The sequence below is a fragment of the Podarcis cretensis genome, assembly GCF_951804945.1.
Source record: "Podarcis cretensis genome assembly, chromosome: 13".
Lineage (NCBI taxonomy): Eukaryota > Metazoa > Chordata > Lepidosauria > Squamata > Lacertidae > Podarcis > Podarcis cretensis.
Window position 1 is genome coordinate 25,298,433 of NC_137182.1, and position 1,150,037 is coordinate 26,448,469.

Below are 1,150,037 nucleotides of genomic sequence, written 5' to 3' on the forward strand. Positions count from 1 at the left end.
AAGATATATTACTACTTATTTGTCATTTATAGATAGAAGAATATATAGCTTTTTATTTCCCATAAAAGGCAAGAGGAAATGGGTGTATCTTTTGTGATTGGTTCTAGCAAACAACCAATAGGAATTTCAATCAGGCTGATTGGACAGAGGCAGCCACAGGAGGAGCAAGGGGGCTGGATTAAGGAAATATAAGTGCTGGCCAGAATGGCAAGAGGCCAGGCCAGAGCTTGGTAACCATATACCACTGTGCCTCATATTTATTTGTCTGACAAATAAATTACTATTTTAATTTCTCTATTGCTGCGTTGAATATTTCATTCCAGCTAAGCGTTAACCACAAGCAGGGTGCTACATTTCCTCCCTCCAAATTCTATATCCTTTTTGATGTGCATTACCCAAAGTATTCCAAACGTGGCCTCATGTTACATAATTTGCATAACTACATCATATTGGCAGTTTTATTTTCAGACACTTTCCTAAAGATCCCTAATATGGAATTCAGGGTTTGTTTGGTTTTTCCCAACTGCTGCACAATACGTCTATATTTTCATTCCACCACAACTTACTTTCCCACTTGGTCATCAACAGTTCAGATTCTATGAGCTGTTATGTGCGATCTTACCATATTTTGCCTCATCTTGCATTTGCCATTTTAATGCGCATTCACCCAGTTTGGCAATGGGATGCCCCAATTTTTATTGGAGAAATGTTGGAGGGTATGTTGGCATGATATTTTTGGTGCTCCACACAATCCCTTTTTGTTCTTACTACCTTGAACAAGTTGCTTGTTCAGAAGACCTGCCCATCTCACTCATAATTAAGGCTCATTTATGAACAACTTAAATTGTACGGGTCCTCCTAATACTGGCCCTAAAATGCTTGGTGTCCATATACTAATGGGAATGCTTCCAAACATATGTAGAAAGTTTTGTTCTCACCACTGAGCACCCATCCCTAATAATGCCCACCCATTCCCTCATTCTTTGGATCCAGACGTAAAGCATGTCAGCAGATTTAACCCTCTGCCCCCACCCTGCAACATTTGGGGAAAATAATTTCCTCTTTCTCCCAAAGAAAAAAGTGTGATGATTGTGATGCCTGTGTTTGTCCAGTGGGGTCTCATTCACAAAATGCCAGAGAGAGATCAAACCCAGGTGATATGTGAAATAAAGAAAACATTACCTCTGAGACTAGACAGAATGCATTTTATAGCCACTCTACCACTACATAACTTTTCACAAGGTATAGTTTCCAAACTTTCTTGAACCCAGCAAAACTACTTATGTGATCATACTGTGCCAGTCCCCTCCCCTCAGGGGAAGGGCCATAGTTCAGTGGAACAGTACTGTATTGCATACGGAAGATTCCAGGTTCAATCCCCTGGCATCTCCTGGTAGGAGTGAGAATGTCCACTGTCTGAAATGATGGAGAGCCTTCTATAAGTCAGTGTTGAAAATACTGAGCTAAATGGATCAAACGAAGTGGGAAGGGCAAGCCCCTCTCAGCCAAAGGTACATGGTGTTTAGTACTGGTCACAAAGAAGGCAGTTTGTTTAACATTTATATCTTGCCTTTCCTGCAAAAAGCTCAAGCATATGGTGTTCCCACCTTGTCTCTTGTTTACTGGCACAGTAAACCTGTGAGATAGGTTAAGGCTACAAAGAAGAGTCATTGGCCCAAGGTGACCAAGTGAGCTTCATGGCTGAGCTTGAGCTGGAATTTGAACCTGTGTCTCTCCATTTTTAATGTGCCACTCTGATCACTACACCACACACCCTCAAATTTAGCTTAGGCAAAATCTACTGAGGATGTGCCAATACATATGAAGAAATTTATCTAACCATCAAAAAGCAATTCTCTGGCAAATGTAAGAAGAATGCAACATCAAAAGCAGCAAATCAGAGGTGTTCAGGGGATGACCAGCTGTTTAAAGACAGTATTTCACCTGAATGGATAAAAAGAAATGACAAAGTATTAGCATTTAATTAGCATTAAAATGTATAACTTACAGTTAGCAGAGAAGAGAAAGGATGGGAAGCAGAATAATTTGTACTTGATTTTAGTGGGCTGCATTATTATAAGTACAGTGGTACCTCAGGTTAAGTACTTAATTCGTTCTGGAGGTCTGTTCTTAACCTGAAACTGTTCTTAACCTGAAGCACCACTTTAGCTAATGGGGCTTCCTGCTGCCGCCGTGCCGCCGGAGCACGATTTCTGTTCTCATCCTGAAGCAAAGTTCTTAACCCAAGGTCCTATTTCTGGGTTAGCAGAGTCTGTAACCTGAAGCGTATGTAACCTGAAGCGTCTGTAACCCGAGGTACCACTATAGTAGTAAATCTCTATACTGCCCTTCATCCGAGGATCACAGGATGGTCTACAATGAACTCCCAAACCTTTCTGCTTCTCCCACTTCAACCCTATGTTGCACACTAAGAACTGCTATTTTTTTGCCAGTTTTTAAAATTGGTTTTCCATAATTTTAAACAAACTATCACCAAATTAATACAAATTCAATACAAATTTAAAAGCTAACTTCCCACCCACCCCAGGTGCCCCCTCTATTTTCCTCCATCCTTTGCTTCTCCCAATAAAATAACTCTTCAAACTATCATTTCAAAGTACCTTCATCCCTTCTCCCTACACATCACATGTTCAATTACCAATTTCTGCTAAGGCTTTTATAAATTGTTATAACCTGTCCTCGGAATAGTTGAGCAGAGTAAATCCTCTTTTATCTATCTGTAACAGTCATTCATCAATTTTGAAACATTTCCTTCTGATTCCTCTTGAGTAACACTTTGCTTCATCCCAGACAACATGCACACATTCCTCCCTACTGCTGCTGCGTTCAGAGGGTGAAAATGAAACCTCTAGGGTTTTTTTTTGTTTTTGTATAAATATATAATATACATCCCATTTATCACTGCCAATCTCCCAGCATCACCCCCAAGAGGACGACTTTATGATATTTTAATGTATTAAATCTTACAACTCTAACCCAATTAAACAAATCTTAGTTGATTAATTGTATGGTTTTCAGATGATTCAGGAAGTGGTCTGGTGGATAAAATAAGTGTTTGCAAGCTGGGCAGAATAGGTCTTTTTAAACAGACACCTAAAAGCAGGGCGGGCGGCGATCCCCAGTGGAGAGAATTCCAAAGGATTGACACCACCACTGAGAAGTCCCTGTCTGATCTCATGTAGCAACAGGCTGGAGAGCAAAGCCTCTAAAATTAGTCTTAAAAGCTAAGGCAGGTCAATATGGATTGGATGAATTAACAGTCTTTTATACCATTGCCTCCAAAGTTAAGCAAATTTCTTAAAAAGCTAAAATGTTATGTGCTGTTGGATCTGCAAATTTGCATCTAACACTCAGGATCTGAATTTTGAATTTGTGCCATGCTTCAGCCAATAGACGGTGCACAGTGTTGAACTTAGCAAATGGTAAGACAGAAGTGTGGAAACATTGCTAGCTATTAAAAACAGAAAGAGATGCGGGCAACCTGGTTACTACCCTAGCAAGCCTGTGGGGCAACAGGACTGTTGGTTGTAGTTCTGTGTTGAGATGCTCACCTCCTGTTCATGCCTATTTATTCATCCACCCATCCACCTCGGGCTCCATGATCACCAGCTCTTGCCCTTCCAGCTCCCCATGTGTCCCAGCATTGTGATCCTTTAAGAGAAGGACAAACGGCGGAGCAGTTCTCTCCACTTGGATACCCTTGGTGCTGAGGTACGACTGCAGGGCGCTGAGAAACTGCGGGGGGGGGGGGGACAATAACAGGTAAATAATGTAAATTTATTGGTCACCCCTGACTGGAACCTAGAATTGTTCCCTTCACAATCTCACTCCAGTTTGTATTTCCTCTTGCAACTGTGGGAGTACCAAATAAATGATCAGGGAATATAGCAACCTGCCTTATACAGTGGTACCTCGGGTTGAGTACTTAATTCATTCCAGAGGTCCGTTCTTAACCTGAAACTGTTCTTAACCTGAAGCACCACTTTAGCTAATGGGGCCTCCTGCTGCTGCTGCGCCACCAGAGCACGATTTCTGTTCTCATCCTGAAGCAAAGTTCTTAACCTGAAGCACTATTTCTGGGTTAGCGGAGTCTATAACCTGAAGCATATGTAATCTGAAGTGTATGTAACCCGAGATACCACTGTATTAAGTCCATCCAGTCTAGTGTTGTCTACTCTGACTGGCAGCCACTCTCCAGGGTTTCAGGCGGGGGAGATTCCTAGCCCAGAACCCGTTGGTTCCTTCCAATGCTACTACAATTCTATTATGCCTGTCCTTGTACTAGATGTCATCGCTGTGGCATGTCACTTATTCCTCACTTTGAAGAAACAAAGCCGCCTTGTTGGCTAGGCACTGTGTAGAGTCCTCAAAGTCAACCGGCAAGCATTAAGAAGGCCTCTGGGGAAGTGGGGTCTTGACAGACAGGGTGCCAAGCTCAGAAAGCTCTTGACTTTTAACTTGAGTATCTCTTGAGAGATCAGAGGAAGGGCAAAAGGGAAAAACAAGATAGCGAAAGGAGAGTGGCACTCTTACGTTTGAGAGTCAATTACCTAATGGAACTTTGTGGTAAAAATGGGCCCTGTGAGTGCACACACAGGGGTGCATGTGTGTGTGTGAGTGCACAAGCACAGCAAACCGCAAATCCTCCATCACTACAGATGTAGCAGCCAGCGTCCTCACTGTGGATATGACCTGCTCACCCCCATCCTTCTGGGCACTATTTGGAGTAAGACGTTGAGATCTTAATCTAGGGCTGTTTAAACTGTGAAGGAGACATTGATTGGTGGCTTGTACAGCAGCCCAACAAGGAATGAACTAACCTGCTTTTGTCAAACCAGGTAGTGGATTTTGTCAGCTTGTGACTCCTCAGTGGGCTGCATTTGGCAGAGAATCGGGCTGGCCTCCTTTAACCGTTTTTGTTTTTTTCATGGTAAATTAATCAGATGACATATTAAGGGATAATTTTTATTCTGCCATTTTTTAACCAGTGGGGCTGTAAGTTAAGGGCGCCTGCCTTTATCCCTTGAGGCCAGGGGTTTTTTCCCCATCTGGAAGGTACTAGTGCGTTCCAGCACCTCTCCCCACACCATGCCTCTGGCTCATGAGAAGACTCTCCCTGGAGCACAAAGAGGACACCCTCTATGGGCACTGGAGAGGGTCTTCTCATGAGCCAGAGGTGCAGCGGGGCTTTAATTAGGCTCTTCAGCCTCCCAGGCTAACAGTTGAGACATGGAAAGAAGTCTTCCCTTCCTCAGCTCTGCAAGGCGCCCTGTTTCTCCAGCTTTTGCAAGCAAGCAGAAGGGACAGGGCAGCTCGCAGAGCTGACAGGCAGGGAATAAGCTTCTCTGCGCTTCAGCTCTGCCCGTCCACAGAGCTGCCCTGCACTTCCTGCTTGTGCGCAGAAGCAGGAGGGACAGGGCAGTGTTCTTGCACCTTTTTCTCCTAGAAAGAAAAGGACTGCTTGAGACTGTGTTTCCAGAAGGACAGCCATGTGAATCTTTTGCAGCAAAGTGAATGAGAAGTATTGCGGCGCCTTAAAACGGGGGTGGCAAATCTGTGGCCTGGCCCACAAAACCACATGCAGTGGCTCACCACCTCTCTGCTTAAAGGCTACTGATTGTATACTGGTTGGACTCAGAGCAGACCCACTGAAATTAATTGGGCATGACTAATTTAGGTCCATTAATTTCAATGGGGGAGGAGGGTGGCGCTGTGGGTTAAACCACAGAACCTAGGACTTGCCGATCAGAAGGTTGGTGGTTTGAATCCCTGCGATGGGGTGAGCTCCCGTTGCTTGGTCCCTGCTCCTGCCAACCTAGCAATTCGAAAGCACGTCAAAGTGCAAGTAGATAAATAGGTACCGCTCCAGCGGGAAGGTAAATGGCATTTCCGTGCGTTGCTCTGGTTCGTCAGAAGCAGCTTAGTCATGCTGGCCACATGACCCAGAAGCTGTACGCCGGCTCCCTCGGCCAATAAAGCGAGATGAGTGCCGGAACCCCAGAGTCGGCCATGACTGGACCTAAAACTCAGTTGGGTCACGTAATCCTATCAAATTTAAGCTTTTGTGGACCTCAGGCCACTTTTTGTCAAGTGGTGCATCACCACATATTGGGTTTGGTTTGTTGCTTCAACAGGGAATGTTGAAAAAAATACAAACGTTGGCCTTTCTGCTTACAAGTGGTAGCTTTTGGTGTTTTCTTCTTCTTATTTATTAAATTTGTTAAGCACTTTCATAATATCCAAGGCAACCCACAGCAACTTACAAGCTTTTTATGCATTAAATGTATTAAATTGTCTCCCAAGACAGACAAATGCCAACAATGTATTAAATTGTAAATAATTAGAGGATTTTTGGGAAAAAAGCTTGTTTTCCGGAGTGGGCTGGGGTTATGTTGTGCTCTGCCCATTTTTTTCAAAGGCACTCTTTTTTGTTAACTCTCCAGGTGTTGCAGAGCGAATTCTAAATAAAACCTTGCTTCCCATTCCCCAACAAGAGCCCTCTTACCAGCTCTCTGTTCTGCAAACGGTCCAGCATCTTCCACTGCTCATTCTGGGTGGGTTTCTTAAGGACCCAGCCCTGCACCGGCAGACACAAGAGACTAAGGAAGGTGAATAGCAGAAGCAAGTGCATCCCTCTTCTCGCAACAGCTGCCTTTGGGAAGGAGTAGCTGGGAAAGAAAAGATGGCAAGTCACAGCCAGAGAGGCAGGAGGAGTAGAAGATGCCACATCACAAGTTGGAACTGGCAACAGGAAGGTCCCTGGACCAGCTCACAGTTGGGTTTGTGGCAAAGGTGAAGAGGCAGCCAAGCTTTTAAATCTGAGCTGGAGCTGACCCGCAGAACGCATTCAGTCATTTAAAAGTGCCAAGTAAATCTTAATGTCTCTGAGCATATGCAGTGTACCTCCCCCACTCTAACACACAAATACTGAGAACAGCACAAGACTATGGCATAATTTCCAGGCAAGATTGTTAGTCCAATATCTATTCTTTTACATTTCTTAACGCCAAGTCTTGCACTTGAAGCATGTGGGGTCTTAATAATTAGTTAATCTGCATGTGAAGAGTGCATTTCTTTCTCTCCCCCATTTGATAACAACAGCCTCAGTGCAGGTCGTGTTAAATAAGAATCAGCCTGCAGTCCCAGGTTCTAAAAGTTGCCCTAAAATGTTACCAGCAAGGCTCCAAATTTATTTATTTTTAAAAGCAAGCAACAACTTCCATCTATGGAAATGATCGTTGTGATCATTTGGGGGAAGGGGCAATCCTAAATCAAATCTAATTAAGTCTAAATACGTCCAAGCTTAAACAACCAATCATTGCCTCCCTGCTTACTCCTGCCTCCATCTCTGCCCCTTTCCTTGATCTCCCTTGTGTTGAATTTTAGACTTTAAGCAATTTTGACCTAGCCTCTAGTACACAGTAAAGTATTGTGTACACTGATGGCAGCATCATAATCTAATCAGGAGTTTTAGCAATTTAAATGAAATTACAACGATCATTTCCATAGATGGAAGTTGTTGCTTGCTTTTAAAAATAAATAAATTTGGAGCCTTGCTGGTAACATTTTAGGGCAACTTTTAGAGAGAAGCACACATTTACCAAAGCAATAGTTCATCCTCCCTATTTTCCTTAAATGTTTCAGTAGCTTCCAACACCCCCTCCCAATGCATTAAGTATGAATTTGAATTTATTGCAAACAAAATCAATTGGAGGTGACCTTGCTTGAGGACCCACGCCCCAAAAAAATATCATTTCTGCTCTGCTCTGCTCTGCCATTAGGATTCCTGTTGTGCTAACTGATAACTCTCAATGATGGGATCCTTGCAAAAAGAAAAAAAGGAGACAGGGAATCCGTACCTCTTTCTCCTGTTTTGTGCTTCAGGATGCAAAGTCTGCGAAGTATGGAGCAAACACCTTTCCCCCTACTCTTTTTATGTAGTTCTGCAGCTAGAGAGGGAGGGGAGCGAAAGCGCAAAGGAATCACTGCCTGTTACCGCTGGCATTCCCTGCGTTTGCAAGTACGTGCTGTACCACTGCTGCCCCCCATCCCTGGTGATTCTGTAGCCCCCTCAATACTTCTTAAAAGCTTCCCTTCGTTTCTAAGGCCTTCGATGGCACTTCACATCTAATTTCAGAGCAATGCTAATGCATTTTTATTTTATTTTTACTTTTTAAAGATACAACACTTGAAGGGCTCTTGCCAAGCCGCTTTGCGTAGGCTGGTGTCACAGCCACAACCCTCCCCATCACAGACCACCCCACCTGCTGCCCTGTAAACAAAGGGCGCATATTCTCTATATATGCTACAATGGCAGCAAGAATATTAATAGCTAGAAATTGGAAAAGTGAAAAAAGGAATGGCAGGATAAATTATTTGAATACAGTGGTACCTCGGGTTACATATGCTTCAGGTTACAGACGCTTCAGGTTATAGACTCCGCTAACCCAGAAATAGTACCTCGGGTTAAGAACTTTGCTTCAGGATGAGAACAGAAATCATGCTCCGGCAGCGCAGCGGCAGCAGGAGACCCCATTAGCTGAAGTGGTGCTTCAGGTTAAGAACAGTTTCAGGTGAAGAACAGACCTACGGAACGAATTAAGTACTTAACCCGAGGTACCACTGTATCTCGAACTGGCAAAAATGACGGATGCGATTAGGAGACAGTCTAACCTAAAATTCCAAAAGGAATGGGAAATTTACAGAGATTATTTTAAAAAAACAGTGTCCCCAAGTCAAAACCTGCCTGGATTTGCTTTGATTAATTTTTGCAAAACACAACATGGATTACAGTGGTACCTCGGGTTAAGTACTTAATTCGTTCCCGAGGTCCATTCTTAACCTGAAACTGTTCTTAACCTGAAGCACCACTTTAGCTAATGGGGCCTCCTGCTGCCGCCGCGCTGCCAGAGCACAATTTCTGTTCTCATCCTGAAGCAAAGTTCTTAACCTGAAGCACTATTTCTGGGATAGCGGAGTCTGTAACCTGAAGCGTATGTAACCCAAGGTACCACTGTACAAGTATTGTATGCGGGAAAACAGTAGAAATGAAGAAAGGATAAATGGAGTAGTTTAAGTCACTGCCTCTCTGACTGTGGGTGGGAGAGTTTCCTTTCAAGACCCCCCTCAATGCCTGATGCTTTAACTCTTGATTGTGAGGTTTATATTTATTTATTATACAGAAATTCCCAGAGATGTCTGCAAACTAAGAGATTATGGTGCAATGCAGTTCTTTGAACTTAAGCAATGCCAAGTTGTCCATAGGGTGATTGTACTGGGTGCAATTCCACATCACTCAATAGGGCTGGGCGATACCAGCTTTTCAACATCGCAAGAAGCAGCATTCAATTAAGCCGGCCCATCAGTGCAAGGGGACGCAGGTGGCGCTGTGGGTTAAAGCCTCAGCGCCTAGGGCTTGCCGATCGAAAGGTCGGCGGTTCGAATCCCTGCGGCGGGGTGCGCTCCCGCTGCTCGGTCCCAGCGCCTGCCAACCTAGCAGTTCGAAAGCACCTCCGGGTGCAAGTAGATAAATAGGGACCGCTTACCAGCGGGAAGGTAAACGGCGTTTCCGTGTGCGGCTCTGGCTCTGGCTCTGGCTCTGGCCAGAGCAGCGATGTCACGCTGGCCATGTGACCCGGAAGTGTCTCCGGACAGCGCTGGCCCCCGGCCTCTTAAGTGAGATGGGCGCACAACCCCAGAGTCTGTCAAGACTGGCCCGTACGGGCAGGGGTACCTTTACCTTTACCTTTATCAGTGCAAGGATTATTGCTAGCACTACAGGATTTCCCGTCTCCGCCATGTGCTCCCGAAATCTGCTCCAGAGGATCGTGGGAACCCCTAGATTTAGGAGGGCACACAGGGGGGAGAGGGAAAGATCTGTGGTACAAGCAGTGATCCTTGCATCAGTGCAACTACTGACTTAGTTAAATACACCCCAGTTGCAATTAAGTGGTTGATGGGGTTGAACAGTGCCAGTGAAGAGTGTAACTTGGGTGGAATCTAGACAAATATAAAAAACATCATGAAGATGCTTTAAAAAACTGTTTTGAAAAATATATATATTGAATTTGCCATAGCTCACCATCACCATCTAGTGTCACATTTGTTTAATTGCACTTTACAACACACTTAAAACGCTTTATTTGCAAAGCCCCAAACCCCGAAACAGCTAATCAGCATGATTTATCCGGAACTCAGGTTGTCTTTTTAATAAAGCGTAATAAAATACACCAAACCCTCATGACGGCCTCTCTTTTGGCACAAGGGGGCATGTTTTTATACAGGTATTAAATCAGAAATAATTATTCGGAGATCAGACATCTTTGTGAACAAAATATATATACACATATGCATGTAAACTTACCCCTGAGTCACTCAGGGACAGTAAAGGCACTGAGCAAAGTTAAGACAGGCGGAGGAAGGGAAAAGGCAATTGTCTGAAGCAGGGCTTTTTCCAGGCAGAACTCAGGTGGCACCTCTCAGGTGGGCGCCATTGCCATTCTAAGAGAACAAGGGAGGTGTTCAGGGTGAGTTCCGGCACCTCTTTTTCTAGAAAAATAGCACTGGTCTTAAGGCACGTGAAGCTACCGCCTTGCTGAAGCTAAGCAGGTCTGGGTCTGGTTGGTGCCTGGAAGGGAGACCACGTGGGAGCCACATATAAGGCCACCTCAGCTTCCATGTTGGGTATAAATGTTATGCAGGAAAAGACGTGTTTGTTGTTGGCCCTACAGTTTCACTGCGTTAGTACAGGAGGCAAAGAACCCCGAAGGGGTGAATACTCCTTGGAAAATCTGCCCTGGCCAGCTTGGCCTTCCTCCTACATAGCTTACCAGAAGGAGCTCACCTTCCCTTTTTCATTGCCACCTGGGCTTTCTAACCCTACAACCCGTAAGTTTCTGAGGAAGAAGCAAGGCAACTCTTCAATGCTATTTCTCAAACCTCACTTCATGCTCACCACATCCCCATAATTCCAAAATGACAATGTTACTGATGAGGCCTGTTCCCTTTCCCAAGGATAAATCAACCTTTTCCCTCCCTACCCAAGCGTTTCTGGCAGAAGGCGCCCAATCGCCTCGTTTGGTCTGTTAAATGAACCCCAATGAGCAATGGATTTGTTGTCAAAGACGCCTTGTGTCTTTTTTATATGTAGAAAAAGGCACCTAATAAATTCAAAAGGCTAAACCAAACTGCAATCAGTGTAGTGCCTTCCCGTTTCAGTATTTATCCCTATGGGGAGGGTGAGAAACTATGGCTGCACTTTGAGGTGGGGTTTATTGCTTTTATTGATTTTGAGGTGGGGTTTATTGATTTTACTAGGGCATCTGTTTACTAGGGATTTCTAATGTTCCTTTTATACACCAATACCAGCTGCTGCGGCTCTTTGATCGATGGATAATGCTGCCATGCCAACCTAAATTTCAAACAACAGGAAAGACCTGTGTGCTAAGGATGCCGCCCCAAATTCCTTCACCTGAAATTGCAACACAACACACTCCCACAAGTCTCCTGGTTAATGGGGCTGCAAGCCAGAATTTTCCTGGAAACAATTAACATGGAAATGAGCAGTAAATTGCCACTAGGCCACAACGTATTTCCACAAGTGTCTTTTGCCTCTTAGGAGATTATCCCTTGGAAATGTGGAAATTACCCGGTAAACAGGAAAATGGACTAAAGGTGCTGCCTGAATGCAGCCAAAGCCTAGCTTTTTTGGTGGGAAGATCCCTAATGATCCTCTAGCCCAATTGCAGGGAACCTGTGGCTCTTCAGGAATAGTCAGGGGTGCTGGGAGTTGGGTGTCCCAACAATGTCTGGAGGGCTACCAGGTTCCCTGTCACTTCATCTGGTCTCTTCAATGCTTCAAATGCTTGCTTGCGGAAGGCAGCTGGAGCAATCTCTTCTGTAGGTGGTGTAGTGGTTAAGAACAGTGGACTCGTAATCTGGTGAACTGGGTTCGATTCCCCACTCCTCCACATGCAGCTGCTGGGTGACCTTGGGCCAGTCATACTTCCCTGAAGTCTCTCAGCCTCAGTCACCTCACAGAGTGTTTGTTGTGGGGGAGGAAGGGAAAGGAGATTGTTAGCTGCTTTGAGACTCCTTAGGGTAGTGTTAACTGGGACGCAGGTGGCGCTGTGGGTTAAAGCCTCAGCGCCTAGGACTTGCCGATCGAAAGGTCGGTGGTTCGAATCCCTGCGGCGGGGTGCGCTCCCGCTGCTCGGTCCCAGCGCCTGCCAACCTAGCAGTTCGAAAGCACCTCCAGGTGCAAGTAGATAAATAGGGACCGCTTACCAGCGGGAAGGTAAACGGCGTTTCCGTGTGCGGCTCTGGCTCTCCAGAGCAGCGATGTCACGCTGGCCACGTGACCCGGAAGTGTCTCCGGACAGCGCTGGCCCCTGGCCTCTTAAGTGAGATGGGCGCACAACCCCAGAGTCTGTCAAGACTGGCCCGTACGGGCAGGGGTACCTTTACCTTTACCTTTAGGGTAGTGTTAAAGCGGGATATCAAATCCAAACTCTTCTTCTAGCACTTCTGCTTGGGGGTGAGCAGGAGAAAACACGGACCACAGCTGAATACAATCCAGCAGGGGTGGCTAACCACTTCAGGGGCCTCATGTCAAAGTGGGTGCGACCAGTTTTTTTATATTTGATTATTATTTTTAATGGACCCATTGGGAAGTCTTAATGGGGCCACAAAGCCCTTTTTGGCACCACAGAGTCACAGCAGCAGGGGACCCATATGAGTGATCAGTATATATATTAAAATAGAGTACTTAATTATTATTATATATTTTTTTTTGGGGGGGGAAATAATAAGAAAAATTGGGGCAGGGGACCTCGGAGGGGCCTTAAAACATTTTGTCATCAGACTATCACTTTGGAATACCTATGAGAGCAGTTAGTAAAAAAGAATATAATAATTATTTTAAAGGTTTCTTCTTGTTGTTGTTTTTACAATGGGGAGCCTTGGAAAGCCCCCCCCCCATCTTATGGAATCTCAGATTTTTAAATGAAATTATTATTTTTAAAATGATAAATGTTGGAGTTGCAGAGGCTACACAAAAAAACCCTGAGGGGCCTACAAGCCACAGGTTAGCCACCCCTTGCCTGTGTGGAGGGAAGAGGGCTGCGATGCAGGTAGTCTTTTGGCAGGGAGCTGCGTTGCAAAGTCTTGTGACTGCGTACTTCCGTCTCCAAATTAAGGCAGCAGAGTCCATCTCCACCACACCGCTAACCTTTTTAGAGCTCAATTTGAGCCAGCTCTGGAACACGTGAAAAACAAGGAGAAGTGCCCCCGAGAACCATGTGCTGAGTCCCTGACAATGATCCCTCAACCACAACTAGCCTCTGCACCCATCTGGAGACAGGGTTACAGGCTTCCAGACAGGCTTTATAAACTCTGTCACCTATCTTTCTGACCAGAAGTCATTCCCATTCCCACCACCACCAGCTCCTGTGCCACTCGAACACTGGGAAAATGTGCATTTAAGAAGAAGCTGTTCAGTAGTCAGATCTGGCTCAGAACACCCAACACGGGACGAGTGCAGTGGTTGGGACTGACGGCAAGCAGAGACGGGGGCCTGCCAATAGCGAGTCTCTTCTCATGCAGCCCTTGAGCAGTTGTGCTGCACTGCGGAAGGGTAATACTTGAGAAATATCTTCCTGGCTATGTCCAGCGTGTTGCCCATGGCCTTGGCCGGGTACCGCTTCCCGTTGTAGATAAAGCCCCTCTCCACTTGGAAGACGGCTTGGTTGAAGTGGCTCTGGTGGAAAGGGGTCCCAGTGTTGAGGCACTCTACCAGGGTGGACACAAACAGGCTCCAGCGCACCCCGTAATAGTCCAGCACCAGCCCTCCAAACTGCTTGTTGGCGTAGTCCAAGATGTTGCCGTTGGGCCCCCAGAGCGTCAGCTGGTTGCGTGCATTCAGGTCGTAGAGGACCGCCTCCTGGTCGCTGGTGGCTGACAAGCGGGCAGCCTCCAGCCACCGTCCGAGCAGAAACCGCCTGTCGCTCGACAGGAGGCTGTCTAGCTCCGGGAGGAGGTCGTAGACCAGAATGCCGCCCGCCGTCAGCAGGCGGGAGAGCATGCGGCTCTGGAAAGCCTGCTTGATTTCCAAGTAATACCGGCTCACCAGCTGCTGCATGGCCTGGCGTGTCACGTCAACCAGGTCGTAGCAGAAGGTGCTGCTGGCGCCGAGCATGTCGACAGAGCTTTGCAGCAGCCGCCAGGCCTCATAGACGTCGCTCTCGTTGTACCAGAGCTCCGTGGTCATCCGGAAGGAAGGGCGGTGCACCAGCGGGCTGCGGTTGTGGTTTGTGTACGGCCCAGAGCAATTGTAGGCGCTCTGGAGAAGCAGCTGCCAGGCCGCGGCTGCCTGGGCGTTGCTGGCTCCGTAGCGCTGCGTGGCATAATTGGACACCCACCGCCGGAGGTCCAGGGGCTCCTTGCGCCAGCCCAGGTCGGTCATGAGCTCGTACATCACATCGTTCTGCTCGATGCCTTCGGGGGTCAGGCCGATGCCCACCATGGTGGAGTTGGGGAAGCCCCGGGCAGCAAAGGGACCCTGGTTGATGCTCTCCGCTGTGCCAAAAAGGCCGTGGTTGCCGCCAAAGTTGTGCAGCATGCACCAGATAAACGGCTGCCCGTAGAAGGACTCAGTCCAGGGGTAGACGGGCTTGGATTCGGCAAAGAGGTCCTGCACCACCATCCTGCCAAGGGGCACGCCCTGGAGGAGGGCGCGGACTTGGGCCGGCTGCCAGAAGTCAGGTTGGTGTTGGAAAAGCCAGCCTTGCATCAGCCATATGGCACGGGGGTCAGCTGTGGAGGAAGACATTGCCAATTAGCACAAGGCAGAGGTGCTGACAGTTGCTTCTGCTTGTGGAACCTCTAATGTACAGTGGTTCCTCGGGTTACATATGCTTCAGGTTACAGACTCCACTATCCCAGAAATAGTGCTTCAGGTTAAGAACTTTGCTTCAGGATGAGAACAGAAATTGCGCCGCAGCGGAAGCGGGAGGCCCCATTGGCTAAAGTGGTGCTTCAGGTTAAGAACAGTTTCAGGTTAAGTACGGACCTCCGGAAAGAATTAAGTACTTAACCCGAGGTACCACTGTACTTCCACCCTGGACTCCTTTCATTCATTCATTGAGGACATCGACTTCAATTAAAATTATATAGGTCACCATCCTGGCTTCCTGCTGCAAAATGCCTGCAAAATATGGCTAGCTCTGTGGTGCCAAATTCTCTGCAGGAGATCAAATACTTGCAGAACAACAATGTCTAGGAGACAGTAATCCTGCAGTGGAAAGCTATGCCTTATCTAACACATCCCATAAACATAATCTGGGAGGCTACAATGCTGCCATAGAAGGGCTTGGCTGAGAAGACCAGGGCTCAAGCCATGAAATTTGGTGGCCAATGGTAAGTCACCTTCTCTCGGCCTAGTCTACCTCAGAGGGTGGTTAGAAGGATATACAGCACAGTAACAGGAAATTGCTAGGCATGCTGTTCCTAGCAACTTGAAAGAAGGATATACGAATGTGGTTATAAAGAAAACAAATAAATGCAGCCAACATCTTGTTCCTAAGCATAAAAAATGGGAGATAAGCCAGCCATGGTATGATCAGGATGGTATCAGCAGTGGATGGCATAAACGTGGAGTTTGGAACGATGCAGTTCTTGAGGTTTTAAAAATAGCATGTTAAAAATAATAATAGATTTTTGAATTTGAAGCCATATACTTGAGGCTTAGAAAATGTGTAGCGAGTGCATAGCAAAGTCTCAAAAGTGAGGGAAGCTTGGCCATAATGTGAAATTCTCTGCAAGAGAGAAGCTCTCCTTCAACCTACGATGCCCCCTCCAAGTTATGCAGCTGCCCAAATGTGGGCTAAAGTGAGCCACAGTTAGAGTGTTGGACATGGGAGACCAGGGTTCGAATCTCCACTCAGGCATGAAGCTCTCTGGGTGACTTTAGGCAAGTCACCCTTAGCCTAACCTACCTCACAGGATTGGTATGAGGGTGAAAAGGGGAGGAGGAGAACCCATACACCACCCACCCTGAGTTCCGTGAAGGATAAGCATAGTATATAAATGTCATAAAAGACGAGGCGACTGGAGGAGAAACTTGTGTGTGTACGGAGGGGAACCAAGAGAACCCGTCACATCCTACCTCCCGTCATGGAGCGGAAGACAGCTGCGCTGACCTGGGACAGGTAGGCAGGATCCGATGAGAGCGGGCGCATCTCGTTGAAGGTGTCAGCGCTGTACAAGTGATCCGTACCAAACTGCCTTGTCAGTTCTTTCAGGAAGAGGGTCCCGATGACCTGGAACATGGGGTCTTCGGGCGACAGGAGGTAGGAGCAGGAGTAGGTGCAGTCAAAGTGACTCCAGCTCCCCATTCGTGTGGCGTTGGCCCGGGGGAAAATCCTGAAAGCATGGGAAAGAAGGAATTGTGGCACCAACCGCTGTTTCACATTTGATTGTGTGCTAAACGCTGTACAGCTAAACCGTTTCCGCCAGAGAGCTCAGAGGCAAGACTAAAAGAAGAAACTCTAAAGCAGGGGTAGTCAACATGGGTGTGCCTTTCCGACACGGGGTGCCTTTCCGACACGGCTGGGCTATAATTCCCATCATCCCTGATCAGTGAGCATGCTGGGAGTTGGAGTCCACTGACATCCAAAGGGGAACGCAATAGCTCTCTTTGCTTTGAAAGGGAAATAAACGGTGATGATAATGATAACAAAATTATATGCCGCCCATCTGCCAGGGTTGCCCCAGCCCCCTGGGCGGCTTCCAGCAAATTAAAACATCAAACACAGTAAAGCATCACACATTAAAAAAGATGGGAAGGGAAGGGAGGAAACACCCCCCATCCTTCAGGGCTGTGCCTAAATCACTGCTGTATTTGGGAAGGGCTGTAGCTGAATGTCAGAGCCTGTGCTTTGCATGCAGAAGTTCCCAGCATCTCCCAATACAGTGGAACCTTGGTTGTGAAACGCTTTGGAAGCCAAATGATTCAGAACCCAAACGCCGATAACCCAGAAGTGAATGCTTCCATTTTCGAACAGTTTTCAAACAGCTTCCGAGCTGCATTTTTCATTTGTTCTCATTGACTTTGCCACTAGCCCATCGATCCTAGGTTTTCGAACTTTTCGGAAGCCGAACCAGTCTTCTGGAACGGATTAAGTTCGAAAACTGAGGTTCCGCTGCAATGCTGGGAATGTCCCATGTCTGAAATCATGGAGAGTTGGGGCCAATCAGCGTAGGAAATGCTGAGCTCAATGGATCAATGGCCTGAATCTGTTTAAAGAGGCTTCCTGTGTCCCAACCTTCTGCCCTATACCCAGTGGCGTAGCGTGGGGGGTGCAGGGGGGGCCGGCCGCACCGGGCGCAACATCTGGGGGTTAGGGTTAGGGGGCGCAAATCCACGGGTTAGGGGGCGCAAATTACTTGCCTTGCCCCAAGTGCTGACAACCCACGCTACGCCACTGCCTATACCCTCCCCCAACTGCAAACCCTCCTCCATCTCTTTCGTAATGATTTTGCAATCATCCGTACCCTCCATGCGTTCTGATCACGGATGTGAGAGAACTGGCTGCAGAAGCAAGGAGCAATACACACTTGCACAGGCTCAGAGGCCTCTGAAATGTCTCTGGGCCACAGCCTCTTCCACTTCCCATGGAGAGAGGCAGTGGCGGTGCAAGCCGATCGGGCACCTGAGGCAGCGCACGTGCCCTGTGCTCAGGGGCGTGGCCAGCCACCCGTGGAGTGGGGCCAGCTGGGGCAGGACACTCCGTGGGGTCTCCGAGGAGTCTGCCTGCCTCCACCCACTCAGCCGCCCTACAGCTGGGGGGGGGGAGGCAGTGGGTGGACCGTTTGGGGCAGCGTGGAGCCTGTGGGCACCCAAGTCACCGCATCACTCCCAGGAGAGATGTGTGGCTCAGGCGCGCTGCAGGCCCCGCGGTGAGTGCCGCCTGGCATTTTGTCACCCCCCTCAGTTTTGACACCCCGGGCAACCCGCCCCCACTGCACCCCCCTTCCCCCACCACAGGAGAGAGACCACGCTTTGGATTCTGAGTGTCAGATGGGAAAGACCCAGGAGAAACATCCTGGTGGGTCAAACTAGGAGGGCTGGAGGGCCTCATGTGGCTGCAGCTAGATGATGATTTGATTTGGTATAATGTGGTTTCCTAGGTCCCTTTGCCACCTGCATTCCATTCCTGCTTGTGAAGCATGGCCGACGACCTTTACCTTAAGATGCCGCGAGGAACGTATCCTGAGAAGGCAGGCAGCACTGTCAACATCCCCAGGCTCCGCATTCTCTCCAGGATCCTGTACTGGGAAGGCAAAGAGGGCAGGATGGAGCAGTGTAATAAGGCCTGGGGAAGGATCCATACTGTGCCCTGATATTCCCACCCACTAGCCCCAGAAGAATGCCCACATTTTAGGTAGGTCTCTGGCGAGTCTGTTGGCTCAGCTACAAGTGGTGCCAAAGATTGAATATTTGCTGGTTTTTTTCATTTCTTTCCCTTCTCTCTCGCTTTCTCTTTCTTTAGGTCTCTCCTTTTCTCGTCTTATCTTCTTTCGGACTTTGGTCTTTTCTAGGTAGCTGTTTCATCTTAGTATATTATAAAAAGATACTTTGCAATGGGTATGAATTTTGTATATCTATGAACAAATATCAACAAATAAGGGTTTTTAAACAAAATTATCAGGTGTTTCAAAATTCAAAAATGTTGGAATTGGTTTAATGAAAAGGCAACTGGCCTTTGGGCTAAAAAGTGTTATACAAATATACAATAATGACAGCGGCTTTATAAAATAAGATTGATGATTTGGTTACCTGAGTTTTCTTTTTACCCAAGTGAAGCTATGGGTGCCACAAATTAGCTCGGGCACTAGAGAAGGGTGTGTGTGTGTATATATGTGTGTGTGTGTTTAAACCAGGAATTGGGAATCTGTGGCCCTCCAAATGTTATTGGACTACAATTCCCATCATCTTTGACCAACTGCCATGTTAACTGGGACTGATGGGAATTACAGTCCAACAACATCTAGACGGGCCATCATCCCTCATTCCTGGTTTAAACCTTTCCCCTTGTAGTTTTCTGAAACTCAGACTTGACCACCATTCCTACCCTAATTCCTCTTCTGAAACGGTTGATAGCCCCACAGGCAATATATATATAAATTTTAGACCCCATATACCCTGCTTTATAAGTGAATGGGGCAGATAGGTGATTAAACAAATATGGCTGCCCTTGGGTCAAGTTTGGCTCTTTATTAGCACATTACATCATACTTCTGCCACATTGGACTGAGACAGCAGTGGATCTTTCTACAAATACTGATGGAAAAACACTGAAGAGGGGGAAAAAGAAGCTCCAAAGGTAAGAACTAGAAAAGGAAACTGAACGTAAGAATATAAGAAAAACCCTACTGGAAAATAAGAAAAGGTCCATGGAGTCATAAAATCATAGAACTGTTATAATAATTTTAAGGTCTAAAATATAGAATAAATATTCATAAATGCATACATATCTAAATATATGAACCATGTGTCTGAAATAGTATGGGAGAGCAATCCTGAAGCCATTTTGACTCTCCCATTGACCTCAAATATTCCTCTGCAGTAAGGGAGGCAAATAGGGAAAGCCTTCCCATTGTCTTTTTGCTTGCAAATCCTGTCTTAAGGGCATACTTGTGTATGGATAGGGTGAGCCTATGGCCTGGATTCAGAAACAAAAGTATTACCATCACCAAAGAATGGCCAGACTGTCCAGGTAATGTAATCAGTGACCATTATCAGATATCCTTCTGTGATGTATGTATGATGTTTTGGGGTGGTGGTCTTGGGCTACAGGATGGGCAATTTCAAAAGTCTATATAAGGGCTTGCGCACCATTGTTCAGGGTTCTCTTCCCTCCTGCATGTGGTGGGTGGGGACCCTGTTGCAGCAGTTCCTTTAATAAAGATCAGGCTTACTAGCCGCTTTGCTTCTCAGTATACTCTGGTTGGCCTCTGTTATTTTCTCCTACCAACAGGGAACCCACTTAAGGGCTCTATAAGGCAGGCTTACTCAAATTCGGCCCTCCAGATGTTTCTGGCCTACAACTCCCATGATCCTTAGCAGGTCAGGGATGATGGGAATTGTAGTCTCAAAACATCTGGAGGGCTGAGTTTGAGGAAGCTTGCTATAGTGGCTCTGGAATACCCCATAAGGGGAAAAGAGCAGTTTTTTTTCTTACAACAGAATCATAAAGCTGGAAGGGACCCTGAGGATCATATAGTCAGCAACCTTTTTGAGCTGTGGGCTGGTCCACTGTCCCTCAGACCATGTGGTGGGCTGGACTATATATTTTTTTTGGGGGGGGGATGAACAAATTCCTATGCCCCACAAATAACCCAGAGATGCATTTTAAATAAAAGACCTGAGAGATCTTCATTGGCTCCCAGTACATTTCCAAGGACAATTCGAAGTGTTGCTGCTGATCTTTAAAGCCCTAAACGGCCTCGGTCCTGTATACCTGAAGGAGCATCTCCACCCCTTATCGTTCAGCCCGGACACTGAGATCCAGCGCTGAGGGTCTTCTGGCGGTTCCCTCATTGCGAGAAGTGAGATTACAGGGAACCAGACAGAAGGCCTTCTCGGTAGTGGCACCCACTCTGTGGAACGCCCTCCCTTCAGATGTGAAGGAAATAAGCAGCTATCTTTAAAAGACATCTGAAGGCAGCCCTGTTTAGGGAAGTTTTTAATATTTAATGCTGTATTGTTTTTAACACTCGATTGGGGCTGGGGAAACTCAGCCAGATGCGCGGGGTATAAATAATAAATTATTATTATTATTAAAAGGACACATTCTCCTCATGTGATTCCCGGACCGTCCGTAGGCCGGACTGAGAAGGCGATTGGGCCACATCCAGGCCACGGGCCTTAGGTTGCTTACCCCTGATGTAGTCCAACTCCCTGGTAGTCCAGCAGCCTGTTTTCACAGTGGCCAACCAGATGCCTACAGGAAGCCTGAAAGAGCAGGAGCTGTGTGCCATAGTACTCTCCCCACCTGAGATTCCCACAAATGGTGGAGGTAGCACTCAGCCCACCATGGCTAATAGCCTTACCCTTCACAGTAAGCATAAGGCTAGCGCCGCCACCACCACAACAATCAGGCCCAGGTACCTGCAAGTAGAGCTGCTTCAGTTGCCATGAGAGGGGCAGTGGCCCCGCCCAGGTGTGCAAGTTCCCCATCCGGTTCCAAGCCAGAAATGCCGGTCCAGTGAAATACTCGTCAATTTCTGACTGGTTCAGGCCCAGGGACAAATATACCTGGAAACAAGAGAAGAGGGATGTTGAACTTCAGTTACCATCAGCTGCTTTGGCAGGCATTCTTCCGGTCTGAAAAGTGCTTCTAAAATATTATCACGGTTCAACTGTTTTTCTGTTTAAACGAGATACTCCACCCGCTGCCAGACGGCTTCCTGCCCGGTGAATGCCAGCGCCATGTTGATGCCGTGGAGCGCCATCCAGTCAATCTCCTGTTCCCAGCGCTCCCAGTTCCACCACACGTAGGAGTAGCTCTGGGTGCAGACATTTTGGTAGAAGCGGAATCTGGGAAGAAAGAACAACGGAACTCTTAAGCACCTGCAAGCTATTTATTATCTATCCATTTGTTCGTCTTTCTTGTCTTGGGCTTGTCTGAGATCAGGGACTCCTTAGAAGCCATTTTTCTACAAGTAAGCCTCTTTATGTTTAATGGGGCTTACCCCCAGGTAAGTAGGTGCAACAATGCGTCCCAGGCTCTGGTTTACGGCCTGCACTGGGGAAAAGCACAGTTATTTTGCCTTTAACAGCTGTGCAGCAGGCAGAATTTAATAGGTTCAGTATTTTCTAGTATGGAACTACAATTATGGGGAGAGCATTGCCACTTTGCATTCTGTCAAACATTTTATTACACATGTGGCCACCAATTTACTTTTTGGGCCAGCCACCCTGCCTTCCAACAATGACACATATTTGCATATAATACAATGCAGATATAAACCCGTGTCCTCTTTTATGAGTCAGAGGGCCATATAATGTACTGGGGCCAGAAAATCCTGTTCTGGAGTGAGGGAGAAGGCAGGAGAATAACAATATGCATACAAGTAGGTACACAAAGGAGGGATCAAGAAAGGAAGCGGTACAATGGACTCAAAGTCAAGGCAAGTCTCACTGGGCAGCACTTGCTAAAATAAAATATCAGAAACTGGGAGGAATATCTTAAGGCAGATTGCCAGTAGTCAGGGAAAGTAAATTGGCAGAAGCTGACTAGTGCTACTAATAAATATTATTTTTTTAAAATCGAGGAAAATAAATGAATAAATAAACAGCAAAGTTGCATAATTTATACAGGTTGCAGAATGCTTTTTTATACACCTCTCCCACCTTTTAGCAGCTTTTGTTTGTGCTTTGGTTAGTTTACAGCCGCTGTTGTAGTTTTGTCTCCCAAATAGCCATGGCTGGCAATTGAAATAGTACCAGGCCAGTGAGGAGGAGCTGTAGGTAAGGTTGCGCTTAGTGTTATGGTACTCCCTCTTTTACCCACACCTGACAGGGGAGGGAAGTACCGGTAAATTTGCTCAGTTTGCATTTTAATGCTGACGTTCCTAATTATCACTTCCTGAGAACCAGCAATCCTTTGAAACCTGCACTTCCCCACATTTTGTGTTTTCCAACCAAAAAGAGTGTCCCCCCCCAAAAAAAGTAATGTATTATTGAAAATTGCATACAGAACTACATTACATGAGGGTGCTTGCAAAAACGTGCACATCGCACACAAATATGTAAACATGTTAGGAGAAAGGTACCTCAGAAATGTGTAAGAAATTTCCAGGCAGAGATTTAAAAGGGGAAAAAATTGCACACCGATCCAGAAATGGGGGTGAGCTGCCTGGGCTCAAGTTTGGGGAAAGAAAAAAAAGGTAAGCAAGCTGAAATGGACACATTTGTCTACGCTTAGTGGCCCAAGGCCTTGCACAGGTCAGTTGCACTTGCAAGCACGCCGCTGCTGCAACACCGCACAAGGACTCTGTTCCGAATTTACTTTCGTCCAGTGCGGGCTGAGAAACTGGGTGGCAGGAGTGCTAGAGCGATGCTAACTACGCAGTTGTAGTCCACAGTGCGGTGTGTGTTATGTAAACAACACAGCTATGATCGGTCCCCAAGTGTTTGAGATTAGCTGCCTTGGCTCAGGGGCCAAGTCCCCAGGTTGAAGCTATTCTAGAGTCTGTCCGTCCCCCCGCCAATTGGGTTTCCCTAGGGCCCGGGGGGGGGGGCTCTTCCTTTTCAAGCGGCACAAACAATCCAGTCACGCAAAGACTCTCCTCACCCTGCCAACCTCTCTCTGTCCTCGCCAGCACCTTTGTCCGCCTACAAGCCAAGGGACAGCTCCTCTAACGAGGCCCTGGGTCATTCCTCCCCCTTCCGCCCACAAAAGAGTGTCAAGATTAATTGAGCTGATCTTTAAAAGAGCGGGACCGACAGACCCCGACTGACGTGACATCCAACACGCAAAGGAGCACAACTGCACAGATGGAACTGCTGGACCCAGTCGAGCGGTGTAGAAAGCGAAGGGCAAAAGCAGCCCCCTCCCCAAATCCACTTGGCAGCCCTCCGTGGCCTACTCAATACTTTTTGCTTCAATGGTCGTCAGAATTTGCTTACCACTGCTATTCAAAGCAGGCGAGGTAATGGACACCAGGATGCCCTACAAATGGGGGGGGGGGTCCTCCCCTCTCTAATTTTAGATTTGCTGATTTAGAAACATCCACAGCTAAGACTAAGCTAACATGCTACAAACAGAACTGACATTGGTGCCTTCTTTACAAAACATGTCCCAGGCTTAGGGTGCATGTACCCCAAGGTTGTCTCTGTATTAGGTATGATCAAGGCCAGACATAGGCAAAGTCAGCCCTCCAGGTGTTTTGAGACTACAATTCCCATCATCCCTGACCAATGGTCCTGTTAGCTAGGGATGATGGGAGTTGTAGTTCCAAAACACCTGGAAGGCTGACTTTGCTTATGCCTGGTCAAGGGACAGCTCCTCTAACGAGAAAAATTTATGAGCAGTTTATGAGAATGTAGAAGAGCTGTAGCTGCTCTGCATGTAGAATGTCCCCAGGCTCAATCCCCAGCATCTTCAGAGAGGGCTGAGAATGTTCCTTGTCTGAAACTCTGCCAGCCAGGGCAGACAACACTGACCTACATGGACCAATGGTCTGACTCAGTAAAGGGCAGTTTTCCATGTTCCCTGTAGTTATGTTTTAATAGCTACTCCATTAGAAACCAGAAAGATGATCGTTATCTTCTCTTTGGAAACTCGTGGCTTGAGCGTGACTTATGACTGTTCTTTCCTCGCTAATGTTTAGAGATATCAGTGTGCATTGCACTGGAGACAGCAACATTAAGCAAGAGAGCAAGAGAGAGAGAGAGAGAGAGAGAGAGAGAGAGAGAGATATCCCGGTGAAGTTACAACCTAATAAATCCAGATGTTGCACACCCAATTCCCAACAGCCTCAGCCAGCATGGTCATTGGTCAGGGATGATGGGATCTGTAGTCTAGTAACACGCAGAGAACTGCAGATTTTAAGGACATGATACTGAAAGGACACACAAGGGGTCCGTGCAGTTGTGATGGCTACCCACCCCCCAAACACAACAAATGCACCGGCGACAACGCCTTCACACAGTTAACCAGTGTGTACATCACTCGGACGGAACCAGGTGGTACCATGCTATGACTCCCTGACATGTGCTTTCAACACGTGAGGGGTGTCGTGTGAACTCTTCTATCAAGACCTAGTGTAGGGTGGTGGCTGAGAAAAGTGAACAGAAAGTCATCAGGTTGTTTTTTTATTAAAAAACTCACTTCCTCCAGAAACCCAATAAGAAACTTAGTCAAGCCATTCTTTCATAGCTCCAGCATTTTTCTAGAAGGTAGGTGTGGCCCTCTAGATGAACTACAGCAGCCCTTAGCAAGCATGGCCAAAGGATAATGAGAGTCATAGTTCAACGACATTTGAGAGACCAGAGCTCTCCATACCTGCTCTCAAGGGATGCTAATCCCGACCTACCTTACTGGTTTGTCGTAATTACTAAGATCATGTCTGTGAAGCACTTTTGTCATTAGTGCTTTATACCGTAATTGCTAAGTATTATTAAAATTTAGGCGAGTGCATGCAATGGGAAGACAAGACAGGAAGGAAAACGAGAGAACAAAGAAGAACAAGCAAACATAACTACTGTGTACACATATTTAGGATTTCTTCCTGCTACGCCCCCACTGCCCCGTTGTGGATGGAGACTAAGGAGGAAAATTATGGAAATTGAGCTAGGATAAGAAGGAAGAGAGCACTTTTCTGGGGAAGAACTTCTTTTCTTTCTTATGTCAGAGCAAAACAATTCAAACACACACAGCCTGGGTATGGCCCCAAGGAGAACTGGGCCACATGCTTTTCTTTCTAAAATGTTTAATCAGCACCGCTCAAGTATTTTCTGCAAGTGGCAAGCAAGGTTCTCTTTCACGATGGGAACAGCTGGGAATATAAAAAAGGGTTGTGTGTTCCTCCCCCCTTTAAAAAATGTAGGTTTTTCTAACAGATCAATTTTATATCTACGTTGCAGTATTTGCCACCTGTAAACACTGCCTTGAAAAAGAGGTTTAGCAGATGGGGCAAGGTGTACAAAATGAAGTTGCAGCTCAGTGGTAGCTTGGAAGAGCATTCTGCTTTGCATGCAAATGCTCCCAGGTACCAACCTCTCTGCATCCCCAGGTAGGCCTAGGAATGTCTCATCTGAAAGCCTGGAAAGCTGCAGCCAATCTATGTAGACAATGCTGAGCTAGAAGGACCGATGGTCTGGTGAAGTACAAGGCAGCTATGCCATATTTCTATTTCTTTAAAGAAAATCCCCCTAGCACATAGCACATGCAGTTTGTTTGAAAAAGCAGAACCTGAAACTCCAATGCCCCTGTGAAGCAGACCTTGAAAAGCAATGACAAACCTAGACAGCATCTTAAAAAGTAGAGACACCACCTTGCTAACAAAGGTCCGTATAGTAAAAGCTATGGTGTTCCCAGTAGTGATGTATGGAAGTGAAAGCTGGACCATAAAGAAGACTGATCACCGAAGAATTGATGCTTTTGAATTATGGTGCTGGAGGAGACTCTTGAGAGTCCCATGGACTGCAAGAAGATCAAACCTATCTATTTTTAAGGAAATCAGCCCTGAGTGCTCACTGGAAGGACAGATCGTGAAGCTGAGGCTCCAATACTTTGGCCACCTCATGAGAAGAGAAGACTCCCTGGAAAAGATCCTGATGTTGGGAAAGATGGAGGGCACAAGGAGAAGGGGACGACAGAGTTGGATAGTGTTCTCGAAGTTACCAGCATGAGTTTGACCAAACTGCGAGAGGCAGTGGAAGACAGAAGTGCCTGGCGTGCTCTGGTCCATGGGGTCACAAAGAGTCGGACATGACTAAACGACTAAACAACAACAACAACAAATTTATGTAGCAAAGATATACAAGCGGAGGTAGAAGTCACTCTCTGCATGCTCAGAGGTACTTCTTTCCCCTCCCTCATTTCAATCAAAGCTGAAACTAGGATTGCCATGCTGTGGATGACAAGACACTCTGTGCCTTAAACAACTACTTAACAGTCAGAAATTCAACAAGTACATCTTTCCCGGTCACTGCATCAAAGAAAGCTGCACCTGTTGGATTTCATTTTTACCTGAAGTTGTTCAAAGGCTCAAACTTTCAAGTCCAATAAGACCAGAGGCAAATTTAATTGGAACAGAGCTCTGTTTTTTGGACATGCTCAGAGCCTTTAAAAAAAACAAAATAAAAACTTCCCACGTGCAAACAGGGAACACAAAATCCTTTGCTCTCCTCCTTCGCCATCGAATCACCTGTTGGGGCTGGTGACGATGATCTCAGTGGGTACCGGCGGCAGGCTATCCGGCAGTCGGAGCTGCTTCCCAGACCAGGAGACATGGCAACCGCAGTAGTCCTTTAGGTACTGGTAGATTCCCGAGGCGGCGGCCACGCCGCTGGATCCAGCTACGTTTACAACGCCCGGAGCCCTCGAGCTCAGCCGGTAGGTGTCAAGCCCGCCGGGCCCGGCCAAAGACCGGTTGACCGACACCGAGAAGGCGGAGGCAGCCCTCGGGCCCAGCAGCCGCTCCAGCAGCTCCCGCACCGCCACTGCCTGCCGTGCATCGTCTGTCCCCGGCTGCAAACGGGCAATCGAGTCCCACGGGGGCCGGGATGCAGCAGCAACTGCCGCCACCGTCGCCCAAAGAAACAACAACCGGGGTAGCGCCATCGCAAGGCCCCCGCTGGGAAGCGAAAACGGAGCCAACGTTCCAAAGAACCGACCTCTCCCGCGCGCTTTAGCCAATCGCCGGCCGAGCAGCTGCTGGGCGTCCCTCTTATGAGCCAATCGGGAGCCACGCCACGCCCCTAGACATCAAGCCGTAGGCAGACCTGTGTAACCGAAAGTGCCGACGTTCGAACGACACAGAGTTCTTCAGCTCTCTGTGGAAAGGGCAGCTCGGACTCCTTTTATGTGAGAGGGCAGGACGTGAGCTCCAGTTCTGAACGCGAGGGATAAAGGAGGAGGTGCCTCTGAACATTTGCAGACTACGTTTCTCTCACCACTGGAGCAATTGCTATCACACACATACAGTTCCAGGGTTAGAAAAAATGACTAGCAACTTTAGTAAAAACTGATATTGGGCCTGTGGTATAGCTCAGTCAGTAGAGCATGAGACTTACTCTCAAGGCTGTGTGTTTAAGCAAAAGATTCTTACATTGCAGCGGGTTGGACTAGATGATGACCCTTGTGGTTCCTTCCAGCTGTACAATTCTGTGATTATTGACTAGAGATTTAGATAGCAAATGTACTTTGCAACTGGTCAGAGTTGCTCCACCCCCCCTTTTATTACTGCTCCCCACATTGTGTTCCTCATTTTGGGCTTCCCCAATATTTGCTCCTGGCAATTTTCCACCAGAAAACATATGAGTAAATGCTCTTGGAATGCAGTCACTGGATGTTGATCACAGAGGAAGTGGAAAGAACCAGAGAAGTTCCCCATCCCTCTGAAAAACGGAATCAGCATGAACAGTGTGGAATTCTGCAGCACAACTCTCCCCACACTCTCTGTATAGGGATGTGGGCGTGAACTCAGACTTTGCACGAGTCAGATCTGGTATGGCTTTTTTATTTCCCTTCCTTCATGCCTACCCTATTGTAGAAATTTAGATTTCAGGATGTTTAGGGGTAGGGACCTATCTTAGGAAGATGGGAAACTGCCCAATACCGAGTCAGACTATTGATCTATCTAGCTCAATATTGCCTATGCCAGCTTCTACCAACTGGGTGCCCGACAGGTACTGTTGGAGCCGTAGTCTTAACATCTGCACAGCACCCGATTGGTGAAGCCTTCAAGGATTGCTGGCAGGAGTCTCACTCTGCCAGGTTTTGAACCAGGGTCTGTCTGCATGCAAAGCATGCCACTGAGGTACAGACCTTCCCCATCTGTCTAATGATAGGGCTGGCCAAGATACCAGATTTGAAAAGGAATTTAGGCCTGGGAGCTTGCTATCATCACTGTATGCAAAATGCTGTGATCACAAAGAGGAAACAGAAATCAGGGAAGCACCCCAAGAAGTGTTGTAGTAATAAGTGTTTTCAGTCACCATCATATATAGACTATGTAAATGCATGCTCAGGTCACAGCAAAGGTCAAATTTCTATATATTCTAAATGACAGAACAATACAAAATAAGCAGGTGTCAGAATCAAGCTTTACTTTGCATATAATAAATACTTTCTGTGTTCATGTATGCAATGTATGTATGGTTTTAAAGCTCCCCCCCCCCCGGTACTATATACTACTAGACTTGGCTTTACTTGAAGTCTAGTACTGTCCTCTGCATGTTTACTGCCATTTAATCCAAGTTCTGTGGCACTGGCTATTTCAGGATATGAACCAATCCCAAATGCATGGTGTGAAAGATGGATTTATTTGCCCTAAATGCTCACAAGCCATGTCCTCTGTAGGTTTCCTCATCTTGAGTAGCTGTGTGAAAACACTATCATTATTGTATTAGGTATAGAATAGAAAAGGTGTGTCGTTCTCTCCCCCCCCCCCCAGCATTATGTTAATATGAAACATATCAGTGCCAGAATTGTTTGTTTCTTTGAGCGATATTTTTAAAAGCTATCTGTTCTCCTTTAGCAAACTACATGTGCAAATTGGCCCTAGCTATGACAGTCAAGTTTCCATAAGCTATTTTATAGTCAGCACCAGGCAGACTCTTTTTAGCACTATAATTTATGTTGTGAACCGCCCTGAGATCTAGGGATACAAATTATGAACAGATGACCTAGAAAAGAAAGAACCCTGGCTTATTAAATAATGTGGGTATTTAACCAAGCCTGCTGTACAAAAAGCCAGAGCTACTGAAACATATGCAATCACTTCACTATTAAGTGTGAAGTTCCCAACAAAACCTACAATAGTTGGTCAAAAAAGAAAGCAACACACCTTTTATATTTCAGACATATTGTTATTATTTTTCCTTTTATGTATTTAAAAAATGGAATGGCAACATTATTGAAAGGCCCAGAGTGGTAGAGTCAGGCCCTGCAATTGTACAGGTTAAGCACACAAATGTGGTGGACATAAGGCAACAGTCACTTAAGAGAAGGCAAGTGGATCGTCACTCAAATGCTTCCCCCCCTCTCCATACCCCTTTTATAAGGTTCATCAGAGGCTTAAAGGACAAAAAACTCCTCTGTAATTGAGAGGAGGAAGGGTGATGAGCATGCACAAGGTTGGAGGAAAAGACTGGGATGAAGTGGAAGATCTTTGACTTACTTCACAAAGCAACCTTTTTTTCTTATTCAAATTTGCAGCTGAGGGGTTACGTTTTACACTGAATACCCCAGGGAAAGTGTTAACCAGACGCACACAGCCCCAACAAAATGATGACACTGGCAGCAAGCACTTAAAACAGAGTATATTCCACCTGGGCAAATCACCCTGAAGCAGGCTGGATAACCGAACACAATCTAGTTGTCCATCCACCCCAACTTTCCAACCCTCCTTTCCCATTACCCCATACCTACTGAAATGTGGGGAACCTTCAGATGTTGCTGAACTACAACTCCCATCAGCCCTAGCAAGTATAGTCAATGGCGGGGGGGTGATGGGAGGGGGCTAAATGTTCCCCACACCTGTGCTGGAAGGGAAAAAGTGAGTGTGGGTGGGCAGCTTACACTTCCTGTATTAAATATACAGGCCACCAATAAAATGCCACTATTATCTCTCAACTTTGGGTCCCCAGATGCTCTCATTATCCCTGACCACTGGTCATGCTGGCTAGGAATGATGGGAGTTGCAGTCCATCAATATCTAGGGACCCAAGGTTGAGAAAGGGTGTTACACATTTGTTTTTCTCACCTCCAGATCCCAGAAATTATTTCAACAAAGGCCTGCAATTCTTCATATGGGGTGGGTGAGTGGGGCTTCCAGATGCTGTTTAACTACAACTCCCATCACCCACTGACCTTTGGGCTTTGCTGACTAGGGCTGATGGGAACTGGAGTCCAATAAAGTCTTGAGGGCCCTGGTTCCCCATGCCGGGCTTACGGCGTTTGATGTCCTCACAATTGTACTCTCATGGCCCAGAGAAAAACAACTGGGCTATAATTTTGTTGCACCACATGGTGGCTGGCACAGATATTAAGCATCACAAAATTTATAGGGCGCCTGAGGAGAGCGGCTGTGCCAACTTGGCAACTTAACGCAAGTCATCAGAACACCATGATCATTTTAAAGTATCTGGTTAACAGCAAAACTGGCTGCCTCAATTTCAGAAGAAGAAGAAAACAAAGACCCTCTCTGTACCTCCTTTAAACCAAGGCATGAGAAACAGCAAATATGGCAGACACTCACAGATAAATGCATAGGAAAGTGCGTGTTGAAGACAGGCAGGCGGGTGGGCGGAGCTCCAATGAGAGGGACGGAATCATTGACACCACTGATACCGAGTCAGAGTTGTGTTCCTGATTATTTTGCCCCACCAAAGCTTGGCTACTCTTGACAGAGTGGGAGGGAGAGTGTCTGTGTGCAAAAGTTCTAAGTGCAAAGATGAAGACTAAACTCAGATGCAGCGGATCAAATAGGTGTGGGGATGTAAGTGCAGGACAGAAAATAATCAGGAATGGGTCACACGTTGTGGATAGAGTGATCAGACAGCCAAGCAGGGGTGTCCAGCAGTGGGGAGGGGTCACAGCTAATTCTGGTCTGGTATGTGGAGAATTTACTACTACTACCACCACCAAGCGGTGGAGTGTAAAGTTCCAATCCAGTATCAGGCTTTTGGTAAGCGTTGAGAGGGTAAAATCTGGCAACTGAGCAAGGGGGTTATTTCCCCCCCCCCATACCCTTTACTTGTTTGCCCACCTCCTGCAGCTATATACTGACTGCATTCACCTGGCAGGTCATTCAATTTTCACGACGTTTTCCTAAAAGTTTACTTTCCACATTGTATTCACACAATGTAATATCGACTTCCGGAACCACAGTGGAAAGTATAGGGCAAGTTTAGCACTCATTTCCACATTATTTGCAAATAGACCCTGCCCCCCCGCAAAGCAAATTACACATAAATGAGCATTAAACTTACACTAGAGTTCTGGAAGTGGCTTTTAAGTCAGGTGAAAATTCAGATATAAAGTGGAACTTAACTTTTAGGGGAAAGTCGTGAAAATGGAATGAGCTGCCTGGTGGAATGCAGTCACAATTTAGCCTAAGGTTCAAAAGGGGTCCTTTCCTCTACAGCAGGGCTTTTCCCAAATGTGGGTCTCCAGCTGTTTTTGGACCACAACTCCCATCATCCCTAGCTGGCAGGACCAGTGGTCAGGGATGATGGGAATTGTAGTTTCAAAACATCTGGAGACCCACGTTTGGGAAACACAGCTCTACAGGACAGGGCAACAGCATTCAAACAGGATAGTGGGAAGTTGTGAGTTAGCCAAAAACAAAAAGAAGGGCTTCTGTTTTTCATGGTCCCATCAACGGCTTTTTAAGAGAGGGGTGGGGAAAGAAACCTCTTTATTGCTGAAGTCTGTAATAAAGTCTCCCCAACTCTCCTGGTCCTCTTCTACCCCTCAAGTGCTCCTTTTCTACATTCATATGTCAAGAAGAAATGGCTGAATCTTAAAGCAAGGATGAAGTGCAAGCAGGTGAAAAACTCTCCCAACACATGGAAGCACAAGAAAACCCACAGACATATACGGAAAAATGGGGGCGGGGAAGAGGGCTTCTCACACCCCTCGTTACATGTTTCGGATGCATAATGCAAGGATTCAGAATCTTTTTCTGGGGTGATCTCCCAGACTACTCCCACACGGCTCTCTGCTAAGAAGGAAGACCCAACGGATGGAGTGATAAGGCTCGGAAATTCGAGAGGGCCGATGGCAGATCCCAGTCTGTTCAGGGGCAAGGAGAAGCATGCAACAGAGATGGCACCCGTGCGCATCCCACGCCCCCTCACGTAAAAGGAAAAGCTCTTTTATCCAGCCAACCCCAGATGCGGTTTGTGCGTGAGACGCGGCAAAAGGCAGCAGAGAAGCGGCCAGCTGTTCGCCACAAGCTGGAAGAGAGTCCCCACAAGATGGAAGGACGGAGGTGTGTGGGGGGGGGAATAAGCCCAGATGCTACTACTTGTCGATGAGGCCCCCTTCCTTGAGCTTGAAGTAGAAGAACTTCTCCAGGGTGTTGGCGCACTTGCAGTAATCGCTCTCGGGGGGGTTGTACTCGCGGCAGTTGGTGATTATGCGCTGCAAGTCGGCGATGAACAGCTTCTTGGTGACGTAGTAGCGGTTCTTGAGCCGCTCCGTCATCGTTTTGAGGTCTGATGAGGCAAGGGGGTTGGAGGGGAGAAGGTCACTTGTGCAGGAAGCATCACCAGTTTAAAGAAGAATTAATAATAATAATAATAATAATAATAATAATAAATCTTCTAGCTGGAAACTGCTTATCACAATTCATCCATTCTGTTGCATGTGGCTAGATATCAAGATAGTGGGTTTTTATCATAATTAGCTTACCAGTACACCAGGCTGCTTGTGTTATCATCAACACTGCTTTGCAATTTATCACTGGAACCATTTTGCTTTTACATTGGTACCTCTGGTTCAGAACTTAATTCGTTCTGGAGGTCCATTCTTAACCTGAAACTGTTCTTAACCTGAGGCACCACTTTAGCTAATGGGGCCTCCCACTGCCGCCACCGCGCGATTTCTGTTCTCATCCTGAAGCAAAGTTCTTAACCCAAGGTACTATTTCTGGGTTAGCGGAGTCTGTAACCTGAAGCGTCTATAACCCGAGGTACCACTGTATATATAATTGCCACTGAGGGGTGTTTTTTTTTTTTTTTTTTTTTTTTTTTGGTACAGTGGCACCTTGGTTCTCGAACTTAATCTAATGTCTTAATCCCAAAACTATTCAAAAACCAAGGTGCGGCTTCTGATTGGCTGCAGGAGCTACCTGAACTCAAGTGGAAGCTGCGTCTGATGTTCGGCTTCCGAAAAATGTTCGCAAACCGGAACATTTACTTCCAGGTTTGCGACATTCGGGAGCCAATTTGTTCGGGAGCCAAGCCTTTCAAGTACCAAGGTACCACTGTACTTTGATCTCATTCCTCTCCAAACTCAGCAGCCACATGAATATATATATGTATGTCTACCAGTTTAGGACTACAGTTGAGATATCTGATGAAATGGTTCACAAAGCCTTTTCATTAATACATGTGATTCGAGCTTTATCCAACAGAGCAGTAATGAAATAGTTCTGTCAGCGCAAGGATTTCTGCTTGTGCAATGAAACTCCCTCCCCCCGGAGCCCCCTAAATCTGTTCTAGGGTTTCTCCCAACCCCTGGAACAGATTTGGGGACAGTGAAGAGGGAGGAGAAAGTTCTGTATTGCCAGTGAAAATCCTTGCACGCTATTTCACTGTACGCCACCATAAAGGTGCCATGAGGCCCTCTGTTGGGTTTGTGGCAACAGATTAACAAAGCTAGCCTTCTGGAACTTCTGCAGTGTATAGTAAAAAAAAAAAAATGTGGATAATGCATGGCTTCATTGCTCATGAAACTCTGTTCATCATCAACAGAAATGGGCAATACCTTATGTGAGAAGTAGACCGGGTGGAGGAGGGGGCACAAGAGGAAAAAGACACAAAAGCAAATTATAGCAAGAACAGCAGGGCTGTTTAAGGGATGTCTGTGGCTGTTTGCTCTGAGTTCAGGTGCTAGTCAGATTTATTTGCTAAAACCACTAGAAATCACAAAAATACAGAAATACAAAGCAGTACACTTCAGCACAGGTGTCCCCAGCACAATGGACCCCATACTGTATCATACAACTATAAACAGCTTCCCGCAAGGCATCCTGGGAACTGTAGTTAGTTAAGGGAGTTGCTATGAGACTCCATTCCCCTCAGAGAACTACAGTTCCCAGAGTTCCCTGGGAAGAGGGGTTGATTGTTAAACCACTCTGAGAGCAGCAAGCTCTATGAGGGGAATAGAGGTATCCTACTAACTCTTAAAGCCCTTACTAACTACAGTTCCCAGGATGCATTGGGGGTGAAGCCATAACTGTTTCAAGTGGTATAATGCTTAAAATGTATAGTGCAAATATTTACAGCAATAAAAAAATGTTATGTAGTGTGTTTATCCCTTTCCATCAGCAAATGACAATTTGTATTCCTGTAAGAAGGAAACTCTCTGAAGATTTTTTTGCGGGGAGAAATCTATCCCTAGGAGGATTATACAGGGAGCAATGCATTATGTAATGAACAACAGTCTCCACCTCTTTCTAACTACAGATACACGAGCGAATGCAGCAAAAAATGTCAAGATTATACTGAATTTATCTTTTTAAGCTCATTTCTGCCCTTAGCAGAATTAGGAACTCTTTTAATGTACTGAACAGAAAAGCGCCAAATCTCAGGAATTTGAAATCCACACCCCTCACCCCTGTGGCACGATTATGATCCAGGAACTAATCTCCATCAATTCTGCCACCTGAAATATTTTCACAACAGCCATACTGACTCCTCCAAGCAAGGGCCAAGTCAAACTACCTACCAATGGGGAAACGGATGATCTCATAGTAGTCAGGAGCCTCAGATTTCTTGACCGGTTCCATGAACGGCCAGGCGCTGGGATGGGTCTGGCCAGAAGGGAGAAAAAGAGCCAGTTAGCTAGAACAGTAATGCCACCTTTCCAAAACAGGGAGATTAAATACATTTATTAGAACTAACTGAGATTCACAACATGGTGTGAAAGCTTTTCAAGTAACACAGTTCTTTAGCTAGAAGTTAAAAGAAAATTAAAAAGAGAAACCATGATGTTGGCAGAGGGCAGGCCTCAGTCAGAAACATTTAAAAAACCCTCTTATCCCTTTTTACCTTTTTAAACATCCAGCCAGAGGAAGAGTTCTGTGTAACTCAAAAGCATGCACACATTATGAACCTCGGTTTTAATAAATGGAATAGCTTTATTCTCCCTGTTTAGATCTTTTTTTTTAAATGGTCTTTAATCTATTTTGGAAACGGTCTCCAGTTCATAAAGACCGTTTCCAAAATAGATTAAAGACCAGTTGTTGTTGTTGTTGTTGTTGTTGTTGTTGTTGTGAAAATTTGTGTGTGAGAGCTAAACAAGAAGGTTGATCTTTTGAGGCCAGAGAAACAGCTAGGAAAAACAATAAGTGGGCTGGAGCCTGAAAAAAGTTTTCAGTTTGCATTTACAACGAAACAGCTTTTTTTTAAAAAATTAGTGCATCTTGCATAACTTGTATGAGTGTAAAACAAAAGACCCTTACACCACCCACAATCTGCCTCCATTCACTCCATGAGTTGCAGAAAACCTCCAGCACAGGAGCCTAATTATCGAATCCAATTTGGTCCTGCCCTAGCCCACGGAGGAAGTGGTTTTGATCCAAACTGCTTCCTTTGAATGCAGGATTCTTTCCTCTGCAGGCTGCTGCAGTGAGCTCCTCTGAAGGCGTGCTCCAAGTGTATCTGATGTCAGGTGATTGACAAATGAGCACTCCCACCCACCTCATCAAAGCTAGCCTGCTGGTGGGCAGGGGAATTAGGGATTCAGTTCTCTGAACCAGATTCAGTTTGTCACCCCTGTTACACACAAACCAAAAATGCCCCAAACATATTCTGAAGATGGGCTGGGTAAGGATATCTTTCCCCAGTTATGTGTGGGTTGGGCAATACCGAGAAACTAGGACTGTAACATGCAGCTATTTCTCCACTACATCAGCTGGAGAAATCTTCTTTGCACCACCAGCTCCCTGCACCGCCCCACCCCATCAAATTGTCATTCAGACAAGTCACCTTGATTTGCGCTAGGAGGTTTTTCAAGGTTGTATACAGCTGGTCAGGATCCCTGAGCTCCTTCCTGCAAGAGAAATTCACGGTCTACAACATCAGTTAATAAGAGAGATTTGAATGACTCTCTTAAGGTAGGACCAAGATCTTGTTGCTGCTGCAAGAGAGAGGAAGTATTGCGAGGGGGAGAACAAGAAAATTGCCACACTACTTACCCTTTCTCCTTCCCCAAGGGCTTCCATCCCGTCTCTCCTGGAAAAGAAGGAGAGTCCCTATATCACTGCAAAAGTAACAAATGACCCAGGACCAGCTCAGAAACAAGCAAGCAAGCAAGCAAGCAAGCAGCAGTCCCCACAGTGCTGGAGTCAATTTGTAAAAACACCACATTTGTACACATAGAAGATAATGTATTTTGCTTTTTTAAAAAATTGGGCAAAAATTGGGGGCCCTCTTGTATATGGATAGTGAATGCAGAGAGGGGGTTGCGGGCATGCGGGCGATCGGCTGCAGCTGCAGAGAATGGGTGTGCGATCTGTGGCTGCAGTGAGGCTTGCAGGGGCTGTGGCATGCAATTGGCGGGTGCAGCAAGGTGTATGGGCGATTGGTCGCAGTGACCTCCCCAACAACAGAAGGGCCACCTCCCTCCAAAAACCTCAACAACTCAGGGCGATCTCCCCCCTGCAACATTGATTTCTTAATTTGGGGTTCGAAAAATAGGGGTCCTCTTATACATGAGGGCATGTTATACACGGAAAAATATGTTAAGTGTAGGGCTTCATATTTCCCTGTGTCTTTTATCTTACAACACAGGCATTCCTCCCATCCCCATGTGAGTGAGTGCTGGCTGAGGTCACGTCCCCAATAGATGTCCTTTGCTGAAAATTCACCAGAGTCCGCAGTGTCACCTGGGGAGAACATTCTCTCCAGTTTCATACCTGGCTGTTGACCAGACTCTGAAGAGAACAAAACACAGCTAAAAAAAGCAAAACACGGCCAATGTGACCCCAAATTAGGGACCTGCTGGGGATCACAAAAGGCCCTCTACCTCCAGCTGCCCCCATGACACATCACACACTCCTTGGTTGGTCTTCTCTGGAGGAGAGAGGCAGCTGAAAGAGGTACCTCTTTAGAACAGAGGAGTATTGGCACCATCATGGTGGAGGTAATGGGGAGAAGAATTATTGGCCTCTTCTGCTAGACACCTGCCACCATGCCTTCACAAGGATGTACAAAGGGCCCTGCTGGATGAGGCCAATGACCTATCTAGTCCAGCGTCCTGTTCTCACAGTGGCCAGCCAGATGTCTGTGGGAACCCCACAAGCAGGGCATGAGTGCAACAGCACCCTGCCCACCTGCAATTCCCAACATTCAGAGGAATGCTGCTTCAGACAGTGGCACAGAACATAGTCGTTGTGGCTACTAGCCATTGGCAGCCTTGTCCTCCATGGATTTGTCTAATCCATTGTGTTTCCCAAACTTGGGTCTCCAGCTGTTTTTGGACTACAGTTCCTATCATCCCTGACCACTGGTCCTGCTAGCTAGGGATGATGGGAGTTGTAGTCCAAAAATGGCTGGAGAGCCAAGTTCAGGAAACACGGGTCTAATCCTCTTACAAAAACGTAACAAGGGCATCTTGTTATGCTGAACCCTTTCAACAAGCTTGCCGTGGCGGCAATCCTTGATGCCTGAAAGCAGTGAAGGGGTGCAAGGTAAGAAAAAGGCACGCCCAGGTTCAACCTTCCCCAACCTGGTGGTTGTTGCTGGACTACAACTCCCATCATCCTTGACAACTGGAGACATTGGCTGGGCCTTGATGGGAGCTGGGGTCCAAAATACCTGGAAGGCCACAGGTTGGGGGGAAACTGCCAGAGATCATGGAAGAAGTTGCTCCCATCACAGCACTATTCACGCCACAAGCCATGCTCACTCTGCCAGAGACTACCCAGCTACCACCCAGCTGCACTCACGGATGCCTGGTATGCTTTCGATAGGGATATGCCGAACACCTTCCTTGAAGCAAGTGAGGCCAGGGTAGACTTTGCGGATCTGGGCCTGCTTCCTCTCTATCAACTTCTTGATGATCTGTAGGGAGAAGAGAGCAGGTGATGCACCTTGGACTGCCATCCCCACAGCACACCCCCTGCAGGACCAGCTCCAGGGGAAAGGCCATAACGGATCACCCAACGAAGGGCTGGTTAAACTTGTGTATTTACAGAGCAGAGGGCGGGCGACAGGCCAGAATCAAAAAGGCACGTTTCTCTGGGTTGCCGACATTCCGAATTCGACACAAATACAGCACGTGATGTTTTTTGTCTCAGAATAATTTCTGCTTCAGGATGGGGTACACAGGAAACTGCCATCTACAGAGTGAGAGCATTGGGTCCATCTAGCTCAGAACTGTCTACACTGGCAGGTAGTGGCTCCTGAAGAGGTCCTTCCCAGCCCTACACCTGGGGATGCTGGCGACTGAGCCTGAGATCATCGGCAGATGCTCTACCAGTGAGCTACAGCCCCTCCTCGAAGCGGCCACTGGTAACCTTCTGAATACTGAATTCTGGGCACAATTGCACATTTCACTTCCCTCCTTTTCTACCTCCTCACCTCCTTCTGCTTCTTGATGATATGAGAGAGCTCTGTGTAAGGGATCCGGGGATTCAGTTCACACTCCATCAAGGTGGCTCCCTCATAGTCCTTGATATAGCCAAGGTATCGGCTCTTGGGGACTTTGATGTCTTTGGAGAAGCCCTGGAGGCCAGACATGAAAGGTCCATTCATTTTTCAATAATAATAATAATACAGTCATACCTCATGTTACATTTGCTTCATGATACATTTTTTTCAGGTTGCGTCCTGCGGCAACCCGGAAGTACCGGAAAGGGTTACTTCCGGGTTTCGCCGCTTGCGCATGCGCAGAAGCGCTAAATCGCGCATGCACAGAAGGGCCAAATCGTGCCGCACACCTGCGCAGATACGGCACTTCAGGTTGCGGGCTTTTCATGTTGTGAACGGGCCTCCGGAACGGATTCCATTAACAACATGAGGTACCACTGTAATAATAATAATAATAATAACAACAACAATACCACCTTAGCAAAGAAAAGCACGAATCTATTCATGCACTGAGATGGTGACCTCTTGCCTGAACGCTTTGACCCTAGCTCCCTCTTTCCCTCCCCAACACAATGGAAATATCTAGTCCTTACGAGGATGGAAGAGGAGGGAATGCTGACTCAAAAGCCAAGGCTCCAGCATGCTCAATTAGCTCTGTGCAAAACAGCCACCTTCTGCATTGCACCACTGAAAAAGTCTCTCACACATGCACTTTTTAAATGTACACTGTCTTTGGCATTGAGAAGGCATACCTAGTCTGGTACATGTTGAGCACATCAAAACTCACATCTATATGTATGAGATTCGCAGACTCAGAGTCAAAGACTTGCTTTTGAAAGCTCTGTGGACTTCTCCTGCCCAAAAGTGAATGCCTCGTCTCCCCACATACACGGGCTCTTTTATGTGGAAAAACTCACTGGTATGGAGTATCAGCATCTCTTTTTTTGTTGCCCTTAGCAGCCATTTTGTGTTGGTACCCACAGCACTTTAACACCACGAGTACTGGCACCTCATAAATATTTTTTTAAGCAAAAAAATAACTGGGTCTTCCCAATCGCCAGCCCTGACTTGCACCTTTCTGTTCTAGGTTGAAAGTCCTCTGGGGAGCAACTGTGATCCTTCTTTCTGCACAGAACTGTGAAGAGCTTCCCAATCCCACAGGCAAGCCATGAAAAGGTGCAGGTGGCAGTTTTCTCATTTCACTTAATATTAACCACCCACATCTCTCTCTCAAAAGGAAACCAAAAAGCAGCTAACAGAAACGACTGTCAATGCAGCCAACATAACAACAGCTTGGAACCAGGCTAAGGCCCCATCTGCACTATGCATTTAAAGCAGTATTACACCACTTTTAAACTGTCATGGCTGCCCCCTAAGAATCCTGGGAACTGTAGTTTGTTAAGGATGTTTAGATTTGTTAGGATACCCCCTATTCCTCTCACAAAGCTACCATTCCCAGACTGTTGTAACGTTCAACCCCTCTTCTCAAGAAACCCCAGAAATTGTAGCTCTGTGAGGGGGAACAGGGGTCTTCTAACAACTCTCACCTTTTACAAACTACAGTTCCCAGGAAGTCGTGACTGCTCTAAATGTATAGTACAGATAGGGCCTGAGTTAGCTGCACAACGCTTTTGCCCTACCGAAACCAATGGGGCAAATTAGCCACTACTTAAGTCCCACTGATTTTAACATGAACCAAAGACAACTGATTAAGTCTGGGTCCAACCTAATATATCAAACTACAGGCGGTAATAAATTCAATTGGCAAACAAAACTGAGTTTCAAAGCAGTACCATGTGACAATATACCTCATAGGAATTGCTTGACAGTGCCTCAGTTCAACAACAGAATGAACAAGATTCCAATAACCATTATAAATTCACTGCAAGTCCTGTCACAGAGACCACTGGAGAGGCACTTCTGAGTTCTTTATGGAACCATGAAGGCAAAAGCTGGCTCTAAATAAACCTTCATCAACGATGCTGTAGTACCTGCTTCTTGAAATAGCCAATGGCATATTCATCAGCGTAGGTGAGGAAGTACAGGATGCTGTGCTTGATGTGGTATTCTTTCAGGTGATTCATCAGGTGGGTCCCATAACCCTACAAAGAGACATAAGAGGGAATGAGGAAATAATGCGAGTGGCAAACCGCTGGGAGGGAAAGAATCTGATGACTTGAGGATTCATGCAGGAAAACCCAGAATATCATTAAGCATGGCAAAATTAAATGAGTTCCATTTAAAACTGATTCTGGAGTAAGTAATGGCCAATTCTGAGGTAATAAATATGGAACAGTGAATGCCATAAGCATGGGCACATTAAATTACCATTGCTTTTTAATTAATTTTGAGGGGAAAATTTTTAAATTCTGAGGAAATTAAATTACTATTCTTCTGGCATTAAGAATGTAAAGTGAGGTATCAGTATAATAGGTAGACAGATACATACCTATCAAACTTGAACGGGATAGGAAATAGTTCAGTGTAGACTGAGCATGCTAAAAGCAATACTTCTGAGCAATAATCTGAGTAATGCTTTCTATTGGGGAAAGAAAACCAGGAAGGGATAAGGAGTGGAATCCTGAACAGCAGAATGCCACGCAGTAAGTTGCAGGTCCCAGTTGTACGGGTATGTAGACGCAACATGCATATAAGTGCAGTGTGGTTTACTTGAGCGGGACATTTAAACACACACACCCCAACCATTTTTTTTGGATAATTCAGGAGTCCCCTGGAATGAAATCATCGTCATAATAACTTCATTATTTGTACCCCGCCCATCTGACTGGGTTTGCCCCAGCCACTCTAGAGTGGCTTCCAGCACATATAAAAACATAATAAAACATCAAAAAGCTTCCCTAGACTTCAGATGTCTTCTAAAAGTTATATAGTTAAATTAATAAATAATAAATAATAATAGTACTAATAATTTGAAGGAACCCATTTCTGGCCTATCCCTTTCCCCATATTCCTGCCCAATATGCCCTCCATTCACAGAGTAACTTCTTTATTAACAACGACAGCAATATAGTTAGGGGGGGGAATGGTGAACCCTTTCTAAATTTGCTCTCACTTTTCTGGATGCTTTGCACTTGTTTACGATCGACTGCAGGATCTCAAATGTTACTGTAGAGCTCAATTCCACCACTTGCCTTGGGCTATTGCCCTTCCTGGCCAGGTACACTCACACATACATATAACACAAACGCACCCACCCCACATTGTAACACAATCCACCTCCAGCAACCCTACCTTGACTTGCTCATTGGACGTCACAGCACAGAAGACAATCTCTGTGAACCCCTGGGTAGGGAACATTCGGAAGCAGATGCCGCCGATCACCCGGCCATCCTTGATCAGTGCCAGAGTCTTGTGTTTGCTGTGAAGAAAAGCAGAGCAACAAATGGAAGTGTCTGGACTGCAGAAGAGCCGTAAGCTCAGAGGCACGGCATCTGTTCTGCGTGCAGAAGGCCCCAGGCTCAAACCCTAGCATCACCAGCTAGGGCTAGGAAAGATTTCTTGTCTGAAATATTGGGAGAGCTGCTGCCAGCCAGCATAGCTAATTCTGGGCAAAATGGGCCTACAGACTGATTCAGCACCGTATAAGGCAGCTTCCTATATTCCTATGAGGTGAATGCTGAGCATCATTATTCTCCCATTCTACTCTATACCTTTCCTGGACTGAACTGAATAAAGGGATATACAGCAGTGTTGCATAGTGGTCAGAGCATTAGACTAGGATGTAGGAGACCAGGGTTCAAAACCCCCACTTGGCTATGAAGCTCACTGGGTGACCTTGGGCCAGCCACTGCCTCTCCGCCTAACCTACCTCACAAGGTTGTTGTGGGGACTAGATGAGGAGGGGGAGAAGAATGGACAGCACCTTGAGCTCCTTGGAGGAAAAAGGTGGCATATCAATCAATCAATCAATCAATCAAACAAACAAACAAACAAACAAACAGTGACTGCCTGTAATCTGCAAACAACCCCCCCCCCCACTTTTAACAGTCCGAGCTTCTCTTGTAGAATCCTAGAAATTTGAGGGATCTTATTTTGTTTTCCCTGCTCCACCTGAACAATCTGAAATTATCCAGGGAGGCAGGAATGATCGTTACACAAGGTTAAGCCTGAATGCGGATAAACCCTCTGTCCTTTTATTAGAATAGACAGGAGAGGCACCGCTGGCAGTATGGCACAACAAACCTGCAGGCCACCTCTGCCTACAAACCAGGAAAAGTGAGCTGCTGCAAAATGTTCGCAAGCATTCTAACATAGGGACGGGGAACCAGTGGCCATTGAGGTGCTTTTGGGGTACAACTCTCAGCAATTCCCTACAGCTCCTGACCACTGGGGCCACGGTGAGTCCTCATCCCTGCTCTAACACCTAAAAATAGCCTTTTCGTCAAGATGGAAACAGCAGTGTTGGGCGTTGGGCTATATATTGCGCCGAACACTAAAAGAAAGGAATTGTCAATTATTTTTTCTGTTTAAGCATGGTTTTCTTCTGTCAATCAGGTGGCGTTTCAGCAGAAAGGGGCACCCACAGAACATTGTGAAGGAACTGTGTCCGGCCAACTTACTTACAAACGATATTGCACAGTACAGCGAGGGAGAAAGAAGAGACTAAGCAAGAGGTTTTCAACCTTTTTGAGTCCACGACTCCCTTGACCAACTACAGTCATACCTCATGTTACATTTGCTTGAGGTTGCGTGTTTTCAGGTTGCGTCCCGCGCAGACACGGAAGTAATGGAATGGGTTACTTCTGGGTTTCACCGCTCACGCATGTGCAGACACGCAAAATGACGTCACGCACATGAGAAGAAGCGGTGAATCGCGACCCGCGGGTTGCGTTCTGTTCAGGTTGCGAACGGGCCTCCAGAACGGATCCCGTTTGCAACCAGAGGTACTACTGTACATTCTTTCTGCGGCACCGAACAGTGGGGCTCAGCAGCCCTGTTCTGGCACCCCTTGCCTGCAGAGCTGGTAGTCATTCACCCCTCCCTTGTGGAGGGTTCCCTTAGCATCCTTTCCCCTCCCCCCCCCGGGAGTCCTCTGGGTAGCCGCAGCTGCTGCCCCTGGTCTCTGGGCTGCCCACCCTCCCCCAAGGAGAGATGCCTCCTCACACTGCCCCACAGGGGCCTGGGAAGCACCCCCTGGCCAGCCCCAGAGGCACTGTTCATCTGGGGAGCTTGTAGTCAGGGCTGCTGCAACAAACTGCTGTGCAAGCCTTTGGGAGATGCAAGAGGGCATCAGAGGAGGGAGGGAAGGAAAGAGGCGCAGAGGCCAGTGTTGCTCGCGGCACCCCTGACCATCATTCAAGGCACCCCAGGGGGCCATGACACACTGGTTGAAAACCACTGAACTAAGCTGTTGAACAGAGGCTCAGCTCACATCCTAATTTGGCGGCAAACCTTTTGTTGAAAGTTCTGGAAACAAGTCCCTACGTTCATATTCTTCGAGTCTTTACTTGATAAATCTGCACTGATTTTTAAGTTTTCCCAATTCTAAAGACTCGGGGTTGGAGGGGGGGTTTAGTGTTGTGGTGTTAATACAGCACCTGTCTTATGACACACCTGTTCCTACCCGCAACCATTGATGAACCAGGGCCGTTGCTCAACTTACGGATCAAAAACCAGGCGGGTAATGTACTCCTTGGGCATTCGAGGCAGCTGGTGTGAAAATACATTCTGCAGCCCAACCAGCCACATGAGAATCTTCTTGTTGGATTTCTGCGAGAGCGAGTTGCCGATGACATGGAATTCGATGATGCCGCGACGCTCCTCTAGGCGGGCCGTTTCATCCCGGGCTGCATTGGCGGAGAGCAGGCTGGTCTGGGAGCGAAGGAAAAACAGAACACTGGCAGAACTCGTTAATGCTAACATGCAAGGTCTGAAGGATATGGACCATTATATTAAATTTTTAAAAAATTAAAACCTGTATGTGATCTGTGGATGATGGGATTAACTTGTGACCTGACTCATGGCTTTGTCTACCTGGAAAAAAACAACTTGGAAGGCATCACAAACTAATTAAAGGAGGATAAGGTCAGAGAAAATTGTTTTCCTTGAATCTTTGGGAAGTGAATGTGGACTGGAATGCAAATCGAAGCCAACACCAAGCTTTAATTAGCCAAGGAATGCTTGATATGTTTTTTCTGTTTCATTATGCTACACTCTTTCCTTTGTGTGTGTATTATCATTCTTAGGTTTAGGTACTTTCCTCCACGTATGATGATGATGACGATGATGAAGAAGAGTTTGGACTTGATATTCCGCCTTTCACTTCCCTTAAGGAGTCTCAAAGCGGGTAACAATCTCCTTTCCCTTCCTCCCCCACAACAAACACTCTGTGAGGTGAGTGAGGCTGAGAGACTTCAGTGAACTGTGACTAGCCCGAGGTCACCCAGCAGCTGCATGTGGAAGAGGGGGGAATCGAACCCGGTTCACCAGATTACGAGTCCACCGCTCTTAACCACTACACCATGCTGGTGTACGAGGAGCAGAACCTCTCCTTGTTGTTTTTAACCAAAAAAACACTAGTTCAAGATAATGTTATTTCATGTGTCTCAACCCAGGAAGTCTCTCCCTAAAGTTCCATGAGTACTTGGGGCTGAAGATCTGCTTGGGTTCATGCAACGGGCCAGAACTGAACCATACAATTAGCGTGACAACTGCTGAGATTGGTTTGCTGTATTCTGTGCCAAATGTGCCTTACTAAGCCTTTCTATTAGCCACACAGACTCTCCCCAGGCCACACCCCTTGCTGAGGGGCCTGCACCCTTCTCAGATGTCTTTTGTCTGGCTGGAATGTGTCAATGAATGCCCCTTAGCTTTCTGGCATGGAGGATAAAGAGGAGTGAGTTGAGTGCAGGCAAAAAACTAGCCTGCTCACAAAGGTAAAATTTACATTCACTGATCTGCTCACTTTTGCCTTTGGCCCTGGCCAGCAGCGGCCTATGAAACCTGAAATGTTGCCCCCCAAAAGACCGTGTCCCTCAGACTAAAAATTGATTCCCCAAAAGTTGGTGAATATCCACTCCTTTATGCCCCTCCTGCTTGCCATACCTCAGGTCCCAGCATGGCTGCTGGATCTGTGATAGTCAACATCACTTCGTTTACGAGCTCCATTGGGATGTCACCCAGCACGCGAATCCGCTTCGCATCCTCCAGCGTCAAGCTCTCTGGAAGCTTCCTCTTCTCACCTGTGCAACAGGGAAAAGGTATGAGGCCTCAGGCTCTATCTACGCCTATGCCAAAAAAATTATAGTAGGCTGAAGTGATTGATGTAACTCCCAGAAATGTTAACTTCTCACTCTTTTTTAACAAACAGCATATGCATAAATCTGATTCTGAGTTTTACTCCTACGTGACAGGTGGCTTTGAGCTGCAGTGTCAAATTTAAGACACGGTTAAATATAGCTTATGAATGGATTGCGAGTAAAACAATACTTGTGGAGCTGGGTTCCAAAACCTGGCCCTCATGGGCACCACAGCTCCCTTAGATGATGCCTACCAAGGCCCCCCTTCCCAATGTTTCTTTATCTATATTTATAAAAAGAAGGGTTTTTTGGTTGGGGGTGCTGCCTGTTTTCTTTTGTCTGTGTTTTATTTATTTGGAGCGTGTTGGTGGTTTGCCTCTCACTGGAGAGTGGGTGGGTGGCTTCTGAGCATCCCCAGTTTTTCTTCTGTGAAATGGGTATTTCACAACTAGCTGGAGGCAGTATGCTTCGGAATGCCAGTTACTGGGAATCTTCAAGTGTGGAGTGCTGTTACACTCAATTTATCCATGCAGGCTTCGCAAAGGCATCTTGGTCCTGTATACCTGAAGGAGCATATCCACCTCCATTGTTCAGCCCAGACATTGAGGGCCTTCTGGCGGTTTCCTCATTGCGAGAAGTGAGGTTACAGGGAACCAGACAGAGGGCCTTCTCGGTAGTGGCGCCCACCCTGTGGAACACCCTCCCTTCAGATTTGAAGGAAATAAGCAGCTATGCTATCTTTAAAAGACATCTGAAGGCAGCCCTGTTCAGGGAAGTTTTTAATATTTAACGCTGTATTGTTTTTAACACTTGATTGGGAGCCACCCAGAGTGGCTGGGGAAACTCAGCCAGATGGGCGGGGTATAAATAATAAATTATTATTTTTTATTATTATTATTGGTTGGCCACTGTGAGAACAGAATGCTGGACTAGTTGGGGCATTTTCCTGATCTAACAGGATTTATTTTCATGTTTCTTGGATTTCCAGCTGTGCCCCCAGGCTCAAGGAGGCTAGGGATGAACCAACGGCTTTTAATTCAGTACAAAACCTTCTGAGTTTGCAAAACTCTTGGCTGGTTGTTCAAGAAACACTTTTGCAAAGGGAAAAACAGATGTCTCCTAGCAAGGGCTTATTATTAAACCCTTCGCTGAAGATGTTTGGCTTGGACATTCTCCAGATACGTCTACACTACAGGCTTTACCTGGCACAGAATCCAATGAGCTGCCATCCAGGTTAATGGAAGCCAAGGAGGAACTGCAGCTGAGAGATTTGCTGAACAGCGGAGTGCTGGCTGCAGGAACGGTGCTGATTGCTGCATGGGGAAAAAACAAGAACACACAGCCCTATTAAGACATGAAGCAGCTGCAACAGAAAATGAAGGAAGAATCGTCTGACCCACCCACACCTGCCCCAGGTACATAATGTATAGCCACAACAAGCAGCCAACTTACACCGTAATACGTTTATTTTTATCCCATTTTAAGGGGCTCAGGGTGGCATGCATGGGTTACCCCTTTTTACTGAGGTTTAGAAAGCACCCACCCACAAGTGCTGAATTGCAACCCTCTCCAGTCATGGTACCTTCGGGTGCCTCTCTAAGGACCATCAGCTTTGAGTGCTTCAGGAACTCCTACAGTGCTAGGAGTATGACTGGATCTTTAAAGAAAGCTAAACCCACAATGGTAATTTATAAATGCTTATTGGACTGCTGTAATGTGGATGTTCAGGATCTTGAGACAAAATGAATAGGGAACAGAGAGCCCAATCCACACAGCCCAATCAGTAGAAAGTTGATTGGGAATTTATGGGTTGTAGCCAATGCCAGTCCTAGTCAGAGCAGACCTACAGGTTTCTCCCCCCCCCCCTTTTTGATTGCAGCAGGCCCCACGTACAAACCACCATTTAAAACAACCTTGGGTAGGAAGACTGCGCAAGACCCCTGCATGACACTTTGTAGAGCTCCTGCAAGTCAGAGCTGACCAGCATAAGGCTGTGTCACAGATTTGCATGAGGATAGACGGCTGCCAAAAAAGGGTTCCAAGAGATACATACCTGGCCGGGGAACAAGTGGGGTTCCTTCTGACGCTGGCATAGTAAAGTCGGCCTCCCAGATTGGTGAGCTCTCCCCATAGATTTCTTCCTCGAGCATTGATAGAAACCTGGGCAGAGAGAAATGGAGGGGAATCAGCAGGGCAAAACATATACAGGAGTCTCATGAACCCCAGTGTCAATGCAGTGGGGGCGGAGTCTTTAAGCTTCAGGTAAAGGTAAAGGGACCCCTGACCAGTAGGTCCAGTCGTGACCGACTCTGGGGTTGCGGAGCTCATCTCGCCTTACTGGCTGAGGGAGCCGGCGTACAGCTTCCAGGTCATGTGGCCAGCATGACTAAGCCACTTCTGGCGAACCAGAGCAGTGCATGGAAACGCTGTTTACCTTCCTATTTATCTACTTGCACTTTGACGTGCTTTCGAACTGCTAGGTTGGCAGGAGCACGGACCGCGCAACGGGAGCTCACCCCATTGCGGGGATTCGAACCGCGACCTTCTGATCGGCAAGCCCCAGGCTCAGCGGTTTAACCCACAGCGCTACCTGCATCCCACAAATCCCACCTGGGTTAAAACCCCCACCTTTTAAAAATGGAGACGATGCTCAACCTTATGTAGCTGTGAGTGAGTCTCCCTGAAGCCTCCATTCTCACATCTTTTGACTTGGTGTCAAAAGAGGACAAGTCACCAAAGAGTAATCCCATGGATGAGCTGGAGCCAAAGTATCATGAAAGTGAATGAGAAATTAGGACTGGCTAACCCTACACCAGATTTAGGCCTCATCTGTGGTGTACATTTATATTAGTGCCCAGGGGAGCTGACTTGGACCCCAGGTTATGGGTGCCCATGATGTCATGCTGCAACATGACATCATGTGCGCCCCCTGGCCTTGGAACCAGAAGTCATGTTCTGAGACCTCAGACATGACTTCCGGTGTTTTCCAAGGCACCAAACGTTGTGCTGGGGGGTCCTGCAATGTGGGTGCTGAGCACTCGCAACAATTTTGTGGGGGCTCGGGCGCCCAGAGCCCCTTATAGTTGGCACCCCGTCAGTGTCACACCACTTTAAACAGCTACGATTCTCAGAGCAGTTTAACCATCAACCCCTTTTCCCAAGGAACTCTGGGAATTATAACTCTGTGAGGGAAATATGCCTTCAGACTCATCAGAGCTGCCATTTTGCACCCAAAGTGTTGTATCCAACTAAATCTATTAATTTCAATGGGCCTATTTTAAATTGGGTACCAACAATGGTACCACAACCCGCTGCAGCTGCATGGCCCCTTTCTGTAGCTTCATGGAACTGGCCTTACTTGGGGAAGTGGGTGAGGATGAGGGTCCGTTTCTCTGGTACCAGCTTGTCCTTCTCCACGCGGAACTTCTCCAGCAGCTGCCGGCGAGTCACCGTGAAAGTGGACTTGAGAAGGTTGCGCCCAAACACCTGGGTGGTTTCGTAGCGTGGGAGGCTGTCGCAGCTTTGGGGGACGTGGCAATAGCACAGCCACCTAGGGTGAGGGAAGGCCACAGAGGTATCACAGGCAGCGAGGACTTATTAGCGCAACAGGGGGAAATGGGATTATTAGGTCACGGCAGTGTTTCCCAACATTTTCTTTCCAAACTTGGGTTTCCTCAAAAACCTCCTCTACCTCCCCAAGAGCACATGCCTCCAGGTGAATGGGCAGAATCCTGACATACAACTGAATCAATGCAGTCCTCCATTCCTCTCTGCCTGTGTGGACTAGGGGACCAATCCAGCACCGTCTTGGGTGGAGAACGAGTACAGGCCATCTCAGACGCCCTCTTAAAAAATCAGCCAACGGAGGTAGGTGGCAAGAGTGAGAAGAAAATTTGCTGAGGTCAGAACATCTCATATACAGTTGTACCTCAGAAGTCGAACAGAATCCTGCAGCCAATCAGAAGCTGTGGAAGTCCCGTTGGATGTCCAGCTTCCAAAACAACGTTCGAAAACCAGAACACTCACTTCCAGGTTTCAATCGTTCAGGAGCCGAAACATTTGACTCCCAAGGTGTTCGGGAGCCGAGGTACAACTGTACTCTCCTACAGCGTTCATGATTAGGGCAGCAGAGTTTGGGCAGTCACTATGACTTCTTCCACTGGTGAATGAAAAGTGACTCTGCTTGCTGAAGGATCAACTCCCTCCCTTCACCTCTGGCTCCCATCTGAGAAGCACTGAGGAGTTGTTGTTTTGCTGTAGTTATTCAGGAAGTATGGAAATGCAATTGCCCAGAGGTGTTCATCTTTATCAATAAGTCACCAAACCACACTTGACAATGCAAATGAGTCATTGGAGATTAGCCCTGTTGTTGTTGCTGCTAATAATAATAATATTAATAATAATAATAATAATAATAATAATAATAATAATAGTTGTTTTTTTATTTTATTTATACCTCGTCCACCTTTCCCCAGCCATTCTGGGTGGCTTCCAGCACATATAAAAACATAATAAAACATCAAACATTGAAAACTTCCCAACACAATTAAGACTTGGGCTCTGCTTTCTTCGCTTCCCCCAGCTCACCTGGTGTAGTTAACCTTGTACGTTGCCACATCATCATTTTGTGAGCGCTGGCGGAACTGAGACGGCGTTTCCAGCTTCCAGTAGTTTAGGCACAGAAGGAACATCTTCGACAACTCAAACATGGTCTGTCGCTCCTTAGGGGGCAGGTGGCTGAACTTGTACTGCACAAAGTTTAAGACGCCCTGAGAGGGAGAACAGAAGGCCAGGTGAGCTATAGCAGCCTTACATGTCTGTGGGGTCTCCGGCATACTGGGTTGCCATCTGAGCCCTACCCCCAAATTATTATGATTTATACAGTTGTTAGGAGGCCCGCTAGTTCACTCACAGAGCAACCATTCCCACAGTTCCCAGTGAAGAGGGATTAATTAAACTACTCTGAGAATTGTAGCTCTGCGAGGGGAATACAGCCTTTTTTTTCTAGGCACAGGGAGCCAAATATGTGTTTTAGATGCACCCTGGCAGTTTACATATCTCAAGGCATCTTTTTACCTGTTCAATGTTTGGTTTTTCAAAAGGGGGGCTTCCGAGTGAGCCCTCAACAACTGGGCGGCTCATCTGTAGGATGCATTTCCTTAGGAGCTGTAGAGAGGGGGGAAAGAAATTGTTTTAATCTCAAGAAAAAAAGGGGGGGAAATCACCCATTATTTCCTTGTAGGTTTTTTTTGTAATAATTTTTTATTGAATTTTCAAAAGTTTGAAATATACTTCAATACCTAATAAATTTATATTGTCTCGACTTCCCACTCCATTTTCTGTGGTGTTTTAATTCCTCCCCCCTGCTGTACAATACCTTCTCTCTCTTATACCAACACGTTGGTATACTATATTCTTCTATTCCTTCTGTCGCTCCTATTTCAAATCCTGCTCGCGAGCTCCTTGAGATAGTTTTACTAGTTCTGCCTAAGATGTTCCAAGGTATGTGGGATGCCCACAATCTGTTCAGAATGGCTTCCATCTAAGGTGCACAACAAGTCCATGCCAGCGCATCACAAGTTCAAACCCTGGCATCTCCCGGTAGGCGCGGGAAAGATTGAAGAGCTGCTGCCAGCCAGTGCTGGGGAACCTGTGCTCTCCAGGTGCTGCTGGGCTCCAATTCCTAGCAGCCCCAACTAGCATGTCCAATGGTCAGAGATGACCGGATGGTAGCGCAACACCACCTGGCAAGCCATAGGCTCCTCAGCCTTGGCATAGACAATGCTAAACTCAAGGGACCGGTGGTCTGGCTCAACGCAAGACATCTTCCTATGCTCCCCCACTTTCCCCCACTGGTCTCCAGTTATTTCTGCATTAGTATTTCAGAACCAACTATTGTCACGATTAAGCAGATAAGGAAATATGGGAATTAATATGACAAAGAAAACAAAACAGCAACGAAGTTGGGGGCAGGGGAGTGGAAGGCATAGGATCTTGAGCAAATGTATAATGGTATCATGACAGAAAGCTCATGCAACCATCTTCGCAAGTCCACACCCTCTGAAACAAAAGCTGCACTCGCCCAAGCAGAACTGCATGGACACACTGCATTGGCTGCAGTCTCCTTTCTGCACTTTCTGTATTCTGGGAGCACTCTTGCTATTATTTCATTTACAAATTTATAATCTACATTTTCATAAAAATACAGCAAGGCATAGTACAACGTATAAGGATAAAATCAACAACAGATCCATAAAACATCAACTTACTCCAAACTTATATGTACAATGTTTGTTTCTGTGTGTATTTCTTGAAAACAAATAATAAATGCAGTTAAAAAACCAACAACCAAAGCATTGATGTGAAATAGCCACTTAAAAGATCTTGAGAACTTCCTTGTATTCATCTGAGTTTCTGGTCTCCCCACCACCCGCCCCACCAGAAAACCCCCAACCACCACTATGGACATTTTGCAATACACTAGTCCTCTTTGAGCTCACCTTAAACAGGTAGAAATAAACTTGCTTGGTGTCTGTGTCCTCTTCCTTGTGCACTGACATGAAAAGGTTCTCCACATCTACTACCATCCCCAGAAGCCGATTGATCTCTTCCTCGGAGACATTCTCCAGGTGAGACACATGGTCAGCTGAGGGCAGGTGAGAGAAATCAGGTTATGGTCTAACCCAAATGGGATGGAGCACAACAAAGGCTCATCATCCATCCGCCTCCCACCCCGCCACCGTCCAGAGACTCTCTTTATCTAGCAACTGGTGGGGCTTATCTACATTATATAGGTCTGCTGTGTGCAAGATTCTGTCCAGGAGGGAAGGGGGACCTGTGGCCCTCCAGCTGTTGCTGGACTACAACTCCTTTTGGCCTCCTCCTACCCCCATTCCCTTTTCTTCACATGTCATGTCTTTTTAGAACAGGGTTTCCCAAGCTTGAGTCTCCAGCTGTGTTTTTTTTGGACTACAACTCCCATCATCCCTAGCTAGCAGGACCAGTGGTCAGGAATGATGGGAACTGTAGTCCAAAAATTGCTGGAGACCCAACTTCAGGAAACTCAGTTTTAGAAACTTTTCCAGCCTGAGGGCCACATTCTGTTGCAGGCAACATTCTGGGAGCCACGTGCCAGTGGTGGGTGTGACTAAAGGCATATGAAATCTAAGCAATAGATGCAACTCTTACCTTTGTACAGTACGATACATGCTAGCAACCAGAGATTTCTACATATACACACAGACACTTCCACTCAGGGAATTCAAGAATTCAAGATCACATTTCAGAGAAGCAAAGCAGGCAAGGAGGGTGTAGAGCAGGACTGGTGAGGGGTGTGACCTAAGGGAGAGTCTCAAGGCCTGGAAGACCGCACCTGGCCACCCTAGAAGTCTTTGGTCCCATTTTGGTCCTGTGAGCAGTGCCAGGACCATAATAGTAATGATCTCTGTGAGAGACTTCTTTTGGCTAAAGTACAGGGTATAGCTGTCATAAAAGATGATACACACAAACATTTGAACACCACTCATTGTCCACCCCTGTTGTACAGTATAGTGGTCAGAGTATTTAAGTAGGACAGAGGGCAGTGAGTTCAGTCACAAAACACACTGGGCAAGGATGACTTTTGAGTCAGTCACTGCCTCTGATCCTAACCTACAGTGGTACCTCAGGTTACATACGCTTCTGGTTACAGACTCCGCTAACCCAGAAATAGTGCTTCAGATTAAGAACTTTGCTTCAGAATGAGAACAGAAATCGGCCTTCAGCGGCGTGGCAGCAGCGCGAAGCCCCACTAGCTAAAATGCTGCTTCAGGTTAAGAACAGTTTCAGTTTAAGAACGGACCTCTGCAATGAATTAAGTACGTAACCCGAGGTACCACTGTACTTCATAGGGTTGTCGTGAATATAAAATGAAAGGGGAACCACGTCCACTGGCCTGCGTTTGATGGAGACAGACTGAGATAAAAATGAAACAAACTCTTTTTAATTTTTAAAAAATAACCACCAAATAAAGTCTGATATCCAGTATGGAATTTGACACCCAAAGAACAGGAGCTCTTTCTTTTTTATCTTACTATATAATACAAATGTAAGGATGCTGTTACGTAGCAGTTCATCATAAGGATAGTGGGGTGATGGTGGGGGAGTGGGGATTTTTGCACACCATGGGGAAAGTAAGTGGGATTGGTGGGCAAAGCAAGCAGGGACACGGTCCCTACCCTTTTTTTAAAAAAGAAGGTTTTTTGTACACTGCTTAGAGACAATCATAACTAAGCAGTACTGTATATAAACTGTCAAAATAAATACTAATAAACAAATAAAAGTAGGAACAGCCAAAAGAAGGCATTCAGAAGTAACAGGGTCCAATCTTATGGCTCAGGGAGCAAAAACATGTTTTCACCAGATGCCTGAAGCAACTAATAAAGGATGCTTCATATATGGCAGAGGAGAAGGGCATTTTTCACAGTACAGCATCACTTTTACTGGTGACAGACTTGATGGGGACGTCCCCTTCCCGACTCCCAAGTGCCTTCACCTGGGCTGGGAATAAAACATCCTGAGAGAGAGAGAGAGGCTTGCTGAGTTACCTAGCGTGTGCCCACAGCTACGGCAGGGCTCGCTGAGGTTGGTGACCGTCTGCTGCAGGTCCATACGGGGGGCTGTGGGAGGGTTTGGGTTCTTCCACCCATTGCATTTGCAAGAGTCATTAGCCTGGAGGAGTGGGGAGAAAAAGAGAGAGAGAGAGCAAGGCTGCTATGTGTAGAAAAAACTGGGGCAATGCTCACATCCATGAGCACCATAACTAACATGTTACAGGTAAAAAACTGCTTTAATAAAAGCAGAGCCATGCTGAATTTTCACTCAGGCATGTTTAAGGCAAAAAGAAAAGGTGCTTTCAAGGGATGTGAAATGTACCCTGGATTGGGTTTCGGGGGAAACACACCAAACTTCACCTCCTTTTGGCTTCATTTTTCCTGGCTGTTTACAGCCATTGTTCAACTGATCTGCTTCTGCACCCTTTTTTTTATTTAACGTACAGAGCTACCTCTTTTCCCTTCACTGCAAGATCCCATCCAATCAGAAATTTATTGCAGCAGACATGATGACGTATCATAGAGCTAGTCAGATTTGACTATTTATTGAGACCAGTGTGAGTAAACAGAGATGCAATGGCATCTCTCTGAAGCCCCTATCAGACTCCAGTTGTCCCAGAATGTGCTTTGGCAGGAGCAGCATGCACTCCACAGACAGCAACACAGTGCAGACAGGCAGGACCTATATACTTGGATGAGCGTCTGAGCAGACACTTGCCGCTTCAGTGTGCTGAATTGCCGCAGCACAGAGGAGAGTTGGCTCAGGTGGCCAAGGCAAAGGGAATGTGTTTCCTCCCTCTTTCTGTGTCCATTTTTGCTTCCTATAAAATCACATCCACTAAAAATGGGGAGGGGGGATGCAAAAATGTTTATGCAACTAAATCGGTTCCCTCATTGTTTTAAGGCAGAACAGAGCCATTCTATGTGGTGCCTGTTACGGAATGCACAGTCGCTTCCCACACATATCACTATGCTGCTGCAAATGACTGCAAAAGGAGGTTTGCAAAGATACAGTGGGAATGACTTCATCTGCCTGACTGCAGAAAAGGGACACATGAATTCTTGAGCAGAGATGCACAACTACCAGAAGTGGGAAGCTGAAAAAGTCAAGTTCCATTTCATCACTCACAATTACCAAGCTCTAGGTACTGTTTTCCTTTGATTCATCCACATATTTAGTACTAGATCAGGCATAATGGGTTGTATCCAATGCTATTCCTACTCAAGAGTAGACCTACTGAAATTAATGACTCTTAGTCAGTCATGCCCATTAACTTCAGTGGGGCCACTCATGATTTAGAATAGCACTGACCACAACTGGAAGTGCTGCAATAGCTTCACTTTTTGTGGAAATGAATTTCATGATTAGAATTAACAGCTATGACCAACGGCATGCTTCCTGCCATAAAGCTCAGTACTGCTCTTTCAGGTGGGGCAGATACAAGGCTTTAGAAGAGTTGGAAGGGAAAACAAGAATCATTTAATTCAACCCCTTGCAATGCAGGAATCTTTTGCTCAACGTGGGGCTCAAACTCATAACCCTGAGACAACTGAGCTAGAGATACTACATATTTCAAGATTCATTTCATGATTGTTTTCTAAACATGCATATTATAATAATTACTGTATTATTATTTTTAAAATTGGGCTATAGCTGAGCAAAATATAATAAACAGAAGATTCCAGGTTCACTCCCTGGCATCAACAGGCAATAGATTTCAGGCAGGCATCAACCAAAAGACCTTGCCTTAAACCATGGAGGCCCATTACCAGAAAATCAGAGCAGACAGTGTGGACCACATGGTTTGTTAGGCAGCTCCTTACATCCAAAAACATTTTATTTCCAACTGTTGCCGTTTGCCTATAGAATTCCGGGATATGGTGCGATTAAAAACGTAAACGAACATCCCGGACAAAGAAATACAGCTTCTATGTCTGCAACATCTCTTCTGGTCTAGAGAAAGGATGCAGCTATGGCTGGACCACGTAGCCAAGGAGGAATTCCCAGTCTTTTGATCCCTCCGGGCCCCCGTACCTTGCAGGCTGAGAACACCCCTAGCTTTTCCAGCTTCTTTGCCCGCGGGAAGCTCCGCGCATGCGCCTTACGCTGGCTCGCGCGCTGCTGCTGGCTCAACCCCGGGCGAACCGGATCGCTGCTGCTTCCTCCGGCTCCGCCTCCTCCCACTACCGGCGGAGCCGTGGCTGCAGACACTGTGGAGACGGAGGGAGCGCTAGCCTGCGGTGCCCGGCTAGCCTGCGATGAGACCTCCGGCTCCGCCATGATGCCCGGGACCCCTCCGAGGCGGCGTGGGCGCGTGGGCGCCACTACGCATGTGCAGGATAGGGGTTCTGGTGTGGCTATTGGCTGGAGGCTGCTACGCAGCCGCTCCCCCCTGCCACCAGTTGCATGCTGGGTGATGTAGTTCCGCAGGTATCGGGCTACTTGAGAAGGAGAATCAAGGTGCGGTGGGAAAAGGGGAAATGTGACCTCTGTTCCTACTGAAAACAGAGATTGAAAAAAAGAAAAGATGAATGCTGTTTACTCGTGTAGAAATATGGGAATGAAAACACGCAAAATAATTTTGTTTAAATTAAAATATGTATGTAATATGTAAAATACGTCTCGCGATGCTTTGTATATTGCAGGTTGAAGGAAAGGGGTTTTCCTCTCAGAAGGATATGTTTAAGAGGACTGCTAATAGCTTTCAAATGATCAGGTGAAAAAATTATTGAAATGGGGTACTTTTATGTGGCAGGGCTCATAGCCTCCACAGGTTGACTGCAGCTCCAGTCTCACTTAGACAGGCAATAATAGCTTGGGGCTGATGGGAATTGGGCGTTCCAAGAACCAGGTTTGTTTTATTAATGGGATCATCATTATTACTGTCTTGAATTAAATGAATGCGTGTTTTGTTACAATAAAATTTATAAAATCTAAGAAAGTCACAGGAAAAGATGCTTACAGAAAGTGACAACCCTCTTGCATTTTGGGATGGCTCTGAACTTGAGTGACCTAGAATTCCTTTTTTTAAAAAAAGTTACCTGCAAAGGACAAAATGCCTCAGAATACATGCCAAATGCTGCTTCTCATGAAAAGAACCAAACGTTGATTCTTTTGTACAATGCTGCCCAGAAGTGAAGCCTTCGAAGAATGCCTCTCACCTTTACAAATACACATAAACTGAACCACTCCTACCTGGCTCTTAAAAGTACAAATATACAGTGAATGAAAGAATGCCTTCAGTCAGACTAGATACAGGACTGCAAAACTACAAACACAGAAGCACTTATTTGTGGAAACTGACTTCCTGGATCTACTGGCTTTCCTAGAGAAACAAAGGGAGTAAAAATGAGACCTAACAGTTTAGCTGAGATTTTGGCTCTCAGTTCTGGAAACTGATCAAGATCTGGGGGCAGGTGGCAACACTATTCAAGGAAGGCAAATGAAGTTGCCTTTTACTAAATCGCCACTAGCCCAATGCTGTCCGATAGTAAGTTTCAGGTCTTTTGCAGCCATACTACCAGATATAATTTTAATAAGAGATCAAGGCTGCTGAGCCTTCAGAGCATATGCTCCTTTACTGACCTCAATGGAGCATAAGATTTAATAGAGTGTGAACACCATCCCATGTTTTTGACCTATTACGTACTGGAGGTAGGCATGCCTTCCCAATGCAAGGCCATATTAACCAACCTGGGTGTTTAGTTCTGGAAATAGTCTATACTGTACATCTATATTTGAATTTTGTTGTACCATCAAAAACTATCGTATTTTTCGCTCTATAAGATGCACCTAGTTTTTGGAGGAGGAAAACAAGGAAAAATATATTCTGAATCCCAGAAGCCAGAATAGCAAGAGGGCAGCGATCCCTCTTGCTGTCCTGGCTTCTGGGATAGCTGCACAGCCTGCATTCGCTCCATAAGACGCACACACATTTCCCCTTACTTTTTAGGAGGGAAAAAGTGAGTCTTATAGAGCAAAAAATACGGTAGTTTTGGAGACCTGACTGATAAGTCACAGGTCTATTTTAATTTGTAAACAATATTTTTCTTTCTCTGAAACGCCCTCTCCCCCCGCAAACACTTGATGCAACCAATTCCAAGGGGAGGAGGATTCCATTCCTAACATCAAAAACTTCACTCAGCATTATGTGAAGATTCTTTACCAGGCAAATGGACCTTTTACTTCAATACAGAAATGGCACTACTAATGTTTTCTTTACAGATGCTTTCTCCTGGACAATTTAGATGCTTACAAACATTCCATGATGTCACAGCAGCTCAGTCCACAACTCAAGGGCACCTGCAGGCAACAAGCCATGTTTCACCCACCCACACAGTAGTCCCTTGTTTCCTTTTCAAGATAGATTCATTCTTGGAAGAATATTTGTGATCCAAGGATAAAGAACTACAATACTTGAAAATCTAAGAATATTAGCAGCGTAAGCCCAACAATTGAGAGTGTAACGATGTGAATTCATCCAAGCAAATTGTAAAATGTCCTCCAAATTTCAGAGTAAAGAGTTATCTTACTCCCAGGTAAGTTTAGTGGAGATGCCAGACGTTAACGTGGCTGATTTATACAAAGACAGAAGCTGCTTTTCTGGTCAGTATCTGATTTATAAAAAATTTATTTTTCAAATCATACACAACTGGAGCTTTGCATTGAAGAGACTGACAGACTCCTCCCCTTAAATACCAATATGAGTTAAGACAAAATTGCCTCAGGCACTAGATCAGAAACAAAATCTGTGGTCTCCCTTCTGCAGTTTTATTTAGTGGAATTACCAATATTTCATCTGCATGTGAATACATATTATTGCCCCCCTCCCCACATCACGTCCATCCTCCCCACCCCCCTGCATCTATACACCCACCAACATCATACTATAGGGTTATTAACAATGGCATCACATTGCTCAAAAGAAGTGATAATTTTAATACAATTTTTCTTCAACAGGCTGAATTAGTGCATTATATCCAAAATGTAAATAGGAAAAAAAAATATTAATGCAGAGTTGGTATACCCAAAGCCCAATGCAAACGTAGGTGGGTGCAAGGCTAGTTGGTATATGTGATTTAAGAGATACTGATTGGTTATATGTTGAAAACAAGAATACAAAATACAGAAGAAAATCAGATCCCTCCCCCCCCCCGCAACCCCTAGCAATACTCATAATTGTGATTTGGTCAAAACAAGGCTTAAAGGCCAGAAGTTCTTCCTCAATCTAGCATTACTGCTACCGTTTCATTTAGTGGTTACCTGTGTGTTTCGTTACAGCACTTGCTTTTTATAAGAGCAAGTCTATACCATATCTAGACCAGGCTCCTGGCCAAGGAACCCTGGGAGTTGTCATTCTGCCAGCATACAACTCTCAGCGCCTTCCCCGGCCTACGGCAACCACACTTTCTTTAGGGTTAAGCCCTACCAGTGGAAGTGGCTTAGAATCACCAAGCAGGTGTTCCAAAAGTCACTTCTGGCTGAAGTAAGGCAGGTCTTCCTTCCAATACGAGGCTGTAAGAACCCTTCAGAAAAAGAAAAGGAAAAGGAAAGGCAGAGATAGGAGAGGCCAAAGCTCTGGAAATGCACATCACCTACCCATGAAGAGTGGTCGAAGAGGTGTGCTATAGTTCCTTTGTGTGTTTTTGCTCTCTTTTTTTTTTTAAAAAAAGGTGACTAAGACTTTTTTTAAAAAGATGAATTCATCATTTGTACAGAAGAGCGGGCAGGTGGTTCTTGCTCCCTCCATTCTGCAGCCAGAGGGAAAGAGAGGGGAGGAGACACAGCAGCAAAAAAAGGTGGGGATTGGGAAGAGGTGGGAAGAAGAGGGATCCTGGCAGCTGTTCTTCCGTAAGTGCGATTGGTTCAGGCGCATTCCAGTTGGGGCCGCCCAGAGAGGCAGGCAGTGTGGCCCCTTCAGTTGCAACACGGCCCCTTGCTGGGTTGGCTACTCTCCTGGAGGTCGACACCTCGGTTCCTGCCTGCTGTTCCTGTTGGGCACTGTGGTTCGTTTTTGGGGAGCTTCTTGGCTGAGGGGGGGGGGGAAAGGAAGAGGCACATCCAAGTGAACTGGTTTGTAAGATTCACCCTGTGGCAGGGGATTAAGATCATGTCTGTCCCAACTCCTGGAAGCTAGCAACCTCTCAATTTCCTGCTGCTTTCAAAGGGGTAACTGGCACCGCAATATTCAGCTGGTCAGTCAAGATGGATATATTCAGCTTCTCTGTCTCTAGACTCCCGTGCCTTTCTACTCCACACACCCTTGCCCCCAGCTGCCTTGCTTAACCACTGCCTCCTGCTCACCCCTCTGGCCTTTCTACCCTACTTCTTTCTCATGTCTCTCCCCCCCCTCCCCCATTTCTCAGCACACTACCCACTCTGTAGGTCCTTATTTCAGCTCCCCTCCCTTGGGACCTCATTCCACCCGATCTTTCAGAGCCTGTATTCCTCCTACCCAGCACTTTTGGCAACAGAGAGTCAACAGAGAGTGCCAGACTAGGACCTGAGAGGCCAAATACCACCTTGGACATAAAGCTCACTAGGTGACCTTGGGCCAGTCACTGCCTCTCAGCCTAACCTACTTCACAGGCTTGTTGTGAGGATTAAATGACCAGGGGTGGGGGAAGAATCATGCACACCACCTTGAACACCTTGGAATAAAAGGTAGGATAGAAACCGAATGAATGAATGAATCCCCACACGGCCTTTCCTGGACCTAGGCCTGCAAGTTTCCTCAAGTCTGAAGTGGCCTATTCTGCAGCGAACTGCACCCCAAGCCGTTCAGGAACCCAAGATTGTGATGTGTGTGTGTTTGTGTCTGTTTATTTATTTATTTAACATCACTTTGTTCCCAATATATGGCAGTGTGGGACTTCCAGGTCGGCGCCATCGCCGAATGGCGGACTCCCTCCAAGCTCCGGAGGGAGTCGGCTGGGTAGGGGTCGGGTCCTGCCGTGCCGGCGATGCGGGGACCCTCAAAAACCATGGGCGGAGATGCCCATGGACCTGGTGACTCGGCGGGCACCGTTTGCACCCCCCCGACCCGCGAAGGAGCCTTTTTAAAGGCTGCGGAGCGGGTGACGGGGGGGTGTGGTGCTGTGAGTCCAATGCTTCCCCTGCCCAGCGAAGCCGCATGCCATTCGGTGGAGAGCAACGACTTCTTCTTTGAAAATTTCGGATTTGGACTAAAAGGAACAACCCGTGAGTAAATTGATTCGACTTAAAAGGGAAATTTGATCTTTGAATTTGGAGCGAGCGGGGGGAGTGCAAAAAGGAAGTCCGCCCCCCCCCCCGTTGTAGATGGCTCAACGCAAGGATTTGACAACTAAGATCGAGAGATGAACTTGTTTACCTGAAAAAAAATTTTAACTTCACGAAGGGAAATTACAATAATTGTGCTGGAGGAGAAGACTGATTTGTGGGAACTAAAATGCAACCCCCCCGGGAACCGGGAACGATCCGCTATGAGAGACTGGTGAAGAGACACAGAAACTTTGACAGCTGTCAAAGTAGCTGTCAAAGCAGGAAAATAAAAGAGAACTTTGTTACGATGGCTTTGCTGGTTAGATTTGTTACAATTTGGACATAAATTATTGGAAATAAAGGCAACAAGTTATTTAACTTTTGGGTCTGATTTTGAAAGAAATTAAGTTACCATATTCCCTCTAGAGGGAGGCTGGGACATTGCAACAGTAGCAGCAAGTGGAAAAATACTATGAATTTGAGCAGGATCTGTTATCTCTTGGGAAAGCTGCAAAAACGAAGCATTATTTTGTCTACAGAGGTTTCTATACTAAAGGAGACAATGGATTTATCTATTGAAGAAAGGAAGGGACTTGACGCAAGTTATGTTCCTGAATAACAAAAGCCTCTGTGGAGAACAAGAAGTTTCTGAATTAGAAGGTTTCTGCAGCAGAACAGGAAAAAGCAACCTGAGGAATAAGAGCTGGACCAAATTTGAAGCCGGAGTATTTGGAACATCCAGACTTTAAAAGGACCAAGAAATAGAATTTAAGTTAGACTCTTAAACATAGAGGTGTGGATGGAAGAACAATGACTTTTTCTGAGAGTTTTTTCGAGATTGGACTTTCTGAAATTAAAAGCTATCAAAAGACGGCAAAGTGGAGTTGAGATATAGACGTGGATACACCAGGCTGGCAGTAGACAATGGATGAACTTTGGGGATTGGAACCGGGGAATGTGGGGGGGGGGAGATTTGGAATCCAAAGGCTGTAAAATTATATATTATTTCTTTCTTTTCTTTTTTCATGTTTGTTGTTTGAAAATAGGGGAATTCGTGGAAGGGAAATGGGGTCGATCTTAGGGAATTATATAAAATATAAGCAGAAATGGTTCATTAAGATAAATAAGATAAATTAATTTGGAATAAATGGGTTATTTAAAATTACAAATAAGGTTTTAAAATTTGGGGTAAGAATCTGTGGAATCAATTTAAGGGAAATGGAATACAAGAGGGGGAGGGGGGGAAGTCCGGGAAAGATGCCACTGAAACCAAGTGTAAATCATATTTGTTTTTTCTTTCTTGCTTGCTATCTTTCCTTTTTATTCTGGAAAATTTTTAATAAATATTATATATATATATATATATATATATATATATATATATATATGGCAGTGTGGAGGGTGACTCACCACCCTGCGTCTCCCCACCACTTTACTAACCTATCGCCATGAAGGTCTCATTCACATTCATTGCCGTCTTTGCGGATGTCTCCATAAACAGCAAGCTGTTGTCATCTGCATAGGACTGGGCTTCCTGCAAGGGAATGTGTCGAGCCAAATCAGAATCTGTGCAGAGACATGTACTCAGACAACCTTTTGGCGGCCTGATCTGGTGCTTCCTAGAACCACAACTCAGTAACAGAAAGGAAGGGACATGTCAGAAGTGCTACCCTTTATAACCAGTATAAACACTGCCTTCAACCTCTGTTCACCAAACACCTATAAACAGAGAGATGGTAAAGAGAAGACAGCTAAACTCATCGGTGAATGGGTAGCCACCACAGCTGCATAGCAGTCTCCAGGTTTTCCAGTTCAGTTCAATACTGCTGTCAGCGCCTTGAACCCTCACTTAGTTCTGGCCACCACATGGCGTTTTGCTCCCAGGATGGGAAAGATGACGTGGATTCCAAACTAGTGCAGACAAGAGGCTCGTGGAAGACTGCTAAGTGTGAGAAAAGAGCTATGATTGGAGCAGGTCTGGCAAGGGGCGTCGTGTTTGTTGGGTGTCCCAGCTGTGCTTGAAAAACAGAATTCGCTAATGGAGGAATGATGACAGCCTTGGCCACTGCCAGCATTATCCCGGGGGGGGGGGGGTGGCACAGTGGAGACACTCCAGTCTCCCAGGACAGCATGACTCAATGGTAACTGAACCTGGCATGATGGCATGACAGCTGTGGGGCAGCCACTGATGCCTCCAAGAAGCGAGTGCCTCCCCACCGCCACACACACACTTAAGATCTACTCATGAGGCCCTTTCTCCAGAACTCCATAATACAGTGGTACCTCGGGTTAAGAACTTAATTGGTTCTGGAGGTCCGTTCTTAACCTGAAGCACCACTTTAGCTAATGGGGCCTCCCGCTGCCACTGTGGTGCGATTTCTGTTCTCATCCTGAAGCAAAGTTCTTAACCCAAGGTACTATTTCTGGGTTAGTAGAGTCTGTAACCTGAAGCGTCTGTAATGTGAAGCATCTGTACCCGAGGTACCACTGTATTGGAGAACTATTACTCTCTACCAGGATCTTTTCTGTCGGTGCCCCAATACTTCTGGATTCCCCTTCCAAAGGAGATTATAACAGCCCCCTCTCTGCTTTAGGCAGTCAAGTAAAACCTGGCTGTTTCAGTTGGTCTTTGAGAATTAACTACTACTCTGCCCTGTTTTATATTGATGATAGCACTGTCTTCAGTTCACATTGTGGTTTTTCCAATTGTTGCCTCTACTGTAATACACTATGGAACTCGACTGAATGACTGTCTAATATGATACCATCTGCCCTGTGGGAAGAACATATGATGCTGGTTCTTGTTTGAGTAGGGCTGGTTGTTTTGGGGGGTATCTGTTGTGTTTTACAAGCGTCATTAGCCACTTTAGCGAAAAAACAGGGTGTTAACCTACTAAATAAACAAGTATTTTTTAAAAATAATAATACATAGTAGCATGTTACCATACGAGATACTTGACAATTCCCAGAATTTTGCTCACACTGTCATGATCACTTAGCATTTATAGCACATTCCTAAGACTTTCAAAGCTATGCAGAGTAGTTGTACAGATTACCAAGCAACTGTAAGATACGGTAGTTCAGCATCTGCTATATATATTGTAAAGTTATATGCCTGCCTATCTGTCTGTTCTCTATAGGTTTTGGCCACCTCTCAAGGTATCAGAACAGGGGTTCATGAAGTGTGAGCTCCGCCATTTTGAATCAAGACGGTGGACAGAAACGTGACTTTGGCATGACTTCGCCCCCCTCAAGTTGATTCAGGGCAAGGTCACGTCGAATCCCTGGGTTGGTGTGTGTGTGTGTGTGTGTGTATATGTGCAGCCCTGAAATTCACTAATTAAACTATCAATTTAAAAATCACAATATTTATTGGTTTCTTTAAATTCCCATGCCCTGCCAAGCACTTCCCACTAGTTACATATAGATTGGATGAGCAGGAGAGGAAAGCTGTTTGCCTAGCCATGTTAGCTAGTTCATGACAGCAGCTTCCTCCAGTCACAGGACGACTACAAGAAGGTTTACTTCCCAAGGCAATGAATGCCACTCACCTGGAAGTCAACAGCTCGCTTGCTGGCCAAGTCAGCCTTGTTCCCTGCCAGGGCAATGACTATGTTAGAGCTGGCTTGCCGCTGCAGTTCCTTCACCCAGTTCTTGGCTCGTACAAAGGTGTCCTACAAGAAGGAAACAGGCAAGGAAAGAGGGAAGTCAGCTCAGCAGTCAGTTCAGTGCAAGAAGAATACCAGTTCTTTCTAACTGGAATTCCAACACACTCTTCCTAACAAGCAGAACGACATGTTCACTGGCCTGTCACTTCCATCTTAGTTTTGCATATCCAAGGCTGGGCAAAGATTGACAGCGGCGGAGGAAAAATTGCTAGCAAAAATGACGTTTTTATAACATTCAGAGTTATGGGTGCTGCTGGATTTTACATGTAAATGAGTGCGTTGGACAGGTTTATGCTTAACAAACATTGCATGGAGACCTTAAACTGCTGTATTCAGACTTCAAAATTCTTCAACGTCCAATTTAAATACCAAGATTTTAAAATGTTAGCATTTGGCTAAGGTTCAGGAGCTCACAGAATTGTGTAATTTGGGGCTATCGTCACACGCCTCAGTATATGGAAATGAAATGAAATTGACACAAGAACAGTAAGCACGGAAGTGTTCCAACAGAAGGCAGTAGTTGAGTCTTCTGCACTGCTACAGGCTGCAGGCGAGCGCTTCTAGCTTCCCCCTTTCCCCAACATGCTACTTTTCCAGATGCAGAGATTATTATTTTTTATGGAAGAATGTTGCATCATGGAGACGATGCCATCCAAAGTGGTGAAGCCCAGACAACAGATTTACAACCTCACTTACTAGACCCAACAGTAAATTTCAATTGCAACTAAGGTCTAAAGAGCCCAACCTGTTTTCATTTAAAGAAACCAAGGAAAACCAAGCATTTTTAATCTTAAAGCAAGCCCAAGGGGCTTGGCTTTCCTTGAAAGTTTTACCCTGGGCCATAAAGCATTTGTCAAATGGATTCATACACGTCCAGGACTTCAGGCATTCAAGATTATCGGAACAAGAGAAGAGGCCCTCTTGGGTCTAAGCTGACAAGACAGAGTCAAAAATCCTCACCATGTTGGTGATGTCATAGACAACAATGGCCGCTTGGGCACCCCGGTAATACATGGGTGCCAGACTGTGGTAGCGCTCCTGCCCAGCTGTATCCCAAATCTCAAACTTGACCGTTGTGTCATCTAGGCAAATGGTCTGTGTGAGGAAAGCCGCTGGAAAAGAAACATTAGCTCAAAGTTACAGGAAGGTGCAACTAAATCTTGGATTGAACTCTGCACATGTTCCGATACATTTCCTAGATACCGTTGTTTTACTTGCACATTCAAGTACAAGTTTTACTTGTAATTTTGGAGATGATTAATTTTTGCTATTATTGGTATTATGTTTTTGTCTCTTTATTGTTAAACATCACTATCATTATCAGTGAATTGTTTAACTTTATTGTATACTTTGAGACTGTGGTTTATGGCTATTTAATTTAAATTCTGTTGTATTTTTTGTAATTATATAAAACTTTCATTACCCCAACTTTCACCCAAAGAGCTCAAAATAGTGTAAATAGTCCCCACCCCATTTTATCATTGTGATAACCCCGTGAGATGGGTTAGGCTTAAGAGTGAGCGACTAGCCAAAGGCCACTTGGTGGGCATCATGGTTGAGTGGAGATTTGAACTCAGGTCCTAGTCTGACATGCTAACCCATGGGTAGGCAAACGAAGGCCCAGGAGCCAGATCCGACCCAATCGCCTTCTAAATCCGGCCCACGGACAGTCCGGGAATCAGCGTGTTTTTACATGAGTAGAATGTTTCCTCTTATTTAAAATGCATCTCTGGGTTATTTGTGGGGCATTGTTGTAGTCCAAACCAACCATCTGTAGGGCCACAGATTAGCCCTGCTGCAGTGTTAAGATACTATGGGACTTGGCTGCAAATAGAGCAATGTTAGCCATTTGAGGGCGGGGGGATTTGTTAAGTAGAAGCCCTCCTTTTGTGCAGAGCTTGGACAGAAGATCAGTTCACACATCCCTTTGGCTTGTGTGCAGCTTTGGGTTGATATGATCTGCACCAAGGGAAGCATGCCAAGATCAAACAGGAAGGGCACAGGACAACTGCCCTCACATTTGTGCAACTGCCCTCTTCTTCTAGATGCCAGGTTCAGAACCCAAAATGCTTTCTGGAAGAACTGCAAAGCTTTCTGTTTTTAGACTGGCATTTGACAGGTGGGGTAAAGCCAAGTGTGGGTTACCTAGCAGAGAATTTTGTTGTGGCACCTGCATACTCCCGTTTGCTCTTACCCACCCCAAGCCTGCAAAACAGGCAAAACAGAATATGAACTAAAGAACGTTAAGGTGAACCAGGCCTTCTGTCTGTATGCAAGTAGGCTCCACCTGTCCATACCTTTTGCAGAATGAAGTGGAGCGGGTCTACAAAGAACCCCACACACACACACACACACAAGGCAGAGGTCAGGTCAGTCCACACTGAGTCCTATGCCCCACAGCGCATATACAGCATGTACCTGGCAGGCTGTGGGCAAACCAGCTCCTAAGCAGCCACTGCTCTATTCAGATGAAACCAAATAGGACTTGACATCACTGACTCCAACCAAGCCAGAAGTCCCCACTTTGCAAAAATTGCGCCAGAACTGCCAAGGTCGATCTTGACAGAGGGGCATTGTAAGAGGTAAAGCAAGAACTTCAGGCGTCAGGCTAGCTAATCTGCTCAGGGCAGAGAAGACGCTTCTTCCAAACTGACATTTTTGCAAGGATAGACAAATGCGCAGCCTTCTCTTCCTTTTGCCGTTTCGTCTGCAAGTTTCAGCCAGAAGTGGCATCGTGGCTCTAAAAAAAAGTCTAGAAGGAACTGTTGAAACAGATTAACCCCCATTGCCCCCTACAGACAACTACATCCTTCTGCTAAGTTGCCTCTGTTTGAAAATATTGCTGGGTAGGAGAACACTGTCAGAAGAGCAGTGAGAATTAGCAATGGCAGATGAGCTTCTTTAGTGACAGCTTGCTCTCTGCTGCCAACTTCCCCCGGTAGTTTAAACCAGGCTTTTAGTGTTGCAGCCCCAGCTCTCTGGAACAAATTACCAGCTGAAACCAGACAAGCAGCTAATGAAAACATTTTTGTTTAGCAAGGCTTTCCCTGTCATTTAAGGAAGATTAATTATACATCTGATTAAATTGTATTGTTGTTTCAGAGTATAAATGGTTTTATTGTTTTAGAGCTCGCCGAAGTGATTTTATTAGTCTTGGGGCTTGTGCTTTATTCTGTTTTGTACAATGTAGGTCTATAAATCTGTTTAGTCGTTATAATAGTTTACAGCTGTAAGTGACTGTTGAGATATGTAGGGAATACATAATGTCCTACGTGGGAAAAACAGGGCCGACAAACAGGCCTGGCTAGTGCTTCACTTTGAAATGGAATGGGCGCCTTGTTAGGCTCACTGAGAATTCTTTGCACCATATCAGTGTGGAAAGAGCTCCCTAATCACAAAAAGTTTGCAATACTCACCTCCAATTGTGCTCTCCTGGTACTCATGGAACTGTCCTTTCACAAAGCGCAAGACCAGGCTGGACTTCCCAACAGCTGACTCACCCAGAAGAACCAATTTGAACTGACAGATCTTGTTCCCAGCAGCTGGCCCGTTTGGCCGTGCAGCTCCACCGCGGCCTGCCATGGTCTGTTCCAAGGGCACAGGCTCTGATGAGAAGGAGATGGGACTGTTGGCGAGGAACACAAATCTCCAACTGAAAGAAAGAGACATTTCAGTGGTGTGAAAAACCGGCTTTTGAGCTAGCACAGAGGTGGGGAAACCCGTGGCCCTCCGGGTATTCTTGAACTCCACATCCTGTCAGTCCCAGCTGGCACAGATGTTCTGCCCCTGATCCAGCAGCTCAAATGTGGAACTTGAAGCTTCATTCTTGCCACAAGCTCTCCTGGGTGGTTTCAGGTGAACTGCTCCTCTGTCGTTCCAATGTACAGAGCATCTTACCTGAAGTGGCTTCTTAGTCCTTCTAATAAGCGCATGCACTGTATTGTTCGCCCCTGTTTTACCATTACAACAGCATTAGTCTGCAGTATTAAAACTTCTAACGTGATTGGCTGGGTTGAGGGATGTTCCAGCCCAGTGGATAAAATATCAAGCTATAAATTAGGACGTCTCAATCTCACATCTAAGGAAGCCAGGCTATCTTCCACCAGGGCCAGGGCTTTTTCAGTGATGGTTCTGACCTGGTGGAATGCTCTGCCCCACAAGGCTAGGGCCCTGCAGGACTTGATCTCCTTCCACAGGGCCTGTAAGACAGAGCTATTCTGCCTGGCCTTCAATCTGAATTAGCCTGATCCTCTATTTCCTTTTCTCCTTTCCTCTTCCGTGAAGAAACCCTTTCTGGGACCCCACATTTAAATTCTTCCCTGGTCTCCTTGCTGGCCCTAGTAGGACCAACTTGGCCAGTTAGCCCTGGTGATCATTTGATGTCTACTGACTGGGGTCCCCCCCAAGAACCCCTGAATTTTAGAATTCTATTGATATTGATGCTGCATTTTATGTTGTATTTTATGCTGTTTTTAAGTTGCATTTTAATCATTGTTTTATATTTGCTGTTAGCCACCCTGAGCCCGATTTTTAAACCAGGACATGTGGGATATAAAGAAAATTATTATTATTATTATTATTATTATTACTACTACTACTACTATTATTATCTTCCATAACTCACTGGGTGGCCTTAGGAAAAGTTTATTCTTCATGTCCACCGACAGGGGACGATACTGATCCAATTTGCGGGGCTGTAGTAAGGATTATAAGAAGGTAGCTCTATGTTGAATAGATGTGTAATATGTATGTGACTAACTGTATGAGCATATAGCTCAGCTATTTGTGTACCCATATACAGTGGTACCTTGAGTTAAAAACTTAATTCGTTCTGGAGGTCCATTCTTAACCTGAAACTGTTCTTAACTTGAAGTACCACTTTAGCTAATGGGGCCTCCCGCTGCCACCACCACGCCACCACTGCCGTGCAATTTCTGTTCTCATCCTGAAGCTAAGTTCTTAACCTGAGGTATTATTTCTGGGTTAGCAGAGTCTGTAACCTGAAGCGTCTGTAACCCAAGGTACCACTGTACTACATTTAGGCATCAAGGCTCAGTATGCCCAGAGCAAAAGAGACTGTGGACCTCATCTTACTTTTTTACTTAGGTAAAAGGTTACATTAGCTTTCCACACTACACTTCTCTGTGCCTCAAACTTTCTTTCTTTTCAAATGTAATTTTTATTAAGCACTTTCTTTGGTTACAAAAGTAGGTGTGCTATCTCTTTTTTCAAGTCGTCGTGTCTTTTTTACAGAGCAGTGACACTGGATGTGAGACATTAAGTATTGAATGCAGTATAAGGTTGTTGGAGGAGAAAGTGGGAGAGGAGGTGGGGTGGTTAAACTTATATTCTTTTAGCTAGTGTATGGGTGGAGCTTTTGTGTCAGCGTCATTTGGGTATGTTCTTTTTCTATTCATTTTTTGTTTTTCTTAGGCAGTGAGAGAGGTTTGGGTGGGGGGTGCAAGGCATGGTTGGTTGTCTTTAGTTGACCGCAGTCAGAATTCTTTGCTTGGATTGTGGGGGGCAGGGATTGGTGACACCTCAAACTTTCTCCGCCTAAGGATGCTAAATATTCAAACCAGCTGAACTTTAGACAAGGCACTCAGCATTTTACAATTTATACTGAGTATACTGAGCAGTAACTCAAAAGTGAAAGAAATGAGTTACTGTTAATCAGTAGTTTCTGATATATCTGGGAACAACCAACCCAACGTTTATCGAGTTAAGCTATTGAAGCTAAATACTTCTTTTAGCTGCTACATGTTTAAAGCAGTAAGATGGGTCTGTCAGGTTACTACTTGTACTGACTGCACACACTCTTATTTAGTGTTTGACTGTGGCGCGCGTGTGTTTTTACTAAATACTGCACAGGCTAACCCTGAATAAATATAAACAGAAATTGTCACTGGCAACTTCTCAGGTCACAACCAACAGCACAACAACCAGATCTTCCTCAGCCTGGATGTGGATTGTGAGAAACCATGTAGCATTTTACAGACATACAAGAGTCTTCTTAAGGCACTGAGGTCTGGTGGATATGCTCTAACTTCAATATGAATCACATATGTACTCCACTTCATTTTGCCCTAAACCTTTGCCAGAGAAAAGCCTCTGGTGCCTTGCTATAATACTAGCACAGGGCCCACCAATATGATGTTCATGGAAGGAGGGCTTGTGAATTAAAAGAATCTCAAGGGGATGCAACGTTGCATCCGAAATAGGAAACTTCTCCTGTGATCTTTGACCATCAACCATGCTAGCTGGGGCTGATGGGAATTGGAGTCCAATGGTTTCCTCATCCCTCCTCTACAGAATCCCTATAAGTGACGGACTGGAGACTTGAACCAGGGGTGGAGCACAGGTTTTGCTTTGAGAAAGTCAAATGTAGCATCTGCTCTGCATTCAGAAGGCCGCAGATTCAATCCCTGGCATCTCCAGCTAGGGCTGGGAAGGCTTCCCTATCTGAAACCCTAGAGACCTACTACCAGTTAGCATAGACAATACTGACCAAAGATATAATGCAGTTTCCTGTGTTTCATCGCTATGTCAGTGTCCCTAAACACAGCACTTTATTTCCATGAAAGTGAATGCCCACCATTCACGTACACAAGAGAAGAATTGCACACACGCTCCAGTATTAAGAATTAAGCATGCTCCCATCAGCATAGTTTGCTTCTTGGCATGCTGGAGTGTAACAGAATGCTGGGAGCTAGCTACCCCACCCATCTGGCCATGAAGAAGGGTAGACCTTTAAAGAGACATATCCATATATTCAGGAAAACGGTCAAAGCAATTACACTATAACATCAGCTTCCTGAACTGTGGCACAACTAAAATTTAACAAGGATTTAGAGCATGGGGGAGAAAGATATTGCTGAACTACAACTTCCATCCTCTGTGGCCATTGGCCATACTTGCTGGGGTGATGGGAGTTGTAGTTCTGTAACATCTGGAGGGCCAAATGTTCTCAACGCCCAATAAAGAAGGCCAGGCACAGAAAAGAGGAAGGGTGCCTTAAGTTTGGGGACAGCAAACATAACTTTTACAAGTACAGTGGTACCTCGCGTTACATACGCTTCAGGTTACAGACTCCGTTAACCCAAAAATATTGCTTCAGGTTAAGAACTTTGCTTCAGGATGAGAACAGAAATTGTGCTCCGGTGGCGCGGCAGCAGCAGGAGACCCCATTAGCTAAAGTGGTGCTTCAGGTTAAGAACAGTTTCAGGTTAAGTACAGACCTCCCAAATGAATTAAGTACTTAACCCGAGGTACCACTGTAAGTCTTTTTACATTCAAGCAATGCAGAATGTCCAGGCAACATTGTTCCTGCTTACCGGCTTAAGAGAATCTGCAATAGAGAGGCAAGGGGTACGGGTGGGGCAGGGTTGCAGTGATGCCTAGGAATTGAGATAAAATGGTGGGAGTGGGGAGAAGCCAAATGGCAAAAGGTGGGGCAAGAAAGATAATACGGAAATTGTTGCACAAAGGAGGGGCCTGTTCCCTTTAGTAACAATAATACGAACTTTCATTCACATATAATGCACCAGCATTTTTACAGGCTTCAAGAGGCAGACCAGTGTTATGATCCTTATATGTATTGCCAAACACCAAATGGACTCATCTAAGAGTCAAAATTTGAGTCACAGTCCACTTTCTTAATCACTACACAAACTTTGGAGAAGTCTTTCAAAGAATGTCAATCCATGCAATATAACGGTAGTAAGAAAAGGGACTTGCCGTAATAAAACTGCTGGTTATTATCATGTTGGTTTTGTCTGATGAGGAAAGTACTATATCTGTTAAGTTCAGATGACATACAAAGTTCACAAATTATTGACTCCCAAGATGGCTCCCTGAAAAAAGGCCCATAACCAAGTCATTTTGATTACAATCCTTCAGGCTGATTGTTTTAAATGCAACCTTTATTTGCAGCAACTATGATCACAGATAGAACATGTATACTCATAGTCCGAAGCATATCAGGATACAGTAGGACAGGAAGGGTCTGAGAACCCGCTCTGCTAGAATCCACACCCTAGGTTAGAATATCATAGCTTTAGGGATAGGATATCTTATACAGGAAATGTCACACCTGTTGAACTTCTGCCCGACAAAGCTGATAAATGTGCACTCATCCCCTTAAGAGGAAATTAACTGGCATCTCCAGTTAGCAGCGCACCAGTAAAGAGCTCCTCTGTCCAAACGCACACATTCAGTGTTTTTCGTGAACACCCAATCCTCTGGGAGCCTTGCATGCGAATTGTGACTACTCCCGCTCTTAGACTGCAAGCCTCACAGGGCAAGGAGAACTGTTCCTGCTTATGGCGTTTCTACAAAGCGCCGTGCAGGGCGGAGCAAACAACAACCCTGCAGGGTCGGCCAGAGCCGTCCTCCTAGTCCAGCATCCTGTTTCCAAGAGCGGCAGACGGCATGCCCGCAGGAAGCCCTAGAAGCCCGCAGGCGGGGCTCGAAGACGAGAGGTGCACTGCCCCCGGCCATGGAGGCTCCATCCTTGCTCGCCACGGCCGAGGCAGCCCCGCTATGGCCAGCAACGCCCATCTGCGAGGGAGGCGAAGCCGCGGGGCTCCTTCTCCGGAGGCAGGACAGCTTGCGCTAACCCAAGCCCAGCCTCCTCCGGACCCGACCCCCATCACTCACCCGCTCCCGCCTGCGGGACCGCCGCCGCCGCCGCCGCCACCAGTCCTCCCGCTGCTCGGTATCCCCCTTTACCCACCACTCCAAAAATCTCAAACGGCGCCACTTCCGCCCTCGGCTCCTTTCCAGCTTCTTCCGCTTCCGCTAAAGGCTCCGCCTGGCAGCGGGGGCGGGGTTTTTTTGCCTTTCTACTTCCGCTCTCCTTGTGACAGGCTGTTCCTTCCACCAATCGAGAGGGAAAAGAACAAAAAAAAAACCAGCAGCAGCAGCAGCAGCCCCGCCTTCTATCCCGCCGTAACTGCGTTTCAGGGCACAGGGAGGGAGGATAAACGGGTGGGGTGATATCTTCCAAAGGGGCTTTTCTCTTTCCGTGTTTCTCTCCGTTAGTTACCTCGGGGTTTATTTGTTGCTTTATATATGTATTTTATAACATTTATACGCCGCTCGATTGTTTAAAGAACAAGAAAAAAAGCTACGTCAAAACGGTTTGCGAAAGATAAAAACAGTAAAGTCCATTTAAAAACACAAGCCTATTTTTAAACATACAAAAGTTAACAGGCTGAAACGGATTTTTAAAAATCACCCCGACTTCCCAAGGGGTTAGTGATAGAGCCAGAAATTCAGCAGTAGTAACAATAGCTAAAGTCTCTGAGGGTCATGCATTGAAGGAGTAAACTTGCACAGGAGCGGGCTGCAAACGCCATTCTTAAGACATTCTCACACATTTTCAGATTCTTTGAAGACGTCACTTTTAATTTCACGCAAACATACCCTGGTGTGGGTTTTTGTTATTTTACTTGGGTAAATTGTTTCTATCATTAATCAAAATGTTATTTTCTTTAAAAATTCCGTCTCCCTTAGTGCAAACTTGCTCCCCTAGGAGGCAGTGATGGATGCCTATTCGGGTGGCTTTTAAAAAAGGATTAGACAAATTCGTGGAGGAGAGGGCTATTGGTGGCTTTCTAGCCATGATGGCTATGCTTCTGCCCTCCACAGCTGAAGACAGGGATGCTTCTGAATACTAGTTGCTGGAAACAATGGGAGAGGAGAGGGCTCTTGAGAAGTTCTGTTTCCTGGTTTCCCACAGGCATCTGGTTGACCACTGTGAGAACAGGATGCTGGACTAGATGGGCCATGGGCCTCATCCAGCTGGGATACTCTTTCATTCTTATCTGTGTGCTGAGTTCCCACAGCACAGGGCACAACTAATCTTTTCCCCTTCCGTTTGTATGTTGCAAGTGCCTGGAAAGCCTATCGTGGGTTCTTTCCTATTCAAATGGAAGCAGAAAGTGACAGTGCTATGCATGACTCCCTTTCTTCCCAGGCTGGTGAGTACTTTCAGTGCATTCCTTTCTTACATACACAAATGAACCATCATTTTCAGGACAACCCTCACCCTTTAAACTAGACTGCTGTTCTCAGGTGTGGAGGATGCTGTCTGCTGGCCATACCCACACCATACATAGAAAGCACATGGCTTCCCTCAAAGAATCCTGGGAACTCCAGTTTGTTCAGGGATCTGGGAATTGTAGCTTTGTGAGAGGTAACCTACATTTTCCAGGGTTCTGCGGTGGGGAACGCATGTGCTTTTAAATATATGGTGTGGAAGTGACCGAGTTAAGCGTCAGCTATCACACTGCTCAACTTCTGTACAACTCAACAGAGCATCATCTAGTCCTTTTGCCTCAGCAGTGAAATGACTTGTGCTTGCCCTGTTCCTAATATACTGCCAATGAAGCAGGTTATCAAAAAATAGATTAATGGGGAAGGGCAGTGCTCACTTGGGTTTACATCACCCACGGAAAAGGATTATTAGTAAGCGTTTACAGAGCCCTCATGGGTGCTAGGTTGTAACCGACCAGTAGAGGACGCCTCAGGCCAAGGAAAAGCAGACAGGCAAACACATTTCCCTCTCTATTACTGTATATCCAAACTAGGAGGTGCTGAGGCTTTAGCCAGCTTGCCCTACCTTCTGATCTAGAAGCTCTCTCTCTCCCCCCCACCCCGCCCCACCCCTATCCAAGGATATAGTCACTACCTGCTGGGAGGTGAAAGGTCCATTGCACATAATCAGAGGCATGATTTCCTCTTGATTTAAAAAACCAAACAAAAGCATACAGACACACAAGGAGAGTAAATATTATAAATTAATGCAAGAAAATTAACTTATGTGTATGGTACAACCTATTTCATATAGTTTTTGTTCTTTTCCAGTTGTTGTTGTTGTTTTTAAAAAAGATGTAAATATAACTTTGGACCTTTCTCTCTTTTCTAAGGAAAGAAGGAGCTGGTTTTTGCAAGCAAGCAAACAAACAAACAAATGTGTGTTTACATCCAGCTTATCATCCCTTTGGAAAACTGCTGGTGGGTTGGGTCATAGCAAGCTGTCGTCGTCACCTAACTGCGCAGAGTCCATTCTCCGGGGTAGGTGATGAAATGCCCCTTCAGGTCTTATTAGGAAATAAAGCAGGGCAGCGTTGTCAAGGTGGAGGCAGCTGTGCTGTTGGTTGCTAGGAGACCCTATCATGACAACAGGACCGAATCCCAGGGAAGAGGTAATCAAGGGGCCTGGCATGAGGGACATGGGGAAGGAAGGCTGCAGTGGGACATTTGCCCTGCCACCCCACCCTCACTTCCGACCCAGTCTCTATGCAACGCAGTAGTGACCACCAAAGCAGTGGCAACAGTTGCCGTAGCAACAAACCTGCAATCCAAGATGCTCAGCTAGGCAGGGTTACAATGGTACCTACTCAAACAAGGAAGAAAGAGGGATGATTGCAGAGATGTTGGGAGTTTCTGTTTAGCAGATGCTGCTAGTTCCTCCTTCAAAATAGTTGAAGCCAGGATTTATATCTTGTGATATTCCTGTGTGATGTCATATCTAAACCCTCAGAACTGAGACAAAATCAGCTAAGAGTCTGCCATGCACAAGAGTCTGCAAAAGAACAGCCTGCCACCCTTCAGATCATCAGTCTGCAGGTCAGAGAGGTGGAATCTCTTTTCAGTGTCCTGGAAAAGAAGTGACTCTGTGCATATGCAGAATACACCATCTTCAGTGAGAGCACACACACTTACTGAAAAGCGGACAGAGGGTTATTTCCTTTGCTAGGAAATGATCACAGAAAACTTACTCCCTGACATCTAGGAGTTAGCAGGCAGGACATCACCTGCCAACTCCATCCGGCCTAGGGGGCGGGGCCTGCACTCGCACCCACAGCATAAGAGGCCTGAGAGAGGCTTCCGGGACACGGCTGCTGCTGCTGCTGCTTGCGTGAGTGTTGGGAGGACCGCTCCCTCTCCTGCCAACTCCATCCGGCCTAGGGGGCGGGGCCTGCACTACCACTACAGTTTAGAGGCCTGAGCAGCTACCGGCAGCAATGGACAAAATGGTTTTAAATGTTTTAATTGCTTTTAATTTGCAGCACTTTAAATGGTGGTTGTTGTTTTTTATAATATTATATTATTTCATTATTTTATTTTTGCTTGGGGTGGGATAAGCACTGAGTCAGCACTATTGTTCCTTGCTTTGTTTTGTTTTGTTTTGTTTTGTTTTGTTCTGTTTTGTTTTATTATTATTATTATTATTCTGTTAAATTATTATATAGTTTGTATTTTGCCTTTTAAGGGGAAGGGTCATGGCTGCCTGGGAGTGGGCCTCAGCCAATAGATTGGGTGGGGCAGGTTCCACAGGGGGAGATGTATTGGGACACCCGATCTCAGTGATCACGGGCAGGAGGAGGAGTTATGCTAAGACCAGACCATGTCATTACCGAGGAGGCAGGTTTAGTCGTTGTTTGAGGACTATCCCTGCCTCCAGGTCTGGTCCTGACCGGAAGGATACAGTAATCAGCAAGGGAAACCCACATGATCTGAAAGTGTTGCTGTGCAATGCCAGGTCAATGATGAATAAAACCACTGCCATCCACGACCTGATTGTGGATGGAGGATTTGACCTGGCATGTGTGACAGAGACCTGGTTGGATGAAGCAGATGGGCCTGTCCTTGCCGCTGCTTGCCCACCAGGTTTCTCTTACACACAGCAACCCAGGTCATGTGGGCAGGGAGGGGGGGTTGCAGTGATTTTTAGGAAGTCATTAGTCTGCACCAGGCGTCCTATTGGGAAGACCCAGTTTTCTGAGTGCATGTTCTGGAAGTTGGGCAACAGGGGCAGTACAGGATTCCTACTGGTGTACCGACCTCCCCGCTGCACCAAGGATTCCCTGCCCGAGCTGCTTCAAGTCGTGGCGGATATGCTCCTGGAGACACCTAGCTTGGTTGTCCTGGGGGATTTTAACATCCATGCCGACACGACCTTACAAGGGGCCGCTCGGGACTTCGTGGAAAGCATGGCCTCCATGGGGCTGTCCCTGAATAAGTCTGGCCCAACTCATAGCCACGGACATGCCTTAGACTTGGTGTTTACCTCTACGGATGTTGGTGATCTGACATTAACTAAAAGCGAAATAAAAGAAGTGCCATGGTCAGATCACTTCCTGGTGCAACTGGACTTCTCCGCAACCCTTCCCCTCCGCAGGGAGGTGGGACCGATTCGGATGGTCCGCCCCCGCCACTTAATGGATCCAATTGGCTTCCAGAGAGTGGTAGGGGATGCTTTATCCCAAGTTGATGGCCTTTCAGCTGATTCCCTGGTGGCACGCTGGAATGCGGAGTTAACCAGGGCTATTGACTGTCTGGCTCCGAAGCGCCCTCTCCGATTGCATGGAGCCCGGACAGCCCCATGGTTTTCCCCGGAGCTGAGGGTGATGAAACAATCGTTGAGACGGCTAGAGCGCCGGTGGCGGAAAACTCATTCTGAATCAGACCGGACACGGGTTAGAGCTCAACGTCGAACCTACCAAGTGGCAATGGCGACGGCGAAGAGGGCCTTCTTCGCCGCCTCCATTGCATCTGCAGAAAACAGCAGCAGGAGACTTTTTCAGGTGGTTCGCAGTTTATCAGAACCACCTGTACCACCGGGGCCTGGTAGGGACCCCAAGATCTCCGGCAATGCTTTTGCAAAGTTTTTTGCAGATAAAATCGCTCAGATTCAGAAGGAGGTAGACTCCACAGTGGGAGCAGGGCCAGGGCGGGAGAGTGCTAGAGTTCTGTCTGGTCCTGTTATATAGGATCAATTCCAATCTGTTACCTCCGAGGATGTGGACAGGCTGCTTGGACGAGTGAAACCGACCACCTGTCTCCTTGATCCTTGCCCATCCTGGCTGATAAAAGCGAGCCGGGAAGGGCTGGGCGATGGGCTTTGCGGGGTGGTGAATGCTTCCCTCTGTGAGGGAGCCTTCCCAGACCCGCTGAAAGAGGCGGTCATTAAACCGCTTCTTAAAAAAACATCTTTAGACCCGGCCAATTTGGCCAACTATCGCCCAGTCTCAAATCTGCCATTCTTGGGCAAGGTGATTGAGCGGGTGGTTGCTGAACAACTCCAAGCACGCCTGGAGGAAACGGACCATTTGGATCCCTTCCAGTCGGGATTCAGGCCTCACCATGGGACTGAAACTGCCTTGGTCGTGCTGGTTGATGATCTCCGGCGGGCTAGGGACAAAGGTGAGAGCTGTTTCCTAGTTCTGCTGGATCTCTCAGCGGCCTTTGACACCATCGACCATAACATCCTTCTGGACCGTCTAGAGGGGCTGGGAGCTGGGGGCACTGTCATACAGTGGTTCCGCTCCTTCCTCCTGGGCCGTGTCCAGAAAGTGGTGGTGGGGGGTGAGTGTTCAGACCCCTGGGCTCTCACTTGTGGGGTGCCTCAGGGTTCTGTCCTCTCCCCCATGCTTTTTAATATCTATATGAAGCCGCTGGGAGAGATCATCAGGGGGTTTGGACTGGGTGTTCATCAGTATGCAGATGACACCCAGCTCTACCTCTCCTTTAAATCAGAACCAGTGAAGGCGGTGAAGGTCCTGTGTGAGTGCCTGGAGGCGGTTGGAGGTTGGATGGCGGCTAACAGATTGAGGTTGAATCCTGACAAGACAGAAGTACTGTTTTTGGGGGACAGGAGGCGGGCAGGTGTGGAGGATTCCCTGGTCCTGAATGGGGTAACTGTGCCCCTGAAGGACCAGGTGCGCAGCCTGGGAGTCATTTTGGACTCACAGCTGTCCATGGAGGCGCAGGTTAACTCTGTGTCCAGGGCAGCTGTCTACCAGCTCCACCTGGTACGCAGGCTAAGACCCTACCTCCCCGCGGACTGTCTCGCCAGAGTGGTGCATGCTCTGGTTATCTCACGCTTGGACTACTGCAACGCGCTCTACGTGGGGCTACCTTTGAAGGTGACCCGGAAACTGCAATTAATCCAGAATGCGGCAGCTAGACTGGTGACTGGGAGTGGCCGCCGGGACCACATAACACCGGTTCTGAGAGATCTGCACTGGCTCCCAGTACGTTTCCGAGCACGATTCAAAGTGTTGGTGCTGACCTTTAAAGCCCTAAACGGCCTCGGTCCTGTATACCTGAAGGAGCGTCTCCACCCCCATCGTTCAACCCGGACACTGAGATCCAGCACCGAGGGCCTTCTGGCGGTTCCCTCATTGCGAGAAGTGAGGCTACAGGGAACCAGACAGAGGGCCTTCTCGGTAGTGGCGCCCGCCCTGTGGAACGCCCTCCCACCAGATGTCAAAGAGATAAAGAATTACCTGACATTCAGAAGACATCTTAAGGCAGCCCTGTTCAGGGAAGTTTTTAATATGTAATGCTGTACTGTTTTTAACACTGATTGGGAGCCGCCCAGAGTGGCTGGGGAAACTCAGCCAGATGGGCGGGGTATAAATAATAAATTATTATTATTATTATTATTATTATTATTATTATTATTATTATCACATGCGCACCGTCACCGTCATCTCCCATGTTAGAACATTTGCAATGACCAGTTATGTATTCCAAAGCACATTTCAGTTCCTCTTTCTGAAAATCAGCACCCAGTTTCATACTGCCAGCTAGCTGGAGGTCTTAGCACAGCACATAAGGCTTCATGTGAAGGCATTTTGGATTGGTTCACAGAAATGGAGGCCAGACTAATTTATTGGTCCAGAGCAGGCCAGGCCTTACATTCTATGTAACATAGCAGTTGACATTTGCTCCACAGAACAACAGTGATGTGAAGACTTTTCTGAGGATGGCAATTGGTTTAAACATGCTGAACTCAAAGGGTACATTACGCCGTTAAGCAAACCCACTTGGAAATGAGTCCCATTGGAATCCAGAGGCGTATCTTCCAGATAAATGCAAGTTTAACTGAGATACTGCAGCAGAACAGATTGTTTTGAGGAACTGAGAAGAGATTGGGTGGAACAATGTGGAGGTTTTGTGTAGCTATGTCCTTGAAGTTTTGTTCTGAAGAATACCACATCAGACTCTCCAAGTGTCCTTATTTTCCAGGGATAGTCCCAAATTTACAGAAGCTGCCCTGATTTGATTTCTGATTTGATCCCAGAATGTCCTGCTTTTCCTTAGGATGTCCCTATTTTCATCGGAGAAATGTTGGAGGGTATGGAGTTATGCAACCCCCAAGCCAAAGAGATAAGTAACTACACAACCTTTAGAAGACCTCTGAAGGCAGCCCTGTATAGGGAAGTTTTTAAATGTTTAATGTTTTTATATATATTGGAAGCTGCCCAGAGTGGCTGGGGCATAAATAATAAAATTTATTATTATTGAATAGGATGTCCCTATTTTCATCAGAGAAATGTTGGAGGGTGTGCCACGTGCACTTACCTGGGAGTAAGTCCCACTGGGCCTAATGGGGCTTACTTCTGAGAAGACTCTCCAAGAGTGGGATTCTGCAAGAGGAGGGAGAAGATGGCACCGTTATCTTTTATTGTTTGTAAGCCACTTTGAGACCTACAGTGTGAAAAGCAGTTATGATTTTTAAATAAATACATCCAGACTTTCAGCTTTGTGATGCTAGAGAGAGTGGGACTTTCAGTTTGTTGACACCACTCTGTTGGGCTTCTATTGATTTGTGTGCCAAAGGTGTTTTTTAAAATTGATTCCCTGTTTTGCTAATGTAAAGAAAGACTTCCTCAGCTTCCACCTGCTGCTTCCCTGTGGCACAATCCCAAGCAGTTCAAGAGTGTGTATTTGTGTGAGTGAATGAAGAATCCAGTTGGCCAGTGCCAATTGTGGGTGGGGAGCTTCTTCATGCCAAACCTTGGCTCATACATCAATGTACATCACTTCTTCTCTATATCAGACTGGCAGCTGACTGGGTGAGCCAATACTGCTGCAAAGCATTATGGGGTGAGGCTGAAGCACTATTCACTTCTCCACCCCCTACACAAAATTATCATTTACAAGAGAATGAATTTTGCAGCAGGAGCCTGTCCTACTCAAGCAAGCTCTGTGTGCAATTAAGAATCCTGGAGGATCAGGGTTTTTACCTTGTACCGAAGCCTTCAAGGATTTCATAAAAAATAGCCTGTCACATTGTTAAGCTTTTGCTATTTGGCTGTACCTTGAAGCACTTAGTAGTAATACTTAACATATACGTTATTTCCTGAGTGTTCAGAACATGCATTCTATTGTTGCAATCCTCGCAATAGCCTTAAGAGGTCACCAACATGCTGCCCATGGACACCCACAGAGGCTTTCCCAAATGCCATAGGCTGAAATAAGGTTTGAAAGAAGTATTCTTGTGGCTGATAGAATAGGCTGTGCTTGATCGTGGTGTATATGTGGTGTCCACCAGTTTCTCCAGTTTGCAAATGTGCCCAAGGGCCCCCAAATATTGGGGACTTATGCTTAAGGAAGATCAGTTTTATCAATCCCATGTTGCAGATTAGGGAGAGGGTGCTAAGCATGAGCTGGAGCATGGCCGTCTTCACCCAGGGGTGTGGGGCACCTGGGTGCAGAATTATGGGGGGTGCCAGGCGTCCGTTGCTGAAGCTGCCTAAGCTCTTAACTATCTACCTTGGGGATGTCCAACTAGTTCACCAGGATGCATCTGTTCCCCCCCCCATGGTGTCTCTCATTTTCACATGAAGACGTAGGTTATTGCTACTCCCAGTGGCGTAGCGTGGGGGGTGCAGGGGGGGCCGGCCGCACCGGGCGCAACATCTGGGGGTTAGGGAAATCCACGGGTTAGGGGGCGCAAATCCATGGGTTAGGGGGCGCAAATCCATGGGTTAGGGGGCGCAAATTACTTGCCTTGCCCCGGGTGCTGATAACCCACGCTACGCCACTGGTTACTCCCTCTTTAAAAGCTCAACAACTTGCCCCCTAAAAAAAGCTCAACAATTTTGACCTGCCCCCCAGCAGCACATATCCTAAAGACGGCCATGCTGAAGACCATCTAGAGTGTTCACAGTAGGCAGAAGGTAAGGATTAAACCACAACCTTCCTGACTCATAGCTCTCTTGGAGACTAGATTGCATCACTTCTGATAGTTTAAGTCAGCCTATCAATTTTTTTAAAAGGTGGTTTTAAAATTTTATTGTGTTTTTATTATTTTTTTTTTTAAAAAATGATTGGTTGCATTGAGTTAATTCATGGTAATTTGCGTCAAGCGCTTCTGAAAAGTAAGCAGTGATGAATTATAATCAACCATTGGGACACAATTGAACAAAAATTAGTCTCAACAGAGCCCTGTTGCAAGCAGTTGAATGGAATGGGATATCAGTCTGATCCAATGTGTGTGCTGTCATAGCACATGCATGCAGACTGAGGCTATAGGTCATCTCTCACCCAGGTTGCGTTTCATGTTGCATTTGCATGCTGTGCTACACATCAGAGGGTGTCTTCACCCGATGCACATTACCTGTTTGGTTTCCCACCACCACCAAACCCCTCTTCTAACTCCTGTTCATGCGCTGTCATCCGCACAAGTGCAATGGCTGTTTCAAGTGTACACACCTCAGCTTAACAATCAGATGAATCTGGCTTAAGTTGCCCTTTCGGATCAAAGTCCGTCTGTGGAAAAACACAGCAGGACTGATCCACGCTTATAACTCTTCCCAGCCACAGTCCCTGCATGCTTTAAAGTTCTGTATTGGAGTATCCTTTTTTGTAGGCACTGATTGAGCTTTGACACCTTTGGGCTTAGAAATAAAGAACCAGGTTTTGCAGCCGGAAATGGTTCAAGCTGTCAGGATATATTAGCCTCCAGGGAGGACAAGAAAGAGATTGGTTAATTAGAGAAAGTCAGTCAATCTACGTTCTTTAGATTGGAAAAAAGAGGACAAATGCTGCAGCTTTTACCCAGAGGTCTCTCTCCTCTTTTTTTTTTTTTTAGATTACCCCCACCCCCAGCCATCAGGAACTGCTAGAACAGAGTAGAAAAACAAATTATTTAATTTGTCAGACATTTTACGGAAGGATAACATATCCCCCTCCTGCACCCCTTTTCACCATAAATAGTAAAAGAAATAAAACAATAATTTAGTAGAGGGGGGTTGGCCCTGCAGCAGGATTGAAAAGCAATCAGTGATCATAGAAGAGGCTGTGTACACACTGTAGTTTGTTAAGGATTGCTAGGAATTGTAACTCTGAGAGGGATAAGTTTGGAGGGGAAATTCTCAGAGGGGGGAAATGTGCTTCCAGTGTGCATTAAAAGTACAGTCTGTACACTGATTCTGAAGGTTTTAGGGGGAGGAAAGAAAAAAGTAAAGATGAAATAAATTTGAAGAAAAATTCCCTAGTCGTTTGCTCCTAACATGCTCCAGCTTGAAGAAATATGCACATATATTCTGCTCCAGAAAGAACTCTGTCATGGGGTGTCTGCTACAAATAATGGAATCTGAGCCTCATTAAATGTAGCAGAGTGGGAGATGGGCAGAGCCAACCTGTAGGATAACTACTAATGGAAATTCTCCTGTGCAAGCTTAAATGAAACAGGATTATAGGAAGCTGCCTTATCCCAAATCAGACCATTAGTCCAGTATTGTCTACACTGGCCGGCAGCAGGTCTCCAGGAGCCTTTCCTGGACCTACCTGGAGATGCCAGAAATTGAAGCGGGGACCTTTTGCATTCAAGCAAGTGCTCTGCCACCAAGCTAGGGTGTTATTCAGAACTATTGCTCTTGCACAGCTCCCATTCATTTCAATGAGGCTTGCACATATGAACTTCCTGATAGATTGTGCTCATATTAACTCACAGGAGGAAAGGTACCCGCCTACTTTCCCTCTGTAGCACCAAAATTTGAATCAGCCTTGTGCATCTGCATATTTAATGTTATGAGTTTGCAGGTGCCAGACTCCTCTGCGTTCCTAGATCCAGTAAGTGTTAGAATTTAATCAAAGCTTGGAAAGCTAAACTGGGTGCCAGAGCCATTCTAACCCTTGGACCAGCAAGTGTTAAAATATAAGCCAGGCTAGTTTCCTGTGATCAGGTAATCATTGCCTGGGTGATGGGTCATTAAGAGTTATGACACCACAGTCTCTGCTGTGCCTCATTCCCAAAAGGAAACACAAACTCTGGGTGAGCACCTAGAATCACTGGAATCTCGCACTGCTTGGAGATTAAGGTGGTGTGCAACAATATATTGCAACATGCCATTTGATGCTGTTAGATTTAGACAGACTTCCCCAGTCTGCTGCCTTCCAGATGTTTTGGACTACAATTCCCATCATCCCATGCTGACAGGGGCCAAACCTGCGACCCTGTTGGAGTCCAACAACACTAACTCCCATCAGCCCCAGATAGCACAGCCAGTGCTTGGGGATGATGGGAGTTATAGTCCAGCCACATCTTCCCCATCCCTGGTTCATAGCTTCAAAGCAAGCTGGACTTGAAGCCACGATTTGAAGCTGGTTTGATATACTGGCTTGCTTCAAAGCCATTGGCTAGAATTTCCAAGTTTGCACGTAGCCGGAAGCTATGGATTAAGTGCTGAATCATAATGTGTTCAGCTTCTTGGGACAATGCAAAGCACAGTATGCAAACACAGCCGCTGCCTTCAAAATGCACCAGCAAGATTCACGATTCAACTGCCTGTGTTTTTTTCTTTTAAAAATGCCTTTTAAAAACAACGTCAAAAACCCAAATGTTCGCTTAAATCTGGAATCCAAAATTTTGCTTCATTTCGGCTCTCATGGGAACAGTTGCCTCCCACATGGAAAAATTTTAAAAAATATATCTACTGGTTACAAAAGAAAAAAATAAACAACCAACAAGCCAAATCTTGGGGCCCAGCTTGCTCGGCTTCTCTGCAGAGTCCTGAGCCCTCAGCAACCATCAGGAAGAAGGTTAGGTGACAGGAGGCTACTTGGCATCAGTGAAAGGTCTCTGAGCTTGACCGGAAGTGGAAGCGTGCTGTTGGCGGGCAGCCCTGCCCCGAACAAGTGGAGAAAGAGTTCCTTGGGGAGAGAGAGCTAAGGGGGCACGGCGTGGGCGAGCTCGACCGGGAAGAAGTCCCCTTGGCTGCCTGGCCACAGTGGTGGCTTCCGTGTCCCCTGTCCGCCCATAGGGAGTGGTATTGGTATGTGGGGCTTGTGGGGCCACAGGAAGTGGAACCCCTCTGCTCCCTGGGTCCCAAGTGCTCTATGCACGAGGCAGAAGAAGGCAGGGAGTTGGTGAAGGCTGAAAAGTCTGCGCTCGAGGAGGCCGGGAGGCCGAGGGGTGGCATGCTCTGGGACGAAGGCAGCCTGCTGGTGGAAGGTGGGGAAGGCGAGGGCTGGCCACAGTTGTGAGGGCAGCTCGCGGCAGGGGCGTAGGAAGGCTGGATGGCAAGCTGACTCTGAAGGAGGCTCATCAGATGCTGCAGCTCTCGACTGAGTTGGGAGACTTCCCGGTTCAGGTTGTTGATCTGGGGAAACCAGAAAAAGAATCAATACCTAGCATTTATATAGAGCACATTGAGAGTGTCATGCCTGCTTATTTATTTGATTTATATCCCACCTTTCCTCCAAGTCATCATACATCGTCCTCATTTTATCCCTACACAAGCGCTGTGAGGCAACTTAAACTGAGAGAAAGTGACTGGCCCAAGGTCACCCAGTGAGCTTTATGGCTAAGTGGGTATTTGAAACCTGGTCTCGCCAGGTCCTAGTCCTGCACACTAACCACTACATCCTCATGATGAGCATGTATGCACTGTGTGATAATGTGCATCAATGCAAGCAGCTTTCTGAGGTGGTCCACACACACAGCGACATCATCCCCATGCTGCCCCTGTCCCACACTATTTGTTAATCTGAAGTTCATTCTGCTGCAATGACTATATCCATTTGGTGCTGAGAATGCCCTCTACAAGGGCCTGATGCCTCCATGTGTCCACACAGAAAGACATGGCTACTGGCTGTGGGCCTCTTATTTCTGATCCAATCTGTTTCAACGTCTTTGAGGCTTTTATGTAGCAGCTGGGGAAAGGGGAGGAGCCAGGACATTGGGGCGGGGAGAGGGGGAGAGAGAGAGAGAGAGAGAGAGAGAGAGAGTAAAAAAGCTCTGCCTGAGATGGGCTCCTATGAAGAATGAGGAGCAGAACACACAGGCAACTTGTTTTGTGGGGTGAGGGTGGGGGGAGAGAGAGGAGATAAAGAAAGAGAAGGCTGGCTTTGTTGCTATGAAATTGTCACCAACCCGGTGCTAATTTTAAACCCCGACACCCTGAGTCAGAAACGCCAACACCACGGATGCACAGAAAAATCAACCCCCTCATCCCTTTCCTTCCCCCAAAGGTGGGGGGTGGGGGCAGGAATAAATGCAGTCGAGCCAAACAAACAAACTAAACTAAACTAACCTGGCATTTGCAGCTAGTGGTGATCTGCAGCTATGCATCTCCCCACCCCACTTAGTTTTCAGGGTGAAAGAGACATCTGCAAACATCACCTCCTGATCTAGAGTTTCCCCTAGTCCTTGATGTATGAGGGCGTGCTGTGCTTACTTGGTGGCAAGGCAAATGCACTTTGCCCATGCTCAGAGGCATTTTAAACTTGACTTTGTATTTTCTAGGGCACAGCCCCGGCAGGGAAAACTGATGCCAGGACTGCACCCTAGTGACTCACAAATCAAATCAAATAAAGCCCTGCTGCTTCCTACCTCTTGATTCAGCCTTCGGATGTTCTGCTTTACCTCATCAGCTTCTGCAGTTGACACAGGGTTGGCTTGCTCCGTCCCTGCAAGGAAATTCAAGGGGTAGGAGGGGGAGATGAGAGGGTTAGAGAAAATACTTGCAGCAATTTGCCTTCTGCCCAATCCTCCGACACTGTGCTTGTATGAGCCAGGGGTCATCACATTGGAGAAAACCCCTAAAAAGGGAGGGTGACCTTTGGTAGCCCAAGGGTAGTAGGTGGGGCCAGAGGCAAAAGTGGGCAGAGCAATGAATATAAATGTTCGCTTTCTGAAACAGGCTAGTTTCTCCACAGCCTCCTCTCTATCCTGGCAGGCAAGAGGCATTATCCAAGGACACATTCCAGCTGGGCAAAAATATTCAAGGAGGATGTAAAGCAAGGCCACTGAGGAGTGAGGGCCACACAGAGAGGTACTGAGGGCCACATCAGACCCCTGGACCTGAGGTTCCCCACTGTCGCCCTAAAACCTGAACTGTGCATATTTCATTCTAAAATAGTTATTTTTAAATAATGAAGCTTCAGTACTGCTAGAACAAAGGACTACTTCTCACCAAAGTGGTAAGCCTGCATTTGGACTATACCATGTGAGATATAGATTTCGGGGGGCGCATAGGATATTACATATTACAACGTGGGCAGAAGCCATTCATAAATAAGTGGATGTTGTGGAGAAGGCTCCTGGCGTATCCCTTTCCCTTTCCCCTGCCATACAGTTTCCTGCCTGCAGAGGGACCTGTGGGAGCAAAGAAGCCCCATTCAGCCATGTGGCGCCCGCCATGTGGCGCCCGCCCTGTGGAACGCCCTCCCACGAGATGTCAAAGCGATAAACAACTACCTGACATTCAGAAGACATCTTAAGGCAGCCCTGTTCAGGGAAGTTTTTAGCGTGTGATATTTTAGTGTATGTTTTGTTTCTATGGAAGCCGCCCAGAGTGGCTGGGGAGGCCCAGCCAGATGGGCGGGGTATAAATAAATTATTATTATTATTATTATTATTATTATTATTATTATTATTATTAATATTATCATTATTATTATTATGTGAGTCACCACCTACAGTCAAAAGTGGTATAGTCCAAATATAGCTTAATCACTTCGGGGAGGGGGGAACCTGGTCTAATTCTGTCCCAAGAAAAGCTGACTGCTGCAACCTATGTCAATTGCACATGTTTATTTATTATAATTCATTTTACTTCCTCTAGCCACAAGATTGGGGGGGGGGGGTTTCAAGATCTAGCCATATAGAAATGAAGCCCCCACAGAAGCAGTTAGCTCAACGGCAGCTAACATGGGGCCTTCCAGATGTCGTTGAACTACAGCTCCCATCATCCTGAGGCACAATGGTCCACAATTGGGGATGATGGAAGTTGGAGTCCAATAACAACCAGAGAGTATCATGTGGGCTTCCCCTCCCTCTGGCTCTTTTTACCCTCCCCACTTTAGCCTGTTAGGAAATCCAGCCACAAAACTGGAGGGGCCTTAGACCCAGCCATTCTGCAACATCTCATGGTTCCCAACTCATTCTCTGAGTGAGCTGTCACATGTTAACTATTTTAAGAGAAATACGATCATGGCGGGTCAGCTGAAGAGATGGCCAGTCTTAACTTGATGGCTCACTAATGAGCCTTGATGCTCAACAGAGGGCTGAATCTGCTTGCTCAATAGTGTGCGAGGCATTTCTTTAATGAGCATTGAATGGTTGACGGCTAAGTGGCTTCTTGCTCTCTAAGGCAGGTGGAAGGACCCATCTCCTCCGTTGCCATCGCTACCTGACACTGGAGGCTCCTGCGCCGAGCTCTGAGTGGGCTGATCCACATTGAAACTAAAGGTTTGTGTCTCTGATGTGCCACCGTCATCTTCAATTCCATCCACGACTCTAGGGAGGTGGGAGACAGATTAGTTTAAGCAGCAGGGTGGAGTCAAAAAGTGGCAAGACAGGGTCAAGCAGTGGCAATTGAATATCGAATTTAGAACCTCCATATTCAGAGGCAGTCTATCCCTCCAAGGAAATGGAGCACTGGATGGAAAACAGACCCCCCACTGTCAGGGGCCGGATGGATGAGGAGGAGTGGTAGGTGCCTGACTCCCAAGAACTCTCCAGGGAGGTCTCGGAAGATGACACCTTAGAGCCTGGAGCCTAGTGTTGGGACACTGAGGAGCAGTCAGCAGAAAGAATAAGCTGGGAGCTGATAGAAGCAGGAGACTTGAGAGATCAAGGGGGGTCAGGAGAAGGAGGGCCTTCCAGGACAGAATTAGAAGCTGAGAGTCGCAGCATGCATGCAGACAGTCCCAGTCCTGCTGACTCTTCTCCCACTCTGACTCCCCGCTTAAGGAGTGCCAGACAGGCCCACAGGAGGAGCTCACCCCCTGCTTGGGAGTGATCCAGAGTGAGAGGCTAGAGGGGAGGGGCATGGCTAGAGCTTAGTTTCAGCAAAGCCTTCGTTGAGTTGAGATGAACCAAAGGACATTGCTGTATTGTTGTTTTTCTGCTAATAAAAAGCTAATCACGTTCCATGCCTTCTGTGTGTGCGCCTGCCCTGTGGATGTCCTGGCTTGTTGACAGCTCTCTGACACCCACCCTACACCCCAGTGCTAGGAAGTTCTCCAACCTAAATCTAAGTTAAATGGAAAGAAGCTACAGAAAACCACTGCTTCCTTCTTGAATGTATCCTATTCATTTTATTGAGGCTTTCGCAGGAGAACTCCCCAGCGGATCATACCCCATGAGCCAAATCCATTTGTCTGCTGTGGCCGTTCAGGAATGCAATGAGGACCCTTACCTGGGGCTGAGGTCTGGGGTTCCATAGTTCATGAGGGAGGGAATGAGGAGCTTGCTAGGTTTCCGGCCATTGCTGCCCTCATCAGAGAGCTGCACCTCCCGGCGACACTGCGGAGAGGGGCTACGGCCTCGGTTGCAGTGGGCTGGGGAGCGACAATTTCGCCGCAGGGCAGAGAACTGGCGTAGGTCATCTCCTAGCAGGCTGCTGAAGGAGCCGCGCCTCACGGGGCTGTTGAGGTTGGGCAAGAGGAGTTTGCGGCGGGTGATGGTGGCTGGCGAGGGCTGGAAGAAGTCCTCAGAGTCCTCGCCGTACTCCTGGATGGAGGGCAGGGGCTTCTCGGGGGCAGCACCACTTTCAAGGTGAGGCTAAACAAGAGGGAAGGAAGGAAAAAGATTCAGAAGATGGAAAGGCAGCTTTCTTATAGGTGAGGCTTAAATCACATTTAATAAACTTAGATGTGTGACCATCTGATCATTGTTTAGGTGGAGAGTATCAATCTGTCATGCAAATAAGCATTTCAAACCAGTTCATATTTGCACTGCAAGCCAGGGTGAAAATGCTCTTAGCCCTCAGGCTTTCCGGTGTAGGGGAAATAATTTTGGAGAGTACAAACTCAAGTTTTTGCAAGCAACTTACGAACAAAGTTAAGATTTTTATTTTATTTTTATTTTTTGCTTCCTGAGATCCCATCCACCCAGCCAAATTCATGTTGGCTGTAATCAATGCAGTTTCTCCACCCCCTGTGCCCTTCTGTTCCTGCAGCAAAAAAGTTACCTGGGATAAACGTGGGGACCTGGAGAATCGGAGAAGTCCCTAGAAAGGAAAACAGCAACAACAACACAATCAAACAAGAAAGACTGGGTAGCTCTTTCAGAGTCTATCAGGGTTGTTGCCTCAAAGCTGACCATTCTTGGTTGCCAGACTGACGACCACCCAACCAAAAGCTGAAGAGACAGATGCCATTTCACCTTGGTTCTGGCCCCTCTAGGAAGCGTCTCCTGCACCATCTTGGCACAAACTGACAACCATGCATTGTTTTGAGCAGGAGCTAGAGCTCATTCCTCTCCTGTGGGTGCCAGCAACTGGTATTTGCTGTGCCCATAATCCCTGGAGACAGGGCACAACCTCCAGCCATCATGGCAAGTAGCTATTTGACGGACTTGGGCAGAATGAAGCTTGCGATGGAAGGCTCTGCCTCCCTCCTTATGTGTGTCCATTACAACATATGCAGAGAACTCCCATGCTCTACTGAATACACACAAGGCGGGTCAAAGTCCACCTCTCCTCTTATTCCCATGCACATTCATTCTACCTGTCTTCATTCTACCTATATTTTCCTCCTCTGCTCACGATGCACCCTTTCTATCTATTTGCACTCCACCACCCACACCATTCTAGGGATGGACAAACTTCCATGTGCTATAGCAAAGTGTCAGGAGGGCAGGCAGGGATAGGGGGAGAAAGTTCAGGGGAATGGGGGGGCATTGTGATGACAGATGGGAGCAATGAGGTGTGGCGGTGGGCGAGGGAGGGCAGGGTTGTATCGGGAGGCGGGGTGGGCACACGACCTTTCACCTCTAGGTCACTGGTTCGAATGTAGCCCAGGCCGGTAGTGCCCAAAGCATGTTACCATCCGACGGCTGTTGGAGAGCCTACGGGCGTTTACTGGCTGGTCACGGTCTTGGTCCTAGTGGACAAAAACCACCATCACAATCAGCAGGGTGGGTAGGTGGGTAAGTTCAGCCGAGGGGAAACTGTAGACGGAGGAGGACACAAACAGGAGGAGAAATGCAGCAGGGAGGAAGTGACCTGGTGCATTGAACCAAGGGTGAACTGTACTGGAGGAGAGGATGGAGGCAAAACTGGAATGAGTTGGCTCTGCTTGCAATGGGTGCAATGGGCACCAGCCGCTGTTGCCTCTAGGCGTATTTTCTCTTGCTTAAAAACACCTTACGGGGGATGCTACATTCTGTTCTTAGTTACAGCGATGTCCATATATGACAAGAGTTGAAGCACTGCTTCCTGGGAGGTGTGAAGTCTAACAGCAGAGGAAACGGAAAGTAAGGGGAGGCGATGTGGCCTCAGCCTAAAATGAGTGACTGAGCGATGCAGTCAGCAGTTGTTCATGTTTAACAGCTCTTAAAAATAAACCTGCATTGGACTTGTGGCTTAGTAAACAGGTGGGCAAGTGGGATCAGAGCCATGGTACAGAGGGGAGAGTGGTCAACCTATTCTTCGGCACAGTTTACTTATTTAAATCCTCTCCACTCCCTTACTGAAGATATTATTAACCACGGGGAGGAGGGAGAGCGAGAGACAGGAACTTGTACTGCACCTGCCTTTCCCCCCCACTGCTTGTAGCTAACAGCAACTTTGGAGTGATGAGTGGTTTCCATTGGGAAACAGTGGAAAAGGGGGGTTTAATTCTATGGGATGTTATCATCCAAACTGCATATGTAAAGGGTTAAATGCAAGAGCTGTAGAACTGCCATACGCTCTGTGGCAGTTATGGCAGTTGGTTCAGTTATGGCAGTTAGTTGAACAGTCTTAACAGAGCAGCATCTTTGTTGTGCTGCTATCTGCTTCTGAGTCTGTAAATGTTAGCTAGTCTGTAACAGTTTAATCTATGTAAGATGTTTTAGCTACTTAAGAAACACCCACCTGCATTGTACATTTGATCTGCAACTGCAAAGCACACTAAGTTTTACAGCATGTTCTTTTAAACTCTAAAAGGGAGCGTCTTGCGTAGTTTTTATAGGAGGGAAAGAAAGAGAACTAATTAAAGGGTCTAACCACCCAGGGCTGTCTTCCCCACACTCTGCAAAAGGGAACTAGAATCCAGTTCCCACAAATCCCCCCACTCAGCTGCCCAGCCCTGGTCCAAATCAGTTTATATACACATACACCAAGAGAGCTATTTTTCAGGCAAATAAAAGATGTCTGCTTTGGCCCTCAGGCAGAAGAAAGGGAAGCTGTGGCCGGGACTTAAATGGCAACTTCAGTTCATGCGCACCAGGACTCATAGGTCTTTCAAGTTTTAGACTGTTGGTGGTGGGCTTCAGTTAGCGACCAATATTTGGTGGTGGTGGGGAAGCTCCTAGGGTGTGTCTAAGAGATTTTGCTGCCTGAGGCAAGGGACCCCACCTTCACATATAGAGGTCAACTGGGCTGGCAGATGAAGCATACTTCTACACTGAGGGTAGAAGGTTGGCAGGCCAGGATTCAAGGCCAGCCATGTGTACAGTTTTGGCCTTCAACCCCTCACTGAAGCTACCACTGCCTCCAGTATCTACTGCTTGAGGTAGCGGTCATATTCTGCCTCATGGCTCCACTGTCCTCACTCTCCTTTCTTGACCTCACTGCCAATACAAACACATCCAAGATATCACTGTTCCGTATAGGACTCTTGAGCTTTGGTGACACCTCAGGAGAAGCACATTTGGGAGAGGCCAGGGATGGGGAATCTTATATTGAGATATCGATATAAGAGATATTGAGAGCAGAAAAGATATTGTTTCCTTCATTAAAAATGAAGGCAGTTTTTTAAAACCCTCAACCTGTTTTTTAAAGATCTGTGGGGAGAAAGCTTGGCAAAAATAACTGCTGCTATTTTCTGCAAGCTTGATAGCAAGGAGTCAGCAGAAGGAACAATCCAACTTGTCGAACCTCCCTGCATTTAAGAAGAGGCAAAAGTCTTCTTAACACCCAAGGGTAGGGTGGGTGTGCACTGCATTTTTGCAATCACTTTCCCCATAATAGGACACACTTTGGTACACTTTTTCACCAATGTGCATTTGTGTGTGCATTTTTCACTAACAGACCCATTTTGCTATGCGTTCTTTGGCTGGAGGACTGCAGCGCAAACTTTAAAAAGGTAAAGGTACCCCTGCCTGTATGGGCCAGTCGTGTCCGACTCTGGGGTTGCGCGCCCATCTCGCTTAAGAGGCCGGGGGCCAGCGCTGTCCAAAGACACTTCCAGGTCACGTGGCCAGCGTGACAAGCTGCATCTGGCGAGCCAGTGCAGCACACGGAAACGCCGTTTACCTTCCCGCTAGTAAGCGGTCCCTATTTATCTACTTGCACCCGGGGGTGCTTTCGAACTGCTAGGTTGGCAGGCGCTGGGACCGAGCAACTGGAGCGCACCCCGCCGCGGGGATTCGAACCGCCAACCTGACGATCGGCAAGTCCTAGGTGCTGAGGTTTTACCCACAGCGCCACCCGCGTCCCGCGCAAACTTTAGGCAAGTGCAAATTTCAGAGGAGTGTGCATATTAATTCAGGAAGGGTGAATTAATGCAAACCGAATGAATTTATATTGCACCCCTCATGCTGGCTTTATGCTACCTCCGGGATCAGAGGTGGCGTGCCTCCAAATGCCAGTTGCTAGGGAACAAGGGCAGGAGACAGCTATGGCGCTCTTGCCCTGCTTGTCCCGGAGGCATCTGATTGGCCACTGTGGGAAATGGGATGCAGGACTGGCTAGGCATTTGCTTTGATCTACGAGGGCTCTTGTTCTCTTCTGCAGTGTTCAATGAGCATGATTCCTATTGAATGACTGGACCATTCTCCTTCTGCAAAGTCTTTTCAGCATGCCATACTTTAAAAGCGTCCTGCAAATAACTGAGTTTTGAGCTCTGTTCTAGCGGCATGAGGTGCTCCAATGAGAGGGACAGTTAGATTTGGCTTTGGGCTGTGTGCAATACACCTTGCAGGTAAAATTCTACCACCTGCTTCAGTTGTGCATATATTGGCATGTATTTGATGAGTTTGCAGCTTTTATTCTGCTTCTATTATGGCCAAGTATGTAGCTATTCAGGGCTCTGAAGTCCCACCTCTCCCCCCCCCCCTGTTTCTGAGATTTTACCATTGTTCACACACTTTCAAGCTTCTCTTTGCAGCGACAACAGGCTGAAATTTGCCATTTGAAAAGAAGCAGGCTGTTGTTCATAGAATGTTGAATTCTGTGTCTGTATACCAATTCATGTGCTTGAATGGAATCACTGAATACATCAGCCCCACTTGGGGAAAGCCTTGTTTGGGGTTGCTATCACTGTATAGGTTGCTAATTGTGTAATCTAGACTTATGAAGCCAGCCAATTCCAACATGTGCCATTTTGCTGCCCAAAAGAAGGACTCACAAACACACATTGCTACAGGTAACACTTTAAAACAGACCTGGGTAATCTGTGGCCCTCCAGATGTTGTTCGATTGAAAACCCCATCAACACTGACCATTGGCCTTGCTGGCTGGGGCTGATTAGAGCTGGAGTTCAAGAATATCTGAGGAGACACAGGTTAACCATCCCTGCTTTAAAAAATCCTGCTGCACCATTCAAACCCCAATTCCTGCTTTTATATCCCACCACCACAGTGCCTTATAGAATCATAGAATGGTAGAGTTGGAAGGTACCACAAGGCTCATCTAGTTTAACCCCCTGCAATGCAGGTGGAACAGTATATGATGCCAAATGCAGGGCCTGAACCCATGACCCTGAAATTAAAAGTCTCACGGTCTACCAACTGAATGAAGAAGACCACTTCCCCTTCCTTCCTTCCTTGCATGGTAGCGCTGGCCTGCCACCAGTCACGTATGGTGGCCCCCTAGGGTCATTGTTAACCTCCTGAACTCTGCAGCCATGTGGAGGACCTGGCAAGGTATGATGCTAGGCTGCATTCAAGTGGGGATGGGAGAGAGGGGCAGTCAAGCTGTGTAGGCCCTGCCATAACCCCTCCTCCACCTGAACATCTGTAAATAAGAGTTTCCCAGGGAGACAGCCCCACAAATGCCTCCGGCACTCTCCCCTCTGAAAACACACACACACAGAAGAGGCTTTTTTCTTCGTTTTGCAGAAATGAGGATGCCATCGTCTGTGCTGTGTATAGCACTTCAGAAAAATGCAAGATACGTCTGACGAGAGGCAACAGCGGCGCAAAAGGCATGAGTGTGCAGAGATTCTGGGATGCTTAAAACGCCACAGAAACAGTTGCCTGTCTCTGTCTGAAAAGCCACAGCTCAATGGTTGAGCCCCTGCTTTGCTCAGTTCCCAGGTTCGATCCGTGGCTCCTCCAGGTAGGGCTGGTGGAGAACCCTGTCTGAAACCCTGCAGAGTTGCTGCCAGTCAGTGTAGACAACACTGAGCTCTATGGATTTTTGGTCTGGCTTAGTATAAGGCAGTTTCCTATGTTCCTATGAAGGCTATCTGGATCTGAGGAACAGGTGGGGGAAATAGGTCAGACTGGATGGGATGCTTTTCACATCATTTGCCCTTGACTGCTGTTTCTTTCACAGATTGACAGCACACACACTCCTATTGCATGATGGCAGGGGCTAGGGCAGATTTAACCCTTTGCTTCGTGCTATGCTCTTAATCCAGATGGGGCCTCCTTCCCATGCTGACATTTTTTTTTTGTTTTTTAAAGAGCTTTTCACCCAGGACAAGCCACATGATAAACATGGCCCTAGTCTCTCTCCCTGCACCCCCCCCCCCGCCTGCTCAGGGAAAGAGGCAAGATGCAAATGGTGGAAGGGCGCTGATGGAGTCGGAAGCACTGGAAACATGAATTATCATGGTCTAGGAGTGATGATGGTGGATGTGTCTTTAGCAGGGGATGTGAATGATTCCTGGGGAAGGGGAAGGGTCTGGTCTTGGTGGGAACTGGCCCTGTGTGGTCAAATGGCTAGAAGTACAGGTAGAAAGGGGGAGGATAGGCTGGGATCAGGGTCACCTGCAGCACACAAACATCCCTACCTCAATCTCGCTGCCCTCCCGCAAGTTGAAGGTGAGGTCCTGGTGGATGTCGGCCATGAACTTGGCAGAATATTCGGGGTACAGCTCCAGCACCTCGAAGAGCCCGCGCAGGCTGATGTACTGGAGGTCGCAGTAGGTCAGCGCCTTGACGTCTGCATTGGTCTTGATTACTTGGTCTTTATTGGGCAGGTCAGCCCCAATGAGGTCCCCTTTACCTAAGGAAGACGAGTCAGGATTTGGGGAGTGCCTGAACGGGGTTAGAAGCAGGGAGGCCACTTGTGTGTCCCCTAATCTCCCCCCGTCTTCTGCTGGAGGGGCTCGAACTGGGAGTCCCATGGGCTAGGGTTGAGGCTTGGACTAGCCTAGTGAGCTGTGCGTGCTGTCAGATCTCAGAGCCTTTTCTAAGCTCACAAGGGGTGTCCCTTGTGTCAGCAACATGTCTCTGGACTGGACAGCAGGAACCTGGATTTCCCTGTCATCAAACCAAGAGCCGTTGCCTGCTTTATGCCAATGGTGTATTCCAGAGCAGGATTAATATAGAGCAGGGAACTTGTGGACCTCCAGGTGTTGTTTGTCTCCAACTCTCCATCATCCCTGGCCAGCACTGCTAATGGTCAGGAATGGATGAATTTGTCAATTTTGGTTTATCTTGGGGCAGATCCATGCTATACACTTAAAACACATTTAATGCATGTGGCCTCTCCCAAAGAATCATGGGAGCCGTAGTTTGCTGGGAATTGTTCTCTCTTTGAGGGTGAAACTACACTTCCCACGATTCTTTGGGGGAAACCATGCACTTTAAATATCTGTTGAATGTACTTCCTGGTGTGGATCTGCCCTCAGTTTCTCAGTTTTTGTATCTTAAATTCAGTTTTCCACATTTCCTCAGCAATTTGCAGATTTAACAGAAATCCTCAAGAAAATCAATCAGCATTTTAGTGCAAATTTCTTATAATAAATGTATTTTTGTATGCAGTTTTGTCTAATGCACACATTCTTGCAAGCAAGTCCCTCTAACATAATGAATTTTTGTAGTTAGTTTCACCAATATATGCATTTCTGTGCACATTTCCCCCTAACATACACATTGTTTTGCAAACTGCTTGACCAGAGAACTGCATCGCAAAATTTGGAGAAGTGCAGATTTCATGTATTAGTTTGAGAAGCACAGATCAGACAGTTTCTCATTAAAATGCAAACAAAACGGAATTTTGCCCTAGCCCCGACACAGAGCCTATTTGTGGCCTCAGCCTGGCCCTAATACCACCCCCGCATCCCCAAAGAGACACAGATTGCACTGTGCGGCTCTCCCAGAGTCTTACCTAAAATGGCCAGTACAATGTTGTCCTTAAGGACTTCAAGGGAGCCTGAGCAGACAAAGTAATTTGCTTGCAGGGCGTCTCCCTGGCGGAGGAGATATTCCCCGGGGGCGCAGAAGGATGTCTTGATGTGCAGGGAAAGGGCGCGCAGGCAACCACGGCTGGCGCTCTCAAAGAGCGGCAGCTGCAAAATGTCCTTGTTCAAGTGCATGGCGATGTCCGCTCGTAGTTCATCTGGGAAGTCCCGCAGGAGCTGAAGGGAAAGGGGGAGCAGGGAGCATCAGCATGGGGTTTGGTGCAATTGGAGTCTACTGTGCCGCCACAACCCACAAATGGGCCGGGGTCTGACCCCCAGGCTCCTCTCATAGCCTGTTCCATTTTATCCTCCTTTATGTAGGAGTGCTCTTCAGCCCCAGACCCTAAGGCCGTGTCCAGATGACCTGTTCCATTGAGCATCCTTCCTGATTTCTATTCACAAAGTTTGCAGAAAATTTAGACAATATTGGTTAATTATCCATTCTGTTTTGTTTGTTGGGAGGTTAGACGACCTCATCTCAAATATCTCACACTTTCCTAGTATATTTCCCCATCACTTTCCTTACTGCAAAAAGTCAGATTTGGGGGGGAATCTCCCAAATCATCGTGACCCTTAGAAGGGGGTTAATAGTGTTCAGTCCTATGAACATCAGGTCAGAAGTCAGTTTCATTCAGTTGAGTTGTGCTTATTCTATAATAAGGGGGCATAGGAATCCAGCCTAAAACTGACAGAGCGAGCTGCCCTTACCTCATTTGCATCAATGCCGTTGTTGACAGACCACGTGGTCTGAAAGTACTCCAGCATGCGCTGCTTAAGCTGCTGGGGCAGGCGGTGGACGCGGATGAAGTCCTTGAGATCCTTCATGCGGGTATGATAGAGGGAGCGTCGCGAGTACATGCGCTGGATGATAGCTGTCACGTTGCCAAAGACCACGGCATGCATCAAAGCTGGGGCAGAGAGGAGGAAAGGGGCATGAGAGAAAAGAGGCCTCTTAGGCCTATCTAGATTGCCATCCTATTCCCAACAGATGGAACGCAAGTCAGTGTGGAGTAGTGGTTAGGGTGCTGGACAAGGAACAACAACAACAGCAACAACAATTTTATTATTCGTACCCCATCCATCTGACTGGGTTGCCTCAGCCACTCAGGGCAGCTTCCAATATAAAATAAAAACTTAATACCGTATTGCCCCAAATATAAGCTGCACCGAATATAAGCCGCACCTTTAAAATTCAAGGTGAAAAAAGGAAAAAAAGACAATACCAGAATATAAGCTGCTCCCTTAAAATTTTGCAGGCACTCACACTCGTTCCATTTTACCATATCTCTGTTTCAGCGGCAATATCATAAAAGCCAATTTTTGTAAGGTTGTGAAATTAAGCCACACTTTAACTTTTCACGGTCAGAATTTAGAAAAAATGTGGCTTATATTCAGGCCAATATGGTAAAACATTAAACATTAAAAACTTCCCTAAACGGAGCTGCCTTCAGATGTCTTCAGAAAGTCATATAATTGTTTATCTCTTTGACATCTCTTTGACAGGGTGGGTGCCACTATCCGGAAGTCCCTCTGCCTCGTTCCCTGTAAGGGAACTGCCAGAAGACCGTCAGAGCTGGACATCAGGCTGAACGACGGGGGTGGAGATGCTACTTCAGGTATATAAGGAGAAGGCCGTTTAGGGCTTTAAAGGTTAGCAACAACACTTTGAATTGTGCTCAGAAACTTGAGAGATCAAATCCCAGCTCAGCCATGATGCTCACTGGTGACTTTGGGCAAGTCACTGTCTCTCAGCTTCCTAACCTACCTAACAGGGTTGTTGTGGGAATAAAACAGAGATGGGGAGAAGTCTGTGTGCCATTTTGAGTTCTCCAGAGAAAAAGGCAGGATATAAATGTAATGTAATGTAATGTAATGTAATGTAATGTAATGTAATAAACTAAACTAAACTAAACTAAACTAAACTAAACTAAACTAAACTAAACTAAACTAAACTAAACAATACTAATTTTTTTTAAAAAAAAAGCAGGGCATGAAAGCAGCAGTTTTTCCTCTGTTGCTTATCCAGAATGGCTAGTATTCCAGAAGTAGACTGCTTCTGAGCTTGGAGGTTTTATCACTGCTAATAAAGCTAATATGGGCCAATTCTTTCTGAGCCTGGAATTCCCCCGCCCTGGACTGCCCTATGAGAGCTTTACGATAAATTTAGAAACAAAAATTTAAAATTGGACAAAAGTAATAAACCACCCACCCCCTCTGTTTCTCACTCTTCCTGCTTTACTCTCAAAGGAGAGTAATCTCCTCGTCTCAAGTTCTAAAGCACAGCCATTTAGGTTATCTAAAATATTTTTGTCTTTGATGTGACCTGAACATGCATTTATCCAGTCTATGGGACCATAACGAAAGTCACTTTATGACTACAGTGCTTCCTTCTGGGGAGGCCTCTCTGACTTCCACGTCCTAAAAAAGCTAATGCAATTCTGGGCTGCATCAATAGGAGTATAGCATCTAGATCAAGGGAAGTAATAGTGCCACTGTATTCTGCTCTGGTCAGACCTCACCTGGAGTACTGTGTCCAGTTCTGGGCACCACAGTTCAAGAAGGACACTGACAAACTGGAACGTGTCCAGAGGAGGGCAACCAAAATGGTCAAAGGCCTGGAAACGATGCCTTATGAGGAATGGCTAAGGGAGCTGGGCATGTTTAGCCTGGAGAAGAGGAGGTTAAGGTGTGATATGATAGCCATGTTCAAATATATAAAAGGATGTCACATAGAGGAGGGAGAAAGGTTGTTTTCTGCTGCTCCAGAGAAATGGACATGGAGCAATGGATCCAAACTACAAGAAAGAAGATTCCACCTAAACATTAGGAAGAACTTCCTGACAGTAAGAGCTGTTCGACAGTGGAATTTGCTGCCAAGGAGTGTGGTGGAGTCTCCTTCTTTGGAGGTCTTTAAGCAGAGGCTTGACAACCATATGTCAGGAGTGCTCTGATGGTGTTTCCTGCTTGGCAGGGGGTTGGACTCGATGGCCCTTGCGGTCTCTTCCAACTCTATGATTCTATGATTCTATGATTCTATGATTCCTTCTCATGATCACCCAAGCAGCACTTGGAATAGGACGGCTGTAGCATATTCCCAGGACTTAATTCCTTTTCAGGTCTGGTATCAGGGCCAGCCCTATCATTAGGCAGGAGGGAAAGGGCTGTAGCTCAGTGCTGGAGCATCTTAGGTTCAATCCTCAGCATCTCCAAGTAGGTCTAGGAGATGCTCCCTGCCTTCTAATCCTGGAGAACAGCTTTCAGTCAGTCTAGGCAACAATGGGCTAAATAGATTATTGGTCTGGCTCAGTGCAAGGCAGCCTTCCTGTGTTCCTAGGCATGGCAAAGCAGCTGTCTCAGTCAGAAAACTATGGGGCAGCAGCCATCCCAGCTGCTCTGCCAGAGGACAACTTAGCGTGCCACACAGTCTGCTTTGTGACCTCTAAACCAGGGGTGGAGAACCTCCCACCTGTGAGCTAATATTGGGACCCTAATTTGGCCCATCAGGCCATTTCCCCCCAAACCATGCCCACCTGCTGACCAGCTGACATCAGCTGAGTGACAGGCATGTGCCCCCTGCACCTCTCATTTTCTGAATTACACTTGTTTCTTTTATGTCCATTTTACAGATGGGAGGAACTGAGGATGAAAGAGAGAGATCAATAGACCAGAGACATATAATGAGTTGCAGTCAGAGGAGAGTCTGACGGCTTATCCATGCTTAACCTTTGCCCCGCTCTTTCCAGGCACAAGTCTGTGCTTTAAAGCTCTGTGTCCAAGCATGGTCTCCCACCTCACCCCCAAGAGGTTTCCCCATGAAAACCTGCTTTTTAGTGCTCAAATGGAGCAATTGACAATTTTTCTGTGGATTGCCATTTGCTCCAAATCCAGCTTTAAAAAGCAGGTTTTTGCAGGGAAAGCTCTGGAGAGAGAGAAAAAAAGTGTACTCAGAAACAGAGCTTTAAAGCATGGACCATGCCTGGAAAGAGCAGAGGAAAGCTAAGTGTGGATAAGCCCCAAGTCTTAACTAGCAAAGCTCACCTCTCAAACCACTTCAAAAAGGCACCACACGCATACCAAAGGCCACAAGGTGAAGATCACACCCTCACATGCATCCCTGGACTCTGGTCAACTAACAGCACCACTCAAAACCCTACCCAATTAAATCATGAGCCCAGGTAGCCCAAATGTTGCATTGCATGGTAGTGGGCATGGTAGTGGGTGGTAGTGGGTTTGTTGTTGTTGTTGTTGCCTAATTTATTCTACTTCTATTTATCTTTAGGAGGGGCAAAGCACTCTGCAACAATCACGTGCCCTATTTTTAGCATGTGAAAATATCCTGTCTAGCAGTCCCCCATCTCAACCTTGTCTTTCAAGATTTTGCTAGGCCCTGCCCACATCTGCAAACGATAAGGACTAGAAACTTGCTTTCTGGCAAAATGGAAACCAGGTTTATCTGGATGCTAGACACCAGCGCCAAACCCCTATGCTTTCTCCCCCCCACGGTGCGCTTGTTGTTACAAGAGATATGCAGCTCTGCCTGTGATGGACTTACCACCAATGAGCATGGTGCAGATGGAGAAGATTTTCTCGGCGTCCGTGTTGGCGCACACGTTGCCAAAGCCCACGCTGGTCAGGCTGCTGAGGGTGAAGTAGAGGGAAGCGATGTAGGCGCTGCGAATGGAGGGTCCTCCCACAGAGCTGTTGATGTACGGGGCCTCGATCCGCTTGCCCAGTTCGTGGAGCCAGCCTGCAGGGCACAGTGAAGGGTTAATCCTGTTGCAGTGGGTCAGACTGCATCCTGCTATCAGAGAAAGGAGCAGATGATGCAGATACCAGGGCCTTCCCCTCACCCCAGAGAGTTTCTCAGAAAAAACTCCCACAGAATCCCAGAAGCCAGCATTGCCCTCACCAGTCTGCCAAAGCACGGATGTGGAATATGTGGCCCTCCATGTTTTGTTGGACTCCAACTCCCATCAAACCCAGTCAGCATAGCCAGTAGTCAGGGATGAAGGGAGTTGGAGTCCAACAAAACATGGAGGGCCATAGGCTCCATTCCCCTGGCTTACGCATTCATGTTTGAAAATGTAAACATTTGCTTAAAAGTTAGAAAACTGCTCAAGAGATTGGGGAAAGAGGAGGTGCTGGTGGTGTTACAGACACTAGCCCTTCTGTCCCTTCCAACATCAGCTTTCTGCTGGGTCAAACTGAACCATGCTATAAACATGCAGATCTATGTTATTTTCTTCTTTTTCAAAGGTTGCCCAAGGAGTAGAAAAGAAAGTGTGTTTGTTTAAGCCCTCTTGTTCAGCGCCCACTCCTCTCCCAGGATGCACAGCAGCCTTGATATGGGTTCCCACAAGGAGACGCATGTAGCTCCACTCGGAGCCACACACTCAGGGTTTCCATGAGGAGGGCTGCCCAGTCGTTCCTTAAGCTCACCAATGTCCCAGGTCACTGGGTCGTTGCTCTCCTGCCGACCGATGACATACCAGATGCAGGCCATCCAATGGGCCAGGAGGGCGAACATGGACATGAGCAAAGTCAGGACCATAGCACTGTACTGGGAATAGCGGTCCAACTTTTGGAGGAGACGGAGCAGGCGCAGGAGGCGCACTGTCTTCAGCAGGTGCACCAGATAGGTCTGGGGAAGGAGAAGGGAGAAAAATAAATCAGAGTGGGTCATGGACATTACATGCTCTTCGGTTGGCATTGACTTGTGACGGGGCCTTCTCAGTGGTGGCTCCCTGTTTACAGAATGCTCTTCCTGGTGAGGTGCGTCTCCTTCCCTCACTATTAACTTTCAAGAGGAATTTAAAAACATCCCTGTTTAACCAGGCATTTGATGACTGAAAGATACTGTCCATGACAGCCTTGAAATTATTAGTTTGAGATGGTTTTACGAGCTTTTAGATGTATTTAATTGTTTAAAATATATTTTATTTTTAATTGTATTGTTTGGCCACTGCTATGTTTGCCACACAGGGCTCCTTTGGGAGCAAGGGTGGGATATAAAGTTAGCTACTAACTAAATAAAACCTTGCTTTTTGTCTGTTAGACTATTATGCAAGAGTGGTAACTTATCCACTGGAGTAGTCCACAACTGGAAGGAACCTGGATTTGTATGCAAGGAGCAAGTTTGATCTTTCCTGCTGATTATACCAGGTGCTCCCTTTTGTGTTTGTCTTTGCCTTCTAATTTGTTTATCCTATTAGGCCAACTAAGTACTGACAGGGCATGCACTCAGCTTCACAGGAACTTTGTCTTTTCCTTTTCGTTTTTAAATCCCATCCAAGAAGTGTGCAAATGCACACACTCAGGCAACTGCAAAATTTCAGCATGCAATTTTTAACATGCAGTTTTCTGGGGCAGTGTGTGTGTGTGTGTGTGTGTGTGTGTGTGAGTGTGAGTGTGTGTTGCAAATCTGAGGGATTGAAAGGAATATAAAAAGCCACACTCCGTTTAGGAGTGCGCCACAAATAATTACAAGCATGGTTGGGGGGGGGGACAACGACCCGAGAGCATTGAGGAAGCAGTGGGTGTGGAAAGGGGAGTAGCAGAAAGTGACGATTGATCCACCCACCTAAAAACACCAAAACAAATCATATGTGACCCTGAGCGGAACCCAATTTTCCACTATTTATCAGATTATTCCTGCATTGGGCAATTCTTGTGTGGGCAAGTGTGGGTAACAGTGTTAGACTAGAACTACAGAGACCTAGGTTCAGATCCCCTCTCAGGGCTTAATTGTACTTCATAGTAACAACATGGTTAGAGTTTTCTTTTTTAAAATAGATAGATGATGATAGATGATAGATGATAGATGATAGATGATGATGATGATGATAGATAGATAGATAGATAGATAGATAGATGATAGCTAGGTAGATATAGATGATAGATAGACAGACAGGCAAGGCAAGTGGCTGGAGGTGGGGGGTAGTCATCAACAGCACAGCACACAGGGGAGGGAGGTTTAAACCTTTCCTCCCCATCTATGATCTTGGCAAGCATCACACCACTCCAATGGAAATTAGTATTAGGAGGGCAGGACTCCCATCGGTGCCAATACTAATTTCTGCAGTACTTCCTCCCCCCCCCCCCCCGATGATTATGGCTAGGTGGGGAAGAAAGGATTCAACTTGCTCTTGTACTGCAGTGACATTGACTATCCCACTCCCCGTACCTGATATTTTATTTTAGAAAGCCTGCAATGTGATTGCTCATCACAGCATTAACATACCATGCATTTAGACCTGAAGCAGAATGCATGATCATGGGCCAATTGCTACAACTCAGCCTGGCTTACATCATAGGGCTGAGATGAGGATAAATGGGTGGGGAAGAAAGGTTTTTTTCCTTGGGGGCTATAAATGGAATAAACAAATAAATCATAGTCTGCAGATGGACTCTTTCCCAACACCCACGACAAGCGTCTTTCCCTAGTCTTATTCTTCTTAGTCCTTTAAATTAAGAGGTGCTGGTAGTGGGTATTAAATGTGAAATCTTATTCTGTCATTGAGCTATGGCTGTGACTGGAGCTTGAGAACAAAGATTAAGGTAACTGGGGCTTACAGGAGGGGTCTGGGAAAGATGCCCTTCATCTCATCTCACCCCCAAATTGTGCAACTTTTCCAGAGCTTAAACCACATGAAGAATGGTTGTACCAAGACAAAGTTCCTCTGTGCACATGCAGAGTGGATCCCCATCACAACTGAGTAGCCACAGCCAGCCTCCATTGCACTTCCAGAATTTAGATTTTGTGATTTCAAAGCAGGCTAAGGCTGCGCACACATACTATGACTTTAAAGCACATTCAAAGCATATTCGATCCTTCAAAGAATTCTGGGCACTGTAGTTTGTTAAGGGTTTCTGGGAATTGTAACTCTGTGTGGGTAGACTAAGGTGCCCAGAATTCTTTGAGGGAAAGAATGTGATTCAAATGTGCTTTAAAGGTATCGTGTGCACACAGCTTTGGGTTCTGCAGTTAGTTCTTATTTCAGAAGCTGATTATTACAGTTCTGAGAATGGAGGAGTTGCCGTTTGCCAGGTCTCTGGAGGTCTTGGTTCAAACTCCCACTGTTGCAGGACTGAGGTGAAGTCGCTGTTACTTTGAAAAGCAGGTGGAATGTGACAAGATTAAATTAGGAAGCAAGGAGTTCAAACCTAGTGACCTCCATTTGCTCAGCACGCTGCCAGGAGAAAGCAATGGCTGGCTAGCAACTGCATAAGCTTCCTCATTAATCGAAGGTCTCATGTTAGCATGAGACACTTCGTCAAGCTGCTTAATGAGCCCCCCGGGAAACCGAGGCTAAGAAATAAAGGTGCATCCAATAGCAAGAAGCAGCAGAGGCAGGGTGTGGGATTAGCTACAGGAGAAACCTTGCAGCAGGGCAGAGAGAACAGGCTTCATTTAGTTCAGAGATGGAGAGCCTGTAGCGCTCAAGGTGGTACTGGACTCCAACTCCCATCAGCCCCAGCCTGAAGGGCCAGTGGTCAGGAATGATGGGAATTGAAGTGCAACAACATGTGGAGTGCTATGGGCTCTTCTACACCCCTGATTTAGTTGATTTAAAAACCAAATTTGGAGCCACTCTGAAATCAGCTATTGACGTGTGTGTGTGTGTAGAAAGCCAGTGGGGAGGGGGAAAGGAATGGCATCTCTTTCAGAAGGCATGGCTGGCTGATTGGAGCCCTGAAAAGGAGCACTCTATATTGCCACTTTTTTTTTTTTTTTTGCAGGTAATACTTATGAAAAGAATACTGACCTACCCTATAAATCACTGTGAGATCTGTTGAGATTAAAGTGCTATAAAAATTATGTTTTTACCATTGTTATTATAATAACTGTGCCCCTGAGGATGTGCAAAGTTATATTCTGTCACTATTCGGTGGCCAAGACACCTTGCACCCATTAGGGGTGATGATGCGTGGGGCATTTCTCAAAGCTGCTTATTTCAGTGGCGCTTCATCATGTGCAAATCACTTCTTGTAATGAGCACATTCCTCCTTGCAAGGGCAGAAGGGACCTGCTTCAGATCAGGCAGTTCATGGGGTGGCACCTCTAGGCAGGCCTCTCTTTTTAGAAAGAGGCTGCTCAGCAATTCCAGCCAAAAAGGCCCGAGGTCCTTCTCAGCGTTCACCTCTTGCTGATTCAGAGGGGCAGATTGAAAGGCATACTCACCACAGGGACGTTGAAGGCATAGAGGAGGTCAAAGGGCAAGGCTGCAATCAAGTCCACAAAGAACCAAGTCGCCACATAGTGGAGGCAGATGGAACGGGTGTCATAGACCACCTGGCCCGACTGGCTGACGTACGTGGTGCGGAAGTTCAGAATAATGTCTATCAGAAAAAAGGGGCAGTAAGTTCACAAACTATATGTGTGCTCCTGATCACGTCCCCCAACCCAGGCAGTGACAAGGCCACATCTTCCACATGAAGAGACACGTGGAAGCTTTATATCAAATCAAGCATGCAAGCACAACGTCACACCTTAACAACAACAACAACAACAACAACACAAAGGCATACCTAGAACTCTTCCTAGTTCAGGTGTAGGGAACCTTTTGCCTGCCAGATGTTCCTGAACTACAACTCCCATCATCCCTGGCCATTGGCTGGTGGGAGTTGTAGTTCAGGAACATCTGGCAGGCAAAAGGTTCCCCACACCTGTCCTGCATCAAGCGAAAGGGCCAAACAACCCCAGGCTCTGCCTCCAAAGGAAGTTCACAAGCAGGGCAGCAAGCTGGAGATAGTCCTCCAGAGTTTCGTCTCCCTAGCATCTAGTACAGGTGTGGGGAACCCTCTAGATTCTGATGAACTACAACTCCCATCAGCCTCAGCCACCATGGTCAATGGCCAAGGGATGATGGGAGTTGTAGTTCAGCAACCTCTGGAGGGCTAGCACTTCCCCACCATCAATTAATCACAGTTAATAATCCCTGAGGACACATCGGAATTTCAATTCTGCTGCACGTCGAAATCCATTTTGAGTCACCCTCTATCTCTCCCCATCAGGTTACTTTGGAAACTTGCAGATTTGTGAGGGTGCCTGAGATTCTCTAACACAGTATTTGCAGTAGCGCCACAAACTATGATTCCCAGAATTCACTGGGGGAAGCCAAGCATGTACCAAGCGTGATTAGTGGAAATCCAAGAGTTGCACGGTCCCAATTTTCTCCTTGCCTGCCCACCAGTATCCAGTATAGCTGAATGTATTCTACTGTGTTATGCTGCCAATATGGAGCCAATGAAAAGCTGTAAGGAGGGTTCTGTTCCTTACCTATCCCCTCATTAAACCCATGTAGTTATGTGGCATCTCATCTAACACCTCGAAGGCAAGTCTACTGCAACCCCACACCCCAGGGAAGGGAACTCCTTTGGATGTTCTCAGAATCCCCATCCAGAATAGCCAATGGTCAGGGCTGTTCTTTGACAACTTGGAAGTTGCAAAAAGGATATTAGAAGGCAAGAGGATTTGTTCAGCTGATTCAGCTGCAGCTGCTGCTGCTGATTATGGTATGTATTTTTGTGTTTATATTGTAAATTGCCTTGTGATCTTTGGATGAAGGATGGTATAGAAATAATAGTCATACTACTACTAATACTACTAGTAGTAATAGTTGTAGAAGTAATAATAGGAATTGTAGTCCAGCAATTTCTGGAAGGCCACATGTTCCCAATCCTGGCTATAAATGGAGTGAGCCCCATTTAATTCAGTGGGGAATCCCTTCTGAACAGACATGACTGTAATTGCCCTGTAATTGTTGTAAACGGAAGAGGAAACGTGCCATAATTTAATAACAATTGAGGGTCATTGAAAATTAAGCATTTTCTTTATTTTGCATCATATTTGTTACATGAACTTTGACACCGGTGGTAGTTTAGGGGAGCAGGGACAAAGCACCAGCACTTTATTTCACAGCAGGGTCAATGACGTCATAATCTGGGCATTCTCTGCATGCCAAATTAATAAGCTTTTCTCAGAGTGAAACCTTCCAAATCAGCTAAATGGAGGAAGAGGTACGTTGTGCTTGCATGCATGGCAAAGAGTTGAGGCCCGGGACTTATCCACACTTGTTCTGATGCTTTCCCCAAGGGAAAATCGCTTTTTGACGCTCAATGAGAGCAATTCGGAATTTAGCACTTAAAGAGTGAGTTTTCCCCAGGGGGAAAAAGTGAGGCAAGGGGAAAACCACTCGGACACATGCCTAGAAAGTGCAGGTCAAGTGGAAAACTGCTCAGACCCATGTTTTCTAGGCACAGAACAAGTGGAAGTGTGGTGCAGTGGTTAGTGTACTGGGATAAAACCTGGGAGACCAGAGTTCAAATCCCGACTCAGCCATGAGGTTCACTAAGTGGCCTTTGGCTAGACACTGTCTCTAGGCCTAACCTACCTCACATAGTTGCCATGTGGTTAAAATGGAGAGGGGAAGAACCACATATGGCTCAGACAGAAATACTATATGTATAATCTATGGATAATAATCGTAATCATAATAAACCAAAAACTGTCATCTAGAAAATTCCCAGAATCCCAGACAGCTTTGCAGTCCTCACCAACAATGAAGAGCATCTCGACAACGATGTCGCTGACGATGGTGCTGCGGGCGGCCGCCAAGCTATCCTCCGTGTCAGTGAAGCAGACATTGTACGGAACGGTCACAGCCACATAGAAAGTGGCCAGGAGGATGAGCCAGTCCCACAGGGCCTTGAAGATGCTGTAGTGGAGGAGGATGAAGCGCGATTTCTGCACCGAGGCCACTTTGTACTCTGGCACGGAGGGCTTGTTCTCAAAGACGTTCTGGAGGGCGCAGGAAACAAGAAACCCCTTTTGAGCACCCCACACCTTAGATCCTGGCACCACGGGGTGTGTGTGTGTGTGTGTGTGACAAGACCTTTGTCACCCAAGGGTCACATTCCCCTTGCAGGCATCCCTTTGGGAGCTGCGTGCTAGCAGTGGGCACGGGCTCCAAAATCAGTGCAACTCATCAAGGCTGTAAGCCCTGCAGGTTGGACAATGGCTGATACACTGCCTCTGCACATGGAGGCTTTGTTTAGCTATCCTGGAAATTCCTATCAGCTAAATAGCTGTGGGAGGTGAGGCGGAATCTATGTATGTGGTTTGGAAACTTGGGGCCTACCTTTAATCCCAACTTGGAATAGGGGACCCATATTATCACCAGACCAAATGCACAACCATATACGTCTTTCTCCTCCTCTGTGTGTTCCCTCCCAACTCTTCAACCCCTTAAAAAACAACAACAATCCTACAACCTTGAGACAAAAGAAGAAAATGATGATGGGTCCCCACCCGCAGTTGGGACTTGTGGGTCAGGACCCACCAGTAACCTATGCCTGTGTCAGAGAGACACAGAGAAGCCTTGAGGAACTCCAAACAAATGCCAGCAGTGCAGATCGCAAGCTACAGTCGTACCTTGAATCCCAAACGCCTTGGTACTCGGACATTTTGGCTCCCGAATGCCGCAAACCTGGAAATGAGTGTTCCGGTTTGCAAATGTTCTTTGGAAGCCGAATGTCCGACGGTGCTTCCACGGCTTCTGATTGGCTGCAGGAGCTTCCTGCAGCCAATCAGAAGCCTCAATTGGGTTTCTGAACATTTTGGAAGTCGAACTTTCTTCCAGAACAGATTCCGTTCGACTTCCAAGGTACGACTGTATTGTACAAAATTCTGTCTTCTCTTACTGCTTTGCTTTCCGAATAGTAGCCAGTTCTGGAAATCAGAAGGCTTTGTGCCTTCCCCCTATACAGTACTTTGCACTGTCTTTACCCATTGGGATAATCCTCTGCGATCCTTTTGGGATCACTTTGTTTGTAGGCATATCCCCCCCCCCCCAAAAAAAAAGCTCCTTAGGAAACACACACACTCCATCCCAAGTGTGGATGAGGAATAGGAAGCCAGACTCCTGCAAGGCTTGGCAACCATTATCAGCTTTGTGTTAAGTAACGTCTCTGGATTTGCTCGTGGCAGGGAAGGGGTTTGTTTTGACCCAGCCTGTATCTGGATTGTATGGTTTGCAAGAGCAGCTGCTGTGGCTGCTGTTCAACACTGTCTCCCCTGCAGACCGCCAGCCCCCAACCACTACCACCCTCCTTCCCTCAAACAGACCAAAGCCCTTTAATCTGCACTGGCGTTGGGTCATTGGCAGGAGGGGGCATGGGGAACAGCTGTCAAGGCATATAGAGCATCAGAGGAAAAGAACAGAGGTCTTGGCTGGTAAGGGGTGGGCTCGAAATAGGGTTGGCTTTTGCAGCTACTGCCAACCCCCCCACCCTACACCACCCCCAATATGCACAGGTAACAAACTTCACCAAGTCCTACAGCAAAATCAAGCAAACAGCTCTCGCATAAACAATCTAGGAACGAGCTTAGAAACCCGACAACTGGTTTCAAAATCAGAACAAGCCGCAAATCAAACAGGCCTCTCTCGCCAAAGCAGAAGACCATTGCCTGAGCTGCTTATGCAATGAAAGAAAGAGTCTTGAAATAGACTAAGACTGAGCAGATGCCATATATTTAAAATATGCCCCCCCCCAATACTGGGAACTGTAGTTCTGTTGGGGGATGAACTGGTGGTAAGAATGTGCTTTAAATGTAAGGTGTGTGCAAAACCTTACGTAGAATGCACAGCAACTACTGCCTTACTGCACCCCAGTGTAACAGTGGATTAGGCAGCACCAAGAGCGGCAGTAATAAAACAAGCCAATTCTCTCTTTGCCTTTTGCAACCCGGCAATAAAGACATCAGACCCCAGCCTTAGTCCTCGGTCCACCAAGTAAGTGACCCTACAAGATGTGAGTTCACACTCACTCTCTCCCTGCTGTGAAACAAATAATCTGTGTTGAGTCTCAAGATTGGGTTCCACCTGTTACACTTCACCTTAACAAGACTTTGTCCTAGACCTTGTGGTTTTACACTGCAGAACAGAGCATCTCTGAGCATGCCTAGAGCTCTTTCTCTTCGTCTCAGGGGTGGGGAAACTGTGGCCTTCCAGGGGTTGCTAGGTGACTACAGCTCACTTCATCCCTGGTCATTGGCCATGCTGACTTGGGGGGGGGGCGGAAGTTGGGAGTCCAACAGTATTTGGAGGGCCACAGATTACCTAACCGCTATGGTACAGAAATAGCTTGGATGGCAGCAGTGGCCAGTGACATAGGTAAAAATGGATGAAGCAATTTCATTTTGCCTTCATTAAGCACTCAGCTATACAGCTGCAAATAAAACAATTTAAGTGTGTTGTAAGGTGCATTATACAAATGTGGCACTAGGTGACGATGGTGAGCTATAGCAAATTCAATATATTTTTTCAAAAAAAATTTTAAAAGCATTTTCACAACTTTTTTTATATGTGTGTAGATTCCACCTAAATAGGATAGTTTCTAGACACACCCACACACACCCCTTCATCCAGGAAAACAATATTCACTATCAGAATTCAAGGACATATTCCAGCCAGGCAAGAACACTCAAGGAGGGTGTGAAGAAATTCAGTTGAGGGGGCATGGCCTGGGGAGAGAGGTGTGGCCTGAAGAGAGTCCCAAGGGCCTGAGAGAGAGAGGCATGAAGGTACTCATTTGGTTCCCAGCCCAGCCCCACCTCTGCTGCAGCCAATCCGGCTCCTGGGTATATAAACTTCCTGATAGATCCGAGTCCCTGCATCACTTTCTATTATGATGCAATACCACACACACTTTTAAATCCAGGGTGAGTAACCTCAGACTCAGGGGCCCTTCCAGCCTCTCCATCTGGTGCTTGAAACTCTCTCCAGACCACATCCCTCTCACTGCCCTTACTTCACTTCCCCCAGGTGTTTTTACCTGGCTGGAAAGGGTCCTTGAACTCTATGCCTCTTGCATTACCATAAAACCATAGAGTTGGAAGGGACCCCGAGGGCCATCTAGTCTAGGGTTACCAGATGTCCCCGGTTCCCGGGGATAGTCCCCGGATTTGCAAATCTGTCCCTGGACAAATTCCCTCCCCAGAATGTCCCCAGATTTGCAAATCTGTCCCTGGGAAACGTGGCAGCGGCAGCCTCAGCAGCCCGGAGCCAGCCTGGTAGCACAGTTGGCTCTGGCTGGCTTCAGGAGCTGCTTGCTGCTCGCTGCCACCGCCACTGCCAAAGGGAAACCGGGGACATCCAGTGGTACAGATCTCCTGCCCCCTTCCCCCTTTGTTTTGACAGATCGGGGGAGGCTTGGGAGTCGTAGGCAGGCGGCCGTTGCCCAGGAGGGGTGCAAGGCGCATGGTTTCTCTGCCAGGCAAGGTGCAAAGCCCTTCTTTTGCACCCAGTGGAACATAAATGCACAGAGTTTTTTAAAAACTGGGCAACGGCGCACCGCCCACCTGTGACTCCCAAGCCTTTCCCGGCCTCCTGCCCCATTCCCCCTTTGTTTTGACTGATCGGGGAGGCTCGGAAGTCGCAGACAGGCGGCAGTTGCCCAGTTTTAAAAAAACTCTGCGCATTTATGTTTCACAGGGTGCGAAAGAAGGGTTTAGCACCTTTATACAATATGCATGTGTGCTTGGGCCCAGGGTCTTTTGCCTCACCATCCCCACTAGTACTCCCTGTTGCTACTCAGCTTCAAAAAAAAAAAAAAAAAAAAGAGTGTCCCCGGATTCATTGAAAAAAATCTGGTAACCATAATCTAGTCCAACCCCATGCAATACAGGGATCTCATCTAAAGCATTCATGGCAGGTGGCCATCCAACCTCTGCTGAAAAAACTCCATGGAAGGAGAGTCCACCCCCAATCGTGGGAATCTGTTCCGCTGTGGAACAGCTCTTACTGCCAGAAAGTTCTTCCTGATGTTTAGTTGGAATGTCTAACAAAACTCCACAAGGCCCCAAATCAGGCAGTGGGCAGTCCTTGCCTCGTTTTGCTCTGCCTGGGCTGCTCTTTGCTGCTCTGAGTCTTGAGGACACCCGCCTGTTGGGTTGCACTCACTGCTGGGAGAAATCGCAGAGCTGCCTCGCAGGGTGACCCTCAGCAAAGGCATTAATGGCCTTCAAAGTGATGGGCTTAATGCTATTAACACTGCAAGCCACTGGCGGCTACCCAAAATCATATCTGTGGGCTGCACATCTCTGGGGTTTTTTGCTCTGCTAAGAGAGAGCACGTGAATAACCCCGCAACACCATCTGTTAATCCACAGAATTTTTTTTTTTAAGCCTCTAAGGGCCCCTCCAGAACGGTGTTTTTCGTGAGAGTGCACTATTGCAATCGACACAATAACAACAGTGGCTATTGTGCAATGCTTCCTCAACGCAACTGCACCATTGCCACCTGGAGGGGCAGCCTTGCACTATAGAATATACCATGGTGTAGAGGTTAGAGTGTCAGACTAGGGCCTGGGAGACCAGAGTTCAAATTCCCACTCAGCCGTGAAGCTCACTGGATGACCTTGGGCCAGGCCTCTCGGCCTAATCTACCTCATAGGGTTGTTGTGAGGAGAACATGAAGAGGGTGGGAAGCTATTCCCTTTCCAGAGTTACAATTTCCACAGTCGTTTAGCAGTCCGTCTTCCCAGGGAACTCTAGGAATGGTTGCCCTGTGAGGAGAATGGGGGGGGGGGGTTTCTCCTAAGAAACTCTCAGCACTCTTAGCAAACTACAGATCCCATAATTCTCTGAGGGAAGCCGTGGCAACATAGTGCTTTAAATGTATGGCGTTGTGGCCTCAGTCTTTTCCATGCACACCCATCCTTAAGAGGTCCCTCGTTCAGAACGGAACAATGGCCTCTCAGAATAAGGTGTTTGTGGGGAGCAAGGACAGAGGTGTAGGTCTGCCAGTATGCAGACAGTTGCATAGTTAGGGCCGCAAGGATTAACCAGTCACCACCATCCCCTCCTCAACGGGCAAAACAAGCAAATCATCTTTACGCTGTTGATCTTCATCTCTGTCCGCTCCTTCTTGCTGAATTGGCTGGCGAGGTGGTGCAAGGCTGTGCGGCCTTGCTTCCTGGCTGCCCGCAGATGGGAGCTCCCTGCCTTCTTACAGCGGTGCTTTTCTGGAAGAAGAAAAAGAGTGGGACAGGTCAGGCTCAAAATTCCCATCTTAGAGAGGGAACACCTTGTTTTATGTGGATTCTGACATTGCCGTGCTGTATCCAGCCCCCTTGGCTTTCCTGCTCCAAGCTGAAATGCTGACCTCAGAATCATATGTGTGGTTGGGGGGGGGAAACAAAAGTGGCGGTTAGTTGCCTCTTTGGGGCAAACTCTGCTAGCCATGGATGTGATTCTGTGGTGTTGACAAACCTGTCAGCTATAGGGTACTCATAAGCAAGGCAGTTTCAAAGCGAAGTGCTAGGTTGGCTGCGGGTCTCTAACCATAGGAAAAGAGCTAGATGGAACCTTGTGGGCTGATTTCGTTCAATAGGCTGTTAATGACAGAAAGTCTAATTACGTCACTCTGAATACCTTGCAACAAGCTAGATGCAACAAGCAGTGAGCCAGCATGTGATACCACCTCCAGCTCATTCTGTTGGGACACAGAGCCCTGACATGATGACACAGTAAAGCAGGTGGAAGAGGAGAGATGTGGAGAGGCCAGACAAAGGCCTGCGAATGGAGGGGTGTCCTGTTTGTCATCCTTTGCCCCCCACCCAAGAAACTCACCAAACTAAACCTTCTGTAGCCTGGAACCAGGTGTGTGGATGCACCTAAATAGGATACAGCTATGGGCAACCTGAAGAAGCTCCATCAACCTTAAAAGCTAGCCTAGAGTGATAGAGAATGTTCCAGGAACACCCTCTTCACTGTGAGATTCTTTTATTTTTTGGGGGGTGCATGTGATCTGTGAGTTTGCTTGGGCCCTGGCTGAGAGCCAGGATGAATGAGTGGAGGTCGAAAGTTGTTGTGCAGGGAGCTGTGTTTACAAGAAGAAAGAACTGATATCAGTATGGATGGTTTTATCGTGCCCTTTTTCTAAATTTGTTGTTGTTTCTGCACATTGCTTGGAAATACGTTTTCATATTAAGCGGTACCGAAATGGTCTGAACAGAATGATAATATTTTTTTAAAAAAAATCTTTCCCGAAGCTATTTTGGTCAAAGAATTACCCGCCCTGTTCTGTAGTGATGGAACATCTCTGGATGTAAGGATAGTGATGACCTTAATCTAAGAACAGCTGCTCTTCTAACCCCATGGAGTCTTCCTCAGCTAATCCAAACAAACGCTTCTACAGCTTGCTTTCAGTCCAACAGTGATGAAGGAAAACCTCAAGCAGCCTTCCAAAAGGGTCTTCCTACTTCCTATTTATGGGAATTCTTTCCGGCAGCAGTTTGAGCAAGGGCCAGCCATCGGATGCCTGGGGGACCCTGACTGCAACAGCAACTCTTTCTTTCCCCACTTGCAATACCCAGCGACAGTTGCCTCTCAAAGCGGAGGCAGAACCTGGAACGAGGACAGAGACTGCAGCTCCCATCACCCATCACCAAGGACAATGCAGCTAGACTGCTGGCAGCTGGAGTTCCAACAATACTGGGAAGGCCGCAGGTTCTTGCTGAAAAGGGGTGAGCATCTCCTGTGCAGGCATAAAGGTAAAGGAGGGAGCCGGCGTACAGCTTCCGGGTCATGTGGCCAGCATGACAAAGCCGCTTCTGGCAAACCAGAGCAGCACATGGAAACGCCGTTTACCTTACCGCTGGAGTGCTACCTATTTATCTACTTGCACTTTGACATGCTTTCAAACTGCTAGGTTGGCAGGAGCAGGGACCGAGCAATGGGAGCTCACCTCGTCGCGGGGATTCGAATCGCCGACCTTCTGATCAGCAAGTCCTAGGCTCTGTGATTTAACCCACAGCGCCACCCGCGTCCCTTGGTGCAGGCATATACTATGCCTTTCCCTTTGAGAGAGAGATATGCACGCGCACATCCCAGACGAAGCCTTGCAGAGTGGAGAAGGAGATGCCCAAACCAGCTTGGAGCCAACGGCTGCTCTCTTAAGGCGTACCCCTCGCTCGGTGTGTTCTTCTGCCAAGGAGCACTGCCGCCCCACCCATCTGCTCTATCCTGGGTCTCAAGACCCTGTTTCTGGAGCCCAGCCTGCCTCCCCCACCAAGGCCTTACCCTCCTTCTTTTCACTCGACTGGCTCTTTCCATGGCTCTCGGTGATGTCCTTGAAGGAGAAGAGAAAAAGGACCACCTCGCCTTTCTCGTTCTTGATAGGTACGATGTCCAGCAGGCACCAGAAGGCTGTTCCTGCACCAGGGAGAAAAGGGACAGAGCAGCATCACCATCTGCACCAAGGAGGAACGACAGCAGCCCCTGCCACGCTCATCTCTGCAATCCCCACAAACACCTCCCTTGCTTCCTCAGGAGTATCTGAAGCTTCGGCAGCTTCAACCAGAACCAACCCCAGGGAATTTTGCCTGGATAGCTCAGTTGGTTAGAGTGTGGTGCTGATAACACCAAGGTTGCAGGTTCGATCCCCGTATGGGACAGTTGCAGATTCCCGCATTGCAGGGACCCTTCCAACTCTACAATTCTATGATTCTATTACCATAATTTCTTCCTGGTGGTTTCCTTCAAATGTGCCTTCATGCTTAAACTGCCCGTGATCAGCTTAGAATGGCTCTACGTTTTGGAAGCTTCTTCTTACAATGAAAAAGCAGCCTGCACATGCTCAAAGGCACTCTGTGCAAGTTTTTTTAGGGGAATAAATTGTATCCTTCTTGGCAGTGGGCGCAGGAAGATACTTTGCACATGCTCAAAGGCACTTTCTAAAACAAAAAAGGACACCAACCCTATAGAAATGGCCTCGTATTGGCTTGATCACAGCTGCTATGATCTGACCCAAACGAGGTTGAGGAGGAAGGTGTAGCAATCGCACACCTGGTGCCTGGGCTTAAGAAGGGCTATCAGGGGTCAACAAACTTTTTCAGCAGGGGGCCGGTCCACTGTCCCTCAGACCTTGTGGGGGGCCGGACTATATTTTGAAAAAAATAATGAACGCATTCCTATGCCCCACAAATAACCCAGAGATGCATTTTAAATACAAGTACACATGCTACTCATGTAAAAACAAGCTGATTCCCGGACTATCCGAAGTCCGGATTGAGAAGGTGACTGGGCCGGATTCAGCCCCCAGGCATTAGTTTGCCTACCCATGGACTATATGGTGCAGTAGCAGCTTTAAAAAGTTAACACTCAAGTCTCAAGCTGATGTTGAAAGAGAATCAGTGAACGCTACAACACATCTGAACAAATGCTTCCAAGAAGCGACAGTAAATATCAATAGCCCAAAAGCTGTACAATCAGCGTAAAAACAGCAACACCATTCTAGCAGATTAGAATAGCATTTGTATGAGAAACCATGAGAGCGCAAGAGGGATAAAACAAGAAACTACTAATAATACCCATTTCATCAGCACTATTCAGATCTTTTCTAGCCTGGTGATATGGTTCTTACACTAGTTTTACTTTCTGATATTCCTCTGATGAGGACATTTGTTGAAATGTGCTGGATGATTAATTTTTATAAATACATCCTTTGGCAGATGCTTGAGAATGACCTCTCTTTTCTTCTGTTTGGGCTATTTTAGGAGGATCGTTGTTTTTTAAAATGCAGCGGCAGCTAAGCCTTATTTGCTTAAGTAAATATAGGTAAAACGTAATAATAATATTAATATTTCCATGTGAGTGCGACTCACATCTTTTCTAGAATGGAAGTATGGCTCTTGTACGCTGCCATTTGTCCATTGGTATTTGACGTCTAGCCATAACACTGCAAGCGATAGGTTATGTGATGGCCTAGCAGCTAGCCTTCAGCAGCTGAGAAAGCTGTTATTTATTATCTGGTGGCAGGCAGCTGACAACCTCACAGAACCCAGGTTTAGACAGAGAAAAGGGCTGCCATGAAAAAAACAACTCTCCATCTCTCCATATCCCCACGCACTCCAAATGTAGCATCTAGAACAAGCACCACACTCTTTGCACCTGAAAGAATTGGAAGAGCTAAATGTGGAGGTAGTTTCAGAAGTTTGCCAAGCTCAAGCTGTTTTAACAGGCGATATGAAACAGTCTGCTTCGGTGGCACGATCCACAACAGTGGAAGATCTAACTTTCAACAAATCGCCTGCTGCCAGCACCACCAGAGAAGAAGCTATGGTGGTGGGTTCTGGGTCCTGGAAAGATCTCACAGAGCTCTCATGAGATCTTGTGAGGCTCCTGCCACATCTACCCAGAAACCACTTCCCTGGAGCTGCCACATGTGCCTCTTCAACCCCCTTCTGGCACTGACATTGAAGGCGTGGCAGTGGCTTCCAGCAAGATCTCACGAGAGTTCCACAAGATCTCGCTGGAAACCAGAAGCCGCTGCCACAGCAGGCATACAACCCATTTCTCTTTGGTCGCTGAAACAGGACCTGTGTTAAGGGGTTTGTTGCTGTAAAACAACAACAGCCCAGCATCTTAAACCATGTCCAGGGGAAAAATGCCAATGGAACCCTGGAGCTATGAGACACCCACCCCTCACTGAGGAAGCGAGTGTCTCTCTGGACACATTATTTCCCTTGGGCTCTCCAGAGAACCCAGGACCCCAGCATTGTCCGCTGTGCACCAGCAGCACTTCATCAATCTGTACCAAAGAAACCCAAATTCTACAATGTGTATAAATGACACAAACCAGCCTATTCTAAGAATAAATTAACAACTTAAGAAAAACCCAGCTAGTCCAGTAGCCTGTTCTCACAGGGACCAATCAGCTGCCTATGGGAAGCCAGGGAGAAGGATCTGAATGAAGCACTCTTCCCCACCAAGTGATGCCCAGCAACCCTCAGACCCTGAGCTTAAATTGTGCTTAGCTCAACTCTGGCTTTTTTAGATTTCACACTCTTTTAAGCCTGACCACAGCTGGCCCAATACATTATGGCCACAGCAATAAAAAAACAACAACAATTGCCGTCAACCAAGCACTATAAAAAAAGGAGCCAGCACTGATGCAACCTCAGCAGAGTCACCAGTGGTTCAGGATGTGAAGTGTCCTAACCACAAAGCAAAATCCTGACAGTGTCCAAGCAGCCCGTGCCTCTAGGGCAGGGGGCATTTTTCACACCAGGGGCCATGTTTCCTTTTGGGCAACCTTCCACAGTGATGGGCAGGGCCAGAGAGCTGATATCAGGAGCAGTTGTCAGGAACAGGTCGGCAATGCCTCACACAGCGTCAGTGCACTTAGCTCTTTACAGTGGTACCTTGGTTCTCAAACTTAATCCATTCCGGAAGTCCATTCCAAAACCAAAGTGTTCCAAAACCAAGGCACACTTTCCCATAGAAAGTAATGCAAAATGGATTAATCCGTTCCAGACTTTTAAAAACAACCCCTAAAACAGCAATTTAACACAAATTCTACTATCTAACGAGATCAATGATACATAAAATGAAAGCAATAATCAATGTAAAGGTAAAGGGACCCCTGACCGTTAGGTCCAGTCACGGATGACTCTGGGGTTGCGGTGCTCATCTTACTTTACTGGCTGAGGGAACCGGCGTACAGCTTCTGGGTCATGTGGCCAGCATGACTAAGCCGCTTCTGGCGAACCAGAGCTGCACATGGAAATGTTGTTTACCTTCCTGCCAGAGCGGTACCTATTTATCTACTTGCACTGTGACTTGCTTTCAAACTGCTAGGTTGGCAGGAGCTGGGACAGAGCAACGGGAGCTCACCCCATCACGGGGATTTGAACCGCCAACCTTCTGATCTGCAAGCCCTAGGCTCTATGGTTTAGACCACAGCACCACCCACATCCCTCCTAATAATCAATGTACTGTACTATAAAATAAATAAGACAGCATTGTAGATGACAAAAATTAAAATTAATTGTTTTTTTCTTATTTGCACTGATGATAGTTATTGTTTGGATGGGATTTTTGATCCATTTCCACAGTCACACAATCAGTAGCTAAACTGGGTTCCACGCAGTCACAAAAACAAATTAACCAAAAAAGCCTCAAAAACAAAAACGCAAAATAAAAAGCAGAAACAAAAGCGCCAAACTTAATCTGTTCCGGAAGTTCGTTTGACTTCCAAAATGTTTGAAAACCAAGGCACAGCTTCTGATTGGTACAGGCGCCCCAGAAACAATAGCCAGCAGCCCCAGCAAACATTCAGCTTCCAAAAGACATTCAGAAACCGGAACACTTACTTTCAGGTTTTCAGCGTTTGAGAACCAAGGCGTCTGGGTACCAAGGCATTTGAGAACCAAGGTACCACTGTATTCAAAGAAACAAGCAGCTCAGGAGGCCAGGCCTAGTGAGCATGGCAACTCTTCCAAGTAGACCTTGCCCCAATAAAGCAATAAAGCATACTCTCAGTGCCCTTAGATTCCTCCTCCCCTGCGTCCTTTCCAAGCAATCTGAGACTAGGCCAACAAGCCTGTCTCTGCTCCTCCCTCTTCATACCTCTTCTGCTCTTGGGAGACCAGGAGGGAGAGGAACTGGTTGCAGCAGGAGGAGACCCCCCCTGGTTTCTTCGCCAGCCTGACTCATCGCTGCCTCTTGACCCTGCTCCTCTCCAACCTCTGATTCTGCCTCTGATTCTGCACTGCTCACTGCCACAGACTCTTCCTGCTCACTAAGCGGAGCAGTAAAAGCACTTTTTCCCTTTGCACAGCAGGTTTTCTAGTTTCTTCACACTCATACAACCCTCTCTATCCTCTAACCAGGCAAGGAAGAGGTACAATCAGAGCCCCAGGGCACACATTGCAGCCAGGCAAAAACACTCCAGGAGGGTGAAAAGCAGGGAGGTCCCTACATCCTGCTCCATGTCCCTCTGGAGTCATTTCCATTCATCCACAGGACTGCAAGGAAGCTTTCCACACCCGAGTTGCTGGCCAAACACCAGATCCAACCTGGCTCACATGGCTAGAGGTGCTCCAGCAAATGACTAGCTCCCAAGCTGCTAATATGAATTAGCACCTTGAATTAGGGCCAGCAGCATACAAACAGCCTGCAATGCTGGGAAGGGAAGGGAGTCCTCCCAGGGGGCTCCGCGAAACTCACCACTCTTCTTGTAAAAGCAGACTTCGGCCTGGTACTCCTGCTTCCCCTCCAGCACTTTCTCAATGCGCTGCAGGACGGCTTCGCAGGTCTCGCTGCCGTAGAGGAAGCGGCAGCTGCAGTTCTTCTGCATGACTTCTGTCCGGGCGAAGCCAGTAAGGTCGCAGAATCCGTCAGAGCAGTAGACAATGGGGAAGCCGCGGTGCACCTGAGCGTTGGCCAGCAGGAAGTTGCTATCTGCAAGTGGGTGGAGAAGAGAGACCCTGAGTTGTCATGCCAGCATTGGCGGATGGGCAGGGGAGAAGGAATTCGGGTGCTGATTTTACAGCCTAAATCGGCCTTAAGGACTTAAGAAGAGCCTGCTGGGTCAGGCCAATGGCTCATCTATCCCAGCATCCTTTTCCCACAGCGGTCAACCATATGCAAGCAGGATTCGAACACAAGAGGACTGTCCTCTCCGTTGCTTCCCAGCAACTGGTTTTCAGAAGCATTGCTGACTTTTGGCTGTGGAAGCAGAACATAGCCATCATGGCTAGTAACCCTTGACAGCCCTCTCCTCCTGACTTTGCCAAGCTGGTGCCCTCCAGCTGGTGGGCTACAGCTCCCATCAACCAGGCAGTCATGTTGGCTGGAGCTGATGGGAGATTTAGTCCAACTGGAAGACACCAGCTGGGTGAAGGCTGGTCTGAATGGGCAAGCCCGATTTACGGAATGCCTCCTTCAGTGGTATAACCAGGACAAAGATTTCATGCAGATGTGGTTGATTCTGCAGCCAAGCTCTCTTCCTTTGAGTAAGCCCCTTGAGCACCCCATCATTGGCCAAGCCTCTTCTTTGAAGTAGCAGAAGCTGGAGGCAGACAATAGGCTTTTTATTCCCTGGTGGTTGAAAGTAACTTTAAGATTGCTGTTTATGGAATCTATGCTTCTCCCACTTTTGCCTTTAGGTGGGCTTCCCAAACTTGGGTTTCCAGCTGTTCTTGGACTACAGCTCCCATCATCCCTAGCTAGCAGGACCAGTGGTCAGGGATGATGGGAACTGTAGTCCAAAAACAGCTGGAGACCCAAGTTTGGGAAACCCTGCTTTAGGTGTGTCAGGTTTTGGTACTTTTTCAAAGCCTGAAAGACCTGTCTGACTGACCAGAAGAGACAGTTCCATCAAAGGTGTGTGTGTGTGTGTGTGTGTGTGTGTGTGTGTGTGTGTTTGCGCGCGCCCACGCTTGCATGCACTAGGGGTGGAGAACTTGTGATCCTCCAGGTGTGTGTACTGTGATCCTCCAGGTGTGTGTGTAGTTTTGGACTACAACTCCTATCATCTCTGGCTGTTGGCCATGTTGGTTGGGGCTGATGGGAATTACAGCCTGACAATATATGGAGGGCCACATTTTCCCCATTCCTGGTACACACATACAGAGTGAAGCCTCTCTCAAACCGCTGTCAACCTTTTTAAGAATGATTGCCTGTCCTCAAGTCAATATGAAGTAATATTACATAACTGAGAAAAGTGCCTTTGAGCCATTGCAACCCGCTTCCCACAATGTTAACATTAAAGAGCTGAACATCTCTCCAGGGCACATGTCAGGGCTCCCATACATGACTTCTCTTTCTAAAAATAAAATAAGCACTGCCTTCAGACTTTAGGTGTGTTCACACATTACATTCGGCATACAAACTGAGTACAGTGGTACCTCCGGTTACAAATGTTTCGGGTTACAAACTCTGCTAACCCAGAAGTAGTACCTTGGGTTGCAGACTTTGCCCAGGATGAGGCATGGCAGCAACGGGAGACCCCATTAGTGAAAGTGTTCCTCAGGTTAAGAACAGTTTCAGGTTAAGAACGGACCTCCGGAACAAATTACCGGTAAGTTCGTAACCCGAGGTACCATATTATATGGGTACACAAATAGCTGAGCTATATGCTCATACAGTTAGTCACATACAGTGCTCAATGTTCAATGCATGTACTGCCTGTGTACCCAGTAGCAGAGCTATACAAAGCAGGCATCCCACTTTCCCACAAACACCTGCACAAGTGCGCAGGCAGTTTGTGCCTGTGTTCAGCACAACTTGCAAACAAGCCTCCTTCCTCATGAAGGTAGAGACAACTTGTACACAGATACAAGCTAACCTGTGAACACCCGTCAAAGCCCATTGCAACACTCTACAAGGTGCCAAATTGCTAGACGTGATGCCCAACCCTGCAGCTTCACTGTGGGCCTCTTTCCATAGGAAGATCAGAGGCAGAAGGCAAAAAACACTCCTGCTTTGTGTTTCCCTGTTGCAAAGGTGAGAATCAGGGCTGTTGTTGTTATGCCACCGACCAAGTGGAAGGAACTCCTTGTCTAGGGAGGTTTGCTTGTGTGTGCGCTCACTTCTGTCTCTGAGGACCTTCTGAACGCTGGCTAAATCTCCTTTGTTTACCTTGGGCCTTCGGTATCTCTGCTTTTTCGTGGTGTTGTGCTCCAGGCCTGGCACCAGCATGCAGGACCCTTGGGCAGCCGCCAGGACCCCCAGCATCCTGTGGGGCCCACTGCTGAAACCCACCCTAGATCCTCTTTTTAAAAGGCACTCTCAGCACTGCCCATTGGCTGCTGTTGTAATTTCCCACAATGCCTTGGGAGGGTGTTGCACCAGAGGCATTGTGGGAAATTAAAACAGCATTTGCCCTGCTCTGATTGGAATACTGCAATTGCCACGCATACCCCACCCCCACCCAGTGCCTGGGTATCCCATCTTTGCTAAACAATGTTGGGGTGTCTTTGCTAAAGGCCACCAAGCTGCCATTCCTAGACGTAGTGTCCTCAGTATGCAGGGTGGACACTGCAAAATATAAGAGGACAGCACCGTGCTGCAAAGAGCTTACAAGCGAAAAAATTGAAACGGAGGCTGCAACAGAGGAAGGGCTATGGTTTTATTGCAACAGCCATTCACCCTGTTAAAGACAGGCTTTATCGCTGTTGCAAATTTCAGTAGAGCTGTTGCAAAGTCACTTGGATTTCTAGCAGATGTGGTGCTACAAACAGGCAAAGGTGGAGCGGAGAATAAGACTTCCAACACTGTTCAGGGGTAGCAAATTTGACCCATGGAACACAATCGCATGGGAAGTTCTCTTGCACCCCTGGCAGATTCCCTCCTGGGGAAATATGCAATTTGTTGGTGAGGGTGGGGACTTCATGGTAGAGCTACCCTTAAGTTCTCCTTCCTGGCAATTCCCTGTTCCATCTCCAAAACCAGACCCTGTGCGTGCTCCCTCCCCACCCCTCCTCCTAACACAAATCACTCTGGATCTGAAGGCTGACGATGCACTTTGCTTCCCAGAGACTCAGCAACCGCTAGGACCAAAGACACACCTGTCCCCTGAGGTGCTGATGGTGGGAAGAGATCTGCCCTAAGCTGACTTGATCCCTGTCAAAAGCCTTGAAGAGAAATCGGGATAATGAGTGAACTCGTGTTATTACATGTGGGGTGGGGGGAGTTTTGGCAGAGATCCTTTCCCTTTCCCCCCTCCCTCCCTGAACATGAGGGTTAAATGTTAAGGCTGTGAAGCAAAATTTGCCAAAGGGGAAGCTGCCGCGCTTAGTCAGGCAAATGTGCATCTATTTTAAATAACGTATAGTTTGCATCTGGAACAGGAGATTATACAAATAACCGAGGCACCTTCCCTACAGAAAATGGGAGTTTTGCTCAGCTGCAACCCTCTCTGTTTATGAGAACTTGCCAGGCACTGCTCACTTGTTTCGATGCATAGTTTGTTGGGTATCAAAAGGGGCTAGAAACTTGCTTTTTTGAAGATGCAAAACCAAACCGTATGGTATGATTGCAGATGCATGGAATACACACACACACACACACACACACACACACACACAGAGCCTTGTCCAAGAGAGAACAGCAGGAGAGCTGGGGGATAAAGAGGGTGAGGTGGAGGGAGACAAATTGTGGGAGGGGGCCACGGCTGAGTCAGCTGAGGATGGGCAAGAGAGACCATAAAAAGCATCCCTAGTAAAAGATAAAAACTGGGTGGAGGGATGTCACCCACACCCTTGGATTTTTTTGCACTGCTGACAGAACTGTAACTTTTTCCTGAGACTGCCACAGGCCTGTATTTCCTGGGGTGCTCTTGAGAAAGGAAGGCTTACCAGCCCCTGCATGGCACAATCTATTTTTGCTTCCTTCGCCGCAAGGCTTTCCTGATCCTTGCACAAGGGGTTGCCGGTGGAGGATACTGAGGCGGCGGCACATTCTGCCTTCCGACCAGCTCCGGCTCTCCCTGCCTGTTTGATTAGATGATTTGCAGAGTGTTGATCAGGATGTTGCCACCTTGCTCCTTGGCACGGCCCCAAGGCAGACAGATGGCCCTCGGCAGAGAAGGTGCCAAATTGGACATTTGGGCTACGGATTTCCATCCAGCAAGGTCAAAGTGTTACCCCTCAAATGGCGCCCAAGTCTGTGTCCTCAGAGAGGGCCAAGAACCGTGGAAGAGCTATGAAACCCAACCCTGATGTATAAGGTTCCAATATCCCCTTCCCTCTGGATCAATCCTGGCCATGCTGCACATTTTGCCTACGAAGCAAATCTCTCCAGGTGATCTGAATCGAGATGAGGTGGCATCCTCAAGGGGTGGAACTGGGACACCATTCAGGGCAACAGAGTAGGAAACAGGCATATATGACCCGTGGTTGATCAATCCACCAGAAAGTATTGTTGCACAAGCGGCACTGGAATGAACAGGAGCCAAACAAGGACACGCTAGGCAGTCCTGCACAGTTTATTTCAATGAAGCTTCTGCAGAAGATCTTGCCTGTAGATTTTGTGGTGTGTGTGTTGGGGGGAGACTTTAATTTTCTGCCTCAGACATTAAAATGCCTTGAAGCAGCTCAGAGCTGGAGAATGTCTGGAACAGGTGGCACCTAAATGCTTAATGCTGTAATGGCTTTAATGGGAGAAATTCCGTCCTGCTACTATCACACCAGGGCTTAATTTGAGCAGGACACAGCTCTCCGTCCCGTTTTCTATACTGGTACTCAGCTTTGGGACACAATTTTTTAAAAATATATTAAAAATATATTTATATACTGCAAACTCATATAACATATGAAAAAAGCAGTGTATAAAATTTGGTGCAAGTATAGTAAACATAAGATATCCAAATAACAATACAAAATAGTCATGAAAGTGACTGGCTCACCTTGAAAAACTTTAACAACGGAATAGGTCTGTCAAAAGCGAGAGCGCTGGAACACCATTCCACAGCATGGGACCAGTAAAACAAAACACCCAACTTCTAGCTGAAGCTAGTCAGGCCTCTGTATGACAGGGAACAGCTAACAGTGCTCCTCTAGATGATCTAATACAGGGTTTCCTAAACTTGGGTGACCAGAAATTTTTGGACTACAGTTCCCATCATCCTTGACCACTGGTCCTGCTAGCTAGGGATAATGGGAATTGTAGTCCAACAACAGCTGGGGACCCAAGTTTGAGGAAACCCTGATCAAGTTGGGATATAAGGGCTCAGGCAGTCCCCAAGGTGACCTGGACCCAAGTTGTTCAGGGCTTTCAGCCCCCAAACCAGCCTAGCCGTGGCCTATCGAAATAAGGATTGACGTGCCTCTGCACATACGCAGAGTGCTTTGTCCTCCTTATTGAACATCCAAGCTTTACAACCGAGGGCTGGGGTGGGTGAGTATGATTTACAGGCATCGTCGAGCCTTGGTCTCTTTTTCATTATGAACCAGAATTGCCTTTGGAGACAACGGGATAAAGGCCCAGTTGACCAGGACTTCAGTTTGTGGCCTTCCCCACCCGCCACCCCGGCTGGCTTGAGAGCTTTCTCATCCCCCTACCCCAACCCAATTGTTTAACTCTCGGTCACCTCAGGTCACTGCTTGGATTAACTTGGGAGGGGCTTGTGTGTGTGTGTATGTGTGTGTGAAAAATAGTTTGCGTCTGTAGCTAAGTCCAGTTTTTGGCTTCTAGGATGCAGGATTAGGGGGCTGCTTAGAAGGGCTGTGTATTAAAATGTGCACTCTCCGCGGTTCTGAGCAGCTCTCCCTCAGGCTGGCCGGCTGGCTGGAACCACATCCTGTAAGCTGCCCACCCTGAGAGGACACAAATGAACTTTTAGATGGAGCATCAGCAGAAGAGAAGCTCAGGAGAAGAGCCTCCCACCAGCCTGGAAGTATGATTTGGGAGCAGTCCAAAAGTTGTTTTATCAGCACAGATCTATTCAAATACTTATGCAGGCTGCCTTTTCAGCTCTGATTTTACTAGGAAACTCTGATTTTACTAAGAGACTGGGAAGGGCAAAAGCAGGAGGAGCTAAATGCAGTCTTGCTGGGTAGTGAGGGGAGGAAATGCATGAGATATTAAAACTTCATAAAATCAAGCCCCTCCACACTCTACAGCAGTGGCAGGAAACCTATGGTGCTTTGGAGTTTGTTGATCTCCAACTCCCATCAGCCCCAGCCAGTATAGGCAATGGTCAGGGATGATTTGTGTTTGAGTTTGGCCATATCTGAAGATAGCAGTTTCCCCAACTCTGCACTAAAGTAATCTATTCCATACTGGAAGGTTGTGGGAGACCAGCAGCAAAGGTCCGACTAAATGTGCATATCTTTTTTTGCTTTTGCTTTGATTTTCAAAACAACAAACAATAAATTAAACAGAAACAACAGCAAACCTAAAAATAAAAATAAAAAAAATCAGAGTGTCTGCAAGACACCACAAAAATCTAAGATATGCATGCAAAATACTATCAATAATGTAATCAGTGCTACTCCTTTGCTAGTTAATTTGAAAGCAAAGATGTAGACTAGGCACTGCTAAATTAAGGCTAGAAAGTTCCATTAATGGTGCCTCATTAGTCATTAATTTTCTTCCCTTTTTTTGCTTGTATTGTATATTTTATTGGCAGCAGGCCTATAAGCAGTCACAGCTCAGGATTTCCCCAAAGTGTGGGGTTTTGACCCTGTTGAGCAGGGGTCAGCAACCTTTTTCAGCAGTGGGCCGGTTCACCGGCCCTCAGACCATGTGGACTATATTGGGGGGGAGGGGTGAACGAATTCCTATGCTCCACAAATAACCCCGAGATGCATTTTAAATAAAAGCACACATTCTACTCATGTAAAAACACCAGGCAGGTCCCACAAATAACCCAGAGATGCATTTTAAATAAAAGGACACATTCTACTCATGTAAAAACACGCTGATTCCCGGACCGTCCGTGGGCCAGATTGAGAAGGCGATTGGGCTGCATCTGGCCCATGGGCCTTAGGTTGCCTACCCCTGCCGTTGAGGTTGCTGAAAAGTGCTAATGAGATGAAGGAGTGTGCATATGAGTTTGCATGCGCTTGGGGTCCAGTTAACAGCAGGCTGCAGATTAAGGATTGAGAGAAACAGGGAGAAGGAGGCTGGAGAAATAGGTTGGGTGGGCTTAGAACAGAGTAAGATAACTCTTTTTCAGCCCAAGGTCTGCGTTCCTTTGTGGGTTTTCTTTTGGGGGCCGCACGCCAGCGCAAGGCCATTACACAGACACACACCCGCATACAAGCACTCATACATACCAGCACATCACACTTCCATTCTTAGGCATAACATCCACTCATTTTCTCTTCATTTTAGATGCTAGGGATCCACCCACAATGAAATGTTATTTAACGTCAGCTGAATTTACTTTTCACACTTGTACACCACACTTCCTTCAAAGAGCTTTTGGTGCATACTCCTGTGGATTCCTCTGCCTTTCCCATTCAGAGTGACGGACAGTTCTGTGGAACTCAGAAGCTTGCCTACACTCACACCAACCTAGGTATCTTCCGGCATAGCATTTCCTTCGCCTCCTTTGCACTAGAACTCACATGCCTGCTTGCTACCATCAGCGGAACTCCCTCAGAAAGACAGAGCTCTGTTCAGAATGGGGCTCAGAGATGCAGGCAAGCCAGTCTGCCTCCAAAACACACAGGGCTGGATGTGAGGACATGAGGTTGCTGCAATGGGGATAATCCACCTTCAGCCATTCATGTGGGAGGTAAGGAAGGATGTGAATTGAAAATCCAAAGCAATTGAGCCAAAGGATGAATGAGCTTTGCAAGCGATGGGGAATTGTGGCTCTGTAGATTTGATGTTAATCTCCCAGTTAAAAGCCTCGTGGAACATGCTGCAGCCAAGCGTGATCCATGAGAGGGTTCCCCGATTACATCTGAAGAGGGACTCCGGAGTGACTTCCTGCATCTTCTGCTGTAACCACTGAGCAGCACAGCTTGCACAATCTGGTGACGCAAACTGGGAGTCCTGCTTCCCAGCTCCCCTTGTGCTATGCCAAAATTTATTTTATTTTATGTATTTATCACATTTATAGTCCACCTTTTTCTTCAGGAAGCTCAAAAGTGATTTACATTGTTTTCCCCTCACTTCACCCCCACAACAACCCTGTAAAGTAGGTTAGGCTGAGAGGTAACGACTGGCCCAAAGTCACCCAGGAATCAAACCCTGGTCTCTCAGGTCCTAGTCCAACACCATTGCACCACCACTGGTTCTTAGACACCAGACCCCTCCTGGAAGAGGAAGGAACCCAAGAGTCCTGGCTCCCACAACATGCTTGCTTCCAAAATTGGATAACCCTACCACACTCCTCCCCGCCCAAGCTTAGATGTGTGGGGACTGGCTGCTGTGACTTGATTACATCCTGTACATGCTCAGGGGTGCTCTTGATAATTGCTTTTTGTGCTTGGCATGACGTTAGCCAAGAGGACGTGTGATGTAAGATAGATAGGTGTCTCTGAGCACTTGCAGAGTGCTTTCTCTCACAGCTGAGCAATCACCACAAAAAGCCCACAATTCTGAGATTTGGGCATAAGGGGCTTCAAGACAGAAAAGGGGTGCAATTTCAAAAGGAGCGTGAGCCTTGTCTCTTCACAGTTTTGAAGCGGATTCCCTGCCTCCAATATAACCAGCTGCTTCTAGTAAGCGCCTGTCTAGTAAGGAGAGTTGGACTGCCACTGATTTGGCTCTTTTTCCTTGCGCCACAAGGGCGTCAGAAGCAGCCGCGGTCTAAGCTTCCAAGGAGGAGTTCAGGAGCTGTCCGAAGTGCTGATCTAGCGTCCTGCCTACCGAGAGCAACGCGGAATTCCTTGACGCGTGGCGCGCTTAAAACAACAACAACAACAACCCGGATAACTAAGGGGCTCGCAAACGAGATTCCTAAATCCACAACAGGGCTTAAAAAGAAAAAAGAAATAGGCCAGCCAAAATGTTACAAAATGGTTTGCAAGCTTTCCAGTTTTCCAGAACGCTTCATCGGACTAGATGGTAAACAAAACTGGGGGGAGGGGGGGGGGAATTGGCTGATATTGGAGACTCGCTTAAATCTCAGAGAAGCGCGTGTCCCCAGCCTCAGGAGAACGATATTGGGTTTAATCCCGTTTTATATCACCGGGAACATGGGTAGAGATGGGCGTACAGGGAAAGGGCGTTCCCCTCTTCTCCTTCCCCCTTCCTCAAGCGTTCAGCAAAAACTTCTATTCTCAGGTATTGTGCGCCAGCTCGCTGTGGCTCCCCTAGGAATAAGGGGAGCGCTGCTGGCGCGGGGGGGGGGGGGCGGGGAGCGCTCATTACGAAAGCTTCTCCCGGACATCCCCAAAGGAAAATGCTAAATTAGTTTTCATTGATCTTTCTGGAAGCATTTAAATCCTCCTCCTCCCCCACCCCCCACCCCCCACGACCGGAATCCTCTTAAAGAGAAAATCCTCGAGCCACAATATGGCATTTTAGTTGTTGTTTGTGGGGTTTTTTTTAAATACACACACATACGATTACTACACCTTCCGTCCCCACCCATGTATCCTTTTCCCTCCCGCAGGGCTAAGCAGGTAGTGAGAGTGAGAGTGAGAGTGAGAGTGAAAGCGAGTGTGGCGTGTGTGTCTAAGAGAGAGAGGGAGATCGAGCCGAGTTTAATTGGCACCGACACCCCAGCCGTAGTGCAGTTAGGTAATTTTAGATTCCGGGCTTAATGGTTTTATCCAACTGCCCCTCTTTAGACTGTAATCCAAGCCGTGCTGCGTTTGGGGGCCACCCCCGCCTCATTCTGCTGAGTGGGGCTCTGGACGTCTGTCTTACCCTCACCGCACCACTGCGTCTCCAGCCCCGGAAACTAGGCTGAATGTCTAAACTGGACTACATGACCCCGGTGGGGCGAGGGGGGGGTCCCTTCTAACCCTACAATTCTATAATAAAATAAACCAGGAACCGACAGTCAGATAGGGCACTTCGAGCGCGGGTAGAATGCATTTCAGATTGCGCCCAGCGCGCGCAGCCTCCTTCAACCCGCAAGCATTTCTCTGGGATTGAGAAGGAGGACTTTCCCATCCTCGGGCTCGCTCGCTCTTCCCTTTTCGGTCTCGCCTGGAAAGTGGCATAGAATCGTAGAGCTGGAGGAGAACCCAAGGATCATTTAGTCCAACCCCCCATAATGCAGGGAATCACAGCTAAAGAATCCTCGACAGATGCTCTCAGCCTTTTCTCCCTTTTAACTAGCTGTGTGTGGGGTTTTTTTCTCTCACGGATGAAGGTGAAAAAGAACTCTGCACGTGGGCAGAGAGGCACTGCTTGCTGTAGCAAGCACGCCTTCCTCCTGACCCAGCCTAGCTTCATTTCTAAAAGGAGAAACGCTGGGGCTCCTTCCTCGCACACAGGAGGGTGGGCACACTGTGGTTGTTTGGTAAAGGGGGAAAGGCTCTTTGCACATGCTCAGGGTTGCTCCTTCTTATGGCTCCATAGGCTTAGTTCTCCTGGCATCCCAAATAGCTTCTGACTGGGTCTGGGTGAGTTCTGGAGCAAACAGTGATGCAGTTAGGTAGTTAATTTAAAACTCTAGACTTAAAGGCGTCGCGATGCCCCTCACTTTGAATGGTAATCCAGTCTAAAGAATGTGGTCCTTCCGCTCATTGCGCTGAATGGGGGGGGGGGGGGGGGCGGCGACTTCCACTCCGAAGTCCTTCTGTACCGCTGCAGACACGATGCTCACGGGGTGACCCCGGGCCAGTTACACGGACACGTTCAGCTCAGCCTAACTCACAGGGTTGTTGTGAAGATACTATGGAAAGGCCATTTGCATCACCCTCAGCTCTTTGGAAGAATGTTGGGGCTCAAATGTAATAAACAAATAAATGTGTTCAAGTCGAAATCGGGAGGTGCCCAGGAACGGGCTGAACAGGAATCGCGCAGCTCAGTGGGTTTCGCGCAAGAGAACTGCCTACCCCGCTTGTCGGATGCTCTTAAAAGCACCCCAAATTCCACAGCCCTCGCTTCACTTTGCCAGTAGGCGATCGGGAAGGGAAAGGATTTCCTAGCCACACGCATAGAGAGGCACCGTGTCGAAAAAGTTTCCGAAAAGTAGCAATGCATGCAACTCACGCTCCCTTCCTGGGAGCCCTGACTTCCTCCTTGCTATTGTGGTCTCACCATCAATATAAATAGTGTCGTCCCCCCCCCCGCAAAAGCAAGGAAGACAGGTGCCTGCCGCGAGGAGCTTCCAATCTAAACGCAGATCTCAGGGGAGACAATGGAGGAGGGAGAAAAAGGGAGGGGCGAAGAAAACTTCTAATCCCAGACGCGTGAGGAGTCTCCCTAAGGGTGAGAAAGGGAAAGAAAACCCTCTCGCACATGCTCAGAGGAACCCTTCTCTAGGTATCCCTACGGCATGTTGCGGAGCCCAGTAAGGTATGCCCGAGACTGAGCACTTGCGGGCAGGCGACTCTTCCCTCCCGGCTGCCTAGCCTACAGACACCCTTGGTGAAGCTGTTCCGCTGCACCCGGTCTCCTTTCACACGTGCACAAAGGAAAGTCTGCTAACTCTCCTAAGGAAGCCTGCGAGGGCTGAACATGTCCGGAGTTGGTGGCGCAGCTAAACATCAGAAGATGGGGAGAGGGTGGGCAGCAGCAGAAGAGACCCAAACAGTGTATTCCCCTTAAATAATAGAGTGGGGGGGGGGGAAGGGTCTCAGTCCTTGGGCGATCGGGAAACGAGAGAGATCAACCCACCCATCCCGATCTTCTCGATCTCCAGTGGGTGCTGTCTGTGCAGAGACAAAGAGCGTCTGTCTTTGTTAACTCTGGAGATGCAAAGTGGGGGGGGGACCTCGGGGGGCCCAACACAAAGCGGGCTTGGGGCAGGGGGGTGGGGAGAGAGGGACAGGCAGGGAAGGGGTGGGGTGGGTTTCATTAGGGGCAGATAATACTGACTCTGCACGCCCCCCCTACACCCCGGATTTAGGACCGCGGGGCAGAAAGAGAAACAAGGCAGAAAGGTGACCCCTTTCTCAGACGCCCCAAGAGTCAAGCGCCCATCCGTGGGCATAGCTGTCAACGTTTCCCTTTTTTTAAGGGAAGTTCCCTTATTCCGAATAGGATTCCTCGCAAGAAAAGGGGAAAAGTTGACAGCTATGTCCCTGGGGCTTCAGGGCGCCTTCATCTTCGGGGGAGAAGAACTTTTAGGTGGAGGAGAAGGAGAGGAGGAGAGGAGAAGAGAGGGGGCTGCTGGTGAGGAGAGAGGGTGGAGGAGAGGCTGGATCGACTCCCCCCCCCCACATACCCCTTCAGTCCCACGGACCGGGCGTAGATTCCTGTCCACGGGACTCTTCCCCCCGCGGCGTCCCCGAGGCCACTTACGTGTCCCATCGAACCTGTTGGCGATGTTGTCCAGGAAGGTGTTCTGCGGCGCCAGCAAGCCTTTCATCACCGGCATGGCGGCGGCACCATGGGCGCCCCCCGCCGCCCCCGCGGGGAGGGTGCGCGTGTGAAGGTGGCGGCGGAGCGGGCGCGGGGCGCCTAGGCGTCTCCTCCTCCTCCTCTTCTTCCTCCGGCTCCGCCGCCGCCGCCACCGCCGCGCGGCTCAGGCAGGGCGCTGCTGCGCGGCATCCCGGCCGGGGCTGCAGGCGCAAGGCGAGGCGAGGCGAGGCGAGGCAGCTGCCCGAGCCTCCCTCGCTGTCTCCCTGCCTCCCTCCCTCCCTCTCTCTCTCCCGGCTGTCAGCTCCCTCCTGCTAATCCCAGCCGTACAATTAGCGCCGAGCAGCGCTGGGGAGAGGGGAGAGGAGGGATCCGGAGGGATCCCGCCCAGATCGCAGACACGCGCGCAGGCGCGCACACGCACACAATTGGCGCCTAACAAGCCCTGGCCTTGTCCGAACGGGCGCAGTCCTAGGCCTAGTGTGAGGGACGCGGAAAAAAGCTGAGGGGAGACTCTTAAACTTCTGTACTCCACAGACACACACAAATGTGAGTTTTCCCTCCCTCCCTTCCTCCCTCTCTCTCTCTCTCTCTCTCTCTCCCTTCCCCTTCCAACTTGAATAAAATATTTGAGGGGGGCAGGTAAGCCCCACTTCACATAACTGATCACAAGACAAAGTGCACGCAACTATTTGAATGGCAATTCCTATCAACACGGGGGGAGGGACGACTCCCTCAAATATTTTCTTGGGGGGGGGAAGGCACCTAGGCTTCTAGGAGTTGGCTGCTATGCCCAGGAAAATTCAGGAAAGCAAAATGATGCCTACATAAAACTATAACAAACAGGGGGGGAAATGCACATTTTAAAAATTCCCTTTTTAATGCGTGAGAGAATTCAAATAATGTCTTTGCCCAGGACAGAAAGAGTACAGGTGTTGGCTCCAGGTGGGTCTCTCTGGGGAAGGAATGTCACCACTAGGAAGCCATCACTTAGAGAAGTTTCTCCCTCCTTTTGTTGAGGCTGCACCTTAGGCAGGTTGGTGTGCGAGTAGGTGCTCCTTCTGGTACTTTGGCCCTCAGCCCTTCCTACCCCAGTGGACTCAGCCGATCAGCAAATGGCTTACACCACCATATAATCTGTTCACCTTTAACGTGCTAGCAGACTCTTGGATAGTTTTCACACAGAAGGATGCTGTAGCAGCAGATTTCCCTGCACAAGCAGCTGGACTATGTGTCCTTCAAGGCACCTTTCTGCTGTTAAATCTATGATTTTGCTGCAACAGGGGTTGCCAGAGCTCTGGATCTTTGCAATTGTAGTCATGTTCTTGTATACCTGCTAAACTGGAAGGATACTTGCCCTCTCCTTTCCATTTGTCTCCTTCCCCGTAGCAGGGATTGGGAACCTGCCAGCTTCCGGATGCCACTGGACTACAACTCCTGTTATCCCTGTCCAAGCTGGCTGGGGCTGATATGAGTCAAGACTCCAACCACCTCCCTACCCTGAAGAACTGCCTTTCTCAACCACGGGTGAGGGGTTACAGTTAAGAAGAGAGTGCCTTTGGCCACATGCAGAATTCATAGGGCGCTTAATTCTGAACCTGTTTCAGATGCCCAACCTTACATGCTGAAGAGTGACCCCATTACACTACCTTTGTGTACAGCATTTGGTCAAAGGAGAGTTCCCAATTTTTTACATTAATTGGTTCAGAAGGCAAAATTGAGGTGAAAATTGGCAATGAGGTGGACCGAAACGGATTAATAAGCCCAAAAAGAATCAGTGTTTAGCTTGAGATATGGCTGCCGTAGCTATTTTTTCTTGTTGGGATTCAAGCCCTAGATAATGCATATGAAAGTATGTCTGGACGCGAACAAATTCCTTTCTTTTGCTGCAACCTTTTGTTTTGTTGTCTTGATTATTTACTTGTGTTTTATCTTGTATTTTATTCTGTGAACCACCCTGAGATTTTTTGATGAAGGGCAGCATATACTTTAATAATCAATATTAATCATAATGATTCCTGGCCCTTATAAAGGGGAACTTGCTTTAATGAAGCTGAGATTTGTGCAGCAGCTGTTCAAGGATCAAAGGAGCGGCTTTCAAGTAGTGTTGAACTCCAGCTCCTTGCTTGTTAAAATGATCAACTTCTTAATTAGCAGCATTGAGGACAGTGGAGGTGTTTTGGAGGAAGACAGAGAAGAATTTCAGGTGTCTTGATTGAGATTAAGTTGTGTCAGGGCTCAGCTCGGTAATGTGTGGAGAAATAAAGAAGAGAATATCTCTGAGCATGTGCAAAGTTTTGCTCGTAATGGGGGAAGGCAGAGAAAGAGAATAATTCCAGGTGGGGCAATTTAGATTCACCCAGAACTTAATTTGTGTCAAGGCTCAGTCATGCAATGTGTGAAGCAGTAAAGAGTACCGCTGAGCGCATGCGAAGTGTCCCCCGCTTACTGCTAAACACAAAGAGCCCCTAAAAGGTAGGGGGTTACAAGTTCCAGAGGTCAGGCTGTGTACAAACAAAGAGCTCCTAACCTTTCCTTTTTTGAGAGATGAAGCCCTAGCACAACACACAAAAGAATCACCCAAACAAAGAGATTCATTGCAGCCAGAGCTGCCAGCTTTCTTTGCCAACACTGCCCCCTGGCTGCCGACCAATGCCAAGCCAGTGAATTTGCCCAAGCAGTGTGGACATAGGGCCAGACAGTGATGGATGGATAGAAGCATCTGTTTAATAGATAGGTTATCCGAGATGAGGTTATACTCCTGGCACATTAGGGCAGAGCGGCCTATTATGGAGCATCAAAGGTGATTAAAGTGGTACTTTCTAAGAGAATGACATTGGCTTTTTTTAAAAAAAAAACACCTTTGGCAAGTGCTTCTGGTTCAACCCAGGTAGTGATGGAAGAACTCTTATTGTCCTAGGCAGGTTCCCAGCGGCCAAGGAAATAAGCAGTTAAAAGAGGAACTGTCCCAATCCCACCCCCAAGAGCTGCCTCTGACTGTAGACTTTAATAAAGGGGTGGGCAAGTACAAGCCTTGAGATTGAATCTGGATGGAAGAGTCGCCTCAAGTAATTTACTCCTGAGCTCATTTAAACCGCAGCTTTCCTGCCACTTTCCCTTCACTTTGAAGCCTTGCTCACTCCTCAAAGCACACTCAGCTACAGGCCTCACATGCTACAAAAGAAGGCCCAGGTGGGGAGCACCAGAAGGCTTTTAAAAGAAGGGAGTTAAAAGCCCAGACTGCCCTGGCTCTCGGGTGAAGCAAACACTGTTGCCCAAGTCCAGAATGTGACCCCAGTCCCTGACCTGCAGCCAACTTTTTGTGACGGCTCCTTAGCTACCGTTCCAGAAGGCTACATGGGAGTGATATGGTTTGAGACCCCCTACCCCTAATTCAAAGGCCCTCATAGCCCCCCCCTTACCCGAACCTCTACAATTGTGTCTGTGCCTGGCTGAGGAGGGCGGCCCAGTGGTCTCCAGCAGTGCATGGCCTTGTTTATGCATGCTGTCTTATCCCAGCAACGGGGAACCTGTGGCCTTCCATTTGCTGTTCAGCTCCCATCAGCCCCAGCCAACATGGCCAATGTTCAGGCATAATGGGAGTTGTAGTCTAACATGTGGGGACAGGGTTTAGCTTCCCCATTCTTGGTCTATTCAGATCCACCCATGTTTGATGCTTGAATTATTATTGGGTATTAGAGAGTCTGGTGACCCTCTTTACTTTTTTGGTGATGACCCCTCTTAGGTTTTTTAGAAGGTGGGGAGCGGGGCTAAATTGATTAAAATTGAGAGGAGTCAGGGCTGGGGCTTGTGGGTTTAGTGAAGAGCCCCCCTAGATGTATGGCAACCCTTGGGTTTAGTCATTTGGTAAAATGCAGTTCCAGCCCCCAGACCATTGTCTAGATAGGCAATAATGCTGTAGCTCAGGAGAATACAGGCCTGCCCCAAATTAGATGAGGTATATATACGTGCTACTACTTTCTCCTTCTGTTGTGCCATTATAATCTCTGTAACTTGTCCAGATGAAGGTCATCAGGATAATTCAGACCCTCCAAGTGTCCCTATTTCCCTGGGACAGTCCCAGATTTACAGAAGTTGTCCCGGTTTCTGATCCTGGAATGTCCCGCTTTTCCTTAGGAAGTCTCTATTTTCATTGGAGAAATGTTGGAGGGTATGGAGTTCTGTGACATCTGAAGGCAGCCCTGTCTAGGGAAGTTTTAAAATGTTTAATGATGTTTTTATATATGTTGGAAGCCACCCAGAGTGGCTGGGGCAACCCAGTCAGATGGGTGGGGTATAATAATAATAATAATAATAATAATAATAATAATAGATGTCCCTATTTTCATCAGAGAAATGTTGGAGGGTACATATAATAATATCTGATCTCAGTAGGGGTGTTCTTTTCAAACGCAGTGAACATTCATCTCTTGAGCATGAGCAACACCTACTCAAAAACAGCTGTCCACCCACTAGCCTGTCTCTAGTTCTGGAGGTCCTCAATGGAAGATAAAGGAAGGAGATGCCTTAAATCAGGAGTGAGGAAACTTTGGTCCTCTGGATGTTGCTGAACTCCAACTCCCATCAGCCCCAGCAAGCATGGCCAATGGCCAGGGATGATGGGGATTTTAGTTTAGCAACATCCAGAGGGCCATAAGCTCTACACACCCACCTCATACAGAGTCAGGCTATTTGTCTCTCTAGCCCAGAGTTGCCAGGGACTAAACCTGAGACCTTCTGCAAGCAAAACAGATGTTCTACCACTGAGATAAGCCACACACCATTTTTCTCTCACACAGGAAGGCAAAGGAATCACCAGCACTTTCTCTGCCAGTGTGAGCAGCCAACAGCAGCTCTGCAAGCCGAGATGCTGATGAGCATCAAGGAACGTTTGAGGGGCCTGATAAGAGGAGAGCTCTGGCAAGTACCTTTGATGCTGTTCACATTTGGGAAGGGAGAGTTCAAAGCATACAGTACTTTGCATGTCTGATCTCAGGTGGAAATCAGTCAGTGAGCAGAGTCCTTTGATAATAACAAACAATATGATTCAGCATGGATACAGCTCTTCAAAATGTTAAAAGCTTTTCATAGGTATTATCTCGCAGCAACCATTACAACAACCCTGTAAGGTGGGTCAGGGTTATTATAAACATTGCAGATTGGGGAGGTTGGGGGGGGGGGACAATGAGGCTTCTCTAGGATGAGCTAGTGAGTTGATGACAGGCAAGGTTTCAGTCACAGCTTTTCAGAGTTATAGCTCTGCTGTAGGGAACCTTTGGCAACCACATGTTGCTGAACTACAACTCCCATCATTCCCAGCGAGCATGACCAGTGGCCATGGATGACGGGAGTTGGAGTTCAGCAACATCTGGAGGGCCAATGTCAGGAAAATCCAGTCTGCCTTAAAGCATCCTGGATTATTAACAATAAAAGGCTAAATCTAAGCTTCCTTTTTAAGCTGCAAAGGGGTGGCACTCTGCTAAACTCTCACAAATGGGAGGGAGGAAGGAAAATATCTAATAAATATAGCCTCTCCTAGCATCTAATCGAATCTCAACAAAAAGTGCACAAGCAATGCACAACCACAAAAAAGCAAGAAGTTTCTACACACACACACACACACACACACACACACACACACACCTCCATCCTCCATCCAGGCAGCCACAAGGCATAACAGCAGCTCAAAGACACATCCTAGCCGGGCAAACAGGCTGCTACATGGGTGGTGAGAGGCTGTGGCCTAGGGATGGATGTGGCCTGGTGAGAGTCCCAAGGGCCAGCTGGAGAGGCCTGGAGGGCCACGTTCAGCCCATCCACTCCCGGTCTGAATGTTTCTTACTCCTGGACTAGATAGATGCTCAATTTGATCCAGAAAGGGCATCCTTCCGTTCTTCACGCCGGCAGCATCTCTCTCACCCGGACACCAACAGAATGGCATTGAACATGATAGCTGGCTTTATTTGGAAAAGAACACAAGAGCGTGAGGTTGACAGAAGTTTGAAAAGAGCTATTTACACAAGGGGAAGGACCGCATCGCTGCCACCTCCGGGACAGCACCTAGCAGCTGCCTGGCATTAAAGGACAGATGACAGCGGCGATGATAGAAAGCAGAAGGTGCTCAGGTGGCTTCTTGCAATTTCAGCCCCCTGCTGAGACATACACACAGCCTTAGTAAATGGTATCTGAAGCACCCATCTCTGGGCCAGGTGGCAAGTCCCTCTCAAGGGGGGCTAGGCAGCCCATGGCTGGATCAGGCCCTGCAGAGTATGGCGCTGGCGTTACTTGGTTGCTGCCAAGCGCATCCTCTGTGTTTCCCATCCCCAACCTGCTTGCTCGTTTGCCCATGGTGAGGATCCCGGTGGCCTGGTTCTCCGAACTGTGCAGGAGTTGGTAGAGCCGGCTCTGGAAGGCCTTGGCGGTGGCTGTGGCGCTGCTCCGTTTGCCAAGGGTGAGGATGCCGGCGGCGTGGTTGCCCGTGCCGTGCAGCAGCTCAAAGAGGTGGCACGAGCAGCTCTTTTGACGGCAGCAGTCTGGCATGGCTTGCTTGGTCACGGCGGTGGAGCAGAGCAAGGAGAAGAGGAGCAGCAAGGTGGCTCTCTGGACCTGGAGGGATATGAAGATGAGTCAGCAATTTTCAGTATGAAAGGAAGATTTGAACCTCCAGAGTAAACTTAACAGCAGCCGCAGCCAGGCTGGCACTAACATTAGGCAGAGTGAGGCAGCAGCCTTGAGCAGCAGATTTTGGCACGGCTGTGAAAAAGCAGCAAATTGTTAGCAACTTCATGCATCATAATTACAATTAATTGTTATATTTTTATTGCTGGGGGCAGGAAGGAAGAAGTGCTTGTAGGATTTTTCTGCCTCGTGTAAAAATAACTTGGGTGGCCTCGGGTACTGCTTTGCAAAATGTCTTGAGCCAGTCATGCCCCCTTCCCAGAAGGCAGCTTAATCATCAAACCAGAACTATGAGGTGGGTAGGAATAGCCAAATAAGTTTAAATTATACTTTGGCTTTTTTTAAAAAAATCATGCATTGGAATTTTCCACATTTTTTATTAGGGTTCTCCTAATTAAACTTTTTTTCTCATCTGTGATAATAGAGAGTTTTAGAATAACAGTGCTATATTTTTTGGGAGGTTAACATGACTGTAAACGTCTATTAAAAATAGCAACCCTATCATCTTAAGGAAATTAAATACATATTATGATTGGGACGCGGATGGCGCTGTGGGTAAAACCTCAGTGCCTAGGACTTGCCGATCGCATGGTCGGTGGTTCGACTCCCCGCGGCGGGGTGAGCTCCCGTCTTTCGGTCCCAGCTCCTGCCCACCTAGCAGTTCAAAAGCACACTTAAGTGCAAGTAGATAAATAGGTACCACTTTATAGCGGGAAGGTAAACGGCATTTCCGTGTGCTGCGCTGGTGCTGGCTCGCCAGAGCAGCTTCGTCACGCTGGCCACATGACCCGGAAGTGTCTCCGGACAGCGCTGGCCCCCGGCCTCTTAAGTTAGATGGGCGCACAACCCTAGAGTCGGACACGACTGGCCCGTACGGGCAGGGGTACCTTTACCTTTACCTATAATGCCAGAAATGAGGGTACTTCCCCCCAAAAAAAACCCACCTTACTGCAAACATGTATGAAAGTTTCTTTAACTTTCTTTAAATCCCCTCTCAGCTGCACTTCTATGAGTTCATTGGCAGAGCATTAACTTTGCACCCTGGTTCAATCCCAGCACCATCCCATCTGAAATCCTGGAGAGCTGATGCTGCCAGTCAGTGAAGACAATACTGAACTAGGTGGTCCAATGGTCTGACTTGGTACAAGTCAGCGTCCTAAACCGTACCCTCCAACATCCTTAGTCCCAAAACTGAGACATGTGTCTTTCTGTCTGTACTCCTGCACAAATCACATGACCCATGTGACAGCACAGAGCCCAAAGACACTTTTTGGGAGGAGGGCACTCATGGTGCCCAAAACCATGTGCCGTATTTTTTGCTCTATAGGACGCACTTTTCCCCCTCCAAAAATGAAGGGGAAATGTGTGTGTGTCCTATGGAGTGAATGCAGGCTCCTTGGCTTCAGCGATAGCAACGCGAAGCCTCTGAAGCGCAGAGGGAGAGCTCCCCCCACACTCCGGAGGCTTCACGTTGCTTTCGCTGAAGCCGCCTGAACACCCCCAGAGCGCAGGGAATTCCCACTGCGCGCCGGGGGCTTCAGGCAGCTATCCGCAAGCCTTCGGAGCGCAGCAAGAGTTCCCGCTGCGCTCCGAAGGCTTGCGGATAGCCGCCTGAAGCCTGGAGAGCGAGAGGGGTCAGTGCACACCAATCACCCTTGCTCTCCAGGCTTCGCTTCGCTGGAGAGGCGCTGCACAGTTTTCCCTCTCTGCGCAGCACCCCTTCAGTGAAGCGGGAGGAGAAATGGAAGGGGCTCCGTTTCTCCTGCCACTTCGCTGAAGGGGTGCTGAGCAGAGAGGGGGAGAATTTTTTTCCTCCTGTTCTCCCCCTCCTATGGTCCACTGCGTCCTATGGTCCGGTGCGTCCTATAGAGCGAAAAATACGGTATTTTAGGGTGCTGCATGAGATTATGGCCCTGAAAAAAGTGCAGGATGGATTAATGATTAATGGGAAGACACAGGAACATCCCCACACAGAAACAAATCAGGACGAATGCTCATTGTCATAAAACTACCCCACAAACACATCAGAACAAAGCTAAATGAAGACCAGGCATAGTTTAATCTCTCTGCAAGCTTTGGGCAAGCAAATCAGAGCAAACTCTCAATAAAAAGGCTTAGAGAAGCCCTCTGAAATTTGGATTTGGTAGTCCCTGGACAAGGGGAGCCTGTACTGAAGAGACAGGCATCATTTGAACTAAAGCTGAACAAGGCTTTTGGCATTTCAAAACACAAGATTGCAGAGCGGCTTTAAAACTGGGGGAAATTAAGAGGCACTATTCTTTTCTTGAGGACTCATCCCTCTGAGATGATGCTCTAAATATTCAAATACCCTCAAAGCGGGGGCTGAGTAGAAGCTGGTAACAAAACATAAAAATGAATGAATGCAAATCAGGGTCATAGAAAATATTATACACATGTGGCATTTTAAAAGGGAAGCAATATATAAGGTTTAGATACTAATGCGAAAAGCCTGAAAGCAAAGATTAGGTGAATTAGCACCAAGTTATCTGCTCCATAGATTTTACTGCATGCACCGAGCCATCAACTGGGATAACTTTCATAGGCAGCTACAAATTAGCATCTGAGGGCCAAACTAAGTGAAAACGTGTCTTTGCATTTAATGCTCAGGGTGGTTGCTGCTGCTGTTTTTTAATGCAAATAGTATCATCTTGGTGCCAATGGGAGATTTCCTCCAAATGCAAATACAAGCTTCAGAGGAGGGATTTTTTGCCTGGCGCTAAAAGAGAATGCAGATATAATGAGCATATCAGAAGCCCGGTCTATCAAGCAGAATCAGTAGACTGCAATTACCCCTCCATATCATGTGTTACAGAGAGGGCAAGGCAAGTTGTGCTTGCAGGTGGGAGTAGTGCTCTGTTCATGAAAGAGGGCACAGAGTCCAATAAACCAGAAATCTCTTAAGGAAACAAACCTCTTCAGAGAGTCAGTCTCTGCAGAAATAACAAGCAAACATAAGCAGTAGAGTGGTAGGGATGTTATTATAATCCTCCCTCCTGCCTGGATGCAAACTCTTGATGGTGATCTTTGAGATGCAGAAAAACAGCAAGGAGGCATAATGTTGTCATAATGGGTCACTTCAATTATCTGGGGAAACATACATTTAGCAAAGAGACAACAGATCAAGCAGTGGAGGCAGGACTTATTAGGGCAAATGGGGCACTGCCCTACCAGCCTCAGTCTACCCTCATCCAGTGCCCACCTGCCCGCCTTCTTACCAGGGGGTGGCACTGCCTTGACATCTCCCCCCCCCCTTAGTCTCAGTGTTGCCTTTGTAGAAATCAGCTGGGAAGAAGAGGATGGGGATGAAACTAAAACAAGCTGATTGTGCCTGCCCTTGGCTCTGGCTCCCCCTACTGTTGGCCTCCCTATCTTGCACCCTACCAGCCCCATGGAGCACCAGCCATTCAAATCGAAGTGAGAGCTCTGATGCAGTTCCGTTGGTAGCCTATCATATTTTTTACTCGTAAGTCGTATTGAAATATTATTTTATTTTTCTTTCTTCATTGCATTTATATCCACCTTTTCCTCCATGGAGCTCAAGGTGGCGTATATGGTTCATCTTCCTCACTTCATTTAATCCAGTGTGGTGTAGTGGTTAAGAGCGGTAGTCTCGTAATCTGGTGAACCAGGTTCACTTCCCCGCTCCTCCACATGCAGCTGCTGGGTGACCTTGGGCCAGTCACACTTCTTTGAAGTCTCTCAGCCCCACTCACCTTACAGAGTGTTTGTTGTGGGGGAAGAAGGGAAAGGAGAATGTTAGCCGCTTTGAGACTCCTTAGGGTAGTGATAAAGCGGGATATCAAATCCAAACTCTTCTTCTTCCTCCTCACAACGACCCTGTGAGGTAGGTTAGGCTGAGAGGCAGTGACTAGGCCCAAAATCACCCAATGGGCTTGATGGCCGAGTGGGGATTTGAACCCTGGTCTTCCAGGTCCAAGTCCAACCCTCTGACCACTATGCTGCACCGATATTCTCCCACTCAATGAAAAATGAACAATTATAAGTGGGTTATATTTAAGTAACTAAGTACGTATGTCATCACTCGCAGCCACAGTGTTCCCCACGTACAAATTACGAACACTTTTAAATCAGATCATTGGGCAGCCAATTTTAAACGTTGGTTTTGAGAGCATTGTAACATAATGTCACTGCTGAGCCAGGTCAAAGGTCTAGCATCCTGTACTCAGTGGCCAACCAAGTACTTAGGGGAAGTCCGAAAGCAGCGCCTGAGCTCAACCGCACTCTTCCCACTTCCCCATGATTCCCAGGAAATGGCATTTGGAGTCATATTGCCTCTGCCTGTGGAAGTGGATGTCAGGTTTTCTGATCTTAAGTCATTAAGGGCCAAGCTAAACATGATGTCCAATGTGTCTTTGAATTTATCAGCGTCGTGCAGGTTGGTTTTTTTTTTTTTAAAGGCAAATTGCACTAGCTGTCCGAGAAAATATTTATTGGGATTTCAGCAGGCATATCAAGAGAATGCAGCCCTCCTTTGCCTCTTTGCAGATCAGAGGAATATACTTCCTCTGAAGCTTGGATTTGCATTGAAAATGCACACACACACACACACACACACAGCCGCGCGCACACACAGCAATGGAGGATTTATCCCTAAAGTAAAATAGCACCATAGGAAGAGAAACTTTCCTCAGGACAGCCAGAGGGAGGAAAGGGTTAAATCCCATAAATCGACAGGGCTTACCTGTTAACAAAGAAAGATTTGTCTCACTGTAACATGTTTGGGGCTTGTTAATACTAAATAAACCAAATGCAGACAAACATATGATAAAAGTGTGAGAAAGTGTCCATTATCCCTTACACACAATATGAAAACACAAGCTCACCTAGTAAATCTGATTGGCAGCCATTAAGGACAAATGAAAAGAAACAAATTGCACAGAACAATGTGTAAGCCACCGATGGAATTTTATCGCCAAAAGGGGTTCTTTTTAAACCGAACCTGGGACCTTTTGCATGAAAAAGTATATGCTCTGCTGCTGAGCTACAGCCCCCCCCCCCCCCGTGGACGAGAGGTCTGTCAACAGCTAGTAGCCATGAGAAATGGGATCTCATGCTCAGAACCAGTAAACCTCACTGAATCAGATGCTGACGACAGTCCACAGAGAGCTTTTGTCTTCACGACCATTTGTGAACTTCATACCGTAGATGCATTGGATCAGCCGCTGTTGAGAGATGAAGTGCTCGACTGGCGGACCGGTGATTCTTATTTACAGCACATCCTTGTTCTCTCACACCTGTTTCACTCAAGCGCACTGGTTGTGCTCACATTTTGTTGCTTTTCTTCCGTCCCACTACCCCTGCTGCTTCCCCTCTCTACACCCAGGGCATTTTCCCCTTCTGTCCCATAGCGCAAGCTACCAGAGACCACCACCCTCTACCTCACAAAGTCCTTCTTGAAACCATCCAAACTTCCCCTGACTTTTTACTCCACTACCACTTCTAACTTGCCCCTTTTACCCAACCTGGACCTCCCCTCCATCCCATCCCTTTTAACTAGTCTGAAGCCCTCTGGGGAAAGTAGCATTGCTTTTCTTTAATTTTCCATGCAGCTCCTAATACTCTCCAACAGCAGTAGAAAATCATGAGGGGGAATCCTCACATTGGTGACAAGATGGTGTCTTCTATTGCACCATTAGCTTGATGGAAGCTTTTGAGCTCCACAGCACTCTTCCGTGACACTCAAGTTTGAAATCGAGTCCTCTATTTTTAACCGGTTTTGTACATCTATCTATATAACAATGTTTTCTTGACCATTGCCACTGGCTTCCTTCTAAGAGCGTTTCCTAGCTTCACCCCAGATTCACGTCATCTTCCAAGGCTTGGCCCAACTAGAGAGGAACATGACACCCCAGCTCAACATTATGCCCGCCCCCCCAGGTTTGCCCATTTGGAGAGAGGGATAGGGCAGTTACCTTAATCTTCCGGGTCTCCATAATCTTGGTTGTCTTTAAGGCGACAGGTGGGCCTTCCAGGGGTGATGCTGTAAGGAAAAGCTGGAGGAAGCGGTCAATTTATAGGGCCATTTTCTACGTAGGCTCCAGGTACCTCACTTGCTCCCATGATACGTGACACAGACACACACATCCTTTCCAATGGCAATGCCAAAAATAACCGTCTCCCCACGACTCCTCAGAGAGGATCAGAAAAGAGAGGAAGGATCCTTTTGTACCCCGTCTCTTGGAGACCGGCCAAGACATCCACCCGCCTTTGTCGTTCCCCCTCCAGTAATGAACCCACAGACGTCTGAGGAACCGGAGAGCCGCTTACGAGCCACAAAGGCAGCCAACGGCTAGGCCGAGATAATGAGAGGAGCCGCACTTGTTAGCATGGGCCCATTAGGCTAATTACCTCAAAAACATGGAGCCAGAAGCTAGCGGTGCCCTTTTCACTGGCACGTGGCATTGGCACACTTCCTTCCACATGGGGCACATGCCTCAGAGAATATGGCACCCCCAATCCGCACACATACACAGCACCAGTACTTGGGTTTCAGGGGGGTGCAGCACCCCAATGTCACCCGTCCTCCTAGCCTAGCCCAGAGGTGAGGAATCCAATTCCTGGTTGGTGGTGGCTTAGAAGTGATGCGCAGGCACCAAAGTCCCTTTCAGCTAAATTCCACCCATACCTGTATGACGTCAGGTGTAGGGCAGGTGGGGAGGCTTGCCTGAAGCAGCCTCACAGAGCAAACGGGGAGGCCAATTTGGCCTGGGGGTTGCAGGATCCCACCTGCCACCCCTCACCAGTTCTTTGCATACCTCTCAGATCCCAAAATGAAGGAGGAAAGCCTTCGAAAGAAGAGAGGCCTCACATGGGACTTTCAGGGAACATGAAGCCAAAGTGAGATTTGTGGACTATTGTGTCTCAGGCTGCTCTTAACGGTACAGGAATCCTCTGAGGGGAAAAAGCAGGCAATCCCATTCTACGTTCCTCTCCATTTCAGGTAGCCCCATTAACTTTCTGCATCTGTTTAAGGCAGAGGTGGGGAACCTCCGGCCTGCAGGCTTCATGAAGCCTAGCACAGGCCCCCGTTTCGACCACATAACTGTTTCTCCCAAACCATGTCCAACTGCCCCACATCAGAACTCATACATAACATCAGGTGTGGAGCAGGGAAAGGGGAGACCTCAGGGAAACTATGGGCGCTTAAAGCGAACTCTCAGTTGTTCCTTTGCAAATGGGACTTGTAGCAACAACTGGGATCAGCTGCACTGTAGCTAGCAGGGCTTGCTGTCAGTTCCTTTGAGCAGAGGTGGGCAGTCTCACCCACTCATCAAAGTCATAGCTGTCAACATTTCCCTTTTTAAACGGAAATTCCCTTATTCTGAATAGGATTCCTCTCAAGGAAAGAGAAGAGTTGACAGCTATGATCATAGTTGACCCGTGTGGAATCACGAATCTGGCCCACTGGCCAGATCCGGTCTCGCCTGCCCCCCACTCTAAGTCTTATTGTACTAGAAGCCATACCCACACTGCGCAAGATTCAGGTATGTTTGGAAGTTGCAAATTCATCAATGGGTAGATGTGAGGAGAGTTGAGATGTCCCTCAAAGAGAGATCCAAAAAGGGCACTGATCCTGATAAGAGATAGTATGGAAAAAGGGGGTATATCCAGGCACAATGGCAGCATGCCTGACCCATGTGCTAGAGGACACAGGTTCTGCTTGGTAGACACTTGGGTTACCAGTGTTTTATGTATGGGGCAGAAATTTTAAAGAGAGGGAAGTGGTGGGTGAGGAGGGAATGCTGAGCCCTTTCCTCTCACCATTTTCCTTGCCCCCGTTGCTTTTCTCCAAGTGCTGTGAGGGCATGATTAAAAGAGACAGAAAGAACAGAAGAGAAGCTCAGGTTTTATTGTCAAGAGAATCCATCCCTCACAATCCTAGAGGAAGCCTTCCAGGTCTGGCATGAGGGGAACAGGGCCCAGCTGGGGAATCATCAGTCTATGCCCCCCTCACTCAGCAACACCCCAAAAACAAGGAAAAGTGAGAGAGAGATCAATGTAAGGAACCAGAAGACACCAATGCACAAATATCTGTGAGACTGGCAAAATATTTCAAATTTCAAGGTTTTCAAATGTGAATTTAAGGGACACTTTGAAAACTCAAGCTTTAAGGTCTGCGTGTTATTTTTTCAAGATGGTATGATCTTCTTGTTAGATTTACAGTCTTATAGCCTTGCTTTCTTTTTGGCCAACAAACAAACCCCACAACCCTGAATCCAACAATATTCCATAACCTGGGAACAATGGGGGAGGGATCCAGTCAGGAGAGGATAAAATTTGGGTTGCATCCAGCTATATCATACTCAAAGTAGACCCACAGAAATCAACTGGCACGCTTCAATTAATTCTGTTGGTTTCAGTGGATCCACTCTGAGTGTGACTTAACTTGATGCAACCATTTGAAGTTTTACAACCAGATTCTAGAGAGGAAAGTTCAAGATGCAGTCCTCCCTGTCATTTCAGCTCTAACTAGGAGCCTCAAAGCATGGTGGGGGAGAACAAGACCTACCGAGATGTCTTCTAGCCCTCTCCCTCCTCACTGCCACCTTGCCCTGAGGAAGATCTGTGTCCAGCAGACAACAGAACTGTATAATATTTCAAGTTGGAAGGAGGCAACCTCAGCAATCCTGGAATCTCAGTGTCACAGCATCCCTGACAGTTGGCCCTCAGCTTAAATACTACCAGCAGGGAGCCCACCACACCTCCTGAGGGAGTCTCTTCCAGCGCCCCACAGCTAAAGCCTTGCTCTGCAGCTGTGAGCCACTCAATTCCCGGGGGTCCTGTACCCAAAATCTGAGTTTGGCCTTCCTCTTGCTAGTGAATTTAGTTCCAAGGGTGGAGAGAAAGAGAAGCTGTTTTTATTTTAGTCCCAGCCCAAATAACATGTCAATGGCAAATAACATGTCAAATAACATGCCAGCTCACCAACAGGGGGTGCTACATAGGATCAGAGGCACAGCTCTTGTGCTTCTAGCAGACCTTGACCCAAGACCTCAAGAAATGTCAGGCAGGGGATTCAGTCTCTGAGGTGCCACCCGCCTCCGTCCAAAAGGATGAAATTCCAGCAGGGCCGGCCCTACCATTGAGCAGCCACCTGAGCTGATTTCAGGTGTCAGGAAAAGGACAGCAGATTGTTTAATCTATGATGGTTGTATTTTTACTGACAGGGAGGGGGGGAGACTCATGTGGGAATTTCTGGCTCAGGTGACAAAGAAAACAGTAGTACTTGACTAGCTTTGGCTACTGCTCAACTCAGCTCGGGCAGCAGCTGACATTTGCTGCTCTGCCTCCGGCAGTAAAATGACTTGACTGCAGAAGGCCAGCCAAACAACCACCTCTTTACACTGATAGGCCACAGCAGCTCAGCTGACACCTATCTGAGCCCCTATAGAAAAGCTTCTGGGCCAGGCTTGGTTATTGGTCCAATGAATGAAGAGGCCTTTGCTGATGCTGGTTTTTCACGGGAGCGTCAGTAAAATGAATGGGAGCACCCCAAGGAACATGGAGGCTCCTGTTTGTTTCAGTGATCACATCCAACACCATACATGTAGAGCATGTGGCTTCCCTCAAAGTCTTGGGGACTGTAGTTCGCCCCTACCAGAGCTGCAATTGCCAGCACCCTTAACAAACTAGAGTTCCCAGGAATCTTTGGGGGAAGCTGCACGTCTTCAATGTGGAATGACCAAAGAGGCTGGTGAAGGAGAAGTTTTCCCACAGGTTACGGTCAAATCTGTTTGTCACTGCCATCCGAAATCTGCTGTCTGTGGTTGGTCACGCTGTTTACGAAAAGAGAACCCCGGTTGTTACGCGCATAGTGACTTGGAAGTTGACTAGCGAGAACCTCAAGCTACTTCCCCATGCTGGAGACAAAACTGTGCTTCGTGTCGATTTTTTAAAAATAAAAATAGAAATCCGCCACGCTTCATCCCGAGTCTCTGTGTTTGTCCATAAGTCCGCTGCCCTCCCTAGGTTTCGGGGCCACTCCGAGTCAGCAAGATCCGGTGTCGCTGCCTCCTTCGGTTTCCGGGATGGGATCAAGGAGCGCTCGGCCGCGGAAGAGGTCGGGGGAGGCGGCGCCATTCCGGCCGATGCCACAGGACTGTGCGGCGTTGTGGATCTGCCAGAGTGTGTCAAGCGCCTCCGCCTTAGAGTGTTTCAGTAGGTCGGCCTGGCCCTGTGGGCGAAGGAAGAGTTGAAGAGGTGATGAAAGGTGGTCACAGAGTCAAGGAAAGAAAACGAAAAACACACACCCAGAGGTCCAACAGCAAACTACAGTGTGGAAGGTAACCTGACAAATTCAGCTGCTTAATAATTCTCCTTTTGGGGAGGGTGGAAGCCAACTTGCCTACAATGTATTATCAGTGGGCAACGTCACTGAAATAAACACAAAAGGTGCCTATCGTATGCAGACGGAGTTGTTATAAAATAATAAACATGAAGAGAACAAATCATACTGATGCAAACTGAAGTTGTATTGGCCTCAGTCCAGTATACCTGAAGGAGCGCCTCCACCCCCATTGTTCTGCCCAGACACTGAGGTCCACTTCCGAGGGCCTTCTGGCAGTTCCCTCGCTGCGAGAAGCCAAGTTACAAGGAACCAGCCAGAGGGCCTTCTTGATAGTGGCACCCACCTGTGGAACAACCTCCCACCAGATGTCAAAGAGAAAAACAACTACCAGACTTTTAGAAGACATCTGAAGGCAGCCCTGTTTAGGGAAGCTTTTACTGTTTAATAGACTGTTGTATTTTAATATTTTGTTGGAAGCCGCCCAGAGTGGTTGGGGAAACCCAGCCAGATGGGTGGGGTATAAATAAATAAATAATAAACAAATTATTGTTGTTGTTGTTGTTATTGAAGTTTATCTCAACCTGTTTTTTTAAAAAAGTAATTTCCTTTGTTGACACATTTTGGTAAAGGGGCAAATCTTTCCTCCCATTCTGACACAACAAAGACTTCACCCATCACAACAGAGACTTAGTTCACTGCTTTTGCTTTTCTTACGCTGCTTTAATGAGAAAAGTGCAAATAAACTTAAACAAAAAGCTGCCCATTATAGTTGCAAAACACACACACACATACAGTCATAACATTAGCAGAAATCAGAGCATAAGACCAACCTAGTGGCATAGGAAGCTTCCTTACACCAAGTCAGAACATCGGTCAACCTAGGTTAGTACTGTCTACACTGACTGGCTGTGCCTCTCCAGGGTTTCAGACAGTTCCACCTGGAGATGCCAGGGATTGATTGTAGGACTGGGATAGTTCAGTTGGTTATGAGTATATTGTTGATAATGCCAAGGTTGTAGGTTCGGTCCCTACATGGGACAGCTGCATATTCCTGCCTTGTAGTGGGTTAGGCTAGAATCCTCAGGGTCCCTTCCGACTCTACAATTCTATGATTCTACGACTCTCAGTCTCTAACAAAAATTAAGAGACCAGGAGAAGTCAGTGTTAAGGGAGGAGTGGAACCCTTTCACAGAATATTTGAAGAAATATAAAAGTCAGATAAGTTTGGAAGTAGGATTTGAACTGTGAACGGCAATGAAGAACCATCTAGATATTAAGTCAAGCTGAAGAGGGGTGTTAGGTATGATATGCAGCAAGATAAGGGGAAATAAGGAAACCATGAAGGGATAGAGGGGAAGTTCACATGTATTAGAAAGGATGGTGGTAATCAAAGATGTATTAAAGCTCTGGAAAAACTAATAATGACAATGATGATGATGATGATGATGATGATGATGATGATGATATTGTCGGTGTGCAGAGCAGATTGCTCTACCACTGAAGCATTGGATTTTAAGCAACAATGTCATGCACTGGGGGAAATCAGCAGCAAGGAAGCCGTCTGGAGAGAAGCCATCAGCATCCCCTTTTAACCAAAGCAACTGAAGGAAAGCACAGCTCTAAGCAGCCCTCGTGTTTTTCAAAACAGCAACAGCCGATCAAGATGCAAGGACATGGAACATGCAGCGCCCACCAGGTGGCAGTGCCTGCTCACTACCGGACCACGGACACTTTAGATTCTTTAGAAAGTCTGTGGCCCAAACAAAACTCGGCATTCAATGCACAAATGCTTTTGACACCCTCCCCCCCCCAAAAAAAAAACTAGAGCTGCAGCTTGAAATGCATGGGAAGAGATCATTCCATTTCCTGCGAGCCCAGCAAAAATCTCCCAGGAAGAAAACGTCCGCAGGGCAATAGTATTTTGTTTACTTATTTGTTATGGCCCACCTTTCCTTCAAAAAGCTTAGAGTGGGATACTGTACATGGTTCTCCCTTTCCCCATTTTATCCTTAGAACCCCGCCTGGTCAGTAGGTCCATGCTCTGGTTTATCTCCCGCTTGGACCACTGCACTCTATGCAGAAAGTGACTCAGAAACTACATCTAATCCACTGGCTCCCAGTACGTTTCCAAGCACAATTCAAAGTGTTGGTGCTGACCTTTAATGCCCTAAACAGCCTCGGCCCTGTATACCTGAAGGAGCATCTCCACCCCCTTCATTCAGCTCGGACACTGAGGTCCGGCTCCGAGGGCCTTTTGGCAGTTCCCTCACTGCGAGAGAAGTTACAGGGAACCAAGTAGAGGGCATTCTGGGTAATTGCACCTGCCCTGTGGAACGCCCTCCTATCAGATGTCAAAGAGATAAACAATGATACCACTTTCTGAAGACACCTGAAGGCAGCCCTGTATTGGGGTAGTTTTTTTACGCTTGATGTTTTTGCGTTTTTATATTATGTTGGAAGTTGCCCAGAGTGACTGGGACAACCCAGAGATAGGCAGGGTAATAATAATAATAATAATAATAATAATAATAATAATAATAAGAAACAGGTTAGGCTGAGAGGTAATGGCTGCCCCAAGGTCCCCCAGCGAGCTTTTTGGCTGACTGGGTATTTGTGCATGCTGAAACTTCTCTTTTCTCACATCCCGTGTCTGAAGTCCTGGCCCTGAGACCCTGTCCCAGAAAATCCTACCTTGCAGCAAGTGCTGCTCCTAATTACCTTCAGGACAGTGATGTTCCAGGCAAAACTCTCCAGAGCTTTCTGCAGCTTCCGCCCTTTCAGGCCTTCCTTGGCCTCCAAACGGTGCAGCTCCTTGTGAAACCCCATCCCTGGAGAAATGTGGAGAGGGAGGCAAAGGAGACAACCTGTCACAGGCCTGCTGCCTTCTGGACAAGATAGGACTGCGCTCCTGAAGGCTGGAAGAGCACACCCCCACCCTCACCCCCACCCCAAGGGTCAAAGGTGACTCTGCGTCCACCCCACTATGGCACCTGGTCATCAGCTTTTGCAGGTTTTTTAAAGCAGTTCGAGAAACCCTTTCGGAGCACTCCAAAATCATTGCCCATCTATGGGCACGGAAAACAGTGCGACTGACTCTCAAAACTTTGGGATTATTGAAATATATACCACGATAAATCAATTGATTTGAGTCGTGTGACTCAAATTGCATAGACTAGACCCATTTTAAAAAAAGCAATGCGGACCAAGTGTGCTTTTGGGGCCCTTCTGAGATTAGGGCCCCCGAAGCTTAGTTAGTTTCATAGCAGATCCTCCACTGCCTACCTGCTTGTTGCACCTGAATAATCTTGGCGTGAACGGCATCGGCTGACTCAATTAGCGTGCGGCCTGTTTGGATCATCTGATGGCAGGACAGTAAAAGAGAGAGAAGGTGTGGTTAGTGGGGTGGGGGCTGAGCAAGCCAGCAAAGCACCCCACCTTACAGGAGGCCCTTGGCCCCACTGCCCCCTTGCAATGTCTCAGCACCTGTGGAGAGATATTGGTAGCCAATTGCCCAGATTCCAGGGCTTCTCTATGTGCTACTCTTTCTCACTGTCACAAAGTCTTTGCAGATCTAGCTTCTAGGGCCAAAGAGCACGTTATGTTAGTCACATGCCTCTGCCCTTAAACACCGATCCAGATCTGGAGTCTAGCGTGGGGAGTGTCTTTAACCCTTTGCTATAGGCCCAATCCACATCAGGGGGTCCTATGCCTATCATGAGCATTGCCCAAGAAAAGATCTATGGGTTGCTGCACTTCAAACAAAAGAGCCTGGCAGATAACTCGGTTGGTACAGCATGAGACTCTTAATCTCCGAGTCATGGGTTCAAATCCCACACCAGGCAAAACATCCCTGCATTGCAGGGGTTGGACTCTACAATTCTATGAATCTACCAGTAATCAGCTATCCAGGAAGCTGCTGGAGGCAGGGGCTGAAGCAGTGAAGCACAGTACCAGCTTGGCCACAGAGCACCTGAACGGTGCAGCTGCATATGGCACTGGCTTCAGTAGCACAGCCAATCTGCCACTCAAGACAAGAGGCTCGGCATGCCTAATAGTAGGGCTGGCCCTGCTGCCGGGGCCCCAGCAGCTGGCTGATGATGCCATGTGCTGGCACCAGGTCTGGTACAGTCGTACCTTGGAAGCTAAACAGAATCTGTTCCCAAAGTCCGTTCGGCTTCCAAAACGTTCGGAAACCAAAGCGCAGCTTCTGATTGGCTGTAGGAAGCTCCTGCAGCCAATTGGAAGCCGCAGAAGCCTTGTCGGATGTTCGGCTTCCAAAAGAATGTTCCAAAACCAGAACACTCACTTCCGGATTTCGATCATTCAGGAGCCAAGGCATTCAAGATCCAAGATACGCCTGTACTAAAATCCCCTTGAGGACAGAATAGGAAGGGAGCTTTCACACAATACTAAAGCAGCTCTTGCTCCAGGTAGGATTGTAATGTGAATGCAAAACCTACATGGGGCAGGGTGAGGAGAGATGCTCATACCCATTAGAGAAGTGACTCTCTTCCATTTCGATCATGCACTTGGGAGGGTAAACAGCACAGGAGAACCTAAAATTCCACGTAAGCTTTATATGTGGAAAAGAGGCCCGTTAACTGGCACAACTGGGTGCAGGTGCAGGGATGGCCGCTCTATCCCTGTATCTCTATGGTGCAGGCCCCATAACGGGGCCTAGTCTTGGCTGCTGCCTAAAGAGCTGCGCATTATTGAATCTCTCCTCCTCTGAGTCTCAAGGTGAATGTGTGCTGCACTGAGAGAACAGGGGTAGCGGGGGCAGGAGCCCTGGGTTAAGATTTGCACCACAAATGTGTGCCCCACCCCACCCCAAATTGATATTTTTGCTGGGCCTCGAAACAAATCCAGGAGATCAGAAAAGAGGGACCAACTCTGTTGTGGAAAGGAAACAGCAGTTGATAACCCTGGCAAAGGCCCAGGGTCCCGTCCTGTCCCCTGTCCCCCCTGCCTCAACCCACCCACCGGTTTACACTCACGGTGTCGTAGGCAGCAAGCACTTTCCGCAGGAGCTCTGGGACCGGCCCCTGGGCCTCCATGGAGGGGTATTCCTCGCCCAGGTTGAGGGTGACGGCTGGGGGGCTCTCCTTCTCGCTGGGCTGCAGCCAAGTGGCCAGCTTTAAGATGCACTGCTTGATGTTGGCTGCCGGCGTCAGGCCACACAATTCCTTGAAGGAGACCAGAGCATTCTAGGGGAAGGAAAAGAGGGTGAGGGATGGGGAATGTCAACATGCCAGGAGGCCATGGGCCCCCCTGCCCCATACATTTCTGGCTGCTCCCCTTTGGACTACAAGTCCCCCCCCCAAAAAAAAACGACCCAGAGGGAGCAAAACTTTTGGTGGTCCTTGACTCTTTTCTGGGGGTGGATGTGGTAGCATAAAGCTTCGGAGGCACTCAGAGCAACTGTGGGGCCTGCCCCTCACTTTTCTCCCCAGCTCCTAGCTTTTGGGAAGGGCAGAGGCTCACCGTAAGCACAGCATGGGGTGCTATTCATGATGGGAATGTGGGGGGCTGCCAATCCCTTTCTAAGCCAGCAGGCGCAGGGGGCAATCCTGTAGCTGGCACTTAAAGATGTACCTAGCAGCACTGAGTTTCATCCTATGGCTTTGGGCTTGTTGCTTTCCCTCGGTCGCATTTCTCGCAGCCTTTAAAATGGGTATAAGATCTCAGGCGGCACAGTGGGGCAGTGTGTCTGGCTGTTAACCAGAAGGCTGCTGGTTCAAGCCCACCCAGGGATGGCTGTGAGCAGGGTTCCTTTATTGCCGGGGGCTGGACTAGATGGTCCTTGGGATCCCTTTCCAGCTCTACAGTTCTATGATTCTAAAAAGATATGGGCGAAGCTGTGGACACGTGGGTAGCAGCAATCATAATTTTACTTAGCATTTCACTTTGCGGAGATTTCCGAACTGCTCAAAGCACTCCGGCTAAGTTGTCTTAATTGCCCCTCATACCAGTCTTGAATAAGGGAACTCTGGGTGGAGATTGCTTGTGAATGGTGGTTAGGTGAGGGGCGGGAAGAGGCAGATTCCTGGCTTACAGCTCATTATTCACGTTCTCCTCTTTAGGAGGAATGCTGAGTCAGAGATAGCCAGACAGCCTCTCCAACACATCCCCACCCTCAAAGAAGAGGATTGCAGGTTTGCATCAAATTTGCACATGCTAATTTATATTGTGTAGATGCAAAACAGAAACATGATACATGTCACTGTACTGGAGGAGACTGTGCCCAGGTGATGTGCTGTGTGTCCGCTCGGTCTGCTGCCCAGGTGTTGCCAACTGTTGATGGACAATGCCAAGCGCCCCCACTTCTACTGGTTCTCCCTTCTTAGGGTTCTTTTATCATCCAGAAGAAGGACCAGAGAGGAGTGTCCTCTGCCAGCCCTTCAGACAGAGCAAGAGAGGAAAACCTCAATTTGCAGGTAAATTCTAATCCATTTCCAAGACTCCACTGATTTTGGAAGAGAAAACTATATGGGGGGGGGGGAGGTAGACAGAGCATGGGGTGAGGGGAGTTCAGGGTCCTGATGAAGTTGCAAACAACCTTCTCCCCAGAGCAACCCTTGGAAGAGCAGAGAGGGGAAAATAAACCTCACTTCTACCAGCTGATCTGCACAACCTGTGTGACCTGTGAGTGTCTGTATAGTGTGTGTGTGTGTGTGTGTGTGTAAGAGTGTGGCCCCCAGAGGATTGGCTAAAGGTGAGTGTGGCCCTTGAGCTAGATGAAAGAAAGAAAGAAAGAAAGAAAGAAAGAAAGAAAGATACTGTAGATGCTAGATAGATAGATAGATAGATAGATAGATAGATGATAGAAAGATCAATAGATAGATACTATAGACAGACAGACAGACAGACAGACAGACAGACAGACAGATAGATACTGTAGATGATAGATACTGTACATGATAGATAGATAGATACTATAGATAGATAGATACTATAGATAGATAGACAGACAGACAGATAGATAGATAGTTAGATGATAGATAGATAGATAGATAGATAGATAGAGATAGATAGATAGATAGATAGATAGATAGATAGATAGATAGATAGAGATAGATAGAGATAGATAGATAGATAGATAGATAGATAGATAGATAGATAGATAGAGATAGATAGATAGATAGATAGATAGATGATAGATAGATAGATAAATAGATAGATGATAGATAGATAGATAGATAGATGATAGATGATAGATAGCCAGCCCTGAAATAGAGGACTGCCCTCTGTAAAGCAAGACACATGGCCACTCTGCATCTCCAAGCGCTCACATCCCATTCTCCCTTGCCTTCTCCAATGCTCCGGGAAGGAGAAAACTATTGCTGCTTGTTTGGCTGCAGCAGCCCAGAGGAAAACACAGCCGGGATGGGGAGGTGCTGCTTTGTTGAATCAAGCCAGCTTTTTCTGTTGCAAATGGGAGGGTGAGGGTGGCAGCTCCGCCCTTGGCAGAGAAGGCAATGGGGGGATTAGAGAGACCAGAGGGCTCTCCAGCTGTTCATGGCTGTGACGGCTACAAAGCGAAGACAGATGGAAGCGAGATTTGTTATATCATAGGGACACATAATTTGGCCTTATGCCGAATTAGACCATTGGTCGCTCTAGCTTAGCATTGTCTACACTGACTGGAAGCAGCTCTCCAGGGTTTCAGGCAAAGGATACTACTGATTAGTTTTTCTGATTGTCTCTGCGTCTTGAGTGCTGATTGCATTTGAACCAGCCCTGACACTAGGGTTTACAGGACTCTCCCAATAATTTCTGGCACCCCCTACAAAATGGTGATCTCTTGCTGGTGTGTAAGTGGAGGCCTGTGGGACATTATTGCAATCAAACCAACAATTCATGTTTTGCCAGATGAGTGCATGAAGAAGCTGAGGCTCACAGAGCTTTCCTGTAAAATTTGCTAGAGAGAACTCTGTGAGATCACTTCTTTTGCCTGCCTGGGCAGGAAGCTGTAACAGGACATAATTCCTTCCTGCCAGGGCACCTCTCTTTTTCTTCTTCATGCTTTCAAGCCAACTCCACATATGTGTCTGAGCTCTGGAGCTCAGACACCATTTTGAACTTAGATTTTGTATTTTTGTAACTTAGATAGTAGTTATCAACCTGCCTTCATTTTGCTACAGTAACTGCTGCTTCAAGACCTAGATTATGTAAGTAAATACTACTTGTACTTCTTCACAAAACAATGTGTGTGGAATTGTTATTTTTAAAGTGGAGAAAAGAGGTAATATCAGGGAAAATCCAGTCTGCCTTAAAGCATCCTGGATTAATGTTTCTAGAGAGTTAAATCAACTTTGTCTTAGCTTCCAAATTTAAAGCTTTGAAGGATGGTACTCTGCTGATCTCACTCACAAGAGCAAGGATAATAACAAAATAATATATCCCCTCCTTGTGCCTAAACCTATTCCTACAAAGCCATGAGCATTAAACAGGCTCCAAACCCCTGTTTCTAAGAATACAGTCGTACCTCGGAAGTCGAACAGAATTTGTTCTGGAAGTCCATTTGACTTCTGAAACGTTCAACTTTCAGCTTCTGATTTGCTGCAGGAAGGTCCTGCAGCAAATCAAAAGCCGCAGAAGCCCCATCAGACGTTTGGCTTCCAAAAGAATGTTCGAAAACCAGAACACTTACTTCCGGTTTCCAATCATTCGGGAGCTGGAACGTTTGACTCCCAAGGCGTTCGGGAGCCAAGCTACGACTGTACTCCATATTTTTAAAGTAGATAGGCATTCAGACAATTCAGACACCCTCCTCCTCCCCATCTCCAAGACCTGCAAGCCAAGCTCAGAAGGCCCCATCCCCCATCTCCCACTACCTGGGTACCTGCATGTTCTCCCGCAGGTCTGTGGCCTCCCGCATTGGCTGAGTGGCAGTGCGGAACACCTCATCAATAGCCTTAATGCCTGTGGCCTTGGTGGAGGTGTACTCCCGCATGCGCCGGCCCTTGCGTCCCGAGAGCCCCCTCCGGTGCGCTTTGCCTCCGCCTCGCCGGTTGGTGATGGCAACATGGACAAACAAGGTGGTGTTGGCGAGGGGCTCACCAGCCAGGGACTGGAGGGGCACATGGCGGTACCCCACCTGGAGGCACTCAAAAGGGATTGTGTACTGCGCGATGAACTCATCCCCGATGTAGTCATCATCGAGCACCATGAACCTCAGAATCGCCAGCTCTGGGAGGTTCACCTGGAACTCCAGGGTCTCCTCAAAGACAGGGTTGTCTCCACTCTGCAGCACCGTCTTGGTGCGTTTCTCGGCACAGTCAGCGGGGATGCCGTGCATCTCGGCACAAACATATGGCTCCACCACGTCGCCCTTGGCCCCGGAGCCCTTGGGTTTGGGCAGATTCTGGCCACTGATCACCTTGAGGTGCAGGAGCTGGGCTGAGATGCCCGGCAAGGTGTCCCGGGTGTTTGCGCTGAAGTAGGACACTTCCTCGCGCATGATGGCTGGCCGGAGGACATAGCCGCAGCCCCCGTTCTGGCGGAACCAGCCAGCATTCAAGTCCATCATGAGGCCTGGCGTCTGGTAGTTCATGGCCACCATCTGGCAGCCGCACTTCCAGAAGTCCTGGGGGTTCATGTTGCTGGCATCAATGCGCATGGGGCTAGGGTAAACCCGGGAGAGGAAGCGCTTGTTGTACTCCACAAAATCCTCCGGTTCTTCATTGGCGTAGCGCCCGGCCTCCACCTCGCTGAAGGAGCAGGTTTCCCAATAGCACTGGTTCCGCCGAGAGGCCTCGAAGCCCTGGAAGGACACCGCCTGGCACAGGCTCACCAGGTCCGAGAGCTCGCGGCACAAGGCCCGCCGGCAACGCGGCCGCTCTCGGTCCTCCTCACTGAGAGGCAGGCTGAGCTCCAGGGTCTCCTCATCATCTGACACGTCCCCCTCGCTGGCCTGGCAGCTGGGGAGCAGCTTCCGGCTCTTGATGAGGATGCAGTTCTTGAGCTTTTCCGGGGAGGGGAGGTAGGACTCGCTGGGGTTCGGAGACACCAGGTACAGCTTGTCCCCAAATGTCTTCCTCAGGTGCTCGGCCACCAGGTGCTGCTGGGCGATGCAGCAGCGCACCGAGAGGCACAGGATGAGCGGGAAGTCCGAGGCCTCAAAGGCATGCTCGGCAACGGCACCCACCACTCTAGAGAAGGCCAAGCGGGTGCCAGCACCAACTACTGGCTCTCCAGACGAGCCGTCGCAGACCACGAGCTCCAGGCTGCGGCAGCCGGCCTTGAGCGCCGCCACGTAGCCCCCAATGTCCGAAGTGGAGCCGCCCCAGAAGCAGCTGTCCTCAGCCAGGCACGCTCCATGTGCGGAGCTAATGAAGTAGTGGGACAATGGCTGGGTCATGTCCTGGCACACCTTGCGGTGCTGGGGGTCAAAGATGTCGCAGTCAGCGGAGAGGAGGTAGCGAGTGAAGCCGTCAATGGCCAAGTAGCCCCTTTCCCGGCCTTCCTTGGAGGGCTCGTACTTCCGAACGATCTCCAGGCACATCTCCTCTGTGACACCCTCCATGCCCTGCTCGGCCTCCAAGAAGCTCATGAGGTCCTTCAGGCCCATGTACTCCTTGTTGCTGGAGAACTGGACCAAGAGGAAGAAGACCTCCGGCCTGGTGCACAGCTCACAGTAGGCCTCCACAAAGACCTCGCAGCCCACCTCCTCCCCGAGTCGCTCACTGGCCGCTTTCTGGAGCTCCTTGAACTTCAGCTCTATGGTGGACGTCTTCATGCCAGGGTTGAGGGCCCGGATGAGCTGCACGGCACGGGAAACCGGGATCCGGCCTTCCTTCTCCAGGTCTGCAATGTCGAAGACAGAGGCGATCCAGGAAGTGCGGGGGTTCGGGTGGCTGGTCTCGGGAGCCCCCTCCAGGGTGTGCTTCCCATAGGAGGCCAAGTACCGCAGCCCCATCACCCAGGCGTTCACCACGTCGACAGAGCCGGCCACCAGGTCCAGGGACTCGTAGTTTTCCCCGTAGATGATCGAGAAGGCGCATTCATCCGGGAACTGGTCCGAGAGGCCGTTGGAGCGCAGCACCGGTGTCTTCTTCCCAACTCGCACCTCCTTGACTGACTTGATTTCAATCTTGGCCTTCTCGGAGTCTTTCTTAGAAGGCTCCCAGTGCATGAAGCGCAAGTCCGGGTCCAGCACGAAGAACCGGCTGTACATGCGGGAGTTGGAGCGCACTTTCTTCATCTCGCAGCCCTCCAGCATGAAGGAGATGCAGGCGGCGGTGCTGCTGAGCTTGCGGTTGCTGGGCATGGTGCTGAAGGAGACCGTCTTCTTCTTGTGTTGCAGGGGGCGCTGGCGGGACCCATCCTAGGAGAAGGGAAAAGAGGAATAAGACAAGAGGGATCAGGGGTGCAGCGGGATTCAGGCCAGGGCTTTTGAGTTAGGGCAGACGTACAGGGCCCCCACTCTGCAGAATGAACAGGAGGGTGCCCCACTCACCCACAAACACAGCAGGGCTGGCTTACCATATATGGAAGTATGTGAAGAAGACCATAAAGTCCACAGCCCAGAACAACCTTTCCTAACCAGGTGCCCTCCAGCTGTTGCTGCACTCCCATGAGCCTCAGCTAAAATGGCTGTGGCAGCCCAGGCCTGAATCCTGTTTGCCCACTTGTTGTTTTGTTTTATCTGTATTCATTGCATTTATGGGCAGATGGGGCTTGTGAATCTGGGAAGGCAGCCCATCTAGGAGAAGGAAAACCCTGATCCTAAAGCTCCACTGCCTTGGGGGGGAGAAGAAAAGGCTCAGGAGTAAACCCTACACAAATCCAAAGCTGAGTCCCTAAGCAATGGTTGGATGGTGCCTTGTTCGCCTCCTGCAGTCAAGCTGGTGCTAAACGTATTGCTCTGCTTTCCTTTGGACCAGTGAGACCGAGAGAGTGGGGGCGGGGGGTCTTGCCATGTAGGCAGCCCAGGACCTGCATACACACTGCCCAGGCTTGTGTCCTGAGAAAGGATGGGTGGAGGACCTGAAGGAAAACTGTGAAGGGTTTGTAAGATGGGGGACCCTGAAGAAACAAGGGCTGAATGAAAAAAACTTTGGGCTGCATCTACACAGCAGGGGACGGCAGGACCCTTGACACATAGGTGGGTGTTGTTGTTGTTGACATTATTATTATTATTGAACTATTTCGTTCAGCTTCAAGGAACCAAAGACCAACCAGTCGCAGCTGGAAGGTCAGGGACGAACCATTCTCCTAAAATGATCAGGCTTGACCTGAACTCTGAAAACGTAGCTCTCTGCTCCCCATCCTCCAGCCCCGGTGCAGGGGCCAGATAAGACCAAACTGGCTCCAGGAACTCCGAGCCAAACCCCCAATGCTAAAAATAGTTACATCCGACCATTCTGTTGATTCTTTCCTTCCCCTGTTCCCTTACCCCCCCCCCCACCCACAATGCTTCCTGAAGGGGGGTGGGATAAGAAAGAGGGAAGAATAGCAGAGGATGGAAGAAGGAAGAGGCAGGCAAACATACTGGGAATTCACAAATGCAATTAACTGGAGGTACAGTGTGAAAATGTTTAAATCTATTTCCCATGAAGATGCTTGCTTTAACCATGTTCTGAAGGCCTTGACCAATTACTTGGCTAGCACATCGCCCTCTGCGCCCCAGTTGGCTCCCTTGGGTCTACAAAATGGCAAAAACTACAGGAATGTCAGCAGCATCCCCCACAGAAGTTAATTTCTCAACAGGGTTAAAAGCTGGAACCCCAAACACACTTGTTGGTGAGCAGTTCCCATTCAACTTAAGTGTGATTTGCTTCCAAACAAATATAGGATTTTGCCCTTGTGTTAAAAAAAAGAAAAGAAAGGTAAATGACCCCTGGACGGTTAAGTCCAGTCAAAGGCGACTGGGGTTGCAACGCTCGTCTTGCTTTCAGGCCAAGGGAACTGGCATTTGTCCACAGACAGCCTTCCGGGTCATGTGGCCAGCATGACTAAACCGCTTCTGGCGCAACGGGACACTGTGATGGAAACCAGAGTGCACGGAAATGCCATTTACCTTCCCGCTGCAGCGGTACCTATTTATCTACTTGCACTGGTGTGCTTTCAAACTGCTAGGTTGACAGGAGCTGGAGCAGAGCAACGGGAGCTTACTCCGTCGTGGGGATTCAATCCACCGACCTTCCGATCAGCAAGCCCAAGAGGCTGGGTGGTTTAGACCACAGTGCCACCTGTGTGTTAGTGTTAGTCCCAGACCTAGTAGTGTTTCATTGCTTGGTAAATATACAGTTGGGTTTTATTGGGACAGTATTGCTATTCTGTAAGCTGCACAGAACTAAAAAAAAAAATCAGACATTTTAAATCTTTAAAAGTCATTTCTCTCTGTGCAAGCTTGGAGCTGTTGATTTTATGTGTTCCAGGATTGTGAACTGAGCCCAGGTGAAGCTTCCAGCCCCTCACAATGAACACCAAAAAGAAACAACAGAAATAGGAATAGCTTACGCTTAGCAATTTTATAAATTCATTCCCAGGGATGAGGTGAAGTATACCATGGTTAGGACCCCAGAAACTTTTTCTTAGCTAAGTCCTGGTACAGTTTCAAGGCAAAAACCATTTCAGGTTATTCCTGGGCTTGCACTGCAAATAAGGAACCCATTGTGGTGTCATAATGGTTAGAGTGTTGGGCTAGGACCTGGGAGGCCAGGGTTCAAATCACCACTCAGCCATGAAGCTCACTGGGTGACCTTGGGCCAGCCACTGTCTCAGCCTAACCTACCTCACAGGATTGTTGTGAGTATAAAATGGAGATAAGGAGCAGTGTAATCTAATATACACATTTTTGAAGAAAACTTTCTCCTAATATAATGCATTTCCGTATGTTTTTTCCACCAACATATATATGCACTTTTATGCACACTTTACTCCAGAATGTGTTTTGTGTGTGTGTGTGTGAGTGAGTGAGAGTGAGGTACACATTACTTGCCTGGAGAATTGCACTGCACAGTTTCAAGACTTGTGTATTTCAAATGATGGTTGTGTTTTGGTTTGCATCTTGTTTCGAAGAGTTCTAATGTAAGTGGGATTGTCTTGAAATGCAAGCTGAACATAATTTCTCACCCATGTACTATCACGTGTGTGCAAATCTGCTGCTATGGGCAAAGATTTGAAGCTGAGAACGCTAAGCCAAATACCGGTGTTAGAATGACAAACCAAGCGCCTTATGAAGGCTGCATGCACACCATACATTCAAAGCACACAGTTTCCCAGGAAGGGTCCCTGAAACTGCAGAATACCCTTCAAAGAGCTACAGTTCCCAGCACCCTTTACAAACTATAGTTCCCCGGGTTCCTCCACCACATTTATTGTTTTGCAGGCCTCAAGCAACTTTTTCTCTAAGCCTCAGTTTTCCCCATCTGCAAAATGGGAACAGTTAAGTGATGCATGCCTTGTAGGACTGGTGCAAAGGCCAAATGCAATAATAAAACTCTACCAATGCAAAGTGCCACACACAAACAGCCTTCAGCTACTATCAGCAGCCCGAAGGACAAATCTGGCTGCTGTCCAGGAAGTCCTGCCAACATCGGCACTCCATCTCCTGGGCACAATGAAAAATGATAAGCTCACTGCCAGGAGACTACAGGAAGCAGGGTAGGGAAGTTCACAAACAGCAAAACTCGCCTTGTGGGGGGGGGGTGTCAACACTTCAAGGGTACCAGTAGGGATTCCCATGTTATTTTTGAAAATTGCCACCCTCCCTCATTTTGCCAAGCCACTGTGACTGCAGCTAGCTTTTGGAGGCCACCTCTCTGCTGGGCCAGGGAAATGTGCCCTTTCTGGGTCCTGGGCTGGTGGGTGGGTGGGTGGGTGGGTGAAGCTTGCCTGTGCATCTGGAAACAGAAAGGGCATCTGTGCTGGAAAGTCAAGTAACTTGCACCCCAAGGGTTAAATCTCTGCCAGCTCTGCTCCGCTGGCATAAAATCGCTGCTGGATGTAGCCATCTCCTCCTCTTGCCTAGGGATGCTACTTGAGGATCCAACCCCAAGCCTCCCTCACACAGCCTAAGCTAGTGCCCCCTTCCCTCCCAACACCTAGAATGGGCAGCTGGAAAAACGACAGCCTAATAGTACAATGCAACAATTAAGACTTTTAGACCCAGCTCACTGGGTGATTTTGAACCACTCCCTCTCCGCCTAACCTACCTTTCAGGGCTGTTGTGGGGACAAATGGGTGAGAACCATGTGTACGACCCTTGAGCTCTGTTACGAGTAAAGTCAGGGTTTAAATGCAATGAACTGATGCCACCCTATGTCTTCTGAAAGCACACGGTCAAACTCAAGAAGCTTAATCAAAGTACAGTGGTACCTCAGGTTAAGAACTTAATTCGTTCCGGAGGTCCGTTCTTAACCTGAAACTGTTCTTAACCTGAGGTACCACTTTAGCTAATGGGGCCTCCTACTGCCGCCGTGTGATTTCTGTTCTCATCCTGAAGCAAAGTTCTTAACCCAAGATACTATTTCTGGGTTAGCAGAGTCTGTAACCTGAAGCGTCTGTAACCCGAGGTACCACTGTACCAGAAACACCTGAGGAATCTGTATAGTGGTACCTCGGGTTAAGAACTTAATTCGTTCTGGAGGTCCGTTTTTAACCTGAAACCGTTCTTAACCTGAGGTACCACTACAGCTAATGGGGCCTCCCGCTGCCGCCGTGCGATTTCTGTTCTCATCCTGAGGTAAAGTTCTTAACCCGAGGTACTACTTCCGAGTTAGCGGAGTCTGTAACCTGAAGTGTTTGTAACCCGAGGTGTTTGTAACCCAAGGTACCACAGTAGTTGTGTCCTTGCCTTGGATGGATGCAACTGGGTTTCTTCCAAACCAGAACCATAGCTGACATCCCCTCTCTCCTTTCACCGGCCCTTACGGTTGTGAAGACATGCCTGAAAGGCTGTGTGTAGGCCGAGAGCCAGGAAAGGAAAGGTAACCTGAGAGGTATCATCATCACCCCCACCACTACCACAGTTGCCAACCTGGAGGCAAAATAAATGTGGAGGAGAAGCACAGTCATAAATGCACTGTTGGCAGAGCAGTCAGCTCAGCAGCAAGGGAACGTAACTCTGCACGGGATCAGAGGCAATCTTGACAGTCCTAATAGGAAACATATTGCTGGGTGGTGCTTTGGTGCAGAGAAGCAGTTCCAGGTTATAAGGTCTGACCTTGGAACTTGAGGGCTTTGAGTCCACCCATCACCCACTCGGCATGTAGGGTCCTTTTCCTTGCATGCCACTCCCTTGGCAAGAGCCACAGAAAAGCACCTGAGCAGGAAGGAATGGGGTTCTTGGGACCTGGCTGCCCCTGAGATGTTTCCAGGTCCTGTATACCTGAAGGAGCGTCTCCACCCACATCGTTCAGCCCGGACACAGATCCAGCGCCAAGGGCCTTCTGGCGGTTCCCTCATTGCGAGAAGTGAGGTTACAGGGAACCAGACAGAGGGCCTTCTCGGTAGTGGCACCCGCCCTCTGGAACGCCCTCCCTTCAGATGTGAAGGAAATAAGCAGCTATTTTATCTTTAAAAGACATCTGAAGGCAGCCCTGTTTAGGGAAGTTTTTAATATTTAATGCTGTATTGTTTTTAACACTCGATTGGAAGCCGCCCAGAGTGGCTGGGGAGACTCAGCCAGATGGGTGGGGTATAAATAATAAATTATTATTAGTAGTATTAGTATTCCATGTCCTGCCATGGGAACTCTATGGAGGCTGACGCCTCTTTTTTCACTTTCCTGGGCCACGCGGAGATGCAGGCGGGTCCCAGATCCGAAGAACGTAGGGGAGGATGGTTACCACCCTGATCTGGGCAGAGACAAAAATCGACAGCGAGGGGGTGGAGATGAGTCAGACATCAAAGTTACATAATGTACCGTCTCTACGGTTACCACAGGAAGGAGGGGAAATTGATGGTTCCTAAATTGACACAGATCAGAAGATTGGGATGGAGCAGGAGATGTTTATTCAAAGTCATTATTGGGTTTTGGCAGCTGCAGGAGGGCGTGGGAGAGAAAAGGTGAGACGCGGAGTTTGGGGGCAAACGTGGGTCAAAGTTCCTGGCCTGAAAACAAAAAACCAAGTCCAATAGATTTTAGAAACCAGAACCTGTTCTCAGTGCCAGCGGTTCATTCCTGGAGCATGTGAAGTCCAGAATTCCCTCCTTGCCAAGAGAACATCATCCCTAAGTTGAGTATTGACAGCCAGATCTCACACACCCGAGTCTCCCCTGCCAGTCTCTCAACCTTTTATTAACGGCATCCACGATCTTAGGCAACACCTTCATTACAAGCTAAGGATAAGGTAGAGTGCATAACTCAATGGCAAAGCACATGCTTTGAATGCAGAAGGCCTTGGGTTCAATGCCTGCTGTCTCCTGGTATGTCTGGGAAAGGCACCTGAGGCGATGTCTGCAACAGTCATAGGATTCTGTGGGGAAAACCATGGCAGTTCAAAATGCAACCCTAGTGCTTTATGTGCATATGTGGTCTGAATAGCAGGTTGAAGGCAGCTTCTTCCTATAACATGGTCTTATATGAATCTGCCTTGTACTAAATCTAAAGAAATTAGGCATGTTCTGTCAACCTTTCAATGACAAGTTTACGGAGGACAGATGGATGGATGGCAATGAGCCCATTTGTGTCCTGTCGCTCTAGAGCAGGCATGGCCAAACTTGGCCCTCCAGCTGTTTTGGGACAACAACTCCCATCATCCCTAGCTAACAGGACCAGTGGTCAGGGATGATGGGAATTGTAGTCCCAAAACAGCTGGAGGGCCAAGTTTGGCCATGCCTGCTCTACAGGGTAGGACCCGACCTGTGGGCTCAGATTGAAAGAAAAGGGATCTATTCTGACTTCAGTAGCACTGGCTACCCCTCCCAGTTTGAGGTCATCAGCAAATCTGATGAGCATGCCCTCAATCCCTTCATCCACGTTGTTTATAAAGATGTTCAGCAATAATGGGCCCAAGAAAGAACCCTGCAGCACCCCACTTCTCACTTTCCCCTGAAAGGATGAGGAACCACTAGTGAGTACTCTTTGGGTTTGACCGGACCTTAGTGGCCTTCCTTATGTTTCACCTGTGTATGAAAATACAAGACCTCACAGTTTGTACAGCTTCTTTAGGCGAAACAGAGAGGGCCTTGAGCTGGTTACAAAAGCAATGGATTTTGAAAAAAGAAAGAAGAGGGGGGAAATGCGCGTCAGGCAGCTCCGTCTTAATGAGAGAAGGAGCAAGATCTTCCGGGAAATACTCTTATTAATTTGTTTATATGCTGCTTAGTGCCAATAAGTGGTTTACAAAATATTAAAAGCCAATTACACAGACGTTAAAATAAGAATATCCGTAATTAAAATGCACAAGAGAATAATCCAATTAAAATGACACAGCCATTAAAACAGGAGACTCGTGGTTACGCAGTATCCACTTAGGGTACATTTAGTAGGAAAAGGAGTTATTATTTATTAAGAGACATATTATATTATAATCATAATAATCAATTGGTTGGCTCTTCTTATGTTCATGATTATAATAAATAATATCTCAGTCCAAACTGCCTTTAGAGCAGCCTTTCTCAACCTGTGGGTCCCCAGATGTTGTTGAACTACAACTCCCATCATCCCTAGGTAGCAAGGCCAGAGCTCAGGGATGATGGGAGTTGTAGTCCAACAACATCTGGGGACCCACAGGTTGAGAACCACTGCTTTCGAGTGTACTGGACCCAATGCCAGTGTACTGGACCCGACAATTCCTCTTCCAGAAAAGGATGTCAAGCACAGGAAAGTATTGTTCAGAGGCAACCAACCACATAAAGGTGGTTTTGGACCCCCCACCCAAGTTTCAAAGATGTCAACAACTTGTTGAATAGGATACCAACCCTTTGGAATGCTGACTGCCTATTGCTGGCACTCACGGTGGCTAAACACTTAGCACTTCAACAAGGAAGGGAAGATACTCTTCCCCCAAGCAAACAATGGACGGAAGGCATGACCCAACCCAGCCACTTGTGAGAAAGTTACCTTCCCCAAGTGGGAAAAGAATAGAATATTTTTGGAGATATGGGGCCCCTGCACAGTCTTGTTTGCTTAAGCAATAGGCAGCAGACAAGTTTGGTCCAATAGTCAAATCCCACTTTGTCTTCTCTATCCACAATTGTTTGCTGCAAAAAGAATTATTTCCTTAATTGTTGTTTACTGCATTTGCACATGTATGTGTTTGTCTCTTGTGGTTTATCTCTTTTCTTTTTGTACACGAAATATTCAAAATCTAATGAATGAAACCCTGTAAATTAAAAAAGGAAGCTTTTGTACATAAATGACAAGCTGTATTGTGGCGAGGCTGTCCTATCTGAGCCCAACCAAAATGAACGAGACCTGTTTGTTTGTTCCAATGGGGTTTTTGCATGGGAGAACTTCCCAGAAATTGTGTGTCTCCCCAAAGGTTCTGTAACATTCAGAGAGGAGTAGCCATGGGGAGTAGCTGAGAGTTTATAACAGAGTGTCCGAACATCGCAGAGTCCAAGGTTACCATGTGGCTCACTGTTCTTCATCTTAAGCAAGGTTATGAAAACACAGAGGCTGAGGACGCTGAGGTTTTAGAAACCAGAGGAGGAAACAGGGAGGGAAACAGCCCCATTGGTGGAGAAAAGAGCTTTTTTCTGTCCCATGCATGGTTCTCAGTCCTCTGCCTCCTTCCCGCTACAACTAATACCCCAGCTCAATGCTTCCCTTCTTCCTTAGCCTAAGCTGTCACAACAGCCTGGGTTCTGCAATAAACAAGCAAACAGTGCCTCACAGATTTGCAGTAAGAAGTGATGTTTGGTTTTGGCTAGGCATGCATTAAGTTATATTTAGAGCTTTGGGTACTCTACACTAAAAAAAGAAAAGAAAAATCTCTGCCTAGGAAATCCCAATTCTGCAGCAAGAAAAGCTAGGTTCTGCAACCTGCATAATTTTGCAAATCAGATCTATTTCCATAATCTCTTATTTTGCACGCTTCGATCCAGATTGCCTGGAGAAGGGCCAGGAGCTATGAATAAACCTAGCCTAGACCCAGAAAATAAAAACTGCAGACCAGTTGCCAACATCTCCTTTCTGGGCACGGTACTTGAGCAAGATTGTCACCGGCCAGCTCCAGGTACTCTTGGATGAAACTGAATTTCTAGATCCATTTCAACTGGGCTTCAGGCCTGGTTTTGGAATGGAAACTGCCTCGGTTGCCCTGGGGGATGACCTTTGCTGAGAGGAGGAGGACAGTGATCATATTGATTCTCCTGTATCTCTTAGAGCCTTTCTGTACTACATGGTATCCTACTGGTTAGGCTGTCTGGGCTGGGGATTGGAGTGGCCTCATTGATTCTGCTCCTATTGGATGGCTGATTCCAGAATGTGGTGCTGGCAAGGTCAGCACTCTGCCCCTTTGCAGCTAGGCAGTTGGGTTCCCTATATATTCCCTATTTCATGGGTCACCAAAGCAGTGCCCAGGATCTCCTGGCACCCTGGAAGTCTTCCCCTGGCACTCACAAAGCCACTGAGGCCTCCCTCCCATCGCGTCCTTGGCCGTGAGCAGAGATAGTTACTTTTTCCCTCCCTTGAAAAGTACAGTGGTACCTCGGGTTAAGTACTTAATTCGTTCCGGAGGTCCGTTCTTAACCTGAAACTTTCTTAACCTGAAGCACCACTTTAGCTAATGGGGCCTCCCGCTGCCACCGCGCTGCCACACTGTGATTTCTGTTCTCATCCTGAAGCAAAGTTCTTAACCCAAGGTAATATTTTTGGGTTAGCGGAGTCTGTAACCTGAAGCGTATGTAACCTGAAGTGTATGTAACCCGAGGTACCACTGTATACAGAATAGGAGGAGGAAGTTGGAAGAATAACATTCTTGCCTACTTCTTTCAACTCTATGTCCTTTTTGCGGCTAAGCTTTATTCTGCTCTGTCAGCTCCTTGGGAAAGTGAGGTCTGTGCATAAGCACTTTCTTTGGGGATGGGGGACTGATCCAAAGGGGGGGGGGAGAAAAGCGACCAGAAAGGGTGGCGGCACCCACACACAGCATTTACTCAAAAATCAAAATGTGCCCATGGCCTAGGTTGGCGACCTCTGCCCTATGCTGTTTAACATCTGTATGAAACCACGGACAGATGCTATCTGGAGGTATGTGCCATTCTGGAGATGCAGGTGGCCTGCGGCTCTACCTCTCCTTTTCATGAAATCAAAGTGAGGCACTGTGTAATCTGAATCAATGCCTGGGCACTGTAATAAATTGGGCAAACTTGACACTGAATTTAGACAAGAAAAAGGTACTATTATTGGGTAGCTTGTCTACCCCACTGAACAGAATTCAGCCTCTATATTTGCAGGGTAGGGGCAGGGGCTTGGGCCCCCAAGGAGATTTAGGGACAACTGTGGGTTTAAGCTGAGTTCTCCCTAGTCCTGGACCAAAACCACTAGCCAACACACATTATACATTTAAAGCAGTACCACACCACTTTAAACAGCCTCACACCCGCTGGCAGAAGCCCACAAGCTGCTTCAAACAGCACTTTTAAGAAGTGCTTTAATCCCTGCTCATCAGCTGATGACGACACTCAAGGAGAGGGTCAAGCAAGGTCAGGGAGAGGTGTGGCCTAGGAAGAGTCCCAAGGGCCGGCCAGAGAGACTGTGAGGGCCGCATTCAGGTCATGGGCCTACCCCTCGCCTTAGCACAAGTACTTCTGTGTGTGTATTTGCTTGTGTTGCAAAGTGTCACATCAAGTGCTGGTGGACCAACAGCCATATAAAGCACTTCTCCCTCTAGCTTTCTCTCTGTGGGATCAACAGCTATGAATATCTTTGAATGCCCCCCCCCCCGCCACCAAAAAAGCAGCCCCAGATGGTGTCTCAGGTTGCTTTGAATGGCGCAAATGTTTGCAAGAGGCTCTGCTTCTCTCTCTTTAATGCGGTAAGCAGATGGACACCAGGCTGCGTTAAGGGGGGGCGGGGGGGGAGCGCACGAGGGAAGGGACTCAGAAACTGACTAAACCTCTTGCCAGCATGAGATGCACTTCCTCCCTATAAGGCACAGCTGAAGGGCCGGATCTGAACCTCCTCAGGAAGTTTGTACTAGAAGAATAACTTTTCCTGCCTTTGGAATCCGAACAGGTGTTTTGGCTTGGGGACAGGGAGAATAAAATAGGAACGCAAAGCCAGGAAAGAAGGAATGACTCCCTTAATAAAGCAGGCTGTAGGGCTGCCCAGCGCCAGTTAGGCAGTACTTAATTTAGGCTCTTCTCTTTTCAGAGTGTGAAATGTTCCCCTTGCACAGGCGACTCTCAAGCACTGCCTTGTTGGCCAAAAGTCACATCTGCATTCCTTGGCTCATCAGAGCACCAGACCTCAAGTCAGAACCTCCAAAGGAGGGGAGAGAATGGCTCTGAGCATGTACAAAGTGAATGTCTAGAATTTATCAGAGTGGTTGAACAATCCATCCCTCTTCCCAAGGATTTCTGGGGATCGGAAATACGAGCCTTCCAACAACTCACAGCATCCTTAACTAACTACAGTTCCCATGAAGCTTTGGGGAAAACCATATCTACTTAAAGTGGTATGATAGCTCTTTATACTGCAGATGGGATCCACATTGGAGAAGGTCAGTCTTAGGCAGCTTTGCAAGTTCATAGAGTCATAGGTTTGTAGAGCTGGAAGGGACCTTGAGGCTCACGGTCTCCCATCCAATTTGAAACCATACCGGACCCTGCTTAGCTTTGCAAATGTGCTAGCAGTTTTATTGCTGCCCCACTAGGAGGATCCTATTAGTACCACGGCAGCAAGACCAAAACAACACCAGCAAGGACTGGCAGCACAGAATGAACTAAGATTCTGAAGAAAGCTTTCCAGCCTTCCCCAGTTGCTGTGGTGGATCTGGTTGCCAAACTGGGCAGACTCCTTCCCCCCTCCCACCCTCTGGCACCAGAAGGTTATTTGCTTTCTTGGTCCATTAACATCCAGTGATTAAAACGCGTCCTGCCAGGCCCTAATCTCTAAAGTCCCAATGAGCTGCTTTGCTGTCCAAGTGGAATTAATTTGCTAACGAAATTTTTTTGGGGGAGGGGGTGGAATTCGCACCTTCCTTGCTAAAAGCTCCTTCTCATCCCCATCTGCATCCCTCCTCCAGGGCAGCCTGGTCAGGGTACCAAAAACCCAAGCAAAAAATTATAAATAAATAGCTGAACAACAGATGGGCAGCCAACTGCATCTCTAGCCAGGCAGGTGGAAAGCAGAAAAGGAATTGCAGCATTGCACCAGCCATCGCCTCCTCCCCACATCCCACTGCAGCCTCTCAGATCCACCGGGGGAAACTTTCCCCCCTTGGCAGAATGTATCCCATGCCAAAGGCTCATTTGAAAATTGATTGAGGGCTCAGCCAGAGACTGGAGGAGCTGCATTCATGTTAGATACCTGAAACACTTTTTCAGGCACCTGCGAATTCTCTCTAAAGTACAACCTCTGTCCGTTCTAGCCTTCTAGGACTCTCCAGTTGTTTTGGGCTATAACTACCACTGATGGAAGCTTGAAGTCCAAAACATCTGGAGGGCATTGGATTGGGGTCAGATGGTGCATTCTCCCCCCCCCCAGTCCCCTGCCCCAGAGAGCTGCATCCTTTGGCAGTGGACACGTGGTCTGTGTTTCCTCTGCAACAGATGAAGGGGGTGGGTGTGATTTCTGCACCAGGACTTCTTCAGCTGTCACTTAGAGGCAGATGTAACCTGCGTCAGTCAGTCAGTGTGGTGACGACAATGAAAAAGGAAGCATTTTTGTTTTATTTTTGGCCATTTGTTTAATTAGTTCCATCCATGCATCACACCTGAATAATGGAGGTACACAGACAAGTGCTTATGCAGTGAGGGGGGACTGCCCATAAATGGGCAACACTTTCCCTCCTCCAGTACTTGACAAAGATGGCCTTTCTGTGGACCTTTCAAAAGGATCCTGAACTACCTTATCTAGAACACCTTTCTGTTCCCGTGCCCTACTGTGCAACTAAGCTAGCAACTTAAGTCTTAAGCGCATACTTCTTCCCTGTTTACCTTGCCTCCAATTCCCTTCTACTGCCCTGCTGTATTCCTCCCTGTCAAAGTTTAGATTGTAAGTTCCTTGGGGCAGAGACATGTCCTCTTTCACTCTCTAAAAACACAGGATGAAAGCTGGAGACCAGAGTTCAAAGCCCAATTCTGTTTACCGTATTTTTCGCCCTATAGGACGCATATTTTCCCCTCCAAAAATGAAGGGGAAATGTGTGTGCGTCCTATGGGGCGAATGCAGGCTTTCGCTGAAGCCTGGAGAGCGAGAGGGGTCGGTGCGCACCGACCCCTCTCGCTCTCCAGGCTTCAGGAAGCTCTGCGCAACCCTCGGGAGACCGGCTCCAAGGGTTGCGCAGAGCTGCTTGCAGTCCCGGGCTCAGCGCAGCTCTGCACGGCCATCGAGAGCGGGGCGCGAAGTCCTGCTCGGCTCCCGATGGCTGCGCAGAGCTGCCTGCAGTCCCGGGCTCAGCACAACTCTGCGCGGCCATCGGGAGCGGAGCGCAAAGTCCCGCCCGGCTCCCGGTGGCTGCGCAGAGCTGACTGCAGTCCCGGGCTCAGCACACTTCTCCCCATCGCCAGCCCCACAAGCTCGGGGGACAGCGGGGAGGCGGAGCGCGCCTTCCCGCTGTTCCCCGACCTGGTTCTTCCAGCCCCGCACCTGGGGGGGGGAAATAATTTTTTTCTTTATTTCCCCCCCCCCCAAAAAAAACTAGGTGCGTCCTATGGGCCGGTGCGTCCTATGGGGCGCAAAATACGGTAAGTCTCACTGGGGAGACACCTCAGGGGAGGATGCTATCTTTCAGCCTCAGTTTTCCTATCTGTGAAATAGAAAAACTAAGAGCTCATTGTACAGCTCAAAGATGGAGGGGGAGGGAGCCTTTGCAGTACACTTGCTCTATGCTTCACTGTAGCTTGGATCACATAGGCCAGTGAGTGGGCGTTCCTGATCTTCTCACCCCTTCCAGATTGGTCAAATTTGTACCCAAGCCATCGTCCGCAGCACTCTGGCCACATAAAAAGGTAAAGGAACCCCAGACCATTAGGTCCGGTCGTGACCGACTCTGGGGTTGTGGCACTCATCTCGCTTTATTGGCCGAGAGAGTTGGCCAGCATGACTAAGCCGCTTCTGGCGAACCAGAGCAGCACACAGAAACGCCATTTACCTTCCCGCTGGAGCGGTACCTATTTATCTACTAGCACTTTGATGTGCTTTTGAACTGCTAGGTGGGCAGGAGCAGGGACCGAGCAACAGAAGCTCACCCCATCGCGGGGATTTGAACCGCCAACCTTCTGATCGGAAAGTCCTAGGCTCTGTGGTTTAACCCACAGCGCCACCCGCGTCCCACATACAGAGTCCCACTCAGGCCACATACAGAGGGAATTAACCCACTCCATCATCACAGCAACACTGTTAAAGCTAGCGGGAAGCTATCCCAAGGTCGACTAGTGGGCTGCATAGCCAAACAGAGATTTTATTTCCCTAGCCATGCCCTTGCCCCATACCAGGTCTCAGGATTCCATGAGTTTAGCTGCCAAGGTAACAGAGCTTTGGCACTTCTTGCTATGCCTTTCCAGATCTTCCCCCGGGCTCCAATGCCCTACCCTTGTGCACTTGCAAAAAATTGCATATTCTATCACCGCCATGGGCACATCCCAGGGAGTGTACCTCAATCCACATGCACCCAAGCCCCAGGTGATTTTTTTTCTTTAGAAAGGCCACTGGAGGAATGGTAAGCCTGTTCCGTCACCTGCACTCTGTGCACGAGATCCATTTAGCCTTTTCAAAACACACTCCCGACTGCAGGGCAAGCGGATTCCTTCTCCTCCAAGGTGCATGAGAAAGGCCTAACAAGCTGGGGGGTGGCAGAGGGGCTGGAACGCAGCCCACACACCCTGTATTAATAGCACTGGAGCAATCAGTGCTTAAAATAGGCTGCGAGGAGCAAGGAGGCGGGTCTCGGGTGACAGCAACCTATTCTGGAGATGAACAACCGTGATGCAAAAACATTTAAAAGGCCGCTTTTAGAAACACACACCTACCAAGGGCACCTCCATCAGAACCCCGCAGTAAACGCCCACACTGAGGTTCATGCCCTATAGATGGGGGAAATAAAGGGGAAAGCAGGGGGGAGTCAGTAATATCAAGATGGGACACCTGGAGCAGAGTCACACCTCGAGGGTTTGGCACATGGTGTTTTCTATGGCTCAGCCCTACCACTACCATGCAGGAAAGTCTCCAGTGCAAAGGATTCTGGGAGGGACCTGAGCCTCAGCAGCAGAGGAGGTGTTTTGCAGGCAGAAGCCACCAGGTTTGACCCTCGGTTAAAAGGAGCAAGGGACGGGGGTGGCGCTGTGGGTTAAACCACAGAGCCTAGGGCTTGCTGATCAGAAGGTTGGCGGTTCAAATCTCTGCGACGGGGTGAGCTCCTGTTGCTTGGTTCCTGCTCCTGCCAACCTAGCAGTTTGAAAGCACGTCAAAGTGCAAGTAGAAAAATAGGTACCACTCTGGCGGGAAGGTAAACGGCGTTTCCGTGCGCTGCTCTGGTTCGCCAGAAGCGGCTTAGTCATGCTGGCCACATGACCTGGAAACTGTACGCTGGCTCCCTCGGCCAATAAAGCGAGATGAGCTCCGCAACCCCAGAGTCGGCCACGACTGGACCTAATGGTCAGAGCTCCCTTTACAAGGATCAAGAGAGCGGGTGACAGGAACGACTCTTGGCTCATTTTCCTAAGAGAGCTGTTGCCCGTGAAGAGCAGACAACACCAACATAGCTCAGTTGGTACTGCTTCTGAGACTCTTAATCTCAGGGTCACAGGTTCGAGTCCCACGTTGGGCAAAAGATTCCTGCACTGCAAAGGGTTAGAACGGATGGCCCTTGTGGTCCCTTCCAACTCTACGATTCCATGAACATTGGGACACATGAGACAACTAGCCAGTCCTGGGAATAAGGTCACTTTCGAAGTTTATTTCACGGGCTGGGTATGATGCTCTGCACACGCTGCCAAACAGCTGCTGCCAGTCAAGGTAAGCAGCAGATCTCTGGTGACTGGTCAGAGGCAAAAGAAAGCTAGGTTCTTGCATCTTTAATAGTCAAAATGCTCCACCTGCTGAAATTCCCTATTCCATGCAAATATTAAAGGCACAGGAGCCCCCACGTACCCAGTCCTTTCTTTTTAAAAATCTGGCTGCCCTAAACAGATGCAGAACCCCAAACTCCACCCAAGTGCAGCAGAGTTTTGAGTGCCAGCGTTGCAAATTTCATTTTGAAATAGTAATTTGCGTGACACTCAAGAAACACAGCTCACACCGCGCATGCATGAAATCTGACAAGATCACTAGCTTAAATGATACCGTGAAGCAGGGATCTCTGCTTGAGACCTGGGAAAGTCACTACCAGTCAGAGTACACGGCTGCTGGGTAGACGGACCGGTGGCCGCTTTGTATGGTTCTATTCAAATTTAAATATTGTCAATGCATTCTTAGGTAGTAAGTATTTGGGTGGCCAGCTGCAAAGAGGGAACAGGACTCCTGCACCTTTAAGAGTTGTGCAGAAGAGGAAATTTTAGCCCGTGTATGCAACTGTTAAAGTAGTAAGAACCCTGTCCCCCTTATGCAGTGGTGTCCAAACTTTTTTCAAAGAGGGCGAGATTTGATGAAATGAAGTGCTGTGGGAGCCGACCAAAGTTGTTGGCCTTTTTTTAGGATTGAAGTTGTTGACCTTTTTTACAATTTTAGCTTGCCACAATTTTTATTACTTTAGCTTGAGCTTTTTTGGGGATTGAAGCTGTTTTTAGGATTTTACCCCAGGACATATACTGCCACAGGGGCTGGATTAGGTCCCCAACACGGACTTTGGACATGCCTGCCCTTATGCATTGGGCCACCCTTGTAACTGCAGTGCTATTTTTCTAGAAAAAGAGGTGCCGGAACTCACCATGAACACATCCCTTGTTCTCTTATAATGGCAATGGTGCCAACCTGAGAGGTGCCGGAACTGAGTTCTGGCTGGGGGGGGGGGGGAGCCCTGCTTACCGTAGGCAGTTTCAATATTTTGCACAAATTATTTTTTTTGTTCCCTGCCACAAGACTTCTCAAAAGCATAATTGTAAATGTTGCAATGCATACATCTTCGATTAGAATATATATACTTGTTTTCTTCCCCTTCCTGACTCACCCCCCCCCCCACGTAAAAAGTCTGAATAAAGAAAATTTGCTTGAGAACATTCTCAACCTCACACCCTATTTATTTCAGTTTCAAGACTGGGCTACATGAACAATCACCAACAGTTTATTTCTATTCTGCTTTTTGGTCTAGGCCCCCGAAGTGTTGAGCAAGAAAATACAACACTATACGTAGAACCATCCGACTCAGTAGATAGCCATACCATTAGACTTGCTCACACTAGCAGCATCTCACTGTTGAGGATTAAAGACACAGACCTTATGGGTTCCCTTCCATAGGTATCCATACTATTAAGGGGAGATGGGGTGCAGCCAGGATCCCACCATAGCTGCCAACTTTTCCCTTTTCTTAAGGGAAATTCCCTTATTCCGAATAGGATTCCTTGCAAGAAAAGGGAAAGGTTGACAGCTATGGATCCCACCTCCCGAAAAGCTCATTCTCAGAACCCATTTTCAGAGCCAAAACCCTGTGAACATGTGAAAAAATAATGTCAGGCGAGTCCTGCAGCAAAACATTATGGGGTAACGTTCTCCTGGTCTTCAAGCCAGTTATGCCCTCCTCCCCGTTTTCCCTTTAAAAATGCTTAGCTGCTTTAGGGTCTCACCACCACTCAAGAGTTTTTCTCCCTAAATATTTTGTATGCACTTCTGCATAACTTGAGGTCCCCACCCCAAGCCTGCTGGCACTTCCCCCTTGTGCATGAGTTTTGGCTATGTGAGGACTGGCACCGCAATATAACATGGAGTGCTTTTGTCCCATCCTAAGATGAGAGGTGCCGGGGCTCAAATGTGCCTGAAAGTCACCCGCTGCTTGACTTGAAAGTTCTCGCACCAATCTTAGGTGCACGTAGGCTGGCCAACTATAGTTACTTTTGTGCTGAGAGAGGGGCCTTCTCAAGGCTGGCATTAGGGCACAGCCCATAATTGACAACTGCATTGGGGATCCTGGGCGGGGGGGAGGGAGTCCAACCCAGAACTCCAAGCAGTGCCAGCGTCTGCAACGAGATTCCTTTCAAATTTCCCACAATGCCCAGGAGCAATGCTGAATTAAAAAATGCTCTCCCTAGAGAAGCTTGCCTGGTGCCTTCATTGCAAAACTTTAGGAGCCAGGTGAAAACATTTCTCTATAACCAGGCTTTAAATGTGTTTGTGGAAGAGGGATTGTATTATTAATTAATTAAATTTGTATACAGTGGTACCTTGGGTTAAGAACTTAATTCGTTCTGGAGGTCCTTTCTTAACCTGAAACTGTTATTAACCTGAGGTACCACTTTAGCTAATGGGGCCTCCCGCTGCCGCTGCGTCACTGCCGCACGATTTCTGTTCTCATCCTGAGGTAAAGTTCTTAACCTGAGGTACTATTTCTGGGTTAGTGGAGTCTGTAACCTGAAGCGTCTGTAACCCGAGGTACCACTGTACTGCCCTGCATCCATAGGGCAGTTCACAACACAAAGTACTGTACATAATAAAAATAAGAACAAAGACAAACCAATAATGCCCCATCTCCCACAACTCATTTAAAAGGGCATTGGATGTCAATCAGCTAAAGGCCTGGTGGAAGAAGAATGCTTTTGCCTGGTGCCTAAAGGTATATAATGCAGGCACCAGCCAAACCTCCCTGGGGAGAGCATTCCACAAACAGGGAGCCACTACAGAAAAGGCCCATTCTAGGGCTGCCACCCTCCGGGCTTCTCGTGGAGAAGCTTATTGGTTTGTTTTCATTTTGCTATTTATTTTGTGTTCTCATTTTGTACTTCCATGCTGTGAGCCACGATGTGGTCTTCGGATGAAGGGTGGTATACAAATTCAATAAATAAAACTATAACTAGATTCAACTGTTCATAACCCTGCAAATGCAACCAGCAGGTGAGTGCTGTCTTCGTCCAGCATCCCCAGCAACAGGCATTCAGAGAACGTAGCCACCAAGGGCAGCCGCTCAAATTCAGCCATCTCAAATTCAGCTTATCATATAGAGCGGCCCAACTGGCTATTCAAAAAACAACAACAATCCACGTGGCATCTGTGGCCCTACCGCCCTTAATCTTCCTACCCCTCGCCTTCTCTAACGCCCAAGGAAGTTGCCATTTCCAGAGGGCCCCCAAATACTTCCATCACGAAAGCAGCAGCACAAGGAAGGTCACATCACAGCTGAACAAGTGACCACGTGATTCTGCTTCCTAAGATCCTCCAGTCCATGGAATGGCCTTGGCCATTTGGATTCTGGTAAACAAGACATAAATAACCCAAGGGAACCCGAGAACCCCTTCACAGCAGGCGATGATGGAGGGGTGGGGGAGATGACAGCAACATCCTTCTCCAAGGATACATGCACTAACAAGCTTATTGGCTCTCCCCTCGCCCCGCCCCGTGCGACATGACGCTTGGCTCATTTGCAGGAGCGATCAGCAACTATCTGCTGGGTGTGTACCTTTCTGCTTGCTCCAGTTCAAGGATCTCAGCCTGGTGAAGGAACTCAGCCGGGGAAGGGAGTGAAAGAGCTGGCGCCGCTTGTGGCTTGCATATGCACCATGAACTTAAAGCATATCCCCTCCCTGCTTCCGAAGAATCCTAGGAACTGTAATTACCCTTCAAAAAGAGTTGCCATTCCCAGCACCCTTGGCAAGCTTCCATTTCCCAGGGTTCTTCTTTTGTTTTGGACTGGCGGAGCAGTGGCGTAGCGTGGGGGGTGCAGGGGGGGCCGGCCGCACCGGGCGCAACATCTGGGGGTTAGGGTTAGGGGGCGCAAATCCACGGGTTAGGGGGCGCAAATTACTTGCCTTGCCCCGGGTGCTGACAACCCACGCTACGCCACTGTGGCGGAGGGCTTTATATGTGCTTTGAATATATGGCATGTGCACAGCCAATAGCAGAGAACAACCGGGCTCAACTGACAAGCGGGAGCTTCGTTTACATGCAAATATTGCGGCCAATGTGACACAGTGATCTGGCCAGCCTTGGTTTGCAACAGGGACTGGGCCAGGCATAGGCAAACCCAGCCCTCCAGATGTTTTGGAACTACAACTCCCATCATCCCTGACCACTAGTCCTGTTAGCTAGGGATGATGGGAGTTGTAGTCCCAAAATATCTGGAGGGCCAAGTTTGGCTACGCCTGGACTGGACCTTTATGCCCGTTGTGGAAATGTCAGAGACACCCTCCTAGGATTTTTGTGCAAACTTCAACCAGAACCTGGGGGGGGGGGGTTGTTGCTACTGCAGGCTCTTTAGGGAAAGGCCATAGCTTAGAGGTAAGGCATCTGCCTTGCATGCAGAAGGTCCCTGGTTCAAAGCCTGGCATCTCCAGGTAGGGCTAGGAGAGAATCCTGTCTAACACCTTAGAGGGCCACTGCCAGACAGTGCAGAGCTAGGGTCTGACTCAGAATAAGGCAGGTTCCTATGTTCCAGTGGGAAGAGGCTCTGCTTAGAAATACTGATTAGGCTCCCCTTTTTCAGTGTTAGAAATTAGCCAGGCACCAGAAGCATTTTGCAACTGGCACAGGTTCAACTGCGACCACATGGAGATCTCTGGAGGCCAGGTTGGTGACTGACTTCTCCATCTGGCTAGCCCCTCCAGCTTTTTTTAAGCTTGAATTTTGTTTTTATTCTGGATTGTTTTATTTGATGTTTGAATGTGTTGCAAACCGCTTTGAGATTTGTTCTTTAAAATACAAAATGGTATAGAAATGATGATGGTGATAATCTCGGGGGCGGGGGATGGTTCCTAGAACCATTCCACTGTAGCAACGTAACCTAGGTTCAAGGTGCCATTTGGCTATTAGCTTATATATCTGAGTTTCTAACACTGCCCCTTTTGTTACCACCCAGCCAAGAGCCCCCCCTGCAGATGAGGAAAGAGAGACTGCCATCCACAAGCAGGATGACTAGCTGCCCTGGGTACCCCATAAGACTGACCTACCATAGCTGTTAGCACTACAGTTCCCAGTCGGACTGAAGGGAGTTGTAGTCCACATCATCTGGAGGGCACCAGATTGGGGAAGGCTGGCTTACGGCTACTGAGCAAGTTGTTAAATACAGTGGTACCTCAGATTACATACGCTTCAGGTTACAGACTCCGCTAACCAAGAAATAGTACCTCGGGTTAAGAACTTTGCTTCAGGATGAGAACAGAAATTGTGCAGCAGCAGCGGCAGCAGGAGGCCCCATTAGCTAAAGTGGTGCTTCAGGTTAAGAACAGTTTCAGGTTAAGAACGGACCTCCGGAACAAATTAAGTACTTAACCCGAGCTACCACTGTGCAAGCATGCAGTAACCAAGTGATGTAGGGGAATGCATGACGCAGACCAAAGTTGGGAGAAAATCTACCATTTCTGCCACTTTCGACCCTCTCTCATCCATATACATTTTATGGCTGCAACATTTTAGAAATGACCTGCCTGTGCAGATGGACCACTGCCTATGAGGACACTGTAGATGCAACATGCATGTTGCGTCAGACATGAAGTTATTCCGTGGAACCAGGTCCCACATTCCAGAAATACCCATGCATACCCAGGTAGCACAGTGGCAGCAGCTGTGCTCTTTGCTCTGAGAACCTGCATGTTCACTCATTCACACTAATCCTTGGTTCAACTTAGCACTATGTACCAAGTGAGTCTGCATAAAGCGAGTTTCGAATATGCCTCCTTAAGAAAGCAAAAAAAGAAAGAAGATTTGCATGTACGGAGTTGGAACGCTGTTTTTGTTGTTGCTGGTATAGGGGCTCAAATGTATCCTTTTGCTGGAGTGGTTGACAAAGGTCAGAAGCTCCAACTTCAGGGGACAGAGTGTGGATTTACAAAGGTGAAGGCTGACCAGGCTGATGATCTGGAGTATGGGGTGGGGGGGGGGCGTCTCCAGAGGAGAGCAGCTTACTCTGAACCCCAGAATCAGATTTCAATGTCACACATCCCAGCCTTGAAGGTCTCAAACCAAGATGAAGATCAGAGTACCTCTGGGCATATGCAGAGTGCCTTTCTCTGTTGCCAGTGAAAAACCCCAAGCAGGAACCCCAGCACCTGTTGTTTCTGAAAAGGGATGAAGTTGGAAGGGGGGTGGCACTGAAGCGGGGCGGGGGGGGGGTCTCCTTGCGGGGGCGCTCTTGGCGCGGAGAGGGCAAGGCAAAGCTGCTGCGTTTGGAATCTCTCCTGGATCCCTAGGTTAGATTTAGAAGGTCAGATGAGGACAGAAATGGTGGCACGCGGTGGCTGCCGCTGTTAAGGGGCTCAGTAAGGATGTCCTTAAGGAAGGGGAGCTGGGAAATCCCTGCGGGGATTCCAGATTAAATGGGGTGGGGGGAACGAACCTTACACACACGTGCCAAAGGAGTCGGAGGGCGGTACAAGGAGGGTGGAAGAGCGAGCAGCACCCACCTTCATGATGCCGGCGGCGGGGGCGGTCCTGGCCAGGCCGGGGGGGTCCCTCTCGGCCGAGTTGTCGCGGCTGCTGCAAGCGGAGCCTCCGGAACCGGAGCGCAGCGGACTCAGGTCGCCGGGGGCTCCTGCGGCGGTAGCGGCTGCTGCAGGTCCTTCTTTCTGCGGGGCGCGGGGGGGCCCGGGCCGGGGCGAGCCCGAGGGGGGACCACCGGGGGCTCCGTCCGCCATCCCCCCGCGGGGCTCCCAGCAGCCGCACCGGCCCGGCCCAGACGGGGTCCTCAGCTCCTGCCCCAGCGGCGCTTGCACGCCTTTTGGCGCGCGCCCCTTACCCCCGGCTTGGCAATGCCGGCTCCCCTTTGCCGGGGAAGGAAGGAAGGAAGGAGGGACACAGCGAGCGAGCAGACGCTGCCGCTGCCGCCGCCGCCGGGGGTGGAGTGATGGTGGGACGGCTGGGGCGGGGCCAGGCGCAGCACAGCCCCTACCCCAAACCGCGGCGCGGCCCCACGAGCGAGAGACCCGCGCCCCGCTGGCTCCTCCTCCCCCGCGCCCCTCCTCCCACCAAGGCGCTCTTGGGAGCCCCGGAACCTTTTTTCCCCTCTTGCCGGCGCTGCAATCAAAGGAGAGAATTCGCCCCTGTGCGTGCTGTGCTGGGAGGGCCTGGAGCTCACCCCGGAGGGCTGCTCGGCACCCCCGCCTGTTGGATCCCGCGGCGGCAGGGTTAATGCAAGGGACGCTAATGCAGGGCTTTCCTCCGTTCACACGTTCAGCCGCCTGCCCGTGATTGTTTGGCTTCAGTGCCTGCGTGGATAAGCCTCCTCAAAGGCGCAGCCGGACTCCCCCACCCCAGGTTGCCATCAAAACGGGGCTTGGTGGGAAAAGGGCAGCTCCCATTCAGCAGGACCTCGCCACGTTTTCAAAAACGGCTGCATCAACACAGCACACAGTTAAAGCCCACCGCCCAAAGGATCCAGGGAACTGTAGTTTTCAGAGAGTGTTTGGAATTGTAGCTCCGTGAGGGGGGCAAACTACAGTTCCCAGGATTCGTTGAGGGCGGGAAATACGCATTAAATGTATGGTGTGTGCGTGCACTGAAGTAATTAGCACCGTAAGATCCCCTCACCCAGTGCCATGAAGTCCAGAGCCTAACATTACATAATTGAATCCAGCCACCCCAACCCATTATGCATTGGACCCTATCTAGCCATCAGGTCCTCCTGGTCACAGGACTGTTACCAAGCAGGCTTTGAGACCCTATTTATATATTATACAGTGGTACCTCAGGTTACATACGCTTCAGGTTACAGACTCCGCTAACCTAGACATAGTGCTTCAGGTTAAGAACTTTGCTTCAGGATAAGAACAGAAATTGTGCTCCGGCGGTGCGGCGGCAGCAGGAGGCCCCTTTAGCTAAAGTGGTGCTTCAGGTTAAGAACAGTTTCAGGTTAAGAACAGTTTCAGGTTAAGAACGGACCTCCGGAACGAATTAAGTACTTAACCTGAGGTGCCACTGTACATCTATCCCACCCTTTCTGGATAGGGAATGTGCCTGATTTTCCCTTCCCTATGCTGACCACAGGGACGCAGGTGGCGCTGTGGGTTAAAGCCTCAGCGCCTAGGGCTTGCCGATCGAAAGGTCGGCGGTTCGAATCCCTGCGGCTGGGTGCGCTCCCGCTGCTCGGTCCCAGCGCCTGCCAACCTAGCAGTTCGAAAGCACCTCCGGGTGCAAGTAGATAAATAGGGACCGCTTACCAGCGGGAAGGTAAACGGCGTTTCCGTGTGCGGCTCTGGCTCTGGCTCTGGCCAGAGCAGCGATGTCACGCTGGCCACGTGACCCGGAAGTGTCTCCGGACAGCGCTGGCCCCCGGCCTCTTAAGTGAGATGGGCGCACAACCCCAGAGTCTGTCAAGACTGGCCCGTACGGGCAGGGGTACCTTTACCTTTACCTTTATGCTTACCACAACCCTGTGATGTAAATTAGGCTGAGGGTCAAACAAAATGAGATGTGGGAGATCTATGATCAGTATCCACCATGCTTATTTTTTTATTAACAAAAAGTTATTTACTGCAATAGGTTGTGAATCAGATTAGAATGGTGGTACTGGAGAAAGCTTTATGTGGGTGTTTTTTTCTTGTATGTTTTTTAATGGCCCTTTCATGCCATTACACCCCAGAGCAGCTAACTGCCTAATGGCAGAAGATGGGATGGGTACCTTCACTCCCCCCCCCTTTTTGGGACAAATAGCAATTTATTTGGTGGGGGTATTATATTGAGAATATGATGACAGTTGGAGGATTAAAATATCCCTTTGGGGTTGTCAGTGGAGGCCCTTGTGCAACTGACCCTTCAACCTCAAGTTTGGAAGGTGCCTACAAGAAGAAGGCCTCTTCAGTGGTGGCCCCCTGATAGTGCAGTGCTCTCTCTAGAAAAGCTTGTCAGGTGCCTCCATTACCCTTTTCAGTGCCAGGCTAATAATTTTCTGTTCTCCAGGCCTTTTTAAATATATATATATATACTCACTGCTTTGTCATAGCTGGTTGTTTTTAACTGTTGATATTAAGTCAACTGACTGTGGCTGCTACTGGATTTTGTTCTCTGTGCCAAGAAGCGCCATTCGAACAGTGGCACCGTAAGAGCAGGATTTGGGGCAGATGTCCAGCAGAATAAACATGAAGCCCCCCCCCCCGTCCCCAACTGGTTTTGCTATATTCTGAAGTAGGTGAAGCAATACATATCACTCTCCTAAAGGCCTCCACACCACCACCAGTGAGACCATGGGTAAGTCCAGCATCCAAATTTACCTAAATGAACCACTGAAACTAAACATAACTATTGATTCTCTCTTACCCTTTTTATACCACTGTGTCTGTGTTTCCATTCCATCTCCAATCCATCCATTGGGTCAAGCCCAAGAAAAAATTCTTTGTGACATGGAAATTTGCTTTTAGGATGTTATGCACTTGTTGATTCTGGAAGTTTGTGTGTGTGTGTGTGTGTGTTGTTATTATTTTTATAAACTACATACCATTTGTGGGAAAGACACTCTTTTATAATAACCATTCCAATGTGATAAATCACTTAATCTTTACCAGAGGGAACAAACTTGCAAATAAATCCAGTTAGGTAAAGGTAAAGGTACCCCTGCCCGTACGGGCCAGTCTTGACAGACTCTGGGGTTGTGCGCCCATCTCACTTAAGAGGCCAGGGGCCAGCGCTGTCCGGAGACACTTCCGGGTCACGTGGCCAGCGTGACATCGCTGCTCTGGCGAGCCAGAGCCGCACACGGAAACGCCGTTTACCTTCCCGCTGGTAAGTGGTCCCTATTTATCTACTTGCACCCGGAGGTGCTTTCGAACTGCTAGGTTGGCAGGCGCTGGGACCGAGCAGCGGGAGCGCACCCCGCCGCAGGGATTCGAACCGCCGACCTTTCGATCGGCAAGTCCTAGGCGCTGAGGCTTTAACCCACAGCGCCACCTGCGTCCAGTTACTAGACCATAAAATGTTAGCGGTCTACTTACTGAGGCATCCTAATGTCAACCACAGTGTACCAGTGACCTTCAAGAAAAAAAGACCATCAACAAATTATTTTGTAGTGTGCCAACCACCCCCCCCCCACAAACTTATATTGGTCGCCTTGAGATGGCTCTTACTTACCACAGGTAACCAGGCAGTCTACAAGAATCTAGAGTAGGATAATATTGAGTATTTGATTGGGAGTGGGAAGACTTCACTTCAAATCCTTGTCCCGCTGTGATGGTTAAAAAGGTTAATCTCTCTTAGTCTAACTTACCTCACTGGGCTGTTGTGATAAATTAAATTAACCCTTCATATGCTGCCTAGAGCTCTTCAGAGAAAACTTGGGGTGACAAATTAATCTCTCAGGCAAGTAGCTTAGAGGTCAAAAGTATATGGCAGAGGCAAGCTCACCATGAACCAACTCAAAATAGCTGATTGGGACAAGAGAGGCCAAATCTGGTGCCATGTTCTTGCCTGCAATTACATCAGAATGGTGTAAATTTTATTATTGAAAAAAAAACCACTCTGGTTCACAGCAAGGGGACATTGTTTCGTTGTCAACATGTTAGAACTCAGCACTGACTCCTAGACTGGATGTCAGAAGCTGCTGTGATCATCCCCCAATAACTGCCTCATCTAATCCAGAATGATCCAATTGTTTTCCAGAGCAGCTGGTTCCCAGCAATTTCAGGATGAAAAAATTGCCTGTTGCAGCTAACACGCCCGCCCCACTCTGCACCTGGCTTAGAAGGACTGCTATCCCTGACTCTCCATTGATCATTCAGAGAGCTAGAGCAGCGTTAATGAGATCCTGGAGGTTGGGCGCTCTATAATTGGCAGTGCAGCTTTGCAAGGCTCCAGCTACCCAGACCAGCACTCGTGAAAGATGCTGGCTTTAGTAGTGGGGTAGCAATTAGTGTGGAGCAGAAGGAATCCCCTACCTGGCCCTGCTGAGCACCAGCTGCTGGCATCAAAGCACGAAGGCCAGCGTCTACTTGCATGTCCATGCAGAAAAGGGCAGAGGATTGGATGATATTGTTGGTAGGGAAGAGATTATTGCCCATTTTCCATATTGTTTTCTGGTCCCCATTTACTGAGCAGAGGGAAGGGATGTTGGTATGGAAATTAATGAAGTTCCCGGTAGTCTTTTCAAGAAAAAGTTTCCTTTGCAGAAAGACTTTGTCTTTTTAAAGGTTTATGCGATAAAATATTAAATAACAATTGTTAAAATTCATGGTTGCCTATACAAGATAAATCTCCTTATGTGCCACAATGACATCGTTATCATTATCAGTAATAATAATATCATTATAATGACAGGTAGGTAGCCGTGTTGGTCTGCCGTAGTTGAAACAAAATAATCAAATTCCTTCCAGTATCTGGAAGTATCTGAAGAAGTTTGCATGCACACGAAAGCTCATACCAATAACTAACTTAGTTGGTCTCTAAGGTGCTACTGGAAGGAATTTTTTTATTTTGTTATCATAATGATGATTAAGTAGCCTTTTAAATGCACCACAGGACATTTATTATTGTTGTTGTTTTCAGTATCCATTACATTAATGATTAAATTCATGGTAGCATTTGCAAGATGGTTTTTTGTTTGCAGGAAGGCTTTTGTAATCATTTGTTTCTTCACAAATGGGCAGCCTAGAACAGGTCTGACCGGGGTTCAGACTGAGGTAGACAGTGCTAGTCTTAAATTAACATCATCAGTTCAGCAGGATGCTTGAACCAACTCTTCAGCTGTTGACAGTGCTAGTCTTAAATTAACATCATCAGTTCAGCAGGATGCTTGAACCAACTCTTCAGCTGTTGCCCTTTAGCTCTCCTCGCAGCACTCCTTGCCAAGAAAGCTGGTCTTCGTTTTGTCATCCTTCTTTCATCCTGCAGGTGAGTGTGGACTCCAGGAATGTTTCGATGCAGCTTGGGCCATAAAGGATACCCTAATTGCCCTTTAAATGCCCATTGTCCCCAACAACAGGCTAACTAGGACGAAAGCTGTTTCTCTGCTTTGCTGCACAACAGCACAGCAGTACGTCCACAGCATCCTTTCGAAAACAACACTGAAGCTGTGCATATCCTGCACGATTCACTGCTGGCAACAAGATGGTCCCAAACAATGGCACATTTTGTACAGAACCTAGCACACTGGAGATGTGAAATGATGACTAGGAACAGATGGGAGTGATGAATTTCTGACGAGGTGCTGGAAGGCCCAAAGGAAAGTGCTTAGAGACGCCAGCCTCCAATTCCGCCTTAATCTACTGGCACTGGCAGCGAGGCAGGGCTTTGGGGCAGAAATCCAGGCTGCATCCAGCAGAATGAGCAGGAGGGCCCCTGAATGCAAGCACGGCTGCTGGCTTTCCACAATCTGAAGCAAAACAATACACAGCATCATCTAAAGACCAATTTAAGTACCGTAAATGAAACCTAAGCCCTGGACTTTGGATAAGTGGTGTGGCCCTGCATGGAAAGGAGTCTTGCTCTGACCCTAAAACTCTGCCTGTCCCCTAATTTCAGATGCACATAGAGCTGGATGGGGCAGGCAAGTTGGAGAAACACACTTTGCACATGACCATAATTTGCATCCGAGGTAGTGGGCAGGGCCTCCAGCCTGTGGGTGAATCTTGGGTTCTAATTTGAACTTTCTCTAAACCACACCCACTTCGGGCATCACCCGAAGTCACCTGTCAATCACCTGAGCCATAGCCCCCTCCCCAGGCTAACAATCAAGCCTAATTGCGCCTGGGAGACTATGCCAGAAGGCACCTCTGAAACTCCTGCCACACAGCCTGTCACTAAGGTTGCTGCCAAGGGCTCTTTAGGCAACTAGCAAACAACTTTATTTCCAACTACCGGTAAGTAATTCCTTCGTTCCTCCTTTCCTCTCCTTTTACTGGTCAATCGGAGAAAGTAGCGTTTGGAAAAGTTGTTTGTTGTTGTTTGCTTTCTATTGAAGGTAGTGGGGGAATCCTATTTTCTTTGTAAACGTCATGGGGGCTATGTTTCACGTGCTCTGGAAACGGCACCTGTTTTTCCAGAGGCTTTTAAAATACTTTTTAAAGGGGGGGATGTCATTTTGTTGTTTTGAAAGCTATGTTTGTATTTACTTCTTATTTGGGGCCTGTAGTTCTAAAGCTCTGGATGGGATTGTGTCCTGCAGTTTGTTTTACTAAACTGCTCCCACCCCTCTGCCCTGGTATCTAATCTTAAAGAAGTTGTGGTTGTTGTTGTTTTTCCCATGCTTCTCAGGCGCTGAATATGGATTTAGAGACTTAAGGCTGCAGTCCTAACCCCGTGTACCCAAATGAGCAATAAATTTATCTGTCCTCCAAACAAAAACAGGGGCTGTCAGCCTTTTTGGACTAGTAGGTACCTTTTGAATTTTGAGAGTGCCAGAGGCAGCGGTCACAAAATGGCTGCGTTACCGTATGTCAAAAATATGTTGAGGATGTTATAGGAATTCTAAGGTCTCAAATATAGAATAAATGTTGATAATTGCACAAGGTAAACACACATACGTAAGCATATAAACCACATGTCTAAAATAGTACAGGAGAGCAATCCAAAAGCCTTCTTGGCTCTCCCTAAAGACTCTAAATATTTCCTCTGCCTCCTTAATCCCGCTTGGCTGAGAACAGGCAGGCAGATACCAATCAGGGGAAGTACCTGAAAAGATTCCTCTCCTATATCTATGAACCTCCTTTGTATTAATTGTAATTGTTTGCCCAGATGCTCTGCATTGAGGAATATCTGACAGGGCATCCTGATTGTCTTATCAAATGCTAATGTTTTGTGTAAACTCTGTCTGGAACTATTTAAACTTGCTAAATACTTAGGAATATCACACCTCCGTCTGCCTGAGCCACAGTAACCCCATCTTATGTGTGATGTTTGTAGAGGGGATGTCCTCCTTCTTCTGCACTCCAAAATGCAAACCCTTAAAAGAGATGCATCTTCCTGGTTCTGGGTCTCTCTTGCCTCCTTGCAACAGAATAATAAAGATCTGCCTTGTTTTCATTGCACCATGCCTCCATCCATTCATCTCTGACCGATCATGGACTTAGGGGACTCAGTCCCTTGGGGAGTTGGGCAGCAAAAGCCAACCACCCCCAGTTTTCCTATATCAAGGATAATTTAAAGTGGGCTCATACTTCACTGCTGGCAGCCCTCCAGGTATGGAAGAGGCATAAAGGAAGTGTGATGCCAGGTCTCGCCCCACTCATACCGCTGCAGCCCCACCCAGACTTTTTCAGCGCAGATAGGCAATTTGATAGTGCAGCTTTTAAGCAATAAAAGATCTACCATTTGAGAGATTTTTATACAGGTATACAGACCCCTGCAGAGGGATTTATGGAGAACTCAACTGAGAGCTACAATTCTTAGCAACCTAGGGTACCTAAGATTCCCTGTGGATAATAATGCACTTTAAATGTATGGAGTGTATGCAGCATATATGTCTTTTGCCCTTTGCTCTGCTTGGTAGATTTTTGAGGTTCTTGTAAAACAGCAACAACCCAGATTAGATCTGAGAAGTCTGCCCACCTAGACGGAGAGGCACTTTCAGATCTAGGATTCCTGGCTGCACTGTGGTTGCCCCTGTTGGAAGTGTCAGGATGCAACTCAGCTTCCCCTATAGGTTGATGTTTCTGCATTAGAAGGAACACTAGCAGGATACTCTACACACAAAAAACACAATGGGATACCGAGTTCTCCACTCCAAGATGGAGAAAATCAGTGAGAGCTCACACCAACCGGAAGGAACGCCCTTTCAGCAAGAGGCTATCAAAGAATGTGGACCAGATGTGCTGGTTTGCAGCATGGAGGGCAACAAAGGCTGTGCCAATGCTGGGAGGCGAGGTGAGTGAAGTTCCAGAGGAAGATGCACAGCCAGAAGGGGCAGCAGAGCTTGCACTAGGTTGCTCAGCCTGCCCAGAAGCATGCCAGCATTACCTTGCAAGGGAAGATGACATTCCCAAACCAACACCATGGGTAGAAGTTGAAACCTTGGCCAGGGAAGAAGCTGTCAAGTGGAAGAAAACAGCTAAAGCACTGGATGCTGTCCTTGCGCAACTCAGATTGCACTGTAGGCTGACGCGTCTGCACGAGAAAGGGTACCTCCAAGCTTCCTAGACTGCCTTTCTTGTGCTTACCTGCATGGCCCTTAATTCAGTGTTAGCTTGATACTCTCAGGATTGCTTCCTCACTTCCTGCTTCCCTCCTATTCCTTCATTCATCTCTTGAGAGCAGGCTTACTTTGGCTCTCTCTTCTCTTGAGATGCAAGATCATCTCCACCTCAGGGATCTTTCCTATCAATGTGTGTATTTCCTGTAGTGAGTATTAGCTTTCTGGTTTTCTTAAATGCAGAGCTTCCGTGTGACTGTAACAAGGGAAACTGTGCTCCTTCACCGGGGATCCTGCCTTGGTTCAGATTCTTCCAGCATTAAGCTCCAAATGCTAGCAGCCCCCGTCCTCCCCATCTCTGGGCAGCAGCTGTCCCCACAGTAGGTTCCCTCCACAGGAAGGCCTAGCCTCTTCGCTTGAAGCCTGCATGTGTCCACGGAAACCAGCTGGTCCCAGCCAGCCATGGAAGTGACTCCATATTCAAAGAGGCTTTGCCAGGAACCAAAGTTATACAGTACTGCAAAATATTTTTTTAAAAAAAGAAAATCAAAACAGAAAGTCGGCCTCCAATCACACACACAAATCTCTTAATGGGGATTAAAGGAGATTCATTCGTAGCCACAAAGCAAAAGAGATAATCCCGCTTCCTTGTGCTTCATCTTTTAAACACACACGCAGATACACAATCGTTCCTATTTCTCCTAAACCAAAGCAGAACACAGTCAACTTAGGAAGCATTTTGGAACGGGCAGTACTAAAAGGAGAAGTCCCAAGTCTCAGATCAGCCTGAAAGCCACAGACTTTGAGCTGAAAAGTCCCCACACCCCCACACCTCTGGGGTCAGGTTATGGTTCCGCTGTGCAGAGAAAAGGCACTGTGCTTTCCCAGAGCTCTGTCTCATTGCTTCAGATACATTCTCTGGATCAGCCTTAAAGTTGAAAAGTGAAGTCACACCCACACCATGTTTAAAGCACTCTTATACGTTCAAGGAGAATCTTGGGAACTGTAGTTGGTAAGGGTACTGGAAATTGTAGGCCCGCACCCTTAAGAAACTACTATTTGGGGGAAGCCATGACTGTTATAAAGTGGTATGATACTGCTTTAAATGTCTGGTGTGAATGTGAGTCAAGTTTGGGAATTGAGCCATATAAAGCCATAGGCTGATTGTAGCTTCTATATGCACAGGATCAGATCTCCCAAAACAATGCTGCGGGTGGCCCTGCTTCTGTGCAACACTGATGGATGCATTCAAATGATAAAGCGAAATGAATGCTGTGTGAGAAGGAAAGAGTGGGGGAATAGGTTGGGAAGTTATGCTTATTGGGAGATGTCCCTCCCCCAAAGTTCCTAGGCAAATAAAGAGGATTAACACTCCCCACCCAGGGCACATTTCCTGTGCTTTAATCCAGGTGTGGCCCTCCAGACTGTGTGGGACTCTAAACCCCATCAGCCGCCGTCAGCTTGGCCAGGAATGATGGGAGTTGTAGTCCAGCAACACATGGCGGGCCACAGGTTCCCACCCCTATCTTAAACAGCTGCAGGAGACAGTTGAACAGACAAGCCTTTCCCCTGCAGTGATGTGGAAACTTCCATCTGTTGAATTGCTCTGTTCCACAGCTGTTGAACAAAGGGGTAATGGATGGGTAGAATCCTGCCAAAGGGCGAGAGCTGGCTTTTCCTTGTAAGGGGTCAGATTTGTGATTTGGAGGCCTACCTGCAAATCCATCCTAACCTCTTTTCGGAGTATGCAGGCATACTTTACACTCTCCAGTGGGCGATTTCAGATGGGGTTTAATGTGGGCTTTTTACTCACACAGAATCAGGGGTGCCAACTTGAATACAAATGCTGGGGGGACCAGGTAAGCCCTGCACCACATAACTGAGAACACACACCATTTGAATGGCAATGCCCATCAACTTAGGGGGAGGCAGCCCACACAAATACCCGGTATGTTAATGGGGGGCGAAGCCCCCTTGGCCCCTAGAAGTTGGCTCCTATGCACAGAACAGCGGAACTGGATGGAAATATCCCTTCTGAATGTAAGAGCCTAGCTGCAATTTGGCCACATTCACCTTTTCCAAGTTGAAAAACTCAATTTCCAAGCACCCTCTGGTGGCCGTGTTGTGCATAATCCAGAACAGGTAACAGCAAAGTGTCCAGGATGGAGTGGGAATAGGGCCCTCCATGTACCCTTATCATAGTGCATTCATGATTATTTGTTTTCACAATGCTAACAGGGCAGTCATACGCAATCCCACTTTTGCATCTGTTGATCTTTTGAGGACTTATTGCTTCGTTCCTAACTGGAAATCCAGAGATTCAACTAATGTAGCTCTCTCTCATTCATGTTTTCAAAGCACAGGGAATCTCTCTATTCAGGGAGGAGAAAGTGTGAAACAGCAGTAGTTGGAGAACGCCCCATCGGTGAATGGGGGAACTAAAGGAGGCACAAGGGGTTCACAATCTACATTAAGCCAAGATATGTGATATGTATGGGCCCTTGTTTGTTTTGCAGTTGTATAACTTGCGACTTAAATGGTCTTGGAGATGAGGGTGCTTTTGATGGCATACATAATCCCGCTTATTCCAAAATGCAGCAAGAAAGCTCTGCTACGCTTAGGCCCTTTCTGCTGAGTAAGGCCATGGACCTCTGCTTCCAAAGGCTTGCCCTGACAGCACTGCTACTTTTTGGAACCAATTGTCTTTTGTCGGAGATAAGCTGCCTTCTACGGTCATAGGGCAAACTATTTGTCCAAGTAAACCCAGGCAGTGGGGGACAGTGAATGAGTGAGTTTTACCATCACCTGCCACTTTGCCTTATTAAGTGGAGTCACAAAGCTTGCAAGATCCTTCCCATAGATTACTCCTTTCCTTGGAGTGATCAAACACTCTCACCGACATATGCAAGTAGGGCCAGGACCAGCTCAGTTGAGATGATTAGAAGCTGCCTGGGTTGGAAAAAAATCGAGAGGGACTCAGCTACTCGTCCTCAAGGAGAAGGCAGGCATAACTGCCTCACTGCAGATCATTAGGGCCAGGGATGGGCATGGCTCTGTGGGACAGCATCTGCTTTGCAAGCATGTTTCCTGGTTCAGTCTCTGGCATCTCCAAGTAGGGCTGGGAACGTCCTCTACCTGAAACACTGGAGAGCTGTTTGCCGTCTTCGGTGTCAATACTGAGCTAGGTGAACCACAGGTCTGACCAAGCATAAGGCAGCTTCCTATGTCCTTGAGTGTGTTTTACATCATCTTCTCCCATTCACTTGCATGGGGCAAGGGAAAGCAGGGTGTCAGGGGGTACCTGTAGGAGCAACGTGATTTGGTTACTTTGGAGGTTTCCTGGGTAAATGCCATCATCCACCCTGGAAGCACCTCAACTGCTTTTAGATACCCGTGTCCCCTTTCACACTGATTGCTAGCCGGACTGGATTTGTTTGTTCATTGTATCCTCCCACACCTTTGTGTTTTGTTGAATACAAGAAGCTGCTGTGTGCTGACAGCTTCTAGGAGCCACAGGTGAGAGCTGAGTGACGGGTGGGGACCAAAAGTGGACAGAAGGAGCAAGGCATGTCCGCCCAACAGAGGCACTACATCATCATCAGTCAGTGGTAACGAGGCATGGGAGTATGGGAGAGCCTTAAAATGAATAGTCAGGAAGCACTATGCAGATCAGTTAAGTAACTTTGTGCCCCCAGTTCAAAAGGTTTAAGGTTGTAGCAAAATACACTGGGATGAAGACACAATGACCAGTCTCCTTTTCAACACATAAAAGACAGTATATTTATTTGAATCAGCCTCTAGCACTTTTTGAAATTCATAGATGCCTTGCTAATGATTCAAAAAAACAAACAAACTAAAACCTAGGAATCAGCTGGTCTTAATAAAATACCTTACATTTTAGCCCTTTCCAGAGATTTCCTTCCTTGTGCAATTAACGTCACTGGCTCCACCCTACTCCAGTGTCCAAGCGTTGGGCGATAAAGACAGAAGCGACCGACAGCCCGCTCTATATCCCTGTGCAATCAAACCCCCAAGATGTTACGTTCTTGTTCTCCGTTCCCTAAAACAGAGAGATTTCTTCCATCTACTCACTGTTAAAACTGTAAAAGCTCCCTATGCACTCACAAACCTTACTCCCCTGACCATAGTGGCCATTGTTAACCAAAAAACACACACTGGCCATTAATTCCCCTGCAAAATTGCAGACAACACTTTATTAGTAGCACAGGGCTAGAGAACATCTTTCAAAACATTAATATTTCATCAAAATATGTATTTTCCACATAAAAAGTGTCTTTTGTTCCAAATAAAACCTAAAAGGCATTTAAATCTATATCCCTTGAGTTCTCCCGTTTTCCCCAAATTTAATAATAATAAAAAAAATCAGTTGCTCCTATGACTTCACTTTTCAGAGTGATATATTAGCAGAAAAAATATTTTTATATATATTTTCCATCAAAACTCTTCATAGTTTTGGCAAAATAACTATTTAAAATAGTGCAATAGTTGTGTTTTTTAGGGTGCTTTCCCCCACCCCACCCCGAAAATACTAGTAACATTTGCAGCTGTTGCTTGGACAGGCCTGGTCTCACTAGAGAAAATGGGACAGGCACAATCCACCAGGAATTTGTGTGCAGTTTCCACGGAAATGAATGGAAACACTGTGCTCTCTTGTACAAGCCCCACAGGATAACTGCCTAGCGGATCACAGTGCCCTGCGCAAAGGGAAAGAGAAACAGGAAGTTATCACAACCCTGTTCTGTGCTAGACTGTTGATCACTGTTTACGTTCCAACCTGAAGCTGGATTGACATACAAAGCTCCTGTAACTTTTTTTTGCCAGCCTTCAGTCTATTACAAGGATTTTAAAGTGTATATATTCATTTCACATAAGCATTGTCACCTTAAACATGATACCTTGCTTTGCGTCACGTACAATTTAGGAACACAGAAAGCTTATTTATTCCGAATCATAGACCATTGGGTTCATCTAGCTCATTAACATCTACACAGATTGGCAGTGGCTTGTCAGGGTTTCAAGTGGGTGTGTGGGGTTGTCTTCACCTGAAGACGCAAGGAAGTTGGACCTGCAGCCTTCGGCGTGCACAGAATCTGCTCTACCGCTAAGCGGCAGCTCTGCCCTATGTCCAAGAAATGCATCAGGCCCAGGACATGATTGTGTCTCAGTGTAGAAAATTTACATTGCACCCCATCTCCCACACTGACCAATAGGGAGAATCATCCATTGGGCAAGTTCTCCACAGAACTTCCTAATGGATAAGCCCCATGGGTTGATTGAGAACTGCCAGTCTCCCACACTGATGAAACCATTAATCTGCCACAGGAGGTAGGTTCCGCACCTCTCCTCTCTGGAAGGGCTACTGAGCAGAAGGTTCAACAAAAGTCCAGGTTTTCAGAACAGTGGCAAAGGGAGTCTTCTATCTTCCCCTACCCATCCAATGTTTCCCCTTCCACTATGGACATTAGGGTATACCCCCCCCCCCAGCCCCATATCCACACACTACAATACAAAAGATTTCAAAATGGTTTCTGGAATTTGGAATCTGATCAGGGTCAGTCCATAACTTGGTGGCAGAGCACATACACAACTTGTACCAAGTTGCAGATTCAATCCCTGGCCTTTAATGGGAGAATCGTCTGCTGGAGACCCTGAGAGCTGCTGCCAATCAGAGCTGCCGATACTGTGCTAGATTGTGCTAGATTGACTCTTTAGCAGAGTCCTCACAGCAAACTTAGGCTGTATCCCCAGGAGCTCGAATAAGATTTGGCTTTTCCATTTGCCTGCTGTTGATGGGAGATGTATTCTAACCATTTGAGCACCATTCAAGAGCTGTGTCACCCCAAAGAGAAGTCTGGATTTTAAAAAGTGAACAGGACAACCTCTCACTGTACACTTCTTTTGTCGATGCCAGGAAAAATATGGTAGCTGTTAGATCGGAGACTGAATCCTTCCTCCTAACAAATTACCTGTTCCGCAGATACGTATGTGAGAAAGCTGTAACTTCGGTGTTGAAGTTAGTCTGAGCTTTACCAGTTAGTAAAAAAAATAAGGTTTGGAGGGAGCTATTCTTCCCAGTTGTTCAGCCAAATGAGAGGGTGGGAGGCTGGGGGATCAGAAGAAAAGAGGAACAGATTGGGCAGGCTTTGTCCATGCGTCTAGAAATCTCCACTCAAGGCATCCCTTTTTTCCCTCGGAACTCAGCAATGAAATCCAGGGGCCTTCTTCCCGTGCCACCCCTAATCCTAACAGGGGAAACACTGTTTCTGATTCTAATTCCTGCACTTTCGCTTGCAACTTATTTAAGAACACCACCACCATCACCACCCCTCAGCGATCTGCTGAACTTGTGATACCTGGGAGCAGAATGTTGGGCACATCAAAAGCCAAAAGGTACTAGATGATGCAGGAGCCAAGAGGTAAGCGACTATCTTGCAACAAGGCAAAAAGAATGGCGTTGGGGTGAGGCGACAGAGCGACTCCAGAGGGTTCTATCAACCCAGGGGGACCTGGTAAGAGTGGGCTACTACAAAGGGGTCCGAATAGAAGCAGCACTCCCACTGAGTCAGGGTCTCTTGCGCACAATGCTGCTGCCCACACACGTGTGCACCCGGGAAACACAGGTCAGAGGCAGGCAGGTGCATGCACACACCCGTTTATCCCGGGAGCAGCCAAGAAAAGAAATGTCAGACACATAAAAAGATTACAAAAGACAAATACTTCAAATAAGGCCTACTCTCCTCCACAGCTCAGCTCAATGTTTCCTTGGCAAAGGACGTGGCAGTGTGTGGAATCCTGGGAGGAGGGGAGGGAATGATCCCCAACGCAAATCATATGGCAGCTTGGCAGAAGGAGGCAGTGCGCCAAAGCAGAAGGCCCGAGAAAAGCCGAGCAGATGGGGAAGCCAAGCGATACACTCCACTGCCTTTTGCACGTGCGAAAGGGGAGAGACAAGGTCCACTGCCTCTCAGGCACAGACCCCACACCCCAGTCAGTGCAGGGCAGGCTTGCCCTCACTACAGGGTGAGGAAATGCACCCCCCCTCCAAACACACACACACACACACACACACAGCAGCTGTACTCCCTAACGGCAGCACCCCCCATTTTTCACAGTCTCTACACGGTCTCTCCAAGGGAGGCGGCATGGTCATGACTGGGCATGTGAAATCCACTGGCTGTCCATGGGGCGCCTCAGCAGCTCTTCCACGTGCCGCGCCACGTCCATCGAGTCATCCAGGTCATAGTCCGCTTCTGGGTCCAGCACGGAGTCGGGGCTGAGACGGAGAGAAAGGAGCAGTATAGGTCAGGTGGGCTGCAGGTGTAGGGGTGTGTGTGTGTGTGTGTGTGTGTGTGTGTGTGTGTGTGTAGAGACGGGTTGGGAGAGAAGCTTCTCTCCTTCCTAAAATGAGGGAAACTATCTGTGAAGGAGCTGTGGTTTTCAAGCCAACTTTTCAAAACTCTCAGAAAATTACAGTCCTCTGGCTTGTTTGGAGGAAGCCAGAAGAGTTAACTTGGGTTTAAAGAGAAGATTATGCAGAACTTACATCAATGGCAGCTGCCCTGTAAATAAGCCAACAAAAATTACCAGCCTGCAATTTTTTTATTTTACTGGTTTGGTAAGAGGCTAGTAACCCATGTTTCTATGTTGGCCAAGGAGACGGAGAATCCTCTTCTTTCGCGGCTAGCAATTAGCCTCTTAGCAGCCTGGGTTTTTTTTGTTTTGTTTTTTTTAAATGCCCTCTACTGGTGAAGGAGGGACAGGCTTTCCTTCCTCTGTTGTCAGTATAGAAACCAAGTGGCCTGGGAGAGGAAGAACAGAGAAACCTGCCGGCCCACTCACTCACCTGTATGGAATTTCTGGTTGCCCATAGTTACCAAGCAAGTTATTAAATACAATAATAACAGGTTTGCTGAAGAGCAGGGTGAAGGGCCATGAAGCAGAACCCACTTGCAATGGAGAGCCCCCTCCCGAATATCCCACCCACCCAGCCTTACTTACTTTGTTGGATAAGTGTTGTACAGGGACTGATGGCAGACAGCTGGGGAGGAAGCTTGATCCATGTAGGTAGGCCCTCCAGCTGTAGAGTCTCCAGATGTAGTGGCAAACCTGCAACAGATGGGGTTCGCATTTGTAATAATCTCATATGCCCAAGGGACCTTTTGCCCATTGCATTGGGCACCTAAATCCACCAAAGGGGCACCTGATACAGTGGTACCTCTGGTTACGTACTTAATTTGTTCCAGGGGTCCGTTCTTAACCTGAAACTGTTCTTAGCCTGAAGACCACTTTAGCTAATGGGGCCTCCTGCTGCTGCCGCCACGCAATTTCTGTTCTCATCCTGAAGCAAAGTTCTTAACCCGGGGTATTATTTCTGGGTTAGTGGAGTCTGTAACCTGAAGTGTATGTAACCTGAAGCATACGTAACCCGAGGTACCACTGTATAGACAAATGAGGATCACCTCTGTTTTAGCAGTCTTCCCAGCCTCTATCCTGCTTTGTTAGCAATCCTTCGCCCTCCCCTCAGCAGCAACGGCATATCTGTCCCAATTAGCTTATACTCTCCTGCCTTCTACCCACTGCCATCCATCCATCCATTCATTCATTCCAGAAGTTCCGTTTCCTGTTCCCTGCATGCCTTCCATGCCCTGTGTTTTAAGAACCACCCCCATGACTGTCAGTATCTGAAGCAGTCAAAATCCCTCCCTCGCATCATAACTGGAAGCTGGTCAAACAGGGAGCAATGTAGCTGCCAAGAAAGAAAAATAAAATAAAAAGGAAAGGCCCATCACAGTGGGAGGGGGTTTGTGGAGAGAAAGACAACCCTGACTGTGAAAGCCACAAGTCCTCAACCATGTCCATTTCATACCCATTCCTTCCCTTGGAGATAGCGCTGGCAAGATACAGACCCAGACCCATTTAGCTACATTCAGGTTTCTAAAAGCACGGATCCGAATGAAGAAGCCATCAACCCATGTTTGGAGATAGGGCAGCGGCCAGAACTCTTGGTTGAGGGGTAATGCGGAGAGATGGCAGCCAAAGGAGAGAATACATCTGCTTCCCACCCCAAATATTTACATTTCCTTCCATTTTTTAAAAAGAGCCTTTAAAGAGCCATGGTACTCACTCTGGCACAACTTGCTTGATCAGTGGCTTCACATACCCATCCCCCGTCTTCGCTACAAAAGAAAAAAAAAAGGGGGAGGCACTGAGTTATTACATAGGGCATGCAAGCATCTTGTCCAATCAGCTCTATGCAAATAGATGAACGAATTGAAACCATTTGGTGTTCCCTGTTTCTCCTGTTTTGCTTTATTTGTTTTATTGTCTTCCTATCCTGCCTATTTCTCCAAAGAGACTAAATGTGGCTAACAAACAGAAAATGTGCTCTCAAAGAAATGTGTTGATATACAACTCATTTAACAAAGCCCAGCAGCGTAAATAGAATGCAGAACTGCGGCAGCAAAAAAAATAAAACTATTGTACAGTTTTGCATCAGCTGCCTGAAGCTGAATAGTGATGGTGCCTGATGGACCCTCAGCTGGCAAAGCATTTCATAGGGTAGGTGCCGCAAAGGAAAATGTACCCCTACCCCTAAGCTGCCACCCATCTTGTATCCCAAAGTCAAGGGAAATGCAGTTTGCAGGGAGGAATATACTGAATATACACTTGGTCATGCATACCAGGGGAAACCCCTCTGGCCCATGGAGAAGGCAAGATTAAACCTCACCTATATCCCTTCCTAGCATGCTTTATCCTGTTTTTGAGCTTTTATAATTTCTGGCAACTTGGCTATTCTGTCTGCAAGAACAGCTGCCAAACATGTTGTTGTTGTTTTTTTTAAAAAAAGACACCTTGTTCTCTCCTGGAGACCCATTTATCACAAAGACATTTTTCCAATAAATCATTTTCACCTGCAATTCCATATTCTCAGCCTCTACACAATCCAAGTCTAGCACCACTCACTTTCCTCTACCTTTCCTTTTGCTTCTCCTCAGAGCCATTTTTCTGATCTATGCTATGTACCTGGCTAAACATTACAATCATTTCTATTTGTTGTTGTTGTTTAGTCATGTGCGACTCTTCGTGACCCCATGAACCAGAGCACGCCAGGTACTTCTGTCTTCCATTGCCTCCCGCAGTTTGGTCAAACTCATGCTGGTAGCTTCGAGAATCATTTCTATATATCCCCCTAAAGTAGCCTCTCTCAACCTCGGGTTCCCAGATGTTGTTGGACTACAACTCCCATCATCTCTAGCTAGCAGGGATGACGGTGCTTGTAGTCCAGCAACACCTGGGGACCCAAGGTTGAGAAAGGCTGCCCTAAAGAAAAAAATGTTGCACATACAACAGTGCAACACAGATCACAGAAATTCCAGAGCGGGGAAAAACAAGAGACTTGCAGCTGAATGTAACCATTGCTTAGGCTCCCTTGCCAGAGGCATGCAGAAGAAGTCTGTCTGTGATGAGATGTGAGAGTGGGAATAGACCATGCCTGAAGAGATCAGGTCAGTTTTCTCTTGGTGCTTCAAAACCTACAAAGGACTGGCATGTAGTATTTGGAGAAGACCTCTTCCTTGGGACGGTCAGGATACACATAGAGGAGGTATGGGAGGTCCCCAAGACGGTCTGCCAGGGTGCGGATGGAGAAGTCACGAGTGGTGAAGGGCATCAGGTTCCAGAACATTCTATCAGCTGTAAGACCCAAGAGCATCATAACTCAGCAGCGGAAGCAAACAAGCAGCTCTGCTGACCAACCAGAAACAGAGACAAATCCCCAAATAAAAGCAAAACACCTACGCAGAATTGCAGGGAGAGGAAGCCTGACAGAGGGCTTTTTGTATGGCAGCTCCTTTGCGGAGTTCCCTTCCCACAGAGGTGCATCTGTATAGCTTTCACCATATGCTGAAGAGGCACCTTTTCACCCTGGCCTGTGACACTTTAGGTAAGTTTATTCTGTGGGACCTCCTCTTTTGCTGAATCTATACTGCTTCATACTATCTGTAACCATTTCACTTGTCTTATAATTGTAATGGTTTCATCTTTTAAAAAAAAATAATCATATATTATATTGTGGTATGAGTGCCTATTTTCAGCTCTGCCTGGTCCCTCAGCTACTGGCCTTCCTGATATAGGTAAGTCAGCCACAATGATGCATGCTCCGGTAGCTTACAAATTGGACTACTACAGTGCACTCTATGTGGTGCAGCCCTTGATGATGGTTCAGAAGCTACAAGTGGTGTATAACACAGCAGCTAAGCTTCTAGTCGGACTCATATTACACCAGTCTTGAAAGAACCTACAATGGTTACCAGCTCCCTACCAAGCCCAATTTAAGGTGTTGGTATTGAAGTACAAAACCCAAAATGACTTGGGCCACAAATTCCTGAAGAACCATCTCCTCCAATATCAATCAGTTGAGATGCTAACATTGACAGGGGAGACTCTGTAAGCAATAACACCACTTTGTGTGGTTTGGGCATGTGAGAGGGACTTTTTGTGGTGTCCCCCAAGTTATGGAATGCCCCCCTGGTGCATCTTGCATTACTGTTGTACAGTTTTTAATCTGAGGTCAAGCTGCATCACTTTACCCAGGCTTTTAAGTGAGTGGATTCCTCCCCACCCCATCCTGCTGAATTGCTGCACTCTTGTTTTGCAGTGCTTGTGATTTTGTTTAGTTTTGTGGTTTTAACATGTGGTTATAATGAATTGTATCTTGTTTTAAAGTGTGGTATTTTATGTAACCTGCCCTGGCTCAATTCAATGAACGGCAGAACAAATATAAATAGCAAAGAAAGTAAATAAGATTTCACACATAACATAGTCACATCTAACCCAACTAATAGGAACATACAGGACAGGAAGTGAAACTAGATGCAATTATAAGCCAGCAATTCTGACGGAGAAGGGCCAAGTTAATGCACAACATGACAAATGGAATGCAATAAACTACAGCTATAAACTTAAAGCTATATTAGCCAATGTTACTTAGAACCCCAGAGACAATAATAGTGTGCTGTTAATGGTAAACAGTTAACTGTTGTTTGCAACGATTTTTTGATTCAATACTCTCAGAGCAGGCAAGGACAAAATGCAGTATTTCTTCTGCCAAAAAAACCGAACTCACTGTTGTCAAACCTCCAGGCGATTGTGATACCTCCAATCTCAGAGTCACTAAACCTCAAAAGGAAAGTTCCATCTGGCTTGTTGATTAGCAGGTTGTGGGCTTGCTGCTTGTTGACAAAACCTAGAATAGCCCTGGAGAGAGAGGAGAGAGGAAGAGAGAGAGAGAAGTCAGACTACAAAAAGGTAAGATGTGGCTATTGCAGCCTATAAAAGCCAGTAAAGGCAGCAAAAGGATGGGGGAATCTCACCCATCATTCCAATGAGGTTTCAAGTGTTTCTTCAGGACTTCCATCACCCCATCAAACCACTGCCAGAATGTGTAATTTCGTCCTGGGAGGTTCTCCTGGTTAAAGAGAAAGAAAGATCAACATTCCTGCCTGTTTCTCAGTCACCCTGGGGTCTTGTAAAACAGTTGGAAGCTCTTAAGGTGTCCTTGGATCCTAAACTAATGGCTTACATAAAGTAAAGTAAATCCTTATCCAAATAAGGCTTGCCACTATCACAAGTTATGGGGAGAACTAGCCATCAGTTGAGAGACACTTTTGTCTTTGGTATGTGCCTTGATGATGATCAGCTGTCACTATAGCACTTCATTGTCAAAAGACAATGCAATCTCAACTCATTTTTTCACCCAAAAGGTTCTCATGAGCTCCTTTCACAGATTAGGGACAGAGAAAGAATGACTTGCCCTGTGTTACCAAGGGAACCCGAGGCTGAGCAGGATTCTTTTGGACCAAACTTGTTTTTGTAGGGTTTTTTTGTGGAAACATCCTGGTGTGGCCCAGAGAATGTCCTAAAGACTTCTGACCAGGATCCAGGATCAGAAGTCCCCAAAAACCTTTGGTACGCTTTATGTGTGTGCACAGAAAGCCCAACCTACATATATGCCTAGAGTGAATTGTGGAATCCGTATAAAGATACCACAATGTGTATTTGTTAATAAGCTGCTTCAAAGTAAAGCAGTTAGCTGGATTGAAGTTTCTTTAATACACCAACAGCTTAGTTTTATATAAGCCTTTCCCAAACTGGTGCCTTCTTGATGTTTTAGACTACCACTCCCATCATCCCCAGACTGAGGAAGGTTGCTTGACACAAATGCCAGTACTGAAAAGTCTGTGAGCGCTGCTACTATGCATGCGCGAAGCGCGCAGATCACTTCTGCACGTGCGGCGAACCCGGAAGTAAACACTTCGGGGTTTGCCTCGTTTGCAACCTGAAAAGCCGCAACGTGAAGCAAATGTAACACAAAGTGTGTAAATGAATATTGGCACAGGCCTATTGTCTGGGTTCAAGTAGAGAGATGTGTTCTTTCCATTTCTCCCTTACTGATTGGAACCCAACTTTCCTTCCTCCTGCACCAGAATGAAGTGTTTCAGACAGCAGGGAGGGGAAGAAGTGAGAAAAAGAGACATAGATATGGAATGAAATACAAGTCCAGGTGGGGTGGGGTGAGCTGCGGTGATGGGAGAAGGCCTATAGGCCATGGTACCTCGTGCCCTATTCTCAAAATGGTTATCTGGCCAGTCTAGTTACTAACTGAACGCCCTGGAACACATATGTTTTGGCTCCTGAACGCTGCAACCCCAGAAGCAAATGTTCTTTTGGAACCTGAACATCTGATTGGGCTTCCGCAGCTTCTGACTGGCTGCAGGAGCTTCCTGCAGCCAATCAGAAGCTGCGATTTGGTTTTTGAACGTTTTAGAAGTCGAACGGACTTCTAGAATGGATTCTGTTCGACTCCCAAGGTATGACTGTAGAGCACACACTCACACACCCTTACCCTGTTGAACTGGGCCCAGGAAACAGCCATGCTGTTGTAGTCTTCTAAGAGGTTCATGTTGCTATTGAACAGTTTCTGGGCCAAGAAGAGCAGGTTTTCCTTGGTGAGACCTCGGCTGCTCTGGACCTCCGATTTGAACTTCATGTTGAGGGCCTCGCACAGCTGCGACCACATCACCTTGTCGGGCACGGCGAAGGGCACACGGCCCGGCTCTGCGAAAGCGTTGTCCCACAGCACCGTGGCCGTGGCGTTGTTGTCCTGGCTGCCGTGCACAATCACCACCACAGGCAGGGACAGCGTCTTCACCTGGAAGACCAACTCATTGCCGCCAACGCTGAACTGGGATTCAAAGAGGATGGTGAACTTCTCCTCGGTCACTGACTCGGCGCCGCGTCGGTCGGAGCGCTTGATCCGCTTCAAGGACTGTGGAGAGGTGCCGTGGGAGAGGAAAGCACAGCAGCGGGGGGAGGCGGAGAAAAACAGAGCACAGGCTGTCAAGGCCCTAGAAGTGGTAGCCATCGCTTGCAGATAGTGGTACGAGAAAGCTATGCCATATATTGAGGCATATTTGTGGAGGGAAATACGCACAGCGTATTTCGGTCTACCTGGAGAGTTTTAGATGCAGATTTTGGCATTTTTACCAAAGCTCGTCACGCTAGAAGTGGAAATTGGATGGGGCCACTTTATAACACTGGCAAAAGGCCTGAAAACCAGAGAGCAGGGACAGGGAAGACAGGAACAGGGGAGTCCCCCCATTCAAAGCTCCATCTTGGCCCTGGCTTTTGGCTCCATATAAGGCTCATTTTTCTCTCTCAGAATCAGGAGGATTAATAACAGACCCTTGGTAGGAAAAATAAAAGCGGGGTGGGTGGGAATCAGTGCAGGCATCTTTGTCTTACCATGTTGCGGAAATGAGCGCTCAGAGTACCAGTCGCCTGGTGATATTCCATCACACAGCAGTTGTTCAAGATATCGCCGCTGCTCTCACTGCCAAAATAAACCAATGGTAGTTAGCAGAATATAAGCCAGTGCACCACAGGCAGTTTAGTATCTTCCCATCTACATTTCTGCACCAGGACGACCGTGCTGACATAGCTTTTCATTGCTTCAACAAAAATCTTGATTTATTTATTTTTTAACATTAGGCTAAATTTTACAAATGAATGCATGCAAACGTAGACATGGATTCTGAACGGGCTTAAATGGAATTGTCACTTTTTGCCTTGTGACCTTTCATTGCCAGCCTTGGGGGAAGGCTGCTGCCATGCCACAAAAAAGTTTGCCAGCATGTCAGCTTCCAAGAAGAAAGCCTTTTGCAACACAATGTTAGAGGATGTGAAAAGTCTGCTTGATTGGAAGAAAAACAACACATAAGAGCTCAAGAGCCATGATAGCAGCAAGGGAGCAGTCAGGAAAGGAAGCTTCTAAAGTTCTATGGACTGAAGGCTAGGATGAATTTCACACACTGGCCAAGATTTACATCTCTTAGTTCCCGAACACCTTGCACATTTTTTTTTTCAGCCCAGGGACCATATTTCCTTCTGGGCAACGTTCTAGGGGCCACATGGCAGTGGTGGGCAGGGCCAGATGCAAAAATGAGCGGAGCAAAAAATGTAATTTCTGCCTAATTTCTGCACATACTCTCCTCTCTAGCCTCCCTCCAGGCAAGCAAGATGCATTATCAGAGTACAGTGGTACCTCAGGTTACAGACGCTTCAGGTTACAGACTCTGCTAACCCAGAAATAGTACCTCGGGTTAAGAACTTTGCTTCAGGATGAGAACAGAAATCGGACGGTGGTGGGGCGGCGGTAGCGGGAGGCCCAATTAGCTAAAGTCGTACCTCAGGTTAAGAACAGTTTCAGGTTAAGAACAGACTTCCAGAACGAATTAAGATCTTAACCTGAGGTACCACTGTACAATGACATGTTCCAGCCAGGCAAAAAACACCTTTCAAGGATATGGAGCAAGTCTGGCAAGGGCTATGGCCTAAGAATCCCTCCCCTTGCTCTTGTATGGAAAGAGTGAAAACATTCCCTCTACTAACTCCCCTGCTAGTATTTTCCACTTCTTCTACTTTCTTAACGTAATTAAACTCTATGTACTGAAATACAGCTCCCATCCTTCGCGCTCCATGGCTTAGGATGAGCACAAGTGTCTGTCCTAACCTTGCGGAATCACTCATAGAGTCCCTGCCACATGAGGTGTGTGAGGGTTACACATACTTGCGGGTGCTCTCATTCTTCAGGAGGGCTTTGGCCTGCTGCTCACTGATGATGGTGGCCTTCACCTGTGGGGGGTTCATGTGGACATTTAACTTTCCACCAACCAGCAGCCTCACTGTGGCTGCAAACTTGGTCTGGGTCTTCAGCACCTGGGGAGGCTGCTTTTCAATAATAAAAGTACTGTGGAGGGAAGGGAGAAATAGAAGGAGGAACTATTTGCAAAAAAACCAGGACATTGCAAAGGAAACAATCTACCTAACTAACTAGCTGCTATTACTCATTTATGTCCATGCTCTTTCCACCATGGTTGTAAAAAGTTGAAATTCCAGATGTGGAGAAAGCAGTGAGGGCACATTTGCATGATACAGGAAAGTAAATCTTTGCAGTTCAACCCCACAGTGAACACCATACATTTTTTGCAAATGAGGAACCCACACGATAAATACAAGAGAAAACTCACACTGGTTTGAACTATCTGGGCTTGCACTGTTTTTTTATGTGAGTGTATAAACTGCATACATGCATTATAATATGCTGCTGCTTACATTTTTAGTTGTCACTGCAATCTATTTCAATTTTTAAAATTTGTTTATAGCATGCTTTTATTTTTTTTATCTGAATCACAGTTTATATATTTACATTAGCTACCTTGATCTCTATTGTGGAAAGGTGGGCTACAAATGCGTTTAAAACGAACAAATATTGCTTATGCAACTGGTTCTGAATGCTAATAATTTGTTCTATTTTTAATAAATTTCAATTAATATACCCTGCTGTGTATTATTAGATGGAATGACCCCACATCTCTGAACAAACCAAAGTCCATCCACACCTCAATGACTCCCACACACAAGATTTCCCCTTCTTTCAGCAAGAATGTCCCCACCACTGCTCAAATTACCTAGTCACCAGGGCAGAAATTATGTCTGTGACGGTGGTGTTGATGTCAGCCAACATCTCTTCATTGGGCCCTGGAATGGGCAGCTGCTGACACAGATGTTCAACACGGCGCACTTGCTGGCGGTTCTGGCAGATGATCTCAGCTAGCTTCTCACACCTACAGAAAGAAGAAGCTGGTTTAGGAGCATGGGGGTGGGCAGGACACCAGAAGTGAGACAGGCTCAATCCAGATAGCACTTTCAGATGATATCTAGATCACTGCCAATACATCCTACCTACAACTTTGCTTAGGACACTTTGCTTAGGCACATGCAGGCTCCCAAAAGTTTGAAAGCGAGTATTGTTATTGTGTATTCAACACTATGTAGAGTAGAGCCACTGAAGTTAATGGACATGACTCACTTAGGTACATTAATTTCCATTAGACTACTCAGAGTAGGACTTGGTTGAACAACACTCATAGTGCTGCAGTAACTTAAGGTGTGTTTTGTGTGTGTGTGTGTGTGTGTGTGTGTGTGAGAGAGAGAGAGAGAGAGAGAGAGAGAGAGATCTGTGGCTCAGCTACAACTCCCATCATCCTTGACCACTGGCTGTGCTGTCTGGGGCTGATGGGAGTTGCAGTCCAATGACACTGGGAAGGGAACAGATTCCCCAGTGAAAAGGTGCAACTCTTCCATGCTCCTTTCCCATCGAAGTCACAGCCCCGCCTATAATGATTTGATCTTGTCTGGATTTAGGTTTCAGCCAATTCACTCGCATCCAGCTTTCAACTATGGTAGCATATTGAGCAAGCTTTGCACTAATGATGTATTGGATTTCAAATGATATCCATATAAACTTGTGATGCCAAATTGTTTTATTAACTGTATGCAATTTTAATTGCAGCGTTTATTTGATATGACATGACTCCGATTTTTGTTGTTGTGTGGCCTTGTAAAGGCTAACTGCTCTATCAATAATACATTTAAGCTGAAACTGAGAGCGCAGGATGCAACAGGACAAAGATGAATGTCATTAGCATATGAACAGCACCAACATGTCTCCAGAAGATCTCAACCTGCTGTCTCATACATATGCTGAACACAAAGTGGGGAAGAAGTTGTAATCTTTCAGAACTCTCCAAGAAATATTTGGGGAGTAAGGGGCTGCATTTAGCAGCTCCCAAGTTGAGCTGAAAAAAAGTGCTTTGTTTGCAATGTAAGTAGTAGCTCTTGTCACTATCAGGATGTGAAAGTTCAGTCCCTGGTCAGAGCTGTTACGGATTCGGCATCTAGAGCGGCTGCAGCTGGCAGCATTTTGTTGCTGCTGCCAGTGCTGCAAAACTGCTGTTGTTGTTTTTTTTAAAAAATGATTAATGCTGCAATCTGCTTGATGTATGTAGAGAGCCACTTGGGAAGGGATTACATATTCCACCATTCCTTGAAATTCCTCCACTGTGTTATTAGGAGGGTGCAACTTACTGAGGGGAAATCTTCACAAGGGAAAAGAGAGTTTGTCCAATGCCTGCCTACGTACATTTCCAGAATTGGCCATGCCCTTCACCCTAGATCCAGTTCTTGGTTTGCTAAATAGCACATGCAGTAGATCTGCTCTGCCTGAAATCACTCCATCTGATGTAACCTGTAAGCCTCCCAGCCTTATCTCAGAGCTGCACATATTCAGGCTCTGATCAGGGCTGTGTATACACAGCAATTCTGCAGAAGCACAGAAAAGCTACAGCATATAAATTTCACTGCTTGCGGAGCAGTGAAAGCTTTCCTTTCTTATTTTTTAAAAGTATGTTTCCAGCCCTTGTGGCTTTAAAGATTTTCTCGAAACATGTGTCAGGTAACTCTCAAGATGCCAGAGAGGTGGCAAAGGTCAGGGGGCAGCATAGCACTTTGCCTTGTCTTACTTAAAATTTGCATATTTCAGGTTTCAATGTTAAATGATTTGTATTACCTTGGGACTGAGTTTTGATTTATTCTGGTGCAGACTTCTCACAGCCTTCTCTACTGTAACTCAGTGCCCTCTGCACACAGCTCAAGGAAGCTCTCTTCTCAGTTTTTACCTCACATTCCTAAGATGGGACCCCCAACACTTAAAAAGTGTGCATCTTACATTAAGCCTTCCCCCATCACCATTCATTAAGTGCGGAACTAGTTGGGAGGCCCCGTTCCCCCTCTCACAACCACCCTGGTTCCCTCCTCACCCATCACCTACCAAGCCTGCAAGCCATCCAAAGGGCCCTCAGGGGGCCCGCCATTCCCCGCTAACTGTTGCCGCCTCTTCCACTGAATCAGCTCGTCGTCCAGGATAATGGTTTGTTGCTTGCGGAGCAGTGAAAGCGTCTGCTGGTGCTTTTCAGCCAGCTCCTGTGAAGGAAGAAGAGGAGACATGCATAGAAGAGTTGCCTAGCGCAACACCGGTGTATGCAGAAGGAAGTTTGGCCAGGGCTGGAGATGGTAGAGCTCACCACACGATACTGCTGCAGTGTCTGTGCCTCGCGGGTCAGCCAAGCTTCCAGCGATACCTTCCTCTGCTGCAAAGTAGACTCACGGGCCATGCGCTCCTGGGGGTTTAGCTGGGCTAGCTGAGCAAACTGGGCTGGGAAGGGAAAGGAGAGTATTAGGCTCCCTCCTGGGTCTCCCTCATAATCCCCACCTGCCAGGCAGGGGTGCCTCAAATCCGGCCCTGTCTCCTCAGCTGCTTATCGTTCTGTCCTTCAACAGATAAGCCTAGGGACATGGGTAATTTTGTGCAGGTGCCTGATTCTTGTCTTCCAAAGCAGCAGCTCTATTCCAAACTTAAAAATGGAAAGCGTAATGCTGGTGGACAACCAAAAGATGTTCAAAGACTCTCTCAAGGCAAATCTTTAAAAATGTAGTATTAACACAGACAACAGTGAAACACTGGCCTACGAGCGCTCCAATTGGAGAACAGTCTTTACCAAAGGTATCATGGGTTTTGAAGATGCTCGAACTCAGGACAAAAGGGAGAAATGTGCTAAGAGAAAGGCACGATTGGCAAACCCTCACCATGATCAACTTGCACCCGGAAACCTATGTCCCCACTGTGTAGATCCAGAACTGGCCTCCACAGTCCCTTACAGACTCACTGTTAAAACCGTGTTCATGGAAGACAATCTTACTAAGCTACGAGTGATTGTCAAAGAAGGAGAAGATCCCAAGTCAAGCTGTTGGTCTGTCTAAGCTCAGGACTGGCAACCCTTATACTGTTGGTGGTTCTCCTTTGTTTCAGAACAATATCTTAAGATGCCAGGGATTGATTCTGGGACATTCTGCATGTAGAGCACATTGCAGCCCTTCCTTCAGCTTTGCAGAGTGACCTACTACTTGCCTCCTCTACCACATACACACACCTTGTACGCGATGGCTTTCTTGGTACTGAATGATGAAGTACTCCTGCGTCTGCTGAAGCCTCTTCAGCTGGTTCTCAGTGTCCTGCGTAACAAGGCGCAGCTCCTCAAAGGTCTGGTTGATCTGCAGGTGCTTCTGAGACAGGGCATCGGCCAGATTGCTAGCTGGTGAGGGACTCTACAGGTGAAAGGAGAGAAGGTTATTGCTGCAGGCAGAGCAGAACTGCCAGACCAGGGCATGGGAAACAGGCACCCTTCCCAAGACTATGAGTTGCAACACACAACTTAGCTCTACTCAGAGCACACCGTTTGAAAACAATGAACTTAAGTTATTCATCTGCCCTGAGTAGAACAGCATTGGATGCAACTCTTCATCCTACTTACATCTGTAGCCTCTCGCACCAGGCGTTGCTCGTGGTAAAGGATGTGTCTGATGCAGCGCACCAGTTCCATAGGGCAGCGTTCGTACGTATTCTGTAAGAAGAGAGAGAGAGAACACAAACAGGCTGAAGTGTTGGGGGCAGAACAAGTCGGGAGGATCAGCTAGTAGCTCCACAGCCCATTCACCCATGAGAAATCCTGAGTGCAGCTTCTCTCTGTTGCCCTCCATATTGCCCTCCCTTCCCATCACCGACAGACAAGCCACTGGAACCCACCTGCAGCTGGGTGGCATAGTGGCCCAGTTTGATCTTCAGAAGGAAGCCGTCCTCGCCCACCTGGTGGTCCGCTTTCTTCTGCAGCTCCTGGATCAGTCCCTCCAACAACTGCGTGGCCTTGGCACCCTCCTGGGGGTTTTCTGGGTCAATGGAGTCCCTACCAGTTGGGGTACAGACCAGGTGTACATTTGTCAATCCCAGAGAGCAGCCCCTGCACACCTGCCAACCATTATCTGCCTTATCCAAAACATTAGAAGGTAAGAGGGAGAAAACTGCACCACCTCCAGGCTTTCAAACGAGGACAGAAATCCTCTGTCATGCAGCAAACCCATGACTTTGTACATTGTGTTATTTATTTTAAAGAACTACAGCCCCCCCTTGATTTCTTACAATCACTGAACTAAATTTAAATTTATGTGTCATTCAAAGGAAGGGATTTGAAAGCGTATACAAGTTTGTCCACTTATCACTCTGTTAAAAAGGCCAATTCAATTTATATAAAAATACAACACTAAAAAGGAACAGTAAGGTTTTTTCCCTCCTGCAAGGCATTCTCATCATCCTCCCACCTTTGAAACGTACATGGCACATGTATATATATGTAATCAAACTGAATGCTGGTTTAGCCATCAGTCTTATCCTTCCTTGAATACTTCCACCAGACTGTCTGGGGTTTTTTTTTAACCTATTATTTTTAAATGCTGCATGTACATCTGTTTATCTGAAATATCCATCACTTAAAACAAAAGGCACAATACATTTTAAAATAGTTGCAGAACTGCTCTGTGGTGGGGAAGAAGTGGGTTGGTGATGCGACACACACTAGCCAATCAGCTCCACCCATAGAGAGAAAATTGTTGGAACAGAGATGGCAAGTGCCTTTCTGGAGCAGTCTCACCCACTGAAATAATGTTATGTCTGTTCACATGCTAAGTGGATGAAGAAACAAAAACTCAGAAGCAGTGAAAGGAAACCGTATGCTATGGAAAACTGTGATTGCAAGGTGGAAGTAACAGTTATCAGTTAGGGCCCCTCCAAATTCATGGGGTGTTTGTGTTTTGTGTGTTTTGTGTGTTTGTGTGTGTGTGTCCTGTAATATGTCATGGATGCTATAATACTGCACCAGTGGAAAATTGATACTGGACCGTCCACGCATAATTCTGCTTTATTAGTTGTTCTCTAATGCTTCTCCACTGTTACCACATTATTGCTGTCTAGAGGGCCACCTTTGTGCCACAAAACTGCAAAAGCAGGACAATAAAATAAACTCGAACACCTTTGATCTAAACAATAACAGGACTTCAGTAAGAGGTCACAGGTCATGCACTAACTGGGAAACGAAGCAGGATGTCTGCACCAAAACTTTTGTTGGAGGCACAAACAGTAATAGAAAGCGGGGTTGTGTACAACTGTCCTAAAACTATCATTAGCACTATGAATGCACAAGAAAAAGGATGTCTGGAGAGACCTGGCTCTATGGCATTCAAAAGGCCTGCTCTAGGGTAAAGAAATGTTCTGAAAGGAAGCTGACTGCCCAACAATGGCACACTTCCAAAAAGAACAGGAAAATTGAAAGAGGGGTACCAGTGGCGATTACTGGTTAGGTAGGTACCACCAACCATCTCCAGCAGCTGTGAGATACTCCTTCAAGCAGATCCAGAAGGAAAAACTGGTTAACTGAAGAATGTGTAAGTGCTTTATAAGTTGGGACGAATCAGGGACGCTTGGGAGGCATATGGATCAGGCCTGGAAAAGCCAAGGCATGCTGCCAGTGGTGTGAACCAGAGGATTTGCCAGTATCCCATCCCACCACATTCCTCTGCAAGGCTGAAGATGGTCCTGGACAGCCAGGCCTCGTGCTCACCTACCATGGCTGGCTCTCAATCCACTGCGAAAGGTAATGGCGGACCTCGATGGGAAAGTGCTGCCCATACAGGGCCTGCATCTGCCGCAGGGCATCCCCCTGGAGTTGCTGCGCTTGAATCCACACCGCCATGGCTCAGGACCTGACAGGGAGAGAGACTTGTTAAAAGAAGGGGACACCATGCATAGAGCTTCTGACTCATGCACACTCAAGGCTGCATATACTCAAATCACCCCAATCTCCAGTGGCTGGAGAACTTCCAATTATAGTAACAAAGCCAGACAAAGGACGTCTTCCTCATATAGTTCAAGAGCAAACACTTGACATACCTGGATTCTTTTGGAAATACTGCATTGTTTGTTGTATCTTAATCCTCTACCCTTCTTTCCAAAGGACGGATTAAGGAGAGATGAGAGAGGGTATGGGTGTAGTAGGGCAAGCTTTAATTAAGAGAATTGCAGCAATGAAATTCCAGGCTTAAAATGAGCAATCTTATAAAGTGGCTTGGGAAACAAGACCTTCCTGCCTCCTTCCTTATCTGTAAAATGGGAATTATAAACTATTCTCCTCCTACCAGGTTTATTGGGATCAGTGCGACAAAGGACCTCAACACAGTATAAAGTGCTGGGACACAAGCCTGGCCAGAAGCTCTACTTACGTCTCCTGAGGCTCAAACTTCCAAACACCACCTTTGGGCACAAATAGCAGCCAGGAGACATGACTTTATGGCAGAAAACCAGCTGCCTGCACATCTCCCGATCAGGGCCCAACACTTCAAATGCACTTCTTCCCAAGTAAAAGCAGCAGCATAAAGCCCACTTTTGAACAGTGTAATGTGTAGCTTGGCCCTCAGTGGGTAGATCGTTGAAGCTAGGAGGCACTGTCCAGTAGCATATGGCAGGTGACTTTGCGAGGTAGGTCAGGATGTAGAATTAGGTTGTGCCTAAGGGGAGGAAGCAGGCTGTGGTGATTAAAAGCACTTTGCACATACCAGATACACCTTCCTTTATTATTACTTCACATCGCCCCATACTGAGCGCTGGCAATGAGGGGGGCAGGGAAATATCTGACAAGGGCCATGAATTAGTTTTTTTCAGCCAGAAAAGATAATTGCTGGTGTTTCTTAACACGTTTTGCTGGGAAAATCCTTCCGCCATTGAAAGCTGGTAGAGAGGAAGTGGAAACACTCACTGCTTGCAAGTTTGGAGAGAGCTGCAGAGGGAAACCAGAGGGTGAAAAATAACTTCCTCAAAAAGTGAATGGCTCGCTCAAATTCTGAAAACGAAATGTGTCAGAGGTCATAGAGCTGGAAGGGACCCTGAGGATCATCTAGCCCAACCCCCTGCAATGCAGGAATCAAGGCTACTTTGAAGCTATGAGGCCTCTGGTGTGAAAATTCCTTCTCCCTAATTTGAGATCTGTGGAAGGTTATTGCAGCTCCTCAGTGGAGCAAGTGGTACATTTATGTATGACTACATACATACATACATACATACATAGGCACTCTGTTGGTTACGACTTTACATATTCCAGGGCTGAACTCTGAAGCTAAGGCAAATGAAGCTGGCGATTTCCTTTCACCTTGATTTGTGTTTTTAAAAATCTGTATCGACATCTAAAAGAACAGTAAGGGCACCTTCTCTTAGAATGGGCCCATGGGCCAGAATCACCACTCTCTAAGCACTTTTTTTGTGGCCCCAGAGGAACCCACTGAATTTGCTTGTGGCAGAAGTGTCTGCCTGACTGGTAGCATTGTCATTGTACTGATGCCAACAATGGGAATTTTCTTCTTTCTCCAGCACTTAGGAAACCGGAAGGAACACTGAGGTGTAGGACCCAGTGCTGAGATCTCCAATGTGGCACTTGCGGGCACTATAGAACCATCAGACACCCCCATGTTGCTTGCCAATGACCCCTGTCCTGCCCAATTTTATGTTTACTCTTAATTGAGGATTTATTTTTTGCCTTGTTTGTCTGCCTGCTTTTTTTAGTCTGTTTTCTATTGTTATGGGATGTATGTATCCTGTTGGGGGGGGTTCATCACCAACTTTTATTCTATGAAATGGGCACTTTGCGGTGCTTGTAACAGATTTTTAAATGTCCCAGTTTGGCCCTTGGCTAGACTGGGGACCCCTGAGCTAGTGAAGAAGAAGAAGAAGAAGAAGAAGAAGAAGAAGAAGAGGAGGAGGAGGAGGAGGAGTTTGGATTTGATATCCCGCCTTTCACTCCCTTTAAGGACTCTCAAAGCGGCTAACAATCTCCTTTCCCTTCCTCCCCCACAACAAACACTCTGTGAGGTGAGTGGGGCTGAGAGACTTCAGAGAAGTGCGGCTAGCCCAAGGTCACCCAGCAGCTGCATGTGGAGGAGCAGAGACGCGAACCCGGTTCCCCAGATTATGAGACTACCGCTCTTAACCACTACACCACACTGGCTCTCACTGGGCAGCAAATGAAGCGTTTTGAGGCTTTTTAGCTTGGGGGGGGGATAGGAAGGCAACTGAAGGACAAACAGCACTTTTCATTCAGAGATTCACGCATGAGCAATCTCTTAATGGGAACACCTGTGTGGTTTTTAATAAATGAAGGGATGGAGAGCCTGCTAATATGATTGGGCAAGGATACGCGTTAAGCTTTCCTTTCACCATTTATTGATCTAAACCACCACCACCACCACCCTCGCCAAGTTATTATTTTTGCCCATTGTTCATTCTATGGAATGGAAAAACTTTCCCAAACAAATTACCGCCCCCACTGTGGTTGCATTTAGCAAAAAGAACCCCGTACAGCAGGAGACCAATTATAGTTCTCGCTTTGCGTTTCCTCATTCAGGGTACTTATACCTCACTTTTCAAAGCAAGGAGCCTTCGCAAAGTGGCTTAGAAAGTCAAGTTCTGGAGGCAGTAATGCTTCCGAATACCAGTTTGCAGAAAACTCTAGGATGTGAGAGTGACCTGGTGCTTCAGTCCTGTTTGCAAGGTTTCACAGAGGCACCTGGCTAGGCACTACGAGAACAAAATGCTAGGCTAGATGGCTGGATTCAACAGGGCTTCTTCTTATGCAAACCCCATGGCTTAACAGAGTGGCTGAGTCACCTCTGCATTTGCAGCCTTCCGTATACACCAGCTGGGGTGGAAGATATGTGGGGAAGTGGGCAGGCAAATCACTGCAGCTGCCTGGACCTGGTGCAGTGACTGGGCCTGAATTGGGCCCAGTGCCATCACATGGTGGCTGTAGGACCATGGAGCTCAGCCCCTCACTGCAACAACCCATCCTGGGTCCCTCTGCTAGCTGCAGGAGTCCCGATGACAGCACTTCTATACCTTCTCGCCATGTTCAACAGGAGGAAGTGGGAGCTGTGTGCCAGAAAAGTGGCACTGGCATCGCTCCCACACACAGGCAGAGGCCAGCAGGTCTGGGCAGAGGGAGACCCATGTGCAATCCGGCATGAAGGAGAATTGGGTTTGTGCCCTTGCAATATTATGAACAAGTACAAATAAATAAAAAAATCCATACGAGTTTAAAGCTGATTAATACTAGTGTAGTTTAGCAATGACATTGTAAGAGGTTTACAAAATTCTAAAGGCTGGGGGTGGGGGTGGGGAACAGATGGAGGAAAATCTCTTTCTCTCTAACACTTGGGATGTCATCTTGACACTGATCGATTGGATTGAAAAAGAAGTACTCCTTCATGAAACTCATGAAGGACAAGTGGAGGAAGAAAGTGTGGAGAGGCTGCGGAGCCACTTGTGTCAAGCTGCTCTGCCTTGTCCCCCCACCAGCTCCACCTCTACCCTTCATAAGAGCACTGGCTAGAGAATGAATGAACACAGAACACTGCCTTACACAATGTCAGACCACTGGTCCAACCGGCTCAGTCATGCCTACACCGACCAGCAGGGGCTGTCAAGGGTTTCAGACAAGGGACTTTCCAAGCCCCGCCGGGAGATGCTGGGGATTGAACCCAAGGCCTTTCAAATGAAAAGATAATGCTCTACCACCGAGCTATGGTCCGTATAAAGGTAAAGGTAAAGGGACCATTAGGTCCAGTCGTGGCCAACTCTAGGGTTGCGGCGCTCATCTCCCTTTATTGGCCAAGGGAGCCAGCGTACAGCTTCCGGGTCATGTGGCCAGCAGGACTTAGCCGCTTCTGGTAAACCAGAGCAGTGCACAGAAACGCCTTTTACCTTCCCGCCGGAGTGGTACCTATTTATCTACTTGCACTTTGATGTGCTCTCGAACTGATAGGTTGGCAGGAGCTGGGACCAAGCAACAGGAGCTCATCCTGTCACGGGGATTCGAACCACCAACCTTCTGATTGGCAAGTCCTAGGCTCAGTGGTTTAACCCACAGCGCCACCCGTGTCCCATATGGCCTGTACAGAAGCTGATAATCTGAAGGAGGATTCTTCACGTTTTCAGCTGAACACACTTAGTCGAATCCTCTTCCCTGTGCGCTATCAGGGTTCCCAATCACATAAAGGATTTGAAGAGTGTTCAGCCAAACATGCACAAAAAGCCCCCCTCAGACTTCCCCACACAATGCATGATGGCTGGAGGTAAAACCAATGAGGAAGTTGGGGGGGGGGAGGGGAAGCAGGGTTGGTGTGCATGGCCCCACAACACTTCTTTTCCTCCTATGTGTTCTTTGAATGCCCTGAGATTTTAAGAAATGGGATCATGCAAATTCACAGAGGTCAAGTTTATCCATAAGTTATGAAGCTGTGACAGCTAAATGAAACACGCATGTACAAAGGCAGTGTGCATCAATATCAGGTGCCAGAGTGGGGAGGGTGGGAGGAAGGGGAGAGCAAAGTTACGGACTTTCCAGGGACTTATGGCTTGGCTGCTGTTAGAAGAATAACACTGGGGGAATGGGCTGTTTGGTCTACTCCAACAACCCCATTCTTCTGCGGATCCTGGGAGCTCACTTACAGTCAGACACCTAACCCACAAGAACAAGAGTGTGATGATAGACTCAGCTCTACCACTGGATCTATGGGTGCTATTTTGGGCAGTGAGACTTCCCAACCACTACAAGTTAGTGCCAGCTTCTATTTCGGCCCTGGGCAGCACTCAAGCATGGCAGTTTATTTTGGGCTGTTGGGTATTCAAATTGGTGTGTGCACTTTATAGCAGGAATAACAAATGCAAGCATAGGAAGGACAGATGGGGGGCGGAAAGGCCTATTTAAATAAAAACAAAGCTCTGCTCTGTCTCGTTCGGATCCAAAGCCTGACAGGCCAGATTCAGTGGCTGGAATCCTAGGAGATGATGCAATGATAACTGAAAAGGAGGTGCAGTGTGTGTGTTTGTCTAAGAGAGCGAGAGAACAAACTGGACAATTACTGGCCACAGAAGCACACGACATACTACCGCTAGTTCAGAAATTTTAAAAATGCAAGTGCCTTTCATGCCAAAGGGCAGCCTGGGATAGAACAAGCTGGACTGACAAATGTGAAATGACCGACTAGGGTGACACACCTCTGCTTCCACTGTATCAACAGGGTGCGAATGGTAAATGAAGCAAGTGTTTCTCTGTAGTGGAATCACTGCCTTCTTTAGGCATACTTTGCATGTCATAGCTTAGCTGCAGTGCTGTGAACGCATTCTGCCCAAAAGAAGATGAACTCTGAACTTTACTCTCTGCTGTGCATGACATTCAGCCCCCTGGAAAATAAATTTATCCATGTTCCTAGTTCCTACATGGACCTGCCTGGCCGTTTATATTTCCCTTGGAGACCCTGCTCCATGCTCACCATCTATAAGTGAGGTGGGCAATTACAGGAGACAAGGCCTTTCCAGTTGTGGCACCCCAGAAAACTCGCAGAGAAGTCTGCCTTATGCCATTATCACACACCCCCACTCCAGCCTTAGCTAAACATCTTTTTATTTGCTCAGGAATGCTATTTCTGAGATCATTTTGTTCTAATTTTACTAACCGCTTGGTGCAATTTCTTGATACATGTTTTATTTTATCTATCCTATTTTATGTTACATATACTGCTCTGAAAGCAATGATTGAAGACCACATCATAGATCTGTGTAGGTATGGATGGAAGAGATGGAAACTCCAAGCTTTCTCTTTGCTCTGAAATGCCCCAATATGAGAGAGAAACTACACTACTCCAGGAACGGGCATCATTTGATGGAATGCAAAAAGCGACTTATTCCAAGTTTTTCCCTAGCAAGTTATGAGCCTGGCAAGGCTTAGAAAATGGTACTTCCAATGCCATAACCTTTTCCTCCCCTTTCAGCTCTGTAGGAATGCTCTGCCCACCCCCACCCCCTCTTTTTTAAAAAATGTCAGATTCCAACTTCATTGGGTGGGGGGCGGTAAATCTGGTAAAGGACCTAATGCCTGCCTTGGAAAGACAGACCTTTTACTGTATGCAATTTCACCATATTAAAAAATGCTCTAGAATCCAACAGCAATGGCACAGGAACTGAAAAGGACATACAGCTCATACTTTTGATAGTCACTGTTGCAGATCACCAGCTGTTTTGACCATGTGCTGCTAACTTCAGCATGTCACCTTTTTTTTCCCCCACGCATCATGCATCACCATCACCTCGTTCTCCTTGCCTCTACAAAGCCAACCAACCACCCATGCACTCTATTAAACAAGGCCTACAATAGCAACGATGGGACGCGCGTGGCGCTGTGGGTAAAACCTCAGTGCCTAGGACTTGCCGATCGTATGGTCGGCGGTTCGAATGCCTGTGGCGGGGTGAGCTCCCGTCGTTCGGTCCCAGCTCCTGCCCACCTAGCAGTTCGAAAGCACTCTTAAGTGCAAGTAGATAAATAGGGACCGCTTTATAGCGGGAAGGTAAACGGCGTTTCCGTGTGCTGCTCTGGTGCTGGCTCGCCAGCTGCAGCTTCGTCACGCTGGTCACGTGACCTGGAAGTGTCTTTGGATGGCGCCGGCTCACGGCCTCTAGAGCGAGATGAGCACGCAACCCTAGAGTCGGACACGACTGGCCCGTATGGGCAGGGGTACCTTTACCTTTACAATAGCAACAGTAGTGTTCCCACCTTGCCTCTTGATGTGAAGGCTGGAGAACAGGGAATTGACAAGATCATAGAATTGTAGAGTTGGAAGGGATCTCGAGGGTCATCTAGTTCAACGCCCTGCAAAGATGAAGGGAATAAAAGCATTAGAGCAGAGCTTTCCAAAGTTTTCATATTGGTGATACACTTTTTTTCCCTAGGCATGCATCATTTCGCGACACAGTAATTCAGTTTTACTAGCAAACCAGAGTTTAAACTAACCGTTTTCCAATGCCAGGAGCATTTGCATGACACACCTACACACTACAGCCGAAACACTAACATGTCGCGACACATGGTTTGGAAAGCTCTGCGTTAGAGGGAGCATCATGACCGCAAGACAAAGGGGAAGGAAGATAGCTACTCCCAAGGAGGAAGAGGGGCTGCAGTAGGGTCTGACAGAAGCAGGGTGAGATCAGTTAAAAAACCCCAACAACTAATAATTTTTAAAAGCATGTTCAAATTAAGAAGAGATTCCAAAGCAAGGTTAAGAAAGAAGTAAAATCCACTCAGTTGTTGCAGGATCAAGACTGAGCTTGCCAACGTCCTGATCCTTGGAGAAGAAAAATAAAACTTCTGGGCCATTATAGTGCTTCTCAGCTTCTGACAGGTTTAGTACTTTCGTCATGATGTGAAGGAAAACACACTCAGTGAAGTGTGATACCCAGCTCATTAATTGTACGAAGGCCACATGTGATAGAGAACTGAAAGAACCCTCTTGGGTTTTCTGTGCTTGACCAACCAAATCCACATTGTTATACCACTGCTACCCTCCCATGACTGCTGTGCCTTTAAACGGCATGTTTGCAAAAAAATAAAATAAAATAATGTGGCACATGCAGATATACCCAGAGTTGAGATATGGTTGCACTGCTGTCTTGTCATCCAATTCCATTTCTATATGATACCATCAGATATACATTATACATTAGATAATGGTGGTAATTGTTTCGGTTCTGGCTCAGCTCTTTCAATGCTTGTTAGATATACAGTCTTCCCGCCCCTCCTTGTCAGTCACCACACGCAGCTTGACAACTGGGGACACCCAAAAAGTGTAGCAAGCAGGCTCTTTACCTTGCTGAGCAACTGTATCTTGCCCACAGGTTTGCCCCTGGGGTACCAGTGACTGAACACCATGGGTAGGCAAACTAAGGCCCATGGGCCAGATTAGGCCCAAGTGCCTTCTGGATCCGGCCCGTGGACGGTCCAGGAATCGTTGCGTGGTTCCCCAGCGCGCACATTCTTTCCCTCTCAGTCAAGCCTCCCTCTCCCTCACATGGCAGCAGCGCCTCCTCCCTCCTCCTGGCTTCTCCCCGCCCTGCCTAGAGGAGGAAGGGGGCTGGGCTTTGTTGGTGCCAGCAGCAGCAGCACTCTAGCAGCCACTATTTTAAGCAGCTCCCCTCTGGAGCCCTTTCGCGCACCACTCATCATCCCGCCGCTCGCAAAACACAGGTAAGCAGCCACCGGGGCTTGTGGTGCTCTTGCATCGTTTTTGGTCCCCCCCCAAAAAAATATAGTCTGGCCCTCCATGGTATTCAGCAGGGGTCAGCAAACTTTTTCAGCAGGGGGCCGGTCCACTGTTCCGGCCCCCTGCTGAAAAAGTTTGCTGACCCCTGCTGAATACCATGGGGACAGACCATTGTGATAAACTTCCTTCCCAGTCTCCTCAGCCACAGGTTTCTCCACCTTTCACATGTACAACATAATTGTTAGCCCTCTCATACTGCTACTGTCATAGGGGAAAGGGGAAACCCATGCCTAATATGCTGTGGAAGCAAATGTGAGCCTGGGCTGGAAACTCTCTGGGAATGCTGTGCTGGGGGAAAACCACACACACCAAGTTGTTCAGTTACGCCAATTCACAGCAGTCACTGAAAGCAAAAGTAGCGAGCCTTGAGTCACGAGCCACAAAGTGACTCCAAACTGCAAAAAAACAGGAAAACGAAACGAAGCTTTTAATACTGGAGCATTACCAGAAACAACAACCTACGCCAAAGGAAAGTCCTCATTACCCTGTAGAGAACTCAACAACCAGTCCATGTATCGGGAAGCGTGATCTATATTGAAAATGTGTCAGGGCTTAGAAACCCCACAAGACTAGTACATGATTAAAAGCCATCCTGTTCCACAGGCACTTTTACACAGGGAGAACTGTCACAGCCCTAATAGCTAATAAGGTACACATTATATGCCATTAGTTCATCTATAATTGTTGTCATATAAGCTAGCCCTCTGTGCCCCAGTGGTTTGCCACAATTTTTGCCTGAATCCAGTTAATTCAGAACCAACCCGCACATGAACAAGTACATTTCTAATCACTTTTTTTAAAAAGCCACAGCAATGCCAGAACCACAGACATGTTTTTTCTACACAAAGTAGCAGAACAGCCCTCCTGCATGGAGATGGGGGTGACAAAAGATAACAAGGTGAGCCAGCCTTAAGTTGCACACAGGCAGACAATGTGTGCTGTGTGGTGACTTGGGAGTGGGAGGTATAAACAATGCAAAGACATTGCTCTAAGCTAGCGAAGATCTACCCTTTTAAGGCACAGAAGAACCCCCAGGAGATTGGAAGCCCTGTCTCTATGAAACTGGGTACAGGTGAAATGTGAAGCCTCCCTGGTTCAAACTGCCCCCCATGCTACCCTCTCCTGGTTCTATGGCTGTCTAGGACTGGAAAAACCGAAGATTTGTTGAGCAGCAGGCAGGATAGCGGGTTACATTAGTGGGTCTTAAGTTTGCAAGCCTATGCCAGATGGCTGTGAGAAACGAGCCTCATAGAAGCAACCTGGGCCCCAGTTCTTGCTGCTGCTGCTTCTCCAGCTGCCCCCTGACAGGAAGACGCAATTTCCTTCCAGAAAATCAGCTGCCTCTAGTAAACCAGCTTCCTCCCACTCAACGTTTAACAGAAACATTCACCCACATGCTTGTACTGCCTGGGAGACAAATGCACCACACTAGGAACTTCTGGATTCGTTGTAACAAAAGACTGGAATCAGTTCAAATACAGAGCAACTTCAAAACATAGGGATAAACAAGAGTTACCCTGGGTACTGTGCAACCAAGGGAAACCTGCCCCCAAAACAAATGCAAGAAAATGCAGATTTTGTACTTCACATAGCCATCCTGGTGAGCAGGGATGCCCTTCGGTTCAAGAGAAATGGACCTGGGCTTGGATCCAGAGATGTGCAGGTGGTAGGCAGATTACTTTCCTATCTCCTGTGTCCCTGGCAGCCTTCTGAATCCAGTAAAAGACTCTTCTGATGGTTGGGGGGAACTCACCTGAATTGGGTGGCTTGTGGCAAGAGGGTTTTGTGTGTGTTACAGATAAATGAATAACCTGAGTGGAGCTCTCTCTTATGGGTGATAATTCCGCATGATTTTTGGCATTCCCCTGTCTCTCATTTCTCCACAGAACAGCCATTAAGAGAATTTTCAGAGGGGCTGGATAGGTCTCCTTTCAGCATCATTTCTCTAAAAGCCAATTACTATTGATGTAGCCAATGTGGTTATTGGATTCCCATCTCCCCTGGTCAGCGTGGACAACCACAATGGAGGACACTCATGTTTGCTACCCCTGCTTAGATAATAAAAAAAATGGAGGACACCATACTCTGGAGTACCTAGCTTTAGTTGACTAATATGGACAGGCAAAGGCCGTTATCCATAGGAGAAACATGCACAGGGTCCACAAACCCATTGCTGCACAATTTGCAAACTTCTTTTGTTTTTTTGAAGAAAGGCAAAAGGCCCAGTGCATCTGAAGAGGCTTTTTCGAAAGCAAACCCTGAAGAGGCTTTTCAAACCACCAGTCCCTAAGGATCAGGATCAGTTCCAACAAAGCTGGAGGGCACTTGGTCAAATCTCTGAAAGTTGTGAACTTCATCCTTATTAGTCAGTTCATCTGTACACAAAGACTTGATTCTACTGGTTAACTTAAGCAGACTAACTTAGCTGAGATATGATTCCAGCTATGCGATTTCATTCCCCCACAAAGTTTTAACAATGTGACTTGAATGATCACCACAACCTGGAAGGTTTGCAAATGAACCAGAAAGAGGAATGCAAATCTTTGGTGTTTGTTTATATATTTTAGCAAATGTATCCACCACCTTTGTATCCAAGATGCTCAAAGCAGAAAACATTGAACAATTTAAAATGAAACACACACGCTAAAAAATAATAATGGAAACAGAGTGACTGATAATATAACAGATGTGAAGATCATTAAGAAGGGCACCAAACAGAAATCTCTGAGCAGCTATGTAAATGAGAGCCAAGGTGGTTAAGAGTATCAGTATAGGACTTGGTAGACCTGTGTTCAAGTCTCAACTTCAGCCACATAAAAGTTCACTGGGTGGTCTTGGGATAGTTACTGTATCTCAGCCTTACTTGAGGATAAAATGGGTTGGGGCAGAAACATGTGCGCCTCCTTGGGGGGGAAATGAGGTATAATTAAAAAAATAAAATAATTATCTGGATTTCACCCCAGAGAAAACTCTCTTCTGTATTCTAGCTGCACATTCATCTCATGCAGGCAGGATAAATGAAAGCCTCCTCGATTAAGCTTATTGAACATGAACTTCGTTGGACTGGTCATGTGGTTCAAGTGCCTGATTATTATCTTCCAAAGCAACTACTCTATTCCCAAATTAAGAATGGAAAGCAAAATACTGGTGGATAACAAAAGAGGTTTAAAGACACTCTCAAGGCAAATCTTTAAAAAATGAAGTATAAGCACAGAAAATTGGGAAACACTGGCCTGCGAGCGCTCCAACTGGAGAACAGCCTTTACCAAAGGTGTCTAGGACTTTGAAGAAGCATGAACTCAGGATGAAAGGGAAAAACAAGCTAAGAAAAAGGCACGTTTGGCAAATCTTCACCGTGATCAATTATTGCCCGGAAACCTATGTTCCCACTGTGAAAGGGCATGTGGATCCAGAATTGGCTTCCACTGACACACCGTTAAGAACGTGTTCATGGAAAAAAATCTTACTCAGCTACAAGTGATCGCCAAAGAAGAAGAGGAGGAGGAGACTGGACAGATAAGCTCAGAGTAGATGGCATTCTTCCTTGTCTTCATAAGCAAACTGGTAGTCCATTTTATGAATATTCGGCAATTCCACACAAACTGAACAAAAACACAGAATTGGGTAACAGGTGCAGAATTCAGCACCCCAGGAACCTGAGCTTGCTTTTAATAATAATAATAATAATAATGTTTCTTACCCTTATGACTGCCAGAACAGGCTTCAAATGTCTGTGTAAAGCCAATGCCTAGTGAGATCCAAGAACCAGAACAGGGATGCAGAACAGGATTTTGAGCGTTCAGGAAGTGGAGCTTCAGTGCCCTGCAGCCCCTTACTTTACTATATGATTTGCAGAAGCAAAATAACTGTTTGCAAATGTGCATGAATTTGCTGAAGGCACAATCTAGTCCATCTGTATGTAGGCTATGAAGTGCACTTTCATCAGCCACAATAGCATTTTATGCAGTCCATAGTGGATTTCTACAACTTACTAGGACATAATTTGATGGGGGGGGGCAAGGACAGCAGGAAACAGCCAAGGGTTAATATGGAAGTAATAACTTGACAAGGACTCTGAATGTAAGCAATTTTGCTTATAGTAATTTTGCCAGGAAAAACAGCAGCAAGCTGCTTTGCTAGAAAACCATGGGGGACCCTAATCTCTATGCATGCTGCCCTGTCAGTATAAACATCTTCAATTAAAGATGTACCCAGGCCTGATGTAATGAAGGCTCCCTACTGGATGTGGCAAACAACTATCAGCACAAACTGGAAGCTGGTAGAGTTTTATAAGCACTAGGATAATGTGCTCCCAAAGCTCAAGTCAGCAATTTAGCACCTGTATTTTATACTAACTGAAGTTTCCAGCAGGTTTCCAAAACGGTAGCCTCAGGTATAATGCATTACAGTGTCCAAGAGGCTCTCGTGTCCAAGAGAGAACGCAGCTGGCCCACCAGTCTCAGCTGATGAAAGCCCTGATCCAGCCCACTACAAATTTCAGGCTCCAGGTTCATCACTTCCACCACCTCCTGGTTCAGATACAAATGAGAAATGCAGAGTTGCTTGTATTGTGAATACTGATGACACCTCACCCCACTGCATTCAACAGTTTCTTGCAGATGTTACAGGGCATGGGAGAAGATGATGGGACTGTGGGACCTCACAACACAAACGCCACAAGGCCCAGCACAACCAATGTGGCTACGAAAGAACCAATAATAAGCAATTACTCCAACCGAATAGGGGAGGAATCACCAAAACTTCATGCCACCAACTCTTTGAGAATCTACCCAGAAGGGCACCGTAGGTCAATGGCATCGAAAGCAATTGAGAGGTGCAGAGGAATTATCCAGGCTGCACTCCTTCTCCCAGCATCCAGCAAGGTGACGAAGGCAGTTTCTGTGCCAAAACCAAGCCTGAAACCTGAAGCCATACTGGCATGTGTCCAGGAAATCAGTCGAATCAATAATTCCTGGAGTTGCCTGCTACCACCCTTGCCCCAAAAGGGAGTATATGTGACCAGCTTATTACACTCCTGAAATGCAGAAGAATTTCTTCAGGAGAAGCCATGTTCAAGGGAGGCATTAATCATACCCTGCTTCCAGAAAGGCAACACCCTCCCTGGGATCATCAGCCATGATGGGTTGAGTAGGCACCCCCTCTATGCGCCTTGCCCATATCCTCAGGCCACAATAGCATTCATTCCCTTAAAACAGGATCAGATTACTGTATGCCCTTGATGTATTCATTAACTTTACTGCATGATATACAGTATTGCATTTGCAGTTTTCAATTGGATTCAAGCAATTTTTTAAGTGAAGTGCCTTGCAAAAAACAGCATGCTTGTGAGAGTATGCCCCAAATGTCTTGGAAACACTCCTGTGGGTGACACACTAAGAATGCAATGGTGGCAAAGTATTGTTGTACACTGCCATCATTTCCCCAGAGTTTGTTTGTTTGTTTTATTTATTTCTCTGCAGATCTCAGGGCAGTTCACAATACAGTAAGCAAAATCATACCCTCTCAGCTGTGTTCAACTGTATTCACATCAAGTTTAATGCCTCATGCTATCAACCTTCCTGTTTCATCGTCCCTAGCTCTCTGGTAAAACAAGGTGCCAATTGGACCCTGCAAGAAAATTTAGGTTCTACTGCATCAAATGTCCAGGCCAACTCCTCACCCAACCGTTTGGCTAGGGCAGGGATACCCTATGTAGCGCCTTCCATATGTTCTAGACTGCGACTTCCAATAGTCAACACGGCAAGTAGTCAGGAATAATGGGAGTTGGAGCGCACAACATCTGAAGGACATCAAACCCCTTTAAGTAGGGTTCAAATAAGAGTGCCAGCCATACCAAGTAGAAACTCCCAAGGAGCCTCAAGTATCCTCTAGAGTCCATTACCCTCCAGAAGTGAAGAATTTCAATAAAGTTTGCCAGAGTTTTGCATGATGAGTGAATTATTCCCTTTTGCCAGTCCTCAACTTTCTGACAATCATTAGTTATTCCAGTATTACAAGACAGCGGGGAAAAGAATGCTTCTCTTCATTCATGTTAATAAACCAATTATTTCCCCACCTTTTAGTCTTAATAACAAAACAACTAACACACACCAAGCCCTTGAGCCCTTCATCATAAGAACATTGTGGAAAAGCACTAAGCCACAACCCTTGTACATCTGTACACAACACAGACTACAAATATGTTCATATTTAATTTTTGGCAGAGATTTATTCCTTCCCACAGCACAGCCCCAGACTATGAAAATCTCTCTCCAGCTGTCCTGACCCAGTTGTTATCTGCGAGCTGCACCATCCTTCAAAAATTAAGAGGACTTAAGACAGCCATAACCTGGAGGATTAGTAGCCAATATGTAGCCCATAATAGCTCCTGCTAAATAAAGAGGGCACCAAGCTCTATCAGAGTGTAGCCTACCACAAGGTTGGGTCAGACAGAAAGAACTTGAAAGTGACACATTTCAGGGGGAGAGAAGGCTCCAAAGAAAACACACACACACATATATATATTTACATTTATGAGGCCGAGGAAGGGAAAGGCCTCAGGAACAGCCCAGGCTCTCCAGCAACAGTACGCCAACTATAAGCAACAAAGAGAAATGTTGAATTCTAATTCTTAACAGCCAGGAAAACTTCTTACTGGAATAGTCTGCTGAAAGATTGTACAAAGCCATACCTTCTCAGGTATTTTTTATTTTATTTTTTGACAGAAGGAACCAAAAATCTGCATGACGTTTACATGAGTTTTAGTTATAGCTTTTCTCTCCCCCCCCCCGCACAACTATGCAAGTTCAAAAACTCTTTCTTCCAATCCACAGCAATAAATAAAATGCAAGACAGAACAGGAGAGGGAAGCTTGGAGAATGATAGATTGTGGAAGCTGCACCCTGTCAATCTCTAAGCTTTACAATGGAGTGATAGATGCCCTCTAAACAAGAGCAACTAGAAACATGAAAGATTGTGAAATAAGAGCCACTAGACACCAACAATTAACTGAAGAGATATATCAGTGTATTAGATAAGGCCTGCCTTCAGAAGAGCAGGGGAGTTCACAGCAATGCTAATTTCTCAGTTCTCTATTTTCCACCCGTTACAAATGTTCTCAAAATGAGTATATGGAGAAGTGGCCATTAGATTTGGACCTTTGCTTCAGAGTATTCACAATCCACATGTTTCTCATATGCACATATCCAACAACCTTCTGGGAAGCTGAATGGCAAGTGCATGTTTTGAACCATGCCTAGTGATTGACCAAGACATGTGTTTTCCAGATTCCGCCTTCCTTGTGAGAGGACTACGGCTGTGTAGTAAACTGGTACTGAAATAACATTGTGATAAGCAGTTTCAACAAGACACTGGTACCTCTGGTGGCAGACAGGATCCATTCCAGTGCTCTGGTCTGCAACTGGAGGGACCGCTTCTGCGCACGGTGGTAGGGTGCTTCTGTGCATGCGCAAAAGCAGTCTACCACTTCTGCGCATGCAGCAAAAAACTGGAAATTTACTTCTGTTTGCCGCTTATGTATCCAGTTTACGTAACCAGTAAGCAGAGGTAGGACTGTATACCTGTGAACAAAAGGTGGATATTTAACAGCTTCCCAGAGGGATAGCTTTGCTGAATGGATACTTTGCAGATATTTTGCAAGTACCAGGGTTTCCAGCTTTTTTTGCTCTCTTTTTGCTTGCTTGACCTCCCTCCCTCTCTTTGATAAAAAGGGAGAGATTGGTGGGATGAGGGCTTTGGGCGGGCCTTCTGTTGGGAGGGGGGGAATGGAGGGGAGAAGATTTAGCTGGCTGCCTAATGCTGAACAATGGGAGGTTAGGCACTATGTGAAAATGATGGGGAGGGTGTTTTCCGGTAAGCAGTGCAAGCAAATGTGAGTCTACTTACAAGCAAGTACTACTGAATTCAATGAGGCTTACTCCCAGCAAAGTAGAAGTTAAGTTTAGTTGAACTCAGTGGGGTTTATGCGTGTACAGATTCCACTTAGATCTCTGAGTGGGGAAGCAGACGCAACTTGACTAGTAAATCACTTAAACTACCCTTAAATTAGCTGAAAATATATTAAAGATGTTATATGGAAGTTTATTTAATATTTTTATTAATTCTACTACTTCTTTACATTTTAAGCCCCCACCACCACAGGGAGGCCCAGCAAGGTTCTCCACCACCACCAATATATATCGCGACATATCAAGATATTGTTATATTTAGCTGGTGATATATCGTGATGTTTAAAATCATATACAGTGGTGCCTCGCAAGACGAAATTAATTCGTTCCGCAAGTTTTTTCGTCTTGCAATTTTTTCGTCTTGCGAAGCACGGACTTTGGAAAAGCTTCAAAAATCACCAGTCTTCAAAAACCTCAAAAAAGGCTACCACACTATGAGTTGCTCCTCGAAGTGAATGCACGGTTTTAAGAAAAAGGAAACAAACTTGCAAGACAAAGGAAACAAACTTGCAAGTCGTTTTCGTCTTGCGAAGCAAGCCGATAGGGAAATCCGTCTTGTGAAGCAACTCAAAAAATGAAAAACTCTTTCGTTTTGCGAGTTTTTCGTCTTTCGAGGCATTCGTCTTTCGAGGTACCACTGTATTGTCCAGCCCTAGAGAGGACAGGCCTTTAGGGACTGTTCTATCAAGACTGACAGAATCAGAGAGCAGAAAGAGATCCTAAGTTTTTGTTTCTATTTATTTTAGGAGGCCTTTTAGGGCAAAGCTCTCTCTTTACACTGAACAAACAAAATGTATTTCAGTTACAAAACAACAACCACCTTAATCTGGACAAGAGAATCTCAAACTGCGGTTTGAAAGCTCCATTCAGGCAGTCAACAGAATGGTTAAGCAACAGCTGAAAATATTTGTACCTGACTGATGACCACATTGTCCCTGATGGTGCTGACCGAGGCTGTTTTAACCAGGGTCAAATTATCAAACAGGCTAACAAGGTCATGGTCTAGGGCTCAACATTTTCATAATACTTGTGTTAGTCTTGACACTGATGCTGGTGCAGAAGAAGACATTATTTTATTTTTCTGCACATGTAACTCAGAAGCACATTCATATGGCTATTAAAACCATGAATTACAGGTCTGCTTCATATGCAGAGGAAGAAATGTTTATTAAGTGATCCAGAAGCACCCTCAGCTATTCTCAAGTGACCCACAATTTTTTTTTCAGAACTGGTCCTCAGTCATAATTGCTTGCCCTGAAAGATCAATAGATGTCTGCAGTGCAATACTTCCGCATGATTCATGCAAACAAGTCAAGCTATTTGTCTCAAGGAAACAATATACACTTGAAGAAACTGGGCCAGCGGGGAGAACAGGGAGCACACAGTTTTCAGAACTTTCTGAAAATAAAACTTAAAAGCAAAAGGCTCACAAAACAATGGGACCTTGTGAAGATATGAAAGTGAATTTCAGACTGATCCATCTAGCCCAGAAATGTCTACTGACAGTGGCTATCTGGCAGAGATTTCTCCCATCACTTGCTATCTGTACATTTAAAATGGAGGTGCCAGGAAGCCACTTTGCAACCTTCTTCATCCAAAACAGGTGCTCTAGCCACTGATCTTCCGGCCCTTTTCTCCATATTGGGGGTAGAAAGCAGAAGCATCATGGTGTTTGCAATATTTAAATTTCTTAGCGGCTGTTTTGAGTTTTACCATCCTTGAGAGGTATAGCAAAGGAGCAATGTGTTGCCAAGTGACTGAAAAATAATAATACTAAAATCCTAAAACTGGCACAAAATGCCATGGACCTGGGTAGGATACCCAACAGATGACTGAGGCACCCAGACCATCACATTCCAGACTGGGCTAATAATTGTACCTGAAGTGCTAGCACAGGGGTCAGCAAACTTTTCCAGCCATGGGCCAGTCCACTGTCCCTCAGACCTTGTGGGGGGCCGGACTATTTTTTTTGGGGGGGGGGGATGAACAGATTCCTATGCCCCACAAATAACCCAGAGATGCATTTTAAATAAAAGCACACATTCTACTCACGTAAAAACACCATGCAGGCCCCACAAATAACCCACAGATGCATTTTAAATAAAATGGCACATTCTACTCATGTAAAAACACGCTGATTCCCGGACTGTCCGTGGGCCGGATTTAGAAGGCAATTGGGCTGGATCTGGCCCCCGGGCCTTAGTTTCCCTACTCATGTGCTAGCAGAAGGGGAAAGCTGCAAATTGTGAATAAAAGACAACATTTTCAGTGCCTAGGGGGAAAACTACATACCTCCTCAATCGAAACTAATACCTCAAGGAAAAACTATCTGTCTGCCCCTTACACCCATAAACAAATTGGGGGGGGGGGGGGGAAATTGTGCATTGAGATTGAGATTTGTTTTAGGTGAGATTCCTCCTTGTGTCAAGTTACTGGGCTTGATGACCCATATACTCCTTTCCAACCCCAGGAAATTACTGGCCTTAAAAGACAATGTTATGAGCTATCCCCTCACATCTGAAAACAGTGTCACTTCTGTAAATGCTATTGGGCCAAACAGCATCAAAAAGAGATGTTTACAATTCCAAATGCTGCCAGGCTAGAGCAGCTGCTTCACTAAACTCCAGGGCTCAAGCCTCAGAAGGGGAAAGGTATTTTTGCTATCTCCCGTGATGAGAGGCCAACAAAACCTTAATCCGACTGGGAGATTCCAGGTTAAACCTGCCCTTAATCTCTAACATAAGAACAAATCACTCTGGATAAAGCAGCATCTGTCTGCACACATACACTTAAAAATGTGTCACTTTGCAAATACTGACAGAAGGCAAAGATCCCAGCGTTTCCGAATATTTAATAAGTGCAAGAAGGGAGGAGTATTCTAGGTTCCAACAAACTTGGAAGGCCTTCTGTCTCAGCTATGACAAATGTTTTCTGTATCATGCAACTCTTAAAAAACAACAGAGCAAGTGCAAGTTGAACAGTCTTTTAAAAAACCAGCAACACTTGATGCAGACAATTTAAACCCCGTAAGGTCACACTAATGGGCTAGTGCTTGTGCAAGTTCAAAGCTATCTGGCTTTTGCGTAGGAGGTCTGGGAAACAGTGCAAGAGAGCTGGGAAAATCCCAGGCACCTTGCTTCCTTGATGTTTGATGTCAGTGTATAGAAATGTGTAAAACCTATCCAGACTGTGCAGGAGCACCAGCTCCTAAAATAAAATGAAAAGCAACATGCAGGGAACAAAAACATATTTTCCAGACCTGCAGCAGAATCTTTTCCCCTGGTAGCCCCATGACTGTGAAATTCATTGCCAGCTGACCTCCACTAAGCTAGTCCACTGCAGGTCGTAAGAAGGTTTTCAAATATTTGTTTTATATGGCAAATGCATGTGGGATGGGAATTTTTTAAAATTTTATTTTATGGCTACTAAGTGAACAAGATGCTCAGCGATGAGCATCCCATTTCCTAGAGTGGCTCACCGGATGCCTCTGGGAAGGCCCACAAGCACAACCTGATCAAAGAAAACCTGCTTGCCATATAGGCAGGTAACCACCAAAAAAATAGTTCCTAGACCAAGCCTCTGCAACATAAGACCCAAGGTTCATTGGGGCCATCTCCCTGACAGTTTGTGACTCTCGGGGAACATTACGAATATCCATCATTTGTGGTCCTTTCTCACCTCTCTGGGAGAGCCGCTAAAGCCTGCTTCCTCGCAGTATGGAAGTATTGTTCCTTCATATGCCAAAAGCATACAAGTCCCAGTCCATGTGGGAAAGGCTTATAGTAACTCCTAACCACTTCAGCCTTGACTCAGTTCTAGGATGTTGGCATGGTGAGAAGCTGCATTGCAGGCTCCATTCACAGAGATGAAGGTCTCTCATGTTACCCTTGGCAGTGAGGGGAGGGGGCCCACATTGCAGGAGTTCCCGTATCAATGGGTGCATCAGTCAGAAATCCAATAAACAGATGTGAAAAGTGAAGCCCGAAGGTGGAGAGTTGGAGGCATGGAGAAATGGAAGCAAGAAATGATCATCCATGTGGCTCCTTCTTTAGCAAACATTTCGCTAAGTAAACAAATGTCAAGACTGCTGCTAGTTTGCAGAGAGCAAAACGAAGTCACAAAAAAGGGAAACCCCGTTCCCCAGTGGTGTTGTCACCGGGGAGAAAAAAGAAGGATTTGTGGACATTAAATGTTGATAGTAGGGACGCGGGTGGCGCTGTGGGTTAAACCACAGAGCCTAGGACTTGCCAATCAGAAGGTTGGCGGTTTGAATCCCCGCGACGGGGTGAGCTCCCATTGCTCGGTCCCTGCTCCTGCCAACCTAGAAGTTCAAAAGCACATCAAAGTGCAAGTAGATAAATAGGTACCGCTCTGCCAGGAAGGTAAACGGCGTTTCCGTGCGCTGCTCTGGTTCGCCAGAAGCGGCTTAGTCATGCTGGCCACATGACCCAGAAGCTGTATGCCGGCTCCTTCGGCCAGTAAAGCGAGATGAGCGCCACAACCCCAGAGTCGGTCATGACTGGACCTAATGGGCAGGGGTCCCTTTACTTTTACCTTAAATGTTGATAGTAAAAGCAGTTAGGACACATAACATGTGTACATGGATATCTGCAATAAAATATTCTTTTCTTGCATATAAAAAAGAAATCACTAGATCGGTGTGTGATTCAGCCTTTTTTAACCCAGCAGGGAGGGAGCAGCTTGCAAGTTTTTTCTCAGTCCTCTGGATCCCAGCGAGGCAACATGACTGTTACAGCCCACGTTGCTGCCCGCCCCCCGCCACACTGACAGGAATCGTTGCACAATCAGTACGCGGCTTGTATAGTCTGCAGGGCAGCATCCTGCTTTGAGTGTGGGAGTGTCCTGGCGAGGGGGTGGGAAGAAAGGTATCTGGCTTTCCACAGGGACACTTTTCCTATCCTCGCAGTTATGTTAGCACAACTGCTGGGTAAATGGGACTCCTTTGGCAACCTGTTCTACCCACAACAAAAATCAGTTTGCAACAAATGCACTTTCAGCGACTGGGGGGAGAAAAGAGTTAACTTAGGCAGGGTTATGAAGGGGAAGAAACAGCAGTTAAAGTCATCGAAAACACCCTTGTGTTGTCCTCTTTCAAGCCCTCTTGGTTTCTTGTGCAAAGAGGAAAGGAGAGCCACGAAGACAGGACTGTCACAATCCGCGACACCCAAAACAAATGGTGACCTTTGCTGCCATCTGAAAGCACTCCTCGCCGTTCTCATGAGCACAAAAGGACTGCTGATGATGAAGGGACGCAAAAGGAGAACATAATGAGCGCAGCCGGAGCCTGCAGCCTGAGACGTCACCAAACACGCAAGCTTGGCAGTCAGGGAAGGTCACAGCTTTATTTAATTTTCAAAAACAGCACAGCTATTCTGAATTGGTTTGGAGCATACTGCTTGTTTGTGTAAGATACAAAAATAGGCAAACATTTCATTGGCTTTCCGTATGCCATTCAACAGATAGCACTGGGCAAGCATGAAAAACACCCAGCTCTCCAAATCAACAATAGAGTGCTAAACATGAAAGTAATGTACAGTTTTTTAAATGGAGCAAATACTCTCTACCATCCAAGACGTCACAAGAGTTCACCTAAAGCAACTTTGCTACTATCAAGCATGAGTGTGTGTGTGTGTGTGTGTGAGAGAGAGAGAGAGAGAGAGAGAGAGGAGAAAAAGAGTGTCTGCCAAACTTACCGACAATTGTATGAGGCAAGACCAATCCGTGACCATGTTACAGCAAGATTACAACATTGCAGAGTGGGAAACTGTTATCATTGAGTTGGGAAACCGACCTACTTTGCCAAAGACACAAACGTCAAAGAGTAGGCTGTACATACAACTGGGGAATATGCACAGCCAAGGTAGCAGATTAAATAGCTCCTTTGGGGTTTTGCAAGCAAAGAGAGGGCACTTGCTGTTCCACTGTCTGGGCCAGTCAGATGGGTGAATCCTGTTTTATCAGCAGCTTGAGCCCAGCCATATCATCCAGGAAGTGGTGCTCACAAAGAGCCACCCCCAGCACAGCAGGGAAGAACAGTTAAAGGCAACGCACCTTCTATCAACTAGCAGATGTTCATGCCTGCCCTGGCGCAAGTAGCCAAGCTTTTCGTGAAAGCACACCACAATACTTACTCTCTCTTGCTAAGCAACACTCCCTTAAATACCCTCAAAGAACACCTGGGCTATCCCCCCCCCCCGGGCTATAAATGGATTGGGGGAAAGTGTAGGGAGGGTTAGAAAAGTTAAAGAAGCATAAACTAAATTGCCAGTATTGTTAATATTTTCAAGGAAACAATTTGAAAAAAACGCTTTCTGTAAAACAACATTAATACTGATTAAACAACATTGGAAAAGAGGAAAACCACTCATTCCTGCGTATTCCCACTCAAGAATGTTGTCTTAATGGAAACTTCTGGAGCAAAGGCTCCAAGTGTCTGGTTTTCTCATTATTTTCCTTTTCCCGCATTTGGTTTCAACACAATACATTACTCAGGCCATCTCTGGAGGCAACTAAAAATCACAAGGAATTACTGCTCAGCTCGGAAGCCACAGAGTCAAATGAATATTTCTGTACTGAGCAGAACTCAGTTACAAAAAATACCCTCCCACCCACGCTATGACGATGGTAGTCAAGCCCCGGACATGGAAGTGAAAAATTTCCTGATAAAAACCGTTCAAGTTTTGTTATTACATGAAGACACACACATGGGAAATCCCTGGCATACACAAATACTTCACTGCTCATTTACAGCAAATGCAATTGACCTCTGCCTGGAGAACTGCTAAGGGCAAAACTTGAGTTCTGTGCACACAAAACCTTTAAGTCACAACAAGGTGTGGATGACCGTGCATAGCGTACATACTGGAAGCTTCCTACCATTGGGCAGAGAGATATAACAACCTTAGGCATCTGATTCGGTGTGTCAAAAAGGGGCAGCAAATATTAGAGTCATAGAATCATAGCACTGTAAAGATGGAAGAGACCAAGAGGATTATCCGGTCCAACCCCCTGCAACCCAGGAATCTTTAATTGCCATGTCTCAGGAGTGAAACACCTTTGGCCCACCAAACGTTGCTGGACTCCCAATCACCCTTGACAACTGGTCTTGCTGGCTGGGACTGATGAGAGTTGGAGTTCAACTACATCTGAAGATCCACAGGTTCCCCACTCTTGTTGCATTTTTACTGCCAATGAGGTGGAGGAGGCACTTGTGGGATCTGCTGCCTCAGGTGCCAAAATAACTCAGCTGCCCTTGGCTCCTATATACCTTGGCTGGGGGTGTTGGAGAACCATTTCCTACTCCAGCTAAGACAACAAAGTTTCTTGGTGAGTATTACTGGAGCAAGGGTTAATTTGATCAGATGCAGGAAAGTCATACAGGCAGCCCTTCCCTAATTTATGTATGATCGATCGTGTACACATGAACCACTCTGATCCCAGGACTGATCCAGAAATGTCATAAAGTCATCACTGAAACGTCACTAAAAGGGCAGGACAGGGACAGAACAGGATGTTTGCAAGCCTTTTCAATGAGTTCTCAATTACATGCAATTTCACTGACACGCGTGGTGCCTCTGGGCATAACTCCTGCGCGTAAAAAGGGGGATGCCTGTATCTGGATAGAAATGATAGCAAGGGCAAATCACGTAAAAGCCACAGAGTGGGTAATAGAGACTTTCTGAGGAGCAACTTTGAAGAAAATACACAGAAATCCATCTGTGTAGACAAGACTAAGATCTGGAAAGTGGCAGGCCAGAGGCCCAAATCAACATTCCTGTACTCTGCCTTCTTTCCATATTGCCCTATCAGTTTGCTACTGTTCACACTGGTAGCTGAGCAACGTGTTTTTGAAGCTTCAAGTATTAGCCAGAGTAGATTCTTCTAACAAAAACAGTACCAAGCAGGAATGGAACAACTTCTCATGCGTCTGGATTTCTGAGCTTGTCTGCCCCACGCTCTTAAAACCACACACAACTGAAATTTAACTCACTGGCACCCACACACGGGATATATATATATATACATACATACATACATACACACACACACAGAGAGAGAGACATCAGTGCTATTCCTACACTTCTAATACATTTCCTTCACATCATACCATTTGCAAACGGTAATTAAAGTTGAAACCAAATATCATTTTCCTGGCAGTAAAGCTCCAGTGAATTCAATGGAGCTTACATCCAAGTAGACACGCATAGGATTTCACTGTGCATAAGAAAGGAGTATCTGTGGCCCTCCATACGTTGTTGGAATCACTCCCATCAGCTCCAGCCAGCATAGACAATGGTTTGGGAGTTGGTGGGAGTTGTAGATCCAACATCTGGAAGGCCACAGGTCCTCCATCCCTGAATTAAGATAGTATACTAGTAAAGGAAAACAATAAATCAGGGGCACACCACTGAGACTACCTATATGGGGGGAAACCCCATACAAATGAGGTCACAAACTAGAGAAGTCCTGGGGAACCTGGGGCCCTCCAGGATGTTCCTAAACTACAACTTCCAATACCCTTGACCCTTGACTATATTGGCTGAAGCTGGATGGGAGATATGAACGGGGTCGTATCAACCAACATGGATAAGTCACAAAGCCAAAATGTTACAAAAGACGGCAGACTACCAAAGACCTTTTTTGAAATGATAGACAATATGGATTTGATTGATATTTGGAGGACAAAGAACCCCTTGGGAAGAGAGGGAACATTTTTCTCTGAAGCCCAACTGACTTGGACAAGAATCGACCAAATATGGATATCTAGAGGTCTGGCACCCAAGGTCAAGAAGGTGGAAATCTGCCCAAAGACCTGCTCCGACCATAATGCAGTAAAGATGGACTTGACACTAATACCAACCGGCTCCTTTAGATGGAAGATGAATGACAATTTGTTTAGAGATCAGGAGATTATTAAGAAGGCCCAAAAAGCTCTAAAGGACTATTTTGAGATAAACTTGAATACTACGGTGGAAAAAAGAACCATCTGGGACGCAAGCAAGGCAGTGATGAGGGGGTTCTTGATACAACAGAATGCTGTAAAGAAAAGGACACAAAATGAGAGGAAAGATAAAATTCTGGAGAAAATTAAAGAATTAGAAAAGAAGCTAAGATCAAACCCGAAGTCACAGCCGACGCTGAGAGAAATTAAGCTTCATCAAGCACAATATTCTAAATTGATAAACCAGGAAATAGAGTGGAAGATTAAATTAATGAAACAAAAAACCTTTGAATCGGCGAACAAATGTGGAAAACTGCTAGCTTGGCAGTTGAAGAGGAGACAAAAACTAAATACAGTTACAAATTTAGAGATTGAAGGAAGAAACATTCAGAACCCTGTGGATATTAGAAAGTGCTTCCAGAGATATTTCAAAAAATTATATACCCAAGGGCCGCAAGATGAGAATGAGATTAAACAATTTTTGGGAAAAAATGGACTGCCAAAATTGTCACAAGAAAATAGATCAATCCTGAACTGTAAAATAACACGACAAGAGATGGAGCAAGCCATTCAAAATATGAAATTGGGCAAATCTCCAGGACCAGATGGGCTGACCTCCAAGTATTATAAGACATTAAAAGACTATTTGATACAACCATTGATGGATGTTAGCAATGAAATTATGGAGGGGAAGAGGGCGCCAGAATTGTGGAAGGAAGCTTTTATCACATTGATACCAAAATCGGAAGCTGAAAAGACACAACTTAAGAACTATCGTCCCATCTCTCTTCTAAACGTGGATTACAAAATTTTTGCAGATATTATGGCAAGTAGATTTAAAAAAGTTTTAAATGAAGTAATTCACAAGGACCAGGCGGGCTTTCTCCCAGGTAGACACCTGTTTGCTAACACAAGGAATATTATTGACATTTTGGAACTTTTGCAAACAGACATAAATACAAAAGCAGTGTTAATTTTCATAGATGCGGAGAAGGCCTTTGACAATATCTCCTGGAAATTTATGAAGGGAAACTTAAAAGAAATGGGAGTGGGACGGGGTTTTGAGAATGGGATTGATGCAATATATTCAGAACAAAAGGCTAAACTGATAGTTAACAATGTGGTTACAGAAGAGTTTAAAATTGAAAAAGGAACACGACAAGGCTGCCCTATTTCCCCTTTGCTATTCATTTCGGTTCTGGAAGTGCTCCTGAATATGATTAGAGGGGACAGGTTGGTGGAAGGAATTCAGGTTGGAGCGAAACAATATAAACTTAAAGCTTTTGCAGATGACCTAGTTTTGACCCTGCAGGAGCCAGAATCTAGTACAAAAAGAGTATTACAATTGATTCAAGACTTTGGTCGGGTGGCGGGATTCAAACTAAACAAACAGAAAACCAAGGTATTGGAAAAAAATTTGACAGTTACAGAGTCGGAATGGTTTCAGAGAGAGACAGAATTAAATGTGGTTAAAAAAGTAAAGTACCTAGGGGTAAACATAACAGCAAAAAATCTGAGTCTATTTAAGGATAATTATGAAAAATGTTGGTCAGAAATTAAGAGAGACTTAGATAGTTGGACAAAATTGAAACTTTCTTTGCTAGGCCGAATTGCTGCTATCAAGATGAATGTATTGCCAAAAATGTTGTTTTTGTTTCAAACACTACAGATTGTGGACAAGACGGAGTGCTTCCGGAAGTGGCAGAGAGATATCTCTAAATTTGTCTGGCAGGGCAAAAAGCCCAGAATTCAGTTTAAGATATTAACTGATGCGAAAGAGAGAGGGGGCTTCGCCCTGCCGGACTTAAAGTTGTACTATGAGGCCGCAGCTTTCTGCTGGCTAAAAGACTGGCTACTTCTCGAAGACACTGATGTATTGGATTTGGAAGGTTTTAACAATGCTTTTGGTTGGCATGCATACTTATGGTATGATAAGGTTAAAATCAATAAGGCCTTTAAAAACCATATTGTCAGAAAAGCAGTGTTTAATGTCTGGACAAAATATAAAGACTTATTGGAAAATAAAACTCCAAGGTGGCTATCACCTCTGGAAGCTAAGGCCCGAAAAAGACCCAATATGGAGGCCAAATGGCCAAAATATTGGGAAATTTTAGAAAAAGATGGAGACAATTGGAAATTGCAGAGTTTGGAGAAAATGAAGGATAAAGTGCGAGACTGGCTTCATTACGCTCAGATTAAAGAAGTTTTCAAAAATGACAAAAAGTTAGGGTTCCAGGTGGAGAAATCGAAATTGGAATCAGAACTGTTAGAACCTAAGACTAAGGTACTTTCAAGAATGTATAACTTGCTGTTAAAATGGAATACACAAGATGAAATGGTTAAATCGGCTAAGATAAAGTGGGCACAGGACATTGGGTACAATATCATGTTTGAGGACTGGGAAAGGTTGTGGACCACTGGGTTGAACTTCACTGCATGTAATGCTTTGAAGGAAAATGTAATGAAAATGATATATAGATGGTACATGACCCCAGTTAAACTTGCCAAAATATACCATTTGTCTGATAACAAATGCTGAAAATGTAAAGGGAATGAAGGAACATTCTTTCACCTCTGGTGGACGTGCCCTAGAGTGAAGGCCTTCTGGGAAATGATATATAATGAGTTGAAAAAGGTATTTAAGTATACTTTCCCTAAGAAACCAGAAGCTTTTCTCCTGGGTATTGTCGGCCAGAGGGTGATAAAGAAGGACAGAACTTTTTTCCTGTATGCAACAACAGCAGCAAGGATACTCATCGCCAAGCATTGGAAAACTCGAGATCTACCCACACTGGAAGAATGGCAGATGCAACTGATAGACTATATGGAACTGGCTGAGATGACTGGCAGAATCCGAGACCTGGGAGAGGAAAGGGTTGAAGAAGACTGAAAGAAATTTAGAATTTATTTACAAAAATATTGTAATTTGGTTGAATCTTAAGAAGGATGCCAGACTATAAATAATTGAGCACCACTAAAATAGATGTAATCTGGATGACAAGTGTGATGGAGGGAAACATAAACCTTTGGGAGAACTATTAGAGTAAATTAAATGAACGGGATTTAAGAATGTAAACAAGTTGATAAATTGCTGGTAAAAGTTTATAATGATGTAAGTGGGAGCGGGAGACGTGAGGGAGTCCAAAGAAGCTTTGAAAATATGTTATGATACATGTTATATTGTTTATTATTTTTGCATTTTGTATTTAAAAAACCTTAATAAATATTTAAATATATATATATATATATTGGCTGAAGCTGGCTGAAAGGAGTTAAGAGTCCAAAAAAGATAAACAAAGCCACTGTTTCTCCATACTTTATGAACAGGCTCCTCCTTGTTAAAATGAGAAACGAAGCTGATCTCAAGTAGGTACCGTATTTTTTGCACCATAACACTCACTTTTTTCCTCCTAGAATGTAAGGGGAAATGTCTGTGCGTGTTATGGAGCGAATGCCTGCGGGTGGCGGGGGGGATCTGCTGCAGTCGTGAGCAGAGGATTCATGGTTCCCCTTCCTTCCCTCCTCCGTGGTTACAAAGCATGGATCCACATGGATCCTCAGGATTTTTGCATTGGGCTACTCCAAACTTACTGTCAGATCACATGTCTGTGGCCACAGCACGAACCACAAAAATCATATATCCACTATTTTGTTTAGAATATTTTTTTTCTTGTTTTCCTCCTCTAAAAACTACATGCGTGTTATGGTCTGGTGCGTGTTATAGAGCGAAAAATACGGTACATTTTTAAAGCCTCATATCCACACCCTCTCTAGCAAACTAAAGGGATTGGGCTAAGTGCTGTCAAGGTCCAAATTCATTACAATAAGCAGGCACAGAAAATTTGATTAGTTAAACGTTGGTCAGAAGCTGAAGACATTATTGCATGAAAAACATAGTTGAATATACTGTATATTCAGATAAGAAGGGGGAAAGAAAAAGATTTCTACAACAATTTTTAAAGTATCTGTTTCAGCAGAAGTCTATCAAAGTTTGCAGAAAGATTTATTCTTATTGTTTTATCCTGAAGCCAGCCCCCTGCACCAACTAAACGAAGGCTTTTCTGTCTTCAGGCCCTTTGGATGTTTAGTAATGCTTCCCTTCTAAAATGTTTTGCACAGTAGTACAGCTCATAAATCACTTGCAGGAAGTCATTTCCATCCTCAAAGTTAGGGGAGGGGACCTGTGGGTTACAATACAGTGTTGGACTACAACTTCCTTCATCGCTGACCACTGGAAATGATGGCTAGGACTGATGCGGGTTGTACACAGGTGCCCCATCTCTGCTCCAGCTAGTCAGCCTTCCTCCAAGTCCCTGTCTCTCTAAATACCCATGGCTCTAAATACCCATCTAGCCAGCATCCTAGAGTGTTTCCACACACACCCCAGACATACCCTTCCCTTGGTCACCTCAGGTTATTGTTTGCATTTATAACCTTGACAATGAGACTCATTATCTGACTCATTTGAGCTCTTATACCCTAGTTTCCCTCTCCACCTATCAGCTGTCAAATCTTGAGCTTGTTACTGATAGATTGGTAACTATAAATAGGCAAAAAATGGTCATTTGTCTGTCTCCTGTCCTGTCACCTACAGGCTTTCTGCCCCGGCCAATGGTTGTGCACTGTCATGAGATGTTCACAAACATTCTAACTGTTCAGTGAGTGTCAGAAACAGAATGTTGACAAATAATAAGGCTTGCTGTGGATGGAAGTGAAAAGTTAGCTTGTTTGGGGAAAAGAGATAACAAAGGGCGAAAGGACAGGTGGAACTATGTGCTGTCAGCAGGAAGGAAGGAGAAAGAATTCTGGGAAGATATAAGGAGGCCAGAAGCCACACAACTGAAGAAAAAAGAGCAGTAGGCTTAGCAAAAGACATTGAAAACATTTAAAAGTGTGGAGACAGAAGACTGAGATAAAGAACAGCTAAGCAGAGTGAGGGGCTAGGGTGAAATAGTTTGTGCAGCCTAAGCACAAGAGGGGCTCCAAGTTGTTGGCAAAAGGGAAAAGTATAAGGACAAAAAACTTTTAAGATAGGAGCTGTGGAGAAGGGAAAAGACAAAGGCTGAAGATCACATATCAAACGGAAATAACCAACCAAGTGTTCAGCTGCAGGTTTCTAAGGTACTTAGAATAAGTTTCTTTAGCTATTTTAAACCCAGAAGAAAGCTAGGAAATAATGAAAGAAAGTATTAAAATACAAACATAGCATTACCACGTATAGTTTTTTTATAATGAGAACATTTTTTCAAAGAACATACAATTACAACAGAAAATGCCTATTGCCTTCTCAAGCCAAGTCAAATTGGGCCCCACACTGCGATATAATAATCTGGGAGGCTGTGTTGTTCTACTTCCTACGCCGAGTTTGAACAGGCAAGAACAACAATTCCCTCATCATTTTAACCCTCACAGGAGAGCAATAACCATCTTTCCAATGACAGGGAATTTTAAAGTAATGGTCGCTCCCCCTACCTGGAAAACAGAATTATCTATGGCAGGGATGGGGAACCTGTGATCTTCCGTCATACCTGTTGCTCCCATCAGTCCCAGCCAGGGTGGCTGACAGTCAAGAGATAATAGAAGTTGTAGTCATAGAATAATAGAATCCCAGTCCAGCAATCTCTGCAGAGGTACGTGTTCCCCACTCCTGATCTGTGGTCTCCAGAGTCTGGGAAGTAAGGCTCATCCCTGTGGCCACATATGACAGCCTCTGCCAACTGGTGCCCTCTAGTCATTTTGGACCACAACTCCCAGCATTCCAGATCATTGGCCATGCTAGATAAGGCTGATGCAGATTGGGAGTTCAACAACATCTGAAGGGCACCAGATTGGGGAAGGATAATATGATACGTTCCTTTCCCTCCACCACCTTCATGCCTTATGATATATGGCTCTTCTATGCCTTAAGCAGTACCCTCATGTTGGCCCAATAAGTTTCTTCCTTCAGGTAAAACCTTTCCTGAGCAGTGTTAGAAACTGAGACATGAAAGCAAGGAGCTAAATGGCACCTTAAACCTAGGTTATGGGAGCAACAATGGAATGTCTGGGCGCACTTTTTTTATATAACAAGAATACAAAGCTGAAAATGAATGAACTGCAGCTAAAATATTATGTTCATTTCTCACCTGATCTAGTCCTTCCCCTGCCCACCTCCCTAATATTCTTAAAAGGGTCTCTTCTCCAGTCTTCAGGGAGTTGCAGGAAGTGGGGAGGCAGAAAAAGGTCCTCCTTTCCTTCCACTTTGCAGTTTTAATATGAAATCTTAGGCGCAATACTACGCCCAGAGCTCAGAAACTGGTCACGCTAATGAAATTCCCTGTTGCAAAATGCGCCTAGAATAATGGGAGTTTGGGCCACTGTATACTTAACCTGCCTCTGGTAGCAGAAAACATGCTTTGCATTCATAAGAACTAAAGTTCAGAATCCCTGCTATCTCCAGTTAAAGCAGGGATGAGGAGCTTGTGGCCTCCATATGTTGTTGGGCTCCCAACTTTCATGGCCAACAGAGAGAGATAAACTGTTGTCCAATAACATCTGGAGAGCTGCAGATTACCCATCTCTGAGTGTGTTTGTTTGTTTCAGTCATTTACATACAATTTTATCATTAAAGGCTCTCTGGAACAAGAGGAAGGGGGGGGGAAATCTACCAAAGACGCTGGAGTGTTGTTGACAGTCAGAGGAAAAAATACTGGACTAGATAGTCCGGTGTTCTGGCTCAGTATAAAGCAAGTGGATACATCTCTTAATTTATAATCCGCCCCCCCAAAAAACCTTGTGCTGCCCATCAAATGTAGACTGAGAGCTTTCCAAGCAAAAATAATGCTAGTTCTGTGCTCTACACAGCATCTAAAACATTACAGTCGTACCTTGGAAGTCATACAGAATCAGTTACAGAAGTCCATTCGAGTTCCAAAATGTTCGGAAACCAAAGCATGGCTTCTGATTGGCTGCAGGAAGCCTCGTTGGAGGTTCGACTTCCAAAAATAGTTCACAAACTGGAACAGTCATTTCTAGGTTTGCGGCATTCGGGAGCCAAAACATTCCAGAACGAAGCTGTTCAAAAACCAAGGTACGACTGTACTTGTGTAGGAGAACATTGCTAGCTGTTATAGATGTGAGGTATGGGGCCCTCATGTCAGTTCAACACACATACACATACCCCAGATCTGCATAAATTTCAGGGGAATATCCAAATTCTGCACAAAAGCAACGCAAAATCTACAACTTAAATAATTTATGCAAATATGCTCACAGGCCTGTTTGCCTACTTGTTCTAAAGGCCACTGAAAAGGGCAGGAAACCATGTAGGGCATCTAAAAGTCTCAGGAGATTTGGATCTTTTGAGATTTCACTACTGATCATTACTTTTCATGTTTATCACTGAGATTTATAGGATGCTGAATTCTGTGTCTAAAACAGATACCATCTAGCAGCAGATGGTCTGATGGTGGAAGTACAGCTTTATGCACTTGGCATAATAATAGTAATAATAAAAAGGGGGCAGACGTCTGGGGGGGGAAGTCTTTCGCAATCCCACCCACCATTGAACCCATTGAGTTTTGAGTGTATGTGATTTTGGCTTTACGTGCTACCCCCAGAACGTAACCCCAGCGTAAGTTGAGAGTCACCTGTACAGAATATACACTACCCAGATCAAAATGAACTATAAGCAGGAAACTCCACAGTGTATCATGTCAAAGGAACTTGAAGTAAATAAAGTAAGTTCTGAAACAAACTTTCCACGATGCCGCAAGCGATCAAGTAGTACCATCAACCAGGAGAGACCAAATTCTCCTACAGTCTAGAGATCTGAAGATTTGAGGAGGGAATGGGGGAACCCCTCAAATTTCCCTTGAGGAAAACACCCCCCGCCCCCCAAAAAACCCTGGGAGGAATTTTCCCCATGTGCTCACATCTTTACTGCAGCCCATAGACAATGGGTGGTATTCAACTAAGTTTCACTCAGAGTAGACTAAGTTAGGTTCATTCATTTCAATAGGTCTACTCTGAGTAAGATGTAGCTGAGTAAGATGTAGCTGAGTAACACCCACTCCCTCCAGAAATACACAGCAACACAACTCTACAAGATATAAACCAACAATCAGAGAACTGCAAAGCATATCCATCTCTGCCTACGCTATGCATCATAATTCCTTCCATTTCCAAAGTTCAGACTGTGTATCATTTGCTTATGTAGCCAAAAGGCACATCCCATGCAAGTTTGGTAAAAAAAACCAAGGTTTGCAGAGATACAAAATATTTTTAGGTGGGATAAAACCAAAACTAACAATGGGCATGAAATGCTGAATGGCTGTTTGGGAGCAGGGAGAATGAAATGGCAGGAATCCTCAACAATAGTACACCACACTGCATTTTCTGTTGCTGCCCTGGACTTCTGGAGGAAGGGCAGGATATAAATGGAATAAATAATAGTAACTGTAAACAGGATTTCTAACCCGCTTTTCACCACAAGGTCCCAGGGCAGGTTAAAACAATACAGTGATGCAATTTAAAATGAGATACAAGAATTTAAGTAAGAAACCAATGCAATTTTAAATAAGAAAATACAGTAAGGGGTATGACTTCAACATCCAATGACAGCTATAAGGTGAAGAAAGTACACACCTCTTTGGGAAGAGAATTCCACAATTTAGGGGCTGACATAGTGAATGGCCTGATTTCTATTAAATTTTTCAATAATAAAGCAGTTAAGTACCAAGCACAAAAGATTTGTTCTATGGAAGACACAAGTGTCTTTCCTTAACAATAACCTAAGACACTCTATAACACAAACATATAATCAACAGTCAATGTAAAAGAAAAGGAAAAGAACCCCCCATCACACACAAGAGCAAAAAAAAACCCCAAACTCTGAAAAGGTTCCAAAAGTTAGAGAATGGCTTTAAACATCAAAGTAAGTACCGGTACAATGCAGTTTGTTTTAACACAGAGCTTATGCGAGTTCTAAATGGAACGCCAGCCAGTAAACAGGCTGTTGCATTTTGGATCGGTTGAAGTTTCTGAGTCATCTTTTGCTGCAAATTCCAATCAAATTCAATAAAGATGAATGAGAGAGTGACAAAGAATGTAAAACAACTTTGCAAACTTTAAATCTGAGGGCAAAGCTACACTGCGCAGGGCATCTGCAACTTGATCTCCGAACATTTGCATTTTTACTGAAAAGCAACCACATTCAAGAGGTGTGTGTCAGAATTTCATCAGAGCAGTGGAGCTGTGGGGTATTTAACTCTTCTGTGCCGTTTTCCCAATTTACATTCTTGGCTGCACTATCAAATCTGGGTTATCTTTAGGATCTGAGGGTGGGTGGGTATTTAAATAAGGAAAACAGCACCTGTATAGCTGTATAGATGTTTTGATAACTTTTCTTAACTCTACATAACAAGTTACTTAAAGCCCCCTCTTCTGCATGATATTAAAGGGATAGGAGTCCTGGTCTCAATTCTATCTGGTTACCCTAAAGCAAATATGGGGAACCTGTGGTCTTCCAGATGTTGTTGGACTCCAACTCCCATTAGCCCCAGCAAGCATGGCCAGAATGGAAGTTGAAGTCCATCTAAAGGGCCACATGTTCCCCACCCCTGCTCTAAAGGAAGAATCAAAACAACAGCCATATTTTCTTTAAAAAGGGGGGGGGTCTCATTGTTAAAGGGGTGGCCCTAACTTTGAAATTGTTGAATTAAGCTATTGGTTTTCAAGCTGTGTTGTAGAAAAGCTTTAGAAGGGTTCCTCAGTGGAGGACGATGTAAAAACAGCTCCACCAAAGCTGAAAGGTTGGCAAGCCACTGAGCTGGGTGTCTGACAGCAGCACTACCACTGTTACTGCTAGGGACAATGTATGCAAGTTGCATCCCACACCTTGTTTCTCGAAACACAGTCTTCATCTTGCTTTATTCCTGGACCAGACTTATAGCTCGTACAGCTGACTAAAAAATCATACACAACACCAGTTTGGTGTAGTGGAAGACCAGGGTTCAAATAAGTACATGATTCTGTGGGGAGGGCAAATTTCTGGTTTTAATTCTAAAACCTAAGAACATTTTCAGTTTGCTCTACCCTAACTGAAAAGTATGGGGAACACACTTTTTTTTTTTAACAGAGAAGTTTTGTAAACACGTTTATGGGCTGTATGTGAGCAGGGAGATCTCTGGCTAAAAGCCAAGACTAAAGCTTCCCACCCAAACAGCGGGCTTTTTGCAGCATTATTCCTTTTATTATTCATCACTCATAAAATACCCCACTATGCTTTATGTTCTGACTCTCCTCCCTGGCTGACATCTCCACTTGTAAGAATACCAGCTTCCTCTAGCACCTGTTTCCAGCCTCCAAGTCCCCTGAATCCTTTGCTGAGTTTTTGTGCAATGTCAGAGAACACTACAGACAGACACTTTACCAAACAATGTTTTTCTATCATGGCATTTCATGGTTGTCTGTATTAAGCAAAATAAGGAGCAATCTTTCTCTGCTATGTAATACTTGGTAAATGTTCGGAGCCATATCACCCCTTACAGCTGCTATATGTAAGTTTTTAAAAAGATTCATGCAACACCGAACTATGTCTTTATCACTGTGTGTAATTTGCCCTTGAGACTTTAAAATTCTTTTTCCAAGTGTTGTTTATATATTTTGAAATACTTAAAATATGTTTAGTTCTGTGACACATCTTTAAATAATCTCTTTTAGTTTTGTGTGTTTTGTGTAAGAACGCTTTTTAATACATAAATAATACTCCTACTCACATTATTTGCAGGTTGTTTACTGCTGGAATATCCTGGGCAAAAACTAAAAAGGATCAGGAAAGAAAAGTCTTACTTCTGTCCATAATTGGAGGTTCCAAATTTAACCCCATAATAGTCAGATCTGAGGGTTCTTTTAGTTATATCTCAGAAGTCATAGTTCTGTGTGAGTTGTATGACAAAGGGCTGGGGTGAAATGTGTACAATCCATACGTGATTAATCTTGATTTTAAGGCAGTTTCACAGGATTAAAAGCTACACAACAATGGGCTTTACAGACAGAAATTTTGTAAAAAGTTTGTTGTTTTTTTCCTGAGAGAGAGAGAACCACTCCAAAGAAAGTGGAAAAATCTTACTGACCTCTTTGAAACAACACAATTATCAGTGTGAATAAAGTTTTAAGACTGCAAGAACAAATAACCTACCTACTTCCCTAAACTTCCCCAATAAATAGTGATAAAACACGGTAGCAATGCATGGAGGGGCAGGCCTTCCACTCCATGGCAACAGAACAGAACTAGTCCGTAACTAAGGGCAGAGCAACAGCAACCACAGAATAAGACAAAGCCAGCCACAGTTGTATGTGCTGCTGCACATAAGAAATGGGCAAACTGTCCCACATTCACTGCTCAGTAAGCTGATGGTTTCTATTCACTCATTCTAACTGCTCAGAATGAGAACACGTCTGCAAGGAAGGGAAAATAGTGCAGCTTCTGAGACGGAAAGTTCCAGAACATAGTGGGTGAGAAGCAGGAACTTTAGGGAAGATCAGATGGAGAAGACCAATGCCCACAGAAAAAGGAGGAAGAGAGAACAACCTAAATATAGGAGGGGCTTGGACAGTGTTGGCAGGAAGAGAATGGCGAGGCTAAGGAATTCGGAAAATGTTGAGACTACAGGCCGAAGAGGTGGAGAAATAGTGGGCTGAATTTCACATCTAACATGTGGCACTGGCCAAATGTTTCTAGTTTATATCAGAATTATTTTGAAAGGATCAACAAGCATATAAGCAAGAACAGTTTTACGGTTTACTTTGTTTTCATAAGTGCTTGGTCAAACACTTTATAAAGGCTTGCCACTTGTCTTGCGTTTTTCTATGTGGTCATGCTCCACACTAGGGGAAACTTTACTCTCACTTGGTGTTGCATAGATCTTGGATAAAGAATGAAACAAAACCAGGGGGAGGGGTTTTTTTATTAAAAAATGGGAGAAGCAGAAGCAGCACAACAGAAATTATGTAAAGGTAGATTATTAAAGTTTGTATTTCTATAGGACCTACCTCCACTGGTTCCTCGCCCTCAACTGGAGCTCTTGAAAAGCACTGCAAAAGATAGGAAACAAAATTACTACAAAATAAAAGTATGTGGACTCTTGTAGGCACATAGTGTACTCTAAATAAAACTTAGCTCTAGATTTATTAAGCATGCCTATAGCTCCTTGATTATTACCACACACACACACACACACACACACACACACAAAAATATACAGCATGGCAAATTTCCCAGAGCCCCTGAAGGCAGCAGGCAGATGGAGTTTGGCCTTGTGAATACTTCCCATTGCAAGCTGAGCTCCCTTTCTCTCTGCAAAAGTCAGGGCAAGCTAACCCTGCTAGACTTATTTTCATGAGGCCAAGTTATAGCTACCTAACACTTTAGGGGGGCTTCAAAAATCATACTATTAACATAATGAAAAGATGGCCCTGTATAACTAACACTGTGTGCTGCTTTAAGAAAAGTGGCATATAAATGAAGCAATAGCAGCCATGAAAACTGTATCAGCCCCGCGTCATTTCTATGCTAGAACTGTGAAATCATTAAATGGGAAGGGACTGGAAGTCATCTGCTCATTCATCAGCAAGTTATTCTCCTACCAGCTATTTAGAAGATCAACCATGCAGTAGAGGTAACAGCCCATTACAAGGCTTCAAGCCGAGAACATGTGTTAGCACTGAAAAAGGAACCTGTGGAACAAACATCTCCATACGTCTCGTGCAAACAAATTAAACCACACAGTGCAGGCAGTAGGCAAATGTCCAGGGTGTCTAGCTTTCTATTTTTTCCCTACAATTCTGCACTCTGATAGAGAACTACAGTTTATTCATCCTAGATACCTGATCTGAAGGAAGTGCTTATCCCACACAGGCAGCCAAGTATTCTCATGGTGTAAACTGGGCTATTTCTATTGCCCTTTGCTTCACTGTATTGAACAACAACATAATTCCAAAACACACAGCCCAATAGATAAAAGAGTAATTGCTCCACAGCCCCACTGTCCTGGGGAAATAAACAAAGGGATGCCCTCTTTTAAATGCTTAGATAGCAATATGGGGTGGGGTGGGGTAGGGAGATTGATTATCCACATATATAGAGAGATAGCAAAAGCTGTATCAGTTGAATTTGAGCCTGCCATGCAGCAAAATCTTAACCCGAAAGCAACTATGCGAAATCCGTATCAATTGCACTTCATAATGAATTAGCAACAAAAGCTGTAAACTGCCCATTTAACAACAGGTGGGATAAACTCAGCAGCCAGCTGGTATAAAAGCCCCTCTACTTTACAGCTTGATATCTGCCCTAGAGAGAAATGTGCTGTAAGAATTGTCAGTATAGTGCAGTGGAACATTTAGGATTCATGTGCAAAACTCTGTTCTGCCAAGCAAACTGCCCACCACTATGACAGAAAGGAGGAAGTGCCCATATTGGGGGGGGGGGAAGCACAATTCATCCACGTGTGCTCTGCTTTATATGAGAATGCAATTGGACTGTAACTAGGGATAGAAATCCAGGCATCCCGGAAGAGACTGTCCCAGTATGATGCTGACCTTTAAAGCCCTAAACGGCCTCGGTCCAGTATACCTGAAGGAGCATCTCCACCTCCATCATTCTGCCTGGACCCTGAGGTCCAGCGCCGAGGGCCTTCTGGCGGTTCCCTCGCTACAAGAAGCCAAGTTACAGGGAACCAGGCAGAGGGCCTTCTTGGTAGTGGCACCCGCCCTGTGGAACGCCCTCCCACCAGATGTCAAAGAGAAAAATAACTACCAAAGTTTTAGAAGACATCTGGAGGCAGCGCTGTTTAGGGAAGCTTTTAATGTTTAATAGGTTGTTGTATTTTAGTGTTCTGTTGGAAGCCGCCCAGAGTGGCTGGGGAAACCCAGCCAAATGGGCGGGGTATAAATAATAAATTATTATTATTATTATTATTATTATTATTATTATTAATCCTTTGTTCTATATCAAAAAACAATAAGAGCTGCAGAGACAAAAGCAAATCCTCAGTGTCATCACCCACTCCTGCTTCTGTTTGTTTGTCATGCAAGATGCAGCAAAGAGTAGACAACGTACCCATCAAACTATTGATAGTTTTTTATTTTTATCATACCCACACATTATCTATGCATATCTATAACCTATACATGATTAGTCATATTTGCATCTTGTCCCTCCCTCAAGTGAACTCAAAAGGGGTGTACATGGGTAGATGTCAAGTGATACCTCACCTTATCATTACAACAATCCTGTCCAGTAGGTTAGCTTGAGAGATTGTTGCCACATTTCAGCTATGCTAGCGTGCGTCATCCCAGTAAGATAACCAGATATAGCGCCAATCAGTTGTTTGGGATGGGAGGCTCACAGCTGAGTATAGACATGAACTAGGCTTCAACATCAAAGCCCAACTTGCTCTAGCCTTGACATCACACTGCATCTCAATGTAGGAAGGAACATTCTGTAAAGGTACACTGCAGTAGTAGCTTAAAGGTAAAGGGACCCCTGACTATTAGGTCCAGTCGTGACCGACTCTGGGTTACGGCACTCATCTCGCTTTATTGGCCAAGGGAGCCGGCGTTTGTCCTCAGACAGCTTCCGGGTCATGTGGCCAGCATGGCTAAGCCACTTCTGGCGAACCAGAGCAGTGCATGGAAACGCCGTTTACCTTCCCGCCGGAGCAGTACCTATTTATCTATTTGCACTTTGACATGCTTTTGAACTGCTAGATTGGCAGGAGCTGGGACAGAGCAATGGGAGCTCACCCCATCGCGGGGATTCGAACCACTGACCTTCTGATCGGCAAGTCCTAGGCTCTGTGGTTTAACCCACAGCGCCACCTAAGTAGTAACTTACAGAGAGCTACTAGGTGAAGGTGATTCACAAGAGGCAGTCAAGTCAAATACAGCAGAGGAAACTTCCAAGGTCACAATGCAATCTGGCCTGAGGCAAAATCCATTCCTTACTGCGAATCTATCAAGAGCTGAACCAATCCACAGAACATCAGTGTTATTTTCTTACAGTAGGGGTCAGCAACCTTCTTCAGCCTGAGCCAGTCCACCGTCCCTCAGACCATGTGGTGGGCCGGACTATATGGGGGGGGTGAACGAATTCCTATGCCCCGCAAATAACCCAGAGATGCATTTTAAATAAAAGCACACATTCTACTCATGTAAAAACACGATGATTCCCGGACCGTCCACGGGCCGGATTGAGAAGGCGATTGGGCCGCATCCGGCCCACGGGCCTTAGGTTGCCTACCGCTGTCTTACAGCCTAAACATGTCTCAAGAGGCCGCTGCAAAGTTAAATACAACTTGTTCACAGAAAAGTACCACAGAAATACATAATTACCGTTTTAACACCAAACACACGCAACAGAATTAACCCAATAAATTAGTTCTTGTAGTCCGGCCACAATTATTTTAGCTGTTCTGTATTAGTTATACTCTGCTAAATAGATTGGCTACTGCAATTAACTGCACACAGGACTGCCTGCCATTAAAAGCTGTTCAGAAACTGCTGTTGTTTCAGAATAGTTACTAGATTGCTAATTACAAATGAATATATTATTCCAGTCCTTAGCTGCAGTCTGCTTCCAAGTCTAATTCAAGGTGTTGATGATTTCCCTTAACTCGGTTTTGTAAATAACCCAATTTAAGTTTTTTTGCCAGGCATCTAAACTAGATAGTGATGGTGCTAAGCCTCCCCGGGGAAAGCATTCTAGAAGAGCCACAACTGAAAAGGCCATTCTCATGTCACCAGGAGGCACACAGAGAAGAGCCTCAGATGCTGAACACAGGGTCTAGGTTGGTTCAAGTGAGAAGAGGCAGTCCTTGAGGTACTGAGATGTGTAAAAAGGTCAAAAACAGCAATTAGAATTGAGCACGGAAACTAATTGCTAACCAGTGTAGTCTTGGAAGACGATAAGTCCTATTCTCCATGGAAAAGCAGGCTTCTAGCTTCTTAACATATTATTATTATGATTATTATTATTATTAATAATAATAGTAATAATGAAGCCTTCAATGAAATGGACAGCTAGATGGTCAAAATGATCCATCCCTTCACCAGCCCTCTGTATTTCCATACTGATCTCATAGAAAAGGACTTCCTTTCTTTCACAGCTGGCAAAGAAACCAAGCAGGGTATCAAAAGCGGGATGGAGCAATTCATCCCTCGTCCACTAGCTCCCTTACTCACCTGCATAGAATTTCTGGTTGCCTAGCGCTGTGGGTTAAACCACAGGGTCTAGGACTTGCCAATCAGAAGGTTGGCGGTTCGAATCCCCGCAACGGGGTGAGCTCCCGTTGCTTTGTCCCAGCTCCTGCCAACCTAGCAGTTCAAAAGCATGTCAAAGTGCAAGTAGATAAATAGGTACCGCTCCGACGGGAAGGTAAATGGCGTTTCTGTGCGCTGCTCTGGTTCACCAGAAGCGGCTTAGTCATGCTGGCCACATGACCCAGAAGCTGTACGCTGGCTCCCTTGGCCAATCAAGCGAGATGAGCGCCGCAACCCCAGAGTTGGTAACAACTGGACCTAATGGTCAGGGTCCTTTATGGATCAAATGCAAAACTGTTTTACATCCTTGAGTATTTTGGGACCTAGGTGCCTGAAGTAATGCTTGTCTCTGGTTCAACCTGTCCATGTACTGAGGTGACCTTTGGAGACTCGCACCACCAGGCATCTCCACCATCTGAGGTAAGTGACAGAAACTCTTTTCAAGTGTGGTGCCTCATTTATGATTGGATTCTCTCCCCAAAATTATTATGTTTTCTGCACCAGGCAAAGTTATTTTTATTTGTCCTTCTAAACTGACATTTATTTCAATGTGTTGTAATTTATAAGTTTGTTTTGAGTTTTGTAAATAAATATTAGATACATGGCTGAGCAAATCTCTTACATGTTTTGTGTTTTTCTGATTGTTAAACTTGTTTTGTTTGCATGTAAGCCACTCTGGGAGCTTTTTTTTGCAGAGTACAAATGCTCTAAATTAAATAAATTCAATATATATTATTAAAGCGGATAAAATGTGGTGCAGTGCTCTCAACACTCACACACAGAAGTTGTTCAACAGAAAAGAAATTTTGTAAGGACACTGAGAAAGTTATGCATTTCAGAGAAAATTTCTGTTCAGCTAGTTTTGTCAGTAAAGTTGTGAGCGGTTCAATATGATGCACATGGTTTAAACAGTTGATTCACCAGTGGAGTCATCTCATGATTATGGCACAGAAAACGTCTACGTGCACCATGACAACCATTCCACCATAAAAAACAGCTCTGCTACAGAGGGAATTTGGGCTTCTTGAATTAGGACCTTGACTCTCAGACCCCCAACCCCCACATTTTCTCCAGAAGGCAATGCTATCAGAATCAACAACCTGTGGCAAACATGGAGCGATACATGGCAGCAGATAGCCCAGGCACCAATGACATTGCTTTGAAACTGTGTGCAGCAACGTTCGGGAAGCGGCAGGGAGGGGAAACTGCATGGCAGATTTATTGCTTCTTCTGCTAGAAAGTAAACACTCCCCCCCACCTCCAGCACATGCTGTTTACAGCTCAACAGGGAAAGCAAAAAAGCAAAATAGACCACTTAAACTAACACAGCCCTGGGTAGTCGTGGTCATCCATGTGAAGTGCCTGTGTTAAAGGCAGGCTAGTTGCCATATAGGGTTGGTTAAATAATAAAAAAAAAAGCAAACCAATATACCCAGGATTTTATTTTGAATCGGAGCTTAGCCTGGAAACCTATTTTCTTGGCAGTTGTGAGCAAGATAATACTTCTGAGCATACGCAGAGTGCTTTGCTGTCGCTCTGAAAGGATAAGGAAGGAGGACCTGCAGGGCAGGCGGTACAATTTTAACTCGGGTTCAAGTTCCTAGCACCTCTTATATAGCAATGAAACACAGGAAAGCTACCTTGCAGAAGCAACGGAAAGGCATTCCCTGCACCTCTCTCTCTCCCCTCAAGCTGCCACTCATATATGCAGGATCTGATGCACGCATAACTTTTTAATACTGTACTATCCTTGCCCTTACTGCCATTTCTTAATAGCCGCTGGTAGCAAAATACCCTGCAGTCCTTATCTTCTTCGCAACACAAACACACCCACCCACTGCCGCGGGGAGAGGAGGGGGTGGGGTGGGGGTTTCAACAACGGCACGTGTCACATGGCCGCAAGTATTTATTTACCGAAATGTATTTACCCCACAAGGAGAGGCTGGGGTGTTGGACCCATGTGCCATCCCACATTACAACAACACGCGCATCTGAACGGACGCCATCCAGCGCGCGCACAAACACGGCCGGGGACACGGGTTCACGGCGCGCGCGTTTATTCGCAGTTCCACGGGGTACACGTGACACGCTTTGCATGTCCCTGCTTAAACACAAACACAATATAACAATAATAATAATTTTATTATTCATACCCCGCCAGCCACTCTGGGCGGCTTCCAACACATATAAAAAGCACAACGAAATGCCGAGCATTAAAAAAACTTCCCGATGCAAGCCTGCCTAATCTAAACAACCCATAATATGTGTGTGGAACTGTACAAAACGGCGGTTCCCAGGAGCTTTTAACTCCAAAAAAGAAACACCCGTCACACGTCACCTCTCTCCCCACCACCCGCGTAAAGAAGGGGGTGGTGAACGTGTGAAACGGGCGGCGTGCGCGTGTGTTTCGCACACGCTTCCTTCCTGCCCCGGCGGCCCCTCTCCCTCAGTTCCTTACCTGGGCCGCCGCGGCCCAGCCCGGCTCGGCTTCCCAGGCTCGCTGCTGCTGTGCGCGCAAAGTCCCCTCGTCTCCTTCCTCCCTTTCCGTGCGTCGACTCCGGGCCTTCGCTCGGCCCCGCACAGCCCTGCCAGCCCCGTCACAGCCCCAGCCCCAGCTCCAGCCACAGCCCTTCCTGCCTCGGCGGGGCCCGCCTCCTGCGCTCCGTCCCTCGCTCGCTCCTCGCCAGACCCGCCTTCCTTCCCGCCCGAAAGCGGGGGCAGGCGCCGCGGAGCTGCCTGGCGAAACGCCCCTCAGCCTTCCCCACCCCCTCCCGCCGCGTTATGTACAGAAGAAGAGCCTGGGGTCGCCTCGCCGCCGCCTCGTCCCTCCCGCCAGAGGCGCGTGTCACCGTCACACATGCACACGGTTCTCCACAGAAGCGGGGCGCTCCTTCTCTGAGCTCCCTCAAAAGCGCGCCAAAAGCAACAACTATAAGTCGCCTTAGACCAGAGCAACCCCTGCGCTATGAGCATGCAGTTTGGCCTACTGGTCCAGAGGCGAGGCGACCCTTGTTTACTGTCCTCCACTCTCCCCCTAAATCCTCAAAAATGAATTGAAAAGCATTAATTCGGTGAGGTAGAAGCCTGCCCTGGTAATGTCCTTCTTTCAGGAGGGAGGTATTATCCATTATCTCCCCCCACCCACCCCAAAAAAGCTCAACAAGCTTTTGGGAGATTTCCCAAAACAAGCTCAACAACTTTTTGCTCCCCCCTTTAACAAAAATCCTGGCTACGCCCATGCTCTCCTCACAGACACACAAGAGTCTATGCCAGTTATTGCACCTTCCATCCCTCTGCAATTATCTAAAGTGGTTTTTCATTGCAAGGCACAACAGCGCAACTGCCGCAAAATGTTATTGCTCTTCTTCTGCCCTCTTTCCCTCCTCTCTCCCTCTCTGCTCCCTGTAAGCTAGAATTCCTACCCCAAACACTTGAGTGAAGATACCCTTGCCCCCCTCTCCTTGTACAGCTTTCCTCAAAAGTGACATTTTCCATGAAGCCTTTGAAACAACATACAGACCCTTATTCTTCACCTGGAACCTATAATGGGCGAGTTTCCAGCTCTCAGCAGACCTAGCCAGCATAGCCAATGGTCAAGGATGATGGGAACTGATCGAACAATGGTTTGTGCATAATGCCAAGACAAACCATGGCTGAGCATGAATAAGTAGCCATGCAGGTGCTCAAAGACTGTTGTCACTTTGCTCATCTCCTGGTCTTGCTACTGCTGCACTACCCAAAGCTAAGCAGTGGTTTGGTTTCATGCTCAAATCCAGGATTGTGGTTTGTCTCCCCTAAAACCATAAGCAGTAAGCCAAGAACAAGCTTTGACTACAGCTCATGGTTTGCTTGGAGAAAGAAACCACAAGCCTAGGTTCAGATGTACAGTAATGTTAAGCCAAACCATGGCTTGGCTTTGGCTAATAAAGTGGCAACAGAACAGCTGGCTGCAGTTTTTGCATTATCTGCGTACTTGTTCAAACTCAGCCACGGTTTCTGCTTAGCATTACATGCAAACTGCGCCACAGATTCCTCATCCTAATGTAAATGAACACTGGAACACATTTTTCTTGTATTTTTTTCTTGTTTCCATGAATTGCCTCCCCTGTGGCAAATTTTAGCTTGTAAATTCCTGTCATCGGGGACTGCCATGGGCACACACCTGAGACTTGCCTTTAAATCCTACAGCTCTACCCCCCAATTCTCTTCCTGGTTTATGTTGTTGCCTGAGTATAAAAAACCTATAATGTGTTACAATCTATAATTGTAAATAAAATTTAAAATATCATTAAGATATCAAAAACAAAAAGCATAAAAACAAAACCAATAAACAAATAGCAGAAAGTGTGGGTGGTAGTACAGACTCTGCTTCTGAAAAGAAAGGTAAGGAAGGAAGCAGATTGTCAATTCAGAATCCTCATTCTCAAGTGTCAAGTTTCTTGGGCTTTCTTCAGAACTAGAAATTATGCTTCTGCATAAGCCATAAATTACAACAAAGACATCTCCATCTCTATAAAGTTTTTGCAAATATTGGTGAAATGGCAAATATGGGCTAATCTATTACCTTTGCACCATTTTTGCAATGAAAATTGCAATGAAAATTTCCTACTATATCCTAACTGGAGCTCACTCTTCACTAGATTCATTACACACACACAAACAAACACACAAATGGCAAAAATGTTTTTACTAACCTATGTGCTTCAGGTATGGGTGCTTCAGGTATTTTCATGGAGAAAATAGTGCAAGGGTAAAAGGTTTAACACTAAGGCAGAACTTTTCAAAGTTTTAATGTTGGTGACACACTTTTTAGACATGCATCATTTCACGACACACTAATTCAGTTTTACTAGCAAACTGGAGGTTAAACTAACCCCTTTCCAGCGCTGGGAGAAGCATGTGGAGGGTTTGCATTACAAACCTACACACTGCAGCCGACACATTAACGTGTCACGACACACAGTTTGGAAAGCTCTGCATTAAAGTCTAATTCAGTCCCCCATTAGAAAAAAAAAGTATGAAAGCTCTTCTGTAACATATACTTTAGCCTTAACTTGCAGTTTCCTTATCCTTCCCCCTGCATCCCATAACCCACTTTACTTTGGAAAGGGGGCTTGGGAATCAACACTTTGCCACACTCCGGGGTTTCCCCCTTCACAAGTCAGGAAGGAGCAACCTTATATATGCCTGCTATCCCCCACACCTAACTTAATCGTTCTCCAACCCTTTAGCACAGGAGTTGGGAACCTCTGGCCCTCCAGATGTTGTTGGACTCCAACTCACATCAGCCACAGTCAGCAAGATCAGGGATTATGAGATAATCAGTCATCCATCTGAATAGGAACATGAGGATATCGCTGGTTCCTATTGTTACACAAACTCTTCCAGAACCCGAACAAATTATCCTAATACAGAAACCCTCCTTCAGTGAACATTTCACGTTATTCTCCCCACCCCATCTGTAAAAAAGAATTCATCCCATGTTGGGTCACCTCATATCTTGGCCAATTTCCACATGCAGCATTGGCTATGTGCATATTAGTGGCTTAAAACTCAGAAAAGTCATTTTGCCCTCTGCTGCGCTTCAAGGCACATTTGCATGTTGCTACACACACCCCGGATGGTGCATTACCTGTTTGGTTTCCACAGGCCTGCAACCCATGGCTATCTCAAATGTACACACCTTAGTTTTTAACCACAAAATGAATGTGGACTGAAACTGGATGGAAGATGCTTTGAGGGGAAACAGATCAAACAGCAATATTTCAGGCTCTCCAAGTGTCCCTATTTTCCAGGGACGTCCCTGATTTAGAGAAGCCACCCAGGTTTCTGATTTGATCCTGGAATGTCCCACTTTTTTTTTAGGATGTCCCTATTTTAATTGGAGAAATGTTGGAGGGTATGGAGTTATCCAACCCCTGAGTTGTCTGAAGGCAATTCTGTATAGGGAAGCTTTTTAAAAAATAATGTTGAATGTTTTATTGTGTGTTTTTTTAAACAGATGTTTGAAGCTGCCCAGAGTGGCTGGGGCAACCTAGTAAGATGTGGGGGTATAAATAGTAAAATTATCATTATGGAATGGGACGTCCCTATTTTCATCGGAGAAATCTTGGAGGGTATGATATTTCTTGAGACAATACAGAATAGATATGGATTGTGGCTAATGTTATGTGTGCATAGATTCAAACAGCAGCAGAGGGAGCACTGTGGAGCTGGGGTAAACAGTAATATGTACACAGCCATAGATTCCTCTACTCCCCCCTTTTTTTCAAATCTACATAGCAGATTCTCTTCTCTTCTCACACACACCAGTTTCTCAGGCTTTGTGTACCTCCTTCAAACTTTTATTGTAAATGTCATTACAATGATTGTGGCACCCTGGTTTTTCTGGATGACTCCTTTGAGAAGGAGATGGTTGACCAAAGAACCCCAACCTCCCATTCAACAAAGTGTCCTGCTAGCAAGTCTTTTTGGCTTCATACACACTGCACATCTGAAGCACATTCAAAGCATATGACTTTCCCCAAAGAATCCTGGGAGCTGTGGTTTATTAAGAGTGCTAAGAACTATAGCTCTGTCAGAGGGTAAATTACAGTTCCCAGGACTCTTGGGGTGGGGGATTTACATTCTAAATGTATGATGTGTATGCAACCCATGTAACAGTCATCATACCACTCTTCAACTTCTGGCAATATTTATTTCAATAGCGGGTGCTATTTTAAGAGCACTCAGGTGAATACCATATTTTTCCGTGTATAAGACGCCCCCATGTATAAGACGACCCTTTTTTTTTAAACCCAAAATTAAGAAATTAAGTTGTTTAGCTTCCGCCAATCGCTCACCCGCCTGCCCACCACTGCTGATTGCTTGCCACAGTCACTGCCAATCGCACATCTCGCCACAGCCGCCAATTGTCTGCCTGCTTGCCGCCACCAACAACCCACCTGCTCACTTGCCACAGCCACCAATCGCCACCAGTTGCCACAGCCACCAATTGCCACAGCCACAGCCAATCGCAGACAGGCCTTGCCGCAGCCACCAATCACCCACCCAATCGCCGCTGCCAATCTCCTGCTTGCTGCTATTAATCGCACGTCCCCCTCTGCAGTCACTATCTGTGTATAAGACGACACCCAATTCCTGCCTTTTTTTTTTTTTTTAGCAAAAAGCATTGTCTTATACGCAGAAAAATACGGTAAATGGGTAGTGGTGCTGTCATCCAAATCACCAATATGCCACCACACTAATGGTCTATCAAGCAGAACTGCCTCCACAAGCAGTCAACTTGCTCAAATGCAGGAACTGAGCCCAAACCACCCCAACTTCAGTTACTAGTACAAATTGTCTCTTAACACACACCTTATTCATTTGGCACTGGCCCCTTCTTTCACCCATAAGCCCCCTTTGAATCCTCTCATCCTTGCCTCCTATGCATTATAAGCCAAGCCAACCATCTGCTATTCTGTTTCACTCCACCCAGATTGCTTGCAGACGACCTATTTAGAATCATCCTGATTTGTTTGTGCAACGTTTGCAGGGAGATTAAACAATGTTGGCTACATAATGAGCATTATTTGTTCTTTGTTTGTGGGGAGGTTATATGATGTGGCGAACAAGCTTTCCCCCAAACCTTTTAGTGCATGTTCCTGTCACTTCCCTTATTATAAAAAAAAAAAGCCTGTAGCTGTGTGCATATATTGCTGACATAAAATTCACCTACTTCATTCTTTTTCTCATTTTGAATTGAAGCTGGTTTGCAAGGGAAATGCACCAATGCAAAGCACTTCATAAGAAACAACAGGACAGATGCAGGATAGATACAGACTGTTGCTAATGTCATGTGTACACCGCTTTCCAAATCTGTAGTGGGAGCACACTGGGTGCAAGAGTAAACAGGAGTGTGTACACAGCCTGATTGTTTTGGGAAGTGGGTTCAGTGTGCAAGAGTTTCAAACCAATTGTGCAATCTGAATTGTCTCTATTTGCAGCATTCAAATGGCATCTTCCTCAAAAAACAGGGGAGGGAGAAGTCTTCCAATTTACCAACATTTGGAAAGGAAAAAGGAGAGAAAAACATGCAATAAAAGAAAACAGAGATATATAATTAAGCAGGGATTATAGAAGGGCAGAAAGCAGGTAGACAGAAGAACCCCTGCAGCATCTTCCAGCCAGCTTAATAAAACAAAACAGGAGCACTCACCTCCCTGGTATTACTGTATTGCTTTCCAGCTCTATTGGTCTTGAAGCCCTTTTACCAGCATGATTGTTTCTTCTGCTTCCTTGCTCTCACAGTAGGTTGGGTACTTGTACAGTAACCCACTCACAGGGATGCATCAGCTCCTGGTGCCTCCAGACTGTCCATATTTTGCAGGAGAGATTCAAGTGCATACTTTAACTTCCAGTTTACACAGCTAAAGTGGATTAAAGAGCTTTGTACATAGAAAACCAATAAATACGGACTTTTTGCAGTCTGGAAATGGGGGGAAAGTCATTGAAAAGTGTGCAATAAATTAGCAACAGGAAGATGTATAAACACCCCACGAGTAAATCAGGATGAATGTTCATTGTCTTATAACATTCATTGTCTTATATATGGGCACAACAGAAGTAATTATGCTCAATAAAGACCTGATGTAATCTAACCTCCCTGCAAGCAAATCAGGATGAATGTTTGTGGGCATGCACATGAAAGCTCATACTAAGAACAAACTTAGTTGGTCTCTAAGGTGCTACTGCACGATATATTTATTTCTACTGCTCAATAAACAGGTCTTCTGTAGGGGTCCTAAAACACAGAAGATACATTGGGGAGGGGGGGACTCTGCCAAGCTCTCAGAGCAGTAAAACCAGTTCTGCAGCCTCGTCTGGCCCTGCAAGTGGATGATGTGAGCTATGTTGGAGAGAGAGGTTTGGAGGAGAGAGTCTTACTCTCTAGTAGTAGCTGAGTTGGCACAATGGTGATTGCTCCAAGCACACTTAAACTTGGTTAGATTTTGCATTTACCCTCATCAACCTTTAAAAACCAGCCCAAACAAAAATACTTCAGCTAGAATCAATAGCAGACACTTAAGCTTTCCACAAATAAGCAAAGATTTTACTCACAACATTCCAGAACTTACATCAAACAAGTCTCCATTCATTGGCAGTAAAACCAAGAAGTTAAAAGGTTCCAAAACAAGTAGTTGATTTCCTTGCAAAAGGATAATGCAATCTGTGGGTTAGCAAAATCTCCCTTTAGGAGAGATTCAGTTCACTTGGCTTTTCTTGCAGCTGGGAGTCATTGGCCATGTAGCTCCTTCCTGAGAAAAATGAGGGAGCAGAGGCTGCTAGGAGCCTGCTCAACCACACCCACTGGTAATATGACCTCAGGGCTCGGGTTAACCCTTTTAATGCACGCAAGTGTGAATCAGTAACTGTATACAGTACAGTGGTACCTCGGGTTAAGAACTTAATTCGTTCTGGAGGTCTGTTCTTAACCTGAAACTGTTCTTAACCTGAAGCACCACTTTAGCTAATGGGGCTTCCCACTGCTGCCATGCTGCTGCTGCGTGATTTCTGTTCTCATCCTGAAGCAAAGATCTTAACCCGAGGTATTATTTCTGGGTTAGCGGTGTCTGTAATCTGAAGCGTCTGTAACCCGAGGTACCACTGTACAGTATTACAACAAGATGACTACCAAGAGACCCAGAGGTGAGCTACTGCCTCAATCTCCCTTGATTAGTTTTCACAGTAGTCTTTACCCATGCTGTAGTAATGCTTTTAGCCTCATCCTGTGCAAATTTATTGCTGCTGCTGTGAAAGTCTATTTATGTACCCATTACAGCCCAAAGAGCCACCAAAGCAGGGAACAGCAATTAAAACACAGCCTCATCCATTACAACATTTGACTGGCCATATGGATCATTGCTATTCCATTCCACTGTTGCACAACCCTCAGATAATCCAAATGACATTCAAATAGCAGGAGCCAGCCAGACTTCCCTTAGCTTCCTTACCCAAAGTGTCACACACCACCAGAAAGCTGGACACTTCAGTGGAAGCATAGCGAGCTCTTGTGTTAAAGGCAAGTGCTTTTACATTCTCAGCTTTGGGCCAGGGATAATTTGAGCTAAGAGCTCAGGCTTGGAACATGTACTTAATGCCTGGATTCAGCTACTATATGGGATAAATGAAGTGATAATGAAAAGAGTGGTCTTTTGCACATCTCCCATTTCCTGCACAATGTGCTTTCTCCGAATTTGAGCTCCCTGGATTTTTGTGTTCATTGACACTGTGCTTGCTTGAAGTTTGCTATAGCCTTGCACTTTTCACAGGCACGAAATACCATGCTTCTAAAAGCATTTGTTCCAGATATCAGCAACAGCCAGGTTTAGTGCCAGTTTCTATTTCACTTCCACATGCCTCTTTATATTTTCAGATTTGTTAGCTGCTGAGATTACCGTAGTTTGCTTATTTGAAGGATACAGATTAGAGGTTTAGGAAAGCTAGAAGGAGAGGTTTTCTGTAGTGCTTTTGGTTCTTTCTTTCTTTCTTTCTTTTGGAACTTAAGCACTGCTTTGCAAACCAAAAAAAAGGGGGGGGGGGAAGTCTTCACAGAGCAGCTTGCAACAATAAACCCGTCAGAGATACAATCAAAAACCGTAAAAATTAAGTATTGCAAGAAATGCAATAATAAAATATTATAAAACAGATGAAATCATTTTAATCGAAAACTGCCAACAAATTCCTAGAAGTGAGCAGGTTCATGCTTGGTGAAAGACCTGCAGCAATATATTTTTCCCCCTTTCTTTTCTAGAACATAATTAAAAGTACAGATTGTCGGTGTTTGTCTGATTTCGAAGTGAAACATGTTCCACAGTGCTGGCACTGCTACACTAAAGGCTATATTCCAAACAGCCACAGAGCAAATCTCTGGCATATCATGTGGCAAAGACAAGGCAGCCTTCTCCCACAGATGACCATAGCAGCTTGGCAAAGATGTGGAGAATGTGATTCCTTAGATACCCTGGTACCAAATTGTTTAGGGCTTTGTATGCTAACAGCAGACGTCTGGTGGTATTCAACTAAGTTTTTGAGCAGGCTTATTGAAATTAACAGGCCTTAGTCATGTCCATTAATTCAAATGGATCTACTCCACGTAAAACTTAGTTGAATGCCACCCACTTAACTTGGCTCAGGATCATATTGGTACGACTGTAGTATATAAAGGGAGGTTGCCATCATTTGTGGAGCCTCCTTAAGGCACACAGAGTTGTTTTGAGCAAGAAGAAAAGGCACCTACACTTTCTATAACAAAATCAAGGCCCTACTTAAGACACTGTACCAAAATCTTGTTAATGCTGAAGGAACCCAAAGCATAGGGCAGTTAGCTGATGAACTACATTTTCAAGAGTTCAAGTTTCAAATTCTTCCTGCACTCCCTGTTTCTGATATATTGGTTTCTGGTTGAGAACAGGGTAAGCACCAGATGTTTCATGGCTGCAGAATGTGTCACTTGTCGGAGCTATGCAATAATTTGGTTTGTTATACTGTAGTCGGATGGCTTGTGTATCAGTTTCTCTCCAACTTGCAAGACAAGGAGTCCTTCTAAGAAATATAACGCCCACAACAGACATAGCTAGGGGGAAGAGGCTTACTCATCTGTAGAACTCACTGCTGTAAGGTTTCCCATTTTAACAAGTTAAAATAATTATCAGTTTTGGGAAAGTACTCAGTGGCAAACATTGCAATAACTTATAACGGTAACTAATGCTTATGCTGCCAGGTTTATGCAGATGAATAATGAAGACAAATGCTTCTGTTCTCCCTGAGATCAGCAAGCTGCTTTCCTTCTGCCCATGGCGATAACTTCAAGATTTAATCTCAGCCAGGATCACTAGAGTTCACCCCTATTTTCAGTACTAGAGTTCAGCTCTGGAATAAAGTCAAAGGCTTTATTACTTAGCCAAGAGCCATCAACTGTACACACATACACACACACCAAACACACACCAAGAACCTTGAAAGCACATCACACCCAGCCTTCTACAGTTCAACATTACTAACAGCCAATAGCTCATTGCAAAAAGGAAACATACAGTACAGTATTCCTATATAAATTTGTAATTTGACTCGGTACTTCTAACTCAGAACCGGCAGACAGCTTTCTCTTCTCTTTTCTTCTTCCCCAGCTTTCATTGCTCTAAACTGTATCAGCAATCAACCATATGGGATCTGGCTGACCGCTTTTTAATAGATAGGATGGCAGCTAGGAAGCTGCTTAGATCCAGTGGGTCTGAATGGTCAGTAGGAAGGCCAATATATCCTCTTCTCTCCAATCCATTTTGTTCCCTAGACCCATTACTATATAATGAGACCCATTACTATATAATGTTCTGTTTTGGGTGGCTATGCAGACTGCACTGTAGCACCATGTGTCCTAACATGTCCACATGAAAAACCTTATTTGCGCCGACTCAGCAGTAAAACATTAAAAATGCCCCACTTGGGCACAAAGCTTTAAAGCCCAGACCTGTGCCTAGAAGTCTGGCACAAAAGGAAGTCCTTAGGGACAACTTGTGGAACAAGAAAAGTAATGGTGGAAAGAGTGCCTCTGAGTATGTGCAGAATGGTTTGCAATCACCCTTTAGCACCCATAAACAGCCCCACATGTTTACACAGGGAGTGGAAAGGTTCCAAGTCAGTATGCCGTTGCTCCTTTGCTAGTGATGTCATAGGCATTACCCAATAGCTGCCCAAGAGTCATGCCCCACCCTCTGTATACATAACAACTACCCAAACAGCTCTGGGGAAACATATATTTCCCCTGACACAAAATATTGCATGGGGAATATGTGCTATCCCTGCAACAGAAGCACAGATAACTAGATGGGGGGGGGGTTACGTTTTCCCCAGTAATCTTTTCGGTTGTGGGTCAGGACAAGGTGTCTTTGATAGGATGGGCTGCTCTTCTTGCCCTATCCTTGTTTAAAAATAGAAAGGGGATAATGAGAGAGCTATACAGTGGTACCTTGGGTTAAGAACTTAATTCGTTCCGGAGGTCCCTCCTTAGCCTGAAACTGTTCTTAACATGAGGTACCACTTTAACGAATGGGGCCTGCCGCTGCGCGATTTCTGTTCTCAACCTGAAGGTACTATTTCTGGGTTAGCGGAGTCTGTAACCTGAAGCGTCTGTAACCCGAGGTACCACTGTAGTCTTGTGAGCTTGCAGATGCTGCTGAACCACAACTCCCATTGCCCTTGACCATTGCCCATGCCTCCCCCTTGGGCCTTTTCAGTTGTGTTTCTACACCTGCAGAATACTCTCCCCAGTGAGGTCCACCTGAGACCATTGTTGCCATCTTTTCAGGGCCAGGTAAAGACTTGCCTCCCCTGCACCTGATTTTGTTCTACATAGTTCGGTTGGTAGAGCCCAAGACTCTTAAATCTCAAAGCTGTGGGTTCGAGCCTCACGTTGGGCAAAAAGATTTCTGCAATGCAGGGGATTGGACTAGATGACCCCCAGGGTCCCTTCCAACTCTACAATTCTATGTTTCTACTGTTCACGTGCTGCCAAGGCTTCCTGTGGGCTGTTATGAAGGGTGTTTGTGGGTGCTTGTTTGTTGTACATATTAATGTGGGTATGCATGGACATGTGTATGTGTTGTGTATGCATGTGTATTAATGACTTAAAGGCATATGAAAATATTAACATTTTACAGGAATCTTTCTATGGCATGATGTATTGATGTTTACGTTTTTAAATTTAAGTCAGTTGTGGAATTTTTAGTCAACAAGCAACTAATACTGTAAGTCTAGAAGAAGCAACACTGGATGGGCCCGTCCCAACCTTTGACCTTCCAGGAATTCCTGGACCATTATGGACTCTTTCAGGCCCTTAAACAAGTTCACGGCAATCCTTTTTGCAGTTTTCGTAGGTCCTCTTCTGCCTACCTCATGAAAGGGAAGCCAGGAGGGCTAATACTAATCAGCAGTCAAAGACACTTGCTGGAGAGAGAGGGAGAGAGAGAAATGACTAAGTATTTGCCTGGACTGGTGTTCTGTCATGGGGGTGTGATACTGAAACTCTGAGCGATCCTTGCCCCCACCCCCCGCCCCGCAAGGAGGCTTGAAAGAAAAAGTGTTGAAAGCACTTTGCAGACTGAGAGGTACTACCGAAATGATTAACAAACAGAAAGTTCTACTATTACTATTAGGAACGTTCAGAGAATGCGCCTTAGAACTTCTCTGAAAACCACACCCGATAGAATGATAGGGTGAGCAGAATCATGAAAACGGTGGCTGCGTCTCTTGTCTCTGGAGAAAGAGAGGCAACAGGGGCTACATCAAGGCGGCAGCCAGTGCCTTTTCTCTTTCTGAAAGCAGCTTCCATGAATCCTGTGTGCTCTGACACAGACTCTCCGCAGGAAACAATATTCAGAGCAGTTGCCTGCGCTTCAGTGCTTTTGGGCTCCCTCCAGGGAGTTTCCTCCTATACTTTCACTTTCAGTCGTAGCTGAGACTCCGGCGACAACCACTTCTGAGAATGCAGCACACTTTGGGTGGGACTGAAGTTGGGCTGCGCTCTATCCCTGCCAAGTGTATCAGTTACCCAATATCTGTGGCGTAACGTAACCCTTTTGTAACGTGCATTGATCTAAAATTATTTTTTCATTTTTTTTTGTTTTTATTTTTTAAAGTTGACAAATCTGACAGAAGTGTTGTCATCTGAAGTTTTCAGAGAGCTTTATAATAATACCAGGAGCAGCCAAGATTGGCAAGGTTGGTGGATTATCAGTTGGTAAAGCATGAGACTCTTGATCTCAGGGTCGTGGGATAGAACCCCACATTGGGCAAAAGATCCCTGCATTTGCAGGGGGCTGGACTAGATGACTCTCATAGTCCCTTCCAACTCTACAATTCTATGATTCTATTATATTTTTCACAAACATACCCCTTCCAGCACTGCAGCCATCTGCTGATCACCACAATCATATATATTCATATATGATAAATAAAATGGTGTTTATTGTTGAACTGTTATAATATGCTGGTTGGGTAAGGTGACTAAAGCTCCAATTAAGTCTTAAAATAAAACCAAACACTTTTTCCTTTAGATGCCATCAATATTAGGATAGTTTGCATTTAATATAATACACTGATTTCTCTGATACTTGTGTAAAAGATCACCTAAAAATAAAAGTATAAGCACTGTGTATTTACCTAAGGTGGTTACCCAAGTGACAGCTTATCATTAAAATGCTTATCTATTGAGAAATATTGTATCTCACTAGACACAGGGGTTTTTTGCCCTCAGGATAGCATCACCATTTAGGATACAAATGCATGAACTTCTGGATTCTGTACTATATTTCAGACATAGCAGACTGTCCCAAGTACACTTTAAGCAATATTGTTTCATACTGAGATTCTTGAATAGTTCTGTTCAGTAAGGATCACCAAATTGTCCACTCTGAAGTTGTAATGAAAAGTACCAATCATGCGTTAGTACTAAGAGGGTAGTACACAGGGAATTCACGGATAATTTTCAGAGCTTCATTATATAGTGCTAAGTAAAATGCGTTTTTATCTTCTCTGAACTGGGTATATGACGCACACATGACGTTTACAGTACTTGATTTGTATCTCTTCCTACTGCTTCAATGATCCCAGAGATCTCTTCTTCAAGAGGTGTGTTCAGTTGCATTCTCCCCCCTTCTCCATCAGATAGGAAGAAAAATTTCCCAGATGGATGAATCTTTTCCAGGTGCCCCACAAAACAAACGGGCTTCTCAATGTATTGCACCAACTGATTTGTGGCTACGCGATCCCAGGGTCCTTGCAGCAAGTCTGCCATTTAGGAATTGGAATCGAAACTCACCACAATCATATACTCTGAGCACAAGCTCAAAGCTCAAGCTCAAAGTGTTCAAGAATGCAGCTGTTGGGAACAGACAACTGAAACATTCATTTTAGAGAGGGGAGAGCTGTCCTTGAAAATGATTATTCATGAGACAACTGCCATGATTTCAAGACTCTGCAGTTTCAGAACTGCTTTTTTGATTCAATAAAGCATACCACATCTGGTTGTTGTTTTTTTAAGTACTATGAAATGACTTCCAGAAGTGTGCACTTTGTACAGCAAGTTTGCATAAATAAAAAATTGGTAACTGAGTGGACAAGAGTAAAAAACAAAAACACAGAAGTACGGTAAGCATTGCTGAGTTCAACCCAAACAAGGGAAGTAACCATGCATCACTCTGAACTAGCAAAAGTTGTGAACTTTGTCACATAGGTTCCATTAACAAAAAGAGTGCAACAAGTAGCTATTGGTATAAATTGTCTTTGAAAATCACCATTGTTGAGAGGGCAGGGTTGAGGAGAAAATACTACTGACAGTTTGGAACCATCAGCCTTTGGAACATAAGCTATTTAGCTAACTGAACTGTACTGGGAGAAGAGAAAAACCCCATCCTTAAAATACATCAGTCAACAGCAGCAAGAACAAAAATTTCCATCTGATCTCCCCCTGTCTCCAACCACATGCAACTCATATACGTCATGTATGAGTAACTCGTATAATTCATACTCATATACCTACTAACCCTATACCCATAACACATGAATGACGTAGGTGCTCCTGCCGTAATAAATCTATTGGTCTTTTTATGGTGCCACAAAACTCTTTCAATCAGACACAAGCTTTATAACAAGAGTTTTGCATTTATTTTCACGCAGCATTTGTGCCATCTGGGTTTTGTAATCCACAAATAAGACTCAATTGGCCAGTCTTAAGTTTTGCTCTGTTCGTTCACCCATGCAACTTGTTTCAGACAATATCACCATCCATGAACAACAGGAAGATAAGGAGGACCTTCTAGAGGAAGAGCAGGAAAATGATGTGGCAGAGGAAGCAGGTGAGAAAGAAGAGAACAATTCTGACTTGGGTGAAGAGGATGCTGAACTGAATGGAAATGCAGGTTTGTATGTGAGTGCCCTCTAAGAGGAAGCTGAGGATTTTATGTTCCGCAAAGAGTACTAATTCACTGCACGTGGGTCCTTCCCATGTATGTCACAGTGTTGGATATGTAAAGTATAAGAACTGTAAAGTGCTATGTATTCTATTTTAATGTTAGATTCTCAAAACCATGGGCTACAGAACAGATCACATGACATAGCTGTGCAGACAGGACCCGTCACAGGCAGCCAAAGTCAAACGTGGACAATCGAAGGGGTTCTCGCAAGCATCGTGGGGATAGAGAGGGAAATGAATAAAGTGGGAAACTCTGGGAATCACGAGGGATGTAACCTTGCAAACTGTGCTATAGTTTACAAGCAATAGCCATTAACTGACTTTTCTTGTAACGTAGTGATGAAGGCATTTGAATTCAAGGACTCCGCAATAAGGACATATTAGAGCTGTGCAAACAGCTGGGAATCTTGAAGGTTCAAGGTTATGTTCAAGAAGGACAGATAATTTCAGCAGATGCAAGAATTATTTAATGTTACTTGTCTTATCTCAAGCTTGACAATGTACTGCAGTGTTAATAATGTTACTTTTTATTTAAAAGTGTTCCGCAGGTGGTGCCAAGTAACAGAGGCTTTAATTTCAAAATGTAGGAAATGCTTACCAGCTCTATGTCATGTTAGCAAGCATCAATATTTGAGGAAAGCTTATTTTTGACCCTTTTTCTTTTCTTTCTTTAAAAGGTGTGCATTGAACAGAGATTTTATTCTTTTTCTGTGTTGAATCACTGCCAACTTTTGCTGTTCCTTTGCAGTACAATTCACTGAGCACTGGGAGCCTGCCAACTCTTAGTTTGCAAAGGAACAGCAAAGGCGTATACTGAAATTCCCTTTTAAATTTTCCTTTCCTTTTACAACAAAAAATCAAACACATTATGTGGATTTCTGTGCTGAAACAGAGAGACCTTAGTTTTAGAATGGAAAGCTTCAACTCCTATGGAAATTTTTGATGGATAGAGAAGTTTACATTTTAGTATCAGAGTTTATTTTTTGCCTGCAAATATCCTTTTTTTTTTTTGGTACTAAATGCAACCAAGAGAAAAAAAAATGAAACAAATAAGAAAAGAAACATCTTAATTTTGAAACATCTCCTTTTCATTATGAGTTTGCACAGCTAAAATCAACACCACCAGCAGAACTGTGGACATCACTCTCAGAGTGCACCGGAAAAGCATACTTTGTCCTATTCCAGTATACCTGAAGGAGCGTCTCCACCCCCATCGTTCTACCCGGACACTGAGGTCCAGCACCAAGGGCCTTCTGGCGGTTCCCTCACTGCGAGAAGCCAAGTTACAGGGAACCAGGCAGAGGGCCTTTTCGGTAGTGGCGCCCTCCTTGTGGAATGCCCTCCCACCAGATGTCAAAGAGAACAACAACTACCAGACTTTTAGAAGACATCTGAAGGCAGCCCTGTTCAGGGATGCTTTTAATGTTTGATGTATCATAGTATTTTAATATTCTTTTGGAAGCCGCCCAGAGTGGCTGGGGAGGCCCAGCCAGATGGGCGGGGTATAAATAATAAATTATTATTATTATTATTATTATTATTCTCCTTGTGTTTTTAACAGGACAGCAGCACCTTATAAGTGACTGGCTGAACCCGACTAATGTACTTACAGTCTGCATCTTGCAGGAGGGTTAAGTGCATGAGTTGTACATTGCATCAAGGTTGCGGATGCAAGGTGGAGTTCTGCAAGCCAGAGATTTACAGTTTCACACTGTAAAACTCTCCCATGCTTGCCTTCCTTTATTGGCCCCACAAGAACACATAGTATTTAGAATAATTTTCTTTATCTTATCGGCACTCATAGCATTGCTGCCACTGTAATTACCCTCTTTTGGCACACAATGGGTTGGCAACTGTTATTATTGCAGGAATATTTTCACCGCTATCTTTTTTATTGGCAAGTCTCTTGTCATTTGGATGGAGACTGCACTGCATGTCATGGTTCACAACCTGGTTGGTTGTGATCCTGTACTAGTTGCAAGTATTTCTGCACTTACAATGGTGGCTGGCCCCTTTTTTGGTTTTTGGGGGCCTGAGTTAACCCTGATGCCCCCTTTAACAAGAGCATGAAGCACGACATCATTTTCACCCACAGAATGGATACTTCCCCCCCATCCTCCTTGCATTCTAAAGCATCTTCCTTCAACACAGGAAAAAACTCCCGCAAGGCTGAACTAACTCTGCCCACACATTGGAGGGACTCTTTGATTTATTTCCTATGATCAGTAACTGTTCTCAAAGATTCCTCCTTTAACTGCTGCAAGAACACCTCAAGCACACCAAAAATCCAATCTGTCCTGCGCTTCTTTGTTAAAATGTGTTATACAGTGGTACCTCGGGATACAAACGGGATCTGTTCCGGAGCCCCGTTCGCATCCTGAACAGAACGTAAGACGCGACAGCGCGTCTGCGCATGCGCAGGTTGCGTTTTGCCGCTTCCGCGCATGCACACAACGTCATTTTGACCATCTGCGCATGCGTGAGCAGCGAAACCCGGAAGTAACATAGACCAAAACATTGATCATTAGAACACACAGTGCGCATGTGTTACTCTGTGGGTCAAGTGAGAAGCTTCATAGGTTAGCTATAACCTGCAGAGACAGGGCTGAATCTGTACCCATCTTCACTAATGGGGTACCTGTGGCCAACCCAAATGCTGTTGGAGGCTGCATGTTCCCCATCACCGTTGTGGAGCACCCACCAATTGTATACCAGGAACTTTGTGTGTGTGGAAACAGATGAAAGTGATGGCCATTTCACCACCTGTTTTTTTGAGCGCATTACATAATTATAAATAATATGGTAAGGACTTTCACTATTACTAGCAGCAATTACTGTCAAAATGACAAAAGTGCTGAGAAGCAGTTTGAAAAAGTGTGTATGGTAAAGAAACAATTACTACCAATAATACCTACAGTAATTATATAATCGCTTCTTTTGCATCCTACGTACAGAAACTGCATTCCTCTGTGGGAAGGAAGGGTGAGGAGAACAGACACAATTTCATGTCATGCATTTGAAACATAGACACCTTACCACAGTATTCAGTTTCCCTTGGATCAGAGAACAGAGAAATGGGAGAAGCTTGAGCCAGAACTCACAGGAGCTGCTGTCATTATTCTGGACTGACTTCTGCACAGGTCAGAGGACTGAAAGACAGAAACAGCAGTAGGAAAGCGATGCATGTGCTACCAGATGCTTTGGGGAAAATGGGGGGTGGGATACACAACTGCAAAAACAATGATTTTTCACAGAACAGCGTCTTTCTAGATTTCCACCTCATAATTATTTTCCAGATTTGAAAGAATCCTTCAAGATCCCACCAAGGATCAGTTGGAATTCCAAGTGTGTGTGTGTGTGTGTGTGTGTTCCAGTCTTTCTCAACCTTGGGTACCCAGGCCCTCATCGACCTCCACCATTATGTGGATAGAGATACCATTTCATGTAGTCTTTGGCCACCTGGTGCCCTCTAAATATTTCGGAGTACAACTCCTATCAGCCCTAACTGGCTGGGCACCAGGTTGGCAAGGCTGATGCGGCTAATGCTAGTGCAACACTGAGGCAGAATTGCTACGTCTCTCCTCCACATGCCCTTTCCAGCATCTAGACAGGCTGTGGGGCTGTCACCCTACTGTGAATACAAGGGGCTTGTTGGCAGAGGCGTACCTAGCAAGGAGCTGTATTGGCACATGCCCAGAGCAACATGCAGACGGGCTCCTTGCTACTCCGAGCCAGAGTGGAGAGATGCAACTTTTGTCTCCATCCCCATTGCTCAGCCTGGACACTGAGGTCCTCCTCTGAGGGCCTTCTGATGGTTCTCACACTGCGAGAAGCGAAGTTGCCAGGAACCAGGCAGAGGGCCTTCCCGGTAGTGGCGCCCGCCCTGTGGAACGCCCCCCCCCATCAGATGTAAAAGAAGTAAACAACTATCTGGCTTTTAGAAGACATCTAAAGGCAGCCCTGTTTAGGGAAGTTTTTAAGGACTTATGTTTTTATTATGTTTTTAGATATGTTGTAAGCTGCCCAGAGTGGCTGGGGAAACCCAGCCCGATGGGTGGAGTAATAATAATAATAATAATAATAATAATAATAATAATAATTCCCCCACCTGGCCAGCCTAGATACGCCTCTGGCTGCTAGATGCACCAAGGCAGTTCAGAAAAGGTTAATCTGCAAATAATGAACCGATGAACATGTGATGTGAGTGTCCGACTGGGCCTTTGACCCTTCAACCTGCTAATGAGCCAGAAAATCACTTGTGCGACTTCCTCATCCTTTGCTAAGTGCAGTACTCTGTGGGGGCAGGGTGGGGGGAGAACTGGGAAGCTCCTGTTACCAAACCTCCAGTACATTCTGTCCCTGCGTAGTCACTGGATGGGATTGTCTCAGGGACTCGCCCCCCTCCTTATTAGACCGGGAACCTTTGGTCCCCTTTGGCCTGGTTACTGGAGCACAATCTGCTGCCCAAACACATATTCCTCCAGCTGCATGCATGCGTTTTGGTTTTTTTTTAATATAGCAGCAGCGCAACACTTCCTGCATTTTGAGGACTACCATAGTTGCTGGCATAGCTCAAAGCTACATCTGCATCCAGGCAGCAGGTTCTTGCATGGCCAACATAGCACTGAAGTGGATGAATGAGGTACATAAAGGAAAAGATTGCTAAAGAGCAGTCCTTCTTCTCAACACAGTCACTCTCCTGTTGTATTGAATCAATCTATTCCTGCTAGGCTGCAGTTTACAGTGTTGGCAATGTGCCAACTGTTTGAACTGTTATTATTAGTGTCACTCAGTGCTTTTTTTCTAAAGAGATGTTTAGGAGTACTCTCATTTTGCTCAAAGAAAATAATAATTTTATAGTTCAAAGCGGGGAAAATAAATACAGTAAATGGACAAAAGTACAAAGATTCACAAAATGTTTACAGGTATGCATACCCCTGCGTCCCCCCAGAAAAAAGCACTGGTGTTACTTATTCATCACCTTCCACAGATACTGCTCAGGATGATGTACACAATGGCTGTGTACACATTATACCTTAAAAGCACATCTTCCACCCTGAAAGAATTCTGGGCACAGTGGTTTGCTAAAGTGCTGCTGGGATTTTTTCCTCTGTGATGGGGTAAATTATAGTGCTCATAATTCTTTGAGGGAAAGTGTGTGTGTGTTTGTCTGAATGTGCTTAAAAACATAGTGTGCACACTGTGTGACAAGACAGCTAAGAATAAGTCATTGAAAACAACACAGAAAATAACAACAAATGAACTGGAAAAACAATTAAAATGAGACACCTATAGTAGGGACCTAGTCACCCAGCTGGGAGAGCTTGTGTGAAACATGTCTATGTTAGTTTCCAGAAAGTGTGCAGGTAGTGGACACCTGTCATATCTTGACGGGAATGCTGTTCCACAGAACTGAGGAAGCCACACGAATCAGGGCTCATCTACACTTCCGTTTGTCCCATGATTTCTTCCATTTTGTCCTGTGATTTCTAAACATGGATCTGAGAGATTCTTCTTTTGTCCTTTCCCCTGGGAAAACCTGTTGTTTGCTGAATTGGAACACCAATCTGCGGAAAACCCAATTGACATTTATTCTGATTCAGCAGCACACAGCGGGTTTTCCCCAGGGAAAGTGGAGGAATGAAAGCAAAACCTCTCAAGCCCATGTCTAGAAATGGCAGAACAGATAGGTGAGCAGAAATGGCAGAACAAACGGATGAACCCTAAAAGCCTTGCTTCAAGTTACCTTGGAGTAGACCTCTGAGGTCTTTGGAACTTGCAGGAGAAATTCTCCCACAGAACACAGTTTGTATATGAGGGATTTAAGGTGGTCTCTCAAGTAACCTGGTCCTGAGCTGCACAGAGCCTTATAGGTTGGTACCAACAGCTACATATCTTGTATGGCAAAAAAAATAAAAAATATGCATACATTTTAGGACCCCTGAATATGAAAAATGCATTTCCTGGGATGTAAGGAGCCGTGACCGTTCTGCAAAATACCCTGCATTGCAATTTGTTTGTGTGGCTCTGTACAGCGACTGGCAAAATACCAATAACCAACTGCATTTTAATTGTAGTAGAAAAACATACCCTCCAACATTTCTCCAGTGAAAATAGGGACATCCCATTCCATAATTATAATTTTACTATTTATACCTTACACAGTTTACTGGGTTGCCCCAGCCATTCTGGGCACCTTCCAATATATCTAAAAAACACAATAAAACATTAAACATTAAATAAAATTACCTATACAGGATTGCCTTCAGACGACCCAGGGGTCGGATAACTCCATAGCTCCCAACATTTCTCCAATGAAAATAGGGACATCCTAAGGAAAAGTGGGACATTCCAGGATCAAATCAGAAACCGGGATGGCTTCTCTAAATCAGGGACGTCCCTGAAAAATAGGGACACTTGGAGGGTCTAGAAGAAAGAAAAGGTTATTTGATGAGATACGTCATACCAGAACCTTTGAAAGTAGCCTTCCATATGTGTGGCTCAGGCAGATCTTTGCCACAACTCCTCTCTAACGTTCTGGTGACAAAACCCGCAACCTCCTGCCCCCTGCTCTGTTTTTAAAACTACCCTTTCACATAAACGCGGGCCTAAAACGCAGCCATGGCAAGGCAAACACTCCCGAAAGGCTCGTTAAATGCAGAAGACCAGCTATACGATCACAGGGTGCTGATGATCTCTAATTGATTTCCAAGAAAGCTGTCCCCTTCTCATTCAGCATCGGAAGCACTAAAGTGGACAGTTTTCATGGTAACCCTTCTCCCTCTAAAGGGTACTGGCAATTACCTTCTAAAGCACAACCACCTCTTTAGTCAAGAGATGAGACAGTGGGGGTGGGGGGGGGGAGAGAGAAAGAGAATGAGGCTCCTTGAATGCTCCCACTTCTTCCTGCTGCCAAACACGTTTTTTTGTGAATGCACTAAGCCGTTTACTCCCCAGCTGTGCCGCAGACTGCCTGAGGATCCAAGCCTGAGTGATATGCTTTCTCTTCTAGCACCCTGCTGCCCTTATTATTGCATAGAGCCTCCTGGGTGGAATCTGGAACAGGGGTCATGCCACGGACACTGCTGTTGCCACTGTCTGTTGCTGCTTCCATCAACTGCATTTCAGTTCCGAGACTCCAGCTGCTGCACAATTCTTGTTTGGAGCCGGATGGCCCAGCTGTGGCTGTTTGCTTTTTAGGAAAACTAAGGAAAGGCTTTAGAAATAGTACAGATAACATTGCTGACCTGTTGGCAATCTTTCTGCCGATTATATACTTTAAAAAAACAACACTGAAAATGTTAAATTTAGGTGGAATCTAGACACATATTAAAAAACGTGAAAATGCTTTTTAAAGAAAACATTTGAAAATATATATTGAATTTGCCATAGCTCACCATCACCGTCTAGTGTCACATTTGTATAATGCACTTTACAACACACGTAAAGCTTTTTATTTGCAGCTGTATAGCTGAATCCTTAGCAACGTTACAAAGGTGAGAAACAAACTGTCAGCCAAATGAAACTGGAGATAAGTCACTGGATCTCTGGACTCTGCTTTTTAAATGAGATGCAATCGTAGGAGGAGTTTCTTTAATTCTTGTTAGCAGTGGGGGGGGGGCTTTCCCCTGCACTGTTTTCCCAATCAAAATAATCCAATATTTCTTTATTTTTCTCTCCATGGGACAGAGATGCCTGGGGGTACAATTTTGATTAGATTAAAAAAAGTGCTCTTTGCACATTTATTTTATTTAGTTTCATTTTTGTATTTCCCACGCCCCCACCCTTTCCTCCTGCAGAAGCCAAGGGTGGCTAACAACAACCAGCAAATACGAACATAATAAAATAGTTAAAGCATCAGCAAAACCTATGATTTGAATCAAGGATTAAAATATGACACCACAAACAATTAAAGTAGTTATGTTCCCAAAGCCTGACTAAACAAATGCATTCTTATTTTGCACCTGAATGTGGGAGGCACAACCAAATTTTACTCAATTACATTTTGGTTTGTATACAAAATAAAACTGAGAGCTTCGGTCATTGATCTCTCCCACACCATATTGTTTTGGACTTGGGAAAAACAGAGTATTGGAGAACATGAGTTTTCTCAGACATGTCACACCCATGTCCTTATTTCACCACCACCATGTTATAGGGCCTGTTTTGCTGCATTGTTGGAATGCCCCAGATTGCAAAGACAACAATGGTGTCCGTTCCATTCTTTTTACTTTCTGGCTTCCCATCATGACAAGAGAATCTGTGGCCAGCTGCCAATCATCAAGTCTAAACCAGCAGAATCAGTTTGGCCATATTAAGGGGGTGAAAAGATGTACCCTAGCAGTACTGAGTTGCATGGTATGGCTTTGGGGCAAGTTGCAGCTCCCCTCAGTCTTATTCCTCACAATCTGTAAAATGGGAGTAAGGTATGGGTGAGGCCGTGGGCTGCATGTGCAGTAACAGTAAGAGTGATACCTTAGCTTTTCTACTTTGCATTACAGTGGAACCTCAGTTTTCGAGCATCTCGGAAGCCAAACATTTCCAAACCCAAACACCGTGCCTCATAAGTCAAATGGCTTCCGTTGCATGTTTTTCAGTTTTCTCTATGGAAATTGCTGACAGCCCTTTGCACCTTGGTTGCTAAACGTTTTAGAAGTGTAACGGTCTTCTGGAACAGATTACGTTCAACAACCAAGGTTCCACTGTATTTATAAAGAACTTTTTCTTAAGTGTTCACTTCAGCTGAAGAAAAGGCAGGGTGGGGAATCAGACTTTGGAAAAAGGCAAGCAGCTTATGATACCCAACACCAGGCCCCTGTGGTCCTCTGTGCACCTTTCTAGCAATCAAGTCTAGCAGCTCAGTGGGTTCAGGCAGTCTGTAACAGTTGCACCTGCACCAGGTAAAAAAAGTTGACCAGAAAGAAGAGCCAGCAGAAGCCATTCGTTGCACTGGGCAGTGGAACTAGGAGGATCCAGTAGTTATACTAGACTCAGAAGGACTCACTGCCACCTCAGCCCATATTATGATGCTGGAGATGGTGAAGAGCAGCAGCGATCAGGCTGGGAGGACCCTTGGCTTGCAAGCTTCCCTGTTGGTTCAGGGATTGGGAGCAAGAGAGGGATGGGCCTCCTTTCATTCCCACTTGCAGGATCAGGCATCAGACTTCCCACACCCCAAGCCAAATAACAAGAGACCAAAGAAACTGGTTTTGGGTCAAAACAGGCCACAGCTTTATTGAATACAGATGAAAGAGGTTTGGCTTGGGCATGGGGCAATCTAAATACTTCCGGCATGGTCAATCCAGGCGGGGGTTCCCCGCAGGGACTGCCGTTTGGGGGAGTGCCTTCGGCCCTGGCCCCACCTGGGCACACGGACATGGCCACTTCCCCCAGATCCGTTTAACGGGATACCCCAGCATTTGGAGGGGCAGGCGAAGACTACAACCTCCCCTCCATCTAAAACAAAGGATTGCCCCAATGCCCAACCAGTTGTGACGATTGCTATGAAATAGGCAAAAGCACCAGGTCAGTGCCAATTAGCCAGGTGGGCAAATTCCTACCGGGCCCCTTAAAGGACGGCGACCTCTGTAGCCACAACAACGTCATTGACTATCAGCTTAAACCAAGGGTAGGTGGGTGGGGAAACCCAGCACAGAAACAAACAGGCTGAGCCCCAGGTGCTGGCCGCTTAAATGAGCAAGGGGGTGGATCCGAGGGAAGCCCACCGTTGGTTCCATCGGCTGTGCCCCCAGCACAATCCAAGCCATGGCTTGCAGCCCCATTTGCCAAAGCAGGGAGCAGGCCAGAGCCAGTTTGAATTCCCTCGTCAGGGCCCCAGTGAAGCCTCCTCCGTCCTGCAATGCCATCGCACGAAAAGGGTGAGCGGGTTTGTGCATGCAGTGTTCTCCGACTAAGGTAAAGGTAAAGGACCCCTGGACGGTTAAGTCCAGTCAAAGGCGACTATGGGGTTGTGGCGCTCATCTCGCTTTCAGGCCGAGGGAGCCGGAGTTTGTCCACAGACAGTTTTCCAGGTCGTGTGGCCAGCATGACTAAACCTCCACTGGCGCCCAGAGGACCGTGACAAGTGCCAGAGTGCACAGAAACACTGTTTACCTTCCTGCTGCATGCTTTCGAACTGCACTGGCGTGCTTTCGAACTGCTAGGTTGGCAGGAACTGGGACAGAACAACAGGAGCTTACCCCCGTCGCAGGGATTCAAACCTGCTCAGTGGTTTAGACCACAGCACCACCCACGTCCTCCCCCATACACGTGCTCCTCTCTAAATCTGGAGATACTGTAGCCTTATGAGGCTTTGCCCTCGGGTGGGAAAAATATTGCGCCTGGGAAAGGGAAGTGGGAGTCAACAGACACTCAAGGAATAGTTCGGAGAAAAGGCTTTTATTTCTACCATCCATGAACTGGTAGAAGGAGCAAGTGTGATAAGTCACAAAAAGCATGCACGAGTTCACAATCATGTGCACAAGCATATATATCCCTTTCCAGTTCCCTCCTCCTTTCTCCTCCTTCCAGAGTCCTGCCCCATGAGTTCCTCTGAGCATGAACAGAAAGCTGTCTTGGGACTATTGGACTCTTGGCGCCCTTCCCAGGAAAGGGGTTTCAGAGTGTTCAGATATGTTTTAATCTGTTGTTTTGGCATGGTTCCCGGACAGAAAGCAAGTTGCAATGTGGTTCTTTAGCAAGGCCAGAAGGCATGAGAAAGGCCTGAGAAACAATGGACTGTTCTCTACCTTTTGTTACAGCAGAGTGGAATGTTTCTGATGCTTAGCTGCTGAGAAAATGATTTTGAAAAGCTTTGAGAAGCTTTGAGCCTGCTTTGGTGGGGGGTGACTTCGGGCCTAGGTGAGGTCACCTGTCCTCACCTTCCTTCAATACTCCTTCAGCTACAAACAGGAGAGCTACATATCAATTGCATATGAACTGAACTGAAATCTCAGTTGCATAGGATTCACAATCTACATTAGGCTGAGGTACTGACAGGATGGGCTCTGCCTTAGCTAAACTTTCCTGCAGGCTACTTTGGAGGAAGTGAGACCATTTTGCACCTCTTCCCCCAGTTAATCCATTGCGGGGAAAGCAGGTGCTAACAAAGGGAATTGATGGTTTTCTGGCTGTAGGCAAATGGTGACTAACTGAACAGCTGCCTCCCCGCTTCACCTAGTGAAGCTCCTAATTCTGGCTATACAGAAAGCACAGCCTGCCTGAGGCTCAGTGTACTTGTCACCCGCTGGCTGATGTGACCAGTTGCCAGGGAAACCTTTGCCAATCCCTCTCCCCCCCAGACACAGTCATTCAGGAGCCTCACTAGCAAAGAGAACATGGCAAAGAATATTAGTTGGTGCAAAGGAAAAATAGGTACCGGTATATACCGAAAGAAAGAAAAATTTCTGGATGCCAAGATTCAAGCTTGGGACCAGTACTCTTTGGTGAAAAAACCTCAGTAGATATTTAAAATCACAAAATTTGCAGCAAGGAAAGCATGGAAATATAGGCTGCTAGACCTTCAAAATATGCCCTTGTGAGTTCCAAAACATTCCTCTTTCTCCAGCATAGGGAAAAAACCATGTGTTTGGCAACTTAAAAAATTGTTTACTTTCAAACTCTTCAAAAGTCAGGTTCATGTGCTTTTCCATAAATCAGTCAGAATGTTGCACAGCCAATATAACTTGGCTTTGCCAGAAAGCGATAATTGTTCCTAGATTGTTGGCATTGGAACTCAACAGAGGCTTGCTAAAGCCATGCAGCTGGAGGCAGCAGCTCAGAGCTCCTTATATGCCAGAGTTCACATGTAGCCTGGGAGAACAAAGGCTTGATTACCTAGTTCCTCCTAAGATGAGGGGAAGTGGACATAGCTAAGCCTGGCAGGACAGCTGACTCTATGGTATTAACCCCTTCATGCTTTAAATAGACTAAAGCATGTTGGTTATATGAGGCTAGTTATCTCATAAGATTGTCAGTGGGGAGTTTATAGACTGGCACAAAGACCCTGGGTCCAGTGTTTGGATTTCAATGTGACCTGAGTGGTCCATGTAGCCAATATTTTAGAAGATCACAGCAGGGCAGGATCTGGCTAAAATGGGTCCGGTTGGGTTGAGGAGTTACTTGAGAGTTCTGTATGTCTCCCTGCCCCCACTGCCATAAAATTGTATACACCACTTAATTGTGAAAAAACCTCAAAGCAACATACAAAATGAATACAATGAAATTACCAGTAAAAAAGAGAGAGAGTTAAAAACTATGTTCTAAAACCTTCAAAAATAATTAAAAACCACTGGAAAGTTAAAAACCAGATTAAAACACATATCCAAATTCTAGAAGCCCATCTATGCCTAAACGAGAATGTTTTTAGCAGGCCCCAAAAAGACTGAGTGCAGGTGCCTTCCTGATATCAATTGGCAGGGAATTCCAAAGTGTGTGCTCCCCTCCAACCCACCTACCCCCCAAATAATTTGTGCAAAGCCTTGGTGAAAGCACACACAGATACAGTGGTGCCCCGCAAGACGAATGCCTCGCAAGACGAAAAACCCGCTAGACAAAAGGGTTTTCCATTTTTCGAGGTGCTTCGCAAGACGAATTTCCCTATGGGCTTGCTTCGCAAGACGTTTTCGAGTTTTTTCCCTTCCCCTCCCCTTTTTCTGAGCCGCTAAGCCGCTAATCCGCTAATAGGGATGCTTCGCAAGTCGAAAAAACCGCTAGACGAAGAGACTCACGGAACAGATTATTTTCGTCTTGCGAGGCACCACTGTACAGTTGTACCTTGGATCCCAAACACTGCAAAGCCAGAAGTGACTGTTCCAGTTTGCGAACATTCTTTGGAACCCCACTGTTCGGCAGTGCTTCTGTGGCTTCCGACTGGCTGCAGGAGCTTTCTGCAAGCCAATCAGAAACCGCGCTTTGGTTTCCAAACGTTTTGGAAGTCGAACGGACTTCCAAAACGGATTCCATTCGACTTCCAAGGTACAACCGTATAGTGTGTATACCTACAGTGTGAACAGGAATCCCTGGCTACCTCGTGATGAACTTTTTAAATTTACTAGCATTCTTCGAAGAAATGTGGGAAAGGTGAGGAGCATCCCCCACATTTTTGCTTTCTGTACCAAGGGTGATAGGCAGCAAACTCACAGTCTGCCAAGTTTTTTCTGTTTGACTGTGGCCTTGTGGCCTTGTACTTAGTTCAGATTATTTTGCTTCCATTTCCCTGCCTGAACAACACCAGGGGCCACTGGCGAAAGCTATAGTGAAGGAAAGAAAATCCAAGTATGAAATGGATTTTACTAAATGATACAGATTTCTCTGCTTATTTCTCCACCCACATGCCTTTCCTCAATGAAATCTTGTTTTGAAAAGTATGGAATAATATAACAAACTGTCTCTGTCATAACCCCGTGATCTCCAAATTAATAAATCACTTCACAGACAAACAACTACATTCAGTGGTAAATTAATTAATTTGGCCTCAACTAGAGATAATGCATTTAGCCAACTGGCTAAAACATGGCTACATACCGTATTTTTCCATGTATAAGATGCCCCCATGTATAAGACATCCCCTATTTTGGTGAACTCCAAATTAAGAAAACACCCCTCAGCACTACCTGTGTATAAGACGAGCCCCAATTTTAAACCTAATTTTTTGGTTTAAAAACCTAGTCTTATACACGGAAAAATACGGTAGCTTCACTAGACCAAGCTACCATTTTATTAAATCAAATAAGACCTCCACTCTTCCAATATCTTCAATTTTGGCATAGAACAAATGAAAGGACTGCAAAACACCACGTTTGAAAACATAATAGTTAGTGATAATCCAAGGTGATGGGCGGGAGGGCGGTAAGTAAAGAATATGCCTCTTCCCTTCCAATATCAAGACTGATCATCTGACAACCCTATATAAAACAAAATGCGTGGGGATTTGAGAAACAGTAACATGACTAGAGTACAAACAGAATGGACTTAGATTTTTGAAAATAAATACCAAAAATAGAAATAAGCACAAATCTGAGAGATTTTTTTCAAGTCTGTTTATCAGTGGTCCTTACATCTTATCAATTAAACAAGATATACCAGTTTGTTTTGTTTTGTTGGAGGCGTAGGAGATGAAGAGCGGATTATCTACACATTTTTGTGGAAGTGTAAAAATGAAAATCAGACACTGGTCTTAAACACACTACAGGAAATGACAGGATACAATAATTTAAGGAAGTATACAATTTATTCCCAATTTATTCCCCAAACTCATCTTTAAAAGAAAGGTTACAGAAAATATGGGAAATTGCTCTAGTTGACATTGATATATTAGAGGCAAACATCACATAATCAACAAGAGAGATTTATAGAACAATGAGCTTTCTTTATTTACCATATAATTATTTCCCACCCATATGACTCAGTTCTTCTCTGATATTGACATATTCTTTAAAATACTCTTCTTCTACTGTACTTTGATATATATTTGATATATATTTACTATCTTTAACATAAACACAGCTTATAACGTAATCGCAACTTTAGTTCTTCATTTTTTATCTGCTCAAAGAAAATAAGGAGGGCAAGGTTGAAGGTCGAAAACAATGGTTGTGGTGAAGCCTTTACAGAAAGCTGAACCCACATTAGAAGCTGTTCCTGAGCCTTTAAAAAAAAAAAAACTATTTTCAAAAATTGCCTCCTCAGGATAGACTGATGCTGCAGTCCTATATCTGGTTACCTGAGAGAAAGGAAAGCCCTATTAAACCCAGAAGGGCTTACTTCTGAGCAAAGGCTCCATCTTCTGAAAAACACGGACATCACTCCAGGCCCATCTCCATGTTTGCCCTGACAAATGATATGTGGCCCCCTCAAAAACAACATTGAGGGGGCCCAAAATGCTTCAGCTCCTAGGAGCTGGCACCTATGCTTCTGATCAGAAAAATTATGGAGGGGAGAGTGTTCGTGTGCTCATGCTCAGGCTTTCCCACAGGCATCTCTTGCTGGCCATGGTGGGATCCTGCACTAGAAGGGCTTTTGGTCTCATCCAGCAGGGCTGCTCTTATGTTTTATATTAATATATTGAGCAATGGTCAGGGATGCATGAAGAATTGCCCCTTAATTGCCCCTTGAATAACCTCTCTTAATTGCTTCCCAGTCCGCTTTTGTTCTGTGGGGGTGACTTTAATTACTAATTTATTTGCATTGCCTTTTCTTTCCATTATTTAAGAGAAAAAGGGCATTTCTTCAGAAAAAAGGGGGGCGGAGAGGAAGAGGAAGAGAAACTGAGCAATTAAAGCCTTTCATCCTCCCACAGTAACAGAAACTGAAACTGGGGAAATTAGCAGGAGCAGTTCAGGAGGCAAGAGGGTATTCACTGCTATTTATCACTCAGCCTGAACCCACAGAAAGCTACAAAAGAGGCCACACGGGCAAACAGGATTCTCTTTGTTAAAGGCACAAGAGCCCTGAAAGGCGTCAACAGTGTTTTGCTTGTCCACACTGGGCAGGCTGGTGGTGCAGATATTTCACACCTGCTTTCCATTATTGGTTTGTTTTATGCTAGATTTTGCTTTTTTAAAAAAAAAGAAAAGAAAATGTAATGTATTGTAATGTAACATCACATCACGTCGCATCACGTCATGTCACGACGGCACATCACATCACGTCACAACACGTCACGATGCCACAGCACACCATGTCATGATGTTGTGACCCATCACATCATGCCCCACCATGGTGTGACACGCCAAGTTGTGACACAGCACGTGATGTCATAACACAACACACCACACAGTCACATCACAATGTCGTGTCCTGACATCATGACCCGCCATGTCGCGAGTCCCATCACATCATGACACTGCTGGTCTCCTTGCGTTCCACCCTACCAGCAGTAACGCTTCAGGTTACAGACTCCGCTAACCCAGAAATAGTACCTTGAGTTAAGAACTTTGCTTCAGGATGAGAACTGAAATCGTGCTCCAGCGGCGCAGTGGCAGCAGGAGGCCCCATTAGCTAATAAAGTGGTACCTCAGGTTAAGAACAGTTTCAGGTTAAGAACGGACCTCCAGAACGAATTAAGTTCTTAACCCGAGGTACCACTGTAATGTCAGTGTACTGGAAGAAGAAAAGATCACTAGTGTCGAAGCAATGATTCTTCAACATCAACTTTGTTGGACTGGTCATGTTGTGCAGATGCCTGATTATTGTCTTCCAAAGCAACTACTCTATTTCCAACTCAAGAATGGAAAGCAAAATACCAGTGGATAACAAAAGAGGTTTAAAGACACTCTCAAGGCAAATCTAAAAAAATGTAACATAAGCACTGATAACTGGGGAACACTGGCCTGCAAGCGCTCCAGTTGGAGAACAGCCTTTACCAAAGGTGTCATGGACTTTGAAGAAGCATGAGCTCAGGGCGAAAAGGAGAAATTAGTTAATAATAATAATAATAATAATAATTTTTATTTATACCCCACCCTCCCCAGCCAAGGCCGGGCTCAGGGCACGTTTGGCAAACCCTCAGAGTGATCAGCTCCCACCTGGAAACCTATGTCCCTATTGTGGAAGGATGTGTGGATCTAAAATTGGCCCATCACAGTCACTTATGGACTCACTGTTGAGACCGTGTTCAGGGAAGACAATGTTACTTGGCTACGAGTGATTGCCAAAGAAGAGAACCACTAACATTAATGGGAAGGACTTAGGTCACCATGTAACAGCTGAAGTTCCAGTCAAAGAGAGATGTAGACAAGCTGTGGAATCTACAACAAGCTGCTGTATATTTCATAGAATCACAGAACTGCAAAGTTGGAAGGGACCACGAAGGTCATCTAATCCAACCCCCTGCAATGCAGGAATAGTTTCATGGACACATGTACCATGTACCCATCACAGGTGGTTATAGGGCAACTTCCTATGTTCCTAGCAGTCTATGCTGACTGTAAGCAGTCTTTCCCAGCCCTTCCTGGAGATGCCAGGGATTGAACTTGGGACTTTTGGCATAGAAAAGCACTATGCCACTGAACCACAGCCCTTCCCTAGCTAGTGTGCTACCATTTGTGCCTGAAAGCAAGACTCCAGCCCATCTCTCGGAAGGCTGAGGTCCATGGCAACCAGGAACTCATGAGATGGGGGCAGGAGGGTCCCAAGAAAATGGAAATAGAACAGCTCACCCTTTCCCCTGGCCTTTGTCTCTTGCACTGTCTGAAATCTAAATCATCCATGTATATCTGGGCAAACAGCCGGGCTGAAATTGCACAATGCCCTAGGAAATTGCATAATACAATTCAAGTGTCCAACGAAATGGGCTTGGTGAGTTTCCAAGCCGTTTAGGTCTAGTCCTGAGAAATCCATCCTCTTTCCTCAGCTGGGTCATGGAAAAGATCCAAGAGCGTGGGTGACTGATTAACACAGCCAAGGTGGGGCTGTTTGGGAAAAGCTGGTTTCGGAAGGTGGTTTCTTTTTTGTTTGTTTGTTTGTTTTTGGCAGAGTCTCAGACCCATTTAGCATTTTTCCGCCTGGATTTAGTTGAGAAGAACTGTAACCAGAAGCATCTTAAATACTCTGTGAGATGCAAAGTGGAGTCACCAGATGGATTTTGCATGTGGGAATAACAAGAAAGGAGTAGAAGAAAAGAAGCAAAAGCAAAGACTTGCTTGTTTTGTTTTTAAAGCTGTTGCTAAGCTGTGGTGCTCTATTTGTTGGCTAAACGGGGTTGCCACCTTTTTCCATATAGGAATGATTTGGCATTATCCCGCATGAATTTGTCTCATCCTCTTTTAAAGCCATTCAAGTTGGTGGTCATCACTGCCTCCAGTGGCAGCATGTTCCAGTTTAACCAGTGTCGGATTACCAAATACGGTAGGCAGAGTAGGCACTGGCCTATGGGCCCTCACGCCTTTTAGGGGCTCTATGACAACAGATCAAAATTATATTGATTTGATCTTGAAAGAAAATTACAAAAACATATTAGGAGATAATTTATGAGGGGAGGCCCCTGAAATTTCAACTGTCTAGGGGAATCCACAGGGGTTTAACACAACCCTGAGTTTAACCATGTGCTGCATGAAAAGTTACTTTATTTTATCTGTCCTGAATTTCCCAACATTCAGCTTCCCTGGATGTCTACAAGTTCTAGCGTTACGAGAGAGGAAGACCAGGTTTTCTCTGCCTGCCTTATCCATGCCATTTTGTGCTTACCAGTTTGGATATACTCTGGCAGCTTTACATGGAAACAGGGCCGCTGTCTCTGGGACAGAAGTGGTTGTCCAGATCAGCTGGAACAATCTGATCTGGTCTCTAATCAAAAGACCATTTACCTATCAGCTGAACAGAACAAAAACATGAACAAAGAGAAAAACAAAAGCCACAAAAGAGGACAGAGACGTGCCTAGTATTTGTGCGTGTTAATTTACACGTATAGATGCCAACTTTGAAATCATTAGTATAATAAAAATAGAAATACAATACATCTTACCGTAGTGGGGAAGACTGTAAGCTGGTGACCTACTCTACTCGCCAGGGGCTAACGAATGACAGTCAGCTTCAAAGCTCCTGCTTGCTCTTCCTTCCCTTCTTAGTGTTCTTTATCATTAAGCTGGACGTGAACCAGGGCAGCGCTTTCATAGGGGCCTCCGTTACATAGAGGACTGCCCTCTGTGAACTCGGCCACCTTGCCCACTGTAGCAGCAAGGCAAAGGCAGCAGTGATTCAAGGCAGCTTCTCCCTCAGGTGGCCTCAGATGAGGGCATTGTAGCAGGATCCAGACAGTTTGGACCTGTGGGATGCAATGGGCTGGGGCATTCTTCCTGCGCAAGCCCCATGGAAAGGAATTAAGTCCACATTCATACCTTACGTGTAAAGCATTCCCATGCAACTTTAAATAGCCATGGCTTCTGCCAAATCATCCAAAGAGCCTCAGTTTGTTAAAGGTACTGAGAGTTGTTAGGAAAGGCCTATTCCCCTCACAGAACTGCTGTTCCCAGAGTTCCCTGTAAAGAGGCAGTGCTTGTTACACCCCACCCTCTGATAAGTGTAGTCCTGGCAGGGGAATAGCAGGTTTCCCTCCTAATAACTCTCAATACCCTTAAACTACAGTTCCCAGAATTCTGTGTGAGAAGCTTTCACTGTTTAAAGCAGTACCACAATGTCTTAAAACTATGGTGTGAATGTGGCCTAAGGGCACTAAGGAGCTTTTGCATGGCTCTTTTTCATTCCAGTGTGGTTGGTGGGTGGGAATGCCCTAGTGGATTGGGCCCTGCGTCAGTTAGTTGAGGAAAGCTGCCGTTTGTGCATTTTCTACCTCAGGCACCGACCATAATGCCTGGGAGCAGCTCAGAGCGGGAAACCTGGGTGTGGGAAGGACCACAGTGAGCCCCCGGGTGTTCTCTTCCGAGAACTGTTTTCCAAAATGGCTCCCTCAGATAGCCAGATATGGCCATGGCCTAAAACTTTCACTGCAACTCAAGCCTTGGGTAATCATTCTGAACAATGTGGACAGCTGGGCTGCTATCCATCTCTGCATGCTATTTTGGTGATATGGGAAATGCAGCAACTGGTGAATTGTGTGGAGTGAAGTGGACTCTTCTCCTCTGGCTCCTATGAGATGGGCCCTCAAGGAGAGGATGGCTTCTTGTCAGACATTACCACCATACCCCAGGCAGTAAATGGCCTGTGCCCCAGCAAATTGTGCACTACTGAGGGAGTAGTGCCCTCATTCATTCAATCAAAATTCCCAGATTAAGAAAAATAATAAATAAATAAAATAAAATTACATCCATAAAACAAGTACAAAATGCACCAGAAAAATCAGATTTAATACTTCAATATAGCTAGATCACCCCTCGGGGGGAAGCATGGGTGAGTAGGGTTGCCAGAGCACTATGCCAATCATTTGCGGGTTCTTTTTTCAGTCAGCTGAGTCACCCAGAAAGTCTTCCAGAATCTTCTGTCTCAGTTCATCTCATCTGTTGGTGAATTCCCACATGGGAATAAACTCTTCACCCATTCCAGTTCTGTTTAAAAGCTCCCTTGACCAACTACATGTTTTCTGCGGCACCCTTGTGGGGCTCAGGAGCCCAGTTGTGTCACCCCTTGCTTGCAGAGCTGGCAGCCTCTCATCCTTTTTTGAACATCTTCCATTGTGAAGTGTTCCCTCAGCCTCCTCTCCCCTCCTTTGGGCAGCTACTGATGCCACCCCTGGTCTCTGAGCTGCTCTCCCTGCCCCAAAGAGAGGTGGCTTCTCACACTGTCCCACAGCGGCCTGGGACTTGTTTGTCCATTCCCAACAGCAAGGGCTGGTAGACTGGCTAGCTGGGCTCTCTCACCCACTTGCTTGCTTAGTCCGAGGCCGTCTCAGCTCCTGGCAACCAGCACCCCCTGACCAGCCCCAGAGGCACCATTCACCTGGGGAGCTTGTAGCCAGGGCTGCTACAACAAAGAGCTATACAAGCCCTTGGGAGGCAGAGACACAAGAAGGCATCAGAGGGAGGGAAGAAAAGAGGGACAGAGGCCAATGTTGCCCACAGCACCCTGACCACCCTTCAAGGCACCCCAGGGTGCCATGGCACACTGATTGAAAACCACTGGCTTAAATTATTTATTGAATAAGTACTACAACTTATACAACTACTGGTCTAAGGAAAATATAGTAAAACTATATAACAGATCATTATTTCTCCTCTTTGCCCTTTAGCCATCTGGGCAAATTAACAGCCACATCACTTCTCTCCCCTTTGGAGTCTGTCTAATTAATAAGTATGTTGCTAAGGAAACCCTGTTGCTGGGGGAAGACCTGTTGCGGGGAGAAAACTTGTTGCTAGGGGCAAAACTATGTGAGGATCATTTCAAGTCTACAGTACACTAACAAGGGTGAGTTCTAAGCAGGTGTCAAAATTCCAGTAGGTGCCTGCCTGATATTTACTGGAAGTGCATTCCAAAGGGCAGGTGCCGCCACACTAAAGGCCCTGGTCTGAGTGGATACAAGATGAATCTCAGTAGCATAAGACAATACTCAATAAAGGTCACTCCTCAGGATCAAAGTGACTAGGCAGCGGTATGCAAGGCAATGGGATCACAGAGGCCCTAAGTTGATCATGCCTTTACATGCCCATAGGAATACCTTAAACCTGGCCTAGTGGTACATCAGCAGCCAATGCAGCTCTTTCAGCACAGGCAGGGCACCTCCTTCAGCAATTTTGCTGCAGCATTCTGCACCAGCTGCACCTTAGACATCTGCGCTACTTATCAGTGTGTGTGTGTGTGTGTGTGTGTGTGTGACAGAGAGACAGCCGCCTGCAGCCTCCAGCCCTGTGATCAGTTAATCCTTTCATTACTAATGCTGCTCCCCCAGATTCCTTGTTGTCTGTGGGGAGATTGTGAACTTTGTAAATAAGAGAACAGAAGGCTGGAGGAAGGGACAGGGACAGGCTTTGGTTGTTCCCAGTCTCAGAGGCAGCTGGCCCTACTTTCCCCCTGGAATGCCATTTTTGAAGAGAAAACAACAAAGGGGTCTTGAGGCACCTTGAAGACTAGCAGACTTATTATGCTGTCCTCTTTTATGTGCTACGGACAGTCCACCTCATCAGATGTACAAAGCCTTATCCCAAATTGCAGATACATAAACAGATGTCTGGGTGCACAGGAATATAAAAAGTGAAGTTAAAATGCAGAAAAGTACATTGGTGACTACTTACTGAGCAGTGGTAATTCACAAAGCAGTTTTTGATGACACAGGCACCCTGGCATTGGTAACTGGCATATAATGTGTTAAGAGTCCTTGGTCGCATTTCAATCCACCAATGCCAGCGCTGGTTTCACATAGCAAGGACCTTTGCTCCAGGATTGCTGCTTTTAAGGTCACTTCCAGAGTGACCTGGGAAGGTCGAACAGTTCCCCCGCAGACTTTTGGATATTGCCATTTCTGAACTATGCATGTCAGGGCATCTTCCCTCTGTGCAAGAGTAGCTTTCGTGACAAATTACCAGCCAACGGGCCCCTCTGTCCACCTTCTGCCATCCTCTTTGCATCTAACCCAGGTGCCTGAGGGTTTATCTGGGGAACAGCATGTATGCAGTGATAAGGGCTCCTTGCCTTGCTTTGCATCCTCCTACTATTATTAGGTGTGCGGGTCACATTTGTGGCTAAAGCTCAATTGCAATAGCGGTTGTATTAAACTCATTCAGCATGAGGAAGAAGAACAGCCTAATGCTTTATCTTTCCCCAGGACTGTCTGGACAGAGCTCCCACCCTGCTTCTGGGAAGAGGAGACCAGACTGGTTTGCAGGGGGTGATGTCATTGACTGGCTAGACATAGAGGAATGGAGGGAGGCACCAGCTGGGGAACCCCCCAGGGAAGAAGGCTCAGGGCCAGGGAGTTGGTGGCGGGACAACAATGAGTGGTCAGAGGAAGAAGACTGAGAGGAGCAGGTGTCAGAAGCTGAAGAGGTAACAGGGCTTGGTGAGCAGGGGGAGTCTGTGGCAGAAAGAAGTCCAGAATCAGAGGCAGAAGCGGAGGCTGCAGGGCCAAAAGGCAGAGATGAGTCAGGCTGCTGAAGGAGCCAGGGTGTCCCCCCTTCTTGCTGCAACAAGCTCCCCTCTCCACTGGGCTCACAACACCAGAAGTGGTATGAAGAGGGAGGAACAGACACAGACTTACAGGCCTAGTCTCAGGTTGCTTGGAAGAACCTGGAAGGGGGTGATTTAGGCAGGTGTGGGAAGGCAGGGACCTCCAGCCCCTACAACTGCCTCATAGGGGCAAGACTACTGAGAAGAGCTACTGTGCCCATTGGGCTGGTGCTCTGGAGCTGATCTTGATTCTTCTAATGAAGAGTTTACTTTATGTGATTTATTTATGACACCAGCTCTTGACAGACAGGATACACATCTTTCCCAGAAAATCAGGTTTTGGGGGAGTAAGGAAAATGATGGGGAAATGAAATGCTGAAGAATTTTCACAAGGGCTTTTCTTTAAAATTAGTAAATCACAGACTGATATGCAAACGTGAAGAACTGAATGTTAAGGTTGAAAAAATGAGGAACCGAAAACAGAAGAGATTTGCCCGTCTTAAAGCTTGACAAAACAGTCTGCCTGGAAGCAACCGCAAAATTATAGCTGCAGTGATTCCAGCTCTCCACACGGGAGCAGCACTTCACCTCTTCCAAAAATAATGGTTTTTACAAAATTTGTTCCTCTCCAGCTTTGCTAGATCAGAAATGGTGGGCAATGACAGCTTGGGAAATCGGGGCGGGAAAATGGTTTATTATAAGGAGACACTTATAATAAACCGGACTGGGGCTTCACCCCTTATCAGATCACACCTTAGGGGGACATCCTTTCTATTTGTTGTATTTTTATATTATGTTGAAAGCCGCCCAGCGTGGCTGGGGCAATCCAGTCAGATGGGCAGAGTACAAATAACAAATGATGATTATGAATCTACTGAGCCTTTTCTACTTTTTGCATCATAGCCACCAAACAACTGTGTGACTTTCCCATTACAGGTTCTCTGCTCTCCCCCCGCCCCAGTAGTGGCCACCTGCAATTCTCCAGACAAGCAAACACACACACCTGCAAACTAGATGCCTTCAGGAAGAATCAATGATATCCTCCTCTGTTTCTTTCCTTGCCCCCAAGAACCCATGTACCTTGCCCCATGCTACGATGCTGTATTCAGACCTGTGCAGTCTCAAATATCAAAGTTGGTCCATGGTGGTGGAGGGGAGATAAAGATCTGGGCCAAAGAAGGTTCCTCACTATTATTCTGCTGGATCCATCTTTTACCTGCCCCCTCCCCCGAGGAAAAGCTTTGTGTGTGTGTGTGTGTGTGTGTGTGTGTGTGTGTGTGTATTTCATCAGTCTACCTGGGACAGAATGACCCAGAGGTGGGATTAGGAAAAGAGAAATAACCAGAGGGAGTGGTACCCATAGCACTGTCTCACAATTCCAAATGTGCCAACAGCCCCCCGCAAAAAGTTAGTAACCTCCGTTTGCTTATTTATGGACTAGCACTTGAGACCCTACCTGGCAGGATGCGCGAATAGCTTCAGCATGAAAAACTTGAGGCATCCTTTTCAAGTATGATGCAATGAACACAAGGGTGGGATCCTGGGTGCTTCCAGACCGATGCTATTTTCAGGAGGGATTCAGTCCCATAGCAACAAATACAGGCTGCACAGTTTAGTTGTTTGGGAGGTCTCCTAATCTCCCCTCATCTCTGATCTCCTTCACAGAACTAAAATCAGCAGTTCCCTGGGAAAAGGACTGGCTGTTAAACCAGTTTAAGTCTGTGGTGTGGATGTGCCCCAAATCTTCTGCGCACACACACACACACACGCACGCACACGCACACACACACACACACACACAAAACTTACTAAAAGTGTACCTAAAGCATTTTTTAAAAAATCTCATTTATACTTCTTCCCAAAAAACCCCCACCACCTTTAAAAAGTAAAAAGTTAATGGAGTGAGGTAGAAACATAGTTAAATGAACAAAACTTAACACCTGCACCAAATAGTTCAATCTTGTTTATATGACTACTCTGAAGTAAACCTTGGCAATTTCAATGGGACTTACATCCTGGTAACTGCGGACAGGGTTCCACTCATCACCTCAATACAGTTTTGGCCCCACAGCACAGAAAAAAAACCCAGCCCCTCATCTATGCATTTGGACAAAAGATCCGACTCATCTCATCTCCAAGTCAAATTGCTTTCAAACAGACTCTCTCTCTCTCACACATACACACACAAGCCACTCTGCTTTCTCAGCTCAACAAACACACCAAGTACCCAATGCTTCATCTCCAGCAGAGAAATGTGGTGTTAAGGACATTTATTTATTTATTTAAGAGAAAGTTTAAAGCCTGTAGATACAGCAATAAAATATACAAAACATACTATTAAGATATTTACGCTCTGGGGAGCAGTTAGCTATAGAGGGGGAAAAATAGGATTTTTTTGGCGGTGGTGAAGCTTGGTACTAAGAATTTGGGGTATATAAGCTATTTTGGAATGAGGGCAGCTTTGCACTAGTTGGAACACTTTCTAAGGCTTGGCATTTCTGAAGGAGGCAAGTTCTCTTCTTAACAGCAAGGCCTCCAAAGGTTGCTGAACTACAACTTCCATGAGATCAGTCTGACAGCTCTGACCATGAACTGTCTCCTGTTTAGCAAACGCCTCTAAGTAATACTGGAAAATACTTGTTGCATCATTCTCTCTCAGCGCCAGGAAAGCCCACTGGGCAACTGCAGAGCTGAAAGGGACCTTAAGGGTCACCTAATCCAAACCCCCTGCAAAGCAGGAATCTGTAGCTGTGATTCCTCACTCCTTTGGGTTCCTGCCCATCTCTACAAGGCTACGATTCTATGAACTCACACAAGCCCAACAGCTGAGATTTACAACTAGATTATCAGCATCTGAGTTCTAGTTTTCCTATGCCGGACTGTCAATTGTTATCTCAGGCAAGCAACAGCCGACTAGCATCAGGTACAGCTCAGGCTTAAGCCCCAGAAGGTGGAGAGAATGATTGGGCAGGTAGTAATAAAAAATATTACAGCCGAGAGTATTAAAAAACGGGAAAGTGTAGGAAATGGGCAAGCCAAACAAAGCACAGTTTGGGGTGGGAGAGGAGAGGAGAGACACTGGTAGGAACATTTTTTTTTTGCCTCTTTGCTCCTAACGCAACAGCTAAGAGGAGAGTGCAGTGGCTAGAATCGGGAGACCCAGGTGCAAAGCCTGACTTAGCCAGAAAGCTCAGGCCTATTGCTGCCACTAATCTACCTCACAGGAGGAATCCTTCTCATCCCTAACCTACACCGCAAGGTTGTTGAGAGGATAAAAGGATGAGGGGAAAGGAAGGGGCGGAGGTTTGCATGCTGCCTGAGGCTCCTTCAAGGAAGGGCAGGATAAAAGTGCAATAAATAATAATTAAAAAAAAAAAGAAAGATAACCGGAGTGAACAGATCTCCAAGTCTGTGAATCTAGCAGTTGAGCTCTTGACTCAGCTCGGTTGCCTCATCTGGGCTTAAGGGCCAAAGAGAAGAGCTCTCCGCCGTTCCCAGTGACCTGAAGCCCTGCCTAAGGAGGGGGAGAGAGAGAGAGAGAGAGAGAGAGAGAGAGAGAGAGAGAGAGAGGGAACTGAGCGCTAATTTGGGTGACCTGGGTCAAAGTCCCCACTTCCGCCACGGATTGCTCCGTTAACGATGAGCACATAATTCTAACAACCTTTGTTCCCTATCTGTAAAATTGAAATTAGCCAAGTGCTGGTGGAAAAAAAAATTATTTTAAAAATTGAAATTCCTGGAGCTGGCAACCAAGTGCAAAGTGTGCACAGGTGTCCAATGCCCCTGGCATTTCTCTAGCCCTGGGGAACACAGGTATCTTACCTTGAAGGGCTGCTGTGCTAGGCCTATGTTCGCCTTCGCATCATTTGGCAAGGTTTTTTTTTTTAAAAAAAGAGGTGGGCCAGTGGGGGGGGGGGAGAAATGGAGCTTTAATGTGGACAATGAAACAGAAAAAAAATTGCACCAATATCTAAGAATGATACCCCCACAATTTCTTCTTCCTTCCCCCTCCTGCCTACACTTGACAACACGACTTGTCGAATAGACTGGGTAAAAACCTTGGAAGTTGGCGTGAGCTGCACAAGCAGCCTTTTGCGGCATGCAGCAAACATGTACAGGAGGCCAGCTATGTGGACATGAAGAGGCACTTGGTCTAGCGAAGACAAACAGAAACACCCCTTATACAAGTAGCTTTTATACATGAGGGAGAACTATTTTTTTTTTCCTTCTGGGTGGGAAAAAGCCCATCTAAAATTAAGCAGGGCTTTCACTCCAGTCACGCGAGCTCAGGCAAGGAGCTGCTGGCGATGGTGTACTCGAAAGCGGCTCACGACGGACCCACAATCAAACGTCTCCAGCTGAGGCAGAGCCTGGGTGCCGATTGGGCTCATCCGACAATGCAAGAAGAAGAAGAAGGTGTTTCTTGTGCCAAGGAAATGCAGAACCGATCAGCTGTCCGGGAGGAGTCCAATCACATGGGAGAGTTGGCGCTCTCAGCGGTCATCTCCATGTCGAAGACTTGCAAGGACTCTGTGGGAGATACGGAAAGAGAGCTGAATGCATGTGATCCAGTTGCTGCAGCAGCAGGGATTCCTGCCAATGTCAGAGATGGTTCAACATCTCCTGGATAGAGGACAGATTCACAGCCTGCAGCACGCTCAAGGTTCTGTATATTCCTCAATAACGTGCATAAGCAAAACAAACTGTAGATATGGCTGTAGAATTCCATTCCTTGAGATCTCCAAGCTTCTAGCCCTTATACTTGCAAAGACTGTATTTAAAGCCGGGCTGGAGAACCTTGGGCCTGAGGGTCAGATATGGCCTCTCTTATCTCTCCCCCTCTTCCCTTTCCACAGGACATACCCCTTGATGGCTATGCTTTGCGTCCCAAATATTTTTGCATGACTGTAACATGTCCTTGAACTCTAATAACACCACTTGCTGACCTGGATGGTGTGGGCGTAGGAACTAGCCTACTCCACAAAGGTAAAAATCTGCACTCTTGGGAGGCAGCACAGAAGGCAGTGCAGCCCCCAACAACAACCCCCAATCCTTTCTGACTGGGATCAAATTGTGGTTTGCAATTCTAGTTCAAAGGGAGTGCTCAAACAATAGTTCTCTGGGTTGGACGCAACAAGAAACCGTAGTTTGATTAAAACAGGAAGGCAATGAATTAAGCTGCAGGAGGAGGAGGAGGGTGTGTCTGAGAGAATGATGCTTGCTCACGATGCACTGAAATCAGAGGCGTTTGGACTTGTGGAATCTACGTTGACAAGGGTTGAAAGCTCAAGTTTCAGAAGCCTGCTTCTAGAGGGCAGTCTGGATGCAGCCTCGGCCTGTCCTTTCCATAATGAGATGCACGAGAGCAGAGCCCGCCCCCTTCCACCAAACAAAACAGCACTGCGGACCACACACTCACCAAACTGGCCACTGGCGTTGCCCTCTGCTCCCTCACCATTACTGCCAAAATGGATCAGAGATTCGAGGGTGCGGGGTGACATAGGCAGTTCAATAGTACTACTGCAAGTGGTTCTGGGAAAGGCACGTGGGGAGTGGGGAGCAGAGAAAAAGAGGAGAGGGTACAGAAGAGAAGTACAAGTTAAAAGTTGTAAAAGCCCCAAGGTCTCCAGAACCACCAAACTGCTCTGCACCATGGAGTACAGAGCTTTGACTCTCAACGAAATAAAACTCAACCTATATCTTTATGCATACATGTGTGGCTGTGCGTGTTAATAACTTCAATCCCTCCTTCTCTCTCTATGCCTTATGTCTTTAACAGGAGGTGCCTGCGGAATTTTGTTCCTCACTTGTGCACCGGGTGCAGTGGCGTGGTGGTCGGTGCATTGAACCACTTCCTCCCTGGGCACTTTTTCACCTGTGCTTCAGCTGTTTCTGAAGAGAGACCTCTTGTTTCCAAAGCACAGGTGCGGGAGGGAGCTCGGCTTCTCAGCAAGCCCCAGCTAATTGCTGTGCAGGCCCTCTGGAGTCCCACCCAACCCTTTCAAAGAGGGAAATACTCACGGGGTCACACAGATGAACTTGGTCTTCAGATATGGAGCAGCACCTGTTTTTGGGGTGGGGAAAGAGGAGAAGGTATTTGATAAGCTGGTGTGTGCCGAAGAGCAGCAGGGCATCTCCTCTTCAATATGCTATGACTCTGAAACCCGCTTCATAGAGAGGATTTGAAGGTGGGAGAGGGGGAAAAGAGGGGAACTGAGAATTGCCCCCAAACTGTGGTAGGAGCCAGAGGGAAAGGGGGTGCTGCTGCTGCTGCTTTTTGGGCTTCTTAACCACTAGCAACGTGCATATTTTTTCCAGAAGCATCAGCAAACAATACAAAACTCACAGTGGCCATGCCAAACTTCAATTTGAAAAAGTTCTTGCCTTTGCTCTTCTTTAGTTTTTAAAAAGCTGCAAGTCAGAATTTAGCCAACAATCACAACTGGCAACAATTCATATGGGCTTTTTTCCTGGCTTCCCATCTGTTCACTTTTTTCACCAACCCGTTATGGTCACAAAAGGAAGAGCTGGGAATGTAATCAAAATAAACAAGCCAAGCCCCCTGCATTTTGGAGAGGGTGGTAGAGGATGTTAGTCACATTGATTAGCAGCGTGAGACCTTTTTGTGGAGAAAGCCAAATCCAAAAATGTCCCTGTAAAGTGGAGAACCAAAGGGCTGGAGCAAGCGCGGAAAGCCAACAACTACCTGGGTCAGTGACTTCGGGATGCTCCTGGCTCTCAGGGCGGCAGTATTTTCCGAAAGCCTCCTCCTTGGGGATATCGGGATACAAGTAGACAAGTGGGGAGACCAGGATGTTGGTGGCATCCATGATCTTATAGCCCATGATAATCTCAGCAAACGACATGCTGTTGAGCTGTTGCTTGGTGTACGGCTCCACTGACTGGATTTGTGTCTTCCCTACAGCAAAAAGTGTAAACAAGAGATTTGATCAGTTGTTATTTGCAAGGATAGCATGAAAAGCACAATTACTTGCTCAAATGAAGAGAGCCAGAGTCACATCAACAGCAAAGCTGACCATCATTGATGGGCCTGCCCCCATGCCATTGGCTGAGCTGCTATGGCGTCACTGAATGTCCATTAATGCTACTTAGGAGTGTGCAACTGATGACTGGTACAACCTCTGCAAGAAGTGAGGTATCAGTATGGGGTAATTTAGGATCAGAGCATATACCTTGCCTGCAGAACAATGTAGGCTCAATCTATGCCATCCCAATGATTAAAGGATCTCTGCAGGGCTGAGAAAGACCTTTGCGTAAGAGGAAAGGGCCATAGCTCAGCGGTAGAGCATCTGCTTTGTGTGCAGAAGGTCCCAGGTCCAATTCTCAGCATCTCCAGGTAGGGCTGGGAACGTCCTCCACCTGACGTACCTGGAGCGCCGCTGCCAGTCAGTGTAGACATCAATGAGCTAGATGGACCAAACCTCTGACTCTGTATAAGGCAGCGTTCTTCATTCCTTCATTGACTGGCACAACAGTCTGGACCAAGTACTCTGAGATTTACCCGGATTTGGTATAAGCAGGGCTGCAACGTGTGAGCAATTAACTGGGTTCTAAAAACGGTTAATTGGCTAAAAAGCTGCACCCAATTAATAGGGTAGATCTTGTTACAAACACAATTTTTAATACGAGCGCTAACAAAAACTGCTGGTAGCACAGAGGCCTTTCTTTCCAAGGAAGAATGCGTCCTTTTCTTGCCTGCTACAATATGTGCGTGCATCATCCGAAAAAGGAAAACAGGCTTGAGAAGAACGCACTTTTTACACATAGGCAAATGTAATTAATAGATAAAAAGGAAGATCTGGCTTCAGCCCTAAGCATAAGGCAGCTGCAGTGGCATTCCTTACCGCTGATGTCCTTCTCCACCCAGGTGAAGGTGATCCCACCTTCCTTGCTGCTCTCACTGAATCGCAACAGGAAGGTGCCGGGGGGCTTTGTGCTCAGGATCGCTCTCTCCCGCTCCTTGCTGATGAATCCCATGATGTACCTGAGGAGGAAGAAAGGAAATATGAGGTTTTTATTGGCTTCCTTTCCTTTCCCTTGGCCCACCAAGCCAAACACCAGGAGCCACCCAGAAGTTCCACTGGAAGGTTAGCACAGGGATGGGGAGTCTGCATCCCTCCAGGTAAGGATGGATTCCTATCAGCTTTCAACCCTTGTCCCAAGTTTGGGAAACCCTGATCTACAGGGCCATGGGCACAGCATCTGTTTTGCATGCAGAAGGTCCCAGATTCAATCTCTAGGTAGAACTGGGAAGAGAGGCCCCTTCCTGGAAATCCACTGCCTCTCCATGTGTAGACAACAAGATGAACTAATGGTCTGACTCAGTACAATCGTAGCTTGTTTTTTGAACAGTTTAGTTCTCAACGCTTTGGTTCCTGAACGCCGCAAACCCAGAAGTGACTGTTCCAGTTTGCGAACTATTTTTGGAAGCCGAAAGTCCAATGGGGCTTCTGCAGCTCCCGATTGGCTGCAGGAGCTTCCTGCAGCCAATCAGAAGCCGCAACTTGGTTTCCAAACGTTTTGGAAGTCGAATGGACTTCCGGAACGGATTCCGTTCCGACTTCCGAGGAACGACTGTGTAAGGCAGCTTCCTATGTTCCCATCAGGAATACTGGGAGCTGGGAGCCCAACAGCCACTATAGGGCCACATGTTCCCCGTCCCTGCTCTCCAACTTGTTAGGGCTTCTTTTGTTTACTGGATAGGCAGAATGGCCTCTTGGGGAGAGAGAGATGCTAGCAACTGCGGCGACGTCTCTGGCAGGTGCTCACCCTTCGTTCCACAGGGCCAAGATGTACTTCTTCACCAGGTCGATGATGTTGTCTAGCCAGACCCAGAAAGAGAATCCTTTGCCTGCCATGTTCTCCTGCAGTGATAAAAACAAAGGTTCCCCCCGCATGAACAAAATGGCAGGTGCACCGTGGGCCCCAACCAAGGCCACACCTAAGCTTTCCAGAAGCCCCTACCTTGCAGAACTTTGCCCATGTTATCTGACATCCGGAGTAATTGACGCCAGGGCCTGTAGAGTGAGAGGGAAGAAAAGTCATTACAGAGAGCTGGTGTAGTGGTCTGAGCCTCAGGTGAGGGCCTAGCAGGGCCAGGTTCAAATCCCACCCATTCCCACTCCTCAGCCACCATAGGAGCCAATGCATAGAGGCCAAGGCCCCTTCAGCCCCCATTTGAGGGGGCTGCACCCCTAAAGTTGTTGGGCATTGCCATTCAAATGGTATGTGTGCACTTCATCATGTGATTGATTATGAGGAGGGGGCCTACTTGCCCACCCCCCATATTTTGTTCAAGTTGGCACCCCTGTCAGCCACAAAGTACACTGGGGATCTTGGGCCAGTTGCTGCTTCTCAGCCTTACTTACTCTGCAAGGTTGTTGTGAGGATAAGTGTGTGTGTGTACACACACATCCACATGTCTGTCACCTCGTGTTCCTTGGAGGAAAGGCATTTTTTAAAGGAGGCACACTGGGGGGGGGGGGAGAGTTTAACACACACACTATTCTTAAAAGCCTTGCCCGGGGTTTTCTAAACTGACGCCAACTTGAATATCTGATATTTTGGCTTCCAGGCATTCAACATGTCAACACTTTTTGCACATGCTTTGGTCCCAAGTTTGAATCCCACAGCTAAAAAAGGATTTCTGGTTGTGCACCTGGGCAAGGCTCCTCTCCCAGTTAAGAGCCAATACCGCTAGGCTAGGTAGCTCAGATGGGAAGACAGCAACTCCTTATGACACACATCAGGGATGGGGAAACTCATGCCCCTTCAGGCCTCTCTGGACTTCCCTCAAGGCCACAACCCTCACAGGATCTGCTTCACACTCCTTGAGTGTTTTTGCCTGACGAGAAAGTGCCGCCAAAGTTTGATAATGTTTGCTGGTTGCCTGGACAGGAGGGCAGAGAGGGGCGTGTTCCGAGGTGGAAGCTTACGGCACAAAGGTAACATCCACATTTGTTTCTGCTTCTGGCCCTGTCCACCCCTGGCAACGTGGCCCCCGGAAAGTTGCCTGGAAGGGCATGTGGCCCTTGCGCTGCTGATCAAGGTTTCCTGCCATTGGCCCACGTATAAGAAGGGGAGGAGCTTGTTAAGTTACCAAGCAGTTTCTCTGCCAGTGTCGTCAGCTGCTCTATGCTGAGCCCTCGCTTGGTGGTGGAGGAGAACTGCCAGCTGAGCACTTCGGCCACCTGGTCCCAAGTGCCAATGGGTGGTTTGGTGAAGAAGTTGACGTTCTGCCAAGAGAGGGACTCGGTCACAATCAGGAACAAACAACACACCCAGACAAAAAACAAATAAAACACCCTCCTGCTCTCCCTCTCTCACCCTTCTCTTTTGTCCATGCAAGGTTTGGGAAACTCAACGTACCTTGGGGTTGTTTGTCAGCATGTTGTACCACAAGATGGACGCCCAGGCGTTGGGCATCTGGCAAATGTTGGAGATCACCACCACAGGGAGGGAATGGGTCTACAGGGAAGGAAAGACAGCAGCTCTTGAGCACACAGATAGCATCTCTCTTTTTCAGGTATCTGCTGGGCAACAGGAAACACCCCTAGGCTCCTGCTTCACAGCAGACCAAACCACCAAGTTTCTAGTCCTTATGCATCGTTATGAAGTTAATTGTCTTCAGGTAGGGAGACTTGTGGGACCTCTTTCCAACTCTTGCGGTGAAGAAAGCTGGAAATGCTGGTATGGCCATAAGGGACAAGGGAGGTGGAAGAAGGCATGCAACAAGCAGTTAGGTTTAAGAGACTCAACAAGAGACTTTATCTCTAGAGTTTGCCATCATTGTTTCAGTCTGATCAGTTTTTCTGAGTTCTTTTTCATGGATGTTGTCAGTCTAGGTTTTCAAGATTTGGGGTCCACGTTTTGGATACAAGGCAACACCTTAATTTGGAGCCATCGCAAGTATTCCAATGCATAGTGCGATGGCCAAAAGCTCAGGGGTGCAGTAGCTGCACTGTATGCAGAAGGTCCCCGGATCAATTCCTGGCATCTCCTGATAGGGCCGAGAAGGACTCCTTGCCTGAAACCCTGGGGAGACACTGCCAGTCGGTGTAGACCAGGGGCAGCCAACTCTCCAGATGCTTCACACTTGAACTCCCATGATCCCTGACCATTTGCCATGCCGCCTGGTGCTGATGGAAGTTGTGGTTCAACAACCATCTGGAGAACATCACATTCTTAGTGCAGGGAATGCTGAGCTAACTGGGCGAATGCTCTGATTCTGGTCAATGGCAGCTCATGAACGGGCTGTTCCACTTATTTCGAAAGAGGGAGCAGGAAAGGAAATATGCAAACAGCTCTGCATCCTCCATCAAAATAGGAGTTGTCCGTTTCCTCCCCTCTCCATTTTTCTGGAAGCTGCTACCCTTGAGCATTGTTGCGGATGCAAATTGTAGGTTGTAGTTTACTGATATGGTTTCTTTCCCGCATTCTGCTCAATGCAAACTCCCAACAAGAAACCCACACCAGCACTACAAAAGAAGGTTTCTGGCAGGGTAGATTCCCACTGCAACTGTAACACCCACCCACCCACGCCACACCCCTGTAAAGTGGGTGGACTGTGGGGAATCAGCACAACCAGGGCTCACCTCTAGGTCAATCTTCAGGCCTTGGTGGTAAACTTCTGTCTCAAAGGTGATGAGATGGAGCTCTTCTGTGACGATGAGGGAGGCCTGAGGAGGAAGTGGAGAGTAAATGTGGGGGAAGATAATAAATATTTCTCTAGGGTATATATTAGGGTATATATTTTTTTTGTCCCTTTGGAAAAAACACAGCAGCAACTTGCAATTTTGGTTTCGTTTTTAGTTCTGCTGAGCTAGGCTTAAGCGGAGAGACAAACAAAGGAATCAGCCTTTGAAAAGGTGCTCACAGGACTGATCTTCCCTAAAGTCAAACCTAAAAGAGACCACTTCCCCATTCCCAAGGGTTGGTCTTTTTCTTTCGCAAGAGATAACTTGTCTGTAAACTATTTAGGGGCATGGTTTAGAAAACCTAGAGGAATGGGGGTGATGAGGAGGGAGAGAGAGAGAGAGAGAGAGAGAGAGAGAGAGAGAGAGAGAGAAAGCGAGCGAGAGAGAGAAGGGACATCCCCGGAACAGAGATTTCAAGCACTTCCCACTGGAGCAAGAGAAGTAACTACTCCTGCTCTCAAACATTTCATTTTACACCAGCAGTGCTGCGTTGGGTCACTCACGTCGCAGTTTGCTCTTCCGCCATTACCACACCTCTGTTCCCGCAGTGTCTGTGATTGGGGGGAGAGAGATAAAAAAGGGATAAATTAGACACACTGTGCTTCCAGGGAGTGTTTTGGGAGGCAAGGGAGGGGAGAGATGCTGTGTCACTCACCAGGTGCTTGAACTCTGCAGAGAGGCTCCCATTGTTGGACTCCTCCATATTCATCACTTTGGTGTTTGTGCCCAGGATGTTAAACTTCCGGGACCTTGATGGGCAAAGTGGGAGGGGGAAAATGGGAGGAGTGTCTTGAGAGAGTTTTAGCATTTAAAATGCCATTATTAACCACCACCAACCTCATCTGTTAGAATGTAAAGAGCAGCCGCCCTGGATCAGACCAGTGACTCGTACTCACTGCAGCCAGCCGGACGCTGCAAGAAGCTTTCAAGCACTAGAGCACTCTCCTCGAAATGCAATTCCCAGCTAAACCGGTGTTCGGGGACATCCTGTCTCTGGCACATAAAAGCCCCTGACCGCCCTCATCTTCCCTGATTATGCCTAACCCCCCTTTTTTAAAGCCATCCAAGTTTGTGGTCATTTTGCGGAAGCAGATTCTGCAGCTGTACCCCACCCCAGAAAACACGAGTGGTCCCCTTCTTTGCAAGCCTTTGGAAACGGCATTTTTCCAGTTATTCCCCCCAACAAAATGTTGATTTTATTTCGGTCTGCTTTTTATTAAGTGCTCGGTTTTAATGGGTTTTAACTGGATGATTGTTTTGCCCTGCTTTGTACAGCTATTGCCTTGAAAGTGGTGGTGATGGGCAGCCATTGTGCCCTAAAAGGCGAATGAGCAACTGAATATAATGATTTAAAATCAAATTATTTTACTACTAATGAAATGATCCTGCCCTCCTCCTCCCAAACAAAGTGCAGCTGCCTGCAAACCATGAGATGCATCTTAGCAGAGAGGAAGCCACAGGGTGCAGTGCCTTCAACTTACCCCCGGAGGGCAGCAACTTCACCGGAATCCCTGTGAGAGGAAAAAGAGCAAGAGAGTCAAATTGGCACATTCAGATTAGGTTGCTGTACACAGCAATCAGAAAGGGCTTGCAGCAGCGCCCATCTTGGGTGCTATGGGGCCCTGTGTCAGGCAAAAAATTGGCACACCCACACACCCCACCTCAAACTGCCTTCCCAAAGGCAGGTAAGCAGGTTTCTGGCTTTGGGAAGGAAGTGTGAGAGGGTCCAAGAGCCCTCTGACCTCCTTCCCCAAACTGGGAAAGTGTATCTAGGCTTTGGGAAGGAGGTGAGAGGTCCAACGCCCAGTGCTCAACTTACTGGGCTTTGAAACAGCTGCCCCCCTTGGCTCAGCACCCAGTGTGCGCACACCGCTTGAACAGCCCTAAATTCCACCCACCCCCTGCAGCAGGAGGGACAGGGTGTGGTTTGGCACAGAAGTCAGCATAATAATAATAATAATAATAATAATAATAACAACAACAATAACAACAACAACAACAACAACAATGCCATCACTGGAAGGTATTAGAGCAGGGGTGGCTAGCCTGAGGCCCTCTCCGCTTCTTGATGGACTACAAATCCCTGTCACCCCCGATTACTGTCCAAGCTTGCAGGTGCTGGGGTCCAAGTGGAGGGGCTAGAGATTTATTCACCCCGGCATTGGGGGGGGGGGGGAGAAGGTCTTGGGGCTCTGTGGGGCAGAGGTGAAAAGAAAGGGCTTCCTCCCTACTTTTAAGGGAATGCGGGTAGGCAGGCTGAAGATCAAAACCCGAAACCTGAGCCAAATCAATATTCATAATAATTAAAGGAATAATATTTGCAGCAGCAGCAGCAGACAAGATTTACAGGTTTGGGCTGTGCCTCTCCTCCCCTTCCAGGAAAGATCATTGCCACACTTTGGGATCAGGAGAACCGATCTCTTTTTCAGGAGGGGCAGGGAGAACTGGCTCAGTACCATGGTGTTCCTACATAGGAAGCTGTGGTCACTGTGCTCTTCCTCTGGCACTGCTACGAATTAAGACACAATTTTGGCTTAAGAGCGCTGTTCAAACTGGGGCTGGTGGTTTCTCTCCTCTGGATAAACTTCAAGCTATAAAGAGCCCAGGGGCAAATCATGAGCTGCAAAAGATCCAAGGACAAACCTTTGTTACAGCTCATGGTTTGTCTGAAACAGGACAAACCATAACAATGGATCCGGGTAACAAACTCAGGCAAACCAAGGCTCAGCTCACAGCGGCACAGCAGGATCAGAGGTGGAGCAAAGAAATCATGATCTACCCAACCCCCAGGAGCCAGCACTAAGCCATGGTTTGATCAGTGTGAAGCAGAAAGTCAGTTATATATATTTAAAGACACCTCTGCCCACAATCCCTGCCCTCAAGTTTGTTCACGGAAAGGGTCCAGACCTACTTGTCAATGCAGACTTTGATTTTCAGCTGGTAGTTCAGCTCAGGAAATTTAACCAGTAACCTGTAGAAGCCAAAACTTCAAGTTAGCTTCCAAAAAAACAAATCTCACCCTTTCTTCATGCACCCTTAACCCTCATATGCTATTCATATGCTCCAAATGGGGGTTGGGGGGCAGCTGCTGCCCCTTGGAAGGGGCACCAGGTTAACAAGTAGAACACAGTCCATGTCCATTGAAACTAGTTTCACTGTGTACAGATGCTTTTCAGGCAAGAGAGCTTCAATATATCACCACTGTGATGCACAATTGCACTGTGCTTGAGAATCCCATCTACACCTTTTTGGGGGAAGAGGAGACAAAAAACAAGTTTCTAGGCTGCACCAACAAACTTGAAAATATGTGGGCAATGCCCAGTTTAAGCCTCAGAAGCTGGAATGGGAGGCGGTTGTGGGTAGGGAGGAAAGAGAGGCTGAGAAGGATTCCCGACAGCACGTGGGGTTCCCTGTCTTTTCCCCACTTTGCCCCTCTCCCCAAGCCTAGCAGAAGTCAAATAAAATTTGAAAAGCCAAGCACATATACGCAAAGTCTGTATAATTTATACTGTTGCAGAATGCCTCTTTTCTGGTGCAGAATTTTAAGTGTTGAAGGTACGCAGAACATCAGAACAGCCTGCTGGATCAGGTGAATGGCCCATCTAGTCCAGCATCCCGTTCTCACAGTGGCCAACAAGATACCCCAAGAGGAAACGCGCACGGAGGACTCAAGCGCAAGAGCCACTCTCCCCTCCTGTGGTTTCCAGCAACTGGTATTCAGAAGTACTGCTGTCTCCAAGCGTGGAAAGCAGAGCGCAGCCATCCTAGCTAGATTGACAGCCCTCTCCTCCTCCATGAATCTGCCCAACCCTCTGTTAAAGCCATCCAAGTTGGTGGCATATCACTGCTTCCTGCAGGAGTGAGTTCCACAGTTTGACTACGGGCCACGTAAAGAACTACTTTATTTTATCTGCCCTAAGCCTTGCAACATTCAGCAACATATAGCTGACCCTCCGCCCCATATAATGCATGCGCACAGACAAAACCAGCAACTCACCGCACTTTTGTCGTGAACTGTACTCCAGTTTTGATAACCAGTGGGCGATCCGGGTGCATTGGCATACAGGGCTGGCGCTCCACCACAAATGCACTGTGGGTGGGGTGGGGGTGGTGAGAGAGAGAGAGAGAGAGAGAGAGAGAGAGAGAGTTAGTTCAGTGGTGGGAATTGGGTGCTGGTCCAAACTTCCAGATTCAGCAGAAGGTTCCCAGATGAACATGCTCTTGGCAGCAGCATCCCACCCCGCAGCCTCAGGGGATGGCACCTTTCCCATAGATGCAAGGGCAGCAGGCCAACATACCTCTTCATGAGGTTCCTGAATAACTCCACGATGCGCTCCTCCATCCAGGGGATGGCACCTTTCCCATAGATGCAAGGGCAGCAGGCCAACATACCTCTTCATGAGGTTCCTGAATAACTCCACGATGCGCTCCTCCAGCAAGGGCCGGTGCTGAACAATGGGGTCGCCCTTGTAGGAGACCTTCTGCTGGAGCTCCTCAAGCTTCTTGATCTGCTGGCGGGTCTGAAGCTGCGACTCGGCAAGAGACGTAATCCTGCGGCAAGGGAGAAGAAAGTGAGCTACACACACACACACACACACACACAGAGACGTGTCTTAAAAAGAAAACAACACTACTGTGTTAACCGGACATTGTCTTGATAATGCTTTTGAACAGCTGTGCACTCCCCTTTGGGAAACCTCACCAGTGCCACGTTCCATGCAAATCTATGCAAGCAAAGGACCACTATGGCTCAGCTAAGCCCAGTACTTGCTCTGACAGGCAGCAGCCTGTCCAAGGGCCAGACAGAGGGAACTGGAGGGCCGAATTTGGTCTTTGCCCTGCCTGTTCTGTCCTCCACATTAGGTCAATGCTGCTCTGTGGCTCCTAACACCCTCCTCTGCTTTGAGGTGTATTAAAGTAAGGACAATCCACTCTCAACCAGATTCTTGCTTTGTAAGCCTTGGAAAGGTAGTAGGCAGTCAAGGGCACTCAGCTCTCACCAGTTCTCTAGGCGGTCAAGGCAGATGTTGGGTGGGCCACCAATGCATGCGATCTGCTGCCTCCTTTTCCAGTCAGCCAACTCGTCGTCGACCAGCGTCTTCTGCACGTACTCCATGGCCGACAAGAGCCCAGCCAGCTCGCTCACAATCCCCTAGGCGAGGAAGGAAATAGGCAACATTCAGGACTCCATTCCGCTTCCCCTGTTTACATGCAAACTTGCCTCTCCGTGGTTTTCATGTATGATAGCGGCGAACACCAGAGGCGGAGACTCTGAAATGTTGTTGTCTGAAATGGAGCCAGCTCACACATCCAAGTCACCTGGCCAAGAGATGTGGAGTTAAATAATCATGGGTGTGTGACTCGTCCCTATTAGAGACAGAAAGGCAATGCCCAAAGGGCATTGCTCCCTTGGCTTGCTATAAGCATCAGTGTTCAGCATGGAGGAAGCTCTGTGCTAAAGCTGGATGCTTTTCTCCCGGGCCACATGCTGCAAAACCAGGCATATCCCGCATCATTCTGCCTTAGTCGATAGCAGTTCAGGTGGGGTTTTTTTGGAGCTGGGGAGGAGCCGCCCTTACTTACCCTCCGCATCTGATCCAGGGCTGTCAGCATCTGCTCCAGCTGTTGCATCTTCTGCCGCGTCACCGACTGGTTGTTCCCGTTCAGGTCCTGCATGTCTAAAGAAAAGCAGCGGGAGAAGGGCAGGGAAACATGTCAGAGGCTCCTGGAGTTTCTTAGTTCTTCCCCTCTGCACACCTGTTTTGGTCAGCCTAATTCAGATGCTGTTGGGGACTCCCAACTCCCACCTGTCCCAGCCAATATGGCCCAATGGCCAGGGATGGTGGGAGCTATAGTCTAAAGCAGGCATAAGCAAACTTGGCCCTCCAGGTGTTTTGAGACTACAACTCCCATGATCCCTAGCTAACAGGACCAGTGGTCAGGGATGATGGGACTTGTAGTTTGAAAACATCTGGAGGGCCGAGTTTGCCTATGCCTGGTCTAAAGCAAAAGACGGAGGGGCACCAGATTAAGAAAGGCTGGCCTAATTCCTCTTTCAGGCAGTTGGGCATCCTGTTCCTCTTCAGCAGCCCCATGTAGGACAGATTTGGGAGATGATGGGCATCATGTTCCCATCGTGCAGCCAGTCCACAAGGTTCACAGGGGTGGTGAACTGGATTTGGCCAGCAGGCCAGATTATTATCTTCACCCACCCACCCTCTGCATGCCAAGTGTGACAGGTGTGCAATGGTGTCAGGTGAATGACGTTTGCCCACCCAAAGTTGCAGAGCTCACGTGAAAGTGTGATGCCTGGCTATCAGTTCACTGGTGTGTATTTTGGAGCCCTGCATAGAGGGCTTTGCAAGCCCCTTTTGGCTCAGCGCATCCTTAGCTGCCCCGCAACCCAACATCGGGAGTGAAGCAGGCCGGTGTGGCTTGGCAGAAATGCCCTGGCAGACCCAACGCTGAGGCCAGGCATGCCTCGTGAAGTGTGCAGGCCAGAGGCTCCCCTGATTTAAAAGGAAAGTTAAGCGCCTGGGCTGCACGAGCACCCTTGCTCCCCAAAGGATGAGGACAGAAGGGCATCTCCCCATCCATGAATTTGCCACGATGGAAAAGTTGTTATCCCCTTTTCCCCAGCAAGCTCCCACCTACCGCCTTGACTCTTCAAGGTCTTGTAGTTGAAGTCAAAGTCATCCTGGAGGTTTTCCACCACTTTCATCTTTTGCTCCAAGTCCTGCAAGAAAAAGCCAAGGAATAGGAGGTTGGGGAGGAGTCACAAACTCCTCTAGGCAAGCTTGAAACTTTGGAGCAAGAGAGAGAGAGAGAGAGAGAGAGAGAGAGAGAGAGAGAGAGAGAGAGAGCAGCTCTCCCACCTACCTGCACCCTTTTCCTGACATCTTGCAAGTGTTGCTCCAGCATCTGCTGCTTCTCCGTCACCACGGCAGCCGTAGGGTGGTTTGCCTGCCCACCTTGCTGTATTAAAGCGGGGAGGAGGAGAGAGATAAGACATTAAGAGATTTTAAGTCATATAAAAGAAGTTAATAAATCAGTTTTGGCCGAGTGTAAATGTAATAAACCAGACTTTCTGGCTTACTGCAACTTATCAGGAACACACATGTGAACGTTGAGCTCTGGTCACCGGTCCACTTGGCTCGGTATCGTCTGCCTGACTGACAATGGCTCTCCTGGATTTCAGGCAAGGGACATTCCCAGCCCTGCCAGAGCTTGGACCGCCTACTCATCCACTGAGCTGTGTGTCGCTTTGCCGGGTACACACTGTCAGGTTGATCCTCCCTTGCTCCTCCCCAGTGTGAACGGGATAAAAAAACCCCGGAGGCTCTGTGGTTTCCTGCTACATCCGAATCTGGGCCTGGTTGAATTTTTGTTCCCACACAAGCCACAAATCAACAAGTGGACATAGCTTCGGGTCATCAAACCAAACAAAACATTTGGGCATTAGCAGGAAGCATCCTGGCTCACCTATCCCCGTTCCTGCCAGGAAGGTGCAAAGCAGGAGCAATCAGGCAGCATGCCTTGGCACCTGCCTCATTCCTGAACACCGCAGCAAGCCAGCCAGTTTCGAGGTGGCAGCGTTTTCCCCTGGGGGGTGTCTAGCCAGCGTTTTGTCATGTCTTGTCAAAACAGGGGACACACTGGGAGTTAAGCAGAGGTGGGAGTGCTAGCAGTGTTGGTTCCACCAACAGTGCCCCTGTATCTGGCAAAGGGCTTCTCTCTGACCCATGGTATGAGACAGGCAGGCGGTTCCTTTTATTAAGCATCTATCCTACCTTTTCATGCATTTTTCAACCTGCATCTGCAGGGAGTTCTGTTCCCCAACACAGACTGGGACGACGACACACAGCAAAGGAACACCTGACATTTCCGCCTGTGCTGCTTTCATACTGTAAGCACCCTCCCCCCCCTCCCAAAACCCCCCTGCTATTTGCTTCTGAAGGGGCCATTGCAGCAAATTACACCTTCTGAAGAAAACAGCAAATGAGAAGGAGGGAAAGCCAGCCTCCTGCTGTTGCCTTGATCCAGACTGAGGCCCTTCATGCCTGCAATTTCTTTCATTCTTTTTAAGAAGAGCAAACCTGGGAGAGACTATCACATGGTAAATACATTCTGATCGAGACTGAGACATTAGCAAATCAGAGTAAGCCCTGAGGTGTCCACAGAGAAAATCCTGATGCGTGCTGGGGATGGCATTTAAAGACCTCTTTGACTTTGCCTAGGAGAAAACAGCTGAGCTTCATAATAAAAAAGGGTGAACAAGAAGCCACGGGGTGTGGGTGTGTTGACTGAACACCCAGAGCTGCCTAGCATTGGCCACTTGTACTCATTCACCTCTGAGTGTGCTCCCGCAAGGAAAGAGGATAATGTCAGTGCAGGAGCTCTTTTGGTGCTGCTTCCCCCACCCCCATGGTGAAGCTTCAAGCTGGCACAGGCCAGCGAGCCATTTGCTCTGCTCAGTAGCATACAGAGGCACAGGCTTGTCTCATGGCAAAAGGAAATACTGTGCTGAATGATCCACCCTGGGGGGCCAACACCTGCAAGACCACGCTGCCTTTCAACTGTTGCAGCCACAGAATTAAAAAATGGCTGCATTTCAAACCTGAATGCAGAAAAGAAATACTGAGAAGGGAAAAGCTCAAGGCGTGTTGTGGCAACAGCGTGCAGGGACCTGTTTTGGGGTGGTGTGTGCTACCCTAGCTGCGAGGCACTGCTTCCTGGCATGCAAAGGTGTAGGCTTTGGAAGAAACATCAAAGGAAAGGCCCGTTGTGTCAACCATCAAGCTGTTTGCCCCTTATAACCCAAGGACTGGGAACGGGTTGGGCCTCCCAATTCCCGTCAGCCCCCGCCAGCGTGTTCAATGGATGGTGTGTGTGCCGTACTCCCGACAACTTTTGGAGTGTCCCAGGTTTCTCCCTCCCTGCTGCAAACAGCAATAGCAGCATATGGACACAGGAGGATGCACTGATCACGGTGTATTTGCACCAAGAGCTGTCAATGTGATTCACTGCTTGGCTCGTGTTCTAAACGCCCTCGCGGCTGGCGAGTCCCTTACGGGAACTGATGGCAACAACGGGACAAGCCGCTGCCGACAGCATCCTCTCACCTGGGCTGCCGTGGCTGCTGTCTGCAACAGCCGGTTCTCCTCCCAGAGGCAGCGGGCCACAATGCGGGCAATCTCCATGGGCTTCTCCAGGTACCTGCTCTGTAAGAGAGGAAGAGGAACGGGAACGGAATGAATGACCGCCACACACAGAGAGCAAAACCTAGGTGAAGATGCCAAGCTTTTCTTAAGAAACCCAGCCTTGATTTGGAGGAATGCAGCGACGGGGCAGTTGGGCACTTCTTCTATGGGAGCACGTAAAAGAAGTGTTACGTGCTGGTTTCAGATTCAGGGCAGCAGGTGAAAATATATGCTGGGCGCCCAGCATGAGCTGCCGAGAATTTATGTCCAACAGGATGTCATCGTAAAAGCTAAAATAAGCCTGTTGTGGGCATTGCTCCCAAGCTCAGAGCTCAACATCTCTCTTTAATCTGTGCTATTAAGAGTTCCCTAAACCATCAAACTATTCCATCAAATCTGGCCTTGCAAATTTCAGCGACGCTCTGTGCAAGGACAAAATCCAACACTCTCCTGCCATCCTACTCTTTCAGATAGTTTGTAGTAGTTCCTATAAATCCAACTTAGTAGCCATCGATTGCTCTCTCCTCTATGGATCTGTCCAATCCTCTTTTGAAGCCATCTAAGTTGGTGACCTTCATCACTGCCTCCTGTCAAGAGTGGATTGAACACCATCATTCCCATCTCCCGAGTTTTATGACTTGGGTTGGCATTTTTTGGGGGGGTGCGGGTGTCCACAAAACACAAGACCCTCCCAAACCCAGGACCTGCCAGCTCCTCCTACCTGCAGGAACTGCTTGATCCGGCGTAGGTTGTGCTGGTAGAGGACATTGGATTCCTGTAAGAAGCGGCTGTACTGCTGGTCAATTTCACCCAGGAGGTTGTGGAACACCAACGTGGCGTGGGACTCCTTGCTGGCAGCATAGGCCCTGTACAGATCAGAAGGAAACAAGGCTTAACAAAAACAGCGCCCGGGGCATGACAAAAAACAACAACACTGTAGTGCCAAGTGCTCCTTCTTCACACCAGGCCACGTCCGCACCACACATTTGAAGTGCTATTATACTACTTTAACACAGTCAAGCCTATTCCCCTCACAGAGCTACAATTCTGGATATTTCCATTGGTTCTGATAATGTCAAAGTTGCAGATTCAATCACCGTTATGGGACAGCTGCATATTCCTGGATTGCAGGGGGTGGACGAAACGATCTTCAGGGCCCCTTTCAGCTCTACAATTCTGTATGATTCTCAGAATTTAGCAATCAGTCCCCCTTCACAGGGAACCCTGGGAATTGTAGTTCTGGATAGGGAATAGGGGCGCATAACAACTCTCTGGATAGGGAATAGGGGCGCATAACAACTCTCTAAAGAACTACAGCTCCCAGAATTATTTAGGAGAAGTCATGACTGTCTATAATGGCATCAGAGTGGGATTCCCATCCTCCTATGCCCCAACCAGCCAGCATTCTCAGGTCCTCATCGGGCTGGTTTGGGGTATCAACACTCACATCTTTATATTGTCCCCCTCCCCAAAGTGTTTTTTGTACTTCTGGACACTAATCCAAGCTTTGGCTTCATAATTAACAGCACCTCTCAGTCACGATGTTGGAAACGGAGGAGGCGATTCCAGAGGCCAGGAATCTCCTCTCGGTTTCATTCCACAAATGCCACTTCTTCCATTAGAAACAGGAAGCACAATTAATATCAGGAAGCTTCTGTATGTTTTTCAAGAGGCAAAAAGTTTTCTGGGAATTTCCAGCGAGTTTTGCAAGAAGGTAATCAAGAGCAAACTCTCGCTCAAGAGAATACGCCCACAAAGTGAAGGTTCTTGGAAATCTCAGGATTTCAGCTATAAGCCACATTGCTTTATCATAATAAAGAATTTACAGAATGCCAATTGGAAGGTCATGATGGTTTGAGCATTTAGATCAGGGATTAGGAGCTTGTGTGTGTGCCCCCCCCCCATGATATTGTTGGATTCCAACTCCCATCATCCCTGCCCATTAATCGTGCTGGCTGGGCTTGATGGGAATTGGGAGTCCCAACAGCATCTGGAGTGCCAAAGATTCCCCACCCTTGATCTAGATCATTAAACCAGCAGCCTGTAGGTTAGGTTCAATCCCCAGAGCAGTTTTGCCTGGCCCTCAATGTCTCTCTGCAAAATATTGTTCAAGTTGGTGTTTAAAAAAAATGGAAGGAAGAAAGATTGCAAGGAAGAAATACTGGTAACTCCACACTTTCATATTACATCATATTACATCATGTTACAGCACAACTCCTCCCCAGTGACCTCAGCTTCCTCCAGAGTGACCCTAGGAGCTAATCCTCATGGCTGACTTCTCTCCTTTCACTTTGATTGGCTCCAATCAGCACAAAGTGTGAGAAGACTTCTTCTCAGTGGCTGAAAAGCTCCCTCTTTCATACTGACTGGGCAGCACTAAGACTCTATAGAGATGGGAACCTTGCTTCAGTGGTGACCCTCCACCACTAAAAAGCCTCTTAGCTTGATCATGCATATGGGGGTCATTTTGCATAGTGCAATACATGCATGGCCATGCTCTGGGCCTCCAAGAAGAAAGAGGCTGAGCACCCGGGATCAACCAATTAAAGAATGGCATTTTACTGTGCAACAATATTCGTTTCCTTTTAATTTTTCCTATGTCGATTTGCAGAGCTCTGGCGTTAGGAAAGGATCTCACTCAAAGCCAGCCACTCAATTTCTCTGTGTGGGTGTACACAGGCACAAATACTGAGAAAAGTCCAATGGCTCACCAGTCCTGGCTCTCTATCCAGGGTGCAAGGAACTGCCGCAGCTCCATCGGAAAGCTGTCGCTGTAGAGCTGGTGGAGCTGCTCCAAATACCGGGTGTCCAGCTGCTGCAGCTGGTTCCACTGTGCCATCTTGGCCACTGAATCTGGAAACCTAGGAACACACAGAACATTTTTCTTTTTTACAAGCAAGTTGGTGCACCGGGCTATTTCCACCAAGATGGAACACTTCCTTTAAAAGTTGTAAATGCAATTGCAAACCAGCCTAAACTTAAAACACAAAGGGTTTCTAAATAAATAACTAAACAGACAGACATTCCTATTAGTGATTAATAAATGCATTTTTTCATGTCAAGTTAAACTACATCCAGGTTTTTTCCTCAGAGTTTAGGTATGGGGAAATTTGGGCTGGGGGGGGGCTAAATGTAGCCCCTCTCACCGGTCCTTGGGACTCTTCCTGGCCACACCCCCTCAGTAGCCCTGCTCTGTACAGAGTGCTTTCCCCTGACAGAATGGGTCCTTGCACAATGACAATACTGTATCTCTACCTTGTTTTGATGGAGCATGGAAAGGGAGATGTGTGTAAGACTTGTGCGGCTGGTAGATAGCCTCTACTGCAGGCTTCCTCAACCTCGGCCCTTCAGATGTTTTGGCCTACAACTCCCATGATCCCTAGCTAGCAGGACCAGTAGTCAGGGATGATGGGAACTGTAGTCTCAAAACATCTAGAGGGTCGAGGTTGAGGAAGTCTGCTCTACTGTATCAAGATAAAAGTCCCTTCCATTGTTTCTAACCACTTTTGTCTTAGAAACACCCACTTCTGGCTTGTGGCTCCTGCAAGGTTCTGCGAAAACTTCCAGGTAGAAAAAGGTCCCCTCCCCTGTCCTAGTCGCTCAGGATGATTAGTTCAATGACAGTACGAAACCGAAACCATGGCTTCTTAACGCATGACGTCCTCAGCATGACGTCCTGCTTAATCTTTACTTCAGACCAGAGCTTGGTAGGGGTTTTCATAGTGGTGGTGGGAGTGTGCGGATTTATACATTAACTATGGTCTTGTTGCATTCTCCTTCCTTTCCTATTCTTCTCACTGCTAATGTCTGTGAAGTAATTACCACAGATATGGTATATGTTTCCCCAGAAGCAGGGCAAGATGTTAATTTGTACTACGTTGTATCTGATACAGCTATCTGGTGCGCAAATCTGAAGATAACAACAGAAAGAAGCCACGCGAGCCTCCGAGAAACGGAAAATTACTGTCTGCCTTTAAGAAGTGTCTGCCTAGATAATATATCAGTCCTGTAGCAGCACCTCAGCTTTGATCTTCAGAAGTGGCTTAAACATTCCACACAACTGCTGCAGCCCCTTCATCCATTTTCAATTGGAATCTCAGAGTCAGTGCAGATTTTACTGCAGCTACACAAATAACTCCGCTGACCCAAGTGGGGGAGATCTGCAAGGAATCCTGAGTCCTCCACAATTAACAACAGGGAGGCAAAATGGTTGCCTGGAGCCCCCCTTTGCTTCTCCCTATACTGTTCTTTTTCTTGTTCTTAAAAGTTTTCTTCCTTTCTTCGGAGACTAAAAGAAGCAGAATAGCTTTGTAAAACAAATTTGTTTCTGTTTGCTCCGATTTTAAATATTGTATATTTAAATTGTTGTAACGCACCCTGGGACTCTGAGGTGAGAGGCAGGTTAAGAAACAACAACAACAACAACAACAAGATAAATAACCCTAAATGAGAAACACATATGATTATTTGCATCCCAGAATTCACTTTCTTTAGCACAGAATTATCAGTGCAGAATTTTGGAGGCTGCCTCTGCATGTTGCTTTGTTTATACAATGTATAAAGCAGGGGGGTGTTATTGGGTTGTTGTTTTTATTTTGTTTATATATGTGGTGTTTTTAAAGTTGATCTTTTCTGTGAACCGCCCTGAGACCTCCAGGTATAGGGTGGTATATAAATTCTATTATTATTATTATTATTATTATTATTATTATTATTATCAGACATACAGTGGTACCTCAGGTTACAAACACTTTGGATTACAAACGCTTCAGGTTACAAACTCCGCTAAACCAGAAGTAGTACCTTGGGTTATGAACTTTGCCCCAGGATGAGAATAGAAATCGCGTGGTGGCAGCGTGGCGGCAGCGGGAGGCCCCATTAGCGAAAGCACGCCTCAGGTTAAGAAAGGTTTCAGGTTAAGAACGGACCTCCCGAACGAATTAAGTTCGTAACCTGAGGTACCACTGTACGAGGTGGGAAAAGCTAACAATAATCCATAGCCAGATGTACGAACAATCTTGATTCTCTCCACCCCTCCTGCTTTCCTGCATGCAAGATGACTTAGGCTGCAATCTCATATCCACTTTCCTGGGAGTAATCCTCACTGAATTTAAAGTGGGCATACTTCTGAATACAGATATACAGGTGTGCAGTGCAAAAAATTCCTTTGCTTGGTCAGGCCACTTAGCTCAACACTCATTTTCAAGAGTGACCAGCCAGATGCCATAGGAAGCGCATGGGTTGAGTAGAATGTAACAGTCATGCCCTGTTCCAGGCTACCAACAATCAAGAGGTACATTGCCTCTATTCATGCATCTCCATTTGGTTTACCAAGGCTAATATCAACTCACAGGCCTCTCCTTCATAAATTGGGACTTTTGTTTTTAGTGGTTTCTTAGTGATCGGTGACTGTCCCCTTGTCCTAATGCAGCAAACAGGTTCCCTTCCTCCCAGCGCAAATTAGATTTGCTGCATCCAGCAGCCACTTCCCTCTAACGAAGGAAACAAGCCAAGGCAGCACACAGGAAATCCCGCTTTGCTTCAAAGAACAAATTGGGGACTTGTGGCAAGGCAGAACTCGGTGCAGAAGAAAACCAAGATCATGACACATGCGGAACAAGCAAATATTTGGCAAACCAACTGTGATGAAGAGCAGAGTTGCATGAGCTCCACTAGGGAAATCCCAAATACTTGACCTCTGGAATTACTGGAGTAATTCAAGGGGAGTCTGAACTGCTAGGCCTGATAGAGATCTCAGCCTAACATAGCTTTTCCTCCAATCTCCAGACTCCCAACTATTTCCAAACCCACTCACAATGGCCAATGCTTAGGAATGATTGGAATTGGTAATCCAAAATTTAAAGGGTGGTATTCAACTAATTTCATTTAAATCACCCACTGAAACTGATGGAACATGATTTAGTTAGGTGCATTAATTACAACAGGTCTACTCTGAGTAAAACCTAATTGAATACCATCCTTGGAAGGCACCAGATTGGGAAACCATGTTAAAGTGTTATCAAATTGTTTAGGTGGCCTCTATAACAATTTTTTTCCAATTCCTTTAACAGATGCTATGGAGTTTCATGGAGGCTGTCAATATATGTTCCGTTTTGGACAGGTTTCTGTTCCACCCCTGTTTTGGTAGCAGAACATTTTTCACCCAGAGCTATTTCTAATATTTGTGGTATGTCACTGGTGGTGTTCCCTCCTACCTCTTTCTTGTATGTGTGAAAATAAAAATAACATTTATACCACACATTGTCCTCCGACTCTTGGCAGGTTTTTGTGGGTCAGTTTTTAAGTGTACAACATATACAACATATGCCCAACTTTTATATGCCTGGAAGTCGCCATAGCGCTTAAACTGGAATCACAACTGACTGAGAGCAAGAGAGCTCATGTGGTCCCATTCACGCTCTCACTCGAACTCCATGATCAGAATACTATCTAGACTCATCTCCATGTGTTGGTGCTGACCTTTAAAGCCCTAAACAGCCTCAGCCCTGTATACCTGAAGGAGTGTCTCCACCCCCATAATTCAGGCCGGACACTGAGGTCCAGTTCTGAGGGCCTTCTGGTGGTTCCCTCACTGCGAGATGTAAGTTTACAGGGAACCAGGCTGAGGGCCTTCTCAGTAGTGGCGCCCACCCTGTGGAACGCCCTCCCATCAGATGTCAAGGAAATGAAACAACTACCTGACTTTTAGAAGACACCTGAAGGCAGCCCTGTTTAGGGAAGTTTTTAATGTTTGATGTTTTATTGTGCTTTTAATTCTGTTGGGAGCCGCCCAGAGTGGCTGGGGAAATCCAGCCAGATGGGTGAAGTATAAATAATTTATTATTATTATTATTATTATTATTATTATAAGTCAAGCAAAAGACACAGCACCAAACCCTCTAAGTCTGAGGCCTGGAAAGAATTTTGTCATCAAGACACACAGGCAACACAGTTCTCTCTTCCGCTTTGCATGGCAGGCAGCTCAAGTAGTCCTGCAACAACTTTCCACTTCTCTTCTGCAAGCTGATTAAAGAAGCCGCCCACTACCATCACCCAAAGTGCAAATAAAACAAATCAAAGACAAAACTAATTGTTGACTGACACACATAGCCAGACAACAATGAAGAGAGTTTAGATAAACACTGGGGGGTGGGGTGGGAGGGTGGGGAGGAGACAGGTGTATGTGTATAGGTACTGAAAAGATATTTGCAGAAATGTGGGTGTATATTCCTGAATGGCACTGCCTCATTGACAGCCAGCACTGTCAATCAACACAAAAAGTGAGTGACCAAACAGTTGCCCCAGGATACTAATCAGGAATCACCCCATGGTGGATGGAGCCAAAATGGGGCCACTAGGAAGCAAGAGGGAAATATAACGTTTGTGGGCACACAGAGGTTTGCAGACGTTTATCTATTTTTGAGGATGTTCTTTTAAATTGAAGGGAAAACCAAAGCTGTAGCTGCAAAATGTTAAGAGTGTCAGTTTGAAAAATAAATGGGAAATCAGAGTATAACGGGGTGTAGGGGGTGTGGCACTGTTTCATAACACAAGAGATAACATTGTTGGAAAAGGTGCCTGACAGGTACCTTCAAATGGAGCACCCCCGTTATAAGTGATGACAAACTAAAGCGTTGTTCAAGGCTCAACTTGCCGTCTCCCCATTTAAACTCCACAACAACCCTGTGAGGTAGGTGAGGCTGAGAGGCAGTGACTGGCCCAAGGTCACTCAGTGAGCTTCGTGGCCGAGTGGGGATTTGAACCCAAGTCCCCCAGGTCCAAGTACCACACTCTTAACCGCTACGCTCTATATTTAGCATTTATGGAGCTCACTTCAAGTGTTCAAAGAGCCCAACATATTTTCTCTCAGTTTCTCAACAAGTTAGGTCAGCGTTATTATTTCTGAAAGCTAGATGGTCGAGGTGAAATCTGGACCGGAGATTTCCCAGGAGCTAAGCAAACAGGCTTGTGCCCCTGGTCCTTACCCAAAAAGACATAAAATGTTCCAAGTGTGTGTATTTAACTCTTTTTACCTCACACTTCAGAATAACGGCGCAAAATTCGGTGAGGTAACAAACCTCGTCTTGTTTTCAAAGAGAGGCCGCGTTAGGTGGGCAGCCCATACCAAAGCTTCTCTGTAGAGGGAAAACACAGGCAGGTCTTAGGGCATGGCTTGAGGGCAAATGATACAGCTGCCTTGCTGAAGCTAAGCAAATTTTGAGCCTGTGCCTGGATGGCAGACAACTGAGGAGCCCCACGTATGCCGCCTTGAGTTCCATGAAAGAAGAGAAAAGGGAGGGGGGCAGGGTTTTCTGTGCCTAATTCTAGTTCAGAATACCTGTGGATCTAGCCTGGTATAGTCCACTCTGACTGGCAGCAGCCTTCCAGGGCACCTGTTTCCCCCTTTTTAACTGGAAATGCCAGGGATTCAACCTGACACCTTGTAAAGGCCAAGCAGATGCACTACCGAGGAAGCTACAAACCTTCCTCCCCAGGAATATATATATATAGTCTCTGTACCATTCACATTCCCCACACGGAGAATCTCACAAGAGGATGCCAGCCAGAGTTCTCCCGAGTTCAGATTTCTAAAGACGTCTTTCTCCTCTGTGGCAGTTAAAGTCAGCCTGGAAAGGGGAGGTGGACCTCATCCTGGTAACATTACCACAAAGTCTGGGTCCTGTGGTGGGCATTACTGCCCATTGGGACTGGTAAGCTGGAAGGCAGGGAGACCAGCAGTAGACACAGCCCAGGCATGGGCAAACTCCGTCCCTCCAGATGTTTGGGACTACAATTCCCATCATCCCTGACCACTGGTCCTGTTAGCTAGGGATGATGGGAACTGTAGTCCCAAACATCTGGAGGGCCGGAGTTTGCCTATGCCTGACATAGCCAATGTCAAGCACAGCCACCCACTAACTGCAAGTAGAAGACAGGCAGGTGAGGGCCAGCTGAGAAGTTGGGGGGGGGGCAATGCCCTCATAGAACAGCCTCCATTGTGCAGATGAATGCTGTTGCAATAGCCCACTGTGGAAACAGGCAGAGGAGCATGGTAAATGCAGGACATAATAGAAGCTTGTGGGATTTTTGGGGGGTGGGAGAGATTCATGGAGGCCACATGCTGGAAGTCCTGGGGTAGGGCAGAACCATATGGGGAAAGAAGGGGGAAATATTCTGCTGTGACACTCTTAAAAAATGTTTTTTAAGGAGGTGGTAATGAAGTATAATGAACCACCTGGTTCACAAAAGCCTGTGATTGGGTTAGAGGATGTGCAGGGGACAGTCACAAAAGAGCTAGCATGCAAAGGCTTTTTAAAAAGCTGAGAATTCTGAGATCATTTTAAAGTCTGTTCTGATATTTTGTTCCATCAGATATTCCTTCCTAAATTGGCAGTTGGGGGAGGGGAGGAAATCTCAGCTGCCCAATGTAGGTTTTTTCCAGATTTTAAAATTTATTTTAAATTTATTAACGAATTTATAACCCACGCTTCGATAAAAAAATATGGCAGGCTGGAGCATATTTACCGTATTTTATTGTTGCAGTCAGAAAGCTCTCCAAGGAGCTCAAGGGGACACACGAGTGTCCCTCATTTCATTCCCAAAACAACCCTGTGAGGGAGGTTAGGCTGAGAGGCGGTGACTGACCCAAGGTCACCCAGTGAGTTCCATGACTCTGTGGGGATTCGAACCCTGGTCTCCCAGGTCCTAGTCCAATACTAACAATTACACTACTCCAGCTTGAGTGATGCCAGGCTAAGAAACAGGGGCAGTGGTTGCCGCTGGTCTGTGGTCCTTCCAGGCTCTGACTTTGAGTAAATACAGGATAGGAATAAAGTGTCACAGACACAGAGAATGTAAGGGAGCAATTGATAGGACATATACAAGCACACATATAAATACACACACACACACATCCTATCTTATATACAGAAACATATATATAAATATTTTTCTTTCATAGAAAAGTCTTGATTCCTGTTCTCTTTCTCTCTCTGCAGCATCAAAAAATCTGAAAAACCCAGCCTGTGTGTGGTTGTATCCAAACCCAAGGAATTACTAATTACTGTATAGAATATATGCAAAAAGTCCAGAGTTACAAGAACAGGGAGGAGTTTTAAGATGCTATTAAGAGTTCATAGTAGCACTAACGATTATTGGCTCAAATAAATCACATTTGGGACTGAGCCAACACCTCAACCTCTTGCTTTTCAGAGTAACATGGGGGGGGGGGAGAAAAAGAGAGAGGCCGACATACATTTTAAAAAAACCCACAGGATTGTAGAGAAACAATGTGTGTGTGGCATTTTGAATACTTGTAAAAAAGCGCAACATAAGGCAATTATGCAATTACTTCCTCCAGTACAGCAGTTTTTTGCAGTGATGATTTCATTTTGGCTAGCCTGTTCCTCCTGTCAAATTACAAATTAAAATGAGCAGAGGTGACAAGATAGGAAGATACAGGATCACTTGGCACGTATTCAAGTGACAAAATGCCCTTAACACATCCGCATTCGTAAGACAGCAGCATTGCTTGGAAAATTATTTGAAAGGTCATGGTTTCGGTAAGTGTCCTCTGGTTTCAATTTATGCAGGTAACTGACTTAAAAAGAGTCGCTATTCTCAAACGCCCGTGAAAGGCCACATTTTGCATTTGTGGGTCTGGAGTGACAAAATAATTCTTGCCTAATTTGCAAGTATCAGCCACAGAGTAAATTGCTTGCATCTGTTCTGGACAGAAGCCATAGTCAACCCCCAAAAACTAATTAATCTGCTGAACTGCAAAAAAAGATGCTGTGTAAAAAACAAGTAACTTCATTTGTTTGTTTGTATTAAGATGCCAACAGATTTTGGCTGGCCTTGGCCGCTTAACAAGATGCATTATTTCAGTTACCCATAATGTATTTGTTTTAAAAGTTTGCCTGGCTTTATCTGCGCTTTAATAATTATTTTATGTGCGTTTGTTTTTTAATTGTTTTGCAGATTTTAGCTGGGTTAGCTACATTTTATTTGTACACCACTTTAGGGAGCTCTTAGATTAAGCGGCTTATAAATCTTCTAAATAAATACAGTTGACTCGAAAGTTGCGTGATCACAGTTTTATGCACTTGGCGGCTGGCCAGCACACCCATCACACAAATTAAACACATGCAAGGTGGAGAGCTTACCTGGCCCTGGAAAGGTCTTGTGTCAGCTCTGGAGGCCTTTGTGACATCTCACAAAGCCCTCCAGGTGAGTGTCTCCCAGAGCCTGGTAAGCAAGGCAGAGTGCTTAAAAGCTCTTTTTGCTGGGTTTTGCTGCTGTTTGTTTATCTTACTGCATTTCTATCCCACCTTTCCTCCAAAGAGTTCTAGGTGGCATACATAGTTTGTTGAGCTTTTTTTGGCAAACAAACAAGTTTTTGCCCTATTTTTAAGGAAAATCACAAAAAAATGACACTGCCAACACAGGTTGCCATATGTCTGGATTTTCCCGAGCATTTTTAGTGATTTCCACCCAGACACTGCTTTCGACTGCAGTATTCCGAATAAGTCCTGGATATTCCGGACGTATGCCAACCCTAAGTTTTCATCCTCTTCATTTAAACTGTTATACTAAAAGGGAGTGTTTAGCCCAAGGTTCCCCAGTGAGCTTCATAGGTGAGTGGAGGTTCGAACCCTGGTCTCCCAAGTCTTAGTCAGACACTCTCACCATTACACCAAACAGATGCTCCTCCACGCGTACCTCCTAGGAAGTAAACAAACTACCACATCCATTTTTCAGTTCTAGTTTTCTAGTTACGGAATTAAAATATTTCCATTTAAATAAATTTTATTGTATATAATCAAAGGCCTTTACAATGGACGACAGGTCGTCCAGAATTAAAATGAGATAGCCTTTTTTTTAAAAAAAAAAGTAATTCCCCACCAGCTCTTTGCTGTGGTGCGATTCACGCCAGCATCTCATTCCGTCACATCTGCAGAACAGACGGACTTTTGGCAAACCTTCCACATTTACCAAGTCACGTTTGCTTGCACCCACATTCAAAAAGCCCCCTCAGAGCACGAAATGAAACAAAACTCACAGGACACGCCACCCCCCCCAACAACACTGTACCTTTACAGTCTTGACCGGTAAGCACGGGATGAATTCTCAATCTCTGTTCTCATTCGCCCCCAAAGCCAGCCTCCAGCAACTCCCTTGGAAAGCAGGAAAGGGGCTTACGGGAAACACAGGAGGCAGACTCTGCTGGGAACTGCCCCAGAGACAAGGAAGTTGCCTTCGGATTTGTTCCATGCACAGGTCATTTGGAAGCTAGCTATGAAGCCCGGGAGGAAAGAACTGTTATTTGTCTGTTCCGATCTTTCAGTTTCCTGAGGGTCAAGAATCATTTGAAATAAGTCGTCGGCAGGCAAGGGAGAGGGTAGACATTTCAGTCTCGAAGAACAACCACCACCATGGCGCAATTCAGAGCGGTCTTCTTTTTTCAAACCATGAATGGAAAGTGAAAGAAGCCAGCAGTCTGCACAGTGGATCAGGAAATGCTTTTGATTCCCCACTGCAAACAGCAGACTCATCATGCTTGCACGAAAGCCAAGCTGGGCCGAAAGAAAGATTTTAAAGCAGCAGGATTTCCCCAGCCGGCTGAGGCTGATGCGATTTGTAGTGCAAAGTACTGGGAGGTTGGGGAAAGGCTGGTGGCACATAGCCAATCCATAATATAAATTCTCCAAGTGGCTCACAAAACAAATACAACTATTAAAATACTGTATCAAAGAAAAACTATTAAAATCTAAAAGCGCAATTAAGACACTTGACTTGCCATGTTTTCTTTTGTTTTTTAAAAATATATGCATCAAATTTGTGCCTTGTCTGGTTTGGATGTAACACAGCAAGAACATGCATAGGTACAGGTGCCTAGGGAAAAAGCTGACTGCTTCACTCCTCCCCTGGGTCTGATGCTGTCAGGCTACCCAGAGCAAAGCCGTGATTTGGCTCAGAGCTCTGTGTGAACCCAAGTGGCTCCAAGGTTTGTACTTAGTTAACTGCCCATGGTCTGTTTAGTCCAGCCAGGTAGTTCAGTGGCAGGATTGTGGGGTAGAAGGTAGTGAAGTGGCTGCAATTGTTCACTAAGCTATGGTTTGGGCTTAGCATGACAGTTGTACCTTGGATCCCAAATGCCTTGCGAGTCGAATGTTTTGGCTCCCGAACGCTACAAACCCGGAAGTGAGTGTTCTGGTTTGCAAACGTTCTTTGGAACCCAATGTCCGACGGGGCTTCCGATTGGCTGTGGGAGCCGCGCCTTGGTTTCCGAGTGTTTTGGAAGTCAAAGAGACTTCTGGAATGGATTCCGTTCAACTTCCAAGGTACCACTGTATAAGCAAACGAGGCCAGTGAACTAGAAGGTGTCCATAAAGATGGGGTCCCCAAGATAAACACGACTTCTAACAGTGGTTACAGGCCCTGTGAACTTTCTGCACATGGTTGCTAATAATCTGAATCTGCAGGGATCCTATCTGTCAACTTGCCCTATGATTTTATTCAAGCGGCTGAAGGAGCAGGATGAGGTAGGGTGCTGATAAATGTCCTCTGAGATGCAATAGGCTGTTTGACAACATGGGCCATTGGCCTGCTGCAGCAGAACTCTTCATAGGCTTAAAACAGAGAGAGAGAGAGAGAGAGAGAGAGAGAGAGAGATGCAGAACAGAAACCAGATACACCAAGAAACAATTGAAAGCACTTCTGCACGTGGAGGAAGATAATGCAGCTTTGAATGCACTGGCCACTTCTCACTTTGAGAAACGTTTCCTGTGCACATGGCTAGGGAACCACTAAAAGCAAAGTGCTGGGAGAGCCACAACAAGCAAAGAAAACTCAAAGCATTTGTTTCGAAATAAAGACAGCCACTGAACTTTCTGCCTCTCCTAGTTGAATGACAGTTCTCCACTCATTTGAAGCGATGGACTCTGGGATTCTCGCCGTTTCTGTGAGAAACGTTATGACACACCTTTCTGTGGACCCTGGGAAACTCAGAATGCAAACTAAATACAGTACTGACATATTGTCAAAGAAGATGCTACAGACCTGGATCTCTATTCTGGAGAAGCCAAGACTTGAGGGGTGTGGTGGCTGCAGTGTGAAATCCCTTCAGGTAATGAAGGAGTGCTATGACAAAGCCTTGTTCTCTCTGCCCCAGAGGGCAGGATTAGATTTTGGATGAACATTAAAAAGTTTTTCACGATAAGATCAGTTTGATGCTGGAAACTGTTGCCTGGCAGGTGGGCTGCCTCGCTCTCTCTCTCTCTCTGGAGATATTATCATAAATATTACAAATATTACAATTTATTACCCACCCTTCACCCTAAGGTACAACAATTAAAATGCAATACTGATATTAAAACACAGTATTGCACAACATTGAGAACCAGCATTGAGGGCCTTCTGGCGGTTCCCTCTTTGCGAGAAGTGAGGTTACAGGGAACCAGACAGAGGGCCTTCTCGGTAGTGGTGCCCGCCCTGTGGAATGCCCTCCCATCAGATGTCAAGGAAATAAGCAGCTATCTTATCTTTAAAAGACATCTGAAGGCAGCCCTGCCTAGGGAAGTTTTTAATATTTAAAGCTGCATTGTTTTAACACTCAATTGGAAGCCGCCCATAGTGGCTGAGGAAACTCAGCCAGATGGGTGGGGTATTATTATTATTATTATTATTATTACTATTATTAAAAGCAGTTCAAAACCACCAACAATCGCAGAAACAAGCTGGGTCCTAAAAATAAGACATAAAAAGGTAAAGGTAAAGGACCCCTGACAGTTAAGTCCAGTTGCGAATGACTCTTGGGTTGGGGTGCTCATCTTGCTTTACTGGCCGAGGGAGCCGACGTCTGTCCGCAGACAGTTTTTCCAGGTCATACGGTCAGCATGACTATGCCACTTCTGGCGAAACCAGAGCAGCGCATGGAAACGCCGTTTACCTTCCTGCCCGAGTGGTACCTATTTATCTACTTGAACTTTGACGTGGTTTCGAACTGCTAGGTTGGCAGGAGCAGGGACCGCGCAACGGGAGCTCACCATGTCGCAATCTCAAGAGGCTCAGTGGTTTAGACCACAGCGCCATCCACGTCCCTAAAAATAAGACATTGAGTGTCAAAAGCCACAGTGAAGAGGCTTGTCTTCAGCATTCACCAAAAGCTCTCTGTTGAAGGTGCCAGACACACCTCTGTGGGGAAGGAAGTTCTACAGATGAGGAGATGCCACAGAAAATGTCCTCTCCTGGCCTGTCAGCCTGAGATCTTCAATTAGCGGCTGGGCAGTCACCTATTCATAGAATAATAGATCTGTACGATTGGAAGGTACCCATAGATTTACCAAGCCCAACACCCTGTGATGCAGGAATCCTGCCCACAGTTGTCCCTGGGTGGGCTCGAACCACCAACCTTCTGGTTAAGAACCAAGCATACTGACCCACTGTGCCACCTGAGATATGGGGCGCTCTAGCTCTGAATGTCGTGCATGGTGCAGGGTGTGTGGGGGCTACAAGGCACTCTCCAACTCTACAAGTTAGGTAGAATAACGCAGTGCATGGAATGCAGGGGCCAGGGAGGTGCTGAGTGCAAAAGCACTTCGCCTGCCGAAAACCCTCCGGCGCTGCCATTAAGAAGCAGAGGTTCTCCTGTTAATTAGAGCTTAATTTGGACTAAAGTACAGGCACGTGCTAGAAGAGATAAGATCACAAACGGCGGAACAAACCAACTGCAAGGATTTAAGGTTTGAACTTGAGATAAGACTTCATTTGGTGCAAAAGACTGGGGGGGGGAGAGCCTACAGTTTATTTAAAGTTTTCTTCTCCACATTTATGATTCAGCAACCCTCCTCTGAACGTTAGTTCAAATTACTATATATTTGTTCAAGCGAGGGTGGAAGAAACAGGATTATAAACATGGAATATAACATCAAACGGAACTGTGTGTAAAAGGGGGGGGGAGGAAAGCTCTATTTTGCAAAAGGTTTACGATGGAAACTTAAGAGCTGACTCTTCCCCATCCTTTATTATTTACGAAATGAATAATGCTAAGAGGACATGGAATTTAATTTTATTGGAAGTGTAATTGCTCATATATCTTCAGCAGGAAGGAAGGATGAAAGGAGTCTGTGAACTGCCAAGTAGCTGCTAAGGTTCTTTACTGAATCATCTGTAGTTCGACAGACCGCTCTTCTTCCCAGGCTGAGAAGGAAAATGGTGACAACAGTTTATTTACTGGGACACAGTGACTTTTGCAGCTGTTGTTAAAGTTCTTGGTGCAAAACAATGAAGCATGGGACAGAGCGATGGAGAGATTTCTGAAACGACAATGGGATATCAGCTCTGCCAAAGGCATGATGGATAACAGCAACAACCAGGGGAAAGAAAGACATAACATCTTACAAGGACAGGAAGAAACACCATGGACAAAATAATTGCCACACACAGGAAGAACAAGGCTATAGTTTGAGTTCCTCACTTGCAGTTTTATAAATCATTTAATGTGCCAACACGAATAAAAGTTATTAATATTGCTGTTGTTGTATAAGGGATTTTTATTGTGACCAGAATGTAATTTAACCTGATAAGATTTTGGAATGCAGAAATAAAGAAAATTATCAAACCATCAAATCTAGCCACTTTAACTAAATTATATAATTCGGTATTTTAATTATTTGTATTAATAATTGTATTAAAATTGCTATTGTTATAATGAGGCTATTATTGGACTGTAATTGAAAACTAATAAAAATGTATTACAAAACAAAAATCATACAGCACTGAAACAGACAATAAAATTTGTGATATTACTATGCAAAAAATACAAAAAAATAGTTGGGGGTAGGTAAGGGATGGGGCTATGGACTCCCTGGGTGCATTCTATGGGTCCTCGGACCCCTAATAAGGAACCACTGGTCTAAGATAAATTTAATTATTGTAAATATATGTTATTTTGCTGGATTTTATACATGTTAGGTCTTTTTACATGTCTTTTTAAAAAAGACAAAACAGCATGGGATTAAAACTTAAGATGCAGAAGTATGGCACAAAAATTTCATTTCAATACCTGTTTGCAGGATTATCACATGACGTATGGAGCAAAAGCTTTTGGTTTAAGTAAGGGCCTCACTTTACTACAACATACATACCTCTGACAAAGGACTTAACAGAAATCCCGACTTCCAAGCAGGACCAGTTCTTAATAGCTGGCAGACTCTGTCAGACTTTTAAAAGCCAGATTTGACACATTAAGTGTGCCCTCCCCCCAGTCAAATAAATGCTCCCATTTCCATTTATTTTGGGAAAAGAATTAAATGAAAGCAAAGTTGTTTTGCATGTGTGACCTTTAACAAGTTTAATTTGTTCCACGTAGCCAAGGGCTTTGTGCTGGATCATGATGGATTATTACGCTTACAGAATAGCTGTCCTGATCTTTATAACCAAGCTCCTGTATAAGATGTCGCTTCTTTCGCACCTTGCTTCTATAAACACAGGCCAGAGACAAACACTGCACTGTGGTTTTGACATTGGAGACGCCAGCTGGGAGAACAGCAGCAGCAGCAGCAGGAGTCAGCCAGGAATCATAAAACTGACTTACTGCAAACCAGAGGGGGGTGGGGAAGCGGGGGAGAAAGAGACGGAGAAAGAATACTGGTTCTCAGCAAACACCTCGCAGTCAACATCATGGAAGTCAGCGCACTGGAACATCAATATCAGACCCTCCAAGTGTCCCGTTTTTTCGGGGACAGTCCCAGATTTACAAAAGCCGACCTGGTTTTTGATTTGATCCTGGAATGTTCCACTTTTCCTTAGGACGTTCCTATTTTCATAGGAGAAATGTTGGAGGGTATGCGACCCCTAAGTCAAGGAGATAAGTAACTATACAACCTATTTACAAGACATCTGAAGGCAGCCCTGTATAGGGAAGTTTTAAAACATTTATACCGTATTTTTTGCACCATAACACTCACTTTTTTCCTCCTAGAAAGTAAGGGGAAATGTCTGTGTGTGTTATGGAGGGAATGCCTACGGGTAGCATGCCTATGGATTTTCCTCCTCTAAAAACTACGTGCGTGTTATAGAGTGAAAAATACGGTATATATGTTGGAAGTCGCCCAGAGTGGCTGGGGCAACCCAGTCAGATGGGTGGGGTATAAATAATAAATTATTACTATTATTATTATGGAATAGGGTGTCCGTATTTTCATTGGGAAAATGTTGGGGGGTATACAACATTACTGCATCTTTTAAGTGCCCAGTTCAGTTGAAAACAGCAGGACATTCCCACTTCTTTGCAAGATCTTAGCCTATGCTGCTTCTCTTCACTTCCATTTCCCTGTGGTTATCCTGGAGGACAGGAGCAGAAATATGCCCCAATGCCTAAACCAGGGACAGTGGCCCTCCAGGGTCTGTTGGACTACAACTCCCATCAGCCCCAGCTAGCATGGTCAATGGTCCAGGATGATGATAGAGCTTGGAGCCAACCGACTTCTTAAAGGCTACAGGTTCCCCAGCCCTTGTTAAGAAAGCAAGCACCTTGCCGTAGGCAGGAGAAAGTGATCATCGCTTACCCTGCTCCCTCAATTAAATAGCCATTGTAATGTCTATACAAGGAATCCCTGGGCCAGATAAACTACAGTGGTACCTCAGGTTACATACGCTTCAGGTTACATACACTTCAGGTTACAGACTCCACTAACCCAGAAATAGTGCTTCAGGTTAAGAACTTTGCTTCAGGATGAGAACAGAAATTCAGCAGCAGGAGGCCCCATTAGCTAAAGTGATGCTTCAGGTTAAGAACAGTTTCAGGTTAAGTACGGACCTCTGGAACGAATTAAGTACTTAACCTGAGGTACCACTGTAATGGGGAAAAACCTGCCTGTGCAACCCACAGTCAAAAGAGCAAGCTCCTCCTTCAGTCACTTCCCTAGCCATGCAAGAACCCCCCTGAGAGATCTGAATGCTCTGGTGACGGAGCACGTTCTTAAATTATTGCTAGAAGCTTCTTAATGACAATTTGGGAATTTTCAAGTTCCAGCAGGCATCCCAGGCAACCTTGGAAGCAGCCAAGTACCTCCTATCCCCATCGAAACCTGCCAATGCAGTCCAGAGCAAAAGCTGAAGTACCTCGAAAGTAGCAAAGGCCTTCCTTCTGAAACAGAAAGGTAAACATCGACCGAGGTTTCAAGGCCTCATCACCAGATCGTAACCCTTGGACTGGCCAGCTTTGCAGCAGAGCTGTTTTTGCACCATAACGCAACCTCCCCCACACTTGGCCTATTGAGACACTTGTGCAAACAGAAGCTTCCTGTCAGCCTTTTTTTAAAGTTTAGTGGAGGGTTTTTTTTGCTACACAACAGCGCCCAATTTAGCAGGCAACAGAATAAGTCAGTGAGAAGGGGGGGGTCAACCTCGCAAAACATCACTTCACTACGAAACCAGGTCAGAATCTCCCACAGCCGTTTGGGAGGCTGGCTCCAGTTCTGCTTTGTTTTTAAATCTAATTTTTATGAAGACTCACGTTCAGGGACACTGTGTTTGTATAGCCAGATAAAGAAGTGATGCTGGGGTGGGGTGAGAGAAGAGAGAGATAAAAATGGGGATTTCCCAGTTGATAACTTCCAGCAACAGGGATACCACCCCCACAAAAATGAGGCATGTGGATGTCAAGCCAGGCCCCAACCCTTCCTTGTTGAATGATAGGAAGAACCAAGAACAATGCACCCTAGATAACACCTTATCAGCTAGCTCTGCATAGGTGACAGCTGCCATACTGCCCTAGACCTCCATCTTCACTATACTGTACTTTTAAAGCAGTATCACAGCACTTTATTTTACTTATTTTATAAAATAAATACACGGCTTGATTAAAAAAAAACAAAACCTCGGAGCAGTTTTTTAAAAAGCCTTAAACCATCCTCTATTTCCCCCCAAAGCATCCTGGGATCTATAGTTTATAAGAGTGCTGAGAGTTGTCATGAGACACCCCTCCCCCCTCACACACACATTCAGCTCACAATCTCAGAGAGGTTTAACAATCAATCCTTCTTCCCAGGAAATTCCCAGAATTGACGCTCAACTCTCCTCACAACTTTCAGTCCTCTTGCACTTCCCAGGGTGCTTGGGCGGGAGGGGGGGGGCACCATGACTGTTTAAAGCGGTACAAAACCGCTTTAAATTCATAGTGCAGATGGGACCCTAGCTTTCAGCAGCCGTTTTCCTTGTAGTTGAGGGAACAGCATGGGGTTTCCAACCCACCTGCAACAGCCCTAAAATTATTCCCTTTTCCGCGTCTCTCTAGACGCTCCCCGCCATTGGGGGAGGGCCTGCAAAGTATACCTAATAAATACTTCAGGGGCAATAACCTATATCAGGGGCGCGAGCAGACCCCTCACACTTTTTGGAGGGGGCACGGAGAGCAAACATCTCCGCCGACAGACCCAACACCTTGAGTTAATCCGAAGTCTAGGAAACCGAACGCGCATTAACACATACACACGCACACCCCTCCCAAAAAACTATATACATGACGGCAGACTTCCCGGATCCTTCAAGAGGCTCCCGTGACCCACCACCTCCTTCCAAGGCTCATAGCTGGCAGGATAAAGCAGACCACCGCCAGCACCCACGAAGCCACCTCTTCCCCGCACCCAAGATTAGCCACTTCTCAGCCTCTTCCTCCCCACAGCTTGCTCTTTGCTAGCCGCTCGCTGACTCCATCCTGACTAAAGCATTGCTGCCTACTCGGCCCTTGATTCCCCAAGGGAAGCAGTTGCTCCTTGGAGCAGCCCCCCGCCCCCAGCTGTCACTCTTCAAGCGGCGGATGGAGCGGGCACTCTGCACATGCTTAGAGGTAACCTCTACCTGAGCCGCGGCTGAGCCCTCCCGCCCCAAAGCAAGGCTCCGGCACGCCCGGCGGCCCCCGCCCCCGGTGCCTCCCGGCCTACCTTGCAGACCGCCCGGCGCCCCTTGCCCACCGCTGGGACCGATCCGGACTCTTCCCGTCGCCGCGCTCTTAGCCCTGCCCCAGCTGCTGGCTGAGAGCCTGACCCCGCCCCCTCCCTCTCGCCCGCGCGCCCCGAGTTGCCGACATTCTCCGCCGCCGACCAATCCCCGGCGAGCTCCGCGGGTCCCTTCGCCGGGAGGCGCCTCTGGTAGCCAATCAGCGCGGGCCTCGGCTTTCATTATTCATCCGGCTGTTCCACGCCTGGCTTCCTCCTCCCGCTGCTCTGCTGGAAACCCAGCTGAGTTCCGGGCAGAGCGTGACGTCGCCGCCGCCGCCGCCGCCGTTGTCTTTCTCCTGAGCGGGAGGGAGACTTCGCTTCAGCCCCAGTGGGCGGGGGAAGGAGCTCTCAGCGGGGATGCTGCAGGGCTGCTTGTAGGGTAGGGTGGGGTGGGGGGTTGCTGGGTCACCTCCCCCTAGTGGGCTCAGCCCTCTCCCCTGCCCTGCTCGGCAAAGAGAAGTCGAGCCCGCCTTTCTTCTCCCAATGCTGACAGAGCGTCTTGACAGGAGGAAGCCACAGCAGCTGCTGTCTCTGCCTACTCCTGCCAGGAAGCACTGGGCGAGTGCCTAGTTGCAAGGAGCCTCCATCGGCTGGTCCTTTGGCCCAGACTCTCCCCTACCTCTTTGCTTGCCTTCTCTCTTGTTGGAGCAGTAGGTATTGGGGCGGGGGAGAGATAGGAGTTACTGGGACCCAGCCCCTCGCAGAAGAAAATGGCAAGTGAGCAAGGAGGAGGAGGAGGAGGCTGGTATTTGCATGAGTAGCTGCCATAGTTGGTTCTACCATTGGACAGAGTGAGGTGGTTACCTTAGGCGGCAGATCCTCGGAGGCAGGAAGTGGTGGTGAGGTGGTGAGAGGACACAGCTGTGGTGTTCTCTGCGCCCTTCCTTATATATTTATTTTTATTTCATAAATTTTATATACCCCTTGGTTGTAGGAAAAAACAAAGTGGCTTACAAAAAAAGATAAAACAACAAAACCATCACTAAAAACTTTTACTGCTATAATTTACGCCATACACAAAATTAAAACCATAATAGACCGAAAACAAATTAAAACCCATATAAACTTTCCAAACATCTGAGTAAGGCTTGCCTAAATAATAATGTCTTCAGCAGGCACCAGAAAGAATACAGTGAATGCATCTGTCAGGAGTAGTCAGTGTGTTGTCCTCTAGATGTTGTTGCACTCCGACTACCATCTTTCCTTAATATTAGCCATACTGGTTGGGGTTGATGGGAGTTGTAGTCCCACATCATCTGGAGGATACCATATTGGCCAACCGTGCTCTAAGCTAACCTGCTGCCCACAGGTGCAGTGGAAGTCTCTGTCCCATCTGCAGGCTCATTGGGCTGTTATGGGGAAATTTTTATTCACCTCCTAGGTTTTTCCCCCAGCCCCATTGCCACCTCCAGGTGTCAGTCTAAGACCTCTATAGCCTTTCCTGAGTCAAATGGGACAGAGAGATGGACCTCAGTGTACTCTGCATATTGAATATCATTCCTGGAAACCAATCAGGTAAGTCGTCAGGGCTCCTGAAAAGCCTGCAGCATGGAGGTTTGGTGTCAGTCCTATAGGACATTGTTCCATAGAGATGAGGCAGGCCACCAAAAGGACTTCTCATGGCTACCCTCATTACTGATTTATGTAGTGGGCATACCAGGAGAGCCTCTGAAGCAGATCTTAAGGTGTAGGCTGGTTGGTATAGGTGTGGGTGGTCCAGTAAATAGCTCGGGTCCAATCTGGTTAGGACTTTAAAAGTCCAAACCAGCAATTTGAACTGGGCTCGGTAATGTGTTGTTGTCATCTTTTCGTTTAATTTTTGGTTATGTAATGATAATCATCACCCTTTGACTTTCATGGGAAAATGAGTGTCTAGCTTCTGACCTGAGCTACCTTGCCCTTTGAGTCTGACTCTGTATGAGTTGCAGATGGTATGGCACAAAGCAGAAAGTCCCAAACCTCCTTTAGGTGTGTTAGTGGTTGGCATTAGCCAGTCCTCCCAAGGTGCTGTGTAATCTCTGCAGCTGACCCTGGGGAGGGATGGGTGCTGTTAGTGCACAGCTGGTGCGTACACCAGAAGGAAAATCATGTTTGGTCTGGATCAGGGGTCAGCAACCTTTTTCAGCCACGGGCCGTTCCACCGTCCCTCAGACCATGTGGGACTATATTTTGAAAAAAAATGAACGAATTCCTATGCCCCACAAATAACCCAGAGATGCATTTTACATAAAAGGACGCATTCTACTCATGTAAAAACACGCTGATTCCCGGACCGTCCGTGGGCCGGATTGAGAAGGTGATTGGGCTGCATCCGGCCCACGGGCCTTAGGTTGCCTACCCCTGGTCTGGATTAATGAGTTCTGCCTTGCGTAACAGAGGATGTTGGAAAGCTCACTTGTTCACCTCTGTCCCTGTTGTGCCAATTTCCTCTTTTTTTGTGTGTTTCTCTGTTTTGTGAAACTCGTTTTATTGATTGGCTTACAAACCAACAATTTCTGAAACCCGTTTTTGTTACATGTACTGAAGTCTTTTCATACATGACACAAAAACAACAAAGGAAACCGAATTCTTGTTATTAAAATAATTTATATACTGTGGGAAATTGCAGTCAAACATATCTATGCATACATACTAGTTGGTGCATGAAGGGTTTAAAACCACAGAGTTCTTAGACTCAGCTAGGTCATGCCCCTTACCTCCATGAGGAAGGAAGTGAAGCTGCTTCTCTTTCTGTTCCTCACCTCTCTGTGTGCCATGTAATCAACCAGGACTAATGTTTGAAACTATATGCTGTGTTTTGCACCCAAAAGTAATCTGCCTGTGTTCTTTTTGCTGCTGCATGAAATAACACATGAATTGGACCTTTGGATTTAGTAAGTTAAGCATTTAAAACTTACTGAACTGTATGTGGTCTGTTCATTGCTACAGGGGTAGAGAGAGGGGGCAGGCGTTTTAATCAACCTACTAGCAATACTGCTGTTTAACTCTGAGATTGTTTTTAATTCTGTTGGGGGCTCTCTCCTGCTGGAGGGGTGTGCAAAGCCCTATGTTTGGAATTTAGGTACTCAGCTGATTATTTTGTTAATTACTCACACACAGGGCAGGTCAATTTTCCTCCTACATAAACCGCCTTTCATCTTGAGAAGTGTCAATGCATTTCCCAAGCAGAAAAAGCCAGCAGCAAAATAACAAGCTGACAATCATAGTAAAACCGTAAGATCAAAGTAGAAAAACATCCCTAATTAAAATATATCATAAACAAGTCTGTTAAAATCACAGGCCAGGAAATCAGAGGAAAGCTTACCTCAACAGGCATGTTTTAAAGAGCCAGCAGAATGCCAATACTTATGGAACCTCTTGTATTTCACAAGGGAGGGCATTCCATAACACTGGTACCACCAGTGAAAATAACTGCCTCCATGTTACCTCAAGTCAATGATCAGGCTGTGACAAAACTAACTGGGTTAACTGCCAGCCTAGCCTTCTCCCTGACATGCTACGGATCAATGTGCAGATTTATTATTATTTGTATATAAGAATCCACAGGCCCAGGTTTAGCAGCCCACTGAGAGATAAACCAGTGAGCTGCTGGGAAATCCAGGAATAAAAGTTTTAGTTTGAAAAAGTTTTGGAGAGAAGTGAGAATTGGATTAAGACATGATGCTGAGGGATGGAGCAATTAACCCATTCTACTGTGCTGCTTCCCTGCTCTAAATCTCCCACAAACTACCGGCAACTGCACAGGTACCTATATGATTTCCAGCGTTGGACAGGTATCCAAGGTGGGGGGGAGGCTCTTTAAGATCAGGAAAACAGCATGGTGGAAAGGGCTGGGTACTGCTGCCCCAACTGGATTATTCGATTCAGTTCTCTCATGTACACACAAACGCACGCACACTACACAATTGCTTTGTGTTTTGACAAAAAATATTTTTTTTAACGGTGCAAAATTTGATCACTCGTTTTCCAGTATCCTGTACAGTTTGGCTGCGACAGTTGGGTCAAAATAGTTCACAGCTGGTCCCAACAACCAGATCATATGTGCACTCTAGCTTCATACAAATCCAGGATTGTGATGCAAGTCTTCCAATGGGGGCTGCATGATGACAGCCTTACATTTCTAGCTGATAGATAGATAGATGATAGGAAAGAATAAATGCGTTCATCATTGTGGCACCTTCATGCTGCAAAGTGGCACTTTTTTGAAGTGCTGCAACTCCTGCAGCTGTTGGGGACACAGTGACTCTGTTGCATGGGTGGGTGGGGCACAATCCTATAGGTAGCAGCAGACCCTGGAAGAAATCATTCTACAGCCGTGGCTAAGCTAGTTTTTTTCTTGGTGGGCTGCTCAGCTGGGTTATGCAATTTAAGACCTGATTAATATGAAGTGAGTGTCGACATGTTAACCAGAGTAGAGTCCAAGGGCTCGTCCGCACTGGAGTTTACTGTGTATTGGCAGCTGTTTGCATTTCCATTTAATTTGCATTGTCTAAATGACATTACCATCAAGCAACACCCATCTGAATGCAGACCCCTGTCAATTCTAATCCAATAAGTTGGGGGAGATGGGGCTCTAAACCTCTCTACTCAGGGTTGCATACAATTTGTTTTGTTTTTTAGAGAGTGATGGATAAATTACCACTTTCTGCTACTCTGCTTTCCACACCCACTGCTTCATCAGTGTGTTCATTTCTTATCCAGCTTTCCTTTGACCCTCAGATTTGCATGAAACCAGAAAACTGCACAAGCAAATTTACAGTTGGCTGACTGCGCTTTTGCAAACTTCTTAGATGAGGATTTTGTGTGTGTGTGTGTTTTAATTTAAAAAGCTATCTGCGTGCATGCCCTGTTGGTACTGTCAGTGCCAGATTTACGTATAAGCTAAACAAGCCATAGCTTAGGGCCCCACTCTCTTGGGGGCCCCCAAAAAATTTAAAGGGGGGAAAAACCTGGATGTACATTTCCAAAATATTAGATAAAAAACAAATAAAATAAATCCTATATATACCGCAACAGTGCTTGTGCTGTGTAGGCTCCTATGATGTAAGTACAGTAATGGGCCCCGGTGCTACCCTGCTCCCTAAAATATCACTGGTTTGCTCATTTCTATATATAGGGTGCCTGCATGGACTGGTTGCATGGCAACATGTGCAAATGGCTTTAGATACCTATTAGGTCCATAAATTACCATATAGCATATATTCAACACAAAAAACAGTGACAATTTGTTGTTGACAAAGGACAGCTGGACATATAAAAGGCCCCATTACCTTCAGTAGCCTTGGGCCTCATCAAACCTAAATCTGGCCCTGGGCACAGTACCTAACTGGCATAACAGAGTTAATAAATTAGAAGGCAGGGACACAAACAAAGGGGGATGGGTACTGAAGCTGCTTCACATATGCAAATTCAAATAGCTGCAGGCATGGACTATTCCAGTCTAAACGTGAATGTGGGGAAAGTGGATTAACAGCTGAATGTGGACCAGCCAGACTGTGAAATGTTTTTATAGAAACCACCTGTGGCAAGGATTCTCAGTTGGACATGGCTGCTGTATCATTTTTGGGGAGCTTGCAGCGGTAATCGTATGAACCCATGACCAGCAATGATCTTTTCGAAAACCTTAGCAAGCCACTCATTGAGGAATGCTTTTATGCAACTATGCTTTAAGTTCATGCCTATGGCATATCTGAATGGCAGGTAGAATTGAATTCCAGGAGACTCACAGTTGTGGGCAGCTAATATGTTATCATTTATGGATCCTTGTGTGGTCAAAATGGCTCCATCTGCACACAAGGGGAGGTATCAGCAGGTTCACAGAAAAGCCAAGATTTGCAGAACTATCCCCCCAATAAACAAACGAAACAACTGGGGACAAAACCCCTAAAAAGGAGGGGGACCCAAAACAGACCAATGAAGACTGAGCATGCTCTATAGCCAGAGAATACCACCTTGCTTTTTGGGGAGGGGGAGGGGGATGGAATGTAGTTTCCTGGGAAAGAGCATGACTAGCTGACTGGCTGGCAGAAATTTGGATCAGGCTCACTCTGCCTTGCAACATTTTTTCCCAGTTGCACTTAATGAGCCACCCCAAGAAGGATTCCGCTCAGACCTTGTTAGTGGTTTCAGAGGCTTCACAGACTTGGTGCTCCTGGGGTTGGCTTAGATATGTAAACGATATGACAGCATTGTTAGGTGTTGTGGCTGGGAAGTGGGGGGGGGGGGAAGCAAGTATGGTCTGTTGCAACACCTTGTTGTGGTACCCACCTATTTTGAGCAAACCATTTTGTGAAATGTCTTTATTTCTTAACATGCCTTTTGTGGTAATCTGAAATCTTTTCGGAGTTACCCACATACGCTGTGATGTCACTGGGCGATGATGACCTTTGCTTTCAAGTCAATAAATGCCGCAGTGACAGTTGAAACTTGTGGTTATTGTGCTTTGGCTTTGATCTTATAAAAGGTCTTCTGCTGTGGTGTGTCTTGCCCTTTTGTCTTCTTCCCTGCGAATCCCACGCAAATGCTTATCTATGCAGACGGCTATATTCAACTAATTTTCACTGAAAGCAGACCCACTTAAATTAATGGACTTAAGTTAGTCGTGGACATGTTTCACTGAGTCTACTCTGAGTAAAAGCTGGTTGTATACCATCCAGAAGATTTTCCTTTCCTTTCCCTTTCTCTCTTTTCCAGTGAGGACTTGCTTGTAGTTATCTGTTCTTTCCAGCTGCCAAAGATCAGTGGAGTCTCTTGTGGTACTTCTGACTCAGCCTTGATATGGGTGGGTAAATCAGCCCAGTCCCTTACCATTTCCCATCATGTTCAGTAACATCAAAGGAAACTCCAGGATAAGGACACCCCTTTCTTTCTTTCTTTTTTGAAGGAAGTGAAATGCACAAAGTCAGAAGAATGGGAAATCCATATTTACAGATGGAAGCAAGCAGCTGTGGAATTTTGGCATTCTCGTTTTGTCCTTATTCATTGCTCAACGGAGGATTCCATTCTGGAGTTCCAAAGTAATGTATCAATTACCCACCCACTCATTCTGTCACCATCATCTGTGTTCCACGTCATGGGGGCCACTTAACAGAGCAAGGAGGGGCCAACTCTAGAAAAGCCGCTTCACCTTTTCCCAGCAAGTCCCAACAGATGATGATGTGCTGTGGGATCAGTGATGGCTTCGCCAAGAACCTCCTGTTGAATGTTGCATCCAGCGGGGAATTAGTCGCTGGCTACTTCTCAGGACTGGCCCACCCAGGAGGTTTGATGAGGCAATCGTCGTGGGCGGCAGGCTGGGGACAGCTGGGAGGGGCAGCAGATCCAGGCCCTGGGGAGCATGCCACCCACCTCCTCCTGTGCTTGGTTCCCACCTCTTCCTCTACCTGCTCCTCTCCGGCCTCCTGCTTTTTCTTCTCCTGCCACCTTCAGCCTGCCAGGGCTTCTGTAAGCTGCCTCCACTCAGCAACTGTGGGGCTGTGGGCAGAGGAGGGCTTTTTCTGTTTTGCCTCAAGTGACAAAACGCCCTGGGCTGGTCCTGCTACTTCCAGAGATTCAGCTAGGTCTAAGCCAAGGCCAGCTGTTTGGGAGTGATGGGAGGGGTGATTTTAAGGCTGCACCACTGGCACAAATAAAGGCACAACTAGGCAGAACAGTAGGAGATCCATAATCTGATTGGCAATTTTTAAAGAGCTAAATGCTGGTTCCCCACCCCTCAAATTTGAACTGGTGTCGTGGTGCTAATGGATGAGTAGTTTAACCTTTCCCCCTCTGCCATTCTCCTGATTGGAATTGCCCCACCCCAAGGTACTATTTGCTTCACAGGTCAAAGCACTGGTCCCATACCTTATCACCTCGAAAGGGTGTACATAACCCCCCTGGTTGTTGAAGGAGGCAGCTGTGCAACTCTTACCAAACAAACCTGTGGGATGTTTCAAACTTAGCTGGTTTTAAACCCGACCTCTTCTGCGCAAAGCGTATCCAGTGCCAGTCTTACTCAAAGTAGACCCATTGGAATGAATGGCCCCAAGTTGGTCGTGCTCATTCATTTCAGAGGGTCTGCTCTGAGTAGGATTAGCACTGGATGCTCCCCAGCGGGATCAAATGGATAGGTGAAGATTCCCTAGGAGGCGAAGAATGGTGCTGATGACATCCAGCTAGGCTTCTTTCCTATCCAGTTTGTGAGCAGAGGCCTTAATCTTCCGCTGATGTCTGGGGGCTGTAAGAACCTAGATGGCTGACAAACATGGACTATATCAGTGTTCCAGCAATGGCAGTGCCCTTCTGTTTTTGTTTTTTTTTTAATGCTCCTACCTGAAGGGGAGCTGCTGCCACCTGGAGGGGAAAATGGAAGCCACACTTTCAGATCCTGGCTAAGGAACTACTTGGGTGGAAATAGTTCTGAGTGTATCTCCTGGCTTGTCTTGTGGAGGGAGAAACGACACTATTTTAAAATTGGCATACTTAAAAGTGATGCTTTTTGTTTGAAAGAAAAGCAGCCAATCTGCAGTTGGTGTAAAAAGAGGTGCTCAGTTCAAAAGCACACCAGTGCAAGTAGACAAATAGGCACCGCTGTGCTGGGAAGGTAAATGGTGTTTCTGTGTACTCTGGCACTCATTATGGCATCCCATTGCGCCAGAAGCAGTTTAGTCCTGCTGGTCGCAACCCAGAAAGCTGTCTGTGGACAAATGCCAGCTCCCTTGGCCTGAAGCGAGATGAACGCCACACCCCATAGTTGCCTTTGACTGGACTTAACCGTCCAGGGATCCTTTACTTTACTAGGTGGCATGGGGACTGGGCCCAGTGAATTCAATTGTCTCTATCATGCCATGGAATGAGAGATAATAATAATAATAATAATAATAATAATAATAATAATTTATTATTTATACCCCGCCCATCTGGCTGGGCCTCCCCAGCCACTCTGGGCGGCTTCCATAGAAACCAAAAATACAGTAAAATATCACACGTTAAAAACTTCCCTGAACCGGGCTGCCTTAAGATGTCTTCTGAATGTCAGGTAGTTGTTTATCGCTTTGACATCTGCTGGAAGGGCGTTCCACAGGGTGGGCGCCACTACCGAGAAGGCCCTCTGCCTGGTTCCCTGTAGCTTTGCTTCTCGCAATGAGGGAACCGCCAGAAGGCCCTCGGCGCTGGACCTCAGCGTCCGGGCAGAATGATGGGGGTGGAGACGCTCCTTCAGGTATACTGGACCAAGGCCGTTTAGGGCTTTAAAGGTCAGCACCAACACTTTGAATTGTGCTCAGAAACGTACTGGGAGCCAATGTAAGTGAGCATGCAGAGGCTGCTCCTTTTGCCTGCTCCCTCTTCATGACCCTGCTGTGCCACCCAAAGAGAATGTGCACAAACAGGTAAAGCGTTGCAATCACAGGTGGTGGGGTGATAGCAACCAATCTTGGTGCCATCATGCTGAGGCAGGAACAACTGCTTTCTCCTCTTACCTATCCTCCTTCGAGTGGCATAACAGGAGGCGTTAGGCTCGCAGCAGTGAATTTCCATCATTGCTTCACCCAGGAGAATGCAGGTGAGCAAGTGAGAGGACAACGTGGCTGCTCCATCTGCAACCAGCTATCTATGCTGCACTGCCCAGGGCAAGGTTAGCCAACGTGGTGCCCTCAAGGCGTTGCTGGACTTCAGCTCTCATCCAGTGCTGATAGGTGTCCATTGGGACCAGTAGGGCAGAAGGCAGAGACAACAGGAAGTAGAGTCAGAGCCAGCTAATTCTAGTTTTGCCTCCATTCTCCTCCCAACCAAGTCCTAAAGGGTGACACTAAGAGGAACGAGGAGGAAGCTGGAAAGCAGTGCCACCCTCTGTCTTCTTACCTAGCAGGCCTCTTCCCCTTATCCAGCCTCTCCTCAGGACACAAACAGGGAGGCGAGGTTGCGATTTAGTCTGCCTGTCCTCCCTAGCAACAGCTTCCAACTGGCTGCTTTCCCTTCAAAATAAAAAAATGGCACTGTTAAGGACACTTGACCCCCCCCCCCAATCCACATGCTAAATACAGGTTCCATGTTTTCAGCAATAGTGCCCATTCCCCCGTTTTGCTTGCTATGAAGAGTTCTGGAGAAATTTAAACCTTGCACACCTACTTTGCGAGTTTGGCCTGTTAAAGGTATTGCCTTAATGTGGCCTTTAAGTAAAGAATAAAAAATAATAATTATGGTGTAGTGGTTAAGAGCAGTAGATTTGTAATCTGGGGAACCAGGTTCGATTCCCCGCTCCTCCACATGCAGCTGCTGGGTGACCTTGGGCTAGTCACACTTCTCTGGTGTCTCTCAGCCCCACTCACCTCACAGAGTGTTTGTTGTGGGGGAGGAAGGGAAAAGAGAATGTTAGCCGCTTTGAGACTCCTTCGGGTAGTGATAAAGCGGGATATCAAATCCAAACTCTTCTTTCTTTCTTTCAGACACCCCAATTATTGAGCATTCGTTCCGATTTGTGCGCACAAAGTCTGCAGGGAGGTGAGACGATGTTGGCTATTTATTGAGCATTCATTCTAATTTGTTTGCAGTGACGTTGTACAATATTGTGTCAAGAAACCACTATCCCACTTTCCAGTGTGTTTTCCCGTCGCTTTCCTTACGGCACAGAAAGTATGGTTAGCAAGAGCAGCAGGTCGGCTTTTGCTGCACAACCTGAATTTGGCAGTGACTGAATCCCACCTGAAACAAAGCGAGCCTGGAAGTCCCCTTAATGTGTGTGGCTTGGTGCTGCGCTGCACCTGCCTGAGTGACCTGCCTGATGCCGCTCTCCCCCCTGCCCCTTGCAAACACCTCACACCTGTTCTTTTAGAAAAGGAAGTTTATTAGTCATGCTGCTCACCAGGATGCAGTCTTAGAAAAGGAACAATGCAGCAGCTTGGCACAACCCTCCCCCTGCCCCTTGCTCTCTCCCCAGAGTGGTGTGTGGTCTCTGCCCTATGTGTGATGGCCTTAAGAAAAGTCCAAGCATATCTGGTACTCTGGGCACTCCTGTCTTCTCCCGGACGCAACTCTAGTGTGGTGGAGTTTGCACACCCCATGGTTGAGTAAGAACATCCCTATACACACACACACCTCTACCTCCTTACCAGGCTATGGATGGCTCAGCCAAGCTACTGGCTGAGTTGCTAGAGCAGGCAGCATTGGTATAGGTTGTGGTGGAAATGCTGGGCATGGAATGGTGGAGGTACAGTGTCATTGGTGGGTTGTTTTAGGCTCTGGACTTAATGGCCTTTTTCGGCCTTTTAGCTTATATGGCAATGCTACTTCATTACTACTTCATTACTACTTCATTGCTGCAGGTGGCAATGTGCATTACTTGTTTCAAAATACGATGAAGCTGCCTTTGCTAGATTTGGGGGCCCGCCTGCTCAGTCTGCTGAGATGTCTGCCCCAAAATCTTGCCCTGTTGGCACCACTGCCAAGGGAACCCTGGCAGAGTTCGCTGCTGGGACCGAGCATGCTGCCGACTTTCCCTCCTTGATCCCACAGGGGAGCGTGGGAGAATCGTAGCAGGAGTTGGGGAAGACGGGCCTGCTCGACCACTTCATGAATTGGTGGACCAGAGATGTGTGTGTGTAGGCAGCTGCATGTGTTGAACACCATGGAAAGAAGCCTCTTTTTGGTGGTGCTTGGGGAAAAAGTGAGGCTTCAGGCTCACCCACAAACTTAAAAAAAAAAGCAAGCCTAAAGAGGTAGCTATAAGGAAGTGTGGGGAGTTTGCTGAGAAGCACCTTACCCACACAACGAAGATGTCTTGGGTCACTGAACGCCCCCTCCCCACAGCCCTCCCCAAGCAGCAAGTTCAGTCAGTATAACGACAGCAAACCCATATGGGTACCCCACTGGAGAGCACCCAAATAGCAGTGCCCGAGTTAAAAATGGGCTGCTGCAAGTCAGGCTAGCAGGAAGGTACAGATGTTGACCTGGAACCCAGGCACTGCAGAAAGCCATCTTCAGTGCGCAGGATCCAGCTCAGGGACAAGGGTTAAGGTGGCTGGCTGACCAGACAAGAGTTTCCTCTTGGCTCTTGCTATTAACACTTTGCTTGCAGCCAAAGACTCACAATCCACCTTTTCTCTGTGCTCTCTGTCCTCTTTCACAGCCACACCTACTGGTCTGCCACTCCCCACCATGCCCTAACCCAGGAAATGAGCACTGACCACTGGAGCCATGTTGCAAGCGTGGCTCCTAGCCAGGACCAGCGAACAGCCCAAATAGCTTGGAGGGGACCCTGCCTCGACACCTTTCCTCTCCTCTCCTCCCTCCAGCATGCACAGCAGCAGCTGCTGTTCTTTCATGTGTGCAAATATAAGGCCCTTAGAGTGTGACTGCATAAAAAATAATCTCTTGAAAAATGGTTTGCGGGGTGCACAGACCTCCCTCTTGCACCATCGCATGGCATTACATTTGCATCCCTCCTCAGTCACTTTTCCTCCCCCAGTTCAGTAAAGTACTGTGCCAAACCCTTCCTTCTTTCGGTTCTGCACCACGCTGCTCTTCCTTCTGTCCGTTCAATCTTGTCTTCTGGTTCCTGGAAGCATTCTTGAGCCCCAAGGAGAATAGTTAAGAGGCAGCATGCTTCTTGGGCATGCAAATGGATTGCTTTGCTGATAGCACCTTGGGGTGGGTGGGTGAGGGGTGTTGCCACAGCAGGCTGGCAGGCAAAGCAAGCTCTCGGTTGTAGGAATGGCGTTCGATGGATTGCTATGAAGTCCTGTGCTCTATATGCTGAAACAGAAATATACAAAAATGCACCTTGGTGCCGCATTTGGGGGGCGGGGCTGCAAGATCTATATATATATATTGTGTGTGTGTGTGTGTGTGTGCACACCCATGTGAGGCCAAAAAGGGGAAACGTGAAAGATTACATGGTCAGCTCTTGATGGTCTTCCAATGCCACTCTAGCCTCACTCGCTATCACTCTTGTCTGCCAGCATCGTGTCCGCCTCTTCTTTAATATGCAAGAGGGTGCTCATCTCAGGGCTCTCACCCCTCATCAGATCTGTGTTCTCTGCCTCATCCCCACCAACCTCCACCATCTCAGTGGCCTTCACTTCCACCTCCCCCTCTCGGATCTTCTTGACATGGAACGTGAAAGGTGGTACTTTGTAGACAGCTGTCTTGGAGCGTGCATAGACCACGTGGTCGGGGGTGAAGGACTTCTTCAGCTTCTCCCGAGAGGTCTTCATCTTCTCCCTGCGCTCATTGGTGACAATCTTGGTGCCCAACTTGTTCATCCTCTTCTCCAGGTTGTGTCGGGTCTTCTCCAGGTTCTGCTTGGTCTTCTCTAGGTTCTCTCTGGTCTTCACCTTGGTCTTTTCCAGGTTCTCTCTGGTCTTCAGCTTGGTCTTCTCCATCTTCTCTTTGGAGAAGGCCTTCTTGAAGTCATCCACTTTCCTCATGCCGCTCCTCTTAATGCGTTCTGCCCGTGACTCCTCAATAATCTCTTCCACCTCCACCTCTTCATCTGAGGAGAGCTCAATATGTTCCTCTTCAGGGTGCTCCTCATCCACCACGACCTCTTCCCCTTCTTTTTCTGTCTCTTTCAAAGACTTACTAATGCTCAGCTTGGTTGGCAGCTTCACCTCATCCTGCAAGACACAAGAAGGAAATCATGAGATTCTTAATGCTGGCTGCCCCATTCCCTGTGCTGTGGGGAGAAAATAATCCCCACTGAAGGAGTCTTTAATTCTTCCCTACATCACCTAACAAGTGTCTCTTCTCTCTTGAGGAAGGGCTGAAGCTCAGAAGGTCCCAGGTTCAATTCCCAGCATCTCCAGCTAAAGCTGGGAACATCTCCTACATGAAACTCTGTAGAGCTATTGCCAATCAGTGCAGACCAGGGGTACGGAAACCTTTTAGCTCCTGTGACCAGATGTTTATCTGGGCCAATTCTGGCAGGTGGCTAGGGCAACTGCTGCTTTCTTGAGCTGCAGAGTACACAACTTGAATGGGACAAATGAGACGGTGATGCCCCTCATTCCATGTCCTGCACTGGCAATTGAATCATTTCAACACTGGTGATGGGACAACAGCCTCCACTGAACCTAATGGTGTCAGGCTAGTTTAGGGCAGATGTGGGGAACCTTTGGCCTTTCAGTTGTTGTTGAACTTACAACTCCCATCAATCTTGGCTGTTTGCCATGCTTGTTAGGGCTGATGGGACTTTTAGTTCAGCAACATCTGGAAGGCTAAGAGTCCCCTAAACCTGCTTTAGGAGATTAACTGAGAATAGTGGAGGGACTGCTGCTGCCTGAGGCTGTTTCTTGCTGTCTAATTGTAGGGCCTGCCTATGTGGAAGAAGCCCACCTTGCAGAAACCTTCTCCAACCCAGCACTAGCCCCACCACTAAAGGACTTTCTCCCTTTAAGACACCACATTTTTCAGAGCAGTCCAATGCAGTATTTTGACCATGGCAAAACTATAATTCTCTCTCCCACATATATTGTTACTGTTCAGAGTTGTGAAAATGTGATTGCACAAGTTTTGTGGGTACTTACTGCTTATTGTTTGTGGCAGCGTTTGGGAAAACATCCATCTCATCATGTGACATTTTGTGAACATTTTTTAGAGCTTCCTTTATTTCCAATGTACAATTTTGGGGGGCACAAGCTATACCAAGCCAATTTATATTGCGTCGTGTGCCCTGCTAGACATAAACACTCACCGGGTTATGTTGTTGTTTTCTCAGGCATGCTGCAAAAGCAGACACTTTCATAATCTTGATTGGACTATAATTTGTGGTTGATGTGCTGCATGAGGACTGATAGTTCACAGTGTGAGCAGACAGCCTGTAATTGGATTATGAGCTACTAAGGTGCAGTAAAGTTAGGGGGAAATTGTTAAAATAAGGAACTATAATCAACTTTTGAGAGTGGCTAAGAGCAGCAAAACTACACACACACCCCGCAAACCTCTTCCACCTCCTCCACATTATTGTTAAATCTGTCTATCACCATCTATGTCCTTGGCACTTTAAGAAAACAGGCATGACAGGTCCCTGCATCATGGAAGTTACAATCCATAATAAGCACAGGGAAACAACAGAGAAAGGAGGTGAAATAGAGGCAGGCCTATGCAGGAGAAGAGTATGTGACTATCTTAAAGCATATGTACTTTGCTTTAAGTTACACTAAGTTATTGTTATTGTCAGAAAATTTGTTCATAGTGGAGAATGACACCATGACTAATATATTAAGTTTGTGGCACTTGCCTGAAAAAAATGCTGAAAGTCAAGGCTGCCCTCTGGTGCATATAGTCTGATACAGCACTTGTCCAAAGCAGCAAAAAAGGAAAGTGGGATGCTATGATTAGGAAATAATTCAGTAATAGGCCCTGAATAGTAATGGGCTCCTCCAGACAACCTGTTTATTGGGCATTCACTCTGATTTGCTTGCACTCATTTTTATTTGTTTGCGGGACATTTATATGACAATGAGCATTCACCCTGATTTGCTTGTTGTGGAGTATATTCATCTTCCCATTAACCATCTGTTCAATCCATGCTTTCCAGTGCATTTCCCCATCACTTTCCTAGCTGCAGACAGACCTGTTCTCACTGCACTGGTCATCCTAAGTCAGGACTGTACCATTTCAGGGTGGGGGCTCCCATGACATGTACACTCAACCATGCAAAGAATAACAATCCATTTATGCAGTAAACTCGGGGAAAGGTTCTAGCTTGGTCTCCTGGACATGCCAATCTTCTAGATGGGAAGATTTTTTTGTATGAAGCAACTCACAATTATGTTATCCTCTGCTGCCCCCACCCCCCACAAGGCAGATTGAGGTGGTACCTCCTAGATATTGGGATGCCACCTCAGATCAGAATTAGACCAAGCCTTCTGCTGTTAATTCAACTTCTTGTTCCTCTCTGAACAGAGCCCGGCCCAGCCATGGTGTGCCTGCATGCAGAAGGAAAGCGTGCAGGCAGGCATGTGGGTGAGGAGGGGGCAGATTGGAACCGATATTGGTTTTCACCCAAGCAGCACATAGCGTGCATCCCCCGCTTGGCATTCTTGGGACACGCTGGAAATAGCCACCGCCGTACACAGCGTTGGGACCGGGGCTGAAAATAGGCAGATTTATGACTCCTGGAATGGTACTATTTGAAAAGTAGAGGAGCGGGAGGGGGGAGGGGGGAGGCAGGGAATTGCTGGGAAAAGTCACGAGCCAAGCCCAAGGGAAAACGAGGAACGGGGCCCAGGAGGAAAGGCAACAGAACACTGACAATTCCAGCTTCCCACGCAGAAAACTTTTCTGCCTGATGAAGAACCTTGTGATTTTGGGAAACTTGAACATTTTTAAGACCCTCCTCAAGTCTGTCCAGCAAAAGCCCAAACTGTCCTTTGCCCCTGCCTTTTGCAGAGGGAATTCCTGAATGAAGCAAACTCTATCTTGCTTGGAATTCTTAGTTAGGCACTGGTAATTTGTCTGTTTCATTCTTTAAGCCGTCAGGCATTCACACTATCTGATTGCTATAATGCCGAAAATAATGAATTAGGATATTACAAATTTTAAACACTGGTGTATTATGATCTTCTCTGGCAACCTAATTCAAGCAGTTGAAGGGTGTTATGACTCCTACATACTGACCCCAAACTTCTCCTTTGCTGTAAGCTACTATCAGAGCTGCAACTGAGTTTTCAGGTGCCATGCTATTTGGAACACAGTGGGTACAATATAGCAGTGGTAGGCGAGACCATTTTATTTCTTTATTAAATTTGTATACCAGTCTTCATCAAAAGATCACAGGGCGGTTCACAATTGAAGTTCAGCACACATCCACTATAGCCCTTGTGGTTTAGGCCACTTTATGATCCCGTTTATTTTTTAATCAATCTTTTAATCAGTGCAAAAATGCTTTCCCAGCTATACTGTTTTTAAATGAAAGAGAAGTATAGTGCTATTACACTGTAATGCTGCTATGATTGCTTTATAAATGATTTTTTAAGAAGTCATTTCTGGTCACCACCCTTTCAAGCAATGTGACTAATGGCAGCGTTTCAACAGACTGGTTTGGGCTTCTTTGTTTTGCAGCAGTAGCTAGAATGCAGGCTTGACATGTGAGAAAAAGACCAAGCTGAAAATCCCCACGTATCTGTGAAGACCACTGGCTTGTATGGGGCAAGTCATTGTCTCACAACCTCACATGTTGGTTACAATAATAAAATGAGATAGCCCTAGGTAGCCACCCTGAGCTCCTCAGAGGAAGGAAAGGGTCCAAATATGATAAAGAAAAGCTTACGATTTGTGGGGTTGCAACAATACAGCAAAATGTCCAGAGAGCTGCACTGGTGTGGCAGGCAATGCAGCTGAGGTGCTGCATGGAGGATATATCATACAAGGCCCTGCAGGTGTTAAGCTGGGACAGAGCTACATCGCCGAAAGGGACCAGCACACTGACTGTCCCACAGGCTATGGGTGAATATGCTCAAACATGAGTCCTAACTCAAGGCAAGGCAGGCAAAGTGCAGCAGCTCCAGATGGATTGAGCTGCGGCCCTTGCTGCAAGCCAAGCCCTCCAATCTCACACACCTTTTCCTGGGTAGTACAGCCCCAAATTTTTACAAACTATCAAAGCAATAGAAATATCTTCTCAGAAAGTTCTCTCACATTTCTCCATGCCTGGGTCCTCTCCAATGATATCTGCTGTAGATACCAGGAGTTCACCCCAGTCCCAATCATCTTGGGTGGTTCACAATGGGTTATTTCTAGCTTGTGGGGCGTGGGGCACCCCAATAGCCCCTTTCCCACAGCTATGGGATATAGGGAAGGGATCAGTCCTCTTGTTGGTGCCTTCTAAGGACACCCAATGGGCACTCAAATGGCCAGGTTCCCCAATATCCTCTACCAAGAGTACTAGGGTGGTAGGGAGAGCCTCTTGTCAGGTCCTCCATGACCTGGCCGAGAAAGAAATTGCACTGGATACAAGAGATGGCTGTCCCTCAGGCCTCTGCTTCTCTCTTTCCTTCTCCGTCAAGCCAGACTTCTTTGTCTCCTGATTACTACCTCTTGCCTATTTACATTTCTGAGCTCCAACAGCCCTTCATTAGGTCTTGGTGGTGCCAGCTGCTCCCTACTCTGCTCTTCTTTTCAGCTGGCCTGACTATCTCCTGGAAAGGAGGACTGAGGCCTCCTTAAAGGGGCAGCCATGGTAGAAGCCTGAGGATCTTCGCTGGAAGAAAAGAGTCACGGTGGGGCATTAGCATCACTGGTCAAATATCCTAGACCTAGAGTAACTTTCAACAGTGTGTATGTGGCTACAGTGACACCTATTTTACAGGCATCCAGAGGATTGGGCTGGCTGCTTTACCAATGAGAACAGAATCTGGTTCTAACATGGACTTTGGCTATTTAAGTAGCATAGCAATAACAGAATGTGTTGAACTAGGAGTTCAGATGTTTTTTCTCTTATGCATGGGTTCAGCTGGTGGCTGTAGGTAAGCCATGAACTTTCAGCCCCAACACAGCGATAAAAACACTTGTCTACCTCATAGGGCTCTTGTTATTGTGAGAACATCTCAAATAATCTATCTGGCATGTCATTAAATGGCTACAGCAGTTTCTTCTTACCCAGGTCAACATGCTCTGACAAACTGTTTTTGGATATGGTGGTACTTTTAGTGTTGTCCTCATCAGGTATCAGGCAGATATTGCTGTTTTAAGGTTTGCAGGTGACCTGTGTTTGCCAGACAAGCAGTGCAATGCCTGAGAAAAACCAGGTCCAGTGCTGAACTGTACAGAATGGCTGTGCTGGCAGCAACTTATGGGAGTTATATTCCAAAACCAGGTTAGCAAAGGCTGGTAAAGAAAACCCCCATCATACAATAACAACGGAAACTTTAGAAATAGTTATTTAGTGGGATTGTGATTCTTGGATTCTCAGTTTCTGGCACTGAGAGTACCCATTCTGCAATCAAACAGAGCAGAAATGATTTTTCTAACCCAAACCCTCTGCTGTTTACTCACACAAGCTGCCCTGGTTTTCCAGTCTTTTACTGGCTACGCAGGGCCAACATCTGCTTTAGTAATAAAGTCTGCAAATCTGGGACAAACTTCACATGTGGCCTCGGGGGGGAAAGGGTGGTTCTTCAGAATCAGGATATCCCACCACCCCCCAAATCCAGCAAGGGCAGTCATTTTCTCCACAACAACACCTGTGAGGGCAATTCCTCGTCTCCCAGAGACTCTGGCCACACAACAACACCAGGAATCACTTCCTTCCCCCGGAAGTCACACAATGACAGCCTGAACAAAAGCTGCCCTCCTCTCCAGAGTGGCATAGCTACACCTGGAAGCCGGCCATATCCGGACGGCTCTGATTCTTATCGGCTCCTTCTTGGCTTCACAACATTTGTGCAAGGAAGGGTGAGTTCCAAACACCCCCTCTGTTGCACGTAGGTCCTGTCTTGACTGCCCCCCCCCCCCAGCTTATGGCACACATGATGAACTACTACACCACAAATCATGGAACATGGTCTGCTATGCAGAGGAGAATCCTGATTCTGAGCTTTTGCTCTTTTAAACAGCTGCAGGTTTCAAGTCCTCAAGGTTTCAAACCTGCAAGTTTCAAGACCATCCATTTGTCAAGCTCTACTGTTTAAACTTAAATGGAAGTGAGCTATGACCAACAGCAGCTACAATACTCAGCATTCAACAAAGTATGCAAGAATATACAGACTTATCCCACTGCCATTGTGCATACAAACAAAAACTGGAGAGGGCACATAGTCAATAGAGCACGAGACTCTTAATCTCAAGGTTATGTGTTCAAGCCCCATGTTGGACAAAATATTTGCATTGCAGGGGGTTGGACTAGATGATCCACGTCGTCCCTTCCAACTCTACAATTCTATGATTCTAACACAACAATGCAATGGAAGTATTCTCAAAACTGGTGGGGCTTACTGTACTACCATATTTAAATTTGTGGTAGAAGGGGGAGGAAAAGGGGTGGATCACAGGAAGCAGCACAGTCTGGGAGGAGGTTAGAAAGAGAATTTTCTCTCAGAAAACACACCTCTGACGGTATGTTTGAAATAGTCTGCCCCCTCCCCGATATGCTCTGGGAACAGTTGGTACAGTCCACACTGGATTCTGAGTGGAGGCATTTGTGACTGAAACTGCTAAGCTAGGGCACACTTGACATGAGTGCATCCATGAGCACCCTGGACTGTGTTTTATCTTGTATTTTTATGCTGTGAACCACCCTGAGATCTAAGGATGCAAATTTAATGGTGATGATGATAAGTAATAGTGCCACTGTATTCTGCTCTGGTCAGACCTCACCTGGAGTACTGTGTCCAGTTCTGGGCACCACAGTTCAAGAAGGACACTGACAAACTGGAACGTGTCCAGAGGAGGGCAACCAAAATGGTCAAAGGCCTGGAAACGATGCCTTATGAGGAACGGCTAAGGGAGCTGGGCATGTTTAGCCTGGAGAAGAGGAGGTTAAGGGGTGATATGATAGCCATGTTCAAATATATAAAAGGATGTCACATAGAGGAGGGAGAAAGGTTGTTTTCTGCTGCTCCAGAGAAGCGGACACGGAGCAATGGTTCCAAACTACAAGAAAAAAGATTCCACCTAAACATTAGGAAGAACTTCCTGACAGTAAGAGCTGTTCGACAGTGGAATTTGCTGCCAAGGAGTGTGGTGGAGTCTCCTTCTTTGGAGGTCTTTAAGCAGAGGCTTGACAACCATATGTCAGGAGTGCTCTGATGGTGTTTCCTGCTTGGCAGGGGGTTGGACTCGATGGCCCTTGTGGTCTCTTCCAACTCTATGATTCTATGATTCTATGATGATGATGATGATACAAATGACAAGCAGATGTGTTGAAGAGAGGCTCTCGCTAGTTTCAGTCAAGCAATTCCTGGCATAGTCCATTTCAGTTCTGCAGTGGTTTCAAAATGACTCCTTGTTCTTTAGCAGTAAAATTGACCAGACAAAGGATGGGCTTGCCAGGCAAAGGGTCTAGCATGGCATGGCCTGCAAAGTGGCAGTCTGGAACCCTCCCAGTCAGTCCACCAACAACGTAAGACACACAGTCTGCCACTCAGAAACAATAAATATTTTGCCATCAGGGTACCCTTTCCAGATGAGGAACCTCTGCATGTATGCCATGAAACCCTCAGCGTACTGCAGAAGGAAATTGAGGCCTGTTTCAGGGCTTGTACTTAGTTCACATGGGGCCTGGATTGGGTCTCATAGCCGGTACCTTGTGTGACCTGAGACTGTGCCCTGGAATGCATCCAACATTCCCCCTATGGCTGTGCATTGAGATGAAGCTTGGGAGTAGATGGGCCGGCTGCCTTTTAGGGAAGCTTACCTGCCGACAGTGATGTCCCCACTGAGGAAACTTACTCGCTCCTGAAGAAGAGGAACCCAGGATTCCCTGTCAAGAGCACACTTTGAAAATTAGCAAGCAAGGATGCTAGTCCACCATGAATTCATCGGCTGCTGTTTGTGTGCGTACACAACCAAAGGCACAAAAGGGAACTGGAATCTACTGGGAGGAACAAGGAAGAGCAAATTAGCTCCTTTGTCCTGGAAGCAATATACTGTAGATTCAAAAGGGAGTGCTGTTGCAGACCCTCACTACCCCACCTCTGCTTTCTGCCGCACACAAAAAGGAAAGAGGGGAGTCTGGCTTGTGCACTCCAAAGTCCTTAATTTCCAGGTCCTGGGAAGGCTGGGTACACCTTTATGGGAGCTGCAAGGAGGTAAAGTAGAAGGGCTCAGCTGTGTATCGCTCCCTCCCAACTTGCGAGCTCCACAGGACAGCTTTCCTTCCTGCTTCCCCCTCCATGTGTTCCCCATCCAAGTCCACGTTCCTGAGCAGTGAGTCACTGATCCAGCAGTCTTTATGGGCACACTCAAACCGCCTGGTTGCTACAACACATATAAACACTCCCCTTCATGTATAAAAGGCCAGCAAGACACAAAGACGAGTGATGTTCCCAGCCTGGTGGGGCCTGGCGTTACAAAACGGGGGGTGGCGGAGGCGTAGGGAACAGCTAAAGGCCTGAGAGTGTGGTTGCATGAGAGAAGCAAAAACAACGGCACTGTCAGCCCAATTCAGGCTTCAAGAGAAGGGAAGGGGCATGGTTTCAAGCTCCAAATAAATAAGGGCTTGTCCAGACAGCCAGTGAACTTATGTCACTACCATATTTTAATCTTTGGGTCAAGAAAATGATGTTTTCAAAGCACTTGGGTCCTCAGTGAGATCAAGCCAAATGTGCATATTCTCCTACAGTATCATGGTCTTGGGGGGGGGGGATGTCACAGCTCTGCAAACCTGGACCTCCAGTGATGTCACCAATTTTTTGTACTTTAAAAAGAAGTTTACTTTTTGAAAAATAAAAAGAGTCAATGAAATGAATGAATAGGTAAATGCATGAACTTTAAATATAAAATAAAAAGCAAAGAGTTTCCTGAACTGTATACAGTGGTACCTCTGGTTGCAGACGGGATCCATTGCAGAGGTCTGTTCGGATCCCAAGGTTTCCGCAACCTGAGGACCGCTTCTGCGCATGCACGTGCGGTTGAAACCCGGTAAAATACTTGTGAGATTTTCACGCGCGCACCCCGAAGTTTACATAACCAGAGGGTTATGTAAACAGAGGTACGACTGTATTCACATCTGTTGTTTTAGTTGCACAGCCAGATTTGTACCACAGCAGTACCACAGCTGTGGGATGCTGTTTTTTGTCTGTCTCCATCCTTTGTGTGATGGTGTCCTAAGTCTCCATTCAAGGACAACAGTGTGATACCAAATCTACCTGTAATAACTTTTGTGTGGAGATGAGAGAGGGGAAAAGGTTGTATTGCCATTTAGTGTGTGTGTGTGTGTGTGTGTGAGAGAGAGAGAGAGAGAGAGAGAGAGGGAGGGAGGGAGGGAGGGAAAAATAAAGAACCAGGGTTGTTGTGCACTCTGGCACTCAAGAGGGGGAGTGTTCCAAATAATAATGGATGGGAAAGAAAAGGGTCAAAGAATGGCATGGCACAAATTTGGTGGAGAAGTAACACTGCTTGTGTTCACCATTCCTTCCTTCCTTTAAAAAAAAAAAAGCAGCTCCTATGCTGGACTGGTGCATTGCTGTACTGCTTGACTTGTAAAATGAGCTGTCAACTGATCGAAAGGGTTTTATTTATTGGATGGTATTCAGCTAGGTTTTGCTCTGAAATTAATGAATATGACTAATTTCAATGGGTCTACTCAGAGTGAAACTTAGTTGAATACCACCCATTGCTTGACTTTGACCCAATTAATTAAAATTTAATAAGCAAAAGCTACTATCCATTTTTCCAATTAAAAACCAACCTTTTCCTACTTTCATCCCTAGTTCATTAGTAAACCAAAACTACACAAAATGTAAATTGGTATGCCAAACATATCCTGTGTGGGAACAGCAGCTGGGGGAGAGGGTATTCTGAGTGCAAAAACAGCTGGAGGGTTAAATGTTACGCACCTTTCCTCAGCCTATATTATTTAGATCAAATTTGCAACTTTCTATAGATGCTTTTAATTTTAAAAAGAAAATCAGGGCACTGTTACATCTACTGTGCCAATTCAACTTTGGCCTTTACTTCCTAGGAAGCATGTTTAGGATTCCACCTCGGCTGCATTACTTTTCCTTATGTAGTTTTAATCAAGTTACATAGAGCTCACTTGGGCTTAATCTAAGCAAGCATGCACAGTATTGTAGTTCAATTCTCTCAATGTTTACTCAGAAATGCTGTTGGGTAATGCCTACTAAATTAGTAGGCATATGACTGCATCCCTAATTGCATTATGAATGAATGAAAATACAAACTTTAAAAAAAAATGGCACAAGGTCTGCAGATGGGACTGTGGGAGAGTGACATTGCTTGCTGCCACAAATATCAAACTTATGCCTGTGACATTTGATACAACCAGGTTCTACACTACAATCGCAGCAACAACAGATGTGCTGTTCTCTGGAGGGTGCAGGAAAGAAAACCACTTTATTTATAGTTTGTCATCTATTCTTTCATCCAAACGGAAAGTTGATTTTCCCAGAAAGAAAATATAACACATGCAGTGCAGGGGAAAGGTATCACCCCTAGAAACAGAAACACATCCTGGAGAGATAATGTTATTGTAATGTTTTATTCTTTTATCTATGTGCTGCCCTGGAAGCTTGGGCAGCCCATAAATTCTCTACAAGAACAACAACGGTGATAAATAGTAGGCATTTTTGTCCAACCCAAGAGTGAATACTACACAAAAAAACAATTTTCTGGGACCAAAGCAAGCTCCTCAACGGCCAATCTCTTCTCCAGATTAAAATCTTGATGAAGATTAGACAGACACAGATCTCATCACCTGTACAATCTAGCTATCCATCTGCCTAATTCTACTGTTGCCCATCCCAGACCAGCAGAGTATGGGAGACTTCTTAAATGTGCATTTGGAAGCAACAGAAATCTACTTGGGAGCCTGGCTCCTCTCCAGCCTCCAAAGGAGCCGAGTGTGAATTCTGTACTTCTTAGTCACAGCAAAGCACTTCATTGTTCCACATCCTCCCTCCTCTTTCCCTGGCCTTGCCTGCTAGGTGCGGCTTCAGGAGGGAGAGATTAAGGCAGGAATTTGAAACACATACGCCAGGAGGGGGCCTCCTATGCCCAGCCAGGAAAATAATGAGGCTCTTCACTCTACAGAAGCATCTGAAATCTGTGTTCCTCTCTCAGTGAGGGTGTGGTTGGACAGCTAAAATTCCAAACTGGAACAAGCCTACAACTGGGATCAGGCAGATGATAAATTTATTTCCTAGCAGCAAATGTAGCTGTAGGTCAGGAAACGCTCCAGTTTACCAAGATGACCTGCCCAGAAACAGCATATATGAGGTTGCTCATTCTTTTTGCCAAATGGAATGCGGGATGTCCATCCAGCACACAGTTGCCAGCTTTGCTGCACCTGATGTGGGCTCTATATGCCTTTAACAGCTGCACAGCAGGCTTGAGATTCAACAGGATCCTCCTTTTCCCATTGCTAGACCTCAAGGCTAAAAAGAGCCCCATCTGGGTGAATTTCTGCTTGATATGCATCTGTCAAAAGTCACAGTGGCGTCCCGCCCCTGAAGAACAGCCCACTCATTTACCTGTATGGGGTCAGCCTCAGTCTGGGCCCTGCTTTCAGGGAACGCAAATGCTAACACAAGGATTCCTAGTCGTTGAGTGTGAAAACAGCAGGCCACACCTACATTTAATACAACCTTGTATTTAAACACTTGCTGGCTGCTAGCGATAAGTGACAAAGAGCTGCATGCAGACAAAGGCATGGAATTCGATGAAGCACAATGAGTGGGCTGGCTGAGGCAGAATGGCACACCCTTTCCCTTCTCTGGGCTAAGCACAGAAACCAAGCAGGCTGGCAAAGGGGAGATGCCCTCCTTTTCCATACACCCCATAAAAATGCAGTGGACAGCTGTGGGAGGGGCAGAGCTCATTCCAGCTTCCTCTGCGAGTCCCCAGCAGGCTAGTAAGGGTTTTTTTAAATAAATAAAAACAGGCTACTAACTTTTTGTGGGTTTGTTTACAAAGCTGATTTAATAATAGGAGTTCATTAAAATGCTGCAAGAGATCTAGGGCCCCCAAACCTTTCTTCGGACAAGAAGCTGGGCCTATTTTGAGCTTTGAACAGAACATTCTTTTAAAAAAAGACAAACAAAACCTATAGTAGCTGACTTCTGCACAGCAAAGATAAAAGGTACAATGCAGAATATTCTCCTTCACAAGAGCTTGCTCAGGAGAACTTCCTGCTGGATTACTATTATGGTTCCAGTCACTGTTATTGTGCAAGGCAACCTAAGCTATAGGAGACAGGCCACTGCTCTTAGTAGCCAACAGTTTAAATTTTGACAGCTGGATGGCTCAGCTTTGCAGTCCAAAATTTATGGTGGGCACCAAGGTAGGGAAGGTTGATGCACGCACACATACACACATAGCAGGTTCCAGATAAAGTTTGTTAGCTTAGTTCTCACTGAAATCAATGACCTTACATTAAGACATGTCCAGTCTGTCCCAATGATTTCAATAGGAACTAGCAGTCCAACTCCAACCCACAGTATTTCAAATATGGTATTCTTAGGGAAACAGGATAGATCTGGGGTGGGATTACCCATCCGTGGATTAGAAACAAGAAAAAAAACCTTGTAGAGATGTCTCTCAAAATCCTATGAAATATTTATTTTGTGGAGCTGAGTTAAAGAGGAGCATTACTTTCATTCAAACCTTTTGCTCAAGCACAAAGGCTGCCAAATATACATTATTATTTCATACTCAGGACCCAAAACAATCCCTGAAGAATGTACTTTAGATTTTCAGAAGACCCATGATTTGTTCAGTTTTAATTTTGCTACCTCTTGAATTTGAGGCTGTCCAAAAACTTAGAGGAGCTGATTTCCATTTATGTGACCCCTTGGCACACACACTGCTTTGGGCAGGACTCTGCCAAGATGTGCCACCTTGCCAGGGCAAACTAATTTGCACGACAGTGAGGCAGATTCGAAAACGTTGCTTGCTAGCTAACATACAGCAGGTAGATCCTGTTGCCAGGCTCAAAGCACACATGAAGCAAGGCGGCACCAACACTCGGACCCCTTCCCATGCACTGACCTCAGGGAAATGTCTACTTGGAGTGTCCAGAGCTTGTGGCCATTCTCTGCTTGTACCTGTTAGTTCATCTTCTGCCAGCTCCCTAAGATTGCAGTAGCCAAACCAAGCAGTTAAGCAGATGGTGATGTTCAGGAACATGTTAGGGGGAAAAGGAGAAAAGAAGCTAAGAAGCTCTAGAGGACCTGAGAGGGTGTTTCTGGAGGATAAGAAGATATAATATATCCTTGTGTTCAGCTCAGTGGGATGTAAAGCACAACAATTCCTCAAAGGAATGGTGCCAGTCAGGTGGCGTGGAGAGAGAGGACTCTCCACCCTGGGTTTTAGACCACATAGAATTATTTCTCAGGAGCATCTACATTTGTAGCCAACTATAAGCTATGCATGCAAGAAAAAGCACATATTCATTTGAGGAAAGAGGGTGTGTCCGGCTTTTGTTGATTGAAACCTAGTTCTTTAGTTGCAATGTTTTGATCGTTATCATTTCTACAGTGAATATGAGGAATAAAAATAATCATCATCAAAAGAGGGAGCAATGCAATCTTTGATTGTATCCATGAGCAGACCTTTGGATCTTACTCTGAATTCCTCATGCCCGAAATCCGCTCCCACTGAGCTTCAAAATGGCTGCAGACTCCCTCCCACTTTCATGGAAAGATAAGCTAAAGCAACGGGAGAAGCTGTACCTTGTTCAAGACTATCATACAGTGCTCAAAATTAAATAATAATAATAATAATTCCATATTTATACTGCTTTATAATAAGAAAAATGGGGGGGGTACCAGAGGGATCTTTTGTGAGAGCCCTATAATTGTTAAGAGAAGGCTATGGGAAGCCATGATTTGGCTAAAGTTGGTTGGGGCCAAGGGTGGGGCTTGTGGCCCTCCTCTCTTCCCCCCTTTCTCCCAATAAGCTGCATTACAAACTGAAGAGTGCATAGCACCCAAGAGTTCTGAGTATCCTGCTCTCCTTTTCTCCTTCCCTTCTGGAGGCAGCGAGGCAAACACAGCAAAAAGGCACACAACAGTTAAAGCAGAAGCCTCCTGCCCCACCCTCTGGTCTACCAAGAAGCTAAAATGAACCAGGACCTCTCTGCAAGCAGAAGGAGCAGGGCCCTGAGGCCAGCAGCCGTTACGCAGGGGCCTGGTCAGCTGCTTTCAGAGTCTCAGGAGAAGGGGCTCAGTATGATCCGTGGATGGCTTTGCCTCCATTGGGCCAGAGTGGCCGCCTCCCTTCTCATCCTGCGCTGGTTGGGGCCAGGGCCCATTCTCAGAAGGCAAAGTCTCTTCCGAAGGCTCAGAAGGCTCACTGTCTTCCAAAAAGGGCATGCTCTCCGGTGAAAGGCCAAAGGGCATGCTCTCCGGCGACGGTCCATGGATGCTCTTGGGCTAAGATGAGGAAAAGGAATGATCAGTGGGCACCATCGAGGGATCCAAAGGCTTCTTGGTAAGCACAGCCACAGCCGCCAGGCGCAGGCAAAGTCAATATCACGGCAGCAGGAATGTTGCGCAAGCAAAGGCGCCCATAGCAGCCGGGCAAAGAATTCCCTCATCCCCCAAAAAAGTAACAGGCCCCTGCTCTCACACACCTATGTTAATAGGCATTTTCAGCCCACAAAGAAATGAAAGCTTCCTTTCTTGTCTCGCTGTGGACCGTTCTTACTCGCCACAGGTGACTTGCTATTCCAGGTCTGAAGAACTTGTGATTCACCCAAGGTAACCACAAACCCACCACCAATGAGTTATGGCCTGTCGGGTGCTTAAGAACCCCACCCTGATTTTTGCAGGCTGCAAAAACAAGAGGCTTCCCTTCATGTGATTTGATATTTTTCAGAATTTCCTATGTTCCGCTACTAAGTGCCTTCCTTCCTCACTACTGAAGTAAAGGCTAGTCTTTTTCTCATTTCACCTGACCACATTTGTGCCTGCTTTTATCTGTCAGATACTGAAGGTTGTTTGGAGGGGCAGGGAGGGTCTTGGGGATAAAAAGGAAAGAGGCTGTGCTGCAACCCTAAAAGCTTGCAACCGAAAAATAACTTTTATTTCCTTCTGAAGATTAATGCACTTTCTGCTTCAAATGTGTATCCCATCTTTCAATGCAAACAGGTCAATTGACTGATTCCGGAGTTTCTTTCTCCTTCTCCCTGAAGCTATCCATAACTCACAAACAGACAGCCTGCAGAAGGTGGAGTGAGACACACACGCCCCAACCTAAGCCATATCTGCCTCAAGGTGCAGACTAAACATCCTGTGGCATTCTGTTCTAAATGTTTAATCTGCTTTTCCTTCCCCCAACATGATACAAAATCAACAAAAGCCTCCTGCTCTGGTCTTTGTTCTGTTTTGCAGGCATTGTCAGGTTTGGAATTTACTCCAGGAGCCTGACAAGGGACCACAGGTAGGCTTGGTTCCCTTTTGTAACAAATGCACCTAGAATAAAACTTTTCAAGGCAGTCTGTTTTTATGCAAAAGTACTTTTTGGACTGCCCATTTCCTCCGGTAACAAATGTCTTCCCCAAATGGCTTTTCTTCACTTGTTCTTTTCTCTACTTTTGGTGCATTTTGCTTTCTCGTTTCTCCATCTCACATAAATCATGGAGCTAAACCCCTGAGTACAGCCTCAGTGTGATGAATTCTCACTGTCCCAAACTGTATTATAGCCAGAGAGCACAGCGAAGAGCGTGTGCATGTGCGTGCTCTCTCTTGCTCCTCTTTCTCTTGTTATAACCTGTCAGTTGATGTCAAACAATAGGTGCCTGCTTAATGGATAGTGCAGTTGCTCTTTGTCTAAAGTCATGTCACACCCAATTCTAAAATTGTGGTGGGGTTGAAAATCAGTTTTGCATGGCAGTGGTTGCAAAAGGCATGACAAAGTAAAATAACTTTTTGATTTGGTGAAAGAGCTGTTTTCAGGGACACAGGGAACTGCCTTAGCAACTCTCCAGGGATGGAGACAGGAATCCTTCCCAGCTCTGCTTGCATATGCTGGGGACTGAACATGCAAAACACACTATTACTGTGTTGTGCTCTTTCCTCCAGGGTTTAGACTTCTATTGCTTTGGAATTAGCACCGATGGCCTGTGCCTATGCAAAGCCTACTCAGCTTGTACATTTGTTGAAAGAGAAAAAGTGTACGAAGCTACTGTATGGTCCCAGTGCTCTGGACTCCAAAGGAAACTGGTTCAGTAAAACACGGCTATGGAACCTGTGGCCCTCAAGATGTTGCTAGACTCCAGGTCCCATCTGCCTCAGGCGCCATGGACAGTTGTCAGGGATTATGGGAGATGTTGTCAAACAACATTTGGAGGGCCACAGTGCCCCCATCCTTCATGTAAAGGCTTCCCTGACTTGCCCTGTTCCCAAGGAAGGGCTGCTGAATTTACAACTTGATAAACAATGCTGATTGAGAGGATAGAAATAAAATGGCTCCATAAATATTTCATTGAGATTGATAGCAAACCCTTTTGATGTCTAAAGTTTGGCAAAAGATACAACTTTATTCATGGCTGGAATGAGATGTAATTACTTCCAACAGAAAAGTGTGCTGCGTTTATTTCTGTGAGCCCACAAGTACTATTATTGTTGTAGCTGTCGTTACAACTATGGCACCATGCCCCACTTTTATCCTCTTCCCAACTTTATCTTATCTTGAATACCAATGGGAAATGTTGCTTCCTTCCATCAAGCTGCCTTGTTCTGAGCCAGTTTGTTGCTGCACTGCACAATCTGTTTTGACAATGCAAACAGCATTCCAACAAGACCATGTTTCCAGCCTCAGTTGCTTTAAAATAAACAGCAAGAGCAGCAACATGTTAATAATAAATCCTTCAGATTCTGCATTCTACATGGGCAGAGAAACAACGCTATGCATCTAGATACAGAGCTTTTTCTTCATTTAGAAATTTGAAAAAGTAACCTTTTTTGCTAGCAGCCAAAGATTATCATGAGATACTGCTGTTTAAATGGTGCCGATGGGAACCATGAAGCTGAATTCTCTGGGTGTCACTGGGGAACCACAGCTTTGAGGCCACGAGTGAGTCCGAAAATAGATAGAACAATCCCACAGCTGGCTCCCAGGAGAGGGCGCAGGCATGGCCTTATAGGGCCTTCTGCGGCTCTAACTGGGATGGATTTTTACGACCAAAGGACAAAAACTCATTTGTCAAAAGCACATTGCAGCATCTAGGAGTTGCAGTTGTTCTTCTGACAAAGAGAGGCTGCTGTGTTACAGTAGACTGCAAAGTGAGGAGGGGAGAATAGGTGGGGTGAGGTAGCCTTTGACACTGCAAACCACATGCCCGAGTGTGTGAGCATGGGTGCACATGTATATCACAGAGTCCATATGCAGGTTGGGCCAAATCATGGTTCTCTCTGCAGTTTTGCTCCTGTTGCATATAGGACAAATGAAGAACCATCTTTTTCTCTTGTGGAATTGGTGTGGAAGTAAATATATTAGAACAGATGAAGGGCTTGCATAAAGGAGTAAAGAATGGCTGTCATCAAGGTTGTGTGTATGAATTCAATACACGGCGTAGATAAGAGAACCCTGAAAATCTCCAAGAATTTTGTCTACCTTGTGGTTCTGCTGGAAAGTTTGAAGAGGTGTCAGCAACCCGACAGTAGTTCACAGCCAAAGGGAGACTTGGGGTGCAGCTTCTGGTGATCAAGGATGGGTTTTTGGCAGCCCATATCGTTCTCTCTTCCTCTTGATTCATGGCAATCACCTTGCAGAAAAAGTCATTCCCTCACCCACCTACACTTTTGTGTTTACACCAAAAAAAAAAAAAAAAGCTTCTTCTTCTTCAGCATTCTTTCCAAAATCATAGGAGTGTTTGTAAGTACAACTGTCAGATTACATGTGGCCGGAACAAATAGGAAATGTAGACAGAGATCTAGAAAAACAAACTTTTTCTCCTATTTGCCTTAAGTTCCCACCACTGCCTTTAAAAGTGAGAAGGGGTCTGCCCCTCTGTTTTACTGTAAGCCAAGGATGCTACCACCACCATCACACACAAAGGGAGGAGAAGCAAGGAATAACGGAAAGATGTGGAAAAATAATTCCATCTCATTGGCATCTAAACAGCACTACCAGAGACAGGAGTCAATGACTGTCAATGATCTGGAATTCCAAATGACCCAGGCAGGAAAACAAGCAGCATTTCCAAGGAGTCAGCACAAGAGGTACTTATAACACCACCTACTCATTCCAGATTGAATAAATCCAGAACAAATGCCATACCCTGATTCTATTATCACAAAGGAGCAATTCACACATTGCATTTTGGAGTATTATCTACAATGTTTTAAGTGTGCACCCTTCAAATTGTAAAGACTCTGCAAAGACGTATCGTGCCAAAATCATGAATGCCAAACCTGCGTTCAGTGGTAAACCTGGGTTTGCTATTGTGTAATTACAGAGGTGGGGGAAACGCTTTCAGCATGAGGGCCACATTCCCTTCTGAACAAGGGCCAGATGGCAATGGTGGGTGGGATCAGAGGCAAAAGTGGCAGAAGAACAAATTTACATTTCACCTACGTATGCTAGCCTAGTTTCTACACACCATCACACAATCTTCTCTATCCTCCATCCAGGCTAGCAAGAGGCATTATCAGAGTTGAAGGGCATGTTACAGCCAGGCAAAAATATTTGGGGTGCAAAACAGAGCCAGTGAGGGCTGTGGCCTAAGGAGAATTCGAAGAATCAGCCAGCATTTGACTCTCAAGCCTGAGTGTCTAATGCATTAAAATGCCCAAATGTAGAAAGCAGTTATTTCAAAGTTTTTAAAGAAGGACTCCTCGGGACTGTCTACTGTGCTCTAGGTATTGCCTAACATGCTTCAGACTCTTTTATTTTTTTAACAGAATCATTGTCAGCTGCAGTGTGAGTTGTGTAGGCAAGGTCAGGTGGCCTGGGCCTTAGAGACAACCAAAGTGATGGTGATAGAACACAGTAGAAGTAGAGGGCAGACCTTGGCACTCCTACCTGCCAGTCCTCACTCCCTGTACTCAAGTAGCCTTAGCAAACACCAGGCCATACTCAGACCGCATGAGCTTGGTGCATGTTGATTTGCTAATTCTGACAAGGGCATGAAGCAACAACGAAAGTGCGTCCTGCAGTGTTCACAGTCACACCCGTGCAAGCAACTGCTTTAATAAGTTCTGAGGAAATCATCTGCCTCTGATGTGGTTGATAGTAATAATTCACCCAGATCATGGCGCCAAACTTGCTCTGCCACCCCACTCCCCAGTATTCATATAGTGCCCCACCTCCACCCCACTCAGTCATCCTAGATGGGATTCTCTGAAAGCTCGAATCAAAAGCATAGATTGAAGGTTGCAAACTCTGCTGCCTAGAGAGTTTTCAGAGTGTTAGTCCTATAGCTGCAGGACAGGGAATGTTAGTATTTTAGCAGTGCAACCCAATTCTCGCCCCAGATGGCAAGCTCTGTTCAGCGTGCAAGACAAGAGTAATTCTGAAACAAAACAAACAGTGCCAGAAGCATCCACAGCAACAGTACAGGCTGACCTCAGTGAGAAAAAATCCCCCTTTGAAAGCAAATCTATTTTCTCCCATTGTTTGAAAAGTTGTTGCAACAGGGCAAGGTTCTGGTATATACACCACCAGCTTTTCCTAGGCCCCCTACAGTCCATTGTGATTAATCACTGTGTTATGGGGCTACGTGTGAGGGAAGCGCTTGCTCTCTATTTGCTTCAAAGGGCAGCATTTAATCATTGTTCCTGCAGCCCTTTATGGTGTACAGAAGCCCTTCGTGAGTCTAATTTCATTTTCGCACCACCACAACCCTGTGCCATCACTACATTTCCTTCATTTACTATAGGCCTGCAGGGTTGGACATCATTATTCCCATTTCAAAGATAAGTTAACAAAGGATGTTTACGTGAGACTATATGCATGTGACTCTTAAGGGCAATGCTGGGATATGAACTCCAGACTCACAATATTTTAGCCAACGGTTCAGCCGCTGGAAAATGCCAACACTCCACAATGGGCAACTATGAGGTGGCTACTCCTACTAATAGCCAACATGGTGGGACACTGGCTAGAGTGTGATATCTTGAAATGGAAATCCTGGATTCAGGTCCTTAGCTCAGTCATGAAGCTCTCTGAGTGGCTGCAGCAAGTCACCATCCCTCACGCTGCAATCCTATACAAGCTGTCCTCAGAGTAAGCCCTGTGGAACTCAATAAGACATCAGAATATGCCAGCAGGTTTCCACTGCGAGCCTCTCTTACATCACAAGATTGTTGTGAGGTTAACATGCTGCTCTGAACCCATTGTAGGAAAAGTGAGATACAAAATCTAATACGTATCAAATAGAAATAGTAGGCAGCATTGCAGCTGCATATAAGGAATGCTGCTTTATGGAGGTACAAGGAAAGGCACTAATGGCTTCCATTTGCATGGCTTATGGCTTTCCAGTGGTTCTATCATGCCTCCCATTGTCCCCAAACACAAGAAAATCCCTGCTGTCTCCAACCATGAGGTAGAAATGAGAAAATAACATGATCATCATAAAAAACGAAGCTATCATTTGGTCTAGTGGTGTGATACCAGGATCACTGAATAATCACTTCAGTAAGTGTGGGTTTTGGGATTTTTCTTATGGGCCAACATGGGTAGGACCCCTTACATTTTATTTAGCTTTTTTTGTGATTCAAGACAAGTCAGCTTACTGGGATGTCCTTGAATATCTTGAATGGCCAAAGGAAAAATGGCAAGGTGGGTGGAAAACCCATTATCTGCATGGTCTGAGAAATTTACCTCCTATATATCTGATCAATATCTGGTATTCACTGAGAAAATAACATTATGATGCTAATGCTAAACCAATTCTATGCAGGCTTAGTCAGAAACAACTGCCACTGAGTTTAAGGTAATTCACTTCACGTTCCAGGTAAGGACACATAGGGCTGCAGCCTTAGTATTTATATAGCACTTTTGATGGAGTTCTCTACTTCACACAGGGCTCTCTGAGAAATTCTTAAGAACCATCCTGTACTACAAGTTAATATTATTATTCCCATATGACAGAGGCAGGTCTGAAGGTTTATTACCTGTGCATTGTCACCTAGTTCCCCCAGGGATGAGCTGCAATTTGAACTAGTTCCTGGCTCATTCCCTTAACCACTATACTACACCACAGTAACCAAACATCTAACAGAACCACACCCATGTTCCCTATTGAGGTGCTTTACGGAGTCCAAAGTTTACTATCCCTGCACCTTCACAACTTGGAACCCCAGGCTCCACTGTTCAAGAACCTATTCAAGATCAAGTTGCTGATCTGGTTTCCACAAAAACCCAAGAGCATTTTGCCACCGCCTCATAACTTTTTAGACTCCAGTGAAAGGGGAAAGGAAATATCTCAACCAAAATAGTAACTGTGTTCGTATTTGTAAAATGGCCTGAAAAGTAAAACAGCACAGACAGATTTTCCTTTCTATTCCCTCCTCCGTTGGCTGCTGCATGTTCCATTTCTCCTCACTCCTGCATAATTTTCCTACTGGTGGGGCCTGAAATTCCCTCAACATAATCTACAAGGCTTCCGATAAAGTGTATTTATAAATCTGGTTTGGTGGTGTTCATAACCCTTATATACTGGAGTATTCCCGCCTTTGAGGCATGATATAATTGAGAATGCTCAAGCAGTGAATCAGAGGGCTATATCTGTCAGCTACTTGCCAGATTCCTCAACCAGACATAACTAGATCCCCTTTCATGTTGCGATAGTAAGAAACGCAGCTACATTTTTGTAGGTTTTCTGTCCTAAGCCATGTGTGTGTCTGTGTGTTTGTCCTTACAGAACAGGGCAACCTATCTCATAATGTCCCACTTCTCCTCCAACACAGGTATTAAAGGCCAGACCACCACACAATAGGAAGCATGGTTCAGAGCTGCCTATTTTGAACTGTTTGATATTAGGAGGTCTGTAAGGCTAGCCAGCAAACGTGTTAGAAAGAGGACTGCAAACAGCAGAACAAAGCAACCTCTCACTGAAGTGGTGAAAAAGCTCCAGGGCCTGAAAGGTCAGGGCCAAAAGAATCTGTAACCCACACTGCATCAGATTTAGTTTTGCAGGGAAAGTAGAAAGCACAAACCCAAGGGACAGAGAGCTCTGACTTAGCACCAAACCTGCAAAGTTGGAGTGTGCTCTGGGCAATGCTACTTCTCTAACAGACAACTGTGAAAATGTGCAGATTGCTTTCCCAAATGATTGCCTCAATAAGCACATTTTACAAACCGAAAAAGGGATTTCCAGGCTTTGTAGCTTTAAGGACACTGGTTGGCTTTCTACTGCCACGAGACAACAGGTTATTCCCCCCACCGCACCCCTGGCTCCCTCTATGGTTCTTTGGCAAATTCCTGCAAAGTTTGCACTGGTGTAGCATTTAAGGCAAACTCTGGAATCTTCGTGAAATCTTGGGCAATACACTTGTTCTCTTTAGGATTCCAGTGATAACACAAGTCCTGAATATCCTATATATGGCGTGCTGTAGCATGGGAATCTTGGGAAGCCCCATATAGAAGGCAAGAGGTGCCATCATGCTGGATGGTCTTATGCACCAACCGAAAAAGATACGAGCGGAAGAGATCAAAAGGTGCCTTACCTGGTAGATCATGACTTTGAAGTTCCTGCGCTTCAGCAGCTCTGCCTCATTAGATTCCAGCTTCTTGATTTGGCCAGCTTGCTTCTCCAGGTTCTGCCGGACAGTTTTGACGTTGACACTGACCTTCCGGACCTTCTCCAACATCTTGTTGACCGTATTACTGGTGGTGGAGTGGGCCTTCGTGAGCTTGGCGAGCTCCCCTTGGATGCTGGAAACAACCCCATCCATCTCCTGCTGCCTTTCCTCCAGCTGACTCTGGGTCAGCTGAATCTGATCAACAGCTCCGATGATCTTGTCCAGAAGGGTAAGAACCATAACACCATTGATCTGGTCAGATTTGATGGGTTCTTCGGTCTCACCTGCTGGCTCCTCCGAGGCCTCAGAGACTGTTGGCTGCTCAACGATCTGGAGGGTGGTGTCTGCCATGGTTGCTCAGGAGTCCTGACTAGCAGAGCCTGGAGAAGTTTGACACTGCAGGGACAAGAGAGAGAGAGAGAAGGCGAGGCTGAATCTGAGATCTCTCAGATCTGGGAGGCGAGCCAGAAGCCAAGAGTGCAGTGTGTGGATGTGTGCTTCAATTGAAATGGCACAACCCTTGCAAAGCTGTCCGGAGAAACTGTCCTGCAAAATTTTCCAAGCTTCCAGGCGATTGGCTGACTCCACCTCAACTGGAGGAAAGGAGCCTCTTGCCAAATGCCTGGCAGACCCACCCCTTTTTTTTCTGAAATGATTAAAATAGTTGGAGAGGAGGCAACGGCTTTAGCATGCGAGCACAGGCAGGGTTCGCTCGCTCGCTCACTTGCAGAGGAATGCAGCGCTCCAAACTTCAACAGCCTCTGATTTTAATAGACAGGACGAAGACAGGGATTCCTAGCAAGATTTCTGGGGAATCCAGGGCGGCGGCGGCAGAGGACAAAACAAAACAAGCTCTGTGCAAAGCTGCTGATGAGAAACCGACAGCCCTGAACAGAACTGCAAATGTTTAAGTATGGCTGGGACAAACCCAAAGGGATCCCTGCCTTCACCCAGGCCTGCACAAAGTGGAGCGTTTCCTTTTAAAGTCACAGAGTGACAGTTTAGGGCACGTGTGGCTTGGATCACTCACCAAGCGCAACTGGCTGTGTTAGTGAGCACATTTATACTGCAGAGATGTGATCGCAAGAGCAGGCACATTCAGCTCAGATGCACTTCAGAAACCCAATCTGAATTAAAAGGAGAGTTATTTGGTATATAATGCGGAGGGAGTAGGCAAGGGAAGATCATGAGAACACTATCTGCTGCAGGTGGCAACCATGCCCATAAGCAGGGGTCAGCAAACTTTTTCAGCAGGGGGCCGGTCCACTCTCCCTCAGACCTTGTGGGGGGCTGGACTATATTTTTTTGGGGGGGTGGGGTGGGAATGAACAAATTCCTATGCCCCACAAATAACCCAGAGATGCATTTTAAATAAAAGCACACATTCTACTCATGTAAAAACAGCCGATTCCCAGACCGCTCGTGGGCCGGATTTAGAAGGCGATTGGGCCGGTTCTGGCCCCCGGGCCTTAGTTTGCCTACCCATGCCCATAAGCAACAGTTGCCATATTATGCAGTGTGAAAAATCAAATCCTGATTGTGAATCTGATGCAAAGGGCCTATCTGAGGATGATTCTGGCTGTTTTCTGGTGCAGTCAGTGAAGGTGACAGGCTCTGTTTTTATTTTTAAATGTAGATTATTATGTATTAATTACATTCATAAACCACCTTTGTTCCATAAAGTTTGAGACAGTTTGCCTTTTGGCAAAAGCCTCCGAAGGGGCATAAAATATTAAAAATATAACAGCAAAGTAATTTTTTTTTTTTTTTTAAGGAACAGCAGTAGGCACATGCGATAGGCTTGACGAAAGGGCGACATCTTCCTGGCATCAGCTTCTAATTTTGCCTTTCTGTGGTATAACCAAAGGGAAGAAAATACCAATGTCTGTTCCAAATAATCAAGAAAGGGGTAGGCCCTTTCATGGGGAAAGACCTATCTTCTAGCATATACAGTATTAGTCTCCCAGTGTGAAGCAAAATAACAATATTAGCTGTTTTGCAAGTGAGTCTGAAAAAGCTGGGGGTTTTTTTGTCCTATCTACATATCTTGGTGTTCTGCACCTTAGCCTCTCCTTAGGAGACAACAAAATGTGAGAGCTTGTGGCAGTGCAGTGCCACAGCATAGGGCTTGGATGTGGGGAATCCAAAGTTCACAGCCTTAGTCAGCTGCTATGAAGCTTGCTGGGTTCCCTTATGTAAACTGCTATGTGCACAGTCAGTGTAGCACAGGACAGCATAAGTACAATATAGCAAGCACCTACCCACTGCACATCTGGCTCCAGGTCCGCATCCCAGCTCCACAATGGATATCAGAGAGAATGAACTGCTGCTGTCAACAAACCCTAGCATGGGTCAGTCCTCTGGCCACCACAATGGTGAGAACAACCCTACTGGGGAATATTTCCACACAGCCTCATTTGATTTTAAATCTGGACAAAACACCCCAGGCACCATGTTCAAAGCAAATAACTTCAGAATCAATGTTTCTGCTGCACATCTCAGCAGAATGATGCACCTCACCTATGGCTGGCATCTGACCAAAGACCCCCACACACTTTGGAATGGTAACTAAAGTCAGAGGAAGTTATGCTATTTGCAGAAATTACTGCCTCTAGGTCCTTGAAGTTTTACAGAACTCCATGCCAACTCTCCCACTCCCCCACAGAAAATGTAACTACTGTACAAGTCATAACTGCTGAATACTTGTGACCTTTTCTTTATAAATATTCTGGTATGTAGGACTGAGTAGCTCCAAGTATGCACTCTTCTCCTGCACCCTCTCACAAGGAAAAAATACTTTCCAAAACATAACTAAGACGGAAGAGCTTCTGATCATGTATAGAGTGCTTTTCCTTTGTGCATCCAATGCAGGCATAGGCAAACTCTGGCCCTCCAGATTTTTGGAACTACAATTCCCATCATCCCTAGCTAACAGGACTAGTGGTCAGGGATGATGGGAATTGTAGTCCCAAACATCTGGAGGACCGGAGTTTGCCTATGCCTGATCCAATGCCTCCTCAACTATCTAGTGCCCTGAAATCTGGTGCCCTGCATGGGGATGGCAATGATGAGGCCTGAGGGAATCATATGGTGTGCAGTCATTTGACAGGAGAGAAATTTGAGCTTTCATTTGGGCTTACTGGTTTGCTTACATGGCATCTGGCTTTTTCAAAAAGAAATGGAATAAATTTGGTGCTCTCAAGTATTGAGATTTCTGAGATCGACTACAGTTCCAATTATATATATGCTACAGATGTTGCGTCTACAGAATCTATGTACTCTAGACGTAATCCAGAATAAATTTCCAACAACTCTTATGTTTACCAGGCAGTGTATCAGCTGCTGTACTGAGAATGGAGGCAGGCCTGGCATTCATTCCTTACTGGCTGCAATTACAGAAATTGCCAGATAATTACCCCCTTCCTCAAATTCTCAGTGGAACGTTTACTTTCTTGAAGTTGACATAAACAGCTTTCATATGCTGCAGTTGTCCGCATTTCAAGAAATAGATCGAACTCCAACAGCATTAATTTTGGAGTACGATTGTCTCCTGAGGTGTAGAAAACTGTGGACTAAAGTGCTAAGAAAATAAAATCCTTCTGTTAAATGCTCCTGTTTAAAACTGAGAACCATTCAAACTATTTGCTTTGCCAAATGGTATTATCTGCTTGCATAAAATCATTCAGTAAAGGTAGTTTCATATTAGGCAGTTTTCTGTTCTCATGCAATTGTGTTTTCAAGCAGTGGCACATCTTGATAGAAGATTCTCAAGCCTTAATCAATCAGCAGTTATGTGTACATGGCCTAGCTACAGTTTAGGTGAACATTGTTCCATATATCCTTTGTGAACAGAGAATACCGCCTAATATAGAGTACGGTAAGTTTATTGATCCATCTAGCTCAATATTGTTTGCACTAATTGGCAGGGACAGCCCTACCTGAAAATGCCAGGGACCGACTCTAGAACCTTCTGAATGCGAAACATGCGCTCTATCCCTGAATTATTATCCTTCCACATTTTTATCCATTACTGGATAAAATCATGCAGGTAGTTCATTAAAAAGTACACCTAGATTAACAGAAGCTTTAAAAAAAGTTGTTTTTGGTATCAGAACTAGACAAATAAGTTATCTACAAGTTGGCATTATTTGAGTAGCCGGGCCTTGAGATGTGGAGACCCAGAAACAGTGGAACAACCCCCCCCCCCACCATTCTTTTTTCAGACTGTCACATCTCTTGCGATACGAATGTGAACAAGGTCACTGAATATAAGCTGATCATTTTGCTGCTCTTTGGCAAATTTGTTAATATTTCTAACAATGATGCCTTGTTTTCTTGAACCGCAAAATAACGCATGAATATTTTTAGGAAGGTTATTTATATATCTCTGTTGCTAGTTGTCTAATTCAAGCTTTTCTTTTTAATGACCTATGGCTGTATACAAATAAAGATTGCCTGACTGGCATGACATTGGAAACAAACAGAAAAGCATGCGTACAAACACACCAACATTTTGCAAGGTGCATTTGGCAAAACTTCCTGGATTACTCTTATTCAGGGGTGGAGATGTAGGGAGAAGCATAGTCTGCATGCCTTTGTTTTTTCCATCACAATGCTTTCATCAAGCATGCAGAGGAATACATTAGAAATTCAGTCGCTATCCTTGTGTACCCAGATAACTCAGCAGCATTCGCCAACCTCCTGACCACAGCTCATGGGTACTTCAGTTGCATTTGCAAGCAGGCAGTCTCAAATTCAGTCCTCGGAAACTCCAATTAAAACCTGCCTGAGCCAGGAGAGCTGCTTCCATACCCAAGAGCATTCTTAAATATGCAGGAGATTTGCTGGCAGTCAATCGACCAGCATCCCCCACCCTCAAGTGAACAATTTCATTTTTATCACGTTATCCCACACGTCGTTCATAAAGTGGAAACAATGGCCCCTCCTGTTTGTTTGGGGTTTTTTTTGCCATATGTTGAAAATAGCTGACCATTTTATAGAAAAATATTTCCCAAGGCACGCCTGAGCAGAGGAAAAACAAATGTTTCCAGTGTTTGAGGGTGATGAGTCAGTTTTGCATGAAAAGTCTCTATTTCAAGCAGGAGCAAAGCAAGGGCATTTGCCTGTATTACTCATATGACATCTGTTTCAGAAATGCTCCAAAACGGTTAAAGTTTTGTGCTGTTTTGGACGTGAGCCACTATATGAAGAAGATGTATGGACTTTAAAATGTTTGTCAAAATACAGAATGTTTACAAAAAGCTCTAGAAGTCTCATTGCTGATTAGAAGGCTGCAGTATTTTTACAAAAACACACACACCACAAAACACTGTTGGATGAGAACTTTAGATGTTTATGCCTTAATGTGCAAGCGTTACAAAAAAAAAATAATCTTCCCTCTCCAAAGGTTATAGTGTAGTAAGTATACAACTAGGTCTGGAGAGAATTGGGTTTAAAGTCTGCTAAACCCCAAAGCTCATTGAATAATCTAGACCTCGTAATACTTTCAACCTAACCTATTTCACAGGTTTGGGGAGAAACACACACACAGTGCACATTATTGCCATAAACTCCTCTGGGAAGCAGCTGGATAAAAATCTAAGATACAAAAAAAAACATTTAAAGCTTTTCCTTGACAGAAACTCTATACTGTACTCTTTGCAGGTACATGACAGGCAGAAATTCAACCTACAAAACTTTGCTCCCGAGGAAGGGCTGGAGAGGCTGCACCTACTAATTTCTCCTCACTATATTGCTGTTAGGCACAGTGCCCCCAATGAACAAAAGTAATCATGAGGACAAAAAGAGTAATAAAAATAAATTCTACTAACGTCACAAATAAGTCCTTTTGCCTACAGGGCTTCAGGCATCTCCAAATGCACAGAAAACTAAGGGATCTTTTGTTCCTTTCTGTATCACATTCCATCTCTGTGGACTTCCCTCACTTTTACAGCTTCCATAGTTTCTCCTATGGGGATTTCTGTCCTGCACCTTAACAAGGCCTATGTTACCCAATTCCCCATAGGAAACAAGAGATTTCATGAAGGAGACTAACCAGATGATTGTGCAATAGCTTTGCATCTGAGCCATGCTATATGAATATTATTTCAGGCTGGGGGCCTGTACGGACTCACCAGGAGAAGGACATGGTGTCAAAATGGGGTGGGGTGGGGGTGGAATTATAACCTGAACTGTACAGCATCAAGGTAAAGGTAAAGGGAGCCCTGACCAGTTGTGACCAACTTTGGGGTTGCGGCGCTCATCTCGCTTTATTGGCTGAGGGAGCCAGTGTACAGCTTCCGGGTCATGTGACCAGCATGACTAAGCCGCTTCTGGCGAACCAGAGCAGCACACAGAATCGCTGTTTACCTTTTCGCTGGAGCGGTACCTATTTATCTACTTGCACTTTGACGTGCTTTCGAACTGCTAGGTCGGCAGGAGCTGGGACTGAGCAATGGGAGCTCACCCCGTTGCGGGGATTCGAACCGCCAACCTTCTGATCGGCAAGTCCTAGGCTCTGTGGTTTAACCCACAGCGCCACCCCCATCCCCTACAGCATCAAGAGACAGAGTTAAACTTATATTTAGGAAGATACTTGCTGCAGCAGACCAAACGCTTTATCATGTTTATTGCTCTCTTCGCTTATCGTAAAACTACCAATACAGTGGTACCTTGGTTCTAGAACTTAATCCGTTACGGGAGTCGGTTCAACTCCCGAAACCGTTTGAAAACCAATGCGCGACTTCCGATTGGCTGCAGGAGCTTCCTGCACTAAAGCGGATGTTCAGCTTCCAAAAAACATTTGCTAACTGGAACACTTAATTCTGGGTTTAAGGTGTTGGGGAGCCGATTTGTTCGACAACTAAGCCATTCGAGAACCAAGGAACCACTGTAGACCTATGGGCACGGCTGACTCAATACATTTTGGCACCCAAGGCAGATCCCAAAATTCCCTGCCAAGGAAGGAGTGAGGGAAGAAGGGCATATAAAGAAGAAGGGCAGGAAGGAGGGGGGAGAAAGATCAACAGTGGGATCTGCTGCTCCAGTGAATCCTGCTGCATAACGTGGTCACCTTGCCTTGCCTCATGAGTGGGCCGGCCCTGCCTATGGGAAATCCACAAGAATATGAATTCTTCCCATTAACTGGTGTTTAGTGGAACACTGCCTCCAATTCTGGGAGCAATATAGCCATCATGACTAGTAGGCAATGTATAGCCTTAGCTTGTCCAGTCCCCCCTTTAAAAGCACCCAAGTCAGCAGCAATCACTATACCTTGCGGTCAAGAAGTGTGCCTTTCTCTGTCCCGAAGCTCCCACCGCTCCGTTTCATTGGATTCTGTTGCTAAAACTCTACATTCTAGTATGAGATTTTCTCCCTGAACACTTTCTCCACAGCATAAGCCACCCTTCTAATCTGCTATTCTCTAAACCGAAAAAGCTCCAGAACATTGTAGCTTTTCCTCAAAGGGAAATTACTCCAGATCTCCCTAAACGCTGTGGCAGTCGTTTTCCTGTGCCCTCTCCTTTTCCCCCCACCTCAGAGCCCCAGTGTGATTTACAATGATGCACATGTTTTTGGGACTTGCCTACTTTTCTTTATGCTATAAAGAACTTAGTAGGACAGCAATGTTTAGTGAATTGGCCACTTTGTTAATGCAAAAAAAAAAAAAAAAGAAAGCTTGGATCTCTAATTCATCAGCTAAAACTCAGTACAACTAATCTCTTATCAGGTAACAGCCCTGATAATTATGAATCAATGATAATCATAGGATTGTAAAGTTGGGAAGGATACTGCAAGTCTAACTCCCTGTAATGCAGGAATCTCAACTAGAACATACATGACAGACAGCCATCCGACCTCTGCTTTAAAACCTCCCATGAAGGAAGGAAGGAAGGAAGGAAGGAGTGTGTCCACCATCTCTCGTGGGAGTCTGTTCCACTGTCGAACAGCTCTTATTCTCAGAAAGCACGTCCTGATGCTGACTCGGAATCTCCTTTCTTGTAACTTGAATCCATTTGTGTTCTTCCAGGTACACACCCTTCGATACATCGATACACCAAGGTGCTACTGGAAGGAATTTTTTTATTTTGTTTCGATACATCAGTCACTGGAGCGGGGGGGGGGGTAAAGAAACCATTTTCTGAGGCGAACCCTTTCAACCGCCACGATCACAAAAAACCCAGGGCGTGACGTCACCGGCCATGGCACGCCGCCGCCGCGACTTACGAAAGCGGTCGCCAAAATGGCGGCCGCTTAAGGCAGGCAATCCAGAGAACCTTGCCCGAACGCACCACGCCGGCGCGGGCCCTGTTGCTAAGCAACGCCACCGGGCCGGGCGGAAGAAGGGAAGGCGGGCGCCGCGCACTTACGCAGTGGCGTCATCAGCGGAAGCTGGTGGGGGGTGGGTTGGTTGCCGCTTTGTCGGAGCAGGTGCTGCGGCTTGTTTTCGGTGAGGCGTTTAAAGGTCTGCGGCGGCTAAGCCCTTTTCAAGGTGCAGGGGGGAGGGGAGGCGGCGCGGCGGGGCAGGTGGCGTTGAAATGCGGTTAATACGGGGAAGCAACGCAATGCGTCATGGGAGAGCGCGGGGCCTAGTGGAGGAGGGGAAGGGTCGGCCCTGTCCTCTGCGGTTGTGGGGCGCGTGATACTCCGCTTAGGGCCAGTGAGGGGAGACAAGGGGCAGCCTGGCTGTGTCGGTGGGTCAGTTTAGGCGGGTAGGTCGCCTAATCCAAGGTCCCCTGGTGGGAGGGGGAAGCAGAAGGTATTATATTTGAATGTGTGGGGGTGTCATTGGGTTTCAGGGGCGCCCCAGGGGTGAGCTGGTTTCTCCCATGGGTACCTTTGGAGAGGAGGAGGAGAGGGAGCTGTCCAGAACCTGTGGGGACGTTTAAGAGTGTAGGGAGGAGGCCGGTTTCATGCTGGGAGTGATACCTGGGGCGTTGCCTTCTTGTGGGCAGGCGGCGCTGGATGGATAAAATGTTGGGATGGTGATGGAGGAGCCACTTGATAACCCATTTGTTTCTGAGAAGTAGATGTCTCCTGCTGTTTGTCATCTGTTCCCTCTTTGGGGAGGGATGGGGGTTGCTGTTCATGTTGTAATGTGGGGTGACAGCAGCTTCCTGCCTTTGTGTTAGGTATAAGAAGATGGAAGGCACATTCCTGCTCACCAAGGGGGTGAAATACAGTAAAGAGAAATTGCCCCAGTTTTGATGGGGTTGAGTGAAAATGGGCTCTGGCACATCAAAGAGATGCATTAAAGTCAGTTACAAGAATGGAGAGTTCTGCAAAGGGGAAAGAATGTACTTCACTTTAAAAAAACTGAGGTGGGGGAGCTCAAGAGACAATAAATTGAAATGGGGATTCTAGTCTTAAGGATTCTTTAGATTCCTGTCATCCAGCACTTACTAACTTTATTAATTCATTAATGCTATCCTTCTGACGTGAAAGCATGTGTTCAAGCATGACATTTGTTTCGGTTGCTGCACCTTAGCTTGTATAAAATAATAATTGCAACTTTTCTTGGAGTTGGGCCTTACAAATTTGTCAGGCATTTGGGCAGATAAGCTCAAAGTTCAGTCATACTGCCGCTGTGGTGCCCTTGCAATGCCCCCATCTCTTGTTGAGTGGCTTATTGGAGTAAGATGCCAGAGTTAATTTGTAGTTAATTTTTTGGAAAGGCTCCTAGTCTCAGTAATTGTTAGCATTCAGCATGGATAATGTGTGCTGCTTTTTAACTCTTGCTGCTCAGCCATCAGTGAGCAGTAGCGTCAGTGCATTATTTTCATTGAATTAGTTATGTCAGAGCTTTCAAAACTTTTCATGTTGGTGACACACTTTTTAGACATACATCATTTCACAACACAGTAATTCAGTTTTACTAGCAAACTGGAGATTAAACTAACCCCTTTCCAGCCCTGGTTGGAGTGTGGGGACCGTTTGCGCCACACACCTACACACTGCAACCGACACACAGTTTGGAAAGCTCTGATCTATACTATATTATAGCAAGCTATATTTTCACATGTATTTCCCAAGTACCTCCCTCTTTTGTCCACAGATCAAAAACCAAGTGGACAGTAGCAACACCATTCCAATCATTGATGCATTAAATGCTTACAGCATCAATAGCAAGCAAGACAAAAGTATGGACTGGATAAATCTCTACATAGTGTTTTGCCTCAACTGTTTGAAAAAGACTTTCCAAGCAGAACAAAAAATGATTCACTTTTTAAAAAAATCTTCATTTATATGTTAATAAATTGAAATATTTCTGGACTCTGATTAAGCCCATATCATTCTGATGTGGCATTTCTTATGTCTCAAGCCTGACATTAGTGGTTCACTTTCTGTTTTATCAGCATGACTGAGGAGACTGCAAAACCAACCAGACTTTACTTTCACTGGATAATCCCTGTGGACTATGACATCCGGATGTTCTCCCATCCCTTAGTGAAAATAAGCTCTGAATCCCTATGCGACCAGCTAAATCTGCTGCAGTGCTATGTAACAGTTTTTCCCTGGAGATGGCTGTCAGCTGATAGGCTGCTGCTTGTGTTTCTGGGGCAGCAGCTTGCAGAGGTGCCACATGATGGGCAGCTGGTCATGAAGCATTAGCTGGAACTGAGAGGTGAAATTCAGAGGCAACAGAATTTTTGAGTGCTGCTTAGTAGGGGTTAGTTGTGTGTGGCGCATAAAAATGAGACACCATGGAATAGGCTTTCCTTTTTTACAATTCTTAAATAATATTTTCAGAATTTTTATGCTCTTAAGAGCCAGTGTGGTGTAGTGGTTAAGAGCGGTAGTCTCGTAATCTGGGGAACCGGGTTCGCGTCTCCGCTCCTCCACATGCAGCTGCTGGGTGACCTTGGGCCAGTCACACTTCTTTGAAGTCTCTCAGCCCCACTCACCTCACAGAGTGTTTGTTGTGGGGGAGGAAGGGAAAGGAGATTGTTAGCCGCTTTGAGACTCCTGAAGGGGAGTGAAAGGCGGGATATCAAATCCAAACTCCTCTTCTTCTTCTTCTTCTTCTTCTTCTTCTTCTTCTTCTTCTTAATTCAGTTTGAGGTGTTCCAGTCTTAGTTTTCAATCTCCGTGAGAGAGATATAAATTAATCTACAATATATGCCTTCCATGTACCTCAAAAGGTAGATAACAGAATTGATACCTTTCTGGTGAGTCTTACATTTATCCTCCTTTTTCTCTTAAAGGCAAAAGGATTCTCACCCTAGTTTGACTGGCTCTTCTCTCTCACTATGGGGGAGCTCTTCCGGAGTGAAGAAATGACCCTTGCGCAACTTTTCCTTCAGTCTGAAGCAGCCTATTGCTGTGTCAGTGAACTGGGAGAACTTGGGAAGGTCCAGTTTCGAGATGTATGTATCTGGCCCTGTTGGTCCACACAATTTATTGTGTTGTTGTTTGTGACAACTGTTACCTATGCTCAAGGATTCCCCCCCCCCCATACTAGGATATAACTGAAGCATCTTTAGATTCTGTGAAGGTATTAACTATCAATGTTGCTGCCTTTTGTTGTGAATGATTGTTCTGTGCCCTACAATGATCAAGTACTTGCCTCCATCATAAGGTCCTAGTACAGGTTACAGCAATTTAAAAATAAAATATTAGAAACAGTGTGAAACAAATTACAATCACAAGAATAGAATGGGTCCTGAAAAGATATCTCAAATGTTAAAAGCCAGGCGAAAGAGGTACGTCTGCAGCATAAACAGAAATCATACAGTGAAGGTGCTAGGTGTACCACTGTAGATAGATAGTTTTATAACAAAGGGGCTGCTGCAGAGAATGCTTTCTCCAGGGCTGCCACTGCTCTCTGAACTTCTAAGGGTGGTGGAACTAACAAATGGGCTCTTTATAGATCTTTTATTGATCAGGTAGCAATCCTTTGCGTTTTCTCTTTGAACAGTTAAAATGTTCATGAGCTTTCTGTGACATCACACCAATATAGTTTATGGTACTGAAGGGTTTGGAGATGAGCAATAACTGGTTTTCAGTCACTGCACACATGTAATAGAAATTATGTTTTGTTCTTATTGACAGCTAAACCCTGATGTGAATGTGTTCCAGCGTAAATTTGTCAATGAAGTCCGGAGGTGTGAAGAGATGGACAGGAAACTTAGTATGTCATTGCTTTCTCTTGCATGTGCATAGGCCAGGCATAGGCAAACTTTGCTCTCCAGATGGTTTGGGACTACAATTCCCATCATTCCTGACCACTGTTCCTGTTAGCTAGGGATGATGGGAGTTGTAGTCCCAAAACATCTGGAGGGCTGAGTTTGCCTATGCCTGGCATAGGCTGATGGGGCTAAATCAGTCTGGGATCCTTTAAACCTCTCCCCAGATTTCTGTGGCTATGCTAAATAATCTGCATATTGTACATTGTTGCAGAAATTAGAACAGGATCCAAATCACGAGAATATGATATACAACGTGACATGATAGTTAGCAGCATAACAGATAAAATAGAAGGAAAATAGATTCAAATAGCAGCTAGCAAAAGTATAAGATGTCCTTGTTGTGTGGTAATGAACCCATAAGGTCAAAATTCCTTCGTATAAGTCTGGGGAGAGTGACGTGATTATTTAGTCCTCATGCAATTGTTATTTATTAAGGCATGCTGCATCCATTCTACTATCATGAAATCAGAACAAAATATATGGTAGTAATCTACTTTCTTTGACCTGTGGTTTTTAAACTATCATTTTGTAGATTATTTAAATGAGAAGAGATGTTCATAGTGGAGGTGTTTGTGTGGTCTGGTGGAATGGGGCATCAGATGATCAGTTGCACAGGGGAGATATGCAGATCCGTGAGGCCTTCTCTCACGTATATGATATTACATACTCTTCTTAAATCATCCCCTCATTACAGTTCTCCCCCTTTTTAGGGTTTGTGGAAAAGGAGATTAAGAAGGCCAACATTCCCATCACAGACACCGGCGAGAATCCAGAGGTGCCATTCCCCCGAGACATGATTGATTTGGAGGTAAATAACACTGTGGCTTGTAAAATCATAGCACCTTGGGGTTTTGCAAGGCTTATTTCTCTTGATACAGGGCTGTGAAAAGTGAATACTGAGTGGGAAAATCAGATTGCAGAGGAAATAGCTAGAACTGGATGCTGAATAGAGTTTTACAGAAAAGTCTGGGGGAATACCCTGACATATTTTCCTGGTTTGTTAACCATGGTTCAGCCAGAGTTCCTTAGTCCAGACATTAACAAAGAACACTGGTTTAATACTAGCCACGGTCTTTGTTCTGAAGGTGGTGCACAATAGGGGATGAGGGAATAAAGTGTTTTGCTCCAGCACTTGTTCATGACTTCATAAGCAATCATCCAAACAGCCTTGATGGGAGCCCAGCTTTTATAGGTCTCTAGTTTTCCAATAAAGGGAATCATAAATGCATCAGCCAATGACAGTTTAGTTACTGATTTATATAATTTGTTCAAGGGCATCTCTGGCTGTAAAAGTTAAAAATAATAGTTCTTTAATGTAGAAGATTATCTCTATTCTAGCATAGGATTTGAATTTGGCTATAGAGAGATTAAAGGAACTGACAGTTCATACATCGAGGAAAAGATGCGTCTACTACAGCATGTTGACAGCTAATAATCAACTCACTTTCTCCTTACTTCTCTTTTTTTCTGCAGGCAAACTTTGAGAAGATTGAAAATGAGCTCAAAGAGATTAATACCAACCAGGAAGCCCTGAAAAGGAACTTCCTGGAGCTGACCGAATTAAAATTTATACTGCGCAAAACTCAGCAGTTTTTTGATGAGGTCAGAATATCGGATGTTTTTGCTTCTTATGCAGCTGGGCCAGCTCATCACAACCTTCCACTTTTCTTCTTGAGAATGCTTGTTTAAGTTGCAGTTTTGGGCAGCAGTGCCTCCCCTTAATTTCGAGAAACTTCTACAAGTTGTTTTCCATCATTCATGCAAACATATGAGCTAGCCACTCCATGGCTTACATTATGTGCAATTGCTAAGTGTTCATGTCTAGGTAAAATATTCCTCTGACACTTGTCAGAAGGGTGTATAAACCTTTGATCATGTAGAGCCCCCGAAAGATTCCTGGGGGCATGATGGAAAAGGGCTTGGAAAGCAGAGCACCTATCCAGATTTCCAGTTGCTAGGATCAAAGTTTCAGTAATAAGGAAAACTGAATGCTAGGGTATTTCCAGCCTCATTTCTGCTAGCTAGACAAGCAAGAAAAGTATGGATGCACAGTGATCTGTCTCCCTCTTTTGAATAGCACAATGTTAGAACAGGTCAACAAGAGCTTTGCACAATCTGAGCCTTACCTAGGTGTCAGGCTGGGAGTCCCTGATGTGATTCAGACTTGCTGCTCATGCCCTTCAGATTTCTAGGCATCTGGACAGCCAGTTGGCTAGGATTTTTCTAGTCCTGTTAGTCATTTAGGAAGGGTAGTAGAGAAAGTGGCAGAAGTTAAAAAATCTGGATCAGCAACTATTTTTGACACATCATTAAATGAATGTCACTAGCAAATCCAAACAAATGCTTTAGAAAAGTCTGTTCTTCCAGGTGGTGATATGATGGCACTGAACACGTTTAGATTTATGTTCCCAAGACTGTAGAGTTATTGACTCAATTAAGAGGCTTTTTGCAACCATGATATGTCATGTTCAACTTGGATAGTTGGAGCCCTGGTAAAGGCCTGAAACCTGTGGTCCAGTAGTGCTACCCTCCCTCTAATTCAACACTCAGAGAAAAATGGATTTGTTAGGTAAACAAAATGGGATCTTGCTTTCCTTCTTTGAAAAATGACAAGTTTTTTGCTGCCTCTGCTCTTGCTTTGTGGATGATAATGTGGGTGCTTGGGGAATATGATCAATAATGGGTCTAAGCTCCTTGTCTTCAAATGTTGAAAAACAGTTTGTAAGCTGTGGTCGGTTGGGGTGGTGCCTCCTGGACACACACACACACACGAGTTGTGCTTTGGGTTTTGCAGCTGCCATCTAAGTGTGGAATTTGGTATTGAATGTGACATTCAGCATCCTGAGAATCTTGGCTCGTGTATACAGTGGTGCCCCGCAAGACGAATGCCTCGCAAGACGAAAAACTTGCTAGACGAAAGGGTTTTCCGTCTTTCGAGGTGCTTCGCAAGACGAATTTCCCTATGAGCTTGCTTTGCAAGATGAAAACGTCTTGCGAGTTCGTGCGATTTTTTCCCTTTCCCCCCCCTTTTTCTAAGCCGCTAATAGCCGCTAAGCCGCTAATAGCCGCTAATAGCGCTAAGCCGCTAATAGCGCTAAGCCGCTAATAGGGGTGCTTCGCAAGACGAGAAAACCGCAAGACGAAGAGACTCGTGGAACGAATTAATTTTGTCTTGCGAGGCACCACTGTATATTAAACTGAGTGTCTGCCTGTTAAGGGTGCCAAGGTAGGATTGAAGGCAGTGTCTGGTGAAATCTCAGAATGTTGAGAGTAAATTGCACAGGATAAGCAAATATATAAGCAAAAATTTGCTTTTTTCTCAGGAGCATCGATGGCCATAACTTAGCTTAATTACAAATGTGGCCTCTGGTAAAAATTAATTGCTGACCACGGTGATAGGGCCTTTCTAACGTTTCTGATATGATCCTTTGCTGTTAACCATCCACCTAGCACTAAGGCAGGGGGGCTGCATGGACAGCTTGTTCCGTCTGAGGTGCAATGCTCAAATGGTTCTCAAGAAATACTTGAAGCAGCTGGAGCACTTAGAAATGTGACAGCTAGGATTAAGTGGATATATGCTCAACTTCCGCCTTTGAAATAAAAATGAAGTTCCGGACCCTTCGCAGTTGTGGAAAAACACTTGAACGTGTAGTGTTTGGGGAAGCATCCAATCTTGGTGCAACAAGTGCTGGTTAATTTTACTTTGGCTCGGCAACCTGCATCTATATGTGTAAATGTTGAGCTTTGTGTGTTGTTTGATGGCCAACTTAAGTATCATACCTGCTGAAGAGCAACCTTATATTGGACTGCACAACACCAGCTACCTGACATTGAGTTTAGGTAAGTTACGTGATGATTTTGATTTTTGCCCTTTACCACAGCTGAGCTTTTTTTGCAGTGCCTTGTCTAGCAAATGTTTTTTCCAAGTTTTCCCACTTGGGCATTGCTGGAGTTGCAGTTCTTCCAAGTGCTTACTTGTACTAAATACATAGCGTAAATGTGAACATTTACAGCAGGATCACATGATGGTGTGCTTCTTCATATAAAAGAACAATCCCTTCTAAGCAGCATGCCTGTTTTCTGCATACAGGATATTTTGTGTGGTGGAACATCCCATCACTGGAACTCCACCTGTGGTCTGAAGTGGTACATTCCAGACACAGGTTTGGCCACGTCTTCTGCTGCTTAAGAGAGCTAGGCCTTCACAACTTTTCAGCTTCAAAATCTAAACAGGGTATAATGAATGGTAGTGCTTGCTGAATGGTGCAGTTGCCTCTACAAAGTCTCTTTTTAATGTTTTTAGGATTGGGGACCCATTTGAGCAACTGTTTAGACTAAGCAGGCCACGGTGAATAGTATGTACTGTGTAACTTTCCACTGAAATGTAGTTTCCTCAGAGTCATGAGTTGTTTCATGTTTGTTCTTTGAAAGAGCTTCACATAAATAGATGATGGTCCTGTCAGTGATTCAAATTTAGGGAGCGGAATTTAAGGTGGCACAACAGAGCTGTTGCTCAATCATCTTTTTTTCCAAACCACTGAGAAACTTGCTGCTGCAGTTCAACATTTGAAGACTTTGTAAAACTTTGGGGGAGTTTGTGAAATATTCATAACTTGACAGCAAGAAATGGTTTGCAAGGCCAAGTCTTTGATCTGTGGACCCTGAATTCAGTTGTGGGAGCTGCAGGAGGGAAGATGGGGCCCGACAATTAACGAATGGGACCACAATGCCAGCGAAGCCATTTCTTGCCTATGAAAAAGGACTCAACGGTTTTGATTCTGCTAAAATGGTGATTCTTTTCTCGGTCTTCATATTTTTGCTTTGTGAAGAACAGTAAGAACTGGAGAAATATCTCTGGATCTATTAACCATAAGTGCCCCAGAGTAGACTGGAAGAAGACTGGAAAAGTAATGGTTAATGGCATGCAGTTTCCATCTCTTTCCTCTGGTTTCTTTCTTTTCTGTCATCATCTTCAACCCTTAGTTCTCATTCGCCATCTGTCATCTGTTCCTCCTTTTGGTGGTCCCTGCTGCAGTTGTTGCGGACTGTGAAAACTGTATCTGTGTTTACTCTTGTCATTCGCTCAAGGGCTTGTGTGTGTGTGTGTGTGTGTGTGTGTGTGTGTGATGTTTTGTATATCCATTGCAGAAAGACCTTGAGCTGCACACCCTGGACAACAGCTAAAGTATTTATAGAGTGCCTCTCATATTTTTTAAAAAATACCAAGGTGGTGTAAAAGTAATACGCAAGTACAATAAAACATAAAATGCCATAAAATGGATGCTCTTGTAGGAAAGCTTTCTGATTGTGCATTTCTTCTTCAAGTTGTGGGATGGTTGCTGCTTGTTGGTATAAGAGATGCTGATACAATTCAATCCTCTTTAGCAGGAACTATCACTGGGTCTGAGCTTGGCCCTCCCAAACAATAAACGAAAGCTAAGACGTCATCAAATTGATGGCGGAAGTGGCACAAGGTTTGAAGCAAGTCTCTACCTCCCCGCCCCTTGCTGACTTCCATTTTCCCTCCTTCGCATGGGGAGGCTCCCTGTAACATAATTTGAGGACTTGTACAATTGAAATAAACATTTTTGTACTTGCAAATGCAGTTCAAGATCTTTCGCTTTAAAAAAACCCCAGCCATTTCTGTTCTCCATGTACGTATGTTGGAGGAGCTGTGTTTTATAGAGTATGCTGGCATTTTATTTCCTGCTTTCTTTGTTGCATTCCTTGAACAGTCAGGCAGGGGACTTCAGCATTGTGGTAGGCACAACGAGGGGAGATTTAGGAGGAAGCAAAGAGGCCTTGAAAGCAAATTATCTTTTGTGAAACGGTATCATGAATAGGAGAGTTGAAAATGGAAGAATTAAGGCTAGTTCGCCTGATACTGTTTTTGCCAGGATATCATGTGAATCCTGCCTATGCATTTCTTACATGGGACTTACCTACACATCTGTTTTGCTACATGCAGAATGAAATAGATAGGGGAAGATATCACCCTAGTCTCTCACTCTAGACTCTTAATGGGCAGAGCCAAGGTGGATAGTAATTCCTCAGGCTGCCCACAGCTGTGACCCATTCAGCTGTCCTCTCCACACCCAGTTCTAGGTACAGCAAGTTTGTTGAGTTTCCCAGGAGGTCCAAAGGATGGGGAACAGGGGGTCCCTCCACTCACTGCTCTTTCTTCACTCTCTGTCCTCTCCTCCTTGAAGTATTGTAACTGTGGATTGGATGGGGAACCTGTGGACCTTCAGATGCTGTTGGACTCTCATCAGCCCAAGTCAGCATGGTCAGTGGGCATGGATGATGAGAGTTGTCATCCAATATCATCAGGAGAGGTCACAAGTTCAACATTCCTGCTATAGATTGGAGAAGGAATTGGAAGACCAGGGGAGCATATTTCAGCACACTCCCACCTTATTACCCTGTTGCCGAAAGCTTGTGCTTTTTACAATTTCAGGGATATTTTAGGAGCCCCTTTGTGTTCTGAATAGCAAATCAGTCTGCCTGTGCTGCTGGACTGTGGTCTGTACTCATGGCCAGTTGCTTGGTCTGATATGTGTGTCTTCGGATTCTCATGCCCTTCATTTGCAGGAGCCCCTTGCATGCGTGTTGGAAGGTGATGTCTTATTTTAAAGCTGCATCTGCTTCTTTTCTCCCAGTGTTTTCTTTACCGTATGGGCTGTGTCAAGGTGGAAATGATTTTGACTGTTTTGTCATGTTAATGCTGCCTCTGAGGGTGTAGCATCAACATCCTTCCTGAGCTATATCATGAGCGCTTGCGCAAGTTAAGTTTCCATTCAGTCTTAGCCAGCAAGTTACAGGGGAAATGATTAAGTTGTGAATTCCAGCTAAAAAGATGAAGAGCTAAAAAGATGTTTTAGGGGAAACAATTTATAAAAGAAATTAAATAATAAACAAATGTGTACAAATGTTCTAAGTCATGCATGCTTTGTTTGAAATAAAGCGTGCTGGGGGAAAAGGGTGTCAAAAGTCCCTTTTGTGGGGTTCACCCAAGGTGCAGAAGTAGCAAGTTATTTGCATTTGGGGGATATAAAATTATCTTGTTCCTCTTCAGATCTTTCTGCAAGGTCAATCTAGTCAAATAAATCAGAGCTGTGTATGTTCTGTACAAGCACAGAACTTGGTATAAGACAAGATTATGCTGTACCTTTAGAACCTGGCTTCTTGATCATATTGAAATAAAAAGAAATAATAAAAGCCCTTTTCTAGCCATTATGGCAGAGTATTCTTGGAAGTGTGTGGGCGAACCCTGCTGAAATCTCGGAAGCCAGTGAGGATTGCTAATGAGATTTCTATTATTTGTAGCTGGGTCCTCCATGTTCTTTGCCACGTACAGCTAGCAAAAGCAGAATAAATTGGACAGAGCAATCACATTTCATAATAAATCATTCATAATAGGATATTACGATGATTTGCCTAAGTTCTGATTCAGCTTGCAGAATTCTGGTTCAAATTTTTAGGCCCTGGTGTTGGGTATAAGCACCCTAAAATCCACATATTTCTTAAAGCGATCTTAAATCTTTTTTAGTATTTAAACTTTTGTATGTTTTAAAGTAGGGTTTAAATTTTTCTTGACTTTACTGTTTCATCTTTCATGCTTTGAGGTTTCTTTTTCCAATCAAGCAGTATATACATTTTATTAAATAAGTAAGTAAATAAAGCAAAGGTTTAGACCCCACTGGTCATGAAACTAGGCAGGAAAAATACATAGGAAATGCCTGCTGAAATCACAGAAAATGGAATAGGGGCTGGGAGGCTTTCCAGGACTGAGCTTCAGTGCCCTCCATAACTCTTGCTATTCCCCATTAGTAACAGAAGCAGAATAAATTACAGTATAAGTAGGTAGGCGCTTTAGTTTGCTTAATCATAACCCACTGACACTTAACTTTGTTTAGTGTAGAACATGGTTTGCTTTATGGCAGAATTTTGATATTTTGTTATCTTCTCCCTAAGGTTCATAGTATACATAGCCCAGTGTATATAGCAGTGTTTCCCAAACTTGAGTCTCCAGTTGGACTACAATTCCCATCATCCCCAACCACTGGTCCAGCTAGGTAGGGTGATGGGAATTGTAGTCCAACAAGAGCTGGAGACCCAAGTTTGAGGAAGCTGGTATATATCATCCAGTTCTTGGCCAGACAACCTCTTGCCTTTCTTCCAACTTCTATGTACATGTTCGCTTCTCTCTATTGAGCCTGGAGCATCTTTGCTGAGGCTGATAGCATGCACTAGAGTACAGAGCAGCTGCATAGTTGCATGGTGGGATTTAAAGGGGGGAGGGGAGACTCACTATTCAGAAGTCTGCAGAGGCTTGAATGGGAATGTTTCCCACCATATTTCTTTGGAGCTTAACTTGCAGTTTTTATGCCCAGCTTGGAAGGTCTGTGTTTCGCAAGCATCATGTCGCTCTCCCTCTGTTGGCTTTGTGGAGATGCCTTGCTCACCTTTTCTTCACATCCTCCTAGAGCCTTCTCTTCTTTCATTTTTTCCTCCTTTGGTATTTCTTTGCTTCTCTCCATCCATCTCCTGGTTCCTCATCCCCCTGCATGCCACTAACTAGTTTCATTAGATGTTAATTGATTTGTGAATTCAGGCTGAATTGCATCATCAGCAGATGGCGGATCCCGACCTGTTGGAGGAGTCTTCGTCTCTGCTGGAGCCGAGTGAACTGGGAAGAGGAACCCCACTACGGTTAGGGTACGTGCAACTTTCACTTTTCAGCAGTGTCGGTTGTGTTCTGTAGGATCTCTTCTGCGCATCAGTCATGATTGGTTAAGGCTGTAGGACTTGGGTTTGCATTCTTCCATACTATTCTTGATTCCTTGGAGGAGAGCAAGCTATTTCTTGGTGTTCATATTATTTAGCTGAATCTGAATTAAGTTGCTCAGTATTAGATCTGATTGAACAGCATGCATCTCGTGCCAGATTGTTGACAGAAAAGCAGTTAACTGACAGCAGTTCCACTTTTATGTTTTTGGAAATGTAAAGAACCAAATAAATATTGGCCCCAGGCTGTGCAGATAATATAGAATTTCTGTAGCTTATCAGTTTTCACTCTTCACTCTATCTCCTTGTAGTGCTGCTTTGATATTTGGATAGCCTTGACAGCTGCTATGGATGCCTTTTATGTGCACCAACAATTGATAAACAGAGTTCTAGATTTACACAATAGTGGATTTTGTTCAGATTCTGAAAGGCTGACATGGAAATAATGATTTTCAGTTAAAGATCTACTAAATTTGTCCTTCTCTTAGCATGCAAAATTCAGGCAAAATGACAATCCTATGTGTTTTTCTGTCTGCATGAATTTTGCTCAGCTTCCATTCTCATGTTTGATTTCATGTAGTATTGTACTTGATACTCACTTGTTTTATTTTCTGTGGTGCATCTTAGTTTTTTTATATAATTGCTTAATCATTGTTAAATGGACCATTTTAACAAATAGTGTCCTGCAGCAAATTCCCACCTCTTTGAGAATGTAACTTCTTTAGGTTTTATTTCCATATCATTTGCTAATTTTTGCCTCATCTCAGATTTTAATGCCAATCACGCTTTGAACTAACTATCTAGAACCCATAATGGTTTGAGGTTCCGAACATACAGCAGGTATACTATGTGGTGTGTAGAGTGCTTGGCTGCTTTTGTTTTTCCTTTGTCTCAACACTCAGTGCCATAAGATTATGCCTCTCTCCTTGGTGTAGCAGTCTTTGGGAGTAGACTGTAACCTATAGCTGGTCAATTCAGACACCACATCGCATATCATGATTCACAAATCCACCTCAAAGCACGGTTCCCCATCCTGTTTTGCTGGTCAATTATGAAACAAGGGTTGCCAGTTTATATGTCATGCCAAACCATAGTTCTGCTTCCTTAGCCACAGTGTGTCATGCCTTTCTATAGGCACAGCACAAAAGAGCAAAAGTGGCTTCATAATCATCATAATAATAATGCTCCCAACAGAATATTAAAAATAGAATCAAACATTAAAAACTTTCCTAAACAGGGCTGCCTTCAGATGTTTTCTAAAAGTCAGGTAGTTCTTAATGCTGGAAGAAACAGAGTTTGAATCCTACCTCCTTCTTTTTTTTTTACTAAAATTGCATAGACAGTGGCTTGTTTCCCTTTCACATTCACCAAACCGTTCATGTTGGGTCCCTCTCTTGCTTTCTGTTGCCTTTACAGTATCTGTCTGTGTGTCTTCCAGGCCCTGCACTGAACAGAACATTGCTGAATGCATACTAATTTCTTTTATTTTTGTGTGACTTCCATTGTGTTCAGATTTGTGGCTGGTGTGATCAATCGTGAGCGGATCCCTACCTTTGAGCGGATGCTGTGGAGGGTGTGTCGTGGAAATGTCTTCTTGCGTCAGGCTGAAATTGAAAATCCGCTGGAGGACCCTGTGACGGTATAAGGACTGCTTTTGCAGCCACAGGCTGCTGAGGGCTGTCAAGATGAAAGCTTGCAGCCTAACTTCTTACAGTGTGTTCTTCCTAACAAAAGCTTGACTTCTGTTGTGGATCAGGGAGAAGTCATATTTTAATTGGATCTGAAATATAACTGCTTGCTTGCTTTGAAGCCATTGATAATGCCCTCATTATGTGGAGGTGTAGGATCGTGAAATTTTAAAAGTGGCCTTTTCTTTTGACAGCTTAACAATTCACTTATTGAAGTTACCTTTTATCTCAGTGTCCTCAAATACATCCTCAAAAGAGTTTTATGTCAATATCCTTAAAAAGATATTAAGCTAGATGAATGAGCTCAAAAACCAAATGCTCTCTAAATATTGGATAGACTTGATTTAAATACATGTTTGCATATTCTAATGTTGGTGTCCTATAATAATTAAATTTGTCACATGTTTTAAAATGTAAACAAAACGGATCCTGAAACGCACTGTTAAATGACACAGATGGATCTGTTTTTGTTAACTTAAACAACTAACAGTATCAACAGGGTTAGTAGTGAGGACAAATAATGGTACCCAGCCAGATGGGCGGGGTAGAAATAAAAAATTATTATTATTATTATTATTATTATTATTATTATTATTATTACAGTGGTGTCCCGCAAGACAAACGCCTCGCAAGACGGAAAACCCGCTAGACGAAAGGGTTTTCCGTTTTGGAGGCGCTTCGCAAAACGAATTTCCCTATGGGCTTGCTTCGCAAGACAAAAATGTCTTGCGAGTTCCTGTTTTCCGTTTTGGAGGCGCTTCGCAAAACGAATTTCCCTATGTGCTTGCTTCGCAAGACGAAAATGTCTTGCGAGTTCCTGCGGGGTTTTTTCCCTTTTTTCCCCCTTTTCCTAAGCCCTAAGGTAGTAAGTAGTATGGAGCTTGAATAATGCCAGCTACTCTAGAATTTGGGCTCAGGGGTTACCCTAAGTCTCGGGAAATGCTTCCAGGCAGGCTTGACTCTTGGGTGTCTTGTTTGAGAAACCAAACACCAGTTACAATGAAGGTGAAATTAGGATTTGTGAAAAGTTCAGATGGGTGCGTGAGAGGCAGAAAAGAGGTCTCTCTTCCCTCCACAACACAGTTTGAAGCCCCTAGTCAAGGTTTATTTTGTTCCTATCACCTGTCTACTAATGTCCAAGATAAGCAAATCTTTTCATTTTTCCTTCATTTGCATGTCTGTATATGCTGCAGAAACCAGCTGTTTGTGGGGTGGGATATATATTTTTAAAGCACAGTCCCAGCTTAGGATTCAGAATGTCTTTGTCTTAGAGAAGGCAGTCGGAATCATAGCAATCAGCTGCCTTCATCCTTAGCAGAGGAAAGTGTAACAGACAACAAGGTTGCACCCACCCAATGCCCCTATTCTCATCAAGGCTGCACAAAAGTTTCCTAATGGAGGTAGCCCGGTGTCTTGTTCTTGAACAAATGCAGGAAGGGGGGGAAGTCGCTATCTGAGCCCAGCCAGCTGCCTGAAGAATGCACTGCTGGCCTCCCCGGAGAGTTCAAGGGTTTGGACTCTAAAGTCCACCACATACATCAGTTCCGTTCCATTCACTCCTTTTCCTTCTGCTTGTTTACTGCAGATCACGTCCTTGTTCAGCTGCTAGACTTATCTGCCTGGGTTCTCTGGTTACATTGCAATTCCTCTTTATACCAGCCAAACTTAATTAGATAGGGTTATTAATCTCTGCTTCTCCTCCTCACCTGCCCCCCTCAATTATTCTGCAAAACCACAATGAGTTTACTCGATAGCCTCTCCCTGGAACACGTATGAGAGCCTTGCAGGGTCTGAGGTGGAACTGGATACATTTTGAAAGGCTCCCTAATGCTACAGATGTTGGCAGGCTGCTGGGTCTGGGGGTGTGTGTGTGTGTGTGTGTAGTTGAGACCCAGGAAATGGCTCCATATTAGTGTTAAAGGTTTTGAAGACCTAACCCCAGAAGCTTATTCTGCTGTTTTTTGAAGGCTTCTCTCTGCATTGGTTTCCCCCCTTCTCTTCTAGGGGGACTATGTGCACAAGTCGGTGTTCATTATTTTCTTCCAAGGTGACCAGCTGAAAAACCGAGTCAAGAAGATCTGTGAAGGGTAAGCAAGTTGGAAATACGGGAGGTTCTTGGAGTTCAAGCAGCTCATTCCAAATTCATGTAGCGCTGGCTTTCAAGTGGTGATCACTCCATCATATTAGCTGTGTTGTCACTTTGTCACTGAAGCAGACTGTGTGCCTTTCAGATTCCGGGCTTCTCTCTACCCCTGTCCAGAAACTCCACAGGAAAGGAAGGAAATGGCTGCTGGAGTCAACACCAGGATCGATGACCTTCAGATGGTATGAATGATGCGGGGGTGGGGAACGATCAGATTTTTCCCCCCTTGGTGCTCCTCCTGAGCTCTGAATTGTTCTCTGTTGTGGTTGGTTTGCTACCCTCAGGGAAGTTTATCTTCAATTATATACTCTAATAGGGGGTGTGGTGTTCATTGATCTAAGTGGACAGATAATTTGGCTGTGAAAGCTAACTGCCAGGTGTCCCTCGAATCAGGTGTTGGTTCTGGTCCAAACCCACTCCCTCCTAAGGCTATAACTATTTTCTTAATGAAGTATTTTTAGGCCGTATCTCAGGGTAGACACCCTCACAAGGCTGCTTACAATGGTAAACAATAATAAAAATAGATAAAATAAAAACAACTATTTAAGGAGCTCCAGGTAATAGTATACATGATTCAAAATAATTTCAATTTCAGCACTGTAATACCACCAACAGGAAAAAATCAAGGTGGTATAGATAGTTTTTAAAAATCCTGCATAAAAACGTTAATACCTATCTTAGTGGGTAAAAAATGCATAGAGGTGCAGCCACTGAAAATGCTGTTGTGTGCCTGCCCAACCTACTTGATCTCAATACACAGGCAAGATCATGTGGATGAAGAAGGTCCTTTAGGTAACCTGGTCCCAATACTTTTCCAGTGTACCTTATGACACCTGACTAAGCTTCCCTGAATGAGACATCCTTTATTTCAATCTGCTTCCCTGGCTGGGTATGCAACTTTGGTAGCCTTTGTAGACTATCTCCTCCTGGGAATTGGCAGGGCGAATTTCTACTTGCTGATTCTCTTAGACCTTGGAGGTTTTTGGCACTGTAAGCTACCACATCTCATTACTTGATTTGGAGCTTCTAGTGGGCGTTCAATGCCAGCCTTGAGTTGCTTTTGGTTTCTCTGGATGATTTCAGAAAGTAACCTTCAAAGAATGCCAAGCCATCTGCTTACTGGGTATTTTGCGTTCAGGGGCTGCATTTGTCTCTAGCCATTAACTCTACTAGCTAGCTTCTTGGCCCAATTCAAGGAGCTAACTTAACCTGAGATATCCTAGTCTTGCGGAGCCCCTCTTCTGCCTCGACATATTTTTCTTTAGCAAAGGCCCTACTGAAGATCCTGACATAGTACGTACTGGCATAGTACGTTGGGCTCACCATTGCCCTGAGGCAATGGGCTGCACTTCTTGTGGAGGTAACAAATGCAGCTCTGTTCAGCCCCCTGTAAAGCACTAATTGTGGTCATTTGTTGGTTTTTGGGTACTGTCAGAAGTTGGCCTTGCTATAGCTTCCAGAGTGGTTATATTGTTTTAGTCTTTTTAATAGACTTATTCTGTCTATATGGTCATTTTTCAGATGTAAAGTTTTGAAGCAATCTGGTCTTTTTCACAAGAAATCTGCCAAAGTTGAGAAACTCCCCACGCAGTCTCTCTCTCTCCCTCCCATACTGCATTTTTTCTACCAAATGCCAGCAGAGGTGGGGCAGGGGTGAACATTCTCTTACTGGGAATGCAAGCAATTTGTTCTTTTGGCATACTCGGCAGGGATGCTGTGGAATATGTAGCATATGTAACTGCAACAACATGGTTGGAATTGCAGAGCTCGTGAGCAGGGGGTGGTCCTGTCCACCCCCATTTTTCAGTCTTCCTCACCACTGCGTAGTTATCATTCCCTCCCTCTGCCTTCAGCTAAACATCTTGTTGTTCTTGGGCTGGAAGGGATTTCTGGGATTGTACCATGGAGGCATGGACATGGTTGTCTGCTGTACAACAAAAAACATCTGGGGGAGGCTGGGGGAGGGAAGATATAAAGTTTGTAGCCTGTATGGCTGCAAAAATAGGATCTGAAAATATGTGAAGTCTCAAGCTGGAGTGGGTTAAGTAAAATTTCCATAGATGATAGGGTAGAGAATGTTGAATGCCCCATTTGAGTCTCATCTTTCCTTGGTTAATCGAAAGCAGAATAAACATTGCACGTTAAGACTATGGGTAATTGCATTTATTTTAATTGGAGCACGTAATTCCCTGTTTTCTGGATGCAAAATCCATAGTATGCACAACAACAGTCTTTGTTCCAGGCTTCCTGTATCTTCGGTTACAGCAGAATTCTCAGAATTAGACAGTGTTGGAATGCAGTTCAGCATCTCTTGAGCCTGGCCTCATGTGACACGGTCCCTCTTCCCCTTCAGGTGCTGAACCAAACCGAGGATCACCGACAGAGGGTCCTGCAGGCTGCTGCCAAGAACGTCCGTGTCTGGTTCATAAAGGTGCGCAAGATGAAGGCCATCTACCACACCCTGAACCTCTGCAACATTGATGTGACCCAGAAATGTCTCATTGCCGAAGTCTGGTGTCCCGTTGCTGATCTTGACTCCATCCAGTTCGCTCTCAGGCGGGGCACGGTAAGTACAACTCATACCACTCTGGCTCTACTGCTATGCCCTGAAAACACTGCTGGTGCACACTTCCAGTGAAAGCATCTTTATAGGCAAAACATGGGGGGAATCCCATTGGTCTTGGAAGCAAAATCTGCTGCTTTCCCCAAAAGACTCTTGGTTTTTGGATACAGGTGTCCTGAGTCGAAACAGGCCTGCAGAATAGCCATGGCTAGTTTTGTGTGTGGACACAAAGTACTGCTCTGGCCTTGACAAACGTGCTTCTTCTCCAACCCTGATATTTGTGTGGATATTTCAGTGGCAATCTATTTATTTCCCTTTTTGTCTCCACCCTCTAAACGGGAGAAGAGCACAGTGCACTCATTTGAAATCTGTCTGATTTTGAAAACAAACACGGCCTTTGGCCCAGATTCCTCACTTCTTTCTGAAGGGAAGAGACTTGCCTAGAATTTTTAGCCTATAACAAAGATACACCCACAGCTTGGATCCCCTTTCTGACTCTGTAGCGTTAGGCCAACTGAATTCTTCTAGTTCTGGACTCGTTTGGATGGTGACGAGTGGATCTTTTCCACTGGGTTTTAAAAGCTTGTCTGACGCGACGTTTGTTTTCACATAATGCACAGGACATTTTAATACATGCACACCTTCCTGCCTTAAGGCATTTGACTGGGAGAGGGACTGGAATATATTAATTGATTTGCTGTTAGAGGCTCAGAAGCTAATCCAGTCCAATCTCTCTTGCCTTTGGAAACATGCCTGATCATGTAATTTGCATCCGTCGGAAACAAAATGCAGCTGTGCAGGGAGCCTGCAGAGTGGCAACCTACAAGAGCTTTCTAAATGATTAGGAATAGTGTTGATAAGTTGATCTTGGTTTCTGCTCCACAACAAGCTAATCTCTCTAACCTCCAGTGTGTTTGTGTGTAACAGGAGCACAGCGGATCCACTGTCCCCTCCATCCTGAATAGGATGCAGACCAACCAGACGCCACCCACATACAACAAGACAAACAAGTTCACCGCTGGGTTTCAGAACATCGTAGATGCCTATGGCATTGGAACCTATCGTGAGATCAATCCAGGTAATGGCGTCTGGCCTACTAAAAGCAGCCTTTCCTTCTAGCACCTGATAAATTGTTGAAGAAGCTTGATCTGTTTGTTCTCTCTGGCTTGTGCATCTGCATAACCCTATGTGGAGAGGAACTGATGTTGCTTGGGGTGGGGGAGGGTTGACTCTTAGCAAATATGACTGCAGCATAGATCTCTTCACCACCATCACCACCCTCAGAAACTAAACAGATTTATGAACATAGTGAACCAAATCCATATAGAACTAAGGAAGCCAAGGAGGCATGCATCTGGATGGGAGGCCGCCTCGAACCCCATGTAAACTGCTTCTCAGCTTCCTTCAGAGTGAGAATGGGAAGTATAATGAATAATAAAAAAGACTCAAAACTTTACGGCATTTTAAGGTATGCTTGTCAATCTTCTTGAGGCATGTGTAGAATGTGATTAATAAATTAATAAATAAAATAGAAAGGGAGGTATCAGCAGGCTCATGGGAAAGTCGAGATTTGTAAAAGTAGGAAAAATATTTAGGGGATCCCCCTACCCCACAAAAAACATCCCACAGTTAATTAAGGGCTGAGCATGCACAATAGGTACATAATGCTGGCTGGCAGGGTAGAACTGAGAATTGGAAAAGGATGTGGATGGCTGGAACCCTGAATAGGAACACTTCACACTGCAGTATTTTGTTGTAGCTCTCACTTGCCATGTCTAACATTCATTGTTAAATGACATCTCCATGAATTTAGTAAATCCTTTCTTGGGGAAATAGGCAGTTGTGCTAGTTCATACAGGATACATTAGCATTTGAAAAATAATTAGGTTTGAAATACATTGTCTTATCCCAAGCTAGTTAATTTCCCTTACCTCAGAAGCAGAATTGCTCCTTTGCTAGCTTAACGCAGCATCTCCTTCATGAAAACTAAGCAACTTCTGTAGAGCAGAAGGACAAGGGTTGGGGGGGGGGGTTGGTCAGAGAGAAAGAAGGCTCTGTTAGAGAGGGATCTGAGCACCGAGAAGGGGAAATGAGTGAGCTGATATGTCGGCTTACTTTTTAATCCAATTTAAATGAGTGTGAAGCTCATTTCCTTACACAAGGACTTCTGTGAAATATTGTAAAGCTGGATGAGTGGTGGCGTTTTTCTTCAGGGCAGCATAGGCTTGTGAAAGAGAGAACGTCTAGTCTTCCGAGTCAGTTGCGCAGAGTTCAGCAGAATGGCCAAGTAGCATCCTACAGCCCTGAGTGGTATGAAAAGAAGACGTAGTCGTAGCCTGAGCAGAACAACTTTATTAGGGCTATTTAGTTAGGTGCATTTAGCAGTCTACTACACAGTATAATATTATCCACTTTGATATATCTAAAGATATGGCTGATATTTGCCCAGATTTCAAGTATTCATTGCATTTACCGCCTAAACAAATTGCCAGTGAGACAGTGGTTTTTCAGAATGCACTAAGCCAGCTCATATAAGGAGTCCATAGGGCGAGCGGTCCAGAACTGGTCCTGGGACGGCTGCCTCTCCCAAGAGATGGGCTGTGTTGTCCATCATGCACTTACCTTCACTTGCATCCCCCCCCCAGCTCCATACACTATCATCACCTTCCCGTTCCTGTTTGCTGTGATGTTTGGGGATGTCGGCCACGGAATTCTCATGACGTTGTTTGGTGTGTGGATGGTGATCCGGGAGAGCCGTATCCTGTCACAGAAGAGCGACAACGAGGTATTGACGGCAAACCCCCCCCCCCAAATTTGGGCAGGTTATGGGGTTGGGAATGAAAGCGAAAGTGAAAGATCAGTCTCCAGCTCCTTGTGAAGTATTTGATTCAATCTTCAATATGAAGAATTCATTGTAATCTAGAGAATAGCAAGAATTAGTGAGGTCCTTTCCCGGCAGAGTTGCGACTTTTGCAGCCTTTAATAAGTGTCCAGAGAACAGCTTCGCATGCTGCCATAAGGCTAGTAAGCTTTGAGAGGTACGAGAATTTGGTCTGGAGAATGGCAGGGGTGCAAATAAGCTTCACTTAATTTAGTCACAACTACTGGGAACTTGTTTGGCATTCAAATTTGAAGAAGGAAGCTTTGCACTTTCTGGTGTTTTTTTGTCTCCTTTCCCTGGGCAGAGCAGGCAGGCGTTTTCAGTAAGTCTCTGTCCGTCTGGATCAGACCTGTGGCCTCTCAAGCCCTGGAATAAGGTGGACAGAGATTTCCCTTGTCTTTGGTCACAGTGTCCTTCTCTGAGGGGTGACAGTGGTGGGGAGACAACAATGTCTTGATTATGCAACTCGTATTTTTTATCTCTCTCTCTCCCCCCCCCCGCCTCCGCCCCCAAATTCTCCTCCTCTTGTTTACTGGCCAGATGTTCAGCACCATTTTCTGCGGCCGCTACATCATTCTCCTGATGGGTTCTTTCTCCATTTATACCGGCCTGATCTATAACGACTGCTTCTCAAAGTCTCTCAATATGTTTGGCTCATCCTGGAGCGTCCGGCCAATGTTCCTGAAATCCAACTGGACGTAAGTTGATGAGATGCTCACAAAGGCACAAGGAAGGCCTGTGAAATGCTCGCTGTGAGCAGTGTGCTAATGCGGGAGGGGTGGGTGGGAAGAGGAGGACATGGCAGGGATGCAGCAGCACCTCCTGTGTGACTAGCGTATTCTCTGTGTGGAACTTAAGCTGTTTCCCGCCCCGCCTCCCCTGCCCCCCAGCTGTGCCGAAGATGCGCTCCAGTATTGTGCCTGTGTTGTACTCCGCCAGTCATTCTTTGTTTATAGCTTTCTGCTCTCTTGCCCACAGAGAAGATCTTCTCAAGGAATATCCTAGCCTTCAGCTAAATCCTGCCATTGAGGGTGTCTTCGGTGGGGCATACCCCTTTGGCATAGATCCGGTAAGAGCACCTCCTTGCAGCTACTGTTCACGTGTAGAGTTGTTTGTTTCTTGAACAGCAAGTGTTGATAGGGTGGTAGAGTTCTGAACTGTGCCACTTCCTCTTAAGTCTCTTTTTGGGCAGCCACCGTGTAAAGAACTCCCTGCATACTGTAAGCTTAGTAAACCAGGGAGGAGGCTGTGCTGAACTGTTCCCCTTCTGATGTTGCTTTATGAAGGGAACTTTTGAAGTAGAGTATTTTTTAAAAAGACTGAAGCACTACAGTCCTGAATTACTCTAGTACCTCTTTCTATAGAACAGCTCTGTCTCACAAATTAAGTACATAGAAAGCTGCATCATGCAGAGTCAGACCATTGGTCAGTCTATCTTAGTACTGCCTACACTGACTGGCAGCAGCTCTCCAGGGTTTCAGGCAGGAATTTCCCCTAGCCTTACCTAGAGAAGCTGCGGGTTGAGAACCTGGGACCTTCTGCATGAAAGGCAGATTCACTAGAGTCAAATGTGGCATGTTACTGCTGTGGAACGGAAATGCCCTTGAAGTTACTCACCCCTAAAGTGCAACTTGTGTAGTCTGACATCAGGGAATATTAGTGGGCAGTAAGATTGAGACCAAAGTTCACAGTGGGGACAGGCAGGCCTTCAATTATGTGGAGAACACAGGGGAGGGAGATCCAGCCAGATCCTTGGAGTATCCTTTACACTCAAAGCCTTTCACAGAAACTGTCTTAAAGTTTTTCCTGTAGCCATGAACACACGGTTAACATTTTTAAAAATAAAAGACACACCACGTCATGCTTGGTCTCAAGGATGCTTTATAAAGTAAAAGGAATGTTCCTACGGAGAGCAGATTATTTTGGATGTTACTGGGGATATTATGGGTTTGGGTGTACTTAATTAGCTGTTTCACTGTTTGTCCTCTTCCTTGGTTCTAAACACCCTTGGGTCTTTGCACTTTGCACTAGATCTGGAATATCGCCACCAACAAGCTGACCTTCCTCAACTCCTTCAAGATGAAGATGTCTGTCATTCTGGGCATCATCCACATGCTCTTTGGCGTCTCTCTCAGTCTGCTCAATCACATGTGAGTGTGCTCATTTTAGTTTAGTAGTCAGTAGACAGGCTGAGAAGATGCAGGACCATAGAAAGCTGCCTTATACTGAGCCCAGACCTTTGGTGTGCCTTAGCACAGTACGGTCTGCACTGACTGGCAGCAGCTCTCCAGGGTTGGAGACATATCTCTTGTATCCGATGATTGAAGGCAGGGTCTTAAATTCCTTCTTTGCATATCCTCTAGCTACTTTAAGAAACCTTTGAACATCTACCTCGGGTTTATCCCTGAAATAGTCTTCATGACATCGCTGTTTGGCTATCTGGTCATCCTCATTTTCTATAAGTGGACAGCCTACGATGCTAAGAACTCCATGGATGCACCAAGTCTTCTCATCCACTTCATCAACATGTTTCTCTTCTCCTATGATCCCAAAGAAAAGATGCTTTATAAGGGACAGGTAGGTGGTTTGGTGAGGGCAAGAGCTGTTTTGCAGAAAGCAGCGCCTTCCTTGTTCTGGCTTTAAGTGTGTGTGTAGGGGAATCTACTGTTGAGCTGGGAGGGGCAAGAATCCTAGAATTGGAAAGGATCCTGAGGATCATCTAGTTTAACCCCCTTCAGTGCAGAAATATGCAGCTGTCCCATATGGGGATCGAACCTGCAACCTTGGCATTTCAGCAAGAACTACTTTGCAAACCACATGAAAACATGCAGAAGCTCCCATTTGTTGTGAAGTTTGTGCAGGAGCACACACATCTGTATCTGCTAGCATTCATGCAATTATTTAGAATATGGGTTTTGATTTAAGAGCATGTTTCTAGACCCTATGGCAACAGGGAAGGGTGGGCAAGTTCTCCTGAAAGAATCTGAAAGGGTTCTTCACTCAAACACAGGCAGGAGGGCTTAGGGAACTGGATGTGCTTGCCTGTTGGTGATAATCTCACTCCCTTATCTCTGTTCCCCACAGAAAGGGCTCCAGTGCTTCCTGGTTGTGGTAGCATTGCTGTGTGTGCCGTGGATGCTGGTTGCCAAACCTCTGGTCCTTCGCCAGCAGTACTTGCGAAGAAAGCACTTGGTGGGTGAATCTGTTTTTCCCTCTTTCCTTTGTTTTTTTTTTTATGTTCTTATTTGTTCAGATACTAGAGGTTTAGTCTGGATTTCTGCGATGGAGATCTGCATCCAGATGAAGCTCTGTTAGCACTTCAGTCCTAAGCATACTTTCTTAGAATGAAAACGTACTGGAATCATTTGCGACTTACTTTCAGGTTTAGGATTGCAGTTTAAATCCTGCTTGCAGGCAGAGGCACAGCTGTAATTTAGCAAACAGGCAGCATCTCTCATGACCACTGGTCGCTTTCTGGATCCATCTGAAATCCTGGTTCATATGCATGCATTTGCCACCCATGGCCGGGATCCACAGAGTTGCTTTAAGTGTGCCCCAACCCACTGGGATTTTTTTAAAAAACCTTTCTTTTGACCAGCCAGCCCCTATTTCACAAAAGAGGCTTTTGAATCTCCCATTTGGTTTCAGAAGAGATTTGCCCATGTAGAGTGAGACGTTGCTGCTCAAGCAGCCACTTGGGAGTGCGGAACTGGTGTGGTTCTGCTGGAGGAAAATAGCCTTCCATCAGCAGAGACATTCAGAATGGTTTAGTCTTAAAACCCGTTGTGCAGCTGGTGACGTTAAGCTTTTAAGGACACCAACCTGCTGCTGTGATTCTCCAGAGACGTGGCGGCTGTGGTGTTCTTGTGGCAAGCTGTTAAAGATGCAACAGCCCTTCAAATTGCAGCTCGGTTAAAGACGCTCCCTCTTCCTTCTCTGACCATCTCATCTCCCCATGACCCCTCCATTCGTCTCCCTTCTTTTCTCTTTGTTTTTCTCCTCCTTTTCCCCTTTTCTTTCCTTCCATTCGCTATCAGGAAGGGCAGCCCGTGGAACCCCCTGTCAGCCCAGCCCAGAGTCCGCAGGCAGTAGAGGCAGCGGCGGCTGCAACAGTGAGTGGATTAAAAGATGCCAAAAGGATGCACATGGCGAGAACGGGAGGTGCCCAGGGGCCTTGGAAAGTATCTGCCCCGAGGAGGAGGAATGGCACAGCGGCCCTTTCCTCGGAAAGATACGTTCCAAGAAATCTCATCCTTTCCAAACCCTACACTCACGTGCTCAGGGGACACAACGCAACCGTATAATGTGGTTGGATTTCAAACTTTGGTGTGTATGCCAAGGGTCTCCTGCAGTTGTGCTTGGCAGAGGACACTAGGCAGTGCTCAGGGGTGTGCTGCCCTCATTTCCTTGGAGTGCTGTCCAGGTTTGTTAGGGCCAGCCGCCGTTCTTCATAAACTGAGTTGTATGTGCGCATGTCTTGGGATGCACCCAATTCTCCTCTGTGGATGCACACTGCATGGGAAATTGGCAAGGATGGACAACACTGCCTTATGGGCAGCTTCCTTGTCATTATAAATGTTAATTGTGGAACTCCTGCTAAGTGTCTAAGGAACTTCAGAGTTCCTGGGGCACACAGTTTGAAAACCACGGTTGCAGCACAAAGAGATTCTTCGCCCTAGTGTGTGTATGTGGGGGAAGCCCCCTCTTTCCAGATGCCAAGGCCCTTGGCTTTTGCATAGCTGCCACTTCTGTGGCTTTCCTCCCCTCCCTTTCTTCACAGTCCTCCCCAGGATTTTTGTCTCTTGAGTACGTTTTTAATTTGCATCCCATGTTTTCAGAGTGCCATAATTGGTGGTGTCTCTCAGCAATGCCATCCCTTCTGAGTTCACGTCTCTGGCCTTCACCAGTTTCTTGCTGCCTGCTAGCTAATGGTCGCTTTGGGAATCCTTGTGGCAGTGCACTGAGTTGCCGGCTGCCCACTTCAGTGCTGTTCTAAATTGCGCCCACAACTGTCTGTGCCGTTGTGATAGTTGTAGCCTACCTACCGACGATTGCTGGAGAGCAAAACAGCTGTTTGCATTTCGGTATGCTGTTGCACTCCAGAAAGTCTTCTGCAGTCAGTTGAATGGCATGCCAGGTTTTTGGAACAAAGCACATGATTAGTGCTGTGAAATTGGGGTGTGGTATTTAGCAGTTAACCCGGCAAAAAAGTTGTGTGTTCTACAGTCTTGATGCGAGAACATGGAATTTGCTGCTCATGAAAAATCTGGTAACTTCAGAATTTCTTGCTTTCATGTGGGAAATGGTTTTAACCCTCAAGGCTACAAAGGCGGGTTGAAGAACATAGGACCAGAAAGCCCATTAGCCCAGCATTCTTTCCAGATGCTTCTTGGAGCTGGCATGCTTGAACCTGAAGCTGATAACCTTCTCAACATCTGGTATTCAGAGGTATACTGCCTCTGAGTATGGGCGTCCCATTTGACTTTCAAGTAACTATCTGTGCAGTCGGAAGCCAATGGGATGGGAATATTGCTAGGGCAAGGGTTTGTAGTGGTCAGGTGCTCTGCAGCCTGCAGATTCCACAGTGTGTCCTGTTAGAAACAATATGGGTTTCCTTTTTGCCAATTTTTTAATAGAATATATCAAATCTACTTCTTAAAGCAAAGGGTGTACACACAGACAGATCTATGTTCTTTTTTTAAAAAAAATACTGATTAATCTACATTACAAAGAATCCCTTATGGACTTATCAAAGTAAGTTGCCTCTAAGAACAATCTAGTTATTAATGTATTCCTTCCTAGCATCTGATGACGGCTGCAGACATTGGAGAGTCTCAAATGGCTGAATGTATGCCCCAGAAAGGAGTGACTTGGCCTGGCCAGGCCTCCCCATGTAAGGACAGGTCTGGTCTTCCCTGCTTGTGTTGTCGAAGAGCCAGACAGTCTCACCCATACCCAGCAGCAGAGTTCAGGAGGCTTTGCGTCCATTTCTTCACTTGCTAACAGATTATTTATTTCATAGGCCACTGATTGCATCTTTCTCTAGGGAATATTGTGAGAGTTCTTGCTGATGTTGCAAACATACAGCCTTTTTTTTTTTTTAAGCATTTGAGATTCTTGATTCCTGGCTCTCCTTCTCTCACTTCTCCTCTCTCCCCACCCCTCCAGCCCCTAACCCCTAGTTTCCCATTTTGAGAGGTCTGGTAAGCTCTCTACTTTAGACTAATGTTGTTGCGCCAGTTTTTGCTGCCTTTGGATTCGTAGTAGAAGAAGCTTAGGCTGTTCCGAAGAAGGAGGAGCCCTGGAAAACAGACGAAAGCATGCTTTAGTAGAAAAAACACTTTAACAAATTGCTCAGTTCTTGATGCTCAAAAGTGCTGGGAAATAAGGCATGTGCTTATGATCAGGCAATGCAGTGTTTTGTGCTAGACTCGAGGTGGAAAATCTAAATGGCAGTCTCTCAATCCCAAAACATTGTGATGCCTGAAGTGCTCTCATGCAAGTCTTGTTTAACTCAATGGGGCAGGCACATGAGAACTTCTCAGTGGGTTGTGCCCCATGGGTCAGATCTGTCTCCTGTGCCGCTACTGTTATTGGTACCCATAATATGTTGCCTGAGGCAAGTCTCTTGTCTCTCTTTCTCTCTTTCTCTCTCTCTCATATGGTAGGGCCAGTTCTGCTAATGGCCCTGCATGCCAATTCCATACTAAAACATGAACCGATTGTGTGTCTCCTCTTGTTTTCTCCTCTGTTGTCTGCTTTAGGGGACACTCAATTTTGGTGGGATCCGTGTGGGCAATGGCCCAACTGAAGAAGATGCAGAGATAATACAGCACGACCAGCTCTCAACCCATTCGGAGGAGGGGGAGGAGGTAAGACCTCCCATTCTTTCTTTGTACAACAAACTTTCATTTGGGAGATGTTACAAGAAGGGGTGGACCTTTTATGACTCTCCTTACATATATTACCAGGTCAGACCAGGCCTGTATCCATTTACCCTCTCTTGCAGCTGACATTTACTCAAACTAGCCAAAGCAGACTGCTTGGAAACTGTGTTGCCCCAATAACTGTTTTTCTTAAGACTAGGGAAGCTCAATTTGACACTTGGGAACACTTCCTGTAGTGTCTTTGTTCTGGCACTTGGAAAAACCTGTGGGCAGCCCCCTTCAAAAGGTGGTTGTAATAAGCTGAGGCTGTGTCTTAAGTTCTCAATAGTTTGTGGTGGACGGGGGTCCCTTTCAAGGCGGGTAGTAAAGACTTCAGGTCAGATTTGAGGGTCTGTTACAATCTCCTCGCTTCCCGATGGGAAACCTCTGAATGGGCTGCCTCACTGCTGCCCTTGTTTCAAAGAGAACTGAACAAGGGATCTTCCATTCAGTTTGCTTGTCTGCATGGGAGAAGGTCTTCCGATTTTTCCAGGCAGACCACTATGTCTCAGGGTGGTGGGAGGTGCATCTTAGCTGTGCAGGCTCTTGTTATCCGCTGTTTGAAGAGGGCATCCTTGTACGCTACCTTTGTGTACAAGGCAATCTTACTGAGATGGCTTAGACCCCTGAAACATTAATAAAAACTCAAGCATACAGGATCTCTGGTTATAGTTGGTGATGTGGCAGTTCAAAATGTAAGCCAGTTGAGCAGTGTAATGGGTCTTGTCCTGTCCTGAGGGCTGCTGTCCTAACAGAGGTTTTAGCCTTCATATAAAATGAGCATTCTCAGGGTTCCTTGCTGGAAAGCAGTTTTAAGTTCTGAGAACAGGCATTGCCATTGGTGCAAATGTATGAACCTGCCATATCTTGAATCAGACTGTCCCACCTAGCCTTAGTGCTGTCTACTTTTGATTGACAGTGTCTCTCCAGAGTGTTAGGAAGTCTTTCCTAGCTCTACTTCCTGAGATCCTTTGGAGAATCCCTTAGAGATGCCAGGGATTAAATGCGGGTCCTTAATGCATGCAGAGTATGTGCTCTTAACTTTGAGCTTTGACACACACACACACCCCTACAATGCACAATGTACACTACAAGCTTTCAGAGTTTTTCACAACTGGTACACAAGAAGCACTGTAAAACTAGACTAATATCCCTCAAATTGTGATGATAGGGCTGAAACTGAGAGCTGATGGTTTGGCAAATCAGTCTTGGCCTTCTCTCCCTTGGGGAGAAGTCACAGTTGTTACCAATGCAAAATGAAGTGGAATGCAGCAACAGCAATGATAGAGCACAGTTGCATTTTAGGATATTGCACTGAAAGAGGATATGCTCTTGTGTTATCAAATGATTTACCAAACCAAATATTCCCTTGTGTTTTCAAGCCTGCCGTGGAGGAGGTGGTAAGCCTGTAGCCAGTTTCTCTGTCTGTCTTTATCCAGATCATTGCTCCCATCACTGTAAAGCATTTTGTAGAATTAGGCATATTTGCACCTGTGACTTGAAATTCTTTCTTCATCTTTTCATAGCATCTCATTTTGTGATGCCTCCTTCTTGTAATCAGAGGTCAATAATACCCATTTCCATAGAAAACAGCTTCATATTCATTTAAAAACAAAAGACATGTTTGTTTGAACAGCTGCATGTGCTTAATGGGGACCCACTGCCTTACCTTTGTAGTGTGGGTTGCATATTTGTCACTGTTATGTGCACAACCTGTGCACCTCAATAATTTGTAGAACAGAATCCCAAAAGTAGCAGAAGCCTTTGGAACGGGACGTGGACATGTTTGTACCTTTATTTTAAAAAGCCAACTTCCTCAATCCCCTGAACTCCAGCGTGCCCCTTAATTGCCAAATTTCCAATATCCCTGGGGCATGCTCTCCTGGGTCTTTTTGCTTATTCCCATGGCCGTTTCCTGAAAATTCTGGCAAGACTTTACAACAGGATCACTCATTGGACAGTTCATGCAACATCTCACTGAGAGAGCTGACTACAGACACGCTGAGGTTAGTTTTTTTACAGTTGCTGGGAGGGAAAACCCACCCCACCTGGCATTGAGCTAAGCTGAACCATGGTTAGCACAAACACTTGAGCATGCAGGTTCCAGAAGAGGAGATCACAGTCACTTTGCTTCTGCTCCCATCCTCTTGTTGCTGCAGGTTTGGCCTGAGTGTCATCAGAGCCTGGACTTGTGGTTCGTGCCACTCTAGACAAGCCACAAGCTATCATCAAGGTTTCTTGGTTTTACAGCTTGTGGTTTTTCTAGAGAAGACAAACCACGAGCCTGGGTTCAGATGACACACTGAGCCAAACTGTGGCTTAGCTCACAGCAGTGCAGAGAAGGTGCAAAATGACATTCTCCCCAAGTTGGTTTATTGTTCTGTGCAAATTGAGCCAATCAGTTGATAAACATTCAGATTAGGAGTGACGGATGCAAGTCTTCAGGTGGGGTGTTAATGTTCACTAGCCACCTACTCAAAGTCAACAGGTCTGGACACAATCCACCAGTAAAAGGGGGAGTTAGTGGATTGGGATTCCACAGCATATTTGCTCCTTGCTTTGACTTCTTTATCTAGCTTTTGTGGAGAGCCACCTCCCTGGCAGCCAACGATAGCAAAAGTTAAAAATAGACATTTTATCTTTGTGCCTCTGCCAAGAGAAAATGCAGCAACCTCCACATCAGTCAGCTGATAAGAGGCTCTGATCATGGATATCAATGCAGTGATGGTAAATGCTGGATGGGCCCAGAAGGTTCTGCATAGGAAAAGAGCAACACTTGAATTGCCCCCATTGCCTTTGTACAATAACCATGGAAATGCTGAGCAGTGCAGTCCTGAGGGGTCTGTTGCCAGGCTGCAAAAGTACGGAAATTAACTTAGTAAGCAGTGCATCGAAAGAACTGGAATATTGCTTATAATTTTAATGTTGGTTTATCCATCTTCTGCTGCTGCAGCCATCCTTTCAATCACCTGCTGGCTCTTACAGCATTGTGCTTTGTTGCTTGTCCTTCAAATACATGTTGGAGATTGGCAGGGCACAGTGTCCTGCAGTTCTGATGGAGTGCAGAATGAGGCTTTGGGCACAGAATTCAGCCGCCTGAAAAAGTCAGCTTTCACTTGCACTCCTCTTCTCCCCGCGCCCCCTAACACATTCCTAGCCCTCTTCACTGTGATGGTATGCCTGAACGTTTATGGGCAAATGCCTACTGAAATGTCAGAAGCCGGGGTGGGGGGTGGAATGTAGCTGAACAAACTGCCCTGCTTATTGCAGGTGGGGATTCATTGCCTGCTACCATTTCTTGTTGTCCTGCCCTGCCTGCCCCCCCCCCCCAGCATGACTAGCAAAAAACCCCAGGATCAGTTATATAATTATAGTGGGGACGGGGGTGGGAACCCATCAGACTCGATTATGCCAAAAGGAGGCCAAGCAAATTTTGATCATTTTGATGTAGAGCATGTGCATCCCTGGAGTCTAGTAATTTCATAGCTTGCTTGGCACACTCTCATCAGGGCAGCTTTTGCTAAGAATTTTTGTTTCTTGGTTCCAAAGCTTGAGGCCTAAATGTTAACAAGTAGCTTGCCTTCCTCAGTCTGAAATGTTTGCTGTGCTGGATACTGGAGGGGAATGAGAGAGCGCTCAGTTCACCTTTATCTTGGAACAGTTTTGGAACTTGGCAGCTTTAGCTGGGTGTAGTCCGTTTGATTGCTAGAAGACTCCAGAGATTCTGAGATGTGGCAGACAAAAATACTAAGATGGGATTTTTCACAACTTTGATTTTGCAACACTTAATCTCTCTCTGGTCACTTCTCCTCCTCCTAGTTGTTATTCAAACCTTCGCCACAGTGACTTAAGCAGCATTTCCTAAGAGGATTTGGGGACGGTGGGGGATGGCAGGGTGGCAAGCAAGAGGGGACAGCAGGCTTAACCAAATCTCAGCAGAGGCAAGCAAGGTCCTGTCTGGCACCCAGTTTTGTAATGGAAATGTGAGCCTCGCCTGATTGTATGCCGACATTAGTTGTTCCTAATTATGTCCATTTCCCTTGCAGTCTGTCACTTCTGGATTCCAAGGCCACTTGAGTGCCTTTTAATGCCAGGCAAATAAGGATTCTGCCATAGATACATGGATAGAGTGACTCCTGCTGTCTGTGCCTGATCCAGCTACTAAATCTTAGCTTTCAGTTTACCACCAAGAAGGGCAGGGCTGAGGAACATTCAAGTAGAGTCTTAGATCTGAACAAGCCATTGAACACTTGTACATTTTAATGGCGCTGAGTGTCCTGCAGTTTTGAGTTGTGTTGAGCAAGTGATCCTCCCAAGTCTTGGTGAACAGAGAGGGAAATAGTCCGGCCAGCGTTCTAGCTGTGAGCTTTGAGTGCCCTTGCAATAGAGTTAGTTGCTGTTGCTGCTACTGTTGCTGTCCCTGCTTTCTAGCTGTCTAGTCGTTGCTGCACACTCCACCGACCGCTCAGACCTGGCTTTATTACTTCCTCTTGCAGTTTGACTTTGGGGACACTGCTGTTCACCAGGCCATCCATACCATCGAATACTGCCTGGGCTGCATCTCCAACACAGCGTCATACCTTCGCCTCTGGGCGCTTAGCCTGGCGCATGCACGTGAGTAGCTTCACCATGGCTGGCTCTTTTGATTTTTTTTTAAAATAAATATTTATTAGATTTTTCCAAGTTAATACAAAACACAAACAAAAAACAAAAATGCACAAAGAATAACAAACAAACAAACAAACAAACAAACAAAACAAATGTAATTTTCATTACTTATTCCATTAACTTATTTCCCGGACCTCCTCTCACCTCCCCCTTTTGTATTCCAGTTCGAGTTCTTAACTCAGCAAATCCTTATTATAACTTATTATAACTTATTTTAACTTAATACTCAACCTTTACATTACAGCATGGCTGGCTCTTTTGAGTCCAGGGATGAGGAAGGGGAAATCTGAGCTGTGAGAACAGGGGGAAGGTGTCACAAGCCCTTTTTCCTGTGGTAGTAGCCAATGACTTTTGTGTACTCTCATTCCAGGCCGTGTCATGTAGAGAGGGCTAGAAGACTATGTAGCAGTCTCCTCTCTGCCCAGTATCTTTTTTTGCCCACCCAAAATTCTTATTGAAATCTTCTGAATTCTCTGAAGGGGAGCATTGGGTAGCTTGTGAGAATGAGTTCGAAATGTCCACAGAGTGCAGAATTTGGACCCTAAGCAGGAGGAGGCTTTGCTTTTTCTTAAAAGGAAAATTGGTCTGGGGTGTGATTTAGGAGCACAGCTCACTTTGGGAACTCATCCAGCTTCCAAAATCTCACTTTTATTAGAGCAGTGGGCACTGCCCTCCAAAGAGGAACAGCTAGAGTGAAGGCAGGCATGCAATCCCCTCTCCTCCAGAGCTGTGGCCCTTGCTGATCGGTGATCATTGTTCCTGTCTTTCTCATCACAGAACTTTCTGAGGTCCTCTGGTCCATGGTGATGCGTCTGGGGCTCAGCGTACAGAGCTTGGCTGGTGGGTTCGGCATGTTCTTCGTGTTTGCTGCCTTTGCCACCCTGACAGTGGCCATTTTGCTGATCATGGAGGGCCTCTCTGCTTTCCTGCATGCCCTCCGCTTGCACTGGTAAGTGTCATCTGGTACAGCTCTGCACTGCAAACAAACAAAAGCACAGTGGGTACAAAGTTTGCATCATGTTTGATCTCTGTCATCTCTACTTAAAGTATCTCAAGAAGCATGGCTGGGAAGTGCTCCTGCCTGAACCCTGGAAGAGCTGCTGGCAGTCAGAGTAGACATTGCTGGACAAATGAACTCAGGTTTAGGCTGGAGAGAGGACAGCTTTATTTGTTCAGGTCTAGTCAAGCTAATATCCATATTTCTCAGATGCATGGTTATTTGTTCTGATTGTGCTTTTTCCTTGGCAAGCATCAGATTACTTTCTGGGGGCTTTTCTAAGTTCAAAGGGGGTGTCCCTGCTGCATTTTAACTACTTGCAGGATAGACCTGCAAGTCCTCAAATGCGCAATATCTATTGCATATAGAATGAATGAATGAATTTTATTACCGTATTTTTTGCCCCATAGGACGCACCGGCCCATAGGACGCACCAAGTTTTTTGGGGGGGAAATAAAGAAAAAAAAATTTATTCCCCCCCCCCCGGCGTTTGTGGGGCCGGCAGCGGGGAGAAGCGCTCTTCTCCCCGCCGCCCGCCTGCAGACCAGGTCCGGGGACAGCGGGAAGACGCGCTGCGCCTCCCAGCTGTCCCCGGAGCTTGCAGGGCAGGCAGCGGGGAGAAGCACTCTGCTCCCCGCCGCCTGCCTGCAGACCAGGTCCGGGGACAGCGGGAAGACGCGCTGCACCTCCCAGCTGTCCCCGGAGCTTGCGGGGCTGGTGGCGGGGAGAAGCACGCATCTCCCCGCCGTCAGCCTCCAAACCACATCGGGAGACAGCGGGATGGCGGCGTTCCGCCTCCCCGCTGTCCCCCGACCTTGTGGGGCTGGCGCTGCTGCTCTCCTGAAGCCTGGAGAGTCAGAGGGGTCGGTGCGCACCACCCCTCTCGCTCTCCAGGCTTCAGCGAAAGCCTGCATTCGCCCCATAGGATGCACACACATTTCCCCTTCATTTTTGGAGGGGAAAAAGTGCGTCCTATAGGGCGAAAAATACGGTATTTCGGTCACAGAGCAGTTCCAGCCCACATACAATATCAATATAAAACACGATAGGGATACATTTGAATTTGCAATTAGGTATAACAGGGACAATACAGATATAGCAACAGTTTAAAAATATATAAATTAAAACTTAGTCACTAACATATAACCTAAAATTGTCATTTAAAACCTTAATCATTATGATAGCGCAGCTTGTTCCCTATGTTTTATGGCAATCACACAAGTGCATATAGACTAGATTGAGGCTGGGGTTAGCTGTGCTGCCGACATCATCAACTTAAAGAGTGGTCAATGTGCACTGCGAAGCATGAATGAGTGAGAGAGTTCTTTACCTGCAGATAGGTTCAATTGGGGGTTGAAACTGGCTGGTCTCAAACCAAATCTGAAGGAGTCCCTTTTTGGTCAACTAACAAGCAAGGCCCTTGCCAGCACTTTTGATCCCAGGAGCTGCCCATACAAAACTGCTGTAGTTTGCAAAAAGGATGGCATGCAAAGTCTTCTATGCTGTTTTTTAAGATCATAGGCATAGCACTACTGGATCAGAACTAAGATCCATTTGCAGGCACATTCAAACAGATAGAATAGTTTTAAGGACAGTACAGTAGACAAAACTGAAGACGACCGTTCATCTTGTTTTGTTCTTTAAACCCAAGGCAGATATCTTTACATCCAGCTGGAAAAGCTTGTCAGAACAAAAATGTCTTCAATTGTTTCTGGAAAGAACAACTAATGATTGCCTGGTATATCTCAACATTATAAAAGGAATATTCACTATCTATACACCATGATTTCATAAACCACCCTGTCCCCTTTTCTAAACTAAAAATTCCCAATTCTTGCAGAAAGTGCTTCAGCCTCTAGAATCATTTTGCTGTAGAAGCAGAATAGTGTAAACTTAAATGAATGGACACATAAAGTAAGTTTGTATGCCGTTGATGAATAATTATGATGACCATGTTGTGTCAACACTTCCATGTGCAGTAGCAGTTTTCTTACATTTTAGAACTGTAGGCTGCCTCCAGAATCCAGCTTGATTTTTCCTAACCCAGCTTTAACTCCTGCTCTCGGTAGGCCTGGCTTGTGACGTTTGTTTTCATGACCCTACTTCAAGTTTCAGTGGCTGGTTTGACTGGGCTCCATTCCTTGTCAGGAAAGCCCATCTTAGCAGAACAATAGCAGCTGCACCCCAAGCAATCATGACATCAGCCGTTATCTTGATCTTGTGCTAGGGGCCAGGGATTGCTGTCCTGGCCCAGCCTTTTCTTCTCTGTGCCAAGTTCAAAACAAATAAGCTTCCAGCAGGGGCCAGCTGTGTCTGGAGATAGGAGCGGTTGAGTCATTCTGCTGTAGGGCAGGAGTTGCTGTCAATATCTGGGAGTGTACAGGAATCCCCACTGCTGATTTAAGTGACTCTTAACTGAAAACTTTGAGGAGAAAGCCAGAGAGACAACTTTGGAGTTCTTTCAAGGTGCTGTTTTCTATCAGTACAGTGCAAGTGGCTGGAGTGTGTGTTGGGGTGGGGGTGGGGGTGGAGGAGAGGTTCCCTGTTGCATCAGTTGATCATAATTTGGATAGCCGGTGATGAGCTGCAGCCAAACCATTCTCAGCAAGGTTTTCGCAAAGGGTGAAAAATTGCACTTAGGTTATTTAGAGGTGCAAAATAATGAACCTTCTGCTCCTCAAATATAAATACCTTTCCAGATTGCAAAATCCACTTCCATTGGGGGTAACGACTCCATTAGAAAATTACTATGAGCTGTTTTCGATCTGTTGTGCATGTGCGTTTTTTTAAAAAAGGCAGATGGCAAAATTCTTTAAGGGGGGGAATAAATTAGGGAGTTTGACTCCTGAGGTGACTAAATTCAGTGCTAATATGTGGAACTTGCAGCTCATGCATCTCTTCCCTTTAGCAGTGGAATCTGCAAGGTGGTGACACACACATATGGAAGGTAGAGTGGAGGGAGGAGACTTTGCAGATTTTGTTGGCCTCAGCAAATGGTCTTTATACTGAGTCAGACCATTGGTTCATCCAGCCCAGTTCTTCCACAGGCACCAACCCTCCCAAGCTCCCATGTTGAGCTCTGTTAACCTGGAACCCATCTGATTTGGTGATGCCAAGGATTGCACCTTGAACCATCTGCATGCAAATGATTTGCTTTACCGCAGAGCCTTGTTGCTTCCTCTTAGAATTCAAAAGCTGAGGGTGTGTCACTTTTTGCTGGAGAGGAAGAACAGTGAATCTTCTTTCCTGCTGGAAAAAATGCTTTCCATCTCTCCTTCCTCAGCCCGGCCACTCCCGGCTGGGATGGGTTTATCTCGTAACTTTTCAGGCAGCAGTACATTCCAAGCAGATGGTTGCCTTGGCTGAAAAACAAATAGTTTTGCAAAGCGGGGGCTTCCTTATCTCCACCGCTGTGTGGGAAGCAAGTGTGTATTTCGCTGCCAGTGCCATTGGCTGATCACGCTCTACCCCCTTAGCTGCACAAAGGGCCCTTTTGACATTTAGTTTGCAGCGAAAGGCATGTTGGGGTTCATTGTCTTGCCACCTGAGACCTTAGGAGGGCTGAGATGGAGGGCAGGATGGAGATGTGCTCCGGGGATTGAGGCACAGCTGGAATGGGAGTTTCCCTACACCTTGGGCATAAAATTAATGGAATGGAAAAGAGAGCGATGGCAATGCAGTCCTCTTCTCTCTGCTTTTCTGTGTATTAATAACTGGCATGCAGTAGAACCCTTCAGCCTTAGGGAACTGAGTTCCAAAAAAGATAACTGAGGCCAGGAAAGCAGAATGAAAGTTATCCAGTTGGCCGGCGCTGCACGATGCACAGGAGGCGAGACTTGTTCCAGTTGGAGAGGGCGAGATCTTTGGCTAAAAGCAAGGAACCACCTTAGCTCCAGATGGCTGGGCCAGGAGGTTGGGGGGGCGGGGGAAGGAGGCTCAGGTAATTAGGTGCCAATGGGGAGCTACACATTCCATGGCTGGAAGGAGCGGAACATTGGGACATTCCGTTGAGGGAGGATGTTCTGTGGAACTGTGTGTGTCTCCGTGTGTATACACTTAATTTGATACAGGCCTTAGTAGAATCTGAGCTGAACTCGGAAGGGGAGAGGGATTGTGTTCCTCTGCTCCTGCAGTCTCCAAGTATGTGTGCTCTTGTCTAGCAGTAGGATACTATCACCAGCTCCTCTCTTGAAATCATGCAAGGCCTTCTGGGGTTGCAATCTTTTGACTCGGTGCTACCCATCTCCTCCTCTTGCCCGGGAGGGTGGGAAAGGGGGACTTTTTTGTTCCTGACCACCTGCAGTTTCTCCGTCCACCATCGAATCCTGCAAATGGGAGCCCCTTCCAACTGCTTTCCACGCCTCTACTTGGGGCATGTGGAAGGTAATGTTTCCAGACACAGTGTTCCCTGGACCCGACGGCTGGCAATTCATAAAGTTCCTGGGCTGAATTGCTGCGTGCCCATTGGAGAACAGTGAAACTGAGACCGAGGAGCTCCCCCACCCCACCCCTTTGGATGTGAACCACAAATTTCTTGCCTGCCTCTTGATCACGCAATGCCTGTTGCCAGAGACATGAGTCTTGAAACTCGCTAACTTCTTTTAAAAAAGGCTTGAAATATGGCCACCCCCGTGTCCCTGCCAATTAGTGAAACAAGTGGAGAGGAGCAGAGCGCGCAGCTGTTTCCAGTCTGTAAGTGCAGCTGGCACACCCTGGATATGCTGGGAATGCTTGGCGGCCTGGCAGCGCAACTGGTATTCTCAGTCGGGGGGAGCTGTTCGCCGTCCAAGTGACGTGAGCATGCTGGCGGGAGCAAAGAGAGCGGAGGTGGTGGTGGTGGGCTGTTGCAATCCTCTGCCCTTTCGCTCTGCAATGGTTTTCCCTTCTTAGCTTATCAGAGGCTGCATTTTGCTTGCGTCTGGGGTATATCGCTTCAGCCTATGGGTGGGCGGCTCACGTGACTGAGCTCTCCTCCTTAACATGCACAAATCTCTGCATGTAGAAAGGTGGTGTATCAGGAAGAAGAGCTCTAGCATAACCTTTGCCCTGATGCACTAGTCTTCTGTGTGCAAGGATTTTGCTCATGTGGGTGTGGCAGGCGAATCGTGAAATTGGAGATTTTGCAAAGGGAGAGAAGGCTAGTTCATATTGGTAGCTGACAAATTCCATCTGTGCCTTTTGCCTTTTGGGGGAAGGTGTTGCATTTGCTTGCAAAGGTGTATGAGAGTTTGCTTGATCCATTATGCCTTCTCACTGCCCCTGAGTTAAATGGAGTTTCTCTGTGTTCTCTGGTGTATTTGGGTTTGCAAGATGGATGTTAGTCTTTAAAAAGAATCCTGCACTTGAAACATTCCACCCTAGAGGAGCAGCGGCAGCAAATCAACTCGTACTCCGTTTTTCTCTGTATCTGGCAGATGAAGGGGATGGAAAATGTTTCTCACCACAGAGCCAAGAGAAGAGCACGGGGTTTGTTTTCTTAATGAATCATGGGGTTTTTCTTTCCATGTTTGGTGCCTGTTTATGATTGGGCAGCCTTCCAGTACCATTCCCTTTACATTTTGAGTTCATTAGTGGAAACGGCAAAACAGCAAAAGAAACAAACCGATCCTGGAATGCAGGCCTCTGTTCCTTTCTCTGGTGTTTCCCTGTGGCACCCTGAAGTTGGTGATGGAAGAAGAGGGGCTCCAGACTGCTCTGGTTCAAAAGAAAGACGTCTCGTTTGCCGTGGCTTAGATGGGCATTTAGAATAGTTTTTGGAGTGCAGCTGAGGTGAGCTACACAGATCTGAAACGAACTGTGACCTTGCTTTTTGTATGGTATTCCAGTACTGAATCTTTAGCTTTTTTGCCAAAATGGAAGATTTTCGTTCCACTTTGTGAAATGTATCGAAGCCTAATCAACTTGAATCGTTCCCTTCCCTTTTCTTTTTGAGGGGAACATCATAGGTTAGGGAAGACATGATAACAGTGACCCTGACTTGGCTGGGTGAACCTAAGACTTTGGATTGATGTCCAGGTAATGGCCTTCCACGAAATCACTACTGGGAGAATGTGGCATACTTGCAAAGTTCCCTGGCATAGATACAACCCCGAAGGCCTTGCAAGAAATGGGAGGGGGGAACCCGGGTACCTATGCCATGTTGTGCTACACCCCTGTGGTTTATTTGAAAAAGGCCTTGGGAGACCTCAGTTCAAACCCCTCTCGTCCATGATGCGTTAGGATCAGTGACTATATTTCAGCCTAGCCTGCCTCACAGTGAATGGCGAGGATAAAATATGATAACCTCCATGTATTGCCCTGAACAATTTGGAGGAAGGTGGAATACAAATACGGTATACACCACATGAAGCGCTCTCTCTGTATGTGTGTTAGAATCTTGGCTGGTTCTGAGTTGGATGTTTAACTGGTCACCCCTGGGAATTTCAAGAAAATCATCATCTTTGGGAGGATGCAGAATGCTCTTTGGAATTCTGAACCATCAAATCATCCTGACCTCAGAGATGAGGAATAGGATTCTGCATCACTGACAGTCCAGAATTCTAAAGAGCCTGTCCTTGCAGGGGTTGTCACTCACGGTTCTTCTGGGGTATATCCATGGAAGCTGCTTCGGTGCCTGGTTTCCTGTTGTGATGCTAAACCAGATGCAGAGGAGAGAGTCTAAAGTAGTGCTGTGTTGGGCATTCAGTCCAGGTGTGCCCCTTGCCCTGAGCCTCCTAGACACATGGTTTAGCAGAGATAGACATAACCACAATGATTGTGTTTTTCCTCCATTGTCAGAGGTAGTGTGCCCCCTGAATGCCCACTTCTTGGACTCACGAGAGGATAGAGTGCTGTTGCACTCAGGTCCTGCTTTGGGGCTCCGCATGGGAATGGGGTTAACCACTGTGAGAACAGGGGGCTGGACTAGATGGGCCTTTAGCCGGATCCACTTTAAGGACATATCCCATCCACCCAGAAGTGCTTGAGAGAGGTGTGGAGCAGGGCCAGTGAGAGTCCAGAGGGATGGATAGAGGGGCCTGTATTCAGCCACCAGACCTGAGGTTCCCCATTCCTACTTTTGGGCATAGAGTGCTGTTATCGCTTGCATGCCTGAGTCCTTGCACTGATACCCACTCACATTTGCTGCAATTTGAACCTTCTGCAAAGGCAACCGGGAGGGGGGCTGTGGGTTTAAACTTGGACAGGGAATTGGGATATCTGAAACGGTACATTGCAGTAGTAAAACATGAATGCCATAGAAAGGATAAGGTCACTGCCACTTTTGAATCTCGAAATTCTTTGACATGCCTCCTGAGCTGATGGTTGTTTGCTTCTTGTGTTCCTTTTTTTGTTTCTCACTAGGGTGGAATTTCAGAACAAGTTCTACATGGGCGCTGGGTTCAAGTTCCTCCCTTTCTCATTTGACAACATCCGTGATGGGAGATTTGATGAATGATCCTCTTGAGGCCAGTTGGATGGATGTGTGGCAGTAAACCTTGGCTCCCTCCTGCATGTTTGTGTTTACCTGTGTGTGATAAATCTGAAGTTGTATAGCTCTCCGGTTGTGTAGTCGAGCTGCTAGTGTGACAATATCATGCTTTTCTCATGAGAACCCCACTCAAAGGAGAAAGGGAATAATAGGAAAAACCTAAGAATCATAAGAAAATATTGTCCCTGTAATCACCTTGGCAGGTCCTGGGGTGTGGCAGTGTCCTTCAAGTTGCACAGACAGAGACTACCGTGGAGGAGCACATCCTAACCACCTGCAGCCTGTTAATAACAAGCATGTTAGCTGCTCAGTTTGGTACCAGAAAGTGAAGTGCAGTTCAAGAACACACATGACTAGAAACTTGTATAAGCTTCTTCTGGCAAATTGTCTTGCCAGAGGGGCCATTATTCCAGTCCAACCACACACACTTATCTCTCCTGACCTTTAGAGCAGCACACTGGACTACTAGCAACAAGTCCCAGATTTTCCCTGTGCAAAAGTTGAATTCCAGCTTTATGCCTATCCAGCGATTTGCTGGGGGCAGATTTTCCTCTTTTACTGGCACTTTTTCTCCCATGCCCTCAGTTAAATTGCCATCATAAAATTGCTTAAAAGGCAACACACATGACAGGCAAGAGAGCTCCCACCCCACCTGCGCCTGCCACACGTCCTAGCTTGAAGCTTGACCTCTGAGCAGAGCATTGGCTGCTATTCCCTCCCCCTCTCATTGCTCTTGCTCTACTGCTTGTAAGCTACATTTTGTCCCCTCTTCTCTGCCTCGCCCCTCTGTGTGGGCGTAATCCTCTAGGAAACTCTGACCGAAAGCAAAGGATTCTTTGGGAAAGGTGACCCCCCACATGGCATTACAACTGGATGTTTTTGGAACTGTCCTTCCCTGGACAAGAGCAGGTTGGCGAGGGAGGGAGGGAGTTTGCTTGCCTGCCCCATTGCAGAGCCGACTTGTGCCTGGCTCTGCAGGATTAGTTAATAAGGAATCTTTGACTCACCCTGCCTGCAACTCTGAATGGCTTGTTTTGTTCCAAGGAAACTGAGGGACTTTCACCTCCAGGAAGCTCCTATGTAACCCTGACATTACTAGATGGAAAGAAGAAGCAGGGTGGGGAAACCTGCACACCCCGATTACTACTGAGCATTTGTAGAAGCCATCCACAGCAGCCCTTGTGCATTTTAGGGTGGGCTTTCCTAGGAAAATAGGAATCTCCCAAGGGCGGGCAGCATCTGCCTTCCCTTTGCCATAGGAAAGAGGCTCGGCTTTCTGTGCCTCCGTATGCTGAGTATTTATATGATTCGTGTGTATTTGTGTGACTTAAGCATGCACTGTTCTAGAATTGTCTCGGTATGAGGCCACCTGTGTCGCGCACTAAAGGCAAGAGCACTGGAACTGGTGTGGCAACTTTATGGGCAGGTGCTAATCCCTTATTTGCTCTTGAGTAGAGACTCTGAAGTATCAGGTGCTGCCATGTGTATGTGTGAAATAGAGAGCAACCGGTCATTGTGTTTACTGTTACTGTTTTGGACAAGTGAAGTATTCCATCCCCCCTCTGGTCCTCATCAGTCAATCACTGTGTCTATTAAACTAGTTCATCTCATCTCCTGTGTGTCCTGGTCTTCTTCTTCTGTAGTGGGGAGGATTAACGGAAGGTGGTTGGCTGGGCTGTGTCAACTAATAAATATTGCACCCAATGCAGTCTAAAAACTGAATTCTGGGGTTGGTATGAATGATGCAGATGGGATTGCCTCTCATAATTTGCAGGGTGTATTCCACATTTCTGCCATTTTGCATGCTTCCGGTTGTGTTGCCGATGGGAGAGGCAAAGTCCTGCCTACAGCCAGCGACTGCGTGGGCAAGCTTTTTCAGCCTCCCCTTTGGCTTGTGGAACTCTCAACAAATATTTGCAGCTACAAGAGCTGAAAACTTCCTTTAGAAAAAAGAAGAAGTGGAGGGGAACGCCCTCTAATTTCCAAGGAATCCCAGAATCCACACAGCTGGGCTTGCTGTCTCCTGTGGGTGGTCTTTCAGGTAGGCCTAAGACCACAGAAAAGGCTCTACATCCTGTTTTATATCAGAGAAACTCCAGAGCTTGCTGCCTTCTCCGTGATGCAGGTGGAAGATATGCCCTTGCCCTCCCATTGGCATAACTGGGTTTAGGGTAATTCCTCAACAGCACAAGCTTCCTTGGAGAAGTGAAGGAAGCAAGTTATTATTTGTCTCACAGCTGCTGCAAAACTTGTGCTGATACTTGAAACGTCCATTACCTTTTACATTGCAGCCAGCGCTATAAACCACCCTTGACAGCTGTGCTGTGTCAGCTTTTTGTGGGGAAGTTTTCCCCTCTGTGTTTTGCAGTGCATGGCTATAGTTGCTCCAGAATGGCTCACTTCTTCCCTAAAATTGCAAACAGCCTGCAAAGGGTCATATGTTTAGTGTCTTTACAGCACAATCCTAACCATGCTCACTCAGAATTCAGGGCAGGGAACTTCCTGCTGTCAATGGATCCATCCTTATTATGAGAAGAAACATTAAGTGGGCTGGGAGAGGGGTGGAGCAGCATGTGCTATCCTTTTTTCTCTGCAAAAGTTCTGCAGTGCTTCACAAATGCCTTCTGGATCTGTTACACAATGCCTGGGGAGAAGAGCCACATGGGATATGAGAGGAGCGGGTCAATTGTGTTGGCACAAACCTATGTTCCTTCCAGCAAACAAAACTCCCTTGTGCATTGAAAACTAGCACATCTGGGATAGGTTTTTGCCTAGCCTCGTCCAAGCATGCCAAACATGCACATGATTCTTATTTTTCAGTGCAAATGATGTTGCCGTTCAGTCACAATGGTTCATACTGTTTGTAATAGCTGCAAATGAGCTGCAGCAAACCTCAGGTTTGCATGCTCCTCCTTCACTTATGTGACTTCTGCCACCATTAAATTTGCATGTTCTCTTAAGGTACCAGGGGACTCTTTGGCCTCTGTGAAAAACCATGCACACCGATGGTCCTAAATAAATAAAAGATGAGCAAGATGCTTTGCGAATAAGATCTCAAGTTACACATGTGCATGCTGGGATTTAAAGAGTGATTGAGAGACACTCCCTTGGGGTGAGGGGAGGTGGAGAAAGGGCATTGGTTGGAAGTCATAGAATGCAAATCCCTTCCAAGGCTGGTGATGAACCAGCTTTGTCACTATAAGGAAAGTGAGAGATTAATGCTTGAAAATGCATCACATCAGAACATCTCTGAATGCCTAACCACAGTGAATGTGCACTTCTGCTTTTTGCAACAGAAAGAGGAAGCAAGGTTTCTGTGAAAGTTTGAACTCTTAGCACTTTTTAGAGAAGAAAGTCACAGCTGGGGGCAGTGGGTATAAATATCTGGGTGACAGCTGGCACAATCAGAGTGTAGGAGAGAAGGGATATGAGACATGATGGTTGAGTGCTCTGGCATTTTTGGTGAGAGCTGGAAAAGACTGAGCCAGGCTTTTCTTGGTTTCCCTTTCTTCCCTAGTGGGTTCCACACACTGTCATCCCACCCCCAAATTTATTTGGTGGTCAGATTTGACCCATCCTCTTTTGGAATAGAGGTACTGTGCAACTTCCTTTGGCCAAAGGCTCTGTGAGTTTGCTGTACACCCCCCCCCTTTTTTATGTGTTCCTTTAAAGACAGGATGGTGGAGCCTGCAGCCCTTCAAATATTCCTGGACTTCAAGTCCCATAATCCCTATTAGCTGTGCTGGCTGGGGCTGATGGGAGTTAGGAGTCCGACAACACCTGGAGGGCCACAAGTTCTTCATTTCTGCTTTTAACATTGAATTGTCATGTCTCTTCACCCTGCCCTCCACTGCTCATGATCCTGGTGCTTCACTGGCTCTGCTGGTAAGTCAAAGCAACAACACTTTATTTTCTTTCTCCCCTGGCAACGTTTGCAGTCAGAGTGAAGAGCACTCCATTACGGGCCAGCAAATTCTGAGAAGAAATAATTGTATGGTAGCTGCACCTTGATCCTGTGATTGGAGAAACTGCCCGTGGTACTATTCTGATGAAACTGCAGGTGACTGTGGCGTTGCATTTGAAGTCAGGTACCAGACTGTGGGTTCTGGTCCAAGCAACAATGTACAGACAATTGTGTTGAATAGGCATCTCTGTAATCATTGAAGTTGAATATCACAACATATTTGGGGCCTGTGCAAACTTTCATATGCCTTCTTTCCAAACAATGCCTTGCTGGTTATGAGGAATTGCTGTTTCCTTCTACTCTGCATAGGAAATAACAGCAGGAATAAAGGGACTCTGGGAAATGTTTCAACACTTCTTCTCATTGGCTCCAGCAAATCTGACAGCATCAGGTCACCCTTATAGATATAGAAAAGCTGGGACAAACATTCTCATGCACGATTTGCAACTTAGCCTACTTCTCTTCTGCCCCTGCCCTGCCCCAAGTTGTTAAGAGGTTTGAAGCCCATATTTTTGATACCACCCTAGCTTGAATTCTGGGCTCTGGTAAAGTGTATCAGTTTCCCCACATGACATTGTAACTGGGTCCAGAATACAATTAAACCCAATAGGCCTGATATTAATTCCGAAGGAAACATGTTGAATCTTGTACCGTAGGATCATGAAGTGATGCTTTTTCTCACCAAGTTTATTATTTTTAAAAAAGTGGTTCCAGCTGTGAGCTCTTACAGCGTATCGTCTCAAAGTTTGAATTAAGAATTGGGAAGTTCACAGTTCTAATGTCACCTCTGCCATCAAGTAACTAGGTATCCTTGAGCAAATAAGTATATTTACATATCATCTTTCCTCCAAGGACCTTGAAAGTGACATACATACCCCTTTCCTTTATCCTTACAACAAGCCTATGAAGTAGGTTAGCCTGCGAGGTAGTGACTGGCCCCAGGTTATCTTGACCTAGTGAGCAACTATTATCTCAGCCTCCCGCTAAGCACCTCCTATACAAAGATACTAAAACTGATCTGTGTTGCACTGTCTAAATCCCCAGTATTATTCTTACAAATGGGACTTTCGGCAAAAGGTTGGCAGTGTGGATTCAATCAAGCTCACTATCCCCCCCCCCGGATACTCCATTCCATCTCCCTCTTCCCCAGCAATCCATCAACATTTTGTGCCCACAGTCCTCACTGGACTGTGTTTAGGGTTTTACTTTTTATATTTTTTAATATTCAAATATAAATAACCATAATGCTTTTAAAAAATCAGTATATTACAATCACTATGGTGTTTTTTTCATGTTTTCACCCTCTTAAGATTTTTTTTTTAACTTCTGCAAACTTTGTGGTTCCCTTAAGCCAGCTGTGACCCCCCCCCCCCCCCCGTGTGTGTGTGTGTGTGTGTGTGTGTATGGTGCTGTTTTGCCTACCTCAGTATCAGCACTTGGGAGAATGAGTTTGCTGGCCTGGCTTGTAGTCCGTAAGTGTAAAGAATGCAGCCTGTAACAGTAAGCCCTGGGACTGGAGAGTAGCAAGGAAGCACATTATGGAGCCGGCCATTGGCCAGGGGTTCTAGCTCCTTGCTGACGCTGCACCCTCTGCTTCCCAGGAATAAACATAAAGGCAAGGGAGAGGCTAACCTTGTCCTATCCATTGGCCAAAGAAGAAGCAGCTGTAGAAAACTCACCCAGAAAGAACACAAGCGCCTACTGAAGAAGTAAGGGGGAAAGAGCACTCTGCTTTCATCCATTAGCAACAGGAAAAAGAGCCACCAGCATGAGACAATCAGCCTAGCTCACCAATTTGTCTTGACCTTAAAGAGTTGCAGTCCCTCCAAGCTGGTTGGATTATTATTATTTTTAAAATGAGGCATGTATTCTGCAACATGGCATTGATACAGTGGTAGATTTAGTGCATTGTGGTAGATTTAGACTGGACAGTCCGCACATCCTTCTGTTTTGTTAGTTGGTCTGGGGTGCTTTCCCAGTGTTGCTGTATTATTGCTGAGTAGAAGGGGACTATAGAGCACCAAAAGTGGGTCAAAAAATAAACCAGGAAATTTGTGGTATACAAAAATCACAGGGTGTCACCAAGGCGTTACAGGGGCATGCACTGCTTTGAAACAAAGCAGTGTGTCAGCTCCAAAAAGGTACAAACAGTACTGAAAGTGGGACCATGAATAACTTGCCCTGATACCATCATGAGCATGAATAATAATGCACCATGAAAACTGGCCTTTGGCACCTGAGATGTCTGTTTTTAGGGCCTGCCCTATTCCTGTGATTGTAATCGGTTTGTACTGTTTGCTATTTTATATTGTTGTAACCTGCCCTGGAACCTGCTAGTGAAGGGTGGGTAATAAATTTGCTGGTGATAAAAAGGATATCTGGAGGGGGCCTTGATGGCTCCTCTGCCTTTTCCCTCCAGATCCCTTTCCTTGTCTGTGTGGTCTTTTTTTGTTTGCATGCCTGATGGCAGGGTCTGTACTTCTCTCTTTTTAACTGATGTGAGCTGTTTCGGTAGATGATAATTGTCTGAAAAGCTGGTTAAAAACACAGTACATTCATAAATAACACTGATAGACTGTAAGACTGCCACCTCAAATATTGGGTAGCATTTGCAAAGTAAGAATCACAAATCAAACAATGTTTCTAGCACACCATAAAAGCAAACAGTGTCTGAACCTGCTAAAGCAGGAGTTCCCAAGCTGTGGTCCCTGGAACCCCAGTGGTAATGAACTTCATGCAGGTGATCCGTGGCATATCTGTGGATTTATGATTGAATACAGGATAGGTAAAGGTAAAGGGACCCCTGACCATTAGGTCCAGTTGTGGCCGACTCTGGGGTTGCAGCGCTCATCTAGCTTTATTGGCCGAGGGAGCCGGGGTACAGCTTGACTAAGTGGCCAGCATGACTAAGCCGCTTCTGGCGAACCAGAGCAACGTACGGAAACGCTGTTTACCTTCCCACCGGAGTGGTACCTATTTATCTACAAAGCAATGGGAGCTCACCCCGTCGTGGGGATTTGAACCGCCGACCTTCTGATCGGCAAGTCCTAGGCTCTGTGCTTTAACCCACAGCGCCACCCGCATCCTTGAATACAGGATATACATCACATTAACCTCCAAACCATCCTAAATATCTTCCAGATATGCTCTGGTATCTTCCAGAAAGGATTGCTGCAATGATCTCTATGCGGGGCTGCCCTTCAGGAACTTCGACTGGTCCAAATTGCAGCAGTCAGATTACTGGCAAGGGTTCTGTTTGGATCTCACATACCCCCTGTTTTAAAACAGCTGTGCTGGTTGCCATTTTGTTTCTGGGCCCAACTCACAAGTGCTCATCAGGAGTGTCAACTTGGCCCTGTGACCATGGGTGCCAGGGGCTGTGGGTGCTATGCAGTGTGCAAGGCCCTGGCACCAAAATTTGTGGGTGCCCAGCCCCTTCATGTGGAATTTTGGGGGTGCTTGGGCACCCAGGGGGTTGGCACCTATGGTGCTCATACTAGAGGTGTGCCTGTCGCCTTCATTATAACAGCCTATGGAGAATGCTGAAGACGTACCTCTTTACCCTGACTTTTGACACTTGAGCTGTACAGTGGTACCTTGGGTTACATACGCTTCAGGTTACATATGCTTCAGGTTACAGACTCCACTAACCCAGAAATATTACCTCGGGTTAAGAACTTTGCTTCAGGTTGAGAACAGAAATCGTGCAGTGGTGGCGCAGTGGCAGCAGGAGGCCCCATTAGCTAAAGTGGTGCTTCAGGTTAAGAACAGTTTCAGGTTAAGAACGGACCTCCGGAAGAAATTAAGTACGTAACCAGAGGTACCACTGTATATTTATTTATCGAGAACAGTGCTATTTTTCTAGAAAAAGAAGTGCCGGAACTCACCACGGCGCCCACCTGAGAGGTGCTGTAACTGAGTTTTGGCGAATTCCGGCTAAAAGAAAAAGCTCCTATCGAGAGAATAACATTCAGAGGCCTACGTAAAATTTTGGCTGAATGTCAACTGTGTGTTGGAATATTACGAATGCAAGATAAAAACTGGGGAAGATGGCATGGCCTAAATTATTCCCTGGTTGTGGGCACAGCAAACAAGCATTTTTGAGGGCCATTTTGAGGAGCCCTCAGTTAGTATAGCCCTATGCTCTCTTGCTTCAGGGATTTAAAGTCTGTATTGAAGGGGGGAAAACCTGCCCAATTGAATTCTAACCAGGCTAGTCAACTAAATTCCCGTCCCCCCCTCCTCTGTCCTGTAAATTAATACCTTGAGCTTCTTCGTCTCTCAGCCACTCAGAGCTTTAAGGCAACTGGACACTTTGTCCACCATTTCTCCTCCTCCAGCATAGCAACTGGTCACAACCCAGACTTCACGTTTAAACTAATAAACACAGGCCCCAGACATTTCGCAAAGGCATATGTATCTCCCAAATTTAATTCTTTGCCGCCATCTTGTGATCACGTTCCGCAGTAGCAACCCTTCACTCTCCCCCCACTTGAATTTCCTATTTATTTCCCCAAGCATAATTCTTAGTGATGTAAACCAGGCCTGTGAAGGGAGGGCATTTATTGTGTGGGTGTCAGATTGTGGTCACTGGCTCCAGGCTTCCAGAACAAGATATATATTCTTTCATGTAGCTTCTGAAGTATAATCTCTTCATTACCGTCTGTTTGTTTGTCTGTTTATTCACAGCATTTGTATCCTGACTTCTTGTAAAAAATGCCGAAGGCGGGATTTTGCATTACAGTGACAGGCAGAAATTAAAGCAATTTATCCCGAAAGGTCCAAGTCAAACTAAAACTGAGGCTCTGGAAGAATTATAAAACATTTCAGAGCAGTGGCAGCGAATCCCATTTAAAAAAACCTTCTGAAAGAAAGAGGTTTTAACTGCCTTTTGGAATGCAAGCAACAGGTAAATTTCTCTAGTGCCTCTGAGGAAAAAGGCCTTGCCTCTTGTGCCTCAGATTGCAGGAAGGCCTCAGGCCCCATCTTTGCAATATATTTAAAGCAGAAACATGCCGCTTTAAACAGGCATGACATTCCCCAAAGAATCCTGGGAACTGTAGTTTGCTAAGGGTGCTGAGAGTTTTTAGGACTGTTATCCTCGAGTGACAATTCCTAAAGTTTCCTGGCAAGAGGGATTGATTATTCAGCTACTCTGGGAATTGTGTAGGTGGGTTCAGGCATGACCGAAGACCATAAAAGTAGCTGCTACTAGGACCTTGTTAGTTAAGTTATCACACATGTTTCTTTAATTGTATTTTAAGGCTAGTTCCTCGTTAAAGTTGAGGAGTCACCTGTTAAGCTGTGTTAACTCATGAGTAGGTAATTTCACTGCCATAGAAGGCCTCAGTTTGGGGTTTTTGAAGTGAGTACCGTTTATGCCTTCACTTACGTTGAGGAAAAAAAATGTGAAGGTAAGCATGTGAGGTGGTGGTTTTTGTTTTTTTTTGCCGTAATGTAATTTCATACAGTCATGGGGGAAAAGAAAGTGCACCATCTTAGAATTCTGTGGTTTTACATATGAAGACATGATAACAACCCTCTGTTCTGTAGCAGGTCTTAAAATTAGGTAAATACAATCTCAGGTGAACAATGACGCATGGCATATTACACTGTGTTGTGATTTATTTAACAGAAATAAAGCCAAAATGGAAAAGCCATGTGTGAAAAATTAACACTAATTAGTTATGCCTTTTAAGGAACAAATGATTGCTATTATGTCCTGATATGTAAAACCACAGAATTCAAATAGGGTGCACTTTCTTTTTCCCCTGACTGTATATTCTAATTTTGTATATTGCATTAATTCAAAATTACTACTCTGGTGTTTGTATTCAGATGCATGGTAGCACCTAACAGAAATCAACAGGCATCTTTAATTACAGTATATTATGCGTGGTGGTCTTGCATTATATATTCTACTTCATATAGTGGGTGAAGCTGTTTTCAAAGTTTATAGTATATTGGTGCTCTCCTGAATGAAGAGAAAATTGCAAGAAAACTGAGACACCAAGGGGTCTCCAGTTGCTATTCATATGCATTTTCAGTTGATTGAAAAAAAGTATGAAATGCATTTTAGTCCTGGAAAACTTGTCCTATAATTATCAGAGAATTGATTTGTTGTTTACTTGTACTGTATTGTATTGTTTGAATGATTTCAGTTTCTCGTCATTGGTGAATCTTATCGGTTAGCCCAGTGTTTCCCAACCTTGTGCCTCCAGCTGTTTTTGGACTACAATTCCCATCATCCCTTGCCACTGGTCTTGCTAGTCAGGGATGATGGGAGTTGTAGTTCAAAAACAGCTGGAGGCACAAGGTTGGGAAACACTGGGTTAGCCTATCATATTTGCCTGTTTTTGTTTCTACTGTTTGCTGATATATTTTTTAATTTGTTCCTGTGACTATATCTCTTCGTTGTTCATTTACATTTGGCTGCCCTACACTGGGCCCAGATTACTAATTTTTTATTTTAATTTCAAAAGCTGCTTATCCTCACAAGGTCTGCTGTGAGAAAGATACACATTTATTTCCCTCAAAAAAATAAAATAAAAAATCTGGTCCTTGTAGTTTACCTCTTACAGTTACAATTCCCACCAACCCTTAGCAAACTACGGTGCCCAGAATTATTTGAGGGGTGTGTGTGCTGTCAAATGTGCTTTAAAAGTATAGAGCGTCACAGCCTTGCAATATCTCTTTAAGGAGGCTAGAGTGGTTATTTCCTCTGTGTTATAGATGTCAGGTCTGGGAGGTAGCAGCAGCCTAGTTGGGATGAGATTTGAACTGGAGACTTGCAGCTCCTAGTCTTAATGTTTGAATTAAGGGAGGTGGAGGTTGCAGGAGGCTTCGTGATTTGGCTAAGATTGGAGAGATTGAGGCTTGTGAATTCCATTTCTAGTAAGCCTCTCCGTAACCATTTATTTTCCTTAACATTATGTGAGCACTGTTCTTTTTGAAAAAGCATTTTTAACACAAAATATTTTATTAAAGATAATATATAATAATTATGATAATCACATCATATATACAAGTAGTAATGAATAAAGAAATAAAACACTATAAGACCAAATATTATTGAGCAATAATTCAAGCCCTCTACTTTTCTAGGAACAATTTCTGCCAATTAAAGCAACAATAGTGGCATGATTGTTAGGTGTAAGAAGAAGTGAAGACCATGCTTCCCCAATGCATTAGCCAATGAAGGGGAGGGGGCAGGATTTTCTAGGCCCCCCCCCTTGCTTTTTTGTTTCATTTGACTTTTCTTGCATAAACAGCCCTAGAAAGCAAGGGTTACTGAATACGGCCAGAAGCAGCACCTATGCAGGCTGTTAGCAGAAGCAATATTGTTGTAATTCCTGGATCCAGCAAGACTTAAGATCTAATGGAGGATTCAGTTGTTGGAATAGCCAGGCCAGCCTCTTGGTAAGCTAATGGCCCTCTAAGTATTAGTTGTTAGGGTAGCAAAGGAACACATGGGCATCTCTTGCCAGCGGATTCATTTCTGCTGCCATTCAGGCAAATTGGAGTAGTGGGGAGTGGGAGGGAGCGGAAGAGGAACATTCAACTGGTCTTCTGCTTGCTGGAGACCAGGTACACACTGGCAATGGTAGTTGGTGCATCTGGGTGAATGGGGCACTGCTCCACCATCATCAGCCAGCACCCACCTGCCTGCCTTCTTACTAATATCCAGTGCAGGGGGTGGCATTGGTTGTGCCAGCTTCCTCTCGTTTATCTTGTAAAACTCAGCAGGGAAGAGGATGGAGGCAAAGCTAGAATTAGTTGGCTCTGCCTGACATTTGCTCTGGTGCCACCTGCTGCTGGGCTCCCTTCCACCCTATCAGCCCTAACAGGTGCCAGCCACTACTGGAACACACAGATTTACCTGCTGTGGTGGTAAATCTTGTTCCTCCTGTGCTCACAATAAAATAAAAATAAAAATTGTGGGAATACCAATGGTCATACTTTGGCTTCTTGCTCTGAATCTTCTTCCACATCTGGTGCAACCCTGAATATGTTTTGTTTCGGTATGCATGCATGTAAGCATTATAGCCCATGAAAGGCCTACTACCTGCTCCTCAGATAATCTATTTTTTCACCTCCCCACCCCATGGTGCCATGGTGTGTCCTGCTGGTGCTTTTTCAAAATTTAAAGTTGGTATCCTGTGCACACTTGGGACTAAGCCAAGAACTGATTTCGTTCTGTGGACCGCCCTGAGACATCCGGCTATAGGTCGGTATATAAATTCAATAAATAAATAAATAAACAAGCCACATTATCTAAGTGAAATTTATTTTCAGGTTGACATGCATAAAAGTGGACTACAAGACATGTAAAATCTGCTCATGTGACCCCTTTATACGCTGCTATGAAATTTGTATGTGTGTGCTCAAGTGCATGATATAAAATCAGAGAAAAGAAAAGTGATTGATAAAATACTTCTGCAAGGAATTGTAAAAATTGATAAATGTTTTGCGAAACTGAGAGGGTGGAGGGAAAGTTGAAAATAGGTATCAGTATCTGCAGCAGATAAGTAATAATGAGTTAAACTGCCACTGACTGTGGAGGTTGGAAGTAGTTCTTTTGTCCACATAACTAGACACTCATTTAAAATATATTCACTCACCCACATTTGCTTATTCTGCATTTTCATAGAGGAGCAAGGCTGCAATCCTAACCCCACTTACCTAGAAACAAGTCCCATTGACCTCAATGAGACTTACTTCCAAGTAGCATGGTTAGGATTGCAGCCATGGTGTAGTGAATCAAGTGTTAGTCTTTAAGCGGAAAAGTCCTAGGTTCAAATCCCTGTTCAGCCACAACGCTCACAGGATTGACCTAGGGCTAGTCACCTTCTGTCATCCTAAAACCTACCTCATGTGATTGTTGTGGTTGTAGAAGAACCCCACATATGCTGACTTGAGGTCCTTGGATTAAGTCTGGGGTACAAATATGACAGAAAAGTATACGTTTGCACATTCCTCTCTTTTTTGCAATATTTCATGAGCACGATCCAGTTAAAGCTAAGCATTTTGACGTCTCATTCATTCCTATAGGCAAGGCTTAATTATGTGCCTAATCCTCCCATTGAAATGAATAGGAATAACAGCACAATCCTATGCGTGTTTTCTCAGGTGTTAACCCTCACTGTATTCAGTGGGACTTGCTCCCTAGTTCATCTGCTTACAGAGAAATCCTAACGATTTCTGCTCAGAAGTACCAATTAATTCAATGGGACTTACTTGAAGGTAAATGCACCAAAGACTGCAGCCCTAAAGTGCTTAACTTTGGCTAAAACAGTGTGTGTACACATATTACAGTGAAGGTTGCCAAATATTGGCATTCACATATGGATGCTCTCAGTCTCTAATTAATGTGGTATATCTCTTTCTCCCCCCCCCCCCCCCGCACATGCACGCACGAACACACACAAGTGTATACTGATAAACACATTTAAGACGCTGTTGCCATTTACTTGTCTATCTCTGAGTTTTAAGACATTGACAAAAATGTGGCTAAGCTTTCATTAAATTCTGGACACTTGCTCCTTTCCCCTGTAACATAGAATTAGCTTTATAAGAAATTAGAATCAATGTGGCTGGCATTGTAACATACCCTGATGATAAACTCTTCTTTCCTGCAGTTTGTCAGCCTGGGATCAGATGAGGAAGGAGGGAAGTGTGGTGGTTCATGGAGCCGATGGTACCCTGTCAAGACAGATGGCAAACATTAAAGGGCAAAAAAAGAGGCAAACTTATTTGCTGCTGCCAGTGCGTTCTCCGGCGAATCCTTCTTGGCAGGCATCATTGGAGCTCAGCCCTGGCTGTTTTTCCTTCATTGCACCAGCAACTACTGGGGGTACAGCTGTCAAATCTTTCCCAGATGCTCTGCTATGACACGAAGGCCTGGTCATGTTCAGCCCTTTGTCCTGCGAGTTTTGTCTGTCGTCCTCTTGGCTTCATCTCTGAGGAGCTTCCAGACTAAAAGACATGGGTAGGGAACGCAGCCTGAGAAGGGAAGAGAGGAGATGGATGCTGGAATCCAGCAGCCCGGAAAATCATCAGCAGGGAGTGGGGGCGGTGGTGGTATTAGTCCTCCCGCTCCTTCAAGAACCTTGCTCTGTTCTGCAGTGTGTTGGCTCCAGAGGCAGGCAGCAGCATCTTTCCACATAAAACATTAGCTGATAGGTTGCAAGCAGCTCGGACTTATTTAGCGGATGGGTTGCAAGCAGCTTGGACTGCTCCCCGTTAAATGCGCACACACCACACACACACACACACACACACACACACACACTCACACACTGGTAATCTCATCACTAGCTCTCTGTGTGTGTGTGTGAGAGAGAGAGAGAGAGAGAGAGAAAGGGGAGGGCTTTGTTTCCATTGGCTGCTCCTTGCCTTCCCACCCACATCTCTTCCACATCACCTTGGTGTCTCCCTAAATAAAACCAGCCCTCCTTATCGCAGCGAGGAAATCAAGCGGTAGAGTTGCAATGGATTTTAAATAAACATTTTACCCCCCCCTCCCCCCACACACTGTCCCTGCCAGGCTGCTGGGGAGAGCACGCAGCAAGCACCTTCCCCACTGCCACCCAAACACTCACATGCAGCTGCCCTGCTTGCTGGCTGCTTCTGTTGCCTCTTTCACCCCATGAGGGAAAGCTGGAGCGCACGAGAAACTGGCTGCAGTCAGAGGAGGGAAGTGGCACCTTCATGACCAATCCTTTCTCCATGGATTTAAAGGAGAGCACCAGCGAGGGAAGCCTGGGGAGCCTCCAGCCCTCCAGCCTCCAGATCTTTGCCAACACCTCAACCCTCCATGGAATCCGCCACATCTTTGTCTATGGACCTATGACTGTGCGGCGGGCCCTGTGGGCTCTGGTGTTTGTGGCTTCCCTGGGCCTCCTTCTGGTGGAGAGCTCCGAGCGGCTGGTCTACTACTTCTCCTACCAGCATGTCACCAGAGTGGATGAGGTCGTTGCCCACAGCCTGGTCTTCCCAGCTGTCACCATCTGCAACCTCAACGGGTTCCGCTTCTCCCGCCTCACTACCAATGACCTGTACCATGCTGGTGACCTACTGGCCTTGTTGGACGTCAACCTCCAGGTCCTTCACCCTCATCTTGCTGACCCAGCAGTCTTGGCCATCCTGCGAGAGAAGGCCAACTTCCAACATCACCGAGCCAAAGTCTTCAGCATGAGTGAGTTCATGGGGCGTGTGGGCCATGACATGAAGGAGATGTTGTTATACTGCAAGTTCCGGGGGCAGGAGTGCGGCGAGAAGAACTTCACAACTGTGAGTACAAACAAGAGTTTTGCCTTCCTTTTGGCATTGGTGGTAACAATGGGGACAACCCAAGAAGTGAAAATTGGGTATCTCTGTGGGAGACCCTGGCTGATATATTTTGGTGACCCAGCTGTTTTGAACTGAAGCAGGTTTGTCTGCTATTCTTGTGGCCAATGGGCTTTTCAGGTTGTGAAGAGTGTAAGGCTTAAGGATGTAAGGCCTGTTAATGTTTCTACTTTCTCTAGTGCAGGGTTGGGGGACCTGTGGCCCTCCAAATGTTTATGGACTGCAACTCCCATTATCCCTGACCTCTGACCATGCTTGCTGGAGCTGATGGAAATGGGAGTCCATCAAACCTTTGGAGGGCCACATCCCTGCTCTAGGGGTTGGTTGTTGCAGTTCCTGGAAGTACGGGACAGGAAGGGTGGGGAGAAGGATTGCATTCATGGCTTAATGGGGGATGTAGAGATCAGTGGCCAATGGGTGGTGCTTGGCAGCAAATGAGTGTTGAAATGATATTGTGCATTCTTGCTGATAATGGTTCAGATCAAGGTACAAAACTGTATTGGACAGAGTCAGCCTGTTGGTCCATCTAATCTAAATGCTCTCTATGCTGGTAGCAGTCATCCAAGATTTCATGTTCCAGTATGAATGGGAACATGTGGTCCTCCAGATGCTGTTGGATTCCAGCTCCTATAATCACTGGCCTTAGTGGTTGAGACTTATGGGAGCTGGGATACAGCAATGGCTGGAGGGCCACAAGTTCCACATCACTGGTCTTTCTCAGCCCTCCTGCATGGGATGCTTCTACTGGAGAAACTGAGGATTAACCCAAGTATGTGTCCTACCACTGAGCTGCTCCTGGCCCTAGGGGAAACAGAGAGATCTATGGCTGATGGGTGGCAAGGGGTGCAATGAGATAAGGAAGACTGTCACTTTCTGGTGTTTCTGGCCTGTTGCAACTTTTCTTCTGTGGCTGTTGTGTGGTGGACAATAGGATTGCCTGATTTCCCCCCGGAACCATTTACACATGCATTTTTCTCATTTGATGACTGTGGCTTGTGTATATGTGCATGCATGAGTCACAGCAGATAGAAGATTCATGTTCCCATGTATCTCATCCAACACAGTGCTTTTCAGTGGAGTTGGTTCACACGTTCCCATGCCGAGCCATCGGGTACAGTGTCATCAAGGGAACAACATGCATGTGTGAACCAGTTTTTTTTACCCTGCTTGTATGCTTTGAACAGCAACTGGAAACATAGACATTAATCTCAGTGAAGCTTTTCCCAGCTTGGAAAGGAGAGTGGTGTGAATTGACTTACTTTATTGTGTTTTTGTTACTAGTTGCCATTAAAGACACTGGAGCCAGGCCAGAAAGATAAGATGACAACATCAGGGCATAGAAGTGGGTGGGAGTTTGAACGTGTGTAGCATAATATCTTCCTGTATGCTACTGTTCAGCAAACTTCTTGTCCTCTAGGGTGACTGCTTCACCCCCAACCTGCTTCTCTGTCTTCAACAGCAGCAGCCCAAGGTGGGGAAATGGAGCAATGGTGGGGCGGGAGATGCTTCACCCACTTCCTTTCTCTTTCTCAAACTGTTATGAACCCCCTAGCCCACCTTCAGGAGTAGGACTAGGGGAAAAAAAGTAAATTGGTATGTTTATTTACATACCAAACTTTTCTTCTCCTGGTTGGGACCTGGATGAGGGCTCACATGGAAAGAAACTAATTTCCTCTGAGGGAAGTTGCAGGTTAGAGTGTTGCACTCAAGTGGGTGCTGGTGGGTTGCAACGAGGCTAGGGATTGGGGCATCAATTAATTACAATTCATGTCACTTTCAAAAATGCGTACACACCTGCACATTACTTACCCCAAAGAATCCTGGGATCTGTAATTTGTTAAGGGTGCTGGGAATTATAGGTTGCTGAGAGGTGTGAGTTACACTTCCCAGGATTTTTTTTGGGGGGGTGTGTGTGAGTCATGGGCCTTTAAATGTATAGTGAACACAGCCATAAGCACTTCGTGTACATTATATTGTTTAGAATCCTTGCAACAATCCTGTATGGTAGGTCAGTTTTATGATCCCCATGGGTAACCATGCAGTATCAGGCAAAAGCATTTTGCTGTTGGAGGTTGACTCCAAATGTCCATCTCCCCCGCATGGGCAGTATTTTACAAAGTCTTGTTGCACTGTTCAGACACAGTTCCTGCCTTCCTTTTTCTCTACTCATCCACCCCACCAAGCCACCTGAAGCAAGTCTCTTCATGCTTCTGTGTGGCAGGGCCATCCCTTTGCTTGTTTCTCAAACTTGGGTCCCCAGCTTTTGTTGGACAACAACTGCCATCATCCCTAGCTAGCTGGATGATGGGAGTTGTAGTCCAACAAGAGCTAGGGACCTATGCTTGAGAAACACTGGAAGGTCATGTAGTACAATAATGACAGAAGGGAGATTCACACTGGAAATCTCTTGGTCTCTAACTCAGACTTTTAGCTTCTGCACCACACCAGCTCTCAACTGTTATTGATGTTTGGGGTGGTGGTGGTATGTACGTGTGTACACACACACACACACACACAGACAGACAGATTCTTTTCATAGAAAAAGAATGTTAAACTTTCCTGATGCCTGGGAATGCTAAACCACAGATATTGGATGCGTGCTAGAAGCAAACTCCCAGGATTGAAAGTTTGGTCTGATTGACAGGAATTCACTGAAGGAAACCACTCTAAACCTGATGAAAGAATTTGTGAGAACCTTGATTGTCATCCAGAAATGGGGAAGGGTTCATCATTCATGATGCTCCAATAGAATTCACACATTCTGTAGCATTCCTACCCCCCACCCCCAAAGCAGGAGCTTTTAAATTTGTGGAGTAGCTGTGTAGGGGTGTGTGTGTATTTGGGAGAATTAGCATACACAGCATTTTCCCTTTAAGAAACTGTTGTGGCAAATTTCCAAGAAGCTTTCTGGATCAGTGTGTGTTTCTGTGTTAGGGTTACCTTGTAAATAGTGAGGTGCCTGCTTGCCTCTGGTGAGTACAAAACACCAGTAGGCAGGAAAGCTGGCTGGGGCTGATGGGAGTTGTAGTCCAAAGCATCTAGAGGGCATCAGGTTGGGGAAGCCTGCTTTAGAGAGAGAGAGAGCCTGTGGTTCAGTAGTTGAGCACATGTTTTGCATGCAGAAAATCCCAGGTTCAATCCTCAGCGTCGCCAATTAAAAGGATCTTATGCAGCAGGGCTGAGGTCTGAGGAAAAAAACTGCCATTCGGTGTAGACAATGCTGTTAGATGCACCAATGATCTGACTTAATAATAAGGTAGCTTTGTAGAAGTTTTCTTTCCCCCTGCTATCAATGATTACGTGTGCAGGCAGTGTAGCTCTCAAATATCTGTAGGCTAGTGACTTTTGTTGGCTTATATGTGAGACTGCATTAAGTAGGTTCTGGGGTTGAGGGCAGGTTCAGAGACCAAGACTACTTGAACAGCCCTGCTAGTGATGAAAATAGGCCCCTGCCCCCAAAGAGCTTGCAATCTAACTTTGGATATTGGGAGATACAGTAAGTGGGGGTGGAGAGGCCAGCATAACAGAGGAATTGTACAGCACATGCTCAAGCATTATACATATACTAGGAGGAAGAGGCTGCTAACCAGCAGATCCACAGGTGCTGTTTAGAACTACCGTACTTGATTGCATCTCACTACTTTTCCAGTCTTGGATTGCTTCTTGCAGTGAATCTAAGTCTTACTCCTTAAACTTAGCTTGCTTTCTGTCTGTCTGATCCTGCTTCTCCTGCCCCTAATCCATTGTTGCTTTCCATATTATAGGGCTGCTTTCCCTAACACGAGTGCATGCCCGTGCCTCTCTGGGTTTTAGTGGAGGTAAATGAGATCTTGCCTCCTGGAAAGAGAAGGGGTAGTAGGTGTTTGTGTGTAGGTGTGAACAAATAGTGAAAGGAGGGTAGGCACAAAGCAACCTCTTCAAATATGCATGTGAAAAATACCAGCATTTTTATTCATGACCCCCAACAGCTGTCCACATTCATGCTGATCTTGAACATGACAGGGTGTTGAAAGGGTGTTGGAAGCACAAATTTTGCTTCAGCTGTAGCATCTTAAAACAAAGAGCTTCTGAGAGGTGTGCCTGAGTGTGAATACCCCTCTAGAGAGTGAACCAAAAGTAGCACACACAAAAACAACTTGGTGGAAAGCAGAATGAAAATTTATCATGTTCCCTTGAAGTATGTATACTCAACCTTTGACAACTTAACTCCGATTCTGCCCCCTCCCCATATCAGCCCAAACAAACCAAGGTAAATAGATTGATGTAAATCAAGGTGATGGTTTTATGTCTCAGGTTTGAATTGTCGTTTTATATCACCAAGCAGAAAGGCCAGTTTAAACCATAGGTTTCAGTCTGGTCTCCAAACTTTATATCTCATGGATTTCCAGAACAAGCATGCATACTAATTGGCTGCTGTAACATATGGACAGGATGCAATGCGATTGCCTGGGAATCAACATTTGCAAGGCTATCCTACGAAAGCTAAATTGCAGGGTGTGTATGTCTTGTCTGTATGTGGGAGGGATTGTTTTGAACTGACAGGATAGGGGCAGGAGCTGGGCCTTGGAGGGGAGGAAGATGTTGAGCTTGGTGTGGTGAATGCTCTGCTCTACTTTTCATGGCTGCACATGGCCTGGGAGCCCTCTTGGAAAGAAACAGAAATTGTGACTGTCCTTCCACTCAAGTGTGCTCTATACCCAATTGATTTTGAGTGGGTGGGTGAGGTTTCTTCTGCAGTCTCTCAGTCTCTGTGCCAGGAAACTCTCCCATTGAGGTGCTGAGCGTGTTTACAAAGAGCTGCAATGGAACTGGTTTAGGAGAGGCACTTATGTGCACGGCCCTTTTTCCGTTCAATGTGCTGCCGCCCACCATAGCTTTCTGTGCAAATTGGTGTTAATTTGCTGTGGAAGCAACAACAAAAACAGATGGGAAGCTGCCTTAATAAGCCATCTCAATAAGACTCAACTAATCAGCGAGAAGTTATTTCAGAATAATGGCCTTGCTGGATCAGACTGAGTCCAGCATTCTGCTTCCAATAGCAACTGCTAAATGCTTCTGGATACCTGTAAGAAGGGACCTGAAGGTGACGGCTCACCCTGTTTTTCTGCTCATAGCACCTGGTACTTGGAGATATATTGACTCTGCACATGGAAGTTCAGTTTAACTGCCATTTCCTCTATTTCCTGAATTCCCAGGCAAGTGCTGGTCCTTCCACAGCCAGAACAGTACCAATCCATGCATGTCAATAGGTTTGGGTTGAGGGAACCTTGATAGAAGTACAAAAAAACCTTTACAGGGGAAATCTTAAATGGGAGGTGGGGAGAAATCCAAAATAACCAAATAACAGTGGGCAAGGAATTCTCATTGACTGTTGGGGGAACGGGAACTAGAAAACAGAGAGAAACAGGGTGGGGCGAATGGAGAATACTGGAAAAGAACATGGCTAGCTGGCTGGAACCCTGAAGAGGAGCATGCCACACTTCAGCAAAATTGTGTTGCAGGTCACTGTTGTACTGGCTATTAACCATTGATGGCCCCACATCCCTTCAGAGGTGGGCAAACCTCAAAATTGGGGACCAAATGCGGTCCTCTACACTCCTTATCTGGACTTCAAGACCCTTCCCTTCCCCTGCTTCCAGTCCAAACCTTTCCTGGAGCCCTGCTCTGAATTGTCCACAAGGTGCTTTTGCCTGCCTGCAAATATGATAACATCTCTTAAAAGCGTCTACTGCACTCTGTTCTTCTGCTTTAATGGCTCCCCCATAATATGTAGCCCATGTGATGTAGTGGTTAGAGTGCTGGACTAGGACTTGGAAGACCAGGGTTCAAATCCCTATGCAGCCATGAAGCCCACTGGGTGACCAGTCACTGTGACTCAGCCTAACCCGTCTCACAGGGTGGTTGTGGGAATAAAATGGGCAAAGAGTGTGCACCACCTAGAGCTCTTTGGACAAAAGGTGGAATAAAAATATACTACCAATAAATAAACAATAAGGGAACTATAGGGGGTTAGGAGCTTAGGCCACAACCAGGCACTTACTGTGTGACTTCCTCATACTGGTGTCACTGTCAGACAGCTTGCCTGTATTTCTCTGCCGACAGCCGGTGTGAGTAGACCTAGAATGGGGAGATGTGGTAGTTAAAGGAAGCCTCTCCCAGGCAGGACTATTGCTCAGAGCTGAGAAATTTGGAATAAGAGAAGAGTGGATGAGATGGACCATGCTGAGCCACAGCCTATTGGAGTCTGGTCATGCTTTGCATTGCAGTTGTGCTGTTTGTAGGCCATCAAACTGAGTCACTGTCTCCCCTCCCCCCCCCCAATGCCTTGGGATATATTAGAAGGCCAAAGAAAATCCTAAATGTGAACTCCCAAGATTGCCAACTGATTAGGATGGGGAAATGAATAGACCTGCTCCTGTGCATTTAATGGTAACTTGATCTTCCAAAAAATCACCCAGTAAAGCTTTTCACAGTATAGAGATGAGCATCCATCACCTGGTAATTCTTGCTTATTAAGTTCATGTTAAAACACAGGAGCTTAAAAAAAGTTGGCAACCCAAATTCCAGATACTGTACATGCTTTTTTTTTAAGGGTGATCACAAAATCAAAGCACCCATGATTCTTTGTGAGCAGGTAGAGATGCAGTGCCTCAAAGAGCTTGTCCAGTTCTTGAAGGGGGAAGGAAGTGTCCTGTGATGTACAAATGAAGCCTTTCATAGTGTCTGCTAGAAGAGCTTACATGAAAATCGGTACCCTAAGTGGCTATTAACTAACGGCGAATGCTGATGGAGCGTTTGTGCCATTCCCGCGAATAACAAATGAATTTGTGTCCCGTCAAAACAATGAGGATGAATTGCAACTGAATAAACATGAGCATGCTTTACAATTTGCCATTCTTCCCAGCTGACTCACGTTGTGGTTTTCCTGCAATTTTGCACAGAGGCCATGCAAAGAAAGCCACCAAGAGCACAGTGCATCTCAGGACGTCATCCTGCGCTAACCATATTTGGGATTAAATGAATGATGGTTTGCACTTGCAGTAGGGCTTGTGCAGGAGAACATCCTGCTGGTTTGTGTTTCCCAGTGTCCATTGGATATAAGTGAGTATGGGTCAGGCTTCCTCAACCTCGGCCCACCAGATGCTTTGAGACTACAATTCCCATCATCCCTGACCACTGGTCCTGCTAGCTAGGGATCATGGGAGTTGGTATAGGTGGACTGGGGACAGTTTTGCCCTCCAATGCATATAAAAAACAACACTCATATCTACTTAAAGGGCACAATAAATCCTAAACATGCTTATTATGAAGTAAGTCTTGTGCAAGCAACAACACACTCAAAGCCTAGTGACTTTATTTAATTTAATTGTTTTTATTTTATTTTATTTTATTTTATTATTTAATTTACTGGCTTAACTCAGGGTTGCTTCCAGGCTGTCGCTGTTTTGGGGTGGGATTCAGTTATATCCTGGAAAATACAGGTCTTGCAATTAAAGCTGATTTGGAACCCTGTGCAACAAACCTGCTTCCCTAAAAAAATCACGCTTTTTTTGATAAGGGAAGTGAGGAGGGAAAGCACTGGAAAGTGTGAGATAACAGTTGCTGGAAAGTGTGAGATAACAAGGGCAAATCAGAATGAATGCTCATTCAATAACAGGTTGTCAAACCTCTCAGCAATCAAATCAGGGTCAATTAACAGGTTGTCTGGAAGAGCAACCTATTTATTTAATTTATATCACACTCTTCTTCTATGATGCGGCTCAGGGCAACATACATTGGGTCCCTGATGTTGATCAGTCCTGTTGCCTGATGTGCCTTCAAGGCCATGAATCTTATTTCTTCTACACTCCAAAGAGAAACATATCCTTTGAATGAGCCCCTCCCATTAGGATGTACTCCAGAGCTAAATTTTGCCTCAACTATAAAATAAGGTATTAAAGGACAAATTAGATATGTTAATAATGTGATAGGCACGTGTCTTTGTTTCCTCTTTTTGGTAAATAGCAACCTTGGGTGGGTGGGGATGCTGTTGATCCTGATTACTGTCCACCATGCTTCTGTTTGCTCCAGGGAGGAACTCAGTGTGGTGTATTGGTTAGCGTGTCAGATTAGGACCTGGGAGACTGGGGTTTGAATCCCCACAACCATGGAGCTCACTGGGTCTTGCCACTGGTTTTCAGCCTAGCCTACCTCACAATGGGAGGATAAAATGAGGAAGGGAAAACCATGTACAGTGTACACTGCAAATGGCACACACATGCGTGACCATGCGTGCTTTAAACACGTGCATAATGAAAGTTGCCTGTATAAGAGCTTCAGCAATTGTGGTTTGAAGTTAGCTTGTTTGGACCTAATCATAGTTCAGATTAACCACAGTTCCCAGTCCAGGTGGCGTGATGTCCTAAACCTTTTCTTGTGGACTGGAGCTGTCTTCAAAAGAAGCTCCTGGAGGTCAAACCTGGCACTGGGTTGAGAAAGTGTGTGTAGTTTATCTGCTGAGAGGAAGACAAGGTTGCTGCCTGTGAATCTATTCTGGGTCAATCCTGATTGCCGAAGTTGGCTTGGGAGTGAAGCTGGGCTTTATGAATATTTGATGGACTCTATTCCTGGCAGCAGCAGCAGCATGTCCTTGAAGGTGTCGAACAGAAAGGCAGGTGCCTTTTGCGTGTGAGCTCCTAGGTAAGGATTGCCCTCCTCTTGTGGGAGACACGTCCGACCCAGAAAGCCTGTCGTGGGGACAAACCCATTGGTGTTTGGGTTTTTCTAAGGTTGATTTGCATTGACCCTTGAGACTTTCATCCAATATAGGTAGCAGAGTTACAACTCCCAGCAACTTTTAGCAAACCACAGTGCCCGGAATTCTTTGAAGGAAAGAATGAACTTTGAATATGCTTTAAAGGTATGGCGTGTACACAGCCTCATATAACGTAGCCTTGCATATTGTTTTTTCTTTCCCATTCAGGATCTGATGGATCATACATTTATATGGTGTCAGAAAATAGCCTACTGCCACCACCCCTGTTCAGATTAGTGACTTCGAATCTGTTTAGTGACAAGTGTCCTCTGTGGCTAGGCTTCCTAGCTGGTGACACTGGGGACTGTTTGCTTTGCAGACTCTTTCTGTGGGCAGCACACTTTCCTTTCATCTGGCTTGGATTGATTTGCGGGGGCTGTGTCAGTCCCGTCTCCTGTCAAGCTGAAGTAAGGACCAGATAAAGGTCACCTCCACACCATACATTTTAAGTTTGGAGCTGCGCTATAACTCAGCTCTTAGAAGCTAGATCTGCTGCAGCTCCTCCCATCAAGAATAGGGATGAGGAAGAAATTCATTCAGTTGACATTTTAATGCAAACCTACCTAATTCACATTTCCTGAACCAATCAGCTAGGGCTGAGGAGCCTTTTCCAGCCAGAAGGCCACATTCCCTTCTGGGGGCCACATGCCAGTGATGATTGGGGCCAGGAGCAAAAAGTGTGCGGAAACAGGGCAAACTGAACTTAAGGTTGGGAAAATGAGAAATTGAGAAACAGAAACTGATGGGTTTGTCCATCCTTAGGGAGCAGGAGTCGCACTTCTATTTCCTACATAAGCAGCCTCAGTTCCTGCCAGTCCTTTTTTTTAGTGGGGTAAAAACAAAGCCTTCTTTGTTTTCAGCATGTTCAGGTAGATACTAAATGATTGTGATCCATGCCCTGACCACGTAGTCTTGAGGAAGTGAATACTTAGTAGTGAAGAAAAAAGTCCAAGGTATAAGCAGGATTATTTGCGATCAGCGATGGGGACATTGATTGTAAAGTAATTGCAATGTGGTTTGGAAGATGAGTACTTTGTGCCTGGAGAGTATTGGAATACTGTATTCTCGTAGTTCTGTATATTGGATCAAATATGTTAAATAAAAAGTACTTTTCTGTGACACAATTTCAAAGCAAACGTTTCAATTGAGATTTAGACATGTCAGATCAGACTTCAGGTTGAGGTGGGTGAGGAAGAGATTTTGATGAATGTGACAAGATTCTCAGCAAACGTCAATGGTCTCCTTTTAGAGATATTGCAGACTAAGTTGCAAAAAAGTGGGAGAAAAGAAAAGTGTATTTTAAGACTGTTTGTTGTGTTTTTTATTTATATATATACACACACACACTTCATAGTAACTATAGCAATGAAGTCAAGCAGTCGCCCTTTCCTTTTAAGTGAAGAGATCTGTGCCTTTCCAGATATTAAGCACATGTAACAATAGCCACTCACTGTGTAGAACCGATAACATGGCTTGGAGTACAGGTTCTTCTAAGGAATAAGCACATGGACTGAAACAAGGGGTGGAATGATGGATTTAAGATCTTTTTGCTTTTTGGTGAATTAAAGTGTTACTGTGGAGCTGCATGAAATGCAGTGCGGAAATTTTAAGGCCTTAGGGTGTTATTTAGCTAACCCCTAGCACACAAAAACAGGAGTATCCATCCACATAACAGCTTATGGAGACCAGAGTGTACCTCAAACAGGGAGAGCAGGTACAGTCTGCAAAGTAAGTGGCTCTGGCAAGTGAGCCCAGCTACATGCTAAAGGAGAAAGGTGGCATCACCAGCTATGATATATAGTCATGGGGAAGATTACAGCTGTTGTCTATATCATGATATGCTATTGCCCATCCTTGAGCATGACATCAAATTAAGCACTGGAACGTAACAGATCCAAACCAGCAAAACTGGTCTCTAACTGCTAGATTTATTTGAAAATACTTTGGGATTTCATCTTTTGCTGTATTAGAGGGCAGGACTGCAGATCTGCTGCAGTGCATTTAAATGCAGGCTGCAGATAATGCCAGCTATGGCGTCAGGCAGGCGGGAGCCCTCCTCAAGGGACGCTTTCTAGCAGGTCCAGAGGTTCTTTTCCTTGTCTTATGAACTAGTTCAGCTATTTATCAGGTAGATTTGCTCCAGGTTGTCAGAGACTCATTGTGCCTATATGCTTGTTCTGCACTCCTGCAGCCCAAAACAATCTGTAGCATTTGGGGCTATTTGATAAATAATGCACTGAGAGCATTTGCCACATGCATGCTGATGTTCAGTGTGAAACTCATTAGATGTGAAACTCAGAAAAATGTTGATAAGAGACACATAAGTGGACATAGGCAAGGGGGCTGAATGCAATCAGGGCTCCTTGGTGCGTGTCTAGTGCATGTCCCTCTGTGTGTGTCTGCAAACATTTCTAAGTCACACTTTATGGTGTTTGTGGCTTCTGACGCCAGTGTACAATCAAAGGTGCATACAGAGCTGCCACTTTGGTATTAAGGAGCAGGGCTTTCAGAGGACACTCAGGTTTTTTGATGTATGTACTGTTCTCACTATATGTGTGTCTGCTGAACAAAAACCAGGGTGTGTATGTGCTATGATACAATGACTGTATCCACAGCCTGCATGCTGGTTTTTTTTTTTTTTTTTTGTCTTTTTAATGTGGAGGAATACTGGGCTTTATGAAGCCAACATGTGCAGACTTAGAGGGGTGGGGGAGAGAAATCTGGCTCACAAGATGGGACAGTACAGAAGGTGTTGCAAATTGTTTGTCTAAATAACTGTTGCTAAGGGACTCGGAAGCAAGATGTGCGGCGGTCGTTTTTATGTGCTGGAACTACCAGGCATAAAGATCATGCTAGGCTGTGCTGCGTTATTGAGTATAGACTATCAGGGACAGCTGAAGGGTTTTTGTTGCCCTAGGTCAATTAAAATCCTCCCCTCCCCTGCGACTTACTGTAGGCTGAGCAGCATAACCGTAAAACATCAAATGGGCATGGGATGTTATTTTTGTTTTTAACTTCAATAATTGGACCATCATACCTGTCAGAACTCACTGGAATTCAGTTCCAGCACCTCTCAAGTGGGCACCATTGCCATTATAAGTGAACAAGGAAGGTGTTTCTGCTGAGTTCTGGCACCTCTTTTTCTAGAAAAATAGCACTGATCATACCACTCTACTCCACAGATTTGGATTAAATTCTAGGCACCATCAGCTAACATACTTTAGACAATTCACTTCACATATAAGCATGCATTAGAAAACTTGATCAATCCAGTTCTGTCTCCAAGACATTAACATAGCTGAGGCAAGAGCCCCTGGCTGTTCTGCTGCCCCAGGCAGTTCCCTGATTTACCGTACCTCTAGGACTGTGTCAGCCCTTCAGACTGTGAGGTGCCAGTGACATCAACTAATACAACTGTGTGAAAACTGGTTAGTGCGAAATATTCAATTTTGAGAAGTATGTGTGCTTCCACTATTCCATCCTGAAACCACCACCAGCTTCTAAACTAACTGCCTGTCGAGCATTCATTCTGATTGGTTTGCATGACGTTTGTGGGAGGTTATACGTACGACATTGGCTGTTTATGGAGCATTCATTGAGATTTGTTTGTGAGGAGGTTATATCTTTCAACAAGCAATTGTTATCCAACACTTTCCAGTGCACTTTCCTGTCCCTTTCCTTGCCGCAAAAAGTTCAGGTATTTTGGGGCTGGGGAGGGAAGTGGGTTTGTTGCACAAGCGCACCAAATCCACTTTTATTGTGCAACCTGAATTTGCTCTTTTGTGATTGAATCCCACCCACAAAATAGTAGTAGCCAGGAAACTCCCTAGTTTGCAACTCACAGCAGGACCAGTGCTTGCAGCATTAGCACTCTTAAAGTCATTAAATTGAGCTGAATGGGATTTGGGGAAAAGAATTTTCTTGAGAATCACATCGCAAAAAGTTTTAATTTATATTTTCTTAACTAGATAATCTTTTTCAACCTTTCCTTCTATGGATTCTGTTAAGTAACAGATGTAGGACACAAATGTTTTATTTATACCTACCATTGTAGGGGAAGTGAACAGTTATTAGAGCAAGCTGTTAAATATTGGGGGATGGGGGATGTAGGTTTTGGTTTTCATGGTATCCTCCAGCAGTCTTGAGCACCATGCCAAATGACTGTGGCCTTTTGTATTTAAGGAAAGTACACTAGAGTGCTACTTTTCAAATTATTTTCAATAATATCTAAAGCAAAAGAAAGAAATAAGATGTAGAATCATTGTAGGGATACTACTAGAAAACATAAATAATCAAAGGCAATGCTGTTAAGCATCCATTTGCCAGAGCTACTTAAAGAAGCAGAATTTGAAAAATGTTTGGAATTCCAAGGAAGTCAAACTTGAAAACTGTTCTTCAGTTGTCAAATTTGACTAGCATTATTCTCCAGCTCTGCTATTGAACAGGAGCCACGGTCACATTAAATCTGGCTAGTGCAGAGTAGATTTCAGATTGCTGGCTAAAATTGTTTCTGGATCACAGTAGTGCTGGAAGATGGAGGCTGTCAGGCAGTGGCTCGGGGTCCCCTGAAAGATTCATGCCACTTGGGACCAGTGGCGTAGCGTGGGTTGTCAGCACCTGGGGCAAGGCAAGTAATTTGCGCCCCCTAACCCGTGGATTTGCGCCCCCTAACCCTAACCCCCAGATGTTGCACCTGGTGCGCCCTGCCCCCCCTGCCCCCCCACGCTACGCCACTGCTTGGGACACCCTGACAACCAAGATGCCTGCTATTTATGCTTGTGTAGCTCCTTGCAGAGGGTGGAAAGAGGGCATCGTGTTCATTGAAACCACTATATTCTAACATAATGAACTGTTCTTGCCCTTTAATGACCACAGCTGACTCTGTAAACAGTAATAGGGTCCTTCTGGATAGGACTGTTAATGCACAAGATGACTCTTCAGGGTATCAGGATGGTCATATGTGCTCCCATGTTCCAAGTCAATTTGCACCTTCAATACCTTTATGGATGGTCTCATGGCATCTGTCACAAGCCATGCATGATTTGTAGCTTTTTGCAGGAAACCTGTAAGATTTTGTACCACAAACATTCTGATTTATTATTTTTTGGGAGGGTGTGGGTTCTGCTTTTGTTGTGCTATAGCCCTGGCAATGTGCTGAATTAATTTTGCTTCTTTGTGGTGTACTTCACAGTGATGCTGACTACTGCCATTCTTTTTTTGGGGGATGGAAACAAGCAAAGGTTTAGCACAGCAGTCATAGCCTTTAAAACTATTTAAAAGTGTAATGGTGGTACACAGCTGACTATACTTGAAGGAATGGGGAAGGGAGAGAAGTTTGTGCTAGGGCATCCTGGCAATTTACTCAGTTAAAATTGTTTTTTAAAAAGAGGCAGGAGTAGGTGCACGTGCGTATGTCCGTATGCGCTCTCGCTCTCTCTCTCTCTCTCTCTCTCTCTCTCACACACACACACACATGCTCCATTGGTCCTTCCCGCTGGTAGTTGCTTTTTCATCTCTCTTGTCCATGCTGACTAATTCACTCTCACCCTCATCATTCACTTGCTTTCCTCCTCTCTTCAGCATGCTCTGGGAGCCATTCTGTGGGTCAAGCTCTCTGGGAACAGGCATTGCACCATAATGCAGCTACCTTCCAGCTTGAAAAAAGAGGGGGAGTGCGCAGTAATTGTGTGAATGCCTCTTGTAACCTGGCGTGCTGACAATTAACAGGGGTGGAGAAGATAAAACATTTGGATGCAGGATTCCAACCTTTCAGGCGCAGGTGGAGGAGAGTGGGGAGTGAACTGCATGGAGTTGGGGACAAGGCAGGAAGACATCACAAACTCCAAATAAAACATATATTTTTTCTGGAAAGAGGGGGGTGTTTCTCCATAACTTTGGGAAGCTTTACAAATTGGGGTTTAATCTTACTGAATCCCAGCCAGGGTGATATAGCAATATATCTTATTCTAAAGAGCATGCAGGGTGGTAGTCCATCGTAGTGCAACTAATTTCCATTAAAAGAAATATGGAGAGGAGGACAGATGGCAAGAACAGAAACAAAGGACTGGGTGGAGTCAAATGAGGACAGGGTAGAGTGGATAATGTGTCAGTAAAGAATAGTTGTCTGGAGGTGACATTACTCCTTCCCATGATCACTTCAGCAGCAAAATATTTCTCTTCTTGGTCACCAGGGTCAACTGGGTCAAGACTTAAGCAAAAAATAAAATATATACACTAGAACTAGCATGGTCTCTTTGTGGATAGTAGTTCTACTTACCTCGTGGACTCTTTCTCAGCTTGACAAATATGAATAGTTCATCCTCGCCTTCTGATATTTAATCAGGCATTACCTATGCAAGTCAGATTCTTTCTTAGACTTGATTTCCCATCTATCATAGACTCATATAGTTTGAAGGGACCATGGGGGTCATCTAATCCAACACACTGCAATGAAGGAATCTTTTGCCCAACATGGGGCTTGAACCCACAACCCTGAGATTAAGAGTCTCATGCTCTACCAACTGAGCTATTCTAGATGGATGTGATAACAAGTTCATAGTGAGCATCATTGATACAAGGATTGCAAAGCATCTTATTTTTTTTGCAAGTGCTAGAGAAGAGATTTTAAAAGAACGTTCTATTCTGAAAGGATCTGGACATGAATATGGGCCCCTCCCATGCATCTCACAGAAAGGCTTTGATTTGGCTGAAGGACCCTTGTGTGCTCTGCCTCAGCACAGTGCCCACAGATTGGTTCTTGTGTCACCCTTCTCTTGACATTTGCAAGAAGCCAAAGAGAAGGTTGCATTACAGTAAGGTTCAATAGTCATGAATTAACAGTCTGCTATTCTCATCTCCTATCACCTGCCCAAAGGGCACTATAGACCATTAATTTCTTTTCCACACTGTATCCCAGGCTGAGGGCAGAGGGAGAATGTACTTCTCTGGGTTGGTGCCTGTCCCCTCCCCAAAATGGAACAATGATGGGGAAAGTAGAGGCTAGATTTGGGGAGGGTAGAAGGTGGAAATACATGTTGTGTAACTTTTATTTATATGAATAAGGAGTTTGACCCCGTACTCTGAATTTACTTTGCTGCCAGCCAAGCAGCAGAACTCAAGAATATTCATTCACAAAAATGCCTCCCCACAGAAGCCAACATCTAATAAATCCTTTTTGCAATAACTTTGTGGGGCAGTTTTCTCAGCACATGCTGGTCAGTTGGAGAGAAGTGTGCCTCTGAGCACATAGATGCAGTGTTGATCACAACAAGTTTCCATGGAACTAGCCATTATATCATGAGAGAGGGTATGTGAAGAGGAACAGGTTTCTTTTTTTGGGGGGGGGAGTTAATTTCTTATATACAATGTGGTTTAGCTTACTTGCTTTGAAATAAATGGCTCTGCCTTACTTTTACTTTTTCCAGTACTACATAGATTGGTTCCTTCACTCGAGAATCTGTGTGGTGCAACTGTTCTCTGCTGATGGCATCCTGTAGACTCTGCCTTGAGTGTGGTGGATAGTGTGTGAATATTCATGCTAGGAGTTTGGACTTGATTATCTTTTGGTCCCTTTCAGCACTGTGATTCTTAAAAAGAGAGAAGCTCGGAGAGGTCACTTGCCCTGGATGGATTAGCACTCACAGTTCAAAGCTGAATCCATTTACTTTGAGCTAGCAATTATGGCACAGCTTCATACAGCTTAACTATGGAGTATCAAGACGCTTCAAATCCACACGGACCAAGATCTGTTTACTTTACAAGTCATTTCCATCTAAATGATCATACAGCTTAATCCTCTCTTGGGTTGGGTTGGGGGAGTTGGCATATGCAAATATTCCTGTGCTAACTGGTGTTTACATATGCTAATAACATCTGATCCATTTGGTGCCAGCTGGTCCAGTCACCGTGAACCATTGTCTCCTCTTGCCTCTGCTACTGTCATAATTTGCTCCATCAAGGCCCTGACATGTTGCTGTTTCAGGTTGTTTTTAAGGCATTTAATTTCCACCTATTTCCCCCTCTTCCTGGCATGAGTCCATCAGGGCATGTTTCCTGGACAGAGTTGCAGAAAACAACTCCCGAGTTTCCTCCATGTTTTTGTTTTTGATCCCAGAGCTCAGCCTGCAACTTCATAAGGCAACAAATAGCACCTTTCTGGTACACGCTCAGTGTATCTTGTTTTTATTAATAAGTAAGCACGGCCAACCCCCTGAAAATTTGGAATAAGATGTGAAGATGAAGGTCTGCAACTCGGTGACAGAGCATCTGCTTTGTATGCTGCCAGTCAGTGTAGGCAGTAGTGCGCTACATGGACCAAAGATGCGACTCAGTGTAAAACAGTTTCCTGTGTTCCTATGTGAAAAGAATCCAATTTCTTTGTGGAATTTAGATTTGTGGGCCTTCCATTTTAGAAATCAAGCAAATGGGCACCACACTACCAACCAATCTCAGCTGGTTACTGTAACCTTTTCAGCAGCCCCGAGCTTCCCCTCAGATGCAGGAATTAATTTCCCAGGCTACCAAACCCCAAGGGAAGGCTTAATAGGACGCCGGGAGCACAAGTTCAGGCCTAGATATGGGTGAGGTGTGTTTCCATGGCAACCTTTGCGAGGAGAAGGCTAGGCAATGTGCATGGGCCCAAGGCAGTGACATTTCACAACTCTTCTTTCCCCCTCCCAAAAAAATAAAATAAAAATTGGTGTCCTTTCACCATGAGCTCTCTTCCACAGCTGTAATGCCAGGGTTTCCATGTCTTGAGCGTGAATCAAGAGATTTGCCCAGAACAATTGTGGTTGGTGTATTATTGGACACTTGCCGGCATCTTGTTTCTACACAAGATATCAGGTACCTCACATTCATTTGTGCACAAAAGTTTTATTGGTTCTGTGGCCACAAATGTTAATGTACATTAAAATCCCCAGTTCACTCACAGACATTAATGTAATTTGGTTTTCCTGCTCATTAACCACCCTATGAATTTCTTATCCCTAAGCATTCTGTGTTTTTAACAATCAGCCTTATGTGGTCTAAGTACCTAAGACCATATGTACATAACAGCATAATCAGTGCATAAGAGCACAATAAGTACGGAACAATAATTATGCCTTTTAAGTACATAAGAGATTATGTATGATATTACACATTTTAATAACATCATGTATTATTATTCTCTCGTGTAATTATTACTATAAGTACACAAGAGCCCAGCTGCATGAGTCGAAAGGTTTGTCTAGCACAGCAGCCTGTCCTCTCCCTGGTAACCTGTATCAAGAGGAATGCTGCCTCTGATCCTGGAGGTAGTATATAGCCGTCACGACTAATAGCCATTGATAGTTTATCCTCCATGAATATAAGAAGGTTCTGAGTGTCAAATAAAACCGATCCACAAAGTCTCCATGTAGACACTCTGTTAGGAAGCCCATTTTGCCTTACCATATGCTCCACCTCTGTGTACTATCATTTCATTATACTTTTGCATAGATAAAGCCAACTTCTATCTAGGCTCTTGGCTGCTCATGAGCTATACAGAACCACTTAACAAAAACAAAACACCCCCCCCCCCCCGCCGCTGCAAACAGGCTTATGCCAAAAGGCTAGGAATTAAAATGCATCTGAGTACCGCCTGATGTACAGCTTCCAGGCAGCTAGGCGCTGTGGGGCTGAAATATTGGTTCTGTTCCCTGTCAGTGTGCACATTGATGGGTGGGTGTCATAGCTATTAGTCCTCCTGGCTGCCTGAATTTGTATGTCGTTCTTGGGCTTGCGAAGCTTGAATACATAAGTGAGTATTATTAACTGCTTTACGTCTTAATGGCTTGAAGGCAGTCCTGACATTTGAACACCCTGCTAGAATTGTAGGGAGCTGCAGGGGGCTGGATCTTGTGGACCACTGGGACAGGGGAGGGGTTCGTAATAGCTGTTGGCAGGGGGTGGGCAGGGCCTCCTATGCAGGATACCCACATCCTTTTTTTTCTTTAAAAAAAAAAAAGCTACCCATAAGCAAAACAGCAAGGCTATTTTTGAAATCTAAGTTGCTGTCTCCTTGACAGGGAGCCGAAGGAGGTGGGTTTGCAGCAGAAAGGATGGCATGCCCGGGAGGGAGTCTTCTCTCTAATGCAGCCTGAGACGCCCCTTCTCCACCACATCAACCCCACTGACAGGCTCTTCCAAGTGTTGTGTCCCAGCCTGTACTTATCAGGCTGATGGCCTAGAAGCAGGAGGAAGATCTAAACGAGGCATCTGGCATGTCATGAAATGCAGCTGCCCCTTCAACCAGCCAGCAGAGGCAGTTTTCTGTCAGGATAAGCAAAGGAAAAGAGGCTGAGTGCTGCCACTAAAGAGGGGCTGCACCTTTGGCCAGCACCACCAGTACCAGAACTTGGGGAGCTCTTCTTCATTTTTAAAGGAACTGGTTCTGTTTCAATATGAAAAAACCTTCAACTAATTCCAGTTTATAGACTCACAGAATAATAATTCGACCCTTGAGAAAACAAACTACTTTGGCTCATATTTCAATTCAAATGTTTACCCAAATGATCTTTGCCAAAAAAAAATTCTCAGCATTTAGAATGTTACAAGGTGCTATCCTGGAGTATAAAGTAAGAGAACATTAAAACACATGCACACGGATGTGGGTTGCTTAATTTAGGCCCCCTTCCAACAATTATGATCTTTCAGCTGTAAAGGCCCAAAGAGTCTAAAGACATACCAAAAAAAACCACATGCAAGAGATTTAATATGAAGATGAATAAGAAATCGTTCATCATTTTACCCCCAAACTTAATTCACATTCAGTTCATGCAGCAGCTATGGGAACTACTTTCAGGGGTAGTTCAGATATTTTTGAACTAATTTAGTGAAATTCACTGAACCAAACGAGATCGTTCCAAGCACTGACCAATACCCAGCCAACTTCCCTAATGGGTTTGAATAGCAGGAGTTGGCTGCTGTGCTGATTTTTCTAGTTCACTTCAATTCTCTTCTCCTTTCCTGCTGAAACTACTTAGGTATATTTTTTTCCTATTCACATGCTGCTTTCCCACAGTGTGCCGTGCCCACAGCAGCTTACCACAAACATTCACAATTACCATCAAAATACAATTTTGGGGGGGACACACACCCACTGACAAAACACAGCAGTGTTTTTAAATAGGAAAAAACAACAGCAATTCAACAAACACAGAATAAATTATATATAACAAATAAATAACTTACACTTAATGCATAGCTTTCATTTTGCCCTGGACTTAACCAACAGTAAACAGAGGGAGTAAAGTCTTCTTACCAGGCCACTAGATAAATCAGTGTTGGTCTCCTCATCTGTCCTCCAAAGGAGGCTGGCAGTAGAAAAAGGGAAGCCCCAGGGAGGACACTGATGGTGACTTCTCTTCCTTAGCCTCCCATAGGTTCCAGTTGCTAGTGGTGGCCTTACCGGTTTGGTAACTTGTTCATGACTCTCCTAAACCAATGGTCTGAATAGGGTTTCCAGTTACTGGGGAAGGGTTTCAACTCAGTGGTAGAGCATCCCCAGAATATCCAGGTAAGGCTGGGAATGCAACCTGTCTGAAATCAGGGAGAACTGCTGCTAGTAAGTGTCAACAATACTAAGCAAGAGGGCATATCAGTCTGACTCAGTATTAGGCAGCATCCTTTGGTTTGATACTGGCTCTCTGAGTCGCCTAGGTGGGTATGAGCAGCAAGGCAGGTGAAAGTGGTGCAAAACCAGGAGGAGGGTTTGGGGAGAAGTTAGGGCAGCATCTGTCAGGATCTGAGATTTATGAGCTTTTCAGACCCCATTGCCTGATAAAGTGTATATTGTAATGAACTAGTAAAATCCTAGCTGGTTGATAAGTTTATATTGGAAAACAGCACAACCTGCAGCTGTACTGGTTTGGAAAAGAGGATGGAACAAACTGTCAGATCTAAATTTGCAGCAACAAAGCATGCCTTGAATGCTGGGGAATTTTCCCAGTGACCAAATATTGTGGTATGAATGCTTAGCAAATGTGATTTCTCCACAAAAGGTAATAGTCAATCTAGCAAGAGAGAAAATATTTGGATCTCCTGCAACTGAGTCATAGTCACCCAACCCAGCTCAGGATTCAGCTTGCTAAATGGACTTGGAAGAGGGAACACGGCCTCCCAAGGCAGGCTGGGTGTATGAAATGCTGCTGTCTGTGGTGCTGAATTATTGCATAAGTTGGAAAGATCACATTTTGTATCAGGCTGCTTGCTGGTGTTATGGCTCTGGACCAGAAATCCGTAGAAGCCAAGTGCACCAACAACAGCAGATCCTCTTCCCATGTGAATCTGTTGGAGCCCACATCTCAACACTGAATGCTGAGGAAACACCTCTGCCACCAGCTTCTGATGACTTGGCTGTAGACTCCTCTGAGGATCAGGAGTGTCTTGAGGAGCTTTCTGCAAAGCTATCCCCACAGTTGGAAACCCCACCGTCTAGAAAAAGCCAATAGTCCTTTCACTGGCCAAATACTGCAATCACACTGTGGGGCTTCCATCTTGACTCCCTAGTCCAGACTTTGCAGGTTGCTCAAAGACATCCTTGAGACAACTTGTATTTTCTGCATTAACTGCAGCACCTGAAGCCAACACCTTTGTCCTTATCCAATGTCCTTGCCCTGCTTTCCAATCTTTTCCAGAAATATGGGCCTACTGATCACTGCCTTTCTTATGGCATAATTTCCCCTTAATGGTGGCTGTCATCATGGATAAGAACACATGGGCCTTGGACTTGCTGCATTTCAGCTGTGTACATTGCTTAGGAAAACAAGTGGCACAGCTGGCTCTGTCCCTAGGTCCTTTTAGTGCTTTTCTCCGGAGAATGCAATGCCTACTCCTCTAGGTTTCTCTGTATAATAATCTTGCTGTGACTTAGAGATCCATCCTTTTATTTACTCCCTTCCACCCTGATATGGAAGGATGTGTGTGATGGTGGAAGCTTAGAGTTCAAGGAAATAAAGTACCACTGAGTTGTAAGGTAAAGAAGAATCAGGGTTATGGGTAAGAAGGGGGGTGGATAGGGAAACTGCAGCACAAGGCCAGGAAAGTGAGCTACCCAGGTTCAAATGAAGCGAAGGTGAATTTCACATTGATCTGAAGTTGCCAGCTAAAATTCTAATGATTTTTGAGGTTATGAGCAGCCCACTATAAATTCATGGAGCAGCCATTGCTTGCAGCATTGCTATCACAATTCACTGTCAATCCTTGGTATTATCCATGAACTAGCCCATGTAAAAATAAAATGTGTCTGGTATCTTGCTGCCTTAGCTCTGGCAAAATGCTTGGAATTCCATATACAAGAGCTTGACATCTGCCCCCCCCCACTCTACCCTTGAGGAGAACTCCCTTAAGATGCTATTAATCTGTGTTTCACAGCTCAACAATTAAGGTCCACAAGATTACATTACAACTCAGGTTCATGGAATTGCTGAACAACGGCAGGATGCAGGATTTTAAATGGTTCACTCAGGCTGAGCATCAGCAATGCGGGGGCATGCGGGGGGAGAGAAAAAACTTTCAAACCCTTGTTAAACCTAGAAGAGAGAAAGGAAGAGAGTGAGAGAGAGCAGTGAGGGAATTTGTCTTCTATTGGGGATTAATTTTTCATTCTGTATCTCAAGGCTGAAAAGTGTTTTTTGGGTGTTTTTTTCCTTGGCATATGTTCAGTCAAGGAAAAAACTAAAGATGGATTTTAAAGCTCCCCAAAGCTCAGAGGCAGGCTGCAAAAGCATCTTTGCAGGCAAGGGAAGTCCTGATTTGCCTTCAGTTTGGCCTCTTGCTGTTGAAACATTTCCTACCCTTTGACAATACAGGCTTCCTAAAGGAACTGCTGTCATGAGAAGGTTGTGAAGCTTTGCTAACTGCTTGCAAGGATGTGTGGCACGGGGACCAATGCAATCCCTCCTTGTGGATACCAACTTCCAGGGAGCTGGGCCTTCTTGGCCCCACGTACATTGTGCAGCCTTGTGGACCAAACTGCTCAGCTGTGTTTACTGAGACCTGCAGAATTTGTGAACCCCCCCCGCCCCAAGTGGAACACAGCCCAGCAGTCATACATTGTGGCCTGCCAGTTACTCACTACTCCTTTTCCCCAATCCAGTCCCAGGTAGGCAGCAAAAACAGGTGATATGTGAAGTCCCTTGTGAGGCACCATACATGGATGGAGGTCTATACTTCATTACATCTACGCTGTGCATTTAAAGTACATTTAAAGCACATGGGGATAGTTTTGGGAAAAGTAATGTACAATTCCCAGCACACTTAACAAAATATAGTTCCCATGATCCTCTGGCAGGAGTTGTGTGCTTTATATGTATAGTGGCAGCCCTTAAAATTTCCTTTCCTTTCCAGTATTTGGGCAGGCATGGAGGTTCCTTCTGTCTTTGGAGAAGAGACTTGGAATAACTCCTGAGAGTTAGACCCAATTCAGATGTAGTAATATCAGTCTGATGAATTCTGCCCACATAGCTTCCTCCTCTTCCCTTCTCTCCTCCATTGTGCATCTATCTCACTTTGAGACATCTAGGGTCTGTTAAACCACAATCTCTTTATCTGAACTATGCTTTAAACTCTGACTGTCATCTTGGCTTGAAAACTCGGATTAAACTGTGCTAGTTTGTAATCAATAGTTTAAACCACAGTTTCCTGGATTTGGACGTCATGGGAAATTGTGGTTTATGAAACCTGGAAGTTTTCCATTAAGATGCACGAGAGAAGGGAGGAATGAGTGTGTTCTTATTGCACTAGTGACTGACAAGCAGAACTAGAAACCAGGAAGCACCCATTAAAATGGGAAGCTAAATCCTACCTCTGCCATGAACTCACTAGGTTGCCTTAGGCAAACAAAGATCTCTCTGCCTCAGACCCTTATGCACAGTATGGGAATAATAATATAGTAATGCAGGGCTTCCTTATAGCTCCATTGTAAGGATTACTGAGATAATATATGTGATTCACTTTAGACTAAAGTTTAGAGAGTTCAAAGTGTCATACAAATGGTAAATGCTATTATTATTCCTATTGTGCAGCATGACAGCATAGTCTGAAGTGGGAAGCAGCTTAGAGTAGCTCTTAATTGCAGCCCAGATAACTTTTGGAATGTGCCTTTCAAATGCTTCAGTAATTAGTCCCAAGATTAATTTAAAGTTCCCTTCCTTTGTCTTGCTTTTATTATTCCAGCTGGCATTCTCTGCTTCCCAAAGGGGAAAGCCAGTATTCTTTCCCCCTGCAGCAACAATTTAATGTCTTTAGGGCAAACATCTAAGGCAGTTAAGCAAATGTAAGGAAACAGTGAATTAATGGGATCTTTTTAGCCCAAGTGTTGTGAGCTTCCAAAGCAAATGCCTGGGGCTTCTTTGAGGAGGACCCTCTCTGGGTGTCTAGATATATTTCCAACTCCATCCTCCTATCGCTGAGGTCACAACCCTTTCCCCTAGTTTTGACACCTCCACGTTCTGTTCCCGTGTTTCTCCTGCCTCTCCACAAAGTTGCTTTGTCAGTGAGTAAGGCTTGAGGCAGTTTCCTGGGTGTCAGCCTGATTTAGATCAAGGTGGGTGTTTGTTTATGCCAGTGGAATGACAAGCAGTTCCTGAAAATCATGCAAAGATTTTTATTATAAAGTCAAAATAAATAATAAAACAATAAATCTACCATGCACCATAGCCCAGTTTTATACCCTTCCCTATGCTGACTTAACTAAAGGCTACTGGCGTCAGGTACTTCTGTCAGGGTTATTACTATCCTCTTGATAGCTCAGTCAGTAGAACATAAGATTCTTTGTCCCAGGGTCATGGGTTCTGGGCAAAAGAGTCCTGCAGTGCAGAGGGTTGGACTAGTTGACCTCATGATCCCTTCCAACTCCACAATTCTATGATTCTGTGATTTTGTTTTGGGGGAGCTGCCTCAATGCAATGTTGCCTGCACTGTAGTTACCTTCAGGGGTACACAACTTGCATTTTTTTTATGGAAGGAGGGCAAACTTCTGACAGTGGAGTCCTCTTCCTGAAGTCATGTTTTCTTTCTTAAATGATTCTTCATGGTGGAAAATAGCATGTTGAGTAGCAGCACTTGTGGGGAGGGGGAGCTTGATGCCAGTCAGGAGAAGCTCCCCCCCCCTTAAATCCAACTTCTATTGTTTCCTCATCAGTTTATACATATAACAAATTCTTAATAAAATATAAGGCTAAACCTGCCTTTCCACTATTCCCCTTTCCAACCCACTTTTACCAAGTAACAAAACAGTTTGTTTGACGTACTGAAGCTAACTCAGACTAACTGGGAGAAGAACAAGGATGGAGAAGGTGGACAGAGAAGCTGGTGCCCATCACTACCTATGTGAAAAAGTATTTTGTCCTGAATCTTCCAACATTCAGCTTCATTGAATGGCTCTGTGTTCTAGCATTATTTGAGAGAGGGAGAAAAACATACCTGCTTCTCCACAGCATAAACCTATCATGTCCCCCCCTTACTCACTTTTTGTGTAAACTAAACAGCCTTAAATGTTATAACCTTTCCTCATAGGGGGACTTCTTCCAACTTCTTGATTATCTTGGTTGCCATTTTCTTTTCCAATTCTACAATTTCCTTTTTTGAGGTGAGGTGGCCAGAACTGTACACAGAATTCCCAGTATTGTCCCACCAAAGGTTTTGAGCACCTCCCCACTCCTTTAAACAATTTGCCTGGGCTGTCTGCCACCTGTACTGCTTGCCTGTCTGTTGTTCTGTTGTCACAGAGTTGCCATGGCTGCTTACTGCAGTTTAATGACAGCCTTCCAACTTTATTATATAGCAAGATATATACAATATTATGTATAGGAATGCCATAGTCTGGTAGTGGCAGGGTATGGGGGGGAGGTGCTTAGGGAAGATGATATTGACAGTTTTATTTTCAATATAGTGTGTTAAATAGCACCTGCTGTTTACATGTTTTAAAATCCAGTAACACAGCTTCAGGTGATGCATTCTATTTATATCTTGCTCTTCCTTGGAAAGCAGAGAATACTTACGTGAGGCTCAGTTTGTTTCTATCTGAGAAACTTATCAAGCCCACACTGGCTTGGTTTCAATAACACAGGTACTTTTTAACCCACACTTAGGAAGGTACCTTATCCCTTATGCTGAGTTATACCTGTTCTAAGTAAGACTGTTGGTCCATCTAGCTTAGTATTGGCTACACTGGCTCGCAGCAGTTCTCCAGCATTTCAGACAGGTATTTTTCCTAGTCCTTGGAAATGCCAGAGGTTGAAACCTGGGATCATCTGCATGCAACTCACGCGCTCAGCAACTGAGCTATAACCCCCCACTCCAGTGACTTGTTTTCACCCAACCCAGTGATTCTGTTGGAAAAATGAGGTTGTCTGTTCTCATACTGATCTTGTGTAGGGGAATGGTTGGTAGTAACTAACTGCTCTTATTCCCTTTTCAAGATTGACCGTCACTTTTTCTCTAAGGAAGCCAAGTTGTTGGTGAATAATCCCGGCCTCACTGAAGCATCTCAAATGGGCCTTTTCAGAAAAGAGGATGGGGATTTATGGCCCTTGAGCACTTGTTGCTGTAAATGAGAAGCAAAGAGTCTCTAATGATGGGAGATTTATGGCCACAATGTCACTCTGCCAGCACCAGTGTTGAGTGTTTGGGTTTTACGACTGGAACGGAGGCTGCTGTTGTTTGAAGAGTGAGTCTCCCATTTTGCACATAAATGTCATGGTTTAGATTTTGTTTGGGTCTTTGAGAATAAATCCCTCCATCATTAATATGTTCAGGGGGGTGGATTTATTGTGGATAATGAAATATAGCGTACAAGGGACTAATGTTTCAGGGAAAAACCCCCAAGGAGTCTTTTAAAATTGTGGTTATTTATTTGTTTGTTCCATGTATAGCTCACCTTTTCCATTGCTGTTTGTGGTTATTAGACATACCCATAATAATGATGTGGAGGGGATGGGGATGTTTATTGCAGAGACCTAGTGGGTGTGGATTGCGTTTCACCAAAGGCTGTCAGGGGGTTGTAGTTATTATTTGTCCCAGCCATTATATTGCCCTCAAGGGCAATACTCTACAAGTGTTTCCCAAACTCTCCACACACCCAGATCCATTTGAAAATTGCGGAGAGTCTTGGCGGACCACTTAATGATTTTTCTGCCTGCTGTGGCAAGTGAATTACACTGTTGTGGCAACCGTAATGTGCTGTGCTTCATGCTGTCCAGGTTTTGATAGTATTTTTATTGATTCTTTGATTTCTTATGTACTGTATTTTCTTGCATTGCAGTTTAAATTTCATTCAGTTCAAATTGCAATACAATGAAACACAATAGTAAAAATGAAAGAAGCAATAGCATACAATTAAAAAAAGCAATATGAATATTTAAAGTGATGTGGTTGAAGACTTCCACAGCCATGGGAGAAAGTCCTGGGTGGTGTACATAGAGACATATTACTGAGGGGATGCCTAAAGCTTCCCCCTACTCTGGGAGACCCTCGTGTTTTGGATGAGGTGTGGCTTCAGTGACAGCTGTGTCTCACAGTGCTGTCTGTTAATTTTGTTCCATAGGACTCAGTGGTACCTATTGAGAACTGAGTCAGCACCAAGATATAGCGCCACACTCCTTGCTTTGTTTTAGAGGCCTAGTTTACACATGCAGTGTAATGAGATGGGACAATAATTGAGCTGGTAGACCAAACCAATTCAGACTGTGGAGGGTGGGTTGTTGCCATTTCTAAGTGCCATGGAAATTTTTCCCCTTTGAATAGAAAACAAACACATTGGGGAGGTATGGTCTAACTTAGTCCTTTGCTTACTATGTTGATTTTTTTGTTCTCAATGAATTTTTAACATAGTGGAGAATTAACAAATGGTATCCTCCACCCGCAGTATGTATTGCTTGCTGGGTCAGGCTAGTAGTCTATCCCCTCACACATCCCTTGTCCCAACTTTAGGCAATCAGATTCCAAAGGGACGTTAGTTCATGATGATAGTTTCCATCCTCTGCCATCTTGCACACACACACACACACACAGAGAGAGAGAGAGAGAGAGAGAGAGAGAGAGAGATACTCCTGTATACCATATGCTCTCCCAACATTTGGTTATCAGAAATGTCGGAGATATCCTGTTTATGACCATGAAGATTATTCTTTTGGTTATTATGACTGTAGTTGAAAATCAAAAAATGTATTAATCCATTGCTTATTTGTGCTAGTGGCCATTCAAGATGTTGTGGCAATATGTTCTACGAGTTTTATTTTGTGTAATAAGAAATGCTTCATTTTCTTCAACACAGAGCTCCACCATTGGAATTTCAAGGGATTCTCTCCAAATTCTTGGGTCTGGATAAAGGGGGAAATTCGTTTAATAAATGTGTTTCAACATGTGGCTTTATGTTCTGTTTGTTTTTGCTGATTCAGGCACATCAGCTGCTGGCTAGGTTTCTGTATTGCCGCTTGGAGGCCAGTGTTTCAGCTTGCCAGACATGAAAAGGCTGAAGGTGAAGAGGCCTTGGACTGGTTCTTGGATGTGAGCCTAGAGAATGCTACAAGTTCAAGGCCCATCGAGCAAAACCTTCTTCCTGTCACTTAGTTCTTGGATGATTAATGATGTTGTCAGAAATACAAATGCCTTTGAGTTTCTCCTTTGTTATTTGCAATCATGTATGAAGGTTGCTTGTGAGGAATAGAAAGCAGAAGAGAGCCATTTTTTCCAACTGGGTGTTGACTCTTACTAATCTGGACACCATGAATGCAAATGTCATTTTTAGTGATAGGCAATGATTAAAATATATTTGTGTGAGAGAAGACGCCATTGGCCAACAGGCAATTTATTTGCTGGGTGGTAAGGTTTTCTACGTTGAATTTGATTTATTCTCTGTGTTGATGAAAGTGTTGAGATTTTTCTCCTGCCAAAGTGTGCTACCCTCCAGACATCCTTTTTATTGTGGTTCCTGATGATTTGTGCTCGTTATGCTCTCAGGGTGGTCACACACAATTCTGTTTTCAATAAAGTTTTTACCTGCAAAAGTTTTGGGGGCGTTTGCATTGCCAGTCAGTGCACGTATTCTGTAACTTCCTGCTGGAATCCTGCAACTTTTTATGCCACAAATGCTTTGCTTTATTTTTATCCTGTTTTTGCTATACTATGGCATCTCTGAACAGCAATCATGTGGTAACACTGGGGATGCCTTTGCAGAACAAACAAAAGCAGAATAAAATCCACCACTAATGCACTGTTATTGTGTCTAGAACATGTTGCTGAATACAGCCACAATAACACACCAGTCTGGAGGGGCCCTGGGATGCTTTACCCAAGCAATACAGTTTCCCCACAGTAAGGACTTGCTGAGTTGGTTGTCTGCACCATTTATGACAGAACTCATTGAGTGGGGAAGATACTTCCCTATCAAACTATAGAGTTTTATGGCTAGCTTTGTCTTTTAGCAAACAGCTTGCATTCCCTGCATTTTTCTCAATGGCCTCTTAGATTTTAAAATTTAATTGTTCATACATTTTGAATGATGTGAATATTTGCAGGGGTTTTTTTAAGCATTATTGGGTTGTTTTTTTAAAATCCTCCTATTTTTTATAGGAATACCTTGTTATCGGATGGCCACATGTAACAATATAAATGAGACTGTATTGTGGGATATGATGCCATTTATAGGTGGAATACACTAAATAAAAAGAAAAATGGTTAATGGGCTGAGTCTTATTGTAGCCCATAATAAGAGTTTCTACTTTTAACCCATTAATGGTCAGATTGTTACAGTGTGTTATAATAAGGCATTCTTATTATTAAAAATCTAGTCATATCTCTGAAGTTACCATCTTCTGTTAAGAGCACAGGAAGGTGCTGCCTACGGAGGCTGCATTCACACTGCAGTTTATTCTGCTTCCCGGACGTTTCCCTAACTGTTATTTTGCGGATTAAATCTGAGCAGAATACTAATGGAATGGAATGGAATATAGTGCAAATCTAGAGCTCATTTCCATGTTACTTGATTCTGGAAAAAATCTGTTTGCAGCTGCCTGAACCCAGAAGCAGAAAACTGACCTGTGAGGCAGCATACTGGCATGCACTGTGCTCTCTGCCCGTTTCAATATTAACAAAGTAGCAACCAACAAATAGAGTGAAAGAGTAATGGGGGTGTGGAGTGTGTTTGTATGAACTTGACAGTGTTAAACTATACACTGTTAAGTTTATACGCACACTCACAGTTCTTCCTTGTTCCACTCTGTAGCTTCATGTTCTTCAACAGAAGGGGCAGTGGGGCACAGGCCAGATGTTCTTCCTCAGACCAGATGTTTTCTAGGCCAAATCCCAGATGATCCAGACACTGTGTCAAAATGATGGCGTGAATTAACTTGAAGGTAGATACAGAGGCTAAGGACGCGGGTGGCGCTGTGGGTTAAACCACAGAGCCTAGGGCTTGCCGATCAGAAGGTCGGCAGTTTGAATCCCTGCGATGAGGTGAGCTCCCGTTGCTCTGTCCCTGCTCCTGCCAACCTAGTAGTTCGAAAGCACATCAAAGTGCAAGTAGATAAATAGGTACCGCTCCGGCGGGAAGGTAAACGGTGTTTCCATGCGCTGCTCTGGTCTGCCAGAAGCGGCTTAGTCATGCTGGCCACATGACCCGGAAGCTGTACGCCGGCTCCCTCGGTCAATAAAGCGAGATGAGCGCCGCAACTCCAGAGTCATCCGCGACTGGACCTAATGGTCAGGGGTCCCTTTACCTTTACAGAGGCTATGTACCCAACATACATTTAAAACACATTCCCTCACCCTGAATAATCCTAACAAACTGTAGTTTGTTAATGGTTGCTGGGAATTGTAGCTCTGTGAGGGATAAACTACAGTGCATGGTATTTCCACCCCCCACCCCCCTTTGTTTTTAGCCGGCTGAGAAGCAATGTATGGTGTATGGTGTGTACGCAACCAAGAAAGTCTTAGACATTGGCATTTCAGCTGATGTGCAAAATGCCTCTGAGCTACTGCAGTAGGATTTTAAACTTTGCTTTCTTTTCTTAATGACTTTGAGGGATACTAATAGCATTTTAAGCTCCCCCCCCCTTTGTAACACAAGCCCTAGCTTTTGAACTGCATTCTTACCTCCCAAATCCAGTTTGCACAATGCATGAATGGGAATGCTGGGAGTGGGGAGGGCATGGATGAATCAAAGTAGGAGGATATATAATCATATTTTTACATTCAAGTTCCACTTGGAAAATTTCCACAGTCCAACATTCTTTCAAGTCTAGCAGAATCCTAACATGACGGGTGGTTTCCATGACCACAGTGTCATGTTAAACATGGATGTGCATGTGCCCAACTGAAGATTCACTAGCCTGCCTACCTTCAATGATCCAAACTGGTTTTGTTGTGTGCCACAGAGCCAAACTCTGTGGGATTGTTTGGCAAGAGGCAGGGATGGGGATAGCCTTGGCAGCTCAGTTCCATAACAGAGCTTTGAGTCACTTGAAAGAGACTGCGGGGGAAGCTTATTGCACTGGCAGTCATCAAAGAGCCTCCTCAATCTTGTTTCAGTTTGTAAATACAGAAATTATATTACCAGTTGGCTGTAATATAAACAGGGTTGTGTGTGCTCAGTGCTTCAGGAAAAAAACCACGATGTGCCAAGAATAACTGGAATCTGCAACTGTGTAAATGATAATCCTAACAAATGTGCACACATTTTTGCTTACTTTGCATAATTGATTCTCCTCCTGTTAGTTATCGGGAAGGAGCTATGTAAGGTGCAGGAGCCCAATCTCATAACTACTCAGCTTCCTGCTCCCAACATCTCCAGCTTATTGAGCTATTCTAATTTCATCAGGATTTTGCCTGCATACTTTTCAGACCTGTCTTTAGAACCATTAGAACCAGAAACTTGCTTTTATTTTATTTTTACCAAAATAAATATAACATAACTAGGATGCCTGATTTTGTACACACTCACATTTGAATAGTTCAATTTCTGTAATTAAAAGTGGAATCAGATCTAAATTCAGACTTCTCAGGGCTCCCCATTTCCCTGCTGATTTCAGTGCAGTTATGTGAAAGTAGCTGAGAGGCTAACTGCAGTTCTTGATTATAAGAATATGTTGGGATTTGTAGAGCCGCTTGCACAGTGCAGTAAATTTGAAAAGTTAATAATGAAACTAACAATGGCCACCAAATGGTGGCTCTTGCAGTTCTCATTACAGGCTAGAATCTAAACTGCATGAGCATTTTAACATGGGAGTGGCATGCAAAAGCTTTTTTAAGTTGGCATGTTTTGGGCACAAGTGGCCTCACACTGTGACCTCACACTGTGGCCATGTTGAAAGTTGCTACCACCTAAGCTGCTGTTTCCCTTGCTAAGGAAGCTGCCTTTGGCACCAATGACAGCTTCCCTCCTAGAGCAAATAGTAGCTGGGAGGGGATTTTCAGTGAGACCACAGTGTAGAGAAAAGCTTAACCATTCTCATGCACTGGTTGATTGCCCTCCCCTCGCAATTGCGCTTTAAAAAAATTAACAAGACATGAGAAATGCATCTATAATTTGACCCATATTCTTCATTTCCTGATGGCTATATGCGTGTTCAAGTTGTATAGAATTATTTCTTTGACTGGATGTTTAAAAAACAACAACAACTCACAGTTTTTCTAGAAGAGGGCATGGTACAGAGCTCATGCTGCTATTTGTTTTCAGTCTTAAGATGATAATGGAGGAATTCCTTTGCCGGCTAATTAGGCGAAGCTTGTGACTTTCTGCAAAAGGTGACAGGCATGTTGGGATGGAGAAGCCACAGAGGCATTATCTCTGGTAGTACAAAAAGCAGCAATTACTTGAATCTCTGTTTTTGCAGTATGAGTGGCAATTTGTTTTTTGTTTTTTGGGGGAAGGGGTTTACAGTATTTTTAAGAGTGCTAAAATAGCATGTGATTTGAGAGGTGAGTCGTCCCGTCCCCCCCAACATCCTCTGCTATAGATTCTGGGGCTTCCCTTTCAGATACAGCTGTTCATGGCTGCAAAATGTATTGAGCTAGCAACATCTATTTGGCCACAGGGCATGTGGGCAGGCTTGTTTTGAAGCAAGCAGAGATGCCATCATTCAGTGGGTAAAGGTAAAGGTAAAGGTACCCCTGCCCGTACGGGCCAGTCTTGACAGACTCTGGGGTTGTGCGCCCATCTCACTTAAGAGGCCAGGGGCCAGCGCTGTCCGGAGACACTTCCGGGTCACGTGGCCAGCGTGACATCGCTGCTCTGGCCAGAGCCAGAGCCAGAGCCGCACACGGAAACGCCGTTTACCTTCCCGCTGGTAAGCGGTCCCTATTTATCTACTTGCACCCGGAGGTGCTTTCGAACTGCTAGGTTGGCAGGCGCTGGGACCGAGCAGCGGGAGCGCACCCCGCCGCAGGGATTTGAACCGCCGACCTTTCGATCGGCAAGCCCTAGGCGCTGAGGCTTTAACCCATAGCGCCACCTGCGTTCAGTGGGTAGAGGCATCTTTTTGCCTGCCAAAGGTGCCAAAAAGGATCTCAGGCAGTAGAATTGGGAATGGCCTCTTAAATGACGCCCTGGAGAGTCACTGGACCTGTTGTCTGACATGGTATAAGGCAGTATCTTGATATGTGATAATGCTCTGCACTGCACCAGTGGTGCCGAAACAGTTTGCAAAAGAAATGAAAAATGGAAGAAAGAAGCAGTTTGAGAACAGTGTTAACCTAATGTGCAGATGCATCCTTCATGGAAAACACTGATTACCTATTTTTATCTAGGAAACGTTGGAGGGTATGTTTGTGCTAGGGAATTTCCAACTGTGTTTCTGCGACAGCCAGGAGTCTGCTATTCTCCTGCTGTAATCATTGGCTAAACTGTTTAAGGCTCTGATGACAACATGATGAAACCCCTCACGTCATACTCCATACAAGACAGTCGAGAGATACAGGTAGCCAATGTGTCTCACCTCTGCCCTCTGGGCTTGGCCTGTGGAGCCTCAAAGCCATTCCATTGAAAGGAACATAGGCTGCTGCAGAGAGGATAGATTCTAGCGGTTGTCGTAGCAACTGCCTCCATCTGGTACGGATCACAAGAAGTCTGATAGCCCCACAGCAAATAATTTCCAAGACTTCGGCTGCAACCCCCCTCCCCCTGATGCTGCAAGTGCTCCATAGAGTGAGGACCTGGGAATAGCTGTCTAGAGATGCTAGACATGTGCATGGGTATTCGGAGCCGTAGAAATGACTGTCAGCTTTGACAATAAAGAGTTAACTATCTGCCTTGTGCATTCACATGGCTGGGGAGTGTTCTTGACATTACCCACTCTCACATAGCCTTCTCTGTCCCCCATCCAGAAAAGCAAGAGCCATTCCCAGACAAGCAAAAGTACTCAAGGAGGCCATGAAGCAGGGCCAGTAGCAGGTGTAGCTGGGAAAGGGATGGTTCTGGCCTAGGGAGAGTCCTGAGGCCAGTTAGGGAGGTTTGGAGGGCCGCATTTGGACCCTGGGCCTGAGATTCTACGTCCCTGCTGTGAGCGTTTAAGAAAACCCAAAGTTGCTTGGGGCAAGCCTGGCTTCAGTAATGCAGATTCTGAGAGAGACAGGGGAAACCTGAGAAGCTTTGTCTGATCCCTGCTCTGTGTTGCTCTCTATCAATTTCACATCAGTTGTGTAGTGGTTAATCTCGCAGTGCAGGAGCTCATCCCAATGTCCCCAAGGAGAGCCCCAAAATGCAGGCTGCTATGTTAATTCATTGTTATGCACACATATGCTCATTGACCAAAGAGCATGGCATAATGCCTAATTTATTAGGATCAACATGACTGCAATCCTAGGCACATAGTTTCCCTAGGTGATTAAGCTCCATTGAACTGGGTGCTACTTAGTTCTGACTGCATAGATTCAGCTTGGAAAATACTCTGAGTTTTTGCAAAACACATTCAGCCAGCTTAAATGCAAACTTTTTAATTAGCAGCACAAACAATCTTACAAAGAAAGATCACCATTTAAATAGCTGGAAATAGGAGCCATTTCAAGAAAAAGAAAGAAGCATCAAGCCTCTGTGTGATCATTTCATCAATTATGTTGACTTTCCTTATGTTAATTTGTTGTAAACAAGCCGGAAAGCCTCTTGGCTCATCCACTTGTCTGGAAATTACAGTGATGCTCCTGCAGATGACATTATAATTTCTGCTCTGAAACAAAGTCCCAGACCAGTGGTCCTCTACTTTTCCCCTCCACTATACCTCACTGTTTTATACTTAGAATATAGGGAAAGCTGCGCAAGATCAGTCTGAAGATCCTTCGTAGTCCAACATTCTGTTTCCAGCAGAGTTGCCTTTGGGAAGATCACAAACTGGACATGAAAGTAACAGCCCTCTTCTGTTAATATTTGCTGTAGCAAGCAGGATTGGATATAGATATGGATATCATGGCTAATAGCTGCTGGTATAACTGTTGGTGTTGGTGAACGTGATATTGTGCTGGATTGACTCTGTAGGATAGGAGTTGGGGGCATGGTGATGTGGTGGTTCTCCTACCTGCAGAGTCAGTTCCAGAAAGTAGTATGAATTAGGTGCGGAGTGGGGAGGGAAGAGTTTGGCATATTTCCATGACACTTGTGACATGGAGCCCTGGAACAAGATGGTCTTTCATATCTATTTGAACCTGCTGGGGGATGTCATCAGAGTGTTTGGGGTGGGGTCATTCAGCTCTGTTTCTCTGTGTCATCAGAATAAGGTGAGGCTGAACCAATGTCTGGATTCAATAATGGACTGGGTGGCCAGTAAGTTGAGGATGAATCTTGACAAGGCAGAGGCACTGTGTGCAGGCGGTTCCCATGCCCAGGAATTGGGTATGCAGTCTGTTCTGGCTGGAGTTTCAGCCCCCCCCCCAAAAAAAACCAGATATATATCTTGGGAGATACTCCTGGATCCAGTAGTGTCACTGGAAGCCCAAATGGTTTTGGTGATGTGGAGTGCCTTTTATTAGCTTCAGCTGGTTTGCCAGCTACAACTGTTCCTGGACAGGGATTGTCGTGCCACAGTGATCTATGATCTGGTAATTTCCCAATTTGATTACTGTAATGTGTTTATGCGGGGCTGCCTTGCAGATGACCCAACAAATTAAATTAGTACAAAATACAGCTGCCAGAATATTGACTGGTTCAGCCAGATTGAATCATAGTACACCAATTTTGAAAGATTTGTGTTGGTTGCATATTCCCTTTTGAACTCAGTTCAAGGTGCTGGTTCTGGTATTTGAAGCTTTAAACAGCTTGAGACCGAAGTATCTGAAGGACCACCTCTCCCTCTATCAATTTGCCAATTTCTGGATTTTTTTTTTTTTTTTGGGGGGGGAGTTTCTTTTCTATGATCCTTGAGAAAAGTGCTTTCTTTGTGGTGGTGCCTCATTTATGGAACACCTTTCCCTTTGGGAGTAAGATTGATGGTGACATTGTAATTGTTTCAGTACCAGTTACAAACGTGCTCATTTGCTCAGGCACTTAAAAGTTTAAAATAGGTTTCATAGTCTGCTTGGCTTGTTTTCACTGGCCTTCACATGCCTAGGATATTATGAATGATATTTTAGTGTATTGTATTTTTAGCAGTTTGAAAGCACGTCAAAGTGCAAGTAGATAAATAGGTACCGCTCCGGCGGGAAGGTAAACGGCATTTCCATGCGCAGCTCTGGTTCGCCAGAAGCGGCTTAGTCATGCTGGCCCCATGACTCGGAAACTGTACGCCGCCTCCCTCGGCCAATAAAGCGAGATGAGCGCCGCAACCCCAGAGTCGGCTACGACTGGACCTAATGGTCAGGGGTCCCTTTACATTTACCTTTATTTTTGGTATGTTCGTATTTGTTTATTGCCCCGTTTGTGGCAGTTTAAAGATATTGGAAATAAATAAATAATCTCAGTTGTGCAAGGGGCAGCTGCAATCGCTCAGCATGCAGGGACAGAGGATGCTCTGAGATATTCTCGTCTTATTTTCCAGCTAAGCCCTAGTATTTAAAATGGTCTGGGAGCACATCTCTGATGAGCATTGGTTTATATCAAGATCCATCTGTAATATTAGATTTTATTGAATTCTAAACTAGGTATAATTAATTGAGGGGAGGGAGGAATGCTGTGAGCTTAGGCATCCTGTGACCATCTGTTATGTCTTGGTGGTTAAACAACTGAGGAGACATGCATGCAAACCAATTGTCCATTTCACCATTGACAGAGCTCTTAAACACGTTGCAAATGCACTGTATGAAGCAAATACACCCCTCCTGGTAGACTAGCTACCCCTGTGTGCTGCTACTAATCCTCACAAATGGTTCCAGGCACCACACATGGGACTGTTGCGCCTCCAAGTAATGTACTCTGGCAGTCAACTCTGAGGTAAACTGATCCCATTCTCTTTGCGTCTTCTTCTATTTTTATGGAGCATGCTTGGTTCACTGCCTGCCAAAATCCGTAGCAGACTCGCATGGATGTTTCTCTCCTGCAATTTCAAACCTCAGATCCAATTTCACAGCCAGCCGCAACATTTCCTCTGTGTGTGCTTGTTTCAGGCTGAGCAGGAAAGAAACACACACTCACACGCACATACACATAAAAGTAAACCCTGAATTTGTGAAGATCTCCTAGCAACAAAACTTCCTCATATCAAGCATGTTGCTTAAAAACAAGCCTTCGCTTTTAAGATGCGGAAGGATGACAGAGGTACAGAAAGTGCTGAAAAGAAAGGGAGAGAAGGAACTGCTGTCAGGAAACTAATCACCTGCCTGTTTTTGTACCAGGTTTTCAAAACCTGAGTGAAGTGTTACAGATTTCAAGGGTGGGCGTGGGTGGGGGGGAGAATGCTAGACAACATGCTGAATTTTAAGGACCCCTCCCATGACTCAGCCTGAATTTTGCTTTTGGTGAATTTTAGTGGCAACACTAGAAACTAATGGTGGATGGTGCCAGTTGAGACTGGTAGAGCAGAATGCAGTGAGATGAACAGTAGGAGGAGCTAGAATCAATGAGCGGCAGGGGTTAACTAATTCTAATTTTGTCTCCATCCTCCTCTCTGCTGAGTTCTAGAAGGGGCACCACTGAGACTAAGGAGGAGGAAGAGGAAGATGACAGCCAGGACCACCCCACCTGGCCTGGTTGTAAATAAGAAGGCAGGCAGGTAGACACTGGCTGAGGGTAGACAGAGTTGCTGAGGGTTGGTGAGGCAGAACCCTTAATGAACCAGCCTCCATTGCTAGAAACTCTAATGTAAGATCAATAGTTGGTTGCCAACAATAATTTAACTCACTAGGTAACTATAAAACCCAGGAACCTGCATGAAACAGGAAATAAGAGAGTGACTCTTAGTGTGTGCAGAGTTTTTAGCCTTCCTCTCAGACGATCCTTAATTAGAAGGCTTGTTAGTGTTGCCGGTTCTCTCAGTGCATTTCTTTTGCAGCAGGATCTGAGCAGGAGAAAGGAAGGAAAGTGGATCAAAGTTGGCTGAAGGAGATGAACATCCCTGTTAATAGGAGTCACTAGTTGCTGAGCACAAATGAAGCTTGCCTTAAATGCTGACCTCCAGGAAATGCCCCTGGCAGCTACCAAGGGATAAAAGCATGCTAGTCTGAATAGAACATTTTTCCTTAGTGTGTGTGTGTGTGTGTGTGTGTGTGCTGCTTGGTGTCTACACCCCAGTAGGAATATTGATCCCCATGTTCCAGGGGGAGGAGCTGTGTTGCTCTGTCTTTGTCAGGCATCAGCAAACTTTTTCAGCAGGGGGCTGGTCCACTGTCCCTCAGACTGTGTGGGGGATAGACTATATTTTGAAGAAGAAAAAATGAATGAATTTATATGTCCCACAAATAACCCAGAGATGCATTTTAAATAAAGGGACACATTCTACTCATGTAAAAACATGCTGATTCCCAGACTGCCCGTGGGCCGGATTGAGAAGGCGATTGGGCCACAACCGGCCCCCGGGCCTTAGTTTGCCTACCCCATGGTCTTTGTGGTAATAAGAACCACATTGTATTGCTTGTGTCTCTTTGTATGCTTCACCTCTAATGATACTGGGCAGCTTTGGATAACATGATAGCAAAGAACACACCGTAGAGAAACAGCTGGATTTCTGTGTTGCAGGAACATCCTTGAATTTATCAGGAGGCTTGGGAAACCGGCTTTTTCTGTAATCAGTGCATAGTTTTTTGAAATGGGAGGTGCTGGGACTGGAGTCCGTCTGAAACCACCTGCTTTCTCCTGCAAATCTTACCTCCTAATTCTAAGTGTGTTTGACATTCTGCTGGTTTCTTAGTGATTAGTGCACTTTGAGCATGCTCAGGGGCACATGCCCTATAATTACTCCCACATGTACCAGGATCAAAGCCTTATACTTTAAAAGACATTTTGCAATTCAACCTTTGCATTGTAGAGATTTAAGCTTGGTGCCTTTTCCCTTTGCTTTGGATAGAATGCTGGGGTTTTTTTTTTTACTGCTCTGTGTGTTGGGTTTTGTGCTCTTGGGAGTTAGAACACCACCTGCATTTTTAAAACTGTGAGGTGTTATGAGTCAAGCCCATATAGATGTTTCACACTCAGAAGAATTTGTCCCCTCATCTCAAGTCTAGCAAGGAGCTTTCCTCAGTCCTTAGGAAAATATACCGGTAGTTTGCACATGCTCAAAGGCACTCCTTTCTTATTGCTTCATATGTTCCTAGCATGAGCCCTGCTCAGATATATACTTTCAGTACTTCAGCTGCTGCACAGGTGAGATCTAGCACTGAAATTAAATTTTGTTGAGTTTTTATGGTGCATCCAGTTTCAGAGAAAAGCCCTCCATGTGAATGCCATTTTTAATAGCATCACCAAAATATCCACCTTTTCCCTCTGCCCCAGTGAAGTGTATGTCAGAATCCCCTGCAAAATGACTCACCTTGTGTATTGGGTTCCATTGATTAAGGAGCACACGTTTTATGTTTCTTAGGACTTTCTACAGGGAAAGCACTTCTGATTAGCACTACTGTTGTATGGGGGCTACAGAGACTGAGCTTTGAGAGCTGGTGTTGTTCAGGAGACATCCCTTATTTAGAAGTGAAGTTGCTAATTAGAGTTAAAAGTTTCCAAGTGCTGCTCAGGCAAAGGAATGTAAAACAGCTGGCTTTCCAGGCAGGCAGTATGGAGACAACAATACTGTCCTGCCTTATAGGGCTGTTGTCAGGATTATGATAAAATATGGTAAATAAATATTAAGTATTGCTGTTTTCCTAATTCGTGAGAGCTCCAGTGCTTGCTCAGGAAGGAGAGAGAGTTCTGATACCTCAGACAGCTTTAGGATCAGCTATGCTATGCAATAATTCTCCAAGATCACAATCTGTTGCAGTGCTCTCAGTTATGATATGTAGATTTTGATATGTGATTTTTTAATTCTTTTGCTTCAGGGAATTGGGGGTGACGCCTGTGGCTAATAATAATAAGGGGACTGTATTAATTGCTGTTAGTATCACATAAGGTGCGGAAGAAGGTGCAGACCATGGGGACAATCCAGAGAGAAGTTCTCTTGCTCAAGCATCATTGAATTTCATAGGGCTTGTGTAAGAGAAATTTCTTGCTGGATTTTGTGCTGTTTTGCTGAACTACTGAGGTTCTGAAAAGAGTTTGCCTATTTCATGGTCTCCTGCTGTGTAGAGTTGTTTTCTTTACTTACTTACTTACTTACTTACACACACACACACACACACACACCTGCTGCTTCATTTCTCATTTTAATTCCCTTCAAAACAGGAACACAGCAAAAGTGATGAAGCTGGCTGAAAAGAAAATTAAAATGAATACCTTAAGTAAAAAAATTGTGCAAGCTGTGTGGCTGCTCTTTAAGAACCCTGTCACAGCAAATGAGAATAAATTTAGATCTTGAGACAAAAAGAATTTGGGAATAGGATGTATTAAGAAAGTGGTTGCATGGAAGGAAAATTCTATTAAAACAAAGAGGAAAAGTTGTTTAATTGAGCACTATTGTGCTCAGGTTATATCTGCTGAGGAGCAGCAGGAGATCTTGGAAGCCTCACTACTCTTTCACCATTTCACATAAACTGCCCAAACACACCAGTTGTGGGCTGGATATGGGTGGCACAGGAGAGAAGTACACTTACTCCATATCATATGCACCCCCTGATGATGGCACTACCACTGGGAAAGAGACATAGCTCAGTGGTAGAGCATTTTCTTTGCACGCGGAAGGTCCCAAGTTCATTGTTTGGCATCTGCAGGTAGGGCTGGGAGAGGAGATCCCTGTCTGGCCCAGTACTAAGCAAGAAAGGCTAATGGGAGGAGGCCTACCCCCTAACCAGTCCAGTGACCAAGATGTACCTTGGATGTTCCTTTGTCAAAATCATAGTATCATAGAATTGTAGACTTGGTCACTGAAATCAAAGCTCACTGCAATCAACAGAATGCAACCAACCATGCTCTGGGCTCCCTCACACCACCACCAAAAACAAATAAACAAAACCTACCCACATGATGCAGACACAAAACTCGGCACGTATCATTATCCCTCCTTCTTTCTCCCCTTTCTCTCTCCCCACAACCTCACAATGCCTATGACAGCAGTGTCTCACACTGAATATAACATACCTGTAGAAAGGCCTCTATGAATTGAAAATAGTGACATTGTCTTTACCATTGTTATTCATGAAAATCTTTCAAACATAAAACAAAACAAAATGTAGAGTTGGAAGGAACTTTGAGAGTCCAGCCCCCTGCAATGCAGGAATCTTAGCTAGATCATACATGACAGGCGGCCACCCAACCTCAACTTAAAAACGTCCAAGGAATGAAAGTCCATCACCTCTCATGGGAATCTGTTCCACTGTCAAACAGCTCTTACTGTCAGAAAGGTCTTCCTGATATGTAGCTGGAATCTCCTCTCTTGTATAAAGCCATTGGCTCAGGTCCTAGCCTCTGGAACAGGAGAAAACAATTTTACTCCATCCTCTATGTGATAGCCCTTTAGATATTTGAAGGTGGCTATCATATCTCCTCTCAGTCTCCTCTTTACCAGGCTAAACCTATTCAACTCCCTCAACCGTTCCTCATAAGGCCTGGTTTCCAGACCAGGATCATCATCGTTGCCCTCATCTGCACATGTTCCAGCTTGCGCTTCTTAAATTGTGGCATCCAGAACTGTGGGCACAGTCTACAGATATAGACTGTGAACAAGATAGTGTGTGGCAGACTGTTAGGTTCTTGGTGTGAACCAGCCTTATAAAATACATTTTCAATTTTTTTTAGTCAACCCACTCACCAGTTCTTACCTTAATTGTTTGTAGTACTTGAAGGACCGGGGGTGGGGTGGGGGGAGCCCTCTTCTTTTCCTCCTGAGCCTTTACATTCAACCCAATCCTCTTCTATGTCTTTCTCTCTAGGAAAGGGTATTGTTGAAAGTGAAATTGTAACTTCCTTGGGGCAGGGTCCTGTCCTGTCCTGTCTGCCGCAGCTGTTATGGCCCCATGCACACTGCCAATGCTTTATACACAATAAACCAATAAGTAATTTCCAAATCATAGGTGCTTTTTTAGATGGTCACCCTGGAGTCCTTTTTCACCTCACGTGAACCGGCAAGTGACTATTGGCAAGACTTTGCTTATTTTAAATCCTTGATTTTGTGACCTTTAGGGCAGTGGTGGGAAGACATTGGTGCACCAAATGATAATGGACTATAATTCCCATCATCCCTGACCATGCTGGCTGTGGCTGATGGGAAGTGGGGTCCAACAACATTTGGAGGACTGGAGGAACCTCATTCCTCCTCTAGAGGGGAAAAATGCAGATGTCACCAATCAATGAGGTGTCAACTTTGGTGGCTGATCACTACACTGAATGGACCCCTATGTGCAAAGTAATCTTGTGTCAAGCAAATACACAAAACATGCAGGGCTCAAGTGGTCCCTCCTCTTTATACTGTAATGCTGCTCTGGAAGTGGCAGCTTTCAACTGGGAATTAGAAGTACAGAGTTGTGTGTCATTCCAGTGGTTTTCTATCTCCATGGGATTATCTCTACTTAATTACACTGGCTTCAGCTTCCTTGTAATTAGGATACAAAGCCTCTCTCGTGCAGCTACATGGGGACGTAACCTGACGAGCTCCCCGTTAATGAGTCAGTTCCACCTAGTGTGTATCAAATGATTTTTCCACGCTATGCTAGGCTGATCTAGCCAAGCTGTTAGTGCATTCTCCATCATGCCTCCAAAGCTGCTCAGAGCTGGAGAGAAAGGATGGTTGTTTCTCATGTCGCACGGGCCGTTTCTCATCAGTGTTCAAATAGGAGCTTTCCGGATCCAAATCCCAGACCTAATCAGCCATTGATTTGTAGCAAGCCTCTGCCGTATAATTTGCAGGAGCCGTCCTTGGCCTCTCTAACAGGGTTGCCTTTATAGCCTGCAATCCCTTGAACATATCTGACTGCTTTGTCACTGTGGGGGATGCGTTTGTAAAGTAGGAGGGAAGGCTGTGATGAGTTCAGCTCCCTGTGCCAAGGGAGGGAATGCAAATTAGTGAAAAGGACCTGAACAAATCAGCTCAGGATGCAATTTTGTTTTTGGGGAGAGTGATTGCATGTGACTGAGGGATGTGGAGGAGGGAGATGAGGAAGAGATAAGCAGGAGTGGCTTTTTTAAAAAAATCAAAGTATCAGATAGAATATTTTCATAAACCAAATACTGTCCTGTTTAGTGGCCTACTGATCAATGGGCAGTTAGTTAATAGGCTGATTTGTACAGCCAGAAGCTCCCATGAAGTTTGTAGGGCTCACAGCAGGCCCTCCCAGGGCCAAACTGTGTTTTTTAAAATCCCTGTAGCAAAGGTGGTCAGACTTCAGGCTCAATGGACCTACTTCTTCTTTTTTGCTATGCTGTGCTCTTACTCTATGCTGTGGTTCCCAGCGGGAGGGGAGAGTGCTGTTGCACTCAGGTCATGCTTGTGAGCTTCCCACGGGCATCAGGCCGGCCACTGTGAGAACAGTAATGCTGGACGAGATGGGCCAGTGGCCTGATCCAGCAAAGCTCTTCTTAAGTTCTTACTAGAACCTTGAGATCCACCAGCCAGAGCCAGATGCAGAACCTTGGCACTAGGGACCTCCATACTTAGAATTACCGTAATGACCAAGATGCCTCTGAACACACACTAAGTGCTGGAATTTGTTTTGGGGACCAGAACTATCTCACAGCCCTCCCATGCACAAATGACATCCTGGTTTGTCCTTTATCTGCAAACTTTCTTTATTTTAGCTACCTAATTTTCATGGAACAGGTAGGTGTGGGAGCCCTTTTTGTTCATGCAGTTGTTAAACCGCTGGAAGTTACTGATCTACTACAAATCACCCCAAGATCTACCAAGGGGATCACAATTTACCTTCTGCCAACCCCTGCCCTTATGGCCCTTTTGTTTATGGCAAAGCAGCTTTAGGAGGGGGAAATATAGAAAAACAGAAGGGGTCTGTGTGTGTGTGTGTGTGTGTGTGTGTGTGTGTGTGTTCGTTCAATCCTTTCCATGCGCCTGCTGTTTTTCTGCTGATTTTAATTTAACCCTAGGTTGGACTGCTCTGTGTTCTCTGTGCTGCTTGTACAATCCTCTAACAGGGGAAGAAACAGAAATACTTCTTGGCAGTTTGGAACGTTTCATATGATCCCCCATTAGTGTGTTTTTTCCACTTCCTGGCTTCTCCCTGTCACCCTTCCTAACATTTTCTTTGAAAATATTTATTTAAAATGAAATGAAAATGACAAGTGATCTGGGGAAGAACCTTGAGTGATCTGTTCTTGTGTATTTAAGTGTTTGTGTTCTGCTGCTTAGGCATGTTTTCTTGAAGTCACATTGCATGCAGCTGTCATTTCAGTGATCACATGTAATGGGTTGCATACAGGCCTGGAAATGTGGATGTCTGTAACAAAATCTAGGCTTCTTTCTGCCAATCATCAGTGCTGGTGTTGCATACCCTTGTTCCTTTCTGTGCCTGAAGCACACACAGAGGCCTTGTTTAGATGTAATGATCCTGATCCAATAAACCAGGAGTAGGGAACCTTTGGCCCTCCAGATGTTACTGAACCACAGCTCCCATCACCCCCAGCAAGCAGGACCAGTGGTGAGGGATGATGTGAGCTAGGTAGAGGTCAAATCTGTGTCCAGGGCAGCTGTTTACCAGCTCCATCTGATACGTAGGCTGAGACCGTATCTGCCTGCGGACTGTTTCGCCAGAGTGGTGCATGCTCTGGTTATCTCCCGCTTGGACTACTGCAATGCGCTCTACGTGGGGCTACCTTTGAAGGTGACTCGGAAACTACAACTAATCCAGAATGCGGCAGCTAGACTGGTGACTGGGGGCGGCCGCTGAGACCATATAACACCAGTCTTGAAAGACCTACATTGGCTCCCAGTACGTTTCCGAGCACAATTCAAAGTGTTGGTGCTGACCTTTAAAGCCCTAAACGGCCTCGGTCCAGTATACCTGAAGGAGCGTCTCCACCCCCATCGTTCTGCCCGGACGCTGAGGTCCAGCGCCGAGGGCCTTCTGGTGGTTCCCTCATTGCGAGAAGCAAAGCTACAGGGAACCAGGCAGAGGGCCTTCTCGGTAGTGGCGCCCGCCCTGTGGAATGCCCTCCCACAAGATGTCAAAGGAATGCCCTCCCACAAGATCTCCAAAGATCTCCTGTGGAATGCCCTCCCACAAGATCTCCAAAGGTTACAGTTTAGCAGTCTCTTTGCTTTATTGTATCTACAGCACGGAAAGGCAGACTTCCTTTTTGTACCTTTCCCGTGACGGTCTTCCAGAACTGTTAACATTTAAATCCAATTTAAGCTTTTAATCTTACTCACGAGTAGTTGCTCTTAAATCCAATTTGCCGGAAGAAATCAGCGCTCTCCGATAATGGTGATGCGGCTTCACTCCATGGACTGGGTTGCAGCTCTCAGTACCGCGCTCCCCCCGCAACCGTTCCGGAGCCTTTAAAAAGGCTCCTTCGCAGTTCGGAGGGAACCCAAAGGTACCTGCCGAGCCTCCTTGTTCACAGGCTTCACTGCCTGTGATTTCTAAGGGTCCCCGCTTCGCCGTAGCGGCAGGACCCGAACCCGTGGAGCAGACTTCTCTCGGAGCTCCGGGAGAAGTCCGCCATTAATCGCTGGCGCCGACCGGAAGTCACATTCAGAAGACATCTTAAGGCAGCCCTGTTCAGGGAAGTTTTTAACGTGTGATATTTTAGTGTATTTTTGGTTTCTATGGAAGCCGCCCAGAGTGGGTGGGGAGGCCCAGCCAGATGGGCGGGATATAAATAAATTATTATTATTATTATTATTATTATTATTATTATTATTACTAGAGGGCCAAAGGTTCCACACACCTATGAGCCATGGTTTATTGTCAGCTCCCTTCTTTCCCTTTTTCCTTTTGTGCACCTATCATTAGTCTCCTAGTTTCTGAAAACTCACTCTCCAAGTTCTGACATTAGTGAGAAACTGTGATTTGTGAAACTGTGATTTGTGAAACTGTGATTGAGAAACTGTGATTTGAGAAACAAACTTAACTAGAGTGGAGGAGGAGGAAAGGGACGAAAAAGGATCATAGAGCAGCTATGGACAGCCTTCTTATCTGCAGGGCTGCCAAAGGACAGTTCTCTGTTTAAAGGAGTTCTCCTTGTGAAGGCCTGCCCAGTCCAAATTTGGTTTAAAGATAACCGTCAGCTGGGAGAGCAAGCTGGGGCCTTGACTTTGCCCACCACAGTTAGCATAGTCCTGGCAGCAGACTGAGCAGACACAGAGCAGGTCACCTGATCACAGTCTTCACCATTATTATGAGATCATAGAATTGTAGAGTTAGAAGGCACTTTGAGGGTCACGTAGTCCAACCCACTTCAATACAGGAATCCTGTGCAGTGTGTTCCTGGGTGGGCTTCAACCACCAACCTTCTGGTTAACAGACCCATTGCTTCACAGGTGTGTTGGGTTTCTATTCAAACTATAGTGCTGATTTCTAAATTTGCATGTATGCATACTTTGCTCTCTTTTTTTGGTGATGCATTTTCTATTATTTTCACAAGTGGAGAGCCACTGCAGAAAAGGTCTTTTCTTGTGTTGCTGCCCTCTGGTCCTCTTGTGGAGGAGGAACATGAAGAAGGGCCTCAGATGATGATAACAGGGGTCTAGACTGCTTCTTGAGAAGTGCTTTATGCCCCATTAATTAGCTGATGAGTGGGGAATGAAATCTTGCTGTTTTCGCTTTGGATCCTCTTCCCTGCCAATGCAGGATTAAAACCTGTCATCCTGCTCATCACCTGACACCACTGTCAGCTGAAAGGGGAGTGGGCGTGGTTTGGAGGAAAAGGTGTCACAGGCCAAATTGGCAGGCCAAGACTGGCTTGCAGGCTGGAGGTTCCCCACCCCTGGTTTAGTAGTAATTGTGAAACAGGCCGCTGTGATCTGTCCAGTGCTTAACAAACAAATCTGCATCCGTTTGTAACTCCGGGTAGTAAGGGAAAAAAATGAGGCGTCTTGAGTCCTGTGAAGCTGCTGTGTTGAGGGAAGGGTCATAATTCAGTGGTAGATCATCTGCCTTGCATGTACAAGTCTGCAGCTTCAATCCCTGGCATCTCCATGTAGGGCTGAGGAGAGACTCCTGCCTGCAACCCTGAAGAGCTGCTGCTGCCAGTCAGTGTAGACAGTACTGAGCAAGGTGGGCCAATGATCTTATATGGCAGTTTCCTATGCCATGCTTACCTGATGGGCTTTTTTGAGCTTGGTGAGTCAGGCCTGTTTGAAAGCATTTTCCTAATCAAGAGCCAGTGCCGCTTTCTTTAAGCTAAGCTTCCACGTAGTCCTCCCTCCGCCTTCCCCCCCCCCACCCCCAGAGCTCTCATCCTCCAGCAGAGCAAAGAACTCTCATTTCTCTACTACGCAAAGGATGAGCCGAGAACAAATATTCAAAGACTTGGAGGAATGAACAAAGGAATTATTATCTGCTTGTTAACAATGAAATCCTTCCAAAAGAGCCTCAGAGAGCTCTGTTTAATTGCCCTTGATAGACAAGGAGCGGCTTTGCTGAAGTGAAGAGATAGAATTTTATCATAGAATTTTAGCAGCTGCAGAATCCTCAGGGGGGCCACCTAGTCCAGCTCTCCTGCCTTCTGCACAGAACACCCGTTGTGCCCAAGGGACAGGAAGGTGCCAGAGTCCAAGAAGCAACAATCTGAAGCTTCATGCTGCAAGAGTATACTTGACATTCTGCTCAGTTAAACCATTCCATGTTTTGTTTAAAATCAGAATTAAATTCCTGGGGGGAAAATAATCTGGTTACTCAGCCGTTAAGATGTGCTAAGGATGCTATACTTATTAGACCATTTCTGATTCACATTTGTATCGCTACAGCTCATGAAAGGGCCTTCTTAGTGGTAGCTCCCCAGCTTTGATAAGCCCTTACGCTTGAAATCTGGTTGGCTCCAACATTTTAGCAGCAGCTAACCAAAATCCCTCTTTATTCAGGCTTTTATTGATGCATTGAGTCACTGATATTTGAGTATAGGTTATACTGATTGATTATATATTGCTTTACTCACTGCCTTTATTGGAATTACTTTGCTGTGTTTATTGAAATTATTGTTTTGATAGTATGATTTTATATTCAATGTACTCTGCCCTAGGATCATTTGTTTCATGAAGGGTAGGTTGAAGTTTACGGCATGTTATAACAAGAAAGAAAACATGATAAAGATGCAATACAGGTGGTATCTAACCCTATCAAAGCTGTCAGAGATGTACAAAAACATAGAAAACAACTTGGAAGTGTGGGGAAAGTAATGAAGACATGTTTCATGAAGGGCAGACTAATATATATATACAGAATTACTCATATTTGTCTCTTTTCCCCATTTTATTCCACCTTTCCTACTGAAGGAGAGGGTCACAGGGGTAAGGTTTCATGCAAGCACCAAAATATCACCCCTTGTCCACTGGGATTATCTTATTTTTTCTGGCCCATTCATAGTGGGCAAATCATGGAACTTCTTGGACTGCCAAAAATCCAAAATTCTCTGCCACAGATGGAGAGACTCATATTATGGCTAAATGCATTGTATTGTACTAATACAAGTTCTCAACCATATACAGAAATAACAATGAATAGCATGGGATGCCTGTAAAACATCTGTTTCAACCAAGAGTCTTTTGTAAATTCCAGTAGATGAACAATATCTTCTAATTCTTTGGGTATGTGGGGCCAGGTGTGTGAGTGAGGCATCTTAACAGATTCCAGCTTGAATGATGAAGTGTGCTAGTCTTTCCAAGATCATTGTGTATTATAATCCATCCACCTTGGTGAATCTTCTTTTATAGGAAAACTACTTCTCGTTTCCATCTGTGCTTCAGTATACAAAACAAGCTGTCTGAAATACTATTACAACTCCATTATATGGTTTCCTTGGGTCAGTGGAGTTATAATAACATTACAAGCTGGAATCTGATAAGAAACTCCCCACACCCCCCAAGGAATTAGAAGTTATGATTCATTTGCAGGATAATTAAAAAATACTTTTCGTTGAAACAGATGGTTTGCCCAGTGATCTGCAGTATTTATTGCTCTTTTTGTATCTGGTTGAAAACTTACATTAGTACAATACTGATACTATTTGGATATAATTTAGCTCTCATTTCTTCTGCAGACTATTCTTATGAGACTCTCACAGGTGGATTTATGTTTTTCAAATTCAAGGAGTGACACTGACTCTGAACCGAGTGAGCAACTTTTGGAGGAAATTCATGGAGACAGCTTGGCTGCCTTGATAATATCTTTTGTATTCCAGGGGCACAGATTGAGAACCTTCTGATCTTTCCATCACCCTGGGATATAGACCCAGCTGTAAAGAGGAGGGAGGAATGGAGTGTAGAAAGCAAGAGGAAAATGGGAAAAATCAGTACCTTGGCCAAGCCTTACCCAATAGCATATAAAACTGTCAATATGCTATTAGTATGTTAGTAAAGGTACCCCTGCCCATACGGGCCAGTCGTGACCGACTCTAGGGTTGCGCGCTCATCTCGCTCAAGAGGCCAGGAGCCGGCGTCGTCTGAAGACACTTCTAGGTCACGTGGCCAGCGTGACGAAGCTGCAACTGGCGAGCCAGCACCAGTGCCGCACACGGAAACGCCGTTTACCTTCCCGCTATAAAGCGGTACCTATTTATCTACTTGCACTTAGGGGTGCTTTCGAACTGCTAGGTGGGCAGGAGCTGGGACCGAACGACGGGAGCTCACCCCGCCGCGGGGATTCGAACCGCCGACCTTACAATCAGCAAGTCCTAGGCACTGAGGTTTTACCCACAGCGCCACCCGTGTCCCTATTAGTATGTTACTTAGCATATAAAGTATGGTGTGTATTAATTTGTGATGTTGAAAAGTTGATATCGCCTAGCCCTACTGCTTTCAGTAACGTTTGTGCCTGCAAATTTTTTGAGGTTTGTAATTGTATGTACTTCATTTCCTGTTGGCTGCATGCCTGTAGCTCCCTGCTGAAATCCTGTAACTTTTTTTTACCACAAACGTTATGGGCTTTGTTTCGATCTTTTGGCCCAATTGTAGGGTTGCCATATGCCCTCTTTTTCAAGGACATGTCCTCTATTTCATGGGTATGTAAAATGAAAGTAAGGGCCATCTTAAGCATATCTGGCGCTGTGGTGCAAAGCTCCCCCTGCCCCCCCTCCCCGTTTCCCAGAGTTGTCAACCTTTTTTTAGGGAGGACGGCGCTGCTGGCGGGGCTGGAGGAGGCGGGTAGCGGCTGGAGGGCGGCTCCCCCGGCTTGGAAGAAGAGGCTGGACGCGGCACCTCCCGGCTCAGCTGGCCACTTCGTGCCATGGTGGCCATGGCAGACAGAGGCTCTGGGCGCAGTGCTGCTTTAGCGTGGCATGGCGGAGGCGGGTGAGGGTGGTGAACTGATGTCGGCTGGCACCATGTCCAGCCTCCGCCTCTTCCCTGGTGCCCTCCAGAACTTGGTGCCCTGGGGCCCCGCGCCACTAGCCTCTATGGGTAAGATGAGAGTCGTTGTAGCGGTCCATAGTTAAAAGTAGAAGTCAGCAAACGTGTCCTGTTTGCTCTTCAAAATTTGGCAGCCCTAGATAGGCAGTCATGTGGTGGCATTGGATGCTCCAGTATAAATCCAATGCTAATGCACTAATATTGCTTCAGTGACATGTTGCAAAATAAAAACCACCAGTCTGGAGGTGCTCGACATTAATGCTGAGATTATAAGGATGCTGAATTCTGTACCCAACAGTAAAGCCAATGCATTATCATGGAATATACATAAATACATGGTTGTAATTTTTGCTCTTGGCACTGAACTTTAAACTCCTCTTTTCAAAATAACTGAGCTGCACCTGCAAATTCCAACATGCTTTCCCCTAGAATTGATGTGTTGGAAACACCCTAGTATCCTTCCCTGTGTAGCTTGCCTTTTCAATCATGAAAATGTGCATTTGCACTAATCCTTGGGTACTTATCTGCTAACCTGTTCTGATCTGTAAGAGGAACGTGGGCAATAAACCATGCCATAGTTGTTGTATTGTGGATTTTAAAATCTATCTGTATTTGCCTTTCTGACTGTATCACTCAGCCATTTTTATGGCACTCATTATTTCCAGATCACTGGCAAAGTGCTTAAATTTTATTTTGTTCCTCTTAAGGGTATTCACCTTTTGGAGATGGCAAATAGAGGATAATTTGATGGGAAGTGTCCAAGGCCTCACATTGACATTGTAGAAGAGGAGATAGTACAGGAACCTAAGTTTCTGCTAGACCCAGCTTGTGTTAGGGTGTGATGCTGAAGCAAGGCAGATAGTGTCACATGAAGCATATCTGCAGTGTAGCAGGGGCTTTTTTTAAGTAATGCTTTTTATATGGGTCATGGCATATTATGTGCCCCACTATGGCCTATACATTGATATACAGAGCCTGAAATGACTTGGTCCCCAAATATCTGAAGTAGCGTGTACTCCGATACAAGCCTGCCTGGGTGTTATATTTGGCAGGGAGCAACCTTTTAGTGCTACTCCCACCCTGTGATGCTTGTGGGGTGCTGGTGTGTGATATTCCTATAGTTGAGGCTGGTCCATTAGGCTGAATGGGACACTGCTGCACTAAACTCAGCCTGCTCCTACTTGATTCTCTCTTTTCTTAGAACCATCAGGGGTGGCTCTGTCTGTCATTGGCTTGGACTCCACCTACTATTGGCCTTCTGCCTTACCAGCCACAATGGGCACCAGCTACCACTGATATTGTGAGACTTGCCTGGTATTGGTCATAGAATCATAGAATCATAGAGTTGGAAGAGACCACAAGGGCCATCGAGTCCAACCCCCTGCCAAGCAGGAAACACCATCAGAGCACTCCTGACATATGGTTGTCAAGCCTGGTGGAATGGGGGGAACCGCAGCAGCACCATTCCTTCCCATGTCACTTGGTTAATTTGAGAAGACTTTGTAGGAGGAATCAGTTTTAACCCATTTTTCCAGGAGTGGATGTTGGTGTGGGGAGCTTCGAATGGTATGGGGCTTCTCATATTAACTTAAGTGGCTTGGGAAAGAGTAGCACTGCAGTGGCTTCCATACCAGTGCAGAGGCTAACAGGAGAAGAGCCCAGTTTGACACACTTTGTACTTTTAAGGATTCTCTGTTCACAGACCCCTGTCCCTCCTCTGACATTCAGAAAGACCTCTCTATGAGCAATGCCCCTGGCAAGAATTAATTGACTTTCTGACAGCTGTGAATGCAGAACTCAATAAAATACTTTCTGCATCTGTTTGGCTAGTGAAGATTGAGTACCTTTCTCCAAGATAAATCTTGCCTCAGTGCAATTAGCAGAGCATCACACAAGCAATCAGTGTATAACCATTTTTTAAAATTAATATACTCTGGCTGCCTTCTCCATTCCCATGCACGACAGTTTCTTGAGAATCAGTTTGTTTAAAGGCAATGATGATCATCCAGGCTAATGTATAGAAAATGTCTCTGTGTGCATATGTATATATGTGTGTATATTTATGTGTGTGTGAATGAATATGATTAGCTATCTTGTTTTTAAATAGTACTTATGGCCCCAAGCATTCATTCAGCAATAATGAGGAGAGGGAGGTAATCTGAATATGTTTATACTCACATAATTATTATGGCTTAACTATGCTGCAGACAAATTCATCTTATTCAGCAAAGCTTCTAAAAGTTCCGTTTGCAGTATGCTGAGATGTGAGATATGGAGAAGGACGGCTGATATTTCTGAGGAAAGCTGGTGCTACTACATGGAGTGGCAGAGCCTTAAATCTGAACATATGCAGTGTGTCTTTTTATCACCAGTGAGCGACTGCAGCCTGTGTCTACCCCATACGAAGGGCTCGTCTGCACTTTCACTTGTCCCGTGCCTAGAAAATCACAGGTCTAAGTGCTTTTCCTCTTGGCCTGCTCCTTTCCTAGGGAAAACCTGCTCTTTATCTCTAAATCAGAACACACACCTATTGCCATTTGCCATTTGCCCTGATCAAACGCTAAAGAGCAGGACAAGAGGAAGTGTGGATAAGTCCTTAGAATGGAGAAACATGGCTTCCATCTAGGACCCAAAGTGGGGGACCTTTCTCAGCCCAAGTGCCAGCTTTTTTCAGAAGTTTTGACACCCACACATTTCTCCATCCCCCATTGGTGATGTTGCCCTCCGAAACAGATGGTGTGCTTGGTCAGCAGTACTCACCTGATCTCCAGTCAGGTGCATCACTGCTGCTTACTGGGAGGTAGAAGGGTAGTAGCTGGGTTAGTGCAGTGAAGACGCACTGGTGGAAGCACCAGTTTGGCCAACATGGCCAGTGGCAAGGGATGATGGGAGCTGTAGTCCAACTCTATCTGGCTCTCTATCCCTGTTTCAGGGCAGAGGGCAGGGTTCCCTTTCTCTTTTTAGCACCCCCACCACCTCCCTCCCTCCCTCCCCCCCCCTCTCTCTCTCTCAACTTTGCTCCAGTTTTCTGTCCTTTACTTGCTCACTTTCATGTGAGGAGGAGTTGTTTCAGAAGGAGACACTCCTAGCAAATGGCCCTTTCATCCAAAGCTGCTAAAAATTGTGCTCTATTTATGGCTTCACTGAAGCTGGAGCCATAATGTTCCGATATTGGCCAGACACTGCAAGGTGGGAGCTCCCGTGAATATAAATGCAAGGCAAATTCTGTTCCTGAAGAACAATAACTTCATCTTATTCTTCCTCTACTTGATTTTTTTAATTTTTTTTTACATCAGAGTGTGAGTGACAAAAGGCTAGTTTGTGGGGGTGAGGATCTGATCTGCACAGAAACTGCACATTCTAACCTAGAAGTCCTTTCCTTTATACTCAGTGGGGATTGGATTAGCTCCCCTTCATATGCTCAGAGGCACAGTCTTTATATTATTTATTATTATTATTATTATTATTTAATTTTTAAAATCATTATTTTATAATGTATATAAAACAGAGAGAACAATTATAACAACAGACAAAAATTAAAAGGTGAAAAACAAAACTATAAAATAGGCATGAAGAATGTGCAGTTGCACAAGAGTTAAAATAACAAAGTCCAAGTACAGACTATCAGCTTTATCAGATCATTAATTATACATAGTTCCTTATTTGCCTGGCTTGTGATTAAAGTTGTCTTGAAAATGATGGTTCTGCTGTATAAGTCATAAAGGAATGCCAACTCATATAAAAAGTGTCTGGAGGTTCTAGTCCTTGTCGAAATCTCAGATAGGCATGGTCTTTATTGTTCCTTCATTTATGTGTGTGTGTTGAGGGGGGTAGCTTCCCATTTCACCCAGCAGTAGGTGATTATTCCAGCAGCAGACCCTGCACAGTGTGTGTTCCTTTGGGAGGCGAGAGAGCACTGGAGCCTTACGGTGCTCTTCCAATCTATTTATTCATAAACACATGTGTTGAGCAGGCAGACGCCCACACAGTCTGGTACACTGTCTAGTGCCAGTTAGTAAAAAGCTGCATCACTTTCCCAAAAAGCAAGGTGTATCCAGTGTGAACCCTAGAAAGCACCTTTTCCCACCCAGCTTAAAAACTTGAGTCATTCCCCCTTTACCGGCTACAGTTTAACTTCCAAACTGCTATTTCTCAGTCTCCTACGAAGGCATTAGGGTATAGTGGTTAGAGCAGGGGTCAGCAAACTTTTTCAGTAGGGGGCTGGTCCACTGTCCCTCAGACCTTATGGGGGACCAGACTATATTTTGAAAAAAAAATATGGATGAATTCCTATGCCCCACAAATAACCCAGAGATGCATTTTAAATAAAAGGACACATTCTACACATGTAAAAACATGCTGATTCCCAGACTGTCCGTGGGCTGGATTGAGAAGGCGATTGGGCCGGATCCGGCCCCGGTGCCTTAGTTTGTCTACCCATAGGTTAGAGAGTTGGACTGAGAGACCTTTGAGAGCTCTGGGGAACTTTGAGCCACTAACCATATCTTGGCCTAATTTATGGATTTCTCTAAAAATATACCGCTTAGCTACACTAATCTCAAAGCAGAGTACAAGAAATAAAATATTGAAAAGGTAAAAAACCACAACCTATAAAATGCCTGCTGGAACTATAATTTTAAAAGGTTTTTGGTAGGTGCCAGATATTCAACAGGTAGGAGGCCTGTCTGGTTTCAACCAGAAGGGAGTTGCACAAAATTGGGCTCGGAATACTGAACGCACATGGCTCCTGGTGGACATGAACTCGACCTCAAAGGGTTGTGAAGATAAAATGGGGATCTTATTGAAGTAAAGGTGGGATATTACAGTAACAACAGCTAATTAATTACTTAATGTGATTTAACAAAAAAACCCTTATTCAAACAAATGATCTCTAAGTGGTTTACAGAAGACAATATGAATTATTCATTAAAATGCTAATAAAAGCAAGCATCAAAAACAAGTTACATAATTCTTCAAATGATATAAAAAACAACCAGTTATTCTGTAGCTAGCCACCACATATTTGTGCTCATTCAAGAAACATTTTCTAGCCACTGACAATATTTGAGGAAACATCTTTAGGCAGCTCTTGAAATCAGCTGACCATCAGTGCCCATTAGCGAGCAATCAAGATAAGAGATGGCTATCACAATAGCTGTTAATGATAGTGGGTAGTGTTTGTCCCCTTTGGTATGTGGCAAGTCATGCTTGCTTGAATCCTATTAAATCCTGTGATGCAGTGGTCAGAGTGTTAGACTAGGACCTGAGAGGCTGGGGTTCAATTTCCCACTCAGCCATGAAGCTCACAGGGTGACTTTGGACCAGTAAGCATCTAGCCTAGCCTACCTCACAGGGCTGTAAAATGGAGAGGAAAAAACATGGACACCACCTTGAGCTCCTTGAAGGAAAGATGGGACATAAATGTAGTAGTAGTAGTACCGTAGTTAGTAATAATGATGATGATGATGATGATGATGATGATGATGATTGATCTGTGGATGGCTTGTCCATGGCTTTCTCCTAGGGACACACTGATGCCAATATCATAATAATATCATAAAAGTCCATGGTGCTGCCACATTTGCAATGGCGTGTACAGTTGAGGTCAGCACACCCCAAAAAGGACACTGTAAAGCTGGAAAAGGTGCAGAAAAGGGCAAGCAACATAATCAACTTGCTGGAGCAACCCTCTTATGAAGAAAGTACAGTATGAATGTTTAGGGGTGTTTAGTTTAGAAAAAAGCAAGGGGGACCATGATAGAGGTGTGCATACAAGATAACAGTGAAAGTGGGCAGGGAGAAGTTTCTCTCTCAGTGGTAATGCTTAGATATGGGGTCATCCAATGAAGCTGAGGGAAGCGGGTGGCGCTGTGGGTTAAACCACAGAGCCTTGGACTTGCAGATCAGAAGATCGGCGGTTCGAATCCCCACAATGGGGTGAGCTCCCGTTGCTCAGTCACAGCTCCTGCCAACCTTCGGCAGGAAGGTAAACAGTGTTTCCGTGCGCTGCTCTGGTTCACCCGAAACGGCTTAATCATGCTGGCCACATGACCCGGAAGCTGTACGCCGGCTCCCTCAGCCAATAAAGTAAGATGAGTGCTGCAACCCCAGTCGGCCACAACTGGAACTAATGGTCAGGGGTCCCTTTACCTTTACCTTTAATGAAGCTGAATGGTGGGAGATTCAGGACAGATGAACGGAAGTACTGTATTTTTTGCTCTATAACACGCACCCGACCATAACACGCACATGGTTTTTAGAGGAGGAAAATCCCTAGGCATGCCACCCGTAGGCATTTCCTCCATAACACGCACAGACATTTCCCCTTACTTTCTAGGAGGAAAAAAGTGAGTGTTATGGTGCAAAAAATACGGTAATTCTTTACACAATATGTAGCTAAACTATAGCATTTGCTACCACAATGGCAGTGTACCTCTGACTATTAGCTGCTGAGGAATAACAGTGGGAAAGAGCTATTGAGCTCGTATCCTCATGGTAGGTTTCCCATAGGCATCTGGATGGACAGTGGGGGAAGTCTACGGTTGCCAGGTCAGAAACATCCCAGATCCTAAGATATCAGGGCCAAAACCTGAGACCTGGAAGAGCCCCCTGGTCATGTCACAGGTGGTGGGCCCTAGTAATGTCATCAAGCATGACATTGTTTCTGCAGCCCTTCATCTCACAACCAGACATGCATACATACTCATAACTGTCTCGTAACCCTCTCCACCCCAAGCCCAACAAAACTCTTTTTCTTCTTCAGTGCTCCTTCCAACCATTGTGTCCTGGATGTGGAGGTTAATTGGGAGGGGAGGAGGGAGCTGAGGAGGAGGGAGGACTCCCCCCAAGAGTTTATGCTAAAATTTGCCAGACTGAAGCTTGAAAACTGCATGCACAGCCTCCTTATTAATTTTTTTTTAAGGAATTCTTGCAGAATTAAGCACTCCACCCGCCACCTGGGGGATGGCATGCAGGCCTGAAGACTTCAGGTCAGCCCTGGAGGTCTGGCAATCCTAGGGAAGAATGCTGGACTAAATGGGCCTTTGGTTTGATCCAGCTCTTTTTGTGTTCTTATTTGGATTGTGTGGGTTGACAGAGAGCGATGGATGGGAGTTCTTATGTTAAGGGGCTGGATGGAGTAGTTGCATTGGCCTTTCTGGGGTCTGCAAAACCCCAGGCAAAATTCTATTCTTGGTTATCTTTTCCTGGCCTCAAGCAGATGATTTCCATCGAAAATCCATCTGCCTATTTGCATTTTGGATGGTTATGACTGTGCTGCTTGTTCTCAATTGATAGTTTCAATTAAAAGGTTCAAATGTTCTCATTCATGCATATTTTGGCTGAGCGAGAGAAGATGGCAAAAACAAAGCGAGCAAGCGAAAAGGCTGTTATATTGTCAGAAAACATTTGGAGGACTTGAGACGAGAAATCCAAATCACAATCTATGGTCAGTAATTAGTGCCAGGCACAGCAATTTTTCTGCACAGGTTACACTGGAGATCATCCGTGACCATCATCCTCCATGAGTCAGATCAGCTTGCCTTTCTCTGTGCCAATTGCCATCCATTCATGGCACTCTAACTTCAATTCCTGGATAAGTTCCTTTGGCCTTGCCTTGTGCTGGTGTTCCATTCTGCCCAAGCAGTGAGTCTGTGAGCACTGCATATGGCCTGAAGAAGACTGATCCTGGGATCCAGTCCCGAGTAGAATTCCAGAAAGTCAGGGCTGAGTCAGGCTATGCAGAACCAGATGCAGCACCCACAGAAGAAGGTTATTGTATCAATAAGAGCCTGAGGAGCTAAACAGCACAGTAGGTGTACTGAATGCCCAGTTCCTGTCCTTTAGCTGGGAGTGAACAGAAATGTAAAGGCTTAAAACTGTGGACACCAGCTTTACTATATGGCCTATGGCCACATTTTGCTGGAACCTACTGTCACAGCCGCCACTTCATGCAGATGCCATGCAACGTAGATAGGGGATGCTTCGGCAGGGGTGGTAGGGCAGAATGGCATTTCCTGTCTTGCTTCAAGCAGTGAAATGGGACGCACCACCCCTGCCTAGAGTCGCCCTTTATATTCTCTGCTGGGAGCTTGCAATGAACTTTGGGTGTGTGCTGAGATGTTGGAATTTGGAGGGTAGTGAACCCCCAGCTTCCGGGTAGAATGAGGCACTAAATCTATTTTCCTCTAAGTGATCTGCAGGTAGTCTTCCTCATATGGGCCTGCTTGGGACCTGAGGAGTCCCTGAGGCAGGAAACCACTGACCCATAATCCCTATGACCCCTTTGCCTCTGAATCACTGCCTGAGGTGGCCTTCCTCAATAGGGCATATCTGCACCATGCCATTAAAACACATTCAACACACCTAGTTTTCCCTAACTGTAGTTTGTTAAGGATGCTGGGAATTGTAGCTTGCCAAGGAGGAAAACTAAAGTTCCCATGGTTCTTTGGGGGAAGCTAGGTGCTTTAAACCTCATGAGAAGAGAAGACTCCCTGGAAAAGACCCTGATGTTGGGAAAGATTGAGGGCACAAGGAGAAGGGGGCGACAGAGGACGAGATGGTTGGACAGTGTTCTCGGAGCTACTAGCATGAGTTTGACCAAACTGCGGGAGGCAGTGGAAGACAGGAGTGCCTGGCGTGCTCTGGTCCATGGGGTCATGAAGAGTCGGACATGACTAAACGACTAACCAACAACAACAAAGGTGCTTTAAATGTGCAGCGAATGTATGGTGTGGATCTGTCCGCTTTCTAGTTGTTTTGGACTGTGACGCCCATAATCTCTGCCCATGGGTCAGGCTGATGGGGATTGTAGCCCCAAACATCTGAAGGGCTCCAGGCTGGAGAAGGCTGGTATGGTGGCTGGGGTCTGGAATGTGAGGTTGCTTTTTGCATAGGAAAAAACAAAAAACATAGCGGCCGAAATTGGCACAATCTGTCTCAACTTAATGCTTTCTAATTATTTGTTTATGGCACAAGTGGAGCGTGGCCCCCGATGGTGGCATAGATACCTTTGATATATGATTCTGCAAACTTTTATGCTCTTACACTAATTTCTCTTGAGCACCTACACATTTTGCATGTGCAAAAGCAACATCTTTTTAAAAAAGTTTTTATTTGTTGTGTATTTTTTTCATTTTTTTTCTTTTATTGAAGAATTGAGGGGAAGGGGTTACTAAAAGAGAGAGAGAAAAGAAGAAGAAGGAAGGGATCCATGTGCTTTGTGGTCCTTCCTCAGCAGCCCTAGCAAATATCGGTTTTCAAAGCCTTTTGTGCCTTTGTAAACTGGCCTAGTTTGATCTTTTCCAAAGCTAAACATGCCTTTGCTGTTCTTTTCTCCCCCCCACCCCTTCATGCTTTCCCTTTATGTGTCTTATATGGAGTGGCTGTGAGATAGAAAGAGGCGACATTTGTTGAATCAATTATGTATGATGTATTTGTGCCCCCCTGTCTCCAGCACAGTCCCCTTTCCTCCCAGGCACAACATGGCACGAGCTTAGCGTCATTCTCATCTTGCTTCTTGTTCAGCATTTTGCACAGAGATGCACCTCTGCTGGGAAAGAAAGATAAATGACCCAACTTATCTTAAATGTATCTTCCTTTACAAACATATTTCTGGCTATAATATCCTTTCATTCTTTTGCACACAGCTCCTCACATCCAGCACATCATCTGGTGAGTCAAAGCCTGTTGAGTGAATTTGCAATGGGTATTAAGGCTGACCTTAAGAGAGGACGTATTTCAGGACATAGTCACCTCCATCATAAGGTTTAATTACTGCCCCTTCCCCCCAAATGTACGTATGTCCAAACAGTCCCTGGCGTCAGTTGCACATCACATCTACACCGTACATTTAAAGCACATTTAAATCCCTAGCCGACCATGATGCACCTCCCTGGGGGTGCTAGACTCTAATAATGCAGAAGCTAATGGCAGGCATGAGTTTTTGGATGCTGCTGAATTACAACAACAGTGGTGTATAGTGCTTAGGATTTGGGAGACCAGAGTTCAATCCCCACTCAGCTGTGAAGCTCACTGGGTGAACTTGGGCCGGTCACTGCCTTTCAGCCTAACCTACCTCACAGGGTTGTTGTGGGGATTTAACAAGGAGGCAGAGAACCATGTATGCCACCTTGAGTTCCTTGGAAGAAAAGGTGGGATCTCAAAGCAAAATAATGGATAGATAGATAGATAGATAGATAGATAGATAGATAGATGATAGATGATAGATAGAAGCACATGTCTTACCCCCAAGAATCCCAGGAACTGTAGTTTGTTCAGGCTGCTGGGAATTGCAGCTGTGTTAGGGGTAAACAATTCCCAGCATTCTTTGGGAGAGGTCATGTGCTTTTCATGCATGGTCTGAATGTGTCTGGCTGCTTTTGTTTTATGGGGGAAAAGCAGCCACAAGCCCCCAACTCCCGACTTGGCTGCTTTTTGGCCTTTAGATCAAGCTTCCTAATGGAAGGATTTGTGGCTTAAGCTGCCTGGTTTCTTTTTCCCTTTTTGTGATTTCAATAAGTTTGTTGTTTCAAGATGGATAGAAATATGTATGATACAGTACATAAATATATAACACAATATGTGAACCAATAAGGAAAAATGCCTCTGGTCACATGTGTGGTGTTTTAACTTGGCACTAAGTAAATCCAGCCTTTGCCTATGTGGTTATTATGGAGCAGAGTTTCTTGGGCAGGTGGCAAAATTTTTCAGCAGACTTTCTCTTCCCTCACCGCCCCCCCCCCCTTAGTAGGAATTAGCCAATTTTCTGTGACTGGGTGTTGCAACAGCGAAACAGGTTTGAAAATAGCTTTAAATTGGTGGTGTGGACATGGATATTAACTGAGTGCACTCCAGGGACCAGCCCAGGATCACACAGGGGAGGGCCCTGGCTCAGCAGACTCAAATTCAAAAGGTCCTTGGTTCAATCCCTGGCGTCTCTAGGTGGGGCTGGGAGTGGCTCCCCACACGAATCTCTGGAGAGCTGCTGCCTGTCAATTGTATAGTGAGTTAGATATCAAATGGTCTGACTTGATACATGACAGCTTGCTTCCTATGTTCCTTGTCATGTGTTGAGCTGCTAATCATCAAGAGTCAGTTCATAGATTTGGCACCAGAGAAATCAAATCATGTTCATTCATTGCCAGCCTTGATTACCAACAACTGAATGTGTGAACTGCCTCCATCAAACAGCATCCTTTGATTTGAAAGTTCTGTCTGTGGTGTTATGTCTTTAACTGTCTGTTGACACATGCAAATGTTTCAGCCTGTGTGTGTGTGTGTGTGTGTGTGTGTGTGTGTGTGTAAATCAGACCCAGGTTTACAGTAATGAAGCAACAAAACCAGCCTATTGGGTTTTCCGGTTGCTGCATATGTTTCATGTAATAAGACAGAATTTTGTCCTGCTGATCTCAGAATGACTGAACAGGCAATGCTGGGATGGAAACGACGAAAAGTCCAAAAGGAAAGGAGCAACAATTTGATCAATTATGCTAAGGTGGACGCTGGGATTCCATCAGGTGCAAATGCTAGTTCCCTCCCAGCACTGCTGCTGCCTTTCCTCGCACAATAAACAGAAGAACAAGACTCCAGTGTGCGTTCGTGCCAGGAAATTGCATTATTCCATTTGACATCTCCTCGTCTGCTAGCTTCCAGCAGTGGCGGCTGCTGCTGCTTTTTACCAGGGTGCCCAATCTGTTGTAATACCATTAGCCGTGCTCCAGCAGCAGGGCAGGCAAAGGGGGTGGCCAAAGCTGATTTGATGCTGATTTAAATAACAATAAAGATTATTGGGGCTTTGCACAGACAAGTCTGCTGTTCTGCTTTTGGTCTGGCTAAGCAAAAAGCCTCTGCTGGCTGTAGCTGGAATGAGCAGAAAGCAGCAAATCAAATGAGTCTCAAACTCTGGGGTTCTTCAGCACATGGCTGCATTCAGAACAGGGCAGGTAGTGCAATTGCATCAGGACCCATGGCTGCAAAGGGGGGCAGACTCTGAGCTTTCATTATGAAAAAGGGGGAAAAGTACTGTAAGTGGACATAGGATTGCCATCTTGACAAGCCCTACTACAATTAAAGTTATGAAGCAAAATCTGTACATGCCCTTCTAAGGTACCCAGACTTTCTTTCACCTTTCAGTGTTTTTAGCCAATAAGTGATGCCAAATGGATGAATGAGTGAGGTATTTGGACACAAGGCCTTAGGAATCCCTGGGGCCCTAAAGAGCTGCTCTCCCCCCCCCTACTCTTTAGTGCACTTTTCTATCGTTCTAAAGACCTACTGCATTCCTCTTTTGCCCTCTCTTTCTTTCTAACAACCAAGATACATCTTTCTTCTGGTGGTTTCATCTGAGATCAGGTAACTCCCTTCAAGCTATTTTCTGCAAATGCTACTATACAACAAGTATCTGAAGTCCAGGGAGTAATTAAGAATTCACTCTGTAGTTAATTTACAATAGGATGGTCTACACGTCTACTCAGCAGTAAGTCTCTGTGTTTAGTAGGGTTTACTCCCAGGGAAGTGGGTACAGGATTGCAGCCTTGGCTTTCTTGTGAGGAAGGAGCAGAAAGTTCCTCCTCAACAGCAAAACTCCTGAGATAACTAACAGAGTTTTAAAACACTATAGAATGAATTTTATGTTACTAGTAGTAGCTTAATTATGCTAAAATTACTATTTATGTTATACCCCTCTTTTACAATATAACGTTAACACATTGTGGGCTGCCTATGTTTAAGATCTGTTTGTTTTGCACTGGATACTGACCCCTCTCACCATGAACCTTCTGCTTGTTCCAGATCAGGCTTCATCCTGCCTTCCATTCTGCCTTCCATTTGTTCTCCTCCAGATGTTGTTGCACTGCAGCTCCCATCTTCCCTCACCAATGACCATGCTAGCTTGGGCTGATATGGTTGGAGTCCAACAACAGCTGGAGAGGCACAGGTTTCCCATCCCTAAAGAGTGAGCTGAGAGTAGCTGTCTAGGCTAGGTCCCAGACTAGAGTCTCAAGGCTAGGGCTGGAACAGGACAAAGCAGAAAATGATGCTTCACATAGATTCCTCCACCTCTGTGGCCCCTTGCCACCACCACCACTGATTACAACTCCTCTTCGCCCAGCTGCCACTACAACTTCTACCACCTGAGGATACCCAAGGAAGCCCCAGTGTGTTGAAGGTGGTGGGGGAGGAAAAAGGAGGCTGTGGGGGGTGATGGAGAAGGAGGCAGAGGAATCATCTCCAGTGGTAGAGGAGGAGCTGGTGGCGGGGGGGGGGGTGGAGGAGGAGACAACAGGTAGCAAGCACAGGAGGTGTCAAGTGACACACTCCTTGCAGGCCTGGATCTGCCACCCTTCCCAGCTGTCCTCAGCCTGCTGCCTGAGGCAGCTACCTCACCAAGCCTTATGGGAGGGCTGGCCCTGTCCAAGGCTTCTGGTTCAAGACCCAGGGTGTGACTTGGCATAGTTCTGTGGTCCAGAGAGTTGTCCAAAGTAAAAGCTTTTTTTTTCCCCCATGCCATTGGCTGAGACCTGCAAAGTTGGAGGAAAGCTTAAATGCATGACAAGAATCCCTTCAGCTTTTTGAATATTATTATCATCATCATCTCTGTGCTCTGCAGAAATTGAAGTCTGAATGCATAAACTAACCTCCTGCATATTTAAAGATCTCCACATTGATCGATGAGGGCAGCAATTACCCGGCACATCTCTCTCCAAAGGATAGCTTGGGCGAGACAAACAATGTGCCGTGCGCTATAATGCCGTTGCAGATTAATAGCATGAAGCGCTGCTTTGAAATTGACAAGTTGCAGCAAGCTGTTTTGGAAGTGGCTGTAGGCGGGGGGAAAAGCTTCAGGCGGTGTGCCTGGCTCTTGATGGTTCTGTAAGAGAGAGACCTACCCCAGTTCTACATCCCTGGGATGAGAGGGTCATGCATGTTGGGACATGCTCAAAGACTCTGTCTTCTCCAGGTGCCCAGTTAAACCATCTAAGCTAACTGAAGTGGCTGAGTGGGCAAGAGAGGCAGGGAAGAGTCCCCAGAGCCTACCTCTTTAGGGCTGCATCCTGAGCCAATTGAAGTTTCCCAGTTGTTTTCAAAGACACCCCCAAATAGAGCATATGGGGGTCTCCAGTGGCAGGCAGGAATATATTCATGCTTACAGAACATACAATGGAGTTACATGTTGTGTATTTTGCAACAGTTTATACTTTGTGTCTTGTTGAAATCACAACAGTCCTTTGCTGGCTTTCAATTGGTTTCTGATTCAGAGTTCTGGCTGTAACCTTAATTGCTCTAAGTAGGCTAGGCCTAGGAGTTCATTGCATTCTGTTAATTACGAGTTTGGGTTTTTAGATGTTTGTTCTTGGCAGCATCCAGTAATGAAGGAGGAAGAATATGAATATACTGAGAATGTGACTGGAGAGTATAATTAAAGCTCTCTGAGAATTACTAGAATCCGTTTCTTATGGATGAAGGGGTGAATACAAAGGAGATGCAAAGGGACGCGGGTGGCGCTGTGGTCTAAACCACTTAGCCTCTTGGGCTTACTGATCAGAAGGTAGGCGGTTTGAATCCCTGTGACGGGGTGAGCTCACCGCTCCTGCCCCAGCTCCTGCCAACCTAGCAGTTCGAAAGCAGGCTAGTGCAAGTAGATAAATAGGTACCGCTGTGTCAGGAAGGTAAACGGCATTTCTGTGCGCTCTGGTTTCCATCACAGTGTTCCGTTGCACCAGAAGCGGTTTAGTCATGCTGGCCACATGACCCAGAAAGCTGTCTGTGGACAAACGCCGGCTCCCTTGGCCTGAAAGCGAGATGAGCACCGCAACCCCATAGTTGCCTTTGACTGGACTTAACTGTCCAGGGGTCCTTTACCTTTTTACCTTTACAAAGGAGATGCTATAAGGACTGCTTTCTCCCATATTAACCTGCTTGTATAGTAAGATCTTCCTCAGAGGCCTAACTCCATGTTTCTATCTCTCTTCCTAAACTCACCCCCATTATCTGACATATGATGAATGGGTAGTTAACTCAGGGCAGAGCATTTTCAGCTGTGGTACCGAGATTGGATTGTGGAACTCTCTTCACTGGGACTTTTGCTCTGTTTCCTTCATGCTGATGGTTGAGGGATTGGGCATGTTTAGCCTGGCAAAGAGAGAACTAAGAGGTAATATGCAAATAACTGAAGGGCTGTCACATGGAAGATGGAGCCAGATTATTTTCTGCTGCTCTGGAGGATAGGACTTGAACCAATAGATTCAAAATTCACGAAAGGAGATTACAGCTAAACATTGGGAAGAACTTTCTGATGATAAGAGCTGTTTGACAGTGGAATGGAATACCCCAGAAGGTGATGGATTCTCCTTCATTGGAGGCTTTTAAACTGAGGTTGGATGGCCATCTGTCAGGGGTTATTTAGGTGTGATTCCTGCATTGCAGTGCAGGGGGTTGGAATAGATGAGCCTTGGGGGGTCCTTTCCAACTCTGCGATTCTATGATTTCAGCATCAGGCAAGACTTGTTTTAATTCAGCTAGTTTATGAGGATATGCAAGACAAATTACTGTTCAGTGGTTCTGCTAGTTTTCTGATGATTAATTTATTATGACTGCTATTTTTAAGCTCTACTAATCTTTCTCTTATTCGTTTTACAAGAACTGTATCAATGTATAGTGTGGATCTTTATTATCTTAATTGCTAATCACTTTGGGGAAGGATGGAATAGAAACACGTTAATTAATGAATAAACCTAGTTTGGTCAGTCAATATCATGGCATTTTTCCAGCAGATGGTCCAAGAATGAGAGAATGATTTACCCATGGCCCATATTGTGCCTCAATAGCAGAATGTGAACTTGAAGGCAAAGCATCCTGGCTGGCTGGCTCCTAGTGCATTTTATGCTTCTTTGTGAGAAGAGTTAAGAGCATTTAGTGTTTTCCGCCATCCATGATTCTGTGAATGTTTTAGGAAGGATTTTTCTGACAGGACTATCAGTCCTTCAAGCAGGTCTGGGGAACCTGTGACCCTTGAGATGTTGCTAGCCTACAACTTCCATCATCCCTGACCATTGGCCATGTTGGATGGGCCTGGTGGGAGCTCAGTCCAGAAACATCTGGAGGGCCACAGTTTCCTCAGCCTACTTAAAGCCTGACTCTTGATTTTGTTTTGCTCCGGCTGTTGCTCCTGCTAGCATATCCATTGACAATAGCTCAAAAGATGGTAGCTGAAGGTGCTGCACTGATCTGTAACCATATTTTTATTATTGGCTCAACATTAGCAGACGTAGGACAAGATTAGTGAACCCTTTTCAGGTCAAGGGCTACATTCCATACCAGGCAACCTTCATGGGCCACATGGCAGTGGTGGGCATGTGACTAAAGGCAGAGCAACAGATGCAGGTTTTATCTTCGCACAGGAGGCTGGTTCCTACACATGCTCACCCCCCCCCTCTATTCTCCAACAAGAGGCATTTATATGGGTTCAAGGAAACATTCCAGCCAGACAAAAAAGAAAAAAAGAACGAAAAGGGGGGAGGGGTGAAACAGGGCCAGTGGGGAGAGAGTGTGGGGTGAGTGAAGTCCCCAGACTTTAGAGAGCTGCATTTGAGCCCCAGGCCTGAGGTTCCTCAACTCTGGTGTAGGAATATTCAGGCACTGGATTTCTGCAGAACTCTTAATTTCACAGGATGGAAAGGCAGCAGTTCCCCAGTGTACACAGAGCAAGCTGTGTTGAGAAGAGCATTTCCATTGATGATAATGGGATAGTTACAAAGCTGGAAATGTTTATATAGTTTATAATGGGCTTTTTGCAGAGCAACTGAAAACATTTGCACTGCTGACAAAGGGCATTTCCCCAGACATTCGTCATTCCCAAGCAGGTGTTTGAGATGGCTGCAGTAACGCATGATCTTGATTTAAATTCATGTCAGTTGGATTTAGAAAGGTGATGGGTTTTAATTCTAAGCACAGCCTCAGCAGGAGCCGGGAGCAGGTGTGTGTGATAGGGCTAAAGTGCCCCGGGAAAACGCTTTAGCTGGGCATTTAGATGCAGGGAATTTAAAAGTCCTCACCACCACTCCACTTTTAAGTCTTAGCATGGAATGAGTTTTTGGTGGCTCAGATACAGGGATGCTTGGTTTCCATGGTGACAGATCAGGGATGCTGACCAGGGATACAGAACTGGAGCAGCTTAACAATTGGGTTTTGATTGAAAACAGGATTAGCTAATTCACTAGGCCTTCAGAGCGCTATGGTTCCCACCAGTTCCAGACATGGCTTGAGGGGTGGCTGGCTCCCCCACATAGCATTAGAAAACTCTGAATAGTTTTTCGCTTTACACTAAGGGGATTTTCACACATTGTAGTGCAGCAAACTTGGGAGTGTATATACTGAGCGATGCAGCCTTTCCCAAATCTATGAAGAGTGAACCTGTATGATTTATGTTTCTTCAAACATATTGTTTATATGCACAATCTTAGGCAAGCAAGTAGCAAAGCGTAGTGTAAATAAGCCGCATGGTCAAAATGGGGAGGGTGCCTCCAGACTGTTAGTATTTTGCAGAAGGGATTCAAGTACACATCAGTAATTTAGATATGCACAATTAAAGTGGATTAAAGTGCTGTGTCACCCAAGCGCAACAAACCTACTTAAGAAAAGAAAACCCAGATTTTATGCAGCTTGGAATGTTATGGTGAAATGCACTGAAATGTTTGGGGTGACTGGAATGATTAACAAGACGATGCATTGGCACCCCTCAAGTAAATTGGGAAGAATACTCATTGTTGAATAACCTCTCTGTAAACAAATGAGACAAAGATAGAGCGTAGTCTAACCATTGCATAAACTTTGAGTAAGCAAATTAGAAAAAAACTGTTCAACAACCTTTCTGAGTGTAGCTTGGCTCACTTGCTTAAGCTGCTCATATTTATGTCCTTGAAATGCAGCAGTCAGCTCTTGTAAGCAGAACATCTTGCTGAGGAATGCATCCGGGTGCAGTTTGAGAGCCTAGACTTCATCAGAAGGGTTGGTGGTTCCTTACATTTTTTGCATTTATTCTGCATTTTGGCTTGTTTGCTTGAATCAGGCATGCCAGCTGAAAGGAAGCTCCATGTAAAGAGGCAATATACCCCTGAGCATCAGATGCTGCAGACAAATGAGGAGGCCTGTTTGTGAGCTTCCCAGCAGCTTGCCACAGTTGGCCACAAAATACTGGACTGGTGGACCTTTGGTTTCATCCAACAAGACAGTCTTCCCATTCTTATTGGCCACTTTTTGTTTTAAACAGATGACTAGCTAATAGCTCAAGATGGGTAGCTGATGTTATCTCAGGGGCTGTGGGAGATCTCTCTGGAACTTGATGTAATGGTTCGGTCTGCGGGCGATTGAAGTCCCAGCTGAGGATGTTGGGACCAGGGGCAAGATGGTGGGGTGGGAGCATGAATGAGAGTCCAGAAGCCAGGGATCCGAGGATCAGGAAGCAGGGAGTCACGAAGTCAAGGGTCCGAGGGTCGAGAACCAAGGAGCCACGAAGTCAAGGGAATGAGGGTCAAGAAGCAAGGAGTCAAGAAGCCGAAGTCTGAGGATCAGGAAGCAAGAAGCCAAACGCAGCAAGGCAGGAAACGTGTTGCTGTGGGAAAGAGCCGAAGGGAAATGCTGACCTTATATCCCTTCCCGGCTCTAGCCACCAGGTGCAGTGAGTTACCAAGTGGCCTCACCTGTGCAGCCGCACCTTGCCTCTTCAGAACAAACTTAGGAAGGCCCCAGTCCTGCGAAGCCCTATTGGTCACAGGGCCCAGCTCCTGCACACACTCCTGACACTTGAAAGCCATCAGCTTTGGGAAGGTTACTCATCTGTCTCCTCCATCTTAGGGAAGGGCCTGATCTAGGGCGCATGTGGAAAGCATTGAGGCGTCACTCCTTTTCTCACTACCATAAAGCAGCATGCTCAGCACGCAAGCCTGGAAGACCTTCATCTTGGTATTGGTTGTTAGTATCACATTTCCAGACACCCTGTTGGAGAGGCAAGCCATTGCTGCCAATATACTTGTCCAGCTTAGCGTTGATGGAGAGGTTGCTGATTATGGTGGAGCCCAGGTAGACAAAATCGTCGCCTCAAGCATGTGGTCACCAATGCTAATGTGTGGAGTGCTGACTGACATCCTGACCCAGGATGTTTGTTTTCATCAGGCTGATAAGATCAATCTCCATGCAGGCTTGGGCAAAATGGTTGATGAGACTCTGTAGAGCTTCAGGACTGCGTCATCTGCAAACATCATCTCTGATCTGCAAACAACGTTGACTGATCTGCAGTTCTTAATTTAAGGGATGGGGACATGTAGCAGTTGCCTTCCCAGATATTGAAAGGGTTAAACTTTCTTTATGACTCCTGCTCCCTTAAGGAGGGCCCTGCTGGATCAGGCCAGTGGCCTATCAAGTCCAGCATCTTTTTCTCACAGTGGCCAATCGGGTGCCCATGGCACAGCAGATGACCTGAGCAAAGTAGCACTTTCCCCACTTGCAATTCCCAACAACTGGTACACACAGCCATACAACCTCTGCCACTGGAGGTAGGACGTAGCCCTTGCCCACGTGATAGTACCAGGTAGTTTGTTGAACTTCTGCCATTCTGATCCTAGGAGAAGGGATGGCTGTCTTTGCAAGAGCGCTCCTTTTGTGCCAGAATGGCCAAGGTTGGTAGCATATCATGTCTCTCTGCCCCTGCCCCCTCAAAAACTTGTCCAACCTCCTTTCAAATGGGAGATGCATTACTGCCTAGTTGGGTCTTGGAAAAAGCATCCCTTGGTCATTTGGGGTTCAGGGAGGGGAGAATGGAGAGGGAGAAAGAGGTAGCAGATGGGATGTCTATAAAAACCAGCCATCTTTGGTTGGGAATTGCCACATGAGCACAACTTTGGGGACAGCAGCAGAAAGCCACAGCCTATGTGTGTTGCAGAGTTGTGTGATGTGGCAAAGGCAGCAGTGGTATGTGAGGGGTGATGTAGACCAAGAGCGTGGTACCTTAAAGGAGCGTGGGGTGAGGATTGTCTTGAACATCGGGCAGTTTTCAGGTCAGCTGCTGAGAAGATCTCGCACATCTGTGGAGCAGGGCTGATGGTGATCCACAGTGACAGCCTTGCTTGTTTGCCCGTGGCACAGTCAGCGAGCCAGACTGAGGAGATGCGACAGCCCAGCTCCTTTTGCCGATCCGGTGTGCCCCCCCTCCCCATTTCACTCCATGTATGCAACTGTTTGGCCAATAAGAAATGCAGCAAGCGAATGAGGTTGAGAGCCTGAACCTTATCACGATCTGCATATGCAGGCATATATGCAAAAAAGCAGGGCTATTCAACATTGCTGATTCTATACAAGTCATCTGGAATTCTTTACATGAGCTGGAAATCCTGGAGTATTTTGGTTATATCTCCTTGCTGGGATCATTCTCATGACACTGTGTACTTGCAGTGAATCATAAATTTTCTCCTCCTCTGCTTCTCCAAGATAATAATTCCTGTTATTTCCATAGTGGCTATCTTCTAAGGTTGACCAAGTATCCAGGGGCACTTATCCTCACTTTCCATTTTATTTTAGCTTCCAGCTGAGTTAAGAGATTGTTATTTCAAGGCAATTGCTGTGAAACATGAAACAAGGACACAGAGCACCTAAACTGTTGCTACCATTTGCTACCTCACTGCTTATTCTTTTCTTAAAGGGTCCTTAGAAAACTCTGGCTCCATCAGGAATCAGGATCTTGAAACATCCTATTGGAGAAGGTGACTAAGCAACAATTTAGAAGGCACGTGCACGTGTGTGTGTGTGTGCGCGCACACACACACACACACACACACACACACACACACAGTGTGTATCCTGTTTGTTCTTTCACTAGCAATCCTAGCAATCCAAATCCTATGCAAATCCACAGAGAGAAATTTTACTATCCAGTCAGTAGAGACAAAGCAAAATATCAAAATGAGAACAAATTTTCCAATTCTAAAAGTCACAATTGATTTTTAAAAAATAGAAATATTTGGTAGAAGTCATAGTTGGAGCCAAAATTTGAATTTGTTACAACTCAGTTCCTGCAAAATCAGGATGCTCGTGCCCTTTGTTCAAAACCTAAATTCCAGTGCCAGGATTGAATTTGAACTCAGCTATGAATTTACAAGGCTCCTATTCCATTTCTTGGGCCTCAGGATTTATGTTATTACAAATCTAAGTCTGCAGCAGCAAGGCACAGATTCCAGTGACAGATGTGCTTTCTATAACAATTCCCATTTATTGCTGCAATCCTCCCTGCCCAACATAAGTTTATGTGGGCATTATCAGCTGTTCCTCTTCTTGGCAGCTTCCAGATTTGGTTTGAGGTAGCTGTCAGTCCAAACATCCCATATCCAGTCCTTCCTTAGGACTGAGCAGATGGAGGGGGAGAGGTTATCCCAAGGACTTAGCAGCCGGAAGTAAACAGCATCTCTCAGTGTTTTTTGTGTGTGTGTGGGAGGAGGGGGAGAGATATGCTTTACTTCTTTCCTCCACTAGATGGCAGAAAGGGACCAGAGAAAAACTTGAAGAGGTTTATAAAAGTTTGCTAAGGGCTACTGGGAACTGTAAGTATTTCAGGGGTAAGCTATAGTGCTCAGAATTTTTTGAGGGGTAGCTTGGGTTTCGAATATGCTTTAAACCTATAGTGTGTGCACATACAGAACTGTGGAGAGAGAGAATCTGGGACATGTCATATGTGATGTAAATGGCAATGCTAATAGAAAGCCCACCTAGGGTGGCAGTTTTGCACGTTTTCTCTTGGCTTATTTTCATTATCCACAAGTATTTTTGAAAAGGGAAGGATTTTACATGTTTTAGCAACATGTCTCCTTTTGCAGAGCCAACCATGGCATTGCTGTGAGTTTGGGAGGGTAGGCTATATGCCTCAGAATAGGGAACCCTATACAGAGAGAAGCCCAGATGTGGGTCTGGAAGTGCAATATGCACCACAGAGTAGCAGAGGACGGAGGCTGGGTCCAGAATGCAGATTGCGGGTGTCGAATGTTTAGGAAAATGCTCTTTGTCAGTAACATATTTGGTCACTTTGTACAGAGCCCATTATTGTTCCAGCTTTGTAACTAGTCCATGATCAGCAATGACAATGTTCTTCTCACTCCCTTGTTCTGTTTGTACCAGACTGCTGCTTCCATTCTGGGCGATGAGTATGAAACTCAAGAAGCCTGCCTCAGCTGGGTCAATGAAAGTTATTTTACCTTCTTCCTAGCCTTTAGGGTAAACAGTGTTCATACTCAGCTGTGAAGTTTACCAGGAGATATTGGTGGTCTCGGTCTAAGGCACTGCTCAGGGTTGTTGTGAAATAACCTATAACTCCTTGATGGAAGACTGCATTATAAATGCATTAAATAAAGTTTAGGTCTGGGGGACTAGCATAACATGACCAAAAAAAATTCCTTAAATAAGAGACATGGGGGAATGATTAATGGACTTCAATGTCTGTACACTAATGCGCAAAGCATGGGAAATAAAGAAGATGAGCTTGAGCTCTTGCTACAGCAAACTAAATATGACATAATAGGCATCACTGAAACCTGGTGGGATAAGTCCCACGACTGGAATGTAATAATGGAGGGATACGATCTATTTCAGAGAAACAGACCAGACAAGAAAGGAGGAGGAGTGGCGTTATATGTCAGGGATGTGTATACCTGTGAAGAGATCCAAGATTTAGAACCTCCAAGCCAAAGTGAGAGCATTTGTGTCAAAATTAAGGGAGAGAAGAATAACAGTGACCTCATTGTGGGAGTTTACTATAGATCCCCAAGCCAAACGGAGGACATAGATGATGCCTTCCTGGAACAGATGGCCAAGCATGCAAAAGGAAGGGAGATAGTAGTAATGGGGGACTTCAATTACCCGGATATTTGCTGGATGTCAAACTCAGCCAAGAGCATAAGGTCAAACAGATTGTCTGGCCTTGCAGACAACTTCGTTGTCCAGAAAGTGGGAGAAGCAACAAGAGGAACAGCCATTTTAGATCTGGTCCTAACCAATGTTGATGACCTGGTTAGTGGGGTAGAAGTGGAAGGATCATTAGGCGCGAGTGATCATGCTCTTCTGAAGTTTACTATACAGCGGAAAGGCAAGCATACTAGGACTCAATTTCTTGACTTTAAGAAAGCCGACTTCATAAAACTTAGGGAGGTGCTGGGTGAGATCCCATGGACAGTAATACTAAAAGGAAAGGGAGTTCATGATGGCTGGGAGTTTGTTAAGAGGGAGATAGTAAAAGCACAACTTCAGGCAATACCAATGAGACGGAAACATGGAAGGTGCCTAAAGAAGCCAGGGTGGCTATCTAAAGAACTTTTAACTGAGTTAACATTAAAAAAGGATGTGTACAAAAAAATGGAGAAGGGGGGAAACCACCAAAGAGGAATTCAAACAAATAGCCAGCACGTGTAGACACAAAGTCAGAAAAGCTAAAGCACAGAATGAACTCAGGCTTGCTAGAGAGGTTAAAAGCAACAAAAAAGGCTTTTATGGGTATGTTCGTAGCAAAAGGAAGAACAAAGAAACAGTGGGGTCACTCAGAGGAGAAGATGGTGAAATGCAAACAGGGGACACAGAAAGGGCTGAACTCCTCAATGCCTTCTTTGCCTCAGTCTTCTCCGATAAAGAAAACAATGCCCGACCTGAAGCATTTGGAGCAAATGATTCAGCAGAGGAAACACAGCCCAGAATAACTAAGGAGATAGTACAAGAATACTTGGCTAGTTTAGATGTATTCAAGTCTCCAGGGCCAGATGAACTGCATCCAAGAGTATTAAAAGAACTGGCAGATGTGATCTCAGAACCACTGGCAGTCATCTTTGAGAATTCCTGGAGAACAGGCGAAGTCCCGGCAGACTGGAGGAGGGCAAATGTTGTCCCTATTTTCAAAAAGGGGGAAAGAGAGGACCCAAATAATTACCGCCCAGTTGGTCTGACATCAATACCAGGGAAGATTCTGGAGCAGATCATTAAGCAAACAGTCTGTGAGCACCTAGAAAGGAATACTGTGATCACCAATAGTCAGCATGGATTTCTGAAAAATAAGTCATGTCAGACTAACTTGATCTCGTTTTTTGACAGAATTACAAGCCTGGTAGATGAAGGGAACGCAGTGGATGTAGCCTACCTTGATTTCAGCAAGGCATTTGACAAGGTGCCCCATGATATTCTTGTAAAGAAGCTGGTAAAATGCGGACTTGACTATGCTACCACTCAGTGGATTTGTAACTGGCTGACTGACCGAACCCAAAGGGTGCTCATCAATGGTTCCTCTTCATCCTGGAGAAGAGTGACTAGTGGGGTGCCACAGGGTTCTGTCTTGGGCCCGGTCTTATTCAACATCTTTATCAACGACTTGGATGATGGACTCAAGGGCATCCTGATCAAATTTGCAGATGACACCAAACTGGGATGGGTGGCTAACACCCCAGAGGACAGGATCACACTTCAAAACGACCTTGACAGATTAGAGAACTGGGCCAAAACAAACAAGATGAATTTTAACAGGGAGAAATGTAAAGTATTGCACTTGGGCAAAAAAAAATGAGAGGCACAAATACAAGATGGGTGACACCTGGCTTGAGAGCAGTACATGTGAAAAGGATCTAGGAGTCTTGGTTGACCACAAACTTGACATGAGCCAACAGTGTGACGCGGCAGCTAAAAAAGCCAATGCAATTCTGGGCTGCATCAATAGGAGTATAGCATCTAGATCAAGGGAAGTAATAGTGCCACTGTATTCTGCCCTGGTCAGACCTCACCTGGAGTACTGTGTCCAGTTCTGGGCACCACAGTTCAAGAAGGACACTGACAAACTGGAATGTGTCCAGAGGAGGGCAACCAAAATGGTCAAAGGCCTGGAAACGATGCCTTATGAGGAACGGCTAAGGGAGCTGGGCATGTTTAGCCTGGAGAAGAGGAGGTTAAGGGGTGATATGATAGCCATGTTCAAATATATAAAAGGATGTCACATAGAGGAGGGAGAAAGGTTGTTTTCTGCTGCTCCAGAGAAGCGGACACGGAGCAATGGTTCCAAACTACAAGAATTTTCATGCCTTAAGCAAAACAAGTGCTTTCTGTCTGAAATGTGTAAGATTTGAAGTGGTGCTCAGAAACCTGAAAATGTCAGTTACCTTTAAGTAACATGGTGAGTTACTAATTTTGTTTCTAAGCCCCTGTCGTGGTACACCATTATCCTACTTTGACTTTGAGCACATAAAACGGCTAAAATCTTCTGGCACCTGCTTGCAAACCCCACCCTTGTATCCCACAGGCTGCACATCTGTGACATCATGCATTTTTGACAGACGTTTCAATCAATGGATGAGCAGCAACAGACCTCTGTGCTGTGATGACACTGCTCTGGAATAAATGGAAAGTTGGTTTGGCTGGTGGGTTGGCGTGGAATCTCAAACTGAGCTGAGGAATAGGAGAGGCTGTGTGCTGCAAGGGTCTGGAAAGGAATGATAAAGGGAAGTGCTTCTCATCACATGCACAGAAAATATTCTTTAGCTTGGATATACCAGGCCTTGGAGCCTTTTCTCAGTGGCTGGAACATGTGATGCACTAAAAAAAGTAAAGAGAAAAGCTAACAAACAAACTGAAACTGGCACAGGGACAGATAAAAGAGGATGCCCTGGCTCCCTTTTATTACATACACAGCCCAGCAAGACAACAAGAAGAACCCACCAATAAATAAAATAGTGCTTTTGAGCATGTGCAGAATGTCTCCCTTCCCCATTGGCGAGTAGCCATAATCAGCCATACATAACCAAGGTTATGGGGGCAGGACTTCTAGGCAAGAGGTCATGTTTTGGCCATTTTTAAGCACTAGCTGCCAGGATGTAGAGCACAGGAATATACATCCAGTTATACTGATGATAATCCTTAATACTATCAGCATTCTCCAACAGGGGTCCACAAATATGGCAATCAGGGGTTTTTTTCAGATGGAACTTGCTGGAACTCAGTTCTGGCACCTCTCAGGTGGTGCCATTGTCATTATAAGAGAACAATGTTCATGATGAGGTCCAGCACCTTTTTTTTCTAGAATAATCGCCCTACTTAGGTCCATTCATTTCAGTGGGTCTCCTCTTGAATACATCTTAGATATACAACCCTTTGCCTCTTCAGAGCAGGATGTGAAAACCCCCAAAAGCTTTCTTGAAGTCTACTAGAAATTATTGGTTGGCTAGAACATGTGGACCCCTTTTTGCTCTTCCTCTTCTTATAAGCATTAATCTAATAATACCATTTAATAGAGGGTGTGTGCGTCACTGTGCAGTAGGTTCAGATTAGAGTTGATCAGAAGGCATGTCTTTGAACTGTGGGCCTGAAGCAATGAGAGAAAGAGGGGTGGAACGGGGAAGCCAGCCACCAGGAAAATCAGTTATGTTGCAGGCATGGGTAAGAGTGTAATTGACTCATTAACCAGAGGCCTTGCAAAGGGGAGTATGTGGTGGTGACAGAGGGTGAGATTGTCCTGACCTAACAACCAGAGGCCTTGGAGAGTGCAAAGTGTGAGTTGTAACCTCAATATATGGGCCTGATATTAGTAAGGGTGTAGTTTACATTGTCAGGGTGATGGTTCGTCATGATACAGAAGGCTAATGAATAACCCATCCGTGGTGACTAGAGACATTTCAGGCATGCACAAATGTCAGATAAAGACACTGTCTATAACCAACCAACATCTTTATTACATTTAGAATTTCAGGTGGGGCAGAGACTCCTGCCCTTTGTGCCTATAGGCTCCTGGTTTCACTCCCCCCTGCGTTTCCTCCCTCTGGCCCGGGCTCTGGCACTCCGCTTCTCCTTCCTTTTTTGGAAAAAAAATATATTGTTTTATTTATTAAATTTTTTTTAATTGAGAAAAATAATAATACATACAAATAGCACAAATACCCCTCAAAACAAATAACACAAATATACATATAATACACATAGTCACTACAAACTCAAACAAGACACCTTACCCACCCCCGTGACCTCCCTCCACCACAGCTCAACTTCCTTAAATTTTAATTTGATTGTTTCATTGCATTTCTAAGAATCTCCATCTCTTACAGCCATTCCTGATTTCATTTTCATATTTGCTTTACCTACTTACTTACTTAATCTATACTTACTAGGCATATATGCTTTTCCATTTGCTGGCTAGAACTATTCTAGCTGCTGCTGTGGCATATAATAAAAATCTTTTCTTATTCTGTGGGATACCACTCCCTATTATGCCCAGTATATATGCCTCTGGTTCCCCCCCCCCCATGGAAATCCTGAACATTTTTTCATCATGTATTATATGCCAGAAGCTTTTAATCTTTTCACAACTCCACCAAGCATGGATCATTGTTCCTTCAGCTTTTCCGCATTTCCAACATAAGTTAGACTTTAGTTTGTAAATTTTTGCGAGTTTGGTTGGTGTCATGTACCACCTAAAGAACATTTTTATAAAGTTTTCTTTAACAGAGTAGCAGGCTGTAAAGTTAATATCTACTTGCCATAGCCTCTTCCACTGTTCTAAATAGATAGTCCTGCCGATGTCTTGGGCCTATTTTATCTGCACCTCCTTTACAAATTCATCCTTCAGGTCCCACTCCAATAGGAAATCATACACTTTTGATAGAAGTTTCTTGTTATTTTTTAATAATATTGATTGGAATTTTGAATCTTCTTTACCAAAACCTCTTTTGATATCTTATTTACAGACACTATTCAACTGATGGTATTGGAGCCAATCAGATACATGTTGCCTTAGCTCCCCGAATGATTTTAACTTTAATTGGCCTTGGTCTTCTGTTATCAACTGTCTATACGAGGGCCAGTGTCTTTTCATGTTCAGTTTTTTCACAGCATGTGCTTCCAGCAGGTATAACCACCAAGGAGTTTGTGGCTCCAATAATGGTTGATATTTAGTCCAGACTTTAAATAAAGCATTTCTAAGAATGTGACTGGTGAACCTGCTGTGTACTTTAGCTTTATTATAACTGAGATAGGCATGCCATCCGACTCTGTTACAGTGGCTCTCTAGATCTAAGATGTCTGTTCTCTCCAATATTATCCAATCTTTTACCCAAATTAGGCATTCCGCCTCATAATATAGTTTCAGATTTGGCAGGGCAAGACCCCCCTCTTTCTTTCTTGTCCGTTAATAATTTATATTTTATGCGTGGTTTCTTGCCCTGCCAAATGAATCTTAACAAATCCTTCCTCCAGTCTTCAAAACATGATACTCTTTCAATTATTGGTAACATTTGAAAAAGATACAACATCTTAGGTAAAATATTCATTTTGATTATAGAGATTCTACCTAAAAATGATAGTTTCAACCTATACCATGTCTCTAAATTTCTCTTCTTTAAAAAAAATATTCTCTTCTTTTTTAAAAAAATATAATTATTATCAAATAGATTAAGATTTCTCATTGTTATATCAATACTGTACCTAAATACTTTGCTTGTTTCACAATTTGTAGACCTGACTCAGTTTGTAAATCTTTTTGCTCTTGTTCCAACATATTTTTTACCATGATTTTAGTTTTAGTTTTATTTAACTTGAAACCAGAGACCTTACCAAATTCTGCCATTTTCTCTATTGCTTTAGGAATACTTTTTCCAGGATATTGCAATGTTAAAATTATGTCATCTGCAAAGGCCCTCAGCTTAAATTCCTTTTTGCCAGTTGTAATTCCTCTTATTTATTGTTCTCTTCTCAGTTCCAAATTTAGAACCTCCAGAGTTAATATACGGTAAATAGAGGAGCAAAAAAGGGGCAGCCTTGTCTCGTCCTTTTTTCGATTGAGAAATGTTTTGACTTCCCTCCATTAATTATGAGACAGGTTTGTTGTTTCTGATATATCAGTTTTATACCTCTGGTGTACCTTTCTCCCATCTTAGATTCATCCAAAACTTTCTGTAAAAAAAACCAAGAGAAGTTGTCAAAAGCTTTCTCTGTGTCTATTAGCATGAAAGCAGCTTTTTTGCTAGGTTTTAATTCCAGATATTCAGTTAAATCAATTACAACTCTCATATTGGTTTTCATATGTCTGTTTGGTAAGAAACCTGCTTGGTCTTGATTTATCATATCTTTTAGATGTAATTTTAATCTATTGGCTAAGATTCCTGTAAATATTTTGTAATTATTGTTTAACAATAATATTGGTCTATAACTTCTTACTGACTCGTGGGGGGAACCTTGTTTATGGATCAGAACTAAGTTTGCATCCTGCCAAGTCTCTGGGGTCTTTCCGTCCTGCATTATTTTATTCATCATATTTTGGAATTGTATAGCTATAATCTCCTCTAATATTTTGTAATGCATTGACAAGAGACCATCTGGGCCTGGCGATTTGCCCAATTTCAGATTTGAAATTACTTGATGCAATTCCATTCTAGTAATTGGTGCATTAAGTTGGTCTACTTTTTCTTCATTGATTTTAGGTATTTCTTTCCCTTGGAAATAACTTATAATTTCATGCTCAGCCTCCGGCCCTGCCTTATAGAGGTTTCTAAAATAATCTAGGAAAGATTTGGTTATATCCTCTTCAGTATCTATTAATTTCCCATTTTGTAATAGTTTATTAATTTGCATTTCCTTCTGTTTCTTTTTTAGCTGCCATGCCAGCAATTTCCCGGGCTTAATGGCTAATTTGAAAATTTTTTGCCTCATCCATAAAACATTGTTCTCTATTTCTTTATTTAATAATGCTGAGAGTTGTAATTGTGTTAATTTAATATTTTGGTTTGCGATTTTATCTTTGGGAGATTTTGCTAATGTTTTCTCATTCTTTTCAATTTCTTGTCTAATTTGATTTAACTTTGCTTCTCTAATTCTTTTTTGTAATATATTTTGTTGGATATAAAATCCTCGTATGAAGGCCTTACTGGTGTCCCATATTATTCTAATATCCGTATTTTGTGCCATGTTAATTTCAAAGAATTCCTTTAGCAATTCTTTAGCCTTTTGTTTTATTTTCACGTCATTCAGTAACTTCTCGTTCAGTCTCCAACCTCTATAGTTCTTCTTGTCACCTCTTAGTTCTAGCTCCTGGTTTCACTCCCCTCTGCGTTTCCTCCCTCTGGCCCGGGCTCTGGCACTCCGCTTGTCCTTCCTTGTGCTTCCCCAGGAGCAAGATCTGATGAGGGAGAGAATTTTGCTTGGCTTCCTGCCTGATGAAAAACCAAAGAACTGAAAGTCAGGTCCAGGAAGATGCGACTGAGCCAGAGGAGGCTGAGGAATGAATGGATAGGACTGATGGCAGGGAGATGGTGTCTGGGTGGACAAAAACATATTGTGTGAGAGATGGATACATGTGGAAGAGGAGGGAAGTGATATATTTATGCATGTAAAGTATTTTTATACCATGATCATTTAGTCAAATAGGTTTCTCGCAGTCACTTACAAAACCAGAAGTGAGACACATAAGGAAAGAGGGATGGGGAGGGTGAAGGGTGTGCAGGAGAGGAGAAATGTAAGCTCAGGGTGCTTCTAGACTGTGGCTATTTTTGGGTGAGATTCAATCACATACCAGCAAAATCGGATTGTGCAATTTTAGTTGATTGGGAGGTCTTGTGGAACAAACCCACTTCCCCAAAAGTTCAGATTTCTTTGTGATAAGGAAGGTGATAGGAAAATGTACCGAAAAGTGTAAGGGCAAGATAACTTTTATTATTTTTTATGCAATGCCATCTAACCTCCCCAGAAAAAAATGATAATAAATGCTCATTAAATAACCAACATTGTCTAATCTCCCTGCAAACAAATCAGGATGATTGCTCAACCAACAGGCTGTCTAGAAACAATCTCAGGCACCAGTTCTTAAAGTTACAGTTATTTTAATTACTAGCAGGAATTAATGACTGATAATGAATGACGGTATGGCATAGTGGTTAGGGTGTCAGACTAGGACCTGGGAGACAAGGGTTCAAATCTTTAAACTACAGAGTTTTGAGAAATTAAAGTCCAAGGTACGAGATTGGCTCCATTATTATCAAATATTGGAGACTTTTAAACAAGACAGGAAAATGGGTTTCCAGGTGGAGAAATCGAAACTAGAAACAGAATTGCTAGAACCCAATACTAAGAATTTATCAAGAATGTACAATTTGTTGCTGAAGTGGAATACAATAGATGAGACAGTTAAATCAGCCATGATTAAATGGGCACAGGACATTGGTCATGACATTATGTTTGCTGATTGGGAACAGTTATGGACCACCGGTATTAAATTTACGGCATGTAATGCCTTAAGAGAAAATATTATGAAAATGATTTATAGGTGGTACATGACCCCAGTCAAGCTTGCGAAGATTTACCATCTGCCCAATAATAAATGCTGGAAATGTAATGAGACTGAAGGTACCTTCTTTCACCTTTGGTGGACCTGCCCAAAGATTAAAGCCTTTTGGGAAATGATCTATAATGAAATTAAGAAGGTACTTAAATGTACCTTTTATAAGAAACCAGAGGCATTTCTCTTGGGCATGGTCGGCCAATTGGTGTCAAGGAAGGATAAGACTTTTTTTATGTACGCCACTACAGCAGCAAGGATTCTTCTAGCAAAGTATTGGAAGACACAAGAGTTACCTACACTGGAAGAATGGCAGACGAAAGTGATCAACTTTATGGGATTGGCAGAAATGACTGGCAGAATACGTGACCAAGAGAAAGAGACAGTGGAGGAAGATTGGAAGAAATTTAAAGTTTATCTAAAGAACTGTTTTAAAATTGATGAGTGCTAAAATGTCAAGGGAAAGGAAGATGCAGAATTACAGCTGAAATTGTTTGATGAATTAATATGAAACTGAGAAAGAAATTAAGTTTTAATTTAATTGGAGTAAAGGGTTGCTGAAAAACTAAAATAAGGATGCAAAAAGGGTGAGGTATGGGGAAGTCCGAGAAAGATGGCTTATGAAAATGAGGATATGAAATTATACTTGTTTGTATGTCTTTATTTGTTGATGTTTGTATGTTAGTTTGTCTTAAAATTGGAAAATTAATAAAAAATTTATATATATATATATATATATATATATATATATATGACAAGGGTTCAAATCACCACTTGGCTATGAAGCTCACTAGGTGACTTTGGGCCAACCACCATCTCTCAGCTTAATCTACTCATGGGGGATAATATGGGGAGGGGGAGAGCCATGCATGCCAACTTGAGCTCCTTGGAAGAAAGGTGGGGTGTAAAAGAACAAATGAATAAATATTTTTGGTTCAGGTAACCTGATAGACTGGCTGCTGGTAGGTGGCAGCTGGGGGAGGACCAAAGGCAGCTGGCCTCTCAGCAGAGATGGTAGAAGAGCCCTATTGTTCACTTTCTCTCCCTCTGCCCTGCAACCTGATAGCGTGAGAGAGGGGAGTATGTGGTGCACAAAGCTGCCGCATAGCAAACTGTATCATCGCTCTGTCTGGTGTGTTACTTTCTACTCTGCGTGGGGGCTTGATGTGGCCCTGGGTCCAGAGGTGGAGCTAGCTGCTCCAGCACCCAGAGTGGCACACGGCAAGCATCCCAGGGAGGCAGCGTGGCGACATCATCCCCCTAGGGATGACACGCGGGGCGGACCGCACCTGTGCCTGGGTCTGTTTTCATATGGTCCTTGGCGTAATTTTGAATGTGTGGCAAGGAGGAAAAATGGGAGGGGGGAGCAAAAGACAGAGGAAGTGCAGGGGGACACGCACAAGGAGTTTAAAGAGAGAGAGTAAAGATGATGTCAGCATCTTAAAAAGCAGAGACATCACCTTGCCGACAAAGGTCCGTATAGTTAAAGCTATGGTTTTCCCAGTAGTAATGTATGGAAGTGAGAGCTGGACCATAAAGAAGGCTGATCGCCAAAGAATTGATGCTTTTGAATTATGGTGCTGGAGGAGACTCTTGAGAGTCCCATGGACTGCAAGAAGATCAAACCTATCCATTCTGAAGGAAATCAGCCCTGAGTGCTCACTGGAAGGACAGATCCTGAAGCTGAGGCTCCAATACTTTGGCCACCTCACGAGAAGAGAAGACTCCCTGGAAAAGACCCTGAGGGCAAAGATTGAGAAAGATTGGGAAAGATTGAGGGCACAAGGAGAAGGGGACAACAGAGGACGAGATGGTTGGACAGTGTTCTCGAAGCTACCAGCATGAGTTTGACCAAACCCATTCACATTCAAGAGCCTTTAGCCAAAGCTGCCCTAGATTGAGCCTGGGACCTTGTGTGCAAAAAAATGGAGTGGGGTGTGTGTGGAGGGGGAGGCCTGTGCTCTGCCACTGTGTTGCTTTTCTCCCTCTTCATTAAGGTAAGGACTAAATGGAGGAGGGGTGTGTGTGTGTGCTAACCATTTCTAGGCTGTCTTGCTCCCAGTCATTCAAGGAAAGGCTGGGCTTAATGCCCTCATTATGGGGGTTTCTTTTAATGCTACGCGAAGGGCTTTTAAAAATTATTATTTCGCCAGGTGTTTATAAATTCTTAAAAATTATTTTAATGTTTTTTTAAAATGCTGCTTTTATGACTTGCTGCTGGTGGTTTTTAACACTTCTTTCAATTGTGATTGCTTTTGTTTTGCTTGTTGTTGCTTTAATGGGTTATGGCATTTAAATTGCATTGTGCACCACTTTAGGGAATGCTAGCTATTGGTGCTGTGTGCGTGTGTGTAGTTATTAAGTAAGTAATTGCAATCAGAGCCTTGAAAAAAAAAGTTTAGAAAACATGCAGCCTAGAAATACACTTAAAAGAGAGCCAGAATGGTGTAGGGCTTAAAGTGTTGGACTAGGACCTAGGAGACCAGCGTTCAAATCCCCACTAAGCCATGAAGCTCACTTGGGTGGCCTTGGCCCAGTCACAGTTTCTCAGCCCAACCTGCGTCACAGGGTTATTGTGGGGGAGAGAACTATGGAATTGGAATAGACTTTATTTCCGTAGCCGGCAGGCCATAGCATCAAAGGACAAACACTGACAAAAATACATTACGAATATAGTTACCATAAAATCTTATGACCTATGCATGCTACCTTGAGTTCCATGGAGGAAAAACAAGTTATCAATGTGATAGATAAAATATATAAATAATAAAATTGCAGAGGGCCAACCTAGTAAGAGCTACCACAGTGTCTTTTAAAAGTTGCCGAGATGCACACGTCTCTGAAAGTCCAGCCATGAAGCCCCTGGGCATGCTCCTCTGGTTGGGAAGTTCCAAAGTGGAGGTTTTCTTCCTGCAAAGTACCTTTCTGCTTCCTCACAGACTTTATTTTAGAAAATGGGGGGGGGGGGGCTGGAGGCTGGGAAGGTTCTCATGTCCATGGGCAGGATGGACACATGGAAGAAGAATTTATTTAATGCAGGCAGGGCCCAGGCCATCGAGAGTTTTTTTGTGGTAGTGCACAGATCCTTCTTTTGGGTCTGGGAGCAAATGACACATGGGTGAGAAGTGCTGATCATTACACATGAAGGGAGGTAGGCATGTGGAGGGGAGGCAGGAAAGATGAAGGCTGCTATAAAGCGGGGCTAGCTCTCCCATTAGGCAAGGCGAGGCAGCAGCTTTTGGAGCACCATTAAGGGGGAGAAAATTGCCAATTATTTTCATTACGAGAGGTGCCATTTTGATTTTCTGCCTCAGACACCAAAATGCCTTGGGCCATTTCTGCTAAAAAAAGGAACAAATATGGAAGAGAGAGGCACAGCGGCAGAGGATAAATGGAGGAAAGGAAGAATGAATATACAGCTCAGGGAGAAACAGACGGATTGTTGCAGGACTAGAAGCCCATGACAGAGCAGAGGGGTTAATGCAGCCTTCTCAGAGTGGGTAGGGCATTCAGAGAGAGAGTTTAAATATATGTTTAAAATGCTGCTGCAGTATTGCATTTGTATAGCATAGTGGACAAACAGGGTGCTTCTGGAATCTAGTGTGTTAGCTAATGGTCAGAGATTTTTCTTTCACAAGCTGGTTATTGGTTTTGGTTTTAAAAAAACTTGCACTGCTTAAATGAATGTAGCTCAGTGACAGAGCACATTTCCACACATGTGAAATATCCCTGGTTCAGTCCTTAGTATCTCCAGGGAGGACTAGGAAAGAAACCCTGGAGAGATTGAGCTAGATGGATCAATAGACTGCCTTGGTATACATCAGCTTTCTATGTGCCTATGCAGTTTCTGAATGTGTTTCAAGGGCAGCTCCACATAAAGCTCATTACAGTACTCTAGTCTTAAAGCAACCAAAGTATGTGCTGGAATACCAGCTCTGTCAGGCCTCCTTTCTCCCTCAGTTGTCAGCTGGCAGCAGCCATTCCATCAGCGGAAGAGATGGGAAGTAGGACTCATTCCATCAGCTCTGCTGAAAGACCAGCAGAAACATCCTGCCCCTGCACTGATTCTGTGTTAAAAGAAGTACTAGTTAAGAAATGGTGCCTGAATTTTTCTCCTCCTCCTCTCCCTGTCAGGTTTTTAAAAAATAAATAAATACATAGAGTGTAAGCTTGCAGGCAATGACTAATTGATTGTATATAAACCATTTAAATGACTGTATGGGAGCCACCCTGGGAGCCTTTTTGGCCGAAGAGTGGGGTACAAATGCTCTAAATGAATTAAAAAATAAAATAGAAACTGTGGCAAGATGTGCTTTCTCTAGAAGAGGCTGCAGTTGGCACATCAGCTGAATCTGAGCAAAATGTGAGCTGCATGCAGCCCTCAAGGCCTTTTTTTTTTTTTTTGCAGCCCTGAGCATCATTTGATGCTGCCCTCTCAGCCCTTGCACTGTCTTCCCAAAGCCAGGTGAGCAAGGTGCTGGGCTTTGGGAAGGAGGTGCAAGAGCTCTGATGGGGTCCTAGAATCATCCTGCTTCATTCCTAAAGCCTAGTTAGTCCTTTCCCAGCTTTGTGAAGGAGATGTGAGGACTCTAGGACCCTGCCAGAGCTTCATACCTCCTTCCCAAAGCTTGGTCCTTTCTTAGCTCTGACCATACAGTATGTGGTGGTTGTTGCCCAGGCAGTCTGTCTATGTCAGGGGTCTGCAACCTTTAAGACAAAAAGAGCCACTTGGACCAAAGAAAAAAAAACTGGGAGCCGCAAAACCATTGCGACATTTAAAACAGTGGGGAGTGTCGGGGCACACAATGCGCCTCCTCCCCTCGCTAGTATCCGCCCCGGAGCTACGGCAAAGGTCATGCGGCTCCGGAGCCGCGGGTTGCTGACCCCTGGTCTATGTGTTTGCACTGGGGTTGGGTAGGTGGGGAAGTCACAGAGAAGTGAGATTTTGTTCGATGGTGCAGACATCTCTCCTACCTTTCTCTCCTGAGCTGCTTCGATGGCTTTTTATGTCAGATTTTCTGAAATAAAAACAGTGCCCCTCATTAGAAACCCATGTTGTTTGACTCCATAAGACCATTCCCCAATTTCTAACTGTCTGCACAGTGAAATAAGATGCACAAACATGCATGCACTCCTGTGCCCAAAGCGCTCTCTCTCTCCTCTCTGTCACAAATATTTAACATAAGATTGTGCACATGACAGTAAAAAAAAAAAAAAAATGCCATTGAGCCACGTCTCCATGTTAACCTGAGATAGAAAGAGAAAACAAATGAACTTTCTGTTGGTTTTCTATTTGTACTGTATCTTATTGAAGCTAAAAAAGATTTGAGGCCAGAACTACTCCATCTGCTACCGCTGAACTGCCAAGCTCTCCATCCCTCCACCTTTAAGTGTTTCAGGACACTCACCTGTGTCAGGGCACCATTATATCCTGCGTCCCACCACTCCTATGTCCAACTTCACCAACCCCAAACTCTGAGGGGAAGACCCAAGCAGCATGACTAGATATTTGAGCAAGGAGACCAGGATTAGCCAGGGAGCTGTCCAGCAGTATCTGAGCTGTGAAAGCAGGCCCAGTGTGTGGTGAGCTGGAGCAGCTAGGGCACTGTCCATCAGTAGCTGAATTTGCAAGGGCCTGGTGAAGGAGCTGTTCTATCAAAGATACTGTACCAGGAGCTATCCGATGGAGACTGAAGAGCTTTATGTTAGACTTGGCTGCCATGCTTCTTCCTGGTAACTCAGCAGGATCCTGATCTGCAGTTCATACCACTGCTTGCCTCTTCCCCTGGAGTATTTGGACTCATCCAGACTTCCTTTTGTGTCTAGGCACAGTCCTACGCTATAAAGCTTTAAAAAGCACCATGTCTGAGTGCTTCCTTTTTTTTTTTTGCCTTGATGCTTTCCTTATTTGCTCTTTATTTCTGAATCGGAGCAAACAACAATCTGTGAAAAACCTGAATTGCTGTTTGTTTCTATTTGGCATTAAAGAGCAGGTTTTCAAAGGGGCAGTAGTGGAGCAAAAGAAAAAGTGCTCTTTAAGGTGAAGACCTGTGCCTAGAAAGCATGGCACAAATGGAAGTGTGGATGAGCCCTTTGTTTGTCTGAAACATTTAAATATCACCAGCCTATTTGGATTTCAGGCTGGCACACAATCCATTTATATCATAACATAATCAGCAGCAATATAAGAATGCAATCCTCTTTAAAAAAAAAGTGACAAAAACAAAACCAAGCTGTAGCAGTTTATAATCCCTGGGTGAACAGAAATGCTTATGCCTGGCTCTGAAAAGAGCACACAGCTCTGCGCTTTTATGGCTTATTGATGTCTCCCAACATTATTATTATTTCCTGATGATAACACTAAAATGAGAAATTGAGGGGAGGTAAGTGTCTTGCGTTTAGATTCAACTTGTTCTCATTTCAGGAATGAAGTTCCTCTACATCAAAGCCTAAGCAAATATCAGGCCACTGAAGAAGGCTCTGTTGAAAAGCTTTTGGTCAAATTGTTATTAAGGAACACTCATTTCCATATGCTTTAATGGGCATTTTGCCTTTATAAAGGTGATAAGAATGCTTGCTTTAATATTTTTACCCTTACTTTTATGAGTGGGATAAAATTATTTTTTTGTTACATAAACTTGATACAGTTCTTTTCCTTAACATTTTTAAGTTGAGCATGGTTAAGAATAAGGTAAGACTTGGAAGTTTCTGCTGAAAGGGTTGCAACATAGACACCTGGGGAGCATCTTTTTGGAGGGGATTCTGTAATTGAGGAGGGTAGGGAAAAGCCCTCTCCCTTGTAATTAAATAGTGTACATGCTGAGCTTCACTGTGTTCTCTGCTTCTGGCAGGGTGATAGTGGTAGGTCCAGAGCTAGGGTGGGTTTTTTGGGAGGTTGCTGGGTCCTTCAAAATTTCAGCCTCCTCAGGCAGAGTGTGGGCTGGGAATCCTGATGCTCTGTGGCTCTAGACAATCTGGGCTGGGGGATGGAGTCTACTGTCAAACAATAGCAACTTCCCCAGAATCCTCCCCAGTATTTTCTAAGCAGGGTCAGCCCAAGACATTTTTCTGCCTGAGGCAAAGGACAAAGTTGTGCGGCCCATGCCCAATTCCCCATGTATAGAGGCAGGTTGAATCTTTCTTCAACACTTGTAACAGTATCCTCCACCACCGTTGAAATTGACAGGCTAGTTTAGGCGGTGTACACAACTCTGTCTTTCATCAAATTGGAATGGCCAGGGGGCTGATGCTGCTGATCCCACCTCCCAGCTCTCAGAAGACACTGCCTTACTCTTCCCAATGGTAGGGAAGGTCCGGAGAAAGATGAGAGACTGCACAATTTTCCCAGCTATGCACTCCCCCTGGGGCCACGCAAGCTATCCCTCTTGATACCTCTTAGTCTGGGAGCCACTTTTCTCGCCAACGTAGCTCTTCCGGTTGGGGCTCAATTCAGCGGCCTCCTTTTCTGACTTCTCAGCCAGCTCCTGTGCCTCTAGAGGCAGTTCAGGATCCTTAGTGAGTGTGTTCTCTGATCTGGAAGGCAGTGCTGGTGTTAGAGGCTGGAGGCTGCCCGAGCTGTCTGAAGATATGATTGGCTCACTTGTTTTCTTGGTCTCAAATTCCTGGGCACTGGCCATTTTGGTGGCAGTGTGAATATTCCAATTGCGCTTTCCTGAAGATGCATGTTTAGGAGATGAACTCTGAGGAAATGGAGAATGGGGCATTCAGCCAGGGAGAAAGATGACCAAAGAGTCATGACTTTCAGCTCCAAATCTCTCCCACCCTCCACGTACAGATATTGTTCCAGTTCTCTAAACCACCAGCTAGGCAGCAGGAGGCTGGGCTTTGAAGCCCTTGATGTCCCACCTGAGACACAGGTACAGGGCTCATCCTTAACCCACTCTTCCCCAGGATGCAAACCCAGATATATAAGGCCTGCTCCATTTCCCTCTTCTTCCCATTCATTTCTCCACCAATTCCCAGGGGCCAGAGCTTACTGACCTTGAGAGCGTTCTTCACTTTGCCTTTGAGAGGCAGTGATGGAGCTGACGAACTGGGTTTCAGGCTTTTGGGCTTCTTCCCTTTCTTCTTCTTCGGATGCTCATCAAGGTTTTCTTCGGAGGGTGGCCGCAGCATTTGGACAATCCTGACCCAGGCATCAAAGAGATCACCTCGCTTGTCTGACTCACACAGCTGGAGGTAGAAGGTGCGGCCACTCACCAGCTTGAACCGCAGCTGCTTTTTCTCTGCATTGTGGATGCTGATCTTGACGTAACGCAAAGGGAATAACCTGCATAGGTGTGTGTGTTGAGGGAGTGAGATTGGGAACAGTTAAGGCTTTAAAAACTGCAGCTTACTGTTCTGCACCACTGAAATGATAATCTGTAAGGAAGAAAGCAATGAAAGTTAATCTGTAAGAAAGCAGATGCTCTGTCTCAGTAGCTCAGCAGCAGAGCATCTGGTTGGCTTGCAGAAGGTCCCAGGTTCAACCCTGGGTCATCTCCAGGCAGGGCTGGGAGTGTTTTCTGTCTGAAACCCCGGAGAGCTGGTGCCAGTCAATATCGACAATATAGGGCTAGATGGACTGTTGATGTGAATCTGTACAAAGTGACTTCCTATGTTTCTATGTGTACTCTTTTCAATCCAAGATAATTTATTCATTTGTATCTTTAATAGCGGGAGGATGAATCATGTGGACTAGTAGTTTGAAATACTTGTTATAAGCTTGCTCATACAGTGGTACCTCGGGTTACAGACGCTTCAGGTTACAGATGCTTCAGGTTACAGACTCCACTAACCCAGAAATAGCACCTCGGGTTAAGAACTTTGCTTCAGTATAAGAATAGAAATCGCATGTCGGTGGCACAGCAGCAGCGGGAGGCCCCATTAGCTAAAGTAGTACCTCAGGTTAAGAATAGTTTCAGGTTAAGAATGGACCTCCAGAATGAATTAAGTTCTTTACCCGAGGTACCACTGTATACATTTTGAAAAGCCCAATGCTGTGCGATTTCATGGAGTTGTCTTCACAGAATTTGCATTAGGATGCAAATACCAATCCCCCCCCCCTCAAGTTAGCCTTACTCTGGGGTTGGTTTCTCAGCTGCCAAAAGGATAGGGAGGAACCTGGGGCTTACTCTTCACTCATCTGTGATTTCACCAATGAAGCAAAAGTTCTAGGAAGAGCAAACCTCCAGTGCTTGCTGTACAGGGAAAAAAAGAGTCTGCTTTTGCCAGCAACCTTTTACAAAAACAATCATCCTCAAAGCACATGGCTGTTGGCATTTCAAGCAGGGAGGCATTCCCACAATATCCTCCAATTCAGCCACAGGTTTGCTGGTGATGAGGACACACAGTTCCCACAAAAGCCATTTGGGCAAATACAGAACAACCAGAACAGGTGAATATAGGTTCCAGGGCTGAGCCATAGAGACCCGTGACTCAAATTAAGCCCCACTTCCCTTGCTTCCTGTGATGTGCTATGGAAATTCACTGAGCATGGGGTATTGTCACCTGGGCATGCCCCTGATGCCACTGCAGAAAGACTCACCTGGTTAGCTCATATCTTGGTGGTGGGTGACGGTGGAAGATGCTTTTTGCCTTTGTAGTGTGCTCTTCAGATGGGGCAATGGGCCGTGCCAGGAGCAGCACATTTGGGATCAGCAGGACAGGGCTTGTAGAGGTAATGCCAAGAGTCACAATATGCTCCTGGTTGTGGATCTCAACTGGGCCACCTTGTTTGCTGATCTGAGGGTACAAGATAGACTTAACACACAGTTTCCTGCCTTCTAAAAATGGACGGTATCTCAACCAGCCTCCCCCAACTTGGTGCCCCTCTAGATGTTTTGTAACACAACTGCAATAATCTCAGACGGTTGGCCATGCTGTTGGTGGGGCTGATGGGAGTTGCAGTAGAAAAAACATCTAGAGGGCACTAGGTTGGGGAAGGCTGGATGAATCCTTATTGCTAGTGTTTGTGTTTGGAGAGGGACTAACCTACAGTGGAAATTACATGTACTTTCCTTTGCTGCCTGCCCTTTAAAATTTTATTTTCACTGGGTGATATTCAACTAATTTTTAACCAGTATAGATTCAGGACAGACAAAAAAAAGCACTTCTTCATGCAGTGCATAGTTAAAACTATAGAATTTGCTCCCACAGGAGGTAGTGATGGCCAGCAGCTTAGACAGATTTAAAAAGAGGATTAGATAAATTCACAGAGGATAAGACTGTCAATGGCTACTAGCTATGTTGTCTGCGCTCTTCGGTTGGAGACAGTAAATGATTCTGAATACCAGTTGCTGGAAACCACAGGAGGGGAGAGGGCTCTTGAGCTCAGGTCTTGCTTGAAGGCTTCCCGCAGGCAACTGGTTGGCCACTGTGAGAACAGGATATTGTGCTAGATGGGCCACTGGCCTAATCCAGTAGGCTCTTCTTATGTTCTTATCCACGGAAATTAATGAACATGACTAACTTAAATCCATTTATTTCAGCAGGTGTACTCTGAGTAAAAGTTAGTTAAATATCACCCTTACAGTATCATATGTATTTCATATGAGATTTCAGTGGGATCTAAGTGCAACTAAGTTCGGATTGAACTCAATGTATTTGTAGAGAATCTGGTGAATATATAAACTGAATATAATTTCCTTCTGACATTCCTCCAGCTATGAAGGCTGATATATATATATATATATATATATATATATATATATATATGAATTACTTAACCCCAAAGGGTACAAGTGTTGAATCTGACAAGTTGGTATTTAACATAATTTCCTCAAAATCCATCAACAGACACGGGCTGGTAGCTTGGAACAGAAAAAATGGTAGAACGTTACCAAGTGTCTATAGCTGGTGAGCTGCATTTGCCTGATGCATCACAAATCATGCACAATCCCAAACAACCAATCACAACTAATCTGTGATGTGTGGATAATAATTCAGGGGTAGCCAACCTAGAGCCCTCCAGATGTTGGAGTACAACACCCATCATCATCGGCCATGCTGGCTGGAGCTGAGGGGAGTTTGTAGTCCAACAACTCCTGCAGGGTGCCATGTTGGCTCCCCTTGGAATAATGATACACTAACCAAGAGCAGAACTTTTAAGGCCCAGGAACCTATCATTTTAGGAATGCAACCATTTATCTAGCCTTGCTGGCCTACACCTCTCCTTTGTACCTGTTTAGATTCCTGCCTCCTACACCCGCACCAAACCTCCCAGGGGCTTACCTGGATAAAGTCACTTTCAAACATGGGGGAAAACTGGAACATTCCATATTCCCCCTGGCGCAGCTGGCGCTGGAGGGGCCCCATTTTCCTGGTGAAAAAGGTTTTCCCATGGCTTGCTTCTGTGCCTGGCATCTTGGAAAACAGCAAAGATTAAACTGAGAAATGGGGCCAACTTTTCTAAGCATCTGTAGTGGTAGTCAACTAAGTTTTACTTGGCGTAGGCCCATTGAAATCGAAGGTCCCCCACTTGGTCATGCTCATTCAATTTCAATGTGCCTACCACCCCTGGTTTTCAGATTCAAGTTTCCCCGTGCAAAGTTTGGTATTTGTAGAGGCGATGAAAGCTTTTCAGCTTCAAAAAGTGGCCTTTTGCTCTTGCTATGGTGGTGAATGCTTCACATTCAAAATCAATGAAAAGAGCAAAGTTTTGTGGGAAGAGTGCTTATTTACCCTGTTATGGTGGGAATCAAAAGCACCCCCCCAAGCCTATCTTGCTTCAGAGGGATACAACAGGGCTCAGAAACAGTGTAAATTGAATATTATACCAACATACTATTTGAATTCCAGGCCAAATCCAGTGCTAGCTTCAAACCTTTAGGGCCCTAAACCAGGGATTTGGAACCTCACCCTTGAAATCAGTCCTCTAGGCCTCTCTGTTTTTCCCTTGGGACTCTTATCCAACCACACCCCTTTCCAGGCTGCACCCTTAAATGGCTCTGCTCTGTGCCTTCCATTAGTGTGGAACCTGTGACTCTCTCAAATATTGCTAAACTGCAACTCCCATCAGCTCCAGCAAATGGCCTGGGATGGTGGGCCCTGGAGGGACGAAGGTTCCCCACACCTGCTTTAGTTGTCCCCCCCCCCCCGGCTGGAATATGTACTTGCACTGATGGAGAGAGATGTGCAGGATGTGGTTGTAGGTAGAAACCTTTGGCTTTGACTGTACAAAGCTAAGAGTCACACCTGTTGCTCTGCTCGCTTCTTCCTCTGGCCCTGCCCATCCCTGCCATGTGGCCCCCAGGAGGTTGCCCATAAGGGAGTTTGGCCCTCAGGTTGCAAAAGGTTCCTCACTCCAGTGCTAAACAGTTTGGGACCAAGCAGCATACCTTAAGGACCACCCCCTTCCATGCAAACCTGCCAAGGCAGTCACATTAATGCTGACAGCTGTACCACACTTCCATTGGAGGTACAGAATGACAGGTATGTGATACAGGGCCTTCTCAGGATTCATTCACACTTCGTTTGTCCCATGATTTCTAGTCACGGGTCCAATAGTGTGGTGGTGTTGTTGTTGTTTGTCGTGCCACTTTCCCTTGGAAACCCCACTGTTTACCAATGAACTAGAACAAACATCAAAATGCAGAAAACCCGACTTTTTTTGTCATTCAGCACTAAACCGTGGGGTTTCCCGGGGAAAATGGCAGGACAAAAAAAGGAACTTTTGAACCTGTGACTAGAAATACACAAACAGAAGAAGGACGAGCCCTTTAAGTTTACCTAGGTAGCCCTTCCTGGAGCACTCTGCCTCTCTTCACAGCTGCTTCACAGAAGTGATAGTGGTGGGGTCTAGTGTGCACCCTCCTCCTCCCCCCTCTTCCTTACAGTCAGCAACCTCCCCCCCGCCACATGATTTCCCACCAGACACAGGAGGAGGAAGTTGGCATTCTGATATATATCCTCAAAACAGACAACAAATGAGGGCAGAGTGCCAGCTTGCCCTCTGCCCCCTCCTGAAAAGAGGCAGTGACTGCTGCTGAGAGGTCAGGGACACAATGGCGCCCCTCCCTGCCAGCTCCTCCTCCTCCTCCTCCTTTAGCTTTAAACAGGACTTAGGCCAGATATTTCCTCTGACAGCCCTTCGAATAGACGGCTGTCCTCTGTAAGGTAGGAGACCTGGCCACCCTACAGGCAGCTGCCGTAATTGTAATTGCCCACAATGCTCTGAGGTCATGTCGCATCCCTCCACAGCATTGAGGGCAATTACACTAATTACCACTCAGTGCTAGTTTGAGAGCTGGAAAAAGGGGGTCCTGGAGAGTGGCATCATCATCATCAGGCTCTTAGTAGCTGCCCAAGGATGTCGCCTGCTGACACACTAGGCCTTCTTTCAGCTAGCTGCAAAGATCTGATTCTTCCAACACACACTTGGGCTAGAAGGCGAGGGGGAGTTATTGTTTTGTTCTGTTCTTGTTTTTATTATGTATTTTGTCTTATCCTGTATTTTTATGCTGTGAACTGCCATGAGATCTATGGATGAAGGGCGGTATACTACTACTTCTGCTGCTACTACTACTAATAGAAGTGAAACTGTTTTTTGGTGGCTGTGCTGCTAATTTTAATATTATTGACGGTCTTTTTACTGTGCCCCTTGTGATTTTATGCTGCTGTCCTTTTAATGATTACATGATAGCTTTTAATGTTATCCAGCTTGAGATGTCTTTGACTGAAAGACAGGACATATTTTATCCTAATAGCAACATAATGAGCATATCTGCATTGCATGCCATTCTAACCCTACCCCCAGAATCAAAGGGATTGTAGTTCTAGTTCTCAGTGCTCTTTATGGTCAGAAATCTCCAGACCTCCTCAAAATAACTAGAAACTCCAGGATCCTCTGGCTAGAAGGAATGACCATTAGAGTTCAATATTGCTTTATAAATACAGCCTGTTAATTATAGTAGTTGGGGAAGGTTGGGGTGGGGGGAGGGGATACACACACACACACACACACACAGAGAGAGAGAGAGAGAGAGAGAGAGAGAGAGAGAGAGAGAGCGCAGTTTGCCTAGGGCTATCCAGTGAGATCCATGGCTGAGCTGGGATTTGAACCTGGTCCAAAGCTATCACCACTATACCATTATCCCTTTTGCCTTCATGGAAGGAACTGAACCTTTTGCCTGTTATTTGACTCTAGTACTAATAGGATCTTTGGGAGCAGTGGCTATAGATTACAAGCCCTTTGCTGGCACTAAAAAAGCTTCATTTTAGTGGGTTTAAAAGTTCATTTTTTACTGCAAATTCTGGAATCTGATAGGCCAGGAATAGCTAACACTGTGCCCCCAGATGCTGTTGAACTTCTGCTCTCATCAGCTATGGCAAGCATGGCCAATGGCCAGGGATGATGGAGATTATATCATCACTATCACCATTTATAGCCAACCTTTCCTCCAAGGCACTCAAGGTGGTGTAAATATTTCTCCCCATTTTATCCTCACAACAGCCCTGTGAGGTAGGTTAGACTGAGGGTGAATGACTGACCCAAGGTCATCCAGTGAACTTCATAGCTGAGTGGGGCTTTGAACCCCACTAGTCCAACACACTAACCACTACACAGCACTTTTGTTGTAACCAGCAGCATCTGAAACCCTTGCCTGACATTAGCTTCTCCTTTCTTAGAGTCTAGCTTCACTGGGGGTTCACCTTGGAATCTGTTTTAAATACCTGGGTTCAGATCTAGAATCTTGAGAACAGAACAGAGTGCCTCTGTGAAAATGCAAAGAGCCTTTGTTAACCTCTGAATAATCATAACTTGGTACCATATTCCTGGGATTAGGGGAAGGGCCTCCAGACCAGTAGACACAGCTTCTACAAAGATTTGAGGCCCAGCAATTCTTTTATTTTAAACTCTTAAACTTTTACCCTGTCCCACACCCCAGACACTTACCTGTGCTCACTCTACTCATGTTATCTTCTTGTCTATCAGATTCTGTTATTCAGAGCCTCCTCTTTTGTCACACTGGCAGGTGTTTTATGACATCACTGATGTCTCTATTGCTTCTTTAGCCCAATCATTGCTCACCTGGTTTACAGGTGACGAAGTGGGTCAGAGAGATCATATAAAATAATTAATCTATGTAAATCAGTGGCTGAGCAGAGCTTTGAACTCAGACTGCTGTCCAGCAGGATGTAGATGACAAAACTTAAAATCCAGTGATAAATGATATAAAGTTTGATACAAACTTTAGATCCGTGTGTGTGTGTGTGTGTGTGTGTGTGTGTGTAATAACCAGTAGAGAAGGTAGGAAGAAAACAGACCACATAAAACACAAAATAGTATGTTAAGTATACTATTAAATAAAGAATTAAAAACAATGCAATTTTTTTAAAATGAGAAATATAAAATAATTGTATTAAAATGGTAGAAAAAAACAATGTATGGTGTTAATAATTTTAAAATTAAGGCAAGATCCTGTCACAACAAGATTGAGTCCCATTAAGCTGCTTTTTTATCACATCAGGGGAAAAGGTAGGATATAAATAAATAATGATAATAGATTTCACACTTTTGGAATTCCCAGTGGGATCCTGTTGATCAGGTTCTGAGTTCAGAGGTGCAAGATTCAAGTTCAGCTCCTATATGAGTCCTCCTTTCTGATCACAAGCCATGGGAAGTACCAGCTAAAAAATGGCTTTGGAGATGCAGTTGGTTGTGGTTATAAAAGGGCTTTCTCAGTGATGGCCTCAGCTTTTTGGAATGCTTTCTATAAGGAGAGGCAGGCAGGTCCCAGCCCTACAGATGCAAATTAGCGGGGAACAGGTCTCCTGAATCTTAAGAGTTGTGTAGAATGTGTGAGTTTGGAAAGTGCAGATTTTCTCACCTTTTTATGACAAGTAGGACCTGCCAAAATTACTACTTCCCTGCCCCTCACCACCCTACTCCCTATAGCTACTGTTGCCTCAGACTGAGAGAAGAGTAGGGCAGCCTCAGGCATTCACTTGCTTGCACCACAGCAGCTGCCTAAATTATGGGCTGCAAGGTGGAGGCTTTGGCTTTATTGATCACCAGTCTGCAGTTGCTTTGGGGTGAGGAAGGGATCCAGTCAGTGGCCCCCTTAGTCTCAATTCCCCATTCTTGAAATGGACAGAGAGGTGACCAGTTTAACCGTATGGTGTAGTGACAGTGAATCAAGAAATGGAGTATATTGCATTTTATCCAAACCAAAGACCCATCGAAACCATCCTTTTTTTTTTCCAGATGGGGGTGTAGTTGGCAAACCAGCCAAATCTCCTTTGTTATGTGTTGCTTGTGCCTTGTTGGGTCTACTGCCAAGCACCTTAACGGGGTGGACCTAAGTTCACTCTCTCCATAACGTGCCTCCCTCTTGCTTGTCTTTTAAAAATTTATTCTGAGCTATAGCTCCTGAAGCTTTAGTATTTTCTGGAAGGGAAAGATTATCCAACCCTTTCATTATTCTGGCTACTCCTTTCTGCACCTTTTCAAACTCTGTGCTGTCTTTTCTGAGAAGGTGTGGTTAGAGCTTCATGTCTCAGTGCTATTGAGCTTGTTGCAAGCACTAGAGAGAATCATGAGGCTTACCTCTAGTTCCTTTTAGCCACACGAGGGTGCTGCCTGAACACTTGAAAGGCTCTGTTTAAATGACATGACTATGTTTGCTCATTTTATTGAGTGGGGGGAGGACAATGAGGTCAGCGGCCAGGCAACAGCATCCAGTGCAGGCATAGTCAACGTGATGACCTCCAGATGTTGCTGGACTACAGCACCTATAATTCTTGACCGTTGCCCATGCTGATTGTGACTGGTGGGAGTTGTAGTACAAATGTATTGAGGGCACCACATGGCTCTCCTTCATCTAGCCAGAGCAGAGTCAGGGCATCTCCCGAAGATGTCCCACAAGGCAGTGGAGGTTTAGCATCAGTTTTCTTTCTCTTAGATGGGGTACCTTCCCAGGTTGGTGAGCCCTACCTGTCCCTCACTTCCTTCTACAGCATATGCAGAAACTGCCTTCTTGACCAATGGACCCACCATTATTCTCATCCCCTCAGTCTACTGAGCCTGTCTTCACATGCGGGGGAAGGATTTGAGACCCATCGACTACCCTCACCTGGTTTAGCCAGCCAGTTGAAGCTGTTCCCAGTGTGTAGCCACTGTTACATGCTGACAGCTTCTAGGAGCCACAAATGAGAACTGAGTACAAAGTGGAGACCAAAGATGGACAAACCACACCAGGAGCACAACGTGTTCCCCACCAGAGATACCACCCCTCCCCTAACACCCCACACAACTCCCACTAACACTCAACAATTGATCATAGTGGCTAGGGCTGATGGGAGCTAGAGTGCAGCAGCATCTGGAAGGCCACAGGTTTCCCACCCCTGTTCCTAGTCCAGTGCTATCAACTCCCAACTGGCCAGGGTTTCAGGCAGGGGTCTCTTCCAGCCATGCTACCGGATAACCTTTTCTTTTTTGAAACTGCAGATGTTAGAGATTTGATCTGTGACCTTCTGAATCCAGAACATGTGCTCTGCTAGGCGATGGCCTCTTTCCATTTATTTATGATCCCTTTAGGTTTATTAACTGCATTAGCAATGTCCACAGCAATGCTAAATATGGTCAATGCAAATAAGGGGTCTTTATCTTGCTACTATAGACACAGATGCCCATGAGAAATAACTTAACCAAATGATCAGATCTTAGTATTTCTAATAATTAGTAATTCTTGCAAAGATGATGTGAAATTAGTATTAGTATTACCCTCATGTTAGTATTACCCTAATGTATTGAAGATGATATGGTTGAAATGGTTCCTTGTCCCAGCTTACCGAGTATGTTCCTGAGTGATGTCAATTTTGATCTAGGATTTCCTGGTTCATAGCTCACTAGGCTGTACTGCAGTGTCACATTTTAAACCTAGGATTGGGTAGCTCTTATTGATCTCCAAGTCCTATCAGCTCCAGCCAGCATGGCCAACGATTGGGGATGATGGGAGTAGTAGTTCAGAAACATCTGGAGGGACACAGGTTCTCCATCTCTGTTTAAAAACTAATACAGTTTTGAAGATGATAGATAGATAGATGGATATAGATAGATGATAGATAATTTGCTGTCAGTGCACAAGAATGCTTCTCCAAGAGGTTTTGCACTCATTCTAAAAATTGTTGCGTTATAAATTTCCCAGACGATCATTTTATTGCTCCAAATAAACTGTAAGATACAATCCTGGATTGCGAGTGCAAAGGGCTCTTGAGAAAAACCCAAGCAGGGTTTCTTTGTAGAAGCACCATGCTGTTATATGTTGATTGGGAGCACAGGGATGAATTTGAGCCAAGATGCACTGAGCCTTTACTGCTGAACCTCTTGTTTCCTGTCTAAATTTTTGATCTGCTTCATCTCTAAGGCTGCTACAACATTTTTTTAAAAAACCCAACAACAATCCTGTCAAGCTAAAATAACCAGTTGTTGGTACATTTTTATTTCTTTTTTTCTGGTGCATTTTTCAAAAAGTCTCAGCATAACTCTCAGCATAATCTACCTCACAGGAATGTTGTGAGAATAACATGGCATAACTGCATGGCTTGAGCTCCTTGAAAGAGGGGCAGTGATCAATAAAACCTGGCTTCTGTTTAACTCAAGGCATTAACCCTAGTCCAAACAAGAAAGCCTTACAGCTTTTCTAGAAAAGATGTTCAGATGAATGTTGGCGAACCTTCAAGATAAAGGAATTGCCCTGTCATGGACCTGTTACTGGGAATTCTCTGTTCATGCCCTAGGAGCTCAAAGATGGGGAACCTGTGCTTCTTCATGGCTTGGACACATAAACTGTTTTAATTGTCAAAGCTCTGCACTGGAAGCAATAATTTGAGAGGTCTTCTGATTATGTGCAGAGTAATTTTTCAGTGACGCGGAATAATTGTTGTATGCCTCTTCCTTCTTCAACCACCTGCCTTCAGTGTCAAAGCATACGCCACTATTTAAGAGGGAAAGTGTTCCTGATCTCACTGTGCTCCAATAAAACCAGTAGATATAGAACTCCTCAGAGGAGCACTACCACCTTGAAGAGCATGGGAAGGGTGAGCTGCAGGCAAAGCTGGACTCCCTTTAGGGCAGAAGGTACTTAATGCATAAATAGTCTGAACGACTGTAATTTTGCATTTCCGCCTCATTAGCCAGATCAATATACAACAGTTACCCTTCACCTCAACTGCATCGTTAGCCTATCTGTAATTTGCCTGCTATTAAGTACTCTCTGGCTCTTGGCATGCAGCAGTTGGGGGCATGAGAGGGTGATAGAGGCTATAGTGGGCGGGCAAGGGAGGTGTGATACAGCTCAGACTATGATCAAAAATACCAGCTCAACTCCCAGTTGCAACCTGAAGCCAAAGGAGAGATGATGAAACCATCCAGATGGGCAGCTGGTCTCTTTCTATGTTCTCTGCAACACTTTGGACATCACTACACATTTCATATTCTGGTTCCAAACTACAGGCCTTGGGTGCTAGTCAATGTTAGCTCCACTCAGAGTAGATCCATTAAAATTAATATACACGACTATGTTAGGGTACTTAATTTTGGGGTGTCTATTCTTGATGTGCAGGGTCACCAGTCCACATCTTGTATTTGCTGACCTATTATATAATTCCAGTGTATGCCTATCACTTTAATCCTTTTATGTAAGTCGTTTTGTAAAATTGGCCTGCAAAGCTGTATATAAATATCATAAAAATGAATACATAAGGGTAAACTATCACAGAAAACACTGCCCTCCCCCTCAATCTAGTTGATGAAAGCTTCACTTTATAGTGATCAGTGTGAACATGAGTGCATATCCTTCCTGCGTAAAGCCTTGAAAGATTTAGACTGACTATTTTAGCATGGCCTTGTATCCAAGCCTGTACTGGATTATTGGAGGATTGCACTGCGGAAGATGCATAAACAGATTGGTGGCGAGAGAGAGAGAGAGAGAGAGAGAGAGAGAGAGGGATGGATGGATGGATGGATGGATGGATGGATGCAACAGTTCCCGAAGTTCTGTGACACGTTACTGTGACCAAGAAACTAAATGGAGGATAAGCATATGCAGAGATAGGAGGCAGAAGCTTATATAACAGAAGCTTATATAAGCAGATGTGAGAAAAGGTATAAGCCCTGTGGGATTGGGCCACTGGGTGCAGAGAACAAGCTTAACTACCATCCTAGTGACATCTCCAAATCAGTGTTCGAAACTCCCATTGTTCTAGGCGCACTTTGTGACAGGGAGTTTCATTAGCGCAAGCAGTTTCTGAGCTCTGGGTTCAGTACTGTGCCTAAGATTTCATATTAAAACTGCAAAGTGGAAGGAAAGGAGGACCCTTTTCTGCCTCGCCAATTCTAACTACTCTCTGAAGACTGGAGAAGAGACCCTCTTAAGAATATTAGGGGGGTGGGCAGGGGAAGGACTAGACCGTGTGAAAAATGAACATAATATTATATCTGCAGTTCATTTTCAACTTTGTGTTCTTGTTATTTAAAAAAGTGTGCTTAGACACTCCATTGTTGCGCCCATAACCTAGGTTTAAGGTGCCATTTAGCTACTAGTTTTCATATCTCAGTTTCTAACATTGCTCCAAATGTTTCCTCTTTATATTCTCCCACATCAGTGCATGGCAACCTTTCACTCCCATTGGAGAAAATGAAGCCCAGCATTTTGGGGCTCTCTAGCATTGAGGCCAAATCCTGTCTGCCACCTTTGATGCACAGTGGCCTGGCCCTCCCTGGCAGAGATTCACAACGTGGTGCAATGTAACTGTGGGTAAAACTCCCAGAAATCATTGCAAGCCCCCTCCCTCCACATGCCCACAAGTAACTTTATAAATGAATGACTATGGGCCAAAGTTAAGCCCCTTTAAGCCTCATCCATTTAAAGAAGACACTGTCAGGGAACTGCCATCAGTGCCAGAGGGAGAGAGCAAAAGCCAGAGGGATTCCAGAGAGCGTCCAGGGATCGGGAGAAGCAGCCTATCTTCTGGGGAAGAGAATCAGCGTAGCACCAGTGGAGAAGGGGGGCAGATGGGGGAAGCGGCAAGGCGGTCCCATGACTCCTTGCCTGGGACCAGCGGGGAGAGTACGGGTCCTCCGATGCACATGCCCTCCTTGCGCAGAAGGCTTTCACGCAGAGAGAGTAGGAGGAGACTAGGCGTCAAAGAGCTTCTTTGCTGGAAAAAGTTTAAGAAACGCCCACTGACGGATTCTGCCAGCATTGAGTCAGCCACGGGTGAGTGGCTGTCCGGACAGAAAAGGTTCACTTTGGCAACCCAGCCAGGTGTTAGCACCCAGCCGGGGAGATAAGCACCGGCTTATGCACGAGCAACCCCTAGAACCATTACAGACACATTTAAACTTGTGCTTTAAATCACCATTTCAAGTCAATGGGATTTAAAAGTGCTCTGTGACGTTTGTTGGGTTTTCCCCCACATTGCCTGTTGTCTGCCCTGCCTTGGTGTAATCAAAGAGATGTGGAGGGTGGCATTTACACCTGTCCCCACTGGCCTGTGTGCCACACACTCTGAGCTCCACCCACCCCATGCATGAAAGAGTAGTTTTTCTACTTTCCAAGTGTACGATTCAAGAAGAACAAACCCAATGGGGACAGCTGGTCCTCAGCAGGTTCGTGCTGAGGAGGAAAATGTGCCCTGGGAGAATTTGGCTTGGCAAGCTCTGAATACCCCCTGCACCACCCCAATATTTCCTGGCCTGCCTGCAAACACCACCTTTATAATTAGAAGCTCCTTGCCTGCTGGGCCCTCTGTAGAGATCAAATGCTTCCCTTCAGCGCCAACATCCTACAGCCACGTGTCTGCACGGAATACAAAGCACCACTTAACAGTTGCGCCTCATGCTCTGCATGAAAAGCTCCTGGAAACATGGCCTTTCTGCGGAGCTGATAATCAAGGGACTTGTTGCTTGAGGAATGCAGAAAGCCTTGCGGTGTAGAAAGAAAAGAGCGGGCGAAACCAATCATACGGCATCCTTTGTTGAAATGCCTGGTTCAAAAAGGGGAGGGAATTGAAATGAGAACTAGTTCCTCATGTGTTGGAGAGAGACTGTTCTGTAAGCACATGGGGATAGCGGGCTCCCATCAGGGGGCCATGCCTGGATGCAGCACAGACCCATTGTATGCTTATGGGCATTTCTATCTGCCCTGTCACACTTCACAGAGGTTTCTGTGGGTGGTGGCTAGATTTCTCCTCCTGGCTGCAAAAACACAAAAGGAAGTCTCCCCTGATTAAACCTATCCTGTCTGGCTGTTGTTACAAATTTTAATCTGTTTGTTTATTCATTTTAACCCACATTTGCCTTTCACATTGGAAGGTATTGGGTTGCATAACATTTTAGATATGTTTCAGGTATTCCAGATATCTCAAATATGTATTACAGCCATTTTAATGTACTATGTATATTCTGATATTTTTACCTGTATGGTTACTGTTTTTATTTTGTTTGGGTCTTTGAATACATAATAAGGAGATTAAATTGTCACTGTGAACATCTTTCTTCTTACGGATTGTGAGACACACCTCTCTCCCTCCCCAGCACACACTCTTGGTCACTCTCAGCCTGGGGCAGCTCCCTTGTCCCAATGCTGGGATAACCCATTGGCCTTTCCTCGTTGGCAAGATATAAAGAGATTAAATTGCCACTGTGAACACTGACACCAGTGCTGTTTCCAGGACTCTTGAACAGTTGATTTTAGCGGGTCCCTCTCCCTGTGTGCACCCACTTTCTCTTTCTTGGCACTGTTGATGCAGTCCATTCATTTGCCTAGGAGAGAGATTGGACAAGGTATGCAGTGGTTGGTGCTCTTCTCATTACCTCCTCACTTGTCAACACCTATTTAAAGTGCATGGCTTCCTGCAAAGAATCCTGGGAACTGTGCTTTCCACCTTCACGAAGCTTCAGTTCCCAGTACCCTTAACAAGCTACCGTTCCCAGGATTCTTTGCAGGAAGCCATGCACTTTAAATGGGGATTTAGTCTGCTTTAAATAGATGGTGTGGATCTGGAAGGCATAGCAAGGAAGAGGAGCAGCACCAGGACTGATAGTGGGCCCTTGACTGGGGTGTGGGCCTTGAACCCAAACCACTGGTGCAGAATTTGGCAGCCAGTTGCTCACTGGGACAAGACGGTTTGAGCATAATACACTGATCCTGGCCAGGCTGCAAAGTTTCCAGGCCCAATTCAAAGTGCTGGTTTTGACCTGTAAAGCCTTAAACAGCTCAGGACCTCAATACCTCAAGGATTGCCTCTCCCCAAATGGTAAATGTGCATGAAAGGTCAGCTGAGCATGTGCAGGGTACTGGGAACTGCCAGCCTTTATGCATATCTGGGATAAATTAAGGAGAGCTTCTAGACTGGAGGGTGAACTTGGAACTAATTACTGACAATGGCATTCCCCACTCCCAGCCCCTACTTTTTAACCCAGAATACCAACCTCTCAATACCGTACTGTCTTGTTGCTGCTCTGTTGCATGAGGAATGAGACTATCTGACCCAGTGAGACCTTTCCTTGTGGTAATGGACCATCAAGTTAATCACCACCAAGCAGTGTGGCCTGGAGAAAAGTGCCCCTTCTTTCCATTATGCTCTTTAGTTTGCTGTCATTATCCTTGCTGGGGAGCATGCAGTGAGTTTCCTGCCCACAGAATTAATCGGCTTTTATAAGAACAGCACAGATTGATCTCGCCTCTGGGAAAAAATGTTTTTACACCAGAAACCATGTAGTGTAGTAGAGACCTTGGTTGGGGTGCAGCATGTGTGTGTGTTGTGAGAAACTGAGTCCTAAAGTATAAACTTCACAGATGAGAGATCTCTGGTGAATAGATTTGTGGGGACCTATAGTCTGAGGTCCCTGTTGAAAAGAGATGATGCCTGCTCTGATTGTTTGGCTCAATCCTTCCCTCAGTCTCTCCTCTAGCTTCTCCTCCGAGACTCTGTGATAATCATTAATGTTTATATTTCCTAACAATTTGTTCCCTATTGCCCCCCTGCTGCCTGCTTTGTGATCCTCTCCTCATTACTCCACTTTTTAATTTTGCCATTATCTTGACTAAGAAATCTGCATAGGGTCAAAGTGTGCTAATCCTTTAATACTTTCAGATGTCTGTCATGTTTTTTATTTTATTTTAGCCCCTGTAATTCTTTGGTTCAGAATATAATAGTCTAATGTGCAACTCCCTCAAATGAGATATTGTAGAGTTGGGAAAGGTTCAGGAAATGGCAACCGGAATGATCAAAGGACTATCAGGAAAAGGTAACAACAGGCTTTACAGTTTAGAGAAATGGCGAGTAAGAGGTGACGTGATAGAGGTTTATAAAATCAGGCATGGCATGAAGAAAGTGGATAACATTAGAACTCATGGACATTCAATGAAGCTGTATGTTTGAAGATTCAGGACAAATAAAAGAAAAGTCCACTTATGTCATGGACTGGCTGGACACAGAGGAATGGTGGGAGGCACCAGAAGCAGGAGAGGAGGGGAGTCAGGAGACAGAGATGAGGCAGGCTGCTGAAGAATCCATGGAGCCTCCTCTTCCTGCTGCAAGCGGCTCTCCTCACTCCTGGTCTTCCATAACACCCAGAAAAATAAAGAGGGCAGAGCAATGAGAGGCAAAATGACAAAGCCTTAGGCTGCTGTAGGAAAGGACCTGAGGGAAGAGCCTTAGAGAGTGGTGGAAAGGCAGGGACTTTCAGTCCTCACAACTGCTTCATTGGGACAAGACCTACTGGGAAGAGTTGCTGCGACAGTCTGTGAGCACCTAGAAAGGAATACTGTGATCACCAATAGTCAGCATGGATTTCTGAAAAATAAGTCATGTCAGACTAACCTGATCTCGTTTTTTGACAGAATTACAAGCCTGGTAGATGAAGGGAACGCAGTGGATGTAGCCTACCTTGATTTCAGCAAGGCATTTGACAAGGTGCCCCATGATATTCTTGTAAAGAAGCTGGTAAAATGTGGACTTGACTCAGTCCACTCAGTGGATTTGTAACTGGCTGACTGACTGAACCCAAAGGGTGCTCATCAATGGTCCCTCTTCATCCTGGAGAAGAGTGACTAGTGGGGTGCCACAGGGTTCTGTCTTGGGCCCGGTCTTATTCAACATCTTTATCAACGACTTGGATGATGGACTCAAGGGCATCCTGATCAAATTTGCAGATGACACCAAACTGGGAGGGGTGGCTAACACCCCAGAGGACAGGTTCACACTTCAAAACGACCTTGACAGATTAGAGAACTGGGCCAAAACAAACAAGATGAATTTTAACAGGGAGAAATGTAAAGTATTGCACTTGGGCAAAAAAAATGAGAGGCACAAATACAAGATGGGTGACACCTGGCTTGAGAGCAGTACATGTGAAAAGGATCTAGGAGTCTTGGTTGACCGCAAACTTGACATGAGCCAACAGTGTGATGCGGCAGCTAAAAAAGCCAATGCAATTCTGGGCTGCATCAATAGGAGTATAGCATCTAGATCAAGGGAAGTAATAGTGCCACTATATTCTGCTCTGGTCAGACCTCACCTGGAGTACTGTGTCCAGTTCTGGGCACCACAGTTCAAGAAGGACACTGACAAACTGGAACGTGTCCAGAGGAGGGTAACCAAAATGGTCAAAGGCCTGGAAACGATGCCTTATGAGGAACGGCTAAGGGAGCTGGGCATGTTTAGCCTGGAGAAGAGGAGGTTAAGGGGTGATATGATAGCCATGTTCAAATATATAAAAGGATGTCACATAGAGGAGGGAGAAAGGTTGTTTTCTGCTGCTCCAGAGAAGCGGACACGGAGCAATGGTTCCAAACTACAAGAAAAAAGATTCCACCTAAACATTAGGAAAAACTTCCTGACAGTAAGAGCTGTTCGACAGTGGAATTTGCTGCCAGGGAGTGTGGTGGAGTCTCCTTCTTTGGAGGTCTTTAAACAGAGGCTTGACAACCATATGTCAGGAGTGCTCTGATGGTGTTTCCTGCTTGGCAGGGGGTTGGACTCGATGGCCCTTATGGTCTCTTCCAACTCTATGATTCTATGATTCTATGATTCTATGATTCTATGACCACTAGGACTGAACTGTGTTTGTTTCTTTGAATAAAGAGTTAACTTCACTGACACTGAGTGCTTTGTTGTTTCATTGCTGACTTACACCTCACTTGAGCTCCTGACAGTATATAGCAGAACTCTGGAATTCGCTCCTTCAAGAGGTAGTGATGCCCACCAAGTTGGATAGCTTCAAAAGAGATCAGACAAATTAATGGAGGATATGGCTATCATTGGCTACCAGCCTTGATGGATATGGTCTGCTTCCACAGTTGGAGGCAGTAATGCTTCTGAATTACAGTGGCTGGAAGCAGCAGGAGGGGGGAGTGCTGTTGCTCTCAGATCTTGTCTGAGTGCTTCCCATAGCCATCTGGCTGGTCACTTTGGGAACAGGAGAGAGAGAGAGAGAGAGAGAGAGAGTTCTAAAATACTATAATAATGTAACGTTGGCCCTGTGAAGGGAGGGGACAGTCTGACTGGGGTAGGGCCCTGTTGTTGCTTTTGCCTGCCCCCTTTGCATATAGTGCCAGTTCAACCATACAATCAATTTCCTAGTGGGATGGCAGGCTCTCTTTCACTGGAGGTCAAATAGGCTCTGTTTAACAGAGGCTTGTGGGCAGCCATCTGTTGGGAATGCTCCAGTTATGGATTTCCTAGAAGATTCCATTAATTCTATTGTTCTTTTCTAGTATTGGAGCCAGGCTGGGAGAATGGACTGCAGAATGGGAGGGGAAGGTTCACTTCTCCTTACCTGTAACCCCCCCCCCCACTTTTTGTCACCCACCCACACCACTTTATCAAGGAACAAGGCAGGCATGCAAATAAGCAAACTTGCCAGTCAATCCCTAGGTCTAACCCCAGGTGCCTTGAATGTCGCCACTAGAGACTATCAAGATGGTGATGGAGGCTTTGGTTTGGTCCATTGATTTATACAAGAATATGACAATGATGGCCCGTGGCTGTCATGTAGGTTCATAGGCTTTGCAACCATATAGCTAAAAAAAACAAGTTACAGATCTAACCAAACTCACAGAATTTTTAAGGAACATAATGCTCAAAAACTGAAAAAAGACAGAATAAATGGTTAAAAAAATAGATTGCAGTCTGTCTGCATCGTTTTCAAGCTCTCTTGTATGTGATCTCTCAGCCCATCTCTTTTCTCCCTTGAAGCAGAGACATGATGCAAACATGCAACTTACAGCAAAAGCCTCAGGGCCTGATTATAGGGGAAGCTTGTGAACAGCCTGCTGTTGCTGTTGTTTAATCTGAAAAGCAGCACTGAAGGCTGTGATCAGGAGCCGAAGAGCAGTGGGAGGCCAAGGCTGCTTAACAGGGGGGTTTATTCACCAGTAGGTGGAGCCTGTTGATGCTAATCCAACTATAAGCTCTCCCCTGATGTCACCGAGGGTCGTGCCATGGCCTCCCACCACGCAGGCATCGGACAGAATACACGACCGCCGGATTCCTTTAACGGAATGCCCAAAAATTTAAGGCGTAGGCGATGGCCACACCTACCCCTTCGTCACACCACAACACATTATTCCAATGCCTAACCTACCCACCAATACCACGAAAGTTGTGACGATTGCTACGAGGTAAGCGAAAAAACCACAAAGCCTAATGCCAAATGGAAAAATTCCTACCAGGCCCCCCCGGACAACCAGGGCGACCAACATAAGGTCCATAGCAAGGCCAAAAGAAAACTGAGACCCTGAGCTGTAAGGGAGTGGAGGGTGGGTGACTCGCGACGGGACGACAAAGAGTGAGGCCGGGAGGCTGGCGCCGCAGCAATTTAGGCTGCTGTACACGCCCCCTCGAAGGCACCTGGTTGGGTGCTTGTCCGTGGGCGTGGGCGCCAGCCAGGTGAGTGGGAGGCAGGGGGCTAACGCCCCCTGCTTGAGGCAGAGACCGGTTCCCGCCCACAACCACTCCCCTCTCTTGCAGGAGGAGAGTCTTTGCTGTTGTTTAATCTGAAAAGCAGCACTGAAGGCTGTGATCAGGAGCCGAAGAGCAGTGGGAGGCCAAGGCTGCTTAACCCTTTTCTCACTCAAAATGTCTCTCCCCATCTACTTCCCTCATAACTTGTTTGCTGTGATGAGAAGCAAAGCTTGAGGAGGGCAATTTTGAGATGATAAACCATGGGAAGAAAAAGGGTTAAGTAGTCCCTCTTTCCTGCCATCCCTTCTCATGGCTCATTTTCTGTTACAATCAGTCAGTCATGAAAGGTCTGAAAACTGTTCAGGTATCTCCCCACATAATATACTCGTTTGTCCATCAATTGACCCCATCAGTACCCAATATCCATTCCAGCCCAAGGAGGTCTCAGGGTAGGACTGGCAGAAGATCAGGCTGCCTCTTCCAAATGTTTTCCTCCTTTCTGACCTCTGCCCCCAGCAACAGCATCTGATTCCTGGCTAAGCCTCCCACTCAAGCATCCTCCTTAGGAACACAACACAAGTATTCATGGTTTTAATTATTAATCTTCGGAAAACAAAGAGAGATTCATTAAAGCATGTTGCTTGCACAACGGAGACCTAAGATGATTCTCCCCACTCAACAATTAGTTGTTGAAACAGAGAAATAAAAGTATTATTAGGATTTGTCCTGCTTATTTATTTATGGGCCTTGTATAAACACTCTATCTTACTGATGGGTGCTTGTGCCTTGGCTAGATGGGGAAAAACACAAAGCAAGGCATACGTTTCTATGGTGGTTCACAGCCAGGCAGATGTTTAGGATTTAATTGTTTTAACAACCGCATATTATTTCTAGGCTTCCTCCTTGCTCCCCAGGACCCCACTCTTCCCTACCCCCTTCCATACATACAATTCTCACCCCCTCTATTTGGGAAGTGTGGACCTGTATGCAGATATCTAAGAAGCCTAAATGGTGGGGGAGGGAGAGACACAGTAAGAAAGTGGTTCTTTTGAAGACAGAGATCCCTTGCCTTTGCAAAATCCTTCGTGTCAGAAAAACCTCATCCTCCCCTCCAATCTGCCCCCCCCATGGCAGGGGCATAGGGCAGTGCATACTCTTTGCCTTAATTATCTCAGGGAACAAAAGTGACAGACAGCACAACACAAACTGCAACCCAGAGTCCCACCCTACCCCCATTTCCCCAGATCCTTCTGTGAAAAGTGAGACTGTTCCTTCATGGCTGAAGTGATCCTGGGGGCGTGTTGGTGGTGCAGGAATTGACATCTTCACACCCAATTTCCCCCAAGCTTTCTTCCATGAGGAGCTTTGTGGTGGCTGCACCCACCCGAAGCAAATTATTCACAGATAATTACTTCTTTATTTTATTGGCAAATTGAAAGCCAGCTTTGGATAACCTTTTAGGACACTTACCATCATCTTAAGTTGGGGAGGGGGTGAATGAAAGGGAGGGAATCAAATTAAGTCATGGAATTTCACACACACAGGCACACACACAGGCACACACACATGCGCGCGCACACACACACACGCGCACACACACACACACACAGACAGCATGGACCGCAGTCTTTTAAACTCCACTATTTGTGTGATAATTCTGGCTATGGATACCCCTTCTGATCTTTGCAGTGGGCATTGCATGGGCCCAGACAAGTGTATGAGAGAGAAGATGGACACAGAGTATGAACAAATGCACATGCATACATTTGCATGAATCTCTGTTCCATTCTGACTTCCAGCAGGAGCCCCCAGAGCTCTCCTGCTCCTGACGCAAGGACAATGCAGTCACTCTAGTAGCTTAGGTTGGAGTTGCAGGACCTTGGAGAGTTCCAGATGAGCAATTTGTTTTGAAGCTCTGGAGTGCAAATGAGGCTTTCCATGCCTTCATGCCCAGGCTATTGTTTTAGGCCCTGCCTCTTTTCATTGGAAGTGGTGGGAGTAACCTGTAGTCCAGTGCTCCATCTTTCCCCCATCATTGCCCTCTGGTCATCCAACAATGGGGAGCATGGGGACCCAGATGAGAAGGCGAATGGTTAGTTAGTTGGGGCCTTGAGACTCAGGGTTTTCTTAGGGTGCTTTGGGATTCCTTCCTTCCTTCCCAAACCAATAATTATAAGAATGGGGGGGGGGCAATTTGAATTGGATAGCAGGGCCCACAGTCCTCCACATCAGTGGCTGAGGTTAGGGAGAGGTGGGAAGAACTTTTAGTAGTCTAGATCCTGTGTTTTTCTACATAAGGCATAGATGTCTCCCCGTGCCTACTTCTTATTGAGGTGGTAAACTTGTGCCTGCACTGCAAACTGATGTTGGGTTCTCCTCCGCCTTCTGTGTCTCATGATGATCCATACGTCTGCCACTGTGAGTCATCTGCAGCAGACATTCTTACAGAAGAAGAACTGAATGATCTTGTTCATGATCTAGAGCTGTCCAAGGCCAAAGAGGAGTTACTGGAATCAAGACTTCAACAATGGAATCTTCTTAAGGAAAGTGTCTGGGTGACTTCATTTCACGCCTGTCATGAGCAGTTTGCACCTTACTTCAGAAATGAAGGTGACTTTGTGTTCTGCTACAATGTAGATGGCCTGATGAATGTCCCCGGAATCACACATAACCATCAAGAATGGCGACTATTCACAGATTCCTCGAAATTCAGTCTCAGGGTGATGTTGCTGCATAATGGAAACAGACTTCCATCCATTCCAGCCAGACATACTGTCTACATGAAAGAAACCTATGACAACCTAAAACAGCTGTTAGTCTGTCCTCAATCCAGCAAGTTTGGCTGGCGTCTCTGTAGTGACTTGAAGGCAGTGACAGTGTTGATGGGTCTGCAGCTGGAATATATGAAGTATTGCTGTTTCTTATGTGAATAGGGCAGCTGAGGAAAGACTTTGCACTATGTGAAAAGAGACCGGCCTCAGAGGAAATTTCTGAAGGTCAGAGAGAAGAATGTGTAGCACCCAGCACTAGCAGAAACACACAATATCCCACTACTGCCCTGCTGCTATCCAACACCTCAAACTCAGTCTAGTGAAAAACTTTGTAAAAGCCATGGACTGGACTGGATCAGCTTTCAGGTACCTGGCTGACAAATTCCCTCGACTCAGTGAAGTGAAAATTAAAGAGGGAGTTTTTGTGGGTCCTCAGATCCACAAGCTCTTCAAAGACAAGATATCTGACAACCTGATTCAGGGTGATGAGAAATAAGCTTGGGATGCATTTCGTCTGGTGTCAACTGATTTCCTCAGGAATGTCAGGGCAGAAAGCTACAAGGAACATGTTAAAGATCCACTTTCTTCATTCCCACTTGGATTTCTTCCATGACAACTGTGGTATGGTTAGTGATAAGCATGGTGAACATTTTCATCAGGATATTGAAATAATTCCAGGGAAAGCAATCCACCTCCCTGTTGGCCGAATACTGTTAGATGCTCACCAGAGATGATCCACAGCAGCTATACAAGCAACAGGCAAAGCGGTGTCAGATGTAGAATCTGGCTTTTACTGGTGCATGTCATATGTATGTTTTCTTCAATTATATACTAAACTATTGTGGATCCCTAAGAAACAGTAGCCAATTTTGTGTTTTCATTGCCATATTCATGTTCAGCACCTCAAAATTTGTTGTGCAGTTATTGCTCTGAACTGTATTGTTCCAAACCTTAATGAATGCAGATCATCTCTGAGCAAAGATTCTCTTTAAGATGCCCTTCTCTGTCTTTTATAAAATTAGTTATTTAGCTACAGTGTGTACCTTGGGGGGTGGGGGGACCTGTTCCAATAAAGGCAATTTTCCAACAAAGATCAACAGCTACTTTTGCTGCCTTCAGTAGATTTATCACCATTTATAACCCTGCTTCTTCTACTTTCCACTTTGGGTGTGTGCATGTGCATGCTGTGATTTGATGAAAGGTGGACATGTTCCCTCTCTCTGTCGTGTGAATACTTTAATGCCATTGGAAGCACTCACTCTAATAGCTTAAGATGGGAGTTGTTTTTTCTGGGGTCATGAAAACGTTTACAAAACATGTCTCCTCCCCCTCTCCCATAGTTTGGTACATCCCTGGTTATACAGTGCAACCACTACTGGATTCCTACTGAGCTATCAGCGAGGTGGACAGATTTGCTATACAACTGATCAGAAGAATAACTGGCATTGCATACTGTGCATTGTGGAAAAAGGAAGTGAGCCAAGCAATTTCAGGAGACCATAAATGGGCTTTTTAACAAATAACATTTTAATTAACCTGTTGTAGATTGTCCTCCTGTAGAAGAGCTGTTCTTCTTAATTAAAACAGCAGTGATATTCCATAAAGGTTCCTCCCTCCCCCCCACATTTGAGCAGTAGTGCTGGAATTATTTATAGCAGGTGTAATTTGACTTAATGGCACCGTCGCTTCTTTTATTGCTACATTGAGCTAGCAGTCCATTAGCTCTTAGCTTTGACTGTTGATTATTAATATTTATTATTGTTGCTGCTGTTATTTTCCAATTGTCCTTTAGTGTCCAAGGGACACATTCCGCTCAGTCATTTGTCCAGAAGTAAGTCCAGAATGCGTGCGTTGACTGCCAGATATGTACTCTAGACAGACGTAGCTGGAATGGGGCCTGGAGTTGTCCATTTTAATGAAATGCAGCTGTAGTGAGTAACCTCCCACTGTTGGCATGTTATTAGGACCAGTCTTAGCAGTAGGCAAGCTTTGGAGTGGCTAACTAGAACAGCAGTCTGTAAAGGTAAAAGGCTTGGTGTAGGTGTGGGTGTCTGGGAGGAACGCTGCAAATCTGGCTGTAGGGGATTTTGCGAGAGTTTCACTTTAAGTGAGGCCATAAGTCCTCTCTTTCTGAGGTCCTATTTTTCACAGACGTGGCATTCCATTGTCTGGGCTGCAGAACTGGAGGAGTGAATGTTGCTCCCTACACTGAGAAAACAAGATCCCTGCACAGAAAATGCTAGTATGTATGGAGAAGGCATGCTAGTTTTTATCTAGAGACTTTGCAGTGGTCGGGCAGGGAGGTCGCTTGGAGAAGCATTTGCTCATGCTCCTCCATACAAAAATATGGATACATACAATCTTCAGGTCCAGAGGCACCATTGAATATAGTTGCTTGAAAGCCATAGTCATTGAAAAGGGATATTGCTTTCCTTTCCTTCTTGTGGGCTTCTCAGATGCCTCTGGCTGCAAACAGGATGCTGGGCTGGAGGCCCGACTAGTCTCATCCACCAGGGCTCTTTTGCCCTATTGTGTAAGCCCCCATTCATGTCTGTTTGCAGGAACCTTTTTTGAGGGGGGAGCGGGGGGAAGTGGGCTGGTTTCTCACCAAGAGAGAGGGAGAGAGAGACATTGTGCACTGTGCATTTTACCTCATCTTTCAGGATCTACAAATGTTAGAAAGGTACTCTTTATTTTAAAAGTAAATCTGGGAACTGGGGGATTCACCTTTCACCTGGGGAGGGGGAAAACTCCCCTGCCTTTGGGAACCCTTGCCCCCAAAGCACTTTGAAGTGTTATAATCCAGACAAAGGTTTGCCACTTCAAGGGAGAACTAGGCCGTCTTGTCTGTGAGTCCTGAAATATTGTTTAATTTGGTCGTGTACTTTCTGATGTCTTATTTATTCTTTATGACTACTTTTGTTATGTATATAATTATGGGTTTTTTTCATGTTGTAAGCTGCCTTGAACATGGTTTGAACTAAGGAAAAACAGCATACAAATGAAATGAAGTATGCATGTATGTAACTAGGCCAGAAACAGCAGAGAGACTTAAAGAGGTAGTCTGCTGGCCTGGAGCCCCAGCACTCCATCACACTTCAGCCAGATTCCACTAGCTGCATTGCCTGCACTGGTAATCAGGCACTGGAAAGCATGAGGACCTTGTTGTTAAGGGAATGGTGGTTCCTCAAGGGACTCTGGCTAAGGGGGTGCCGTCTCCAAAGGTCCCAGTTTGGCTCAAGGGAATCCAAGCTGACAAGCTCTCACTCAGTGTCAGGACCGAGTTCTGGGTTCAGCCCCTCTGTTGCTTGCACCTTTTGCCTCCCTGATCCAGCTGGTTCCTCCCCAATTGTGTCAACATTTCTAGTGGCTGCTCAGGACCATGGCACCTGACACCTAGGGTAGCCATTTGTCCTACTTTAGAGAGGATGGTTCTCTGTATGAAGGATTGCTCAGTCCAAGCCTAGAAGAGAGAGCAGCAGGGGCCCTAGAGTCAGCAGTCAGCACCTGGGCAGCAGCTGGCATACAGCAGGTTGCCAGGTTACAGCTATAGATGTTGGAAGGCAGTGATTTCCATTCCAAGCTTGTCTTCATCATAATCTGCACTGTTTCTGTTCTGCTGCACTTTGGTTGCCACCATATACCATGTTATTCATCCCACTGTCCTCTATTTAATGTAGTTAATAATTACTACATTATTATATTTATATAATATTTATATAATTATAATTACTTGTATAATTTATGCAAGTTACACGTTTAATGTAATTAATGATGTAATTATTTCCACACCATTCATTACAATGCAATGGAAATGCAATTTAAATTGGGGGGGGGGGGGGAAGACACACATCATCAATTATGCATAGTTTGCAGGCTGAGAACAACACTAGCAGCAAATACCAAATGGGGTATTGTCTCTCTGGACATGAGACAATTAAGTGAACACTGGCAATTTCTGTTTCCATCGGAATTCTCTGACATCGCTAGTCACAGCCTTCTCCACAATAGTGAGATGCATTAGATTTCTATTTAAATTATAGTAATTATTTCTGAATTTGTAATATGCACACACATACATCAGCACATGCAAATTTTATGTAAATCTCTCCCCCCCCCTTGGTGATGTATTTCCATTTTGTCAGAGTACTGGAGGTGGGCAGTGCATAAGTTCCTTACTGGCACCAGGCATACCTGTTTTGTCCTGTTTGTAACGTTTTAGAATGTGAGTGTTCTTTTGCTGGAATTATTTCCAAGTATGGAAATCCCAAAGGCAGAAGCTGAAATATTTGACAACAATTTTATCCTGATTGTCTGCTCTGTCATTTATTTACCTCTGTCAAAAATTCCCAAACTGTGTGTCGCATTGCAACTGACATGCCACAAGAGAACTGCTGGTGTGCCGTAATAAATAAATGAAAGGAAGGAAGGAAGCCTCCCATGAGATCAAAGTAACCACCGATAGGAGGAGGCTGCCCCCTGCAGTCTTTGTGCAGTTCACACTCTTATGGTTTTGCCTCCTTCGAATAAATCTCCAGTGGGTGGAGGGAAATCGCCTTATTGTGAGTCAGACTTCAGCAGCACTCAGCATTATCTGCACCGTTCTCCAGAGTTTCTTATGGGGGTATTTCACAACCTTACCTGGAGACAATGGGGATTGCCCCAGGGATCTTTTGCATTCTAAACCTGTGCTGTACCACTGCACTATCTCAGCCCTAGCAAATTACCTTCTTCCAGAGGAGTTTGCCTGTTGTTTCTCTGCATTAGTCATTGCTCTGGTGTTGCCTGCTTTGCAATCAGGAAGAACACTGATTCATGCAGAAAAATGGAGGTGGGGACCTCCTCTGTGGGCAGGTAATTTTTATTCTTAAACATTCTGTGAGTAATAAAAGCTATTCAGAAGTAATCCACTAGCATGCCTCCACATTTATGGGAGGGGGAAAAGTTTGCCTTAGCTTTCTGAAGTTTGGAAAACATCAGTGCTCAAGTAGAGGCACTTACACACACACACATCCTGCTGCTAACTGTAAGCCAGACTTGCAATTAGTAAGCAGATATATTAATCAGATAATTATATGTGTCAGTCAAGCTAAGCATTTTTCTTAAAGGGAATTCTGGGGGGTGTAGAAGGGTGTGAAGGCAATACAAGATTTTTGGTTCAGTGCTCCCACTTAGGCCTCTGACTGACTGAGGGAAGGGGGTTAAACCGCACCCTTCCCCTGCTTCCCCTGCCTGGGCTCAAATTGCAAAGCAACTAGTTGAGCTCTGGAAAATATTACTGGGCTTGCCCAATTTTAAGCCTTATAGGTTGGCAGCCCTCTATTCTCTCTCCAGCTCTCATGACTCTCCCCAGGCCACAACCCTTCTCCTCATGCCATGCCTCTCACTTGCCCTGCTCCATGCTCTCCTCAAGTACTTTTGCCTTGCTGGAACATATCCTTGACCTATGTGAGAATGCCTGTTGCTTGGCTGATGGAGATAAGAGTATATGTAAGTAGAAACTTACATATTTTCTACAGCTGGAATGTAATCTGTTTTTTATAAAGATCAGAGTCATATCGATTGCTCTGCCCACCTTTTGCCTCTGGCCACACCCACCACTGGAATGCAACACCTCCACCCCAGAATGTTGCCATTGGGCTGGAAAAGCTGCTTCACTCCTTTCTTAAATATTTAAATATCTCCTCCTCTTGACCAGTATCCAATTGCATGGTGATTGCTCTGTTATTTATTTATACATTTAAGGTATTTGTATATCACCCCAATCCTACAAATATACGGTAACTCACTTTTCCCCATCTCCACACACAGCCTCCCTTGTTCTCCATTGCTGCCACCTTGCTTGAGCTGACTCTTATTCCTGACTGGTCGCTGCTGCTGCCTACTGCTAAGACCAAGCAGGAGAAGTGGCATAGTGAGGAGAAAGGCAGCCAGAAGTGATGGTGGGATCTGCTGGTGCTGCTAGGGCCATCATGGCTAATCAGGATGAAGAGTTGGCCTGGGTACTTTCCCTTCCCCCTCCCTGTTGAGCAGTGGCAGCTCTAAAGCTTCTCCTTCTTCAGCAGCACTTCATCATAATCCCCACCACTTCCTCCTCTTATTGTCATCTGTAGTTTGCAGGCAAGTGCCATCTGCTGGAGGCCATGCAAACTACTGCATGATGTCCGATGAGTACAAATATATAGATAGATAATTGGTCTTTTAAAACTATTTTTACACACACAGTTGCCTTAACTGTTTTGATATCCGTATATAACAGTTTTTATATGTGTAACTGTTTTGTATGTTTTTGTTATATTGTAAATCACTTTGGGATGCCTCATAGGTGATTCATAAACAAAATAATTAGATAATATTATATAACCATGAGCAAAGAATGTATTGTTTCCAAAATGCATGGGAAATAATGACAAATTTGGGACACTTTGACAACTTTCCCCTTGATTTGTTCCTTTAATAGTTAAAGCCAGCACCTTGGAACAAACCATTTCACAGTGAGCCTAGAGAACACACCTGGTCAGCTGACAATATCGATGACATCCTCCCCTATGAGGGGAAGGACTGTTGTCACTTTGATGGAGCAGTCGGCTTCTGCTAGGCTGCTTCTCCTCAAGCCATTGTCTCCCCCTTTCATCAGCATTGGGATCACACTTTCAAGCCAGGGTTGTTTCCCCCCACCCCACAAAAGATACCTCCCATTTCATGGCCTCCCTCTCCAATTTCTACAGAGGAGGAAAAAACCTCGTGTATGTTTGTAAATAGTATTCACTCCTCCATGCCTCTTTGCTGAACTAATAAAGTAAAGAATTACTCACATGACAATTTAGAACTTCAAAGCACTTAAGACACATTAACTAATTATCATCACAGCAGCTGTCAAAGCAGGATGTTCCATCTCGGTTTCTCTCACTAAGACAGAAGAAGAGAAAAAACTGTGAATTCCTGCTCTCTTCTGTTCCACCTCCCCTAAATACTTGGGAGGCCCTTTCTTGGGCTTTTCCTTTTTAAGATGAGAGGTGCATCCTGGGCCATAAGGACCATTCAAAGGGAAGGGAGAGGAATGTGCTTTTGAAGGGGCTCACGGTCACTGCCCCATTTCTATAGAGACGAATGACACTCAGAGACAGGTGAGAGATTTGATTCTGCTCAGAGGGCAGCACAACTCAATTGAGGCCAGACTTCATTTGACTTTGTGAGCTATGGATCGATGGAGGGACGCTAAGCTCCACAGTGTGGCTTGGCAGCAGTTTGGGAAGAAATTCTCACTTTGCCTTGGCAGGTGTAGATAGTCAAGTGCCATATATATCCCACTTTTCTCAGCCCTGATGTCTGCCCCTTCAAAGTAGCTCACAATTCTAGAATGCATGATATATACAATAAAAGCACCCACTTTCTCTTGAAAAACAACAACTAGCAAGACTATCTGAAACACAACTGGCAATTTAAACTGCTCCACAGCTCACTGATGCTCAAGCAACAAGGTGGGCAGGCAGGCATCCCTGGGGAGGGAATTTTGCAGACACACTGCAGCAGCAGAGAAAGCCCTAATACAGAGTTGTTGAGGGTCATATTCCCTTTAGGTGTAGTGGACAAGGCCAGACCCAGTTGTGGGTGGGCTTTACAACACTGCGAGATTACATAGCTTTCCCCCATCTGCACACACACCACACATTTAAAGCACATGGCTTCCCCCAAAGAATCATGGAAACTGGTTTGTTAAGGGTGCTTGGAATTGTAACCAAACTACGGTATCCTGGGTTCTTTGGGGAAACTCATGCGCTTTAAATGTGTGGTGTGTATACAGCCTCTCTCTTCCTCTTCAGGTCTCTCTCCTCCAAATCCAGTAGAATTAAAATGGATCTTCTTGAATTTGAATGGTTTAAATAGAGTCTCCTAAAACCATAATCAAATTGAGTTTTACATTGGTAGACTGCTCAGTTAAAATTAAAGATGCAATGCTTGTCAGCTCCAGAAAAACACCAATCCAAGTTGCAGATCCTCATGGATCTTCATTATTTTTACATAGGACAATAACAACACTGCTAAACTACTCACAAGAACACATCTGTAGCCCCTGTAACCAGAAGTGGCCTATTATATGAAAGAATATAATGTAAAAAAATACGAGGATCTATGTTTTGTTTTATTAACAGTGCCAGCCAGTTGTACATGAGCCTTTGTGTCTCTGACCTTTAGCTAGTTGTATTTTCTTTGGACACAACTAAGAAAAACAATTCTGAACTTGTGGGATGGGCTTTAATGGGTAAGAGAGGATATATTATTTGAAATTTATCCCTCTAGTCTCCCACATGTGTGGGTTGAACAAAGTTTCAAAGTCCCATCCTTCGCAGCAAAATTAATGCATAGCAATTAGGCTGCAAAGCCTCCTTTTGAGCAAGTCTAGCTGCAAAGTACACTGGCTTCTCCCTTCTTATCCCACTTAAAGAATCAGGCAACAACTTGCAAAGCAAGTTTAAAAATAAAATTTACTTACCGTACTTTATAATCATGCATTGGTTCACAGCAAAGGCAGCGGTAAAAACTATGCAGACAAAATACCTATATTTACAGTATAACCAACTTCAGGCACCTGGCTGAGATTAAACAAGCAGAGTCCTATCTGCATCCAACACTGGACAATGGAAGAGAGAGAAGAACAGGAAGTACTCTATGTTCCTTCCTCTCCAAGAGAGGAGGGAGAAATAACATCACACAGAGCCCTCTCTACCAATTGTATTTCTGTGGGCTGAGTATCTGACTATCAGCAATACAGCTCTGTGGTGTTAGACCCTTTTCATGCTAACTAGCAAAAATATGCATTTGTAGGGTCTGGCTGTTAATCTCCCACAGAACTTTCATAGACATCTAGATGTTGTTGTTCTAGGTTAAATCATATCCTATGCTTTAGACATCTGACTTTGTAATCTTATGCTGTCTTTTCATTGTATATCTTGGGATTTCTGTTTCCACAATTTTGATGGGTCAGTCAATGGAGACAGATGTGATCTCTGATCTGTTGGCAATTGGCAGGGGAGGGTGGAAACCATTAAAAAAACTAAGCAATTTCAGGAGGATCCATTTTACTTCCTCCACTGTGTGTGTGTGCACGTGCGTGCGTGCATGCATGCATGCACACATACACTTTCTCTCACTCCGGCAACTCATTCTCACATTCCCATTCTCCTCCGCCTGGCACTCTGTTCTTCCTCTCTCTTTACCTCACCTCCTGCAGCACCCAATTTTATCTGCTTTCCTCCCAGCTGGCTCTTCTTTCTCTCCTCCCTCCCTCTTGATAGCTCTGATTTCTGTTCAGCTGTGATCACACAGAGCTGAAGTAGGAGGAAGCAACGTGTTTTTGCACTTCCTCTTTCACCTCCATGTTCTTTTCAAGGCTCTGATCTTCAGCTTGGGTGCCAATCTGAGTCTTGAAAACCACTTAGAACTGTAAGAAGAAGTGGTGGAAGAGCATTCCCCTTCAAGGAAGGGGAGATATAGCTACCCTCACCACCTCATGTCCTAAGGGGGCAGGATTTCAGAGGCTTTATGGATGCCAGGATAAGTCCTCAAGGATTCTGACGCACCCAAAGGCACACTGTTGGCAATATCAGGCACAGCACGATCCTGGGTTCTGTTTCTTGGTACAACACTAAAGCAGTCTCCCCCAACTGGGTGTCCTCCAGATGTCTTGACAACATCTGGAAGGCACCAGGTTGGGGAAGGCTGCACTAAAGTGAGATGGAACTCTGTGAAAGTTATTTTTTAAAAAAACACATGGATGATGGTGATTGAGTTTGACTAGGCATAGGCAAACTCGGCCCTCCAGATGTTTGGGGACTACAATTCCCATCATCCCTGACCACTGGTCCTGTTAGCTAGGGATGATGGGACTTATAGTCCCAAAACATCTGGAGGGCCGAGTTGCCTATGCCTGAGTTTGACTAATCCTGACATTAAGACACATTTCTTAAAGTTAGCCTTAATTTTCCTAACATGCAACCTATTCTCCTTTGCTTATCAGACTCCATTAGAACCTTATGTTAGTGTACAGTGGTGCCCCGCAAGACGAATGCCTCGCAAGACAAAAACCCGCTAGACGAAAGGGTTTTTTGTTTTGGAGGCGCTTCGCAAAACGAATTTCCCTATGGGCTTGCTTCGCAAGACAAAATGTCTTGCGAGTTTTTCCGACTTTTTTCCCCTTCCCCCCCTTTTTCTAAGCCGCTAAGCCGCTTATCTGCTTATCCGCTAAGCTGATAAGCCGCTAAAAGCCGCTAAAAGCCGTTAAGCTGCTAATAGCGCTAATCCGCTAAGCCGTCAATGGGCTTGCTTCACAAGACGAAAAGACCGCTAGACGAAGAGAATCGCGGAACGGATTCTTTTAGTCTTGCGAGGCACCACTGTATTTGGAATCTTCTCCCAGCCATATGAACTTTCCTTTTACAAATCTCTTCTCAGCTCTTTGGAATTTCACATCTGCTCCCTATCATCACGGACCCACCAGATATTAGTCTGCTATTGATTTTCTCTTGGCCACAGTGCCATTAAGCAACATTACCCGAAGGCCATTGATTGCGAGGGGACCCACCAGATAGCCATTTCTTCCATAATGAAGGCACGGAGCAGATAGTGTTAGAATAAAACTTAATTAATCTGCTAGAAGAAGAGCTGAAATGAAAGGACTGACTCTTAACAGGGCCATGATTGCTATCAAGGGGGAACAAGCAATTTAGAACATAGCTCTTGGCTAGGTCGTTGGACAACACGGACATTTGTCCAGGATGCCAGGCCTGTAAAGGGGAGCCTGTGTGCAGGCTGCCCCCACAGCTGCCCTCCTTCAGCACAGATGACCTTCAGCTCATAGCCACCTGTTTCTGCTACTTCAGCGCAGGAGATAAGTATCCTAGCAACCACAGCATGTTTTTACCTGCCAAACCCATAAGAAAGAGATTAAGGTTGCTGAAATCCCCACCCCTTGTCCCCATTATGTGAACACAATTGAGCCAGCATAGATACTTTAATATTTGCCTTCGTTCAAATCATATTTGTAACAAGAACATTAGGATGCAGTGTTTTGTCACAGAGTAGTAGATTTAAGGCTTCCTTCTTCTGCATGGGTAGGCTTCCAGCTAGGTCTTTTCTACAGGGTTTATTCACAGAACCTTAGAACTGAAATGCAAGAGGCACAAGAGCAACAAAATTTTAACATAATATTAACACAGTGTAGTGGTGGGGGAAATCAAAACAACATTAATACAATCTTTGAAATAATAAACAAGAACATATTCAACCAGCTAAGGCAATATGGTGAATTCAGAAAGCCTACACACATAAAGATGTCTTAACCTGAAGCTGAAGAGGATATAATGTTGGCACCAGACTTTTTTTTTCCAAGAGGGTGTTTCAAACCTAGGGCACCACCACTGAAAAGACCCTGTCCTTTGTGGATGCATAATGCACCTCTCTTGCAGCCTCACCTGAGTATCTTAATGCACTGAGAGAGTGGAAAAGGGATGGGAACAGTCTACCTAAAGCATGGGGTGGTGGTGGGCAGGAACAAGACTGACAGCTAGCCTTATGTTTACATCTGTTGTGTAAATTATTGGGAGCCAGGAGCTCCTAATGCTGGCGAAGAAGCAACCTGCTATGACTTATCTTCAAATATAATATCTGTTTTGGCTCTGTGGTTTACCCAGGCTAACCCACAGTACTTTTTCTGCACACGGTGGGATTAATTCTCCCTCCTTGCTGGCTCTGTGCAGCACAAGCCCATGCAGAATGCAAAGCAGCTCTCCGGTACAGCAGTGCACCCAGAGGTCTTGGCGGGACAGGAGTGATCAATAGCATTTCCTTTGAAATCAGATTGGGAAAATATCATGTGCAGCAGTGAAGCGATTAGCTCGATTGTTCCAAGCTGTGTGCAGCAAAGCAGCCTGCAAGATTAGTTAAGCCATCATGAAAGACATTAAGGGAAAAATTGGAATAGAGAATCTGGTACGGAAGGGAGGCTCAGAGGGCAGCAACTGCAAACGGCTCTTATTTATTCACTCCAAGATAGCAATAGGCCTGCCAACTTTTAAAAATGAGAGTGCCTCTGAACCTGTGCAGTGTGCCTCCCCACACCATCCTAAGAGAACTGGGAATTGAATAGGAACACAGGAAGCTGCATAATACCAGTTCAGAGTGTTGGGCTCATCTAGCTCAATCTTGTCTGCATATTAATGGGTGGGACGCTCCAGGATTTCAGGCAGAGGACCTGCTTTCTGCGCCTTGCCTTGGAGATGCCGGGAATTGGACTCTACCACTGAGCTACATCTTTGCCCCAAATGGAGTTCTCTCTCTCTTTAATGAGTGACTAAGGAACAGCAAGGGGAGAGGTTATAGAGACCCTCCAAATCACTCTTTCCATTAGCAACCCTTAGAGGAAATGATTAGAAAAGGCTGCGTTTTAGCAGGGGTGAGGAACCTCAGTTTGGGTGTGTGTGCAAATGTGGCCCTTCAGGCCTCCCTGTCTGGCCCTTTTGGATTTTTTTCCAGGGCATACCCCTCACTGACCCTGCTTTGCACCCTCTTTGAACTTTTTTACCTTGTTGGGATGTGCCCTTGAACTCTAACAATGCTTCTTGTTTGTCTGGATGGAGGCTAGAGAGGTGAGCAAATCCAGCTTACTATACACAAGTAAACTTTATATTCATTGTCCTGTCCACTTCCGCCTGTAGCTCCACTCGCCATTTGCATGTGGCCTGCAGAAGGCTTCCCAGGAAGCCCTACAGAGTCAGAACCACCATGTTCTGAGTCCTCTGACTACCAGATGCTGCTAACAAGGGATAGATCTCACCATCCATCAAGCCTTGCTTGTTTACTTTGCTCAGCCTCAGGTACTTGCCAGTGTCAGAGATGGACTGCTGAGCTTAGATGGCTCTTTGGTCTGGAGGAACATGGCAAATCCTGTTTTCTTAAGTCCTGAATTATTTATTCACCTCCTGCATTGCACAGTCCCTGCCTCTGCTTGGAACAAACCCCAAGCCCTGCAGCATTTAGCAGACATCCGCCTGCCTTCCTGAGTCACTACAGCTGACACAAGCTATCAGCCTGAACAAGACTTTCCTCTCACTGCCTGCTGGGAATGAAGGGAACAAAAAAAAGCAAAGCAAAGAAAATGATTTTCTAAAAATAATGTCTTTTGGAGTACTTCAGGATTAATGGACTTTTTGTGTCCACAATTCTATAAGGTTGGGAATGTTAGTTTTGGCACTTCTTTAATTTTGCAACAAATTGAAGGAAAGGCTTGAAGGCATAAGGGGCCTGGCCTGATATGGTACAACGTTTGTCTTGTGCTTTTAGAGGATGGCAGTTCTGTACGCCACTTAGCATCAAAACTCCCTTGTAGGGGAGAGGCAGCAGTAGCGGCTCAAAGGGTGTAAGATAGGGGGCTAACAGTAGGTGGAGCCAGAGCCAATGAGTTCTACACTAAAACTAAGGAGAGGGTAAGGTAAAGGTAAAGGACCCCTGGACAGTTAAGTCCAGTCAAAGGCGACTATGGGGTGTGGCGCTCATCTCACTTCAGGCTGAGGGAGCTGCTGTTTGTCTGGGTCATGTGGCCAGCATGACTAAACATTCTGGCACAACAAAATACCATGACAGAAGCCAGAGCACATGGAAACACCATTTATCTTCCCGCTGCAGCAGTACCTATTATCTACTTGCACTGGTGTGCTTTTGAACTGCTAGGTTGGCAGAAGCTGGGAGAGAGCAACAGGAGCTCACCCCGTCACACACATTCGAACCACTGACCTTCCAGTCAGCAAACCCAGGGGGCTCAGTGCTTTAGATTGAGGAAGCAGACAGGGAGGGCCTGGATTTTGATTGAAGGGATCCCTACTCAGTTATGAGGTTGAAGAGCATGTCAAGGAAGAAGGTTCAGCTATGCTCAGGTCTAGCCCAATATTATCCTAGGAAGACATGCCTGACAGCTGTCAATAGGTTGCATCCAGACTGTCAATATTTTGCAGGAGAAATTGATGGGCATTCTGTAAATTTGGCTTTGTGCAGTTAAAGTGGATTAAAGTACTCTGTTGCCCTTGAACAACAAATCCACATTATACATACACAAAACTGACTTTTCATGGTTAAGAAAGTGATAGGGGATAGGGTATTGAAAAAGGTGAGATCAATGAATGATTAATAGGAAGATGTATAGCCACCACACAAGCCAATCAGGACGAATGCTCATTGTTGTATAACCACCCACAAATAAATCAGAACAAATGCTCAATAAAGACTGGACATAGTCTAACTTCCATGTAAGCTTTGTACAAGCAAATCAGGATGAATGCTCAATGAAGAGGTTGTCTGGAGGAGCCTATAAGGGCTGTGATCTGATAGCTAGAAAGTATCTGGTTTGAATTTCACATAGGGTTGAATCCCTTAAAACAACAACAACCTTCAGTTGTTTTGAACTGGAGTTAAATATGCAAGGGGAAGGGTAACCTTGGGGGGCGGGGAAAATGCAATAGCTCCCACACCACCCCAGTCACCATCTCCTTCCCACTCTGTGAGTTTAGAAGGTGCATCCTGTACTTATGCACATTTCAGAATCCTGATTTTCTAGGGTTCTAAAATGGTTAGGGAGCCTCCAGGAATGCAGTTCACAAGTTCACCCTACAATTAATGGAGGGTTACAGGAATGGCAAAGAGGGAGCAAAGCTAGCCGTGCTCATCCCCACAGGCCACCATTACAGGTATACCTACTTCTGATTCTGAATACTTGAAGTGGGATTGTGTCAGTCATGCTGTGATCCCACTGAAATCAGCTAGCGTGGATCCTACCAACAGGAAGTGACCTTGTTCAAGTTGCTGTTCTCTCAGCCTCCATCTGCAATATAGGAACAATTACTATTGGACCTGGAACAAACGGTTGTAGTATGGAGTTCTTTTGGGTGTTCAAGCCAGCCAGCTAGCCACACCTTCTTTCAGGGTATTCCATTCCATTTCCCCAGTGGTTTTCTTTTTTATGATATGCCAACAGTCCTTCCATGGATACTGAGAATACTCAGTTTGTATTGTGCTGTTTGGAGAAGGGGTGGTATTTTTGTCTCTTCAGTATTTTTCTGCTTCTGCAAACTTTGGGGTTCTTCCAAACATGCTGATGCTTTCTTCGTGTTTCTCAAAAGTCCAATTTTGGGTATAATGTTTATTGGGACTTGTCTCAGTGGTTGGAAAGAGATGCTGGGCAACTTTGTTCCCTAAGCCCATTGTTCAACTATACATTGGTTAAAAGCTATTGCAATTTCATGTCAAGACTGCTCTCTTCCTATTACTTCTTTTAGTTTGCTCCCATAATTCAGAACCTTCCACCCTCACACCTGCCTGGTTGAATACTGAAACTCTTCACTTCTGAATGCTGATCCAAAAATTCTGGTATTCATGCCTCAATTCCACAGTGCTTTCAATGAATCACACTTACATGAACATGAATTATGTATTCCTAAGAAATCTGCAGGGAACTCGTGATATTCCAACTCTCTTGTGCCTAACCATCTACATTCTTGTGAAAGCTATATATGCCTGTCCGGGAGCCAAACCAACCGATCCCATGATGTTTTAATGCTTTATTGTGTAAATCTATATTTGTTTGTTTATTTATTTAATAGGCTTTTATCCCACTCTCAGACTTGGAAGATTTATTAAATAAAACGGATAAACCAAGAACCACACACCTTAAAAAAAAACCTAACTAGTCCCACTGGAGCAGAAGCCCACATCTGATATTCCTTTGCACAGGGCAGTTGCTGTGAGATGGTCCTATGGGGAAAGGGGACAGTCAGCTGAAGCAAGAGCAGGCTGTGATGACCCCTCTGCTGGCTCTTTTGTCTTCTTCACTCGCCTCCCTCACTCTCCTGCTCTTTCCCACAGGGACAGGACGGTTCCACTGAAGCAGGAGCTACTTTTTGCCTGCCTTCCTCTCCTGTTTCTTCTCACAGGGTGATCTTGTCATCACCAAAACACACACGTCTGAGGACAGCTGACTGCTTACGCAGCTTCAGAACAACAAAACCCACAATGTGCTGCAACTGCAAACAAAACGCACATGTGTGAAAGGGGGTCATTTGACAGTGAGAAATTGATAATTAATAAGCTGACATGCAAGCCAAACCTTGTGCAACTTCAGAATGGTAACTGGATTTTCCTGTTGAAGCCCGCCACTCAGAATAAGCAAAGGGACCTGCAGAATAGCATTCTTCATTAGGTTTCCCATGTGCCTAGTTAGCATTCATACTGTGCCGAATATGTGCTAAGTATTGTGCAGGATGCAGGGGTGCTGAAATTGCTGCTTTAAACCATTGCAAATACTTGTAAATATACAATATGGTGGATTTTAAATAAATCATTGTTTTGCAACGAGGTAGTCAAAAAATGGTAACAACAAAGCTAATTCCTGCAATTACGCAAATTTGCACAACAGCTCACATGGTTTCGAAATTTGATCTGCGTTTGATCTTTGGCCACATATACACCATACTGTGAAAGCACATTCAAGCTCCCCTCCTGCCATGAATCCAGGGAATTGTAGCTTCCTAAGGATTCTGGGAATTGTAAGTCTGTAAAGTGCAGTTCCCAGAATTCTTAGCTGTGTGTGCTTTGAATGTGCCTGGTGTGTGCAGAGCCTCTGATTTAAAAAAATGATAAATTCCCAGAAAGCTGAACTGTGCAACTTTTACCTGGGTCCTGCAAAATCTCACCCAATTTGCCAATGTCCACACCATACATTTAAAGATCCTTCAGCTGCATTCACATGGTAATTTATTCTGTTTTACTAACTGAAAATTTCTGTATTATATTTTAGCTTTCACACAATGTAAAAGCTGAAAATATAGTGGAATATAGTTGAAGCTTAGCACTCATTCCGTGTTAATAGTTTCCAGAAATAATCTGCTTGCAACCCTATCCACCCAAAAAATTTCAGAAGTAAATAGATGAAATATGATGTGGTATACCAGCATATGATTCTGTTTTCATGGATGAATCATGGGGAAACAGAAGTGGAAAGGGTGAGGGAGTAAGGATGTTGTCCAACGATGTCCTTTGGTGTGAATTAAATTTAGTGTGACATGCCAATATGTTGGTCAGAAAGCCACAGCTCCATAATGCAACAGGTACGGGCAGTGTGAAAGGAACAGGACAGAACCACTGGCATTAAAATCAGGAAGACTAACATAATATTCGCCATGTCTAAATGCACCCCTGGTGGCATAAATATTAAAGCAGAGCAGAGGCAGTGTGGGAGCAGAGGTGGCCACTGTAAAAATCTTACCAGGAACATTAGCTCTGGACGCTGCAGCAGTTCAAAAGGCAAACCCATTTCAGTATGAAATATTAGGGAAGGAACTCAAAATAAAGAGACAAGTATTAGTTGTGATTATGTAAGTCTGTGGTATGGCCTCATTTAGAGTCTGGCCACTCCATCCTCAAAAGTGAAAGTCTAAAGTGCTAAAACTCAAAGCCTTCCAGTGATATGGATTGGCAGCAGGTACAGGACAAACAAAAGGCAATATTTCCCCCCCACCCACGCAACACACAACAAAGTTGCAGCATTCATTGCCATAAGCACAGATGGCTTTTAAAAGGATTGGACAGATTCATGTAGGATATGTCTAGTAATAGCTATTAGCCATAATAGCTAAGAATAGACTGTCCAGGCTCAGAGGCTGAATACTTCTGATGAACAGATGCTCAGGATAAATGGGGGTGGGAAAGAGAGTGGTTTTCTCCATCAGGCTTTTCTTGTGAACTTCTCATTGGCTCGTGACTGGCCACTGCTGGGGACTGCGTGCTGGGTTAGATGGAGCTTTCGATTTCGCCAGCACAGCAGTTCTTACATTCTTATCTCCTTTAATCCCTCCCAGGTCTACAAGCGAACTAAAGGATGTTTGTGGTCAGAAGGCCCAAGTGTTGCAGAGGGACATGTAGGAATCTGGCATGGTCTGCGCTGCAAATCTGAAATTCTGGCACTTGGCTGAATTGGTTTGCTGTGAATTGTAGGCACCTCAGGGCTTGAACAAGATACCTCCTGATTGCACAGCAAGGAGAGAATGTGCTGCACAGTTTTTAAACAGCCCAATCACCTTTCCTACTGCACAGCACTATTTAATTTCTAAAGGCGGTGATGGGGTTCAGTCCTGATTCTCTCTCTCACACACACACACCCTCCTGGGGCTAGAACAGGTGTCAGACTCCATTAGCCCCAGCCAGCATAGCCAGTGGTCAAGGATGATGGGAGTTGTAGTCCAACGACATCTAGAGGGCGGTTAGCCAGCCCTGGGTTAGATGCATCTCTCCTAAGTACGGTAGGCAAATTGGTCATATGGTTGACCACAATGAAAGAAAGACAGAACATACTTAGAGACACTCCGGTCTGTAGAAAGTTTTCATGTTTCTAGGATAGAGTTGCAACATGGATGGGTTTTAGGGGAAAGAGAAGCCCAGGTTCATGTTAAGATCCACCTTACAGCTTTCATCCCCTTACCCCTGCTTCCTTCCCCTGCACAATTCAAGGTAGAATAAAACAGGCAAAACAGTGCAGATGCAAGGAACAAGACCTTGTTGATACCAGGAGACTGCTGCTCAAAGATCCTGCCAGCCTGCCATCATTTGTTAATATCAAAAATGGGGGTTTGATTTCTTGGCCTCTTCCTATTAGCCCACAAGTCCTCGTTGGTTGACCCATGATAAAAGTAAAGCAAATATGATACATTTAATTTCAAAATCAAAGAGATGCATTTGTGGAAAATCAAGCCCCTGTTTCTATTCCCTGGCACAGCAAGTCTTAAGGTCAAGTTACATGTTCAGAAAGAGCACATGGTACATACAACCTTTCTACTGGGGTGATACCATTTCAGAGGATGAATGGGTTCTGCACATTTGGTTCCTCCACACAGTAAAAATTCCCTGCCCACAGAATGCTAACATTTCAGGAATAAGGGTTGTAGGTTAGCCTTCCCACATGCTAATTTTTCATATGTGTGAAGGACTGGCTTTGCTGTTGTTTTAAACATGAGAGAACATTCCAAATACACATTCCTAGGTTCTGAAGTATCACAATCCCAGGAATGCAACACCATTGGGCAGGTCAGTCTTAGATTTACAATACAGCTATAAGAGTTGATGGACGGAGTGTGGGGAGAAAAACAGAGGTGAGGGGTCATGGACCTGAGTCTAGGAATACAATTCTGTGGTCTTAACCCCTTCATGCATTAACTAGCCCTAAGCTTGCTAGTTATATTTGACTACAGTTTCCCACACAGAGTACTCACGGAGACAGGAAGCCAGTTCATTCAGCTGCTATGTTTGATTCCAGGCCCCCTGGTAGAAACTGCCCCACTACCCTTCAGTTTAAACCGCATTCTGGGCATCTTGCCAGGCTCATTAATATTGTTTAGTGTTTGATTAGCAGTTGCGTTCTCAGCGATGACTTTAATCCCTGTAATTAAAGAGCCTCCTGTTGTGGCTATGGGATAGAAGCAACAGAAATGAGGAACATATAATAAATTGTTTTTACAAGTTCCTCGGCATTCTTCCACACACAAAGTGCCGTTCTGTTCTTTACTTTCATTAACAACTTTGCAAAGTGGGATATGGCTGTTGTGAGAGACTGATTGGTCCAAGCGTACTCAGGCAGGTCACTGTCTTTCCCTTCAGTAGGGCTTCTGTCTCATTTATAGCTGAGTAAAAGGCAGAAATTCAGTAGGGGTGGCTGCCTCTCCATGCGTGGAAAAACCTGTTCCTGTTGAATTTTGTTTACTGCCACGTTAGCTATTGAAAGTACAGAGGTAGTAGGATTGCCTGCTCTCTTGAGGCTCAATGAGGGTCTTTGCTCCTGATATAAATAGCAGGTGGGATGATGGACAATACCCAGCACTGGACTGGGATCATGACAACGGTGGCAATTCTCTCCCCCCCTTTCTGTCCTCTATTACGGTCAAGATCCAGAATGCACAGCCACCCACACCCACATGCACACCCATACCCCCTTGCTATTTAGTTGTTTAAAAACTATTCACACAGCTGCTGATTGTAAGAATAATTTCATAGGTAGTTTGGCCCTTAGGGAATGGAGTCTGGTTGCTCAGGGATGGCTATTGGGATAGCAGTGTCCAATTATCTGTTGAAACCCTTTGAGGATTGCTCTCCCGTACTGTTTCAGACATGTGGTTTAGGTACTTATGTCTGTGTGTTTACCTTGTGCACTTACGAACATTCATTTTATTTCTGACACCTTAGAATTCTTATAATATGTGCCACTTATGAAGACTCTTCTTTGCTCCAGACCTTTCACTTTAGGGATAAATGGCACCCAGAGTGCACAATGAGAGAAAAAAATGCAGGTATCACATGCACTGCACATACCTGAGGCTTTTGCCATAGAGTATGGGCCTCGCAGGATTCCTAGACTGGCTAATTTCTCAGTGTTGTAGAACTGTGTTTTATTGTACTTTGCCCCAATGCTCAGACATCCTAGAAAGGCTATGTCCCCCCCCCCAATGTGTTACTAATGTGAGTTTTCATACAGCAAAGGTGTGGGGGAATTGCAGTTCCTCCAGGCCTCAGTCTTTTAGCCTCCTAAAACTCAGCTTTCACCTGCCAATTAGGGAAGCAGTTTGATAGAGGTGTATCGAAATGACAGCACAGCTACCTTCTGTCAAATGTCAGTTCTTGAATGGAGAATGCCAGATATCAAATACAAAACTTATAACATGTGACTGACAGCACAATCAGCAGTGGTGGTTTCTGGGGAGGATTAGAGCAGGTGAAAGATTTATTTTGGCATTAATATATTCACAGAACTATTGGTGGGAGAGAAGGAATGCTATGGATGAAGGGCTAAGAAGATGGTGTCCATTTCAGTTCTCATCGCTAAGTGTCTGTGTCTTAACCTCTGCATACCTCTATGGGATACAGGAGGTGTGGAACTAAATTCTGCTTCTGATATCTGCCTCTGAAGAGTCTGGGACTGAATTTCACCCTTCCATTTTGGCAGATGCAGTGATGGGAGGGATTCCAAATCAGCAAACAAATCAGCATGGAGGTGTAATGCTACTTAGAAGAAGAAGAAGAAGAAGAAGAAGAAGAAGAAGAAGAAGAAGAAGAGTTTGGACTTGATATCCCGCCTTTCACTCCCTTTAAGGAGTCTCAAAGCGGCTAACATTCTCCTTTCCCTTCCTCCCCCACAGCAAACACTCTGTGAGGTGAGTGGGGCTGAGAGACTTCAGAGAAGTGTGACTAGCCCAAGGTCACCCAGCAGCTGCATGTGAAGGAGCGGGGAATCGAACCCAGTTCCCCAGATTACAAGTCCACCCCTCTTAGCAAGGTCTACAAAGACAATGTTGCCTGATGATCTTCCTGTCCAAATCCCAGCCCTAAAGTACATTGGTTATACAAATAAGAGATCCACTTCCATTCTTGAAGCAGCCCCTACCATGAGGCAGGGTACCATGATCCACCCAGCTAGGAGGTTTTAAACACTGTTATTGACAGTGAGACAGGAGACAGTTCTGGCCTGTAGAGCACTTCCTTCTGGAAACAGTTTTCCTGGGAGCTGCAAAAAAGGATAATAGAACTTGGAGGCTTGCAGGGGGAAAATTATCTGCTGTACGCACCCTATGGGTGGGGCCATTTGACAGGCACCAAAACATCTTTTGCTGGTCCTGATTAACACCCATCCAGCCCGCTCACAACCCAGTTGAGCCAAAACTCTTGATCTTTAAAACACCAGTGTTCCATTGAAGTGAATGGGACCACCTTGGCTTAAAAATATTTCAGCAGAAATGGGTTGTGAACAGATCTATTCAGGCCTGAAAAGAGCTGAGTGTTTATGCTGAGCTCATTGGCATTCCTTTTGTTCGTCGATTACCCTTCTAATTTGTCTGCAAACAGCAGGCGATCAATTTTGAAATGCCAGGAACTGTCCTGTGGGTGAATGGTCTGAACCCATCTGATCTGGATGAAAACTGAAAGGTCCTTTGGTAGGGCATGTTAGAGGCTTGTAGGCAGGTGCTAGTCAGTCCACACTGCTGAAAACTTCCACTTCCACATGTATATGTGAATCTCGTCCATTGCTATTGCATTTCTAATTGGAATATTAATCTCTCCTCACCATGTTTGGGGAGAAGAGAGGATGATCAAATTATTTTTTAAATTTTGGGTTTTGGTGAGGGGGGAAATGTATGAGGTAATAATTTGAGCTTCAGAGATGTTTAGCACCCGAACCTTTCTAGCTCAGGAACACATGTAGAGATAATATGTAGAGAGTGTGTCTAAGAATGTACAGAGTGTCCTGTGCCGCTACTATGCAGCCTCTATAGATCTTAATTTCAGGAGTACAGCTTCTAGGTAAGCTTGAGCCTTAGCATGCTCATTTTAAACAGTTACTGCCTCCTTCTGTTGTGTGTGTAGATCAGGCCTTAGGCCAGAGTCATGCCCTACAGTTCCCATCAACTCCTGCCAGCATAACCAATGATCAAGGATGATGTAAGTTGTAGACCACCAACTTCTAGAGGTCTCCAAGTTGGCTAATCCTGTTTCAGGCTGTTGGCATTGAAGCTGTCAAGGAGCTTCTCCACCCTTTGTCTTCAGACAAAAGCCCTGTCCTCACATTATTCACAAGTAGAGCATTGCCATGTTTACCTTGGAGCTGGGCTGCAGTTTTAGTCCTGCCCCCAATGTGCCTTCTCTCTGCAGCAGCACATGTTGTGTGCAGTTGTTCATGTAGGGGGGCTCCATACAACCTGGATTCCTCCAAAACTGGATGTCCCCATCATGCAGAGCTCCTAAATGTCAGCAGGAGATTGTGCCCTCAGGGTTCTCTACAGACAACTGCACATAACACACGGTTGTAGCAGGAGAAGACATGGTGTCAGGTGTGGGTCTAAAAGTGTGGTCCTGCTTCAAAGTATGCACACTAATCCCCACACATGAGTAAAGTGGGAATAGGGCTCTAGTCAGCTTCAGACCCACTTCTTTTCAAGCCAATCACTAGCACAAGGTATGGAGAGTTATGTCACTGGCGATGTCACAGGCTCTGTTCAATAGGTGCCTGTGACATGTGTGCAAACCCCAGTATTCAACACAGCATCCCATGTTGCAATGTCCCCACTAGTTAGAGAAATACCGGTAATTGAATTCTCCTCAGAACAATATGTTGCTTTTTGAGGGCTAAGGAATCCTTGCAGTATCCTTGAAGCAAAAGTATGCGAAGATGCATGCAGCTCATATCACAAAGGAGCAACAGCTACATATTTCTTGACCTATACACTGATCATTTAGAAAGACTTCATTGAGAAATGAAGCCAGATAAAACAAACTTGGTAGAACGCAGGGGCTATCCTGCAAGTGAGAAATTGCTCTTTGCCATCTTGCATATTAAAGTTACCTATATTCACAAGAAGGCCACTGTCCTTCCTTTCCACTTTAGGATCTGATCCCATAGATGGATATGTTCCTTTCAATTGGTTTCATGTTCACAAAAGTTTTCTAAGCTAGGTCATTAATTAATTAAGGTAAGCTTTCAAAAGCCTGAGCGGCTATGTAGCAAATCCAAGCTCCTTGAAATACTTTGGCTCCTCCTTTGCCAGCAACTTCAGGGCAGCTTTTCAAAACCTAAGCAATATTTTCCCAAGCAAGACCTTCCAGGATGCCAACTCCTATACCAGCAAGCTAAGCAAAATAGAAGATTGCTGGATTAAGAATTTACAAACACCCTAACATAAGAAAGATATAAATCTACAAGCACAACCCAGTATGATAAAGATATACATCTACAAGCACAAACCTTCAAGCATGGTAGTTATTATGAAGCATTGTAATGAGTTTGCTTTTAGCATATATTGGATGTGGATGTGCCTGGCATGAGTGAAGATGTTAACAGTCTCTATCCTGGGTTTTGTGGCTTTAGATTTCACCCTGGATCAAGTAGCAAGGTCAATAGGGAGAGAGGAAGGACTTCAGGGCCAGGAGTCAGAACAAGTAAGTGCAAATCTCCCCCTTTTTACCTTGAGAGATGGGTGTGCCAGAGACCGGAAGCAATTCAGGGCATCACTGATGAAAATGGTCTAGGTAGCCATGGTGCCTTCAGGGTAAGGCTTTGAGACAGACGTTGATGGCCGCACTCAGCAAAATGAGGAAGTGTTGCTCCAAATGCAGCAGGGCTGGCAGAACAAATTTTGAATTCAGTGATGCAATATATATTGCATAATAGATCACATCTATACCACATGTTGAAAGCCTGTATTAAGCAGAGATTGGATGGCCATCTGTCATGGATGCGTTAGTTGACATACCTGCATTGCAGGGGGTTGAACTAAATGACCCTTGGGATCCCTTCCAAATCTACAATTCTACGATTCACTTTTATACCACTTTAATAGGCATGGATCCCCATCCCCCAAGAATCTTGGGAACTGTACTTTGTTAAGGGTGCTGAACTCACAGACCTACCATTCCCAGCACCTTTAACAAATAACAGTTCCCAGGATTCTCCATGACTGCTAATGTGAATAAGACTGCTTTCAACACATGGTGTGGATGTGATCTTATTTGCAAAAATATATCTGGCAGCCTTTTTTTTTGGGCTGAAGATCTGGATAAAAAACTTACCTCCAAATAGAGAAACAAGCAAGCAAGCAAGCAAGCAAGCAAGCAAGCAAGCGAAGTGTAGGAAAGTAGTAGTGTCTGCAGCAGTTGGACTGACTGACACTGCCCTCCTCCTCTCCTTAGACTACCCTTCCTATGAATCAGTTGCTGACTACGCCCTAAGGGTGTCCCTGCTAGAGGTGCTGTTGCTGCCATTTCCCTCCTGCTCAGTCACCTTATGTGGTGACGTAATTCACTGCCCTTGGTGCTAACAGGAACACGCTCCTCAATGCAGGATGCAGGATGCGAGCTGCTCATGGGAGCAGGAGAGGAAAAATTCTGAGCACGGGGGCAAGGAAGGCACAGCTGGAATGTAGAGGATGAGAAGAGGGACCCCTTCCTTCGTGCCAAAAGTACTCCTCTCCCACCCATCAAATTGATGCTTATTTGCCTGCCTGCCTTCTTGCCTGCCTGCCTGCCTGTCTATCTATCCACATAGACTGAGAGCCAGATAGGTGCTTATTGTTTAAAATGGCAGGGTGCCACAGTTGTGGGGGTGAGCTGGGGATATTGTGATTATGTATGTATATCATCCTTTGTCAGAAGACCTAGGGTGGATTATAACATACAACACCTACGTACTCCATAACACAATACATCTACAACATGATAAATCAAGACAAATATATAAATACCATTATAGTAACGAATACATAATCAATTTCCAAGGCTGCAACTGGAGAAAGGGAAGAAAAAAGACTCATCTGGTCAGAGTTCAAGCTGTATATAGGGCTTTGGAGGTTATGGACAGTGACTTCGATGGAGCACTGGAGACACTTAATAAAATGCAGATGAGACCCCTCACAGAGCTACAATTCCCAGCACTCTTAACAAACTACAGTTCCCAGGATTATTTGGGTTGTTCAAGTGCTTTACAAGTATGGTGTGGCTGTGAACCTTTGTGGAGTGGGGATCCTTGTCAGGCCATTTGAAGGAAGTGAATACTGTACCTAACCATCTACAGAATGGGTTTCCCCCATCAGTTCAGTCCAGGGTTTAAATTTAACCCAGGCACTGTACTGCTAGGTCTGAAGCAATTAAACATGCACAGAAATGCCAAGCATCCTGACTAGTCTAGTGGATCTGCTTGCACCCTACTTGGCACAGCAGTAGGGTGGTAGTGAATTCCTCCCTGCCCCCTAGAGAAACCTGAATATTAGGGAGCCAACCACCCTCACCCACATTATCCATTCTGCAGATGTTGTTGCAATCAACAATGTGAAGCTTGCTTGTGCTTTCCTGGTCCATCCCGCCAACAGCCCTTTTCTTCCCTTTTTTTGCGAGATTTCACAGCAACTTCTAATCCTATTTTATCCCCAGTGAAAAAGAGGGCAAGAAAACGAAGGCAGTGAAGAGAAAAGAGAAGATTAAAGCTGTCAGTCTTACCCACAGGCCCATCTCTGAGACATAAGAAAATGAATTCAGCTCCTCCTCCTCTTTTTCTTCTTCCCCACTCCTTCCCTCCCTCCCTTGTGGTGTCAGTTCGGGGAAAGCCAGAAGAGAAAACGTTGATCTTCATTCCTTCTCGATTCTTTGTGGATCAGGATGCCTTTCTCCAGAGGGCTTAATTTGATCAGGGATCTCACCAAGGCTGTAATCCTTCTCCCCACCCACTCACCCACCCCAGTGCCAGGACTCAAGCCCTCAAATGCAGAATCATAAAGCTAGACAATATCAAAAAACCTATCTAGCCCACCTCCCATATCTACACACTGTCTTTCTGTTTATATCACTGAGTTTACTAACTGGAGACCGGGTGGAGAGAGGTTGGAAGAAAGAAAAAGGATAGGTGCTGCTGTCAAACACAAATACAAATCAGTGTGATATATGGTGCCTTGTACAAACAAATTACAAACGGCAGGAAACGGGGAAACCCCAGTGTGCACTGTAGTAGTTGCTGGTACCTGTTGGGGTTAGTAGGGTGTAAGATAGGGAGGTCAACAGTAGGTGGAGCCAGAGTAATGACAGGTAGAAACCAACTGGTTCTAGTTTAGCCCCCATCCTTCTCCCTGCTGTGTTCTGAAACAGCAACACTGAGAATAAGGGGGCAGACGCTGGCAGGTAGTGCCACTCCTTGGGTTGGTGGTAGGTAGGAATATGGGAAATGTAGACTGGGGTTGGTGGGGCAGTTCATTATTGGGAACATAGAAAGCTTTCTAGCACCAAGTCAGAACATTGGTCCATCTAATTCAGTACAGACAGTAGCCCTCATGGTTTCAGGCAGGAGCCTTTCCCAGACCTAACCAAAGGTATCGGCAATTGCACTGGGGACCATTTCCATGCGAAGCAGATGCTCCACCCCTGAGTTATGTCCAACTGTATTTGTCCATCTCCATTAAGCAAGATCAGCCCCTTCACATCCAGGCTTAAGTGAAAAAGCATCCCTAGGAAGTCTTGGAGAACAGTTGTCCCCAGAGGGCTGGATCTGAGCCAGTTCTTGCAATAGCTTACTTGTAGAAGTTATTTCCAATGCAAGGCCCCAACACTGGATCCTGGGAAATAATAATAAAGGGGAAAATGTCTCTGAACATCTGCAGAGTGCTATTACCAAGTAAGCACACAATTTATTGATTTATTTGAGAATGCAACAGTCTTAGGGGTGAATAGGCCCTTCTCTGTTCCCCTCAAGGCCAGGCATTTAAATCTAGAGCAAGGGGTAACCAGTGCTTCTCCCCCCCGCCCCGAAAAATAGGTGCCGGTACTCACCATGAAGTTGTTACAGTAAGTGCCACACTTTTTAACAACAACAAAAAGAGGTGCTGGTACCCTTGAGTACCCCCTGAAAAAAACCCACCACTTTGAGTGCTCAATCTGGTCTTTGTAGCAGTTTTTCCTAAACCCCTACCCACCTAAGACCTCACTGATTTTGCTTGTGGCAGCAAAAATTAAAAAATTAAAAATGCATTAAGCGCTAGAGAGGTTTGTGCCAGTGTCCATTGTGTGTGCACCCAGCAGTGTGAGTGGGCACACCCACCGCTGGCATACTGTCTCCTGGAGGGTTGGCCAAGGATGGCCAATAATGTTGCCTTCCCCCCACACCCTGCTGTAAAGTATAACAAATGTACTCATATCTACTAGGGGGGAATTTCCCTCAGTGAGGTTGTAGGAATTGGTTTGTGCTTTATGTTTCCTTGATTTCCCTGCTGACTGCGAGTTCTTATCTGCCTTAGGATAAAGACAAATGTACTTTCCCCCCAAGAACTGCTGCAGGTTTTTTGGCTGTGGGGCAATCTCTGCTTGGCTCTGACTTCTGTGGCTGTTTCACATACAGTGGTACCTCCAGTTATTAACTGAATTCATTCCGGAGGCCCGTTCTTAACCTGAAACTGTTCTTAACATGAGTTGCGCTTTCGCTAATGGGGCCTCCTGCCGCTACCGCACAACTTCCACTCGCATCCTGGGGCAAAGTTTGCAACCAGGAGCTTCCACTTAATGGTTAGCAGAGCTTGTTACCTGAAGCGTTCGTAAGGAGGACAGTACGTAACCTGAGGTTCCACTGTATGTACTTGGTTGCAACTCAGGCATGGTTTTCCACTCCATCCCCAATATTTGGGTAGGCTTTTGGCTTTCATGAGCCTTGTTTTAATTGGTGTTGGAATGTTCACCCACTTGAACATGCATTAAAAAAAAAAGCCCGTCCATTAGCGGTGGGTGAATTAGGCTCATCCACACACCCGTTTGCCCCACTGCTTTCCCCCCACAAAACCTTCTCTTTACCACTGAATCAGAGCATCATTTGGGTGTCATGCAGACTGATGTTTGACCCAATTCAGTGGTAAATAGTGGGTTTTCCCTGAGAAAGTAGTGTGATAAACAGAAAACCACTTGGCCCTGTGCTTTCTAGGCATGGGGCAAGTAAAGCTTGGACGAGCCCTTAAAAACATTGTTTTGTTGGGTGGGTGGGTTGGATTTGTGATTGTCACAAGGGCCAATCAATAGGAACACTGTGCAGCCAGTTTCTCCTATAATCTGGGGGAAACAGTTTGATTCAGTTTGGAAATTTGCACATCTGTCTGTAAAGGGTGAACATGGAACCACAATGAGTGCACCACTCGAGCCATGTCTGTTTGTCTTCATCCTTAATCTGTCTTGATCTGCATCCTGTTTTCCTTGACAGACTTCTGAGGCGAGGCATTCCCTTTCCTTTGAAAGGAAATAACGGTAGCGAAAAATAGGGTTCCCTAGGCTATAAACCAGAATTAACAAAGCAGGGAGCTAGCTGGCAATAAATAGGAGACTAATTAATATAACAAAGTATTCTATGTTGAAGTGGAGCCACAGGAAAGTAGACGTATGGAATATCAAAAGCAGATTTGGAACACAGCTCATTAATAGCCTGACATGGTTTTTGAGAAAGAATTAATCGTGGAAAACTACAGAGCATACAAAGCAGATCTGATGTCCAGCTCATGTTACCAGCCTTGATGTGCTATTGTGAGGGCTAATAAACTATGAATGAGTACAAGGTTTTGGGTCCCCTCCCCCTACAAATGAACTGTATTTGATAACAGTGTATTGTGATTTTTGTATAGCTTTTACATTACATTATGTATTAATTGTCCTGCTTTCTGTTATTAGGAAGCCTACCTTTCTCCACCCACATACAAGGACCCTTCTCCATCTGTGGTTGTGTACAAGCCATACATCTAAAGCACAGCACTCCCCCAAAAAGAATATTGGGAAGTGTAATTTACCCACCACAAACCTACAATTCCCAGCACACTTAACAAACTACAATTCCTTGGATTCTTTGAGGCTGTGCTTTAAAAGTATGGTGGATATGCAGCCTATTCCACAAATGTGTCTGCTATAGAGCTTCGTCTGTGTAGATGATGAGAGAGAATGTGGCTGAGGGTATGCTTTGCAGGGGCAACATGGCTAAGCTCTTTATCTGTTCTGGAAGTGGGAGGTGGGAGAAACAAGGGCAAATATGTCTGGCCACCTTTCCTGTTTGCTTTCAAATCCACACACCACAACTCAACAGAGCAAAGCCCCGACGCTGCATATATTCCTATTGATCTAGAAGGCGTTAATCTCTCGCACTTTAGAAATGTCTCTGGAAACATCAATATTGGTATTTCGCTCATAAATGCAGTTTCTATTTCATATAAACCACAGCAGCTCTCCTCATCATAAATAAGTTCTCCTTTCATTCAGTCTCATCCTCTGGGTAAAAGATGGCCACACAGAGATATTTTATGGACTGCAGTTTATTATGGCATCCACATTTGTGGACCGCAATCCATGTAATCAAATGTAAGTGGGCAATACAGGTGGTCAGATATTGTCCACAAAAAATATTATGCCATAATAAATTTGTTACAGTGCAATCCTGTGTATGTCTGCTCAGAAGTAAGCTCCCGAGTTCAGCAGCATTTGCTCCTAGGCAAAAATGTGCAGGATTGTAGCATTTACCTTTAAGGAGCCTTATTTTTGTTGAAGCAAGCTAGCATGACCACCCTTATGGAAATTTTGTGGACTGTTTGGTGGTGAACTTTGAGATCTTTCTAACTACTGTCCTAAGTGACAGCATGTTACTGATATTGTATTTTTATAGTCTGATGATACCTAAGGATTGTAGCTCAGTGGTAGAGCATTTGCTTTGCATGCAGAAGGTCCCAGGTTTGATCAATCCCTGGCATCTCCAGGTTGGGTTGGGAATGCTCCCTGCCTGAAACCCTGGGAAGCTGCTGCCAATCAGTGTAGACAATACTGAGCTGAATGGACCATTAGGCAGACTCTTTCTGTGTATTCCTGTTACATTCTTATGCAAGCTTCCCTGGGAGGGCTTTTTACCAGAACATAGTGGTAATAACAATAATAGAAATAATTTACTAGTCTTAATAAAAATTCACACCCTGCCCTAGTTTTACCAAGTGGAAGTAAATATGTCATGAATGGGGAATTCTGTGCAACTTCCTTGTGCTGAAACAGTACACATTTTCTATTGTTTCCCCCAAGGAGCTCAGGAGACCCTCTATTCTCCTCCCAGAGCTACAATTCCCAGAGTTCCCTATGGCAAGGGATTGAGAACTGCAGTTCTGGGAGGGGGAAAGGGGTTTGTGTCTCCTAACAACTCTCATAACCCTTAACAAGCTACAGCTCCCAGAACCCTTTGGAGGAAGCCATGGCTGCTTAAAGTGGTATCTGCTCTTTAAATGTATGGTGTGAATGTGGCCCTTGGCTCCACCCACCACTGGCATGCACACATACGCCCCCCCCCCGGAAGGCTGCTCACAAGAGAGTGAGGCCCTTGCACTGAAAAATGTCCCCCACTTTAAGGGAAAATGTTTTGGCCTTAAGAAAATATATTGAGAAACATGGAAATATTGGTTGAGATATTGGGTAGTCATCACGGTACAATTTTGCACTGGGTTCAGCGAATCCAGCCTAGTGCTGGATTTCCTTCCTGCGTCCTCATAGCCCCCACATCAGAAACACAACCTCCTCGTATTAGTTCCAAGAACTGCATTTACCTCTTTAGAAAACAAGGGGCCTTGCTTGTTGCAGTTGGACGTGCATTTTGTGTGTTTCTCCGCCTGGCTGGCTGCAGTGTAATCATGGCCCTTGTCACCCCGCGCATTGTGGCAGAGCACAGGCTTGCCGCTTCCTTGTTTGTAGAACATTAAATCATCCCACGGGGCGCCCGTGGTTTTGTATATCTGCCACCGGCGCTGTTGCTTTTATGGTAGACTACGTTTCTTGTTGGTAGATTAAGTTTTATACCATGACATCTCAATCCAGTGGATGTTACCAGGTTTGCGGCCTCAGCTTACATGGTAGAAATGTTTGGGGTTGTCTCTCCCCCCGCCCCTTCCTTCCAGGCAGGTTTCCAAGACCAACAGAGGAGGATGAATATAGAGAGAGAGGGCTGATCCACTGTGCTCTTTGTAATGCTCTTATTTTGTTTGCTAAGGGCGGGGCTTGATTCACTGTGGAGGGCCAGCCAAATCTTTATTGCTTAGAGCAGCAGGCTACCACAATTCAACGCCTATAGAAATACAAAATTCATGCAGAGATACAAATTTCAATAATATAATAAATAACTGACTGTTTGACCACCAAGAAATAAGCCTTGATGGGAAAGCAACCTGCAGGGAAGGCACCCTGAATGAGATTCTGTGACTACCACTGTCTAGAGCTGTGGTGCAGAACCTGTGGCCTTCCAGGTGTTATTGGACTACAACGGCCACCATCTTGGACCATTAGCCATGCTGTTTGAGGTTGGTGGGAATTAGAGTCTGGCAACCTCTGTCGGGCATCAGGTTCCCTGTCCCTGGCCTAGAGGGATGGAAAGTTTTGCCACTTCTTGCGTGAATAGCCCTTGACATCCAAACTTTTTCAAAACTTGGAGGGAGGAATCCATCCATCTCTCTCTCTCTCTCTCTCTCTCTCTCTCTCTCTCTCTCTCTCCAAACACCACACCTTTTTTTCAATACACCCACTCTGTGCCTGTGGCATTTTGGGTAATTGGATTATCAATACAGCTTAATCTGTGAAGGGAGATCAGTAGCGGGTGGGTGGTCTTGCTTCTGGGCAGGGAGTGTGCGTCAGATGAACTTGTGGTCCTTCCCTGTCTTCTGCTGACCTGTTTTATCTCTCTGGTTCTCTGCATGTCACCTTTCCCATCGCTCTGTCGGCATGTCACTGCCTCATTAGCCCAGTCTCAGAGTGTTTCGCCAGGGAGATAAAACACCCTGAGCAAAGCTCTTCTTTCGCTGCTAATGATGCAGACTCTTCCATGCATGTTTTGTCCTGGACTTCCTTAGAGTTTAATGAATTAAAACACCTGGCATGCTTCAGTGCGGGTGGTGTGGTGAGGACAGCTTTCACCTTCAAGCCGTTCCACTGCTGAGGTTTGAGTAGCAAGGCCTGTTGACAGGAGTAGCCAAGATAAATCATTGTGTCTGACTCAGCATAAGGTTACTTTTAACAAGTGGAATGGAGAGCTTGCTGCCCTTCAGATGTTGTTGCACTCCAGCTCTCATCTGCCCCACCTATCATGGTCAATAGTCAGGGATGGTGGGAGAGGTAGTCCAACTACAGCTGGAGGGCTACCGGTTCCACCAACCCCTTAAAAAAAAGCTGCTTGCAAATCTTTCAAACAACAAAGTAAGTTATGCAGACTATATAAACTCAATGCCTAATTGCCTACAGTGGGGTCAGGTACTCCAGGGACCTTCCGGACTCCAGAGCAGTGGGGGCCGGTGCTCACTGAGACTGGTGGGGCAGAAGGCAGGGACTCCAACATCAGGTAGAGCCAGAGCCAATGGCAGGCAGAACCAGCTCATTCTGGTTTTGTCCCTGTTCTCCTCCTTCCTGAGTTCTCAAAGGGCAACACTGAGACTAAAGCAGAGGGGGAAGCTGACAAGCAGGATCAGTCCACCTGGACTGGTTGTTAATTAGAAAGGCAGGCAAGTGAGGGCTGACTGTGGGCAGACGGAGGTTGATGGGGCAGCGCTTCATTTGCCCTAATGGAACAGGCTGGTCCAGAATGCTGGAAAAGAGAGCCGCCAGGGATGCCAGGGCGGGGAGGGGAGGGGGGGAGGTAGATCTTGATCTAAGGATCTGGGTGATACACAGTACATCAACAAACTTTTCTGACTTCCAGTTGTTTAAGAGTTGTGACAATGAAGGAGGTTTTTACTCCCTAAATTAGACAGCTGAAGAAAGGAAGCTTGGAGGAAAGCCAGGAGTAGATCTTCATGTGAAAGGAAAATGAACTCGTTCTGGGACTGAAATCAGATTCCAGAGTGGTGTGTATGTTCTGAGACACCTTGCGCCTTAATTTTATCTGCCATCAACCAATTAATTTTATTTTGCACGTGTATTTAGGTCAGCCTTTCCATACCTGGTGCCCTCCCAGTGTTTTGAACTCCAACTCGCAAGAGCCCCACCCAGCATGGGCAATGGGCAATGGTCAGGAATGATGGGTCTTGCAATCCAAAACATCTGGAGGGCACCAGGTTGGGGAAGGCTGCTCTAGGTGACAAGGACTTCTAGTAAACAAAGTTGATCCCCCAAGCCCCAAGTTTATTCAACCCTGGGTCAGATTAAAGGTAAAGGTAAAGGTACCCCTGCCCGTACGGGCCAGTCTTGACAGACTCTGGGGTTGTGCGCCCATCTCACTTAAGAGGCCAGGGGCCAGCGCTGTCCGGAGACACTTCCGGGTCACATGGCCAGCGTGACATCGCTGCTCTGGCGAGCCAGAGCCGCACACGGAAACGCCGTTTACCTTCCCGCTGGTAAGCGATCCCTATTTATCTACTTGCACCCGGAGGTGCTTTCGAACTGCTAGGTTGGCAAGCGCTGGGACCGAGCAGCGGGAGCGCACCCCGCCGCAGGGATTCGAACCGCCGACCTTTCGATCGGCAAGTCCTAGGCGCTGAGGCTTTAACCCTATGTAAATGTCAGGGGGACACTTGCACATCACCAAAAGAAGAAGAAATGCAGCACCCCAAAAGTTGAGAACATATGAATGAAATCTGCATTTTATATGTATAAATAGAGGCGTACAAATAATTTCTAGAATTCACATAAAAATACAGTATATCTAGTCATAGCGGGGAAAACAAATGGCCACCCTGAAATGGAGGACGGCTTGAGGGAGAAGAAATGGGTCTTTCCTCTCTATTTCCCACCATCAAAGTTCCTCCTTTGTGTGTAGACCCTGAGGGCAAAGTCCCATAAGCCACATGCCCTGTGAGTCTCACTTTGTGGGGTTTGGTGATGTGCTGTGATTAGACTTGTAAAGTGCTTAGAAGGCATTTTGGCATGTAAGAAGTATATAAATTTAATAATGATAGTTGTTATTATTACTAGTATTGTTTAATATTGCTATGAATGGATGTTGAGTTCCACCATGATGTATGCTTTGTCATGGTGGCTTGGACTGGGTAGCTGTCAACAAGAGGGCCGCTGTCTTAATATTTTCTCCCTCTCAACGAGCTTGCTGAGATGAAAAAGTCTCGTTTCAACTCTGGGGCTGTTGTCAAATTCCACCATCAACAGGGGAATACAGGGCATGTGACATAACTATGCTGCTCTTCTCTGCTACCTTTCCATTCAGGCTGTCTTGCAGTGCTGACATATCTTCATCAGTGGAGGGTTCCTCCTACCTTGTTTCAATGCTGTTGCATCTCAGGTTCTGCTGGTGTAGCAAGGCTTCCACCACACCCTAGCAGAAATCCCAATACAGCAAGTCTTTACCTCAAAGCTGAGGCCTCTTAGATATAGGGTTGTGTCCTAAAGCCCCAAATCACAGAACAGCACCCAGAACTGAGATAGTTGGGGGTAAAAATACAAAGCAAAAATCTGATTTAGGAGAGCTTTCGGAAGGAAATCTAAGCTGGGAGAATCTCTCTTGATGACTCCTTCTCCTTCTTCTCCTTCTTCTCCTTCTTCTCCTTCTCCTTCTCCTTCTTCTCCTCCTTCTTCTCCTCCGTCTCCGTCTCCGTCTCCGTCTCCTTCTCCTTCTCCTTCTCCTTCTCCCATTTCATTCCAGCTGTTCTGGGCTCCAGAATCCTCCAGCTACAGTTCCCATACACACCTATTTAAAGGCATTAATTAAATGCGGTATATGTCATGGCTTGCCATTGTGGCATCACCCTAGGCATTTTGCCTCACTGCAAGGGCTGGGGGATCTCTTCCCCCCTTTCGTTTGCATTGTTTAAACCACCTTAATTGTGCTTTTCTTTTCTGAACATAATAATGGCTCAGTAGATTAACGGGGAACTTAATCGGAAGGAGGCATGAAAAGCCTGCAGAACACACAAAGCCAGATGCATTGGATTTGCAGGCACTTCTTTGCCAACTGTCAGGTATTGAATTCACATCAGAAGTTCCAAAAGGCAGCTAGCAGGGAGTTCAGACTCTTTCAGAGATTCCCCCGCCTTGGCCTTTAAACTGGGGCTTGTGTCAGAGGTTGGCATCATTGGTCAGCTGCCGAGGACCAAACCCCATTATGGGGTCAAGGGCTCTGCCAATCCGTGGAGCGTTTTTCCCTATTGTTGCTCCTCCTCCTGTCAGTATTATTGCCTGTTCACCTGGCTTCTCTGCGTGAGCAAGCAGTGAGTGGGGAGAGCAGCAATAACTTCTGCATGCCTTGTTCTCTCTCCCTTTATCTGAGAGGCAGTGCAGATTGCACCCAGAGAGGGAGAAAGAGAATGGAGAGTGGTAACAGTGGCAGGGAAGAGGAGGTGAGTGTGCTGAAGGATGGCCACCCACTAACTTCCCAAAAACCCTAAAGGTAAAGGTAAAGGGACCCCTGACCATTAGGTCCAGTTGTGACCGACTCTGGGGTTGCGGCGCTCATCTCGCTTTATTGGTCGAGGGAGCTGGCATACAGCTTCTGGGTCATGTGGCCAGCATGACTAAGCCTCTTCTGGCGAACCAGAGCAGCGCACAGAAACACCGTTTACCTTCCCGCTGGAGCGGTACCTATTTATCTACTTGCACTTTGATGTGCTTTCGAACTGCTAGGTTGGCAGGAGCAGGGACCGAGCAACGGGAGCTCACTCTGTCGCGGGGATTCGAATCGCCAATCTTCTGATCGGCAAGTCCTAGGCTCTGTGGTTTAACCCACAGTGCCACCCACGTCCCTGCTCAGCCCCAAACTGTGCCAACTCTCCAACCAATGGTCAGGGATGATCGGAGTTGTAATCCAGCAAGATCTGGATGTGGTGGCGGACCTTGGGGTCTCAAATTTCAGCAGTGCCCTATGCAACACCAAAATCTGGCACTCCCTGCCTCTCACCTTCCATTCTACATCATAGTTATAGTGCCCCCTTCGGTACTCCTTCGGCTCTGTGCCCAGTGCGACTGAGGCAGCCACACTCCCCTAAATCCACCTCTGCTGGAGGGCACCTGGTTGGGCTTTGTGGTTGTGTATATTCAGAGATGGCCATTTCATGACTACATTGGGGCTTCCTAGGAGAGGCATGGAGTTTGTGACTTACCTGAGCCCAGTTCAGATAGACACTCAACTAACATCTCAGTCATAAGCATGTTTACTTGAAGCAAGTCCCACTGACTTTTAACGGGGCTAAAATCCAAAGAAATATGCAGTCTGGGCGTACTGAGCTGCTACTACAGCGAGAGAGCAAGTTGTGTTCTTCCTACTTGATGCTTCATTAATTTGGCCCTAATTGGCCATGTAAACAAAAAGATGCAGTTATTCAATCAGAACTCAGGCTTTGAGCTGCCAAGATCTAGACAGAGGGGGAAAGGAATGCACTAGTAGAATTCTGGGCCTTGTGATACCTAAAAAAAGGAATCTTCTCCCCACAGTCTTCTCACCCATCAGAAATAAGGCAATTAAGTAAATTGTGGTAGGGGAAAAGTTAAATATCACCTCCCTACCCCCCACCCCCAATAATTCTTCATTCACAGTCATAGGACACTTTTGAGTGGGATTTGGTCATTTTCCATTACTTTCCTTATCACAAAAAGTCCAGTGTTTTGAGGAAGTAGATTTATTTCACTCCCAAACAATTATAATTATGCAACCTGAATTTGCCTGTAAGAGCACATCCACACCTCTACTTATCCCATGCTTCCCAGGCACATATCCTAGCAGGTTTGCCTTCGCCCCACTGCTTTCCCTTGGAAAACCCTCTATTTAGCACTAAATTGGAACAAATGGCAATCTGCAGAAAACCCAGTTGCCATTTATTCTGCTTCATCACCAATTCATGGGTTTTCCCATAGGAAAGCTGCAGGGCAAACAGAAGTGTGGATGAGGTCTTATAGGCAAATTCCAGTTGCACAATTGCATTGTTTGGGAGTGCAACAGGGCTACTTCCCCCAAAGACCAGACTTTTTGTGATAAGGAAAGTGATGAAAAATGCTATGGAAAGTGTGGGATAACACTTGCTCAATGCCACGTAATCTAACCTCCCCACAACCAAATCGTGACAAATGTGCAATAAATAGCTGGCGCTGTCTCACCTCCCTGTACACAAATCAGGATGAATTCTTAGTAAACGGGTTGCTGGCTTCCCCAGAGACTGCTTTTCATTTAATAAACAGACAAATTAGGGCTTTTAAACACATATTTGCGAGTAACATAATCTTTCCCAGAATTCTAGTGTTTGGCAGACATTTTTTCCTCAGATAAATCCCTCAGCCCATGTGCTCATGAAGTGAAGTTGCAGGGAAGAAGGGAGTAAACTTCTCATGTCATGATTTGTGTCCTTGTGGTGTATGATCTCCTCACTCCCATTTGTCGACTCATCAATTTGTAGCCTGTCAATGCGTCATGTAACCTGCAGGACACTGATAACAAAAACTGCAGCAAGCTTGATATAACTAGCAGGGAAAGCAAGAGAAGGTGGTAGGGTGGCCACTTAACCTTTTTGCCACCCCCCCAAAAAAAGAACAGAGGATACAGATCTGCATAAGATTTGCATATCCAAGCTTATATATGTATAGATGCAAATTTAGTAGTTGCAACAATTTAAATTGAAATGCAGTATATCTTGCCATGGCATGGGAGGCTGTGATCAGATGTCTTGCTGTGTTTCTGCTCAGTCTTCTGCCCAGGTTTTAACTGTTGAAATGCCGCTTCAGTAGATTCAGTCTTCCTTTTTTATCTTTAAGGCAGACTTAGACTGGACAAAGGATTGTTGTTTGAAGGTCCTTCAAATAGAGGACTATCCTCAGTAGCGTAGCACACTTGGCCATCCAAGAAGGAACATTGCTTCATTTCAGAGGTGTCTGCCTGCAACTCACTGGTCACATCCATGCCACATCTACCATAAATCACTCTTACACCACTTTAACAGTTGTGAGTTCCCCCCAAAATCTTGGGAATTGTAGTTTCTTAAAGCTGCTGACCTCATAGACCTACAGTTCCCTGAACTACTGTTCCCAGGATTCTCCACGACTGTTGAAGTGGTGTCAAAGTACTTCAAATGTATGATGTGGATGTGACCATCCTCCATGATTCCCTAAGTGGAAAGGAGCTGCTCTCTACACATGTATTATTATTATTATTATTATTATTACTACTACACACATTTCAATTAATGCATTAAAACAGTGTTCATAAGTTGAGCAGTGATGGGCCCTGGAATCATATTAAATTATGCACATGCTCCAAACAGCAGTCACCCTGATGAAAAACCCTCAGGTTTCAGGGCTGAGCTCTATCACTGAATCAGGGTTTCCGTGGTAAAGTTGCCCCAGATTAAGCCCAACACAGAACACATCTTCAAGCGGAGTGTTGCTAGTTTGGTGCCAAGTCCTGCCACAACCTCACAACTCTAAGAAATTAAATGAAACCACATCATACTGTGAAATGTAGCTCTTTGATTCTCTCTCTTCCTCCCGCCTCCCCACACTCTTCATTCTCATTAAGGCGTGTGATTAGTATCTCATCACTGAGAGTGACAGTGAGCAGGAATCTTCTTGTTAATTTCAACCAGGACAGGCTTGAGTTTTAAATCCTAAACAAAAATTAAATGGCCATGAAGCGCTTGCTCACCTCCCAGGAGATATTTCTGTTTCAGCCTGACAGCTTAATTAAAAGCCAGGCAAACGGGATATGCAACATGCTTATCTATCGCGTGGCACCGTGCTGTGAGTGCAGAGCCCAGGAAGGAGAGAGGCTTGCCTTGGCGCAACGCACTGCAGTGATTAAATTTAAGAGAGGGGGAGTTTTGCCAGCAGATTCAATATTCTTGGGCAAAACATTCCAATTAAAGTAACATTCTCTCCAATTTTTAGCAAACATTCCTGCTCACGGGCGTTGGGTGGTTTTAGATTTGAAATTTAGCCATTTGGGATGTGGAATTTTTTAAATTTTAAAATTTATATTTGATATTTTGAATTCAAATTTCAAAAATTGCTATACAAATTGTTTTCCAAGAAGTGATAGGAGCTGCACTAATAAGGGATGATCACAATATTTTTTTAACTTTTGTGGAAAGGAAAGGCGATGAGGAAGGTGGTCGCACAGAAGTATGATTGGAGAGAATTTCATGTATGAGGAGAAGCAAAGGGAAATGGGCAGAGTCGCTTCAGGTAGCAAGAGTACATTGGATGGCCACAGTGGTGGAACTGGACTAGAGAAGGTTTCAGGAAGGGATGTTTTGGAGAAATAAGGACATTGAGACAATGAGAGGCAAGGCTGTGGGTGAGTTGAAAGCAAGGGCAAGAAGTTTGTGCAGGCTGTGGGGGTGGACAGGGAGCCCCCCAAAGGAATTTATGGAAGAGAGGGGAGGCAGTGTGGTGAAAAAGAAGGTCTTTTTCACCACACTGCCTCCCCTTAATTTTTTATTTTATTTATTTAGCAAAGTTTATATTCCACTTACTAGAGGAAAAGATACACCAGTGGTTTAAAAGACAGCCTACACTATTCATTTCAAACACTGGTGCTGGAGGGTCTAATTCAGTGGGCTCTCACCTGTCACCCTTGGGCTCAGAGGACCCTGAAAAACCAGCATCAGACTCAGAGCTGGGAATCTGATTTGGCACCTCACCTGGTGATACTGTAGCCTCTGGTTTGGGGTCCAGTGACAGGAGGCTTGGGTCATGTACATGCTGGAGATTAGGTATCGGATCAGGGAAACAGAATCAGAAGCAGGACATATAGTCACAGACAAGTTAGAGGGCAAATATCGGACAGGATAGATGCAGTGGGTCTCAGGATAAGAAAAGGCAGAGTACATTCAGATGTGGGGAATATTGTGTTAGTTTGTTATAATGCTAGCTCATCTGTCCTATTTACTAACCTGAAACATTATGGAACTGTGGCTTTCTGATCAATATACTGCCATGGCATGCTAAATTTCATTCACAGCAATGGGCATGGTGTGACACAACAACAGATGTCATTGGACAACATTGCTACTCCCCCACCCCTTCCAAAAATGTGTGCTTCTGTTCCCCCATGAAAGCAGCAGGAAAGAACTGGATGCTGATATTTCATCCCAAAATTTATCACTTTACACCACCATTTTTTGGGGTTATGGAGGCTGTAGACAGTTGTTGTTTTTTCTGGAAACAAATAACACAGAAATGAGCACTAAATATGCACAGCATTCCATTAGTTTATCTGAAGCGGGTTTTATGTTGTGTGAAAGCTCAGGTGTAATTCAGAAATTAACAGTTAGGGAAACATCAGGAAAATGGAATAAACTCCCGAGTGAATGCAGCCAGAGCCTGTATTGTTACATAATAGGCCAGTTGTTTAGATTAGCCTCAGAGAAAGAGGGTTTCTTTAAGGTCTTTGTGTCTCTCCATTGAGCAGCTGACAGCACTCAGAACTAGAATGCACCATTGACCTTTGGAAACCTGTCTGTCTGTCTGGAGTACCACTGATGCAGGAGATAAGGGGCCTGAAGGTTGCCTGCTACAGGCCCTGAGTAAAGGCCCTTTCCTGATACCTTAAAATCATAGAACTGCAAAATTGGAAGGAACCCCAAGGATAATCTAGTCCAGGGGTCGGCAACCTGTGTCCCATGGGCCACAAGCGGCTGATGGGGGTCATTTAAATGGCCCATGAGCCGCCCCCGAACCGAGCCACCCACTTGGCGAGTCCTGATGCGCTGCAGGAATCTCAGCTAAAGCATACATGACAGATGATCATCCAACCTCCACTTAAAAGCCTCCAAGGAATAAGAGTCAGCCACCTTCCAAGGGAGACCATTCCACTGTCAAATAACGCTTACTGTCAGAAACTTCTTCTTGATGTTTAGTTGGAATCTACTGTCTTGTGACTTGAATGCATTGGTTCTGGTCCTACCCTCTAGAGCAGGAAGAAACAAGCTTGCCCATCCTCCATGTGACAGGCCTGTAGATATTTGAAAATGGCTATCATAACTCCCTCAACCATTCCTCATAAGGCTTTGTTTTCCAGACCCTTGATCATCTTGGTTGCATTTCTCTGCACACGTTCATACTTGTCAATATCCTTCTTAAATTGTGGCACTCAGAACTGGATACATTATTCCAGGTGTGGTCTGACCAAGGCAGAGTAGAGCGGGACTATTTCTTCCCTTCATCTGGACATTAAACTCCGTTGATGCAGTCTAGAATAGCATTAGCTTTTTTCTTTTTTCTTTGCTGAAGCATCACTCCCTTTGTATTCCAGGTTCCAGTGCAGCAGAGGTAGAACTTGCACCCACTCCCTTACAGTTCCATATAATTCTTCACCAGGCAAAATATGTATTCAGGCTGTGCAATAAACGCTTTTGAAGTCTCCAGTCCCCCCCCCCAAGTTAAGGCTGGACATATTTTTTTGCCCAGAGAGGAAAAGCGAGAGAGAGAAGGCAGGCTGAAATTGTCTTGAATTCTACTTTTAACAAAATCGGCTTACCTTCATATTCTGTGGCCTATATCAAGTTCTGAACACTGCCTTTCATCCAACATGACTTTGTGGAGATGAAGAGCTCAACCAGGCCCTGCTCCTGAGAATGTCCCTTTCTTGCTTTGACAGCATCAACCTGCCCCCCTGACCACTGGGACCTTTTGGCAATTCATCTTTCAGTCACCTAGTTTTCTGCAAAACAGCAAGTAGCGAGGAGGTAGCTTGCTTGCTGGCCAGAATGAGCTGCCCCTGGACTGAAGTTGAAGTGGAGAAGCAGCCCCTGATGTGATAAGGAGGTGGGGGAGAGAAGTGGGAGGATCACTTTGATGTCTTCAGGAAAATTTGTCATTGATACAATCTCTTTTTCTTCCTCCCCACAAAGATTTTCCACTGAAAAGACAGTGTGTGTGTGCTCTCCTGTCTTTTGAGTTCCTTTGAATAGCACTCTCTTCCTAACATATACACATGCACACCATTTCATTTCATAAAACTGCTGCTCGAGGTTGCCGGCCATCATTACAAAATCTATTATTTCCTCTGGATGATTAGGGCTAGTATTAACCTCCCATGTCCAAGGCATGAGCCATTGGGGCAATAAAAGCAAGGGGAATTGGATGAGTCATTTAATTAACAGAACTGGGTGAATCACCCAGCAGCAAATGATTTTGCCTTATTTCCCCTTTGCTGTAAGCGGGTTGCAGCGGGATGTATTCATCAATTGGAAATTGTTCTGTGCAAGGTCTGGATGTTTCGAAACAGCTGATGAGGTAAACCTGTGAAATGGATGGTACAATTTCAGACTGTAGGTGGGGGCTCTGTGGATGGGGTGCTTCCAAATGGGGGGGAAGCCCTGCATTTAGAAAACTAGCATGTCAAGAAAGTGGTTGGGCTAGACTCACTCTCCCTGAATCTAGGCATGTAATCTGAATTTAGTCACACTCACACCCACCCTGTTCATTGAAGGGGGCTTGGAGGCCTGAGCTGATGCAGCCCCAAGTAGCTCACTAGCCTCAGTCCATAAGGTCTCTGATTAAAGCCACAGACTCCTTGCTAAGGAGTGGTGATTGGCCCCACAAATGCTGCAGGAAAGTGCCTTCTGGACATGACGTTACCACTGTCTCATTTTAATAAGCACTTGGACTAATTCTGCTGAAATTAGGGGGCAGGGAGCAGTGTCTAAATCGCTTCAGAAAGCTCCATACCGTTCCACCTCAATTAGGTAGAAACAGGGCTAATGAACTAAATTGGGCAATTATGTTAAACGGGCTAAAACTGAGCGAGCGACTCATTTTCACAAAGAAATTCAACGGCACATATATTACATTTTCATTTATTCCACAATTGACCTAGTCACTGCTCATATTTCAACTATCTGGGAATTGACAAGCCTTGGAATCTTTTAGATAGATTTTACTTTGGCTGGTTGGAAGAGGCAGACACACGCATCCAAAATATAGCAAGCCTGATAATCAAACCCTTTATGAATTAGCTGACTGCCCACATCCTCTCTGCCAAGCCCTGTGATTTGCTGCTGTGTTCTGCCTTGGGCTGTTATGGATTCAGAAAACTTGCAGGCTCAAATAACTGAAGTGGAAGAATGGCTGTACCACTTCAGACTGCAGGTGAGGGGAGACATTCTTTAATGCTACCCCTTGTAAACAAAACTCCCTGCAAATAGACACCAGCAGAGCAGGGAAGAGGCAGGGCTATGGAGGCACCCCTTTCCTTGATGGCATTGGGTTGGTTTTTTTGTTTTTTTGCATAAGGGAATGTTCCATCTGGAGTCTGAAATGGTATGGCCCACTCCACCAGCATTCTTACCACTTCATTCTGCTGCATGTGCAGTCCCACCCCAATAAGATATTGTCAGAAGAGGATGCTGAACCACTGAGATCCAGGTTGCACCTCAGCATAGATCTGAGTCTCATCTATAGAGCAGGATTCCATTGCAGGCCCCATTGCATGTTGGGGTCAGGATCAGTCAGTACACTGTGGGTAGAGAGCTCAGGATACTTACCAAGGAAGGGTCCCCGTTTCAAATCCTGCTGAATCCTGGGTTCCTGTCTTGCTAAATGCCCTTGAGCTAACAATACCCAGAATTGGGGCCTTAAATGAGCCAGAAAAATGGCTGGCTGGATACAGGGCCAGCTATGAAACTCTATACATGCTGCTTAGATGTTGCTGGTGCAGTAGATCTTCTGCTCAGCTACCTGCCTTGTATCAGCAGGTACTGGGGCTAGAACCAGGAACCCACAGATCTGAAAAACGGTTGCCTTGCATGGTGAGCCATCTGAAATCACAGTATGGAGCATTATCTGGACAATAAATGAAATCTGGACTGTAGGGTGAATCTGTCCTTACAGATAAGCCACTAGCTCCCTTACCAGGAAAAGCTATGAACTATCTACATTTTAGCCATACAGAAGTCAGAGGTCTCCATTCATTTCACACCACCCCGTTCTCTTCATTCTCTAACCAGGCAAGCAAGAAGCATTTTTTACTGTTCAAGTGAACATGGGCAGTGACATCTGTGGTCTTGGCAGCAGTGTAGCTCAGAGACAGTCCCAAAGGCCAGATAGGCTTGGAGGGCCGCATGAGGCTTCTGGGCCTCTGGTTTCCCCAGCCCTACCCTAAACCTTGCTCTGATGGTTTGCTGCCACCTGTCAGTTATTCGCCACCCATTTGTCCTTTCCTTAGTGCAAGGTTATTTGCACCCATGACACTAAAAGAATCTTTGAGTCTTTCACTAGTTATTTGTGCCCATGTGTGAAGAAATGGGTTTTGAATCAGGATGGAAAGCAGAAGAAGGCTGTTTTGAAACAAAACGTGCATTTTATGCATGGAAGAATCAGAATGTGATGTTTCTGCAGCACTTGACTGGCACATCCCTGAGGCCAGCTCTTCTGGCACTTCCTGCTTAAAACTCCAATAGATAGAGAGAGCCAGCGTGGTGTAGTGGTTAAGAGTGGTGGACTTGTAATCTGGTGAACCGGGTTCGCTTCCCTGCTCCTCCACATGCAGCTGCTGGGTGGCCTTGGGCTAGTCACACTTCTCTGAAGTCTCTCAGCCTCACTCACCTCACAGAGTGTTTGTTGTGGGGGAGGAAGGGAAAGGAGATTGTTAGGCACTTTGAGACTCCTTAAGGGGAATGAAAGGCGGGATATCAAGTCCAAACTCTTCTTCTTCTTCTAGATGGGTTGTGAACCTCTACATTTACCATGGGGAGCTTTTCGCCTTGCCTGAGCAAACCACAGGACACCTACAGGGCAGTTGCGTTGCCCCTGTCAAATGCTGTAGCCAGTACCATGCCTTAAAATGGGACTATGCCCAGCAGGCATGAAGCCTGGCCCAAATAATGTTTGTATTCAAATAATATTACAGAGGCAAAAAATACACACCACTATTTTAATGGCAAGCGAGAAAATGCCTCAGTCTCTCTCATGCTCCCTGCTGAATTTAATTCTGTGCTTATGTGCTCAGCTGCCCAGTTTGGGTTTTCACTCTATTTTGCCAAGTCCAATCCAAGGAAGCCACACTCTGTTCCAAGAAGCCTTATGACAGCCATGCAGGAACCCTATCCAGATCAGATGCAAGTGTAGGACTAAGTTTGAGACAAAACTTGGCACTGGAACTAGAAGAAGAGCCAATGACAAAGAGTTTCTCTGATCACATGCAGAGGGTTTTTCCTAGTGTGGCACTTAATTTTTTCTCTCTGAAATGTCAATGCCTAATCAGCCCCACCCCTAAATAATTCGGACCTCTGTGTTTGATTCTTCTATGTGTTGCTTGACCTTTTAAAATCATCCTTGTTAAATTCCATGCTCCCACTGACGAGATCAGAATTTCAGCCAGTTTAAGGTGAATAATCCAGGCATGTCGTTATCTATAGTTTCTCTCCGGAGATAGAAGGAGACCTGATGAATCAGAGAGGACAGATCTCAGCCACACCTAACCAAGGCAACCAGCCCACTGCCCTTGGAGCTGTGTTCTCCACTCACTGCCATGAGACTTGCAACCTCGTTCAACCCCAAAGAACTCAGGAGAGGTTCATGCTGCGAGTGTGTATTGTACAGCTGTGAAGCTGTTGTGGGAAATGAAACTTCTTAAACACTCCCAACTCAGACTTGCTTGCAAAGCCACAACATTCCCCCAATTTAGTGTGTTAAACAGCTTATATTTCCTGGCTCCAATCCAGACATTGGTGAACCGCAGAAAGTTATGCACCCTGTTGGGTTCTGCAGAGCAATTGGAGGTGTTTGATCAGCTCTCAGACGAGGGCAGGATGAGAGGAAACAGGGCTCTTTAACTCAAATTGGCAGCCCATTCTTACTTGCAGCTACCTATAGCAGTACAGCTGTGTAGGAGGGTAAAACCTCCTAAGTGCAGATCATTTGAGGGTGAGTGGAACAATTCATGCATTAATATAAGCACCCCCTTTCCCTTGCTACCTCCCCCCAATGTGGCTAACCCTACCCCACAAAAATTGGTATTTGGTTGCATAAGTGAATCTGGAGTTTGTTATTGGAGTTAATTGGCACCAATGGGAGGTTTTTCCCCCTAATGCTAATTGCTATGTAAGGGGCGGGGGATGATTTTTACGAAGATACTCAAATTTCCCTCCCTCATGCACTGCAATGCCGATCACATTCCTACCCATCCACCACCCCACTATTTAATTTTTAAAAAACTCATCATGACACGATCATGATCATCACATCATTTAATTTTATTATTTTAATGTATTCTTTTTAAAACCTTTGTCAGGATTGCTAATCACACCATTAGCATGACATGTAGCTAGACCCCAAGGCCATAAAACAACCCTGTGGGGTCAGAACACAGGACCATCTAGTCCTACATCCCTTTTCCAACAGTTGTCAGCCAGATGCTGCCAAGCATGGCTGGGGTTTGAAAGTGGCAGCCTTTTGCTTGTCCCCCAGTGCCTGACATTCAGGTATGCTGCCTCTGTACATGCTGGTTCCATTTAGCTATCATGGCAAAATTGCCATTCACAGACCTAGCTGCAGACCAATGACTATGTTTGCTTGCAGTGAGCACCTGGTCTGAACAGCACACAAATTGCAACGGTGTGCATAAAATGTAGTTTGGAGTGATGAATCATGAAGATGACCCACTCAACAAGATGGAGCAGGCTCATTCTCTGTAGCTCCAGTCATTGGGACGAAAACCAATGGGAAGAAAGTGCAAGGAACCTGATTTCAGCTAAACATTAGGGGAAACATCCTCATGGTAGGAGCGGATTAACAGTGGAGCTGAGTGTCTCAGAAGCGGGTGGGTGTCTTCTTCAACTGTAGGTATTTAAAAAGATGTGAAATGCCATCTGCCAGTGATTTTAGGGGATACAGTAGATTAGCCTTTCCCAACCCCAGATGTGGTTAAACAACAACTCCCATCAGCCCCAGCCAACATGGCCAGTGGTCAGGAACAAATGGAATTGTAGTCCAACAACATCTGGTGACCCCAAGTTGGGAAAGGCTGGACTAGGAAATCTTGTCTAAAACCTGGTGCCCCCCACGTTTTAGACAACAACTCCCATCAAACAGTGTATCTAGTGTATAGTCATACCTCGTGTTATGGATGCTTCAGGTTACGTGTTTTCAGGTTGTGTCCTGTGGCAACCCGGAAGTACCGGAAAGGGTTACTTCCGGGTTTTGCTGCTCGCGCATGCGCAGAAGTGGTAAATTGTGCTTTGCGCATGCGCACCAAATCATGCCCCTCACCTGCGCAGATATGGCGCTTCAGGTTGCGCTCTTTTCAGGTTGTGAACGGGCCTCCGGAATAGATCTCGTTTGCAACTGTACAGTGGTACTTCGGGTTACATACGCTTCAGGTTACATACGCTTCAGGTTACAGACTCCGTTAACCCAGAAATATTACCTCGGGTTAAGAACTTTGCTTCAGGATGAGAACAGAAATCTTGCTCTGGCAGCGTGGCAGCAGCAGGAGGCCCCATTAAGCTAAAGTGGTGCTTCAGGTTAAGAACAGTTTCAGGTTAAGAACAGACCTCCTGAATGAATTAAGTACTTAACCCGAGGTACCACTGTATATAGATTATGGACTAGATACAGTGGTACCTTGGTTTTTTAATGTCTCCGTTGATGAACATTTTGGTTTTTGAATGCTGTAAACCCAGAAGTAAATGCTTCAGTTTTTGAACACACCTCGGAAGTCGAACATGCCACGCGGCCTTGACAGATTAGAGAACTGGGCCAAAACAAACAAGATGAATTTTAACAGGGAGAAATGTAAAGTATTGCACTTGGGCAAAAAAATGAGAGGCACAAATACAAGATGGGTCACACCTGGCTTGAGAGCAGTACATGTGAAAAGGATCTAGGAGTCTTGGTTGACCACAAACTTGACATGAGCCAACAGTGTGACGCGGCAGCTAAAAAAGCCAATGCAATTCTGGGCTGAATCAATAGGAGTATAGCATCTAGATCAAGGGAAGTAATAGTGCCTTTGTATTCTGCTCTGGTCAGACCTCACCTGGAGTACTGTGTCCAGTTCTGGGCACCACAGTTCAAGAAGGACACTGACAAACTGGAACGTGTCCAGAGGAGGGCAACCAAAATGGTCAAAGGCCTGGAAACGATGCCTTATGAGGAACGGCTAAGGGAGCTGGGCATGTTTATCCTGGAGAAGAGGAGGTTAAGGGGTGATATGATAGCCATGTTCAAATATATAAAAGGATGTCACATAGAGGAGGGAGAAAGGTTGTTTTCTGCTGCTCCAGAGAAGCGGACACGGAGCAATGGTTCCAAACTACAAGAAAGAAGATTCCACCTAAACATTAGGAAGAACTTCCTGACAGTAAGAGCTGTTCGACAGTGGAATTTGCTGCCAAGGAGTGTGGTGGAGTCTCCTTCTTTGGAGGTCTTTAAGCAGAGGCTTGACAACCATATGTCAGGAGTGCTCTGATGGTGTTTCCTGCTTGGCAGGGGGTTGGACTCGATGGCCCTTGTGGTCTCTTCCAACTCTATGATTATATGGTTCTATGATTCTATGGCTTCTGCTGAGTGCAAGTTCCTGAGGCCTAGCTGTCGGCTATTGAGTTTTCGGTTTTCAAATGTTTTAGAACTTGAACAGTCTTCTGGAACGGATTACGTTCGAAAACCAAGGTACCCCTTTAATTAGATTGCCCTCAAGACCTCTTCCAGGTCTGTGTGTCTGTGAAGTTGGGAAGTACAGAGTTCCTTCCTGTGTCTTTCTCTCTCCCCTGGCTAGACACCAAAAATGAGCAGGAGGCTGCACTGACCTCCACAAAATACTATCTGGAAACAGACCTTTTTGCTTGCTTGTTAACCTCCCCGTTTCTTTTCTTAAGACCCTTTAATCTGAGTTCTGTTGGCATCTCATTTTCTCTGCATATCATGTTAATTATCTCACTCCTCAATGCTGGCTTTGTCTACTCTGCTACAGTGCTCAGCTCAAGCTTCTCCTGATTACCTTTCAAGTATCTCCATTCTACCTGCCTTCTCTCGGTTTGCTGTCTCTGCCTCCTCATACTCTTTGTTCCTCTGCCAACCATCTTCCCTTTAACTTCACAATTTCCACCTTAGTCCTGCTTACCTGCATTTTCCTTTACTGCCCCTTATCACCCAACATCATTTTCAGGGGTATTTAAAGACACATCTGCTTCTCAACTGATTTGCTTCTTCTACCCCTTCTGTTTTGATGCCCCTTCCCTCTTCTTAAATGGTAAGCCTCCAGGTAGCAACTGTCTCCTTTTAATCTCTATAAGGCACCTGCATTTCTGCATTCAAGTGCTTAACAAATTCTATAAATCGAAAGAGCTGTTTCGAGAATAGCCGTCATCCCAATAAGTATCTCTCTCCACACATTTCCCAGGATCAGTGCCTTGCTGCCTAATAAACCAATTTTATAATTATGACATTGTGGAGGATATGTTCCTTCCCGTGTCTCCCTCCCCTCCTCTGGCCAAATACTGAAAATGAGAAATTGCAAAGACAAAAACAAAACAGCATCGTTAAAATGCACAAATGATTATTTGCAATGTGAAGGAAACCAGCAGGCTGTGATGGGGACAGAAGTTAATAACACAGGCTCATAAAGGAGATGGTTGTAGGCTCATCTCCCCTGCTTCCTCTCCAAAGTATAATCGGTCCCCGTATGCAGTACATTGTAACTTTGCCAGTCCATTGCAGAGACAGAAGGTATATTTGCTTTCTGTTTCTGGCACAGTAGTCAAAATGGGAACTATCTTTTACTCACGTGAATTCAGCATGCATTCTGTTCTAACCAGGTTCCCCTTTCCCTTTCCCCCAGAGCAGTTGCATCCGACTCTCAAAATTTCTCCTTTCTAATGTTACCTGATTTTTTCATCAACTTTCCCCAACTTGGTGCCTTACAGCTCTTATAAATTACAACTCCCATCAGCCTCAGCCAGCATGGCCAGCAGCCAGGGATGATGGGGGATGCAGTCCAAAACATCTGGTGGGCATCAGGCTGGGAAAGACAGTTCTACATGGTGTCATTCCACTTCTTCACCTGAATCACTTTGCCAGCCCTGGCTTGAGAAGCTCATAGGAAAGAGAATTTTCTAGCCTGTGTTTGCTTTGTGTGTGATCTTTTCCTCACGAGGGCTTCTTTCCCCTCCATCAGCCCCCAGCCAGCATGGCTAATGTGTTGGGTGTCAGGTGGTGATGCAGAGGACTCTGAAACAGAAGGAGAAGGGGATGCAGGGCCAGCCCTAGAAGACCTGCTACCCAGTGAGACTGTGGGACCAGTATTGTCCCCATCACCCCCATTGAGGATTTGGCACTGCCATCATTGGACTTGGGGGGCTTCTTGGAAGACCCAGTCCCACCAGAGACTCTCCTACTCTGTTGCAGTAAGGGACCAGTGGAGAGGTCTGGTCCCCTTCCAGCAAAGCAACACCTTCCAATGCTAGGTGCTTGTCATCAGAAGGCAGCTGTGCTGAGAGACACAGCAGCAACATTCACTCCATGCATTTAAAGCACCATGATGCCACTTGAAACAGACATGGCTTCCCACTCCCCTCCTCCTTTAGCCATGCACTGATCATTGCCCTACCTATACTTCAACAAATGAAGTATCTACGGGCATGTATAGAGTGACCGTACCACACCATTCTGGAACTGCAGCAAGAATGACATCAACAGAAATGTATTGTAGTGCTCAGTACTGGCTCTACTGAACGTGGGTGGTGCTGTGGTCTAAACCACTGAGCCTCTGGCTTGCCGATCAGAAGTTTGGCGGTTCGAATCCCCGTGATAGAATGAGATCCTATTGCTCTGTCCTAGCTCCTGCCAACCTAGCAGTTCAAAAGCATGCCAGTGCAAGTAGATAAATAGTTACCGCTGTGGTGGGAAAGTAAACAGCGTTTCCGTGTGCTTTGGTTTCCATCACGGTGTCCTGTTGTGTCAGAAGCAGTTTAGTCATGCTGGCCACATGAACCAGAAAGTTGTCTGTGGACAAACGCTGGCTCCCTTGGCCTGAAAGCGATATGAGCACCGCAACCCCATAGTCGCCTTTGACTGGACTTAACCGATCAAGGGTCCTTTACCTTTTACCTACTGGCTCTACTCAGAGTAGACATATTGAAGTTGATAGACATGACTAAAATTAGGTCTATTCATTTCAGTGGATTTATTATGAGTAGGACTTAGCTGAATACAACCCATGGGATCTTTAAATATATATAGTCTAGGGTGACATTTCCATGCCAACAATTTGACCATTCATCCACCAGTCCTTATTGCAATGAATGAATGCCTGGTGATGTTGCACAGTGACAGAGCAACTGTGCCTTTTTGCATGGTGTGCTCATGGGGCTGTGGGTTCATAGCACGCCCACCCAGGCCCCTGGCCCCTGGCACCAGAAGGATATAACTTAAGGGCCAGATCCTATCTTGGCTTTGCGTGAAGGGTGTTTCAGGATCAACCTCTGGCTTCTCCACTTGAAAGGGTCTCAAGTAGCATGGCTTAAAAGAAATCTCTTTGCCAGCTGGAGTGGGCAGCCCTGGGCCAGATGGACTGATGGTCTAGCTCAGGGCAAAGCAATCTGCAATGTCATATGTTCAGTCTTTCTCCATGGAAGAGGATCAATGTAAGCACCAGCCTTCCTAGCTATCTAAATGCTTTTTCACGTGGGGGTGGGAGCAGAGCTGATAAAAGTGCCACTTTATCTTAAATTGAATTTGCCTACTTTCAGGCAAATCAGGTTGACTGATAAATTAACACATTATCCTGCTTCTTTTCAGTTACTCAGTAAATATAACTATTGGATTTGTCTGTTCTTGTGTATGTATATATGTGTAACTGCGCGCGCACACATGCACAGTTATTTGAAAAGATTTAACAATTCCCCCCCCCCTTTTAATTTTATTGCGTTTGTCTACGAGAAGCAAATTGTTTTGCTTGCCTCTTCTGGAAGCAGATTGATCGCGAAGCCAGACAGTTTTTCATTTCTGTATAATTGACATCTGTGGATGGCCCCCTTTGCCATTAAATAAGAATTAGGAAGGGGCTTCCCCCCCTTCCCCAGGCACTTTGTAATTATCTCCTCTTTTAGTCTCTCCTTCACTGCAGCCTTATCTATCTGATTCCTTTGCCTGGGTCTCGATTTACATTTTGATGAAAAAGTAATAAATGGCGAGGAAATGAATGTATACATTCTCTCCCTCTCCTTCCCTTCTTTCTCTCTGCTAGAAATCCACCATCGCTACCTTACCGTGTTGTAAAAATTTATGTACACGGGCTTTGGGACTCCATTTCCCACAAAGTGTTCCCGTATAATAGAGGGCCAAGCTACACTATCAGCAGCCTCACATGATATGCTTGTTGCTGGGCTAGACTACCTCAGGCTGCTGATGGGGTGGAGTATTGCATGTCTGAACAGCTTCCTACTTTAAAATAAGTAAATAAATGAAAACCCTCCCAGGGTACAGAAAACTAACACCTCAGAGTTGTAACCAGACATTTCCCTCTGTTGTGGGTGCAGTATGCCCCCTAAACCTGCTGTCCTCAGGAGTGGCGCTGGATAATGTCCCATTCCTTGCGTTGAAGTTTAGATTCCTCTTCTGGTCCAGTCAGCCTCTTTTATGAAATGCTGAGAGGGTGCCATTATGTCCTTTGCCCCAATCAGCAAAATCTCTTGCACAATCTCTGCCATGTTGTTGCTATTCTCCACTGCTTTCTGCAGCTTAGTGTTGGACTTTGCTAGTATCCAGAAGTGGATACCCAGCTACCTGCTTCTTGACCAAAATCTTTCCTTATCTATCACACTAGATCCACCAGGCATTCCTCTCCCAACACATCCTGGCCTCATTCCATTTCCACCTCTCATAAGAACAGACCAAAGGCCCATCAAGCCCAGCACCCTGGTCTCACAGTGGCCAAGTGGCATTCAGAGGCTTAATGCCTCTGACAGTCTTATCCTCCATGAATGTATCTAAGCTACTTTGAAAGCCATCCATGTTGGTGGCCATCACTACTTCTTGTGGGAGCAAAGTGTGAAAAAGTAAGTGTGAAAAAAGTATTTTCATTAATCCATCCTGAATCTTCCAACGTTTGCCCATTCCTACTAGATGGGAAGACTTGTGTAACTTGTGTGTTGACAGCTGAGACACTGTTTACTAAAACCTCGCATTTATTTGTTGTGTTATCACAGTGGCTTACAGTAGCTTTGAGTCATGTGCCTTGGGACTGATATTTGCTCTCATTAACACCATCAAGGCCTTCCTTTCACAAGTGCTGAAACCCTGAACAATTCCTTGGAGGGCTGCATCTGTGTCTTATGGCTTCCTCTAATGAGAAGTAAAAAAAAGAGAGGGGGTGGGGTGGGAGAAGACAAGCTCAGAGTGTTGGACAAGTCAGAAGCCATGAGGGAGCCTGCAGAAAACCTTCATTTTGCTATTTGCAGGTGTGAATCAGCAGCAGAAGAGCAGCGAGCCCTAACATTTGCAAATCCTCTGCTTAGAAAGCAGTCATAACCATGCATTGTCATTCTGCAGCGTGACACAGATCCGGCGCAGTGATATTTTTTTGCAGGCCGTTGCTTTGATATGCACCATCCATCTCTGGCTGAGACTCTCCCGCCTGTTTTGGCAGCAGTGCCAGTCAATTCTGTTTAAGGCTGTGAGAACATGGAGAGGCCTTTGCTGACCTCGCACAGGCGAGGCAGGGGGAAGAAAGAACAAACTTTGCATTCTTATTCAACTGAATGTGACAGGTCTGAAAGCAAGACAAGCTCTCTCATGACCATCCTCCAGCAGTCCTCATCTGGAGAGGAGGATTTGCTGCCGGAGATTGAAGGGTTAACTCCTCAGGCCGTAGAAGGACTTTCCGCTAGATGCTCTATTATTTATTTCTGATGCAGCAGAAACAAATTTCTCAGGGTGAATTTCCCTGGCAAAATCTGTCTGCAGATTCAATTTCACCTGAATTTGGGTGGATGCTTATTAAGCAATTTATTTTTTATCTGCTTCTTCTTCTTCATCATCATCGAGTCAGCCACTGTGAATGGAAAGAGTGCTGGACTCCAGCAAGTTATCTCTTATTTTAGAATTGCAGGTGCAGTACTTCTCTTGTGGTGGCACTGTGACATGCCCTCCATCTGAAAGCACTGTGTCAGGAGCCAAAGTCAGGAGCAGGTCAGCAATAAAACACCTGGTGTCAGTGAAGTTAATTCTTTATTCAAAGAAACCAAAACAGTGCAACCTAGTGATCACAGCAGCTATTTCCAGTAGGCCTTGCCCTGATGAGACTGTTGCAAGGACTGAAGGTCCCTGCCTTTCCACGACTCTCTAAGACTCCTCCCTGAGGTCCTTCCCCAGCAACCTGAGGCTCCTTCGCCTTGTCCCTCTTTGTTCTACCCTCTGCATTGCTCTGTGTGTTCTGGGAGACCAGGCAGGAGGGAAGCTGGTTGCAGCAGGAGTAGGAGACTCCCTGGCTTCTTCAGCAACCTGCCCCACTCCTCCGCTCCAGCCTCCACTTCTTCTCTGACCCTGCCTCTACCACAGCCTCTTCCTGCTCACTAAACCCTGCTACCTCTTTAGCTTCCAATCTTTCCTTCTCCCATTCTGATCCTTCTTCTCCCTCTGACCACTCTTCATCGTCCTACCACCAACCCCCTGCTTCTGAGCCTTCTTTCCCTGGGAGTTCCCTTGGGAGTTCTTTAGCTGGTCCCTCCCCCTCCTCTTCATCCAGCCAATCCACGACACACTGGCGCTTTTGGCATTCCAACACCACGCAGAAACTGCTCTGTTTGCCCAGATATTTTTGTGATATTAAACATTATTGTGACTGGATGATGTGGGAGTCTCCATGACTGTTTTTATAATGCACTTTAGTGGTGCTCTTATTGGTGTAAACTGTTATGGTTTTAATCACACTGTAATTACACTTCTGCAGTTAAGGCCAGTAGCTTTTTCAGTATTCTGTTATTATAAATCCCACACATAGAATGATAGAATCATAGAATTGTTGAGTTGGAAGTGACTGCGAGGGTCATCTATTTCAACCCCTGCAATGCAGGAATCTCAGCTAAATCATACATGATTGATGACCATCTTATATCAAGTGGATTTGCTGTATTCATGCAAAGGCTTTATCATATGAGGAGGGTACAGTGACCAAATCTGAGTAAATTTTGCAGGAGAATAACAAAGTTATACCAGTTTTGATTTATTTATTTTTTTGTATTGAAAAGCCAGCGTCCCATGTTTGTAACTGTTTTTCTCTGCTCACTTAAAAATGTATCTTAAATTTTAGCTTTTCGTCATTTAGGGCTTATCTATACTGAACTTTTGCCCCATGCTTTTCAGACACAGGTCTGTACTTTAAAACTCGGTGTCCAAACACTCTTTTTTTCGTTCCAGAGCTTTCCCCACCAAGCTGAAGCCACATCAAAGAGCAATTCAGGTTTTCCAAGGATTGCCATTTGCTCTGATTTAGCGGAAAAGTGCAAAAGCTTTGGAGCAAAGACAGAGAGTGCTTGGACACTGAGCTTTAAAGCATGGACCGTGCCTGGACAGTGTGGAGGAAAGCTAAGTGTGGATAAACCCTTAGACTAGTCATTCAACTAAGGCAAGAGTGCTGACCTACAACTTCCATCATCCAGACTATTGACAATACTGGCTGGGGCTCATAGGAATTGGAGTCCAACAGCCTCCAGAGAGCCACAGCTTCTACACCCCTGAACTAAGGGCAGTCAGTGCAACATGGTGTATTTGTCAGGCTGACGCTTCCTTGGTGGAGCCTGCATCCCAAAAGAAAAATGATTATTGCCAGAGCAAGCAGGTTGCAGCACTGCATATCTGAGTGGGGGAGAAAGGAATTGCCGCATCTGTGTGTATTTGCATGATACATGCTGCTACCAATATCTGTAGATGACATGTTGCTGTATGTGCACGTGAGCAGCATGTCCTTTTGCATGAGATGCTGCTGCACATGTCTGCACAGTGTTGTGATGTTATGCATCATTGCACTGCGGAAGGAATGGGACCAAGTGACCCAGGGAAGTGTGGAGGCTAAGACTGTGTGCACAATACCTGCTTAAAACCAAGCTAGGTCATTCTTTTTCTCAATTCAGATCCAAGCTGGTGCCGGCCAGAGTGTGGGAGGGAAAGATGTATCAGAAGGTTGTATATCATAAGAAACAACAGGGTGGATACATCATGGAGGACAAATATGGATTGTGGCAAATACCACAAACGATAGCTCAGTTGATAGAGTATGAGACTCTTAATCTCAGGGTTGTGCACTCAAGCCCCACGTTGGGCAAAATATCATTGCAGGGGGTTGGACTAGATGATCCTCGTGGTCCCTTCCAACTCTATGACTCTATGATTCTTTGACATTTGCTTCCCAAACCAGTACCAGGAATTGCAGTGGATGCAGAGTGAACACGAGCGTGGACACAGCCTAAGTGGTAAAGCAAGCACAACATGTGAGGATGTATTTTTAAAACGTTCATTGAATGATTAATTTAGAATATTTTTATTCCTCCTTTTCAACAAACAATCCTCAAGATGTCTTGCACACACAACCCCCCAATCCACACACTAGGACAAGAGTGTTCTTTCTTTCCACTCTAGGGCAACTGGCAGTCAGTGCAGAGCATTCTTTCAGACAGTCAAACACATTTGCCATTTAAATGGTGCAGAATGTAAAGTGAGCACCTGAATTTATCATTTCCATGCTTTTCGGTGCATGAGTGAACGTGTAAGTATCTTAACTCTTCTTTGAAGCCAACGGGTGGTGGTGGTTGTTTTAGAAAAATTCTGCTGAGTTTGAGACCACTGGCCAGTCTCTATCAATCAGTAGCCTTTATGGTGGTCACACTTTGCCCCTGTGCCTCAAGCTGAGAGCGACATGCCTTTATGCAGCATCAAATCTTGCGAACGTCGCACTGAACCCGTCCCCCTGCCACTTAACTAGATTAGTTCTAATTCCCTTCCACTCATGCTGCCGTACATACATCGAGGGCAGGCGGTAAATATACAGTAAGTGAATTCTGGAGGCAGTCATATTTCATCAGCTAACTCAGAATAGTTGAGCATATGGTGGTGGGGGGAGGAAAGAGAAGCGAAATAAATAAACCCCACAATCTGTTGTTATAAAAATACATCAGAAATGTGTGTGTGCGAGTATACATGTATACGTATGTGTATACACAAAGCAGACTGTATTCCCTGCAGGGCATCTGAAGCTTTGCCAAAAGTTCAGATGGCTAACAGTTGCAGGATGTGGCTTGCTCTCCTACTTCCACGCCCAGCCAGGGAGCAATTGGCTGCCTCCTTCACAGTGAGGTTTCTCTAGTCATCAGGTGCTTCATTGAAAATGACAGCTGGCACCGTCGTCACCCCGCCGGCCTGCTATTTCAGGAACGGAGATAAATCTGAGAGAGGTTATCAGCGCAGCTCTCCAGCTTTTGGCTGATAACCTTGCTGTGTTTCTGAAACAAACAAAAGAAGATGGCCTCCAACGCCAGGTGGAAGTGCAAAGCTTTTCTGCCTATCACATGTTCTCAGAATGTCGAGCGAGGATGATACGGGTGATAAGATTTCAGCCTCTTAGAGATTCCTGATTTTAAGAGGGCTAAGAGTGTTTTGTCCCCTTGGAAAGGATTCGCCTTGCTAGAAGGATGATAGGGAGAAATGGTCATGCTGTAGGACACTGATAAACTAGGGCCAAGCTATCGGTTGCGCTGCAGCCTAGCAGCCCCTTCTGAAGAGAAAAGCTGCTTCTATAAGGACGAAGCTTGGCATGTGGACTAGTGGAGTGTATGGGGAGGGATGAATAGCCCTTTCCTCACTCAAAATCCCGTCTCCACAGAAGGCTTTGAACTCCATGGATGGAAAACCTTGTTAAGGATTTTTGTTTATTTTATTTTGGAATAGGGAAAGGGTTAAGAATTGCCTCCCCACAGCCATCTGTGCTTTGTATCACCCTTTCTGGAAGTGGCTTTGCACAAAGGCATCCCTGGTCTACAGTTACATGTGTAACATGTTGCTTGGCCCCTAGAAGTTGAGAAGAGGATACTTAATTTATAGCAAGAGAGGTTCAGGACTGCCTGGAACTGGTGCTTAGAGATGTGAGTGCAGGCAGGACATGATGGTGCTGGTAATCCTAGCCCCAATAACAGACATACTTCCTTTGCTTGTGGAGGTTCCATTAAACAGTCATCACTGCTTAGTGTTTGACAAATCTCTCCACCATGAGTGTCTCTAATAACTCTATAAAAAGCCATCCGAGCTAATAGCTATCATCACCTCTTACAACAGTGAATTCCTTAAGTTAATTAGACAGTGTGTGAACAAGTGCTTCCGACCTGTGAGGCTCTGCTGACAGTCAGATTCATCTTGGACTTGCAGTTCTGATACTATGACTTTGGTTGTTTAAAAGGAAATTTTCCTAGCCATTGGCTCAGGTGTTGTGGTGGTGTGTTTATTAACATTCCATCTTCTCAGAAGTTTTGAAAAAGCTGCTGATGCCCAAGGCAGAGGGACAGATGGAGTATTAGCAGACTGTGTAATCTTAGTGTCTATTTATTAATATGAGATGTTTTGATTAAACTGTAAACATTCATATGGCTATTTAAGTCTTGTAATTGTCTTGTAATTGTTGGTGAATTATTTTGAAAGCTTGCTATATTTTATTATGTAATTCCTTCTGAAGTTGTGAGCTGCTTTGAGCATTGAGAAACGACATACAAAGAAGCTGATGATGAGCGAGAAAAGATTATCTCTCTACTCTCTTCCCCTTCTAGCCCAGCCTCTCCAACCTGGTGTCTTCCAGAAGTTGCCAGACTACATCTCCCATAATCCCTCACCATTGGCCACACTAGCCAGGCCTAATGGGAGTTGTAGTCCAAAATATGTGGAGAGCACTAGGTTGGGGAGGGCTTATCTAGTCCCTAAGAGATCCCCTTCTTCTCTGTAACTATCCATATTCAGTCTCTATTTTCTCCTTTTATGTATATCATTTCCTCTGTTTCTGATTGAAGTCTTCTTGTGCAAATGTAGACCAAATGGCATTGCCCACACGTGGGGAAGTAGCAGCAGGCTTGGGGTAACCAAGAAAAAGGTCTAATGATGTCCAGTGAAGAATCAGTGGCCGTGGTTTGCTGATTGATTAAGAGCAGGGGGCCTGGAAAGTGTGTGTGTGTGTGTGTGTGTGTGAGAGAGAGAGAGAGAGAGAGAGAGAGAGAGAGAGAGAGATATGGAATAGCATGGTTGGTAAAAGAAGGTCAAAGGAAGAGACGCAGACATAAAAACTGTAGCAAGAAGCATCTCACTGTTTTGATAGGTAATTTCCCAGTTCAGACTGTCCTCTCACTTTGGTTTGGATCAGAAATGGATTCCAAGCATACATAACCCCACTTTGGAAAGCCCAACATGTCACAGGTCAGTCCATTGACTAAAATGGAGAGTGACAAATAAGCTACAGCCTTTTGTCTTTCTATTTATTTGCAAAATTGGATTAAATTTGCAGGTTTGGTTGCCTTTTCGGGGGGGGGGGGCTGACAAATTTAAGGCAGATAGGTGTGGGTTTTTGTGCAAGAGGAGCCTTTAAAATGTGAGGTTTTGGTTATTGTTGTTTTTAAAAGTGTTTCACTGGCATATTTAGGGTCATGATGTATTTAGAGTTAAGACAGCCAGATTTGGATCCCAGCCTTTATCTGAGGAAAGTCTCATCCCAGGGGCCTGGGCTGAATTTCAGGGCTCATTCCTGGATGGTACAAAGCAATATTCAGGAAGAACCCCTCTGAAAAACATGTAGTGTCTCTCTCAACAAGGGGTAGCCTCAGCCCATTCTCACCTCTAAAGCTAAAGAACATAAGATGAGCTTGCTGGATCAAGTCAATGCCCCATCTGGTCTAGCATCCTATTCTCACATGAGCCAACCAGAAATCTGATACCCTGCATCCATGCTGAAGGGCAGGCTTGAATCCTTCGAACACCTCTCTTGAAACTAGCCATTGCCCTCCTCCTTCTCCCAGATGAAATGAAAGCCCATAGCCTCACCCCTCCCTCCCTCGGCCCCATCCTGCTGCCACCTGACAGATGGGAGAGTAATTAGAATGCTTGCGGGTTCTGGCTACATTGCAAGGCACGGAGCACAGCACCCGAGGAAGGAAAGGGATCGAGGGGAGGATTGTGCAGCCACGGTAGAGTGAAGAATAATGGGTAGGAGATAACAAAGGAAAATTGAGGGCGAACAGCCAAGAGAGTTCCTCAGCAGTGAGATCTATTGCTGTGAAGTTATCTCTTCCATGAAGCACTGAAAGCTCCATCACCAGAGGCTCCTGAAATACTCCAAGACAAAGTGCCGGAGTGAATCGCATAAGAGAACCGCTCTGCACTTGCAGCAGGAGGCTCCAGGGCTGCCTTGCACAGTTATCAGCATCCACCATTCCTCAAAATTAGATTCTCCAAATGTTCTCCCCCCCCCCTTTTGTTGCTCTGATATAGGAGACACCTAAGTCAGTCAGTGTTCTTGGATCCAAGGCAAATTAAGCTGCATCTGCACAACTCATACACACATTCCAGCACTGTGTTGTGGTGGCCTGGCAGGGACCTTGCAAACTCTATACCGCAACTCTTCTTTCTGAATCCCCAGATAAAGGTAAAAGGTAAAGGTACCCCTGCCCATACGGGCCAGTCGTGACTGACTCTGGGGTTGTGTGCTCATCTCACTTAAGAGGCCTGGAGCCAGCGCTGTCCAAAGACACTTCCAGGTCATGTGGCCAGCATGACAAAGCCAGCACCAGCGCAGCGCACGGAAACGCCGTTTACCTTCCCGCTAGAAAGTGGTACCTATTTATCTACTTGCACTTAGGGGTGCTTTCGAACTGCTAGGTGGGCAGGAGCTGGGACCGAACGACGGGAGCTCACCCCGCCACGGGGATTCGAACCGCCGACCATACGATCGGCAAGTCCTAGGCACTGAGGTTTTACCCACAGCGCCACCCGCGTCCCGAATCCCCAAATAGATAGAGGCTAATCAAAGCTTGAGAGGCTGTGTCTGGCCTGGCAGGTAACAATTTTTATAAGAATAATGGGCCAGGGAGAGAATTGTTTATCCCAGAGGCCACATTCCCTCATGGGCAACCTTTAGGGACAGTAATGGGTGGGGACAGAGGCAAAAGTGAGCAGAGCCAAGGTTGCAACTCTGGAGATATCTTTACCCTTGTGATACTATCAATTCCCATACAATAATAATAGGCATTTGTACAAGCAGGAGTATCTATCTAACTGCAAATCATTTGTCATGAAATTCATGTGTTAGCATAAACCCTGGGGACTGGTCTTCTACTTTCTGTTGTATTTGTGAAGGCAGTAAAATTCCGCCTGTCTCCAGCAAAAGCGTCCTTATGTTTTATTCCTCTTGCTAGCCGTAACTTGTGTGTTAGCTCCTGCTTGCTCTAACTGGGCTTTCTGTGGGTGCTTCAAAGTTAGCAGGGGAAAACATCAGGAAGTCTTACCATGGATCTTGCATGTCATGCTTGTTTCAGCCCTTAGCACACAAGTGAATCTCTAGCCCTTATGGCTATGAAGCTACTTGAGAGCACACCAGCATACAAATATTTCAGGAACCAGATGAAAAGTTGAGCTCACAATTTGGTTTTGGGTAGACAGTAGAGCTTCAGTGCCCTACAGTTCCCCACCCTTTCTCCCTGAAATGGGTGTGTGACAATGCAAAATACAAAAGTAAGCGTGTACATTAACTTTATTTTCATGGTTATGTGAAAAAAAATCATTTTGCCTGGCACAGATTTTTCTTTTTAAAATTTTATGTTATGTTAAGCAGACTTAGCCATGGACGTAGCTTTGCTGATGAACTCAAGTCAGCCAAAGTATCTCAACCTGAGCAGGTTTGAGTGACACTTGGACTGGCAAACCGTAAGGGAAAATAGCAAGTTAATTTCCTCATATACATCATGGAAGACTAGGCGAGTGACATCTTAATGATAGTGAAACGAGAAGGGAATAGGAAACTGCATGAAGACAGCTTGATGAGGAGGTCGTTTTTAAAGCCTTGCATTATCGCTGGGAAACAAAAATGAGATTTCTGCAGCTAAAAAGAGGAATATGCGCAGCAACAAAAGCAGTAAAAGGAGTGATGGAGACATTGCAGATATCTACTAGCATCTGGAATTTGCTAAATATCCGACATTTGCATGGACTGACAGTGCAATTTAGGTTCATCCCAGGAAACTGTCAATGCTGATGCTGAGAACATCTAACAATGGCGTTTCTGTTGGCCTGCTTGTGAATATGTTAATACAACAGGTAGGGTGCCTTTTAACTAAGTGTGTTTTAGTCATATGTGCTATCTAGCCCAGTACAGTCTTCTCTGACTAGCAGAAGCTCTGAGGACTCAGGCAGAAGCTTATCCCATTACCTGTTACCTGAAATACTTTTGGCACTGGGGGAACTGAGCTTTATCGGAGTCTCCTGTCTGCAAATCGAGCACTCTGCCACTGAGCTATCATCCCTCCACCAAGATTCATGGGAGCTGAAGGAGAAAAACAGCAGCTTGCCCAGAGCTACCTGGTGATGAGGCACGCAGCACTGCCTATAACAATAAGTAACTTGGCCCATGGACACTTCATGGGCTGGCACTTGCTAAGGGCAAGCTACATTTCCGTGGATTTTGGTTTTCATTTGGATTCGTTTTTCATCTGACTCACTTTGTTTCGGTTTTCATTTCAGTGCTCATGTATTTCAGTTTTCACTAGTAGTTCTCTGGGAGGACATGAACAGCACAATCCCAGGCATGTCTATATGCGGGAGCAAGTCCCATTGCAAATAGGATTGCTCTGTAAGCTGAGCACATGGTAAGAAAATGGAAAACATTTCTCTGTTGTTTGTACAACTCCATAGGCACAGCTCAAGACAGGCAAAAGTTACCAAAAGGCAGATTTTTAACACCCCACCAGGGAACTATCCAATCCCAGAGCTAGCCCACAGAGTACAGTTCATGTAAGTTCTTTAAAAAAACAACCCACCACCTTTTATTTTTCTGTTTGTGAAAACACCTATGACAAAGAATCTCTGTATATACCCCCCCGAAATATACCATGCATATGAAATGTGATTTATACAGTCAAATATTAAGCAGACTTGTATAATAGTTTATAGAGTTGATTGTACCAGTTAGCGTAAGTGTCTCCTGTTCTCCATTTTAACAGCTTGTCCCAGAGTGAGTCGTGGGTAGCTGGAGGATACAACGTTCTTTCCAGTGTATTGAATAGACACAATACTATATTGTTTCAAAATTGCCTTTGGCCTTTGTGTTTCTAATGCTCCAAGATGCTTTGTTAGCTTCTCCCCAAGAGCTATGTTCCATAGCCTGTCCCACCATGCCTTCAGAGTTTAGTTAGTAGCTGTTTTCCAATATTGTGTTAATAAATTTCTAGCTGCAGACATGAAAAAAAATTACTAGGTCCTTAAACAGTGGCTATCTATAAACAGATTTAGTAAAGCTGTCCTCAGGCTCATAGAAGTTCTTGACCCTTGGGGCAAGGGAGCTGTGCAGTCCCTCAACTTGACCAATCACATGTGGGGATCCTCTGCCTCCTCTTTCCTCCCAAACTGAATTAAAGCTTGTGCAGATTCCCTGTGTCAGCTTCTCTCCCTCCCTGTATCAGCTCATATGACTGTAGTCAGGGCTGAGAGTGCTGCTATGAGAGGCCATTCTCAGGGTCCCTTGCGACAGGTGGGTTGTTGTTTGGGTTTTTTTGCTGAGTGAATGCTGCAACATGTTATTAATACAATAATAGTGCAGCAATGAAGGATTCATACTGGACCGTCCACACATCACTCTGCTTTATGAGTTGCTCTGCGATGCTTCCTTAATGCTTCCAAGACGATCGATAGCTGCTAGCCACCATGGCTATGCTCTTGCCTCCTCGTTTCCAGGCAGAAATGCTTCTGAATATCAGTTGCTGAAAAACCAGAGGAGGGGAGAGTGCTGTTTTGCATAGGTCCTGCTTACGGATTTCCCACAGGCCTTTGGCTGGCCACAGTGAGAGCAGGATGGAGGGCTTGAGGGGCCATTAGCGTAATCCAGCAGGGTTGCTTATATGTTCTCAATGTTCCCACATTGTTGCTGTCTTTGGGGGGGGGGGGCATCCTTGTACTACAGCACAACAAAAGTGGGATTAAAAAAAAAGTTACAGGATATGCACTGGTTAGAAACAAAGCAGTCTATCTGCCCCAAAATGCTTGGTGCAAACTGTGTTGAAAGCAGGACTGCAAATAGCTGCCCCTTCTACCAAAATGATGGCAAATCCTCATGAATGCACAATAAGAAAGATACCTGGAGAGGCCCTAAGGCACATGGGCTGAGGGGATGAGTTTGCAGAAAGAACTTGAAGGGATATGACCTACTAATGCTTTAGCTCAGCCAGAGTGTGGGAGCGTCAGTCAACTGGGCCAGGAAAAGGATTGTGTTATGAGTCCAGTGGCAGGGCCTTTCCCATGTACCGCACTGACTTGAGCATGAAAGATTTTGGCAGAAACTGAAATCCGAGTTCAAGTGCTTCATCCAGCGAGAGCCAAGACAGATTGTGGGAACAGCTTACAGTCTTGAAAACCTGGCTTTTGCACACTTCACATGTGTTGTTTGTAACCAGCATGACAAAGTGGGTGAAGCCACAGAAAAGTCAGGAGGTTATACACACAGGGGTTATCACTGTGGGTTTTGGATCTGAGTCCAACTCCATGTCCCCTGTCCCTTGTCAGCACTGGAGGGTCTGTGAATGGTACCCTGAATTCTCTGCAAATACATCTTCAAAGAGCAACTGGAGCATACCTTTCTCTCCCTCTCCCCTCTTTGCACACAAAGAAACGCTGGCAAGATATAAAACAGTAAGGCTTGTTGCTCTAAGAATTTCCACAACTTTATGTTGCTGTGATAAAACACCCATCTGCACTGCAAACCAGAGCACCCTCGTAGCTAGTTTATGGCTTACACAAGTTAGTAGTAAATCTGTGGCTGAGCCACCCTTTGGGCAAATGGACCATCTGTCCGCAATCTGCAGTCACCATATCCTCCCCCTCCTGCTTGCCACAATTCAGCAGGGGGCTCATGGGTGTTCCACTAGTCCCCGTTGCTGGGAAGGGATAGGGGATAAAGTTACAAGTACCGTACTTCCCAGCTATTGCTAGCTGATCCTGATGGGGTAGTGGTTTCCTTACGTAACCATCCAGTGTTTGCCAGGCAACTGGAAACAAGCCAGTTACATGGACTGCAGCAAGGACGGCCTTAGGATTTCTGGGAGTTAATGGAAGCAGGACCACCAAGTCTTCCTGGGCTGTGCTGGAGTTCTTGCACTCCAACATTCAAAGAAACAGGCATTCCAATGCAAGTCTTGCATTTAAATGTGGCCCCTCCAATCTGCTTGCCTTCCACATCCCTGAGAACCATCCTCGTCTTCAGGCATCACTGAGCACTTTGGCCCTTTCTTCCTCCTCTTTGCTATGCAAGCCATGTCACCAGACATCCCCCTAATGCCACCAGACAATATATTTCACAGTCACTTTCTTTTTTAGCACCTGCTCAAGAGCGTGCCTGGGAAGTGACCCCTTTGCCTCCTGGGACTTGTCCCTTTGCACACGTCTTCCTGTGGTTATCCATTGTTAGCTCACAGGCCCTTATTCGGTCTCTAACCCTGGCTAGTAGGTTGTTTCATATCCTCAATGCCTTTTCTGCTTTTGGTGAAAAGTTGAATAACTTTCATTCCTCTTGATTTTTTTGTCCTCGGGTGAAGGATCTCCAAGTTGGAAAGAGGTCACCTATTATAATTGACATTAAATTCCCAGCATACAACTAACTGCATGAGCAGCCAAAGACAAAGTGTGCGGCAGCAGCCTAGAGACTTAAGAGCCATTTCACACATGCGTGTGCATCACATAACTGGAGCTCTCCAAGCTTGGTGACTCACAGCTGAAAATGACTATTTATTATTTATATAGTGTGATCAGTGTGTCCATTCAGTGCATTAGCATTGTGTTCAAGGTGACCTCAAGCTTCTGTCCATCGTGCTGAGTGTTGTGCAGGATGAGGCTGCAGAATGCAGGACTGGAGGTGTGCATAATAGGGAGTCAATTGCTGAAACCTTCTCCCTATAATAAAGCTCCTTTCGTGTTGTAAACAGGTAAATCAGCAAGAGTAGTGTGCTATTTTTCTGCTTGGTATGCAAGTTTACCACCTTTGTTGGGAAGAGTGACAAGGGGGGTGCAACTCTGTCAATTCTCCTTGATCTTTCGGTGTCTATTGATACCATGGATGTGGCATCCTCCTGGAGCAGCTCTGTGGGTTGGGTGGCAAGCACTGCACGGCAGTGGTTTTGGTACTATCAGTACCATTTTCTGAAAGTAGCAATGGGGAACTATTACTCGAAAACCATATGAATTAATTGTGGTATCCCATAGGGGTTGATCTTGACCCCTGAGGTAGTTAATAATCTATGTGAAGCCATTGGGAAGAGTCATAAGGGGTTTTGGAGTGAGGTACTATCAGTATGCAGACGATACACACATCTTTCTCTCCATGCTGTCTGAATCAGGACCTGCAGTTTCAAGTGTTGGACCACTGCCTGGAGGTGGTAATAGGCCAAATAAATTGAAATTGAATCCAGACAAGGTACAAGTGCTCTGTGTTGCAGGCTCTTGGGTATGGGGAGTTGGTAGATGACATGTTCTGGGTTGGATGGTACTCCACTGGAGTCAGGTTCATAGGTTGGTGGTGCTCCTTGTCCCTGCATAGCCTGAAGCCCTGGTGACTTGAGTGGCTAGGGGTGCCTATTTTCAACTCTGGCTGGCTTGCCACCTGTGTCCCTTCCTGAACTGAGATAGCTCAGTTGTGGTACTCCACACTCTGGTAAACTCAAGACTGGACTACAATAATGCCCTCTGTGTGGGGCTGCAGCTTTCTTATTTTCCTACACACTGAGTGTGATTTTATAAAGGGTACAGTACACTCATCCAGCAGTGCTCCTCCAACAGTGATTCAGGATTAAGTTCAACTTCTACTGCTGTATTTAAACTCCAAGTGCCTTTAATTTTCACTTGCGGCCTGGCACAGCACTTGTGGATGTATGCAAAATATGTCAGATTACGAAGTTATGTGATGCTTCACTGTGGCAATGTGCCAGGTGGGCAGGTGTGTCTCATTTGCTCCTTCTTAAAACTTCCCTCCCCAAGTGGTTGCCTGAAATAGAAGGAGGTTGGTAATCCTCTAGCCTGAATGGCACTCAGGAAATCCTCCTCAGCCATTCCTTCCCATTGCTCCTTATAGGCAGCTTGCCAAGTCCTATTCCATTTCCTCCTTTATACAATTAAGCCTTCAATCCCAAATAGAAGTGTAGTGATGTGAGTTCACATAGCTACTATTTCTGCAGCAGGGTCCCTGTCTCCAGCATCTTAGAACCACACAATCAGCATGAAATGTGGAGATTTTTAGCCACTGAAAAGAAAGGAGATGAGTCAACCACTGAGAATTGGCTCCTGGGTTCACTCTGGAGAAGGCACATAGGAAGATCATTGAGGAGGAGTTGTGCTGTGTGCTCCAAGCATTTAGGAACACTCAAAACACAAGGTGCTTCAGTTTCAAAGCAACGGTTTGCAAGTTATGTTGCATACAATGAGACTTCAAGCAAAACGTACGGTAAGTCATTGCAAAAGAGGATACTGAAGCACCCCCAAATCATTTGTCCATGTAAGAGGCACAGGAAATAGGAGAACTAGCTGAAAGGCAACACATGCGTTGATCGTTACAATGCACCCCTAATTATTATTTTTGTACACTTATAAGATTGCTGTAGAAGTTTGTATAGAAAGGGGTGTGGATGTGAGGGCGAGTGTCTGTTAGAAGGCATAGCTGTGACTCTCATGAAGAGACCTTGCACTTCTGAATTTGCCACTACACTCCTGATTCCAAGCAGAGTGTAGCTTTGGCTCCTTGCTGGGTGGATCATTTCCTGTGCAGTAGATTTGTGCTTCCCTCCTCTGATGTCTGCTGTTGGGAAGACATGGCTGCCTGCCACAGTCAGGCTGTTGCTGTCTCTACAGGTTGCATTGCACCCCTTCCGTTTTCCCCTCTGTCTCCTTCGCCTTTTATTCTGGCATGATTCCTTTTTCTGCATCCTAGGGCCTCACTGCAAGATGGGGCAGGGGTATCTTCCAGCCCCCATAGACAATAAACTCTGCATTGTACGCATACTTACCTGGCTGCCTCTGAACAGAAAGAAAGCTCTTTCCTTCCCACACAGACATCTGGCCAGACGCAATTACTAAATAATTACAGTTGTGTACTCTGCCCTGGAGGTGGCTCCGAACAGCACTTAACCTTTTTCTTTTTTCTTTTTAGCCTCTTACAATTTAAGCAAAAAGACATGTTCCCACAATCAGCCTTTGCTAGCATAAAAGCAAACCCATCACCATGGGATCCCCAAAGTGACGTCTGAAAAAGACACACTTGCAATTAGCATCTGCAAATACTCACTTTGCAACTGAGGTTTCCCCCCTTCATTAGGACACTGAGCCACAGCAAAAGCCCAAGAATACAGCTGAGTTTAGGCAATTAAAGTACTGGCAGAAAGATGCATTGATCACACCTTAAATTGGGGCAACTCTGCATGTACATTTCCATGATGGGTTTGTCTCTGCACGGGGCTCCTGCTGCACAGCAAGAGGCAAATGTGTGGAATAGTGTGATAACATGTTTGTTAACGGCACTGCCAGAAATGTAGAATTGCATCTGTTTTTTATGTTGTGGTGACCAAAGATGTGCTATTAGGGACAAGCCGTAGCTCAGTGGTAGGGCACCTGCTTTGCATGCAGAAGGTCCCAGGTTCAATCTCATTAGATCCCTGGAAAGCTGCTGCCAGTCTTTGTAGGCAATACTGAGTTAGATGGCAACCCTAGGCCAGACAATCCCTACCAGATTGCTCCAGAAAAATAGAGAACCTTAAAGGGTTCTCCTGTGCCCTGGAGCCTAGAACTGTATGGCATCTCAACCAGCGCCCACCTGTTAGCAGGCACTGTGGAGCATGAGCCTCTTTCCCTCCCCCAAAATTGTAAACTGGTCTGGTTCTTCAGAAGTATCTCGCTTAGGAGGTGCTGTCTCTGGGAGTCCCAGTTTAGGGGGGGTTGTTTCCCAAGGGGCTCTTGGCCGACTGGCTGCAGCTTAGACTTGGTGCTGGGGCTCAGTTCTGAGCTCAGCACCTCCACAGAGTGCACCCTTTGTCTTCCTAACCTACCTAGCTCCTCTCCCTCTGTATTAAATGGTTGCTTGAAGCTAATGGTTGGGGCCATGACCCCAGGTTGACCCTCCACATTGAGTCCTGCCCCGTGCATGCACTCACAGGATATGCTTGCCATTATTGTTGTTGCTCTGCATTTCTCTGGAGCTGAAAACATTTTCCAGGCTGGGTCTTGGTGCAGATTGAAGCCCTGGCTAAAGCAGATTGATTGAATCCAGGTTGCATCCAAATGCCATAAATGCTGATTTGTTCTCCAGTCTGCAGACCAAAAGAGTGTAGAGTAGGGTGGGGGAGGGAGAGAGGGATACAATGGCATTTTTGGCATCTTTGGCTTCTATTGGAGGTGACCTACATGGTCCTCTTCTTGCTTGGCCACCCATGAGCAACTGATTCTTTAACAGTATGCCAATAAATATTTTCTCCTCTGTATCCCTTCCTCTGCCATCTGGCTATCACACATGCCCATATATACAAGCATGTACACACACAGGTATCCATTCTCTCTCTCCCTCCCCTCCCGACACACACACACACACACACACTTCATTTTGTACATTCTGGGAACAGGAAGGTGGTTTCATTCAGCTCACTGTGACAGCTTTTGGGCCGCTGGAAGGAATGGCTTGGTTCCAGGTCCTTGCCTCTCACCCCCTCCTGCTCTCTGCCACTCTCTTTCCACGTATGTGCCCACCCTCGCAAGTCACAAATCCATCTATCATTAATTAATTTGCCTGCAGTTCTGGGTTTTGTCCATTATCAGGTTCTCCTCCTTTCCTGCTTCCATCCCTGCAGATCATCAATAAAGAATAAGAGGACATACCTATGACTGCCTCCTCGTCTCCTGCTGTGCCGTTTCTACAAACATCCTCGCAGAGACACCGGCTGAGCTGGTTACTCCGATAATGGGCTTAGAACTCCAGTTGTGCTGGGAATGGGACTCCGCTGGAGTCTGATCATGGAAAGTTTACAGGACCTCTTTGGAGAATGAAGAACGTTATTCAGGAAATACACAGTTGTGTAGTGAGGTAATTTTAGATCCTGGACTTAATGGTCACATTGGGGGCCTCTAGATGGTAATGTGTGTTACTTGTCACTGAATGCCACCCTCCCCATAAGACCATTGCTTTATAGGCCAGTGGTTGTCCCTCATTCCCCAAACAGATCTTGTAAACCACTTCTGAGCAGACTCCAGGATGGATAGTAATGTGCATTACTTTGCTTACTTCAACAAGAGATAAACTAGCTCTGCTGGGTTTGTTGGTCCCTCCTGCTCATTCAGCTGCGTGGGACCTTGGACTTCTGCACCAAAGTCCTGCCCTGATGGCACCACCCCTCATTGCAGAGCTCACTGCGCCCCCTCCCTTTGTTCACTCCCTGCTGGCTTCCATCCCGAAAGACAATGAAGTGCACCTCCAGCGGTGATTTCAAACCACACCAAAGTGACCTCCCCAGGGCGCAAGCCTGGGCAGTGTGTATGGAAGTCTTGGGCTGCCCAGACAAGACTCTCATCTTGGCCTCACTGATGTGGTCCAAAGGAAAGCAGAGCAATATGTTTTGCACCAGCTGGGCTGCAGGAGTTGCCAGAAGGAGGCATGCAATGTGCCATCCAACAGTCTTAGGGACTCAAGATTTGTGTAGGGATTACTCCTTAGCCTTTACTTCTCCTGAAGATATCCCACAAGGCAGTGGAGGTTTAGGATCAGAGTTTTCCTTCTCTGAGATGGGTTACCTTCCCAGGTTGACGGGCCCCATCTGACTCTCACTTCCCTCTACATCACATACAGAAATCATATTCTTAACCATTGCACCTACTATTGGTCTCATCCACTCAATCTGGTGGAGCCTGTCTTTGTATGCAAGGGAAATCCCTAAGTCACCAAGGGTTTGAGACCCATTGGCTACTCTTGCCTGATTTAGCCAGCCAATTAAAGCCATTCCCTGGCTGACAGCTTCTAGGAGCCACAGGTGAGAGCTGAGTGCAGCATGGGGACCAAAGGTGGACAAACTACCCCAGCAGCAGCACATTGTGTCTTCCACCAGAGGCACTACCCCTCCCCATACACCCCATACTTAACTAACTCCCCCAAAATAATGTCACCACCTAGCAACCACACAGAAGCACTCATTTAGCAGCCTTGAGAGTAGCAGTGGAAGATGCTCCAACACCCTGATCATTTGGGCAACCAAAATAATCAGGGTATTGAAACACCTTCTGAATAAACAGAGGCTGAACCTTTCTCTTTAGAAAAAAAGATTGCTGTGTGTACACGTGTATGCAAGAGAGAGTGGGGGCTGGGTTTCTTGGTTTCTTGGGGGTGGGGATAGAGGAAACTTTCCCCCTTTCTTTCAGAAGTCAGGATCACCCAAAGTAATTGATTTGCAGTAGGTTCAGAGCTAACAAAAGGAACTCGCACAATGCATGGTTTAAATTAATGGGATTCACCACTGCAAGATATATTGATGTCCATTATCTTGGATGGCTTTAAAAAGAGAAAAAAAGGATTATGCACATTCATGGAAATTATAGGTCTGTCAGTGGCTATTAACTGTGCTAGCTCAATAGGATTTTCATGTACTGAGACCTCAATACTAGATGCTGGAGACAAACAGGAGAAGAGCCTCACTCTGATGCCCCATTAGAAGTTTTCCAGAGGCTTGGATTTCTGTTTGCAATGGAGCTTTGCCTATTGGCTGTGGAGTGTGAATTAGTGTGGATGAATGAATGGATCTGTGTGTATGAATGGAAGGGTGGAGTGTTTGTGTGTGCAAGAAAGAATAAGTGTGGGGCAGCTCTGATTCTCTGTGCATGAGAAAGTATGGGGTAGTGACGAGGTAGACAGAGAGAAAGCCACCATCGTGTGGCCTCTAAGACATTACCCCTGAAGGGATGCGGTTCTCAGCAGAAAAAAAATTCTCCACTCCTTGACAAGTGGGATCATTTGGCCCAATCCATCATTCTTGAATCAAGCTGGTATCCTCTACAAGTTCTTTAAAGTTTGCCAATACCAGGAACTTTTGTCAACTAGGTAGTGCTGAGGAAGATTGGAGCCTGGTAGTCTTTGAACCATCAGCAGGGAGTAGCAATTGTCTGCAGCAGCTCCTCACATGTTCAGTAGCTCCCTTGAATGGTTTTTGCAAGTGGTGTAAAGTGGTGTCTCTGTAGTACCAGGGTTACCCGATGCATTTGCCCTGCTTGCTGTTTTATGGTGATCACCTGGGATAGTTTTATGGCAGAAAGTATGTACGGGGTGGGTGGGATGTTCAATAAGATGAATGTTTTTAATATTTTTTATTATGTAAGTTGTCTTGAGATCTCGAGGTGCAGGTATCATCATCATCATCATCATCATCATCAAATAACCTTCCTCTGTTTATTCTGGCCCTATATTCTGAGAGATTTGTCCTCCCTGAGAGGCCTTGAAACCCAGATACTTCAGATCTGACAGTGAGATCTAGCAATCCTTTACAGGATCCCAGCTCCATCCCACCTCCTCTGCTTCCAGAGGCCCCTCTAGACTGGGGATGTTTCCCCCCTGGGGTGTGTTCTGCAACAGGCCATTGATGCATTACTGCTGGGTTTATAGTGGGCCATCCACACATCATTCTGCTTTATTAGTTGTTCTGCAATGCTTTCTCAACATCACCACGTTATTGCCATCTTAGAAGGGTCCTCTTGCACTATAGCAATAAAAGTAGGACAAGCAATAAACTAGCTCATTCGTGGTATAAAAAGTTAGAGGGTTTCAGCAGGATGTTACAGGACATGCAGTGATTGGAAACAAAGCAGCATGTTCCATCCCAAGTCCACAGGCACAAAAGTATTAAAAGTGGGACTGTGTATAATCATCTTGATTCTATCATGTCCACAAATAATCATGAATGCACCAGAATAGAGGTGTCTGGAAGGGGCTGAGGAGTCTCCAGCCATTGGGGCCTGACCCAGCTAGCACACAGCACAGGCTCATGTCATCTGCCCAGATGCTTTATCTCTCAAGTCTAAAAGCAGACAGTGATGAATTTGTAATTTGGGCAAGTGCAAAAGCGATGTTACTCAATTTTACGCTCACATGTACACCACACATGCGTGTAAGAAAGCTCTCTGAAGCAGAGCCCTAATCACTGCAGAGAATTTAAATACACACAGTGTAGAGAGAGACAGGGAATCATTTACGCTGGAGGCTTCAGATTACACAGTTTTCTTCAAGAAAGCAAAGCATCCGGCTCTGCTTTAAATCAAGGGAGATTCTTTCATCTTGTGATCATTCTAGGTAGGCTGTTCTGCACGGTCACTCCTCTCACACCTAGAAGCCATCTTTTTATTTCAGAGGCAGATTTATTAATGGACTCTTTGTGCACACATATTTTCTCATGTGCTTCAGCTGACAGCTGGGACTGTTTGTGACAGGTTTGTCATCTCTGCTGCTACAGCAAGGGCAGGAGGAGTTGCTGATCTGCCTTAAGGCTATGTATGCAAGGCAAGGAACACACAGTGGGACAACAATCGCTGGGACTTTCATGTGCTTGTCACAGTCCCTAGATGCTGCTTTCCAATTCCTTGCAAGCATCTCCCATGGATTTCCCCACCTGCAGCTGAAATCCATTCTTTTTGGATCTGCTTGTTGCCTGAACTAGACATTTAGGAAGGTAGGAAACTGCCCTATTCCATGTTAGACTACTGGCCCATCTAGCTCAGTATTGTCTACACTGATTGGCAGCCGGTATCCAGGGTTTTAAGGAGGGGTCTTTTCTAGTCCTACCTGGAGATCCATGGGTTGAACCTGGGGCCTTCCACATACAAACCATGAGCTCTTTCTCCTACTGAACAACAGCTCTTCTTTTGATGCTTTTGCAGTAAGCAAGACTCTGTCGCGAAATTCCTCGCGGCGCTTTCAGCAGAAACGCTCAGAGTCCCAGGTTTTTCCCAGTGCAGTCTTTTTAATGTGAGCTATATACAGGTATTTACAAAAACAGTCCAAACAGAGTACCTGCTCCTTAAGGCAAACAAATACTCTCCACATAGCATCACCACACCACAGCACAACCACCACAGCAACCACACCCACTGTTAAACAGGCTTTCCTTTTTAAAACAGGTGATAGCCAATCACATTAATCACACTCCTGCTGAGTCACTCTGACCCAGCACTTCACAGAGTATTGCATCATCCTGTTGAAGCCTGCAGACTTATTCAGTATCCTGCGAATCCCAACAGACTCAAGGCCCTATCTTTCTAGGAGTCAAAGAGGAACCCTTTCCATGAGCTTTCACATTGGTTCCATCATCCTGGGAATACAACCCATGGGCTCTGTGTGTGTCTTAGGTGATCACACTACGTCTGCATGTGAAGCAGATGCAAAATAAAGTCTGCAAAATTGGGCAGCGTGTGCATGTTTGCTTCAATTACCCAACCTATTTATATACAACTTACAGAATTAAGGTCCCTCCGGGCTGTCACTATTCAGTGGGAGAGGTCCAAGTGGAATCTTAGGTCTTCTTCTTCTTCTTCTTCTTCTTGTTCTTCTTCTTCTTCTTCTTCTTCTTCTTCTTCTTCTTCTTCTTCTTCTTCTATAATCTTTGTAGTTAGAAAAGTGACAGGGAAATGCACCACATAAGCATTGTGCAAAAAACACCCCATAAACCTTGTGCAAGCAAATCAGGATGTATGCTGAATAAACAGGTCATTGGGAAGAGCCTTCAGCTTTCCTTGATGCAGAATTTGGCTTTCTCTGGCACAGAGTCTATCTACACGTCCCGGTACGCTCTCTCTCTCTCTCCACCCCACTCTCGTGTGTGGATCATACACAACTATAGGTACATCTTTTACTACTACCACTCCATTTTAATTCAAAAGCACCATGGAATGAATTCATTCCACTTATGCTCATTGTCTGCGCCTGTGTGGGCAATTACAGAATTTTGCAGTAAAGTTTTCCCTGGACTCTACCATTTCAGGCTGAAAGGGTAGGGGCTGAATGCTTCTGGGTTTTTGAAACCTCTCCATAGGTAGAAATTCCTATATGTCAGAGACAATGGATTAGCCTAGTCTTCCTCCTGGTGTGCCATTTCTCAATCTGTGGAGTGTTACTTTCCAGGAAGAGCTTCCTCAAAAAGTGTGTGTGGGTGTCTCCACTTGTTGCCTAAAATGGTACTGTCTGGAAAAAGCTTTACCATTTATTCTACTGAATGTATAAGCTGACCCTTAGCATTTCCCTCAGGGCTCTGACCTGCTAGCCTCAGTTCTGGTGGAATTGGCATTCTACCGGTGCAAGTTTCAGGGGCATTAATCTTCTCGTTATAGAAAGATTGAACTTTTCAAAGCTAAACTCTATTAGGAAAAGCCAGCACAGCGGAGCTGTTGCTGAAAAAAATATATTTCCCAGTCTGCCTCCCCACCCCCATGCGGGCAGCCTTTCGTTTCACAAGTGGATTATCATAAATATTGTACCATTAAAGTAGCATTCCTCAGATCCAGAACATATTGAACAAATCACATGCATTCAGTTTCTCTGAGTGCCTTGTGGATGAAAGCTCAAAGCTGACCTTCGCTAACCGCCACTCTGGGTCTCTTTCCTGAATACTTATGAGCTGTTTACATGCAAGGCAAAGTAACCAGCTGCTTGTACCTGGATCTGTTTTTGGAGGTGCGGTAGCTGTTGCAGAATGCAAGCTTTCTGCTGGCCGGTTTTGCCATCAAGCTGTTCCTTTTCCTGAAGCTGATCAAATCTAGCTGCAACCTCAGCCTAAACATAGAATTCTGGAGGTGGAGTGGGCTTGTAGGCCATCTAGCTCTTCCTCAGTTCAGGAAATCCGCAGCTTGAGCTTCAATATCTTAAGGGATATAATTGGCTCCCTTAGTAGTACATGGCTCTGAATACCAGTTGCTGGGAATCACAAGCAGGGAGAGTGCTATTGCACTCAGGTCCTGCTTGTGGCTTTCCCATAGAGATCTGGTTGGCCAGTTCAGGAAGAAGATACTGGACTGGGTGGTCCTTTGGTCTGATCCAGCAAGGCCCTTTTGATGTTCAGTTAAAATCTACCCTCTTCAGGCGCTGCTGCTAAAGCAACAGCTGAGCTTTACTTGTATGGAGGCACCAGCCTGAGCCTTGCATGGAGCTGTCCATGGTACTTTGGTAGCCTTGCCTTGCTGATGCCATTGTTCAAAACATATCAGTCATTCTTTAGAGCGCCTCTCCTCCTTACTAGCCAGTTGGCAATGCCTCAAGCTGTTCTCCTTCCCTAGCTACATTTTACTTGCCAAACAATTTCTCCCCAGCCCTCACTCAGGAAGGTGGGGTGTGTGCCATGACTAGTAAGCACCAGACACTGAAGACCATCAATGCTTATTGAAAGAAGCATCTCTTGGTCTTCAATAACTGCTAAAAAGCATTCTTAGTTACCAAACGATATCAGTAGAGTTAGAGAAATTGTGGACCTCCAGATGTTGCTGGACTCCAACTGCCCTCAGCCCCAGCTAGCATGGCCAGTGGTTGGGGGTGATGAGAGTTGGAGTCCAATGGCATCTAGAAAACTGTGGGTTCCACACTCCTCTCCTAGTTGGTTAAACACCTGGCAGAGTGTGTCTTTCTTTGAGAAGCAGTACTTTGAGACAATGTAGTTTTCTGAAACAGAAAATACAGAATTCTCTGCACTGAGGAAAGCTTATGCTGAAACACACTGGACATTTTTTATTTATTCCAATAAATTCTTCATTCGGCACCAATTTTAAGATTGCCTCCCTCTGCGTCTTCCTAAATACTTGACTGCCTGTGGCTTGAGAGCATCTTCTAGTGAATTAACTACAGTAATGTGTTTGCAGTATGATTCTGCACACTGCAGAGAATTTAGCTACCTTGTCCACACTACCTGACAAAGAGTTTTAACAGGAAGGTCTGTGTGTTTGTTTCCCAACAGATGCTGATTCTAGAACCGATTATAAGTGTGGTGTAAACTGCATATACTTTAAGCGACCCTGAAATGTAAGACGGGAGGGGGGTAGGGAGAAGAACTATATGAAGAGAAAATGAACCTCTGGCCTTCCATAACTCACTGGGCTACATCTCCCATCATCCCTGACCATTGACTTTGCTAGCTGGGACTGATGGGATTTGGAGTCCAACAACATCTGAAGGGCCAAAGCTTCCCCATATGTTATGTAGGGTCATTTATTAAAAGACTTACACTCAAAACTTTTCCCCTGCTAAATGTACTCAAGGTGGCTTATGCAACAAAACCCATAAACCCAGTAATACTCATAAAAACAAGAATAAATCCATGTTAATCAAATAAATGCATAAAGGGTAAATAGCAGCAACTTTATAATGTCAAACTATATGGATCAAGGGCTAAACAAAGGAAACCTTATCCAGCAGACAAATTAAGCATCTTCAGGCAGTGATGGAATACTCTGGCAGAGTGGGAACAACTGGACCTCCAGCCTCGGGAAGTTCCACCTACTGAGTACCAAAAGTGGGAAGGCCTTCTTCTGCCTCCCCACCAGCTGTACCTGAGAAGGCAGAAGGATGCACAAAAGGGCCTTCCAATATGAATTAGAGCAGGTAGACTCAGATGCAGGGAGGCTGTCCTTGAAGCTGTCCTAAGCCAGCCTTTCCCAACCTGGGGCCCTTTAGATGTTTTGAATTTCAGCTTCCATCACCCATAGCCATTGGCCATGTTAGCTGGGGTTGATAGGCACTGGAGTCCAGAACATCTGAAAGGCTGCCTAAACCAGGCATCCTAAACCTTTTTGAGCACATATGGAAAACTAAGGAACTGTCATGGGCACCACAAAATGCCCATTTCACATAAAAAAAACAGTTGGTGGTGATGAGAACATCTACACCCTCCCCCTTCTCCCCCCCAAACATAGGCAAAAACAATCAGGCAACACTTTCCCCAAAACTGGCACCCTGAGAATACATCCCCACAGAGCCAACCTCCCCATCATTTTAAAAAAAAGGACCTGGGGCCTTGGTGGGTGCTAAAGAGGTTTGTCTGAAAGCAATGTGGTGCCCATGGGTGCCATTTGGGGGGTGCTACTTCTAAGCAATCAAGGGCTTTAAAGGTGATTATGAGCACCTTGAATTATGCCTAGAAATGAATCAGGAATTTCTGAATGTGTAATTTGAATTGCAAATGCCACATTGAATAAAACCAACAGTGGGTTTTTAATCACTCCTGCATCCTGTCCCACAGTCACAATATTCACACATGCATTCAAAATGCATTTGAGAGTGTTCCAAAGACACCTCATGCAACTCAGTGCTATCCTTATTTATTCTGGGTTCTTTGTGGCTTACTGCCAAGTAGGCAGACGTACCATTTAAAGAGAGATGCATTCATATTCTTCACCTGATGCATGAGCCTATCCTGCACTTAGCATCATAACTTGAATATGTCTGCCACTGTTCTTCTGAATCAGGCAGGCTATCCACTTTTATAAAAAAATTAAAATGGACTGCACTAATTTCTGCATATGTATGCTTATCCTTGGCTTTTGATTGGGGGGGGGGAACTTCTGAAATAAAGCAGCAATAATCAGTGAGAAGAGTAGCTGAAATGAAAGGACTATTTCTTAATAGTGCTATGATCTGTGTCAAGTGATGTAATACATAGCTCTTGGACAACATGGACGTTTGTCTGGGATTTCAGAGCTACAGATAGAATCCTGTGTGGCCAAAAGCTGCCCCTATGGCTGCCCTGTTCCAGCACAGATGACCTTCAGCTCACAAGACACCTGTTTCTCCCACTCCAGGACAAGAGAAATATTGTAGTTTCCTAGCAACCACATGATGTACTCACTTACCAACTTTAGAAAACCCACTAGAAAGAGATTAAGGTTTCTGAAATCCCACCCCTTGTTCCCATTATGTGAACATGATTAAAACAGCATAGATACTTCAATATTTGCATTCATTAGAATCTTCTTTCAAATGGTATATTAGAAGCAGAAACATCCAAACACCATGTCTTGTCACCATTAATGTCAAATAAGTAGATTTAAGGCTCTCACCTGCATTTCCAATCCTGGGGATTTTATTTTATTTTATTTTTTGAGGGAGTGGGCTTCATAAGCATTTCTATTGGAGGAGGGAGACGCTTGTGTAGCCACAGCTGCCACCCATTAGGTACCCTTCCAAAGACAGATCCTGTCCTTTTGAGTTCCATCACAATTACCTGTTTCCAATGCAGATAATCTGGATACAATAAACATGGTCTTTATACTAAGAACAAGTACTGTGCCCACACTCTCATTCCATTCCATTCCTTTCCTTTCCTCCTCTTGTGCAACTTAATGCATTGGTTTGTTAAGCCATGGTTTCCTGTTAGATTTACTTTGGAAACTGTGGTTTAAGTAGTGGGTACAATCTGAGCTTGCTGTTCAAGATCAAACCATGGTTTGCAATACTGGTTTGCAGTCAGAGCTTAAACAACAGTTTCCCAGTCAAGACTTAACAGGGTATGGTTATTTAATGAACACTGGAAGTATTGCATTTAGATACAGTATGCAAGAGAGTGCTTGGGCACACCACACATTCTTAATCTCTTGGAGCAATATTGTTAAAGTCTGAACCAGGTAAACAAAAACACAGAATCATTTTGCTTGGTTGTTTTAGAATTCACCTCAGGGAGAGAATAAATAAATATCCCTGCTCCACCTCTCTTACAATGGTGCATCTGTACATAGAACTGTAGCTTTATCATCATTTATGGAAACACCTGAAGAAGATGGAAAATGTCTTCAGTGTTCTGAATAATAGAACACTCTTTCAAAAAGAAGAAGAAAAATTTCAACAAACTCTTTAGATCCATTTTAGTCAGTGATCTGTTTAAATTGTTGATTAAAGGAGTGCACTGTAATTAGGGTGGCCAGATGCAAAAGAGAGATGGTGGGGTCTCCAGAAATTTATGAATAGCTTGCCTGATTCAAAAGGGGAGTAACAGACATACTCAAATAATGATGACATGAGCTGAAGAATATGAATTAATGGCTTTTGTCTTTGTTTGTCCTCAGTGATGTCCTCATATAGCCAAATCTGATTAGGTATATGACAACTCACTTGTTCCTGGGTGCGGGAAACCCTATTTTTATTTTATTAAATGTTCTTAAATGTTGCAGCAGAATATGATTGGAATTGTGAAGACACTCTGAACCATTGCATAAGATGTAGGCATTTATGAGGAAGACTGTGTGACCCTCTGGAGGGACTGTGATGTGCAAAGTTTGCTCATGGGCTTTGTGCCAAAATATATTTCTCTCCAAACATTCGGCACAACCCTGACTTCTGATTTGTAAATGTTTAGTTCTGGAGTGTGTGAATTAATCAAAACGTGCACTTGTGGAGAATTTTGTTTATCTTACAGAGCTGTGATATGTGGACTTGATGGTGGGGGTTTCAGTTATGCCTTGTATATTACTTTTTGCCTACAAGGATTGTCAAACATCACCTTAATAACTGTGCAGAAGAGGAAATTGCAGCAGGGGTATCTTGTCATTTGCAAAGCCATGCTCTAAAAGGAGGGCTTTGGTGCTCTCCATCAAGGCTTCATTTGATCTAGAACTAAGCCCCAGAAGTTGCCCCCTCTTCATCTGGCAGGAGTGTCCAACAAGCAGACAATCCTATATCTTTTCAGAGTTCAGTGGGTTTATGCTTGGGTAAGTGGTATATTGCCAAGTAATCAAAGTATAGCTCAATTTTCAGACCTTTGCAAAGCTGAATGTGTGCAGTGAAATGCACAATAGGCCAAAACAGGTTTCAGAAAGATGCTTCTTTGACTAAGTACTCTGAGCTACCTAAAACACTAGAAAAGCTGTAATTTGTAACAATTAATACATCTCCCCAATCCTGTTTGTTCAGAATAGAATTAAGGTGCTGGATTTTTTGACAGATTGGACTCACAGTGATATCTTACAATTATTATAGCAAATCGTCACAGTCAGAAGCTGCAATTTGTGACCTTTACTTACACAATAATAGGGACTCCCTACTGGTAATTCTATTTTCTTTGTTCTTGCGTTATGTGCTGCAACCTTTGCAGTCCAATATCTTTGATTTTATGTAAGGTGAACTTAGTTTTCAAAAATAAATAAAAACATGGTGCCTTTGCACATGTGCAGAATGCTTCCACTGTTGGTAACCATGTATCTGGAATCTGAAAGCACGGGTTGATAGCTAAAACTAGGGTTGGGGGAGAAATCAATTCAGTTTGCAGCTACAGATGAATTTACCTAATTCACACTTTCTGAAATGATACACAATCCAAAGCAGACATCTTTTAAAAAACCCTTCTCATCTCTGAATTTTGCAGTGCAGATCTCAAGCCAAGTAGTGTGTACAAAAATGCATATGCTGGTCTAGAGTGTATGTGCAAGTGCATAAACCAGTGGAGCTAGCACACAAAGATGCATTATATTAGGGGAAATTGTTTTGAGAAAATGTATACATTAGGAGAAATTAGTACTGATGCAATTTCCTGTGTTTTTAAAAAATTATCGTGAACAGGTATGGAAATTTGGAAAACTGGAATCCACAACTAGAAATAAAAGGAACGAGAGAAAACGAAATGGACACATTTGCCCATTCTTAGTTAAGATACTTTTCTTGCTGGCTTGAGACTTCTTATTTCTCCTTTTAGAAATTAAGTCTGACCCCTTCCACTCCCCCAGCTGGCCAACTTGATCAGCCAAGCCCCCACATTTTTTGTTGTGTGGGGGGGAATACAGTGTGAAGGAGTTTTGAAGCAGAAAGTGCAATCAGTGTTTTGTTATTCTGGGGACTCCTTTTCCCGTCAGGAAAAAAAAACACCCAATGCAATTAAATTCAGAATATGAACCCAGGGAGTTCCAACAATAAAAATTTTTTTGTATGAGCTTGGGTAGGTTTACAGCAGGGGGAAGAAGCGTGTTCATTAAAATGCAAGGCAAGGAAGTTACAGTGGAGCAATTTCAGGATGCTGAGAAAAATGAATTTTTACTTCCATGTGGGACAAAGTTTCCCTCTTTCTCATAACAGCAAAAGAACCCTACTGGATCAAAACAAAGCTCCATCTAGCCCAGTATCCTGTTTCCAAAAATGGCTAGCTAGAAGCTTTCTGGCAGGGCCAGCTATACTGTACTAAGAGTGAAGCAGCTGCCTCAGGTGGCAAATGCTGAGGGGGTGGGAAGTGGGATTCAGTCATATACCAACAAATTCAGATTGTGCAATTATAGTTGTTAATGAGGTCTTGTGCAACAAACCCACTCCCCCCAAAGACCTGACCTTTTCTATAAGGAGAGATGAGAAATGGCACTGGGAAATGTGGGATGACACTTGCTCAATGCAATGGCATATAACCTCCCTGTAAACTTATCAGAATGAAGGCTCACTAAATAGGTCATCTGGGAGCGTCAGCAGAAGGCAAGGCTCTTATCAGGCTAGTCAGCAATATCATTTGCTCTGCTGCTTTGCCCACATCTCCTAGGACTATGGTTACCAGACTTTTTTGTCCGGGGACACTTTTTTTTTTTGAAGCTGAGTAGCAACAGGGAGTTAGTAGTTGGGATGGTGAGGCAAAAGACCCTGGGCCCAAGCACACATACATATTGTATAAATGTGCAAAGCCCTTCTTTTGCACCCTGTGAAACATAAATGTGCAATTTTTTAAAAAAACTGGGCAACGGCTGCCTGCCCGCAACTCCCAAGCCTCCCCCAATCAGTCAAAACAAAGGGGGAAGGGGGAAGGAGATCTGTACCGCTGGACGTCCCCGGTTCCCCTTTGGCAGTGGCGGTGGCATTCAGCAGCCCAGAGCCAGCCTGGTAGCGCAGTTGGCTCTGGCTGGCTTCAGGAGCTGATCGCTGTTGTGGTGCCCACCATTTTTCCTCTCTGGAAGTCCCCATATGTTGTGTTGCACACAAAACACATCATCCCATCAGGGATGATGGGAGTTATAGTCCAGCAACACTGGGAGAACCAGAGGTTCCCCAATCCCTGCTCTAAAACAACCAACCTTGTAACCAAGTTAAAGTACATGTGTCTGAAACACCTGCCTGTTGCTTCCTTGTTTACTCCACCTCAAATTCCCTCCCCTTCTTCTGTTCTTTTACCTACCATATTTTTCCGTGTGTAACACGCCCCCATGTATAGGACACCCCCTGCTTTTGGGGACTACAAATTAATAAAATGGGGGGAGATCGCCAAGAGTTGTTAAGCCTTTTGGGGGGAGGGTTGCCCAGAGTTGTTGAGCTTTGGGGGGGGGGGTTGCTGGAAATTGCTCACCTGCCGTTGGCAATCGCACGTGTCGCAGAAGACCCCCAGCCACCACGACTGCCCTGTTGCTGTAGCGGCAGCCAATCACCAGCAACCCTTAACACCGCCACCAATTGCCCTCACTTTTGCCGCTAAGATTATCCTGCTAGTGGCTGCAACCAATTGCCCAACCCTTCACTGCACTACCCGTGTATAAGATGAGCCTGTATTTTAAACCTATTTTGTAAATAAAAAAACCCATTGTCTTATACACTGAAAAATACGGTATTTCAAATGTTAGATTGTAAACTCCTTGGGGTGGTGGGCTGTCCTCTTGTACTCTGCCAAACACTCTGCACTGTAACTGTACTGTCATCATAGTCAATCAGTGATAAAAAGCATAAGCATTTGAACTGCAGAGAGTGAAATGGGCATATCCTCTCCTTATACTGCAACCAAGAGAACAGAGTGTACCTTTAAATTCCCCAATGCAGTAAGAAGTGAAGCTGATAGAGTTTCCCCAACAAATTGGTGAAAGGGTTCCCCCAATTCCCCTGCCTTTAAATGTGGGGAATTTCCAAAGGCCATTTTGCACTCAGTTTTGGCTGGAGCAGGTGAGACTCCTGGACTGTGGCATGGACACCAGGATGAGATGGTAGGACCAGGGGAACAAGCAGGAGAACATGGGCTGCTTCATCTCCAGCTGCATTGGAAGCTTAACAAGTACAACACAGTCCTCTGGGTTGCAACCTTAGCTCCCCACAACCAACACCAGGAGTGGTGTTTTTCTCCCAGTGATCTAGCTCTCACTCTCCTGATGGAAGTAATAATAATAATAATTAATTATTTATATCCTGCCCATTTGGCAGCTCCCAACATAATAATAATAATAATAATAATAATAATAATAATAATAATAATGCAATCGAACGTTAAAAACAGGGATTTGGTGAATCAGTGCAATGCTGAGGGATTCCTTCCACCCAACCGTGAGCTCCGTTCTGCCTTTGCCACCTTTCCCAAGCCCTCTCTCATTGTACAGAACGAGATCTATATCAATACGCAGCTGGTGTTTTGCCAAATGGGATGGCAGTTTCAGATCCAGATGCGTGTTCTCCATATAATTACCTTCTTTCTTTCTTTTTTACTGTAATTTGCCAGCTAATGATTTGAAAAGATCTTTAACCCAGTGGTTCCCATTCATCTTAAATTAATTATAAGTTAGTCCTGACTAATTTAACGTTAGGGCTTTTCGTTTAATTCTCTTGCTCTCCTGTGCCTGTTGCTAATGCATAGGGAATAGCCCTTTTATTTAAAGGCACTAAAAGGCTCTGATGTCTCAAAATTGTATAATCCCCCCCCCCAGGAAATTGATACAGCACAGAACTCAAACAAAATTTTGCACGAACCTCAATGCATATCTCAAATTTCTCTCTCTCTCTCTCTCTCTCTCTCTCTCTCTCTGTGTGTGTGTGTGTGTGTAGTAGCAGTAGCAGTTGTAGTGAGTGGGTAACACTGTCAGGTGTTGTAATCAGGAGGCAAGGAGCAGTCAAGTAGAGAGAAGGCTGGCAACTACTTCTTCTGCCAGGGTGGTGTTTCAGAGCGGAAGACCTACTGCTAGGCTGCTTGGTTTGACACCGCTGGTTCAAATGACATCCGGCAGACCCATCTGCTTAAAACCCACGTCTACTCCAGCAGTGTTTTAGGAACAGAGGAAGCTGCCTCATGCTGAATCATCTTGCCCAGTACTGCTCATAGTGCCTGGTATCAGTTCTCCAGGATTTCAGAAAGGTTGCATTCCCAGCTCTAGCTGGAGTTGCAAGGGATTGAACCTGTCACCTTCTGGATGTAAGGCATATGCTTTGCCACTGAGCTACAGCCCTTCCCGTTGAAAGCAAAGAACATAGAACATAAGGACTTGTACTGAGTCAGAGCCCTGGTCCACCAATCTCTCTTACTTGGATCATTTGGAACTGTGAGTTCTGCAGGCTATTTTGGTATCATTCCCTTTTCTTGATTTGAGTGTCGCTTGCTTGTTCTGTCTCTCAAAGATTTATATTTATTTAGGTGGGAAATTGACGTCTGCCTAGCCCTGTCGTACAGTAGCAGTAGGATTAAGTGGTCTTTGGGTCTGTTCCAACACTATGATGTTATGACAATGAGTTCACCTTTTCGGTGTATTTTGGCATGTCAAACCAGATTTATTAGTGTTCGGTACATTGCATAAACCCTGTCACCGTTCTGGGGACACCGGTAACGCTGGTGAATCTAAGGTACATGGACTTGATCAGCATCTGGATGTGAGAGACCTCTGGAAACCCCTTGGAATCTGCTCTTAGCCTTCCAAACGATCATAGTGCAACAAGCGTTCTGTGGCTGCATGAAACACATCCAATTTTCTCTTACAAATTCAGCATTGGTTGCATTTCCATTTTGATGCCATCTGATTATGTATTCGCTATTTAAGGTCCATTTAGGATATTAACCTTTGCAGAGAGACGTCTCCCGAAATGACTTGGTTTGCCTGCTTAAAATGCACCCCCTGCTGTGGGCTGCCTCCCAAGTTAATGACTCAAACGCAGGAATTGTTGCAATTTGCTTCCTAACAAATGGCCTGACTTGCAGTATCACGCAATTGCTCCCCTCCCCACCATCCCATCCCATTTGCTCTGAGCAGACAAAAGTTATATTTGCAGTTCAATGTATAGCCTGCCCCATCTTGAAGGACTGGGGTGGATCGCAATAGGTTGATGAATATCCCAAGCAGGGTGATACCTGATCTGCTCACAGGTCCATTCACATGACCTCTTATCTTACACACTTCTTCACCAAACTGTTGATTTCGGGGTCTTTACTGGAGACAATCATGTGCCAGAGACATAATTGCACTTAGGGTTGCCATATTTCGAAGAGCAAAAAAAGAGGACACATTTGCCAACTTCTGCTTTTAACTGTGGTTTGCTAAGACGACTCTCATTTTACATACCCATGAAAAAGACAATGTGTCCTGGAAAAAGAGGACATATGGCAACCCTACCTGTTGAGGAATTATCAATAAGCAATTACTGCCAATGTTATATTTAATTTGCCTAGGGGAAATTAGCAATGACCATGCACTTCATTATAAGTGCCATATTTATTCATATCAGATAGAAAGATTGAGGTGGGTGTTGTCTACACTGAGCTCTTCAGGGTTTCAAGTAGGGGCTTCCCTCAACCATAGCTGGAGATGTTGGGGATTGAACCTGGGACCTGCTACATGCAAAGCAGATGCTCTTACCATTGAACTACGGTCCTTTCATCAAGTGAGGTTTGTTAGTTTGGGAGCTGGTAACTTGGCAAAGGCTTAGTAGTGAGCTTTGAAGTTAAGGGAGGGAATTTGAATCCAGATCTCCCAAGTCCAAGTGTAATACTCTGTCCACTGTTCTACCTTTGATCAAGTACAGCAACGCAGAAAAAACCAGTGACCTGACCTGAAGCAGGAGGATCATGTAAATTGTCCTAATGATCCACGCTTGCCCATAATCTTATGAAAGTATATCTTAGACTGACATGATATTATTATCTTCTAATAGTTCAAGATGTATTATTCTATAATTACTTGGAGAATCACACTGACAACCTGCCTGTTTGCCTTCTGCCCTGAGTTATTCCTACATCTTTTTGGGGGGAGTATCATTAGTCTTTTGCCAGCCCAAAGAGCGGACACTACCCTGTCATTCCGGGAGAAACAGAAACATTCTCTGCCTGGATTTTGGAAACATCTCCTCCCTGTGCATAATTTCTTGCTAATTGCAGCCTGTTCCAGATGCTGCTGGCATTTACATGACTTGTGCCAAATGGAACAGAATGTAAATCCAACTTTTAATCCATATCAAGCTGTTGAATCGAACAAATAGGCACGAAGAGGCCCTGATCCATATGCATCCCATTTTACTGGCATGCTTCAGCAAGCTTAAATTGGTGAAGTTGTGCCAGCTCATCCACACTGTGTACAGCAGCCTTCATTTTAAAGGCAGATCCACACCACACACTTAAAGCATATTCAGTGTGCATGGTGTCTTCCCATTGTAGTTTCCTCCTTGAGGTGCTACAATTTCTAGCACCCCTAATAAACTGTAGTTCCTATTATTCTTTGGAGGAAAATACTGTGCTTTAAATGTGCACTGAATGTGTTTAAAATATGTGGATCTGCCTAAGACTCCTCCCTCTCCCAGCTACATGCAACTCATGATTTCCTGACTTTGTCCAGGTCAGTTCCACCATCTCAGAGATTTCCCAAGCAAATCTTAGTGGGAATTAGGATAAGCTAAACAAAAGCAGAGCTTTCTCGATGAGAAGAAATCACTTTGCAATAATTCAGATCCATTGCAAGAAAATCATGGTACCTTTGGTGAAACTGGCCTGCTAAGTAGGTTATAGCTAAAGTCTTGCAAACAAGCTGTACTTTCCAAATGAATTAACCTTAGTTGACGCATGGCTAAGATAAAGATTCTGTAAACAGACTATAGCCCTCTTCCAAGTTAATTGAAATTAAGTTTGCTGAACCACAGCAGCACCTTAGCTAAAATGTAATGTTCCGTAAGGAGAACTTGCAAGGTGAGGATTCCTTTGCCAGAAAACTATTCTGGAGTGGGCAGAGGGCCCACAAGGCACTGAGCAAAGATTGCATGGGGCCAAGTGGAGAGGGATTAGTCTGGCAGCAGGTTGCAAGTAGTAGATTTCAGGTAGCAAAACCAATCTGGTTTTATCAGAACCTGCGAGAGCTCCCAGTCAAAGGAGATGTTGCTCCAGAAACAGTCAGGAGGACTCAGCCAAACACCTAAGTACTAAAACTGAGGAGCTGTAGCACCCTCTCACTGAGAGTTAGCAAGATTGAAAAAAGGAGCAGGAGCCTTGTTTGAAGCTGTACACATGGTGCCACTTTATGACCTCCCCAGGTCTGCATTCTCAGCTGGCAACTTGGAATAGAGCAGGGATGACGATGCCTGTGGCCCTCCAGAAGTTGCTGGCCTCCAACTCGCATCATCCCTCACCATTGGCCATGCTGGCTGAGGCTGATGGGAGCTGTGGTGAAACAACATCTGGAAGGCCACTGCAGAGGAAGAAGACTGTTTAGGTATCTATTCAGCCAGCACAGCTGTGGAGTTGGGGCCCTTTCCTGATGAGTCTGAAGTGTCTAAGCGCCTACTTCAGGCCCCCCACAGAAATGTCCAATCCCTAAGGCAGACTCTTGCAAATCTGGATCTGCACAAACCATTGCTTCAGAGTTGCTTAGGTCACCAAACCAGGACACAACAGAGGGTGTTTCATGCAAGTGTCCTGAGATTCAAACACCAGCTTCCCCCTTTGAAATATTTGTTGGGCTGATCACATTCCTCAGCAGAATTCAAATGCAATGAGTTTTCCCTCACCCCAAATAGAGAGTGCTTTCTTTTGGAGGATTTGCTTTTCTCCATTTCAAGTGTTTAACTAAGAAGCTTCATCCAATTGCCTGAGCATTTAACGGATGTCTTTGGTGCTCTCCTCCTGAGTCTCGGGGCTCTAAGCAAACAGACAGCAACAGTCTGCAAACAAAAATATTATCTCACTGCAGAGAGCAAAGGAAAAGTACTATTATGATCTCTTGCATGTTGAGCATCACTACGAATGCCTAATAAGTCTTACCCAGACCATGTTCCAACTGGTTATTAAAACCTGTCCAGCAGATGGTGCTGTATCCGAAGGTGGCCATTGATGTATTTTTGAAAAACAACACCAAGGGCACAGATTTGCATAACATTTGCTATTCTAACACACACAGAGGAGAGTTAGAAATAACTACTATAATTTAAATAGCAGTGCAATGCATCTCACTACAGTGGGGGGAAGATCATTACCAGGTGGCTTGCTGTGTGCCTGCTCAGTTTGCGGCCCAGGTACTCAGTGTTGATAAGCAGCTTCAGAGCCCCTGCTGCTCTCTCTACTTAAAAGGTAAAGGTAAAGGGACCCCTGACCATTAGGTCCAGTCGTGACCGACTCTGGGGTTGCGGCGCTCATCTCGCTTTATTGGCCAAGGGAGCTGGCATGCAGCTTCCGGGTCATGTGGCCAGCATGACAAAGCCGCTTCTGGCAAACCAGAGCAGCGCACGGAAACACCGTTTACCTTCCCACCAGAACAGTACCTATTTATCTATTTGCACTTCGATGTGCTTTCGAACTGCTAGGTTGGCAGGAGCAGGGACCGAGCAACGGGAGCTCACCCCGTCACGGGGATACGAACTGCCGACCTTCTGATCGGCAAGTCCTAGGCTCTGTGGTTTAACCCACAGCGCCACCCGCGTCCCCTCTCTCTACTTAGGGTTCTTTAAACTGGACCTGGACTGGATAGCCCTTCCAACAGAGAATTATCCTCTGTAAACTGGGGTACATGGTCCCCTACAGAATCCTGAGAACGTCCACTTTTCATTTTCATCTTTTTAAAAACTACCTCTGATGGAAATCAGCTGGATTTGTAAAGTTTGGTGAAGTGAGCTTGTTTTAATTTACCTGAGATGAGGATGGAGGGAGAGAAATGTGATAAGTTCATGTTTATAGTGAACCTACCTAATTTGCACTTCTCAGAATTTTGCAGTGCAGTATTCCAGTCAAGTAACACGTACAATAATGCACATGCTAGGGTAAAGTGTGCACAGAAATGCATATATTAGTGAAAACAGCAGACAAAAAATGTTTTGAAAGGGGAAATGGTTCTGCAAAATATGTGTACATAATTGGATACAGATAGATATAGATATATGGATAAATTTGCACTAAAATGCTGCTTGGTTAAAAAAACAACAACATTACAGACTAATGTAGAAATACAGTGGTACCTCGGGTTACATATGCTTCAGGTTACAGACTCTTCAGGTTACAGACTCTGCTAACCCAGAAATAGTACCTCGGGTTAAGAACTTTGCTTCAGGATGAAAACAGAAATCGCACAGCAGCGGCGTGGCGGCAGCAGGAGGCCCCATTAGCTAAAGTGGTATCTCAGGTTAAGAACAGTTTCAGGTTAAGAACGGACCTCCAGAACGAATTAAGTTCTTAACCCAAGGTACCACTGTATGGAGAAATGAACTTAAGAGTGGAAATTTGAGAAACAGAGCGGCTGAAATGTGACAAATTTGCTTATGCCCCCTAAGAGGAGGCATACAGTTAGCTAGCCCTGCTGGTCACTGTCACCAGGGTGGAGGTTGGGAGGCCAATCTGTGAATACGCTTTACCTTTTCCTTTAGCAATATCCATTCAGCTAGGCATAATGTGGTGAATTTGGGATAGACAAAGGGCTTGGTCAACCATGAAATCTAAATTGAAAGGTTGATTTAAGATGAATATAAGAAAGCAGGAGAAATAAGAGGTAGCTATAAGGAAGAAATAAAACAGTTCAAAATTATTCTCTTCTAGACAGGTTTACAAAATACCATCTTTGTTACCAGAAGCAATGGACTCTCCCTTAGATGTTCTATATGAGCTGACCTAACGCAGGGAACAGCCCTCTCCCCTTTTATCCAGTGCGACCAAGAGAGGAAAAGCTTGACAGGTCTGGGAAATGTCACACTCAGCAGTCAGCAAAAATGATTTGTGTCAACCCCCCCCCCCATATGCAGCTCAACATTTGTCAAAGCAAGATGCAAGAAATGTGACGATTGATTAGCATACCTTCACACAAGGGGTAAAGATAACAGGTGTCAGCAGAAAGGATGATTTCTCTATGCTGCTTGCTAGTTTGAACTTGGATGTCCATGGCTGTGTGTCTTGATGTGATTGCACTAGCTTGGGGAAATGGAGTAGGAAGATCATGAAAGTTTTGGGGATCTCTAAAAGAAACAGCCACTCAGGCCCTTTTCTGAATCCTTGGCTCTGGCATCCCCCAAGATCAAGCAGTCTGTGTTTGCAAGAGTGTTGTGGCAAGCGTTGTCCCATCAATAAAGATCTGGGTGATTTAAATTTAAGATACTCCTTGTAAGGACAACTATGGATTCAGAGATTCGACGTGTTTGGTAGCATTTACTATAATTCAGCAACAATGACTCTTACTGCTTTGTGGGGAGGCGGGTGTCCTTTGACCACTTATTTCTTGAACTGGGAATGAATTAAAGATGAGGCACAATGGAAGTTTATTAACAAGCACTCTATAGCAGTTTCACTAATAAAGGCACAGTACTTAGTTTCAGTCAAAACTTCATTACAGATGTAATAAAGAACTTATAACTCTCCTTTATAAGACTATTTCTAATCTTCCTAGAATGGCTGTATGTTTTATCCTTCCTGTAAAATGCCTCTGGCCCCTTTCTGGTATCTCTTTCTTTCCGTGATGAACTGATTTGTCCTGCCTAACAAACTCCTAACCATGTAGCTACTTCCCCATCCAGGCCCCATTGGTTGTAACACCACACTGCCATGATTGGCTACAAGATCTTCAGGAGGATGACCCAAGATCTGTCCATCACAAGTGTATGTTCAGTTCCCTGTGTAGGAAATCCATCTCAAACAGGCAGCTGCATAATGGGTCAGCAGTCACATAAATCAAACGGCTAATAGCTGGGTTTTATATTCTCAAAGATGGAGTGGGGAGGGTATGAAGCATTCTACATTCCTCCTTCCCAGCAGTCCTTGGTGTGACGTGCATAACACCCAAAAAAGCCTCTTGAGATGTCCCCAGATCAGAACTTGAAAACCTGCACACTATTTTATGACATTTTAGTTGCCACCACCCCAATAACCCTAGTGCTGATATTGATTTCTTTTTTCTTATGGGCCAATGCAACTACTGTTAACTTTTCAAATATATTTAGAACAGATGTAGTCACTTCTCCTTAGGCTTGGTTAGCCTTATCATCTAAGATTGTTGAATTTTCGTTCTTTGGCTTCATTGGCTAAAAAGCCCTTTCTGCCAATCAGCGCTCCTGTCCATTAGGGTGAATGAGGGCACTGCCCCACCAACCTCAGCTTGCCCTCCACCAGCTGCCTCCTGCTTGCCTGCTTATTCACAGCCAATCTAGGAGTGGTCTTGCTGTCAGCTTCCTTTTCCATAGTCTTGGTGTTGCCCTCAGGAAGGAAACAAAACTAGAACTCACTGGCTCCGCCTGTCATTGGCTCTTACTCTGCCAACTGCTTCCCTGCTTTCCACCCCTACCAGCCCCAGGGAGCACCAGCCTCCACAGCTGCCAGTCCTAACTGGGTGAGCTTTGAAGGTTAAGAAAAGAACCTACAAGAGTTGTTCTCTTAGAAGGTCCTTGGGTCCTTTGGTGTAAGTTGTTGCTGGTTCTTTCAAAAGGCATTCAATTAGTTTCCTAAAAATAAAGCCTAAACAAAGCCCAAGACCACAAGGTCTGCCCAGCAGTGCAGATGACATGTGACTTAAACGAATGACTCCTTAGGTTTTTGACCATAACACTCAGGGCCAGACCGTGTGGGTCTGATGTTTTGACAACTGAAATCTGGATTTTGCTACTTTATATGTTCTTCTCCCTTGTTTTGAATTATTTTCTTCCTCCTATTTCAAACTGCCATGTACATATATATTTCTCTCTTAAACAATTCAATACCATTCCCTTTAAAAGCAAACTCAAGAGGGGAGTGCCAATAAACATGGCGCCAAAATGGGGCCACTGCGAAACCAGAGGGAGGTACCAGCATGGAGGTACCATGGAGGAGGAGGCCAGATCCCAAGGAAGAATGAAGGAGCTCAGACAGCTGGGGCTGGATGACCCTGGGGAGGGTCCTTTGGGATGGGGGAAGTGTTGGTAGGAACCCAGTAAGTGTCAGTATTCCAAGGAAGGGGTTGGTAGCTTTGAGGAGAGAGAGCTAGATCCAGGGGAGGGGGCAAACAGGTTAGCAGAAGGGTGTTATTCTCCGGTCACACTGGAACCCCTCGTCAGAGCTCTCCTGTTGTGGAGCTGCCCCTGGTGCCTTCCCCTATAAGTGAAGAGCCTGCTTCAGAGTAAATAGGATGCTAAGCCAGCAATGACTTCATCTCTGTCTCCTAGGACACAGAGATGCCAGAACTGGTGTGAACAGATAAGCAGGGTAAAAAATGCCACAGAGGAGTTTAAAGGAAAACCCTGTGCACCTTGGCCCATTTACACCTCCAAGATTATTTTCTTTTTAAAAATATTTTCAACAAAAATAGGAGTGAAACAGAAAAGATTACAAGTAACTTTCTCTGTCTAAAGAAACAAAGTTAGAATGCACAATCCAGTAAGCTATAAATGGCCTCCATTTTTCAAATAATGAAACAGGTGAACGTATTTAATTTCTCCTTCAAGCACAATCTATTAATTTATCCATCTCACCCATCTCAGGAGTTTAAACAAGGCATTCTATTATAGGTGGTGGCAAGGACCATTTCCAAAGTCTAGCAAAACCTTTTTTTCCCTGTAGCCAGCTGGTTCAAAATAAACCATCTAGGAGAAAAATGAACTTATTTGTCCAAGTTATTCAATAAGACATTACAAGGGTCCAATCTGACCATATGTCCAGTAATTGCAACCAGAACATGAATCCAAAATGTTGAGCCTTATTTCACCATTAGGTTTCTAGATCTCATGAGTGAAGTGAAAAGCCTAGACCAGACTAATGCCTAGAAAACAAAGGCATGTTCAGCATTGACACTTGGAAGGGCTTAGATAGTGGAGGAAACATATGTCTTTGTAGGGGCAAAACCGATAAGTGAAATGAACAGAATTGATAGATGAAATCCATGGCAATTGGAGCATAATGCTGATATATGCCTCATTGTATTGTGCTGTGTTTGTCAATTTGTTCATTACCTGTTTATTATTGAGCAAATGGAATGCAGTGTACCTTAACAATGGATTTTCTAGCTTGTTTTAGTTTATTGAAAGGCTTGTCAAATGTGAAATCCAAGTTCATGGTGATCAGATAGACCCTGACATATGGATCCTCATGTGCAGTGGAGCCTTCTGTGTATACAGATACAGACATGCATACAGATATCTGCACACCCACACTCACCCAACAGTGGCCTGGTGCTGTGAGCTTTGACAGCACCAGTCATTTCTTAGAAGGTTGAAAGGGGAAGTGGGGCATAAATTATAAACTATATTAGCAGTGCTGACAGAGATGAACGTAATGATTTTTAGGTGAAAATCATTTTGATTATCACTACATCTTCAGCATACCTGGTGCTTTACAGAGTAACATAGGCAAAAGGCAGATCCCTTCCCCACAGATCTTAAAAGCTTAATTTAGATATGGAGACAACAAGGGGGAAGGGATACTGAGGCAAGGGTAACAGGGAGTGTACAGTTGTCCCCTGCTTCCCGAATATTAAGATAATTTTATTCTTTTTTGCTTTTGTTAGTTTTATTGAATATATTTTAAAGTTTAAGAACACCTAATCAGCAGCCATGTAGACTGCTGCATGACAACAGCCTTGCCTTTTTATGTATATAGGAAGATAATGGTAAGAGCAGTATGACAGTGGCATTGATTGTCTAGAGGGCTGGTACGCTGTCCCTTGTTCGGAGGTCTGTTGTAATTCCTTGGAAGATGTTGCACAATAAGCCCCCCCCCCCTTATTTTTGCAATAAGGAAATGATAGGAAAATGCATTGGTGGAAAGTGTGGGATAACACTTGCTTTGATGTAACACCCCTGCAAAAAAAATCAGGGTGAATGTTCATTGACCAGGTATTCTGAGACAGCCGATTTTCCTTTGTTTTGGAAGAGAGTGCCAGATAGCAGTGGAATGTGAGCAAACTCATTTATGGAAGCAGGAGGGATTTGAGAGGCCAGGGGGTGACAGAATTAGAGGAGCTATGATCCCAGTAAGGACATGATGGGAAGTAAAGGTACAGAGAGAGGCTGGGGGAGGTGCTGTGTTCAGAAGGACTTAAAAATTAAGAATATATATTAAGGAGTTTGAACCGGATGCAGAAAAGGAAGTCAGCATAGAGACCTAAGAAGGAATGTCACACAGCAGAAGTGAACTATTTTGGAGATGAGAAGACTGAGATGAGGCGAGAGAAGGCACATCCAGGAGGAAGAAGTCTGATTTTTTAATGTTGGGAGAAGCAGCATGCCTTGGTAGCAGAGTAAATATGATGAGGGGGAAAGTCGAAGATAAAGCCAAAGCTTTGTGCCTGGTCAGTGGGCTTAGATGATAATGTTGTTGGTGAAAAAGAATTGAGGAGAGGGTGATAACTACTTGCTTATTGTGCATCACCTTTGTGAGGTTCCCCCTCGTTTCTGTTTTTTAAATAATTGGTAAACTTCTAAACAAAATAAAATAAAACCACTCTTGCTGAATCTAGGATGATAATCTTTAATTCAGGGTCACACTGGGAGCTGTTTTAAAGAGACAATTATGTTAGCAGAGGGAAAGGATTATCGCTAAATGAAACCCGCAGCTGCCAGCTCTCTGCTAGCAGAACTGCAAGTCACGTGCCTCGCTCAATCCTTTGCACACAGTGCTTCAGACAAACAGCCCCAAAAAGTGTTTATGCAAATAAGAATGGAACAACAATTATAAGTAGCTTCAGTGGTGAGTGGGCAATGTTTTCACAACACAGCAAAATGCTTACGTGTTTCCCCCAACTTCATTAAAAATTATTTCAGGCAAAGAGGCACTTCATCCATTACAGAATCCAGAAACCCACCATGACCACTAATTAACATTTGTGATGCATTTGTTATCATTCGTGCTGGGGTGCAGGCAGCCAAGCTCAATGGAGCTGGAGTCTTTGCAGGATTTGGACGAAATCTGGAGTGAGTGCTGGAGCCGGTCCAAGTAAAGGTCAGCCAAGAGACAAAAGCCTGGATTGTGATACCCACACAAATTGAGGGGGTGTCAGAATAATGGGGAGGGGCATGAAGGAGGGCTAGGCCATAGCTGAGCAGCAGAGCATGGGCTTTGCATGCAAAAAAGTCCCAGGTTCAGTATTTAGCATTTCTAGGTGGATCTGGGAAAGTGCAACTGCATTTTAGTGTAGACAGACTTGAGCTAGAGGGACCAGAGATCTAATTCAGCATCAGCAGTGGCCGGTGTGGCGGGGCAAAGCCCAAAGTGCAGCTCTCCTGTCACCAGCGTTGCTGCAGCCAACTTGAGCAGGGCTGGGGCAGGCTAGGGCAAGAATAATACTGGGGGCATGCAGATGCAAGAGCTGGACCAACTTGGTGCATCCACACAGTCCTGACCTTGATGCTGCCTGTCCCCACCCAACCCCACCTCAGGTAAGCTGCAACAATGCCTGTGATGGGAGGGCAACTCTGTGGCTCTGCCCGTCCCCACCCCAGCTGCTACAACTAGGCATAAGGCAGCTTCTCATGTTTTTAGCTGTTTTAGGTTTCTAGCTTCCTCCCAACATTCTGCCTGTGCGCCCCCATGTGTTTCCCCAAACAAATCATTTTTAAAACCTTTTGTAGTCTGCCACCCACCTGTGCTGTTCATGAGGACAGCAGAGAACGCCTTAACGTTCTCCTATAAAAAGAAAGCCTGCAAATTAACTGGGTGTCATATTAGTCTGGTACTTATGCTGTAGTGGCAGTGTGAGTAGGCAGCCAGCTTGGGGGGGGGGGGGGACTCAAGGCACAGAAGGCGATTGATTTTATTTAAGGAAATCCCCAGCCTACCCACCCCACCCCCAGCATCTCCAGGTAGAGCTGGAAGTGATCCCATCTGCAATCTTGGAAAACTTCCACCAGTCAGGGTGGCGAACACTGAGCAAGATGTCCCAATAGTCTGACTTGGTTGAATACAGCTTCCTGGGTGTCCCTGTGAAACTGGGAATTTCCTTGGATGCTACTATAAAAAGGAGGAAGATGCTTAAAACCTGCCAAAAAACCTCATACAAGTTCAAGATTCCTTAGGCAAATACTATTTCTCTTCACTGTATGGCACAAGATGTTTTGCCCAGTAGCGTCCCCAAAACTGACGTGATCCCAAGAGTCCTTTGCTTTTAAGTCATTTAAGAATTGTGTCAGCCACATGGTTACCTGGGGCTCTGGCAGCCCCAGGTAACCATGTGCTATTCCTAGGCAACTATATGCCTGAAGTAGCTAGCCTGAAGTAGCTAGACAGGACTCAGATCTGCCAAGAGACTCCTTCTGCTTCTTGCTGGCTAGGTAAGCTTTCAAGGCAAGATGCTGGAGGAGGCTCTTGGCAGATCCAAGTCTTGTGTAGCCTCTTTGCTAGCATCGGGATTGGCAGAAAGGTCTCTGGCTAAGAGAATAGACAGTCTTCAAAACCATGCAGGGGAAGTGGTTGCTGCTACCTGAATGGCAGGCAGAGAATCCACACCTGCCTCTTTGCGTGGGACATAAGAAGAGCTCTACTGGATTTGGCCAGTGGGGCATCTAGTCCAGCATCCTGGCCATTCTCACAGTGGCCAGCCAGATGCCTATGGGAAACACACAGCACAGTTCAACAGCACTCTCCCCACTTGTGATTCCCAACCACTGGTATTCATACTGCCTCCTACAGTAGAGAGAGAACATAGTTGTTATGGCTAGTCACCACTGATAGCCTTGTCAATGGTTTCCTACACTCACCAGTGGTTTCCTAGCTGGGATATTGAACACAGACACCCAGCAGATACAGGCTGCTTAGGATGGAAGTGAGAGGTTTGGATCTTTAGAAAAGGTGAAGGTGGTGAAGTTAAGTTGGCCAGACTATAGAATTCCAGCCAATATAGGCTATTTCCATCACAGTGGATCTAGAATGGGAATGAAAGCAGAGAGCATGGAAAAGGGCTGGTGAGTGGATAAAGAAACTGGTCAGGGCCAGCCTTGCTCTTAGGTCTTTGTTGGCAGATTCTGAGTGGGAACTGAGAGTGGTATTGGAGAACAGAGCTCCTGCCTGAGCTCCCTAATCTAGCTTGTGGTAGACAGGACAATCTCCCACCACCAGTGTTTGGCAGTAAGATTTGACTGCTGTTCCAGTCAGCTCCTGTATGTGGAATGGGTGGTGGGGTGTTGTCCTATCCTTGGGTGGCACAATACCTTGGACCATCCCCTGATGCTGGTAAACTGAGAGGCAGGCAAGGAGATAGTGGAACTGACAAACATCAGTACTCGGAGCAAGACCAGAAAGTAACAGCAAGATTATAGCCAAGGCAAAAGCCCCAAGCACTGCCTGGTTGTATGCAGGGCCAGGCCAAGGCAGTAAGAACCAATGGGCTGCTAATGTGGGTGTAAAGTCAGTGTAGTGTAGTGGTGTAGTGGTTAGGGTGTTGGACTAGGACCTGGGAGACCAGGGTTCAAATCTCTACTCTGCCAGTCACTGGGTGACCGTGGGCCAGTTACTGTCTTTCAGCCTAATCTACATCACAGGCTAATTGTGAGGATAACGTGAGGAGGAGAGAACCATATGAACCACCTCGAGCTTCTTAGAGGAAAGGTGGGATATAAATGCAGAATAAATGAATTCAGCACCTGGCAGGCAGAGGAGAGCAGGGGTGACAGAAGTATTCACGGGAACAGAGGTGTCAGGAATATACATAAGTAGCCCTGTTTCTTTTCTTTTCTTGCAAAAAATGTTGGAGGGTATGCAAATATACACCATACTGTCGTCATAGTAACTGGGCTTCAAAAAAGGCTGCATTGCCCCTAATGTTGGATATACTTTTTTAAAAGAGTGACAGCAGTTCATGTTCTTAAGGAATTATTCTCTCTACAATCTGATTGAAATATGCAAGAGAGGAAATGGGCCAGATCCTGGCCTCCTTTTTGCCCAGATGTAAATTGAGGAGCAAGTGAGAATGAGGTTGGCGGAATCTGGGCAATTGCATCTAAACTGGAGAAAGCAAAATTCAGTCCTAAGTAGTCACTTAAAAAAACAAACAAACAGCCCAACGTCATCTTAAATTACATGCAGGCAAGTAAAGTGCTCCAGGCGGACTATGGAGCTTTGCTCTGCTTCTTTTTCTTTCTCAGTGCTTCTTTGCAGTCATTCCTCCCTGTCCCCAGCTCTGATTTCTGCTTTGCATAGGTCAAATGCCGCTGCATCGCTGGTGTCAGCCTTTGCATTTGCAGACGGGAACCTCACAACATTGGCTTGGCAGCAGAATCAGGGATGGCAGAGTGATGTAGCTGCCTCAGGCAGCAGATGCTGGGAAGTGGCAGTGAGGGGCTGGAGGACAGAGTTGTGTGTGTGTGCACCACGTGACTTGCCCTGCACTCCCTAAGCTAGCCTCCTGCCCTCAGGTGTGGTGGAGGATGCTGTCCTTTCACCCATGCAAAACTCAGATTCAGCTGTCAGCTGGGTCAACTTTTGTGCATGGAATGTGTGTGTGGCAGAGGGACTCTTCCTTGTTACATCACCCTCGGAATGCCATCAGGTTCTCTAAAGAAGAGGTGATCAAATGTTCTCTCTCTGGGAAACCTTTTCTGTAACTGAATCGCTTTCCGAGACACTTCCCCAGACCACGTGTTGCAGAGGATTATGGGGATATATTTTATGACACACACTTGTGAAGCCACACAGTTGCCCGGCCTGAAATGAGAACATTACCTAGAACACTCTGACTGTTCTCTGGCTGCTGCTCACTGCAGAGAGAGTTGAGGAGTGGTTCTTGCTCTCTGCTTTTCAGGGAAGTTTGCCTGCTGCTGCTGATCTTCTCATTGATCAACCCCCGATCAGCAGATCCAAAGAACCCCAGAGACCCCTGGAACACAATGTGAAGTTCATTGCTGTAAAGAAGCAGCAGGAGAGAAAGCACACACAAGCGGCGCTCCCTTTTATCAGACTTCCAGTGTAGCATTCAAAAGAAACTTGTGTGGAATGTGCTGGCTTCAGATGTGGAAATGTCTTCTTCCTTCCTGCCATGCAAGCTCCCTTTCTGAATGTAACATCAAATAGTGCAGAAAGAGAAAGCACATACACTTGAGCTTTCCTTCCTGATGCTTCCTGGATGAAGCAGATGGACGTTTGGGTCCATCTAAGCCAGGACTGTCTCTGAGTGTAAGTGGCTTTCTAAGGCCTTTGACACAAGTCTTTTCCTCTGCTTCCCCCTTTCCCTTTGGGCTAGAAGTGCTGGGCAGGAATGGAGAACTCATGGCACTTCAGGTATCGTTGCAACTATAACTCTCCTTGTTCCTGACCACTGACTATGTTGCCTGGAGCTGATGGGAGCTTGAGTGCAATGAAATCTTTTTTTCTTTCTTTTTTAATACCCCACTTTCCCCCCTGAGAGGACTCAAGGCAGCTTAAAATACCCCCTGAGAGGACTCAAGGCAGATAAAAATACGAACTGCTAAAAACATAGGGAAAACAACCATTTAAAAACAATTAAACATCGATAGAATTAAAACTATATAAATATATATAATCTGTTAAAACCAAACCAATAATTACAAAAAAACAGCACAGCACCAGCCCTTTCTTTAAAAGCAGTCAGAAAGCTGTTTGAGCCAGTTGAAGTTTCTGAGCACTTTTCAAAGGCAGTCCCATGTAGAGCACATTACAGTAATTCAAACGGGCTGTAACTAAGGTGTGTGTAACTGCGGCCAAATCAGACAATGTCAAAGAATGGGCACAGCTGGTGCACTAGTTTTATTATTATTATCATATTGATTTATACCTCACCTTTTCCCTTGAAAGGAACTCAGGCGGCTTACAGATAAAAAGTTACAGATGCCCTTGGCCTGGCCTGGTCTTGAAAATATAAACAAAAAATTTAACTATGCAAATGCACTCCTGGCCACCGCAGAGACCTGGACATCCATGTTCAGGGCTGAGTTCAGGAGCGTGCCCAAACTAGACCACTGCTAGTTCCCCATATACAAGGGACTGAAGCAGGGACCTCAAAACATGCAAAGCATCTGCTCTGCCATTCCCCCTCTTCTGCTACAGCTCACCTTAACCTTAAATATTTGCTGGTGGTTAGTGAGCTATGACTTACTGACTTGTTGACTTGCCTGACCTCTGCTCCCTGACCCTTAGCTTCTGCCCTCCTTGGCCTTCTTTCCAGATATTGCAAGAGGTCTGTGTACACATGTTCTTTGTAGCATCTGGCTTGAGTAAAATGTAGAGCTACTTGCACTTCGCATGTCGATGTGTAGCACCAGCTCTTTACATGTAGTTGTAACTGTAGTTGGCCTCAGATTGCGAGCTTTGCCTTTTGCAATGCTCTGGTTGCCCTCTAGAAAGCGCCCTGACCTTTATGGAGCCCCAGAAAGGTTTAAAAGGGAGAAAATCTGGCCCAGATTAGACCCTAGATGTTTGGTGGTGTGGGTTTTCTAGAAAATCTGGAATGGGAAGACTTAGTTTGCATTGAATTCCCCCCCCCCCCATATCCTAGATAATGATCTGATTTAGCATGTTTGTTTTACTTGTATTTAATAAACAATCTAAAAACTTTGAAATTGCCAAGCTGGCCTAATATTTGTTTGGCATACATTCACTGCTACTAATGAACTTATGAAGCAAAACAAAAAAAAATCACTGAATAATTAACAATGGAAACAGTTCCACCCTTCATCACTGAATATGTCCTGTGCACAGATTTTTTTCCATGATGACTGCTGAACAGCACATGGATTAAAAAAAATGAAGCAGAGATTTCTGATCATAATCTGAAACACTTATTTTTCTTTGGGGAAAGCAAAATATTGCCAGAATTCTGGGTTTCATCTTAGGGTGAACTAAGATCCCTGCTACACCAGAGAAAGCCTGGTCCCTGTTTTGAGACTGCATGCAGAGTTCATAAGGCAAGTAGTGCACCCCAGGGCATATTAAGCCTTTTTTTCTCACACAGGAGGTTTCAACTTCATGGGGTGGGTGGGCAGATGCTTTGGCTATGGTTGGCAGTTCATGTTATTCAGTGTGTGGACATTCTAGTCTTTTGAGGCATCTTAGGGAGTGTTGAAAGCTTCTGTTTATCACCTTATTTAACAAAAATTCTATGTGTCATTCCATGGTAAATAATCCTGTGCTGGATGTTAGCTGGAAAATTTATTCCTCGGGGAGAAGGGCAGTGAGAGAGTGAGTCTGTTTTCATAATCTGCTTGCTGATTTGATTTGCATGGAGCCTGCATGTAGGGATACTGATGTGTAAATGTGTGTGGTGGGGAGGAGAGGATTTGGAGGGGTATTTAGTCCACAAAGGAGGGGGAAACTGCCTCCCCAACTCATTTTTGGTGGTTTCTGGGGAATTAGCCAGTTAACACCACCCGACAGCAGCAGCTCAAGGCTGATTCATTCATTACTCTTTAGGCTGATTCATACATGCATGTGCATTACTGTGTTGGTTCCAAATTAAGTCTCCTCATGCTCAGAGGCACTCATCTGTACTATTATTTAAGACATCAGTGGATTTGAAAGCAGCAGCTGGGGCTGAGGGTCACACTTTTCTCATACTCAGATGCACCTGATATTTCATACATCACTGGAAAGACATTCCAGGGCGGAGCCCTTTCCATTCCCTGAAAATATGTAATCTGTGCATCCTGAAGTTTTCCTCCCTCCCGTGACTGTTTATTTGCATTACTGCATGAACACCATCCCCAGGATTTTATGTCTCATCTCCACTCAAGGCACCTTTGAACCAGCAGGCAAGAAAGATGGAATTACATGGACTTCGACAATGAAAAACAGGCCCACAATTTTGCAGGAGCTTTTTAATTAAGCCTGGATTTCTCCAATGACAGTGTCTATAGAGCCATAAAAAAGCTTCAGAGGTTGATTAAACAAGCGGAGCCCTCTTGCAAACGCAGCCTCTCCAAAATAATAAAGAGATGAGCTAGAACAGCAAAATCTTCTGCGGAGGAACAGCAGACAGTAACAAACGGTTTGCAATCCTTTATTTGTTAATTTGACAATGCAGGGAGATTTCTCTGCTGGAAACTTTCTCAGCACATGGCGGGATGCAGACGTATGAGTTCATTTACAAACCGAGCCAAAATGAGAGCTTTTCATTCTCGGACTCCAGCTTCACTACATTTTTTTAGCCTGCCTTCTCCCTGAATGATGTGTGAGTTAACAATGAGGAAAACAACTTCAGGTGCTTAAATAACTTATGCTGTAACTTGACCATGCAGAGCAGAGAAACGGCTCATTTCCTGAGCTTTAGTAGAGCTTAGTCATTGAGAGAGGATGCAGGTCACTCATGGGCAATTTGACTGTTCTTGCCTTAATTTCAGTTTGAAATTTGAACTTTGAGTCGCACACATCTTTCCAAGTGGGTGCCTAATTGGATTTTTTGCTGGATCTGAGAAAAACTGCCAATAAGTTTTGGGGAAGAAGATTTATTGTTGTTGCTGTTGTTCTGTTGAGGCCAAGGCTGCTTTGGAACCAACACTACTTTCCCTGTGTGCTTTCATCTGCCCCCCTGTAGTGCTCACAGGATTTTAAAATAGCTTATTACAAAGTCATTTTCCTCCTGAAGATCTAGTCATAGTGGGCCTTTTGGTGCTGCTGTGCTTTTAACTGCTGAGATCGGCATAATACGAGTGTAGTGTAGTTATATGCATGTGGACAGCAGAATGATGCAACTTCAAACAAGAGATAAAGCAGAAAGCTCCAGCAGACTCTCAGCATTCATGACAACTCCACAACCACCTATCAATCACACCTTTGTCTGCCAGTGATGCCCCCATTTACCATGGACAGAAACAACCAATTAATGGACAGCAGCAGACAAATGATCCCAAATGAAGTACGCATGCAGAACAAAACCAGCAGCCACAAAGCCACTTTCCCCAATTCTTGTGGTGTTCAGCAACCAACACCTACAGATCTGAATCTCCTTGTAGCAGAAATAGAGAGAAAGCCTGCAAGCAACCACTCTTTTGTCATGAACACATACCACTCCATATGAAAGGAAGGACAGCTGCTCTTACTGTAACAGCTCCATGGCTCAGTCAAGAGGAGGCAGGCAAAGACAACCCACAGATTCCTCAGGAAGATGGGTCAAGTCCTGGGATTTTGTTAGGGGCTGCCCAAAGGGGTCCAAATGCCAAGTCTTCTCTGTTGAGCTATAAATTCCCTCTCCTGTTCCTTCTCATTTTCAACCTTTGTTTTAACTCTGCAGTGCACCCAGTCACCCTGTAAGCAAAGCACAGTGCTGGTGGGACTACAGCCGACTGCCATTATATAAATAACTATTTATATAAATAAATAGTTATATAAATAACTATTTATATAAATGAGCTGAAGCAAATTTGTGTGTATGTCATGAATCACAGAGGTGCCTACCACCAAGGAGGGCTTATGTTCCTTATTCTTCAGGCAGGAATGACTCCCTCCCTACAGAGGTGTGTCTGGCACCTTTATTATACAGCTTCCAAGGAATGCTGAAGGATAGGCAAAAATCAGCACCTTGGAAGGAATCAAGGTTCAGGACCATGGATAGCGCTCCTCCAGCTGAATCTGCATCTCCAGGATTCTGAGCCTGCTGGTTGAGTTTTATACAGTAGTTGGATTAGGAAATCATTTATGCACACATATGTCCTGGACCAGCCATCAGATTCTGGCAGCAGAGGGGTCTCTTTGGAGCTCAACAGAGATAGGTTCCAGTGTGCCCATGGACCCACATCGGCTTCCTCAGAGCTGCAGCTGCCCAAGGACTCTGTCTTTCTGGCCCAGCAGATCATGAGCTTACAAATGCCCCTGATCAAGTTGTAATGGGGGAACACTCTTTTACACAGGTAAACATCAGAACTTACAACAGTCAGATTGCTTCCTATGTGAAGGAAACACACATACAAAAGAGGGGCTACAGCAGGGGTGGTGAACTTTTGGCCCACCATTCATCAGCTGATGAGCAGAAAGCTCCATTGCACCAGGTTTTAAAATTTCTTTCCTTCCTTCTTTCTTAAACACATGCACAGATATTTTTACTAATAGTTGTTTGATCAACCCCAGTCCCAGAATGCTTTCCTGAATAAAAAAAAGGTCTTACGTTGCTCAAGGGAGATAAATGGGCTCAGACTTCGTTAGATCTCTGAAACACAATCACCAAGAATATATCTATGAACCCTCACCACCAGCACACATCTATATACTACAAAGATAATTGCTATGCAACTTTTAACTATCAAGCCTTCCTCAAAAAAAGCTTGTGACCAGTGGTTTGCCGAGGTGTGGAGAGTGTATGTGAGGGAACCAGCACACTCTGGGCCACACGCTATTGGGCTTGAATCTGGGAGTCGTAGGTTCAAGTCTCATCTGTGAAATGTTTAACTTGCACAGTCTGTCAAATAAGGTATGGCAACCTGCTCCAGCACATTGCTGAGAGGGCAAATGCAGTGGAGATAGAAAAGAATTTTTAAAAGTTAAAGCAATTATATAATCTATAAATAAATCTATAAATATTAGGAGTAATTTGACAAAAACAACCCCCCAAACCATTTATAATCCATACAGATAAGCCAGTTTGGACTCTTGGGATAAATTTAAAGATTACATGAGTCCCAAAATATCTCCCTTGGCATCATTTGAAGTCTGTCAGAATTACTAGGGGGAAGTGGTTATATTTTAGGCCATCACAAAGGATGAACAGATGTTGCCATAGAATAGGGATGGATATCGTATTGGACTACAGTTCCCATTATCCCTGATTATGCTGGCTGGTGCTGATAGGAGTTAGTGTCTGACATCTGAAGGGTTCCAGGTTGCCCATTTCTTCCTTCTAGGGATTCTATAGGTTACCTGGCAGATGGGTGCTTAGATTGCCAAATGTTGGTTGGAACCATCAAACTGCAGCTGGCAGCTTTCCTCAACCAAGTGCCTTCAGGATCCAGATTGAGCCTGGCCACTAGATCATCTGGAAGGAGTATATAAAGGCCCCATTGTGGGTGATCATTAGGGTGAACAGAGAACTACCCCACCAGCCTACCCGCCCGCTTACTTACAACTGGTCCCGGGTATGGCCCTGCCTGTCAGTTTGCTGCCTCTTAGTCTCAGTGTTGCCTTTGTAGAACTGAGCAGGAAGGAAGATGGGAACATACGCAGAAGTAGTTGGCTCTACCTGTCATTGGCTCTAGCTCTACCTACTGTTGGTCTCCCTGCCTTCCACCTTACAAGTCCCAAGCAGGCATCAGCCATCACTGTAAAGGGCTTCCTGTTCTAATTGAGCTGCGCTTAAGCAACATGGTCTTCCTGAGCTTGGACATGTTCTCTGTGTCCTTGGTTACTCTTTGGCTGTGAGTTGTGGCTTGCTTCTTGAGCCTGCCTCCTGGTTTGCCTATCAGTTTTTAATTTGCTTTTTGGTCTTGACTTCTGACTTGTCCAGTGGCTTCTGGTTCCTGGCTTACCTAACTGCAGTGCCCCCACATTTTGAGGGGCAGGGGGCTTCCTGACTGCTTTTAGCAGCAGTGAGGCTGAATAGGGTATTTATAACCATTTCCACATGCAGTAAACTGCCTTGTGAAGCTGCTGTTTGTCCTGCTTCTGAGTTAGGCTATGAACACACTATACCGTTAAGCACATGTTCCACCTCAATTCTGGTTGGTTTATTAAGGCTTTGCTGGGAATTACTCTGTGGCCCAGAATACTCCCGAGGGAAAGTATGTGCTTTGAATGTGCTTTAAAGGTATAGTGTGGATGCCGCCTTTAATTGGGAAACATGTCATTCCCCTGCATTGTTTCTGAGAGCAAACTGACAGCTTCTTGTAGCAGCAATTCAGTAAAACGAAAGGAAGAAAGTAAGGAGATCCAATGATTGTTGCAGAATGTGTGGTTTTGCCATAAAAGAACAGTTGGCTGGCAGCCACAGTGGACTGTAGTTTTTTCATCAGTGACCTGACTAGGGTCGTCTAATTTTCAGTCTCAACAATCTGTGAAAGCAGCTTTATTTAGTGCTGCTGTGCATATTTTCTGTTGTTATACTGTTTGTTTTGTTAAAAAAATATCCCATTTCCTTAATTACTCATTTGCTTAAAAGTAAATTTATTTTTGTTGCATTTGCTTTCACTGTAGTTCCCCTCTTCTTTTACTATTTTGTTTCTACTGCCATCTCCAGAATGCTTCAGACACTGTATTGTTCCAGGGCATTCTGGGAGGAAGAAAATAGAGGCTGGAAAAAAACAACAGCCATTTTCTCATTGGAATGCCATTGAACAATGCAGTGTTTGAGACATTCTGGAAGAACCAAGGGGTGGTCACCCATATCAGCTGCTGCTTCCAGACAAAAATACCTGCCTTCCCCCGCACACTTCATTACTCTTGGTATTAGTTTCATAATGAGTGAAAGTTGAACCAAATGGGCCCCATTCCATTCAATTTAATTAGTTACAAATCAAATGAACATCCCTAATGCTTCATTTGCCTTGTGCCTTCTTGTAGCACTCTTCTAGAGATGTATTATTATATTCGTATGGACTTTCAGTCTAAATAGGGTAGTAGTTTTATGATGTATTGTGGGGCTGGCGGGGGAAGAAGACATGACAATGCATCTCCAAGTCAGAATAGAAGTATTCGATCTAATGGTTAAGCAACATCATGTTATATACAGTAATATTGTTCTTTGGGTACCAAACTCCACAGAATTGTAAAAGCATTTACAAGCTAGATAGGAATATTTAGGGGGATACAGAGACATGTAGTTGTGCCCCATATTATTTAGGCTGCAATTCTGTACCTAGTAGTATACCCAACTGAACACAGTGCAACTTACTTTTGAGTAGGCATGCATAGGATTGCTTTTGTCAAAGTTCTAAATATATATACAATACCAAATAAACTTTATCAAGATACGTCAAGTGAACTGCAAACACCCCCCCCATAAAATCCATGAAGCTGACTTTTTTAAAACTAGAATTCATTCACTGATGGTACTTTTAAACATACTTCTGTGAGGGTGGCAGAGGTAGTTTCACTGCTTTATAAGCAAGCAACTCTTGCTTTTATTCAGCAGCAAGATCTTTAAGGAAATCGCATTGCCATGGAGCTTGAGTGAAGAAAGTCCACCCATGGTTGACACCAACTGGCTAGCACCCAAAAATCAATCTCTGTGGTTGCTTTGTGATGCTTAAAAGAACTAGTAATTCAAAAAATAAAATAAAAATTTAAGGTGAAGAATGAAAAAGCATATGTACCTATTTTTTATATCTATAACCTGCCTTTTGGAACTCTTTGCAAGGCTGCTTGCACAAATTTAAGATCAATAGATAAAAATCAACCTATGGGGGAAAGATCAGTCTGTATGGCTGAATCAGTACTTTATTCATTTGTATGTAATCCAATTGTGCATTTTCCATAGCTGGGAAGACGCCGGGCTTAAACTATAAGGGGAAAATCCACTGTGACTTTTTAATATATTATATCATTTATTACCTGCCGTTCACCCTAAGGTCCCAGGTTGGGTTACGACATTAAAACACAGTGCCCATCCTCAGAGCCAGAGCCAGCTCAACATCTGACTTGTCACCTGATGTGTCCCCAGAAGGGGATGGCTGTTCCCTGCTTATAGGACCCCAAACACTGCTCTTTAGCTGGTGACATTGAGCTTGGGGTATCCAGCATCAGAGAAGTGGCATGTTCTTCTGACAGCCTTGTCAGTCCTTATCTGGCATCCAGATCTCCACTTCCCAGCCTGCTTGGCCCTTCCTCTGTGTAGGACTCCTCTTGGGGTCCCAGTTCCTCTTTCTCCATCTCACTAGGACTCTCCTTGGAGTTATCTAGCTCCAACTCCCTGATCTTCTCCCATTCCTTCTCAGCATCAGACCACCTTCTCCAAGACATCTCCACTGGACTCCTATCCCCAGACTATACTGATTAGCAACAGCTCTTCAGGGTCTCAGGCAGGGGTCTCCCCCCCCCCTTCTTAACTTACCTTGAGGTGTCAGAGATTGAACCCAGGATCTTCTGCATGCAAAGTGGTGCTCTACTCCTGAGCTATGGCTCATCAGGCAATTATAATACCAGCTTCAAAATAAATGGTCACCATTTGTATCATATCAGAATGGGAAATATAGAGCCAATGCTCCTAGAAATGGCAATGTATTCTCTTTTCCTTAAGCACTGTGACATTTTTATTTTGATGAATGTACATCTGTTGTCATTTGGGATTGTGGAGGGTTTTAGCCCTTGCATTAGCTTGTGTTTTATTATTCACTGGAGCCTGTAAACGTGGCTGTCATGTCCTCAGTGAATCCGACATCTCCCGGCAGGATCATGGGTGCAGCCTGAGGATATTTTAAACTCTGCAGAGTTGGAGCTTATGGAAGTTGTGTATTGGGAAGAAAGATAGGTATTTGCAGTACAGGTTTCCTATGGGCAGTAGTAGCCAGTGGCCACTGAGAGTGGTAGGGCAGAATGCAGGGAGCCCAACAGTAGGTGGTGCCAGAATCAATGACAGGCAGCGCCAACTACAGGTACTTCTACTTTTGTCCCCATCCTCCTCATCCCTGCTGAGTTCTAAAAGGACAACCATGAGACTGCAGAAGAGGAGGAGACTGGCAGGCAATGTAACCCACTGGTCTGGTTGGAAGTAAGAAGGCACGTAGGTGGGAGCTGGCTGAGGTTGGTGGGACAGTGCCTCATTTGCCAAAATGGATGAACCTCCACTGGAGAGGGGGACTGTGTTGGTCTCTAGGACAGATAGGCAGTCCAAATTCAGATCTGAGGGATCCATCCAAAGGGTAGTAGTAAGGATTAAATGAGCTGTGAGGCAGTTAAGATGGAGAGCAATAGGTTAACCAGGGAAGAAAAGCAGGAAAAATATGTAGGGGCAATCCATGTTGCATGGAGGGGACAGCTAAATAAACAGAGCTGTGGAAATGCAGTGACTGTTCATGAACTGTGGGGCAAAGGAAGTGACTTAATGGAGCTACATGGGACTCATTTCATTCATGAGTCTGAAAGGAAATACAGTGGTCCAGGAAACAAAGGTCATAGCCCTTCTAGAATAGAAAAGTGGAAACTGACAATCCACAAGTTGTTGGGACTCTCAACTCCTGTCATTTTCAGCCAGCAGTGGTCAGACATGATAGGAGGACCACAGATTCCCCTTCCCATCTCCTAGAAGGACTGCAGTTTAAAATTCCCGTCAGCCACCTATCCTGACATTTATTGTTGTTGTTAACTCAGTGGAGGCCAGCATAGAGAAGCAGCTGCCAGGCCACCTTTCTTTCATTTTTCAACTTTAGTGACTCTGCTGAAACTCTGTTGACCCAAGAAGGGAGGTTACAATCTCTCCTATCCCTGAAAGTTACAAGAGATGATGCCTCTTGTACTGCAGTAGGGAGCATGCTCCATAGCACTGCAGCCACCACCAAAAAGGCCCACCTCAATCTGGGAGATTCTTGCTCCCCCTTCAAAATGCTTTCATACAGCAGCATGTGTCTATGTGTCATGGAAGCAGAGCTGCAGACATGCAGTGTCTGCTGCCTGGGCTGACAGATTCTCTGCTAATTCCCCCAGTCAATGGGCTTTTTCATTTGTCTGTGTTGTGCAGGGAGAAAGTGGCTAGGTGAGACAACCCACCAGTACAGCAATACGCATCAGGTTCAGGAGGAATGGTTAGGGGGTTGGCTGCCACTGCCCTTCTACCCACCCACTCTATATCTGCTGCCCAAGGCAGCTGCCTCACTCTGTCTAATGGCAGGGTTGGCCTGAAGAAAAGTTGGGCTCAATACAATTTTCTCTTGGACACCTGTAGTTCTCCTTCCTTCCTCTTCAGATTCTCAACACGGTTGGTTACCTGACAGAACAGCACATTTCTTACTAGTTGGGCTTGTAAAAGTCCTGGCTGGCTGGCAGCCCTGTGCCAGTCCTGGAAGGATCAAAGGCCCAAAGTCTTGCCCCACTTCTTCTGACAATGGGCATGAGCGGATTATTTATGTGCACATACATATCCACAAGCTTTCCACCTATTTCCCCCCCTCCCCTCAGTTCACGGCCACACATTGAAAACAAATATACAGGCAGAAGAAAAAAGCAGGGGTGGGAGAAACAGATAAAAGGAAATGAAAACATCAATTCCCTGTAGTATGGATAATGCTCTTTTAGTGCTGCGGGCTGTCTGCTTTAAGAATAGCAAATGAAACAGGAGAGTTTTCCTGCTGCCATTTTGACAACATCTACACAATCACACAAAGAAAGAGAGAGAGGGAAGGAAGGAGGGGAAGCCAACTCCACATACAGAAAGGGTGAAAATGTTTTCTAATAAAGTCAGGGCTTTGGGAGATCTGAAACAGCCCCCCTGACAGACCCCAGCGGTGTGTGGTTGCTATCCAATTACCTTTCTGACCAAAATGGCATTATTATAGGGCTCTCTGAGTTGCAACACTAGGAAGAAAGCTGCAGCGGAACCTTCAATCTCATCTCAATCACTTGATGCTTTGTAGTTCCTTCTGAATGGGGTGACCAGAATTGGAAATATTTGGCCACAAATGCTGAACCTAGAGCAGTTTGAGGCCGCAAGACTCAATTCCCTCTAGGTGGGTTCTTTTTTCTTCAGAAAGATGGTAAAGACCTTTTGCTTTCAGGAACCTTGTGGGTTATATAGCTGGCCTTTTTGATTTTATAACTTTGGGATTTTTATTGTGTGTTTATGATTTTATGGGTGGGTTTTATTGTAGTGATTTTATTTTGTGGCTTTCCTGTGATGCAGGCTGCAGAGGGTCCTGTGAACCGAACAGAAAGGGAGATGGTGATGATGATAATGACAGTAATAAATAATAAGTACTCAGCTGCTAAAACTCCAGATTTAATGCCCAAAGGATCCAATTCTGCCACCAGAATAAATGGTAAAATAAATCACATTTGCATATACCGGTTTTATATTGCCAAGTAAACACATTATGCTCCCCCCAAAAGCCAAATTTATAACAAATCTGGATTAATTATAGGGCCAAGGAAAGAAAACGGAAGGGCATAAAGGCTGGGGATGAATGTGGGCTTCACAGGCATGAATGGGACAAGGGAACAATTGGCACTGGATTATGAGAAAAAGACTCTTGTAATGCTCACAACAATACACTGGGAGTGTGTGTAGCCACCACCTTGCAATTCTGCAGAAATTTAAGGTGATATTGTTTACACATTCTGAGTCTTCCTTTGTGACCGGCAGGCAGGAACAAAGATCAATCTGCATTCCATTCCAAAATTCCATAGTCAACATTTATGAGACTGCAGGTGGCATGGATAGCACAAATACACAGCCACATTTCTCCTTTTCTTAAGACAGATACAGTATAGGAAACCTTTGGCCTCCAGATGTTGCTAAACTACAACTCCCATCATTCCTGGTCATGCTTGCTGGGACTGATGGGAATTGTAGTACAGCGACACCTGGAGGCCCAAAGGTTCCCACTGAAAGGATCCACAGGCACACACAAAGGCTACGAACCTGTAACCACTACTCTTGGAGCAGGCCCCATTGAACTTAGTTCTGGGTAGACATGTATTGGATTATTCTGCTGGGCAGCAATCCCATACCCTTTTACCTGGGAGTAAGCTCCATCGAGCTTATTTCTCAATAGACATGTATAGGATTACACTGGTAGTTAAAAACAAAAAGTGCTACAGTCAAACCTTCTTGGAAGCTTTTCCTCCTGACAATGCCATTCTGAGAAATGAGAGATGGACTCTGAGCATGCTCAAGGGCATTCATCTATATTATTCCCAGGCACGTTCCTGAAAATGGATTCTAGCTGGCTCAGAATAAGCCCCAGGTCCACCCTGCCATTCTTCACACACCCTGCCTTCCTGAATGGCTCAATCTATAAATCTGTGCAGGGGCACCACTCTTGAGGGCTTTTGAGACTCAGCTAGGGGCACTGAAGGAATTCAGTCTTTGTGAACTGTCCTGGTCTGCACCTCCAGTGCTAATAGGCAGAATGGAACATAGAACATTTAGAGAGTTCAAATGCTGGTGGCTCAAAAAATATGTACATCAAACTCCACTTCTTAAATGTGCACTTTGGGAGTTTTTAATGCATTTTTTTTTTTAAAAAAAAGCTTCCAATTGTTGCTGGAAAAGCATCACAATACATTTAAAATACATATTTTGCAAGGGGAAAAAATACCCCCCCCCAACAGAGAATCAGGAAGGGAAGACTTATGAATGAACAGATGTGAAAGTAACATGGATTAGCCATAGACTGATTCACCCATCCCAAGACTCAGCCCATGAATTTGCCTAAAGAGGATGCTCACTCAGTCACCTTGGGCTTAGAATGCTACAGATGTTCTTCTTTATGCAGAGCCGTTGGTTTACATCATTTTTTGCACAGGAACATCAGGAAAGAAAAAATGAAATGACATATTCCTCCTGCTCGAGGAGCCTGAAGATCTAAATTTGGGCAATGGGGAAGATGCCAAAGGGTGGAGGGGCTGAGGGAATGAGCCAAGGAATGTGGTATGTTTGGGATCAGCCTGGAGGGGGAGACTCCCATTTTTCCTTTGTACTAAAACTCCTGGCTGGCTGTAAATCAACATGTGGGTGGCAGGAAAGCATCCTGTGCAGGATGAGAAACACTCTGCACATACTCAGAAGCACACCTCTTTCTGACTGCGTCTCACCTTTCAGAGTAGAGCCTCAGGCTGTCGTGTTCAGATTAAACCCTAGATGTGACCTCTGCAGCAGAGGGAATGTTGGTCAGGTCTAGTAGGCAGTCATTTCCTAAAACCCCTTTTTTCCCTTTTTTCCAAAAACATCTCTTCTTTGTGGCCGGGGCTGGCAGCAGCCTTCTTGTCTTATCCTGCAGGGCACAGTGTCCTCCAGCGTCCGCCTCTACCCCTCCCATGTCCTGCTCTTGGATAATGTTTGGGTAGTCCAGTGGGGAAGTTAAGTGGCACCTGCTGTCTCTGATTGTTCTGCTGCAATCTTTTCTCCGGGGACAAGCCCCGTGTGTCTGCTACGAAACTGCTGAAATAACAGCTTTTGCACACATTTTCCTAGGCCTCGGGCACAATCACAGTGTTTGCAGCAACCTACTTAAGAGTTTCTGCTTTGCGGAGCAAAAAGCCATCTCGCGGTCTTCCTGCCTCACAAGTGGGGAGTCAAAGAAGAGGAGAAGGGAATATCAGCAAGTGGATCACGCAGGGGCTTGCTTGCACAAGCGTGATTCAGAAGTCCCCTTCCTCCCTTTTTCCAAGTGTTTATCTTGGGAAGCAAACCCCACCTGTACAGGCAAGGACCTCCAGGTCATTTATTTGATGGCTGCCCTGAGTTAATCAAGGAGCTGTGGGCTCTGCCAATGGGCGCTCACAGCTCTGATTTTCTTTTAATGATCACAGCCCTGGATTGAAAGACAAGAGAGTCAGGAAGCCCTTCAGGTTGTTCTTAGCTTTCCCTGAGCTCCCTTTGAGTTGGAGGGAGCAACGGCAGTGTCAAACTAAATGGCTCATTTGCTCTTCCTGGACATTTTACTTAATCCACCTTCAGCCTGGCCTTGTTATCACTGCCTCTATCACGGGTAAAAGCACTTCCGAATAAGGGTGTCTCCAGCTTTGTTTTTCAGTTGCCACACTATTCTTTGGCTTTTTCATGCAATCAACAATGGGGCATGGTGGAGGAGGTAACCTGTGAGGTCCTGCAACCCGACCCCCTACATGTTTGTTGAATGCATGGGGGGTATACCATCTGCCATCCTCCCTTACAATCACACTGCATCCTGGGCTTTGAAGTCTTAAGGCTGCCCAAATAACTGTTCTCACACATGCTCCACGGCAAGCTTGACTTAGTTTAATTAAAAGCATGACAAACTTTGGGATGCCCTCCAGAATCTGTGAATAAGTATTCAGAAACAGTGGCACCCCAACATATGCTCTAAATTCCAGGGTTTTCATCTTTGTTATTTTTAGGATTAGTGAAACCTCTTAGAAAAACAACAACACAAAACCTTACGACAAAAGCTTTAATGAGTAGGAAGACTGGGAAGATACCTACCCAGTGTTGGAAATCTTGGAGAGCAATGTGAAAAGCCTTGGTACATGATTACTAGACAATGCAGTGATGCTCAATGCAGTCTCATTGATCAAAAAAAACCTGTGGGAAAAGAGCATACAAAGCAGATGGTTAGCTGAACTAGAGGACTGTATACAGCAGAATCCATTATATTGGCAGGGGGAAAGATAGTAAATGTGCATCATGGTCTTTGCACAGAAAGGAAAGGGGAGGAGAGGTGGAAGAAGCGACATTGGCCTGTTCACATGTGCATTTCAATCCTTTTGATGACTAGCAGCTGAATGTGTGAAATTGAATTGACTCTTCTGAAAAGCGTTGCATTGGGATTGATGAAAGTTGGCATGAAAATTCTATCTGTGCTGTTGGATTTCTCACTGGGTGTCACACATTATGCAGGCTCTTACCCGATGATGTAGCCATCAAGGGGCAAATAAGCATGTGTGAACCGGAACTTTGTCCTCAAATTTTGCTATGAACCTTTCAGTTCGTCAGTAAACTCTTTTGTGCATACTATCCTTCGTCAGTAAACTCATAGGCATATCCTTCTGTTCTCTTGTATCGTTTTTATATCATTTGTAACATAACAAATGACTTCTCTTGGGAGATAGATTAATGCTGCACCCATTTTAAATGCAGGGTTTATGAGGCTGAGAAACAAGGGGAGCTTTTCCCAAAGCCAACAAGTGAGTACGTAAGGAAGCTAGAATTTATTTGCAAAACTCCTTAGTCTAAAGTGCTACAGAAAGAGAAAGGGCCACAGCTCACTGGTAGAGCATCTGCTTGGACACAGAAGATCCCAAGTTCAATCCTTGACATCTCCAGGTAGGGCTGGGGAAATCTCCTGGTCTGAAACCCTGGAGAGTGGCTCTCCATCAGTGATGACAACCCTGAGCTGATGTAGACCAGTGTCTAACACAGTGCGAGGCAGCTTCCTGTGTTTCGAAGATTTGTCCATCGTATATAACTTTTTGCCCTCAGTATTCCTGCCTTTCTTATGTGAACTTCTTTATTTTTAAAAAAAAGTCTTAAAAGAGACTCAAGTTTGCCAACAGTCAAAAAACAGAACAAATGCCATCAAAAAACAAAACCATTAATTTAAAAGAATAAGTTAACAGTGTCTTTGTTTGCAAAAAAAAATTGTTGTTGCAGTGCTTGTTTTACTACTTGAACGACTAAAACCAAAGGCTAGCCATTTGCCAGAGGCCAGGCATTGTATCTAAGCTGATTCTAAGCAGATGCCATAGGTGACTGGGGAACCTACAACTGCCAACTGTTTTTCTGGCACAGAGCCTGTGCTGCAGAATAGGTGGAAATTCTGAGAGCATAGCATTTCTTAGTATGGTGTGTGTGTGTAAAGGTAAAGGTAAAGGTACCCCTGCCCGTACGGGCCAGTCTTGACAGACTCTGGGGTTGTGCGCCCATCTCACTTAAGAGGCCAGGTGCCAGCGCTGTCCGGAGACACTTCCGGGTCACGTGGCCAGCGTGACATCGCTGCTCTGGCGAGCCAGAGCCGCACACGGAAACGCCGTTTACCTTCCCGCTGGTAAGCGGTCCCTATTTATCTACTTGCACCCGGAGGTGCTTTTGAACTGCTAGGTTGGCAGGCGCTGGGACCGAGCAGCGGGAGCGCACCCCGCCGCAGGGATTCGAACCGCCGACCTTTCGATCGGCAAGTCCTAGGCGCTGAGGCTTTAACCCACAGCGCCACCTGCGTCCCTTGGTGTGTGTGTGTACACACACGCAAATGAAGTGATGCTGAAAGCTTCTACTGCTAAGCTTCTGTCTTTCCTGTGGCTGCTCAAAGCACTGGAAGAGACCTGCTATGAAGGATGGAATCCATTTAGTTGAGAATGGTCAGTGACAAAATTGAAAGGTAAGGACACTTACACATGGCCTGTTTGTTGACCATTCATCCTTATTTGTCAAAACACATGTCATCCCACGCTTTCTAGTGTGTTTACCTGTTCCTCCGATCTCATGAGGAATCAGGTTTCTTGCGCAAGAGCTCCTGAATTTGCCGGTATGCCAGTGACCCCCACTCCCACCTCCTGAAAATGACAACAGTCCCAATGTGTGCCCTAAGTGGCTGAGAGGTAGGAAGTCAGCTGACAGTACAGCCCGGGACAGAGTTACTTAAATGTAAGGATGCTTTAAGGGTCAATGTTTCCGAATGGGATTCCATCACATTCTGGCAAATTTACGTTGCATAATTAAAGTTGATTTGGCGCTCTTCTGCAACAAAGCCATTCCTCCTCCCCCCCCCCCCAAAAAAAACCTGAAACTTTTTATGATAAGAAAGTGATGGGAAATATACTGGAAAGTGTGGGATAACATTTGCTTGATGCAACATCATCTAGCCTCCCTGCAAATCAATCAGATTGAATGAATGCCTGAGTTCATCTAACCTCCCCACAAACAAATCCAAATTAACCATCCATAAATAGCTGGTGTCTAACCTCCCCACAAGTATTGTTGTGCAAGCAAATCAAGATGAATGCTCAATAGACAGGATGTCAGGAAGAAACTTAAGTTCTGCTGGGATAAATGAGATTTAGTCCCAAGTGCATGCACATAGGATTGCAGACTAGATTAGCATAGCCTACTGAAGGTATGAAACAAAACAAATTCCACTTAGCGAATAGGGGCACACTTCCACATACTGGGCGTGTGGCAGTGAATCCCGCCTAAACTAAGGTTACCAGACGTCCCCATTTCCCAGGGACAGTCCCCAGATTTACCAATCAGTGTCCTGACAAAATCCATCTATTTAGTAGAAAGTTGAAAAGTGTCCCTGGATTCATTGAAAAAAATCTGGTAACCTTAAAACCCAAGCATTTTAGTTTAATTTGGAAAACAAATATGTTGGATGGTTTTAGATAAGTAGATGATGACATTTCATTATTATCCTTCTTTTTCTTACAGCAGAGTAGTATCACCATCCATGTGCAGATTATCTTTAGAAGCTTTCAGAGTCAAAGTTTTATAACCTTCTGAAAGAACTATTACGATGCTCAGGCAGACTTGGACCGCCTCACTTCTATAGATGCCCCCAGGAAATTCACATGATGAATATGGAGAGAGCTGGCCTCTGTTGATTGTCCCCAGGTTGAACTATACCAGGGGTGGAAAAAACTATGTCCCTTCAGATGTCGTTGGACTGCAACACCCAACAGCACCAGCCATCCTTGCCAAAGGCTGGGAATGATGGGAGTTGTAGTCTAGCAACATCCAGAGGGACACTGGTTCCTTATCTCTGCACTATTCGGTCATCCTACCTTTGAATGTGGATGTTCCCATTTTAGTGATCATGTGTAACAGCCAGTGACTAGTGGGATCTGCAACCAAATGTTGCAGTATGGAATGTTTCATTCAGGATTCCAGTCACTGCATTTTATTCCACCAATCTCTCTTTCTCTCCCTAAGTTAGTCGAACATTCTGTGGCCACTGAGCATGCTTAGTTCTCACCGGGCCACTTTCTGGGCTGTTTTCGAGGCCCCCACTGTTTTCAGCTGAATATATACACGGGATTAGACAGATTTATATAGAAGCTTATCGTTCCCTCTAGTTCTGATATCCCAACTGTGACTGAGTGATTTTACTTCTTCAGCCTAACACCTACATACATCAGGGAGATATTAACAGACTTGGGGCAGAAGGCCCCTAAGGCTTGTAATACTATATATATATCTAGAGATATATACATGTGTGTGTGTGTGTTAATATCTCCCTGTTGTGTGCAAGTGTTAGGCTGAAGAAGTACTCAGTCATAGTCGGAATATCAGAACTAGAGGGAATGATACACTTCTCCTACATAAATCTGTCTAATCTTATTTTTAAAGCTGTAAATTAGTGGCCCTTGTTGTATCAGGCAATGGTGCAGAAATGGCAAAAGCATGTGGCATCCTTCCCCCCCCCCCAAATAATATTTATTTATACAACAAGAAAAAAACACACACAAAAAAAAAACACAAATACCAAATTACACACAAATTACAAAAATAACCATAGACACATAATTTTCTTGGCAAACAATAAAACATCTATTGGTCTTAACACTAAAGACCCAACTTCCCGTCTATTCCATATTTCAAATTCATATTACTTATTGCCAATACACATTTTTTTCATAATTAAACTTATTCTCAATAAATCTAGTTTCTTCTGTCTACCTAGCAACTATTACTGAAGTTCTTCGAATGCTGCAACAGAATTTAAACTACTATATTTATTTTTCAGATATTCTTTGAAAACCTCCCATTTAGAAACCAATTCCTGTTTTGATTTATTCTTTATTTTTTCTGATAAACCATCTAATTCGGCATATTCTGTCAGCTTTTGGATCCAATCTTGTATAGAGGGGATTTCATTACTCTTCCATTTTGCTGTGATCAAAACTCTTGCTGCCGCCGTCGCATGTGGCATCCTTGAGTGGCTGTCAAAACCATGGGCCACAGCTGACAACTGTCCTTGCCAATCCTTTCAAGAAGTGCTGTTTAAGTTTCCCACAATCCACTTCATGTAGAGTCACTCTGAGGCATTGTGGGAAATTTAAGATGGTGGCTCTTATCCACCCAGCACTGATTCATAGTTCTGCTGTGGTTTCCTGCTGTTGCTATCACCATCACCAGGTAAATTGCCAGTAGCCTTTGATGCAGGAAGGAGCCCAGTAGGGAGCCATTTGATGAGGGGCTGACATGGGGCACATCCACACCATACATTTAAAACAAATTGAAACCAGATAGCATCACTCAAAGAATGCTGGAAAAGGTACTTTGCTAAAGATGGTGGGAATCATAGGAGCCAACTCCTAGGGGCTGAGGTCTGTTCAGGCCCCCCACACAAAATATTTGAGAGGGACAGGTCCCCCAAAGTTGATGGCCATTCAAACAGTGTGCATGTGCTTTGTCTTGTGATCAATTATGAGGGCTGGGGCTTACCTGCCCCCCAATATTTTATTCAAATTGGCACCCCTGCTGTGTGTGCAAACTACAGTTCCCAGTATCCTTTTGGGGAAGCCATGTGCTTGCAATGAGCTATCCTTGCATGTGTTGCATGAAAGGAATGCCTCCTTTTCTTTGTCCTGAAGCTGCATCTAAATCAGTTTCACTTGATAACCCCAAATTCTAGTGTTATGAGAGAATTCCCCCCCCCCCCCGCTCATAATTTTTTAAAGCTCAGGTGCGCCCTTATTGTCATCATTATTTTTTAATGTGCTAAGAAGTTGAACCAGCGCACTCACCCGCAGCTGATCTCTGGCAGCTATTTTCAGTGCCACGACTCCACCCTCAAACATATGGAATCATAAAATAAAGAAATGGAAGTGTCTCAACAGGAGTATGACGCTCACACAAGAAGTAATCTGGGAACCCAGCTCAGTGGCATAGCACAGGTTTTGCAAGCCAAAGCTCCCAGGTGCAATCCATGCTACCTTTAGTTTAATAAGGATTGAAGACTCTTGGTTAGAGATCTTGAAGAGCAGGTGCTGGTCTGAGAACACCTTGCTGGGTTGGATGGTCAAATAGCCTGATCTGATATAAAGCACCTTCCTGTGTGGCTCATCTGCAACGGGTACACACACACACACACAACCCTTCAAGGAAACAAAGCGTGTGTTTTAAAGAATTTGCAGAATGCAGGGCTTAATCTAATCCCTGTCCGGCAAAAGGCAAACTCTCAAAATGAATACCATGCAAAAACAGACCACAGAGGGGGGTGCAGAGACAGATGTGTTCAAATATTCAAGAAACTGGCAGAGATATTCAAAGGACTGACTCTTATTAGGGCACAGATGGCCCTGCATCAGGGGAGTTTTATGCATTCAGAACGTTCAGTCTCTGGGATTTTATTATTTTTATGTTGTGCTCCACAGGGAATTACTTAATTTGAATCACATCCCAAACGCGTTTCTGGTACCAGAAACATGCGAACTAATTGCATCTATGAGCATGTGCAAAATTCCTTGACGGTTCCCTAGAATGACTTATCCTGAACCTGCAATTGCACACCTGGGATAATGGCTGTGGAGGGCCCCAGCTGTGATTGCAAGACTATCCTTCCTGAATCCTGGGTCCCACTCCTTTTACAAACTTTTAGGAAAGGCGCTACCAGCCTTGCCACCCACAGGGGCTGGAGGTGGGTGCGATGTTGACGAGATGCACCACACAGTTTAAACAAGGCGGAAAGGATCGGTGTTCTGCCTTTTCAGAGCCGTTGCTCACCTCGCCTCACCTCAAGGGTGCAACCCGGAAGGCAGTTACAACCCAAAATCGTGCCTTTGCGCCGATTTAATCGCGCGGACTCCCTCCCCACCCCCCTGCCTCGCATCTCCCTCCGCTGCGCTCCCTCCCCCCGCTTCCAGAAGGAGGAGCCGTAGCGCATCCTCGGTCGCCTCTCGGAGGGAGGCTGATCTTTGCGGGCCAACTACGGGGTTGGCTCTGCTGCAGGCGCAAGGTGCAGCTCCGTCGGCGGAGCGCGCGGCTGGCGTCTCTCCCCGCTTCCTCTGCCCGTCCATCTTTTGATTCTCTCTCCCTCTCCCCCCACCCCACCTCGGCGATCGGAGCAGGACGCTGGAGGGGTGGCCAGGGCAGCGGCTGCGGAGCTGAGCGCCGCCTCCTTTCTCTCTTCTCCCCCTCCCCCCCCCGCCCGCGTTCCCCTCCTCCTCCTCCTCGCCTGGATCTGCGGAGATGAGCCGCGCTGGGGAGCAGCGCCCGGCTCGGCCAGGCTGGTGGGAGAGGAGGCGCCGGAGCGCCGGTCTTCCTTGAGCCGTCGCGAGGACTCCCCCGATGCCGGCGCCCGTCTGAAGTGAGTGGAGCGGCCGCCCCTTCGGCCAGGCGCTCCCGCCGCCCCTCCTCTGGATGCTGCCGCTGCTGCTGCTCCGCGGCTGGCCCCCCTGCGAGGGCTCGGGAGGCGGGGAGCGCGCATGGCGGCGGCGGCGCAGCAGCGGCGGCGGGGCTCGAGGGGGCGGCCCAGGCAGCGCCCGCTGCGGCCGCGGCTGCCGGGACTGCGGGCGGTGCGCTGGCGTCGGGCGGCGCCGGCTCGGAGGGCGCTGTGGCTGCTGGCCGTGGGCGCCTCGCTGGGCTTGCTGCTGGCGTGGTCGTCCAACCGGCTCCTGCACTGGCTGGCCTTCCCGTCGCACACGACGGTGCGCACCGAGTGGAGCCGCCAGCTGGCCTTCCCGGCCGTCACGCTGTGCAACAACAACCCGCTGCGCTTCCCGCGCCTCTCCAAGGGCGACCTCTACTACGCCGGCAACTGGCTCGGCCTGCTGCTCCCCAACCGGACGGCGCGGCCGCTGCTGGCCGAGCTGCTGCGCGCCGAGCCCGAGCGCCTGCGCTGGTTCGCCAAGCTGGCCGACTTCCGGCTCTTCCTGCCGCCGCGCCACTTCGGCGGCATCAGCGAGGACTTCGTCGATCGGCTCGGCCACCGCCTCGACGACATGCTGCTCTCCTGCAAGTTCCGCGGCGAGCAGTGCGGCCCGCACAACTTCTCTGCCGTGAGTATTGGGGGGGGGGGGGGGCTCCGCAGGGGCGGCAGTGGAAGCATCCCGCCGTCGTGGGCGGCTCTCCGCCAGGGAAAAACTTTAGAAGCGGCGCTGCAGGCAGAAATTCAACAGGTGTGGCTCCAGACTCCTGTACCACAGAGATGCGAGGGTATGCGCACCTGTTGAGTTTCATGCAGTTGCCCCTTGTCCAGAGCCTTCATTGTGCAATTTGAAACTGACCCACACATAAAGTTGGAAACCGTTTTGGAGGGGTCCTAACCCTACCTTTTTCTGTGGGGCAAGGAACTCTTGAAAGTATGTGTTCATCATTCTACTTGGAGGACCTGGGAAGAAGATTGTTGCCTCTTCTCTCCTCCTTAGCAGCTGAAAGAGGCAGAAAGCCAGCAGGTGAAAGCATACTCTTCTCCCGCCAGTGCAGCACCTGCTGAATTTCTGCATGGACAGTGGTTATTAAAAGTAAGGGGGAAAGTTGGAAGCAAGGTAGCTGTCTGGCACATGGACTGCACTTCCAATGACACTGCGAGAGGATTCCAGTCGTATTTATCTAGCATGGTCCCTGTGTCTTAAACAGCTGCATGACAACACCTGATATTAATCTGGTGAAGCTTTCTCTGTGCACTGTGACTTCATACCAGGAAAAACAATGCCTGTTGAACTTATTCTTGTCACAAAGTTTTGGTCTTAGAGGGGCAGTTAATTGCCCTGCCAGCGTGAAAACAAAACAGTAGCCCTAAGGGAATGAACTATGGGTGGGTGGTTCTGTTTAGATGGGGAGGAGGTGGGGAAAGCACCCTAATCCTTACCTTTTCTGGAAGTAGGTTGTGGGTTACACCCCTTCACCTAGTGCTGGAGTTCACAGGTGCTGACTGTGTCTGCAGAAAGGTGGTGACTTGTGAAATAAGCTTCTGTTCAGATGGGTGCCAGAGAGAGGCCCTTTCTAAGTTCCTTGGGAGTTTTGGGGGCGGGTGGGGTGGGGTGAGGAAAGCCCCATCCTCACTCTCACCTCTTCTTCTTTATTTCCTTTGGTGCACGAGTGCCTGAAGTTAGAAGGGCTTTCAATTCCTTGAAATGTGTGAAGGCGAGACAAGGCTATATATAGAGAGGCTGTGTAGGTTTGTAATGGGGAAAGAGCAGTCCTGGAGAAAAGAAACGAACAGCAGCTGTAACCCTGCCTACTCAAAAGTAAGTTCAGTGGGACTTGTTCCCTGTTCAGTGGGGTTAGGATTGCTGTCAGTCAGAACAGAGTAGCAGTTGGAATAAATGGCTTTCCCCAACAAGTGGGTGGAGGGAGACCTGAAACCAGCTCTGAAATTGAGGCTGTGCTAGGTGTGAATCTGGATAGGTCTGCTCTCTTTTGGGCTGTGGTTGCAGCAGTTAGGGAAACATGGTTATTTTAGGAGCAAGATCACTTTTCAACAATGGGCACTTAATGCTTTATGATGTGCTTTCTGGAACATAGGGATATGTTTATGCTTGGAGAGTCGTATTTCAAAAATTATTTGGCAGGCACGCTGCCAACGCTGGATGATTCTCTCTGTCTAGGGTGGCTTGCTAACTTTGACATTTTAAAACCTTCCTTGTTCACCTTGCGTAAAGCAAGTGTGCTTCTTAAGGCAAACTGTGGAGGATGTGTGTTTTCTTAATGCCAGCTGCAATGCCCCACAGCAGCAGGTGGTTCAGAGGTGGTCACTTGACAAATCCTTAGCATCACTCAGTGAAGATGTTAGTGTGTGTGAGTCTATGAATGGCAGTCCAGCAATGGAGACATAATCAAAAACCTTCGCACATATTATTTAAGTGTTCCTTAATTGCCCACCTCATTGGATTGTTATTATTCCCACATTGGAGATTTGGTGGGGTGGGGGGGCAGGATAGCTGAGGCTAAGAGAAAGTGACTTGCCTAAGACCACAGAGACAAGATTTAAACAGGTTCACAGCTCTGTCTTTTTATCCGCTGTTATCAGTGCAATGCAATATCTACTCAGAATTAAGCCCCATTGTTTTCCAAAGGGGTTTACTCCCAGGTAACAGTTTGTTATAGGACTGCAGCTTTAGTTTACACTAGCCCCTCTGCATGCTTTTTATAAAGAGACTGGGGAATTTCTGTTCTTCCATAATAACTGCTGTTCTGATTGCAGTGAGGCAGAAGCAGGATTAAAAGTCTTTAAGGAGGACTACACAGTATTTCTGTTGATGAGAGGGTTATCAGGGTAATGCCTTTTTCACCCCTTCTTAACATACTCTGTGCCACCTGCAGCTTCCTACATAAAAATGAAAGCCAATGATAACAGGTGAGTTCTCAAGGGGTATCACTGAAAATCCTGTTTTAGGCATGAAATCTGGAGAGTGTGTTTAAGTGCAGTACTATGAATGGTACAGATTAGGGGTGGGGAACCTGTGGCCCTCCAGATGCTATTGGACTGCAGCTCCCTTCAGCCCCAGATAGCATAGCTAATGATCAAGGATGATGGGAGTTGTAGTCTAGCAACATCTAGAAGGCTGCAGGTCCCCCTTTCCTGTTAGAGAGGCAATATCTTGCTTTTTCCAAGTAGTGCTTTAAGTTTGTTCATATGAAATACAGGTTTAAGCTCAGCTGAAGTCCCAAGCTTGGAAGTTGCTTCACAAAATCCCATGTGAAGGTCACACATGGGGATAAGCTAGGTTTCGGAAGTGGTTCAGTGGGCCTGCCTGTGAGATCAGGAAAACAATGAGACTTTGTGGCAGGGACTAGGAGGAGGTCAGAGTCTCAGAGCTTTGGCTAAGATGCTTTTTAAAATGCAAGCAGAGAAATGTGAAAATAAAAGGAGCCCCTGGGAGCCATTTCATACATTCCGCAGCCTAAAACCTGGGTTTGCCAACCCAGTAAATGCTCAACAGGGAACTGTAGTCAATTGTTGCTCTCTGGGAAGTGTACCTATAGGATATATATATGTTAGCTGCGTTCACACATGTCTGCATTTTTAAGAGCATGCTTCAAAAATCTTGGATGTCCACTTAAAAATGTAGTGAGTGAAGTACACCCACCCACACCCACATACGTAGGTCAGAGTGAATTGACTGGTAATGGATGCAGAAGACAAGGAATGAGGAAAAGTGCCTGATGAGGAAGTTATGTGTAGTTCCGGCTGATCAGTATTAAGATTCTCCAGAAGGGGTGTGGCAGCACAATCTTTCTGGTTAGCATTGTGAGGAGCATTGTTCCCAGAGCCCCAACCAGGCAAGGGGAGCTATTGCTCTGGCCTCAAGGCAGTGCCCTATGTCAGACCACAGTTCTTTCGTCTCCAAACATGCCGGTAGCAAGCAGTGAGCCCCACTGCAAGTCCTTGTCTTTCTGTCTCCCGCAGTTGTATGAAAGGGCAGCGACTTTGTTTGGTGAGTGTTTGTTTGTTGCTTGCTTGTTTTAGCTCCAGAGACTGAGAAAAAGAAAGTAGGCAAAGATGGTCCTTTTGAGAGAACCTGCTATCAGTGAAAGTATGCAACCTTTACAGTTACACAGAATGCTACATTATTAGCTTGATAACGTATCTTCAGGTTCAAAGCACCATGGTCCACCTCCTTCACTGCGTCCATTTTGATTGTGGAAGTGTCTGCTAAGAGCAGCCACTGGTTAGTTAATGCCTTCTTCCATTCCATCATGCTGTAGCAGAAGGTGAGAAGGGAAGCAGAGCCTCTCCATCACATCAGCTGAGGAACCATCAAGTTTTGGCTCCTCTTTGAACTATTTTCTATTCCAGCCAGCCATTATTCAAATTAATGCTTGAATTTGTTTTCCCCCCCCTTTTTTATGCCTTTTAGATTGTAAGTGTGAGGGCAGGAACTGTCTTATTGCTGATTTTTTTAAAGAGCGGGATAAAAATCCTGCATGTAAATACACGAAGAGGTGTTCTTGGTGGCTGCTCCTGCGTGGAAGAAAAGGCAGAAGCAAAGTGAGGCCTGGTTAGCTTTGAACATGATAAGTGCAGAGACTTGAGCCTGCCTGCAAGTCCTCCTGTCATCTGATCTGAAGGCCTCTCCTCCCTGTTCCCAGGTGTGCGGGAGTTGGGCCATGGTTCTTCTTTGATATGCTCTCTGCATATCCTCAGAGGCTGCCTCTTTCTCCTATTTTCTTTCACGTGTTCTTTGAATGAATTCCTACCAGTGCTGAAAACAGGTGCAAGGCTTGGGGTTGGGCAGAACCTGGCACAAAAGTAAACCCTGAAGCGACTGCTTCCTGGTGATAATTCCACACATCTACCTGCTACCTTCCCTCAGTCATGGCGAGGTTGTGATTTCCGCCCCCCCCCCCTTTGTGTGTAGCTAAATCTAGATACTGACAGGTTTTATTGGAGAGAGCATTTGGTGCAAGCGAGGCTGCACTTGCAAGGTCAACGAATAATGAAGCAATTTCTTCGCACCTGCTTGTTAATTCCACCCTCTTCCCTTTCAAGGGGGAGCCATAACTCTCAACTTGGCGGTAGCCATTATGCCTCAGGGCTATGATGATGTTATAGTAACCCTGGAGAGGCCAGGGTGAGGGAATGCTCAGCTTCCACTTTTTCAGCCGCCTCCAAGTCTGGAGCTCAGCTCCTTTGCTTCCCCTGCAAAATGTCTTCCAGCGTTCATTAAAAGAACAGAAAGAAGAGAGAGATGGAGAATGATAAGCATTGGGTTTTTGCTGTGTTTCTTCCTCCCCTTTCGGAAACCCGAGAGCTTTGTCTCTTAATGAAAAAAGAGCTGTGACTGATAGCTTCCTTGAGTCACCTGGCACTGTTTGCTCTGCAGGTGCTGTTTTTCCTGCAGCCCGCCTGCTGTCTGCTTGTGGCATGGTCAGGCCTGGATTGTGTGGGTTGATCTGTTGGAGGGCAGTGGTGGCTGGCGGTGTGCCTTGTTCCATCCGCTTTTCTCTGCATTTCCGTAACCGTTGCTGTTCTTCCTTGAAGCCTTGGGTGGCTTTCAACTTTCTTGATCAAGATGGGAGGGAGCTCTTGTGTCAGACATTGCTCTGCCACAATGGCAGAACAAGCAGAGCGAGTGATGACCTGGCTTCACATCCCTATTTAAGCCCTGGCCTCACTCACTGAGCCAGACACACTTCCCGCCTGTAAAAAAAAAAGTGTGTGTGTGTGTTTGTTGTGTACCTTACGAATCATTGGCAAGTGTGCACATCATGCTAAACCAAACCCTGGTTTTGGCTTTCCTCTGTTGCTATTAGCCAGTGTGTCATCTGAATTGGCTCAGTTTAGCTTTCCCAGATAGGCCACGAGCCATAAAGCATAGAGCAAACTTCAGCTACAGTTTGTGGCTAGTCAGGAAAGATCTAAATCACGAGCACAGGTTCAAACAGCACAGTGAGCCAGGAGTAGGGAACATTTTTGGCATGGCAGCCCAGATCTTCATCTCCCCTCACTACCATGAGCCAACTTTGACAAGGGAGTGGGGGACACGTACCTGTCAGTCACCTGATGTCATGATGACACCAGGTGGCTAATGGGGAGGGGGCGGCTTTCACTCACCTGTTAAAGTTGGCCTGCAGGGAGGGGAACGGTCTGCTTCATTAGTGCGTTCCTCATGGGAAGCTGCCCCAGGCAGGCCTGAACTTTCAGCTCATAAGCTGATGAGTCTAGACTTTTGTCCTGGTCTCTGCAGCGGTCTGAGCAGGATTCAACCACGTGCAAATCCTATTGCTTTGGCTGTGTACATCAGCTCCCTTGAAGGGTGAAGCCAGAGCAGAAATGAACCCCACCCATCAGCTAACATTACCTGCCAGGGAAAGTGGCATCAACTGATCAGCAGGTTTGTGTGGTGAAGAGGAAATGGCCTCATGGGCCAAAATGAACTTCCTTGAGGAGTCCTGATTGTCCCACAGGCCAGAGGTTCCCCATCCAAGTACTAAGGCAAGGTACAAATTAGTGCAGTAAAGCAGTGGGATGAAAAGAGAGGAGCAAAGCACTGTGATCTCCTCTCTTAGGGGCTGCACATTTGCCTCAAGCCATGATTTGGCTTGGTGTGACGTAGGAAGCAGGCCATTGTGTGTGAGAGCAGTAGAATGGCTGTTAAACGCTTGGAGCATTCAAAGGTCCGTGTCCATGGTCACACTGATACTTGCATTTATGCAGCCTTTCCGAGTCAAAGCCAAGCTGTGACTCGGCGGAGAGGCAAAGTGTTGTGTTGCTGTTATGCATAGGTAGGGAGCAAGGATTATGTTAGGTAAAGGGCTGTAACTTGGTGGTAGAGCACCCTCTTTGTGTGCAGAAGGGCCCATAATTCCAGAATTCGGCAGCTGCAGGTAGGGCAAGGAATTTGCCCTGTCTCGAACCCTGGAGAGCTAATGATGGCCATTGAAGACATTGTTGAACTAGAGACTAGACAGACAAATGGTCTGACTTGAAATAGGACAGCTTCCTATGTTCCAAGGATACAGAGTCAGGAAGGGAAGACAAGGTGTTAAGACTAAGTGCAAATCACCTGCAAACAGATCTCTCAACTCAGATAGTCTTAGGAGCTAAACAGACATAAAGGGACAAGATGGGGCAACCACGCTCGTTCAATCATGACTGAAATATGATGGCAAACCCAGTGTTTACAACAAAACACAGGTAAGGTGAGTTCAGCTGAACCTTGCTTTGCCTCATTAATGCTTCTTTGCTTGAAGCGCTTTTCTCACCCAGCCTAGCTCTGAATTTGGAAACTGCAGAGAATAGTGTTCATGTGGTTGTTTTTTTTAACATTTTGTTGCAAAAATTAAGACACACACAATGTTATTTGCTTTAAAATCAGTGGGACAGCCACATAATTAGTGTTAAAGAGGTGGTCGTCCCTCTTACATCTGATTTGGCCCTTAAGTTGAAAGTTAAACCTTGACATGGAGCTTCAATTCTCCCTCTTTTTATTTTTTAAAAATGAGCATCAACCTTTGGAAGTTTGTGATCATTTTGATCAGAAATGGTAGGAAGGAACTTCTTATCCCTTTTTCCTGCTGCTATTCCTTTGCTAAAAGTCAGCCTCAAAGAATATATATTTCCCTTTAAGGAGAAAAGCCGTTTCAATGTGATTTTTTCCCCAGCAGGCAAACTGCAGGAGTGGAAAGAGTATGACAACCTCCTTCCTGGTCTTTTGCTTTTGGTGGCACCCTTTCATTGGAAAAACAGCAACAACTCAGGGAAATGGGGAGCAGAGCTCTCATGTCATGGCTGATTTGACCCTTGGGTGCTGCTCCTGGGCTGATCTCATGGCCTGTGTGAATATGTCAATTTAGGTTTTCTAAGTTTCTCATTTTTTTCAGAACAAACCAGTTTGTGATTTTTTTAAAGTCCTCATGAAAATTCACCAGCATTTTAGTGCAAAATTTTCCTAATAGACACATGTTTGTGTGCCGTTTTCCTTAGTATACATTTTTGCAAAGCAATGATCCTTGTTAAAATGCACTGCTGTATGTTATTTATACCAGCATATGCTGTTTTATGCACACTTGAGGATAGTATTCTTATACATAATACTTGGCTGGGGTGGGAAGAAACATTACAAAATTTGGAGAAATGTGGGTTTCCTCCCTCTCTTTTGAAAGATGTGCTTCAGTTTTTGCACATATGTCTTTAAATGCAAACCGAATTGAATTTCTGCTCCATGCCTACCTGGTGGGGGACTGCAGTGCTCCAGGAAGTGTGTGTGGTCTTATTGGCCCTCTGTCCCTGAAGATGATCAGCTTCTAGGCTTATTCTGAGTGGTGTGCTATTGCAGGATGGACATGGGTGGACCCAGGAGCTTTCCTGATGCGTCTACTGCTCTGTCTTCCCGTGATATCTTTTTGTACCTGAGTTTAAAAGGTCAAAGCAAAACTTGGCTCCAAGCCTAGAGTGTTCTAATTTGGGAATCCAGTTACAAGTGGGGAGAGGAAAACACACCTGCCTCTCCAACAACCAGGGAATGTTCCAGGACAGCTGCCAGGCTTCTGTCTTGCTGAAACCTTGTAGGGTTCTGGAAGTGGTCCGTGACCGAAATAATAAATTCAATCAATCTTGTGGGGTTCCTTGTTTCTCGTGGTGGGTTTCCTCTGAATCCCTATGACATCAACAGCCCTAGCCAGTGGTAGCATTGGAGCCTAGCCAGTTTTCTCCCCTATCTTGCATTTATGCATTGGGTTTCCACTCAGCGTGTAATAGTTTTACGTTTCTCTTTGTGGAAATTTCATTTGATCGGGGCTCCAATTTAGCTGGGTTGCTTTGAAATTTACTCCTGCCGTCATACCTGGTTGTTGCCTTCAAAGGAGGCCTTATTGAAGTGCTGGAAAGCTGCTGTTGCAGATTGCAGTCCTGAGAAATCTGGAGCAGGAAGCCCTCAAGTAAAAAGGGATTCCAGAATTGTAGTTGGGGAGGGGGGGACAGAGAGGCGACCCTTCCTTTGAGATGATTGCAGCAGATCTTCCCCACCCCCACCCCAGCTAGAGAAGAAAGAGACATTTCCTTCTGCCCCCTACCTCAGGAGAGAGATTCGGCTGTGATGGGGTCACCACAGTGCAGTAGCAAAGAGATGCAACGTGTTTGGAGCAGTGGGAGTGATTTGATAACCCCATCACTGCCTGCAATATACATGAATGTTTCATTTCCCCTCCTTTCCTCCCCTCCCCCTCCTGCAGGCTTTAATCAAACAGGTTCTGTAGATATTTGGCAGAGTCTTCCAAGATGAACTGGAAGAATGCCATTTCTTCCTTCTAAAAAGTAAGAGCAAAGGCTGAGTCAACAAGTTGTGTATGGCTTGTGGGCATCTATTGGCTAGCACCCATATCATCTCCATGGTACAGGAATACCCCTTGCATTTCTGTTGCTGGTATATATATATATATATATATATATATATATATATATATATATATATGGACGCGGGTGGCGCTGTGGGTAAAAGCCTCAGCGCCTAGTGCTTGCCGATCGAAAGGTCGGCGGTTCGAATCCCCGTGGCGGGGTGCGCTCCCGCTGCTCGGTCCCAGCGCCTGCCAACCTAGCAGTTCGAAAGCACCCCCGGGTGCAAGTAGATAAATAGGGACCACTTACTGGTGGGAAGGTAAACGGCGTTTCCGTGTGCTGCGCTGGCTCGCCAGATGCAGCTTTGTCACGCTGGCCATGTGACCCGGAAGTGTCTCCGGACAGCGCTGGCCCCCGGCCTCTTGAGTGAGATGGGCGCACAACCCTAGAGTCTGTCAAGACTGGCCCGTACGGGCAGGGGTGCCTTTACCTTTTATATATGCTGCCCAGGAGGACTCCCCTGAGTGAGTGCTTGAGGGCCCTGCTCTTGCCACTTACCATCTGGCCTGGGGTGGGGCCTGAAGCCTCATAAGGACTGCGTGGTGCTTGCTGCCTGCTGCCCAGGAGGACTCCCCTGAGTGAGTGCCGAGGGCCCTGCTCCTCTCTGCCACTTACCATCTGGCCTGGGGTGGGGCCTGAAGCCTCAGAAGGACTGCGTGATGCTTGCTGCCTGCTGCCCAGGAGGACTCCCCTGAGTGAGTGCTTGAGGGCCCTGCTCTTGCCACTTACCATCTGGCCTGGGGCGGGGCCTGAAGCCTCATAAGGACTGCGTGGTGCTTGCTGCCTGCTGCCCAGGAGGACTCCCCTGAGTGAGTGCCGAGGGCCCTGCTCCTCTCTGCCACTTACCATCTGGCCTGGGGCGGGGCCTGAAGCCTCATAAGGACTGCGTGGTGCTTGCTGCCTGCTGCCCAGGAGGACTCCCCTGAGTGAGTGCCTGAGGGTCCTGCTCCTTCCTGCCACTTACCACCTGGCCCAGGGCAGGGCCTGCCAGGCCTCACTAGGACAGTGTTACTGCAGGAGGGGCACAGAGTGTTTTTAAAATGTTTTTTAAAAAATTCTTTTGGATTTTTTGTATGTGGGGGGTGGGGGTGGGATGGATGTTTGGTTGGGTTTGGGGAATTATTTTTTTTATTTTGATGTTTTTGTAATTTTTAAATTTTTTTGTTTGTATTGTTTTATTGGTTTTGTTTGTTTGTATAAGTTGTTATTTTGTTCTTAGGGGGAGGGGTCAGGGCTGCCGGGGAGTGGGCCCCAGCCCACAAAATGGCTGGGGCATGTTCCACAGGGGAGGATGCACTGGGACAACCGATCTCAGTGATCACGGGTAGGAGGAGGAGTTACGCTAAGACCAGACCATGTCATTACAGAGGAGGCAGGTTTAGTCGTTGTCTGAGGACTATTCCTGCCTCCGGGTCTGGTCCTGACCGGATGGATACTAGAATCAGCAAGGGATACCCACATGACCTGAAGGTGCTGCTGTGCAATGCCAGGTCAATGATTCATAAGACCACTGCCATCCATGACTTGATCATGGATGGAGGACTTGACCTGGCATGTGTAACAGAGACTTGGTTGGATGAAGCAGATGGGCCTGTCCTTGCCGCTGCTTGTCCACCAGGTTTCTTTTATGCACAGCAACCCAGGTCATGTGGGCGGGGAGGGGGAGTTGCAGTGATTTTTAGAAAGTCATTAGTTTGCACCAGGCGTCCTATTGGGAAGACCCAGTTTTCTGAGTGCATGTTCTGGAAGTTGGGCAATAGGGGCAGTACAGGATTCCTTTTGGTGTACCGACCTCCCCGCTGCACCAAGGATTCCCTGCCCGAGCTGCTTCAGGTCGTGGCGGATGTTCTCCTGGAGACACCTAGCTTGGTCGTCCTAGGGGATTTTAACATCCATGCCGACACGACCTTACAAGGGGCAGCTCGGGACTTCGTGGAAAGCATGGCCTCCATGGGGCTGTCCCTGAATAAGTCTGGCCCAACCCATAGCCGCGGACATGCCTTGGACCTGGTGTTTACCTCTATGGATGTTGGTGATCTGACACTAAGTAAAAGTGAAACAAAAGAAGTGCCATGGTCAGATCACTTCCTGGTGCAACTGGACTTCTCTGCGACCCATCCCCTCTGCAGGGAGGTGGGACCAATTCGGATGGTCCGCCCCCGCCACTTAATGGATCCAAATGGTTTCCAGAGAGTGGTAGGGGATGCTTTATCCCATGTTGATGGCCTTTCAGCTGATTCCCTGGTGGCCCGCTGGAATGCGGAGTTAACCAGGGCTATTGACTGTTTGGCTCCGAAGCGCCCTCTCCGATTGCATGGAGCCCGGAGAGCCCCGTGGTTTTCCACGGATCTGAGGGCAATGAAACAATCTTTGAGACGGCTAGAGCGCCGGTGGCGGATAACTCATTCCGAATCTGATCGGACACAGGTTAGAGCTCAACGTCGAGCCTACCAAGTGGCGATAGCGACGGCGAAGAAGAATTTCTTCACCGCCTCTATTGCATCTGCAGAAAACAGCAGCAGGAGACTTTTTCAGGTGGTTCACAATTTAGCGGAACCACCTGTAACATCGGGGCCCAGTACGGGCTACATGTTCTCCTGCAATGATTTTGCAAAGTTTTTTGCAGATAAAATCGCTCAGATTCGGGAAGAAGTAGACTCCACCGTGGGAGCAGGGCCAGGGCGGGAGAGTGCTAGAGTTCTGTCTAGTCAAGTTGAGTGGGATCAATTCCAATCTGTTACCTCCGAGGATGTGGACAGGCTGCTTGGACGAGTGAAACCAACCACCTGTCTCCTGGATCCTTGCCCATCCTGGCTTATAAAAGCTAGCCGGGAAGGACTGGGCGATGGGCTTCGTGGGGTGGTGAATGCTTCCCTCCGTGAGGGAGCCTTCCCAGACCCGCTGAAAGAGGCAGTTATTAAACCGCTTCTTAAAATACCATCTTTAGATGCGGCCACAATGGCCAACTATCGCCCAGTCTCAAATCTTCCATTCTTGGGCAAGGTGATAGAGCGAGCGGTTGCCGAACAACTCCAGGCACGCCTGGAAGAAGTGGACCATTTGGATCCCTTCCAGTCGGGATTCAGGCCTCATCATGGGACTGAAACTGCCTTGGTCGCACTGGTTGATGATCTCCAGCGGGCTAGGGACAAAGGTGAGAGCTGTTTCCTAGTTCTGCTGGATCTCTCAGCGGCGTTTGATACCATCGACCATAACATCCTTCTGGACCGTCTTGAGGGGCTGGGAGCTGGGGGCACTGTCCTACAGTGGTTCCGCTCCTTCCTCCTGGGCCGTGTTCAGAAAGTGGTGGTGGGGGATGAGTGTTCAGACCCCTGGGCTCTCATTTGTGGGGTGCCTCAGGGTTCTGTCCTCTCCCCCATGCTTTTCAACATCTACATGCAGCCGCTGGGAGAGATCATCAGGAGGTTTGGGCTGGGTGTTCATCAGTATGCAGATGATACCCAGCTCTACCTCTCTTTTAAATCAGAACCAGTGAGGGCAGTGAAGGTCCTGTGTGAGTGTCTGGAGGCGGTTGGAGGATGGATGGCGGCTAACAGATTGAGGTTGAATCCTGACAAGACAGAAGTACTGTTTCTGGGGGACAGGAGGCGGGCAGGTGTGGAGGACTCCCTGGTCCTGAATGGGGTAACTGTGCCCCTGAAGGACCAGGTACGCAGCCTGGGAGTCATTTTGGACTCACAGCTGTCCATGGAGGCACAGGTCAAATCTGTGTCCAGGGCAGCTGTTTACCAGCTCCATCTGGTACGTAGGCTGAGACCCTATCTGCCTGCGGACTGTCTCGCCAGAGTGGTGCATGCTCTGGTTATCTCCCGCTTGGACTACTGCAATGCACTCTACGTGGGGCTACCTTTGAAGGTGACTCGGAAACTACAACTAATCCAGAATGTGGCAGCTAGACTGGTGACTGGGAGCGGCCGCCGAGACCATATAACACCGGTCTTGAAAGACCTACATTGGCTCCCAGTATGTTTCCGAGCACAATTCAAAGTGTTGGTGCTGACCTTTAAAGCCCTAAACGGCCTCGGTCCAGTATACCTGAAGGAGCGTCTCCACCCCCATCATTCTGCCCGGACGCTGAGGTCCAGCGCCGAGGGCCTTCTGGCGGTTCCCTCATTGCGAGAAGCAAAGCTACAGGGAACCAGGCAGAGGGCCTGGGAAGGCCCAGCCAGATGGGCGGGATATAAATAATAAATTATTATTATTATTATATTATTATAATATATATATATGAATGAATTAATATGGATGCGCTTTAGCATACGTGTGCCTCTTTTTAAAAAGAAATAAGCATTCTGAAGCAATTTCTTCCTCTCCACCCTCCAACATTTACCTTCCACTTAAAGACAAATTTCTTAAACATTTGCATTTGTTTAAGGATTTTTATGCCATTCTAAGGCAGGCCCTCACAAAGCATCTTCCAACACAAAAACATAGAATGCATAATCACTCATCAAGATATTTTTTTATGAAGTAATTGTTTACTCCTACTACAGCTCAGTTGCTATCATCTTTCGTGTTTTAAAATATTTCACAAGAAAAGAGAGAGGGAGAGGGAAGGCCTTTTCTATATAGCAAGTTTCTCTCTCCCATTTTATTTTATTTTTAAAAAATGATATACCACCCTTCAGCATCGTTTCCAGGGCAGTTTACAAAACAAGATAAAATACAGGAATCAAGTCAAAACATAACTTAAAATAGTGTTACTGTAAACCAGTGCTTTTTTCTTGGGGGGGGCGCAGGCCCCTAAACATTTTGTGGTTCTAAGTTTGGCCTCATTGAGGGGCAGTATTTCAATATGAGTAGGAAAATGAGAGTACCCCTAAACATTTTTTTAAGGAAAAAAAAATTGCTGTAAACTAGAAATGCCTTCACCTAGTGCAAATGCCTTCACCTAGTGCAAAAAAGAGAGGAATGTTTGTGCGCTGAGCCAATTTTTTTTGAGGGAGGGAGTTTCCCAAGAGAAAATAGAAGGAGAATCCATGGTGGAGGAACTGCCAGATCCAGAGCCCTCCTGGAACCCATAGAGTGAAAGGTGGTTGTGGGCAGCTGGAGGGAGAACCAGTTCCATGATTCCCCTCTCTTTGGGGAGATCGGGATGGCTGTAGATCTAAGCCCTCTCTTAGCCTGCACCTGACATACCGTTCTTCTACCTCTACCTCTGATGGGCATCTCTAGGGACGATCTCCTCTGCCTGTGGAGTTGGCCGTCAACTCCAAGGCATGACCACCAGCTTGGATAGCTTTAAAATAGGATTAGATAAATTCCTGGAGAGCACAGGCTATCAATGGCTACTAGTCACAGTATAGCTATGTTCTACCTCTGCTCTCAGAGGCACTATGCCTCTGAATGCCAGTTGCCGGGAATCAGAAGTGGGCCAGTGGACAGGGTGCCTTGTACTTTGGTCCTGCTCATGAACTTCTCACAGGCATCTGGTTGGCCACTGTGAAAACAGAATGTTGGAGTAGATGGAGCTTTGGCCAGATCCAGCAGGGATGTTCTTTTGAGATGGACATCTGTAATAACTTGTGGCCATTGGATTGTTCCCTCCAGGGCTGGCCCACCCATGAGGCAAGGTGAGACGATTGCCTCAGGCGGTAGAATACAGAGGCATCAGTCTGGCCTCCAATGAATGTATCGCCCGATTTGCACCAGGGTCTCCAACACAAGGCCTTGCTCCTGTTTTCAGTGCTGGTAGGAATTCATTCAAAGAACCTATGAAATAGGAGAGAGGCATATTGCATATTGCAGAAGAACCATGGCGTAATGCCTGCACACCTGGGAAAACTAAACAGCTAGGTTTTACTTGGTTGGGGTGCTAATGGAAGCCAAGGTGGGGGTAAGAGGCATGAAAAACTACCAGCTAAAAGGAGAGAAGGAAGGTGCAGATGATGATGATGATGATGATGATGATGATTAATGATGATAACAATAACAATAACAATTTATTATTATTATTATTATTATTATTATTATTATTATTATTATTTCCCCAGCCACTCTGGGCAGCTCCCAACAGCATACTAAAAACACGAGCTTCCATTCTAGCAGAGTGTGACTGCAGATGCACAATGGGTTATTTTTATTTATTAGCTTTTCCACAGTAAGAGAAAATCTAGATTAAATGTGTATTTTTAAAAACAAGAATTGTAGAGTTGGAAGGGGCCCCAGTGGTCTTCTAGTCCAACCCCTTGCAATCCAGGAATAGCTGACAGATCGCCATTCAACCTCTGTTTAAAAAGGAGAATCCACCAGCTTCTGATGTAGTTTGTTCCACTGCTGAACAGCTCTTACTAGTTGGCGTTTTTGGTTGCCGTTTGGATGATGTTGATCTATGGACACTGAAAAAACAAAACGAAACCCCAAACCCTTATGTGCATGAGAAGCACCAATCCCACAATAAAATTCCATTTGGAAGCCTCCTTATACAAGGGGGAATTATGAAGAAAGCAGGCCAGAGTTTAGAATTAAAAAATATACCAAAAATATAAACATCAGTTTATTGCACCAGCATCATTTGGATCAGACTGGCAACATTTGGACAGGCAGGGCCACCCCACCCGGACTGGATGTAAAAAGGAAGATAGACTAGTGTGGGGATTGGCTGGGGGTGGAGTGAGTTGAGTGGGGTCTCCACTGCTTTTGACTGTTTTGGGGCAGCCTCTTCTGCCTGCCAAGCTTCTGTGTAACATTAGGGTTGCCCTAGCCAGTGTGGTATTGTGTTTAGAGTGTCAGACTAGGACCTGGGAGACCAGGATTCAAAACCAGAAGCCCACTGGGTGACCTTGGGCCAGTCACTGCCTCTTCGCCCAACCTACCTCATAGAGTGGTTGTAGGGATTAAATAAATGAGCAGGGAGAGAACCAGGTAAGCCACCTTGAGCTCCATGGAGAAAAATATAGGATATGCATGCTAGCAGCAAACAAACAAACAAACAAACAAACAAACAATCACTGGCAAAGACTTCACTGCCAACCCCCCACAACATCATTTAGCTCATCACAATATAGAGTATAATTTAAAGGCTGCTCTCTCTCTCTCTGCCCAGCACCCAGCTCCAGCTTTGCATTAATGGTGCATTAGCCGATTCTGCCCATTCAATAGGGAAGAGAGATGGAAAGATGGGGATTCGGTGCTGCTTGTGGTGGCCTCTTAAATAAAGCACACTTGTTACTTTTAGGCTCTTCTCCTGATGACTTACATTCCGACCCCTTCATCATCTTAGTTGTTATTGCTTTTATTAGCCTCAGAGTGCAGAACCTTAAACCTCGTACTATTGATTTTCATCCCTTTGCTTCTAGCCTCATCCACAAGGTCGTTTGGTTCTTCCTGTGTGTGTTTTTTTCCCTTAAAAAAAATCCAGTCCTCTGCTTTTATTGACAATGTTTCCCAGCCCTGTCATCAGCAAAATTGCATTAGCGTTGCCTGCTTCAATTTTTCTTTTTTAAAAAAGCCCAAGACTATAATGACGGCAGGAGAGGCAAAGTCTCCTAAGAATGATCCCGGAAGAATTCCATCAGCGACTTCTTTCCAGCTCAGTAGCTCTTGCTTTTCAATAACCTTTTAGGGTTGCCTTGGAGGTTGAGGATGAGTTTTTGCCTCATTCGTGCTGAGATGTGAAAGTTCCAGAAGTTATTAAAAAAAACCAAAACACCACCACCTGTGTTTTCAGCAGAGAATGGACATTGTATGTGAGAGAGGGAGCGAGAGATTGAAATGTGATAGTAACCTTTCAGAACACAACTTCATATAATCCTTCAGAAGTATCTTCAAAGGATATGATTTTTTTATTATTTTGTGAAGGCAGTTATGAGCCCTGAGCAGATGATTTGGAGGGCCTGGTTGGATCAGGTTGTGGGGTGGAGGTTGACCACCTTCGGGAGGGACCCAATGGCCTGGGGTGGTCATGTCAGATCCCCTTGGGATGCCCAAGAAGCCTGGAAGGGATGTGGATGATGATGAAGAGCCTGGTCCCAGGTAGGGATCTCTTGGGTTGTCACCCATTTGCTCCAGCCCACTGCCTCAGCGCTGCCACTGCATGAGTCACCCCTCCCCTCTCCTTCCTGCTGTCTCCTCCCTGATCATTTTTTGTCTCCTCCTGGTCAGTGCACCAGAAGGAGTTTCCATTTGCTTCCCACCTCCAGAGATGCTTCAGGCAAGCTCATCCAATTGCTTCATGATGGGCGCGGCAACCATTCATCAATTTCTTAGCTGGTCCAGCCATGCTTTGCACCTGTTATGTCTTTGGTCTCTGCTCTGCTCATTAAAGTTTCTGGCGGAAACCATAATCCAAGTCTGAGTACTTTAATCAGACCAGGAGCCAGGATAAAGACATACTAACCTTCCTTTCCACCTCTCTGTCCTTCTTTTCTGTACAAGATTCTCCAGACTGCTTACAGTGTTGTTTTACAAACACCAAACTATATCTAATAATGTAAGACTCCTCTTCTGTCCCAAGGTGATTCCCATCCACCCCCGCCATGCAGTCTTTTGCCCATAATCGAGACTGGCATCGTACACATAATATGTTTTGTAGAAGCACATTAAAGCAGCAGAGATTTGGTTCCCTGAGAAATCTCAGCTTTCTATTTTTAAAAAAGCAAGTTTCTAGTCCTTAAAGTTGTAAAGATCTGCTTGGATGTGCGTAGCGCTTGCTGACTAATGCTTTAAGTGATGGAGAATAGGGCTTCGGTGTTTTGTATTACTGCGCTTTGCTTCTGCGCATGATTAGTAGAAGCAGAACAAAACAAAACAAAACATGCAAGCCAGAGAGAGAATGTGCACTTTTCAGCTTGCAAAATTCAACCTTTCAGGCCTTGTTGCAGAAGTTTATTTTATTTTTAACACCGAGTTCTCAAAGTTCTTGTGTCTACTGTGCTGCCACCAGGGTTAAGTTCTGAATTCTTTCATGTAACTTTTGGCTCTTCTTCTCTCTGATAATATTTTTTGGTGTGCCTGTCCTTTTCCTGGATTCATTGATTTTTTTGTTTGTGAGCTGTTGCTCAAAACAAAACAAAACAAACCGTTTTTCTGTTTTAACTTGTGCAGCATTCTTGGAAGCCCCGATTCTGTTGCCCCGATTAAAGGGACCTGTGTGAGGAAAGTGAGCCTGTGACAACCCAGGGCTGGGAAAATTACAACCACAAATGAACTTGGTACGGCACAAGAAAAGAGGCGCAAATTGCATTGGGGGGCTGGGGAGGCGTCTCGCTGTTTTCTTATTACCCGTTTGTGAAGCAAAGCATGGCGAAAAGACGTGATTAATGGGGCAGCTTCTGAGACTCCAGAGTCAATAACTACTAAAGTGGTTTTTTGTTTTTATGCCATCTTCATCCACTTCCCAAGTAAGGAGATCGTTCAACAATAATCGGATGGAAACCTTCTGTGTTAATTTGCTGCAGGGTGAAGTATTGCGGGTGGCGGTGTTCTTCCTCCTTGCAGGTAATAGCAAAGGAAGGGAGTGATATTTCTACTCTGTGAGGCTTTTCTTGGGACTGCGTCTCAGTGCTGGGATAGGGGCTTCTTCAACCCTGCAGAGGTCAGACTCTTTCCATCTTAAGCTGAGGGTGGACCAGGTCCAGCCACGACACTGCTGCAAACTCAGGCAGCTTCAGCTCAAAATGGGAGAATCCCCCACTTTTGGCCTGGCCAGTGTGGGGTGAGAGGCAGCCTTGAACCAGGAGCCTCATGGCCTAGGAAGCAAAACTAACTTATACACATACAGGAGCATGCTCTGAGGCCTCAGAGCTTTCTTCAGACCCAGGACCAAGTAGGGGTGGGCAACATTGATTCTTACGATTGGTAGATAGTACGAAGTCTCTGGATTAGCCAGTTCCTTTTCTCTCCTCTCCTCTGCTGCTCAACACTAGAAATGATCCACCAGCATGTGCAAGTGTAGATAAATAATGCCTATAGGATCTCTTCAACAAAGAAGGCGTAACTAATCTCTGTTAGTGACCTGGAGCATGCACTTAAGAGTAAGGACTTCCAAAGTCCTTTGCTGGATCGTCCGAGACCAAGGAGAAGAGTTGGTGGAAGAAGATTGGAAGAAATTTAAAGTTTATTTACAGAAATATTGTAAAATTAAGGAATGTTAGAAGGATGTTGGAATGAAGTTATGTGGTTTTAGCAGAAATGATATAAAGGATTAAGTAAAAATGGATTGTTAATTGGTGAAAGAAGAGAATGTAAAATTACAGTATGTTAAGATAAATTATTAGGATAAAAACAAAGATGGAAAGGATTTGCTGAAATATCTAATTGAACTAGAATACAAAAAGGGAGGTGTGAGGAGGTCAAGGAAACAAGCAGATGAAAAATAAGTTATGGGAAGGTTTGATTTGGTTTTTTTTTTCCTTAATTGTATTTTTCTGTGTTGTTTTTTTCTGTTTTTTGTCTGTTTGTATCTATTGTGATGTATTGTTTTGTTTTTTCTTGCTTAATTTAGTGTTTTCTTTTTGTAACCTTTAAAACTGGAATAAATATTATTTAAAAAACCCAAAACAAAGTCCTTTGCTGGATCAGGTCGAAACATACTCAGCACAGCATTATTATTATTATTATTATTATTTATCATCACCATCATCATCATCATCATCATCATCATCATTATTTTGCAAGAATCCTAGCCACTAAGAGGCAGATCACCAGAAATTGACCCATAGTGCACCAGGAGAATATGATCTGCCCACTGTTGCTTTAGATATGTTCGAAAGCACATCAAAGTACAAGTAGATAAATAGGTACCACTCTGGCGGGAAGGTAAACGGCGTTTCTGTGCGCTGCTCTGGTTCGCCAGAATGACCCAGAAGCTGTACGCCGGCTCCCTCGGCCAACAAAGCGAGATGAGCATCGCAACCCCAGAGTTTGCCACGATTGGACCTAATGGTCAGGGGTCCCTTTACCTTTACAGGATAGGCAGTACTTTGAAAAGGCACTAAATGAATAGTAAATACTAAGGACAAGTTTGTGTCAGTGCGACAGTCTGAGAAGGTAGACCAGTATAACACCCCCCCCCCAAATTTCTAATGAAAGGTAAAGGTTGAGACAGTAATGTCTTTGTTAAAGCCACCTGTGAGTTCCGTGACTGAGCTGATATCTGGTCTATTGATTTCCTGGCTAACAAATTATGGACTTTACCTCCCACTGCTAGAATGGGGGGGGGCTTGCTGTGCGTTCACTAAATGGCCCTTAATAGTTATGTGCTGCCCTGCAGTTTCTAAAGATAGAATTGCAGGTTTTTTTATGACACAAGAAAGAAGACCTCCTTCCCACTTTTCTCACGCTTGTCAGGAAGAAGTGTGGAAAAACAAAACCACCGAAGAGTTCATCATTGTTTTTCGAATGTGCAATTTATGTAGGTTTGTTTTGGTCCCAGAATAGATTGCAAATAATGATTTACAGCCCTGGAGCATAATGGGTGTGATTAGGGGTGTATAATACCACTTGCATCCGCTCAGGGATGTAGTGAGTCTTAATTAATATTTGTAAGTCAATGCAAACTCCTCCTGTGTATGTGAACACACATGAAGGCTCCAGAGCCACCGAAGGAAAGGATTTATGACTTCCCCACTGCATATTAATAAGTTGTATTTCCCCATCAAATCCAATTGATTTGTGATTTCTTGTGTGGCTTTGCTGGTATTTTTCTTTTGTTTTCTGTGAGCAGGCTTTCCCCACCTATTTTTCCTCATTCTTATAAAAGCACAATGAAATAGCCTGCTATTGTTCAGGGCAGCCTTCCCCAATCTGGTGCCCTCCAGGTTTTTATTCATTTTATAAAATTTCTATCGCACCCTTTAACTTGAATGATATTAGGGCAAGTAAAAAAAGTTTAAAATCCAATAGAAGAAAAATAATAATAATGTGTGTGTTTGGGGCCCCATGTTGGGCAAAAAGATTCCTGCATTGCAAGGGGTTGGACTAGATGAGCCTCGCGGTCCCTTCCAGTTCTGTAATTCTATGTATCAGGGGTGGGGCATAAGGTTGGAGAAGATGACTTTAGGCAATGGGTACGTTTGATGATGGAATTCTAGACGCATGTAATGGACAGTCTCTGGTTTGCTGTGCTTCTGAAGGTCTTCTGTCTGGTCAGTGTTTGAGAGATAATGATGGGCTTGATTGACTCGATCAAGCCAAGTAATTATTCTTTTATTCAGGAATCCCTGAAGGGATTTTGGAAGGGGTAGGGGAATCACAGGAAGCTGCCTAATTCCAAGCCAGTTGGTCACTGAAGCTCAGAATTGTCTACAGTCCACTGACTGGAAATGGCTCTCCAGGGCTTCAAGCAGGAAGCTTTCCCAGCCCTACCTAGAGATACCAGGGATTGAACTTTGGGATGCAAATCATGCACCTTACTGTGGAGCTATGGCTGTGCCCTAGGAGCTGCAGCTGGGTGTAAGAGACAGGCAATTGAGATGCAGCAGGCTGCTGACCAAAGGAGATGCTCTTCTAGTATTTATGATAGGCCTGGCCAGCTCAGAAGCTCCCTAAAGGTAAAGGGACCCCTAACCATTAGGTCCATTCGTGGCCGACTCTGGGGTTGTGGCACACATCTCGCTTTATTGGCCGAAGGAGCCGGCATACAGCTTCCGGGTCGTGGCCAGCATGACTAAGCCACTTCTGGCGAACCAGAGCAGCACACGGAAACGCTGTTTACCTTCCCGCTGGAGTGGTACCTATTTATCTAGTTGCACTTTGACGTGCTTTCGAACTGCTAGGTTGGCAGGAGCAGGGACCGAGCAACAGGAGCTCACCCTGTCACGGGGATTTGAACCGCCGACCTTCTGATCGGCAAGTCCTAGGCTCTGTGGTTTAACCCACAGTGCCACCCGCGTCCCATCAGAAGCTCACTACTGCCTACCAAAATCAGAGGGACCAATTTTGTGTGCCTCATTTCCATTCTGTACCTGTAAAAGGCTCTTATTTCTCATTCCACAAAGCCCCCTATAACTCACAAGGCCAGGCCACAATCTCTGAGGTTGCTGGTTCGAGCTTCCAGAACCCCTGACACATTGCCAGCTTTTGAGCTCTTTGTACTGGCTCTGCATTTCAAGAATTGAGAAGGAATGAGCGTGTGTGAGAAAGGCTTTGTGCTGATACAGAAGCCATGTGGGTGCTGCCTTCAGGAAATTCAGTCTGTGTGTTCACAGGCAATACTCAGTTGGGGAAGGGGTCTGGAGTGGTCCACAAATGAGACACCGTGTTGACTATCCCTGCAGTAAAGCATTAGAGAAGGAGAGGCCAGGGTGGTGTCTGAAAGGCATTGCTGAAAAAGCATGTTTGGGGGAGGCACTTGAAAGCAGTTCCTGCTGCTTTTCTCATTACTGAAGAGGGCTAGAAACTTAAACTAATAAAATGGGCTTGATTCCTAAAGCTTGGGCTTTAAAGCAGCGACTTTGCAACAGGGCTGAATGTAGCTTCTTGAAGCATCATTGCTTATGGCTCCCCATTTCCACCTTTGTTTTTTGAAGATGGTAAGAACCCATTTTCAGTGTGAAAATTCAGCAATAACATGGTCTAGTCATTTATTTATCTGTCACAGTTCAGGGGGGAGAAAACATTGTTTTAATCATCCACTCCAGAGAATACAATTTCATGCTTTGGCTTTGGAAACTTGCAGTCTCTCTCTCTCTTCCCTCACCCCTCTGCTTCCAAATCTGGTTTGGTGGGTCACCCCCCCCCCCAGCCTCTTAATAATTTACTTTCCGAATAATAGAAATTCAACCTCCAAAAATCCTATTTAGTGCCCTTGGTTCTTGGAGTTTTCAAATAATAATAGAAAGAAGGTACAAATTAAAAATTAAAGCAGTTGCTAATCTCCTGAAAACACACTCTCACAAACACTTTCTCAGGCGCACTGATTTTCATACACTATTCAATTAGGAAGAGCTGCGTATTATGATATAATGAGCTGCAATTCTCAAACAGGATTTACAGCTTGGGAAGGAGGGGGAAAACCGGGAAACACAATTTTGCTTCACTTTTCTCTCTTTTTAAATCGTCTTCCCCTCCCCCCAACTTTGCTTCAGCAGCTGGAGTAGGAAAGCAATAGGGAATTCATTAGCTGCTTTGTAATAAATTAATGTAACGATTCAAAATCTCCATATTGCAGCCTGCAAATCTTCAGATGCACCTACATATGCCATTGGGCATGAGTAAATAACTGTGCCCTGCAGTTACATTAGTCTTTGGTGGAGCTGATAATTTCTCTCTCCTCCCCGCCTTCCAGATTTTGCAAATCGGCAGATTTCCTGAGCTGCACTCCTCATCGGAGTAACTGGGAGGTTATGACATATCCAGCTGTGATAGCCTAAGAGGCCTTAATGGTGGCAAAGTGAGTTCTTAACTCTTTCACTATCAAATCGGGTGTAGGCAGATCAAATTGTGTGCAGCACTGTGGGAATTGTAGTTCAGCAACATCTCGATGGCACCACGTTGATCCAGATATTTGATGACAACAGGGAGCATGCAGAAGCATCTATTCATAGCAAAAAACTGATTGGAAAATCTGCCCTTTGGGCTATTTTACTCATTATGGAAAGACATTATACGAATCTATGGTGCAACACATTTGGAATCTTCTGTACAGTTCTGGGACACTGGCAAAGAAAAAACGCTTTAGATGCGTTGTTCATGCATTCTAGCACTTTGACACCAGATGGTGCCATGGAGTTCCGTTTTTGCTAACCTGATTCCCCATACAAAGTTTGCGACGCTTTTAACTGAAACACTTCTTTGCTATGTCTAGATCCAGCCCTGGTTGCCTCACCTCAAAAAGGATATTGTATAGCTGGGAAAAGGTTCAGAAAATGGCAACCAAAATGATGAAGGGGGTGAATAAATTCCCCTAAGAAAGGTTGCAGTATTTGGGGCTTTTTGGTTTAGGGAAAAGATGAGTAAGAGGCAACATGATAGAAGTGTTATAAAATTGTGCGTGGCATGGAGAAAGTGGATAGAGATGTGTTGTTCTCCCTCTCTCATAGCACTGGAACTTGTGGACATTCAGTGAGGTTGGATGCTGGAAGACTGGGGACAGACCGAAGAAAGTACTACTTTATATACTGTGTGTTGTTATGGAACTTGCTCCCGCAGGAGGTGCTAATAGCCAGCAACTTGGATGGCTTTAAAAGAGGATTAGACAAAGCCAGTAGCCACAATGACTATGTTCTGCCTTCATGGTTCAGAGGCATTTTGCCTCTGAATGCCAGTTACTGGGAACTGCAGGAAATGCTGTTCCGCTCAGGTTCTGCTTGTGATCTTCCCATGAACATCTGGTAAATCACTGTGTGAACAGGATGCTGGACTAGATGGGCCACTGGCCTCATCCAGCAGGGCCCTTCTCATATACTTATTTGTTATTGTTGTGAGCTGCTTTGAGTTCAGCTTGATTGTTGGAGTTGCAGCACACAGATATTAAATCAAATCAAATCAAATAATAGAAGTTGAAGACTTCCTTATTCTTCCATATAAGCATGTATGTAGCTGTTTTCATTTTTTAAGGGAAAGAGTAAGAAAACAACAGAAGCATACCCTTTCCTTGCAGCAATCCCCTGCCATTTTCAAAACCTTTTTTTAAAAAATAATAATAATAATATTAAAATTGTACACTTCCTAGGCAGATCAAAGTCCTAAGATTGAAAGAAGGCTTTTTGAGGCTATCTGAGAAACTTCTGTGATCTACACTCCAGGGCAGAGTGTGAGCATGTGGCAGCCTGGAAGCAGAGGTGATAACCGCTGCTTTGCCCCTCCATTGTTGGCTCCATTTCATTAACCAAACAATAGAGACAACTGCCGAGGGGCAGGGAGCAGTCTGGGTCTCAGCTCTGATTCATCAAGAGCTGGATGTGACCTTGTGCCAAGCTCAACGCAGCTAGAATTAAATGCCTCTTTAGCACTGCCCTGGAGCCCTGAGGCCAGGTTTACAGGCCTCGCTGCCACTGGCCTTTAACATGAACATTTGTACCGAGGCTGATCTCTGGTCACTGTGTGCTAATTGGAGATGCTCATAAGGCCCTTGGCTGGGAACAAAAGCTCCTGGAGAGCAAATTGCACCAGTTCCCTGCTGCACCAAAAAAAATAAAGATTAATGCAGCACTGCAGAGGTTGTTGGGCTCTCATTCCCCTAATCGCTCCCCACAGCCAGCATGATCAATGGTCAGGGATTATGGGAGTTGTAGTCCAGCAGTATCTGGAGTGCCTCAGGTTGCCCATCCCTTCAGTAGGACCTAACAGCCACCATTTGGCCCTGCAGGATTAAGGAAACTATTTGGAGGCTTCATGGACAGATGTGCTGGAAAGACCTGCATTCAAATCTCCCACTCACCCCTTCCACTGCAAATGTTCTCCTTTATACAGTGGTACCTCGGGTTACAGACGCTTCAGGTTACAAACTCTGCTAACCCAGAAATAGTACCTCGGGTTAAGAACTTTGCTTCAGGATGAGAACAGAAATTGTGCTGCAGCGGCGCAGCAGCAGCGGGAGGCCCCATTAGTTAAAGTGGTACCTTAGGTTAAGAACAGTTTCAGGTAAAGAACAGACCTCCAGAACGAATTAAGTTCTTAACCCGAGGTACCACTGTATTGATTTGCTGATTGTAACCAGAGTGATTGGTTAATCCCCCAGATTCAGACTCTGAGGGGGATGTGTGCAGGCAGGGGGCGTGTTTCTCATCCACCCCCAATTTTTCCTTCTGCACACAGACTTTATACAAATCAGAAAAACAAGCAGATTATGAAAACAGTCTCTCTCTGTCTCTCTGGAATAAATTTTCTAACTAACATCCAGTTCAGCATTATTTACTGTGGAATGACACATAGAGGGCTTCTTCCTTTTTCTTTGTTTGGTAAATAAGGTGATAAATGAAAGCTTTCCACATTTCCCAAGAGTGCCTGTCACTCCTTTCTAACAGCATCCACCCCCGGGAAGCTCTCCTGCCATAGAAACCTCCCATGGGTAAAGGCCAACTTATCATGCCCTGGGATGTACCACCTTTTGAACTTTGCACACAATCTGGAGTCATTTGTCCTGGAGTAGCAGGAACATCTGTCTCGCCTGAAGTCCAAACCTAGAACTCTTTGCAAGATTTGCATTTTCAATATCTTAGTGTCATGCCTATTGATCCTTAAGCTGAAGAGGGCTTCCAGCAGTTAGTGGATTGACCCGGCTGCCAGGGACAGACAGCATGGTGCCCCACCAGACTACAACTCCCATCATCCCTGACTGCTGGCCTGCCGGCTGGGGCAACTATGAATTTGGAGTCCAGCAGTATCTGCAGTCTGTACCCCCTGTTCTTAATTTGAGCCAGAGCTTAATTTGAGATAGTTACTTGGGCACATTTTGTACATAGCACCGTTAGACAATACTGCATTCATGCTGATGACAATGTAGTATATGCACATTCAGAGGATGACTTCCAAACCATCCTAAATATCTTCACAGAAGCTTACGAAAAGCTTGGCCTATCGCTCAACATCCAAAAAAACCAAAGTGTTGTACCAACAAGCACAAAACAACCCCTCTGCAGCGCCACAAATTCAACTTAACGGTGTAACATTGGAAATCGTCAATCACTTTTCTTACCTGGGCAGTTATCTTTCCACAAGAGCTGACATTAATGCCGAAATCCAGCATCACCTGAGCTCTGCAAGTGCAGCTTTCTCCCAATTGAAGTGCAGAGTGTTTGAGGACCAGGACATTCGCAGGAAATGAAAATGCTTGTTTACAAAGCTATTGTACTACTAACCTTACTGTACGTTTGTGAAACATGGGCCACTTCTAAATGCCATCTCCAACTCCTTGAAAAATTCCATCAACGGTGTCTCCGAAAAATTTTACATATCACTTGGGAAGACAGGTGAACTAATGTTAGTGTACTGGAAGAAGCAAAGACCACCAGTGTCGAAGTAATGTTTATTCAACATCAACTTCGTTGGACTGATCATGTTGTTTGGATGCCTGATTATCGTCTCCCAAAGCAACTACTCTGTTACGAACTTAAAAATGAAAAGTGTAATGCTGGTGGTCAATAAAAGAGGTTTAAAGACTCTCTCAAGGCAAATCTAAAAAAAATGTAGCATAAACACCAACAACTGGGAAACACTGGCCTATGAGCGCTCCAATTGGAGAACAGCCTTTACCGAAGGACTTTGAAAACACTCAAACTCAGGATGAAAGGGAGAAATGAACTAAGAGGAAGGCATGCTTGGCAAATCCTCACCATGATCAACTCCTGCCCGGAAACCTATGTCCCCACTGTGGAAGGATGTGTGGATCCAGAATTGGCCTCCATAGTCACCTACGTTAAGACCATGTTCATGGAAGACCATCTTACTTGGTTACAGGTGATTGCCAAAGAAGAAGAAGAATCCCCTGTTCTTAATTTGAGCCAGAGCTTAATTTGAGCCAGTTACTGGGGCACATTGTGTACATAACACTGTTAGACAATACTCCATTCATATATAGTATATAAAATTTTTATTAGATTTTCTCTTTTACAATTTAACATACTCATTTTACATCCTTAAGATATCAATAACTTCCCTTCTCTTTCCATGGTTCATTTTACATATCATAAATCCCTTCATATTTTACAAAAATTATACCTTTCAGTATTCCATTATTGCATCCATCAGTTATTTCCCATATATTCAATAAACGTTTTCCAATTGTCTCTAAAAGTATGTTCTTCTTCTCTTATTCTATATGTTAAGTCTGCAAGTTGTGCATATTGTGTCAACTTAAGTTGCCACTCTTCTTTGGTTGGGTCCTCTCTCGTTTTCCATTTTTGGGCTAACGAAACGCAGGCCACAGTAGTAGCATACATAAATCACCTTTTTTTGACAACTGGGAACTTCAGTCTGAATTATCCCCAACAGGAAGGAGACTGGTTTTTTGGGGAAGGTACTTTTAAACAATTTTTTCAATTCATTATGGATCATTTCTTTTACCCTTTTACAAGTTCACCACATATGAAAGAATGTTCCCTCCACTTCTTTGCATCTCCAGCACTTATCTGCTTCAGTCTTACACATCTTAGGAAGCTTACTCGGAGTTAAATACCATCTGTGAATCATTTTCAGATAGTTCTCCTTCAACGAATAACATGCTATAAACTTCTAAGTCACTTTCCCAGAATTTTTCCCAGAGGGTAAAATCTATATTGTGTCCTCATATTCATATTGTTTATTGTTATATTGATTGTTAATTCAAACTTAATTCTATTGTGTTTTATGTTCACTTAGTACAGTATGTGAATCTGGTCTGGGACCGTAATAAATTTCATTTCATATATTGTGTCCTATATCTATTGCCCAGTGTATCATTGAGGCTTAAACAAGCTCATCTTTTGTTTCCCAATCTAATAACAGATTATACATCTTAGACAAAAGTTTCTCTTTGTTTTGTAGAAGTTCTTTTTCGAATTGTGAGCTTTGGGCCAAAAAACCTTTTTTATATATCTAATTTAAACATTTCATGTAACTGATGGTATTGTAACCAATCCGTAACATGGATCCTTCTCCATTCATATTCTACCTGCTAGCTTGAGCAAGAATCTGAATTCCAGGAAGATATGCTAAGACTCAATTCTAAAGTGTTTCCATGGAAGTCATTTGGAATACAGCTGGAGCCTGTCTGCTGCGTCATTCACTAGGAGCAGGGGCAGGTTGAGCCCATCGTTGTCCACATTTTAGGGCTCGTCCACACTTTACAAATTGGCAGGTTTTCTGTTTGCCCTGCTGCCTTTCCCAGAAAAACCTGCTCTATACTGCTCAATTGGAGCAAACACCAAACTATGGAAAACCTGACCGATGTTTTCTCCGACTCAGTGGCAAGCAGCAGATTTTGAGTCCTTACTTTCACCCACTTTAGTAAATTACGAACATTTGCTTATAGGAGAAAAAAGTGCTGAGTCCGGGTGCACAAATCTGTAAGTGAAACCTGCCCACACCCCCTGGTGACCCAGACCCACCAACAGTGTGCAATGGGGATGTAGTGTGTATTTGTATACAGACTTATTGTGCGTGCATACACCTAGGTTCCTTCCAGTCTGCAGGCTAGGAGCACAGAATCGTAGAGTTGAAAGGGACCCTGAGGGTCATATAGTTCAACCTCCTGTAATGCAGGAATCTCAACTAAATCCATGACAAAGGGACCTGCCTTATATACCGAGTCAAACCACTGGTCCATCTAGCTCAGAGCTGCCTGCACTGACCGGCAGCGGCTTTTGGGAATCACAGACGGGGGGCTCTCCCAGTCCTTCCTGGAAATGCTGGAAACTGAATCTACAAACTTCTGCATGTAAAGCACATGCTCTACCACTGAGTTACAGCCATTCTCCAAATGCAGCACAATGTATTTATAAACAGGATACGTTTATTAGAATATTTATGCCTCATTCCTTGTGTGGTTGCACTTCAACACTGTATCCACACTGCATTACTCCTCCTCTCTTTGGTGTGTCTTGTCCAGCTCAGCTATTGGAGTTTGTTTAGGGACCATCAGTATAGTTGTAGGGAGATGCAGGGAAGAGAAGGAAATTAGCCTTAACATGGTGTGAGTGTGTGTCTATATTTTCCACTTAACAACATGGGAGAGTTTGATGGCTTCCTAATTGGGAAGCTTAACTAGACAAAAAGTGAACAGCCAGAAAGAGGGAGATCCATGAGGAAGTGTGAAGCAGCAGGGAAGAGACAATTATCTGCAGGCAGAGAGGTCAAAACCAGACAATTTTCCCAGCAGGGAGTGGCCGCTGGGTTCTGCCTGCTGCAGGGCTGCTATCAATTTGTTTCCTAGCAGGGCTCCAGTGCCTTTGAACAGGCCCATGTCAGACGGAAATTTGTTGGATGAAAATATTCCCATGACCATGTCTCACAGATTTGGGTGGGGTCTTAGCCTGTTGAATCTCTGCCTGCCACCAGAAGTGTTAAAAGGTACAAGTCTGGTGGCCAAATGCTCCAAGGCAGCCTTCCTCCAGTCTGGTGCCCTCCAGGTATTGTTTGCCTCCCAATTCCCCAGCATTTGACAGTCCCAAAAAGGTATGGAGGGCAGCAGGTTGGGAAATGCGGCTCCAAGTCAGGAACTCAGGGGTGCCACCTGCAGGGATGTGCAAGGCTCAGTCGGAAGAGCATGAGACTCAGGGTTGTAGGTTTGAGCCCCACGTTGGGCAAAAGATTCCGACATTGCAGGAGGTTGGACTAGCTGATTCTTATGGTCCCTTCCAATTCTAGGATCCCTTTATTTCTAAGCCATTATTTTCTTTACCTAAAACATTTATACACAATGCTTTTCATTATATTGTTTAAGAGGGACCATGCCATGGAAGCTGAATGGAGTATTTCCTTGCCTTTACAGGTGTTGCAAAACACGCCAGCTATGGAGGTTGCTTATGGGAGGTTCAGTTTTGAATACACATCTCCATTCTAAAAACCCTTGCCTTGCTTCTTTCATGAGAGATATTCCCCACCCACGCTGAGAAATACAGAATCAAAAACAGAAGGTGGGCTCAGGAAAATAGCCCAGCACCAGGGGAAACACAGCCTCTGTCTTGGATATAAAACCTGCCAGATTACTGTGGCATCCCTAGCCACCCGCTGAGGATGCTCTCTGTGAAAAGGACAAAGCAAGGTTTAGCCTCAACTGGTCTCGGTATTCATGGGCTATCAGAGCTTCATTGTATCAGAACAGCACTTATTTCAAAAACACACAGACACCCACCCACCCCAATCTTAGGTAGGATTGCAAGCTTTGAAATATAGGACAAGGGCCCATTTTTTTATCATTGAGGCTTCAGGTTAAGGGCACACTTGTTATTACTTTTATTCCCCCACCCTGGCCATTCTCACTCCTGTATTGCTATTATGATTATATTACTGCCATAGGAAAGGAAATACTTTACAAAAAACATTGATTGCCTTTCTTTCTTTCTTTCTTTCTTTCTTTCTGGTAATGAGTGGTAGCATATGTTACTTTACACTTTCTTTTACAAGAGGGCACTAGAAATTTTGGTAATCTGCAAATAATCATAGCACAATATCAAAGCACTTCCAGGTGATCTTGAGTTCAGTCATCTCCTGTCATTGGGAGATAACTGGTATCACCTATTGGTGCCAGAATGGACTGTATGGGCTAGATCACTCTATGTTAACTTAGTGCCCTCCAGATATTTTGGATGCTTGCTGGGACTGTTGGGAAATGTAGTCCAAAACCTGTTTTTTTTTTAATGAAAGCTGGGGTCTTGGGAAGTGATTTTCTGACCAGTGTCTTATTTTGCAGCTTCTACAGAATTACAATACACAAATACAATACAATACAATACTCTGCTTCCATACTTATATGCATACGGCATAGGGTATAATCTCTTACTGAGGTTCTTTTACCCCATGTGATGAAGGAGAGGCGTGACTTTCACTTACTACAAAGTTCCTGCTGTCTTCTGATTTGGGGATTTGTCCAAGTACTAACTACAGAAAAACGCTTGTTTAAAAAGAAAATACAGGCTTGAATTCTGTGCTCATTTATTTGGGTGTAAATCCCATTGAACACAGCAGGGTTTATTTCTGAGTAAACACACATAGGATCAGGCTGCTGGAATAATAAAATTGCATTGGAAGGTGGCCCAGAGGACCAACTAATATCTCCTAATTTGCATTTGTTCTGCTCAGTTTCATCTTTTAATTGCTACCAAATGTTTGGTGGTTGTTTTTTTAAATCATACAAAAAAAAAATCAATGAAAAAAGTGCATACAAGTCCACTTATTATTCAACTAATGGACAAGAGCCCATTTCTCAGTAGCTCCTACATGTTGTCTCTGCTCATGAAGACACTTGTCCTTTTTAACTATTTCCCTTACGCACCGTTCTGCTAATTCTAAAACCACCTTCCCCTTAATTACAAGCAATTGCCGGCCTACCAGCTGTCATTAGATATAAAACCAAATCACAATCTGTTTATTTGCATGCTTTGCTTAACACGTCCTAATGAAGTTGTGGCTGGGTCACAATTTAAATAATAGGCTTTTGTTTTATATTCCTGAAATTATTTCTAGCGTGTTCCTCAGGCTATGGTCCCTATTGGTCCTGATGCTGCTGGACTATGGCCGTATTGGCCATTGGCCCTGCTGCTTGGGGCTGATGAGAGTTAGGCTCCAACATCATCCAGAGGGCCTCACATTCCCCACCCTGATGCATAGGAATGCACTGTCAGTGACTGAATAGGGCAACCTGGTAGCCTCCAACTGTTTTGATACTCCTCATCAGATAGCATAAAAACAAGAGTTATGGGTCAAAATATCTGGACCGCACCAGGTTGGGGAAGCCTAAAATAGGGCCACCAAATGTCTCCCAAGTTCATAGGAATGTCAGAAGCAGCCTTGCACTGAGTCAAACCACTGGTCCATATAGCTCAGTATTGTCTGCACTAAGGGCAGAGGTTCTCTGGACATTCAGGAGGTTCTTCCCAACCCTACCTGGAGATGCCAGGCATTGACCCTGGGACCTCCAGCATGCAAGGCAGATGCTCTGCCAATGAGCAACAGCCCTTCCCCTAACCTCTACTTCATATTTTCACTCCCTCCCATCTTTAGTACACATTTTATCTCTGGGTAGTGTCACATTTCTCTAATATTTTGAGTCAGTGTTTTAGTTGTGGGTGTATACAAATTTAACCTCTCAATATGTCCCTTATTCATTTCCAACCTTGTCTTGAGCGTACATTCCCTTTAAACAATCTCTTTAAATAAAATATTTTCCCATATTGTGGGGTTTTTTTTGTTAAAAGTAGGGCACATAACACCCTCTACACAGAGTTGTGGGACCTGTGGCCCCCACAGATGTTGTTGGGCTGCAGCTTCCATCAGAAGCTGTCTTGAAAGAATACTTATCATTGAACTTTCAAGAAGTTTCCCCATGCTTACCAAGGATGAAAATGAATAAACCAGGCATGCATTGCTAGAGCTGCGAAATATGAATTGTATCATACCTAAGCTCCTTGCAAGAGCTGCTGGAAAAGTCACCCCCCCCCACCCCTTGTAACTGTGAAGATAAGCAACAAAAACTGCTCAGGCATGAAGTTTGTTCTTTGAACAGTTTGCCAAAAAGGTTCTAGAGGGCAGGCTCTGCAAGAGATCAGATGAAATTAGTAGCAGTTAAGATTAGTCACCTAGAGCAGAACTAAAAGAGAGGTTTACCATTCTCTCAGAAAGGCCAGATGTTATTTATTAATAAACATTTGGGAATATGAGATTAATCTATTAAACATTTATTTAAATGTTTAACAATAGTTATGTTAAATACTTAAGGCTAGGCCAAGTGAGCAGAGATTCTTTCCGAAAGGGAAGTAGCGCCTAAGGGCAAATCCTTTAGACTTCTGACATTGTTTTAAGCATTACCCAAACACTCTCATGTTTATATTTTCAATCATATGGTCTAGAAACTTGCTTTCTAATAAAGGAAGAGAGAGGAAAGACAGATTAGGTTTCCAGGAAGCTGATTTCTGCATCCAGTACTTCATTATTTTTTTTACTGTAAAAAGACTTGTGGGACCCTCAAAGTCCTGCCTAAATAAGTATCTTTCAGTTTTCGCTCATGTTGGTTGGGCGAGGGAGCAGGAAGTTCTGCAGCTGACTTGCAAAAAGCATCAAGGCAGGATTCATTCTTGTCAATTCCAAGTTTTCCACAGATGAGCGAGTTGCATTTCCAGACCAAAAAGAAATGTGACTCCTTAGAGAGGTGCCACTGAGGATTTTGTCTTTTGTCTGCTTCCACTCGGGTTACGAGGCAAGTTGCCTTTACAAGTCCTGCCTGAGCAAGTTCCCTGCCAAAGCCAGGCAGAACAAGGATGCAAGCAGAGCATCTGTGAGAGGCAGGATTGATTGTCTCTGTTGTGGCTGAAGATCTAAAAGGCCCCTTGACTCTCTGGGAGAAGTGTTCTCTTCATAAATAGCTCCTCGTGTTGCTTCAATGGAGGCTGTTGCGATAGATTTCTCTGCCCTCGTTCTCCAGGGCTGTAGGAGCTTATCTGTCATCTGATTTAAAGATCTTTTAGCCCGTTAACTATTTGGCGTTTGCCCTGTTGATTAACACTGCAGTCCTAGTCATGTATGAGATCCCATTGATCCCAAGGTAAGTGTGTGTAGCAGGGGGTGAGGAAACTTGTGGGTCCCAGATGTTGCTGGATTCCAACTCCCATCCTCCCTGGCCATTGGCCATCCGGGCAGGTTCCCCCATCCCTGCCTTGAGCTGATGTTCTCAAGTCACACCTTTGAACTGGGGTTGCCGCTTCTGTTCCCGGGGGAGCTATTGTGATCAGCACAAAGAAATTCAACCTGTTACAGTTTGTCTGCACCCGTACCTTCTGCCTGTCATGCAGCTGTTAGTAATGGCAGAGGATCCCTGCCAGAAAAAGGTGGCAGGTCTGCTTTTAAACACGCCAGCTTGTTAATGTTGTTGGAGCCAACCCATTCGTTCAACCTGCTCTTTTCAATTTGCCTAGGCTGACTGAGGCTGTATAGATGCTTGCCTAGGAATAAGGGAATACAAATAGGGTTTTACTTCCGATTGTGCCAATTCTGCCAGTCCTGGGTCTGGACTGGAGGCTCCAATGCAGCTGGAGGCAGTATGTGTCTGTTCTTGGGAAGGGAAACAAAGGGACTTTCTCTGGGGCTGCCTATCAACCATAAAGTCCCTTCCCTTCGGACCCTTGCCAGAGGCTGGACATCTTTTGGAGAACATGTAAGACCTGAGCTCACTCTGAGTCTGCAGGGTTAGGCTTATACAACAGTAGTTGCCTTATCAGTTTTAATGTTAGCTGTTTCTAGATTGGTTGTATTTTTTAAGGGGCATTTCTAAATAAAAATAAAGATCCTACTCCACCTGAGCTTTGGGACTGCGAGTAAGTAATGAAACTAAATAAAGCTGAGGGTACAGGTAAAGGGACTGTTGGTTTCTGCTCTCTTCACTGTGCAGCGAAATGCTTGTCACAAGACAATGTTTACATTCCAGTCAGAGTTGCTGTTGGGTTTTCCCACGGGAAAGGAGACTGGATGTGACGTACACTGGTTTCCTGTTTTTCACTGGTTGTTCTCTCCGTGCTTTAGAGGAGAGAGGATGCTTTCTCTGCTCCGGCAGAGGCAAGATGTTTTTCTGTAATCTACCAGCTTTGAAGTGTAAATAAAAGTAATATAAAGTATGTGGCACGTACTCCTCCTCATTCCGCTGTGCTTGGGACACTGCAAATTCAACAGGGACCCCTGACCATTAGGTCCAGTCGTGGATGACTCTGGGGTTGCAGCGCTCATCTCGCTTTATTGGCTGAGGGAGCCGGCGTACAGCTTCCGGGGCATGTGGCCAGCATGACTAAGCCACTTCTGGCAAACCAGAGCAGCACATGGAAATGCCGTTTACCTTCCTGCTGGAGCGGTACCTATTTATCTACTTGCACTTTGACGTGCTTTCGAACTGCTAGGTTGACAGGAGCAGGGACTGAGCAACGGGAGCTCACCCCCTTGTGGGGATTCGAACCGCCGACCTTCTGATCGGCAAGTCCTAGGCTCTGTGGTTTAACCCACAGCGCCACCTGCATCCCTAAGCTGAGGTTATATCAGCACTAAACATACTGCCTCCACATTGCCACATACTACTAAATGTTGCACTCAGCCTTAATACTTGGCTTGGTCTTTTTGCCATCTCCCTGATTCCCCATCCGGGACTGCAATTATTTTCTTCATGACTTCTCAACAGACCATTGGAAGCGGTCAGGGTAGGGGTGCGGGCGGCAGGCAGAGCAGATGGGAGAATCTGCCACAGGTGCACCTAATGAGCATTGGTGCACCTGTTTCTTGCTAGCGGCATCATCCTGCAGATAAACAAGGGAGAGGGAAACACAGGGGAAATGATCTGACAGCCGCTTTGCTCTGGTTGCCCTCTCCTTGCCCGCAAGAGCAGTCAGCGGCCCTTTTGAATCTGCCCTCTCTCTCTGCTCCAAAATGTCAGCTTCTCTTCTGAGGCTCTCTCTCTCTGTGTGTATGTGCACGCGCACACACTCAACATTACAGAAGGGACCATAAGGTCCCTTGCCTTCCATCAACACCTTCAAGCTCCCCCTTGACCCCATACGATTCAGACTGTTGTGCCCCACAAGCAGAGAGCGAACGTACATTGGAGAGGCACCCAGGGGCTTGTTTAGGTCAAGCGCTTCAATAGCTGCTGCTTGAATGCTGGTGGCGTGAGTAGGAATTATCTCCAGGTGGCCTGGCAGAGAAACATTTTGTACATTAGAAAGTCTGCCAGTTTTCTGATTTTCTTCTTTACTCATTGATAGGACCGCAAATGACTAGCATAGGCAGGTTGGGTTTTGTAAATTTAACAATCTTATTTGTATGATTGATGTAGATGGGCTTTACAATGTGGGAGATTGGAACTGTTTCAAGCTTCTCCCAAGTGCAGACACATGTGAGATGCTTTAGCCTATGGCCTTCCAGATGTTTTTGGACTCCAAGAGCCCATCAGCCCTTGCCAGCATGGCCAGCAGTCAGGAATGATGAGAGATGTAGTCCCCACATCTGGAGGGCCACAAGCTCCCCATTCGTGCCTTAGTACTTGAGGCAGGTTCATTGAAACAGGCAATCTGACAATTGCAAGGTTGGGAAAAGGAGGGGGGAAATCTACCAGTACCTTGGCTGCAGTCTCTGTGGCCTGGTAGCCACACTTACAAATTTATTATATTTATATTCTACTTTTCCTCTGAGGAGCTCAAGGTGGGCTTATATGGTTCTTCCCCTATCTAATTTATCTTCACAACAACCCCATGAGTGTGGTGGAGTCTCCTTCTTTGGAGGTCTTTAAGCAGAGGCTTGACAACCATATGTCAGGAGTGCTCTGATGGTGTTTCCTGCTTGGCAGGGGGTTGGACTCGATGGCCCTTGTGGTCTCTTCCAACTCTATGATTCTATGATTCTATGAGGCAAATTAGATTGAGAAGACAGTGATTGGCCCAAGATCATCCAGTGAGTTTCATGACTGAGTGGGAATTTAAACCTAGGTCTCCAAGGCCCTAGTCCAACACTGCAAATGCTGCACCACACTGGCTTTCACAATTGTCTGTATCGAAGAGCTGGTAGTGGCTGAGAGACTGAGCATCGAATCGGGGCATCTCTGGTTCAGGTCATGAATTACCTTGGTGGTCTTCAGCAAGTTGTTCTCACTTGGGATCCTCACCTACCATACTAGAGGACAGTCATGCTAGCTTATCTGACAGGATTGTTATGAGCATTGCAACCACACAATGCAAATGTAAGGACCCTACAACTCTCCAGTTTTTGCTGGACTGCTGCTGTTCTTGGTTCAGAAGTGCTCTCTGTAGTCACAGGGATCAGCTGAGGTCAGGAGGGGTCAAAATCAAACCTGGTCACTCCCTAGGTGTGAAATGAGTAGCATCTGCACTGCCACATGACACCGGGGGAACATTTTAGAGTGGTATGGCATACCACACCTTTCTGATTTTAGCCCCTTTGGGGTCTCCTACAGTCCATGTGACTCACACTGGAGAGGGCTCTAGCTCCCATTTTTCAGCCCACACACGGCCAGCTTTCTGCGGATGGGTTTTGGGCAGGAGAGGTACTTGACATTCTTTAGTTTGCCTCAGTACTGTTGTGAAAAGCTGATGGGGGCCTCAATGGGTATAAGGCTCTGTATCTGTTCCGTGTGCTGACTAGGAGTTTCCCACTTGAAAAGATGAGGAAATATGTGGTCAAGTGACTGAAGAGATGGAACTGTCCTGCCCATCTGCAAGGATGTCTGCAGGGGCTTTTCCAGGTTTTTTGGGGGGGGAGGGGGCTAGTTTTGCAGCAGTGAGAAATGAGAGGAATGGTGCCTATACACAGTTTACCTCATATCTCAGGTTCTACAAATGCTAGAAATAAACTTTTAAAAGATATAGAATCTGGGGATTCTATACACACACGCTCTTATTCAATTATTCATTACAGATTTTGAATACTGTGGTAATAGGTGGGATCTAAATGTTTTAAACCAATAAATCATGTATATGAAGTGCTTTGAGAACTCGAAAGTGCAATACAAATGCCGCATATTTATTATTACTAAGATCTCTTGGAGATGCCCTGGTTAAAAGGCCTATCTGTAAAAGAAATATGAAGAGCTATAGGATGGAGGCTGTGGGATTTGCTTTCTTGTGATGTCTGAAAACATCTGTCATATTTTTGCTGGCTTTTAGTGGGAGGAGGGGAGTAGAAGGTGTATCATTTCAGTAGGCTTTCCTAGGAAATGAATAGCTGAGCTATCTCTCTCTCTCTCTTTGGTAAGCTGTTCTTGTACTGCTCTTTTTAATTATGGCTGCTTTTGTTGGTTTAGGTCCCTTTGAAATGGTTCTGGAGGAGTTGTGCTTTTTCCTGTGTTGTAAGCTACCTTGGTATAGAGAGCTTGAGGGGGTGGGGAAGAAAGGTGTATCTTAAATTCCTCCAATGATCCATATTCTGTGGCATTGCAGGCTTAATTCTGGAACATGCTGAAATTTGACAACTGAAGCACCTGTATTTTGTGCCATTTATTTTGCTTCTACTATTTGTTTATTCCTCCCCCCCCCCGAATTCTTAACCATTCAGTCCATAATTGGACCTCCAAGGCAGCTTACTAGAGTTTCATTGAAATACAGGCCATGATACAGTGTAAGGGATTTTAAACCAAGTAAAACTAATTTGAGACCTTAATAGCTAAAAACAGCCTGCAACTGTGCCTTGTAAATAGTTTTAGCGTACAAATGTTTTGAAAACTGCTTGTTTGCATGTACCTGCGTTATTCATTTTTGCTCTAATAGGACAGATAAAAACACCGAAACAGCTAAATGGTTTTCAAAACCATATAAATTGTTTTCTGTCTCGTCACCTGGTGGTGATTCATGCTTACCACAGGTGACCAAGTGAGTGATGTGGTTGTGCCAAGACTGTGTTTTTTAAAAATAATTTCCCTAATCCTGGCTACCTCTTTCTTAGCCTTCCATCATCTATTCAAGAAATTTGGCCTCCCAAGTTAAAGATTTCAGCAGCTGATGCCTTGTTTTTAATGTGAGTTTTGCTTGTTGCGCCTGCCTTTGGTTTTAGTGTTTTATGGCTTTGTTAATTTTTAATATGGTGTTGTGATGGCTCTTAACCTACTGCAAGCCGCTCTGAGCACAGTGTTTAACAATGGATGGGTAGGATGTGTTGTTTTTAAAAAAATAAAAAAAATCTGTAAATAAATAAAGTATTTACAAACCTGAGCTAAAAGAAATGGAGGAGTCAGCACCCCAGCCATAAAACGGTATTGGTATACTCAGTACTTGCTAAAGCTCCAGTGTGCCATTCCAAAGACCTTCGGAAGGGAAGATTTTGCAACGGGCAGGTCATGCAGTACTTTTTCATGAGTAAATTCCATAGGGACGGAATCTTGGAAAGAAGCAAAGATCTGCACATACCCTTGAATAGGCTTCCTCAACCTCGGCCCTCCAGATGTTTTTGGCCTACAACTCCCATGATCCCTAGCTAGCAGGACCAGTAATCAGGGATGGTGGGAATTGTAGTCTCAAAACATCTGGAGGGCTGAGGTTGAGGAAGCCTGCCCTTGAAGATCCTGCCCACACACTTCCAAATCTGTGTTTACAGCTTACAGGGTTAGAAACTTCCTTCCTTCCTTCCTTCCTTCCTTCCTTCCTTCCTTCTATTTTTGTTAATGCTCTTCATGCATTAATGCAATCTCAGAATACTTACAGCCCTGAAATATGTCCCTGCTGTCACCCTGCAACATGAAATTGTGGGTAAGGGTGAAGGACTTCCTGACCCTTCAAGGATCAGCAGAAAGTTGGGTGGAGTGGCTTGCTTACATTACGTTTAGCGTCCATTTGGTAACCTCTCTCTGCAGCTCTCTGATAAGCCCAGTAGCATCCATAAATATATTACACATTTTTTTTTTAATGTGACACTTAATATAGTTAGATCTCCGTGATTAAAAATATTCAGTCCAAGTTTAGCAAGGGAAGTTAACAGTTCTATTAAAAGCAGCAGGCAGCGGCAGCTGAAGAGGTGTGGTGTGCTTCTCTCCAAAGAGTTTTGCTCCTAAGAAGATTTCCAGTCTATCTCAAGCCCCTGGGATTGTGGGCAGTAAAGTGTGCAACAGCAAGCTGCCTTCTTGTGGGGTCGTCAGCCCTGCCCCCCTCAAGCCCTATGAGCCTCTGAGATGTTGAGGAGCAAGCCACAATACTTATGGTCTGTCCCATAATCTTATTTTTTCCCCACTTAGTGATCTGCATACCAACGTAGCCTAGTATACATTTGCTTTTTACGGTACTTATTTTTTGCACCCTCTCTCAAGCAGCCGAAAGAGAGGAAAAGGCCCTGCCTGTCTGACTGTCATCCATCACATACCATTTTGCTGATTCTGTTAAACTTAGAGAATCTAAGACATGGTTGATGTCTGTTGTATTTGACCTCCCATTTGAGTGTGTGTGCATGAGAGAGAGAGATTATTATGTCAAAATCCTTTCCACTCAGTGTATAGAGAGACAGCAATTATCACTCAGAACAATCACTGTCCTCTTTTGCCTTGACCTCCTCTGAGAGATGCTTCACGCATAACCTCTTCCAAATGTTTTTCAATGCACACCTGGAAACAGAGTGCGATTATGACAAAATCATATTTGCAGGAGTGCGTATTATACAGGTGCACACCTGTACACCAAGAATTGGCTGTGGCTTCATGTTTGTTTGCCATTTATAAAGCATTTCTATGTTGCCTCTCCATATGCTTGAGGTGGCTTTCCCCCAAATATCCCGAGAAGCCATAATTGAAAAAGAACAGTAATGGATTGGGGTGTGTGTGTCAGCAACAAAGCCACAATAACATCAGAAAGCAGTCACACACACCCAAACCTGAATGATATCACTGCCAGATAATGTTGGGTATATAATACCACATTAAACAATCATGGCTTTTCCCAAAGAATTTCAGGAGTTATATTTCATTAAAGATGCTGATAGTTGTTAGGAGACCCGTATTCCCCTCACTGAGCTACAGTTCCCAAAGCTCTCTGTGAAGAGGAATTGATTGTTAAAGCACTCCAGGAGGGAAAGAAGGGTGTCCTAAAACTCTCAGCACCCATAACACACCAAAACTCGGAAGAATTCTTTGAGGGAAACTATGACTGTTTAAAGTGATATCATAGAACTTTAAATGTATGTTATAAATGTGCCCTGTGTTCTAAGGTCTTTGCTCCAGCAAGGCAACATTTCTCCCTACTGACTGAATAAGTTACAGCTTTTGTTGATTAAGCTACCAACATTTAAAGGTCCCAGCACAAAATCTCTCCTGCCCCTCCTGCCCCAGCACATGCTTAAAGAGGCAGGTGCACATGGCTGCTACATCTGAATCATTTTTCTGGTTCTTAGCGGCAGCTGCAGGTGCGTTTGGGTGAATTTTCTGTTTCTTTTGTGCTTGGGGGACTCCGATTTACTATAAGCCAGAAATGAAAATTAATACCTACAAATTCACCACAAGCAGAGAAAATAGCTTCATTATACAAAGTGCGCCACTTCATGCAAATGCGATCTTCTGCTTCTTTCAGAGCTTTTCATCGTTCTAAATGTTTTATAGTTCCTAGATCAATTTGTTTTCAGGGTGTGTGTTGTAGAACTAATAACTCAAATTACACTTAATGGGCACTGAATGGCCACCGAAGCTCGGGAAAGAATACCTCCCATTGCGGTTCCTGAGTGTTGCAAGGCACGTTTTGTCCGTGGTCTACCACTGGCGGCTGGTTCCAATATCTCCAGTCCAAAAATGTCACATGGCAAACCCAGACAAAATTGTGGCTAAAGAACCAGGAGAGGTGCACTCCTTGGCTCAATCTGCACACAACTTCCTGGGGGAAGCAGGGCTGGTGTGCAGCTGCCTTATCCCACCCCACTATCAAAGCAGTTTGCTCATTTCCCTGGCAGCCCTGCCTCCAAAAAAAATATAAAGACCAGGAACTCTTGAGATCAACACACCCTGTGTTTTCCAGACAGCCCCCTTCTAGTGTAAAGGCAGCCCCCACTTCCCAAGTCTCTTCCAGGGTTTGGTAAAACATGCTGGTCTCTTACAACTTTGAACCTAAACTTTCAAGTAACGTGAATTTTAAGCATCTGGAGTCTGGACACTTGGGGATTCTAGAATCCTAAGGCTGGCAATTGCACATACTGTACTTCAGCAGTCAGATTGTGAAACTTGATTAGGAATAAGAAGTAAAAGGAAAGCAGTCAGGAGGTCAAAATAAGCCAGAGGATTGTGGCTCTAAAACTGGGCTGATACTAGCCTATCCTCTACAATATAATGCATTTAGTCTACTTACAAGTAGGCTGCCATGGTCAGCTTCCTGATGGTATGGAAGATCCTGCCCAGATCCCTGATTGTAGAGGGAATAAAGCTGCAAGAGCCACTCAGCTTTTTAAAATCTTGTCTGTCTGTCTGTCTCTTGTTGCATATCAGCTTACTGGCTGTCAAGCCCCTCCCACCTACCCCGCCCCATGGATTTTCCTTTCTAGTGTAGTTTGCCTCACTATCAAGTAGAATGGGCCTCCTGGTGTCACAGTGACTCCAAGGGAATGGTATGTCAAAGGTCAGGGAAACCTCTGCATTAAATCAATATGGAGCATGGCCCACTGGGAAGTTCTCCTGCACATACCCCCTTGAAAAGAACAGAGACTGCTCAAGAATGGTGGCCTATTCATACATGCAAATGATTATTTGAGATTTGCAGTCATCAGGGTCCTGGCTTCATATCCTTGCTGGGTGCCAGGCAAAACTGGAGTTTCATAAGAGGCAGTGTGGTAAAGAGGTTAGATTGTTGGGCTATAACTGCTAAGGCCAAGGTTCAAATCCCTACTAAAGGGTGGGTTTTCCTGAGGAAAGCAGCAGAGCAAACAGAAAACCACTCAACACATGCTTTCTAGGTGGGGCAGAAGACAAGGGAGGCCAAGAGTAGGTGGGGCCTAGTAGGTTTTGCTAGGGCAAAACTGAGGCTAAGGAGGAGGAAACAGACAGGCAGGGCCACCCTCTGGACTAGTTATGAGTGAAGAAGGCAGAAGGGGTTGGAGGAAGGGAAACTGAGGTTGGTGAGGCAGTGCCCCATTTGTTTTAATGGACCAGCCTCCACTGCTCTGGACAAAGGCTTCGATTCATTTATGAGGCACTCCTTATATCTTCTGCAAAAGAGCAGAGACAATTTGTTTGGGATGGATTTGCCCAGTTTCTCCTAATTGCACATATAGCCCAAACTATTCATTTACATTGCATATGTAAAAGAATGCATTTGCATGTGTTGTGTCAGATTTGCATAATTTTAAAGGCAGATTTTCTGTTTTTCTCGGAGCGCTGGTGCAGGCTCTCGCAAGGAAGAGCAGTAATCGAAATACCCTGAGTTGAAAGAATTTCCCTGAACTAAGGGAGAGGAATGAGAGGTTTCCTTCAAAGGGTTGCATTCAATCTTCACAGTCAAAATGTATGGCTGTATTTTAACTGTGGATTGAGTTGTAACACGAAGTCAGACTGTGGGAGTGAATTGGGGTGGGTGGGGGAACCAAGTCTGCTTTTACAGATATTTTTAGTGTAGTCTTGTGTTGCTGCCACCGGAGCTTTTTAGTTCCCAAGTGCCATGAGCCAGGATGTGTGTTTTTCAAGCACTATGAAACATTTACAAGGCAGAGATTGAATTCTGGAATGGGGAAGTGCCACCTGAAGCTGGCGAATACAGAGACCCACATAGGACAGAAGTACGGATGACGGAGAGATTTGTTTGGACCACATTTTAAAGCAAACCAAACTAATTCACCACTCCTGGATTTCTCTGCAGAACAGAACTTGGTTTTCAGTTAGAGCCCACATTCTCCAAATTTTGCAGTGCCGTTTCAGGTTTTTCTTTTAGACCAAGAACACAAAAGTGCATATTTTATGAGGGAGAGTATGTGCAAAAACACTCATGTTTGGTGAAATGTGTTGCAAGGCAGAGGGTGCATTTGCTGTAACAGTTGTCTCTAGTTAAGTGTGAGAGAAGGAGGGTGGGGGGTGGGGAATGTGTGTTGAAGGGTTCATGGGGCAGAGATAAATGGCATATTTGGAAATCATCCAATTCACTAGCTTTTGCAGTTGTTCCTTTTTCTGTTGCAAATGCCTGAAAAGGCTCAAAGGTAGTTTGGTGGAGGGTGGTTGGGGGTGAGCTCTTGCAATGAAATATTGCAAAAGTGGGTGGCATTTGAGGCAAGCCAAGGGAAATTTGCCCATTGACCCCACATTACATTGAAGAACTGGGACTGGATTGCCCCCAACATGGTGCCCTTCAGATGTTTTGGACACCAACTCCCATCAGCCCCATCCACCCTGGTAAATGGTAAGGGATGATGGGAATCGCAGTCCAAAGTATTTAGAGGGCATCTAAGCATAGCTGTGCTGGTGGGAGAAGCCTGCTATAGAGAAATGGGCAAACAGCTAAGGAAAGAAGCTTAGGTTCTGAATATATTGTCAAAATACTCTGCTTGCTATGCAAACATTCTTTGTTCGTTATTAATATTGGACTGTGCACAAAAGTCTTTTAAAAATCAAGATGTTTTGATGAAGGGCAGTGTAAGCATCTTCTACACAAAATAAAAAGATGGTTCTAATGATAGGCTGAGAATGACACACACACACACACACACACACAGAGAGAGAGAGAGAGAGAGAGAGAGAGAGAGAGAGAGAGAGAGAGACTGAGAGTGTACCTAAGATTCTGCTGTATGTCAGCCAGGAGACACCCCAGGGCCAGACCTTTCTCAAACCATGACCGCCCCCTCTACCCATTAGTTGTATCCGACATGCTTGATGGCCCACAAAACCTGGGACTCAGTTTGAAGCCCTTCCCTCCGATGTGGCAGCCTGCCTATTAATCCCTGGCTGCTCAGTGATTCCATTGTCAATGCTTGCTTTGCTCATCAGAGCCCTGGCACAGAGGCTGCCTCCAAATAGCTGGATCTGGCAGGGTGGGCAGCGACTCGTAGCATCTCTGCCAACGAGGGGCCTCTGCCAAGCCACCCTCCTCCCTGCGCCTGGTGGAGAGAGGGGAGCCTGCATTAGGGACGTTGCCAGCTGCACCTTCCTAGTAAGGGGCAGGCCAGGGCAGGTGGCAAGAGGTGGTGCAGCTGCTGTTGCTGTGATTTGCAGTGGCCCGTCCATAGCTGCCCCTCTCCTTGGCATGGCAGCAGAAGGCCCATAGCTCAGTGGCAGAGCATCTGCCTCACTTGCAGAAGCTCCCAGGTTCAGTTTTGGTAAGGCTGGGAGTGTCCCCTGGAGAGCCTCTGCCGCTCAGTGTCAAGGATCCTGAGCTAGATGGCCTAATGGTCTGACACTGTATAAGACTGCTTCCTGTGTTCCTACGCAGAATGCAGACTCTAGCAGTCTGTGGCCACTGACCTGGCTTTTGTGGCCTGTGGTTGCCAAGCCTCATCCTTCCACAGCTCCTCTTCCTCCCCTTTTATCGACTTCTGCTTTGATTGATGGGTGAGGTGGGAAGCAGGAGGGGAAATGCTAGCCCTGAGTTGGAATATACAACAGGCCCGGGCAGGAAACAAAGGATTGCGTTCGGGCCAAATGTTGGTGGAAGCTGCTATGTGCTGCACTCCAGTCCTTTTCTACAGAGTTCCCCCAACCCAAGGTTGCCTGCGCTTGCTCCAGTGTTGCCCACCTCGGTTTTAATTCATTTTATTTGTAAAAGTTTCATATCATCCCAACCCTTTTACAGAAGAAATCCTGGCGGCTTACATATGCAGTACATCCAGAAGCACTGCAGTAAATCTGTAATTAATTAAAAATGCATGAGAGGCTTTGACAAATGAAAACAAAGAGGCTCAACATTGTTTATTTAGCTCCAGGAAAATGCATGGCACTTTAAAGGATATCAGCAAATGGGCCTTCAGGGTTCAAGCCTGATTTGTAATAGGCTGACCCTGCCTTGAGCTTTCCAGACATTTGCCCTCTTTCCTTTCCCACCCAAACGTACTTCCTGGCAGCAGCAGAAGGGGGCTCATGACCAGGGCCTCCATTAGATCAGCCTTCCCCAACCTAGCACCTTCAAAATGTTTGCATTCTAACTCTCACCATCCCTGACCATTTTCTAGGCTGGCTGGGGCAATGGGAATTGTAGTCTAATGGAGTTAGGAGGGCACCAACTTGGGAACTCTGGCCTAGATCATTGGTCCAACATTAGTCAGGACATACTTCATCACATCACATCTGGGACACAGGTGGCGCTGTGGGTTAAACCACAGAGCCTAGGGCTTGCCGATCAGAAGGTCAGCGGTTCGAATACCTGTGACGGGGTGAGTTCCCATTGCTCGGTCCCTGCTCCTGCCAACCTAGCGGTTCGAAAGTATGTAGTGCAAGTAGATAAATAGGTACCACTCCGGTGGGAAGGTAAACGGCGTTTCCTTGCGCTGCTCTGGTTTGCCAGAATCGGCTTAGTCATGCTGGCCACATGACCTGGAAGCTGTACATCGGCTCCCTCGGCCAGTAAAGCGAGATGAGTGTCGCAACCCCAGAGTCGTCTGCGACCGGACCAAATGGTCGGGGGTCTCTTTACTCTTTATCACAGTCAAATCTAGGATAGGTCACAATAGCAGTACTACCTCCACACAAATATATGGTTGAACGTTTAAGAAGCGGGTTCCTCAAACATATGGTTGGGCTAAAAGCTGGAAAGGTTGAAAACTTCTGCCTTCAATCAGGGCTAGAGATCTGGTGGCCCTCTGGATGCTACTGGACTGCAGCTTCCACCATCCCTGGTCAATGGCTGTGCTGGCTGGGGCTGATGGGAGTTGGAGTCCAACAACCTCTAAAGGACCACAGATTTCCCATCCCTGCCCTAGATGCTTCTGCGGTGCCATGTCACACATCCTGGGTGCTTAGAATCATGGGAAATGTAGTCCCTGTGGTTCCTGACATCTCACTAGGGTTTCCTTTCAAGGCAGTTTCCCCATTTCAGTTCTTCTGGGCTTTGGCGACTTTTTGTTGCTTTGAACTGAGGCCTGGGGGACTTGGCTCTTGGCGTCTGAGATATTTTAAGTAATGCAGCTGCTCAGCATCTGACTTGTGGAGCTAGTAGATGATCTTGCTCCTCATCCTTTAGGATTCAAAATCTCCACTCTGAAAATAAAGTCACCATTCCCATTTCCTCACAAGCCCAGGGCTGAAAAGACTGTAAAGGAACCTTAGGAATGGAAGAAGTCAGACCATTAGTCCATCTATCTTAGGATTGTCTATGTCAGAAATGGAGAACCTGTTTTCCTTTAGATGTTGTTGGACCAACTCCCATCAGCCCCAGCCAACATGGCCAGCGGTCAAGGATGATGGGATTGTAGTCCCACAGCATCAACAGTGCCTCAGGTTCCCCATCCCTGGTCAGCGCTGACTGGCATCAATTCTCCACGTTTTCAGGCAAGAATCTTCCCTAACCCTATATGGAAATGTCCTGGATTTGAACTCGGGATCTTCTGCTTTCAAACCATGTGCTGTACCACTGAAGTGTGGGCCTTTCCTATAATACATAGCAAAGGTTAAGAATGTGTTGTGCCAAGTTCTTGGATCCAGGCAGGAAAGGGGCCATCTGTTCCTTGTTTATTCCATCCTCTCGATCATCTGTTTACCTCCTTCTCTAGTTCTCCTACTTCATTCCAGGCTCCATTACGTCAGTTGTTGTTTTATTGATTCTGTTAAACGTTGCTCGTTCGATCATTATTACTAGAAAAAATAGTTTTGCAATATTTTGAAGGTAGTTAGGTAGTTATCTCCTTTTAATGTTCTGGGTTATTGCTGGTCTGTGCACACACTGAAAAGGGGTGGAGAGGGGTCAGACATTAGAGTAGATCCAGTTAGTCTCTGTTCAAGCAGTCAACACACTGCGCTGGATCCAAGAACCACATCATATGCTCAAGCTTTGCTGAGTGTGTGGCTTCCAGCCATTCAACAGGCATCTCATATGCACTCCACCGTGCATTGCGCATTGGAGGGGTGGGTGGGTGGGTATGTGCAGCATGGGGAGCCCCATGTAAGCCCATGCCCACTAGGCCCCATGGGAGCCAGCGAGGCTAAGCTGCCAGAACGCAAGTTGGAGGAAGGCAGAGCTCCCAGCAGAAGGCTGAGCTGTAGAGCAAAACTGACAAAGTGGTCAGGTCCAAGTTATTACTGAGCCAGATTAAAACAACCTTGGAGCCTGAAACCAACCAGCTTGTCAGTTTTGCCTCTCCCAATCAGCAGAAGCAAGGCAGCTCTCTGGCAGCTTCAGGCGGACAATGTATATGTGGGATGACAACTCACTCTTAGCAAGTGCTTCAAGGAGAAAACTGTTGGAGGACACTTGATAAGAGATGGGAGATGAATGAGGGGGCAAGATTCTTGTGGAAAATCTACTGATAAGAATTTGCTTGCAAACAGTTTGATTCTAACCCCCTTCTTTTTATTGGGATTTTCCCTCCTTCCCAAATACAACATTTCTTGGTTTGTGGGTGATGGTACATTTAGGAAGAGAGACAGGTTACAATAAACGAGTTGGCAAATATGATACTTGGCTATTACGTAGTGGCTTTAAAAAAAGACTTAAGATTTACCCTAAATTTTAGGAAAGCAGTGACGATCATCATGTGTGGCCACAACAAGAGCTAATCAAAAAGCCTGCAAATCATGGGATGGGTGGGCCTATCCCACAAATAATGGCTGGCCTTAGTAGCTGGCCTCTTGTCCTTGACCTCTCATCTAAGAAAATCTCCCTTGCCTTTCCCTCCAGCTCCACGCTTGGAAAGTGTGTCTGTAATTATGTTGAGCGGTCAAAATCATTTGAGTGACTCTCCAGCCCAACAGTAGAAAAAGGGCCCATCACACCCCCTTGAGTTGCAGCAGGAGAGCAGGGCAGGATTGTTCTTGGAGATGTACTGGGCTTTGGAGGTTTTTAGGTTGTCCTGGTGGTCCAGCACACGAACACAAATATAAGAGAAGTCCAGCATAACTATAGGTATGATTCCCTGCCCCAAGGCTGGGGCCCATTGGACCACTCCTCATTGTGAGTTGATTAGGGGAGTAGCAATGGGTGCAGGGACAGGTGGCGCTGTGGGTTAAAGCCTCAGCGCCTAGGGCTTGCCGATCGAAAGGTCGGCGGTTCGAATCCCTGCGGCGGGGTGCACTCCCGCTGCTCGGTCCCAGCGCCTGCCAACCTAGCAGTTCGAAAGCACCTCCGGGTGCAAGTAGATAAATAGGGACCGCTTACCAGCGGGAAGGTAAACGGCGTTTCCGTGTGCGGCTCTGGCTCTGGCTCTGGCTCTGGCCAGAGCAGCGATGTCACGCTGGCCACGTGACCCGGAAGTGTCTCCGGACAGCGCTGGCCCCCGGCCTCTTAAGTGAGATGGGCGCACAACCCCAGAGTCTGTCAAGACTGGCCCGTACGGGCAGGGGTACCTTTACCTTTACCTTTTAATGGGTGCAGAAGCTCCCTCTTCCTCTCCCTATTCCCTTCTGTGTGTACAGAGTCCTAAGGTAGGTCTCAGCTTCCAGCTCTCAGTTCTTCCGACAGTATTTCTCTCAACAGTGAATTTCAAAAGCAAAATATGAAACTTGTTGCAAATAAAAATGCCAGTTTTGGAAGTGTTTCCAGATGCTGAAGTTACAGTACAAAACACATCCCCCCCATATAAATTTCAGCTCTAATGTGCTGCAAGAGCATGCCAGTTCCACAGTTCTATATACTACTACCTGTATATGCTCTTATGACATAGGAACAGGGAGAGGTGCCCCTGTGTTGTCTCCTCTGTGGATGGTCAACCTATGGCCGTCCCAGATACTGTTCAACTCACATCAGCCCCAGCCAGCATCACCAGTAGTCAGGAATGGGGTAGATGTAGTCTAAAACCTGAAGTGCCACAGGCTTCCCATCTCTGGTCTATTTTGACTGGCATAGCTATCCATGGTATTGGCCACAGGTCTTGCACATCACCTGCAACCTAATCTTTTTACCTGGAGATGTCCGTGGATTTGAACCCGGGACCTTCTGCATGCAAATGCATGTGCATTCCACTGAGTTCCAGCCTCTTCCTAACATGCCTGCATTCTAGTATTCTGTAGAAATATGGGATATTCTTTTTAAGTTTTTTATTTCATTTGCAGCTCCCCCCGCCTCAAGCAAATATACAAACTCTCCAGGGCCCAGCAATCGGCTCCCCATATCCCAGGCTGCACAATTCAGCAGCTGCAGCTGCCCTCACTGGGAGATCAAGATCGATTGATATTATATATCTTGTTTATAGCAAGCAAGCAAGCAAGGGAACAAATATAATAATAAAGCTAAAGGGAAGATAAATTTTCAAAATGAAGAGTGAAAGCAATTCCCTGTATGCTTATAGCTCCTCTTCATGTTCCAAAGAAGTAATGTGTCACAGGCATCCTGGGACTGTGCAGCTTCAGAGTGCAGCTAATGGTGGAGGATTCAAAAACTCGCTGCCTCAGGCTTTCTTTTCCATCCTAGTCTTCTCCCTGATGGTGCTAGTTTTCTGTGTGCAGGGAACTGTGCTACAGGAAAGTTTTCAATTGCTGGGTCTCCAAATTGTGCTTGCAACTGGTTTGGACTTGAGAGAGCAGCGCTGTGCAGATTTCCATCAACTATCCCCACAAAGTGCAACCTGACTTTTCAGGAAATGTCCATTTTGTCCCTCTTCTATGCTGTGCCTCCACAGTCAGAGGCAGCAATGCTAGTTTATGGACACCACAAGAGGGGAGAGTGCTCTTTCACTCAAATCCTGCTTGCTGGTTTCCCACAGGCTTCTGGTTGGCCACTGTGAGAACAGGATGATGGACTATTTGGACCATTCACATGATCCAGCAGGCTCTTATATTCTTATGGCTATACAGGCCATGGTACCCTTGCAATGGACCCTTATGTACCAAGAAGGGCTGAAGTTCTCTGCTGGTATATAGTGTGCGGTTGATTGCTGAGGAAAGTATGCATTTGTTTTCACTGCTCTGGTACCTCTTTTGACTCTCTTCTTTACTCTGTGCACTGTACGCGACAAGGCACTCTGATCCTGGTGGTCCAGAAAATGGGCTTAGATCTGGGTTAAAATCCACCATCACCATCAACTACATCAGGCACAGGAAAACTCTGGCCCTCCAGATGTTTTGGAACTACAATTCCCATCATCCCTAGCTAACAGGACCAGTGGTCAGGGATGATGGGAATTGTAGTCTCAAAAACATCTGGAGGGCCAGAATTTGCCTATGCCTGAACTACATGGACTAACTTTAACTCACAGCCCAACCCTAGCCCCCTTTCAGCCTCATGTCCCTGTTGGTAAAATGGGAGAATTTAGCTTTTAACTGTACACCGTATATTTAGGCTGCTTGACAAAGGATTTATTTTGCAATCTGAAAATAAAAAATCACGATAATGAATGAGATATATGGCACCAGTATTAAATCTTTTCCTTTTCGTCCCTAGAAACTTGGAGCAGGTTGCAAAACATGTGTAAAGAGTATGTCCCGTTCCTTTCCCTTTAATCTCCTTATCCCCAAGTCATAGATAAAAGTGAACGCTGTAGGCTTATGAGTGATCTTTGATGAGTCTCTAGTCCGTGTGTGTGTGTGTGTGTGTGTATTTGTCTCCATCTCTGATGTGTCCAATGAAGTAGGCTGTAGTCAGTGGAAGGTGTGATACATGAATGAGTCTCTTAAGGTCCCATGACATGTTTAATATTTGTCTGAGAGTCCTCATAGAGGCGATCATGTGACAGCAGTGTTTTCTGCGCATGCACGTTTCTCACAGTCTCCTGCTTCAGAAAAGAGGGGCTGTGGGGAAGAGTTTTAAAGAGCGAGGGGCAGGGAGAGATGGCAGCCTCTGTGTGCCCCCCTTTCACTAAGCTGGGAGTTCCTGTCAAAGCAGGTGCCATTTTAATGAGCCTCAAGCACCTTGGTGCCAAGGAAAGCAGCATCGTTCTTGGATGTGTAACTAATTGATCAAAAATGCAGCCACTTCAGTTGAGGTGTAAAACATTTTCTACACAACTGCGCTTGGACTGGGAATACCTTTCTGTTTTATTCGCTGGTGCTGTAGTGGTGAATTCAGCACTCGGCTGAGGCTGGAAGCACAGAGGGTGCATTGTGATGCCCTGGGTAATGAGACCACTAATTGGTTACATCAGAGAGAAAACTGAATGAATCACTGACCTCTTCTTGAACACACAAGGCTTCTCTACACCTACATGTGGAAGCAAAGGCACACCTGAACCCTGCTCATCTTTTAAATATTATTTAATGTATGTATAATTTTTGTTCAGTATCAGTCAGTGCCTTTATATAACAAAGAAAGAGTTACTACATTGTGACCAAAGATGGACACTCATATGCCCCACCCACACACACACACCCCATACACAGTGTGTATGAAGCAACACGGGAGCTGATAAGATACTGAACAAATTCTTCAACTTGATGTGGTGCCAGGGCGCTGCCCTAGAAAGGTCACACCTGCCTTGCAAGCTCAGGAAGGGGAGAAATTATCAGTCCCTCCCAATCAGCTGGTCTGGCAGGTTCAGACACCTTTCCACCCAGCACTTCCACAAGAAAGTCCTGCCTCCAATTTTCAGGAAAACAGTGTGCCTCTCATGAGTATAAGGGTCATTTTTGTGTTTTGCTTTGAAGACAGTGTGCCCAGCTCATCACTCTGTCACCCACATTATGCAGGACAATAAAGATCCTACAAACCCTCTAAAATAAAGAGAGAGATTGTGCAGGATATTCCAAGGACAGGAGTGGCAAACCTCTGGCCCTCCAAATTTTCTCGGCCTGCAGCTCCCATTAGCCCTTGGCCATTTGGAAGGTAGAGAAAACATGTCCCATCCAATAGATAAAGGTAAAGGTAAAGGTACCCCTGCCCGTACGGGCCAGTCTTGACAGACTCTGGGGTTGTGCGCCCATCTCACTTAAGAGGCCAGGGGCCAGCGCTGTCCGGAGACACTTCCGGGTCACGTGGCCAGCGTGACATCGCTGCTCTGGCGAGCCAGAGCTGCACACGGAAACGCTGTTTACCTTCCCGCTGGTAAGCGGTCCCTATTTATCTACTTGCACCCGGAGGTGCTTTCGAACTGCTAAGTTGGCAGGCGCTGGGACCGAGCAGCGGGAGCGCACCCCGCCGCAGGGATTCGAACCGCCGACCTTTCAATCGGCAAGTCCTAGGCGCTGAGGCTTTAACCCACAGCGCCACCTGCGTCCCCTATCCAATAGATACTGGTCTATAAAATGGGACTTTGCCTTACCAACCTCAGTCTGCTCTCAACCTGCCTGCCTTCTTACTAATAACTTGTCCAGGGAGGGTGACACTGTCAGCTTCCTTCTCTGCCTTTGTCTCTGTGTCACCCATGTACAGCTCATCAGGGAGGAAGATGTGGACAAAACCAGGATTAGTTGTCTCTGCCTGTCATTGACTCTGGCACCACCTACTGTTTGGTCTCCATGCCTTCTGCCTCACCAGCCTCTATTAGTCCCGTCACTCCCAGTAGCAGTTGCAGCTCTATTTCAGGCAAGTCTGCTTTGGAGTTTGGGCCTGCAGCATTCTTCAAGCATCCCTAATAGGGTTCAAACCTCTGAGAATGGAGCCCCTTTAAGGTTGCCTTGCTCACATCTGGGGGATTGCAAATGAGCTTCAGAGTGAGCTTCAGAGTGAGGCTGAAGGCTGGATGTCTGGAGTTTCCAGGTTGTCTGAATCTTCCATCTACTTACCTCCTGCAACCTGGGTTTCTTTAAGTGCCAAGGCATACAGTTACTTCATCCATGTTTTTAGGGACAAGCCAACCCCATCAACATTTTGATGGGCAGCTGCCCGCCTGTTGATCCTGAACTTCCCTCACCTGCCTGCCGGATGCCTTTGCTGATGGGCTTACAGCTCAGGCAGAGAAATCAATTTTCATGCTCATCCCCCCACCAGCAGCCTCTCTGCTCAGATGAAATTGTTTGCGAAAGAAAGGAATTAGCTGCAAAATTTGCAGCGTCAACACAGCCTTGCTTAGTAAACAACAAGGGCTTCAAACTTTGCCTGACTTGGCTGCAAAAGGAGACTGGCTTGAAACAGCCTTGGCTTCCACGGGCTTTGCCCCTCACCCTCCAGGGAAGCTCAACAATGGTTCAGTAAGAAAGCTCTGAATACCTTCCATGGCCTACTCCTCACCTCAGGGAATAATTCTGAGGCAAATAGAGCATCTGCAGATGTGGGTAAGCAATTGGGCAGCTTCAGGGAGGACCTAAGAGTCCAGTTCAAGAGAGACCACCTGACTCTGCTAAGGCTGGGTCTTCAGGTGTCTCTGGAAACAGGAAATCAGATTCCGCATCTAGGTGTACTGTGTTCAAGCACAGTGAATTAATTGCGAACATCTCAGCCTCCTGTCTCCCCACTTTTGTTACTTTCTCTAAACTAGGACCAGGAGTAGAGAATCTGTGGCCCACCAGATGTTGTTTCACTACAGCTCCCATCAACCGTGACTTCTGACCATGCTGGGTGGGGGCAATGGAAATCCTGCTCCAACTTTAGTGGACAGCCACAGGCTCCCCATCTCTGGACTCAACTATAGGCCTGCATTAATGGCCCAGACATGGAGATGTGACGACATCTGTTTTGTAACCTGTGTGGAGTAAGCAAGATTTGGCACACCAGATACACCCTCTCTCTTTTTTGTCTGATGCTTCTTTGCCTGACAGGCCAGAGTAGGAGCCTTCAAGAAAGCATGGCTCTGACCCTTTAAATCCCTTTTGGTACTTAGCTAAGGGACTGAACCTTCAGTAGGCCTGCTTTGCTACTTAGGTGCTCTGTTGAGCTCAGACAGCTCCTCGAAATCTGATAGCAGCTGCTTGAAAGCTCCTAATCCATATTAAACCCCAGCTCCAAGCTGAGTCGTGTTCAAGCTTTTCTCGGTGCCCCTGCAGGCTCTCAGCTCAACTGGTACTGAAGAAAACTCTCATAAATACTACATGATGTTATGAGCCATGGCATTTAAACTGGTTCAAAACCCATTTCAGTCCCATTAATGTTGGAAATGTTTGTGTGTTTTGGAACAGAACTTTCCTTTAAAGTAATGCAGTCTTTCCTCACTTCACTTTAAAGTCAGAATGTCTTTCAGTAACACAGGAGCCACCTGTCAGGTTCGACTATTCATCAGTCTAGCCAATTATAATCTATTCAGGCTGGCAGTGTCCCTTTCAAGGTCTTCCCTCACCTGCTACCAGATCTGGATCACAAGGGATGTCAAGGATTTAATTTAGGCCTTTCTGCATGCAAAGCAGATGCAGAGCCACTGAGCTATGGCCCCTCCTTCAGATCAGGGATGGTGAACCTGTTGGACTCCGACTCCCCTCTGCCGCAGCTGGCATGACCAGTTGCGAGGGGTGAAGGGAGTTGTAGCACAGCAACATAGAGGGATACTGGTTCCTCATGGCTGCCTTAAGGCACTTTGTTCAGTTTGGACACTGGTAATATCCACACCTTACATTTACATTTATACTGCTTTAATAGTCATGGAGAACCCTGGGAACTGTGGTTTGTTAAGGGTGCTGGGAACTGTAGTTCTGTGAGGTCAGCACCCTTAAAAAACCACAGTTCCCAGTGTTCTCCATGTCTGTTAAAGCGGTATAATTGCACTTCAAATGTATTGTGGGGATGTGACCACTGTCTCCATTAATTAGAATCCCGATTCACTAATTAATTAGAATCCTGATTCACAGATGAAGACGCACGATCAAACCATTTAAACCTTTATTTAAAAACAAGAACACAACAATTAGTGACATCTTTTTATAGACCAAGGACATAACACATACTGATTTTAATCTTGAAACGCAGGGAATCTTGCCGCAGGGATGTGTGGGCTGGTTGGGTTTTTTTTACCACGCTATATCCTGCTTTGGGTGCTATCCTGGTGGTGGAGATTGGCAGGTCCAAGCCCACAGGGAACCCAGTCCCTGTGCAGTTTGGTGCTTCCTGTTTCAATTTGGACCATTTGGGTGGCAGCCATTATCTGGCAAATAGGCCATTGTTCCATAGAGATGGTGGAGTAAAGCAACTTATGTCCCCTATGCCATGGTCCTGACGCCCAAATGGTGGCTTTTGAAGGAAGTGAGGTCTGTGCATTATTACTGTGTTTTATTATTTCCTGTGGGACCCATCCAGTGTATAGTCTGTAGGCCTAAGCTCTTTCTGCCTTGCTTTTCCTGGCCCTTTTATGCAAATCCACCCCCCCCCCAACATATATACATGCATCCCAACTGGCTGAACCCTTAAAGGTAAAGGTAAAGGACCCCTGACAGTTAAGTCCAGTTGCGAACAACTCTGGGGTTGCGGTGCTCATCTCGCTTTACTGCCCGAGGTACCCGATGTTGGTCTGCAGACAGTTTTTCCGGGTCATGTGGCCAGCATAACGAAGCTGCTTCTGGCGAAACCATAGCAGTGCACGGAAACGCCGTTTACCTTCCTGCCAGAGCGGTACCTATTTATCTACTTGCACTTTGACATGCTTTCGAACTGCTAGGTTGGCAGGAGCTGGGACCGAGCAACGGGAGCTCACCCCGTCACAGGGATTCGAACCACCGACCTTCTGATCGGCAAGCCCTAGGCTCAGTGGTTTAGACCACAGCGCCATCCGCACCCCAACCAGCTGAGCCCTTAACATTACAGTAAAGGCAGCCTGGGTCAAATTAAGCCTTGACGGTGAAGATGTGGTTCCTTGAAGGCTTGTTGCAACTTGGGAAAAGCAACGCAGCAACCTTTTGCCATCTTAAACATTGCCTTACGTGCACGAGCTATTATTATTGCAATTATTTAATCAGCGTAATGCTTCCCTGGTACATCGCTTGGTGGCTAATGGAGTCCCGCTTCTCTCCCCCGCTTCTTGTAAAGGGAGCTGGAGCGGGCAAAGCAATCGCTTGCCGGCACAGGAGCCAGAACGGAGAATAGAGGGAGACTCAATCTGTCATCAGCAAAAACATAATTGACTCGCAGTAACTTGTTGGGTCAGTACTTAGAGCTGATTTATTTTTAGCATAAATTGATGGGAGATTTGGGATTAGGGAGCTGAGCCATAATCGGGAGCATAGCTGACAAGAAAAACGACTGCCGAGGAGGTTTTTGCAGGGTTGAATCCTCCTCTTCTTGGAGCTGCAAATCTTCATTCTTAATTTGGGATGAATTATGCAAAGCAGGGAAATTAGCCTATACTTTATAATTTTAGTTTGTCCTCACAGCTTTTTAGGCCTCAAGCCTGCCTCACCCACCCCTCAATTCATTTGGGATCCAGTTCTAATTTTTGAGATTGGTGATTAGGTAGGTAGGTAGGTAGGTAGGTAGGCAGGCAGGCAGGCAGGCAGGCAGGCAGGCAGATAGATAGATAGATAGATAGATAGATAGATAGATTGCAAGAGAGTGTGTACAACCAGTAAAAACAACTACTCTACAATAAAGTGTAAAGTGGCCTTAACTTTAGGTATAAAAAGTAAAATAAGACTGTGTCCAGTGCTAGTCCTCCTCAAAGGAAACCTATTGAAGTTAGCAGACATGATTGACTTAAGTTCATTAATGTTGATGAATCTACTCTGGGTAGGGCTGGCAGTGGATGAAACACATTTTTATTATTATTAAAAAATGGAAATATGAAACAAATGCCAATATTTGAACTGTGGCTGTAAGCGGTTTGCATTGACTGGCAAAGTTTAGTTCTCCTGTGTTTGCACCGCTCAAGTTTCACTAACCTACGAAGAGGAGTAAGCTCTATTATGTTTGCCTGTCCTTATTGCATCAAGAAGCTTGAATGTGTGCAGTCTGAACACAACCCTGGTGTGGGTGTGAACAGAGGCATTTTTGTACACCTTGTTTTACACATCATGGGATCTGTGTCAGCAGCCCCCACACCCCTATTGAACTTCCAGGGCCTAACAAAGACCTTGGGCAAAGGTTTCTGTTTTGAGTTCAGGAGCAAGATGGAGGCATCTATGCCTGCAGGTGTATACTGGAATGATTAGGGTGTACATCCTTCCCCACCCCACTTAAGAGATGCTATATCTGAGGATTCTTGATCTGGGACCATGACACCAAACTCAGGGGTTCCTCAGCATGCTGATACCTTTCTCCTGTTTCTCTGTGGTTCTCTTTTGTCACCATTCCTGTCAGTAAGCACCACCTGAGTTTGTTATTAGGAGGGATGATATGAGAAAATACAACTCCCAACATCTCTGACTATTGGTCATGCTGGCTGGTGTGACCGGTGCTGGTGGGAGCTGGAATCCAACAACATCTGGAGGGCTGCAAGTTCTCCGCCAATGGTATGACTTTTTTATTCCCTTAGGATTCAGTGGGAGCCACTGAGAAATCAGCCAGTCTCTCTCTACATAAACCATCTTGGGGCTTGGCCATGTTAGAAAGGGCAGGGTGTTGGGAATTGGCTTTTATATCTGCAGGTAAGGATGGATGATACTAAGGGAACCCAAGCAGAACAAGGTTAAGAGATCAGGTTTCAGAGTGCTTGAGTGCTTCCTATTTAGAGTGATCAACTTAGGACTCATCCAGACTTCTGCTTGTCCCAACACTTTCCACCTGAGAAACCTAATTTTTACCGCTGAATCAGAGTAAATGTTGATTGGGTTTTCCATGGATTGGTGCTTGTTCCAATTCGGCTCTAAAGATCAGGTTTTCCCAGGGAAAGCATCTGGGCAAAGAGAAAACCACTCAGCTCTATGCCTAGAAAGTGTGTGATGAGTGGAAAACCGCTCTGCCCTGTGCTTTCTAGGCATGGGACAAGTGGAAGTGTGGGCGAGTCCTTTGCTGAGATGGAAACACCCCCCCCCCCAATTCTGAAAATGCTGCCACGGCTTCCCAAAAATCCTCAGGCAGGTAATGCTCTGGGGGAGAAGAAAGGAAATGGAAAGCCAATCTCCTTAATTATTGATCGCCTGTTAAATTTCCAGATCAATGCTGTGCTCAGCTTGAGAGCGGATTAGGCCAAGTAGATTCCATATGTTACCCACAGGCTTGTAATACATCGTGCAAAGTCTTTAATTCGCAGTCAGTCTTCAGGTCTTCCAAGAAGAGCAGCTTTATTGGCCCTTGGGGAGATATTCAGTTCCTGGCTCTCTTATTCACTAATAAAGGGGGAAAGTCTTCAGGAAGGAAAGAGGAAGGGAAAAAAACCCCTCTATGCTTTATTAGCTATTGCAAAGGCTTCAGTCGTAAGCTCGCTTCATAGTGGTAACACTGCATTTCTGTTTCCTACAAATTGGTCCCTGCTCGCTCAATTTAATTTAAGTGCATTGTAAGTATTCTGTCTTGTGCATGTGCTCATGTGTGTGTATGAATTTGCTTTCCCAGTTGGTCTTCTTTGGGTTGATTTTGAATGAATGAAAACCATGAAATCATTTCAAGGAGAATTGTTATTTTCCACCCCCTTTCTTCCTTCTAATGGACCACTGAGGATAAAAATACACACACACCACTCAGCTTTCTTCTGGTGGTTGATGACTGCTAGAACTACACATGGGATGTTGGGTCCCATGGATTAAGCATCCCTCAAGCAACTTTCCCTTTGAATGACTTGATGGAGAGGTTTTGCGATCAGAGCTTGACTGATTGCTCCATAGAGATTTAGTCAGGAAAGAATGACTTACAGCCCAAACATCTGGTAAAAATTGAAAGCTACCATTGACTATGGTTTAATTTTATTTTTTTCTTTGAAGGGGCATCACTCTGTCACTTGACAACCCTATGGTGATATCCCTATCTACTTTGCATTGGAGATTAGAGTACCAAAAATAGGTCTGTTTTAGACCAGATGTATTTATAAGGACTATGATGCTGCATGACTTCAGTCTTTTTCTCCGTGGATTGCTATTATTTATAAGAAGGGCCATAACTCAGTGGTAGAGCACCTGCTGTTTATGCAGGTTCAGTCCTAAGCATCTCCAAGCAGGGCTGGGAATGACTCCTGTGCAAAACCCTGGAGAGCTGCTACCAACCGGTGTAGACAGTATTGAGCTTGTCTGATCAGTTGTCCAGCTTGGTATAAGGCAGCTTATTCCCATGTTCCTAGAGATCAAGGAAGGAATTTCTTCTAGGTCATACATTCCTGGCCAAAGAGATAGTAGTGTCTGAGAGATACAATCCAGAATGGCACCAATCCATCCACATCCTTACTGATTGATACAGGGCACAATCTACTGCTGACCACACCCAAAATTAGAAAGAGCTATGCAAGATCACCTCTTTTTAAAAAAAAAATCCTTCAGATACTGTTTAGATTTACAGCTTCTGTTTGAATTATAGGGAATGAAAAACTGAAGGTTTTTTATCGATGGATTTTCACGTCATGAGTGTGTGTGTTGGGCTATTCTTGTATATATATGCTGCTTGAAGTCACTTCAAACCTGAGTTCACTCACTCCCAAGGTATCAAAGTGTATCTAAAACCACAACGTTGTGCAAATCGCAGCATTATTCACAGTTGGTTTTTTTAAAATATCAGTATCTTCAATCTGAAATCACGGCGCTCTCAGGAAGTCTGGATGCAAACAAGGATAAGCTTATAGGTCAATTGGCCGGTAAGTTTTGTCAATTGACTGGCTAAATATTATCAAATATTCCATGAAACCATAAAGCTGATGATGCTTGGAGAATGGGCTGCCGCCTACTTAGCACCGCTCTCTTTAAAAACTCTCTTTTTATTGTTTGCAATATTGCTTTGCTCCCCCCCCCCCCCCGGTTTTATTTGTTACTTTTTAAAATTGTTATCCACTGGCATTATCCATTACCCAGTGTTCCAGGAAAGAAACCAAAAATGACAACCTTTCACATTTATAGACACCTTCCCTAAGATGTGTATGTCCCAGCTCCATTTCCAGTGTTCCTATCCTACATGCACCATCCCAACAGTAAGGGCTGAATGGGGCTTCTCAGTGTGCTCAGATGAACACACATAGAAGCGCCCACATGATCAGGAACCCTAACAACTCAGGGTTCCCAGTTGCATGAAGGCTTCTGATTGTGTTCAGCTGAAGGTCTACTGCTTGCACATGCAACACCACTGTCCTCTTCATGCCTTTCCTTGAGAGAGGCTGCTGTTCCTCAGGGACTAGGTCCGCAGTTCCACCCTGCCCTGATGAATGTGAAGAGCCTCAGGCTGAGTGCTTTATACGTTGAGACTTCCAGTTTATTATAATAATAGGAAAGGTGATTAGAGGCAAAGGTTGTTTGAGGTTTGTAAAATTATGAACGTTACCTAGTCTATTTTCTCTCAGCGTGAGAACTCAACTCAGGGTCATCTGGCGAAACTGATTGGCAGCAGGCTCAGGACTCATCAAAGGCAAAGGAAGAAGTATTATGTCTTTGTGCATAATTAGCGCTCAGAGTACATTGCCGCAAGATGCAGCAGTGGCTGGTTGACTCAGCAAGGATTGGGCAACATCACTAGGGGAGGCCGGAAATGGCCAATGCAAGCAGTGATTCAGGAAGGCTGTGGTATGGCTGTTGGTGGCACTGTCAATTGGCAAGCTTTTCTGTTTGGCAAGATGTATTTGAGCTGTAAAAACTTAAGCAAAGCTCAGCTATGGAAAAAGCCTGTTCAGCAGGAACTGTTCATGCCAGCTCTTAAATATTAATAAGACAGCCCAAGGAGAAGGGAGAGGGAGTGGCTTCTGAATTTTTAAAGCTAATGAAGGCAAGCATTCACTCTCTATATTTTCACTCTGGCATTCTCAAGAATTGTGAGGGAGAAATAGCTCCAAAATCTGAATAAAAGTGTAGCCTGCCTTTCCCATTGGCTGAGTTCCTGTGATGTCACGGAATGTTTATGAATACTTTTATGTTTCGCTTTTGAGGGGCTGGAGTAATGATTGCTAAGTGCAATTTCAATGAGGAAAGAGTGAGGTTTATTTGGTGGCAGCGGGGGGGACCGCACATAGTGTCTAGCTTCTCTGAAGAAGGAAGTGAAATATCATGCAGATAAGAAATGATACTGCATAATGTGGCCCAAGTATTTCAGCAGGTGAGCTAACCGGGAAACAAGAAGGATAGAAAACTGCAAGAGACCAACTTGTAGAATCTCCCCCTAAGATCTTTTTTTCCCCATTGAGTCCGGAGCTGGGCTTAAAGGAATTCTATCCAGCCCTATGATTTTAATGACTAAGGGAGGCAATGCACATTTATTGCATTTTGTGGATTTCAAAATGTAATTAAAAGGTGCAGTTGAAAGCATTGTTAACCCGTGCTTAAGTTCCATTGATTTAAAAAAGAATTGCCTTTGCAGTGGATTGAACTGAAGCGTTATTATTCCCCTTTAATAATGGTCTCTGACAACAGAACATATGTCGCAGGCAGAAAGATATAGCATATATTCGATCTTTTGGCTGAGGTAGCATTGCTTTGCTGGTATTTACAATATACCTTTAATAAATCCTGACTGCTTTGTTCAGGCCCAGATTTTAAGAAACACATTATTTCAGCTATAAAAGGCAACAAATAGCCTTTTAAAAGTTTATAGCCTCGCTAATATTTAAACATTAAAAGGTTGTATTCTTGTTCCTGGCCTTCTAGGTGGACCTGTGGTAGGGAAGGGAAGGGGATAACTTTGTTTTCCAAACAATGGTGTTATTTTGCCACATAGCCAGACCCCTTCAGAAATGGATAAGTTGTATAATAGGGATAACACCACCTAGCAATTAGGATTTCTATACAAGGTCCAGAGAGAGGGGGCAGAGCTGACTCCACCACTGAGTAGAGAGAGGCTACCACCTCAGGCAGATGCTGGGAGCAGTGGTGACCACCTCCTGGTTGTTCCTCCTAACCCCCTGTCAGCTATTCCTGCCCCCTTACTGGAGAACGGAGCTATGTATGCTACATGATCTGTCCTACCCCTCCTGTGCAAGCTAGTCCTCTGCCTCAAGATGCTATTTCGTAACTACTGAAGTAATGGTCAGCTGCCAGTCCAGTCAGCTTCTGTATGTGGAACAGAGAGGAGACAACATCTTTAGGCCTCAGGCAGCAATACAGCTTGAGCCATAGAGAGAATGTTGAAATTGTCTCTGAAAACAAAACACTTTTCTCGCCTTGAAACTGTGGGCAAATCTTTTTTCATGTTCCAAGTAAAATGTAGTAAGGTGGCCTAGGATAAAATTGTTTTGTGGGCCAAATCCAGCACCTGGGACCACCAGTGGTCAAAATATCCCTAATGCAGTTGACACACCCCAGCTGTGCTTCAGCCATAGTTGAGATTAGGCAGGTTTGAACATGAGAATTGCAGTATTGAGTCAGAGAAAGCCCCTCTTCAGGTTTGACAGCGGCCAGCCAGATGGGAAAGGAAAATTCATAGAAGAGAATGGTGCATGATGGTAATATCTGTTCTCTGTTGTTATCTGCCAGCACCTGCTGGGGCAAAAATCTGCGGAAATAGAGATGACGCTTTTAGGCGCTATCAAGGCTTGTAGCTTTCTAGCAGACCCGCATTCCATGTATCTATTACTCCTTTAAAAAGCCACTTCTTCTAGGACCTGTAATGACATCCTGTGGGTGATGAGTTCCATGAGTTTCATATGCGCTGCAGAATCTTTAAGCATGCTGCTTCTCAGTTGTTGTTTTTTACTCCAGTGAATGGTTATCAGTTTTTCTAATCTGAAGGAGAACGAACAATTCCTAACCTGCCTATTTTGCTACCTGGACTAGTTTTCTTGTAAGGAACCAGAAACAGACTAAAAGTTTTTAGTCTAGTTTATCAATGATGATTTTACTTCTGGCATCCTAGGCTGCTGCCTGCTGGACATAGCTTAGTGCATGGGTAGGCAAACTAAGGCCCGGGTGCCAGATCTGGCCTAATCGCCTTCTAAATCCAGCACGCGGATGGTCCTGGAATCGGCGTGTTTTAACATGAGTAGAATGTGTCCTTTTATTTAAAATGCATCACTGGGTTATTTGTGGGACATTGGAATTCGTTCATTTTCCCCCCAAAATACAGTCCGGCCCTCCACAAGGTCTGAGGGACAGTACACCGGCCCCCTGTTGAAAAAGTTTGCCGACCCCTGTCTTAGTGCATGCAGAAGGTCCCAGGTTTCATTCTTGGCATTTCCAATTAAAAATGATCTCAAGTAGCTTGGCTGGGAAGGGCTTCTGTGTGGGAACTTGGGAGAGCCACTGTCAGGCAGAGTAGAAGATCATGCTGGGCTGGATGAGCCACATGGTATGACAGGCAGCTTTCATAGAATCATAGAATCATAGAGTTGGAAGAGACCACAAGGGCCATCGAGACCAACCCCCTGCCAAGCAGGAAACACCATCAGAGCACTCCTGACATATGGTTGTCAAGCCTCTGTTTAAAGACCTCCAAAGAAGGAGACTCCACCACATTCCTTGGCAGCAAATTCCACTGTCGAACAGCTCTTACTGTCAGGAAGTTCTTCCTAATGTTTAGGTGGAATCTTCTTTCTTGTAGTTTAGAACCATTGCTCCGTGTCCGCTTCTCTGGAGCAGCAGAAAACAACCTTTCTCCCTCCTCTATGTGACATCCTTTTATATATTTGAACATGGCTATCATATCACCCCTTAACCTCCTCTTCTCCAGGCTAAACATGCCCAGCTCCCTTAGCCATTCCTCATAAGGCATCGTTTCCAGGCCTTTGACCATTTTGGTTGCCCTCCTCTGGACACGTTCCAGTTTGTCAGTGTCCTTCTTGAACTGTGGTGCCCAGAACTGGACACGGTACTCCAGGTGAGGTCTGACCAGAGCAGAATACAGTGGCACCATTACTTCCCTTGATCTAGATGCTATACTCCTATTGATGCAGCCCAGAATTGCATTGGCTTTTTTAGCTGCTGCGTCACACTGTTTGCTCATGTCAAGTTTGTGGTCAACCAAGACTCCTAGATCCTTTTCACATGTACTGCTCTCAAGCCAGGTGTCACCCATCTTGTATTTGTGCCTCTCATTTTTTTTGCCCAAGTGCAATACTTTACATTTCTCCCTGTTAAAATTCATCTTGTTTGTTTTGGCCCAGTTCTCTAATCTGTCAAGGTCGTTTTGAAGTGTGATCCTGTCTTCTGGGGTGTTAGCCACCCCTCCCAGTTTGGTGTCATCTGCAAATTTGATCAGGATGCCCTTGAGTCCATCATCCAAGTCGTTGATAAAGATGTTGAATAAGACCAGGCCCAAAACAGAACCCTGTGGCACCCCACTAGTCACTCTTCTCCAGGATGAAGAGGAACCATTGATGAGCACCCTTTGGGTTCGGTCAGTCAGCCAGTTACAAATCCACTGAGTGGTAGCATAGTCAAGACCGCATTTTACCAGCTTCTTTACAAGAATATCATGGGGCACCTTGTCACCTTCTCCCTTCCCTGTCCCTCAAAACCCGAACAGTATTTTTCATAGCAGCATTACAATGCAAGATTCTCACACTGAACTTGTGAGTAATCCTAAGCCTTTGAATCCTTCTCACTTATTCTGGAGCCTAGCCAGTTCCTTGCTGTCCTACCCGTCCTATCCCCCAGTTTCCTATTTATATATTTGGTCTGCTTTTTCCAGCATGTAATACTTTACATTTGTCTTTGCTGAATTTCATTTTCCTGCTTGCAGCCTAGAGTGCCAATTTATCAAGGTGCGCTTTATCGAGGCAGTCATACAAACTCTTTAACCGAAACCTCTTCCCCTCTGCTGGGAGAGTGGGAGGGAATGGGTTATAGGAGATACAAAAGGCTTGAGCTGTGGCAGTAGGGAGAGAGTTTGACCTAACTGGTGCTATTTTTGTAGAAAAAAAAGGTGATGGAACTCACCATGAATGTCTCCCTCGTTCTCTTAGAATGGTAATGGCGCCCACCAGAGAGGTGCCGGAACTGAGTTTCGGTGATTTCTGGCTGAGAAAAAGCCCTGGGCCTAACACAGAAAGGCCAGAGTGACATTCTCATGCAGCTCACGGGGACTTTGGGCAAGTTACCACCTGCCAGCCTCGACTACCTCACAGGGTTGCTGTGAGGATAAAGGCAGAATGATACATACCTGGGTGTGTGAATTTGGGGCTGGGCCATTAGGTAGGGTGAGGCTACAGAAACTCCCATGCTTCAGTCCTGCAGGCACCCCCCCCCCCCCCATCTGCCAGCAGCAGCACCGATTTAGGGAAATATTGCATCCATTTTCAGGAAGATTTCACCCGAGCTCTTGCACAGCGCAGAAGATCTCACAATTTTGCTGTAGTTTTTAGCACCTCTGTGGGCGGTGAATTCGGCTGTTGTCAAACTGGCATCTGTTCAGGGCTGCCCCAAGTCACCCTGCAACTTACTGTAACAACTTCATGGTAAGTTCCGGCACCTATTTTTCCTGGGGGGGAAAGCACTGTGTGGGAAGAATCCAGCAGAAACTCCTCTTTGTCTCTCCCATCAAAGCTTACTGTGGGCTTGTCTTACTCTTACCCTTTTGCCCTTACCTGCCAACACTTTCCATGACCACCACCACCTCTCCCTCCCGCCCGCCCTCTTTCTTTTAAAGCCTGTCCTCTAAACTCCTCTCTTCTTTGGTGCCTTTGACTAAACCCCTTAGGTTTTATTTTGTTGGGGATGAAAGCAAAGTATATAAAAGTCAGTGTCCTTGTTGCTGTTCATACAGTTGCCCTTGTCTCTTTCTTTCCTCCCATCCCTCCCATCCCTCCCATTTGCCTATTGTCTCCCTCACTGTGGAAATGTGGATTGTAAGCTCCTCAGGTCAAGGACTGCACAGCGCTGCCAACTTGAAGCCCTTGAGCTCCAGCATGTCTGCCAGTCCCCCCTCTACAATCCACAATGCACAAGAGACTGTTTGCTCTTTCTGCTTGGTTCCTGTTTGCAATGACTTGGCTTCTTCTACATTAAAGAAGTCCCCACCCCAGACATGCCCACATTTCATTGAATGCCAGAATTAGGCACGCATACTTTCTTCTGTTCTGAACAGAGTAGAGGTACAAATACTTTCTCTGTGTGAAGTGAGCACAGTGATGACTTATGTCTGTGTCTTTTTTCTCATTCATGGAGAGGGGTGGGAATTTCCACCCCTTTTCATGATCTTGCCCTTTTTCCTGCTCTTTTTTTTGATAGGGCAGCCATTTTGTGTTATGCCACACCTGGATGGCAGCCATTTTGAATCTTGCTATGCCCACATGGCAGCCATTTTGTCACCGACTCCCATGGTATTTTGTACAGCAGTTCCTGGCACCTGGCACTGTTTTTGTATAGTGATAAAGAAATAAGAGTCTTGGTAGGCCAGTGTCAAAGATATATATTTTTTCTATAGGTAAAGGGTGTCCTGCTCTAGACTTTTGACAGGGCTCACAGAATCATACTTGCAAACTAAGCAGCTATCTAGGGCAGCAACATTCAATCTGGTTTCTGGTTAAAAGAAGCATGCAAGTTCATGGTGACCCTTTGCTTTTGCCCTCACCAAGCATCCTGCGCATGCTAAGAGTGTCCCAGAATCCTTTGCTGTATTGCCTGGGTTTCTGGAATTCACTTTTAGTTTGTGTGAGACTGACCTTTCCCCACTGGTCCTTCGTTTTGTCCAGGTTAGGAGACCCCAAGCCAGCCACAGGACTGAGCTGCTTATCTCTTGGAGGACCAATTTTAGTTATAATTTTTAAGAAAGAGATGGTTGCATGGTCAGTCCTTTTATCTGGTCAGCTAGGGTCATACACAGGGGGAGGAAGCTCCAGAGCAGGTAGGACAGGAAGTCGTCCCTGTCTGGAGCCACATTCCCCTGTGTGTCCATTCTAGGCAACAGGAAAATGTTGTACTTGACTGCTCTAGTAATAATTCATCCCACATTTTTCACTTCCAAATCTGTACGGGAGACAGGCAGCAGTGATGGGCAGGCTTCAACGTCCCTTCACCAAATGTGAAATGAACACCTGTTAAAGGCTTTCTTTTTTTAATTAACTTGACACTAATTACAGAACAAGCTCAGGATCCTTGGAACTTCATTTGCATAGAAAATAGCTCACTGAAAAAAGAGAATGGACTTGATCTCCATTTTAAAGGATTAATCTCATGGTGTTTGCTATTCAGGGCAGTGTTCTCAGCTCTCAACACCCATCACATTCAGGGGGTTAGCAGAAGAAAGTTTGTTGCTGAGCGCCTATCCTGATAAGATGATTGGTTGCCAAAGAAGCTGATTAGAATCAAAAGATAATCGGAGGTCATATGCCAACTACAGATTTTGAAACATTTGAGGGAAATTGATGTAAACTTAGGCCAAAGGTTTTCAACCTTTTTGAGTCCACAGCTCCCTTGACCAACTACATTTTTTTCTGCGGCACGCTTGTGGGGCTCAGGAGCCTAGATACATCACCCCTTGCCCGCAGAGCTGGCAGCCTTTCACCCTTTCTCAAACGACGTCCCATGTGGAGGGTTCATTCAGCCTCCTCTCCTCTCCCCTCTCCTTCGGAGCAGCTGCTGTTGCCACCGCTGGTCTCTAAGCTGCTTTCCCCCAAAGAGAGGTGCCTGCTCACACTGCCCCACATTGACCTGGGACTTGTCTATCCATTTCCAACAGCAAGAGGAAATCAGAGGAAGGATGGGAGGAAAGAGCAACATAGGCCAGTGCTGCCCGCGGCACCCCTGATAATTTTTCAAAGCACCCCAGGGTGCCACAGCACACTGGTTGAAAACCCCTGACTTAGGCCATGAAAATCTACATTTTGGATTTGGGCAATTTACCATTTTGCAATGCCTTGGCTGTAGAAAGCACTTCTCGGTGTTCAGATCTGGGCCCCCAAATGTTAAATTCTAACCAAGTCCAAGCTCCAAGGATGACAGTCTGGTATCCTCATCACCTTTGGTGTGACAGTCGTCTGTGTGGCAGCTTGCAGAACTCTGGCAGCTGGGCTTTGGAAGGTGCCAATTGAGAATGCTGAACTTCAAGCATGGGGCTAATAGCTTGGCACATTGCAGGAGCACGCGAGCTGGTCACTGGCAGCTTGAGGTTATGAAATAGAACACTCCAAGCAGTTGCCTCCTGTGACTTTTGGAAGCTGTGTCAAGTCATTCTTCTTTCATTTTGACTTTTAACTGACTGAATAAAGCAGGTTGGGTGTAATTTTCCCCACCTTAATCTACTCTCAAGAGTACTTCCTTTTTTTGGCTCTGATAGAAATAATAACTTAGAAATTGGATTTATTTACCATATATAGTACCATTTCAAATTATTGCTTTTTGGCCTCATAATCTGGGATGATGTGAACTACATGTAAATGAGAAAACCCTTTCTTAGTGGACTTTTCAAATCGAGCAGAGTTCGTCTGAGTTATGATTGGTTATATCTTGGGATGGGGGGGGGAATTTCATTCAGTTCACATTTATAGGCGACCCTACCTAATTTGCACTTTCGATAAAAAATATGTAATTCAGTTCTCCTGTCAAGGAACTTGTACAAAAGTGCATATACTTGGGTAAAGTGTGGATAAAAAATGGATATATTACTGAAAATAGCATACAAAAATGCATTAAAAACAGGGAAACTGCTTTGCAAAAATGTGTATATTTTGCAGAAATACATACAAGTGTGTAAAAATTAACACTGAAATGCTGCTGAATCTTCAAGAGGACTTGCTTTTTAAAATAATTCACAAACTGACGTGGAAATGTGGAGAAATGGAAAGCATGGAAAATTGAGAAACCCAAATTGGGAGAGTTGCTGATACCTATTGATGTCCCAAACTTTGGTTTGAATCTCATCAAGGTAGCTGCTAGAATTCTATAGATAGTTAGGTAAGAAAATGGCTTCCCAATTAGATTCTTTAAGCATCATGACAGAGTTGAATTTTTACCCTACGTACCTCACTAGGTGTTTTCTGTGACTTCCCAGTTGCTTCTGTTGTTGGCTAAAGCTCCTTAAAAGCAAGATTGTGTTGTTCCTGACAATCCTTAACCCACCTCCCTTCGGTTTCCTTTAGAACTGAAATTACTTTCTCAGAAAAAAAATAAAAAATCCTGCTTTCATATTTCCTTGCAAAATGCACATTTGTCCTCATTTGACTATAATATCTCAAATCTTCCCAGTTATTGGTGCTGATAACTACATTTTCTGGCAGTTTAACATACACAGGTTATAGGAAATTCAGCATTTCTTGGGGCAAGCTTGAAATGCCTTAATGTTGAACCTTGATTATTTTACTTTGTAGTGCACGGTATGTTGCCATGGTCCTAACACGAGTGTTGGAAGAGCCTAGCAAAGCAACTGTGCCAAATAGAGAGTAGAAGAAACAGGCTTACAAAGTCCTGTCTTGGGGCTGTTTCACACATGAACATATATCAACTACATGGAAACGATATAACCGGCTAACTTTTATGTATGTGTAAATACAGTATTGCAGGAATAATGACACAGATAACTTTTCACATCACAGTGTTTTTTTCAAATGGGATCAGTTCACCCATTCAGCTGCCAGTCGTCATATGAACAGTACTCATTTGATGTATATACGTGTGTGTGTGTTGTGTATGAGCCAGCCCTTAGAAATCCACTTGATTTTAAGTCTTGCTGACCGTCAGTGGTGGCCGTGGGTTGGATGATCTCTCAATAGCCCATCTCTGGTTCTTGGATAGCTTCCATGTTTTCATCAAAACCAATACATCTTTGAACTTATGAAAAGCAGGGTGAACCCTCCCCATCTCACATTTCTGGATTAAAACTGTGACCTGCGTGGTGGGCATGCTTTGCTTTTATCCACACGCTGGGCCATGTATAATTGAATCCGTTTATAAAACTGCTCTTTAAAATGTTAAACCTCTTTCCCTTGAAGGTCTTTGCCATCAATCAGGTTTGCAAAGAGCCTCAAAGCAGAGGATCAGCAGAGGCTGCTGTAAGAAACCCTTAAGCAAATGTCCGTCACTCTGACCTCTGACATTTTGTGAAGGCAGAAAACAATAGTCCCATAGAAGGTCGCCTTGTTAGATTAAGTGTAGCTTGCTCAGAATGGCACCATGACCCAGGCCTGGGTTCCCCAATTAGCAAATAGGTTACAGGCTCTGCTTCCTGCTCAGGTCTTCTCTCAGGAGGGATCCAATTCCCTTCTCTGCTCTGAGGAAGAGCCTGCAAAAATGTCAAGCCAGAGACCTAACACAGCATCACTCATGCCTGGAAATAATAGATTGGTGGCATAGACTTCTGAGCATCCTCCTATTCCTCAGATGTGAGGTAGTCCAGGTCTCTGTCTAAAGATCTGAGCAGCTATTAAACATCTCCTTGTATATTTATTATATTTGCAGCCTACCTTCTTCTCTAGTTCAGGGCAGGATGCTATAATGTCATCAAGGATTTGTCCTTACTATCCCCAAAGGACTCATAATCTAATTTCCCAAAGATCATAAATCCTTTTAGGAAACAAAGGAGGGCATGCAAGCAAGCAAGCAAGCAAGCAAGCAAGCAACAAAACGAAACCACTTAATTAAACATGCCTTTCATGACTCTTCTTCCAAAGTGCACCTATGTTCCCAGTATACTTGTAAGTTTTATTATTCTGCCCCAGAATGGGCATACTATATATAGAAATCTCCCACTTTGTATACTGTATAGTCTGTCCTTAAATCCTTCTGATGTGAGAAGGAGGGACACTGTGCAAATCAGCATTAGCAGCAGAAGCTAGAGATGGTGGTGCTGTCAGTTCACCTTGCGTTTTCTGCCGATACCATAACGCCATTATACAAATCTGTTGTGCAACTGCATTTGGAAAACAGTCACACATGCCAGCTTCCAAATAAGAAGGGTGGGGCTGGTGGCACACGGCACATGATATCACATGTGTGATGTCACCACATGGTACATGTGACATCAGGATGTCAGAGGCAGAGCTGAGCTCAGCAGAAGTGCAGCAGCAGCAGCACAGCTTCAATGGTTGCATGTTTTCCTGCTGCTTCTGCCACCATCAGCCTGGAGCTGCTTCCAGCCTCCTCCATAGCAGCAGGAGGAGCTTGAAGCCATGCCACACTCGGCTCCATGCTTGGCCTCTACAGGAAGGCTTTGGACTTTTTGGGGGGAGGAGTGGCACCCTCCTCGAAAGTATGGGGGGGACGAAAGGGCTCAGCCCCTAGCGCCCTTGAATACTGTGTACCATTCTGGTTGCCTCACCTCAGAAAGGATATTGTAGAGTTGGGAAAAGGTTCAAAAAATGGCAACCAAAATGATGAAGGGAGTGAATAAATTCCCCTGTGAAGAAAGGTTGCAGTATTTGGGGCTTTTAGTTTAGAAAAAAGGTGAGTGAGAGGTACATGATAGAAGTGTTATGAAACTGTGCATGGCATGGAGAAAGTGGATAGAGAATAGTTGTTTTCCCTCTCTCCTAGAAGAGAGTTGTTTAGGGGTTTTATGCAGCCCTATTCCTTGTTCAGTGCCCTTGTACGCTGGCTGGCTTTGACAGTCATAAAAGCTAGAAAGTGCTGATGTGGAGTAATAAAGTCTTTTCCCCCACCCCACAAAACGGACTTTTCTAGGAAGCGCAGTTGTCAATTTCCCCACAGTGCGGTGCTTGGGTTTGTATTTATCTTTGACCTAGCTGGGTGGGATGTCTGCCAAGCCCAATATTATCAAGGATTCAAAATGGCAGGTTTAATCTCCAGAACATGACAGACATGATGAGGTCAGAGATGTGGAGAGCAGCAGAGCCCATAAAGTTGTGGAAGGGGGTGTGTTTACAGGGTGTGTGTGTGTGTGTGTGTGTGTGTGTATGACTGAACCGTCCCCTTGGGGCGACTTGTCAAGGAACTATGGGATGTTGCATCTGAATCAATTATAGATCCTTTTGGGGTTTTGTCGGGAAGGATGTTGTTGCCTACGAAGCGAGCTTTGTTTAAGTAAGAGCTCATCAAGGCCTCAGACAGTGCCTGAGGCAAAGAGAGGCGTGGGCTGCCATTAAGATTGTTTTGCCTGAAACCTAGTCCAGCACTCCAGACAAGTGGCTGTAAAATACAGACTCTTTCATGAGGGATAACAGAGCCTGTTCCACTGCCAGAAGGGCCATTTTCTGCCAGCTCTCCAGTGGTTTTCTGGAGCAGAAGGAAACAGCTCCCCCCCCCCCCCGACTGCTTCTTGAATGGGGCCACCAGTCTGTTGCCATGTTCCACCTTCTGCCTAGCCATTTGTGGTGAAGAGAGAAAGGGGGCTTTTTTACCCAAAAGACAAGAGTCATATAAATTTTAATAAATAAAAAATTAGGCAGAGTGCATTTTCTTCCTCTCTGAGTAATCATAATCACCGGCCAAACATCTGGAATTGAAAGGGGGGGGGAGAGTCTTATCTTATCCTATCTTATCATCTTATATCTTATCTTATCTTATCATCTAGTAAGTAAGTAAGTAAGTAAGTAAGTAAGTAAGTATACTGGCCTTCATTTGAAGATCACAGGGCAGTTCACAACATCAAAATACAAAGTGAGACAACAGAATACATAGAAAACAAGAACAAGAACAAACCAATCACCTGTCTCCCACAAATACAGTTAAAATGCCATACAATGCCAAAGCTCTGGTTATAGAGAAACTTTTTTGCCTGGTACCTAAAGATATATAATAAAGGAGCCAGGTGAGCCTTCTTGGGGAGAGCATTCAACAAACAGGAAGCCACCACAGAAAAGGCCCGTTCTTGTATTGCCGTCCTCTGGACATCTTGTGGAGGAGGCACACAAAGAAAGGCCTCAGATGATAATTGCAGGATCTGGGTCGGTTCATATGGGGAGAGGTGGTTCTTGAGGTACTGTAGTCCCGAGCCATTTAAGGCTTTATAAGTCAAAACCAATTCTTTGAATTAGGCCTGGAAACTAATCCGCAGCCAGTGCAGTCAAGCCAGGATTGGTGTAACATGCTCAAACCATCGTGCCCTGGTGAGCAACCTGGTCACCAAATTCTGCACCAGCTGCAGTTTCTGAACCATCCTCAGAGGCAACCCTACATATAGTGCATTGCAGTAATCTAACCTAGACGTTACCAGAGCACAGATGACAGAAGTTAGGCTATCCCTGTCCAGATAGGGGCGCAGCTGGGACACCAGCCAAAGCTGATGGAAGGCACTCTGTGCCGCTGAGGCCACCAGAGCCTCAAGTGACAGCAAAGGATCCAGAAGTGCCCTCAAACTACATACCCACTCCTTCAGAGGGAGTTTTTGGTCTGGATGTGTACTTTCAGGGCATGTTTGCACTTCCTCTTCCCTGAGTGGATAGGGAATAGAAAAGAAAGAATGAGTGAGGTTGTCCCTGAACAGAAGTGGTTGAGCCTCCATCCTCCACCCTATCCAGTCTGTAGGGATGTCTGGAACACAAGGAGCCTTGCATTCACCTACTTGGGATGTCTGGGAAAACAAGGGGCCGCTTTCCACAACAGCAAAAGGCTTTGCTTGACTGCTGATTGCTATAGAGGGCCCTTTAGAGGTGTGCTAAATCACCTCTCCTACCATCAGCACAATTTAGCATTGCTTGAGTGGGTATTTAAAAAGAAATACGGAGCTAATATTCAGGCAGCAGTTGAAGAAATTCTAGCGGTCAGGCTCTGAACAGCTAAGACATGCATGGGGTTGTAAATTAAACAAATTGCTGTAGTCATGGATGTTTCCCCAAAGTGCTAATTGCCTAGAATGAAGACTAAACCTATGTTAGGAAAACCAGGGGTGGGCTTTTTTCTCAAGATCTCAGCCTGGAGTTGTGATAACACTTTCACTTCAGAGAGGGAAGCATCCTCAGTGCCACCACAGCATCCAGTGCTGATGCTCATAATTGCCATCTTCAATCCCCTTATTGTCTTTGAGCAAAGACCGTGACAAAAGATGTCCTTAAGCCCATATCCCCCTCACAGAGCTTCACTTCTCAGAGTTCCCTGGGAAGAGGGATGGATAATTAAGCCACTCAAGTAACTGTAGCTCTATGAGGGGAATAGGAGACAAATGTGGATTGGGCAAATGTCGACAAGTGGTCTCATAATACAAAACCAGGCTCCACCTCCACCAAACTTGTAAAGTGCTATGATACCACTATAAACAGTAATGGCTTCCCCTCAAAGAATCCTGGGAAATATCATTTGTTAAGGGTGCTGAGAGTTGTTTAAAGACCCCTATTCCCCTCATAGGGGGACAAATTTCACATTTGTCCATCCACGGGGTGGGAGGGACAGGGGTGTTGGGCATGTTCTGGCTTGTTGTCCGTTTGTGGAATGCAGCATTTAGGTTCAACAGGCCTGGCCCGCAGGGACCCACATCGAGACTGAGACCCAGTATGTGACCTCAGAATCTTCTGCAATATATAGAAAAACATTGTGACTGATTTATAAGAGCTGTAGGATAAGTCAATTTGGAAAGGGTTCTCTAGGAATCTATGGGGTTTGCTGGATCAAGAATACATCAGAATATAATAAGTACAACTCTCTTGTTACGTATTTTTTTGCTAAAGCAGCAGCTTTTTGGATGAGAGGCAGGGAACCATAAAATGTGACTTCTTGAGAATCTCAGCTTTTCTCTGTCTGCCATTATTTATTTAAGCAGCTTTCAAGCACGTGTGTGTGTGTGTGTGTGTGCTTGAAGGTATGTGTGCAATTCCAAACCCATGCTCTCATTAAAGCTGAACAAGATTTCAGTGGCCAAGGGATAAAGTTTCAGTGCCTATCCCCCACAACTCCTTATCTATGTTAGGATTGTCCTACTCAAGTGTAGGACCCTGGTAGAGACACATGCCCTACAGGCATGTTCTCTCCCTCCTGGTCAGGTCGTTTGGGAGCTTCAAAAGCTTTCTTCAGCCCAAACATCACAGCGACTGATACCAAGTGGCATTAGCATGCTTAGGATCCTGCAGAGTGTTAGCAGTTTCGTAACAGAACTCAGTAGCACAGCATTTTGGCTAAACTACCTTTATTTACATATAATACACTCGGAGCATTCTGACTTAGCTCCTTCCTCTTTCTTATCAGACAGCAAAGAGAAAGAACAAAGGACAATAGTCCTACATCACAGAAACACAGTAATACCAAACACCCTGTCTCTGTCACTTCCCACTATGTGGAATGAAAACATACACTGTCATGTGATAGACAACAATCCCATGACTGCAAGCACAGAGCAAGAATCCTAACAGTCCCACCCAGTCACTAGGTGAAGCAGAATAAATTATGTTTACTGTGAAGGACTGTAGAATCATGTTTTCAAACCAAGAAAGAAAAATATGCCAATGTGCCTGATTTGCATACTAAGTGCAGGCTGGCAAAATCCAACATATTTGGTGTGGGATTTTGGTCTTTGAAGGTGTTCCTTTTTAATCTCACAGAACACACATGGCCCTGACAGACAAGAAAAAGATTGAGAGAAAAATCTGCAAGGGAAACTTGTGCAACTTGTGCGTGAAGGGCAGGCATGCGTTGCTAAACACATAGTGGACACGCGCTGAAGAGCCATGGCCAATTGGGGCTCTGTAGCGCATCTCTCTCCCCCCCTCCCCAAGTGTTCAGGCACAAGTCTACCCTTCACGCTTTATGCATTTACTGCAGGAAACAACGCTTCAGCTGCAGCAGGGCTCAATTGCTACGTAAAGTGTGCAAAGAGGATCTTTCTGGCTTGGCTTGGTTGGGGTGTGGATCCAGAGAAGCCAAGAGACTTGATAAACAGCCTTTTTTGTCTCAGTGGCTGAGGGAAATCGCAAACAGCCTCCTTAAGGAGGACCCAACCCTTTGTGCTGTGAAATCTTTCCCTTCTTCCCCAGACTCTCTTCTCCGCAGCGTGGTGAGGCAGCAATTGAAAAGGATATTAAGAGTTACGTATGTATTGATATGGAGAATGCTTCTGGAGTCCAGGAGCATAAGCCGCTGTTTTGTTTGTTGGGAGGTAAACAATAGCCTGGTGGAAATGTGACGTCCAGGCTTGAGTCGCTTCCCACGTTTCTGGTGTGTCCTTTTTGAGATGGAAGCAGGGTCAGGGTCAAAGACCTGAGAGTATCTACAGCAGCTCAGCCCCCCCCCCCTCGCCTTGCAGCAGCTGCCACATCATCTCTCTCCTTCTTTGATGGATTTCTCTGCTTCCAGAGGTCTTTTAGGGTGCTATGTGACAGATTCCCTTTTACTCAAGTATGAGTGGCACCTCCATGTGGAGAGATCTGGTTGTTGTTGCTGCTGCTTTTTGTCTCTCCTTTAGAAACGCTAACCCCAGGGTTTTTTTTCACCCGGAACTCAATTCTGGAACCTCTTAGGTAGGCACCATTTATAGTGAATTCTGGCACCTCTTTTTCTAGGAAAATAGCATTGCCTAACCCCCCAAACTTTGCAAGATGTTTCTCATGAAATAACCGAGGTGTTCACAGATTTGCCAGAAACACAAGGATCTGTCAAATCAATGGTGCTGAGGAAACACATGAGTAATTAGTTTACCTCAGTCAAGTGCCTTCCACAAAAGAAAATAACATGTGGAAGCCCCCGCGGAAGGTGTGGATTTTAGAAATGCTTAAGAGGTGGTACATTTGGGAGAAGGTAGAAATAAGCAGTGATGAAAAATACAGAGCTATGCCTGTACTGTGTAGCAAAACTGTCTTGAATGTAAAAACTCCACAAAAGGGACTTGCGATAAAATGTTGTTGTGCGTAACACACCCACACCCACAGAGTGCTCCTGTTCAAGGCTAAAGCCAGTTTTCATATACAGTGGTACCTTGGTTGTCGAACTAAATCTGTTCCAGGAGTCCATTCAACTCCCACAACCGTTCGAAAACCAAGGCGTGGCTTCCGATTGGCTGCAGGAGCTTTCTGCATTCAGTTGGAAACCGCGGAAGCCACGTTGGACATTCGGCTTCCAAAAAACATTTGCAAACTGGAACACCCACTTCCAGGTTTGCGGCGCTCGGGAGCCGATTTGTTCGGAAGCCAAGCCGTTCGACAACGAAGTTACCACTGTAATTGTAGAGTAGGAAGGGTGCCTCCCCTGCAAACCAGTTGCTGAGACAGTTCTTTGTAGAATCAGGTTTTTTGGAACCTATAGGCCAGCAACAGTGTCACTGAATATCTTTCTTCCTCTCTGTGTTTTCTTAGGTGTTTACGAAATATGGGAAGTGCTACATGTTTAACTCAGGAGAAGATGGGCATCCTCTGTTGACCACATTCAAGGGTGGGACAGGCAATGGCCTGGAGATAATGCTGGACATTCAGCAGGATGAGTACTTGCCAATATGGGGAGAAACAGGTAAGGAGAAGACTCATTGTGTTTGCCTGTCTGATTGCCAGGTTCTTCATCTACCCATTTATTCATTTATAGCACATTACCACACTCTTCAGTTGCGGAAAGTCTCCACGTGTGGCTCACCAAGATCAGAAATAGGATTTTATCTACATACTGGTCTGAGTCCCCATCTTCATCAATTAGGCATGTCAATTTTGTGCCCTTTCGGCCCTAAAGAACTGCCCCTAGCCATGACAGGTTCCTTGGCCTTGTCTGACAGCTCCGGAACATCTTCTTCTTTATCAGTACGAAGATCAAATTTTGTGGATTTATTATTGGGCCTCTGCATACCCTGCTGTATTAACTTCCTGCCGGTAGCCTTTTTATCAGATCCAAAGCACATTCAGCAGACTTTCATTGCCAAATTCATCCCAAGGCTGTCAGACACTTATTTCTAAGCCGCTGTTCAACTCCTTGGGTAGCCCCCTCCCATGTCCTTTGTTGCTTTAGAGCAGGCTTTGCTGCTCAAACCAAGATTTGGCAAGATTTCCTCCACTGTGCAGCTCACGCACCAATCCCCTATTCCTTACACTGAGAAAAGCCATTTTGCTGCTCTCCAGGTGCTGTCGGACTCCATTTCCCATCAGCCTCAGCCAGCATGGCCAGTGGTCAACGGTGATGAGAGTTGTAGTCTAGAAACATCTAGAAGGCTCTGTGTTGGTTACCCCTGCCTTGGCACCTGGGTTGGAGGAGAGATCTGCAACTTGGAGGAGACTGATCCTATGGCTCCTGGGAGTCAGGTGTTCGCAGAGGACCAATCCCATGCGAGTGCCTGCTTCTGGCTCTCCAAGATCGGCATCCCTCCCTCAGCCTGAGCAGCTTGCTGTTGAGGAAGGCCCTCCTCGCTTCCCGCGGCTCCAGGCACTTTCTACCTCTTTAAGGTTGAGGCGATGAACTTTTCCCTGCACTCAGTCCCAGCATGCGACTCTCCTGAGAGCATTCTCCGAACACCGCTTAGCAAAAGAATTCTGCCAGGTTAAAGGGCCAGAATTGCCACAACTGAGGCAAATCTATATCTCAGGGCAGCCTGCCCGCCCCACTTCTGAACAGCATATCAAATCTTTGAAACAGGCCGAGCCTGTTGGGTACTATCCAAACACACACACACACACACACACACACACACACACACACACACTAATAATGAGGATCAGCTATATTGGTTGCCATAGCAACACTTAATTTGGCTCTTGGCGCACAAGATAAAAAGGAGTCGAGGATGTCCAAATATTAGCATAAAAATACCGAAGTGGATTTTTGGTATGAAATCCACTCAGGCATGGGCTGGTATCTAAAAACTAAGGCCTTCCTCACCCCCCACCCCCCACCCCCCAAAAAACATTTTTATAGTTTACCATAGATAGAAAGCAGGGGTCAAGGATGCAGATTTAAACTCTCCCTGAAGCATAAGTGACAGCAGGCCTCCCCAGCCTCATGCCCTCTGGGTTTGGGCTATAACTCCTGTTATCCCTAAGCATTGGCTATGCTGGCTGGGGCCGATGGGAATTGTAGTTCAGGGGAAGGGAACCTCTGACCTCCATGCCTAATCAGGCATGGCATGGCTCCCAATTTGACCCATGAGGCCATTTTCTCTCAACCACAACCACCTGCCATACACCTGGTGTCATATGTGATGTCATTTGTGGAATAGGTAAGGGTGTGGCTCCAGAGAAACAATTGGGAGCTTCAGGTGAGCTCCCAATTCCTGTTTTGCAAGCAGGGCTCACTGACCAGCGCTGACAGTGAGCCCAACTGCAATTGTCAGCACTAAGATGTTCCCTATCAGGACCTCCCTGGTGTAAACTCTTTGAAATTAATGGACATATCTACCAACAGTTAGGCATGAGTAGAACCTAGTTAGATACAGTACCCTTTTTTGTTTAAAAAAGAATAAAAGTGAAATTACTGGGGCTTCAGGGTGACAAAAAAAAAACCTCACTGTCTGCTAGTTCCCTGTGGCTTGAACATCCCAGTTGAAATCTTACCTCTGCCATTAACCCACCTTAGGGCTGTTTTCTCAGTCGCAGCCCATATTCCACCTCTGGAATGGAGAGAATAATATTTGTCCGCTTTATGGGTTGTTGATAAAGAATGCTAAGGACTGCTTTAGAAATATGTGCGTTTGTAGAAATCTCTTGACTTTAGCTCATCTGGAATGTAGCCTGCTATGCAAAGGTAACAGTCCTATCTGTTGCTCCACCTGCTTTGCTTCACCCACCTCTGGAAGGTTGCCCTCAAGGAAATATGACCCTCCTGCTGAAAAAGGGTTCCTTGCCTCCCTGACGTAGTGAATCTCCCCCTCAACAAATATATCAAATTGGGCAGAATTATATTTCCCAAGGCTCTCTGCTTCCTTAAAAAGACACATAAGTTTCTAATCCTGTGGTTGCTAAGAAGTGTGTAAGCAATGCCTGCTGAAATCTCAGAAGTGCAACTAATGCTGTTTCCAGTGTTTGGAGCATCCCTTCGTTGCCTTATGAGGCCGATACTTCCTCCCATGACAGGCAAAATTAGAAAAAAAAAGTAATGCAAAGACTAGTTGATTTGGCTTCAGGTATTGCATTGCAATGTATTTTGCATCTCTCCACCTCCTCTTAAAACCAGACATGGGGAGATCAAGATGATATTCAACCCTCTAATCAAAGAAGTGTATATATAACTGCAGGTATCAAGTATCATTGCAAAAGATCAGTGTTCAAGGGGGACTTTGCTTAACAAGTGTTGTGGCTTTCCAGGCATTCTTCAAAACAGGCATGGATGTGTCTATGTTGTTTGCCTACAGAACTGTGCTCTGAACACATCTCAGGTGTTTAAGGAAAGTAATGTGTAATGAGCAAGGATATAGAGATTGTCAGAAAGGTGAGGAAAGCCAAGGGCCTTAATTTGCTTGACCAAAACTTGCAACGATAAGTGGTTCACAGATGCTAAATTTCCATAATTAATCCGTTACAGAGAATTCCTGTTTTCTTCATGCAGCATTTTTATTGGGATAGTGTGTGTATGCTTGTGTGGATATGAGACACATACTTTGCCAGAACCCTTCTCTGCTGCGTAAACTGAGTGGAGTCCTCTGCCTCTCCCTGCCAGTAGAAGCTAGCCCTTTAGCTTGTAAATCTCTGTGGCAGCTCCCTCTTTTCTAAGTAGGACTTCATGTTGGGCTCCTCTATTAAACTCCTCCATAAAACAACCTCAGCCAAGGCGCCAACAGCCCTTACAAAAGGAAGGACGTGGCTCTCTTCTAAATGCTGTTAAGAGGCTGCATTACCAGGTAGCAATATTTAGTCGTGGCCGTAAAAAAGTGACAAGGTTCCTGATTTATGTTTCTGGGAACATAAAAAGTCCTACTGGATGAATAACATCCTTAAAAGTGCCAGCAGCCAGAAGGATAAATAAACCCTGGGGGGAGGAGGGGGAGGAATGTGTTAGCTTGAAAGCTTGTCTCCAAGCCAACCCTGGTTGCCCTTGACCTTCACTGAGGACAAGAAGAGATGTCACCCAGAGGAGAGCATGCAAATGTTTTCTCATCTCGTTGCGTCTTGGACCTTTTCCTAATGAATGGAGAAACACAGGCAATTAGCTGTGTTTTCCCAAAGAGAAAAGGTCAGGGATGTTCCCCCTCTTCTGTCAATAGCCCAGCAACCACAGAAATGAGTCACTTCGGGCTGGTTCAAGACTTGCCCTGCTGATGGCCCTTTGATGCAGGAGAGGAACAGGTGGGCACACCCCCTCCCACACGAAACTTAAGGCAGGGGTAGTAAGCTGTCCCCCAGATGTTGTTGAACTCTTATCAGACCCAGCTACCATGGGCCAGTGGTCAGGCATTATAGGAGCTGGAGTCCAACAACATCTGGAGGGCACCCCATTGGCTGTCCCTCATCATGTGGCCCCCACACGTATCGAACCAATGATCCTCCAATGCACACTCTACTTCAACCTTGGCTGCCCAGATGTTGGATTGCAACTGTGACCATCCTGAGCCAGCATAGCCAATGGTCTCCTGTTGTCTAACAAAGTCTAAGGGCCCAGGATTGCAGAACACTGAGTTGTGAGGCAAGCACCCCACAGTGGTGGAGACTTAGGGGTGATAGCTGAGAATCAAAATGGTTCCTGAATCTAATTGGCAGCCAGTGCAGTCAGGCCAGGATTGGTGTAATATGCTTAAACCATTTTGCCCTGGTGAGCAACGTGGCTGCTGAATTCTGCACCAGCTGAACTTTCAGAACTGTCTTCAGATGCAGCCCTACATATAACATGTTGCAGCAATCTAAGATAGAGGTTACTAGAGCATAGGTGATAAAAGTTAGGCTATCCCTGTCCAGATAGGGGTGCAGCTGGGCCACCAGCCAAAGCTGAAGGAAGGCACTCTGTGGCACCAAGGCCAGCTGAGCCTCAGTAAAGCAGCCAGAAGTACCCCCAAGCTGTGTACCCACTCATTCATAGAGAGTATAGCCCCATCATCATCATCATTTTTTATTTGTATGCCGCCTTTCCACAGATAAAAAAACAATGCTCAAGGCGGTTTACAGCATGACAAGATTTACATAATTACAAAAGTCATAAACAATAAATAAACCACATCAAAAAATATACAACCAAATGGGAAACAATTTCCACATAAATCTAAAACTAAGAATACAGCATTAATATCACAGTTTAAAATGACATAGGTAAAAAAATAACAACAATTTAAACAAAAAACTAAAACTAAACAAAACAGAGCCCTCTCTGCCCAGCAGCAGCAGCGGGGGCAGCAGTCCTTTAGAATAGAATCATAGAATCATAGAGTTGGAAGAGACCATTTATAGAGCCCATCAGGCCCCACCCTGGGCCAGGTGCTGAGTGGCAGGACTGGGGCCCTCAGGCACTGAGCAGAGGAGTCCCCATCAAGAGCAGGCAACCTCCCATAGGGAACCACCCACTAAACAACCCTGAGCAAAGGGTTTATCCAAGGCTCCCCGCAAACCGAAGACCTTTCAGAGACTTGCTTTTAAATCTGTCGAGTCCAGTGTTAGCCAGTTGCATGCCTCTCGTTGCTCACAAGCACAGCATAAGGAAAACTCAAGTGGCAGCAGGGTTTTATGAAAGTGTGTGCAGTTTGGAGAAAGTGGACAGAGGGGATTGTTTCTTCCCACTTTCATAAGAGCTGGGGTCAGTCACCCAATGAAACTGATCATCGGTAGGTTCAAGACAGACCCAGTTTATAATTGACTTAAAGAATTCCCTGCTGGTTCTGGATGATGTGGCAATGGTACCTGGCTTAGATAGCTTTTAAAAGGGGATTACAAATCACAGAGGAGACGGTGATCAGCAGGGAAAGAACCATAACTCAGCGTTAGAGCACATGTTTTGTGTGCAAAACATCCCATGTTCTGTCAGGTATCTCCAGAGACAGGTGGATGCCAAACAGTTATTAGTGTAGACAAGGATCCACAGAACTCCAATGGATTTCAGTCTTCTCCTTGTTCATTGCCTTCTTTCTTTCCTTCTATTGCATGGTGCTGATAATGCCAAGGTGGCAAGTTTGAATCCCTTATGGGACAGCTGCATATTCCTTCATTGCAGGGGGTTGGACTAGATGATCCTCAGGGTCCCTTCTAACTCTATGATTCTATTCTAAAGGAAGTTTTTTCAAAAAATCTTGGCCATTGGGGTCTGGAGTGTGTATGTTTGCCAACCTCAGGGTTCTTGCAATCCCCGCTTGTCTAGATCAATTTGGCTCCATACTGCTGGAGTTTAGGATCAGGGTTGCCTAGTTCTGTTCTACATGAGAGACTGGATAGGTCTGACAGGGAAATGAGGAATCTGTTTTGATCTCCAGGGTAAGACAAACAGCTGGAAGCTAGCCCTACATATCCCAGAAAGGAGAAGTTTGGCCCAAGAAGTGCAGGGTGGACTGACTCAGAGCCCCTTGGAAAGCAACTGCTTTGAGCCTCCTCCAAATTCTTCATGCCTGGAGGGGGCGGGAAGGGCGATAGGAAGTGGTGGCAACTCTACTATATACTTGGGAAGCAAAATTGGCCTACTCTGCAATACAGGTGTGCAAGGAAGGGGCGTAAGCAGGCTCTCCTGAGTCTTTCCCTTTTTGTTACACTTTGCGCCTACAATCTGGTATTCTGAGGTGCCTTCTGCTAAACACAGAAGCCTATTTTAGCTATGACAGGTAGTGGTCACTGATAGACCTCTCTTCTACGAATTTGTCTAATCCTCTTCTGAAAGCCATCTCTCTAGGAACAAAGGGTTCTGCAAAGGTCAGTTGGGTTTCAGCTGTCTTGATTGTATTACGGTGAAAATGATTTCTTCCAGCTTCAAGGGGCAGCCTCTCCTGTGTACTTGAACAAATGCAGCCATTACCAAAGCTGTTTTGCCCTTTAGTCGATCCCTCTTTCCACTGAGTCATACTTTGGCTTGGCACTCCTTCGCCCACCAATCTTCTCTTATGGCCTCAGGATCCCTCCACTTCCCTTGGGAGCAGTAGGGATCCTTCCTTATTCCAGGGCAGGAAAAGGTTATCTAAATAAAGATTTTTTTTTTAAAAAAAATGCAGCTCTGTATCACTCTCATGGGTCCTAGGAAGAAGCAGTGGAACTCAAATGGAGTGAAGAATTTATTTCATTTCTGGTGATGGGAATATTTTGCATCTGACTGGACTCTTACCAGATTAGATAGCAGCTCTCTCCTACATCATCACTATGCACAGGTTATGAGTTGCGGTGTTCACTTAAGAGTGCAACCTTAATATTTTAAAAGAAGGCTTCCAGAACTCCCGTCTGCACTTGGAATGTTTGAAAACATTCTGTGACATCGCAGCTGCTTAGCTAATGGCTGCCAAGCAGCCATGATTTCCCTACCTTTCTGGGTACATTATAGCTGCACTGTGTTAACGGGATGAGGTAAGTTTTGGAGAAATCATGCTGCAATAGGATTTTCTGGATGGTAGCCAGAGCACTTACTTAGCACCATCAGCATACATAGGGCAGATTGGGGGCTGGCAAAAGAGCAGCTGGGGTGGGGTCAGGGCAGAGTCAGGCAACAAGGTGGTTCGGAAATGCCTTTGCTGAGAACTCAAGCCTAGAGAGAAGGACTTGCAGTAAAAAAGTGGCTTCATAGATAGAGGAAAGGTATGGCCAGGTGATATCAGTGCTAAATGGAGAGGCTCATTTACCTCCTGCGGCTCACATTTCTGTGCTCCTATTATTAAGCCTGAAAGTGGAATTTGCAGCACCACGATGCCAGACTTGAAAGATTTCTTTCTTCTCTCTCTCTCTCTCTCTCTCTCTCTCTCTCTCTCACTTTCCCACTCTTTCCTTTCCCTGCACATCCCTAATTGAAAGGTGCTGCTTGATGTGCCAGCTAGCAATTCATCGGAGGCAGCCAAACCCAGCAGAAAAGGGTTCTGCATGAAAACTCCCCTGGGCTGTTTGATTTTTCAATGTTGTTTTCTTTCCTGCCCATTGCGTTTCCATGCATTGATTTCATTTTGCTGCCTGCTCTGCTCGGCTGAGTGCGAGTGTCAGAAACATTTTGGAGCACCAGATTTCCGGGCCGAATACTCCCACACATACTGCCACACAGGCCACAGGCTGTGGCACTCAGTTTTAATTATGGGTATGTTGTCTTTGGGACACCACAATATTTTCTGGAGAGCAGTGGAACTTCCTTCAGCAGACCTAGCAGAAAGGCAAGCTGTTGGGAAATTCTCCTGTGGTTTCCTAGAGAAGTTTTCTTTTTAAAAAAGAAGGAAGGAAGGGATGAGTGGCAGTAACCACTTGAATTTATGGCCTTCCTGGGAAACCCCAGCATGAATGGATAAGCTTAACATGTAAGGTCATGGGCCAAATCCATCACGCTTAGAGACGTTCCCTGACTCTCCTCTACAACATTTCAAACCTAGTGGCAAAAGAGGTGTGAATAAATTGGCATTTGTGGCAACAGCATTTGTAGGCAGGCCACTTCAGGTTATGGGTACTGAGGCACTGGTTCAAAATTGCCATACTAGTTGCTGACCAGGAATGCAAAGTTAAAGCCCACCTGCCACTGCAGTATTGCCTAGATGCCTGCTTACCTAAGTAGAAAAAACTGTTCAAGGCTTAAGGCAGGTCAACATCTCTGTTGCAACATGCATTTAAAGTGGCAGTATTTCATCCTCAGAGGACTTGAACTCGTGCCCACACTTTCCAGAAAAGGCTTGTCTCTGCCTTGGAATGATGATACAATTTATACCAGTGATCTTCAACCCGAGGGCACCAGATTTCATTGCACTACAACTCCCATCATCCCTGATCATTGATAAAGCTGGCTGGGGAAGATGAGCACTGTAGTCCAACCAACAACATCTGGGGACCCAGGTTCAAAGAACACAGATTTATACTAACGGGTTTTTTGCAACCAAAACTTGATGTTTAATTCTTGCCCAGCCTTAGAAACCTAAATAGTTTTAGTACATCCTCACCTACCTTCTTAATATCTCTAGAACTAGGGTTCCCAGACTGTTTGTTGTCTGCATACCACCTATTGCCCACAAGCTTCATTCATGTGGACTACAGCATGCCTGTGGAGTTGTGCTTGAAGACAGGAGATGACACATCCATTGTGCTGAATATTCATATAAATTTTTAGTTGTAGTTTTATTGCTTCTTTTATTTCTTACATTGTATTTTATTGTATTGCAGTTTTATTTCTATGGGATTCAAACTGTAATACAATAGAATACAATATATAAGAAATAAAAGAAGCATTAAAACTATAATTAAAAACCATAGAGCACTTAGCACAGTGCATTACAGTTGCTACAATAGGCAGAAGAAAATTATTCTGTGGTCTGCCTAGACCCTCAGCAATTTTCAAGTGGTCCATGAGGAAAAATAAGTTTGGGAACTGCTGCTCTGGATGTTACTGAACTGGATGTGCTTTCTCTGATGATAACTTTGCTGCATGTCAGATGCAGTGTCCTGGAGCTGATTGCATGGTTCACTGCTATTTAGTTATGCATTTATTAAATTTGCATTCTGCTTTCCCATCAAACAGTGCAGAGATGCAGAGGGTGGGGTGGGGGGCAGATCTGTGGGTAGATACTTTAGAGTCCATAGCTCACAATATATTTGGTATACCCTGGCCAGCGCACCACTGAGAACGACTAACCTATCATCACCCCCCAGATTTGCCATGCTCCAGATCAGAACCTTGGACAGATCCCGCTAACCATGTACGTTCTTTAAATGTGGGTAAACTAGATGGTATGTTGGAAGTGGATGGTAGGGTTTTGTTTCATATAGGAGTTTTTATTTAAGCAACAACTAAGCAGTCTTAGAAAGCCACATTTATGAGTTGGAGAGCACTGGGAGTGAAACTGCTTAACCCTTTTCCCTACCTGCTGCTTGTCAACTTGCAAGCAACCTCCTCCAAGCTGCTTTTCTCTGAGAGGGTAAAATATACGGCTCCTGTGTTATTTTTCTCCTGAGAGCAAAGCAGTTTGGGGAGGGCAATCTGAGCAGATAAGCAGGGTGAAGAAAAAGGTTTAAGCACCCTCCCGAGTATTACTCCTCTGTTCTTGACTGCAGCCTCTGATGCTGCTTTTCAGATAAATAAATACAGTAGTTGGGGCACCGTTTGACCACATATTGCATAACTGGATGTAGAAGGGACACATTCAGAGAGTATCTAGAATCACCCTGCCTTTGTCCTGTCAGAGGACTCAGAGTGAGGGCTACATCATCCAAAGATTGAGGGATTTTTGGAAGGGTTGTAGGTCGAAGACTTATATCTGGTCTTTTCAGTGTTACAAAGGCATATATGCCTGAAGCACTTTTATGCCTGCTTCCCTACAAGTTGCTTTTTCCAAGTGCAGGGGATGGGGAGGAATACATTGCTATAAGTAGCACTTGTGTGAGAGGCAGGATCTCATTTCAGCCAAGGCTTATTAGGGCTTAGCCTCAAAACCTGTTTTGAGCTGAAGTGTTGGGTATGTCATCATGAATGCCACAGACTATGTGCAGAGTGGATCAGCAACCCTTCTGACTTGAAGGTTTGGCATGCTTGGCATATGCATGCCCCTCTCTTATTTGCTCTGCACTTGGACCTGGTCTTACACGTGCAGGGGAATCAGGTGGTAGAATGACTGTGGACCCCGCTTTTGACTGTGAATGCTATTCCATGTACAGAAACCGCTGCACTTTAAAAAAAACAGCAACAACAAAACGAGGGAGAGAGAAGTTATCTTTGCTCATTGCAAATAGAAAATCAGCACGGCAGTCAAGGAGTTTTTGTTACAGTGAAATGTGATCACCCTCCTATAGTGTGAAGTGGTACAGTCCCATTTTGCCACCTCGGGACTGTCTCGGCTATCTCATATTCTTCATGCGTAGACCAGGCCTGCCTTACTGGACCCTTTATGACTTGAGGCTGAATGTGTGTGTGTTTGTTTATGAACATGATTCCATTGAAGAGCATTGCATTTGATGAAAATTCTATCTGCGATATGGCCCCTTCACATACGCAAGGCATGCCTTTAATAGTGTCATCAGATGGTGAAGCAAGCATGTGCGAACCAGGCCAAATTGTGTTCGCGTTCTGTGACACCCATCCTCGCTACTAGCATAACCACAGCCTGCCAGTGCCTCAGATAGTCTCTGGAAACAGAGCTGTTGTGGCAGCTGCCACGTCTCTCTGGTGAAATTGAGCCTGGCCCCTGGCACCTCTCTTCCCAGAAATTTTAATCTCTGTTCCCAGGCTTGTTTTGTTGGACGATGCTTAATAGAGGTTGGGAGCCACATTCCTGGTACATTCAGCAGCGCCAAGGCTTGTGACTCTTGATAGTGTTTTTTTCCAGATTGAGCCGCTGAGAGCAGGTTTGGCGACAGTGATGGATCTGTGGAGCAGCAGGGAAAGGGGCCCTTGATAGCTCGCCCAGGGTGCCTTGCGGGCAAGTAGCGAGAACGTGAATGGGATCTGCAGTTTGGTGCATGCAGACAAGACACAAGTGATGAACAGCCGTGGCTCTTGGCCCAAAGGGGTAAGGGGAGTGAGTCTGACAGGGCTGCCATGGAGACGGCTGTTTGCATCACTTAAAATCTTGTTCGGCTCTACGATAGGAAACCAACAGGGGGGAGCCAGAGCTAACACTGCACTGGAGTGAGGTGCAGCAAGAAAGGGGCCTGGGGGAAAGGCTTTGAGGAGGCAGGAGCAGGGAGGAAATGATCAGGCTCCGAGGAAATGTAACCTACAACCCAGGGAAATGCTCCATACAGCAGCATTGGGGCAGGAAGCCGCAGAGGCAGGCGGCTGAAGTTCTGAAAAGGTGCTTTGGGGCTCTGAAAGAACAGCTAACTAAAAAGGAGAGGGAAAATCAATGTGGCACAAAGGGGGGGGGGGAGAGGAAGGAACGGTTGGGGCAGAGAAAGAGGACTGAAATAGAGAGAACTGTACAAGAAGCAACATCCTTGAATAACAGGCTCCATATTGTCCCAAGAATTACTGGATCAAATCAAAGGCTCATCTGGTCCAGCATTCTGATTTCCAACATCAACCAGCCAGGTGCCTCTGAGGTCTTTGCAAGCATAGCATGATGATGTACATTTTCCGTTGCTTGTCCTCCTGGATCTAGCAACCGGAATTCTGCTGCTTCATCCTAGGTTGCCTGAGGGGGGTATATTAAAATTTCAGGAGCCAGTGTCAGTTGTGCAGGACTGGTGGTGGGGAAGCTGGCATCTGTAGCTTAATTTGATGTAGAGGGTCACCAAATCTTAAGCCCCAGAATCTGTTTTCTGCACCAGGATTCAAACCTTGGTTCCGTAAAGTGATAATGAAGAGAGAGTATTTATGCATGTCAAGAGTGCATTCCCTTCAGCATAGAGTAACCACAGCTAGTACCCAGGGCATCTGAGGTCAGGAAATTCAGATAACTGTGTGTGGTTTCCAAGAAGTCACAAGCCCCCATTGCCTCCCTTTGTGCAAATTAATTACATTAACAAATCTCACAGTTTGGGACACTGATGCTCATGTTGCCCTTAGCTTTTCCTGTATCCGCAGTTCTAATGTGTAATGTGCATTTGGCTACATGGTAGACTCAGTTTAAAAATGTGTCTCTTCTACTTTCTGTCCTACTTTAACAACCTACACACACACACACACACACACACACACACACACACAGCACTGGAGGTGCTCAAACATGCTCTTATATTATGATCCTTAGCATATTTGCTTAGAAGCAAATTCCATTGAGTTTTGTGTACATGAGCTTAGGGATGGCAGTCTTTGGGTCATAATACATGAAAGCACCCTAAAGCATCATCCGGTTACCGTGGGTTTGTAGGGACTAGGAACAAGAAGTGTGACAGCAAAACTGAGGCTGAGGGTCTGGCTACCGGCTGCAAACGCCTGCTGAGATTCTTCCTCCATGGTGTTCCATCCCGCACAAGCCCTTCACATATTCTCAGACCCCAGGGAGAGATTGACAAATGTCAATGTTTATCCAAACAAGCTTCTAACGTGCCGGCGGCAATCCATCTTCCCTGTCTCATCTTGAAAGCCGCCAGCAGCGGGTATTTATATCCGTAACAATCATAACCGGCTGATTTGGTTATTTACATGGATATTATACGAGCTTCTATAAATATTCAGCTTGCTGCAAGAATAATTAAGCATTGTTGCCGCGACGCAAACGACAGGGGAGAGTAATGGGAAGTGCCAGCAGCTACATGCTAGAGTGGGTGGCTGCCCATCCCCCAGCTTGTCCGCTTCTCTGCTGCAATCCAACCCTGGGGCATAGATGCTTGCCTGCACAATATCCCCCACCTCCGCCATTCCCCAATATTTCCTAAGCAGAGGTGTGGGATTGTTTGCTAGAAAAAGTAGAGTTGCTGGGAGGTGCAGAATACAGAAAGGGAGTGTTCTGGGGAACGCGGCAGGGAGAGCACTCAGTGATAGTGGGGAAAACCTAGTACAGAGGCTAGGAGTAGGAATAGCAACGTGCTGCTGCGGGAAAGGAGTTTTGAGGAACAAGAAGAACTGACTTTGATGATCAAAATAGCCAGCTCACAGGCTGAAAGTTCCCTGGTATGAGTTCAGTTCCATCTGCTGAGCAGCACTGTCCAAGATGCAGTTCTGTTCTTATGAATTAATTTATAAACGTATTAACTTTGCCCTTCAGCATGAAACGTTTCCAGGGTGGCCTACAAAATCGTAGCTGCAAATTCTAAAACTACAGCGACAAATTACCAATAATAAATAAGATTGAGACTGCACTAGGTGAGACAGCAGAAGAAAAACAGGAGCAATTAAAACAGTTTCCACCACAGGTTTTTAAATCTGGGGAAATTAAAAGCTCTTTGCTAGGAGCCGAAAGGACATTAGAGTAGGCTGCTGGTGAACTTTCCTAAACAGGAGATTGTTCCATAAGCAAGAAGACCTTTTTACCCATTCATTGACTTGCCTTGCTTCAAGCAGCAATGGAACAGAGGAGGGTCATCTAAGTGTATGGACAAGTTACTTTCTGCAGAGGTCGGGTGGCCATCTGTCATCCATGAGCTAGTTGAGATTTCTGCATTGCAGGGAGTTGGACTAGAAGACCCTCTGGGTCCCTTCTAACTCTACAATCCTATAACTCCTTATCAGGGGCAGCACATCGTGTGCTGCTGCTAGAGGGAAAATGGGAAGCGCCACCTTGCCTGCCTTTGCCGCCATCGCACTACCACCTACCTGCTCTTGCTGCTGCCGCCTGCTCTTCCATCATGTGCTTACCCTGGCACATCTGCTGCTGGCAGAGAAGCAGCACTGCCACTGGTGCCAGTTTCAGACAAGATCGCACTGATCCTGCCCAAAATCAGCACCAATGGCAGCAGCACTTCTTTACCAGTGGCAGAGGTAGCAGGGCACATGGGGTATCCATGGGCTGCAGCGTCATCTGGCCTGATGGCTAGTCCGACTCTGCTCCTTTGGTCACTAGTTGTTCTTCATTTTTAGGTAACTAAAAAAATTAATAACAAACCACAACTACAATAAAAACAACAGTGCCATCAGCCCCTTCCATGAAGCACACTACAACTTTCCTTTCTTCTTTTATGTATAATTTTTATTGAATTTTCTGTTTTACAATTTAAAGTACTCATTTTTACATCCTTGAGATATCTATGACTTCCCTTCTTCTCTTTCTATGGTTCATTTTACATATCACAAATTCCTGCATATTTTACAAAAATGATACCATTCGGTATTCCATTATTGCATCCATCAAAACTTATTTACACTTTTGAATTTATCTTAATGCTGCCAGCATTTTCAGCTGTACACAGTTATTTTCCATATATTCAGTAAACGTTTTCCAATCTTCTCTAAATGTATGCTCTTCTTGTTCTCTTACTCTATATGTTAAGTCTGCAAGCTGCGCATACTCTGTCAACTTAAGTTGCCATTCTTCTTTGCTTGTTTTCCATTTTGGGGCTAACAAAACATGGGCCACAGTAGTGGCATACATAAATCACCTTTTTTTGACACCTGGGAATTTCCATCTGAATTATTCCCAACAGAAAGGACTCTGTTTTGGGGGGAGCAAAAGTACTTTTAAACATCTTTTTCAATTCATTATGGATTATTTCCTTTCAAGTACCTGTCAGTCCCGTTACTTTAGCTATCAACCCAGAATATCTTTTCACAGAGCTGCCATGAGTGGCTGAAAATGTTCCATGAGTGGCTGGCGGCTGCTGTCCTCTGCAAATATTCATAATGAAGGGATAGCCATTTTAAAGTGCATGTCTCTGATACTTTGGGATGTCTCATGCAGCAGCTTAGGGACTTTCTTAGCAAGTGGAAAGTTCCCTTGTAGTTGGTACCACCAGCCCAAGAAAAGTCCCTGCATAATTTGATTGCTCAGCTTTATCATAGGGGTTCTTTGGAATAACCTTTGAGAGAATCAGTAACTGTACATAGGAAGCTTCCTTCACTGGCTCATCTAGCTCAGTATTGCCAACACTGCCAGGCAATAGCGTTCTGCAGTTTCAGGCCAGAATCTCTCCCAGCCCTGCCTGGACCTTTTTGCATGCAGAGCATACTCTTTACCACTGAGCCATGACCATTTCCCAAAAGACAACTTGCTCACTACTGCTTATCTTCCCCGGCAGTGTACAGCTGCAGGAGGCTATTGAGTATGCCGAGGAATCACTCTTGGAGTTGGATAGAGAGCTCGCTCCGAGTATCACTGGAAATAGCTTCCGCTTTATAACTTACCTTGGGCTGTGGTTGTAATGATCACCCCCTGATTATGAGTCACTCTGGCTGGGGCTGTTGGAGTCCAACAACATCTGGAGGGCCACAGGTTGGGGAAGACTGCCGTAGATTAACGGCTATCCCATCATTTTGGCATGGAGAGTTTTCATCCCAGTTTTCTACCTGGATATCTTTCAAGGTGTATGCCTCTGAATGCCATATGCCAGGGGGAGGAACAGCAGGAGGGGAGACCTACTGTTTGTGGGTTTCCCATAGGCTTCTGCTTGGCCACCGTGGGAAGCAGAATGCTGGACTAGATCGGCTTTTGGTTGGATCCATCAGAGGTATTCCCACGTTTTGAAGTGGTAGCATTGGCATTCGCCACAACGGATGCCAGAGTCGTGTGGTGGCCGCTGGGTACACTTGAATGGTTGTAGGTGGGCAAACCATTTGCCAAGAAGTCATGTGTGATTTCGTGGTTCAGCTGATATAGTAATGAGGTTCAAAGGCCTTGGCCAGCGCTCCACCTGAAAGGACCACCCAGAATTTTCTACAGTGTGCTTGAGTTTCTCAGCAGTCAGATTTCAGTGTTGAAAGGGATCTCTGAAAGCAGAGAGCTTTGGAGCTGCTGCTATTACAGTAATTAACTCATTCATCCTTGGAAGAATCCTGCAAGACAGGTAGCTATTATTCCCAAGGCATAACTTAAACATCATTTTTACACCACTTTAATGTATCTTGGCAGGGTGATGAAAGTTCTCCGTTAGACATCCCTAGGCTCTCACTGAACTATGGCTCCCAGGAGAGAGGAAATTATTTAAGTCTGTCGTGTGTAGGCCTCCCACTCCTAGATAAGAAGCCTGAGAGGGGATGGCTCAACCAAAATCCCCTGCAATATACAACCTGCATCCTGCATGCAGGTGTGGTGCATGTATGTGTGGGACAACGTGATCCTTCCTACTGCCAGCTGTGGCTACACCCACCATTTGGCCTCAAAGGGTAGGCAACAAGGGCATGCAGCTCCTGGGTTAAAAATGTTTCCCACCCCTAACACAGGTGAGTGTCAGGCTTGCATGTACCTCGTGCTTAAAACATTAAAACTTTGGTGCCAGGAAAAGCAGAACACACCACCATGCTATGTTAATTGAATTAAGAAGAAAACTCTGAATTTGCCATTTTGCAGGGTGAGAAGGATACTGATAGACAACTGTGTGAAAATTGTTTTGAGAGAGATAAGAATCCTAACCCCACTTATCTGGGAGCAAGTGCCACTGAATTAAGTACTTCTGGGTAGACGTTTTTAAGATTGTAAACAGGAAAATGAAATAAAACAAGATGAGTATTGGTGCAAACACACCCAACCTTTGAACATGCAAGTGTCTTTGTAGAGAGCAGTACCTGCTTTTTCCCTGATACATTTCATACAGCCTCAGGTGTGTACCTGAGCAATGAATCAGAAAAGATTTTCTTTCTTTTCTTTTCTTTTCTTTTCTTTTCTTTTCTTTTCTTTTCTTTTCTTTTGAAAAAGTATAAACCACAAGTTCTCCAAGTGTTGTACAAATAAAATGATAGGTACAACATGGCTAAAGGCCACAAACCAATTCAAAACAAACATACATGACGCCGTCATCATTAAAAACAAAGACAAAATCAATAAAACCTTTAAAACAAACGTTTTTTAATACAAGAAAGATTTGGGAAGGGGGCCGAGGAGCGATGACAGCAGGGCAGCGTTTGAGCATGACATTTACCTCCAGCTGGCTTCTTAATGAGTCTGGGTTGCCCATCAGTCTTTGACTGTTGAATATTTCAAGACTTTCGGAGCTGCCGCAGTGAAGGTTGTGCATCAAGGAATCCACTTTGCAAAGCTGAATGAAAGCTGGTGGGTGGTTTTCTCTGTCCAAGCCTTTGTCGCAGAGAAATGCAGGATTGTGGCGGGTGGGTTTAGAAAAGCTTAAAGCCCTGATTCGTCATCTCCAACCGTACCTAGTACAGTAGGTAACTTGTGCCTGGTTTTTTGTTTATGTGTCCAGATGGTTGGCAGGGCAGTCCATGTCATGTTTCCAAATGCTAACTGTCTGGCTGGCAAAGTCCTGTCCTACTCAAAAACTAAGAGGCCAGTTCTCTACAGAATAAGCTATGAATCACACCGAAGCATTTCAGAGAGGGAGGTGATCTTCCAAGTTAGGTAGAAAGCAAAGCAATACAGCCCAGTATTTCATTTTGAATTCTTTTAACAGACAGCTAAGGAAATGCTGAGACATATATCATTGGTGGCTCTTCTGGTCCATTATTGGAGGGTGGGGCTGAATTCAAACCCACAACCCCCTTTATTAGTCTTAACTACAATGTCACGAAGTTGTGAGTGACTCCAAGGTTTTGTATTTTCAAAAATGGGGGGATAACTGTGATTGCTAGTTGGTTCCTATAGTCCTGGGTGCAACTGCAATCTGGCTTGTACCTGGTGAGAATAATCCAGTTATGCTTGCGTTGGGTGTGACAAGCATCAGTCTCGTCTGCCTTTTGTCCTTGCTGTTTCTCTTCCAGTTTATTTAGCCTCTGGCCTGATGAAGGGTATGAGTTCTGGAGAACTCAGAAGCTTGCTCCTATAACATTTTGATTGGTCCTAATAAAGGTGCCACTACCCTCTCTCCTCCCCTGCCTGCCCCATTTTATGTTGTCTGCGTTACAAAGATACCAAAATTATCTGGGCAGCAGGCAGCTAAAGTGTCCCAAAGGGCCAAAACTGAACAGTAAGTGATTACCATAATCCCTGCCCTTTGATGCAATTTGTCTGTGAAGTAAGTGGCTATATTATGCTCAGTTTTAATGAAAACATGTTTGTAACATGACACCTTGTCAGCTGCAGTCTCTGTAGTTACAATGAGAGTAAGCCCCATTAACCTCAATAGGACTCCTGCGTAAATATGCATAGACTTGCAGCGTACGTTATTTTTGTGTGTATAGTACATATCATTTCTCCTGTGACTTTTGGACAATGCAGTTTTTCATTCTTGCATTGCTCCTTAAAAACCACATTTTTGCGTAGTCTATTGAAATTCTGTTATACATTAGCCCTTTAGGCGCAAAATATGTGACAGCCCATCTGTCTCCTTAATCTGCTGCCTGACCACTGTGCAGCATCTCTACGCAAAGCTACAAGACATTACAGACCCAGCTGAGAGAAGCCAAATGTGTAGAGACTGGCAGGGGACCAATGTAGATGGAAGCCATCTACACAGTGGGGTTCGCTCTGTCCCGTGAATAAGTCAGTGAACTATTTATTTTATTTTTCAAATTTTCTAATCTGAACTTAGTTTCTATTCCTTCATCCAAACATGGATTCCAGTGCATTGTACATTAAAAAAAATCAAATATTGATACAGTATTTATTGAACAATAAAATGCAAAACAACGCAATAAAATCTGAAACACAATGAACTGGAAAAAACACTCTGTTTTTAGCATCAACCAGCATTCAAATTGCAGCACATGAGCTTTTCAGAATTCTTATTTTAGGCTGGATTTCCACCTGTTTACTTTTTTTTTTTAAAAGGGGGACAGTAAGATGGAAGAAGTAGCAGAACTTGCAGACATGTTTAGGGTAAGGCTCAGCCAAGTGCTGTGGTTTCGACTACTCTCACAAAAGCAGCACTGAGGAATGAGAGCTGGTGTGGAGTAGCAGCTAAGGCTGTGAGCTAGAAATTCAAATTTTACCAAGTGGCCTTAATCCAGCCACTTAGCCTTTCTCTCTCAACCCTCTGTTTGCAGTACATGGACACTAAGGCTGGCTTAACTAACAGGGTTGGCGGGAGAATATGCATATGAAATATATTTGAAATGCTCTATATCAAAGATAGCCAACATGGTGCCCTCCAGAAGTTGCTGGACTCCAACTCCCATCATGCCTGGCCATTGGCCATGCTGGCTGAGACCGTAGGAGCCAACTGCTAGGGGCCAATATACCTTCAGCCCCCCAATAAAATACTTGAGTGGACCCCCCCCCCAGTTGATGGGCATTGCCAATCAAATGGTGTGTGTACGCTGCATCTTGCGATTGATTATGTGGGAAGAGTCTTGCCTGGACTTCCCCTCCAAAAAAATATTTTATTCAAGTTGGCACCCCTGTTGGGACCAATGGTAGTTTGAAATCCAACAGCCTTGGGGGGCACCTTGTTGCCTATCCCTGGTTCAGTTCCTGTTGTTGTTGTTAGAGAGGACTCCTTCTTAACTGTAGAAAAACCATACAGCCTTAAGATCCACATCTGCTTGTGACTTGCAAATCTGCTGGAGAGCTGAAATTAAAGTGAAGTAGTCCTTATATTGGCAAAGGTTATTTGTTTTAGGATGCACATTGCATAAAAAGTCAGTAGGAGCCCATTTGAGTGGTGTTGCCTCATAATTCGAGGACTAGATGGTGCACCTGTTTACACAAAAGAGCTGTCGGGATATACCTTTCGGTAGATCCGGTGCCTGCACTGAAGGAGCTGTGAAATGAAATCCAGTATTTGTTTATCTATACAGTGTGCACAATTCAGGCAAAATCAAGTACCATTGATTCCAACTTAGCAAGTTTAAGCCTAGGCTTAGTTTACCAGTTGAAATCAGTGGTGCTTCACAGTTCTTAACTTCGACTGAATTATACCCACTGTATTGAAACTCAGCACTTTGAGACACTACACTTTCAAAAACTAGGTGCTCAGCACAACTGGCCTACGTGAAAAGGCACAGCACCCTCCCCGCACCGAAGAGCTTACAATCCAAATTTCAACGGGGCAAGGAGAATGGGAGAGAAGCAGGTGGCCCTGGGGCGCATTAGAGCTTGCGCAGTTACGCTTTGCTTGGATTTCATTTGGGGTTAGGGGTTAAGGGGCTAAGCCAAAGATTATGCACAGAAGAGGTAGGTCTTAAGGCGGGGATTTGAAAGGAGCATTCTGCGAGGGAGTTCCAGGCTTGCGGGAAGCAAAGAGAATGCAAAATCACATAGTTGCATTTCACACATCAGCCTTCTCTCAGTGAGCTTGGGGTGTTCCCATGGAAAGACGAAAAGCCTTTCCCCAGCACACTTCCCACGCTCCTGTTCATGGGCAACAGCACCAAGTCAAGGACTTCAGGGAGATGGTATCCATCTGTCCCCCCTGTATGTCTCCATAATTGCCATGTTAGTTTCTGGCAAGATGGGCATGATGCCACAAGGTTGACTTTTTTTTTTTTTTACTGTGGCTTGTGAGATCTCCATAAGGCTCCAGGGACAGCACCTTTCCTGTCCTAGATATTACATAATGTGCTTTTTAATAATACACCTCGAGGCATATGGCCTCTGGATTTTGGCTGTGAGAGCAATCTGCTCAGCTAAAAATAGCTGGCATGCGTAATGCAGTTAGTTGCGACACCTTCTGTTACTCAGGGAGTCAGGAATCACAGCTTCACTTTACAAAGTGGCTTGAAGCAGAGAAGATGAAGGCTGGCCTTGCCTTCAATTTCTTAGCTTACAGCAGATGGGGCCGTGTGTGTGTGTGTGTGTGTGTGTGTGTGTGTGTTATGGACACTAGCAGTCTAGTGATGCTATTACCTGTATCTTTGACCTCCCCAACTACCACCTGTTTTTTTCAGTGTTGCCTTACTGCCACCCCAGTTGCTGACCAGCCAGCTGCAAATAAGGATGCAAAAGGGTGGCAGATCCTCCCCACCATGATAGTAGCATGTGTGCCCAAATCAGCTGCCTTGGCCACAAGTCAATATGTTCTTGCTAAGTGAACATAAAATTGGTCTCCAACTGGTCTCCAAAGGAGACCATACCTAATTTTCTAAAAAGAGAGATTTTGCAGCCCATGGCTGTCTGGTCCTCTGTCTTGGAAGCCCTACAAGGCCTCATTGACATTTTACCCAACTTATCTCTGCTCATGTGACTCTTCAGCCTGGGCTTCTTGTGGAGCTACCCATGATGCTACCAGTTTTGCTTGGATATTGCCTCACTAGATGCTGACCTCCTCTTTGCTCAACTTGGCTTTATTGAAACCTGACAGGTTTACCAGAACCGGAACTTGGAGTTGCTTGACAGTACATTGCTCCCCTTCTTGGGAGTTGAACTCATTCCTTGCAGCCCCCCTCTGTCCATGCTAGAACCTCACCCGACTGAGATCACTGCCTGGACAAGAACACTGCCCTCTACCCTTTTGCCTATTTTTGTGCCCATATTTAAACAGCGCCTGTATTTACAACCTGCTGTTACTTCAGTGTCATTTCTGGCTGTGGGTGAAAGGATTTCTGGACCGTGTGATCCCAGCCAATCAGGTCTCCCATAGCGAGCAAGATGTCTCAAAGTGCCACATATTTAGTTGTGTGGTGATATCACTGATAGCAAAGAAAACCTACCTGTTGCCTTTCCCTCCTGTTGAATGCCTCCCCATTGTCCAGGCAACCAGGCCAGTTCTCCTTGTTTTGTCATGCTGTGCTGATGGCTTCCAGCACTGATTGGGAATCCTTTGGCCTTGATGCTCATGCATCACTCTGAACGACCAGCAGGGGCTCAATGGGGGTAAAGGTGTGAATCCTATTAGGCAAGTAATGCTGTGAAAATGGGTGGCATCCACATTTAGATATGCATGCATGTATTAAGAACATAAGAAGAGCCCTGCTGGATCAGGACAGTGGCCCATCTAGTCCAGCATCCTGTTCTCACAGCAGCTGACCAGATGCCTATGGGAAACCTGCAAGCAGGATTTGAGCACAAGAGCATTCTGCCTCTCCTGTGGTTTCCAGGAACTGGTATTCAGAAGCATTGCTGCCCTGAACTGTGGAGGCAAAGCATAGCTATCATGCCTAGTAGCCACTGGTTGTCTAATTCTCCATGAATTCACCTAATCCTCTTTTAAAGCCATCTAGGTTGGTGCCATCACTGCATCCAAATGCACACCCCAGTCACCTTCTGCCTCAGCGAGGCCTCAGGTTGACAGAGCGCCAGCCCAGTTCTCTCCACCGACAGGATGTCCACTTCTGAACAGCTTTGATTCCTTTCACAAAGGAGTGCCCCCCCCAAAAAAAAACCTGTCAAAGGAGAGGGCACATTTTGTGTGCTTGAAACATGCCTTCTCCATTTCAGCTCGCATCTTCTCCTAAGGGCAGCGGAGCAAGAGGCAGATTTGACCCAAGAGAGCACAATCCTTTGGGAAAGTTCTTCCTCTTGCACCAACACCATTGAAAGGAAATGGGAGCAACAGAGCGTGGAAGATTCACGAGGGACTTGGCACTTTGTCTTTCTGGGACGTTAACTAAGTTGTCATTGTCATCTTTGTCATTTATCATTTGCAACGATCCCCGTGTTTATTAGACACCATACATAAATAAAAATAACCAGGCTGCTGTCGGCAAGCTCACAATCTAAATGAGCCCTCTCCTAGTTCTGGACTTCTTCCCACAGTTGCCAGCTCAAAGATGGAAAGGGAAGCATTGAAATGAAGTTGGAGTGAGGCTTGGTGGCATTGCTTTTGGCTTCTCCCCTTCACCTTCCTTGGAAGTATGGGGTTGGCATCGTCATTTCAGTGTGATGTGAAAGCCCCTCCCCATTTCCAAAAACGTTTGGAGTGCTGTGGAGTGAATGCACTCTGCATGTTAGCTAATTTTATCTTGTTAAGTGTGCCAGGGCTGAATCCTGGTGTGGCGGAGGGGGAAAACAGGCCCCTTACTGAAGCCTTGACACATCCCAGATTTGAAGGAAAGCACTCACAGCTGCTCCATTCATCCTGGTTTTCTCCTTTCCCTTGCTTGGACCTCTCCTATGCTTCATCCTTATGTCTCACAACTGTTTTCCTCGGCTGGCTAACGGATGGGCTCGGGCTTTAATATTTATATGTTTGCACACTGGAGAGCCATAATAACACCATGAAAAAATAATGATGGCAAGCTGTAATGATAAATCTATGCGTCTTAACAGTCAGGCTTTTGCCAACCTGAGTGAAAAGGTATATCGCCTTTTACAAATGCACGCAGAGTGAGACTTTCAACAGAAGGAGCAGCCTAGTTGCAAAAAGTATTGCTCAGACAGGGCTTAGTTTCCAAGCCAGCTGTCACTGATCAGCTTGACCCCCCTGAATGACTTAAAACCTCCCCCCCCCCCAAAAAAAAAGAAATCCCACCAGCTGGCAGATCGCGTTCACAGAAGCAACAGGTTCCTGGGGAGGTTGTTTAGCATTACATAAGGGAGTGTTATTGTTATTTTTGTGTGTGTGTCCTATTTATCTTTGAGCTGCTTTTGTGCTTTTGAGACAGAAAGGCAGAGTCTGAAAAGGTTATGTTTTAATAGGCTGTCCTCTGTGCCACATCTGTAAAAGCCTTTTTAGAAGGAAGTTTAGTGGTGGAGGACTCGCACCAACCCACCCACCACCATGGCCAGCTCATTGCTGCATTTCGTGAGCACACTGCTGGAATTATTCAAATGAGAAACAGGCTGGGTGTCAAGGGGGTTTGAACAAACATTGATCTGGAAGAGGGTTTCTTTAAAACACGGATCTTTGTTGCCAGAATGTGAAATAGAAACTGTGGCATCGCTTGCACAACTCTGCCATCTGCGACGCAGGGAGACAGCTGAACAACTTGGGGGGCTGCAAGAGGTGAATGCAGGCATTAAAAGGATGTTCCTCCAAATCCAAAAGCACAAGATGAAATCTACACTAACACACACAAACACAATTCTGCAAAAAGCTAAGGCTGAGACCAATTTTAGGAAGTTTTATGTACAAATCACATTTTAGTGAGTTTTGAGAAGAATGACTAATGCTCCAACCAGACAAATTGGTGGTGGTGGTGGAATGGGAAAAGGATGTGTGAATGAAGGCTAGTAACCATGTTTCCTTGGTAATGTCTAGTGAAAAAGATGCATGGTGTGAAGTTGTCGTGTCCAGGGTTTCCTCCACTTCACTTTCTGCTACTTGCAAGGTAAGCTGGGGAAACCCCCAGGTTGCACTCACACATGTGATGTGAAGGAAAACCTCTGTTCCGATTCAGTTCACAAATTTTTGCATGGAACCTGTTGATTGAATTGTAATTCGAAAGTTTCATGCTGCAGCTTCCCTTTGACTTGCCTTTATTCAAGGATAGTAGCTTTAAGATCAGTAACACTTGAGTGTCCTGGAGGCCTGAAACATACCCCCTACCTGATTTTGAATATTAACATTTCTGATGTCAGGAATGCTAATGGTGTTGATTAACTCACAGCATTTTGAGTGTGGTTTTTTGTTTTCGACAAAAATCATTTTATTAATGAAAAATAATAAATGCAAATAAATGACAAAACCTAAAGTTACAAAACATAGGTGCAATATAGAGGTTGTGTTTCCAGATAAATAAAAAGCAGATAATATAGAAGAATAAAAGCAGCAAAACACATGATGGAAACCAGATTTCACAATTTGATGGGGGAAGAGAGTTTTGTATATCTGTATTTGTGACCTAAGAGATGAAATCCCACTGCAATATGGTACAGAAATGATTCAAGTCTTCCTTACCCTTCAAAACGTGTAATTTTGAGTTATTTCCTCTGTGATAGACAGAGTCCACACACTCTTGTCCTATAATGTCTTTCATTTCTGGGCCAAATAGAACTTATTTGGCCCAGAAATGGAAGACATTACAGGACAAGAATATGTGGACTCTGGCTATCATTGAGGAAATAACTTAAAATTACACATTTCTAAGGGTATGGAGAAATGTAGCCAGCAGCTACATAAGAAGTTCCTTAGATTGGAAAATTGCTGTTTGGACAAGTTTGGATATTGCCATTTCTGATGGCAGGGGTGCTGATTATGGTAGTGATTAAGCTCATCGCCTTTCTGAGTGTTGAAAGCAGAAGATCGTCCCCGACTAATTAACACTTTTTTCGTTCTCTTTGCAGATGAAACAACATTTGAAGCAGGAGTCAAAGTCCAGATCCACAGTCAGTCTGAGCCACCATTTGTTCAGGAACTTGGGTTTGGCGTGGCGCCTGGGTTCCAGACTTTTGTAGCCACGCAAGAGCAAAGAGTGAGTCCTGCTTTTCTCATACATTTCAGCATTCTGTAGTCATTCCATCTAAGGCCACAAAGAGAGGAGAGGCTGAGGCTGCCTTGGTTAGCTGCCATTTGAGAGAATACTATCCATAAGGCAAGGAGAAGTGACCACTTGAAGTGGGAGATATTTTAGTAGCATGGACAGTGGCAGAATGGGGGAGAGGTCTGCCTGATGAGACTTAGAATGCTTCCAAACTGTTGCTGTTTTCGGGTGGGATTCAACCACACAAATTTGGGTTGTGCAATTCATCGTCCTTCCTCACCATCCTCAGTTTATTTGTATACCACCTTTCCACTCAATTGTGCTCAAAGCCACTCACAGTGTATCAAATGTACAATAACAATTCAAAGCAAATGAGAAACAATTCTGTAGAAAGAACAGGATATTTTAATGCCATCATCATTATCACCACAGAGGTGTCTATGGAGGGGATATATTCATTGAAAATGCTGTATTGTAACTTTTGAATAATTTTTCTTTTTTAAAGAAAGAAATAACCACATATCAATAAGTAAAAAAACAAAACACAAAAAAATCCCAGTCCATGCAAAACTATGTAAAAGGGTAGAAATAAGCTAACTTGGTTTCAATAACAAAATTAACATTTAAAATGAAGGACTGGTGCAGCACACAAATACACAATCTGACTTTTTTTGCAGTAAGGAAAATGACAGGAAATGTACTTGAAAGTATGGGATAACATTTGATAGATACAGTGTCATCTAACCTCCCCGCAGACAGAATGGATAAATGGCCGACTGCCATCTAACTTCCCTGTAAACTTGGTGCAAATAAATCAGGATGAATGCTTAATAAAACAGGCAGACCGGGAGTCACTACAATCCTTTAGGAAGTTCTGCACGACTCCCCTGAAACAGCAGGGGATGTCATTTGGAGTTCCCATCTCAGATGGCAAAATGTTTAACTGTTTTGTTTATTTTAAAATTTTATTTACATGTTTATAGATCACGCTGTCATATAAAATATCACAAGGCAGTATACATCCGAAAAATAAAGAAAAAAACAATACTACAGTTTCAACAATAAAAGCATCTGACACGTTAGCAAAAGCTGGTTGGCAGACGATCTTGGCTTTGAGAGGCCTGCCTAAATAAAACAGTTTTCAGAAGATGCCTGAAAGGGAGCAGGGTGGCCAGGAGCTCTACTGCAGGGCAGTCCCAGAACACTTAAGGGTCCATCCCAGGTAAATGCCAGCCAAGCCTGAGGAACATGTGGGACCACCAAACATGCCCCATCAGAAGAGCTCAGCGATTCAAGTGGAGGATAAGGAATGGTCCAATCCTGACCGTGGAGCATTCAGTGCAGTGAACTGAAATTACTTAGAAGTGCTAACAGACTTTGCAACCACTCTGTGCATTGTCGGAGGCAATGTAATTACAGACAGCAGATGTGGATTGAGGGCAGCGCGACAGGTTCCCTTGCACAGGGCGCCAAACCGAGGGGGTGCCTTCCGGCCTCCTTCTCAAAGCCTGGTAAGGGCTTGCTCAGCTTTGGGAAGCAAGCCCTTACTAGGATCCTTCCAGAGTCTTGCCTGCACAGGGCACCATATTACCAGGGCCCACCTCTGCAAACAGTGGGGCTTATGACCCATAATTATCCCTATGCACCCAGTATTAGGTGCTGTGGGCCCACAGCCAACCTGTGAGTCTCAAGACCTGTGAATGTAAAGTTAACACCTCTTCACTAAACTTGTTTTACCAGCCAGACATAGAGAAAGGGAGGGAGGGAGTGAAACTGACTCTGTTGAATTCTACACCATTTATTCATTCATCCACATGCAAATTTTTAATAATAAGCATTTGGATATATGTGTCTGGAGGGCAGGTAAGATCACTCTGGTCGCAATTAGGACCAATTACATTCGCCGTGAAAACTGTCAAGTTGAAATGTTGCGTCCCTCTCTGTCTTGGAGGAAACCTTTATGGCCATATTGATGAAAACCGCACAGCTGCAAGACAGGAAAAGGGGTGGGGATCACAGGGCAGCTGGAGAGGCAGATTGCGGGAGGGCTGAGGTGATCCATGAAAGGCTTTGGCACGGGACTTGAAGGAGAAGAAGAAAACAGCAGGACAAGGACAGGGGGCAGTGCAGGGGCTGGCCGATATGGGAAAGGGGGAGGCTTTCCAGGCAAAGAGAGCAGCGAAGGAAGAAAGAGGCACCAGAAAAAGACAATGGTAGATGAGGCTATGAATGTTTGAGAAAAGCTTTAAGCTGGACTCTGTTGCAGGAAATGGCCAAACCCCTTCTTCATTATACATTTAAAGCAGCATCATACCACTTTGAACAGCCACAACTCGCCCCCCCCCAAAAAAAATCCTGGAAACTGCACTTGGTTAAGGGTGCTGAGAATTCTTCTGTGACCCCTAGTCCCCTCACAGAGCTGCAGTTCTCAAGGCCTTCCTGCTCTATGGCACGGAACCCGCACTGCGTTGAGGGGGGGGGGGACCAAAAGGCCAAATATTGACACCCCCAGCCCCAACCCTCATGCTGCCTTCCCAAAGCCAGCTAAGCAGCGCACCAGGCTTTGTGAAGGAGACACGAGGCTCTGGCAGGGTCTTAGAGCCCTCCCACCTTCTTTCCAAAGCTGAGAAAGCACTAATTAGGCTTTGGGAAGGAGAAAGGGAGGACTCTAGGACCCTGTCAGAGCCCTCACACCTCTGTCCCAAAGCCCAGCGCTTCACTTAACCAGCTTTAGGAAAGCAGCCTGAGGTGGGGGCATCAAATGTTGCCTGGGAGCCGCAAAAAATTGAGGCCATGTGTTGCACCACCCTGCTCCAGTTGTTGTTGGACTCCAGCTCCCATCAGCCCCAGCCAGGGTGATCTGGGATGATGGGAGCTGGAGTCCACTGACATCTAGGGAGGGCCACAGGCTCCCCATCCCTTCCTTTGAGCCTCTCGTTATTTATGGTCATGTGATCACATGGAGGAAGCAAGCACAAGAGAGGCACCTGTGACACGAATGAGCGTTCTGACCAATCCATTTTTATTATAAAGAGATTTTCAGGTTTGAAATACTACTGATGATGATGTAGAAGAAGAAGAAGATGAATTCAAGAAATGTAGGTGCAGACTACTGTACAGTGGTACCTCGGGTTAAGAACTTAATTCGTTCTGGAGGTCCGTTCTTAACTTGAAACTGTTCTTAACCTGAAGCACCACTTTAGCTAATGGGGCCTCCCACTGCCACTGCCATGCGATTTCTGTTCTCATCCTGAAGCAAAGTTCTTAACCCGAGGTACTGTTTCTGGGTTAACAGAGTCTGTAACCTGAAGCATCTGTAACCTGAAGCACCTGTAACCCAAGGTACCACTGTAACCTTCATGTGAAAATGCCCCCAAGTTTTCAATGTACTCTCTCCAGCACCTATATCACGTTGAAGGGCTTCTGGCTTTCTCTGTCTTCTCATGGCCAGCTCAGGGACATGCAGAACGAGGAGCAAGTCGTGTCTGGCATGCAGTGGGAGGCTGTTGTTTTCCTCTGTCCCTGGCACAGCTTGTCCTCATTACTTCTAACAAGGGGGTGAGGGGGAGAGAAAAGGACAAAACAGTTTCCACACAGGATAAGCAGTGTGTGTGTGTGTGTGTGTGTGTGTGTGTGTGTGTGTGTAAGGCTAAACCTTGCTAAGTGCTCCTACCCCACCACCCACAAACCATGAGCAAAGCAGCCCAAGGGGCTTGCCTGATAAAAGCAACTGGAAGGGCCTCCAGGCATTTGCAGGTGACTTTGTCAGGCATGCAGCAGCTGGAGCAAGGAGGGATGCTGATAAAAGCCTCCTGCTCAAAAACAAAACAAATCCTTTGTTGGGGATGCAAACTGTCCACACCAGTTACAAAAGGAACGAACGCCTGGGCTCGGGAAACCTTTCTTCTGTTGCTCCTCGTTATTCCGCCAAAGGCAGGCATGTTAAAGAAGATGAAATGTTCCCTAAAGCAGCCATTTCTGCCAATTTGGCCATAAAAATTTAAGAGGCTTCAATTAAGCAACAGGTTAGAGATGCTGTGGCAATATTGGGGAGGATGGCTGAAGTGCGCCTCAGAGACTCGTCCTGGTGAATGTTTAGAGCCTGAGGAAAAAAGGAAAAGATCCTGGGATGCTGCAGGCTGATTTCTTGGGGGGGGGGGGGAGGGAGAGAAATGGAAATTGGAATTCTGGCCCAGAAGGCCTACATTGCGCAGACGAGAGCTGGTGTGGGGCAGTGGTTATAGAGAGGGCCAGACCAGGACGTGGGTAGACCAGGGTTCAAAGCCTCTCTCTGGCATCACTCTTGACAGGTGACCTCTGCTCACCAGCACCAAGCTTAGGGTTAGATACTTGATCTGGCTCTTTATCACGGGACTCTGCAGCTTCCGACTCTGTGTCTTGACTCTGAGGTCATGGCATCACCCCTTCCTTACATAATGTGTTCATTGTCCTTCAAGAGGAGGGACTTGAAAGAAAAGAGCAAAGATGCTAGATGACTAGAGAGAGGGAGACTTGGGGCCATTTGGGGGGGCCTGCAAGACACCCACTCACTAGCCCATTAACCCAATGGCTTCCACCACCCCAGCTCCTGCGGGGCTCCCCAGGGCACCTGCAACCTCATTCCACACTTTCAGGAATGACCCCTTTCCTCACAGTGAGAAAAAGAGATGGAGGAGTAGCTACCATTGCTGCTGCTACGTTAGCTCAAGAGCAGCGGTGGTGGAAGAGGAGTGAAGGACAGCAGCAGCTGCCTGTCAGTTTATGAGGATACTGTAGGGCACAGGACTAACCATAATGAAGGGCAGAGAAGCAGGGATTGGCGAAAGCAGCAGCGATGGAAGGGCTGGGTAAAATGAGCGGTGTTACCAGCCACTCACATTTGGAGGCAGCAGTGTTTCTGAATACCAGTTGCTGGAAACCGCGGGGGGGGGGGGGACAGTGCTCTCGTGCTCAAATCCTGCTTGCATAGGCATCTGGTTGGCCACTGTGAGAACCGCATGCTGGGCTAGATGGGCCACTGGCTTGGTCCAGCGGGGTCTTCCTATGTTTCTTAACAAGGCAGCTTTGGAGAAGCTGTAGCCCTCCAGGTATTGCTGGACTCCAGCTCCCATCATTACTGAGCATTGGCCGTATTGGCTGGGGCTGATGGGAGTTGGAGTCCAACAGCATCTGCCAGGCCACAGGTGTTGCGTGTGCAGATGAAAGGCAGAGAGCCTTTCATGTGCTTCAAGCTCCTTTGTGATCCTCATCTCCATTATCCATCATTTCCAACTGTTTAGACCAGGCATAGGCAAACTCAGCCCTCCAGATGTTTTGGGACTACAACTCCCATCATCCCTGACCACTGTTCCTGTTAGCTAGGGATGATGGGAGTTGTAGTCTCAAAACATCTGGAGAGCCAAGTTTGCCTATGCCTGGTTTAGACCCTCGGCAGAATGAAATCATGTTGTTTTCTCGCACTATACATCTCAAGGTGTGTACTGGGTTGGGGCAGGTTTGAATGGCATCCTGCAAAGAAGAAAGAAAGAAAAATGTATCTGTACATGGAAAAATAACATCTTGGGCACGAATCTATTCTCTGACATGCTATATTTACATCTGCGGGGAGATATTTTGGGTTGGGGGAGCATTCAGGCACATAGCCCCCACTGCATCCTGCAGTGATTCAATCCAAGAACCGGTCACCACTTTGATTCTGCAACTTGTATAAACCGGCCGTCTCTGGTCTGTGCAGCAAAGCCAATTTTGGCAAGACACATTATGTTAAATTCCCCATAGAGAAGGAGGTGTGAAGGGAGCAAATTCAAAAGAACCTCATGAGCTGCCTTCCTTGGGAGATGCTTAGAAGAGAGGAAGAGGGAACTTGCTTTGCTTCCAATAGCTCTGTGCCACAGAGAATGACAGCCTGAATGGCACGCTGAGAGGTGCGCGAAGGATGCTTTTGAATGCCTTAACAAGCGCCGAAGCAACGCTTCTTGTGTGATCCCATCCGGTGTCTCATTAACGAACACAATTTTCTCGCCATTATTTCACTTCTGAGCAAAAGGCAAAGGCTGTCTGCTCGCAACTTTGAGTGAAGAGCGTGACAGGCAAACAGCTCCCTTCTGTGGTCCAGGCATGGCAGCGTGCAGAAGCCCTAACAACATAAGAGAAGCTCCTGCTGGATTCGGCCAATGGCCCACCTAGTTCAGCATCCTGCTCTCACAGTGGCTGACCAGATGCCTATGGGAAGCCCACAAGCAGCACACGAGTGCAACAACACCTGCAGTTTCCAACAATTGGTGTTCAGAGACATCAGTATCATAATTCTCTATGGGGGAGAAGAATGATGGGCTACAGCAGAAACATGCCGCTTGTGAAGGAGCTAATTGCACAGTGGTATGCAGAACATGCATATTAGATCCCTGATGCTTGTTACTGTTTTTGGAAAAAGCAGCTTCAGGAGGGGGCGGGCAGTTGAAAGTGGAGAAGCAGGGAGGAAGGGTGATTAACCCGTTCCTTGCCTGTCATTTTCTTGTTCCAAGTTCTCCCCCACCCCCCAGCTTGAAAACATACAGGTTGCATCCACACAACACATTTAAAACACATGGCTTCCTCCAAATAATGCTGGGTACTGTGATTTATCCCTTAAGGTAAAGGTAAAGGGACCCCTGTCCATAAGGTCCAGTCGTGACCGACTCTGGGGTTGCGGCGCTCATCTCGCTTTATTGGCCGTGGGAGCTGGTGTACAGCTTCTGGGTCATGTGGCCAGCATGACTAAGCCACTTCTGGCGAACCAGAGCAGCGCACGGAAACACCGTTTACCTTCAGGCCATGGCAGTACCTATTTATCTACTTGCACTTTGACATGCTTTTGAACTGCTAGGTTGGCAGGAGCAGGGACCGAGCAACGGGAGCTCACCCCGTCGCGGGGATTCGAACCGCCAACCTTCTGATCGGTAAGTCCTAGGCTCTGTGGTTTAACCCACAGCGCCACCCGCGTCCCTTGATTTACCCCTTACAGACCTGCAATTCCCAGTACCCTTAAACTGCAGTTCCCAGGATTCCTTGGGGGAAGGCCCTTGCTTTAAATATGTGCTGTGGACGTAACTGCAGTAGAAATGTTGGAGAGAGGAGCAGCAAGACAGAAGCTATTTGGAGCATGGAAAGAGCAGCATCATTCTTCTGCTCTCACTTGGTCCCTCCAGAAGCATATTTTCTTTCTTTCTTTTTCAAAAAATTGAATTCTGGGCTGTAACACACATTTGTGTATAATGTGTAGGACAGAGGGTGTTTTTAAACCACCTTGAAATCATGACAAAAGGTGGCATGTAATGAAGAGGTTGAGAAGTAGCGCTCTCAGGTGAAAAGCTAATGTGCTGTGAACAAGCAGAGATTGTGCTGTGAATGGGTGTGGGAAAGTGAGGAGAACACTCTTCATGGGGGTGGTATGGATGTGGAGCTTATTGCACACTATGTGCAGGTGCTCATATGAAATTTCCCGGAGCACGGGGATGGGAAAAGTCACTTGTGGAAGGTAGCTTGGTACAGAGAAATGTGGATGGGAAAAGGGTTAAGTACCACCTCACCACTACCACTTCTCAGCTCAAAATAGTTGCCATGCTGAGCGCTGCCCAATGGTAGCCAATGAGGTTAATCCAAGGCATGATTGTTGTTAATTGAAAGCTTTCCTGTCCTGGCCTAAGACAGCACATCCATTATTGGATACACAGACTGCCCAGAGCCAGAGGACCTAGGAGAGCAGACTGAGCCCCCCAACTGCAGCACTGATCCAGAAAACCCCAGGTTTTTCCAGGGGAAGACCTGACCAGGCCTGCCTCCAGGAGATGCCCCAGAAGCATTCTCAATCTATTTCCTATATAGCCTGTTGGCAGAGGAGCCTCTGATCAAAGCAGAGGGAGAGAATCAGCTATAGAAGGTCCAGACTCAGGCTTAGTGAAAGAGCACATTGTTGTTTATTCTTATTTTGTTTTATTTACCACTCTACTTGGGTTCCTTGGGAGTAAATGCATTCATCAATAATAAAAGCTTATTGGAAAACACCTGCAGCTGAATTGGGGTGGAATCTGGGAGTCCAGGCCTTATAAACCTTCAGCTGAGGTCAGCAGCATTCAGCTCCTTACTCCTTCAGTCTGACTTTGCCCTGTCTTCTGACAGATCTTCCTACTGCTGACATCTGCCTTAAGCTTTACTTTGACTTGGGACTACCCTTGTTTCTGTCTGGTGCTAGGTAAAAAGTAAAGGACGTCTGGATGGTTAAGGCCAGTCAAATTCGACTATGAGGTGCGGCGCTCATCTCCGCTTTCAGGCCGAGGGAGCTGGCATTTGTCCTCAGACAACTTTCTGGGTCATGTGGCCAGCATGACTAAACCGCTTCTGGCGCAGTGGAACACCGTGGCAATAGCCAGAGTGCACAGAAACGCCATTTACCTTCCCACCAGCGGTACGGTACCTATTTATCGACTCACGCTGGTATGCTTTCAAACTGCTAGGTTGGCAGGAGCTGGGACAAAGCAACAGGAGCTCACCCTGTCATGTGGATTCGAACTGCTGACCTCAAGAGGCTCAGTGGTTTAGACCAAAGCGCTACCCGCTGGTGTGATCATTCTGTGCACCTGAGCCTGCAGTGGACCTTTTTGTGTGGTCCTGTCCCAGCCTAACTCAGGGACTGAGACCTAACCCAGTAGCCCTCTCCCAAAGCTAAACATCCTTATTAAAAGGGAAAAAAGAATTGAGGCACATTACACAGGTTTGTGGACAGCATGCAGTTAAGATAACTTGATAAGGAGAGAGAGGGGGCCTCAACTCTGGAGGGACAGAAATGGGTGGGGTGTTATGAGAGAGATATGACACCTGGACTGTGAGAGAAGGTCCATGTTAATGTGGGCTCAGAAGATAGTGTGGGGTTGTACTTGGGAAGAGGTGGGACTTTAATACTGGATTATTTCTACAGGGAAATTTTGCCTTATTTATCTGTGGGTTGTTGCTGCTGCTTTATTTATTTATTTGCCGCTTAATACGTAGTTAGGCTTCTAAGCGGTGTGCAAGAATAAAAACCCAATTGCAGAAGCATTATAATATAAGCCTCCATAATGGAAATGCACACCAAAACAGTCCTGTTAAAACAACGCAGTAATTAAAAAGTAGGATGTAAATGCACTAGAAATCCTGTACTATTCTCTCCTGAAATTTGCTTCAAAATGTTAAACCGCTCTGAGACTTTGGAATAGGATTGGATGATAATCTTGAGAAAGATTTGGGTAGCCAGAGAGGCAGGGACTTGGGCCATTGTGGGCAGAATATGGGGCTGCTGTTTGCCTGTCGGTATTCAAAAATAAATAAATCACTCATTCATTGCCTCAACTCACCCCCAGGGAAGCCAAATAAGTGACAGATATATAGAGTTGCTGCAGTGCCTTCAGAGTCTCTCTCTTAAGTCACCTGAAGTTAGTTTGCTTTGCAGGCCGTGTCTCCACAGTGTGTGTGAGTCCTGGATTTAGTAGGTTGACACTTGGTGTGATGGGGAATTGATAGGTGTTGGACATGCCTTTTGGGCAGTGGGTGTCACATTCTGGTCTGATGCCAGATCCCACGGAGAAAGCGGCAAGGCTGGTCAATGGCCCACAAACTGGTTATCACCTACTTTTTATCATATTCAAAGCACTTTGAACGTGTTAAGATAGGCCATATAAATGCTAAGTAATTATAATTGTATAATTATAATTTTATTATTCATAGCTTAGTGGTATTGCATGCGGAAGGTCTCAGGTTCTCATTCTCTGGCAACTCCAGGAGTGGCTGGGAGAGACCCCTGCTGGAAGTCCTGCAGAACTGATGCTAGTCAACATGAACTAGACGTGGAGAACCTTTGGCCCTTTAGAGGTTGTTGAATGACAATCCCCATCATCCCTGGCCATCAGCCATGCATGCTGGAGCTGATGGGAGTTGTAGTTCAGCAACATCTGGAGGAGCAAAGGTTCTGCGCTCCCGCTGTTGGCAGCACTAAGGTAGATGGAATAATGACTCGGTATAAGGCAGTTTCTTGTCTTTCCCGCTGCAGCTGATGTTTAGGCTGTGAGTGCCACTGCTTGTGTAACCAAAATGACTCTGCCCACATATAATAGCAGACTTTGGACAGCCTCAAGGTTTGCAGAAGCACAAAAAAATATATATTAAAAAATTGATTCACAGTGTGATGAACCTCAACAACTGTCCCACGAGGACTGAGTGTGCTCAGTGGCCCTAGAAGGCCCGCTGTCTGGCTACTTGTGGAGCACAGAGCATGGGGAAGGGTGACTGCAACAAAGTGGTTAACAATCCTGAACAGCAACACTCTGCACTGCAGCATTTTGTTGCAGGTCCCATTTTGCTTGTTATTACTGCTTATTATTTTAAGGACCTCACTGAGCAGTCGTCCATCCCAGCCATGGGAATGTTTAATTCTTCAGAAGGGAGAATGAAAGGGCCTTGGGCAGCCTTTGCCAACCGGGTGCCCCCCAGATGTTTTGGACCACATCTCCCATGAGCCCCAGCCAGCACAATAGGGCTTTGGTCTCTCTCACACCCCTCACCACCTGAAATGCCACCTGAACAGAGCACTTCAGCCCCAGCTAGCGGCTTTGAGGGAAACGAAGTGTCTCTCTGTCCTCATCTCTCTTTCCGCGAAGCTTGTTTAAGATGCTGCTAATGGAGACACGCTCGGGTGATAATGCGATTGCTTGAGACACGACAAGGGAGATGGCGAGGCCCATTGATCGGAGCACAATGGCAAAAGCAATGTAATTATTTGGGGGCTTGGCAGTGTGATTCACTCCCAGTGGAAGCAGCTGAGTAGATAGCCGTCAGCAGAGGAAAAGTTGCCTGCCTTGGAGGCTGCGGGAACTGAGATGTGCCGCTCCCCTTCCTCTCAATGGCTTATCTCTGCAGAGAGGATTACTTACACTTTCCCACTTGCACAATGCCACCGTAGCAGGTTTCCAAATCGGGTCGATAAGAACAAGAAGCTGCCTTATGTGTGGCCACTGACCCTTCTAGCTCAGTATTGCCTACACAGACTGGCAGCACCTCTCCAGGTTTCAGGCAAGGGACCTTTCCCAGCACTGAGTGGAGATGCCTTGGATTGAATTCGAGACCTTCTGCATGCAACGCAGATGCTTTCCAGCTACAGCCCTTGACGTGATCCAACCCACAGTGCCATTAGTAGCAAGGATAAGATATTTTGCCAACACAGTTTGCAGAGGACAAGATGGCAGCCCTCCCCTTCTGTGCACTGAAGCTGACCAGTTGAATCGCCCTTCAATATTGGGGTTGAAGCAGAGTCTTTCATGTCACCTGGATGCAGCAGGTGAACCCAGGACAGGCCATGTGATATATACACTCTATCCTCCATTGTCTTGTTGCATCTCCCTACCCCACTGTGTTTGTTGTCTGATGTGGCCACCTAACTCTGCCTAATGGTAGGGCCGGCCAAAATGCTGGACCAAGGCAGTGAGGCTTGGCCACCAACATAGAATTGTAGTTCAGCAGTAGTAGGGGCTTTGTTTCATACAGAAGGCTACCTACCAAGTGGCAGGTAGGTTGGTGATAGGAAGGACCTCTCATTGCCTGAGACCTTGAAGATCCACTGCCAGTTGGGGAGACAGATAGTTTGGCCCACTGTAACAGGGTGAGGGAACCTCATGCCTGGGGGCTAAATTGCCCTCCAAATCTCAGGACTCTCCCCAGCCCATGTCTCACCACCCTTAATTTGCATCCTCCTAGATTGTCATTGACTGGCTGGAATGTTCTTCTTAAGACCTCTTGCTTGCCCAGGTAGAGGACAGAGTAGAAGGAAGCAGGGGTTTGCAGTACCAACCTCTCTGATTAGCAGCCAGTATGAAACATTTGGATTGGCTGGGCCTTTTACCTTTGCTTGATTGACAGGTTGTTACTCCAGTTCGGGGAGTAACTGACCTCAGGGGCACCAAGGATACACACTTTAAGTGCAGACCTGGGCACAGCCCAGCGCCGAGAACCATGTGCATCAGTGCATTCGCTGCAAGAGCAAAGCAAACTCCTTGTTCTTCCCACCTCTGTCAATCAAGGCACATCGAGGAGGGTGTAATTAAGCATTCAATCTGCGCCTTCCCCACAGACGTTGGGCTGGCTCGGAAGCGACGTGGCTCAAAGCCAAGGCTGGCTAAGCGAGAAACACAGAAACTGAATATGTGATCATTCCATCATTTCCGATCCCATCACCTATGTTGTGAGCGCAATTTAAACAACTTAGAAGATTTGTGTGGAAGCAGGGCTGGTGCAGACGCTGAGGTCAGGAGAGATGGCAATTATTTATTCTCCTTTATCATGCCGTCTGCAACATATGGGTGTCGCTCCCCACTCCAGATGACTAAACGACGGCAGATGCCACACTATTAGCTTGGTGGAAAAACGCAAATGAGGTGTGGAGGCCCTCCGGTGGTGTTTTGTCATTGTCGTAAAGAAAATCTTGATTCTTCTATCTTGAAGAGACTCCCCATTAACAATTCAGGCTTTGAGCTTTGAGCCAACCAGGAGTGTGGGGGTGTTGGGGTGTCTCATTGCAGCCACTTTGGCCCAGGGCTGCCGTTCTAGCCCTTAAGAAATTGGGGGTGAAGTAACTGTCATATTTATGGAGCTGAGAGGATGCCGACCCAACTGTTAGGCAGAGTGAGGCAGTTGCCTCAGGTAGCAGATTTTGAGTTCACATCCACACCATGCATTGAGAGTGCTCTTCCACCAATATAACAGTCATGGAGAATCTTGGGAAGCATAATTTGACAAGGGTACTGGGCACAGTAGGTCTGTGAGGTCAGCACCCTTAACCATCTAAGATTTCCAGGATTGTTGGGGGAAGCCATGACTGTTAAAAGTAGTCCACGTGTTCTTTTAATGTATGGTGCGGATGTGGCCTTTGCCACATTTTTTGTTCATATTTTTACTTCTGTGGAGAGAGGCACATATGGGATGTTGTTGTTGTCATCATCACCACTACCATTTATCAAAAAAATCCCAGGGCTGGATCTTTTCTTGCATCAAATACCAAAATAATTTGCCTGATCTTTAGTATGCACCCTGACCTTTTTTTTTGGGGGGGGGGTGCCATTTCCTGTTCCACTTCAGGCAGCAAAATGCACTGGGCCCAGTCTGAATCTAAGTTTGTGTAAATGCTCACTTCAGCACTACCTCTGAGTTTTGTGTGTGAGAGTGTGTGTTTTAAAAAACAACACTTCGTTTGAAATCCAGGATTCACGTTGATATAGTAGCTATAATTTATGTCCTTTTCAAATCCTACCATCAGGCAACACCATTAATATGGGTTAAACCAATACTTTGCAAAAAAAAAAAAGTGAGCAAATTCTCTTTCATCAGGCTCACCGTTTAAGCATTGCAAGGTGGAGTGGGGAGAGAGAGAGAGATTTTTAAAAGCCAGCTTAACATTGAAGTCACAAATAACACACTGTGGAGCTACCCTTTGAGTTGGTCTGGAGGCTAGAGCCAGTGCAGAAGGTGTTGGTTAGGTTAGGTTGCTTTGGGGGGGGGGCAAATTATTTCATTTATTTGTTTGTTTATTGCATTTATATCCCACCTTTTTCTCAAAGGAGTTCAAGGTGGCGTACATGGTTTTCTCCTCTTTATTTAATCCCAGCAACAACCCTGGGGGGGTAGGCTAGGCTGAGGGGCAGTGACTGGCCCAAGTTCACCCAGCAAGCTTCATGGCTGAATGGGGATTTGAGCCCAGGTCTCCCAGGTCCTAGTCCAACACTCTAACAACTACCCCAGACTGGTTGCCATATATCACCCTGCCTGTGGGTGTTATATAGAACTCAGAACAGGTTACTTTAGGTAACACCTTATCCCTTATACACCCAGTAGAACACTCTGGTCTGTGGGAGAGTTTCTCCTGCAAGTTCCAAAGATCTCAGAAGCCCCCACACTCCCCAGTGACTCAGAGTAAGGCTTTTATCAAGGCTGCCTGTGGAATAGCAACCCTGTCTAGATATGACAGGCATCTACAACCTGCACTTTCTGGAAGCAGTTGAAGACATTTTTGTTCTGATAGGCTTTCCCAGCTGGAAAAATGGATCTTGACCACGAGTGTCCACTTGTGAGGTGTTTAGTGTTGTTTATGGGTATTTAATTGTTGATAATTATCTTAAGTGTAAATCACCTTAAAGCAGTGCTTTAGAAGGAAAATAATAATAATAATAATAATAATAGTCACTGTCAGGGGTTCAGGAGCAGAGACACAGGGGAGAGAGGAAACGGAGAGCGAAGGGGAAGAATCTGAGGGCAGCGTAGGGGAGTATGACAGTGGCCCGAGAGATTCCATGAGCTTCTCCAGCGATTCAGAAGATTCCCAGAGGGGGGCGCCGATGGCCAGGGCAAGGGGGGTCCCAGGGGGGACACACCCGAAGCAAGGGGCTAGCGGGGACTCCCAAAGCAGCAGCGGGAGATCAGGACCAGTTCCCCCACCAGAGCGGAGTGGGGGGGAAGAGTGCCAGGAATCAGGGCCAGCGTCTCCTCCAGTAGGGAGAGAAGATGAGTCAGGGCTGGCCACGCCTCCATCGGAGAGTGAGGGAACGGAGGGGAAGTCAGGTCCAGCTACCCCCCCCCCCCGAGGGGGGAAGCAGTGACAGGAGCAGTGAAACGGTCAGAAGGAAGGTTGCCGGCTGGGCGCGCGCGCCAAGTTTAAATGTACAGGCGTGCGGGACAGCAGAAAACCCGGATTGGGAACCAGGTGCTAAAGCCCGCCGGAGGCAGGGGGAAGACTCAGGGGACTCAGCGTCAGAAGAGTCTAGAAAGGGCAAGACCCCAGCAGACAGGAGGACCCAGAGGAGGAAAGAGCAAAGGAAGAGGTGGAGCAAGGCTAGAGTCTTAAACTGGTGCCTGGGGGGAGGAGATTCAGACGGAGCTTCAGCGGTCTAGGGTTTAAGACATAGGGCTGCACGCCGCGGCTTTGAAATCGAAACTGCGTTTCAATAAAGACTTTTGTATATAACAACGGACTGGCGTTGGTCCTTTGTGAGCTGGGACCTCGGGCAGCCCTGACAGTCACAATCTTTAGACAGTGTGTAGGAGATCACAGGCTAGGGCTGCAATCCTATAGCAGGTTTCCTGGGAGTAAGCTTACTGAAAGTGGGACTTGCCTTTGAGTAGACATGTGTAAGACTACATGGTTTAGGCTCTAGTAGGTATCATGCAAGTTTAACCTAGTGCCAGGTTGTAGGTTACTGGGACAGAGATATGCACAGTGGCTGATCCACCAATTTGGAAAGTATAAATCCCAGAAGTTACTTGGATCAGTCTCCTACCTTAGGCAATACACCTAACATGTTCCTTGTTAGGTAGGGGTCTAGGTAGAGAAACATAGAGGTTTTATGTTTGCAAAACTGAAGATTAATTTTAGGAGGTAAAAAATATTAATAAAAGTGGGGAGGACTGCCTAAAGGTTGGATGGAGATGATGTCATCATGGAAGGTTCAATGTTCAATTCAATTTATTCTATACAGTGCCTTTTTCGGGGGGGGGCGCAGGGGGACACATACCCCTAAACATTTTGTGAATCTAAACTTGGCCTCATTGAGGGGCAGTATTTCAATATGAGAAGGAAAATGAGAGTACCCCTAAACATTTTTTAAGAAAAAAAAAAAAGCACTGATTCTATATAGCCAAAGGCCTGCACAAGTTGAATGGAGTGTAACTTTCAAAAAGCAAAATCCTACCTTCAGGTGACAGAAACATCTGCTCCTGAATGGCTCGATTCATCATTCTCTGGGACACACAAAAATCAAAGGGAGCTGTATTGGTCTACTAGAAAAACGCAATTTCAAAACACTCCTCTATCCCTCATAGTTAAAAAAAGAGAAATAAATAAAGACAGCCTTCTATATTCTGACTTGAGTCCCCCATCTTTCTCTTGCAGCTGACGTACCTTCCACCTCCATGGGGTGAGTGCCGCTCCTCCGACTTTGGCCTGGACTTCTTTCCCATCTATAGCATCACTGCGTGCAGGATAGATTGTGAGACCCGCTACGTGGTGGAAAATTGCAACTGCAGAATGGTCCACATGCCAGGTAAGGTATTCAGGGGTGAGCTTGAAACAGCCTCAGCATGTGCTTCTCCCCTGGTGTCAGGGCTGGCTCTTGTCAAGGGACCAAGTCCTGGGTGTGAAGGAAAGAGGAGGGCCATAGGTCAGGGGGAGAGCACACAAACAGGCCCCAGGTTCAGTCCCTGTCATTGCCAGGTAAAGCTGAGGAAGATCCCTGTATGAACCCCTGCTGCCAATCATTGAGATATTGTTGGGTTAGTTCAGGGGTGAAGAACCTTGTGCAACCTGATGCCCAGATCACCTAGGTAGAAATCTCTCAGGGGCTGCATTTTGGGAGTGGGCGCGGCCTGATCCAAAAGTAGGTGGGGCCTGACACAATCACATGCCACCATCTCCTTTACTGCATGCTCATCCATAGCCTATGGATGCTCAAGAGGCCTCTTTGATGGCCTGGCTGAGTAAGTTTTTTGTTCTGACTTTGATGGTCTTGAGCTTGCTGATCGGAAGGTCGGCGGTTTGAATCCCCACGACTGGGTGAGCTCCCATTGTTCTGTCCCAGCTCCTGCCAACCTAGCAGTTCGAAAGCACACCAGCGCAAGTAGATAAATAGCTACCACTGTGGTGGGAAGGTAAATGGTGTTTCCGTGCGCTCTGGCACTCGCCACAGTCCTCTGGGGGCCAACAGCAGTTTAGTCATGCTGGCCACATGACCTGGAAAAATGTCTGTGGACAAACACCACAACCCCATAGTTGCCTTTGACTGGACTTAACCATCCAGGGGTCCTTTGCCTTTACCTACAAGCTGAATCTCTGCCTTGGCATCTCTAAGGCTCCAGATTTTGGACAGCATGTGGACTCGAGTCCTGACACCTGTTCTCTATTACAAACCTCAGTTTACATTATCCTTTTATGAAGATGATCTCTTTCAGCAGAAGTTGCTCAGAATTGCTTTTGAACTAGCCCTTTTTTAATGCTTTGGTGTTATTTTGGACCATGTCCTGGTTTAAACCAGCCTTTTGAAGAAGATGTTCCATTTCTGGGATGAATGTATATGTGAAAGAAGCCGCTTGTGGTCGCCACCACACTTTCCATCACTGCCATAGGTAATTGATGAGCGGGGGCTACAGTTGTGCTGTTCTACCACCTTCCGTGCATAACTTACTATAGATGTTCAGTGCCGGGTTTCTATCTACTAAGACTCCTCTGGGGGAAAAGAAATGTACTGGGTTCAGCATCCTGCCTTTGGGCACTGAGATAAGACAGTAGAAACTGCTGAGATAATGCATATGAAGATCACTTTAAAATATGCTATTACACATGGATATTGCTTCCTGTACCTGTTCCCCATTCACTCCCTCACAAATAACCCTACTCATACTCAACCAGTAATTCATGTACCACTCTCTCACATACATAACATTTCACACATTGCCAGACAGATGGCTACTGATGTGATAGTTCTACCTCCTTCCATCTGGTCCCTTGGTCTGCTGCGCTGATAGATTGCTTAGGAGTTAAAAAAAAAACAAACCCAAACCCAAACAATTTAAATGTAAGTAAACATTCTGTTACACTAAAGTGGGAAAAGCCTGCTTTCAATAAATCGAAGCCAGGGCTCTTGCACCCAGTAGCTACAGAACCTTTATTCCTGATAGTGGGAGTCCTCTTTTGGTTTATCAGTTTATTTGACTTTTGGAGGCAATTTGGCAACATCATTATTTTAGTGAAAATCTGTGTGCTTTCAGCTATATGATCCTATGCCCATTTACTTGGAAGTAAGCCCCATTGAAGTCAGTGGGAATGACATCTGAGTAGGCATGCGTAGGATCGCTTAGTAAACTTGTTACGTCATTTAGTTTTCTCAGACACTAGTGATAATAGTAAATAATTTTATTATTTATACCCCGTCCATCTGGCTGGGTTTCCCCAGCTACTCTGGGCTGCTTACAGCATATCTAAAAACGTAATTAAACATCATACATTAAAAATCTCCAGATACAGGGCTGCCTTCAGATGTCTTCTAAAAGTTGTGTAATTCTTTACCTCCTTGACATCTGAAATGAGGGCGATCCTGGAAGTAGTAACTCTCAGGTCCCAACCAACTATCAAAAGCTGGATTTGGTTTCCATATATATTGTTGTAACTGCTCAGCCTTACTATATTACTCTTACCAGATTTGTTACTTGCCCTTCATCAGGCAGGGGCAGGTGGACAGGTCACAACAATTTCTAATTCAAGATTAAAATCAGTCAAAACAGATTACCATCACAAGAATAGGGGGGATGGGGGGACGACTCGAAAACACGCATCTCAGATGTCAAATGCCAGGGTGAATAAGTGCATCTTCAGCATCTGCTGTATAGTGAAAGCTGTACAGTAAAGGTGCCATATGCACCTATGGAGAGGAAATTCCAAAACTTGGGGGCTGCCATGGAGAATGCCCTCTGCTAGGACACTCCCCCCAAAAAAAGACTTCTGAGAGAGGTGGAACTACCAAGAGGGCCCCCTATGCTGATCTTAACACCTAGGAAGGAGGTGGTCTTTCAGATCTTTGGGACCCAAGATGTTTGGGGCTTTAAACGCTACTGCGAGAACCTTGAATTTGGTCCAGAAATGAACTGGCCGGCAACCAAGCTTTTTTGGTTGTATGAGTTCTAAAGGCAACCCCAGCCAGTAATCCTTATTCCAGTCCCCGTAAAGCAGCCTTTCTCAACCTGTGGGTCCCCAAATGTTGTTGAACTACAACTCCCATCACCCCTAGCTAGCAAGGCCGGAGCTCAGGGATGATGGGAATTGTAGTCCAACAACATATGGGGACCCACAGGTTGAGAACAAAGCAAGGACCTGTTTCCTAAACTAGTCAGAAAGAAACTCACTGTTGCAAAGTTTGCATAAAAATGTCCCTGTGTGCTTTTTATTTTCTTTGTGTGCAGGAGATGCTCCGTTCTGCACGCCAGAGCAGTATAAAGAGTGTGCAGAGCCTGCGCTAGGTAAGTTCTGAAGGACAAAGGATTCTCTCACTGTCAGTTTCTCAGAATTATTATTATTCTCTCCCCCCACCCCCGCCTCCAAGGATCTCATTTCAAGCTAGGAATGTGTTTTCAGTGCCTCTGTTCTAGTAACAGCGGGATAAAAAGCACAACTTGTCACGGACTTGTTGGACGCAAAGGGTGGGAGGAACCAGCTGGGGAACCCCCCCCCCCCCCGGGAAGAAGGCTCAGAGCCTGGGGATTGGTGGTGGGACGACGGATGAGTGGTCAGAGGAAGAACGGATGGAGGAGGCGGAGGAAGCTGAAGAGGTGGCAGGGCTTAGTGAGCTTGGGAGAATCTGTGGCAGAGGAAAGTCAAGAATTAGAGGCAGAAGCTGAAGCAGGAGAGGAGATGAATCTGGCTGGTGAAGAAGCATGCCAAGCACAGGGCTGTCAAAAGGCCCCTTGTGCTACAGTTCCCAAGTGCCCAGCAGCCACTTGCTGAAGGGACTCTGACAGATGAGTTGTCCTGCCCACATGTCAAGAGTTGGCCTGTGAGAAGGGGAACAGACAGCGATTTGGCCCATTGGGTCCAAAAGGTTTCCCCACGCCAGCCTAGAATGGACCCTTGATGATGGCGAGCAAAGCAAAAACTCCCCTTACGCTTGCATCTCTGAGCTGGTAGTTCCACAGATAACCCATCTATCTGGTCCCCACTTTGCCTTGCAGTGGTTCTTGGTGAAAAGGACAGCAGTTACTGTGTGTGCCAAACGCCGTGCAATTTGACGCGCTACAACAAGGAACTCTCCATGGTGAAGATCCCCAGCAAGACCTCGGCCAAGTACCTTGAGAAAAAGTTCAACAAGTCAGAGAAATACATCTCGTAAGTAGGCCCATTCCGGTCAGGGCTAGAATGATGCTAAGCAGCCCAGTGAGAGGCTCTTGCTTGTGGTGTCCCAACACAGAAGGTTGTAGCCAGTGTTAGCCCTGCTCAGAGTAGACCCATTAAAGTTAATGGACACGACCGCCTTGCGTCCAGTAATTTTAATGGGTCTCCTCCACATAGAAGTCCATTACATGTGATTGATTGCCAGGCCTCAACTAGGTCAGTCTCTAGGCTGTTGTGTTTGGGAAGTCAGGAAGCTGGCTGCCCATCCACTCCAGTGGCCCAGGCAGGGTGCCTAATCAAAGGCTGGCAGTAGTCAAGATCCAATGTAGCTACAGAAGGGGCTGGAAGCAGTTGCATTGTCCTTTTTTGTAAATAAATTTTTATTTGATTTTTAAAAATATAAACATACAACAAAAACCAATTCAAAATCCAAATATCAAGATTACTCTGAATCTCCTAACTTCCCCTCCTCCCTTCCATGGGTCTTGTTGATAATATTTTCAACCCCATATCAATACTTCTCCGATTTTTTGTTTTTCTAAATTATCCATACATTCTGTTACATTACAAGTGTGGTTAAAATCCTGCCAATGTTTTAACCTGCTTACAATGATCTCGTATATAAATTATAAATATTTCCCATTCCTTTTTAAAGTTCTTGTCTTCTTGATTTCTGAGCTTCCCAGTTGAGTTTTGCCATTTCGGCATAGTCCATCAACTTGGTTTGCCATTCTTCTCTGGTCGGGGTTGTCTCTTCCTTCCATCTTGGGACTAGTAGTATCCGTGCGGCCGTTGCCATGTATATGAACAGTCTTTTCTGGTCCTTTGGAACCTCGGTACCTATAATTCCTAATAGGAAAGCTTCTGGTGAAGCAGTTGCATTGTCAAAAGGCAGGTAGATGCCACAATATTCAAGGCAGCGACGAGGGAAGCGGCACAGAAGTTAAGCGCAGTCATTACACTCGGGGCAAGTTACTGAGGCTGAGGAGCCAGCTCTGAGCTCTGGGCTTCTTCAGGCATGGTCTGCTCAGCCAGCCGACTGGATGCTGGTATTGCAAGCTCACCATACGGACTGAGCGCCGATGGCACTGACATCTGGGAGTTCTAGAGTTACACACACCTACGTGCATGTTGCCCCGTTAGTTTAACATGGGGCAAATGAGCAGCTGGAAAGTGGAAGGGAGAATACTGCCAACCTTAGGTGGCCTAAAGAGAAATCTGCACTATGGCTGTGTACATGTGATACACCTAAAGCACATCCTTACCACAAAGAATCCTGGGAACTGTAGTGTGTTCAGGGTGCTGGGAATTGTAGCTCTGTGAGGGGTAAATTACAATTTCCAGGATTCTGGGAGGGCAGGGAGAGGTGCTAAATGTATGGTGCGTACCAGCTGCGAGCAACTGGTGTCTCCTGACTGAAAATAGTTAGACAAGGGGCAGAAAATGGAAACCAATATATCAATAAAATTGGAACACTTTCCTTATGAGAAAGGACTTGGAAATTGGGGGGTGAGCTGGAGGGGTCAGTGTAGTGGCGGTGGGGTGCTTACAAAATTACGCAAGGTGGGGAGAAAATTTAGAGAGAAACATTTCTCCTAATAGATTATCAGGACAGGGCTGTTTTGTTTTGTTTTTTTAAGGTACCTCTTCACAAAACACACATCTTTCTTTTGGGACTCGCTGCCATGAGCTCTCTGGAGACTTTGTTTTATTATTTATTAAATTTGTATACCACCCTTCATCCATAGATCTCAGGGCAGTTCACAAGCTTAAAAATACAAGACGAAAACACAAAAAAAATGTAATAAAAAGACCCAAAGAACTACAACCCACGAACCATATTGGATCAATCTGTGGAGGAGGAGAGGTCTGTCAGGAGCTAAAAGTCACAATGGCCATATGGATCCTTCTGGTTCAGAGATGCTGCAACACTGAATTCCAGTTTGGGGGTGGGTGGGCGGGTGGGTGGAAGGAAGCAGCTGAGGGGTGTTATTGCCTTCAAGCTCTGCTTAGAAGACTTCTAGAAGTGCCTGGTTGGCTGCTGTGGAAAAAAAGAATTATAGAGGGACCTTTGGTCAAGATCTGGTGGGGCTCTTATGTATGTTAATGTCTCTGGAATATTTGGTGCCTTGGTGTTCAAGTCCCAAAGGAGCTGGCAGTGTAGCAGCTTACAAGCAGCTTATGTTTTTTAATCAACCGAATATTGTTATTTGTTTTTTGGTGGGCGGTGGGGAAGAGCCTTGAGGATGGAGGAGGTGTAAGTAAAAGCAGTACGCTGCAGTTGTCTAGAAGCCGCAAGGCGCGTTGACAGACTCCCTACCGATTACATAATATCTCTTTCCCTTGGGATGGCCTGACCCCCTGCTCAGGCATAACACATCCCTCAGGCTACCCATTTGGAATATGAGTTTTCTCTCGTCGTCGCTCACTCAAAAACGTGCCGTGGCAGCAGAAAGCTTATTTGTTTTCACGGATGCGGCTCCTTCCTTTTGATTCTGTCTCTCGGCTGCCCGTGTTGTTTTGTTTTGTTTTCTCCTCAGGGAGAATATTCTTGTGCTCGATATATTCTTTGAAGCCCTCAACTATGAGACCATTGAGCAGAAGAAAGCATATGAAGTGGCAGCTTTACTTGGTAAGTAAGAATCGTGTGTGTGTGTGTGTGTGTGTGTGTAAAATGAATGGAATTGGGGGTTTTGGCCCAACTCCCTTCCAGTGGTGGTGGGCAATTTGAGGCAGAGGGGAAATGAGTTTAACGGGGGCGGGGAGATCACCCAGCAACTAGTCACAATGGCTATATCCTACCTCCAGGGTCAAAGGCACTCTTCCTCTGAATACCAATTGCAGGCATGTCCACAGCATGCTTGGAACAAGAAAGTTGCCAGCCTCAGCAAGGAGCAGCTAAGAGCATGGGTTGCAAGGCCAATCAGTTTTGTGCAAATCGCTCCCTTTGTGCTCAAAGCACTGTTTCCTCCCTGTTTCCCATCGGCAGATCCCCCCCATGAGCTTATTACACAAGCAAGACCCTTCAGCCAGAGAGATGCAGTCCTGTGCTGCTTCCCCTCGCCACCTGGGTTATCGCATCCCTGTGTGGCATCTATATTCTGCCACTGGTGGAGTGCTGTGTGATTTGGCATTGAGTCATCCTATATCCTGTATGCTCTGCTGTGGTGGCCTTCAATGTGGAGGTTTCCATCTTTCCATCCTCTCATCAAAGTCAACAGGAGGGTAATGCTTTGTGCCATGTCCGTCGACTGGTGTAAAGTTGGGCTGTTGATGTGGCCTGCTCATGGATCAAAAGGGATATAGGGGCCAACATATATGGGCGTCTCCTTTTGGCGCACAAGGGCCCAAGTTCAATCCCCGGTCAGTGTGGACAAATGGTCTGATTCTGTATAAGACAGGTTCCTGTGTTGCACTGTGTCACCCAAGCCCTGTTTCAGTCACTCTGCTGGCATATCTTTGCCAGTAGAACAGCTCCAGCAATGTTGTTTACTGCCAGCCTACCTGGCATGTTCCACCAGAGGTGTAGCTGTCATGACAGTGGCTTAGCTGCTGTTTTTCCAGCATAGTGAGGCCTCTACCCAATCCTATGTGTCATTCTCCTCACACTCTGCCAACAAATCTTTAGTGTGTAGAATTGCCGCCAGTAATTAGAAATATGAAAGAGGAGAGCGCAAAATATGGTTTGAAGCTCAATGTCAAAAAAACGAAGATCATGGCCACTGGTCCCATCACCTCCTGGCACATAGAAGGGGAAGAAATGGAGGCAGTGAGAGATTTTACTTTCTTGGGCTCCATGATCACTGCAGATGGTGACAGCAGCCACAAAATTAAAAGACGCCTGCTTCTTGGGAGAAAAGCAATGACAAACCTAGACAGCATCTTAAAAAGCAGAGACATCACCTTGCCAACAAAGGTCCATATAGTTAAAGCTATGGTTTTCCCAGTAGTGATGTATGGAAGTGAGAGATGGACCATAATGAAGGCTGATCACCGAAGAATTGATCCTTTTGAATTATGGTGCTGGAGGAGACTCTTGAGAGTCTCATGGACTGCAAGAAGATCAAACCTATCCATTCTTAAGGAAATCAGCCCTGAGTGCTCACTGGAAGGACAGATCCTGAAGCTGAGACTCCAATACTTTGCCCACCTCATGAGAAGAAAAGACTCCCTGGAAAAGACCCTGATGTTGGGAAAGATGGGGGGCACAAGGAGAAGGGGACGACAGAGGACAGGATGGTTAGATAGTGTTCTTGAAGCTACCAGCATGAGTTTGACCAAACTGCGGGAGGTAGTGGAAGACAGGAGTGCATGGCATGCTCTGGTCCATGGGGTCATGAAGAGTCGGACAAGACTAAACGACTAAACAACAACAACAATTAGAAATATTTAAAAAGGTGAAAGAATGTATATCTGAAAGCAGGTTAGGACAATTTAAATTAGAGTTTATTTCCTCCACGTATGCCTGGTTGCTAATTTCCATTCTGTTGTAGACCAGTGGCCTCAGTTTGTCTCCTGCTCCCGCCCCTACCCTGTCGACAAGAGTTTGCCTTTCTATCCATCACAATGAAGAATTATTGGCTCGCCTGACTTGTCAAAGTCAGAATCCAGCCCGTCTGTTATTTAGATGAAAGAAAGGAGAGTTTAATGTCTGTCTGTTTGTCCCAAGGCCTTTGTAAGCAGCGTTTAAGCATATACCCTGTTGTCATGGAGATGTAAGCCTTTTCTTTCTTTCTGAACAATAAGCAGAGAGATTCTTACCAGTTTATATAGAGAACAACTATGATTTTTACTGGCAGGGAAAGGATAATCTGTTCAATAACATATTCATCCCTATATGCTTCATGGACGTTGAACAAGAACCTAAATCAGAGTAGCAGAAGTAAGCAAATATAACAATTGCATTTTTAAAAAATGCCAATAGAAGAGAGATTCCAGATTTTCAAGAGCACAATAACTGAAGGTAGAAATTCAAAAGGAATTTGATCCTTGTATCATCTTCATAGATGGCATATAACAGTACACAGCAGGGCCTTCTTGGTAATGGTACCAGGTCTATGGCACTACCTTCCCAGTTCTGCTCCAATGGCCTCTCACCTTATATTCATTCAAGGATCAGCTGTCATATAGATTGTCATATTCTGTTGCTACTGTAAATTGTGGCTTTAATTTTTTTATGCTGTATTTTATAAACATTGTTTTCCACCCTAGTATCTCTATGAAGAAGGATGGGATATAAGAAATACAATTATTGTAATCAATGATCATTAATAACAATAGCAACAACTGTGGGAGATTGCAAATACTCTGAGGTATAGGCTAAAAGTTCCCAAGAACCAAGGAATCAGAGAGGATGGGCAGATAGCAGATAGCATCAAAATTAAAGCTATAAACCTGTACGTATATGATTTCCTGGAAATAAACTCTGTTGAATTCAGTAAGAGGTACTTATCAATCAGCAGTCTGGTGCTACAGCTGAAATGGCCAATGCCATTTTAAGTTGCATTTATATTAGCATCAGAAAGCTGTGAGAGGAAGAAGGCATCTCATGGATGCTTAACGTTTACTGACAGTATGAAAGGAAACAATATGCTTCTCCAGGCAGAGGGTAGGTTTTGGGAGAAGTTGATAACTCTTCTCCAAGCAGCTCAGCCATCAGAACTGAGCTGACGGGTAGGGGTGCTTTAGCTTGCAGAAGGGACAGTCCGTATCACCCTTGCCAAATCTGTACAGTGGTACCTCGGGTTACAGACGCTTCAGGTTACAAACGCTTCAGGTTACAGACTCTGCTAACCCGGAAGTAGTACCTTGGGTTAAGAACTTTGCTTCAGGATGAGAACAGAAATTGGGCGGCGGCGGCGGCGCAGTGGCAGCGGGAGGCCCCATTAGCTAAAGTGGTGCTTCAGGTTAAGAACAGTTTCAGGTTAAGAACAGACCTCCAGAACGAATTAAGTTCTTAACCCGAGGTACCACTGTAATTTTATTTGAGAGGACAGGTGCAGCCTGCTGGCTTAGGGTCAGTGGTGGACAGTGCAGTGGCAGTGCTGACCTGATTTCACCAGTGCACTTGCCCTTTGCTGACCTCCCCTCCAACTCTCAGTAGCAGCAGTGACTCATCAGGTAATTGCCACCACCTCACTATGCTATCCACTACTATCAAAACTGAGCATCTCAACCACAAACATAGCTTCTGCGCCAGGACTTCCCACCTACCAAACACACACACAGAGTGGTCATTCTTTACTCACTCACTTTTCATGGAGGATACAGATGCCCCTGTCAATCTGCAGCATTCTGGTGTTTTCTGTGTGGTCCTCAGATTTCCCCACCCCCAAGACCAGAGTTTTAGTGGTGGGATGTGTGTGTGTTACAATAAAGCACAATTGTAGAATTTACCCTTTTAGTGTTGACAGATGAAGTGCTACTGAGACTTTTTAAAGTGCTGCTGTGCTTTTAATTAGACACTTCCTGTGTGCAGGTGGAACCCATTTTATCGCTTCCTGATGAGTGTGTATGGAGGTTAGCCATCAATGGCATACTAATTCCTCCTTGAATAACCTCTCCTAATTGTTCCATCATCAGTACTGGCAATGGGGAGGATTTAATTGCCAGTTTTCTTGAAATAAGTTTATTTCACTGTAAAATAAGGGGAGAGAGAGGAAGGGTCTTTGAACTATAATAGGCAACTTGCTCTGCTGATCACATACAGCCAGGAGCCCAAGATCTCAGGAGTGATGCTAGTGTTGACCAATTCGGAGGCTACTGCCTGCCAACCACAGGAACTGATATTGCAAATGCCCTTCTGTTTGGTGCCTAAAGAGGACTCTGAGGCCCAAGTGTACTCAGTTCCCAGTAGCAGCTCAGTGAGACAACGCCACACAAGAACTTTAAAGCATTTTCAATGCACACAACTGCCTTCCTCCAAAAAGGAATTACATTAAATGCATTTTTTTAAAAAGGATGCTGGGAATCATAGCCCTGTGAGGGGGAAACTACAGTTCCCAGGATTTTGTGGGGAACTGCTTTGAACATGCTTTGGTGCCAGCACAGCCTGGTTTTGTGATAATGGCAAAGCCCAGCCAAACAACATTCTGCAAAGCTTTTGCTAGAAACCAGGGAAGCCTCTTCTCTGTTCCTGAACTGGACTGCTTGAAGGAGGGTAGCATGTTTTGCCCCAAAAGCTGGTGAGCACAGATCCGCAATAGGTCAAAACTGTTTTATTCTCTACACCCCCATAAATAGTGTGTGGATAAAACGTCTGTTTCGGTTTCCTTTCCCTTCTCCAGGTGATATTGGAGGTCAGATGGGTCTTTTTATTGGTGCTAGTATCCTCACCATTCTGGAAATATTTGACTACATCTATGAGGTAAGTTGTGGCCCTCCCTCTCTTGTGGTGACTTATGTAATCCTAGCATCCAGGTACCATCCAGTCCCTCCTCTCTGACCCCATCAAGTGCCTAGATACTTAAGCTTCCTTTGGCTCCCTTGTATTTTCTTTTGAAGCTGCCTCGAGGTTTTTTCTGGCTAAAAAAAGAGAGAACAGCATGTAAACGTAATAAATGACTGGGGCCTACAACAAAATGTTGTGGTATGAAGCGCCCCATTTCATTCTCTCTGCCTCTCCTGGCCTTCGATTCCCACCCAGCTTTCTCTACAAAATCCATTCCCTGAATTCCCCAGCCTTCTCCTTCGAAGACAAAATACATTTGAAATTCTGCTATCTGCATTTCTTGGGATTTCCTGATTGTAATGAATTTTGAAAACTTGAAGCCCAAAATCCAAACCCACATTCAAGTTTCTGCTATAAACTCAGAAATGGTGAACCAAGTTAGAGAAGTGTAAAGCCTGGGTCTTGTGTGCTATCAAGACCAAATTGTGTGCAACAAGAACCCTCAGTAATAAATCTGGGCTGCAGAACAATAGCCCGCAAACTTAAATTAGGCTCCCTCAAATGTCAGATTTACATTTTTTAAAAATTGTATGACCAAAATAGATTTGCCGTTTAAATGCTTACTTGCATTATGCATATTTGCATGTTTTATTAAATGCAAATATGAGCCTCCATATGTGGGGGTGTGATAATTATCAGGACTGCAGTAGGCGTGGTGGGGAGATTTAACCATTTCTTTCCCTACCACAGCCCTAATGGAAAATGCTTCTTCAAAGCTGCTATTTGCACTGGGAGGAACTCACACCTCCACTCCCATCCCAGTCTTATAGCAAAGATAAGAAGAAAGCACAGCTGCCACCAGTGGGGGGATTTTTGGCCAATGAAAATAGCAGCTTCAGTGAACAATTTTCCTTTGGATCACAACAGGAGAGAAGAGGGATATAGACTCCCTTCCCACTTGCTGTAATCCCAGTAATTATTTGGCTAATAACCCAGCAATTTCTGTTGGCATTTTTTTAAAGAGAAAGCTGAATGTAAAGATGCATTTAAACATGATGTCTAGCATGGCCCTTAGAGAAACCAAGACACAAGAGAGATGTAAAGGGGAGGGGGAGGCAGTCCCTTAGACCTGGCTCTGTCCCCCCCTTTTTAAGTGGCAGCAACAGGAGAGGCTCCATTATCCATTGTTCATTCCTGCTTGCTCAATTCTCTATCCCTTCTTTTACCTGTCTCGGCAGCTCAAGCTGGAGTGGCCAGGGAACTCTTGACCAGAGTGAAAGATGGGAGCGCCTTCCTTGCTCCTGGTTCACTCTGCTTGGTCATCTGCAGGCCACCATTCCTGCACATTGCAGAGGTGGGCACTCAATTAATCGAGATAGAAAGTGGGCATAATACCTTTTTAGTTGTGGACAATTGTCCAAGCAATGGAGGTTATTATGTATCATCTGGTGTTTGTTAAGACTGTGATGATTTTAGCATATACGCTTTGACAAAGCTCTGTGGACTGTTTGGAGATGATTCTCTGATTGTGCGTACAGTGGTACCTCAGAAGTTGAACAGAATCCATTCCAGAAGTCCGTTCGACTCCCAAAACATTCAAAAACCAAATTGTGGCTTCCGATTGGCTGCAGGAAGCTCCTGCAGCCAATCGGAAGCCGCGGAAGCCCCGTTGGATGTTTGGGTTCCAAAGAACTTTCGCAAACAGGAACAATCACTTCTGGGTTTGTGGCGTTCGGGAGCCAAAACATTTGACTTGCAAGGTGTTTGGGATCCAAGGTATGATTGTAGTTCTTTTATCTTTGTTTTATATTTTTTTAAAAAAATTGGGGGTGGAGAAAGTGACCATAATAAGAGTACTTTTAATTTGTATACTGCTTTTCTATATTACTATACGCAAGGCATTTACAAGCTGAAGAAACAGCAAAGAACACACACCTTATAATAATCTGATCCAATATAAAAAAAAATGTCGTGATAAAAATATAACTTTAAAATAAACAACTTATATCAAATAAAGGAATATCCAACAACCTATTAGAATTTAATAGTACAAACTGAAATTAAATAAGGCCTACCCTGCTGTGACACAACTCCAAATACAGGGAGCTGCATGTGGATAAATTTGGGCATAGGATCACCTGTGAGGCCCCTGTCTTAAAATACGCTCTGCCCAGCTACCTTTGCTGTGTGCTAGTTCTGTCAGAGCCACTTAGCCAGGGGCCTTGTTCAGCTCAGCTGGATGCCAGCTCATGAGTTTGGCACATGCGGCTAGGTGCTCTGGAAGAAGCAGGCCTCTCTCTTAAAGCAGCTTTTTCCGAGGGGTGGACTGGGAACAGTGGCGGCTGGTGTTCACTGGGACTGGTAGGGTCAGCCAGCAGTAGGAGGAGCCAGGCAGGGCCAACAAATTCTAGTTTTGTCCCCATCACCCTCCCTGCTGAGTTCTATAAGGGCAACAGGGAGACTAAGGAGGAGGAGGAAAATGCTGACAGCCAGGGCCAGGACCTGGACTGGATGTAAATAAGTAGGCAGACAAGAGGGGTCTGCCCCTCCTTCATTGGAGGTTTTTTAATAGCATTTGGATGGCAATCTGACAGGGATTCTTTAGCTGTGATTCCTGCCTTGCAGGGGGCTGGACTGGGTGGATCCTTGGGGTCCCTTCCAATTGCACAATTCCGTGATTTTTTGGGCAGACTGAGGCTGGTGGGGTAGTGCCCCAGTTTCCCTAATGGAGCAGCTTTCACAGATGCTGAAGGCAGAAGCAGGCATGCTTCATGGAATCTTCTCTCACACATGCACACCAGCAGCAGTCATCCATTGCCTTCTCTTCCCCCAGGGACCCTCACAGACTTTGAAGGTTTTCCATCTATTTGTGTAAAACTGCGTGGTTACGTTTTGGGATTCCTTTCGGGTCGAACAAGTGTCAAAACCTAAAGTAAAACAGGCCAAATATGAGCTCTGCAACCACCACCCAGGCCACCTTCCAGCTCCTGCAACACTCGCTTCCCAGTTCCCCAGGCAGTCAGGTCTGGGCAGCCATTGTTATGCCACAGAACGTGGATTATGGTCCTTCTTCACACAGCGTGGTGCCCGCCACTGCTGTCTGATAACCTGTCTTCTGTAAAAAAAAATTAAAAATGGGGCAAGTGTCTAGTCCTAATGTTGATGGGAAAATGAGAAAGGCATTTACTCAGAGTTCTTAGCAACTGAGGAAAGGGTTGCTTTCACAGTAGGGACCTTTCAGCTGGAAGTGTAATTGAAACAGTTAAAACAGCCCTGTATTCCTTATAAAAATCCTGCAACAGTCTCTTTTGTTAGTAGCTCCCTCCTTGCCCCTTTCTTTTAAAATGGCTTTTTCCTCTCTGCTTCTGCCCCTTTAATTAAACTTCTCCTGTTCACTCATATGACTGAATTCCTGAATCAACTTTTGATTGGCTGGTTCCTGACCCCTTTCAAGTGAGGCGATCTCCTTTCTGCTTTCTTATTTGCAGCTATTTTATATTATTATTATTATTATTATTATTATTATTATTATTATTATTATGCAATTGCAATTATAAAACAAGGGGAGAAATAAAAGTGAAATTGCTCTGGCTGTTAAGAAAAAACCTGTCATTATTGCCCTTCTGCCCCTCTCCCCACAAAAAAGGAACAAGAACCAGCCATTGAAGTGGTGAATGTCAACCATGTGAGTAAACAGAAAGCCGCTAATTATAAAGGGGCAGAAGCAGCTTTAACATATAAAGGGGGGAATTAAAGGGACAGACACCCTGAGAAGCCTCAATGACATTTTGCCAGTCCCTCCTGAGAAGGTTGGCACTGCAATTGGTTTTTTTTAACAAAAAAATACAGTTCCCCAAATGAGGTCTAGAAACAGACACAAGGACAATATGGGAGGTGCTGGAATGAAATGGGTTGGCAATCTGGATTCTTCAAAAAATTAAGCAAAATTATAACACCCACTTTTTAATTAAAAGGTCTGTGTGGCAACAAGGTTGGAAGGGAAAACCAACCTTCTCCTTACCATGATGACCCTGCACCTTCTCATCTCTCTTCCTTCCTCTCCCGTGTCTACAATTTCTAAAGTGTAGGTCAGATTCCTGTGGTTTCACTCCATGCCTCACTTTTGAAAATTTGCTACTGGTGCCAGAGCTGCTCCTCTCAGAGGTGCTGCAAGTTTTACAGTGCTGACAGCATTGAACAAAGGGGTGAATGTGACCCACCGCTTGATTCAGCAAAAGTTATTCCATCTCCCATCCATAGTGGCCACTTGTAAAAATGCCACCGGGCCTTTATCAGTGGTCCTCTGACCTGGCACACGTGCTCCTGAGAAGGCAAGGAAAAGGGGGCAAGCTTGCTTGTTCCAGCCGTAGCAAATCAGCAAAATTTCAGCACCAGGAGAGGGGGGGCGGGGAGAAAGAGAACCACCTAAAAAAAATAAAGTAAAAGGAGATATAGGCTGGAAGTATATATGTAGCACTAGGATGTTTTTGACAATTACCTCCTTGATAAGTTTATTGGTGAGCAACTATTTTTTCAGCCTCAGTTCCATATCTGCAATATGATATGAACTATCTGCATGGACTAGCAGAAGCAGAATAAATCATTAGTCTCATATAAAGCAAACAGAACCAGTTTCCCTGCATCTGCGGATGGGTAGGCTGTTGGGACTAAGAGCCTCCCCCTTTCTCCCATTTCTTTTAGCTGATCAAGGAGAAGTTGTTAGATCTTCTTGGCCAGGAAGAGGAGGAAGGAAGCCACGATGAGAATGTGGTAAGTAAGCATGAGATCCCCTGGGCCTAAAGCAGGTGTAGGGCATACAAGAAGCCCTCGCAAACCAGACTGGTTCATTACCCTGCAATGCTCACTTTCCGTGGGTGGGTAAGAATTGAAGCTGTGATTCATTTCTGCAATGTGAGGCATTTTAGGCTGGAGTTTACCTGACACAGACTCATTGGTCCTGAAGGGGTTTTGAAAGTTTGTCGGCTTTCAAGAAAAGTAAAGAAGAGCAAAAACTTTTGGGTATTTCAGGTCCTTGTGAGCTTAAACTAAACAAGCAAAAAGACACATCCATCATGCTGTGTCAAGATCAAAATAGTTGTTAGCCACAGAAATAAAAGATAGATTAGACCTTTTATGGAATACACTGGAGGATGGGACTGTTTACATCAGAGCCCTGTGTGCATGATTTATTTAGATTGTTGTTATTTTAGCCCCTTCCCACAATTCAAAATAATCTTGGTTTGTTGACATTTTTTAAAACGCAGATGATAGCTAAATACACGTGTTTGTGTGTATGGATTTTATATCACCTTCTACCTCAAGGCAGGTCCCAATATGGTAAATAAATAAATCACAGACATGATCCAGTCAGAGTTAAGCACATATTTCTATGGAGTGTGAACCATGTTCTTAAATCCATCCCACTGAAATCAATGGGTCTTTAAATCTGCAGTCCTGTACATATTAGCTGACAATAAGACCCACTGAACAAAGTGGAACTTAACCCTGGAATAAACATTCTTTGGCTTGTATTGCACAGCACTTAAACTTGGATGGATTGTGTTCTTTATTTTTACAGATTCTCTGCTCCCTCAGATTTAAAATTTTACCAATAATTCAGTTTGAGCTGTCAGGTTTAAAGCAGAATACTGAACATGTTTACCCAGTGTGAGATATTTCTGAGTTCAGTAAGACTTACTTGCGTATTTTCAGATTGCAGCTGTTTAAACCCCCCAAGACATTCGCTTTTCCAAATTTGACACCACACACACGCCCACACAAAATGCACATTTCAAAACCGATTGTTTCAAATTTCAAAGCATGATGGTTTCAAGGTGCAAACGTCAATACTCACAAGCTGATTACTTTGAGGTTCTGTTTATTTCAATGGATAAATTGAAATAAGTGCTTAACTCACTTCTAGTGGAATGAACAGGCTTTAAGCATGTTTATGGCTCATGTCCAATATTAATGTACATTTTGACACTAATAGTATGATATTTGTTGCAGACGCAAACAAACACATATATACATATACAACACACACACACGACACACACACACATGGTTGCCATGACCATTTCCGCTAGATTTGTTTTTGGGGGTTTAGACTGCCTTGCTGAAAGCCACAGTGCTGCTTTGGAATCTCTGGATTCAGTGTTTGAAAATCACAAGTGCAGCTGTTTCATCAAAAGTGGAAGCTAATCTTACATAAGCTCCCTCCACTCCCAAGTTTCTTTTCCTAATCTGTTTCAGTTCTAGGCGCCTTAATAGTATGAGGAATTGGATCCTCCCAGCCCCTAGGGCAGATATTAAAGTAAAACCTAGCATTTGTATATCACTTCTCAGTCTGGTCCAAGCACTCCCCATGCATTGTCTCAGCAGTCCTTACAATGTCCCTGGAAGGTAGGCCAATGTGTTATCCCCATATTGCAGATGGAGAGCTGAGACTGAAGGAAGAATTGGTTGCCTAAGGCCACCTAGTGAGTTCATGACTGAGGTGAGATTTGAACAAGGCCCTTCTGTGCTTACTGTCTCTTTAGCCCCTGCACTGCACACCACGTTTCCTTTCTTTCTCTCTCTCTTTCTCTTTCTCTTTCTCTTTCTCTCCTTCCCCAGAGCACATGCGAGCCCTTGCCAAACCACTCCGATCCCATCAGCCACACTGTGACGGTCCCCCTGCAGACGACCCTGGGCACGCTGGACGAGATTGCGTGCTGACAGCAGCCCCTCGGCACCGTGGATATCCAGATGGCAGAAACTCTTATCCCCCCCTCTGCCCCCCACCCCCAGAAGCCAGGGAATCTTGCTCAGGTTCGCCGCACAGGGTGGGTTGGGCTGTGGACGACCACGGAGGAATTTGCTATGCATCCAACTCTTCTCTTTCTCTTCTTGCCAAAATCCAGCGAGAGGCGCTTTGGACTCAAGTCGCGTCCCTCTGTCCACGTAGGGAGGGGAGGAGGAGGAGGAGGGTGTGCGAAGGGGCAGGGCAGGGTTGTCTTCGCCAGCAGACGCCGCGCCTCGGTTTTTTGTGGTTTTATTTTTTGAACTGTACAAATCCGACAACCAAGGAACCGTCATTTCATAAACTGCCAATGACTGTACAAAAGAAGCCTGCATGCCAGTCTTTTTGATGGCAATATCTCCCCCACTTTCTTCTTTCTTTACAAGCCGTGTCTTAACAGCTGTTACTTTTTTTTCCACGACAAAAGAGGAGGCCACGGCACAGACGTCCCCTACCCCTCCCTGTCTGTCCCATCCTGTCCTTTCCCCCCACCCAAGAGTTCACAATTACATGACACCACAGGCTGAGTTAGGAACAATCAGAGGCCTGACCAACCTTCAAAAAGCCACTGTTCCTTTTGTCTTCGTCTCAATCTGTGAAAGGGTCTCAGAGCCCTGCTTGAGATCCTTTATCTGAACCCAGTCACCGGCCACCAAGGTGAGCAGGCTCAGCTACAAAATGGCTCCCCTCATCTTACCGCTGCAGACCGCCCCCCCCCCCTACACACAGGCACCCACAAACACACCAGCCCCGTTGGCACTCGTAAGCCACAGCTTCCGTCTTGTTCAGATTGGTGTGTAATACAACATGTGTGTCTCGGGGCTGAGGGTGGGCGTGGGGGAGACTGTGTTCAATCGACATTCTGACCTACCCTGCTTCCTCATTCTATTAAAGGTGGTCTTGTGGAAGGGGCCAGTTTGTGCTGCATCTGTTTATTTGCACCATGGCGGATGCTTGACCAGAGCTGGGAACCTGCAGAAAGGGGGAGGGGTGCTCTTTGCAGACATTCTTTCTTTTTCTTAACACCAAAAAGAGAAGCATGCTCCTCTGTTCAGACTATTAGTCAGCAGGCTCTTAACATTTTAATTGGGTTTAATCCATTGCTGACCAAGGGAGCAGCCCTGCACTCGGACACAGCGGCCTTCTTTGTTCCTGCTTCATAGAACTGTAGAGTTGGAAGGGACCACAAGAGTCATCTAGTCATTCCTGCAATTGCAGGAATCTTTTGCCCAACGTTGGGCATGAACCTGAGATTAAGTGTCTTGTGCTCTACCTACCAACTGAGCTATCTCAGGTCGTAGCTACGTTGCTTAGTTTCATTTAGCTATGTTGTGGTTTGTTGGAATGTCCAGACTCAGTCCAGCAAACTCACCATGGTTTGTTTTCTGGCAACAAACTGCCATGGTTTGTTGTTAGCTTGCAAACCATGGCTTGTTTTAACAGTAGCTTGACTTTTTGTCCTGACCCATTAACTCTGCATAACCGTGGTTTGTTTAACCACTGAATTGCAGATACTTGCCAGAATACAGGGGCACTAGGCAATATCATCTGCAAAATAAACCACAGTTCATAGCAACAAGCTGTGGCATCTGGTGGTTTCTTGAAATCATGTGATTTCTTCCATGGCTGAAACAAACCATGGCTTAGTGTTATGTGCAAACACAACCAGCGAAACCACACAGCAACCATTGTTTGGGAATGGCATCATGTTGGCTGTGTGATTTCTTAGTGTGTTGATCAGTGTCATTTTCCTTACTGAAGTTTGATGGCATCCAGTGTCACAACATCCCTTCTCATGTGTGATGCTTTGATTAACTCTGTGGTCCCATGAGCTCTTGCTTCTGAAGTATTTGGTGAGCATTTCAATCTGATTTCTTTGAACAAAAAACACAACATGATAGGATTTGCTATGGAAAGACAGCACCCAATTTCAACCCAAACAATAGTTCAAAACACACACACACACACACACACACTAAAGCTCCTTTTCTGGCTTCCATTAGAAGTTTGAATTTCAGTAAGAAAGCAACACAATAATGCAGGAAACCCCTTTTTTCCCTTTTCCTTTTAGGTCAGTTGTTTAGAAGGGAATGTCTGGACAAAATGAAAACTGCTTGCCTCTCATGTTGCTTAAGCTAGAAAGTCTACAGATAATGTGCCATTGTGGGACAAGGTGTGCTGGCACATCATAAATACTCATTGGAAGATGCACAATGTATCGGGGAGCAGTTCCAGGAATAAAAGGCTATTTGATCTATTTCCAAAGAGACCTCTGGCCTGAACAGCTTTTAAGGATTGTGGGGGAAGGATTGCAGCAGGAAGCAGCTGAGGTGGGTAGATTGTCTACAGTTAATTTCCTAGTAAAGATGACACATATTCCTCATAGAATGCCCAGAAGAATAGAGGAAAAGTGGAAGAGAAGGGGTTTGTGAAGTAGGTATATATGAATTTGGTTTGTGCATTGTGTCTAACCAGCTGTGGAAAGAGCAGGCTTCTCTAATGCAGGTAATTTAACAATTGCAAAAGAGCTAGTAAGAAAATGAACAGTGCAATTCCATCCCTGTCTACTCAAAAGCCCCACTGAGTTCAATGAGGCTTTCTCCCCTATACAAGGGAATAGGATGTGCAGCCTAAGTGGATAGCATTTCTGTATCTAGTAGGTCTTTTTTCAAGCTACAATTAGCTTCCAGGTCTTAAGCCCTAAACCTCAGCAAAACATGCCCAAGAACTACACACAACATGCCTTAAAGAATGTCCTGCAGCTTCAGCAAAGCTGAAACACCCTTTCACCAAGAATGCCTCCCGCCACCTCCATTTATTTATTTGAAAACTATATAAATACTACTTTATGTTTTAAAGCTGTGTGCGACACAAAACCATGAAGCACAGTCAAAACAATAAAGGTAAAGGTAAAGGTACCCCTGCCCATACGGGCCAGTCTTGACAGACTCTGGGGTTGTGCGCCCATCTCACTTAAGAGGCCAGGGGCCAGCGCTGTCCGGAGACACTTCCGGGTCACGTGGCCAGCGTGACATCGCTGCTCTGGCGAGCCAGAGTCGCACACGGAAACGCCGTTTACCTTCCCGCTGGTAAGCGGTCCCTATTTATCTACTTGCACCCGGAGGTGCTTTCGAACTGCTAGGTTGGCAGGCGCTGGGACCGAGCAGCGGGAGCGCACCCCGCCGCAGGGATTCGAACCGCCGACCTTTCGATCGGCAAGTCCTAGGCGCTGAGGCTTTAACCCACAGCGCCACCTGCGTCCCTTCAGTCAAAACAATAGATCTGTACAAAGACACAAAGCAAAGCAGGAATACGTATGCAATCCCAGCTGATGGGCTGTGTTGTGTGCAAGTAAGGTCTGTGGTCAGCACATTGCCTGTATGAACAAAACATGTTTCCAGCACGTGGCGAAAAGGTAGTACGGCTTTCTCATGGGGGAGGCTGTTCCAAAGGTGTGTCATTTCTGTAAAAGGCCTCTTACAAGTGGATTCAAAGTGGAACATTGACACTGTGGTGCCACCAAGAGGACTTCATCTACTTACCTCTGTTGAAGGTATGTAGGATTTTGCCAAAGAGTGTTTGATGAATTGCCATTTCTTGCTCCTTTTAAAAAACAAACCCAGATGCAACATAGCAATATATAATAAAGAACCTCTGCACATATAAGTGCTTTTCCCTCGTGGCTATGCAACTGCACTTGGAATTATTATTATTATTATTAAATTTATATACTGCCCTATACCCGCAGGTCTCGAGGCAGTTCACAGAATAAAAGCATCAGGACTTACTTCCTTTGGCAGATGTGTTCCCCATATACCTGTGTCCTGGTGCCTGCCTTAGTTTATATTCTATTTATTGCATTTATCGTGCTCTCCCTTTACTGTTGACATTCATATTTATACATCCAATTTTTTATTATTATCATTTCGCCATGTCTAAAACAATGAATATATAACAAAAAGAAACCCTAAAATTATTTAATTGCACCTAACATGCATATGATCTTGTACATTTGAGTTCCAATACGTAAGAAAAGTGCTCCTTTCATCACTGCATACGTCATCAACCTTCCATCCCTGACCTAGACAAAACGAGTTAAATTGATCATACATGCTATATCCCAGATACTCATTAGCCACTGTATCTCTCCCCCCCCCCCCATTTATAACCAACAATCATTCTGTCAGCATTCACCTTTAATCCTATTCCAAAATTGCATGGGAGCTGCTGATTTCACTTGACAAAAAAGTACAACTTGAGGGCCTAAGGAAAGGGTGCCTCCCCAAACCGTACCCACCTGACATGTGGCATCAGGTGGGTGATCGGCTACAAGACCAAGTTCCTCATGGGGAGCTTTCTCTCATAGCCATCAATTCCAAAGGCAAGGCTGAAATCCTCACCAATCGGTTGATGCCCAACCAAGTCAGTTGTGCAGCTGATCCCCACAGAAAGCATCTTCGCCAGTTCTATGCTCAGCATGTTACTGCTTTACAGAGGCTCTTGGACTGCAGTTCCCATGTGCCCGACAATCCACTGGCGGTTGGTGCTGTATAAAGGGCTTTTGACGGGTGGGTTACCCAGCTCACCTGTCAAAAGTGGGGGCAGATCTGCCTGGCCAGAAAGGTTCCTCACCCCTGGTCAAAGGGAAGATTATAATTAAGTCATTTTCTCTATATTAGGAATTAATTAGGGATTTATTAGATGCAGAACTTTTGGAGATTAATTACTTTATCTTTTGGCACGCCCGATAAATTTAGTTTGCATCTGCTCTAATTGCATTGCAGTGCCGAATATGTGTCATAGATTTTGAGATAGGGTCTTCATGGGGTGATGTGCCATCTAAATCAGGGGTGGCTAACTTGTTATTGCACTCCAGCTCCCATCATCCCTGATTGTTGGCCATGCCTGCTAGAGCTGATGAGACTTGGATCCCTCACCCCTGTTACAGCTACTTGTGATAGTGAATTACAAGAAGTTTACAGAAGCCCTCCCAGACCATGGCTGAGCCTTATGCTAGGACAATACTGTATACTTGGCCAAGACATGTACTTTCATCACTGGTATTCAATTCCTAATTAACAGATTTGCAAGCATCAGATTTCATGCTCTTCCAGAGCAAACTGCAAATACTTCCAGTTTACTGAGCGTTCACCCTGATTTGCCTGCAGAGAGATTAGACAATGTGAGCTATTTAATGAGCATTCATTTGGATTTGTTTGTGGGGAGGTTAGAAGACATTGTGTCAAAGCAAGTGTTATTCCCCACACTCCCAGTGTGTTTGCAATCACTTTGTTTGTGATTTTTGTGCTTTTATATTGTAAACTGCCTCGTGATCCCTGGATGAAGGGCAGCCTAGAAATTTAATGAATAATAATAGTAATAATTTGCACATTCCAAAGCAATACGTGAACCAAAACGCAGCCACCCTTTGAAATCCTTGCTTCACCCACAATTTGCAATGTGCTTCTCCTGCTGGATAATGTGTGCGAATTTGCAGATGCTTGGATAAGGTGTGTGCAAAAAATGTATACATTTGCGAAATAACGTACAAAAATGCATTGCATTAGGGCAAATTGGTTTTGCAAAAATGTGTGGAACTCAGAAGAATTGCATGTAAACATATGCAACCTTAGGAGAAATTCACGCTGATGCGCTGATGAATTTTCCTGAGGGTTTTAACATCAAATAATTTGCAAACTGGTGTGGAACTGCGAAGAGCTGAACTTCAGAATGGAAATGGTCACCCTCCTCTGCACATGTTTCAGTTTGTCAGTATCTTTCTGAGGGAGTATACCAGGGAAGAAAGGCTAGGAAAGAAGATGAGAAGTTCAGTCATGGATCTATTGATGAGTTAGTGCACAGCAAGCCATTATTTCAAACCTCCCTGTCTCCTGGCATCAGCAACTTTTCATGGGATACAGCTTGCCCTGTCTTATTTTCTAGTCCAAAACATTTTGGTACCTGAGACCAAAACAACAAACACCACCACCCAATGATAGGACCCTCTCCCTGCTGATGGACTTGTGATACAATCTAGAGGTTTGTGGACTGCCTCCCTAGGTTCCTGTCAATCTGTCTGCAGCCCGGCTCACCCAAATTATGCTGCCTGAGGCAGTCAGTCACCCTCACTTTCTTGGGCAGAGCCATACCACACATTTAAAGCATCCCCCCCCCCAAAAAAAAATAATAATCCTGGGTATTGTACTTTTCCCTTCATAGAGCTACAGCTCTCAACAATTATCAAACTAGAGTTCCCCTGATTCTTTGGCAGAAGTCACATGCTTTAAATGTGCAGGAGATGTGCTTTGGATGTATGGTGTGAATCTGCTTATTTTGTGGTGTTTCTGTGCCCAGTGTATTTCTGGCTCTCTGTTTCTGTGCCCGGTGTATTTCTAACGGCCATGCATGATCTAAGGCTCCCACTTGCCTCCCCGCTCCCTCCACCAGCCTCTTGCTGCGTCTTTCAAGAGGCTTTAGGCTTCAAGAAAGCTGTGAGGTCCAGCTAATCGGCTCGCTCCTTTGTGACACTGATGTATGGGACATCATAAAGCAAACGAAGTACCCATCGGGGCTGGATTAATCTCCTGCCCCTTTTCAACAACAGGACCCATCTCTGTGCCAAATCATTCAACGTTACAAGGACATTTTTCTCTGTCTCAGGGAGACATTTCATTTTCAGAGAAGACAAAGTAACTCTCTAGGTAAGTTACAAGCCAGCCGTAGGGGTTGCGAGGTTTCTTGGTCTGGTTCCAGAGCCTAGGGTGAGTGGGTGGATTAATTAACTCTTTGTAAAGCTTTCCTGTTGAGACAAGCCTTTCGGGAAGTGGTGGCCAGAACAGGTGACTCCGTTCACCTCTCCTTGGCAGCAAAGAAATGAATGCCCTAATGCCTAATAACCTGTGGCCATCCCAATGGTGATGGACTCCAGCTCCCATCATCACTGACCATTGAGCCACACTGCCTGAGACTGAGGGAAGTTGGAATCCAGCTACATCTGGTGCACCACAAGTTCCTCACTTCTTCCACTTGGTTCTCCAACTTGGGGCGGGGGGTGTCTCTCAAGCCTCCTTTCTCCCTAATATTTATCGTATTTTCGCTCTATAAGACTCACCAGACCATAAGACCATAGTTTTTGGAGGAGGAAAACAAGGGGAAAAAATCTGAATCCCAGAAGCCAGAACAGCGAGAGGGAGATGTTCTGGCTTTTGGGATAGCTGCACAGCCTGCAAACGCTCCATAAAACGCAAACACATTTCCCCTTACTTTTTAGGAGGGAAAAAGTGTGTCTTATAGAGCGAAAAATAGGTATTTATTATTATTTATTTCTTCCATTTATATCCCACCTTTCTCCAGCGAGCTCAAGGTGAGGTACATGGTTCTCCCCTCGTCATTTACTCCTCGCAACAACCCTGTGAGGCAGCTTAGGCTGAGAGGCTGTGACTGGGCCAAAGTCACCCAGTGAGCTTCATGGGCATGTCAGGATTTGAACCCTGGCCTCCCCTCACCCTTGTCTGACACTCTATAACCACCACACTAGATCTTGGATGCTGGGAGCTGGCAGGCAGACTCTTGAGGCGGAGAGGCTCGATTCCTGTCCTTTAGATCAGAATGGAGAGCCATGGTGGGGCACTTTTTTCAACCTGAGGGCCACATTCCCTTTGGGGAGGCAGGCACAAGCTAGCAGCATGTGGGGTCAGAGGCTAAAATGGGCAGGTTCCTTTTGTACCGTGGGCTTCTCCAGGTTGGGCCCAGAAAGAGCTGCTGCTAGCCTATGTATGTAGACCCCTGGCCATCAAGTGATGGCCTAATCGAAGGTGGGTCACAACAGGAGCACTACCACCCTACAAGTATATGGTGAAAGATGAAGAAATGGGTCCCCATATGCTGTTTGGGTTAAAAGTGAGCCCTGGATGTGAAAAGGTCGAATATACATGTAGACAAAAATGAGCTAGGTAGGCCAATGGTCTGACTTGGTACGAGGCAACTTCCTGTGTTCCTATGATGCTCTTGGTATGTTTGAAAGGCCAAACAATCCCAACCTGGAATTTAAAAAGAAAGAAAATGACTTAGGCCTACAAATCGAAAGCTTACAGCTCCCCCTGGTGGTCCAGAACCATTTGTACAAACAGCTTTAGCTTTTTTCATAGAATGACAGAGTTGGTAGGTACCCCAAGGGTCATCTAATCCAACCCCCTGTATGTAGGAATCTCTCACCCAACGTGGGGCTCAAACCCCCAACCCTGAGATTAAGAGTAATATGCTCTACCGATTGAGCTATCCACAGTTTTGGATTATGATGATTTGCTTCTTCTCCCCATATTATTTTTATACTTCACAATGCTTTTGCCTGGGTTCTTGTTGTGGGGTGAGCCTCTTAGGTTGGAAAGGTGGGATCACTATGTGACCTGGAAGTGAGCAGAGTGAGATGGATGGTGGTGATGATGTGTGGGCTCCTTGCTCATACTGGGAACTCTGGAAGCAGAAGGAAGAGCTTCTTAGTCCATCTCCTTCAAAACAAGGGCTTAGAGAGCATCTAGGTAGGTCACTTCACCAGGTAAGCAGATGGCACAACAGGGGAAGAAGCAGGTATAACCACAATAACACCCTTTAGACTGTGATTCCTATCTGTGACCATTGAGGTTGGTGGAAGGTGGAGTCCAGCAATATCTGGAGGGCACCATTTTAGCCCCTTTTGCCGTAGGTTGTAGTAAACGGAGCCTCCAGCTCATGGTCCAGATTTGGCCCTGCACAAGTCCCAGCTGGGCCTGCAAGACTCTTTTCCCCCAGACCATGCCCACCTGCCCCAGCCCTGACATGTGATGTCAGGTGTGGGGCAGGCAGAGATCAGGCTCAATGAACTCTATCGCAGAACCAGTTCCTGCAGAAAGCAGCTTACTGCCTAAAGGTAAGAGTCACACCCATTGCTTAATTGTTTGTTAAGGGTGCCAAGAGTCATTAGGAGCAGTGGCGGAGCAAACCTGGGGTGGCGTGCGGGGCCTCCGAGGAGGCTGGCTGCCTCCTCCCAGTCAGCTGAGGGGGAGGTGGCGGGCAGACTATTTGGGGCAGTGTGGAGCCTGCGGGTGCGCTGCAGGCCCCACGGTGAGTGCATTTTGTCACCCCCCTCAGTGGTGACATCTGGGGCAGACCGCCCACAGTTCCCAGAATTCTTTGGGGGAAGCCGTGGTCTAGAGGTGCTTTAACTGTATGAGGGGGCTGTGCCCCTAGGTTCACATGGGAGAAGGCACCTGAAGTGTGCAGGGTTCTGCAGTCTTTGTGGGTTCTGTGTTGGAGCCAGATGGGGATGGCCCTAGGTTGTGAGTTTCACCTATGCCTAGTCTGCTCCGTACTGCAACGCTCAGCAGCCTTATCTCCTTCCATATCTCATCTCCTTGCTCTCTTGTTTTGCTGATTTGTTTTCAGTTGCTTGGCAATCTTGTTATGAAATACCCAAGGCTGCCTGACACTGCAGATTCCTCTCCCAAACCCCCTTCATTGTTCCTATGAAAACCACAGATAATCAGAGGAAAGCCTTGTGTGATGTGAGGTTGAGAAAAGAGGACAACATCGTGTTCCGGGTTGACCTCATCATGGCCTAAATGTCGCATTCCCATCGTTCTTGACTGCAGCAGCAGCAGCTAAAAGCCCCCAACTTACAAAGCATAAATTTTCTTAGTATGTGAGGCTTGTTCCACCCTCCTTCCATTCAGTCTTCTAAAGAGAATGACAGGAGCCTCATTTGATGAGGTTGTTGGCATTGGACATAACAATGATTTGTATCCCGTGGAAGTTTGAGATAATGAGGGAGATGAATATTCATGGAAATGAGAGGTCACACATATCCCACAACTGTCCCAATTTAAGCGGGACATCCTGGAATCAGAGAAGCCAATTCCAGCTTCTGTTTGCATCCCAGAAGGTCCCGTTTTTTGGTCTGGCGCGAGTCAGCAGGGTCACACCAAAGAGCCAGACCGGAAGGTGCTCTGGCATGACCCCAAGTTTGGGGACAAAAATGTTGGAGAGTATATAGTTCCATGCTTGCTTTCCTTCCCAATACAGGGCTACCAGAGACAGAGAGAGAAAGGTGTAGCGGTTAGAGTGTCAGACTAGAACTAGATCATGAAGCTCACAGGGCTACAGATCTCACTGTTCTTTTCAGCACATTTCTCCATCACTTTCCTAACTGCAAAAGTCCTCTCTCTTTTTTAAAAGAAAGAAAGATTTGTTGCAGTAGAGTGACAGAATCCTTTAACCCACTTTAAACGCATAAGCCAAAATTTCTGGTATGTGCTTGAATCCCTCACACAAACCAGCGACAGTCTGGAGACACCCAGAGTATTTACCACACGGGGAAGGCGATAATTTAAAATCAGAATAGAAGAAAGTGACCACTCAAGCTGGTACTGTTGCTGAGGCACCAAAAGTATGTGCCTCAGAGAGGTGTTAGAATCTTTATGTGTGTGGTAATACTGTGGGGTTATTACTACGTTTTTATGGTGTTGGGCAACCCCAGCCCTGTGGGGTTTGTATTGACAAGGCACTTTCTGAACAACTAAAAGCCACCTGTCAGGCAGGCAGGGCCAGTGTGTTTGAGCACAGCTCCCTTAGCAACCAGCCTGCTTTGTTTCCTTGCTTGTTTTGGCTGCCACCAAGCAGTTGGGGCCTTGCAATGGATCGGAGGGGCCAAGGGACCGCCTCCCTACCAGTGCACCTCATTCAGCAACCAGTAAGTCATCGTTGCGGGCTGGGGGAGTCGAGAGGGAGCCAGAGTTGCGCCCCTGAATGAGCAGCAGAGAGGGGAGTCCCTTGGGACTCCGAAAGATCTGATTTATCCTCCCCACATCCCACAAAATAATCTCTAGGTTTCAGTAGGATGCTGGCTGCAGGGGCGGGGTGCAAAATTTAAAAATTCTGGAACAGACTATTTTATGCTGTGTCATCACTAAATCTGCAATAATCCCCACAGCTACAAATGGCAGTTGGAAGACTAACCAGAGAGGGTTGTGGAGCTGGTGCTGCAGTTGCCCTGTGCTAAGGAAATTAATGAAGCTTTTTTAAAAATAAAAAAAGTTAATTACCTTTGGAGGGGATTCTGCAGGATCACCTAGCAGTTAAACCCTCCTGCCGTCTTCTGTCTCAGAGATAAACCCCATGACCCAATTGGGAGGCAGTCCGCAAACTGCCTCATTGGATCCTGTCAATGAATTTCCCTCCTTCTGCCCTGAACTTCGCATGTGGGAACTGACCCCACACAGCAATTAGGGGTTGGGGAAAACAGTTCCACCACCACCCTTGCCTTGAAAATCCCCCAAGGAATAGGATTACACAGCCTCCTTAGGCAAAGGGGAGAGCCACACAGTATATTTTAAAGCTCATTCAACACACATTTAAAGCACATGACTTTGTCCAAAGAACCCTAGGAAGTGTAGTTTCACTCTAACAGAGCTGCAATTCTTGACAAACTACAGTTCCTGGGATTTTTTGGGGGGTGATACATAAAAGTATGGCTTGGAGCCGCCCCAAATGTTGCAGAGCAGAGCCTATGTTTCATTCCATACGCTCTTCTGTATGGATGGATGAGGAATCCAAGGGCAAACCAAGGCCAGAATCTTTGTAAAAGGTGTTCTTGCACAGAGTACAACTCTTGGAGTCACAACCTCCTACACTTAGTGCCAATAGATATATTGCCTCCCCAGACAGCTGCTTGGGTTGCTTGCACAGTCAGACCAGTATTTGGCAAAAGGGGGGCCTTCTCACATGCGAAGCTAAGGAGGGCAGGTGATGTAGGGGACACATGAAGCATCTCCTGATGTTTGTGTGTGTGCGCGCGCACTTATAAATGTTGCTGCCGTTGCCAAATGTTCCAAAAGGAATTCATTTGGAAACAGGGCATGCTTAATCCACTCCCAAGGCTGATTTTCTAATCAAAAACCCACCTTGTTGTGCTTCCCCACCCAGAGGGGAAACAATGCTGGGTCCATGATTTTCCCACCCCATGCTAGGAGAAAATCAGCAGGAGGGGGGATTATTAGGAAAGAAAAATATTGAGTCAAACGACTGGCCCATTAAACTCACTATTGTCTACACAGACTAGCAGCAACACCCCAGGATTTCAGGGTCTCTCCTAGACCTACCCAGAGATGTCAGGGATTGAACTTGGGACCTATTGCATGCAAATCATGTGCTCTGCCACTGAGTGAGCAGACAGTCCGTGGGGAAAGGTTTAAACACCCCATCAGCCCACTGCTGCCCTCATCAGATTTGGCGATCATCCTCCATTTGGTTGCAGGAAAATGTCTGTCCTGCTATCATACCCAGTTTGGCTCTTGCATCAGACTTCTCATTAAATAAATGTGTAACTTGACAAAAGAAAAGAAAAGAAAAGAGGAAAACCTGGCCCAAGAGGGAGCAGGGAAATGACCTCCTAAGAAGAGACAGGATTTATTTGCACAGACTGATTCTTTTCTCTGACATTAATTCTCAGATTCCGCAACAGCCGGAGGTGACAATTTTCCAGCAATTGCCCTGGGCTACATCTGTTCCTCCGACATCCAGCAAGGCAGGGCACATCAGGGAAGGTAGGAAACCCAGCACAAGAAAGCCATGCCTGCCATTAGCAGGATTGTTTAAAATTCTGCGCCGAAACCCACCCACCCACCCCAAGGATCCAAAAAGGTAGGGCTGAATGTAAATCATCTGCATCCCAAATCAGGCTTTATAGCAGATTGGAAGGCAAAAAATAAATGTGCCAACCTCTCCACCTACCCACCCTTTCTAAATACTCAGACCCTTAAATGTGCAATTTAAATGTTGGCTGAATTTTCATTCTGTGGGCAAAGATCTACAACTAAATTTGCAGTGAAGGTGGTGAGTAGAGTTGCTGCTACCACCAGCGTAATAGCAGGAGCAGAAGAAGAAATACTATGTGGACACATCATGGGTGGGGGGCAGCAGCCAGAGTGTATTCAGGGCCGCAGCATTGGTGGCCTGTGCTGAGGGAAGCCTGTTGCTGGTCCTGTAGCCCAGAAAGGAAACAAGTTTTACAAATCCACCAGCCAAAAGGAGCACAATATCAAGATGAAATATCACCCCACAGACTGCACCCACCTGCCTCAACTAGGTTTTCAAGGCCTTCTGAAAACCTGAAGTTTGATTATGACTTTACAGGGGTCAGTTGTGAGTCCCAGAGTTGTGGCTTAGACTGCCATGTGCATAGATGTCTGTCATTGTGATATACCCAATCCTTGTTTGAGAAACTTAAAAAGGAGTGATGTCAACTTCCCTTATTCTTTCAACTGCAGGGAAATTGTATTTCCATACAGTGGTACCTCAGGTTAAGTACTTAATTCATTCCAGAGGTCCGTTCTTAACCTGAAACAGTTCTTAACCTGAAGCACCATTTTAGCTGATGGGGCCTCCCGCTGCTGCCGCGCGCCGGAGCACAATTTCTGTTCTCATCCTGAAGCAAAGTTCTTAACCCGAGGTACTATTTCTGGGTTAGCGGAGTCTGTAACCTGAAGCGTATGTAACCTGAAGCGTATGTAACCCGAGGTACCACTGTATATTAGCTCCTAACTTAGTTCACATAATCTAAGCATTGGCATCTTCTTAACTAAGCTACTTCTCATGTTTGTAGAATTTCACTTGATTAGCTCGCTGTCCAACACTTCACTATACTGAAAGTGGAGAGATTGTTTCACTGCCCAGCTAATTTACAAGGCCTGCCATTTGTCCTTGCAAAGTGCCATCTATGGCCCAGAACATTCATTGCACCCTTTCTTTCTGGCAGATTTAATGGATCTCATGATGATACAGAATGCTCAGATGCACCAAGTCATAATGAACAACTTGGCCATGTCAGCAGTGGCACACTTTGAAAACAGCCCAGCCCAGTCTCTGGCACAGGTAGGTAACTGGAAGGGAAATGCTCTGTTCCACAGATGGAAGAGGAGAATTTTGGTTGGTCCACATTTTTCAGCAAAGGAACCTAATTTGCACCCCACCTAATTTGCACCAAACTAATATGTAGGTTGGAATGTAATTTGGATATTGCACTTCTCTGAATTTTGCAATTCAGTTCATAAACGAACCAAACTGTGTTTAACTTGTTTGTTTTAGGGTAAAATAAGTTTAGAACTGCTTGCAACGAGCTAAAATATGCATTTAAGTACATATTTAAATATGAGTTTTCATTTGGACTTTAAAAAATGCAGGCTAATGTAGAAATTGCAAACAAACATGTGATATACAGGGCAGAAATAGGCTGATCTGTTCCTATTTTAAGTGGGGAAAGCGGTTGACATTTTCTCCTTTCCTAAATAATCCTTCTGGATTATTGGAGGACTTGAGATCAAAGCTGGGATTGGGAGCAGAAGCCTAGGAGAGTGGAGGGTTAGCTTAACTTTTCTTTTCTTTTGTCTGCTTCAACTCTGCCCCAACGACTCTTCTCCATAAGAGATAAAATATACCCAGTCACCCTGGAGGAGGAAAGTGGGGTTGATGTATTCCAGTGGACATTTCTCAAGCCTTTCACCCTGTCTTTCCTGCAGGTATCCCACATCCCTTGGCAGATAGAAGAAGAGGAAGAGGATGACCCAGCCCCCCTTATGTTCCACCATCATTATGCCCCCTACCCAAGCATTATTCCATTCATGGGATGGCAGTCTCCATCTCGGGTTCAGCAACAACCTGCCATTCGCCATGTAGGCCCAGACCTTCAGCTGATGGGGAGGCAAGACAGGTCAGTGTAGCTGGAGATGGGTTTTTGAGGAAAGGATAGCACAATCAAATGTGGTGGGGCACAGAACTTCACGGAGATGTTCATATCTGCAACTCAACACTCCAAATGTTGCATTCAAAAATATAACACTAGCACAAGTAGTGAGATAATAACAGACACTCGCCACAAGACTTCTGGGACAACGATGAACCTCACAGAGCTGTAATTCCCAGCACCAAACTACAGTTCCCAGGATTCTTTTTGTTGTTGAGGGGAGTCATGTGTTTGCAGCCAATATCTCCCAACTTCTCACCAGGCAGGGCAGAGCCAGCCCGAGGGATTTTGCAGCAAATAGTGCTTTGCCCCTGACCCCTCAAAGTCAAGGTGAGCATAGTACCAAAGCCAGCCAGGTTATTCTGGCACGTCAGGCAGAAAATCCCACTAGGAACCTCTCTCCCTACCTAGCAGTAAAATCACACAGACAATAAATTTAATAACTAACCATTTGCTGCCTTAAAACCAGCTGCCTGCGGTGGCCAGCTAATGGTACGGCCAGGACCCTGCCCATCCAAGTTCTGCTGCCTGAATAAATGGCACACAGATATGGATATGGGGCCTTTGTTCAAGATCCAGCCCCCTTCTTTCAGTCCCGGAGAAGGACAAGGAGGTCTGTAGAGCCCTGAAACCCCTGCACTGTGCAGGCCTTCTTCCTTCGGCCTCCAACATTTTCACCAGACAACTAGTAAGCATGTCCAAATTTAATTTTTGCTGCCATCATAATAAGGCCTAGAAAAGTGTCTTTGAAAAAAACACACAAGACAAGACATGAAAGATGATACTTTGTGGGTGCAGGCATCTGTAATAATAATAATAATAATAATAATAATAATAATAATAATAACAACAACAACAACAACAACAACAACAACAACAACAACAACAATATATTATTATTATTATTATTATTATTATTATTATTATTATTATTATTGCCCTGCCCATCTGGCTGGGTTTCACCAGCCATTCTGGGCGGCTCCATATTAAAAACACAGTACAGCATTAAACATTAAAAACTTCCCTAAACAGGGCTGCGTTCAAATGTCCTTTAAAAGTAGGATAGTTGTTTATTTCCTTGACATCTGGTGGGAGGGCGTTCCACAGGGCAGGTGCCACTACCAAGAAGGCCCTCTGCCTGGTTAGCATTAGCTAAGCTGATTTTCCTACTTGTACTGAGCAGTTCTGTGAGGCACACAGAATTTCCAGTGGAGATTTTCGCACCCCAGTTTTTACTAACTGTCCCATCTTGATTTATCCCAATAGGGAACCAGTCCCTCCACCCCCACCACCAAGCGCCACTGGAACTGTGATGGCCGATGTCCCACCAGCTTCAGGTAAGGGTGCAGGCTTTGAAGCATCTGTTTCCAAAATCCCCTGGCAATGCTATTATTTTCCCAAGCCTTTCCGTGCAAGTGGGCTTTTGGTATCTCTTTGTCCCAGACATCCTAATGCTGACACCATGGCACCTTTGCCACCTACTTAATGTCCTATGTCATTTTAGTCTACTGTGCCAACCCTTTCCCAGCCTGGTGCCGTCCATGTTTTGTTTTGTTTTGTTTTGACTACAACTCCCATCAGCCCCAGTCATCATAGCCAACAGGATGATGGGAGCTATAGTCTTAAAAGCCTGGAGGAAACCAGCTTGGGGACAGCCGCTCTACACAAACTTATTCCCTCCAGCTCCACCTGTTCAATACTACTACCACGCGTTCCCTGCTTCCCCCAAAGTCCTGGAGCAGCACTACAGGGTTTAAAACACTGGAAATAAGTTACTTTCATAATATTTGCTTCATCTACAGATATATAAAAGGAGAGCCTAGGTGGAGGCAAACAGGCACTTCCACAGCAGGCGGCCAATCCATCAGCCCTGCTTCTCCATTTGGCTTATTCACAGCTCACTCAGCGTTCTTCCTTCCTTTAAAAAACAACAACAACAACCCTGCCCCAAATTGTTTTCTAAATTGGCTCTAAATGGTTTCTCTTCCTCCTCCCACCACCGGGAGGATGCCACCTTCCTAAACCCTGATGGGTGCTACAATCCAGGGCTATAGAGAGATTCCCTGCCAGACATTCCTGGCCATTAAAGTCCATTTCAATTCTTTTGTTTCAGGACCCCGATTAAGATGGCTCAATTCACAATGCTATTAAATATATCTAAGATAGACAGTGCTTGGGGGGGGATCTGGGGCTACCTTTATGCACTGGCAAGGCTGACATAAGTGGTTCCTCCTTCCAGAATACTATGACTACACTGAGGCACGGAGGTGAGGTGAAAGTCTAACCTGCTTGAGCATTTACAGAACAAGACGCAGGCCTCAAACTCCGCTTGGCTGCCCCTTCAGCATCAGAGACTGAGCAAACCGCACTGCTGTGACATGGATAACTTGGTGGCATATTCCTCCCCTTGTTCGATCGAGGCCTCTGAGTATGTGCATTTGGAATAAACTTCATCAATTTGTCTGAGTTGCATTTAATCATAAGAACGTAAGAATAGCCTGCTGGGTCATGCCAAAGGCCCAGTTAGTCCTGGACTGTTCTCACAGCAGCCAACCAGAAGCTCTGTGGGAAACCCACAAGCAACAGCCCTCTGTAGATCAGTGCCAGTTATCTGAATAATTTATATAACCATCCTTCCTCAAAACTTAAGGCAGGGGTTGCCAACCTCGTGCCCTCAGATGTTGTTGGACTACAGCTCCTATCATCCCTGATCATTGGCCATGCTGGCTGGGGCTGATGGAAGATGGAGTCCATCACCAATGGGAGGGTGCCATGTTCCTACCAATGCCTTACGTGGAGATGGGAGAATCTGCCCAGTTCCCCTCACACAGCTACAATTCCCAGGGTTCCCTGGGAAGAAGGATTGACAGCTAAACCACTCTGGGAATTATAGCTCTGTGGGGGGAATAGGGATCTCCTAACAATTCTCAGCACTCTTCAAAAAACTATTGTTTCCAGAATTATTATTTTTTGGGGGGGCATAACTGTTTAAAGTGGTAGCACTGATTTTGGCAGCAGCAAAAAAGAAAAAGAAAGAAAGAAATGATGATTAAGGAGGGGTGAAAATCAGGATCAGCTGAAATGGGGGCTGTGTGTATGGTACGTTTGTATCCAGCTTCTGTGTATTTCCTGTGTGTGTGTGTGTGTGTGTGTGTGTGTGTGTGTGTTGTGTAGGTGTCCTGTGTGTTATATGTGCAAGTGAATGTGCATGCAGAATGTGGGATGGCCACATACCCTCTGCTCAAAAAAAAGTTTAGCCACTTCTGCTATAGTGAGTCCCAGCTCACCAACTGAGGACCAATGGACTACATCTTGTAAAAAATAAAAATAAAAAAGACCTCCCTGGGTTTCCCCAGACATTTTAATCAATTTCTGAACATTCTGACCATTTTCAACGGACAAATCCCAGCAGACAAATCACAGGGAAATTCCAGACGTATGGCAGGCAGCCTACCCCTCTTGGCCTCATTTAGGGAATGTCCAGCACATGGAATAAACTTTTACAAACGTGTTCCTTTCCAGATGTTTTTGTTTAACACTGTTATACTTTCCGGTCATATTGGCTGCATTGTCATATGATTGTCCTCTACGTTTACTGGCATCTATTTCAAGTTCACTGAAGTAGTTCAGTATCAGCTCAGTCGTGCTTTCACCAGTGTGATCTTTAAGTTCAGAAAAACTCCAAAAGCATTCAACTGGCAATCCATCACTAAGAGAAACATTATCTAACAATGACAGCAAGTTGATCAACATGGGAAATATTAGATGTTGAATCAAGTGATAATTTAAAATAACCTGCCTGTTTGATGTCGCTCAGTATTGCTTCTCAAATTGTGTTAGCCATCAGCTGCATAACCTCTTCACATGTAGTTTTGGATAAGTGTGATGACTGACTAGAGTCTTTGCCGCCATACTGATTTATGTGAGCACACAGGAAGGGATCAAATTTGGCAAGTAATTCAAGCAGTCTAACAAATTTGCCATTGTTTGGTGAACCAAATGTTTCATCATCTCCCCTAAATGCCAAGCCACGTTCTGCCAAAAGGGAAATCACTGAAACAACTTGATGAAGTACATGCCTCCAGTAATCCTGCTCTGCTTTTATTTGCTTTTCGAGTTACTATGTGAGCGTTTGACCATGCTTTTTCATTAAGTGTGTTAGCAAAGAGTTCATATGATTTTTAAAATTTCCATGGGGTTGAACAAGATAAGTATGATGCCAGGCATCAAATCTAATACAAGCTAAAGCTGTCATTGGGGTAAGTTTGGTTTGCATACAGAACAGTAGACTTTTCCTTTTGAGGGAGAATTAATTATTTGAGCAGAAATGTGCTTAGTTTTTATTTTTTTTATTTATTATTTAATAAATGCAGATATTAAGTTGGAATATTAATGGACTGAACTCCCCCGAAAAAAGGCGCAGAGTCTTTCATTTATTGAAAAATGAACAATTGGACTTGATTTGTCTACAAGAAACACATGTGACAAGGTACATAGGAAAATACTGAGCAATAAAAGATTGGGCCATGAATTTATTTCATCAGACAAAGTTAAAAAAAGAGGAGTAGTACTTTATGCAAAGGAGAGCCTATCACCGAAATTTATATTTAAAGATGATCAAGGAAGATTTGTTGCAATTGAAATCCAATCACAAGGAGAGAAATTTTTGATAGTAGGCATCTATGCACCAAATGAGGGAAAATCGGAATTTTTTAAGAAGTTACACGAGACTCTGTTGGATTACATGGACTACAATATGATTTTGATGGGGGACATGAATGGAGTGGTATCTACAAATATGGATAAGGCACAGAGACAGGTAGTTACTAAGGATGGTAGACTACCAAAAACTTTTTTTTGATATGACTGACAATATGGATTTAGTTGACACTTGGAAAATGAAGAACCCTCTGGGAAGAGAGGGAACTTTTTTCTCTGAGGCCAAAATGACATGGACAAGAATTGACCAAATTTGGGCAACTAGAGGGCTGGCTCTGAAGATCAGAAAAGTGGAAATTTGCCCTAAAACTTGCTCCGACCATAATGCTGTGAAGATGGAAATGAAACTAACACCAATTGGTTCCTTTAGATGGAGAATGAACGACATTTTGTTTAGGAATGAAGAAGTGACTAAGAAGGCCCAAAAAACCTTGAGAGATTATTTCGAGATAAATATGAACACCACTGTTAAAAAAAGAGTAATCTGGGATGCAAGCAAAGCGGTTATGAGAGGATTTCTGATACAACAGAATGCAATTAAGAAGAGAGTCCAAAATGAGAAAAAAGATAAAATTTTGGAGAAAATAAAGGAAGGAGAAAAGAAATTGAGAGTGAAACTAAAGTCTCAGGAGATCCTGAAAGAGATAAAGTTATATCAAGTACAATATAAGAAAATGATGAATCAGGAAATAGAATGGAAAATTAAACAGATGAGACAAAAGACGTTTGAATCGGCAAATAAATGCGGAAAACTGCTGGCTTGGCAAATGAAAAAAAGACAAAAACTTAATATTATTACAAACTTGGAAATAGAAGGAAAGAATATACAGAATCCAGCGGAGATCAGAAAGTGCTTCCAGAGGTACTTCAAACAACTATATACACAGGAGACGCAGAAAGAAATGGACATTGACCGTTTTTTGAAAATAAATGGACTACAAAAAATCTCTCAAGAAAACAAGTTAATGTTGAATTACAAAATAACGGACCAGGAGGTAGAAGGGGCCATTCAGAACATGCAATTAGGTAAATCCCCAGGACCGGAAGGTTTGACTTCAAGATACTATAGATCCTTGAAAGAATGGTTAGTACAACCTTTAAAGGAAGTCTGTAATGAAATATTGGAAGGGAAAAGGGCACCAGAGTCGTGGAAGGAAGCTTATATTACACTTATACCGAAAATAGAGTCGGAGAAGACACAGCTTAAGAATTACCGCCCCATATCTTTGCTTAATGTGGATTATAAATTTTTTGCAGATATTTTGGCTAAAAGACTAAAAAAGGTGTTAGTAGAAGAAATTCATAAAGATCAAGCGGGCTTTCTCCCGGGCAGACAGTTGTCTGACAATACGAGGAACATAATTAATATCTTAGAGAAATTACAAGTGAATATTAATACTAAAGCAGTTTTGATATTTGTGGATGCGGAGAAAGCCTTCGACAATATTTCTTTGAGTTTCATGAAGAAAAACTTACAAGGGATGGGGGTTGGTCAAGGGTTTGGAAATGGTATAGGTGCAATTTACTCAGAACAAAAGCCTAAATTAATTGTGAATAATGTAGTGATGGAAGAATTTAAGATAAAGAAAGGAACACGACAAGGCTGCCCAATCTCTCCATTGCTTTTTATATCGGTCCTGGAGGTTCTTTTAAATATGATTAGAAGGGACCAATTGGTTAAAGCTGTATAAGTTGGAGTTAAACAGTACAAATTGAAAGCATTTGCTGATGATTTGGTATTGACATTACAGGAGCCAGAGTCTAGTACTAAAAGAGTACTGGAACTAATTCAAGAATTTGGTCAGGTAGCGGGTTTTAAGTTGAACAAAATGAAAACTAAGGTGTTAGAGAAAAACCTAACTGTGATTGAGAGAGAGGTGTTTCAGAAGGAGACAGGATTAACACTGGTTAAGAAAGTGAAATACCTAGGGGTTTATATGACTGCCAAGAATGTGAACTTATTTAAGGATAACTATGAAAAATGTTGGATGGAAGTGAAAAAGGACTTAGAAATATGGTCAAATCTGAAGCTATCATTGCTAGGCTGAATTGCTGCGATAAAAATGAATGTACTGCCTAGGATGCTGTTTTTGTTTCAAACATTGTAAATTCTGGATAAAATGGATTGTTTCAAGAAGTGGCAGAGAGATATTTCTAGATTTGTCTGGCAGGGCAAGAAACCTCGAATAAAATTTAAGATACTAACTGATGCTAAAGAAAGAGGTGGATTTGCCCTGCCAGACCTTAAACTTTATTATGAATCAGCCGCTTTTTGCTGGCTGAAAGAATGGCTGCTTCCTGAAAACACTGATGTGCTGCATCTAGAAGGTTTTAACAACGTATTTGGGTGGCATGCATATTTGTGGTATGATAAGGTCAAAGCACATAAAGCGTTTAAAAATCATATTGTCAGAAAAGCACTGTTTAACGTCTGGATAAGATATAAGGACTTGCTCAAAAATAAAACCCCAAGGTGGTTGTCACCAATGGAAGTGAAGGCTCAGAAAAAGCTCAGTATGGAGGCCAAATGGCCGAAATATTGGGAAATTCTGGAACAAGAGGGTGATAGATTAAAACTACAGTGGTACCTCGCAAGACGAATGCCTCGCTAGACGAAAAACGCGCAAGACAAAGGGGTTTTTCGTTTCTTGAGTTGCTTCGCAAGACGATTTTCCCTATGGGCTTGCTTCGCAAGACGAAAACGTCTTGCGGGTTTGCTTCCTTTTTCTTAAAGCTGTTAATACCCAGGGAATCCGTGCTCCGCAAGACGAAAAAATCGCAAGACGAAGCAACTCGCGGAACGAATTAATTTCGTCTTGCGAGGCACCACTGTACAGAGTTTTGAAAAACTAAAAAATAGAGTGCGGGATTGGCTCCATTATTATCAAATAATGGAGGCATATAATCTGGACAAAAAAAATGGCTTCCAGGTGGAAAAATCAAATGATTTACAGGTGGTACATGACACCAGTCAAGCTTGCAAAAATTTACCATTTGCCCGATAATAAATGTTGGAAATGTAAAGAGACTGAAGGTACATTCTTTCACCTTTGGTGGACATGCCCAAGGATTAAGACTTTCTGGGAAATGATCTACAATGAAATGAAAAAGGTATTTAAATATACTTTTCTGAAGAAACCAGAGGCCTTTCTCCTGGGCATGGTCGGCCAATTGGTGCCAAAGAAGGATAGAACTTTCTTTATGTATGCTACAACAGCAGCAAGAATACTTATTGCAAAGTACTGGAAGACACAAGATCTACCCACCTGGGAAGAATGGCAGATGAAGGTGATGGACTACATGGAACTGGTGGAAATGACTGGCAGAATCCGAGACCAGGGAGAAGAGTCGGTGGAAGAAGATTGGAAGAAATTTAAAGTTTATTTACAGAAACATTGTAAAATTAAGGAATGTTAGAAGGAGGCTGGAATGAAGTTATGTGGCTTTAGCAGAAATATTATAAAGGACTAAGTAAAAATAGACTGTTAATGGATGAAAGGAGGAAAGGTAAAGTTATATTATATTAAGATAAATTATAGGATAAAAATTGGGAAGGATGGAAAGGATTTGTTGAAATAGCTAACCGAACTAGAATACAAAAAAGGGAGGTGTGAGGAGGTCAAGGAAACAAGCAAATGAAAGTTAAGTTATGGGAAGGTTTGTTGTGGGTTTTTTTCCGGTTTTTTTTTAAATTGTTTCTATTTTTCTGTTTTTTACAAGTTTGTGTTTAACTTGGTGTGTTTTCTTTTTCTTTTTGTAACCTTTAAAACTTTAATAAATATAATTTTTTAAAAAAGAAGAAACTCCGCACCGAAGAAGCCCATGAAACATAAAAAAAAGAAAAAAAAGAAATGGGCTTAGTTTTTGTGTGTTCACTTTGAAGGGTAAAAGGTCCGTCCCAGTGTTGACATTTCGATGGGCCTGCCTCAATCTAGAATGATATTTCTTCATTATTTATTGTGGCCCATAAGCCTATGTCATTATTGTATCAGTAATGATTAGTAGCATGAACAGCTGGTATTTTTGTGTGTGCAATGCTATGATTTTTGCTGAGATCATTTGATTTGTTTTCCAATTCTTTAACATGCTAATGAGTTTGAACTGCTGCTTTTGGTGCAGCTACCTTGTGGCATGTTCCTTCAGCGCTTTGTGTTAATTCTTTGGCTGTAGGTCTTAACACTTCATTGCCACTTTCTCCAGAAGTTTCTGTAGTTACTGACAACAGTTCTCTCTGAAGTTCTTGGGTGGCTGCGTTCTGTATATAATCTGGTTGTTCTTCAGTTAGCTCAGACTGCTCAGCGTGATCTTCTTGATTTCCTTCTGTTTGCAAACACAAATGTTCTGTATCTGAGGGACTGGGTAGGGCTGTTTCTGCTTGTTGTACGAAGAGTATTTCCTTCTGTTCTTCTTCTTGTTTTCTTTTACTAGCACCACTCATATTGCTTACTCATTATTATTTTCACAAAAAGTGAAAGTTAAATATTACTGTGATTCACAAGGATATGTCAATCAATCCTCAGTTGCTCTCAGAATGCATGCTATAATGATAGACAGTGAACTGAACCCTTCATAGCTGACTTTATCATTTGACTCTGAGTAGCTTTAAAGCCTCCACAAACTTTTCTAAGCAGTAAGTACACACCTGTGTAAGTGCTGTACAGTCACAGACTCGTAGCAAAATCTGCCTGTTTTAAAAATATTTTTTTGGCAAGAGTCCAAGTCCCCCTAGATTATGAGGCCTTGGGCCACAGCCCACACAGCCTGTGTGTAAATCTGGCACAGGTTGAGACTCTCCATTGAGCCATAACAGCCTATCCTTGAATTCAACCCACCAGCTCTTGTTCCCTGAGCCCCCTCTTCCTCCAGCACCGGTCGTAAAGAGTGCTGTCAACTCAAAATCAACATGCAACTCTCTAGTTCATGGGTAGGCAAACTAAGGCCCAGTCGCCTTCTAAATCCGGCCCACAGACAGTCCGGGAATCAGCGTGTTTTTACATGAGTAGAATGTGCACTTTTATTTAAAATGCATCTATGGGTTATTTGGGGCATTGGAATTCGTTCTTTTTCTCTCTTTTCAAAATATAGTCCGGCCCCCCACAAGATCTGAGGGACCATGGACTGGCCCCCTGCTGAAAAAGTTTGCTGACCCCTGCTCTAGTGAATTGTGTTGTTGTTGCTGCTGCTGCTGCTGAATCATATCATTCTTCCAAGAAGCTCAAGGTAGCGTGTGTGGGTCGTCCTCCCCATTTTATCTTCATAACTAGCCTATGAGGTGGACTGGACTCAGCGATTCAGCGATGTGGTGATCAGTATTGAAGCACAGGAGCTCCATGTGACCCAGTGCCCATCGCCACCACAATATGGAGGCAGCTGCAGTGATCCTTTAATATATTTATTTTATTAAATATAAATATAAACCACCACAAATCCAGGGAGCTGTAGTTTATCCATTATGAAGCTACAGTTTCCCTTACAAACTACAGTCCCCAGGATTCTCTGCAGCAACTCACCTGCTTTATATGTATGACAGGTATGCAGCCTTAGCTAAAACTAAAAAAATCAGAATAAAAACTGCTGGGTTTTTTTAAAAATATATATTTTTATAATTTTCAATTTTATACATTTCAATAATTTTTTACAATCATTTTAACATTTCGAAACCCGACTTCCTTCCCCCCTTCTTTCTGCGGTTCCTTAAATTTATTTTTTATATTTTCCACATATTCCAAATTAACTTAATCATTTATTCATCTACTTTAAGTGTATACTCTTATAAAACTGCAGGTTATTACAATAATCCTGCCAATGTTCTTATCTGTTTAAAGTTTATTTGTAAATATTCAATAAATCATTTCCATTCTTTTATAAAAAGTTTATCTTGATTTCTTACTTTTCCGGTAAGTTTCACCATTTCTGCGTATTCCATAAGTTTTTGTATCCATTCTTCTTTTGTCGGGCCTTTTTCTTCTTTCCATTTTTGGGCAAGTAACATTCTTACCGCATGCAGGAATAAATTTCTATACAGTTTGGGTAGTTCTATCCCTATAATTCCAAAAAGGAAAGTTTCTGGTCTTTTTACAAACGTTGTTTTAAACATCTTTTTCAATTCATTATATATCATTTCCCAGTAAGCTTTAACTTTACTACAACATAAAAAGAGTCTATTTTCTCTTTCCATTTCCAACACTTATTTGATTTTGATTTATACATTTTTGCCAATTTACGTGGTGCTAGATACCATTAATATAACATTTTCATATAATTTTCTCTTAAACCATAGCATGCTGTAAATTTTATATCCGTATTCCACAATCGTTCCCATGCTTCCAGATCTATATTATAACCAATATCTATTCCCCAGTGTATCGTTGAGGGTTTTACTTGTTCAACCTTTGTCTCCCATTCCAATAGTATCTTATACATTTTAGACAGCACTTTTACATTACATTCCAACAGATCTCTCTCCAATTTTGATGTTTGTTCACCCAACCCTTGTATCTTGTCTTTGTTAAACACTTTGTTCAAATGATGCTATTGTATCCATGTTGTTAATTTTCCTGATCCTTAAAGACTCAGTAGGTGTTTTTCTCCCCAGATATCAATTAGACTTAAATTGTCTGTCATCTTAAAAAAAAAAAGCCTTGGGTAGCTTCCCTTCTTTGTATCGCTTTTTCTTATAGTCCTATCCCATTCCAGGGAAGCTACACCATTCACATCTCCCATCAAAATGCCCTTTTCATTCATATATTCAAATGGAATTTCTTCAAGCCTCATAAAAGTCAGTTTTTTCCTCATTTGGTGCATGTACACCTATTAGCAATAATATTTCTCCTTGTGATGTTTTCTGTATTATCAATATTCTTCCTTGCTCGTCTTTAATTAATTGCTTTGGATCTAATTCAGGTTTTATATACATTATCACACCTCTCTTCTTTTTTACGTCAGAGGCCACAAAGTCCCTTCCCAATCTTTTATTGATTCTTCTAAGTTTCTTTCCGATGTGTGTTTCCTGAAATCAAATCACGTCCAAATTTAACCTTTTTTATCTTTATATGTCACAGAGTCTAGGACTTGCCGATCAGAAGGTCGGCGGTTCAACTCCCTGCGACGGGGTGAGCTCCCGTTGTTCAGTCCCTGCTCCTGCCAACCTAGCAGTTCGAAAGCACGTCAGTATGCAAGTAGATAAATAGGTACCACTCCAGGGAAGGTAAACGGCATTTCCGTGTGCTGCTCTGGTTCGCCAGAAGTGGCTTAGTCATGCTGGCCACATGACCCGGAAGCTGTACGCCGGCTCCCTCAGCCAATAAAGCAAGATGAGTGCCGCAACCCCAGAGTCGGCCACGACTGGACCTAATGGTCAGGGGTCCCTTTACCTTTTATCTTTATACGTATGGCCTGTATAGTTTATCCATCGCGAAGCTACAATTCCCTTAACAAACTACAGTCCTCAGGATTCTCTGTAGCAACTCACCTGCTTTATAGGTATGGCATGTATGCAGCCTTAGTTAAAACTACACAAGCAGAATAAAAACTGCTGAAAGTTGTTTTTTTAAAAAAAAAAACAAAAACTTCAGTCGGTGCCAGAGGTCTAGCAGGGAGGATGCGCAGAAAGAAAACAACACAGCTTCTCATTCCACCCCACCCCACCGCAGTGCAGTGCAGAGAAGGGCTGAATCTTTCATTCACCTGGTGAGCAGAGGATTAAGGGCTGCTAGATCCTGCGGTATAAGTACCGGTACATTCCTTACAGATGCTGCCCGCCTTGTCTTCTCCCCTCCTGCCCAAACACTCCACTTTTGGCCAGCCCTGGATCAGTTCAGGTGGGGTGATCTGGGCTGCCTCAATCCAATCTGGCCAAAGCTTGATCCACCCAGATCGAACTGGTTTCAGTGCCGAGTCCAAGCTTCAGTGCACAGTCCTAGTTTGAACTGAATGCAAGAAGAGAACAAGATTGTAAAAGCTGTTAAGTGTAGGACTTCATAGGCTTTGGGGATTAATTTTAAATCCTATAATAATGTGGTCTTCATCAGATGTCAGGGAACTGCCATCGGAGCCAGAGGAGGAGGGAGGGCTCCAGGGGGATGCCGGAGAGCGTCCCAGGAGGGAGAGAGGCAGCCCATCTGCGGGGGAAGGAAATCAGCGTAGCACCAGTGGAGAAGGGGGGCAGATGGGGGAATCGGTGAGGAGGCTCCATGACTCCTCGCCAGAGACCAGCGGGGAGAGCACAGGTCCTCCGCTGCCCACACCCTCCCTGTGCAGAAGACTTCCGTGCAGGGAGAGTAGGCGGAGACTTGGCGTCAAAGAACTTCTTTGCTGGAAGAAGTTCAAGAAATGCCCACTGACGGATTCTGCCAGCGATTGAGACAGCCACGGATGGGTGGCTGTCCGGACAGAAAGGGTTCACCCAGGTGACTTAGCTAGGTGTGGCGACGACTTACGCATGAGCAAGCCCTAGAACCATTACATCAGACAAGGAGGCTCCCCTGAAATAATGCAAGATGGGTGTCGGTGAACATATAAATAAACTTCCAGCCCCACCCAGTTTTCTCACATGGTTTCTCTTCTGATGCAAGTTGTACCCTGACTGACTCCTTATCATTTATCCCTGGTTTGCTGTAACCTTCCTTCACCTTTTGTTGTGGTGGTGGTGGTGGTTGTCATTATCTATAGTTTATTAGAGTTTTCACATTATTACAGCTAAAACATGATTTGGGTAATTCTGCCAGCTTACAGACTCATTTTTCATTTCCATATACAGTTAACAAGTTCTATATCATTTTAAATATAATTTCCCCAAGTTTCATTACCCGGAAATGTTTTTCAGAATGGCATTTTACATGTGAGTAAGGCAACCAGAAGTATGACATGCAAGATGACTCAGAATTTTCCCCCCTTCAGTTAAAGACTTCTCCAAGAAAGCAATAAATAGGTTAGTGTCATTTTATTGTACTGATTGTTTTGCTTTCTCATTTGGTGAGCTGACATTGAATACAGAAATACATACTCCCCCCGCAGCAACAACAATGAAAATAAAAACCTATGTTTTGCTGTTTTTCTCTTATTTGAATTTCTTAGCATTGAGAAAATGTGTTGAAGTATTACTTGCAATGAGTTTTACATGCAGAATTTCTTGTGACCAACATAACACCACCATGTAGTGTGCTACATAATCTCTTTTTAGGACTGGCATAATTCCTTCCCTGATAATTTTATAAGCCCTATTATTTGTACCATACTATCAATTTAGTGCAGTGGTTTTCAACCAGTGTGCCGCCTGGCACCTTAGGGTGCCTTGAATTATAGTCAGGGGTGCCGCAGGCAACACTGGCCTCTGTCCCTCTTTCCTTCCCTCCCTCTTCTGATTCCCTCTCATGTCTCTGCCTCCCAAACGCTTGTACAGCTGTTTATTGCAGCAGCCCTGGTTATAAGCTCCGGAAGCAAATGGTACCTCTGGGTGGCACCTCTATTTTGGACGGGAGGGAGGCAGCTCAGAGACCAGTGACGGTGGCAGCATCTGCCCGGAGGACTCCCAAAGAGAGGGGAGAGGAGCCTGAGGGGACTCTCCCCAAGGGAGGGTGTTCAAAAAGGGGTGAGAGGCTGCCAGCTGTGCAAGCAAGGGGTGACATATAATAAAAAAATACCTTTATTGTCATTGTACAACCTATATACAATGAAATTAAACGAACCTCCCCCCCCCCAAACACTCAATCTCTTAGTGAACAACACACCACCTCGCAAGTCAATTTCGCTATGTTATTTTCCATTTTTAGACATAACTGGAATCCTAAGCAGAAATAATGTAGTTGGTTAAGGGAGCCATGGACTCAAAAAGATTGAAAACCTCTGATATAAAGCACGCCCCCCCCCCCAAAGAAGTGCAAGTAGATAAATAGGTACCGCTCCGGTGGGAAGGTAAATGGCGTTTCCATGTGCTGCTCTGGTTTCAGTGTTCTGTTGCGCCAGAAACGGCTTAGTCATGCTGGTCACATGACCTGGAAAAATTGTCTGCAGACAAACATCGGCTCCCTCAGCCTGTAAAACGAGATGAGCACCGGCAACCCCAGAGTTGTCTGTGACCGGACTTAACTGTCAGGGGTCCTTTACCTTTACTTTTTAATCATTATTATTTATTGATTTTCTATACTGCCCTCTATAAGCTTCATTTGGGAAGCTTATTCCATTTTAAAAGGATGCAATTCTTAATTACAACGTATTAACTATAGATATACATTACCACCTCCAGCTGTTTCCAGATTCTCTGATAAACAAATTCAGTAACATTCAGCTATGAATCACACTTGATAACAGAATGTAGTCTGATCTGATTAAAATGTATTGCAGGTGAAAATGAACAACTCCTAAACTCTTGATCAGTTTGAACACAGAAAAGTCTCTATATTGGCCATGCTTACATGTATAATAATAGTCTGGTAAATGCAAAATCAAGTCAAGGTAGCCTATGAATATAAAAAAAAATCTGCACCATGTATAAAGCAACTTACAATATAACTTTATAAAAACCAGCTCATAATCAAATGGCCAATACATGGGTGAATTCCATGGTAGGAATAACAAGGAAAAGGATGGAATGCAAAACAGCCAATATCATAATTCCTTGATACAAATCTATGGTGCAACCACATTTGATAGACTCTGTCCAGGTCTGGTCACAGCACCTTAAAAATGATATTGTACAGCTGGGAAAAGGGCAGAAAAAGGGCAACACCCTTTTTATTTTTAAATTACACAACCAGATTCAGGTCTTGGGACACTTAGAGTACACACTTGCCAAGATCTGTTTAGGTTCTTGTCTAGGATTGGCATGGGTGTTCTGATTCCTTCTATTCAGGCAATGCTCCTGGGTTGCTAACATAGGAGCCAACTCCTGGGGGTCAAGGTCCCTTTGCATGTGCCCCCATAAAATATTTGAGGGGGCTGGACCTTCCCAAAGTTGATGGGCAACACCATTAAAATGGTGTGTGCAGGCACATTATGTGATCAATTTTCAGGACGGCGCTTACTTGGGCCCCCGAAATATTTTATCCAAGCAGGGTCCCCCCTCCCGTGCTTTTCCCTGGAAAACCTGCACTTTACCTTTGAATTAGAGCAATCGGCAATTGCTGTTTGCTCCGATTCAGCAGTAAAGTGCAGGTTTTCCTGGATAAAGCCCCAGGACCAAACAACAACATGGCGTTTTTAAAGCCAAGACCTGTGCCAAAGGAAATCTGGATGAGCCCAAACCAAAGTGTCCCAGTGCAAGGAACAGTGCCCCTCTAATCCCTACATGAATGAACCAGAAAGATGTGCATCCTCTGGCCAGATCCAAAACATACATTTCCGTAATATACTCAAGCAAATCCACAAAGGGCCCAGGACTACAGTTCTGTTCCTGTGCACTGCATCATTATAAGACACTGGAAACTGACACCAGATTGTCATAAACGACCCAAACGTTGCAGAAGTGTCCCTGACCCTGTGTTTTTCAAACGTTCTATAGCAAAATATTCACCCCATTAAGTAACTATCTTAAACTTAATACAAATTGCTTTGGTCAGAATACTGGATAAAATCCTGATACAAAGTCAGACTGACTCAGTGTGCTTTGGCCCTCCTACACCAATACTTTCAATACTCTTGTACACGACACTCCCACAAATTCCTGGACTTAGGATATTTGCAGTATTAGTATGAAGGCCATCCCCCTTCTCCACCCTGGGATGTTCAGCTGCTTTGAATGTTGCAACACTAAGAATATAAAAGCACTCATTGACCTTCCTCAAGGCTGCAAATCTCCACGTTTGCTCTGCTTTCATCTGGCACCATCATGGAGCTGTTCGAGTGGACCCTGTTTTTACTCATCGTCTTGCTAATTGGGGTCCTTTTCTTTTCCCAAAGGAGTGATGTCTACCGCAAGATGGTGCTTTTCTATGGCTGGATGGTAGTGATGTTCATCCTAGTGTCCCCTTGGGTAGCTCTAATCAGGGGGTCTAGAGTGGAAAACTTGAAGTGAGTAGGCACATCCCTGGGAACAAGGTGGTACTCGGTACCAGGCACATCTACCTGTTCCTCTTGAAACAGGCCAGGGATACTTGGGAACAGGATAATCATTTGAAATACTGTGTATCCCATTCTTGTTGATACCAGTCAAGAAAGTTATGGTGGAATTAGAAAAAGTGCTGAAAAGGGAACTAGGCAAGGATGCTCTTTATCTCCTTTACTCTTTATATTGGTGTTAGAGATATTAATGAATAAAATTAGAAGAGATGAGAATATAAAAGGGATTGTGATGGGGGGGAGTATAAAGTAAGAGCCTTCGCGGACAATTAGATCATCACTACTGAAAATCCAATAGAATGTATCCCAAGAGCAATAGAATGTATAAATGAATTTGGACACCTAGCTGGCTTTAAGATAAATTTTAAGCTAGTTGGAAAAATAAAGTAGCGTAACAAGAACGGCTGGAAGTCAAGTCACTTGGTGGGTGTCCGTGGCGGGTAAGTGTGTAGGTATGTTGATATGTACAGTATAGGTAAGTATTATATAGAATGATGTAGGTATGTTTTATGTTATGAAAATAAGGGAGTGTGTTGTGTATGTGTATTGTGTAAATGTACAGTGGTACCTCTGATTACGTACTTAATTCATTCCGGAGGTCCGTTCTTAACCTGAAACTGTTCTTAACCTGAAGCACCACTTTAGCTAATGGGGCCTCCTGCTGCTGCCGCTGCACAATTTCTGTTCTCATCCTGAAGAAAAGTTCTTAACCCGAGGTACTATTTCTGGGTTAGTGGAGACTGTAACCTGAAGTGTATGTAACCTGAAGTGTATGTAACCCAAGGTACCACTGCATATGTATGTGTTTTATATGTTAAAACATTTTAAATAGAAAAGGGGCTGGAAAGGAAACCAAAATTATCAAGAAGCTGGAGCAGCTCTCCTGTGACGAAAGGTTACAGCATGGGGGTGCTGGACTACAGCTCCCACAATCCCTGACCATTGGTTACACCGGCTGGGATTGATGGGATTCAGAGTCCAGCACCAAGGAAAAGCCACAGGGTCCCCATCTCTATCTTAGTCTGCGAGAGACTAACAACCGGCAGCTTTAGCAGCCATTTTTGGGCTGGGACTATTTCCTCAGAGACCTGCTGGGTGACCTAGAGATTCAACAGCAAAGTGGGAGTTGCGACAATTGAAGGTGGCAGGGAGGAGGTTGTATTTCCTTCTTCCTTCTCTTATATTGTATTTTGTACACAGCAGTTTTCTTAGGAGGCAAGGTATGAACACACAAATAAATGCAGTTCCTTGTCCACACTGCCTGCCTGTTTTCTGCCCCCTGCAGGATTCTTTGCTTCGTGATGCGGCAAGTCAGATATTTACTTGGCGTCAAGATCACAGTTCATGGCTCCGAGAATCTGAATACCAAGGGGCCGTATATGGTTGTTGCCAACCATCAGACCATTCTTGATGTTCTGGGTATGTTGCTAGCCTGTGGCTTTCGCAATTTTGCACTGAAACGTATTTTGGTTTTGGTTTTTTTTTTGCAAAAAAATTATTAGTTTTTACAATATCAACAACAAACAAAAACATAAAACAAACAAAACATAACAAACATAAATCCTAACCTTATTGAAAAGAACAGTTATTTACTTTGTAAAATGACTTCCTCGTTTCCCCTTAGTTGAATTTCACTGCATATCCTTATAACGGTTTTCCAAATCCCAATTTTAATACCCTTTAAATTAAACGTTAACATCTTTAAATCTTTTCCTTCTTGTATTAAACATATTATTTTGTCAGTTAACATAAGTACAATCCTAAGCCCTTTGAGTATCTGGACGCTATTTCCAGTTATTTTAGCTTAACAAATTTAGCTAAATAATCATTAAATTTCTTCCATTCTTCATGGTGTTCCTCCTCCTTCTGGTCACGGACTCTCCCGGTTAGATTGGCTAACTCCATAAAATCCATCATCTTCATCTGCCATTCTTCTACTGTTGGTAATTCTTGAGTTTTCCACTTTTTAGCTAACAGAATACGAGCCACAGTTGTGGCATACAAAAATAGATTAACATCTTTCTTGGGCAATTCCGAACCTATTATTCCAAGAAAAAAGGCCTCTGGTTTCTTTGTAAATGTATATTTCAACATTTTTTTCAATTCATTATAAATCTTTTCCCAGAAGTCTTTCACCTTGGGGCAGGTCCACCACATATGAAAGAATGTTCCTTCCTTTTCTTTGCATTTCCAACATGTATTATCACAGTTATGATACATCTTTGCTAATTTTACAGGAGTCAAATACCATCTATACATCATCTTCATAATATTTTCCTTTAACAAAGTTCATGCGGTGAACTTCACCCCTTTCTTCCACAATCTTTCCCAGTCCTCAAACATTATATTATGTCCTAAATCTCTTGCCCAATCTATCATCACCGATTTAACTTGTTCATCTTTCGTATGCCACTCCAGCAAAAGCTTGTACATTTTAGATAAGTTTCTACCTTCAGTATCTAACAACTCCATCTCCAACTTGGATTTTCCCCAGGCAAAACCATTTTTCTTATCCAGTTTATACAGTTCGTTAATCTGGTGGTAATGTAACCAATTTAACTTATCTTTAATTTGCTCAAATGGTCTTAATTTATAACCTTCCTCTTTCTCTATTAATAAGTCATAATATCTCAACCATTTGGTATCCATATTTAATTTTTTCTGGGCCTTTGCCTCCATTGGTGAAAGCCATCTGGGCGTCTTTCTTTCTAAAAGGTCTTTGTATTTTATCCAAACATTATACAACGATTTCCTAATTATATGATTTTTAAATGCTTTATGGGCTTTTACTTTATCATACCACAAATATGCATGCCAACCAAACACATTATCAAATCCTTCCAAATCTAGTAAATCTGTATCTTCTAATTTCATCCATTCTTTAATCCAACAAAGTGCAGCAGCTTCAAAATAGATTTTTAAATCTGGCAGAGAGAATCCCCCTCTTTCTTTAGAATCCGTAAGTAATTTGTATTTAATTCTGGGTTTCCTCCCCTGCCAGATAAATCTGGAAAGAGCTTTTTGCCATTCTTTAAAACATTTTACATTGTCTATAATTGGGAGGGCTTGAAACAAAAAAAGCATCTTTGGCAGCACATTCATCTTAATCACAGAAATCCGGCCCATTAATGACAATTTTAAGTTAGACCACACCTCTAAATCTCTTTTAATTTCGTTCCATATTTTCTCATAGTTATCATTATACAAATTCAAATTTTTCCCAGACAGGTTCACCCCCAAGTATTTAACTTTTTTCACAAAATCTAGGCCTGTTTTTCTTGTAATATTTTCCTTTCTTCATTATCCAGATTTTTCTCTATTACTTTGGTCTTGCTCTTGTTTAATTTGAATCCTGCTACCTGACCAAACTCATGTATTAGCTCCAGTGCTTTAACTGCACTGGAGTCTGGATCTTGTAATGTCAGAACTAAATCATCAGCAAAGGCTTTTAATTTGTATTGTTTCGAACCTACTGTAATACCGATAACTTGTTCGTCTTTTCTAATCATACTTAGCAAGACCTCCAGAACCGCAATAAACAGCAGAGGGGACAGTGGACACCCTTGCCTGGTTCCCTTCTCAATTCTAATTTCCTCTGAAACCACATTATTTAACAATAATTTTAGCTTTTTGTTCTTGATAGATCGCTTTAATACCATTTATAAAATCATGACCTATCCCCATACTCTCTAAGTTATGTAACATAAAACTCCAAGAAACATTGTCAAAGGCTTTCTCAGCATCAATAAACATTAACATTGCTTTACAACTCTTTCTTGTTTCTAACTTTTCCAAAATATTCACAACATTTCTAATATTGTCTTTCATATGTCTTCCAGGCAGAAATCCTGCCTGGTCTTTATGAATATACTCCGATAAAACTCTTTTTAGCCTATTAGCCAGTATATTTGCAAAAATTTTATAATCCACTTTAAGTAGGGAGATTGGTCTGTAGTTTTTAACGTTGGATCTATCCTGACCCTGTTTAGGAATCAGAGTAATGTAAGCTTGTTTCCAGGTTTCAGGTGCTCCCCCCCCCGTAAAATTGAATTAAATATTTCTACCAGAGGTTGTATCAGCCAATCTTTCAATGTCTTGTAATATTTCGCTGATAGACCATCAGGTCCTGGTGTCTTGCCAAGTTGCATTGAATTTATTGCATGTTCCACTTCCTGACTTGTAATTACGCCATTTAGTAGATTCTCTATCTTTCGGAATCCGTTGCAATCCGTTGTTCTTTATAAATTGCTCGATTTTCCCTAGATCTTCTTTTTCTTTTTTATACAGTTGCTTATAATATTTATAAAAACGTTTTCTAATGTCTGCAGGTTTCTCTACCGATTTTACTTCTGTAACAATGTTTGTAATAGTACTTTGTTTTTGTCTCTTTTTTAGTTGCCAGGCTAGTAATTTCCCACATTTATTTGCAGATTCAAAGTTTCTTTGTCTCATCCTTCTGATCTTCCATTCAATTTCTTGATTTACTAACTGCGAATATTGAACCTGTAGGGCTTTAATTTCTTTTTGGATCTGCAAATTCTTTGGGTTTCCTCTAAGCTTCTTCTCTTTGTCTTTCAGTTGTTCCATAATTTTGTCTTTTGTCTCATTCTGTGCCTTTCTCCTAATTGCATTTTGTTGTATCAGAAACCCTCTCATTACCGCTTTGCTGGCCTCCCAAATCACCCTTATTTCCATTCCTTGCATCATATTAAGTTCAAAATAATCCTTTAGGGTTTTTTGGGCCTTATTTACAATTAATGAATTTCTCAACAAATTGTCATTCATTCGCCATCTGAAGGAACCCTGAACAGACATTTTCAAGTCCATAGAAACTGCATTATGATCCGAGCAGGTTTTAGGGCAAATTTCTGTTTTTGCCACTTTAGGAACCAAGTCTCTGGATATCCATATATAGTCTATTCGAGAAAATACTTGGTTTGTATTTGAAAAAAAAGTGAAGTCTCTTTCCATTGGATTTCTAATTCTCCATATATCTGACAGATCAAATTTTTCAGTTAGATCAAAGAAAGTCTTCGGTAGTCTGCCGGAGTTCGTAACCTTTGATTTCTGAGTTCTGTCCATCAAGGTAGATGCAACTCCATTCAAATCCCCCATCAAAATAATTTTATAATCCAAGTATTCCAGCAGACTTGCTTCCAGGTTCTTGAAAAATTCCGCTTTGCCGTCATTAGGTGCATAGATTCCTAATAACAAAAATTTCTCGCCTTGTGCTGAAATTTCAACTGCGATATATCTTCCTTCCTCATCTTTGAAAACAAATTTTGGATTCCATTTATCTTTGATGTAGAAAACCACTCCTCTTTTTTTGACTTTGTCAGAAGAAATAAATTCTTGACCCAATCTTTTATTTATTAGAATTTTTGTAATGTGGGTTTCCTGTAGACAAATTATGTCCAAATTTTGTTTCTCCAAAATATGATAAAATTTTCTCCTTTTTTGTGACAAATTCATGCCATGAACATTCCATGAATAAATTCTCAATGCCATATTGTCTATTTACGAGGAGGCTGCCTCCGCTCCCTGCAGCTGTGGAGTTTGCAATCCAAGTTCTATCCAGTACTTCTGCATAAATCTATCCTTCTCCTGGAGATTCTTAATCTTTTGCTTTCTTCCTTCAGATTTGAAGGATAGGCCCTCTGGAAATTCCCACCTGAAAAAAAATGTTCTTTCTCCTCAGAATGTCTGTCAAATCCTTGTACTGGGATCTCAAATTCAAAAAAACCCTAGGAATTTCCTTGAAAATGACCACCACTCTATCAGATACTTTGAGGCCTTTTTTATAGTGATGTCCCAAAATGATATCTCTTTGTTCCTTGGTCTTAAAAACCACAATACAGTCGTAGGTTATTTTAGTCTCTTTTTTAGGTCCAAATCTATAGACTTTCTCCACCCAGTCCTCCACCTCCTCTTTTTTCAGATCCCAGAATTCAACAAAATGTTTTATCACACATTCTCTGAGTTTATCTTGATCCTGTTCCAGATTAGGAAATCCTCTCAATCTCAAATGAGATTGTTTCCGCGCCAGCTCTAGATAAGCTATAGCTGTTGCATTTTCCTGTTGCAAGCGTTCCAGGTCCTGAACCCGAACATTCTCCGATTGTGTCAATCTTTCATCATGTGTATTAATTTGCTCTTTGACAGCTTGCAGGTCGGTGCTCAACTGGTCAATCCTTTGTTCCAATTTATTTACCGCACCTGTATTGCGGTCCAGTCCTTCTTTAATATCACTTAACGCTGACAATACTGACTCCTCAAATTGCGTCGGTGCTTTAGAGCCACGTCTAGGCTTTTCTTTTTCTGAAGTCATAACTGAGGAATGTCAAGGTCAATCACACAGTCTGCCAGAACAATGGAGAAAAACAGTTTCTCCTTTCCACCAGCCAAATCGAAAGCAGCTTCCTTAGTCTTTAAAACTACTCCAATCACAACAAAAAATATGGCAGAGAGAAGTTTATCCAAAGCTCTCTTTCTTGAGAGGAAGTAAGACAGCTTTTATCACTTTAGAATGTTGCTAGTCAGTGCAGGACAATTTATAGGCTATTCAGTCAAGGTGGGGATTAAGTTTATTCACTTTCCTTATAAAATCACCATGGAGACTAGCCTTTCCTCTCGGCTGGTCCGCTGCCAAAAGAGGATATATCTCAGTCTAATTAGGCAAGTTTCCAGTTGTAATAAATCATTCACATCAAATCGCTTCCAGTTTTAAAAGTTTTCTTTACTTTTAGGCTTCGGTCTTTGCACACCGTTTCATATTTCTGTTCAACAAAAGGGGAGCCACCTCCTTTTCCAATGTCTGCCTTATCTTCCCAGATAGCTCTAAGAATGATTTAGGAGTACTTACAGTTACGAATTGCTTATTCTTTTTTTTTATGGAGGGATTGATCACTGCTGGTTGCCAGTTCTCAGAGCTTCGCAGCTTTGAAGATAGAAGTCGTTTCCATTGAGCCGCGTCTCCACCCCACTCACTCTTGGTGCCCTTACGAGCTTACCAGGGACTGGAGAAGTCGCAGATAAGGCTTGCTGGATAAACCAAGTCCTCAGAACGCCCGATCTGAGGGTTTTAATGGGGAACTGTGTTGCTCTCACAGTCTCTCCCTTCTTCAAAGTGCTGGAAATCTCTCAGCCGAAAGACTCCATGACTGCCATTCCACGTGACCAGCCAGGAGGTCCCTGAAACGTATTTTGGAAAAGATGTGAATTTTATTAGGAGCATAATCCAGGCCCAGATTAAAGGGGCGGGTGTCCTGGGGGGGCAGGTTGGGGGGGCAGAAGGCGACACCCTGCTCTGCTTCCTGCCTATGATGCAGATGAAGTGTGGGAGAAGGAAAGAGAGGGTGTGCTGCAGGACCTGCTCAGTGACTCTTCATCTTCTCCCCCCCCAGCCACTTATCTTACCCCAGCTTCCCTCAGGGCGACCCCACCTCCTTCTTCCTCATCACTGGGATATCAACAGGCCCTCACACCTCAATCAACCCTCCACCATCTTAACCACAAATCTCTTCTCCCAGTCCTCCAGGGGCATAGACACCAACTCTCTGAGGTCCTGGTCCCTTCAGCTGCCCCAATAAAATATTTAGCCCCCCTCCATTTTCTGCACATTTCTGCATCCCTGCCCTCATCCCTCTCTTGGGCAGCCACCTCTCCAGCAGCCAGGGGCCACCCTCTTTTCCTGGCTGTCCTACCATTGCTTTTTGCTATTTCCAAGCTCATCTGAGCCAGGGCAGCGGGAGAGGTAAGCGGGCAGCAGGCAGGTGAACAGACAGAAAGGTCTTGCATACGGGTAGGAGCCAAGAGGCAAGTGGGCAGTGGGGGAGTCCTGCGCCCAGTTGCATACAGCGGAGGAAGGTGTGATCTTCAGAAGTGGGGGAGAAAGCAGAGGGTGCCCCCCAATATTTTGTTCAAGTTGGCACCTATGTACCAGGGGCACTGGTTGCTCATCCTCCCATCCTGGCCCAGTCTACTGCTGTTCATGGCTCTACCTGAGCCCTGTATGTCTGCAACAGGAGAGGAAGGTGGAAGCATAGGCTTTTGCCCATTGTGGCAAAATTTGTAGATCTGTCCCTGTTTCGTTCCATCTCCAGCCTCAGGGAGGGAGGAGGCAAGATAGGAGCACAGTATGCATTTGAGAGGAGGCAAGAGATGCGAGCTTACGGCTCAAAATCAAATTAGAAATATTAAATTAAGCGTTCCTAAATTAGAAACATTAAAGTCATTCGGTTTTTTTTAGATTCTCAATTAAGATGAATCAGACTATCACTGATCATTGTGCTATGGAAGTAAGATGAATGCAGAGCTTTTTCCCCCCAGCCAGAAGGTGTTCACCTATCAGGTAAACACCATTGCCATTCTAAGAGAACAGGGAAGTGTTCATGGATGGCATGCCTATCTCGCTTATGAGAAGGCCAAAGTCCATAAAGATTTTACAAATCACATCCTCAGGGATGCACTAGTTAAGGTCTGGAACAAATATAAATCACAACTGGAACCACAGACCCCTTGGTGGCTTTCGCACCTAGAGGTGCATGCTGTGAAAAAACTTAATATGAGAACGAACTGGGCATCATATAGACAACTACTGGAAGAAGATCAATGAAAACTCAGAATAAAACCCTTTGAGGAGATACTACAATTTGTGACAGACAATACCTGCAACTAAGAAGCGTATTTAATTCAGATTTTAAAAAAGGTTTTGCAAAACAGGATTCTATACTGAGCACCACAGTATTACAAAATAATAAGAAAACATTGTCTAAAATATATAATTTTTTTTATTGGATTGGGAATTGATGGATGAAGAAGTGAAAGAAACTATGGTCAAATGGGCTCAAGATGTCAGATACATGATATACTTAGAGCAATGGGAGAAATTCTGGCGAGAAGATATACTATTTACCGCCTCTTATACGATTAAAGAAAATTTTGTTGAAATGTTCCACAGGTGGTATTTAAGCTGACCAAAATCTATAAACTGAAATCCAACCTCTGTTGGAAATGTGGCAAAAAAGCAGGAACAACAGTACACATGTGGTGGGGTTGTGAGTAGATTAAGAAATTTTGGGGAGTAATACATGAGGAATTAAAGAAAATGTTGAAAATCCCAATTGTTAAAAAACCAGAGGCATATCTCCTAGGCTTGATAGGGAAAGATATACCGCAAGTGAAAAAAAGAATTTTTCTATATGCAACTACGACAGCCAGGGTAGTGATTGCTTCTAAATGGAAATCTCAAATCTTGCCTCCAAAAGAGGAGTGGATTTGCAAATTAAATGAATATTTAGAATTGGCAAAGCTAACCTCAATCATAAGATATCAGTCAAATCAAAAATTTAAAAAGGAATGGAAATGTTTCGAAGATTATATATTACAATATTGTTCTAAGAAAGATATGCTAATATGACTAGAATAAAAATGTAAATTATATCTATGAATTGGAAAAGAGAAGATATAAAAGAAACACAAAGAATGATACATTTGGAGAATGCAAAGATAAATGTGGAAATAGAGATTTAAAGAAGTCAAATTGTGGCGGAGGGAAGCTGTGGTGGGGGGGAGTATTATATGATAAGTATGTAATATTTGTTTTCAGTGTTTTTGGATCGTTTTCAATCTTTTTTCTTCCTTTTTTGTTGATGTTTTGTTTTTTCTGTATTATTTAAACAACAAACAAACAAACATACAAATAAGAAAAAACATGGTGAGTTCTAGCACCTCTTTTTATAGGAAAATAGCACTGGCGAATGGCAATGTTTGGAATTTCTTTTTCCCCTACAAAAGCTGAATGCATGTCCAGGAAGGTGGGTTAGGAGCAGGGTAAATTCAGAAAGAATAATTTCTAGCCACAAAGCCTTCTCCACTTGGGGATGTTGGAATGACATGTCAGAATGCAAGTGACCCCAAAAGCCCCATTTAGAAAGTGTTTCTTTCTTTCCAAGGAATAGCAGAGGTACTTCCCGACCGCTGTGTGATTCTTTCCAAAAAGGAGTTGAAGTACATGGGCCCGATGGGCATCGTCTGCTGGCTAGGCAAATTCATTCTTCTCGACCGCAATAATAAGCGCTCAGCCAGAGAAACCATGGATCACATCGCAAGGACCCTGCTGCAGCAGAACGTGAGAGCACATGCAGAGAGGGGTGCAGCTCTGGGAGGGGAGTAGCTGGGAAAGGATGGCTGGTGGGAGAGGAGTCAAAGGGACCATATGAGACTGCAGCAGCCCCTGGGAGGGGCCATCGCTTGGGGTGTGGGTAAAGTGCATGCTTTGCAAACACAATGGCTCCAGCTGCTGGCATCTCCAGCTGAGAAATATTAATTTAAGTAGCAGCAGGTGGTGGGGAAGTTTCTTTACCCACGCCCTTGGAGAGATCCTCACCTGGTAGAAGGCAGCTTCCTGGGCTCTGGGGTGGTGAAATATTTTGCTCTGCACACCAGATATTTGGAAGAGGATTTTGCCAGGTGGGTGAGTAAAGAAAGGATATGTGCCATGCGCCCCAGGGAACAAAGGAGAAAAGAGTCTGCCCTGCTGAGGAACTGCAGCCGTTCCTGGGGGCAGAAGGGCATTCAGGGTAGGTTTTTTGCAGATAAAATCGCTCAGATTCGGGAAGAAGTAGACTCCACCGTGGGAGCAGGGCCAAGGCGGGAGAGTGCTAGAGTCCTGTCTAGTCAAGTTGTGTGGGACCAATTCCAATCTGTTACCTCCGAGGATGTGGACAGGCTGCTTGGACGAGTGAAGCCAACCACCTGTCTCCTGGATCCTTGCCCATCCTGGCTTATAAAAGCTAGCCGGGAAGGACTGGGCGATGGGCTTCGTGGGGTGGTGAATGCTTCCCTCTGTGAGGGAGCCTTCCCAGACCCGCTGAAAGAGGCGGTTATTAAACCGCTTCTTAAAAAACCATCTTTAGATGCAGCCACGATGGCCAATTATCGCCCAGTCTCAAATCTTCCATTCTTGGGCAAGGTGATTGAGCGAGTGGTTGCTGAACAACTCCAGGCACGCCTGGAAGAAGCGGACCATTTGGATCCCTTCCAGTCGGGATTCAGGCCTCATCATGGGACTGAAACTGCCTTGGTCGCACTGGTTGATGATCTCCGGCATGCTAGGGACAAAGGTGAGAGCTGTTTCCTAGTTCTGCTGGATCTCTCAGCGGCCTTTGACACCATCGACCATAACATCCTTCTGGACCGTCTTGAGGGGCTGGGAGCTGGGGGCACTGTCATACAGTGGTTCCGCTCCTTCCTCCTGGGCCGTGTTCAGAAAGTGGTGGTGGGGGATGAGTGTTCAGACCCCTGGGCTCTCACTTGTGGGGTGCCTCAGGGTTCTGTCCTCTCCCCCATGCTTTTCAACATTTACATGCAGCCACTGGGAGAGATCATCAGGAGGTTTGGGCTGGGTGTTCATCAGTATGCAGATGATACCCAGCTCTACCTCTCTTTTAAATCAGAACCAGTGAAGGCGGTGAAGGTCCTGTGTGAGTGTCTGGAAGCGGTTGGAGGATGGATGGCGGCTAACAGATTGAGGTTGAATCCTGGCAAGACAGAAGTACTGTTTTTGGGGGACAGGAGGCGGGCAGGTGTGGAGGATTCCCTGGTCCTGAATGGGGTAACTGTGCCCTGAAGGACCAGGTGTGCAGCCTGGGAGTCATTTTGGACTCACAGCTGTCCATGGAGGCACAGGTCAAATCTGTATCCAGGGCAGCTGTTTACCAGCTCCATCTGGTACGTAGGCTGAGACGCTATCTACCTGCAGACTGTCTCGCCAGAGTGGTACATGCTCTGGTTATCTCCCGCTTGGACTACTGCAATGCGCTCTACGTGGGGCTACCTTTGAAGGTGACTCGGAAACTACAACTAATCCAGAATGCGGCAGCTAGACTGGTGACTGGGAGCGGCCGCCGAGACCATATAACACCGGTCTTGAAAGACCTACATTGGCTCCCAGTATGTTTCCGAGCACAATTCAAAGTGTTGGTGCTGACCTTTAAAGCCCTAAACGGCCTCGGTCCAGTATATCTGAAGGAGCGTCTCCTCCCCCACCGTTCTGCCCGGACACTGAGGTCCAGCTCCGAGGGCCTTCTGGCGGTTCCCTCATTGCGAGAGGCAAAGCTACAGGGAACCAGGCAGAGGGCCTTCTCAGTAGTGGCACCCGCCCTGTGAAACTCCCTCCCATCAGATGTCAAAGCGATAAACATCTACCTGACATTCAGAAGACATCTGAAGGCAGCCCTGTTCAGGGAAGTTTTTAATATGTGACATTTTAGTGTATCTTTCATCTTTGTTGGAAGCCGCCCAGAGTGGCTGGGGAAACCCAGCCAGATGGGTGGGGTACAAATAAATTATTATTATTATTATTATTATTATTATTATTATTATTATTATATCCTCAGTCCTGATGCAGTCTCATATTTTCTAACTGGTTTCCAGCTAGACTGTTAGCAGCTTGAGTGACAGGCCAAAATACACCAGAAAGAGTGAGGAAATAATAATATTTCACTGTGATCTCCAAAGATGTGGTCCGTGGACACATTTTAATGTGTGGCCGTTTTTCTCTGCCCGTTTCTTATGCAGCTGAGGGTCTGGGTTTACCCAGAAGGCACCAGGAACCGGACGGCCACACTACTTCCCTTCAAGCGAGGAGTCTTCAGTGCGGCTGTGAAGGCTCAGGTAAACGTGTGAATTGTGAAATAGATATTTGTCTCATGCTGGCGGATTTCATGGGCTTCCATGAGTCAATCATGCTACATTTTTGGTGGAAAAACGTGATTCATCACTCAGGTTTACCATTCCTGAACATTTGTCACAGTTCCGATCTGAGAGACTTATCAAAATGCCTACCAAATGGAGAGTCTCTCTCTTTCCCTTTCTAACCCTAATAGCTGCGCTGGGTTTTGCTCACCTCCACATTCCTGTTTGCTTCTAGGTCTATTAAAGACTGTGTGTTGGTTGCCAGCCATGCAAATAGATGTGAGATGATGGAGATTAGTGGGCAGGGCTAATGTCAAACAAACAATGATGGAGGCTCCCTAAAGCAAGGATAAAGTTTCATACCCCTGGGTTGCTTTGGGGGTGAGAGGGAAGGGATAAGCATTAGTCATGAGATTTTAGGTTTCCCAAACATAATACTACCAGGAGTGGCTGGCGTGGTGCTTTGGAGCTCTTAATTTATAAACTGCAGTTGCAGAGGAGGTGGAGGAGGGCAAGGAGAAAGAACTTTGTTGATAAAGCTGGCCGTTATCTGTTTTATAGAGCCAGTGGGAGGCATTTCTTTCTGTTGGGCTCAATGCCATTATTTCAATATTTTGTGGGGGGAGGGGAGGGTGGGTTGGCCAGCCCACCCATGAGGCAAGTTGAGGTGACCACCTCAGATGGCAGGAAGAAGAAGATGATTTTGGATTTGATATCCCGCCTTTCACTCCCCTTCAGGAGTCTCAAAGCGGCTAACATTCCCCTTTCCCTTCCTCCCCCACAACAAACACTCTGTGAGGTGAGTGGGGCTGAGAGACTTCAGAGAAGTGTGACTGGCCAAAGGTCACCCAGCAGCTGCATGTGGAGGAGCGGAGACGCAAACCCGGTTCACCAGATTACAAGACTACTGCTCTTAACCACTACACCACACTGGCTCTCGCCAGGGGCAGCAGATCTGGCCTCAGGGAACACATCACTCACTTTTGTTATAACAAGAATACAAAACTGAAAAGGAATGCACTGCAGCTAAATATTATGTTCATTTTTCAGATGGTCTAATCCTTCCCCTGCCCATCCCTCTAATATTCTTAAGAGGGTCTCTTCTCCAGTGTTCGGAGAGTAGCTGGAAGTGGGGAGGCAGAAAAAGGTCCTTTCCTTCCACTCTGCGCCCAGAATTCAGAAACTGCTTGTGGGAATGAAATTCCCTGTCCCAAAATGTGCCTAGAACAATGGGAGTTTCGAACCCTGGCGACATCTGCCACCTTCTCGGTAGCCCCCTGCAATGTCGCCTCTTGTCAAATAGGAGGTGCTGCTGGTCTCCTCCAATCCCTAGGGAAGAAATTATGTGTGCCGCCCAGTGCTTCAGAGCAGGCCCCTTTGCCCTCCACAGTGGCCTTTGATTCCCACTTCACCCCTGTCAGGTAAGGTTGATTTGATTCCCCACCCTGTTCCCAATGTAGATCTTTATTCGCCCCAACCACCAGGGGTGCCAACTTGAAAAAAATATTGGGGAGGCCAGGGGACTTTGGCCAGCATAATTGATTACAAGACGAAGCACACACACACCATTTGAATGGCAATGTCTGTCAACTTGCAGGAGGGCAGCCCCCTCAATTCTTTTATTGGGAGAATAAAGGACATCGGCCCCTCAAAGGTAGCTCCAATGCACCCCTCTCCTGCGCCTGATCTTCACTCACCCCTTCTTCTCTGCGGGGCTGAGGGCACCAGTTGGTGGTTTGCCTCATGCGCCAAAATGTCTTGGGCCGGCTCTGGTTGGGTCAGCCCCAAATAGAACCCTTGTTCCACCTCAGGTAAGAGTCAAACTCTGAAAGGCAAGACCATCCCTGTTAAAACGTTGCTTAGCGCCTTCTGGGTCTCTTAATTTCCCACTGTTTTTTGATACACAGATCCCCATAATCCCTGTTGTGACCTCGTATTATCAACAACCCCCCAACCTGAAAGATGGCCAGAGGCCCTTTTTTTGTAGAGGTGAGTGAGTCTAAATGACAGTCTTGCTTATTTGGTTTATACACTTCAACGTGAAGTGGGAATGTATATTTTGCTTGAAAGCCTTTTCCGCTTGCTTTAATTTGAATTTGAATGCTGTATAAAAATTACTACCTTAATCACTATATGACTTATTTCTGGGGAGGGGGGTGTTTAGCCACTCCTTTCTCCTCCTCTGTACAACACTGCCATTTTGGACCTGTTCTGAAATTTATTTAAAAATTATTCCTTTATATACCCATGTATAGACCACTGCTTAAGGCATAGGCTTTACAAGGCAATTTCTGCATAGAATTAAGTTGCACTGTCTCTCTTTCTCTCTGTTGCTCCCTGCCACCTTCAGATAAGTGGATCATCCAGATTTTGCCCAAGATAGAAACACGAGGCCTTGGCCCAGAAGATGTCCCTGCACTTGCTGACAGCACACAGAAACTGATGCTGGATACTTTCAATGAGATCAATGGGCACATAGTTTTAGAGAAAGATACCAGAGAGTGAGGGCCTCCTTATCATGGAAGCCTGGGAGGACCCACCAACCAGGAAGCTAGACAAGAACTTTGCTTCAGTCCAAAGAAGAGGACAGAGGAAACGCCTCACTCCACTCAGACCCAACTAAGACCAGGGCCAGCTAGTGGCTCAACTATATGACGACATGATCCAGGCATCGCTCCAGCTCACAGGAACAACAATTCTATTTAGCAGCACTATTGAAACGTCTGATAGTTCCACTATTCAGTCACTCATGCTACCTTTGGCTGAGATTCCTAGGGTTGGAAAGGCTGCTCTGATTTGTTACCTAGCAATTCTGCAATTATTGTTAGCTCTCATTAATATCTCACCTTTCCTCTAAAGAGCTCAATGTGAAAATTTAATGATTTTTGTATTTGGCTATTATGATATATAATTAATTAAAATATAAAGGGAGAAATTCGTGGGAGGGAAATTAGGTCGAGCTTAGGAAAAAGTTTTAAGGCTCATAAGAGAATTGGATAAGTTAAATGTGGATAAGTAAAAAGAGTTAAGTTTTTTCTTAAAAAAATAATATAATATGTTAAAGATGAGAGATAAGAACCTGCTGAATTAATTATTGAAATTGGGATGTATGAAGAGGGGGTGGGGGGAAGTCAAGGAAAGGGGGTAAAGAAAGTAAGAGTATGAAATTATATATGTTTTGTTTTTGTTTTTGTTTTTGTTTTTGTTTTTGTTTTTGTTTTTGTTTTTGTTATAAAAAGTGAAAACCTAATAAAAATTTTATAAAAATAAAAATAAAGAGCTCAATGTGATATATAAGATTCTTCCCTTCTCCATTTTATCCCCACAAGAAACCTATGGTGTAGGTTAGGCTGGGAGAGGGGTGACTAGCTCAAGATCAGCCAGTGAGCTTCATGACTAAGTTGGGATTTGAACACATCCTAATCCAACACCCTAATCTTCTCCTATATTCAGGAACTGCTATTGCCCTGTAACTTCAAAGAGCAAGATGTGGAGTCCTTCTCTCTCCAGATTTTGTTCTTTCATATATGTATATGGTTTTACAATTTAATATTCAGTCAAATAACAAAATATAACATTTATCATATGTCAGGGAACTGCCATCGGAGCCTAGGGTGGTGGCAAGGCTCCCAGATGCTGGAGAGGGAACCAGCAGGGAGAGAGAGAGAGCTTCCGCTGAGGAAGGAGAGGAGGAGGGGGCGTCGGAGGGAAGGCTCAGGGACGCTTCCAGCGAGACCAGTGGAGAGAGCTCAGGACCTCCCCTTGGGACGCCCACTCTGCGCAGAAAGCTTTCGCGCAGGGAATCTAGGCGAAGACTCACTGTCAAGGAGCTTTTATGTTGGAAGAAATTCAGGAAACGCCCACTGACGGATTCTGCCAGTGATTAAGACAGCCACGAAGTAAGGGCTGTCCGGTTAGGGAAAGTTTTAAGCCAACTACTCAGCTTGGAGCGGTTCTGCGCTTACGCACAAGCAACCCCTTATCCCATTACATCATATAAAAGAAAAAACCCCTCTCCATCACTTCCCTCAACATCCCCTTCTGGATCTTTAAATATTTACTACTTCTGTTTAATTGTTATCTTGTTTTTATGATCTTGTATCTGAATGCTCTAAAATTCTTATCATTTTTATACCAAATTTTCATAATTGCATCTTACACTCAATTACATTCCATATTATTGTTTCTTGACCTTTAAACTTGTTTTCTTGCTTGTAAGTGTTTAATCAAACCCTGCTAGTGAGTCCATTTCTTTACAGTATTTCTGTAAATACAATATAAAAGGTTCCCAGTCTTTTTTAAAATCTTCATTGACATTGTTTTTGATTCTTTTTGTAACTTTTGCCATTTCTGCATATTCCATAAGTTTGACTTGCCATTCTTCTTTCGTTGGTATGTTGTCATTTTTCCATTTTTGGGCTAGGAGAATCCTAGCCGCCGTTGTTGCATACATAAACAACTTCTTCCGCTCTTTTGCTACTTCCTTTCCTATTATACCTAACAGAAATGCTTCTGGTTTTTTAACAAAAGTTGTTTTAAACATCTTCTTCAAATCATTATATGTCATTTACCAGGGTTTTTTTATTACTTTAGAATTCTACCACATATGACAAAACATACCTTCTTTCTCTTTACACTTCCAGCACTTATTGGAACTAGTTGTATACCTTTTTGCAACTTTAACAGGAGTTAAATACCATCGCTACATCATTTTCATATACTTCTCTTTCAAAGTTGTACAGGCAGTAAATTTTAATTCGACTTTCCATTATTTTCCCCAGTCTTTCATTTGAATATTGTGTCCCAAATCTTGTGCCCATTTAATCATAACACATTTGACCTCGTCATCTTTGGTTTCCCATTCCAACAATAAATTATACATTTTCTTCAATATCAGATTTTGTCATTCAAAATCATAACAAATGGATTCTACCATCCTTATTTATGAACTTGACCTGAATGCATCAGGTGAACACAACCTGTTTTGAGATTTGCCACATCCAATCATCTGCCCAGATGTTGCAGCAGTCCAAGGTGCCTGAATGACATAAGCTGAAACTTCCTGCAAGGTTAAGCCTGCTTCGCCCTCATCGGAAGATCTCTTAGCTGAGCATGGGAGGTGGCGTCTGGATTTGAACCTGAAGCAAACGGGCAGGAGATTGCCCAACTTTGCATGCCAATGGAGATTTCAGTCTGGTGCCAATGACGTGAGTGAAAGGTGGAAGTGGCAAGTATGACCATCCCTGCTAGGGAAAGCTGTGAAACTATTCTAGAAATGCAGAGCAAATGTGGGAATTAGGGAAGCACAGCCAGAGACTTCAAAATCTGCACGTGGAATCAGTTTTTAATTGCTATAATCTGACCTGGGGCCTGCTGGTAAAGGACATGTAAACAAAGATCTATGATAATAATGGGACACAAGTTCCCCACGCCTGCTTTAAAGCCCCTGAATAGCTTGATCCGTTAAGGAACCTACTCCCAACATGCCTGGGATCTTGTGCCATACCTTTTTAAATGGGAAAGTCAATCCTATGAACAATGGGGAGAGGGATGTTTGTCTTTGATGCAATACAAGGAACACCCTATGACTCTGAAAGGAAATATATCTGCGCCCACTGCGTAATTCACTATTCAACCAAAGTTTCGTAGCTCTGGCCTGGAGGGCTTTTGTTGTCATTAAAGGATTCCATATCTGTTAAGTATCCCAGTTTACTGTAGCACTGCTGACAAGAAAAATAAAAGCAGCCAGAGAATAGTCGGAGTTAGTTTAATAACCAAACATGCAGGGCAGACACCTTGAAGAGAGGTAATTCATGAAGAGGCCTCTCCACAGACACGCCTGGTGAGCTGCAAGTGGGACAGGATAGCAAGAAAATGCGCCCAGGCAACGTTGTCCCAATGCACATACAGCTCATGCCACCAGCCACCAAACCAAGCGCCAGGAATTCTGAAATTCTATGTGACATCTCAACAAGCCTGGTCAGCTGCTGCTTGGAGACTCCTGGGGCACAGTTCGAGATTCTGACATGTTCAAGGGTGGTAAGAGGCATGCTTGCTTAGCAACCACGAAGCGGCAGGACAAAATGATTCACTTCTTCCACTGCTGGTGTTTTGGCTTCTGCTCCTTGCGTTTCTGGGCTCTCCTGTCCTTCTTGAGGCGGCTGTCCACCACTTTGAAGTGGCCCTTGACTCCGGCAGGGTGCCGGACCTTCCGCCCAGCACCCTTTTTGGTCACAAGGTAGGTCACCTGCCGTTTCTCCTTGCCTATCCCTGCCTTCTTGTAAATGCTGTTGTTGGGGGGGGGGGGCACAGGGAAAGTAGGGAGTTATGAGCAAAAGGCTTCTCTTCGGAATCTCTCATCAAACCCAATCCTGCCACCTCCTGAGGAGAAACACCCCTACCACAAGGCCCTTGACCTGCCTTAGCAACCACTTTCCTGTCACCCCTAACCTTCATTTCCAAAGGAACCCTGGCCTACTGCTCCAAAGTCTCTCATGATTATTGAGCTGCTGTTTTACTTAATCAATTCATATCCTGGCCTTCCTGCGAAATAGGGAGGTTGCCCTGTCTCCCTGTCTTCTCCTCACAAGAAGCCAGTGAGGCAGTGACTGTCCCAGGGTCACCCAGCAAGCTTCATGGCTAGAATATGGTGGCTAGGTTGCTTTGGGGGGCGAAGTACTGCCATCACATAATACACCTCGCTTGTGTGATTTGCACTGGCTGCCAATTCTCCACTGGGTCAAGATAAAGGTAGAGGTGGAGCAAGGAGTGTGTGGTGGTGGCGGTCTGCCCCAGGTGTCATCCTGAGGGTGGTGTGACATTCAGCGCACTGCCCACCCGGCACCTGCGACTCCCAAGCGTACCCCGAGCAAAGTGGCACTGGCAAAGCGGCGCAGCTCATCCTCTCCACTGCCTGCCTACCTGCCTCCTCCAGCTTGGAGCGCAGTGCAACAGCACAGAGGCAGGCAGGCAGGGGAGAGGAGGGGAAGGATGCAGGTGAGCAAACAACGGAGGGGGGCGGGAAGGGGAGAGGAAGGAAGCGGGATCAGTGGATGCGCCTTTCATTCTGCCTGGAACTTCTCTATCTGAGCTGGCTCCCTGCCTGTTACATTATGTGTGGGGAAACCCGCGTGGGGTTCCTCTCTGTGTAAAGTCTTCAAGCTGTCCCTGCGCGCGCCTGACAAATCTGCCCCATTGCCTTTCCGCTCGTCAAAAATTATCTCCCCCCCCCCCACCTCCAGTCTCCGTTGTTGTGTGTCCTGGCTGAGGGTGAAAACAGAAGACGGGGGTTGAAAGTACTGGCTGCAATCCTATCCTCACCTGGGAGTAAGTCCCCTTGAACTCAGAAGGGCTCGCTTCTGATTCAACATGTATAGGCTTGTAAACTGTAGCTTGTTTCAGCTGCCACATCAAGCCAGAAAATCCCGTGAGAACTGCCATAAATCACACAACAAACACTTTTAAACAAATTGCTGTTTTAATATCGTGTATGGGGGGGCACATAGAAACAGGTCCCTGAAAAATTAAAATGAAAGGCAACCTTGTCTCATGAAGAACCTGAGAACAAGGAGACCAAAACCAGCAATTTAAAAATTAATGTAATTGTAATAATAATAAACTATTATTTCTAGTTTGTCATATATCTACCAATTCCAGAAGATGCTGCTTCCCAATCAGTGTTATAGTCTTTCAACCATTGCAAATGGATTTGGACTTTCAGGCTTTTCTTCATCACTTAGCCTTAGCCAAAGGGCAGTTTTATATTTGCACATCGGACTAGATTCAAGTAATGAAACCTGCTAGCAGAAGCCTGTACAGGACTTCCACTAGTGCAGTGAGTTTCCCCTCCTGTCTCTTTCCCCTGTCCCTCAAGTTGGCTAGGAGATGGGGGTAGGAAGTGTGTGGAAGTAAAAGAAGGGGAATTGCTCCTTCTGGAAAGCTGAAATGCTCACACTGACAAAACTACTACCATAGCAAAGATAAGATAAAAGGTAATGGACCCCTGGACGATTAAGTCCAGTCAAAGGCGACCATGGGGTGCAGTGCTTATCTTGCTTCAGGCCAAGGGAGCCACCCTTTGCCTTCCCGCCGCAGCGGTAACTATTTATCTACTTGATTGCATTGGTGTGCTTTCGAACTGCTAGGTTGGCAGAAGCTGGGACAGAGCAAGGGAGCTCACTCCGTTGTGGGGATTTGAACCGCCAACCTACCAATTGGCAAGCCCAAGAGGCTCAGTGGTTTAGACCACAGTGCTACCCGTGTCCCTACTACCATAGCACTATGTTGACAGGGGCTCTATGCCTTAATACAGGGCTGGCCCTCCAGATATTGGATACCCAACTCCCATAAATCCTAACCAACATGGCCAATAGTTAGGGATGCTGGCAGTTGTAGTTCAGCAACATCAGGAGGGCTATGCCCTGTCATGCAGATATTAAAAGGCACAGAGAAAAAGCTGGCCATCCTTGAAGCACAATTTAAATATGTGTATGTGTATGTGTTTGATTATGACTTACCTCCAAAGGTTTCGAAATGTAGCAGGTATTAGATTGAAATGAAATGTATGCAATTGGAGCACATCAGCATAGCCTGCATCCCAGGACTCAGTAAGCCACTGTGACCAGATTGCAAAGGTCTTCATGGGTAAAATCACTCACATCTGTCCCAATTTGGACACCACATTAACAGTAGTTTCAGATTTACTTTCTGGTTTGTATGAGGATGTGGACAGGATAAAGTATTTAAGGCAATCACCTGCACACTTAACCCTCACCCATCAGATGATTATGCTGGCCAAGCGGATAAGAAAAGTGTGTGCCAATGGGCTATGGTACCTTCAGTGGGTGAATAGTTCTACCAGAAAACTGTTGAAGAACATGGTTGTAAGATTGTTGAAAGGACCCTGTCTGAACTCACCATATTGGATAATTTCTGGCTAGTCTTGGGGGCAAGCATGCAATGGTGTCTTCCTGCCAAAGGTTTGTGCAGGATCAAGATAAATTTCAATTTGACTTCTAGCCTGACTTTGGTACTGAAATGGATTTGGTGGTTCCCAACTCTTTTTTTGCCCTCAAACCACTTTAATATTGCTTGACAGGCTACTTAATGATTTTTTTGCCTGTTGTAGCAATTATAATGTGCTGTGCTAGATGCTGTATGATTTTTAATTTTACCAACACTGCATAGACCACCTGAATGAAGCTCACAGGCCACAGTTTGGTTACTGCTCTAGACAATCTACCCTAGGAACTAGACCCAGGGAGTCTTTTCTCTGGTGGTCTGCTGGACCATTCAACAGCTCTCAGTACTATCCATCACAATATGGTTCTCATGGACCTGCCTGGGATAGACTCTGCTTGTTTTCAGTGGTTTCAACCCTTCATGGAAACACACAGTTCTGAAAAATGGTACTGAGGACGACTGCTCATCTTGTCTCCCATGCTATTCAACATCTAGATCGGGGTAGTCAACCTTTTTATACCTACCGCCCACTATCTTTCTTACCACACACGCATCTTTCTTACCACACACCAGTGCTCAAAGGATGGAGGATTCAGCTTGTGCCATAGAACCCCCTACCGCCAACCTAGAATCCTGAAATGCCCACTAGTGGGTGGTAGGGACCACGGTGATAACCCCTGATCTAGATGAAATTTAGCAAGATCTGAAGATTTGGAGTTCACTAGAGGCATAGGAAGGGGGTGCGGTGGGGGCAGACCACCCCAGGTGACAAGAGGGCATGGGGGTAGGAATTTAACCCTTTCCTCCCTGTGCTACTGTCTGACATAGTTTTTCTCTCAAACAGCCATCATTCCCATGGGCATAGTAGCTTCGCCAGTGGCGAAGGATGTTTCGTTGCAACGATAACATGGGAAGGAAGAGTTAAATTCCCTTTTCTATCATGTCGAGGTCCTCATCAGGCTCTTACCACCACACAGCTGTTTTTAAAAGAAAAGAAAATGACTGGGAGATTTAATGGCATTTAGGGGACATTTAATGGCAAACACAACTATTGCCCATTTTGTCCTGAGATTCCTTCAGAGGTAAGGCAGCATTAAAAAAATGAAATAATGAAATAATGAATAATGACTGACCAAATTATGGACATGTTTCTAAACAGACAGCACTCCCCTGCTATATTTTCAATTTAACTGAAAATATTTATACCTCACCTTTACTTGTTAAAAAAAACCCTAACGCAGCTCACAACACAATACATAATAATACCAAAACCAAATGAAACAATATAGCAGCAGATGAAGACAGTTAGGAACAGTAGCAATCCCACATTATAATCCCACAATACAATATCTATGTTCCTTGACCTCTGCCCATTCTCAGAGGGTGAGCTGCCATGCAGTTACTAGACACACCTGTGAAATCTTTTTGCTGGAATTTCCTTCCCTTGCTGTTGCAGCATGGTCTAATAGATGGGTGCATTTCATCAGAACTAAAATCCTACTTTGATCTCAGTTGTACTGATGAAATCCAGACTGCAACACTGTTTGGGAAGGCGGTGAAGGAGATCCTAAAAGGGATTTGTGTAAGTGGGGCAACAGGGATTAAGCAAGAGAGTGCAATGGAAAGAGAGCACTTAGAAACATACATATTTTTTAAAAAAAGTAGAGCAGCAGCACAAGCGAAATAGAGGACAGAATGTGCAATCGGCCGAAATCTCATGACAATATGTAGAAGGACTATCTGGACTAAAACACAGGAATGTGACTTCATCTTCTAGAGCACTGTGGTTGGTATGTTGAAAGATGTGTTGTTCATGTGGGATGCATCTTGGGAAACAACTTTATACTAACACTGATATTAAAATTCAGTGTGGCAGGGCATGCTTTCTATCTGGTTCAATTAGAACAGCAAAGGGAGTTAAACAAGGCTGCATCTTGATATGACTCCTAGTCAGTCTTTACATCAATTATATAGGCTAGGAGCTTTCCTCTTCATCTGATGTTTTCTCCCTGGCAGTTCAGAATCAGAGTGCTTTTGTATATGTGGATCAGGGCCTATTGAAGATCTTGTACACTATATTTTATATTGTCCATTGTATGATTCACTCAAAGCTAAATTTATCTCCCCTTTTCAGATCGCCCTAGAAGGTCAACCAGATTATTTGAAAATTAAATGGCTGCTGGCAGATGTTGATAAATGCACCAGCTATAGGGTGGCACTATTCACACTCATGGCAAGAAAGATAAGGGCAACCTTTCTAGGTAGTGCAAGTGCCAAACCCCAGGGATGCTGACTGGAAGGAATGTATTGAATTTTGGACATTGTAGATTTGTCCTGGGCTGGTGCATGAAATCTCTTTCGTTCTGTAATTGCATGATTTGTGCTCATACTGTATTGTGATGGCCATTGGCTACAAACAATAAAATCCACTGACTGACATGCCAGGTCAGTTCTCCCATCCATGATTAAGTCATGGATGGCACCAGTCTTCTTGACCTGCCATTGCGCAGCAGCACCTTAAAGCCACGTGGGAGACCCTTGTTGATACTTGTATCCTTCTTGTCAAGACCAGACCTGGAGACAGGGACAGTCTTCAGAAAGTGACTAAACCTGCCTCTCAGTGCTGACATGGTCTGGTCCTAGCATAGTTTCTCCTCCTTTTGAGACCAAGGACCTTTGCGGGGGGGGGGGGGGTCAAGTCACCAAGCAGAGTCTTTGGAATGCTTCTAGAAAACCCATTGGTGTAAGACCTCAAAACATCAGGAAAACAAGGTCTGTTTTACCATGTCCAACCATCTGCCCAGATGTTGCAGCAGTCCAAGGTGCCTGAAGGACACAGCCATGTGCGGAAGGCGGTTAACAAACAGGAGGGACAGGTCTCTGAAATAGGTGTCCCCCTTTTTGTATCGTTTTAATAATAATAATAATAATAATAATCTTTATTGTCATTGCCCCCTCTCGGGGACAACGAAAATTACTTGGCTGCTCCATCCACCCAGGTAGGGCACTCCACACAAAATCAGAACAACTATAAAAACACTAATTAAAACACTAATTTAAAACTCATATTCTGTGCTCTGCTGTGCTGTTCTGTAACTGATCTCATTATATGGTGATTGACAAACAGCACATACACTCAGAGCCTGAGCATCTTCCAGGGCAAGGTCCCAATCTTTTTGGAAATGGGGACCAAGAGCTTTGTGACCAGAGAGAGAACAAAATGTTTAGAAGCCATGCCATTGCACAAATGGTGATTTTCTTGAGTCATAATGAGAGTACAGTGGTACCTTGGGTTAAGTACTTAATTCGTTCCGGAGGTCTGTTCTTAACCTGAAACTGTTCTTAACCTGAAGCACCACTTTAGCTAATGAGGCCTCCTGCTGCCGCTCCGCCGCTGGAGCACGATTTCTGTTCTCATCCTGAAGCACTATTTCTGGGTTAGCGGAGTCTGTAACCTGAAGCGTATGTAACCTGACGCGTATGTAACCCAAGATACCACTGTACCCCTAAACTTTTTTTTTTTAAAGAAAAAAAGGTACTGCCTTTACCAGGGAAAGGAAGGGTTAAGCTCCCCCTTTCTCTCGTGCCGAGGTCCTGATCAGGCTCTTGCTGCCACCACACAGCTATTTTTAAGTGAAGAGAAAAGAAAAAAAAGGGACATTTACTGGCAAGCACACATTGTTAACCTGTTGCCCATTTTGGCCTGAGATCTCTTCAGAGGTAGCATTCTAAAAGAATGAAAAGAACGCATAGAGTGGCAAATTCTGACTCTGCTGAATTAAGGAGATGCCCCTACACAGCGAGCACTCGCTCTCTTGATGCATTTTCAATTTAACTGAAAATATTTATACCTCACCTTTACTTGTAAAAACAAAAAAACAAACAAAAAACAAAAACCTGAGAGGCAGCTCACAACACATGAATGCACAATAATACCAAAAGAAAAAAATATGGCAGCAGATGAAGAAAGTTGGGAATGGCAGCAACATACACGCTGACATTTTCCCGATGAAAATAGGGATATACTTATTCAATAAGAATACCCTAGCCTGGACAGTCCGCCACTGTGGCTAGGCCTCGGCCTTATCGCGGCCTATTATCACGGCCCACTCAGCCTCGCTGTGGCCACCAGAAGTGGTACACGCCTGCTTCATTCGGGACAGCTGAGTGGTGTGACTTCTGTGTCTTACCTCAGATCCCTTTGATCGGCTCCCCTTCTCGGGATCCCGGTTCAAGGAAGTTTAGGCCTTTAAATCCCCCCTCCTCAGGTGAGGGATGTGCCATCCTTCACACATGCAGCGGCAGAGGCCTCAGCCAAAACTAGTCAGCCAGATACAGGCCTGGTCCAAGACGTTTTGGCACCTGAGGCAAACCACAAAATGGCGCCATCCTCCTGCCAGGGAAGAAGCAGGGAGCGAAGCTCTACCATCAGGAACAAGGCAGGACACGGGGAAAAAATATCTATGTATAATGTATTCCTTGGAGGTCAGATCTGCAGCCCCTGGGGCCCCTGCTGCCTGAGGCAATTGCTTCATCTTGCTTCATCCTGCTCCTATAATCCCTATGGGAACAAACCAGAAAGAAAAACATGCATTCCCATAATATACACCAGCAAATACACAAGCAGCTCAGGACTACAGTTCCATTCCTGTACACTGTACATTATTGTAGACACTGGAAATTGAAAGTTTGTCATAAATGACAAAGGGACAAAGGTCCCTTAAATGATTAAGGGACGCGGGTGGCGCTGTGGGTAAAACCTCAGTGCCTAGGACTTACTGATCGCAAGGTCGGCGGTTTGAATCCCCGCGGTGGGGTGAGCTCCCGTCGTTCGGTCCCAGCTCCTGCCCACCTAGCAGTTTGAAAGCACCCCTAAGTGCAAGTAGATAAATAGGTACCGCTTTATAGCAGGAAGATAAACAGCGTTATTGTGTGTGCCGCTGGTGCTGTCTCGCCAGATGCCGCTTAGTCATGCTGGCCACGTGACTCGGAAGTGTCTCTGGACAGCGCTGGTTCCCGGCCTCTTGAGCGAGATGAGCGTGCAACCCTAGAGTCGGACACGACTGGCCCGTACGGGCAGGGGTACCTTTACCTTTACCTTACATAAATGACCTAAACGTTACAGATGTGTCCTGTCTCAACTAGGGCCAGGGCCTTTTCAGTACTGGCCCCGACTTGGTGGAACGCTATTGTTATGTACTGAAGTTCTCACCCTGGGCCAGCAGGGGGATACTGTAGATAGTTATGCAAATGAAGGATCAAAAGTGACGTTCAGTGATTGGGTAGTTTTAGAAAGTTGCTACAGTAACATTGTACTGGAGCTCTATATAAGCAGGCTGACTGAACCCTTCAGTTCAGTTCTGTCGTGGACTGTGAATAAACAAGAGCTGTTGAAGAATCTCTGTGTAGTCTGATATGTTCACCCACAACTTAACAGCTATGTCACAAGAGACTAAGGCCCTGCGGGACTTGACATCTTTCTGCAGGGCCTGCAAGACAGAGCTGTTCTGCCTGGCCTTTGGTTTGGACTCAGTCTGACCCTTATGTTTCCCTCCCCTTATGGTTTTGATCTATGGGCTACTTTTAAAATGAGGCTGCATTTTAAATTGCATTTTAACCTGTATTTTAAATTGGGTCCCCCCCCCTCCATTATGTTTTTACTGTAATTTTACTGGTGTTAGCCTCCCTGAGCCCAGTTCTGGCCAGGGAGGGTGGGGTATAAATAAAATTTATTATTATTATTATTATTTAACCATGTGGTTTTTAAACGTCCTGAAGAAAAAAAATTCCCCCCATTAAGCACCTAAGTTAAACTCAATATAAATTGCTTTAATTAGCAGACTGGATAACATACTAATGCAAATACAGGTCCAACTCAAGTCTTGCACACAAGCATACCAGCCAAAGTTTACGATATCAGTATGAAGACCATCCCCTTTCTTCACCTTGGTATGTTCAGCTGCCTTTATATGTTGTACAACTAAGAATACAAAATCACTTGTTGCTCTTCTTCAAGGCTATAAATCTATGGCTGGATCACAGTATTGACTACTCTACTGTCCCCTTCGATAGCTCTATTCATGGGGCGGAGAGTGGAAAACATGAAGTGCGTAGGCAGCCTTGGCTCTATCTGCAACTTTTGGGAATGGTCACAGGGACATTCACCTCCTTTTGAAACAGGCCAGGGATTGCCAACATTTTGAGCCTAGGAGACAGGATTTTCCCTTGCAAAGTTGCTTGGGAATGGGATAATCACTCAAAATACTCTGCATACAATTCTGGTTGATATCCCTCAAGAAAGTTATTGTGCAACTAGAAAAAGTGCAGGAAAGGAAACCAGGGATTGCCTCTCTCTCTACAGACCATCTTGGGTGTTAAGATGAGCACAGGAGTCCCTCTTGGTAGGTCCACTGTCCACAGAAGTTGTGGGGCGGGGGGAAGGCCTGGGAAAGGGCATTCTCTTTGGTGGCCCATGAATTGTGGAATTTCTTCCCCAGAGAGGTATGCCTGGCACCCTCACCACACCAAGCCTTTGGCACCTGAGATGCATTGTTTTCAGGACTTCTTACTAGTTGGTTATACTAATAATCAAGCAGGAATAACATAAAACAAAGAACTTTATTCTTTACAGGCTTGCATTCAACTCCTAACTCTTTCTGTCCTGCTCTGCCTCTGAACTGCTTGTGCCGAGTTACTGCCGGCTAGCTGTTCCCTTAATCTGTGACTTCCCTTTTTGTCACTGAGCTTCCCTCTCTGACTGCTGTCCTAATCATTTTACTTAGTTCCGCATACATGGATACAGGACCCACCCTATTCCTGTGACTGTAATTTATTTTAACTGTTTTTTTAATACTGAATTTGAATTGTTGTAAACCCCGCCCCCGGCCCTGCTGGTGAAGGGAGGGATTAAAAAAAGAAGTAAGTAAGTAGGGATGCGGGTGGCGCTGTGGGTTAAACCACAGAGCCTAGGACTTGCCGATCAGAAGGTCGAGTATTCGAATCCCCGCGACGGGGTGAGCTCCCGTTGCTCGGTCCCTGCTCTTGCCAACCTAGCAGTTCAAAAGCATGTCAAAGTGCAAGTAGATAAATAGGTACCACTCTGGTGGGAAGGTAGACGGCGTTTCCGTGTGCTGCTCTGGTTTGCCAGAAGCAGCTTAGTCATGCTGGTCACATGACCCGGAAGCTCCCTCAGCCAATAAAGCGAGATGAGTGCCACAACCCCAGAGTGGGTCATGACTGGACCTAATGGTCAGGGGTCCCTTTACCTTTACCTTTTAAATAAGTAAGTAAGTAAGTGAGTAAGTAAGTAAGTAAGTAAGTACCATACTTTCCCGTGTATAAGACAAGTTTTTTTTTTACTCTAAAATAATGTTTAAAAACGGGGGTCGTCTTATACACAGATAGTGCATTGGAGGGGCTGGTGATTGGCTGCAACCACGAGCTTCAGCTTGTCAGCAGTGATCTGGTGGGTGATTGGTGGCTGTGGCAATGGCTGCTGTGGATTGGCTGGCTCTGCGGCAATTGGTTGGCAAGCAGGTATATGTTTGTTGGATTCTGTGACGCAAGCATTTGTCAGTGTTTGTCAGTCGGGTTAGTGATTTTCTGCATCCCTCCCCCCCCCCCCCCGCAAAAAAAGCTCCACAACTCTGGGCATTCCTCCCCCCCAAAAGCTCAAAAACTCTGAGCAATTTGAGTCCCCCAAAATAGGGGGCATCTTATACACGGGGGCATGTTATACACAGAAAAACACGGTAAGTATGGAAGAACGTGGCAGAGGTGTCTAAACTTATGTGTGGCAAAAGTGGTTAGAGAGAGGTTTTCTCACATCCTCATAACAGGAGAACCCTCCAATGAAGCTGTTTAAAACAGCAAAGAGCCAGATGTGCTGCTTGAACATTTAGAATGCCAAAAGGGGAGGAGGTCCAGTTAGTCTGTCCCAAGCCCCTCAAAGAGGAGATCCTTGCTTCACTGGAAATGTTTAAGCAGAGGCTGGACAGTCATCTGTCAGGTGTGCTGCATCTGCACTAAGTACTGAGCTGGAAAAGTTGACCTCCAAAGTCCCTTGCAATTTTAAAACGGTGTGATTCTATGCAATGCATAAGCCATCTCGCAACAGTCTGGATTCGTTGCTGAGTTCCCCTCCCCCCGAAATAGGATTTCTTGTAGGAAACCTATTCCATGTTAGAACTTGATGAAATTAATTTGCACTAGCTTCAGGAATAACAAAAGGATCTCGTTTTTTAGTGCAATGTATTATTCACTATAGGCTACATTACCACCTCCATATGTTTTCAGATTCCCTGATCAACGAATTCAGGAAAATTAAGCCATTAATCATACTTGATAACACAATGTAGCCTAATCAAATGAAAATTGTTAAACTCTTGATTGGTTTGGACACAGAAAAGTCTCTTTATATTGGGCATGCTCACTTGTATAATATTAATAATGTAAATGCAAAGCAAAGTCAAGATGGCCCATAAATAAAAAACAAATCTGAACCATGTGTAAAGCAATTTTAAATATGACTTTATAAACAACAAGCTTATAGCCAAATGGCCAATACAGTTGAGGTTGAATTCCATGCTAGGGATAATTAGGAAAGGTATAGAAAGTAAAACTGGCAATATCAGCATCCCTTCCACCTGCACTGGAAGACTGTGTACATGTCTGGTCACTGCACTTCAGAAAGGATATTGTACAGTGGGAAAAGAGCAGAGAAAAGGGCAGCCAAAGTGATTAGTGGGCTGGAGCAACTCCCTTTTGAGGAAAATTACAGCATGTTAAACTGTAAGGTTTACAGGTGAAAGTGAGTAAAGGGAGGACATGATGATATAGGATTATAACATAGTGTATGGTGTATAGAAATACTGTTGGCCACTGTGGGAAACTGAACGATATGGAAAAGTGGATAGGGATTATTTCTTTTCTCTTGCACTCATAATACTAAGAACTTGGGACCATCCCATGATGCTGAACATGGAGAAATTCAGGACAGGTAGAAGAAAGTGCTTCTTTGTGCAGTCAAACTAGGATTCACTACCCCAATATGTGGTGAAGTTAGGTGGCTGCTTTCTTTTCTTTTCTTTTCTTTTCTTTTCTTTTCTTTTCTTTTCTTTTCTTTTCTTTTCTTTTCTTTTCTTTTCTTTTCTTTTCTTTTCTTTTCTCTTTTCTTTTCTTTTCTTTTCGTGGTGTAGAGCCAGTGTGGTGTAGTGGTTAATAGCGGTAGGCTCGTAATCTGGGGAACTGGGTTCGCGTCTCCACTCCTCCACATGCAGCTGCTGGGTGACCTTGGGCCAGTCACACTTCTCTGAAGTCTCTCAGCCTCACTCACCTCACAGAGTGTTTGTTGTGGGGGAGGAAGGGAAAGGAGAATGTTAGCCGCTTTGAGACTCCTTAAAGGGAGTGAAAGGCGGGATATCAAATCCAAACTCTTCTTCTTCTCTTCTTCGTGGGTTAGACAGACACATTCTGTGACTACTACCCATGGCCCAAAATGGCAGAGGCAGCAGGCCTTTTTTTCCAGACAGAACTCATTGAAACTCACTTCCGGCACCTCTTGGGTGGGCGCAATTGACATTATAAGAGAACAAGAGAGGCGTTCATAGTGAGATCTGGCACCTCTTTTTCTATAAAAATAGCACTGGGTGGCAATATGTCTCTGAGTGCCAGCTCCTGGGAATAACAAGTGTTGAATGCTGTGGTGCTCACACCCTCATCCAAGCAACTAATCTGATTTAGAGATCAGTATTACAAAACCCACTGCAATACTTCAGAGTCTTCCACATGTAGGATTGGTGCCATCACATTTGTTTACAGCCTTGCTCCTGGACCACAAACAGCAGCCTAAGGCATAGAAAGCTATGAGAAGATATCAGCCACCCTCCCCATAATTATAAGGGAGTTAGAGGCCTGGGTGGAGTACCCTGCCCTGTAAAACATATGTGCATGGAAATCCTAAACACAAATGTAGTCCCAACTGGCCCAGGATCCTCCTCCCACAAAGGAGTTCTATGCACCTGAGAGCCCTTCGCACCCTTGACATACATACTACTGTGGGTGTGTGGGGTGCCATGAGCCCCTGAATTCCTGGGTTCCAGATCCTGTTAGAATTTCAAGCTCCCCGATGCTGATTTTGTGACTGGTATATTTCACACGCCTTTCTGAGTGGAGCCTGAGAAAGGAAGACTGTCTTACCTCTCTTCCAGTGTGTGTCTGTGAAACTGTACCTTCACTTTTACCCTGCCCTATTTGTTCTCGGAGCTGGAGAGAACAGATGCCATAATGCTGTTGTCTGTAAATATTCTGTAAATAAATAGTAGTTTAGAATTATGATTCCTCTTTCCTTTTTGCTGTGTCAAGAGAGAAGGCTAGTGTGCATAAATCAAGTTGGTTTATGTCACTGGAGCGCCCTGGAGAAGAAGGGGATGCCTTTTTCAGAGCTATGCTCACCAGGGGACGCTCGGAGATCCAGGGGGCTGCAGATAGCCCAGAGCACTCTCCCAACAGATCCTCCCTTAAATTCTTGGGTTCTGGGCTTCAATCAGTGCTTTGAGTATTAAGGTGAACCATTGGATGTTAGATTTACCAGTGTAAAAATACAGGCTAAACCTGCTCCCCCCCCCCACCAGGGAATCCCCTGGGAGATAAGCCATTAAGAAACAAAGACCAGACCTCCGCAAAGCAGAGGCTGTGCCAGCCGCAAATGGGGGTTTGTTAGCAAAAACAATACAGTTTCAGAATTGCCGTGGGGCTGATGTAAGCAAACAGTTGGGGTGGGGTGGGAAAGGTTTTACAAGCTTGAGAACGTGGTGGGATCAGAGCACATTGTGGGGGTGGGGAAGAAACGTCCTCTCGAGTCTGCAAGTGGAAGGGAGAGATGCAGAGCCATGGCTGAAGTCTCTTTAAAGTCTGAGACAGGCTTTGCACATATGGGAGACGCGTGAGATTCTCTTGGGCTGTAAATGCTGGGAATCCCATTCCCCAAACTCAGGTTGTATGTATGTGCAAATAAACTATCCATCATAAAGACACCACAGTCTCCATTTTACCTCAATCCCAAAAGTGCAGAGGGTAAGTGCAGAGACCCCTGAAATCTCACTCTGCTGTAAGATTGGGATGGTGGTGCAACAATATGCCTACTGGTATATGCAGGGGCAATGGGGGGGGGCAATCCTAACCCCTCCCTCAAAATGTGAGTCTGAATGTGGCCTACAACATGGAGTAAGGAAGCTGAAATCCTTCAGATCTGGCCGAACTACAGCTCCCAGCATCCCTGACCATTGGTCTCACCAGCTGGGATTGATGGCAGTCAGAGTCCAGCAACAAGGAAAAGCCGCAGGGTCCCCATCTCTATCTTAGTCTGCGAGAGACTAACAACCGGCAGCTTTAGCAGCCATTTTTGGGCTGGGACTATTTCCTCAGAGACCTGCTGGGTGACCTAGAGATTCAACAGCAAAGTGGGAGTTGCGACAATTGAAGGTGGCAGGGAGGGGGTTGTATTTCCTTCTTTCCACTAATTCATCTCTTTTATTGTATTTTGTACACAGTGTAAGCTTCCTCAGTTATTATTTTTTTTTATATATAATTATTTATTAGAATTTCCAAATTAATACAAAAGAAACAAAAATCAAAAAGTAACAAAAAGTAACAAAAATACAAAATTAAAAAACAATTAAAACAAATATCATATTCCATTACCTATTTCCATTACCTTGTTTCCCAGACCTCCTCTCACCTCCCCCTTTTGTATTCCAATTCGAATTCTTAACTCAACAAATCCTTATTACAACTTATTTACAACTTATTATAACTTATTGCTCAACCTTTACATTACAGCTGGTAACCACTTAATTTCTGTCCAACATCATTCTAACATTCATTAATTTTGTAATATTTCTGCAAATAGTCTTTAAATTTCTTCCAGTCTTCTTTCGCCGACTCTTTTCCCTGGTCTCGGATTCTGCCAGTCATTTCTGCTAGTCCCATATAGTCCATCACCTTCATCTGCCATTCTTCCAGAGTGGGTAAATCTTGCGTCTTCCAATATTTTGCGATGAGTATTCTTGCTGCTGTTGTCGCATACATAAAGAAAGTTCTATCCTTCTTTGGCACCAATTGGCCGACCATGCCCAGAAGAAAGGCTTCTGGTTTCTTAGGGAAGGTATATTTAAATACCTTTTTCATTTCATTATAGATCATTTCCCAGAAAGCCTTAATCCTTGGGCATGTCCAGCAAAGGTGAAAGAATGTACCTTCAGTCTCTTTACATTTCCAACATTTATTATCTGGCAAATGATAAATTTTTGCAAGCTTGACTGGGGTCATGTACCACCTGTAAATCATTTTCATAATATTCTCTTTTAAGGCGTTGCATGCCGTAAATTTCAAACCGGTGGTCCATAACTGTTCCCAGTCAGCAAACATAATGTTATGTCCAACATCTTGTGCCCATTTAATCATAGCAGACTTCACCGTTTCATCCTGAGCGTTCCATTTCAACAGCAAGTTATACATCTTTGACAAAATCTTAGTTTTAGGTTCTAACAATTCTGTTTCTAATTTTGATTTTTCCACCTGGAAACCAATTTTCTTGTCCAATTTATAAGCCTCCATTATCTGATAATAATGAAGCCAGTCTCGCACTTTGTTTTTTAGTTTCTCAAAACTCTGCAATTTCAATGTGTCTCCCTCTTGTTCCAAAATTTCCCAATATTTTGGCCATTTGGACTCCATATTAAGTCTTTCGAAAGCTTTCGCTTCCATTGGTGACAACCACCTTGGGGTTTTATTTTCCAATAAATCTTTGTATCTTATCCAAACATTAAACAAAGCTTTCCTGACAATATGGTTTTTAAATGCTTTATGTACTTTAACCTTGTCATACCACAAATATGCATGCCACCCAAAAGCATTATTAAATCCTTCTAAGTCCAAAATGTCTGTGTTCTCAAGAAGTAGCCAGTCTTTCAACCAGCAAAACACTGCTGATTCATAGTAGAGTTTAAAGTCTGGCAGGGCAAATCCACCCCTTTCCTTTACATCAGTTAATATCTTAAATTTTATTCTGGGCTTCTTGCCCTGCCAGACAAATCTAGAAATATCTTTCTGCCACTTCTTGAAACAATCCATCTTGTCCACAATCTGCAAAGTTTGAAACAAAAACAGAATTCTAGGCAATACATTCATCTTTATAACTGCAATTCGGCCCAACAAGGAAAGCTTCAAATTTGACCATATTTCTAAGTCTCTCTTCACTTCTGTCCAACATTTTTCATAATTATCTTTAAATAAGTTCACATTTTTTGCTGTCATATTAATCCCCAAATATTTCACTTTCTTAACTACAGTCAAACCAGTCTCATTCTGAAACCTTTCTTTTTCAGTTAGTGTTAGGTTTTTCTCTAAAACCTTGGTTTTTAACTTATTCAGTTTAAATCCTGCCACTTGACCAAATTCTTGAATTAAGTCTAGAACCCTTTTAGTACTAGAGTCTGGCTCCTGTAGCGTCAAAACTAAGTCATCTGCAAATGCTCTCAATTTGTACTGTTTGGTTCCGACCTCTATACCTTTGACCAACTGATGTTGGTTTCTGCTCTCTTCACTGTGCAGCGAAAGGCTTGTCACAAGACAATGTTTACATTCCACAGTCTGTACTGTTGTGTTTCCCACGGGAAAAGGAGACTGGATGTGACGTACACTGGTTTCCTGTTTTTCACTGTTCTTTGCAGTTCAGTGTGATTCTCTCTGTGCTTCAGAGGAGAGAGGATGCATTTTTCTGCTTCGGCAGAGACAAGATGGTTTTCTGTAATCTACCAGCTATGAAATGTAAATAAAACAATATATAGCATGTTGGCACGTATTCCTCATCATTCCGCTGTGCACTTGGATGCTACAAATCAACATTCATGGTTATGGGCCCAGAAGAAGACGCAGTCATTGGAATTCCGGAAAAAGGATCGGAATGCAGAGGGACGGATCGGACGGTATCTGCGCGTCAAGATGATTGATGAGGTATGTGCTACTGCTCCGGGCAGCCTGCCAGCATCTAATTAATGGCTTTATGGCTGGACTTTGAACTTTTATGTCCGTTTGCCGGAAACAGGCAGCGGCTATGGCTATGCTGGCGAAATCGAAAGTAACTTTTGGGCTGAAGCAGCTGCTGATAACAGAAGTGACGCAGCATGTTTTAAAGGCAGCAGAGAGAAAGCTGTTTTGAACTTGCCTTTGGAATGAGGCTTGAAGCAGCAGAGACGCAGCTTGTATAAAGCAGCTTGTTTAAAGCAGCAGAGATGATGCAGAAGGCTAATGCCAGAGTCATGATGGCCCTTCAGGATGCTTGTGGGATTCCCAAGCTCAATAAGAAAAATTATACGGACTGGGTTATCTATGCAGAGGCTATTCTGCGGAAAGAGGGTCTGTTTGAAGTTATTACAGACACCCCCCCAGCTCCAGTTACAGATGCATGGAAGGCTAAAGATTCCAAAGCAAGGGGAACTCTTACATTGATAGTATCCCCAGAAGAGCTCTGTCTATTGAGTGATAAGACCTCAGCCAGAGAAATTTGGGACGCTTTGAGGGAGGCTCACTTGATGACAGAAGCTGGATCTACTATGTTTTATTTTAACAAGCTGCATAAGATGGCTAGCTGCAGAAGGCTGGCTGATGCAAGTGGGGAATCTGATGCCAATCAGCCACATGCTCAGCTCAGAGTAGCCTGTGATACTGCCATGATTCAGGATGAAGCAGATTGCCAGGGTGATAGCTGCATGGGAAAGGGGGAGTCTTCACAGACGTCATCCCATAGTGCAGTGGAACCACCAGATGGCGCCAAAGCTTTGAAGGCAGTGAAATGCTACTCGTGTGGACGTCTAGGCCATATGAAGAGGGAATGCAGATATCCCAGGGCCAAGACAGAGCAGCGCAGCGAAAGCTCATCGCGTGGAAAAGGCCAGAGCAAAGGCAAATGTCCGGTGTCCAGGACAACGCAGCACAAAGCAATGGTCTCACGCTTCACTCCAAAAGTTGCAGAGGTCCAGAAGACGTCTAGATCTTTCTTCGTTGTTGATTCAGCGGCAACCCATCACATGTGCAACGATAAGCGACTGTTCGTGTCTTTTACACCGCAGGAAGGTGCGATTCACCAGGCGGATGACCACACAATTCCCAGTAAAGGCTACGGAACTGTTGTTCTTCACAGTTTGGACTTATCGATACAGAATGTACTTTATGTTCCAGATGCCAAACATAATCTGCTCAGCGTTGGACAGCTGAATGAGCGGAACATTGACGTTTCCTTTAAGAACAAAAGGTGCATCATCACAAAGAAAAATGATTATGTATTGTATGCTGAATATGTTGATCGTTTATATGTTTTGTATTATGATGATGTTGTGCAGGATGACACTTGTTGCATTGCAGGTACTAACGAAAGTTTGCATGCAGAATGTATTCATGATTTTCATCGAAAATTTGGACATTTGGGTTTTGAGGCAGTATCTAAAATGCCTGCCTTGGTTGAAGGTATGACTATTAAACCCTGCAGGTACCACATGAAGTGCAAGGCATGCACAGCAAACAAGGTGAAAATGGCTGCGAAAGGTAAGGTGTCTAGTAGGCAAGCTACAGAACCATACCAAATTGTTCATGCTGATTTGGTTGGACCACTAGCGCCCTCTTTGGGTGGAAATAGGTACTTCATGGTTCTCATTGATGCATTTTCCAGGTATATTCATGTGTACAATCTCAAGCAGAAATCAGAGGCTTTTCCTAGGTTCAAGGAATTCTGTGCTTGGTTGGGAAATGTGCATGGTAAGAAGGTAAAAATTCTTTTCACAGATCGCGGGGGAGAATTCACTTCTCAGCAGTTTGAAGCTTTTCTGACTGAGAAAGGAATTCAACACGATTTGTCTAGTCCTCACTCGCCATGGCAGAATGGACTTGCGGAACGAGCAAATCAAACATTGCTTCAAGGGTTAAAAACCTTGCTACATGATGCAAATCTTCCAGAGAGTTATTGGGCCGAAGCTCTCTCATGTTTCACTTACAGTTATAATCGCAGGTTATCTTCAGCGATTGGTTGTACCCCCTATGAGAAGATGTTTGGCAAAAAGCCATACATCAAACACATGAAAATTTTTGGTTCTGACATGTGGGTTCACTCACCACAAAACACCAAGTTAGACAAGCGTGGTTTGCATGGTATCTTTCTAGGTTATGAGAAAGGTTCTTACAGAATAAGGATGACTGACTCTAAGACAATTAAGCTCACAAGAAGTGTTGAGTACAATGCCAAGTGGGGGGAGAATGTGGGAATTTTCCAATGTTACCCTGATGACAGTGATGAGACTGAGGATAGTCAAAAGCAACCACAACCACCCACACCCACTGATGAAAGTTCTGATTCTGAGACTGAAACTGATTCTGAGTCTGAAACTGAATCGGGTGATTCAGAGGATTTCAAGAGTGCGAAAGCCTCTGTGCGACCCTCTGAAAGCTCTGATCAAGAATTGGAGGAACCATTGTTCACAATAGGTCGCTTTTCTCCTAAGAAGGAAGAGGAGAGTGTTGAAGACCTACGGCTCATTCGCAGGTCACAAAGAGCCACAAAAGGCAGACCTCCAAAGAGATTTGCTGATGAGTTTGCTAAGATAGCAGTAACAGCTGTTAAAAGTTCCAAGAAGGTATTTGAACCTTCAAGTTTCCAAGAAATCCAGGATTTGGATTCAAAGGAAGCTGAGCCATGGTTAAATGCCATGAAGGCTGAGCTTGATTCCTTGGAAAGGAACAAAACATGGGAACTTGTTCCAGTAGTTCCAGGAATGAAACTGCTTGGAAGCAAATGGGTCTTCAAAGCGAAGACTGATCAAAATGGCAAGATAGTCAGACACAAAGCCAGATTGGTAGCCAGAGGTTTTGCACAGGTACCAGGTGAAGACTATCACGAGACCTACTCACCCACAGTGAGGTATGAGAGCATTAGACTTATGCTCAAGCTAGCTGCAGAGGAGAATCTACACATTAGTCACCACGATGTGAATACAGCTTTTCTGTACGGATCTCTAGATGAATCACTTTATATGCTTCCACCTGATGGCGTACAGGTAAAACAGGGATTTGTTTGTGCTCTGAAGAAGTCCCTTTATGGTCTCAAACAAAGTGCACGGTGTTGGCACACAAAACTCACTGAAGTATTGTTTTCTCTAGGTTTTAAACAAGGGAAAGCTGATCCATGTGTATTTGTCAAAGAGGAGGGGCAAAAGAAACTGTATTGTTTGTTTTATGTTGATGATCTTTTATTCTTTTGGAAAGATGTCACAATGTACAATACCGCCCTAGCTCAACTGAAGGAACACTTTGACATGAAAGATCTTGGTGAGGTAAACAACTACCTATCTCTGGAAATAGAGAGAGATCAAGATGGTAACATTCTAGTACACCAGTCACGGAAAATTGCTGATGTGTTAAGCAAACTAAACCTGATGGATGCTAACCCTGTAGACACACCAATGATAACAGGTTATCAGGTAGATGACACTGAAGAAGCATTTTCTGACACTACACTGTACAGAAGTGTGCTAGGCAAGCTAAACTTCATTGCCAGATGTTCAAGACCAGACATTGCTGTTAGCTGTAATTTGCTAAGCAGACAAGTCAACAATCCTACTGTTAAGGATTGGAAAGCTCTGAAACGCATAGCGCGGTATTTGAAAGGCACTATGCATTACAGACTGAGATTTAACAATCAGAAGTCTGGTGGTCTTGAGATATTTGCAGATGCAAGTTTTGGAAGTGACACTACAGACAGGAAAAGCACGTCTGGAGTTTGCTACATGTACAATCAGGGTCTTTTTGATTGGTCATGCAAGAAGCAAACAACAGTTAGCTTAAGTACTTGTGAAGCTGAGCTGAATGCACTGTCTTATTCACTTAAGGATTGTGAATGGTTGTTACAATTGTGCAAAGACATGAAAATTCCTGTCAAATGTCCAATCCAGGTTTACCAGGACAACAAAGCATGTTTGGCTTTGCTGAATTCTGAAGGTTGTAAGCAAAGCACGAAGCACTTGCAACTGAAGTTGCAACATGCTAAGGAACGTATTCAGAAGGGACTCGTAACGGTGTCCTATATGCCAGGTAATGAAATTCCTGCTGATGTATTGTCCAAGATTGTATCAAGGGATCAACACTGTACCTATGTACAGAAGTTGGGTTTGTACTGATATTGTACGAACACGCTGCCCAGTGGTGTTCACAGAAAGGGGGAGGATGTTGGTTTCTGCTCTCTTCACTGTGCAGCGAAAGGCTTGTCACAAGACAATGTTTACATTCCACAGTCTGTACTGTTGTGTTTCCCACGGGAAAAGGAGACTGGATGTGACGTACACTGGTTTCCTGTTTTTCACTGTTCTTTGCAGTTCAGTGTGATTCTCTCTGTGCTTCAGAGGAGAGAGGATGCATTTTTCTGCTTCGGCAGAGACAAGATGGTTTTCTGTAATCTACCAGCTATGAAATGTAAATAAAACAATATATAGCATGTTGGCACGTATTCCTCATCATTCCGCTGTGCACTTGGATGCTACAAATCAACACTGGTCTCTTCTAATCATGTTCAGCAAGACCTCCAGAACCGAAATAAAAAGCAACGGGGAAATTGGGCACCCCTGTCGTGTCCCTTTTTCTATCTTAAATTCTTCCGTAACCACATTATTTACAATTAGTTTTGCTTTCTGCTCAGAATATATTGCGCCTATACCATTTTCAAAGCCTTGCCCTACCCCCATCCCCTGTAGATTCTTTTTCATAAAACTCCAAGAAATATTGTCAAAGGCTTTCTCCGCGTCCACAAATATCAGAACTGCTTTAGTGTTTATATTCACATCTAATTTTTCCAAAATATCAATTATATTCCTCAAATTGTCGGACAAATGTCTTCTCGGGAGAAAACCCGCTTGGTCTTTATGAATCTCTTCCATCAATACTTTTTTCAATCTTTTAGCCAAGATATCAGCAAAAATTTTGTAATCCACATTTAATAAGGATATGGGGCGGTAGTTCTTAAGTTGAGTCTTTTCAGTCTCTGTTTTCGGTGTAAGCGTGATATATGCCTCTTTCCACGACTCTGGCGCCCTCTTCCCTTCCAAAATTTCATTGCAGACTTCCTTCAAAGGTTGCAATAAGTAACCTAGAGATTCAACAGCAAAGTGGGAGTTGCAACAATTGAAGGTGGCAGGGAGGGGGTTGTATTTCCTTCTTTCCACTAATTCATCTCTTTTATTGTATTTTGTACACAGTGTAAGCTTCCTCAGTTATTTTGCTTAGGAGGCAAGGTATGAACACGCAAATAAATGCAGTTCCTTGTTCACACTGCCTGCCTGTTTTCTGCCCCCTGCAGGATTCTTTGCTTCGTGATGCGGCAAATGAAATATTTCCTTGGCGTCAAGATCACGGCTCAAGGCTCCGAAAATCTGAATACCAAGGGGCCGTATATGGTTGTTGCTAACCATCAGTCCATTCTCAATATTCTGGGTATGTTGCTAGCCTGTCGCCTTTGAAATGTTGCATTGAAACTTATTGGAAAAGATGTGAATTTTATTAGGAGCATAATCCAGGCCCAGATCAAAGGAATGGGTGTCCTAGGGGGAAGGTTGGGGGCGCAGCAAGTGACACCGTGCTCTGCTTCCTGACTATGATGCAGATGAAGTGTGGGAGAAGGAAAATGAGGGTGTGCTGCAGGACACGCACCCCCTCCATCCGCTTATCTAAGCCCAGGACCCCTCAGGGCTGTCCTGTCTCCTTCTTCATCACTGAGATCTGGACAGGCCCTCATGGACACCTCCCTCAACACCCCACCATCTTAACCACACATTTCTCCCTCTCCTGGTCCTCGAGGGGCATTGGTTGTTCATCCTTCCATCCTGGCCCTGCCCACGGCTGCTTATGGCTCTGCCCGAGGCCTGTATGTCTGAAATAGAATGGTTTGTCTCTGACCCACCTGCAGGTGAGGAAGGTGGCAGCATAGACTTTTGCCCATCATGGCCAAATTTGTAGATCTGGCACTGCTGTGCTCCATCTCCAGCCTCAGGGAGGAGGCAAGACAGGAGCACAGCATGCATGTGAGAGGAGGCAAAAGATGTGAGCTTACAGCTCAAAATCAAATTGGTGCAGGAGGGTGGTGGGTATTTTCCAAACTAAAAGATAATTGCCATTCTAGGAGAACAATGGAGGTGTTCGTGGCGAGATCCGGCATCTGTTTTTCTTGGAAAATAACACTGGAAGAATGGCAATGTTTGCAATTTATTTCACCACTACAAAAGCTGAATACATGTCCAGGAAGATAGGTTGGGAGCAGGGAAGATCCAGGCAGAATAATTTCTAGCCACAAAGCCTTCTCACAAAGTGTCAGAATGCAAACGACCCAAAAGTCGTTTGCATTCTGACACATTCTAACAAAGTCTTCCTTCCATCCCAAGTGATAGCGGAGTTATATCCTGACTGCTGTGTGATACTAACCAAAAAGGAGATGATGTACATGGGCCCACTGGGCTTCACCCTGTGGTTTTCCAAATTCATTTTTGTTGACCGCAATAATAAGAGCTCAGCCAGGGACACCATGGATCACATCACAAGGACCCTGCTGCAGCAGAACGTGAGAGCACATGCAGAGAGGGGTGCAGCTCTGGGAGGGGAGTAGCTGGGAAAGGATGGCTGGTGGGAGAGGAGTCAAAGGGACCCTATGAGACTGCAGCAACCCCTGGGAGGGGCCATCGCTTGGGGTGGGGGTAGAGTGCATGCTTTGCAAACACAATGGCTCCAGCTGCTGGCATCTCCAGCTGAGAAATAATAATTTAAGTAGCAGCATGTGGTGGGGAGGTTTTTGTACCCACACCCTTGGAGAGATCCTCACCTGGTAGAAGGCAGCTTCCTGGGCTCTGGGGTGGTGAAATATTTTGCTCTGCACACCAGATATTTGGAAGAGGATTTTGCCAGGTGGGTGAGTAAAGAAAGGATATGTGCCATGCATGACTATAAGGAGAATGTGGAGCCATCTGCCCCAGGGAACAAAGGAGAAAGGAGTCTACCCTACTGAGAAACTGCAGCTGTTCCTGGGGGCAGAAGGGCATTTAGGGTAGGCATATCCTCAGTCCTGATACAGTCTCATATTTTCTAACTGGTTTCCTAGCTAGACCATTAGCAGTTTGAGTGACAGGCCAAAATACACCGGGAAGAGTGAGGAAATAGTAACATTTCACTGTGATCTCCAAAGATGTGGTCCATGTACACATTTTAATGTGGTCTTTTTTCTCTGCCCCTTTCTTATGCAGCTGAGGGTCTGGGTTTGCCCAGAAGGCACCAGGAACTGGACAGCCACAGTACTTCCCTTCAAGCGAGGAGTCTTCAATGTGGCTGTGAAGGCTCAGGTAAACGTGTGAATTGTGAAATAGATATTTGTGTCATGCTGGCGGATTTCTTCGACTCATGGGCTTCCATGAGTCTATCAATGCTACATTTTTGGTGGAAAAACGTGATTTATCACTCAGGTTTTCCATTCCTGAACATTTGTCACAGTTCCGATCTGAAAGACTATAAAAATGCTTCCCAAATTGATCTCCCCGCCCCCCAACCAGGGCTGCCAAGTTGAATAAAATATTGGGTATTGGGGGAGGCCCAGATGAGCCTTACCCTACAGAACTGATCACAAGACATGGCACACACACATTTTTTTCCAGTTTTCAAAGCACTCTACCCTTGATTGTTAAACTCCTTAACATATTGTCTATCCTTAACATATACTTTGAAGCTTCAAAGCACATAAATTTCAGTAATACTTGAGTGTCAGCCAGGTGCAAAAAATGGCACCCAGACTTTTTGAGGTGTTCACAAATGGAGAATCTTTAGGAAGAAAATGAGCCTGGCAACCTGCTAATTTCAAACCCTGCTGCTGACATCTCCCCCTCCTCATGCCACCACAGTGGCACAATATATATATTTCTTCGTTTACAAAAGTACATGCCTTGTCTCTTTTTTCAGGTTGTACTGTCTTTCTTTAAATCAGTTACATTTGTTGTGAGACATTAGTGTTGAGTACAGTATAAAGTTGTGGGAAAAGAGAGGGGAGAGGAGATGGGGAGGCTTATATTCTTTTATATAGTGTACGTGTGGGGTTTTGTGTCAGCGTCAACTGGGTAGGCTCTCTTTCTGTTCGTTCATTACATTTCCTTGATAGTGAGAGGTATTGGGGGGCAGGGCGTGGTTGGTTGTCTGTGATTGTCTGCAGTGGGGTTTGTTTGCATTTGTGGGGGGGGGCATGTTGGGTCAGGTAAGTCAGATTGATTCGTATACTGTCAATGGATTCTTGTTCTCTTGTTGGGCTGTATATGTGATAAAGGGGAGCCATACTGGGGTGAAGTTGTCCTCTTCTATTTGTCCCCGTGTCAGTTTCAGTTTATTGGTTAGCTTTTCTAGTAAGGCTGTTTCTCATACAATTTGATACCATTGGTCCATGTTTAGTCCTGACAGGTCCCTCCAGGGTCTGATTATGAGGCGGCTGGTATGAGTGTAGGTGGGTTATAAACTCTGTATAATGTGAGTGGCCATTATGATCTTGGAAGATGTTCAGTAGGGCCAGTTCTGGGGTGAGTTCTAAAACCTGTTTAGTTATTTTGTATATCTCTTGTCGGACTGCTGTCCAGAAGGATTGGATTTTGGGGCATTCCCACCACATGTGGAGGTATGTGCCTGTGGAGGTGCAGCCTCTTCAGCATCTTTGAGGTTCCTGGGAGTATCAGTGCCAGTTTCCATGGTGTTAAGTGCCACCTGCAGATGAGTTTCAGAGCGAGTTCCCTTCTTTTGGCTAAGATGGATTCAAAGGGAGGTTTAGACCACATTCTAGTCCATTGGGTGGGGTTAATTTCATAGCCGTGTTCCCATTGCTCTTCGATTGTGTCAAGGGTGTGTGTGGAATTTTAGAGCAGTATTTTGTATATTGTGGATACCATCTATTTGTCATGTCCTTTTCCTGTCAGGAGGTTTTCGAAGGTGGTCAAGGGCCCAGTGGCTGCTGATTTTACTGCTAGATTGTTTAAGAAGGCATGTAGTTGATGGTGTGTTAGCCAAGGTATTTGGGTGTGTCCTAGTTTGTCTTGTATTTTTTGTGTTGGCATGGGTTTGTTGTTTTGTAGAAGTCTTTTAAACAGTGTAGGCCTTTGGCTTGCCAGGTTTTTATCTGGAGGTTTTGTGGGTGGTAGGACAGGGGGGTTAGTGGGGATGGTGATAGTTTGCCTACTTTTCCCTTCTATGCTTTAAGCATGGACTAAGTGAACTTGTTCAGTGCTGTGGGGATTTTCTTTACTTTGTTTGGGAGAAATGGGTATGCTGTTGTGGGGATGGTTTCGATGGTTTCTCTCTCAAAGTGGACCCATTGTTTTGTCTCGTTTTCTAGAATATACGGGATTATGTTATATGGGCTGGCAATATAATATGATTCTATTTTGGGGATTTCACATCCTCCTTCTGAGGAGGGGAGGTGCAAGTATTTGGGGCTTATTCTTGGCTTTTTGTGTGTGAAAATCAACACCTGTAGTTTTTTTCTGCCACTTCGGGAGTTTGGTTGGGGGAATCCAGATTCGGAGGGTTTGGAATAAATAGGTTAGTTTTGGGAGGGTGGTCATTTTGATCATGGCTATTTTGTCTGAGAGGGTGAAGTCTCTGTTGATTTGTCACCACAGGGTCTTGTAATTGTGGAAGTATAGTTTGTTGAGGTTTCTGGTTATTTGAACCTCTAGGTATCTGAATTTGGTGCAGCAGAGTTTTATCTTTGTAGTTGGCGAGTACCTTTTGGATAGGGATGGTGGTGTTGAAGCACATAGCCTCAGATTTTGCAAAGTTTACTTGTAGGCCCGACACCAATGTGTTGAGTTATTTAGTTAGGGTATGAATGTGTTATTTAGTTAGGGTGGTTGCTGTGTTGATGGGGTCTGGTGTTGTGAACCTCTGGTCATCTGCGAAGAGCCCTAGTATGTAGGTTTTACCTCTTCTTACCACACCCTTGATATCTTGGGCTGCTTGGAGTTGGATTGCTAGGGGTTCCAGGGCCAAGATGAATAGAGAGACAGTGGGCAGCCTTGTTTTGTGCCTCTTTGGATTCCTATGGTATTTGAGTCTATATTATTAATTATGCATTTTGCTGAGGATTGGGAGTAAGGGCTTGTAGGATGTTGGAGCCAAATTTCACCCCCCCCCCCATTTGAATGGCAATGTCTGTGAACTTGCGGGAGGGCAGCCCCCTCAATTATTTTATTGGGAGAATAAGGAACATCGGCTCCTCAAAGGTAGCTCCAATGCACCCCTCTCCTGCGCCTGATCTTCACTCACCCCTTCTTCTCTGCGGGGCTGAGGGCACCAGTTGGTGGTTTGCCACATGCACCAAACTGTCTTGGGCCAGCTCTGGTTGGGTCAGCCCCAAATAGAACCCTTGTTCCACCTCAGGTAAGAGTCAAACTCTGAAAGGCAAGACCATCCCTGTAGGTTCACCTTCCCTGTTAAAATATTGCTTAGTGCCTTCTGGGTCTCTTAATTTCCCACTGTCTTTTGCTACCCAGATCCCCATAATCCCTGTTGTGACCTCGTATTATCAACAACCCCCCAACTTCAAAGATGGCCAGAGGCCATTTTGTAGATTTGAGTGAGTCTAAATGACAGTCTTGCTTATTTGATTTATACACTTCAACGTGAAGTGAGAATGTATATTTTGCTTGAAAGCCTTTTCCACTTGATTTAATTTGAATTTGAATGCTGTATAAAAATTACTACCTTAATCACTATATGACTTATTTCTGGGGAGGGGGTGTTTAGCCACTCCTTTCTCCTCCTCTGTACAACACTGCCATTTTGGACCTGTTCTGAAATTTATTTAAATATTATTCCTTTATATACCCATGTATAGACCACTGCTTAAGGCATAGGCTTTACAAGGCAATTTCTGCATAGAATTAAGTTGCACTGTCTCTCTTTCTCTCTGTTGCTCCCTGCCACCTTCAGATAAGTGGATCATCCAGATTTTGCCCGATAAAAACACGAGGCTTTGACCCAGAAGATGTCCCTGCACTTGCTGACAGCACACAGAAACTGATGCTGGATACTTTCAATGAGATCAATGGGCACATAGTTTTAGAGAAAGATACCAGAGAGTGAGGGCCTCCTTATCATGGAAGCCTGGGAGGACCCACCAATCAGGAAGCTAGACAAGAACTTTTCTTCCGTCCAACAAGACGAGGACAGAGGAAACGCCTCACTCCACCCAGACCCAACTAAGACCAGGGCCACCTAGTGGCTCAGCTATATGACGACATGATCCAGGCATCGCTCCAGCTCACACCTTTTTTTATTTAAAGGAACGACAATCCATATAACAGCACTATTGAAATGTCTGATAGTTCCGCTATTCAGTCACTCACCTCCGAATTTTGAGAGCTGTTCCCGGTGATATGAATAGTAAGATTTCTGTCAGTCTTACAAGGCTCAGACAGGACTTCAGAAGATAAACATGTTTTTTCAGGCACTATTTGTGCATTTGGTGATTGTACTCTCTAAGGGAACACTTTGGTTTCTGCATTTGATCTCAACAGAAGATGACCTGAGTGTTTCATTTTCTTCTTGTCCTGTTGTTGGAATTGGCCCTGTCTTTACTCCAGCAAGTTTGAGATAAACACTTACTCTGACGTGTGCTGCTTATACAAACATAAGCTACCTTAGCCTGGCCATTGGCAGGTGCCACTTTGGGCTGAGATTCCTAGAGTTGGAAAGGTTGCTCTGATTTGTCGCCCAGCAATTCTGCAATTATTGTTAAAGGTAAAGGTAAAGGTACCCCTGCCTGTACGGGCCAGTCTTGACAGACTCTGGGGTTGTGCGCCCATCTCACTTAAGAGGCCAGGGGCCAGCGCTGTCCGGAGACACTTCCGGGTCACGTGGCCAGCGTGACGAAGCTGCTCTGGCCAGAGCCAGAGCCAGAGCCGCACACGGAAACGCCGTTTACCTTCCCGCTGGTAAGCGGTCCCTATTTATCTACTTGCACCCGGAGGTGCTTTCGAACTGCTAGGTTGGCAGGCGCTGGGACCGAGCAGCGGGAGCGCACCCCGCCGCAGGGATTCGAACCGCCGACCTTTCGATCAGCAAGCCCTAGGCGCTGAGGCTTTAACCCACAGCGCCACCTGCGTCCCACGCAATTATTGTTAGCTCTCATTAATATCTCACCTTTTCTCTAAAGAGCTCAATGTGGTATACCAGATTCTTCCCTTCTCCTTTTTATCCCCACAAGAAAGCTATGGTGTTGGTTAGGCTGGGAGACGGGTGACTAGCCCAAGATCAGCCAGTGAGCGTCATGACTATGTTGAGATTTGAACCCTGGTCTTCCACATCCTAGTCCAACACCCTAATGCTTCTCCTATATTCAGGAACTGCTGTTGCCCTGTAACTTCAAACAGCAAGATGTGGGGTCCTTCTCTCTCCAGATTTTGTTATTTCAAAGCCCTAACAAATGGACTCTACCGTCTTTATTTATGACTTGACCTGAATGCATCAGGTGAACACAACCTGTTTTGAGATTTGCCACATCCAATCATCTGCCCAGATGTTGCAGCAGTCCAAGGTGCCTGAATGACATAAGCTGAAACTTCATGCAAGGCCTGCAAGGTTAAGCCTGCTTCGCCCTCATCGGAAGATCTCTTAGCTGAGTGTGGGAAGTGGCGTCTGGATTTGAACCTGAAGCAAACGGGCAGGAGATTGCCCAACTATGCATGCCAATGGAGATTTCAGTCTGGTGCCAATGACGTGAGTGAAAGGTGGAAGTGGCAAGTATGACCATCCCTGCTGGGGAAAGCTGTGAAACTATTCTACAAATGCAGAGCAAATGTGGGAATTTGGGAAGCACAGCCAGAGACTTCAAAAGCTGCACATGTGATTGGATGCCAATATAATTCTGGCCTGCCGCACTGTCTGTGTGTCAGGCTTAGGCTACACTCACACCATTCATTTCCATAACCTCCAACATGTTCCAGGAGGAAACAGGGACGTGCATCTTTCTGGGCTCCCAAAACCAAGAAGCTCCAATTTAATCAGTGGAGGAGTATGCATTTAAAGCAGAATGATGCTTTAAAGTTCATGACTTCCTCCAAAGAATTATGGGATCTGTAGTTTGTTAAGGTTGCTGAGAGTTGTTCGGAGGCCCCTGGTCCCTTCATAGAGCTACAGTGGTTTAGCAAATCAACTCTATTTTGCAGGGAACTCTGGGAGTGGAGAAGGCCCCAAATACCTGAAAGACAGCCTACAGATTGTCCTGAGTGTTAAGAGAGGCGTTTCCACCCCCCTCAGAATTGTGTTAATTCCCTCCCCAAAGAGGTGAATCTGGCTTCTTCATTATACAGCTTTCAGACAGTGCTGAAGACATGCCTTAGCTTTTGACACAGGAAACATTTGTTTTCCAGGCACACCCTATTCCAAGGACAGTAATTGGTTTTTAATTGCCATAACCTGACCTGGCACCTGCTAGTAAAGGACATGTAAACAAAGATCTATGATAATAATGGGCCACAAGTTTCCCACGCCTGCTTTAAAGCCCTAAACAGCTTGATCCATTAAGGAACCTACTCCCAACATGCCTGGGATCTTGTGCCACATGTCTGTAATCAGCGGAGTGTCAATCAAAGCTATGAACAATGGGGAGAGGGATGTTTGTCTTTGATGCAATACAAGGAACACCCTACCACTCTAAAAGAGTGCAAGCACTACTGACAAGAAAAGCAGCCAGAGAATAGTTCATGAGAAAACAATGTTTAATAACCAAGGGCAGACACCTTGAAGGGAGGTAACTCATGAAGAGGCCTCTCCACAGACACGCCTGGTGAGCTGCAAGTGGGCAAGGATAGCAAGAAAATGCGCCCAGGCAACGTTGTCCCAATGCACATACAGCTCACACCACCAGCCCCCAAACCAAGCGCCAGGAATTCTGAAATTCCATGTGACATCTCAACAAGCCTCGTCAGCTCCTGCTTGGAGATTCCTGGGGCGCAGTTCGAGATTCTGACATGTTCAAGGGTGGTAAGAGGCATGCTTGCTTAGCAACCACAAAGCGGCAGGACAAAATGGTTCACTTCTTCCGCTGCCGGTGTTTTGGCTTCTGCTCCTTGCGTTTCTGGGCTCTCATGTCCTTCTTGAGGCGGCTGTCCACCACTTTGAAGTGGCCCTTGACTCCGGCAGGGCGCCGGACCTTCCGCCCAGCGCCCTTTTTGGCCACAAGGTAGGTCACTTGCCGTTTCTCCTTGCCTATCCCTGCCTTCTTGTAAATGCTGTTGTTGGAGAAGGGGGGGGGGGGAAACACAGGGAAAGTGGGGAGTTATGAGCGAAAGGCTTCTCTTCGAACCCTGTACAATTGCTCCAGAGTCTCTTGTGTTTATTTAGTTGCTATTTTACTTATTCAATTTACTTATTCAATATCCCGCCTTTCCTCTGAAACAGAAAGGTTGTTGCGCCTTCCTTTCTTCTCACAACAATTCTGTGAGGTTAATTTGGGCTGTGAGACAGTGAGTGTCCCAGGGTCACCCAGCAGGCTTCATGGCAGAGTAGAGATTTGAACCATGGTCTCCTGAGTCCCAGACTGCTAACATTGCACCATGCTAGCTCTCCAGTCTCTGTCTGGAAATCTGACCCTAGAAGCCTGGCCCCAAGAAAGATAACTAGTTTATCCGGTTCCAAGGGGACTGATTTAGCTATATCTGAAGCACAGCAGACCTGGCTTTCCTCAGAGCCTGGGTGGTTCATTCATTTGGGAACGCTACGGAAGCTGTTCTGTGATTGGTTAGGAACGGTGGCTCTAGCGGCCCTGCTGTGGGACTGCAACTCCCATCAGGCCCTGCCAGCATGGCCTGATGGGAGTTGTAGCCTAGCAACATCTAAAAATGCCTCAGGTTTCCCACCCCTCCCTGCAGTTGGAAGAATACTGCGATAGCTACACACTGCAGACCTCAAGAGGAAACAGAATCTGTGAGCCCTGCGGGATTCATGTAGCAACCCTGCTGTTCTCCACAGGAAGCCCCCCCCCCCCACCTGCAAAGCTGAAGACTTACCTGCGCAACTGAGCAGCTTTCTCGCGCTCAGAGATGTCCACGGTGTTCACCACTGACTCTGCTTTCTTCTTCATCTGCTCCAGTTTCTTCAGCATCTGCAGAGAGGGACAGAGCAGTCAGGGCACTGAGGGAGAGGGCAGGCAAGCAGGGTTCCTGTGGGGTTTGGAATAAACCTGGAGAGCTGCTGCCAGTCAGAGAAGGCAATAAGGATGGACAGATCCTCTGATCTGGAAAAGGGCAGTTTCCCACTCTGTGTGCCTGAACGGGCAGCTTGCTCCCTTGCTTACCCGCCGCTTCTTGCGGGCCTTGGCCTCTGCCACTTTCTTGATGGGCCGGGCATTGATCTCGCGCCAGCGCTGGCGGTACTCCTCCACCGTCTGCCGATCCAGGGGCAGTGGTTTGCGCCGGTGCTGGTGCTCTTCCTGTACAAACCACTCAGGGAGCTCGTCTTCTTCCTCGTTGAAGGTGTATCTGGGGGCAGGAAGAGCAGTAAGCAGGCAGATCAAAACAAGCGCCTGCTTCCCTCCCCTCCCTAAAATTAAAACTGGAGGCACAGTTCACTCTTTAGGATGAGGAAACATTTCAAGCGTGCTTCTTAGCTCAAAGGAGGCAAGCTCTCAGAACAAGCACTCTTGCAGAGACTCTTCACAGCTTTACCTCATCGGGGATGACTGGAGGACCCAATTGCAGCAGGATTACCTGCTCACAGGTGAAAGTAGCCGAAATAATTCAAGACCAAATCAGCCGGCTCCAGTTAAAGCTGCAGTTGGAGCCCTTCTACCCCCACAAATATCAGGCTTTACTGTCCACCTTCTACTTGACATTTAGTACCACCTGCTTTTCCACTCCAGTTGGGGCTCTGATGTACTGGTGATCTCTCTTGGTAATTAAAGTGTAACAGAGCATCTGTGTGTCAGGCTGCAGCTCTAGGTGCAAGGTCTTGAAGTATCACACTTCTGCGGTGACACATGCTCACATGCAAATCTCTGTGTTAAAAGGTGATGAGGGACACGTAGAAGCTTGCCAACTCCTCCCTACTTGCCATTACCTGTTGAAAGAGTCATCAATCAAATCCCTCTTGGCCTTTTTGGACGCGGCAATGACGGAGCCCAGTGCCAGGCCCTCAGGGTCCAGAATCCGAGCTCGCTTCACTGCAGAGAGACAAAGGCTGCATTCAGACGTGGGGAATATTGTGTTAAGTCTTTCCTGTGGCTTTGGGACTGATAAACCACCCTGCAGCACTAGAATCAGAGAACTTTGGAGTTGGAAGGGCCCCCTGGTGCTCATCTAGCAAAACAAAAATCGCAACTAAAGAATGGTCACACAACTAACAGATGGTCACACAACCTCTGTTTAAAAACTTCCAGTGAAGGAAAGTTTATCACATTCTGAAACAGTCTGTTCTACTGTTGAATTACTGCCACAGAAGTTCTTCCTAATTCTTAACAGGAGTTTCCTTTCCTGCAATTTGAATCCACTGGTCTGGGTCCTACCCTCTGGAACAGCAGAAAACAAGCAGGGTCCAGCTTCACATATTTGAAGATGGCTGTGATATCACCTTCTCAAACTTCCTTTTCTACAGGCTAAACATACCTAAATGTCATTCAGATCACTAGACAACTGTCACTACGCACTTTCTGCATATGCAGGCTTCTGTTCCTCTATGATCCCCACATGAAAACAGCAGGAAACAACTGCTGTATACTGCTCTAAATCTCTTCATTTTATCTCCTGAATTTTTCTGGGTTAAGTAGGCTGAAAATGGATTAAAAATAAAAATAAAAATCTGACAGCATAGAAATAGGTGCTAAACATGTGCCACAGTCCACTGTTTTTTTACAGAGGTTGTGTGAAAGCTCAAGTATACTGCAAAAATTAACACTTGGGGAACTGTTGGGGAAAGAAAACGAGCTGCCGGGTGAGTGCAGCTGCAACAACAACATTTCAGACTGTCTTCCAGGCGGCTTCTCCAGCTCCGAGGTTCAGAGAGGAAGCGGAAGCAACCAGGATAAAAAAGCCCCTATTCTTGGCTCATCCTCACCTGGATCATCAATGGGGACCACCTCAATGCCTCTTGGCTCTTCCTCTGACCGGAGCCGTTTTGTTCCCTTGCATGAGGCTGGCTGCTCCCTGAAACATGGAAAGAGTAGGGAGTTATGAGACGCCTTCGCTCCCACGTCCCATCCAAGTCTTCCAAAATAAACCTTAGAAATGTCACATTAGGCATACTGCTCACCAAAATCTAAACAACATGGACAGCTGAAAAGGAACTCCCAGGAACTCTGGGATTTACTTCTCTGGGATCTCCACCAAGGCTCCTGCTCCTGAATCCAGCTCTGTTAGGTGGAGGCTAAAGTGTCCTTGGAGGCTAGGAGTGTTTTTTAATGACCTGTCATGGTTGCTGAATTGGGATCCTTTGAACATAGCTGCGAATGCATTGCTAATCTCAAGGCTGGATTACTGCAATGAACTCTGTGTGGGGCTACCCTTGAGGTTGGTCCAGAAGCTGCAGCTAGTGAAGAATATGGTAGCTAGGTTGCTTCTGGGGTGCAGTGGTTAAGAGCGGTAGATTCGTAATCTGGGGAACCAGGTTCGCATCTCCGCTCCTCCACATGCAGCTGCTGTGTGACCTTGGGCCAGTCACACTTCTTTGAAGTCTCTCAGCCTCACTCACCTCACAGAGTGTTTGTTGTGAGGGAGGAAGGAAAATGAGAATGTTAGCCGCTTTGAGACTCCTTCGGGTAGTGATAAAAGCAGGATATCAAATCCAAACTCCTTCTTCCTCCTCCTTCCAACACATAATACACCTCGCTTCTGCGATTTGCACTGGCTGCTGATCCTCCACTGGGTCAAGATGGTTTTGGTACTAACATGTAAAGCCCTGTACATCTTAGGACAAGGGACCTTGAGGGAATACTGCAACCCTTGTTTACCCAGGGGGCCACTGCGTTCTGCCGGAGAGCTTCTCCTTCCAGCTCCAAGGTTATCAGAAGCCTGCTCCACAGTAACTTTTAGTGCGGCTGTTCTGTGGAGCAGCATGGCTGCTGAGATATGACAGGTCTCCACAATCAGCACTTTCCAGAAATAACTGAAGACCATTTTGTTCCAACTTGCTGTTCGGGCTGGAGGAGTAGGTTTCTAAAGTAGGTGTCCCCCTTTTTGTATTTTTTTAAAACTCATCTTCTGCTGTCTGTTGTGCTGTTTTGTAACTGATCTCATTACATGCTGCATATGATGACTGTCAAACCTGAGAGAACCAAATGTTTACCAGCTGTGCCATTGCACAATGTTTAATCCTCTTCAGAGGTAAGGCAGCCTTAAAAATGAAATAATGAAATAATGCATAGAGCAGTTAAGTCTCACTGACCAAATTAAGGAGATGTCTCTAAACAGACAGCACTCCCCTGCTATATTTTCAATTTAACTGAAAATATTTATACCTCACCTTTACTTGTAAACTCCAGAGGCAGCTCAAAACACAATACACAATAATACCAAAACCAAACATAACAATATAGCAGCAGATGAAGACAGTTGGGAATAGCAGCAATCCCACTGATCCTTGACCACAGCATGATTTAATAGCTGGATGCATTTCATGAGAACTAAAATCCTACTTTACCTCAGCTGCAACATCATGGGAGGCGATGAAGGTGATCCTAAGAAGGATTTGTGTAAGTGAGGCAACAGGGATTAAGCAAGAGAGTGCAATGGAAAGAGAGAGCTTAAAAACAGTGATTTTTAAAAAGAGACCTAGAGCAGCAGCACAAGAGAAATAGAGGACGGTATGTGCAGTCCACCAAAATCTTATGACAATATGCGGAAGGACCTTTTGGGCTAAAACATAGGAATGTGACTTCATCTTCTAGAGCAGTGCGGTTGGTATGTTGAAAGATGTTCATGTGGGATGTAGAATTTTAAAATTAATTAAAAAAAATTATGCATGTATTTTAAAAGGACTTCACCTTTCGTCATCACTGTCGCTGCTGTCACTCTCCCCCGTGTCAGAACCCTTCCCCTCAGCTGCACCTGTAGGACCTTCAGGCTTTGGGCCTACCTCGAGTGTCGTCTCGAGCGCAGCACCAGACCGGGGCTGCGTCTTTTTCCTCTTTGTATTTTTGGAGGCTGTGTAAGAGAAAACCACATACAGGGTGAGAAAATCTCTCCCTCGCCTACCATCAGTCATCCTGAACTAACTGGCCTGGGGCAAACGTGAGTGTGGGGGGGAGGGAACGAAGAAGGAGGCTCAGCCCCAGAGAGTCAAGATTCACATACATGGACAGTGACGGAGTTTCATGCTCCAGTACCGGGGTGGTGGTGGTGGAGAGCAGGCGGGGGCAGGGCTGGCATGCGTCGTGGGGGCGGGGTGTGCCGCCCACAGGGGCATGGCGCGCTGCCTGCGGGGGCGGGGCGTGCAGCTGCGATGGCACCCTGCCGGAATTGCACTGCCAGGGGCAGTGCGCTCCCCCCGCACTCCTCTTCCTCCACCAGTGTACATGGATGCCAAGCTTGGTATATGAAATCCCTTCATATATGGTGAGAGAGTGAAAAACCAACAGCTTATCGGCAGTCTATATTCACAGGCTTTTCTGCAATAGCAAATCAGTCTTCAATCCTGGATTCAATATTAGCTCTTCTGGTTACTGAAGGCAATGTAAATCCTACCACTGTTCAAGAAGTTGCTAGCTCTGCTGTCACCCCTGAAATCAGCAGACACTGGAAGTCAGCATTTAGTTGCTCAAGGAACGGATAGATTTTGTCATCCTTCAGGCTCAAATATGTGGCTTACCTGGGGGAGGTTCTGCCCGGTTCTGGGACAGAACTTGCGCCTGCCCAATCTCTAGTGCCTCGTCAGCATCGTCGTCAATCCCAGCAAAAGCTTCCTGGACAGCAGAGAACAGAAACGTGAAGGGCACAGCTGGAAGCATCCCTTGCCCAAACAAGGCGCTGCTTCCTAGAATAGCTAGCTACCTACTCTAGCTGCAGGGCACCCATCTGGAAAGCTGAGCCAATCTAACATGACACTCCAACAATGATGCTCTTAGCGTTCCCACTAGACCAAGGGGTGGGGAAGCTGCCACCCTCCGGATGTTGTTGTTGAACTCCCAACTCCCATCAGCCCCTGCAAGCCTAGTCAGTTGTCAGGGATCTATGGGAGCTGCAGTTCAGCAACACTGGGCGGGGCCACAGGTCACCCAGTCCTGAGCTATGCCGTCATTGGTCATGGAGGAGGCCAAAGAACCTTATCAGGAGATGCTCACCTTGCCAAACCACAGACTCGCTTGATGTTCCTGCCGCTCCTCCTTGCTCTCTAGCGCCACCAAAAGTGGGTTCTCTGCCTCGGCGCTCTCCTCTTCCTCTTCCTTGGCAACCCTGTAAACACATTGGCCAGAACTCCAGCAGAGCTCAAAGCACTGGAAACACACGAGACCCACCTGTAGCCCACCGGAGATGGGTGGGAGGGAGATTGGTTGGACTCACAGGTGTATCCCTACTGCTGTTGGAGGACTATGAACTTCCACTTGGGAGGAATAATGAAATCCCACCTAAGAGGCATATTGAGGGTTAACGGGCAACTGAATAATATCTGTCCACACCCTATTGCCTTGAGCATTTGGGGGGAAAGGGGTGTAGCTCGTTGACAAGAGCTTTTGATTTGCAGGTTCAGTCCCCGGCATTGGCACGTGGGGATGGGATGTCCCCTGCTTGAAATCCTACAGAGCTGCTGCCAGTCAGTGTAGACAATACTGAGCTAGATAGAGCAATGGTCTGACACTGTTTAAAGGAGCTTATAAAACAAAAACAAAACCAAAACAATTCCTTTATCTCCAGGGATGTGAGCAGAATAAAGGCAAGCTGGGCTTTCTACGTCAGTGTTTTTATGGTGTGTTTTTTTCCTGTTTCTAGCAATTGTTCTAGAAAGCAGACCCTCAAGGTAGTAACTTCACCTGACTGTCCAGCCCCCCAGCTCCTGTCTTGCTCCTCCCCCCTTTCTCTTTCTCTTTCTCCCTCTCCGAGTTCAGATCCTTCTTTTCCACAGAAGGGGGATACATGATCTCCCAGTACATTGCATTCACATTCAATAAATGACGTTGCAGAAAGGAAGTGGCAGTTGAGAGTTGACAGTTACTTGGTTATTTCAAATAGTTCTATCTTGACTGAGAAGGTGAGGGGACTTCATGCAGATGCTGCTTGGAGGAGCTTGTAAACAACACTTACTGTTCAAATGTTGCCAACCTGACAAGTACAGTTTTATCTTTAACTATTTGTGTGAGGCATTTTTTTTAAAAAATCACAAATAGATAACAGTTTGGCTTTCGAGGTCAGCAATTTTGTGGTGTCTTTTCCCCCCTGCTTCTAGCAATCGTTCTAGAAAGCAGATCCTCAAGGTAATAATTCCACCTGATTTTCCAGCCCTCCCAGGCTTCTGCACTCTCTCTCTCTCTCTCTCTCCATTCGGATCCTTCTTTTCCACAGAAGGGGGAGCCATGATCTTGCAGTAATTTTCACCCCCAGGTTTAGTGCTGCTCAGGTGAGGAGACCACCTGCGGTGTCTCTCTCTCCGCCTCCCTCCAGAACGTCAAGCCAACCTCATTACTGCAGCCAACCTGCCTTGCATCTTCCCACCCCCTTGGGTACCTCAGCTGTGGGGCCTGGGCCCGCTTCATCTGCCTTGACCGCTCCTCAACCTCCGCCATCTCCTCCTCGTCCAGCTCGCTGGCCAGAGACATGTCGTCGTCGGAGTCTCCCCCTTCCGAAAGCGAGAGGTCGTCGTCTGCACCTGCTGCTGTCGCCACGAAGGTATCTGCTGCCGCCATGTCTCCCTTGAAAACCTCATTCAGCAACTAGAAGTGGAAGAGGCACAGGTGTGTGTATGGGATGTGTCAAAGGAAGGCGGGACCATCTTAGAGGGCAGCTCTCCTTAACGCTGGGAGCTGCCGCCACTCTTCCAAGTTGCTCACTCTACGCAGTGTAGTGCAATGGTTAGAGTGTCAGACTAAGACAAGGGATACGAGGCTTCGAACCCCCACTCAGGTGACCTTGGGCGCCAGGGCTGTTGAGACAGTATATATATTTTTTTTGGTAGGGTGAGAAAGAACCATGCATACAACTTGGAGCTCCTTGGTAGCATATAAATGTACTAAATAGACAAATATGAACGAGAGAAGTTCTCCTTGTTTATTAAGGCGTTTTTATAATGCCCTTCATTGCAACAGGCACAGGGCAAGACGCTACAAAACAGAATCATTAGCATAGCAAAATTATTAAAACATAGCAAAATTATTAAAACTTAAGACCCAAATATCTGAAGGATCCATCCTTACAGACCCTTTTGGGTGTTATAAATGTGGGTGAGGGACCCTTGGTAGTCCCACCGCCCTGAGAAGTGGGCATTCTCCATGGCAGCTCCTAAATTATGGACTTCCCTCCAAGCACATGGGTGGGTCAAGCATCATATGAGTTCAACAGGATATGTGAATTAGGAGGAACTTGTATCATACTTAGAACTGGCTTTACTCATCACACCTCTAGAAGCTTGATGAAAGAGGTGTGTCTCCACCCGCTGCCAAAACAAAGACACTGTAAAGGCACATGACAGCTGTGGAGCCACCACCAAAAAGGCTCTTCCACAGGCCCCCGCGCTGCCCACCTTCAGAGCAGGAGCCACCAAGTGGGCCTCACCTACCAGTAACAATGAACAGGCAATCACTCATTCTGGCTGGGGGGCAATGGCAGGCAAACAATATCTGGAGGGCATCAGGTGGTGGAAAGATGGACTAAGACGAATCCTCCAGGGCCCGCACTTTGAATGCATGTTTATTTGCAACGCTTCCTGCTTACCTGACTTTTGCTGATGGCCCGGAGGGAGAACATGCCGGTGTCGCCGTCATCAGCGACAGAAACGCCGGGAAGATCCATCTTGAGCTCAACGCGCTCTCGCTGCCGCCGTCGCTCACGCAGGATCTTGCGTTTCTTCCTGATGTTGGCAAAGAAAAAGATGGTGACATGGTGGATGGAGAACGTTGGAATGGCTGGGACGGAAGGCAGAGGGCCCAAGTAATAGTTGGAGCAGGAGCGAATGGCAGGCAGAGCCAACTAACCCTACTTTCCTCCCCTGATAAGTTCATAGAATCATAGAAATGTAGAGTTGGATGGGACTTCCAAGATCATCTAGTCCCCCCCCCCTGCAATGCAGGAATTTGCAGCTGTCCCCTACAGGGATCAAACCTGTAACCTTAGTGTTATCAGCACCACGCTCTAACCAAGCGAGCTATCCAGGCTGACAAGGAGTTCTACAAGGGCAACAGTGAGAAAGAGGAAGATGGCCCACCCCCTGGGCCAACGTTCAAAATTCCCCAGGCGCACTTGGCAATCGGTCACTTGTGAACAAGTGAAGATGCCTGGGCGCCATGATGGCGCCTGATGTCTCCACCATTTGGAGGTGTATGCCTGGGGACCCTTGGATCTTGACTGTTTTCACACAGTAGCAACACATCCTGTGATATTTTATCTGCACAACCAGAATGAATTTCAGGCTCCAAAAAGTCATACTGAAAAATAGTACTTTCGAACTGTCAACTAGGCATTCCGTTTTGGCGACCGTAACCCTGGTTTAAGAAGCCATAAGGGTGCCCAGCTTATATATCCGAGTTTCTAACACTGCTCTCTGGTGGCCTGTGCATGAGTGGCATCTCTTCCGTTCCAGGCTTCCCACAGCCCCCGCCCACCTGTCAACCAGCTTTCCCTAGAAGTTCCAGAACGCCACGCGGTCCCTCCTTGCAGCCCTTTGTCATCAGGCACAAACGGAGCTGGCAATTTGGGGCTGCAAAAACCACCCACCTCTTCAGTTCGGCCATCTCTTGGGCCTTGAGTTCTGCCAGCTTGAGCTCCAGCTCCTCCTCCTCTTCTTTCTCGTCTGGCTCCTCTCTGCTCGGGGTCTCTGGACTTGTCCGCTCAGGCTGTGGTTCATCCTCCCCTTCGCCCTCCTCACCAGAGCTCAAGCTGAAAACAGGGAAAAGAGGCTTTGCAAATCCAGCCTGCTTTCCTCCCCCAGCCTATATAGCTGGCTGCCCCATAAGCAGAACATCGCCAGCCCCCTCCCCGCCCCTCTTACTTGATATCTATTTCCTTGGCTTGCTCTTTCAACTTCTTGACAAGGAAGCGCCTCAGCCTTGTCCTCCAGTTCAGCAGGCCCCTGAGCAACACAAAGAAGACGACAGTCAGACTCTATGCCTGCCCACCTATTTTCTGGTACAGTCGATGGTGATCGCAGGGCCTTGACCAGTAGCTACTATGGAGCTAGGACTTTCAGTGAGAGATTTAGAAAGTCCCCTGTTTACTTTTGTCCCAGTTTCCAGGGCTGGGTGTGTGTTTGTGTCACGATTCAGCTGGAGTACAGAAGCAGTTCATAATGGGAACTGGGTGCATTCAATTCAATTCAAATCATTCAATTTAGATTTTTCAAAACAGTTTCTAGCCTTTATGAGTGTGAACTGGAAATATGTGGGCAATACCTGGCAAACTAGATGGGTGGTGATCTAGCATAGCTGCTTGCATGCTCTTGCTGCCCATAGTTTTAGGGGGCCTGCGGCTGCTTTTGTGACTGGGACGTGAAAGATGCCATAATATACAGTTACTGACTCACACTTGCACGCCTGAAAGGGTGAACCTGCTCAGGTAGCAAGTGGGTGTGGCTTAGCAGGCTCTCAGCTGGTTCTGCCCCCCCCCCTCCTCTCAGCTTACTGGAACAAGCAAGAAGCCCTGGCTCTCTGAAGGGAACTGAATCTCTCTGAAATGAGATTTTAAAGTCTGCATCTTTGCTAACTCAAAGATTGTTTAGAACCTTTTTTCATCTTCACTGCACTGCCAGTGGACGGAGACATGTAACACTGAGAAACTATTGTGCAAAGTCAAGTGTCTGTTATTTATTCTAGCCTTATTTGCAAAGTCAAGTGTCTGTTATTTATTCTAGCCTAAGTTTTCTCATGGGGAACATTTGCTTAAAGGTGGATGAAGGCAGATGCAAATCTAACCGAGATTTAATGTGCTTTGGAGCAACTGCCATTGTGTTTAACTCCTCTGCTGGAGAGTAGGAATCTCTTCAAAACCTCTCTCTCCTACAAAAGGTGGGCTTTGTTCCTCCATTCCCTACACCCCAAGTCCTACCCTTAAAGGAGGAACATACCGGAGCTCCTTACGGCCCAGAACACGGATGTCCCGGCAACAGTGACGCACTTCCTCAGTGGTAGCGCTGTGGCGTTCCAGCTCTTCGCTGTCAAAGACAATCTAGGAACGGCAAGGGGATGAGAGAGGCACCGATTGCTTTATCCATCCAAACGGCTTTGCCCTATGTTAATGAGCCTCCTCAGTAGAACCTGCTTACCCTGCACAGGAAGACCAAACTGAAGCCATACTAAGATTTCATAAGCAACGGCTGGATTGGAGCACTTTTCAGGTTCTGGCAGCTAATAACCCCTCCAACTCAAAACCTCCAGGTTTTCAGGTGTCTAATGCTGCTACCACCCTCCTGATGAACCAGCCGCTGCTGCCAACATTCAGCCCTCCCCACCCCACGCTATGCAACTCTCTGGTCACGGCCACCTGGGTGCTCACCTCACTGGCCTTTGCCAGGAAGTCCACAGGGTTGGGGGCCTTCAGGAAGTCCGTCAGTGTGCAGCGGTTATAAAGAATTGTGGTGCCATCTTCGTACCCCTCTGCCTAGTTGGAAGGAATAGCAAATAAAAATGAGGAGAAAACCCATCAGACTGTGGAGCAGAGACTTGGGCTAGTTGTGCGCCTCCATGCCACTCACCTCAACCTCTTTTTTCTCTTGACTTTCCTGGTGCCAAGGATTTTATTTATCTTTTATATATAATTTTTATTATATTTTGTTTTTCAATTTAGAATACTCATTTAAACAAAAAATATCAATGACTTTCCTTCTTCTCTTTCCATGGTTCATTTTTCATATCAAAAAATGCCTGCGTATTTTACACAAACTAAACCATTCAGTATTCCATTATTACATCCATCAAAACTTATTTACACTCTTGAATTTATCTTAATGCTGCCAACCTTTTCAAGTGTACACAATTTCCCCCCATATATTCAATAAACATTTTCCAATCTTCTCTAAATGTATGTTCTTCTTGTTTTTTTTTATTCTATATGTTAAGTCTGCAAGCTGAGCATATTCTGTCAACTTAAGTTGCAATTCTTCTTTGGTTGGGACCTCGCTCGTTTTCTAATTTTGGGGCTAACAAAACACGGGCCACAGTAGTGGCATACATAAATAACCTTTCCTGACACCTGGGAATTTCCGTCTTTTCTCTTCCGTTTTTGTTCCCACTGATGCCTCAAAGCCACAGGTTAGCGCTGTGCCCAAGCAAAAGCGTGGAAATCTGAAGTCAGTATCCAAAGTAGAAATCTAAAGCAAGACGGACAGACTTCATAAGCAATCCACGCTAGGGCTGGGTGATATATCATCCCAAACCAGTTTGAAGTCGATATTGTGATACTAGTTTTATAAATTTTGACATGACAATATATATCAAATCACAATGTGTATATGCGTGCTGTGCTGTGCAAAAATCACAATGTGGGAAAAACCGTGAGGCTGGCCAATACTACTCTTGATTCCTGCAACCCCTGTTAACTGCTGGCCCCATTCTCCCCTGTCTCCTGTGGGGGGCAGTGAATCACAAGAGCAGGTTCCAGCAAAAATCACCATGCAGGAAAAGCCACGAAGCCAGCCAATGCCTCTGCATGGCTCCATCCTAATTTCAGACATTGCAATATATCAATATACTGCGATGCTGCAAACCAGATATTGCCCAGCCTTACTCCACTTCCTTTGCAGCTCCTTATCCTTTCAAGATCAGAGAAGAGCATTTCTGGAGCAAAATCAGAGAAGGCAAGGTGGTGGAGAAAGGTCCTTTGGAGGCAGTGTTTTGGCCAGTTAGCTATTTCAAAATGAAGATAAACTGATCTCCTTAAGGTTTGCTTGTCCACTAACCTTGGGCTTCTTCTGGGACACCAGCTCAGTGACAGATTTGGCCTGCACCTCCACTTCCTTGAAGGCGAACTTGGGGTCGAAGAACTTGTTGTCGATTTTATCTGGGGCCAAATAGCCTGGAGGGGGAAAGTGGTAGCAGAAGAGAAAATGAGTTTACAGTCGTACCTTGGTTGTCAAACGCCTTGGTACTCATCCATTTTAACTCCCAAACGCCGCAAACCCTGAAGTGAGTGTTCCAGTTTGTGAATGTTCTTTGGAAGCCAAACATCCAACGCGGCTTCTGATTGGCTGCATGAGCTTCCTGCAGCCAATCGGAAGCTGCGCCTTGGTTTCCGAATGTTTTGGAGGTTGAACAGACTTCCGGAATGGATTGTGTTCGACTTCCCGAGTACCACTATATATTGATTTCTAGGTATTAGTAACTTTGTATTAACCTAACACGATTATATGCAACTGCGTATTTTTGCAGTATTTAAAAAGTTGTCTGTTGTCACTTCGGTTTTCTGTATATACCGCTTAGATGTTTTTAACGTATTAAGCAATCCAGAAATGGAATGATCCATCAATCAATGCAGTTTACGAGGCTAAAGCCATGATCCTACCAAGCCTCCCGCTGCTCATCTTGTTCTGTGTCCACCTTGGGCCCACTTCCCCCTCTCTGTGGACTCACCCTGGCAGACCACAAAGATCTCGGCAGACTCATTACGCGAGGCCTGGGGCTTGGTGGCCTGGACCTTGCGGAACAGCTGCTGGAAGATCCACAGGAGGGGCTGGTAGTCCCGGGAACGGAAGACTTTGCTGATGAACCAGCCGCCCTTGGCCAAGAAGTCGCAGGCCAGCTTCAGCGCCGACAGCGTGAGGTTTGCTAAAGGGAGAGCAGAGGGGGAAAGGGAATGAGACGGTGCCAGGGAAATGGGAGGCAAGGGCTGCCGACTTGGCATTTAGCCGAATCCACCAACACGTTTATGCACAAAAACACCCACCCCCCGCAATCATTAGCAACATATGGATAACAATACTTGTGTACCTTACAGGATTGATGTACAGATTGCAAGAGAAATTTATTTTAAGCACCCTTTGAAAGCGCCATGCGGGGGCTTAGCATTCAGCTGGCCAATAATAAATCTTTAAAAGCAGCCCCAAATATAATCATTATTAACTTGCTTTCTAAACTTCACGCATTAAGAGTCTTGTACTCTACCGACTGAGCCACCCTTCATCCAACAACCACACGGCAGCACACAGCGATGAATAAAGTCATACATGGTCTCCAGTTTTCTACAGAGCCCCATAACCTCACTTTCAAATGACTGAATAGACAAATGCCCCTTTAGACGGCAGCCAAAAAAAGGACAGTGCTGACAGGGAGGGGGCAACCAGTGTAGCGGGGGGAGTTCCAAAACTGCAGTAGTATAACCTGGAAGCAGCCAGAGCATGGGTTTAAAACTACTGCAAGATTAAAAGGCCCATGCTCTGGCACACCCCTTATGCTCTGATGCAGGCCTCTCTTTCTCAATGGCCAAGATCAGGGGAAGGAAGGGCAGCACAAGAATGTGACTTTACAGTCCCATCTGAGGCTGAGCTCTCACTGGTGTCAAATGCAGGGACAGAACTCCACCATGTATTATACGATTTGATGGCTACATGTGTATATCACTTTCTTTGCAGCAGATGGACGATGTGGCCAAGGGGGTTCTTGCAAAATTGACACTACATGCACGTTGGGACTCACACAGCCGGTCCTGTGCGCACAAGAATCATTGCTGCTCCTGTACCCCACAGTGATTGACAGGCCGGACGCTCTATGCACGCAACTTTGGATATGCAGCTCAGCCACCCGCTTCTCCTTCAGGAGACACATCCCACGTGCCGCCGGCGAGAAGACCGCCTGCTCCCTCCCAGCACCCCTGGAAGGAAAGCCCCACACCTTGGGAAAACGCATCATGTACCCAACTGGCTCCCATGTTGGGAGCCCCATCGTTCAGCACAACATCCACTTTCCACGTCTTCAGCTCCTTGCGTAGGGCCTGGGGGGGGGGGGGAGAAAGGGAGAGAGAGAGAAAGGGACTGAATTCGGGGCAATACCTAGCTGAGTATAACGCAAAGAAGTACGTGACAGAATTCACCAAGGACAAAACATCTCTGCCTCATTGCAGAGGGCAGGATGTCATTGGGAAAGGAAGGCTCCTAGCCACAGTTGCCAGGTGGGAAGAGGGCTATTGTACCCAGATCCTGTTTGCAGGTGCTGGACTAGATGGGTCGTGGGCCTGAAAAAGCCGGGCTTTTCTTCTACTATGTTCTTGGTGTACATGAGAGAGCAACAGAGGGTGAGGTAGAGAGAGCAGACAAGAACACAGAAGAGTCTCAATCTGCTTTATTAACTTGGCATTTTGTTCTGGTGTTTTTAGACCTTGTTGCATTTTATGCTTTTATCTCCATTTTTAAATGCTACCTGCCCTGGGATTTATTCACTGAAAAACAAATGAGCATGAAATCCGGTATGTAAATTCTCCAAACAAACAGATGAGAGATGAGGATGGCAAAGGCAGGCGAGACGGAAGACTAAAATTAGCTGCGCAGGGAATCAGGGCGCGGGTAGGGGAAAAAGAGAGCAAGTTACCTGGCGACACTTCTCCGTGGTGATGTCTTCCTGCATCGTTACCACATTGGGAATGGGCTTTATGGGAACCAAGTCAACCCCTGAAATCAAAGATTTCAGATCTCACAGGAGGAAGCAGGGAGGGAAATATGGGGGAAGAAGTTTCTTTAGGAAAAACACAGTGCCAGGAATCTCACTGCCCAGCTTCTGCAGCATAGCCCGTTACAGGCAAAACTGCCTTATATACAGAGGATGTTAATGCGTCGCATTCAAAGAGTGTGCAATCTGTGTACACCCTAGCTGAGCTTTACACTGAGCTGCAACATTCAACTAGGGCAGTCTGAGCATATGGCAGCTGGGCTGTACAGATCAGTAAGTACATGTGTACATGTCTTCATGTGAAGATGCCTAAGTGGATAACAATCAGTGCCTCTAGATCAGTGTTTCCCAAACTTGGGTCTCCAGCTGCTTTCGGACTACAGTTCCCATCACCCCTGACCGCTTGTCCTGCTAGCTAGGGATGATGGGAGTTGTAGTCCAAAAACAGCTGGAGACCCAAGTTTGAGAAACACTGCTCTAGGTAGACCCCCAGGAGAAGCCACGTTGCCCAATTCTGCTGCCACCCCATCCAGGGAAGCAGCAGCGGCACCTGTGTTGGGAGAGCTGCTCTGCCCTACCGCAGGGGCTGCTACTGCACCTAGCCCAGTGCTGCCCACTCTGGCTTGCAGCAGCTTCCCAAGCCCTACCGCAGGTGGTCTTTCCTTCTGCTAGAAATCCTTCTAAACAAAGGGTCGACTTTGGGACCTGAGGCACGTACTCTCCCAATGTGCTTTGCTTTTACATGTGAAGCATCAGGAAACCCCTTTTACGATTTGTGGCAGCGATGAAGAAGCTGGTTCCCTCCAAGTCGTAGGAAGGCAACCACTCTCCTCGGCCCTGGCCACGCCAGCTGGGGGATGATGGGATCTGGAGTCCACCAAAGCCTGGCTCCCCAGCCCTGCTGTAGGGCAATTTGCTCAATGCACACCCAGCCCCCTCCCACTGCTTCCTTTGCCTGCTCAGGAGAGCTGGCATGACCTGGCAATTAAGAAACAATGGCTCTGAACCAGGAAATGAACCTGCTTCAAATGCACTCTCTTCCATGGACAGAGAATCCTAGGACTCTAGAGTTGGGACCCCCAAAGTCATCCAGCCCAACGCCCTGCAATGCAGGAATCTTTGTGAGGATCCTTTTAGGCAGGCCCCTTGCTCTCAGCCTCTCGCCAGGGATATTACCGTCCTTACCTTACAGAGAATGTGCAAGAAGATAATGTATATGGGGAGTTCAAAATGCTCTTTACTATGCAAATGAAAAGCCATGATCCTTTTGTGTACATCAGCCCCACATCCTCCCTCCCCTTGAGGGAGGGGGACCTGTGGCACTCCAGGCTCTGCTGAACTACAACTCCCATCATCTCTGACCATTGGTCACGCTGGCTGGAGTTGTAGTCCATTAATTTCGGGTGAATCATTGGTTCCCTACCTTGGCTCTAGCCAGTGTGTCTCTGAACACCTGGGAGAGCAGCAGTGGCAGAGAGGCTGGATGGCCATCTGTCATGGATGCTTCAGCCGAGTTTCCTGCGTTGTAGGGGGTTGGACTAGATGACCCTTGGGGTCTCATCCAACTCTACAATTCTATGATTCATGTCCCTTCTTGTGAGCTCCCCAGATACATCTGGGTTGGGAAATGGGAAGCTAGGCTAAATTAGGGCTCTGCTCTAAGTATCTTCCTTCTCTTCTTCCCGCATCAAGGCTACTTACCAATTATAAGACTGGACACAGGCATAAACTTCGAAGCCACCTGCAACCTGATGGAAGAACAGAATCAGGTCTACCTTTGAGCGAGTCAACAATGACACCCAAAGAGTGAGAACAAACCTGGTTCATTTGATAAAATCTGAGTTGCCTCTGCAACTCTAAACCTTTCCTGCTCTTACCCCAGTACCAAGACTTTCTGAATGTCATCTAGCGTTATGTAATGATTAAAGATAGTGAGGTGTGATCCAGGAGGCTCTTAATTAAAATCAAATCTTATCTCAAATGAACGCCAGTTAGTGTTGCACAGTGGTTAAAGACAGGCTATTCTGACCCAGGAGGCTCTCTGTCCAAATCTTAAATTAATTATAATAAGACAAAGCACAATCTTCTGGATGCATGTGTGCATTTGTAACACAAAAATATTCTTTCCAGTCTGTTCTATTGGGCTGTTTCGAAGATTACTGATAATCTGTGCAAACAAAGGCCTACAAAACATGCTCTGCGAAGGCAGAGTCAGGGAATCTTCAGGACAGGGGTGGTCAACCTACAGGCCTGGACCTAACTTCAAAAGCCCTCCGCTCTTCCCAGAAACCTGAACTGACAGGTAGCAATCTATCCCTCCTTTCGCAGCATGCTGGGTGGGAAGAGAGGAGGTGTGGCAGAAAAGGAAATAAAAGAAGGGTAGCTCCAACCACTTTTGGCTCTGCCCCACTGCAGGCATGCAGCCCCTGACGAGAGCCTCAAGAGATTTAGTGCAGCAGGGAAGAGCTCTCGCCCTTCTCAGAACTGGAGAGCCGGGCAAGAGAGTCCCTTTTCCCGAGAACCCTTTATCTAGAGCAGTGTTTCCCAACCTTGGGCCTCCAGCTGTTTTTGAACTACAACTCCCATCATCCCTGACTAGCAAGACCAGTGGCAAGGGATGATGGGAATTGTAGTCCAAAAACAGCTGGAGGCCCAAGGTTGGGAAACACTGATCTAGAGCACAACTTGAAATCAAGCCAACTGCTTGCCCCTTCCTCTGTAGGATGGGCTGGACCAAAGCAAGAAAATGTTGGGCAGGCTACCGATGCAAGATATTTTGTGCCCTTAAGAAAAAAAGCAAATATTTGTCTTGGCTGAGGCAGATGTTGTGCTTCACCTCAAATCTAAGGCACCCTTGCCTCATTTTCAAAAGCCTTTGAATAAGATCAGTTAACTGATCTTATAACTACTGCTTTTTTATTTTTACTGTTGCTACGATAATTGTTTTTGTTTCTGACATTTTTGATCTGTTTTATGGTTCTATTTAGTAGGCTATCTTGAAAATCTAGATTAATAAAATCGTGGTTTCAAAAAAAAAAGCCTTCGGATGTCTTCCCTGATTATAATGGGTGTGTGTGTGGAGACCAAGAAATGCCTAGACCAGTTTTAGAAACTCAGGTATATAAGCTAATTGCCAAGTGCCACCTTAAACCTGGGTTATGGTCGCCACAACGGAATTTCAACAGGGTGAGTGCAGAGATTAGGAAGTTATGACTAAAAGACTGCCATTCATCACATTGTTCTGTTTTGCTATTTATTGAATTTAACTGAATGTTTTACTGATGACTTCTCTATTTTTACTAATGTATGTCATTGCATTTTTTGTTTTAAACGTTGTACGTACATTTTTCTTTTTAAGATTATTTTACTGCATGTTCTGTAAACAGCTTAGGGGTTTTGCATATTAAGCAATATATAAATATTATTGCCTAGTGACCAAATACTTTTTCTCTTTAAAAATGTTTTCTGCTTCTGACAGTGTCCTTTCTCTGCCCCTCCCCAAAGCACAGCGATTCCAAGTAAAAAATGGAGCCCTGGTGAAAGCATTTCTTGATTGGAAGCCAGTGTTGTCGCTCACAGAATGGACAGCTCAAGGGCAGCTGCAAACCTTACAAGTCCACTTGGGGTGGTTCTGAAGCCTCAGAGGCAGTCCGCTTCACCTTGACTTCCCCAAATATCTCCACAGTGGGGATCCTTTCATGGACAAGTCACAGGACCAAAGCAAATGAGTATCTTGAAATTTCAACATTATCACTGGCGTATACTGAACATTTTTCACTGTTGTTTATTGGAAGATCTTCCCCAGCTATCAGAACCACACAGCCTCATATATGTGACCTGTACCAGCAACATGTCAGTAGCACGACTTCTCTAATCCTGAACGAAACATCCTCCACACGCCCCCTGCCCTGCTTGCCAGTCACTCACCATCCTCCAGGAGCAGCGCACAGATCCAGCAGCGCCCGAGACTTTGGAAGGAACTGGAATTTGCGGTTCAACTGAATGAGCTTGAAAGATGAACGGGAACGGAATCCTGGAAAAGGGATACATGAGCACCATGCCGTGCCCAGTTAGACCTCATTCATTCATTCATTCATTCAATGCATTTATATCCCCCCCCCTTTTTTCTCCATGGAACTTGAGGTAGCGTACATGGTTCTTTCCCTCCCCAATTAATTCCCAGAACAACCATGTAAGGCGAAGTCCAATCCTTGAGCACTGTCTTATTTGGCCAAGATGAGGGTGGGCCACTAGGAAGTAGTATTTAATGGGCTATCCTGGAGATGCAAGGAGAATGGCTGCTCATTGTTCCAGGGGCTGATCAAGAATGATTTATCTATCTATCTCACTATCAATCCAATACACATACCCTATAGCGCAAGAGTGAAGTATGCCTCAAATTTTAGAATGTGGCCCAGATATCATTTAGCTAGCCCAACCTAGGTAACATAGGAAGCCGCTTTATACAGCCTGCACTGGCCTTCGCACATCATTAGCCCAACCTCAACCAGCTGGCTGGGACCTGCTGCTAGGTTGTAACTTTGCATGGAAAGTCTATGTTCTGCCACTGAATTATGGTCCTTCCATTAAAGGACAACCTATATCTAAAGCAAGCCCAATGGATACTCACCCAAACCTTGAATTGTAAGAGCAGCATAGTGTAGTGGTTAAAGAGACTAAGCTATGAATCGGGAAGCCCCCAGTTCAAATCTTGCCTCTGTCATAAACTCATTAAGGTGGTCTTAGGTAAGCCACTTCCTCTTGGTCCCTTCCATTTACATTATGGGGAATAACACTTATTTAACTCACAGGACTGTTGTAAAGATGGTAACTAAAACACTTCAAACATCTGAAAGCACTTATCAAATGTCAACTGTTGCTGCTATTGTTGTTGTTAATAATAATATTTTGCCCCCTGCAAGAAGATTACACAACCCTCCATATGCAAGTTATACCTAAGCATTATTAAGTTCCTCTTAAGAGTCATGTATAGCAATGGTCTTCAACAGGTGGGTCAGAACCTGATCCGACGTGTGTTGCAACAGAAACACTGCCGCCTTGCTAATATAGGTAAAAGATTAAGAAATGGGTCCCCAAAGTGGAACCTGGGTTTGGAAAGGTTGACGATGCCCAGTATAAACTTTAACCTAATTCTACATCCCACAAGTTTAAGTCTGTTACTGTTTACCCAATCCTCAGCAGAAACCTTACAGCTAGGTCTCCCCTGCCTCCTCAGGGAATCATAGAATTGCAGAGTTGGAAGGGACCAAGAGGGTCATCTAGTCGAACCCCCCGCAATGCGAGAATCTTTCACCTAACGTGGGGCTTGAACCCACGACCCTGAGATTTATTTATTATTATTATAAGTCTCATGTTCTATCGACTCGGCTATCCCGGAGTGGAACAGTTTCAACTTCAACCGCACCTCCGGGGCCCCCGTTAATCCACAAATCAATCCCAGCCCAAGACTTAAGCCATAGTAACTACCTCACAGGGCAAAGAGCGGGGAAAGAGTGTCTCTGAACCCACACAGAGTGACTTTTCCTCTCTGTCGAGCAACTATCCCCACGTATCTGGGAATGAGGGCAAGACACATTGGGGTCGTTTATTACTTAAGGGAGTAAACAAATAAATCAGAACTCCACCCCGATTTTCTCACCAGTCTCCTTGGCCAAGTGATAGAACTTGTCCCTTCGGGTCTTCCCCACTTTGGGCTTCTTGCCCATCTTGGAATCAGCAGCTGGGGGTCCCTCCGGCGCAGAGAAGCAGCCACTACACGCACATGTGCTCGGAACTTGATCTGATCCTTCCTGTAGCCCGTAGCACTTCCTCTTCCGGTTTGTATCATTACGTTCGCCGGCATCATCACAGCCATCTTGAGTGTGGCAGAGTCCTCGCCCACCCCACCCCGCTCGCCCGCCAAATGCAAACGGACAGGAAGTTATGCAGAGATCACGTTTTACCTCCTAGGGGACCATAGGAAATCCGAAAGACAACTACTGTACGTCAAACTGTCATTCGATTTCCCCTTTTTTTTCCATCTAAGGCACTAAGGACCGTACCAACATGGCAGCAAAAGTATGTCAAAAATGACTTAAGGCGGAAGGAGGTACGTACGCATGTGCAGCGCCTAAACGCCGCAAGAAAACTAAGAGATATGAATACAAGAAGTATCAACAAACGTCGCTTCCGGTTCTCGATCGCAAATTCGTAGTACTCATCATATGGAAGGGGGGGCAATTCTTGCTCCGCCCCATACAGAACCCGGCAATCTAGAACCGGAAGTAGACCAATTAAACCAACTGTGGACCGGATCTCTTTGGAGCGGAAAGGGAGGGGGGAAGGAAACGGCTTCCTTTTCCCAAGAAGGGCGCTCGCGGGTCGGCCATGTTGATTGAGGGCAAGCAACCGGAAGGAGGAAGGAGGCCTTCCCTTCCCGCAGCTTCCGCCGTTGAGTGAGCGCATGCGCCTTTCAGTGAATGTGGATACCGGCGAGGGGGAAAATGGCGGTTGAAGGGCCGGAGCAGGTAAGCGGGTTCCCGCGAGTGCTGAGTCACTCCGGCCTCCGCTCTCTCTCTCACTGTTCTCACGGGGGTGTCTTGTTTGTAAAAGTGGGCGAGAGATAAGAGAGGTCCGTTTGCCACTTGCCTGGACAAAGGGGGAAGGGATGGCGGAGAGGCTTTCGTTAAAAATGGTGGTGGGGGGGCATAAACGGGGAATGAGAAGGAAGTTCGTTTGTGTGTGGATGCAGATTAACTGCGAAAGTGACGGAGATGTTGGCGGGGCAACAGGGGAAGGAGGTGGCCTGACGTTAAAGGGCCCCTGATCCGACAGAGGCGCTTGGTGGTATGAAGGCAATCTGGGTGGGTGTAGTTGCTGCTCAGCTGCGTTATTATTATTAATTGAATTTATATACCGCCCTATACCCGGGGGTCTCAGGGCGGTTCACAGTTAGAAAGCGGGGAAGGTGTGTCCTCCTTTGCCTGCCTTAAAATGATAATATGGGAGGGTCCACGTAATGTGGAAAGGTGGCTTGTAATGTCATGTGAAAGGTTACCGGTACTAGTAGTGATTGTGCTATTTATTAAACGTACAAACTGCGGGAGGCAGTGGAAGACAGGAGTGCCTGGCATGCTCTGGTCCATGGGGTCACGAAGTTTCGGACACAACTAAACAACCACCACCCTCTTTGCGTGAAGATCGCAGGGTGGTTTAATGCAAGATGAAGACACAAAATGTATAGCACAGTAAAACATCAAAAGGACTACCGCCCATAGCTCCCCCTCCCACAAACACATTTTTAAAGGCCATAGAGTGTTCAACCAGCCCTAAAGGCCTTTGGCATTTTTTTTGCCTGGCACCTAAAGATATGTAACAATGGCACCAGGCAAGACTGTCTGGGTGGGCATTCCACAAACGGGGAGCCATCGCAGAAAAGCCCGTTCTCGCTTGCTGTCACTTCTAAGTGTTGGAGAGGGTGTTACTGCCTATTTTAAACAGTTAAAGGGTGCCTGTTTCTAAATAGTAGGCGTGTTAGCTCATGGGCTGGGGAGAGGAGTGAAACAGCAAATTGTAAGGTAGGGGTGACAATTCATGGTTTGGGTAGTGGGCTGTAATTTAACTTGGGGGGTGGGTGGTGAGCTGTGCCTCTTGTCCTTGAGCTTATCTGTCTTCTTCTTTTTGCTGTCCCAAATCTTTCGGGCAGATGGAGTTGGATGAAGGCAAAGGTGGGACTGGGCTGCGCCAGTATTACCTCTCCAAGATTGAAGAGCTACAGGTGAGATATTCTTGTTTCCTGGAGTGGGAGGATCAATATAAGTTCTCACTTTCTAAATCCTTTCTCAAACGCACACAACACAACTTTCATACACACAAGTTGTTTTAACATGTGGGGCATACTATGGCTAGTGGATCTTTAGATGATCTCTAGTCTCTTTATTGGCTCACTTTTTTATTTCTATAGTGCCTATGTTAAGGGCAAGATATAGGCCCTCCTCTCAGGTTTATAATTAATGGATGAAGATAGGCATGCATTCTATAATGTGGTTTTGACAAAAAGTTTGCCGGGCTATGGCGTGTGTGTGTGTTCAAATACATTTCAACACACAGAGTATGTCTGTTTCTTCACTGTAAAAGACAAGACATGACACATAAAGGAAGGTGTTTGGAAGGAAAAGAGAGATCTCTTCGACAATACTGGGGGGGGGGGAGAGTTGTGTACAGTGGTGCCCCACAAGACGAACGCCTCGCAAGACGGAAAACCCGCTAGACGAAAGGGTTTTCCGTTTTGGAGGCGCTTCGCAAAACGAATTTCCCTATGGGCTTGCTTCGCAAGACGAAAATGTCTTGCGAGTTCCTGCGGGTTTTTTCCCCTTTCCCCCCCCTTTTCCTAAGCCGCTAAGCCGCTTATCAGCTGATCCGCTGATAAGCCGCTTAACAGCTGATCGCTAAAAGCCTCTAAACCGCTAATAGCGCTAATCCACTAAGCTGTCAATGGGCTTGCTTCGCAAGACGAAAAAACCGCTATATGAAGAGCCTCGCGGAATGGATTAATTTCGTCTTGCGAGGCACCACTGTATTTGCTACCCTTTTCTCACACCTTTCCTCCAGTGAGCTTAAGGCAGTTTACATGGTGGTTCTTCTCCCCCCTGCCCCACTCCTGCCCTGTGAGATAGGCCGGCTGAGACAGTAACTGACCAGTGCTTACTTGGAGAGCTACACAGCAAAGTGAGGAGTTGAACCTGAGTCTCCTTGACCTTAATCCAACACTCTAACCACCACATGCACCTGGTGTTTACATCCTGTTTGGAGCTAGCTGCTTTTCCACTCCTTAGGAAAAGATAATGCAATTATCCCTTGTTTGCCAGCTAGTAGCCAGAGTGCCCCAACTCATATCTCAGTGAAAATAATTATCTGGTGGCTGGTGTAGGGGGAGCAAACACCCTTAGTTGACGGGGTACTATGTTATTTTGGGGTGAGGTGTCATCTTTCTCCGTTTCTTCTTCAAGTTGATAGTCAACGATAAGAGCCAGAATCTCAGACGGCTGCAGGCACAGCGGAATGAACTTAATGCCAAGGGTAAGTTGGGGATTGTTCAGCAATCTTCAGCGTTGCTTTTGTGTTTTGGGAGAGGTTTGATGGCTTTTGTTTTTAAATTCTATTTCTACCCTGCACCCACGTTTTCCCCACTGGCAAAAACCAGTATATGTTTGCTACCTTAATTTGAAGCAACTTTGCTTTACTGATTATATTTTTATAAAGTGTAATGCTTTTATGTTAAGAATCTGTGTTCACTTTATGTAATCTCATAAATAAAATATCAAACGCTGGGTGTATTTATAACTTGAGATGTAAATACTTTTAAATGTAATCAAAATAGAAAGCAGCAGAGTTTTGTGTACATAAAGCATTTTGTTTCCTTAAGGTGGTAAACTAAGCTTTTGGACTGTTCTGAAATAGATATGCTACTTATAGATATGCTTCTTATAGATATACTACTTATAGATATACTAATAGATATGCTTCTTATTTCCCTTATTTCTTTTTATGAGAAAAAAACCCCCGAGAAATGTTTCCTCCCTTGCTTCTGGAAATGTTGCCTCTCTAGGGAGGGGCAGTCCCTGAGTTGTCCAAGATGATGCTGAATTGGGAGACTTCCTCTCCATTGGTGCTAATGCTGTTTTGTTTTCTCTGACCACCCTAGTGCGCCTGCTTCGCGAGGAGTTGCAACTTCTGCAGGAACAAGGTTCCTACGTGGGTGAAGTGGTGAGGGCTATGGACAAAAAGAAAGTGCTTGTCAAGGTATGGTCACCCCCTGCATGTGTGTATCAGATATGTACATCTCTGTGTGTAGAGGAGGGTTGTCTTTCAAACAGGCTATGATTATGAGTTGGGAATAATAACTGTTGGCATTTAAACAGCACTTTTCAATATTCAAAGCACAGTGTTAAAACTAGGACTGGGAAGAACATGGGTTCAAATACCAACCTAACTGTGAAGTTCATTGGGTGATCTTGGGCTAGTTGCCATCTCTCACCCGAGCCTCCGCCCCACAAATTTGTGAGCAGAAAATGGGGGTTGAGAAGAGATGCAGGTATGCTGCTCTGAGCTCCTTGGAGGAAGAGCAGCATAAAAAGGACAGCTCTGTAAGGTTGAAATTGGAAGACAGTGGCATGTCTGAGGCCCCCAATTACTTCATGGTAGAGGTGAGAATTTTAACGTGGGTTCACAACTGAATTCTCCTGTTACTTTGCTGTTTCTGAACAGAAGTAGCAAAAATGATTGGATATCTAGGTGCTTAATGAATCCTATGTGGCTTCCAAAACACTTTTTTATCTGTTTTTACAATAGTAATCTTCCTCAATAATATCTTCTACTTGTTTTGCACTGTAAGCTAGAAGTGCTTTGCCATAAGGGTGGAAGTGGGTATATTTTTCCTATGAGCCATGTTGACTGTTGATTTCTTTGGCTGGACTTGTTTTGCCATTGATCCTGCAAGTGTTTGATTCTTACGGTAATAACTGGCCCTCTGTTCCAGGTTCATCCTGAAGGCAAGTTTGTTGTTGACGTGGATAAAAACATAGACATCAACGATGTGAGTATTTTCTGGGCCATGTCTGGTATTCCACAGACATGGGAATACCAGAATGGGAATAGTGGTGTTTATGTCTCTGTTGGATTTGCATGTGTGCTGTTTTCTTTCCTGTGTCTGGGTTTGCTCTATCTTTTAAATGCCCCTGGGGAAACCCAGGGTGGAACATGCATCTCATGTACCTCTATACCACACAGGTAACCCCGAACTGCCGTGTTGCCTTACGGAATGACAGCTACACACTCCACAAAATCTTGCCAAACAAGGTGGACCCCCTGGTCTCATTGATGATGGTGGAGAAAGTGCCAGACTCCACTTATGAGATGATTGGTGGCCTTGACAAGCAGATCAAAGAGATCAAGGAAGTGATTGAGCTGCCCGTCAAGCATCCAGAGCTTTTTGAAGCTTTGGGCATTGCTCAACCCAAGGCAAGTGAAAAGAGATGTGGTGTCCCCACCATATCATGCCTCGCTTTCTCACTAGACCAGACTTTAGAGAAATGGATAGACGATTACTCACACTTGACATTAACTACAAATAAGTATTGAAATACTCATCCCACATGAAGAGAAGCAGTCCAGTTTGCTGTCGCCCCCATTTCCTGGGCCTTCTTTAGGGAGGGGTGCATCTGAAAGGTATGAGGGGCTATAGCACGTGCCTTGATTCAGAAGGCCAAGGTTCAGCCCCTGGCATCTCCAGTTCAAGGGAAATAGCCTGTCTCAGAATGGAAAAGAACTACTGTTCAGGGCTAGGCAGACCAAGGGTCTGTCTTGGTATAAGGCAGATTCCTGGGACTCCATGCCTACGACAAATGGAGGGTGGGTAGAAAGCAGGCCTCTGTATTAAAAGCCCGCAAAAGGATGCAGATTTTCTACACCTTTTGTTTCATTGCCCCAACTGACACCATCAAGGTACTAGACAGTCTGCAAGAGAGGTTGTCAGACGTGCTGTGCTGCCATGAGTTCCTTTCTCTTCCTCTCCACTAAATGCATTTAGTTCCCTCCCCATACTAATCTCATGTTACACTTATTGCAGGGTGTGCTGCTGTATGGACCTCCTGGGACTGGGAAAACTTTGCTGGCCCGAGCAGTGGCTCATCACACTGATTGCACGTTCATCCGTGTCTCTGGCTCTGAGCTTGTGCAGAAGTTCATTGGGGAAGGTGAGTGAGGCGGGGTGGATGGGAGAGAGAAAGTTTTTATTATTTATCACATTTTTATCCTTCCCTTATTCTAGCCTGGGATTTAAGGCAGTGCGCCTTTTAAAAAAAGTTTTAAAATGATACATTTTCCATAAGTTTTTTATGGACTAGAACCTCTGTTTTCGAGCATCTCAGAAGTTGAATGTTTGGCTTTCAAATGCTGAAAACCCAGAAGTAACTGTTTCAGTTTCCGAACGATTTTTGGAAGCTGAATGTGTTACACGGCTTCCGTTTTGAGTTTCCCTACTGTATTGAGGCTTCCGCTTTCAGGTTTTGAACGTTTTGGAAGTCGAACGGTCTTCCAGAATGGATTACATTTCGAAAACCGAGGTTCTACTGTACATATATAAAACATTAACCATTACGAGTCACTTCTCTTAGGACTTCCCAGTCCATCTCTCTATGGCATTCCATTCAAACTTTATTAGGCAGTGTGCACGTTATTCTCAGGAGACCCAACCATCCAGGCACTGATGAGGCCCAGCCCTCCTTAGCTTCAGTTAAGGTGGCAGCTCATGTACCTTAGACCATACCTGGGGATCCATGTATACTTTTTCCCACTAGAAAAAGGTAGCTGCCTGTACAGTTGGCGGATGACTTGAAAAAGACTGTTTACAATTTAGCAGCGCCTGAAAATGGGAGTTCTACGGTCCTCCAAGCACAGAATTGCTTGGTCGCAAGATTCCAGTTCTGTGATCAAGTTGCCCCTTTGTCGTAATTTTTCCAGGGTATGCCTGTTGATTGAGCACTATTGTACCCGTCTCTTAAAAATGCAACTAGGCTCTCTGAGATGGGGCTGGCAGGATGGTTTGCGTTTGATAGAGGGGTAAGGGAGCATTTTTAGATAGGGCTATATGTTTGGGGGATGAGCTGATCTAGCTCTTGGGGGGCACTGCAGTAATTGCTAAAGGATCTTGGCTTGTTTCCTGGTGGCAGGTGCACGGATGGTGCGTGAGCTCTTTGTCATGGCCCGGGAGCACGCTCCCTCCATTATCTTCATGGATGAGATTGATTCCATTGGCTCCTCCCGTCTGGAGGGTGGCTCTGGTGGGGACAGTGAGGTTCAGCGCACCATGTTAGAACTGCTCAACCAGCTTGATGGTTTTGAGGCCACCAAGAACATCAAGGTATGTTGTGAAAGGAACAGAATCCACATTTTCCCATCATTCTGTGGATTATGCACAGGAAAGTAGTTTGTATAATTGATGAAGTTTGAAGAATGTTGCTCTTCTTGGCATTTTTTTTTTTAAGAAATACATAATTTGAACCTAGATTGCACTTAAGGCTATGAAACCTTGCTACCAACCAACTATAGAGGGACAGAAGTGGAGGAGGAGGCAAAGGATTCCGGCTGCAGGAGAAGAAAAGTAATAGGTGGCTTGGGGAAGAACGTTTACTGTGGTCTGTTGATGGGAAGCGGGGATAGATGTAGCATCTGCTGGTATTTATTAGCCAAAACACTCCATATAGGCTTCTAGTGAAATACTCTTTTTGTCCTGTTTAGGTCATCATGGCGACCAACCGCATAGACATCTTGGATTCAGCCCTGCTTCGCCCTGGGCGTATTGACAGAAAAATTGAATTCCCTCCACCAAATGAAGAGGTAATGGAGACTTTGTGGGAGACAGCCATTGTATTTCTTCCTGTAGTAGGCTTTCCCTCGATAGTTTCTCTTACCCTGGCAGCCAGTGTCCCTGTTTGCTAAACTGCATTGTCATTTAAGTGCCGCTTCCTCTCTCCTTCCTGTCACTCCACAGGCTCGACTTGACATCTTGAAGATCCACTCACGCAAGATGAACCTGACACGTGGAATTAATTTGCGGAAAATTGCGGAGCTGATGCCAGGGGCTTCAGGGGCTGAGGTCAAGGTAAAGTAGCAAGTTTTGTGTCTGAGAATTCTGCTCCCCAAGTTTGGCACCCCTTCTCTAACTACCACATGCAGCATTAAGGATCATTTGATTATCAAGGCCTGCTAGAGATTATTGGTAACACTTTCTGAGGCTTGTATGTTTGCATCAGTGAGCGGAAGGGACTTCAGACATAGATTTTAAAAATCAAGGATTTCGGAATCTCTTGTGGTGGTGTGTGCACCCACACATTCAAACTATTTTGATACTCTTGGGTTGTCCTGACCAACCATTTCCCATCAGTGGAGAGGTTCAGTACCTAGTCATATGTACTAATTTCACACACATCCACTTTGATGGCTATCATTTTGTTATCCTTGGGTGGGGCAGAAGCAAGCCTACCTGAGCTGTATATTCTCTTGGCATTTGTGTGGGGCAGCTCAGGTGGGTCCCTTACATTTCTGTTTTGCAGGGCGTGTGCACAGAAGCTGGAATGTACGCGTTGAGGGAAAGGCGGGTACATGTAACTCAAGAAGACTTCGAGATGGCTGTAGCAAAGGTATTGTGGGCTGTGGGTATGAGGGAAGGGCTATTCTTTGGGGTGCAAAGAGCCCAAGATGTAAGGGATTTGCATTTTGTTGCTCTTGTCATCAGTGTTTATGTCAGAACTTGCTTGCAGGTAACTGCCTTTCTCCTAAGGTGCTGCAGAGATTAAATGAAGGTGTGGGTAATAGTGGGGACCTTATAGTTTAGTCACTTGTTACATTAAGGCTGTACTTTTACAGAGAAAGCCTATGTGGTTTGTTCCAGAGCAGGGTAGACAATACAAAAAGAAAAAAAGCCCACATCCATTTTTGTGGGAGGGATATGGAAGGAATAATGAGAGTTTAATGCATATATTCAGGGTGGGATTGGAGCTGAGACTTCATCTTGTCCAACAGATGGTATACAAAAAGGTTACTAAATTGTGTAGAATTCGGGTAGCCATTTAACTGCTTGGAAGTTTGATCTCTGCTACTGGCCTTTTTGCCTTTCTGACTTTATTTCTAATGTACTTTCTCTTTGGCAGGTTATGCAAAAAGACAGTGAGAAGAATATGTCTATCAAGAAGCTGTGGAAATAAGTTGCTGTCCCAACCCAAGCAAGTGAATTCCGACCTCATTCTCCACTGTAATCTTTACACCCCAATGTCCCTCCCCCCTCTTAATAAAACTTAATATTAACAGTTGTGCTTGTAAATAGAGGAAGGAGAAGAAAGCACAAAATTTGTGCTTAAATACTTATCTATTCATTCAGTTCTACAGAAAATTAGCTCCCAGAAGCAGAGGCCTGTCTTTTGGTACAATAGATTTCACTCCACTGACTGTGGGAAGGTAAAATGTTGAAGCACTGTTAAGGCCCAAAGTCAAATAGCTATATTTGAAAAGCCTCTTTAATGCCATTCTTAATTGAATGCTATGTTAAACAACCTAAGTGTTGGTATTTCCCAGTGTATCTTTTCCTCAAATCATGACGAGTGGGCTTGTGAGTCTTTCGACCCATCAAATATCAATTCTCTGTCCTAGAGCCCTTATAGGGTTGGTATGAAAAGAGAACTGCTGGGAGATTATGATTTATCATGATCTGTATGAAACAGTGTTATTGTTCAAGGAAGCCTGTCTTTGGAGTACTTAACTAGAAACTGTGATCAGGAGAAATTTTAAAGTGAACTGATTAAATTTGCTGGCCTCGGATTGTTACTCAGATCACACATTTCTATAATTCGGTGTCATTTTAGACAAATGTGTGCAAGGGTGAGGAACCTGTGCCCTTCCTGATGTTGAGTGGCAGTTCTCATTGGCTCCAGCCAGCATGCCTCAAAAGGAGGAGTCCAACATCTGGAGCACCACAGGCTACCACTACAAGGCTACAATACAGCTAAAAAGAAATGGCGTTCATTAGCTAGATTTTGTTACATATAATTTTTAGTGCTAAAATGAAGCTGCGTAAAAGAAATCTTGGGAAAAAGTAATGCATACTAGGTCCCCAAGTGCTTCAAAGTGGGCAAATTTAAAGAAGTAGCTTGTTGTGAGACAGCAGGCCTACTTCCACCTCCCATTCTTCCACCTCCAAAGCCAGAGCGCAGAAAGGTGGCAGGGGTGCAGCAATTAGCTGGAGGACCTACTCCAAAGAACTGGCTGTCTGAAATTTTCAAATTACAGAAAAAATTATCACTGTGGTAGCCAGAACTTGTCTGCTTTGTAGAGATTCTCACAATGAATTTAGCACAGTGGTGCCTCGCAAGACGAAAAGAATCCGTTCCGCGATTCTCTTCGTCTAGCAGTTTTTTCGTCTTGCGAAGCAAGCCCATTGACGGCTTAGCGGATTAGCGCTATCAGCGGCTTTTAGCGGATAAGCAGATAAGCGGCTTAGAAAGGGGGGGGGAGGGGAAAAAAGTTGGAAAAACTCGCAAGACATTTTCGTCTTGCGAAGCAAGCCCATAGGAAATTCGTTTTGCGAAGCACCTCCAAAACGGAAAACCCTTTCGTCTAGCGGGTTTTTCGTCTTGCGAGGCATTCATCTTGTGGGGCACCACTGTATTCCATGTAATACCTGTTCAACTGGACCTTGAGCATAAGAGCTTATAAATTACTTGTGTCTCACTTATAGCATGGCAGTGAACCTTGCATAAGCAAAGCAAGGATGTGGCAGCTGTGGCCCATTGGATATCACTGGCGTCCTAATTCGCATCAGCCCTAACCATTAGGGCCAGAGATGATGGGCGCTGTAGCTCAACAACGCCTGGTGAACCACAGTTCCCTCATCCTGCTACAGCTGAAAGGTACATCTGCTCCTCGAGAGCAGCCTCCGTTTGTAGGGCAGAAGAGAAATCAGGCAAGCTTAATTCAAGCTGCTGCTTAAGAGTAATTTTATTAGAAAACATTCAACATAGAAACTGGTAACATTCTTGTTCATAGTGAGTGAACATCCCATCAGCTCCTACTTGGCCAACTACATCTCAAGAGAAGGACCAGAAAGCAAGGAGGATATATTCTAGATTTAAGTGCCGAGGGGCCAGGAGCTTGGGGACTGAAGGCACTTGGGGTGGGGGGTGGCAAGAAGGCTCAAGCAAATCTCCCCTTGGCTGGTAGCCTCAAATGTTTCCTGCAGTACATGTGGCCTTGACCGAAGAGGAACAGGTCTCCACTATTCACTTTTTAAACTTCGTGCTGGAGAACCATGGAAGAAATATCAACTGATTGTCATTAACAGAACAGCAAAACAAACAAACCCCTCTTCAGAACCATGCTGTTTCAGAGGGAGGAAGGGCACCAATACATATTAACAACAAACTTCCCGTTACAAAAAAAACCAAACCTGCTCCCAAAAAAAAGAGATAGTGCAAAGACTAAATGCCAGCAAGCAAGGCTGACACTTTGGAATGGATGAAGCTTTGGTTAAAAATTGAGCAGCAGTAGCAGCCACCCAACATTGCAAGGGAGGCTGCTGAGACTCAGCTAAGAGGTAGAAGGCAACTCAAAAATTCCCAGTGTCCCAGAGGCAAAGCACATAGGAAGGGTAAAGGGTGGGGGGGGGGTCTGAGGAGCTCACTTTTCTCTCTAAAGGAGGTTTTAAGCCTTGTATAATCCCCAGGTGGATACTGAATAAGCTTCCCCCCTATCCCCAAATGAGACAATGGGGGCAGAACTCCCCCAGCCCTGATAGAGGCAGAGGATTTTGGACAAGCATTGCCTGGCTGCTGGTCCACTCCAAAGTACCACAAGGTGCAGAAGGGGTGCTGAAGGTGGCAGCGCTAGGTAAGGCGAACGCCAAGCACTTGTTCCAGTTCTTGTCTGCGCTGCTGAACCTGGAAGATACAAGAAGGTCACAGTGATGAGCAGGAGCAAATAAGCACAGCCAGGCATACGTTTTGCCTCCCATGGCAGAAGCACAGTGAGGCCTTCCTTGCTCTCCAAGGGCAAGAGTCTGATTCTCAGGTGTACAATCACTGAGGAAAGTAAATGGGAGAAGAATGGAGCAAGTGGAGGCTGTAGATCACTTGCTGGGATCAGCTGTTAAGCAGCAGTAACAAAAGGAATCTAGGGAAGGGGCAAAAAGAAAGCAAGAAAGGCGATTATTGGGGTGTGCTGGAACTGAAAATAACATCCTCCCTCCATGGCCAAGTCCAGGTTGGGAAGATGCCGCATGACTTTAAATAATAGCGAATGCCATATAAACACTTTGCAGAAATAGCCTCTCCAGACCTTGGCAAAGATGTGTCTCCCAACAGCCTCCTGCATCCACGGTTGTTGGTAGAACTCCGCACGCCTCTCCTCTTCAGGGTTCCCAACCACGTCGGTGATGATCTAGAGCAAAATGGGGGGAAAGGGGAAGCTATTTCCTGTGCTGCCAATGTTGAGAGTTTCAAAACAGCGACTGCAGCAAGATTACTAAAACTGCCTTGTTGAGTGTCACTATAACCCAGCAATGTGTGCAACAGAGGCCAATGAGATGCTCACAAACATGGCACTGGTATCTCTCTTAGTTTCATCTGTTTGGCACTCTCGCGCCTTTTCAAAATACTACATTTCCAGCTGGAATACATCAATGATTTACTTTGCACATTTCTGCCAGTCTCCAAGAATCAAAACGTTCCTGAATTATTTTAACTGGCAAAGGAGGAAGGGGTAGACTAGGTGGACAAAAGACAGGGAACATGTTAGACATGGCTTACATATAGGGAATTGGGCTGAGCATGGAGAGAAACTAACATCAAAGGCCTGGGCAATCCCACTGTCTTGTCCTACAAGGGTCACAAGCCGGAATTGTGGCTGCAAATCAATGTATATAAGTTAATGGGAACCCAGTGTTGCTTTTGTGGAACAGAGAGATCTTTGGCCTTGCATTTGTGCTATTTTTATTTCTGTGCTAGGCTGTATTTGCTCTTGTGTTTACTTTTGCTGCTGCATTTGGCCATTTTTTCCCTGTTCCATGGGTTAGTGTTCTTACATATTAAAGGTAAAGGTAAAGGTACCCCTGCCCGTACGGGCCAGTCTTGCCAGACTCTGGGGTTGTGCGCCCATCTCACTTAAGAGGCCAGGGGCCAGCGCTGTCCGGAGACACTTCCGGGTCACGTGGCCAGCGTGACATCGCTGCTCTGGCGAGCCAGAGTCGCACACGGAAACGCCGTTTACCTTCCCGCTGGTAAGCGGTCCCTATTTATCTACTTGCACCCGGAGGTGCTTTCGAACTGCTAGGTTGGCAGGCGCTGGGACCGAGCAGCGGGAGCGCACCCCGCCGCAGGGATTCGAACCGCCAACCTTTCGATCGGCAAGCCCTAGGCGCTGAGGCTTTAACCCACAGCGCCACCTGCGTCCCTCACTCTTACATATTAACACTGATTATTTGCAACTGTTCATATCTGAATTCTATTTATTGCTCTTCATTTGTTATGTCATGAGATGCCTTGGGAACAATCTTGTGGAAAAGCAAGATGCAAATAATTGAATGACTTCGGGTGCAGCGAGTGGTCAGGGAGCATTAGAAGCTGTAGAAGCTGTAGCACTGAAGCTGTGTCATGCAAGAGGAGCCCCAGCACCACCATGCATACCCTTATGCTACAATCCTATACACACACATCCCTGGGGGTAAGCTCCATTGAACTCACTGGGATTTCCTTCTGGGCAGACATGCATAGAATTGTGCTGATAGTCCTTTTGCACACCCCTACCTGGTTTCTTCAGAGCCCAGTCCCTAAATTTACCTTCAAGTCCCTCTGCTGAGATCTGATCCACTCCTGGATGAAGTCCTGGGGATTGTTGCTGAAACTCAGCATAAAATCTCGCTGTGTCTTCAGCTGGTTGATCGACTCAATGGTTTCATGGATCTAAATGTGAATAAAGGATATAGGGGGTTTTGATGAAGGAAAAGAAGTGCTCCTCAGACTGAATAAGTCCTGACTACTGATTCAGGGGCCTGCAGGTTTAGGCCAGCACAGGGCGACAGGGAAGAAAACAGTAGAGACAGAAGTATGACATTTGGAGGTAAGAGGAACGGAAGCACTTCCCACCATAAAGCAATGGCTTCATGTTGCCTGACAATTTGGGGTAGGGAAGGAAGACCTAAAGAGAAAGGAGTATCAGATACAGACACAAAGTATTGGAAAGATTAAGTGCCTAGTTTTCTATATCGTTTAACTTCCTCTCAAGCCTTGCCCTCCTTTCTTCCTCCATAATCGCCAGCCCTTCAGGCACAGTCTCTCCCCACCCCCAGGTCTATGTGCGTTCACAGTAATTTGTACTAACTCCTTAGGCTAGAGCAAGCTATATAACCAGAGTTCTAGAACGAGGATCCCTGCTTTTTTTTTTTTTTTTTTGCAGTACAATACTTTTGCAAATTAGGTTAGCATGCTTAGTCAGCAATGATTATGCAATGGGTTTGCATAATTTTGCAGATGGGAGAAAGTAGAAAAAAGGTGGGAGGAAGAGAGCAAGATACAGAAAAAATGTATAGAGTAAGGACTGGATGGTCTTGGAGGTGAGATGTTCTGCTGCCATCACTGGTCTCTGTTCGTCAGAGCTAAAAACCTTGTTTAAATCCCACTCCCAAAATCAACTCCATGTTCTGAACACTCTGAATCCAATCTGTCATGGGTTCTGTTGGTTGCCATGCAGAATCCTAGCCCACCTGTTTACAGACAGCAAGAAGAGAGCCAGCCATCTGCCTAGACTTCCAACTCTCCAGATGCCAGTCTATTCACAGCTTGCCAACTTGCTCCTCCCCATTCCCCCTGCTCTTAAGACCAAATCCTACCTACTTGCTGTGTAACAGAGTCAATGCTTTTCTAATACCCCCCAAAAAAGAATTCAGAATTTCAGATTATACAAAACTACTTCAGTATGTAGGAAAACAAGACGTGCAGCCTACTCAACAAAAATGGGACAACTTGCACAACCTTGCTTTACTTGCACTGTTTATTGCAAGTACAGAATTTGAAATTAATACAAAATATTAGATTGCCAAAGCCAGGTTGGATAGGTAAATGCCGCACTATCTTGAAAACAGGTAGAGGCATCCCCTGCTTATATTTTGGGGATAAGCTGAGTGCCCCTGCAGGGCAAGGAGAGCATTACAGCACTCCCAAAGTTTGTAAGGTGGTATGCTTGATTCTGCTTCCTGCCCCAATGGTCACCAGGGCCCTACCTTGACATCCAGGGAGGCAATTTCCTGCTGGTTGGTAGTGGAGGCCAAGAAGTTGCTCATTTGGGCCTTCAAGGGGTCATCCACTTCCACATCAATGTCGTAACAGGCAGTCTTCTTCTGGTCATTAGGGTCCACACTGGAGGGGTGGGTAGGGACAGGAGGCTGGGATGAGGGCTGAGAATCTACATCTCCCCAAGAGCTGTTCCTTCACCAGCACCCCACAAATATTAGGATTAGGAATTGACTCTCTCATACCCAACTGCCCCATAGGGCTTCAACAGAGGAGAAACAGAGTAATCTGAATGGCATGGGTACACCCAAATTAGGATGCACAAATACATATGAATCCAAGGAAACTAATATAGCATGTTCCAAAAATATTTTTATTTATTTGAAGTATGCATATGCTGCCTTTCCTGGACTCAAGGAAGAATTATAATATAGAAATTAAAGCAGACAATGAAACCACATCATAGCAAATTTCATAAGCAGGAAAACACATCAACCTCAGAAAGTAAAATAAATGGACCTCACAGTCTTTTCAAAAGCATACTACAGAAGAACTAATCTTTTTTAGGCTTGAAACTAGTTCTGACACACACAAAAATCACATTTATATATGCTGCTCCAGTGGCAGAAAGCTTCCATCACTTCCTAGATACACCAACAGCATCTCCTTCAGATGTCCTGGAGAAAAAACTCCACCCTACCCTGATACTAATTTTTATAAATATTGTTTATCTTCTTAAACAGTTCTATGAAACAAGCCAACATTATTCCCATTTCACAGACGGGAACTCAGGAAACACATGGCTTGTCCCAAGGCCAAATATGATTGTCCATGGAAGAGGTGGGATCCCCCCACATATTACTATGATTGAGATTATACTATCTCCCCTTTCTCTCTCTGATGGAAGCTGCATTCCAGAGAGAGATAACAACCAATCAGAGCACAGATGGGGAGCCTCTTCAGACCTGAAACCCTCCAGGTGTTGCTGGACTCCATCTCCCATCAGCCCCAGCCACCAAGGCCACCGATCAGGAATGATGGGAGTTACAGGCCACTAACATTGGTAGTCCCAGGTTCCAACCCCTGAATTAAGAGCTTGCTCAGTTTCAGCTCCTGCCATGCCAGCCCTACCTGATCACATGGTTGATAACAATGGGATCTGGATGTTGCAGGAGCCCCGCCAACTTCATGGGGATCTCAGAGAATCGCATGCGGATGCAGCCAAAGATCTAGAATGGATCAAGAGAGCATGCCATGAATAAGCCCTGAGGCAAAAGACGGGGTGGGAGGGAAGTAGAGATGGGGCAGGGAGGCAAGCCATGTATCTACTGACCTGGCGAAAGTATCGGTTGCAGTTGATGTACTCTCGCTCATGACTGTCCTGGAGCTTGTTGTGTTTGATGTAGAGCCACAGAGCCTGCATGATGCTGGCCCGAGTCTGAGTGTGAACGCCCAGAAGGCGAGCCAAACGGGGATCCAGCTTGTACTGGGGAGGCTGCAAGGGTAATATTGCCTGGTTAATATGCACTTGAAGTAGGGTCCTCTGTAACCTCAGACCAAACTGAGTGTTGCAACCTGCTTGCATCTCCAAATCAGGAATGATTAATGGGACCCATCTGAATAACCATCAAGAGAGAGAGACAATCTGTAGCCAAGTGGTTATCCCAGGCAGACTCTGGCCAGGCCTCCGAACCACCCACCCCACCTGCCAGTTCTAATCCATAAGCAGAAACATTCATGAAAAGGAAGTCTGTTTTCATACTCCAAATGAATTACAGTCAACAGAAAGTCTGCAAGAGCACCAGCCTCTGAATCCAGTGCCTTCTCATTCTCAGTTGTATCTTCATAGTCCTACTTGGGCTGGAAACTTACTTTTTAAATCACAAGCACTGAGATTAATAGGAATTCAAATTCAGCACAATACTATGGTATCCTCAAGAAGGAGAACAGCTGTACATATAGCTGGAGGAAGTAAAGCCACACGATTTGTGATAATAAAATATGGAGAAAGAAGCTTCTGATCTAGTACTGCTGTGCCATGAACGTAATGTGCTTGGGAACCTGATAATTTCAGGGCACTACAACTCTCCTGCTCTCACCACCTACTGGCGCTTGTTCCCTGTTACCTGATGATCCAGCATGAGCAGAAGGGTGCATTTCACATTGACATCGCCTGGGCGCTTGACTTGGAAGCCATCTGTCTCTTGGGTTGTGGCCATCCGGTGCCACTGAAAGGGAAAAAGCCATATGAGATAGTGCAAGACAAACATGGGGAACAAACTGGTTCATTTTACCACACAGTAGCTGATATTTTAATGGTTGGTTTTCATGTTTTACCCTTGCTCTTCTAATCGGGTGGGGTTACAGAAGTTTTTATACTATTATCATCTCAAATATCAACAGAACACATATGGGAAACAGCCCAGCCTTATCCACTACTCTTACTCCATCCCCGGTATCTGAAGGAACCATGCAAGCCTCTCCAATGCTGTTCAATTAATCCAAAAGCGCTTTAAATGAAGTCACTGAGACTGCGAAATATCACAGTTCTAGCGATGGTGTAAAAAGGAACTGAAGACACTTCAATAGCATCTGTGCTAAAGGAAAGTTCTTTTTTTATTTGTATACATGATGTCAATCTTATAGACACACACACACGGGAACCTTTAACTAAACTAAGTGTGCCATTATGTGTCTATGTTGTGTGAAGTGGTGGAGATCACCATACGCAAAGGCTTCTCTAAGAATACTAGCACATGGTTCCACACAGTGATTGAGTAAACTGTTGGTTTGGACATGGGAGATGCAGTCATTAAGCTCCCAATGTAGCACAGAACCTAGTTTACCAAACAGGTTTGCGGTGAAGATAACCGAGACAGCATTGGAAGCATTCTGTATGCAATGGAAAGTTCTACAGAAATGAACACTGGTTATTGGTGGGGGGAACAGAACTTAGCTGGATACAACCACATGCCAGTACATAGCTCATCTTAAACCAAATCCAGGAACACCATCTGACCCCTCTTTGGAAACTGTTCTCTCCAGCAGTTATGATTCCAGGACCTGACCAATCATCTGCAAATGAGGCCAATCATCCCTCTCGGTCAACAGCGCTGTTCTCAGCCCCAGTTGTGTATTTCTGCTCCTCTGAGCTGCCTCCCATTTCCCAGCACAAAACATGCACCAAGTCACCTACCTCCACCAGGTGGTTGTCTGGGCCATACAGCTCTTTGTCTAGCTCAATGACCAAGCTCTTGAAAAAGGATGAGAACTTCCTCTTCTGTTTACTTGGCTGAGATAGAAAGACACAGGAGAAACTGAGCCCCGCCTTTCCCAGAAGCACACAGACAGCACCGCTGCCAAAAATACATCTCTAAAAGTGAAGGACAAACAAGCGGGGCCAACTCTGCCAATGAGGGACATCATTTAGCTTGCGCAATGTTAGGAGCGATACAGCCACTACTGACATCATCACTGTTATTGTGCTTTTCTGAAGAAAATGAGGGCCTTTCTATGAGACTGGGGAGAAAGAAGCTCTGGAAGAACTGGGAATTTTATAAAGTCTACATTCCATGAAGGTTGCTAGTTAAATGAGGAACAGTCCTTACTGTTGTGGAGTCTGAAATAATGCACTTTGCTATGTTCTTCAGCAATGAGATCATTTGGATCCTTTCAATTAGATTTGTCAATCCAAACTCTGGGAGGTGGGGATTTATGGCGCTAACATGCAGCCAAGTTGAAAGGGAAACATCAAACTGTCTTTTTCCACAAGGGAGTCGGAAAGAGCTAAAACAAATAACTGTGTCAAGAGATGAAGTTCCAGGTCTTATTGACAATTAAAAATTAGCAAATTATCAGGTCCATATAGTATCTACCCAAGAATTCTTAAGGAACTCAAATATGATCAAACAGGAGAGTTCTATTGCCCTCATGTCTGCTTGTTTGCTTCCTATAGGCATCTGGTTGGCCACAGTGGGAAACAGGATGTTGAACTAGATAGGTCTTTGGTTTGCACAAGCAGGACAAGGTGAAGGGAAGACACACAAGACGAGTCTTCTCCTGTATGGACAAGCGCTGAGGGTGCAGAGCTGGCTAGCTGAGATAATTGGGTGGGCCCATGTGTGCATGTATGAGTGATATAGGGTGTTTACCCTGAACTGATCTCCAGGGAAGCCTACATCAGCCACTTTCCACAAAGCTACCTATCAGCAGGGATGTTTCAGCCTTACATCGTCTAAGAGTTTGCCTTCCACACGAAGTTCCCACGAAGCTATGCGTTCACTGCCTTCAGATTCTTCCTTGCCAGGCGTAAAGGTATTGGAGATGTAAATGCGAAGCTTCCGCTTTTGCTGAAGTTTGGAGAGAAACATTCACTAAGGACAGCAATGGGATCAATTCAACCACACACCAATTCCTTTCCACAGGTCTGGTCCTTCTTCCCAAGGCAACCTGAGCTGGCAGTGTATGTTGCTTCTATAACTGAAGCCTCAGACTGCCAAGGAACACCCTGAAGGAATTGATCCTTTCGCTATCTCCATCCCTGAAGGACTTGACTAACTCAGTCTCCTTCCATCCCTCCTCACCGTCAAAGGTTTCTTGATTGCCTCCTGGATTTCCATCCTCTTGCGGGCAATAGTCTGGTCCAGCTTGCGCTCAAAGGCCAGTAAATCCATGTAGGCCTGAGACTCTGGGACTAGCTCACGAATCTGTGAAGACAGAGTCTATCAGGATGCCATCTCTATCAAGACAAGCATCCTTTGCCTCTGAGTAATTAGACAGAAGGGGAATTTCAATGAGTTCAACTATCCAAGAATTGTATCATGTTCCCCATCACTCCCAGCATGAAGACTTACCTATTCCTGCTCTGCATATCATTGGGAAAAGGGGACAAGGGGGGCTTTATTCCCCTTTAGCAAAGGGTCAATATCCTTCCATCTCACAATCACTTTCTATGATTGTTTTGAGGATAATTACTTTGCAAATTAAAGTTGATTAACAATTGTAATAATGGCCTGATTGACTGGAATTCTTGAAAGATTGGCCAGCCCAGTGGGAACAGCTGTGACATATGCAGCAAAATCTTCCAACACCCTCTAAAATACTGGGTTTATTATCCTCCCATTGCACAACTATATACGAACAGCTCACTCCAAAAAACTGCACACCCGAAGAATTATTCTAGAAAGAGCTGGCATAGCCTTGAGCCCTGCAATCTGTTTCTACCCATTTCTACAACATGTGCCCACTGCCTGCATCCTTCATTGAGGCCGAGAGCTCTCTCAGACAAGGAGCACTTACCCTCTGTGGCAGGACCTTGTCTGCCATCTTCCTCCTTTTGAGCCTGCAAGAATTGTGCCAAAAGAGCAAACTGTTAGAGGCCAAAAACGGTCTAGAATCTGGTGCCTAAGATCCACATGTATGGAAAGCACAAACTACGCAACTGGAATGAATTTCAAAAGGGAATTCTATAATATAGCTCCACCTGTATCAGCTAAAACATCTTCCTTGCTTTAAAAATAGTGATAAACAAACTCCATGTAGCTCAGTTCAGAGTTGGCTTGCAAAGGAGGGAAAACAACTGGCATAAAAGGAAATTATTTTCAATGCCTCTTCTTTTCTAGCTCCAGTACCAGCTCCAATAGTAAAAATAAAAATAAAAATATGTAGCTCTAGTAGCAAAAGCATCTGATTTGCATTTAACACTGAAACTCAGATGATGAACATTTGTGCAGGGAGTGGGGATCAGAATACACTTGATACCAATCTCTGTGCTTGTCCCCAGGAGAATGTGTAGCTATGTCATCAACGGTGATAGTTTTTGACTTCACAATAAGAGGGAAAATCAGGAAAACAGAGGCAGGAAGGATGATTTAGCAAGCCAAGAAAGGTCCTTTGCTTAAGCAGCAGGTCAGTCAGATTTTGAGGTGTTTCCTGTTGCCTAGTCAGATAAACCTAGGGACTGTATAGCTTCACTATTCTCATCACTTGGCAATCTCCCTACATTGTGTTTTGTGGACCTGTAATACACCATTCCCCACAGCTTTTTGCCTTTTAAAAAAAATCGGGGGGTGGGCATGGTATGTTGAAAACTTCTGTCTGAGCTAATATTAGTGTCCAAGAATGATCGATTTCATTAAACATACTTTTTTCACATGTGCAGAATCTCATTGTACATTCCTTGATGGAGTGGAATGTCAGAAAAAATGTTTGATTTTTTTTGTCGTAATATATCTGAGCATTTTGAGATGTTCAAATTCATATTATGAACCAGCTAACTTAGAACTTTGGGAACATTATGGCTTTTGTAATATTCCTAATAGGTGCCTGGCCTACCCTTCCCTCAAAAATACCTCAAGGGTCATATGCTTTGGCTTTATGCAGATTTCAGCTGATTCATTATTTTCGTGGTGAGAATGATACTCTTTGAAGACTCACTGCCACATTTCAAACAATTTTTAAAAAAATGCATTCACATTTCACCATGTGTGTATTTATTTTTATTTTAAAAAATAGAATAGCTGCTGCTACTCCCACCTGCATCCTGATCTGGATCATAACCATAGCACAGTTGGGCTTTCAACCTCCCACCCACCCACCCTCCCACCCACCACCCACACTGCAGCTCCAACAAAACTGCCCCCAACGTTGAATTTTTTCCCTTGGAGGGGAACTCCTAGATACCAAGAGCAACTTCCCTTCCAGGGCAAATAGCTTCAGGGTGTGTGCAATTTATTTTGTGGCTGTTGTCAGAGTTGTGTTACTCGAAAGGAAATGATTAACCTCTCCTCTACTGCAAGAGGGTGAAGAAGGGGGGAAAGGAAAGGCAGGGGAGAGCATGTTTCAGACCCATACAGTGGGAAATGAAACCCTGCCTGCAGCACCACAGAACAGAATTGCGCCTTTAACCCACCACAGAAGGAAAGGAACAGCTACGGAGCTCAAATTAACAAAGGGATCAAATTCTGGCATCTGAAATGGCAATCCAACAAGACAATAGACTTGCTCCCCCACTTCTACCATGCAGAACATGGCCCCTGAAGCCTGGATGCCAGATGTGTGCAGCTGCTTGTTTCTCTATGCATCTCCTTCCTTGGATTAAGCTGGCCGAGGAGAACTTGCCAAGAAACTGAATGTCATTTGCATCCCATTTGTTTTTAAAAACAGCTGGTAAAATCAGGCCAAGCAGGACTTGTGAGGAGCATGAGAGAAGAACAGATGAAAGTCCAGCTCAGCAGAAGTAGCTTATATAAGGGGAGTGGAGGATATAGTAGTGAAGGGAGTCAAAAACCCATATCATAATGAGAATGGGGTGCTGCTTAATATTAGCTATCTGATTTTCCATCAACAAAAAAAATCTGTAAGAGCCACAGAATCTGGACCCACCGGGAGCTGATAATATTACACAAGTCACTCTTCTTCCACTCTCCCTTCTGTAACAGGAGGATAATGCTGGGATACCTTGCAAGGCTATTATAAGGATTGCTGAAATAAGTTGTAAGGAGCACTTTGAACACTGGAAATGTAGCCTATAAATACCAAATACGTATACCGTTTTTCAGCTTTTTCTGGGAAAGTAGTTATTGCTTTTGAAAACTGTGCGCAGGTCAGGAAATTGGTGGAGACAAGTAGAACCTGCAAAGAAACTGCTAAAGTATCCCCACCCCCTAAGAGAAGTACCAAACCAAGCATTCTCCCAAAAACTGTTAGCTGTTAAGGGTTCAAGAAGGCCAATTCCCTCACTTCACCCCTGGCTTTCCAACTGACAACTAAAATTATATGACTCCTTGAAACCAACAAGCATACTTGGTCCACACTGGGCTGATCGCCAGGGGAGGGGGAACTTTATGTTCTTTCATTGACAAAGCTTACATACTTCTGCATACCTAGAAGTCTTCCAAGTATGTAGAAATAGCTGGCTATCTTGAAGAAAGCAGGCAGCCCAGGCTGCCATTATTCACAGTAACATTGAGCTTAAAAGACAAAGGCAGAAAATGTGCACATAGCAGTCTCCCTAGGCTTAGAGGAGAGGGGGTATACTACAGAGTTCCTGAGATAGGTCACAGAGAATTCAGATTGTCATTAGTGCATTTCTCACCCTTGTTTTGAGTCATTCCATTTTAAACATGCTTCAATTCCAAGATAGATCAGGGGCCTAGAAGGGGTTGGAAAGGCCTGGCAAGTGACCTTGGTTCTAACTAACTGAAAACAGAACTTGGGTGGATTCAAGGCCCCCAGGCCAACCACATCGTGATGTCTCAGAAGTCCCACCCTTCAGTGCTGGGAACTAGTAGTCACATACAGTATCTAGGGGACGGGGGAAGTGGACATCCAGGGAGAGAAGCAATTTGCACACAAAGAACATTGCCCTAAATCTTTTGGTTCACCTCAGTTGCTGCTATCATGAACAGGTAGAGAGGATTAAGTCCCATTATCGTTCCTACTAGGGTAAACTGTTCAAAATGAAGGTGGGACACTGCTGGACTCCTCCACTGCGATTTCTAGAAGCGACTGGGGTTTTTTTTTTATTGTGGAGGGAATTCCTCGGCTGCTTCATCAAAATGGTCTGTTCTATGCAAAATTGACAAAAATTTGCTTTTTGTGGAAATGCTCAGTTACTCTGTTGTCCCCAACATGCTGCTCTTTAGTATCGCTGACAATCTAAGAGTCTGGATGAAGGTAGAGCAGGGGTGAAGACGACTGGGTTAGACAAAGCACTAATTACAGTCCATATGAAGACCTTCTGTGGCAACAAAGACAGCAAAGCACACATTCTTCTCCATCTTCATTGCATTGGCTCAGTATTGTCTAGTGGAGTCATTCCAAGCAATATGCGGTTTAATTAGTCCTAGGCTTCTATCCTGTACCCTTGACTGCTCTGTAAGCTATTGATATGTTTGCTTAGCATTTAGCAGACAGAATTTCCCACATCCACTTCAATCCGTAATCCCCTTTAATGACAATGCCCCTAGCCAAGCTGCCCTCAGTCTCGTCTTATTGTTCTTGCTTGGATGAATTTCTGTGGGTGTAAGCAGAGTTCATAGTCAAGATCCTTGCAACAGTCCAACAAACGATCTGTGCTTGATGTTTTTTGCTAGTTCTAGCTAACTGAGGGAGGCCAGCTGCGCCTATCTGACTGACCATTTACATCTCTTTGTGCAAAGTGTGGTTCCTGGTCCTCTTCACAAGGCTATATTACAATCACTCCTAAAAGAAGCCCTCCTTGGAGCTATGAAATTGTCTACTTGCCTGGGACATGCCTTTTAGAACAATGTTATGGAACAAGTGATGGTGGTTCAGCTCAGATTCTCTGGATCAGAATGGTTTTCTGAACCCATTTCAGGTGGTAGTTTTGCCCCAATGTGTAGCCTCTTGACTACATTGGCTCCCAAGCTGGTGCAGTCATGCACTGGCAGAAGCCAGCTCCCAATTCAGCAAATTCTTTTGCATCCCGGCTCTGCTCCTTCCCCAAATGCTCTGTTTCAGCTGGTGGTAGCTTTTGCCTACTCTCCTGTCAGCAGCAGAACTGTTCCACTGGTGAAGACTAGAGGATCTGGGCAAGACCATTTTAAACCTTGCCATTATTACCTATTTTTGTACTGTTAAAGGTATTTTACTGGTTTTATTGCCTCTTATTTCAATCTTTAAATTTTCTCCAAGTAGTTCCAAATAAAACATAATATACAGAAGCTGCAGGAAATATTTTCTTTTTGTACATCTTGGGTTAAATCCTTTCCTTTTGGGTCCTACGCACCTTTCTCTGAAAACATCCAAGCTTGCTTCTGTTAAAAAATTAATTAAGAACTGCAAGCTATAAGGCAAGAAGTGGAAAGATAAGAAGAAAAAGGTGTTCAAGGAAGGAGAGGAGGGTACGTGTGGAGTTCTCCAAAGGTTGTTAATTTGGTGCCCAAATAATCAGATTTGATTTTGTTGGTCCTCCTGTGTATCATTTGTACTTCTGCTGCCAAATCTGCAATGCTACACACACACTTATTTGGGAGAGTCCCAATGAACTAAGTGGGATTTACTTCCAAGTATATATGCATATAACTGGGCTGCATGTCAGCAAGTGTAGGCAGTAACTAGAGATGAGCAATCCATCAAGAGCCTAGAGACCAGAGGAATAAAATTGGAAGTCAAGACCAGAGTCAAGTCAGGCTTAGAGGACAAACCAGAATGCAGGAGTGAAGAGTAATATCAGCACTATATTTTTACCACTAGATCTGCACTTGTTATAAATGTGATAATGCCTCAGTCAAGACCCACCATCTGGTAGATATAAGGTGTTGGAATGAATGGTGCCAACAATTATATGAAAATACCTCATAACAGCTAGCCAAAACTGCACCATGATCTTGACACATGGCTAGTGGATAACATTGCTGTGTGTGTTTCAATATGCACCAGCATCTTATGGTTTGCAACAACCCTCTTTGTTCTAGATACCAAAAGGTCTGGTAAGCTCCAACATAGCACATTTTTTTGGTATTCGCTCAGCCTGTCAGCTAATAGCCAATATCTGCACAATCCCTTCTGTTTTGTCTGGTTGAGAAGTGTATTTTTGCTCTTTCTAATCTCTGTACTGCAGTTAACAAGTTAAATCAACAAGGAAACACTTTTGCACCCTGGAATTTCTTAGATTTTTCTGGATCTCACTGCAAAAGCATACCACAATGGCCAGGAATATAATCAACTTCCAAAATGGACTGAGAGGGGATTACCAGTGGTTATTAAGGGGGGTCAGGGACATAAAACAATCTCTCTTCTTGAACGCAAACCCAAAATATTAAGCAGTGGTGTGGTAAAGTAGTGTGTGTGTGTGTGGAGATACTGGAAGTTGTCTAATGAAGAATGGGAGCTGGCTACTTTACGTATGTTGTAGAGACAGGATGGCTATGTAATTGATCTTATTTGCAAATAGTACCAATACAGTCTCACTCTATAGTCTACATTCACCCCCCTCAAATCACTTAGACACATATGCACTTACCCTCGCCTTTGGGATAGTGATGGAGGCGGTTGGGTCTGTGGAACAAGCAGGCGCTTCCGGAACGGATCCATCATGGACTGTGGCATTCCAGGTCTCATTGGAGAAGGTGATCCATACAGAGGCCCTGAGGGGGATCCCACTTGCAATCCTGCCATGGGCATCCGGCCACCAGGCAGAATCCCAGGGCGCTGGCAAGAGAAAACAAAAGACATTCTAGGAAACTAGGCACTGTACGCACCAGAGTTCATTGGCAGCAGCTTGGCTGAAGTCACTCTACTTCCCATAGCAGGGCAAAGTGCAACAGGCAGAGCCACATTAAAAACGCAAACTGTTTTAATGGTATTCCAAAGAACCGCTTGGGAATGTAGATCACGGACAGAGAGGAAAGATAGGCACCTTAAAGAGAGTTCACGGAGTTCTTATGAAACTATAGCTCTTGAGCATCCATGGCAATTAAACCAGCTTTAAGTTTGTAGTACAGACGAGTGTGAAGAGAATAAATGATGGAAGACTGCAAGAATGCTAAGTAACAGCTGTACTTACCTTTGCCACATTTACTTTGTGCTATTAAAGAACGTACAGATGGCAAACATTTGAGGTAGGTATAGTTCTCACATCACCATGATATGCCAGGGGAAGCTGCACTTTCCAGCATTCATCCTTCTGTGTATAGGAGGAGGTATAGGAACCCTCTCCTGAATTTAGCAGACAAGCCCAGCTGCTATGTGCTCAAAAGAATGACATGAAAGAGGAAGCAGACACTCTCTTAACCTCTAATCTAAGTTGGTGGCCTACTTGGACAATGGAGCAAAAGTGGTTTTCTATTGGGAAGAACAACCTCAGCCCCCTCCCCCTGGCACATCTGGTGGCTTTCTGCTGCTGGTGGTACAGTTATAAATATAAGAACATGAATAATCAGTTGGGTCGTTAACCCACATTTAAGAATCTCAGATTAACTTGTTTTGATCAGATAAAAACAAAATTTACGCCTAATGATGGATTAGTGGATGGTATGGAAAGGTGAGTGCAAGAGGCTACAGCCCTCTAGCTCCAGTTTCAGGTAGCACTTGGGGAGAAAAGTCTAAAATGCTTTACTATTCTTGAATGCACTCAGATCAACTTTCCTCCACAAACATTCACACCCTTAACACTTTCCAGTGTCCCAAGAACATTGCCACTGAACCAAAGCCAAACAAAAACTGCAGGCAAGACCCTCCCCTCTACCTAACAAGTGAGATTATTCCTCTTGCACAAGAGAGGTCCCTCTGCAGGTTCTTTTACAGGTTTCCACTGCCTAGACATTCCCATAGAACCCCTGGAGATGCACATACTGTGGGTGTAGTACACTGGCTAAGAGCCTGAGCTGTGGACTAGGAAAACCCCAGTTCAAATCTCATTTCAAACCACAAAGTCAACAGTAGCCTGCCTGCAGTATGTGTGTAATACTGACCTACTCTGAATGGCTACTTTAAGGATTCCCAGGAACATGCACAAAGCACTTTCAACTTTCTATAGCACTTTATAAGTTACTATTGCAGAGACTTATTCCAAAGCTTTTTGAACTCACCTGAAACATCTGCACAATAGAAACTGCCAACCATACTAACAGAGGATAACAATACCACCAGGATCTTTTGTATGTTACACAAGTCAAACAGCAGAATCACATCAGGTGTTTGTAACAAACTTGGGTCATTTGGCAAAACATTGTAATTCACCACCACAGATTTTGGCCCATTCTTTCTTGCACCTAGTGAGGATCAGCTTTTTTACTTTCTGCTCTACCGAGGCTCATGACCCTAATTCTTCATTAAAACAAACCAAAGTCCCATAAGACAACAAGCAATAGCTTCAGACCAAGGTATGCTGGTGGTAAACAAACCATAGCTTCCAGGTAGGGTTCACACATAACACTATGCTATGGTTTAGTCTAGCATTATATGCAAATTAGGTCACTGTCAGCATGCTGTACCCTGTCTAAGACTTTGTTGGCATCCATCTGTTTCAAGAGACAATGGAGTGCACCTCGGGGGTGAAGTCAAACTGCTGGAGAATCACAGTGCCTGCTACGGCTGCAGGGACTGGTAACTCATAATTGCTGCCTCCCGTGTTGTTTTTGCTGCGTTGGCAGTACTGAAGCAACCTCCCTGGGACAGCCTAGACCAGGCATAGGCAAACTCGGCCCTCCACATGTTTTGGAACTACAACTCCCATCATCCCTAGCTAACAGGACCAGTGGTCTGGGATTATGGGAATTGTAGTCTCAAAGCATCTGGAGGACCGAGTTTGCCTATGCCTGGCCTAGGCAGTGTGTATGGAGGTCCTGGGCTGCCCAGATGACAAGATACCATCCAACCGCCTCTGGGACTCCACTCCAGATTTGTTTGGGTTTACTCCTTAGTCTTTTCTTCTCCCAGAGATGTCCTGCAAGGCAGCAATCTAGGACTGCCAGGTGATTTAAGGAGCAGAAGCAAAAATGCTGGCACTTATAATTACATTTAGGTAAGCTTGCCTGTTGTCATCCACAACTTTAATGACAGAGTCTCTGAGCCACTCTTTCCCACCAGTACCCCATGGAGCCATTTCTCTAAGGACTAGGCCCAGGATCACCAGACAAAACTTGGCTCTTCCACACTTAATAGTTCTGTGCAGAACTGCATAAAAAGGAGAAACTCTGCCAACTGTTGGGCTCATTATCAAGAGAAGCTACACTGCTCACATTTCTCCAGCCCTTGTAATTATTAAAGGCTTGTCTAGGACTGAATTCAGCAACCCGACATCTGGGGGCAACTGCTAATTTGATTGGAAAAGCACATGCTGGATCTGCCATGATTCACAGCTGCACTTAGCTCAGGTTACCTATGCAGAGGGTTTGTTTATTAAGTCCTTTGAGGGGCATTTGATTGTGTATGCGCACACATACACATCTGCCCTCTTGAGCCTGCTTCAGAAGGGATTGCACTCCCTTGCCCTGTGGGATCTGAAACAAGCGTCTGCTGCCAAGGAGCTAACGCAGCTGCCAAAGCCACCAAGCCAGCAGGGCAACATTTCATCCCTCCCCAGCAGGCCCAGGCAGAGCCTCTAGTCCACTGCCACTCCCAAACAGAACTCAGGCAAAGGGGGTTGGGCAGCACCATACAAATCCAACAGTGAAAGGATTGCCCACAGCAGCGAATACTGGAGAAAAACATTCAAAGGGAACATTATGAGCACGAGAACAGGCAGGAGACAAGTCATGCATAGAAAGGCTGCTGGAGGAAATGGGTATGCTCACTTATGGAAACAAAGATGAAAGGAGATATGTTGACTGGCAGGAGGGAGTCACAGTTAACTAAATCCCACCTCGGCCATGAATTTGTTCTGTGGGTCAGATTAAGCCACACGGTCTCAGCTTCGGCTCCTTTCCTCCCTTCTATCTACAACAGGGATATTGTAGACTCTACGAAAAGCGATGCTAATAACATTAGCCTACTTAACAAGGTTGTCATAAAAATTACGACGATAATGTACCGGTATGTGAAAGATGCTACATAAATGCTGATTACTGCCATCCACGGAAGATGCTACAAGTGGCAATGGCTGTAAAGCACCAAAAGGCAGATATAGGTTGCAACTGGAGATAAACTTCCAAACTACAGGAGCATCAAGTCAGTGACGGAATAAGTTGCCCAGAGAGATTGTGGAATCACTTTCCTTGCAGATTTCCCAAACAGAAATTGCAGCATGTATACAGGTCTATAAGTCTCTGGACTGTTATTTTGCTGTTAAATAAACTCCACTTACTACCAAAGATTTATAAAGCATGTTAATATGCTACAAACAACCAAGTATCTGTTACCCCTCCAAGGACCTTTGAGGTTCAATTCTAGCAAGCAGATTCATAAATAACCAGCATCCTCCCAATTTCCCAGACTACCCCTCTTAACAAGAGGCTCCTCCCTCAACACAATTATTTCTTCCCTCCTTTCTCTAATCAATTACTACATATTCTGGGCCAGTGTTGACTTTGGCTGAGGAAAAGGATGGCGTGCAGTTAATCCCCAGCATTCTTCAAACAAATGGAGCAATATTCATTACTCCGCTGTTGCTTGGCTGTGTCATTTTATACGCGACATTCTCTCTTCACCCCCTCTTTTATCAGCTACATCACTGCCCACATTCATATAGTTAAAGGCAACCGAACCCTTTGAAGTGGTCATTTATGATAGATGCCTTTTGTATCATCCACATGCTTTTAAAAAGCAAGTTCCCTGCTACACAAAGGTCACGCTCTGTGAAATCCTGCTGAGATCCCATACCTCCACAAAAACGAGAGAATTTCCTTGGGAAGACTTTGCAGATGGGTTTTCTGTCACGGGCAGGAAAAAGCCTCTCCACATATTTCAATTTTAGGGGCATGTGCAATCAATTTTAAGTGTGCATCTAAACATGTACAGTGTCAGTTTGATAAACATATGTTTGCAAACATCTGCATTGAATAGGTAAGCTGAATGAATGTATAATGTGGCAAACTGTGCAGTGTGTGAAATGGCTCCAATTGCTACCACTTGGGGGAGGGGGAACCTCCCCAGGTCAAATGAAATCCTAGAAACAGTAAGAGAAAGGATTTGCCGGCACATATGTACCTTTCCCAGCAATGTGTGACTTACTTGCTTGAACCATTTACAATGCATTTGTTTTCTCCTTGTAATATGGAATGTGAGAGTTGACACATAACAAGATGTGTGTGGGTGATTCTGCCTTGTTCTGTGGAAGATGAATCTGATGGTCTCCTATAATTTTATGGACTTGAAATTATTCTGCACAGCTGCCTAGGTAGCTTAGATGTGGCTATTATACGTACATAGGCAATTTATATATTTGTCTGCTTGTTATTGTTCAAAACCACAAACATCCACTGGGAAACAACGGTCTTAGCTACGTGTTCAGCTGCAGCCTGTTTTTTCTTACCCCCAAGAGGAACACTCAGTTCAGACAGGAGCAGGTCTCAATTGCCACCACATCTCCCCCAAGGAATTAAGACAACCATCTGCAGTTTTAAAAGAGCTGCTACTTTCTTTTACAAGTTTCTGATTACAGCAGATGCTTAGGACCATTTCCTTGGCTTAGAATGTGGTCCTTCCTGGCCACAGAATCATAGGGCTGCAGATGACCGTAAGTCACTCGTCCACTCCTCTCTGTGTAAAACCACACACACACACAAATACCATCTCAAGCACAGCATCTGATATGACAGCACAGCTACTGAGGAACTACAGTATTGAAAACACTGAACAGAGGAAAAGTGGGAAGAGATAGGATTTAAAAAGCACAGAAAGAAAACTACTGCCCCTGATTACTGAGGACAATCTCTATTTTCCGTACCAGTCTCTCATACAGCGCTGTCTTCATTTGTCTTTGGGAATGATGTTGAAGAAGCCTGAGAAAAAATTCTAGAGTGTCCTTACGGTTTCAGCCCCCTTCTCCCTCTAGTCTCTGGAACATGTAATCATTGATGGAAGAACAGGGAGTTTACTAGTACACAAGACAGCTCTTCTTTTCATCTGCAAGTTGTTAGAAAGTGTGAAAGACACTGAACACAAACTTCACACAAAGTGGTTTATGCTGAAGTTTCCTTAGAAGGTGCATCTACACAGCAATAATATGCCAGTCTCATGGTAGGTAAGTCTCAGTCCTTCTCCAACACAAAACCACAGCCAGAGATTCTGCTTGCCATCTAATAATTGCCATCTAATCTAATTGCCACCCTGTGCATATACTTAAGTAGCAACATTCAGTTGCCATTAACGGTTTTCACAGGTTTAATGCAATCCAAAGTCACAGCAGGAAGACCAAGGAAAGAAGAGAAAAGCGAGTAATAAAATACTTGACATTAAAAGGTTAGCCCACTAGACACTTGTGTATGGTATCAAACATTTGAGTCATATTTAAAACTCATCCAAGGAAATGCATTTCCAAGATTTTGCTTACAGAACTGCATCTTGTGAATTTCAGCTGGGACTTAAAAAATATGTCTGGCCCTCATAATGAAAATATGCAAGTACTCTCTGTTAAAGGCTTCAAGAAGCACCCATGCCTTCAGAAACGTTCCCTAATGCATGTACTAATTCATCTTCCCTATCCCACGTAGTACATTTATTTCCTGCTCCATCCCTCTAGTCAGAGGCTTGCAGAACACAACATAGCAGGTTCATCAGGCTGATACTTGCTGAAACTGCTGTACTTGGCTGCTTCTGCTTCCGGCTTCCTTGTTACAGAAGCATTACCACCTCCAAAGGAAGTGCAGGGACTTGACGGCACAGTTTCTCTCACTGCTAAAAATCCACACCAGACTTTTGAAACTGTCTTCATTTGAAAAGCAAAGCTAGCACTCCTCACATGGGATGCACCCAATATTCACAAAGTGTGTACCTCCCATTGTCTGAAATTGATGCAACAACTAAGCCAATGTCCTCAAATTCTAACCACTAGGGATGCTTGTCTGCTGGTCTTTGTTAATACTTTCACAGCATGAAGAGACTGTTAAGAAGCCAGTTCCAGTTACAAAAGAATAGGGCTGGAAGGGATCAGCAGGCCATTAAGTCCAGTCCCTTACCCAGTCAGTATCCCGTGCACAATAATTCACATTATGATGGGATACAAGCATAAAATCAGGAGACCACACAGTGTACTACAAAACGCTATCTAAGCCAAATGCTAACTGCAGTGTCATAATACAGAAAAATGCTTTTTTGAGGAAAAGTTAAACCCAAATCTTAAATTCATTCAATACTCTCAAAAGAAAGTTATTGGGACATATCTAGGATTTTGCTTGGAGTTAAGCTAACAGCAACCAGTGTTGATTCAGATGATCTTGGGGGAGGACCCATGATCTCTGGTAGTCAGAAAGTTATTTCTGAATGAAATAAGTAACATAAAAAGGACCTGGCACTGCAATTTTTACAAATGAATATGGGCTTAAAGACAATGTGATTTTAAGGGTTTGTGGGGTGTGAGGAGCTATTCTTACTTGCCTGCAAGGTGGTGACCATTTTGCATGTGTCCAATTGATGTGCAACTGCTGACGCATGGGTCCTTTAGGACCTGGAAGAGTGGGGCAGAATGGGCTTCTGGGCAGTGGGAGTGGGGAGGAATAGAACCCCAACACAAAATTGTTTATTTTAAGGAGGCAGACAACTCCAGAGAAGGACTGTCATTCCTAGGTGTCTAATATATCCACATTGTGTGCATATGTGCGTGTTTGTGTGTGTGTGTGTGTGTGTGTGTGTGTGTGTGTATATATATATATATATATATGTGTGTGTGTGTGTGTATATATATATATATATATATGTGTGTGTGTGTGTGTGTGTATTATATATTATTATTATTATTATTATTATTATTATTATTATTATTTTGAGGGTTGAGACAAGGAGTCAAGACATGTCATTATGGACATTTCTCCAGTCCTATCAACAAGAGGACATCTGGAGACTCAAATGGCCCACTCAACACTCATACATAAATGTTTTGAGCTATCTTTTTGAAAATGCAGGTCTTGTTTCCCTGATTACCTATTTTGAAGGCTGTTCCTAATTAGCAATATCCAACCAAGTCAATACTCAGCACAGAACCATTTACACCAATAGTATGGAAATTACATAAGTCAATTGATTTCAGTGGGTGTGCTCCAGGTATGATGTGGCTGGATACCACCCCGCGGTTTTTACCTTCAGTGTTCTGAGGTAATAATCTTGCTATACAAGCTCTGCACAAGTTCAGCAACTCCTTATATTTTACTTCCATAATGCTTTAGTTTGAACTCATTCAGTCATCCGACGCTACTCATAAGTCTCCAGAACTCTTATTCTATCTTTTTCGTTCCATGTCATTCTTCCTCCATCAAAACACTTTATAATTTTTCATCTACACTGTATTAGTTTAAAATTAAAACAATATGTTACACAATTTAAATTGCTTCATGGTTTAAAGTGTTTCTCTCTTTTAAGTAAAAACAACAATAACTGAAAGCAGCTTGTAGAGTTTGGAACATATAACTGGCCTCAAAAGCATACAACACTATCCCATGGTCAGAAATAAACCATGGCTTACCATAAGGAGTGATCTGCTGGCAGTTGCTGCTCTTTTTTCTTTCTTTCTTTTTTTAAAAGTAAGAACAGAAAGAAAACACACAATGTCACAATAACAATCCACTATTCCTAAATGTGGTATATTAAGATAGACAATTGATATGATATATAAATGGGCACAATATATGCTCAAAGGCTGAAAGGGCAGTAAGATCTTCACACCACTGAGTAATGGGTAGTGGGTATTTATCTTTCCAGCCTTGGAATATAATTATCTTTTCAACCATAAGGGCTCAGATGATCCACTTTTATTGTCCGTTAGTCCCCACATCATAGGAATGTTAAAAGCGCACCAACATCCTCATGTACCAAGGATTTTTCCAAAACAAAAGTTTCTGACCCAAAGATTGAGCATGTTAGCTCAACCAATCCATTCTGCCTCTGACAGAACCAAACCACGAGGCTTCATCTGGCATTAGGTGAACCGGACACTTACAGTTTGTTCAGGAGGAACAAACCATGGGTGGTGGTGAGCCATGAACAAACTTTGGCTTCCACTTGTGGGTTGTTTGGAAAAAAACAACCATGAGTGTCAGTTCACACATAACACTAAGTAAAGCACTGTGGTTTGTTTCTTGTGGAGGCAGACAGGGCAGAGCAAAGCGGAAACAACAGACTAGCCAGCACCTGCACTGCTTGTCCACAGTAACTCATGGCTTATTTCTGACAATGGCTTACCATTATGCATGAACTGGGATACTGTGTGCATATTTCTGCCATTCCTTCTTTCTTTTGTATGAAAGTTGCTTCGAACAAATACCTGCTTGTCTTTGCAGAAGTGCCTAGCAGACTTTTAGGCACTATTACTATTACTTTTGGTTTTAATAGATTACAGTTTTAATATATTTTATATATGTATATAGTTTTAGATTCTATCCATGTTTAATTGTTTTTTAATAATTGCTTCTTCTATGGTTTTAGCGGTTCTTGTTTTTATCTGTAAGCTGCCTTAAGTCAACACATTTTGGAGTGGAACTTCCTTCTTGAGGAGCAAGCTTGGACATTCAGAAGCAGCTTACACAAAGATATTGGTGCCTATCTGTCACCATAAGGAAACCGTTCCTTTGGTGCCAGATAGGCAGCAATATTTGTGTAAGTTGCTTCAAACAGTCTAAGTTTGCTCCTGAAGAAGGAAGTTCCACTCCAAAATGCGTTGACTGCAATAAACATTCAGAGGAGCATTACTTGAAAAAGCTGGTGCCATCTATCACATCAGAAGCTGAGCTAATGAATGAACCCATTACATTATGGATTATTATTAGGCCCTATAACAGAGTTTCCTGGGAAGGTATGAGGACACAATTGGCATGTTTGCTGCAGAGTCTGGACTCTGTGATTGTGTCTGTGGCCTGGTGTTGCTGGTAAGTAGCTGCCTTAGGTTGTCTTATTCCTGGGTACCAGTCCAACTTCATTAATCTTTTTTTAAATTATTATTTCAGTGGGTGAGTATTATTGCAGTCTCAATGCAAATCTGCATGTTCAAGTGTCTGGACAAATGCTCTTTTGCATTCTACACAGGACTAACAGTTCAATATCTATTCAACAAAATAAGGGGACACAAATCCAACATCAGAAATGGCAATATCCACAAACCAGTTAGAGAACATTTTAACCTATCAGAATACTCTTTAACTGACCTTAAGGTGGCTATCCTTGAATGTTCAGTGTGAAACTGCTGAATTCTGAGTTATCAGGCAATTCAATCCTGCCACCTGGGGCTTGACTCAAGATTGTGTTTTTTTTTAAAAGAAACACACGTGTATATGCTAATTAGCTAACAAATGTCAGGATGACTGTGTTATCACAAACAGTGCCTAGTTAATTGGTCACTACAATTATTTTGCTTTTAGGTAACTGTCACTGCTCTTTTTGCATTTTATTCCATCGACTTCACTCCCATGCCAACCATGGGTAGATATGCTTGCCACTTTAGGACTGCATTTCATGTACCTTATGAAATAGCCTGTGGTACGTGAAAGCTTTTAGCCTTGCACCACAACAAATGTGTTGGTCTTTAAAGTGACACAAGATCCTTTGTTATTAATACCACTAGTAATTACAGTATAGGAAAATAATTCAAACAAAATGAAGCAAATAATAGTTGGCCTACTACAAATTTATATTGCATCCTTAGTTTGCTAAATTCTGTACCAACTGTATTGTGCTCACTCCTACAATTTATATTTTGCTGAAGAGGAACTAAGGCTCAGTGTGTGTGTGTGTTGCCCAAGACTGCAAAATGAATTAATGGAAGAAGCAAATACTGAAATCAAGGTCTTTTAATCCAAGCCCAACTGACCCTGTGGCCCACACTGACTCTGTAAAACTAAGGCTGCAATCCTGTGCATACCTTCTAGGCAGCAAGTCCCGACAAAATCTGTAAGACTTAATTCTGTCTAAACATGCATAGGATTGCTCTGTGAAGCACTTATGTGGTTGTGTGTGAAACACACACACAGTGCTGATATAGAAGACAAGACAGTATTTTCCTTTTAGTATCATAGCCAAATTTTTCCCCCTAAGATAAGACAGCACAGATCAAAACGACCTCAAAAACTGTGACTGTCTAAATGACAAGTCTTTACCTTTTTAGGTGGTTTATGAACAGGTCCTACTGACTTATCTCAAATAGGAAGAAATCTTTTAGCCATGAGCACTGAAAATATTTGTAAAGGAATTTCCCCCTTTAAAAAGTGTTTTATTCAACACATTTGTAATGCAAAAACATTGTATAGAGAACCATATGGTGTTTTCCTACTTTATTTGCTGCTACTTTGATTCCCTTGGGTGATTTTGGGTTTCTTTTCTGGCCTTTTGAAAAATGGAATCGACTAACACAATTCCAAAAGGAAAGCATCAAAAATAAAAGGAGCACCCTGGACCATACTTTTGTATTTTGGGCAAATTAATCTGCAGTAACTACCATTTCCTGATTCTGTATTAACAACAACTAACACATATTACAGGCCTACACAACTGATGGCCCACCAAGCTGAATGCAGCCCCCGTCCACACCCACGTACTGTAGCCAGGCAGGTATTCACTACACCACGCCAGTTCTTGCAGTTGAAAGCACAGAGTAGGACAAGGTACTTTGGCAAATCTCTGGAGTGCCACTATGCATGGCTGGTGGGATGCATTTAGATTAGTGGTTTAGAAATTGTACAGGCTTGATGTACTAAAATCCCTACTTTTATGCTTGCAGCATACTTTTAAAGCATGTGACAAAATCCCTCTTGGCACTCTTTTCATCCTATTTGGAAGCACAGGAGAGTGCTTTAAGCTGCATTAAGGGACAACTGATCTACATCTGTCAGTCTTGAAGATGTACCCATAGTGTGCTTCTCTAAACCAACAAAATATTTTTAACCTCCAGAAGTCCCTCCGCCTTTGTCATTATTGCTGCGTGTCATTGTTCCCTCCCCCGCTCCCCAGTCTGCCACCTAAGATTGTAATACTATCTCCTTACTTCAAGAACTGCTGAGAATACAACTCTTCTAATATACAAAGACTTTTATAATCAAAGGTTGGGTGGTAGGGAAAGCGGAATGCGGCTGGGAATTCTGCTCCAGACTGAGCGACAAGCCAAAAAGTACAAATTCAAGCTTCAAGGAAAATATTTCAGATCTTTCTCTAAGTGACATTATGCTTTCCCTATATTTATTTACCTACTTAATTTATATAGCTGCCCTATAGCAGAAGTACTCTAGGAAGCCAGTGTGGTATAGTGGTTAAGAGCATCAGACTAGGACCTGAGAGATTAGGGTTCAAATCCCACTCAGTTATGAAGCTCACTAGGTGACCTTGGGCCAGTCATTGCCTCTTGCTTAACCTACCTCACAAGGTTGTTATGGAGATTATGGAGGGGTGTGTGGACCATGTACTTTTTGGAGAAAAGGGTGTGATATAAATGCAATAAATAAGCTCTTCTCCTTACCAGCTTAAGAAAGCCCATGTGGCTCTTTACATCAAGTTCTGATAAACTCAATCAACAGATACAAGCTCTGCCTTCATAGCTAGTTGTGACACCTGGTGCTTAGAGAACAAAAACCAGCATTTTGATTGTACGCTTTCTACATCTCCACACAATCCAAGCCTCCAGCTGCACAAAACCATTGCAAGCCTTTCACAGGCTGGAAATCTAAATCCCACCCGGAGTCATACACAGAATTTCATTGAGAAGCCCTCAGTTTGCATGGCAAACTTTCCCCACCTCCGTTCAGAGACACCTACTTTTGAGTGTCAACCTAAGACCTCAGTTTCCTTCAATGACCCGTCCCCCCTCCAATTTATGTTTAGATTTTAAGCACCACTATGAGAGTTTGTCCTGCCATCCTAGCAGTTCGAAAGCACGTCAAAGTGCAAGTAGATAAATAGGTACCGCTCTGGCGGGAAGGGAAACGGCGTTTCTGTGCGCTGCTCTGGTTCGCCAGAAGCGGCTTAATCATGCTGGCCACATGACCCGGAAGCTGTACGCCGGCTCCCTCGACCAATAAAGCGAGATGAGCGCCGCAACCCCAGAGTCGGCCATGACTGGACCTAATGGTCAGGGGTCCCTTTACCTTTATGAGAGTTTGAGGGTACGTAACACTTTAAAATGAACTACTTAAGCCATCATAAACTAACTGGCTAGATTATATATATTTTATATATATTAAAAGCACACCACACATTAAAAGTACAGTACATTAAACAAGGCAACTTAAACTTGACCAGAACATGTTGGGTTTAAAAGGAGAAGAAGAAGAAAGGAAAGAAAAAGTACAAATTCAGATTCCAGCCGGAAGTTTCACAGTTGCTTCTCTCCCACAACCCCCAAATGCCTTTCCGTCTCAGCAGACGCTATCTGATATTGCTCCAACTTCTCGGACTCAGCAACCATCCCAACACTGGGACGTCCCTGCCAAATACAGTCCAGACCCTCTCCATGTAGCCGCACGCACAGCTCCCAAATTCGCTTCTGCCAGGAGGCCTTTTAGATAAAAACTCTTCTTACCTGATGCCCTCACCGATCTCAGTCATACCCAGCCATTCACACGTTCCTTTTCTCCTCCCCGCAAGCCGCCCCCCTTGAACCCCCATATCCGACTCCTGGAACGGCAACGTCTCCCTTCCAGGGAGTTAGCTATCCCACGTGTATCCCCCACCTGCATTGCTCCCTCCCTCCCCCTCTCTCTCACGCACAAACTGCCACGATCCCTTCACGTGTTTCGAAACCCCGACGTCCCCACGTGCTTGCTCCTCCACCTCGCGCTCCTTCCGCGGCACTTTCGAGAGCGACCCGCAACAACAACACAACACACAACACGCGCGCGAGCACGTGCCCCGCCGCCCCCGCTTTACCTGGAACGGAGGCGCGTGCCCCATGGCCCGGTACGGGGTGGCCCCGGCCGGGCTGGGTCCCCGCAAAAGCCCCGGAGCTGGCGGAGGAAGGGCGGACAGCGCCGCCGAAGCAACCGGAGGGGGGCCCCCGGGCTGCGGCGGCGGCGGCGGCGTGAGAGGAAACCCCCCGCGGCCGGCCATGGGGAGCCGAAGTGAGGAAGTCGGTAGAGGAGGCAACGGCCGTCAGGCGCTCCGAGCGCGCCCCACAGAAAAAAAGGGAAGCGGCGCTGGCTGGCTGGCTGGCTGGCTGACGAAGCGGGGCGGCTCTCAACGAGCTGCCCGGCTCCTCCTCTGGGACCGCCTCCTCACAAGCAACCGCCGGAGCCCAGCCTGGGAGGGAGCGAGCGAGCGAGCGAGAGAAGCGCCTCTCGGGACCTTCGGGCCACTGCGCGCGAGGCGCCACTATCGAGCAACCGCCTCCCGAGAGACGGTCGCGCGGGGCTGGGCGGGCTCGCTTCTCCTTCTTTCTCTCACATGGGAACCCTCCTCCCCAACTCAACTCCGCATCCAGAGGGGCTTCACACCCTCAAGAAAGTGCGTCTGCGAGGGGGGGGGGGTCCCCTCAGCCTTAAAAGTGTGCAGACCGCACGACCCTGGAGCATTGTGTGTTTTCGGAAGCAACTCTTTCAATCTCGCACTTCACTGCCTGGGGGAGATGAACGTTGGCACATTTCCTGGGGAGTAAATAAATAAACAACAACAACAACAATTTATTATTTCTACCCCACCCATCTGGCCAGGTTTTCCCCAGCAACTCTGGGCGGCTTTCAACAGAACATTAAAAACAGAATAAAACTTCAAACATGAAGAATGCACCTAAACACAGCCTGTCATTTAGTTACCCTGCCACACATCAAATTAGTGTGAGGCAAAATAAAAACAAATACTCGATCTCTTCGACAGCAAGATATTGGTTGGCTAAGCCTGAGCCACCCCAGGCAGTTTTCTCATCTGGCTTCACTGGGAAATTCCCAGTGGCAGAAATGGGACTTGCTTTTTAACCTCCCATGCAGACCTGCCTGCTTACTAAGGTCATGAGGAGCCTGTGAAAGCTCATCTCATGGGATCAGTCAGATAGAGGGCCTTTTCTGTTTTGGTGCCCACGGTAGTGTGTGAGGCATGATGTGCCAACTAGGATGTAGTTTCTACACATGTTAAAAATGTACCTGTTTACTTAGGCCTTTGCTGACCACTGAGGCCAGCCATTTTCTGTAATGCAGTTAAACGTACTGGCTGTTAAGGCTGCTGGTGTGTTTTTTGCTTGGTATTTTTAATGGATTTTACTGTAAACCGCCTTGAGATGTTTTCATAAATAGGCAGTCTATATTTTTAATAAATAAACAACCTGGCATATTAACGGAGGGCCCACCTGTTCACCTGTGCCAACGAGGCAAAACAAGAAAGGCATCCAATAGGGTTCTCATTGCCACTACCGGTGTTTCATCACGTTTCTTTTCATTATTTATTGAATAAGGTGTTGGAAAACAGGTAAATAGCATCTAACAGAGACTGTAGGCCTTTCACATTCTACATGGCCATTTCAGTTTTGAGAATGGATATTATCCTGTCGTTTTGTGGCATGTACTCATTTATTTTTGTCTGGGGAAACAAGAAGGCCAAAGCAGATGTCAGGCAAGTACCTTTGAGGAGACCATGAAACCAGCAGGCCCTTTTCCTCATTGCTCTCTCCCTCAACCCAGATGGCCGGAGGACCCAGATGACCCTGTGAGCCAGTGTAGTATATGGTCAGAGTGTTGGGCTAGGAGCTGGAATGGAAGACCAAGGTTCAAATCCCCACTCAAAGTGGCCTGGGCCTATATCTAATATATATGTTTATATCAATAGCAATTTTAATTAGGGTTGCCAGGTCAGGATTACCCCAAACTCTTTAAGATTTCAGGCCCCAAACCTGAAACTTAGGGTGATATAATGTTGGGTGGGCCCTGGAGATGGAGGTTAATTGGGAGAGGGTAGTGGCAGGATGCCCGCCCACCCTAAGTGTCTATGCTCTAATTTGCAGTCAGCTCTTGCTGAGCTGAAGCTTGCAAGCTGCCTGTAAATGTCTCCCCTACCTGCCAGACCACCTTTGCCTTATGTGATTGTCTTGTCAGAACGGTATTGCTGTAACACTCTTTTCCTCCAACAGCATGGAGCAGAGTCTCTTACACAGAGGGAAAGCATTCACCCTCACAGGTAGGTAAGCTCTCTGTTGGCAAAGGCCAGGCACTCTGCTTCAACCACTGCTGGCCATAAACTCCTGAGCACTTTGGCCTTGTGGGGTCACAGCTCAGATACAGGCAGCTGAATAAGCTGCTCCTGCACACACCGAGTTCTTCTGGGTATGATCACAGTCCTTGCAGTCTCTCCCTTCACTTATGCGGGTGTGTTGAGACACCAAGCACCGCTTATTCTTTTCTCTCATTGTCAAAGGCTCAGGATAAGGCATTGCTAGAGTGACTGGTTGACCGTGTCACACATCTGTCTTTCCCTTTCACAAATTCCTGCATCCCGGATGCTGGTCAATAAAGTTTATGACATTGCCACACATTGTGGCTTTACTGGGAGTGGTAGATTGGGATCCCTTTGCCACAACCTTCAGGAATATCTGTATATTTGAATACCTACCAGATGGCAGAGCGCAAGTAATAGGAAGGCTGGCCAGATGACTAGATGGAGAGAAGTTACTTGCCCAAAGTGATGAACAGAGTACAAGGCAGAGGTGGGAACAGCCTCACTGCATTAAAAAAACAACCCTCATGATGTCCCTTTCAACCAATTTCATCCTCAAACCGTTAATTTTCCTCCCTGACCTGTCCAAATAATTTCCCTTTCCAAAATTATTTTTGATTCTCTTTACCCCCACGTGTCCCATGTTTCTGCCGGCTACATTACAGACCCTTTAGGTTGGCTATTATTATTTATATCATTTATGAATCACTTGTGAGGGACCTCAAAGCAACTGGCATTATAATGACATATAAAAAACATTTTTAAAAAAACTACACACACACATGCAATTGCATGCAAAACCACATATTTAGCAGGCATTGAAAAGCCAATAGGGTAGGTTCTGTCTGATATGTGGAATGGAGCCCCTGACAGGATAGTACCTGCACTGTGCCTACTCCTACAGAACTCAGTGATCAGCTGGGTATGTGTAGGATGAGACAATCTTTTAGGTATCCTGCTAGGCTGTATAGGGTTTTGTACACCAATACCAGCATCTTGAACCTAGCCTAGTAGGTCATTGGCAGCCAGTGCAATTCCTTCAGCAGCGGCCTAATGTGATGGTGATGTTGGCTCAAAGTCAGTACGTACAGTATTTGTATTTTCATTCCTTCCTTCAGGAGGTGTTGAGCTGAAGCTGCCAGGTGTCTATGAGACTCCATAGAAACTGAAAGTGAAGAGTCATCACTGTCTCAAGACACCATCCCTGGCCGGTTGCCTCCACGTTGGGAAGACAGGTATGCAATGCTACCCACCCCTCCTGCTCTGCCACTGTACCCTGGTACTCCGTCCTATTAACAATAGCTTTTTAAATAAATAAATAAATAAATAAATAAATAAATAAAGTTTTATTGAAGCATAATGACCATTACCGACAACGTAAAAGTACAATAGCAGAGTATGACAACATAACATACCGTATGTAAAAAAAGAGGTCGGGAGTAGTAACACACTAATATAAACCAAGACATCCATTTTTCCTGAGCTGGTGTAGATGGTGCACGTTGGCCATCTATGTCCAAAGCATAAGAAATAAAACCCTGTCAGAGGACGTAGAAGCATTCTGGGTTTCCAATCCCTCTGGAGACCTGCAATTGGTGTATTATTTTTTTCCACAATAGCCAAAGTCCGTAAGTTCTTATGCCACAAAGAGAAATGTAGTTTCCCCCCCTCCAAAGTTTTCCGTTGCTGGCCTGTTGAAATCCCAGCAGCAGCTAGCATGGATGTCAAAGGTTCTTTAGAGTGCCAACCTTTTGTGATATCAGTCTGCATATTCAGTAATGACAGTTGTGGAGAAACCTGAACAGGTAGAATCCTAGAGTTGGACGGGGCCTTGAGGATCATCTAGTCCAAGCCCCTGCAATGTGGGACTATGCAGCTGCCCCATATGGGGATCGAACCTGCAGCCTTGGCCTTGTCAGCACCATGCTTCTAACCAGCTGATAAGCTATCCAGAAAGTTAACGATTTTAGATATTTCTTGATAAACTTGGGACCAGAATAATGAGAAATTCCTACCAAAGATGGGGGACTGTCCTTTAACAATAATATTTTGTATACTTTCATACTTTATATGTTAAATTTGAGTCATTGTACATCTTAAAACAACAGCACGTATGTACGGCCTAAATAGGGTTTGATCAATACAGTACTGTACTGGGTTTGTTTTTGTGGAGTATATATTTGGTTTTTTTACGAAGTAGAAGGATTAAGCGGCTACAGCATGGTTCCTGATCACTCGGATCCACATGTTGCATTGAGTCTGATCTATACAGTATGTGGAACACAAAATGACTTGGTAGAATCCTTAACCCACCAGTTTCCAAAAGAAGGACAGAAACTTTGAGAAGCAGGAAGAGAGAGCGCCGGCCACCGAGTCCCTTATGCAGGAGAGAGACCCCATCAGCCACAAGAGGGCCTGCTTAGCTGCCGAAGGAGAAAGGGGAGGTCTTTCTCTCTTTATTCTTTTCTCTAGCCAGGATGTGGAATTGAGCTTCCTGGATTTTGCAGCTTGCAGCTGCTTCCCCTAAGACCCCCCCTCTCATCCCAGCTCCCTGCAAGGGGGCGAGGATTTCTCTGTAATCGGCCTTCACCATTCTCAGGCAGGCCGCACGTTGCAGTCCCTGGCTAGGTGCAGGTAAATGATCGTGGGTCGGGGGGGTGGGGTGCAAAAGATCAACCCGGCCTTTTCGATCTCCTCTGCCCCCACCCTCCCGTCGCCGCCTTTGCAAGGTCCGATTCACAAGGAGGAAACAATGGAGGCTGTGCAGGACATAGATGGACCCCGAGGTGGAGGGTGCGGGATGGTAACAGCATTTCGATGCAGCCGTTTCCCCCTTTGCTGCCTGGACTTAAGACATTGCCCGAAGATCCTGGACTTAGAAGGGCGGGGGGCGATGTTTCATGCAATGTGGGAAAGACAGTCAGCTTGAAGGGTGGCAAGGAGGGCCCAGTTCATTGCGATTGCCTTTTATAACCTTTGCATCCATTTGCCCATGTCCCCCTTACTCAATTTTCAAAAGATGCTACCGCCCAACAAAGTACGTCCCTCCCCATAATTTATGGCTTCTTTCCCTCTCTCCGGCTCCCACCGCGCCCCCAGGAATTGCCCCGATTCCTCCGTAACACCCCCACAGTCTTTTGCATGGACTTCTTCTCATAGTGAGGTAGTTTTGTTTCCACGCTGCATTTTTAAAAATATTTTTAAAGTATCCGTAGAGAGTTGGAACACATTTAACACTAGCTTGGGCCCGTTGGGATAACGCTCCATACAGTCGAGGAAGCGGTTTATAATGCACGAAAGCTTGTGTTACCATAATATAATTGTTTTGTCTTAGGATGCAACAGGATTTATATTTGCCACAACAAACTCCGCTGCCCCTCTGGCATTTGCTCATATTTTGTCCTTTGTACGTTCATGTGTTTTTTCACCACCAGACAAGCCAACTGGACTGGAGGGGATTTTGAACCATGATCTAAAATATAACTAAACAAACAGTTTTGGGGACACAAAGTACTAACAGTACAGAGAAATGAAGAGCTGTTTTGCACATTACACAGAAATCCAGGTTTCCAACCCCCCCATAGGGAGCTGTGGTCAGTCCAAGCTTTTCAACAACAAGGTGTGTGATGTGTGTGTTTTTAAATAGTTGTTCATCACATTCACACTTTTGATTTTTAGATGTATACTTGAGGGTGTTTTTTTTAAGGTATATACCTAAAAACCACAGGGTTGTATCCTGTTTTAGTCATACTCAGAGCAGACCCATTAAAATTAATTGACATGATTTAGTCCATTAATTGTGGAATTATGTGAACAAAACCTGGTTGGCTATAATGTCCAAAGTGGCCCAGGTTTCTTTACAGGCATTTTTCTTTTACAAATGTAAACAACGGAGAACAAGTCTTAGGTAACCAACTTATTCCCTGCAATTACTTTGTGTCTTATTTCAATGTTCCCTTGGTCTGATTTTCCAAGGACTAATAATCTGTAGCGATATATGGACATGTTCATGGTTCAGCTACCTTACAGTCTGGTGCAGCCAGAGACAACACAGACTTTTGTAGTGTTTGACTGCTGTACAGTGAGATAGTGCACTGTGTATATAACAAAGAGCATCTAACCACATGTGGGTGTGTCAAATGTGTAATCACATCACGAAGTGTAACATGCTTTCCCCATTCCTTCCTCAAGGATGCCACAATACAAGTTGTGTAATAATAGCTTATTGATTAGTTGGTTCAGTTCCATTCACATTTTAAAATCTCTTGGTGTATTGTATGGTGTACACACCTCAGTAAAAGTCACAGGTCTCCCATGTTGTGCAGCCATTTATTTGAATTTATATCTCTACCCTTGTACACCAGCGCAGTGGATCCCCTTAAACAAGCTGTTACCTCTCAGCCTCAGTCCTTCCCCCAGCCCATCTGCAACATGGGGATAACGAAGCTGATCTTATATTACTGGATTGTTATGTGGATTACCAAGAGGTTAATGAAGTGCTCTGAAAACTCTTCAAGAGCCATTTAAATGGTATAGTGATTATAAAAAGAAAAACCTAAAAGCCACAGAGTAGCTTAGAAACGCTGTGCAAATATGCTCTGCCAATCCAACAAAATTAAAAATATAATTGTTCAAATGAATAAACAGGCCTTAAACCTGGGGACAGAAATAAGACATGGCTGAATCCAGTGTTAGTCATACTTAGAATAGATTGCTAAGTGGTGCGCATTCATTTCAGCGGGTCTGCTCTTGAGTTTGACTAACATTGGAGTTGCTTCTTGGTGTTCCTCTCTGGGAATGCTGTTCCATAATTATGACTCATCTCTTGAGAAAGCCTGGCACCAAACAGCCATAGAATTCACCTCTCTAGAGGAAAGCACCCACAATAGGTCCCTTCCAGCATATCCCAGAAAATGTACAGAAGGATGCAATCCCAAAGTTTTGCAAGGCCCAAGCCACTTCATCAGACCCGTCCCCATGTCATAATACGACAGAGTTTGCCCCTCTCACAACATCGTTTTCTCTTTCTGCCCCACCTGCCTCCTCCAATCTCACACCATTGCTACATGGATATGATTATCAAGAACACTGGGTTGCCGTAGAAAGGTTTCTACAAAGTGACGTGGCACAAACTCCTTCAGTTCTTTTTTTTATTTAGGTGCTTAGCAGTAGCCTTCTTTGCCAAGAGAAAGAAGAAGGACTCCAGTCATTTCTGGCGAGAGAGTACCCGTGTGTGCCGAGATGCAGGAGAGCTATGAAACAGTGATCTCGCTGGGTAAGGGATCTCACTGCTTAAAATGTCTGTGCCGCCGGACTTGAACTCAAACTTTATCTACCCAGAACTAAAAATAGCCCTGTGGCATCTCAAGTCATCACATGGAAATTGTGTTGTGATGCCAGTTTGCCTCAATCACTGACTTTAATCTCCAATGGCGCACTTTTCCCTTGTCTCCCAAGACTGATGGATGCCAACAAAATAGTGGGGACCGCACTTTGGTTTATATACATTTTTTTGCGGTGGGAAAGAGCTGCTGATTTTTAAGGCCATATAGAAGTCAATACCTTCTCCCCTATATAGCAGGGTTTCCCAAACTTGAGTCTCCAGCTGTTTTTGGACTACAACTCCCATCATTCCTAGCTAGCAGGATCAGTGGTCAGGGATGATAGGAATTGTAGTTTCAAATTAGCCGGAGACCCAAGTTTGGGAAACCCTGCTATATAGCATCCAAAGGCCACTGCCTAACCAAACATTTTATCCTCCAGAAGTATCTTGTTTGGCTTATCAACCTTTTTTCTGCTCCTCTCTTCTTAGCGGAAGAAATTGCCATTAGCTGGCCCCGGATAACTGCCTTCACAGAGACCCGAGGGCGCCGAGGTTTGGCTCCTGGTAAGTCCTTTATTCAATAGGATTTTAAGAAATTGTGTGTTACAAATCCTTCCTCTGTTCAACTGCCTAAAAGAGTGGAACTCATTTCTCCCTCGTGAGCTGTAAGCCTTCCCCTCTCAAACTGCACTGAAAGGGAAGCTAGAATTTGCTCCCACGTTGCAGGGCTGCAGGAACGTTTGGCCACAACCTTCTGAGGGCCACATGCCAGTAGTGGGTGGGGGCCAGGCAGAAGCGGACAGAGCGACGGATATGACTCTTACCTTTGCGTACAGCGGATGATGCAGAAATCAGGAGTTTATACACGCACACCCCACACCCATCTCTCCAGGCAAACAAGAGTCGTTATTAAAGGTCAAGGGCACATTCCAGCCAGGCAAAAGTTTTCAAAGAGGACATGTGGTGTGCAGCCTGGGAAGAGGTAGTGTGGCCTTAGGAAATTCCTGAAGGCTCAAAGAGAGCTGAAGGGCCCGCCCTGGTGTTCTCCACCTGTGTTTTGTTGTATGAGTTTCTTCCGATCATGGTCCTAAATATTTCAGTTTGTTAATAGTTGTAGACAGTCTTTGAAATTAGTCAGGTGCCAGGTGCATTTAGACATGACTAGCAGCCACGTGGGTGGCGCTGTGGGTTAAACCACAGAGCCTAGGACTTGCCAAGCAGAAGGTCGGCGGTTCGAATCCCCGCAACGGGGTGAGCTCCCGTTGCTCAGTCCCTCCTCCTGCCAACCTAGCAATTAAAAAGCACGTCAAAGTGCAAGTAGATAAATAGGTACCGCTCCGGCGGGAAGGTAAACAGTGTTTCCGTGCGCTGCTCTGGTTTGCCAGAAGCAGCTTAGTCATGCTGGCCACATGACCCGGAAGCTGTACGCCGGCTCCCTCGGCCAGTAAAGCGAGATGAGCCCTGCAACCCCAGAGTCGGTCACGACTGGACCTAATGGTCAGGGGTCCCCTTTACCTTTACTAGCGACCACTAGCGGCCAAGTGAAGATGCCTGGGTGCCAGGACGGTGCCTGACATCTCCACCATCTGGAGGTGCGTGCCTGGGGATCATTGAATCCGGACTGTTTTCACACACTAGTATCCCATCCTGTTATATTTTATCTGCACAATCAGAATGAATTTCAGGAACCAAAATGCTTTTTCTGTGCCACCTGAGCAGGAGCAGTGACCAACATTACAGTTAACCGCTTTAGCTTGTATTCACTTACTCCATTCCCACCGCCCTGCCCACAGTTGTGAAGACTATTCTTATGTTATGAATGGTTCATGTCACCATTAAGAAAAAGAGGTAGGGACAGGAATGTATGTGGACTTTTCTTCTTTTACGTTCTCAAAGTTCTTAATCTAGCTCAAGATTGTCATCTGAACTAGCCGGATGTTTAACTGATAATCAATCACAGTCAGTCAAACCTTTGGAAAAATAAGACTTTAAAGCTGTCTTGTTCCAAAATGGCAACTAAACATTCCATTTTGGCGACTGTAACCTTGGTTTATTTGAGTTTCTAACACGGGCTGCAGAAAGGATGGAACCTCATTTACAAAATGTCGGGTACTCTGACGCAGGTGGTGACAATCGCTCCCAGCAAAGTAACCTCCCCACCCCCAAGCGAGAGCAGAGAAAGGCACCTAGCTAGAGCAGAGCCTCTGAGCTGCTTGGCTAAACCGTCAAATTCTCCCTTTACCATCCTCACTCTCCTGATTGGCTGTGTCTCCTCCCTGCCATGAACGGCTCTGGGCCTCCAGGATGACGACCCAATGGCGTGTCCCATCACAGCAATCCTGGAGCAGACAAAGACAGCCGTCTTGTCTTAACTTGCGCCATTTGTCCCAAGGGCACAATCCTCCTGCAACGTTTCGCAGGCCTTGGCCCTGTGTAAATTAGCTCATGCCTAGAATAGACAACGGGGCTCCTAGGGCCCTCCATTCACATTCCTTTCACTTTGTTTCTCTCCCTCTTCCCAGGGCTAGAAATGGAACCTGAGCAGGGGCAATTGGCACCTTTGCAGGGGCAAGCAGCAGCAGCAGCGGCAGCAGCAGCTACAGCCGGCTCGAGTGAAGAAGGGATCCTGCCGGACTTCCGGAGGCAGCTCGGGGTGATCCTGCAGACTGTTGGCAAGGCACAAGTGGAGAAGATGCTGAGGGAGCTGGTGAAGGAGCAGGAGCAGCAGGGGAGAGTCAGGCGGCGCAAGAGGGTGACCCGGAGCCCCCGCCTTGGAGGTAAGGGCATCAGCCGGGGCAAGTGGAGCGTTGAGGCCTGGCCACCTTGCTTTGGGCAGCTGAAAAGGGGTGTGGCAGGCAGGATCGAGTTTTGCAGCAATCAGACACCACCATTTAATTCTTAACTGTTTTTAAGATCTGCGGCCAAGGATTTGCCTGCTTTTATTTCAAACCATGATGTGATATTCAGGGCTACCCTCCTGACCCCTCCAGTCATCTTGGGCTCCCTGGCTTACATAGTCTTCAGGCTTCGTCTCTTTCTCTCTGCCTTCTTACTAATTGCTCGAAACCCTCTGCCGTCGTGTACGGTGTGAGCTTTTTCTGGCTTAGCCTTTCTCCTTGGACACCCATCCTTCCGCTCCCTGCCACCTAAACCTTTCTTTTCTGCATAGCACCTCGGCCCTCAAATAAAACTTCGACGTACCTCGGAAGTCGAATGGAATCCATTCCGGAAAGTCCATTCGACTTCCAAAACGTTCAGAAACCAAAGCGGGCTTCTGTTTGGCTGCAGGAAGCCCCTGCAGCCAATCGGAAGACGTGGAAGCCCCGTCAGATGTTCGGCTTCCAAAAATAGTTCGCAAATCGGAACAGTCACTTCTGGGTTTGTGGCCTCTGGGAGCCTCATTTTTCTCTGGCCCAGACAACCACTGTCAGCTGGCTCCTGTAGGCTTCCCTAGAAGGGAAAATGGCCCTCAGGGTGAAAAGGTTCCCTACCCCTGGTCCAGCCTGTCTTTTGTTGGTGCCAGGTTTTCAGGGTCTCTGCTGGACATCTTTATTCCCCGAGATATTTTGACGGAGGGCTTAGAAATTGAACCTGGGCCCTTTTACATGCAAAGCATTCACTCTGCTTCAGAGCCTCTCTTGTGATCTGACGCAGCGCACTCTGTAAACTGACCACGAGCACCTTCTCAGGAATATGGAAGAGTGAGTCCAGCTCCCCCTTGTAGACATCATTGCGTTCTCCGCCCGCCCCAAGGCGCAGAAATTTATCCACCTTTCTGTCTCAGCAGGTGATGAAGCAGGTGGGCAGAACAACTCAGAGGCCTCACATGCTGGAACGTTGGAAGCCCCCACCATCCTGTCTAGAAAGCCATCTGCGAATGAGCTGCAGGTGCCCCTCTTGTGCCCGGGGCTGGTGGCAGGCCAAAAGCAACCCATTTCAGGGAAGATTTTTCATGGGGATGCCAGAGGGTGTAAGAACAGCCTTGTCCACCAGCAGAGCCCTCTGGGAACGAGATGGGGCCTTGAGCCCCGGGAGAGCGTTGGCTGCAGCCCGCTCCACAGCATGAGCCGGGACTCCCAGGATGCCGCGAGAATCTGGCCGCCTTTTGGCGAAAGAGCCCAGTTTTTCTCGGCGTGGCAGAAACCACGCTTCACCCAGAGACGCCGGCGCCCACCTGCAGGAGAGAAACCCCACCGCTGCGGGCAGTGCAGGAGGACCATTGTTGTCCCGCCACAGAGATCCAGCTCACCTCCAAATTCCGCCTTGGCTCCTGTCCTGGATTCTGCCTCCGCCTCTTCTCTTGCCTTGCCTCTGAACTCTGTAGGGGCAGCAACTACCCAGCTGCCAGGTGGGAACTCTGTTTCAGCCCAGCCCCGGAAACCCCACGGCTGCGAGGAGTGTGGCAAGCGGTTCCGAATCCTTGCCAACTTAGAGCGGCACCAGCAGCGCCACGCAGTGGAAAAGCCTCACCAGTGCCGTGACTGCGGGCGCCGTTTCCGCTGGGGCTGCCACCTGGAGCGCCACCGGCGGTCGCGCCGCTGCGTGGAGTGTGGTGGGGGGCTGGCCACGCCACCTCCACCCCCGTCCCCGCCCCCGGAACCTGACCGGCCCTATTCCTGCGGCGAATGCGGGAGGCGGTTCACCCAGCGCTCGGCTCTCAGCAAGCACCGGCGGCTGCACTCGGGGGAGCGGCCTTATGGCTGCGGAGAGTGCGGCAAGCGCTTCCTGCAGCGCTCCGACCTCACCATCCACGTGCGCTCGCATTCTGGGGAGCAGCCCTACGTGTGCACGGAGTGCGGCCGCCGCTTCAGCGTCAGCTCGAACCTCAGCAAGCACAGGCGCATGCACCGTGGGGAGCGCCCCCACGCCTGCTCGGTCTGCGCCAAGCGCTTCCTGCAGCGCTCCGAGCTCCTCATCCACCAGCGTGCTCACACCGGGGAGCGCCCCTACCCCTGCACAGCCTGCGGGAAGCGCTTTGCTCGCCGGGCGCACCTCAAACGCCACCAGCGCACCCACGGCAACGTGCCTGCTGCAACCACTGCCTCTCGTCACCAGAGTGCCCGTCTGCTGGCCCCCTCCGCAGCAGATACCACACCTCTTCTTGAACATGAAGGGGCACCCGATGCCCTGGAGTCACGCCCCTGCTCCAAAACACATGCTGCCGGCCCACGCCCACCAGCATCCGAGCCTGTCTTTTCAGCAGGCCGAAGTCCTGTGGGTGCTGCTTCCCTGGGCCTTCCATGGGCTGTGACCTCCTCCGCCCGCCTCCCCTTCTGTTCCAGTTCTCTTTGATTTTGCTGTAGCTTTCCTGTATCCCTGCCCTTTGTCACTCCCTCGCGACCAGCAGGCTCCTCGGTTGAACCTCAGAGGCCCAGCTCTGGGTAGATGTAGTAGGGGCAGACCAGTTTCCAAAGGAGCAGGGGAGGCAGCAGGCAGTAGCTTGTATTTGTGGACCCAGCCCTTGTTTGCTAGGAAGCCTGGTGGTTTTCTTTTGCTCCCCCCCCCTCCTTGGAGCCTGCTAGGCTCTGCGTAGGGCCCCGATTCTGTGGGTGAGATGGAGCGAGTAAGCTGGGCATGCCAAGACACTGCGTGAGATGTCAGCTATGTTCCCTGGACTTTTGATGGGGCTCTTTAGCACCAATCAATGTGACCCATTTGGGCGCATTATTTAAAGTCTGCGGGACAGGGGTTAGGTAGGCTACCTTTGTGGATTTGGGGAGGGAAGCACCCCGGGTCGATCGCAGCTAACCATTGCAAGCCGTCATTGTTGCTTGTGAGACACAGTAGGTCACTGGCATGCACTTCTGAGACAAACATGCACGGATACTTGCTCTCCTGACATCGTCCAAGCACATGGTCACCTATCCTCCCCGCCACCCCACCCCACCCTTATAATTTTGTAAATGTCATTAGGGCTCCTCCTGACACTCTAACCCTGGTTCTTTTTGGCTGACTGTCTCTCCTTGACCAGACTGCCTTTGTTTCCTTTTGCGGGAAGAAAAGCTCAACGAGGCTTCTCCCAAGTGCTTGGTCCCACTTCCCGAGACAAGATGGCACACTTGGCCATGCTGTTGAGTCCCTCTCACAGGAAAAAACGCTGACTGTGGCATAATCTGGGAAGTGGGTTGTGTGTGCAGCTTGTGGGACCCAACACAGCTCGTGCTTCTCTCTTCTGCCTGCAAAGAAGTTTCATGGCAAGGTCCAAGCCCTGGAAGATCTGGGACCACAGTGCAAGAAACAAGCCAAAAAGCAAGAAGGATGTTCACTGATTCTTCAGAGCAGTTCAGAAGCAGAGAAATGGTCCACTGAGTTGTGTCAGGATTTGAACTCGGTTGCTGCTTGTTGAATATGAGACAAAATGGCTGGTGCCTTCAAAAGGGGCTATAGTGCTTCCTTCACCATTAGCTCCCGAGAAAGCAGGCTGACAGGAAGAGAAGCGGGAGACATCTGCTTTGATCAGAATTGTGGACTAGAACAATGGCGGAGTTGGGGGTGGGTGGGGAGTCTGGTTTTTACAGCCTCATATGTTTTCCAGCTCTAGTGAGAATGGTAAAGTTGCTGAGTTGGGCTCAACCCCACGTGGCCTGTACCACTCTCTAGGACTGTTTCCAGCTCTATGGTAGTTTACCAGACCAGTGTTACTTCTCCAGTTGCTTGTACATTCCTGGTACCTTTTGGACTGGTGTTTCATGGCTAGGGGTGGGATCAGAGGGCTCTAGAGTAGGGAGGGGGTTAATAATAACTGATTTAGGACTAATACAGTAGAACTTTGTTTTATCAAATCTTAGCATGGAGTGTCTTTAACCAACACAGAAAAACGATGAATCCAAAACTGTAGATGTAAATGAATCCAATAGAATATTTTGCAACTCCCTTCCCCCAAAGAAGATATTTTGCACCTCCAAGACTTAAATGTGAATTTTGTACAAGTATTTCGGGTTTGGTGAGGACAGATCCTCAGAACCCGGGTTTTGCTAGGTTCAAGGCCATTTGCCTCCATTTGACAAGTGTCTGGATGTGGGAAAATGTGTCACTTTTTCAATTTGTGCAATTTTCATTCTTTTTTTGGGGGGGGGGTCAAAGTTGTCATTACAGTTGCAGCTGTAATGCACATCTTCTGCCACTTTCTGACCTATGTGCGTTTTAAAAACATGAATAGGGAAGCAAGTGGTCCTAAGCACAGCTGCAAGAATGGCATTGCTAGCTTGATAAAAAGTGAAAATTTGGGTTTTGTTCACATACCTTGGATTGTTTTGGAAGAGTTTAAAAGGTTAGGCTGCAAACCGTAACCCCACTTATCAGGGAGTGATCCCCAGTGGATCCAAATAGGAGTTTCTCAGTAGGTCTGCACCAATTAGCTAAAGCCATTCTGATTGGCTCAATTCTCTCTCCTGTCCTTTAACTGATCTACAAAAGTGGGGAAATGGAAATGCTGTGAAAGAGCATTGACAGACATATTTGCGTTTTTAGTGTGTCAGATATGGCAAAAAAGTGGTGCTCATCAGCTAGGCTTTGCAGGGTTCTTGGGGAGGGAAAAGCATTCATTTTAGCTATGGAGAGGGAGAAGACTTCCAACAGTTGGAACTCTCTGTGTGTAAAGGAACTATGATTCTTTTTAAGATACTGGGTGTGGGTCGTTCTTCACGGCCCTCCTTAACATATTCACACAAGGCTTTGCTGCTGCAAGGCGGTTAGCCCATAGGTATTGCCAAAGGAGTTTTACATTCAGTTGGGATAGTACTTGAATGGTTTGATAAAGTAATAGAAACATTCCAGGTCCAACTTGTAGCTACCAAGCTGAACTTAGCTCATTAGTGACATGGTGAAAGAACATGGGGGGAGGGAAGGGGGAGGAGAAACCCAAGGTCCTACTTGGGTCCATTGATTTCAGTGCGACTAAAATATGACTTAAGTTAGGATCCAAACTGGTTTTGCAATCACAGGCACCAAAAACAGTTTAGTGATTTGCTGGTAGGTTGCGATTTAGGTTTGGTGAGTCGTAAGTTACGCAGGCCTGCTTTAAACTTAATAGAGTTGGGTGATATAGAGTATTCTTGCCAGCCACCTAGAAGAGTCTAGATAGGTAATGGACCATTGATGCGGGGATTCAGTATCAATTCCTGATAGCACCAAGGCTTCATTTGTGCATACTCCTCCCTTCCAAGTTACTAACAAATAACTAGGCTATTTCTAAAGGCTGATTTGGGGACTTCACTGGTAAAGGTACTTAGTACAGTCACCAAGATAAACCACCCTAGCAAATACATCGCACAAAAGGCATGAGTAGATCTAGGGTTTGACCAGTGAGCCTCAACTGAAATGCTCATGATGAATCCATTGTCTCTCCGATGTGGAACTGGGCATGAGACCATATGTTGTGTTCAAAATAAGATTCCTACATCAAGTAAACCCAAATTTTGCATCAACCTGAATTTTCAGACGCTGTGACCTGTATGAGCTATATAAATTGGCCCATATTTTGTTAATCATGGGAAAGACGTACAGAGCATTTCCTCCTCAGCACAGGGATCCTTCTCAGACTCCCTGGCTTCTGAGATCTCACCTGGTTTGTATATCATGCTCATTTATTTTCAGATCTATCTTGACATGTATAAGGACTAGAAGCTTGCTTGTAAAACTCAAAACTAACAAAAAGCTGAGATTTTCAGGCTGCTGGATTTTGTGTCCAGTGCTGTTTCATATACACATGTGTGTGGTGCTTATTACAGAATATGCAGAGGCCTTGCTCAGTTCCCTTGGGTGGGAGAAAGGGCCTGACTCAGAGCAATTCTCCTACATATAATTCTTAAAAAATAGAAAAGTGCAAGCAGGGACTGGGATGGTGGTGGTCTTTATTCAGAGATATCAAAACAAATGCATGAATACCCTCATTCCACTTTGGGGCTCAAGGGGGCTTCCCATGGGCATAAGTTTGGTGCAAACTGAAACAACTATTCAGCAGACTATGGAAATACTGGGTTGGTTGCCTTGCTGAGGTCAGAGGATTTACAAGGCATCAGCTCCTGTTTTGGCGGCTGCTGCAACAGCTGGAATGAGGAAGAACACTGGAATGGCACTGTTGGCTCCCGCTCAGCAGTCTCACAAATGGTTAAAAGAGATGTCTGAAGGAAGGTGACAAGCAGGTGTGATGGGGATGTCCACCTGCTCTTTTCAATCCCCAGGATCAGGTAGTCGGCAGCCCTGAATTCAGAGTTTGTGCTTTTGGCTCTATTTTGGCTATTAGCCACATATGTATCCTTCCTGAACCATTCAGATCCTGTAAAATATGTCAATGGCCAACTCGGCATCTTGTAGCTAGGGAGTTCCCAAAAAGAACCTCTTCCTTTGGTTTTGCTTATCTATCAACTCCAGTGGAGGGTTTTGTGTTTTTTTTAGTTGGAGAGTGAACCACCCACCCCTCTGCTCTTTCCACAGCACTTGTGTGATTTCATAACCCTTTCCCCGATCTGTTAGCGAATTGACCAAAGAGCTCCAGACGGCATGGGAAAGTGAAGTAAGCCACACCTTCGAAGAACGGTATGTTGGGGCTGTCGCCTCCGACTTCCTGTTGCTTCAGAGCCACCAGAACCTCCCGAGACTTGCAATTCTAGCCGCGTAGAATATGAGGCTTCAGCCAACAGAATGCAGGCGACAATCTCCAGGGACTTTTCTGAGCCAGAACTCCAGATGGGGAGGCAACAAAAATCCTGTCTTTTGCTGCTGGCAAGTCCTGACCTGTCCTGTCCTGTCCCACAACTTCAGCAAAAGGTATTGGCCCCACGGTTTAGAGCAGCAGCCTCAGAGAGCCGTCGACTGCTTGATGCTATGGAAGCTGACGCGCGTTGGGGAGGTGGGGATGGACATAGCCCTGGCGACTCTGGCTCGGATGGAGTGCTTGTCCTGCCACCGGTGCCATCTCTTCCGGACTGCAGAGCGAACCTGGGGAGACAGGCCACAAATACCCATAAATGTACTGTAAATAAAGGGTCATCTGCCAATTAAAAAGGGGTGACAGATTTAATGGAGAACAAGGCTTGTGAAGGGATGGGGGATGGACCACCAGCAGCCTTTCAGGTGCTGCTGGACTATAACTCCCATCGTCCCTGACCATTTAGCTGTGGCTGATGGGAGTTGGAGTTCCAAGTACATCTACAGGAAAGCTTCAGCAGGTGGAAGAACTTTGGGGTTTTGTTCCCGGCGGTAGAAGGGGCTGTACACACTGAAAATACCCTTTCCCAAAGTTATTCACAGCATAGGGGTGCCTCTGTGAATCTGTAGGACTAGCAGCCTTCTTGCACTTTATATTAGTATGCTAAGGTAAAGGTAAAGGGACCCCTGACCATTAGGTCCAGTCGTGACCAACTATGGGGTTGCAGCGCTCATCTCACTTTATTGGCCGAGGGAGCCGGTGTACAGCTTCCGCGTCATGTGGCCAGCATGACTAAGCCGCTTCTGGCAAACCAGAGCAGCGCACGGAAACGCCGTTTACCTTCCCGCTGGAGCGGTACCTATTTATCTACTTGCACTCTGACATGCTTTCGAACTGCTAGGTTGGCAGGAGCAGGGACCGAGCAACGGGAGCTCACCCTGTTGCGAGGATTCGAACCGCCGACCTTCTGATTGGCAAGTCCTAGGCACTGAGGTTTAACCCACAGCGCCACCCGCGTCCCTATATTAGTAGGCTACTGGTGAGTTAATCAGGATTAATGGCCACCTCTGATTCCATAGGGTCTCCAAGGATGAATATGTAAAAAAAAAAAAATTCTTAAAAAAATGTGAGTGTCACCATGCAGTGTAAAATCTTTCCTGGAGCTATTCCATCTGAGTGCTACAGGCAGCAAGAGAGGGGGCAACATAAAATCCTTCAATTTGAAATGGATTGGTCATAGAAAAATTGCTGAAAGGGAGAGATGTCGTAGCACGGTCATTTTCCTGAGTTTTCCCCTGCAGGGATGTTTTGACAAAGAGGCAGTTTGTACTGCTTCATTTGCAGAAGCACCAGTTCTGCTGTCATCCTGTTCTCCTAAGCATGAGGTTTCATCCTCTGCTTTGGGATGATTTGTCTCTGCCCATAGTAATTGATCTTGCCCCTGTGCCAACCCCTTGATCTGGCGATTCATCTGTTTTTCAAAAGGCTGTATGATAGACTGAGCAGCATGCAAGTTGAGACCCAGCAAGCCTCCCCCATCTCTGCCCACTCATTCCCCAACCCTGGCTCACCTCACTGTTCAGGAAGCAGTAGAAGACAGAGACAAAAAAGCCCTGATTAGAGAAGAAAGAATAGCATAGTCAAGCTTTGAGAAAGAGAGAAATAACCGCAGCCTTTTGCACCGTGTTTCCTTTGGGCACTTCCTATGGAGCTATTTTCCATTTTTAAAAGGCAAGTGCCAGATGCTTTGATCTGTAAACCTTGCCTTATAATCCAAGATGTTTGGGAGATGGGCTGGGGGTGGGGTGGGGAGAGAGAATAGACACAGAGTGGGGAATGAGATGCAATCTTCACATAATGAAATATTTGCATGCTCAACAGCACAATCTCATTACTTTGCAAAGACAATGCTGAAATCTGGACCATGCAAACAGGTTTCCTAGAGCCCTGGGAAGAAGAGGAGGAACATGATGAGGTTAGTAAATAGTCCCTGGAGCTGGGCATGCAGTGATTCTACCAGAGCCAAAACAAAACAAATTCCCAAATCAGATTTAAGTATTTTTTTGTTTTTGCTACAAGTTTTCCATATGAAATTGGGAGATAAGCCTTGCAAGTGAATTTTAAGGAAGTTTCATGCTGCCGATTTTGATATCTCAGTGTGGTCCCCCCCCCCCTTTCTAAAACACATATATGTTCAACAGAAGCCCTAGTTTGGAATCGCCAGTGGGTGGGGATAATGTGATTTAAAACAACATCTAAAATAAATACACTGAAGTTATTGCAAGCAATTTCAAGTTATAAGATTCTGTATGGATTTCACACCCCTAACCCCAAATGTAGTTTCCACAAGGTTTTCCATACCTGGAAGGACTCCAAGACAGAGTTGAAGTAGATGAAGACTACCCGGGATATTTCATCTTCACCGGGGTTGACGAAGAAAAGCATGTAGGTAATGCCCAGCAAAGGAAGGAGCACAAGGGTAGCCTTCACAGCTTTTCTGAAGGAACAGCACAGGAGTTAAAATCCAAGCCAATTCCAGACCGGCACCCCAGTGTCCCCTCGCCAATGGTTAGGGTTAGATCTACACATGTAGCAGAATGAAGTGGGAATGAGGTGGTAGAGTCCAAAGGGTGGACTGAGGCGAGGATCACATTCCTGAATTCATATATATATATATATATATATATATATATATATATATATATTCCAAAGCCACTTCCTGCAAATGGGAATCTATAGCAGCAAATAGAAGGATAGCTAGAACTTCTCCTAGTGTGCTTATGCAGGGAACCTACGAAGAACAACACTTGAAAATGATATATCTCAGGCAGCAGTCTAGCAGCTGCATTCTGGATTAGTTGTAGTTTCCGAGTCACTTTCAATGGTAGTCCTGCGTAGAGCACATTGCAGTAGTCCAAGCGGGAGAGGGTTGATCCTGGTTCAGAGCAGATTCTAGAATTGACCTCTGGCTCAGAGTAAGCCCTGAGCCTTACTTCCTGCATCTGGGTTACCAGACTCGTGCCTTTTAAAAGTTAAAAGGGCTGATGAGCAGGGCTTTCTGTAGCTAGGGAGGGCAAGTGGGCCTTCTCTTCAGTACTCTTACGGTTAACAGAATCAATAAATTCTGCAAAGCAATAATAGAAACCTGCTCAATTTGCACAATATATTTGAGTTGAGGAGTCAGAACAGTGGTTTAGCATAATCCCTGTCATAAACTCTGGCCACCCATTCCCCACCTGTGCTCTTGCACTGATACCTGTACTGTATTGTCTCTGAGGTGGTCGAGGCCCGAAGCTTCGTCATCAGGATTCTGACAATGTTGAATAAAAAGATAAAGTTGATCTGGAATAGACACAGAAACGAGATTAAGTGATGGAGTAAGTGTATAAAGAAATGCCTCCATCACCACTGCAAAATGACATTTTGTCACACACACCCCCAATCAGGGTGGTGCACACCTGTTCTCTAGGGCAAGTTTTCAAAATCAGTCTGTGCTTGAGATCCACCTGAATGGATATTTCAACAGAAGTAACATTTCCTGTCCAGTTTACTCTCTCTTCCACTAGGGGGAGCTACTCTCTCAGGTATTGCAAAAACAAATGGCCATTATTTCATCTGACAGAATAATATTAATCTGAAATCTAATCTTGCTTTAAAAGTCTTCAGAGCTTAGTTGGACTTTGGAGTCAATGCTTTTTAGGAGTGTAAATAAGGACTTGGGGGATAGTGACAACCACATTCTGGATGTGATGCAAAATAAACCCTTCTCAGATAATTGATCTGTCTCCCCAAAATATGCCAAGCTCCTTTATGAAAAGCAAGGTAGTTGTACAGTAAAATTATTTACTGATCAGGCCACAGAAATTTGTATGTGGCCGTTTGAAATCTGTTTCATTGGCAGCAGAAGCTCCATCTCTCCTTACAGTTTGGACTGTCCACTGTTTGCGAAGATTAGAGATGTAGAGGGTTTCCTCCCATTTCAAGCTTGGGTTGTTTTATTGGCCTGCCAGCAAATGCTGAATTACTTCTTGTTGCAGAGCAGTTTGTTAAAGCAAATGTGATTGATGGTTTTGCTGATAAATTAGGTCAATGACATTTCATTCCACTTGCAGCATTTTGTATTTGTCGAACCCTATTGTTTTGGCCCACAGCTATAAGTAAAGACAGATCTAACATTTTAAGAGTTGCAGGAGTGGGCTTGACAGCCCATATATATATATATTCCTGCCTCAAGGAGTAAAAAATAAAATGGTTTTGCAGATCCCCAGAGAGAGCTGGGGAGAAGCTGGTTATGGGGGATGCCCAATGACTATTGCCTCAACATCACCAACTCATATAAGTTCTACCCCACTCCCAAGAAATCCCTGCAGCACTTTTTAAACCAGTTTTCAAAACGCTGGAAACAATTAGGGGGGAAGCGTGTCACAAGAAAGATGCATCTCTTGCTTTTTTTTTTTTTTTAAAAAAAGGACCTCCTTCCATGGGAGGAACATTTGAGAACTGGATTCCTTTACCTGAGAAGCAGCCCTCATTTTCATCATTTCACTCACCTTGTACTTCTCAAGTCAGGTTCACACTATGTGTTTAAAAGCCTATGGAATCCCAAACCCACTTATCTGGGAGTTAAGTCCCATTGAATTCAGCAGGACTTACTTCTGAGTAGACACACCCTGCTGCCACACCCTGCTGGGAAAGTTCTCAAAATGTTCCGTATGTCTTCATAACAAGATTATATGTACACACACACACAAAAACCCACACACTTTTACGTTTGTGTTTTGGGAGTGAGATCAGCATGTGAAATGGATCGCACCTATATATGAAATGGAGCTTTCTGAGTTCTATAGTAATGCCACAAAACCCATCAGGAGTGTTTTTATGCATTTGGCTTGCTTTTTATTATAGCAAGCACTGTAGTATTACTCCAGCCTTGTCAATAAGCCAAAGTTACAGCGGACGCTTGGGTTGCGAACGTGATCCATGTGGCATGCACGTTCGCAATCTGCAGCATTCGCAACCCGCGTCTATGCACACGCGGGTTACGATTCGGCACTTCTGCGCATGCGCAAAGTGTGATTTAGCGCTTCTGCCCATGCATGACCGCCAAAACCTGGAAGTAACCTGTTCCGGTACTTCTGGGTTTTGGCGGTCCGTATCCTGAAAAAACGCAACTTGAAGCATCTGTAACCCAAGGTATGACTGTACTAGTCTGCTAAGAGGCCAGTAGAACGCCCCTCCTGTGCAACCAAGATGGAAACGCAAGCTGCTAGCCTCTTTGTGGGCTTGTTCAAAAGTTGCTGTCTATCAAGCAGACGAACAGAAGGAGAGATGGAGGGATCTGTCCTTCCTGCACCAGCCCCCTCACCTACGTGGAGTTCCTTGTTGCCTGCAGCGAGCAGGTGAGTGCTTTAAAAAAGAAGAAGAAAAGGCAATATATATATATATAATGGCCTCTTCTAACATAACAAAGGAATGTTGGAAGGTGATTCAGGGTTTCTGAAAAAGTAATGAAGACCCTACTTCACTTTGTCTCTGACAAAGAGAGAATGGGATCGAGATGGAAGAATGGGATCGAGCCCAGCCCAGCCCGAAAGTTCTCCCAGAGAGAGGCTGCTTTGATTTAACGTTTGTCCAGATAACACACGAGGAACCCTCATGCCTTCTTTCGCTCTCTGGCCTCCTCCAGAAGCACTAATCCTGGGGGAAATTAGGCATGAGGATTCAGGAAGTGTTACAAAGTAGCTGCCCAGAGGGCAGAGGCGGCAGCAGTCTCCTCAGGCGGCGCGGCAGGCCCTCTAACTAGACAAATCGCCTCCGACTTTCCCCCCAGGCCTCTGCATCAGCCTAGGCTGCCTGATAGTGGCTGCTATTATCCTCATCAAATAACATCATTAACAAATTTGCTGGAGGCAGGGGAGGTGTGCGAATTGTGCTGTGTTCAGTTGGTAGCGGTGCCGGTGGTAGTGTTGAGCTCGTGCAAGATAGAAATTGTGCCAAGATGGCAAAAGCAATAAGGAAAGGAAGAGTGGGAGGGATAGATGGAAGGAAGAGCCCAATTAGATGTGATGCAGGAAACCTTTGGATTATTATTTTTTTAAATTTAAAAACCATGTCTGAATTTGATGTGGATCAGGTGGTCAAATACAAAACAGGGATGGGGGCCTCCAGCATCTTTAATAGTTGTTTATTTCAGCAGGTGGAGCTTGTCACGTAGGCTCCATCGGCTGAAAATTCCCTTTGCTATGCAACTTATTAAAGGTGCAAGTCCCCTCCTTTGCATCAGGCCACCCTAGGTGTGGAGTGCTAATTGTTTAATCACACACTGAAATGCAGAACGCCTGTATGCATGTTGGTAAGGGTGTAACATCGGAAAATTCCACTGGCTAGAAGGAAGCTCTCTCTCAGCCTTTAGCTGGGTTGATAATTAACTGTTGTTGTTCTCTGCTAGCACTCATGTGAGTGTTTAACTTTAGATCACATGATTAAGGTATTCAGTTGCAAATCTGCCATTTTGAAGGGGGTTGCCTTTTGTTCCCAGGCATAGTGAGAGAAGGATGTGATAAGAAGCCTCTCCAGGCTGGATGCAGTGTAATGCAGGCTATGGGAAAGACAGAGCACTGATCTCAGCTCTGGTTGTAATTATATATTTAATAATATATTCTTGGATATGTACATGCTTTATACAACGTTCTGGGTGTACCATTAATTCTTTTGTACCTGCTTTTGAAGAAGTTTGGTTCGTAAAGCTTTGAATAATAATTACGAGTCTGGACAATTTTTATTCCAAAGGGAGTCAGCCTTTATGGAAATTGTCCCCTTTAAACTTTTTTCCCTGCAGGGGAAGATACGCTTGGAGCCAGTATCCCCCCCCACCCACCATAAGTGAAAAAAGCAGTGATCAAATTCAGAGTCCCTTCCAGGAGTGCTGACTCTAGGGGGCAGACTGTTGTCATGCCCCTCAATATTCCTTAGCAGGGGTCTCAGCCCTGCAAATGTTGAGGGGGTGGAGGAGGCCAAACAGCTGAGCCAGCACAGCATCAAAGGCAAGCTCCTCCTAGTGTGAGAGAGGAGGAACCGGGGCCATTGAAGCTGCGCGGCACTGGGCAAGGCCTCCTTGCAACTATGTGCATGTTGGGCATGTGACGTCACAGGCATGCCATGTCACGTGTGTGCCATGCTGCTGGGCCTCCCTAATCTTCAGCCCAAGGTGACGCCTCTAGTTCCCTCCCATCTAAGATGTGTGAAGATGAAACTTTCAGGACTGGTTTAACTTCATGCATGACTTGCATCACATCTTGTTTGGCTGAAAATAAATTTAAAAAGTGTCCCTCCTAGGCATTCTGCAAAAAACTGCAAAACTGCAAGGGGGTTACTTCCAGAAGGACCAGATGCAAGAGAATGACAGAGCTATTGTATTTGGGTAGAATAGGAAATTTTAGTGCAGAATTTCCCACTGACGGATCAGTCTGGCCCCTATGATCAGCTTTTGCTGCTGATGCTCCCATTTCTGCACAATTATGAAAAGGTACTGGAGTCTTGGCCTCTTTTGTTCTTACATCACCTTAGCTGCAAAAGCAGCCTCCCCCCCCCCCCCACTGTACCCCGAAAAAGTATTGAGAGTGGGAAGGAAGGGACTTCCGCTCTTACCAACAGCACCAATATCATGGGACCTTGGTAGATGTAGTCAGTATAAATCCCTGCTCGTTTTCCAAACCAGCACCTGTAATTCAGAATGCAGAGCACAAAGAAACCACAGTGAGGATTTAACTTCATCCACGGTTGAAGCTGAACCAGAGTCCAGGCCTTAAATCCATTTCTGACGCAGGCTATAATAAAGAAAGAGCATCTCTGGGCCTGGGCAGAGTGCTTTTCCTTGGCCAAAACCTCCTCCTAACACATGTAGGATGAGGAAGAAGAGCTTCAAGGCTGGAAGACCATGACCTAAACTGTATAAAATGAAAAACGTACGGCACATTTCACACACATCTATTTGATGAAAACAAACAGCCAGCATATTTAGGGATAGGTAAGTGTCAGGAAATGTCAGAAGGGGAGGTTTTTAACCCTTCCTCCCATGCCATGGTCCCAATGAAAATTATCACCCACACCCCTACACCCCAATACTGCTGTTTGCTTCCAGAAAGAAACAGCTGCTATCACCAATGTCAGGCTTCCCTGTCAAAACAAATAGCAGCTTTCGGGAAGAAAATGAAACCAGTGCAGTTGGGAAGGAGGAGTTGGGAGAGAAAATGAAACCACCCTCTACCATGCATGGTACCACTACCCTGATCAGGCCCACTGTCTCATTCCTGCTATTTATTTTCTCTTTCTTTCTTTCTTTCTTTCTTTCTTTCTTTCCTTCCTTAAGCAAGACACAAGAAACCATGCATTTATTGCATCGCCCAGCTTGAACCTCATAATCTGAGTTACTGTCACCACTCACCACCCCTCAAGACTATAGTTGCTGAGAAAGGCAGGGAAAGGTGTCAGGGGAAAGAACAATTTTTTAAAAACCCGCCAAGAAGACCTTTCTAAGTGGCTCGGAACCCCAAACAAGAGGGTGGTGACTGGTTTCAGCCATAGCCACAGCCAGGACTTAGCTTGAAAGTGAGAAGTCATGGCTGATAATTAAGGCAAATGGCGGCCAGCCCAAATCAATCCTGCTCACCTGCATGATTAATGGCCATGGAAGCAACTTGCCAGGGGGCTGCTATGTCCTCCATTAGCAAGTCACTGGGAAAGCAGGATCAAGGGCCCAGAATGAAAGGCATAAGACCCTCTCATTAAATCCCAGGCTGCTTTAACTGGGGGGGGGGGGCTCCCACAATGGTGTTTCATTAGCAATGCCCAGTGCTGTGTTTACACTTTAAAAAAATAAATCACCAAGTAGTTTAATTCTGCTACCTCCATAAATTGTGCAAATTTGTCTAGATTTGCTGAATCTTCCTATTTTAGTCTACTTTTTCTAGCTACAGAACAGAGAATCGGGGAGCGCGCTGAACGTTCCTTCCTTCACCTCTGCTCAACCCACTACGAAGGGCCAAAGGACGCAGAGATGTTAGGAAATTTGGGGTGGGACCTCTAGCTTCTTCAAAAATTCTGTTTCTTATAAAAGTAGCTGCAGGGGTTGGGTGGGGAGAGCAAGCTGGGTTTGAAATGCAGCGCTTGGGAAAAGAGTGGGTTAATCCCCTTCCACTCCTGCACTGTTTTCCTGGTTCTAAGTTGCTTGCAACACTCCCACAAGGGGCCGCCCACTTGCCAATCACCTGACATCATAATCATGTCAGGTGAGTTGCTTTTGCCCTGGGTGGATAATAATAATAATAATAATAATAATAATAATAATAATATTTTATTTATACCCCACCCTTCCCAGTTCAGAAAATTGGGCTCAGGGCAGCTAACAACAAATTTAAAACACTTAATTGATGCAACAAAAAAACAGCATAAAATACAGTATAAAACGTGAATAACAATAAATTCAGAATTAAAAAATCAATTTAGAAGGAAAATCCATCCAATAAACATTAGATGATCACCAGGGCTAGCTGGCTAAATTAGTCCTATTTGGGCCAGTGAAGAGACCAGGGGAGAATTAGCTGTGGGATCCCAGAGCGGGTAATCTTCATAAAAAGGGGAGGGGAAGGGAAAGAAGGGGAATAAAAGATCAGGCTAAGTTCAAATTGAAAGCCAGGTGGAATAGCTCTGTCTTACAGGCCCTGCGGAAGGAAGTTTAATCCTGCAGGGTCCTGGTCTCATGGGACAGAGCATTCCACCAGGTCGGAGCCATCACTGAGAAGGCCCTGACCCTGGTGGAGGATAATCTAACTTCCTTAGGGCCTGGGACCTCTAAACTATGATTATTCATGGACCTTAAGGTCCTCTGCGGGGCATACCAGGAGAGGCAGTCCCGTAACTACGAGGGCCCTAAGCCACAAAGGGCTTTAAAGGTCAAAACCAGCACCTTAAACCTGACCTGATACTCCACCGGGAGCCAGTGCAACAGATACACGGCCCTCGAAGCCCTGACGGCCAGCTGATTGTTGGTGCTAGGAGAGAGCCAAGCAGGGCACTCACTCTACACAGGTCTTTGCAGGTGCCACTGATCCTATGGGCTTCTTTTCGGCCCAGCAGTTGCTTTACCTGCCTCACACCTGACATGTGATATCAGGTGGAGGGCAGGTGGGCTTGGCAGAACAGCCTCATGGGCCTAATGGGGAATGCCTAAACTGGCCCACCGGTCAGAGGTTTCCATTCCCTGAACTAATCCTATCCATTGGGAGTAGGAGATCCCTGAAATTTAAGCACCTACATCCAAGGTTCTCAAAGTGGATGGTACTACCCCCCCCCCCCCGGATGGCAGGATTACTTAGCAGGGTGCCAAAAGGTGGCAGGGAGTGCTGGAGATGTAAATGACTATCAGACTTTGAAAAGCTGGTATCACTGGATCAAGCATTCATCAGTTTTGCTGATTAATTAAACTAAGTAATTGGACTTTGCACGTGCAATTAATTGCCACTGTTTCAAATTTCATTGCATTATCATCTCCCTTGGTGAGTGGTGCATTTCACTATTCTGAGTAGTGCTTTTTATAGGTTAGGGGGCCCTGGGGGTGAGTTTATGGAATGAAAGGAGCTGTGGCCTCCAAAATGTTTGAGAGCCACTGATCCACATTCTTGGTGCAGGTAAAGAGCTTTTTGTTTGGTTCATGGGTGGTTGGGGTGGTAGTTGGCAGAGTGGGGGAAGAACACTGCCTGCCTGTAAGCAAGGCCACTCCTGATTTCTTGCTCGTCTGCTAAAATCACCCCCAAGTCTGCTCCTGATTGCCTTTGTGGAAAGCAGAGAAATGCCAGCAGAGCTTCCCTCCTTCCACCCCCAGATCTCTCCCCGTAGCACCCACTCCAAGGCTGTGCAAGCCTGCTCTAGAAGCCATTACCATAGCAGCAGAAAAGCAGGATGGGGGAGAGAGAGAGAGAGAGAGGGAGAGAGACTAGGGCTGACTTACTTCTCGTTGTCATAGTAGAGTTTCCCAATGGCCCAAGCGATGATAATGGGGAAAGGGATGCCTGTGGATGAAAGCAAAGACGGGTCTCAGGGCATCTGGTGAGGAATGACCTGGCATTAAGGCAAGGGGTTGTGGTAGTTGGGGGAGCAAATGGGATATGTGGCCTCAGCTCAGGGACCCACCCATACCGAGCGAAACTATCACAGTGCTATTTCCTAAGCTCAGACGCAGAGCCTGTTATTTCTTGTGTGAGGGCTCAGTGCTCCTATAATGAGTGAGAATGAGAGTGCTTCTGAGCATCTGCAGAGCGAATAGGTTAATTTGTGCCCCTGGAATCATCGCAGCTCAGCCTCAGGCCCTGTTGCCCATCCTAGAATGCATGATGGTGCCTCTGAGAGTATAACAAAGGCACACTGGGTCCTTATGGCTTAACTCCAGAATGTGCTTTCAGATTCTGAAAAGGTATACATGATAAACAAAAAAGTACTCCTGAACATCAGCAGAGTCCTGAGTCTAATCCAACCCCCTTGAATCTTTCGGCCAACATGGGACTCAAACCCACGACCTTGAGGTGGAGAGTCTCATACTCTGAGCTATCCCTTTGTCGCCTGGCTACCCTGCAGGATATGCTACAGCCACCCCTCTCCTTGCCACTCACACCAGCCAATGCAGATGAACATCCATTTCCTCAGCTTGTCTGTCGAATAGGTGAGGACAATGGCCGTGTGAAGGTAGCAGCCCTCGCCAAACATCCAGAAGAAATTGGTGACGTGGAAGTAGTTGTAGGCAGCTGTGACGAGGCGGCACCAGGGCTGTGTGTGGTGAGGAACAGGCAGAATGGATGAATTAAGAGGAAACAGCTCCCCACAATCCTAGCCACAAGCAAGCCTACCCTACCTCTATGAGGACACAGCTACTCTGAACAGCTTAGCATCGTCCCCTTTCGCCTGCTAACGGCTGAACATTCATAAACAGTGAGGCGGAGGCTCCATCCTTCGGCTTTAAAATTCCCAACCCTTCAGATTGAAGCAAAGCCAACTGCAAGATAGCTCAACTCATCTGCAAATAAGCTACGGCATCACTCTCAAGATGCTAGAGCTCATGGAAATTCAACTTCCTTTTCACACACTAAGGAAACCTCGGCTGAACCTCAATTGCCGGGTAGCTCAGATCAACAGACTTGAAAGTGTTCCTTGGCTCGGCCTTCAACAACATGGCACCCTCTAGAAATTAGGGGCGGCAATTCCACCCAGCCTCAGCCAGGCTACCTTAGCTTCTGCTAACAAATCAAACAAGGAGATACCAGGATTAGAATTTCATTTTTGGTTGTAGGACCGGTCATGGTGAAATACTCTGCAGTTTAACTTGCAAATATCTGACAGGTTTATGGGCCTGATCAGCTGGATCTTTCAAACTCTTAAAGACATGCCAATGTTTTCAAGGTGCTAAAGCAAAGTGATCATGATCATGTTGGTCTATATACTAATTGGTAGCATTTCTTCCTAGGCCTACCTGGAGAAGCCAGGAAGTGATCCTGAAACCTTCTGCATGTTGCAAAATGCTCTACCACTCAGCTCCAGCCCCTTGCCAGAGGCCTTATCACCTAGAGATTCCATATGTCTGGATTTTTCCATACATTACAGGGATTTCAAATGAGGAATTGACATCGGAGTGGGGGGATTTCCAAAAAGCAGCATTTTGTTCTGGATCTTAGGCAAGTCAATTGAGAAAGTGTGTTTTTTTGGTATTTTTTGTGGGGGGAAGCTCAACAACTTTTAGGGTGTCCTGGTTTTTATTTTTTGAAATATGGCAACCCTATCATCACCAGCTCACAATATCTTAGGGCTTTACATATAGATCAGGGTTTCCCAAACTTGGATCTCCAGCTGTTTTTTGGACTACAACTCCCATCATCCCTAGCTAGCAGGACCAGTGGTCAGGGATGCTGGGAATTGTAGTCCACAAACAGCTGGAGACCCTGATAGAGATGTATGTTTTCAAGGCTTGACTTTCATATAACAGATCAAGAAGCAGTCGCCTCAAAAATCATGGGGAAAGTTTCTCGATCCCCCTTGTTTTTTTTGTTTTGTTTTTCAAAGTCCAGCAGGCATCCAAGCCAAATTACTAGCACCAGATTTGAGGCCAGGCTGAGGAGAACCTACCACGTTGCTTTCATGGACTTCTGGATTCATGGTGAGCTGGACCACGAACCACGTGGCGTTCCGCAAAATGAAGGCAGTGATCAAGTTCCAGTGGATAATGTTTCGTAGGCACCGGATGCTCCTGGAGGAGAAAAGAAAAGAGCGTGCAAAATGGCAGCATAGGCCCAAAGGATGAACTGCCCCACTCTCAAGGCAGAACCCCTCCCCTCGCATGTTACTGCCTTGTCCCTACCTCTCTTTAATTTTTAGATCAGCCTTCCCCAGCCTGTCACACCCTCCAAATGCTTTTGGGACTTCAACTCCCATCAACCCCAGCTAGCATGGCCGTGTAGTGTGTAAACATCTGGCCAGTGGCAGGCAGGCGAGGGCTGCTTCAAATGATCTCATGGGCCCTTTGGCCTGACTCACCTCAGGCGCATGAAGAGGATGAAAGCAGCTATCAGTGCTGCCAGGGAAATGCAGTGCCCAAGGTAGTTGATGATGACAGCAACATGGTAGTGCAACTTGCTTCTCTTCTGCATGGGGAAAGGCAGGAAAAGGTTCAGCATTGGGCCACAATAGTATAGTAACTATCATTTGCAGTCCAATTCCTTCAGACCTTTTCAAAGATAATGCCACAATAGTCTTACTTTCTTTCACTTGTCAGTGGTGGAAGCAGCCTCCATTAAAAAACGAGAATCTGCTTAGCCATTACCCTGAATCCAATGCTTTCCCTTTCCTCAAACCAGAGATGGGTACATCTGGTGCCCTCTAGGCATTGCTGGACTACAACTCCCATCAGTCCTAAGCATGGGCAACGCTGGTTGCAATTGGTGGGAAACGGACTCTTAGCAACATCATGAGAACCACAGGTCCCTTTAGCTCCTTTATCGTCATGCTGACCTTTAGATCATCTGTGAAATGATCTCCTCCTCCTCCTCCTCCTCTTCTGGGTTTAGCTAACAATCTTTTATAAGGAGCAGCATAAGTGGTAGTCAGTTCAAGAAGTTGCTTTATACTGAGCCCAACCATTGGTCCACATAGCTCAGCGATGTCTATACTGGCTGACAGCAGCTCTCTATAGTTTCGGAGGGAGACATCTTCCCAGCCCTCTTAGAGACACCAAGAACTGAAATCTGGAACCTTCTGCATAAAAAACATGTGCTCTACCACTGAGCTACAACCATTCTTCCTGTTCTTTACATGCGTGGGAATAAGATGCTTCCTTTTGCCACTCCTGAACCATCTTCCCATAGGTTTTACTAAGTAATGGCAAGCTCCAGGGATACTGAGCATCAGAGGGTCTGAGAAGAACTGTGCACAATGATCGATGGAAGAAGACAACAACAAGAAGAGTTTGGATTTGATATCTCACTTTATCACTACCTGAAGGAGTCTCAAAGCGGCTAACATTCTCCTTTCCCTTCCTCCCCCACAACAAACACTCTGTGAGGTGAGTGGGGCTGAGAGACTTCAGAGAAGTGTGACTAGCCCAAGGTCACCCAGCAGCTGTATGTGGAGGAGTGGGGAAGTGAACCCGGTTCACCAGATTACAAGTCTACCACTCTTAACCACTACACCACACTGGCCATACCCTCCAACAATGAAAAGAGGGACGTCACATTCCATAATGATTATTTTACTATTTATACCCCACACATCTTACTGGGTTGCCCCAGCCATTCTGGGCAGCTTCCAACATACATAAAAACATAATAAAGCATTAAACATTTTTTTTTAAAAAAACCCTTCCCTAAACAGGATTGCCTTCAGACGGCCCGGGGGTTGGATAATTCTATACCCTCCAACATTTCTCCAATGAAAATAGGGACATCCTAAGGAAAAGTGGAACATCAAATCAGAAACTGGGATGGCTTCTCTAATTCAGGGACGTCCCTGGAAAATAGGGACACTTGTAGGGTCAGAAATGTTTTTCTAAGAGTAGCATTTGGACTTGATAGGCGAGATATAGGAAAAGGAAGCAGCCCAGAAGCTGACTGGTCAGCTGGTCTGGTCTGTCACATTCATTCAGCCTGTAACAGCATTATGTCTTGTCACATGAAAGTGCTTGTAGAACAGGGCAGCCTTTTCCAGCCAAGTGGACAGAGTACTTTGACATGGAACCTGCGGGCCACACAGTGCCTTGTCGCACCAGGGGAAGGGGAAGCAAGGTCAAAACTGGGTGCCCTCCTCCAGCCTTTGTGCCACCTTTCGAAAGCTGGCTAAGTGAGGTTGCTGGGCTTTGGGATGGAGGTGCAAGACTCTGTCAGGGTCCTAGACCATCTCATCTACTTCCCAAAGCTTGGAAAGTGCTAACTAGGATTTGGGAAGGAGGCAGGAGGACCCTATGACCCTATCAGAGCCTTATGCCTGTTTCCCAAAGCCCAGCACTCACTTACCAAAGCCCAGCACTACTGGGCAGGGGTGTCAAATGTTGCTGAGGGCCACCAAAGCAGGCTTCAAGGGCCACATGTGGCTCCTGGGCTGTGCCTTGGACCATCCTGTTGTAGAAGGAGGGATCCTCAGAGATGTGGAACCGAGTACAATGTGGGGAAAAACAATTTGCAGCCTTCTGATGTTTAAGATGCTACTGTCCTCTCACAAAGGGGGGGGCACAGCTATTTCTCTCTCCACCCCCCCCAACATTAATTGCTAATTCACAGAATGGATGCAAGCTTCACAGCAAGACAGTTGGCTAATTTAATTATCCAGCCCCCCTCTCCTGCGACTTCAACCCAAGCCCCCAGGGACAGTCAAATGTAATTGCCGCTGCGGATATATCATGTTTCCAGGAACCTTTTCTAAATTCTAATTAAGTGACAGCCTTCTGGGATTTTCCAGATAATGGCTACACCATGAAAACTCCTTGCACACCTCCTTCTCGTGCCCCTCCACTAAACACACATGCGTGCGTATAAGCTGCATAGTCAGGAAATATATGCACCAGCCACTGGCTGTTGCTACGCAGCTGCAGTGACACTCTGCCCCATGGCAGAATCCATGGGCCAGGCTTGAGAGTAGGGACCCAAATCAGAAGGTTTAGTAGGTGACCACAAGCCTGAGATGACCCCACTACGAGGCGTGGCAAAGTGGTACATTCTGGGTACTATTAAGAGCAACAGAGAGAGAAGACGACAGATCTGATCTGTAGAGCTTAGTTCATTGGGAAAGTCTCCTTTGCATACTCACTTGATATATCCATGGAGATTAAAAGGCATCAATAAAACCAGAATCAGTACCCCAACTTTTGGGTCATTCAGCTTTAGAGCTAAAGCAAAGCCAGCAGGTATAATCTCGGCTTCAACTTTATTCTATTTATAAGATCTCTTACTTGCTCTTCATCATGAGGTCCCAGGGCAGGTTACAACAATATAGTCATACAATTATGAAGACAAATAAAACAGTTCCGAACTAAAATGGAACAGTCTAGACTCGTAAACAAGAACAACAAAAAAGGAGGTGGATCCCGGGAAGCAAAAGCCAGGGTGAATTTTATTTATTTATTCCGTTTATATACTGCCCTTCATTCTAAGAGCTCGGGGCACTTCACAAGATAAGAACACAGGTAAAGTTATACTCTCAGAGGATTGCATCCAGTAGTAACCCTGCTCAGAGTAGAGCCACTGAAATTAATGGACCAAGTTAGCCATGCTCCTTGATTTCAATGAGTCCGTGTAGGACTAATATTTGAGTAGGGCAATTTCTTTGAGGGAAGTTGTGAAAGTTAATCTGGCCCTTTATATAGAGAATCCCAGGGACTGTGTTACTCAGGTGGTAGTGAGGCACGGTATGGCCGCTTTATAATGAAATATAGCCCTACTTGAAATGTATGGCACTTCATACCTCCTCGGTGAGGATCTCCTGACACTGGGAGTAATTCACACGGATTGCCCAGCTCCCGTTTGCAAAGCATTCTCTGTACACATTGTCTGGAAAAGAAAAATGCAGACGAAGAGATTGAGAGAGGTCTTGTGAGTGTGACACAAGCTATGTGAGAGACTCGTTGAAGTCGCAGCGGTGGCCAGCCCTCCAGGCCTGAGGTCAACAGCAAATGGTGCCTCTGCCCAACCCCCTTAATTAGGTATTATTATAATATTTAAGGCCTTTGTATACTGCTTAATCATCAGCATGTCTAACCTTAAGTACTCAAGGTTAGCCAAGTTATTTTCGTACCTGAGGCATACAGTCCCACAGGAATCTCTCCCTGTCGCTGACTATCAAAGTACAATGATAATAAATCAAACAACTAATAATTTGCTGCCATTTCATGACACAGGAATCAGTTGCCTGAGGCCTCAGTTGCCTCTCTCTATCCAATAAGAGGGCTAGAACAAGATATGCTGACAGAACAAGCAAAACAATCCCTGGCTTTCTTATTTGAACCAGCCTGAAGTTCTGTGAACACTAAGGAAGCCCTACTGAACAATGTGGGATTTGCCTCTGAATAAACATGCATAGCACAGGGACATGGGTGGCGCTGGGGGTTAAACCACAGAGCCTAGGACTTGCCAATCAGAGGGTCGGCGGTTCGAATCCCCTCAACGGGGTGAGCTCCTGTTGCTTGGTCCCTGCTCCTGCCAACCTAGCAGTTTGAAAGCACATCAAAGTGCAAGTAGATAAATAGGTACTGCTCTGGCGGGAAGGTAAACGGTGTTTCCGTGCGCTGCTCTGGTTTGCCAGAAGCAACTTAGTCATGCTGGCCACGTGACCCAGAAGCTGTACGCCGGCTCCCTCGGCCAATAAAGCGAGATGAGCGCCGCAACCCCAGAATCGGTCACGACTGGACCTAATGGTCAGGGGTCCCTTTACCTTTTAAACATGTGTAGCAGGTGGTGGGGAACATAGTCATAGAATCATAGAATCGTAGAGTTGGAAAGGACCATGAGGGTCATCTGGTCCAACTTCCTGCAATTCAGCAATATTTTGCCCAACGTGGGGCTTGGACCCACAACCCTGAGATTAAGAGTCTTCTGCTCTACAGAGTTGCTGGACTCCATATCTCATCAGCTCCAACCAGTGATGCCAATGGTGAAGGATGCTGGGAGATGTAGTTCAGGGCTACAGGTTCCTCACTGCTGAGGATTATCTTGTTAGTCTATAGAACAAGGGTGGGGAACCTTTGGCCTTCCAGATGTTATCAGATTACAACTTCCATCATCCCTGGCCATTGGCCTTGCTGGCTACTTGTAGAGTTGGGGTCCAGCAACATCTGGAGAGCCACAGATTCCCCACCCTGTTACAGAAGTTAAGCTTTCGAATGGCACTCTCTACCTGTGTCAAACTGTGGTATTTAAGTGTTTCCAGGTGGGTGTTTACGGCGGGGTCAGTGCTTCACATGCATGCAGGTTTGATTCTATTTCTTTAGCTGTGGTTCCTGCATTGCAAGTGGATGGGCTAGATGACTCTACATGTCTATAATTTTAAAAAAAAATTGGTACTGTCCACACAACAATGTTGGCCTCAAAATTCCAGCCCGTATCCCTGCGCCCTATAATCCTGATCTACCCATTCCATGAAAAACCCAATAAGGAAATAAAATTGCTGACAAAGACGCATTTGTGATTATCTCACTGACCCATTTGCAAATTACCATATTATTCGCTCTATAGGACGCACTTTTTCCCCTCCAAAAATTAAGGGGAAATGTGTGTGCATCCTATGGAGCGAATGCAGGCTCCTTGACTTCAGCAACAGCAATGCGAAACCTCCGAAGCGCTCCGGAGGTTTCGCGTTGCTTTCGCTGAAGCCTGGAGAGCGAGAAGGGTCAGTGCCTTCTCTCGCTCTCCAGGCTTCAGGGATAGCCGCTTGAAGCCTCTGGAGCGCAGCGCAAGTTCCCACTGTGCTCTAAAGGCTTCAGGCGGCTATCCCTGAAGCCTTCGGAGCACAGTGGGAACTCGCACTGTGCTCTGAAGGCTTGGGTTCCTTTTGCTGAAGCCGGGAGAGCAAGACTCTCCTTGCTTCAGCAGAGAGGGAGAGCTGTGCAGCGCCCCTTCAGCAAAGTGGGAGGAGAAATGGAAGGGGCTCCATTTCTGCTGCCGCTTCGCTGAAGGGGTGAGCTGAGCAGAGAGGGGGACAATTTTTTTTCTTCTTCTCCCCCTCTAAAACAAGGTGCATCCTATGGCCGGGTGCGTCCTATGGAGCGAAAAATATGGTAAGCTCCTTCTTAATCATTCCCCACCCCCCAAACAATAAAACAAGATGTTACAAATTCAGGCTGAAGACTTATGGCTTACACGCACATGTATCCCTGAGTGTCTCATAACTCGAGCCACTCAGCTGCAGTGCACTCAGTGAAAAGTATTGTTCTTGAGATAATGTGAAAGCCCAGCCTCTGATGTTTGATGAGTTTTCGCAGCCAAGTCAGTCTTTGATGCTTCTGCAGTCATTGTCTGCTGAAAGCGCCTCCCGCTCCGTTCAGAACGCAATTTGAAAAACACAGTTGATACAGAACATGTAATTTGGCCCAATCTAGTATTCTTTAGGACAAAGGTGGTCTGAGCAGCAGCGGAATTGGATTACACATAATCAGAGGGTGTTTTCAAATTGGGCAAAGTTCTTACACAATTGGCCTGTGACATAACCATGGATAAGATGGAGAAAATTGGATTTGCGCCTGCTGGCTTCACCCTTGACCTTGCATTCATATTTTGGGATGAACTTGTGCTGGCTGCAAAGGGGTGTCAAGGAACTCTATTGATGGCCTTCCCCCTGGAAAAAACCACTTTACTAAAATAGCCACATTAGAAATTACTGCATTTTACACAACCTAAGTACTCAAAGTGTTCCAAGTGAGGGCAAGGTGAGGAGGAAGGGTGAAGAAACTGCACACCTTTATATTGCGGTGCAAGAAGGACAGGAAGTTTCTTCTGCATTTGATCTTGCCACGACACTCGCATGTCCCATATACATCATACCCTCCATAGTCTCCAGCAGTCTATCTTCACACCACCTTGCCATTTCTCCTAGCCTCAGCTTTCAGCTCTTGTCTAAACTCACAATCTTAGACAGGGAATCTTAGAAAGACAACCTGAGACAGATTTCTGAGGTGATTCTTGTATCTGTGCTGGGCCTGCGCTCCTGGGGTTGAGCTTTTCTCCCAGCTTTGGTGAATTCCTCAGAGCTTCTTGGCCCATTTTATTTTCCTCAGGAGTCTTGCAGATAACCTTAGCAAAGATGGGAATGGCTGTGGCAAGTCAAGGTCTTAATAAGCTTTAGCCCCTGGAGAACGAGATGGGGGGGGGGGCCACACACATGCATTGCTTTTCCCTCTTGACAGGAGAAAGGAGGGAAAGGGGAAAGCTAAACCTTTGTTGAAACTGTGTGACAGGATCGTTTTTGCTCACATGACAGCTTCATTGCTGGCCGTTCATCCCCTCAGAAACTATGAGGCTATTCCCACTCATTTCAAATCAAAGCTGTCAGGTCAGATTGGAAGGGTGATAAGCCATAGCTGCTTCGGCAGAGCAAGCCAAGTGAAATGTGGATAGACTTCAAATAAGCAGGGTGGTGAGGCATCCTGCTGTCTCTGCCATTTAGCTCCTACAGTGTTGGCAAGGGCTTGGCTTCGACTCAAAGGTAGTGTGCGGCAGGCAGTATTCCTGCCACTAGGCCCAACCAACTTGAACCCCTGATCCCATACCCCAAAGTGCCCTGGAAAAATAGGGACATCCCATTTCTCACCCACCCCCACAAGAGCATGGCGGCCATTTTGGGTGCCATGATATCACATGATTTTGTGTCGAGATCTCGTACCGGAAAAGCGCTTTTGCGATCTCACACGGGTCACGCGACTTGCAAAGGGAGCGCAGACAGAAAGGCGCATGCCCCGGTTTTGGGATGCAACATGTTGGAGGATATGTGATGCTGGTGATCAAGATGGTGGCAGTGGACAACATGAGGCTTGCCAAGGCCCCTTGCCCCTCCCAGTTTTTATTCCTGCTCCCTGCCCCCCCCCCCCAATTCCTAGCAGTGCTTAACACAACAAAGTGCAAAAGAACTGAACTGGAAAAATAGGACACCATCCAAAGAGAGCAGGAAGATGGCCTGCTTTCTTCCCCAGCATGATGTTCAGGGTTGTGCCAGGACCATGGCTCTTCCTAACAAGCTGGAAATCAAGCAGAAAAGTCTGCAAAGAGGTCAGCATAATCCAACCACTGAGGAGGCAGTATAGAAGATCCCCGTGATTCAATGTGCACGTTACATGTTAATACTAGTGCAGTGACCTCTTTTTTATTTTTTAAGATGGAAATTTAGAACACAGAAGTACGGGGCAGGAGGAGTGGAAGAAGGGAGCTCCTTTCTGTACTTGCTGTTTCCCTGCCTGAGACACACACACACCCCACACACCAGGGGCATCCCCAATTCAAACATGCATTTTGAACCCTGCTGCCACAGTGAGCGGGAGGAGCAGTGGGGGGGGGGAGTAGGTGTGGAAAGGGTTAAGCAGTGGTGGACCTTGGTGCCTCAAATTTCAGTGCCACCCTGTGCAGTGTGCCAAAATCCGCCCCCCCACCTCTTGCCTTCCGTTGGACATCATAGTTGCAGTACCTGTTGTTTCGCCCCAGAAGCTCTGCACACAGTGCAACCGAAGCGGTTACACTCCCGTGGAGTTGCTTTGGAGTTAGGCATTGTTATGTACTGAAGTTCTCACCCTGGGCCAGCAGGGGGATACTGTAGATAGTTATGCAAATGAAGGATTGAAAGTCATGTTCAGTGATTGGATAGTTTTAGAAAGTTGCTACAGTTACGTTGTTCTGGATCTCTATATAAGCAGGCTGACTGAGCTCTTCAGTTCAGTTCTGTTCTGGCCTCTGAATAAAGAAGAGCTGTTTGAAGAATCGCTGTGTCGTCTGATATGTTCACCCACAACTTAACAGGCTTGACACTTCTCACCCCCATTTCTCTGTTCCTGGCCATTCCCACTCCCCACAATGTATGGTTCTTTCTTTTTAGAAACGGCTGCAAGGATACGTATTTGGCGCTAACAAAAAGGAGGACTTCGGTTGTGTACATATTCTGGTTTACTCTGGCTCCCATGCACTCTCACTGCTAGTATTTGAAGGGGCATGCACATGATGTTAGTCACAACCCACATCTATCGTGTAGTTCCTTGAGAAATACTCCTGTTTGATGTGCTTTCCCTCATGCTAGATTCTATCCGATTTGAAAACGTCTGCTCCGTTCATTTTGCAGTTATGCTGAGGTGTGTACAATTTGAAGCAGCCATTGTGCATGCGCTGATGACAGCTTTATTGAATAGGATTTGTGTAGGGCGTGTGTTTGCAAGCGTGGGAAAACAAATCAGGTAATGCACGTCGGGTAAAGACATCCCTGCATTTTCTCTGTGATTTAAGCCACTAATGTGTACGTCACATTTATGTCAGTACTGTAATGTGGAACAAATGTAGGCATCTTTCCCAGCCTTGAAAATTGCCCCCAGGACAAAACTCTGCAAATCTCAACTTGGTCAGCCTCACAAAAAGGCTTCTTACTAAAAAAATAAATAAATCTCCATGAGGAATAGCCAAGATGACAAAATATCCCTTTTAGCACTAGTAAATAAAATCTTCCACAACCACAACCATGGGCATCAGAGACATTAGCATCTTATCCTGGAAGGGTAACATGTTGTTCTAATTCATAACTATCACCACATTTAACTGCAGAATTTGAGCTTCTGACACTATCATCACTGGGGTTCTTCCCTTTCTTCATCTCTGTTAAGAGGCAACATTGGGCTCATTCACACTCCCCTTTGTCCCATCATTTGTAGGCGCAGATCCATGAGGTTTTTCTTTTGTCCCGCCTCTTTCCCCGGGAAAACCCTCTGTTACTGCTGAATCGGAACAAACATCAATCTGCAGTAAACCTGATTGACATTTGTTCTGATTCAACAGTAAACCACAGATTTTCCTGGGGAAAGTGGTGGGACAAATGGAAAAACCTCTTGGATCTGTGTCTAGAAATTGCAGGAAAAATGTGAGCCCACTGAGTACTTTTTGCAAACTTTTGCTTAAAGGAACCGAAGGCAACGTGTCAAATCTCCAGCCCACGAATGAAAATAGGCTGATCTGTCTATCTCGAGGTGCCCCCCTTGCAGCCCCCCTCTTCCGGCTTACTTGAAGTGTTGTATCGCACTCCGAAGAAATACTCGGGACAGGGGCGGGCCACCATCTGTCCTGCTGCACTGTGAGGCCAACATGTCCCTATCAGATCCACCAAGGCATAGCACTGGGGACCTACAGGGAAGAAAGCAAAGAGGAATTAGCAAAATAGTCACAATGACATCATAATTTATTTATTTTTACAAGCCCATCCAGAGGCCCAGTAGGCTAGAATTGTACTGCCAAAGAAGCGTAACTGAAACAATTGCATGGATGCATAACTTATCTAACGAGAAGAATTTGAAACAACCACCACCACATACCCTCCAACATTTCTCCAGTGAAAATAGGGACGTCCCGTTCCATACTCTGGGCAGCTTCCAACATATATAAAAAATAATAAAAAATTAAACATTAAAAACTTCCCTATACAGGGTTGCCTTCGGATGTCTTCTAAAGGTTGTACACTTACTATCTCCTTGGCTCAGGGGTCACATACTAGGGTTGCCATATTTCAGAGACTGAAAATCCAGGCAGAAAAGTTGTCAAGCTTTTTTTTGGGCAAAGTTCTCGAGTTTTCATTCATTGCCAGATTTCCCCGGACATTTCAGCGATTTCTATCCGGACGTATGCCAACCCTACCCTCTGATGAAAATAGGGATGTTCTAAGGAAAAGCGGGATATTCCAGGATCAAATCAGAAACCGGGCTGGCTTCTGTAAGCCCGGGACTGTCCCTGGAAAATACGCACGCTTGGTCTGTAATTCCTAGATGAAAGTGTCTCCTGCAGAGGAAGGTTTGAAGGATTTGAAGCAACCCTCAGTGGATGAGGTTTCGTTTTGTTCTTGCTCAGGACGACTGCCATATTGGGGGTTAAGAAGAAAAGTTCCATCCATTGACTGGCAATCTTGGTTTGTTTGCCACTTGACTGGTGTGTGGTTTGACTCCCTTGCTTGAATCATCTCGGGAGCAATTTGCTCTGCTGCCAGACCATTTCTGAAGGGCAATTGCTGGCTGGCGCAACCTGGAGCAGGGAGGAGGGTAGTTTAATGTGGCCTACACGGCCTTTGGTCTCTTCCAGGATTCTATGAATTCCAATGGCTTTCCCACGCAACTTCTGTGCCTTGCATGTTTTCCCCCATGTTTGGTTTGACACCGGGAGGGGTTGGGTGGCAGCATGCAGCTTGTCACATTTGCAGAAAGCACCCAGGTCCTACTGTTTAATAAATGCCATTTCGTGGTTCCTTCCCTCCCTCTGGAATGCTGAACCTAATTAGCCCGTGGTCTCTGTTATTAAGTGAGTCATTTCTGAATGCTTCTGGAATTAGCTCCTTCAAATTACTTAAGACCATGCTGAAAACAGCAGCCTCTCCTCTGGTGTGCCCTAGAACAGGCAGTTCTCCAAAGCAGCAAAAAATAAATTAAATAAAATTATAAAATCCATCGCCAAGAACATTGCATCTCTGAACTTCATCCCACATGGAGCCATTCACCTGCTTTGGAGGTGGAGAGATTCAAAACCCTCTATAATTATCTCTATTTGGACCACCACATTTGTTTTGTTTTGCCACCATGATTTTTCTTACCCTCATAAGAGACATAATACTAGAGATAAGGAATCGGAAGAATAGTTCCCTAAAACCCTGTGCCTGATGGCAGCAAGGAGAGGGAGGTGAAGACCTCTGAGATGAAATTAATTTGGGGAAGTGTTCTAACACCTAGATTGTTTGCAAAGATGCACGATATAAATCCCACTAATTCAAATTGTGTGTTTGTGTATGATGCTGTTGAGTTTAGAAAACAGGATTTGAAGCACAGAGTTCAGCAACTTGATATTATTTCCTTAAGCTGCACCAACAAGACTTGCACGTTGAACATGATTTGATGTTGACTTGGGTGGGCCTGGACCACTTAATGTTCACCTTGGACCCTACAGAGACTGAGCCATACATAACTCAAAATGACCTGGACTCAGGAGTCCATGCATTGGAGTAGTACTAAGGTACCAAGAACCCTAAGACCATCTCCCTGGACCAGCACAGGAAAAAAAAGTGTTTGTAGAGCTTCCTTCTGCCAAGATATCCACAGATGAGAATTACCCTCCAGGGGCCATGCTTTCTCCATCAGCACCGCCCCCCCCCCCCGAATGTCTCCCTGCTGATACCCCACATATTTATAGCATCTTTCCAGACCTCACCACACTGGTCCCAAAGGGACAGTAGTGAATATATTTGGAGCACACTCCTCAAAACCAGAATGCAACCCAGCTGTGCTGATCTCTAAAGAGGGGGGACCAAGACCACCCTGTGTGCCCTCAGAACAGTGGTAGCCACACAATATATGTGGTGCAGGATAGCCCCTGGCTCTAGGGGGCCCCACCAAAAACAGAGCTTCTGTTCATTGGCTTCTATGTGTGTCCTATCTTCCCAGCTCACACATTCCGATGATTTTTTTGGGGGGTGGGAGGACAAGGTGTATTGTCTTTCCCCCTCCTCCTTTAGGGAAATAGCAGCTTTAGGGACAGATTTAAATTGGGGAAACAGCACAGGGGTACACTACTCATCTTCTCCCCCAGCAGTGCAATCCTGCTCTTAAGCAAAGGAACGATGTTGAGAAATATTTGGAGAGTAGCCACCTAATGACTATTGCATTATATTCATAAGAAAAAGCTCTGTATAGGGTGAAAAGACCATACCTGCCTATTAACCCTGTGCTTTATTCCCAAGGTATAACTTACGCACAACTAGATGGTCTTGACCTAAACAGAGACACCCTCGCTTCTGCCTTTTTCTTTTTCTTTTTTTGCAGTTCTGTGGATAAGACTAATTGGTCAAACTGCCCTGTATGGAATTTGGTATTCGATCAAAGTGTTGAAATTAACCTTTTGGTACCTCCCAGGTGACCTCTTCATAATATTACAGAGCCTTGGAAAACCCTTGATGTATTTCTTTGGAAGACCAGCTAGGTCACTGCAACAGGGGCAAAAAGAGGACACAGTTTGATAATGATTTGATGGATTCACTTATAAGAGATATGCGACTGTGTGTTGTTCAAGTACAGCCTGTACGTAGGCAGGATCAAATTCAGAAGCGGTTTATCCAGTTTCCATTCATGCTCTTGATTCATTATCTGTGCCCAAAATTGGTAACATAAGGCTGGCACAGCTATTTCTGAGCCTTCCTTCTTCTAACCGTCAAAATGGCGTACGCATAAGGAGCCAACTGGCAGAAGGTGATCTTTTCTTTTGGCATCAGATTTACCACTCCATTCACCCGAGTCAGAATGCACAGATCCCTGTATGGATGACTGTATGGATGTAACACACCACTTGAGCAAATATTACAGAGAGACGGGTGCAAGCATGCAAGTACAGTGAATACATGAAACTGTCTAATACCAGATGAGTTCAGCTGTCTCAGTACTGTCTACTTTTCGTGGGTGCTCCCAGTCCTGCCTCTTGAGATCCATTTTTAAGTGGGAAATACTAGGGGCTGAGATTTAGAATTTCTGCATGCAACACGAGCTCTGCTTCTGAGCTATGGCCACTCTGCCTATAGATAAACATAACCTGCATTGCAAGGGGGTGGAATAGATGACTGTTGGGATCGCTTCCAACTCTACAACTCTATGATTCTATAGCCCATGACCACCCGCAGTCTAATATGCTTTGCACCACCCAGATCAGCTGCTGCTGGGATTCCGATCTCTCAGTGGTGTAGCGTGGGTTGTCAGCACCCGGGGCAAGGCAAGTAATTTGCGTCCCCTAACCCATGGATTTGCGCCCCTAACCCGTGGATTTGCGCCCCCTAACCCTAACCCCCAGATGTTGTGCCCGGTGCGGCCGGCCCCCCCCTGCACCCCCCACGCTACGCCACTGCGATCTCTTTGTGCACAACCTAAGTAAAATAACTAGCTTCAGTTCTCACCATAATAGGTAGATGTGAGGCACACTCAAGATATTTGGAGCAGCCCAAAGCACATAGTCCTTCGTTAGGCAGCAAGCCACACACACACACACACACACACACACACAATAAATATGGAAAGCCACTTTTCATGACACAGCAACACAACTCCCAGAATATATTCAAATACACAGCTGGATTATTGGATGTTGAAAATCTAATCATTATTCATTTCAGATCCCGTGCATACTTCATCTGTTCTTCTGCCGTGCTCTTTGATTTTAGGAAACTTTCAAAATTAACTGGTTTCCAGTCCAAAACACATTTGTTTGGAAGAGAACAATTATCGTGTGATAGCAGGCTTGCTTCTTAATTATCATGCTACAAAATTGCTTCCTTGGAAAATTTCTATGTAGCTACGTAGCTTCTGAGGCTCAGTGGCCAGGACACACACTTAGCATTCAATACCTGGGTCCTTCTGAAGCACTTGCAACACTCTCAAGAATCATATATACAACACTCTAAAAGAATCCTGCTTCTACACCAACCTGAGGGTGCAGGAAGCTACTGATGCCTGCTTTAACCAAGTCAGCACTAGGGGGAAAGCTCTCTTTCCACCAGCTGCTCCTACTTAAAAGAGCATGTTGCAAGCAATATGCCGTCTTGGTGGCTGGAGACAGATTCGTTACAGGGCTTCCTTCCGCAACTAATTGCCCACTTAATCAATTTTGATTGTCCTTGTCATCTGACAGGCTTCCCTGTGCCCAAGAGCAGAGGACATCCCTCCACACCTTGCATGAGAGAAATCCATAGCAATTACAAGATGTAAATGACAGGGAGCAGCAGAAAACGTACTTTTGGCTTTACCTAGACTCTTAATGAAGTGTAGGTGGGTTCCCATGAGACAAGACACAGTGATAACAGCAAAAATCTTTATTGAACTAACAGAACTGGACAACAGGTGCAAAGCAACTCCTTATATACATTTCTGAAAGCCTGGGCCACTCCCATTCCCAACATGACTGGCTGTCTAAACTTCCAAGCTGTGAATCGTGACTCAGAGTTGACATATGTTCCGATTCTGCAGTAAACCGCAGGTTTTCCTAGGGAAAGAGGTGGGACAAAAGGAAAAAGACTCTCATGGGCCTAGAAATCATGGGGCAGAACCCCATGACGTGAACTCCCACACTGAGAGCCAGTGTGGTGTAGTGGTTAAGAGCGGTAGTCTCGTAATCTGGGGAACCGGGTTCACGTCTCCGCTCCTCCACATGCAGCTGCTGGGTGACCTTGGGCTAGTCACACTTCTTTGAAGTCTCTCAGCCCCACTCACCTCACAGAGTGTTTGTTGTGGGGGAGGAAGGGAAAGGAGAATGTTAGCCGCTTTGAGACTCCTTAAGGGGAGTGAAAGGCAGGATATCAAATCCAAACTCCTCTTCTTCTTCTTCTTCTTCTTCTTCTTCTTCTTCTTCTTCTTCTTCTTCTTCTTCTTCTTCTAACAACTCTGAGCCCTGAACTTTTACTGCAATCATCACCCTGCCGGGAGGAGTGTGTGTGCAATTTTGGGTGGGAAGTTGGAACAGGTTCAGAGACAAGGAGCATGCTCCAGATAGGTGTGCTTTTCCTTCAAAGCAAATGTGACCTGTTGAAAGCACACTTTAAAAACAAACATGAGTAATGTCATGTTTCTCGTGGCCTGTCATACACATCCTGCCCAGCTCGTCACAGATGCCCACGACTTTTCTGTATTTCACACCATAAAAGGGAAAAAAGGACAGAGGTAAAACGCTTTGTGGCTAAAGGATGAAATAAAGCTTGCATGAAATCATTTTAACTTCATTGTACTTAGAGTTCCATTAAGCAGATTGTATGGGTGTATCATTTATATTTTACTTGGAACCGGCTCTGTGGTTTTTAAGTTAAGTCCCTGCTGTGTTTATTTCGTTACTTGCCATTGTGGCAGGGAGGAAAAGAACCTGTCCCTTTTGAAAGCTTTTGAGTGCCTGCCCCTGTCAAAATTGGATTCTGATCCTGCTGGAAGAAAGCTAGATGATAAGGAATAAAAATAACCATTAACCACAGCTCTGGGCCCTGATGTATTTTTAAAAAACTTATTCATATCCATTTCTCTAGCACTTTTCTTTGTAAAAAGTGTTTCCGAACTCTAATTTCATTTATATATCCATACCACCACCTTCTGTGGTAGGCAAAGGATTCTCTGTGTGACCGGCCAGGCATCACCTGTCTCAAGTATAACTTAGGCTGCAAACTTTTGTATCCTTATTTGGGGATAAGCCCCATTAAAGCACAGTGAGACTTAGTAGTCGTGCCATTAGGGCAGAACTTTAGGGCAGCTGGATAGCTGGACAGTAGAGTTGGCTTAGCATACAGTGGTACCTTGGTTCTCAAACTTAATCCGTTCCGGAAGTCCATTTCAAAACCAAAGTGTTCCAAAACCAAGGTGCGCTTTCCCACAGACAGTAATGCAAAATGGATTAATCCATTCCAGACTTTTAAAAACAACCCCTAATACAGCAATTTAACATGAATTTTACTATCTAACAAGAGCATTGATCCATAAAATGAAAGCACTAAACAATGTATTGCAGTCACACAATCCATCAGTAGCTGAACTGGGTTCCACACAGTCACAAAACCAAAAAAGAGCCGCAAAAACACAAAATAAATAGCAAAAATAGACAGACCTCAGCATAACACTCAAAACGGAAGTGTGGCGCTCAAAATGACAGTGTGGCACTCAAATCAGAAGTGTAACACTCAAAATGGAGCACGTTCAGCTTCCAAAAAAAGTTCGCAAACTGGAACACTTACTTCCGGGTTTGCAGTGTTTGGGTTCCAAGTTGTTTGAGTACCAAGGCGTTTGAGAACCAAGGTACCACTGTATTTTGAAATAAGTGAAACAATGCACATTTACCATGTAAAGACACACGCCAAAAAAATTAAGTCCACAAAGTCCAGAGTGATAAAAATTAACTAATTGCACCACTGGATACTTGGGAACCACAACAGCTTTTGCAGAGCAAGCCTTTGCATGTTTACTCCGAAGCAAGCCCCACTGAGTTTGCTGGGGCTTGCTCTCAGCTAAGCGTGACATTGTTTGAAGCCTCAGCAGTTTAATTGATTTCCAGCGGCACACCCATGTAGCTTGTCGGTAGGGCTGGACGAGAGAACTGTTGTTGTTTGATTTTAATGAGAAACTACCTTATTTGCAGGGACGTGGGTGGCGCTGTGGGTTAAACCACAGAGCCTAGGACTTCCCGATCAGAAGGTTGGCGGTTCGAATCCCCATGACAGGGTGAGCTCCCGTTGCTTGGTCCCTGCTCCTGCCAACCTAGCAGTTCGAAAGCACGTCAAAGTGCAAGTAGATAAATAGGTACCGCTCCGGCGGGAAGGTAAATGGCGTTTCTGTGCGTTGCTCTGGTTTGCCAGAAGCGGCTTAGTCATGCTGGCCACATGTCCTGTAAGTTGTACGCCAGCTCCCTCGGCCAATAAAGCAAGATGAGCGCCGCAACCCCAGAGTCGGCCACGACTGGACCTAATGGTCAGGGGTCTCTTTACTTTTTTACCTTATTTGCATGAATGTGAGAATTGAAACACAGCTATCCTTTGAAATTTCCATTCCTCCAAATTTTGCAAGGCAGTTCTCCAGCCAAACAGAAAATACGAAATGAATAATATTAGGGGGAAAGATGCACATGGGAGTGAAAATTACATGCAAAGCGCATTGTATTAGGTGAAACTGCTTGCAAAAATGTTAAAGTTGCATTAAAAAGGCTGCATATTGGAAGAAACACACACTAAAATACGGACAAGTTTTCAGGAGGATTGTTTAAAAATAAATAAATCATAACATACTGCAGAGATGTGGAAAACCGAATTTAAGAGTGGAATGATGAAAAACATGGGGAACTGAAATTGAAGTGTTTCTTCCATCCTTGCCTGTCAGTCACACTGTTTGGCAATTTAAGACCACAGGAGAATGACTCCATATTCAAAATTTCCCAAGCGCAATGAAAGAGGAAATAATATCAAAGAAATACAGTTCTCTGAGTGTGGATCCTTATGTAGTCAGAATGGCACTATCCATACACAAGAAAGAGGTTGGCAGCCAGTGGGCTTGGAAGAACCCCAAGATTTGCAGAAGTACAAAAAATTATTTAGAATCCTTCCGAAAGTGTTTGCGTGTGGGGATAAAAACAGCCCAGTGGGAACTAAGTATTCCTCACTGGCCGCAGAGTGCTGGCAGCAAGGGAGGGGGATGGAAAAACAGCAGGCAGGAGGAATGTAATGGAGTATCCTGGAACAGGACATGTTAGGATGGACCCTTGAACAGGAGCATTCCACATCGCAACATTTCATTGCATGCCCCCACTCCCCCCCCCCATAGTGAGTCCTAGCTTTTGCTTATAAAATACCAAGTCACCTCACACTTAAGACTGTCCCTTTCTTCTGGGCTCTCTCCAAAGGCGTACTGATTAATGTCAATCGCAGTTTGCAAATGGGATCAATTAACAGATAGAGCCTGAGAATTAAACATTTACTTACTTACTTACTTATGGTAAAAGGTAAAGGACCCCTTGACAGTTAGGTCCAGTCAAAGGCGACTATGGGGTTGCAACGCTCATCTCGCTTTCAGGCTGAGGGAGCTGGCGTTTGTCCACAGACAGCTTTCTGAGTCATGTGACTAAACCGCTTCTGGCACAACGGGACACTGTGACGGAAGCCAGAGTGCACAGAAATGCCGTTTACCTTCCCCCCACAGCGGTACCGATTTATCTACTTGCACTTTTGGCATGCTTTCTGTTATGTAGTGAGTTGAATAGGATCCAAAATACATTAGTGATTGGTTCTAGAACAATAGGATTCAGAATGCAGCAGTCTGATGGTCCACAGGAGCCACCCAATCCAGCGCCAGGTGGAAGTGAATCCGCAACTTGATTGGCCTACAGGAGAATCCCGGAATTAGCCAATCACGTGGGGCCCATTGTGTAAATAATATATATAAAGCAGACATTCTGGGGGAACTTCCATTCCTCCTCATCACTATGAGCTGAATAAAGAGCATGAAACCCACTCTTGACTCTGAGTATATTTCACTTTCGAACTGCTAGGTTGGCAGGAGCTGAGACAGAGCAACGGGAGCTCACTCTGTTGCGGGGATTCAAACCACCTACCTTCTGATTGGCAAGCCCAAGAGGCTCTGTGGTTTAGACCACAGTGCCACCCATGCCCCTTGATTGATTGATTGATTTTAAAAACCCTCCATTGACACTTCCAGTAAATACACCTTTCATTACCTGATATCACAACCCAGAGTTAGGGATATTATGCTGGACTCATGCAAAGCACAAGCCACAAAGACTTCAGCTACACAGCCTCCACCAATATAAACAGGAGCTGCTGAAGAGCCCCAGTAGAATGCAATGAAGTGGTGTCATGCTAAATTCTGAAGTCCAGGAATTCATAGTTGGGATGCGCTATTGGGTCACCTGTGTCTAGAGATGTATGGAGGCAGCAGTTTCTGTGCTGTCCTGTGTTTGTCACAATCAGCGCTGTTTCTCTTCTGCTGCTGTTCAGCTTCTCTCCGGCTCCTGCTAAAACCTATCCGCTATGGCCAAAACTAACAAAATTAATTACATAACGAATCACACAATCGATTCAAATGCATTTCAATGGAAGGGAAATGCCAAAAAGAAGGCAAGAAATAGTGTAATTGTGGACATAATGCTTGAAGACTAAAACAATAGGGAATACTGCTCAAACGTTTTATTGCGTGATTTCCATCCCTCCCTGTTTCAAAGTCTCTTGAAGATACACTTTTTTGCTCAGGTTTTCCTGGATTGTTAAAGGTGGAGACTGCCCTTTTGTATTTTAAGAGACTGTATTTTATTTTTGTATTTCATGGCATGCTTTCAGTGTTATTATATGCTTCAGTTTGCTCTACTCACTTAGAGATGTTTGTATAGAAAGCAACCTAGAAATAAGATTACAGACCCCATACCCCCTTCCCTCCTGAAACCCATAGCCATGCCATAAAGAGAATAAAAAAATGCAGGCAGTTGCATTCTTCCACTCAATATAGACTGCTGTGTTGATCCTATATATCATTATGGGTATACAGATTAATAAATATGGTATATAAATGAACAGCAAAAATTATTTTAACTTTTAAAAAAGCCACTTTAATTATAATGTTTTGCTTTAGCATATATTTAAATTAAGGATGTTTTAGTGCCCCAATGGACTTGTTATTGGGTATTTTAGTTATGTATTGACTTCATAGTTGTAAACACCTTAGTAGCCAATCTGGCATATTAGTGGTACATAAATTAATATATAAGAAAATAATAATAATTACAAACAGACACATGAGCAGCAATACATAGCACAATACCCAGTTCATTAGGATCAGCATGAAGGTAATTATATAGATTCCTGGGAGTATAGTTTTGCTTTGTTTTTAATTCGTTTTTATTAAGGATTTTCTTCTGTTACAAAACAAACAAACAATGAAATGTTCATACCCTGGAAGAATAGTTGGATGTAATTGTATAGTTTTCTGGGAGTACGCTGCAACGTACTCAGTGGTGCTTGCTTCTGACCGCACAACTCACCTTGTAAAACACACTGATATTGAGCAAAAGATTTTAAGGCAGCTGAAATGCGACGTTTAGCTTTTAATAAGAAACGCAAACAGTTTTGTAAAGAAGAGTTATCATTAAAACTCCGTGGCTGAAGTAGGGATTCCATCAAAGGAAAGGAAAGAAGTGCCTAGCCTCTGCTTGACTGTTTCCCTCATTCTCTATGCTAATCTGTCATAAATAATAGTAAAAGTGGAACGCTTCGGTTCCAGCGATGAGGTTTAAAATAAGATTGGACGGATAACTAGACAAATAAATTGGACAAGAATTTGCTGAATTAATTTTTAACAGGAATACAAAAAAGGGAGATGAGAGGAAGTCAAGAAAATAAGTCAATCAAAGTTGTGGAATAAAAAGAGGGTTTTTTAATGCTCTTTTTTCTTTTTTGTCTTTTTAATCTTTTTTTGATGGGTTTGTTTTTTAAATTGTTTTTTTCTTTTTTCTAATGTATTGTATAATTTGGTGTTTTTGTGCATTTGTTTTTGTTTTTCCTTATGTTTGTTCTCTTTTTTAAAACTTAATAAAATATATATTTAAAAAATAAAAGTGGAAAGCTTCATGGTCAAATTATTCCCTCATCAAACCACTTGCCCTGGCACTCTGGAAGATAATGCCATCACTCCTGTTCCTAAAAAAGTTCAAGAGCTGCACCTTTTTATTTTCCCTCCACTGATGTTATGGAGCGCTCCCACGATTAATTGAACTCAGTGGTGCCACCAGAGCAGGACTGGGACTCAGCAGGACTCAGCAGAATGAGCAGGAAGGCCCCTAAACACAGCAAGGCTGGCACACCTGATTATGAAGTTAGTGGAATAAAACACACAATCATCTAATAAGGTGGGAGGGATGCTCCTGTGAAATAATTTAAGACTGGAAAATCCAGTGGCACCATTAAGTCCAGAGTCTAAAATTATGTAACAGCACCACTGATTTAACTTAGCACCCCCAGGGCTGAACATCTTGCTAATAGTTCCCACCAGCACCACCACTCTGCCACGTGATGGACAGTTTGATTATGGGTTGGCTTGCTTGTGCATCTTCCCATCTGCTTGCCGCTTTCTTTGCTGTATCAATCTTGGCAGGCGTGTAGCAAGCGGCAAGCAAACAGTGCATCACCCAGACACTCTCTGGGATATTAATGGATGAGGAGCCCAAGAAGCCACTGGCACTACAGGTTTGGGCATGACAAATGGCAGGGGAAAGCAGCGGCCATCCATCACGCCTGGCACCCAAGGGCACGCGGCAGCTACCAAAGCAAAAGGAAAGAGGTCCTTTAGGGTGGAAAACAAATGAGAAACAACAAGGCAGGTTCCTTTCCCAGCCAAAGAGGGGAGGGAAGAATTTCGTCACATCTTTACTGGACAGATGACTCTAGTTTAGAAGCTCTGGAGCTTTGTGGGAAGCTGCATCCTTTAACTGTGAGCATCCTCAGTCTAGATGGTTTTCTGCTACTGGGAAGATAACTCTGTGCACGCTAAGAGGCATTCCTCTTGAGTCTGCCTGGCTGAAAATGTGCAGGAAATAAATTCACAGCTCTGAGACCTCCAGTTGCGGTGGAACTGTGCATTCCACCCTAAGATTCTTCAGAGGAAAGCCACGATATAAATTAGGTAGAGCGGTTGGCAGCAGTGGCGTGCGCTGAAATTTTCCGTAGGGCCAGAAGCGCCAGCTTGTGAGGGAGATTGGGGAGGGGGCGCATGACATCTTGATGTCCTGGCATCATGCATGTGGGCATCGCGCCTCCATCCCTTAGCCAGGCAGAAGCTTCTTGGGCTTTGGGAAGGAGGTGCCAGGGTTCTGATAGAAGAAGAAATCCAAGTGACGGATTGTAGGGAATCAAGATATGGGAGGGTGGAGAGCCCTAGCTACCCTCATGCACACCTCCTTTTTGATGCTAGAATTTGATCCAACTGTGTACATCAACAGAGGTGAGTGGTGCAAGGGCACCCTCCATGCGGCGGTGACTCCCTCCATCATCGATCCAGATCTTGATATCCTATCAATGAGCACACATACCTCTTCGAACACATTCTTTAATACTAATCTAATACAATGTGTTCAGTGTCTGAAGAGTTTGCGACCTGCATTTAAAAAGCGTTGCCTTTTCTCAAACAGATATATTTCTCCTTCTTCTCGGTATTCATTGATCGGTGGGTATATACAAATAGGTTGATACATGAATTTGGATAAGATGAATCTATTGTGTGGGGTAAATAAGGAAAAGTGTGAAGGAGAACACAAATCAAATCACAAAAGGAAAAAGTAATGGATAGATGACATAAGGTTCTGCACCAGTTTAAGACCCAGCAGTATTTTGAAGTTTTAATTTATGGGTTTCAAAAAGTGCCATATTTTGCTTTTCAAGTTAAAGAGAGATTTAAAAATATATATACTAAGGATGGCATCCAGTGGTGTTTTTTTAATGGGGAAAAAATAATAGAGCAAGTAGATGTTTAGGAAGCTGGATTTATGCTCATTTTTTTCTTGTGCACCTGCAGAATCACAGTTTACCCACAGCCCTGGTTTTCACTAATAATAATAATAAATATATAAATATAATTTATTTATACCCCGCCCTCCCTGGCCAAGGCCGGGCTCAGGGCGGCTAAAACCAAATATATAATACATTAAAAACACAAAACCAAACAACTGATTAAAACACAGCTCAAAATCACAGTAAAACAAAAATAAAATTAAGTGAAGGTAGGAATATTAAATAGGTAGGAATATTAAATATTTTCCAGACTTGGTTACCCGTGCTGGTCCCATATGGGCCGATAGAAAAGGCCAAGGGGGCCACTTATATACAGGGTTTCATTTATGGCATGCCTTGTAAATAAAGTCAGAAAAGTTACTAGCCAACCATTTGTTACTAATGCTTCCGCTTCCACACGACAGTGCTAATGATGTTGGTCTATGTGGAGAGGTCGCTGACCATTGGCAGGCCAGAGGTAAATTATGTCTGGAGAAATGGGGGCAGGGAAAGGATGACCTTATGGTTCTCCCGGCAGCCTCTTTCAAACGGGACTGACTCACCTGCTGAAAATGCCAATACTTAATTTCAGGCAGCAGTTTTGCAAAGCCCTGTAAACGAGCAGCTTGGCAGAGACATCTATCATCTGCAATCCGTAAGGCCCATCCATCAACCCCAAAAACAAGCCCACGATTCCTCGGCCAGTGGCAGCATTTGGCCAGGTGTTTTGCAAGCACACATCCTCCTCTCCCTCTGTCTCTCCTCCCCAGCACTGGTCTTTCTACTGAACTGGCCTAAGGAGGCTGCATACCTGTAATGCCCCTGGTTGGTCTTCAGCTCAGTTTTGCTCACAGCAGACTCATAAGAATTAGGAGGACTAAGTTAGGTCCATTCGCTTCATTGAGTTTATTCTGAGAAAAATGTAGTTGGCTGCCACTATCCGGAGTTTTATCCTCCCTCGCCCTCCCTGCCCAACCCACATCCTCATAGATAAGTGAGTAAAATGGATCTGAAACCAAAGGAGGAAAAGCAAGAAAACGTTTGTGCATATTTTGTTGCGTGTGTTGGAACCTGTATCCGCAGAGGGCCTGGGAATCCCAGGATAGACTGTAGCTTGGTGTTAAGACACCTGCTTTGCATGCAGAAGGTCTCATCTTCAATCCACTGGTGTGCCCAGGTAGAGTGGGGGAAAGTGCCAGCCAGAAACCCTGGAGACCTGCTGCCAGCCAGTGCAGGTAACACTGTGCTAAAGGGATGCATGACTCTAACTCATTCTAAGCTAGCTTCCTGTGTTTGTTAGTTATTCCATTTATATACCACTTTTATCTCCCAAGGATCTCAAGGTGGTGTATGTGGTTCTTCATCCTCACATCAACCCTGTGAGGTAGGTTAGGCTAAGAGATGGAGGGCTGGCCGAAGGTCACCCAGCGAGTTTCATGGCCAAGTGGGGATTCAAACCCTGGGACTCCCAGGTCCAAGCCCAACACTCTAACCATTACACCACACTGGATCGGCGTTCTTCACATTCTGAAAAATGATCCCTGGCCGCAATGCTGGCTCCAAAAATCTGGGGATCCTTAGGCAAGACACATTCAACCTGTATTAGGTGATGCTTGAAAACTGTGGGTTTAAATACTGCCATTGGGTGAAGAGCATTTGACCCACCTGCTCCATTTCCTTCCCTACCCAGATGCCTTTGCCCCTCTGCATACCGGGACAGAGAACCACTGAAGCAGAAGCAATAGGGTGACCAGTAATGCATAGCCAAAGAAGAAGGTCTTTTATCACCCCCCTCCCATAATGATGGGGGGAGAGGGGAAAGAGGCCACCAATTTGCATTTAATTTGCACATGAGAATTCATATGCGTAGATGGGAGATTTAGAAATAATTGCTATAATTTCAGTAGAAATGCAATACATCTCACCGTAACGGCGAAGACACCAGGTGACTTGGTTGCAGGCACCAGCTGCTGCCAGCTTCTGATGGGCAACTTCAAGGCTCCTGCTTTCCCTTTTTCTAGTTCCTTATCTTCAAACTGACTGGACAGTCCTCAAACAGAGGGCACCATCAAACATTTATTCTACCTGTGATGGATTTCCACATGAGGCCTCCAGGAGGAAAGGAGAGAGCGCTGAGCCACAGCTGCAAATCCGATAAAAGGCCAGTTATAATGGAGGGTGTCTGGGATGCAGGTGGTGCTGTGGGTTAAACCACAGAGCCGATCAGAAGGTTGGCGGTTCGAATCCCCGTGACGGGGTGAGTTCCCGTTGCACGGTCCCTGCTCCTGTCCACCTAGCAGTTCAAAAGCACATCAAAGTGCAAATAGATAAATAGGTACGGCTCTGGTGGGAAGATAAATGGCGTTTCCGTGCGCTGCTCTGGTTTGCCAGAAGCGGCTTAGTCATGCTGGCCGCATGACCTGGAAGCTGTACGCCGGCTCCCTCAGCCAATAAAGCGAGATGAGGGCCGCAACCCCAGAGTCGGCCACGACTGGACCTAATGGTCAGGGGTCCCTTTACCTTTACCTTTTAATGGAGGGTGTCATGTACTTATCAAAGGAGCCCTGACAGATGAATAAGGCCCTGGGGAGGAGCAACTAGCCAAACAGGTCTCGCTTTCTGTCTCCTGCCTAGCCTAGAACACTCTCCATTCCCTTTACACTTAACCCATGACCCAAATCAGAAACTCTTCATGCGAGCGTGCTTTATAAAATTACTCAGTATGATTTAATGACTTGGCAGATGCAATCCACACGAAGGAGTAGCTGCGGCAAAGCGTGCTCCTTAATTAGGCAGGAAATTAACTTGCAAGTTAATTAATATGAATTTAATGAATGCCATTTACACCGGGCATTTCTGGTTTGGGTGGAGGAGAGTCTTGACTAGTATGTTTCTAAGCCCAGTGTTGTCAAACACAAGCTGGAGAAGGGAGTTTATCCATACTGTGTCCTCCGGGTCTCCTACCCCACTGCACACAAATCACTGAACTATTCTCAGGGCTAGGAAGCATAACAATGGCTCCTGCCTCACTCATGAGTCAATATCAGCCTCATTCCCCATTCTTTAGGCGATTAGAACCTAATCAGGACTGGGATGCAGGGGCGGAAGAAGGGGTGTGTGGAAGGGGGTGTCGCCCTGGGTGTCACCACTGAGAGGGGTGACAAAATGCTGGGCAGCACTCACTGTGGGGCCTGCAGTGCACCCGAGCCACGCGTCTCACAAATGGTCTGCCTGCTGCCTCCCCCCCCTCCAGCTGTAGGGCAGCTGAATGGGAGGAGGCAGGCAGACGCCTCAGAGGCCCCATGGAGCATCCTGCCCCTGCTCGCCCCGCCCCGCGGGCCACTGGCCTTAGCCCCGGGAGCAGGGCACGTGCGCTACCCTAGGCACCCGATCGGCTTGCTCCGCCACTGCCGGGATCAACCTTTTTCAGTTTGAGGGTGACATTCCAGGAACCTATAGTTGGAAAAGTTTCAGGAAAGGAGCATTTGAGGATTGAAATAATGTTTGTTTATAGAAAGTGGCTTTGTTGGCTTTCATATTGGATCAAACTGCAGGAGGCAGTGGAAGACAGGAGTGCCTGACATGCTCTCGTCCATGGGGTCATGAAGAGTTGGACACGACGAAACGACTAAACAACAACAGAGTGAATATTGTTTCTTTTACAGCAAACAGATGAAGAATTGGAACTTCTTTATTTTCTGAATCTTATTTTTCTATCTTTCTCTCTTAACCTCTCTCTCTTTCCCATTTTTGTGTTTTTATTGTATCTAGATCAAAGTCTTGGTTTGGGTTTTTTAAAAAAATAAAAAGGGGAAAGATATTAAGTTTTGTATTTTTCTCCATAAACCTTAAGATTTTTTTTAAAAAAAAAAATAAATGAAGGGGACAACCAAAGTGATCAAGGGGTGGAGCGACTCCTTTTTGGAGAAGGTTTGCAGTGTTTGGGACTTTTTAGTTTACAGAGAAGGCAGGGAAGAAGTGACATGATAGAAATTTGTAAAATTTACGCGTGGAATGGAGCAAGTAGACAGAGAAGAGATTTTTCTCTCTCTCCCGTAACACCAGAAATCATGGACATCCAATGAAGCTGAATGTTGGAATATGCAGCTTATTATGTATTCAGTGGCCTGTGTTTGCCTGAGCTTGAGTCTGGACTAAGGAATCGGAGCCCCTGTGTTCTGATTTGATACATGATATCCAATCCCAGAACATTTCAAGACTTGGGCCTCTGCCATTGGCCCTTAAACACTAAGTTATGATTCACAGCTTGGACGTTTAGACAGCCAATCGCGTTGGGAGTGGGAGTGGCCCAGCCCTTCAGAAATGTATATAAGCAGTTGCTTTGCCCCGGTTGTCCAGTTCTGTTAGTTCAGTAAAAGTTCTTGCTGTTATCACTGTGTCTTGCCTCGTGGGAACCCACCTACACTTCACAGCTTCACCACCACACTGTAGCCAACTCAGCTATCCAGGCTCTAGATGGCTCCCCAACTTAGACGGCTTTAAAAAAACATTGGACATATTTGTGGAGGAGTCTAACAATCGCAACTAGCCATGATGCCTATGCTCTGACTCCACAGCTGCAGGCAATAATGCTTCCAAATACCAGTTGCTGGAGATCACAGGATGGAAGATTGCTGTGATTCAGGTCCTGCTTGAGGGCTCCCCCTACTTCTTGCAATCTCCCTCTCCATCCATGAAAGCAGGAGGCATTATCAAAGCTCAAGAACACAGTCCAGCCAGGCAAAAACTGAAGGGGAAGCGGGGGGGGGTGCTGGAGAGTTCCAGGGGCTGCATAGAGAGGCGTGGGCTGGATCTACACTGACCTGTTTAACGCTATTAGAATGGTATTGGATATATCGTTCTAAAACATCACAGGGCATACTTGGGGGGGGGGAGTGTTTCTTATCTCTGTCAGAATGCTGTTTCCCTACTGCTAGTTGCTGGTTGTTCTGCAGCAAAGGTGTCACATTTTAGTAATGCATAATGAACGTTAAAAGTAGACTGTCATGTGGCCATATGGTTATCAAAACCATTCCTTAACCCTTCCTTAACATTAAAAACATAGCATTGTTATCAATTTACGATGGGGTGGAAGGTTCACAGGCTATGAAGGACTTGCTCATAAATTTATTGACAGCTGCATGTATTATTGTAGCTAGGAAGTGGCAGGGGCAAGCAGAATACAAAATGGAAGAATGGTATAAAGAGGTGTACGGTATAGCAACTGATGATAAATTAACATATGCCATTAAGGTAAGACGGGGAATATGCAGGAGAAATTATTTTGAGGAGATATGGAGGGTGTTTGTAGAATTTGTACCGTTAAAACGGAAAGGGGTCAATCCATCGCAAGAGGTGTTGAAATTTTGGAAGGTTTGATAGTTACAAGGGAATGGTCTTGGTGGTGGGGTGCACGTTTTTATTCTTATTTATTTACAATTATTACTTTGTCAAAATAAAATTAAAAATTAAAGAAGAAGAAGAAAACATTAAAAACCATGAGTGTAGATCTGTCGGTCATGGCCTCTTGGCCTGAAATTTCCTACCCTTGGTCTTAAAGAGCCAGGTTACCCACTGCCAACCAGAACCTGACATTTACTGAACTCAGGCCACTGGGCATAAACCTTAGTCTCAAAACACAGAGATCAACCTTGTAGTCTCAAAACCTTGGTGAGTGCTTGCATTTCCCCTGTCCGCGAAGCAGGATAGTGTAATGGATTTCTGGCAACAAGAACCAAACAGCAGGAGCCCACTTACCAGTGATGTTGGTGGCCAGAGAAAGATTCTCACAGTGTTCATCCTGGATGGAAGCGGCGGCAAGGTTGATCCAGAAGAGAATAACCTGTGTGAGAAGGAGAGGCAAATGCCGTGAGGCTGCAGGGGTGGAAATGGTCTCTATACCCTTCCATTCTTTGTCCAATTCCCTCTCTCAATTGACAGTTTGGGGGCAAGGTCCTCCAGAGGAGAGGCAGTCTCCTTTGCCAGATGTATTCTATTGAGGGGTTCTGTAAGTTGTTAATTGACTTATTAGTATGCTCAAATCTTTGATGCGCCTTAAATGAATTGCTAACTGGAATTGTCATGTTGTAGCAGTATTAAAAATGTTATTATGGATTATGACTTTTCTGCTATTTTCTGTGAACTGCTTTGGGTGCAATAGATTGGAACCAGAGTAAGGCTGCAATTCCTATACCAACTTACCTGTGAGCAAGTCCCATAGAAGTCAGTGGAGCACACTTTGGAGTAATCATGTATAGGACTGCGCTGTAAGCTAGTTGTACTTTGCTCCCTTTGGAATCAATGGGTCTTAAAATTAAGTCATGACTAGCTTGCTGAATTGATTGCATTGAAGTGTGACTAACTTAATTTGGAGCCAGTCCAATGCACTTGTGGAAAATGTGGCTTACAGATACCTGGACTGGACGACCTCTGAGGCTGCTTCCAACTCTTAAAATTCAGTAATGTTATGAGTCTATGGCAGCTCATTCTGAAAGGCTGAGTGGAGTGTAGGAATGACTGCAGCAATGTGGTTTTTTCACTCCACCAGCACAAACTTTGGAGAGCAGAACTGTGAGAAAAACTGAAACAAATATCCACAAATGTTCAAAACTGGCAAAAAGGTAATTTAAACACTGAATGGTGACTTTAAAAAAAACAAACGAGCTAACGTTTCCGAAGGTACTAAATGTGCTTCATAAGGTGCTTCATATATATTGGCATATTTTAATTGCTTTGGCAGGCCCCACTTAACAAGGAAAGCTCATGTAAATGTCCAATATTCTGTTATACCTGGGACATATTTGATCATTCAGAGTATTTTCAGCATGGGAATTCCTCTATCCATTTTCCTTCATCAGCCACTGATCGCCTGTAAAGTGCCATCTCCCCCCTCGATAAATATTCCTTTTCAAAACTGCAGTGAGGTTCACAAGCAGTGTGAGATGATGATAGCAGCCTGCTGTAAGTAGGGTTGCCAAGTCTGCTGGATTCTGGGCGGAGAAATCTTTCCATCCTTTTCTTCACTCCTGTTTATAGCGCATCGTATTAAAAAATAAAAAAGAAAGCACTGTCCTCTGATAGTGAAATTACCTGCTTGTGGAGTGAGCAGGCACCTATATTGCTCAGGGTAAACCTTGAAGATGCTATAACATATGAAAGGCAAATGTGAAGGAGGATGCCTTCCTTCAGCCTAAGTAACACATGCAGATATATGCTGATGAGAAAGGGTACACTGTTGGTCCAGACATTTCAGTGTCTGCAACAAGATGTGATTGCTGTGTCAGGAAGTGCCCTGACAGCTCTGGAGAAGGAAGATGGATGGGGTTGCAGCTTCGGAAGAATTCACCAACAGGGCTCTGGACACTCTTGTTACAAGATAATTGCCGCACTTTATTGGGCAAATAATTCTTCCTGCTGTTTACAGCCAAACAGAACAATGTCTCTGGGAGAGAGGGGGAGAGATGCTTTGAATTAAAAAGGCAGAATTTGATTTCTAAAAGGAAAGATGTCACAGCTCAAGACTCTCTGAAATGCATGCCCTTTGACCAGAGACCTCTCTTGTAATCTCTGTGGTCTATGCAGCTACATTCCGACTGCACAATAAATAATCATAATCATAATCATAATAATTTTTATTTATACCCCGCCCTTCCTGGTTCAAAAACCGGGCTCAGGGCGGCTAACAACAAATTTAAAACACTTAATTGTAAAAGCAGTATAAAATACAGTATAAAAACATGAATAACAATAAAATTCAAAATTCAGAAATCAATTTAGGGGAAATAAACATTAGGTAATCACCAGGGCTAGCTGGCTGAATTGGTCCTACTTGGGCCAGTGAGGAGGCCAGGGGAGAGTTAACTGTGGGGTCTCAGAGCGGGTAACAATAAACCATGGTTTAGCCTTGGAGTGTATTAAATAGTAATAATGAAAATGGAGAGACTGAACACATAATGCCTGTGTTTAGATGTCAGGATAAACTATGGGTTTAAACATGCTTTGGCCCAGGAGTATGTGAAACAGTAGTAAAGAAAAAGAGGATATCTGAGCATATACAGGCCGTGTTTGAGCACCACAGTGAACTACGGTGTAGTGTGATGGAAACATGCCTAGCTCCTCTCAGCCTTATGTACTCCCCCTCCTCTTTTAGCATGGCCACAGGGAGAAGTTTGGAATTTTTTGCGTCCATTTCCCATTAACTGAACCCAGCACATTGTGTTTGATCTTAACTATGGTTTGTTTGAAAGAAGCCAACTTCCAACCATGGTTATTGAATCCATTTTTATAAAAAACAACAACAACCCATAGTCAACATTAACCATATTTAGGATTCAGACTAATCCAAAACTTTACTGAACTGAAATCAGAAGTGAAAGCTTCCGATCTACACCTTGCGGGGCGCATGCAAGCATAGGAAGGAGCCTAGTTAATTCCCATTACAGCAAACTATCATTAACCATGATGTCCAAATACAGCCTCCGTGAGCTCATCATCCTTCTCCTTATTGCTATTTCACATGCTCCAGGGCTGGAGTGAAGCCCCAGCTCAAATGAAACCCAAGAATGAAGATTTACGTATTCTGGAGGTGAAACAATTGAAGAAGACAAGGCAAAGATGGGTTAAATTATCTTGTTGAACCCTACTTGTATCCTCTGCACTTTTTCATCTGACAGAACCACTAATGGATAATCATGAGAGTTTGATTGAATAAATGTGAGCACATGAATGGCAAGCTGATTTCTTTGGAGTGTCATCCATATGCCACACAAACTGTAGGATAAATCTGAAAAGTTATTAACTCATTTGAGCAATTTGGAAACAAAAAAGAACACCACCCCAGGACCTATTCTTCACTGATCCATGGCTCAGTTAGTTCTTATTCATGATGAGCTTCCCCTGAATGCTAATTTCTTTAAAATGGCCTTTGCAGTAGAGTACCTTCTGCTCTTATGAACAGGGATTAAAAGTGATGGGCTTGTTTAGGAAAAGGAATCAGCAAGCTTTGAAGAAGGCTGGTGGCAGGTCACCTAATACAGCTGACAAATTGGCCTTTAATGCTTAATTAAAAGGGAGGAGGGAACCCAACATGGCAATACCAAGAATTGCTGCCAGGGTACCTTAGTTCACTTCCAGACAACCTGTTTATTATGCATTATTCTTTGTTTGTGGAGAGGTTATACGTCATCACATCAAACATTTTTATCTCCACACTTTCAAGTGCATTTCCCCATCACTTTCCTTACAGTTAAAAAAAGAGAGGAAAGAAAGTCAGATTTCTCTGGGTAGGCAGGTTCTCCAAGAACACAAAATCATATTTAATTGTACAACCTGAAATTCCCTGGAAGTAGTCTTGGGAGAGCATGGTGGCAGATTTCAGAAGCACTCAAGCCTTTAGGGGAATGCCAGCTCCCTTTCTGCTTTTAGAAGGAAAGTTGGTGTTATAAGTTGCACACTCGATGAGGTCAGGGAATGGGTCTGATTCTCCCTCTCTGTGGGATCCTTTAAGCTGAAAGGGCTCTGTGCCTTCACAGCCCCTTTGGGGTGATTAAATGGGATTACAGGGGAAGCACATTCTCCCCTGAAATTTAACCTCCAAAGAGAACTACTAATTCATGTTCTAAAGGAGCCTGGAGGGGGAATTACGGTAAGTTTCGTGGATACAGTGCCCAACCTGGTGATAGTCAGAGTTGTTTGACAGTGGAACAGACTGAGAAGTGGTGGACTGTCCTTCCTTCAAGATTTTTAAGCAGATGTTGGCCATCTGTCATGGATGCTTTAGTTGAGATTCCTGCATTACAGGGGGTTGGACTAGATGACCCTCGGGGTCCCTTCCAACCCTACAATTCTATTATTCACATACCCAAACTGATGATTTAAGTGCACTATGTAGACATCTTCTAATAACGAAAGGGTTAAGTCTGGATCTGAATCAAATATGCTTTCAGAACTCTTTCTTTCGAAATTTCAAGGTCAAATATTCACCATCTGTTGTCTGATTATTTGAATATTTGCTGGAAATATACACTGCTTATGTGCTATCTTTTACAAGCAATGCTTTTTGTTCTGTATTTGATACTTGGCAATATATGACAGTTGACATGTAATGGCAGTTAGTATTTGTTAGTATTTAGTAGTAACCATTGATGATGATGAAGATGATGATTTTATTTATACCCCACCTATCTGGCTCGGTTTCCCCAGCCACCCTGGGCAGCTGCTCTGGGCACAGAATTGACCTGCACCTCCATGGACATCTGTGAGTCCGAAATGACTCGCAGGCTGTGCACCTGGTCCTTCAGGGGCACAGTTACCCCATTCAGGATGAGGGAGTCCCCCATGCCTGCCTGCCACCTGTTTCCCCAAAACAGTACTTCTGTCTTGTCATGATTCAACCTCAATCTGTTAGCTGCCATCCATCCTCCAACTGCCTCCAGATACTTACACAGGACTTTCACTGCCTTCACAGGTTCAGATTTGAAGGAGAGGTAGAGCTGGGTATCATCTGCATACTGGTGAACACCCAGCCCAAACCCCCTGATGATCTCTCCCAGCGGCTTCATACAGATGTTAAAAAGCATGGGGGAGAGAACAGAGCCCTGAGGCACCCCACAAGTGAGAGCCCAGGGGTATGAACACTCACCCATTAACACCATTTTCTGGACATGGCCCAGGAGGAAGGAATGGAACCACTGTATAACAGTGCCCCCAGCTCCCAATTCCTCTAGATGGACCTGAAGGATGTCATAATCAATGGTGTCAAAGGCTGCTGAGAGATCCAGCAGGGCCAGAACACAGCTTTTACCCCAGTCCCTGGCCCACTGGAGATCATCAGCTAGAGTGACCAAAACAATCTCAGTCCCATGATGAGGCCTGAATCCTGATTGGAAGGGATCCAAGTGGTCTGCATCCTCCAAGCATGCCTGGAGTTGTTCAGTTGCTACCCGCTCAATCACCTTGCCCAAGAATGGAAGACTTGAGACTGGGCAATAGTTGGACATATTGGCCAGGTCCAAAGATGGTTTTTTAAGAAGCGATTTAATAACCACTTCTTTAAGCAGGTCTAGGAAGACTCCCTCACAGAGGGAGGCATTCACCACCCCGCGGAGCCTATCGCCCAGCCCTTCCCGGCTCACTTTTATGGGCCAGGATGGGCAAGGAACAAGAAGACAGGTGGTCTGTTTCACTCGTCCAAGCAGCCTGTCCATATCCTCAGAGGTAACAAATTGGAATTGCTCCCATGCAACTTGACCAGACAGGACTCTAGCACTCTCCTGCCCTGGCCCTGCTACCACGGTGGAATCTACCTCTTTCCGAATCTGAGCAACTTTATCTGCAAAAAAACTTTGCAAAATCATTGCAGGAGATCTTGGGGTCCTTACAAGATTCCGATGGTGAAGGTGGTTCTGTTAGATTGCGGACCATCTGAAAGACTACCTGCTGTTTTCTGCAGATGCAATAGAGGTGGCAAATAAGGTCCTCTTCTCTGTCGCTATCACCACGTGGTAGGCTCGACATTGAGCTCTAACCCATTTTCAGTCTGATTCAGTATGAGTTTTCCTTCACCGGTGCTCTAACCGTCTCAGTGATTGTTTCATCGCCCTCAGCTCTGGGAAAACCATGCAATCAGAGAGGACGCTTCAGAGCCAGATAGCCAATAGCCCTGGTTAACTCTGCATTCCAGCAGGCCACCAGAGAATCTGGTGCTTGTCTTTGCACTTTATATTAAACACATGGCTGCCAGCAAAACTATGACAAAAGTTCATTTAGCTCTCCCTCATTGATGCCTGGTACAGGAATGGCTAACATTTTCTGCCTTGGGGCCACATTTGATGATTAACCACCCTCTGGGGGATCATGGCAGCAGTGGGTGTGGTCAAAGCATATGCACGCATGCACACACAATGTATACAGATATACAGACCACATACACACCTAATACATATACAGCTAGGGATGGGGCAGAAATTTAATTCAGTTCGCATTTAAATGCGAACCTACCTAAACTGCACTTTCCCAAGTAGACATGAACCATCCATTGAAATTCACACTTCTTGAAATTTTGCAGTGCAGTTCTCTGGCCAAGCAATATGTACAAATAAAGCACATACCAAAGTGTGCAGAAAAATGCACATAGTAGTGAAAATAGCATACATTAGAGGAAACTGCTTTGCAAAAATGCGTATATTAGGCAAAATTGCATTCAAACAACTGTACATTAGGAAAACAAAGACTAAACACTGATAAATCTTCAAGAGGTTTTTTAAAAAATAAAATTGCAACCTGATGAGGAAATGTGGAAGACTGAATTTAAGATTAGAAATATGAGAAATTGAAAGTAACACATTTGGCTTTCCTTATATTCAGAAAACACTCTCAGCAGCCACATATTTATTGTACCATCTACACTGGCCCATAGTTGTACACAACAAATGCTTACTTAGTTAATTATCTGCTTAAAAATCAATATGTCACTACTGTTGGAATAAATGAACATGAGAAGGGGTTGATTTCATTCATGAGCTGAAAATAACTCAGTGGATGAGCTAATCACATGTGCAAGGTCAGCCAAGCCAGTTGCTATGTCAAAGGCCGAGTACCCTGACTATATCTGTGATTAATGTATGTCTGTGAGTTGTCAGTCTGTTGGTGTTAATGTACGGTATGTCAACTCCGTCAATTTGTCTGTGAGTTGCCAGTCTGTTGGTATTACCTGTCCATGTTACATCTTGAATTACTGCAGTTTATTTGGAGCAACAGAGATACTTTCCACATGTAAGTATCTGTATATGTCTGTATCTATGTCCAGAACTGTTTTACTGAGCCTTATCTTCTACCACATTAATTTGGACCTTAAGCTGCCTCCTTGTGGTGAATGGTACTGGGAGCAACTGTGCGGGTATATCACCTGAAATTCCAAACAACTATCTCAGGTACCATAGGCACGTCGCATCTTTAAAGCACATTCTTTCCCTCATAGAATTCTGGGCAATCTAGTTTACCCCTCCCAGAGTCACAATCACCAGCAACCCTTAACGAACTACAGTGCCCAGAATCCTTTGAGGTAAGGAATGTGCCTTGAATGTGCTTCAAAGGTATTGTGGTGCAGCCTCAGTTCAGGTGATATTTCCAAGCTATTTAGTGGCGAGGATGGAGAGAAGAGTTTCTCTTTACTAAGTGGCACAGGCAAATAATTCATTGTGTGGGAAACCTTCAGCCAAGCAATGCATAGTGCTTGTTTAGCAACACTGCCATTAGCTCCTTCTCCCACCCCACCCCATGGGGTACTACTGTGATTAACAGCCCACACTTTTAATCTGCAATTAATCACGGCAATTAAGGCTTTTAGTCCTAGTCCTAAGAGCTTTCTTTTCTTTCTTTCTTTTTAAAAAGATAGTGCTCTGGACTAGTAGAAAAAGTAGAGATAGCACATAAACACAGAGAGACCACATACAAAAATGTGGTGCCCACTAATGCCTCGTCTGCACTAGAGATTTTAAGCAGTATCTTTAAACAGTCATGGCTCCCCCCAAAGAATCCTGGGAACTGTAGTTTATTAAGGGTGCTGAGGGTTGCTAGGAGACCCCTAGTGCCCTCACAGAGCTACAGGCCCCAGTGTGATTTAACAATCGACCCCTCTTCCCAGAGAACTCTGAGAATTGTAGGTCTGTGAGGGGAAGAGGAGTCTCTCAACAAAGTCCAGTAAACTACAGTTCCCAGGGTTCTATGAGGGAAGCCATGACTGCTTAAAGTGGAATAACACTGCCTTAAATGTACACAGCAGAGGAAGTCAGAATGTTTTATTACTTGTTGAAGTGTCCATGAGCATTTTAGATTCTGTGAAGCCTCTTCCTTCTTCATGCCCAGCACTGAAATGCAGTCTACTAGGCTAGCAAGCAAGCGTACAAACAAACAAAAAAGCCAACTTCCACCAGATGGGCTGGGAGAGGAGGGTCAGGTCACCACACTCCCCCCACCCCGCTCTGCATTTCCACACTGGTCATGGAGGAAGAAGAGACTTCCCTGCCTTCGGAGCTAGCATGGAAACCGAGAAGGATGCTGGAGTTGGGACACAACGTTCCGTTCCTCTGCCAGCCCACTCACTCATCTGCATGCAGTTCCTGGTCACAAGTTGTCAACACAAGGCTGCTCCCAGCAACGTAAATCCTCTAAGTCTAAGAAGAATCTTCCTTGCTCCCACATGAACCTGCCTGAATGATAAGGCCGTCTTTCTGAAGCTCTTCCATGGATGGGTTGGCCAGGTTGTGAGAAAGCACTGGGCTTAAATCTTAAATTGAGGCTCAAACAACAAAACAAGAATATTTAGAATATACTGGACCCCATTGTTGGAGACGCAATAGGGATAATGCTTCTTTAACACATATGTTTTTCCATTGTCTATAGTGAAAGGTTTTTGGCAGAAAGTAACTGAAACCATCAACAAAACTGTATGGAACAACCTTACATTTACCGAGCAAAATATCCTCTTGAATTATATACCCAGCACATGGAACCTTACAAAAGGTAGACTCTCCGTGCCCTTACCACAGCAAAAAGACTGATACCGATAAAATGGAAAAATAAAAAAGACTTATACAAACTCGCAACATATTAACAATTTGCATATAAACGCAGACTTGCCATGGACTAATTCAATGATATTTGGAATCCATTCTTACAAATACTGTAATAGGTTAAGATCTGGTGAAGTACAATAATAATCTTGTAAAATATACAGTTTTGAGTGCCCCCCCTTTATTTTCCCTTCCACGCGGGCTCTGTTTCTCTTTCTCTCTTTCTCTTTTTTATTTAAGTCTCACCATGTTTAGTGCACATATAATTATGTAATTTTTGAGCTTTCAATAAAGATGTTAAAAAAGAAGAAGAAAGCATTGGGCTGCCTTTAATATACAGTGGAAGAGGTGGGTTTGGGGTATTGTATCTTACAAGTGCAGGTCAATAGACAAAGGATGGTATACTATCTACTAAGTTACTTAGGTGCTTGAGTTTACATCAGCCTGGAGGTGGAGCAGAGCCCTCCAAAATCAGTCAGAGGCTTCTACATATTTGGGGGAACACCCTAGCTTTCCAATGGGACATGAGTTTGCGAAGTGATTCACTTTTAAAAAGTGAACAAAACTGTGATCTTACAGGATGTTGTTGCGAGTTGAATTCACAGAAAGACAGAGGGAGGCCTCAGGAAATCACAAGTCAGGCAGAGTGCAGCCCTCTTCATATGCATATTACATGCCTGAAGGGTCACATGACTGAGTTAGCTCCACTTGCAACATAGAATCATAGAACTGTAGAGTTGGAAGGGACCCCGGGGCCATCTAGTCCAACCCCCTGCAATGCATAAAGGACAGCTAAAGCGTCCATGACAGGTGATCATCCAAACTCTGTTTAAAAGAGCCCCATCACACCCTTGTTTTGAGTGTGGACCTGGAGCTTCTAGGCATGAATAGCAGATCCTGTGCAGATAGCTCCTTTTCAAATGCCTGCACTCACTGGGCAGATACCCCTGGGCAGCCGTCTGATACCAGGGGTAGGGCCAGACTCCCAGTCCCAACCCCTAGGCACCACGTAAATCCCATTCAGGTGCATAACACAATACGCGGGCATGTGGGAGTCTGTGCTTGAGAGCAGCTGCAAGACTTGTTCCTGTGTCACTTTAAAACAACTCTGCCCACCCACCCAGTAAAATGGAGGACAGAGGCAAAAAAGGGGATTAACCCGGCTCCCAAATAGAAAGAAATGCCTCAGAAGCATGTGTAAATATAACTGTGGGCGAGACTCAAAGAAGCACACCCTATGGGGGAAACAAGGGAACGTTGCATTCAGAAGCAAAAATGTTAAATCGTTTTTCACGACGGCAGTGCAGACACCATTTAAGCATCTCGCTTGGCTTGTAAGCAAGCTGTAACTGTTCAGAAATCTCCAGGAAGAATGAGGGGGAGGCAAATAACTTGTTTTTGCCCTGTTAATCATTCCCTCCTCCACCACAACATTTCATCTCTCTTTCCACTACCACTGGAAGATAATTTCTTTCACAGAAGAGGTCACTGTTTCTAAGCTGCATGCCAGCATCAGAGAGAGAGAGAGAGAGAGAGAGAGAGAGAGAGAGAGAGAAGAAAAAAGAGATACATGGTGTCTGCTGTTCTTTTCTCCTCCCCTCTCCCCAAAATCCTAGCCCTTAATTACCAACTCCAGAATCAAGAGGGAAAGAGCTTGGGCCAGATGATCTCAGTACACTTACCTCTTCCTCACTTCGTAAACGGTTTAGGAACCTATTTTGGCATTAAGCAGTATATAAACGTACTATTCATTGCTCCTGGTACTGCCAATAATATTGCTCCAAACAGAAAATGGTATCTGGGGAAAGGTTCTAAAAAGTCCAGGTACCACTTTTTCTTATAATCTCAGTGGTTCAGACCATATGCGAGTCAGATTTCTTGCTACTGTTCCTTTACGACATACACTAACAGTCCCCACCCCAATCAATGTAGAAGTGTATACATGTCCAGCTTCCAGATTTTTCTAATAATCTGACATCTTGGGCTGCGTTCGTCCAAAATTGCAGATCTGTAGGCCACATGGAAGCATAATGGGCCAGCAAGCCTTTCTCTCTCACACAGAAACAAACACACACACAATCAGCTACAGGACTGCACAAAGGATGACTTGAGATGAGTTGCTGATGGCTCCTTAATGGTGCTAATGGCAGGGAAATTATTGGAGATATTTCTGAAATATTCTGAACCAGAGAGCTACCAGAAGATGACTCCCACTGATGGAGAGAATGAAGCTGATGGGAAAGTCTTTGTGTGAGAGGTAACTAAAGAAGCATTTTTCTGATGTTGGAAAGTGACTCCAGACTGAAGAGGAGAGGCAGAGTGTGAGCTAAATGATAAAAGCAACTTAGGGAAGAATGACTCTGGGGATCTGAAAGCATTCGGGTGGCCAGGTGTTGTCTTCTGCAGAGGATAAAGGTAAAGGTACCCCTGACCATTAGGTCCAGTCATGGGTGACTCTGGGGTTGCGGCGCTCATCTCGCTCTGTAGGCCAAGGGAGCCTACGTTTGTCCGCACACAGCTTCCAGGTCATGTGGCCAGCATGACTAAACTGCTTCTGGTGAACCAGAGAAGCACACGGAAACGCCGTTTACCTTCCCGCTGGAGCGGTACCTATTTATCTACTTACACTTGACATGCTTTTGAACTGGTAGGTGGGCAGGAGCTGGGACTGAGCAACGGGAGCTCACCCTGTCGCAGGGATTAGAACCGCCGACTTTCCGATCTGCAAGCTCTAGGCTCTGTGGTTTAGAGCACAGCACCAACTGCGTCCCTTGCAGAGGATAGCTCCTCTGTTTGAATGGCTGTCCAGCCAATATCTGGTTTAAAGGTAAAAATAAAACCCTAAACAGAGAGAGAGGGAGGGGCTTTTAAGTTGTCCTTCAACAGTCAGCACTTGGACACTGAACTGTATTACCATCTTATGCATCTTTACCCAGAAAGTAGTCCCACTGAGGCCAGTGGAGCTTACAGTACTTCCAAGTAATTGTGCATTGAATTGCACGCTTATCCAAATATTATAAAACCCCGTAAGTCTCTAGTGATCTCTTCTTCCAAGGGAGGCTAATTCCTGGTAAATTTTCATCATTCACTGTGCCTGCATAGGACCAGCAGAGATCTATTGTAACTCTGAACATGAGCTTTAAAAGTTATATTTCCTTGAACACTGACAGTCTGATCCTATGCATATTCACACTGAAGTTAAGTTTTGATCTCTTTGGTGCTCACTTGCTTGCACTAGTGACTGGTGCTTCTTTGGTAGGGTAGGGAGGAAGGCAGAGAGGCCAACAGTATTTGGATCCAGAGCCAACAGGAGGCAGAACCAACTAATTCTAGTTTGGTTCCAGTTCTCCCTGCTGAGTTATACAAAGGCAACATCAAAACTAAAGAGGAGGCAGTTGACAGACAGGGCTGCCTGCTGGACTCGTTGTAAATAAGAAAGCAGACAGGTGGGAGCAGGCTGACAGTAGGCAGAGGTTGGTGGGGCAGTGTCCCATTTGCCTCAATGGGGCAGCATCCAATGCTTGCCATACTCTCCAAGACATGTGTCTTTTGGGGCCATGCTCCCATGCGCGTCAAGCGACCCACACAAGAGCAGAGTGCAAAAAAATGTCTTTTGGGGCTGCAATCTCCCAATTAAATTGGGAAAGTTTAGGAGTTTGGCTTGCTAGCCCATATGTTTAGGCTAAACAGCTGTCCAAGAATGAGGACAGTTTTGATTATTCAAGACAGGCTTATTGTCACTGTGCTATGCAAAGTGCACACTTCAAGTTCGCCCCCCCCCAAATAAAACATTCCACTAGGATGAAAGAACACAACACACCAATACACAATCTCAAATAATACACACGTCTCTCAATAAACCATTGATCTTGTTTAACCCACACTGAAAATCTCCTACAACATTTCAGGGCCTGGTTACCGAGTACTGTCTGGTGGTACCATTGACTGCCCACAGACTAAAATTACCTCAGAACAGCTCATTATACATTCCCTAGCCTATCTTTTGGTGACAATTCTCTCTGCACACATGCAGAGAGAGTTCTTGAGAGGGCACTATCCATCATGATGCAAGTACTACAAGTGAACCCAAGCCCTAGTTCAGTGGTAGGCAAGGGGGTGTCCTCCAGTTGTGGAGGGACTACAACTCTCATCATCCCTTACTGGCTGATGGGAGTTGTAGTCCAAAACGTCTGAAGGGTGTTAAGCTGGCAAAAGCTGGTGTACACGAACAACTGAGAAGCAGGGTTCCTGATAGATGCTGGCTTCTTTCCATATACAGTGGTACCTCGGGCTACATATGCTTCAGGTTACATGCGCTTCAGGTTACAGACTCCACTAACCCAGAAATAGTACCTCGGGTTAAGAACTTTGCTTCGGGATGAGAACAGAAATCGTGCTCCGGCGGCATGGCAACAGCAGGAGACCCCATTAGCTAAAGTGGTGCTTCAGGTTAAGAACAGTTTCAGGTTAAGAACAGACCTCCAGAACGAATTAAGTACTTAACCCAAGGTACCACTGTAATCAGTAACCCTGCTATGTATGTATGTAGGCTCTGGGCATTTCTTAAGTCCACACCCACCCATAACATATAGAAATGTCGTCCTGTCTGCTCTTATATTAAAAGTGATGATGCATTTCTGTTCCCAGTTTCACATATGTTTGGATACTACCTATGGAAGACAAGAGTTCTGATGTTTATTGACGAAGACACTGTACTGTTCTCCTCGGCTTTCCAGAGCAATTCTGGGCATCTGCTTTTGCCTCCAGAGTCCCACCCTCAGAAGACAGGCAGCAGAACGACTGCGAGGCGCGAGCCTTCCTGAGGTAATTTTGCTAACAAGCAGACAGCTGGTGGCATTTTCTTAACTGTGCCTTGAACAATTTGGAACAGGTTAGCGTTAACTGTGTTATGAGAGACCACTCAATATATGTTTAAGTGAGAAGAAGGGATTTGGGAGGGAAGCGGTAGGTTGATGTTATTTGTAAAGATTTATTATGTGGCGCTCAGCTCTCACCTATGGCTCCTAGTAGCTGACAGTCGCCACACCCTGGGAAATGACTTTATAGGATCTAGAGTCCATCAGCATCTGAATGGCAACAGCCAGGTTCTCCATCCCTAAAGTTATAGGTATTTATAATCATTGGATGTAGTTGTTTCATTTAACTACAAATCACCATGACTCTAAAACAACTGTAAATCTTTTAGACTTCCCTTCTCCCCTGAATTAAGATGGGGTAGACTGGTAATTCACAACCCACTGCCATTATTACACTAGCCTGTTACACATTATTACACTCCTGGAAAGCCGAGGAGAACAGTACAGTGTCTTCGTCAATAAACATCAGAACTCTTGTCTTCCATAGGTAGTATCCAAACATATGTGAAACTGGGAACAGAAATGCATCATCACTTTTAATATAAGAGCAGACAGTACCCATTCAGTACCCATATTCCGGGAGGCAAAAGCCACTGTAGTTTTTCTGAACATGGAAAGCAGAGATGTGGCTCTGCTGTGCTCTGCTTGTTTGAGAGATGTTAGCTTCAGAGCATTTTTGAATTGTCAGTTTTCTTCCGACAAGGGAAAAGGGCAGTGGAGATTTACGGTAGTTTTGTAAAAAAGGAAATAATAAATCAATTTGCTCGTAAGTTACAGCTTGTCAGTGAATGAGAGGCAAACAGCAACCAGAACAAGCAATGTCAGTACTAAAGGAGACTGACCTCAGGGCACAGAGTCTATCCACAGTTGACTTTCCATGAATCATTAAGGCCAGCAGAGTGGGAAGACAGGTGTTTCAAAATCTGTTTTACTGGCAGATTTATGGGGTTTTTCCCTTGTACTAGTGCGTTTCATAGAATTGTGGCGTTTGGAAGGAACCCTGAGGATCATCTAGTCCAACCCCCTGCAATGCGGCAATCTGTAGCTGGCCCATATGGGGATCGAACCCACAACCTTGATGTTATCAGCACTATGATCTAACCAACTGAGCTATCCAGTTGTTCTATCTTGGCATAGCGAATTTGACAATGCCCATTGCATACCGGCTTGGTATCCATAAGTTTGAAGGGCAGTTTAAATATATTTTATGCAATAAATTAATAAAGATAAGGAGATTGAACCCCCTGCGGGAGAATCCGCTACTACCGTTCTTGGCCAGCTCACATTCCTCTCCATTAGACTTCCACAGAGAACTTTGCAGCCGATTTTGCTCACATGCAGGAGAGGAGCCGTACTTTGACATTTCTTCCTCAAGACAAAAAAAAATGTATCGGGTTAACTCCAAATTCTGCAAACAAGGAAGCTATAGCTCAAGCATTTCTTTTAGAAACTATAGCTGTGGCCCTCCAGATATCTTAATTCTATTTATTAAATTTATATCCCCTCCTTGCTCCCAAAGGAGCCCCAAAGTGGCAAAAGCCACATTGTTGTACTCCAACTCCCATCAGCCAGTGGTCAGAAATGCTGGGAACTGGAGTCCATCACCTGTATTTCACCCTCCTTTTCATTTCATTAACCTTACACAGCACCACACTTAAGTATGTGTGCATATGTGAAAACCAGTATCTCACTAAAATCAGCATCTTGTGCTGTCAGCCACAAATAAAATCCATTCAGTGGACTTAGGGAAGCCATTTTTTTTTTGTTAGCCTCAGCCCCCTGAATCTGCCGCATTTGTAAATATTGATCTACCTATCAGAGATGTGGTAAGGACTTCTGAGATAATGCAAGCAAAGAATTTGAACATTCCTTTGTTTCTGTTATAATACCTTCCCTTGAAAATGCCCCAGTCCCTATTCCCAACCATGATCCACATCCAGTTTTTAACAACTGGGTTGTTGGGGTTTTTTTGTGGGTGTGTACAAATAATAGCCATACACACATGTGATGAGTGACTTTGGTGCACCAGTGCACCATTAGCTAATTTCTGGTGGGCTATCTAATGCCTGCTGTTTGCGGGTATTCTTGCAAATAATTCTGGTTTTCGCTCTGATCTGATAAGGAAAGTACTTCCTACATTCTTAAGCCACGGTGAACACTTGGGATCACTTAATACAGATAAGGGACGTGGGTGGCGCCACTGAGCCTCTTGGGCAGGCACCCCCAAACTCGGCCCTCCAGATACTTTGGGACTACAATTCCCACCATCCCTTGCTAACAGGACCAGTGGTCAGGGATGATGGGAGTTGTAGTCCCAAAACATCTGGAGGGCCGAGTTTGGGGATGCCTGCTCTTGGCCTTGCCAATTGGAAAGTTGGCAGTTCAAATCCCCACCACGGAGTGAGCTCCCATTGCTCTGTCCCAGCTCCTGCCAACGTAGCAGTTCGAAAGCATGCCAATGCAAGTAGATAAATAGGTACCACTGCAGCAGGAAAGTAAACGACGTTTTTGTGTGCTCTGGTTTCCGTCACGGTGTTCCGTTGTGCCAGAAGCAGTTTAGTCATGCTGGCCACATGACCTGGAAAGCTGTCTGTGGACAAACGCCGGCTCCCTTGGCCCGAAAGCGAGATGAGCGCCGCAACCCCATAGTCATCTTTGACTGGACTTAACCAGGGGTCCTTTATCTTTTTACCTTTTACTTAATACAAATAAACTAGTAAGAGGTCTTGAATATGCATCGTTCTTTTGCAAACATAAAGCACATTGGTGGAACACAGGGGGAATTCTATTCTTTTTTATATATATATAAAAACTTGACAGCACAAGACCTGAAGTCAACTCATGGCTTCTTCAGGCACTTTGCCACATTCCTTTGCCAAGGGGGCCTGCAAACTATAATCATCCTCTCACATATTCATGCTTTCGACAGCATTGGATGGGCTCGAAGTTCTCCTCAGAAAAGGGTATCTTTCCCAAGGTGTAAAAATAACTGCCATTGTTGATTTGCATTCATTAATTCCTGTCTGAATTCAGAATGAATATATGTTGGGGGAAATTATGCCAGCTATATTTGCTCAAAGGAATAATGGATGTGTGTGGATTATGCACATCACAAAATGCATTAATTCGCCTGTGGAAATTGGGAGCTGCCTGCTGCTTTCATCTTGAGGAAGGAGAGAGGTGCTGGGGCTTCGGTCTGCTTGAAAGCCATATCTCTGACCTGGATGATGTCGCCACTAAACCCCAGAAGTATCAGGGCACATCAAAGACTATGGTTACTCAGAGGGAGAGAGAGACACTCTGCACATTGTTAATTCATATGTTCCAGAACTGAGATATGGCATGGGGGGGAAATGTGTTCAAAGACACAAATTATATTTTGGAACCCACCTATAACTCTATGTTAGCAAAACAATGAGGTGACATTTCCTATGACTTCATCCCATGACTTCACAGGAATGTTTGGGAGCTCCATCCATGTTTGTGGAGCCTATTATACTTAGTTGTCCTTCAAACAAGGGGGACACCATTCACACATGCTTACATCACTGTGGGATCCCCTTCCCCAACAGTCTTCTTGTGCTGCTACAATATATGTATGAATACCAGCAATCACATAGCCAGAGCCAAATATTTGGGTCCTTTCTGCCCAGTTGTGTCTCAGCCAGGAAAGTGGCTGACAATCAAGTGGAAAGAACCCATGGGATCTGCCCTGCCCATGCTGCTCCAGATTCCAGATGTTAATACAGCAGCAGGACCCAGGCCAGTGCTTGAAAAGCTATTGGGCCTCTGGAACCTAGGTTACGGGCACCACAATACAATGTCTAGTCGCATTATTCTGCCCCCCCAATTCTGTCAAACTTTCTATTTATATTTTTGAAACACATGAACTAATACACAGTTCAAATCAGTGACACGTTGTTGATATCACATTTTTGATAACAATTCTTAACTGGACACCACAAATGTAAATGGGGCTCGGCCCCTGCAATCGTGGCCAAAACCATAAGTCAATTGAATAATTGATATTTACAAATGCTGACATTATTATTTTATTTTATTTTAATTACAGTGGTACCTTGGTTCTCAAACGTAATCCATTCCGGAAGACCATTTGAGTTCTAAAACATTTGAAAACCAAGGCGCAAAGGGCTGTCTGCAAATTCAATTGATAAAATGGAAAAACACGCAGTGGAAGCCATTCGCCGTCTGAAGCATGTTCGAAAATGGAAGCATTTACTTCTGGGTGTTCTGAAATGTTTGTCAACGGAGACGTTCTAGAACTAAGGTACCACTGTATATTAATTATATTATATTATAATTTTATTTTATTCTTATGTAAAGTGTTGTGCTAGATTTGAACTCACATGCTTTTGGGGGGTGGGGAGGCAAAACAGCAAAGGGAAAGGAGCAGCCAGCTATCTCACTTGCATGCAGGGCATTGAAGCATTTCTCCTCCTGCACCCTCAGTGGTCAGGGGCGGCAATTTTCTTCTGGAGTCTCAAGTCGCCATATGCGGTGCCAAGACTTCTCAAAGTGCTTGCAATCTGCCAACCCCCAGTCGCAAAATGTACCTGGTGCCTGGCTAACTTCGAACCGTGCCCAGGACACATCATTTTCTGGAGAAATGTGTGTTCTTGAGCATGGGTGTGGGGAACATACTGCAGAAGAGCATAAGAATACAAGAAGACAGAGGAGGTGGAACATGGGCACTGTGGCTACTAGCATGCCTCATCTGAACATCAGAGCATGGGAAGTCACCCAAAGATAAAAATTGGTTTTTTGAATTGTATTATGATTTGGAATATTTTTTATGTGGTTTTATTGGATTGTTAAATGGAAAATTTAATAAATATTATTATAAAAAAGAGGAGGTGGAACATGGGCATTGTGGCTACTAGCATGCCTCATTTGCAATTTGTGTCCTGTATTTATTCCACAATTATTATTGTCCTCCACTACTACAACCATCACCAGGGAAACATGAATGTGTTTGAGAGATGGAGAGATCCTTTTCCTGCAGTAAAGTTATACCTAATCACATAGCAGAAACGTGCTCCAATCTCAGCAGTGGTGTTCTGTTTTAAGCTTATCTGACAAGAATGCCCTTTTGTTTTCCTTTGGTGAAAACTATTAGTTTGATTTCAATTCAGACTTTGCATTTTTAACATAGCTTGTGACGGTGCCTCACGCCAAAACTACAAGTGAGCTTAAATGCACAGTTGCAGCCAGCAATGGCAACGATTTGTCCACTTCCCTGCCCACCCTGCTTTCCATAATGCCTAGGACAATTTCCCTGTAACTGGATGTCACAGTGTCGTACATTTTCCCACTAATGATGTGGGATGGGGAAACCACAACACCACCGTGTCATGACATGGGTAAGCTGTCCTAGACGTTACAGAGTGTGGAATAAAATGCAAGGCTCCTGTTTTGAACACTTTGCACCCGACTGACCAGCCCTATCAAGGCATACCGTCAGTCCATGCCTGGTGCCAGCAGTCAACTATATCAGTCACTGACAGGGCCCCCAAGAATTTGGAAGGGTCCCTCACTGACCTGACCCAGTCATGCTGCCATTCACCCCCTCCCCATTGATCCAACCCCCAGGTGCTTTCAAACAGTGGGCAGTGCACCTTGCGATCTGCTTGTGGCAAACGGAGGATTGCGGCAGGGCCAATGCTGGATTTTGCAGGGACCTTGACACAGGGCTGGTGATGGGGCCCCTCACTTCCACTAAATCCCACCACCACCACCAGGTCAGAATCCAGTTTCGTTTGTGGCAATAGCAGCCGCAGATTTCTCTGTCACTGTTTCTGCTCTCAGCAAGGATATTCTTCAGCAGCACTTTTGAAGAAGAGCCACACTCCTCTCCCAACAGCCCTTTTAAGTCGTCGAAAAGGTAATGCTCCAGCCTATAGTATGGGTCACAGGAGCCAACTCCTAGGGGCCAAGGTCCTTTCGGGCCCCTTCCCAATAAAATATTTGAGAAGGCTGCCCTCCCATTGATGGGCATTGCCATTCAAATGGTGTATTGTGATCGACTATACAGGGCTGGGCTTATCTACCCCCCATATTTTATTCAAGTTGGCACCCTGATTTGGATTTCGTTGATCTGTAGTCTAAAACGTGCAAATTTAATAGATCTGTGAGTCGCAAAGGGCACTCCATTTGGAGTAACTTACAACAACAGGTGACCACCATAGAAAGCAGCGAAGCTGATCTCCCATTCAAAAGTGCCTCTGCCCGGGGCTTGGCGTTGAGGCAGGGAGCACCTCTGCTGCCATTAAAACAGCAGTGGCAGCAGCAAAAGCACAGAGGTGCTGTCACCATCACAAGCAGGGTTGGAGCCTGCCCTTCATTGTGTGTGCAAGTGTTGGGTTGTGGGGTGGGGTGGTGTAGGGCCACCCTGCCAAGGGTCTTCCCAAGCGTGACACTGGTCCTGCTCTAGTCCTCCTCATGCTGCAAGCAGAGAGCTGTTGCACTTCCCAAAGCTGCCCGCGGAGCAAATCATTTCGTAAGAATGCGCTGAGTTGATCTGCTTGCTACAGGGGAAGGCTTCGAAAACTGGGACCACCAGTCAATGACCTGGAGTGGGGACTGTTCCGAGGAGTATAAAAATATAATATTCAAATCGTCAACACAAACAAAAGCCAGCTACGGAGCCTTTGCAAATGCGTAGTGTTTTGTTTTTTTAATTGGGTACAATCCGTCCCGATACTTCTGAAGAGTTGCACAACCTCGCATCCCATTATTCCAGTACCACCCATGTCACATGGAATGCTGAGCAGAGCAGTGGCTCTCACGTTCTTTGCTGAAAGTCTATCAGGGATTTCTCAATGGGAAACTCAGTAACGGTAGCTGAGTTTTCATAGAATCATAGCATTGTAGATTTGGAAGGGACCCCAAGAGCCATCTAGTCCAACCCCATGCAATGCTTTGCTGAAGGGCAGCTTGCCCACCAATGCCAATTTTCCCGTCGATGTACAACCGGCAGGCAGACCCTCAGTTCACCACTTGAGAGCAGTCTCTGTCCCAACAAACCATGGCAAGGCTCACCTGGCCAGACTATGAATTGCTAGAATGTGCCCCAAAATCCTCTGCAGTGTGCAGTGGTCATAAAACAGATACTTAAGAACAGCTCCCACCGGCTTTCCACGGTTGCCAGGCCCCCAGTGCTCCAGCAGGGTTCACGGTTAACACCTCTTTTTTATACAAAAAAACCCCAGCTAGCCACTGTTTCAATTTCCCACAATGCTCTGGAGTCCTATTATGTCTGGGGCATTGTGGGAAATTAACAGGGCAGGTATATGGAACTGCCCGGCGCTGCTCAGAGTACTGCGGCTGTCTCCTCTGTTGGAAACAAGGTTCCCCCATAGTCCCCCCACCCCACCCACACAAACTTGCACTTAAGGGCTCCTTGGAAGCTGTGTGGAAGGAAAAAAGGCATTTCCTGAAGGTCAAAATTCTGAAAGACACCAGGTTAGAGTACATAGTAATATTGCTGGTTTCCAAATACAGTATGTGAACCTTCAGTTTGCCGTGGCATTTTGCCTTTCCTAAAATGCTACACAGATTTCTTGGTCTGTGTGGAAGAAAGCTACACACTCACTCTCTCTCTCTCTCTCTCTCTCTCTCTCTCTCTCACACACACACACACACACAGCGCTATCAGTTGCCTTGATAGCTTCAACTACACTTCCTTCCTCGTAATCAGGGACATTGCATGTTTAGCGGGGCTGAGCGAAGATTCTAATCTGTGTTAGGGATCATTAAGTAATGGAGCAGTTATCACAGATTAATTAACCGGGATTTATTTATTTATTTATATATAAGATCCCATCATGAACAGCACTTCGCTCCTCAGCCTGCTCACTCCATGAGGTTACTCAGAGGCTGGGGTTACTTGCTCACACACAAGCAAGCAAGCTGGCCAGGGAGTCTTGGACTCGAAAGCTGGGCTGGCGTTTTTTGAGGCGCTCCAGCAGAGAGGCAAAAAAAAAAAAAAAAAAGCCGGGGGGCAGTGATGGAAAAGGAGGAAGAGGCTCTGCTCCCGGTTTCGCACAATAAAACACACAAACACAGACTCCGTACCCACAGATGGGAGAAAGGGGAGGGGAAATTTAAAAAGAGAGGGAGGCGAGACTCCCCCTCTTCCCCCAGTCTCCACTGGCCATACTGGCTCAGAACACCCCTAACTCACCCCCGGTTTCGCTGCCCACCCCGGGGTTGGAAGGCTGAATGAGGAAGAGAAGGGGCAGGAAGAAGAGGAGAAGGGAGAGGGGATCTTCTCTCTGTCCCACCCCCCCACCCCGCTCACATTTGCCAGTCTGGTGTGTGTATATCCCCACTCTTGCCTCTGCCCCCCTTCCCTTCAACGCCCCCAACCACCACCACCAGCGTACCCCGGGGAGTGGAAAGTTGAATCGAGGGGGAGTGGGAGGGATCCAGAACCCTCTCCCCCTCTCTACCCACTCTAGGTCAAACCGCAGCCCGCCTCTTACCTGCAACCGGGCTTCCATCGCTCTGCAGCTCAAGTCGTCCCCGTCCAGTCCAGAAATCTCCTGCAGCAGCCGAGCCAAACTAAGCTAAGAGCCAGGCGAGCCGCCGCCGCCGCCGCCGCGGCAGCCTCCTCCCCCGGCCTGCCCCGCCCCAACCTGCCTCCACTTCATGTCTTGGGAAGGGTCTGCCTACAGGCAGCCTCGGGTGGCCTCCTCCCCGCTCTCCAGCAGGCGATTGCAGGGCCCCTGCAGTTTAAGAAGCAGGCGGGGACACTCCCCCCCTCTCCTACGCACACCTGAGCTGGAGGCGAGGATGCTCACATCGCCCAGGACACCGCTCAGCGGTCACCCACCACCACCAGCTTTTGAATGCCATCTGATTTGGGCTTGAGCACCGGCGCTGTGGGTTAAACCACAGAACCTAGGACTTGCTGATCAGAAGGTCGGCAGTTCGAATCCCTGCGACGGAGTGAGCTCCCCTTGCTTGATCCCTGCTCCTGCCAACCTAGCAGTTCGAAAGCATGTCGAAGTGCAAGTAGATAAATAGGTACCTCTCCGGTGGGAAGGTAAACAGCATTTCCATGTGCTGCTCTGGTTCGCCAGAAGCGGTTTAGTCATGCTGGCCACATGACCCGGAAGCTGTACACCGGCTCCCTCGGCCAATAAAGCGAGATGAGCGCCGCAACCCCAGAGTCGGCCACGACTGGACCTAATGGTCAGGGGTCCCTTTACCTTTATCTTTACAGTCTCTCTCATTTCACCCCACTGTGCCCCAGTAAAACTACTCAAGTTCCAGCCCATACCTCACTCACCTGGACCCATTTATTCTGCAGGCATAGGAACAAAGGAGGCTGCTTGAGTCAGACCGCTGGCCCATCTAGCGGAGAATTGTCTCTAAACTGGTGGGCAGTGGAGCTCTTGGATTTCAGATAAGGTTTCTCTCTCTCCCCCCCAACCCTACCTGGAGATGCCAGCGATTGAAGCTGGGACCTTCAGATGCTCTGTCTCTGAGCTACAGCCCTTCCCCATTGTGCACCTGTTGGCGGCTTACTGCACACATTGTAGGGCAGGGATGGAGAGCCTGGGGCTCTCCAGATATTGTTGGACTACCTCTGTGGCCCTTGGCTCTGCTGGCTGGAGCTGATGGGAATTGGCATCCAACCACACCTGGAGGACCACAGGTTCCCCATTTTTGCTATAGGTGGAGAGTGGGGAGGTGGCCTGGCTGTGCCTTTGGGGAAGAAGCCATCATATAATAATATAATAATAATAATTTATTATTTATACCCCGCCCATCTGGCTGGGTTTCCCCAGCCACTCTGGGCAGCTTCCAACAGAATATTAAAATGCAATAATCTATTAAAATTAAAAGCTTCCCTAAACAGGGCTGCCTTCAGATGTCTTCTAAAAGTATGGTAGTTGTTCTTCTCTTTGACATCTGGTGGGAGGGCGTTCCACAGGGCGGGTGCCACTACCAAGAAGGCCCTCTGCCTGGTTCCCTGTAACTTGGCTTCTCACAGCGAGGGAACTGCCAGATGGCCCTCGGCGCTGGACCTCTGTGTCCAGGCAGAACGATGGGGGTGGAGACGCTCCTTCAGGTATACTGGACCGAGGCCGTTTAGGGCTAATAATAATAATATCATGGCCATTCAACCCCATTGCTTCTCTCTGATGGGCCTGTGTTTGTGTGTGTGATGTAAACAGAGTGCAACCATGAAGCACTACAGAATTAGAATAACGGAAAGGGAGAGTCAGACTTGTTGCCAGTGCAATAAAATCAGCCTATCTGCCTCGAGATGAACCAAGTCTCAGCTGTCCACCGAGTTCCAGTTTTCTGCTCTGGGGCAGGCAAGAACCCTGATGAACCATTCCAGATTAAATGTAGGATCTCAAACCCAACCTGAGACAAAAGCCACACAGTCTCTGTTAAAAAAAGAAAATCATAATTACATCAATGTGTGTTTTAATGGTGCCCAACACCTGCCATCTAAGGCTACTTCACACACTGCCTAATGGTTTGACCTTCCCACAGAAGACCTTCAAGAAGAGGTTCCAGATGCTTCCAAGGCCATGAACTGCCCTATTAGTTAAGAAACTTCTCCTGGCATTTGGCTCAAATCTACAGTCCTATAATTTGAAGCTGCTGCTCTCTGTCAAGTTATTTGAGTGGAGGTGGGAAATAACAGGGAAAGCACTTTCCTATCTAGTTGTTTCACATGAATAGCATTGCATTTAAAAGGTGTTTTAGAATTTCCACCATCTCTGGCTATTGGCCATGCTGGCTGAGGCTGATGTGAGTTAGAATTGAGCAACATCTGAAGGACCACAGGTCTCCCATCCCGTGTCTTAGAGGATAAGGTGCATCAATGATTTCTCTCCACTTTGGGACAGACTTTTGGTTGTCACCCACATCCTGAACCTACTCCCCTCCCCCCAGACTGAACATACACCCAAGCCAGTGTTTCCCCAACGTCTGATAAACGAGGCGTGTTTCCCCCTCCACAAATGAAAGGGCTTAGTTTGTAAAATTGAACACTATGTACCTTCATAGGAGTATGCTCTCTGTGTTTCTGCAAGAGTCACTGATCTGAGCATGCTCAAGATTGGAAGGAAGGAAGGAAGTCCTTAAACATTCAAAGAGGCAATGGGCAGTGGCTACTTTGATCCCCAAGGTATATGATTGAAATAGTTCTTTCTGCAGGCACATGAGCAGTTCTCTTTCAGTGCGTTATTGTGCCCTGTCACACAGCTTGCAATTTGCTGCTTCAAGCCTTTTCTCATAGGGCTTGTCTCCAAGTCTTTTGTAGATCTCCTTTCAACTCCTCTTCCCAGTTTCACAACATCCTCCTTGAATTAGGGCCCCCCAAACTGAGCAGACATGGATGGGACACGGGTGGCACTGTGGGTTAAACCACAGAGCCTAGGACTTGCCGATCAGAAGATCGGCGGTTCGAATCCCTGTGACGGGGTGAGCTCCCATTGCTCAGTCCCTGCTCCTGCCAACCTAGCAGTTTGAAAGCATGTCAAAGTACAAGTAGATAAATAGGTACCACTCCGGTGGGAAGGTAAACGGCGTTTCCATGCGCTGCTCTGGTTCTCCAGAAGAGGCTTAGTCATGCTGGCCACATGACCCGGAAGCTGTACGCCAGCTCCCTCGGCCAGTAAAGCGAGATGAGCACCGCAACCCCAGAGTCGGTCATGACTGGACCTAATGGTCAGGGGTCCTTTTACCTTTAACTGAACAAGGGACTCCCAGGGTGGGAGTGTGGTTGTAGATTCTTTTTGCACGTGAAGCTTAAAGGAAAGAGGGTCTTGCCTCACCCACTTTGCAATATGTGCCTCTTTGCTTTGCACTGCAGATGCCTCTCTTTCCACATTAACATGATCAAACATCCTTGTAAATAGCGTAAGAAAGGCCCATGGCCATATTTAAGCTTCACATATGAAACGTGCTCTTGGAGCTACTAAGTGTGGAGCTGAAATTACCTCCTAAGAGTTGGATATTTTTGCATTTACTAATTTGAACCAAAAGGCCCCCTTTTTGCTACAGCATCACATGGTCAGCTCATGCTCAGCCCCCTTTCAATTTTCAGCACCAGTTCTGCCCAGCCAGTTGGCATCTGGAGCCTTGTTTTGGTCCTCCCCTTGAGCAGAAGTGTGCATTTACCCTTCTGCAGTTTTATTTTAAAGTTGTCAGCCCAGCTCTTCAAGTGTGTCAAGTTGCCTTGGGATTTTTTTCTCCTGTCCTCTAAAGTGTTCACTGATTCCTCTCAGTTTTGTACCGTCTGCGGATTTTAGGAATGTGCTGCCCATTCCTTTCTCTAGGAAATGAGACAGATGGCAAGCTTTCTCTTAGAGCAGATGTGGGGAATCCCCAGCCCATGGGCCCAGTTAGGCCCCGCCAGGCTTCTCCATTTGGTTTTCTAGAATCATAGAATTGTAGAGTTGGAAGGGATCCTAAGGGTCATCTAGTCCAACCCCTTCAATGCAGGAACTTTTTTCCCAATGTGGGGCTCGAACCAATGACCCTGAGATCAAGTGTCTCATGCTCTACCCACTGAGCTATCTCACGGGCTTGCAAGGCCATTTCACCCAAGCCACACCCAGCTGCCCCACACCTGACATCATATATGACATCAATGTGCGGGGCAGGTAAAGACGTGACTCAGCTAAAGAGGCATCCACGGATCAGCTGGTGGGTAGCACATGCCAAGCTCTAGCTGTACAAAGCACTGTGCCTGGAGCTTTGCAAGAGGCCTTGGCAAAACCCAACCACCAGCTTGCAAAGCTCCTTGCAAGAGCTGCAGAAGAGAACACTTGGCCGGGGTTTAGCAAGCCCTGGTGATCAGGAGATTGTTGAGTCTTGCTGAGCCCCTTCAAGCACTCCGCAGGACAGTGTGTTAGGGCCTGATCAGACCTCAGTTTAATGTGGATAATGAACCCCTTGGGCCTCCTTCAACGCCCCCCCCCCGTCCACGCGGCGTTCTCCTCCAACTACTGTTGTCCCCACACTTTCTCCTCCCTAAATCTGGAGTTTTAGCTCTCCTGTTCGGGTTTTCAAAGGATAGGAAATCTCTGGATTTAGGGAGGAGAAAGTCAGTAGTAGTTGGAGGAGAATGCCACATGGACGAGGGGGAATCAAAGGAGGCCTAAGGGGTCCACAATGCCCTTAAAAGTGTGATAGAGACTGTGCAAAAGTCCTCCCCCAGAGAGAGTGCTGAAGGTATGACAGACACAATGCGTGTGATTTACCAACTCATCCCACTATTGTTGCTGATAAATGGAATGTTCAGGGTTGTGTGGTCCTTCAGGTATCTGCAAGACTGCTTAGCTTGCTCAGAGACAACAACAGAGCTAAAGAAATGAATGTATACGATAGCTGTGGGAACCGTCTGGTCCTCCACCAGACGTTGGGACTACAACTCCCATCATCCCTGGCCATTGGGCTTGCTGGCTGGGGCTGCTGGGAGATGGAATCCCAACAACAACAGGAGGGCTACAGGTTCCCCTGGTGTAGGACAAACCATTCTGGATCCCTTGGAAAGGTTATTGTCATGAACACATGTGCCCCAAGTAGAGAAGCACAGCATGAGTTAGAAAGCAATCAGACAGCTGAGAGCAGTTGGCTGTCTATTCCCCCTCCCCCTGACATGGGGATGTTGATAAGACGTTAGCAGAGAGCGAGATGGAGAGAAGCCAACTCGCTCAAGAAGCACAGGCAGGCTCGGAAAGCAGGAGGGGTAGCATTTCCTCACCGGAAGAGGAGGCTATTAATCCCCTGAGGGAAAGGTAATAGACAGGAAACAAACCCAGAAACGTAAGGGTCATAGGTTCAGGATATTCTGCAGAACCAGGAAGCACTCCTCAGAAGGGTTAACTGAATCATAAGGTATGGAAGCTGCGATAGAATATCTGAGACTGATTGTTTGTTTTGCAAGAAATCTTCAAGCTAATTATGACTTGCGTGCTGTGTTATAAAGACGGCAGCCTGGGCTCCTGACAGTTATATCATCAAACTTTTGGATAGTTGTGAAGTATTATTTGTAGCACGTATGTGTAATGATGTGTTCATTTTGCAACAAAAGAGGCAAACAGTGAGCCATGTGTACAAGCCACATGTAATTGTGCCTCTATCATATCACCTCCACTCTCCTGAGAAGCTGTTGCCTATTTGCAGTCTTCATTTTACAATGAAGATGTGAAACAGAAGCAGACCAGGAGCCTGTGTATTTGAATTAATTTATGTTCCCCTCGACCCTTGGTAGCCCCAGCTCTGTTCCTACTTTCCTCGCCATTGTCCTAACACTCTTTGGGGAGAAAAGATGGCACATTTGTTTGTAACACGATGCTATCTAAGTGGAACAAAATGGACAGGCAAGTGATTTCTGTAGAGCGGTACCGTCTTAAAATTGGAGCTGGAGCCCAGTCGGCAAAGCCCTCTCATGGCATGCAGATCATGCACGTAACAACGCGTATGAAAAGCTTGTATGTGGTTCCTGGATGACATCATCTCCAGGCTTTTGTATAGCTTCTTTGATAGCAGATTAGCCAGTTGATATTTGTAGAACCAGGAATGCTCATGCCCACCTACAAAAGTGTGTCTGGGGTGGTGGTAGTGGGGTGAGATCGGAGCGTGGACCTGAGCAATTTCAGAGTTGGAAGGTTGCAAAAGCAAAAGCCTGTTTCTCTGGTGTGTGTGCTCCAGCTGTGTGTGCATGCTGTTTCTCTTGGGGGACAATGACTGATGCCACTTTAAACGTCTGGCACTGTCTGGTTGCATACCTTGCCCCCACACGCTGTAGATCAGCAGATATTCTGAAAAAAAGCATGCATCTCTTCAGTCCTCTTACTTCCCACAGAACCCCTCCTCCCTTGCAAAATGCTGCCCCTGAAACTTCCTATCACTTGGGGGAATCGAGGGACATGAAGCAGTAATAATGAGGCAGGCAGAAGACTGGTCTATCATACCTTCCTATCCTCATTTGCTCATTGGTTTTAGAAAAAGGTCACCTGTGGCTGGTGCCCATCAGGGGCTGGTAGGGTAGAAATCAGGAAGACCAACACTAGGGGGAGCCAGAGCCAATGGCAGGCAGAGCCACCCAGCTGATTAGTTGTAAGGAAGAAGGTAGGCAGGTGGGGGTAGCTTGAGGGGAGGGAGGCAGTGCCCCATTGGCCTCAGTGAACCAGCCTCCGCTGCAAAAGAGCAGGAATTTATCTTGCTTGGACACCTCCAGTTTGGTTGGCACTCCTTCCTTGGCTGAGGATTAGTTCCATCGCTTCCTTGCAGCTCCTTAAATCTGGTACCTGCAGCACAATGGCAAGAAGCACCTTCACGGTCCTTTCTAGTTCCTCACTGGGTGGAAAAGGTCTTCAAGGACAATTTTTTGTGTGAAATATTGGCGACAGGGGGGCCAAGAGATATGTGGGGGGTAGAGAGAGAAGCACTCGAGAACTATTTTTAGTCAAGGAATTGGTTGCCAGGGACATTAAGCTAATTCCATCGCCATACATCAGGGAAATGACTGCGGAGCTGTTTTGGAGCCTAATTGAGGGGATTTATAGCAAAATGCAACTTGTCAGAGGTGGCAGAGGCAAAATAAAACACTCCCAAGGATGAGGAAAATCAGTCCATTTGTCATGCTTAACTCTGGATTCCTTGGCACAGCATACGGCCGAGAGTGGGATGGAGGAGGGAGACTTTGATCATGCCATCGACCCTGCTGGGCGTTTTCCAAAAGCCTGTGTGGATTCTGCATTTGGACCAGGCATGTGCTGGGCTCAGAATTCAGCACCCTTAGAATAACACCTTACTATCTTCTTTTAAACACAAGCTTCTTGTGTTCATGGATGTGAAGATATCATGATGGTGATCATCATCTGTTCCCTTAAAAAAAATAAATCACAATGTTGGTGCCTCCAGCTGTAAAACACTTGTCTCCTTCCGTGGCCAGAGCCCAACAGCTGGACCACTTCTCCCCAGCCTCTACTCAGGGAGGTGGGGCGTGTCATACCTAGGAACCACCAGCCATCAAACGCTGTTGAAGAAAAATCTTCCAAGTCATTAGTGCCTAATGAAAAAAAAAAAAAAAAACACCATTAACTGCTTCCTAAACAATTAAAGGAAAGGTCATCTTCTCCCTTGATGGCTGGGAGGCTTTTTAAAAATGCAGACAATGGCTGGTGGAATTTATGAAGGGAAAGGTGAGGTGAGATTTCATGCAGTTAGAAAATGGGATTTCAGTTCCCTTGGTAGGTTTTTTGCTTTTCCAAACTAGAATATACACATGTGATTTGCACACTTGCTAGAGGTTGCAAGATGCAGCTTGTCATAGTGTAAAAATGATATTATACTAGTGCAAGTTGTTATTATTTACAGAGTATGTGGGTAGTAAAACTATAGTTAATGGGTAGTAAAACTATAGTCCAGCCCTTTGATTAATTTGTCCCTTGCCTAGAACCACAGGCAGCTTTATGTGGGATAATCTTCAAGTGACTATTAAAAAGTGGGGGCCTAGGTTGGCTTGTGTAGGATTATGTGCTTTACGGATGCTGATTTGAGTAGGTGATCTCAAAGGTACAGTTGCATCACTGATTCACAATAGTTTCTGCGGTACAAAACTGTCACCAGCAAGGACATTCTAACCTCACTTGCAAGATCTCTAGCCAAGGGATATGCCTCACTCCTGCATTCTGCATAGCACCCGGAGAGCTGACTAGATGTGTTATATAGAGATTTATCAGCATCAATTCAATGGCTCAGCCCATTGTACCAGCAGTAATTAGGAGGCATTAATACAGAATGAATTTCTCACGTCATAATTACAACCGAAGGTGTGAACCAAATTTTCATCGGGCTTGATTGCAAACACTCTGGAGTAGTTAAGCTAACAGTTCAAAATGATCTCTACAAACCAAATCACTGTGAGTAGCTCAGCACCACTATAAGCCATTGGGGTTGCAGGAAGGACAGTCTTGGGGGGATTTTAAGGGGAAAGGGGGTGTTTTGAGCATGCAATAGGTCACCTGGGTTACTTCCACTATCTTTTCAGACCATTTGTCTTCCTTGTAGTGGATTTTGACAGTCCAGCTCTCCCAGGTCACAGACCTGCTAGGCTGCATTAGCAGTTGAGTGACTGTGTGAAGGCCCATCAGTGACTGTGGTTTGTGGAACAGTTTTATTTAGGCAATCTGAATGGCATGGCAGAAGAACAAGGCAGAGAAAATAATGGCAAACCACAACAAGACCCTCCAAATCCCCACATTTCCATCTCCCCAGGAAGACTCAGTTGGTAGCTTTTTCTTTTACTTCCAGGGAGTAACAGATTGCCCAATTTCAGGCTAGCAATGAAAATTCCCTGTAGCCAAATTGATGGTGGACTACAAACTAGTAGTTTCCTGTTTCATGTGTGATGCAGATTGCTGCTGAGATTTATTTTCAATGTTTCAATTATCTACCTCAATTTGTTGGGGTTCAAGCCAGCTGGGAAACTTTACTCTCTGACCTCTTGCTGTTGTTGTTATTATATTATAATCTGTTAAATTTATGCCACCCTTCAGCCATAGATTTCAGGGCAGTTTACAACATAAAATTACAATATAAAAACCACAAAATACATACCGTATTTTTCGCTCTATAAGACGCACTAGACCACAAGACGCAACTAGTTTTTGGTGGAGGAAAACAAGAAAAAAAAAATATTCTGAATCTCAGAAGCCAGAACAGGAAGAGGGATAGCTACACAGTGAAAGCAGCGATCCCTCTTGCTGTTCTGGCTTCAGTGATAGCTGCACAGCCTGCATTCGCTCCATAAGACGCACACACATTTCCCCTTACTTTTTAGGAGGGAAAAAGTGAGTCTTATAGAGCAAAAAATACGGTAAATGTTTTTGCCTGGCACCTAAAGGTGGATAATGAAGGCATCAGCCGACCTCTCTGGGGAGAGCATTCCACAAACAGGCAGCCACTGCAGAAAAGGCCTGTTCTCATGTTACTTGGTGGTGAGCCTAATGCACTCTGCACATGCTTGGATGCACAATCTTTCCTATTGCTTCACATGTTAGAACAGGATGCTGGACTAGATGGGCCATTGGCCTGATCCTGCTGGTTCTTCTTCTGTTCTTACATTGCACAGAACAGCATTCATGCTTCTTGTGGCACATCTTATCTGTTATTAACAATTTATATTCTATTTGCAATTAGTTTCTTATTTCCCACACGTTTCTGGCTCAGAGCATTACACATCTGGCTCCTGTACAGTCCCCACATCCATGCAGCTGGCGGGACCAGATTAGTTTAGTTTCAGTCTTATCACGAGCCTTCGCACCATTCTCTGGGCCCTCCTGATGTCTGGTATGGATTTTTATTTGGCTCTAGCTGTTGCTCAACGTTGCAAAACGTCTTGACTCACAGGGCTGGCTTTGCAGGTCTGGAGGTTTCGTCAATAGTTGTCCTCCCTCCCTTTGTTCATTTGCAGGTCCAAGCTAATGGCTGCCTGGGTGGGTAGACAGGTCCTTTTTTACCAGACCAGTAAATTTTACACACGGTGGCAAATTGGGGGAGTTCAGATATTACAAAGAGGCACTCCCTGAGGTCACTTTCATGCCATACTATCCTCCTCAAGTCTTTAAGATATAAGCAGAGGGAAACCAATGCCCCAAACCTCATTGCATCATGCTGAATTCAGCCAACCTCAAAATATAAAAGGAATAGGGAAAAATAGCTGAGAGAGGAGAAGGAGAGAAGGAGAGGGTGGTGGTGATTTTTAAGGGCTTTGCCGAGGTCAGAATCTCCTTTTCCACCACTCACTCTGTTTTTCAAAAATGACACTGCAGAGTTGGAAAAGGTTCAGAGGTTGTACATGGCATGAAGAAAGTGCACAGGAAGTACTTAAGGTGTTCATAACATCACCTTAAGGAAGACACCCCCTTCTACTTATCGGAGTAATTTTGAACACTTGACACCCTATTTTAATTTATTTTTCATTCCTTATTTTTTTTGTGGTTTTGGTATACACAATCTACTTCTTCTTCTTTTTTTAAGTACTGCCTTCCCCACCACACATTAAAAAGTTGCCCTTGTACAGGAAACTGGGATATCATTTAACCTATGTGGAACAATTACATGTTAAGTAGCTATCACAGCAAAAAAGGAAAAAGAAAGGACATTTACCCAGGAAAGAATTTTGAGGAAGGCTCTGTGTACATTCCCTTTATATTAGCCATAACCCGTATATTTCCTGTTATTTCTTAGGAAATACTGCATTTAGATGTGTGTCGCCCCCCTTCCCAAAAACCCCCAGTTTGGATCAGAACTGAGAAAAAGAGCAACCTAGCTGTGTTTTAAGCTGGCAATGTGCATGCAAGCAAGTGTGTTGCTCTCCAGGGTCCTGAAATGGATTATTCTTTGGGAATCCCAGTTTAGAACGCTAAAAAGCGTCAGAGGTGGTGGAGACAGAGGATGCTTGAGATATCTGGTGTGCCCTAGACAGGACAGTGCTCATGGTTATTTTCCTCCTCCATGTCCTGGCCATAAATGAGTGTCTGATACTGCTCTACATAGAGTAGACATCTTAGGCTGCTGCGGGGGGCGGGGGGGAATCTGTAAAGAGCCTTGTGCAACATTACAAACATGAGCAGATTTATGGTGGGTGCGTAAGCTTTTATGGACTAGGGAGTCCACTTCATCAGATGCAAGATAGCTCCAGTCTCCCAGAGAGATGACAAGCATTTCATTATATTTTTGGCGGTGCTTTATGAGGCTTTTCTAGATCCAGAATTTGAAGTGGGATTGTGGCCAAATGATGCAATCAAAATTAACGTTATGTGTATGGGTAGGTGTGGGATAGGAGACTTTTAGGTCTCACACATTATCTCCACATGAGGCAGGAAGGCTGCCCTCTGCTGTTGCGCCAGAACTTGTGAAACTTGCTATCATATTACCTTAAACCTAGTTGATGAAGGCGAAACCAAAACCAGTGATTAAGGATGGAATTTTCTGAAACTCTTCATGTTGAGTGTATATGCACAGGGTTATTGCCCCCCCCCCAATTCCCACCTTGTTCCTTGATCTCGAGGAGAAGTGGGTTAATTTTTAACAGGTTCAGTTAAAATGCATTTAAAAAAACATATTAAACACATACTATATATGTATATGATCCAGGTTTCCTAAAGCAACCAGATGCATGCATGTTACATGCAATGGTATAAAAATACTTACATATTCATATTTATAAAAGTATGCATGCAGATCAATGCTTTAATACAGCGCATGGGTGACTCAGACATAAGCAGACACTTCATTGGGTCAGAACCATCAAATTCAGTGTATAAATCTGTTTAAAATGGATCCCTCCTTCATCGCTACCAACTCCCATTCATTCCTCACATGTACAGTGCAGTTTCACTTTTCAATCTCCCAGCTCCGCGAGTCCTGTTTTCGCTTGCAAGAGTTGTTCCCAGTGCAGTGGAATTTCCCCTCTCTTTTTTATGAAGGGCATTAAAAACACAGGTTGGAAAGCAGCCCTCGTTTTATCACTGGGGAGGCTGTACATCAAATGCCAGGTCCATTTCCCTGTCCTGTGACTCCTGTTGTGGGCATTCTTCCCCCTTCCTCCTTCCAAGAGGACGGTGCGCATTCCCAAGTGGATATTTGCAATTACTATGCCAGAACGCCTTTGTCAAAGACTAGTCACACTAGAGAGTGATTGTGCAAACAGTGCCAACAAGCTTTGGGGTGAAGTGGCAGTGTCCAATAAACTTGAAAACAGGGCAGAATGGATCCTGCAGCTAGGTCTGAAGCTAAGAAAGTGTGTGTGTGTGTGTGTGTGTGTGTGTGTGTGTGTGTGTGTTGCTGAGGATGATGAGGCTAAGGGCACAATTGGAGGGACTGTCATAAATAGTATAGTAACGAAAATGGGGAACCAAACATTCCATTAGCTACATAACTGCATCTAAAGGCAGGGTGTTTTTACATAAATTGCCGGCACAGGGACACTGATCTGGATTGTGGTGCTAGTGGTGGGAAGTAACGGTAAAGATAAAGGGACCCCTGACCATTAGGTCCAGTTGTGGCTGACTCTGGGGTTGCGGCGCTCATCTCACTTTATTGGCCGAGGGAGCTGGCATACAGCTTCCGGGTCATGTGGCCAGCATGACTAAGCCGCTTCTGGCAAACCAGAGCAGCACACAGAAATGCCTTTTACCTTCCCACCGGAGCGGTACCTATTTATCTACTTGCACTTTGACGTGCTTTCAAACTGCTAGGTTGGCAGGAGCTGGGACTGAGAAATGGGAGCTCACCGCGTCGTGGGGATTCGAACCGCCAACCTTCTGATCGGCAAGTCCTAGGCTCTGTGGTTTAGACCACAGCACCAACCGTGTCCCTAGTGGTGAGAAGTAGCAGGGGCTTAATCCTCCCCACATTGCTATGACCCTGATCCAGATGGAGAACCCATGTCTGCAATTTGCATGGTGGAGGAGGGGAACATCTCCCATTGTAGAGCACTGCAGCTCAGACAAGACTATTGCTATTTACATGTAGCAAAGCTGGGAGAGTGGAGGAAATCCCATGAAAGAGTCTCTGTGGTCCTGATTTGTAGTATGGCTGCTCTCTTACCTTAATTATCTGCACGAGGTGTGCACTGTCCTTGTCTCCACTGGCTAGTTGTTGGAGTGGGGTGGCGGATGCTGTTGGGTGTTTTTGACCGAGTCCTAAGGTGAGGTACGTGTGAAAGCTCTGAGAAGAGTCATGTTGACGTTGTGCTCAAGTTCCCTGGGGTGTTCAGGAGACAGGCTGTTTGCAAAGTGTCCTTTCTCCCAGTTTCACATCATCAAGGTTCTCACTTAAAAGCTTGAGGGGACCATTTCCATTGGACGTTCATGATGAACTGTGCACATGACGTTATCATGTCATGGTCCGGTTCACTGGCGATCGAAGTCCCAGCAGGAGACGTCAGAACCGGGGGCAAGATAGCGGGGTGGGAGCAGGAATGGGGGTCCAGAAGCCAGGAGTCAGGAGCCAAGAGTCTGAGGGTCAGAGAGCTGGGAGTCAAGATGCCAAGGTCTGAGGGTCAGGAAGCTAGGAGTCACGAAGTCAGGGGTCTGAGGATCAAGAAGCAGGGAGTCAAGAAGCCGAGGTTCAAGGATCAGGAAGCAAGAAGCCAAATGCAGCAAGGCAGGAAGTGTGTTGCTGTGGCAGAGAGCCGAAGGGAAATGCTGACCTTAAATCCCTTCCTGGTTCTTGCCACCAGGTGTTGTGAGTTACCAATTGGCCTCATCTGTGAGGCCGTGCCTTGCCTCTTCAGAACAAACTTAGGAAGGCCCCAGTCCTACAAAGTCCTATTGGTCACAGGCCTGGCTCCTGCACACACACCTGGCAAATCACGACAGTATTCCCACTTTCAGTACCCTGTTGCACCTGGCAAGGTTTTGGGGTGGGAGCACTGCTTTGTTCCCAGTAAGTAGGTGCCTTGCAATGACCTACTAAAATCCCATGACTTTTTATCTGGGGCTGTTGTTGTTGTTTGTGTCCCACCTTTGTGGCGCTAATGTGCAAGAGTGCCCCCTCCAGATAACAATTATGCAGCAACACAGGGGAAGCACCACAGAACCACCAATAAATGTGCAGACAGCCCAGTTTAAATCCACCACTAACACACTATTATTGCATCAGTGGCATCAAAATCTCCCTCCCTACTGAACTCAATGTAAGGAATATTGCTTGCACCAAGTTGTTCCAAGGACTGGCTGGGAGAGGGAAAGAGGTTTCCATTCAACATATTGGCACCCACTTCCCCATGTGCCAGGCTGTGCCCATATGGGGATCAGCATTGTGCTATTTATTTATCTATATATTTATGGTGTTCATTAGCCAGAAGATTTGACTTCTATCTGTATCTGCAGCTTTGAGAAATAGCCTGCTCTGCTTCAGAGTCTCCCTGTGTCTTTCCAATTCAACACGTTATTTGGGGTTGAATTAGACCTATTAAAAAGTGGAGCTCTGTCTTCCCATCTTCTATTCACTATAATGGGGAATTTAAAAAAATGCTATAACTCCTCCCTTGCTTTTCACAGAATTGATTGAAATTTGCAGCTATAGCTGTCCTTCTAAAGCGAATTAAGCCTCCTGGGTTATAGGCAGGTACATCCAGGGGTTTAAAGTTTGATGTTGTTTTATTGGGATTGGATTTATTTGCTGTTTTATTTGAATAGGTTTTATCTACAACTGGATATAATTTCGAGGCATGGTTGCCCCTTATGATGAGATGGAGCCTGCCCAAGTTCAGAATGGTAGCTACAGTGGTTATCCTGCAAGGACAGACTTCACTACTTTATTGTGGGTACAGTAAGAATCATAGAGGTGTAAAAGGAAACCCCATGAATCTCAAGGAATTGCTGGGGTGGGGAAAATGTACCTCAGTCAGGACCCAGGTTGTTGATGTCCCCCCTAGATTTTGGGGGATAAAGCTTCTTCTCCCTAGGAGAGAGAGAGAGAGAGCTCTCTGTTGACTTGCACGGGAAAGAGGGTAGTGGAAAAATGACTATGAATTTGTAGGAAGCCCCCCCCCCCCAGCAGAGATCCTCCTGCTACCCCAAGAGTCACTGATGGGGTGCAGATTTCTTCTTCCCTAACCCTTGGGAGACAGCCTTGTGGGACACAGGAGATTTTCATAGGGGAAGTGAATGAAGGAAAAATAAAATAAATCCACAGGAAAGTCTGGGGTGTGGCAAACATCATCCTTGCCTGAGCATGGACCCTATTATTCCAGGGGCCACTGGTGGGAGGTGGCGTTCTATCCCCTCCCCACCCCATTCATGGACTTTTGGGGTATACAATGGAGATATCCCCATTGACTTGCGTAAGGGAAGGCACAGATTCTCGTGCAAAGCAAATACCACATTTAATCCCTCCCCCAAAATTGCTGTGTTTGGGGGCAGTGAGGAAATAATTCATTGGGATTAAAAGTTAACCCTGTCCATCAAAATAAAAGATCCCACTACTCATTTCCCCACCCCCTGCTGGGCTCTTCAGAGTTTATCTAGCCAGCTTGACTTTGGGCTGTGTGTGTTGTGTGTGTTTGACACCAGAGGCCAGAGAGTCACTCAGAAGCTCTGGGAGTCCCCAGTTTGATCTGAAACGCTTTCTTAGTGGCATGATCCAATTCAGAAATGTGAGAATCTGATTTGCTTTGCCATTCAGGGTACGCGCAGAACTGATGCTCATTCCCTACTATCTATTTATCCTTTTTTTAAAAAAAAAAACTTTTGCAAACGGAATGATCCAAGCATTCAGACTTTACCCAATGTTTTGAATAAACAGAGGTCTGTTTGTTTGTTTTGCTGTCAGCTGCCGGTTTGAGTACCAGCTGCTTTTTCAGAAGATAAGAAGTGCAGCATTGCTAACCAGACGTAGCAGTGTCAAGGATCAAAACAGGAAAGGACTGCAAGCAGGTTGTTGCTGGAATTTCGAGAAATCTAAGTGGGCTGCCAGCGTAGCCTGCAGCCTCGGCAAATATGTGTTTCTTCCTGATTTGAGTGAGACCGGTTGATCTGCCCAGTGCCTCCTTGTGGCAGAAAGTATGGAAGGCGTTGCGGAACAGGGAGAGCTGCCTTATACTGAATCTCGCTCAGCGTTGTCTACAGTACATCATCTGACAGCAGCTCTCCAGTGAGTCAGACAAGGGGCACTCCCAGCCTTATCTGGAAATGCCGGGGGTTGCACTTTAACCTTCTGCATGCAAATCAGATGCTCTCCCACTGAGCCACGCCTCTTCCCCTTCACTCTGCGAGGAATCCACCACCTAGCTCTTGCCCAGCTGGAAAGCTTGACTCTTTCGTTGAGCCGCTTGCCTGTACCCTGAAACCTTTCGCTGCAGCAGGCTTGAGACTTTTGCCTGGCTGGGTTGCATCTTATTGTGCAAAGAACAAAGAGTCACATCCACTGGCCACCTCTGGCACGCGGCCCCTGGTAGGTTACCAATGAGGGAATGCGGCTCCCGAGCTGGAAAAAGTTCCCCTCGCCTGTGGTACGAGATGCTGTCATACACTGGGATGTAGACGGGACCAGGATCAGTGAGAAGATGGGATGAACAAGAATCACAAACATTTCAGCCTCCTCCTCCACCTCTTTCCCCCTTTCTCTGTGGTTTCCTCTCATCTCGGATTCTCTCGGTGTCTCCCGCAGCTTAATTACGAGGCTGGCATTTGTCAGGCCCTCAGCCCCCAAAACGGAGAGATTCATGGGAGGCTGTTGTCGCTTCGCAAGAACCAAAGGGGTGTGTGAGCGTGCAAAGGCCATTGCCTGCTTAGCAGCATCCCTGTTCCAATAGGCAGTGGGTTTTCTTTCTCTTTCATTCCCCCTCCCTCCCTCTTTTTTTTTATAAAAAAAATCAGCAGCTATTAATGGGGAGCAGAGGTGAAAATAAAACATTCACACCCACAATGAACTAACATTTTACAGCAGTAAATTTTATCTGCATGCAGGAAAATACAGAGGGATGGGGGAGGGGAGCGGGAGGCTGGTTCTTAAATTCTCAGCTGAACTGACAAATGCTGCAATAATGCAGACATTAAACACTGGTCAGAAATTCTTTTGAGCAGGGCATTCTCCTCCATTAGCTCCACCAAAGCCAGGATGGTACAGATAGCCACCCCCCCCCAGAAGATAGTGTCTATTCAAGATATTCAAGGTCATTTGGGAGTGGGGTTGTCTGCCATAGTGGTTAAGAGGAATAGATATGAACCAGGAGAGTGTGTGTGGGGGGGGGAGGGGAACCCACTTCAGATTTTGTTTACCATGAACTAGGGATGCTTGAGGGTTTCATTTGGTCAGCAATTAACATTGAGGCAAGTTTGACGTGATTTGCTCTTCCTGGAATAATATGTGAATTGGAACATAGTTGTCTGTTTGATGGCTGAGCTTTGATAATGAATACGTACCTTGCCGATGATATGCTGCCACATTCTGCCTGTATGAAGGCAGATAAGGACATTAAAGTTCCGTTAGGTTCTTCTCTGCTGACAGTCTGAATTCAATTTCTTTCAGACTTTCCATCTCCTCTTCCCCGCAACTCCTTCTTTCATTGAACTTGTCTTCCTTTAGAGAAGGTACAGAGTAAAATACGGGCAGATAAAATGGTATTGGAGGAAAGGTTCATTATCTGAACCAAGGTGTGGGGAACCTGTGGGCCTCTACAACTGCTGAACTACAACTCCCATCATCCCTGGCCAATGGCCATGTTGGCTGGGGCTGATGGGAGTCGGAGTCCAGCAACATCTGCAGGGACACGTATTCCCCATCCCAGGGTTATGCGGTGGTTATATTTTTAAAGGGTTGTGCAAGTCCTCCATGGCTTCCTTGTCCCCAAGCAACTCTGACAATATAATATGTAACTTGGCACAAGGCACAGACTTAATCCAATGAAGACTGCAGAAGTTTCCTCTGTTATCGCCTTGTGAAATAAACCGCACACAAGATTTAACAAAGTGATCTTTCAAGGAGACATCTCCCCCCCCCCCCAATCCTCTCTCCTTACCTTTAACATCCAGCTTGGGAAAGAGTTGTGTAACTTGGAAAACACACACCTTACAGTGCATTGTAATCATTGCTTGGGTCTAATTCACTGATCCTGTGAATGGATCAATGCAGCTGTCAATACAGCCATTTGACTCTTCTTAGAAAGAACAAGTGAGCTGTTTTTTTCATGGGGGGGCGGGTGACAAGAAGGCATAGAAGAAGAAAGTGCTCAGACAGGACTAGTCATGATAGCACCACCTAACCTACCTTACCTGAAGGAGCATCTCCACCCCCATGTTGAGCCCAGACACTGAGATCCAGCTCTGAGGGCCTTCTGGCAGTTCTCTCACTGCAAGAAGTGAAGCTACAGGGAACCAGGGAGAGGGCCTTCTCGGTAGTGGCGCCTGCCCTGTGGAACGCCCTCCCATCATATATCAAGGAGATGAGTAACTATATAACCTTTAGAAGACATCTGAAGGCAGCCCTGTATAGGGAAGCTTTTTAATATTTAATGTTTTATTATGTTTTTATATATGTTGGAAGCCACCCATTGTGGCTGAGGCAACCCAGTCAGATGGGTGGGGTACAAATTATTATTAATATTATTAATTACAGGGTTGTTGTGAGGGTAAAAGGGTGGTGTGGCATGTAAGTGAACTGAGCTTCCTTGGCAAAGTGCAATGAATAATGTTTAAAAGTGATGAGTGACACCAAGAAAGCAAAGTGGAAAAAATACACTCCCTTTCTCCCTGCCTATCTCTCTCTCCCTTCTGCCTCCTGTCTCATAATTAAAAAAAAAAAAAATCCAGTCATCCACCAAAACTGATAGGCAGCCTGGGAAGAGCAAACAAAACGATATACTTCTTGATCTTAATAGCCCATTTTATCACCAATGGTTCTTGCTCTTGACTATTTAATGTGAGCTTGGCTCTGTCCTACGTGGTTTTAATTCAGGCATTGTATATGCTTTCAACGGCTTTGTGTTTACCTTTTTCACGATGAGCTGCCTTGAGTTCATTTTGAAAGAGAGGTAGGACATGAATGTTTTAAAAGACTAATACATAATTAAAGTAAAATTATTCACCCAATGTTATGAGAAGCCCCGGCAGAAATTGGCTCAGTCTGGTGGTTGATGACTGCATGATGGAAGACAGGTCTATCAGTGACTAGCTATCAGCTGTGCCAACCGGTGAGGGCTACTTCATTAGGGCTAATGGGACACTGCCCCACCAACCTCCGTCTGCCCACAGTCACCCCCACCTGCCTGCCTGCCTTCTTACTTACATCCAGTGCAGGGCAGCTTCCTCCTCCTCAGTCCCAGTGTTGTTGCCCTTGTAGAACTCAGCAGGAAGGAGGATGGGGCTAGAAGCTCTGCCTGTCCTTTGCTCTGGCGCCACCTACTGTTAGCCTCCTTGTCTTCTGCTCTATCAGTGTGCATCAACCACTGCAGATGGTACCAAAAATTCAGAACATCCACCTGTAGCATCTTCCTCTCTGACCACCACATGCTGAGAGCTAACAGCAAGGAAGTGGAACCTCAGGCCTGGGAGCGGGGGCAAAATATGGCCCTCCTGTCCTGTCTGGCCCTTGGGACTGTCCCCTGTTCACATCCCCACTCCAGCCACAACCCATCACCCACCTTGCTTCACATTATCCTTGAGTGGTTTTGCCTGAATGGAATGTTAACATTTAAACCTCCCGTCCCATGTGTGTGGGAGAAATATGAGAATAATCAGGCAGCGAAGCCCTTTTTAGCAGAGCAAAAACACTTATACACTTTTGCAGCTTACTGAAAGCTAGGAATTAGGCAATTACACATTGTATCCCTTTTTCCTGGTCTGTCCCCATTGCTAAGAATAAACCACACGTATCTGTAAGAATAAAAAGGTTTACTTACATTCAATGCAGGCAGCTAATACCTCTAAGCAATATTCGGGGGGGGATGCTTTTTAGTTTCAAAATACACAATTAGTTTCCAAAATGGAGTTTGGGATCTGAGCAGAGCCCAGGCAGGTATGTCTTCTCACATTCCTGGCTTAAAGGGGGGGGGGGAGAGAGAGAGAGAGAGAGAGCGCACTCAGGCAGGAAGGAAATACATTGGATTATTTCCTTTGTTAGAAATGCCGACCGAAACATTAAAGAAGTGACCTCATACAGTCCCTTCTATATTGATTCAGGAACTCTGAGTGTCAGCCCCTCATGTGACTGTCTGCCAATCATGCATTTGTGATTTTGACTGGAAATCCCACAGCAAGTGGCCTCAAACGGGAATGTGAACCTCAGGCTGAAATAGCTTCCCTCCTTCTAGGATAGATATAAATATCATGCTTGCGGATATCTTGTCCCCGTGGGAAAGTTTGTAGCTGCTCCTGAAATGCAGACGATACTTCTGATAGCTGATCTGGTGAAAGCAATCCTCATGTTCTAACCTTCTAATATTAAATGCAGTCCGCCTGCCTTAGATGGGCTGTAGAAGTGATTCTGTAGCTCAGAGATGGCCAATGTGTCACCCACAGGGACCACCTAGATTGCAAAGCAATTTCAACCTGGAAGACCTAACAAACTGAATTCAAGGTGTGTCTTTGAAACAAAACACCAACAAACAAGCATTTGTGCCCAGAACAGGCAAAAGAGGCTAACAAGATTTGTTTTTGAGCCTCTCTCTGCTAGTTACCTGAACAGCTGAATGTGTGTTGACTGAGCCTGGCAAGAGATGGACTCCTGTATACAGTGGTACCTCAGGTTAAGTACTCAATTCGTTCCAGAGGTCCGTTCTTAACCTGAACCTGTTCTTAACCTGAAGCACCACTTTAGCTAATGGGGCCTCCCACTGCCGCCGCGCCGCTGGAGCACGATTTCTGTTCTCATCCTGAAGCAAAGTTCTTAACCTGAAGCACTATTTCTGGGTTAGCGGAGTCTGTAACCTGAAGCGTATGTAACCTGAAGCGTATGTAACCTGAAGCGTATGTAACCTGAGGTACCACTGTATATCCAAGTGGAACAAACTACTCATTGCACCATACTTCCTCTTGCTTTCATCATGACAATAAGTAGAGCGGGCTCATTTAGGGACACAGGTGGCAAAGGCCCACAGAGGCCGTGGAGGGAGTAGATACCAATTAATGGCTGAAGTCCCCTCCCTCGTGCCACTCAAGACCCCAAAAGAAGAAACGCTCTCCATCTTTTCCTACAATACCTTCTTCCAAAATGCCGAGTTGCCCTGCTGTTTGCCACCTTCTGAGTAATGGGTTTCTTTGTCAATGAACTTAATGAAATGCTCTAATTTAGGAAGGGATCCAAATAGAACTGTGGAGGATGGGAGCCACAATAAACAAACCATTAAAAAGGCTTCCTGGAACCAAAAGGAGCCTCCTTCCTTGCAGGCAAAACAATTTAATTCATTTCAGGCACCGAGCTCAACCCATCCCCTTTCACGAGTCTTTTAGGCGTGACATCTGATGTGGCTCCTGGTGAGACATGAATGAGTCAACAGTAGTGTCCACCTTGTACAAAGAACCACGGGCTCCATGAAGTCAACTGTGAGGTAGAGGGTCCACAGGGCTCGGTGCATACTTTTTTTAGAGTGGCTGGTCCTCACCCTCTGGATGGGTATGACAGGTTCTTCAGCTTCCTTCAACCCTCTGCCCATCTCCATGGATGACAAGCAGAGATGCCAGAATGCACCAGCTAGACTGGTGACTGGGAGTGGCCACCGAGACCACATAACACTGGTCTTGAAAGATCTAAATTGGCTCCCAGTACATTTCTGAGCACAGTTCAAAGTGTTGGTGCTGACCTTTAAAGCCCTAAATGGCCTCAGTCCAGTATACCTGAAGGAGCGTCTCCACCCCCATCGTTCTGCCTGGACACTGAGGTCCAGCGCCAAGGGCCTTCTGGCAGTTCCCTCACTGCGAGAAGCCAAGTTACAGGGAACCAAGCAGAGGGCTTTCTCGGTAGTGGCACCCACCCTGTGGAACGCCCTCCCACCAGATTACAAAGAGAAGAACAACTACCAGACTTTTAGAAGACATCTGAAGGCAGCCCTCTTTAGGGAAGCTTTTAATGTTTAACAGACGACTGTATTTTAATACTTTGTTGGAAGCCACCCAGAGTGGCTGGGGAAACCCAGCCAGATGGGTGGGGTATAAATAATAAATTCTATTCTTCTGTTCTAGAGACCAGTAATACTGATGGAGAAGCTACTGTAAGCCATTTTGTGTGTCCATAGACAGAAATGTGGGCAAAAATTGTAACGTCAAGTGAAATAATGACACCTCAACTCCTCCCATCTAAAATGACACCACATGGGTATTGTTTTGTCATCCCATCAGCTGGAACTATACATACATACTGTAGAGGTGTCCGAATCATCCAATGTGTCTGGAGCCAGCATGGTGTAGTGGTTGGAGTGTCCATCCAGGACCTGGGAGACCAGGGTTCAAATCCCCCACTCGGCCATGAAGCTCACTGGCTGACTACTTCTCTCAATCTAGCCTACCTCACAGGGTTGTTGTGAGGGGAAAATGGAGGTTTTGGGGGAACGATGCATCCTTCCTTGAGTACCTTGAAAGAAAGGTGGTATATAAATATACCGGTAATAAACAAATATCCCAAAAGCTCATCATTCTAAACAGAAGTCACTGCCTTTCTGTTCAGAAGCGGTGTTCCAGATACACAGCAAACATACACCAGAAATAGATTTTAATTAGCTGTAGTGAATAATTTGAGAGAAAAAGACAACAATATTTAGAAATTGCGAGGCATAAACCTAGAGCATAGCCCATCAGGAAGCTCTTCGCTGTGTGTTTTATGGAAATCAGTGGGAGTGCCCTTGAAGCAGGAATATTTCATAGTGAATTGCTTTCTTATTCATTTAAGCAAGCAATTCCGGGCTGGGTAGTCTGAATTTAATTGTCTTCATATCATCACAGAGCAACGAATGAACAGCAAACTCAAGGAGGGGAGGGACAGATCTTTTGACGAGTTGAAGACAGCAGGCTTCTTTTTAATAGTGTACATTTCTGGATTCTACCCCTGCTTGCTGCATTTCCTACCTCTACCCATTTTGGATCCAACTCTTGCCAGCTCTGGAGCCCCTCCCAGTGGAGTTTAGGCTTCTGCAGGTGTTTCCTGCAACTTGTCATTGATGCAATCCTACTGCATTAGTGGTGGATTTATACTGGAGCACCCACACACCATTCCGCTTCCGTAGCTGTTCTGCGACACTTCTCAAATCTTACCGCATTATTGTGGTTCGAAAGAGGCGCAGGCACTGACAGCAACACCACCACCACCCTCAGAACATTTCCGGTATGAAAAATTACAGGATTTCTGCAGGAAGCTGCAGCACATGGCACTACTAGGAAACGAAGCAGGGTGTCTGCCCTGAGACATTTGCAGGCTCAAAACAGTATTGGAAGCAGAATCACACATGAGATCATGAGCACAAATAACCATAAATGCACGAGAAAAATTCTGTCTGGAGGAGCCCCAAAAAGTACTCGATTGCAAGGCAAACCCACAATGAGGAAGTCATTCCGCTTCTAAAATGATCCTGGCTCCCTTGGGAAACACATAGCTGGATACTTCCCAGCTGTGAATCTCCCTTTTCTTGGTTTTTGCTCTGTCTCATATCCATAGCTGTCAACTTTTCCCTTTTCTTGCGAGAAATCCTATTCGGAATAAGGGAATTTCCCTTGGAAAAAAGGGAAACGTTGACAGCTATGCTCATATCATGTAGATGAGATCCTGGTAAGTTCTTGGTGTTCTACCAGTGCCTCCTCTACAGTGAATGAGGCGGGGGGAGTGTAAACGCACCAGCAGCTGCCAAAAAAGGGAGCTATTAACCTCATTATTCCACTTAGGAGCCCTGGACCCGGCCAGAGCCAATTTCATGACTTCTCCAAGAACATGACACCCCTAATGCATCACTGGTGTAATTACCATGCATGGCACAAGCAGGTGATGCCAGGTCCAGGGCAGCCTCACTAATGGGAGAGGGGGTTGCTCAGTGATTTTAGCAAAACATTGAATCAGCAGGAATGCAGATTCCATTGCAGGGACAGCAAATGCCATTCAACAATGCACTGACAGCATGCGCAAGATGTGGGAGAAAACCTACCCCTTTGAAATCTCAGCTGGAGAGCCAACTGACATATTTTATGAAGGGCATAAGAGGACTGGAGAAGACTCAAAGAACAGCACTGCAGAGGATGGTCATGAAAGGCTTGTGAGTCATGTAACATAAGGCACCCTTGTCAATGTATTAAAGTGGCAATTGTGTCTCCCTTGATCATTTCCCCTCTGTGAGCTAAATGGGTCTTTGGGATTCCCCAAGAGGCTACAATTTTAAGATGCTGGAAAGGTTCTAGTTCAGAAGAAGAACAGTTCCACACTGGTATTGCGAGTCATGCTGTTCTCCATTGCAGAGAAATCTTCCCTTTATGTTTTGTGTGGGAAGAATAAAAATCCCCATGACCCACATGTGAAGAGTAAATAACAAAAGAATCAGCTGGGTGCCTAGATTCAAAACACAGGGCTAAACTCACTCTCCAGCAGGAGAGAGCCCCCGTAGCAGAGCTTAAACTCACAAAAGTCAAGCAGAGGTATAGCATTAGGCATACAGGTCGTTGCACTGCTTGCAAACAGTAACCTTCTCTTTCTACTCCTCTTGCAATAAACAGACCACACTGCGCTAAGTAAGCTTAAAATGCTTTACTTACAAAACGTTCCAAAGGTCAGATTCATGCATTTATCAAAGTAGCAGCAAGGAGAACACAGGCAGAATACTCTTGGGTAGAAAATACAGAAAGCTTCAAATGCATGCTCTAAGCTTGGAGCTTGCTTAGGCACTTCTTCCTTGGTCAGCTGCATGGTGTGAAGAGAGTGAGGAACAGGAAGAGAAGCCTCTTCACTTCCTTTTTCATGGAGAAGAGGAGGCATGACTTAGCTGAGTCTAGGAACAGGACTCTCTGGTCTTAACCCCTTCATGCGCTAACTGGCACTCATGCATAGTTATGTTTGACTGCAATTTCCCACAAACCCCTTCTCAGACAAATATAACAATTGCACGCACAATTTAATAAATTAGTGGTGGTATCTTGCCTTCTCCTCGTGCAGCAAAATTTCTCCACCCAGCCCTGTGCTTTCCCCTTGCTACTGAGTTATATCAGCCACATGCCTCATTCATCTGGGATGTGGCGAAAAGGTTTTAGGATCAGAGCATGTGGCTTTTGAACGGACTTGAGCCCCAGCACCTCTCAATTTGGAAGCTAGTTGAGTCCTCCCTCCCCCCGCACCCAGAGGAAGCCACACAAGAGGCCCTCAGCCAGAACAAAAAGGTTGAAGAGGAAATTAAATAGATGAGCACGAATCCAAGGAACAGGCGAAGTGCAAAGGGGCATCAGCTTTGTGCGTTTCAGCCTGAGCATTGTTGAAGATGCACATGGATTTCTGTCAGCTTTCTCCTGAAAATGAGGCCATTTAGCTGATGGAGGGGAATTATCCAGAAAAGCTCCACTAATCTGTTTTGACATGCTGAAACAGTTTACCACAAATTCACTCCTCGGCTTCAGCTCAGTTCCAAAGGGAATGAGTCAACCTATGTCACTCAGTAGAGGAGCAGGCATTACAAAAGCTTGTCTGACTGCCTGGGGACCTTAGATCAGGTCTGGGTGCACACCCCTCTCCAAGACTTGCTTTTTAAGGGCTGCTTCACAGACCAGGTGGACATCACTTGCTGACTTAGGAAGGAACACAGGAAGCTGCCTTATACTCAGTCAGACCATTGGTCCATCTGGCTCAGTGTTGTCTACACCGATTGGGCAGTGACTCTCCAGGATTCCAGGCAGAGTTTTCTCTCAGAACTACCTGGAAATTCCAGGGATTGAACATGGATTTTCTGCATGCAAAACTCTACTGCTGAACTATGGCCCTTACCCAGGAGACAGAATGTGGAAACAGTGTTGTTCATGCACAAAAGTGCCAACCACCATGCTTCTCCCCACTTTTCAAAACAATTAATCCAGATTTCCTCTTACCCATGGGTAGGCAAACTAAGGCCTGGGGGCTGGATCCGGCCCGTGGATGGTCCGGAAATCAGCGTGTTTTTACATGAGTAGAATGTGTCCTTTTATTTAAGATGCATCTCTGGGTTATTTGTGGGGCACAGGAATTCGTTCATCTCCCCCCAAATATAATCCGACCCCCCAGAAGGTCTGAGGGACAGTGGACCGGCCCCCTGCTGAAAAAGTTTGCTGACCCCTGCTTTTACCACAGGACATGTGTGTGGTGAAAACAATCTGCTATACAGCAACCATCATTGCTAATGTGGAAGCTCATTGGCACCTGCTTGGGCATGGGGTGGCAGCTTGTCGTGCATGTGTGGTGATGTTTCATTGGGCAGTCTCTATCCCCACACCCCCCTGCTTCAGGTTACAGCTTGCCTGAGCACAACCTACTGACTCCGTTTCCTACTGGAACAAGACAAGCGTGTCTTTCCCTACCCAACTGCTGAATGTTGGAATTCATGCTGGCATTTCAGCAACCTCATTCAGAGCAGCTATTCTCCCAAGATCTCAACATATGTGGGTGTGTACCTTGGAGACTGTAATCACTGTATGCAAAGGGTTGGACTAAGAGGCACAGATTGAAAGTATGTATGTATGTATGTATTTATACATACCCCACCCATCTGGCTGGGTTTCCCCAGACTCTCTGGGCGGCTCCCAACAGAGTATAAAAAACATGATAAAACATCAAACGTTAAAAACTTCCCTAAACAGGGTTGCCTTCAGATGTCTTCTAAAAGTCAGGTAGTTGTTAATTTCATTGACATCTGATGGAAGGCTGCCACCACCGAGAAGGCCCTCTGCCTGGTTCCCTGGAACCTCACTTCTTGCAGGGAGGGAACCGCCAGAAGACCCTTGGAGCTGGACCTCAGTGTCCGGGCTGAACGATGGGGGTGGAGACACTCCTTCAGGTATACTGGGTTGAGGCGTATGACTCCCCCAAAGAATCCTGGGAAATGTACCTGTGAATCATAGCTCAGTGAGGGGACGACGACAACAAACCTGCTTTGATTGTATGGTCTGGATCTGCCCATAGTGTGCCATTTGGGGGCGCTCTTGTTCATTCTGCATTCTGAGCGGGGCCCTGGGCTTCTGCGGCAAAGCCCTGGCTTATTGGTACCATTGCACTCGACACACTACTTTCTCCTGTTTTTACTGATTCTGTCTCTCCCCGGCTTCTACATGCTGCCACCAACCAACATCTGAACAGTTCTGCCTCCCCAGGGGACTCGATTAGCAGCTGACAACTTCAGCAAAGCTTGGTTGATCAGCGCCCACCTTCCCATTAAGGCTGACAGCCTTATCCTTATCAGTTGCAGCCACAGAGATACCGCCACTCCTCCACCCCTGCAAAGGAAAGAAATCTTTGGGGCTCATCTGCTTCACTTCTGCTTCAATTCTAGCAGGTTATGTGTAAGCTAAAATTCTCTCTCACCCATCAGAAAAGGCCCTTGCATGTCTCAATGGGTTGGCTGGCAGGAACCCAACGGGGGCAAGGGGACTTTCCTCATCATGTAGGGACAGAGGAGAGATTCAGTTCAATTCCCACTTAAAGGTGAACTGACCTCATTCACACTTTCTGAAACAATCTATGAACCAGAACGCAGCCATCCATTGAAATTCGCACTTCTGCGAATTTTACAATGTAGTTCTCCGTCCAGACAATGTGTACCAAAATGCATATGCACAGTGTGCAAAGAAGTAAAGTGTGCACATAAATGCACATATGAGTAAAAATAGCATACAAAAAAAAGGGCATTGCCTCAGGGGAAATGGCTTGCAAAAATCAACGTATATTATAATTGCTTTCAAAATTCTGTTTATCAGGAGAAATTCACTGTAAAAAAAATGATGCGAGTTTTCACAAATAACTAAAATTCACAGATTGCTGCAGAAAGGTGGAGAACTGAATTTAATAATGGGGGAAATGAGAAACCGAGCGGACTGAAATTGAGCGGTCTAGCCAAGATGGCGGCTTGCAGATGATGCTGAACTTCAACTCCCATCAACCTAAATCACTGGCAATGCTGGCAAGGGCTGATGGGAAGTGTAGTCCAGCAACATCAGGTGGCACCATTGGCTTCCCCTGGTTTAGGAGGTTTGACAATAAAAAAAAGTGAAGTAGCTATACGACATAAGAGCCCCTTGCTTCCAAAGGCTTCCCACCCTCCTGACTCCCTATCTGAGTGATTCAGCTACTCCCTCTACCCAACCCAACCAGTTCTTCCTATTCAGCCTGATGGGGCTGCAGCTCCTGAGCAGATTTTCAGCCCAGAAAAGGAAGGATGTGGGAGGCTGGATTCCTGCCCTAGTGATTTCTAGGGATCTTGGATGATTACACAGTTTCCTGCCTTCTCTTCCTAGAAGCAATCATGTCCCACAGAGTACATAGGCCTACAAATCTGGCAGCAAGCCCTGTTTCTTTGCACTCTCGCCAGCTTTCCCCTCACCCATGAGCATTACTGAAAAGGAGGCTAATGGAAGGGGAAGGGTTGCCAGACTTTTTTGCTGGCCCTGCTCCTGTGCCTTAACAGCAACTTGATGCATGGGCATTAGCAGGTGGCTGAAGCTTGTTCTCCCCACTGCAAGAAAGTTCAGATTTCTGCAGATCCAGCTGTTGTGCAAAGGGCAAGGCAGCAACCCAGGGTTTTGTCCAGCCCAGTGAGATCCTTGCAGAAGGCAATTAAAAATAAAACAAAGGCAGAGGCAGGGAGCGGGGGAGGCTGGTGTTGGCACCGGGCATCTCTAGGCTACTGCCAGGTAGTGGTGACTAAGAGGCACCATTTGAAATTTCCCACAATGCCCCAGAGAAACACCCACTGCTGATTGGAGGATTGCTGCCGCTAAGCATGCTGGGAGGCCCATTGACATATGAGGGACATACCATAGAGAACGATGAAGGGGGGGGAGGCCTAAGCTGCATGGAGCCAGCCTGAGCTGCCATTGAGGTGGATCTGAAGTAATCTGTAGCTATGGCTGCTAATTCAGATGGCTTTAATAATAATAATAATAGTAATAATAAAGGAATGCATAATAGAACTGAAAAAAGGAAAAAATTCTTGGAGGGAGAGTCCACCCATGGCTAAAAGTCAGCTAAAAAAAGCTTGCATGTTCAGAGGCAGTCTCTTTGAATACCAAATACTGGAGACAAACAGCAGAGGGGAGTCACCACCAGCTATCACTTCTGCTTCCCTGAGGCATCTGACAGGTCATCCTTGACCACTATGCTAGACTAAGTGGGCCTCAAGTGCCATCCAGCAAGACAGTTCTTAGGTTCTTAATTTGAAATGCTGATAACATTCAGATACCTTATATTGACCAGCCTGAATAATACGGTGAAAGACTGCCAATTAAAATGGGAACAGATTTGTGTTTGTGGTAGCTTAACCAATGTGAATCGCTGGACCATGTGGGATCAGAAAGGTGAACAGCTAATATAAGAGAACCTAATGATGATTGTTTTGCAGAAGAATGGAAGCCCTTTTCAGACTATTTATAGAAGTATTATAGTATGATGAATTCACAAGAGCAGGATTCAAACAACGAGCAACAGAAGGAACGAGAGATTATTGTGTTATTGCAATGATATGAGAGAGAGAAGATAGCTGGAACGGGGAAGAGAGGGCGGTCCCCGGTGCACCAGCCTTAAATGCACTAGGCCGATTGGCTGGCTGGGTTTGTGATGCACCCGAGGATTCCCCTGATCTCGCGGGGGCTAAGAGCCAGCCCCCGCGTGCGTGGGAGGGGGTGGGCCCGCAACCCCACTGTAGCACCCTGCTTGTGGTTAACGCTTAGCTGGAATGAAATATTCAACGCAGCAATAGAGAAATTAAAATAATAATTTATTTGTCAGAGAAATAAATGATAGGCACAGTGGTATATGGTTACCAAAGCTCTGCCCCTTCCAGCCCTGATGGCCAGCACATATTTCCTCAGCCCAGCCCCCTTGCTCCTCCTTTGGCTGCCTCTGTCCAATCAGCCTGGTTGAAATTCCTATTGGCTGTTTGCTAGAACCAATCATAAAAGATACACCCATTTCCTATTACCTTTTATGGGAGACAAAGAGCTATATTTCCTTCTATCCATAAATGGCAGACAAGTAGCCATATATCTTACATTTGCCTCGACAAGGCACCTTAATTACCAGATCACCTTTTGCCCCTGTTGCCCCTGCATTCCAAAACAAATAGCTAAAACAAATGGCTCGTGGTATTAAATTCTATCTAAACGGAGATCTTGGGTTCACATTCTCACACACCATCAATGAAATAAGAATCTAACATAAGAATCTAACATTTCTTACTTTCTAAATCCTTTGCCTAATTACATTAAGCCAACAAATCTCATACATAACATAGATAGCTTTTTAGAAGAAAAGGCCTTTGCAAAGTAAAAAGGAACTCAGTAAAAAACAGCTTCAAAAGAAGCCTCTTCAGTTTACACCCCCCTTTCCCAGCCAGCTGCTTTTCCCATTAGCTCTTCCCAAAATTTATTGCCCTTTAACTCTCTCAGTATACCTTAAACCTTAGGAAAATATGGCTAGAGTCTGATGGGAGGCACATGGTATTATTTTCTGTTAAACAATAAATCTTACTATTTACCAACTCTTAATTAGTGTTTTTGCAGCTTGATTGTATTCTGTAATATGTAGGGTCAGTGTAACCTTTGCTCCCAGCCTGTAATTCCCTTTTACAACTTTGAGAAACTTGTCTCCTGCTACTGCTATAAATCCGGGGGGCCCTTGTTCAGGAGAGCAGGAAGATAAACAACTGCCAAAGTACTTAGCTAGCTGGTTTCTGCCTGGCATGAAACATACAAACATTTGCAAATATATTTTTAAGCTCATTTTAAAATACAGGCCTTGATCAGATGCCTCACCAATTCCTCTCCAGCTCAGAAGTGGCTTTGCTCACCAAAGGCCACTGGTTTGCAACTTGAAGCCCTTCAACCAGGTTGATAGGCAGCTCACACGACTTGGAATAGGTGTCCTTATGCCAAGGATGGGGAACCTGTGGCCTACCAGACTACAACTCCCATCATCCCCGACCCATTGGCCATGCTGGCTGGGGGCTGCTGGGAGTTGGAGTCCAACAACATCCAGAGGCCCACGATTATCGATGCCCCAGCTTTAGAAGTCACACAAACAGTGGCTAAAGTTTGTGTAGGCCTGAGGAGAAACATGGAAGCCACTTCCTTTCACTTCGCTTCCACCCTTTACATGCCAGCAGTCGCTGTGCATCTCAGTGGACCTCTGAATGGGATCCACAGAGGCCAATCCATCGAAATCCATCTAGCCGTGAGCAGCTGAATCAGCTTCATGAATATTCAGAGGTATCTCTGGCAGATGTAAGCTTTGGCACGCTCGTGCAGAAGCATAATACAGTCACTTCACTCCTCCTCCTTCTTTCTGAGAAAGAGGAATTCTGCCAGTAATATGAAGGCTGTGTGCAGATTAAGAATTTTCCAGAGATTTGAAGTTAATGTGCTAGAGCCCATGCAGTGCATCGGACACACCTTGTCTTTTTTGCTGCTCTTGTGTGTGGTCAAACACATTTTGCAGGGCTTTGAAGTGCTACAAAACCTGGCAAGACTCACCTGTTTAACCGGGAATGCGGCAGGACGGAAAGCAGGAATATTTGGTTCTGGAGACACCACTGAGTACACCATAACTCTTTCAAGTCTTTGGGGAAAAAATATTCACATTGGTCAGCCAGGGAGAAGCCAAAAAGTCTATTTTTATATTTTAAATGTTGTGTTGGATTCATTAATAAGCATATGGCATTCAGAATTGCCTGTTTTCAATAATAGTGTAACAATCTGACATGTAACACGGAGAACTGGGATTATGGTAATAAATAAGAAAGGATGTTTAAATCAATTAGGTTTGAGCAATTGACACTAATAGCGTAACCGATAAAATGGCAGCAGAGCTATGACTCAACACAAGGGGCTCCACCACGGATCTGCCTCATGAGTCCCTGTCAGTGGTGAGCAGCAAGCAATCTTCACATGCTCAGAGACACTCTTATTATTATTGTCCAGGAACATAGAAAACTGGCCTGAGCTCCGGTGAGAGACGTGGTTCAGATTAATCCCCTCCAGACACTTTTGCATATTTGGTGGTTATGTGATAAAATCAAAGGCTTCTGGATATGGTACATGAAGAACTAAAGAAAGTGTTCAAACAAAATTTTGCCAAGAAAACAGAAGCTTTTCTCTTGGGGATATTGGATATAGAGATAACAAAGGAAAATAAGGAAATATTTCTTTATGCCACAGCGGCAGCGAGAACATTGATTGCCAAAAATTGGAAAAAAGAAGTAACACCGACAAAAATAAATAAATGGCAAGATAAATTATTTGATTATATAGAATTGGCCAGAATGACAGATACAATTAGGGGGTCAGAACAAACAAAAATTCCAGAAAAATGGGGGAAATATAGAGAATACCTTAAAAAACAATGCCCTCAAATTAATACTTGGACCTGTTTTAACTTTTGCAAAACGTATTATGGGGTAAAAGCTAAAAAGAGAAAGAAAAAGGGGCAAAAATGAAATGAGAAGGAAACAGTTTACTAAATATGAAAACGGAACTGCGCTGAGGATGAAGGAAGTCAACTGGAAGAAAAGAAGAACAGGAATACTGTATGCATCAACATATTGTTTAATATTTGTTTAGTGTAAGTTTTTGTATTTACCTTTGATATTTTTTTCCTTTTTCATGCTCTTTTTCCTTTTCCTTTTTATTAGTGTGTGTGTTTGTGTTGCAAAATTAAAATGGAAAATAAATGGGGGGGGGGGGGAGAGAAATTAATCCCCTCTGGCCTAGTGGAATGTGAGCTGTCTCTTTCCTCTCTTCCTCTGCATTCCACCAGCCTCTGCCTCATTGTCATGCAAACACTCCCAAACACTGTCTTTCTGAAGAGATGAGTGATTGAAAGGCCTGCTCGGGTCTTGTCAGATAAAGGCTGCAGGATTTGTGTTTGGGTTCCTGTGATCCTCACCCGGACAATCAGTTTGATTCCCCCGCTGCCTTGACAGGGGATGCTTGGAGGCATAAATCTTAATCAGCTGCTGCCATGGGCAGAGATTGGAGCTAGCAAGGTGAGAGCACACAATAGGGGAAGTGTCCTTTCATGGCCCTTGGTGCTCTTGGCCCCTGGGTGGGTTACGCAAAGCATGGATTTCAAAAGGGCACAGAGCGAGAGAGACAATAAGGGGGAGAAAACATAGCACACGTGAGGCTGTGTAGCCTGCCGCGACGAGTGCTCCCACTTTGGAGCTCTGGGTTTATGTCTCTGCGTGAGCTAAGTTGTGTCCCTTCAGCACAACCGAGCCCTATAAATAGCGCAACCGTTTTGTGGAAAGGACACCAGGCAAAAAATACTGGGAACTTCGTAAGGAGTCGAATGAAAGCTTATTGTTCAAGCCATTACGCAGCTTGAACATTATACAACCTGAGTTTTCAGTTGGCCAATGGCTTGGACCTCAAGCAAGGAGCCATTGAAGCATTTCCTTGAGGGCTAGTAACTTGCTTTGGAAAATAAACGCAACTCACTGGGCTGGATGCAGACTAAATGAGCAGAACGTGGGCCCTGCTGAAATTAAAGCGGAAAGCGAACTGTGACTTAAGTTCTGCTGATCTCAATGGGAATGGGAAGTGCAGCAAACTTAGGTTGCGATCCTAACCCCACTTACTTGGGAGTAAGGCCAGACGAATTCAAAAGGACTAACTTCGAGCCTTGACTAACCTTTCACCTTAAAAATGATGTGCAAGTCATTGATGGCAGGATTGTGAAGACAAGCCACTTCCACAGCCTCCTGTTGCGGGCCCTAACTCATGATTTGCAATTCATTGAAATGCCTTTGCGGTTTCCCAAAGGGCGAGTCCCAAAGTCAGTAAATCAAGGGAGCCGTAATTGCAAATTGGAGCTCTGCAGATCCAGTCTGTTTTAGAAATGTTTATTTGTAGTCAAAATAGCTGTAAAGGAGAAAGGTGTGTGTGTGTTATGTGTGTGTGTGTGTGCGTGCTTCCCGTGAGAGGAATCCCAGCTCTCAGGCTATGGAGGAGTAGAACCTGAGCGGTAATTTCCAAAGTTGGAACGTTAATTGGCTTGGCTGTATCAGTCAGTGTGTGGATTTATGAGGAGGGGAAATGAGCAGCCGGGGGGAGCTTGCTAGTGAGATGAGGAGGAAACCAGCGCACTGAGGCATCTCTTATGCACCCCTAAGCAGCCATCACGAACCCTCCCTTCCCCTCTGCTGAGAGACTGTCAAAATGCTAATGGTTCCAGTTCTACCTGCTTGCACAAAATAGGTACTTTAAATCACAAATGTGCCTTCAAATTGTGGCAGTTAAAAAACAACCAGTTCCAGTTTTCCTACTGCCTAGGAACTTAGATGCTGGATCAATCCCAGGGATCCATCTCATCCAACATTCTCCTCCCAACAGAAGTCCTATAGGTGCCTCCCAGCAGGGCACAAAGTTGATAGCCATCCTCTGTGGTTTGCCTCTAAATCATGCAAGACCTGGGGGGACATTCCAGGCAGGAAGCGGGACAAGAACTTTATGGTGTCTCTCTCAAAACAAACACAGAACAGACACAGGAAGCTCCTGACTCCACCCAGAAACAACTGTCACCTAGTGACTAAGCTGTAGAATTGCACTATCCACAGGAGCACTGAGCACTCCACAGTGTACTTGTTGTTGTTGTTGTTGTTTAGTCGTTTAGTCGTGTCCGACTCTTCATGACCCCATGGACCAGAGTACTGCAGCTTTCTAAATAAGCACCCAAATGTTACTGCAATCTTTTTTATTAACCTGCTGAGGGTTGACAAGGGAGAGAGTGAGAGCGCTATATCCTTCCTCTGTGCAGTCCATTTGCCTGCCTGCCTGCAATTCCTTGGCACCTAGTGCATAAATATAAGACTAATATACTGCCTCTGCACATAGAGGCTCTTTCAGATACCATGGCTCATAGCCACTGTGAATTTGTCTCATCCAAAGCCACCTGGTCCCTGCCTTCTCCACTATGGTGAGATGTCGTTCTGTTTAAATTATAAGAGATTATTTCCACATTTGCACCTCTGCAGATAAATCTATTTTATGCCAATTTTATGCAAAGTGCTGTCCTCTTTCGTTGTCTTGTTTGGTGAGGCATTTCCTTTGTTTTCCTTAGTGACTGACCCAAGGTCCCCCAGCAAACTCCATGGCCAAGAAGGGATTTGAACCCTGGTCTCCCAGGTCCTACACCATGGGTAGGCAAACTAAGGCCCGGGGGCCAGATCCAGCCCTATCATCTTCTCAATCCAGCCCGCAGACGGTCTGGGAATCAGCGTGTTTTTACATGAGTAGAATGTGTGCTTTTATTTAAAATACATCTCTGGGTCATTTGTGGGGCATAGGAATTCGTTCATTCCCCCCCCCCCAAAAAAAAAAATACAGTCCGGCCCCCCACGAGGTCTGAGGGACAGTGGACCGGCCCCTGCTGAAAAAGTTTGCTGATCTTGTCCTACACCCTAACCACTATATTATACTGACTGTGAGGGCACACTGGTAGATAAGGGGCCACCCTACTGATGAAGCTGGGGAAACATTTTCTCAGCCTCCAATGCCACCACCCTGCTGTAATTCAGGGTCATAGCAGCTCCTTTTAAATATCTTTTTTTAAAAAAGAAAACATGGGGAGAGCAACTCAGAAATCTCCTCCTGTGTGACGTTTGATTTGGCCCTCAGAATCAAGCTTCCATGTAACAGTGTATGGTCCTGACTGGACCTAGCCTTGTTTTAGCCTCTGCCAGTCACATGCTGGCTAAGATTTTAAGAGGTTTCCCCTCTACCCACCCTGCAAGCTGCTTAATTGACGGGAGAAGCCCTCTGAGCACAGACCTTTCCCGACCTTGCTTCACGCTTCAGCAGTTCTCTCACTTTATTAGGAAACCAATAGCCAGGGTAACCCCCCCCCCTAAAAAAAACCCCTTCAAAGTCTTATTTTTCTCTTTCCCATTTGGATGCTCGTCACTCTGTCCAAGACAGGGTTGGGGGGGGGGTGTGATAACCGACCATGGGTAGAAGGGAAGATGCAAAAAGCAGAACAAGACAAATTGGGATTAAAAAAGAAATATCCATTTGGGATTTACCAGGGCCAGGAAATTTTTCATTTTCCTTCAGCCCAGATGACAGCGGAGAAGAAGCAAGAGAGCAGAACTGCAATCCCGTAGAAAGCTGTTAATAGTGGTTCATCGCATCTATATTTGGAAGAGCAAATATATTCACCACCTTTGTGCCGCTGCATCCAAGCAAATTGTATTTTTGGTATTCAGCACAAATGTTTTATGGAACAATCTGATGCACCGCTTCATGCATGATCCTGTTGCTCTGTGTTTGGTGGGGCTTACTCCCTAGTAAGGGGTCGTCCAAACATCTGCTCACCCCATGCTCAGAAAGCATGGGTCCAAGCAGTTTTCTGTTTGCCCTGGGAAAAACCACTCTTTTGTGCTTAATTGGCACAAAAGTCAGTTTGCGGGAAACCCCATGGAGGCTTGCTCTGATTCAGCAGTAAAGATTGGGTTTCCCCGGGGAGAAGTGGGGGAACAAATGGATGTCTGAATGAGCCCACTCCCAAGCAAGAAGTTTGAGAAAAGGAGAGGTGGGGAAACACTGAGAGGAAAAGAGCTGCTTTATAACAATAGCAGTTTTTACTCAACTGTAAATCCAAGGCACTCTGCACATGCTCAGAAGCACCCAAGGGCTAAGCCCCTGGCAATGACTACAGTTTTAGGGTTTAGCCTTGGTGAGCCCTTGCTCACACCAAGTCTTGGATCGCAGGTCGCAATCTATTGCCCATTCAACACTACATTATCTTCTCTCTTACTCAGCAAATTGTACAGGCTCTCAGTAACATCCACCAAGCCTGGAGGCTGCAGGAAATGTCTCACACAGAGTTCCCAAACCCTGGAGGGATTTGTTCCCTCTCCCCACACCACCCTCCTTGCCTATTGATTTGTGAGACTGTGACAGCCTACAAAGGCTATTTCCCAAAGTCTCTTCCAAAGCAGCAAAATGCCATCACTATCTCCACGGCTGCCTCGCTGTGTATTTTAGTAATTGCTAATAGATATGACCACGGGTGGAGTTTTCAAAGAGTCTTCCGTGCTGGAAGTTAATAACAGGCTGATTAAAGTTTAATTGTTCACTCTTGGAGAACAAAACAAATAAATGAACAAACATGAGCCAATCAGTTAATAAGATGCAGGGGAGAACAGGCTTGATCTGTGTGACTCTGCATTCAGAGCTACATATTAATTGAGGCTGCCTGGATTCATCAATGCAAATTATTTATCAGCTGGATTCAGGCTCAGAGGTGGAACCTGCCATGAGACAAGGTGGGTTCAGGGAGTTTTGAGGAGCTGCAGACTGGGAGACAGGCAGACCAGACCCGCAGGGGTCTGTAACACGCCAGGAAGTTCTTCAGTGAAAATGCCATCAAAATAAAAGAAATCACAGGCATGCAAGAGCGTTGTTGTCAAGTCAAAGGATCCACTTCCAGTTATGACTGGCAGCAGAGGTGTTACTTCTCTGTGGCAGCTCTGACTACAGGAACTGTTACGTTGTGGTTTGACATAGCAGACGACACAGCAATTTCTCCAAAGCAGCTCTTTATTTTGTAAGCTGGAATAGAACTGACTAGCAAACAGCTCAGCCGGCCTGCTTTTATAGGCAGCCGGCTGTCAACATTGTAGCAACAACAACCCAGAGTTTCCCGCCTAAAATAACTGACGTGGACCTGAGTGAAAACTATCTACAGACCTGAGTGAAAACTATCTACAGTATCCCCCTGCTGGCCCAGGGTGAAACTTCACTACATAACAGGAACCACATGGGCCAATTCATCCGTGTGGGTGCTGGATGCATCCTACCCATTCACCCAACCAAATGATGATCAGGTGGGAAGGACTCGTGCAATGGACTCTGCCCATGTGCTCTTTGCTTTGCAATTGGCATGGGAAGGCTGGCTGTAGCACAGTGGTGGGCCAACTGTTTTGCATGCAGAAGGTATCAGGTTCAATCCCTGGCATCTCCAGGTAGGTCTGGGAGAGACCCCTGCCTGAAATAGACAATAATGATCTAGACGGACCAATGACTCAGTATAACTCAGCTTCATATGGTCCCATGTTCCTAGAATTGACAAGCAACAACCAGTGGTGTAGCGTGGGTTGCCAGTGCCTCAGGCTGCGCAGAGGGGCATGGATGTGAGGGAGGGAAACAGATGGGGTCCACATGTGCACTTGACTGCTTAACGGCATCCACATCACCCAGGAAATTGTATCCAGAGATGAGGAGAGTCCTTCCATTGTCTGAAGAGGTCACTTCTTGGTTCACAAGGAGAAGCCATTTTCAAAGGAGTCCATGAATGGAAGCATGAGACTGTACTGAGGCAGCATTGGGTGTTGAAATTTTGTGGCCCTAACAATTTTGCGCCCGGGGCAACTGCCCCTGTGCCCCCCACACTACGCCACTGGTAGCATCCGTAAAATTAGTGGTGAATGTGAATGGCACCATAGCAAACTTAACTTTACAGATTATTAAGTTCGCTTTCCTCTCTCTGTTTTGTTAAAGCTTGTGTGGTACACACACCAATACTGTATTCTTTTCAAGGTAAGCATTTAATCTTATACATTAGCATAAGGTGATTTAAAGTCAAATGCTATTTAGATGTCGGAACAGTTTGCGTAAATGTCATGTCGGCGGCATGCAAATAATATTTGCATGATATGCACAGTACGTCAATGTGCTGATTTGCATAATATTCATAATATTCGTAAGAATATCCAGGCGGAAATGGAGCCAAAGCTTACTGGTACTATCTCCCATGTTCCACAGCTTATCATTTGAAGTTGTGCATGGATTAAAAATAGAGCATTGTTAAAGCAGGTGCAGCTGTGAAACTATGGCAGAAGAGAGAGAGAGAAATGTGGGTGTATTGGGGGCTGGAATAGGCACGATGCTTACTTTCAGCCGGAAGGATGCATTTTGTCACACCAAGGTCTGCCCTTGTTTATTTCAAATCAAACAAACTTTAAAATGAAGGTGACAAACTTCTGGCTCACCAGATGCTTCTGGACTACAACTCCCATCATAACTGACCATTGGGCCATGTTGGCTGGGGCCGATGGGAATCGGAATCCCCCAAAATTGTTCATGAGATGGTGGCCCTTTGTCTGATCCAGGAAAGCAAATTATTTTGCTCTGACGTTGATAAGCAAAAGGAGAGAAATTTGACAGGCAGATGTCTCCCCCCGCCCATTTGACTGGCCATGAGTTGGAAGGAGGAATCTGGGCTAGACAAGACTTTCTCGATCTGATCCACCAAGGTACTGATGTTCTTGGAGGGTGTGCCTGAAATTTCGCTCACTGGAGGAGTTACCATAGCAATTTTCGTCTTCCACAATAATGAAGACGCATCCCGATAAAAATATAGAATGCAAAGGTCACGCCGGAAGGTGTTAGCACAGTGACAATGCTGTTTGGTGGAGCCAGACAAAGGCAGCTTCCCATTGTTGGAGAGATCAGCTCCCAGGGCAAGGCAGAGAAAACAGAAGCCCGGAGAGGGAGAGAGAGAGAGAGAGAGAGAGGGGGGGCTAGAATACTAAAGACAACACAAAGCAAACAACTATTATCTCTATATTCTCATATCTGGGAAGGAGCAGCGGCCACATTCTCTTTGTTGTGGTGGTGTGCATCAAGGGAGCTAGTTCAATATGTAGACAAGGCACAAATGGCTTCATGGCCCCCAACATAGCTGTCAACATTTCCCTTTTAAAAAAGGGAAAATTCCCTTATTCCGAATAGAATTCCTCACAAGAAAAGGGAGAAGTTGACAGCTCTGGCCCCCATCCCTGCCACCTCAGTGGTTTACATATTCTTGGTCACTGAAGGAAGCCATTGCTCCACATCTCCTCATTCTCACCCACCTAATGGCTAGTGAGGTGTTGTCATGACATCACTGCGATGAAACCTGCCCCACCCACCCACTTCTGCAAGTGGCAGCCAATGAAACGGTTCCGGGTGCAAGGAAACTCGCAAAATGCATGATGGTGTCACATTAGACATGTGCCTTCCATACACCCACCTGCCCCCACTTTCAGGTGGATCCCACAGGAAGGAGGATTCGAACACTCGTGAGTAGGGATGGAAGGAGCTGTCCATTTCGGTTCTCTCTGTTTCTCGTTTTCCCAAACTTTAATTCAGCTCTCCACATTTTGCAGCAATTTGCAATTTACGCACTCATAGCGAGCACTCCCTCCCCAGAAAGCTGATCCTTCAACATTGGGGGCTATTATCTGGAAAAAGAGACACTTAAGACAGTTCACGGAGCAAAACTAAGGCCTAAAGCAACTACTCTATTCCAAACTTAAAAATGGAAACGTAATGCTGGTGGTCAACAAAATGAGGTTCAAAGACTTCCTCAAGGCAAATCTTTAAAAATGTAGTATAAACACTGACAACTGGGAAACACTGCCCTGTGTGCGCTCCAGTTGGAGAACAGCCTTTACCAAAGGTGTCATGGGCTTTGAAGACACTTGAACTCAGGACAAAAGGTAGAAACATGCTAAGAGGAAGGCATGCCTGGCAAACCCTCACCATGATCAACTCCCACCCGGAAACAGATGTCCCCACTGTGGAAGGACGTGTGGATTCAGAATTGGCCTCGCACAGTCCCTTACAGACTCATTGTTAAAACCATGTTTATGGAAGACAATCTTACTCTGCTATGAGTGATCGCCAAAGAAGAAAAAGACAGTTGAACTGTGAAGACCTCCTTTCAAAGAGATAGAAGGAAGTTTTTGCTAAAATCATTTCTCCACAGTCAGCAGACTTTACAATGGCTAATGTCTCAAGCCCTGTTAAAACTTAAATATCTTGGTAGGAATGGGAGCCAATGGGAATAGATTCTGTACCTGTGTATTCAGCATTTCAGTAGGATGATCTGGCAAGCCCAGGAAAGCAATGAGATCATATTGTTCAAATCTCTGAGCGACAAACTTGTAAGCATGTTGCAAAAACCCGAGCTCTGAGCTTTGCCTGATTTATATATGCAACCCATTTCTGCGATGTTTATAGGATGCTTTCAGGTGGTCTGTGGCTAAGGGGTTGGGCAATTTCTAAAGCCTTTAAAAGTTGTTACACAGCTTTGTTCTGGGTCCCCACCTCCTTGTAAGGCTGTTGGGGCATGGGTAGGCAAACTAAGGCCTGGGGGCAGGATCCAGCCCAATCGCCTTCTAAATCCTGCCCGCAGACGGTCTGGGAATCAGCATGTTTTTACATGAGTAGAATGTGTCCTTTTATTTAAAATGCATCTCTGGATTATTTGTGGGGCATAGGAATTTGTTCATTCCCCCCCCCCCAAAATATAGTCCGGCCCCCCACAAGGTCTGAGGGACAGTGGACCGGCTCCCTGCTGAAAAAGTTTGCTGACCCCTGGGTTGGGGGAAGGGAGTGGGACTATGTTGCAACAGAAAAATAAAGATCTGCCTTGCTTTGACTGATTCCTTGCTCCGTTCTTTCTTCTCTGACCAATGATGGACTTAGGGGATACTCAGTCCCTTGACGGACAGTTGGGCTGTAAAAATCAACCCTATATGTATCAACCCTATATATATATCTCAGATCCACAATAATACTGTTGTTCAGCCTGCCTGGAACCCCACCTCAGCATCTCTTGCTTCTAAGCCAGATATGTAAGTGTCTAGTTGTGGATCTAGACCTGACAGGGAAGGTACACTCTGCACATGCTCACATCTGCTCTCCTCGAGTTCATTTGTTTTAGCAGCAAACTCTAGCATTTGGATATTCAAGTCTAAGCCAGACATGGTGAGGCCTCCTGGTTGCAATTCAACACGGAGAGAATTAGATTTCGCTGTCTAAAGAAAAAATATATAAGAATACAAATCCCTCCCCTGCTACCAGCGACTTCACTAGTGAGCAAATTTGTGGCGAAAGCAGATGGCTCAGAGAACTTTAGTGTTTAATTAAAAGTGCTTAGGATTCAGTGCTAATTACCCAGGCGTCCCCTTGAGAGGAAAAGCCTGCCTCGCCAGGGTAGGAGAATGGATGCTTCCATCCATCACCTTGGCCTGCATCTCTGCCTCCATGAGCAGTGGAACTCTTGGCTGCAGATCTCCAGTGAGGAGGCGGAGAAGGAGAAGGCGGAGGAGGAGGAAGCCCCAGACCAGGCAAATCTTTTTCAGGCTGATCTCTCCATGCTTGCCACTCCAGGGTTGACATCTGACTCCCCCCCACCCCTAATTGTGCTGTTGTCACACAAAGCCTTAGGCCACCTTGACTTACCAAAGGATTAAATTAAGCTTTGCTAAACCTGCCACAGAGGCCTCCTTTTACAAGCCGCCCTTTTGTTCCTCCGCCAGCTGCAAGCAAGGCAGGGGACGCAAATGAATTCTGCACACAGAGCAGAATAATGAAAATTTACACTGTGTCGTATTGTTCGGCTCCCGGTCCTGCTACTTAAATAGCGTCCTGGGTTTCTTTCCTCTGCTTATAGGAACTCATTTTCAAAAGGGGATTTTGTTTCCAGAGCAGCATCTGGTGTGAACGAGTGGGAGTCTTAAAATGCAACTTGGGGTTGACACACACACAGTCTCTGATTTGTTCTGTAGTGTGTCACTGTCATTTGGCAGCCAAAAAATGCCTTCAGGCTATAGCACTGGACCACACTGTCAAGTTCTGCTGAAAGAACTGCTCCATTTGGCATCTCCTCTACCTGAACTGGGATGCGGGTGGCACTGTGGTCTAAACCACTGAGCCTCTTGGGTTTGCCGATCAGAAGGTCGGCAGTTCGAATCCCTGCAAAGGGGTGAGCTCCTGTTGCTCTGTCCCAGCTCCTGCCAACCTAATAATAATAATAATAATAATAATAATAATAATAATAATAATTTATTTATACCTCGCCCATCTGGCTGAGTTTCCCCAGCCACTCTGGGCGGCTCCCAATCAAGTGTTAAAAACAGTACAGCGTTAAATACTAAAAACTTCCCTGAACAGTAGTTCAGTCCCTAGTAGTTCAAAAGCATGCCAGTGCAAGTAGATAAATAGGTACTGCTGTGGCAGGAAGGTAAACAGAGTTTCCGTGTGCTCTGGTTCCCGTCTTGGTGTCCTGTTGCGCCAGAAGTGGTTTAGTCATGCTGGCCATGTGACCTGGAAAGCTGTCTGTGGACAAACGCCGGTTCCCTTGGCCTGAAGCGAGATGAGCGCCACAACCCCATAGTCGCCTTGGACTGGACTTAACCTTCCAGGAGTCCTTTACCTTTTTACCTTACCTACCTAAATGGTTTTCCATCCCTGGTGGTGCTCAGAACAGTTTTGTACATTTAAGAACTGATGCTTGAGTTTGCTTTTCTTCCTCTTCCATCATCATCCCTTGTTCATTTTGTGCCACACCTTTTTGACTGTAAGCCTGAGGGCAGGGATTTTATTGTGTGCTCATTATCTCATGCAAGCTGCTTTCTGCAAGTTTTCCAGCTTTTCAGCAGGATTAAAAATGGTGCAAATGAACCAGTGAATAAATAAAATACAAAATAAATATAAGATGCCCAAACCATAGTCTCTGCCTATTTCTGCATGAGGTGCAACAAGCGCTCTTTAACCCCATCCAAGCCAGTAGCTAATACCCAGATGCCAACTCTCAGGTGTGGCTCAAGAAACAACTGAAAGAGAGTGAGTAACTTTGAGATCACCCCCCTTTTTCTTAAAGGAGAATGCTGTCAGAGTGACACATGGTTTATTTGCACATCTGTACCAACTGAGCATAAGATGAACATCTCATAGCACTAACTCCAACAGATCCTCAAACTGTCGGCCAGCTAGCTGAGGGCATTCAATAGCTGTCAAGGTTATTTCAATAAACTGGATTGGCTTATCCAGCCAAATCCAGCAGCCCAAGGGCAGTGGAGGCAGAGGTGCTAGAAACCAACATGGGCTCATCATCACAACTGGGCCTAAGCTCTAGAACTTTGTGGCTTGGTGGTCCTTGCACCAGGGACCCCTAAATCTGGATCTTCAGAACCTGGACCCTCAGAATACGAATCCCTTGAGGAAGCAATCCCCTCTACACAAGGGAAGCACCACCAAGTAGGCACGTCACAAACTAGGAAGATGTTTTCTGAGAGATGTGTTACGCCCCAGCCTGCCCCTTTAAGGCCCTCCATTCATCAAGAAAGGGACAGAGTCTGTGAGGGGCAAACTAGAGGCATAAAAGGCCTCCATCCAGCCCCAGGGTTTGCTGGAGCAAGTTGCTCACTTGGAGCTGTCCGTGGTGCCGCACCTGCAGGCATGCCTTCCAGGACACGGCAGGACAACTGATCATGCCACAAGAAAGTCTACAGGGCAAAAAGTAGGATTTTACAATTGTGCAGTTAGAAAGAACACCAAAGTTCATCTAGTCCAACCCCCTTGCAATAAAATAAAATAAAATAAAATAAAATAAAATAAAATAAAAATCAACCACAGTATCACTGATAGGTCAGCATCAAGCTTAGAAAACTCTAACCATGCTGTGAAAACTTTCATGAAGGAATGGATTCTATTTGCTCAGGTGTTCAGGTCCAGAATCTGTTTGTTTATAATGCCAGTTTTAGCCCTGAAACTTGTGATATTTCCAGAGGAGCAGCACTGTTAGTATTTCACAGGAAAAACAAGCAAGAGCCTTGGGGAAACCTTAAAGACAGATGGATTTATTATAGCACAAGCTTTCATGGACTAGGGTCCACTTCATCATATTGACTATGCCTGAGCAGGTAGAGAATGATTCTTCCGGCACTGCTGAATGACTGCAACCAGCCCAGAGATTACTGATCATTGGGTGCTGGCAAGACACACTGTTGTCCAGTTTCTGAAGGTTGTGTGGGGCTAAGGGTGGGTGCTCACCCCCACCTCTCACACTTCGGACAAGTAGTCCTTTCAAATAGATGGCCTTTTGCTACTTTCTAGCTCTATAGACATTTTCTAAAAATATTTTTTTATTAAAGGAAGACAGGAAATGCAAGAAAGAAGAGATTAGGAACTCTTCGCTGCATACCTCGAAGAGACTCAAAACATAATAATAATAATAATAATAATAATAATAATAATAATAATACCCTGCCCATCTGACTGGGTTACCCCAGACACTCTGGGCGGCTTCCAGCATATATAAAAACACCATAAAACATTGAGCATTAAAAAAAACCTCACACATTAAAAACCATTCTAGGTTGATAGTCATAAATAAGATTGAAGAGGCTTCTCCAATAAGCAATTGATGGAGGGAGACACATTCCCTGCCTAAAAATGCAGTAATCAGATGTATAGCTATCTACAACCTGATGATAAGAACAGCACGCCAATATTGGCCAATTAATCTGAAATACATTCCTATCATGCTTTTGTATCCCAAAATGGGTCCACGAGGCAATAAAATTGTCCTAAAAGATTAAATAAATATATATCACAATGAAATAACAGTGCTAATTAAAACTGAATCAAAGTCAAGCTTATACAAAACGGCAGAGCGAGCAAATCTAAATCTAAAGCAAGCAAGTAAATCAGCCAAGGATTTTGCTTCCTTCTTAAGGGCTAAAAGAGAGTAAGCAATGTCACTTGGGGGAATTGCAATTGCTGGAAAGGCCTTGCCCTCAGTAGGCCAGCCAGTCGTCATTCCTCAGGGGACTGGATTTTGCCTGGCCAAATTTGAAGACTAGTCGATGAAGGCAGCAAGAGGTTCTCTCCACCCAAAATAATTTCATTCCTACAGGGCTCTGCATCCGCCCTCCTCTCCTCCACCCTGCTTTAGAGCAGAGGCATCCCAGAATAATCTCTCTCTGCTTTCTCTCTCTCTCTCCTCACACTTTTGAACAGCATCCCAAAGAGCTCTGCTCCAGGTGAAAGTAGGTGGAAGAAATACTCAGACACTTTGAAACTCCCCTTGCAATTTGCCCAGCCGGCAGGGTCTATATTTAGTTTTAATTAACCCAGGCAAAGCAGTCTCGGGATTATGCAGCCAGAGGAGCCCTTCCTCTGACTGACAATTTGCTAGCAACCACCTGCCTGAAACGTCTGAGGCAAAAAAAATATGTGGAGCTCCAGAAATATGGAGACATGATCTGGGCAGATTGGGCTATGGAGATCTGAGCTGATCCTACAAGGAGCTCACAAAGTCTCTCAGCGTCGCCTCCAGTTGGGCCTCTTAAATTGCAATTATCATCGCAAAAATGGTTTTTGAGTTACTGTTTCAACATGCAATTTGCTTGAAATATGGATTGTTTTATGACTGTTGGCTTTGACTGTTAGCCGCCGTGAATTTCTTTTGAAAAACACTTGGGACATTGGTTTTTAAAAAATAAATAAAAAAATAGGTAAAGGTAAAGGGACCTCTGACCATTAGGTCCAGTCGTGTCCGACTCTGGGGTTGCAGCGCTCATCTCGCTCTATAGGCCGAGGGAGCCGGCGTTTGTCCGCAGACAACTTCTGGGTCATGTGGCCAGCGAACCAGAGCAGTGCACAGAAACACCGTTTACCTTCCTGCCGGAGCGGTACCTATTTATCTACTTGCACTTTGACGTGCTTTCTGACTGCTAGGTTGGCAGGAGCAGGGACCGAGCAACAGGAGCTCACCCCGTCGCGGGGATTAAAACTGCCAACCTTCTGATCAGCAAGTCCTAGGCTCTGTGGTTTAACCCACAGCGCCACCCGTGTCCCTAAATAAAAGAGTAAAAAGGTAAAGGTACCCCTGCCCGTATGGGCCAGTCGTGTCCGACTCTGGGGTTGCGCACCCATCTCGCTTAAGAGGCCGGGGGCCAGCGCTGTCCGAAGACACTTCCGGGTCACATGGCCAGCGTGACAAGCTGCATCTGGTGAGCCAGCGCAGCACACGGAAACACCGTTTACCTTCCTGCTAGTAAGCGGTCCCTGATTATCTACTTGCACCCAGGGGTGCTTTCGAACTGCTAGGTTGGCAGGCGCTGGGACCGAGCAGCGGGAGCGCACCCCGCCGTGGGGATTCGAACCACTGACCTGATGATTGGCAAGTCCTAGGCGCTGAGGTTTTACCCACAGCGCCACCCGTGTCCCTACAAATAAAAGAGTAGATTGTTACTAAACAATGAAATAGATTAAAAGCTGTGATTCCCGAGCAATGAGAGAAATGCACTCTGCACATGATCAGAAGCACAGAATGTTGGCCGGGTGCCATTGATTCCTGCTGCTCAACAGCAGATGTTTAGGATGGATCATTACTTGCGGAGCGAAGTCGGGAGAGGCAGCTGACTGTGGCAGTCAATCATGGAGCCCTTTGGCTAGCTTGCTTGGCAGGTAAGACACGGTTCATCTTCCCCTTGCTGCTTGCACTTCCTCAGGAGTTATAAATTTTGCCAGCTGCAGCAGCTGATGGTGGAATCGTGGGAATGAGGAGAGAGATGAGATTCTCCAGTTCTGCCAAGCAAGGGGAGGGAGAGAAAAAAAGAGAAACCAAAGCATTTTGGCTGGGCTTGTCCTATAAATATCATGGTTATTGTTCCTACAAATATAGAGCGACTCTCCTGCACTAAATCTTGTGGGACAGAAGCTGAAGTCAACTCTTTTGCTGATTTGCAGCTCCAGAGGGTATCGCTGGAACCTCAGAAGCAGCATAGCATGTGATGCCAAGAGGAAGCGCAAGCAATCGCGCCAGGGCAGTCTTCTCTTGGAGGTTGCCCTCTTGCCCAACAGACCTCCCCCAGCAGAGAGCAGCTGAAATGGTATACATGGAGACAGCCTTACCAGAAAGCTTGTGCGTGCGTGTGTGTGTGTGTGCGCGCGCGCGCATGCAAAAATCTAAATCTATTAAATGGTTTAGAGATTTCTCATAGGAAATCTCTCTCTCTCTCTCTTTGTGAGTCGAGGACCCGCCACCTGCATAGGAGTATAGTAAGACACAAAGACACATTATTTTAGGTTAATGGGCAAAATTAGGCCACAATTTTTATTGGTTACAGCATGTGAGTAGTATTGGCTTAGGCATTGGATGAAACAGCAATACCAGACTCCACCCCGCACAGCCAGGAGTCATATCAGGGTTAACAACCAATGGGAGGAGCTTGTTGATGCAAATACAACTGGAAGCTCCCCCATGACATCACCAGGGGTTGTGCCATGGCCCTTGCCACCAGCAGGGCATTGGACAGGATCCACGACCACTGGATTCCTTTAATGGAATATCCAAAAGAGGAGGGGTAGATGATGGCGCATACCCAATCCTCCAACACAGCACACATATTCCAGCCGAACACGCCCCCCTGCCCCAGCGGGAAGCTGTTCCCGCTCACAACCCCTCCCCTCTGGGAGGAGGAGAGGCCCTGTAAGACTGTTGTCACACTGCAGTTCACTTTACCACCACAGTATCACCACAGATTTCCTAGTGCTGCTTCGCCATTGCAGCTGCATTGGACACTGATGAGAAGGGAGAGTGTGGAGGGAGATGCAGACAGAGACAGAGGCCCAAGTGATGAAGGAACTGTAAGGACAGGCTTTGCAGCTCCCTAGCTGTTTGGCTCTATCACCACCTGCCTCCTCCTTGCCTTCCACTGCTGAGGCCAAAATGGTCTTGTTGGTGTGAGGTGGGCAGTATGAACAGGAGGGGTGGGAGGAACAGGAAACTGCAATCAAACCGAGCAGGATTCAGACTGGTTCAGGGAGGGGTGTGCATCAGAGTCGCCGTGAAAGACTTTTCTCCCAATGTTTTGGCAGGGGTTTCCATGCAGGCTTCCATTGAATCCTCTGCTAAAAGAATAGAAGGAAATCCATTTTAGTAAGAGATGTCAATGTTCATCCCTTTCTGTTTCAGGAAGGAGTTTGCATGGAACCCCCGTTACGATGGAGGCATCGTTTGAGCAGCAGGTCGTAGGTAGGAAGCTACCATTATGTGGTGCACCAATATGCAAATAGGTACTAATGAGACTGGAGAAGGGAGATCCTCAGGCCTGGAGGTGAAATTCTCTCTCTCTCTCTCTCTCTCTCTCTCTCTCTCGTCCTTGAGACTCTCTCCAGGTCACACCCCATTTTCACACACACAATTTTTTTTATTAAATTTTCTGTTTAACAATACTCATTTAAACATTCTTAAAATATCAATAGCTTCCCTTCTTCTCTTTCTATGGTTCATTTTGCATATCATAAATCCCTGCATATTTTACAAAAACTATGCCATTCAGTATTCCATTATTGCATCCATCATAACTTACTTACACTGTTGAATTTATCTTAACGCTGCCAGCGTTTTCAGGTGTACACAACCCCCCTCCCATATATTCAATAAACGTTTTCCAATCTTCTCTAAACCTATGTTCTTCTTGTTCTCTTATTCTATATGGTAAATCTGCAAGCTGCGCATATTCTGTCAGCTTAGGTTGTCATTCTTCTTCAGTTGGGACCTCACTCGTTCTCCATTTTCGGGGCTAACAAAACACGGGCTGCTCCCCCCCCCCGCCATCATTCTGAATTTCACCTCCTGATTCAAAGGCTCCTCCTTCTTCCCCCGTTTGGCCTCAGGGATTGTGCTGCATTCATGACGCCATCCTCTAAGAGCTTTTTGCTCTCGCCACTCATTTTTATGGGTCTATCTTGCACACACGAACACACACACACACACACACACCAGGTATCTTGTGCCCTTCCCACTTACTTGCACTCCGAGGAACCAGAGGTGTCCACGCTCTTTCTCATTGTGCCCTTGATCTCTGCAGCCAGGGAATCCTGCAATTCAATAAGTCACAGTGGGCAGGTGGTCTTTCGCTAGTAAAAGATGCTCAGGGAATTCCCAGAATCATTTTCTTTTTCTCACCCGTTTCCCATTTTGGGGCTAACAAAACACGGGCTGCAGTAGTGGCATACATAAATAACCTTTTTCGACACCTAGGAATTTCAGTCTGAATTATCCTCAACAAATAGGACACTGGGGTTTTTTTTTTGGGGGGGGTACTTTTAAACATTTTTTTCAATTCACTATGGATTATTTCCCAATACTCTTTTACCCTTTTACAAGTCTACCACATGTGAAAGAATGTTCCCTCAACCTCTTTGCATCCTGTTTTCCTCAGGCCACTCCTCTGACAGGCCCTGCTTTCCCTATTTCTCAAGTGATTTTGCCTGGCTGGAATGTGCCCTTGAACTGTGGCAATATCTCTTGCTTGCATGGCTGGAGGTAGGGGTTGTGTGTGTGTGTGTGTACAGAAACTTCTAACTTTCGTGTAGCTAGAAGAGTAGAAAAGTAAGCGTCGCATCCATTGCTCAGCTTACTGTTGCCTCAGGCCCCTGCCCATGAAGTCCCCGGAAGGTTCCGCAGAAAAGAATGCTGCCTTTCAGCTGAAGCATTTACTACATTTCTAGCACAATTGATATAACCAAGTGGGCTGCAGAGCGAAAAGCGACGGGGACTGTACAAATGTGCCGTTTTACAGAAAGATGAGACAGGTAAGCGGCCTCCTCAGCTCTCAGCAACCTTGTGCCTGTTTCCCCCCGGAATCTTCCAGCGGGGCTTAATAATTGTCGATTGCATCCTGTCAACCCACATCTTCCTCAGCTTTCATCTGTCTCTCCTGCCTATTGCTTTGCTTGACATGGTGTCAGGTGGATCAGCTTGAAAGGCGTCCTTGGTCGTGCACCAGGGATGGAGCCGCAGCAGACTGTCTCAAACTGCTGTTTCGAAACACCTCCGCTTCTTTGCAGTCAAAGGCTCCCTCCTAACCATCCCTGCACCCTCCTACTTATTGAAGCGAGGGGTTCCTGCCAGCATACGGACCACAGGATGTTCACCTGCCTTTCATATGTTCCGGGTTTCCAGCCAACGAAGAAGAATTTCAGTCAACTAATTTGTCTTTTTCACCAACTGATTACTTTTAAATACATTTGCATGCTGGGAAAGCGTCAATATAAGTGCCATTTTCAGATAGCAAAAGGAAGTAGGGTGGTAACTAACTTACAATAAACAAAATCTGCCACTTATAGTTGTTGGGAGGTAAATGGTTCCTTCCCCCCCACCCTCCCCCCACCTTTTTCTATTTCCTGTTATAGGAAAAACACCAGACACCCAATATCCTCCAAAACACACACACACACACACCAGCCAGATTGATTAGAATTGGCCCTCTCCAACGCAGATGGAAGATCTGTTATTTTTAAAAGCTCTGTGACAGGCTGAAATTCAACAGGCAATGCTTTCCCAGGCATTGATTTCCCAGCTGCAGTGATTGGTGTGCTGCCTGTTGAATTCCTGCCTGTCATGCACCTGCCAAAGCACAAAGACATTTTTTTTTGAGGGGGGGAGAGAAGAGTGGCAATCTCTTTGCAGAGTCACGCAATACCTCTTCAATATTGTTTGTCCCTGGCTGATTCGGGGGAAAAGTTTCAGAGCAGCCCTGTTGCCTTCTACATTATCACAAATTTCAAACCAGCCACATCTGCCTCCCTCCACCCCATTGCCTTGCCTAGACAGTGCTCATCCTTTTCAATTCCAGGTCAATTACATCTCTCCTTGAGATTCTGCCTGCCAATCTCTTTCTCTCCACTATTTTCCTATCAAGGCATTTTTCTTCTTCTTCATTAGCTGCTGAGAATGAGATGCTCACTTCAACGAGGAGGAGGAGGTGTGGGGGAAGCAAAGGCATATTGAGGAGAGGGGACTTGAAATCATTTTTGCGGCTAGGAAAGGTGACTTTTAGCTATCCAGAAATAATAGTTTAACCACGGGACCCAACATGGCGGAAGCTCTGCTCTGATGAGTATAGTTAATACTAGAGCTGTGCTGAAAATTCCAAGACCGACGTTTTCAACTATTCATTAGGTGATTGGGGAGAAATTAAACTCTCCTGAAAAATCAGGGGAGGGGATTTTTCTGAAATGTTCACTTACCTTTACAAGGTAGTCCATGATCAGAAGAAACTTTTCATGTATGCGACAACAGCGGCTAGAATATTACTGGCCCCAAAATGGAAAAGCGATGAAATACCAACTGAAGAACAATGGCAAGAAAAACTGGCGGAATACGTGGCAATGGCAAAGCTAACTGAAGGATTAAGAGACAAAGACAATAAAGACTTTAAAAAAGAATGGGAACCATTTGTGCTGTATTTACAGAAACAATGTAAAGAACTGGACTCACTAGGAGGTTTTGTGTAAACACTTACAATGGACAAAATCAATATGGATATAGAAAATATATATTGATGTTAGAATGGTAAGAGGATAATAACATGCAAGTTAAGTTTAATTTCAAGAGTTAACAAAATAAGCAGGGAAATTTATATGTTAAAAAAACCAGAAGAGGAAGTTGAGGGAAGTCGTGGGGGGGGGATTAGAAAATGTACGTTATGTTATTGGACGCAGGTGGCGCTGTGGGTTAAAGCCTCAGCGCCTAGGACTTGCCGATCGAAAGGTTGGCGGTTCGAATCCCTGCGGCGGGGTGCGCTCCCACTGCTCGGTCCCAGCACCTGCCAACCTAGCAGTTCGAAAGCACCTTCGGGTGCAAATAGATAAATAGGGACCGCTTACCAGCGGGAAGGTAAACGGCGTTTCCGTGTGCGGCTCTGGCTTGCCAGAGCAGCAATGTCACGCTGGCCACGTGACCCAGAAGTGTCTCCGGACAGCGCTGGCCCCTGGCCTCTTGAGTGAGATGGGCGCACAACCCCAGAGTCTGTCAAGACTGGCCCGTACGGGCAGGGGTACCTTTACCTTTACCTTTTACTATGATATAAATGTAAAAGTAAATAAAAATCATTTAACCAAAACAAAAAACAAAAAACCCCACCAAGGTAGTCCATGATCTCCCATTTTTTCCTTGTTTGTTTCAACTTAAAAAAAAAAGATGTCCATAGCTGGTAACAGCAGCAAAAGACACTCTTTGCTGCTTCCCACGGGGTACAGTTCCTGGAAGGCTTAGGAAGTGCTGCCATCTCATCCCATCATTCCTAAGGCATTCTGGGAAGTGAAGCCACATGTGAGACTCCCTCTCCAGCTTTCCATCTGCTGAACTTATGGACAAGAGACTAGGGGGCCATCCACACTTTTGCTTATCCTCTGCCTAGAAAGCATGAGTCTGAGCAGTTCCCCACTTGAACTGCTCTTTCTAGGCATGCTTCTGAGCGGTCGTCCCCCTTGCCCGGCTCCTTTCCAAGGGAAGACCCACTCTTTAGCTCTGGCTCTAAATCAGAGTAAACATTAATCTGTGTAAAAACCCATATTGCCGCCCCGATTGAGTGCTAAAGAGCAGTTTCCCCCACCTTTGGGTGGGGGGAGGGAAACAGTGGGACAAAAGGAAGTGTGGATAAGCCCTCAATAAGTTAAGTGGCAACACACACACACCCCAAGTGAGATAAATTGATCCCCCCAATCCCCCAAAGGAGCAGAAAAGCAGTTACCATTTTTGCAAGGGGTGTATATTTTTGGGAAAGGGGGAGGGGGTGGTTTTGGCTCAGCCTTAGTTAATCTGCTGCCCATTTGTTCACCCAGGTTGCTTTTCGCTCACCTTGAAATTTGGTAGGGGCAGTGATTTGCAATTGGAACTGATGCTGCATTTCAGCTGAAGTTGCTCTTGGAGTGGTTCTGCTTCAGGACTCTGAACACACATTAAAGGAAGATGAAACAACTTCAGCAGGATTATTCTACTTAATTGTTACCTGGTATTTCTCTATCTTATCTTGCTTCCATCGTGGACCTCAAGGCTGTGAGTTCCCAGGCCGTCTCTCCTCAGACCTCCTTAGCATCATCTGGCTTAGGGCGGCGGGTGCTCTCAGAGACCATTTGCAAAATCTCCCGTTGTGCACAGGTTTCTGTATCTATAGGTATTCCAAGGCCATTTGGGTAGGTGAACAGGGTGGCCCCAGGGTGCTGCCTCACGCAGAACAGCAAGGCTGGCCAAGTTATTTCAGTACCTTGGACAGAAAAGCCCTCCTCTCCCTATCATATGCAAGGATCACGCAGATCATTTTGAGGAAGGGCTGTAGCTCTGTGGCAAACCATTTGCTTTGCATACAGGACGTCTAGGTGTGATCTGTGGCATTTCCAGGAAGGCCTGGAAAGACTCGAATGTGAAACCCTGGAGAGCCTCTGCTCATTGGTATAGAGAATACTCAGTTAGATATACCAATGATCAGCCTCAGGGTCAGGTAATTTCCTATGGTCCTAATTTGCCTGAAGCAGTTGGATCTGGCAGTAGAGCACAAGACTCTTAATCTTGTTGGGCAAAAGATTCCTGCATTGCAGGGGGCTGGACCAGATGGTTCTTGTAGTCCCTTCCAACTCTATGATTCTTTGACTATGACTCTATGACCTCATTCGGCCTAATGGGAGGGGATAAAGGCTGCACCTGTTTTCATCCCTTTGTCTAGCCAAAGCTACAGGAGCTCTGTCTTCCTCCAGCACACCTGATCACCACCATAGCAGGAAAGGGATCTGGGGAGAGAAGCAGGTTGGACTACGAAGATGAGGAAGTTTGGGGTTCCAGGAGGGAAGAGGGGGAAACCACACGTTGGCTGCAGCTTTCCAGCAGCACAGTCTGTTTACCTTTCTTTTGACCCTAGCCTTCATTGGAGGGAACGGCACCACCAAGACTCAGCACCTGCCTTGTGTGCAGATGGTTCCTGGTTCTATCCTTGCCATCTGCAAGTGAGGTGGTGAGATACCCTTGCCTGGAACCCCAGAGAGTCGCTGCCAGTCTGTGTTGACAATATTGAGCTAGATGGACCAGTGGTTTGATTCCAATAAGCCACTTCCTAAGCTCATACGCACCATGTGTCGTGAAGAGAACCAGCCCAGATCCTGAACCTACCAGTCCAGGGAGTGGAGATGGACTCCTTGCCGCTAACCCCTTCCTCTTTACCCCAGCCACCCATTAAGGCCTGGGCTAAAAAGGTCATAGAGGCAATGATGACATCACAACATTCATCCCCCTAGCCAAGGGAGGGGGAAGCACAGAGGCAGCAGCTGTGGGGAGTTAACATTGAAGACCTTATGTTACAAGCTACAAAAAGACGGTCAGTGACTCCTAGACCTAGAGATTTTTGGCGGGATTCTGGGAGAGAGGCAGGGAGGGTGATAACCAAGGCTACTACAAGCAGTTGCCTGAGATGGTCCTCTAATAAGGGAGGCTGTAAAGTCCTATGAATGGTGACTATTCCCTAGAGACAAATAAACGACAAGGGCAGTCCTTTCTCTCTGAGGCTGCAGACACACCATTCACTTAAAGCACATGGGAACTGTAGGTTACCCCTTCATAGTACACCCAAAAACTACAGTTCCCACGATTGATTTTTTTTTGGGGTGGTGGTGGCTCATATGCTTTAAATGTATGGTGTGTACACAGTTGCAGGAGATGGGGGGAAACATGTGCCAGGCTACTGAAATAGTCAACAGACATCCCAAGCACAAACATTTGTTCTCTTACCAGAGAGCATTTCCCAGCGTGCCCTTGAGGATATTAGAACTCACTGCTTGTTACAGTTTCCCAGGGGGGCCCTTCACATGAGTGTGTATGTGTGCGCATCACTTGAGTATGCAATCCTTGATGAAGCAGAACCTGCAAGAACCAACTCCACTGAAAACTCCATTGCGTCTGAAGTCATGGGAGGTGGGGCAAAAGTATTTGATCTGTGATGGGTCATTCACATCGCCACTCAGATGCTGCACTCAGTGAGTGACAGACATGCGTATGTGTACTGTTTATAGAAAGGGGGGGATCCCCTTTTGGTCATGTGATCAAAAACCTAGAACTGAGAAGCTGATGGCATTATTATCGATGCAAATTATACAATTAGCAGTACTAACAGTAGTTTATCCTGCCAGGAGCATTGCAAGATCCTTAAACAAATCAAGACACAGGACTATGGGCCATATTTGTGCATATGCTCCTTTATAAGTTTAGATGCAAATTTAGGCAAAGTTTCAGAGGGAAATCTGCCCTGTAAACAGAGTATATTTTACATTTTTAAAAGGGGTTGGAGCAGAGGTTCTAGAGACTACTGGAATGCCCCCCGAAACAATACTCCTGTATCCTGCATTTCCCCCAAAAAGCTCAAAGCAGTGATCATCATTTCAGTCTATTCTATCAAAGGGAAACTGAGCCTGGGTGAGAATGACTGAGCTCAGAATGAGATGTCAGAATTCTGGGCTTCAGCAGAAGAGGTCATATTTTTCAAAGCTCCCCATCTCCCTCATTATTAGGTTTAGGTTTATTAAATTTGTATATAGCTTCTCACTAAGAAGTCCCAAAGCTGGCTATAAGCCAGTAAAAAAAGAACAATACAATGATAACAATTCCAAATCGTTAGTTGCTGTCCAGAAAAATGAAAATGCAAAACCATCCCAAGGTTGGAGCCAGGCAGGTCCCCTTGGGGGAGCATTCCATAAACAAGAGAGGGGGGATATTACTACAACTGAGTCTTTAACCTCATGTACTTCACATTTGTACAGTGCTGTTCAAAGCACATGAATTTTCTCATTGTAATCCTTACAACACGCCTGTGGGATAAAGAAATAGTATTATTTCCCTATACTGCAGATGAAGGGACTCTGGAAGAAACAAAGCGAGAGAATGGCTTTCCTAAGGCCTCCTGGTGAGTTCATAGAATCATATAATTGTAGAATTGGAAGGGATTAAATAGGGAAATTCATTATTGGTAGCTGAGTCTCTTAGCTATTACTCTACATCTGTATTTACAGAACGCAGTGGGTGTTTTTAGCAGGCTGAATCATCGATAGCTCCTCCCCCTGTCAACTGCAGTAGTACATTCCAGAAATCAACCAGCTCTTTCTGGGAAAGCTGGAGATGGGCTCTCTGGCAGACATAGAACTTAGTTATTTTTTATGAGCTTCAGGAATTATAGTGCCATATGCTCCTCAGGAATTAAAAAAGAAATCTGGGCACTTATGGAATCAGTGTTTAAAATCAGTGCAGTTTTGAAAGGTTCCGCCTGCCATCTTGATTCAAAGTGGTGTCCAGTTGTACCCAAACACTCTCCCAGATTGAGTGCAATAGTGGGTGAGATTGTTGACGGCTTTCCCCCACTCTCCCAACCCCATTTTTTCCCCTGGGCCAAGCATGTGAAACTGAAATCTAAGTTCCTCACGCTCTCCATTTTATCCTCACAACCAAAACCGTGAGGTAGGCTAGGCTGTGACTGGCCCAAGGTCACCCAGTGAGCTTCATGGCTGGGTGGAGATTTGAACCCTGGTCTCGCAGGTCCCCACTTCAGTCCCTTAACCACTATACCACACTGGCTCACAGTTGTCTCGCCCACTGGTCATTGGCCCACCTAGCATGTCTAATTCACAGAGGTTCTTCCTCCCTGTTTCTCCCCCAACTGCACGCCATTGTGGGTTCAGGACGAGGGAAGACGCTGAGATCCCAGCTGCCCAGTGTCTCAGCGGGAGGCGACAACGGCAAAGGACTTTTCAACAGGGAGATGGGACCATTGCAGAGCCAGCTTAGTCAAGGGGAATACGCCTTACTCAGGCTTGCTCCCATGTTGGAAAGTGACTTTGTGCAGGTAACTTGCAGCAAGATCAAATAACCCTTCTGGTTGCCAGGTGAATTTTGTTCTCGTCACCCTTCCCCCCAAGGGCACCTCTTCCCTAGAAAGAGAGCCTTACTGTTGCCAAATGAGACGCCTGAGTCAGTTGAAGGATCCTGGGCGGCAAGAAGCAGTGGTGGGTCATAGGAGCGTGGCAGAGAAGAAGAGTTTGGATTTGATATCCTGCTTTATCACTACCCGAAGGAGTCTCAAAATGGCTAACGTTCTCCTTTCCCTTCCTCCCCCACAACACTCTGGGAGGTGAGTGGGGCTGAGAGACTTCAGAGAAGTGTGATTAGCCCAAGGTCACCCAGCAGCTGCATGTGGAGGAGCGGGGATGCAAACCCGGTTCACCAGATTACGAGTCCACTGCTCTTAACCACTACACCACACTGGCTCTCAATGGAAGTTTCTGGCAAATTCTGAAGACGCACCTCTTCATCCCGGCCTTTGACCAGGGGCGGCCTGAGACATTTTGCTGCTGTAGGCAAAAGGCCCCAACACCACCCCCTCCCCAGTGCTGCCACCTCCACCTCCACCCCACAACACCCACCCCACAGATTCAGGTCCCCACCCTGTTCCTGCCCCTACACTGCTGCCAGCCCCATCACCACAATGGTACCCACACCTGTGGCTATGCCAGCTGCTGCCACAACACAACAATGATGCTGTGTGGGGAATGTGGGCGACGCCTCATTGGGGCTGGCAGCAGTACAAAGACAGAATCAAGTGTCTTCGCTTCCGCCCTTGCCTCTGACCCCTGCAATGTATGTTTTAAGACCCGCCCTACACTTGTGATTGTAATCTGGGTAACACTGTTTTTAAAGTTTCAACAACAACATCATCATCATCTTCATGATCATTATTATTATTATTATTACTACTACTAGTACTACTGTATTGGCCTGAATATAAGCCTCACTTTTTCCCAAATTCCCACTGTGAAAAGTTAAAGTGCAGCTTATATTCGTGACCTTATAGTATGCAGCCAGGAGCGTGGGGCAAACAGCACCAGGAGTGTGGCAAAGTGGCGCCAGCCCTGTGTGTAGTCCCCCGTCCTCTCCCCCAAGGTCAGGAAGGGAGAGAGTGAGGAAGGAGAAAGGATGCTGGCAACACAGTGCCCACCCCTCCATATGCAGCCAGGAGCAACGAGGAATGGAGTGGCTTATATTCGGGTGTTTTTTCTTTTTTTCTCTCTCTCCCCCCCCCCCTCCAATTTTCAACATGCTGCTTATATTCGTGTGCGGCTTATATACGGGCCAATATGGTATTAGGGTTGGATTAACCATTAGGCAAAATAAGCACACGCTTAGGGAATCAAGGGAAGGGGGTTGCCACAGAGATTTTCCATGGCTGGATTTTTAACATGAATGGTCACAGATTGCTCAGCTGAGCATTCATTTTCTCAGTTGAAGCCTATTAAAAAATCCCAGCAGAACCACTATGCAACAAGGCTGGCCGGCTAGCCTTATCTCTGCTAAGTATAGAAGCAGATGAGTTATGTGAGATTAGTTTTGAGGAGCCGATCAAAGACTTTGCAATTAGGAAAAAGTAGGGGGGGGAAATTTCAAATATAGATAAAGTGGAAGTATACATATATATATACATAAACCATTTTCCATCTTACTGTAGGGTTTTTTCCATTTTGAATTTTTTTTTTATTTATACTTTGAGTTGGATATATATGGGGGCACTAAAATCTTTTAAGTGCTTAGGGCCTCTGAAGGTTCTAATCTGGCTCTGATTATTATTATTCAGTATTAAATTGCTTGTCTGTTTGGCTTCTGTACACGGAAAGGGGCTTGTGTGCGCCATTTTGCCCTTCAGGCCTGCCCTGGAAATGTGTGAGGTGTTTCTCTGCCCAGAATTGTAGCAGATGCAGCCATTTCTTGAGCGCTGGGATTAAAAAGGACGGGAAGAACCGAAGCTGCTTCATTTCCTTCCTGGCAGGCTGCTCCTAAAAGCACAGGGAGAGAGCGAGTTAAAAGAAGAGGAAGAAGATGGCCACTCTAGGCCCGCCCCCCTTCCCATCTCTCCTGATGACTTAATCTCTCAGGTAATAGGGGAAGGGATGAAGCTCCGTGGTGAAGCACATGCTTGGCATGCAGAAGGTGCCAGGTTCAGCCCCTGACAGGGACAGCTGAGAGAGACCCTTGTCTTTAGCCCTGGAGAGCTTCTGCCAGTCACAGTAGACCACACTGAGCAAGACGGACCAATGGTCTGACTCATTATAAGGCAGCTTCTCGTCTTCCAAGGGAGAAATTCTGGGGCTCAAGGCTGCATGAAATGGTTGTTCTTTATTAGGCATTTATCATTTAGCAAGTGTTATCAGCCCTTCTTTATCCTCTAATGCTGCACCTTTAAAAACAGCAGCAGCAGCAGCAGCAGCTCCAGCTCCAGCTCCTGTTCCTGCTGGGCAGGCGGAACCTGAATGGATGAAGTCTCTCTCTCATTGTTGCCTCTCCAGGCCAGGAAAAGCTTCACTGGTTGAATTTCTGCCTTTGCATGGAGAACTGACAGGAAAATAAATAGGCTTGCCCAATGACCAGTTTTTTAAAAGTAAGCAAACATCTAAGACAACTTCTGAGATTTTAGCACGGCCAGGGAATCTTTTTAAGACTTGGAGATGGTAAGCCTGATCAACTATTGTAGAGTAATTGGCTGTTAAAAGCATCGTTTACAAGAGGAGTTTGAAAGTTGGCAGTCTTAACAATGATGTAAACAAAAGCTGCTCCTTTTCCCTTATGGGGTACCCAAGAGCTCGTACAGTGGTACCTCGGGTTACAGACACTTCAGGTTACAGACACTTCAGGTTACAGACTCTGCTAATCCAGAAATAGTACCTCGGGTTAAGAACTTTGCTTCAGGATGAGAACAGAAATCGTGCGGCAGCAGCGGGAGGCCCCATTAGCTAGAGTGGTGTCTCAGGTTAAGAACAGTTTCAGGTTAAGAATGGACCTCCAGAACGAATTAAGTTCTTAACCCAAGGTACCGTTGTATAGACTTTTGAAACTGCCACCCTGTAGCCAAGACCACCCCCCAGTACATCATACATACATTATGGAAGGGGTGGTCTACAGCCGAGGGACTGATACTACAGATGCCCAAATGACTCTTAAATCCTAGGGATGGTTCCTATTCTGACATCCTTCCCATGCAAACCATTGTTCCTCTTTTGCTCCTGCCTTTAACTTCTGCTGTTCCTGAATGACAAACCACTAGAATTTAGGTAGAGAACCCACAGCCTGCGATGACTGATGCCCATTGGTACTGATAGGGTGGAAGGCAGGGAGACCAACAGTAGGTGGCGCTAACGAGCCAGAACCAATGAGAGGCAGAATCAACTAATTATATATTTACCCCTGTTCCACCCTTCCACAAGCGGCGGCACTGAAACTAAGGAGAAAAAAACTGATACACAGGTGGCGTCTGGCCAAACTGAGGTTGGTGGGGGGCAGTGCCCCATATACCCAAATGGACCAGCCTCCTCTGCCCCTGGACTATCCTTCCTCAGTGCAGCCCCTAATCCCACCCTCCTGCTTCCTGGTGCTGCCAGCATCCCTGCTGAACAATACAACCAGGATGTGAAGGATGGTGTGTGTGAGAGATATACAGAGGACCAGACATTCTCTGGGGTGGCCCCCAAGCTATGGAACTCCCTCCCCACAGCTCTAGAAGTCATATCCCTAGCGCACTTGCCTGCAGACGCACATTCACAAACACCAAGGCAACATCGAGCACACTGTCTCCCACTTCACACTTTGCATTTGATGCAATTCATGTTGAACTGTGGCTCAGAAAAGGAAAGAGGAGGCCTGTTTTGAACAACAAAACACAGCCATTTATCACAAACAGCAATTATGAGATGTTTTCCCCTTAGTGCAACATCTTTGTGATTTTAATATTAAATCATACGATAGGACTTAGATCCAGGCTATGACAAAATGCCGCTGCTTGCCCCCGGTGCCACACACAAAACCACCTGTCAGATTGCCGCTGAATGAGTTTGACTGTAATTTCTTCTGCAATTAACACGGCCAGATCCACAGGAGATTAAATGTTCTTGTTTGTTTGTTTAAGGGACACTGCTTTGATCAGTTTACTAACACGCCCTGCTTTAGTGCAGAACCAGCTATTGCAGAGTTATTGAATATAGCTGGGTTTAAAATGAAAAAGAAAAACCAATGCAGAGCTGAGAGCTGTGGCAATACCTCAGGTACTTTCTGTGTGAGAATATGGCAGCTGCAAATTTATAGAAACGAAGCTGCTTTGGGGGCTCAGGCCTTCCTTCCCTATAGACCTTCTTGGATGCTGAGACTGGCGGAGGGGGCCCTCTTGGTAGTTCTGTTGCTTGGGGTGGGGAGAAAGTAGCAGCTTGGGAGAAGATATTCTCTGTGGCAGCCCCCAAACTGTGGAACTCCCTCCCCACAGAGGTCAGACCCTCCAAATATCCTTATTTTCCAAAATAGGTTCAAAAATCTTCAAACCTAGCAGTTTGAAAGCACACCAGTACAAGTAGATAAATAGGTACCGCTGCGGCGGGAAGGTAAATGGCATTTCCATGCACTCTGGTTTCTGTCACGGTGTCCCATTGCACCAGAAGCGGTTTAGTCATGCTGGCCACATGACCCAGAAAGTTGTCTGTGGACAAACGCTGGCTCCCTCGACCTGAAAGCAAGATGAGCACCGCAACCCCATAGTCGCCTTTGACTGGATTTAACTGTCCAGTGGTCCTATACCTTTTACCTTATTTTCCAGGGGCAGTCCTGGATTTACAGAAGCTGTCCTGGTTTCTGATTTGATCCCGGAATATTCCACTTTTCCTTGGGACGTTCCTATTTTCATCAGAGAAATATTGGAGGGTATGGAGTTACCCGACCCCCGAGCCACCTGAAGGCATAGGGTATAGGGAAACTTTGTGATGCTTAATGTTTTAGTATGCTTTCATATACGTTAGAAGTCGCCCAGAATGGCTGGGGAAACAGTATAAATAGTAAAATTATTATTATGGAATAGGATGACTCTATATTCATCAGAGAAATGTGTGTGAAAAGTGCGTCACCTTCATTATATACAGCTAAGGACGTGCCTTTTTACCTCAGCTTTTGATACTTGAGGCGTCAAAATAAGACCCAACTTATTTTTATGGTTGCTAGTTGTTTTGAATTGTTTTTATATTGTGTTTTTATGCCGTAACTTGCCCTGGGAGCTTAGGGTGAAGGGCAGGTAATCAATCAATCAATCAATCAATCAATCAATCAAATAATAGACCAAATTGGACCACTGGTCCATCCAGGTAGTTATTATTTATAGCAACTAGCAGCAGCTCTCTGAGGTATCAGAAAGGGAGCCTTTCCCAGACCTATGTGGCATTTGCCAAGGATTGAACCCGGGACCTTCTTCATGCCAAGCAGGCGCTCTACCCACTCAGCGACAGCCGTCCTCCTCCAAGTGTGTCCCTGCTTTCATTTGTGAAATGCAGGGTGGCACGTTACTCACATCTCTTAAATGATCTTCCCTGTTCTTATGGAGATGTAAAAACAGTTAACTGGCAGTCATTATAGGCCCTTATTATCCTATGCAGCAATTTCAGACTTCAGAGCGAGTGCCTGACATGCAGGACAAGAGTAATTTGTGTTATGTTTCTGCAAAACAGCTTAGATTTCCTTATTCTGATTCTTCTTCTTTTTAAGCATATCAGCTTCGGCTTGTTGTTACTTTCAGAAGCTCCCCTCTCTTTCTCAAGCACGCTTGCTTGCTTATTTATTTATTTATTTAAATTAAAGGCAGGACTCACTGAAATTTGTCCAGATCCTCCTTGTGGAAAGAGAGCTTCCAAATTAAGACCACTCCATATGTTGTTAAGCAGGTGGAGACTTTAATTGAAAACCTGCCTACAAGAGAGGCCTAAATAGGTTTGAGAATGCAGCACTCTTTGGTTTCCTCTGTTGGAAAGACATATCAACTTTGCCTCCAACAATTTCAGCAACCATGCCTCCTTATTAACTAATGACAAACTTTTCCCTATTTGCTCATGTAAAAGTCTCTCTGTTGTGATCATATATTGAGATAATATTCCATAACCCTTTTCTTATTATCCATTGGTCCACACCCAGTTCTGTATCTTCAGTTTCCACGTCATGTTGAATTTGCTATATTCTTCCAGCCTTATTTAGTATTGAGTCTTCCATTTGTGTTTCTTCCATTCTTTTCCCCCCCAAAAAATGAAAAATTGCCAGAGATTTAATAGCTTTATCCCTTGGGATCACCACTCCAAGTCATAGGTAGAACTCTTTCTCTCTCAATTCTATTGATGTCAGATTATCCAGATAACTCTGCATCTCTCCATCTATAACTTTATTTTTGTTTTCCAAAATCTCAGCTTTATCGTTTGGTTGCTTCATTTCTCCATACACTTGTATAGTGGGTTCTTCCATTTCATCAGTTGCTCCTTCTAGTTTTGCCATGGTTTCATCTCTCTGTCCTGCCAGTTCTTCGTTGTCTAGAGCAGTGTTTCCCAGCCTTTGGTCTCCAGCTGTTTTTGGACTACAACTCCCATCATCCCTAGCTAGCAAGACCAGTGGTCAGGGATGATGGGAATTGTAGTCCAAAAACAGCTGGAGACCAAAGGTTGGGAAACACTGGTCTAGAGCATCTATATCATTTCTGATACCTTTCCCCATTTCATTCATGTCTGGCTTAATTTCATTCCTCATTTCATTCTGTAAGATTTTATTTGTTCAGCAAATATCTGCTGAAGAATGCCAATAGTAAGCAGGGTGTCCAAAGCTGTTTTTCTTTCCTCTATCGCTTTTTAAATGGAACTTGCCATACTGAATGTTAAGGTTACTTAAAACATAAATGACACACAATCGATCTGACATCTTCCACCCCCAAAAATTAATGGTGAAGCTATGCAGGAATCTCAGCTAAAGCATCTGTGACAGATGGCCATCCGACCTCTGCTTAAAAACCTCCAGTGAAGGCGACTCCACCCCCTCTCATGGGAGTCTTATTGTCAATACAGTTCTTCTTGATGTTTAGTCAGAATCTCCCTTTGTAACTTGAATTCATTGGTTTGAATCCTGCTCTCCAGAGCAGGAGAAAACAAGCTTGCTCCATCTTCCATTCTTAAGATGACTATCATATCTCCTCTCATTCGCCTCTTTTCCAGGCTAAACATATCCAACTCCCTCAACCATTCCTCATAAGGTTTGTAATATGGGATTAGCACCAACTTGCTTAAAAGAGGTCAACTTCACTGGGCATAATTGCTAGTCTTTTGGTCATATCTGAAGCAATCCTTTGGATCCCAGCCATAAGCTAGACTTCTTAAAACACTGGTGGCCACCAAAGATTCAGTTAATCGATGGTGGTTTCCACACGGTATTTAAACTAGAAGAACCCAAAACAACTGGGATGTGGCTGCTTAGGCTGAGCAGCTTTCATAAAGTTTGTTTGAGTTGGCCTGTCAGAAAACTGAGGAAACAAATCATTCCAGGAATTTATTTTTATGCTCTTGTTGATGCCAACAGCATTCTGAGTGGCACAGTGAGGTCTCAGGCACCGCCCTTCTTGAGATGGTCTTATGAAAGACTTATGATGTGACACACCATCAGTGCCTGCTCATTCTGTTGAATGAGGCCCTGTATATCTGCCACTGCCCTTTCCTGTTCTCTGCAGATTAACAAACGAGGAGAGGTGATTGACGTGCACAACCAAGTCCAGACCGTGACTGTCGGGGTTGCTTGCACCTCCTCCAGCATGACGGTCCCCAACGTGCTGCTTCTGGCTCGCCCCACCTACCCTCCCGAAGAGACGCCCCAGAAGTTTAAAGCCTTGCTCCGCCAGTCTTCCTCGTCACTGGGATTAGAGCTCACCAGGTAAGCCCAGCTCCCAGCTCCATACAGAAAACCCTGCAGATGCTGCAATGCCTTTCAAGGCTTCGTAACGTAAGACAGGCCACCATTTTTAATGGATGGAGATGCTGCAACTTGAACAGGTCAAACTCATAGGTGAAGTGTTCATGGTATCTCTAGGCTGTAAATAAAAAGCTTAACCTGTTCATTTCTGCCTGTTACGCCACAGCTTTTCCTGGACTGAAGACTCTCACAATCCTTTTTTTAAAAGGTTGGCAATCTTACAAGGGTGAGTTTGGGGTAGGGGTGGACAGGATACAGTTGTAGAACCCAAATGACCACACTATGACTTCTGAATTTTGTTTTAACTGTTTTTAATCCTGAACTTTAAATTGTTGTCAGGTGCCCTGGGACCTGCTGGGTTTTCCACCTGCATTTTTCCATGTATAAGACGCCCCCCCCCCATGTATAAGAGTCCCCCATGTATTTTGGGGGACTCCAATTTAAGAAAACGAGGGAAGATGGCACAGAGTTGGGTTTTTTTTGGGGGGGATGCCAAAAATCACTCACCCGCACACATTGCAAAATCCGCCTCTCGTCTGTCCCCTCGCCAGCAGAAGCTGCCAATCGCCCACCCAATTGCCACAGTGTCAGCCAATCAACACCAGCTATTGACGCAGCAACCAGTAACACGCCCAATAGCCACTGACAGCCGCGGAAGGAACCTATGCACTATCCATGTATAAGGCAACCCCCACTTTTCAGCATAATTTTAAAATAAAATAACCTAGTCCTATACAGTGGTACTTCAGGTTACATACACTTCAGGTTACATACGCTTCAGGTTACAGACTCTGCTAACCCAGAAATAGTACCTCGGGTTAAGAACTTTGCTTCAGGATGAGAACAGAAATTGTGCTCCGGTGGTGTGGCAGCAGCAGCAGGAGGCCCCATTAGCTAAAGTGATGCTTCAGGTTAAGAACGGATCTCCGGAACGAATTAAGTTCTTAACCCGAAGTACCACTGTACACGGAAAAGTACAGTACTCATTATGATGGTGGTGTCCTTTATCATGGCTCATGGCTCAGCCATCTCTTAATGAGATTTGTGGGTTTGAGCCCCACATTGGTCAAAAGATTGCTGCATTGCAGGGGGTTGGACTAGATCATGGGGAGGCAAAGTAAGGCCCAGGGGCCGGATCCAGCCCAATCGCCTTCTATATCTGGACGGTCCGGGAATCAGCAAGTTTTTACATGAGTAGAATGTGTCCTTTTATTTAAAATGCATCTCTGGGTTATTTGTGGGGCATAGGAATTCGTTCTTTTTTTTTTCTTCCCCAAAATATAGTCTGGCCCCCCACAAGGTCTGAGGGACAGTGGACTGGCCCCTGCTGAAAAAGTTGGCTGACCCCTGGGCTAGATGCCCCTCATGGTCCCGCTCTATAATTCTATGATTCTGTGTACTGCAGCAAAGTTGTCAGGCTCATCTTTTGGAGAGGGAAACTTGTCCTAGGTGATTAGGTGATGCTTGGAGAAGTTGTGTTATCCTTATCCATCCCCCCTCCAGTCAAAGGTAGCAGGTATGCTATGTGTGAATGGAGAACAAGACAAGCATTTTGGGCAACAGACTGAATTTTTGAATGAGACAGAATGGGGTGAGGGAAAGAGAATTGAGCTGAAAACTTTAGGAGCACTTTGGGGTGCTAACTGCCTTACTGGAGGAGGACAGTTTTGGCTGTTTGTTCCTCCTCCACCTATGCTCAACCTGTACATTTATAATAATAAAAAATGCAACAAGTGACCTCCTTCCAAAGGAAACTGAACCCAGGTAAGCATTGCATCTCTGGAACATCCTCGCTGCTTGGAGAAGTGGGGTGAACAGCACTGATTTAATTTAACAGCTCCCATTTAATACTCAGATTCAAAGGCAGGCAAGGACCATGGGCAGACAGGCAGCTATTGGCAGATAGGAGACTAGTAGCTTTGGCACCACTGACAGCTTCCGTGACTGAGCGTGGCTTCGATTCAGCTCTGCTTCCTGTCCTATTTGGATTCCTCAGTCCCCAAGTCCACAGCAAACTGCCATGCTGAGTTAGACCATTAGTCCGTCTAGCCCAGGACTATCTACACTGATTGGCAGAGGCGCTCTGTCTCCCACCCCTCTTGGCCAACTTTTCCTGGAAGGGTTTGCAATCCTTCTTGGTGGCTACTAACAATGAATGCTGATTAGTGAGCAACCAAGGTCATCTAGGAATGGAAGGTGGCAGGTGGAGCTGTGCCTTTGTGTGTGTGTGTGTGTGTTGTCAGTTTTGTATGGTAAAGGGAGGAAAAACAGAGGCAATTTTGTATTGTTACAAGCTTTGAATGTGCACCGTGACCATTTCTGGAGGGTTTTGTATCATTTGCTAGGTGTCTACTCCGTGGTCTTGATGGTTGTTGGCTACCGGCTACTAGACAAGCCTCACCTGCTTGAAAGGGATTGCAGAGAGCAGCCTGGCAGTGCAGAAATATTTGTTGGTTTTTTAAATAGATGAAGAACCCTGGACCTATTTGTCTAGAATTTGGCGGGATTTATCCATCCAGGCTATGCTTGCAAAGTTCATCCAGTTCTGCCAAACAGAGAACAAGAGAGAGGCTAAAACCATTTCTTCATTTTCCTCACTAATAGTGAACTGGGAGGCACAAAAACTTCATGTCTTTCTGAAGCTGTTTGGACCAAATCGGGGCTGTTTTTGTACATGCTGAATCAGCGCCCAAACTGAATCATGCCCCTAATTCTTCCTTTCCACCACCTACAGGCTTATCCCTCTTCATTTTGTCAAGATCTCGCTCCACAACGCAGAGAAGAAGCAGCTGCGATTCAAGCTGGCGAGCGGCCGCACCTTCTACTTGCAGCTCTGCCCCCAGCCTGGTGCGAAAGAGGATGTCTTCAAACTGTGGGTCAAGGTGGTCAACATGCTGCGGCCACCCTCAGACCAAGGGCCCCTATTGCACAGCAAGAGCGAAGACCCTGGGGGGTCTGGGGAGGCCATGACCGATAGGGCACAGGTGTGCAACTCCTTCTGTTTATATAGCGTAATCGCTATACAAGACACTTTGCAGGGCAGCATGAGCGCAGGAAATGGGTCTATCTAGCTTAGTATTGCCTACACTGACTGGCAGCAGCTATCCAGGATTCCTGAGAGGGGTTTCTCCCAGGCCTCCAGGAAGATGCCACGGATCAAACCTGGAACCTTCTTCAGATGCTCTGCTACTCGGCTACAGCCCTTCCCCATGTCTCCATGCCCCCTTGCTTAAGGTTACCAGATTTTTTCCAATGAATCCGGGGACACTACTAAATAGATGAATTTTGCCAGGGGGCTGATTTGTAAATCTGGGGACTGTCCCTGGAAAACGGAGACATCTGGTAACCTTACCCTTGCTGTCTTCTGCCTTCTTCATGCACCCCTTGCTGCCCCATACCAATATCTCCGATCCTGCAGGAAGCTCATGGGAGAGGTCTGGGGTGGGAAAAACAGGGAGAAGCAGTAAGAAGAGACTCAGAACTGATTGGATTCCCCTCCCACCTCTTAGCAACACAATTCAATCCTTGGATGCTTTAAGCTGGTTGGACATCCGTTGGATAGAAGGCAGAGAGAGAGAGAGAGAGAGAGAGAGAGAGAGAGAGAGAGGAGTTATCTTTTAATTTACAAACAGCTTGGTACATGCACTCACATATCATGAAGAACACGAAGCAGCCCCCAAATCGGGTTGCTTCTCTTACAGCTCTTGCAGGAGTCTGTTAAATCAGATTTGTATGAACATTTCTGCTTTTTTAAAGAAGGAGCAAACAGCAGTTTGATTCCGTAAGCTGGGTGGAGGGTGGAGGGGATGGTTGGTGGAAAGGGACAAAAAAAAAAAAAAAAAAAAAAGCACACACACCTGGGATATTTTCTGTGCTGCTCCACCCATTGGTGTAGATGGCAAAGTGGTGGAATAGACATGAGTATGGTGAGGGAAGAGGCAGGAGTGTGTGGACCCTCATGTGCCAATTGGGCGCACAGAAATGTTGCATCTGAACCTTGCTTCCAAGACTGCAGCCCACTCCAGACCCCGGCAGTGTGGTGTACTGGTGAGAACGTTGGACTAGCACCTGGGAGACCTGGGTTCCAGTCCCAAAGCCACGAAGCTCGCTGGGTTCCCTTGAGCCAGCCACTGGTTCTCAGCCGAACCTACCTGGCAGGGTTATTGTGAGGATAAGATAAGGGTTAGAATTATTTGGTGGTGCTTTCAACGGTCCTGATCCATCTATCTGCCCCAGAGCCTGGGATCCTTAAACCTAGAAGAAACCGTGAGCATCCGTAGTATCTATTCACCCGCTGAAGTTCGCAGCCCTGCCCAAGAGGACGTCAGGAGCAGGCGCAGCCTGGTTTTCTCAGTGGGGAGCCAGCCCAGCTCCAGAGCCCCCAGCCCTTCTCCATTTGAAAGCGAAGGAAGGACAACTGAGTTTGAGGAGCTGGGGGTGCCAGAGGCATTGGAGCGCCCGCCCAGCACCAGGAGTTGGGGCAGTCAGCCCGAGAGGACTGAGAGGAGCCCTAGGATGAGCAGGTACTGGGTTAGGGCTTGTTTGGGAGAGGGGAGGGGTGTTAAGGGAGCTGAAATTTGCAGCGCTCCAGCTCAAACACAATATTTTGAAAAGCAGGAGAGAGAGAGAGAGAGAGAGAGAGAGAGAGAGAGAGAGAGAGAGAGGAAGCAACTACTGGGAGGCAGTGGGGTGTAGTGGTCAGAGCAACAGACCAGGACAGTGGGAGACCTGGCTTCAAATCCCCACTCGACCGTGAAGCTGATTTGAGTGCCCTGGGGCCAGGCGCCATACAGAGGCTGCGTACATAGCAGACATTGAAAGCGCATTTCCCTAGGCACGCATGCGCATGCCCTGGGAATGGCAACTTACCTCTCACAGAGCTACAATTCCCAGCACCCCTCACAAACTACAGCTCCCAGGGTTCTTTGAGGGAAAGCCACATGCTTTAAATGTATACTGTTTGTACGCAGCCATAAAGTTGCTGAAAAGATTGCAGGGGATACCACAGAGAGCCACCAGCATCACTTGGTAGTCAACCAAACCCTTTAGGAACCTGGAAGATGCAAGTCATTTCAGCCTGTAAATGGGGAAGGGTGGCACCTGTAAGCCTCTGAGATGTTGTTGGACTAGGAATGATTGGGGATTAAAAAGGTAAAGGGACCCCTGACCATTAGGTCCAGTCGTGGCCGACTCTGGGGTTGCGGCGCTCATCTCGCTTTATTGGCCAAGGGAGCTGGCGTACAGCTTCCGGGTCATGTGGCCTGCATGACTAAGCAGCTTCTGGCGAACCAGAGCAGCACACAGAAACGCCATTTACCTTCCAGCCAGGGTGGTACCTATTTATCTACTTGCACTTTGAGGTGCTTTCAAACTGCTAGGTCGGCAGGAGCTGGGACTGAGCAATGGGAGCTCACCCCGTCGTGGGGATTTGAAGCGCCAACCTTCTGATCGTCAAGTCCTAGGCTCTGTGGTTTAACCCACAGCGCCACCCACGTCCCTACGATTGGGGATTAGCAAACCAGTATCTATTGGTTACTTAATCAAGCAGTGAAATGTATTTTATTGCTTATTGCTTATTTTTATTTTCATTATTATTATTTCTTTATCCCAACCTTCCACATACAGATCCCAGGGTGTCTTAACAACACCTAAAACACAACTTTTAGAACAGAATTACTATTCAGTATTGGATTTGACAAACAGCGTTATAGCTCTGCAATTTGGAAAACAGATTTCAGAGTTGGGTTGTTTGTTTTGTGGCCCCCTTAAAGCTGAGTTGCAACCACCCCAAATTGAAACACATCAAATGTTGAAACTGATTTTCGGACTTAGGGTTCATCTGGACTTCTTTTTGTGCCATGCTTTCCAGGCCCAGGCCTGCACTTTAAAGCTCCCTGTCCAAGCAGTTGTTATCACGGCACTTTCATGGAATCATAGAACTGTAGAGTTGGAAGGGACCCTGAGGATCATCTAGTCCAACCCCCTGCACTGCAGGAATCTGCAGCTGAGCCATACGGGGATCAAACCTGCAACTTTGGTGTTATCAGCACCATGCATGCTCTCACCAACCGAGCTATCCAGGCCCTGAGAACCCACATTTTAATGCTGAATTGGAGCAAATGGCAACTGGCAGAAAACCTGATTGCCATTTGCTCCAACTCAGTGGTAAAATGTGGTTTTTCCTGGGGAAAGCGATAGGGCGGAAGAACACCCGTTTCCATCACAGAGCTTTAGAGCTTGGATCTGTGCCTGGAAACATGGTGTGAAAGGCAATCTGGACAACCTTTAGGTAGGTTTCACCTCCAGTATACATATGTTACTGGTTGTGGGCGTGCATCTAGTGGGTTAAGAAAGCAAGAGACCGGAAGGTGGGTATTGAAGGCAAGCCTACCTCCATCCTAAAAAATAACGTTGCAAGGTAACTAAATTTGCCCAGGAATCCAAAGCTGGGGAAATTTCCCACGCCGGCCGTAGGGAATTGTGTGATGTCATTGGATGGAGTGGTCTTGACGGGCTGTTCTTGTTTCAGGAAAACCAGTAAGAGCAGAAGTAGCAGAAGGAAGTCTCCCCGGAGAAGTAAGAGATGCTAAACGTCCGCCGAGAGCTGACAGTTCTGCCCTTTGGTGGCTCCTATCAATCACCTTCCTACTCTAGCTGATAACCAGCCCTGCTTAGGTTCTGAACTGTTCTCTTTAGGATGGCCACTTTTTCCATTGCCAAAAATGAGGATAAAGCAGGCCACAGTTTTGTCATTATGGTTGCTTAAGTAGAAATGCATCTCGCCATAGTGTGACCAGTGCCCCTGGTTCAGTCTGCTGCCCAGGTGTTCACTGCTGATGGGCGACATCAAGTCTCTGTTCTTAGGCTTCTTCTTCTTTAAGCCAGACCAGGGCCATGCAGCCCTTCAAAGGCCACTATAAAGCCCCACAGTGGAGGCTGATCCTTTAGGGCCCTGCGGTTCTCAACCTGTGGGTCCCCAGACATTGTTGGACTACAACTCCCATCATCCCTGAGCTCTGGCCTTGCTAGCTAGGGGTGATGGGAGTTCTAGTTCAACAACATCTCAACCACAGGCTGAGAAAGGCTGCTTTAGGCTAAATGTTCAGTCTGTCTTCAGCGAGACTCCATTTGTTTGCCTTCTTACAAACAGATTCCTATCAGCTTCCTCCTCCTTAGTTTCAGTGTTGTCCTTATAGACAGCAGGGAGGAAGATGGAGGCAAAACCAGAATTAGTTGGCTCTGCCCATCATTGACTCTAGCTCCCCCTACTGTTGGCCTCCTGCCTTACACCCTACCTGTTGGTGACAAGGGAAAAAAATAGGTATAAAAGGAGAATTCATTGGCTGCCTAGATCTCAGCTTGGGACAATTATTATTTGGTGGGAGAACTCCAGCAGAGATTTAAAATCACAAAATATGCAGCTAGGAAAACATGGAAATATAGACTGTTGAACCTTTAATATATGCCCTTGTGAGTACCAAAATAGTCTCCTCTTTCCCCAGCATAGAAAAAGACCACATGTTTGGTAAGTTAAAATGTTTGGTAAGTTACTTACAAACTCTCTGAAGGTCAGATTCATGTGCTTTTCCACACAGCATTCAGAAAATGTTGCAAAGGCAGGAAAGCCTGGCTTAGTTACAGAAGCCAAGTGGTATAGGAACAGAAGAATGGCTTATTAAAGCCATGCGGTCTGAGCTTGGAGCAACCAGCTCAGACCTTCTCACATGCTGAGGATATTGGTGGCCCCCAGCTCCTGACTTCTCTAACCACTAGGCCATGCTGGCTTGAGATGATGGGTGTTGGAGACCAGCAACATCTGGAAGGCTGCAAGTTTCCCATCCCTGGATTAGGCCTACACTATCCCTCCTCTCCATCACAGAACTACAATTCCCATATTTCTCTAAGAGAAGGAAATGGCTATTAACCCAGTTTAAGTTAATGGGTCTCTCTTTTTCAACTCAGGCTCCTAACCCTGCCTGCCTGATCTTTCCATCTCTCCCTTGTTTGCCTGCACGCTGTGTCCATAAGCAGGCCCTTGTGCTCCAGGGAGTCATGTGTCTACTTCCTTTTCCTGTTTCCTCGGCAGGTTCAAGCCGGAAGCCCAGCAAGATTATCTCCCTCATCAGATCCTGCTCCTGGGGGAGGCGGAAGAGGAGCAAGAGCCGAGATGCCAGGTCCCGGGGCAAAGGAAAGAAACACTGAGCGGAGAGAAAGGAGAACCCAAATTCCGGAGCCTCTTGGCCACCTCAACATTACTAAAGAGACTGGTTATAATAAAAACAAAGAACACCAAAAAAGCAAAGCATTGTGGGTAAAGGTGGGAAATGAGAAGCAATGGTCAAAGTTAAGGGGGTGCAGGGCACACTGAACGGCAAAGACAGTTCCAATTTCTGACACTGTGTCGCTGCTCTGCACCTGCAGCACCCACCAAATGGTAGGGCCGGCCTAGCTTAAGAAACTTCCAGACGAGGCCAGAAGCGGACTGAGGGAGCGAAAGCTCTGTACAGGACCAAACTGTTTCCTTCTTGGACGTGCTGTCCTTTCTGTTGAACCCCAAGACGAAAATCCCTCCACTGGTAATCAATAAGGCCTCACACCTTTGGATTGGCCTGTTCCAATGCGGCCAGAGGCAATTATTACCGGATCCCCTCCATTTCTCCACTTGGGGCCACCTTCATTAAAATTCTCAGGGGAGTGCCAGGAACATTAACTTTCGACTGCCTCCGTTTGCCAAAGTCACCTGATGGATTTTGCCACTTTCTGCCATGGGGTCCGCTAATTAACTCAGGCAGAATGGAGAGGGGCTTGTGACCCCTGGCTAGCCATGAAATTATCACTCTGACGAGATTGTGCTTGAAAAAGGAAAGTGGGTGTGTGAATAGGCACTAGAATTGAGTCTTTGCAACCACAAGCACCGAGGGTGTGCTATACTGAGAGGCAGGTAGGTATGCTGGAAAACGGCAGTGAAATGAATTTTGAGGTAAAAATTGCCTCTGAAACACCCTTATTTGCCCTTCCTAAAGCACGTTTCAAGGTACAAATGTTTTTGGGGTCCCCCCTCCCTTTACTCCCCCACATAAAGGAAGATAATTACAAATCACCTTTCATCTTATTTTTTTACCCAGCCAAATAACAAAACTCAACAGGTGGATTTCTCACCTAACAGCCCTCCTCACTTAACAATTAGGATCTCCAGATGGGAATTATACCAGCCTGATTTCCATCAAAAGACATGCCTGGCCAATTCAGTAGGGGCCAGGTAGACACTACAAACTAGGTCCAGATGTGATATGTCACCAGAATGCTGACAAACCAGCTGTGTCTCTCCTTGTTACCCACTCCTGCTTATCTGGGGTTAGGCCCCATTTCTGAGGAGGTATTTATAGCATGACACTAAGTCAAGCAAGGCAGTGGGTGGGCCGAATGGTCCCTCCAAATCCGTTACAGACTAGACTATGTGATTCTTTTCAAAACACCAGGGGACACTGTTATTAATGTTTGTTGACTCCCTTGACAATTACAAAAACCATACAATATACTTATGGCCTTTTTTGTTATATCGTTATACGTTGTATTATACTTTGGAAGATTTCTTCCCCCCCTCCAAAATACAGTTTTACTGATTTCCAATATATAACAATAATTACAAAAAAGACCCACTTCTCCCTCTCCAGGATGGTCAATCAGTTAAGTTTGCCAAAGTCCAACCTGTCATTTTGGTGTTTGCCATTCTTTGGGGTTATCAGTAAAGTATTAATATTTATTTATTTTTCTTATGTGCAAATCAATAAAACAATTTTTTTTTTTAAAAAAAGTAATGACCTGCATGAGGCCCAGTCAACAAATTAAATCCTGACAAGATGGTGGTTCAGGGGGTGAGCAATTCCCTAATTCCAGGTGAAGTTCCCCAGAAAAAGGATGCTGTGCAGCTTGAGTGTGCTTCTAGATCCAGTTCTGTCATTGAGGCCCAAGCAGATTTGGTGGCTTAGCGTGCTTTTTAAGAGCTTTGGCTGATAGGACATCTACAATATCTCCTGGGCAGAGTCTGCTTACCTATAAAACACTAAACATTTTGAAGACAGGTACATAAAGGGATGCCTGCTCCCATTTCAGCCTGCTCAGGTATTCTGCTCATCTCCTAATGCCCTTCTCCAGCTGTCCCCATCAGTAGGCAGGTGGTGATACAGGGGTGGTTGTTTATTTGTTTGCAGCACTCCATGTGAGTAATTCCCTTCCTGTGGACAGCAGGGCAACCCACCTGTCAGCCAGCCACTCCAGGGCAGATGCTTTTGTAGCTGCCTGCCCCATTGTTGTTGTTTAATCGTTTAGTCTTGTCTGACTCTTCGTGACCCCATGGACCAGAGCACACCAGGCACTCCTGTCTTCCACTGCCTCCCGCAGTTTGGCCCACCCCATATGTAACATATAATGTTAGGTGATTGGCAGGTGGGCATGGGTCAGCCAAGATGGCCACCCTTGCTGTAGCACAACAGGCAGTGGGGAAGGGCCAGCCCTACCATCAGGCGGAATAAGGTAACTGCTTCGGGCAGCGGATCTTGAGGGAGCAGGCAGAAATGGCCATCTCCTGAGCTCCTACCCTCTGCTGGTGTACACAGCAATGGGTCCTACATGCACCCTTGTAATGGAGGGCAGTACCTCATCACCAAAGAGTCAACTGTCCATCTTGTTCAATAGGTGGAATGGAGTCGGGGGCAGCAACCACACTTTGCTCAGCCAGCAAAATGTCTCGAGCCCATACTCAACACTTGACAAATTGCCACCATGACATGGTAAGTCTGTGTGGGCTGCTCCCATGCCCTGTGGAGCAGTAACAGGCAGCTTCACACGTAACACCCTGAACAGACATGAGAGCTGAAAGGCAAGATGTGCGTATTTTAATCAACCACGTGAAGGAAATGACTTGTGACTGTGGATGCACCATCACAGATCCAGCACCACGGACAGAACTTCCAGGACCCGACTCTTCTCAGTGCAGTCTGTGCCCATGCTCAGCCGCAAGGCATCAAGCAGCATTTAAATTGGGTTAACATGCATCTACTACAAACCAATTTCAAGTGGCTCAGGGCATGGAGGCTGGTCTGAACCTCAAATGTCTTGTGCATGTACAGAGGTGTACTAGTTTGTGCCTAGTTTGAATCAATGCTTCCCAGAGCTGAATTCTAGAACCAGTTATTTTAAAACACACACACCTCAACCTGGAATGCATGAAGTGGGATCCAACAAGGGGGCTTCGGAGCATTTGGACTGGACATTCATGTACCACTGAGTAAGGAAGGAACATTCCACAATGAAGGCAGCGCTTGCCACAAATCTCTGCAGCCACCTGGTGGTCAGATGAAGCCATTTCACTTCCCATTTCCCCCTTTTGCTTGCTTTTCAGCTTTTCCCACTTGCTCATTCCTACCTCTAGTGGAAAACCCATGTAACTGCAGCCCCTTATCCCACTGCCTCTAGGCCAGGAATAAGCCCTAAACACGTTGCCACTCAGCCTCTAGCGGAGTTTCCCAAAGCTGTCTTTGGACTACAATTCCCATCATCCCTGACCACTTGTCCTGCTACCTAAGGGATGGTGGGAGTTGTAGTCCAACAACAGCAAGAGACCCAAGGTTAAGAAAACTGCTCTAGCAGAAATGGACCAAAGCTGCAGGATTTATCCACCAGTTGGTGTGCATGTATGAGACCACAGCCCAGTCGTTTCTGTATGATGCACAAACAGACTGCAAAAAACCTACACGACTTGGTTTGCTCCCCCATGAGGATACCAGCTCTGAGATGGTAGCCTAGTGCAACATTTTAAGGCTATTCCCACCAATCAGGGACCTGTGGTCTTCCAGTTGTTGCTGAACTACATCCTCCATCACCCCTGAACACTGGCCAGGCTGGCTGGAGCTGATGGATGTATGACAGGGAGTACGATACCTGAAGCAGCACAGGGTCCCCACCCTGGCTCCAAATAGTTCTGAAACGAGGAAGCGAAGAGGCAGCACAAAACCTGTTGAAAGTCAGCAAAACCTACTGGTTGAAGCAGGTGGTGGGGGCTGCATAGAAACATACAGCCACTGTTGGATATTCTCTCTGTGTGTGAGAACCATTTGTTCCAGAAACACAGAAGAGAGGAGAAGTTTCAAAGAGCAGCAGAAGGCTGAGGTTGTTTTGTTTTGCAAGGACGTTTTCTGTGGGAACTGTTCTTTGGACATGCGTAGTGTGACAGGAAGTACTGATTAACAATGCTTCTGTGCAACTTGTTGTGAATCTCTTGCTTGCACCTCGCGGTGAGAGAAGCAGTGTGTCTTGTACTCTTGTTGGACTCTAAGCATGCCTTGACCACGACCAGTGGGGAATGTCTGTATATATTTGCTACCAATATGCTTTTATGCTTGTCAAGGAAACCTCTACACTTGACTGAATCTTTATGGCCTCCATGACTGTATCGCCTACTGTGTGTACCTTCAACCCCTTCCAAGGAAGGAGCTGCATTGAGATGTGACTCTGCCAAGTATGGATACTGGCACACATGCACAGCAAAAGTAATGCCAGACCCAATCCTTCTCATCCATCAGAGGTTGATGGATTGATCCAACAGCCACAAGTTAGGAAAGTTGTTGTTGTTGTTTAGTCATTTAGTTGTGTCCAACTCTTCGTGACCCCATGGACCAGAGCACGCCAGGCACTTCTGTCTTCCACTGCCTCCCACAGTTTGGTCAAACTCATGCTGGTAGCTTCGAGAACACCATCCAACCATCTCGTCCTCTATCGTCCCCTTCTCCTTGTGCCCGCCATCTTTCCCAACATCAGGGTCTTTTCCAGCGAGTCTTCTCTTCTCATGAGGTGGCCAAAGTACTGGAGTCTCAGCTTCATGATCTGTCCTTCCAGTGAGCACTCAGGGCTGATTTCCTTCAGAATGGATAGGTTTGATCTTCTTGCAGTCCCTGGGACTCTCAAGAGTCTCCTCCAGCACCATAATTCAAAAGCATCAATTCTTTGGCGATAAGTAAGGTTATATCTAACTTAGGAAAGTTAGATATAACCTTACTTTCCATTTGACCACCATGGTATTTGAAGCAGAAGCAGAATCGCTCCCCACACTGTCTGCGTGGTGCCACCTTCCTTCTTTGCACTGGTGCCCCTCAATTTCATTCGGCATCAGGAAACGTTGCTATAGTTTCATTCATTCCCTGCTCCCTTGATGACTACCCTGTTCCTCACCCCTATTGCCTGTAGCGGTTTAGGTCTTTAAAGAAGCTTTGCCGCGAGAGTCAGCTGGTTACAAAAACCAAGCCCAGGCTGTCGTGAAGAGGTGGGCAAGAAGGAAAGAGAGAGGCAACAGCAGAGCTACTGTACACCGGCCAAACACCACAAGAGACAGAGCTCAGGAGCAACAGCAACACCATGTTTATTTCACCGAAAGGAGACACAGGAACGTAACAGGAATACGCATGTGTCAAAATGAGGGGCTGGCTATGCAAAGTGGTGTGCAGCACACATACAGGAGCGTGCAAGGAATGGGTGTGGGACTTTTAAGTTAACATTTATAAATGGGAAAATACGAACGTCCACTGAAGGGGGGGAGACCCACAACAGAGCAATCTGTGGAAACCAGCCATACAGCTGCCCAAGTCTGAGAATTACTGTAACTGTTGTTAGAAGACGCTTTGGAGGAAGACAAACAGAGCTGCCCTGCTCCAGCAAGGACGAAACAGACACGAGGCAGATTCCGTGGCCCCATGGGCAATGCAGTATTAAAAACTTCAGTGAAGAGAGGAGGAGGAGGGGGGGGGAGAGTAAAGTGCAGCAGAATTCTCAGCAACACAAGAAAGAGAGGAGAGCTTTGCCTCCCCAAAAGGGGAGCTCAGGGTGTGGGGTGAACAAAGCCAGTTCTGGGTGGCTAAGTGTTGGCAAAGGAAGGGGCACTAAATGGGTCCCACAGGGGAGTGTCGTGGGGGACACACACAACAGGATCCCGGTCAGCTTTCTTTGTCCCTTTTCCTCAATGATCTGAGACGGTGTCTTTTAATGGAGAAAACCTCACCGGATCCAGATGAGAAATAGTCCCAACTATTGCGTTTGCCCGAGGCTAAGAAAATTGAAGTTGGCAGGAGAGGTAAAGGACAAAAACATCCCCTCTCAAGCCCATCATGCATGCAAAAAGCCCAACCTATTACTCCCACAAGTCCTGCCTATACCACTACTTGCCTTTACGTACCACACACAGAGAGAGACAGAGAAGGTGTGCATTTCTTAAGGGAATTAGCAGTGAAGGCAGTGACTATAGTGCAGGAAGCAGGGAGAGTCATGGTCCGTGAAGATGAACTTGGAGCTGTGTGCTTTTTGGCCAGCTCTTTCCACAGGGCTCATTCCTCTTACCCATGCCCCATAGCCTTCATAGCGAAAGTACATTGGGGATTGCAGTTTTGCAAAAGGGCCCCAAAGAAAAAAGGGCCCACAGAACCACAACGCCCAGGGTTCCTAGGATGGAGGCAGAAGGAAGCTGTGAAAAGCTTTATCAGACATGGAAACAATGATTCCCCAACTTTCCTGATCTACAGGAAGTGGAGGACAGAATGGCAACAGGGCACTGTGGTTGGCAGACCCCGTTTGCTGCCAAGCCCTGCAGGGTCCCTCCCCACAACCACACCCCAAACTTCAGGATCACAGTTGGGCATTGTCCAGGAGGCAGTCCGCATGAAGCCCCCTCTGTCTCACAGACGCCCCACCAGCGGAGGGCAGCACAAAATTGCAGAGTCCTCACGACAGACACCTCTTCCTCCGATGAAGCCCCTGCAGGTGGGAAGCTGCATACGAGGCCTCCCCTCTTCTCACCACCTTGTCCAGCCCCAGCTGCTGCAGCTTCTCCACCAGGTTCAAGCTGAAGATGCTGGGCTTGTCCTCCTCCTCCTCCCTCTGCCGCAACCGAGGTGATCCCAAAGCCCACTCCCCTAGGCCGCCCAAGCGGCAGCGCCACAGGGAGCCCAAAGGAGGAGACAGCCAATACAGGGTGCCTGAGCCTCTGGGGAAGTGGGCCAAGGCTGAGGCTGCCCCCGCCCCTCTCTGTGCAGAAATGCCTTGCTCCGTCAGCAGAGTCACTAGTCCAAGAGGGGGGTCCTCCTGCTGCTGCTCTTCACAGCTGGGCTCTTCCTGCAGGGGGAGCTGGGGAGGGTGAGTGGGGCTCAGCCCCGTGCCGGACCCACAAGAGGGCACAACTGTATTATAAAGACTGGAGAAGGAAAGGGTGGACACAAAGACACAAAAAAAAGAGGAGAGAAATTCAGTTCCATGGACTGGAGGCAGGAGTAGCTGCAGTCACTAAAGGCACACATAGGATGCTCAGGAACAAGTTCAGCTTCCTTCTGCAGCGGTAGGTACATTCTTTAATGTGCAGAATCGGTGGCTAAGCTGGTTGGCTCAGGCTGACATTACAGCTCACTAGAAAATCCCCAAGCAGAGCCATGAAAATGCTGAACCTCCTACTATATGTGGGAAGTTGGCAACCCAAGAGACTGAGCTAAGAGAACACGTACAAAGAACAGGCAGCTTCCCCCAAGTTTGCTGCCATTCAGAGCACAAGAGATCAGAACTAAATCAAATGAACAGAGGAGCCACTTCCATCTGAATGCAGCATTCTCTGCCTGCCACCCTCTCGCTAAAAATCACAAGCTGTTTGTGGTGCAAATCCTTTTGAGTTGACTCCTGAATTTATTCCTGTTCCATCCTGCAAGGGGACTGAAGGCACAGAACCCTACTCCATGATGTGACTGCCTTGGGCTGTGGCTTTGGGGTTGCCATTAAGCCTGGGCAGGTTGAGAACCAGAGGGATTTGATCTATCTATTGGGACCCAATCCAGCAGGAAGTAGGGATTTGCACCGATCGTCTTCAGGGCACAGAGAGGGAGATGCAGATGCCACATAGCTTGGAATTGCCAGGGTTAAAGTGGAAAGCCACTATGGAACATGTTTCTCTATTGGGTGCAGAGTGGCATCTCTCCTTGTAATCTCTGTGGGGAAAGCCCCATAGGCCTCATTCTGGTCATCAGCATGACAAAACAACCCAGAAGTGCCAATAAAGGCACAAGTGGGGCTGCACCTTCTTCCTACCCTGATGGACTGTGACCCGTTGCTCATTACTGAGACAAAGCGGGGGGCGGGGCTGGCAATGTGCCAGCTGGATTTTCCTCGCCCGGGCACTGCCATCGTCAGCCTTCCCCATCCTGGACCCTTTCGGGCGTTGTTGGACTCCAACTCCCATCAGCACGACCAGTGGCCAGGGATGATGGGAGTTGTAGTCACAATGACATTGGGAGGCACCAGGATGCTGGCAGCTGCCCTTGAGCTGGCCCTGCGGCACATCTACAGATGCTAACAGGCTGGGTGCCACGCCTGAACTAACCCAGAGATTCTGAATGTGTGAATCTGTTTTTAGGGGACTGGAGAAAAGGGCAGGCACAGGTAGCGACACTGCTTCCTGCTGGTTGAAAACGGCACAAGGACAGAGACACACTGAGCCGTAACTTCTTTGCTCACAAACGCTGCCATTCATTGCTCTCGCTATCAGAAGTTCATGTTATAAATCAGACACACTAGTTAGTCAGTTGTCTGTTCCTCTTCCTACCCCCTTCTCCCTACTCCTCTGTGCAGTCAAGGAAATGGAGTAAGGGAGGCAGCCCTTTCGGTCTGACCCCGCAATATTAGTGCCCCTTTAACCTGTGCAAAGCGGATGGGTTAGTGCTAAGGCTAGAGAGAAAGATTAGTGGGTTAATAGATGTGGCTGCGCCCAGTGGCTGAATGTAGCTGCCTGTCCCCACCGTCAAATCCTCTTCTTTTCATGTTCTTCAAAGCAAGGCAGTGCGGTGCAGTGGTTGGAGTGCTGGGCTGGGAGAACGGGGGTTCTAGACCAAACTTGCTGGGAGGCCTTGCGTCAATCACTGCCACTCCTACCCTCACGGGGCTGTTGCAAGGATAAAATGGGGAGGAGGAAGAAGCATGGATACTACCCTTGAAAGAAAGGGTAATAAGTCATCAGTGGCCTGTAACATATGGTTTGGGGCAGGGAAGTTGATTCACAAGTCAGTAGGGCTGCCCCACCCTGTGGACTGCCCCTCTCATCAGATATCAAACAGATACAGAACTATATGACTTTTAGAAGTTGTCTGAAGGCAGCCCTGTACAGGGAAGTTTTTAATGGTAGGTGTTTTTATTGCACTCTTAGTATTTTGTTGGGAGCCGCCCAGAGCGGCTGGGGCAACCCAATCAGGTGGCATATAAATAATAAAATTATTATTATTATTATTATTATTAGGGTTTTTTAAAAGCTGGAGATTTTCTTAAACAGGTGCTTTAAAAAGGCTTTTAATTTTGGACAGCTTGTTTTTTAAAAAGGGAACTGTATACTATGATACGTGGGCTTTAATATTATTTAAAAAAAACCTTAAGGCTGTTACTTACAAGGTTCTCCAGTTATACAGGTCAATGTGATTCCTGCATTGCAGGGGGCTAGACTAGATGACCTTTGGGGATCCTCTTCCAACTCTCTGATTCTATAACTAGTATATGAATAGAGTGTATTTGAAGGTGGCATTTATAAGGCTGCCACTTTTATTTCTTTCTGTAATTCTCGTATTGCTCAAAATTATTGCCATTAGCCACCCTGAATTCTCGGGACAGGGAATGAATCCTGCTGCAAGTGTTATCTTATCATTAAAAGAGCACATAAGAAGGCTTGGATTCCCTTCGGGTGGGGAGGGCCAGCTCATTCAACCTCTGATTCCTCTGAACCCTGGGCAGGAAACTTCCCGTTCTCCTTTATAAAAACAAGACCGCTGGCTGAGAGACAAGCGGAGGGGGAAGGCTGCTGCAGCAGCTGCCAATTGACCTAAGAGTCCCGTGGAAATATTTTCATCAGACACATCAAGACTTGACATTGGTTCAAGGCAAGGCTCCACATCACCTGGGAGGAGCCCACTCTGACTTCTTAAGCCATGGTGGTGTTCAAGGACTCCTCTGGGTTATGGCTTAACATGGATCAGAAACACAACAACAAAAAGGTTTCAAACCCCAGCTGCTCTTAAGATGCCACAGCTTGGGCTCCAGGAAATGTGGAGCAAGTGTGCCTCTGACCATGTGCAGAATGCCTTTCCTTCTGAACATCAATGCCCCAGTGCCTTATATTAAAGGGCAGGACCCTCAAGGTCTCGCAGGTGAACTTGTTTGAGCTGCAGCACCTCTATTTCCTGAAACTGAGCCACATGGCCACTTTTGGGTGCCTGTATTTTCCTAGATAAAGGCCTTGGTCCTCCTCTGCAGGCATCAGAAGATGGGCCTTGAGATCCCTTGTCCTCAAGCCAGCATTGCTCAAGGAGAGTGAACGGGTGAGGGAGGTTTCCTTGCCCAGCTCTCCCCAGGAAGGAAAGAGAGAAAAGAGACAGGGAAGAGATTTCTTACTTCGGAGCCCACCCCATCAATACGCCAAGGGCTGCAGGAGATGCCCATACCGGGGTCAGCAGTGCCTAGGATCCAAAATGGTGGGGAGGGAGATTGCAGGTTAAAAATGGCAGACAAGACACACACACACAGGGAAATCCTCCTTACGGCGATGACGGAGGAGCAGAAGCAAAAGGATGATGGAAAGCTGGCAGTAGGGAGGACCACAGAGGATGCTTACCTGGGTGTCACCATGGTAACCTCATTGCTAGGGTGCGAGAAGCAACAGGTGGTGATGGTGAAAGTAGGCGGGGTCTGGGGCAGATTGTTAACGGAGTGAAATACTGAAACGGACAGGAAAACGGAGGGTTAATGAGTGGGGCAGGGTGGTGTTGGTGGGGTGTGGAGACAGACAGAGACAAATGCCAGGTTATCTAAGGGGGAGGTCAGGTCTTAGCAATGGCTGTTTGCCCCATGTTTATGCTAGTTATTGTGAAGTATTAAAAAAAATGAAAGGAAATTGCAAGTACACTGGGTTTTTTGACAACATAAGCAGGGTATTTTCCCCAACCTTCCTGAATTTTCCTCTTCCCTCCCCCCCTCATCTGTGCCCCTAAATACTATTTTGCTCCCATCTTCAAATTAGAAAGGGCAATTGCAGGAGTTATAAATACATGGCTTACGAGTGGTCGGTAGTTAAGGAGATATCAAACCATCAGCTTTGAAGCCTCAGGAATCACGTTAAAACACACAAACCTGAGGTGGTGGAACTTATTCTTCATACAAGTCTTTTTAAAAACTGAGGGAGTCATGAAGAGTTAAACGAGATTGCCAAACCACCACCTAGGTATACCTCACAGAAAAAATATATATGGGTGTTTTGTTTGTAGTATCCCTGCTCCCAAGTGGACAGGGGAGATGGGACTGACTGGCAGAACTGGGGGTCACTAGAACAGCAGCCCCCCAGCCTGTGAGCCCCTAGCTGTTCAGGGCAAGACACAAACACACACAACAGCTGCCAATTTGCTACAGAGCACCTCAACAGTTGGTTCACAAAATGGCTGCCAGTGGACGTCAAGCAAAAGTAGTGTGACTCGGGGACAGAGGCGCCAACTTCTCAAGATGATTGAGGGGGCCTGATGCAACATCCTGACATTGCGAGGAGCTGGGAGGTGGAGCCAAAGGCCCTCTGAACACTGAGGGAGGCTCAATGCCCCCCTCAAAAAAAGGACCTTGTGGGGGCCAAAAGTGCCTCAGCCCCTAGGATCTGGTGCATATGCTCAAGGGTGGGGTTATCACACCACGGGGATGCCATATGACAGAACCTTTTCCAGCACACTCCCCAAGCTTTCCTACTGGCACACAACGTTTAGAAATGAACCAACGGACTCACCACTAGGCCTCTCCTTGGCCTTGGCAGGTGTCGAGGTAGCAAGGGCCGGGAAAGAGCCTGCATCCACATCGTCTTCTTCCAGGTCATTCAGGTTGTAGACCTCCTCCAGGTCTGTGTCAAGCTGCCGGAAATCTTTGGTGAGCACACCTGGCCGAGGGTCCAGGATCCCTGCCAGGTGAGGCCGGGCTAGCTGCTGCCAGTGGTGGAGGGTCATGGAGCCTAAAGAGAGACCGGGAGGGAAAGGGACGTAGGCAGGAATGCAAGCTATGCCAAGTAACTTGCGTTTAAAGTCAGCTGGCCAAGGTTAGCAAAGCTGGACAGAAGCAAGATTATCAAACACCTTGCAACAAGACTGGTCCAGCTCCTTGGAGTTATGTTTTGCACCTCACATCTTTAGAGCCAGAGAATAATAATAATAATAATAATAATAATAATAACAATAATAATGTATTATTTATACCCCACCCATCTGGCTGAGTTTCCCCAGCCACTCTGGGTGGCTCCCAATCAAATATTAAAAACAATACAGCATTAAATATTAAAAACTTCCCTAAACAGGGCTGCCTTCAGATGTCTTTTAAAGAGAAGATAGCTGCTTATTTCCTTCACATCTGAAGGGAGGGCATTCCACAGGGTGGGCGCCACTACCAAGAAGGCCCTCTGCCTGGTTCCCTGTAACCTCACTTCTCGCAATGAGGGAACCACCAGAAGGCCCTCGGCGCTGGATCTCAGAAACATAGCCAGAAACATAGGCTTGACTAATTGCCAGTTGTACTTTTGATGCTGAGGGTACAGATCTCCCCCAAGCCCCAATCCATCCCATTAAAACTGGAAATACTCTTGCACTCAGAAGCTACATAAATGGGGATTTTCCTCACGCAGATCCCAGAGCAATGGACAGGCACTTCTTCCTTGCAATCCCCGTTTTCACTTTCCCCCTTTTCCAGGGCAAGGGATCAAGGGGGTCAGAGGCGCCACCTTCTTAACAGGATCGAGGGGGCTCATGTGTGAAACTGTGCAATGGAATGGCATCAAGCACCCAACGTTGCACGATGTCGCGAGGAGCCAGGGGGCCAAGCCAAACACCCCCTGAATATTGAGGGGTTCAGCCCCTTTAAAAAAAATCATTGGGGAGGGGAACTGCCTCAGCCACTCAGCGCACCAGATGGGGATTCTTTAACTAGATTTCACTCCCCCCCCCCCCGCATTTCCCATCATCCTTGACCACTGGTCCTGTTAGCTAGGGATGATGGGAATTGTAGTCCAAAAACAGCTGGAGGGCCAAGTTTGGCCACCACTGATTTAAGATGTTTCAGCTTATGTTGAAAACTGCTAAGAGATCTGTTTAAACCCTAAGTGGTATGTAAAGTGTATAAACAAATAAATGAATACTGCCAAATGACTTTTTAAAAACCATCACATGCTTCCAGTCCCTATGCACTTGGAAGCTAATTCAACAGATGGACGCATAGGAATAAATTCAGCAAAATATAGCCCAAAGTGTGCCCATGGATCACCCACCCGCTCCAAGGGAGCTCACCCCCCTCCCCCTAGTTCTTGACTGCCGTCTCCCACTGACCTTCCAGAGGCTTGATGATTTGAAGCTTATCGGGGAAACAAGAGAAGGAGCCCAGAGAGAACCCAGAACCGCCAGAGCTGCCCGAATAGTTGGTTCCGGTGGACGTGATGCTTTCGTTGGGCGTGAGGAACCCACTGGAGTCCTCGGCGTCCCTCGCCAGCCGCCTCAGCTTGCTTTCCCTCTCCATCTCGAAGAACGAGCGCTCGGTGCTATGGCTCTCCTGGCGGGCCGACAAGCACCGGACAGCAGCTTCCAAGTCATGCCGGCCGGGTGTGCCCGGTGTGCCAGCCTCGCGCCGGCTAAATGAAACCACAGAACAGGGGGTGGAATTAGCCACGCTGATCACTGGCGCCACCAAGGCCTGTGGCGTTGTACAGGAGACAGGTCTCCGCCCTGAGGAAACGACCACGTGAAAATAGTTGTGGCAAGGTGCCTATACCGTGTCTCGGCAGGACTCACCGCGCTTCATCCGGCCCTTCAGAAGCATGGCTGTCCTGCCCCTCCAGGCCTCCAGCAATGGGGCTGTCTGAACCGTAGAAGCTGGTGCGCGGGGTGCTCAGGCGGCTGCAGCCCAATGAGGAAAATTTGGGAGAGTACACAGGGAGGCTCAGGGGAGACTCTGCCCGCGATCTGGCTTTCGCCACCTGGTTCACAGCCTTCACCGTCTCAAAGACCCGACGGACACCCCTGAGATCAACACACAAGGCGGAGACGGGGTCAGTAGTGGGAAACATCATTCTGTATATAATTTTTTATTAAATTTTCTGTTTTACAATTTAAAGTACTCCTTTTTACATCCTTAAAATATCAATGACTTCCCTTCTTCTCTTTCCATGGTTCATTTTACATATCATAAATCCCTGCATATTTTACAGAAACTATACCATTCAGCATTCCATTATTGCATCCATCAGAACTTACTTACACTGTTGAATTTATTATCTTAATGCTGCCAACGTTTTCAGGTGTACACAATTTCCCCCCATATATTCAATCAATGTTTTCCAATCTTCTCTAAGCGTATGTTCTTCTTATTCTCTTATCCTATATGTTAAGTGTGCAAGGTGCGCATATTCTGCCAGCTTAAGTTGCCATTCTTCTTTAGTTGGGACCTTGCTCGTTTTCTAATTTTTGGGCTAACAAAACACGGGCCGCTCCCCCCCCCCCCCCGCCATCATTCTGAATTTCACCTCCTGATTCAAAGGCTCCTCCTTCTTCTCCCGTTTGGCCTCAGGGGTTGTGCTGTATTCACGATGCCATCCTCTGAGAACTTCTTGCTTTCGCCACTCATTTTTATGGGTCAATCTTGCACACACGAACACACACACACACACACACACACCAGGTATCTTGTGCCCTTCCCACTTACTTGCACTCCGAGGAACCAGAGCTGTCCACGCTCTTTCTCATCGTGCCCTTGATCTCTGCAGCCAGGGAATCCTGCAATTCAAAAAGTCACAGTGGGCAGGTGGTCTTTCACTAGTAAAAGATGCCCAGGGAATTCCCAGAATCAATTTCTTTTTCTTTCATTCCATTTGTGCTTCCCCAGGAGGTGGGAATAGAGAGCAGGGCAGACTGGGCTGGGTAAAACCCTCACCCATAACCATGGGGGAGGTGGCTTCTGTGCCTGTGTTCAAACCAGACAGGAATGTCAGACTGGGTAATGGGGGAGCGAGGAAAACATGCTGGAGCTGCTTAGTGGTCGGACTGTGCATGCTCAGAGAGACTGTTAGCATGGTTCATGGAACAGAACCCATTGAAGAAAAAACCAAATCCCCATAATTCAGTCCTGACTCAAATGAAATCCCAAGGCGGGCAATTAAAATGTTAAAAGTTAAATAAACCTTGTGGAGGGAGGAGTGTTAAGGTATATAGAAGTGTACATATGGTTGATTTGAATATGTTATTATTGAATATTATTGAATATGTATATTATTGAATATGCATACCCAATGTATCAGCCACCTGGGGGGTTTCACTGTTTGTATTTTGGTAGTTAGTAAAAAATAAAATATTTTTTAAAAAATGAAATCCCGAGGCTTGCCCTTCTTTATCCCACTTTCCCCTCCTCCCTCGCTGAGGACTAGGAGCTTGAAATGCACCCGTTGGAATGTGAAGGAAGCAACCTGGCTGCTCTTCCCAATAAGGAGACATGCTCTTCGCCTCCTCCTCCTAAAATAACCACCTTCTGCCATCCCCACTGCTCTGCCTCCTATCAAGAGTACTCTCTTTTACAAACCAATTCTGTTTCCCCGGTATCTCCTCCTTTATGCAGCCCCCCACCCCCAAGATGAGCTGTACTTACCAGGGGCAAAAACGTAGGGGAGCTGTGACGGTGGATGGTGCTGTTGGGGAGGCTGCGATTCCGGAGGTTTTTCATCTCCTCCTGGGCTTCGTGCAACATTGCCCCACACTCCACGTATTTCTCCTGCAGGTCTCGGAGCTGAAAGTGCAAGAGGAGAGGCTTCTCATCTTAATCAGGCCAAGCCACAATGAGAAGAGAAACTAGGGGCAGTTGTTTTACTCTAGAATTGATTTGCAGTGCATAACTCTGCTGCAACTCTGGGCCAGTATACCTGATGGAGCGTCTCCACTCCCATCATTCTGCCCGGACTCTGAGGTCCAGCGCCGAGGGCCTTCTGGCGGTTCCCTCACTGCAAGAAGCAAGGCTACAGGGAACCAGGCAGAGGGCCTTCTCGGTAGTGGTGCCCGTCCTGTGGAACGCCCTCCCACCAGATGTCAAAGAAATAAACAACTATTTGACTTTAGAAGACATCTGAAGGCAGCCCTGTTTAGGGAAGTTTTTAATGTGTGACATTTTTAATCTTTGTTGGAAGACGCCCAGAGTGGCTGGGGAAACCCAGCCAGATGGGCGAGGTACAAATATATTATTATTATTATTATTATTATTATTATTATTATTATTATTACACCAGTTACATGTTCAGGTTCAATTAAAACATGTGACTGAACTTGCTGTGATATCAGATGATCTCCTGAACTTTTTACCCCCCCTTTTTTTCATTACAATAGGTATTTATTGGCATTAAAACTTGTTCAACAGTCATGCCCTTCCGTCAGAGAACCCCTGGGAAATGCATGTGAGTGGGGAGAGCCAAAGCAGGCTGGCACAAAACGGATACAGGGCCCTGTTCAACCAGGCCAAAGGCCCAGCTAGTCCAACAACATCCCATTCTCACAATGGCTGGCCAGATACTTAGGGGAAGATGGCAAGCTGTGCATGAGTGCAAAGGCGGTCTGCCCCACCTGTGACTGTCTGCGACTGGTTTTCAGAAGCGCACTTCCTCCAAGAGAAGCTGGGCAGTGGCTCAGCCGGTAGAGCATCAGACTCTTAGAATCATAGAATCATAGAGTTGGAAGAGACCACAAGGGCCATCGAGTCCAACCCCCTGCCAAGCAGGAAACACCATCAGAGCACTCCTGACATGTGGTTGTCAAGCCTCTGCTTAAAGACCTCCAAAGAAGGAGACTCCACCACACTCCTTGGCAGCAAATTCCACTGTCGAACAGCTCTTACTGTAAGGAAGTTCTTCCTAATGTTTAGGTGGAATCTTCTTTCTTGTAGTTTGGATCCATTGCTCCGTGTCTGCTTCTCTGGAGCAGCAGAAAACAACCTTTCTCCCTCCTCTATGTGACATCCTTTTATATAGTTGAACATGGCTATCATATCACCCCTTAACCTCCTCTTCTCCAGGCTAAACATGCCCAGCTCCCTTAGCCGTTCCTCATAAGGCATTGTTTCCAGGCCTTTGACCATTTTGGTTGCCCTCCTCTGGACACGTTCCAGTTTGTCAGTGTCCTTCTTGAACTGTGGTGCCCAGAACTGGACACAGTACTCCAGGTGAGGTCTGACCAGAGCAGAATACAGTGGCACTATTACTTCCCTTGATCTAGATGCTATACTCCTATTGATGCAGCCCAGAATTGCATTGGCTTTTTTAGCTGCCGCGTCACACTGTTGGCTCATGTCAAGTTTGTGGTCAACCAAGACTCCTAGATCCTTTTCACATGTACTGCTCTCAAGCCAGGTGTCACCCATCTTGTAGAATACAGTGGCACTATTACTTCCTTTTATATATTTGATATATATATATATATATTATATATCTTAATCTCAGGGTCATGGTTTCGAGCCCCACGTTGAGCAAAAAAATTCCTGCATTGCAGGGGTTTGGACTGGATGGCCTTCGTGGTCTCTCCCAACTCTACAGTTCTATCTCTGCCTTCCTCCCTGTACTGTACACCAAAGAAAAAAATCCCCCGTGTTGCAAAACAGGACACTCAGAATAACAACAAGCAACACATCAGCTTACTATACTTTTTAGCGATAGCTGATCCTTGGCCATTTGATGTATCTTTGGGGACTACAGTCATACCTCGGGTTACAGACGCTTCAGGTTGTGCGTTTTCGGGTTGCGCACCGCGCCGAACCCAGAAGCACCAGAACGGGTTACTTCTGGGTTTCAGCACTTGTGCATGCACAGAAGCGCCCAATCGCGACCCACGCATGCACAGACATGGCGCTGCGGGTTGCGAACGTGCATCCCACACGGATCACATTCACAACCCGAGTGTCCACTGTATTAATTTGCTGATGAAGATTTATCATTCAATCAGTTCGTTATCCTGGAAGAACTGTACTGTCTGCTGCAGTGCTTGGAGCACCCTATTGCAATGTTTGGAGCACCCACCATCTCATGTCTGTAGGATATTGACTGTGGGAAAGGCATTCTGCCTCCGTTTCAGTGATCTTTGACAGTGACTTAGCATCCTACCATTCCTGTTCATGGAACATTTACTTGATTGCTGTTAGTTTGTGACTCCAGGCACATATTATATGTCTTCTGTTTATGAATCTTGAAACAGCATAGTGTTATAAAAATATTGCCAGTATATTATTAGCTGACGTGTTGCTTGCTGCGGTTCAGATTCCTCTCTGTACTGGACAGATGCAACCAGCCATCACCCACCACAACCACCCCAGCCGCCGCCCCGTCTCCAAGGATACAAACCTCTGTTCGTAACTGCTGCTGAACCTCCTTGGCAGCAGCAAGATGCTGCTGCAGCTCCTCCACTTCTGAACCATACTGGAGGAAGAAAGATAACGAGTTATTGCCACCAGGATCATCCACGGTGTCCTTGGGGTTTTGTTTTTTTAAAAAACATTATTTGATTTTACAATTATAAGAATATGGCAATACACATCCATATTTAAAGATTCCTCTGAATCTCTGGACTTCCCACCTTCCTCTCCGTGGGTCCTACTGTCAACCCTTTCTACTGTATATTATTCAGCAGTTCATATTTTGTAACACTCCATTGTCTCCATAGTACAGTTGTACCTTGGAAGTCCGACGGAATCCATTCCAGAAGTCTGACTTCCAAAACGTTCGGAAACCAAGGCGCGGCTTCTGACCGGTTTCCGATTGCCCAGGCGTACCGGAAACAATAGCGGAAGCCCCATCGGATCTTCGGCTTCCAAAAAAATGTTCAAGAACCAGAACACTCACTTCCAGTTTTCGATCGTTCGTGAGCCGGAACTTTCAACACCCAAGGCATTCGGGAGCAGAGACACAACTGTATTTGCTACATTACAAGTGTTATTGCAGTCCTGCTAATGCTTTCATCTGCTTACAGTGGTCTCCAAGATAAATTATAATTCCCGCCCCCACTCTTTGTTAAGGTTTTGGTATTCTTGCACACTCTTTATAAAGACTTGAGGAATGAGACCACCCCTCTTTTATTGTCCATTCCGGGTCGCCCAGCCACTGCCACAGTGTCCTTTCTCTTGGCAGACCAAGATGAGCAGGTGACAGCAAAGGTTGCAAGGTTTTTAGCTGGGGCAATCCGAATAAGATCCACTATTTAACTATTGATTCAAAACCCTAAAATGTATTTTATATAATTGACTTTTCATTTCTATTCTTTGTCTGTTGTATTGTTGTTTTATTGCCATTGCCGACGGCTGGCGCAAATAAAGATTCATTCATTCATTCATTCATTTGGTCTTCTTGGTTCCTGAGCTTCCCAGTCACTTTTGCCATTACGGCATAATCCAAGAGTTTAATTGGTTGGGTTTTTTTAATTAAAGGGAAGTGCTGAACACATTGACGCATCCACTGCAACACAGGGCTGCTCATCTTGACTTCCTAGATATGCTAGGAATGTTCCCTTGTATCACACCCACATCCCTGAGGCGCCCTTGACTTCACAAAGGAGCAGCCTTGTTTCTGGGTGCACTCTGGGTGCCGATTCTGGCCACAACCGGCCCTTTGCTTTATGCTTACCACGCGGCACTTCTGCTGCAGCTCCACAATCTGCGCCAGCAGCTGGCTGATCTCCTCCTGCTGCCGTGCCGTGTCCTCCGTCTTGCGGGCCAGCTCCTCAGAGAGCAGGACCACTTCTCGACTAGCATCCGCTGTAGTAGGAAGAGAGACACAGGATCATTACAACTCAAGAAACACCGGCAGCATGCAATGCACCAGGGCGCAGCTTCCAATATGCCCACAGCAGGATCCAGCAGACCAGAAAGTGGAGCAAAGCTTTCTGCCACCCCAGCCCACTCCACTCATCCTCTGCTACCCCCGTACATGTTTTCTGTCCCACAGAGGTCCAGCTCCGAGGTCCTTCTGGCGGTTCCCTCACTGCAAGAAGTGAGGTTACACGGAACCAGGCAGAGGGACTTCTCAGTAGTGGTACCCTCCCTATGGAATGCCCTCCCATCAGATGTCAAGGAGATAAACAACTATCTGACTTTTAGAAGACATCTGAAGGCAGCCCTGTTTAGGGAAGTTTTTAATGTTTGATGTTTTATTGTGTTTTTAGTATTCTGTTGGGAGCTGCCCAGAGTGGCTAGGAAAACCCAGTCAGATGGGCAGGGTATTAATTATTATGCCCCACCTTCCTTAAGCATCCCTGAAAGTCAGGGACGTCTGTAATCAGAGGTCATTTTAAGCCGCCCTTTCCCACGTCAAAAGCCACCTTCTTTCATATATGCCTCAAGTATTTTTTAGTTATGATGGTACTAGAGGGGGAACATGTATGAATTGTCTCCTTCCACAGAAGGTGGTTGGGATCAGAATCTCACTTTTGGAGTTTGTACACATGCTTTGTGGTGTAGCAGTTAAGACTTGGACCTCGGAGACCAGGGTTCAAATCCCCACTCAGCCATGAATAAAAGCTTGCAGGGTGTGACCCTGAGACAGTCTCTGCCTGTCAGCCTAAACTACCTCACAGGGTTGTTGTGGGGATTCAGTGAAGAGGGGGAGAGTCGTGTGTGTCACCTTGTGCTCCTTTGAGAAATGGTGGGAGATAAATGCATGAATGTGTTTTAATGGAAACTCTTGCTGTGTGCTCCTATGTGTATCTACTCAGAAGCAGAACCACTGAGCTCAAGGGGACTTACTCCCAGGTAAGTGTGTATAGCAGGGATGGGGAACCTTTTTTTGTTTGCTTACACCAAGAGCCATACTCCCCTCTTTGCCAACCCTCCAAGGGCTACATGCCAGAAGAAGGCAGGGCAAGACACATGTGTAAATATGTGGGGGCCCCCTCGCACACACAAACACCTCTCTCTCACACACAGACAAATAATAGAGGACTGTTTTAAAACTTAATTCCAGAGCGGAGGCAGGTCAGAGCAGATACAGAGGACTGGGTTATTCTTTGCCTCCCCACCCCACCAGGAAAACACCCCCCCCCACCAAATACCATCCCTCCAGTCCTGGAATTATGCCTAAAAGTAGCCTTCTATTGTTATTAATGGGGCTTAAATTTCAAGCTCCCTGCCCAAAACTAAGAACCTACAAAATTGCTCCACGCAGTCGATCATCAGCTTCTGCTCCTGTTCCTCATATTCAGAGGTTTCCGTGGCAATGCTTGTGACCTGGGTTCAAAGAGACAGACATATGTAACATTAAGGGGTTATCTTTATGTTACACCAAGACGTTGTGAAAACGTAGCAGCGCTCCGGGAGATAATGCACCTAAAACCTTCTAAGACAGTGGTTCCTGAGCTTTTTTATGCCCCTCATCAACCACTTCAAAATGGCCGGCGGTGTTCGCAGACCAGTTGATGATTTTCCTGCCTATTGTCGCAATCACAATACACCCTGTGCTGGACGCTGCATGATTCTTGCGTTCCAGTTTGGATTCTAGGATTTCAGCTCGGTAATACGACTGAGCGAAAGCATCTGAGCATGTGACGAGTATCTTTCCTTGATTCCCAGACAATTAGATAGAGAAGACAAATCACATACACCTGCAGCCCAGCCCAGCTCAGAATCTCACCTCTGTCCGCAGTTTCTGGTTCTCCTCCTCCAGCCCTTTGAGCTTCTGCTGTAGGGTGTCATACTGAAAACACTGCTGCAGAGAGAGGGCAGATTCATTCCTCCGCAACCTGTGAGGAGGTGGAGGGGAGAGATGTAGTCATGAGAAGAGCAGAGGGGAGGGGAGACAGCAGTGGCCTGAGATGGCTCCTGGAATTAATGTTTCATTTCTAGAAGCAGAGGTACTGCAGGGCTCAATCTCACCCAGGAGCCAGGCCTTCTGACCTGGAGAGTCTTCCATTGGCCTACTCCTAGCTTGGATCTGGCCTGGATACAATCATGGAGTGGTGAAAGAGGCGTTTTGCAGATGGTTGGAGTACCTGGAGCCATCATTACATGCCTTTAGGCACCAGGCAAAAACATTCCTCTTTACCCAGGCATTTAGCCATTAAATAATCTATGGCCTGACTTCTGGTCAAGCCACGGACCCATCGCAAGCGGGACTTTTTCTCGGTAGAGAAAGTCCGGGTTCTCGAGGGTAAAAGGGGGTGCTACAGGGCGCGATAGCCCCCCAAAACCCCTCTGGAGGGAAACCAGAGGGTCAGGATCCCAGTGGAGCCATTTGCAGATCGCCCGGCCGCCAGGTAACTCCGTAATAGGAGCGAAGAGAGCGGCGGGCGGAGAAAGCAGGCACTGGGAAGCCATTGTCTCACCCTCGAGAACGCAGCCCCAGGCTTGCAGGGTGAGTGACCGATTCTCAAAAGCAATCAATCGGAGCCAAACTTGGATTATAATTGGAGTATGAAAGAAAGGCTTTGGAAAAAAAGGAGGAGATAAAAAAGAGGTCAGTTTTGACTGCAATCGGAGAGGAACGCAAGACTACGAGCGGAGCGTGGAGTGGAGGTTGGTAAAACGGCAAGTGGTTTGAACTTCTCCCTCTTAGAGAACTTGTTAAAAGTGAGATAAATTGTTGCAAAAGTAACAAAAAGTTACAGAAAAAGAGGATAACTAAAAGAGGGAGCAGAGGGTAACTATTTTGTGACTTTAAAAGGTCTTTGAGACAACGAACGGTGTGAGCGAAGTAAGAAAGAAAGAAAGTTACTTCTTGGTACTTTCGGTTTTGGAAAAAAACCTGCGCAACGAAATACAGTGGTGCCCTGCAAGACGAACGCCTCGCAAGACGAAAAACCCGCTAGACGAAAGGGTTTTCCGTTTTGGAGGCGCTTCGCAAAACAAATTTCCCTATGGGCTTGCTTCGCAAGACGAAAATGTCTTGCGAGTTCCTGCGGGGTTTTTTCCCTTTCCCCCCCCCTTTTCCTAAGCCCTAAGCCGCTTATCAGCTGATCCACTGATAAGACAGATGGCTCTTCCTGATTTAATTTTGCATTTAATGCAATTAGAGAAAAGCACAGGGGAAATGCTAGCCATTTTTCGGATCTGCTGGCATGAACAGTGTAAACTGCAGAAATTCTGAAGACTCTAGGTGGGGTTTCTTTCTCCTCGTTCTACATTGGATTCGTCTCGCTACATGGAGAGGATGGGCAGGAGGACGGCAGCAGAAATTAAATGGTTTGACTTGTGCAGAAGGTCTCCCCTTCCACCCCAGCTTGAGATACTCACGGAGTGGAGGTGGCAGAGGTCGGCTCGCTCTCCTCTGTGCTGTTGGTGTACAGGTGCAGAAGGTCGTCCCGCATTGATATCTCATGGCGAAGCTGAGCTATCTTGAAGTGGGGAGGGGGAGAGAGAAGAGGCACAATGGGTTCCATGGAAGAAAAAAGCAGAAGTTAAACCTTCTAATCTGAAAGCCCTGCTACCCCTTAACTTCAGATCTTATAGTAGTTCAGAGGTGGGGGTTGCATTCCCTTGTGAACAACTTTCCAGGGAGTGCACACCAGTGGTGTCAGAGGCAAAACTGAGCACAGCAAAGAATCAGAGGGGACTAAAAGGGTCATCTGTTCAAAACCTGTTTAATACAGGAATCTTCTGCCCAGCTTGGAACTTGACCTTGAGATTAACAGGCCAATGCTCTACTGACTGAGCTATACATCCTAACTTCATTGTGGAGGCTACATTCCAGCCATGCAAAGTCAGAAGTTTTAATACACAGAACACCCATCTCTCTATCCAGGCAAGAAAGAGGCCTTATTACAGTTGAAGGACACATTCCAGCCAAGCGAAAGCACTCAAGGAGGGTGCAAAGTAGAGCTGGTGAGGGGCGGGCCCTTAGGGAGAGTCCTAAGGGCTGGAGAGAGAGGCGTGGAGCTCACCTTTGGCCTCTACGCCTGAGGGTCCTCACCCCTGCTGTAAGTTACAGCATTGTTAACCAATGCTAGTTCTACTCAACAGCAGACCCACCGACACAGCCAGCTTAGCTCCATTAATTTCAGTGGTCCTATTCTGAATAAACTTCAGCTGGATGCAGCTCACCGACCGGCTTTTCTCAAACTTGGGTCTCCAGCTGTTGTTGGACTACAACTCCCATCATCCTTAGCTGGCAGGACCAGTGGTCAGGGATGATGGGAGTTGTAGTCCAACAACCGCTGGGGACCCAAGCTTGAGAAGCACCGTCCTATACCCTATGCACCCAACAGCAAAATATTCCCTTCACGCATCCTTCCTGTATTTACTGCTATACACACAACCAGCTCACTTTTTCTCCCAACCCCCAGCATATCTCTCCACTTTCTATTCACCCCAAGTGGGGTGGAGGGACAAACAAACTCCCTGCGTTTCATGTACACATATGTAGTGTCAGCTTCCTCCCTGGTCAGCAACAGACACCGGAAGGGGCTTCCTCACCTCTTCCTTTGCCAATTCAAGCTGTTCTTCCAAGAGTTCATTGCGTTCTGACAGGCTCCGGTTCTGCTTCAGCAGCGATTGTCCGATGCGGGCGGCTAGCTCCAGGTCATGCTCCTTCTGTGTGGATGGGGGGAAAGCACAGGAGCAGTTATAACAGAGCAGGCTTCTCGCCTCCTCCTTCTCCCTTCCCTGCTCCATGCTGCCTGCTGAAATTTGATTCTGAAACATCCACTTTTCAAGAGCTCCTCAGTCCAGTATATCCGAAGGAGTGTCTCCAATCTCATCGTTCTACCCAGACACTGAGGTCCAGCACTGAGGGCCTTCTGGCGGTTCCCTCACTGCGAGAAGTAAAGTTACAGGGAACCAGGCAGAGGGCCTTCTCGGTAGTGGTGCCCACCCTGTGGAACGCCCTCCCATCAGATGTCAAGGAGATAAAGAACTAGCCCACTTTTAGAAGATATCTGAAGGCAACCATCTGACTTTTAGTAGACATCTGAAGGCAGTCCTGTTTCGGGAAGTTTTTAATGTTTGATGCTTTATTGTCTTTTTAATATTTTGTTGAGAGCCGCCCAGAGTGGCTGGGGAAGCCCAGCCAGATGGGTGGGGTATAGATAATAAATTATTATTATTATTATTATTATTATTACTCCCTTCTTGCCCATGCCACTCCAAATCAAGATCCTTCTTGGGGGACTTTTCCTGACTGTTGAATAGCCAGCTGACTTTATCCATCTATTGGGGACAGCCATCACTTCTATTAGTGGGGTAGGAGAGCTGAACATAATGCAAATATATTTCACCTCCGGCAACCAATGTGCCCCTTGGGTTTCATGGGTAGGCTGAGCTGTAGAATCGTAGCAAGAGAGCCCTGTAGTCCAAGCCCCTGCAGTGCAGGAATATTTTGCCCAATGTGGGGTTTGAACCCATGACCCTGAGATTAAGAGTCTCATGCTCTACCAACTGAGCTATGTCAGAGCACTAAGCCTCCTAGATTAAAATATACATCAGAAGGCTTAGCTTGGTCAGAATTGAGTATACACCTCCAGAGTAAACGCTGAATACATTACTTCTGGTAAATGACCCACCATAGCTGCTAGATGGGCATGTGAAAATTTGTGTCCTGGGCTTTTTAGACTCATGTGCTATTTGAAACTAAAGGGGCACATTGATTGCCAGATGTGATTTATTTCTTTTTATATATATTTTATTGGTTTTCCATTTTTAACATTAATATAACATCTTATTTCCTTTTACAAATTTTTAGCTCTACTGAGCCACTCAACTTCCCTCCATCCCATCGTCTGGTTTTTGTATACCTACATCATATTTCCACACATTTCTACCATCTCAATTCTAGCTTTTTCCCTTAATATTATTTTAGTCTTTAAGCACATGTAGAAGCTTCCTTCTATTAAACATTGTGAGGTTTATCTCAATCCTGCTAGTGTCTTTATATGTTTACAATGATTGTCTATATAGTGAATAAATTTACTCCACTCTCTCTGGAACACTTGGTCACTCTGGTTTCGGATTTCCCCCGTTAGCTTGCCAATTCTGCATAGTCCATCATCCTCGTCTGCCATTCTTCAACCGTCGGTAATTCTTGCTGTTTTCACTTTTGGGCTAATAAAGTTCTAGCTGCCATAGTGGCATACATGAACAATTTCTGGTCGACTTTTGGTATTTCCTCTCCTATCATACCCAACAGAAATGCTTCAGGGTTTTTTGGGAAGATATACCTAAACATTTTTTTTAACTCATTATAAATATTTTCCCCAAATAGTTTAACTTTATCGCATGTCCACCACATATGGTAAAAATCCCCTTCTTTAGCATTACATTTCCAACAATTCTTATTTCTCATTCGATACATTTTAGCTAATTTAGGTAAAGGTAAAAGGACCCCTGACCATTAGGTCCAGTCATGGCCGACTCTGGGGTTGCGGCGCTCATCTCGCTTTATTGGCCAAGGGAGCCGGCGTACAGCTTCCGGGTCATGTGGCCAGCATGACTAAGCCGCTTCTGGCAAACCAGAGCAGCGCACGGAAACACCGTTTACCTTCCCGCCAGAGTGGTACCTATTTATCTACTTGCACTTTGACGTGCTTTCGAACTGCTAGGTTGGCAGGAGCAAGGACCAAGCAGCGGGAGCTCACCCCGTCGTGGGGATTCGAACCGCCAACCCTCTGATCAGTAAGTCCTAGGCTCTGTGGTTTAACCCACAGCGCCACCCGCGTCCCCTTAGCTAATTTAGTTGGAGTTAAATACCATCTATACATCATTTTTCTATACATGTATACATTTTTTTCTTTCACCTCTCCTACCCCACTATATGACTTGAACAGGACTTGGCGCAGTGTTTGAGCTGCAAATAGTCAGTAGTAAAGGAAGGTTACCTCTTCTAGGAGGCTGGTGACGGCATCTATGTCATGGTAGGTCTTAGTGATCCTGCTAACCCGCTCAGAACAGAGCACTGTGGGAAAAGAGAGGGGGGGGGGAAAGAGTTAGTTGACATCTGTACATCAATAATCCTGTTAAGGCAGGAAGAACTTAGGGCAGTGTACCTCATGCTACAAAGCATCAAGATCAAAGAACAAAATCCTAAACAAAGTAAATCTGAATTCTATGATTCGTATGAATTATGAACATTAAACATATTTTGCATGCATCTTCTTAAGTTTGCAAAAGTTAGGGCCCCTCAAGATGGCCTGATTGTTCAACATGCACCCTGATTTTTTGTGCATAGCTTACAACGAGGTCAGACCATATCCAGCCTTTACTGAGCATCCGTACGGGGCAGTTACACGATAACGAACATTCATCCTGCATTCGTCCCAATTTGCTTTTGGGGTGTTCGTGTGTCTTTCAGTCAATCGTTCATTCACACACACACCCTATCAGCATTTCCATGCAGCAAATAGTCCGGTCATTTTTTTAAAGTGGGTTTGTTGCACTAGGGCAATAGAGGCCTTCATTATTCCACTTCAAAGGTGCAAACCTGAAGTTTGGAAATGCAGTTATATCCCTCCTGCAAGAAAAAGTGGGTCTTGAGGCACCTTTAATTCATTCAATAATAATAATAAATAAATAAATAAATAAATAAATAAATAATAATAATAATAATAATAATAATAATAATAATTTTTATTTATACCCCCCCAGCCAAGGCTGGGCTCAGGGCAGCTAACAAGCAATAATAAAAACAAGTTGAATGAATACAACTTAAAAACAAGATTAAAATACAACATTAAAATATTGAAACATTAAAATATTAAAATGCAGCATCATCACAGGAGGAGAAAGGAAAAAGAAAAAAGAAAGAGGGGGAGGGAATCAAATTGGGTGCAAGCCAAAGGCCAGGCGGAACAACTCTGTCTTACATGCCCCACGGAAAGAAATCAGATCCTGCAGGGCCCTGGTCTCATGAGGCAGAGCGTTCCACCAGGCCAGAGCCAGTGTTGAAAAGGCCCTGGCTCTGGTTGAAGCTAATCTAACTTCCTTAGGGCCCGGGACCACTAGGGTGTTGCTATTTATGGACCTTGAGGCTCTCCGTAGGGCATACCGGGTGAGGCGGTCCCGTAGGTACGAGGGTCCTAGCCTGAAGCTGCCTTATACCGAATCAGACCATTGTTCCAGTGAGCTCTGCACTGTGGACACTGGCCGGCAGCACCTCTCCAGGATATTAGGCAAGAGGTTGGTCTCTCCTAGCCCTACCTGGAGATACCAGGGATTAAACCTGAGACTTCTGCATGCAAAGCAGTGGCTCAGCTGCTGTGCTATCTATCCCCTTCACCAGAAGAAAGTCTACTGAAAACACACTCACAAACACAAATGATCTTTTTAAAAAAAACAACCTTTGCTTACAGAGCTGTTAGGCATACTGCATACCAGTGTGCCAGTGAGACCCCCAAGACATGTGCCATCTTTACTTGCCCAGGCTTGTTTGATATGTACCCAAGCTGTTGTGGCCAACAGATTTCAGGCAAGGCTGAGGGCCCAATCCACATCCAATGCACTGGGCTCAGAAAAGCCTGTTATCGCTCATCAGAGCAAGCCCTGATACAAGGGTGCCAACTTGAATAAAATATTGGGGGGCAGGTAAGCCCTGCCACATATAATTGATCACATGATGCGGCACACACACACACACACACACACACACACACACACACACACACACCACATTTGAATGGCAATGCCCATCATCTTTAGGGTGGTTCGGCCCCCTCAAATATTTTATTAAGGTAAAGGTAAAGGGACCCCTGACCATTAGGTCCAGTCGTGGCTGACTCTGGGGTTGCGGCGCTCATCTCGCTTTATTGGCCGAGGGAGCCGGTGTACAGCTTCCGGGTCATGTGGCCAGCACGACTAAGCCGCTTCTGGCAAACCAGAGCAGCGCACGGAAACGCCGTTTACCTTCCCGCCAGAGCGGTACCTATTTATCTACTTGCACTTTGACGTGCTTTTGAACTGCTAGGTTGGCAGGAGCAGGGACTGAGCAACAGGAGCTCATCCCGTTGTGGGGATTCGAACCGCTGACCTTCTGATTGGCAAGTCCTAGGCTCTGTGGTTTAACCCACAGGTGGGGACAAAGCCCCCTTAGCCCCTAGGAGTTGGCTCCTATGCCCTGACAGCAACAGCCAAAGTTTGAGGTTCCCTCCACCCCACAAGTCTGAAATTCAGCCCAAATCTGCATTCACACTTACAAAGAAGCAGATGCAAATATAATGCAAATTTGTGCGATGACACAAGTTTTTTAAGAAACTTGCACCATCATCACCCCTGTTCAGCAGGCACCTCCCATACTATTCAAAGCATATGTTTTCAGCCATTATGGACAGAGACTTACAACTAAATCATGAAAGTGGAGATTTGCAGAATGCTGAATTCTGTTGTTAATAATAATCATCATCATCAGTCGTTTTTCGGTGCTGGCATAGAACACACCCAGCCATGAGATAACTTTTATTCCAGGAGGAGGGAACACTCCCCAAAGCTTAGCGCGCAAATTTATTGTGAAAACAATAGAGTCAAGCATTCTGCTAGCATTATGCCAGTATTGTGCCAGCTGCATTGGCTGTCTCATTTGTTTCAACTTAGAAGGTTGATTTTGTCCTTTGAATTATTTTTTAACAACAATAACAGCATATACACACTCACCCCAAACCACATTTCCACCTCTTTAGCCAAGATCATGCATCTCAAAAAAAGGGCTTGTGTCTGTAAAACTTGCACTACAAGAAGCCTGTTTTCTGCAAGGAGTAACATTCACAGACACTCCCACTTTCTCTGTTTGCTTAAAACCACTCAGTGAACCCTCTAGACTACTGGAATTTGAACCCAGGTTTGCCAGATCCTAAGCTTTTTTCCAGGTAACAGTTACCTTGTTCATCCCCCCACATCTGTAACACAACAATGTCAGCTACGTAGGCCAGAAGACTCGCTCCATTTATAAACTGCTCTCTTCCCACTTCCCAACCCACAGTTAACAATATTCACATAGAACGCAAGAAATGCTTCAAAGGTGTTTTTATAATGCAGTGTGTGAAAATGCTCCACTCTAGCCTAAGGGCCAAGTAGATGGTATAAATTGCATTTACTAAATTTGGTTCCTGGCAGGGACAAGTAACGTCCCGTTCTGAAGCAGAAGCGTGTTGGTGTTAAGTGAAATGCACGTTGTCTCGAGCTGGAAAAGAGAAGAAAAGGAAAAACACGGCCAGGCCAAGATGGGATTGAAGGAGACATTTCCGGTGCTCAAACAAGCTACTCTACAGAGTCAATCTTGCCCTATTTAGCCTCTCTCTAAGGGCAGTGTCAGTTCCAATCAGATTTGCATCACTTCCCCCCACACACCTTTTGCCCAAGGCTCCTTAACTAAGGTTGGCTTCATGGTCTTTCTTTGCAAGGGAAAATCTGACATCTCCCAATACAAGAGACTGAAGGAAGTGACCTCTCTCCCCTCTTAAAGCCAGTAACTGTGCAGCAGAGCCACCGAAAGGGACCGGAAACAGGATGTCAATTACAAAATGGTTATCTATAAGTGTGGCGTCTTATGGATGTACAGGGTGGGTTTGATTGAAATCAAATCAATTTAAATCACTACACAGCAAGACTATAGAAAGACTCATTCTTGCTGGTATAATCTTAATATTTACAACCAGATGAAGGTTTCATTTTTGGAATAATAAATTTTCAGAGTAGTTTTTATAGTTATATCAAAAATTGCTGGTTCGGTTATACTATTAGAAATACATTGACATAATTATGAAATGATTGTGAGGTTTAATAAGTTAACTGTTTATATTTGGAGAACTTTTCTTCTGTACTTTACTGGAAGGACAAAAATAATCATTTCCTTAAAAACAATTTAAACAATTTATTTAATTAAAACAATAACATTATAGCATATGTATAATGTACAGTGGTACCTCAGGTTAAGTACTTAATTCATTCCGGAGCTCCATTCTTAACCTGAAACTGTTCTTAACCTGAAGCACCACTTTAGCTAATGGGGCCTCTTGCTGCCGCCGCGCCGCCGGAGCACAATTTCTGTTCTCATCCTGAAGCAAAGTTCTTAACCTGAAGCACTATTTCTGGGTTAGCAGAGTCTGTAACCTGAAGCGTATGTAACCTGAAGCGTATGTAACCCGAGGTACCACTGTATAATGTTTGTTAACTGATGAGTTTTAGCACACATGAAAAACTTAAAACAAATCCTTATTTCCTGCTGAATAGCCTTTGGACGATAATGTAACTTAAATGGAAAACTATCTTTAGAAAGATTTTTCCTCCAAAAGCATTTTATTTCAAAAATCCAATGTAAATAAAAAAAATCTGATGTAAATCAAAAAAATCCTTTTTTTAAAAAAACACATTTATTTTTATCCACCCTGTGGATGTATGTTAATGAGGGACAGGAAGAATTCAACATATGTTTGTCAGAAGAAAACAAAAAGAATATGTTTCCATAATGGCCTCTGTTGGGCTGAAGTGCCTTTATGATGAATGCTTCATCCAATGTGATTCAACCTGTTCTCCAAAATTGTCAGCACAGTAGTAAACTGTTTTGTTTCTAAAAGGCACTCAAGGTCATGCGTGAAGTAGGTAGTTAGGGAACTCTGGAGAAACCTTCTTCACAATGGCGGAGAACTTCCATTATTCTTGGATGTCGGCCATGTTGGATGAAGCTGATGGGGGAACTGTAGCTTGACGGCCTAGATCTAGGCTGTATTAGGAAGCTGCCTTATGCGTAGTTAAACCACTGATCCATCCACCTCAATATTGTCTATATCAAGGATAGTTGTTGTCTTGCTGACATTGGTCTCCTGACTCCCAGCATGACCAATGGCTAGGGGTTATGGCAGCTGGAGTCCAACCACATCTGGAGGAAAACACATTGGCTACCTCCGGTCCATGCAGACTGACAGGAGTGATTCGCTGCCTTGCCTGGAAACGCCAGGGTTCCACCTGAGACGTTATTCAGCCAAACCATGTGATCCACCTCAGAGATACGACCCATCCCACTAGGAAATCAGTTGTAAACAGTTGCCTCTAAATTTCCATTTTGTTCAAGCACAATCTGCTGTAGGTGGGGGAAACAAATATTTCACATTCCACCGGATCAAATCAAGATCTAAGATCCAGGAACCACGTTGCCCTGCGGGGGCTTTTGCCCCTGCAACCGTTCCAACAGGAGTTATGCACTGTGCTAATACAGTGGTACCTCAGGTTAAGTACTTAATTCTTTCCGGAGGTCCATTCTTAACCTGAAACTGTTCTTAACCTGAAGCACCACTTTAGCTAATGGGGCCTCCTGCTGCCGCCGCGCTGCCAGAGCACGATTTCTGTTCTCATCCTGAAGCAAAGTTCTTAACCCAAGGTACTATTTGTGGGTTAGCAGAGTCTGTAACCTGAAGCATATGTAACCTGAGGTACCATTGTAGTCTGAAATAAAGGGAGCAGAGAAATGTCCAAGCAAGGGGACTCCAGAGATCCAGAACGCTCTGAAGGTTTCCCTCAGAGCCACGGTCCCAAATAAGTCCTCCTGCTCACCTCGGCTTCTCACCCGTATGCTGTTGGGTTCAAGAAACTGCAGATCATTGCCCTGCAGAGCTAAGCCTATTTGTTCCCAGCCACAGCCGTCTGACGCAAGAAAAGTAGGTTAGCTGGAACTATCGGAGACGACATCAAATCCCATTATGCACTTCTCGGATGAGGCTGTTACGCAATGGAGTCGGGCCACAGTCAAAGCGGTTATGATCCCTGTCCACTCCCCCACCCAGCCAGGCGGGACGTCCAGTCCTTCCCCGCCCGGCTGCCATTCAAGCCAGCTAACCCCGCCTCCTTTCTTGCGTGCGTGCCTAGTGGCATGTCTGCACAGCGGGGAGACGCCATGATGGTCCTGCCTGCCCGCCTGCCCAGCCCCCTTCGTGCCATACGGGGACCCCCTCCCTTTGGCACCTCATCATCCATGTGAGCCATAATTGGAAATAATTGGAGCATGAATTCCAGCAGAGCAGGGATAAACAAGCCAGCTGCGCAGTTGCCCGTGGCCCTTGTTCACCTAGCTATTCCCGTGCGTAGCCAGCATGGACTTGCAGCTCTACCAAATCCTTCACTTCTGTACCACAAACATAGGAAACAAGTCAGTGTCCAAGATTTTAAGGATTCAGACATTCCAGTCTTTCCGGGTCTAGCATTACAAAATATGCTCCCTTTGAAAACACATCAGGTAGCCTCCTGTTCTAAGCCGTAACATTAAAGTAAGCAGTTCTGACCTACTTTGCAGGGGTGTGGTGAGGATCACTAAGTGCAAGGCATGTGAAGCGCTGTTGCTAGTGCGATTTCCAAAGCTGAAGTCTTTAGGGGCATGTTAATAATATGCTTCACTTTTATCCCCTTCCGTTTTTTGCCCTCCATCAGAAAGGCTGGTTTACACATTATAGCTAGCACATCGAGAGACCCTGTTGTCAAAGGGTGGTTCATTACACGTATCAGGCAGCTTCCATTATTTACTCTAAACATTGGTACACCCCCAGCTTTCAGACATGTCTGCTCCCGACAATTTTGCTATTACAAGTCGCTCCCTTTCTGGTGGGGTTGGTGCACAGGAGAGATAAGACCTGATGAACAAGGACCAGAGTGCTGGCAATACTCGTAATCCATAGATCACAACTCAGTCTGCAGGAGGATGCAGGAATGTTCAATCCCTGGCATCACCAGGTAGCAGTGCTAGAAACTCAGATATGTTAGTTGGCGCCAAATGGTACCTTAAACCTAGGTTACAGTCGCCACAATGGAACGTCCAGGTGCCATTTTGCCTCCCCGCTGGATGAACATTGATAATATTGCTCATTTCCTTTCTATACCTCTTTATATTTTAAGGAACAAATCTCAAAGTGGTTTACAACACATTAAAACATGAAACAAAACAATCCAGAATAAAACTAGTTCAAGCTTCAAGGAAAATATTTCAGGTCCCTAGGTGTCAGTTTTGTTTTCCCAACCGAGGCATCCAGAGATTTTCATGTGGTCACATTTGGACCCATGGCAATTGCAAAATGCACCTGGCAAATTTCGAAAACTGTCCAAACCTGAAAGAAGGGCATGTTTAAGTGATTAATGAATAACATTGTTTTTTAAGCACTTCATCAAGGCTTTTAAACAGGTGAAATCCTTGCAGCCACAGTGGAATATGGCTTCCAATGGGTCCACAGAGCTCAGATCAACAAGTTCAAGTCTTGCCTCCAGGCTAAATCCTTCACACATCCCCCCTGCCCCCGCATACATCACACCAAATAATCTATATAGTACACAGCACAAGATAACGAAACACCATACATTTCAAGCAAGCCAGGACACTTTCAATAGGCTTAGGAATGGCAAGCTGAAAGAAAAATCTGCAGCCCCAAACCCAGAGTCAGTGTGCCGGAAGGAAAATGACTCCCTCACCCCACATAAAGCAGAATTAGAATTCTTAAACATCTAGCAAAACACAGCCATTAGGTCTCCCCAAAAGGAAATCAATTTCTGTTTCAGCATTATTTTAGTTTATTTACAAAACTTCCTTCCCTCCCTTCACTGTCAAATGATCTCAGGGCAGGACACAGCAATAAAACCGACATTTTCTATATATATAAAAAGTAAATCAATGAGCACTAAAACAGAAATATTGTCCTCCTGTCCCTCATTGTAACGGTCCTGAAATACCTTGGAGAGAAAATACCCCCTCAATACTTCAGAAGGAAGATAAATGATCAGTATTTATTTTATCTTTATTGAGCCTTCGGATTAAGACCTTTATTTAGGCCTTAATCCAGGAGCTTAATAGTGATAAATGAAACAATGGGCAGCTACCGTGAGGTAAACTTCAAAATGGAATGGGGGCAGAAGGCATCCTTGATCCCTTTTGCAGCCAGACGGTCAACCCAAATCTCGGCCCACGAAGCAGGTCGACTCGAGACACAAAAGCCCCAAGGAAAAGGAGGAAGCAGGTAGCTGGGAACAGAATTGTTTGGATGTTGGTTTACGTATTTGTGGATATTCCAGATCCTACATAGGTATGAGCATATTGGTTGATCTCATGAACACTGTCCCGAATGATGTTTTAGAAAATAATAACAGTGCAGTGTAGTCTGAGATATATATAGATGATATAAATAGAATAGAATAGAAATAGAAGGCAGCTTACACACACACACAAAAAGAGCAACCAATCTTACAAACACATGCTATCAAATTAGCAGAGAAGGATGGTGCATTAGAGTGAATGAGAGCCTGCCCCACCCACCTGAGTTTGCTCTCAGGCTCAGCCAGCCCCTGCCTGACTGCCTTCTTTCTTGCAACCAATCAGGGGGTGGTGGCAGTAGCTCTGGCGCCCCCTACTGTTGGTCTCCCTGCCTCCCAACCTACCAGTCCCCATTGGCACCAGTTCCACCTTCTCTTCTGATGTACCTGTCCCCAAAGGACACCAGCCAGACCAACTGAAAGCAAGAAGCCAGCTATTAAAAACCTAACAATGATGCTAAACTACTGGAGGTGCACGG

At 45.6% G+C, this 1,150,037-nt stretch overlaps 22 protein-coding genes and 7 long non-coding RNA genes across 72 annotated transcripts in view; 13 read left to right on the plus strand and 16 right to left on the minus strand.

The window, feature by feature from the left end:
• Nucleotides 1–795: 795 nt before the first annotated feature.
• On the minus strand, nucleotides 796–9,387 carry LOC307201781. Its single transcript, XR_013832757.1, has 4 exons — nucleotides 7,881–9,387; nucleotides 6,527–6,689; nucleotides 3,573–3,756; nucleotides 796–1,944 (listed from the first exon to the last, which is right to left on the minus strand). It is a non-coding gene; the product is annotated as an uncharacterized lncRNA (long non-coding RNA).
• Nucleotides 9,388–12,180: 2,793 nt separating this feature from the next.
• NAGLU (N-acetyl-alpha-glucosaminidase) lies at nucleotides 12,181–27,757 on the minus strand. Its single transcript, XM_079949528.1, has 6 exons — nucleotides 26,959–27,757; nucleotides 21,472–21,619; nucleotides 21,191–21,337; nucleotides 18,265–18,350; nucleotides 16,184–16,440; nucleotides 12,181–14,832 (listed from the first exon to the last, which is right to left on the minus strand). Exons 1-6 carry the CDS (start codon nucleotides 27,372–27,374, stop codon nucleotides 13,616–13,618), a joined length of 2,271 nt encoding a protein of 756 aa, XP_079805654.1. The 5' UTR covers nucleotides 27,375–27,757; the 3' UTR covers nucleotides 12,181–13,615.
• A 1,845-nt stretch (nucleotides 27,758–29,602) lies between these two features.
• Nucleotides 29,603–57,256, minus strand: KAT2A (lysine acetyltransferase 2A). Its single transcript, XM_079949463.1, has 18 exons — nucleotides 56,965–57,256; nucleotides 54,924–55,047; nucleotides 52,839–52,984; nucleotides 51,415–51,504; nucleotides 50,926–51,107; nucleotides 49,697–49,888; nucleotides 48,392–48,498; nucleotides 47,541–47,651; nucleotides 46,145–46,281; nucleotides 44,703–44,911; nucleotides 42,332–42,458; nucleotides 41,071–41,181; nucleotides 39,071–39,214; nucleotides 38,437–38,551; nucleotides 36,685–36,721; nucleotides 36,476–36,539; nucleotides 35,214–35,298; nucleotides 29,603–32,977 (listed from the first exon to the last, which is right to left on the minus strand). The coding sequence occupies exons 1-18, from the start codon at nucleotides 57,208–57,210 to the stop codon at nucleotides 32,784–32,786; spliced, it is 2,421 nt and encodes an 806-aa protein (XP_079805589.1). The 5' UTR covers nucleotides 57,211–57,256; the 3' UTR covers nucleotides 29,603–32,783.
• A 2,286-nt stretch (nucleotides 57,257–59,542) lies between these two features.
• Nucleotides 59,543–74,680, minus strand: RAB5C (RAB5C, member RAS oncogene family). 2 transcript variants are annotated; one of them, XM_079950112.1, is made up of 6 exons: nucleotides 74,575–74,680; nucleotides 69,257–69,492; nucleotides 66,801–66,952; nucleotides 65,724–65,846; nucleotides 63,613–63,706; nucleotides 59,543–60,959 (listed from the first exon to the last, which is right to left on the minus strand). In XM_079950112.1, the coding sequence occupies exons 2-6, from the start codon at nucleotides 69,420–69,422 to the stop codon at nucleotides 60,847–60,849; spliced, it is 648 nt and encodes a 215-aa protein (XP_079806238.1). In that variant the 5' UTR covers nucleotides 69,423–69,492; nucleotides 74,575–74,680; the 3' UTR covers nucleotides 59,543–60,846. The 2 variants fall into 2 exon arrangements, with proteins under 2 accessions (XP_079806238.1, XP_079806237.1); XM_079950111.1 differs by having other exon boundaries at nucleotides 74,499–74,663.
• Nucleotides 74,681–74,892: 212 nt separating this feature from the next.
• Nucleotides 74,893–82,386, plus strand: LOC307201158. The gene is made up of 3 exons (XR_013832598.1): nucleotides 74,893–75,823; nucleotides 76,772–76,919; nucleotides 82,168–82,386. It is a non-coding gene; the product is annotated as an uncharacterized lncRNA (long non-coding RNA).
• A 2,387-nt stretch (nucleotides 82,387–84,773) lies between these two features.
• Nucleotides 84,774–136,368, minus strand: KCNH4 (potassium voltage-gated channel subfamily H member 4). 2 transcript variants are annotated; one of them, XM_079949357.1, is made up of 16 exons: nucleotides 136,105–136,368; nucleotides 123,448–123,681; nucleotides 118,519–118,650; nucleotides 116,332–116,459; nucleotides 110,991–111,234; nucleotides 108,616–108,773; nucleotides 104,874–105,075; nucleotides 103,987–104,181; nucleotides 100,143–100,342; nucleotides 99,362–99,611; nucleotides 98,040–98,254; nucleotides 92,066–92,104; nucleotides 91,292–91,656; nucleotides 90,281–90,387; nucleotides 88,480–88,556; nucleotides 84,774–87,247 (listed from the first exon to the last, which is right to left on the minus strand). In XM_079949357.1, exons 1-16 carry the CDS (start codon nucleotides 136,178–136,180, stop codon nucleotides 86,714–86,716), a joined length of 3,156 nt encoding a protein of 1,051 aa, XP_079805483.1. In that variant the 5' UTR covers nucleotides 136,181–136,368; the 3' UTR covers nucleotides 84,774–86,713. The 2 variants fall into 2 exon arrangements, with proteins under 2 accessions (XP_079805483.1, XP_079805484.1); XM_079949358.1 differs by having other exon boundaries at nucleotides 136,119–136,172.
• Nucleotides 136,369–136,412: 44 nt separating this feature from the next.
• Nucleotides 136,413–159,607, plus strand: LOC307201122. The gene is made up of 3 exons (XR_013832561.1): nucleotides 136,413–136,710; nucleotides 140,961–141,081; nucleotides 159,517–159,607. It is a non-coding gene; the product is annotated as an uncharacterized lncRNA (long non-coding RNA).
• On the minus strand, nucleotides 141,380–149,616 carry HCRT (hypocretin neuropeptide precursor). Its single transcript, XM_079950163.1, has 2 exons — nucleotides 148,794–149,616; nucleotides 141,380–142,767 (listed from the first exon to the last, which is right to left on the minus strand). The coding sequence occupies exons 1-2, from the start codon at nucleotides 148,812–148,814 to the stop codon at nucleotides 142,333–142,335; spliced, it is 456 nt and encodes a 151-aa protein (XP_079806289.1). The 5' UTR covers nucleotides 148,815–149,616; the 3' UTR covers nucleotides 141,380–142,332.
• Nucleotides 150,712–187,292, minus strand: LOC307200638 (inactive phospholipase C-like protein 2). 2 transcript variants are annotated; one of them, XM_079949324.1, is made up of 6 exons: nucleotides 186,776–187,285; nucleotides 162,015–164,498; nucleotides 158,167–158,376; nucleotides 156,452–156,527; nucleotides 155,888–155,997; nucleotides 150,712–153,055 (listed from the first exon to the last, which is right to left on the minus strand). In XM_079949324.1, exons 1-6 carry the CDS (start codon nucleotides 187,004–187,006, stop codon nucleotides 152,870–152,872), a joined length of 3,297 nt encoding a protein of 1,098 aa, XP_079805450.1. In that variant the 5' UTR covers nucleotides 187,007–187,285; the 3' UTR covers nucleotides 150,712–152,869. The 2 variants fall into 2 exon arrangements, with proteins under 2 accessions (XP_079805450.1, XP_079805451.1); XM_079949325.1 differs by lacking the exons at nucleotides 150,712–153,055; nucleotides 155,888–155,997; nucleotides 156,452–156,527 and having other exon boundaries at nucleotides 158,195–158,376; nucleotides 162,007–164,498; nucleotides 186,776–187,292.
• A 12,314-nt stretch (nucleotides 187,293–199,606) lies between these two features.
• Nucleotides 199,607–269,441, minus strand: LOC307200698 (signal transducer and activator of transcription 5B). Of its 7 annotated transcripts, XM_079949481.1 has the most exons (20): nucleotides 262,607–262,815; nucleotides 255,883–255,924; nucleotides 254,607–254,649; nucleotides 225,378–225,473; nucleotides 218,350–218,487; nucleotides 216,482–216,638; nucleotides 216,210–216,299; nucleotides 215,829–216,003; nucleotides 214,923–215,053; nucleotides 214,670–214,821; nucleotides 212,469–212,624; nucleotides 211,568–211,747; nucleotides 210,244–210,331; nucleotides 209,345–209,767; nucleotides 207,813–207,907; nucleotides 207,566–207,696; nucleotides 205,978–206,133; nucleotides 204,566–204,617; nucleotides 203,440–203,547; nucleotides 199,607–202,714 (listed from the first exon to the last, which is right to left on the minus strand). In XM_079949481.1, exons 5-20 carry the CDS (start codon nucleotides 218,475–218,477, stop codon nucleotides 202,588–202,590), a joined length of 2,349 nt encoding a protein of 782 aa, XP_079805607.1. In that variant the 5' UTR covers nucleotides 218,478–218,487; nucleotides 225,378–225,473; nucleotides 254,607–254,649; nucleotides 255,883–255,924; nucleotides 262,607–262,815; the 3' UTR covers nucleotides 199,607–202,587. The 7 variants fall into 7 exon arrangements, with proteins under 7 accessions (XP_079805607.1, XP_079805608.1, XP_079805606.1 ...); XM_079949482.1 differs by lacking the exons at nucleotides 254,607–254,649; nucleotides 262,607–262,815 and adding an exon at nucleotides 269,268–269,441; XM_079949480.1 differs by lacking the exon at nucleotides 254,607–254,649.
• A 32,522-nt stretch (nucleotides 269,442–301,963) lies between these two features.
• STAT3 (signal transducer and activator of transcription 3) lies at nucleotides 301,964–341,695 on the minus strand (the record flags this gene model as incomplete). 3 transcript variants are annotated; one of them, XM_079948711.1, is made up of 24 exons in its annotated part: nucleotides 341,573–341,695; nucleotides 323,339–323,488; nucleotides 321,349–321,493; nucleotides 320,550–320,648; nucleotides 318,307–318,402; nucleotides 318,082–318,163; nucleotides 317,011–317,105; nucleotides 316,428–316,579; nucleotides 315,820–315,978; nucleotides 315,425–315,517; nucleotides 314,339–314,398; nucleotides 312,909–312,938; nucleotides 312,083–312,176; nucleotides 311,931–311,978; nucleotides 311,326–311,409; nucleotides 310,100–310,198; nucleotides 309,831–309,966; nucleotides 308,696–308,748; nucleotides 308,501–308,595; nucleotides 307,576–307,715; nucleotides 306,417–306,629; nucleotides 305,732–305,774; nucleotides 305,130–305,242; nucleotides 301,964–304,240 (listed from the first exon to the last, which is right to left on the minus strand). In XM_079948711.1, the coding sequence occupies exons 2-24, from the start codon at nucleotides 323,464–323,466 to the stop codon at nucleotides 304,182–304,184; spliced, it is 2,316 nt and encodes a 771-aa protein (XP_079804837.1). In that variant the 5' UTR covers nucleotides 323,467–323,488; nucleotides 341,573–341,695. The 3 variants fall into 3 exon arrangements, with proteins under 3 accessions (XP_079804837.1, XP_079804836.1, XP_079804838.1); XM_079948710.1 differs by having other exon boundaries at nucleotides 306,414–306,629; XM_079948712.1 differs by lacking the exons at nucleotides 301,964–304,240; nucleotides 305,130–305,242 and having other exon boundaries at nucleotides 305,728–305,774; nucleotides 306,414–306,629.
• A 10,414-nt stretch (nucleotides 341,696–352,109) lies between these two features.
• CAVIN1 (caveolae associated protein 1) lies at nucleotides 352,110–378,609 on the minus strand. The gene is made up of 2 exons (XM_079948858.1): nucleotides 377,899–378,609; nucleotides 352,110–355,221 (listed from the first exon to the last, which is right to left on the minus strand). The coding sequence occupies exons 1-2, from the start codon at nucleotides 378,322–378,324 to the stop codon at nucleotides 354,538–354,540; spliced, it is 1,110 nt and encodes a 369-aa protein (XP_079804984.1). The 5' UTR covers nucleotides 378,325–378,609; the 3' UTR covers nucleotides 352,110–354,537.
• Nucleotides 378,610–386,289: 7,680 nt separating this feature from the next.
• Nucleotides 386,290–429,892, plus strand: ATP6V0A1 (ATPase H+ transporting V0 subunit a1). Of its 10 annotated transcripts, none has more exons than XM_079948685.1 (23): nucleotides 386,290–386,437; nucleotides 389,178–389,339; nucleotides 390,025–390,103; nucleotides 390,872–390,969; nucleotides 391,635–391,763; nucleotides 398,776–398,879; nucleotides 400,461–400,587; nucleotides 402,641–402,723; nucleotides 402,868–402,961; nucleotides 405,133–405,345; nucleotides 406,270–406,420; nucleotides 407,988–408,127; nucleotides 408,764–408,921; nucleotides 409,202–409,292; nucleotides 410,255–410,373; nucleotides 410,587–410,800; nucleotides 411,308–411,415; nucleotides 412,261–412,335; nucleotides 414,988–415,095; nucleotides 416,532–416,549; nucleotides 419,646–419,763; nucleotides 420,595–420,766; nucleotides 428,156–429,892. In XM_079948685.1, exons 2-23 carry the CDS (start codon nucleotides 389,223–389,225, stop codon nucleotides 428,247–428,249), a joined length of 2,610 nt encoding a protein of 869 aa, XP_079804811.1. In that variant the 5' UTR covers nucleotides 386,290–386,437; nucleotides 389,178–389,222; the 3' UTR covers nucleotides 428,250–429,892. The 10 variants fall into 10 exon arrangements, with proteins under 10 accessions (XP_079804811.1, XP_079804809.1, XP_079804815.1 ...); XM_079948683.1 differs by having other exon boundaries at nucleotides 386,316–386,464; XM_079948689.1 differs by having other exon boundaries at nucleotides 386,316–386,464; nucleotides 398,797–398,879.
• A 10,669-nt stretch (nucleotides 429,893–440,561) lies between these two features.
• On the plus strand, nucleotides 440,562–823,812 carry LOC307200294 (acid-sensing ion channel 2). 3 transcript variants are annotated; one of them, XR_013832361.1, is made up of 12 exons: nucleotides 440,562–443,538; nucleotides 757,598–757,748; nucleotides 782,872–782,999; nucleotides 798,949–799,099; nucleotides 802,008–802,064; nucleotides 802,773–802,926; nucleotides 805,473–805,564; nucleotides 810,219–810,298; nucleotides 815,024–815,092; nucleotides 816,758–816,821; nucleotides 819,178–819,436; nucleotides 823,711–823,812. XR_013832361.1 is itself a non-coding variant. In XM_079948800.1 (10 exons), the coding sequence occupies exons 1-10, from the start codon at nucleotides 442,957–442,959 to the stop codon at nucleotides 817,040–817,042; spliced, it is 1,566 nt and encodes a 521-aa protein (XP_079804926.1). In that variant the 5' UTR covers nucleotides 440,564–442,956; the 3' UTR covers nucleotides 817,043–818,018. The 3 variants fall into 3 exon arrangements, 1 of the variants encoding a protein (XP_079804926.1); XR_013832362.1 differs by lacking the exons at nucleotides 819,178–819,436; nucleotides 823,711–823,812 and adding an exon at nucleotides 816,941–818,018 and having other exon boundaries at nucleotides 440,563–443,538; XM_079948800.1 differs by lacking the exons at nucleotides 816,758–816,821; nucleotides 819,178–819,436; nucleotides 823,711–823,812 and adding an exon at nucleotides 816,941–818,018 and having other exon boundaries at nucleotides 440,564–443,538.
• Nucleotides 521,075–542,346, minus strand: LOC307200327 (uncharacterized protein). 4 transcript variants are annotated; one of them, XM_079948866.1, is made up of 9 exons: nucleotides 542,235–542,330; nucleotides 540,582–540,716; nucleotides 536,918–537,049; nucleotides 535,233–535,447; nucleotides 533,687–533,975; nucleotides 533,078–533,385; nucleotides 530,660–530,703; nucleotides 524,427–524,564; nucleotides 521,075–521,215 (listed from the first exon to the last, which is right to left on the minus strand). In XM_079948866.1, the coding sequence occupies exons 3-8, from the start codon at nucleotides 537,047–537,049 to the stop codon at nucleotides 524,449–524,451; spliced, it is 1,104 nt and encodes a 367-aa protein (XP_079804992.1). In that variant the 5' UTR covers nucleotides 540,582–540,716; nucleotides 542,235–542,330; the 3' UTR covers nucleotides 521,075–521,215; nucleotides 524,427–524,448. The 4 variants fall into 4 exon arrangements, with proteins under 4 accessions (XP_079804992.1, XP_079804993.1, XP_079804995.1 ...); XM_079948867.1 differs by having other exon boundaries at nucleotides 524,406–524,564; XM_079948869.1 differs by having other exon boundaries at nucleotides 535,233–535,429; nucleotides 542,235–542,327.
• LOC307200359 lies at nucleotides 579,478–582,570 on the plus strand. Of its 2 annotated transcripts, none has more exons than XR_013832373.1 (3): nucleotides 579,478–579,534; nucleotides 580,316–580,386; nucleotides 582,373–582,570. It is a non-coding gene; the product is annotated as an uncharacterized lncRNA (long non-coding RNA). The 2 variants fall into 2 exon arrangements; XR_013832374.1 differs by lacking the exon at nucleotides 579,478–579,534 and adding an exon at nucleotides 579,767–580,203.
• On the plus strand, nucleotides 591,689–598,764 carry LOC307200368. 2 transcript variants are annotated; one of them, XR_013832384.1, is made up of 3 exons: nucleotides 591,689–591,872; nucleotides 595,983–596,188; nucleotides 598,148–598,764. It is a non-coding gene; the product is annotated as an uncharacterized lncRNA (long non-coding RNA). The 2 variants fall into 2 exon arrangements; XR_013832385.1 differs by lacking the exon at nucleotides 595,983–596,188.
• A 3,819-nt stretch (nucleotides 823,813–827,631) lies between the features above and the next one.
• Nucleotides 827,632–844,303, plus strand: PRR29 (proline rich 29). Of its 3 annotated transcripts, none has more exons than XM_079948903.1 (6): nucleotides 827,632–827,829; nucleotides 829,588–829,681; nucleotides 830,893–831,008; nucleotides 831,653–831,843; nucleotides 833,143–833,213; nucleotides 844,170–844,303. In XM_079948903.1, the coding sequence occupies exons 1-6, from the start codon at nucleotides 827,773–827,775 to the stop codon at nucleotides 844,286–844,288; spliced, it is 648 nt and encodes a 215-aa protein (XP_079805029.1). In that variant the 5' UTR covers nucleotides 827,632–827,772; the 3' UTR covers nucleotides 844,289–844,303. The 3 variants fall into 3 exon arrangements, with proteins under 3 accessions (XP_079805029.1, XP_079805030.1, XP_079805031.1); XM_079948904.1 differs by lacking the exon at nucleotides 844,170–844,303 and adding an exon at nucleotides 834,180–834,337 and having other exon boundaries at nucleotides 827,634–827,829; XM_079948905.1 differs by lacking the exon at nucleotides 844,170–844,303 and adding an exon at nucleotides 834,116–834,337 and having other exon boundaries at nucleotides 827,641–827,829.
• A 3,730-nt stretch (nucleotides 844,304–848,033) lies between these two features.
• Nucleotides 848,034–864,210, plus strand: LOC307200338 (1-acyl-sn-glycerol-3-phosphate acyltransferase alpha-like). 2 transcript variants are annotated; one of them, XM_079948897.1, is made up of 6 exons: nucleotides 848,034–848,601; nucleotides 849,935–850,068; nucleotides 858,609–858,778; nucleotides 861,229–861,324; nucleotides 863,253–863,334; nucleotides 863,696–864,210. In XM_079948897.1, the coding sequence occupies exons 1-6, from the start codon at nucleotides 848,420–848,422 to the stop codon at nucleotides 863,848–863,850; spliced, it is 819 nt and encodes a 272-aa protein (XP_079805023.1). In that variant the 5' UTR covers nucleotides 848,034–848,419; the 3' UTR covers nucleotides 863,851–864,210. The 2 variants fall into 2 exon arrangements, with proteins under 2 accessions (XP_079805023.1, XP_079805022.1); XM_079948896.1 differs by having other exon boundaries at nucleotides 848,087–848,601; nucleotides 858,603–858,778.
• Nucleotides 864,211–864,633: 423 nt separating this feature from the next.
• Nucleotides 864,634–898,100, plus strand: LOC307200365. Its single transcript, XR_013832381.1, has 2 exons — nucleotides 864,634–864,694; nucleotides 896,641–898,100. It is a non-coding gene; the product is annotated as an uncharacterized lncRNA (long non-coding RNA).
• On the minus strand, nucleotides 866,798–919,967 carry FTSJ3 (FtsJ RNA 2'-O-methyltransferase 3). Of its 2 annotated transcripts, none has more exons than XM_079948705.1 (21): nucleotides 919,797–919,967; nucleotides 918,065–918,170; nucleotides 915,839–915,885; nucleotides 914,060–914,139; nucleotides 913,367–913,466; nucleotides 912,110–912,304; nucleotides 911,440–911,555; nucleotides 910,038–910,142; nucleotides 909,610–909,710; nucleotides 908,539–908,619; nucleotides 908,265–908,426; nucleotides 907,266–907,401; nucleotides 906,063–906,268; nucleotides 904,685–904,796; nucleotides 904,213–904,306; nucleotides 903,389–903,548; nucleotides 901,465–901,553; nucleotides 900,472–900,574; nucleotides 899,711–899,894; nucleotides 899,424–899,518; nucleotides 866,798–867,632 (listed from the first exon to the last, which is right to left on the minus strand). In XM_079948705.1, the coding sequence occupies exons 1-21, from the start codon at nucleotides 919,861–919,863 to the stop codon at nucleotides 867,434–867,436; spliced, it is 2,538 nt and encodes an 845-aa protein (XP_079804831.1). In that variant the 5' UTR covers nucleotides 919,864–919,967; the 3' UTR covers nucleotides 866,798–867,433. The 2 variants fall into 2 exon arrangements, with proteins under 2 accessions (XP_079804831.1, XP_079804830.1); XM_079948704.1 differs by lacking the exon at nucleotides 866,798–867,632 and adding an exon at nucleotides 898,116–898,646 and having other exon boundaries at nucleotides 919,797–919,965.
• Nucleotides 871,339–895,992, plus strand: LOC307200347 (1-acyl-sn-glycerol-3-phosphate acyltransferase alpha-like). The gene is made up of 6 exons (XM_079948911.1): nucleotides 871,339–871,388; nucleotides 889,700–889,833; nucleotides 890,778–890,953; nucleotides 891,630–891,725; nucleotides 894,906–894,988; nucleotides 895,345–895,992. Exons 1-6 carry the CDS (start codon nucleotides 871,342–871,344, stop codon nucleotides 895,346–895,348), a joined length of 540 nt encoding a protein of 179 aa, XP_079805037.1. The 5' UTR covers nucleotides 871,339–871,341; the 3' UTR covers nucleotides 895,349–895,992.
• A 549-nt stretch (nucleotides 919,968–920,516) lies between the features above and the next one.
• On the plus strand, nucleotides 920,517–929,001 carry PSMC5 (proteasome 26S subunit, ATPase 5). Its single transcript, XM_079948842.1, has 12 exons — nucleotides 920,517–920,664; nucleotides 921,843–921,914; nucleotides 923,146–923,215; nucleotides 923,841–923,938; nucleotides 924,675–924,731; nucleotides 924,926–925,156; nucleotides 925,764–925,890; nucleotides 926,866–927,056; nucleotides 927,434–927,532; nucleotides 927,687–927,797; nucleotides 928,249–928,335; nucleotides 928,846–929,001. The coding sequence occupies exons 1-12, from the start codon at nucleotides 920,617–920,619 to the stop codon at nucleotides 928,897–928,899; spliced, it is 1,245 nt and encodes a 414-aa protein (XP_079804968.1). The 5' UTR covers nucleotides 920,517–920,616; the 3' UTR covers nucleotides 928,900–929,001.
• Nucleotides 929,002–931,517: 2,516 nt separating this feature from the next.
• SMARCD2 (SWI/SNF related BAF chromatin remodeling complex subunit D2) lies at nucleotides 931,518–959,610 on the minus strand (the record flags this gene model as incomplete). 3 transcript variants are annotated; one of them, XM_079948798.1, is made up of 13 exons in its annotated part: nucleotides 931,518–931,623; nucleotides 932,021–932,122; nucleotides 933,520–933,642; nucleotides 934,959–935,094; nucleotides 936,100–936,197; nucleotides 936,302–936,463; nucleotides 937,095–937,196; nucleotides 938,165–938,260; nucleotides 939,198–939,317; nucleotides 939,552–939,674; nucleotides 940,267–940,309; nucleotides 945,956–946,143; nucleotides 959,431–959,610. In XM_079948798.1, the coding sequence occupies 13 exons, from the start codon at nucleotides 959,608–959,610 to the stop codon at nucleotides 931,570–931,572; spliced, it is 1,527 nt and encodes a 508-aa protein (XP_079804924.1). In that variant the 3' UTR covers nucleotides 931,518–931,569. The 3 variants fall into 3 exon arrangements, with proteins under 3 accessions (XP_079804924.1, XP_079804923.1, XP_079804925.1); XM_079948797.1 differs by having other exon boundaries at nucleotides 934,959–935,163; XM_079948799.1 differs by lacking the exon at nucleotides 959,431–959,610 and adding an exon at nucleotides 958,025–958,057 and having other exon boundaries at nucleotides 934,959–935,163.
• Nucleotides 959,611–960,434: 824 nt separating this feature from the next.
• Nucleotides 960,435–973,926, plus strand: LOC307200282 (uncharacterized protein). Of its 4 annotated transcripts, none has more exons than XM_079948750.1 (6): nucleotides 960,435–961,662; nucleotides 962,817–962,933; nucleotides 966,857–966,973; nucleotides 967,511–967,585; nucleotides 969,544–969,798; nucleotides 970,806–973,926. In XM_079948750.1, exons 3-6 carry the CDS (start codon nucleotides 966,940–966,942, stop codon nucleotides 972,311–972,313), a joined length of 1,872 nt encoding a protein of 623 aa, XP_079804876.1. In that variant the 5' UTR covers nucleotides 960,435–961,662; nucleotides 962,817–962,933; nucleotides 966,857–966,939; the 3' UTR covers nucleotides 972,314–973,926. The 4 variants fall into 4 exon arrangements, with proteins under 4 accessions (XP_079804876.1, XP_079804877.1, XP_079804875.1 ...); XM_079948751.1 differs by lacking the exons at nucleotides 960,435–961,662; nucleotides 962,817–962,933 and adding exons at nucleotides 963,706–964,332; nucleotides 965,133–965,317; XM_079948749.1 differs by lacking the exons at nucleotides 960,435–961,662; nucleotides 962,817–962,933 and adding an exon at nucleotides 963,706–964,332.
• Nucleotides 972,520–1,032,214, minus strand: LOC307200324 (corticotropin-releasing factor receptor 1). 6 transcript variants are annotated; one of them, XM_079948854.1, is made up of 13 exons: nucleotides 1,032,196–1,032,214; nucleotides 1,018,713–1,018,797; nucleotides 999,935–1,000,054; nucleotides 993,660–993,745; nucleotides 990,246–990,352; nucleotides 989,838–989,958; nucleotides 988,334–988,487; nucleotides 987,676–987,736; nucleotides 984,318–984,390; nucleotides 979,927–980,012; nucleotides 979,032–979,167; nucleotides 978,242–978,283; nucleotides 972,520–976,960 (listed from the first exon to the last, which is right to left on the minus strand). In XM_079948854.1, exons 3-13 carry the CDS (start codon nucleotides 999,987–999,989, stop codon nucleotides 976,820–976,822), a joined length of 1,062 nt encoding a protein of 353 aa, XP_079804980.1. In that variant the 5' UTR covers nucleotides 999,990–1,000,054; nucleotides 1,018,713–1,018,797; nucleotides 1,032,196–1,032,214; the 3' UTR covers nucleotides 972,520–976,819. The 6 variants fall into 6 exon arrangements, with proteins under 6 accessions (XP_079804980.1, XP_079804982.1, XP_079804981.1 ...); XM_079948856.1 differs by lacking the exons at nucleotides 999,935–1,000,054; nucleotides 1,018,713–1,018,797; nucleotides 1,032,196–1,032,214 and adding an exon at nucleotides 997,835–998,137; XM_079948855.1 differs by lacking the exons at nucleotides 999,935–1,000,054; nucleotides 1,018,713–1,018,797; nucleotides 1,032,196–1,032,214 and adding an exon at nucleotides 997,160–997,575.
• A 56,194-nt stretch (nucleotides 1,032,215–1,088,408) lies between these two features.
• Nucleotides 1,088,409–1,094,874, minus strand: LOC307200366. The gene is made up of 3 exons (XR_013832382.1): nucleotides 1,094,536–1,094,874; nucleotides 1,090,699–1,090,769; nucleotides 1,088,409–1,088,471 (listed from the first exon to the last, which is right to left on the minus strand). It is a non-coding gene; the product is annotated as an uncharacterized lncRNA (long non-coding RNA).
• Nucleotides 1,094,875–1,095,901: 1,027 nt separating this feature from the next.
• On the plus strand, nucleotides 1,095,902–1,114,801 carry LOC307200323 (Golgi-associated RAB2 interactor protein 4-like). Its single transcript, XM_079948851.1, has 8 exons — nucleotides 1,095,902–1,096,042; nucleotides 1,097,566–1,097,620; nucleotides 1,098,390–1,098,553; nucleotides 1,106,261–1,106,460; nucleotides 1,109,234–1,109,483; nucleotides 1,110,736–1,111,022; nucleotides 1,113,029–1,113,075; nucleotides 1,114,586–1,114,801. Exons 2-8 carry the CDS (start codon nucleotides 1,097,566–1,097,568, stop codon nucleotides 1,114,699–1,114,701), a joined length of 1,119 nt encoding a protein of 372 aa, XP_079804977.1. The 5' UTR covers nucleotides 1,095,902–1,096,042; the 3' UTR covers nucleotides 1,114,702–1,114,801.
• Nucleotides 1,114,802–1,119,889: 5,088 nt separating this feature from the next.
• Nucleotides 1,119,890–1,150,037, minus strand: part of LOC307200270 (trafficking kinesin-binding protein 1-like) — a 33,166-nt gene continuing 3,018 nt past the window's right edge. Inside the window, exons 2-16 of one of the 3 annotated variants that reach the window (XR_013832359.1) lie at nucleotides 1,141,389–1,141,465; nucleotides 1,138,993–1,139,109; nucleotides 1,137,814–1,137,914; nucleotides 1,136,216–1,136,324; nucleotides 1,135,734–1,135,812; nucleotides 1,134,215–1,134,345; nucleotides 1,132,940–1,133,014; nucleotides 1,130,212–1,130,349; nucleotides 1,129,276–1,129,346; nucleotides 1,128,366–1,128,593; nucleotides 1,127,907–1,128,205; nucleotides 1,126,328–1,126,546; nucleotides 1,125,176–1,125,278; nucleotides 1,124,956–1,125,020; nucleotides 1,121,662–1,121,734 (exon numbers count right to left, since the gene is read on the minus strand). Coding sequence is in view for 1 of the 3 variants with exons in the window: in XM_079948709.1 (XP_079804835.1) it covers nucleotides 1,121,266–1,121,734; nucleotides 1,125,176–1,125,278; nucleotides 1,126,328–1,126,546; nucleotides 1,127,907–1,128,205; nucleotides 1,128,366–1,128,593; nucleotides 1,129,276–1,129,346; nucleotides 1,130,212–1,130,349; nucleotides 1,132,940–1,133,014; nucleotides 1,134,215–1,134,345; nucleotides 1,135,734–1,135,812; nucleotides 1,136,216–1,136,324; nucleotides 1,137,814–1,137,914; nucleotides 1,138,993–1,139,109; nucleotides 1,141,389–1,141,465 (2,216 nt within the window). In the remaining 2 variants the exon portion in view is untranslated. Of the gene's footprint in view, nucleotides 1,121,735–1,124,955; nucleotides 1,125,279–1,126,327; nucleotides 1,126,547–1,127,906; nucleotides 1,128,206–1,128,365; nucleotides 1,128,594–1,129,275; nucleotides 1,129,347–1,130,211; nucleotides 1,130,350–1,132,939; nucleotides 1,133,015–1,134,214; nucleotides 1,134,346–1,135,733; nucleotides 1,135,813–1,136,215; nucleotides 1,136,325–1,137,813; nucleotides 1,137,915–1,138,992; nucleotides 1,139,110–1,141,388; nucleotides 1,141,466–1,150,037 lie in introns of all 3 variants that reach the window. The other 2 variants (XM_079948709.1, XR_013832358.1) reach the window with 2 other exon arrangements.

Coding starts and splice junctions, on each gene's coding strand:
- NAGLU (XM_079949528.1), bottom strand. CDS start 27,374: ATGGCGCTACCCCGGTTGTTGTTTCTTTGGGCGACGGTGGCGGCAGTT. Junction 21,620..26,958: donor ATCGTCACCAGCCCCAACAG/GTGATTCGATGG, acceptor CTTTCTTCCCAG/ATTCCGCTTCTACCAAAATG. Junction 14,833..16,183: donor CTTCCGCTCCATGACGGGAG/GTAGGATGTGAC, acceptor CTTCCTCCACAG/CTGACCCCCGTGCCATATGG.
- KAT2A (XM_079949463.1), bottom strand. CDS start 57,210: ATGGCGGAGCCGGAGGTCTCATCGCAGGCTAGCCGGGCACCGCAGGCT. Junction 51,505..52,838: donor TTTATTTCTACCTGTTTAAG/GTGAGCTCAAAG, acceptor CCCTCTCTACAG/CTCCTAAGGAAATGCATCCT. Junction 38,552..39,070: donor TCATCAAGAAGCAGAAGGAG/GTGAGGAGGTAG, acceptor TTCTCCCTACAG/ATCATCAAGAAGTTGATAGA.
- RAB5C (XM_079950112.1), bottom strand. CDS start 69,422: ATGGCAGGCCGCGGTGGAGCTGCACGGCCAAACGGGCCAGCTGCTGGG. Junction 65,847..66,800: donor TCTATGACATCACCAACATG/GTGAGGATTTTT, acceptor TCCTTCTTGTAG/GACACCTTTGTACGAGCCAA. Junction 63,707..65,723: donor AGCGAGCTGTTGACTTCCAG/GTGAGTGGCATT, acceptor ATTCCCTTGCAG/GAAGCCCAGTCCTATGCAGA.
- KCNH4 (XM_079949357.1), bottom strand. CDS start 136,180: ATGCCGGTGATGAAAGGCTTGCTGGCGCCGCAGAACACCTTCCTGGAC. Junction 105,076..108,615: donor ATGCCTTCAACGTCCCTGTG/GTGAGTATGCCT, acceptor CTCCTTCCCCAG/ACCTATCTGGTGCACCTGCT. Junction 90,388..91,291: donor ACCCCAGACCTCAGCCCCAG/GTAAGGGTCCTC, acceptor CCACCTCCCTAG/AGTCGTGGATGGAATTGAAG.
- HCRT (XM_079950163.1), bottom strand. CDS start 148,814: ATGGAGACCCGGAAGATTAAG. Junction 142,768..148,793: donor TGGAGACCCGGAAGATTAAG/GTAACTGCCCTA, acceptor ATATCCCTCCAG/GTCCAGAGAGCCACCTTGCT.
- LOC307200638 (XM_079949324.1), bottom strand. CDS start 187,006: ATGGCGGACGGAGCCCCCGGTGGTCCCCCCTCGGGCTCGCCCCGGCCC. Junction 156,528..158,166: donor TGCTTGCTGCCTACGACACC/GTGAGTGTAAAC, acceptor TCCTGCCATCAG/ATGATCCAAACAGGCCGCAC. Junction 153,056..155,887: donor GGAACATCACTGTCCTGAAG/GTAATTAGGAGC, acceptor CTTCGCCCACAG/GGCCAGGCCGACCTACTGAA.
- LOC307200698 (XM_079949485.1), bottom strand. CDS start 218,477: ATGGCGGTGTGGATTCAAGCGCAGCAACTCCAGGGGGATGCCCTGCGG. Junction 210,332..211,567: donor AAGAATGAGAGCACCCGCAA/GTATGTGTAACC, acceptor TTATTTTGGCAG/TGAGAGCAGCGGCGATATCT. Junction 207,697..207,812: donor AAACCTCATTGGAATGATGG/GTGAGATTCCCC, acceptor CTCTCTCTCCAG/GGCTATTCTAGGTTTTGTCA.
- CAVIN1 (XM_079948858.1), bottom strand. CDS start 378,324: ATGGCAGACACCACCCTCCAGATCGTTGAGCAGCCAACAGTCTCTGAG. Junction 355,222..377,898: donor TCAAAGTCATGATCTACCAG/GTAAGGCACCTT, acceptor TGTGTCTTGCAG/GATGAGGTGAAGCTGCCAAC.
- ATP6V0A1 (XM_079948685.1), top strand. CDS start 389,223: ATGGGGGAGCTCTTCCGGAGTGAAGAAATGACCCTTGCGCAACTTTTC. Junction 408,922..409,201: donor TTCCTGAAATCCAACTGGAC/GTAAGTTGATGA, acceptor TCTTGCCCACAG/AGAAGATCTTCTCAAGGAAT. Junction 412,336..414,987: donor AGGCAGCGGCGGCTGCAACA/GTGAGTGGATTA, acceptor TGTCTGCTTTAG/GGGACACTCAATTTTGGTGG.
- LOC307200294 (XM_079948800.1), top strand. CDS start 442,957: ATGACCAATCCTTTCTCCATGGATTTAAAGGAGAGCACCAGCGAGGGA. Junction 810,299..815,023: donor TATTTGACTACATCTATGAG/GTAAGTTGTGGC, acceptor CATTTCTTTTAG/CTGATCAAGGAGAAGTTGTT. Junction 815,093..816,940: donor GAAGCCACGATGAGAATGTG/GTAAGTAAGCAT, acceptor CTCCTTCCCCAG/AGCACATGCGAGCCCTTGCC.
- LOC307200327 (XM_079948868.1), bottom strand. CDS start 537,049: ATGCCAGGCACAGAAGCAAGCCATGGGAAAACCTTTTTCACCAGGAAA. Junction 530,704..533,077: donor AGTGGCTCCCAGACTAAGAG/GTATCAAGAGGG, acceptor TTTTTATTTCAG/AAAATCTGACATAAAAAGCC. Junction 524,565..530,659: donor AAGCAGCTCAGGAGAGAAAG/GTAGGAGAGATG, acceptor GTTTTTCATCAG/GCAGGAAGCCAAGCAAAATT.
- PRR29 (XM_079948903.1), top strand. CDS start 827,773: ATGGATCGGAGGGGCCAAGGGACCGCCTCCCTACCAGTGCACCTCATT. Junction 827,830..829,587: donor TGCACCTCATTCAGCAACCA/GTAAGTCATCGT, acceptor ATTAATTCTCAG/ATTCCGCAACAGCCGGAGGT. Junction 831,009..831,652: donor CAGCCCAGTCTCTGGCACAG/GTAGGTAACTGG, acceptor TCTTTCCTGCAG/GTATCCCACATCCCTTGGCA.
- LOC307200338 (XM_079948896.1), top strand. CDS start 848,420: ATGGAGCTGTTCGAGTGGACCCTGTTTTTACTCATCGTCTTGCTAATT. Junction 858,779..861,228: donor GGACCCTGCTGCAGCAGAAC/GTGAGAGCACAT, acceptor TTTCTTATGCAG/CTGAGGGTCTGGGTTTACCC. Junction 861,325..863,252: donor GTGCGGCTGTGAAGGCTCAG/GTAAACGTGTGA, acceptor TTTGATACACAG/ATCCCCATAATCCCTGTTGT.
- LOC307200347 (XM_079948911.1), top strand. CDS start 871,342: ATGGCAAACACAACTATTGCCCATTTTGTCCTGAGATTCCTTCAGAG. Junction 889,834..890,777: donor GTCCATTCTCAATATTCTGG/GTATGTTGCTAG, acceptor TTCCATCCCAAG/TGATAGCGGAGTTATATCCT. Junction 890,954..891,629: donor GGACCCTGCTGCAGCAGAAC/GTGAGAGCACAT, acceptor TTTCTTATGCAG/CTGAGGGTCTGGGTTTGCCC.
- FTSJ3 (XM_079948705.1), bottom strand. CDS start 919,863: ATGGGCAAGAAGCCCAAAGTGGGGAAGACCCGAAGGGACAAGTTCTAT. Junction 912,305..913,366: donor ACATGATGCGTTTTCCCAAG/GTGTGGGGCTTT, acceptor CTCTCCCTTTAG/CAAACCTCACGCTGTCGGCG. Junction 904,307..904,684: donor CGAGTCTGTGGTTTGGCAAG/GTGAGCATCTCC, acceptor TCTGCTGTCCAG/GAAGCTTTTGCTGGGATTGA.
- PSMC5 (XM_079948842.1), top strand. CDS start 920,617: ATGTGGATACCGGCGAGGGGGAAAATGGCGGTTGAAGGGCCGGAGCAG. Junction 924,732..924,925: donor AAAACATAGACATCAACGAT/GTGAGTATTTTC, acceptor TATACCACACAG/GTAACCCCGAACTGCCGTGT. Junction 927,057..927,433: donor AGGCCACCAAGAACATCAAG/GTATGTTGTGAA, acceptor TGTCCTGTTTAG/GTCATCATGGCGACCAACCG.
- LOC307200282 (XM_079948750.1), top strand. CDS start 966,940: ATGCAGGAGAGCTATGAAACAGTGATCTCGCTGG. Junction 966,974..967,510: donor TGAAACAGTGATCTCGCTGG/GTAAGGGATCTC, acceptor CTCTCTTCTTAG/CGGAAGAAATTGCCATTAGC. Junction 967,586..969,543: donor GCGCCGAGGTTTGGCTCCTG/GTAAGTCCTTTA, acceptor CCCTCTTCCCAG/GGCTAGAAATGGAACCTGAG.
- LOC307200324 (XM_079948852.1), bottom strand. CDS start 996,949: ATGGGCCAAGAAGCTCTGAGGAATTCACCAAAGCTGGGAGAAAAGCTC. Junction 988,488..989,837: donor AAGTCCATGAAAGCAACGTG/GTAGGTTCTCCT, acceptor CACCACACACAG/CCCTGGTGCCGCCTCGTCAC. Junction 987,737..988,333: donor GTTCATCTGCATTGGCTGGT/GTGAGTGGCAAG, acceptor TTTCATCCACAG/GCATCCCTTTCCCCATTATC.
- LOC307200323 (XM_079948851.1), top strand. CDS start 1,097,566: ATGAAGGGACTCTGGAAGAAACAAAGCGAGAGAATGGCTTTCCTAAGG. Junction 1,097,621..1,098,389: donor GGCTTTCCTAAGGCCTCCTG/GTGAGTTCATAG, acceptor TTGTGGGTTCAG/GACGAGGGAAGACGCTGAGA. Junction 1,113,076..1,114,585: donor AAGGAAGTCTCCCCGGAGAA/GTAAGAGATGCT, acceptor TTTCCTCGGCAG/GTTCAAGCCGGAAGCCCAGC.